The sequence below is a fragment of the Strix uralensis genome, chromosome 5, assembly GCF_047716275.1.
Source record: "Strix uralensis isolate ZFMK-TIS-50842 chromosome 5, bStrUra1, whole genome shotgun sequence".
NCBI lineage: Eukaryota > Metazoa > Chordata > Aves > Strigiformes > Strigidae > Strix > Strix uralensis.
Window position 1 is genome coordinate 48084634 of NC_133976.1, and position 1153433 is coordinate 49238066.

General features: G+C 36.9%; 6 protein-coding genes and 1 long non-coding RNA gene across 19 annotated transcripts; 4 read left to right on the forward strand and 3 right to left on the reverse strand.

The window, feature by feature from the left end:
• Window positions 1–2440: 2440 nt before the first annotated feature.
• On the reverse strand, window positions 2441–30682 carry RASSF9 (Ras association domain family member 9). 3 transcript variants are annotated; one of them, XM_074869402.1, is made up of 2 exons: window positions 30338–30682; window positions 2441–6153 (listed from the first exon to the last, which is right to left on the reverse strand). In XM_074869402.1, exons 1-2 carry the CDS (start codon window positions 30382–30384, stop codon window positions 4878–4880), a joined length of 1323 nt encoding a protein of 440 aa, XP_074725503.1. In that variant the 5' UTR covers window positions 30385–30682; the 3' UTR covers window positions 2441–4877. The 3 variants fall into 3 exon arrangements, with proteins under 3 accessions (XP_074725503.1, XP_074725505.1, XP_074725504.1); XM_074869404.1 differs by lacking the exon at window positions 30338–30682 and adding an exon at window positions 29952–29976; XM_074869403.1 differs by lacking the exon at window positions 30338–30682 and adding an exon at window positions 29638–29650.
• Window positions 30683–47271: 16589 nt separating this feature from the next.
• NTS (neurotensin) lies at window positions 47272–65043 on the forward strand. The gene is made up of 4 exons (XM_074870695.1): window positions 47272–48031; window positions 52178–52239; window positions 58383–58607; window positions 61275–65043. Exons 1-4 carry the CDS (start codon window positions 47971–47973, stop codon window positions 61419–61421), a joined length of 495 nt encoding a protein of 164 aa, XP_074726796.1. The 5' UTR covers window positions 47272–47970; the 3' UTR covers window positions 61422–65043.
• Window positions 65044–93505: 28462 nt separating this feature from the next.
• Window positions 93506–588513, reverse strand: MGAT4C (MGAT4 family member C). 3 transcript variants are annotated; one of them, XM_074869407.1, is made up of 8 exons: window positions 588399–588513; window positions 482589–482650; window positions 466356–466460; window positions 327128–327206; window positions 126153–126280; window positions 101857–102012; window positions 97150–97297; window positions 93506–95265 (listed from the first exon to the last, which is right to left on the reverse strand). In XM_074869407.1, the coding sequence occupies exons 5-8, from the start codon at window positions 126162–126164 to the stop codon at window positions 94109–94111; spliced, it is 1473 nt and encodes a 490-aa protein (XP_074725508.1). In that variant the 5' UTR covers window positions 126165–126280; window positions 327128–327206; window positions 466356–466460; window positions 482589–482650; window positions 588399–588513; the 3' UTR covers window positions 93506–94108. The 3 variants fall into 3 exon arrangements, with proteins under 3 accessions (XP_074725508.1, XP_074725509.1, XP_074725510.1); XM_074869408.1 differs by lacking the exons at window positions 126153–126280; window positions 327128–327206; window positions 466356–466460; window positions 482589–482650; window positions 588399–588513 and adding an exon at window positions 257990–258013; XM_074869409.1 differs by lacking the exons at window positions 97150–97297; window positions 126153–126280; window positions 327128–327206; ... (1 more) ...; window positions 482589–482650; window positions 588399–588513 and having other exon boundaries at window positions 101857–101990.
• A 415491-nt stretch (window positions 588514–1004004) lies between these two features.
• Window positions 1004005–1014260, forward strand: RLIG1 (RNA 5'-phosphate and 3'-OH ligase 1). Of its 2 annotated transcripts, none has more exons than XM_074870707.1 (7): window positions 1004005–1004139; window positions 1006035–1006152; window positions 1006776–1006871; window positions 1010920–1011036; window positions 1011415–1011609; window positions 1012654–1012823; window positions 1013367–1014260. In XM_074870707.1, the coding sequence occupies exons 1-7, from the start codon at window positions 1004050–1004052 to the stop codon at window positions 1013553–1013555; spliced, it is 975 nt and encodes a 324-aa protein (XP_074726808.1). In that variant the 5' UTR covers window positions 1004005–1004049; the 3' UTR covers window positions 1013556–1014260. The 2 variants fall into 2 exon arrangements, with proteins under 2 accessions (XP_074726808.1, XP_074726809.1); XM_074870708.1 differs by having other exon boundaries at window positions 1004006–1004103.
• Window positions 1014251–1069393, reverse strand: CEP290 (centrosomal protein 290). Of its 5 annotated transcripts, XM_074870698.1 has the most exons (57): window positions 1069087–1069393; window positions 1066931–1066987; window positions 1066185–1066305; window positions 1065969–1066046; window positions 1065155–1065224; window positions 1064899–1064945; window positions 1064382–1064525; window positions 1064137–1064190; window positions 1063329–1063349; window positions 1063017–1063169; window positions 1062659–1062841; window positions 1062215–1062304; window positions 1062018–1062140; window positions 1060984–1061004; window positions 1060714–1060837; window positions 1060021–1060193; window positions 1059332–1059494; window positions 1058569–1058669; window positions 1058389–1058476; window positions 1057821–1057933; window positions 1054636–1054720; window positions 1053109–1053251; window positions 1052378–1052542; window positions 1051239–1051388; window positions 1050108–1050223; window positions 1047781–1047883; window positions 1044800–1045030; window positions 1044114–1044287; window positions 1042452–1042563; window positions 1041431–1041636; window positions 1039257–1039408; window positions 1038193–1038304; window positions 1036978–1037433; window positions 1036018–1036182; window positions 1035674–1035781; window positions 1035452–1035586; window positions 1034537–1034803; window positions 1033334–1033441; window positions 1032555–1032754; window positions 1031665–1031878; window positions 1031328–1031465; window positions 1031011–1031232; window positions 1030323–1030439; window positions 1028750–1028895; window positions 1027713–1027868; window positions 1026983–1027106; window positions 1025765–1026412; window positions 1024628–1024762; window positions 1024272–1024358; window positions 1022321–1022485; window positions 1021859–1021981; window positions 1021398–1021558; window positions 1018270–1018411; window positions 1016543–1016616; window positions 1016297–1016397; window positions 1015346–1015452; window positions 1014251–1015055 (listed from the first exon to the last, which is right to left on the reverse strand). In XM_074870698.1, exons 3-57 carry the CDS (start codon window positions 1066284–1066286, stop codon window positions 1014855–1014857), a joined length of 8097 nt encoding a protein of 2698 aa, XP_074726799.1. In that variant the 5' UTR covers window positions 1066287–1066305; window positions 1066931–1066987; window positions 1069087–1069393; the 3' UTR covers window positions 1014251–1014854. The 5 variants fall into 5 exon arrangements, with proteins under 5 accessions (XP_074726799.1, XP_074726800.1, XP_074726801.1 ...); XM_074870699.1 differs by lacking the exons at window positions 1060984–1061004; window positions 1069087–1069393 and adding an exon at window positions 1068819–1068959; XM_074870700.1 differs by lacking the exons at window positions 1060984–1061004; window positions 1063329–1063349; window positions 1069087–1069393 and adding an exon at window positions 1068819–1068959.
• On the forward strand, window positions 1069181–1103142 carry TMTC3 (transmembrane O-mannosyltransferase targeting cadherins 3). 4 transcript variants are annotated; one of them, XM_074870704.1, is made up of 16 exons: window positions 1069181–1069245; window positions 1077026–1077129; window positions 1077973–1078087; window positions 1078679–1078895; window positions 1080532–1080750; window positions 1084598–1084697; window positions 1085392–1085507; window positions 1087199–1087371; window positions 1088221–1088473; window positions 1093376–1093524; window positions 1095822–1095942; window positions 1096535–1096646; window positions 1097373–1097476; window positions 1098651–1098820; window positions 1099628–1099854; window positions 1100951–1103142. In XM_074870704.1, the coding sequence occupies exons 4-16, from the start codon at window positions 1078707–1078709 to the stop codon at window positions 1101769–1101771; spliced, it is 2754 nt and encodes a 917-aa protein (XP_074726805.1). In that variant the 5' UTR covers window positions 1069181–1069245; window positions 1077026–1077129; window positions 1077973–1078087; window positions 1078679–1078706; the 3' UTR covers window positions 1101772–1103142. The 4 variants fall into 4 exon arrangements, with proteins under 4 accessions (XP_074726805.1, XP_074726804.1, XP_074726807.1 ...); XM_074870703.1 differs by lacking the exon at window positions 1069181–1069245 and adding an exon at window positions 1069426–1069543; XM_074870706.1 differs by lacking the exon at window positions 1069181–1069245 and adding an exon at window positions 1069426–1069543 and having other exon boundaries at window positions 1077977–1078087.
• On the forward strand, window positions 1091005–1093073 carry LOC141944312 (uncharacterized). The gene is made up of 2 exons (XR_012629224.1): window positions 1091005–1091141; window positions 1092088–1093073. It is a non-coding gene; the product is annotated as an uncharacterized LOC141944312 (long non-coding RNA).
• Window positions 1103143–1153433: the final 50291 nt, after the last annotated feature.

Sequence of the window (1153433 nt, forward strand, 5' to 3'; positions counted from 1 at the left end):
CCAGGAGCCTGCTCCAGTGTGGGCTCTCCACAGGGTCACAGCCCCCTTCGGGTGCATCCACCTGCTCTGGCGTGGGCTCCTCCACGGGTTGCAGGTAGATCTCTGCTCCACCATGGACCTCCATGGGCTGCAGGGGGTCAGCCTGCCTCACCAGGGTCTGCACCACAGGCTGCAGGGGAATCTCTGCTCCAGCACCTGAAGCACTTTCCTCCTCCTTCTTCTTCACCAACCTTGGTGTCTGCAGGGTTGTTTCTCTCACATATTCTCACTCCTTTCTTCAGGTGCTGTTGTGAAGGGTTTTTTTTCCCCTCTTCTTAAATATGTTATCACAGAGGAGCTACCACCATTGCTGATGGCCTTGGCCAGCAGTGGGTCTGTCTTGGAGCCAGCTAGCATTGGCTCTGTCATACATAGGGGAAGTTTCTAGCAGCTTCTCACAGAAGCCACCCCTGTAGTCCCCCTGCTACCAAACCCTTGCCACACAAACCCAATACAATCACACACAAAATCATTCAAATTACTGTTTGCTTAAAGTTAGCTATATCAGTACTTTGCTGAATTAGGTGCATGGATCTAAATCTTCCTTCAAAATTATGACCACAATTGGGCAATCAGAAATAGAAACAATATGATTTTGTAATAATGATTGTTACATTACATGCACTTATGTCTTTACACAGTTGGAAATATGCAGAACTAACAAATTATAATTCTGGGCATGTAGAGAAATGTAAAGCCTATTAATCTTAGCAGCCTAAAGCTGCAAGTTGAAGCTCTCATCTCTGCGAATTTCAATCTTTCAGTATCATATAATCGAATGCCCTGTGTTAGCAATATGTATGTATGTACATATGGAGCACAAGACAGCCATCAGAACAATCCCTGAATGCACAATCTGAAGACAAATATATAATCTATAACTTTGAAGTGATAAAAATTCTTGGGGCTGGCTCAGTTTTGCAGTGAAAAAAAAAAAAAAAAGCAATAATTCAAGCTCAGTATGAATGAACAGTGCTGCAGCAGCAAAGAAAGCCAACAGGGTGCTGGGTTGCATCAACAAGGGCATCACCGTCAGGGATAAAGAAGTCATCATCCCCTTCTCCTCAGCACTTGTCAGGCCACACTTGGAATACTGTTTTCAGTTTTGGTCCCCATTGTACAAAAAAGATGTGGACAGGCTGGAGAGGGTCCAGAGAAGGGCCACAAAGATGATCAAAGGACTGAAAAGCGAGGAAAGGCTGAGAGAACTGAGTTTGTTCAGCCTTGAGAAGAGAAGGCTTAGGGGAGACCTTATCACCATGTTCCCGTATTTAAAGGGTGGCTACAGAGAAGATGGAGACTCCCTTTTTACAAGGAGTTACATGGAGAAGACAAGGGATAATGGCTACAAGTTACTCCTGGGGAGATTCCAACTGGACACAAGAGGAAAATTTTTCACAATGAGAACCATCAGCCATTGGAATAATCTCCCCAGAGAACTGGTGGATTCCCCAGCATTGGACACTTTTAAGATACAGCTGGACAGGGTGCTGGGCCATCTTGTCTAGACCGTGCTTTAGCCAAGAAAGGTTGGACCAGATGATACTTGAGGTCCTTTCCAACCTGGTATTCTATGATTCTATGAATTCTGTAATTATGTGGTAATTCTGAAGAACACAAATGGATGGTAAATACTGTAAATTTATATATAGCCAAATGATAATTATGTTTTATATTTGAAAGAGTCATCAAGGAACTGAAGCAGGTAATTAAATTGACTCATCTGCTTTCATGAAATTTGTAAAGGTATATAATAAAGTCAGGCAGAAACATGAGATTGGGGTATACACTGTGTTCCCTGGAAATTCTTGAACTTATATTGGTTATAAATATATATGTGAGACTATTTAAGTATGTAGGATCCAAAGAACTTTGTATTAGGCAAGTCCATTCATTTCAGTACTGTTAGCCCGGATGACAGTCACTGAAGACCTCTGCCTAAATTCATATCGAGGACTAACCTATCCCACCCCAAAACAGTCATGAAACAGGATGAGTCTGGCACCTACTCGCCACAATATTCCTCTCACTCTGAAGAAATAAGTGTCTTTCTATCAAAAACTTCTTCTACAGATGAGTGGAATGGACTGAATTTCCTTTCATTTTACTTTGACATTTCACATTTCCACTCCCTGGGTAGAATTTTTCTCTCCTCTTATGCAGGACTTTTTTGATCTTCCTCTTTGTCAGTAAGCATAACATAGTCCATGGAGAATTTTATAAAATAAAACAAAAATGTGAAGATGGAAAGGGAACTGGCCTAAAAGAATGACAGGAAATGAGCCAAAGTTTTTGATTGTGCATTTCCTTATGGGAATTTAAAAAAAAAAAAAAAAAACACAGACAGTTGAGACAAAGGAAGAATAGTTAAGTAAGGGGCAAAAAGGTTCATAGAGACAGATAAACAGCAGAGTGCACACAGTCTTTAATCATCTTGTACATTCATCTGAATTCTGAAAGAAACAAGTTTGTTTGAGATATCAAAGTATAAACTTCAAATATAAGCTTCAAAACACTGGGTTTTTTAATATTGTTTTATTTTTTAAGAAATACTTTCTCCCAACTTATTTTTCCTATTTTCTTCTTAAAACACAGTAATACTCTTAAGACCTACACATTGCAGGGGATGTACAATCAACCACATAGTGTGGATAAAGATCAGTTCTGAGAACCAGTACAAGTTCCTATGACCGGAATAAATCTGATAGAGTATGAGTGGAAATTAGTTCCCCCATAGGTCTTGTACTAGCCTGCACAGCTGTGAATATTATTCTGTTTGAATTTTTTATCCCCTAAGTATATTTAAGAAATGACTCATTAGAAATAACTGTTAGCTAAATTCACAAGAACTCATAGAATAGTCTATTCTCAACATTCAGAGCTCTGTGCTTACTACTCTTCAGAGTGATATTGCAGAGTTCAAAAGATGCTGAGTTGCGTTAATAAATTATTACGAGATAATATATTTGATACATACTTGCATTTCCATCAGGAGCTGATGTGTCTAAATATGACATATTATTATTGAAGTATTCAAATAACATTGTATGACAAAAACACAACAGAAAATATATTAAGGCAACTAGCACACTTTCCTGGAACAGAAACTATTTATAATATCCAGGATTAAAAACAACTTTAAAAAAAATCAGAAAAATTGCCTTTATAGGCAATTTTTTTTTTTTTCTGCATCAAATAGGTGCTACTCAGCAGTCCTAGCACTTTGGTTATTTTAGAAAACAGATGGTTAACAGACAATTTAAGGAAGAAAAATACAGAAAGGGAAAGCAGTGTATCTTACATTTATACCTTCTAGGTACTGTCCATTCATTCACTTTGTAGGCTTTTAATTCCAGGATCTGCTTGAATTTTGCTAGAGCTAAACTTTGTTTAGAAACACTGTAACTATTTCTCCATTCAATTCATTTAATCAAAAGTGTTAAACAGATTGATCTGCAAAATATAAACATGGCAACCCAGAAACTACTCATGTACTCTCTGTTAGCAGAGTCTTTAGGTCAGAGTTAGAAATCATGTTCAGTAACTGAGGAGAACACCTCAGTTTTACACCTTCAGTTTGGATTCACAGCAACGTGCTGGAGAAGGATCTGAGATCAACTACTACATCCTAAGTGAAATAATGTGACTTAACCACACAGTTGTAAAATCCTCATGTTTTGTGTTCCTTCTTTTGTTGGGGCCCAACATTTAATTAGCTATATAAAGTGGATCACCTTTAGCTGTATCCCAAAGTCCTCACCAAGGAAGTAGGATTTAGAGGTTCATATCCCTGCTCCAAAACAGCATGAGATGGAATCTGACAACCTACCTGCTATGTGAAAACGGTAACTACCTGGCTATTGGGAAACAGTGTCTAGCCAGAGCCAAAAATGTCTGGTTCCTGCCTGTCCCTTCTGTTATGCTCTATTTGGTAGTCATGATCTGAGGAGGCCTAAGACTCTGGATCCAACTGGTGAGATAGGCAGGAGAAAGCCTTGCTGAAAATGCCCCTGGGGTTAGGTGTGAGCTTTGGATTTGAGTGTCTCGCACAAGCAGGACGTAAGCAGTTCTGACATGCCCACTGGCAAGAACTATGTGGATTTAAGCATCACTGGGGCAACTACAGGGTAACAGCAGATAAGTAGGGGGTTTAAGGATCTTAGAAGCAGTTAAACGCTGCTGAAAGAGAATGGAAATTAAAACCCTATATGTGTAAGGTAATTTTTAAAATGGGACTTAGGTGGTTTTGAAAGTATCATCCTGATAACTCAAAACTAAATTTAAATACACAGCATAAATGCAATTGCATTTTTTGTTGTCCTACAATATCATAAAAACTATTTTTTAACAGATTATATGCTCGATTATATATTCCTTTACAACAGCTTCATGGCAGGGAAACTCCAGATGAATAAAGCTAATGTAACAGAGCAGAAAATGAAGCTCTCTGTCTAGTTTGGTCTAATCTCTGTTTCACATTCCTAAAAAGTTAGGGAGATGCAGAAATGGACCCAAAGATTAGGGGATATCAAATCTCCAGACTAGGTCCAAGCTGGTCAGAATGCTCATGTTTCACTGCGTATCAACATTACAAGGTTTAAACAGTCTGTCCTGATTTAGCAAAGCCAACAACCTTGCACCTATTAGCAGTTAACCCATGAGATTTCCCATGCATTTAAGCACAAGGATACTATTAAGCACAGACACTGTTTACTTTGCTAAAGCAGTGCCACAGTTTTAACATCTTGAAGGGCTAAACTTTCAAGACAACAGGGTTTACTAATTCTTATAAATATCTGCCAAAATATGTCTTTTCATAAATGCGTGACTGTTTTCAACTATGTTGACAACAGTACCATGTCCCCTGAAATTATTTCAGAGTCCTGACTGTGCGTAGAGCTGATTCCAGTGTCAGAGTCTGTATCATTTATGTCCAGATTAGTCACTCTATGAACAAAGTCAGGAACAGCAATGCTGCTACTGGAGATGCCACTGCCCGTGGATGGTTCTTCATTTGATGGAAGCCTAGTTTCAATGTTGTCTTTAACATGTAGTAAATTAAATTCTTCTGTAAGAAGTTCATATTCTTTTTCCTTCTTCTGAAGCAGTGAGTCCCTGTATGTAAGTTCTTTCTGAACGCAGCTCAGGTATGAGTTGATTCTCAGACCATCTTTCATACTTTTTTCCAGCTCGTATTTTACAGTTTCCAAATTTGAGTTTTCCAGTTCAGCATTAGCAGCTCCCTCTGTGTGAACATCTTCTCCATTTTTTTCTGTGCATATACCATGTACCTCTCTTTCAATTTCAGCACACAGCTTCTCTATTAAATGTTTGTGATGTTTCAGTCTCTCTTCAACCTGTAAAATTCCCTCACTTTTGCTCAAATAGTCATGCATCTCTTTTTGATCATCTGGCCTACTACCTTGCTGCTCAGCCTCACTTGGATTAATTGTTAAGTAGGAGTCCTGCACATAATTTTCTCCATCATTGGCCACACGATCTAGATGGAATTTCGCTTCACATTTTTCAATTTCCATATCTAGTTCCCTCATTCTAAGGACTTGTTGATGAATGGTATGATCTTGAGAAATGATCAGATGAATCAGCGTCTCCATATTATCTCTCTCTTGCTGAACACTGTCCTGTTTAAGCTTGGCCAGTTTCCGGAAAGTCTTCCTCACAATTTTCTTTTGCTTGTCTATTGGCAACATCTTCATGTAATTTGCTGGACTGAGCTCCCACTGTTTTTCTACATTTTGTACTACCTTAGCTTCAGCTGTCTTCCACAATGGAAATGAGAGGAAAGCATCTGACTTTACCAACACAAAATGCAAATTAGACTGCTCTTCTCCCCAGGCCTTCCAAAGTCTCAGAATCTTTGTCAGGGGAGGAAGTACTCGCTCCGAACCTCTCCATTTTTCTACAATGCAGTAATCACTGGGTTTTCCAAAAAGGACCTTTTTCTCTCCAAATGTTGCCTGATGTTCCTCAAGCAGTGCTTGAATCACTTCTGTGCAAGTTGTGCGCTTTGTCAGGCCACATACAATCTTCTCTTCCTGGCAAACCCAAACCACAATCTCTCTTTCATTTGAAGCCATGTCCTTGTTGGGAGACCTGGAAAACAAGAAGAGACCAAACATAAATTACATATCAATGGCACAGACTGCATGAATAATAACTATAATTCTGATATGACTACCACATTAAAAAATTCCCTTATTATTGTACAAGACAATATACTTGTTTAAATTACATGAAGAAATATCTTTGGATTAAGTAACAGAAAACCACACCCATGTCAGCTACTGCTTTAATATTATTACTAGTCCAGCTGAATGGGTATCTCACACAAAATGTCCTTTATCAAATATAGTTTTTGTACACGTGTGTATTAACAAGAAGTGATAAAGTCTGGCAATCTGCATTACATTTCCAAACTCTCCTAGGATAACATTACTTTCAGATCTGCCTATCTGTTCTCATCACACAAACACTGCACAAACATTTGTAAGCTCTTAATATCACTGAGGCTTCTGACGGGAAGAATCATACCTCCAAATATACACTGAACATAGATGGACTGAGAAAAGATGATTGAACACCAACTAAGTTAAAAGAACTTGATGATAGGTCTATTGCTTTTTTTGTCACAGCTGCACCCACACAAGCATAAACACCATTGTTTTCCACTGTGACTTTTCCTTAATAAGTCTCAAGGAATTTGTTGCCTTTCCTGAAGTACCAAATAGCTTGAATTCCAGTGAGTTGTGAGAGAATACCAACTGCGAAAGAATACATACATAGGTTCATATATTATAACCTTTGTAATGATACAGAAATGCCAGAAAATGTAAAAAGTTTAATTTATTTTTATTTATTTATGAATTCCAATGAATATGCTACTAACCTGACATTAGCAGCTGGTACCTCCTTATACATTGAGATACTTACCTTCAGGTGGCTAAGATCCCATTATGACTTATGTAGATATCTAATTAATACAATCAGTGGAGCCTAGAGAGTGATTCACCTGACCAAATGTAGAAATTTACTTTACAGTTAACTCTTCAGTTTGTCCCCATCTGAGTAGCTCTGGACTGCCATGGGCCTACATTGACAGAGTGGCCTTGTGGAACCTGTCCAGGATATTCCTGTCCTCTAGCCTACATATGAATAATCTGCTGATTGCCCAGACCTGGTGATTTGGCCTGTTGCCTAAAATGATAAAACAATAAATTCCCTGAGGAAAAATGCATTTCTTTGATTTTCTCGTATCCCTTCCAGTTCATTTGAATGAATGAATGAATTTTAACCCAGTCTGACAGAGAAAGCTTGAAAACAAAAATGACAATTCAAACAATATTCAAAGGGTTTCTATCTGGGACTACTTATTTGCAGCACTTTTCTAGTCTTCTGAGATGTAGTAGACATGGAGTTTTACTTGGCTTAATTAGGCTTATACCCTATGATTATTAAAGCAATCCAACTTGTTTCTTTTTCTTAATTATTACACAACACAACAGACACACTGCAATCCAATAAATTGAACTATGATTGACTCAGCTCTAGGTGCCACTCTGACCAGGAGGCAATAATCCTCAAAAGACAAGAGACTACAAATGAATACTAATAAAACCTACAAGACTGAGTTTATTAGTATCATTGCATAGGAGAGCTCTGTCCAACTACAATGCTCCAGGTCTTGGAACATTCCTCTGTAAAATCTGTGTTTTCGTAGATTACTCTGAGTAATGACATCATTTTCCCACTTCAATAGCTCCCTCTTACAGACCAGCATTTTACAGTAATTATTTTTTAAAACTTGTGTTCAGAGGATTAATAATGTTTTCATAGACTACTTCTCAAAATAGGAAAGCATATGTCACAGACATAGAAAATGGCAAAATGGCACAAAGAAACATAAATATTCAAGTTTAAATGGGAGGGGAAGGAATGAAAGACAGTATCAGATTAAATGGCATTACTGTTAAGTATGTCACATGCTATAAAGTCAGCATCTGTAAGTGTTTTTAGGTTTACAGAATACAGGATACTACAGAAAGATTTTTGTCTGTTGACAGATTGGTAGTTAAATGAAACTTACATAAATAGACAATTGCAACATAAGTGAGCTGTGACTGTAAAATAACTCAGTATTTGTTTAACACTACAGACATAAAAAGAAAAAAGATAAACTACAGTTACATTATAAGTTAAGTGTAAAATTATGCAAAATGAATTATCAAAAATACAGTGTATCAAACCATGTTCATTACTGATACATAAATAATTGACCTAGAAATAAAAGCTTATTGCCAGTCATTGAATTTCAATTTATAAAAGTACTGACAGAAAAAAAAAAAAGGCATAAAAATAGAAGAGATACCAGATTGGGACTTTGAGGCAGTAAATTCAGTGTCTTTCCTGTTGTTTTTTTTAATCATACATTTTGGGGAATGAATGTTATCTCAGTCTTTTAGCATTCTTCTGAGAGTCTTAGGCAATTTGACTGCACACTGAAACTCTTCCTATTTTTTTCTCCTTTTTTGTTTTGGGTTGATTGCCATATTTTCTCCTAGTCAATATTTTCAGTGCGTAACAGATTATGTGAGTTAAGCAGAAGCTTACTGTCTCTTTTCCTCCTGGCTCCTTTAAATTTTTTCTAGGAACACAGTTTCTCTCTGTGATATTAGTAAATCTTCAGATAAATTTGAAACCCTCTAGATACCCCACAGTATTAGTGTACTGACAAATACTTCTGCTCTACCCATTCTTTACATGGACTTCCCACAGACTTCAGCAGGAGTTAAGCAAACTTCTGATAGAAATACATTGTTTATTGTAAAGCAATCTCTGCAGGATCTCTGCAAACAATATGGAGATAAAATAACATTTTAAAATTACTGTTCTCAATCATTTTTAGCTGTTTATCATCCCCTGTTATTTTTTCAGTTACAATGCACCTGTCTACACAGACTTTACATTGAGCTTTTTTGGGAAGGATTCTTCTTTGCTTTGTCTATAGAGTATTTAACATACTGAAGTCCATAACTAGTAGTAGCACTGCATGAACAGATAATGTATGCACATGCAGGTACACAAAGAACTCAAGTAGCTTATACATGAAAATATATACTTTTATATATATGTATGTACAGCATATGTAACATATACCTTGTAATTATATTGTCACCTTTTACAGAAAAGGACAGAAAAAAAAAAATCTGAACATTGCTGTAATTCTTGGATCAAAACAGAACTGTAAAGTGCAAATTCTTTCATTACCTTTTCCATGTGCTTGTCACAACATATATTATCTTCATTTTCATTCAGTGGCCTCACTACATTTTTGATCTTTCTTTTTAATGAAAAAGAATTAGCAAGTCATTTATAATCTTACAGTACGATGGAATCCTAGTATCTTCTAAAAAATGAAAAGTGTTCTCTATTATCTTCCACTAAAAAATGGTAAACTGATGTGGCCTACCATGGATCTTTTAAGTAAAATTTATTGTATAATTCTTTAATCATAGTTAATTCAGGTAGTGCCAAACAAAAATGAAGCTCCAGCATGTCAGTCATAGTATGACAATTATTAAAGACTTGCTTTCAGGATGCAAGAAGATGCTAATACTAGGAAATATCTAGAAAGCTGTGCTTTCCTCATAGAAAGTGGAGAGCAGATTCTGCATATACAAAGATGGAATTCATCCCACTTAGGCATCTGAAAATTAAGATTTCATTACAAATTCACCATCAAAGCTCCTCTTTCTCATGAGAGGAGAGTGCACCTCCAAGGAGAAAGTCACCACAGCCTAAAACATCTATGATCATTGGACTGAATCCTCAAATAAAGCTATTTCTCTTTCATTAACTGCAAGAGACCTGTGTGGCCACCTTCAACTAAATAGCTCATTTTCGGGTAGCTAAATACAGGTGAGAGTAATCCAATCAGACTCTGGTTTATTGTCTGAGGGAAATATAACAAGAATGTTTCAGACAGCAGTAGATTTAATAAAGATAACTAAACATGGGACCTACACATTGTGACTTCATAGTTTAGATGCTATTCGATTCACTGTTCAATTTATTACTATCATTTATAAGGAAATCCATTAAGTCATTTCAATACTAAGGAAGATATAATGCAGTTTGTAACTTCTTGTGAATAAATGTTGGTGGTTGACACAATTCTTTTTTTCTTCTGAGATGTAATACTAAAAATGATAATATTCAGCAACAAGATCTGCTTTTAGATGGTCATTTTAATAAAGAGGCAAGCTTCTCATATTTACTGGTTCCTTGGCGTTCATATCCTGCAGTTTTTTAAAGGAAGCAAAAGAACTATAACTTTTTAATAACCTATCAATTAATGAGACTGTAATAGCTAAAGTGTTTATCCAATTTAAATGTTTGGCTTTCTTGAAGAAAAGTTTCAGTAGCAACTTCTTCAAAACTAGCTAGGCAACTTCTTAAATGTTTTCAAAAGTTTATTGCTGTTGCTGTAAACAGGCTTTAAAGCTTCAGTTCTGGCTTGAATTCTGTTTCTTTGAATTGATTACTGAAATGTTCTACTTATTCATCTACAATTTTAAAACCTTGATGATAACAACATGCAAGTCTTTCTTTTTTTGCAAAGTCACTTTGCTGCTCAGGAACAGATGGGAATTTAAGCTTAAGAATAGTCAAAAGTACATTTCTAAACTTGTTTGTTTTGATTGTTAGTTTCATGCCTTCTACTCTTTGCTTCTCTTCATGAGGACCCAGAAAATGATTCTAATCATGTTATAGACCTCACACAAAGTCTTGATTGTGTCAGCACAAGTTGATCGTTTAATGTCAGATACACGCTTCATTAATTTATTATTCAGGCCTAGGGGAAGAAAGGTGATACATTCCAACAAGGTATAGACAAAACAAAAACATGTACTTACGTTGCACAAAGTCAAAATATGAGATGGCTTAACTGCTGGAAGCGGCACTTTTGATATTCACTAACTTTAAGGGATGTCCAGCACAAAAACATACATATCAAACACGTAAGTCTTTGCTTTCCTGAAAATTTTAACATTCTTCCTAAATATGCAATATATAGTTTTACAACCAATCATGTCAATCAAATAAAGAGATCCCCTTACTTTTTAGAATTTCACCTTCAAGTCTACAAGATGCTCATTTTTCCTTACTAATTTCAGCACACATTCTATTGGGACTAGATCGCTTATATATTATCGTTAGCAGCTTAATACAGTGTTTCTGAAATACCATTGACACTAAAAGAATATTTTGTCTTTGTTGAGAAAAAAGCATAGATAAAACTCTTCTGTCCCTTCACTGTAGTAAATTCTTTGTAGACTTTCACAGAAAAATAAAATGGGATTTCTTTCTCAACATTACCATATTTCTTGATGCACCCTCCCCAAGGAAAGATAAAGCTGAGTAACTAAGAAATACCTAGGTAATTGTTAGAAATTTCACAGCCAGGACATTTTTGTGAACCCCTTGCTAGTTTAAAGCTTTACTAATTCTAATTCAAATTAGAATTAATTGAACCAATTTTAAGTCAACATGAACAACCAACTGAAAGTTTTTGCGTTAGGAAAGGAATTCAAAACTTGAGATTATGTTTATGATCAAAAATGATATTAGTTTTCCCCTCCCTGTCACTGAAATAATTTATATAGACTAAAAAATCTGCAGGTGAAAATAAATGTCACACAAAACAATACATTAATCCTTTGCTTGAGAATGTATACAACTGTTAATAATTTCTAAATTTCCATCAAAGAGTTCATGCTGGAAAACCATTTGTGTGAAATAGCTTAGTCATTTTTTTCACCAATTTATTGGGGAAATCACATTTTATAATCTTAATTTTGAGAGATGGAAGAGCTTTTATTTATTATGTATGAATTAAATTACTGTTAATCAGATGTCATAAAGTTGTATCTGTTACTACAAATGTTTGTGGGTTGGACTATTCTCGTACTTAGTGTAATAATGTCACCTTTCTTTTCATCATTGCATCTGCAAGTGGCACATAATCTGTAATTAATTACTTTTTATGTCTGAAGGATTGTTTCTAGTATTATTCTAGCAGATAGTATAACTAATTTAGTCCATTTTAGTATAGAAAATTAATCAAATTTTGTGCTTTTGAGATCTTTTCTTCACTTCACCTATTTTTTTCTTTTTGATGCTGTGCTTGCATAAATATATTTCAGCATACAGAACACCCAGAAAGCCACATGACACAACCGTCACTTGCAGTGCAAAAAAAAGCAACGAACAATAATTTATGAACAGCAACCTATTGACAGCATAAACCATCTCAATAGTGCATTTGAACATGCAGTCTAATCTGCAGCAAATGAGATAATAATTGTGGTTTATGACTGACTGGCTGCCATGATGGGGTTCTCAGCGGACCAGAGCTCTCAGGTAGGTATGCTGTTGTCATGACCTCTTCAGAGTAAGACCAAAGTGCTTCTAAACTTCTCAGAAACAACCCCCTACATTATATCGAGATATCACCCAGAACAATTCACTTCTTCAATGGAGAAACCAAAAGTGGCTAAGTGACAGAACAGGAGAAAAAAAGGCTCTAAGAGACAACCCTCTGGCTGCCTACTGCATCCTGGCAGTGAAGTCCTTGCCTAGAGCTTCAGTGTCTGCCGTCTCAGTGCTTTCCTGGAGTGCACTAAGAAACGTGAAACTTTCAGACAGACCCAGGCAGAGCTGTGCTCCCTGTGCCTCTCAGCAGGCTCTCCCTTCTTTCTCAAGCTATACACTACCAGCTCCTCACCAAGACGTTCTGTGCCTTGTCTCCAACCTGCCACACTGCACAGTGGGGAACAATCTCCCAGGCAAGCATGACCCATTGCTGAGCCACTTGCTTTCTTTTGAAAATGGTGTTACACAATGGCATAAAACATCCTGGGAAAAAAACAGACACCTGCCACAAAAACATTTAATAATCTGTTATTTTCAAGGGGATGGTCTTTGAGCATGCTGCTGGGGCACGTAAATCTGCCCACTTGGATTTTGGCAAGTGTGCATTTGTGCTATGGTCTTCTCTTTGTTCTGCACCCATAAATGTTTCTTCCATGTGCAATGGCCCAGAGAACACATGCCTTGGTTAAGCCCTCGCTAATAACCTTGTTATCTCTGTGTCTCAGACCCTAGCCATAACTACCTATCAAAGAAATCTGATGGCTTTTAGTTATATTTACTTGCTGGAAACAAGCAGAGGCCAATATTACAGGGATACCTACTTGATACAAACAACCTGCATTTGTAGCATAGGACACACGCTACATGTCATCTGAGAGCTTCTGATACCGGTGACATTTACATGTCAGGTTATATAAGGGCTAATTAGTTTATCAGTCATCACATTCCATTTAGAAATGATAATATTGCTTTTATTATTTATCTTTCAAAATTTTAGTATGGTACCATATATATAAAAATAAAAGCATATATGAGACAGTGGATGTTCATTCTGAAATAAAAGATCAAAACATATTTTGTCTCTGTGGGATTTTTATCTGTGAAATTTGCAAAAAAGTAAAGCTATTGGTGCCATGTGTTGCAGCCCTTGCTTGGAAGAAATTCTAACTTAATTTGATCCAAACAGATTTTTAACAGTGAGTTTAAACATTAAAGCTATAAAGAATACACAGCCCATATGAAAACTAAGGTCAGAAGTATTTCCACCTTTCAGGCACAAATGGATTATATTAAAAGTTCATACTAAATTTATTCAGACTATCCACATTTAATCCACCTTTTTTCTCAACTTTCTGTCACCTTCTGTAAAGTCATTCAAAAAGCAATAAAGGCCAAATCTTACACTCAGTATGCCTCCTGCTAAGTAGATTACATGCTTCCGAGTTTCCTAACGGCAGCAATGAGGAAGCATCTACCCTCTCACCACCCAATGAAGCTGGAATTAGTCCAAAGCCTTAGGGATTCAAGACAGCCTATTAACTAACTGCATTCCCATTCCCCTTCACCTACCCCTAAAAAAACAATATTAATGGAGGCACAGTTAATGTCCAAATCATGTAGGAGACAGAAATTCCACACATGGCATGTCAGAAACTTGTCCTTCTTCTCTTCTGCATCACATGAAAGTCAGGGCAATGCCTAGCTAAAAAGTATCATGACAAGGCAGGACTGGTACTTTAATAAGAATAAAACCCCTCAATATGGATAACCAGAGTAGCCCAAATACTGCAGGAAGACTTGGAAAGAACACCATAGAACTTGTGAAAACAAAACAATTATTTCAAAAAAATAACTTCAATTTGTTTCTACCATCTGTTTCTGCATCCACTTAATGCTGCTCTATGATAAAGCTTCCTCCTTTACAGAAGTGTACATAGGCATTTATTAAAAATAAAAGAAAATTAGGCATCTAGATATTTATGTGACGTTTTTCACACATACACATATACACAGGCATTCGGATGTTCTAATTGAAATATTTCAGATATTTGAAACAAGAAAATGATTTCTACAAAGGCTATTTTAACTAGCTATGTACAACACATTTCTAGTATGTTTATGTTCATTTTGTAATTCCTTTTTAAATGCATAAATTTTTAACTCAGCAAGATTACCATACTGTCAGAAAGTCTTTATGAAACATTTTAATTAGCAACAGCTGTTGAAAAGTATGTCCTATATCAATTATCATTTGTGCACTTAAAATGATAACTAGTTCCTTAATCCCTTCTGTAGAGGAATGCCATCACCTCAGTTAGCTACTGTACAAAATTGCATACATTATAATTCAGCAGTGATCTGTGGTTGAAATTTCTGTTCATCCAATCAGTTTATACTATATTAGTGCTCTATGACAAATTTCAGTTAAATATTTTTGAATCGGAATGGGATAGCACTATTCTGTCATAGAATAAATAACATGAAAGGTAAGACATTTTTGAAAGAATAATTCTCTAAGATAATTATTTTACTGCAAATATGTCATTCACACCAGAGTTCTTGCTGACTTGAAATGTCAGACTTCAGTAAAAATCCCATGAGAAATTGTACACTTCATTCTAATAACTGTACTACTTGGACACAGGTGTCTCAACAGGGAGCAATATTTAAGGAAAAATAAAAAGGGAAAAAAACCCTGACTACTTAAAACAGATCTAAAAGAAATAAAAGCAGACAACAAGAAGAACCAACAAGAACTGACAGTAATGATTCTGTCATCTGGTAAGTAGATGGAGAGCAGATTTTGTACTATGTGGAAAATAAGCCAAGAAATTGCACTAACTCAGAATGTTGCACTAACAGAAAGAAAGAAATAAAAGACATTGTAAGAGGAATTCAACACCTTGCTCACTAGACAAGAGTGATAGTTATGGTGGATTATCCTGAACACCCTCCTCCCCCACCCTCCCACATAATTCTGTCATTGCTTCAGTGGCTGATACTGTTTTGCAAAATCTCATTTGCAAAGTCCAAGTGCAGATTTTCAGCAAAGGTGACCAAAAGGCTACTAAATCCTCCCCTTCACTTATTAGCTCTGCCCTATACTATGTTTACACTCCCAATCACTTAACCTACAGGCAGGTGCAAAGGCTGCAGTCTCCATTCAGATGAAGACTGCATCTGCCCCTGTCCTTTTCTCCTGTCCTACCTCTCAAATTATTCCTCTCCCCCTAAGGGTACACATTCTCTATAAATTACATCTATGCTTTAAATCTGCCTTCCTGACAAATCATCATTTCTTCATTGTATATTCAAAGTCATATGGTTGGTAAGTGGGTATTAGTCAAAAAAATGTTTGGAATTGCAGTGAGTACCATCAGCAAGTGTGCTGTGTACATAAAATGCCATGATAACACATTCATCGTATCAAGCCTGTACTTGTCGTGGCCTGACACAGTGGAGACGTGAGAACGGGGGAGAGCTAGCTGTCCACCAAAATATTTTCCAAGATGAGCAACAATAACAACTACAATTTGTTTTACTGGGAAAACATGCTTTGATGTGTATATTGCAGCTGCTACTGAGGAAGCAGCTGTGATACAGGAATGAAAGATCCAGGAAAAACTCCAGAGCCAAAACAAACACTGACATATTCAGTGGTAGTAATTCTTTAGACCATGATGGGGACCGGAAGATGGGCATTTTCAAATTCCTCAGTGTTAGCAAGCAACATGCAAAGTTTAGGAATATCAATATAGTAAAAGCTACATCTTGATTTTGGCCAGTGAGTAGTTCTCACTAGTTGACAAATAAAGATGCCACTGGTACTCTTCATCTACCACAAGAATTTTGCTACATTGCAAAAACACAATTCTCTACATTGTTCCTGTGCCTATGCATATTTAAGCACTAGTTTCACTATACAAACTTCATGGAGCTCCTCTTAATAATTTACAGAATGTGTCTAAAATTCCATCACCTTCAATAATACAGAGGAAAAAATTATTTATTGCTAATTTAGAACATAGGCTTCTAAACAATAAAGCTAGAACTGCTATTACAGCTAACAGAAATTTGGGGTATCTAAATTCTTCCATTAGAATTTTTATAACTGCTTTTTAGAAGCATGCTGATTGTTTATGAGCTTTTGAGATCAAAGAAGTGAGGGGAATTCCAAGGGTTGAAAGCACAATTTTTGTTGTTGTTGTTCCATGAAATTCAGTTTAGCTTTTGTTGAAAGGCAAACGTATACTATTTCCCTCCCCTGGGTTTGTTGACATCTTGCCAGTGAAGAAATAAACACAAAGCATTCTGAGGTTGGGTCTGGATTGTCAAAACATGAACAAAGCACACTATATGTAGATAGTGATAATAAGCTAAGTTGAATAAAGGAACAAGATACAGACAAGGAAATAAGATTTCATGCCACGTTTCCAATACTCCCTGGGCTAAAGGAGGCTGGGCTTATAAACCATGCACTGTGTATAATGCATGGCTCAAAATATTCAGTGTATCTCTTCTCTACTCCTGGTGGCACCATGTGAGAAACCTCACTCACAGTGAAAAGAAAGTCCGGATGGACTTGGTTTCTTTTCACCAACCCTCAGGCTGAACTCCAGCTGAGCAAGGCATCTCTTCTTTTCCTTACAGTCTTTTCCTGATGGCTACCAACTGTATCTACTTCTGTAGCAGCCTGTGGTAAATTTCAGAGTTTGGACACTGTACTTCGTGATTCTGGAAAGGAACATTGTAGGAAACAGTATTTTTATCTTCTGGGTTTTAAACACTCTGACACTCCCTAGACCCATCCCCAAAATATACAAAATCATTTACAAGATAACCACCTTACGAAAGTGATCATCCTAAATACTGTTTTTACTGCTAAATCTAGTCTTATAGCTTAGCAATTGTATGACTTAAAATATCATTAAGTAATTAAAGCAATCTGATGTCTACCTGACATTTCCATCTCCTTGCGCCAGCCTTGCTTTAACCAAAGGGTTTCCAGCTTGATAAATTGGCAGCAAGCTAACCCAGAAAACAAAAAGAAAAAAAAAAGAAAGGAAAACAAAAGAGGAAAATTTTTTTTGTTTTTTTGAGTAGTGTTCCCTGAGTTGGGTTCAGGTGAGAAGGTGTACCAGTGCAAAGGAAATGGCAGAGTGGCCAGGAGCCTGGAAAGGGGGCATAGAACTGCCCTTTGTGCAACAGCAAGCCTTTACGTCTGTTCAGCCATCTCATCAAACATCACCCTTTCTTAACTTTTTGACATTTAATAATTTTTCAAAATAGCTTCTTTTCTATATCATAATACCTCGTTTGAGTTTCTCTTTACAGTTTGCCAGAAGTGAGAAAGGCAGGATGTGCTTTAATTTTCTTCTGTATTTATTGTAATAAATTTTGCAGAGTGAACTGCCCCATTTAGAAATTATACTGTATGATCTTCCTCATTTCTTTTGCTTTCATTAAATTATACTGAAGATGTCACCTCAAAAGGGGTTGTATCAAAACCTCATTTACAATCAATTCTTTTCTTTTTTTCTGTTTTTCTCCCTCAAACTTTCTGAAGCATGATTCAGTGACAAATATGTTCCATTACTTGCAGTATCTGAAGAGCTGAAAGGAAAAAAAGATGAGATGATGAAGTGGACTCTTATATAAATCTTCACCCTAAAGAGCTAAATTGAGTACTAGATACATGATTATGCTAACAAGAAGAGTGGACGTAAATTTTTAAAAAAGAAACCTGAAGCGTTTTAGTGTCCATTGACAAGCCAAGAGATTTGTGCAGTTTATGCTTTCAAGCAATTTTCTAAAATTGCGTATCAATGAATGCTTCAATAGGTAGTTAGTCAGACACAGGCTGATAGGGTCTCTGAAATATCACCACATCCTCTCTGAAGAAGCTACTGAACAAATGAAATAAATTAACTTTACCAACTGTGCTGTGCCCTAGCAGTGGATATGCTAAAGAGAGCACAAGAGCTTGCAAAACTAGTTCTAACCAGCTGAGCAATAGAGATAGGGAAGGCAAGAAGGGAGGAATTGCTATCTGAAAGCAAGGTTAATGCTGGATCATAAAGATCAAGAGTAATGGGAAATTCACTAGATTAATGTAAAGAAGAAAGCATAGGCAAGAGGGAGCTACAGAGGATGGTGCCCAGTTGCACACACACACACAATTTTTAGCTATGAGAAGATGAAGGAAGATGACTGCAGAGGAAAGACATTCCATGATTCAGATGAAAAGCCATGTGAATCCTAAAATATTTGAATGATCTTGACTTAAGACCCAAAACTGTTCTAGAACAGAGATAATGAGTTTCCAGCTGTGGCCACCTGAATAGGCTCATAGCCATGTCAGTTGTCCATCACAACCATTCCCCTGGAGCTGAGCTGCTTGTCTGACCTCCGAACAACATGAGTCATAAATTAGACCATAAAGATAAAGGTCTTGTTAAACCATCTAAGATAACCCACCTGAATGTGACTGAACAGTTTAGGAAGAAATCATTCAAAAATTTGACACAGATGAAAAGATGGAAACCCCTGGCAAAAGATTTGTGGTGAACAGTGAGAGCAAGTATGGGCCAAAAACCTGCAGTGGGCACAGCTGAAGCCAAACAAGGTCAGGTGTCTGTGGCCAAAGATCAAGGCAGGCCCAAGAAATAATGGGGCTAGTATTACGAGACACATCTATGGCAGGATAGTGATTATCCTAAGAGGGCTGTGACACCAGAAAGACACTGCAAACTACTTGTTGTCTTTAGTTCACAGAAAGTCAGACTGAGTCAACACTCAAATTAATTTGATGTTTCTTTATTTCACAGATCCAAATGTCTTTGCAGGTGGGGACCCTTTCAACATATGAGCAATTCAGATGACTTCATAGCTCAGGGAGGACAAAAATGCAGTTTACTTGTAACAAGGCACTTCATAAGCTGAATGGATACCACAGTGGCTGCACACACCTGAATGAAGGCATTCTTCCTTCTGCCATGTGAATTGCTCTGTGATATTTGGAGAAATAAACATATTTAGCATTCTTCCATGACATGTTCACATTCTGTTTGACACTTCTGACTTTCAAATAACCCTTGTATGTACCCAGTTTTGTACTATGTAGATGCATAGGTACACAATCTGTGGAAGTGGCTATTTCTGCACATACTGTTTATATATACAATGATTGGGGGTTGTAATACATTGTATTGTACATTAGATGTAGATGATACAGGTTAGATCTACAATAGGATATGTGACTATATCTTATGTGCTATACATATGCATTACATGATCACACACAACACAAACTGTCATATATGCATTTATATACCAAATATATGCCTACCACACAGAAAGACTTCAGCAGAAAGAAATATGCTTAAGTTGCAGTCAAGTACTCAAAAAATTTTAAGCATTGGTGTTAAAGTTTTCCATGCTACTTAGTTCAATGAAAATGAACTTGATTCAGCATATCCATAGCAAGGTGCATTCTATCCATTACACTGGGCCCCTGCCTCACTTGAAAGGATACAAGAGACAATACTTGGTTTTGCCAGAGCCACAGAAGGCACTGAGGCATTCCAGACACTGAGTCTTACAACTTTCAGGTGTCTTTCCCACTGTGGACATTCATAAACCCCTCTTGGATACCTGAATTTCCACAAAAAGTGCTGCAGAGAAGTTCAACTCGTAACAGTGGGATTTGCTGACACCAGCAAGTTCAGCAGGAACTGAACTGAAGCAGTCAGAAGCATGAACAAAAGGGCAGGACTTAGGTACTGTTAGACTACATTCAAATATTCACTGCATAAAAAGTACAATATTAATTAGAACACAAACCAAAAGCCTGATCCTCTTCTCCCACTGAAGCCTTCAACACAAATCCTTGTCTTTCTCTAGGTTATCGTAACTCATATGAGTCATCACAAAATGGAACGGCTTCAACATGAATACTGAAAGAATTTCAGTTTAGAATAACCTGACAGGACTTTCCTGACACATACATGTTGAGGACGTCAATGTGGGCATCTCACAGGGGTGTTCTGGCCACCAGGGTGCCTGACTGCACTTTGTGTGTTGTTACACATGCTCTGAACAGGGCTATTAGATGGGACCTCATAGCTGAAAAAGATGAAAGATTGCCTTTTTCTTGATTTTGGTAAGGTGTGAGGGAAGAACATAACTGCAGGGTTTTCAGGACCGATGTAAGACATGACAGGAGTATAGGTGGCTGGGGAGTGCTGCCAGTCAGAATTTTACTACCTCAGGATTTAATCATAATTTTGTGAACATCAGAAGTTCTTAAAGCTTGTCTTAGGTGACTACAATGATGTTTAGGTACCGCAGCCTCCTTCATAAAACTAGCCCTCATTACTTATATTTGTTCAGTATGTGTCCTTTTATATCTTCTCTCCTATGTACGGTACTACTCTTTGTAGAAGACATTCCTTAATTTAATCTTTTGCTATACACTTTTTATCACCAGATATTCAATTGCTTCACAAGCTGACACATTACTGAATTTATCTCTACATATTCTTGCAGGGAGATAACTCCCTTTTACAAACCAAAGCTTAAAAAGATTTACGCCAAAGCTATCCACTTATTTAAATTCCTACTCTGGCTAACTGAATTGGTATCTATAGAGATATGTCCATAAACTCTCTTTGCTTAGCCCTTGTGCAAAACAGATTACAGGACACTGAATTCAAACAAGGAACATGCAGTGAGTAACCACTTTTGTAAACTGCGGTTTATCTGACTTGCCCAACATCACATAGGAATTTTGTGGCAGGGGCAGGGAAGACATCCATGCTGTTAGGATGGTTCTCCCTTAATCATACATTATCCATCTGTAATTCACCTCTCCATTCACTAGTCCCTTTTTAATTTCTAAAATGAATGGTACAAAAGATGGTTAATTAGGTGCTCCACAACGTCTGAGCATGCTCCATGAAGACATTCCCTTTGAAAGTGATTGGGGTGGAGCTCATGTCATCTACCTTAAGCTATTTAAAATGCAAATGTGTAGTCAAAGATAATTTTCCGACCTTCCTCTGTAATCAGTGGGGTAAGATAGGCACCTCCAAAAGGGTGAGTAATCCCATATTGAAAGCCTGTCTAAGGGTGAATGAACTGCCCTCTGGAAGTGTTTAGATGTATCCATTAACTACAAAGAGTACCTAGATGACTAGATACCTAAATTTTCAATGGCTCAAGTTGAGTAAGATGAAGCTCAACTTCTGTGTTTTAACGTGTACCTGAATCTTATGAACAGTATAAGTGTCAGTAAAAGTAATACTGTGACCATCCACAACTGCAGTTTCAAACATAACTCAGATCTTTGTCTGACACCTGTAGTGGCCTTCATGGGTAAACAAACATGAGTAGTTATCTACCTAGACCTTAAAGTACCAGAAGTCTGGGAAAGTGCAGTAAAGTCAATACTAATCCTACATTTTTGTTAGAAAAATGGATTTGTACAGAGCTTTTCGGTAAAACAGGATACTAACAGCAAAGTGGCCTCAAGAGATACAGGCAATAATCAAGTTAAACAAGTATACTTAGTGCCTTAGCAATCAGTACAGAGGAAGTCTGTCAACAGGTAATGTCCAAGTGAAACAACAGTTCTGAACATCAATTTACCAATTAGGAAGCCAACAGAAACAAGAGCATATGATCCCACATTTATAAATATTACTAAGCCACTCTTTGATTAGTGAACAGAATCTGATAACGTCCTATGACAAATGAGGAATACTTTATGTCATCAAAACAGTGCCCCAACTGTTGCTCTGAAAAATTTTGTAGTTTAAAAGTGCTTTCACAGTGGAAATTACCCTTTGTAGAAATAATCCTTTTCCATTTGGAGGAGGTTAGGGAAAGTAAGTAAGGTGTTCCACATGGATGAAGGAATCTATTAACACAGAGTAAATTACAGGTTCAAGACCCAAGGGCAGACTCTCTTAAAAATTAGTAGTCTTCACTCAACTACATTATTCCACTGAGGTAATGCATCCTTACTAGTTAAAGTAAAGTAAACATATTTATGCCTGACCAAAACAAAACTTGATCTAATAGATTATTACATGTTTATAAACCTGATTTTGTCCTCAAATGTGAGAATGTTACACTTTTGCATATTTATTTAAATCCTTGTTAGTTTTGTGTTATTAAAAGGAGGATGAAATAAATACCTTGTGCTTTTCAAGAGAGCTGATTATATTTTCCATTATGATAGGAAATTCATAACTCAGAATTCTTTATATTAATGAATGAGAACAGATAGGGTTTGAAAATAAAGAAAGCAAATTAATCAGATTGACAGTTTTGACCATTAAAATAGACAAATTTACGTATTTCATTCACATCAAATACCTACCCACTGTACAAATATATTTTCCTTCTATCATTACTCTGCAGCTGCCTGATGAATATGAAAGTAAAAACCAAAAAAACAAACACAAAAGAACAACCCCAACCCAGGAAAACAGAGGTTTACATCACCTCCAAGTTTACAACGTAAGAAATAAGTTGGTAGCCTGGCTTCTTCTAATGCTAATGCTCAAAAAACGTATGTCTAGCAACCATCTAAACTACAAATGAAATGGTTCAAATTGACAGAGGCAAACATGTACTCAGGCAGACTGGAGTGAGAGTGAAATAGGAGTAAGTTGGTGAAAGAGAAACACATCTTTAAATAAAGTGCATTTGAGCGGTTTGCCAAACTTGCACTGGAAATTTTTTTCAAGTTTAGTGTCTTTTATTGCTCTCCACATGATACCAGGACTTAGGTTTAATAGTATTAAAAATATAATTACATGACAACTTTATTATCATTACCAATTAAAACTTTCCATTCTTATTTTTGGTTTCAAACATTAACTTTCATTCCTTATGTCCACCTCACAAAACTACCTCAAAATCTGTTCAGATACACATGGCATTTTTTAATTTATTTCCCTTTCTGTGACATTACAACCCTCCTCACAAGCCATTTTTAAGATTATGAAAAATTTTAGGCTATTGAAAATTCCTCAGTGAATCATGTGAAATCAAACCTGAACAATCCACAGTGTATTCTACTTCTCTGCATGGCAGACAGCTCTAGTGGACTGTACAAGAATTAGAAAGAAGGAACTCCCAGATTTTATTCATACTTCTCCCACTAACTGGCTTTCACACTCTGCACTTCCACAGATTTTACACTGTCTAGTCATGCCCTACTTATTTTCCTGAGGCATGTAAATATTATCACCTAAATTACAGCTAAGGAAAACTACATATGCTTATCAGTTGTCTGAGGTCACAAACAAGTTGGTATTGTTACTGCTATTGCAACACATACACCTTAAGTACATTTTTGGATAGGTCAAGACAGGAAAAGGCAACTAGTGGGTCTTCTGGTGCCTATTTGAGGCAAGTTCCAGAAAGGTGCTCAAAAAAGTTTTCTTTTGGACAAGGTTCCCCAAAAAAAGCAACTTCCAAAATCACTAATTAGCTCTTAACTTTTATATTTATGTGTAACACATAAGCATGAGAAATGATTTATGAATATTTCTCATTTTTATTGCAAGAATTTTGCAGGTCCATGGTAGATTTTCAGTCCTGGAAGGTAAAATGCCATCCCCAGAATTTTCATGAAAACTGTACTGCACTCAGTTCTAAGTAAATTTTTCTAATGGGACACATAGACATGGAATAGTTGATTAAACAAAAGACCAGATGCAAACTAATCTGATAGAAATTTTCAGAGAATTCTGCACGACATTTGTCTGTAACACAGTATCTTACCTACCCGAAAATTAAACTGAACTGTATTTGTTTAGTGCCTACATTCTGTCGAGGATGGCTCTGGCCTTTGTTATACAAATAAATTTAGTCATCTGTTTTCTCCTCTAATTCTGTTGGGTTGGCCACTCTTTCTTTCTGTTCATCCTGAAACCACTTGTCTCTTATCTGCTGTGTCCTGTGTGATAATTGGGGAATTGTTAGCATGGTAACTCTGCAGAAGATGACAGAAAGTCACCATCTTGAAACTATCGTAACACATAAGAGAAATGCCCTGGGTACCAACATGTCCAACGTTCAGTTCTAGGCTTCACTTAGTGTGTGGTCTTAAACAAAAGCTTTATCTTGCATCATCCTTTCTGTCACCACTAACAAGGATTTAGCTACATACTAAACATAGAAGTTGGACAAACTAATTAAGGCTTGTACAGCATATGTGCTATAATGCTTGCAAACAATAATGTTTAAGACTATAATTTAAAATTGCTATTATTCATCATATAAAACAAACAAAACAAAAAATAAGATTTTCTGAGCATTGGTCAATCAAGAGGTACTACTCTGTGATTATCACTTTTATTAAAGTTATTAGAATTTTTAAAAAATCCCCATCTCTGAAATCTTCCCTCTCTACTGAAATCATTACATATTTAGCAACATGTCTGAGTCTTTTCTCTGCATGTAAAATGCTAATTTTTCATCAGTAAGGTAGGAAATCACCTCTGACCAGCAAGACTCATCCTCTGTATTACTAAAAATGTGTTTCTTTGTCTGAAAGCTCTCTCCTCAGTCTGACTCTACATTATATTAGTGTTCCAGATTAGTATCAACCTAAGTAATGCTCTTTCCTTAGATGGTGTAGTATTACACACATTTATTACTCATTTTATTTACTCCTTTGGAATGAAATTGCTGTCCGCCCTCCTGGAATAGTAGATAATTAACTCTTTAGAAATAAGGATAGTGTTTTGGTAGACTAAAAGCTCTTCCTGAAAGTGAAGTGAACAAATATGTACAAAGATTATTACAAAATGTATGCAACCATTTTGACCCCTGAGAAAAGCTGACAAGCCAGACCAGAAAATAAATTACAATGTATGAACTCTGGCTCAAAAAGGAACAACTTTGATAGTTCACTAATACATCTCACACTCAAGGAAAAGTAAAAATACGGAGAAGAATGTGTTCCACCACTACCAAACAAGCACCATCTTTTCAACCTAAAAATTTAACACAGACAGCACCACTGATTCTAAATAAGCTTTTATCTACCCCCTCCAACATACATACCAAATGCCTGGTAGTCTTGAATCAAAAAGCACCTTTATAGCTTCATATAGACTTTTCTCCGGGTATGCTCATCCAAGAGAAGTATTAGACATCTCACATGATCCCATGAGACTTACAATGTGGGTCACACACAGTTCATTTAGATAAGCAGCTGATCTCCAAGAGCTTTTCCAGTCCCAACCTAAATACTGAGCATTTTCAGTTTTGCTTCACCAAGGCTTAAAATGTACAGCAGTGTACTCAACCGCAGAGCAGTAGAGATATTCAGAGTAATACTCAAATCACTGTGCTAACTACGTGCGATGAGAAACTACTGGAGGGAGGGAGGGAGGGAGGGAGGGAGGAAACATGCTAATCCTAGGTCAGTATCAGACATGAAGTCTCTAATCTAATTCATTAACCTGCACTGTAATATAAAACCTGAGAGAATAATTGAATGTTTCTGTCACTGAGGGGCCTCTGACTGACAGGACGGGAAGAAGTCCCTCTATATCCATACGAATGAATGGATATATATGTCTGTCTTTCTACCTCTGAACCAGAGGTGATCAGACATAACGAATAGGCAAAGTAAATCTTTGCCTCCTGTACAGAAACACTACGTTAATTGCTGTGGCACTGAGATATTGACAGTAAAACGTGGAAAAGAACAGGAAGGAAAATCAAAAGGAATAAATACATTTAAATAATAACAGATTTGTAACACAAGTGTTTCATCATCAAACAGTACTTTGGGTTCAGTTGTGTTGTATGTCAACAGAGGATACAAATGGTTGTGGTAAACTCAGGACCAGCATGAATTACACTGGCAAAAAAAATTTCTCAAGCTATTTGTGCCTAACAGGACAGCCCTACAGCATCAACGACAACTACGTGAACAAGACAGATTATCTGTACCTCTCCCTCTCAGTTTGCTACTTCCCTGGCTACAATTTGCATGGATCAGTAGAGCTTTGACAAGTTTGGGTAAGGTTTATGTGAAAAACCCAAGGAAGTGGCCTCAATGAAAGAGAAATAGCAATAGAGTTGGCTTTCTTGGTGTGGGATCACTGGGCGGATATGACAATTATAGCTCCAAATATCGAGATGATGGGTAACGTTTGAAGTATTTAAATGAACCTAAAGACCCATTCACTCAGAAGTGACCAAATCTAGCACCCAAGAGCAAAGAAGTTCTAATCTTACAGAAAATCAGTGGGGCATAGATTCCTGTTCTACTTAGCAACCAGGAAATTGTATACAATGTGAAACTCTGGTACATAAACATTGCAAGTATATATGCTGTATATTTGTTGCTCATATTTGGATAGGGAGCTTTTCTGTCTCTGTGTACTGAAATGTGTTAAGATCAATACTAGACCTTATCTGCAAAGAACTCAGTGCCCTTTCTTTTATTCCATCTTTGGCTGAGCATTTCCTCACATCATCACACTTCCAAAGTGTGATGTGAGCTGAGTGTTCCTCACACTTCCAAAGAATTGCATCTTCAAGAGATCTGCAGAAAAATAAATCCCTTTGAGTTTATTGATGTTACAGAGGCTTAGTCCTGCAGGAAACTGTCCTTTTTTCTCTATTACGTTAGAGGGTAGAACCTGTCGCTGCTGAACACATTTGGATTTGCAGGTGGGTGGGGCATGGCTTTTGTTACCTTTTGAATGCATTGTTCTCCAGGGGACACATTGACAAGCACAAACATGCTCTGAGGGCTATATTTCTGGTTGTCACAGGAGGTCAAAGACTAACATAAAAACTCCTCATAACTCTTGAAAAATATATCAAGATATCACTCATTCTCTTTCTGGACAAGAAAAATATGTTGAGGTCACATTCCTAGTGGCTGCTCCTCTGAAATCGAATCAGGGTTTACAGTGATTTAGTGGTTACCTAGGCCTTGTGCTGTGTCTCTGTATGAGCAAGATTTCAGCAGCCCAAGAGAGTAATACCAACTGAAAATCTTTCAAATACTAGAAGCAGTTCAGCACAGGTTTTGTCCTCCTGAGGTTTAATCTGTTTCTTTCTCTAAAGGCTCATGGCATCACAGCCAACATCCCCCGCCTCTTGCTCAAATACCTCACACATGCAAATACAGTTAAGAGTAACCTCTTTGTTTAAATTCTGAGGTCTCAGGGGTAGAGACTGACATTTTATGATCTGGATGTGAAGAGTCTAGTATGAAAAAGGTCCCTGATCTGGGACCTCTGGGCAATGCTGCAAGACAAGCACTAATTACAGAGGTGTCATCTTGTTATCTCAGCAAATGAGCGTAACGCCTTAATTCTCCTTCTGGCTCTTCTTCCAACTACCTTTGTTGCCTTGACTTAGCTTTATGTCCTCCTCCTGTAAACATAGATTTTAGTCCTCATTTGCTTATCTTATAACCCTCAGGAGTTATATTTATATATAGCAAACGGCCATTAAAAACTTTGTGAAAAAAAAACAAACCCTGAGTTTCTCAAAAAGATGGACAAGCACTAGACATAAACAAAGCAGCAGATTAAATATATACATTTATGCATGTTGTCCCCCTTTACAGGTAGGCAAACTAAGACAAGGTAATGAGCCACAAGTTCTGACTCCCCAACTGCTCTAAACAGTCAAGGATTTTAAACTCACTTGACTTCCTTTTCAAGGTTTCAAATGAGTTCACAAATATACAATTATAATGAAAAAAAGAGTTACTACATAGGTCTTCAACCATACTACAAGACCCTTTTACTAACTGCATAAGCAAAGTTTAATTCTCAAAATTCAGTACCAAAAGCTAATGTTAAATTCACAGAAATTTAAATATTTTTATAGATAACACATCTTAAGAATTACGTAGTTTTCTTTGTTCTTGAAGCTCCCCCCCCCCATTTCTGTAATCTCAAGACTTTCAGCCCCTTATTGCAACCTGTCTGCCATTAAAAGCATTTATGGGGGGGGGGGGGGGGGGGGGAGAGGGGCAGGGTGCGACGAGAAGAAAATGCTAGATTTTTACAGTAATGGTTCTTTTGGCATTTTAATTTTTATTGCCTATTTAAAGCTTTGGATTATGACTTGCTTTTCCTGAGGAATAAAATCTCACATCAGCAGACACAGTGAGATTGATCCAATTACTATAAAGATATTTTAAACTTCCAAAAAAGAAACAGTTTCACTGTTGGCCAGAGTGGAACTGTGCTTTGCTATTTAACTGTTATTCAGGTAACTGACGGAGGTAAAAAAACTTCTATTTTAATAGTAATAAATTTACAGTTCTATGTAAAAGCAATTTCATGTAAAAGTTCACATCCACCTTTCCAGATCTTCTAAACATAAAATGGCCACATGAGAAGTACAACAAAGTTTTCCTGTTTCCAGACACATTAGCAAAATACAGTTTAATCAGTAACCTACAATATTAACAATTCTGAAACAGTATCCTATTTTTTAAATCTTGACTGTTAGAGTCTTTCTGATTTATATTCCATATAATATGCTAAAATAGTATTTTCACACAATCCCAACAAATACAATCCCACCCGAATAACTTCCATCAAACGTGAAAATCAGAAGCCAAACCTGGAAAAAAATCAGGACATTTTTACAAGACTTTTTAGGGTCCAATTATATTCCCCCTGGAAAAGATTTTCCCTTGCGCACCCTTAAATACAAACTGAATTTCAGTGGAGAGCACCAGACAAAGCAGGGAAGAGATTGCAAGTGATTTTTGAGTTTCTTGCTGAGCCAAAATTTCAGTGATCTCTTTCTGTTCAGTCTTAGCTAGACGGGTTCGACCACGGTAAATTCCATGGGGTCCAAACAAATTTACTCCACGCCAAGCACATTTACTCTTTAAAAGTCTAGTGCCATCCTAGCACTTAAAATGATTACATAACTCTTTTTCTTCTTTTTACAGTTGGTGTGCATGGCATGTGGGAGTACGCACAAGGTGAGGGGCAAAGTCCCCGTAAAGGAACTTCGCAAGAGGCAACCCAGGGACCACAGCTGTCACCCTGAACATTTCTCCAGGCAACAAAACCATAGGCAGTCAAGTCCAGCTCAGACTAAAGGCTAACCAAAAAAAAGCATCCCCCCTACCTACGCTGGGAGATCGTTGCTCTCCTACCTCCCAGGTTTACAGCCAGCGGACGACTTAAGGCACGGGGTTGATCCTGAGGGGCTGCAGGCTGAGGCTCTCCCTGCCAGGGAAGCGGGGGGAAAGCAGATGGCGAGGGGCCCGGAGCCCGGCCCGGCCCGGCCGCCGCAGTCCCCCGGGAGAAACTCGGGGAGTTGTTTTCCCAGCGCGGGCGGGGGGCTCCAGGTCCACCCCCCCGGCCGTCGGCCCTCGCTGCCGCCGGCAGGACCCGCAGGCCGGGGCCGCCAGCCTGTTCTACCCCCCGGCCGACCCTCACCTCGGTACCGCGGCGGGGCTGCCAATGTTCGCCTGGGTTTAGACGGGGGAGGTTCGAAGTCAGGAAGAGCTGTATCTTCCCCTCACTGAGAATACTGCCCAGGAGTCAAAAGAGCCACAGCGAAGAGGGGAGCGGCAAGTCCGGGAGAGGGCTGGGGGGGGCGGGGGGTGGTGGTGGAGGGGCGCCCCTTCCCTCCGCACAGGCCGACCCGCTCCCCCCGGCCCGGCTCCCGCTCGCAGGTGAGCCCCCAGGTTACAGCTCCCGGGAGCGGCATCTGTCCGGAGCAACACATCCTCCCCCCAGAACCAAACAACAACAACAAAAAGTATAAAAGAAATCCATCCCATATCGCCCTCCGTTTTCCTCCACGTACCCACGCACTTTACCTGTTTTTATGCCGGGTTTTTAATAAATTCCTTCCAAAGGGAGCCATGATCCCAGCGGCAGAAGCATAACATCAGCGATCCCCAAACAATTCGAGGGTGTTCCCTTCTCCCCTATTTTTCCCCTGAGCGCCTTCCAGCTCGTTAATAGTCACTGAGCGTAGCGATGAGCTGGAAGTTGTGCAATTTACTGCTAACTTTGAACTCCGGCTTGTTGCTGCTGCTGCACCTTTGGAGTCCTGCCCAGCTGCAAACTTGAAGGAGGCGTTTAGGAGCAGGAAAAAGAAAGGAGGGGGGGAAATACGCACTTGCTCCTGTGATGTGAAGTTATGCACAGAACTTGCTAAACTTTCAGCCTCGCCACCCTCAGGGCACCAGCCAGCAAATGGGAAAGAAGGGGTTTTGCTCCGGTGGGGAGCTCCATAAAAACACCCAATAAAAGGAATGAAAACTTTCCCCGGGAGGCTCCAGCCACTTCAGGTCAAGTCGTTCAGCTAAACACCAGCACTAATGAAGGGCAAGCAGCAGTTGCCACACCAATTCTCAGTACATAATAATCTGCCTTTTCAGTACTTCTTTACAAGGTGTTGGACAAGTAATGGGAAGATGAAGGGAAAAAGTCAGACTGCTGTGGCCCCTCTGCCCTCCCTGGATTTTTAAGTAAACCAGCATGAAAGCCTTCACACACTAAAAGCACCTCTGAAAACCTCTTAAGCGTGGCCTAGCAGAGAACAAGTGAGGCTGCAACACGAAAGGCTCAGTTCATACTGCAATGTTGCAGGACCTTTTTTGTTATGATTTTAAGCTGGCTTCTCCAGAAGGGAAATGAACGCACACTACAGTTCCTGTTCACTGAAACACCCCTGGGAGAGATTTGGAGTAAAGCTGCAGAAGGGAAAACTTTCTAATGCTTCTGAGGGAAAAAAACAGGCTCCCCTCCACCACCACCCCCCCCTCCTTTACAACGGAGCAAAGGAAAATGGATTGCACCCCAAAGGCTGATGCTGGTGGGTGAAGGACCTGGGCTGGCAGGCAGGTGGGACGCACCCAGTAAAGCCCTCTACTTTCTGCAGTTAATTTAACAGGTATATATTAGATGTAAATCACTCCTTTTTAAATTTTTTTTTGTTCCTTGTTTCTCACATATTACAGGGGAAATTCTTTATGTGGCCGCCCAAAGGTGCAGCACAATAGGGAATTGTTTTATTAACCAAGGGGGATGATTAAATAGGAGCCTACCAGAGTAAGGGCTTATCTGAAAAAAAGGTTTTTTCTTTTTCTAAAATTCCTCTTTCCTCCCTTAGTCAAGATAGTCACAGCAGCCTGAAGAAAACAAAGCAAAGGCCCATTCCATGGGTTACCTATTACTGGCAGCTTTGGGAATACCCCACATATTTTCAGTTCAGTCCCACGCCTCTAAATTCTCTGAGCTGTAACTACAAAGAGAGGGACCGGAGCCTCTTAAAAGCCTTGTTTGGGTAATCATCCAAATAACACAAAAATAGGGAAGCTGAAGCGAAACAACTTTCAGATTCCTTATCCTGCTGCCAGGGTAGATTTTAAATAGTCTGATTTTGGCATTATGAACATAAGCACAAACACATTAAGTCCATAGAAGTCTGTCCTTTTGCTTTGAATCAGGTCATATATGCCACAAAGAGGGGATTTTCTTTTATCTAAAGGACTGGGAAAATTTTTCGGTCCCTAAGAGATGTTCAAGGCGTATTTGGCATAAAAATCAAAACAGTGTAGAATTTCCTAGAGAATAATTAATATACAAATAACTATTTTTATTGGCAGAGGTAAAATGAAATAGCTTTATCTACAGAATAATATTCACTTTTCATTATGAAAATAAATGGGAACTCGATATTTGTAGCTGTTTTTATTACTTCTGAATAGTCATCTCACAATATTAATTTATTCAAATATTAGAATACCATGTAAATTGTTCCTCTTCTACTAGCAAATGCAAAATAATTTTCAACCTAAGATATGTAATGTGGGAACTGAGTCCCTCTATGCAAGTAAATCAAAATGCTTGTTACATTCATGTAGCTATGCAAAGAACTGTAAGAAAGACTCCAGGATAATAAGCAGATATCTTCCCCACAGCTGAGGGAGAAGGTTTTCAGTCTATGCTCTTTCACAGTTAGGCTAACCAAAACCAGGAAGAAAGTAAGTGGGTGTATGATAAAGTCTTACAAAGTAATAAAGGAGAGAATCCTAAGAACGAGGAACATTGCTCTTTACTAAAAACAAGACCAAAGGACATTTAGTATACCATAAAGAAGTGAATACATGCTATTTCACTTGGTATTCAATTAATCTGTAGAACTCAAACAAAAGTATCATAGAGGCCAGAAAGACTTACTGAGTTTATACAAACACATACACAAAAATATAAAAATACATGGATATTTCTCTTAATAACAGAAGGGACAAGAATTTCCATTCCTCAGCACATAAACTGGTCTCTGAATAAACTAGAAATGGTAGCAAAACATTTCAGAGGGACACCTTAATTTGGTAGGCAGTGTTGACACAACAGTTCAGTTAGCTTGCCCTTAAACTTACAAAGTGCCTCAAACTATCTGTATCTGTATGTACATGTCCTTGGTTTTCTTTAAGCTCCAGCTCTGATCTTCCAGGAATATTGGGCCAACATTCCAGACCAGGGCCCTGGCGCTTCCCAGCATGCCACGTGGACATAAAAAGCAACCACTGCTCAAGTTTTTTGAGTATGATCACCTTCTAATCATACTTTCTTCATGCAAAAATCTAAAAGGCGAATGGCTGGTAGCATTGCATTTTTCACGCATGAGTTGTTAAGCTCAGCCAAATAGTTCTCCGACACAGTATCTTCCCCCTAGGAGAAGTAATGAATGAATGGCAGATAGTTCAGTTTGCAGGACTCATTTTTTGAAAACACTCCATACAATACGTATGCAGTGAACTTCAGATCATCAGAAAGATGTGTCAACAATTCACTCTGGTATTTAAAGGAGAAGGAAATGGAATTACAAACACTGGAGTATCACCTACCACCTGGGTAAGCTTAGTGAACAATAAATCTGGATGCCAATCTTGGGTGCTTGATCAGAAAGCTTAAGTTTAATAAATTAAAATGTTTGATTTGCCATCTTCCAAAGTAGCTCACACTGTGTTGTATACATCTCTTTGGCAAAAATATTGCAGCACAGCTATGCTTTAAAACCCAACTTTAACCTAGCTTTAAAACCCAGATTTAACTATATCATTCTATGGGCATGTTTCAGATTAGCTAGGAGCAGGTGTGCCACTGCTCTCTCCTTCCCTTTCTTACCTCTCTTACCCACCACTTAGTTCCAGTGCCTACACAGTCTCTGGCATCTCATCTGATCCTGGTAAACTGATGTTAATTCATTCAAATTCCAGCCCAGCAACAAAAGTTTATTCCTTCTGTTCTGGGCTGATTGGTGAGGTGAGTAGACAAGGAGCAGACAAGATCAGTCAGACAATGTGATTTCCAGGGCTGATGCAAGGGAGGAGTTGAACTTATTATAAGCAGGACTAAGAGAACGAAAGATAGGAAGCGAAGTGAAAGGAGGACATGGAAATAGGGGAAGGGAGTAAGACCTCTTCCTTTGTCTGTGTGGTCAGGCAGCTTGGCAGCTCAATGAAACCTATTCTAAGACTGTATTTACATGAAATGACTTCATCTAATCTAATGTCTTGCTGTCCTTAAAACTGGGGAGGTCTCATCCCTTTCCCACTGGCCCCAAACTCCTGACCCTTTCCTTGTGCCAGGTCTGGTTGTCAAGAGGCTTTGTGCTCAGCCCATTCAACTTTTTAAATGGATGGAAAATGGACTTGACATAGGAAAGTGAATAAACAGTTTTTTGTTGGGCTAACAAGTTAAATTGGCTTATTAAGGTGTCAGACAATTGGCAGGACTGGCATGTGAGGAGAGAATCGTGACCGTGTGGGTAGAGAGATGTGGGAGGAAGACGTCTCGTCTGAGCAGCCCTGAGCAGCTGGATTGGCTCAGCCATGTTGTGTAACTTCATTCTGGCTGCACCAGTGAGCAGCTCAATGGAGGCAACAAAAGTTACCTTAGGAACAGGACAAATTGCCCACTCCTTGCTCTAGATTACTGTGCATAGTCTGCTTCTGGTACCTTGGCTCCTTCATTAAACCATCATAAATATTTATGTCAGCTTTAAGTGCAGCCAAGTATATGAACACAAGACACTAGACTAGATGGGCCAATAGACTAAGAGGGAAGGGTCAGTTCTAGGATTATAACTGGTTAAAAGGCAGCAAACTGGGTGATCCATCTTCAGAGAGGCTGTGGATTTGTGCTGCTCAACTTGCTTGAGAAGATTTGCAGAAGGGGCTCAGAAGACTGGCAGGTGAAGGTCATGTTGATGAGTGCAGAGTGGTACACTGAGAAGAAAATCTAAACAAACCTTTAACTGTCACATCTCAGAAACATAATTTATTTGGGGCAGTTCATGCAAAACCTTAGGTCAATGTTCTACAATGGTAAAACCAAAACCAAAACCAACCAAACAAAGAGATTTAACAATTAATGAGAAAGGAATACAGAATGAAGTGGAAAAGCTTATTATGCCACTGTAAACTTTAATTCTGAGACTACATTTTGAATACCTCAGGTACCCCATCCGAAAAAAGATATAGTGGGAGCAGGGCAAATGGTAGCAAGAGAGGTTTAATATACAGAATAGCTTAATATGTGAAGATAAATTAAGTACAGAGATAAGACTCTTGAATCTGAAGAAAGGTGAATATCTGATTATTATAAGAGAGGTCTACAATAATCTATATCATGGAGAAAATAAAGAGGAAACATTTCTCACAGTGTAGGTACAAGGGCCCACTGAAAGAAATAATCAGACAGCAAAGTTAAAATAAACACACACAAAAGATTGTACTTGTAAGTAAATGAACTGCCCTCTGACTGCAAGTGTCAGGGAGAACAAAAGTATGAATGAGTTAAAAAAGAGATTAGGTAAAACCCTGGAGCATATGGCAAATAGAAGTCACAAAAATCACTGTGTTCTTGGGTCTTTATCACCTCAGTCCAGCTGTTTATCAAACCTCTTTTTCTTTTTCCTTCCTTCCCCTACAGCTCACTAGCTACTGACATAGCCCTAAGTACAGTAAACCTCACGGTTACTTTTGACTTGCAGACTGTGTCCAGATGTAGCATCACCTCAGCTGCTGTGACTTCTGTAGAGAACCTCCAAGTAAGGATTTTCTTGCGCTTTAACACAGCAGTAAACAAAACAGGCAGCTTGTCCCCTGTAAGCAGATTTTTATTCCATATTGCAGATACAGAGCTATTGTTTATATTCTACAAGCCCCAAGTACTCCTAAGCGTAAGCAAGGAGCAACTCTGCGTATGTGGAGTCAAGTTCTTTGTCTGCACATGACTGTCCCAGTCAGCACATTCTTCATCCAGCCCCAAATCCCTTTCTCTCCTTGTTTACATTAGGTACTGAGACAATGTCTTATGACTGAATTTACCGTTTTCTCCATTTCCAACACTCTCCTCTCTATGTGCTCACAGTCCTTCTGTAATGGTGTAAATTTTTGTCAGTTAGGTACTTGAACAGTCTGCAATGAAGAGGCTGGAGCTAATTAAGAGAGCATCGAGGTTTATGAAAGAACATCTTCTTGTTTATCACAAGGACTATTAAATATAATGGTCCAAATAAGCTTTCAGCTCTGAAAATCTTTGAATCACTGATTACCTGATGCTGTGAGTAAAAACACTACCTCATATTTTCCTTGCTTTTATACTCTTCCCTAAATATCTGGTAGTGCTCGCTATATGATGCCAGCAAGGCATTTGGTGTGATCTAGTAGAGCAGCTCTTCTGCTCATGATTGGATGTAACATGACAATTGCTCCTCTCCTTGTGTCTTTTCTCCAGCTTTCTAGCAGTCCTTTTTCTTCGCTCTGCAATTTCGAGTAAAATGTGTTGAGACATGGGCTAAATTCTCAGTTCCTACAGATTTGCACAGTAATAATGGAAACAGCAGACAGGGTTAAATGATCTATATAATATTCTCCTTTTCTCTTTTTTTTAAAAATCCTCTTATGAAGAATATCATATTATTACTTTCCATAACAGTTTTTGCAGCATGCTGCAATAGTATTTTGTGGTTATATTCTTTGGTGTAAGTGCCTGATTTAGTAACAGCTCTGACTATTGTGTCATCTAAGTCAAAGTGAGCAGTTTAGATGAACTGCTGTGTTCCAAAATGCCATACCTCAGACACCAATAATTGGTGTAGAGGATTTATCACAAAACCTAAAACTGATCTGGGCACACCTCCAGAAGCCTTAGCTCAAACTGCATCCATTGTGAAAGGCGTATTGGAAACACAGGTACACCAAAGAAACTTCCTATTACTGGAAGGGTTTAGAAGTTGAAGAGAAGAGAAACAAATAAAATATTTTTCCTTATTTACAAATATGACAAAAATACTTTCCTGATGCAAATATAACATAGGGTTCTCAATACCTTTAATAAGACTTTTTCTATATAGCAATCTTTTCTTTCAAAAGACATGCCAAATTTGCATAATGTACTATAACCTACTCGCATGTTCTGAAAAAAAGCTGCTTATTCTTATGCTGCCTACCATCCGAGGATAAGCAATGACAGTCCTTGCAGCACTAAATGAGAAAAGATGAGCATAGGATTTGTAGATAAGCAATTGACAGTATTATTTTCAATGATCTGAAGACTTAAGCACATAGAAAGCAAAGGAATACAGGGAGAATCTATGGAAATATTTTCAGAACAGTCCTCCTGACTTTTAACCTCAATTAATGATGGCATGCTTTGCACTCCATTGTGTGATTAATAAAGGGAATATTAAGTGTATGCCTTTTGGTCTGCAATGATAGTGTCCCATTCATTTCATATTTCATGGTTTTCTGAGGTTTATGTTTAGTTAGGGCTCTTCCCAAGACCTTGGTTCACACAGTAGGAGAATAAATGGTTTCAAAGCACAAACTGGAGAATAACATTATTGTTCTTCCTCTTCCTACCCAAATTTTAATTGCGTAAGCTTTAAGGATAAGGACCATCTATCCACCAGACAGCCTTAGATGTAAGGCATCTTCAAGCCCTATGTACAGATTTTACCTCTTTTTTTGAATGTTGTATTTCAAATTGCTTCTTAACAGAGTGAATCCTTTTCACTGGAATGAAAGATAAACTGTTTGCATGCTCATGGCCAGGTTTGATTCTTCAAATATACACATATACGGAAGTAATATTATATTTTTCTTGTGGTTGTATTTCAGAAGTCTCTTGCTAAACTGAGTTGGATCAATCGGTTCATTATTTAACTTTAGGTCATTATTTAATATTTCGAAAGAGGAACTCATTTTTAGGTAATTTAAGTAGATTTTACAGTATTTAGAAGAACGGACCTTTGCTACTGGAAATTATTTTCAGAAAGAAACAAGAGTGAGTGTGCTCTTGTCTGCTGAATGAGAACATCTTTTAGAGCAAACATCTGAAACAAATGCCCCCTGGAGTTGTGCACTACTCCAGTCATTACAGAGACAGTTCTCATGTTTGTCTTTAATGCCAGTCCCTGAGATCCTGTCAGTACCTGCACTCATTAAGCCTATCACTTTTCAACTTTACAACAAAATCCTTGATACTGCTTTCCTGATGTATGCTTCCAGCATGCCTGTTCTCGTCTTCCTGCCCAGAGAGATCTTCTCCAGATGTTGGCTCACGCGTGGGCCAGACACATATTAAGATACAAGCCCTCTCCCCTTGCTATATTCCAGCCATGCATGGAAAATACTCAAACCCTACCTAAACGGCAGAATAACTCCATCCCTGTAGTCTGGTTTTGTGAAGGACAGAAACAAATGTTTACACCCCCTACCCCCATTTCATCTCATCTAGGGGAACATGGAAAGTATCACAGATAACTCCACAGTGGCAGAAAGCTGCTGTTTTATAATCTTATACTGGCACACTGCCAGTTCATGAATTACTTTTAAAGGAAATTAGGGCATCATGAATAAGAAATCTTCTAATACAAAACATATGAAAATTCTAGGCTGAAGCAGCTTCTAAATCTTTCTCTCACTCCATTTCTTATTAAAAAAAAAATCAGCACGGTAGGAATCTGCATATGATGTAATACCTGGAGACAATTAAATTCACATTTCTGTGTGCTTTTTTTGAAGCTTTTGCACTGAAGCCACTGGGAGTTTTGTCTGATCAAGGCCTTCTTACACAAATGAACAACTGCAAATGTGTTAGGAAAGACTGATCTCTGGGACAGTGAATCACAAGTGTTTTGTCTCCTTTAGAAGGAAAAAAAAACCCAAAACCTCTTGAGACTGTTCGGTAATTCATATCCAAAAGAATTTCTTACTTTCATCCTAGCTGGAAAGCAGATTTATTGCACAGAACATTAACTTAAGAATAAACCTGGTGTTAACTTCAGAATAAAGCAATTCAGATAGGACCAATTTAATACAGAAATAATAATAAAAGATAAAACTGTATTGAGCTTACTCTCCAGATGGGGCAGAATATTTTATATTGTATTTTCTAGTGTCTTTGTCTATTTCAAATATAACAATACAATCAAAACTATCTGAGTTCTTCAGAAATCTAAGACACATTTGCTCTTTCACAGATTTAGCAGTAGTTTCAATAACGAACATAAGTCTCTAAGGAAAGGTTTAGGAGGGTTTTACATGTCTGAATGTTTCTGACAGAGATGCCAGAGATGGCATTCCAGACCAGCTAATATCAGGAAGATTTTCAAAGGGCGGAAAGCCATGTGGGATGCATGCTTGCATCTGACAGACCAAAAAGAAGCAACAGGATGAGACAGTTTGCATAGCAGAGGTACGTATGTCAAGACGCACATCTCCTGAAGATGTTATCATGATTTCAACTGGGATATAATTCCTCACAATGGAGGAGACTTGCCTCCTTATAAACGATTGCTCATGTGAAACTTTTTTGTTCCTCTTGGTCAAGTATATATTTTTTTCCCAGGTAATTTGTTAAGAAAATTGCCCAAGGCCCAAGCACCTAAACTCTAGAGGATAAAAGGAATATACTCCATTGGTTTCTACCCCATCCCGCTGGCTGCTAGTATCCTAATTCCTGAAGCACTATAAAGAAAATATAGCCATCTATTAAAAAGGTATAGCAGCTTTTGACTTAGCATTGACTCAGTCCAAACCCACAAAGTTGTTTGGATAATTAATTCCCACTGATTTTAATACGTATAGATACTTTCACTATTTAAGCCTAGCTACCTTGTGCTAGAAGATGTAGCATTAGGGGGAAGATGGTCAGTCCCTGACTGACTGAGACTGCCGGTGCAGGCCTGTGTGATGGTTTGAAGGCCTTACTCAAAAAAGATCTAGTTGGTTGGGTGCATAAATCTATGACTGGGACTGGTATACAATCAGCTATGTAACCACAAAGGGTATATAATCTGGCAAGAAGCTGCTGCCATTGAATTATATAATTGAAAAGCACAAGTTCAGCACTGCAAATACGAATGACATCTAGCAGTGATGGCTGAGGGAGATGGAATGGTTGTTACCCACAGCAGAGAAGTGTCCTATTCTCTTCTCTCCTCCATAGTGCAAATTACTGTTAGAAACACACATTGAATATGACCCTGGTACAAGGGCTGTAAGGCTGTGTTATGATGGGGCTGGTGTCTGCACACTGTAAGCATTTTAAAACACAACTGCAAGCCCTATTCGATGAAAAGAAAATATACAGGATCACCCAGCACAGGCAATTTGATTAAGTCAGCATTATATCTGAAATACCTGTTATAAACAAATGTGTAAATAATAGCCAACTTCTTAGCTCTAATGTTTATGTTTCTGAGAAACTTTGGAGAGTGATAAAGTTGATCAGTGTTCGGTGTTCTCTACTAAGGTCAATAAGAGTTGAATATTTGAAAACCCATAAAGAGGGTTAATCAAATAAATCTGCCACTTTAACTGAGGCATTGGTCTATGATGCACATCTATCTTCTGTGGCTTTAGACTGTAGGGAGTAGGAGCTATCTACACTTGCTGTACCTGTGTAAGCCTGCCACAGATAACATGCCACACCTACTAAGTTTTTGAACTCCTTTACACTTTCTAACACCCCTTAGCTCTATAGGGATGGTATCTAACATTATTCTTTCTGCATTAAGACCTCAGCTGGCTGTTCGCACAGCAAAGAGACCTTGTCTGTGTAAAAAAACTTTTTCCCTTTGGTGATATTCATTGAAATAGAGGCAGAGAGGTTCACTTCCAATGATTTACTTTGCTCATAAAGACATGGCCCTATGGAGTGAGACCATTGCAGCTGCATCTATGCAAAGCTATCCTTTACTTGTTAGCCCTAACAGTGAATAACAAGCTGTCTCACCATATACAGAATACCATATACCAGAATACAGCTGGAGCACTTGTTCATCCAGGACAGACTGGGGACAATGAGGAGTAAAGGAAGAAGAAACTGAAGTTTGTCTCTTTGCCCTAAATATTTATTCCTGATTTCAAAAAATTTCAGTTTTACCTAAATCAACAAGGGCACCACCAGGTTAAATCTCTTCAAACCTACTTGTAATCTTTGACTGCTAACATATTTTCAGTTGATGCCTAAAGTATTCCATAGGTATCTCACTAAAATCAAGAGTTGCAATCCAGGCCTCACTGCTTAAATCAACAATTCATGTTTCTCAGTGTAGGTACATGAAATTTACAGATACAGACAAGCTTAAGTTTTAGCATTTGAGTCACGCTACTCATCTTCTTAAAATTAGGCATGTATGGAGGTGTTTGCAGGACTGGGGCTACATCATCAAGTGATTAGAAAACACTCCCCTCTGGGTCTCAATTAAACATGGCTCCAGTAGCACAAATCAATGCACCAAGGGGGGTGGTTTGAAGCTGAGATCATGTCTACAGCACAAGGCACGGCTGACATCACCATGTTAATCTGGGGTGTGAGCGCTCTGTGCTTGCTGAATCCCCTAGTTTACTTGCAGTTATAACAGCACAACTGTTCTCTTGCCAGTCTAACATATTTCTATTGGGAGGAAGAGAGGGGAGAGAGAGAGAAGTGAGCAAACCAAGGCTTGATGCCGTTGTGATATGGATGGCAATCACAGATGTGGAAATACTGTTCATGACACCTCTCCAGGAGGATGCACTGCTCTGGATGGTTTTGATAAGGGACAGAGGTAAAGATTGCAGCTCTTCAGCATTCCCTGGGATAAGCCTTACCAGTAAAAACAAGGCTGGTGTAGGTTGCCACAGATGACAAACATTTTTTTTTCCAGAGCAGTGTATATTTATAAGCTGTATTCTCGTTTAGACATGGCTATAGTTAATTAATGTTTGTAAAGCACTGAAATTGAAAGGTGTTATGCAAATGCAAAATTTTCTTCAGATGCAAAGCCTTATTTTATTTTTCAGAAAGGGTGCTTGCTTTGTCAGTTATGTTTTTGCTTATGTTGTAAATGATTGGTTGCCTGTGTTTGCTGTTGTAACATGTATTCTTATTACCACTTTGTTTGCCTTTATTGGGATGTCTGCTTTTCAATCTCTAAGGAATTTCTTAAATGCTATGCATGCAAATTTCAGTTCACAGATGTGCAAATTACATAGATGCTTTCCATCCCTCATAGGTAAAAGGCTGGAAGTTGCAGAAGGGGTGTATACTTGGAATGTACATGCTGGCACAGTACTGAAACCACAGCTCTTTGAATTCATATTTTGCCTCTGAGGATTACTCCTAAATCAAAACCAATCAGATTTAACAATGATTTTTAGATGGCCTACTCATAAATGGTCAAACAAAGCACCTTGTATATGAAGAATAAATTTAAAACTAGTGCTTCTGTCCTGCTTAATGAAATTTTCTGAAGAAGGAAAAATAGCTAACAAATTGAATAATGGAAACACTTCTATGAAATGCAGCAGTGATTCTCAGTCTTATGTTGCAGTAGAACTGTGGAAGACTGTCCGTGACTGTGAGGCTCCCTTTTATAAAAAAAAAAATTAAAAAAAATAGAAGAGGCTACTCATTGATAGGAAACCTCTTAAGGACTCCTGGTGAAGAACCCGTATCTGGCCAAAATGAAGGTCTCAGCATAATCTCACTGATTTACAGTACTAATAAGATGTTGCCTCTCTACTGTGCACTGAAGAAATATTCCCCAGTATTTTTAACTCAAAATCTTTTCATGGCTATGTGATTTTAAATTATTAGTTAAAGTGAAATTGTCTCTTGGGTGCAAGGAAACAGCACAATTATTTAAGAAATTTGTGAAGGTGACAGGAAAGACGAAATAGAATGATTTCAGGGGTTTCAGTGTAGAGTCCAATTCCTACTTACGTGATGTAATTAAACCAGTGTAATAGTTCATACTGCATGTCTTCAGTTACCATGTTCCAGGGAAAACTGAAGAATAATTGCAGACAAAAACTGAATATCATGGGAAAAAGAGAGTCACCCTTCTGAATTCAGATCAATTTCATTTTGCTCTTTCAGGAATTGTGGATAATCATTGTTATCTGATCAGTCTAACAGTAACACTATTAAAACAGTAATTTTGCGTCTTGTAACTATTTCATCTGTTTGACACAGAATTTCAAAGCATGATCACTCTGATAAACAGTGGATTACATTAATATGCAGTCTTCAGGAAAGTTATATCAGGCTTTTCACCCATGTCCACTGTATATATTACATCCTGAAACTTAAATTAAAATATTCATAGCTCACTGGAGAGAAATGAAAAATTGATTAACTTAGGTATTTGGGGAAAATATGTAATCAGAGAAATGCGAAAGATGCAGTCTGGCCTGGGAATGCATTGCTGAGAGGTGAAAGTAAGGAGGAGGTGCCCAAAGCATATCTCCCATGACACACTGTGGTGGCACTTCTAACTGCACTGTTTGCTTTCTCAGATAGGAGGATTCTAGGAAAAGCAAAAAAAAAGGAAATGGAAATTAGGAATAGGAGGGAAGATTGTTTTCGTATGGCCTTTTTTATCCAAAATCACTTTTCCTAAACAATTTCCAAACAGTTACATATACATATGGCCAAAAGGTTCACATTTTTAGTGGTTTTAACTGTAGGTGTGTGGGTGCATATGTGCTGTATTTGCTTTATAGTAATGGAAATATAGAATCTGTTTTTTTCATGAGAAGAGTTAAAGAATCTCAGAGTCCAGAAAAATCTAACAATTGTGCTTTAATGGGAAAAAAAATAATTCAAAAGAAGAAATGATACTTCAGATCATTCTGTTGTGATGATACTTCAAAATTTTCTGTGACTTGAGAATCATGATCCCCTGGGGTACTGAGATGTTGTTGCTGTTTGAAACGTCAAAGCATCAAGAAAAAAAGCTCTGCCATGCATGTAGACCTCATATGTATAGGCTACACAGAATGCCACTTTCTCAGTTTCAGAATCCGTAACTTTAAAACATAAAGAAAATAGCTCATTAGATGTCCAAAAAGTTTCTGCTGATTTGCAGCTCCTTAAAAAAAATGTGTTACAGATTTGCTGCATATTAAAAAATATTTCTGTTTCAGATAATAATGTGCTTGCTTATGTCTTTGGGTTTTTTCTACAGCAGTAAGTTCCTGAATATTATTCAGTTGAGTCCTCAAGTTTTCCTTAAAGTGCACAACCTCACAAATCTAAAAAATCGAGTCACAGAATGGCTAAAAGAGATTGGATTTCAAGTAGGGAGGATGCTTAATGTTTTACATACTTAGGAATGATCCAGTGTGTTAAGCATCATCTCCTTTTTACTTCTGATTTTTTTTCTGATATCCTCTGCTGTACAGATGATCTCCAGGATATTCAGCAGGTGAATAGACCATCAATTTATGAGCATCACTGTCCTGACCACACAGAATAAAAACCCTAGACATATTTTAAGCTCAGAGAAAGAGATGCTGAGAACTCACAATGCCTAGGAAATTCAACTGCAGTGTCTGACTATGCTTTATGTTTTAAATGTGCTTTCAAATACCCTTCCCTCTCTGTCCTGCTGCTTTGCTTGAGCTTACTGTCCCTTGAGCTGACACGATACAGATTAATTTGAGTCACCAGTTTTCTGCCCAGCATGTTAACCTAAACTGCTGATAACCAAACTGTTGTAGGGACAAAACAGCTTAATCACCACAACTAAATTCAAATTTGAGATTGTGAGTGAGCATCTTGGGCCAGTTTGCTGTATGAAATTTTGTCTTGCTGACCACCTCCAGAATGATTCCTCTTCTAGTTTCCATACTTCTATAACTACCGCAAGGTTTGGCTAAAAACTGTTTAAAAATCCACAAAAAAAAATCTTAAACATTAATATATTTAATGACAAGATTGAACAGCTTGAATTGCCTTCCATTCATTCTCACTGTGTTTATTTCTGTTCCCAAGGCATAAGACTGCTAACTGGAACATCGACTGTTCCTTATTATAGTCTCCAGTACCTTCTACTGCAGGATCATTAGCAGAATGGTTTTCTCCGTCTGTTTGGTGATTACAGCTTTTGTGTTTGGTGTCATCCATATGTTATGATGGTAGTTTTATGTTCCAATGACAAAGTAAATGGAGGTTCATGTATCTGTTCTTTCATGAATCTGCCATTTGCCTGATTGTTTCACTATCTTCATGCCTCACAGCTGTGAATGGAGCTGATTTATAGGCCTGGACAGGCTGTTTAAATCACATGAGGGCAAGTAAAGATAAACTGAGTTTCCCAAGCTGACTGGAACTAATAAATGTTTTCTTTAGCTGAGGAATATTTAAAACGAGAGACCCATCTGCAAAGAGGTGGTTTGGTTTTTGTTTTTTTTTTTTCTTATTATAAAAGCTTATCTGGAGCACATTTCTCATTAGTAGAAATGTGACATGAAGATGACTTGAGGAAGTCACGGTGATTTAGGGAATTAACTGTTGAAAGGGTTAAAATTCCTAGTACGCAATTCTTAATGGAGCAGTAGAAGCTACAGATGTAGGAAAAAGGTAGGAAAAGTAAGTAAAGGAGCATCTGAGAAACAGAAGACAGTTTAGTTCTACTGAGAAAAAAATATAAATGTCCAAGCTCTGTTGCGCCTGATACAGGGCATTTGAAGATAATATGTCAAGAACGTTCAACGTGATAAGAAAGCAAAGAAGATTTTTAACACTGAAGTTTCTGCCTTGTCATTTTCCAGAAAAAAACAAAACAAAACAAACACCCAACGTGAAAACAGAGTAATGATAAAAAAGATTATGGCCTATAACCTACCATCCTCTTGAAATCACTAATAATTAGTATCTCAGTGTAAAATATATATACCTATCTATAAATGGGCAACAATTAGGTGATCACAGATTTTAATGTCAGGAAAAATAGCCACTACTCTATTCCTGAGGAAAAAATAAAACTTCGTTCCTATAAATTCCAGTTATGTAAGAATATGGGCAATTACACTATTGAAGAAATCTGTGACAGAGAGTAGGCACTAGAAAATATCTATGAAATATGATTCTCATTCATAGAGCTTTCTAAACTGCAGAACACCCACAGAGCGAAATCAGCTGCAGATTGATCTTTCTACATCATGGAAATAATAGAAAATAGGACTAGAGGGGAGTGTGAGTGGCTATCTAATCTAACCTCTGTGCTGAGGCAGATGAGCGATAGCTGAAACTTTCTGGCAGGCTAGCACAGCCCATACAATGTGATAAACATGTTTTGGGGGTTTTGTTTGTTTGCTTGCTTCTTTTTAAATTCTTAGTAGGACAGAAAGATGTGTTCCCAACTGTATGCAAAAATCCATGTTCTTAAAACAGCTAATATCACCGGGATGCACTCTGCTTTATTTCTGAATGTACTTATTGGACCATTCAACATTCAAATCTAAATTTTGTTGTGCTGCAAAAGTTGATTCAGCAAAGAAGGAATTCACTTAATTAAACTTTTCTCACCAGGTGTTCCTTATGGCAGGATTATGAAAATTCTGCGTGTTTTCTGTTTCTGCGGCATCTATTCAGTCACATAGATAGGCACAGAGGGCCCCGGAGGCAAGCAGCACCCCGCTCTTTGCATTTTAAAGGAAACTTTCTGCAGTGAAGAGAATATCCACGCCAGCTGAATCTACCACTCAGGGAGTGCGTTCCTGCTATGTGTGGCATGTGTATCTGTCCTTAAATGTATTCACAGAGATCAGAATGTTCCGCATTGTAGTATCTGCATTCAACAGATGGAGCATTTGCCTGTATCTGAGAGAAAAAATCACAGTAAAAGCAGTAGCGCGATGGAGGCCGATGCGAGTCTCCAGCTTTACATTTATATACTCGTATGTTAAAGATCGCCCTGCCCTCCCCGCCACGTCGGACAATGTCCGTGGTTTTCACGGCTCAGGAGCCGAGATGGAAAAGGCAGAAGGCGAGCCCGGCACAGATACGGGCTCCCGGGGACGCACGGAGGGCAGGGCGTGCGGGGAAGGGACAGGGCACCCCCCGGCGTCGCACCCCGCCCCGGGGCTCTGCGCGCCCGCTCCGCGCCCGCTCCGCCGCCGAGCTGCCGCCCGCCTCGGGTCCCCTGCGGGTTTTACTGGGTCTTGAGCTCTGGGCGGTGTTCACGGAGCCCGGCCTGTGCTGGTAGCTGAGGAAAAAGATCTATTATAAAATTCAACCAGGAAAAGTACATCTTAAGGCAAATGTAGGAGGGCGGACTCTCTCGAAACCACAGCTGTTGGCTTATGGCAAGCGCTCTTCAGAAGTGATAGGAAGTCTCGTCGTGTCGGGTAGCAGAAATTTTTGCGCATCTATGAAAAATCTCTATCAAGTTACTTTCCTACTTTCCCGTTATCTTTCTCACACACACAGATTATTTTTTTTTCTGCTACCCATGCTCGATGTCACACCCCTGCCCGTGACCGGTGTGCGGTTCTCTCCCCGTTTTTTTCCCTCGCTGAGGGGATGGTAAAACAGATGTCAGACAAAGAGCATCAGCCGGCGACCGCACGGGGACCGCGGCTCTACGCGCGGTGCGCAGGTTTAGGCGCAGCCTTTTCCCGCCCCTGACCCAGCGCACAGCACGCGCCAGGGGTCCGAGCAACTGCGGTAACTTTTTTAAAAAAAATTAAAAAAAGAAAAATATTTCGGGGCTTTTCGAGATCAGAGGATAGTTGCCTTTCGGGAAAAGCCCGTTCCGACCGCCCCTCGCGGCGGTGGGTGCGGGGGTTCGCTGCGCGCCCCGCTGCGCGCCCCGCGGGGCTCCGCGTGCGTCAGGCGGCGACTGGCGTCAGCGCTGGCGGGCGCGGAGCGGCGGGAAGGGGGCAGCGGGAGCGGAGAGGGGGTGGGGGGGTGGAGGAGGAGGAGGGAGGGAGCTTCGTCAGGAGGCGATGGCGACACCGCCGTGACATCACCCCGCGGCTTATATAGTTGGGGAAGGGTCCGGGTGCCCCGTCTGGTGCCTGCAGCCGCCCGCCAGCGCGCGTGCTGAGGGTGCGGAGCGGCGGGGCTCTCTGTCTGTCTGTCTGTCTGTCTCTCTCCGTCTCTCCCCAGGATTTATGGACTTTACTTTCTAGAGGGCGGCGCGGCAAGGATGAGAGCCCAGCTGGTGTGCGCGGTGCTGCTGGCCTTGGCCTCCTGCAGCCTCTGCTCAGGTAAGTCCCCGCCGGCGCCCCGCGCCGCCCTCCCTCCGCCCGGGCGCGGCCCCGCAGCGCGGCCCCGCAGCGCGGCCGGCTCCGCGGCCCCTGACGTCGCTCCCGCAGCCTGGGGCGGGGACCTCCGGCGTGGAGGTGAAGTCACTTCGGGCTACCGCGGCTGCACCCAGTTGGCGCCAAGGAGCTGGCCCTGATAACGGGCGCTGGCCCGCATCATTTTTCTATCGCTCCCAGAACTTTCTCCCTTCATACAAACCGTTCCGTCTCACAGCACCTACACCATGGCAGTTAGCGTACACTGGAAATACAGATCAGTGTTGACCATCTGCTTGATTAGGCTGCCTCATTTGCGATTTACTGAATACCATGTATTTCGAAACTTATCATAGGAATTATAATTTCTGCAACTCATAGGAGCAGCTGCCATAATCCAAATCAACATGAATATATATGCACTTTAGTCACTTCTTAGGGACAGAAATACAATTTTAGTATTCTGGGGAAAAAATTGGTAGCAGGTGATCTGAAATGATGACAAAAGATGCTGAATCTGATGCAGATCACACAATAGGAAGGTTAATGTAAGTGAATTTCTACTTCAAGAACAATTGCTTGAGAAACCTAAAAAAAGAGGACCATATATTAAAATGCATTGCCTGTTCCTTTTGAAAATGACACAGCTAAGTGTGTGTCATTTGTGCCCTAAGTTTATGACCAAAAATAGGTATGGTGGTGATTAAACAGGTGTATGCACACAGGCATGAAGCAGAATAGGCTTCAAAATCCAATCTTAACTAACTTGTGAATTACTTTAATTTTTAACTACACAAAATGTAAAGTGAAAAATTTACAAGTAGCTTCATTTTTCAGTTTCATTATTCAGGAGGACTCAGAATTCCTAATTCTCACTTTAGATGAAAGTTTCCGATTTGTATTCCCCTGCCGAAGAAGGACGTTAACACACACAATACCTGCATTTTATCACAGTTTAAACATAATCATACTGTATATTATAGAGAACTGGTGATCTTAGTGACAAGGCTTAACATTTATTATTTTCTCCCTATATATTTGAAGCTTTTTAAACCATTAATTGACTAGTGTTTTCAGTGAGGCTGTTTCAAATTCAACTGTTTGTAGAGCCTGAATGAAAGACCACTAAAGTAAAAAAATTTCAGTGGAAATTAAAACAGGCTCATAAACCCCCCCAGAATCAAAATTGTATATGTAACTGACATGATCGTTTATTTGCTTGAAAATTTGAAATTATATTTAAATGAGAAGTGCCATGGAGAAGCTTGTGTGGAGGGGCCAAATCAGTTTTAAGTAATATGGACAGTTATGTCATAAAATGATAATTCATTCTAATTTTCTTTTGAAAATGTTTGCCCTCAGGGGAAAGTGTGTAGAATGTAACTATTCCTGTAGAATGTGAATATATGAATAGAAGCTGTATTTCTTGTCAGCAAGAAGTGAATCAAGAGAACATCAAACTGTGTGAATTTCTCTCTGATTTGAACGATAATGTGTAACCAGACGTTTTATACATTGCTCTCTGAGAGTTTGCTCTTTTTATGCTTTTATTTTTCATCTGTCTCTTTCACTCTTGAATTATGTGGATGTGGTCTCTTCTCTTCCTCCTCACCTTGCTTTATTCTTCACTTGAGGAATCTTGACTGGCCTCCTAAATAATGTCCTCCAGACTTCTCAATCAAAATGTTTCTTTATACATACCTGTCTTCCACATCTGCAGCTATCTTCTGGCCTCGATGGTGTGGAAGCTGTCTTCTCTCCTCTATAGAACATAAAAAACAGGTGCTAGCCAGACACAAGTCCTTTCATTGTCCTCAGCCGGTATGACCCAGGACACCACAAATCATGATGCTGTCACACATGTGCCACTCACCCATTCACAGGAGCTGCTGCTATCATTAGTAGAAATTCAGCTGAGGTGATCTTGTGCTGCCAGCAGAACTCTGGCTATGGTAAAGCCGTTAAGAGACCAGGTAACACTGACAACCAGTAGTGCTGAAAGGGCTGAAGGGCATTAGGTTGGAGATTTCATTGCTAGTGACTTGCTGTAATACTGATCTACAAACCAGTCTAATACTTTCAATAACAACTTCAATGCAAACAGTAGGAATGAATGCAGTGTGCTGGTAATGCAAAGGTGAACAGGAGCATAACTACAGAGGAAGATCGGCGTAACACTGAGAAGTTTTTGATGACCTGAATAATAGAAACGAGCAGCAGTGCAACAGTAAAAATGCAATAGCTTAGGAAATAGTAGAAGTTCCTATTAAAAGCTCTTTTAAACAGAAGCACAGCTGTTGGAAATGTCTGAGGAAATAAAAGACTTGGTCATATTATCTGACCTCATTTTTTTTTCTGAGATACCTAATTTTTTCAGCCATGAAAGGCAAACAAAATCAAAAAATGTGTAAGAGAGCTACTTGCTGTAGCTAATGGTAAGCATTAAGGTAGTAAAGTATTGAGTCTTCTGATGCAAACTGTACTATGGTGTGCTGTCTTGAGATCACATGAGACACAGAGGAGGGCCACCCTGATGAGTTGGGGAATACAAGGCTATTACAAGAGAAAATAGATGAGAGTCTACTAGCTCTGGGCACAGCCTTTCAGTGAAGTATTTACTGGATTTCCCGTAATGGTTTATGTCCAAAAGGCACAGTGATCCTGCATTTGTTTGCTAATCACTGTGTAAGCACACCCTAAAAATCTAAGCGTGGAAGGACTGTGATTGCTCTCAAAAAATACATGAGTTGTTTAAATATTACAAACAGAAAGGTATAATTTGTAGTGAAGGAAGTTCTATGTAAACCATTAATAAATTTGTAATTAGAAATAAATTAGGCTTGAATTTAGAAGAACATGAATAACCACTGATAGTCTGGAAGAATTCCCCAAACAGGAAACATAGTGGTGGTGAGATCTTGTTATTAAGATTGAACACGATAGATTTTTGAGAGCATTATAATGGTTGGCTTCCTGTGCTAGCAGAAATCTATGACAGATTAGCACATATTTGTATAAAAGGTCCCTTACAGTCTCATGTTCTGTAAAAGGTAGTGACACAGCCTGGTGATGATCCCTGAAATGAAGGCATAGGCAGAATCTATCCACAGATTCTGTGGTAAGGTGTTATATGCCAACAGCATAGATCATTTTGATGAAAGTGAGATATGACTTATATGAATATGCAATAGAGTTTGGTTTAGTCTGGTTTTAAATATAAGTAAGTGTATTGTTTGACTGCTAGTATTCCAGGAAAGATAAAATCCATGTGGAACTCTGTTTCTCTTGAAGTCTTAACTGATTCCTGCATATATCTCACCTTTGAGCTGTGATTGCTGCTACATTTGCAAGGCACTAGATCTTCCTTGTGATTCTGTACAGCGCAAAGAAAAGTTTGTGGCTGTTTTCTCTTTCTACTGCAATTTTTACCTTATTCACCAAATCACAGCTCTTTCAAGTCTGCTGATCTATCAAAGGTGAATTAAATTAGTAAAGAAAATCCTCAGACTTTCAGTCAGAATACTTTCTTTTGGTATGTGCATTGTTAAGAGCTGGTATCACAAACTGGTTAAGCTCAATTTCCTCATGTCAGTAAAAATACTCTTAATTTAACCAAGAATAATCAAGACTAAATCTTGTCAAGTAATCATAACTGCCATTCACCTAAGTGCTTAGCTGCTACTTAAATAAATATTATTTGAGAATAAATATCCAAAATCTTCCAAAGTAAGCAAAGGTAACAAAGAGTGATTATGAAAATCATACTGATTTTGAAAGAAGAATATTGCAGCAGTTTTGTTTACTGAAAGGGCTGCAGATTATTGGTCCTGTCTACCAGTGAACTGAGATTAATGAATCGTTTCATTCACTTCAATAAGCTTGATCATGCTTTAAAAAGGTAGTGAGTATCTATTGTAACATAATGTTCCTGTTACCTGAAGACTCCTCACAGTCCCTCTAGATCACTTTGCTGTGTTTTTATCTGACTTGTTTGTTTGGTTTTTGATTGTTTGTTTCTCTGAATTCATTGATATATCTAAATTCTGTGTGCTGAATTGAAATGCCCGTGATTTATGATGAAATAATAAACATATGTTTCTGGTTTATTCCCAGACTCAGAAGAGGAAATGAAAGCATTAGAAGCAGATTTATTGACCAATATGTACACATCAAAGGTAATTATTTTTCCTCTTTTAGCTGATGGGTAGAGAGCAAATGAATTCTCATTACAAACCCAGAAGTCTTTGCACAAAGTAATAACCTATGGTCTAGACAAAAAAGTTCAGTGCTAGACATTACTTTGGTCCAAGATTTTCTCCAGTTCAAAGGAAATTTAAAGGTGTTGATGTGACACACCAAAAGTGCTCCTCACTCATAACACGGGTAATTTCATTAAACTGTCAAAACTGTGTTATGTGCAGAGATGTAAATTTGTATAAGGAAATGTGTTTCCAATAGGATTATGCCTGATGAAAGCTAAATTAACCTTGAGTCGAATCCATAAGTGATATTTTTATGCAGAACTTTTCCTATATGCATATAAAATTAAGACAGTCATAAAGCAAAAACTAATACTTATGCTGATTTTGGTTTAGGAATTTAATCATAGCGTTAGTACAGGAACATGGGGGCATGACTGTGAAAATATTAATCTGATAAATGACATTTCCTTGACAAAATGCCAGACTGTGAGCGATGTACATAGTCATTTAATACAAATAGACAAAAATTCAGTTCCAATCTCATATTTGACAAGGTGAAGCAGCAAGTGTTGCACATATGTATTGAACAGGCTGATAGACAAACACTTTCTCAACACTGTTATTTTCTGTGAATGATCTAAGAAATACATAGGTCTAATATTTCTTCAGCAACATATTAAAGAACAAACCCTGAAACAAGTGCCATGGTTGAATGTTTTAATTCTTTGTTCTAATGAAGTTCAGGTGGTGACTAAATTCAATGGAAAATAAATTGAGAATTAAAAATTTTCAAAAAAAAAGAATTTCATAAGCCAATGACTAGTTGAAGGTTAAGGACAAAACCTGCCTGGAAGACTTCTCTATTTACTGTATTTGCTTATATGTGAGCTTTTTACAGGATCCTTTGAACAGGCTAGAATAAGAAATGAGGCCAGAAAATAAATTGTTTTGATCTGGTCTGGCAGTTCTTAGGTTCCCATGTTCTTTACGGGCATGGTAATTAACCTCAGATGCCAAATAAACCCGTTTGCTACTCTCTTCCCTAAGGTGCAGAAAAATGTAATTGATATTCTTTTCCTGAGACAACTTTAAATGTAGGAGGCTGACAAGAATGGTTCTTTGTGTGACAAAACATAGTATGCCCTGGGAGAAAACCCTGCAGCTATTGGTATTTCTACTACTGACTTTAGTGAAACTGTGAATCTAACTTCCGCTTCCATCTTTTCCTCCCTCTCAGCACAGAGCACAATCTCAGGTAACTAAAAATGCACAAATATAGTGCACCAGTTGATAATGTAATTATGTTTGCCATAATACTCTTATATGCTGTTCTACATCATATAGCTTGCTACTCAATTTCCTTATGGTATATACCATAAGTCAAGTGACACTGGAAGTTGACAGAAACAGTAGTTGCATGGTGGAGACGTTGCTTTAGTCATACATTATACTGCCTTAAATCACAATCTTGGATTCGTTAGTTCAATATATATTGTCTCTTGACATCAAGGTAAGGCACGCTAAGAAGTGTGCATAAATGCTTCTACAAGAGGCATACCACTATTTCATTCATTACTGAAATGACTTTTTTTTTTTTTTCTTCTCTGTTGTCCTCTGCTAGCTTTTAACCCTCTTTAGAACAAAAGTATGGTTCTGGTGTGAGAGACAAATTTGAGGATGGTATGTGTAACAACTGTCTCGTATTGTGCCCGAGATCTGGTTCCAGTAGAGGTCAATTACTGTTAAATTGCATTAACTGTCTTTGACACTGACTTGGTAATAAGCAGCAAGGGAAATTCAGACAATTTAAATAGCATTAAGATGGGGGGGAAAAGGAAAAAAAAAGAAAAAATTGTTTATGAAAGCTCAGATCTAAAAATCACTTGTGGTTCTAGTATGTGACAGAAAAAGTCTTCCTAAGTAGGCACTTGTGAAGCATAGTATCAAGACTACAGCTAGGGTTTAAGCACACACCTTTGCAACATTCAGTAGTCTATCCAATATTATGGAAAGAGTTACCATACCCTTTTGACTTCACAGACTGCTGTCCAGTGTCTGCTAGCCCTTTTCAAACTGCTCTTTAAAGTTATTTATATGCTGAATCACTCTCCATCTTTAAAGAAGTATATCCATGCTTATTACAACCTGTCTTCAACATATAATACAGTTTATCACCCTTCCCTGCTATTACATCTCAAAGAAGATATGGGGATCAAACAAGGCCCTAAAATGCTTTATCTGTCTTTTCTCTAAGCTAAAATCCAAAGAGTCATTTGGAAGATCTGGTAAAACAACACAATCTGAAGTGTCACAAATATGTGGACAGTTATCTACTGTATCTCTTTTGTATCAAATAGGTAGCAAATAAATGCTTGCCTGAAACCACCACTTGCATGAAGAATATCCTGAACTCAAACAAGATTGAGATGATGTTAAAGAAAAAAAAAAAAAAGGAAAAAAAAAGGTGTTCCCTTGAAGAATATATCATCACTAGAATATGCTCCACCTTTGGGATCCCTACTCACATTAATTTTCTGAAGTCTTGGATCTTCTAAGCTTCTTACAGTTCTAGGATGCCTACTGCTGCCTGTATGTGCCCAGACAGTTTAGCCTTCTTGTCAGAGGCAGACGAGGTTACAGGTGTCTAGGAGTTACTGACTTCCTGACTCAGTCATCACATAAAAATTCATTACATTTACAGACATTAGTACACACCATGGAAGAACTTCCACTGTAACAGAACTCAATACCATATCTCCTTAGAGAATATTATTTCTATGGTTACATTCTGAATGAAATTCAATTACTATTCTGAAAAGGAACCACAGAGATCCTACATTACCCTGGGTTTTACTTGGTTATGAATTTGTTTTTAATTTACTTTCACTAGATAAAGACAGAATATAAAAAGCAGAGAATTGAAGTTTATTTTTCTGAAAAAAACCCGAAACATTTGGGAGGTATGCATTATAACATAGGAAGTATCTTACACAAAGTATCAAGGGTATCATCCAACCAGAAATGGAAGGAAAAAGATATATAAGTTATAACTTGGGACTCTCTTTAATCTTTCATAGGACAAGACTGTTGCCAAAGAAGGAAATATTCTCAAACTCATTTCAGTTTCTTAGATGATTTAAAATTCTCTTTCAAGATACATAAGGTGTAGGAAACTACATATCTGAGTCTTATTTCAGAAGCATGTTCAACAGTGGAAATGAATACATCATATTCACTTCAGCATTAATAACTTAAATTCTGATTCATACTGCAATCGCTGTTGTTCCTTCAGATCACTCCCAGATATTTTCCAAGTTAATCTTAAAATCAGTTCTATCTTGGCAGATACGGATGGGTTCCTTGATCTCTTGTGTAGGTGTTTCCAAAATAACGTCTTGAGCAACTGTAGTTGTTATTAGACCAGTGGGGAAAATATATCACACATTGGAAATGTACCTGAACATTTAGGTTATGGTCATCTTAAACTGTATTTCCACATATTCCTTTAGGATAAGGACCTCAGAGATTTCCCATAACCTATAAACCAAAGCTGTCTGATTGTAGTGCTTGCTGTAGTAGTGCAGGAGAGTAGAAAAGTAGCAACTGCTCTGTTCAGTGACTGGACATGACCTGGAGAGCTCCATGTTCAGTTAAAAAATTTATTTCACCTTTGACTGAAGTTCTTAATGCTTTATGACCTCGTTCTGTGAGCTGGCAGCAGTGTAAGTCAGAAGCAGATGTACCCAGGTAAAAATACTTTGAGGTGATAGATGCATGGTTTTAATGGGAATTAGACTCCCTTAACAAATGAAGTATGCTTGCAGACAGCACTGCGAAATTTTTTTCCCCTAAACTCCTAAGTAGCAGCTAAGAACAATTTCATCTTTTGAAGTCTGCTATTTAAGTATTTTACTAATATATAGAGGAAAGTTCCTTTAAACATAGACATGCATCAGGCTAACATAAAGTAGTAACTTTAGATCAAAAAGATTATATAAATTATGCAAGAAGGCATAACAAATTTCTCTATCCTTTCCTCCTCTGTTCCCATCCACTGGAATATTTTTGGGTTTTTTTAACTCAGAACTGTCACTTGCTCATGTAGCATTGTCTCTAGATTTTATTCTTCATTGCAATTTAGCTACTGTCGAGCTAGCTTACATTTCTTTTGTATACCCAGGAGAGAGAATTGCGATGGAAAAGCCTCCTCATTTGCCATGGAAAGCTCCATACTTTTATATTTCACAAGTATTTTAAAACAGACCAAAGAAGATTTTGAAATTGCAGTAGACACTTGCATTTTTTTGCTAGTTTAACTTCTGTTAATTAAATTCGACATCCTGCAAAGAGGTTAATTTTTGTTTTGAACCTGTCACATCTTTTCAAATAATTCAACAGACTAATTAAGGCACCTAGATGGGACAACAGATGAGCTCAAAGTAAACAATGCAGAACCAATTTCAAGCTTTTGAATAAGATTTGAGATTTGTTTTCTTCTTAGCCTGAAAATAAAATACTTTTTTTTTTATGGGCCTTGTCAGGAGTCTGAGAACACATAGTGATTTTATTAAAAGGCAAAATTATTCTCATTTTGGAAGGCATGCATATATCAGATGTATATTGGGGTAATGATTATGACCAAAAGTTAATGTTTTGTAACTAATGCTGATAGAGATGCCAGCTTTTCTTGTTTCTTCCTCACTCCTCTTTATTTTCTTTCTTTTCCTTCAAAAAATTGTAAAGTGTGGTGAATATGCATACATCTTGCGTATAATGCCCCTTTGTGAGGAAGGTGCTTTAAAAACACAACCGATTATGTGGTTACCTAATGTTCAGCTAAGTAAGCACTGCATCCACACTCCTAATGCTGTCAGTATGTAAAAGGCAATGTCTGTGTTAATGTAATACCATATTTAACTTTGTACATCCACGAAAAGAAGCAACTACATTTCAGTTCATAGGTAAAGTGTAATGCTAATGTGAACAGCAAAGAAGCCCTTGCCAGTAATAAATAGGAATTGCTATTTTGCTTTTGATTGGAGATTTCTATGTCACCAGTTCTAGTTTAAGGAAACTAATTTCCATACTCACCACTAAAAGGAATACAATTTGAAAGAAATTATTTATCGTGAGAACAAAGAAAGCGGCAAAGACATGAAAAGCAGTGAATGAGGTGGGAATTAGGGTTTTCACTTACTTTTTTTCTATTGATAATCAAAACTGAAGAAGACTACTGCCACAACTGCTTGGAAAGAACAGTACCAGTAGAAAAGTAAAAATTTTTTTTTTCAACATTTTAAAAGGTTGAATAGGTCCTAAATAATGCAAGATACCGGAGCAAGCAAAATTTGAGACAAACCATGGTGAAATTTCTTTATGCCTGACTTTCTGTAACATCTCTGACCAGGTCCATTGTGGACCAGCTAAATACGGTTGGTCTGAGTTTTTCAGTCCTGTTATCAAATCAGTAATACATTTTTTGCACAGCTCTGTTTCATTTTTGTTCTATCTTCATCTAAGCTTGTAGATTCACATAGCTCAGGCTCATGAGTCTCCAGCATCCAAAACTTCTGGGGCTTACAGATTCCATAACTTCAGACCCAGCCTCATCAGACAGGTTGCCCTGAAGCAGGGACTCTGTTCCTTTTCTCAGGGAATTTTGAAATGACTGGTATTTGTTCTGAACTGGGGAGGAGCGTCTAGTTAACCACAGGCATCCACCTTGGATTCCAGTACTGGGAATTTATCTAGTGGGTTTGACTCATTGTCCTGATTTACACCTGTGAATTTATATTATATTAATTTCCATCTGTGTTTTTGTTTGCACCTGTGCAGAATGACTATGAAATGCTACCATTCTTGTTTGGTAGCAGTTTAGTTTTTCATCTTGTGTATCTACCTGGGGGGTAAGGCTGTGGGGAAACAGACTTAGTGTGTTTAATAAATGAGTTGTCCTAATTTCAGCACTCTCTAATTATTGTCTAAAAGTTGAGCAGATGAAAAGTACTTTGAACACACATACTTGTTCCTACCAAAATGTTTGAATGTCACACATTATTACTAAAAAAAAAAATGAAAATTCCAACATGTTAAAGAGTGGGTGTTTGTATTTTCAGATTAATAGAGCAAAACTTCCTTACTGGAAAATGACCCTGCTAAATGTCTGCAATCTTGTCAACAACATAAACAACCAAGTGGAGGAAACAGTAGAGGTAGATGAAGAGGATCTCATTTCAGGAAGACAGTTTCCTGCTGCTCTGGATGGCTTCAGCTTGGAAGCAATGCTGACAGTATATCAAGTCCAAAAAGTTTGCCACAGCAGAGCCTTTCAGCATTGGGAGGTAAAACAAACTGTCAGAAATGCATGTTTCAACTGCTAATAAACTCTCAGGCTCTGTTTGTCGTGATGTTTTAAAATCCATATCTGTGACCCCTGACATACCATCTGAGCTTTCCTTCTCTAATACCTCTAATATACCTCTTATTTAAAGAGTTGTGAATTAATGTAATTTCTGATGAGCTGCCTGTTTTTTATAACAACCCATGGATAAATGAGAACTATTCTTAACTACATACTTTCTCCACTCTTTGTAGCCATTCCAAGAAACCAAACAAACACATGAAAGTGAGCTCTATGCCAGAACACAAAATTAATATCTGCTTAACAGACATGAAGTTACTGCAGATTTATTGAGGAATAACTAAATGTAGGCAGAGTTTCTGAAAACCCTTTTAAGGCCCTAAGGCAAACTGCATTCAAAATGCATGGACACGTGCCCATGTGTACATGTAATTTTACCAGGTACTCTGGGCTTCTCAGCATTGCTAGGAAACTGGTAGCAAGGGAACTCTTCCTTTTCACTTCGTCTCACCTAAAGAGGGTCCTGGAAGTTGACACTATGATTGTATGAAGATTGCTGCTCTTAAATAGTGCTTGTTTATAGTCCATTTGTGATATTTATCTTAGTGCAGTGATCACACAGATGCACACTGGGAACAATCCACTTACATTGTCATATATTACAATAAAAACTGCTTTGCTTAGCAAAAAAATGTATCTCAGTGTTACTACCCACTTTCCAGTAAACCCAGTTTCTTCAGTCACAGGTTCATGGCTGAATCTTCATCCTCTTTTGTTTGCTGAATCACAGCTCTATATTTGCAGGCTTATTCTCAAGCCTTCATATTAGCTGGGATGGTCCATACAAAAGACTGCAACATCTTTGAGAACCAGTTTTCCGAGGACTCTTTTCATCAGTACATTTATTGCTGAAAAGTACTGTCCTGGTTTCAGCTGGGATAGAGTTAATTTTCTTCCTAGTAGCTGGTATAGTGTTGTGTTTTGGATTTAGAATGAGGATAATGTTGATAACATACAGATGTTTTTAGTTGTTGCTAAGTAGTGTTTATACTAAGTCAAGGATTTTTCAGCTTCTCACGCTCTGCGAGCAAGAAGGCTGGAGGGGCATAAGAAGTTGGGAGGGGACTCAGCCAGGACAGCTGACCCAAACTGGCCAAAGGAATATTCCATACCATATGACATCATGCCCAGTATATAAACTGGGGGAAGTTGGCAGGAGAGGTGGATTGCTGCTCGAGCACTGGCTGAGCATTGGTCAGTGGGTGGTGGGCGACTGCATTGTGCATCACTTGTCTTTCTTGGGTTTTATTTCACTCTCTTTTTGTTATCTTCCTTTTCATTATTATCATTATCAATTATTACTACTACTACTACTATTGTTATTATTATTCTATTTAAATTAAATTATTAAACTGTTCTTATCTCAGCCCACAAGTTTTACTCTTTTTTCCTTTCTGATTCTCCTCCCTGTCCCAGTGGGAGCAGGGAGGAGTGAGTGAGCAGGTGTGTGGTGCTTAGTTGCCAGTTGGGGTTAAACCATGACAAGGAGATACCACAGAACTGACTATATGCAATAGCCCATATGACTTAATCACAGTTTCTTACTTTGCAGTTGCATCACCTCTTGTGGTGGTTGGGAATCATCACTCCTAAAAGTATGGCATGTGAGATTGAAAAAGAATATTCCTCTCTCAGCTTAGGAACATGCTTATGCAGTGCAGAGGTTTATAAGACAATAAAATAAGAAGAGATAGAGCCAGAGGGAGAAGGATTGAAGAAGGCTTGAAATAAACAATTTCTGTAATGAAGGAAGTTCTTGTGATCTTACTCATCCAGGATTGACTCCAAAGTCTGTTGAAACCATGAGAGTTTTTCCATCTAAATAGAGTTTAGATGAGCACTTATTTATTAAGTAATTAAGTAAGTGTTTGATTGCTTAGGGAAATACTGAGGTGAGTATAAAAATGTTTTCAGTTTAATACCTTTCAGCCAGACAGTAGGAGTGTACTTGACCATGGAAGAACTTGGTGTGATAATGGATGAAATCTTAACAGATAAAGCAGGAATGAATCTAAACAGAACACTTTGAAAACTCCAAGTAAAATTCAAAACAAAGTTATATAAGAAATTTCGATTGACAAAATTTTGGCTTTCTTGTTCTTTATTTAATTTCTTATTTATTTATTACACATTTTGACTTTTTACCTGTAGGAAGTTGCAGATAAAAATATTGCTCAAAATCAGCAAGCAGTGGGTGTTTTAGGAGATGTTTTGCCTAAATGAGTGATTACAGAGTGACAGTCATTAGGAGGTTTTCAGGCAATTTGAGTTTTAGTCCAAGGAGGACATACCAGCTTTTCTCTCTAGTCAAAACCAATGATCTCATTTGTTTCAGTGGAATTTAAATATCACCTCTCTGGGATTCAGCTCATCTTTAGCCTGATCTTAGTTTTGTGTCTTAAATTTTGGGCTTTTTTTTTTCTTTCCCCCTTTTTTTTTTAAAAAAAAAAAAAACCCACAACTACTATGGTAAAGATTTTTCTTGGTGGCAGATGTTAAAATAAAGTTTTAGAAAGCTTTCTAAGAATTGATGATTTTCATCACCAAAAAAATCTGTTAATATTGTGTCTCTTCTTGCATCCTACAGTTACTTCAGCAAGATGCTTTTGAGCTAGAGAACTCAAGCCAAGATAAGGAAATAATGAAAAGAAAAAATCCCTATATTCTGAAACGGCAGCTACATGTGAACAAAGCTAGAAGACCATACATACTTAAGAGAAGTTCATATTACTGATGCACCAGAAGAAAACAATGTATATTTAGTTTATAGGTAACTGTGCGTTATGGTTATCTTACTTAAATCTAAAATCATACTTGTGTGAAAATATACTATGGAAAATCATCAAGATTATGACATAACTGTGTCTTTTTTGCAATTGCTGTTTCTTGATTGTGATTTTTTTCCTACTTGAGATTAATTGGACCAATACATTTGCAAATAAATCTAGTTTCCAAGCATGATGTATTGTACAAAACTGAGATTTCAACATATTTCCAACAATACTGTAGTCTTTTCCTATTTTATAAAGCACACCAACATACACCAAGTAAATTGATATTGTCCATAAACCCTACTGAGAATCTTACAATTTCTTAATGCAACACCTCAAACATATATATGCTTGCAAATTTTTGTATAATACACTAGTCAGAAGTGCCACAATATTTTTTGTATTGGCCAGTTTAATTTATTAGGGATTAGGTCTAAGGAAGGAAGAAAATACTATCAGCTACCTATTAAATGACAATTTCAAAATTCGTATTTTAAATAGCCTGCTTGTAAATGAATTTTAAGTTCTTGACTCCTAACTTGCCACTGAAGAGCCATAATTTAAGAAAACAATACGTAAATGAGACTTTAACAAAGTATGCTAGTGAGAACAAACCCAGATGTGCTTCAGAGTCCTGTATATCACTGACTAAATAAGGAAAACAGTTTATTAAATCAGTAAAAGAATTTACAGTGTCTAACTAATCTATGAATGCTCAGGGGAAAAAAAAAAAAAAGACAAAAAAATAAAAGCTGATTCATGCTCCTGTGCTGTCACTGTCAAAATACTAATCTGGTTATATGAGAAACTTGGGAGAAATATTTGAAAGAGGAATTAAAATCAAGACATCTTAAAATTAAAAGGCATTTCCTTTCCTTCCCCTTTATACATTTGTAATATCAACAGGCAGTTTCAGAGGTTAAAGACAGTCTTAGAAGCTGATGGAGTGGGAAGCTCCCAGTATAGAAAAATTTGTTTTCAAGCTGTGAGGAATCAAGTGCCACCTGTAACTTACACATTTTCCAGCTCTGTGTCTGTGGTGTGTACATGAGACTGGGGATCCCAGTGATCCTGGGTTCCAGTCTGGAGGAAAACAGTCTGATAAAACTGGGGGTCACAACAACAACAACTTGGATAGTCCAAGACCCATGAATCCTGGATGCTCAGACCAGGAGGCAAAAAATGGGACAGACATTGCTTTTGAAAATCTACCAGTTTTCTGTTTAAGGTATTTCCTCAAAGCAATGCCGTTCCAACAGATTGTCAGAAAAAAACACTCAGAGAATTTCCAAATCCTCTCACAGATCAGATTTTCTGTCAATTCTTGATAAACATATACAGGGATATGCATAGAAAAAACATATCCATACCAATGGTTATACCAACTTTGTTACATGGGGAGGGATGGTTTTTTTACAGTAAAATGTATTTGCACTATATTAAAGCTAATTATATTTCTTTTTCTCACTGCAAATGTTATTAATCAGTTTATTTATTCAATAGCCACTAAATGCATGCACTCACAAGATATAGCTGAGCATACATGAATTACTGTAATAATCATTATGACTTGAATACTCAAAGCACTTAAGCACATTTTATCTCAACGTATTAAATGCTTAATGTGCTTAAGGCCTTTGCTTAAATAAGGTTCTAGTAGATTCATACCCTTTATTTTTTTATGAAACTGTTGTAGGCTTAGACTGGAGTATGCTCTCAAGGGGCGAAGAATCATCCCTCTTTCCAACAGACCCACAGGCTCCTTAGTCCTATTATGGATACTTTAAATTCCAAATTATCTGTTTGTCTGAAATAACAAAGCAGAACAGAGTTTGTTCCAAAATTCACTGCTAGCAGTATAGCAGGAACAAAGAAAAGAAACTTCAGATCAGTATTTCATGGGGAACACAGAAGAATAAGATGAAATAGGTTGTCATGATATTTTTTCTCTTGTTCAGTTTAAGAGTATAAGAGTTAAAAAAAAAAGAGTAGGGTAAGGTAATGTGATTGTCATCTGATAGAGAATGTTAAAATTTTCTAAGACAAAAGCACCCTTCCATGTTTCATTTTGAAGGTGATTTAGATATTCAGGGTGATGACAGAGAACCTCAAATGATGATGATTTACTGTTCCACCCTCATCTAGTGCTCCACACTCAAGTGAGACTTACCCTGTGACTTCGTACTTGTTCCCTGCAGTGCAGAGTTAACAGATTAGCCAGACTGACTGGCTGAAAATGACTTAAAATAACCCATTTCCTTTCATCATGCTGTGAATCCACACATGGTCAGCTACTGTGTGTCACTGGAGGAGGCAGAGCTTAAAAGATGGCAGGAGGTAGCTTGTTCAGTTGTTCCCTAGGCTCTGATGGAGGGGTTCAGGGAACTGTCAGAGGAATGTCATCCAGAGTGAGAGACAGTCCTAACCAGATGAGGAAACAATATCTATAATTGTAACATGGTCAGTAAAGATACAAAAGCCAGTGCTGGCATTTTAGCTTATTGGTCATTGGTGAAAAGCAAGCATAGCAGAATTAAAATATGAAAAAACACACTTAAACTAAATGATTAAGCCAGATATACAGATCTGTTAAGGGATATTTTGATGTCTGGGGGACCCTTATTTTCTTGAAATCTCCTCTCACTACTAGCTGTTGCTACCTCCTGATGACCTCACTGTAGTGGAATTGCAGCCTGCCTTTAGCCCTCCTTTTTGGATGATGGCAGCAAAAAAATAGGCAGGCTTATTCATATTTGTCTCTATTTCACACGCTGTTTCAGTGGGATTCTCAGGGTACCTGCTTTGGCCCTAGCTGTGCATTGCAGTGGGTGCTGAATGCAGTTCAGACCGGAGGAGGCCCTCACAATATGTAAAGATTTGTAAATTCAGACAGATTTTTTTTTTCATTTCTTTTTTTCTGCATCTCATAATTGCCTTAAGTTTGGAAATGTTGTTTTGAAGACCATTAACTCAGATTGCTACCTTGGCTTAAAGAACTGCCTCTTGATATGGAGTATTTTTTTTTATAAAGGCAATTACTGAGAGCTTTGCTGTCTTTGTCTCCGAGCTCATTTTTCCTATATATTCTATTGCTGATGTTTTTACAAAGTTCATAGATGAATAATTACACCAATTATTCAGAAACTTTAGTTATTTCTCATACTCCTAAAATATTGGATATTGTCATAAAGAGCAATTGCAGAAACCTCTCAGTTATTTCAAATGTAGAATTAAATGTAACTGAGATTTCATTTGATTTTATATATTGCTATCATCCATAATCTTACAAATGCCCTATACAAGAAAAGTAAAACATAGATAAGATAAAGGAATAATTTTATCATCTCTGAAGCATATATTCGTTAGTTTTTCTTTAAAAGAAACATTAAAAAATAATAGTATTCTCAAAGTTAAATGGGATAAGTCTTCAGCTTTCTTGAGTCTTGCTTGTGGTATATTATAAAATTTGTGCTTTTCAGTCTTTCTATTATAAGTCTAAACTTTGTTTAAGAGTTTAATGGCTGTGGTGTGAACAGAGTGGATGAAATGTGGAGTTTGCAGATTAAAAGAGATTTAATTTTGCGATGTATGATTGTGGCTATGCCTTATACCCTACTCTTAACTAACACACAATGGAGACATGATAATTTGGCCTTGATCTTTATTCTTTTTCCCCAAGATTAGTTATCAGTTTGCACTATGTGATATCAAACTGAAGATGAAAGCCACCACTATAATACTTGAGTGTAGGAGGGCAGAAAGAGAAGCAGGTTCTTCTGAAATTCCCCAAGCTTCCAGACAGTTAATTGATGTTCTCCATATCCAAAATATTGGACTGACTGAAGACAGTCATAAAACAGAGTTGCAGTGAGCCAGCAAAATAAAGTATACTGACTTCTGTGACATAACAATAGAGTCAGCACTTGTACCTTGCTGTCCAGGAAGCAAAGAGAGTGGACAGAGGGGTTGATCCTCACAAGGAACCTGGGGAATGAGATTTTTCCCTGCTGCCAAATTCAAGCGTTCAAAAGTCGAGTGAGGCTGCAAAAACCTGCAGATAAATAAATATCTAGATAGACAAACAAATAAATAAATACCCCTGACATCTAAATAGATTGATAAATAGATGTCAAATGTTTTTTATTTCCCTCCATTTACTGGACTGTCAGGGAGCATCTGAATCACATTTTTAAGCTTTGTCAACAAGAGGAGCTAAACCATATTTGTTTGGTTTTATTCATTGCTACTTATAATTGACATTCTCATCCAATGTCTTGAATCTAACAGGTGTCACATTAAGACACACACAAAAGCACAATGTTGATGATCAGATTTCAAAACCTGTCAGATCCAGGATACTGACAGACACAATAATCAGTGAACTAGAAAGAGCTTTGTGGTACCTCATTAGTAGGCAATCTTTGGCTGGCTGAATGACTCCTCTGAGATAGCAATACGGGGAAGAGACATGGGAGACACCCAGGAATTTTTGGAGGGGTGCCAGCTACTGAGAAACATAAAGCCTTTAGGAGCTGTTAGTTGCCTAAGACTTGCTTTTTCCAAGTAGAGAGCATACAGCTGTTGTCTTGGGACACTCATCCCTTCATACAGAAGAAAAAGATGGGACTATACATAACTAGACTTGAATTACCAAGGAATAGCATTTGTCTGCTTGAGCTCCCAGCATGTCAAGTACCAGTCTGTTTTGTCTCAAAAGTTACAGTGCAGTACTAGTCTGGAACCATTTTCTATTTCATTCTTGAAGCCCAGTTGTAGGAACCTTTTTCTGGATGTGTGTCCCTTATGTGTACATACGGGGCTTCTCAGATAGTCTACACATTGCTTTCATAAATGACTGCCAGTAGCCTGAGGACCTCTGTCCACATGTCTAAGCTGCCTAACAAAGTGTTAACAGTATGTGAATGACAAACTGCTGGATTTGTACGTCAGTGAATCTGATCTTGAGATAGAATGGGAACATCCTAAAAGACAACCTTGATATCATTATTGCAACTTTTTCTGATTCATTATTTAAAAATCCAAGCTGTATAACATACTTCTGTAATCCAATATTTTAGAAATTAAGATTTTTTCCCCCTCTAAATATTTAACTCAAAGTCTAAAATAAATGTGTACAGGAAAAAAAAGTAAAAAAATAACTAGTATGTTCTATATTGTGCATTATTTTCTTAAAGTTGTCACAGAGCAATATGACTTGGGAATCATTTTGTCTGGAATGAATGGTGTGGTTCCTCCAAAATTTTTTTTCAAAACAATATTGTTTGCATGTATTTAAAGACAACTGTTCCTAGAATATGACATTGTAAAACCTTTTATTAGGATGCAAAAAACAATTTAGTTGATTCAATGAACAATCTCTGTAGTTAAAACCAATCATTCTCCTCCTTAAAAAAAAAAAAAATTCCTATTTTATAGTAAGTATAGGGAAGGTCTTAGAAATAATTTGCTTAATAGGTCTTGCATGAATGAAATCTTATTTTTGTGCACTACCAGATCCTTAGGGTAGTTGTATAACCCATATACTGCAATTGTTGTTGTGGTTTGGTATCTTATTTAATCATCTTTTAAATAAAGAGCTGTTTGGAACAGACAACATGCCTTTTGTTCTGTTAAGAAAGATGGAATCAAAAAATAACATCACATGGAGCAAAGGTATATGTGTATGTACCCACAAATGAAGAGTTTATTCAAATTTTTCTGAATTTTACATTGAATAAAGTATAACTTATGGGGATACGTGACTGCAGAATACTATGGCACCGTTACCATTTGCTGCAGAAATAGAAAATAATGACACAAATTTCTAAATTATTGTCTTTAGTATGCAGAAGGCACCAAAGTACAAAGATTGCAGCTGCTTTTGAAGCTGAAATCCTTGGTGAATACTTAACTTCCATTCTCCTCAAAAGTTTCTAGTTACTGAAGGCAGTTTTTTCATTATAGTGGAGTTAAGAGTTACTATTCCAAGACCCTGACTGTGGAGAATGAGGGAGTTATGAACATTATAATTTGGGGTTTTTTTAATAAATATTCCATGTACCTCCACTTTACCTTTGTGGTTTTACAGATTTCTGTGTTAGAGAGTTGAACTGAAAGGGGCTGTAAGGGAACATGCAAATGGGAAATGAAATACAGACAGATAAGGGACTTAATGGGAAAATGTGGGAAGATGTTAACCAGGTATTCCTTCTGCCTGGCTCCAACCAAAGAGTGTCAGAGCTGGCTGAGGCATGGGCCATATGAATTTGGAGGCAGGGAGAAAGGAAGGAGAAACTCCGGGAGCAAGCAGGAAAGAGAATCTGATACTGAGTTAAGTCTTGTTAGGTCATGTTAGTTGGGGAATAAAGTGTACATAGTCCGTATGAACTAGAAGATACAAGATATTCTGAAAAAAGGGGAGTTCCAAGCAGAGGATAGTAAGGGCAACCATCTGGCCTCCATTCCCAACACCTCTTCAATCAAGAAAAGCAGCTTGAAACGTTGAGGTTTCAAATTGAGAGTTTTTAGGCTGAAACTGGAACAACTAAAGAAAGCTGATCAGGAAAAGGAGAAAGTGTGCAGCAAGAGTCAGTAATGACACAAATCAGTCAGTTCAATCATTCAGTAAGCTGTGCAGGGCAGGAATATCAGTACTGAGTAGGGCAGAAATACAGATTGCTGTTAATAGTTTGGGGTTATCAACACCCCAGGGGTTATCAATCTGCCCAGGTTTGAAAAGGCTTGTGTTTGAATCTGTGTCTCAAGCAAATTAGTACCATTTTCCCACACTGGTCTCAGAATGAGAAGACATTGTGGTATCCATGCAGGAGGCAAGGAAGACCTTTTAAGGGCTATGAAAAAGAACGGAAGAAAACAGCTCCAAGGAGAAGGCCTTATCACAAAGCAGAAGCTCATTTCATTTTTGAAAGGTAATGAGAAACTTACATTTGTAGGTGTGTATACATTGATAGATCATACACTGCTTCTCTTCTCTATATTATTTTGCCTATTTTTTTTTTTTTTTTTACTGTGGTGAGACCATTTACTACAATTTATGAAAGTATTAAAAAAGAGTGAATCTTAGGAATTTAATTATTAATATCCCTTGATATTTTCCATCTTTGTTCTACTCATTCTCATCTACCATAGCACTAATTCTTTATCCTACTTCAAACTCCTGTGCTGTTATTTACTCCGGTTCACTTAGCATGTTCCCTAATAGGGCTGAATCAAGTATTAGTGAAATAAAAATAAATTACGTACTGTGCATTTAGCATATATTAAAAAGAAGTTATCAGAGAAAAATATTGAGTCATATATGAACTGAATTTTATCCCATTTTATATGTATCCAGTTAATTTTTCCATTGAAAGCCTCAAATTCTACTAAAATTACATTAGTCTGTACTTGTACAGATTAATTTTCTTCCCACTAGCTCTTAAATATAGATTTATTTCTCTTCGTATCATACTAGTCCAAGATGTGTATATTATTAAAACCAGTATGTGCAGCTTCAGAATTCAGATCCATTCTTTTGTATGTTGGCATGGAGCTTATCCAGCACCCTGACTCAATCCTCTGTATCATTCATGCTCTGATAATCTTTAGGAAATGTAGCAAAACATTCTTTTTCAGAAAAATGACACTCAGCTAGCCATTTCTTTACATCCTTTACACTCCCGAAGAAACAGACAGAAAGACTTGAGAGTAATTCTCTATTCCACAAAAGAGTTTTGAACTAAGAAAACAGAAAGTAATTTTGTATAGGCTTCATTATTACTCATGATTGCATATGGTAACACTTCAGATTTTATGTTTTTTCCGTGGTAATATGATATTATGAGTGCTAGAAATATCTAAAGCTAATATCTAACACTAACATTTAACACCAAAATTGACACTAACAGAAGCCTAGAGAAAATCATGCTTTAGGGAAAATTCACCTTTGTTTAGAGGGTTTGAATATGATCTGTTTCCCATGTTCTTCCTTCTATCTAAGTAAATCCTTATTACTAAAGTAAAGGAAGGAAATTACTCTTTGAACAGTCTAAGGAATATCTTTGTTCAATACTTGTATATTATTTAGGACAATGAAGAAGTCCAAGGACTGTTCTAATACAAACTCTGCCTAAGTAATAAAAGCTTGACTTGAAATGTTGCTGCACGTGGACTAACGCTGCATGTGGACTTGAATAAAATTAGTTTTTCATGTTATTTCTCTGGTAGTTTTGATCTTTTTTTCCTCTGTATTTACATTCTTAGTCTATTCTATTCTGTTTACAGGGCTCTGGTTTGTTGCTCTGCTTCAGATAGGATGCTCTTATAATTGGAGGGAATAGAGAAGGTCAAATGAGGGAGTGGTTGCAGAAAACCCAGTCCCTTCACTTTAGTAAAATGTGCAAGTATTCAGGGTTCAAACCTAGATGATTTCTGCATGGCCAGCACTCTAAAACAGGTTTCCTTTGACTGTTGACAGAAAAAGAACAGTAAAATATCTGTTGAAAACCCACCCACTGTGTCCAGAAGCTGAAATGATCCGGGATTGCTGGTATTAAACTTCTTGCAAAAAAATCTGACAGCCTATATTTCTGTACCCCTTGTTCTCATGTCCTTTTGGGGAAAAAAAAGCTATGAAAAACATCTGAAACTCTGTGAAATTTCACCTTCAGTGTAAGATCAAGGAGTGACATCAAGAACTGTAACTTCTATCAGACAGGCTTCACAGATAAAAGTTTAGAAAGAAACTTCAGATATTTATATTGTCTTACAGAAAGTAATCTGGAACTGGTCTTTGAAAAAATTAGATTTTCTTCATGTATCTAGCATAATTGTGGCAAATCAGACAGCCTACTTCAATGCATGGTTCTCTGACCTGGTCCCAAAATCCATGTTTCTGTGACCTGCATGTATATAGTTTATAAACAAGATCTCTTCTGAGCATTCAACAAGGCAGAAGGCAAAAGAAGATATGCTGTGCTAAAACATTTTTGATGCCTTATTAGCAGCTTTCAGCAGTGTGTGAAAAAACATAATGTACTATTTGCACCACTTTCCAAGGCATGTCTTAATGTGAAAGAAGGAGCTGACATTTACTGTGAAAAGTAAAGTCTTTATTTAGATAGAGTGAGTGCTAAAATATCTGAAGCATGGTGCTTGTAAACCTGATTTCTGTTCACTTACGCACTTCAGTGCTTTTCTGCTAGAAGTGCATCTGCCCCTTTGAGGATACTGAAAGTCTCTCTGACTCATCTTCCTTAGCTAAACTTTTACGAAGAAAAGGTGGTTGGCAACAGGTGTGAATGAGAAAGGATTGTTCACATACACTGTTACAGATATTCATTGAGACTGATAATATAGAAAGCTAAAGCTTACTAAACAGTACAGTTTTGTACGACCAGTTGAAAGGGCTTGGGGAAACAGGGCAGAAGTCAAATAAATGGACAATATTTCTTTTGTTAATATGTAAGTACATATACACACAAGCACACACTCATCTATGAAGACGCTATACATAATGTCCTCTGGCACATCTCTGTTAAGCTGTATCTTATCACAAGAAGATCTTCGCAGGGATGTTACTTGATTTTTCTGGATAAAAATTTAATGTCTATGCTTGTTTCATGTGTAAAAAATGCTGATGGTTTCGTAATTCTTGCTGTGTGTTAGAAGAGCTGGCCAAAACAATGACCCACAGCTGATCTTTTCTAGTGTGGGTGTGAGTTGCACAGCTGAGTAGTACACCTGATGGTCATCTTACAACGTTCATAAAATCAATTCCATGTCCTGTACAGTCACAGTGGACCTGAACTGAACACACAATTTGGAGTGGGAGAAGAGGAAAAGATGTGGTTGACAGAGAAGCTTCAGTCTTCTAAAACAGTAGTAGACATATAAAAAACCTCAGATATTGCAAAGGTGATAGGAGGGCAGTCTTCTGGAAGATGGAAATGATGATTGGATAAAATAGCATAGGTGACTCAAAAAATGGAGCAAATAGTTGCTATTAAAGCTAAATGAAGCAAACAGGGACAGAGATGGAGAGATATTATGTTGCTCCTCACATAACATAAAGTAAACTTCTTTTAAAAAGATGTTGCCATCCTTTAAAGTTGCTTCCTTTCTGACACTGAGTATAACAAGTTTATGTCTGTCCTCTTCCAAGAACAAGAAACAGCAGGATCTTACCTGTCCTCCTGGGATTACAGAAATCAAACTTGTGAGAACAACTATTTCAATTTTCCTATTGAAGTAGTACCCAGTCAGCAGCAGAAGATGGAAGTGCACAAGCCAGAGTCTAATCTTGTTTTTTTTTTCAGAAGAGGAACTGATACATGGGTATCCTACTGCACTATTTTTTTAACTGGTCTCTAGAAACTTGGCCCATTCTAAATTACAGATCAGTAATACTCTGCAAAATGGAGTTTCCTCTGTAATTCTTTAAAAGCATCTTGACTGTTGCATGGATTGTAAAAGTAGAGCTGCTATGGATTTGAAAGTGCATGAAATTTGATGTGAAGTAATATAAAAGACAATAAGAGTAGAAGATACCATCCAGGTCACTGAGTTCAATACTTCACAATACTTCACAAGTGTTAAAAAGGTGTCAGGATATGGAGAATCTTGGTTTGAGCCTATAGTGAGTCATAGAAGTTTCTCCCTACACAATGATCATCATCAGATGAAAAATATAAGCCAGCAAAAGGGCTAGTTCCCTGAAACAAAGGTGAAAAAGAATAAAGCAAGATTTGAAGTAATAATCACATTAGTGGTCCTGGTATCTGGTATCACAGAAAATATTTTTCCAGTGACATGTGAGAAATTCATTGAGTGAATATTTGAGATAACTAACAGAGATTTAGGAAATATATTGGAAATTAATAGGGAAGAGAAATAGCATTTCAGATAAAATGGACAGAAGGTAAAATTTTGGCAGTAAGTTTATATTTATTGAATTAAAAGTTAGATTCTCAGATCTGATAGAAAATACTAGCATGTGGCTATGAGTATGCTATGGATCTGCAGCTAAAGAAAACCTCAAAGATAATTTATATAGAAAGGTTGAAAAAAAATGCAGTGTGGAAAAATGATTAAAGATTAAATTTTTGTTTCAAAGGGTGTGTTCTGTGAAATTGCTACGGCCACAGAGAGAGAATAAGAACAAGCTGATTTATATGTCAGCTTGGAAATTTTTGACACTGGAAAAATTGCACGAAAGCTTGAAAACTTTCTCTAAAAGGGAAGCTGACTTACAGTGTGACAGAATATTGCATATATTACAGTATTTAGGTCTTGATTCAATAAGTATTTGTGAATGTGCTGAAGTTTATGTACTTTGAGTAATCTATCTGTACAAACAAACTACTCACCCTTCTTTAACTTATCTTTGTTATCAGTGGCATGAGTATTGCTTTCTTTTTCATTTTACAGATTATTCATTGTTTTAAAAGAATCTAAAAGAGATCAACTTTAAATTTGTAATTCTGTTACTAGCAAAAAATGTGTTACTGAAGTTTTGGGCTGGCAATCACAATTTTCCTTTCAAAAATGTTTGTGATAATTGTTGATGTTTTTATACACTATCAATAGAAAGTTCAGAATTTGATTTAATTTTGGAATTGGAGACTGAAGCTATAAAATTTGCATCTGTGTTCCAATATTTTGGAATATATTGTCATCAGATGTGTGGTGAGTTGGTGAATATTCTGGACAGAAGGAGAAGACAAGGAGGAAAGAAAGTAAGAGAGACAGAGAGACTGTAAGGATAATGCTTTTCCTTGTTTAATAGCAACTGAGTAAGCAACATGGTGTCTTAGACCTTGTTGTTGCAACCAGACACTATTTGACCTATTGTAAAGTAAGGAATCAGTTTTTCTAAAGTTGCTAATAGCTCTGCATTCCTGATTTATACCATGTTAATCAAGACTACCTTTTAGAAAATGGTACTTTCTGCATGCTGCTTTTTTTTTTTTTTTCAAACTATTTCAAGCTGAACACCTACAAACTGAGGCAGCGTGTCAACCATAAAATGCCACCTGAAAATTATTGGTAGGTTTTTGACCAAATTACCTGCTCTGACAATGTTTGGGCCCATTTTCATAAGTAAATAAAGCTGTGAGTAAATTACAAAAGTTTCCATGACTCTCATGCTCCATCAGTTCCCCAACCCATGGGGAACACTTAATTTTAACAGACAAAAACATGAATTTTCCCTTCATCTTCTTTTTCAGGTGTGGTAGATTAGTTCCTACTGTGGACTTCAGATTACTGGCAATACAAGAAGCTTTTGTAGAGGACGCCACTAGTTCAGCATGTACCTATGTAATGTCAGCCAATTTGTAACCCAAGGTAAGGAGACCAAATGATGAGCTGCTGTTCATGATCAGTGGTCTTATGATGATCCGCATTATTAGTGAGCAGGCAGCTGAGAAGGCAGCAGCCAACGTGGCCGAGAATAATTTGGCAGAGTACGGATGACAGAGCTGGGCGTTTGGGGTGCTTCGTGTTTGGGACCAAAGGGTAGAATATCTGTTTTAATTACGTTTAGCTTCTGAGATTTTGACTTTCACATGAACAGAGGATAATTAGAAAACAGTCCTGCCCCAGGCTTGAAGGCTGCTTTTCACATCCACACAGCTTAAGAGTGGAGTGTCAGGATTTGTGTTAAGCGTCATATTTCCGCGGGCCCCAAGCTCGGCCTCTGGAATTTAAAGATTAGCAAGTTGGACCCTTTTACTTGTGAATGCATATCAAGGCACTGCTTGGGTTTATGAAAGGCAGGTCCTGCCTGACACACCTGATCTCCTTCTATGACAAGATGACCTGACTACTGGACGAGGGAAAAGCTGTGGATATTGTCTACCTGGATTTTTGAAAAGCATTCAACACAGTTCCTCATAGAATTCTCATAGAAAAACTGGCTGCTCATGGCCTGGATGAGTGTACGGTCTGCTGGATCGAGCACTGGCTGGATGGACTGTCCCAGAGAGTGGTGGTCAATGGAGCTAAACCCAGCTGGTGGCCAGTCACAAGTGGTGTTCCTCAGGGCTCAGTGTTGGGACCATTTCTGTTTAACATCTTTATTGATAATCTTGATAAGGACATAGAGTGTATCATCAGTAAGTTCGCAGATGTCGCTTAACCAAGTTAAGCGGGAGTGTCAATCTGCATGAGGATAGGGAGGCTCTACAGAGAGACTTGGATAGATTGGATTGGTGGGCCAATGTTAACGGGATGAGCTTCAACAAGGCCAAGTGCCAGGTCCTGCACTTGGGCCACAACAACCCCATGCATGGCTACAGGCTTGGGGAGGTGTGGCTGGAGAGCTGTCTGGAAGAGAAGGATCTGGGGGTTCTAATTGACAAGCAGCTGAACATGAGCCAGCAGTGTGCCCAGGTGGCCAAGAAAGCCAATGGCATCCTGGCTTGTATTAGAAATAGCGTGACCAGCAGAAGTAGGGAGGTGATAGTCCCCCTGTACCCTGCACTGGTGAGGCCACACCTGGAGTATTGTGTCCAGTTTTGGGCACCTCAATATGAGAGAGATATTGAGGTGCTGGAGCAAGTGCAGAGGAGGGCAACGAAGCCGGTGAAGGGCCTGGAGAATAAATCCTATAAGGAGCGATTGAAGGAGCTGGGACTGTTTAGTCTGAAGAAGAGAAGGCTGAGGGGAGACCTTATCACTCTCTACAACTACTTGAAAGGACACTGAAGAGAGGTTGGTGCTGGTCTCTTCTCACAGGTAATTAGCAATAGAACAAGGGGGAATGGCTTTAAACTGCAACAGGGGGGGTTCAGACTGGACATTAGGAAAAAATTTTTCACAGGAAGAGTGGTCAGACAGTGGAATAGGCTGCCCAGGGAGGTGGTGGAGTCACCATCTCTGGATGTGTTTAAGGGTCATTTAGATGAGATGTTGGGGTATGTGGTGTAGGAGAGAATTTTGTAGAGTAGGGCTGATGGTTGGACTCCATGATCCCAAGGGTCTTTTCCATCCTGGATGATTCTGTGATTCTGAAGAGACATAGTGAATAAAGCATAGACAACAGCATTATATTTTGCCTTTTAAGTGTTGCCTTTGTTAAAACCAGTAACATACAGCTTTCATTCAATTCAGATGATGAAATAACACTTTCCTAGTAGAAGAAAAATCACTGTATTCTCAGATGAAAATACAAAGTTTTTAACTGGGAGGCCTTCAGCATTATTTTTTACTTGTAAGCACTTAAATGTTCACATATACAGATTCTAATTCAATACAATACTTGAGATGAAGTGTAAGAGTATTAACTACCTAGAATAAAGCTTGAAATGTCATGAGTCATGTCACTCCATGCCACCAATATCCATGGCTGTTGCAAGAAATCCCCTTACCCTGTAAGAGCTTCAAAATTCACTGTTTCTACGGAGTTACTCAGTTCCCAAAAGTGCTGGGGATGCTGATGTGGCTTTATGCACACACTCACCTGTTAACTGAGGTAATTCTTTCAGACTCAGTGGGAGTCTTCCTGCATTGAAGCCAAGGCCCTTCTTTAAGCCAAAGGTAGGTCTTCCTTGAGCTGATGTCAAAGCATTCAGAACATTCAGGAGTTATAGCTTGATATCTAAACATGGTTTAAGTACTTACTTTGGAGTGCTCAGGACCTTACACTTTATCCACCAGAAAGGTGCACCAGTATTACCGGTGAGACCAAAATACAAGTAGTAAACTGCTAAGAAGAAAGAGACAAAAACAGTGTAGTCAGGAATCACTGCTGAAGTGGGATAGAAATATACTAAAATATTTGATTAAAAAAATAATAACTCTGAACATCTGTCCTACTCAATCTGTTAAAAATAAAGCTGCCTGACATCTGAAACGATAATGAACAGACTAGAAGGAAAGTAATTTACGAATGAAGAATTTTGCTTGCTTTTTAGGTAATGAGTGGAAAGACTTCAGGTGTATGTTTTTTAGCAATATACCACCATCTGGTGGAAGTAAAGAGAAAGACAAAGCTTTTGAGCAGTTAACAGGTCTTGATAATCTTTCGTAGTACTAACTGACTTCAAATGGGCCCTTAAGGCTTTAGTGTACCAAATCGTTGAAAAACAGGTACAGTTTCCACACTGCTCTATTCAGCTTATTTACTTCAAACAGTTATTTAATTTTAAGGGATTTACTTTTAAGGGGCTTAAGGATGTTCTTAAAGATAAATATACACTTCATGAGTCCTTCTATTTCTTTTTTAAATCTAACATGACATGGCTATATTACATTGCTCCATTACCTAAAGTTCTGTTGCACCACTGGGCAGCTGATTGTTTGTTCATAAGATTGCTTTCTTCCTAAAATAGATTCTTATATGTCCCACAATACTTTTAAAATAATTGTGTGGCTTTTTGAGTTGTCTCCATGCATTGTGGTTTAATACTGGTAGGCAGCTAAGCACCACACAGCTGTTCATGCATTGACCCCCACAGTGGGATGGAGGAAGAGGAAAGGAAGATTAAAAGCAAGAAAATCTGAGGGTCAAAATATTAACAAAAAAATGTTCAATCAGTGATGGATAAGTGGAAGAAGAGAGAAGGAAAACAAAACAAGTGATGCAAAGTCAATTACTCAATCACCTCCCACAGGTAGACCAATGCCCAGCCAGTTTCTGAGCAAAAGATGGTTCAACTCCCTGTTTCCCTTTTTATTGCTGACTATGACACTATATGGCATGGAATATCTCTTTGGTTAGTTGGGGTCATTTGCCTGGTTGTGTCTCCTCTCTGCCTATTGCGCACCCCCAATCTATTCAGCAGGGGGCAGAATGAGAAACAGAGAAGGCCTTGGTGCTGTGCAGATACTGTTTAGCAATAGCTACAACATCAGTGTCTTATTAGTATTGTTTTGGCCCCACATCTAAACCACAGCACTGTATGGGCTGCTATGAAGAAAGTTAACTCTATCCCAGTCAGGCCCAGTACAACACATTACTGCTGGATATGACTGAAGCTCTCCAAAACATCTGGACTACATACAGTACCAAAAGCAGTTTCATACACAATGCAATAAAAATTTATTAAAGAAATATATGAAATCTTCCGTTCTGTTCTTTGCCTGAAGGAAGTGCAGGATTAGACTGCAGTCACCTTTTTCACTGCAAAGAAGGTAACTTTATTTGTCCTATTTTTTGCCAAAGGTTCAGTTTTCCCCTGCTTAAGGTGACAAAATTAGTAAAGATACCTAGCAGCCTACCAATTTTATTAAAAAAACCCTGTGAACACGACCATTCTGCCCCAAATTCTGGATTTTACAGTTGGTTGTATGACTTGACTAAAGGTTACAAAAACTTATTTTACTAGTTAATGTCACATCTTTTAACTATCTGCTGCCTCATCTGAACAGGCACAGTCTTTCTGATCTTCTGAAGCCAATTCCATAGGTCCTTTCTGTCTGCAAGTATGGCAGCCTGAACTGAACCCCATGTTTAGAAAAACAGGTCTACCTGATATATTTCAATGGCAGTGTACAAAAGTGTACAAAAGTTGATGTTACTTTCCTGTCTACCTCTCAATATATATCTATGCTTTTTAGACTTGTAGTAGGAAAAGGTCTGAGGTTTGCAGTCCAGATGCCTAAATTGGTGGTAGACAATTTTTATCTGTGGATGGAGTTCAGAGAATCATAATTAATACATGAAGAATGAAACATTGAATTATCGATTCAGGGGAGACAAGATAATTTAATCAAGGCTAAAGTTAATTTTCCAGTTCCTATTTGAAGATTTCAAAAAGACAAATAGTCTCACTCCCACCTTTGATCATCTTTTCCAAAGACTAATCACCCTAACTGATGAAAATTAGAAATAAACAGTGCAAGTTAGAATTTGTCAAGTTAATTTGTAGCTATTGTTTATTATGCTTTTCTCCACCAAATTAAATATCACCCTTAGTATCCAGTAATTTTTCTCTGTAAAATACCTTATAATTTAAAATACCTTTTTTGTTTGTTTGTTTGTTGTTTTTTTTTTTTTTTCTTAAATGTTTTCCATATTTACAGTATGAAATGTTTCAGACTCAAATCAGAGCTGATCCCAGATTTTCTGCACAGGCAAATTCAATTTTGTGAGCAATGGCAGTAGTCTGGGAGAAAGAGAGGGCATGAGGTAGGAAGAATCAGATGTGGCAGTGGGAAGCTGGGGTGAGTCCAGGAGAATGGCATGAGTAGGCTGGTGGCAAGGAAGGGACGCTGGGCCATTGGGTATGAAGGTAGTGGCTGCAGAGTCAATGGGGCTTGGTTTTACTGGGTGGGCAGGACAGAGGCACATACATGGGAACTTTCAGAAATTTGACCTTAGAAATGAGTCTGGAAAGGATCAGTGGTGTTTCATGTAGCTGACTGTTTAAGGGTGAGTAGTGAGTGTGCTGGTTGAGGAAAGAGAAGAGCAACTGCTGAGTTTCTCCTGACCCAACTTAGATCACGCCCCTCCTGACACTTACAGGACTTTATAGTCTCCCTGTGGACCCTTGCTGCTCCTAATGAAGCTCCATCTCTTCCTCCCCTCTGATCTGTTTCACATGAAGGGAAATTAAGTCTGAAGAGGAAGAGTTTGGGCATGCCCTACTGCTGCTGCAGAGACAGAATGTGTGGGGGATGGGGTCAGACACCTGAGATGAAAATCACGAGTAGGAAGAGTTTCTTGTTCCCTATGTCCTTAAAGGAGGTAGAGGTAAGAGCACTCTTTCACATTTCTGTGTAGGAAATCATATGATTCTGGAGACCATTCCTGCCTAATACTGGAGAAATGAAGCTCTTAATTCATATATGAATGCTTGCCTGCATCAATCAAACTATATGCTAAAGTAAGAACACTTGGTTTCCTTCATAATATTTGTCTCAATTCTTTGGCCTTTATTGATACATACATTTAAAGCAAAAAGAACATTGTTCAAATCCACATGCCCAGAATGGTATGAAATGACAGGAAAGGTATGAAATTAGGTTTTTTTAATCAACAGGGAAGGAATAAGTGCCATTGAGAGAAGTAAAAGAGGATATTTTTCAGATGATTTCACAAAAAACTTACAGCCAGTAGGTGGTACCCTTATTCCAAATAACAAACAGGAAAAAAAAAAAAAAAAGCTGGAAAGCTGAACATTAGCTCAAAATTGTGACTATTTTTCCTTCCCTGTTAGCCACTGCAGACTCCAGCACACTGTAAAGAGCACTGGGCAAGGCTAATGAGGGTTTAGGCAAGGCAGCTGTATGTGAACTGTGAAAGGGCAAAGGGTCAGATGCTGCTGTTGACAGGCTCTTATTGCTGGAATTAGACACTGCAGTTTTCTGCGGTAGAAAGCTTTAACCACCTTGGAGTCAAGCTTTTATGCATTCAGCAACTTGATATTCACAATAAATACATAAACCTCTGACCCACTGATTTTATTACTGGTGAATATGATTAACTCGATAAAGCTAAAAGATGATTAAATCTATGCTTAATTTGTGAGAACATTATAACTTTTTTTTTTTTTTTTTAACTGAAACAAGCTTCTTTACTATTTTAGACAATTCTCAGAACATGGAAGGAAGTTATGAAGAAAAGTGAGTTTAATAACATAGAACGTTAATTAGTCAATGTACTGTTCTTTGCAGATATATACATTTAAATGATTAGGGCAAAACATCAGTGCCTGTGAAATGAAAGCCAGGCAGAATAATGGACAGACTTTCAAACTGATTCTCAGTTTTTTGTATAATTAATTGAAATTAGTAAAACAGCAAACTGGCAGTAAGTGTTGCTCTTTTTTTTTTTTTTTTTGAAAAAGTACAGAGACATGTACCTTCAGTTTAAAACATCAGTTTGAGTACTCTTTGGGGTGGAGGTGTGGGGGGAAACTGAACTAACAGACAAAACCATAGGATACATGTCACTCAGTCAGTCCACTCAACACTAGAAGTCTTGTCTAAGCTGGTCATCCAGGTCCCATTACAACCTCTTATGAGAGAAGTACCCCAAGAGGCAGCCATCTCTCTTTGGCACTTAACTCATCCTAGGATGCAATGAATAGCTCTCTGGAGACAGCATCTCTCTCTACTCACTATAGATGCTCCTACACTGGTTATCTTAAACCAGATGCCTCAGTCTTAGGTTGTTTTGAGTTTTATTGCTGTTTTTTATCATGAAGGATAAGAGTAATACTTGGCCACCAGCTGACACTTTTGAAGGCTGTTTATTAGCTAAGATCCCATACCCTATTGTTCAGCCCTGGATTTCAGATGTCTCCGATACCAAAAAATATCTAGAATGGCACTGAACATCAATACTTATGAAGATGACTCTTGTCCAAGACAATTACAAAGTTTTCCCATTTATTGACCAGAATCAAGTTAAAGTAATTTGAAAATGCTGAAGTTAGATTATTTTTTCTTTTTCCACTTCCTTCTCTTTGATTTTCTTAAAACAAGCAGAATTGCAAATGTGAGATATTGTAAGCACATCTCTGATATTTTTACACTAATCTGAAAAAAATTTTTAAAAAATTCTTCATTAAAAAATGAGGCTGTGCAATCAAATAAATTGAGGAGGCTGATAACACCCATGTAGACCAGGTTCATTTGAAAATATCTTCTGAACAAAACTCAGCTTTACACCTTTCAAGATGTACATAACTCAGAATCCAGCCTTCAAAATGAAAACCTGGATGTAATACTAGTAGAGATTTGGTGTCTCCAAATCTAACTTCATAGCTTCCATTAGACAACTATTTTCCACTCTAGCCATACCATTATTTTTTTTTTTAAATAAATTTAACAAATAGGAAATATAATTTTGTCTGAATTGTTCTTTAAGTGACAGCTCAGAAAAAATTATTCATGCAAGTGTAAATTTTATCGGTTCACATTCTTCATCTCTATTTTCTGTATTCTCTCCTGCCTTCCTGAATCCATCTGATATTGATCTGTGCTATGGCTTTCTGACATCTCTCAGTCTCTACTTGCCTCCCAATGGGCCTGGCTGCACTAGGAGCTTTTTTTCCCACCCTTCTCATTTTTTTAAAAATTGCTTTACTAAAGGTCATAACTTTTTTGTCCTGCCCTCTATGAAATGAAAAGGACTGATGTAGTCTTATCCTTTCCAGCCTTACCGTCTCTCTCCCATCCTATAACAGAGTTTTTCTGGTATTATTTTGAAAACTGAAAGCTCCTGTTCATCTTGCAAACAGAAAATTGGAGTCATTTTACAAAACCATGTAATTCAAAATGTCCTTTTCAATCCTAAAAAAATCAAGTGATTGGGGAAATTACATTAGAAGATTGTACAGGACTTAATTAAATTAGTCTTCTGGTTTTTATCCTTAGTTTTACAACTGTGCTGAAAAAAAACTCTTTGTTTTTTCCCACATTCCTTCCACTCTACCTTGACTTTGCATCCTCTCACTATGAAGCTTGTTTACTGGCAATGAAGTCTGTCTCCACAATTGTCTTCTGCTCACACTCTTGAGTGTCTTCTTGTGTGAAGCAGGAACGCTCAGACAGTAGCTGGAAGTGTGGGATGCACTGAGGATAGACATCTGAACCCAGAAACTGGGACAACTCCAAGGTCCTGCAGTAATGTCTGTGCCTATTGTCTGCAACCTCACTCATTCTATGAACAATTATCAATGACATGACATGCACATTTATTTACATTTATGCCTCTAGTATGTATTAAAAATATGCATGTGCTTATGAATTTTGGAAAATAATTGATAGACTTATAAGCTCTAATCGGAATATTTTTTTTAATACGATCAGAAGATGATTCTTAGGTTTTCTGGTTTTAATTTTCTTAACTCATTCATAAAGCTCGTGATTTATACTCAGCTGTTTTTACCAGTCTGCTAGCAACAGCATTCACCTCTTTGGCTATGGAGACTTAAAATCCATACCTGGTATTCAAATAAGTCTTAATTTATGCATGTCAAGCTGAAGTTCTCAAATCAGTATGATTTTACAGTGTGGAAAATGCTTGTCTATAACAGTAATTAGCAAAAAATGTAGCAGGTGACATGAATGAAATTAAAGAGAATTTATTTACAGGATTTCCTTTTTAAGATAGATAACCTAATAGGCGATGACTATTTTGGGGGGGGATTTTCTTATGTAAAATCATAAAAGGCCAAAGAAGAACAAGCTGAACAAAGACAAGACATAACACCTGGGCCCAGCTTGTGGCTGTGATATTATTTTACTTTATGGTCTTGGTAACTCTGCTTTATTTCATCTGCTTGGATTAACACTTTTTTCTTTATCTCTCTTGATTTATTGTTTTTATGTCTTTAGATCTGACACAATAAGATTATTATATGTGTTAATACAGACACTAAAGTAAAGGGATTATAAATATCTCAGGGGCTACAGACAAGTGCTTAGTCATTAATTACACAGTGTCTTCTTTCAATCTGAATCACATTAGCTCAGATCCCTCATCTATGCCAGCATGAGCACAGATATGGACAAATGGTAACTAAACTAAAAGCAAAATTTTTATTTCTCACTTGGTTATAATCCATATTTTATTCCTCTCTTTGATTCATTACCTGACTCGCTGCACAGATCTGACTGTACCAGCACAGTGCAGGGAAGTGGTGGAAAGATAGGAACAGAAGTGGGGCAGGATCATAAAGCCCTATTTTCAGTTTAGAGGAAATGGTGGTAACTGATTTTAATTAAATTTTGCATAACTCTGAATAAGATTGCTTAAAAAACATCAGTATCAACAGTATTCTGTTTTCATGGCTATTGTCTCAAAGTGCTGTCACTAAGACTAGTTTAATGATTAGAGATAATTTCCAAATTAGGATGTGATCAAAGACCTGTTGAAATGAAGGCAGACACTCCCTTTAATTGCAGTGGGTTTTGAATTAAGTTTGAAATATGTTAAATTATAGAATATTTTGGGAGCACTAGAAATATCTGAGTCATCCTTTGCTTTGTTAGTGACTGTCCCCTTCTTAAGTCTGATTCCTCTTCAGTGGCTGTGGAATTGCTACCTTCAGGCTCGAGGAACATTTTCTGCTCTGCCTGTTTCGATGTAATCCAGTGTGCCACCCTACATGCTCACTACCAAAGCATGGCAGGGCATTCCAAAGGAAAAATGTCCTTCAGTAACACTGCTCTATCAATTCAGGCCCACTTCTTTCTGTATCCTTTCTTTTGCAGTAGTGAAGAAAAAAAAACCAAACAAGCTCAATTTACCAGATGAACTGTTTCTTACAAATAGTTCCCATTGATTAAAAAAAAAGAAAAAAAACCAACCTCCAAAGAGAAGTTGTTAGCATGTCCTCATCTGGATTCCAGTACAGTCAAAAAGCAAAAAAAACCCCACAAAAAGCAAAAAAACCCACCTCTGGTTCATAACAGGCAGTGATTGCTTAGACACAACAGAAAACTAAAAAAAGCAGCTGAGGGAGAAAAAAAAAAGGTGCATTAGCACTTAGGAATATGTTGCAAATAGCAGTGTGAGTGCCAAAAACTCTGTTCTGAGGTGCCATATGGAAGAAGAGATCTGTTTTCCAACAAAAGGGATAAAAAAATGAACAATTCTCCTGAAGGCTATAAACATTTTTCCTAATTGTTTCTTTGTGTCTCTCACATTTTTTTCTGAAAACTTCAGTGAACTGAAGCAAACAGGGAGTACAGAAATAATTCCTGATTGTGAGATTTTATGTCATTAAAGACCGAAACCTGAAAACTGGGTCTATTAACACAAGTGCAGTGAAGGCAGTTAAGCTACTGAGTGCAGCAACATTTTAGAAGTGTGAGACAAGCAGAAGCTCTCATAAAAATCCTAGTAGATGTACACCTCATTTATGAAATTATGAATTTTATCCTTTGGAATAAAGACTGTTTTGGAAGAAAGGTGCTTTTCTATAGCTCATACTGGGATGAAGAAGGAGGGAGGAGGGTTTGTTCCAGGTTCTTGACTTTCAAAGTCTCAAAATTTTGGGAAATCTGCTTTATCACTTGCTTTTGTGAGAGAGAAGGGAATTTAAATCTCTGGTTTCTTACTCTGAGTTAAACTAAAGATCCTGTTCCCCTTAAAAGGCTTTTGAGGCTATTTTAATAATCTTGGTCTATTTAATTACACCATTAAATTGAAGAAAATAGATAAAGAAGGAAAAAAAAATAAGCATAGCTTTTGTTTTTCAAGAAGTATTGGAAGTAGTTATTTGCACCAGGTTAATTCAGATAAGCATCTGGCCCACAAACTATCCTGGCACAGACGAAGATTTGTCTTTTTTTATGAACTAGGAATTTTTCCAAGACGTCCTGACTACTGGGAGCAGAGTGTCTGACCAAAGTATGCTCACCAGATGGTAGATGTTTCCATGTGGGTAAATATTAAAAAAGTCTAAATCTATGCAAACTGGGAAGTCAGGGTGGGAAAGGTTTGCTGTTGTTTTTCAGTTTTAGTTGCCTCTGCAACTAATAAATGTGAGGAAAAAAAAACAAAAGAAAGCTGAATTTAGTGGAAAAAAAGAGAATTGTCTCCTAATATTTCACAGGATCGGACCTATTATTAACGACTAATCTGGGAAGCCTTAAGAGTTAAAAGCTTTAGAGTTAAAAGCTTTTTTTTTTAATTTTATTTTTTCTTTTCTTTCCTTAATATCTTTATTACTTTGCTATTCGAAAATTTGCTGCACTAAAATGTGATAGCTCCACAAATAATAGCAAGAAGGATTGTTTTGTGGGGGGAAGGAGATGTGATAAAAAAGAAAGCCTATTTTAAGGGCCATCTGAAGGCTTTGTCCAACCAGTTCCCTGCCAGCCACTACTGCCTGGTGGGGCAGGAGCAGAAAGCAGCATGGGGCAATGTCACTGGTGTGCCAGGTCCCCAGCCTGTCAGAATATTTAACATACTGATGAAAGTAGGTTTACACAAAGACGCTGCATTGAGCAGTGGCTTTGCTGAGCTCTTCTCTTCCACCAGCTCCATTGTTGGGGCTGTAACTTTAAGCAAAGTGAGGAGAGGGGAATACAACAAAAGCTGGCGAGTGGTAAGGTTTTAAACCACTATAGCTGTTGGCTGGCTGTATACGAGTTGGAGGCCTACAGTGCTATAATGCACATGCAAGGAATCTTCTAAGTGATGTAGCATGCCAAGTTTGGCTCCACTACCCAATCTCAGCAGGAGTAGACACCTCCCTAACTTAAACATCTGCATAAATGTTTGCTGGGTTAGTAATTTTTCCCAGATTTAAAACCACGTAGGCAGCTAGAGCGTACATCTACACAGCATGGTGTAGTTCAACCAGAAAGCAAGCTGGTTTACATGACAGAAGATTTATAGCTGAAGTGGCATAGCAAAATAGTGCAAAGTTAATAGAAAAGTTCCCACTAAGTGCAGTGAGCTTTAGATCACGTATCCACAGAGGCACATGAAATGGAAGAAATGTCACAGTGAAAAGGCAGGGCAGCAGGAGAAAATGTTCTTTAGCTTTCTTTGTACTGAACTTGAAATATCTAAGACAGCTTCTAATTCTCTCTCTAATGCTCCGCTCTCTACCAGAAACCTATTGCTTACAATGCCTTTCTATTTGTTTTTTCATTGTGTGTGTGCCTGCAGTTGAACGAGGGAGTAGCAAAATCTAGATATGTAGGCAGTGATGACAGAAATAGGTGATGTATAAATACAACCAAATTTTTCCCCCTCCACTCCTCAGGAAATCTCTATTAATTTAAATAAATAAAAGCAAGTACTAGCCATTAATTATCAAAACAATGACACATATTGACCAGAACTTTACAATATTTTCTTCTTTACGACAGTGGAAAATACCTGTTTAAACTTTAATAAGCATTAAAACGTAAAAGTTCATTGAATTAAATGCATACAAACCTGATGGAGATCTGACTTAGTTTTGTGGAGCTGATGGAAATATATGACATAAAGAAACTGGGTTTCATGAAGCAGAACTGGAGAAATTTCTTCTGCTGCTGGCAGAAACATGAAAGTTTGGGAAAGGGAATTTTTCCAGTAATACAGTTTTAGTTGTGCATTTTCTTCTCACAAAGTCCTGAAACAAAGATACTCTAGTGTTTTTGAGAACAGATAAATGCTTAAATATACTTTTATGGCTTAAATACCTTTTCTTAAATATGCTGTAAGTACAATGGTAGAATCCATTTTCATACCAGAATACACGTGGCTCCTAATCCCTTGTTCTAAAAGGTTTATGCTAAAGCGATTGAAAAGATCAAATATGTTTCCTCACTTTAAAAGAGAAAAAATAAGCTTTCAAATAGAAAAAGACATGAAAAATATTTTATCAATAGTTTATGTTCAGGGTAAATATATTAATTGTAATCAATATTCATGAAAAGTAACATCTGTTTACGAAATACATGCAACAGCTTGGCAAGAGATATTACCCCAGAGATTATATTCTATGGAATTGGCATAGTATCAGAAGAGAGAGTGATTAACTGTAGAAAAGTTAATGTTCAAATTATTTCTGACACACTGCTTTGATCAAAAAATGGTTTCTCTCCTTAGCCAGGGAACTTTAAGTCTTTGGTGCAGAAGGCAGCTATATATGAGGGTTTTCGCAACATTTTATGAATGCATTTATGCACATACATGCACACACTTACCTAAAAAGCCTTACATGACTTTTTGGGGTTTTTTTTGTGTGCGGAGCAGTTAACACAAACATGCTTGAGCAAACATTTTATCTCCTTTGAGGGAATATATTGCATATCTCATTTTGAATGCTTAAAAAAATGGACCTTTGAAAAAATTTGCTGTGTTGTGTCATTTATTCCCCAAATGTAAGAGTTTCTGAATAAACTAGAACTACCCCTTTCCAAAAGAAAAATATGAGTGTGCAGATGGGAGTGAGTTGAAGTATCAGGAAGAAGGAGGACCACATGTTGATTTTAATATACAATTTTGAGGGAGAGAAGACACATACGGAAGAAACGGCATCTTTGAAAGGCAGCAGACAACCACTAGAGAGAAGACCTGTTTGGGTTGGTTTTTTTTCTTCCTTGAAAGAAGTTATTCAGCTCTGTGGAGGAAAGAAACCTGGCTCACTTTGCAAATGCAAAACCAGACTGCTGCCAGGAACCATTTACAGGAGTGATTAACAAAACCAGTTTGCTTTATGCGATTGTCACAGAAGTAAAAAAGTATGCATACAGTTTTAACACAATCAAATAGTGCACCCTTAGAGTTATACGGCAAAAAGAGAATTAGCACTTCTCCCTTAAAAGGGTGCCTCTTTATAGCATGCTTACTGTCTTCTTAGCAGATGTGGCATTTAAATGTAGTGAGCAATGGACAAATGAAGGAAGTAATTCTGAGAAATAAATGACAGTAACAGTCCCAGTTTCCTGAATGGAGGTGAAAGTGGTTTGGCAATATTTGCCCAACATGATGTTCATTTATTCAGTATCGAGATTAAAGAGCGAGGGAGGGAGTGCCTGTGTGTGCTGGTGAAAGTTAACACAAAATTAGAATAAAGTTCCAGATGAACTGAAATGTCCCAAGTGGCATCAGCACAAAGCAAGGGACTTTCAGTAGCAGCAAATGTTGGTGTAAGGGTCTAACTTATGCCTTAAAATCTCTGCTCTTAGTGGTGCAAGGTCTGCTAAGGAAAAAAAGCCAAAACATTTTAAATTTCAGCTCTAGACTTCAGTTTAAGAAGGAACTCTAAATCCAGGTTATCAGAACAAGGTCAACATACATTTGAGAAAGCAAAGCATACAATAATTTGCTGTCAACTTTCCTTTAAAGTATGCTTTTTCCTCTTGGGTTATATGCACTTTTGTCCCAAGTTAAAAAAATGAAAATATGGTATCTACAGTTAAAAGAAAACTGAATAGTACTGTGCTTAAAGAGAAGAGCATTAAGCCAAAGGGTCTTTTCATATCTTACATCTATTTCCAAAAATATTACAGATACTGTAGCAAGGATAGTAACTGCACCTTGTTAGATTTCCACCCCCACTCTGGTAGACATAAGTATCCCAGTGCTGCAGTACAACAGGCTGGACAGACAGCCAATATTGTTCTTTGTGTACCACATCAGTGTGCGTGCCCAAGGCAATGCTTTTGAAAGCTGAATCTATTATTTTTATTGAGACAGCAAAAAGAGCTGTTCTAGGGGCCATCACATTTGCTGTTAAAGGGTTAGTACAATGATGATACCCTGACAACCAACCACCTTTAAATGGTAAGTTAGTTCAAGAGCAATCATACAGCAGAAATATACACACATAATATTTATTTAACCTTTTCTTGCCATCATGGTATTTTCATCTTTTCTACTTAAATTGCTCAAGAAGAAGATGAAGCCTGATCACAAAGAAACCTTTGAACCTTGTTTTAAAAGTTAGAAGTAGGTCTTTTGCATAGCACTTATTTTTTTTCTGGTAATGTCTTTTCTTGATGCAGTTATCTAGGAAGAAAACCCACTTTAATAACACCAAGGGAGAGCCCTAGAAACTGAACGCTGTGCTTGTGCTGTTTTTCAAAAAATGGTACATGTCTGTTAAGAACAGGAACATTTCATAAAGTACAAACACAGTACCTTTCAGACTGAGAATTCACATCCTGAGATTTCCATGGCTGCTAGGCAGGTTTTCCTGAACTGGCAAAAGCAAAACCAATGTTAATGAGTAAATAGCAAGAAAGAGGGAAGGCAGCTATTTAACCAGATGAATGGAGGAAATGAGCATCAGCTTTTGATGTTCAGCTTTACTCATTAAATGTGAAACTCTTACATAAGCCCAGCAAAGGGCTGGCAAAGGGTTTAATTAGCAATATAACTCTACTTAATGTACTTTCAAGTTCTACGTGGAATTTTAGGAACCTTTTTACAACTGTCAGGACAAAGTGGAATTTTATTTGAGAATTTGTAGTAGGTAGTATGACAGTTAAAAAACATCTAGAAATGTGGCTGAAAAATAGCCTAGTATCTGCCCAGATGCCAATTCAGTTTTATGCCAATTTAACAACAAACTATTATTATGGAAATGTTATTGTAATTAATCTTTCTCTGTACTTAATTTCATTGTTAAACTAACATAATAAATAATGCTTTAGAGTCAAGGTGGACATTAATATTCCTTATTTTAAAGCTGAACAAATTATTTTCATTGAAATTGCAAGGTAGTATTTATGAAGAAGATACTGAACATCCCTGCTGTGAAGAGTGGTGGCTGCTAATAAATTATCTGTAAAGGTTTATACATATTATGTATTTTTATCTAGATCTATATATATTATATGTAATCATGCAAAAGAAACAGATCTCCTGTATCTCTAATTATCTAGGAAATGAACGTTTATGCCAAACCACTTGCATAGCCTCTCACCACAGCCCGTAGAGAGAAGCAGATCTTAGCCAACCATTGTATGCTGAGATGACTCTGGATGTGCTCCTCTTTCTTTCCATTTACAGCAGAAGCAGAAATCTAGCCTTAGTCTACATGCCTGCTGCTAAAGGTGACATAGAATGTATTTACTGTGACAAAACTAGTAAAAGAGGCAAGAACTTGGCAAATGCCATCCAGAGATACCAAAATACAACTGTTTGGAGACTATTTGTATTTCAGCCTTCCAGGGTGCCTAAAACTAAAATGAAAAGATAAGAAAAAATATTTATATTAAAAAAAAAAATTTTACAAAATCAACACTTAGTCTTTTATGATACATAGTTCAATCCTGCTTCCACTAAAGGGAATAGAAGTTTTGTAGTTTCCATCTCCAAGGAATAAGGAGAAAAGAACAAGGATTAAGACCCTTGTTTTACTTTATCTGAAAAGCTGATGGAGTGGTGGAGACACTTCAATCTATTTGTCTTTGTATATAGAATATGACATTAAAATCACTTAATTTTTCATTATAATACATCTGTATTTTCCACCTGTGTTTTTCAAAACATTATACTCTACCATTTGAGCATATGACACTACTTGAGCTCATGATATGTGATCTGCATTACTCCTCATAACTTAAAACTTATTGAAATGTAGCCTAACAGAACTGCAAAATTAACATGAGTAGTAAGAACTATCACTTCCATCAGAATCTCTGAAATACTTCACAATGATTGAGGATTGCATTTGTAGTTTTTGAGATCGTTAACCATGTTTTTTTTTCTTTTAATAGTTTTCCAATATGAAATATCTTCTAAGTTGTTACAGTTTGCTGTTTATTTAACTTTTAATAATTCAGTAATGAACAAGTTCCCAATTTCCCTTTATAAAAGCAAAAACATTAGTGTCTAACACAATAGAATACTGATCAAAGAGCAAAACAGAGCATCATGTTAGAACACTGATCCAAAAATAACACATTCATATAGCACCTTAGTGAATTATCTTTATCAGAGTACATATAGCAAATATGCTAAAACTGTTTTGCTTGAAAATCACTGTCTTCTGGGTTTGTTTATTCTGCACTAAAGTCTCAGTTCTTATTTTAGTTCACAGTGAGTAATATTTTACTTCCCAAGAATTCCCTGTGTCAGAGGGATTACACTATGTGAAGCAAGATAGTTGACAAACTGGCTTTTAGTTAAGAAAAGATAAAAAGACCCAGGGACATTATACAGTGAGGAATCCCAAACAGTGCCAATAGGAACAATACATGCATGTTAGTGAAGAATTGATCCCTCAGTGTGAAGACCACAGTGTAGTATTTTCAGTATTGGCATTTCAGTATGAAAATATTGATGTTCAGTCCACAAATGAACCCAGCAAATACACACCAACAGAACCAACTGTGTACACCAGTGAACAGAGCTTTGGGACACTGCTAACCTTTTGCTTCATCAGTGAAAAAAAAAGAAAATCCAAACTTTGAGAAGTAATAGTGAACATGTAAATGTCTGATTAAATATTTTCAGAAGTGAATCATTTTTCTTAGCACATGAAGAAAAAAATGTATCTTCAAAAATATCTTTCTGAAATCTGTCTGAAAACCGGTTATCACTGATTTTATGTCTTTTTTTTTTTTTAATTTCCAAAATTTGGCAATCTTTTTCATGTGAGTGAGTTGGATAAAATGCGTATTCTGTGAAGAGGAGCTGGGACCCATGCACTAAGGTGAATGCTCAAAACGCTAGCTTACAGAACCGTGTTCTTGCCTCTCCTGGAATAAACGTATTGTCAATTATTTTTTCCAAATCAACTAAAACAGGAAGAGTGGTGCACACCTCTCATTCCCAGCACATGCCACTATCCACACCCAAGGAAAGCATCCTCTGAGGGCCTTCACTTCACATTTGTGGGTTTGACCCTCTCAGACTGGTAACATGCAGATGAGAGTTCTCACTTCTAAGCCATGATATCGAAGATGAGACTCATTACTACTGTTGTTTTAAAAAGGAAAGCAGTTTTGTTTGGCTCCTAATTCAAAAATACCATTTAAATTACTTCAGGCTTATGTTGAGACCATTTAATTTGTACTAGCTGTTCACACTGTATATGGTTTTGATTACAAGAACATTTTAAACCTTGGGATTGAGTATATTTTCCATTCTAATTTAGAAGTTTGGTTTCGACATACTGCATTTCTGAATAAAAGTAAAGGTAATGTTCCTAGTTAAGCTAGTTATGTTTGCTTTGGCACTAATAGTTAACGATCAAGAAAAGGAAAAATAGAAGAATGACAGTTCATTAAAAAAATTGGTGTTGACTAATGAATAATTATCAACTAATTATTTGATAATCATGGATGATCACTGTCAAAAAGCAAGTCTTTCATAAGTATTTATAACCATTTGAGATTATCATATATTTTTAATATTAAAAAATGTTTTCCATTTCAGAATGAACATGTGCACTGTTTTTAATCTATTTTACTGAAAATACGTATACGATGAATAGAGCTTTAGGTGCGTATTAACGAACAAAGAAACAAAACCTTTATTTCAGAAGAGGATGCTTTTCTGAATTATGTAGAAGCATATATCAGAAGATTTATTTTAAAATGTAGCTTACCTCTGTATTGGGGGATTTGCCAAACCTGGACCTGAATTTATCAGGATTTATGAACCAGGAAAAGCAATTGTATTGCTGTTTTCTGTAGATTTTTGAATAATTTACCCTTCTGAAATTGCCATGTTAGGTTTGGATATACTGAATACAGTAGTTAGTTCACTCTTGGTCAGTGCAGGCATTCCTGAAATTTAATCCTTGCCTTCCAGGTTTGAGTAAAACCCATACATGCAATTAGATGATAACCACAGTATTCATGAGACTGACAATACAGTGTTCATCTGTGTCACATTTGATACTCATGTATTTCTTAGTGTGTCTACTGAGAGAGTCCGGAGAAATTCTTAGAGGAAAAACCCCCGTAGATTCTGCTAACCCAAATGTAATGCATATAGTATAAATCATCTATCTATACAGCCTCCCTCTGTGATGCACTACAAGCTGAGAGCTGACACTGAAGTAATGATAACTGAGGGAACTTTTCTACTTATTGGTTAAAGCCAGGCAAAGTAAGCTTTCAGGGAATAACCAGAGGCAGCGGAAAGATGTCTACAAAAGTAACATGATCAGAATTAGAAAACTTAAGAAAAAAAAAACCTGATTTAGAAACATATTGATTTTTCACTGAATCAAGATTCTTCATTTTGTGTCTGCTCTGTTGGCTAGAGATCATCCAGGAAAGACTGGTGATTACATTCACCTCCAACTGATTAACCGGGTACACATTACGTTTGTATCATACATGGGCTGTACATGTAGACATGGAAGGCATAACATTTGTTGGAAAGCATGTTGTAATATTCAGCTACGTGCAAATTTCTCAGGGGGGGTTCTGCATATTGTGAAGGAACATAAAATGTTGAAGCTGAGATCTGTTAAGATGCCTGTCTAAGAACAGTGTTGCCCTTGAGGTGCTTGGGTTTGATAGTGACATCTGTACTCAGGCAGAATGCTTGCTTACTGTGAGGCGTTTTGTTCGAATAAGGAGAGTAAATTGGTCCCCTAAATATTACAGAATCCAGGTAGTGCTTGTTTCAGTGAAAGGGCCCAGGAGAAAGAACAAAGGATATTTGTTGAGACAGAATAACAGATGCAATTATCTATTTTTTACACAGTTGTCATGTCAGATTTATAATTTTACATACATTCCCTTTTGAAAAGAAGTTGCAATGATTAGCCACACAATTTTCTTACAGTGCTTAGAATGAAACTGCCACTTTCAGGACAGATTTCCTTGTCACAACTGCCTTTAAAAGAAACATACCACCAACTATTGTACAAATGCATACTATGAAAACATTTTAAATTTATATGTGCGTAAGGTGCAATCCAATTTCTTTTCACAACATACTGGTCATAGCTTTAAACCTTTTGGTAATTATAGGATGTTTTGTTTTGTTCTGTTTAGTCCAGAAGATCTCTCTTACAGAGAAATAATAAAAAAAGGGGTTCAGGATCTCAAGCGAGGTTTTAGAACTTTGCATTTCTTATAAAATTCAAAATTTTCAACAAAGTGTTTGTATATTGCCTGGCCAAACTAGTAAAAAATAAATTGCTTTGCTTGTTTTGTGATTTCCCCAGATTTTCTGTGTCTCTAGTGAAGAGTTGGAAATGTCAGTTTTTCTGGGGAATGGCACCAGTTGGGACCCAGGTGACTGTATGCACTCTGTACCTTCTCAGGTGGCTTTGCTTTATTGATTTGGTGTTTGAGAAGTCCAGATGCTAATGCTCCTAATGATCAGCCATTCTTTTTGACTTTTGGTAACAAGTATTCTCATGCAGTTAATATCAAACAGAACTTTGTGCTCTACATCTGTTATTTCAAAATTCCCATTTCTGAATTCCCCTAGTCTCAAGTAAGTAGTACATTTTCTCCCTTTTTTACTCCCTACAATCTTTTCTCCTACTTCCAGGGCTCCATGATGCAAAATGTCATTTTGCCGGTCTTCAGTTCCAGTGACAACTTTAATTTTACTGATTTTAATTGGCTTTTCAAATACAATCCCATAGAAGTCTCCAGTAGAAGGAGCTTTGCCCCAGAAGTACTCATCAATGCTGCTGTAAGCCTTGCTTGCCTCATAGTTTTCAAATACATTCATGTTGGTGTGCAAGTTTGCAGGTGGGTTGTCAGGGATATCAAATGATTCCTCTTCAAAATCATCATCCTTTAGCTTGTTTTCAGCTCCTTTGTAAGATGAGTAGTATCCCATGTGCTGGAACAGAGATGGCTTAAAACGTATCACTTCCTTTTGAGCTAACAACCCACGAAAGTGGATGAGCAGCCAATCGCAAGGCATTTCTTGGTAGAACATCAACAAAAAATGGGCCAGGCGTGGGAGGTCATGGGAGTGGTAAAGCTTTCCAATGTACCCCAGCTTGGAGAATTCTAAAGTCACCCAGTAGGATCCTTCTCGTGAGGTAATTACTTTCTTAACAGCAGTCAAAAAATTCTTTGAACAGCGAACGTCATCTTCTAGCATCACATAATAGTCAGAAAGATTAGCACAAAAATTAAGAAGGAAAGCATAATCTACATTTTGTTTGGATCGAAACTTCACACGGTCCTCTGGGTCATTGTAATTTCTCTTGAGGCCATCCAGTACAGGATAATACTCCTCAGGGACGTGAATAACTATTAATCTGCCTGCAATTATGTGATGTGCAAATTTCTGTGAAATATCTTGGACCATTCCTTCACACCAGGCTGAGTCAAAATCTGCCAGCTGCACTACCACTGCGATTTCTTTGAGTTCCTCATAACTTGACTGCTCAAATATGGACTTGATGGTCTCAAGCAAGTAGTTTCCCTTTTTCCGTTTCACAGATGATAGCCCAATTGTAAGATACCCTGTACAAAAGACAATTCAAACAAAAACTTGAGTATCTGATGTTGGAAACTATTTTGCCACAAAGCTATCCTCCAGAGCTGTGCTTATATTAAATAAATCTTTTGAATGGTGAAGACTGAGAAATTTACTATGTGAATTTATTAAGCTACATGCAACAAAAGACATTTATTGCCTTTTCATGAAAGAAGAATCATATTGCATGCAAATAGACATATGGAAACTATTGCATTCAACATTCACTTAATAACTGCAAGGAATGGCATGGAGCGGAAAAAAGCCAAAGCAATGTGCATGTATATGCCTGGTAGAGGAAACCACATAGACAATGATAAGGCTGTAAAATCTGCTAAAAGAAAAGGGATTATGAGATATAATTCAGACAATATTTTTAAAGGAACTATGAAATGCAGCACAAAAATGTGAGCTATAGATTAATTGCCAAACTTTTATCATTGTAAGCACTCTACAAGACTAGTTACACTTATGCATAACTTTATAGTTTTATGAATGTTGCATGGATAATTTTTTTCTGTATGTTCATTTTTAACTGAATCTGTCCAGTTTTTCCTTGCTAATAATTCTTCTTCTAACCCCCTTTCAGGACTCATTGAGCATGTTACAGGGAGCTCCCTCTTGCAAGATGTAATTTAGATATTATTTTAAAGTAGAAGAGAACTTACTACTGCATACCTGTGCTTGTATAAATAATTTTTAATGCTGTTACATCTTTCCAGGGAGAAATGCATCTTAATTATATGGGAAGAATTTTCATCTCTGCTGTTTTGGAGTCACTGCCACTGCATTTTTACCAGCAGCCCAAATATTTTTTTTCAGATATTTGCTAATATAGCTCAATTTTTCTAACTTCCAATGTAAAAAATGTTAAGACTTTATAACTGATAGGGCATACTTCAGTTGAACCTACTCCAACTTTCTTAAAATATTGTGGTTTGTAAAAGACTGCTCTGATAAAGTGATTCAGAGTTTCCCTCGAGGCTTAAGTCTGATCAAAATGCAGTTGTACAAGTGAAGTACAACCCTCTGAAGCCATTTATGCTGACTATAGAACCCCAAATTTCTCAAATCTAATTTGAACAAACTTTACTTTATAGCTTTCTATGAAGATCAACAACTCACAGATTATTTTATTTTACCTTCTGTGCTTGGACTTCAGAGCCTTGTTTATGTTTGTGAAATGATTGATTTGGAACCCAAAGGACACCTGTCCAAAAGCCCTAGCTTTATGAAATATGGCCATATTTCACTTCAAGATGAAAGTTTTGAACCCTGCCTGAAGTCAGAATAACTAGATAGTCCATCTGTAGATGGCTGTGAGAAGAATCCTCTTTACTGTCCTCGTAATAGCACAGTTCACCTCCCTTGTTATCACAGCTAAAGGAACAAGGAGATCCATTCACAGCTGCTGGACTGGCAAAACAGGGGACCTAGCTACATGATCCCAAGCATACCTTAGACTGGATTTACTGGCTACACAGACAGAGGCCCACAGTATGGTCTCAGAGGGTGGTTACAGACCATCACCAGCACATGCCTTGCTCCTGCTTTCTAAATCATCTCCCTCTGGCCTTGGGGGAGATCCACAAAAATATGCTCACACAGATCATCCAGGGGCTGCCTGCAGGATGACTACAAGCCAAGCATTTGGTCAGAAGGTAACCAGGCTGTGGGGCAGTCACTGCTAGGGCTGAACTAGCAGCTGCCCAGGAACTGCCTATGCAGATAGAGCAACCTGTCCCACTAACTCTCTGAGATTGTCACTGATTAACTCAGCCCCTCTTGCCTAGAAATACCACAGGGACTCTATGGATTTCACCCATTTTTAAATTACTTCATTTTATAACATTCAGATTGCAGTTACTTACTTTTCCTTGGCAAAGGCGTGCCAGCTAGGTAGCGATAGGAAATGTTTATAGATCCTGAGAAATTAGACAAATCTTTAAAAGTGTGAACATAGCGCTCTGGGTTGAGCTGGTGCGTGGCTGTTTCTCTGATTAATTGCTTGTCCCCTTCCTATTAGTGAGAAAACAAAAAGAATAGGAGAGGGAGAGAGACAGAGAGAAACACATTTGTGAATGCCAGCCAGAGAGGAAACACGGACAGGCAGGTTTCCAAGAATAACATTTTTCAGTGTCAGCTTTCGTGAAAGCATGTAGATGTCACCTCATTTTTTCTAAAAACCCATTACTGAATATCATACATTTTTGGCTACAGAAAATCTACCATAACCCTTCAGATTATGGTAACAGGAAAAGGAAAAAAAATAGTATTTTGGACCAAAACTCTGGAAAGGTTGCAAACACTAAATTATTGCCAAAAATTCTGCAGTATTCAAAATAGGGATAAGAAAGCATCAGTCAGCAACAGATGAGATAATTTTCATAGATGGAGAAGTGGGGGAGATTTTTTGAAAATGTTTTCAGTGATTAAAAAAGCTACCAAAACTGTTGCAAAGGAAAGATGAAACTAGATCCTAGCATCTGGCTCATTTTGCCAGTTTTCTGAGTAGCTCTGACTCAGATCTGTGATAAGAAGAAATGCATGTGATCATCCACACAGCCAAAGCTTTCTCTGGATTTAGTGAACACTGTTTGATGGTACAGAAAAAAGGCAAATTTATCACTATGCCTCCTTTCCTGCCTCCTTCTCCTGTCTTTTTCTTCCAAGAGGCTTCCCTAACTGTAGTAAAGTTGCACAAGGGAAGGAGCGGCTTCATCAGCAGTGCCCTATTCATAAGCTCAGTTGTGTCTCAGGGAAAATCAGTTTCTTAATCCTTAAGAAAAGGGAAAATATCTAACAGGTTGTAGTGTCATGAGACTGAATTTAAAGGAAGGAATGCTTATTTAATTTACATGGCTTGATTCTAGTCTGATGATAGGCCAGTGTATGAATGAGTTAATTTCTTCTGATGTGTACAGTATGTTAATGCACTAAAAACTTCCTGATCTGTCATTAAGTGGGAGCATTGTGCAGCAATAGTACTGCTGCTAACAAGAACAACCATGGAAACAGTAAACAGCACTCATAGTTAATGGTATAATTATTCAAAAATGTGTCAAAGATGTATTTTATAGCACAAAGAAATATTTCTGTAGACTGATCCTAGGTTCATTTTAAGTTCATTATTTTTCTTTCATAGAAGTAGTAAATAATCTACCTCTGAGCTTAGTAAAGATCTTTGGCAGACATCCAGGGACATCTACCTGCACTGTTATGCTCTCTTGATCTGTATTGTCTCTTCAGTCATTTCTTTCTAGTGCTGCTCTGCTACTCTGCATTTGCTCATAAGTTATGAGAGGAAGGTTTATGTTGATCAGATGCCAGATTAAAAGGTAACTCAATGAGCTAGGAGGAGAATGCATCAAAAATTCAGGAGATTTTCCATGAAAAATGTCAAATGGAAAAATAAATAGGCTGGTCCAAAAACTTTCTTTTTTTAAAACAGCCTTCTTTAATGCCAAAACATCATGTGTCATTGGTTCCAGAATGGAGCACCAAAATTCTTTGTTTTGTAAGAAGGTTTTGGAATGGAAACCCATTCTTCTGAGGTTTTTCTACATAAAAAGTTTCAAATTGTTTAGAAATAGGGAATGTCAGGACAAAATGTTTTGATTTTAACAAGGAAAATATTTAAACTAACCACAGAAATGTTCCTTTTATTTATTTATTTATTTTTTCCTCTTTAAGAAATGCCTTTTGTGGCTAACAATCTCTTTTTAAATTGCTGTTTTCATTTTGTTGAATAAAACCCAAAACTGAAATAATGGATTTTTCAAAAAATTTAAAATCTGGTTCTTCTACCTCTGACTACTATGCAGAGGTCAGTGAAGCTGAAGAGCTTGACTAGCTCTCTTTAGCTGTCATCTTTAATTTTTTTGTATGATGTTTCTGGCTTTCATTTGTTACCTAACCTCTGACTTACATTCCAGTGTTTGCTGGAGCTTGGGAGGTTCCTGTGGGTGCCATGGGGTGAAGTGCCAGAAGTTCTCTATTCTTTAGAGAGATACTCTGCTCCACCAAGGATGTTGTGTCAGCTACAATATTGTTTTCATAGTGCCCAAAATAATGATTAGTATTCATAGAAGTGTGCAGAACGCATGTTTCACTTACAGTTCACTTACAACTCAGAATATGTATTAAAACATCACTGCATATGTTGTGATATCTGGTTATATTTAATTCAGTATGTCTTCAAAATATTCGATCAGATGTTCACACACTGCAGATGAAGCACCTTAAACTGCTCTGCTGACACATGTGCATCAGCACTGTCTGATATACTCCCTATCAAACATACTTAAGCAGTCTTCCCAGGTGGGCCCTTACTTTCCATTTCCGCAGCAAATGCCCTGCAGAAAACAGTGAAGGGATTCTTTGGACATGTGAGAGTCTCTGAGCAAAAAGGAAAAGTTCTCCTCTCCCTTCTTTAGATTTGCCACAATGAATCTCACTTTGATATTCTAATGTCTTGGAAAAGGTCACTCATCTCATCTTAGATCTGGTGAAAGAGATACCAGCCCTGCATCCCTTTGCACAGCCTGATGCCTGAGACTGGGAAGAGAAACTCAGGGTCAGTTGCCTTCCTCTATCAGTTACCTTCAGGAGATACTCCAGCAGGAGACTTGTTACAATGAGAAAGTCAGAGGGCTTTCAGGGCTCTGAAGATTTTCAGATTCCCATTCCCTGAGGGGAACTGGTTAGTCTGCTATCCTTGAAAGCTATCCCCAAGCGTATCTCTCCTCACCACCAACACTGAAACTGCTCATCTTTTACCTCAGCAGAGAAAACACACCAGACAAGTTAATGGATCTGTCAGACATGGTCAAGAAAGTTGAAAATAAAAATAAATAAATCAAAAAGTCAACAGCTTAACACATTTGAAAAACGCTTGATGGACCATAAAGTATCAAGAGACCCGGGAGAACTGTCAGGAGACTTGGCAAGACTTGGATGAGAGCTACATGAATGCAAACATGCCAGAACTGAGATGAGAGAAGCAATGAGAGAGTGAATTTCTAAAAAGGGGGGGAAAAAGAGGAAATTAAAGAGTAAGACAGTGAGCCATCTGGGGAGCTGGCAAATAGGACAGGAAAAGATTTCAGAAACAAACCAAGAGGAACACATTAGCAGTGATAATAAAAGCACTTTCAGAAACATCTGGGGGTCTTTGAAGCAATTAGTAAATGGAGAAAAAGCATCAGGGAAAATACCACTGGGAAAAAAAAAAGGTGATAAGCCAGGTCACATTCAATCACAACCAAGAAATCATGAATAAATAAAACATAGTGCAAAATCTTAGTGCAAGTACTGTTAGAGAAAGCAGTATGTCTGTAATGGAGTAACATGCTAGAAGCATGGGTTATCTTTTCAATGGTTTAAAAAGTACTAGTCTTAATAATATTGTAAATATTTACAATGTTGTTATAAGTGATGTTATAAGTAAAATATTTTAAATTAAAATCACTAGCAAGTTACCTATGGTTCTGATAAATTAATGTAAGGATTTCACTGTTTCTTTCACACTTTTCTTTTCACATCCAGCTGAGACTGGATTCACCATTCAGAATATTGGAAAGCCCATACGGTCCCAGTTTGATGAATCAAAGGGTGGCATAGAGGATTAGAAAGCCACTCAGTAGTTCAATCCAAGATCAAGAGGACTGTGAAATCATATCACAGTGTTACCTATACAGTTTAGTCATTTTACTATTTGCAAGCTCCAGTTATTAAGCTACAATGTTCTTTTACTGGGCACAGTCCAACCTCTGAAGAAGTAGAAATTCAATCCATTAATCAAGTCTTTAGGGTTTACTTGACATTTATCACTGAGACACCCATAGGTTACATATAAACTGTAGAGTTATGTTACAATGTCAGTAGCTTACTTGTTGAAATTCCTAACATAAATCTTTACATGAATCTTTTTCACAATCATAAACTTACACTAGGTATCATTTATGTCTAATTGTTAACACTGTAGCACTGAACCCACCAGATTCAAATCTGAGATACAGAAAGTGAGAAAACCACAAAATAAAAGTACTAAAAAGAAATTATTCATGCAAGGAGCTTAAAATATATGGAATTAGTGTAAGTTCTCTTCTATAATTGTATTTCTATAATATTGTTTAATACAGTATTCACACATGAGATTTGCAGTGTGAACTGAAAATTGAGCTCCTAGCTCACATGAATATTTCAGATGTAGGCAAATTTCAACATTAAAATGGAGGGAAATCCAGAAGTATGGAAAATACAGGGGATGTTTTGACTCAAAGGAAGGTAACTGATGGAGATACCTCCATGTTTTGGTACATTCATTATCTCCCATACTTCCAATAGACAATGACATATTTACTTCTGTGAAAATGACTGTTAGGGTCTTACTGACACAGCCTGTGTGCAATATATATTGATACGATGGCTTAATCATAAAGGACACATTTGGAGGATACTTCATTGTTAATGGTACACTAACAGGTGAAATTGCAAGAATTATGAACTTTACTGCTTAACTATGGATGTGTCCTGTTCGTTGTTCGAGGATCGTTTCTTCCATCTAAGAAACTTACCAAAACATAGCTGTCTTCAATGTACAAGTTCATGAACAGCAAGCAAATGACAAGGACTCCTAAGAATGACACTGCTGATCGTTTCCGCAGGCATCTCATTTTATTAAAATATTTCAAGCTGTGTCTCATGTGAAGAAAGGCATACAGTAGTGTCACCTATGAAAGAAAACCACAGTATTACAAGAACTGCCCATCTGATAAACATGATAACAAAACAACTTACCTTCAGATGTAGCAAATCCTTTCAAACATGCATATACTATACGCTTTAAGGTGGAATTAATTTCATTTAATCATTGTCATCGTCAAGTTTAATATACAATTCTATCCATAATTTAAGCTTCCTTTTTGTCTTTTTTTTTTTTTTTTTTTTTTTTTTTTTCAGTAAAGAAAAAAGCACACTTTTTCCTACCCATTTTAAGCTAGAATTATGATGTCACTGTGGCAGGAGTGCATGAGCAGTTCGGTTTCCCATGTATAACTGTCAGATCCCAACCTGATGGTGAGGGATGATGTTGTGCATTGTTGCCCTGTGTACCCGTGTCTTGTTCCAAAGACAGCTCAGGCCAACAGGCGAGGAAGAATCTATTGCATAACTCAGTATTGCCAATAGGAGAATTCTGGATACCAGAACTGCCAGGCACAAATGAGGTACCTTCCCTGCAGTGAGAAGGCAGTATCAAGACTGTGCAGCATCCCTTAGCCTTAGACCTCTGTACTGGAATGGAATAACTCTCACTGGAGGTATCACTTTCTCCAGGAAAAGAAAGGTGGATGTCTACCTTAGACCAGACATTTCTAAGCAAATTATTGGGAAGTCCTTAGTGCCCCAATTAGATTAACCAGACAAAAAAGGTTGGAATAGAGGATCAGAAAGCCACTCAGTAGTTCAAATTAAGATCAAGAAAGAGCACTGTCTAGGCATATCACAATGTTACATATTCAGTTTAGCCATTTTACTATTTAAAAGAACATGAATGCTGTTCTTGGCTACCAAATCATAAGCATTAACTTGTGTAGGACTACATGTGTTTGAACAAGATCTGGCCACAAACTAAAGAAACATACTCCAGATTGGACTGCCCAAACTTTGAGGGATTCTTAACTAAAAAGTAGATTATATATGGCTATTGTCCATAACAATGTCTGATTTTCTATCAAATTTAATATATAGAAGTCATGTACAAATGGAGAGTTCAAAGGCAGCCTATATGAAGTAGTAAATAGCACTGCATGTGCAGTGGTTAAACCCTGCATTTAAATACCTTCATTTCTGAAAGTGCTGAACATCTAAACTGACACAAAATAGCCCAGATTAGGAGTTCCATAAAAGATTTATCATGTCATATAGAAAGGTTTCTGGCCAAATAACAAAAAACCCTTCCAAGTGCAAAATTCAATCTATATGTGCTTTGCCAAACTGATTAAATATATCTAGCAGTCTAAAATATGAGTCCATTAAACTCTAGAGAACAGGGAGGCAAATACATCAGGTATTAGTAACACAAATGTTTAACTGCAAGGTTTTGTACGTATAGATTCAAGATGAAATGCAGTAAATAGACACTGTTTGTACACAGAATGATTTTAAAATCACTATGTTGAGAATAAGAACAACTTACATGTTGCATAAAGGAAAAAAAAAAAGGAATTAGTAACAGTATAGATTTCTGTCCCTATTTGAGGTTGGGCTGAATTGCAGCAGACTGATTATGCTAAAGCTGAAAAAGCCCAATGTAGCTATTTTTTAAGTTACAGCAATGATTTCCTTTTCCTTAATATCTAATGAAAATAAACATCAGGAATGAGCTGTCAGGGCCATGAATCTCCAAACTCTTGCCCTGCCTGCACCTGTGACAGCACAGTGGTTGCTGGGTGTCTGTGGATTTCAGCAGGTTGTTGTGGAAATGCAAGATCGCCCCTGTTTTAGGAAAGACCATGTTACACATACAGTTTGGGTTTTGGTTTTGTTTCTTTCCCCCCCCCCCCCCCCCCCCTCTTTTTTCTCCCAGTATAACTACTGATTTTCAAAGCAATACACTCTTTTAAAAACTTATCAGAGGATCACTGGGTGGATTAAATACTGACACTTCTCAGATAATGGCATGAACTAGCCTGACTATTGAAAATTCAAGTCGTCTGAGTCAGAGTGCTTGCAGCCACTGGCAGCTTCAGGTGTAGAGGTGTGCTACAGCTGCACATACTGATTTTTTTCTTTGGAAAACATAAATGTTTTTTCAGTCACATGATGACTGTATATGCCATATTTGCTGACTGGACCATGGTATTACATAGTTCCCTCATCTTTGTGCTGAGCAGCCTGACAGAAGTCCTTAAGCGTGAGGAGGGGAACTTAAAACTGTATTTGCTGCTCATATTATATTAGTTTTTCCCCACTGCAGTTTTCATTAGTTCATTACTAAATTGGATTAGGAATAAAAAATGAGGGAATTACGTGGGTGAGACTGGAGGAACATAGGACTGTCATTACTAAAGCTGATGTACAGAAAGAGAAGAGTCCGGTATGGCCACCATTCAGAGGAAAACATTTGCATTTCTTGTGTTGTTTTCACATAAAGTGACATGAAGTGACATTCCTGTTTTACAGCCAGAGTCCATGAAACAGTTGAAAGCAAAACACCATTCCAGTGAGGTTTCTTTGTTCATAAGACCTATTGGTAGGTTCATACCAACGGAAGGCTCTAATTAGGATGCGACCAGTTATGGACCCCGCATCACAGAGGAGGCACTGAGGCCATCACTAACACCAGATAGCGCAGACGCGCACTTGCCAGCTTTCAACCTGCTCCTAAACCCATTCCTTCCAACCAGGTACTATTTGTTGTACTTATACTGTAAGGCTTTACCTAAAAATGTGCACAGGCTTATACATATATACATACAAAATTGCTTATATCTTCCTAGAACTTCTGCTTCTTGCAGCTCCATTTCCAATCTGTAACATTGCATTGTGGAACACTACGCAAGTGAAATTTGCAGGAAAAAAAGGTAAATTTTACCTTTTGTGGTGTCAGTCATCTTTTGAAAAACAGCCTCAGAACTTCCCACAGTGAGACCCCTGATGTTCTTTAAGACAATTTGAGCAGAATAGTCACCATTACTCAAAAATAAGACTTTGATATTGAAAAAAAGGCTTCAATTCATAATTAAATTCTGAAGTCACAGCTTTGCTTGAAGATTTTCTGCCTTCATTATCCATGCACAATTAAGTAACTATCAGGGTGGTATAAATGCAATTTGTTTCATAAAGCTGGCATTAAGCAGTTAAATGTAATAATTAATAAACATGCATGAATTGTAAATCTTTTCTTTTCTAAATGAGATGTATTGTTTTCCTCAGTCTCTTCAGAGAGAACTCTTAACACCTCAGATCCCTATGCACATGTATGTGTTGCTATCACACATACATGTGCAGTTTACACAGTAATATGAAACTGTAATTATTTCAACTTTCTTAAATGGTACAGCAATGAAAAGGCAGTGAGCTAAAAAGTGCAATGACATACCTTTACAGTGTGAAGAAGCTGTTCTTTATAGGATCTGCAGAGGTATGAAAGCTGTGTAAAGGCCAAGACTGATTTTCACATGATAATGGAATGTTTTCTCTTGCAGAATTTGCAACACAGAAAAATTTTAAAAAAATGTTTTAAAAAGCAAATCCTGAATGACCTTCCAGTAAGAGTCTGCTCTTAATAAGCCAAGTCCTTGAAACCAAAAAAACTAAATTAAAATATTTAAATTTAAAGGTGTTAAAATTTTAAAATGTATTTCAATTTTGATGTCAGTGTAGCTGTTCCCAAGAGGAAAATATGAAACAAAACAAGATTTTTTTTCTTTATTTTCCTCTTTTCAGAGGAAAACGTTTTTTTTGCCAGCCCCATAATAATTTCTCCAGACCACATACATGCACACACACTGTGGTGAACCATTTCTAATTCATCACTTTCTGACAATAGTACAGATTTGTGCTTTGTCCTGCTTTCAGAGATTATTGTTCACTTTTCAGATCTGTTTCCTCCTCAAACAGATATATAAAAAGGCCTTGTGGTGTTTCTTTACCCTTAAGTATGCCAACCCAAGTTACTGATTTAGCCTTAACTAACCAATACAAAGATAACATGCAAAAACCCATGACTGGGTTATTAAACCCCTTGTGAACTTCATTGCAATCCCTGATTTGACTAAGACACTCAGAAGCAGTTACTTCATTCCTCAGCCTTGTGACATACCATTCCACCATTATGTAACTGAATTGCTTTACTTGCAGTTCTTAATTCTTGTTCAGTTTGTTTTTCAGCTTTCCTTTTTGGAAGGCTGCACATGATGCCTCAAGGATTGCATTCAGTCCTCTTTACAAAGTGGCAGAGGAAACACTTTCAGAAGGAAAAAAGGAAGAAAAGAAAGAAAAAAAGAAATTTTTTTTACATGGTTATTATTAAATTTTGCATGTGTCATGGTCCTCTTATGTAAGATGAAAAAACCAAACACTAGGTTGTGATACACATTTGAGCTACAGTTCATAGTGAACTAGAGAATTTTAATGGATAGGCTATTCCATAGGGCTCAGATAGACTCACAGCAAGATTCACTGTCTCTCTCACTGAAATCCTGAAAGTACATATAAAATGTTTAAGGCTAACAGGCAAGATGTTTGCTGTCACTGGCAGCAGGGAAGTAAAAACTGGTCTGAGGGAAAGGAAGGTTTAATTCAGGATGAGGCTAACAAATTCAGAGGGTAGATCTCAGGTTTTAAACTGGCCATAAGTACATTTTATTTGATGACTTACCATTGTGTAGCTCCACATGCTCAAAATAAATGGTTTAAAGATTATCATGTCTTCTGAAATTTATATTCTAGATACATAAAGTTAAAAAAGAGGTATATAAGTAGGCAGATTACTCGAGATTAGCACTTATAAAGGATGGGAAAAAGAGGTAGGTTTTAACCAAGGATTTGAAAGGCATATTGATCCTTGATCCACAAAAAGTGAGAGATTATTTCAAGCACTGATGTAGCATACAGATATATACAGACCCCAACAGTTTGGGAAAAGAGATGAGAGTTTGGGAGGAAACATGCTTCAGCCAAGGCAAGTTACCAAATAATACAGAAATGTTAATAGCTTAAATTCAATGTGAGTATTGGAGGGCAAAGTGTCTTTCTTGTCTGACAGCTTCAGAGTGATATAAAATGGAGCTGCAAAACTTACTTTGGCCATAGCACTCTGAGAAAAATGTAACGTATTTGTTCTGGCATGGAGGAGTCAAGTCTACTCAAGGGGAAGAGATGACTAAGATGTGTGAAGACATACTGACTTAGATGGTAAAACGCTATCTAATCCATCACTGGATGGATGGCTGTGTATACCACTGGATATATTTTATCAAGTAATTTGTAGTGTAAAAGATGGGGTTTAGAAAAATGATGCAGACAATGAGTTAATGGCATGTGGAAAGAGCCTGGAAGGCAAGAAAAAATGACAAAGATATCCAAAATAGCCCTGAAGTTCTGCTCCACAGAGACAAAGCAAAGGGGGAAATAAAACAGCATAGGCATAAAGAGGGAAGAGAGAACTCACTGTAACATTCAGAGAGAGTGAGAATAGAAGCTCAGGAGTGGGGGTTTAGGCTGCCCTAGAAATATAGGCAGATATCCTTGAGCATTGAAAATAGTACTGGGAACTGTTCAGAGGAAAGAATTTCTAGAAAGATGAGGATAGCGATTGAGTTAAATAGAATCTCAATAGATTTTATCTATTGACTCATCAATGAATGAAAGGAAGACATGGATGCAAGCACTAATAGATTCAACAGCAAGCTAAAACTTTTATGGACAATTAGCATGCAGTACATTACTATAGTATGTGCGTACAAGCATTATCACATACTACGGGCTATCAGGCAAACCAAATTCCTTGAGTTTATTAGTCATCAAACTGAGTAAACTAGAGGGACACCCTAGTCTGAAGACACCCCTGCAGATTTCAGTCCCTTCACCCAAAGCACAGACTATATGAGCTGATCTCTCAGCAACACTTACTCTGTGAGCTAACTTTTGCATCAAGGTCCCACAGTCTCTTACCTGAGTTTTATAGCTAAGAGCTTGTCCTTTGCCATAATCAAATACCCTGGACATCACTGTTGTAATGGAGTTGCACAAAGATATAGACAAATTTATTTTTGTGGTGAAAAGGAAATCAATGTAGGTGTCTGACCAAAGCCAACTAGGCTTAATGAGAAAAGTTTCATCTGACCCTGGCTAAATTTGGCCATGGTTTTCTCTACAGCACATCCTGTAGTCTCATATAACAGAAAGGTGAGTAGCTTTTTCACAGAACTGCAGAATCGCAGACTGGTTGATGTTTGAAGGGACCTCCGGAAGTCATCTGGTCCAACCTCCCTGTTCAAGTAGAGTCACTTGGAGCTGGGAGCCCAGGAGTGCATCCAGGCAGCTTTTGAATATCTCCAAGGAGGAAGACTCCACAACTGCTCTGGGCAGCCTGTGCCAGTCCTCAGCCACCCTCACAGTAAAAAAATGTTTCCTGATATTCACAGGGAACCTCCTGTGTTTCAGTTTGTGCCCATTGCCTCTGGTCCTGCCACTGGGCACCACTGAAAAGAGCCTGACTCTGTCTTCTTTGCACCCTCCCTTCAGGTATTCGTATACACTGATAAGATTCCCCTTGAGCCTCCTCTTCTCCAGATTCTTCCTGAATGGTCCCATCTTTCTCAGCCTTTCCTCATACAAGAGATGCTCCAGTCCCTTAATCATCCTTGTGGCCCTTTGTTGGACTCTCTTGAGTATGCCCATGTCTCTCCTTTACTGGGGAGCCTGGAATTGGACACAGTACTCCAGGTGTGGCCTCATCAGCGCTGAGTAGAGGAGAAGTAGCACCACCCTTGACTTGCTGGCAATGCTTTGCCTAATGCAGCCCATGATACCCTTTGCATTTGTGTGAGCCAGCACAGGCAGCACAGGAAAAAACACAAAACCAGAGATGAAATGCAAAGAGTAAATTTATTTTCATTACCTTGCCAACCAGGAGATTCCTGAAGTAACACCCAGGCAGAGGCACACAAGCAGGGACGCTGACACTGTGGAGCTCAGTTCATGCTAGAGGATCACCGAACCTGCTGGTTTTGCCTGTATATCAGGCATAGTTTACCACTGTGCTTTGATCTTTCCCACAGCAGGGCAGGAATCTCAAGGATATTTGATAGGGTGCCTCTAAGTCTATCACAGGCCTGTGTTATCTAAACACAGATGTTCTGCTTGTCAAACACACAAGGCTAAACAACAATTAGTATGATATATCTGTTTTTCAATACCTCAGCTGCAAGTCACTTGAGCGTGTTTACAATACCCCTTGCCAGTCTTCCATTATTTTCCCACAGCCTTTTTTGCTGCAAGGGCACATTGCTGGCTCTTCTTCAACTTCTTGTCCACCACAACTGCCAGGTCCTTTTCTGCTATGCTGCTTTACAGTTGGGTGTCCCCCAGCACATATTGATGCATGGGGTTGTTATTGGTGCAGAACTTTGAGCTTTCCCTTGTTGACATTCATGAGGTTCCTGTCAGCCCATTTCTCCAGCCTGTTGAGGTCCCTTTGGATTGCAGCACAACCCTGTGGTGTATCAGCCACCCCTCCCAGTTTTGTGTTTTCTACAATCATTTAGTCATTTGCAGTCCTGACGTGGAGAAAAAAAAAAAAGAGCCTCATGCAGTTGTATATGTGTATGAATGATGTGGACCAATCATTTGACATAATCTTAACCCAAAAGGTGCTAGCCACTGATTTGTGGTAATCCTCTTCCATCCTTTTCTTGCTTCACATTGTTTGTGGCTTGTCAGAAGGTGGCATTACCAGAGTTGTACAACCCTGAGAGGTTTTATATGATGAGAAACAAGTAATATTTTTTATGATAAGTATGCACTTCTGGGGAGATACTCTTTGTGTAGTATAAAATGGACCTATGCCAGGTATTGAAAGATGTTTTAACATGGCATCCTTACATGTTGTTTCACAGAGCTTACATAATAATGTGCATTTGGGGTTTCCTGCCAGGATCTAAAAGCAATAAATTTTATTGGGTGACTTCCAAATATTTTTCTCCCCCCCCCCTTTTTTTTTTACAAACTTTTTTTTTTTTTTTTTACAAACCTAGTTACACTAGGTTTACCTTTTGCAGAAGAGGAAAAAGTCCATTTAGAAAGGTGGCTAACTGTTATAAAGCAGCTCTCAAACTCATGAGATTCTGCCATATAATTGATTATTTGCACAAAGCCATGTGTCTGTGAAGTTCATGGTACCCCTGGGAAATAATGTAAAATAGATTAGGAGATTAAATGTGAGAAAATTGGTTTTCACTGGCCATATTACTAATCTTTTTCAAAGATAAGTGTTTCATTAAGACTTTCCACTGAGCACCCAGACAGCAGCTTCCTGATCAATAAAATAACTCATTCTATAGAGAAGGCTTAGAAAACTGTGTATGGGTGTGTGGGACCAATAATTTGCTTATTCTTATAAAAAAAAACCTAACAAACTTCAGTAAGTGTTGATCAATAAGCATCTATAAACTGAAAGCAAGTCTTTATAAAACGCTACATTTGTTGCTTAATTTTTTAAAATGTTTTGTGTGCTGAACTTCATATAATGTCACAGACAAAATATACTACTATGATAATTTATTTTCAGTAGAAGCAATCCAGTGTGGACAAGACACATCCAAAATTTGTCATCTTCGGCTCTGATTCTGCAGCCAGATTTACTAACAGAAACCCAACTAATATCGCTGAAGCTATTAATGGATTAAAAAACCAGTAGCCTTGATTGCATTTATTTGATTTTTAACAGATGTCCTGGTTTTAGCCAGTATACAGTTAATTTTCCTTGGGCTGAGAGGGAGCACAGCTGGAGGGCTGGGCCCGGATTGGTCACTGGAATATTGCATAGCATGTGACATCATGCTCAGTATGTAAAGGAGACATGTGCTCTCTCATTTCCATTTTCCGGTCGGTGCGGTGGGATTTTTGGTGCAGTCGGGATCACTGCTGGGGGCGGGCTGCGCACTGGTCACCTGTTGGTGAGCAATTGCATTGTATATTACCCATTTGGACTTACTATTGTTACAGTTGTTTTGTTACTATTACTAAATTTTTTTTTATTCAACCTATTAATTTCTTTTTTTGTCCCTCCCCAATTTCACTGGGCCAGGGGGTGGTGGTGGTGGAGTAAATGACTGGCTACATGGTGATTGGCTACTGGCTGAGTTCAAACCATGACAACAGGAAAGAATTAAAATTATTTTTGCTGTTCAGTGGACTCTGCTATTTATGGGCTAGTCTAGCCTTGATCTATTACATTAATTGATGTTGATTGTATAACTAATGGAGACAGTTTTAGAGATACCATAAAATCTGCAACGTTATCTTGCATTATAATGCAATTAGGACACACAACCTAAGTGAGATCTGTAGTGGGAGGGGTTAATAGCTGCTGTTGCAAGTATCATCACTGCTTCTGCCTCTGAGTTGATGCTAGATTAGAGACATTGTAAATAAATGCTTCATAGAAAGGAAGTAGACCAGGTACCCTAGCAGCTTTCAATTGCCATGATGATGATTTCAACCTTAATCATCAGATTTCTCATAGACTTCAGAAAAGTGGGTCTAGGCAGAGTGAAAAGAGGCCTCCGATGAATAGCTACATGTTGAGCTAACAGCCATTTCAGATCCATGAAGGTGAGTAGCATGGAATCTCTGTGAGCCCATGGACTTATCTAAAGATGATTTCAGTGACAAGGACCACGCTACCCTCTATCTTTGTGACCTGTCAAGTAAAACTAGTTCCATTTGGGTAGGGAGCATCTCTCCAAAGCCTGCATATTCTGCATGCATCTCTCTGTGGAAATGTCTGCTATCCAGTGAGCAGCTGGAGCATCATTTCATTAAACTGATGCACCATTATTCAAAGGGATAGTAGGGAAGGAGAAGGGATTGCTACCTCCATCTTGTAGCAGATTTGTTTCCAATTTTTTTTAGGAGATGCTTATTTCATTTTGCTTCCAGCTTCAAGTTACCTGCTTACTAACATTGTTTGGTGTTATCTGTAATAATTTTGTAACCTAAGCAAAACACTTTCCCCCACACCTTTTTTTCAAAAAAAGAAACCCTAAAGAAAAAACATCAACAAAATGGCTGAATGATATGGCCAACCTGTCAGGTGTGGTAAATAGATTTTCTTATATTTAGCATATGACAAGCATAATGATCAATAAAGACTTAAATGACCTTTTCCACTATTCTGTACGTCACTTATTATAAATAAACTCAAGTCATGGCAATAAAATATTATTTGCTGTCAAGGTTTCTAATGGCAAAAAATGTTTTTTTAATTTTCTATTTTTCCCAAAAAATAGTTAAATAAACACAGTTTGGTAGTAGGGAATGAATAAATCTTAAAAAATCATATTTGATGATTTTCTCTTGAGTGTTTTAAGGCAAACTTCTGACCCACCTTTCATCTGAAGAAACTGTAAAATATTGCTTCAGATTACTGGCAGAAGGCTTTCATTTTTTGTGTCTTAAATCATATCAAGATCATAAAGATATGGCTAATAAGTAAAACAATCATTTCAGTTGTACACAATACATGGACAGGAAGGAACTTTCCTCAATATGGTCAAGATTAAGTTCAGTAAGTCTGAGTGTGCTCTTTCATCATCTGTTTTTCTCATTTTTACAATACCAGTAACTACAGTATAGTTTGGGAAGGAAAGGGAATTTGGGAGTTTGGGGGAAAAAAGTACAGTAAAAGAGCCCCTCACTAAAAAATTTACATTCCTTTGCAAGTAAATTTCAAACAAGACCAATTACTAATTTAAACTTTTAGTCGGTCCTATGTACTAGGAGTAGAGAGAAGTATTTTTACTGAGAAAAGAAACAAACAAAATATCCACAATATCTTAAATAAAATAAAAATGTAAATTATAGATATAATATGTCCATGGCAGGTTAAAAAATAATTTGATATTTTGTTCTACATTTTATATCAATTCCTAGCTTTGCCCCCTTGTAGGTACACTAGCTCTCTTATTTTTAAATAGCTCCTGGAATCCAGAAATTAGTTTTATAGTGAATCTTATGTGATGGCCTGCATACCACTTTTCTCAGATTGATTCCTTTAGAGCACCTACCTTGCAATGTTATTCTGAATCACCTTTTGTAGAGGCTTCTTTCACCCAGTGATACTGTAGAGAGCTCAGGGAAACTACCAGTCTAACTCAGCAATGATATGAAACACTACTGTAAATGCTCCTAAAATCTCCAGTACCCTATGGTTTTCTAATGAATTATGATATAAATAGATTTAGTGACTCTTAATGACAAGGGAGATGGAATATTTTCAAACAATGCTCCCAGGAATGACTACAACAGAGGAACACATAATAATGTTATTGACTGAGGCATGAAGTTCTAGTTCCTGAGATGATACTTTCAGTCCACTCCTCCATTACTGAGTTTTGGGATATATGTCTATTGTATGTATGCCTCATTGTCTGAGAACTCATTGGAGTTGTTTTTCATTGTCTTCTTAGAGTGACATTCACTTGACCAAACACAGACACCTATGATGTGAATGTCTGAGCTAGTCACACTTAGGCCTCGTTTACAGCCAATGCAGAAAAACAAGTATTTGTACACTGTGACTCATCTCACTAAAAAGTCACTGTCTAAAATACATCAGATGAATTGTGCCCTAAAAATGCCCATTTCTCTTCACTCGCTACAAAAACAGCCTGAGATGGCTGACTTAAAGATACCAAGAGGGAGGAATTCCATTCACATTTTCCCTTAGTAATTTCTTTGTCTCTTTTGCTGCCTTTTTAGGTACAGCACATAAACAATAAGCCACTGTCTCTAGCTCTAAAGTGTGGACCTACAGCATGGACCTACACCTTTCCTGAGAACAGAAATGTCCTAATTCTGACAATAACACAAGGTCAGATCCTAGATCGTCCCCACCATGACACTATGGCTGGCACATCTTGCCTGCAGTAGACTGCTGCAAGTTATCCCCCATTAAAAAACTCGAGTTTGTCTATCCCAAGACAGTTCCCTTTATGCATCTCACATGACAGTTCTCTAACTCTAGTTATCAGTCTCTGCTGCTTCCCCCTGGCTTTATCCAGAACACAGTTTTGCTGCTAGTTTCCACTCAATAGATTCATCACAGTACAACACACAGAGGACAGACTATTACCTGCATGCCCCACAGTAGGATCCTAATAGCTTTACTGCAGGATATTTGAAAGTTGAAAGAGATACCTATTAAAGGGCTTAACTGCCACAGTGGACTCATGCCCTCAAGTTGTGTTAATGGGGGAAGTAATCTATGGTCTGTCTGTATGTTTGACTCACCCACAGTACCTGGCAAGATCAGAAACTCAGTTCATACAATGCATTCAAAAGAAGCATCTGATTTTAGGTGGAATAAATTCTCTGTATGACAGGACATTAAGGCAGAGATCTGTTTCATTTCAATGCAGTAACTAAACCGACATTCTGATTTTGCCAGGTACTGTGGGTGAGAGAGAGATGCATACAGACCCTTCAAACTAAAGGTGGGGCATCTATTGTATACATCATTCACTCTAATTCTCTTAACTCCTCAAAGTAATATGGTACCTTTTGTGTAGCCTTTGGTATTCACCAAAGATCTTGGAAAACTGATGTTTTTGACCATGACCTTGAATCTCAGCTTCTTTTTCCAGAAGAAGCTTCAAGGTCTTACACTAGTGTAAGACATCAGGTACCCCAACACTATGTGTGCCTGTATTGTCCACTGTATGGTGATGTGTTTTGGCTCAAAGTTTTGTGTTTTTTTTCCCACCGAGGATGAAATGCCAGTTTTAGATTTACAAGTCCTTTCTTGGAGTTAGGGAAGTTTTGGGTTCATTCTTGCTAGATTCTGGAATAAATTTTGGATAGTTCATACTGTTAAAGCTAGATGCCAGCTAACTCGAAAGAAACAATGCTTAAACAGGGCATTGGTGTGATCTCAGATTTTCTCAGACCCCATCAAGCATTCTGAGGACTAGTTTTACTTTTACTAAAGTAATAATATCTGTATTGAAGGTACTGATATAGCAATCTGATATCATCTTCCTGACCTAAATCTAAATAATTAAACTCCATTGGAAACTTTATATAAACACTCAAGGTGTATGTGCATGTTAGCTGGTCAAAATAGTTTCTGTAAAGTTTATTAAGATCTTACTGGCCTTCAGAAGTGAGAATTGTCTGATTTCATTCCATCCTTTTCAGTGTTAGACTATTTATACTAGATTTTGAACTTTTTCTGTAGTCAGCAAGTAGTTATAGAAACTTCCAGAGGGCAACATACCTTTCCAAAGTATTTAAAACAAGATTAATTCAGTTATTTCCACTAATGAGAGAGAGAGCACGAGAACAAGAGCAAGAACTTCAGTTTTTACACAGCTAAAATGAGGTGACATGAATATTATCTACTTCAGTACTTGCCAACTACACCTACAGGACCAGTAATGACTTCACCAGACAGGTGAAAAAAGAATGTGCCATAGGCTTCCAATTGCTGGAGAACTCCAAGCTTAACAACCAGTTTGGTAAATACATGCAAAAAAGTATCTGCAAGATATGTAGAAAAAGGAGGAGTTAACATTATTTCCTGGCTCTCTGGAACTACAAAATTCTAAGCCAAACTAATGAAAAAATGTTACTGAATATGAATAAAATGAATTCAGAAATGCTAATTTTTCTTACTTGCACACCTGCTTAGCAAGTTGCATCTAAGCAAATTCACAAACCCACTAACTCCTTAGACATAGTTTTTCACCTCCTGTGTTAGGACTGTTATATCTTTTCAAAGTTCTATCTATGTCACAGTAGTATATGTGGAAAAATGAAGCCCCAAATGTAGAATATAACTGCAGGAAAATGGTTTCATTTATTGATTTCTTGAGTGAATCTCTATGACAATAAAGAGATTGAATGAAGCATTACCTTACAGAAGCACCTGTTTAGGCCACTGATATGTTTGAGCCTTTGCAGAAATAAGACCTTTTTTTTTTTTTTTTTTTTTTTTTTTTTAAAATGGATTGGAGTCTACCCAATAAAGGAAAGAAAACCACAAGAAAGTGCAAAGAAAATTGAGGTCCTTATAAACTCTTTTTCTAGTAGATCTTAGTTCCTTACTGTTAACCATGTACATCAAAGGAGAAACTTGGCATCTGTACTACTCCTGAGATGCACGAAATCCCAGGAAAGAACAAATGAATTGTGTTATCCACCATGCCCAAAAATTATGGGATAACTTAATCGTTTTACTGGGCCTCCAAGGTTCAGCTGAATATTTACCTTCATGGAATATCACTGAAGGGACTAAATCAGCCTATTTCATTTTTTTCTGGACTATATACACAGCAGTGAGTGAAAATATGAGAAGGACGAAATATTCTTTGATTTGAACATGCTATATGGATTTCATTAAATTCCAAAGAGGTCAAAGGAATTTGGAGAATTTGGATTTACACCAAAAAATTCCAATCCAAAATTAAAAAAAAGAAACACCCTATCAATCTTACTAAAGAAAATATGATAATAACGTGGGGTAAGGTGAAAATGCTTATGTTAGAGATTCTTTTGTTTTAGATGAAGTAAGCTGTCCAATTGATTTCAATGAGCTTAAAATCAAGTACTTAAAGGTTCTTTCCTTTTTTTTTTTTTTTTTTTTCCAATTTGAGGCTAATAACAAGCAGATCATAGTTAAACAGAGGCCAATAGGAAAAAAGTTATAGTATGACAGGTGGTATGAATTCCATCTTTCTAATGTTAGAAGAGCAGAACATGTATCACACAACAGACTTTCACATAATTAACCTCATAAGCATTTGAAAATGGAAAAAAAAAAGGAATGCTTATTCACATACATGAGAACTTACTTTAAACATATTTTTGTTTTTAATCAAGTGTTTTCATTTTTCAAAAAAATGGTGGTCAATCAAGAATTCTTAGAGTCCTTCAAGAACTTATCTCAAACCTGAATATTAGAAGAAAAAAAGATATATCTGGTCCTCCTTATTATTAAATATTTTGAATAGATAAGATTATTTTTAAAGGAGTAAAACCAACCAGAATTTCTCTGGTATCTATATACTACATTTGTAGATATCACATTCATAAAACAATGTTTGCTGGGTTTTCATTTGTCGGCTTCAGAGTACAAGGGTGAAAAGAACAAGTGACAAATATTTGTGATAAAATGATCTATTGTGGACCTCAGTCAGTTGCTCTACAGGAAGTATTTCCCGAACCTCAGAAAAGACCAAGTATGTGAAATCACTTTGTTGATTCTTTCCTCAAATCTTCAATTCTACACAAAGCAGAAAGTGACCCACTGTGTTAAATCCATAAGTCAGTTCACTCCAACCGCACACAGAACATACTCTATTAATCTGGACCTTAAATATGGTGGAAGATGCAAAGCTTGGAAAAGTACTGTGTTGTACAAGTATACAGATACTTATTTTGCAGAAACACTATATGATGCAGTGATGTTTCAGAGTTCCAAATAATTTTAGAATTCCAAATAATTAAGGTCTATTTCACAGAATTACAGAAGGGTTGAGGTTGGAAGGCACCTCTGGAGGTCATCTGGTCTAACCCTCCTGCTCAAGCAGGGCCACATAGAGCCAGTGGCTCAGGAACCTGTTGTGCTAGGTTGACCTTGGCTGACTGCCAGGTGCCTACCAAGCTACTCTGTCACTCCTCCTCCTCAAATGCACAGGGGACAAAATATGACCAAAATGATCATGCGTCAAGATAAGGACAGGGAACTCACTTAACAATTACTGTCACAGGCAAAACAGACTGAGCCTGGGGAAATTAATTTAATGTATTGCCAGTCAAATCAGAATAGGATAATGAGAAATAAGAACAAATCTAAAAAACACCATCCCCCTACCCCTCCCTTCTTCCCAGGCTCAACTTCACTCCTGACTTCTCTACCTCCTTCCTCTGAGTGGTGCAGGAGGATGAGGAATGGGGGTTGCAGTAATTTCATAATGCTTTGCCTCTGCTACTCCTTCTTCCCTTGCCCCAGTGAGGGGTCCCACCCATGTGATATAGTCCTTCATAAACTTCTCCAACATGGGTCCTTCCCACAGGCTGCAGTTCTTCAAGAATTGCTCCATCATGGGTCCCTTCCATGATCTCTTCAAGAATGGACTGTTTCATGGGTCCCCCACGGGGCCACAAGTCCTGCCAGAAAACCTGCTCCAGCATGGTATCTTCTTCACAGGCCGCAGTTCCTGCCAGGAACCTTCTCCAGCATGGGCTGTCCATGAGGTCACAGCTTCCTTCAAGGCACATCCATCTCCTCTGGTGTGCAGTTCTTCATGGGCTGCAGGCAGATCTCTGCTCCACTGTAGACCTCCATGGGCTGCAGGTGGACAACCAGTGTCACCATTGTCTTCACTACAGGCTGCAGGGGAATCTCCAGGAGATGCCTAGAGCACCTCCTCCCCCTCCTTCTTCACTGACCCTGATGTCTGCAGAGTTGTCTCTATCACATATTCACACTTCTCTCTCTCAGCTGTTGTTGCAGAGCATTTTTTACCTCTACTTAAATATGCTATCACAGAGGCACTACCAACATTGCTCAGCTTTGACCAGTGGCGGGTCTGTCTTGGACCTGTCTGGAACTGGCTCTGTCTGACATGGGGAAGCTCCTGGTGTCTTCTCACAGAAGCTACCCCTGCAGACTGGTTGATGTTTGAAGGGACCTCCGGAAGTCATCTGGTCCAACCTCCCTGTTCAAGTAGAGTCACTTGGAGCTGGGAGCCCAGGAGTGCATCCAGGCAGCTTTTGAATATCTCCAAGGAGGAAGACTCCACAACTGCTCTGGGCAGCCTGTGCCAGTCCTCAGCCACCCTCACAGTAAAAAAATGTTTCCTGATATTCACAGGGAACCTCCTGTGTTTCAGTTTGTGCCCATTGCCTCTGGTCCTGCCACTGGGCACCACTGAAAAGAGCCTGACTCTGTCTTCTTTGCACCCTCCCTTCAGGTATTCGTATACACTGATAAGATTCCCCTTGAGCCTCCTCTTCTCCAGATTCTTCCTGAATGGTCCCATCTTTCTCAGCCTTTCCTCATACAAGAGATGCTCCAGTCCCTTAATCATCCTTGTGGCCCTTTGTTGGACTCTCTTGAGTATGCCCATGTCTCTCCTTTACTGGGGAGCCTGGAATTGGACACAGTACTCCAGGTGTGGCCTCATCAGCGCTGAGTAGAGGAGAAGTATCACCACCCTTGACTTGCTGGCAATGCTTTGCCTAATGCTGCCAGATTGGGGAAAGAGCTGAACAACATTTTCATAGTAATCTTCTAACAAAAGGTTCTGATGTGAGTGAATAGAGCATTTGCAGAAAATGCACGTTATTACACTAAGAAATTGATAAGTTTTAGTTACTGTACTAGTTACCTGGCTGTTAATATATGTCAGGATGGATGGATGTCATTGTCTGACCTCCAGATTGTCAAAGAAAGTGGCACAGTATGATTTTTTTTTTTTTTTTAAAGTGTGTTAGGATGAAAAAAACCCATACCTGTGCAGTAGGAAGAATTTGTTTCCGTTTTTGGTTTAAGTTTGAATCTTACATCTTAAGTATCATACAAAAACTAGTAGTCAGCAGTAAGAAAACTGTTGAGGATGTGATCCAAAATGTTTCCAGCAGCACATGACAAGTTGTCATTTTACCTGAAAAGTATTTTCCAGAACATGAATTTTTCCATTGTTTCTATTCTATTATATTTCAAGCTGTGGATTCTGGGACTTGTTTGAAGATCACCGAATCTTCAGTTGACTTCTGTATCTCTCATTTAGGACCACAGTATTGTAACGGTTAACATCCATTTAGTGTGTAGAATGTAATATAGAATTTTTTGCTACATCAGTAAGGCATTTTATAAAAACTACTGTATAGTAGTTGGAAATGGCAGAGAATAATAATATTAAGGTGTAGGGAAATTAAAAAGGGTTCTTTTTATTTGTTAAAAATAATTTAGGTATTGAGCTAAAAAACATGAGCTATATTACATTAAAGTTACTGATTTACCAACACTTCTTTATGGCCCTAAGAATATCAGCCTAGCAAAATAATGAAAGTCAGTGCTCTTTTTCTTATGTTATTCTAGGACCAAAGATACATGTAAAAATTAGTACAAATTTAGAAGAGTTTTTCCAAAGGTTTTCCTAATGTAATTCTGCATGCTGAACTTATCATTCTCATCAGTAAAACACAAGAGCTTGTATTGTTTGTTGCTAGGATTTCAAATTGCTGACAAATTCTCCTGATGAGTGTCTTTAGCTCGTAAATCAGCAAAGGTCTGATGAACATGCCAGGGACCTCAGCACACCTTCTTCAATAAAAACGTGAGCTGTGTTCTGATGAAACCTAATTCTTTTGGAAACTAACTGTAAAATGACTCTGTGACAGTAATTCTGTATCATCCTCTGTATATCTGCCACTAGGAAAAGGAAAGCTTAAAGCAATGTAGCCAGTTCATCTCTCTTTTCCCTGTAGAGGTGTAGTGGTGTTCAGGCAGGTGAAAATGTATTAAAAAGGTTTTAACCCTTCTATTACTTACTGACCAATGTAACTGTCTTCTTTATCAGAGGGCAGAGTTCAGTTCACACCCTACACTTAGACTGAGACTGAATCCTAGCCCTTTGACACATTATGTCAGTTTAAACTTGTCACTTTCTCTTCCAGGACATATTATCTTTTCTATGTATAGAATAACATTTTATGTCACTTGACTTTAGTTGTTTTATTTAAACTGCTGATTTAGGCTCCCTATACAGTCAATGCGTACTGACTAACAGTTCCCAAAGGTGATTCATTTAAATTCCCTTGATAGCATTTGAAAAGAGGAATGAATGCTCCTTCAAAGTGTCTTCCTCTTTATTTACTGACTATAGAAATAGCCTACGTAATTAGTTTAGCCTAGAACCCTAAGTTTTATATAGTTAAAGATAGCTGGAATAAACACTGGTCTGCTGCCATTACTACCACCCAATAGTCTATCAGTAGATAGTACAGTCAGTTGTATTTCCTAAAATGTTCTTAAAACTTTTCTAATATCAAAAGCCTATCTGAAAGTCTTAACTGTGGCAAAAAAGCAGTGTGGAAAAAACCCAAAACATCAAAACATAAAAACCCCACAATCAACAGAAAAAACCCTAAAATCCTAGAAGATGCGTGAACAAAACCCAACTAAGCAGAAATGTATTCAATATCCCAGTGCACAAAGTAAACAGTTACTCAATAATTGCAGGAGGAAACACACATGTGGGCACACAATACTATCAGGCTTCCAAAAGCTGTGCTTGTGCCAGGCAGGACACAGCATGGTAAGAGGTGGTGGTCTGAGCCATGATGTTTGTAGAGTTTCAGAAGAACCACCACTAATGCATGACTGAAAACTTACTTAGAAGCGAGCTGTGTGAGAATACACAATTTTTAATTGGAGCTCTAGGGGCCATGGACACATCTTCATCAAGCGCAGACACAATCTTGGAAAAGAAAGTATTCACAGTATTGTTGATGATCAATATTTTTGAAATGTAAATATTTCACAATCAAACTGCGACTGGCTCTTGTGTGTGTGGATGAGGGAAATGGGACTAACTATAGCTGCAAATGCAGTCAAGCAAGCACACTGTGACTCAGTGATTTGATTATTAGAAATATGTGACTCAAGCATGTAACTGTAGTAAATTAGAGTAAAATGTCTGAATTCCCTGCAACTGGAAAATCAATCTGATATTTGGCTTCTTCCATTCTAAGTTTCCAGTTGTCAATTTTATATAAATTCTTAATGTCGAGAATAAGTAAGGGGAGAAAAGCCACAAAATTCTGGTTTTATTAGTTGTCACTCTGATGAAAGCAGATATGATACTGAGAGGGACTTATATATTAGAACCTTCTTAGAAATCTTTGCTGACAAAATTTTTGCATGGTTGTGGTTGGGGTATTTTCAATTTTTTGGCATAGAATTTTGGAGATAGACAATTCAAGAAGAGATTTGAGATGACAAGGAAGATGCTATGATTGCTTCCTGCTCTTCCGATGACTTCCAGAGCATGAAACCAAAAGCCACAGTGCAGCTATAGTTTCAGGTGCCATCAGCTCACAGTATGACACAGTATCTCGTTCAGCTTGTGTGTAGCTTTTTTAAAATTTGAGTTTCAGAGGAGAGGTAGAGGAGTTTCCACTACTTTTATACCATGTAATGTTTGAGGTCTAACGACCATTGAAATTCTCATATAAAAACACCATTTTCTGTGTCACTTTGTAATATGTCTGGACTGTAGTTAGATATCAGCCTAGGTTTCCAATATTCTTTTGACCTCTGATTGTACAAATCCTGTAACGCCAATATGATATAACCTTGTGACATAAATAAGTGAAATGATAACTTTCTGGGATTCCCTTTAACTATGTTAATACATTATTTCAAAGTGCTACTTGAAAAGTTAGACAGTTTGTTGCCTAAAGGCAGTATATTCTGGCAAGTTTCTGTGCAGTAAACAGACTAGTTATTTTTCATTAGCATATCTACAAAACCAAAGATGATTAGAAATAAATTCCAGGTTATACATTATCTGCATTTTAGGTGATTTTTTTTTTTTTTTTCCCCATGAATATTTTAGGTTCTGTAGCTCAGTAGCACATAGTGCTTTTTTATCGCTTGTTGTTTCTGTTAAACTACATAAAAATGTAGTTTGTGTTTCTATACTGGCTTACAGTGTGCAATGACTTATAAAGAAGTGCAGAAATGTAAATTATTTAAATAGTTAGATCCTTCCATTTTGTTTTGATCCAATGCCTGTTTCCACACTCGATTTTTTTCGTTGTGGGAGAGAGTCCAAGTACAGAACATGTATCAACAGGCACAATAGTGAGACTCATTGGTAAAATATGATTGAATTCAGCATGATAAGTTATTCTTTAAATGCCATTGTGCATTTTTATTGCCTAGTTAAGCAGCAAAATGAATGTGTCATTGGTTATGGATGTAAATATATCTCTGCATGCTTTAGCTAGTATGTCAGGAAGGAAAATACTAGCTTCTTCTTCGAATCTATGATTTTTCACATAGGAAAAAAACATATAAACCCAGATTGTCTAGTTGTGACTATTTAAAGGAACTTTCAGCAGTAGTGCTTTGTAAACCAAAGGAAAAATTATTCAAAGACAACGCTCACAGGATGCATCCTTGTATGCATGTAAAATGATGTGTAATAAATTAAACCTATTCTACTCAGGATGGTCATATCTAAGACTATAGAGTTGTATACAACTGTGGAGGGATCATGGACCACATAGAGCTGTATAAAATATTAGGGGGATCCTATAGTATTTAAAAGGACTAGATATTAGAAAAGTATCTTTTTTCTATCCACAAAATCTGTATGGAAGAATATCTTCCATATCCATTAAATATAGCACATATTCAACATTGCTTCAAAAAATTCCTTTCTATCTAATAACACCTTTCCTGGAAACTAATGGTTAACTAACATAAAGCTTAGCCTGCAAAATGAGATTTTAAGAACTGGAGTACACTGAAAGAGAAGGAACTACTAGCAATGCTGTTGCAAATATGAAGGTCTAAGCAAATGTAAGGAAACCATAAAAATCTCTTTTGCTCAATCTGCTTACAATCAAAAAGCCAAGCTACTGGACGTGAAAGTGATCTGCCTTTAGTGAAGCCATGTTGACTGTCACCAACCACCTCCTTATTTTCCATGTGCCCTAAAATACTTTCCAGGAGGATCTGCTCCTGATCTTGCCAGGCACAGAAGTGAGACTGACTGGCCTGTAGTTCTCCAGGTCTTCCTTTTTTTCCTTTTTAAAAATGGGGGTTATGTTCCCCCTTTTCCAGTCAGCTGGAACTTCACTGGACAGCCACAGCTTCTCAAATGGGATGCACAGAGGCTCAGCCACTTCATCCGCCAGGACCCGTGGATACATCTCATCAGGTCACATGGACCTGTGGACCTTTAGATGGTCTCGAACCTGATGTCCTCCTACAGTGGATGGTTCTTCATTCTCCCAGTCCCTGCCTTCTGCATCTTGGGTGGTGTGGCTGGAGCACTTCCCGGTGAAGACTGAGACAAAAAGGTCATTGAGTACCTCAGCCTTCTCCATATCCTGAGTAACCAGGTCTCCTTCCCTAGTCTTCCTTTTTTCACTGACGTACCTATAGAAGCTTTTCTTGTTGCCCTTGACATCCCTAGCCAGATTTAATTCTATCAGGGCTTTTGCCTTCCTAACCTGATCCCTGGCTGCTCAGAAAATTTCTCCATATTCCTCTCAGCCTATCTGTCCTTGCTTCCACCCTCTGTAGGCTTCCTTTTTATGTTTGAACTTGTCCAGGAACTCCTTGTCCATCCATGCAGGCCTCCTGACATTCTTACCTGACTTCCTCTTTGTTGGGATGCATTGTTCCCGCACCTGGAGGATGTGATCCTTGAATATTAACCATTCTTCCTGGGCCCCTCTTCCCTCCAGGGCTTTATCCCATGCTATTCTCTATGAAGCGGATCCCTGAGGAGGCCAAAATCTGCTCTCCTGAAATCCAGGGTAGTGAGCTTGCTGTGATCCCTCCTCACTGCCCTAAGGGTCTTGAAATCCACCATTTCGTGGTCACTGCAGCCAAGGCTGCCCTTGAGTTTGACATTCCCCACCAACCCCTCCTTGTTGCTGAGAACAAGGTCCAGCACAGCACCTCTCCTCATTGGCTCCTCTATCACTTGGAGAAGGAAGTTATCATCAGTGCATTCCAGGAACCTCCTGAGTTGCCTGTGCCCTGTTGTAATATTATCTTATGCCCCTGTAATATTATCCTATTACATTGTGTATAGTAGTATCTTGCATATTATTAGGATAATAAACAGATTTTATGATAGAGATAAAATGTCTGCTCAGGCAGATGTTCCCACCTGGAGATGTCCAAGATCTTTCTGAAGCTTAATCAGTTCACCTAAGTAAATTTCTTTATGATATTCGTTCCTTAACAATGTTATTTTTAATGTTCTTGACTTTTTTTTCTGTTCATTTTCTTTTTAATATTCATTCTGTACTGGCATAATCATATTTGAATGCATTTTATATTGTTGTTGCACACAAATTTGCTATCATCTTTATTGCATTATTCTTTATTTGCTCATTCTATGGCGTAATTAAATTAATACATAAAATTATTGCCTCTATTGACATAAAAACTTAATCTCTTTATATCGGTTCCTTTGATTCTCATGATTTCATAGCTAATGTTTGGAGATCAGTGCATCACATCAGTAAGTACATTTTCAGGGATGTTATTTGCAAGCTTCTTTTGAACAGGCAGCACTATAGCCCCTTTGCTGGTCTGTTAGCAGTGATATTTGCATTACATCTGAATACAAGCATAATATTAATTTGTAAGAGACCTTTTCCTGATGCAGAAAAGCAGTCAGACTTCTAGCTATATGCTATATGGCATGAGGGGTGGAACTAGATGATCTTTAAGGTCCCCTCCAACCCCAAACATTCTATGATTCTATAATTCCATGATAATACTTTTCCAAATAGCTCATTATGTTAAAACTATGTTAGCTACTTTTAAAAATTTTAGGAAAAAACGCTATTCATTCTGAAATATTCTACCAAAAGCAGTATGGTTAAAATTCATATTCCTAAAGTATTTGCTGACAAGATGTTTTAGTTAGAGCAGCAACAAGCTATTCAGCTGTATTTGGATATAGCACTAGTTTAATTCACACTTCTTTGCTAAATAAACCCACAAGAGCAGTCTGTGAAATTAAATACGGGACACCTATGTTTTTGCTTAGTATCAGCTTGTATTTTAACATTTTACACTGCTGAATATAAATATCCAAAGGAAAGGTGTAAACTAATCTGGAAGGAAGGGGCTGATTCATGACAAGACAGTTCCAATTTTAAGCAGGTGTAGAAGCAACAAATAAATTGCTTCCTGGGTATTGCTGTGAAAATAATTTGCAATGAATAATTTATCTAACACATTTAGTTTATTTTTAGATTTTTTTTTTTGCTTGGAGAAGAGACATAATAAATTATTAATTCAGCTATTTTAAATACTTGTAATGACTTTTATTTCCAGTCTTTGACTTGATTAAAATTGTTCCCTGGAAATACTTACCATTTTTTTCATGTTTGTTGTAAGTTCTCAGACATGTCATAAAGTGTTTCTCTGTCCAGTTGATAGGCATCAAAACATTTCTTCCTTCAGTTTGAATTCTAAAATTCATATTTTGCATAGTGATGGATCTGTTAAATTTAGTCAAAAGAATATTCATATAAAACAACATAGAAAAGTGTAAATCTGACTGAAGCAAATATATATAAAAAGTGGAGTTGTATGAACATTTGCAGTAATCTTCATACAGTTCTTATCAGTCCTGAACACATTGTTAAAGATAGAAAATAGAACTTGGAAATAGGATTTGGAAAAATAGGTTTGGGAAAAATTTTCTGCCATATTGCAAGATGAGGCTTTTGTTTGAATCTTTCTGTACTGTGTTTTTCAGCATTACAGTTTCAACCTTTCATTGCTGAAAGTGAATACTTTTTTTGTTGTTGTTGTTAATTCTAAAAGTGCAACCCAATGGATAACTTTCTTCTCAAAAGAGAAGCTGGAGGGGACTCTGATTTCAGCTGCTTCTTACTGACACCAAACTAAAACCATATTTTCTCTTGCTGAGAAGGAAACTGGAAGGCAGATGTCCCACTGTGACCCATAATTTTGTTAATGATGATCTCCATGTTAAAGCTGACCACTGTTTTTTAGCCAAATTTCTAAATAGCCTAAACAATTTATTTAAATGGAAAAAATATGCATTGAAAATGCACATCATAAACCTCTCAATACTGAGACTCTCAGAAGTAGGTCAGTGTTGTTTCCCAACGGGACTCCCTCTCTTCAGAAGTTCATCTGTAGGTTTTTCCAAGTGTTTGTATGAGGGTAAGAAAAAAATAGGTGAACACACATACACAAGGTAATGATTAATTAATTCAGCAGAGATCTTGATAAAAGATCAGGTCAACCAGCAGACCATTTAGGCTGACTTTTAGCATTTAGTCTCTGCCATGTAGTTGATTACTATTACAAATTACATTATTATATTTGCTTAAGGGGATACAAGAGAAAAAAAGAAATTGTCCATAGTGTTCTTTGCTCCAGAAGACTACATTTATCAAACAGTTTCCACTTCTTTATTACTTTATAAAACAGATAATTTTTTTTCTCAGGTGTTTCACCTGACCTGTCTATTCTGCAGGCTTAGAAAACTTCACAAAATCATATATTGGCTTGTAAGCCTTCTATTTGTACTGTACTTTGTTTATATATGGCTCCATATTTTTATAGAATACAATGACAAAAGTTACTATCTAAGAAATGCAGATTAACAAATGGGAACATTGTGGCAAGTGAAGAGAAAATCTGCAGGTATCATGTGAGCTCAGTTTTCAGTTTCATGAAGTTCTATTGTATATATAAGGAACAATTATGTCTCTCTTTACAAAAAGAGTTCTACATTTCTAAAAGGAATCACCTTTGAGGTTGAATGAAAAGCAGAACATCTTTATGACAGTACATGATTTTAGCCAAGAAAAATGAGTCATGTGAGTTATTTTTCTATCATACTAGAAGTGATATTTTAATTCAGAATTATTAGAATTATAATAAGCTTTACCCTGCTCTGTCATCTGACAGTGTAGCTCAAAATTTTGATAGCTGTGAATCAGGGTCTTGATCTTATTATTTCAAAGGCAAGATCTAGAGCACAAAGCAGAAGATAAAAAATAAAGGAAGGAAAAACATAAAATAGGTTGAAGATGGAGAGAAGCAGAAAATGTACTTTGATTAATTGAAAGGTTAATTACTGAAAGACTTCCTCCATGCAGCAGACTGGTAATTAGAAAGTCTGAATGAAGTGTGATTTCATTTAACACTTTGCAAAAAGCCAACATGACATAGTAAACTACTTGATTCTTCTTGTGTTTGTGAAACATATAACTTGGTATTTCATTTTACTTGAGAGTAAAAGAAAGCTCCTTTTCCTTTTTCTTTTTAATAGACAAAAAATAAGATAAAAAAATGAGAGATTGGTAGGGATGAGACCAATTAGACACCATGGCTTAGTGTTCTCACTCACCACTGCCACCTTAGCTCTGATCAGTGAGGCACACTGGGCACAGCACAGAACTGTGCTGTGCAGTAGGATTTCTGGTCACCTCAAGAGGAATCTTATGGTGTCTTTTACAAAGTATCAAGTGTCCTTGAAACTTGCATTTCTTTTCCAACATTTTGAGAAAAGTGTTGTTATAAGAATGGAAAGCAAAATGTTAAAAATGTTTCACAAGACTGGGATTTCCAGTAGAGCATCAGAATGTCCTGCTGATGTCTCACCAGAAACTCCTCACTCCTTCTGACTCCTGGAAATACTCTCAGCAAGCCAGCATCAGCACATGAGGGAAGCTACTGACAAAAAGAAAAATGTGTGGGGCCCAGAAATCACGTCAACTTTGGAACCTCCTGGGTGTACCTCAGGGACTGGAGGACTGTCAAATTGCTGATTTCCAAGGAGCTATAGAAATGAATAGAAAGGAGACAATATTGGATAATGAATTTGAGGGAGTCTGGGACTGGAAGATCATGAGATTCAAGTCCTCCCTGTTGGTAGAAGTATAAATTTAACAAGGAGTTTTGACGGGAAATGTTTCTTATAGGATAATAAAGAAGACAGACTAGAATTACCAATGTAGTACCACCTCCCACACTTTGAGACATGAAGGCAGTACCCTGAAGCCAGCTGACAGTAACATCAACAGAAACAGCAGTGCTTTGAACTGTTTGGAAAGAATTAATCCCGTGGTTTTAGTCACATAAGCATTAGTCGTGTAATCTAAGCTACTTACATAGGTACTCATTATAAAGTAATGAAAGTCAAGCTAATATAGCTATTTAAGAATGATACTTTGACTAGGCAAACTGTTTCTCTCCATTTATCCCACTTTTGTAAGACTAAAGTTCGGTGAGACGACTCCTGTCTTTAGACACTCTGTAACTTTTGAGGGGTCTAGACAAGCAGAATCATTTTCTCCAAATTTTATTTTAAGCAGGTTGATAAAATCCCATCACAGTATTAAAGAACAGAACATGGAAATAACAAATGCATGGCAAGCAGCATGATTCAAATATGAGGAAAAAATTCGAAATCCTCCTAGTGCTATACAATTAATTTATCAATGATGTAAAAATCTACATTGTCACAGAAAATAGAGACAGTTTATTGTCCTTCATGGACTTTTAGCATGACCTGTTCATATGTAATTCCTTTTATTCTTCATTGCAGTCAGGATACCCATTCCTATGCATGTTGCTCTCGTCATTAAAACCTACCCTGCACAGGTTAACATTAATTTGAAAACAACGGCTGTCTCTTCAACCCAAGAGTTGCTTCTAATTCACTAACACAAGTTAACAGCAGCTAACTAACAAAGACATAAATCAAGAAGTTTGAGGTAGTCCAACAAGGAAGATAAAAGAAAATATCCCTCAACCAAAGAAAAGGTTCACTCAGTCCCCCAGGGACAGAACCTTTGATACAATTCAGTTTAACATAAGTAAGCCCCAAACACATAGGAGAAAAAAAAAAAAAAAAAAAGTATTGGAAAGGAAGAGGGCATGATCGCTTCCCATTCCCCTTCAATCCCCAAATAACAGGGACTAATCGAAAACTAGAAGTCCTTTAACACCTTTCCAGCAGCACACATTGTAACCACCATGGATACTAGCCGGTTAAATATCTTTTCCCTGTCATGGCACAAGATTACAAATGAAGCTATCATTTTCTTTCTCTATTCTTCTATCCATTATTCTAGCTCCATATGAGGAACAGAATTCTGCAGAATAGTGTGATAGCAGGAGAAATAAAAGGAAATGGCATACTGGCAAACAGCTCTGCTTTTGAACAACAAAACTGTGCTGCAAAATTTATAAAGCTGTTAAATAAACTTGGATCATTAAATAAAAAATTCAGGCCCTTTATCTGGTATGAAAAAACACATATATTTTAATCTGAACAGACAGAATATTTTTTACAGCATATCATTTCTGATGGAGATCATACAAAAGAAATAGGTTAGATTGAGAATGCACTGCCAACAAGATAAACCTACAGTCACAGACACATCTAATTCCCCAAGCTTTCACCATTAATATTTTATGTCCCTCACTGATCCCCCCAGTCTTGAAGAAAAATGTATCTTTCATTTAAGCAGGCACGTCACAGTAATAGAATTCATCTGTATCAAAAAGGAGGTAAGATGCAAACTACAATAGAGATGTCACAGCAAAGTATTGAGTTTGCTCACTATTACCTGAAACACTGATCCCTGCATGGAGTGTTGAACAGCAGAAATAGCACTAGCATACACAAGTATGATGGCATTCCCATTAAGAGAAAAAATGATGAATGTTATTTGTAGGAGTTTTTTAAATCTCTACCTAAACACTTCATTTTATACAGTCATTCCATAAAGTAACATCCATTTCCTTTGCTGCAGATTCCTGTAGGATGTGGCTATTATTTCAAGTTTAACCTATCAACATTTTTGATTTATCAGCATTAGAGAGAATATAAAAGGGAAATTATTCTTTTTCTACATTCACTGATGAATCTCAATAATGCATCAAGGAGCATTCACTAGGGTAAAGACACTTGAGAAGACCATGCAGTTTAAATAGTTTTGTTGGTGAGTCTGCTTGCATTAGTGATATGTGAAAACATAAGAACAGAAGCACTGTGCTGTGCTCTGTAGTAATTCTATCAGTTACACTGAGGTATAGTGGGAATAATGTATTTGCCTATGGCAAAGAGGAAGCAATGAATTTACGTAGAAAAAAAATACAGGTATATCAGTTATAACTCTATTAACACATGACCATGAATCACCTTTTGATGGTAATATAGTGATATATGAGATTTAAATACTGCCTGAAAAATCTCTAGATCAAGTTCCTTGTTTGTCCCATCTAGGCTGTGCTGTTTCATTCAGGTCACAAGGACACAACTATGTAATTTGCAGACAGCCCAGAGCAAGCAGTGGTGCAACTCCTTATCAGACCAAAATAAGCCATGAAAATAGACAGACTGAAGTTTGTGATATACCTCTCTCTAATCTATCACCTACATATGAGGATTGATCAGCTTTCTCATCATCCTTTTTTAGCACAGTATGTTGATGTGTTATGAAGCAGTTCCTGGAAATCAAGAAGTCTAAAGGCTGTAATTCTGAAGGATGCTTATCCTGATGTACAACCCTTGTGATGGCAGCTGACTCTTTTTACCTTTTCTATTTTATTGAGCCACGGCATTATCACAGAAGTGCTGGTTTGGAGGAGTCTATTGAGTTCATGTAGGTCAATTCCTACTCAGAATGGTCTGTGGCTTTGTCTAGCCAAGGCTTGAAAATCTCCAAGGGCATTCCACAACCTTTCTGGGTAGCCCGTTCCAGTGCTGCACTGCCCTTCTTTCCCAAGTATCTAATCTGAAATTCTCAGGCTGTAATCTCTGACATTAGCAGAGAATGAAACCTACCATTATGTTACCTAACATTAAATATGAAAAAATAAAAAAGAAATAAAACCACTTACAACATTTCATTTGTGCCATCAGATGCAGGAACTGAAAACTTCAGTGCAAAGTCATCTCACGACAGACATGAAAACTCTCCTAGCAGAATGCCTTACCATTTGAAGGACCAAGCCAGAAACTGAAAGACAGGAAGTGAAAATACACTTTTCTAATCCCATCAACTTTATTAGAGTGACTGTGGGAATTGCTAACAGTTTAGTCCAATGGGAAAGATTCTCTATTATCTGTAATACAATTAAGATGCAAATAATATTCACTCATCTATATTTTAGAAACTAATAATTCTCAGTATTACCAATGTTCGAGTAAAACCACATCCTCATATCACATCCTCAAAAGCAGTTAAAAAGTCACATCTGGGAAGAAATAAGAAGTGGGAAGGAGAAGACAGAAGGAAGGTGAATCACAGTCTGAAGTGTGTTATCTCTTTCCAATGACTAGACTGAAATCTCAGAAAAAGTAGGCTTCTAAATTAGATGCCTTATTTAAATAAATAAAGCTAGCTGAAAATCTTACTGTGAACCTCTAACAAATCAGTAATGGTTTAATCAAAAGTAAATCAGACAACCCTAATTCTGAAAGCATTATTAAACAACTATATAAAGGAGAGAGTGCTACAGTAAGTGGCACATTATGAATATGAGAGCATATTTCTTATTGTCCTAGAAGCTGTTCTACCAACTGTAGAGGAAAATGGTGTAATAAGTGCAAAGTGGAGAATAGGAGGGGAGGGGAGGGGAGGGGAGGGGAGGGGAGGGGAGGGGAGGGGAGGGGAGGGGAGGGGAAGGGAAGGGAGAGATTGGGGTTGGGATTTGGTTCAGGAGCCAACAGGTTTTGCTACAGCTGTGGAAAGGGCCCAGTATCTTTGACAAACTATTAAACTCTTAATCTGGGAATATTTTACCAGTTATAGTTTCCTACTCATTAATACCACTATAATTATGCTGGTAAAATGAAACAAGAAATTTTTCCTATGCTGAAATGAGGAATGATAAACATAAAATTAATAGTGTTATAACTTTCCTTGTTGGCGTGAACTCAGCATAGGGATCCAGTATGAACAGAAATGATTCAGCCTGTCATTTGCCATAAAATCCTTAGTGATGCTACCTGTTAAATACAAAATTTGAGTAGACAGATAGATTGCTTCTGTGATTCGTCTGCATATTAAAGTACCCTTTGGTCTTCAGAACAAAATGAAGCCTGAGTAGGTAGGCTAGAAAACCTTACAAATAGCAAAGAAAATTGCTGAAATGATAAATTCTTTTATTATTGTAGACATAAACTACCATCAATAGCATATTTGCTTAGACCGTGGGGACCTTAATATGGCTATAAAAAGAGAGCTGTTAAATTATGGATGATAATAATAATAATAATAATAATCATAATCATAATACAAAAGAGAGCATGTCAAACTGCCAGCAGAAAAAAAAAACAGAGCATAATTTGGAAATGCAGAACTCTTGTCTAATTTAGATATATCCTCAGGCTTTTCACAATGAACGCTATGAGAATTATCTCAGAGGTAAGCCTTTTAGGGAGGTAAAGACTGTTACAGTGTTGGCTAGTAACAGCCTCATCCCCAGCAGTTTATCATGAGGCTATGCATGTGCTTATGAGAAAAAAGGAAAACAAAAAAGCTGGAGAAAAAAAAGAAAGCTGCAGCAGTCTTAAATCTAGTTACTGCAAAATAATTAAAATATGTAATTTAGGACTGATATCTAACATTTATATATCATATTGCTTCCACAATATGACAGTAATACTCACCTAGGATAATTCTAGCTCCTGGCACATGTTTCAGAAATAAGTGACTTCTTACTGAGGGGTTTCTACTTGTGATAAAGGAGAAAGAACACGAATCAAGCTGACCAAAGAGTGAACTGTCCAAAGTTATACCGTCTCACTTTATTTTGGAGAAGGATGAGAGAAAGATGGCAAACTGCCACAGGTCCACTGAAATAACCTTTTTCTGCCATCTCAAGAATTGTTCTTCATTTTAAGCCTTTTTTTTCCCCAGTTTCTTTTTTCATATCAATTAACAAAGAAAAGGAAGGTAACAATGAGTGCTGTTTCTTAATTTCTCACTAGTTACAGATCAAAAGTTGTTGCTGATTGTTTCTTTGATGCATATACGCTACTGAAAAAAGTGACTGAGAATTGTACCTGGAAATTATTCTTAAATGATTTTTTGACATGGCTTAGTTTTTCATTTATTGCTTATCCATAAAATATTGTCCCCAGATTTCTTTGTAGTAAGGGCAGTATCTTATGATTGACAGGTTCTGGTGTTCTTCTAGAACTGCATTGTAAGGGAGTTCACATCAATGTTCTTTATAATCTTTATAATAATCATCAAGGAGATTTTTCTTTTTCTAGTAGTCATTGTGGATGATAGACAAGCCTGTCCCTGTGCCACATTCTGCCACTGCTTATCCCTTAATACCTTGAAACCTAACAAGAGCCTTTCACATATCACACACCTCCTTTAGACATCTGCCAGAAATGACTGCTGGCAGCTGCTCTGAAGCCCATTCATTGAACCTATATGATTTCTAGAGCAAAGCTCTGCTAGATATGAGGGACACTGTGCCAAGTCAGCCTGTCTTTGTACTACATAGTCACTGCTCTTGTTGGCTGGCATGAACCTCCAGGGTTTTCTAAGGATTTAAGGAGAGAATGTAAAGGATGGAAGGGGCTATTTGTACATAGACTCATCTCTTTTAACAATGAGAATTTCAGGGAGACATTTTCTAGAGAGAACAAAGATAGCTGTTATAGAAGTTTATAAACCTATTCCTGAAGGTGTTAATTTAATTTACCTAGTGATATCTATGAATCTAAGTCCAGGAAAACAAAATAAAGAAATAAAAATATCTATTATATAGTATATATATTTAAAAGATATATTTCTTTAAGTTTGGCAGCTGGTGTCAGTTTTCATTGTTTTTCACAGCAATAAAGATGTTTTCGTGTCTGCAATATGGGCTGTAGCATTTAAAGTTTTACCTGAATGATTTAAAGAACTAATTTAACATGAAGTCTAATTGTTCTGGACCTCAAAACTCATAACATAATTTTAAGCGATAGTCTTTTCTTGTCTGTGAATAAATAAATGCTTGCTAATGCATGCATGTTAAAGACTTGCCATTAAAATTTAGTAAGACATTAAAAGCTAAATTTGGAGTTTTTAATAACCTTAGCTGTTTCTTCTATTTTTACCCAAAGACCATTTTTAATACCTGTCAGCATTGCCCCTTTTCTCCTTTTGAATGTTATTCTGAAATTTTACAGAACCACTGTCTGTTTTTATATTACTGAAGAAGGGCAGCTTTCCTCTTAAACGGTCAGTGTCTGTTAAAGGCTGTTTGATCTTTTCAATTAACTGTACTACTCATTTGGAAAGATGAATTTCTAATTGCTACTGCATACTGCATTCAAATAGTAAAGGAGGTTTTCATATATGTGTTCATATATGTGTTCAATCAAGCCACTGCTTTTTTTTCAGTTTCAGCAGAAATGTAAACAAGGTGATATATCTATCATTCAGAAGAATGTAGCTAGGTTTCTGGAAAAAAATGCTGTTTCTCATTTATTGGTGCAGGAGAAGTGATTGCTTCCTACAGATTGACAGAATTATTTCAGTGTTAATATTGTGTAAATGTCAGAAGTGGCAGTAAGGTGAGCTCCCGGGAAGTGGGGTGTGGGTGTGGGGGGTGTTGGAAAGCCAAAAACCCTGCAAATCCAAACCCACAATCTGAACACCTGAAAATTTTCAAAGAACTAACTTTTCATAAGTTTAATAAAAATTTCAAATACTTTTTGGCTCAAATTCAATTATTAGAACTAGGTGAACAGCTATAGTGTTCTGCAGTGCCATAAAGCTACTTAAGTAAGTGACTCACATGATGACATGTTGTGCTGTGAAAAGGTCTACGTGGCCAATGAAGCCATGTAGAAAGAGGTTGGTCCAATAAAAGAATTTTTTCCTCTCACTTCCCTCATGAATGTAATGCTTTTCCCAAATTTGAAACTACTTCAAAATAGAACTGTACCAAGCAGAAATCTACAAGTACTGCAGAGTTCCAATTAGCATTTATTAAATAGCAAATGAGATGTATTATAACACCTTTTTCATACATACTATAAAAAGGCCAAAAGAACAGCCGAATCTTAGTCCACAGCAATGGAAGGCTACACATATCCAATGGATTAATATGGCATCTAACAAATTTTTCACTCTCCCAAACATCTGAACATACAGAAAGGAATGGCAGAGGGAAGGAAGAGAGAAAGGAAATTTAATGTCAATAGTGGTGAATGACAGGAACTTTTTTGGTTTTTTTATTCCACTAATGCTATGATCACTGTGACCACTAACAATGCTCCACTACAGTTGGGAGTAGAAAAGAAACAAAAATATGAGTTGATAAATACTGATCCACTATTAAATAGTAAACATCACTAAAAGTACCAGTCTTTGTTACCTTAACTGCACAAATGCTATATAGTCATCAAAGTTCTCTTCTGTTATAGATAGAGTGGAAAAGCAGTATTAATTTCAGTCAGAAACCAGCCTCACGGCCAGGTGAAAACAAATAACCCAAAAATGTGGTGTTTAAAATCATTGAGCTTTAGTTATTTTCTTTAACTGCTAGATATTTATTATTTACATTCTTCCTAACTCTGCACTGTCCATGGTGATCACTTTGCAGCAAAATAATAAAACGGAATAAAGATGCATTAAACAGAGCAACATTTTTAGCCATCATGAAAGCTTCTGACCAGATCTTTCAGAGAACTGAAAATTCTCTGTCAATTCATGCTAAGTAAAGTGTATAAAAAGTTGCCTTTGACTGCTAGCTTACCACTAAAGGAAATAAAGGCAAATTTGTATTGAGCATGGAAGAAATACATAATATGCATACTATTAGGGTTATTTTAAATATTTAATGGCAGAGTAGACTGGTTGCATATTCTATCCTTTCACAGTTGTGTACTTTCTCTATTCAACAGTATTACAGATATCTATTCAGATATGATAGTGATTCACCTTGAAAATAATTCAACATGAAAGAAAAAAGTACAGAATAATTCATATATGTCTCAGTACTTATGATATTTATATACCTGAAGACAGATTAATTTAATGTTAATTAACAGCTGAAATTATTTTTCACTAAACTGGGACTGCAAAGGTATTATAATATTTTCAGTTAGGTTTCTTAAAGAAAAGCTCTCAGTCAGATCAATGGAAGCAATAATATGTAACATATTTACATTGACAAATTGTCACTGAAAAGCCCTTTACTGAATAATAGCACTTAAAGTTCAGCTTCCTTTATTTGTATATTACTTTTGTGTTTTATTTATTTATAGTACTTACATAAATAAAAGTGAAAATAATTTTGTCAGAAAAAAGGCAAATAAAAATTAAAAGTACCATTGATAGAATAGGAGCAGTTTCATGTATGTTAAAATTTTTAACATACTGCCATGCTTAAACGGTGACATTATACAAATGGTTAAATTTTATGCTTTACTTAGTGGTATATTTATGGCATAATTATGATATACAGTTGAAATAGTCCAAAACCTTTTCAGTAATAGCATATGAAGACTTTTGAACTGAACCTCCAGAAACTGAAAGTGCTCTTCCAATTTATTGACTTTAATAGATCGTTAGAAATCTATAACCACGTGAGGACATGCTAGGAATAAAGTACAACTCACATAAAAGATTAATGACTTGCTTTTTAATATTTCATCAATTTCTAGAATATGTGTTGAAAGCTTACAGGTTGTAGTTTTGGTTGAAAAAGAGCCAAAAAAAAGCTTACAATAGAGTTTTAAAGCAATCTTGGTTTTCAGAGACTCATAAAAGAAAGAGTTTCTTATAATCTGTAGCCCTATTTGACTAAAATTCCTTCACTTATAAACATTAGGTATTTTGACAACTGATTTTTATGAGAAAGTGACCAATGCATCATTTTTACATTATCACTCCAGAAGGAAAGTAAAGCAGCTTGGTAAGATATATTCTTTGTGTTCTCTTACACTACTTTTGGTTAAACTCTTGAACTATGAATGCATTCAAAACAAAGTAATTTTTTGTTGCCTGAATCAGCTGACCATTTAATGAATCACTTGACAAAAGAATGTATTCTGCAAAATGTAAACTCATTACTGGCTACTGATGAGCCACCTTTTAATGCTTGATAAGGCTTCAAATAAAAGCACCTATAGGGAGGTTCTCAGCATTTTTCTGAATCTCTGCTTATAGGCAGTTCACTTCACCTTTAAAGACATCTATTCTCCCCACTCTGAAGTCCCCAAATAGATGTCCAACAATTAAGCTCAAAGGCATCTGCCATTGGATCTCTTATATAGGACACCCTCTTTCAGATATTTGCACCAAATGGCAGGATACCTCTGTCCTTCCGGAACAATGCCTGAACGCCAGGCAAGATAAGAGCTGCTGGGATGTGAAGGAATGGGTAACCACCAGCCAGCTCCTGCTGTGCACAGCCATGGACCTGGGCATTAGGCTGTGTGCTACAGGCAGTGAAACAGTCATGGGACAGGCAGGTTCACTGCCCAGGGCACAGGAGCAAACACAGCCCCTGAGCTTCTTCAGCTTCTAGGTAACTGACACCCAATCCTCACCACAACCAACATTAAGGAAGCCTCTGTTGTTGACCCAGGCAGGACACTGCTAGGGAAGTCTTCACCTCTGAGTGTCCTGTCACAACCTTAGAGGATAACATTACTGAGGTCACTGCTGCAGAGGTCAACACAGAGGCTCTCACCTCACTGCCACCGCTATTTCAACATCAAGAAAAGCAAGACCACAATTAGAGCTGAAAATGAGTCACTAGGACTCCCGAATAAGGGCTATTAACATAAGCAAGAGTTGGCAAGAGTTGCTCCATGTTTCATATTCTGATTCTGCAGTTCACAGGCTACTAGTGCAAAACCTTTCAAGGTAATTGTGTGCTTCATGCTGGAGTAAGAAAAAATAATTATTGTGGTATCCAGGAAGAAGTATATCAATATAAAACTTTGTTGAAGCATTTCAATTTTCTGAATATGTATTTAACAAAGGAATCAACAGTTTAGTTAAGCTAAAACTGCCTCTAGTGACTTAGCATTTTTAAACTTGAAATAATCAGAACAACTATTTTAAGATCAGTAAAAAGGACTGTCAAATATGTCAATAAGGTAAGTATGAGATCTATATTAATAAAAAAAGATTTTCTGTTGATTTATTTCAGTCTTAAGCCATTCCTGCTGGTTTTGATTCTGTTTATCTTAAATTAACTATTGGATTAGTAGAAGGAAATAAGAAAATGGAAATAAATTTTATCTCAGTTGTTTAAATGGTAAACATTTGTATGTTTTAAGACTGGCAAATGCAGGCCATATATTTTGCAATAAAGTGTGTAGATCACATTTACAAGAAAGAACATGAGCGCTTGAGTGGTGGAAAACCAGGAGGATAAAGGGAGACTGAAAGATAGCCAAATAAACATTAATTCTCATAAATATGTTACAGCATCACACTTGGCTATGTTATGTGAGAGAATAAAATCATTGGATAAATACAAGAGCACTGATGGAGGCATCCAGTGAAAAGTGAGGTAGAATTGCATACAATGTAGTATCATTAATGGAAAGACTAAAGCCTTTCAGGTAGACATAACTCAAGAAGACTAGTAAAAATTGAAAAGGTTTCAAAAGGAATTGCAAGAGCAATTTAGAGTATACAAAATATACTCTTAGTAAATAAACTCTTAGTTTGCCTTGGTTACATAGCCTTGTACATGATTATCAGGGTTCTGAATGAGGAAGGAGTTTTGAAGGAAAAACAGCTAGTGTAGTTCATAAATGTTTGATTCATTAGAATAAAAATTGATTACCCCCGCCCTTATATTTTTTAAGAGCATGAGATTAACCATTTACAGGGCTGTAACATTTATAGCTTAATTTTTATTCTTTAAAATCAGTGGCTTTGTTTATGAAGTTCTTGTGGCATATTTGTTTATTTAGAAAATTAGACTAAGTGGTTAGCATAGAAATTTTTAAATGAGGAATCTGGTGATATGCCAGATAGAATTATTTTTCCTACTTTTATTTACTTTCTTACTTTGAGACACAGATAGAGCTGAATTAGTTTCTCACAGTTTGGGAACACCCCTGGTCCTGATGATCAGTAATTTGCCCAATTTATATAGACAACAGGCAAGTCACCTATACTGCAACCCACTGACATATTATCTTTCCTGAGAGCTGTTAGTGTGGCATGCACATATTTCCAGACTACAAATATACATTACCCATCCTTGAAAAGTAGGTCTCAGAGGGACAGAGAGATGGTATCTCTGTGTGACAACATCCAGCTGGATCCTATGGCTAGAACTGGGTCCCACAGTGCAAACCCAAGCTAAGATTTTCACTAAAATATTCTTTCAGAGTACTTTCAAATTTAATTTCAGACAAGCTTGGGAAAGCCATTAATCCTGATCTACATTGTTTGCACATAGTTTATATTGTACTGATGCATATTAGGTCAAATATTAAAGTGCTAATTTATACCAATTGCTTAAGCAGTCTAAACAATAATGTATTATCTGTGCAGATATTCCACTTAATGAGAAACATGTAGAGTCTTACGGTTCCCAAATGACTCTCAGTGAACAGCATAATGACCTAACAGTTTTTCACTAATTCCTAGGAAAACTCTGTATATTTATGTATTTAGAAAGTCAAAATGCTAAATGCTTACTGATTATCAGTGGAACTCACTCCCGTTGTGAGGTAATTTTACAAATGCATTATTAAATTCAGAAAACTAATGAATGTAATGCTATGGTTGATGGAAATTGTAAGACATGTGCTATCTCATTGTTAGTAAAAGATGACTGAAATATATATATTTTTTTTTGTATGAATGCTTTTACATGCACCACAAAGCTTCATTTTAGGACCATACAGTGGACTACTATCCATTTCAGCTGAATATTTAAAGTCAAGAGTGAAATAATTGATGGAAAAGATGTTAATATAATCTAAAATTTTGCAGTCTTAAACAGTAAAAATGGAAGGGTTATTGATCAGTTTCTCTAAGGGAAAGGAGCACATGTCATTTCTATATATCCTCTGAAAAACTCACATGTGTTTACATTAAGGAAAATGTATTTGACTCTTAAAAACGGAATATTTTTATTAGGTAGGTAATCTTTCAATAGCAAAGCAGCAAAATGTCAGAGCTGATACCTGGCTCAGGAAAACCGAATTCAACAGTTATTGCCTACAGACTACCTGTGTCATCCTGGTCGAGACATTTTACTTAGCTTCCCAGTTTCAGGGTAACCAAGGTTTTAAATGAATCACCTAGGTTGTTCACCTAATGCTTTACAACTTTTTTTAAGCAGACATTATACCCAAAAGAGTCCACAAACTACTTCACATTCCTACATTCACTGTAGGTCAGAAAGTATTCCTCCTATCTTACAGAAAACTTAGATCTACAGAACAAAGGTTCACAGTATGGGAATATAAACTTCTCTGAAAGGAAGTAGGGGAGATCAAACGCACTGGTCAGCTCGTTACATCTCTGGATGAATTTATTAGGGAAAACTCTCGGATGTTACCAGGAAGTCAGCTGCACCTCGAATTACAGAAGAAAGTAACTCAAACAAATAAAGCTGCCAACAACTCTTACAAATATAAGTTTAGGAAAAATTCCTTCTTCAGCTATCACCACCTTCAAATCTTGAGCTTTTTGTCTTTGTTAGATACTTTTGTTGGAGAGTTACTATTATCAACCGTAAACTGGGGGTGAGAGCTCTGCAAGCAAGCAGAAGACCTAAGATGCTCAGGGGAATTATTTGTAGAATCTCTGACAGGTCACAGCAGTTAGGGGGGAGGCAGACTCTTCCTGTAACCCTCAGGCTTTCAACACTATTTCTGAGTGTAACACAGATCCTCAGAAGTAATTTGGTGACAACATTTTGTGAAAGAACCCTTAAGAAACCCTTAAGAGCCCTTTCAGGCACATGCGATGGCATGAAGTATTGAATTTTCAAGTTTATAGAAACTCGTGTCTATAGAAAAGGAAAGGGTGAGTATCCTTTAGAGTTACAGGGGCAATTAATAGGACATAATCAAACTGACATACACTAGATAGACTAGGTTGTTGCTTTTTTTTTTTTGAAGCAAAGCCATCAGTTTCTTTTTTTAAATTTTACTTTATTTAAATAGAATTTTAATTTTAAATTTATTTTTAAGCTTACTTCTCATGCAGTTAAATATGTACATACTCATTACCTTATACATATACATATGCATCACATGCATCTGCATTACATGTATGCATATACACTTACACTTGGGAAAAAGAGAGGACTGAATCCAAGTTAAAAACTCACTTTTCAGTGCTTTCAAAGTTAATGTTTTATGAGAACTATCCCCTGTTGGACGGTCTTCAAATAAATTTTTAGTGAAAGGATGTAAGAATGCAGTCTATTATAACTACCATATCCCCATCACTAAAGTCTGATAACCTCTCATCTGCAAGATGTCTGAAAGTTGTTTTGAAAGAAAGAAATCTAAAATGTTTGTCTCTCTAGCAGCATCCTAGAGTTTGGGAGAAATTAATCTCCATGTGGCTCTATTAGTGGAGAAGGGTTTGTTTCTACCTCTTCTTCACACAGAGGCTTTGTGGCAACAAACGTTTCTTCTCAGTGGACCTGCACTATGTCTCCCTGGTCTGGCAAGACTCTAGCTTCATATGGGAACATTCAGTGATTCTGTCATGGAATCTTGAAGGAATATGGGTGAGAAAGGGAAAAAAAGGTTATTTTTAATATAAAACCCCACTAAACCTGAACAGAGTATCACAAGACAATGAAAGCACTGCATCCAGAAGGGATGTCACTTGTCAAATCATAACCTTTTGTCAATTGCACAAAGAAAAGTGTGTGAGAATCATCTACAACAGGAAACAGTAAGCATAGTAAATATCAGTGTGGGGTTTTTTAAAATACGATACAATACAGTCATGAAAACAAGCTTTAGCTAGCATTGAATCAGAAGGTGAATATGTTCAGTTTAGCAGTGGGCCATAAATGTATGTATATGTACATATATATACATAGGTACATATGTATATATAGCTATATCACTTTTAGAAATATACACTACCTTTTAGCACATAGACCTATATTAAAATATATGTTGTAGTATTTCCTTTTTTCAAGTTACTGTGGTTTCAGTATTATTCATTTTATATAGTAGTAGCTGTAAAAGAAGTAGGGAGATTTAATCCAAGAAAACTGTAATAGTGCCATAAACAGATTTCACTAAAACACTCAGTGAAAATTGGAATACTTGAAATAAGAATTGGAATGTAACTTTGATATGAGCAATAATTCTGGTATGATCAATGACCTCAACTCAACACTCAATACTCAGCGAAAGAAATGAAAGACAAGACACTACATGATAATGACCTATACTTGGAACTAAAAAGAAGTATTGACAAGTGATGATAAAAAAAAGACTCTTAAATTTTGAGCAAACAGAATTCAGATGCCACAAGCAAGGTAAAGAACCCTGAAGAGAATGATTGACAAACCCTATAAAAGAAACAAGAATGCTAAAACACTCTAGAGAGAAAACCAAGAGGAAAAACAAATAAAAGGAATTCTCCTATTTTGATTAGATTCTCTGTTTCTAAAAGACAGCTAATAGACACACAGGCAAGTAAACTAATCCAATTTCTTACTATTACAAACAAAATTACATTAAAAGATCAGTACTAGTGCTGAAAGTCAAGCAGTCAAAAATTAGGAAATACCTCAACTGTCTCTGCCTATTCACTCTCAACTTGGCCCCTGGGATGTAACCAGTATGATAGCAACATAGTCACAAATTATTTTGTTTCTATTTATCCCGAGGGAACAATGAGCTGCTCTTTAATTCCTTAATTGGTGAACAACAAGCCAACATGTTCTGCTGCAGATAGGAAGGCTAAGTGATTCCCATGAGGAAAAATGAGCATATTTTTCTGAAGTATAATGCACATTTGTTTCAGCCATGAAACAGGAACAAACTATAGGATTAGTATGGTTACTCCACCTGCTCAGTCCTTGATCCTGTTTTGATAGTGTCCCATTTGTGTATGTCTTACCAGAAATTAGGGTAGGACCACCATTTTATTTAATTTTGTAAAAAAGACTTATTGGTTAGCAATTCTGTTTAGACATCTACCTTGAATTAGAGCTAGCAACAAAAACCCAAAAGGTTCTGCAGAACATTAGCCCAGACCACCAAGTTCCTGAAACATTAAACATGATATGGTTTAGTTTTAACTCAGTACACTCATTCAAAATTAAATGTATGAAGACAATCAACAGCCTTCATTTAAATTCTTGATGCTGAGCACATACAATTGCCGATAAAATCAACAGTCGATCCAAATGATTGGGATCTCAGGCATTTTTTCTTAGTTTTCATACATCTTAACATTAATGAACACTGAATTAAAGACATTGCACAGTTTTTCAAGTGCTGTAGTAAGTGGTTTAGATATATCTCATTCCTGAAGATTGCATTAAACTTATTTTTATCATTCTGAAGATACTTGGAACATGCTATAAATTCAGCTGAAATAATAACCATAGTTTTCATCTGTATAGGCCCATTTAGTGGACCACTAAAATCCAATCACATCTGAAGAGACATGGAGATGGGTGTTTTAGTATTACTTGAAGCAATGCTGAGGTATCTGGAGTGAGGAAAGAAAAATATTTAGTTTTACATCTACTGCAGCATAAAAAAAGGCAATAATAACCTACCAAAAATAACATTTTGCATGAGGGTACAATAATAAGAAGATATGGGTTTGCCTCCAGATTCTACAGATCTATTTATATCACTGTAATAGAACCAATTACAAAAAGAGTTCAGAGCAGGGGCTTCTTTGAAATTTACAGTTTATAAATTCAATATCTCCAATACTACAGGAAAAAAAAGCCAGTTATGAACAGAGTAGTATATTTAAAAACATCCTTCCTGAAGAGCTGAAGCTTTGTTTACTAAACCAGTGTCATTAGATGCTGATATGATCACATCTCAGCATCTAGGAACCTACCAGTGCTACATTAATGTCATATAAGAGCTAATGAACAGCACCATAGCTGCTCATGGAAGCAGGACAGAAAATGAATTCATTACCACTGTGTGGCTTAGTATTAAACTGCATGCTGTGCTTTCCTCAAATGCTAGTGAAAACTACAATTGTTCTAAAAGTTGTATTGTAATTTTCTTTTTGATAACCACTCAGGAGAACAAGCATCACTGAATATTTGCATGACTACTAATCAATGATTAATTATGGTTATCTCTGATTACCTATGTGGCACAGCTATAGAATACTAGAGCTTTAACCGCACTGCCAGAGGACAATATGCTCAAGCATGCCAAGTCTCTGACCTTGTTTTTTTCCATTTACCTTCTTGGTTTGACCTAAATGTAGTATGAGCTCACAGCTTTGTTGCTGGCAAAAACGTTTTGATTTGGGAAATTTCACTTAATTAATTTATAGCAAATTAACGTTAGCTATTAATTACTGACTCATTGAGAAATGAATACACTGTCTCAACTCACCTTCTTCTAGCCACACGTTGTGCTCAGTCCTTTCAGCCTCCACTGAGGCTGCCATTTATGCCCAGTTAAAAGCCCCATGCTGTTCTCTGGAAGTCCTAAACTGAAAATATCCACTGACATATTGGGCTGTAGCACAGTTGGCTTTGCTTATGCCTGTTCCAGGCAGTGCACCTGAAAGAAGATTGGAGCTGGCATTAAGTCCCTGACAATCTTCCCTCACTCTGAACTGGTCTGGAGCTCAGAATATAAGGCAATGTGGACTCACGCTTGAGTGATAAAGAAAATTTATTCTTGTGTAGTCATTCTGTCTCAACAAAGAAAGTCTATGTTCTGTAGGCTGAAAAACCAGAATAAATTTTCTTCATTCTTTTCTTTCCCTGAATTTCCCAGAAACATGAGCTGTGAGTAAATCATATACATTTTAAAACCCCACTATTTTCTAGAAATCGTTCAGGAAAATATATGCAAATACTCTCTGGAGAACCTATTATGTTTGATTCTGACTCTACTTCACTGAAGACTATTTTCCAAAAAGCAGAATGGTAAATGACATTTAGAAATCCAAAGTTCAAAGCATATTAAGTACTTATGCTTGCACAGTTTAGAGTAAATTTCAGATTCTAGGAGATAGAATAGTGACATATTGTCCACCATTTATTTATTTGTTTCTTTGTTTTATGCTAGGTTGCTTTATAGACAAATTACTTGGTGGGTTTTTTTCATCTGGTGTGAAAGAGATGCTAAAAAATCTTCCCACAGGTACAACTTTAATCCTAACTAAGACAGTTGAATTAAAATGTAATTAACTATGTTGCTGTTTGTCTTTTTTTTTTTTTTTTTTTAATTTAATGCTAAGTACTTCTTTACTCTGCTTCATTTAGTGCTTAATGTTATACAGGGATTTTTATCCCTGTAGTGACTGCAGTTATGTAAACTAATGAGTTAAATTTTATCCTGTATTAATCCCAGTCACATATATTAAATGCAAGAAAAGAGTGCTGTAGAAGTATTTTACATCATGATTGTCATCATTATCTGAAAAAGACTCTTCAGTTGTTAGCAGCTAAATTCTATGAGACATCATTTGATCATGGCAATACTGCTGTAAATCTAGACCAAATGCGAATGGAGTTACCCTGGCTTTAATGACCAGAAGCTGACCCTGACTTTAGCAAAAGATTAAAGTACTGCCAAAACCCAAATCTCAAACTTCCTTAGTAATGGGAAGTTAGCTTTAAAGACATTCAAACTTGAATCCAGTCTTCTTATTGATTCAACTCCACTGCTAGAGAAAAAATATGACACAAATGCAGGATATGAATCTTGGAAGTCTAACCAGAAGAAGATCCCAGAAAACACAAAAATATTCCCAGGATTTATGCAGCCCTCCCATCAGGAAAAAAGGTGAAAACACAATATTACATACCAAGAATGTAAATGGTTATTCTGAGTTTAGATGGAGATGAGATGACCTGTTGAATAATTGTGGAGAAGGTTAAAAAAAAAAAAACAAAACAGAAAAAAAAAAAAGCAAGGAGGATATGAGAAAACAACAGTGGAAAGACAAGATATAATAGCATTTTAAATATTTAAATTTTCTTTTTGAAAAATTCAATGCAGTAAACATGAAGCTCAGTATATTCTTAAAATGTGCTGATAATTTTTTAAGGGAAGAGGGAGGCCACATGAAGGACAAGAATTAAGTAGAATAAATCTGGCAGAAGAATTATGTGCATGTAATAATCACAGCTTGTAAATTAGAAGGCGGCAAGATTCTAGAACAACTTTCTAGTATCAGTTAAAGGATAAAACCCCAAGCTACTTAAGACAGAGATGGATCAGTTTGGAAGAGCAGTTGTAAGGCTTGTCAACTGCAATAGACTGGATTCAGTGACATGGGAAATTCTTTTCACTTTAACATTTCAGTTCAATGAATTGAAGAAATTATAAAGAGATAATATTCAGCTAAGTGGATTTTTTTCTGACTTAAAAATGGAAGACCCTAAGAACCTGAATACGGAAAGTAATTTTTGTGAAAGTATTTAGTAAGAAATAGGGTTGTAAAGGAAAATAATATACTTCTAAAAGCTGACCTCAATAAGTCAAATATTTAATTTCTCTTAGGAAAAAAATTATGTAGCAAAAGGGAATACAGTAAGCTGACACTCACTAAAAAGTTCTATATACACAACAGCTAATGAATTCAGTCCACAGGCAATAGTAAACCATAAGAAGATGTGTATTTCCTTCAGTAGTAATTTGATCACACTGAAATCAAAAAGGTCATTCACAAAGTGGAAGCAATGATATAGTATTAAAGATGAGTATAAAGAAAAAGGGCAAGTATGCAAGGATAAAGTCAGAAAGGTTAAGGAGAGAAAAGAGTTCTCTGAGAATATTAAAAACATAGACGTAAGAGACGATAATACAGTAGATACTAAGAAGAAGAGAAAAAGAAAGTCTAGCTCCATTACTTATCAAGAGGGGGGAGCATTCAGGTGAACTACTCTGAAGAGCTAAAAAATTAAAGGAAACTTTTTTCCACGTTGTCTTTTACATCTCTTTATGACCAGATACTCAACACACACACAATTAAAATAAAAAATAAAATTGAAAGGATAGAAATAAATGCCAGAAGAGGGAAAGAACAGATTAAAACCAACTCTAATAAATTAAATTATTCAACGAGATGGATCTGATAACACTTTACCCATGAATCCTGAAAAAAAAAAGGCCCAACCTATCTTTGGATTTTGGTTTTATCCTGAGGCCTTATGGAGATTGGCAATATCCTTGGAAGAAAGAGAACACTGAGATAAAGTAAAGGAAAGACATAGTATCTCTCTTTAATAAAGGGAGCAAAAGCAATGCCTGGGGGATCAGTCAGTCTAGTTCTGATATTTGAGATTATACTTGGAAAAAAAATTAAGGCATTATTTATATATTTACTTATAGGATAATAAACATGTATTTCTCTATAAATGAAGATATCAGGACAACCTAATTTCCAGCCTTGTAAGGACAGTTATCTTCATATGTAGAAAAGAAACAGTAGGTGTAACAATACATTGACCTTCAATAACCTTGTAATATTGTGTTGCTTTTCATAAGCAAACTGGGGAGAAATAATGGTTTGAAAGTAATCCCTTTACAATAGATGCCTTCTTAAAAATTTTTTTCTTGAAGAACATCTGTTAGTGTTTTTGGCTAAATTACAAATATGACACCACTGGAGTCTTGTCTGGCTCCACAGATTCCCTGAAAATTTCTTGTGCTTTGGTTTTTGATAATGAAGAACATATAACATTTAGTAGACCATTTGTGGCAGCAAACTAAAGCACATATTCTACTTGAAAAAAAGATAAATTTTTCTCTATTAAGCTGCCAATCTGAAAAATTTAGTCTGCGACTTCTCCTTATGATTTGTAGAAGAAAAAAAAACACAATATTTTTGTTGCATAAAAAAAAAATTCTTAATATTTCTAATCCTAGATTATGTAGGGCTCAACATCCACTTTTGTCTGAAGATCAAATAACCATTTGGTCTTGGTTAGTTCTTGATACTAACATCCCAAAATACTTGTATTCTTATTTACACACAAATTAGAAATGCTGCCTCTAAAGAGACCAGAGTTTATCTGCCCTTATTACTCAGTCTTCAGCCTCTTCTGATTTGCCAGTAGATGTGTCAGTTATGGTCTGTATACTTGTCCATGAGGGAAGCAACTGGAAAATGCCAAGGAATTTAATATTGGACAGCATTGGGGTATTTGTAAGTAAGCTAGGCTGGATTTGAAGGGGCAGCTCTGAAGCAAATGACATCAGATATCATTGCCATTGTCCTGAGCAATACAATGCCATTATTATCAAGCTTTGAGTTGATACAGTTGCCTGTGTTATGATACTAAACATAATTTTGTGTAGAACTTGATCCAAATGTATCCTGAATACTGTCATATCTAGTATGGTTTTTATATGCTCTAATTTAATCTCTCTCGTAAGAAATCAAAGTCTGAGTTATGTATTGAAATACAGTCATTATGGAGTTTTAAAATACCAGTGTGGTATTTTGTAACACATTCCCTGACCTTCTTCCTAAGAGGCATATATTGCTCTATGAATTTAAAGTCAAATATTAGTTTTACAGGTATAATTAAAGGAGTATTCTTGCTGCATTAGGATGCAAGAATACATCAAGGTGCAATTATTTGCAGTAATGCTTGATAAAGAAAAAAAATACAGAAGGATCTGGTTAAACACTGACAGAAAGATTAAATTAGCAAGGAAATATAGATCAGATTTTATGATAGACTGGGGTTAACAAAACCTTATGGTCAAGGATGGATGAATTTAGAAGTGTTCAGGTAAGGAGACTTGTGTTCAGAAAGTAATGATCATGAACACTGGGCATGAAGATTTAGGTTATGAAGAGCAGATCTAAGAATTTTCAGTCCTCAATATTGTGCTAATTATTCACTGAGAGTCCAAAGTGATATACTTCAGAATTTTAGAAATTAGATAAAATGCACATTTGTATCAAGGTATTTTTCTGAGTTACACTGAATTGTATAACATAAAAAACAAAAGACTACACAAAAGTAATCCATACACACAATAAAATAAATTTAGCATGTTACTGATGAAGAACTGTGTGGAAAAAAAATGAAACAGGACAGCTTGGAGTCCATTATGGACACCATAAACCTTCAGAAATATTGCATGAACTTTAAAATATTCCATCAATTACTTCCAGTATTGTAGAAGTGGACATAATTAACCAATCCTAAACTAAGGAAATATTTTGATATAGTTGCTTAATATCTCTAAGTCACATTCTTCAATCATTCACCTCTTACTAGGCAAAATCCATGGTGATTTAGGGTTTTGACTAAATAAAGAACAATCAGATTTTTCCTCAATGAATTTGTGGAGAAGTGAAGGTATACTCACCTACTTTTATGTTCAAGTTTTATGATTATTGATTTTCAAAGCCTGAATTTATAAGACCCTAATCTGATCTCACAGATCACCCTTCTCTGAGCAGGTTGATCTAGAGACTTTCTAAGGTCCCTTCCAGACAGAATGATTCTGTGATTCTATGTTTTTATATCCAGTAAAAAACTAAGTCTAGAAACAAAAAAATAATGAGTGTGACTTCAACTTATTCATATTTAAAGTGCCACATTAACGCAAGAGATGGTGATGCAGACAAATGTTGGCATGCTGACTACCTCTGCATTCCTCATGGAAGAGTTGGCTCTGTGTGAGGGTAAAGTACAAAACTGCAGATTGGGTTAGCACTGAAAACTGTCATGATTTTCTAAGAACAGACCTGAGCTTAGCCATATTAAATCCCTTTTGCTCAAGATTCAGTTGTTGAAGTCTTGTGAGAAGAGCTGCCTAAGTAGAATGACTCAATCAAACCTGTATGTACCTAAAGGATAAAGAGTGTATGCCACCACTAGTCCTGTTTTCTATGATAACTTAGCAGTTAAAGCACTTGCACACTAAAGGTGAGGCCTGGGTGTAATTATCTCTTCAGTGAGAGGCAATTCTTACCCCTGCAGTATACTGTTTGAGGGAGTGCTCCATCAGCCAAGTACAAAGACTGTTTTAACATGTCACAGTAACAGATATGAGACAATAAAATCACTCTGAAAGGAACGCACATTCAAACACTGGACTCATTTCTCACAGCTGATGGTTCTAACTGTCTGGATAGAGATCAGGCTCCTTGTTATTTGCTGGGATTTTGGGGGTTTGTTCCCCCCCCCACCACGACCCTTGCCTATATATGTTGCATTTCTTACTGCACAGCTTTCCAGATTCAGCAGGAAAGGTGAAAAATTATCCCATACAGCTTAAACTACAATCTGAAAACATAACACTCTGGAAAGCTTTTGGGAAAAAAAATATTACTTGCTACAGTTCTGTTACAGTTCTTGTTCTGTCAGTATGTCCTATTTTCCAAAGAAATAGCTCTATTCTGCCAAGTTTTTGATCTCATGTACTGTAGACTAGTTTAGTTACCAGCATGCTTGGGTTTGGTCTGCTGTAGACCTACACACAGTACTGAATTGCACTTCTGTGAAGCTTTTAGGTCAAACTGGGCATGCCTAGTGAGTTTAGACAATTACATGATTAGGTAGCCAATAAACTAAAAGGAATCAGTGTTTTGTATTTAGCCAACTATTATCTACCTGTGTTCTGTTTCAGCTGCTTAAATCCTTTCCTTGGTTTTGAATATTAATGACATACAACACTTATCTGTCTTTTTTTTTTCTCTGAATTAATGCAAGAGCTAAATCTTTGTGCTGCAAATGTACCGTGTTGCATATTGTGAGACCACTGAGAGTTTTTAAAATCTTTTGTTATAGAAGAATCATCATAGGAATTTCTGTATTATTCTATGCATGGGAAAAAAATGTCTTGTCAGTTCACCTAATTAATTGTAACATGGTAAAGAAGATGAGAATGTATTACAGAAAGCTTAACTGCTTTCAACCTGTCTTTTGAAAGATTAACAGTGGCATCTCGATGTGAGAAAAAAAAATCCAGGGGGAGACAAGCCCTGAAGAGCTCTTGAATACCTAAAAAGACAGAAAATCAATAAGGCCCGTAATTATAGGCACAGAGATTTAATGAAGTGTGAAACTTTGGTGTAACAACAAATTAAAACTCCATTAATGTCCATGGGTAATGAAGAACAAAAAATGTTTAAGAAAAAAACACAGTATTTTCTTTTTTTTCTTTTCCTATACATTTTATTCAGATTTTTTTTTTTCTGTAAGAAATAGTGGAGGAAGACTTTAAACAGTAATTTTAATGGGAATTTAAGACTTATTATGAAGCAAATCTAAGCACTTTCTAATACTGCCCAGATGGATATAGAATTTTGAACTAATAACAGGTTTCACTGAAAGAACTTGGAAATTAATATGAAACATACTACAGGCAGGTTAATTGGGTTCATTTCATGAAAGTGTATTCTAAATTAGCTAACCTTATTCTTTTTTTTCTTGACAGAGTAAAAGGTCTTTGAAGCTACTTGCATTGAGCTTGACCCTGTGATGTAGAAGAATCTGAGAGAGAAGAGGGAACTGGGAGGCTGGTAGTTTATATGTGGATTACAGGGGATTCTCAAAAACATTTGTTGCCCATGGAGGATGAATCAGACAGCTTTGACAAATATTTGCAGTATAATGAATGTCCTTCTTGTCTTAGTCTATGATTACTGCTGGATAAGCCTTCCATTTATTATAGGCCTTCCCTGTTTTCATACAAACCAAGCTTCTGACAGAAACAATATTATTTCCTGTGACACTGTTACACACATATTTTCCTTGTATTCCACTAACATATTACTAATTAATTTAGTTTGATGGATGTTAACACACTGTACAACAAAAGCTAATGACCCCAGAGTAGAATATGAGTCATAACTTGTTCTATCCATGCATCTTCTCTATACATGCAATCTGTCTAAATGCATAATGGTATCTAAATATTGTTGAAGTTTATTAGATAAAGCACACCAGGTACAACACAGAAGTAGTTCTAGACATTGGGTTATCTAAATACTGTCTAAGAAAACAGAATGGCACCAACAACAGAGGTAAGCATTTAGCTATCAATTTAAGTAAATTGCAATACTAGGGAAGTATAGATCACCTCGCTTTTAGGATTTGAGTGTGTCTATGTAGAAATTGTATGCTCTTAGAATAGAGTTTGAAAAAAAACCTCACGTTGAGAACAAGATGACCGTTATTTAAATAATAGCCTATAGACAGCTTGCATAGTCTTCACATAAGAATCTCACCTCTAAATAACTAACTCATGTCCTCAATTCTGATTCAGGACACTTTTCTTGATTGTCATTCCCCCATGTGCTGAGAAGTACCCTCCTGGTCATGGTCGCTGTCCATGTCTTTCTCTCACCTGCTAAACCCTTGGCAGAAGAAGCCTATTTCCCCAGTAACAGCTTGATTCCCTGTCAGGCCTTGAAAAAATGCAGAAAGAACCATCGCTTGGGCAACTATTTCCCCTTCCTCATGGAAAAAAGGTGGAGAGAGAGATTAAAATAATGCATGAGCTGAATTTAACCTCAGGCCAGGCTGGACCATGTGTTAGATGGTCTTCCACTGAGAAGAAGATCAAGATTCTAACCATCTCTTATTAGCAATAGGCCATATTTTATAGATGTTTTAAATACCTAAAGTAAGTTAAATGCAAAACCGGAAATCACTGCTACCAACCATCAAATGTTTGAGGATATACTGAGCAAAAAACATCTGCTTGCACCATCTCTTAATCAGTTTCTGCTGCAGCGTTTGAAACTACTTGATTCGGACAGGAACGTGAGGGACAGCAGAGATGGGACAGAAGTCATGCCTCAGGAAAGAATCACTGCTGATCACAGCAAAAATCTATTCCTGTGGAAAACCTACGTTTTTCTTCCAAAGCATACACTTTGTTGATGGAAACTGCCAACCAATGGCAGGTAAAACCTGAAGTTACATTGTGTGATTCCTATCAAGTCAGATTGACCATAAGAATGGAGTCTTTTTCTGAGCTTGTTTAGGTAGAAAATTCACATTAGACATAAGGCTACTACTTTCCTTAAGCCTTTTCCTCCAGAGCCAACAGTGGATGTCTCTATCCTGTCCTATGGTAGATCTATAACTTAATTTTATAGTACAGAAAGCAAAAGAAATTTTTTTTTTTTTTTACTTTATTTCACCATTCTTAATATACAGCCTGTGAAAAGCCATAGCTCAAGAAAAATGTTAAATCTTAAATGGCTGATGTAATCTATGCAGACTTGGACAATGATTACCTATTCTCTAGAAACAACAAAATAAAATAGGGATTATCCTTAGCCATTTGGAAAACTGCTCCCCCAATATATGACAGTTTTTAGGAAAGTAAAAATAAATATTTAATTTTGTGTAAATGAAATTATTTATTCAAATTTTTTTTTTTTTTGCAGAGGGGCACTCATCATAGTAAAAATTACCATTAAATAAACTGACTTTACCTACTTCATTCAGAAACTCCAGATAATTTAATGGAATGTCATTTGCTTAAAAAAACCAGGATTTAGAACAATCAACAATACTGATATTTAGCTAGAAGTATAAAATTAGATTAGAACTGTGTCTGATCAATAACAAAGTGACTGGATGTGTCTAACCAAACTATCTGGCCTAACACATAATAAAAAGGTCGCTGTCACAATGGGTTCAACTGCGGGCCCGTCCTGACCAATCTTTGCTCTCCAGCAGCTGTCAGTCAGAGAAAGTTTTGAGAACTCCATACTGGGTTAATTTCTGCAGAAAAGATAGAAATATTTCAAGTCTCAACTTAATTTTTCACAAATCAGGAGTAGTGTAAATCCAAAATATTTTATCATAATATTCCTTTTTTTTTTATCCATAAGCTTGGAAACTAAATATTCTTTTTAGTTTTACAATGAAGGGGTGCTTTCTATTCCTCTCATTCTCACAACTATTATAATTACAAAATACACCAGGGAATATGTCCTAGTTATTAATCTGCCGTTAATTAGATACAATTTCTCTCAAGATTAAAGAAAACAAACATATGGAGCAAGTCAGTGTGGAAACCAAGAGGGCTTTGCAGAACTGAAAACAGATTTATTGATTTGCTTGGTCAGAAGTTTTGTATATTTTCTTTCTCCTTTATTTTGTCTTCATCATTTTTGTGACATTTGTTTCTATCTGGGCTCATGAAAAAATGCATTCATTTCATAGCACCTAAAGATGCATTTTTAATTGATTTTAAAATGGTCACAAACACTTATTAGCCTTCAATTACCTTGTTTACCTCTTATGTAAAACATTCATTGCTGTTCTTTTTATTACACTGATCATAAAAATTCCCTCAAGATGACTTGTTATTTTCTGTTCCAAATCTGCCTGTAAGTTTCATCACTACGTCTTTCTCTGTCCCATCATTTTTATAGTTGTTCAGCTTTTACTACATGTTGCACTGGGTGCAAGTGCCCAGGCACTGGCAGTGGGGCTGTGGGGGCCGCTGTGAGGAGCAGCCAGGGCTGCCTCATGCTGGACACAGCTGGTTCCAGCCAGCTCCAACTGATCCCCCGCAGGGCACAGCTGAGGCCCTCAGACAAGACGGTGGCACCTCTGGGAAAGTGTATTTAAGAAAGGGTAAAAATACCAGAGAGGAGAGAAGAGTGAGGAAAAAAATAAGTGGGAAACAGCAGAGGGAACATCAAGGTCAGAGGAGGAGATGCTCCAGGTGTCGGAGCAGAGGAAAACTTCAAGCAGAAAGGATCAGCAGAGAGGAACTGTTATGGACTGACCAAACCACCATTCCCCATCCTGCTGTGTCGCTCGGGGTAGGAGGTAAATGAGTTGGAAATGAAGGAGTGAAGTTGAGTGCTTGAGCCTATGAAAGGGGGGAGAAAAGTGACATTTTAAGGTTTTTGTTCTTGTTTCTCACTACCCAAGTATATTTTAATTGGCAGTAAATTAAATTAATTTTCCCCAAATTGAGTCTGTTTTGCCTATGACAGTACTTGATAAGCAATCTCCCTGTCTTCATCTGGATTCATTGGCTTTCTCATAGTATTTTCTCTCCCAGTCCCACTGAAAAGGAGGAGTGGGTGAGTTGCTGGATGGGCTGTTAGCCAGGGTTAACCCACCACACATTTACCTCTCTTTTTTTTTTTAAAAAAATCATCTTATGCTATCTCTTGCCTATGCTTCTCAGTGTATCTGCAAGGTTTATTATCCTTTGGATCTTGCATTCTCTTTATTCATGCTGATAATGTCCATATCTTTGTTATTTGTGTTCAGCTCTACAGGACTCTGTTGCTACATTTTTTGTTTGAACAAAAATCATTGATTCATGTTCCTTCCTTATGAGTGCAGTCATCTCATGATTGATCTGATACAAAGCTAACTGTAAATGGTACAGTAAGAGGTTCATATGGAAACCAGAAAAGTATCTCTGTAGTAATCATGACCAGAAGTAGTTTGCCTGAAATACATGGTATTACTAAGGGAATTACTCTGTTAAATGGGAAGGAACTATCAAATTTAAACCCTGATGAAATGAAGATTTTAATTACATTACACTCCTGCACACAGAAGATGTTACAGCCCCTGGACCTAGTTTATGATCTACAGTAAGACCCATCAGTCCCAAATCCTGGACTGTCAGATCTGCCTTATTCAGAATACCCTGATTGGGAAACTTTTTGTAGACTTCTTTATTTATTCAGAGCAAAAGCAAGCTACTTCACACCTACCTGGATAACAGATTATAAAGCGCCCTACATTACACAAAAATTTTTAATGTTGAGCTGATTCCTGACATAGGCAATTTGATTAAAAGTCTCCATCAAGATTAGAGAGCATGTTTAACAACTATGACAACTGATTTTAGGTAGGAACAACAGTGAACCACTGTAAGGTTTGTTTGGAGCCAGTCTCTATATCTAATTATTTTCACATTGACGTTCACATGTCCGTAGCTATAAGTATTGTTTCTATTGTTTGCTTTGCAACAACTATTTGCTAATGTATTTGAACCAAACTGTTCTGTGATCAACTTGAAGACAGGTATGAAGTTCATTTCAACTGTATGTTTTGCTAGCATACAGCAACATAAAATAGTGGAGTTTTTTGGTTATATCCCCAGACATTGATGTCAAGGGAAATTTTATCTGAATAAGGCAAATAGAATTAGATTCCTGAAAGACTTTTTTTTTTTTTTTTTTTAATGCAGGTTATCAAATGAAGAAGCTTAATAGATGATCCGTAATAAATTTGCATTGTAACGCATACAATTCTAGATGGGATTTTCTGTACTTTCTGAGTTTAGTCTATGGTTTACTACCTGTCAAGTTGTGACTTCTTTCAAAATGCCATGCATGTTAACTTGCCTTTCCCCAGATACAAAATATGGTAATTTTGACCTATTGTTAGGTAGTTTTAATAGTTTCTTCCAATTAAAATTTCCTCAGTTTTAACTTTTCTCCATAATTCTTGTACAATTGCACACTACTCCATTGCAACATTACATCTGCAGTGTGTAAGTAAATACAGTTCCATATTTTCATTAAGTAAAATTTCTCATTGTTTCTTTTTCTTGATGGCAACATGTCCTTCTTTTACTTTCTCTTTCTTCATAAAAAAATGGAATCAGAGAAGGAGGCTTCTTCCCCTGTCAGATTATCACTGCTATCAATGACATAAATGGAAGTTCATTACACAACCAGTGGCAACATTTCATGATATTCCTGCAAGTGGATTGCAATTGCTTCTCCACAGTCTTCTGGACACAATTCATGATCAACCAGGCTTGCCTTATTTTTTATGAGAAACCCTCAGGGCACAAATAGAAACATCAAAAAAGTAACCTGAATCCTTTCAGAGATCAAGAAGAGAAATAAACTAAGCAAGTCAATCTGCTGATTTCAGACACATGTCTTTATTGTGAAGTAGTAGCAGGGTTCATTTTCTCATTGTAAATATTATAGTTCAGTAAAGGTTAGCTTTATTTTCACAGCCTTAAAACAATCGAACAGAAAATTGCAACACTCATGGAAGAGTCTGACTGATGCTTATTTTGAAGCACAACTGTAAGGCAGATTCCTTCTTTTATAAAATTTCCTAGATTGGTAATGCTGGACTACCTCAGGAAAAAAAAAAAAAAAAAATCTGTCAACTGAGATAAACAGGCAGAGTTGTAGCAGGTTTTGACTATTCATGCTTTTCTACCATTTCATTGTATAGCAGACTCAGGGTGACTTTAGAAGTAAATAAGCCAATTTACTCCTGCACATATAGTCTTAGTATGGAGAAAGCCCAGATGGGCCTAAAACACAGGCATATAAATTCAAGTCAGAGATCTGAGTCATGACAGTTGAACTCAAAACCATGGGAAAGCTAGTAAAGCTAGTGGTGTTCATTTAATGTAAATAAATTACATGTAATGCTGATATTCCTTGCATTCCAACCATGTGATAACATTGACAGATTTTTTCTTCAAATGGCAAAAAAAATAGGATATAGGTATTGTTTCCAAATTTATTATTCAAATGGTAAATTTCATGAAAGCAAAAATTAAAACATGACATTCTTTACATTGATTCAAAGGAATATTTTACCAAAGATTGCACAAGTTATCTTTCAGGGAATGACCAAACTTGGGTGTGATGGTAGAAAAAGGGCCCTCCCTTTCAATATATTTGAATCCTCTCCTCTCAACATTCTTTGACATCATTTAGTAAAAGTTTTTTCATTCAATTTTACTTGTGATATATTCTTATAAACATACACTTAGAACATGATTTCTCAATAAGTTCTTTTGGCTAACCAGAGCTGCATACAACTATACAACTGTATAATAATTACACAACTGTACAATGAGCTTACTAAAGCCTGTACAAAAAAAATTCAGAGCACTTCCTGGTTTTAGGCTATTTACCAGTGTTATACTGTATTGACCTATGTCAGAGCTGATCCAGCCTAAGCAGTAACTGTTCCAAGGACTAGACAAACAATCACCTGCTTGATTTTTGGGGGGAAAACTAATCAGAAAATGTCCATTCCCCCTTCTGTGCATATACTGCACTGTCAGAATAGGTAATGGGAAATATTCATGTTGATACCACGGAGAAGAATATTCCCTAAAGCACTTTAACCTTCTTTTATGAAAGCATATAAAAAAGACTTGACTCTTAGAGCTTTTTTTTTAAAGATGACTCTGTTTGAACCTTCCCAGAGCTATCATACTCACACTAATAACCTACTATCATACAAAAAAAAAAAAAATCAATAAAAAGCACAGACAAATAGAAAACAAAGTATCTATTGAATACTTACATAATTATCACTGAATGGCAATGCTAGACACCTGGGACTAACTGTATATTTCCACTCATTTTGTGTGCTGTTATTAATTGTTTTAAAATGTGAGTTTTCCACAAATTTTCCTTACTATAAAAATTTCAGACACAACAAAGTTGTAACTTCTGTTGAGCTCTTTAGTCATGAATCAGAATACAGATTACTTCATGAATGAAAGACCATTTATTATAGACAAGAATGCATTTTATAGGCATTGTAATTTTTTTTTTTTAAACTTTCACAGGAAGTTGCATTTACTTGCACTTTATTGCAGTGCTTATGGATTCAGCTGCAGTGAAGAAAAAAGGATTTTCTGGAAAGCTTGTAGGTAGACATTTTGATCATGGAAAAAATCTTATTTTAACGTAATTGTTTATTAAACAGTAACCAGCTCCAGTTACAGATATCTGAGGCTGCTTTTTTTTTTTTTTTAATAATTATTCTTGTATAGCTGCTTGCATTCATGCAATTTATTGAAAATTTAGTATAAAATTACACTAAATCCTAGTCCTGTTTAATTCTAATACACTGTTTAGCACTGAGTCTTGTTCTTTTTATTGAAACCCTATATCATTCCTAAAACCCATCAAGCTCATAGAGTTAGTAGAATTAATCAGTAGTTAATAGATTTAATCAAGGAAGGAGTAAAATTTGTGCAAATGGTGATATTATATGTTTTCATGACCATTTCATATTCCCATCCTATGTGTTTCTCTTTGCCAGTGGTCTTCAGGACACCAGCCTCTTTTCATTATTCCACTAACAATGGAGTTCCAGTATAGGAAAAACAGGGTACTTTTAGATGTTATCTGACCATGTAAAGGAAAGTGAATTTTTACTCCACTTAAAACAGAAAATAAAATTAACTATCTCATGACACATCATTTTTTGTGGCAGCCAGGTGTCCTGTTACATATAGGTGTCATAAATGTAAGCTATATTCTACCTACCAGAAAAAAGATGGCAAATCATAGCCAAATATTATATTTGAAGAGCTGAAATAATTGTTAAGTTATTGATCAAACTTCTTCATAATTTGAAGTTATTCTCATATAAAAAATGTACTGGGTTTAGCTCCTAGTGCACTTGGTTAAATTAAGTAAGACACTATCAGGAAAATGTCCTTAGGGAGCACTATGGCTTCCTAGAATGCAGAGGGATCTCTCTGGGGCTGTAAAGATGATATTGAACATTTTTTATGACATAGCACTTCTAGTTGTTTCTGGAAAAAATGCCAGAGGTGAAGAAAGGCAAGGTCTAAGTAGCCCTTCAGCTAGTATAAATTCGCTAGAAACCATCTCAGCACTGGATCAAGCTAAAGAGTTGGAAAGTTTGGAAAAGTTGGAAGATGCCTTTACTGCTGTCTCTGTCTTTGTATGAGTGGCTCAAAGTATGTCTTTGGCACTGAGCAAAAATAGGGGCATATCTTCATTAATATTTTTATTAATTCTAAGTAAAAAGTACTCCTGTCCTGGGCGTAGTACTTTGGGTTAGAAATCTTTAATGATATGAATCACTGACCTTTACTGACCTAATTCTTTGGTGTTTCCTGATTCCAGAGCCTGAACGAAAATTGCAAGATTTTGTAATATGATCCCATCCAGCTTCTACATGAAACAGTAAAATTCTAATCCACAATGTTTTTATATATATATAAATAAAAATGTAAATAAAAGTATTATATTATTAAAATTTGTGTTGATGGTGTATCATGTAATACCTTTGCCCACTCAAAAATTCTGCTCAGTATTTCATGTACAATAATAAAACATCCCACAGCTCTCTGCTATAGTTTTCAGAGTCCTTTAGGAATAATGTCAAAGGGCATTACCATTTGATGGATGTCACTAGAACAATATTGTTCCTTTTTGACAGTGTTTAATGATTCAGGTCACTAGTCTAAACTCAGTGGCTTTGTCAAGTACACAAAAAAACCTTTCTTCAAAAAGAGTACAGAAATATGAGCTTTTTCTTTTCAAGGAAAATGTGAATCCATCTCAGACACTTAGTTTTCATACCTGCACAAGTGTATATGAAAATGAAGTAAACGTACAATAATGAATTCAAAATTGCTTTCTTTATTTGTGCTCATAAATGTTCTATAAAGGCAACAAGCAAATAATGCATTCAGGGGCATATAAAGAAGCCATCACAGAAAAAGGAAATGGATTCACTTCAGTTCTTTTATGAATTAATTTTTACTGAGGTTGCTTTTTAAGTAATTGAAAGCTGAACAGAGCTATATTAACAGTAAATGCTGTTATAATTATAGGCAGAGAGTTATCAAGATATTCCTTATAACTATTAGAAAGTCAACAACACCTAATTACAAAATTATCTTCTTTTTCTCTCTTAAATAGAAAAACATAAATGTTGCTTTCTAAAAATCAGTATGTTGACATTTGAGATCAGTGTCTTTTAATTTTTATGTTTTGAAGACCTAGCCAGTTTAAAATAATTTTGAGGCAGGTCTTTCCAAGAAATACCTTATTTTACAGTCATGAAAGATTAATCAAATATGTCTTTGCATGCAAATACTGTTAAAATGTTTAAGTGAAAGGGAATTTAAAAATTTTTTTCTCTCGAGTTTTAAGGATAAGTGGTTTTGCCATATGACAGGTTGTCTTGTTAATGCCACAGAATACAGACCTCAGACAACACCGAGTGCTTGGGTTATAGCTCAGTCAGTTCCTTGGACGATGTAAATTACTGTACCTCTACTGAAGGCACCAGTGCTACATGTATCTACATCAGCTAAAGATCCAGACTTTAATATTCACCAGTCTGTCCTTCTTTTCAGGTGTCTCTACAAGCACTGCTGCATTCACCTCAGTTACAGGAATTCCATACAAATTCATATATAAAAAATAAAAAGTGTACTCCAAAATCCCATGAAATTGAGAATAAGATTTTGTTTGCAAAAGAAGGTGTCTGTATGTAGATATTCACATGTGAAATAGAAATCAGCTCATTTGCACATTAGATACCTACTGTCAATTGAAATTCCCTCAAGTATCTTTCCATCCATAATGCCACTAGGATTCTGGTCTCCTATCGGTTCTGCATTGTATTTGCATCAATGAGGATACTTCAGATAACTTAGAGCATCTAAAATGACACAAGATGCCTTCATGCATGGAACTGACCCATGTGCTTTTCCAACATAGTCAGTGGAGGTTAAAGAGCAGTTCAGCCCTCTGTAACATAGAAATTTAAGGTGGGATTCCAGAGTGTAAGTATTTAATGCCATTTTTGACACTTTGAGACATTTGAGTCATGCTTATGTGGCTAAAAGATACTACGTAAAACCTACAAACACCCATCCTTCTGAAATCAAGAGATGAATGAAGCTGAAAAGCATATCTCACTGTGTTTACAGTGACAACAGATGCATCTGGGAAACTTAATCTTGTGTTTAAATGGCTGATCAGCTAAACAGCTTTTGAGAATCTATTTGCAACATTGACAATATTGACTAGATAAGTAGATATCCATTGGAGTCCTAATCTCTGAGCTAAATTTTACCCTGAGTGATGACAGTAATTTAGCCATTGTTTTTCCTCATCTCTTTGAAGTGCTACAAATTCTTTTTATACTGGATAATAGGGAAACTCCACAGCCATGCACAGTTCTCTGACTGTTGAACTTTATTTGCAATGTACATGAGCTGTAAACATGTATGGGACCTCAACTAATCTGTTCTTGCACTACTTTGCTAATTCTCATCGCCAGGTTTGAGTTCTAACCTGAGGACAGGAATAACTGAGTAAGCAGTTTATGTGTGGTTTTTTTCTCATTTGAAACAAAAAAACCATTTTGAATACCCAGAAAATCGGCTGTTTTCATGGCTCAAACCAGAAAACCATAACATACACATAATAAGGGATTTAAGGCAGAGCGACCACATAGGCCTATTTTAGAAAGTGTTCCACTGGGGTGTGGCAAGCTCCCAGCCCTCTGTGTACTGCAGAATCAGGATTTAGTGTTTCTCATACTGAATGTTTCATGTTCATGTTTTTATAGCTGAGCTATGGCTTGGTAGCTACTAATAACTAGCAAACACAAATAGTCTTGTTAAAGGTAGTGTGTTCCATTTAAATAAGTAGTCTGTGGTTTGGTCTTATGGAAAACCAAGCAAACTGCATTCAAATTAACCCATCTATTTCCAAATGTACTTAACCCATCCATCAATGGCTAAAAAACATGAGCATGATGGACTCACTGTGTATTCTTTCATCTTCACAGATACGAACTTTACAAGTATGTAAGAAATATTGCATGAGGCTAGTGAAAGGTCAAGTAACATGAGTGTGAGAAGTTTTTGCTGGATTTTTTCTGACAAAGCCAAGTTTCACTAAAAAATAGTATTTCATTACTCCAGAACATTTTTTTCTAAACCTTCCATTGAATTTAAGGTAGTCTTCTGAGATTTTGTGCATGTTCCTGACAAAACTGTCTTAGACTAAGGGATAATGAAGGATGCCTGTCAATGGCACAGGATTTTATGCATCCAGTGCAGAAACAAGCACCTTCAACACACCACAGCTGGTCTGTGGGAACAACATTCTCACATTCAAATTGTTAACAGCAGCAAGCCAGATTCAGAGGTTTAAGAAAATTAGCCAGCAGGGTCTAAGAAAATTCTAACATGCTGGAAATTTGGGATAAAATACCCTGTACGTAGCTTTAACCCACTTTGGACCCACCCCGCTCCCAAATATTTCTGGTATATCCAAAACTATGTTTTTCAGCTTGTCTAGGTGCAATACAGATTACATTAATTGAAATTTCACCAGAAATTTATATATATTTTTTTTTTTTAAAAAAATCCCCTTTTCATATTATAAAAATACCCCCCTTTCCTTCAACCAAGAACGTACCTGAAGACAATAAAGTGCATGGATATTAAGGACCAATTTGTAAAAGCAAAATGAATTTTGTAACGGAAATCTTAAAGGCATTAATAATTGTTGACACAAATTACAGCATTTAAATATGTAACCAGATGACTGAACCTGAAAATTAACTATCTCAACAGTTACATGCAATTATTTGGTTTGCAATTATGTGTCCACACTGTTGATTCTGGAAATGACTGCAGGTGCAAAATTGAAGCCTGGGTTATGTCTCCTTTTAAAGTATGATCCTTAATATAATTTGCGTTTTAATACGCATTTGCAGCATATATTGTAATTGTTTCTCTAGCGCTGATATCTATGATGTGAATACATAACATCAGTAGCACAGATTGCATATTATAGCTCCAGAATACCAAGTGTATTTTAAAATGCCTATTGATTGGAAAGTAGTAATTTGTGTACGACGTGCAGAAGCTACTGAAGTGTTTTTGCATTTTTTTTGCATTGTAGTTTACTAGTTCATATCATGTATTATGCCTACTAAAATTAAGTTTAAAGAATATTGCAGAAAACCTAAAATTTAAGGTTCCACATTGGCTTTAAAATCTTTTTCCACCAACATGACTTATGTTTAAAGTGCAGCTTTTCATAAAACAGTTTTTATTTTAATGTTTTATTTATCTCTTTGTTATTTCTTAATCCATTGATAAAAACCTTGACGGTAAAAGGGTATTTTGTGAGGTCCAGTAACCATCAAAAATATTCCAACTCTCTCTTTCTCACCACTCTGCAAATACATCCATCTTACTACTTCTGTTTACTGCTGCTTTCACTGAGAACCTGGAGGAAAGCTTCAGAAGCTCTGTTTACAGCACTGCATGGTGGTAGGGCAATCAGAAACTGAAGAAAAGAAAACATTAAATTCTTTTTCACTCACTTTTCCATATCCTGGATGTGTACATCTGCAAGTAAATCTGGCCAAGCAACACATTTTCTCTTTTTTAATTGGAATGAGAAACAAAGTGAAATTATTCTTTTTTTTTTCCTCATGCAAGTCTTAGTTTCTAGGAACATACGCAACAGTACACTCAGACCCACATCAATTTTTGGGTATTTGCAAACTGTCCTCTTTTCTGGGGGGCTGAGCCTATTATATTGACTGTGTGTCTAATCTATAACATCACTATTATTTCTAAATAGGTCATATTATTTTAAAAGTAAGACAGTGATCATCAATGCTGGATTGTAGATAACAGAACGAAGATATTCTTGACTGCTCATGTGCAATATGAGCATTCCTATGATGAATACTCAACTGACAAAGAAATATGGAAGGAAAATATATTACTGGAAGGATAATAACTAATTAAGAAAGTTAGAAATTATGTCATGAAATGTTTGTCCTTTTCTTCAAATTGCTATTAAAAAATCGAACTAAAAAAAAAAGAGGGCTTAGAAACTACAAATCCCTTCACCTTTAGTATTCATATTATTTTTCCTTTGGAACACTGACATTACTTATAGGACTAATTTTCTGAGTCAATTGATTATATTGAACAACAGAAAGATGAATATTTTCACTATTGCAATATTTTCAGTGCTACCACTAGGTACACTAGTCAAAGAAACATGTCCCATAACAGAGAACAAGTACTCAGTGTACAATTCCCAAATGGTATTTTAGTGAAAGTAAGAAGCAGTTCAATGTTTTGCTCAACTGATTCCATTGAAGCTCTTCTCAGTTGGAATTGGTTTTGGTCAGTTCAAATTTGAAAAAAAACTAAAATGAAAATTATATGAGAAGTATTTTCTAGAACATACATATATATGTATGTATGCATGTATGTATGTACGTATATAATTTTGAAAAAAAAAGTGTTGTAGGAACTCATTTCCACTTATGAATGATTGTAATAAAATATTTTTAAACAGCTTTCCTCCATAGGAATGTGTGAAGACTAAGACCTGATAATCCTAGATGTTTTTGGAAATTGCGGTATTCAGCCAGCTTTGTTCGTAACACAACTTGTATTATAAAGTACCATGGTCTAAAACAAATCCCATTTTTATCAGAGGAAGACCACAGCCTGCTTCCTATTACCAGACTTTATTCTACTTTGAAACACAGGAGATCACTGCTTCTTTTGCAGATACAGCATTTCTTTCAAAATTAAGCTTCTTTCCTCCTTAGCATTTCCATCAAGTTTTTTCTGTAATCCATAACATGCTTATAAACTGTGTCTTTACTATGTGGTATTTAATTCATATGATGTTGCATTACTGTCAATTTCTTACCAGTTTCCTGATTACTAGAGCCTAAATGCCCCCCAAATTATTTGTTAATAAACAGGGAAAATACCTAACAGTGCAATTGCTAACATGACAGATAAAACCAACCCAAATCCAGTGTAAATAATAGGTCTCCATTTGGGGGAAATGTGCTGCAACGCTAATGACTGAGTTTTTGATGTGAATTTACAAAGGGAACAGGGTATTTCTTCTTAGGCTTGCACTGAAGATTAGCTTTTTATTTGTAAGGAACAGTTGCTTTTGGAGTTTGTAATATGCCTCTTCAAGAGCTATCATGGCACTATCAAGTTTAGTTACAATTGAACTATCAAGGGATTAATTTCCTTGACATAAAGTTTAGTTCTAGTGGGTAAATATTAGAGTCTTGATCAGCTTGAAAAATCAGACAAACTGCAGTTGTAGTGAAAAAAAAATCAATAAAGAACATTTTGGAAAAAAACCACTATAATGAACCGAATGGGTACACAGTTCCTTAATGAAAGGCAAACTAAACTTTTCATTTTAGTTTGACAGCTATATTGATGGAAAAATCTTTAATCCAATATAAGACTGTATGGAGAAGGGATGCAAATGTGTATTTCCATTACACTTATGGCCATGTCTGCTACACACTTGCAGGGGGAGAGTAACTTTATAATCTACTAGTAACCTTATAAGAATTTTCAAAACCACTGTTACTAGGTGTCTCTGGACACTTACTAAGTGCCTTAAGGTTAGTTCTTCAAAAACACTTCAAGATGTAGACAGACATCCATTAAAATTTCTAAATTACCTCCTTGGATATTTTCTGGAGTATTCATCTGTGCCATTAATGTCTAAATAATTTGAAAATCTGTATGGTTCTAAATGGTGTAGAAGCTAAAGTCCTATTTGCCATATACAACCAAAATTTAACCAAACACTCTCTAATTGCTTACTTGGATAAATATCAGCAACGAGTACAGTATATAAACTAAGTATATAAATTGTCATTTAATCGTGGAAAAGTAGGAAAAATATTGAGGTAGGGAAGTTTTAAAAATGAAGTAGAAAAGTGAGGATGTCTCAAATCCTGTTACTAATTATCAACATATGCAGGCTTACACTTACCAACAATAAGTAGACTTACCATTGAAAATAGGGCACACTTTCATATCAGACATCACATCATGAGTTCTGGGTGCTTGGTCACTGAATTCTGTTATTCAGTATTTTTATTCAGGTATCTCTAAAGGCTGATATTACCTCTATCTGCCAACATAACATGCAGCTATAACTCTAGTTAAGATAGATGAACACTTCTGAGATACGCCAAGCACCCTGCAGAATTTCAGCCAACTTAACTAAACTTTTAGTGATGAGTTTTATAAAAGCTTGGTTCACTTTTTATCACTATAGTTGCTGTCTGGGATCATTGAGACCACAGATACCAGACAACAGAAGAGAACTATTTCTTGCACTGCTTCCAGCATGATTTAAGGATGAAAGAATTTCAGAAAAGTTTCTTAAACTTATAATAGGAACAGAACAAATCCTACAAACTCTGTAAGATTATCTGGTCATTATGTTACTATGGAACAGAACAGAAAAAAATATGGTCACACAAAATGTACCAGTAATGAATTTTTGAAATATCCAAGGGCCAATAAGTAGAGGGAACCTAACCTATCTTCCTAAGCAGCTGATTTTGTCTTCTCTTCTTCTCATATCCAAAATGCATTTCTCCTAAAATCTTTCATGTTGCAGGCATTTAATATGTCTTCCTCTCGTCAAGATACAGTGAAACACATTTTTAAATGTACCTCTCTCTATCTGATTTCATTTTCTATGCTATTCTGTATCTGAAGCTTTATTTATTTACTAGATATACATTTAGAACAATATCAGAAAGCATTATAATCTCAACATATAAAGAGCAAAATTAAATGACCACTTTAAAAAAAACCAAAACACCCCTCTAAAACATCCAGCATGTAACCCCGGAAGTTCCATCAGGTTTTAGATATCCTGATATCAGAAGAGGATCCTTAAAGGTAAACTACTGACATTAAAAAGAACAAATACTACTATTATCTGACCCTGCATACTAGCAAGTATGATTCGTGTAGCTCAGGTATGACCTGTCGTTTTATCAGTAGGGAGACAAATGTATTCCTTGATTACATTTTTATATTTCTACCAGTTATGTTCCTAAAATGGAAAAAAGATTTTTGAAAAGCTATCTTTCAACCTCTAAAGTACCTAGTAAAGGAAATAAAGAAAATTCTGACAAGGAAAGTGGTTGGAGAGAAGTAATCAAGGTTCCTGAAAAATCACCTGTATTGATAACTTTATATAATTATAACTCAAAAATTCCTAATTCCTCCAGTCCTGCCTTCATGATGCATGGTTTTTTTGTGTGTTTTTTTTTTGTTTTGTTTTGTCTTGTTTTGTTGGGGTTTTTTTTGTTTGGTTTTGTTTTTTTTGTTTGTTTGGTGGTTTTTTTTAATGCATTTAGGCTTCTTTTTACATGATCTTAGGTAAGAGTTGGTTTTGGTACTCATGTGGTATATAGACAATTTTAAGAGGCACCAAATTCCTGAGATTAAGTAGTCATAAACCTTTCTCTGTCCAGTGGAGAGGAAGAAATAGCCATACACACTAATGCAAATAAAAGGCATGGTCTTTATCGCAGACAGAGTCTGCTTAATATGTTGCTAAACTCTAAGGGGGCTTAACTTGTGCATATCTAAGTATCTAAACAGACACAGAGCCACTGGGGATGATACTCATTCAGCTCAAGTATAGGAATAGGATTGCTTCTGCTACAGGTGGTTATGTTCCTTCACTGAAGAGTAATGCCTACTATCTGGGACATTGCCCAGGATGTGGCTGAAGGACAGTACAGCACTGCCCACCAAGCTCCAACCTGTGTCCTGGCAGAAGTGTACATCAGGTGCCTGTGTTCTGCAGCTGAGAGGAAGAACAGGCTAGACTCAGAGCTCAGCCCCATGTTACAATTATCTCTAAAGATATGCATATAGGGAAGGTCAGAAAGTGACAAAACCATTACAAAAAATCTCTCATGTTGTTTTGATTTTTTTTTTTTTCCAATTTTTAGTTCAGTGAGAGTTGAATACTTCTCCTAGATGCCCAGAAATATGTTTTCTGATGTGTTAGACCCCAGTTCATTTTCTTGGAGGAAAAATTGAACAATTGTATGTTGCCTCAATTGTCTGTTGAAATGAAGAGTCTAGGAGTTCAAATGAACTTTTTTCGTGGTTGTACTTTTTAACATAGTAACATAGTTACAGCATATTTACAGCTGTCAGTTTATACTTTTTTAAAAAAAAGTATTGATGAAGCTATATATGATTATATAAGGCATGCATGATAATTAAACAACAGAGGCAAGTATCATTTTTTATGACACTGATGTGGTCATTACATTTTTATACATACACACACAACTTGCTACTGAAAAAATATGAAAATAAAATATGGTTTTGTACTGGGTCTAGCTGAGCTGGAATTGGTTTTCCCTTATAGCAGCCCTCATGGTGCTGTGTTTTATGTTGGGAGCTGGCAGGGTGTTGATAGCACCCTGGTGTTGTGGCTACTGCTGAGTAGTGCTTACACGGCACCAAGGCTCTTTCCGACATTTCCCCCTGCAGTGGGACGGGGTGGGCAAGATCTTGGGAGGGGACACAACCAGGACAGCTGACCCGAACTGACCAAAGGGATATTCCATACCATATGAAGTCTGCTCAGTATAAAGCTGGGAGAAAGGAGGAAGTGAGTGGAGTCACCCTTGGTCCTCCGAGGCAACCACTACGCGTATTGGAGCCCTGCTTCCTGAGAAGGCCCGACATCGCCTGTTCATGGGAAGTAGAGAATAAATCTGTTTTCTTTTTTGCTTCCGCGTGCGGACCTTGCTTTGCTTTTGCTTTGCTGACATTAAAACTGCTGTTGTTTTACCCACAAGGGTTGGGTTTTTTTGCTATCTTATTTTCTTTTCTCCTTTTTTGTCCTGTTGAGAAAAAAAAAGGGGGGGGGGGGGGGGAAGTGATAGAGCGACTTGGTGGGTACCTGGCATTTAGCCAAGGTCAAACCACCACAGGTTTATACAAAAAAAATCCATGCATTTTTGTATTCAGACAATCCTTTTTGGAATTAAGTTTCAGTTATGTCTCAGTAATGACTATTTTCTTTTATTGCTTAGTTTTGGAAATCAAAAATCAGGTACAAATGGACAAAGTTTTCCTAAAGTGGGTCAACAAGTGGGTTGCTATGGGAAACTGAGATGCTGAAAAATCTCTGTACTTTCACTGCTTGAGGAAAATACTAGTTGCTTTTGTTTGATTTTCATGTGGCTTCTCCTGAAGTGACATACTTTAAATTACATTATATTTTTCAAGACAAGATGCCTGACAAGGGTTATAAATATATATCCTTTATTTCTATAGAAAAAATGATAAAATGAAGGATTGATGTTTGGAAAACAATGATTTTAAAAAACAGTTCAGCTACTACTAGCTATAAATGAAAAGTATATTGGAAATATATTTGGATATTTATCTTATCTATTTAAAATGTTTCTCTTTCTTCTACATAATGGCTTGTAGCAATGCGGGGTTACAAGGTCCATTACCTTATATGACAACAACTACCTTTACAGGCAGTAGAAGTGGAATACCAACATCCCTTAGAAAGTGCTTGTTAACTTCTTTTCTCTTCTACCCACCCTGCCCAGAGCACGGTGGAGAAAAGAGGGAAGGATAATTGCAAGAATAATGGCATCAGTTAACTTCATAGATTGTTATGTTATTTTAAAAGTTTTGTTTTGTAGAGCTTATACTGTATCTTCCAACACTTCATGAAGTGAAGGTGCCGGTCTTTGCTAATAATCTATTTTGCTATTTTTTTCTAATATTTCAAGGTTTGAAAAGGAATTCTGTTTTAAATTACTGACAGTGACAATGTTATGGATGTACATCCGATGTCCTTATGTACATTATAAATTACATTAGAGACCAGTTTATTGATGTCTTACACCACAGAGATGTTATCTGCTAACAGATTTGCTTTAGATATATTCTCTCTCTTGGTGCATTCTGAACTAGATTCTTGCTAGAACATGAATACTTTGAATTTAGACTTTATTATAGACATTTGCCTCTATACATTGACCTGCCTGCAAGCATGTTAGTACAACCCCTTGCTCCGAAGGCAGTCATATTGCTGGGAAGGGCAAAGTAGGAACTTTTATATAATTTCTGGACAAGCTGTTCTGGTCACCTGCCTGCAGGCTTAAGCTGTCTGGAAGTACCTGCATATTGACTGCTCTGGGAAGTTATTTTAAGAATCAAATTACATTTGCTTTTATGTAGCTTCAGAGTTCTCCCCAAGTCTGAACTGATCCTTCACAGTAGAAGTTTTTATTTACTGCCTTCCAAGAACAGTACAACTTTAAGATTCCCTCAACATTTAATAAGAAAAATACCCCAGATACTGTATACTAAATACACGGTTACAGGGAACTGATCAGAGTGCAGTCAGTGAGTACAAGTATGCATAGTACATAAACTATATCAAGGTTTTTGTTCAGACAATACATTTGGATCAGTGACGGTTCTTCCTACTTGTGCTACCTACCCTTAGAGCAAAAATCAGCAAGTCACTTTGGCAATATACATTTGTATTTTGAATCATCCGTTAGATTGCCTTGAAATGTTAGCCTTGCTTTCTGCCACCCCCCACCCGCCCCACCCAACATGGATTTCAGCATGTATGGATTATACATTTAGGTTTTCTGTAACCCAGAGGGCTACAGCCCTATGAAGAAGAGTTAGGGTCATTATAACTAGTATCAGTACCTTTTTTTTATTACTGGAAAAATAATTATAATGATATTTTACATGAAGAAAATTATTTGATATATAAGCAGCCTTGCTTTCTTACAGACACATAGATCAAGAAAAATTATGTGACCATGACACTAGACTTTTGCTCTAATTAGTGTTTATGAATTCAATGAAAGCAGATAAGAGGTGTTTGAAAACCTCAAAATTTCCCCTATTAGGCACAGATGAAATCTGTTGTTGTTTCCTTGCATTTCAGATGCATTAATGAAAGTAATAATAGTTGCAGACCCCATGCCATTTTGCTATATAGTCACGATTTGTCCTTTCACAAAAGAAAATCAGAAAACTGCTGAGTATTATAGATATTAATGGTTGTTAGAAAAGTGTAATAAAGGGCTTCTCTTCTAAAGCATTCCCAGGCTTTTATGTCATTATTCATGAATGACTAATGCATTCAGAGGACAGTAGCTCTGATATCCAAGGAAGCAATGATGAGCAGCAGGAAAGAAAGGTGCAAGGAAAGCAGTTTTTCATAGAATACAAATACCAGGGCTGTGTGTAATATGTGAATTGAACAGAAGCGAAAATGAATTATTTTTCATGAATGTTAAGAGTAACACATCATTTGGAAAGAGAAGTAGGTCAAACCTGTACAGTGGTTGAAATATCTGAGGGTGAGAGTGGGGTAGGGATTGGAACAGAAAGAAAAGTAAAACTAGACCAGACAAGAGCAGACCAGACTAGAATTTAGTAACTAGCAAAATAACATACAATAAATACAGTAACATACAATTCTTATATTTTGAGGTATTTTGATGGCATTTCTTATTTAAGCTCTCAATAAAATTACATTATTTTTACACAGTAATTAATAGTGTTTTAGCAACATATTACAACAGAAGACATGAGCATCAGTAACTAGAACAGAAAAGAAACTGTTAAATCAAGTATATTGCATGATTTATTAGCTAGCCAGTTGTTCAAGTGTATTTTTCTTTGTAAATCACCAAATATATTCTAAAAGATATAGCCCCCATTCATTACTATGAAATAGCTGGGAAATGGTGTTGAAATAAGCAGTTGTGTATCAGTGATTGCTGTATTCCATTAAGCATGATGATTTTTCTTTTCTTCTTTTTCTTCACCTACTATACTATCTTGGTGTATCAGAATCCGGGTTTGAGCAAATGCTGGACAAAGCCGCCAGGAATCTTTGCATTGACTTTGAAGGATTTTGAAGTGGACTTTTTATAAGAAAGAGTGCTCCAGAACCAGGAAGCATCCAGTTCACTCTGAAGACTCTCATAGTGTTTTTAGAGTGTTTATAGCTTTCAGTACAGAAATTCCACTTGTGCTAACTATTAAGGATTTAAGTGAAACTTGAACAGAACATCTTAGTGCCAGCTGTGGGGCAGGATACATTTCACACTGAAAATACAATCAGAAAATATTTTTTTTTTTAGTTATTGGGGAAGCTGACCAAATTTAAAGAAATAAATTAGTGTATTTTATAACTGTGTTGGGTTTGTGTGGCAGGGTTTTTGGTAGTGGGAGAGGGGGCCACAGCAGTGGTCCCCTGTGAGAATCTTCTTGAAAGCTCCCCCATCTCCAAGTTGTACCCGCCTTTGGCCAAGGCTGAGCCAATTAGTGACAGTGGCTGTACCTCTGTGATAATGTATTTAAGAAGGGGAACCTGGGAGGAGTTGTGGGAGTTGTGAGAAGGAGTTGTGAGGAGGACATCTATGTGAACACCAAGGTCAGTGGAAGGTAGGAGGAGGAATGGGGGAAGGTGCACTGGAGCAGAGAGCCCCCCTGTATGCCATGGTGAGATGGCAGGGCTGCCCTCCTGCCACCCATGGATGTCTGTGGTGGAGCAGATATCAATTTGCAGCCTGTGGGGGACCCCTGCTGGGACAGATGATGGCATCCGAAGAAGGCTGGGACCCTGTGGGAAGAAAGCCCCGCTGTTGTAGTTTAGCGCTCGGAAGACTGCAACATGTGAGGGTGACCCACACCAGAGCATCTTGGGAAGAATGCATCCTGTGGGGAGGACTCACAATGGAGAAAGTTTGTGGAGGACTGTCTCCTGTGAGAGGGGAACTACATGGAACAGGGGAGTGCTTCCCCCTCCCTTGGAGGAAGGAGCGGCAGACTGACCCAAAACCCTGTTTTGCTGATTAAGAATACCAATTAAACTCGGACACCAGAGTGAAAAGAGCAGGTGTATTTTACTGGTGATAACCAAATAATATAACAGTGTAATACAGAAAACATGCAGTAAGAAAAGAAAGAATAAGGCACTTAAAGCAAACAAATAGGGTAATGCATCAAATGATTACTACATGAGAGGGAAAATAGTGATTAAGAAAGATGCATCACCACTTGCATACGTTACCAGCATCCAGATCCGCAGTCGCTGGGGAGCCCCGGTTACAGCGAGGATTTGGAGAGCCTGTCCCGGCAAGTGGGAAATCCTACGTGGTGCGTCCACCCGTAGGTGAGGCATCCAAAGTCCCTGCAAGCGGGTCCAGCCTTATATACCAAAAATCAGCAAGGCAGAATAACTGGCACCTTTGTTTTGAGCAGAAACATCTGCTTTCATTGTCCTGTTGGATTCCACCCGAGGCCTGGCCAGGGCTCAGGGGGGGAGAACCAAGGGAGTTTCTAACAAGGCCGAACACTTGGGTTCTCAGCTTTGAACAAGGCTGAGCAAGGAAAGTTGGATACATTCTCTCAGCATTTCATCCTCACTACTAATTACATTCTGTCTAAGCTACATCTTTCACTAGCGAGCATATATACTTTGTTAATGACTACATGCTAAGTTAGCGGCTTCGGCTCAGGGCCTGTTGTTCAGGCTTCAGTACTTCAACACTTTAGCACCTTTTACATCAGCATAAGTGGGTTGTTATAATTTAGTACAATACCTACTAGCACAATGGTTATCAGTTATAAAATATACAGGATTCATTTATAGGTCAACTCTGGCTTGGGCTTGTTGTCCAAGCCTTAGCACTTCAAACCCCAGTTCCCTGCCCCCGTGCAGCTGGGGGGAGGAGGTAAAAATATCGGGAAAAAAACCAAGCCTGGGAAGAAGGGAGGGACGGGGGCAGGTGTTTTTAAGATGTGGTAAGGCTTCTCACTGTCCCACTCTGTCTGTAAAGTGTCGTTTTTGTTAATGTTTGAATTAAATTGATGTTCTTTTTTCTTCCCCTGATGAGTCTGTCTCTTGCCTGTGATGGCATGGTAATGGGTAAGCCACCCCTCCCTGACCTTATCTCATTCCTGAGCCTTTTTGATTAATTTTCTCCTTCCCAATGCTGGAGGGGAAGGGATGAGTGAATGGCTGTGATGCTCAGTTGCCCTCTGGGCTCAAACCATGACAATAACAAAGGAATGGGAGGTAACACACATTTTTTTATTAATCAACCATTTACAGGTTTGCACAGTGAACCAAAGATTAAAGAATATTTTATAGTGTATAGTTATCTGCTACATTATATTAGACTCCTTAAAATATTCAGGATTCTACCCCAAATTAAGATGCTTATATTCAGGTATCTATACAGAGGTAGTTAAATGTGAGCCACATTCCCATCTGTGGAGAAACTGGGCATGGTTCACCTCCTTAAAAATGGGTGTCTCTTGGCTTTTAGGACTTGGTGAGGTATCTGAGACATCCTCAAAGCACTGGCAGATCGAGACCTGTGTTTTTATGAAACAGCAACCGCATGTTAAGCTGAATACTCTAGAGCAAACTCTGCGTTTGGAAAACTCGGTAGAACTCCCCATTTCAAAGGGCTAAATCTGTACTGGTTTTGTTTAATCTTATCTTACTTCTGCTATCAGATGAGACATAAATTATATTATAAATAATTTCAAGTTAAAAACTAGTACTAATTTTCAAATTCTTTGTAATAATTTTTTCTTCTGCCTTTCTTTTTGCTGACACATGAAAGAGTATGTAAAAGTCAAGATTTCAGAGAGGTCTGCCCGCCCATCCAGACTCTTTATTTCAACTCACAACCTTCTTTTAGCATTTATAATTCTATTTATTAATATAATAAACATAAGATATACAAGAGCCTTAGTCAAAGGATGTCTACGTTAAAGTAGCCCAAGGGACAGACTTTCAAAATTGGGCTTTATCATCACAAGATACACCAAATAACACAAAATCAAAATAAGACTTTGTCCACGTGGGTGTGTATGTGTGTTTGAGACAAATTTAAGTCAAAATTATGTATCTCTGTTTTAATGTATGTTGGATAATTAAAATTCTTTTCTAGGATATTAGGATTCTTTTCTAGGAAAAAAAAAGAACAAAACAAAACAAAGAGAAAGAAACCTAACAAAAAAATCCCTTTAAAATTAAATGGAAATAAAACAACACACTGGCTATTAACCTTCATTTATTAAAAATTTCTAGGATTAGAAGTCATACTTAGTTACATGAAATAATGTTTCTTAGAATTTTTTTGTTTAGTTCTTAACCTAAACTTATTTAAAGTGATATGTGTATTTGGGTATCTGGAATCCATTTACTTGTATCATTATGGTTGTTATCAGATCAAACGGATAATATGAAGAATACTTGAGAAACACAATTTATAATGAACCTTTTTTCCCATTAGTTAGAAGAATCTTTGTTACATTTTATTAAAAATATGAAAACAGTTATTTTCTTTTAGCATACTGACAAAGTACAAGGAAGGCTAGAACAAATATACATAATGCTTAAGTTTTCACATTCTGTCAGATTCATATTCATATGTGGAAAGAAAGTTCATACATGTCTTTCAAAAAGACACTTTCTAATTAAATATTACTGAAGGTTAAAAAATTGTATGGAAGACATGAAAACATTTCCATAAACATTATGCAAAACCATCCAATATTATTCATGTGAGCTTCTGAATGTATTTTCTTCAGTCATCTTTCATTCTTTTTTTAAAGCATTTTCCCCAATACATTTCACTGATAGTTTATCAGAGAGCAAAGTTTAAAGCTGAAGGTACAAATCTCTGAACAACCAATCTGCAGACAGTCACTATGGGTGAAATCAGAGATGGAAAATTGCTGGCCATCAGGAAATTGTATTGTCGGTACAGGGTGCAACATAAACATTGTGCTATGTGTTGCTTAATAAAAAGTTTATTGGACAAGGAAGGAATTATTTGGCATAATGTTTAGTACTGGGGTCATACATACAACAAAATGGCTGGCTTTCCTGTCTAGTCCAAGAACACACAAATGTAAGGGACAAAAGTTGAAGACATCTTCAGTAGGAAACTTGTTTACTAGGAAGAAGGAAATTTACACTCAGCGCTGAAAAGTTTCTTTGCATTTAAAATTTTAAGTTCAACCAAGGAATCCAGGTCTTTAGAGTATGACACAAATCTACTAAAATCAGTGAAAACTTTCAGGTAAGGCTATCGGGACTGAATTCTACCTTCAGATATATCTTGAAATACAGTGGTAAAATTTTTTTTGGTACAGCTGGTGGAGGTAGAAGTAGCATTAAGGTGGAAAAGGTATTTGAGGCAGAGGACTACCTGGAAGGTCTGTTGACTAGATGCTCTGGAGATGTGCTGAACTAGTGCAAGCTTGTTGTGCATTGTCTTGGCTTGCTATTGGATTCCACCCCAGACACTGCTCATGTAAATGTTGCCTGGTTTTTGTTTCTACAATCTGCTAATTTCTACAGTGACACCAATGAGTTATGTTTTAAATCAAGTGTGAAAAGAAGAATGTAGACAGTAAGACAGGAGAAATTTATAATGGTTTAAGGAGGGAAATAACACTAACGTGAAGTATTTTGGGATATATTTGTGATTAAATAGTCAAAGACTATTTTCTTTTGGGGATCTAGAAGCCTTTAAATTTTCTTTGGTTTAATTAGCCTTTGATGTTAGCTGTTTCCTTAGTCTTTCTGAAACATTGAGTTTTAGGGAGTTCTGTGAGGAGCAGGGAGTTGGACTTGATGATCATTGTGGATCCCTTCCAACTTGAGATATTCTATGATTCTATGATTTTCTAAGCCTGATGCTCCTTTTCATAGGTAAAACTGAGTAGTAAAGATTCTCAGATGCAGTACTGATTTGACACTATTGTAATACTGGACTGCTGAATATTCAGACCCTTTTAAAGTTTAAATTTCAGTTATAATTGAGGCAAGCAAACATAAGTTGTTATGGTTAAAGAAAAAAAAAAAAAAAAAAGGTCAGTTTTAATTTAGATACCATAAAACATATGTAGTTTTAAGGGAAAAAAATTACATCCTTCTCCCTAACCTCGTTTCTTCATCACTCTTTTGAGTGTATGTTGGAGTCTCTTATTTTCATGACTTTACATTTAAATAACGAAGATGTAGCAACTATATTGTATGTTGATTTCCACAACCATCAAGAGTTTTTATTTTTCAGAGCTGTCTATTTACCACACTGTTCTGCTGATGGAATGACTGACACATTTCTGTTAAGGTTTTATTTGGTTTCATTTTATAAAGGTTTTTTTGTTGGTGGTGTTTTTTTTACTCCTATAGTAGAGTAAGTGGTGGTAATCAGTCTGCATAGACTCTAGTCTGAGAGACATTTCTTATCACAGAAGTCATCACATGGTGATGAGAAGCTGCTGTGGCACAGGAATTTCACTGCTGTTTAGAATCAGAATTACGTATATTTGCTGTATGAAACTAGAACCACTACATTATTAATACCAGTAAATACCACATATTGATGTTCAAATGGGACTATTCTGGTTATATATTACACATCCTCTCAAAGCTGTCACATCGATGATGTACTCTATAACACTAATAGCTGCTACTCCAATGATGTATACCAAATGGCATCACTCCAGCTAAATATTTCATCATGGCAACAGAATTTGTGCTAAAATACTTCAACGGTATGGTTGTAAATATAATATACATGCACAGACCAATCATTCTGTGATGTGCTACAGAATTATTTACCCTGTATGTGCTTGTGTGTATGTGTATGTGAGCACACACACCTGTAATCAGATAGTTTTCTGCATTCACGCTATGCATATTGCTCTTGATTATTAACAGCCTAATGCCAAATTCTCTTAAGGTTAATACCTTTAACAGAGCCAAAATTCTTACCACATCTTTGCCCTGAATTTTCCTGATTGTATGTCTTTATGACTTCAGAAAACCACTTTTCCATACCTGGGGTCTCACTCTAATATCATGGGCTATCCATTATAAGTGTTCCACTTCATCAGTTGTCCTTTCTTCACTATTTCCCTTATCTTCTCTCTTGTATCTGCGATTGCCCTTTCTCTTTAGCTCTTTCAAACCCCACCAAGTGTCAAAGCTGCATTTCACTATTCAGACCTATCCCTAGTATTTAACAATATTCAATGACCAGCTAAGTAACAACCCAGACCAAAATGAAAAAGAGCCAAAAATCACAAAAACCCCAAACCAAAACAATATAAAAAACCACACACCAACAAAGATCAGAAGAAATGAGCTGAAATACTGTCACGTTCCACACTTACACTCCCCTGGGTCAGGAGTCATGGCTTGATAGAAGTGCTCCAGTTAAACCCCACTCACTCTTCCCTCCCAGTTACACTGGGTGATTATCTGGAAATGCTACTACTTTCTCCCTAGGATTCTTCCTCAAAAATATGGGAAGCAACATGGAAACAGAGTAAAGTTTACATGTAGAGACCATTCATAGGATAATTCAGGCAGCAGGGGACCTCAGGAGGTCTCTAGTCCAAACCACTGCTCAAAGAAAGGCCAGGTCTGAGATCAGACCAGGCTGCTTAGGGCTGTATCCAGTTGGGTGTTGACTGCTCACCTGTCTGTGCAACCTGTTCCATTGCTTGATAGGAAAAGTGTTTCTCCTCACATTCAGTCAGTGCCTTCCTTTTATCATTTATGTCCATTGTCTTTTGTCCTCCCACCACACACCACTAAAAAGGCTCTGTTTTCTTAGCCAACTCTATGGAGAGCCACTGTTACATTCCCTGAAAGCCTTCTTCTCTCCAGGCTGAACCAGCTTCAGTCCCTCAGCTTCTCCTCCCAGGTCAGGTGCTTCAACTGCATGACTGTCTTGGTGTCTTCACTGAACTTGCTTCAGTCCGCAAACATTTTTCTTGTATTGAGGGGGCCCCAAAACTGGACACAGTTTTATATATTAAATCTAATGAATCCTCATTAAAAGAGGATAATAAAGCCAGTCCAGGATACCATTGGCCTTTTTTGCTATCAGGACACACTACTGGCTCATATTCAGCTTGCTGTCTGCCACAACGCCCAAGGCCTTTTCAGCAGAGCTGCTCCCCAGCCAGTCCGTCCTGGTCAGTCCTATTCTCTATCACTGGAAACTTTTATTCCTTCCCAGGCAGAGGACTTGCCATTTTTCTCTCCTCTGATCCTGACACACAAGCTCTCAACCAGTCTTACAGAGGAGCTCCACGCATCCTATCTGCTCCTTCATTCAGAAAGCATCTCTCTATTAGATGACACTAAGCACTGGAGGATCTCAGCTTCTGCCACAATTGCGCCCTCCCTTCTGATAATTCACATCAAAAGCTTTCTAGTCCTTTTCAATGTTCCATCCTCCCTTCCCCTGAGGAAGAACACTGGAGAAATGTTCTTCAATTAAAAAATGGACCAGTCTAGCTTTTGTCACTCTAACTGCATGCCCTGCTGAATCATGTTGTTGGCATTCAGTTTTTCATAGAACTACTGCAGTTTTTCTTAGATCTTTTTAAAGTATCATTTTTTTCTGCTGTTTCAAAAAAATTATGATATTTTAAGAAGCATATAGTTGTCTTATTTTCTACTTAGTGAGTGATGAGGTTTCATTTCTTCTAGATAATGACATTGTAACAGCTAAATGTCTGTAGCATTATAATGGTCTTTTTCTAATTTAAAAATTATCTGCAGGCTTATACAAGTTAATTTCCCCTATAATCATGCTTTCTTATTAAATTATTAGTAATAAATAGTACTCAGATATTGAAACTGTCAAAATTACTGACATCTACAGTAGCCAATTACTGTAAGCAGTAGAGAACAGATCAGTGGGTATTACAAATCATGCTCATTCTGTCCTGTTATCCCTTTTTATAAGATAGGTATATATAAAGAATTATTTTATTGATTGCACTGAGGCAAGATGTCTTGCAGTGTTTTTTACATCATATTTTTTTAGAACTTCAAGATCTTTATGTTTTCTTTCAGGATTTCACAAGACAAAATTAGCGTGCAAAACATTAAGTTTGGTTTATCCTTTCTTGCCTTACATAATTTATCAAGAATGCTGTAAAATATTAAGCTTTTTCATTCTCATTAACTATTAAGATTATTCAAACGTTTTCCTCCTGCTCACAAATCAGATTAGCATCTGAAAATGTTAGCCCAAAGCTTATATTTGTATCTGTCTTATGTTTCTGTAATTGCAGTTTTTGTGACTTAAAGATTTGTATTTTTTGTCTTCGGCAAATTCACTTATGTTTGATAGTGTCTCTTCTTTACATTGAGACTCATACAAACCACTCCCAAATCATTTCTTTCTGTCTTCTTTTTCTTCACCAAACCACAAAATATTGCCTTTTGAGATATCTTACTAGTGTATTTTTTTGGTGTCTTTTTTATTTTCACATTCTTCACGATGTGACTGATTCTGAAAGCATGCAGTTTGCAATTCATTTTACAGACAGGAAGCTGTAGAATTGTATCCTCAAATCATCCCCTGTTCTTCATTTTCATGGTCCCTGATGTCTCTTTCCAGTATATGCCTGAACATGTCATACAAGATACCAACAATGTCTGAAATCTACATAGCAGTCTTCTAAACCCTTACTTTCAGCTTGATATTCCTGTCTATATTTTAGCTTTCACAAGGGTTCTGAATTGTACCTGCAACTCATCTGTTTTCCTTACCTCTCTGTCATAGCAAGTATATTTTTAACAGTCGTCTTCTATGTCAGTGGTCTGAGTGTAAACATTCCCTGAGGTTCCTCTTGTTCTGGATATTACTCTTGATGTCAGGAATCAGTAAGTGCATGATTAAGCTGATTGATAGCAACTAATATCCTACCTCATTTAGGATTGCTGATAAGCACTAGGTTTATGAAACACATTTCTCTTTACAGCCATAACTTTGTATATGTTTAATTAATTATTCTCCTTCTTCTTCCTTTCATGGTATCACAAAGACTCATTACTTACAACTGTCTTCAATGCAAGTGCCTTTAATACTTCCATGCTGCAGTTACCCACAGTTATTTGGATGTTTCAGTCAGGGATGCTACCTGTTATTTGTTAATGCTCTTCACAAAATACTTTGTATTTCAACTTCTCCGTAAAATATCTTATATTTCATTTTCTGTTCTTCCAGAAGGAGCATTTCAGATCAATATTTTACCATTTTGCTCTTATCCTTAGATAGAGGATTTCCTCACTGATAGTGTCAAAACCAATAACTGCCAATAATAGAGTATCATTCATCATGAAACAGTCCTATTTCATGCCTCACGAGTCTTTTCTCTCCTATAAAACAGTGTGAACTCACTAACTTAAAAGATCCACATCCCAGGTATCTTGTGAGGCTGTAATGTGTATGCAATGCTTCAAAAGCACATGGCAGCGTCCCAGTTCTATTTATGCTCTAAATATTCGATGTTCCAACTCCTTCTCCTTTTTCTATCTCTTCTCATCCCACCTGCCAGTTTACTTTTGAGTTCAAAGATGAACTTTTTAGAGGGCTTGAAGGACTTGAGATACTAAAGGAAAGGCATAAACTTTTTGCTCTGAAGTGATTGTGATTCACAGCAGACAGGCCCTTTATTTATGACCATTGTTCTACCAGAGATATTTGGTTTTCTATATGGGAATTATTATTGCTGGATCTAAGGACTCTGTATTTCTCAAAATAAAGTGTAAGAACACACTCTTAGCATATAGAACTTATTCATAGTCACAGGCCACAAGGTGGGCTATTCATGCAGGACAGCAAACACGTAGGACATTCTGTTAATAGAAAGTTGCATCTCAAGCCACTTGGCTACTTCAGAACCACAGCCACTTTAGGCTGATTATGCAGTTTTGCCTGGAATGTTTCTTGAAAACTCTGAACTGTAAGATATACAGAAATGTCAAGAAAAGATATGTTTGGATAAAGGCATTTCAATATATGAAAATAATAAAGGAGACAAACTTCTGTGGTATTTGCTGATTTTGAGGACAAAATGTCTCTTTAAATTGAATATATGTTTGCTACAAAAAGTGAGAACATTATTTTCAACTGATAGGTAAAATTATTCCTGATAATAAGGAAATCATATACTGTAAAATATGCGTAATTTAGTTTAACAGTGTATCAATGTCTGAATGCATAACCATATAATTGGATGAAAATAAGAAAATTGAGTATGTTAAAAAAGCCCAAACCAAATCAAAAAACAAACAAAACTTTTATTAGGCTGTGAAACAGTATTTCAATACAAGAAATAAAAGCCTTACCACTTGCATCTTACAAATGTACATTTTGAACTAGTAAATTCTAAAACATGATTTTACACAGAAGTTTTAAAGACTGTCCAGGGATGCTTAATAGAGATTAGGACAGGGGGCACACTGAAAAAAAACTCTCACTCATATGGCAGAAAAAAATGTGAAAATATACTTCTGTAACGCATGAAGGAGTTATTTTCTGCAGTTTAGAGAACAGATACCATCATTACTCCATGGGAGGGGTTTGACATAAATGGGGTTTGCAAAATAAATGCAATCAATTCAATAAGAGACAGCACAAACATGAATCAGGAATTAAAAAATCAGATTCAGAAATTTGAGATATTTTCAGTAATAGTGAAAGTATCACTTTATATTCACTGTGGAAAATAGGTAATTTCATGTTAATGAATGATTTTTAATTCAATAAACCTAAGGGAACAATTCTCTAAAGACTTATGTACATTCATAAATGTGAAAAAGCTGTATTTCACTATATATAGAGAAGGTTTAAGGAAGCCGTAGAATTTGGTATCCAAGGGGAATTTTGAAGAGATATCTAACAGAACAAAGAAGAAACCAGCTAAGGAAGTGATTACATTTTTAGTAAAAATATTCATTAAAAGCTGCTATAGAGTGCCATTTGATGATATAACAACAGCTAATTATAAGCTTGAGGGGAAGATCTTAAAACTGTTATATTAGACTATTGCATTTTATGTCGTTAGTGATTTTTAGCATTTCAGGTATTCATTACATTGCAATCCATCATGATGTGTCCAATCAGAAATTATTCACATTAATATAGTAATTTTCACTTATGTTTTTATTGCCTGACTTAATATGAATTTAACTAATTATGATGAAAAATTAGCATTACATTTTACTCTCTAGAAATGGATTCTCTTATGTTATTAACAAGTATGTTAGAGCAGTATATAATGAATAAAAATTTAACAGAGTAATGTATTTCCATCAGTTCATGATAACATCGTTTCATGCAGTATCTTATTAAGATGTGAGTTTATTAGCAAAATCGACAATGTATTTGAAACCATTCCCATTACAACCTGCAAGGCAGAAAAAAATCATTGTAAGAAAATCGGTAAAGAATACTAATAGTTTTTCTTTTAAATCGTCTTGTATATCTCCATGGGTGAATGATTACTTATGGACAATCAGATAAGGAACATCTGTCATCTAGTACATGTTGCACAGGTGGTATATTGATTTTTAAATTTTTTTTTATGATAATAAGAAATGCAGCATGTAAAGTGTTGCGATGCTTGTTTGTTCTTTCATATCTTTAGCTTCATAGTACTCTTATAAGTGTAACTATTCCTTCTTACAAATGGGACTTGATGCACAGGGAAGCTATACAAATTCACATAGAAATATTGTAAGAAAATGGGCAGTTGAAGGCATATAGACCAAGTCCCAGAAAATCACTCAAACCATGGAACTATCCTTCTTTTCTCATTAACTCAGAACATGCAGGGGACACTTCCCCAGGGAAAAATGTTAGCTGAAAATATTTCAATGCTAATAAAAAATTGACTAGCTAATCCTCTTGAGATAAATAGATATCTCTTGTTTTATCTATAATCTGCGTGAATCTGAAATTCTGTCCACAGATCTGCTACTCTGTATCTGACTCCAATAAATCTGCTTCTTTAGATAAACGATGACTCAGAACTGTTATTGTTCTGCTTCCCTTACTATCATTTATACCTTGATTTCTTCTGTAGAAATAAGTCAAAAAATAAGCTTGATCTACTTTTGAACTCTAACATTTTAAAGATGTAGTTAATAGCAGCATCTAACTCATTAATAGACATGACCTAATAGCTAAGTGCATCTCTTATGTTCAATAAATTATCTCAAGTATCTGCTAGGAATCTCAGAAAAATTAACCACTTCTCTTGGACATTCCTACCAGGCAGTACTTGTGTGAGACGTAAAACAAGGGAAATGTATTAGCACAAAAAAAGGGAATATAACATTAAACTTCTTTACCACAGTGGTCAGTAACTCCAGACCCAGTTCTGAGCCATAGGTACTTCCAAAATGCAGTAGGAAAAACCTCTTCTTTCCTTGGAAGATGTTGCCTCATTCTATCTATCTGAAATGTTAAATGCCTCTAATTATTTAAGCATTGTTGCCCTCAGCATGGAGGGCTCAGTCTGACTGCAGAAATTCAATAAGCAGCTAGGTCTGCACGGTATCAGCCCTGACAAAGAGCCTACTGGTCATCTGCAAAAGACAGCTAGCACAAACAAGCACCTGACACTATTTACCGAGATAGGGAAAGATGCCTCCTTTCCTTCCTGATTCTTCCAGATCCAGAGCTCTGAGTAAATAATTTCCACAAATGAAATGCTCTGTACCCACTTCCTGCCCTTTTACTTCCTGTCCACCGCCAAGGATCAGTGAAGCTCAGCACTGCCTAGAGACTTGAGGACATGTGCTTTCAGCATGTGTGCACACTCTTCCCACTCTGTTTTTATTGACACACACTCTGCCTTAATGGCTGTGTACCATTTCACAGGGAAATTCCTGTACCATCAACAGCCTGAGGAAATCTGTGGCCTCATGGAGTTTCGAGATACTTTTTATTTATTTTTACTTTTCATGGATGACCTGGTATCTTGTTACCTTCCCTCTCTCCCTTCTGTTCTTTGGCAGACTGGACAGGGCTTGAGAGGGTTCTGAGAGACTGAAAACATTGAATATCAGGACTGTTCAGCTCTCCTATTCCTATATCCTGCTCTCTTTCACTATTCATGACATGACGGGAAAGCTGTTAGAGCTTGGATTTCCTCAGCCACTAGAAAGCCTTGAGTCTCTGCTCCAATGCAGTCTGGCCCCTATGTGATTCTAAAGTTCAAAGCTTAAGGGTCATCTACAAGGCATCTGCACCTGGTAATCAGACTAGAAATTTGTATGAGACCTGATGGCTTTGATATGGGGAAATATAAAAAAAATCTGTATTTCATGTACTGAAGAGCAGATGATTGACTGTAAAAACTACATATAATCTGTGTGAATGAAAGAATAATTTTATTTAAAATATTTAAGCAAATCAATTAAATATTGCTGAAAAAAAGACTACAGCTAACAGTTAATTAAGTGTCCAATTTGAAAAAATATACTGACAAGGAAGGGAGGAAAATATTCAGAACAAATTGAAAAAATCCCAGACTGTGACTTGGTGTCGCATGTCCTGTTTCAAGTAGAGCAAATTAAGAAGACTGTGTTAGAACATAACAAGTTAAATAGTTATTAACAATTCACCATCATGCAGAAACCATGTAGTGGTCACACCTTTAATATACAATGAAGGCAGTTATCTTATTAAACTTAATGGTACCTATAAAAGGGAGACAAGTCACAGGCTTGAGACAGTAATGAGATAAGCTTGCAGTTTGATCAGTTTGCATGCAAATAACCTCATCTGAATTAAATTAATGTTTGCATTTTTATAGTATTCTGAAAGCACTGCCATTCCCATTGTTCTATCAACGCCTTCTTGAATTTTCTTACAAATAAGAAAAAAATTCTAATCAGGACACTAAAGATCAGCTTGTACTCTGCCATTACACTAGTTTTCAAATGTTCGTTTCTAAGTGCAAGCTTCTACTAAAGTCCATCAATGACATGTCTGAAATTATTTATGTCTTGTTAGCAATTTAAATAAAGTTTAAAAAGTTGAAATGTATATTTGAGTTGAAATGTATTCATTTGTTTGAAAAGGATAATGAGATAAGGCCTCACATTCAGATGAATAACACAACAGTGAATTTATTATTTTTGCCATGTAAAGAAAACCTCCTTACATTTTATTTGTTTCTATGCATTCCATAATTAAAAAAATAAAGAAGCTGGAGTCATATTTATGTGCATCTACATTTTATTTCTAAACCTTTAGTTTATTTTTCCTGCAAATGATATTTCAGAAGAGGTAAACACTATTTCATTTATTTGTTTTCTGTGCAGTTGGTTTTTAGACCTAATGTAAAGACATATGAAAAGTATTTTCTTTATACCATCAAATGTCAGCCTAACAGCAAAAAACTTTCCATTAATATATGTTCAATAATGCAACATGATGAATAATTTGATCACAGCCTAGCAAAACATTCAAGAGCATGCTTCTTTTTCAACACAGGAACAGGTTGTACTTTAAATTATGAATATGAAAAAAATGGTATTTTGAGAGACGAGGGTAAATAACTATAGAATTGCACAAAACTGAGTCCAATGCAAGTTCCAGATAAATACAATTTAAACAGTAAGTGCCTTAAATTTGTATTTTAATGAATGTCACGAATTCTTTAAATAACTTCTGCTATTATTGTGGAATTAGTAAAAGTTGCACTTTTCTCCTCCTCCATTCTTAATGATCCAGACACAAAAGAAGGTTTTACTGTAACATAAATACGCAGTAGCGTGCAATTCAATGATTTGATTATTTCCCCCTCTATTAAATATCAGAAAAGAGAAGAGAAAAAAGCAACACACAAAACAACTGCTCTTCACTTTCCTGGTTTTTTGTCATTATTCAGACAAGTTATTGACAGGATCAACCTACATTATCCTAAAGAACTATCCCTATGATCGGGTTGTTCCAAAGAAGACTAGGACTGTTAGTGTAAAGTCACAGGAAGAATTTCTCACATACTTAAAGGAGTAAGTGTCAGGTGCCACCTTAGACTTCTGGAGGGCAAACTTTGACCTGTTCAAAAAACTGATTGACAAAATCCCTTGGGAGGCTGCCTTGAAGGATATGGGAGTCCAGGAATGCTGGACATACTTCAAGAGAGAAGTCTTTAAGGCACAGGAGCAGGCTGTTCCCGTGTGCCGAAAAACAAGCAGGTAGAGAAAGAGCCCGGCCTGGCTAAACAGGGACCTTTGGCTGGATCTCAAGAACAAAAGGAGAATCTATTGCCTTTGGAAGAAGGTCCAGGTCTCTCATGAAGACTATAAAGATGTAGTGAAGCTATGCAGGGAGAACATTAGGAGAGCCAAAGCACAGCTAGAGCTCAACCTGGCTCCAGCTGTTAAAGATAATAAAAAATGTTTCTAGAAATTCATTAACAACAAAAGGAGGATTAGGGAAAATCTCCCTCCTTTATTGGATGCAGAGGGAAACATGGTAACAAAGGATGAGGAAAAGGCTGAGGTGCTCAACGCTGACTTTGCCTCAGTCTTTAGCAGTGGAAATGGCTGTTCCCTGGACAGATGGGGAGGGGAAGCAGAATGAGGTCATCACAATTAAAGAGGAAGTGGTCAGAGACCTACTACACCACTTGGATGCACACAAATCTGAGGGACCGGATGGGTTACACCCAAGGGTGCTGAAACAGTTGGCAGATATGCCGCTTTCCATGATTTACCTGAAGTCATGGCTAACTGGGGAGGTCCCATTGGACTGGAGGGTAGCAAATGTAACACCCATCTACTAGAGAGGCAGAAAGGAGGATCCAGGAAACTACAGACCTGTCAGTCTGACCTCGGTGCCAGGGAAGGTCATGGAGCAGGTCATCTTGAGTGCCATTAAAAGTCATATAATGGACAACCAGGGGGACAGGCCTAGTCAGCATGGGTTTATGAAAGTCACGTCCTGCCTAACAAACCTGATCTCCTTCTATGACAAGATGACCTGACTACTGGACGAGGGAAAAGCTGTGGATACTGTCTACTTGGATTTTCGAAAAGCATTCAACACAGTTCCTCATAGAATTCTCATAGAAAAACTAGCTGCTCATGGCCTGGATGAGCGTATGGTCTGCTGGATCAAGCACTGGCTGGATGGACGGTCCCAGAGAGTGGTGGTCAATGGAACTAAACCCAGCTGGTGGCCGGTCACAAGTGGTGTTCCTCAGGGCTGGGTGTTGGGACCATTTCTGTTCAACATCTTTATTGATGATCTTGATAAGGACATAGAGTGTATCATCAGTAAGTTCTCAGATGACACCAAGTTAAGCGGGAGTGTCGATCTGCATGAGGATAGGGAGGCTCTACAAAGAGACTTGGATAGATTGAATCGATGGGCCAACGTTAATGGGATGAGCTTCAACAAGGCCAAGTGCCAGGTCCTGCACTTGGGCCACAACAACCCCATGCATGGCTACAGGCTTGGGGAGGTGTGGCTGGAGAGCTGTCTGGAAGAGAAGGATCTGGGGGTTCTAATTGACAAGCAGCTGAACATGAGCCAGCAGTGTGCCCAGGTGGCCAAGAAAGCCAACGGCATCCTGGCTTGTATTAGAAATAGCGTGACCAGCAGAAGTAGGGAGGTGATAGTCCCCCTGTACTCTGCACTGGTGAGGCCACACCTGGAGTATTGTGTCCAGTTTTGGGCACCTCAATACTAGAGGGATATCGAGGTGCTGGAGCGAGTGCAGAGGGGGGCAATGAAGCTGGTGAAGGGCCTGGAGAACAAATCCTATGAGGAGCAATTGAAGGAGCTGGGACTGTTTAGTTTGAGGAAGAGAACGCTAAGGGGAGACCTCATCACTCTCTACAACTACCTGAAGGACACTGTAGAGAGGTTGGTGTTGGTCTCTTATCAGGTAATTAGTGACAGAACAAGAGGGAATGGCTTTAAACTGCAACAGGTTATTCGGACTGTACATTAGGAAAAAGAATTTCACAGAAAGAGTGGTCAGAGAGTGGAATAGGCTGCCCAGGGAGGTGGTGGAGTCACCATCTCTGGATGTGTTTAAGGGTCGTTTAGATGAGATGCTGGGGGATATGGTGTAGGGGAGAACTTTGTAGAGTAGGGCTGATGGTTGGACTCGATGATCCCAAGGGTCTTTTCCAACCTGAATGATTCTGTGATTCTGTGTGTTGTACAGCCTGTAAATACCAGAGAGAAGGAGGGCTATCCCTCAAGACTAAAGTTCATGTGGTGCTCTAGCAGCAGGTTCTGGTAAGATTTTCGTTTTGAAGTAGGTAACAACAATGTTGTGAAATGAAGGTAGCAAGTCTGGGAAGACATTCAACTGACATTCTAGTACCTCCAGATTTTCTCCCCAAGCACAGAATATAAATATTCTGGAAATTACTTTAGAAAACATTGGGAAAAAGGAAATTACCTTGCTGGAAGTAACATTAAATTATAAAGGGAAATGAAAAGCATTTTCAGAAACCAAGAAAAGAAGTAATCAGGAGGAAAGGAAATTATGAAGTCAATAATTTAGAAGTTGTGAGATAGCTTTCATTTAACCTTTTAGCATAAGAAAAAGCTCATAAAACTCTATACATTAATTATAGTTCTTAAAAGATCATGTCCAAATAAAACATGTGGCATAGAAGATGCTGTTGATTTGACTGTTCAAACCACGCTGAAAAGTTCTGTTCCATATTCTCTGATCAGTGGAATAAAATAACCATAAGAACAAAGGTAGTACACACAAGATAGAGACCCATCTTAAGATGATACTTAAAATAGAAAGAGGAATTAAACATTTGAATTAACAAATGCTAGAAAATGGGAAATGGTAATATAAAACACCAACTTCACTTGTGTCTAATGAACTATAAGTAGGAATTCCATTAGTCAAGACAACTTGAAAATATAAAGCCGAAACATCTTAACTCTAAAAATCCAGTGTCAAACCAGAAATCTAAATTCTGTTCTAACAATGGTTCAATATATAACTTCACCATCTTATCCTGGAAATTGAAGAGATGTGAAACACTATTTCCTTGCCTTCCTGCTTGCAAAGGTGTGGTGAAGCATTTCTGACGCTTACTGTATGTAAAGCTATGTTTTAGCAATGTTGCTATGTTTCTGACCTAAAATAACTGTCAATTAATTGTGCTTTTCACATCATTACATCCACTTCCAAAGCTAATTGTCATTGGTTCACACAAAACATCAGCAAAATAAAGTTGTTTATATTCTTGCATGATCCACTTAAAAATATGTAATCAGAAATAAAATATTCAAATTAATTCTAAGTTCATTGTAAGAGTGGTGCCGATCCCCTTGTGTGATAGCATATAAGTGGCAGAAAACTTGAATTGTACATATTTATCTTTTTTACTTATTTAGGTGGTATGTAGATAAAATATGTAGGAAACATCTGGTAAAAAAAAAAAAAATAATATTTATGACTGACCTGTAGAACCATAAAAGGAAGTTGCCTATTTTGTTTTCTAATAGTATGTACAATTAATTGTGTGTTTTCATTTCGGGTCTTATTTTTCACTTTTTGCTTTTGTTCAGTTTGGAATTGTATTGGTAGATGCAGAGAAAGACAGATGGGGGAGCTATACAAGGACATATGGAGCTGGGCATAAGCAGAAATCATATCTCATGAAGGTGATGGAAACCTATTTTGAGTTTCTTCAAGTTGTGTAGTGTTGAAAGACATCAGACAACTGGAACAAATTGGTCTTCATGAAACAGCATAAGGCAAAATGCAGAAGATGTAGAAAAAAGTACCTGCAAAAATAATGTCATGTCGGCTGACTGAAGAAGTTTAAGGCAAAGTTTTGAGGAGTGCACTGATTTTGAGTTACTCAGTTTTGCAGAAGTTAAAACTGAGGCTCTTGCATTTTGATTATCATTTGGAAACATGGTGCAGGTAATCTATTAAGACCTATGGGGCCATTTGTGTTCTCAGCACCTTGGAAGATATAGACTCATGCTAGGTCTACTGATACAGCCAAGAAGACTGAACAGATTAAGAAACAAGTATGAAAGATTACTCTACAAGAAGGTTTTGTAGGTCTTGTGATTTCACTATTCAAGTGTTTACAAGTACTTTTCTTCTGGCCTCACACTAAAAAAAGGAAAAAAAAAAAAACACAGACTAACACCACAACGAAAACTCAGCATGAGTCATGAGGATTAAATCACACTACTTCTGTCATAAGAAATCTTTGTGAGAAGAAAAATATGCAATAAACTGTCATGTTCCTAATATCTTTTTTATCTTATGATATCCTCCTTCTGTAACTGTTTTGGTCATAGTAAATTAATTTAACAGATGAGAAAAAAGAATAATTGTGATAAAGATCAGTAGATTTTAATCTTGGTCTACCTGTGTTAGAAGAAAAAAGCTAGTTCAAGATTTATTTAGTACCTGAAATAGAAAAACATGCATGAAGAATCCATGCTGTTCACAGACAGTTACTGTAATGCAGTAAATTACATTTATACAATGGGTCATCTTTGCTGCTAGGTGTGTTTCAATGCAGTAAGTGATGATCACTGAGACAGTGTCTAACTGTGTGTGGGGAAGAAATACTGTTATATCAGACCACTGAGGCTCATTACTCTCAATGTTTCTAAGCAGACCAACTGAATTAGTGTTGGTTTTTCATTTTCATATAACCTCAATTCCTTGACGTATAGACTCTTCCTTGTGCAACTCAAGATCTACCTGTCTTCTCAGCACAGATTTCCTTTGAGGTCTCTTCTCTGGTGGGCTTTCACTAGGGACTCCTGGTGAAATCCTTCACTGTGAGCTAGCTTAAGGAAGACTCTTGAACCAGCTGAATAACTTTACATTTAGCAACAAAAGGATGTAAATAAAGAAACAATTTGACAGGTTTTGTGATACTGGATTTCTCCTCTGCATGCTACAGTTTGGACTGGGAAGGTAGATATTCCAAGGAAATAAAGTGGTACAGAATCACCAGCGTAGGAGCACTACCTAAGAAACTACCTAAGATCCATACTGGCAGAATGATGTAATAGTTGGTCCCAAAGTATTTATAACATGGAATTAGATGCCCTACCAGTTAAGAAACTACTTTATTCTTAACAGTAAGATGATCCAACACCATCCTTTCTTCTCTATGATGGAGTGAACCTGAAGTGAACCGTGTCTTCTGGAGATAGAAAAAAGTAAGCAAAATTTGTCTCTTCCATACGTAATACAATTCTATTTCCCCTGATTGAAATGAATATACTTTAAACCATTATATATATTGTTTACAAAGTTATTAATATGATATATAGAGGTTTGTTGAGGTTTGAACTCAGCCAGCAGCCAGATGCCACATGGCCGGCTGTTCACCTCCCCCCTCCCTGGTGAAATAGGGGAGGGACAAAAAAAGAAGAAAATTTGTAGGTTGAATAAAGAGAAAGAATTTACCAAATATAACAAGAGAACAACAGTAACAATAGTGAGTCCAAAAAGAAACGGGTAAAATGCAGCAGTGGCTTACCGAACGTGGCGGCCGCCCCCACAGCAACATGTGACCGGACCGGAACCTGAAAACGGCACACGCCAGAGAGAGCCCGCGCACACCTGTATCCCTGGGCATGACATCACATGGTATGAAATACTCCAATGGCTGATCGAGACCCGGCCCTCTAGCTGTGCTCCCTCTCAACCCAGGGAAAATTAACTCTATCCTGGTTGAAACCAGGACAAGATTAATACTTAAAAATTATTTAACACCATAAAGCATTTTCTATACTACTATAAGAACATGATAAAATAAAACTATTATAAGATACAATGGTTGCTTTCAAAACTATTTTGATTGTCAATATAAATACAAGACTTTGCTTACAGAAGGAGTGGTATTCCTTTATTTTTAGAGATGAAGGTGTAGTATTTTAAGGAAGAATACAATCGCATTCTGCAAACATGTAAACATGATAAGATTTGCATAAATCAAGGTAATTGAGGACATTCTGCAACAACACATCGAACCTGGGGAGAACAGATGCTGGTCACTCCCAGAGGTATGCAGAAAAGGGGGGAAGAATGCATTATATAGTCAAATATGATCTTCTTATTCATACAGTTTATTATGTCAGTCTGCAAGTGCTCCTCTTCATTTTTATAGGACTAAAAATCCTTCCAGGTAGAACAAAAATTATTAAAAATTAGCATTTCATTCTGATTTCAATATTTCCAAAAGTGTTTTCAACTGCAATCAGAACTCAAATATTAAGCATTAATTTTTCTTTAAAGAAAACCACAATATTTATGTCAAAATTTATTTCAGTATTTTAGATTGAAATTGATTCTTTTTATATCATTGAATCAAAGTATTCCATTTCAGTTTGTTGAAGTGGTCTGATGCATAACTATTTGACATGAGTAAATTCAACATTCATCTACATTTCCTTCCTATGAAACTAAGCTTCATGGGAGTCCTCATTTACCTGTATTTATATATATATATACACGCACACCATATAATTTATATCGTATTATTTAATTTAGGAAGATTTTTTAAAATGTTTTGGGTATAAAGAAATTTAAACTATGGATTTCAGCAGTCTTGTCAACTTCATATTTATTGCAGATCTACTTACGTTTAGGATATTTTCTTGAAACTGTGGAATCTACTTGCAGTTACTCTGACTTTTTTTATGTTCAATTTCTATAGAGAGAAAAAATTGAAAGCTGGAATGCTAGAGATTCCTATTTTACATTTGATGTTGGAAATGCTGTCAGGTTTTCTTGTGAAGATGCAAAAAAATACTTTAGCTAGGTTTTGTGGACTAAGAATCCTCAACTGCAAAGTAGTCTTGTTCTGTAAGTCTTATTCATTACTAATTTTCATATTAAATGTTTTAGTGCACCCTACGTTACAGAGTGTCAAGGTCTTTACAACTGCTTTTTAGACTTTTGATATAGTATTCACAAATGCTGTTCGGTTATTTGTATAGCTGTGTGTTGTATTCACTTTTGGAAGCTTATTTTCAGCAATGATGGGAATACGAATAAACACAAACTAGGATGGATAGGCTGTTGAAACCACTGTTAATGTCATCATAATAGAAAACTTCAACATTTGTGTCATTTAGAGTATGGTAATAAAGTAGCAATATTATTCCAAGACTGTGTATGCCTTTATAAAGGCAACGATAAGGACAGTTTTACAGAGAAACAGTAACTTACCTGACAAATCCAGGATAAAAGTCAATGATACTATCAAGTAAATGAGAACATAAAAGTGGTTGACCAGGAAAGCTAATGCTTTTCACTAAGCATGAAAAACCATTTATGAAAATGATAGTGATAGCAACATCATTCACTTTATTACACAAGCATGAAACAAACTGTGTCTACAGACTAAAATCTGACACAGGTATGTCTGATTTTTAGAATTGCTAAGGAGTCTGCAGCTCCTACTTTAGAAAAATACATTTTTTCTAAGCCTAAGCTTAGCTTCCATGACTGCTGTTACACCATATTCTGCTTTGATCAAATCTTCTGATTTCCATTTAAAAGATCAGTATCTTCTGACAAGTACAATATGAGCAACGGTAAGAGTAGAGAAGAGCTGTCATGACTTTGGATAGCTTTGGGGGGGAGGTGGTAGTTTTTTGTTGGTTTTTTTTTGTTGTTGTTGTTGTTTTTTTTGGTTTTTTTTCCCAGGTCTTCAGACTATTTCTCACACCAATAAAAGCAGCTACAGAAATCACCTTTCTCATTAATTGGTTAAGAGGGTTCTGTGTGACCTTAGAGTCCTGTAGGTAAGCAGATGAACTAGATTTAACTGTGTTGTGCTTTACTTGCCCATCCAGTGTTCCTTTTTCAAATATGTTTCTTTTTGCAGGCTTTCACATATACATAACAATATAATTTTAGAGGCTATCTTCAGAACGTCTGCTTCTTATTCCAGGCACATATCATGCTTGATCAACTGCTTACTTCCAAAAAAAATATCAAAACTATAACAAAGAAGGTTTCAGTCTTGCCTCATTACAGAAAAAGCAGGTAATAGAACACTGTTGTCATTCTGATAAAATGTTATCATGAATAAGTGTCCACAGTACATAAATCCTCTGAATATGAAAAATCAGAGTTCATGGAGACATTAAATATTTGGTATGCACAGTTTCTGTAATTATATTAATACAGAACATGACCAAATCCTAAATCTCGGCACTGTATGAATGGGTCGCTCTGGTATAAACTAGCCAGTTTCATGCCAGTCTTCCAGCATTACGTAAAATTAATTAGAATATCCAAATAGCAATGCACGTAGATGCTAACAAACACAACAAAAGTCTAAGTAATGTGAAATGAGTGATCCACGTCATGGATTTGTTTTTTACCAGTGCCCAATGGTTTATGGCTCATGGTTCAGCAAGTCCTTCCACATCCTCCTGGCATCTAGTTATTTAATTTTTTAACTTCCTTTATTTAATATCATTACCCAATTTCAGAAATATGTTCCCAGAAAATTCTTAGTGAACTATGCAAAACATCAAAGGTAGTTCCCAAAAGACAATAATTTTACCTACGGTTTGAAATCATAAGGTCAGAAATAGACCACTACAAAGTAATGAATTATAATTAAATACCTCTCCCTTGGGAAAGTGTAAGACATTCTTGTTTTCAATGTTCTACTTGTGATTCAAAAGCTTGGATTTTGAACACACAAGATATCATTGTCTTCTTCTTACTCCAGAAAAAAACAAATTAGCAGCAGTTTAAGCTTATAATGTTCAACCCTGATTCCATTAATGAGTCTTAAGAATTCTTCTGTCTAGTCAAAACCTCTAATGCTTGAGCTTTATATCCCAGTATCTGTCTGGAAATCTCACTTAATGCTCTCCATAATAATAATACAAATAGCCCTATTAGAACAGCTCTACTTCTTTCTGAACTCAATTGCAGTTGGAAACCAGCAAAAAACATTTAAAAACTGGAAAAACCCACCCTAAATATGTCTTTGTCAGTATATCAACCCACATCCTTGGCAGGTCTAAAGATATTCAGCAGATGGATCACTATGCCTCTCTTCTAGCTTATTTCTAATTCCAATCTCTTCAGGCAATTGATTGAAAGGGATCACATTATAACAATAACTTTAAAAATAGATCAGAGGTACTACATATCTCTTACTGTATACGCAGTATATGCTATCCAGAAAGTAGAGAAATGTATGACACTGTGAAGCTACAACTTTAGTACTGAAGTTACTGAAGCTTTCCACAGATTTCAGACCATGAAGTATCTGTAGGCTTCATTTTAAAATAAACTGGCAGAATAATAAATGAAAAAAAAAATCCTCATTTTTCTGATATATGAAGTCATCAAAATTACTTTCTTTATTGCACCTTACCATAATATAAACGTTAACCCTGAAGAGAGGAATGAACTCTGAAATTATAAAAGGTGAGTCTCTAGAGCCTAGAAGCTTGTTTCAGAAAAGCAGAATTAAAACAAAACTAAATACATTTAATTACAGAAGGAAGGAAGGAAAGGTGGAGAGAAGCACAATGCTAAAAGTTTACATGGGGGTTGTCCCCCATATTCTGAGTTATATGTATAACCTCTATAAACAAGATTTATGGGTTAAATTCTCTGTATGAAAAAAACAGATATAACTCCCCATGGACTACCAAACTCCAGATTAAATATTCATGAAAGATAGGGGGGTTTTACAACTAGTAGTTGTACTGTTTACCACAGAAATGAGACAGAAATTACACTGAGACATATAGCCAAATGAGATATTGGTTACATACATTTCTCCACAGGATCTAACTTACATGTTTTCCCTACAGTTTTTCTTGAACCTTGCTCTATAAACACAGTCCTCCAGTGCCATGGTATTTCTACATGGCAAATTCAGACCAAGGATACAATATATTTGAAGGTAAGAAAATAGTTGATGTTGCAAAGAAGACAGAAACTGAAGAAGAGAAAAACACAGGTTTGAATTTCCTAACCATGTGATTCAGAGTACAAACTAGAATTGGACTCTGATACAGAGCACAAGTTAGATATTAATATTAAGCTGATGACTAGATATTACTCCGATTAATGACTCTGGTTCTCAGCATCTTACAAGTTTGAGGTTTCAGTAGTTGATCAGTAAAGTTATTGTTTACAACTCCTGGGGTTCCTACAACTATGCCAATATAAATGAGCCTGACTCAAAACCCACTGAACTTGAGCTTTGGATTGTAAGTTGAAACAGCAAGGAATGCAATATGAAGCACCATAAATATAGACATGCAACAGATGAAATAGTGTGCAGCATTCAATATAACTTTAAAAACCAGTGTGCCTTCTGGACAGTTGTTAGTTTTCACTTATTTTGACCTCTAGTAACTACTGCTAATTCAAAATTGAAAAAATTTGCAAGTGCACTGGACTGCTTAAATTTTGCATTTTGGGGAAACTATGAGCATATGCTACCTGATTATATGAAGGATAGCATTCAGAGAAGAATGGAGGTATCTGAAACACAGTATAGTTGTCACCTGACAAGAAGGGAACAATAGTCCAAACTGCAACCCAAACATTGATCAGATGCAGAGGTGTAATGAGTTCAGGTACACCTTTATTTGAATCCAAGGTTCATTAATGAGTGTCATTTCCCTAAGATCAGAGAAGATTAAGAAATAGGAAAGAAGAAAATTTGTCTCTTCCAGGAGACCAATCCTTGCACAAAAGCCAGAGTGAACATGCTGTAACTGTGGTTTCATGTTGATAGGCCCTGTTCTTGAAAAGTGCTCTTGGAGATGTGGGATGTGTGGCAACAGACTGACTTGCTTTTGCACGTGTTAATGTATACCATTTTTCTTTACTAGGATATAGCAGTACAGAGGGGAAGACAGTTTGTTTGCCTTTTCCTAGAACTTGCTCTGCAGGCCACATAGGCAGAGTGCATGAATGTATGAGTGGGTGGTGGTGACCTGGGAGACCACACCACCATGGGGACTGAGTGACTCCTGAGAAGCTCAAGGAGCATATATAGATCTATGGGTCCTGAAAGTAAGAAAAACTGTTCTTAGGAATATGGAAAGGACTGTGTCAAACTTATCACAATTTAGATAGACATTGAAAAGATCCTGGACTAGGAGGGAACCTGGGCTAAAGGACATTCTTTTCAAAGGCACAGTAGGCTGATGACAGCAGAGTAGAGAAGACTGGCTTTCAACTCTGTCTATGTCAATTCATTCTGAGCTTTATAGAGAAAATATCTTGACATAGCTTACAGTCTGATAGAACCTAATTTTAAAGGCACACATCAGTTCTGGGGTATTTAGGGTGCTCACTGTGCATGCAGTTCCCCCTCTGCTTTCTATCTGTCTTTGGGTCCCCTCAACAGGTACCATACTCATAGTAAGATTGGTCTGGTGGTAAAGGAGTACTTGAGAAGCAGCAGGCCTAGATTTAGGCCCTTCTCCGTCAAAGCATGTTCAAATCCACATTTATCTTTTGCTTTCAGAGAACCGTCTAAAAAGTAAATAATAAGCAGTATTCCATTTTTCATGCAATAGCTGTGCCACTGGCTGCATTAGCAATTGATGTGGCCCAGACAGAGTCTGTAGATCCAAATGCTTTTAGGCTGAGGACCCAATTTCACCTTATACACATATCTGGGGTGGGGATGTGGTGGTGGGGAAGGGAGGGTTATTTCTATTAATTCCACTCTGGTCTGTGGACTGAAAGCCATAGGAGTACATGTTTGGTTTTAATTCATTGGAAAAAGAATTCAGAGTGTATAGGCTGAGATTTTTCTGAGGTAATTTCTAGTAAGCAGAGAAAATCATGTAATTCACTTTCAAAAGCTCACTCCAGATCTAAACTAAAATACTGATATAAACATGTCCATTATGCAGCAAAGAACAAAGTATATTAGAGACTGAACTTAGAGAGAAATTCCTGAATTCCAGTACTTGCTTATGCATTTTATTAATTGATTACTTGATATAAAGTGTGTAAAAACTTCTGTACTGTACACGTAACACCATAATCAGACTATGTTCCCATAATTCTTCCCTAATTTCTAGAGGTCACTGTGAATAAAAATTTTTATGTATTGTTTGCTTGGTAAATTTTCATTCTAACCCATTATTCAAAGTTTTTACATGACTTAAACAAAAAATCATACCTTTTCTTTCAAGCAAGCTTGCCTTTGAGTCTGAGTTACTGCTTTTCCAGCTGTCTGTTAGCATCAAATATTATTGGAAATTGCAATCTTCAAGAAAGTAATATTACACTGTTCTCAGGGGTCACGCTTATTTACATGCAGATAAATTTTGATGAGGGAAGTCTCTATAAGAACTATACCATGAGATCCTCTAACAGCTACTTGCAGAAAGAGCCATAAACATTAATTTTATGAGCTTCTGAGGGGTTGGATACATCAGCACAGTTGCTGCTGGGCCACTCCTCCCCTGCTTTCTAAAATGGATATATAAAAAAAGTTCCTTCCTTCTCTGAGTCACAAATATTTCATGCTATAATTTGTATCAGTGTAATTTGTAATAATAATGAAATAGCTGAACAGTGCTCTCAACAATTAAGTGGTAAGCTGCATTAAATTAATTGGGAAAGAATTTAAGCAGTGCAAACAGAAAGGATAGTACTTCTTTTAAAAGAATGAGACTGAAAAAAATCTTCCAGCTACATGAACAAACTTTCAGAGAAGCAAGCTCTAAGGCAAATTTAATAGGTATAATAAATAACAATTTTGTGAAATATTTTTATTTATTAAGATTTCACCCCCAAAATGTTTTTTATAAACTGTTTATATCCAGAAGTATCATAAAATATACCATCTCTTTTCTGATAGCTTCCACACCCTGTTATTTAGGATAATAACAGACTACACGTGTAACAAACAGAATTATTTTGATGATCATGAAAGTGTACTTTCCAGTGCAATTAATTCTCTGTAAAAAGGATTTCTTTTAAAACCCTGTGATTAAGCCTTTTTAGAAATACTCTTTCCCCCCCCCCCCCAGTTTTCTACATTCTGTTAATCGTATCTATCTGAATCTCACTGCAATTTTCCTGCTTATCAGAAAATGCTTAATGCATTTTGATTAGTCCATTGGATGGAGATTTATAATTTACATTTTGTGAAAGATTCACGCTGTTCTAAACAGTTATGTCCTTTATTATATTTCTAGAATATGCTAATAACATGAGAGAGAGTATATTTATTCTTATCACTGAGTAAAAGCATCACATTAGTTCATGAAATGTGATAGACAGGGTAGCCTTAAGCAGAGGTATATAAACCAGTCAAAACCAGATCAAAACTAGACAGGCAAAAGCCTGACAAAAAATCCGCATGATGGATAGGTTTGTATAGATTGCTGAAGCACACCAGTTCTGCTTTAATTGAAATCACACTTTCATTTTAGCCTTGTATGTAGAACTTGCCATTAAATGTATGCAAGAGCCTTTTTTCGCTTTCTGAAAAAATGATGATTACCTTGTTTCTTCCACCCAGCAAAGCTAAGCGATATGGTTCTTTCCCTATAGGACTTATAAATTTTTTTTTTTAACTTTACAGGTATTAAATGTGTTCATTTTATTTTCTCTCCCCACCCCACCTCCAAATTTCCAAAACATTTTGTTCTTCCTATACAGCTTTCCCTTCAGACATCACAAAAGGAGTGGCACAGCATAAAAGTTTCAGGGAAACTCATCTGGACAACTTTTACTATTATACTTGCCTTGGGCAAAAATAACGTGCTGCTTCATTGTTTTCTAGAAATGGTTTAATTATTATCTCATAAAATAAATAAACATCTCACTAGAATTGTCTAGCCCAGTACCCAGCCTCTGCTAGTGGCCTACTATGAGTGACAAGAGAAATGTAGAGGACACAGGGCACATATGAGAAGGTTCTTTGCTCTGGGTGCCTCACAACTTCAAGTAATTTACTTTTTGTCTCATATTTTCTCTCATATTGTGCAAATCTTTGAAATCTTTTTGAAAATTTTTGAAGGAAATAAACATATTTCCTAACGGCATGCTTACATACAAAACCAACATACACAGCCAGTCTGCATCTTCCATACACAGACATGTGTATTTATGTAATGGAAAATCTTGACTCTAGGGTATGAGTAATGATTCTGATACCAGTTATTTACAAAACATGAAAGATTTTCACTCAGGTGACAAGGTTTTGCTCTATGTTCACTGATGTAAAGGTGGACTTATTTTCATATTGACCATATTAAAATGTACATGATACCTGTACCTTACAGCAGGACAGGTAGCTACTTGTGAAATGCACCAATTTCCCCTTTTATTCTTCAGATATTTTATTTTTACTGTAAGTTTGAAAAATTTTATTTTGCATGAAAATATTGAATATGAAGGGGGAGAAATTAGATAGTATATACTCAGGAACTAGGTGAAATATATTTGCTTTCACTGTCACCTTGTGCATATCACAGTAGATCAGAGTACAATAAGCATGACACACATGAAGATATTTTATACAAGATAATAATGCAAAGATTGTCTGCAAGACAGACAAATTGGAAAATACTGCTGAATTAGTAAGTATTAAACACCACAAATTACTAATCAAGACTAAGAAATGATAGGGCAAGCAGTTTAGTAGGTGAGATGCAATGGCATCTTCTGAATCACCTGTGGAGGAGCTGTTAGAATCAGTAAGGTGATTTCATTTCAGAGTCTACCAATGGTCAGTAATGTATATACCTACAATCCAAAGGTCACCCTGTTTGGAATGAGGTAAAATTTCTGCCTGGGGTGGGTACTCACATTTATTTTGTATACATGTTACTTACTGGGAAAAGAAGGGATTTTGGACCTGCTTGTATCTCACTTCAGTATAAAACTGGGATGTGATTAGAGAGTGTACCCAGTCCCAGGCATTTGGAAGAGCTCGCGAGTTCTCTAATCTAAACCATTTGTAATCACCATGTCTGGTAAAAGCACTAGTTCTTGTTTCTGCTTTGAACTGATGTGAAACTTTGAGCACAACTATAATTTTGAAAGAGAAGACCAGCTGGAAAATGACTGGAAGCAAAATGAAAATGAGGAAGATCCTTGAAAAACATGTTCCTGGACTTTGTGATATAAAAGTCTGAGCAGGTACAAACACTTCTCATTGGCAGATGTCAATTTATCATCTGAGCACTGGATTAATTTTCAGTAATCCTGACTGGTTTCAGTATGTACAGGTCTGTATTCCTTTTTTTTTTGCTCAATTGATTAGATCTTCATATGTCTGTGCAACAGAGCAAAAATAAAATGCATATGACCCCTGAAACTCATAGTCTGAGTGAAGTATCAGAATTAGATAAGCACTATCAATCCTTGGTGGGCAGAACTGAGCTGTTTAGTTTTGACTGGGGTTTTTTGTTTGGTTTGGTTTTTAAAGTGGAATACAAGGGGGGTTATTATTATTTTAATGATTCAAATTAAAAGTAAATGGAAAGTCCTCCTGGAGGTATATTTTGAAAACTCTTAAGAAACTGAGTTTTCATGCAGACTCAGGAATATGGGATCATCAAGAAGAATTTAGACGTTAGACATCTGTTTCTAAGCTGTGGCAGCCATGATTTTTACTTGCAATTTCCTATCTGTTTTGTTTCTTAAAAATGAAAAATAGAAAAAATGACAGGAGTTTAATGGAACAAGTTTAATATTCTGTGCTTTTCCCTCTTGATTTTCTGTAATTTTTTATTTTTTAAAAAGTATTATTACCAGTCTAACATTCACATTCCCAAAGCCCATTCTCCTTATCAGACTGAAAATTATCTTCCCGAAAGGAATCAGAGAGGAAAAAATGCCACTGTAAAGCATTTCACTTCCAAGTTGAGGAGAAGGTAAAATGCCAGCAGCCAAAGTGCAGATGCAATTTTGCTGCAAACAATGAATTTGTTTTCCAATTTATTTCTCAAAGCTTTCCTCCAGAGGTTCTCACCTAAATTTCCTTACTCCTCCCTAGCTGGGGAATAATTTTAATAGCAGGAAATCTGTTTCACTAATGTTAATCCCAATAGATACATATATTGTGATGTTCCTTTTCAATCACATTGCTAGGAAAAAAAAAAAAACAACCATGCCTGGAATGCTCTGTGACAAAACTGAGTTTCCTTTTATAACAATTCAGGACTTAAAGCTGCAGAATTATTACAAGGTGATATTTATACCTTTTGGTCCCTAAAATTCACTTAGAGAAGAGTACTGTGTGACATGGAGTATGTATGACCTCTGTCATGAGGTAAGTTGACCACTGAAATAAAGATGAACAGTTTGATTTTTTTTCCCATTAAGAATAAAACAATACTGGGAATAAAGAATATTACCCTTCATCTATACTCACTGTGCATTCTGACTACCTCTTTCCCACAAGTGTTTGGGACCGTATGAGCAGTCATGTTGCTCAGGGTGCTTAAAATATTTGTGTAACCACATAACCTTGGAATAAAGCTGTGTCCTTGGTTTTAAGTACTGATGCAATCAAAGGTCATGTTCAGTTATCTCAATTTCAGTAACTTAAAGACAGAAAATATAGCTGAGTTTCAGAAAAACAGTATCAAGAGTGAGTCTGTGGAATAATCTTACTAGAGAAGCCATATCCCTTTGAAGCATTGTAACTATACTGGAGTAAAGTTTGGTTAATATATGATACAAAGTAAGTCTGACTGGTAGAAATTTGATCAAAAGTAAGGCTCTGTGATTCAGAAATAATTTCCTGGCACACTGTGATAACAGAGAAAGAGGCATCTGTCACACCTGACTACACATTTCTGTTATTTTATGATCTGAAGCATCTCTATATACACACACTTCTAAAACATTTATAGATTTCCTAATACACCAGATATACGGTTTCAGTTTTCTGTTGCATCAAAAGATGAAGTAGAAGGACTTTCCAAAGAGAAATGTACACCATCCAGACTAAATCCACTTAGTAAAATGTGAAGTGATTGGAATATATGCTATTCACTCAAGCATAGCAATAACCCTCTGGAGGGAGAAAAACACGAGTGAAAATTGGATATGCTGTGATGCCATAAGGGTTACAAGTGGTTAACCACAGATTTTAACACTCCCAGAGATAGAAAACATTACCTCTTCACTGCCTTTGTAGAGAAAGGCAAAACACGTGGGAAATCCTTGCTACGTAAGTAATTTGGAAATTACTCTAATCACTCTAGGGAATAGAAGTTGATTCACAAATGTATAAAAAAGGATCTTCATCTTAATGAAAGTAAACTATCTGAAGAATATTTTAGTTGTATATGTGGATTTATATACAGAAACTGCTTATACACAACAATTCATATTCCAGGTCCAGTTCTTCTGTAGATTAATTTATTTTGATCATGTAAGAAACTCTACAGCATGTTGCCAACTTGCTCCCACATTTTAGGAATAAATAATTATTTTGAGAGTCATAGAAAGAGGAATGGAAAGGAGAGGAATAGAAGGGGCTGGAGCAGGGGAGGGGTGGGGGCAGGAAGGGAAGGGAAAATATTTCATCCTTGTATTGAACCATCAGAAATTCTTTTTAAAAAAATAATTGTCAGAGTGAACAAAATTTTCAGGGAACTTACTTCTTTTTAGAAACTAAGAAACAGAGCAATACAACAGAAATAACACATTTCCAGTGGCTACCCACTTGGAAAAGAAGTGTCAGAATGAGAAAAGCAAAATAACATATGTGGAAGACATTTTCATGATAAAAGAACATTCAAAGAATGATTCACTGTTCTCTTTTTAGACTTTCCTCACTTATAACCACATTTTAGGTAACTGAAGTCAACATTTTCAGATCTATCTAAAAACTACATGATCTAGTAAACAAAAAGGCAAAACACTGACATTATAAAGGAAAACACATTCTTACATGAATTCTAGTGTGTGGACTAAAACACCTGATTACTTAAGCCACAGAATATTTATAAATGAAGAGAAGTGATTATTTTCCTCCATAGGAAATATTTAGAAAGATTTTCTTGAAACTGAAAACAAACAAAACCAAAGAGTGTAAGGAATCAAATAATCAGATACGAGGTGATTTAGTCTTTCAGAATTAGAGGGTGACACAGTCCCACTAAAATGAATACAGTTAAAGTAATGGATGAATCAATCACAGAATCACAGAATCACAGAATTGTCTAGGTTGGAAAAGACCTTAAAGATCATCCAGTCCAACCATTAACCTAACATTGACAGTTCCCAACTACACCATATCCCTAAGCACTATGTCAACCTGACTCTTAAACACCTCCAGGGATGGGGACTCCACCACCTCCCTGGGCAGCCCATTCCAACGCCTAACAACCCGTTCTGTAAAGAAATGCTTCCTAATATCTAGTCTGAACCTTCCCTGGTACAACTTGAGGCCATTCCCTCTTGTCCTATCGCTTGTTACTTGGTTAAAGAGACTCATCCCAGTTCTCTGCAACCTCCTTTCAGGTAGTTGTAGAGGGCGATGAGGTCTCCCCTCAGCCTCCTCTTCGCCAGACTAAACAACCCCAGTTCCCTCAGCCTCTCCTCGTACAACATGTGCTCCAGACCCTTCACCAGCTTCGTTGCCCTTCTCTGGACACGCTCGAGTAATTCAATGTCCTTTTTGTAGTGAGGGGCCCAAAACTGAACACAGTAATCGAGGTGTGGCCTCACCAGTGCTGAGTACAGGGGTAAGATCACTTCCCTGTCCCTGCTGGCCACGCTATTTCTGATAGAAGCCAGGATACCATTGGCCTTCTTGGCCACCTGGGCACACTGCTGGCTCATGTTCAGCCAGCTGTCAATCAACACCCCCAGGTCCCTCTCTGACTGGCAGCTCTCCAGCCACTCCTCCCCAAGCCTGTAGCGCTGCTGGGGGTTGTTGTGCACGAAGTGCAGCACCCGGCATTTGGCCTTATTGAAACTCCTACAGTTGGCCTTAGCCCATCGCTCCAGCCTGTCCAGATCTCTCTGCAGAGCCTCCCTACCCTCGAGCAGATCAACACTCCCACCCAACTTGGTGTCGTCTGGAAACTTACTGAGGGTGCACTCGATTCCCTCATCTAGATCATCAATAAAGATGTTAAACAGGAGTGGCCCCAAAACCAAGCCCTGGGGGACACCACTCATGAACGGCCACCAACCGGATTTAACTCTGTTCACCACAACGCTTTGGGCCCAGCCATCCAGCCAGTTTTTTACCCAGCAAAGCGTGTGCCCATCCAAGCCACGAGCAGCCAGTTTTGCCAGGAGAATGCTGTGGGAAACGGTGTCAAAGGCCTTACTAAAGTCAAGGTAGACAACATCCACAGCCTTTCCCTCATCCAATAATTAGGTCGCCCTGTCTTAGAAGGAGATCAGGTTTGTCAAGCAGGACCTGCCTTTCATAAACCCATGCTGACTGGGCCTGATCATCTGGTTGTCCTGCACGTGTTGTATGATGGTACTCAGGATGAGCTGCTCCATCAGCTTCCCAGGCACCGAAGTCAAGCTGACAGGCCTGTAATTTCCTGGATCATCCTTCCAACCCTTCTTATATATGGGCGACACACTGGCCAATTTCCAATCTGTCGGGACCTCCCTGGTCAGCCAGGACTGCTGGTAAATGATGGAAAATGGCTTGGCGAGCACCCCAGCCAGCCCCTTCAGCACCCTCGGGTGTATCCCATCAGGTCCCATAGACTTGTGTATGTCTATGTGATGCAGTAGGTCACTGACTATCTCCTCCTGGATTGTGGGGGGGTCGTTCTCCCAGTCTCTGTCTTCCAGCTGAGGAGGCTGGATTCCCTCAATACAACTAGTCTTGTTATTAAAGACTGAGGCAAAGAAGGCATTAAGCACCTCGGCCTTTTCCTCATCACTTGTTACCATGTTTCCTCCTGCGTCTAGCAGGGGATGGAGGCTCTCTCTGGGGCTCACATACTTATAGAAACATTTCTTGTTAACCTTTATTGCTGAAGCCAGATTAATTTCCAGCTGGGCTTTAGACCTCCTGATTTCCACCCTGCATAGCCTCACAGCATCTTTGTAATGACTGTGAGTGGCTAGCCCTTTCTTCCAAAAGCTGTAAACTCTCCTTTCTCCCTGAGTTGCTGGCAAAGTTTCCTGTTTAGCCAGGGTGGTCTTCTCTGTCACCGGCTTTCCTTACAGCACCTGGGGACAGCCTGTTGCTGTGCCATTAACTCTTCATTCTTACAGAGCGCCCAGCCTTCCTGGACCCCTATACCCTTCAGGATCATCTCCCAAGGGATCCTGTCAAGCAGGTTCCCAAACAAGACAAAGTCATCCCTTTGGAAGTCCAGGATGTCAGCTCTGCTTCCCCCTCTCCTGGCCTCCCTAAGAATAAAGAGCTCTATTATTTCATGATTGCTGTGCCCTAGTGGGCCTCCAACCACCACATCATCCACCAGTCCTTCTCTGTTCACAAAGAGGAGGTCCAGCAGGGCACCTTCTCTGGTTGGTTCACTCACCAGCTGTGTCACACATTCCAGGAATCTCCGGGACTGGTCCTGCTCTGCTGTGTTGTATTTCCAGCAGACGTCTGGGAAGTTAAAGTCTCCCACAAGAACAAGGGCAAGCGATCGTGAGATTTCACCTAAGTGCCTGTAGAATATTTCATCCACCTCTCTGTCCTGGTTGGGTGGCCTATAGTAGACTCCTACTACAACATCTGCCCTGTTGGCCTTCCCCCTGATTATAACGCCAAGACACTCCACCCTGTCTTCACTACACTTGTGCTCAAAGCAATCATAACAGTCTCTAACATACAGCACCACCCCACCACCTCTCCTTCCTTGTCTAACTCTTCTAAGGAGCTTGTAGCCATCAATTGGTGCACTCCGGTAATGGGAGACATCCCACCATGTTTCTGTTATAGCCACGACATCATAATTATCCTGTTTCATCATGGCTTCAAGCTCCTCCTGTTTGTTATCCATGCTGTGTGCATTCGTATACATGCACTTCAGATGGGCTGATGTTTTGCCCCCTTCCCCCTTCAAATCTAGTTTAAAGCTCTGTCCATGAGCCCAGCTAACTCCTTCCCAAGATCCTCTTCCCCCTCTGGGACAGGTGCATCCCATCTAATGCCAAAAGGACTGGTGTCCTGTACACTAACCCATGATTGAAAAATCCGAAGCCCTGACGGTAACAGCAGTCTTGGAGGCACAAGTTCATCTGTTGAGTTCTCCGCTATTCTTCTTCATCCATCCCCACAACTGAAGGGATGGAGGAGAAACACAATTTGTGCCCCTGATGCCTTAATCAGTTTCCCCAAGGCCCTGAAATCTCTCTTCATCGATTTAGGACTTCTCCTGGCAATGTCGTCGCTACCTACCTGAAGAACCAAGAGAGGGGTCCTTGGGTCTCACTAGAGTGGGGAGTTTTGCTGTGAGGTCCTTGATGCAGGCCCCGGGGAGGCAGCAGACTTCCCTATAAAGTGGGTCTGGTCTGCATATTGGGCCTTCAACACCCCTCAGAATGGAGTCACCCACTACAATGACTCTTCTGGGGTTCTTTTTAGAACTGGTTTTAATACCTGGTCCAGAATGACCTGGCCTTAGTGGACCTTGGTCTTCCTCCTTGAAGATCTGTTCTTGAATGCCAAAATAATGTAGCAATACAGAGTGTTGTCCATTACCCTCTTCCACTGATTCCATCATGATTATTCATATAGTGAGCCAAAGAATAACCTTCGTCAATTAACCAAACAGGGGGGCACACTCCTTCCTAAACTTAGATATTAATTATCTTCTGCTTCAAAGTATGAGATTTGATTATATTGCTTTTAGGTTATTGCAACACTTAGTCAAACGTTGATTCTCTATATGAACCCAAATTCAGTGATAGAAACATGAAAAAAAAAACCTGAATGTTAGCAGCGAGTGAAATTTTAGCACTATCGCAGAATTTTCCAGGGCCGATAATCCATGCATACAGATTGACAGCTGGTGTTTCCTCTCATAAGAAAGTAGTACATGCTACAACAGAGTAGAAAGATCAGGTTAGCACTACAGGTACCGTAACTGATGAAAATTGATCCTCGGTTGTCATTTCACTCCCCTTGCCACACAAAAATAAGTCTAAAACATTTAATATATAAAAGCCTGAAATAAAAGCTATATAGGTTAGGATCATTTTTGGATTGCTACATTTCTAAGGGTGGACTAGGAGCAGATTCGTTAGTCCTGGTCATTGGGTATAGCTCAAACAGAGGTTTAAAGGATTTTAAATGCAGCTGCTGGTTTGGATTTGATTGGGAAGAAACAGGATGGACATGGTGAGTTGTTAATAGCATCTCAGTCAAACTCATGGGGGAGCTTGTCTCTGTCAGTTTAAATGTTTAGTCTCTGCTCGGCAAAGAAATATGTGCCAAGAGGCTGGTAAACATTCCAGTTAATTTATTGCCTGAAACAAGAGCAGTTTTAATTGATTGACAAATGAACAGAAGCAAAGAATAAGAAAAGTAAATGAAAACTGCAAGAATGGACAGCTTTGTAATTGGAAACCGTAAAGGTCACTAAACATGGCTTATTGCTATCTGTTTGAATGGAATCATTGCCTTGCAGAAATCTTTATTTGGAGCCTGGATATGAGCAACATTGACTCTCATGAAAAAAGACATTTTAATGAATACTTTGAGCATGAATGGACACATCAAATGTGGACTTGTGCTTCTTCTGTAAAAAGTGACAATTATACACCATTATCAATGTGCACTTTGACCCAGTTTAAGCAATACACTGTATTTCTATTAAAAGATTTAAGAGATCAAGAATCAGACTAATATTAATTTAATTTTAAAATTATTTTTAACAAATGAAATAAGAATTGATGATATAAAGATGAAAAAAACCTAGATGACTTGCCTAAATTCATAACCTAAACATAAACTAGAAATTAGATGTATCTTTCAGTGCTTCTGATATTAAAAAACTGCTTTAAATATCCCAAACATCACTGTTTAGAACATTATTGCCCCAAAGCTGACATCAATACATGGAAGTATTTCCGTTAGAAATGTGTACAAGTTCTTCAATCTCCCTCTTAAATGGAAATATCATTCTCCACTGTATTTTCCTTTGAATGTATACATGCACATATATGTAAGTATACATAAACTGTTCAAGAGTTAGAAAAAAATCCGTTTCCTTTGGGAGTTCGTCTTCAGCTAAAGGCATCCCTTTTTTCAGTATTTTTTCCTGATATTTAGAACATTTGTTTAACCTAAAAGCTAGTGCCCATATAGGTATTCTTTAAGCTTACATTTTTCAAGACAGAAATCTCTCTATCCTTTTGCCCTGAACAACATATTTTAAAAATTATTAATATATGATGAACTAGTTTAAATTTAACATAGCTCTTTATTTGTGTGAAAACTCTTCCAATGAAGTGTCTTTCAACTGTTTGAAATTTTATTCTTTCATTCTGACTAGGTCATCTGATAACGACATCACATTTCATTGGCTTGAAAGATGATTCAACATGCAATTTAAAATACTGGCTATTCTTTTCAGTGCAGGTTGGGAAACTGCCAGAGAAAACCCCTATTTGCAACAAAAGTGAAAATCTTCCCAGACACAAATTTGGTGTTCTGTCACTTTTTCTTTTACAGCTTTAACAAGCTAAGCTTTCACAACAGAAAGTTGCTATGAATTACCTTTAGCTTGCTTCTCAGGGGATAATTTTTCATATCACTTTACTGTCAAAGATAGGAGGTTTCAAATCAATTCTGAAATTGGCTGTTCCTCCTAATGAAGTAACATATGCAGAGTTCATTACTGTGTTACATGTTTCTTCTAGACCACAGTGAAGTTTTAAAAGAACAGTCCTACAAGTAATTTGGTTTTGTACTAATATGAAATGCTTTCTGCCATTTTAATACATTGCAATGTTGTTTTCTTTGTGTGCTGTCCTACAGCCAATTTTCACTCTACTGGAGTGGAAGCGAAGTGGGCATTCTGAAAATAAAGTTTTCCACAAAGAGGACTGAGAATCATTTCACCAAACTTGTCAGTGTACATATTTATGTTGGACCTAGTTCTCCAGACTTGCTTGAGTATTACTGGAGAAGATGACACATCTGGACTATTTCAAGTATTTACACAAGAATCTGATAAAACACTCTCAATCAGTGCCTATTTCTCTCACTTAGCTATAAAGGGAGTTCAGAAGTTCGATCTGCTGTCCCCCACACAGATGACCAATGCCACAGAGGGACTCTGAAGTATCCCACCTCATCCCCTCCGGAATACCACAGGCTCAGCATCCAATCTTTCAGTCCTATCTCAGACAGCCTAGGGCACCTCATGTGCTTTTTTGCTGTTAGTGCTTAGGCAACGGTTACGCAAAGGACTTGTGATCCAACTAACTGGCTCTAAGGTAGGTGTCTAGGTACCTGGAGTGGAATGTAGTTCAAGACTAGTATCTTTCAATGTAAATTTACTGTGTATATGTAAGCTCTTTTGTAGATACCAGCTTCATATACCTCATAAACAGAGGCAGCTAGTGCCTTCTGAGATATCCTAAGATATTTGAGGGCTCTCAAAGGGTTGGCAGATAGAATAAATTACTCTTGTGTGTCCCTCTGGACTGGTAAGTAAAGGCCAGCTGGCCAGAGATAGTCCAGGACATCTCAGGTATCCTCGGACACCCAACTGACTTGCACTGTTACCTAGTAAAAGCAATGCATCCTTGCAGAGAATCTGCTCAAACTGCAGTAGACACCTGGTGTCTGTTCAGCTGAATAAATTCCTAAGCTTAATTGAATAAAGGCTCATTATTTTGTCTAAACATAGGTGTGCACTGCCATTTGAGATGCCCTAGTATTTCTTGTCCAAGGGTACCCATAATATTCCCATTTGCTACCACCCTCCAACAAACCTCAAAACTAAGATTTTCCTTTTTGTGAAATATTCAGACTTCTTTTCTGAATTGTGAAGGTAAAAATAATTGTAAAAGTCCCTTAACAGTTATTTGCCGTTAATCTAACCTACTGTACCGGGTCTGGCTGAGCCAGAATTGGTTTTCCCCTGTAGCAGCCCTCATGGTGCTGTGTTTTATGCTGGGAGCTGGCAGGGTGTTGATAGCACCCTGGTGTTGTGGCTACTGCTGAGTAGTGCTTACACAGCACCAAGGCTCTTTCCAACATTTCCCCCTGCAGTGGGACGGGGTGGGCAAGATCTTGGGAGGGGACACAACCAGGACAGCTGACCCGAACTGACCAAAGGGATATTCCATACCATATGACGTCTGCTCAGTATAAAGCTGGGAGAAAGGAGGAAGGGGGTGAGGTCACCCTTGGTCCTCCGAGGCAACCACTACGCGTATTGGAGCCCTGCTTCCTGAGAAGGCCCGACATCGCCTGTTCATGGGAAGTAGAGAATAAATCTGTTTTCTTTTTTTTGCTTCCGTGCACGGACCTTTGCTTCGCTTTGCTTATATTAAAACTGCTGTTGTTTTACCCACAAAGGTTGGGGTTTTTTTCCTATCTTATTGTCTTTCCCCTCTTTGCCCTGTTGAGAAAGAAAGGGGAAGGGGGGGGAAGTGATAGAGCGACTTGGTGGGTACCTGGCATTTAGCCAAGGTCAAACCACCACACCTACTTTATTTACTACTTTTTCTCTAATACTTCTTTTAACATTGCACATTCATAAGGAACCTTTAGATTTATTTATAAGACTTATTTATTTATTTTCCTGTAAATGAACTGACTGCATATTCTTGTTAACAGCCTACTTTTCAATTCCTGTTATATTCCCTTTCCTCTTTCTTTCAGCCTCTCAGCAGTACTTTTTGATGTCGCTTTTTGCCAACATTCTTCCCTACTGTGAAATATTACAGAACTAGGACTGTTTTAATGAGCTGCCTACTATATTAAATAGTTGTAACTGTTTAATACCTCACTATACTGGAGGGACATTACTTAAATTGAAGTATGTGAAAGTATAACATTGACCTCAAATAGATATTTCTAATTTTTTTTTCTTAACTTAAAGTTTTACAGCTCTCTGATATATTTTCAGCTGAGTCCTGTTTCAGCCAATCTAACAGACTCCTTACACATGAGTTTACTCTTGACTCCCTCCTTTTACACTTAATTAACATGATTAAATATTTATACTGCTGTCACAGCCTATGTCCCTATCAAGATTGAAGTCCTGTTGTGTTAACTGCTAGGTACAGTACAAACACAAAAGTCCATCATATTAATTCCTGATGAAAAATGCTGTTAGTTTTCTATGAAGTTACTTGCTTTTTCAATATTCTTCCATTTTCTGAATGGAAAATAACCTTGCTTAATATAAATGGCTTGAATTTGAAGGAAAAATTACATATATTTTCACACTTAATGATTAGGATGGCTGTCTGATTATGGCAGCAGTCATATATTACCTAAATTATAATTATGGACATTATTATGTCCAATCAACATGACCATCAGTATTTAACACCACAAGGTATGCAAAATGAGAACTACAAATAGCTTTATAACAAATAGCAATTCATATGCATTGTTAGTGGCAAAATAGACCATAAAGCAGAAGTTCGCATTCACGGGAAGAAAGAGTATGTTTCTAAAGGAGCTCATACATTATGTATCTTACCTAATATATCTCAGAAGCAAAACAGCAAAAAATAAGTTATCTAAGAACATACGCAAGAGAAAATTCTAATCCTTATGCATATTGTACCACATATACTAAGCTCATATTATTTCAGAATAAGTTACTGAGATAAAAAATAAAATGAATAAATTCATAGTGGAGACTGGTAGGGCAGGATAACAGTCTAAGCATGGCAAAATTCTCAGTTCTACCAAATTAACAGAGACAGTAGTAATCTTGATGTAATCCAAACTTAAGTTTACACAGTTTTGGTTAATTGCAAGAGAGAGAGAAAGACAGAGTCTGACAGTTACTAATAATTACAGGTCCTGTAATATTTCAGAAAATAAAAATGTGCTTGTGTTCAGACAACTTAAATCGCAGTTTAGATGAGGCACCAAAGAATTATGGTTACTCTGACCATCTTCTTCTAAGAAGCAGATATTCATAAAAATACTTCATGCCACAAGTTTTGGTCACAAACCTCCTCAGATACCTGTACTCAGAATTGCCTCAGATTAAAGAACCTGTTATGATTTGCAGTTGTGTTCTTAAATTCTGCCTATGCACCTGGATGCACTCAATCCATAAGGCATACTCCTTCTATTTTAAAACAAGCCCGGTGCACAAATATCTGAGACAGAATGGGCTCAGGAACTATACTGGAATATGTTTAAGGATTAAAGGTGACCAGTATAGTCTGAGAATAATTAACAGATTGGGCTCCTATAGGGGATTAGGCAAGTGTGATCAAGTTCACGTATCTGATCCTTTAAAGCAGACTTAGTATAATCAAACAATATCAAGGTTAAAGCAGAGATTATAGGCATTTTCATTGAAAACCACCAAATAGATGAAAAAGATACTTCCCATAACCTAACAGCTCATTTGTTAGAGTGCCTTGAAAAAGGAAAAGGCTTTAGAGTTAAGTGATGAGGGTCTAGAAAAGGAAAAGTTTCTGTTCAAGGATACCTGAGCCTTAACATGCAAAAGGAAAGTGAAAAAGATATGATTGCCCAGCTGAGCAATGTCAATGTCACCTCTGAAAGAGGAGGTAGCAGCAACAGGGAACAGGGCTTGCCTGATCCTTCTTTCAGCATGTAATTGGGGGGGAAAGATTAAATTTCTTACTTCAGAATGATTGGATTTAGAACCTTCAAAAGCTCTCCAGTTCAATAACTCAGCTACAAATTTATATATTTCAGCAGAACAATCTGTATTAGTCACATAATGGAGTAGCACTAGCCATTTTTAACACATAAAAGAACACTGAAACCTCCAGAACCACCCAAAATCTTCAAATTCAGTAGAAGCAGAAAGATTTTTTATTTTTTTTTTTGTACAGAGGTTTCTAAATGTATTCCAAATGCCTCTTTTGATACTTGCTGAAGTGATCAATATACAGTATAGCACCATATGATCATGTTAACCTGAACCAGTGTCCCTTTTTTCTAGAAAACTTGTTCACCTGAACTGCTGACATCACTTCCCCAAAGATGAGCTAAAATGCCCTTTTTAGAGATGTTGTTATTTGATTTTCTAATTAGTTGATGGTATCTAATCTTAGTTTCATCAGCTACTGCACAGAAGTCCATTTTTTGCAGAGATGTTTAGCTTTCGTTTCTAGCAACCAACTATGTTCCACTCCATTAAATTTCTTCTCCTATTGAAATACTGTTTCTCAATGAAGAAGTGTTTAAAGACTTTTCCTCATCATTTAGGGAATCTGTGGATTCCCTCTGATTCCACTCAACTACTGTATTAGTACACCTCATACAGGCTTATCTGTGTGAAGCTGTGAACATTTAAACATACCTCTAAAAAAGTGTCTCAATGTCTACTACTGACCAAGCAGCACAATTACAGAAGTAAGAAGAATTAAGTACAAATTACATTCACCTGCAATTATACATCTGGAGAAAGATTTATTGCTAATCTCTGGAAATGTTTGAAATGTCAGATAATATCTCCTGCCTCTTAAAAATATTTCAAAGAAGCAAAGGAGTATGTGCCTAGTTTTTCTCTGGAGTTTGGCAGAACTATTTGTCATTATTACCATATAATTTCTGGGAAAATACAATAAAAAATAATGGAAGGTGAAAAACTTTTATTTAATTGAAATAATCAGGACTTAAATAATTGCTCTGAATATCTCACTGCTGCACATTTTTTACTCAGAAATTAATCTCTAAATATATACATTCTATGTATCCATAAATAATGAATTAATTCCTATATGCAAAGGTCTCTTCTCGCAGTCACATTTCCATGTTAAAAATCCAAAGTTTCTCTAATATTTACCTTCATTAAGTCTTCCCAGGAATCACATGAGTGAAGATTTGCAGATTCTAACTGCAAATACACTCTAACATGTCAGTGTCCCTCCTCTTCCTTTGCTTTATGCAATGTTTTCCACCCATGTCTCCCTTTGTCCTCTTGATGATCAAACATTTCTGTTCATGCAGTGATTCATTACTTGTCAGTTCTTCTCCCAACCACCATGTGAGGAGTTTTCCACTGTGTTTAGCCTTGACCTGAAGAACTTTCCATGGTTCGTCCCCACATCTGAGATTTTTCTTGCTGCATCCCAAGTGAGAAAAATGTGAGCTTTCTGCTCAGTCTCCTTTGGCAAGCAAATTGAGAACCAGACAGCTCAGCAACAAAGAAGGAGGAAGAGAAGGAGCAGTGTCTGAAAGCCACAGTGACCACAAATGGAGTTAAAATAGCTAACTACAGACAGCTTGCCTGCACCATCTCATGAAGGCAAAGACAGTAACTGCGTAATGAAATATAAGTTCATGCTCACTAAGCACAGTGCTGAACTGAGTCTGCTGTAGGTAATAATGGTGAATGCACAAACCTTCCTACACCCTTTCCTTGGAACAAGCTTCAGTTTAGCATGTTTTCATTGTAGGGATTAAAGATTAATAATCAAATTTCACATCACAGTTAGGATATCTGACTTTTCTCTGAGATGATATTTACGGTTACAGGAAATATTAAAATCTTAGTGCTATGTATTGTGTGATGTTCTTGGCACGGTTCATCTTTTATGTTAACACCATTCTTCAAATTTAATCATTTTTGTATTAATTCTTCTTAATATAGGTATTTAGCTCCTAACTGAAATTATGCTGCTTTGACGTAAAGGCAATTTAAACATTAATTATATTTTTAAAGGGGGAGGAGGAACTCAACACAACAATGTTCTCTTCCTAAAATGTTCTGAAGAAGAATAATTAAAGTAATTGAACTTTATGATTTTCCATCAGTAATGCCTTTTAAGTCATTCTCCAATTAATATTTATGAGATGTATTAGAAATCTGTGAGTAGGTTTGCAGAAAAATACAGATGAAAATGCACCTGACCAACCTGTGTGTCTGATGCTGTGGCAATATAAGAATTGATTCACCCAAACATCCAGTTATGTAAATACTGCAGAAGTTTATAAAGCTGCAATGAATAAAACTTTTAGGTTTGATTCTTTTTCAGATTAATATGTAAGTGACATTTGAAACCCAGCATATTTAAATTGGTACTTTCAGCTCATCACACAAATTTCATCCAGGATTATTAGGTAAACTATGTAACATTCCTATTCCTCTTTCTTCTTCTGCAAAATCTCTCAGTTGTGTATATTTATAAAAAGAGGTAACAAGGTAGAAAGAATCTATTAAGTCAAATGATTTGTAATAGTCTTAGGAAGGAATAACTAACAGTGCTGTGCATTATGGATATTGTGATACTCTCCTAACAAATTTTGAAATGTAAAAGTGTTCTCATTTCAGTGTCTTTATTTTAACATAAAATCCAAGCTGAATAGGAAGAACCAGAATGATCTGAAATGTGGAATGACTTTTGAAGTAATAAGAGAATTAGCTTCCTTAGAACTTAATGTGCTAAAGTCTGAGATAGTGTCAAATAATAGCTGTATTGAAAGCACTGGGAGTTTTGCTAGTGACTTCACTGAAGCAGGATTTTTCCCTTAGTCTGTGAAAATTAGGCACCTTTCCACTCACATCGGCTACTCTCCTCACACCTACTTTCAGACATTTTTCAAAATGTGAAGCACTAACTTGGCACACTTTAACAAAAAGAGATGAAAGAAGGTGTAAGATAATGTCCTTTAAACTGGAGTAGGTACTGAGACCTACTTTCTTTAAAAACAGGTAAGCAAATGAAAGCAAAAAGTTACATAAAAGACATGGGTGAACAGTATGGGAAACTGAATGGCTTTAAACAGCAGAGAAAAAAAAAACAACAAAGTGACCTCAAGTTACATATTATTTTATAACAGCTATCACACTTTATGGACTCATTTGGAACTCTCTCTGAATTAACTATCAGTAGTAGATTGAGATTAGATAAGATATCTCTATTACAAAAGTTTCCCAAAATTAGGATAGTAATTATTTCAACAATATCCTCAAATGAAAAAAAGAGCAGAAAAAAAAAAGAAAAAGGCTACAAAGTAATAGAGCTTAAAGTGAAGGATATGTTTTATGAAGTTTTTGTGTATGTGAATATAATATTAAGCAGTATGTAACCAGTAGTAAAACAACGGCATGCAGTACCTTGGCCAAATGAGTAGTATTTAGCATTCATATAAAGGTCAAAATTTTCAAAGAGCTGCATCCACATTAACTAATTTATCTTTACTGCACCTCTGGTAAGTAAATAGATACTATATCTGTTGTAAAGTAATGTGAGAGACAGAGATATTAAAACTTCCAAGCTGTGATGCATTTATAAATAGTATGCAACCCCAACATAGTGACAAGGTTAAATAACTTATGTACCCTTAGTTATTCTGAGATCTGGATGAAATTAAACACCTCATTAAAGATGGTACGTAAATAGAATTACTTTTGAAATTGTCTGCATTTAATGAATTCCCTGTTTAAGTAAGGGGAAAACAAAACACATTTAATGATTATAATTCAATCTTCAAGTGAAGAGTTTAAAAAGAAGGTTACTTTGGGGAGAAAAAAGCATTGTTAGTTACAAAATACTGCTCTGTAAATATTTATTAATGACCAAATTTTTTTTTTTTTTTTTAAGTGAAGTATGCACCATACAGAACTTAAATAAATCTTGAAAAATAAATGACTGGTAAAATATTCAGAAGGACTTAAAGGAATAAGAGCCCAAACTCCTTTGACTGTCAATGTTTCACAGATTCTAAAGTGCCTAAGTCAAAAGACCAATCCTTCATCTTCAGATATTAGGAAAAATTTTGTTCAGTTAGTATCGCTGAAATTTGTCACTTAGAAAAAGGAGAATTGTCCATTCAGCCTCCTTTCTGAAGAGATATACATCTCTGGCAAAACAGGGAACTACTCTGTTTAATTTCTGAATGAGTTCGAAGTGACTGTCTATAGATAGTGATATCTATCAGGATGATATGTCATCCGTTTTCTCTCTCAACTGTTAGGCCACCAGACTATTAGCTGTTTGTACTAGATAGGAAGATAAATTTGCAGCTGGAGGACATCTTTGTAATTTGCTTGAGATTTTCTGATAGTCTTGCCCTTCTGGTATCTAGAATTACATAAATTACATAAATTGAGAGATCAGTCAGGTTGCAGAAGTGCACAGTCGCACTGCTCTGGCCCTCAGTGAGCCGCGGCTGTGCACTGCCTCTGTAACCTGCCTGCTCCCTCCCTCGCTAGGGTGGGAGGCCCGGCTGCAGTCTGCACACAAGGCTTGGCAGGCCTTGCCTTTTGGGTAGACATTGTCTACCTGGATTTCTCCAAGGCTTTCGATAGAGTTTCCCAAAGCCTCCTCCTAGAGAAACTGAGGCATTACAGTCTAGACAAGTGATCTGTATGGTGAGTGGGAAACTCACCTGGAGATTGGTGGGAAATAGCTCTTTTTCAAACTGGCAACCTGTCACAAGTGGGGTCCCCCAGGGATAGATATCGGGCCCAACACTGTTTAATATCTTCATAGTGATCTGAATGATGGGATCAAGTGTACCCTGATGAAGTTTGCTGATGGTACCAAACTGAGTGGGGAAGTGGACACTTTGGAAGAGAGAGCCACCCTTCAGGAAGACCTGGGTAGGCTGGAAGAGTGGGCTAACAAGAATCTTATAAAGTTCAACAAAGACAAATGTATGGTCTTGCACCTGGGAGAACATAACCCAGGAGTGCAGCACAGACTGGGATCTACCTGGCTGGAGAGCAGCTCTGTGGAAAGGGACCTGGGGGTCCTGATGGACAACAAGCTCAATATAAGTGAACAGTGTGCTGCAGCAGCAAGGAAAGCCAACAGTCTGCAGGGTTGTATCAACAAAGGCATCACCGTCAGGGATAAAGAAGTCATCATCCCACTCTACTCAGTGCTTGTCAGGCCACACTTGGAATACTGTTTTCAGTTTTGGTCCCCATTGTAGAAAAAAGATGTGGACAGGCTGGAGAGGGTCCAGAGAAGGGCCACAAAGATGATCAAAGGACTGAAAAGCGAGGAAAGGCTGAGAGAACTGAGTTTGTTCAGCCTTGAGAAGAGAAGGCTTAAGGGAGACCTTATCACCATGTTCCCGTATTTAAAGGGTGGCTACAGAGAAGATGGAGACTTCCTTTTTACAAAGAATCACATGGAAAAGATGAGGAGCAATGGGTACAAGTTACTCCTGGGGAGTTTCCGATTGGACACCAGAGAAAAACTTTTCACAATGAGAACAGCCATTGGAATAATCTCCCCAGGGAAGTGGTGGATTCCCCAACATTGGACACTTCTTAAGATCTGGCTGGACCGGGTGCTGGGCCATCTTATCTACACCGTGCTTTTGCCAAGAAAGGTTGGACCAGATAATCCCTGACATCCCTTCCAACCCAGGATTCTATGATTCTGTGAACAGTTATTACAGACAGTCCCATTAAAGAAGAAGTGCAGACTGGTATGGGGATACAAGATACTTATATGTATGCTTTCATGTCAAATCAAAAGATATTAGAAGTGACATGGTAAATGGAAGCGGCTGGTGTTATCACACTGTGTGTAAAATTGTATGAATTAAATTTTACCTTTTTGTCTGAACTACAAAAAAAGTAATCTCAGAATCTAAATAATTTCCTCAAATATTTTAAAGTACTTTGTGGGCTAGGTTATATATTAATTATGCATTTCAGTTTAATTCATTTTCAATATTGGTGCATGGTTGAGTGCATACTGCTCCCAGCTTTTCATACATTGTTATTCTACTCTGGCTGTTGTTATAGCTGATTTTAAAAAGCTGTGCACATTAATATTTTGAGTTTATATTAAAGATGTTTTGAGATTCACTGCAGCAAATTGACACCTCTTAATTCCTAATGTGATTTTCAATTTGCAGAGACTCTCTCTGGAATGAGAATAGGGGGTACAGCAAATCATATAAAATCAGAAGGTCAAGTTTCTCCATCTAGAGAACAAAGAATGAGGAGCACTCTGCATATAACATATACAGGCGTAGAAGTATTTTAAAAAATGATTTATACTTTACAAATGATAAATGCCATAAGAAACAGCCAAGGTTAGATAAAAAATATCTTTATTTCCTATATATTTAAACTGTCTATGTATCCTGTTGGCCATCAAACAGTAGTACTGAATGTCCACCACTGATTTGATTCTGCTAACTCCAGTTCTAGGAAGGTACCACAATAATATCTAAAATGAAAATTTCTTTCCATTGTGCAGTGATGTTTACTATTCTTGCTTCTGTCTCTCAGAAAATGACACTACATCTCATTGTTCAAATACATTAGGTGTATTTAAGTATTTCAGAACCAGCAGACTTTGTTGTCCCCTGGCTATACAAACAAGTCCAAGAGACAAAAAATATATTGATTGATTTATATGTAGCTTTCAGGACTAAACCCTTCAAGTATTTTAACTTAAGGGACACTTCTGATAGATCTTTTTCTTTAATACCTTATCAGACCATACTCAGATCAGAATTTGCAGTATATAGAGATCTGTGGTATTCACAAAAGTGTCTACAATTACATTTTTGCTGACAACCATCTCTTCCTCCAGACAGGCAAAGGCTTATACCTTTGTAAATATGAATCACACTCACTTAGCAACAGAATACAAATATTTAAAATTTTTGCACTGAACCCTTTATTGTTCTAAGGCATTGTTGAAACTTACATTCCTAAAAAATTCAACTGCAGAGTTTATCAGACACAGCTGAGTAACAAGCCCCAATTTTTCCATGTTTAGACTGCTACAATAAAAAGAACTGAGATTTTACTCATGAGGCTTCACTGAAAGACCTATATAATGGATTATGATTTCTTTTTAAGACACATAATTGTTCTGTACAAAAATTATCTTAGTTCATGTTTGCATACGGGATCAGATTAGACAGGCCTCAGTATTTATACATTCACCAGTGCTAAGGGAATTCATTCTTGTTAGGATATCAAAGTTGAACTAGACAAATAGATTCTGTGGACCGAGTCCCCAAGGAACTGTCCCCACCCAGCATTAGAACACTACCAGCAATTATCAAAGAAATGTCAAGAAAACATGAACTGTGGCTTCTTATGTCTGGAGTGATCATGAGATGTATTTGGACATGAGGGAGGAATAAATGACTATGTACTTTTTAAAATCATTGATTAATACATTTGAAAAATTTATGTGCAAACTTAAATACTTATAGTATTAGTATTTTTAAAATTATGAAGATAAATAGGGCAGAAAATATCAGTTGTGTTACATTGCTACAGTACTACTCAGGAAAATTTGAATAAAATTTCCTATTGACTATTGTTACCTATAAAAACAATAATTTAACAGTGAAGTGTAAAATGAAAGACTCCTATGTCTTTAACAATAGAAACTTTAGAAAAGTAAATATATTTCATGGTATGAAAAGCTTTATTTTCAGGTTTTTACAGCCAAAAAGTATTTTTCCTTAATTTGAAATTAGAAGTAAGAATGTGTATCGTAAGTTTACATGTTTTCTTCCACCATTAGTGGGACAAACGTTTATCTAATCTTCATTTCAAAGAAAAAGTAAGATTAAATAATCCATAGAAAAACATGGACATGGAGGAATAAACATCTCTGTGACCTTCCTTCTCTTTTAGCAATGGAATGTTAAAGTGCATCATTCAAAATTGTATACTCTGGGGTTTCAAAGGTTTCCAACTAAAATGTACATCAGAAGAATCATATATTCCAATATTGATAGAATATTCAATCTACTAGAAAATTAATTTAAAAGCATTGCTTTCATATGATGTAAGACTTGAAAGGGACCTTTTGGTTCATCAAACCCGGTTCCATAATATCCAGGAAAACAACAATGTGTAACTGCTGTTAGAAATTTTTCAAGCTTTGTTTTGAAAATTGGTTTGTTCAATTTTTTGACTAGACTAATATTCAGAAGCTGTTTCTGAATTTCTTTTCCTTGATACTTAAGAAAATAAACATTTCTTACAATTGTCCACATTCCTGTTTTGTTCATTCACTTTTGTGGCAACTTGTCCCTTACTTCACTCCAGGAGCTGATACCTTAATGTCTTTACAGAGGAGGACTATATAATCTCTTTATTTTTGGCAAATCTTTCCTCCCTCCCTCCCTCCCTCCCTCCCTCCCTTCCTTCCTTCCTTCCTTCCTTCCTTCCTTCCTTCCTTCCTTCCTTCCTTCCTTCCTTCCTTCCTTCCTTCCTTCCTTCCTTCCTTCCTTCCTTCCTTCCTTCCTTCCTTCCTTCCTTCCTTCCTTCCTTCCTTCCTTCCTTCCTTCCTTCCTTCCTTCCTTCCTTCCTTCCTTCCTTCCTTCCTTCCTTCCTCTTATTCTTAGGTTTTGTTTAGGATTTGTGTTTGCCATGCTATGCAGCTGGGGAAACTGGAGAATGGCAGATCCCTTTAGTGCAGGCTTAATGCGCACCTCAGTTACTCTGCAGTCTTGGCTTGCAAATATCCTTGCCATGGCTTGGGCTTGGGCTTAGACATGTACATGGTGTCACTGCTATGCACTGCCCATGCATCAGCTGCATGTATCAGTTTTGTTCAGGTGGTGATGTTAAACAACCAGCAAGGTGGGAGATCAGTCCTATCCCACAGGATCCCAAAGCAAAACTTACACTGAGCAACTAAAAGGAAGAAATATAAGTATACAGAGACAGTGTCAAACTTCTCCCCATTTCCTTGCCTGGCCATCTTAGGCACACTATAAATGCAGCAAATAAGTCTCATACTTATGACCGCTCTCTCAGGATCTCTAACAATTATCCTAGGTGAAATGGTCTTATCAGCCCTCCAGTTTGTTTTCATTCTGATTTTACCCAGGATTTGCAATTTAAAAGTAAAAAAACCCCAAACAAACAAAAATTGAAAGTACTGATAACAAAATTTTCTTTACATTTTTAAAGAAATATTATTATTTGTCTGTTGGGACACAGGATTAAAGCTGGCTCTTGTCCCAAAGTCAGATCAGCTTTGTCTATCAGTTTGCCCATTTAAGAGGGGGAGACTAATTTTATCTGAAATAATTAAACATTAAGCAAAATGCAAAAGCTTTATTTCTAATGAACTGATATGACAAATACAGAGTACTTTCTAGAGAAAGTATTGGCTCAACCAGAATGCATTAGACCACAGAAAAAACTGTTAATTTTTGAAAGGTTTGGAGGACTCAGAATTCTTTCCACAGTTAATGTACCATAAAACATATGCTCTATGAAAGATGATGCAATCAAAACAGCACCGCTCCACCATGTACATCATGATTGCTCTCAATTCTTCCCAGAAGAACCAAAAAATGTTCATTGTAACCACACAGAAGCCGGAATTGTTGCTGAAATATTTTTGACATTATGCGTGTGCACAAAGGTAGACCACAGTTTGCTTTTCATGTTTTTATATACACTAATCAAAGTCAAGGTTTATTACTTTTCACTCAGAACCAAGCAATAAATTTTTCATAAAGAATTAAAATACATCTGAATTCTGTGATTTGTAGGTATCATAAAGGCAAACAATGCCCTCTCCCTTCTCGTTTGTCAAGTAAAACCCAGAAACTTGGGTATCACAACCTAGTTGGCAGCTTGGTACAGCAACCTGCTGAGAGCATGGCAGAACAAGGGTCTTGCCATGTTTCCAGTAACTGCATTTTACAAAAGCTTTTTTAAAATATTCTGGCAGATCATTGTTTCTTTCTTTTGTTCATGAAATGCTGATAAACTAAAATAGTATTTTTCTTCTTCAGATTGCATTGATTTCTTCCCAGCTGAGTAGAACATGACTGAATATTTTATTTCTGTTGGTTGAAATATTGCATATTTTTATAATAAAATATATTTTTAAGGCATGACCTATCAAACAAAAATATTCCGGTAAAGTCAAAACATTTTCATTATATTATATTGAATTATGTTTATGGACTTTTATTCCAAACCGAAAAGATAAAAATCATTAGTTTCAGTCTTATGGAGATGAAGTTAGATTCTAATATTTCTTAGAGATGCATGATAAGATAAGATTTCTACCATTTGACATTCCAGAATTTCCCACAGGCTATCCCACTAAGCAGAGGTATGTATTAATGAAAAATTATAGGAAGCACCACTGGGTAGAATATTTTTATTTTCAGATTTGGGAGAGCAAGTCTCCATTTTAGAAATGGCAGGTCAGAAAGATAAAATCAACCCCATTTGAAGGGATAGATATGTCCAGATGTCTCAGAATGCTCTCAAAAGCAGAACTTAAAATCTTTAAAGCAAAATCAATAAATTCCTGATGGTGTCAGGAAAATGTGTCTTATTAAAATAATCTTACTTTCTTGATCAAAAATATTTGTTTTAACCCGTAATGGAAGCACGAGCCATAGATCACCATGCCACTTTATCCATCTCTCTTTGACATCTTATAGCAGTATAATCTCCTCCAACAGAAGCTTGGACCAAACAGACACACACTCTCAGCAACTGTGAGAGACAAAGTGGAAAGGAACATGGTAATCACTTTTGCTACATTTGTAGTAAAAGACATCAATGGAAATTACATCTGTATCAGACGCTTGCCTTCCCAGCCCCTCTACTTCAATTTTTGCCCCTTAATTTATGTGTGAAATGGGGAGAAGATATTAGACCATGGAAGATATTATCTCCTGTCTTGGATGTTTTTGCATGGTGAATACAGTCACTGTGGTTAAAGGACACCTCTGTTACACTGGGCACCTCTGAAGAAACAAGAGCCTATCTAATAATGTAACTTAAAGTTTTCAGTGCTTTAGATAGCCTTATTAATTAGGTCTAAGATATTAGGTATCTGGGTTGCGTATAAAGCAGCTCTTTCTCCCAGAAGCATTTTAATTTATTCTCTTTGTGAATAATTTGTTCAGGAACCAGGAAGGAATTATGCTCCTGACATAATGGATTAATAAGACAATTTTCAACCAACAAAGGAAACTGAATACAAAGGTTAGAAACCAGGATGAAACAAATTTAAAAAAAAACCCAAAACCATAACCTATTTCTCTAGATTTCTAACATACTTAGAAAAGTGCATAAAATTTTCCTGACTCCCTGTGAGGAATTAGTATTTGCTTAAATACTGCAGGAGATTTTCTGTTGAACAAAGATAAACTTTTCATGCTTTACATATATATGAATTTATTAAATATATGCATATATGCATATTTACTGAAGTATAAGAGTTACTATATGAATAACTGATTCTTGCTTACAGGGTTATTTTTGCATGTGTGCTTGTTGGTATGTGTGTACATGTGCATACACTGAAGGAAGAATTTGTAGAGAAAAAAAATGTTAATTTTATTTTTGATGAACACTGAAAACTTTCTTAAAGGTTAATGCATGTACTTTCAGTCTGGAAATTTTGTATGATTATTTTAAGTGTGTTTTTTACATAGGTTAATTTCTTGATTCACCTAAAGAAGAATTAGAAAAAAAACCCTGCTATTTAAATTAGATTCTTGTGTTTTGGACAAGCTAGGAAAAGAGAAACATAAATCAGCTGAATTTTAAGTTAGAAAAAATTAATCACATACAGAGTGAGGTTCAAGCTGTTGAGATCCATTTGGAATCTGTGAAACTTCTGCTTGGAGAATAGCAAATCCAGATTTCATGAAACACAGTTTCCCCGAAAAGGAAGAATGTTTTCAACTTTACCCCTCTGTAAGTATCACAGAATCATAGAATCTTACAATGGTTTGGGTTGGACAGGACCTTAAAGATCATCTAGTTGCAACTCCCCTGCCATGGGAAGGGACATCTTCTACTAGACCAGGTTGTTCAAAGCCCCGTCCAACCTGGCCTTGAACACTGCCAGGGAGGGGGCATCCACAACTTCTCTGGGCAACCTGTGCCAGTGTCTCACCACCCTCACAGGAAAGAACTTCCTTACAACTAATGTAAAGCTACTCTCTTTCAGTTTAAAACTATTACCCCTCATCCTATCACTACACTCGCTGACAGAGTCCCTCCCCATCTTTCCTGTAGGCCCCCTTTAGATACTGGAAGGCCACTATAGGTCTCCCTGGAGCTTCCTCTTCTCCAGGCTGAACAACCCCAACTCTCTCAGCCTGTCCTCATAAGAGTATGTGTACACAAACCCACACATATGTGTATATATACATGCAATTATCTGTCCCTCTACCTATCCAGAAAGCTGCCGGATGGCACCTTTACAGAAAAAGATGTGCCGGACAGTAAGTAGAAGGTAAGCCACTAGTAAGCCTGGTAGCAGAGAAGGTAGCTGCCTGCAGCCTGGGCTGTTTTGGCAAGCACCCCACCAGTGTGTCAGGTGCACCAACCACGATAAAATGTGGCTTCCTGGCCGCTGAAATATAAGAGGCCATTGATTTTTTTTTTTTTTTTTTTTTTTTTGCCCTTGTTCTCAGGCTTTTATGGTAATTGGGGCCCTCAGCCAATAAGGCCTGATATTGACCACAGATCACATTTGGCTCAGGTATAAATGGAGTCCCCTGGGGGAGCCATTTTGAGCTAGTCCCCACTGGAGCAGCACGCTGCTGTAGAGGACTCTCCCCTTGGGTCAGGAGGCCGCCCAAGGAAACTCCGTGAGGTTCTCCTCTTGGGTTGGGACATCACCCAAGGAAACTCCTCAAGGTTGAGAACCCTCACTCTTTAGGTGAGTGATCAAGCTTTTTGGCTTGTAAAATCCTAGGAGTTTACTGAATTTTATGCAGTAATAGTTTTTTCCTCTCACAGATATTTGGATCTGACATTTATGAATAATTGCTGCAGTGACAATCAATTGTATCGAAAATAAATTTTAATTATTGCCTCTTTATTTTGAGAGACTGCACAACAACTAGCAGGTCCAGGGAGGTGAACCTTCCCTTCTCTTGTGAGATCTCATCTGGAGGACTATGTCCAGTTTTGGGCTCCCCAGTACCAGACCAGAGTGAGTCCAGCAGAAGGTCACCAAGATGGTGACGGGGGCTGGAGGATTTGGTGTACAAGACCGAGAGCTGCATCTACTTAGCCTAAAGAAGAGAAGTCTCAGGGGAGGCTGTACTGCCACCTGATCGGACAACAAAGCCAGACATTTCTGAGAAGGACACAATTGAACGACAAGCTGGAAGATGGGAAATGCCAACTAGATGCAAGAAAAATAAATATAATGAAGGTGATCACAGACTGGAAGAGGTTGCCTGGAGATTTCGTGGAGTCTCCATCTCTGCAGATATTCAAAACTCAGCTGGTAATGGCTGTGAGTACCTTGCTGTAGTTGACTCTTCCTTTCAGCAAGCAATCTGTATTGTTCTTTGATTCTATTAAACTTTATTTTTTAAAAAGGAAATATTTATGACTGAATTTTCTATTATTTTGTTGATTAGCAAGTGTACACAGCCATAAAAATGTTCACATTTCTTGTAATCTTATTAAACCAAAGTAGTTCTCAGATAAAACAAAAGAATTTTCATTTAAAAAAAAAAAAGAGCATTAAAGGCAACTTCAGAATTATATTTGGTTTTGATTTTCCACCTCTATTCAATAAAATTATATAGTATAGGTATTTTTCTGTTTTTCTTTTGAGTAAATTTAGACTATGTTTTTAAAATATTTTTTCAGTTTAATGCACAGTTACAATCTAACCTAATTTTGTGTATATGTGTATATATATGTAAATATATCTGTATATTCATATATATATGTATTACAGGAACCAGGGCTTTATGGATAATGGACATATGGGAGCAAGAGGTAATTTTGACAACATTACAAGCTAAAGATTTGCTTTAGCCAGACAAAAGTTTGTGTGCACCGTATGTCTAAATAAATACTTATATTTTTTTTTAGTATGTAGAAAGCACTCCAGGGTTTTTAGGGATGCTGCTGTAAATTCCCTTATATGAAGGTAAAACTATTGGAAGGAAAATGCGTAACAATATTTAGATGAGATTCATACAAGATCAGGTATTTTAGCACTCACGACTGTTCAGTTTCTAAAGGACCATTTTCTTAAGCAGTGAAGGACGGAACTCCATGTTTCTTAATTTGACAGGCAGACAGCAGCGCTGGTAACAGCTCCTGGTTCCTGTAGATTAACCCAGAACCTCAAAAACAGCTGCTGCAGAACTGTGAACCACCTGAGTCTAAAGTGAAGATGATTTTCTTGACCTAGGAAACATTTTCGCGTGTGTGGCATAGAAAAGGGTCAGAAAAAACAAAACAAACCAAAATAAAGCAAAATGCCACAGCTTTTGATAAAAGATTGTTCTGAGGGAGGTTTATGAGTAACATCCTGTTTACATGCAAAATAAATGAGTGATGGGAGGAACTCAAGGTAGCTGGAGACATTAGACTTTCCTTGTAGAAGGGAAGGAGTCCACCTGGTTTAACTCTGTGGAAATAAAAGTATGTTAAATGAAAACTTTGGAGTTAGTTTGCTACATTCTCTGCAGCTTTGCCTGGTTTTATTGTTTTGCTTTTTCAAGTGCTGGAGTAAAGGATGAACAGTTGTGCAATAATGAGAGCACTGACAAATCTCTCTTTTCAATTCTGTTCTAAATGAGCTAGTGACAAAAAATCAGTGGTTTGTTCTGCGACTGGAGAGGAAGATTCATTTCTAATTAGTATTGAAAAATGTCTGCTGGTTTCTAGTTCCCATGAGGTTTTGCAATAGAGTGACAGTTAATTGTCATTAATTCTAACAAAATGTTTCACCTCTAACTTACCAGCATATTGTAATAATCAGAAATAATTAAAATAACTTTTACATTAAAACTTTTATAAATATGTAGAAACCTGTTATTCGATTCATAATAAAATAAATGAGGACAGAGAGTCTCTTTTTGTTCTGTGTAATAGAGAACGAAGCTCATTTGGAGTCTATCACTGGACTCCTGGGCACTATCACAGCACAAGAAATGAATTGTAACAGCACAGCAATGCAAATTCTACAGCTACAAGCCTGTGCTGTAATTTTTAATGATGTGTGTGAGTCTGCCGCACTGTTCGTAACAAATATTCACACACAGTCTTATGCACATGTACTTATCCTGTTTACAATGTTTCTTTCCCTCCTGGGATTTTTAAAAAATCATTGTCAGTCTGCTGCAATCCCATTCCATTTTCTGAAGTTAGGAAAATCAGTTTAAAACCATTTGTTATAGATCAATGAATCAAGCATATTTTGTATTCAGGAAAGGGAGGGTTAGGCTTGTTTGCTTGACCAGCTTGCAAATTTCAGTAACTCGCAACAGGTTTCTCTGTCATTGGTCTGAATGAGTGAGGTTTTCTCGTAATAATAAAATAGCAATATGGTCTGTTAGTCAAGACAGCAATCACACTGAAGTAGAGCTCTGCTGTCTTAATATTATGAAAATGCAAGAAGGCAATAATATTTCTTCACTCTTGTGGTCTCTGGAGGCCTCTGGCAAGAACTCAGAGGTCACAGATGACCTTCAAAGTCACAGAGGACAAAGAAATGTTGATGAAAACAAGGACTAAAAGGGTGGGGTTTCTGCTTGCTTGTGAAGAATCTCTCTTCACAACTCCAACTGTATCACCTCTGCATTAACTGCACAAGTCTTTCACCAGAACCCATTTACCACTGAGCATTGTGGAAGCCCCTGTGCTGGTGTGTTCCCCTCACACAAGCTCTAGCACAAGCCAGGTAAATTCAAAACAAATAATATCTCTGACGGCTAACCATTGTGGAAGTACTCATTTAAAACCTGATTTTTACAGTTTTTCCACTAAGTGGAAAAATCTTTTATTTCCACTGTGTATTTTTTTATAAAGGGAAAAAAACCCACCTCATAAACGATTTCCTAACAAGTATTAGGTAAATATTAAATTCACAAATGCCACATAACTGAAGTCAAAGTTTGAAAATCTGGGCTTGGTCTGTCCTACAGAAAACTGCCAATATTTTGGACATTCAGGAAAAGCAAGTAAACAAAAGTAATTTAGCTAGAATTTCTGAGACAGACTTTCATTTCTACCTCTCACTTTTGTGATGTTAATTTGTATGTATGTTGCCAAAGAGTAATACATTATTTAATACATAGAACTTTCCTTTTATACCTTTCAGAACACTATTCAGACATTTATTTAGTCCTTGAAACATTCACATAAAACAAGAATATTATCTCCAGTTTATACAAAAAGAAACTCAATCCTGGGTAAGACACCCACACTTTGTTGTTCACTCAACTACCAAATGATATAATTGATTATTGGACTAATTAAGACTAGAGTGGAAAACTCCAGCTATCCTGAGTAAGGCCACTGCTACTGGAAGTTGATGGTGGGACCCATGAAAGACATGGTTGCTTTAATTCAAAATACCCCGTACATTCCCACAACATTTTATTGCAAAGATGGTTCTGTAAACATGACACTCTAAAAACCTGCTTCCAAAATTCTCAAGTCAAATAACTGCGATTTTTCTGCCTGAAAAGACAGAAAGAAGATTCCTTCTTCCATCCTCACCCCTACCAAAGTCTTCATTAATGCAGCTCTTACACAGGATAGTGAGGCTATAGAATCTGAGATCTCTTCTGATTCAACTAACTGTTCTCCTCTTCTGTTACGCAGAAATTTTTAAGGCAAAAGCCAATCATATTGTGATCCAAGCCACTTCTTTCATAGAGTTACAGTATCAGTTGTGCTTTTATTACAACAGATCACTCACATGTTCATACCTTGAATGAGTTTTTTTGAGACAAAGTAAGACTTTTGGATGTGCATATTAGATTTAACAAATTCAATAAATGTATTACTTTTGGTTTTCAAACTATTAAGGATCATTTTTAATTTTATATAATTCTTTACAGTATTAATTTCTGTATTATTTTTATTTTCCAGCTATCTCACGTTCACAAGCCCTGGTCCTCACGGGGGACTTCAACCATCCCGATATCTGTTGGAGGGACAACACAGCAGGGCATAAGCAATCCAGAAGGTTCCTGGAATGCACTGATAATAACCTCCTTCTCCAAGTGACAGAGGAGCCAACGAGGAGAGGTACTATGATGGACTTTGTTCTCACCAACAAGGAGGGGCTGGTGGGGAATGTCAAACTCAAGGGCAGCCTTGGCTGCAGTGACCATGAAATGGTGGAGTTCAAGATCCTCGGGGCAGCAAGGAGGGCACACAGCAATCTCACTACCCTGGATTTCAGGAGAGCTGACTTTGGCCTCTTCAGGGATCTGCTTGGTAGAGTAGCATGGAATAAAGCCCTGGAGGGAAGAGCGGCCCAAGAAAGCTGGTTAATATTTAGGGATCACCTCCTCCAGGTGTGGGAACAATGCATCCCAACAAAGATGAAGTCAGGCAAAAATGCCAGGAGGCCTGCATGGATGAACAAGGAGCTTCTGGACAAGTTCAAACATGAAAAGGAAGCCTACAGAGGGAAAATGTCTGAGCAGCCATGGATCAGGTTAGGAAGGCCAAAGCTGTGATAGAATTAAATCTGGCCAGGGACATCAAGGGCAACAAGAAAAGTTTCTATAGGTACGTCAGTGAAAAAAGGAAGAGTAGGGAAAACATGGGCCCTCTCCTGAAGGAAATGAGAGACCTGGTTACCTGGGATATGGAGAAAGCTGAGGTACTCAACTACTTTTTTGCTTCAGTCTTCATCGGGAAGTGCTCCAGTCACACTGTCCAAGACACAGAAGCCAAAGGCAGGGACTGGAAGAATGAAGAACCAACCACTGTAGGAGATTAAGTTTGAGACCATCTGAGGAACCTGAAGGTGCACAAGTCCATGGGACCTGATGAGATGCTTCTGCAAATCCTGATGGAACTGGTGAGTGAAGTGGCTAAGACTATCCATCATATTTGAGAAGTCGTGGCAGCCCAGTGAAGTTCCCGCTGACTGGAAAAGGGAAACATAACTCCCACTTTTAAAAAGGGAAAAAAAGACAACCCAGAGAACTACAGGCCAGTCAGTCTCACCTTTGTGCCTGACAAGATCATGGAGTGGACCCTCCTCGAAACTATGCTAGGGTGCATGGAAAATAAGGAGGTGATTGGTGACAGCCAGCATGACTTCACTAAGGGCAAATCATGCCTGAACAAATTTAGTGGCCATCGATGATGGGGTTACAACGCTGGTGGATAAGGGAAGAGCAACTGATGTTATCTACCTGGACTTGCACAAAGCATTTGACACTCTCCCACACAATATCCTTGTTTCTAAATTGGAGAGACATGGATTTGATGGATGGACCACTCAGCTGGATAGTCACATTGAAAGAGTTATGGTCAACAGCTTGATGTCCAAGTGGAGAGTGGTGTTCCTCAGGGGTCAGTACTGGGACCGGTGCTGTTTAACATCTTTGTTGGCAACATGGACAGTGGGATGGAGTGCACCCTCACCCTGTTTGCTAATGACACCAAGCTGGGTGATGCAGCTGGCATGAGAGTTGGGTCCATAAAAATCTCATGAAGTTCAACAGGGCCAAGTGCAAGGTAATGCACATGGGTCGAGGCAATCCCAAGTACAAATACAGGTTGGGTGATGAGTAGATTGAGAGCAGCCCTGTGAAGAAGGACTTGGTAGTAGTAGTGGATGGAAAACTGACTATGAGCAAGCAAAGTGTGCTTACAGCCCAGAAAGCCAACTGTACACTGGGATACATCAAGAGAAGTTGTGTTCCTCAGGGCTGGGTGTTGGGACCATTTCTGTTCAACATCTTTATTGATGATCTTGATAAGGACATAGAGTGTATCGTCAGTAAGTTCGCAGATGACACCAAGTTAAGCGGGAGTGTCGATCTGCATGAAGATAGGGAGGCTCTACAGAGAGACTTGGATACATTGGATCGGTGGGCCAACATCAATGGGATGAGCTTCAACAAGGCCAAGTGCCAGGTCCTGCACTTGGGCCACAACAACCCCATTCATCGCTACAGGCTTAGGGAGATGTGGCTGGAGAGCTGTCTGGAAGAAAAGGATCAGGGGGTTCTAATTGACAAACTGCTGAACATGAGCCAGCAGTGTGCCCAGGTGGCCAAGAAAGCCAACGGCATCCTGGCTTGTATTAGAAATAGTGTGACCCGCAGAAGTAGGGAGGTGATAGTCCCCCTGTACTCTGCACTGGTGAGGCCACACCTGGAGTATTGTGTCCAGTTTTGGGCACCTCAATACGAGAGAGATATCGAGGTGCTGGAGCGAGTGCAGAGGAGGGCAACGAAGCTGGTGAAGGGCCTGGAGAACAAATCCTATGAGGAGCGATTGAAGGAGCTCGGACTGTTTAGTTTGAGGAAGAGAAGGCTAAGGGGAGACCTCATCACTCTCTACAACTACTTGAAAGGACATTGTAGAGAGGTTGGTGCTGGTCTGTCCTCATAGGTAATTAGTGACAGAAAAAGAGGGAATGGCTTTAAACTGCAACAGGGGAGGTTCAGACTGGACATTAGGAAAAAAATTTTCACAGAAAGAGTGGTCAGACAGTGGAATAGGCTGCCCAGGGAGGTGGTGGAGTCACCATCCCTGGATGTGTCTAAGGGTCGTTTAGATGAGATGCTGGGAGATATGGTGTAGGGGAGAACTTTGTAGAGTAGGGCTGATGGTTGGACTCGATGATTCCAAGGGTCTTTTCCAACCTGAATGTTTCTGTGATTCTGTGATTCTGTGAAGTGTGGCCAGCAGGTCGAGGGAGGGGATTGTCCCCCTCTACTCCGCTCTTGTGAGACCCCACCTGTTGTACTGTGCCCAGCTCTGGGGCTCCCAATATAAGAAGGACATAGTCCCACTGGAGCGAGTCCAGAGGAGGCCACAAAGATGATCAGGGGGCTGGAGCACCTCTCCTGTGAAGACAGGCTGAGAGAGTTGGGATCATTCAGCCTAAAGAAGAGAAGGCTCCAGAGAGACCTTACAGCGGCCTTCCAGTATCTAAAGGGGGCCTACAGGAAAGATGGGGAGGGACTCTTTAAAAGGGCATGTAGTAATAGGACAAGGGGTAATGGTTTTAAACTGAAAGAGGGTAGATTTAAATTAGATATAAGGAAGAAATTCTTTCCTGTGAGGGTGGTGAGACACTGGAACAGGTTGCCCAGAGAAGTTGTGGCTGTTCCCTCCCTGGAAGTGTTTAAGGCCAGGTTGGATGGGACTTGGAGCAACCTGATCTAGTGGAAGATGTCCCTTCCCATGGCAGGGGGGTTGGAACTAGGTGATCTTTAAGGTCCCTTCCAACCCAAACCATTCTATATATTTATGTCTTAACAGGAAAAGATGAGGTTACAGAAGTCATTATCATCTTAAGTATCTGTTCTCCACAGGATCAAGGTTCCACACCAGAAATTCATTGTCTGCTGTTTGTCAGATGTTAGACGAATAGTCCATGTTTCCAAAACAGCTAATGTCTATTTTTGTTACCTAGCAACAGAACAACAAATTTATCTTAAGATTAGTTGTATTGTTGAGTTACACAGGAAAAAAAAGGTTGTTCTCTATGTATGTGTAGATGGTGAAAGAGCATACAGCCTCATTAAGCACTTCTGAGACACTCTTTTTTCTCATATGCTGTATCTGACAGTAAGAATATGTGGAAACTAAAACACTGAAGTGATGCACTCTCAGCAGAGGGAAAGAAGATCATAAAGGATTCCTACCCTCAAACTCAATTCTATATTAAATAATAAGTAATATCAAATTGAACAGCCCAACTCCTGCAATTTAGTTTAAGTCAATGGAAATATGTTAGTCAATGAGGTACTAGCTATATGAGTTGTACTTGCAATCGTTTCTATATTTCTCATTCAAGGAAAACCTCTAAATGATATAACTGAAATTAATTTTCTTGAAAAATGACACTTTAAATTAAAAGTTCCTTAGAAGAAAGTCCTTACCATCCACATAATCTGCAATAGTTGTACTAGGATATCCTTCATTCCATAAATATTTATTATTAATCTAAAAAATGTTTGCAGCACTCAGAGTCAGAAATATAATAAAAATGCACTAGTTACAACTTCAGTAAGAAAGTAGACTATACTACTAAATGGAAAATTCATTGATGCAAGAATTTCAACTTGCAGTCAATATCCTGTATAACACAATTTATTTCACTTCATTTAATCTGCGAAAAAGGTCAGAGAAAGATGTTCTTGAACTTCTCTGGTGCCTTCTACAGAAAAAATATAATCCTGTGCTGAAGTTCATTTCCAATGGAAGTGGAATTTGGCTTCAACTGCTGAAATATCTGTTTTATTTTCATCTTGTGCTGATAAGCAGATTAAATTTTCTTATTTAAATACAGAGAGTTTATAGCGTCTGTTATATTTTGACATTGAGTGAATAGATATTCTGTCTTCATTTAGCTGACATAATGAATATAATATTCAGGAGTCAGAAAAGAACTCAGCTTTATATTATGTTTAAAAAATGGAAGTGTATTCCGTGTCTTTGTTTGCACATATTTTATTCATATCTCAGTTTCTACATCTTCAAAAGAAAAAAACTTTACAGTTCATTTTCATTTGGACACTTGGACGAATTATTCTCTTGCTCACAAAATTTTCAGCTTCATTAATTTTAAGAGTCACTCTGGACTACAGATCAGATTTCCTTTCACTATTTACAATGTGTTACACACGTCTTAAAATTCAGTCCAATTGGGAAATGTCACAGCAATGAATTTTGAGAGGTTTGAGGTTTCCTGAAACAGGTTTTTCAAACCCTAGTGAATTAGAGATGAGTTTAAAATTCCATTATCAAATCAAGGCAGCTGTGTACTACTAGCCATGATACAGAGGTTAAAGTTTAAGAAAGCAAAAATTTCCATCTTATCTAATCAATGAAAAAACTTTAGTTACAGAATGACTGTGGTTAGCATATCAACCATGCTTGATTTCATCTGTTCCAAGACAGCAATAGTATTATGACATGTTGATGCAATACAAGATTTTGTCACTATCCTGTGAAATTCACAGAAATCATTATCTCTGGTTATTGAATCTAGACAGAATTTGACACTGTCTTTAGAAATAATTTGCTTTACCACTGTTTAGGATAGGACATTGAGATCAAACCGGTCAGAACCTGTCTACAGTTGACAGTAATAAAAATAAGAGATGACAAGAAAAATAACATTATATGCAGATATTCTAGAATAAAAAATCAGATTTACTTTTTTAAATTCAAAGTTTTTTGTGTAAGTTGAGGAGTGACTGATTGTGTATTTTACTAACATTCAGAACAGGGTCTTATTGCCAGTAAAAAGTGAGGATAAACAAAGCATATATATTGAGGCGTGGGGAGTGTTTTGTTCCATACAGTCCTGTTACAAATATTACCATGTATGAATTACAGGCAGCATTCATTCAGGTAAAATGTGTACAAGATTTCTTATGCCACAAAGAACCTATGACTGCCTGCAGACATATGCTTGGAACAGCAGCAAGAAAAGGCCTGCACTGTCATTTTGGGTGGGTGACTATAACCAAAGCCAAGTTTCCTGCATAAAGCTTAGATGACAGAACTTTGTTTAGACAATGAAGAACAGGAGAATTGTAGAGTTATATATTCTTATATATGTACGAGTATATATGAACATATATGAATATAAAGTGGTTATAAAGTTACAATTAAAGAATCATAGAATTATGTAGGTTTTAAGGGACTTCTAGCAGTCATTCAGTCCAATACTTTGTTAAAAGTTAAACTGCAGCAAGTTGCTCACAGCGATGACCAGCTTAGTTTTTACTATCTGCAAGGACGGAGATTCTACAGCCTTTCAGGTCAAACTCTTGTGATCACCCTCATGATATTTTTTTTTTTTCCTTGCATCTAGTTGGCATCCCCCGTTTTCCAGCTTGTCCCCATTGCAGCCTCTCACCTTTATGTTGTACCCCTCTGGGAAATATCTAGCTCCATCATGTAGAAGACTGGGTAGCAATATGGCCTCCCCTGAGACTTCCCTTCTTTAGGCTGAGTAGACGCAGCTCTCAGTCTGGTACACCAAATGCTCCAGCCCCTGTCACAGTCTTGGTGACCTTCTGTTGAACTCTAGTCTGGTACTGGGGAGCCCAAAACTGGACACAGTCCTCCAGATGAGATCTCCCAAGTGCCAAAGCGAGGGTAAGGTTCACCTCCCTGGACCTGCTGTCAGGGTGCTTGCCAAAGCAGCCCACGTTGCAGGCAGTCACCTTTGCTGCTGAGAATCCTAGTTGCTCACCTTCCACTTCTTGCCCACCATGTCTTTTTCTGTAAGACTGCTCTCTACACAGTCAGGTTCCAGCCTGCTCTGTTCAATCAGACTACTTCATCTCAGATGCAGAAGATATATTTGCTTTTGTTGAACTTTACATTGTTTCTGTCATTCCCTTTGTCCAGCCTGTTGGAAGTTCCTCTGAAATAGCAGCCCTGCTCTTCAGTGTATCCACCACTCTGTAATTTGGCACCACTCATGAACCTGCTGAGAGTGCGCTTCATCTTTCTCATCTTTCAGGTTATTAATAAAAGCATTGAACGCTGACCCCACTATTCACCCCTGAGTGAAGGTAAATCTTTAAAGGTCATGGAGGAGACAAAGCATCCCAAAAAAAAGTATTCTTTTGTCACACCTACAGCTGATACAACTAACCTTCTTATCCTAAACTCAGGTACAATACACTAATTTAACTACCAGTGTCTACCATATGCTTCATCTCTCCACACATTCTACATTAATCTTTTTATTTTTCAGTTTGTGGTAGCATTCTCAATCAGTAAAATTATCTTGGTTAAAACTGGTAAAATGTTTTGAGCTGCTTTTCTAGACTTCAAACTTTGTAACCATTGCATGAAAAAACCTGTAGGCCTGGGTATTCCCTCTTACATGATTGTTTATAATTATTGGACTAAAACTTCAGTATATAGTGAAATATTTGGCATGCAGCTAAAAGGCAACTTAGAGTACTTCTATGGGCTCAAAAACATACTTACAAATTTCCTGGTCCCTTGTGCAGCAGCAACATGAACCTACCTTTTTCCTTAGAAGATGAAGAAAATAACCATATCTTTAGCTGAACACGTGCATTGTGTATTTGAGCAGTATGCTGCCATACCAAATGCTGAGTTAAATTCACTGCTTTGGTCAGGATCTTTGGTTTGCTGCTGGGGATCTGGCTTCCTGCAGTGATTTTATGGTGCTGCTTGCATCTCCAGTATCTGCCATTCCTTAGCAGCTTTTTGATCTACTAAGAATCTGAATTTATTAATTAACAATTAATTCTTAATTTAATAATTTATCATTTTGTAAGTATGACTGTGGTCACCTGGCCTTGTACCCAGCTGTTGTGGTTTATGCCCAGCCAACAACTAAGCACCACACAGCTATTGACCCACTCCTCCCTGCCCAGTGGGATGTGGAGAATAGGGAAAAAAAAAAAAAAGTAAAACGCATGGGTTGAGGACAGCTTAATAACTAAACTAAATATAACTGTAACAATAATATTGATAATAATAATTGTAATGAAAAGGAATATAACAAATAGAAATAAAAGCAGAGGAAAAAAACAAACAAGTGATGTACAATGCAACTGCTTACCATCTCCTGACCGATACCCAGACAGTCCCTGAGAAGTGACCTGCCACTCCCAGTCAACTCCCCCCAGTTTTTATATGGGGCATGACATTCTATGGTATGGAATATCCCTTTAGCTAGTTCAGGTCAGCTGTCCTGGCCAAGCTCCCTCCCAACTTCTTACGCACCTGCTTGCTGTCAGAGCATGGGAAACTGAAAACATCCTTAACTTAGGATAAGAGCTACTTAGCAACATCGATGTGTTATCAGCATTATTCCCACACTAAATCCAAAAAACACTGTACCAGCTACTAAAAGAAAATTAACTCTAATCCAGCCAAAACTAGGACACTAGTGAAAACCTGTAATCTGCCTCCCAGTTGTTCAGCTGTCTGAGATCCAAGGATTAGTTCAGTGCAGCATAGCTGAACTACCTTGGTTTAGTTTTACAGAGAAAATCGTTGCTAAGCTGAGAGATAACACATGCAGCAGCAGCAGCCTCACCTCTCTCAGGCTGTTGGATCTGGCATGACATATTTTCTCCTAACAAATTCAAGATTTCAGCCCTTCTGTGAAGAGCTTCCCTTTTATATTACGCTGCATTACATAATGTTGCACCCCACAACCTGCTCATAAATGAAACACCCACTCATAAAGAAAAAATGAATAAATCTCTTATGTCTGTCAATCTGCACTCATCTCTTTCCTTTTTGCATACTTATATCTTATTGGATCTCTGGACAGAGGTCAGTATTTAAATCTCATGACAATATATTAACATGCATAGAAAAAAACCGTGTTACATTAGAATTAGTTCAGAAGCAGAGATTCCTTGCACGATGAGAGCTTTTAATTGACAAAATTCTGTGTCTTCATGCACTTACGGGAAAGAAGGTATGTAATTTGAATGTAAGAAAATTTATTTCAGAAAAGAAAAAAACAAACCTCATGTCTACAAAACAATAAAGCTGACTGAAAATTCATACAGATTATGTAGCACTTGTCTCAACAAAATCACACTGGTTTTTTGGAGTCTGTCAGCGAGACAGCTTCACTTAAAACACCTGAGCACCACTGACTCAGGTTTCTTTAACCACTGTCTTTGTAGACCAAATATTTTTCTGGAATGATGTAGTTATTTAGTTCTCTTCTTGTCTTAGAACAATATACACATATATATAATATTTAATATTTTTCAAATAAAAATATTATTCCTTTAAAGTGAATAAGAAGCTCAGAATTATTTACCATATTTTATATATTCATTAAATGCAGTAATTTCCAGTTGTAAGAGCATCATGGATCATGTAAGCATGTTTTTTTAGAGCAAGTATGAATTTCACATGGAATATCTCTGAATAAACTTCACAGCAATGATTTATTTTTTGAGAAACTTTCAGTAACAGATTAAAGGATTAAGCTGTATACTAAACATTCATTTGGAAATGGACAAGGTACAATTTTGGGTATATTACAGGCAAAACTCTTCATTCTATTTTTAAGCTACACAAAATGCGTTAATCAATGTTATCAATATATAACACCTCAACACTTACAAACTGCAAGAGAAAATAACCTCAAACCAGCATATGTTTACTAAATAATAATAAAATGAACAAAAGGAATTGCCAGACTAATTGGGAATACAAATACAATACATATAAGAATCTGCAGAATACATGTTCTTGAAGATATACTCTGTTATCTATTGCTTCCTAGCTTGAAGATTTTCTCTAACAGGATGCACTGCAAGAAGACATGAGCTCATCTCCTTGTAGCATTGCAAGAGAACACGATGAGGACCAGCTGAACCCAAAAGCCAAATGCTCCTGTTGGGATAGTTAAGTATTGACTGTTGTAACTACCTTATGGAAGAAATTATTACCCAGTACTCAGAAAACCACAAGGCTTTTGCTTACCTTGTAGCATAGCAGGAACAGTACTACATAGACATACCTGATTTCTCACATCCTGCGAAGACCATAATGCAACTGAAGTACTAAAATAAAAAAATGGATCAAATGAAGCAGATCTCACTGAAAAATTTCAATCCAAATATTAATACCTGAGCCCTAGCCATTTCAAACATACAGCCAGGATCCACAGGTGAGTCTGTGTTATATTACATTTTTTTGTAGGAGGAACATAGAGGGAATATTAGAAACTCACCCTGAATGCTCTAGATTGTCACAGTACAAGTGCAAACTATGTTTATTTTGTGCACTGAAAAACTGTGCTAGCACACAAGATAAAAAAAAAAAGTGTCTGTAACTGCAGATCAAACAGGATCCTCAATGGGAATTCTACACAGATAAAACAACAATCAACAAATGACACACAATACACACTGGAAACTAGGTTTATAATCTTCTCTGGTTTGTTTCTTTACTTGAATCTCTGTGTGTGAATGTGTCTGATGATTAAAAAACAACGCAGCATCTTATATACCACTTTCTGGCATCTGTGAACCACTTGTGGTCCACGTGCTGTCAGCTGAGAAACACTGGAATAACCTAAAGATATGATCACCAGATAGGAGAGAAGGAATAGGGACAAATATGACCCAGTAGGAGATACAGTGGTAAACGGAAAAGTTGAGGAGGAAGGGAGGAGGAAGGGAAGGGAGGGAGGAGCGAAGAAGGGAGGAAAAGAGGAGGAAAAGAGGAGGAAAATAGGAACGAGCAGTAATAAAACATTGGTCAAGAAATGCAAGTGGAAAGAAGTATGCTTAGACTAATCACGGATTAGTGGAAACCTGTCAGCATAGGGGAAAAGATCTATTCTCACTGAAAGGCTTAGCAGGAAAAAAATTGTTCTCTGCACAGAACTGATGAAGAAACTTTCCTGTAGATGTGTATCTTTTCTTTCCTAGGTCATCTCCACATGAAATGGATACTTGCGACATCACTGCTAAACATGAGACAGATTGAAACTTTAGGAAAACCACCTCACCAGCCAGTCTGCATGTGCTAATTGGGCAGCTGGCTTCTGCCAGACAACGTGCAATGATAGAGGTTTTCCTGCCTTTCTTTCAGAATCTCTGACTCCTGCAATTACTTTTCGGAAAACTTGAAGTGTTCTTATCTAAACTTTGGCTTTCTCTATTAAACTAGGTAAAAAGTTCAAAAAAATTTTAGGAGGTGGGGAAGGGAGTGAGCATTTGTCACAAAAAGCAGCCAAGTAATACTCTCTTTGGAAAACAGAGGTGTTCTTTGAGGGGGAAAATGAACTACAAAAAGCTTATTTGGGGTATCTTAGATAACAATTAAATGTTTTTCACTGTTCATAACTGAATACTGACTTTTAAAAGGTAAGATGGTGTAAAGGTTGAAGTGTAAAGTATGTAGAGATGACTGAAAAATGAGATTCATGAATGAATAACTGATTAGTTTCAGAAAGAAGTATGTAAGTCTGTGCCTCTGGGCATGTTAAATTGAATTTACCTACATTTCTGCTTTACACAGTTGGAAATCCACATTAGCACAAAATTAGCATTATATAGGCTGTATTTGCAGATGAACAAATTATTTTTGTAAACCTGAAGCTATATTGTAATGATACTTGTGATGAAATTGGAAGTCAATCATAAGATTTCATTTAATATCTCATAAATCCTATCAAATCTTGCTGCTGCAAAAGTAGGCAGTGCATGCTACAAAAATACGTATCCATATTACTAAAGTTGGTCCTTATTGGACCACCGAAGAACTGTCACCTGTGTGATCTAGCACTGAACTGGAAAGAAACATCAAAACTCTTCCAAGGCTGTCTGAATTACCTCACTAATCTTTACCAAACCAAATCAGAATGAAAAAAGTAAGCAGCAATAACAGCATCACCCTTATTTTTCTTTCACTAAGTTCTATCAAGGTCTCATTCATAGTATCTCTTTATTATAAAACATACAATATTGTATTTACTGTTACAATGCCTCATTAATGTTTAAATTAAGTTGCAGTCAAGAAAATAAACAATATTTACCAGTCATTGTCCTGTTCTTTTTAATTGTTTTCTGCATTTTTAATGGACTACTTCTATTAGAGAGAGTGAGGTTTTAGAAAATGTGAAGAAAATAAGAAAAGGGTAGGTGAACCATAAATTTAAAAAGTGCTGGTGTGATTGATTTGCAGTCAGTCATTGTGCAAGACAAAGGTTTGACTTACACAGTGCTGCTCAGAGCACAAGTACTGAATGAAACAGATGTCTGTCAAACCTCTTGGCTCTGAGTGATTGCGGATCACAATAAGAATGTTCAGTTGCGTATCAGTGAACCTAAAATTTTGCTGACTAAATTAGTCAATATGTCATAAGCAGCACTTCAAGGCTGCATATGGATACGTCCTCTGGTGAAATCTAAACATCGGGAATCCCAGGCCATAAAAGAAGCACTGGGTGTGCAAGTGATGTCTCTGATCTAAATGATCAGGGAAAGAGTATCCCCTCTCACATGTTGCCGCTGATCCATCTAGCCATTCTTACTAAATCTGAGTATTTATGTCCACAAAATCAATGGGCTCTGTACAGGTGCAGGAGGCACACCACAGAGCTCAAAAGCTGTGTAGTTTTGAGACACTGCCCGGAAATTCTATCAGTCTTAAGCATTCTTTACTCTCAAGAATTTTTATTATTTTTCTAATCTGTTTGGCCAAAGCAAAAAAATAACAGTGGTTCTGACAGGTCCTCAAAAGATTAAGGATCACAGAATCACATAACAATTGAGGTTGGAAGGGACCCCTGGAGGTCCAACCACCCTGCTCAAGCCAGGCTGCTTGAAGCTGGTTGCTCGGGACCATGTCCGGATGTTTTTTTATTATGTCCAAGGAGGGAGATCCACAGCTGCTCTGGGCAGCCTCTGCCAGTCCTCAGTCACCCTCACATTAAAAAAGTGTTTCCTGTTGTTCAGAAGGAACCTCCTTGTGTTTCAGTTTGTGCCCATTGCCTCTGGTCCTGTCACTGGGCACCAAAGAAGAGCCTGGCTCTGTCCTCTTTGCAACCCTCCCTTCGGGTACTTATACATATTGATGAGACTTCCCCTGTGCCTTCTCTTCTCCAGGCTGAACAGTCCCAGCTCTCTCAACCTTTCCTCACAGGAGAGATGTTCCAGTCCCTTAATTATTCTTGTGGCCATTTGTTGGACTTTCTCCAGTAAGTTCACGTCTCATACTGAGGAGCCTAGAACTGCACACAGTACCCCAGGTGTGGCCTCACCATTGCTGAGGACATACAGTCCTTCCTGCCATGCTGATATTTTAGGTAAACATTGTAATCATCATTATGTAATCAATTAAGTATCTTGCAATAATTTGTTAATACTGTTGAATGAGTGGAAGAGCCATTATTTTTTTTAATTTGCATGTATTTTTGTGATGGCTCATTAAAAGATGTCATTTTAAAACTATTAGTCTCAGAGCCTATCTCCTTAATCCAAGGGGCTTTCATTGGTGAAGGTAGAAACACTCAATAGAATTACAGAATCATACAGTGGTTTGGGTTGGAAGGACTCTTTAAAGATCATCTAGTCCAAACCCCCTGCCATAAGCAGAGACATCTTTCAGTAGATCAGGCTGATCAAAGCCCCGTCCAACCTGGCCTTGAACACTTCCAGAGATATGGGGCATCCACAGCTTCCCTGGGCAACCTGTTTCAGTGTCTCACCACCCTCATCATAAAGAATTTCTTTCTTATGTCCAAACTAAATCTATTCTCTTTCAGTTTAAAAATGTTACCCCATGTCCTATCACTAAAGGCCTTGGTAAAAAAGTCTCTGTCCATATTTCTCCTAAGTCCCCTTTCAGTATTGAAAGGCTGCAATAAGGTCTCCCTTAGGGCTTTTCATCTCCAGGCTGAACAACCCCAACTCTCTTACCCTGTTGGATGTTCTAGACCTCTGATCATTCTTGTGGCCCTTCTCTGGACCTGCTCCAACAGGTCCATGCCCTCCTTGTGCTGGGAACCCCAGAGCTGAATACAGTACACCAGGTGGGATCTCACCAGAGCAGATAGGGAGAATCACCTCCCTCAACCTGCTGGCCATGCTTCTTTTGATGTAACCCAGGATACAATTGGCTTCCTGGGCTGGAAATGGGCTTTTAGTCAATACAAAACCTGTACAGAAAACCAATGAAGAGTTAAAAAGGAGGTAAAAAATAAAAGTTAAAATGAAAAGTTAAAAAGAGTTAAAAATAGAGCTCTATAATTCTTAAGAATATGAGACTCTAAAGTAACCAAATTTGGCTACAAGAGTGCAGGGCCACAGATACTCAGGAAACACGTGCACTGACACTGTCCAGAGCAACACGAGTCAGAGGGCAAAAGTGGTTTCATATTGGAGACACAGGACATTACCTTTCATAGTCTGTAACTTTAAAAAGGGTGAAGTTGGGTGAAGCAAAAGGAAATTTTTTTTTTCCTCATACACCAGGCACCAATTTGTTTGTACCCAAAAACCTGACTACAGAAAAATATCATCACTTTAGAAAGCATTCCCATTAGTATATCCCCAGACAATTTCTCTTTCTGAAGAGACAAATACCTTTTAGGACATCTTTGCATTTAGCAAGGACTTACAGGCTTTTCTCTTACAATAGTCACTTAAGGAAATGTATGAGAACTAATGGTCTTTCCTGTGTGCCAAAAGCCTGTCCCTGTCCCAGTCTGCAGATGATTAGTGTAATCGCAAATCTTTACCAACAGAAAGACACCACAGCAAATATCTTCAAACTGTCTTCATTTACTCTGTCCTTCATAGAATAACTTAATTAATTGATTTTAAGATCTAAGGAGTAGTAAAGTAGACATACAGGTAAAGAAGACAGAATAGTGGAGGAGAACTTGATGCCAAATACACTATTAAAAGCATATTTTCGTGATTTAAGCAAATACTTTAAAAGTGTCATCAAAGCATTAAAATGATGAGGAGGATTAATATGCTCTCACAGTAACATTTTTCATAGTGTATAAAGTCAAGTTCAGACTGCTTATTTTAGTCAGTAAGTTTAAGTATTAAATACAGGTGATTAGTGAGCAATGACAATTATCTATGTTTCAGTTAAGTGTCTTTGAGTGATTGTCATGGAAATTTATATGCTGAGCACAGACCCACATCAGGCTGTCTACAAAAAGCACCATGTCTACCTGTGGGGCAGATACAGTCCGTGCTTTGCATCACTGTCCTAGTTCCCAGTCATCCAGATCAGAATAGCCACTGGTGCACACAGTGACACCTGGTCTTTCAGAGAGGAATGAGAGATGTAGAGGTCTGGGGTTCTCATCCCAAAGTGAAAAGAGAACATGGTCATAATGCATACACAAAGCCTATGGTGTGCACCAGGGAATGCATCTGCTCTGCAGTATGTTCTTTGAAACATAATTGCCCTGGTTCTGCAGCCAACTCTCTGAATTCTCTGTATATGTTGTATTAAATAGTCACTGGATAAAATTCAAAAACAATCCATCATTCATCAGTGTACTACAAAGCTACAACGCTATTTGATTCCTACATAGCAAGCATGCCTATATTCCTGTGGTTGCAGTGTCCCAGATTCAACTGGTTGGGTGGGAAGAGCCCTGTTCTTCCCCTGTGTCTGCTGCTCAGTGTTTGTGAGATGATCCTGTAAAGACAACATAGGTTTCAACTCCTTCAGACTGAGGATTGTCTAGAACTCAGGTGTTTAATGTATGATTTAATGTCAAGATTCCTATCATCAGGAAAGGAGCTCCTTAAAAGCTTTTACCTCAAATGCAGTATGGACCCTGGAATGTACTATAGAACATCCTATATGTGACACACACCCCCCTCCCCCCTCCCCCCCCCCCAAAAAAAAGGATCAATCCTTTCTTGGAAATGGAATACTTAATAAAAAGCCACATTAAAAGTAAGCTTGCTAATGCAACCAAATAACTGAAAATGAGTAAGGCTGTCCTGAAAGTAAGTGTGATTCTGGTGCAAATGCAGATTTTTTAGTCTCTGAATGTATCTGGAAACATGGAGCAGGTGGGACCTAGTCAATTACCTCCTATTATCTGTATGATTAAGTATGGTTGCTCATATCAATGATATTATAATTATCTTTCACAGTCCTTTGTGATTCTTGAATTTCTGAAACTCTTAGCAAAGTCGGTCTCAACAGTTCTCTTAGTGTAGCTCTCCTGGAGCTCAGAGAACCTGCTGCAGCACCAACGTGAAACACTGCAAGGCCCAAGAGGGAATTCACTGCAAGTGTGTAAGCAACTGATACTTCCTCTCTCTGTCACAAGAAGGAAGTTAACAAGCCCACTGAGGATTTAGGTCTGCTTATTCTCTTGTCTACTTCTAATTTAGAAGCAACTTAAAGGTCTCAGACAGATACCAGGAAGAAACAATTACCCAACTGGGAATGAAACATTTAGCTTTTAGAAATTTTTGGTTAAACGAAGGAAGGAAATTAATCTTTTTAGAGAACTATAGCCTTCAGAAGTTTTACCTGTTCTGGAAAGATTTCAGTGAAATACTGTTACTTCTGAGGACCCATAGAAAAGAATTTGATAGGCTACTTCAGTGTCTTACTAAATCATATTCATGAAAGCTAAATTAGAAGATAAGAAAAATTAACTGTAAAATTTCGTAAGATATACTAAAGGTATAATTGCACATGAAACGCTTAGTGTGTTTCTGCACATATTTTACGGACTGTGTCCTTGTAACACAGTGTCCGTAAAATGTATCACCTCTGTGATTCATTCTATACTGCTGTTCTAAAAACTGCAAATTTTCAGCTCCTTCCTGGCACCCCCATGGAAGAGGGCGGACACATTCTCCAGTGATATCCTCAGCTGATGAAAGTTCTCAGAGCTATAGCGATACAGTTCTAGTGTCTGTACATTAAAACACAATCCCACCGTTTTCTTGAGAAAATTGGTTTACTCTTCATCTCTATATAATAACATTTGAATGTAGTAGTAGACAACAAAGTTAGACATCTTGGGGACAATTCTCTAGTGCCCATTATTGCAGAACAGAGTAACCCATCTCTTACTACCTGTGCCCTATGCTGGAGGAAGCTGAGAGACAGTGAGAAAACACAGCTCTCCTGGTATGTTAGTGATGGTACTTGATTCTAACTAGTTGGCACAAGCCAGCTCTTGTTAGTCCTGCAGGGAGAAGAATGGCTTAATTTTACAAGCATATGGAGAGATAACAAAAACTCTTAGCATAAATCACTTAAAAAGTTAATTAATTAAGGGACATAAACCCATAGGAAATCAAGGAGTGTTTCTAAGGATCATTAATACACTTAGTTGTTGCTGTTTTCTTTTTCCTCCCCATGGTTCTATGAGAATTATAAGATGAAATAATGAAGCAAGATGCTGTAATTCTTACTGTTCTTTACACATCGGTTAGAACAGCAATCACGAGGACAGTGGCATTAAATAGACTTCTTGATAATTTTGGGGATATTGGGCATGGCAAGATTCAGATACTCTTTCAGAGAAGAATAAAAATAGGGCATTTTCTAACTTGAATTCCTTTGTTTAAAACCCATGTACAGCTGTTTCCTCTTTAGTTCAACTTTACTTTCTTGAGATGTCACTAAACCTCCTTTTGTTTTGCCATGTGACTGCAACTGACTTTCTAGAAAGCAGATCAAAATAATTTGTCCCCTTTTCTCAGAAAGAATATTGGTAAAGAAATCCACAGACATTAAAAAAATCAAACTTATTAAAATCTTTCACCAGTGAAAGTCATGACCTCTTTGTGCTGCTATTGTCTATATAGTTACTGATATGTAGGATCCAGATGTCTGTTCTGCCTTTACAACTGAAAACAAGGGTAACGGAGAACGACTTCAACACTCCCCTTGTCAGTGCTACAGACCATTAACAATACTATAAATAGCATGATCAAATCCCAGATTGCAGATTCAGTCATAAAAGTGTCTACGTTTCATGCTGATTCAGAGGGGCAGCAGCATTAACTGCAATCATCAAGGAATGTGACATCTCCACAGTATTTTCTACAGCTCACTGATCTGGTGACAGGACGATTGTTAAAAATTAATGGGGACCATCAGATGTGGATGAGTACAGCTTGGCAACTATGAAAGCCATTTGTGAGTGATAATGTAATATTATTATATGATAGATTGTAATAGATTATTTAGATTATGTTTCATTCAGGAAGTAGTAAGTCTTCTTACTCTTTGAAAAATTGACCACAACATTTTATTTAATTGTTAACTTTATAAGCCAGGGAACAGGCGAAGAGAAGTATTTTCACATTGTTTTCTAATTTGTCTATGTTGAAAGTACACTTCTGCCTTCTGTTTATCCATTGTAATAATTTACTTCTCAATTATGTAACACACTAAGAAAGTCGAAATCCTAAAATCCAAAGTTTACAAAAAGATTGATTCTGATAGTTAATAAGCAAAATATCAATATGTTGGATCCAGTAATTTCCACCTTCATGTCTGGATTTATAAGGAATAGCACAATTTTGATATATTCTTACTATTTTATGTGTCTGCATTTTTTAAACTTCAACAAACTCTTTCAACCAAAATCATGCCCTGATGAAGGATTTGTTGGATTAAATTTTCTGGGCTGTTTTATGCATAGGGGCAGAGTAAACTACCCATCCAGGTTTCACCTGGAATAAAGTTAATCTTCTTCCTAGTAGCTGGTATAGTGCTGTGTTTTGGATTTAGTGTGAGAATAATGTTGATAACACACAGATGATTTTAGCTGTTGCTAAGCAGTGTTTATACTAAGTCAAGGTCTTTTCAGCTTTTCACATTGCCCTGCCAGCGGAGGCTGGGGGTGCACAAGAAGCTGGGAGGGGGTACAGCCAGGACAGCTGACCCAAACGAGCCAAAGGGGTATTCTACACCATATGACATCATGCCCAGTATACAGAATCACAGAATAGAATGGTTTCGGTTGGAAGGGGCTGTGGATGTTGTCTACCTTGACCTTAGTAAGGCCTTTGACACTGTTTCCCACAGCATTCTCCTGTCGAAACTGGCTGCTCGTGGCTTGGATGGGCACACGCTTTGCTGGGTAAAGAACTGACTGGATAGTCGGGCCCAAAGAGTTGTGGTGAACAGAGTTAAATCCAGTTGGCGGCCATTCACGAGTGGTGTCCCCCAGGGCTTGGTTTTGGGGCCACTCCTGTTTAACATCTTTATTGATGATCTAGACGAGGGGATCGAGTGCACCCTCAGTAAGTTTGCAGATGACACCAAGTTGGGTGGGAGTGTTGATCTGCTCGAGGGTAGGGAGGCTCTGCAGAGAGATCTGGACAGGCTGGAGTGATGGGCTCAGGCCAACTGTAGGAGTTTCAATAAGGCCAAATGCCGGGTGCTGCACTTCGGCCACAACAACCCCCAGCAGCGCTACAGGCTTGGGGAGGAGTGGCTGGAGAGCTGCCAGTCAGAGAGGGACCTGGGGGTGTTGACTGACAGCTGGCTGAACATGAGCCAGCAGTGTGCCCAGGTGGCCAAGAAGGCCAATGGTATCCTGGCTTGTATCAGAAATAGCGTGGCCAGCAGGGACAGGGAAGTGATCTTGCCCCTGTACTCGGCACTGGTGAGGCCACACCTCAATTACTGTGTTCAGTTTTGGGCCCCTCACTACAAAAAGGACATTGAATTACTCGAGCGTATCCAAAGAAGGGCAACGAAGCTGGTGAAGGGTCTGGAGCACATGTCGTATGAGGAACGGCTGAGAGAACTGGGGTTGTTTAGTCTGGAGAAGAGGAGGCTGAGGGGAGACCTCATCGCCCTCTACAACTACCTCAAAGGTGGTTGCAGAGAACTGGGGATGAGTTTCTTTAATGAAGTAACAAACGATAGGACAAGAGGTAATGGCTTCAAGTTGCACGAGGGAATTTTAGACTAGATATTAGGAAGCATTTCTTTACAGAACGGGTTGTTAGGCGTTGGAATGGGCTGCCCAGGGAGGTGGTGGAGTCCCCATCCCTGGAGGTGTTTAAGAGTAGGGTCGACATAGCGCTGAGGGATATGGTATAGTTGGGAACTGTCAATGTTAGGTTAATGGTTGGACTAGATGATCTTCAAGGTCTTTTCCAACCTAGACGATTCTGTGATTTTGTGATTAAAGATCATCTATACATCTATATATGATATAAACTGGGTGGAGTTAGCAGGGGGGGGGCACTGCAACTTGGGGATTGGTCAATGGGTGGTGAGCAATTGTATTGGTTGGGCATCAGTCAGCAGGTGGTTAGCAACTGTATTGTGCATCACTTGTTTTGTATATTCTATTATTATCATTATTATTATTATTTTCGCTTCCTTTTATGTCCTAATAAACTGCCTTTTATCTCAACCCATGAGTTTTACTTTTTTTTTCCTATTCTTTCCTCCAATGCCACTGCAGGAAGGAGTGAGTAAGCAGTTGTGTGGTGCTTAATTGATGGCTGGGGTTAAACCACAGCACTATCATACTATTCAGAAGATTGCTTAAGAACTCCTGCATAGAGGCTAATCCAAAAGGATGGATTTATAACTGGAAGGAGAGGCTGACAGCCCAATGTCCCTGTTTAAAAATTCCTGTTTACCATTATGGACACTGACCATTTGTCTTGAAATTATAGATACTAGATACCTCATGCTGTTGTCAAAGAATGAGACTAGAGAAGTGACATTTCTTTGTCCACGCTCAATACTTTGAATGTCTGAGGTGTCCCTAATGTCAGTGCAGGGACTTGAAGACTGGCAGGAGAAACAATGTGTGTTCTATCTCTGTCTTTCAGGAAGAAAAATCCAACCAAATTTAGTCAACTTGTAATACTCTGAAAATATGCATCACATATGAGCAATAGCTAGAGTCTCCAATGATTCTGGGAGCAGGTAAACAAATGATCAGGGATAGGAATAAGAAGAGTTTTAAGCAAGGGAGACAATGTTTGAATGAATATAAAAGATGAAGCATGCTTCCCCCTATTGCCAGCCATGGATCTACATTTCTGAAAACTTTATGTTTCCTGACTGCCAACGAAGACTTGTGCTCTGGTCAACGCCCCTGCCACTGCAGAGGTGAAGTCCAGAGTCCATCTATTGCAGAAATAAATAACTGTGACTCCAACATGCAGCAAATAATGAATGTAATTATTTGTTTGTTTATTATTTATGTTACTTGGTGGGATTCACTGCTACTCAGAAAACGTAAAAGATCTTAATTAGACCATATTTAAAAGTTTGGAAGTTAGACACATAATTGAAAGTATTCAGGTAGGTTGTCTATATGGAGTGAATTTGACCCCTCCAGAGAGTGATTCAGCTCATCTATCTGAAATAATTATCTTAAGGATGAGAGGAATCCTTTTTTGGAGATGCCTCTTCACACATTATAAGAGGAACCTTCCTCACTGAAATTAGTTAAAACTATTATCACCCCACTAAACCACATAGGATTGACTCTACACACTCACAGTGTCACACTCACATAGAAATACACAGGTATGGAAACAAAAAGCACCACGCTATATGTAGGCAAAACATCTAAACTGAGATTGCAAAACTACCTTAAAATCTAAGTTATAAATCCTTGACCCATGATCTTCTTTTAGTACAATCCTTATTGTGTATCAGGGCATTCACTGGACTTCATTTAAGATTCAAAACAAAGCAAAACAAAACAGAAAACAAAACAGAAAAACAGTTGTCAGTGTCTGTACTTTGTGACAGAAGTGTGATCTACATTACTGGTCATTTCATCATCCAGACAGGTGTCCTACTGTAGTACATCCAAGGTGTGGTCTCCACGTCTGTACATCTGGATTTCTTTCCAACGGAAAACGATGAGTTGGAGGGACGGATGCAGATCTGCATCTCACATCTCCCACATTAGAAATATTCTTTGTAATCTCTGTCTCCTTTTACTTTACTAACAGAGAAATGAAAAACTAAAAAAGAGTATCTCTTCATAATTCCATAGGTGAAAAGAATTATTTTTTTGTTTGGGTAACGGAATATAAGGAGAGAAAAGATACGGGAAAAGAAGAGACTCTCGAGTCTCCTTCTCTGGCACCCTTATACACAAAGAACATCTGTGATGGGCAAGGGGGATGGTTGCAGCACAAGGTTTTGTGTCTGCTTTTATAATTTGGAAGTTCCTTGAGTAGTGTCCTTGTAATCTATCCTAGATAAACCAAAACCATGACCCTTGGATGAAAGCTTGGTGCATGAAGGAACTCCTCTGTCTCCTGTACTTATTGTAAACTGGATACAGAAGAAAATGTGCTATTGCAATCCTAATTTAATTTGTATTTTCTAAGGATAATTTTCCTTTGCTAGATATAGAGGAAGAATAATTATTTTTAGTTCATATTTTTACTACTGGTGATATGGATACTTTTTCAGCAATCAAAGTATTTATCATATTTCTGCCTGAAACCTTTATTTTCTTTAAGAAATCTTAAATGCATTGAATTTTTATTAAAAAAAATCCCCTTTTGTTACTTCACTCAAAATTATCTGACAAAAGAAGTGAGTATCTTGTGTAGGAGGAATGACTCAAATCTTCATTGTAAGAGTTGTCACACGATGTCATTGTGAAAATGTATGAGTTGACTCATTCATAGAAAATTGGACAAACAAAATGACCTGTTCTTACAATCAAGCAACCTAATGCTAATTCTTCCTTTAATACAGTGGGCCATTAATGTAATATGGACTTCACAGAGTGTGCTCTGTGGACACAATCTGTCATTCAAGCACAGGACAAGAAGGAATCTTTCCCAGGCCAACAGTCAATCTGCTGCACAGTCCCTGTGCTAAGCATTATCACAGTTACCTTTATTATTTTAAAGAAAAGAGAAAGGTTGCAACACTATTTTTATCCAAGAAATATTGTTTTCTTCAATTTTTTAGGCTAAACTTAGTTTCTGATTGAAAGTAAGCAAAAAACCCACACATACTTTTCCTGTAAAACAGTCTTCCCAAAATTATTTCTCTTCCTTTTGAAAGATTAAACTAAACTAGAAAGTCTCATTTCCTATAAGAAGTTGATTGCTATCTGTTTGGATTATCATATCATTAAGTTTCCTTGGCTTCCCTATGTCCATGATTACTATCTAATAAAGCAATGTACATTAGTACTTAAAAGGACTCATGTTAAAAACAGTCTGAATATTTTGGATTAGAACATTGTGAGTGTGTAGCAAATCAGCATTAAATGTATGTCAAAACCATTATCTTGTATTTTGGCAGAAATAACAGATAATTCGTTCATATGTGAATTTTGGCTAAACCAAGTAGAAACAGAAACATTGTGAGATATGCCATGAAGCCTAGTGATGAAGCATTGATAAATGACATGGATCTACGCAATGTGTAGATATGTAAAACTGAGGCAGAGGTTCAAATACTTTTACTTTTTAATTAAAAAAAAAATAAAATTGAAGGCATAGCTCTAAGGCTGGCATAAGACAAATTTTAGTTAAGTTTAGTAATGATTTAAGCAAGAAGGGTAAAGTAGTAACACGTCCAATACTCCTCTCCCTTATAGGCTGCTGTCATCTCACCTTTGAACTCTAATATCTGCCTTTTACTAAAGAAAAAGCAACAAACCATAATGGAGGCTTCACCTTAAAAAAAAAATATTGTTCTAACCCCATCGATATTATATATATAGCATTTAATAGAAGCTTGGGATCGTTTGGGCAAATTAATATCCAGAGCTGAATAAACAATGGTAAATACCAGGAGCTGCATAGACAGGACTGGACTAGTAAAAAGTTCAAAAGTATAATACAGTTTAGAAACCCTACAGTCTTAACTGGTGTTTGAGCTGAAGATAACTGTTATTCTTCTGATAGTGATTAGAGCAGACCTAGTCATGGCTAGATTGAATGACAATATATCTCAATTTTGCAAGCACATGTAATACTGCATATGTCATTATTTAAAACTTTGTACTGTATAGTCATGGTTTGCTGAAATAAATGCAGACAGTTCTTAAGTGGCCTAGGTATTTAGTGAATTCTAATCACTATAAAATAAATGTCATCAAGCTTTTAAATTAACTGGAGCCTGCTATTTATTATTTCCTATTAGGTACACTACTTGACTAGTTAAACTGGTTATTGAATTCTTCATACAGTAGCCCCTGAACTCCTTCAGTCAATTAAATCCTTTATTGCATCTGATTTGTCAATGTCAGTGTCACTTCTAATCTCTTAAATCCACACCAGTTCAGAAGCTTTAAATGTACTTATTCTGTTGCAAAATTAGGAAGTTATACAGCAGAATCCTTCCCTTCTCCCTCCTCCCTCTGTGCAAACCACAAAGCTGCTAACAATGTAGAAAATATAAACGCTTCTTTAGCCTCCATGTATACACTCATCTAGCTAGAGACATTAATAGGAGCTACAGAACATAAAGAGAAGGAACATACAAACAAACAAAAACCCTACATTGGGTGGTTTGCTACCAGCATATTGTACATTGAACACCTTTAATCTTTCACTCTTATCACTTTAAATTATGGAAATTAGCAGAACAAAGTAACTATAACTAATTCCAGAACTGGAAACTTGAACACCTTGGTATTAATCTTCACGTTTTTCGACTTATATCTGCAAAAGTATTCCAGAACATTTTTTAAAGTTTGTACAACGTTAAATTCCCTCTTCTTATCTCCCCATTTCTTTGTTCATCAACAAAGGAAAAATACAGGTGTTAAAGGAAAAGAAAGGAAAAATACAGGTATTAAATTATTATTCTGTGCAATGGTCTTGTCAGCCTAATAACTCTTTCATTCACCTAAAGAGCAGCAAAAAAAATGCTGGCTATTTATTTCCATACTGTAAAGTCGAGTTTACCAGACGCAGATTTGGTTTTCCTTTATAACATCGCCTTTCTGAGGGATCTCTTTTTAGCCAGTAAAAGCTACTCATTACGTATTACAGCCATGTAAGCCTCTGAACTACGAAAACAATTCCCCGCACAGGTTAGGCGCATCACCTTTATTCTGAAAGAGAAGGTAAACCAGACCAGACTCTTACCAGACACAGGGAAAACAATTGCTTCAGCTCGATCCAGCAGCGCTGTGTGCGAGCAGGCAGCGTGAGCGATCCCTGGGCCTCACACAACAGCGAGGTAATTGGCTCTCAAGGAAGAGCTGTAAACATCCATCACGGCGGCAGCGGCGCTGGTGCGGCGGCGGCAGCTGCTGCCGGTGCCGCTGCTGCCGGTGCCGGTGCTGCCGGTGCTGCCGGTGCCCCGGCCCCGGCCCCGGCCCCGGCCCCGCGGGGGGCTCCCGGGCAGGATGATGTCAGACACAGCCACCGGGCGGGCTCCCATTGGCTTCCCTCACCTGGAAGCGTGCCTTAACCCTAAACTGCCAGCCACGAATTGAAATGTGTCTCTCTAATCATTATAGATACGCACACAGTTGGGGTCGTCTTCTTTTTTTTTCCCTTTCTTTTTGTTTCCGTTTTTTTTTTTTTTTTTTCTTGGTGAAATGAGACTCCTGCAAGAAGCTCCTGCTTTGGGGACCAGGAGTGGCAGGTGCTTGTTGCTTAAGCATTGAATGTAGCAATTAAAAAAATTTTAATACCTAATTTGCCTAAATTATTAAACAAGACCCTCAGGTAACTGCATTTTCATAATCTGTTTACTAAATGACAGTAATCATCAAAATATTGTACAGAAGAGGTATTAAAGGAAAGGTTAATGCATTCAGCACTTGGAGAACTCACTTTTTAAATGATTTTACATTGCCTCTTAAGGCGTGAGATTAATAAAGGTACAGACTGAAAAAAGGGTGTAAATTCAAGAACATGGCACTGTTGCAATGTCAGGTTGAGTATTGTGTCTTTTTAAGTATTTAAAACTAGCAGCAAAAGTAAAGAGATGCACAAATGTACACGCAAACTTATTCTTGTAATGCTAAGTAGCAGCCCAAACACTCTGTAGTAAATGAGGCATGAAACACAATGCCAAATATATGATGTCCTAAATATAGTGGCACTAAGTATTTTGCTGTATTACAAGCAATATCATAAACCACGTGAACTTTTAAATGACTCCAAACCAGTGCTTAAAGAATTGCTTTTTCCATAAATGAGTATTTTGATCTCTCATCTTTAAGTGACAAAACGTCCTATTGCTCTATGGAAAAACGTAAAAAATCTTATCTAGCACATGTTTTATTTGTATCTTTTTTCATCTATGGTAACTAATTTTTTCTTTCAATGGATAGGAACCAGAATCAGTATTTATTTACAGTAAATTATATACCGAGTAGTTTATTTATGGTCTGCAATCCCTCAAGACAAAAAAAGAAGGATTATTTTTTAAAATTGTCTTACTCATTTTGTTCTCTGGGGAAAAAAGAAAAAACAAAGAACCAACCACACCAGAACAAACAAACAGGAAAAATGAAATATAATCAAACACATTTTAGCTTAATATATAAGACATGAAACATAAGATTTCTAGAATAAACTTGATAAACAGCTCTGCCATTTCCTTGTGGTTCTTTCAGAAAGTTATAGAGACTCAGGAGATTAAATTCTGAGGACTTAATAAACAGCAGTTCTGTGGGGGGATCTGGAGGCTAACCTATTAGTCAAAACTTACTTTAGGCCAAAATGAAAGCTTCTGTTCATTTATTTCTGCTCAGAAGAAATGGGAGTTCAGATGGAAATGTGTATAAAAAAGGTTTCATTGCCATGCAAAGTGACAAAACTGAATTACAGATCACAAAAGATGAATTTGGACAATGGAAATGCCAGCTTTGCTTTTGTATGATTAATGATAAAGGTTAAAACATAGTAATTGCTAAGAAGATATGAGTCATGAGTAAAACAGTTGTTGATGAGATAAAATATGCTTAGATGTATCATATGTACAAGTTATAGTCTCCTGAATATTTAGTGCTATAAATAGTCTAGACCAAAAAGACACATTGTTGACAAACTTGTATTACATGGGTTGATTTGGCCTGAAAAAATACCCTGATTTCCCGTATCTAGTTAATCTTACCATGACGAATTAAAGTTCTACACATTATCTATTCTTACATAGACTACACTTTATTCCTTAACAGAGCGTATCTCAGATGAGATACTCACAGATGACCTGTTAGATAGTCTTTCATGATAGAGTGCCTTACTTTTACAAAGTCTTCAGTGTTTGTAAACTATGTTATCTACGGTGATAATACAGAGCTTATGCTTTATGGACTAAGTAGTAACTTATATTAGTAGAAAATTTGATTAGAAAGGGTAGTACAAATGCTAATTTGGAATTTTAGTGGCCAATACTTCTTAGTAAATGGCCTGTAAATTTTGACATTTTCTTTACAAAAAAACTCTTTTTCTGCAGTAATATATGATAAATGAATGTTTTGAAATTTAATGACTTATGAATATTAGTGATAAATTATGAATTTGAATATGCTCCTTGTTTTAAGAACAAAAATTATCTATCACCAGTGTTTTTAAACATGGATGGCTTTGAAGATTCAGGCTGAGCAAAGGTAACAGCTGTAGATAACAGCAGTTCCATGGTCCTAATCAAGTCACACAGCATTTTTCACGCTTCCACATGCTGTCATACACAGGTTATAACTGGTTTGAAATTAGTATTATTTATACTAGAAATAGAAAAAATATGGTAGGATTTAAATCATACCTTTTACATATACAGTAGTAGGAAGACAATTCAACAAAAAAAAGAGGCCTAAGTTCATTTATTTAAATGAAAAATCATTTCAATTAAGTAACATGTAGGATAGGTAAAAAGATCTCAAAGGGTGTGCATGACTATGTGTGAATTCAAGGAACACAGAATTCATATATTCATATTGTGCCATGAGTTGTTTCTCTGAAGAGAGTAGCTTGTTAACTCTCACACTTGGAACAGACAATGGGGGTGCAGTTGCTGATGAAAATTTTTGGCATCATAGTTTCAAATACAAATCATATGGAAAAAGAAAGAAGAAAAGAACAAGAGAATGATGGGAAGTGACCGATGATTTTCAGTTACTAACTGTATAATTTCTTTCTACAACATAATATTAGTTGATATATGACTGATGCTGAAGAATCTAACATGAATGGATATTTTAGTTCTCAAGCAAAGCAAAACTCAGGTTTATTAGTATATATTTCCCATGAGTTGAAATCATTACTGCATTTAATTGCTTGACAATTATTTCTGTCACATCAATTTAATGGTTAAACCAATTATTTATATTACAAAACATAGCTCTGCACCAGACACTAATTGAAAAACACAAGCGATTCTTCAGTGTTGCTTAACCTATACATTATTAATATTGGAAGGGCTAGGTCTAAAGATTTGGGGGGAAATTAGAACTCAGTCAGGTGATAAGAGGTTTTAGAGACTGAATGTGCAAGCTCAGAATTACAGCTCTCATAATCCTGTATATGAGCTGAATGCCAAGTCAGGTAGAACTGATAACTATTATAAACATTTTTTTCTTCTGCATTCTGGCAACATTAGCCACTCACTCTCAGGATGTTTTTATCCACAAGATGGCAGCTCTGTTTGCATGGTCATACTTCTTGCAATATTAAACTTGAAAATCATAACATGGTTTTCTTTTTTTCATTTTACAGCAGATATGCTTTTCTATGTCATGAGAATTTTAAAAAAATACCCAAACAATCCTAATAGTTAAGCATTAATTAACCACAATATTGAGGTAAAATTTGCCAAATTTTTGCTGAAGTGTTGGCAGATCATAAAAAGAATTTTTAACTGCACAAACACATTATTTTTAGAGTTTTGAAAGAAGTCTCCATTCAGATCCATATGTTTCCCATGCTTCAATTTCTAGGTCATCAAACCCATCAAAACCTTTAACAGATTCAATTTAAAAAGTACAAAAAGTCTACTGATAGTAAAGGAAATGCTTGTATGCCTAAAGGTAAACTTAGTTTCATATGTTTCCTCTATAGATAATGATATCTTTCCTCTATAGGTAATGATAACTTTTATGTGTCTAACACATAAACTCATCAAGAATGCTCATTTTTGTTATTAAAATCAAATAGATAACTTTATTTCTAAGGTAAAAAATGCTGAGATGTTTATATGTAGGGATCAACCATACACAATGAATAACTGTGCCTTGTAAAATTAATAAAATACAAAGAAACGTAACTAACAAGCTCTAGCTCTTTTCAAGGGGATCATTCACAGCTGAAATGATTAGCAAGAGTCTTAATTTAATATTTGGGCCAAAGGTATATAATATATGAAAGCATCTTCTTTGTCAATGAAACCCAGTAAATTAAAATGAAGTTTTAATAAAACAATGCATAATTTAACATGGACATAGTTTGCCCATGGGACGGCCATTTCAAAGGAAATTATTTGGCCTATGGTAACTATCTGTGTGCAGTCTTTGATGCCACTCCTGGAGTGGAATCTTTGATCCTTCAGACAGGTGTAAGGAACTCTGAGTTACCTGATAGTTACCATTGACCAAGACCCTTTGCACATATCGTTGTAAATCAGTAGACTGTAGTAAAATAGATCGATGTGACTTGTCTCTTCAAGAAAAAGAGATAAACTGTTTCTTAAGTAGTGTGGGGCAGGAATGCATATATGAATAGTTATGGATCAGCTAATGGACAGTAAGTTGTTAACAAGTCAGCAAGGCAGTGATTCGTGGCTTAGGGACACACACCTGCTCTCATAGCATTTTACATAATGAAAAGCACAATTCTGGGATGTGAAACTGCAGAGGACAAGAGCATGGTTGGTAATCTAGGTCACATCAGCATTGACTAAGTTGAGATATGCAGCAAAAGAGAAGTAGATAAAAAGGGTCTAAAGAAAAAGGATGATATATGAGAAGGATATAGGTAATTTGAGGTAGGTCAGACTTCTGTGAAGATAGGGCAAGCTGCCCAATGCATGACATGAGCCTGAACTCAGCCAGTTATCTCGGAGCAGATGATTCACTACAATTTACAGTCCCACAGTGACTTGTTCATATAACCACACTGTAACAGCACACCACCGGTCTTGTCAGAGAATTGTCATAACAGAAGTGCTGGTCTTTCGTCAGAGAATGTCAAAATACATTAATGTCATGAAGTCACATTTCCATTCCATAAACTAAGCTGTGAAAAGAGTGACAGGAGAAAAGGGTTTCAAGTTTTCTCTGCCTGCATGTGTGTGTGTGGTTCTACATCAGGGTTTCCTAACAGTAGATAAGTTGGCTGTTGTATGGTCTACCATGTTAATACACTGTTTCAAAACCAGGCAATTTTATATGGATTAAAATGCTGCAGTAAAGGCACCTGAACCGAGAATTTGCAACATTCTCAATAAAAAATACATGCGAAGATTAACTTTTTGCATCTTATCTGAAGATAAGTGTTTTCAGATAAAGTTTAAATTTAAGATAAACTTATCAAAAAAATACATAGTTTAGGAGGCTTTTTAACAAGTGACTTCAGCTCTAAGTTGTGCATATCTAAGACTTAGCTTTCTTACTGCCTAAATTCAGAGACTGCTGAGCTATCTGTGAATGCACCAGAATCTTCTTACAGGAGAGGGTGGAACCACGAACGTGTACCTACTCATTGCGTCTCAGACCTAGCACAGAGAGCAAGTGAAGTGCCTGTCCTGTATGCTCAGTTCAGAGCAATACCATGTTTGTTCAAAACAGAACCTGTTTGAACTGCTGTTGCAAATCAGGAACTGTGTCAGCTGACTGACCTTAATTTGAACATGACACATATCATATGGAAAGATTAAAAAGGAGGATGAAGACAACTGAAATATGGAAATATCTTCTACTTCTCCGATGATCACATTACTGCAGCACTTCAGCTAAAAAGCTCTGCTCACAAGCATCTCCATTTTGAGTAACTACAATTTTTCCATAACTGAAACCTTCATAGAATCATTTTGCAGGTTCTGATTCCAGAGCTGGATGGTATCCATACACAAAAAATTGCTAAGACAAAAATGGTAAGATCATAGTCACACATAGTTTCTGCATAAAATAGGGAACAAATAGTCTTTTCATACTTTTGCAAATCATACCTTTAGCATCTACCTTCCATAGTTGCTTGGGAAGATATTTATAACTTAGTTGTGTTTTGGCTAATAAATGACTTCATTATTGAGCCCTATATAAGACATTTAAAGTTTAAAAGTTAAAACGTGATTTGGTAAGTATAAACATAAAAGTCTCATAATTACTTCACACTGAGGAGATGAACTTTATGGCTTTTTTTCTAATTTCTATTTTGATAACACTATCTCTGTGTGTAAGCTTTAGCCCAAACAGAAAGATCAAAAGCACCACTGGAAGCCATGATTGCTGTGTTACATAGTTTGCCCAAAGTAAGGATCACAGGGGTAGAAGAATGAATAGGACTACCTGAAAATAGGTTTTTGAATACTAAATGTTCATTTCAACACCTTGACCTGTAAGATAGTTGACCATCCTGGAGCAGCATTTTCAGCCACTAATGTAGTGAAGGGAGCTCCATTAACATTCAAATCAGTGAGCAAAGAGCAATTTTTGTAAGTTGAAGTCCGAAACACTGGTCTTTGAGATTACCTCTCAGATCACTACAAAATATGATACAGGCAGCCTTCTCTTTAACTCAAGTTTTCCATTGTTGGGTGTGCAGGATGCAAATTTACCAGGGGATGCTAAGGGTACAGGATATCAATGCCAACTTGTGAAGGACATACATTATGTGATAAATGTATCCCATGACATATTAGTGGCCACACAGCTGTACAAGCCTTCCTCATTCACACAGGGATTAAACTTGTTCCTGAATGTCATCCTAACAAGATGACTTTTTTAGCAGTTCAGTTGAAAGTTCATCAAAGAGGAAATTATTCAGAATAAATATGTTAGTGTTTGATGTTTTATCAGGAGATTTTGAGACAGTATAAAATGAAGAGCTTGTTTCTGGAGCTAGCATAACAGTGTACAAAACCATGTCACACTATAAAGGCAGAGGTGACTGACTGAGGTACAGCTCTGTGCTGACCAAACAACCTTTCCAATGTGTTAAATGTTAAGCTAAATTTGAATTGACAAATAGCTACATTTATATTATTTATACACAAAAAGGTTACTTCCAAAAATACCAATATTTAATACAGCCATTACATTATTAAAAACGTACACAATGAAACTATAGATAAAATAATACTTTAAAAAAGATACTAAGCAAGGTAGTGATCTTCAGTGTTTATTGAATTCTCAGGGAGTAATAAAAGCAAGACAAAGGTCTTGAGAAGGATAAGGATAACATTAAATGACAGTCTTGAAGACACTATCTTCATTCTGACATTGAGAACAAGAAGTGTAAAGGACAGCTTGCTGTCAGAGGTCTCTGCTAGTGGCTGAACAGATGGATTTAAAAATGACAATGAATTACTGTTATATTAATATACTAAGTTGTATACGGTGTATGATACATACAGTATGTCATAAAATGCAGTTAGGCATATTTAAGAGTGCACTTTCTGAAGGTAGTAGTTAAGAGAAAATAATAAGAAACATTAATACAAATATCCCATACTGGTCAATAAAATTAATTCCAGAGGACATTAGTAGTGATATGACAGTGAGTAATAATTTTAAACTAAAAGACAGTAGATTTAGATTGGATATAAGGAAGAAATTCTTTACTATGAGGGTGGTGAGATGCTGGAACAGGTTGCCCAGAGAAGCTGTGGATGCTCCATCAAGGCCAGGTTGGATGGGGCTTTAAGCAACCTGATCTACTGAAAGATGTCCCTGCCTATGGCAGGGGAGTTGACTAGATGGTCTTTGTAGGTCCCTTCCAAACCAACCCATTCTATGACTGTGACAAAATTCTCTGCCAGCACAGGTAACATTTTAAATGTTATAACACTGAGATGCAATTTGTTTGTATTCTTAAAGGGTCAGCCTCTTTAGAATTAATATTCAGTAAAGCACATATAGAGTTTCATGTAGATTGAAAACTATATACAAGATAGAACACCAACCATTAATTTATTAAACACATTCTATTAAAATGATAACATCTTTAGGCTGCAGTAACTAAAGCTGATCAAACCATTCTGCACAAGATAAAGAGTCGGCTGAATTTTGGGGGGAATTTTCAATTAGGCTACTAGATTAAATCCTCTTGGTTTAGATCTGTCTGAATGATTTAAAATGGTAATGCTTTGCTATATATGGGATTCAGTTTTAGCTTAACATTCACAAATTCAAGTGTCTACTTGTGAGCTAGGTATCTTATCTTACTTTATAATGAAGGCAGAACTAACCATTGCAATCACTGAAGCCTAGAAATAAGTGCAGCTTGCTTTAAACTAAGTATCTATGGAGAGATACAGTTGTCTAAATACAGGAGTTGTTTAATGTTATTTGAGGTGGCCAAGGGTATCTGAAACATCACCATGTCAATGTAGCTGAGGTCTCCTGTCTGAGAAATTACAGGTGGACACAGGAGTTACAGGAGACCTGCATCTTCCTTGTCCAAGGTCTGTAGGCCAGGCAGGTTACCCAAAGCATCACAGATAGTAGAACACTTCTGTGTTCAAACAATCGAATAACACCTTTAATGATTCTTCAGACCAGTGGGAAAACTTCAGTTGTTTAAATATAGGCACCTATATTTGATGCTGGCTATTTTACATCCATTTGACCCAGGCCCACAGGACAGAGGTCTCCACTGACCTTATTTACCATCCCTGTGCAGATGTCTCCAATACCCTAGCCATCGCCTCAAGTGGCACTGTGATTTGAACCCTATTTACTGAGGTGAAATAGCACCTTTTCGATGTTACCTAGGATTACTTGTTTCTTAGATGTTACTTTCTAAAATAAGTGCTTACCTCCCTTAGTCCATCCTTACACTGTGAGCAGAAATCTTGTTCCCTCCACAACATATACCTCAGTACATATTTTCCACTCATGATCCATTCCAAACACAGAATGAAACAATGTAATTATGTGATGAACCTCAGCTAACTGAGCTTTAACCTTATTTCTAGGGACCCCAGATTTTGTCTGACATTCTTAAACTAAGGAACATGGGCCATCGTTCAACAGTATCTATATTACACTGTTGGAAAAATAATCCAGGGAAACCAGATCTTAACAAAGAATGTGACTGTGAACTATAGTCACTATAAGGACTTGCACTAGCAAAGTACAGCTTCAGCATTGTTTTTTAAGTTTATTGAAAATGTAATGTTATTAGTCAACTCAATAGAATGAATCATTTCATTTGTCAGACTGGCAGAGGGAATGAAAGAGGTGAACATCAGCACACTTTTTTATACTGTCTGGATCTGTTACTTTATGTGCTACTATTCTATATGCTAAAAAGCAATTTAAAAAAAAATCCTTTGTAAAGAATGTATGTTTTACTTCTTTGCACTTTCACATGTACTTGAAAACTAACTGTGAACTAAAATAATCCAAGTCATTGTAATTCTAGAGAGTGTGAGCATAAATTGCATATAGATCTTGAACTTGTACATGAAGCACAGGAAGAACGGTAATCAATAAAAAGTTTTATTCTTTCAATATTACCTAAGATACACCAAGGGAGAAAAAAAAAGTTTATATCTATTTTCATCAGCAGGATTGCGAGAGCACATGTGCTTTCTGAGGTGGGACTTCTCCATAATGTGTTTACTTTTCAACTGCGAGTGTTTGAGGCTGAGATTGTGATATATCTATATTTAATTTTTGTGAAACATACATTAATATATAGTTTTATTTGCTGAAGCAGATATTGGGACATGTAGAGCAGAGTGTTTGTTGATTCATTCTGTATAAAAATGAAGTTTAACATCCTTAGAAGAAAAATCTGTGGGAAATACCAACATGACAACGTAAGAGTTGCATCCTATTCCAGACCTTAGCCATAGGTTTTTCTCTCATGTTGCTTATATCTGAAAGCCACATCAAGAAGTTATTTTTGTACATTAGTACCCACTAGTGCAATATCTCACTGTAGTTGTAAATCGGTTACATTTTCTTTGGTTATATAAAGTTATATAATCCACAATTTTAATATTATTTCTATTGTGTTCCTCTTGCTTGTAATTAGTTTTTTGAAATAGTGCCTTTTTTATTTGTTTAAAGCATATCTTTCTTAGACACAAAAAATTTTATACAGTCCCATACATATTGCTGGATCAGTGAATTTTCTGCTCTTCGGGGAAATGATATCTTAACTTAGTTAGTTATGCCATGGTGACACATGCTTTGTTCATATTGAAGCAACATATTTGAGGAGATTCTTGAAACAATCTGGACACAGACCACTATATTGTCATTGACTGTGCTGACTTCATATGTAGATGCTCTCCTGCTCCAGGGGCTTTTTCCCCTACATTGCTAAAATAAAATGTAGACTCACATTTTCCTCCTTACCTTGCTTTGATCTAAATAAATTAACAAATGGATTCTGAAGTCTGCCTTATGATATAACCTTACCTTGGCTTCAGTTAATAATTAGTCACTTTTTTTATTGTCTGCCTTAAAGTTATAAAATTAAATAAATATTATCTATTATGCATTTCCTTATTGAAATTAATGACCCATATATTCCATTTCATCTGGTTTGGATGAAATTAATAAAGTTTGAATCCTATTTTATCTTTTCTTTTCTGAAATTAATAACTTACATGACCTTTGTTATCTTTCTTTGACTTAAAAAAGTAATCTTCATGTCTATTTTTGCTTCCTGTGTCCTGAATTGCTGAACCCAGCTTTGTCTCCTTCAATAAAATTAACAGTTTCCTTAAATCAGTTTATCTTCATTTTTATTTAAATGAGAGAATTCTTTATTATAATTTCCTTGCCATCATTCCTTGGTTTCAGTGAAGGTCTAAACCAATAACCTGTTAAGAAACATATTACTTAATTGGCAGTCTAATATATTAACATGTAGTTTCTTCCACCTCAGTGTCCCCTTCCCATCCCATTCATCTTTGCAGTTTTTAATAATTTTATATTTTATTTGTATTTTTGTTATTTTTTTCTGCTTTGTCTCAGTAAGGTGTACCCTAAGACTCTAGCTACACAGCTTTCCTCCCACATGTTCTCCATGCACAGTCAAATTTGGAGTATGGCTGTAATTCATCCCTGTGGCAAAAGTTAAGAACAAAGTCTATGAGTCACCTAAGTCCAAACGAAGCCTTTAAACAGACTTTACATTAACACGGTGCATACAAATGAGTTTTGGCATTATAGAGTTTACCCAGTTTATTTGTGTGGAACAGTTAGATATGTACAGTCCAACAGAAGCCCCCTGGGGAAAAAAAACAACACAACAGAAACCAACCAAAGCCGTCTTTTATGAACTTCCAAAGTTGATATAAATGATTTGTGTTAAAAAAATAAAAAAATATTCACAATACTTTGCAATATCCTTATTGACAAGACTGATTTTTTTTTTTCCTTTTTCTGTGTTCTTTTGGCATAGAATTATTAAAACAAGCTAAATTTAGCACTTGAAATAAAAAGGTTTTTGTGGATACACTGAAAACACCAGGTGAGTTCTAAATCTCTATTCTGTGAGCTGGTGGCAATATTTACTTACTTCATATTTCAGACCTCTGAGATGCCATTTGGGACCTTTGGCTAACCTCTAGCCCTAAGGTGTCTTTGACAATTATTTTGTCAGTTGCTATGTGATCCTTGTCTATAAGATATCTTCCTGAAATTGGTAGACAATATCATTAGTGGCATGACAGAAATCTAAACTGTGATTAAGATTTGCATTTTTGAAATCACATTTTTTCATAGTCACTTTTAGTCTACATTACCTAAATGGCTGGTGACTAGAAAAGAATAGAAGATTCTACATGATAAATGGATATTGTAAAAAAGAAGTTAGAAAGAATCCCAGCCAAATGAAGACCTTGTCCTAAATCTATTGAATTAGTGGAAAAAATCCTAATGATTTTATTGAGCTTTACCTCAAGGTGATAAGGAACAAATCATCAATAACAAACTGTCAGTTATTATCTTCAACTTATGTGAGGCTGGATCTCCAGCAGATTTAAACTTGTGCAGCTCTATTTGTTTAAATTCAGTTGTGTCTTTGCAGATTAAATGAGACTGTGTCAAATTTTAGTTTAAAGCTTTCACTGCTTACCAAGACACCTCTTATGAGTGAAATGTCCCTGTAGGTTAACTTGAGGTCATTTAGAAGAACTATAAAAGGTGGATAAAACATTTCTAAATTTTTTATCATTAAAAATATTTTAATGGAATTATTCTGTTCATTAAGAAAAGTTCTTTAGAAAGTAATCAGGGAGGAATAATAACTACTTTTAATTACAACCCCTATCTAGTCTGAGTAATTTAACTACAGAGCATTTTGCCTGCAATGTGTTACAGTGATTCATTGATGTTGCGTATGGTCCCTTATTCTCTCAAGCAGTTCTTTCAAACCCCTCACCCTCGCTCCCTTCCTGTATATATTATTCAACACCTTGAAACAGTAGTTAGAGACACTCATAACATGGCAAGGATTATGCTTCAAAATCTTAAAAAGAAAGGATTCCCATGTGGTATTCTTTCCTGTTGTGAAACTCTGATTTGGACTTGGAACTGACCATGGTTCATTTTCAAAGAAATGTTCATCAAGATTATACATGTTCAAGGATGATATTCTCTGGGCGTACTGACTCTTCATGGTGAATAATTTTTTTCAGCTGCCTTCAGGAACCCTACTCCCAGACACCCGGGAAAACATACTATGATGGTCAGGACTGAACAATGCTGATACTGCACAGGAACCATGTTCCAATTCTGAGTATCCTTTAAAATGAAGAATAACTTCCTTGCAGTCTCCTACTGGTTAAGCAGAATGGCTACTCAGAGATGACTGCACAGGAGAGATGTTATTGCTTAGATAGAGTCTGTCAGTAAAGAGATGAAAATGCTGTCATTTTTTTAATAAATAATTTGAAACACTTAAGGATGGGTTGTTTGGTGGTTTCTTTTTTTTTAATTCCTTGAGCCAAATTTCAGCTGCTTCTTTCTCACTCAGAATGAAAACAATTTACATGATTGAAAACAGAAGTCAGAACATTAATTTCCTTCAAAAATTCTCTTAGAATATGTATGCTATTTTCCCATGAATAATCTTAGACAGTGTGTCTTTCAGACAGACAGCAGTGAGGGACAGCTGCTGAGAGGAAGCATATTCATTTTCCATTGTAAAACTTGATTTTAGATCTAGCTAGAGCATATTTCTCTTAGTTATGTCAAGTCCTCCTTGACTTGTTAGCCTCTGTGTAGCTGCAGGAAAGGCAAATGTTGAAAATTCGTGGTGAACTTTCTTTAAGCACAGGTAAAACCTGAGGAAAATTTTCCAATAAAAAGAGGTCATTTCTACCTACCCAGTTAAAAAAAAAAAAGAAAAAAAGGAAGAAAAAAATATTTCCATCAGTATTTTTTATTCTCAGAAAAGAGCAAAATAAGTCTTAAAAATGTGATTAGAAGAGACTACTTAGAAATTATTAATAATAAGGTCTGTAGAAACTGTCATATGTACATATGATGTCCTTAAATTAATAGGCATTTACATTGCCTACATTGTTTGCCACAAAGAGTGGTGTTCCATTCTATTTGACCTTAATTAGTAAAATTGATAGTAGTTTTAGAGCTGCACACCATTTTAATCATGTAGTTACAGCTTTCATGACAGAAGAAAAATGAAAGAGCAGCTGGGAGTTATCTATTAATAGTGAGGGAACAGAAAGGTAAAAGGAAAGACTCTTCTCTTCTAGGACTTCAGGGCTTTTATGGCATTAGTAATGAATGACTAATGTATTCTAAGAGGAGCATGCTGATCTCCAAGGATGTAATGAAGGGCAGCAGGCGGTAGGATCAATGTGAGTTAGAAATTTGATATCATTAGGAAATCATATGGCTACAAGAGTATATGAATAGGGCAGAAAAAATGTCAAAGCTTGAGAATGTAAACCATGAGTTTGCATACATGTGTGAATGGGATTATCTGGGCATGTGTGTTAGGGTTTGTGACTCTGACATAGAGTACTTCAAAGTTTCCTGGAAAAGCATGCAGGTCATGAGGTTAGAGTAAGAATGGCATAACAATCAAAATTTATTTGGAGATAACGATTGTTTGGAAAGGTTTTGAAACAAGCCAGAGTACAATGAAAAAATAGAATAAACAAGAGAGTTTCTAAGCTGTGAGCAAAGCACCCTAAATGAATACATTTGTTCATTAGGTTCAGTTGCTAATTTTTTTTTTAAGCTTTCTGCTATCATTATTAATGACACACAAGAGTTTCTGAAGTTGAGAGGCTTTACAAGAAAAGAAATCTTGTTCTACCATCTCTTTATCACAGATCTAGTTAGAAAACCCAACCAAAACAAAACAAAAAACCCCTCTACTGGTGGCACTCACTGCATATCATACTGGGAGAAAGAAGCATGTCAAGCCAACTTGTAGTCATGTTTAGATCTGTAGTCCACTAAGTTCCTCTGTGGCACTACAGTTTGGCACATTACTTTTCTAAAAGTTACAGTATAAGATGAATTTATTGATAAATACTGATTATATTTTATATCTAACAACTTTTTTTTCTTCTTTAAAATAAAAAGGAAAAAATGAACATAGAGCTCAATTAACTTAAAAAAATATGTCAGAGGACAGCATAATTGAAAGTGAAAGAATCTGGCAATACATATTAGTCTTTAACTGTGTATGTACCCACAGAACTATCTTTACTTAAGGAAGACCAGCTTGGTCATGAAAATAAATAACATAACATAGCTCTTATAACTTAAATGTAATCATACCTATTTTGAAGATCATGACAAAAAAGATTAATTGAGGTACTGACTGTGTGTTACTCATAGTGCTAAAATATTTTTGCAGTTCTGGTCTTTATGGATTTTACATACAAACACTGCTAGGAATATTCAACTGTTATTACATATATTAGAACAGTCAGATGGTAAGAAAGAAAAATATTTTTAAAGACTTGTAGAACAAATTCTCATCCAGCTTTTTTTCTAGCTTTGCAAAATGACTGTTGGCCTTTTTTATTATTTTCTTTTTTACTTATGTTTCTGCTCTCCCGTATTCTTGCACAAAGAAATGAACTTTGACAGATGAGATTCTAAGACTTGCTGTCTAGGCAAAGTGAAAAACCTTCACCCTGCAATTATTTGTACAATGAATAGTCACTAAATCTGTTACTGTTCCAGTCAACAGTATATTGTAACTACATGATAGAGACAGTTCTATTTTTAGATCAATCAATGCAGAACGGACATGCATTTTTTTTCTGTGTCTTTTGTTACGACATATTTTAATCTGCTCTATAGAAAAAGTATTAACCATACATTGGGGTTAATACATTAGGGTCAATAAAAGTCAGGAAAACAGCAAAGTTAAGATTACACATAAATTCTACCTCTAAATGTGATAAAATGCACGACGATTGCATTTATTACATAATTATATAAATTGGAAAAAAATCAGATGACTTTTCCAACAAGTTTAAGTCCATGTATTTGGAGTCTTACACCATTCACTTTATTACTAAATGTAAAAACATTATTTGCCTCCTATACTGACTTAACTCGAAGTTCCTTAGAAGTAGCCATGCATTTTAGAAAGTTAAATCTTTTTCACTTTCAATGAAAGGGAAATGTGCAACAAAAGCCAGGGCACAGTTTTTGAAATTAGTTCACAACTCTGATGAAGCACAGCACACTGGTTTCATTATGACTTTCCCTTCACAATTATATAAATCCTGAAAAATAATTAGTATTTTTTATTCTTTCTCCTTTGCCTTATAGAGCACTAACTCATTTCAAGTGCAAGTAAAAACTTCAGAGATTTACCTGAAATTTATTGTCTAAGTTTCTTGTAGATATTAAACTCAGCTTATTAATCAGTCAAAAGCACAGATTTCACTCTCTGAACAGTTATGCAGAGCACTTTTTATTGGTTCAAAGCTTGGTTTTGGTCTACAAGATTTAATATTTTATCCTCAACTGGGGAGGAACAAAGTATTCCTTTACTGGAGAAATTGTGGAAATGTCATTAGCATCCTCAATAAAAAACAAAACAAAGAACCCCTCAAAGCCCCAAACATTTTAATATATATACATCTATGCTAATACCTAATCATTATCTGTAAATGTTTACACATCCACAATTTACTGAAAAATAATTTTACACTTTTCAATAACATGATACATTACATGATAGTGTAGCTTTGTTTGGAGGAAAAACTGTTTTTGCAGAATGAGACCAATATGATAATGCATCCAACTTTATATATGAATCCAAACAAAACCATCTAATTCCTGCTCCATTTTCATTTACTGATTTTAGTAGTGAATCTCTACAATTGCCTAATTTCAGTTATTACACTATCATTGCAGCTCCATATTTCTCCAGTTACCTGCGATCTGGATTTAAGAGCCAAACTGTCATTCATATTGTGCCACATTGCCTTCTCCAACAGTTATTGGAGAGGGATTCTTAAGACAATGACATGTTTTATGAAATGTAGTACTGACAAGTATCTAAAACAGGGAAGGAACTTATAATGCATAATACCCTGCAATACAGCAACTCAGGCCAACATCTTTTAGTAAAAAGGAAAAATTCTAGTAGCTAGAGAACTAGATCTAGAAATTAATCCTGAAGTAAAGCTAAAGTTCCAGATTCAAGTGGAGTGAAAATATCAGGAGGAAAATTCTGTTAAATTTCAAATTATACTTTTTCAGGAATGCTATTGAACAAATAGAATAATTATTTGCAGTGTTTATTGATGAAGGGATGAAAAATGCCACTTTTTCAAAGAAAATATTTTATAAAAACAATGAAACAGTCTACATTTTCAGATGTTAAAATCCTACCAATGTCAATTAAAACATGTATCATGTCTGTTGTCTTTCAGCTCAGATGATGATGTCTTTGAACTTCTCATAGTGTAATGATTTACAAAAATGTGACCTGTAATACACATTGCAGCACAGGTCTTTGTATTGAAACTCTTCTATACAAGTCTTGTTCTGTTGATGCATTTATTTTTAACTGTACTCTTAGAGTGAAATTTGGAAAAAAGAGACATGCTTGAACGTTCTGAAATTTCAAGTTATTGTGATATATATAATAATAACTTATGTGGCCAAAGGTGCTCTTATGTCAATGAGAAATCAGAAAATTAATGTTTTGTAGGTAAAATATATATACCATGAAATAAAACTCCAGTTAAACAGTAATTTTTATACTTGGTAATTGTTATCACATTGTTATCATCATTTAATATATAATATTTTCTAAGATTACATAGTCTCAAAATCTGACATAAAAATTATTTCTTTTTGTTTATTCAACATTAACTGTGAGAATCAATCCTGTTATTTAGATTATTATATTTACAAATTCTGAGGCAAACATGTCCTCTCAAAGCATCAATAGGAGGTGCTTTTGTATTATTAATTTCATTGCAAATCAAGAACATTCTGTATCATCAGTTCAATGTATGAGTCAGTTGTATTTGAGTAAAATAACTTTTTTACTTTTTAATTACCATAGTTTGTTTCTCCCAAAAGAATAAAATATCTATTTCACATTCTTATACGTATTCAAGAAAAGGAATGCCAGACACTGGTGGGACTGATTTACGGTGATTTTTTACAGTCCTTGACCTATGGAGCTTTTAGAACAAAATTATGTTGACTTCTTGTGTACATGAGGGATTAATATAACATTGGGAATGGATTAAGGAGGACAAAAATAACCTCTTCTCATACAAACCATATTTAGTAGAGGAAGTGTCAATTGCACTTAGGCAGCACAAAAGGCATCTGCCTAGAAGATGTCATGAAAATTTGAAATCCTTATGCCTATAGTCCTTTTTACCTGCCAGCAACATTGACCAGAAGCTAATCAGTGCTCCTTGACTGTGGCACAGCAATTGCGTTTCACTGTAACATCGTATGGGTGGTAAAAAGGAATCTTGATCTGTCGATCACAGAAGAACATTGTGCTTCGTGGCTCTGTGCCATTAGGCAGTAAATGTGAACAACAGACTATATAATAGCAGGCAGTAATGTAACACATTTTTTTTTCCTATCATTTATTCTATATACTCTCAGATACTTTATTCTACCATCACCAAACAATATTTTGACTGAGCTCATCCAAGCATTAGAGCATCTTTGTAAACAGTGAGCAAAACTATGACTCATCTCTGTATGACTAACATTTTTGTCAAGGCCACCTAAACATTTAATCTGATAGTGGATATAGATGTTGAAAATAATAGGAGAAGGAATTGACCCATGTGAATTTTCATTGGAGAGCAGATCAGAGTAACAGTGTAGTTTCAATTTGAATGTCAGTTGAATTTCATAAAACTTTAGACACATACATAGATATTCTTTTGCACTGCAATGTAGTGAATCAGGAGAAATACTCCAGGGGAATCATAGAATTATAAAATCATAGAGTCATAGAATGATTTGGGTTGGAAAGGACCTTTAAAGATCATCTAGTCCAATCCCTCTGCCATGGGCAGGGACATCTTGCATTAGATCGGGTTGCTCAAAGCCTCATCCAACGTGACTTTGAACCCTCTCACCCCCACTGTAACAAAATTTTACCATATATCCAATCTAAATCTATTCTCTTTCAGTTTAAAACCATTGCCCCTTGACCTGTCTCTACAGACCCTGGTATAAATTGTCTCTCCATCTTTCTTTCCTTTAAGCCCCCTTTAACTACTGAAAGACTGTAATATGGTCTCTTTGAAGCCTTTTCTTCTCCATGCTAAACAACTCCAACTGTCTCAGTCTTTCTTCATAGGAGAGGTAATCCAGCCCTCTGATCATTTTCGTGACCCTCATCTTGACCCACTCTAACAGGTCCATCTCTTCCTTGTTCTGGGGACCCCAGAGATGGATGTAGTATACTAGGTGGGCTTTCATGAGAGCAGAGTAGAGGGGGAGACTCACTTCCTCCAACCTGCTGGTCACTCCTAATTTTATGCAGCCCAGGATATGATTGGCCTTCTGGGCTACAATCGCACATTGCTGGTTCATATCCAATTTTTCATCCTCCATTATCCCCAAGTCCTTCTCAGCAGGGCAGCTCTCAATCAATTAATCCCCCAGCTTGTATTGAAATTGGGGATTGCCCCAACCTTGGCCTCTTTGAACTTCACGAGGTTCAAATGGGCCCATTTCTCAAGCCTATCAAGGTCCCTCTGGATGGCATCTGTATCAACTGCACCACGCAGCTTGATGTCATCTGCAAACTTGCTGAGGGCGCACTCAATCCCATTATCTATGTCATTGATGAAGATGTTAAGTAACATTGGTCCCAGTATGGACCCTTGAGGGACACCACTTGTTACTGATTTCCACTTGGACACTGAGCCATTGACTAGAACTTTTTGGATGTGGCCATCCAGACAATTCCTTGTCTATCTAACAGTTCACCCATCAAACCAATATCTCTCCAATTTAGAGGCAAGAATGTTGTTGGGGGAGGGATTCAAAGGCCTTACAGAAATCCAGGTAGGTGACAGGTAGGAACAAGTAAGTCTATTTGAGACATGCATTAGGATCAGATAAATTTTGCTATGTAAGTACCTGCTTCTCTTCATTTTGTGGCAGTCTACACAGCTAGGTCAGATGCAGGCATCCACAGTCATGTGAGGTGAATTTCACCAGGAATGTATTTCCACAACACGGATTCAGAACATGTTAGAGTTACCGCTATTTCTGTCATGATTTGCAGCAGCTGTTCATTATGAAGACTGTCAGAAGCTATAGAGAGAGATTTATTCATACAAAATCCATAGGCAGAGGCCTGCAGTCATCTGTCTATAGTGCAGAAGCTCCTTACTATTATTCCTTGCTACTTGTTTGAACTTAAATGTAAAAGGTGGAAAAAGTTAACTTCAATTATATTAACTTTTTGTTGGGCTTTGACTGGCTTCTGCCAAGCTTGTTCAGCTGTATGAAATTTGTCTCTATGCAGTATTTGGTCAGACTTGAAATACAGCATGAGTTTCCTCATGGATAGTTATGCTGTTACATTCTTGACTACTTCAGGTACTGAATTGTGAATTGAACTGTGCAACAAAATCTGCTTAGCATGCATAGGTTTGTAAAGGCACCTGCAAACTCCCCAAACGACTCTACTTCCACCATCTCGACAACGGTAGTACTACCTTATAGGGATTTATGAAAATGATGGTGACAGAGTATTTGTTATTTTATCCTGAAATATCCAGGAATCTCTTTAGATATGCAAATCTTAAGCTACTTAAGGGTTTCCAGTACATCTTGATGATTGAATGCAATGAAGTTCAGGAATACAGGTTGATTTTTGACTTGTGTGTATAAAATTCATACTCCAGGTTTCATATATGAAATCTTTTATTATAATAGCAATATTGTTTTTACAGCACCTCATGTTCCATTCAGTTGCAAGCTGTAGGTATCTGGGACTGATTTACCACTTTAAATAACAACATGAACAGGATTTTAAATTGTCATTGAGAAATGTTAAGAAATATATTTGAGGAATTTTAGATGTTTTTTTCCCTTTGGATGACTATAGCAATCACAGAAGATATTTTCTCTAAAAGGTCACATGAAGTAAGTGTTTGCAGCGTACGTTAAGTTGCTGTTGCTGAAAATAGATTTCAACCTTTCCTGAATATAATATATTAGGATAAAGTCCCTCAAATTTATAATACTACATTTTTAACCCAGCCTTCTTAAGCAGTAGTTGCATCAGAAGATTAAGGGGAACAAGAAACAGAGTATGCAAACGATCTGTTTCTAAGATAACCATCTAAGAAAACTTGCCTTTTATTTAAAAAAAAAAAAAAAAAAAAAGCCAGAAGGCCCACTCAGATAGGTCAAAATCAAACTTTTAAATTTTTAAGCTTGAATTTCAATTTACTGAATAAATTTTCTATGTTTGGAATCTTATTTTTTTTCTTTCTGGCCTGACTCCGTCTCCAGCAATTGTTAATGATTTGTAAGAGCTTCTTGTATTTACACAGCACCCAGTACAAACATGGCATTTTTTTCCATCCTGTAAAATATTACTAACTTTATCTTATACCCCAACCTTCACTTTATTATTGATGATAAGGAACTGACGACTGCTTCACACTAAGAATCTAAAAATGAAGATCATATTTTGCCAAAGGAAAATCCAATTTCTTGTATTAAAAGAATGGGGGAAACAGAAATTTTTGTAGTCAGTAGGTGATATTTTATGATAAGGGTTATGCCACCTGTTAACCAGAAATTAAGAATTTATGGTGCTTATTCAAATATGAAAGTATTGCCTTCAAACAATAACAAAACAATTATTTTGTCTGGTACACACAAGATTAGCCTTATGGCTAACACATTTTCTCAGAATCAGAGATTTTTGTCTACTCAATGATTCAATACTTTTTAAAGTCCTTTCATTGCTGCTACATATCCTTTTTTAACTGAACAATCCACAGGAGTTACAGAGAATCACTGTTGAAAACCTCTTCCCCTTGCTTATTAAGGAAAGATTCCGCATTTAGAACTGGACATGTTAAGAGACAGAGGTATCAACATAGACCAAAACATGTATTTTTGTATACTTTTATAGGTACTTTCTCTCTACATAGTTATATCTATAGCTTTATTGCCTCTCCTTCCATGAATACTTAGCTTTCTTAATAGCCTCTTCCATATGAAACCACGTGAACAAACTCTTGTAAGTCTAAATATAGCATGTTTCCAAAATTCTTTTATTCATTACACTATTGACATCTACAGTTCATTTCAAGAACTGAGTGAAAGATGCTTTTCTTGGTTGACACCATACCGAATAAGTTCCATTATTTCATGATGTTCCATGTCCTTTACCACTCTATTTTTAATTATTTCTGTACAGGCAGTTGTCAGGTACTGGTGTAAAGATCTGACTGGTTTAAAATTTCCCAGATAATATTTATAGCATTTATAGCTAAAATACATAGTTAAACTCATAATTAAATGAGTACAGGAGGCAATGGGCATAAACTGAAACAGAGGATGGAATGATTCATCTGATGCTTAGATGGAATCTGATGGAAAAAAGAAACACTGTTTTACTGTGAGGGTGGCTGAGCACTGTAAGGAACTGAAGGAGTTAATGATTCAAACATCCTTCGACACAGAAAACCTCAAGGACAAGGTGTGGCCTTTATGATTAATCTAAGGAATGCCGCCCAAGGAAGCATGGACTGTATCGAAGGATGCATGTCCCCACTCCCTTGCAGTTGTATTGCCAAATTCCTTAGATAAACCTCAAAGGGGGGATCATTGGCTCCATTCTGTAAGCCTGATATGACCCAGGCCTTGCTAATCACTGACTCCCCAGTAGGTGCCAGAAGATAGATGATTGCCTGAGAAGCATGAAGTCAGCAAAAAATCTGTGGAAACTGGGGGAGAAGTAAAGGTGGCAGGGGGAGATCATGACCACCGACTCAATTGGATGAGGGGGTTGGTGCACACCATTCCCCCTCAATGAATGTGCAGAACCCATACTGCATCTTTTCCTCATCTCTATGGAAATGAGTTTGTGGAATACCTGCCTCTCTTGGACTAGTATGCTAATCAGCTGATAAAATGAACTTAAAAGTCAACAGAAAACTTTGCTGTGTGTGCACCCACCACCCAAGATTACCAGACCTGAGACAATGCTGGAACTTGGGTGGTGATCCGTATTTCTTTGACTCTCTCCTTCCTTTTCTTTTCTTTCCTTTCTTTTCTTTCTTATAGATTTATCAATAAGAGACCACATCATTTACTATCCTTTTCCAAGTTTAAGTCGTTTCTACTGCAAGTAAAACATTTTAACTGGTCATTTGGTGTCATTCGACCTTAATTTAACCCAAGGGGATAACAGAACCTTTATGACTCTCTGGGCTCCCAGTCCAGGTCGTAACAAGCACTGGCACAGGCTGCCCAGAGCAATTGTGGAGTTCCCCCTCCTTAGAGGTATTCAGAAGTCATCTGGACATGGTGCTGGGCAACAGGCTGTATGTGGCACTGCTTGAGCAGTGGCATTGGACCAGATGACACCATTCTGTGTGATTCTGTGAAATCGATATATAGTTAAAATTTCTGCTTTCCAAACATCTGAGCCATTTAGCTACTTACAATAAGAGACTGGATCTTTTTGTTGTTGCCTCAGCCACTTCATAGTTAAGCTTTTTTAGACTCTTGGGTATATACCATCTGGAGTGATGACTCTGCTTTTGAAGTTGTTGGTTTACTCCAAAAATGCTGTTTCTGACAAGTCAGTCTCTGAAGATTCCTCATGTTAATTATTACACAAGGCAGGCCCAAACTGCTGCATTTTTATTGATGATGATAAGAAATTATCCACTTCTCAATGTTGTCTGCATCCTGTGTAGCTGTTTCTTTTAACCCTTTGAAACAACAGACCAGTTTTCCCCTTCATAAAGAACATCTTTTTTGCCAAAAGATTCAATTTTGGCATTTGTGATTTTCTCTGATCTTAACCATTAATCACAAAACATTTCTCTCTTTCTCTTTTCTGTAGTAAAATAGAGGAAATGTGATAGGGAAAGGCAAAGGAGCTGGGGAGTCCATATGATGCAGATGACATGGTATGTGCACATACATTGGTAGCAACATTTTTCCTGGTTACCAAAGAGTATGGTGACCTCTCATGGCTTTCCTTAATTTATGGCTATCTTTGACCATTAGCTGGACAGTGACTTTTCCTCATGAGATAGGAATAATTGAACATATTAAGCAATTTCTCGAACATCTTCATACTTTTTGAATCTGATATTAAATCTAGCTCCTAATGGGGAAAAATGTAAATCCTTAGGATTTCTGTATTTTGTGTTTGTACGAAGAATAGTTTATATTTTAATGGGGTATTAGGTTTAGTGTTCTTTGAAATAGCTTTGTTTTGAAATGCTTCATAAGCACAGCATCAGACAAGGTACCTCCTTGATTCCAGACTTTCCATAACTAGCGTTAAGAGCTATTCTGGGTAGCAGTATATTGTCTAATAAGTATCAGAAGCAGAGCTCTTTGAAAAATGAAAAGTGCATTTGCCTTCCTTTCTATAAGCTTAGCTCAGCTGTGGGTTTTACAAGGGTGGTGTGTTTTGTTTTATTTTGGTTTTTTAGTTCTTTTATTGCCTTTTTGGTTTTCCCTCTTCTATCCATTTTTAGCTTCTCTCAGGAAATGGAATCTGCCCAATCCAGATTATCAGAGCTTGAACTAAATTGCCACATAAATCTTCTAAAGCACTCTTTTGCTTCTTTTTCCATCACTATGATGGCAGCTAGTCATCATTCTAAGAAACCTACATATTCTTCATGCTCTAGATCTCCCTGTCTAAATATGTTAGAGATAGATGGATGCTTTTCCCTAACTTTGCTTCAGTTTGAACCCACTTGGTCCTCCCTCAGGGAATTGAAAAACTGGCATAATTTGTCATATCTTCCATGCTTTCTTTTGACCAGATGTTAGTAGAAAGTAAATTAAGTTAGAGTGCACTATGGAATTCATGGAATGGATTATACTTTTGGGACCAAATAGGCACAAAGGCATCATAAAATAATTGCAATTCCTAATAAATGGAAGAAAGAAGATAGGTAAACAGTATTTTCTAAGCGAAAGAACTTCGAAAAGATTATAAAATTCTAGAAGTTATAAAAAAAAAACCAACTTTAGTTTACTGCTGGTCAGTATGGTGTTTACTAACTAAAGAAATAAACCATCATAGAAACACACATTTCACTTGTTGGAAGTTCAAAGAAGTCAAAGACACTGGTACAGCCTTATTTCAGTAGTCTTTCATATAGGCATTGTAATATGACCCTTGACTACATGAATGTGTTTCCAGTCATCTTAGTACATCTTTGGCATCTTCATACTCAATGTCTTAGTTCTAGCCTTCTCAGCTGAAGTTTCTGATCCTGATTCAGTTTATCTCCTGGACCTGCCTCTGTCCTAGCTGCTGTTGCATACTTATCCATGTCCCATCATCTAGGTTGACCATATAGGTCAACCCCATTCTCCCTGCTGCTCCTGAACTTCAGAGACTTATTTTCACTTTCTAAATGCTAATTTCTTCTCTTAATTTAGAAACAGAACAAAAGTGGGATCCTCTAAAAACCATGCAAAAGAAGGACATACATTCACACGCCCACAGCTGAGGGAAGAAGAGATCACACACCTCATGGCTGTATGGATCCAGAAAACAAAGAAGAAAAACACCCTAGGTGCCAGTTTATCCTGTCACAGATCTTCCTACTCACTTTTCTGTTTTCCCTTTTTTTCTGCCTACTTACTAGCTCTTTATTTGTATACCAAGAATTGCCCTTTATAGTAACTCCTGCTTCTCTCCATTTGTCAGGTCTCTACTGCTTCTCTTTGCATGCAAAAGTGATGGCTTACTCTTCTTCACAACCATTAAGAGGCTGTATCTGTATTCTCATCTGTACATCTTATCAAGTCTCAGAGATCTGGGCCCTCCACTTTCCAGATTTAGGGATGAATCATTGCTCCCTCATTGCCCATCTTTCTCGGTTTCATTCCACGCAACACAAGTATGGGTAGGGACTGTCATGTCCCACCTTGCCCACCTCCCAGTATTGGGTCAAGATGAACCTGACTTTCCAGAAGAGTAGATAATGCTACTGGAAGTACCAAGAAGCATCTCTTTATCCTTGTACATACTCCAAAATAAACGTGTACTGCAAATCACTACTGAAAGAAAAGAAAAGAAAAAGACACAAAGATGGTCAGGAAGAGAATGAAGAATGTACAGCTTGAATGGGGCATATGCCTGGACAATAAAAAAACCTGCACCATAAGCTTGTTGTCTAAATAATAATAGAAACTGAAACTACATTAGGACAATTTTTTTTTTTTTTTCAATTGAGCAGAGCAAACTATTAGTGTATTTTTTTTTTTTCTCTAGTGGGTACTCACCAAATATAGTAATTTTTTATTTTCAAATTCAGGAGTTAGACAATTGGAGGTAACACAACTGATTTCTTGGTCATGTATCTTCTAGATTAATTTGAGTTCCTCATGAAATTTATTAAAATTTGTTCACCACTCACGCCCTCTATTCACAGTGTGGAAAGTTTATTAAAATGTCAGTGATAGAAAGAAAAACTAATACAGAGGAGAGAGAGAAAAAGACAGAACTACTTACAGTGGGACAACATAGAAGAATTCTTTTCTCACCCTTTTTCTTCCATGGCCAAAAGTTCAAAACAGAAAATGATATTGTGGACCATTTTCTCATTGACCTAACCTCTTTATTCAGCACTCTTCTTTCTCTAACATTGCTCAGAAACATGGGAATAAGAAATATAAGCTAAAGAAATCAAATAAAAAAGTAATTATGTGACAAAACAATTCCTTTATAGAAGCAATAAAATAAAATTTAAAAACTGGACTAAACCATTGAAATTATAAAAAAAATTCAAACAAGTGTTACCCACAAATCATGCTAGTAACTTCCTCTTATTCATTTTCTAGCAATGTGAATATGACCACATATAGATCGTTCTTATGAACTCTTCAGAAACATTGTACTTAAAAGGATGTCTTCAGGATATAAAGGTAATTATCCTAACAGCTGAAATCTTTAGTTTTCAGTGTTTATCATAAACTTTAAAAAATGCAGCAATTTCAAAGCTTTAACATTCTTTTTTGTGTTTTTATGACAAAATTCATACCATTTAAATGCACTCCTAGTTTATATATAACTATGCTTATATATCAGTTTTTAGTATTGTGGCACTGTGGCTTAGAAGCTTTTATAATAGAGAACATATGTCTGTTTTCTCTCCAGTAGGCAGTGGAATTGCAATAAACTCTGATGCTCCAATTTATTTAAGTTTTGAAGTATGTTTAGATTAAATAATTAATCCTGACACTTAACTACTGATAAGTTTTTTAAAAAGTCAGGGCACTTTGGTAGTAAATGTTTGACATATGCTGTATGTTAAAGTGGTAACATTAATGGGACTGTAATGCAAACACAAATGAAGCAGTACTGAACAAATACAATAAAGAGTTGGAACCCCTACACTTGTTTGTAGTATCATAGATGCCATAAATAGATTCTTAATCTATGTGTAAATTAGATTATTTCATACTATGAAAAAACTGTTGGAGTGGTTTCTTTGAAATAACATTTAGATGCCTCTGCAAAAAATGGCTTTTGTACATGATCTGTGAATCACAAAGACAAAACTTTCTCATTCTGCTTAGTTTAGCTTGAACTTCCTCGTGGTATTCATATCGGGGGATAACTACAGATTCCAGACCCTCTGAATCTTCCTAATGAACACATGTTTGCCTTCCTATTTCAAGACTCATAGATCTGAAATTTCTGCTGTAGTGCCTAAACATCTACTTTTAGAAACACATGAACTTTTTCACAATGTCAATGTCACCTCTACTGTATTTCACTGATATTTTGGAAACTGTTTTCATGGTGAGGAACAGACTTTTACACCTGTAGAAGCACATTATAAGGAATAAATGATAATCAGTCCTTGCTACTGTGAAGAGAACTGTCCCTCACTACTGCATGCATTTCCTCCAGATTGCTTTTCAAGCCAGTGACATCAGCTTGGTAAGTCACTGTAATGACCAGGCCACAAAGGCTAAGCCAGTTAGCCTTTGTTTTCTGAATGACTATCATATTCTAGCCTCGTGCCCCAAAGGTGCTAAAAGGCAGTAAAGTCATTAACTGTTCATTGGTCCTCCTGTGGTTTTCCAGTGCATATCTGAATCATCTAATCACTCAGAGCTGCTGAAAAATAAAGGCTGCAGTGCATGAGTTGCATTACAAAGTTAATTTTTTGGTTCTTTGTTTTTCAGCACATAAAATAGGATGAATTTAGTAATTTACAACTGGGCAGGTGTAATCTAGTCCTTACCTTTCTGAGTGGTGATTTCAGGTAGACTTCACCCCTTGGCAGACATTTCTGTCTTTACAGACAAATCTGATGTACTGATCATCAGCATCTGAAAATTGAATATTTTCCTTCCTGCTACGGGAGGTTCTGTGGGCATGCAGAAACTCTACAGGTCACTTCCAAGCAAATGCTGTATTTGCTTTTCAAGTGTTTGAATCATACCCCCATACTGTCCATCCTGTGAGTTTTAGGCTGGAGGTTCAGGGTAATATTTTTAGAGAATAAAATTCTTATCTATTAGTTGCATTCAGTCATACATCATGAACCGTTAACAGAAATGAACTATGTTTGTCTCTGGTTTCAGCTGGCGTAGAGTTAATTTTCTTCCTAGTAGCTGGTAAAATGCTGTGTTTTGGATTTAGTGTGAGAATAGTGTTGATAACACACTGATGTTTTAGTTGTTGCTAAGTAGAACTTATCCTAAACTAAGGATTTTTCAGTTTCGCATGCTCTGGCATCAAGCAGGTGTACAAGATGGTAGTGGCACAGCCAGGATGGCTGACCCAAACTAGCCAAAGGGATAGTCTATACCACAGAACATCAGGCTCAGTATATAAACTGGGATGAGTTGGTCAGGAGGGGTGGATCGCTGCTTGCGCATCAGTCAGTGGGTGGTGAGCAATTGCATTGTGCATCACTTACCTTTTCTTGGGCTTTATTTCTCTCTCTTTTTGTTATATTCATTATTATGAATATCATTATTATTGTAGTTCAGTTTAGTTATTAAACTGTTCTGATCTCAAACAGTGAGTTTTTTTTTTTTTTATTCTCTTCCCTATCCCACCGGGAGGGAGGAGATGTGAGCAAGAGGCTGTGTGGGTTTAAACCACAAAAGTTTGTTAGAACTATAAATAAAGTCTCATAGGTAAGAGAAAGCTACAGGAGGATTGCAACAAAAATGTTACAATAATGTTTTTGCAAATTTCCAAAGGTAAACAGGGCTGGATTTTTAAGTACAGTAGGTTAAACATAATCCATGGACAGACAATCTATTTGTATTCCAGAGGGATATTTACTGTACAGGAAAAAAAAAAAAAAAAAAAATTAAAAAAACCCAAATAATCCCCCCCCCCCCAAAACATCTAAAGCAACAAGTGTTTTTAGCTTTAAGATTATGAACTTTAAGAATTGATAATATCTCAAATTCTCCTAAATCTAAAAGTAGACTGTAAAAAAAGTGAAAAAAACAAATAATCCAACCCTTATGATCTGGTACAACTGCAATATAAACTTAATTTGGAATGTGTTCTTCTGTTTGTGTGCATATATTTGTAAGAATATATCTGAGGCAACAGGCATACCTGTATGAGATATAATTAGTCTGCCATCTATTTCTACTCATATCTTTCTTGGTAGGTAAAGATTGTCAGTGAGAACCTGTATGTGTACTCTTAACTGGTTGGTCGGCACTTAAAGTTTGTCTGCACAAAGGCGGTCTGAAGATGACCTGTATTACTTTTGCAATACTGTAAGGAACTGTGTTAGACTTTGCTTGTCTCAACATTGCTGTTTCGCGACAATCGCTTCCTGGCCTCAGCACCCTGTGGCTCTAAAGGAGTACGCTTTGGAGGAGATGCAGAGTCCCAGACGAAACCATGACATCCGCTCGAGGCTACAACAACGACAGACTTGGCAGTGCCTGCTAAGCTGTACCTGCGCACGAGCTGGGTGAAGAGGAAGTGGGGGCGAGGAAGATGTGCAAAGGCTGAGGGGACCGCAGGTCGACACCCGCCACCCCCACCCCCGCCAGCACGACTACCATGAACACCTGGGCATGCGCGCATGGAGGACCACGGGGTGGCACAGATTACAACGAGCTCCATGGAAATGGGCAGACTCTTCGGAGAAATCGTGGAGACTGGGACAATAAAAGGACTGCATACTCCTCCCTTGGGGCCAACCTTCTTCGACACCTGTTACTTGGAGCCGGGACCTCGGCGGAGCTTGGAGCACCATCACCCGCACCAAGCCCGAGCCAACATTGCTGGATCCCTGGTGGTGGTGGTAATTAGCTGCATCTCTACCATTTTCTTGCTTAGGGATTCTGACTTTCCCTTTCTTTTCCTCTCTGTCCTATCGCTATTATTAATTGTTACGGCAAATAAAGTTCACAAGGTTATACAGCATTTGACCTCGTTTGTGTCTTAATCTCGCTCTTGGGATCGTTTAAGAACCCACCCCGATATTGGATCGGGACAAATACCATAAACATGCCACACTTCCAGAAACTCTTCTATAGCTATCTATTTTAGACAGTAATGTTTCAAAAGACAGGAACACAGACAGAAATGACAAAGTTTAAAATTAGAACTGCTTACTTAACTTCACATGTGAATATTTTAATAACATTTTGATTTAAATACTGTGAAGTTTTCCATACATAGACTAAGGCTTCAGTATCTTACTTTAACTTCTGACAGAAAAGGTAAATAAGAGATCACAATGCACCTATACAGAACACTGCTAGTCTTGGATGATGCCTGTGGCCAAGCAAAGAAATAAAACCACTAGTGTCTGCCAACACTAACCTAGCTTACTGAAACAAACACATCTGAACACAAATGTAATTGTGGTGGTTTAGTCCCTGCCGGGGTCTGAGACCACGCGGCCGACCAGGACAGTAATTAATACAGAAATAGCGATGGTGAAAAATAAGAAACTTTTACAATAAATATTTTCAGCAAATAGTGCATTTTTGAAGCCATACATTTCCTTTCCACAGTTCATTAAAAATTTTTTCTCCAATCCATCTTCAGGTTGTCTTACTTAGTAATATATTTTATGCTACACTTTCTTCCTCCAAACACAAAGCTATGTAGAATATAAAGTAAATAGAATATTAAGAATACAAAGCTTTCAAGCTTTCAGCTTCCTTTATGAATTACCAAAAAGCATAGATGAAGTTTGGTTTCTATAGAGTTGAGAGAAATATTTTCTCTTGTGAATAACCACTGTCCCCTTTTAGAGGAGGATATAGAAGACTTAGATATTATGTTAGTTATTTGTCATAGATTAAAGAAATAAAAAAGCCAACTTTCCAGTATCATGTTCAATTACTAATGACATGACGTCATTTAAAATAAGACATGCAATGATTTAAAATGACCTGTAGTGTAAATGGAAATCATCTTACATGTCTTGAAAGTATCTTCTACACACATGTTTTGAATAAAATAGACTTAGAAAGAAATAGCTACACATACATAGTGGTATACCAGCAGAAGATCAGGGCAGCACTGAAGATGCGAAATGTTGCTGTCTTTACACCAGCAGTAGCACAGTATATGTGGTGTGTCCAGCAAACTTTGTGAGTTTATGCATCAAGAGTAACCAGAGAGCTGAATTATGTTCACAGGACCTCAAATCAAACAATAGTCTTGAACTAGTCACTGGTTATTTTTATAGTCATTTTATGAAGCACAAATAACTAAAATGTTTCAAAGAGCCAAACTGACCCCCCCTATCTTTTCTTATCACATCTTAGTCTAAAAATAATGCCAGCCTACACTGTTACATTGACAAATACTCTCAGTCACTACAAAGACTAAGTAGGCATGCAGCCTGTGAAAATATTCTGTATTAGGGGACCAGCAAAGAAAGCTATATATATCCACATTCACTTTTGAATGTCTAAGGTCTTTTCATTGTGTTCCTCCTTCTCTTCAGAACATTTTATTTAGTTAGTTAATATAAAATATCATCACTGACTTGTATTAAAGTTGTCCGCTAAGCCACACTTTTGGTATAAAGGATATGTGAAAAAACAGTAACTGAGTCTCACACCTGAATGTCATCTTCAAGTGATATTAAATTTTTGATTAAAAATGAGTGGTAGAGATTGTAGACACATTCCAAGTGAAATTTGCTTTCATTATATGCAAATAATATTACAAAAACGAAATGGTCAAACAGCATGAAAGGCAAGCTTTCAATTGCTTTTCAAGGCAAGCCGTGTCAACGTAATATCAGTATCTTACCTTCCACAGAACAATTATGTCTTTAAAAATTGCTGGGAAAAAAACCCAAAACAAACCAGATGAGAGAAGTCCAGCACTCAAGCATCTTCCTCAAGGGAACAGATATTAAACAGAAGGTGAGTCATATTATTAATTACTTTGTAATTTCAGTAAGTGATTCACAGTATGATTTGATCTTGATAAATTCCTTGGAACAAAAATGATGACTTTGTTCAGTTTCAGGAAGTGAGTGATTTTGCTAAAGGTGCTATTGAAAAAGTGCACTTCCATTGTCTGAGTTCCTCAGCACAGATTTTCAATTGTTCTTATTTAGTTCCTTTTTCTTTTATACCTGATTTAATATATTGACCTAAAGATTCAGATTTATTCCTTCATTTGAAAGGATTTCTTCTGCTTTTTATAATACCAGAGACTATCGTCTCCTACTCTTTACAATAAGGTGAACTGTATCTTTGCCATCCTGAGGTCTATCACAGAATTCCTTGAGTCAGTAACTACTTAGCTTAGTAAAACAGGGGGAAAGTATTGGCAAGGTATAGCAGTAGCAGGTTGAACTGTGGCTGAAGTTATACTAGACTAGTAAAGAAGACAACCTGGAAGTAAGACCAAGATGATATGAAAGAAAAACCAGAAGTGATAACACAGGATGACAAAGATGAATTGTGGGCTACATACATGGAATAGACAGTAAAATGTGTCAGAACCTGAGACAAATTTCAAAGTTTTAATTTGAATATACTCTCCTCCCCACTGGACTCAGGCTTTCATTATTGCAAAGTAAATGTTTTCCAGTTTTGTGAAAAAAAATCAAGAAATTATCAGATGGCTTAATTTCCTAGTTTTAAAATTCTGAACAAAATTGAATTTTATATTCATCAACTGATGTCATCCCTGTTAAGTCACGCTGAAGGACTGAAGAGGAGAGAAAAAGCTAACCTATGTATGAGACAGGAGAAACATTTGCTGCAAGTGAATATATCTTGCATGGCTTTCAGTTACTATGAAATATTTCAAGAAGGAAAAAAAAAGTCTTTCCAGTGGGGGAAAACAATTTATTTTCTCTGTCCCAGTACATGGAATTCTTTATAATATATTGAAATAAAGAATTCAGGATTTTGTATTTAAAGGATAACATTGGTTTCCAAATACTGAATGCTAAACTTTGAACTGATTTCTAGGTACAAAACAGGCAAGGAGAAAAAAAGTTTCTAAAAGAAAAAAAACCATATATCACAGACAATTTAATTTTAAATTGCAAAAACTCAGCATGCAATCCTGTAACATTCTGTCAAGCATGCTACATAAAACCAATCATGTGTTTCTATAAATCTTCTAAATTCAGTGGCTCCATGAAAGTAGTCTGTATTCAATTATGTAATTTTGTGTTTAAGCCAATTTTAAGATAGTCTTCTTAAAATTAAGTGATGTGAATACAAGAAAAAAAAAAAAGAAAAAAGGGAAATTAAATGGAATTAATATCTTAGATTAAAACTGATTTAACAGCCACAGTGTAAACTTTATAGTGAATCATAAAGGTCATTTATAGAAAATGTGCCATCCTTTAATGTTTTGATTTTGTGAAGATTACTGAGGGTTCCTTCATTTTAACATTCAAACATCCTGAGATATTAAAATTGTATATTAGATCAACAGTTATGAAAAATATATAAATACAGCACTGGAAAGAGGTTCTTATTATCAGTACCTAATGTGGCATATGTGTAAGTTCTTCTTTTATTTAGAATCCTATTGGAGCTGTCTGTGGATATCTTGTCTTTAGGAAAAATATGTGCTACTTTATAATATAGTTATTGCTATACACAAAAATTTTTTAGAGATTGCTTGTCATGAGTTAAATGAGAAACGTCTCATAACAATGGGAATACATATATTTACCTACTTTTCCATTTGAAAGGGATGTCATCTAGTGATGAATTTTCTGTTCTGTGCAACTATTTATGGAATTAGCAAGAAAACCAAAGGTGCATATGCCATACAATGTAGAGACATTATCATATTCATGAATATATTTCCATCTTTCCTATATGTTTTTTACAAATAGCTGATTTCCATTGTTGGCTGCTGCTGTTTGTAGCAGGAAAAATCAAACCATTGTGTGCTTATACTACAGTCCATTATTCACACTTTGTATGCAATCAAATAATTAGCAGCAAATTGAGCAATTTACATAAACTAACGTGTCAGTTCAATAAAAGATGTCATGTGTAGAAGAGAGCAGCTTTAGTGTATGTGACTCAGAAATGTATCACTGAATCCTTGTTTCTGCATCTTTTCAGCTGATTTTTTTCCTTTACTGGCTCATTTACAATGCTGAAGGTGTTTGAAACTTACTTTTGTACAATGAGGTTAATGTTTCTTTTAGTTCCATCAGCTTCTTTGCTAAAAATAAAAAACATGCCTCTTCATGTGTTCCTCACTACTATCCTTGAACAAACAAATGTTACATTTTTACAACAAAAACCTGGGAGCTTTACTGTCAAGAGATGATTTCATGTTATGAAGAGTTTGGTAGTAATACCAGCTTAAAATATTCCATCCCCTTCTTGCAATGGTGACAGGAGGTGGAATTATGCATTTTAAAACCTGAATCAATTTGCTGCTCCCACTCACCCAGTGACTCCACCTGTAGCTGTTGCCAACAAAATAGGGCAGGTTACAGAGGCAGGAATGACAAACAGTAGTGTCAGGGAATGGAAAGAAAGATGGGAATATCTTAAACCAGGATTACTGGACATTTTGGATCAAGCAATTACAGCACATGTTTGGTAAAGTACAACACATATTTGGAGGGCAAGATGGGGAAAAAAAACCACCAAGGTTTTTCATTAATACTTTGGCATAAACATAGAGAATTTGGCAATGCCTGACCTACCCCTTTTTTCTGTGTAGTGATGAAGCTAGGTAAGTAACTGCACTTTTCCACTAGAGTTCACAGTTTGTAAAGCTGTCACTGCTGACACTTGGTTGATAGCACTGGGGAAATGACCGCTCACAGCACAAGAATGCAGATTGAATTGCTTTGACTATGGGTGTCTTGGGAGCTTGCTAAACATTTTATCCAGGAACCAATTCATGTCACTTCTTAAAACAACTGGAAAAACTGCCCTGTGATGCAGATCATACTCTACATATCTTTTAGGCTACTAATCTCAATTCCATTTAACAAAAACAAAGGTAACTGAACTGAAAGCTCTAATTAATTTGCATAATACATAGTTCACTGTTGTAAAAGACAAAAGTTGTTTCTAGAATTATTTGAATTAATGTGCAAATAATAATGAAGAAATAATGAATTTCATACCTAATTTTAGTTTTAGCAGGAATGACCTTTGGCACCTAAAGAGTTCTTTGGAAATTTTAAAACAAGTTAAACCAAACCAGAAACACTGCTATTATTCCCTGAAATGTAAGTCTTTCATATTTGCATTACACAGTTACTACTTCTCAGCCCGAAATTGGAGGAATGCTTCAGAAAATAAGCTTCGGTTCTGTGGTGATGGTGTGTTCTTCTAATGCAAAATTTGTTCTCCACTTCACCCTTCATACATGTACACTCATCTAGGTACAATTTAATGATATCATATTATAACACATTGCATAACTTAAATGTAATAAGAATGATAATTAGTGTTCCTAATGCATATGTACATGTACCTTAGTATGCCTAAGTATACATTATATATAATATATATGATATGTATTACCTGCTGTGGTGGTTTGACCTTGGCTAAATGCCAGGTACCCACTCTCTATCTATAGTCGCTCTATCACTTCCCCCCCTTCCCCCTTTTTACTCCACAGGGCAAAGAGGGGAAAGAAAATAAGATAGGAAAAAAACCCAAACATTGTGGGTAAAACAACAGCAGTTTTAATATAAGCAAAGCGAAACAAAGGTCCATGTGTGGAAGCAAAAACAGATTTATTCTCTACTTCCCATGAACAGGCGATGTCGGGCCTTCTCAGGAAGCAGGGCTCCAATACGCGTAGTGGTTGCCTTGGAGGACCAAGGGTGACCCCACCCCCTTCCTCCTTTCTCCCAGCTTTATACTGAGCAGACGTCATATGGTATGGAATATCCCTTTGGTCAGTTCGGGTCAGCTGTCCTGGTTGTGTCCCCTCCCAAGATCTTGCCCACCCCGTCCCACTGTGGGGGGAAATGTCGGAAAGAGCCTTGGTGCTGTGTAAGCACCACTCAGCAGTAGCCACAACACCAGTGTGCTATCAACACCCTGCCAGCTCCCAACATAAAACACAGCACCATGAGGGCTGCTATAAGGGAAAACCAATTCCAGCTCAGCCAGGTCCAATACACCTGCATATATATAACTATATATTACCTGTATATATAACATTATATAATATCTAGAGTCAGATATAAAAATGTATCTCTAATTTATTCACATATATATATACTTATCTATATCTATCTCTCTAGATCATAAGCCAAACAAAATACACTGAAAAAATGTAAGCCTCAGTAAAATAAAGGAATTGTACAGCACACTGAGAAGACACTAACACATAGGTATCGATAGTGCTTTCCAATGGTGAGAACATGCAACAATGACAGGCAAAGCATCACCATAAAAATTCTAAAGCCCTGCCAAATAAGGTTCACAAAATTATGTAGAACTGAATACTACACATGTATACATGTATAATCAACTTAAGAAGTTTCCCAGAAAATCAGTCTGACCGATTCAGTGATTATAGATCTAATTTAGTTGGGAAGAGTGCAGAGGGGTTTTTCAAGACTATTATATTCTAATCAAGAGTGAAAGTGACTGTTGCAGTCATCCTATCATTATAAAATAAAGAAAAATATTATAAAGGAAGTCAAAGAAAGTACTGAGAAGAAATGTTAGCAGGATGAACATTCATGTTTCCTCATCAAACACTGTCACTCCAGTACACGGTTCATTGTACTTTACAGGGGGATGAAGCGAAGACAGGAAACATCAATCCAAATTATTTGCTCAGTCAAGGGAATCAAGGTAGTTTGAGTTCTAGGGTCTGCAGACCACAATTTTTCTCATTTGTTCCTGAAAATGGGATGCAACATTCTGTGTAACATATACAGAAATCAGTGTATTTGCAAGTTCACAGCATAGGAGAAGAAATTTTTATATTTATCTAAATTAGAAATCTGAGAATCACTTATATAGTGAGAAAAATTTATAAAATTATGAACACTGGGAGAAGGAAGGGGAGATAAAGAGAAAAGACAGAAAACCCTCCTATTCACATTTAACATTGAAGGTTATATTAATGTTTACATTTTCATTCTTCTGTATCCATAAATTTGAAATCAAAGTAGAACCTTTCTTTCTTGAAAACGGGAACTACACCAAACATTCACATAATGGGATGCTGTGTCTAAAACCACACAATCTAGCTGTATTCTCAAGATTAACTTATCTACTGAAGAGAAAGATGTCTGTGGAAATCACACTATTATGAAATTAAATTAAAAATATTAAAAATAAGTAAAACCAAACCAAATCAAAACAAACCTAATGTCGTGTACCTTTCTGCTGTGGTTCTGTTATTCTGAAGTTTCAGTTCATTGGAAGCTGATAGTCTGCAATACTACATTATCTTTGTTTATTAGGAGTGAAAGCTGCTGATTCCCTAGTTACCTAAACCCATCTGACAGTTGCTGTTTTTCCAACTGATTGGACACTATACAAACTTTTTCCAAGTAGTAGATCTTTTATTTTTTAATTCCATTTCTTTCACGTGTGTTCAAGCTCTATGCTAGAAAGTCATAGTATACTACTGTTACAATAGATGAGGTTGATATACTACTCTGCACAACAATTTACAAAGAATCACTTAGCCCACAGTAGTTCTGGCTAGGCCACCTCACTAGTATTAGAAATGTTGAGATTTTATTTCAAAAAGATTGAGAGTGGAGTGCTTTTTTCCATCAGTTCACATAATAGTCCAAGGCCAACAATAATTTTTTTAAAAATTTTATTATTTTTAGTGCATATTCTCCCAAATGTACCAGCATGGTCAGAGTGTTTTTATATTTCTGAATAATGAACAAAATTTGTAAAATAACATATTAAGGTACTTTGAGAATGTCTCAAATCTATTCCTAAACTAATTTGACAAATAAGTTTTCACAGGAAATATGTCACCATAACAATAAATGAGTACAGAGATCTTCTGAAATTTACTTCTGTGCTAGAGCAAAAATATGCAGCTAACTGTGTGTGGGAGCAATGTGTCAGAACTAAAACAACAGGCATATTTAACAAGTTACCCACTTATCAAATGTGTGACATAAAAATATGCACAGATAAAAAACTGTATTAATGGACAGCTCCTCTGCTATAGTAAGTGCAAGTGCTAAAGTTCAGTAAACATTTGCCAAAATTTGCAGCAGTGGAGGAGGCCTAGAATGATTTCTTTTTTTCTCCAAAGATGCTTTCCACCTACAGTTGCTATGTACTTTGATCAAAGAGATGTTTTCTGCCTATCTAAATTCAGCTATGAGAATTAACCCTCAGTAAATAAGATTAAATATTTTGACCCTCATTTCTAATTTTTCATCCATGTTTTTGAAGAGTTTCAAGGCATAAAACTTATGTTTACACTCCATTCTGCATTTATGATCCTAAATATGTTCAGATGTTCAGTGACAAGCTGATAAGAAATACTTTCCTAGTATCTGTTTGCCTGCACTTTTAGACAATCATATTTTCCTTTCTCTAGAACAAAAGGACCCAGAAGATAGGTTCCTTAATTGTGGGTCATAATTTTATATCATAATTACATTTTAAATCAGGTAACTCTTCTAACATTACATAGACAAAGCTAAATAGCTAAGGTCAAATTTTTCATTTTCTTTTCAATGATATTGAAAATTTACCATGAAAAAACTTATACATGGGAAAAATTCATTAGACTTAAGACACTTGTGGGAAACACTGAAAAAAGACATAGAATAAGTGACTCTACAAATCCTTTTGTTTCTAGACTTGAAAAGTCTTAGAATAGGACATTATGAAATTAGTTACTTTCTCTGAGAACTAAGAATTTCTCCATGTTATTTTTCACTACATTTCTGTCTAGTTTAATTTTGAATGTCCTGATATATTTGACATTTGCCATTTTCTTACTAAACTCCAGAATGAAAATGCACACTTTGGAAGGAATATTTTCATGATAACATCAACAAACAAGAACTATCAAGTGAAATACAGCAGCCATCTATTAAAATAAATAATTCCTTTGTGTCTTCCTTATTTTCTAATAAACTTGTTTAAAAAAGATATAGATGTGTAAGGTAGCTCAGTATAGAATACATTTATGGCAAGAAAAGATATTTAACAGATTAATAATTAATCTGTAAACTTCTTATGTGAAAAGAAATGTGTAATTTAGACAAAACTTCTCCTAATCTTCCCACCCATAAATTGGCATAAGATTTCCATAGATTACTCAATTCTGAAAAAAAACCCCAAACTTGGAAAAAAAAGGTTGACTTCCAACACTCAAGAATGGTCATCATATAAATAACAAAAAATATACAATTTAGGAAATTTCCGCAGTTTTTTTAAAACTTTAAGGTATACCACGAGTTATGCAAAAAAATGTATCCTAGATTTATATTGCTAATTCTCATTTTCATTTAAAATTCATTCAGAATTTCTCCTCTTTCAGTAGAATGAATAGTGATTACATACATAATACAGATTTTCTACTAGCTATAAGCCATCTTTACAGAGATATATAATACAGAGGAAAGCAAAAAGATAAGATTTAAACTATTTCTTGAACTCGAATGTAAGTGGTTACAGAATTATTTAGACTCCTTTTGAAGCTTCTGTCATTTGAAAATCTTACTATGGCAAAATTCTCAATGTGCAGTTAAACAAAGAGCAGTAACAGCTTCATGGACCAATTCTGATTTTAAATAAATAAAAGCATACATAATACCTATTATATTCTGGAAATGGTATTAGATATAATATATAAAGGGGTTTTTTTCACAGTACTTGCTGACAAATTACTGCACAACTGTAATTAATATTAGGTCCAATCTATTATGCCCAATTCTTTGAACCTGCTAGTGATGTTAAAATTTGATTAATCCATACTGGGAAAACAATTTTGTTAGGTCACACATCAATGGAATAGCATTTTGTGTAACAGACCGTCAAATGCCAACCATGAAGTAAATTAATATGCTACCCCAGGAAAAAGTTTTTTAACAGAATTTTAACTACTTGTCAAAATCCTTTTTAAAGCCTATTACATTGTTTCTATACGTTTATTGCATTTAACAGATAACATTAAACATTCTTAAAACAGCTGTTGCCAATGAGGCAAAAACAAATAAAACCTTTGGATTGGATTTCTGCATTAAATTTGCTCCTTTTTCTATTTCAGTTATTTATAAATACACAAAAAATGAAATAAACAGGGTTTTTTAAAGCTTTTTTTTTTTACATTAGGTTGCCAGCTAAAATTTCCAGGATACATAAGTGAAAGTTCTCTTGAAGGTTGTTATTAGATTTCCCCTATTTCTTTTATGCATAGAACCTGGTGTCAGAAGAATTTAGAGAAACCATTTTGATTCATTGTTGTCCATGATAGTACTACATTTCCAAAGTAGCCTGAGAGATATGGAAACAAACAAACAAAAGAAAAAGTCTTTAGTACATTCAAAAGCCTTTTAGAAAATGAGTGATTTACCTTAAGTTTATGGATAACGCAATTTTCTAAAGTTAAACACAATCTGCTGTTGGAGTCACTGATTTCAAAGAACTTTTACCTTTTTCTCATTAAGCTCTGTTGTAGATTCCCCTTTAATTCAATTGGAATATATAAAAAATAACTTTTATATTCCATATGTCTGTGAAAAATTCAGGTAATGGAAAGAAAAAAGTGATTCATAAATCTACAGCTTCATTCAGTAGTCATGACATTACACTATGAAAGAGAATGTGGTCCTTATATTGTGCAAAAAGTTTTGGCCATATTAACATATAATTCTACCCAGAACATACTTATAGTTTGAATTTAATCCTTTCCTGATTTGATTTCATGCTTACGACAGAAAAATGTCTTCAGAGACCTCTTGTTCATGTATTCTCTAATAGTTAATTTAGGTTTTGTTATATCTGAGTTCTTGTCTTGTGTTGGTGTGAGCTTTCCCTCCAGATATATTTCCTGAATTACCTAGGAAAAGAGGAGAGAAAAAACTACTTCGCAAATATATATTATATTGTATTGCATTGTGTTGTATGATATGATGTATTTACTCTTTATTAATCTCTTTCTAATGCAATGAAAACTTACAAGAAGTATTATTGTTTTAAGGATAAATGTTTAAATCTGCACCTCTGTGGGTTTAAATATGTATGTGATGTTTAACATCATTATTTTAGTGCCATGACTATTAGTCTTTATGTCTTTTCAGGTGACTTTTTTCCAGTTGGAGGGTACATAGAGGTGGCATATTGAAAACCTGTGAATGAAAAAAAACGTAAGTCTCTCCATAGTCAGAGACTACTTTCTTCCTGGATTATAGAGCCACAATCTCATTTCACCCTCAGAACTTGGAACCAGTTTTCATAGTCTTTCAGTGAAATTTGCATTTCTACCCAAATGGTTGGCTTAACCCTTCCAAAAATCTCAGAGGAGAGAAATCATTTGTTTATTTATAAATAAATGCCTTCAAACAAGGAAGAAGAAAATTAAATTTATTTTTATGAAAAGTCAGAAGACCGTTTTCTATTGGAAAAAACAGTTCCCAATTATTTCTTAATAATATTTGGTGCATATTTCAAATAAATTTTTCAGCATTTACTTGCTAAATATTATGTTCAAGAGTCATGAAAGTTAGGCATCACTCTGATGAGCAGCTTAGAAAAGCAATGCCTATTACGTTTCTCTAAAAATCTATTACCCGGTCAAACATGGCAATGTGCATAATGATATAATACACAAAACTAAATGTCAGATTGTCCATATGTTTTCATAATCCAACTGAGTTCTGAATAAAAGGTATAACTGCTTAAAACAGAAATTTACATTTGTCAATATTTTCAATAAATTCATGCACAAATATGAAAATATTAGGCTTTATTGCTTGCTGATTATATTCGCAAAACATTTATATTGTAATAATTGTTTTCTGATATAAAGAACAAAATAAAATAGTTAACTACAAAGTATTTAATTTCTTGATTATTTTGGGAGTCTCAGATGAAATCCATCTGAAAAATAACAGTCCAAACTAGGGGAAAGGAGAATAGTAGTCAGCAAAAATGCAAAATACTGCTTTCTCAGTTTTGTCATATGTGGTATCTTTTTATATGATGCTCACTATAACTATAAAGTTATAAAGTGTTTTCATACAGTTCAAGATCAACTGAGTTAAAAATGCCAATACCATTAAAACATATAATTATTCATATTTTTAGGTATTTGATGCAAGTTCTGCGCATATGCAGTTTTAATTCAGAATTATATAAACCTGTATATTGATAACATATAAAAGAACTTGGAGAACAGGAACGGGTACTTTGAATATGGAGAGGTTATTCTGAGTAGAGTTTCAGAGTTTAGTGAGACGGAGGAAAATGAAACTGTTGATCATTTTGATCCTGTATATATGAAAAGGCAAGACAAGATCATGACAAGATAAAGCTATAATGACACAAAAGAAAGGAAAAAACCTGGTTTTCTCACAGATGATAAGTTATATAACTTTAAATATGTGAAGTAGGAGGATCTCATAGAATAAAATCATTGTGAGCATGGAAAAAGAATTTTAAAAGTTAAGGTTTTCTGATAAAGAATTTCAATTTATTCTTCCAAGGTTGAGGCAATAACATCACTGGCAGATCTGGTAAGAAGGGTTGAAAGGACATAGGCAATTGGCCCTTCAGTCAAATCTGTAAGGAATTTGTGAATGTCCTTTGGCAATCACAACCCCAAACTGAATGTCCAGTACTATTTAATAGGTTGAAAAGGAAGATGTTGTTTAAGATTAACTGATAACCCTCTTAGATTATTTGATGGTATATTGTGAAATATTCATTTTATATTTGAAAATACATCAACTATTCTGTAGCCACAGAATTTGAGAATATTTTCATAAAGTGCATTTGCAATAAAGACTACTCTATTATGTCATGTTTGTAAGTAGTGTGTCTTTCTGTATGGTATCCATGGATTATATCTAACAACTCACTTAAAAGGTAGAGTTGCCAAAAAGAAGTCATTCATCTCTTGTGAGCTAGGTCCAACGAACATTAATCCTACTTAGAAGTTATCACCAGAGAAAAGTTAAGAGATTTATGTTCAGGTCATGATCGATATCCTTAATTTAACTAATGGAGACAAACTCTGGCTCCTCGACGTCTTCTTATCTGCCAAGGAACTTAACCTGAGAGAAAAAGATAAACTTTACTCTCTCTCTCTCTCAGTTTTTTTACAATTATAACATGGTGAAAAAAAGGCTTTAAGTGAGAGGGAGACACTGAAGGAAATAAGGTGAGCATTCACAGTTCGGAATCATGAACTGGTCTTTTATAAATATATATATATAAAAATATATGTATGTTTACATGTGCACAGCAAGTATTTGGGAGACCTGAGAAGGAACTGAGAAATTATAATAAAAGACAGATTTGGTAGGTCTTCCACTCTCAGGATTTGCTTGTTGTGACTGGGTTTTCTTTAATGAAATTAGGGCTGATATGCCCTGATTGTTTCTTAATTTAAAATACAAAGTTTTAATGTTTAGCCCTCCATTTTCTTTTGTACTTTCTAATACCTCTCCATAAAATATTTCTTCACTTTTTTTCTCTATACTATGTTTTATTTTTACTGAATGTTTTTGTAAAGAAGATAGGAGATAAAGGCTACTGTTAATAATTAGAGAACCATGAACATATTTAATATAGTACAAAAATACCCTTTTCAACCAGACTAAAATACTATGGACCTAAATAAAGTTAGAATTACCACTGTTTCAAAAAAGTTATGTGTAATTAACCAGAAAGTAAACACTAAGAAGAGTGACACAAAGAGGATTGTTAAATGTAACTTCAGGTGTGAACACAATGAATAGTAGCTGCACATAGAGTCCCATTTATTTCTACTACTAAACAACTATGGGATGATATTAATTCATGCAAGAAAGGCTGGAGCAAAATCAAAATCACACACACACACCCTCTTTAATACATGTTCCTTCCAACAATGTCACCTTTGCCACAAATTGTGTATCCAAAACATACAGATATTTTTCCTTTGCTCCTTTGGACAACACATGTAAAGGAACCTTACCTCCCTGTCAGAGGATGTAAGGATACAATTTCCTATTGAACTGGGTGCAGCTATAAAATTAAAACTGTTAAAGTATAAATATCACCATGAATCAAAATTAATGTCAAATTTAATAACGCTTGGATCAGGTTCACAATGCAGTACTGTCAACTATAAGGCATATGCACATTTTAAGTGTCAATGCAAGAGTGAGATTTCACAGCAAACAATGGGAAAAGTTTACTTTCTCATTTCTAAATTAGACCCTGGGTCTTCTGGTGCTAATGGTCATCTTGCAGATCACAGTATTTCAAGAGCAAAAACATTCTGCAGAATTGGATAGTATTTGTTCAAAATCTTTGCGATAATACTACTGCCTGTTATTCTGTTTCTATAACCCTTTTTCCAAAACAGGTATCCAAAACAATAATGAGGAATTTTTTAGATATGTTAAATGTAGCATCAAGTGATTTAAGTGAGTACTTTTAAGGAAGAAATTACAAATACTCGCAACATTGTCTTGTCTTCCACCCACTGAAATTCAGCTGTGATCTCTGAGTGGGACCAAAATCCATCAAGTGTCATTAAAATATAGTATGCATAGCTCAATACTGAAAAGGACTTCTCTCTAGTAAAGCACTGTTCCTCTCAAGCAAAAGGCAAGTTAGGACTTTTCTCTGGAAACTATAATTGCTTTTCTCAACAGCCTTCTTCACTGCCTAAAGACAACAGGTAATAAGGTGGCTGGTGGGAATATTAAAGAGTCCAAAGATTTTTATTTTCAACCCTTTCATCTGATAGCCAGTCTAAATATAGAACTTACTGTAACAGCCCTGACTGTAGGACTATATAGACAGACATCTATACTGCCTTGGGTCTCTTTCTCGCTAGATGAACTGCCTATGAGTAGGGTAGAGAAACATAGCTTAAATTGTTCAATTTTCTCCTCTCCAATAGATTACAGTGTAGATTTAGGCAATTGCTCATCTATACCCAGAGACCTCTGGCTCTGTGATTCTCCTTTGAATTGCTCTTCAATATATATGTGGTACTGCAAGGAAGGAGAGAGAAAGATTAAGTGGATGGTAGTGTCAGCAAAGATGTGAATGAGGCAGAGCTTTGGCACTTTTTTAGACTAAAATATCTTTGCTTTATGGGTGTCTTGCCAATAGTGAGTGTTTGATTGAGGGGAAAGGTTTCTAGAGCTATAACTAGAAAAGAGAATTGTAATATAAGTACATTGGGAAAAACCTTTAGAAGGATAGATAGGGATTGAGAGGGTGAGGTTATTTCTTCATTATTTATAGTAGCAACTCTTATTTCAGACAGAAGATTTAAGTATGATGCAGAATACCCACTGAATATCCACTTGCATATCCATTACTTCTAGTAACATTAACCCCAAATGCCCGTTTTCATTTCTATCTCATTTTAGCTTTGTAAAGCTTCTGCAAGTCTTGTGCTAAGCAAAAGACCCAGAAAACACATTTTTGAAGTTGGCATCAATCACCTACACCATTTGTTTTCTAAACTCTTTAGCAACCTTCCATGTAACTTAGATGGATGAGAGCATGCAACACAAAAATTGTTAATTCTTCTATTCATTTATTTTTAAAATTAATAAACTCTGAATATGAGATTTATGCTTAGTGAACATTTCTGTGAGCTGTTATAGGCAGAAGAATCAGACATCTTGATTATAGTCTAGATTTCTTCAAGTCATGCCACAGTTATTGTAATTTATTTTGTAGTAAGAAACTAACCTCTTGAAGCAAACTTCCAGGAAAACATTAATTTAAAGAATTAGTTTAAAAGAAAATTAACAACTAATTTAAAATAAAATTATATCCATCATTAATATATTTTTATTTATGCAACTAATAATAGTACTGGATTCACTGTCATGTAATGAAACATATTAAGTATCAGTAATGATCAGACACCTATCAACTTGTGTTACAGAGAATGGGATGCTAGTTTGTGGTGGTGTTGAAATCGAACTCATTGGTCACCAGTCAATAATACAAAGTTTTGAATAAGGGCTTGAATTAATGAAATATCAAAAATAAACTTTTAAGTATGATTGTATCCTAAGCTATCAGAAAATTAGTTATACTACCTACAGTTTGTTAAAACGTATATGCCACATCTATTGATTTAAACATATACCAAACAACTCAAAGATATTTTTCAATGAATCAGATTTTTTTTTTTAAATGTCACATGTAGCAGAAACTGGCAAGAGGAGAGCCACCTTGCCTAGTGGAACTACTGTCAGGTTTTCTTCAAACCACACAGCAGTCTCCAGCTCTTGTAGAGAGCCTTTCCCCAGTGACTGCATGAATATGAGACGGGAAGCCCCAACCCAACTATTGACAACATCCTGTAGTCAGTAGTGCTGTATGTTGGAGACATATCAATATTACAATAATTTAGAGATGGATGGGAAATTTGATTGGCATCAGTAATGAGAATTAGGAAATAGGAAAGGGTATAAGAGATGGTAAATAGGGAAGAGCAACTATCCAGGGAAGGTATTTATTATTAAATAAGAAGAGCTCTGATACTCAACCATAACCATCACAGCAGACTTGCATGTTCTCAGTTACACTGTTCATTTAATCACTCAGTCCACAGTCTGTAAGACTTCAGGAACATTGGGCTCAGTGTTGACATATAATTGCATTGAGCACACATAGCGGCCAAGCACAATCACTTTTAGAAGACAAGACCTGCAGCAGCCTGGGAAGATGCACAGAAATCCATGCCTGTATCCATTATCACAGCAGCAGGACAATGGATTACTGATTTTTACTGACCAGTCACATAGAGTTAGTCACGTGAGACAAGTTATTCTATGCATTAGAATAACACAGAATTCTAGCATCCAACTCACTAGAAGTGCAATTCCTTTCTTCGGTATATTTGCTTATTACACTATATCAACAGACTGTTGTCATACTGGAAGAAATGGGAAAAGAATGCATTTGTCTTTATCTATATATTGAAACAGAATGTTTATTTAGCATATTATAAAAATTGTCCATCACAAAAATAATTAATACACATTAAAATGTATTAGTAGCTCACATCATCCACACATTAATGTAATGCTTCCTCCCTGTATTATTTGGATTATTCCTTGTGGCATTGTGCATTGTCAAGCAGTATGTTCCACGTCAGAAACACTGTAGCTAATATTAGTAATCTACATAGATATCTGCTGTGCCTGTACTGCATATGACTCCTGGAGAAGATAGTGTTTATCAGTGATGATGATAGATATGGCAAAACCTATATATTTCACTGGTTTAGCAATAGGCATATGTCCTGGTTTAGCCAGGATAGGGTTAAGTTTCCCCAGCAGTGGGGGGGAAGCTCTAGCCGGGTTATTCATATATCATGCTGACGTCACATCCTGGCGTGAGCGCGGGAAGAATCGGTGATCGCGTGTGTTGGCGCAGCCGGTTCTCTCTTTGCTGTATCAGTATATACTTTGCTCTGTTCATTGTTATCGCTGTTATTGTTATTGTTATTGTTTGTTGTGTTGCTGTTGCTCTGTTGTATTAAACCTTTCCTTATCTCAGTCTTGGGGCTTTGTATTTCACTCCCTTTGTGGGGGAGGGGCAGTGGCCGTGTGGTCTCAGACCCCGGCAGGGGCTAAACCATCACAGCATAGTATAGAATTTTCATACCAATGATTTCCAATATTTGTTCAGCTTTCAGGCAGGGCACTGCTATCAAAAAAATATTTGTTTGGGTTTTTTTTCCTAAGTTTTCTTTTAGGGTTTCTACAGCATTATATCAACTTTTTCATATATCATCTTTTCCATCATCTCTATGAACTGTACATACATATATGCAATTTATACTAGTGACTTATAAGTATGAATCACTATGTCAATGCATAAATATGATACAAAAATTGATACAAAACTGCTATGCAGTTTTAGTTTATTTTAATATATTAAGAAAAAAATATTCACAATTCACAAAGAAAAAATTTACAACTTAAATAAAAATTCAAAAGCTGCTAGGTTGAATGTACAATTATTGGTTGTATGTGAAAGTATGTTTACTAACTGTAAATTTCTTATATCAGGTAGGTGGAAAGCAAAATCCTTCATTCTGGTAATTTAAAAAGTAACTACAAGAAATGGATTCTTTTCTATTTGAAATTGATTTCTAGTCACTTGCAAACTTGAGCTCTGAAAAAATAGTTTGGGATTACAGTACTTTGACACTCCATATATTTCAGGACATATTCATCTTTACAAGAAGCTCATTTTGAACGACCCTGAAATTTGAAGTCAACAGCATATTCGTTAGCTCACTGTTTTGCCACCCAAGACAGCTAAAATTTATCTCAGAATAAATTTAAAAAAATTACTTAAATATCTAGATAAATAGTAATGTATTTATGTATTTTGATAAGCAAATATGGTAAGTATGTCTAAAACTTATTAATATAAATGATTAAATATGTAAGTTAAAGGTGTCAGTAAACATATTTTTGGAAGAACATTCTGGACCAATTTATGTAGGTGCCCTTCTAATAAGCTTTACAGTTGCCTACTTGAAATAGAGATTTTCTAAAACAAAAGCTACCAGGTGCTAAGCATGTGCTCCCATCTTACACAGTTAGTAGCTGGTTAAAGAACAGCAAACCAAGAACAGGAATAAATGGTTGCTGTAATAATGGGAAGTTACCTGAGAAAACCCTTGGTGGCCTGTGAGGGAACCTGTATTTTTAAATATATTCATAGATGGATGATTTGGAAAAGGTATTAAACAATGGAGGAATATATGATGATATCAAAATTATCTGGAACAATCAAAATTAAAGTTGACAGCAGAAAGCTGCAGAAGTGTTTTATGATACTAAGTAACTGTACCATAAAATGACAGGAGAAATTCAGCATAATCAGTGTAAAGCAAAAATTATGGAAAAAAGTCAGACAAGTGTATATTTGTATATATACACAATAGATTCTAAACTAACACATTAGAAAAGGCATTAGAGTTATTGTGGTTAATTTTATGAAAACAGCAGTTCTTAGCAGCAGGCAAATTGTGTGGTTTTAGAAAAGAGAAAAAAACATAAAACAAAATCATAAAACATTACTGTAGTATTTCATAATTGCATAGTTCATACATATCTTGAATGCTGGACATCTTTCAGGTATTCCCAACTTAAAGGAAAAAGTACAAGTAAAAATGAAATATGAAGACTTGTTTATGAAGAAAGTTTAAATCAACTGGGATTCTTCACCTGGAAAAATAAATGATTGGAGAAGAATATATGATTGCAATACAGAGAGACATGAATAATGCAGAGAAGGTGAAAAGAAGAAGGTGTTTTTCACTATTTCACACAATACAAAACCCAAGAATAATCAAAGAATATTCAGTAAAAATTCTTGAATTGAACTGAAAGTAGGTTTTTTTCCATTCAATGTGCAAATGAATTGTGAAACTTATTTGCAACATGCTGTGCCAATATAACTGCTGTTGCAGTTATTAAGTGATATCAAACAAAAAGATGTAGAGACAAACTCCAGTTCAAAAGGTCCTAAGCTACAGGATATCAGAAGCTGTGAGGTTAAACTGAGTGAAGCATTAATTTATTCTTGCATTCACAATTGTCTGCTGTCTAACACAAGATTTTGGAGTAGACGGGTGTTTTATCTTGCCCATTATTGTTGCTTTTATGAGCATTTCACAACCTGATCCTTTCCTGAAGTTAACTAAAGAGAGCATTTGACTGCTGCAGTTTTGATATGGGCTGTGTATGAGTAAAATTAACCAATGGAAAACCATGAAACTTGGATTGTGCTATCTACAGACATGTGCAAAGGCCTTTTTTCTTATTACAGCTATTGTTAATTGGCTGACAATCCTAAATAGTCACTGTGTTGCAGTCTGTTGTAGAGAGTGATAAATAGAGATGAGAGTGAAAGACAAGGCTCACATAAATTATAAGCAAAACCCTTCCCTTTGACCTAAGTTACAATCTGAGTACAAACTCTTGGTTTTCTTATTATTTGCAATTTAAATAGATGTGTACATTGCCATAGTAAATACCATATCTGGTATACATTTTAAAATAATCGCTGAAACTCAGACACAACAAAACTGAGCAGAGTGGAGAGAAAATAAAGTTTGTAGAAGTGGCGGATTGTTTTTTCTCCCTGAAGCTTGCAGAAAAGCGACAAACTACAGTCTCACAGTTTCCTGTGATTCCATTCAAAGTATTCCTACATGCCTGAAACATCTTTGCCTCTGTAATTCAGAAAGATAAACTAGTATTGACCCATTTGTTCTGTAAGACAAGAGAAAAAGAAAAGACCTGAAGGATTGCTGTGGAGTTTATTCCATCAGTGCAGAATTGTTCCCTGATGTGTATTTCAAGCATTGGACTAGTCTGCATAAAGACTGAGCAATAATTTTATGAACTACTTATTACAGGGGACCCTATTTTATGCTTACAATGAACCGGAGGGAGTCAGAGACACCGTTTGTGTGCAGTGTGATCAAGTAAACGATCTGCTCAGGCAGGTGGTTGAACTGAGGGAGGAGGTAGAAAGGTTGAGAATGATCAAAGACTGTGAAAATGAGACTGACTGCTGGAGCCACTCTGAGACAAAAGCATCAGGTAGAGGCTCTACATGAAATGCATGACCCCCTCCCCTCCTGTCACCAGGCAGAAGGAGGGGATGTGGGGGCAGGGGGGAATGGAGTCAGGTCCTCCCTTGGAAAGGCAAGCGAAAACCTTCTTGATCCTCTCACCTTCCCAGTTGCCATTGTACAAGAGGTATGAGGCTTTGGAAATAGATGGCCAGCCAAATGAAAATGGAAATGAGGATCCATCCGGTGACTCACCCACAGCTTGTCCCTCAACCCCACAACTTGCGACTTCTTCAAGTAAGGAGCAAAGGAGGGTAATTGTAGTAGGCGACTCTGTTCTGAGGGGTATGGAGGGGCCCATGTGTCGACCAGACCCATACCGTAGGGAGGTCTACTGCCTCCCTTGGGCTCAGGTTAGAGATATTAAAAGGAAGGTCACTGCTCTGGTGCAGCCCTCTGATTACTACCCTTTATTGGTTATCTAGGCAGGTAATGATGAGGTGGTAGAGAGAAGTCTAAAGTCACTCAAAAAGGACTTCAGGGCAGTGGGGTGGCTAATTGAAGGCTTGGGAACTCAGGTGGTGTTTTCATCAATCCCTCAAGTGGAAGAGAAAACCACTGAAAGAGGGTGGAAAACACATCTGATTAACACGTGGCTCAGAGACTGGTGCCACCGTCGGATTTTGGGTTCTTTGATCATGGCGAAGTTTATAAGGCACCTGGTCTGCTCGCGACAAATGAGACAGGTGGGATGCAGCTGCCCCAGAGAGGGAAAAGGATTCTGGGGCAGGAGTTAGCAGGGCTTATTGACAGGGCTTTAAACTAGATATGAGGGGGGATGGGGAGATAACTGGGCCTGTTAGGAATAAGCTCAAGGAAAGCATGCCAAGGCTTGAAGGATGGTGAACTAGTGAGGGCTCTCCCTCTGCCATTTCATTTGAGAGAAGGGATAGATGTTTAGAAATCATGGAATCACCTGAGAAGGGTCTGGTAGAAAATGGGGCCCACACTCACAAAAAGGTGTTGGATTCATTAGCTCATCTCAAGTGCATTTATACCAATGCACGCAGTATGAGCAACAAACAGGGGGAGCTTGAAGCCATGATGCAGCACGAGAACTATGACATAGTAGCTATCACAGAAAAGTGGTGGGATGCCTCACACGCCTGGAGTGCTGCAATCAATGGCTACAAGCTCTTCAGGAGGGACAGAGAGGGAAGGAGAGGCGGTGGAGTGGCCCTGTATGTTAGACAATGCTATGAGAGCTCAGAAATCAAGTATAGCGATGACGGGGTCGAGAGTGTTTGGATTAGGTTAAGGACCAATAAAGTAGAACTTGCTGTGGGAGTCTGCTATAGACGTCCCAACCAAAGCAGTGAGGTGGATGAAGCTTTCTATAAACAGTTGGGAGAAATCTCGCGGTCACTTGCCGTTGTTCTTGTGGGGGACTTTAACCTCCTGGGTATCTGCTGGGATAACAAGACAGCAGAGACGGAACAATCCAGGAGGTTCTTGAAATGTGTGGAGGATAACTTTCTCACACAGCTGGTCAGTGAGCTGACCAGGGAAGGGGCCCTCCTGGACCTGTTTCTTGTGAACAGGGAAGAGCTTGTGGGGGAAGTAAAGGCTGGAGGCCATCTAGGGTGCAGTGATCATGAGATGATTGAGTATTCGATCCTTGGAGAAACAAAGAGAGGGGTTAGCAAAACTGCCACCTTAGACTTCCGGAGGGCAAACTTTGACCTGTTCAAAAGACTGATTAACAAAATCCCTTGGGAGGCTGCCTTGAAAGATAGGCTGGACATACTTCAAGAGAGAAGTCTTAAAGGCACAGGAGCAGGCTGTTCCCGTGTGCCGAAAAACAAGCAGGCAGGGAAGGAGACTGGCCTGGCTAAACAGGGACGTTTGGCTGCATCTCAAGAACAAAAGGAGAATCAATGACCTTTGGAAGAGGGGGCAGGTCTCTCATGAAGACTATAAAGATGTAGTGAAGCTATGCAGGGAGAACATTAGGAGAGCCAAAGTGCAACTAGAGCTTAACTTGGCTACAGCTGTTAAAGATAATAAAAAATGTTTCTAGAAATTAATTAACAACAAAAGGAGGATTAGGGAAATTCTCCCTCCTTTATTGGATGCAGAGGGAAACATGGTAACTAGGGATGAGGAAAAGGCTGAGGTGCTCAACGCCTACTTTGCCACAGTCTTTAGCAGTGGAACTGGCTGTTGCCTGGACACCCAGCCTCATGAGCTGGGAGATGGGGAGGGGAAGCAGAATGAGGTCAGCACAGTTGAAGAGGAGGTGGTCAGAGACGTGCTACACCACTTGGATGCACACAAGTCTGTGGGACCAGATGGGTTACACCCAAGAGTGCTGAAAGAGTTGGCAGATGTGCTTGCCAAGCTGCTTTCCATGATTTATGTGAAGTCATGGCTAACTGGGGAGGTCCCATTGGACTGGAGGGTAGCAAATGTGACACCCATCTACAAGAGAGGCAGAAAGGAGGATCCAGGAAACTATAGACCTGTCAGTCTGACCTCGGTGCCAGGTAAGGTCATGGAGCAGGTCATCTTGAGTGCCATTAAAAGTCATATAATGGACAACCAGGGGATCAGGCCTAGTCAGCATGGGTTTATGAAAGGCAGGTCCTGCCTAACAAACCTGATCTCCTTCTATGACAAGATGACCCGACTAGTGGATGAGGGAAAAGCTGTGGATATTGTCTACCTGGATATTTAAAAAGCATTCGACACAGTTCCCCATAGAATTCTCATAGAAAAACTGGCTGCTCATGGCCTGGATGAGCGTATGGTCTGCTGGATCAAGCACTGGCTGGATGGACGGTCCCAGAGAGTGGTGGTCAATGGAGCTAAATGCAGCTGGCAGCCGGTCACAAGTGGTGTTCCTCAGGGCTCGGTATTGGGACCATTTCTGTTTAACATCTTTATTGATGATCTTGATAAGGACATAGAGTGTATCATCAGTAAGTTCACAGAGGACACCAACTTAAGCAGGAGTGTCAATCTGCATGAGGATAGGGAGGCTCTACAGAGAGACTTGGATAGATTGGATTGGTGGGCCAACATTAACGGGATGAGCTTCAACAAGGCCAAGTGCCAGGTCCTGCACTTGAGCCACAACAACCCCATGCATGGCTACAGGCTTGGGGAGGTGTGGCTGGAGAGCTGTCTGGAAGAGAAGGATCAGGGGGTTCTAATTGCCAAGCAGCTGAACATGAGCCAGCAGTGTGCCCAGGTGGCCAAGAAAGCCAATGGCATCCTGGCTGGTATTAGAAATAGTGTGACCAGCAGAAGTAGGGAGGTGATAGTCCCCCTGTACTCTGCACTGGTGAGGCCACACCTGGAGTATTGTGTCCAGTTTTGGGCACCTCAATACGGGAGAGATATCGAGGTGCTGGAGCGAGTGCAGAGGAGGGCAATGAAGCTGGTGAAGGGCCTGGAGAACAGATCCTGTGAGGAGCGATGGAATGAGCTGGGACTGTTTAGATTGAGGAAGAGAAGGCTGAGGGGAGACCTCATCACTCTCTACACCTACCTGAAAGGACATTGTAGAGAGGTTGGTGCTGGTCTCTTCTCACAGGTAATTAGCGATAGAATAAGAGGGAATGGCTTTAAACTGCAACAGGGGAGGTTCAGACTGGACATTAGGAAAAAAATTTTCACAGAAAGAATGGTCAGAGAGTGGAATAGGCTGCCCAGGGAGGTGGTGGAGTCACCATCCCTGGATGTGTTTAAGGGTCGTTTAGATGAGATGCTGGGAGATATGGTGTAGGGGAGAACTTTGTAGAGTAGGGCTGATGGTTGGACTCGATGATCCCAAGGGTCTTTTCCAACCTGAATGATTCTGTGATTCTGTGAATATATCTTAAAAGAATTACCTTAACGTACAATACTATTTTCTTGATTTAAATCACATTTTTCTTGGAAATCCCTCCTTGCATGTTCATCAGGAACATGCAAATTACTATTATAGAGGAAAACAATAGCAACAGCTTCAATTAAATTGCCATTTTTACTACATTTTAAAACACAAATGTTTCCAGTAGAATCCCTGATACTATGTCTTTATGTACTTCTGAACTATTAGCCTTTTAGGACGAGTTTTGTCATGTTATCTTCCTTATGCTCCTTGTATATAAGGGATTCTGAAACTGCCTTTTATGGTAAAGTCTCATAGCATTTATGTTATTGTTATCCACTGTGGTTGAACAGATACAGAGGGTGGCAAAAATAAGAAAGAAAAATGAGCAGTATAAGAATAAATTAAGAAAAAACACTTTCACTTTTATTTAAATGAATTTAAATTTCTACAATGGTACACATAAACCTTCATAAGGATAATATATATTATTTTTTTGGAAACCTCAGAAAAGGAAAAAATGCTGCTTGGTTACTACATTTATATATGCCAATCTGACTGGTATATCTTCCCTAAATAGAAGAACACTAACTGGTTCTAGTCTATTGTACCTTGCTCTTTTTTATGTGCTGATTTGCTAAGAGAAAGTAGGCTTCATGTATAATGAAGCCCATCTTGTGGTGGTCTGTTTTCCTACGAACAACGTAAGACAGAAATTAAAAGTAAAGCTTTCATCCAGAATAATATATGTGCCTCGTTCCCAAAGATCTGATCTAGGTGGGACAAGTCAATAAACTAGAATTTCCTCCAGCAACATATAAGAGAACAATAGTCAGGGTCCTTTTATAAGATAAAACACCAGCGTTGTGTTCAGCAAACAGATCTTTCACAGCAATCCTACGAAACAAAAAATGGAAAGAAAAGGTGTGGTTCTTTTTTTGGGAAGTGGGGGGAATAAAAACAGGGAAAAAAAAAAAAAAAAAGAAAAAGTACCTAAATGTGTTTTTAGCTGTGTTTACTGGTGAGACTCCTCAAAGAAAGTACTGTCTACATGGTTACTAAAATTTACTACTAAGAAGGGCAAGAAAGTGTGTGTTTTAATTCTCCCACTGTGGAAAAGGCAGCTAGAACTAGCACTTACTAATTTCTATGTGTTAATCTCTAGCTAGATAATCAGCATACACTTATTTTCACTCTGAACTAGTTGTTACGGGGTCACCAGAAGGCCAAATATATATATATGTTATTGTTAGGGTCATGCAAAGAATCATGAGGTATTCCAGTGAGAAGAGGGGATATTACAGGCATTGGAGAAAAAAAAGGTTACCTGATGGAAAGAACACAGAAATTGAAGTGGGTGTCCATTGTCAGGTATTGCAGTGGGGAAGTGTATTGCACACACACATGGAAGCCATGTGATTAATTGTACTAAGCATAAAATGCCCTGTTCTGTTTACTTTTTTCTTTTGAGAAATCAAGCAATGGAATAATGGTAAAATGTAACCCAGGTATAGTTGATAATAAAGTGTGCTTCAGTAGGGATAATATTATTTTGATGAATATAATTATGAGTAAAGTAAAACCAAAATTGTCAAAGAAGGGCATTGAATATTAAAAATAAAATAAAAATTACTGAATCCTAAACACAGAGAATATTCAGTATATAATTTTTTTTTTACAACTATTCACAGTATGCTAGTTATAAATAAAATACCTAAACCAACACATGCATACATTTAAATTGTTAACAGGACAAGATCAAGGCACAAAAGACTCATGTAACAAAAAGACAAACAGCAAATTTTCAATATACACAAGGTAAGATATATATCCAGCATGAGTGAAGATAGGCACTTAGTTCAACTCAACACCCTCCCCCCCACCCCACCCCCCCCCGTTTTATAAAGCTGTAATGAGCAAGAAAACAGATGCATGGAGAAACATACAGAAAGAACAGAAAATCATTCCTGGTTTTATGTGCATAACAAATAATGAAATTAATTTCTTAAAACCTGTGGGAACTGGACAAAAGAAAAAAATTTTCAAGTGGTAGCAAAAGAACAATCAGAAAAGGCTTTGCAATACAGAAATGATGCAGCTACTTACAGTTAAAATCCTACACTAACAAGGAAACAACAACAGTATAAAGAGAAAATTCTCAATCTATGAGCAGGGCATGACTGCTGCACGTTGGGACTCCAGTACATACACAACATGAGCTTCTCTATTAATATGGCAAAACTATGCTCCAAAGGAAAAGATTTTTTTTCTCTTGCTTCCGCATATCAAAATGTCATCAGTATATATATAGCTTGAGATGGCAAAATAGCTGGAAAAGCCATCAGATCCTAACAAATATCCTTGACAATCCACTAGCTTTCACAGCACCAAGAGTTCTATGTGTGATATTAAAGCTACAAATATATTAAAAGGAATGAAACAAAAAAGGGGAAAGACTAAAGGAATCAGCTCACCTTGTATACTTCCAATATTTTAAATACAGTTTTGATATACACTATCAGCAGCTTCCGTAAATTATCATGGGTATTTTGAACTGACAGACTGAGTTCATAAGAATGAGCAATGGAAACAGGGAGCTCTTAGAAAAAAGGAAGTCCTAGTAAACTTCTAGTATATTTAGGTCATGTATTTGTACACCCCATGAGCAGTTTTAACACAAAGAATATCCTTATTATTATATTTTTTAAAAATTTTACTCCTATTTTTGGTCATCTGTATCCATCATCAATAATTACTTTTAAATAATAAACTCTTAGGGAAAGGTTTTTAACAAGATCCCAAGATAGTTAGGGCCACAATCCTAAATGAACTTTTCAGGAATTTATCATGTTATAAAAAGTAATGGAAATGACCTGTTACAAACTTCGTTGTAAGAAGTTTCTTCCTATTCAATGGCCACTGTTGAGAGATGGATAAACATACTGCACCACCCTTTTTTAGTTTTGCCTACAACTTTTAACTATTATACTCAAAGCTGATTTTGCCTTCAGTGCAGATGCTAGATTTCTGAAAAAGTTTTTCATTTTTTTGCCTTTGGGATACAGGATTATGGATGATAAAGAACACTGTCAAGTTTCCACTCTTTCTCAGCTCCTTCACTAGTCCAGCTTCTGTTCAATGCTGAAAGAAACAGGGCACACAGCTTTACTTAAGATTAATAGTTACACGTTTTATAAATAATTTCTGTAGATATTTCTGAATTCCATGTTCATGTCTTTCAACAAAGACTTGGCAAAAATGCCAAGATGTTTTTAAAGTATTTTCATCCATTTTTTGTTTGCAACACAATAAAAAAGTGTTTTGATCATAACACTATAGTTTAAATGGTCAAATAAAGAACATAATACATTATGGACTGTAGATCTTGTAATGGAAAATACCAAGCTAGGATGGTATCAGCACTTTCCTATTTTTTTAAAATTATATATATTTACAGCCATTGTTTCTAAAATAATCTTGTTTATTAGAAGTGCCCTAAAAGATATATTACCTCTATATAAAAAGTAAAATATCTGGCATAATTTTTATAAAGCAGAGCTAGGAGCAAAAGTTATGTTAGGAATGAAGTAGATAAAATTCTGGACTAATAAAACAAACAACAAATTCCCAATAATATCATCAATGAACAGTTTCATCCCACAGTTACATAGTATTCCAACGGTTGCCAGGGAAATGAGCATGTGCTCAAAGTGGTAAGACCTTATCCTGATCATGACCATATAAAGTCTGCAAAAAGTTGCCTTGTTATTGGTGATCATTAAATTAGCTATTTTCTAACTTTTCCCAAATTATACATGAGTTCTACCAGATGTAGATGATTTCTATAACAGAAACAATACTTTTTGATAGCCTCCCTAGACTGACAAAACCAAAGTATTTGCAATCCAAATGAAAGGAAGAGACACTTTCTAAATACAAAGAAAAGTGAAAGTTATTTGTTTCAACTCTTCTATATGAAAAACATCTGTTTTAGGAATCTAGATGTGCTGTGTAGCCAAACTGAGATGATTATTCAAAGCGGGTACCTAACCTAATCCTGAGGGATTCAGAACCATCTTCTGAGGGAGTCTTATATCTTTCTAAGTACTCTGTGTGAAGCATAGGCAACATAACTCCCACATTGAGATAAGTGAAATAAGGTGGTTAGAACTGAACACCCTCTCCATCATTTGGACAAGCACCCCTTTGTTTCTTTTCTTTATAAAGGAACTTTTGGAAAACTGGGAAAGTAACAAAAAGGCACCCAGTTGAGCTTCTCAGGGATGACTGAAGGAATACTCTGGGAAAAAACACAAAAGCAGAAAACAGAGCTTGCTAATAATTTGTGAGTATCTTCTTTTTTTTTTTATAACTCATAGTAATGTTGCCAACAATCAGAGTTTTTCATGTTGATGTCCCAATCAAAATTATCAGAGATATGTTCCTGCTATGTCATAGAACTTGTTGCCAAACTGAGGAGGATGTCTTAATTCCTGATTAGGTTAAGAAACTTTCAGTATAGTAGGAATTTGAATATTGGTGTCTAACAATGTAGAGGGGAACTTTCCCAATTGGTACTTGTTCTGAATCAGCAAAAATTTTTCAGCTCTCTTAATACAGAAAAAACTGTAAAGAAAAGCAATATACTGAAGAGCGCTTACACTGAAGTGTTGAGTTTGATTCCTTCCATACATTCAGACAAATGCAAAAATGAAGTAATATGAAATCATAAAAATTAAGCAATTTAAAATTTGTTAATCTGTGGTGATTCATAGCATTAAGTTAAGCATGATCAAGTATTACTCTATCTTCAGAGAATCACGGAATCACAGAAGGTGGGAAGGGACCTCTGAAGGTCATCTGGAGCATGTTCAGAGGTGGGCAACAAAGATGGTCAAAGATCTGGAGGGCAAGACTTATAAGGAGTGGCTAAGGTAATTTGGTTTGTTCAGTTTGGAGGAAAGAAGGCTGAGGGGTGAACTCATTACAGTCTACAACTTCTTCAAGGGGGATAGCAGAGGGGGAGGTGCTCTGGCGACCAGTGACAGAACACAAGGAAATGGAATGAAGCTGCATCAAGAGAAGTTCAGATTGGACATTAGGAAAAGGTTCTTCACTAAGAGTGTGGTCAGTGGAACAGACTCCCCAGGAAAGTGGTCACAGCACCAAGCCTGTCAGAGTTCAAGAAGCATCTGGACGATGCTCTTAGTCATATGATTTAGTTTTAGGTAGTCCTGTGAGGAGCAGGGAGTTGGACTCGATGATCCTTATGGGCCCCTTCCAACTTGAGAGATATTATGAGTCTATGATCTGGTTCAACCCCACTGCTCAAGCAGGGCCACATGGAACCAGGTGCCCAGGAACATGTCCACGTGATTTTTTAATATCTCCAGGGAGATAGATCCACAACCTCTCTGGGCAGCCTGTGCCAGTGCTTCATCACTCTCTCAGTAAAAAAGTGTTTCCTGATGTTCAGATGGAACCTCCTGTGTTTCAGTTTGTGCCCATTGCCTCTGGTCCTGTCACTGGGCACCACTGAAAAGATCCTGTCTCCATTCTCTTCACACCCTCAGTGCATCTGTTTATATACACTAATAAGATCCCCCCGAGCCTTTTCTTCTCTAAGTTAAACAGTCCCAGTTCGCCCAGCCTTTCCTTATAGGAGAGATGCTCCAGTCCCTTAATCATCTTAGTGCCCCTTGGTTGGACTCTCTCCAGTATGTCCATATCTCTCATGTACTGAGGAGCCCAGAACGGGACAAGTGCTTCAGGTGTGACCTCACCAGTGCTGAATAGAGGGGAAGGGTCTCCTCCCTTGACCTGCTGGCAATACTTTGTCTAATGCAGCCAGTGATACCATTCTCCATCTTTGCAGCAAGGGCATGTTGCTGGTTTATATTCAACCTGCTGTCCACTAGGACCCCTAGGTCTTTTCTTCCAAGCTGCTTTCCACCTGGATGACCCCCAGCATATATTGGTGCATGGGTTGTTCCTCCTGAGCTGCAGGACTTTGAACTTCCCCCAGCTGAACTTCATGAGGTTAAACTTCAAACATTCTTGCTCTATACGTGAATATGTAGATTTAAATAACAGAGAAAACAAACACTTTCAAAAGCTGCCTAAAGAACAATGTCAAGAGGTGAAAAATCAACTCAGAAAGATTTATCACTATACTTCAAGAGTTAAGCAGGGCTGGTAGCATGAGTACTCAATGTTAATAAAATTAATGGTAACAAAAGTCAGTCTAGGCCAAATTATCGATCCTTATGAAGAAGCACAGTTCTGTGCTTAGAGAACACTATAACTGAAAGACAGTTACAGAAGTCAAAGATAGATATAGAAGATTATAACTAGTTTAGTTTAGATCCCTTTGGTTGCCATTACTAGTAAAAAATGACACCAATAGATGGATGTGTGGTTAAATATCAGGGCAATATTTAGCATAATAAACCTAAGTAATAATCATAACCATGAATAAACTGAGCACCAGAGAGTATTTATAGTGTCTCACCAAAATTCTAATGACTTGAAGACAGGAAAAACATTGTTGACTTTGACCAAACTGACCTCCTAAATACGTTTTTTGACTTTACACTTACAAATTAGCCAAGTACTCTATGTCATTTTATTGGGTTTATGTGACAAAATTTTGTTAGTCGGAGTGTCTGCAGGGGAGGCCTCTGTGAGAAGAGACCAGGGGCTGCCCTGTTCCAGCTGGCTTGAAAAAGGACCCACCACTGGCCAAAGCTGATCCAATCAGTGATGCTGGTGGTGCCTCTGTGATACTATATTTAAGGAAGGGTAAAAAACACTGTGCAGAAGCTGAGAGAGCGAGGAGAAAGAAAAACATAAGAAACAACCCTGCAGACACCAAAGTCAGAGAAGGAGGGTGGGGAGATGTCCAGGTGCCAGAACACCTGTGGAGAAGACCATGGTGGGGCAGGTTGTTCACCTGCAGCCTGTAGATGACCATGGTAGAGCAGATATACACACTGTAGCCTGTGGAGTATCCCATGCCACAGCAGGTGGATACGCCCCAAAGGAAGCTGCAGCTCATGGAATGTCCAGGCAGGAGCAGGCTCCTGACAGGAGCTGTGGCCCATGGGGTACCCATGCTGGAACAATTTGTTCCTGAAAGACTGTGGAAAGGACTCACACTGGAGCAGTTCATGAAGAACTGCAGGCCCATGGGAATGACTCATGTTAGAGAAGCTGATGTCCAATCTAAAACATATAAACAGTTCTAAAGCAAAAAAATCTTATATTCTGTACCAAGTTCAAAGTAAAAAGACAAATATTTTTTGATGTATCTACAGTTATTAAATTCGATTAAAGAAAGAGATCTCAGTTCATATTCCACCAGCAGTGTCCGTTCCTAAGTACTTCCAAAGGATGTGTATGTGAAGCCAAAAGGGAAAGGAACTTAAACTTAACTTCCCCTTCTCCTCTTTACTTTTAAGTAGTAATGTGAATTTAAACATTTATGGTGAAATTCAGACACCATGGGATTAAAAGCAAATTTCCCACAGACTTCAACAGAACATAATCATTCCCCTTTACAACTATCAAATCTACTTCAAGAATCACTAAAAAAGAATAAACAACTCTGCTCATCCTGTGAAATATTAAAAGAGCTTTTTTCAAATGTTCAATGATTTATGAGAGAATTGATGGTATCTGGCATCCTACAGAGAACACTTCATTGGAAAACAAAACAAAAAAACCCCAATTCCACCACTACTGCTTATGCTGAGAATACTAAAAATATCATCTTTAAAAAGAAACCAATCAGACTATTTATCCTGTTTATGAACCTGCATTCTTATGAGTGTAAAAAGGAACATGTTGTAGCTATGGTGGCAGAAATACAAGCAAAAATGGTAGCAGAAATACAAGCGAATTTTAATTCAGAAATGGCATTACAGCAGTCTCAGAGTCATTTTTACTTATAGAAAGTAAGGCTGATGTCTTGAAAATGATCGCCCAGTAGAAGTTGCACACTGCATAAGTGTAACAACACTTATTCTTAGTGAAATATATCATGTGACTAATGCTCCCCAAAAGAATTTGGTTTCCTGTTTTTCTTATTTAGTCATAATAATTTCATACAAACTGCTGAAGCACTTAAAAAGGAGTTTAAGCCATCTAAAATGAAAGATGTTATTTAACATACAGAGTTTTTCCACACTAGGCTGATTCATGTTTTCTGTTTATTAAGAAAAATAAGAATTTATAAAGAAATAAAACTTTCCAGTGTCTGTAAGCTAATTCAAAAATATTGTTACCTTTTAAAATATTTGATATACAAATGTAGTAAGCTTAAAGATAGTATAATAAAACCAGACTTATCAAAGCTTTATCACGTTGTCCCTTTTCCACTCCTCAGACATGGAGAGAGGAGTGTAATGAGAGGGTTAAAACAGAAAACAAACAGATTCAGTTATTTGCTCCAAACATCACAACCATGGAATCTCATTGCTGAGAAATTAACTTGTACATTCTCAGCTGTAAAGAAACTTCTTAAGTACTGCTGGCACTCAAAAGCCAGACCTACTGTTCTGATTCCAAACTACTTCCATATGATTTCTGGAGCTGGCATCAGATCTGTAAAGTTTAATTTTAACAAAGGATCTGGCTTAACAAATCTTATGCATGTTCAAAATATCTCGTTTTCCATCTTCCTTTCTAATAAGAATATTAAAAATTTCCTCTATTAGACATACGTGACAGTAGTGAATCCCTGTTTCCTATTTAACATTGCACTCCTTAAGAAAGTGAAATTTCATTTTGGTTTAATACACTTTACTACAGTTTTAATTCAGTTCATCTGGACTCTGAGATGTAACCTGTGTCTCAGATAAGAGAGGGATTTTTGAAAAAAAACCTTAAGAGCTTTCTAAGAGAAGATTTCTGGGGTTCAGTTTGCATAGAGCAGCAATAGAATGAAGTTCTTTTTACAGTGGCATGTAGTTAAAGATCAGTTAAATGAGGCAGTAATTTACCAATATGTTATAGAATAGTTAAACATACAACAATTCATAATATTTTTACAAAGTAAACTTCAAAATAAGAAATGTTAACTACACTGCAATAGAAAATAAATATGTTAGCTCAGAGACAGTCACAGAATAAGTAGTCACTAAATGGTATATTTTAAAGACAACTGCATGGCTGTAAGTCATGCAAAAGGTGGTATTGAATTGAGATATATGTACATTATTAAAACATAATTCTGGCATTCACAGTAGCCCATTAGATTTATATACTTTTTTTCTAGATCTAAGTTCAGAAGAGTCAGGAAGTGTAACTTTTCTGCTTTGTTTTTACTATCTGTCTTCAACATATCCATAGCCTGTCAGCTAGTGATGTGCATTGCTGTGTTGTTTGCATTAATATCGATAGTAGTTAATAATTAATGAGTTCAGGCACAGACATTTTCTTCAGTTTTCACCTTAGGCCCAGACTCTCCAATTTTCTGCCAAGTTTCAGGAGGTTCACTAAAAAAAAAAAAAAAAAAATCACTGTGCTCTCAGATGCTGAATACAGTAATCCTTATTTAGGCAGATATATAGAATAAAATGTTCAACAATGGCCTCCAGTACTCAGCTTTTACTTACTGGAATAATGATTTATGCACACCTGACAATGCAATATACAAACACTGGGTACATGAAGAATTCTTCAGAGAATTCTTAAACTGACAGAGTTTGCACAACATATTTTTGTCTATACAAATCCTGATTTTCAGATCAAAGGGAGGGGAGAAAATTTTTTTAAGCTGCCTTTATTGCCATGCCAAAACCCTGGTCTCCAAGGCATTGTATAAAGCTGAACTAGTCAATTTGTAATTAAATCTTATAGGATACAGCAGTGATACTTGCTAGAGAAAAGGCCAGCAGTTATGGTCAGCAATCTTATTTGCAACTAACAGGGTAATACAAAAGTCACAGTTCACAGAAGCTTTATGTCTGTTATTTTATGTTAGAATAATGCTGTACAAACCAATTAGCTGGTATAATAGTGTCACTGTGTATTTAATGAGAAACCTGGATCTGGCAAAATGTCTCTGCCTTTCTCACATTTATAATGTCCTGTGCATTACTGGAACAGTAGTTTTACATTTGAAGGGTCAGTCTTGTGGGGTGATAAGCAATAAATCTCGTAAAGCACTTAGCCTATATATAATTAATATAGGATGGTATAACTCCTATTCCATAAATAAGATTTTTCTTACAGTTACAAACAATGGCCACAGTTCCAGAAAAATCAAAACTGTATGTAAGCTATTAAAATTAAAGAAAAAAACAATATAGCAACATAACAGCTTCAGTTAATGTATCTATTAAGGTGAATGGGAGGAGAGACTGCTATGTTTCTGACAGACTGCCGAATTACGTCAACAATGCATTGACCATAGCATGAGGGTTTTTCACATCCATGAGTGCTGGTAAGCATGGCCTTTTTCTTTTGCTTCTTTGAAACAAAAAAGATTCAGAAATATCACAGAAAAAGGAGGGGGAATAGTAGAAGAGAAGATTGAAGGACTAATGAAAGATTTAAAGGGAATAAATTTACTACCTTAAGCACAAAGTTCTGATTTCCAGAAAACCTCTTTCATCAGATTCTTGTAGATTTCCAGGTAACAGAGATCTATATAAAGTTTTACAGAGAAGTGATGAATGTTTGTAAAGCAGACCTTGTATTTAAATCAGGGAGTAAGGATGCCACTGAATTCTCAGAAAGCTGCAGATTCTTGCAAATTCTTCTAAGATGAAATTATAATATTCAGTTATATTTTTACGAGATTATAAAACTAAAAACCCAAAACTTGTAGGAAACATTTATATGGCAGATTTTTATTCTGTGACAACATGACTTTTCTAGGAAAATGCAAAGATCTTCATATTGTTGCATCCCTGTAAGTAACCTCAGTATGTGGAAGTATGAATGGAAAAAAATGTGTCATCACAGATCCTGACTACTAATTCCTGTCTTTCTAGTCAGCGTGGAGGACAGTATCAGTCTAAATCTGCAAATAAACCTTATTTGGATATTCAGATTGCCTCTCATTTCTGTTATCATGACAAAGGATTTACTTTAGGCTTTTATCAAAGTTTCAATGTATTTACATGACAATTTCTAATTATATTCTGATATGATTCAATATTGTTTTAACTGGCTGACCATTTCAGTTTCACATTTAAGGAAAACAATGGTTTTTTATATGTTTATAAAAGATAGCCAGGTATATTAAAGAATATTAAAAAAGCTTTACAGCAGGGTATATATAGGCTTGTCACTAGAGGCCAACAAAACAAGAGCACTTCAGAAAAGAAAGAATTAAAGTAGTTTTTAAACATGGAACTAGGAAGAAGCAATTCTACTTCGTTCAGCAGGAGGTTTATATGATCATCTCTTTCTTTCCTTTAAAGAAAAATGAAAATATCAGGCTTAAAGAAATAAACAAAATGGAAATATTGCTGTGCAATTACCAGACAGCCCATCTTCTTTCTGATGGTTTACAGACCACAAGAAGAAAATGGAAATCAATCAGTGAAGCATGAATTTATATAACTAGGACTCAAAACTGTAGTTTCCTAGACTACTACTGATGTTCTAAAGAGCTAAGAAAATCATGCACATTTTCTTCCTTAAGTAGTAATATAGTTACAATAGATTAACTGTCCTTGTCTTTTGCCTAATTTTATTTTTTTTTCCATGCATTACCTAGAAATGAACACTGCTGGGATAAGAAAATTTAACTAATAATATATATAAAAAAATTGAATTAATGACACAAGCATTGAAAGAACACCAATGGTATTAGGTGACACTTCACAGATTAAAAATGCACATCAAAATGTTAACTAAAAATATTTTCATCTAAAGAGGAAAAATATTGTATGAATTACTGGGAACAGATTTTTTTTAGCATTCAGTAAGCTTAACATCTTTAACATTTCATGCTCAAAAGTCAACTGACACAGAATATTTTACATTTATAAAGGAGGAAAAATGTTGGGTTTTCCTATGATGCCATTTTCTGTTCAGTATTTGAAACTCATGGTTGACTTGCAATAATGTTTAACTAGACATAAGTTTAAGTTTTGTGTTCTTGAAATAGAAGAATTATGAATTTTAAGAATTTAAGAAGAATTTTAAGAAGAATTATGTCTCTATAAATGCTTTTAAATGTATGTACTGTATTTGTCACCACTGCTAATTAGATATACACACAAGCTTGAAGTTCATTGTTTAATTTACGGATTAGAATGTGTGGAGGATTTTTCATTTAAATACTGTGAATTCTACATGATTGGTATAATAAGCTGTCTTTTATAAAGCCTTAGTAATTACTAATATCATAAAAATATCATTTAGCAGTGGAAGTGAGGGGAAGGAGAGATGGGAATACTTCTTAATCCATGCAGTGTAAAGTTTTCCATTTGGTCTACAATAAACTGTTCCTGTAGAGTGGAAAGAAAGTAATTGCATTTGGTTTATGCTTCATCCCGGTATAGAATATTCACTTTTCAACTGAAAATAATGAATTGATTTCTGGACATATTTTGCTGCTATAAAGATTGTGAATAAAATTTTTTAATATACCAGAACTATTGCTTTTATGTTACAGTTTACATGTCCTTTATTGCATTAATTCAATATCACAAGTTGGGAAATGGAAGCAAAATGTACCAAAACATCTTTCTAATACCCACACTAGGAGAAAGAAATTAAGTTGCAACAAAAATATAGTTCGAGTTAATGTGCCCTTCATCTACTGAAAACTTGCTGGTAGACTTTTAGAAAAAATGCATTATTTTAAAATTGCAACATTATTTACTTTCAGGATTAGGAACTCAGGAAAATTTTAGGACAGTTTTAGGCTTGAATAAATTTCCACAAAAATAAGCCTGAGATTTATCTCTGTTGTCCAACAGCACCCTTCTCTGAAGCCCAGAGAGGATCTAGTGACAAAACAAGAAATTTAATCTATGTTTAATATATAATAATTATGACAAAAAACTTTACTAACAGAGATTGAAGGACTTATTATGAATCTTGACACAATAATCAGTAACCATTCATTTGGTCTTATGGAAACTACACATATACTCTTCACAGAATGATAGTTATCTACATTATATTAAATAATAATCATCTTCTCCAGAAAAAAAAAAAAGTTCTAGCCTAAAATCTCTAATTAGATAGAGATTTGACCTGCCAAGATCTTGATAGAAACAGCCTGTATGAATCAAGCATGTTCCATCCAGTAGCATGGTTCTGATGACCCCTGAATGTGACCTGCTCCCAGTGGAAAGCAATTTAATGCTCTACTGCACACAGAATAGTATATATGAATACAAAAAACCCAGATAAATTACTGACAGGTACATCTGAATAGGACTGCTTCTTAGCCACTTATCTGTAGCCAGGAAAGCTTGTTTCACCTCAGTTTAAAAGATAAAGACACATGGCAGGCTGCTTCTGCAAGTTCTCATTAGGCAAACAGCCTCCATTGTCCATTAGTGGAAAAGTCTCCCTATTATTTAAGGAAATGTGACAGCAATGGAGGTGAAGTGAAAACTATCTGATGGCAGGAAATTCATCAGCGCATTATAAAGCTTTTTACCTGCTACAACTTTCACCAGCCTCTTTCTCTTTCCACTTTTTTCATCTGACAGCTCAAATGCCCCAGAGTTGTAGCCATGGCAAAGGTCAAGAACATAACAGCAGGGCTATAAAATGAGGCTGTTTCAGGGGGAGAAGCTGCCAAACACAAAGAAGTTTACTGAGCACTAGACAGAGATGAGAGCCCACATCTCGGCAAATTTATCTTAATAGCTGCCACTACTTTTGAAAAAACATTAAGAATGTTAAAAAAAGATTTAGAAGTTTTACATATCTCTGAAACCCAATAAAACTAAGAAATATTGAAATATCTGTTATAATATGCATATTAGAAAGTTTTATTTATCTTGGGAACCACTGTAAATATGCATAACTAATAAGTAGCCTCTCTTTTGAAAAACATCCATGTCAATCACAAACAATTTAAAATATTCATAAAATAATATATGGCTTATATGAGGCTCTTCTAGTGCATGTACGAATGGGTGTTTTACTAAAGACTAAATCACTTCAGTATGATGCTCAATTAAAAATAAACAGAAAATACAATGTCTTCTTGCTTCCTTTAATAAAGACAAGGTTTGCAGTGCTATAAATGTCAAGATGAAAGCCCAGAGTTTTGCTTATGTTAATTTAATCCTGGAAATTTATGGTTTTAATTTTTCACAATCAGTGGTAGCAATAAGGTGAACTTGAATTACCTTTCACAATGTCCAGTAATACTCTTATCAGGTCAAAGAATAGGTTGGGTGTCTGATTAGAAAATCCAAAATCAAATTCCTGCTAAAACAAAGAAGACAGGATTTTAGCTTCTTATTCTGTCAAAATGTTAATCTTTACATGTATACATATTCAGTATGTGCAAGAAATAAAATAATTAAAAAATTATAACTTCTGCATACGTGTCCATTCAGATATAATTTTGACAACTGACAAAAGACTGTCTGTTGTCAACATCAGGTTATTATTATGATGCACATATATAAAAAATATTCTAAAGCAAGTCACCCATTAAACATTGTTAGGCTCAAATACCAATGATTTTAAATAGATATATAGCCCTATCAACATTTTGCATTCTCCAGATTGTATATTAACATATATGATTCAAGCGAGAATAATTGTGGTGGATTGACCTTGGTGGGCTAAATAGCTTTTATTTTTAATCTGTATATGACTAATTTTTCCATCTAGTCCCCACACATGCAGATACCAATGCAATATGTTTTTGGATGAGATAAATAACATCATGTTTAGAAACTTGGGATTATTTTTTCTGATTTTCATTTTTAGATTTCATACATGTATTCAAGACTGAGTTAGGTGTTTAACATGGTAAACTTGGATGAAAGATGATGTATGTTCTGTTTTGAACATACACCTGTGTTGTTCTGTATTGTTATGACTGGTAGTTAAGGACAGTGTCTAAGGAAGTATATGTCATCATTCTATTTTTATCTATTTCACATTAAGAACATAATAATAATAGCAAACAATGTATAATGATTTCTTTTAAAATTTGAAATACTGCCTTAAATTATTTCAGGCAAAACAGCTAATTTTGCAGAGAGAAACTGAATTCATTTGTCTCAAAATTAAAACAGTAGAAATGGATGCATGCTAATTATCTGCCAAACTGTTTATAACTTGTTACCTTGATTTTATATGTATATACTTCAAGTTCTGTACAATCTGAATGGAACTTTTGGAAAAGCCAAAAAGGAAGAAATAATTTAATCAGAGTGACTATTACTGTTAGTGATTGCTGAAATAATGGTTATGAACAAATGAAGTGCCTTAGACTCTACAATCACTGATAGCACTATGCAGATTGATTAGGCCTATCTAGTTCTAAAAGTCCTTTTTGCAAATGCACGTCGCTTTCAGTGCCTTTATCTCAGATGCAATATCTTAAGAGATCTGTTTTTTTCTTTTGTTTTTATGTAGAACTGATCCTTTTTAGGAAATATACTTGAATAAAACGATTTTGTAATGTATGCTTAAAAGTTCTTAGAAATGTACTGCAGACATTTTGGTATTCTAAAACTAAAATATTCATCATGAAACTTATTTACCCTTGAGTGTCATGAATGTGTTTTGACAGTGCACATTTTATGTTAAGAGTAGACTAGAATGTGTTTAAAAAAAGGTAGATTATAAATATATATATTTGTTTGTGCTTGTACATATACATATATATACAGATACTTATATATCCCTTAAAAAGATTATACTTCTCCAAATTTTTCACATAACATGCCTTCTTCCATTATACAGACAAGATCAATTGTACGATGCTAAGAAATAGTTTGGGAGCATTCCACACTAATAAAAGTAGGAGATTTTCCTGCAGGAATTATTTATTATATGCATATCTGTATCTATGTCTATATCTCTATTTTTCTATCTCTATATATTTATATGTATATGAATTCATAGGTATGTATATGATTAATTCCAACAGGATGTGGAAGAAGAGAGGGAGTACTATTCCTCTCTTTTTCCTGTCATCATTAACATGACTATGTATGGCATACTGCTTCCTCATCTGCAGAATATGCACACTTACCCCAGTCATTGCAAGTACTATTATATGCTTTGGAGGTGTCTGATGCTAATCTCTTTGGGCCCCACTACTTGCTAATATAGATTAAGCTAATATGCCCTAATTGCTCTTTAATGTGACCAATGAGAATAAATAACATGTAACATCACTGCCAGAGAACTTTACTGACACTTCCCCTTAAATCTTGAGTCATCAGAAGATAAGAAAACAGCAGACAAGACACCTTTTTCAAAGATAGTCAGCAAAATGGGAACTATACACAGCAAAGAACTGAGAAGCAGGTGAGGTTTGTACTTGGAAAGAGAACGTGATGAAAAAGAGCAAGTAGCAGTGAGGAGAGCTGCCATGGGATCTGGTTCCACCATCATGCTCAGTGAAGGTGTGGAGGAAAAAGAAGCAAAGGATCTATACAAAGAAAGCAGTGAGACTAACATATTGAACGGACTTCAGAAGAAAAAGGAAATAAAAAGAACACTAGCAGCATAAGTAAAGACATTTATGGGAATGAAAACAGTTTCAAAGAAAGTAAGTCTTGATAAGTGATATCTAAAATGGTACAGGGTGAAGAAAAGTGTTGTATAATCATCTGAGGTTACTGTAAAAGCTATGTGTAGAGTAACCAGATCTAACCAGAGATAAATATAAAAGACATAACATACGAAATAGAAAGAATTTGCATCTCTAGAATAATTAGAAAAAAATGGTATTAATCAAAATCAATGAAGGAAAGAAGTTCTATTTTTTGCCAAAGGAGATTTCACACACAGAATTTCTTAAAACACTTAACAGCAAGTCAATAAACTGTAAAAATACTAAAAAAACCCAGAATGCATAAAATCATACAAATGATAATCTACTCATATTGGCCATAAAAACCCAGCTATAAAATCAGTTAAAGCATTTTAAATATGGTTATAAATATTTTAATGAGAGCCTTTTTTTTTTCATTTGCCAATAACTTGACACTTTTCACATTTAGTACTATTATTTAGCTCATTTGTGGCTCAATGTAGATCAATTAATGCCTTTGAATAGGTGATGTACAGCTTTAGCTAATAATCCATGACAAACATTTTCCTAGGTTGCAGCACACAGAAAAGAGATATGCAACTCTGATCATTGGCTGAAAAATCAACTTCTCAATTAACTGGTTCAAGAATCAATGCACAATTGATTTATAGCAAGACTCTCAGCTTCACTATAGACCTTGATAGGTAAAGATGAAATGAATGCTTAGAAACATGAACCGGAACTTTTCCAATTAAATTCAATGTGTTTATGACACATAGTTTACAGTGAAGAAAACCCCTATTAGAAGAATTCTCAGCAGCAGTGTCATAGCTGCATGGGTCTTGCAGCAGACTAAGTTGTCTCCATTCAAATGTTTATGAAAGGAGGGTCCTCAGCTCCTCTTATTCTCAAGCTTACCCCCAGATAAGTAAGTAAAAAGTAAAGTAAAAAATTAGTTACTGGCAAAGGTCATAATAAAAACATAACACACTCAGCTAGCCTTTTAATAATAGAATTACATTTTGATAATAGACATGTAAGTCACCCTTCCCCATTAGCACTGCCTGCTGTGAGACAGTTTTTCTCGTGACCAGAAGCCACACCTATACCTGGCACATCCAACTTCAGCAGCTCAGCATATCAGAGGTATTCAGTGTGCTTCAGTGCATACCACAGCCTAACATTGAACAATTAAGCATAATGCTTTAAAACAGATGTCTTAGAAGACTGGAGGTGCAAAATATAAATAAGCACATTTTAGAATTTCTATGTATATCACCAGTTCAGTAAAAATACTCAGACTGTGTATTATAGGCACTTAGAGAACCATGTTACAATAATTACATAAATTATATCCAATATAGTCTTATGGTCCAATACTTATCTGATGGGTTGACCTTGGATGTCTGCCAGATGACCACCCACCTGCTCTCTCACTCCCCTTCCTCAACAGAATGGGGGGAGAAAATAAGATGGAAAAGCTCATAGGTCAAAGTAAAGATAGGGAGGTCACTCATCCATTACCATCATGGGCAAAACAGAATCAACTTGGGGAAAATTAATTTAATGTATTGTCAATTAAAAATAGAGTATGATGGTGAGAAACAAAGGCAAAACCTAAAATACCTTCCCCCCCATTCCACTTTTTCCCAGGCTCAATTTCACTCCGTCATTCCCAAACCCTCTATCCACTCCACACACCCAAGTGGTGCAGGAGGGAAGGGGAGTGGGGGATCAGCACAATAGCTTCTCTCTGCTGCTCTGTCCTCATCACACTTTTCCTCTGCTCTGGCATGGGGTCCTCCATGGGCTGCAGTGTGGATATCTACTCCACCATGGCTGTCTCCCACAGGCTGCCGGGGAATCTCAGCTCCGGTGCCTGGAGCACCTCCTCTCCCTCCTTCTCTCACCTTGGTGTTCACAGGGCTGTTTCTCACACTTTTTTTCCCCACTCCACTCTCTGTGGCATTTTGTCCTTTCTTAAATGTATTTTTCCAGAGCTGCTACGATCTTGTCTGAGGGGCTCAGTTGTGCCCTGTGGCAGGTCAGTTGGAGCCACCTGGAACCACCTGTGTCCAGCATGTGGCAGCCCTGGCTGCTCCAACTTATAACAAGGCCTGTTCAGTCATGTAAACCTGCCCTTAAAATATTGTCTCTTATTTAACTCATAGTACCACGTATAGTTCTTACACAGAGAAAATAATTCATTAAAGTGGAAATTAGATCAGATTTAAAATTTGAATTATTGTGTTGCATAAAGGAAATGTAAGTAATTTTCCCTTTCTGTCTAAAGAACTTTAGTCTATCAAAAAATTTGGACCTTTTACTTGTCTCCTTGCTGCATAAAAAAACTTTTATCTGCTTTTATAATTTCTCTCTGACTTTATAAACCAAACTTCCTGTTGTTCCTTTACAGCTGATTTCACATACTTGAGGAATTGAAATAGCAACATATATAAGATATAAGGGGGTAATAATAAGCATTACATGACCTCAGACATTAGTAACAGGTATGGTGTCTCTTATCTGAGGGTGCCAGAAGTATCTTGTTTTAATTATTTCCAAACTCGGAAAACATTTTCAGACAAAAATGCTGAAGTCACTGTAAAAATAATTCTAGTTTCAAAAGCATATATTCTACTTTAAAGTCAAAATTTCATTGAATTTGCACAGAATTCTCCCTCCACATTACCCACAACTCCATATTCAACCCACTTTTCCTTATTGCCAACCTGGTTTCTATTAGCTTCAGTTAATTGTTCATGGTTATCTCCTGCATGAATGTAAGGAGAACTGGACTCTTCACATCTTGAAGACCACACTTTCTGATATTTTATATTAGTTCTACAATTACTTATCTTTTTCAATATATTTACCCGGAGAAAAAGTAATATAAAAAAATATGACAGACAAAACACCTGCAAACCTCACTTTCAGTCCCAGTGAAGGGAAAACATTCCTAAAACTGCAGAATTGTAAAGCAGAGAATGTACATCTTAAGTTCCTACTTGAGCACTATGCAGTAGAGAAGCATTTCTAATTTGTATAGCAGTGTTATTACATGGAAAGAAAGTGATTTTTTTAATAAAAATAAAAGCATAGTCAGTAGTATTTACAATAATATGCTTTTGTGATTAATACTGAAAGCATGACTAATTGTAATATGTACAATAGGAAATGATTAATGCAAACTTAAAATTCATTTGGGGAACATTATTTAGATCAAAATTAAGACTTGAAGAATAAATCATCATTAAAGTGACAACTAAATATATAGTGAGGTAATTCTTCAGGTTATAAAAAGTGATTTTAACATGTCTGATAGGATGAAATAAAAAATACCATAAGCCTCAGAATTATCTAAAAACCTAATTTTTGTGGTGACACTTTGACCTTATTTGAAGAAGCTTTAGTACAATTTGTGGGATAAATTAAAGATGATAGAACCACAACATACATACGTTCTAACAATTTGTTAGAGAAACTGCAATATTTTATAATTGTCAAATCTAACTATATTTGGGGCAATAGCATCAATCATAAATATTCAGTCTGATATTTTTGTTATCACAGTTATTTTCCATTTTCTGCTATTAAAAATTAATTTCAGATTAGGGTTGTATGAAATATATAACAATTTATAAACCAAGATGAAATATAACTTTCATGAATTTAAGGTATTGCAGGAAGTCACACATCCCTCTGCTTAACAGGAACTGCATTTCATATCAAAGAAGATCTTTAGCTTTCCTTTAAAAATAAAAACATGATTTTATAAATGAAAAACATAAATAAAAATTGAAAAACAAAACAAAACAAACAAAACTTCCAAAACATATTTCTAGGATTGGAAGGAAGGAAATTATACTCTGTGTAGGTGAAAAGGAATAAACAAGACATTCAGTAAGAAGTACTTTATTTGGGAAAAAAACCCAATGAGCTGGATTAATTTTTTTTCATGGATCTATACGAGAAGGTCTATATGAGAACATCATGTTAACTTTGATAGTTGAATATTAACATGCATGAGCTAATAATCCATGGATGCATGTCACTGCCACTGTCAGTGATAGGTGAAAATGCTTGTTATGTTACATACTATAAGATACAATCTGCAAGAGGGTGTTAACTCATGAAATTGTTTTTAATATGAAATAAGTGGCTGCTCATATTTCAATTTCAAAGGTCTGACTATTATGGACAAGCATACTAGAAGTGTGTGATAACAGTCCAAACTTAAGCTTTATGATGATGTTATTCACTGTCTCAGGGACCAAAACAACAAAAATCTGTGCATATGTATATGTTAAGAAACATTACTGTGGCCTTAATCTTTAATACAAGATACCCTTGTGAGTATCTTGTAAAATCCTCAAAGGACTAAAAGAGGTGAGAAGGAGGTTTGGAAGGTGGGAAAGAGGTTTGGAAGGTGAGAGTAACTAGATTTCTCATTCACATAAAGCAAATATAAATTTAAAACATCTCTGTTTCAAGGTCCAAAAAAAGAGGATGAGCTATTCCAAGAAATCAAACCAAAAAGCAGCAAATTTGTTAAACTACATAACCTTACTGTCTCAGGCAACTTATACTGCTGTTACCTTAATGAGGAAGATATTTCATCTTCAGATAAAGCTGTACGGTCAGCCAGAATGACATTTATTGTCACATCACTTTTTTTAGTCTTCCACATCTGAATATAAAATTGGGAAGAATGACTGAAGGGTAGCATTTCTCACACAAGAAAGCAGATGAAATATAGGCCTTCCTCTCCCGATTTCATTGTTCGAATTCAAAAGACATAGAACAGAACAATGGGCTGTTCATTTTTGCTAAAATCATGGTTCAAAGATAGATCAGCCTAATCAGTCTAAGCCTATAACAAGAAACTTGATAATCTTAAAACGATGAGAGAAATTACTTCTGGCAGAAGATACGGAAGTGGGTGATTAGCCTAACAATACTTAGCACAGTTCTTTTCTTAGGCTTATCTGTAAAATAAAATATCCGTTTCTTTGATGCAGTTGGTGTAATAACCAAATAACTGTTAAAAAAACCCACCACTTTATCCTGACTATTTTAAATAATACAGATTTATTAAAAATGTCAATCCTCAGTTCCAACTCATTTCAGTGCCCTCAGAGGAAGTAGTAATGCATACATACCTACTCAAACTTTCATGATTATGCAGTGGTCTTCTTATTTAATACAATAAGGATTAGATACTCTTTCCCTAAAGGTTTAAAACACAATTCTGATACCGGGTCTACTTTCATAAGTAGTGTGATGATTACAAGTGGGTTAGCAGGTCAAGGCAATGAAGACCCTAGAGCTGCATTATGCACACTTGGATGGGAAGGTTTAAAAGGCACTAGAGTCAGTCTGACCATCTGGACTAAACAGTCAGTGCCAGAGTGCTGCAAGGGCCAGCAAGCTCCCTTCAGGCTGGGAGCAGTGAAGGGACTCCATGGTGGACAGCAGGGCAGGTTCTGGCAGACAGAGCCAGACCCAGTTCCCTAGCCAGGAACAGGGCAGCCGGGGGGCACTGGGGCAGCCCCAGCCCTAGGCATTGGGCAGCTCCATAAGGAGGGTCAGGATCTGGACCAGTGGGCGGAACCTGTATGTAATACAGCCCTGGGATGTCTGGGCAGGTCTGTGGGGATGGAGCCAGGCTGAGGTTGGGCCAGGCCATCAGCCCACAGGTGGACTGATGTGAAATGTTTTTTTCTTAAAACCACAGATAAAACCACACCAAATCTTTGGTGAGCCCAACATAGAGAAGTTGGCAAAGAAAGAAGCAACAAGGAAAAATGCAAAAAAAAAAAAAAAGGAAATGAAAGCGGTTCAGTAACAAAATACAACAGTCAAGGAAAAGGCAAGGAAGACAGGAAATAATATCAAGACAAAATCTCTGTGGAAGACAAAAGAATGAGCTCTAAAACCTGGGGGCTGGTGGTTGACAGCAAATGTTAACGTACAAATTGGTTTTGTCTTCTAATAGAGCATTTCAGATATGATGAGAGTTCTCAGTGGTTTGAAAATCTTTGTCTAGTATGAGTGCTTGGTAGGCACTGAAGTAAGTGGAACAACCCCACTTACCATTTTGGAGTCTCATGTCTGCACTACAAGAAAGCAAGTGGTGCTCAGCTGAAGTAGATTTTTCCAGTTTGCTTTCATCTGAAAGGAATCTTGTTTATATACACTTTGCAGTCAAAACCAATCACAACAAATGAAGAGGATTAGGGGAGTTTGTTTCAGAAATGCATTACTGCTCCAAACGAAAATGCTAGTGAAGATTCATCTTCTGTCAAATATAAATGTGGGGAAAAACTACTAGAAACACTCTCATCAAGATGACTTTTCTCTTCTTTTCTGTTGCAGGTCACTCCCTAAAGAAGCTATGAACTCTGTTCATCTTCTAACAGCATGGAACATCCAAATTATATTGAAATATTGGCAACACATACTGGCTAAAAGTCATAAAATTTGGAGAGCGCAGGCAAAGCATATTCAAAACCATCAGACGTTAAAGTAATGTACTGGTTACTGTCTTATCAGATACAGTAAAACTAGATCATTTAAATTCATAATGAGTTAAATACAAAGGGACATAAATTACCTCAGATACATTAAAGACGAAATAAATGATTGACCAGATACGAAAACTGCAAAATCCACACACTAAATGCAGTAACTTTAAAATAAACTGGTTTATCCAACTAGTGAGATATATCTCCTACTCTTCACCTTTGATACTACTCAATTTAATATCAGCAGTGCATTATTTATGAAGAAATGTCATGATGAGCATCATATATAGTTCTATTGCCAGATACTAAAACAATGAAGAAAAATTACTGTTTTCTATTTACTTTTCTTTTTTCTTTCAATTCCATGTTAACTGACCAAGACTCTTATAAGGATAGTAATTTTTAAAAATGTCAGTTGGTAAAACCAAAACCACAGAGCTCTAAACCTAGTCATGATTGAACTCCAGCCATTTTCTTTTTGTAGCGATTCAGTAATAAAAAAACCTAACTCTGTATGTTTTATATCAATGCAGTTAGCTGAATGTGAGACAGTTCTCTTTTCCTGAAAAAAATTAGGCAGTTATCTACAAAAGTAGAGACACATTACTCCCTCCCAATAAATTAAAATTTCTGACCTCAGCAAGACAACACAAATATCTACATTCTTGTAACATATTAGGAAAAAATCTCATAAATAATAGACAGTGTGGGGTTTTTCAACATGTCATTCTGATAGTTCTCTAGAGAAATTATAGCTTGAAAAAACATAACACTGCCTATTTAAATTCTTGAGGTTACTTTACTTCAGTTCCTGTCTGCAAACCTTCTGTTATGTTCTTTGGCACAACAGTTAAGTATATTTTGCATTTTATTCTAAAGGTGGCTACATTTTAGAAGAGGTTTAAACAATAATCAATATTCTGCTTTATGTACATTTGAAAAGTGTTTTGCAATGAAAGGTGTTTTGAACATGTGAAATAATATACAGATAATTGTCTTTGTCTAAAATGAGTTTTGGAAGACAAGAGAAAAGAAATTAGAAGAATCAATAAGGTCATTATGTATTTCCTAATCAGAAACAGAAAGCAGAACATGTTTTTTCCTCACTGCTTCCATTATCCCTCATTATTTCTAATGGCCCCCTGTTGATTAGTTATGAATTTTAACAAAAACTTACTATAATTTAAAATTTTAATGTTGAGTGAAGAGTGATCCACAAGTGTCTTTTATTACATCACCACCAATACATTTAAAAATCTACTTTTCCTTAGAATACAATCCTTGCAGCAAGACTTGGTGTCCTGAAGGGAACAATGGTGGTGCTTTGTGCTTTCTACTGCATCTGTGAGGATCTTTAGAAAGCCTTAACATTGTAAGAAACAAATGCTCCACAAACTTCAGTCAGTTAATTCTTACTGAACTACATCAAATTAGGTAATAATAATATTCTTAGTTTATGTTAGGAAAGAAATTGTCCAGATTATGATAAAATTTGAAACAAAATCTTATTTTTCTGAAACTCAAAAATATTTTCTTTATTGCTTACCTGTAAAATGCAAGGAATTTTTATAATACAGGGATTATATGTAGCTATATGTACTGTCTGTCCATGTACAGCATTATCTTTTCTGTTCAGATTTCCAATAGCCAAAGCAGGATGTAGTTTTAGAAATACTACTGAGGAAATTATTTCAGCCAGTTATATGGAGAGAGGGGAGTGAAAAATGTCAATAATTACACTTTTATAGATAACAAGGAAGCTTGCAGGTTCAGTTCAAATGTTCAGCTTAAAATATATATATATATGTTTAGAGACACTACAAGTATCCTAATGTTAAGTATTTTACTTTGTCCATTAACTAAACATCTGTCCTTTTCTTAAATTTGCAATAGCTTTTCTTTTTAATATTTAAAAAGTGATAGATCATGTTTAGCTTACAAATAAATAAAACAAATGAAAATATACTATTTTTCTGTTCTTCCCCAGAACTGTCAGCAAACATATTTAATAAATATCAGCAGAACTAACCTCAAAAATTCAAGAAAAACACCTACTTGTACAGCTTTATCAAGCTGAAAGCTTCATACCTTGTCAGATGCCCTTTTTAAGGGTTAGAAATAGTTCTCTTTATATCACCTAATGATTTGGCATTCTCCTAACCCTTTTATTTACTGGCAAGGAATAGGGAAAAAAAAAAAATTATTTCTAAAGCATATGAGTCTCAGCTGTAAGATAGATTACTCATTGCAGAAAATATGAACAGCTACTTCTGCAAGTCTTACTCATGTTCAATACTTTTATCACACCAGTGGTAATACTAAGATCATGTTAGTAGTCAGCAGGTAATGTTGGTAAGATCAAACACTAAATAAATTACATGCATATATTTTCTTCATGAATTGCGTGTACTATAGAACACCGGAAAAATTCCCCATGCAAAGATCTTCCTTTCCAGTTGCAACAGGAAAAAAAATAAGATGACTTGTTGTCACAACCCAGACTAGAAGCCCAAAGAGTTACAAGGGTTCTATGATGCCCTTGGGTTAAATTAAGGTGAAATGACACCAAACAGCTGGTTAAAATGTTTTACTTGTTGTAGAAAACAATTTAAACTTGGAAAAGTATAATAAGCAATGTGGTCTCTTATAAATCTATAAGAAAGAAAAGAAAAAGAAATGAGAGAAAGAGAGTCAAAGAAATCCAGATCACCACCCCTGGATCCAGCATTGTTTCAGGTCTGGTAATCTTGGGTGGGGGTGCACCTCACAGGAAAGTTTCTGTCCCCTTTTAAATTCATTTTATAAGTTCATTAGCATACTAGACGAGGAGGGGCAGGTGGCCCTGCCCAGCTTTGATTTTCCCTCTGTTCACAGAGATTTTTGCTGACTTCATGCTTATCGACCATCCCAGAGGTGATCACCTCTTATCAGTTCTTGTTACCACTTCAATGGTGAAGGCGTGAAGTTATTAGCAAGGCAAGCATGGTATCTGGCTTGCACAACAGAGCCACAAAGTATCAGGTTTAGTGGTACTTGTGCTTGAGGGGAAACACCTGGTTTCACTCAGTCCAGTTTCCCCCCTTTTGAGGCTTATCTAAGGAGTTTGTCAATGCAACTGCAAGGGAGTGGGGGGTGTATCCTTTGATACACTCCCACTTCCTTGGGTGACATTCCTTAGACTAATCCAAAGACCACAGCTTGTCCTTGAGGTTTTCCGTGTCAATGAATGTTTGAGGCATTACTTCTTTCAGTTCCTTACGCTTCTAAGCAGATGAATGAAGCAAAACATAATTTAAGAGAATTTTCTCAAACTCATTTTCATTTTTATGTATGAAACAACTGAAAATTGGTGTGAGCTGAACAACCAAAAACACTCAGAAAAAACCCTAAATTTTAAGGTGGAGAATAGTGGAGAGGTGTCTAAACTCAGATTCAGACCTCAAAGTTGCTATTAAATGTACTTGGAATGTATGGAATTCAACATAAAATATTTTTTTTAATTATGGTTAAAACAAAGAATTAAGACAAGAGATGAACAAATTCTATGATTTGGGGTAGGCATTTATTTGTTTTCTCTATTTTTTCTGTTTTTAACAGTACTGCAGTTAAGAGCATTTGCCCAGGAAATAGGCAGGAAATATGGCCCATCTTCCCATCCCTCCTCCACCTGAAGCTCTCTAACTCTCTTTCCATGAAGTGCACTAATAACATCTTGGGTCTTTTTCCTAAAAAAAAACCTCATCAGATTAAGTTGGAATACTTTTATAGTAACTGGGAAGTGTGTGTTTGAACCCACTGTAATTTAAGATTAGGAGAGTTTCTTAAGTCTTTCTGTGCAGGTGCTCTGAAGTGATTTAAAAAGAGATATAATTGTTCACTTTTTTGAGAACTACTTCTGCTTTACAAGTAAGGAAATGCCTACCTTGCAGCCTGTGGTTAATCACCTCTTTAGGCAAACTCTTGTGCTTAATGTCTCTCATTAATTAACTCCAGGCAGATCCTAATGGGAATATTAGGTACCTAGACTCTCATTAGTCAACAGAGAGAGGTAGAGTATTTGGTCTTCAAACTGTTTCACAAAGGAGGGTACTTCTTTTCACAGACAGAGGCTATTGCCTGCCTACAATGAACACCTGCTTGCTAATGGTATATAGATCCCTAATGTCCAAATTTTGCAGCCTTAAAGAGGATATAGCTCCCTTTATAATCTTTAACACTGAGAAAATTTAACATTTTCATATTGAATCGGCTGTACTTTTCAAAACCATCAAAAATCTTTGCACAGAAATCAGATGCATTCTGCAAATATAGTGGATACAGAAAATTTCTGGACATGATGATGATCATTTAACCATCAAAAGACTGGGAAGCTTGCCATAGAGGAAAGGCTGAGAGAAATGGGTTTGTTCAGCCTTGAGAAAAGAAGGCTTAGGGGAGACCTTATCACCATGTTCTGATATTTAAAGGGTGGCTACAGAGGAGATGGAGACTTTTTATAAAGAGTCACATGGAAAAGACAAGGGGTAATAGGTACAAGTTACTTACTGCTGGGGAGATTCTGATCTGGCACAAAAGGAAAATTTTTCACAATGAGAACAATGGGCCATTGCAATAATCTCCCCAGGGAAGTGGTGGATTTCCCAAAACCATTGGACACTTTTAAGATTCAGCTGGACAGGGTGCTTGGCCATCTTATCTAGACCATGCTTCTGCCAAGGTTGGACCAGATGATCATTGAGGTCCCTTCCAACCTGGTATTCTATGATTCTGTGAATCTATGACATCCAGTTCCAGTCAAATTTACTTGTAGAATTTCAGTCAAGCTGATGGAATATACAGATTTTCCTATATTATAAACAATGGCTCAAAATCCTCAAAAATTGTCTAAAGATTTACAGATACTAAGAGAAAATATGTGTAAGTAATTCAGAGATAATGAGTATATTTCTGTACGTTATTGACACATTGTGAGAAATGCAACTCTTTCTGAAAAATATGATGTTGTAAATTACTTAAAGGTAAATTTTGTTAGTTTTAACTCTGTATAATAAACTTTTAAAATTCTGTATTCATATCCCAGGTGGAAGAGAAGGAATTCTTAAGTCTAAAAACTTACTGGACATGTAGAGTTAAAAAAAAAAAAAAAGGAATAAGCCTGAATAATGGTTCAAAACAGCGATACTATAGTGAAACATGCATTAAATATAATGAGATACTGTGATACTGCAAGTAAAAATACAGGTGCTTTGCAAAGATGATCTTTTTTCTTTAAATCAAAAAAATCCTTTAGTTGTTCCTTCAGTATAATGTAGAGAAAAAGCCAATAAGCCTTAGGTCATATGTCATAGGGCAGATTGTCAACCCAAAGATAAGTACAACTTTGCAAATATAAACTTTGGATATTATGATGAAAAATAACATAGTGATGAACCAAATTCTTTGACTGAGTTAACACAGAGACAGTGCTGTGGCCAGGTTGAAAGGAAACTTTTTCATTCACTTTCAGTTCACTCTTTCTACCATTCCTTCAGTTGTGACATTGTAACAAAGACCTTCCTTAAGAGATGCTATAAGTGGCCACTACCTCCTGTGGACTGGGACTGGGGGTTTCTCCTCCTTGGCTGCTGGAGCCCAGTGTGGTACACAGACAAACAAACATGCACACACACAACAGTGATGTGGTTGGCCACACACACAGATGTGGCACTGGCTTCAAACAGCAGCAACATATAACACTACCAGGACTCACCTAAAGGTAAGCGTAGGCAGCCAAATCCCCTCCTCCTCTTCAGCTGGCAGAGGCAGAAGTTCACTAGGGAAAGGGAAAGCACACATGCATGTACCACTCCCTGGGTTCACAAACACACACACATTTGTGGATCCCTCAAGTGCCAGTATGGCCCCCCTGCCTGTCCAACAGTCCTACCCAGATGCTGGGTCCTCTTATCCAGTTCATGGTCATGAGTGTCCCACTCACAGGCTAACGTTAACCTCACTAGCAAATAGACACATGCATGCACGGACTAATCTCACCAGCACTCCCCATTTGTGGGTCCCCTCAACTACCAGCATGGACCTTCTGCCCACCTGATACCCCTGCCTGGACCTTGGGACTACTACTCACCAGCTAGTCCTGCCTCAAGTTTGCTAGCAAATTGCACATATACCCCTTTCACAAACATAGATTTAGAGAAGATAAAGACACTTGCCCCCACCAGCAGTCAACACCAGACACATGGGATGTGATCCACAGTCCCACTTTTGCCCCCAGCGCTGAGCCCCTCACTTGCCCCAGTCACACTGGTCCATTATAGTAACTGGTTTTCAGGACACACATTGTTCTTTCCTCTGTGGCTGGTGGTCAAGACTCTCATGCACTCAGATCCCTACTAGCTCCAGTAGTTGACATGACTGGGGCACCTACACCCTGGTCAGACTCTAGTTGTTGACACCAAATTCACTCATGCTCACCTCACCAGTAGCTGGCACTTAGTCTTTACAGAAATCACATGCACAGGACAAAGGGTGAGATTACATGGAAAGAGAGTTAAGAAAGGATTTAACAAGAAGATAGGACAGACAGTCAGATGCAGGGCTTGGTCAGACAAGTGTATAGACTTGCAATGTTTTACATGCAATTGACACCTTCCATATCGCTGTCTGTCTATTACCCTCTTTGTTCCTCCCTGATCCCCTTCCCCTGAATATTCCTTAATAAATTTTGCAGTCTCACCCCCTCAAAAATCCCAAATCCTCCTGTTTATCTTGTTTTCTCTTTCTTATCAGTTGCAAAGTCCAAATGGCCTTCTCTAAAGCTGTGCCTGGGCTTTTAAAATGGTCCATCAATTAGTAATTGGAGGCTTTTGGTCTTTGACATTGTCTCTGCTATCCCTTGTTGTCTAATAGGTTTGTGTCTCCATGTGTTCTTATTCATCACTGCCCCATTTACTTATTACCCCCTTCTACATTGAAAAGATCCTTGATTACTGAATTACCTTGATGAAGCAGATGCTTTCACCTTTAACATAACTTTACAACCTTATTTACTGAATTCCAGATTACCTATCTGCCATTTTGACTTCCACCTCTGACAGAGATCCTCAACAAGGAGCCACCAAAGGAAAATAATATTTTTTGCAGCTCAGGAGCCAATCACACCTGTCTCTTTTTGAACAACTGGATAGCTTCCCTCCCTCATTATTGCTCCTGTTCTATAACATCTCTAGATTTTATTATTGCTTTCTCTGTTCTCATAGCATACAGTCATAGAGTCTGTTCTTGTTTCAATCAGTAATGCAAACACTGGAATTCATCATTGGGTAGCTTATTTGAAAAAACAAAACCAGCACCATTTTCCTCTATTTCTACAGGAATTTTCTTGTATCCCATTAACTAGATAACACCTATTGCGTGCCAAAGGGTCAGACTTAACAACTTCATATTGAAGACCTTTTTTCTCACCAGAAAGGTTTTAAACAAGCCAGTTTCTCCCTACAGTTCCTTTGTGCTTTTTTCTCTTCACATCTGCCAACCATATGCTCACTTAATGAACCCCTTCTCTACCTTACCTCAGCTGGACTTTGTATCCCCTTTCTGCATCCAACACTTCTGCTTGAAATTTCCTTCACTGTTTGTTGCACTATTTTTTATCCAATACTCTTTCAAATTATGCTAGTCTTCTGTTTTTTCTTTACAACAGAAAAGAACTTTAGAGAATGCCATACTCAGTCCATGAGGTAATGCAACAAAACACACTTTGCAGAAGAGACATCTTGATTTGTTTACTTTCCAGCAGACTCTAATATTTCTTCTTTTAATGCCACCTTTTACCCTGTATCCCAACCTCATTTTACAGGAAAGCCATTTCTCTCATTGATTTGACAAATCAGTCTTGAAACAGTGCTTTTAGTTCCTCTGTTTGAAAGAACAAAAAATAAAATTTCTTTATCTTTTATTCTAATCTTTTATCTAACGCTGTAGAAGCAGCACAATGAAGTAGCAAAAGAAAAGCAAAATCACTGATACATTGTTTATAGAAGGAGGCAACTGTACAGCTAGCTAGAATGTCAATTTCTGTTAGTAATTGCAAAAATGTCACTGAGTAAGATACTTTCAAATTCATATCTTACTATACAATGATTTCTTTTGTTGGCATGCCCCAATTTCATATCTTTGCTTAGGGAGAGATCCAGGGCTAACCTTGATTTATTTTGTTTTAACATCAAGACAGCTACCCCAATAATGATAGTTCAATGGAACAGCCATGTTAGATCGTTGCTAGGTCTGGGAGAAGGAAAAAAAATTATGCACCCTGATCCTTTTTGTTGTTTCCTACAGTCCTGGTCCTATCCATCCCATCAGACTTAACGTTAATAGAGCACAACACCCATATGGGGAGTATATCCAAGTTCTCTCTCTCTGACATCCCAAGTGTAAAAAGTAGGATGCTGTGGATACAGCTTACTCATTGCAGTGTGAGAATGGCAGTCAACATATCTTCACTCAGCTCACGTGAACTGAAAGTTAGAAATAATCATAAATCCTGAAACTGAACATAGTTTTAGTTTTTTCTTCTTTAATTCCATAGCTGAAAAATGATATTAATGGTATTTTCCTCCTTACCCTTATTTTTTATGAATACATAAAAGCTCTAAAACATTTATTTAAGAAGAGATTGAGGGAGTTAACACTCATTATTTTAGATACTGTTTTAAGGACCTTAAATTATCAAAGAAATTCATGTTAGGCTGGCACATATGACATCCACGGAAGATTTTTATTCTTCTGTAATAACTGATGGAGATCAGACCAGGCAAGACATTTAAGATGTTACTAGATATCTACATTCAGTCACGGAAATTGCACCCAGTCTTTTATGGATTAGAGGTCATATTCACAGCAGGAAGTGTGAATATAATTGTTTCTATAGAATCAGAGTTTAAAAAAAAATTGATCTTCATTTATTAATTTTTGGAGTGGAGAAGTAAACCAAATAACTCTAATAAAGAAAAATTCTGGTCATGTATATTATTTTATTGCATAATCTAATTCTAATTCTAACATGCATAAACATTATTTATTATATACAATTTGATATTTTTACAAATGAAACGTTGCTCAGGTCAATGAATATAGTCTATTCATTAGTCTTACTGTCAATAATCATATAGAGTCCGTGATTCACAAATATTTCCTAAGATTTTGACAAAATTATGAAGACATGTAAAAAAAATAAATTTATGTGCAATTTTGTTAATATTACTTATTTCCCTTTAAAATTATGCTAGCAATTACATAAATATTAACTACTGTAGTTTTCTTATTTAAAGTATGTTGGTTTATGTTGCACACTGCTTAATATAAATGGTATAGATTGTTTATATAACTCTCTAACTTTCTATAATCCCATTTCCAAATGAAAACTGTAAATCTGTCTCTTTATTGATCTCTTTGTAACTTGAATATGTTTTTAAATCAACCAGAGGTCATAGCAATGAAAAATTCAGACTCAGCTAGTGATTTTCATACTACAAAAACTGTGTGTTTGTTAAAGCCTGTTCTTGACCTTTTCATAGATGGAGTGTGTCAATATTAAGGAACTCCTGAAGACTATAGATTTTAATGTCAAGCAATGGTCTCCTATTATTTATGACAGTACGAGGTTTCTAGAATCAAAATTCCATCTTCTATTCACATATTCAATCAGGTATTTGAATGGTAATCTTCCTAGAAACAATAGTTACTGTGTAATCTGATTAACTGCTGTTATTTTTTTTTTTTTAATTTCCAGTTTAAGAATTTGGAATAATACCCCAATCTTTATTTACAAATAATCCATGAACAGAAAAACACAGTAATGACAGATGCACTAAAAATCGATTTAGCTAATCCTTCCACAATTCTGACATTGTTAATAAAAGCCAACAATTGCTTATGTAAGATACCAACCGAGTAACAATAATAAAAAAGTTGAGCATTTGGTAGCAATGCTCTATTACCAGTTGAGCATAATGATTCTCTCTAGTCATGAAAGAAAAGATGAATCACTAGAATAAATCCATTACATAGAGATGAATAGAATTAATTGTACCACACTAGTTCATCAAGTGCTACAAATACGCATCCCAAATCTGAACTGACTGTACATGGAATGACTACTAACTGGAAAACCACTGAGCTCACAAGACTGTCTAAGTATGTAGAAACTCACCTGCTTTAAAGAAATTAGAAAATTAACACTAATTCTTGAATCTAGTGTGTTAAACCAAATTTATTGATAGTACTTTATAGTACTTGCAACTTTAATTACAATTTCATTTTTTCTTATTTGTACATCCCCCTTTAATGAAACACATATATGCTCTAGATGATATTTGTTCTAGGAGAACATAACATCCTTCTGTTCATTTAGTACATTAAAAGATGAAAAGAAAAGCAGCTTACTCAAAGTGTGCATACTGCAATGTAAGAGAAATGGCGTTTAGAATTAACTTTATTCCTGAATTCTCTACCCCCTCCCCCTGAGTGGTGCAGGGGGATGGACAATGGGGGTTGTGGTCCATTCGTCACCCATTGTCTCTGCTTCTCCTTCCTCCTCAGTGGGAGAATCGTCATGCTCTTCCCCTGCTCCAGAGTGGGTCCCTCCCACAGGAGATAGTTCACCATGAACTTCTCCAATGTGAGTCCTTCCCACAGGCTGTTGTTCTTCATGATCTGCACCAGCGTAGGTCCCTTCCACGGGGTGCAGACCTTCAGGAACAAACTGCTCCAGCATGGGGGGGGTCACAAATCCTGCCAGGAAACCTGCTCCAGTGTGGGGTCCTCCCTCCATGGGCCTGCTCCAGCATGGCCTCTCCACAGGGTCACAGCCTCCTTCAGGCACATTCACCTGCTCCAGTGTGGGGTCCTCCCCGTGCTGCAGGTGGATCTCTGCTCCACTGTTAACCTTCATGGGCTGCAGGGGGACAGCCTGCTTCCCCATGCACCTGGAGTACTTCCTCCTTCTCCTTCACTAACCTTGGTGTCTGTTGAGTTGTTTCTCTCAAATATTATCTCTTTGGCAACTGTTGCACAGCAGCTTTTTTCCCCTTCTTAAATATGTTATCACAGAGGCACTACTACCATCACTGATGGACTCAGCCTTGGCCAGCGGTGGGTCCGTCTTTCAGCCAGCTAGCATTGGCTTAATTGAACATGGGGTAAGCTTCTGTCAGCTTCTCACAGAAGCCACCCCTGTAGCCCCCCCACTACCATAACCTTGCTACACAAACCCAATACACAGGAGAATATTATTTTTCTAGTCTTCAGAAAAAAAAACAATCTTATGGGTTTGTTTTCTAATTTATAGCCAGTTTCCCAAAAGTGAAGATTTATTGATTTATGAATTATAAATGCAGAAGGAATAAGTTATGAACATCCTTATATATCTAAATCCCAGTCCAATGGACTAATTTAATTAATTCTAATCTGAATGAGAGCATATCTCTGTGGGGAAGTATGGATGCTTTGCTTTAAAACTTACAAGTGTTTAAGAATTCTCCAAAGACTTGGTTATCTCATGCATCAGTTATTAATAATTTTTTAAAAATCTTATCTCTTTAAATTGTATCTAGTTTCACTCTCAAAGTGTTGATCTTATTGTAACCTGGTATTTAAATAGCATTGTTACCAGCATCCTGCACATGTCTTCAGACTATGGTCTAGTTACTGCCTCTTCTTTTTGCTACATCAGCCAGAATTACTTTCTTGATATTTCCTATGAAATTCCAAGTAATTTTCTGATTTACTGTCTTACAGTCAATTTGCATCACCAATAATGTTTAATATCATTAATTAGATGCCAACAGTCTTTTTCTGATTTATCATGAAATTACCTTTTAGTAGTGTAATACAAATACATCACCATCTACCTTTTTTATAAAGTCTCTGGCTTTTACAGATAAATTTAGATTTTCCATTATTCAGACAACTCTATGTCACCACTGTAATTATAAGCATAGTGTTTCATTTCCAAAATCAGAATTATCTTTGTTATTAAAATTTATATGTATCCTTGGATTGGATTCAGTGATTCAGTTCAAAACTGAGACATTCACATGTAGAAATCTATATATGAGAAGTGTCTAAGTTCTTTTTATAGTTAAAACATCTAGTCAGTAGAACCAACGCAATGAGTCCTGTGACAGGCTGCAAATCAATTGACTAAACATAGACATCTAGTGATGTTTCAAAATTAGGGTATTTGATACATCTGAAAAAGAGTGAGTAAGATACCTGCACCCTTCAGGATTAGCTACTGGAGACCAAGTGTAATATTAGGACATTTCAAAGAACCTTAAACATTCAAGCTTGGACATAGAATCCTTAGCATGTGCTACAAGATAAACTGAGCTACTCTTCAGTCTCTGCTGTATTGAACAAGTATTCAATTCCCTTGCCCACAAATAGACTGTAATATTCAAAGTGCCTTGTGATATCCTGCCTGTCCACCAGCTGCCACTTCAGAAAGATATAGGTCTCCTCTAAGTTCTCCTGTAAGTTCTGCTAGTCCTGTGTACATATACTGAATAAATTAGGGCAACTCAAATGGCCCTGGATGTCTAGTTTTAAATAAATGAATTGAGCTATGGATTTCCACTGTCTATCATGGAGGTTTAGACATCTATCTCACATAAGATCACAGCATCAGGATCCAGCTCAAGCTCTAATATGAGCTCCCAGATTAGACAAGTCAGTCTCCCTGATCTTACTTGTTTTCCTGGGTGTCAGGATGCTGTCCTTTAAAGACCTGACAGCTTTGCTGCCCTCCTTTGCTGTTCAGAGCTGCCTCCCATGAGATCCCACGTACCAGTTCCCTGAATAAACCAAAATCTGATTAAGTCCAGGGTGCTAAATCTTGCTACTTGCTTTCATCACTCCCTTCAGGATGATGAACTCCATTACTTCATGTCACATGCAGACACCTACATTAATATGCCTTAATATGGAGCTGATATGCACACATAGTGTCCTAAACTAACTCTGAGTCTTTTTCTTTTTTTTTTTTCCTCCTTCTTTCTGAAGTCCTAGTCTTAGTTTATTGTAATTACTATCCCCCTTCCAAACCAATTATTTTTTTATATATTAAATTTCCATCTGCTTAAACATAACATTCTTAAATAATTATCAAATGTAGGACAATCTTACCATTTAGAACTACTGTTGAAGATAGGTTACTGTCTGTCACCACAGATACCCAAATTAAACATATAAAAATAGGAGACTAACTTTAAAAAACTAAAAGAATATATATATTTAATCTAAATATTCAGTCCATAAATCCTCATTTTTATGTTTCTAATAGTCCTCAGCCATGTTGTTCAGTTCAAAAAACATATAAGTAAAATGAGGTTATTTAAAAGAACAGAACTTCCAGTTTGTTTCCATTTCAGCTGTTGTGATACTTCACATTACATGTTGGAAAAGATAAATAAAAAAACTTATTTGCACACATATGTTGGCAGCATTTAAATGGCTAGCATTGATATTTTATACAAAGTCTCTCTTTTGTCAGAAGCATATTCAACAAAGGTAAAAGGGTCAGGTTAAATAAGAATAAACTGCTTTTACCCTTCCCACTCAAGTGTTTCTCTCTATGTTTCTTTATGTTTCTCTATATCCTTTGACATACATTGTAGTTAGAAACACTGTCCCTTAAGAACATGTAGTGTTAAGCTTTTGTAAGCTAGACATAATTAATGAAACCATAAGAAACACCTTCACATGTAAACATTTATGTAAGGATTTTTAGAAATCTTATGAATATGAGAGGTGCTATTCTCTATGTCACTTGAGAAACCTTATGATCAACAGCATATCTTTTTTTTTTTTTTTCTGTAGAGGAATAAATCACTGCAAGATGACTGAGACATAGTTGGTAACTTCTGTATTGTGACTGCATCGCAGCTTTGGGGCAGAAGGGGGTTTTATATACATATGCAGATACATGCATACATAAATTAAGTTATACATGTATATATATATACACATATATCCTTATATAGACAGATAGAGAGATATAGGGGGGTTTTTGTTGTTATTTGGATTTGGGGTTTTTTATTTGTTTAATTGGTTGGGTTTTTTTAAATAGAGCAAAATTGTGTACATAGTGATACAGAGCTGCCTTTAGTGACTTTAAGCAGTTTGTCAGTCTTACTGGGGGATGCACTGGACAAAAGTATCTTAAGAATTTTTAACTGAAAGAGACATGGTTATGCTAAGATGGTCATAGTTAGAACAATACCACTGCTGAAAGAAAGGTTGATAATTAAGGCTTCGTCTTCATTTTCTGTTGGCAAGTTTACTTAGTGGATACTAATCAGAACAAGGAACAAAGAAGATGGAGGCAATGCTCCAGTGTTAATTATGCCATAAGCTGGAAATATAGGAAAGAGAGTTTATGCTATTTTTATTTTGCTTGTAAGCGCATCTGGCCAAGCATAAAATATATGGTTATCAGATACCTAATCGTCACCAGAAACTTGACAACCTAAATTACTTAGGTCTAATGAAGATAAATGGCATTCTAGACATGGACACATACTACATACTGAAGAGAAATTGACACTGATGTTGTTGCCAGGCAACTCGTCTCCCCATGTAAAACATGCCTTTCCTATGATTGTACTGTATCCAGAAAAAGATGGGGCTGGTGGGGGAGGGGGGTGTGTGGCAAGAGGGGGCTGGGGCAGATGCTAGCATTTTATTTCTCAGAATTACTACTGCATAGTAATGCATCAAAACAAAATCTGTATTCATTAATATAATTTTATTATGTTCTTAAACATAAGATCCTCATTCTATTTTTATGGCTCTTACATATAAAACAAGGTAAGAAAGCACAGTCAGTTGCTTCTGGTGGGTTTTAAAATGTTAAATTGTGGATTTTCATTGAATAATGATGCTTTCATTAGGGATTTATATTCGTAGCTGGGCAATTTTCTTGATACAGTGCCAATCATTATCTGTAAGTGGATGAAATCGCATTTTGTCTCTTTCAGTTCAAACAGTAAGAATAAAGGATCCAGCTCTATCATCATTTATTCTGTATGCAACCAATTTATGGCATATTTTTGTTTTCCATTTTCATTCTTTCTCCTATTATAGAATAGGTCCGTGATTGTTCTTTTTACATAGGGTTTTCCTAAGTGCTATACAAGTACCACATAAGCATCATAATTAAGATTTATTTCTAACAAAGCAAAATTGAATTACCATTAAGAGAAGTGTATAGGGCTTAATGATATTCTAGTAAAGCTCAGAAACCCATCCTGTAACAATCATTTCTCTAAGAACCTGCTCTCTTATGTTTTCTTGGTTGTGCTACAACATCCCTGATTAATACACACTCCAAGAAGCATGAAGAGTGTTTACTGTAAAAGCAGATGTCATTTTGTATTTCATTCCACAGTTTGATTCTTTGTTTTCTAAACTACTTTAATGTACTTTGTTCCTGCATTCTCACACTTGCTGAGAAGAGTAAAGCGATAGAAAGGCATCAGCACACTTACTATAGTGTAACAAATATAGTGAATTTAAAATTAGTTCAGCGGTGTACTTGATACAGAAATGCAAGCTCTTTGATACTGGTCCTGTCTGTCTTCTAGATGACAATCGTAATAAATATTCATGATGCTTAAGATGCCAGGGGCTTGTTTCTCAATTTTACACAACCCAGACACAGTCTTTCAGTTTTCCTCACAGCTAATGCTGAGATAGACAGTTAGGAAAATTCTAATTTAGTAGCATCCAGATCAAGCAATGATATCACTTGCAGTTATATTTTCAAGAACCTTAAAGCAAAATTGATATCAAGTATTTACAGAAATAGTATTTTTTGATTTATTGTTGCATTCATCACTGGACATCATTTGTGCTATTGAACAACTAATAAGATTATCATCACTTTAAAAAGAAAACATTACACAAAGGTTTGTTCAGTGCTGCATCCATTATTGGATAGAAGAATATATAAAACTTCCTGTAACTTAAGTCCCAGGATTATACATTGTGATATGACTCTCTAAACAAGCTGAGGATAAGTTTTTCTCCATTTCTAATATGAAAGATGTAGGGTTCACCAAGTTTTTCTATGACTTCTTTTTTCTTTTTACATCTGGCTTGAAACTATGTTTAGTAATATAACCATGACTTCTTTTACTACATTTTACTCTAATGTGATACTGGACAATGCCCTTAATAACATGCTTTAACTTTTGGTCAGCCCTGTAGTGGTCAGGCAGTTGGACTAGTTAGTCATTATAGGTCCCTTCCAGCTGGAACTATTCTATTCTCTATTCTATTCTATTCTATTCTATTCTATTCTATTCTATTCTATTCTATTCTATTCTATTCTATTCTATTCTATTCTATTCTATTCTATTCTAATAAGATGCATAATGCATTGAAATTCCATGGAAAGTTGATTATTCACTAAAGCCTTAGATTCAGCATGACAATTAAAGGAGAAGATTGGGAAAACATGGTGAATAATATTAAGTCTCCTAAGTAGCAAGTTGTATGTAATTCTTTCCTTCCTCCACTACTATTAAATGGAATTCTTACTGCTCTGCTTAGATGTTACCCAGGACTCAAAATGGAAATGCTATCTTTTTTAGTTGACCAATTCCATCTGCCTTTCTGTAAAAGACATATATGCTTTGGAGACCAAACTCAGAATGCCTACGGCAAATACACATTATGTAACAAAAATAAGATTCAGGTGGACAGACTTTTGCTTAGTAAGTGTATTTCAGAGAACTAAGACAAACGAGATGGTGTTGGTTCCCTCCATGCCAGTGAATGCAGGAAATTTATGCCACTTTGTTTTGGTGCGACAGAGTGTTTTTTGCAGTCACATGAGTTCTTCTGTTTGACTGAGTTATATACTTTGCAAAGAAGTACATCTTAACAGGGTTCCCTGTTGCTTTTTTGTTAAGGACAATGTAAAGAATATTTAGTGCTTTTCCAGTATCTCAGTTTTCACACCTGAGAATAAGTCTCAATAGAGCAAAAAATCCAGGGTAGGGAAAGCTGAAGAGCAAAGAAGAGGATCATACACCTGTAGCCAGTGAAGAGCATTTTCAACTGCAAATTAAAGTCCTGTCTCCCTGGACTTAGTATGAATTTTGTATTAAGTGATCACTGGATAAAATACAAACAAAACGTTCTACAAGGAACACATTTTCCCACACGTACTCAGTTATACTCATTTGTTCAAGCTTTCCCTAGACTTTTGATTTTATCCTTATAAAGTATGTTGGTGAAATTTATGTTGCACATTTCACATGATAGGGTGCAAGCTTCATCATATGATAATCTTTTCTTTCTAATATACTTTGATCATCAGTGAGATAGTAAATGTTAAAATTTACATTATTATTTCTAGAACTTAACTGGACACCACCAAGATGGAAGGACAGGATTTTTGAATTACATTTTATTACAAATCATTTCAAAATCTGTCAAAACATTCAGTAATAGTTAATTTGTTCACGGTCAGAAAGACTTGCATTTCTGTTTTGTAATCCTAAAGGCTAGTGGTTTCATTTTATATTTAATGAAATATGAATTATTTAAACACAGAATGGCAATCTGAAAGAAGAAATAAGCCAAGTCAACCTAACCTGAGCCCTTCTTAAAAGAATGGATATAAAGGTACAGTGAAGGAACCCCCAACTTTTTGATGTAATAAATATGTCTACCAGCATTCTTATGTATTATATGATTTCTTCACAGTCTTTTCTGTGTTTGTTCTTGTGTTACTTCAGAGCTCTAGGAGACTGAATTCTGGAGGATATGAGTCAAAGACTATTTACAGTTTTGTATTGTCTCATTCTGCTACATATTTAAACAATTCCATATTATAAACACATGTATAAAGTGTTTTTAAGCTACTTGAATATTTGTGTGAAAGAGGAAGATTTGCAGAATAAAACTGGGTTAGGAGAAAATAATCCTTGGTAATTCTTTTGTCTGTTTACAACAAGCTTCCATAAACCAAACAGTTCTTTTAGAGACACTGGAGGAGACAAAACTTAGAGAGACTCTTAAGTAGCTGAAATGAGAAACTAAGCTCATCTTCAAAACAAAAATAATGGTGAAGAGTCCTGGAGATGAGAATGGCCATGAGAATCATATGTATTTGAGACAACACAGAAGAAGCTGTCCTGACTAACAGAAGTCCTCCACAGGATGTACATTTATAAATTTTGCTCTTAGATCCACAAACACAGCATTCACTGAATTCAGCGATCTGAGGGATTACCCAAAATTAATAAAATTCTGCCTTGTGGAATAGTTACAGTAACACTGGAGTTGTCTTGAGGGATGAACTTTTTATTGATAATCTTATATTTAAACTAAAGGCAGATTAAATACAAAAGATGAAAATGAGTCATTTTAATCATCATTCTAACTGAATAAGGTATATATTTTATGAAAATTCAAGGATCCAGTTTAAAACTGTTTTTCTTTGGAACCTGTTTTCTTTTGCTGGTTAACTTATGAGTGAAACAGGAATTAGGAAGAGATACTAAGACGTGATGTGATTAGAGAGCCATTGAAATGAAATTTTCATGCCCATTTAAATATTTCAGTACAGTTCTGATATTAGAGACAGGGGTTAGCATATGTTAATGAGGAATATTCACATATACATATGCTTTAAATATTAACATGAACTATAGCATATCATGTCACTGGTATTTAAGCATTGAACAGTGGCATAGAACAGAAACTGCAGAAAATCTGAGACGTGTATCTTTAAATTTAAAATTAAGTTTTGTGTTTTTAGACTCATTTCAGTTTTAACTTCAGACAAAAAGTTTATCCTTTCTGTAATAAGAAATAGCAACAGGAATTATACAGAAGTAAGGTATTTTTAACATTTATGTTGCTGAGGCAAGTAAGTGACACAGATATGTTCAGCAATACAACAGTACAGTGAAGAATAAATTCTGTGAAAGAACTGCTTCATTTCAGTTATTAGGTACAGCAATAGCCCTCTGGAGGCTACAACCTTAAAGGCCATAAGAGATTTGACACATATAAATTCATAACAAGGCAGGTAGATAGACAAAAAAGCAACTTTAAGAAAATATTTCACATATAAAATATTTTCTTAAAGACTGTGTAGGTACTGGTAGTGGAACAATGTAATTCATATGTGTGTATCATTATTTTTTCATGTGTTTTTCTTCCTTCTTCTACCTAATGTATGATTTGTTAAAAGTTGTATTATTATAGTAGCTATAAATATTCCAAAATACAAAATCTATCATCAATATCTTAATTTCATGATAACCATTCCACTATTAATTTACTTGTTTATTTTTTTATCAAAATAAGAAAGGAATAAATGTCTGTTCAAATTATTTATTGTCTGATATCTCAAATTCGTTCCTGCTAACAGTTATAATTATTGTCCTTGTCCTGGTTTAGAGTGAGTGGCAGGGGTTTCTGGTAGCAGGGAAGGGGGCTACAGCGGTGGCCCCCTGTGAGAAGCTGCCTGAAGCTCCCCCGGCTCCAAATCAGACCTACCTTTGCACCAAATCCAGGTCAATTAGCTGCACTTCTGTGATAACTTATTTAAGAAGGGGAACCTGGGAGGAGTAGTGGGAGCTGTGAAGAGAAGTGAGGAGAACATCTGTGTGAACACCAAGGTCAGTGGAAGAAAGGAGGAGAAAGGGAGGAGGTGTGCTGGAGCAGAGACTCCCCTGTATCCCTTGGTAAGATGATGGGGCCACCCTCCTAGCCAGCCAAGGAGGTCACTGGTGGAGTGGATACTGGTTTGCTGCCTGTGGGAAGAAGGCTCTGTTGTTGTAGTTTGGCTCTGGGAGGATTGCAACACATGAGGGTGACCCACACATCCATGGGAGTGACTCATGTAGGATGTGGTTTGTGAAGGACTCTCTCCTGTGAGAGGGAGACCATGCTGGAACAAGGGAGGAATGACAGAATTTCCCCCTCTTCCCTAAGGTTGAAGAAGTGGCAGGACTGACCGCACCCCCCATTCCCTGCTTCCTGCACTGTTGGGAGGAGGAGGCAGAGATATCGGAAGAAAAGCTGAGTCCAGGAAGAAGGGAGGGATGGGGGAAGGTGTTTTCAGGATGTGGTAATGCTTCTCACGGTCCTACTATGTCTGTTAAGTGTTATTGTTGTTAGTGTCTGTATTAAATTGTATGTTCTTTTTTTCTTCCCCTAATGAGTCTGTCTTTTGCTTGTGCATTAATGGAGAAGAATACCCCTTCCTGTCCTTAACTCAATTTCCTGGGCTTTTTGCTTTTCTCCTTCCCAGTGCTGGGGTACTCAGTTGCCCTCTGAGCTCAAATCATGACAGTCCTTATATGATTATCCTTATTATATCCTTATTTTGAATTATACATGTTGTTAATTTTCTGATTCTCTATAGTTGGTCTGCCTCTTATTCTTAACATTCGGTTTATCTTACAACAGTTTCCTTTTTATAGCTCTATGAGTGAAGAAAACTAAAGAGATTTAGAGTGATAATATGAATATTTAGAAACACAACATATCCTGAGACCAGGCTGAGGAAGGATGTGGGTCACATCTAGAGCTGATATGACAGGTGGTTGGATGGGATGCATTACATAATTAAGAAAACTAATATTAGGTATATATGTGTGAACTTGGGGTCTAATTTTCTATTATAGTCAATGAAGAGCAGAGATTGCAGTCAGTGGAAGCAGGATAATGATTTGCCTGTCTAGATATTAGGAATGTTGTTTCCTAAACAGAAATGTCAGGTACCACTTGCAGCATTGGGTGGTTCCTCACTTACAAAAGACTGGCGGATGTGCCATGGGAGAACCCATGACTTGCTGGAATGGTAGCCAGAGACCATATGACACATTTTAGGTTAACTAAAACTACGCTTAGATAGCTAAACTATGCCTTAGGCATCAGAGCTCTTTGGGCTTCACCTGTAATGTTAGCTATCACAGAAGCTTGTATGTTGTTACGTGGTTGAACATACCTAAATTTAAGTGTCAGTCTTAACAGAATCCCACACTGCAGTCACATTCCACAGATGAATTCCAAATTATTTTCTTAATGTAAATGTGAAATATCATCCAGTTTAAACTAATAAAAATAGTATATCTCTACAATACCTAATGAGTATAAATATGACAATTTTATTTGCACAAGAGGTTTAGCTTCATAAAAATGGCAAACTCTCAATAATAACAGGCTGTGCATAATCAACAGGAAAAGAGAACAATCTATTTGATTGCCAAACTTACTGTTCTATACAAATGAAATAAATATATGTTGAAAACACTGTATGATAACAATTATAATGATTAATTCATTTGTTGCAGAATCCTGTGGATAAACAAAACCAGTACCCTCCTAGAGGGCAAATGAATTCTGTCCAGTGCTGCACGGAAAATAATCCAGTATCAACACGTTATTTAAAATAAAGGTATACAAACTCATTCCTTATTCATATCTTTATTCCATCTATTATCTCAAACGATAAGGGGAATAGACTACATGACAGAACATCTTTCTTTTACTGATAGAAAGGGAGAGTTTAATTAATATGAAAATATTTCCTGTTTCTTTTCAAGTCAATATTTTATACCCTAGGATTTCCCTTCCTTAAGAAACTAAGTTTAACATGCACTTAATATTACTAAAGCAAAATTCATGGGATGAAAAGAAAAAGAAACAAAGAAACATTTACATTTTTATGTTGATGAAAGCTGATAGATCATAGACTAAACAGACTAATTAGAATCCTGTATATATTGTGTAAGTATATATGTATGTGTATATGTGTATACAAATAAATTTCAGAGATTTTCTTGATTCTGATTTTCTACAAGGATGTGTTTTAATTTTTGTATTGAGCTTTTGAAATAAACAAAGAGATACTGTGTATTAGACTGTAGTTATATGTTTTCTTCAAGTCTTTTCAGATATTTCCTAAGAAATTGTTGGACTAGATGATCTTCAAGATCTTTTTCAACCGTGATGATTCTGTGAAACCACTGTATTAGTTATAAATAAAATACAAAGTTCAGTTAGCCTCATTTATAGCTCAAACAATATTTAGAGCATTAGAAAATATGACAGTTATAGCTCTGGATTTCTTTCATAAGATTTATTTGGAAAAAAAGCTCAAACCCACACATGTGTGGAATGCACTTAAAACAAGAACAGAGGTAAAGATATTAAAAGCAAAAATTTAAACTGTGAATTAGTGTCTTTGCTGTTGTTATTGTCAATGCAGAGAGAACATGTGTTTCAAGAAAATATTCAACCAATAGTTACCACAATGGACAAGACAAAAATATTTCAGTCAGTAACAGAAGCAACTTCCTAGCAAAAATTCTAAAAGTCCAGTTAAATTGCCACTAGAATTACAGCATTGTTGGTAAACAAAGAATCAAGGTTACTTCCCAGGGAACAAGTAGAGAATTAAAAAACCCCACCCCAATATCAGCTGTGTTCCCTTGTTCTTATTGCTGAAATACTGTTTCTTTTTCCATTCTAATTTGTTTCCATATAATGGGTAATTTAGCTAGAAACAAGCTCCTAATAAAATTCTTTGTCCTTATCAGAAAACACTAATTTTTAGCTATATTAATCCATCTTGTACATTGACACATGTTTCTATGTATGGCTTTCAGATACATTAACAAGTAAATCACAGGTGGCCATAAAATTCCTGAGGATCAAATGTATTGTTTTAATTGTTAATTAAAGCTTATCTCACTATTATTCAGCCTTCTAAATTTAATTCTCTTAAAGGCAGTTGTTGTGGTTTGAACTCAGCCAGTAGCAAATCGCCATGTGGCCAGTTGTTTACTTGCTGTGCCCCCTCCCCCCCCCGCCTCCCCCCCCCCCCCCCCCCCAGTGAAATAGGGGAGGGATAAAAAAGAAGAAATTTGTAGGTCAAATAAAAAAAAAATTACTAGCGAAACCAACAGTAATTATAGTAGTCCAAAACCGGTAAAATGCCATAGTGGTTCACCAAGCGGCGACCAGTACAGAGCCCGTCCCCAGCAGCGATCCGACTGCACCAGAGAAACTCCGCCCAGCCGATCCAGAAACCGAAAACAAAACAAACAACGCCTGCCAGTGAGAGAGCACGTGCCTGCCTATATGCTGATCTTTGATGTCACATGACACGGAATGCTCCAGCGATCCATCAGGACCCAGCCCTTCAGCTGTGCGCCCTCTCAGCCCAAGGAAAGTTAACTCTATCCTGGCCGAAACCAGGACAGTCTCCACCCCTTATTCCATACCATTGACGTCATGCTCAGGTTCCAAATACATTCGAAGGCATCACCACACCTTTTCCCAGGTTTCACAGATATCATTCCCTCAGCCTATGGACCATCCTTCCAAAATGTCTACAGAGTTCATTTACTCCATAACTTCGGGTTCCATCTGTCATGACAGTCTTTAAGGCTGGAAGAATGAGGTGGAGTCAGCTCAGTTGGTGGAGCAGAAGGCTTTGGATGTGGCAGAAGGATGTTGCAAGGCAACAATTGCAATAACAGGGTTATTTGACAGTTCAATTCATTGGCTATTTTCACCCAAAATCAAATTTCCTTGAGGCACGCATTGGACTTCTCTGTCCTCCTGCATTACGCACCAAGTGCACCCAGATCCTTGGGCAAAAGTACTCCCACACATGGGATTACCTTTACCCAATGCAGGAGTAACCCAGATGGTCTTCCCCAGCATATTTTTCATGTGCACTACAGGGGCTTTATCCCATCCATGCTATGTAGGAGGTTTGACTGAGCAGGGCCAGCTTGCTTGGCAGATCCTCTGGTATTGACCAACCAGGTGGCTTTTGCTAAATGCATGTCCCAGTGTTTGAAAGTTCCACCACCCATTGCTCTCAGTGTAGTTTTCAGCAACCCATTGTATCGCTCAATTTTCCCAGAGGTTGGTGCATGGTAGGGGATGTGATATATCCACTCAATACCATGTTCTTTGGCCCAGGCGTCTATGAGGTTGTTTTGGAAATGTGTCCCATTATCTGACTCAATTCTTTCTGGTGTGCCATGCCGCCATAAGACTTTCTCCTCAAGGCCTGAAATGGTGTTCCGGGCAGTGGCATGGGACACGGCATAAGTTTCCAACCAACCGGTGGCTGCTTCCACCATTGTAAGCACATAGGGCTTGCCACGCCGAGTTTGTGGGAGCATGATATAATCAATCTGCCAGGCCTCCCCATATGTATATTTTAATCATCATCCTCCATACCAAATGGGTTTTAACCGTTTGGCTTGCTTGATCGCAGCACATGTCTCACATTCATGGATTACCTGTGCAATAACATCCATGGTTAATTCCACCCCTTGGCCATGAGCCCATCTATATGTTGCATCTCTTCCCTGATGGCCTGACGAGTCATGGGCCCATGAGCTGTAAATTGTTCACCCTTATGTTGCCAGTCCAGATGTACTTGAGCCACCTTAATCTTAGCAGCTTGATCCGCCTGTTGGTTGTTCTGATGTTCTTCAGTGGCCCGGCTCTTGGGTACGTGAGCGTCTACATGGCGTACTTTCACACCCAGATTCTCTACTCGAGCAGCAATATCTTGCCATAGTTCAGCAGCCCAGATGGGTTTGCCTCTGCGCTGCCAGTTGCTCCATTTCCACTGCTGTAACCACCCCCACAGCACGTTTGACACCATCCATGAGTCAGGTTAGAGATAGAGCACTGGCCACTTTTCTCGCTCAGCGATATTCAAGGCCAGCTGGATGTCTTTCACCTTTGCAAACTGACTCGATTCACCCTCTCCTTCAGCAGCTTCAGCGACCCGTTGTGCGGGGCTCCACACAGCTGCCTTCCACCTTCGATGTTTTCCCACAATGCGACAGGACCCGTCGGTAAACAGGGCATATCGCTTCTCATTATCCAGTAGTTTATTACATGGTGGGGACTCTTCAGCATGCATTACGTCTTCCTCTGGTGCCATTCTAAAATCTTTGCCTTCTGGCCAATTTGTACTCACTTCCAGTATTCCTGGATGGCTGGGACTCCCTATTCAATCCTGTTGTGTGATTAATGCAACCCATTTACTCCACGTTGCATCAGCTGCATGGTGTGTAGAGGGGACACTCCCTTTGGACATCCAGCTCAGCACTGGCAGTCGGGGTGTCATGAGGAGCTGTGCTTCAGTCCCAATCACCTCTGAAGCAGTTCGCACCCCTTCATATGCTGCCAGTATCTCCTTTTCGGTTGGAGTATAGTGGTCCTCGGATCCTCTGTATCCCCAACTCCAAAACCCCAGGGGTCGACCTCGAGTGTCCCTTGGTGATCTCTGCCAGAGAATCCAGGTAGGGCCATTCTCCCTGGATGCAGTGTAGAGCACATTTTTAATATCTTGTCCTGTCCGAACTGGCCCGAGGGCTACTGCATGAACCATTTCCTGTTTAATTTGTTCAAAAGCTTGTTGTTGCTATGGGCCCCATGTAAAATCATTCTTTTTCCAGCTCACTTGATAGAGAGGGCTTACAATCTGACTGTAATTTGGAACATGCAGTCTCCAGAAAGCCACAACACCTAAGAAAGCTCGTGTTTCCTTTTTGTTAGTCAGTGGGGACACAGCTGTTATTTTATTAATCACCTGTATTGGAATCTGATGACATCCATCTTGCCATTTTATTCCTAAAAACTGAATCTCTTGTGCAGGTCCCTTGACCTTACCATGCTTTATGGCACAACCTTCTCTCAGAAGGATTTGAATTATTTTCTCCCCTTTCTCAAAAACAACTTCTGTTGTATTACCCCATACAATGATGTCATCAATGTAATGTAAGAGTTCCGAGGCTTCACCCTGTTCCAGTGCAGTATGGATCATTCCATGGCAAATGGTGGGGCTGTGTTTCTACCCCTGGGGCATTTGATTCCAGGTATATTGGACACCCCTCCAGGTAAAAGCAAACTGTGTCCTACATTCTGCTGCCAGAGGGATGGAGAAAAATCCATTGGCAATATCAGTTGTGGAGTACCACTTGGCTGCCTTCGACTCTAGTTCATACTGAAGTTCTAGCATGTCTGGCACGGCAGCACTCAGCGGTGGTGTGACTTCATTCAGGCCATGATAGTCTACTGTCAATCTCCACTCTCCATTAGATTTTTGCACTGGCCATATGGGGCTGTTAAAGGGGGGAGCTCATCTTGCTGATGACTTGTGGTGGTTTAGTCCCTGCCGGGGTCTGAGACCACGCGGCCGCTGCCCCTCCCCCACAAAGGGATTGAAATACAAAGCCCCAAGGCTGAGATAAAGAAAGGTTTAATACAACAGTGCAACAGCAACACAACAAACAACAACAATAACAATAACAGTAATAGTGATAACAACGAACAGAGCAAAATATCTACCAATACAGCAGTGAGAGGACCAGTCGTACAAAACCATGCGCTCTGCGCTCTCGCGCCTGGATGTGACGTCAGCATGGTATCTGAATAACATAGCTAGAGCTCCCCCCCCACTGCTGGGGAAACTTAAGCCTATCCTGGCTAAACCAGGACATGACTCCTTGGCTTTCTAGTTGATGAATCAGTTTATGGATAGAGATTACAGAGTCTCGATTGGTGCGGTATTGCCGTTGGTGCACTGTTGTAGTGGCAGTTGCACCTGTTGTTCTTCGACCCTCAGCAGTCCCTCAACAGAAGCATCCTCTGAGAGACCAGGTAATGCAGACAGCTATTTAATTGCTTCTGTTTCCAAGGCAGCTATACCGAAGCCCACCAATACCCTTTTGGGTCCTTAAAATACCCTCTCCTGAGATAATCTATACCAAGAATACATGGAGAGTCTGGGCCAGTCACAACGGGGTGTTTTTCCCACTCTTTTCCACTTAGGCTCACCTTTACCTCCAATACAGTCAACTGTTGAGACCCCCCTGTCACTCCTGAAATACAGATGGATTCTGCTCCTTTGAAATTTGACAGCATTATGGTGCATTGAGCACCAGTGTCCACTAAAACCTTATACTGCTGGGCATCAGATGTGCCAGGCCATCGAATCCACATGGACCAATGAACTTGATTGTCCCTGTCCTACACCTGGCTGGAGGCCAGGACCCTCTAATATTGGTCACAATACCCGCTAACAACAAATAGGTTAGTGTGGTGTGCATGGGTTTCAGTCTCATCTTGATCACTTACTTCTTGTAAATACAAGTCAGAAGTTCTTCTCATAAGATTGTGAGCAAAGCTAAACTTTCTGCTCTGTTTGGGCACTTGATGACTGGAAACCAGAGCAGCATTTCTCCTAAAAGAACCCTGTTTTGGACTTGTTCTTCCTTCCAACTCACTTACCCGCTCTTCTAGGAGGTAGGTAGGTTTTCCATCCCATTTCTTCATGTCTTCTCCACAGTCACGCAGGCAATACCACAGCTTCCCCCGTGGTGTATACCGGTTCTCTCGAGTAGAGAAATGACTGCTCCCAATAGCCGAGATGCTAGTCTGTGCAGGTGGGGAGTAGGACATGTCCTCTTTAAATTGCTGGAATTCTTGAGATAATTTCTCCACAGCCGCGACGAGGGAGGAAGAGAGACTTTCTTCATATTGTCGTAGTCGGTGAGCCATTTCATCCACCGTTGGTCCCTCTTCGTCTATCCAGTCCATTACTGCAAATGCACTGGCATATGATGATGGTGTGCTCCATACAAACTTTTGCCACATGGGCCGGGTGCATTGGACTTCATGGATCTGTGGGTAGCTGTGCATTATCTGGGTCATAGTAAACCATCTCCCACACGGCTAGCTCCCTCAAGTATTGAATACCTCTCTCTAAAGTGGTCCACTTACTCGGATGACATACAAAATCTTCCTTGAAGGGATACCGCTCTCTCACACCTGACAGAAGTCACCTCTAGAGACTGAGATTTTGTGTCTTCTTTCTATTGGCTTTGTCAATGCCCCCTTCCCTAGACAGGGATCCCAGCTGCCTGGCCTCCCTACCCTGTAATTCCACACTGCTGGCCCCGCTATCCCAGTACCAGAGCAGCCAGGTAACGAGTTGCTCACCTGGACGGCAGCTGAAATCTTTTTGCATGTCTCGCAACTCACTCAGGGATAAGGATCGGGTGACTATCACTGACTATGCCTCCTCCTCTTGTTCTCATGATGGGCCTGGTTCATCGTCATCCTGTAGATCATGAGGGGATTTTCTTGTGTATTTCTTCTTATGTATGGGAGCAACTGACACCGTCATGGGTTGTTTCTCTGGTTCAGCTGCAGTGCCTGTGGTCGGGGTTGTAGTGGCTGCAGTTTCTGTTGTGGACTTTGGTGTGGTTGCACTGTCTGTTACTTTGTTAACAGATCCAGAGCCCTTCTCTTCCTCTTGAGGGTGCTCAACTGTGTTTAATAACACTTGGTAAGCATGGGCTAGGCCCCAGCACGTTGCAGTGAGCTGTGCCTCTCTGGAATTACCCCATTGACAACATACTTTTTCCAAATATTTTACTAGTTCTTCAGGATTCTGCACCGGTGCAGGAGTGAGGTTCCAATACACCGGAGGTGCTCACTGGTCTAGGTACTTGCCCATGCTACTCCACACCCCCAGCCACTCATAATTCTCCAATCTTGGGGTAGGTTTCCAGGCGGTACTCTTAAATAGTTGCTTAACCCTGAACAAAACCTGTACCACATGCAGGAACACAGTAGCTCCTAGCAGTAAGAGGACCATGTTAAAATCAGCATTCCAAAGGTATCTGAAATTCCTGAATTCCTCAAACACAATTGTAAATAGCCCCAGGGCCGATGAGAGCAGCCCATCACAGATAAGCATCACATAGTCCAGCAAAACCAAAATCTTAACCCAGCTCTCATGGACTGTGAGCCACAGCATGGGAAATACATAATGGAAATTATGTGATAAAATCTTAAGGAGCCAAGCAATCAACATTATTACCCGTTCTGCCATTATCTCAAACTTCGAGCCCCACGGTGGACGCCAAAAACTTGTGGTTTGAACTCAGCCAGTAACAAATCGCCACATGGACAGTTGTTTACTTCCCCCTCTCTCTCCTCCCGCCCCCTGCCCCGCCCCGGTGAAATAGGGGAGGGATAAAAAAGGAGAAATTTGTAGGTTAAATAAAAACAAAAACATTACTAGCAAAATCAACAGTAATTATAGTAGTCCAAAACCAGTAAAATGCAGTAGTGGCTCACTGAACGGCGACCAGTACAGAGCCTGTCCCCAGCAGCGATCTCAACCTACCAGAGAAGCCCGCCCAGCCGTTCCAGAACCGAAAACAAAACAAACAACGCCTGCCAGTGAGAGAGCACGTGCCTGCCTATATGCCGAGCTTTGACATCACATGACATGGAATGCTCCAGCGATCGATCAGGACCCAGCCCTTCAGCTGTGCTCCCTCTCAGCCCAAGGAAAGTTAACTCTATCCTGGCCAAAACCAGGACAGCAGTTTAACTTGGATGATAAGACATGCAGAATTCAAAATCCAAATATTTCATATGAATATTCATAGTCCATATGAAGACCAAACAAACATTTACACTACATCCATTTCCATATACATCCTATGAAATTGAAACAGTATCCCAATGTAGTGATATTGTGCAGATAAATTTTAAAATAATTTGTAGAAGTCTTGTTGGAAAAAGAAATCTCATCTCTTCCTCTTTCTTACTTTGTAGATGTGACCAGAAAAAAAATAATAATATACCTTGCAAATTAGTTTTCTCATATTGTACATCTTTTTTCCCTTACTTCACTGTGTAATAGATGTTTGCATTCTGGGCTTTAACATTGTATGGAAAGATTAGTGTAGGTGTTGATTTTCACGTATCATATATATTAAGCTTTTGGTAAAAGAATCCACTGTAAAATGTCTACTGCAACATCTCCATCCTGAACTCTCTTTACATTTTTTTTGAGAGGCAAAGTACTCTGTAAACTAGCTTCATGAGAAACTTAATCACCTATCCACCTATATTTCTAATTGTTTTCCAGACTGTTCTTTTTGATTTTGTAGCAACCTCCAAAAAGGCTATTTCTGTGAACCACTCATACTCTAAAAGACAGTCAGTATGTAGAGATTTCACACTTCATTTGGAAATTGATGGACCTGTGACATAAATAACTGATTTTAAATATCAGCTCTTTATCAGAGATTGTCAGGAAAGTAGTAGCATCTTGCTGGTATCAGAAAGAGGCTTAGACTAGTATACATATAAATAATTTTGTCATAATTTTTATTAAAATAAAAAAAAATAGGTGTTGGTACAGCTGTAAGATCTTAACAGGTATTTAGCCACTGAAACTTGTAACATTATTTGCAATTCCTATAGCAAATTTAAGGGTATTTTTCTTATTGAAAGCTGCAATGAAAAGTTTATATTATGCCCTTTTCTATTTCCCCTTTTTGTACCCTCTGTCCCCCCCTCCCCATGCAATTAAACCACACTCTGTTTCTTCATGTTTTCCAAAAACTATCTCTTGTAGGAAAAATCAAAGTCAAAAAATCTCCTGATCTGTACTCTAAGAAGGATCACCATTTCTAACACAGGAAGAGATGCCTCCTAAAAATACCTCTATAATGCTCCAAAACAGTGCAGGTGGAGCTACAAAAAATTAAAAGCTTTGGAACACAGTTTCACAATTGCAATTACAATTGTCTAATTATTCACAAAAATGTAATTTTAGAGACAGACATGTGAACCAATTCAGACATAGAAGCAAATAAGCTGTTTCATGAATTTTAACAAAAAAGAAATTGATCACAACTGCCACTGGTAGTTATTGCTTAAAGGGGGCAGTGGAGGAGAGCACACTGCCATGAGTAAGAACATACTTGCTATTCGATTACAGCCAAATATATGTAGATGCCAATAGCAGTATCAGTACTGCACCATAAAATGTCTCCTAAATCATCCAACTAGATTCAGAGAGTGTTCTTATAGCTGATGGTTTTGAGGCTGGAGAGAAAGCTCTGGTCTGAGTCTACATATCCTCAGTTCAGTTATTTGAGATTACCTTACTTTTATTAGGTGTGCTTTGCTTGATTGTTTGTTTTAATTGGAAGAGAAGGCTTAATCCCAGACTATTTGCAAAACTTTTATTTGAAAAAATGTAGTCTTCCTTTTCTACAAGATACTAGAAAATTATTTGCTGTTTCCTAATGGGGGGTACATATCCTTGATATTATATGAACTGCCTAGTGGAAGGATTCAACGATATCTCTTAGAGCACAAGACCCAGTCTTCATCAATCACCAGAGAACAAAAAAACTAGGGGACCTTCAGCTGGATTCTTTGCAGGAAAATTTACATATTGTCAAGAAGGCTGCTGGAACTTGATGATCATAGACTAAGATCTGCAGTAAGCTAAATGTCCTTTTAGTTTGTTCAGTGTTTCCCCTGACTGTATTAATATAATTTCTTTTCCCCTCCTCAAGGGTTATGTGGCAGAGATCCTTCACTGATGCACTGATGTACAGATATACTCTGCAGTTTATATCTGTATATTTTAAAATAAAATATTTGCTATATGCTGTTGAATCCCACCATGCCATTGTCCATATTTTCCTTTAAACTGCTGGCAGGATTAGGATTTCCTACTTTGATGAGGGTGTGGAAATCTCTGTTGTCAGACAGCTTGCCAGTGAGCAGTCTTAGACACATTGGAACATTTCCACCTGCCCAGTAATCACAGATCCTTAAGCACAGAAAAACCAGCAGTTTTCTTTGCCTCTATGATGACCACTGAACATATGATATCTTCCTGATGCAATTGGCTGGACTTGGAACACTCTCTGCTGATGCTCTAACCTTTTTCACTGCAGCCTCATTTGTTACCATCCTAGTTAAAGAATAATGAGAATGAATTTTGCCTGTCATTCTCAGAATTACAATTAACAAACTGGGTGGTAATTAATACTGAAACTTGTCAGCCTCAGGAGATATTGCATAGTCAAGAATAATATGAAACATATAGTTTAGCAATTAGATACAGTAATTACAATATTTCAGATGCTCACACAGAATATATTCCAGCTTTATTAAACCTTAAACTTTTCATGCTCCTTGTTTTTAATGCTTGAATTTAAAGTACTGTTTAATAGCAGAACATTATGCAAATACTGTTGTGCGATATACATTACAACCTTGTGTCTGTCTAAAGATGACATTGCCACATCTTTCAAAAGACAATTCATCATACTGACACTTAATAAGACATTAACAATTCAAAAACTACTCTATGGCTCACTAGGGTAATGCGTGCTCGACTGATGATTTTGCAAGAGCTGTAAAGGCCTATTCTTTGTTGAGATGCTAGTGTGAAATAGAAAAAAAAAGTTGTGTCATCAGTAACTAATTGAATCACTCAATAAAAAGGTCTTACATATATTGTTAAAAATATCACCTAAAAATGTTGTAAAATTCAGCTTGTTTCATTAATCATATTTTTTCTATTATATTCTATGTCTGTTCATATGTAGCATTCCAAATTTCATTTCTTTACACTACTACTCTCTAATTTTTGATCTACTCATTTTTTAACCCGCATGTATTCAATTATGCTACATTTTATAAATACAGCATACCAAAACAAGTTAAAACAAAATAACACTCTGTTAATTGCACTAGAAAGACACTAGGTGTCTTTAAATTAAATTATGGATTTCCCTAGCCTAGTGTGATACCAGTTTAGATCACATACAGACCTATAGAAAATATTTAAATCACATGATAATGGCAACATAAAACTTTGTTGTCATTAAATAATATACACCTTAGAACCAAAACATTAAATTAGAACTAATAAACAACCGAGCAACTTTACCCATATTTTATAACCTCTTGAATGAGAACAATGAAGAGTACAGGAAATCTACTTCAGTCGATTAACCTTTCTCTGAGAATCCTAGAGGATAGCTCTGAGTTTCTGTCCTTTCTTCTACAGAGCTTCTGCTTTGTTTCCACAAAGTATCGCTTACTGTGTACAAGAATTACTAAATATTCCATACTGCACTGTCATTAATATGATACAGTCCAGACAATATAATTCAATATATGATTTAAGTACCTCCTCCATTTTTCAGGATGTACCTTGTTCTTTTCAACTACTTCTACATATGACAATAACTTCTCAGTTGTGTCTCAGGCTTCTGCAATTAACGTGTCTCTGTGTGTGCCTGAGAGAATTAATTCCAAATGGCTATTACTCTTGAACAGAAAGGAAAAGGAACTAGTCTACAGGGGAAATATTTTCAGACTAATAGATTGAAGAGCATCATCAAAACATATAGCAAACTTTGTAGCGTAGGGTTGGTGGGCTATATGCATACACAGTAATTTTCACAAATAGATAAACACTTTAAATATCAGTTTTCATGGAATCAAGTTATTTTTAATGATGAAATAAAAACATTTTGACAAATGTTTGCATACAAGTAGTGGAAAATAGTATGAAAGCAAAAGGTAATTTTGAGAAAGAGCAAAAGCAACTGTTAGAAATGTCTTGATAATGAAGATCTACCACCACACAACAGCTGATATACATGGGATAAAGACATTGCAGAGGTGTGGGACTGGTAATCTAGAGCAGATGAGTATTAACAAAATTTGTTAGGCAACCTTCTTTTAAATTGCCACAGATGTTTAAAAAAATTACCATTTCTATTTCTGTAGTTATTGTCTTCACAAAACAAGATGGTAGACAGAGTATAAAATTTAAGCAGAGTCAATGGCATACCTTATCTGCATTTCTTATTGTAAGCTTAAGGCACATAATAGCGGTAGAGGTGAAAATTGTCATGTGGTTACTGGGGGGAGATGAAAAGGGTAAGAGAATTTGACAGTTTATCTCCTATCTATATCTCACCAATATATGTAGGCCTCACTGTCACAGATGAGTTTTGGTCTTTTAAGAATTGAAGGGAGGAGCAGAAGAACAAGAAATTATGTGATGTGTGTATTAATCAGTATAGACAAATTGCCTTATTTAACAAAGCAAATTAGGAGGCGTTATGTGCTGTAGCACAGCCTTCAGTGTGGTGAGAGAAAAACAAACAAAAATGAAACATTAACCATACTTGACATAACAAGAGGTCTTGTCCCAGACCTCTTTGCACCGTATTGTTACTATTATTACTATTACCCAGTTGCATTGTCTCGGTATTTTAGAATTTCTGAACAATCTCTTATTTTCAAGTTTTTATTGCTTATGCTAACTAAAGCTCACCCTATACTAAGGAAACTTTGTATACCTAACTGCTGATCAATTTAAGCAGTTTCAAAATCCATACTTAAAATACTGATCACTCATAACAGGGGATTTTAGAAATTTTTAAAATAAGTCTCCCCATCAAAAAAACCTCACCAGAGTAACAACAGAGCTAGACAACTCCACTTTATTTACATTTGTCTAATGCACAAAATAATTAAAGTAACTGAATACTAAAAGCGAATTTTTTGTGTGTGCATTTCAAAGGGTTTGTCTGGTGTAGATTCTAAGAACTGCCTTTCACAGAATCATAGAATCAGAGTTTAGCTGAATTTGAATTAAGCACTTTTTTTGTTTATTTTATTATTTTGAAATTTTATCAGTAAACAGATTATTCCAATTTACAGTGCTTTTATACTGAAGTAAGAGTTTACACTTGAATGTTGTATATAACAGTAGACTCAATCACAGCCATGTAAATAGGGGCTTATTCCATTACTTAGAAACTTGTTCAGAAATGTTTCACTTACTTGGACAACTGTAGTGTTACAATGAATTCACAAAATAATTTTGGTAACTTGTTCTTGGCAACTATGAAATGTCAACCACACAATTATATTAGTTAAAAAAATCAATCTCTCCCTCAATTAATTTAATAAAATTAACTGCTTCTCTAGTCTGATATTCTATTGTATATTAATTCCTTTTCTGCATTTTTAACATTTCTTTCCAGCTATATTTTAAGCAAAGCTGAAAGCAAGCATAGAAAAATAGAAAATATTAAAGCATTTGTATGTTCCCACAGTCAAAATTGGATATTTAATGTAGTTTTTCCCCTGTTCCATCTATCAGTTACCAAGCCTGAAGACAATGCATAGACAAGAATCTGAAGAATATCATGCTGACAGTAAAATGTGGAAATATCATTACTTCTAAGTTCCTTGGACTTTGCTGCATTGCTGGGATTTTTTAACTTGACTGTCTCTCAAAGACTCTAAGATACCACCTGCAAAATAAGTTTTGAAGAAAATTGAACTCTGTAACATTACAGCTTAGGTAACTTCAAAATTACTAGAAACTTCAAATCATTTTCTCTAGATAGTTTTCTTGGAATCAATTTCATTTGTTTCAAGGGACTACAAGAGCAACAATTATTGAGCTGGAAGATAAGGAGGAAAATGTGAGATCACAGAAGAGAATGTACGTTTAAGATGTGACTCATATTTTCTATAACAGAAAACTGAAGCCAGGTTTTCCCCATGCTAGATAACTAAGATATAAGAAAGATGTCAAAAGCTCTATCAGCAATGATTGTAACTCTAGCCATTCTTCTATTTTTCATTTCCTACAGTGTTTTATTTTGGATTTTCTGCTGAACCTACAGGAAGACAGGGGAAATATAAGAGAACAAGAGAGATTTATTTTACTCTTTAAATCTAAAGCAAACTTTTCCCTTCTCGTTTTTAGCTAAACTCAGAAGAGGAATGAAAAATGAAAATGTTAAAAGTACAACTAAAAATAAATGCTGAAACACACCTCTCATATTCTTTAAACACAAATTCATACCACTCTTACACATATTGAAAATACAATCTTATCATCTGAGTGCATATAGATACTTTCACCCTATCATGAATTCAGATTCTGTAAGGAATCAAATATCTGCAGTAGCATACCTCTGTCTGTAAACTGCATAAAGCTGTTAACTTTGGTTCCTCAACTTTGAAACGCCTTTACACTGAATGTTATTTACTAAGAAAATGTGTTCTTGGGATACATAAAATCTATTGCTAGTGTGCTTAAAAAACTATATATCTCATATCTTATGACTTCACTAGAAAAAATTTCCACCATAAATTTTCTTTGCTAAAAGTAGGGTTGTATATTATGTACTGTGACCATAAAATATCTTTACAGGGGCTATCAAGAAAGGCAAACCTTTTTATGTATATACGAGAATTCAGACTTGTATTTCAAGAAATAACTAAAATTTCAAGTGAAAGTGGATAAATAAAGTGATTAAGAGTTACTGCTGTTTCCTGGGAAACCAATATGTGTTGAGAGACCAATCAGATCACTGTGACAAAGAAAATCCTCTATCACTTGATTTAGTGTAATAACCACCATGATTTTGAAGATGTGTTCTTATGCAATATTTTAGCCTCATCTTGGTCAGTATACTAGAAAGACTAGAAAATGGCAGACCAAAAACCAAATATTTGAAGAAAACTCTCTGGATATGACATATTAAGGACTTAAATATGGTTATCACTAGAAAACTGCACCAAGGATGATCCGGGAAACTACAGACCTGTCAGCTTGACTTTGGTGCCCAGGAAGCTGATGGAGCAGCTCATCCTGAGTCCCATCATACAACACATGCGGGACAACCAGATGATCAGGCCCAGTCAGCATGGGTTTATGAAAGGCAGGTCCTGCTTGACAAACCTGATCTCCTTCTACAACAGGGCGACCTGCTTATTGGATGAGGGAAAGGCTGTGGATGTTGTCTACCTTGACTTTAGTAAGGCCTTTGACACCGTTTGCCACAGCATTCTCCTGGCGAAACTGTCTGCTCGTGGCTTGGATGGGCACACGCTTTGCTGGGTAAAAAACTGGCTGGATGGCCGGGCCCAAAGAGTTGTGGTGAACAGAGTTAAATCCAGTTGGCAGCCGGTCACGAGTGGTGTCCCCCAGGGCTTGGTTTTGGGGCCACTCCTGTTTAAAATCTTTATTGATGATCTAGACAAGGGGATCGAGTGTACCCTCAGTAAGTTTGCAGATGACACCAAGTTGGGTGGGAGTGTTGATCTGCTCGAGGGTAGGGAGGCTCTGCAGAGAGATCTGGACAGGCTGGAGCGATGGGCTCAGGCCAACTGTATGAGCTTCAGTAAGGCCAAATGCCGGGTGCTGCACTTCGGCCACAACAACCCCCAGCAGCGCTACAGGCTTGGGGAGGAGTGGCTGGAGAGCTGCCAGTCAGAGAGGGACCTGGGGGTGTTGATTGACAGCCGGCTGAACAGGAGCCAGCGGTGTGCCCAGGTGGCCAAAAAGGCCAATGGTATCCTGGCTTGTATCAGAAATAGCGTGGCCAGCAGGGACAGGGAAGTGATCTTACCCCTGTACTCGGCACTGGTGAGGCCGCACCTCGATGACTGTGTTCAGTTTTGGGCCCCTCACTACAAAAAGGACATTGAATTACTCGAGCGTGTCCATCATCCGTGTTTGATGAAACTCCCTCTCTAGCCCTCAGAAGTTTTAATTGTCAATTTGACCCTTCACACACAAAAGACATGACTTTCTCAGTACTTCTTGCCAGTTCATATTTGAATAGAATCAGAACACTTACAGTCAAAACAGACAAAATCAATAATAAAAGTAAAAGGATCTATATACAAACAACAAATAAGAAAGAGTGTGACTCATCATCCTAATATGACATTGATGACTGAAGTCACCACTGAGACAGTGTTGCAGATGACTGCCTGGAATCACTGAGTGTTTAAATGTCTGTTTCTGTGTGCTAACCAGAGGAAGTTGGAATGAGCAGTTTAGACTAGCATATCAGCTATTAGATGCCAGTTTCCTGAGGTGCACAGGACAAGATGCAACAGCCACAAGTTGCCAGAAGGAAAATTACGATTACATACAAAGAAAAACCTCTTCACACTGTGAACAATTAAGCGTGGAACAGGTTGTCCAGGGATACAGTGGAATCTCATCCTTAAGATATTCAAAGCCTAGCCCAAAAAGGCAAAGGGAAATCTGGCACTAGCTTTGAATTTAGCCCTACTTTGGGCAGGAGGTTGGCCTAGATGATCTGAATACAACAGCTAGATGTGTCTGCCAGTCATAGTTTTTTTATGTTTCTAGATCTAAAGTCCCGAGCTAAATCCTATCCTATCCTATAAAATCCTAGTTTTTTGTTCCAAATTTAAAGTTATTGTCTATTTCAGAAAACCTGGTTTTAATCGAATGATACCTAACCTAAAAAAAAATCCCTAAAACTCATGCAGTTGTGAGATGGATTGGTAAGATTATTAACCTAAAAATGAATTAAGAATGCTGCTTACGGGAATAGCAAAAATTGGAAGCACAAAGGTGGGTTCAGAAGAACAAATAAGCACAATGAAAATACCACATTCTCCAAAGGGAAAAAAATGCTTATTAAGATTTTATGAACTTCGAAAGAGATATTATGAGATTCAAAAATTTTAAACCCATGTGCATTTTACTTTGATCATATGTGAGACTCTGCCTAAATGTATTTACTTGTATCTACATCAAATCACAACAATGTGCCGGTGCACGTCAAGCATACCTTGACCTTTAGCTCACCTGCATTTGCTATGCACCAAAGTTCTTTGTAGCAGTTTGCAGTTCTGGAACTTTTTTTCAAAGGTTCCAACAGTGGTGCATGTCCTGAAGACAGACAGGCAGACATATGGGTATAGGATAGAAAAGGTATACTTTATTAAACATTATTGTAAAATTATAGATCCCTAATGTCTACATTCACTGCTCATTCATTCCTTCTTTCAGAACCAGTCATGTTCTCAGAGATGGAAAGGGTGATACAAAATTTAAAAATGTTTTTGAGGTAGGAAATCCGTGTGCAGGTAAATATTTATGGCAACTCAAAATTAAAAAAATCTAGTGTGATTTCAGGTTTTAAAGGCAGTGCTGAAATAGAGATGCTAATTTTAGCTAGTAAGTGAGCTCTCACTAACATATATAAAAGTTTGATTATGCCCTTGCATCAAACTTTATTGTACCTGAACACCTTATATAAACATATCACTCTTCAATTTACCAGCATTTACTCATTACCAAGTTCTAAGCAGCTCCTAAGGATCTTTTTTTTTTTTTTTTAATACTTTCACAAAATATTTGCAAGAATGGAAGGTTGTTTAACCTCTATTTTTTGCATATTTTTAGTGAATGATGAAACTAACTAAACTAGTTTCCCAGAGATTTGTGTTGATTTCCCCATAGTACTGTATCACCTTTGCCTATGACACATCTGCTTTGTGATATCTTCAATTTACCACTTTCCTCCTTGCCTGCCCTATGAACTTTTCTGGTTCCTTCTATGCCCTTTTTCCCAACTGTCACCTGGACAGGAGTGAACAGGAATGACCAAGGTCCCAGCCAACCCAGGTCATCCTACAATAGGACATTTCAGAAAGAACAGGTAACTCTTCAGCTCCTGATGTAGCTGTTCTCTCAATATAGCATATACTTTCTTTCTACCCACATGTGAATTTTATAAAATCTGGAACGTATACTGGTTTTGAGCTCTGTACTTCTGTGTCAAATTTGGTTTAAATTGGCCAGCAGGAAAAGGGTTATTAGGGAAAAGGGAATGACAGATGGAACAAGTGATTGTACAAACCTTAATGAAACTGGGCTAAAAAGGAGAAAAAAATTTAAAAATCATAAATTTTGTGGACATTCAAAATAATATCTTCAGTACTCAGAGTCCTAGATACTTTGTAAAGTGTCATTATAAATGATCTTTCAATAACTAATAACACCCTTCAAACCATAAAAGACTCTTAGGGGACTGAATTCAGCTTTATGAATTTCTTCTGTCTGAGAAAGTCAAGCATGGCTTGTCTGTAATTGCTCTGAGAATAAGGTCCTTTTAAATCAATATTTTTAAAGCAAGAGAGGAGAAGAACAGGAAAAAGAATATTACCTAGAAAATATTTTTAATATAGGTGGAACTGTTTTTGAATTGTGATTTGGTTTTTGAGAGTTAAAATTCAGTGCTTTGTCTTGCAAAGATTTAACTTCTCAAATTGAAGAAAAAACACATAAAATTAAATAATGGGCTGAATTCAAACCTGATATTAAAGCTAAATTAGAACTAGATAAAAGCTGAATTTGGATACAAAATAAGCAATTTTCTACTATAAAAATTTTCAGTGAAAGTTTCAAGTTGTCATAAATTTAAGTTATCACTGGGACAGATCATATTCTTCTCTTGAATCAGGAAATTTTCACTCTCCATACAGTCTAAGCTCTGCCTTTCTCCAATGTTTGTAGGGAAAGCTAATATTTTAATTGAAGTGCTTCCATGAATTCATGAAGTTCTATCTACTAACCAAGGATGGATTGACCTAAGCTCTGAAGCTGAAGACATAGAGAGGACCTTCAGGCAATAATTTTATGCAACAACTATTCCCATTCCAAAATGGGAATCAGCTGACACTGTATTTTGAAACTGAGACACTTCTCTGAAACAAGGGAATTCTACACATCTTCACCTGACTCAGAGAAACTTCTTCAACTAGTACACATCTCCAGTTTAAGATTCATAAATATCATGGGAATCTTGTTAGCAGCTGTACAGGACTAGAATGAAATTGGATGATATCAGAAACAAAACAGTGTTGAATACATTTACTACCCTTCCATGAAGATAATTGTACTATCCAAAAATTAGGGCTGATATCACTGCAAACAGCTTCAGTGATGAGAGATCATTGAATGACATAGTTACCTTGACTAAAATGCTGTTTAAGAAAAAGTTTTATGTTATTTATCTGTTTTTATAAATTGAATGTGAAAATGACCTTGACAGAAGGAGAAAAGTCTTCCTGGCTAATTGCTGCACCTGCATTTTTAGGTCATGCTCTAGAGAATATAGACATCTTCTCATTTTGTAACACTTAAGTTCTTTTCAATCATATTTAGCTGAAATACTGCCATAACTTCAAAGAGAAAGAAAATCATATGTTAATTTATTCTATCACAGACACACTGGACAGAGGTTTCAAACTCTAGAGGCTCTTGCTTGTGATGAAGCTGTCAAAAAATTGCTGGAGTTTCTCCACCCCTAAAAGAATGATGATGTGGCTGATAAAATCAAAACACATTTGTACTGTATAAACTTTGCTAAGGAAGCAGAAAGGCTTGGTGTTTCTTCATTTCCACATTGTCATTCTTTGTGAAGAGGTATGCAATTATTTATCTGAATATTTATTAGATCCCAGAATAATTGAAAGAAAGTTGAAATTGGATACTGAAAAAAAATCAAGCTTTGAAAAGTTGGAAATAATAAAGTAGGTCTGCCAATCACTGTCTTGAAGTTCTTTAAAAATACAGTATAAAAGCCAACAGTAGTTGCTTTTCATCTAAGGTATGCTTTTTCAAGCAGCTAACTGACTCTGAATGTCTAGCCAGAGAATTAACTCGATACCAGGAATATTTCTTAGGTTTTCTTTGATTCAGAAAGTCTGGCAAGAAGCATAACGCTGTAATAACACTGGCCAAAGAGAAAAAAAGAAACAAACCAAATCCAGCCAAACCAAACCAAAAAACCTGCAACCCTGAACAAACCAAACCAAACCAAACCAAACCAAACCAAACCAAACCAAACCAAACCAACAAAAAACCAACCAAACAAAAAAAACCCACAGAAAAATAACAACAGTCTCCAGCTTTTTATAGGAAGAAGTTGGTGAGTTCAAGTTTCACCCAGGAACAAGTACTGATTCATTGGTCATGGATCTGGCAGTAAATTGCATGGAGTTTGTATTTTGCACAGTCAGCAACTGGTTTAGTATTTGCACTTGCCACATGACTACTCTCACTCTGGTTAGAAAATAGAATGCATCCAATATTTAAGCTGCAATTATCATGGGTTTGCTGGTACCTTTCTCAGGCTGTAAAGTTTGTCAATATTAGCCGTATTAGGATATATAGACCTAAAAAGTGCAAGTTTACAACAATGCAAACAACCATTTTCTACTCTTTTTTTTCCTGTTGATTCTGATTTTTTTTGTTTTATGCTTTGCTGTACCTAAACCAGTTGTTAAGATTTCCTATAACTACATATACTGTGTCCTTCATCTTTTCCAATACATCAGAGAAAACCAAAACTCTATAATCAAACATAAATATATAAGTGTACGAAGAAAGTTTGTAAACCTTAAAATAAACTTGTTATGCAATTGTCATAAAAATGTTAATTTAAAATAAATGGTGGTTAGGATTAAATGAAGCTACTCAAAGCTGATCAAAAGGGGTCCGAAGAGGAGGATAATGGTGGGGGACCTCGCTGAAAGCATCAAAAGCCCACGGCAAAACCACAAGACGTGAAGGCAGAAGCCCAGGGAAGAAGGAAAGCCTCAAGGTGCCTCCCCCCTGAGTGGGAAGAGTGAGCTGCTGCTAACAAGGGTGGCGGTGAGTCAGAGTGGGCAGAGACTGGAGTGACGACACCCCACGCCCCTCATGTACAAGAGCAGCCCCCAGGGAGAGCAAGTGACCAGGAGCATGGAGAACAGGGTGGGCAATCAGGGTGTGGCACGTCAGAAGGGTGAGACACGTCAGTTTGCGTGGCAGTTGGTGCAGGCAGGGCGAGCAGATGGGGTGCAGTCCCCCTACGGGGTCTAGAACTTATCTGAGCTAGTTTCATCTTATCGTCCTCCACGAGTAGACTGAATCATGGTCTCCAGTCGCATCAAAACCACCACCAGAAAGAACGTGGTGACCCAGACAGAGCTGCCACGCAAACATGCAGTGGTCCAGGTCCCAGGCTGCAGGGAGTGCCTGAGCCCATCAATCCTGTTGGAGGGCAGCAGTGGCAACACCTGTGTGCGCTGCGATCAGCTGGATGACCTGCTCAGCCTGGTGGCAGAACTCAAAGAAGAGGTCAAGAGATTAAGAAGTATTAGGGAGTGCGAAACGGAAATTGATTGGTGGAGTAACACCCTAGCACCCCTAAAACAACAGGAGCAAATGGAGGCTCCAAACAAGGCAGGTAATCACTCATCCTCTTGCTACCAGGCAGAAGGAGGGGACCTAAGAGATGGGGGAGGCTGGAAACAGGTTCCTGCTCAGGGAGGCAGGAAAATCCTCTCCCACCCTCCCTCACCCTCCACGGTGTCCCTTCACAATAAATTCGGGGCCCTGGAACCTTTAAATGAAGAAGAGAAGAAGGAAGAGAATGAGACAAACAAGGAGGAAGACCAAGGTCCACCAAGGCCGGGTCATTGTAGGCCAGGTATTAAAACCAGTTCTAAAAAGAACCCCAGAAGAGTCATTGTAGTGGGTGACTCCATTCTGAGGGGTGTCGAAGGCCCCATATGCAGACCAGACCTGCTTCATAGTGAAGTCTGCTGCCTCCCTGGGGCCTGCGTCAAGGACCTCATAGCTAAAATCCCTGCTCTAGTGAGACCCAAGGACTACTACTATTTCTTGGTTTTTCAGGTAGGTAGTGACGACATTACCAGGAGAAGTCCTAAAGCAATGAAGAGAGATTTCAGGTCCTTGGGGAAACCCCCAGGGGTAAAGGACAGAAAATGTGTTCTCCTCCATCCCTTCAGTTGTGGGGATGGATGAAGAAGAATACTGGAGAACTCAACAGATGAACTTGTGGCTCCAAGACTGGTGTTACTGTCAGGACTTTGGATTTTTCTATCATGGGTTGGTATACAGGGCACCAGACCTTTTGGCATTAGATGGGATGCACCTGTCCCAGAGGGGAAAAAGGATCTTGGGGCAGGAGTTAGCTGGGCTCATTGACAGAGCTTTAAACTAGATTTGAAGGGGGAAGGGGGCAAAACAACAGCCCATCTGAAGTGCATGTATACCAATACACACAGCATGGGTAAGAAATAGGAGGAGCTTGAAGACGTGATGAAACAGGAAAATTATGATATAGTGGCTATAACAGAAACATGGTGGGATGTCTCCCATGACCGGAGTGTGCCTGTTGATGGCTACAAGCTCTTTAGGAGGGATAGACAAGGAAGGAGAGGTGGTGGGGTGGCGCTGTATGTTAGGGACTGTTATGATTGCCTTGAGCACAAGTGTAACGAAGACAGGGTGGAGTGTCTTGGCGTTAGAATCAGGGGGAAGGCCAACAGGGCAGATGTTATAGTAGGATTCTACTATAGGCCACTCATCCAGGACAGAGACGTGGATGAAATATTCTATAGGCATTTAGGAGAAATCTCACGATCGCTTGCCCTTGTTCTTGTGGGAGACTTTGACTTCCCAGACATCTGCTGGAAATACAACACAACAGAGCGGGACCGGTCCCAGAGATTCCGGGAACGTGTGGCAGATAACTTCCTGACACAGCTGGTGAGAGAACCAACCAGAGAAGGTTCCCTGCTGGATCTCCTCTTTGTGAACAGAGAAGGACTGGTGGATGATGTGGCGGTCAGAGGCCGACTAGGGCACAGCGATCATGAAATAATAGAGTTCTCTATTCTTAGAGAGGCCAGCAGTGGGGGAAGCAGAACTGACATCCTGGACTTCCAAAGGGATGACTTTGTCTTGTTTAGGCACCTGCTTGACAGGATCCCTTGGGAGATGATCCTGAAGGTTATAGGGGTCCAGGAAGGCTGGGCGCTCTGTAAGCATGAAGAGTTAATGGCACAGCAACAGGCTGTCCCCAGGTGCTGTAAGGGAAGCCGGTGACAGAGAAGACCACCCTGGCTGAACAGGGAGTTTTGGCTGCAACTCAGGGAGAAAAGGAAAGTTTACAGCCTTTGGAAGAAGGGACTAGCCACTCACAGTGATTACAAAGAGGCTGTGAGGCTATGCAGGGCAGAAATCAGGAGGTCTAAAGCCCAGCTGGAATTTACCCTGGCTTCAGCAATCAAGGATACCAAGAAATGTTTCTATAAGTATGTCAGTAGCAAAAGAAAGACTATGGAGAGCCTCCATCCCCTGCTAGATGCAGGAGGAAACATGGTAACAAGTGATGAGGAGAAGGCTGAAGTCCTTAATGCCTTCTTTGTCTCAGTCTTTAATGACAAGACTAGTTGTATTGAGGGAATCCAGCGTCCTCAACCAGAGGACAGAGACTGGGAGAACGACCCCCCCACAATCCAGGTGGAGATAGTCAGTGACCTACTGCATCACATAGACACACACAAGTCTATGGGACCAGATGGGATACACCCGAGGGTGCTGAAGAAACTGGCTGGGGTGCTCGCCAAACCACTTTCCATCATTTACCAGCAGTCCTGGCTAACTGGGAAAGACCTGACTGATTGGAAATTGGCCAATGTGACACCCATCTATAAGAAGGGCCAGAGGGATGATCTGGGAAACTACAGACCTGTCAGCTTGACTTTGGTGCCCAGGAAGCTGATGGAGCAGCTCATCCTGAGTCCCATCATACAACACATGCGGGACAATCAGATGATCAGGCCCAGTCAGCATGGGTTTATGAAAGGCAAGTCCTGCTTGACAAACCTGATCTCCTTCGACGACAGGGCAACCTGCTTATTGGATGAGGGAAAGGCTGTGGATGTAGTTTACCTTGACTTCAGTAAGGCCTTTGACACTGTTTCCCACAGCATTCTCCTGGCGAAACTGTCTGCTCGTGGCTTGGATGGGCACACGCTTTGCTGGGTAAAAAACTGGCTGGATGGCTGGGCCCAAAGAGATGTGGTGAACAGAGTAAAATGCGGTTGGCGGCCGGTCACGAGTGGTGTCCCCCAGGGCTTGGTTTTGGAGCCACTCCTGTTTAACATCTTTATTGATGATTTAGACAAGGGGATGGAGTGTACCCTCGGTAAGTTTGCAGATGACACCAAGTTGGGTGGGAGTGTTGATCTGCTCGAGGGTAGGGAGGCTCTGCAGAGAGATCTGGACAGGCTGGAGCGATGGGCTCAGGCCAACTGTAGGAGTTTCAATAAGGCCAAATGCCGGGTGCTGCACTTTGGCCACAACAACCCCCAGCAGCGCTACAGGCTTGGGGAGGAGTGGCTGGAGAGCTGCCAGTCAGAGAGGGACCTGGGGGTGTTGATTGACAGTCGGCTGAATGTGAGCCAGCAGTGTGCCCAGGTGGCCAAAAAGGCCAATGGTATCCTGGCCTGTATCAGAAATAGCGTGGCCAGCAGGGACAGGGAAGTGATCTTACCCCTGTACTCGGCACTGGTGAGGCCGCACCTCGATGACTGTGTTCAGTTTTGGGCCCCTCACTACAAAAAGGACATTGAATTACTCGAGCGTGTCCAAAGAAGGGCAATGAAGCTGGTGAATGGTCTGGAGCACATGTCGTATGAGGAGCGGCTGAGGGAACTGGGGTTGTTTAGTCTGGAGAAGAGGAGGCTGAGGGGAGACCTCATCGCCCTCTACAACTACCTGAAAGGAGGTTGCAGAGAGCTGGGGATGAGTCTCTTTAACGAAGTAAGAAGTGATAGGACAAGAGGGAATGGCCTCAAATTGAGCCAGGGAAGGTTTAGACTAGATATGAGGAAGCATTTCTTTACAGAACGGGTTGTTAGGCGTTGGAATGGGCTGCCCAGGGAGGTGGTGGAGTCCCCATCCCTGGAGGTGTTTAAGAGTAGAGTCGACATAGCGCTTAGGGCCATGGTGTAGTTGGGAACTGACAGTGCTAGGTTAACAGTTGGACTGGATGATCTTCAAGGTCCTTTCCAACCTAGATGATTCTGTGATTCTGTGAAAGCATAAATTATGCAGATTGTCAAAGTTACCAAAAAGTTAAGAATTTTACAGGAATCACTTTGAATTAAAAATAGTATGCACTTGGTTTCAGCTGCTGTCCAGGGAAATAATATTCTTGGTCTGAATGCTTCTGACTCTAATTTATGGGTTTCAGAAGTAGGCTGTCTTCAGCATACTCTGAACTGAAGTTACAGACATATGTAATGCATCTGGAAGATTATTCAAAGACCTTAAAGCTAGTATATATATTCTATTGCTGCTGTTGATCTACTGGAAATAGCATTCTATGATGGCATTCAAAGTCCATCTAGTGTTTTAACTGAAAATGGATACATGTAAATCAGAAGATTTAAAAAAGTTAATAAAGTAAAATATAAGGTTTGCACATTCTGTCACAGACATGGTCCTTCAGAAGGATGGAAATTTCAAAGACTTCATAAGATATGGATATTGTGAATACATAAAATACTTAACATATTACAACTATTCTTGTGTTCTGCATAGTGTATATTTCCTGATGTAAATTAATTTCCTGGATGATAGTTACTGCAAATCAGTAGCATAAACTATAAGTCTTTGGAAATATCACTCCAAGGTATGTATGGAAATAGGAGGGGGTTATACGTGGTTAGAGTGGTCAGACAGTGCAATTTGGATCATTCTCACGAAGTCTAATAAAACAAATACACAGTCTTGAGTTCCAGAAAAGTATCCTTACAATAGCAAATGACCAAAGAAATGAAAGACTTGAGACTGACCAAATTAGGGAATTGTGTGTAAAATAGTTTACAGAGAGACACTGCTTTTCCAGGTTGAGAACGTTTATTGCTTTATTATCCACACTTTCTCATCAATGTTAATGTCAGATTATATGCTTTGTGAAAAATGGTTGATTAGTTAATAACTTGAATTAATTAACACCTCTCAGAAAAACAACAAATGCTGCAATATTAACTTAATTTCAGATACGATAAAGTCATCACAGTGAACTGTCAGAAGTCTACATTCTTAAGCCCTGTCATCAGCCCATGGGAAAACTACTGACTAGAAGATGGGATACTGGTGATTCACAAAGGAGTAAAAAATACAGTTAAGTGACAGTCAGCCAACCAAATAAACAAACAAAACAGACAGTGATGCAGCAAGGAATACTGCAGTTATAGTGTTAAGCTAAACTTTCAAATACTTTCATGTTAAGATGAAAATTATTAGGATGGAGAGGTATTTTATTTCTAATGAAAAAATCAGCGAAGCGAATAAAAGTCTTTTACAATCACATCAAATTGTCTTTCAGTCAGTCCTTTCTTTGGGTGCAAACACATTTTCCTGTGACTAACTCATGTAAAAGAAGAGACTTTTAGTTGTATTCCAAGACAGTCAAACATACAGCTATATTAAAGTCATTTACACCTTACTCGTTAAGGCTATTGAATAATCATGCTCCTTTGTATTCAGACTAAGTATTTAGAACAGATGGCGACAAGCTTAGATTAATCTAATTTGGGCTTTAAAACAACCTGTATTACCTGTAATTTTCAGTATAACAGCAGTTTAGTTTACTAGAAAAGGAATTTATGATGCATTGGAATTAATTGCCAGATATACATTCTTGAGTAATATATTTCTCTATTGGGAAATTCTCTATAGATAAGATCTTCAGTAGCTTTTTCTTTTTTTTTTTTTTTTCTTTTTTTTTTTCCCTTAAGTGAAAATTTCGAGGATTTTAGGTATCCAAATTAATGAGAGTGATTCAGAAAAAGACACTAATGTATTCAGTTCCCTGAGGCATGGCTTCACATTATGAAGTGTTTGGCCAAAGTTCCAGCTTAATATATTCCTGCTCCTCTCAGTCCTTATTACAAGCCCCCACTCCCTGAGAAACACTACATGCACAGTTTTTTCAGTCTGTTTTTTTAAGGAATTCAGTTGTGAACTTGCTTAAAAAACCAAGAATCCTGATGTCCCACAGATAATACTAACATATTTCTCTAGGAGAAAAGAAGCCCCAAATCAAAGAAACTAAACCCCAAGTACTTTTAATTGGGTGTCTACATTTTTTATAACAGTATATGTTCACAGATACAGTAATTTTAGTTGACTTCCCACACAAGGCTGCTTGGTATTCACCTCTCAACAATGCTATGTAGCCAGGAAAGCAAGAAAGGAGGCTGAAAGGAAACAAAAAAGGACTTGACTATGCATATTTATGATTATAAAGTGGAGAATGGATTCAAGTTGAGGTGGAGGAGATAGAAGATTTTGTGACCCTTTCTAAGGGTAATCCCAATTTCTGCATTTTGTATCAGACAACCACTGGAATAAAAATAGAAACCAAAAAATTGGTCTGTGGGTGATGAAGTCAGGAGTAATTTCAACAACTGGTGCCAGCAACTTCCTCAAGATTGATGTCTTCAACTTGCAGACTGTGAACATGGACCACGCCAGATACAGCTGTTACACACCATCCCCCTGCTGTGTCCATTGTCACCCAGTCAACCGACTGAGCAAACTCCACATCATCCCTCCTGTCTTAAAAGACTGTCATGACAGATGGAACCTAATGTTGTGGACTAAATCACTACACATTTTGGAAGGATGGCCCATAGACTAAGGGAATGATATCTGTGTGTATATATCAAAAAACAGGAAAAGTGATGGGGATTAATTAGAATGTGTTGGAAAACACGGAACCTGAGCATAACATAAATAGTGTGGAATAAGGGGTGGATACTGTCCTGGTTTCAGTTGGGATAGAGTTAATTATTTCTTTTTAGTATCTAGAGCAGTGCTGTGTTTTGGATTCAGTATGGGATTTGGTATGAGAAGAATGTTGATAATATACCAATATTTGTAGGTGTTACTAAGAAATAAAGGACTTTTTAACTTCCCATGTCCTGCTCATGTGCAGGTGCACAAGAAGCTGGGAGGGAGCATAGCCAGGGCAATGGGCCCAAATTTGTCAATGAAATATTCCATATCATAAAATGTCATGCTCAGTATACAGACGAGGGTTGGCCAGGAAGCTCGCACTCTCTTCTGGGATTGTGGTTTTGGGATTTTTGTCTCCTCTGGGATAACTAGCCAGGAAAAGGCTGGTCATTGGTTGGCAGATGGTGAGCAATCACATTGTTCATTACTCGTTTGTATATTCTATTATTACTGCTACTATTATCATTACTACATTAATTTTATTTTATTTCAATTATTTTTCAACCTACAAGTCTCCTTACCTTTACCCCTCTATTTCTCTCCTCCATTCCCTGGGGTGGGGGAGGGTGAGCAAGTGGCTGTGTGGTGTTTGACTGCAGGCCAGGTTTAAGCCATGACACTATTTTAACAAAATAATGTTTTCTGGGAGTGGTGGTTTTTAATTTGAGAATAGCAGGGTCCCTCTGCAATAGGACTTCATAGATCTTATTTTGTACTACTGCTAAGCATAAATAAAACAGATACTGGCACCAAGTCTGCCACCACAACACTCTGAAACAAGAAGCTTGGATTGCTGCACCTGCCTGGTGGGATCCTCATCAGATAAAAGAGACATCAGTAGTTTCTGGCTTGATTTTTGGGATGTTCACTTTGAAAATAGAATATATAAATTTAAATGCCTCAGACTAAAGGACACCTATAGTTTTTCCAACTCCTGGGCAATTTTTCTAACCATGCAGTATTACAAAAAAGGACTGTTATGTACAGTGGCACAATATACAGCTGTGCTTTCAGAGTAAAGAGTAAGTCATTCAGCTATACCATACAAATCATGTAGAGACCTGAGCACATGGAATTATTTTCAGTGAACATACACTGCACAGCTGTCTTATGTCTGCATGGAGATAACAGAGTCTAGTTAAGGTAAAATTGTGAAATATACACTTTTCTTTACTCCAAAACTATTTCTAAAAAAAAAAAAAATAAGGGAGGGAAAGTCACGATAAAGCTAACACAAAACAAGCTTCTTATTTTAAATGTGTAAAGATGACAATGACAGATATGTGATGTATTCAGTTAGAGCAAACAGCTTTTTATAGTGAAATACTTAATCAGTGTATGTATTTTCAAAGGTAGGGTAGAAATATAACTACATCACAAATTACTCAAATTAAAAATGAGAAATCTCTTCTAAACTTCATCCAGTGAATGACATTTATGCTAATAATTTCGTCATCTGGACATAAGAATCCCATGCAAAGCATGTTTCACTGGTACTTCCCTTGAAGTGGGAAGGCTAAGTTTTTCTTCAAGGTGTGCTGTACCAAAAACTTTGTAAAAAAGTTTGTGTTTGGGCTTAAATGAAGATCTGAAAGAGCTATCTAATTTCTGGAAAAATTTAATGTCCTTGATGGTTGAAAATAAGATTTAAAAAAGCCTGTTTAATTATTATCAAGATGTTCTCTCTGTGTAAGAACTGAGACCATTGAGCAACTCTTTTAAGATGTTTCCATTTCACTTTCAGGGTCAATACTGAATCTCTGCTTTTCTCATCCTGTGACTGAAGTTCAGCAGCCTGCAATAAGAGAAAGTCATATTATATTTAAAATAGAAAAAGAAATATATATTTTTTAATTCTCATACCTCAGATCCGTTTTGCAAAATAACTAACATGATCCAGCATAATTTATATACAGAAGATTATACAACCTCTGTGAAAAGAACATATTTGTTCAGTTGGATTACGTACAAATTTGAAATAACAAAATTACTTCAAAGCAAAAAATAATATTGCAAAACCCATCATAGCTGTTCTTTACCCAGATTTCCTGGGTTTTCTCTGTACCCTGCATTTACCTCCCTTATTATTACAGCAAATTTTGTTCTTTCCTGAAACCTCCCAAGCATCCTGTTCCATTCCTTACACTTCCTATTTGAAGTAATAATCAAATCAGTAATGTTTAACATAAAATCAGGGTTGTGATCCTTACCCATAGTTGTAAAGCTTCTCAACAGACTCATATAGACCTAAACAAGAATAATAATAAAATTATCTTGAGAATTTGGGTAAGAATTGTTTCTTCCCATAGTTCTCTTTTTTCTTAAACTGTCTCCGTTTTTATCATTGATTAAAAAACTGAGCAAAGAAATGTTCACTGCTTGTTACTATAATTATGTTCAAAACGTCAGTTGATTGTAATCTGCTATCATACATAGTAAAAATAGTATAAAAGTACTGTGTAATATCCATTGAATGCTGTCTCTAGGAGATCATTAAAAAGAGGAGCAGATCAGCAAAAAGACAGAGCACAGGAAGAAAAGCTGGAACTAACAAAAAAGAAAAAAGAGGTTGAGGCAGTGAATACAACTATATTTTCACTTGAAAAAGTTATGATTTTAGCACTGAGACAATAATCAGAAATCACTTCAGAATTTTATGGTAAGTCAGTTGAAATGCAACAGAAAGCTCTACAGAATCAAAGTACTAAATAAATTCCTAGCAGATGAGTGGCAGAAAGACAGTGAAAAGTTAAAATACCTGACTTCACAGGATTTTATGTCAAGATAACTAGCCTAATACAAGAAACACCATGCTGGTGTGGTATAAAGATGAAGGAACAGGAAACAGTAATAAGACCCGAATCTGCCTCTTAATATAACTATAAACTTTTGTCCTAAATATGGAGCATCTTAAAAATGTTGCTTAACTTGATTTAAATTTAATATATGTTAATACCATGTGAAATTAATAAAGGTTGCAAAATACCTCCTGTTATCTCACAGAACCTGCAGAATTAAACACTGTTTCTCATCTTACTAGTTTTTCAGAAAGACAGTAAGTGAACAAAAGTCATCTTAATGAAAGACAGATCTGAAGAAGCAAAGAAGAACAAAAGAAGCAAAGTGCCAGCATTTTCAGTTTGAATTGGTGGATACTTCTGAGATAGGAAACTATGAAAAACATAACCATTAATTTCTTGTGGAAAATTTACAGAAGGAGAACACATTTTTCTTTCTTAATGTTGTAAATAAGATCATTATTTCCTCCCTTTTCTTATTATGCTTTTGGCTGAAGAACTCATAAAGCCCCTGCCAGCCACTAACATGTACTAGTTCACTTTAGGGCAGACGGAAATAATTAGATATGTTTCTTTGGTAAACAGAACAGGACAGAGAGATAAAGGCATTTCCCTCTTGGTTAGAAGTAATTAAGTATCCAAGTTATAGATATGCAGACATTATCTGGGGAGATTTAAATTGATTTCCAAGTCACATGAAAGACAAAAGTTCTCCATCTTGGTACAGAGGATGAATACTGCAGTTTGCTCATGTCTGAAGGCCAGTTGTTACATAGTTAAGAACTGCTAGGAAAAATGCAAATACATAAAATGTATCATGACAGTAAAGGTACATCAGAGGACCATGTTCCCATGTTCAAGGGAGTCTTCTGACTCACATGGAAAATCCTATCCTTAATCCTTAGTATGAAAGTGTGTATTCCAGTGCGTCCTCTCTGTGTCACATATAGGAATGTATACATACTTCATTTGAGAATTTATTTCATTCAGCAAGTAAGAACAGGGAAGAAAATTATTATGTATTGTGATGTGTCTTGATAGTTTGTGTTAGGGAAATGCTGAGAGACAAATGAAATGCAATATTTATAAATAAGTCTTCAATACTTATTATTTTTCTGATATTCTAAGACATTCCAGGCAGAATTGGTGCAAGGTATTAGATAGATTTATGACAAAGAACTTTCCTGTTGAAATTTACTATCTAATTATGAGAGAAGATAAATGGGTACACTGTGCTGAAACAAGTAAATTGTGGGTACACAGCTATGGATCTTGCTTTATTCTGCCACATGTCATAATAGGCTGTATATTTTTTCCCAACTACACGTCTTAAAAGAAATAAAGTTGTAATTACCCCAGCATCAAAGCTACTATTTAAGAGAAAGGACAGGCTGTTAATATACTGTTTCTTGTTTTGTTTTGTTCTGTTTTATAATGAAATTTAATAATAAAAAGTCAAGAAACGGGAAAGACAAATGGACAATATATGGAAATTAAGAGAAAAATAATTCCTCTGAATTCTTTGAATGAATATTCAAATGAGTCTAAATGAAATAGAATGATAAGGAATAGAAATGCTTCACTAATTTCTACTGGGAGATAAAAGGACACATAAAATCTTATTTTGGATCAGAACTAGATCTAAACTTTCTTTCCTTTATGGAATGATAAAACTTCAACAATCCTTTTCATATACCATTTCAGCATGGATTGTCTGTCAGTCACTGTTTTAAAAATGAAAAACCTAAATTAAAAATAATCCCTTATTCTTAATAAAAAACACAAAGACTTTGTAAAAGACAATTACGGACTAGCCAAAATACTATCATCTTAGCTGTTCTTGCTTACAAACTACAGAATCAAATGTTTACATCAGATGAACTTAGGTAATGTAAAGATTTTGTGACACAGGATATCATTCCTATCTTCCAGCACAGACAACTGTGAAAAAAAAAAGAGCAGGACCCACATTCTTATATCTCATTTTAAATGAACTGTTGTACAGCTTCACAAGTAAGTTATTGACCTTGTGAATACAAAGGGCAGTGAAAGTGTAACACCAGAAATAAAGACGTAGACAGAACAGTTAGAAAGTGTGTATAAAACTTTTAAACTTATTATTATTGAATAATTTCTGTAATAATTCCTTTACTATCTTTTTCTCTAATAATTGATCTGGAATAATAATAATTCTTTTTTGTTTAGATTTCAGTTAGACTAATACTAGATCCTTTGCTTTGTTTATGAAGTATGTTTTGCTGGTTCTGGTAAGTTGCACGTGTTGTAACAAAAACCCCACAAAACCTGACAGAAGAACATGGGATACCTAGGCTGTGATTTAAATGCATCATAACATCAAAATAAAGAATAATTTAATACTTTCTTTGCAGTTATGCTACTATTACAGGGTTATTTTTCTAAAACAATGACAGGACACATTTGCTAACACTATCACAAAAACTAAGGGACTATGACTTTCAGAAGATGTAGGCCACATTCCAGTTTACTAAAATATGAATTTATAATTGCAGTTCATATATATTTTGTAAAACAACAATTTCTGCTTCTGTATTCTTACAGAAAGAATATAGTCAGTATGAATATGAAAGACAAATAGAGCATAACACACCAAACACCACTTCTGAACAGCCAGTCCTCAGAGAAATGTAAAAAGGAAGAAAAGTGCTGAATTAAAGTGGAATCAGAGATCAATGAAAACTATGCAAGAACGTATAATGGCAACTTGCAAAAAGATTCAATGTCCAAAATGGAAGTAGAAAAACTAAGCAAAAGGGTTTGTTACAAAGAAAGGATAAGAGGTTTTTAAACATTAAAAGACATTTTATATATCAATCATAAAATTATATGTAAATTATATGGCTAAAAGAATAAATAAGGCATATTTGAATATTATATGAAATTTTCATAGTAAAATTTGGTCTTACATAACATTCTCAATTGTCAGTCAATTCCGTGAAAGGAAAGAAATATCCCTATTACACTATAAACTCACCAGACCTTCCTTCATCCTTTCCTTTAACCTAGCTGATACATACGATGTGTTCCTTCTGTGATATTTTAGTTGTCCTCTAAAATTTTTTATCTAAAGATTTACTTTGCATTCAATTTCACTAAGTGTTGAAGACTGATTGCAATTGAAAACAGAATAGAAATGCTCTTCTTCCCTGTATTTGCAATATATTATTAGGAATTTTTACTGATAAAATAACAAATACAGAACCATTAGTTTCAATGAGATTCTTACTTAGCTTTCAGGATTTAATAGAATGTTGATCCAGTGAGCACTCTTTAATGAAGAACACTGCGAGTTCTGATGTTGATATTTTGTGAATTGATACCTTTCTTTACTAAAAGTCTAATAGAAATTCAGTAATTTTTCTATCAAGACACTGATTTTGACTAAGTTAAGAATTATCCCACGTAGACTGTTCTATACCAACATTATTTCAACATTATAAAATTTTCAGAATCTTTACAATGTATTTATAATTTTTAAAATTTATTTTATATTTACTTCTAATTAAAAAATATTCACAAGACTCCTTTTTTTGTGGAAAAAGTAAATTTTCTTTCTAGTTATTTTAAGTCATACTAATTTGACACAGTTCAATCTGCTTTGTACAGCATTATGGGTGACATTCAGAGAATGTCAGATGGGACAGCTAAATTTGCACATAGAAGATGAAGAAATAAGAGATGGAAAGGTACTAATGAGTTTTAGCAGAAAGACCAATATGCAACCACAGTACAGGATAAGTTCTATTGTAAAAGAAGAATATGAAGGGGGTTATTTGGTGTGCTAGGTAAATTACTGAATAACCATTTTATCACAGTTATTTTACCTGAGCCAGAACTGGATTCTCAGCAAATGAAAGTGTAAAATTACTCATCACGTTCTTTGAAAAATGCAGTGACATACATTTTTATAGACGAGACCACTAGAGGGAATGTAGTTTTGTACATGTAGAGTAATCTTATATTACCAGTGCTCTTTTAAATGTTTATAAAAGTACTTTGAAATTGGAAAAGATTATCAGCCCAAGAATATACAGTTTAAAATTACTTATCTTTAGATTATTAGGAGTAAGACTATTTGCAGACAGTTAGGTACTCTGAACTTCAGAGAAAAATCTATCAAGCAAAGCTGTGAAATTTGGAGTCCTCACTATGATGAAAACTTTTAAAATGCACTCTATGACTGCTTAACCAAAAAATTCCTTGTTAAAGTACATAACAATAATTGAATATTCTAATGCAGTCAATGACAACAGCAGAGAAACAAAGGTAATCCATCTTTCAAACCACACAATTACAAAGAAAGTCAATGCTTGAGATTTAAATTTATCAGTGACCACACTTTGTCTCTCATTCATGTATAAATAAATGCAGAGAACACACAGCTGGAAAAAACTATTGAAGCAGGTATTAAAAAATTGCTTGAAGCTAGTTTACAATAGAAATCACATACCAGTATATTTTTTCTCAACTTAAAAGCACTCAGGTTGTATTATTCAATCATTCTCTTGATTGAATGAATGAAAATGAAACAATACAACATTCTGTCTTATAAATTTCAATTTTTCTCGTATACTAAGTATTCCCATGTTTTATAAACTCTGGAATTCATAACCCTAGCCTTTAGTATTCAGAACTATTCAGAGATCTAGATCTATAAATCAGGGTATGCTGATCCATCACCACAGGGCTCCCTTTAGATGTGCATTGCCTGCCTTGTTGGCTGCACTGCACCATTGCCTCTCTGGTGTTCCATTGAGAGCTCTTATAAGCTGCAGGGAAAATTCTCTCCTTAATCTAAAACTGATTACAAAATAAAGATGATATAAAACCAGCCAAATTATTTTTGACGTGAATCACAGAGAGAGATTAAATGGCCCTTAGACCTACAGCAGAAGTGCAATGCTCCTTGCATCACAGGAATTTCTGAGACAGCTTTCTCTCTCATATTATCCTTCATTTTACCTTTGTGACTCCCCCTACTTTTCACTAGGCTAATGAGGACTGTGTGCATTTTTACTGCAGGATTTTTATCTATGATGTGTTTATCATGTACTCATTAAAGTAAGATCTTTCAAAATATTAAAACCTTTGGAAAAGCTTTGCATTTAAAATCTCCATACTATCTCCCTTCTCAAACAGTATGAAAGAAAGCTGGACAAGAGATCGTCACAAACAATTTCTTTCCCTGTCATGCGGAGTGAGTCTATATTAGTATTTTAGTTCATACCAGGAGTGCTTTTGAAGTGGTCATGCCCCCTCTTACCCCATTTTGGTTCAAATGCCAGACATGGACATAAAAACTGGATTTTTTTTTTTTTTTTTTTTTTCATGATGTTGTAAGGAACTGTGTTAGACTTTGTTTGTCTCAACATTGCTGCTTCACGACTACCACTTCTTGGCCTCGGCATCCTGTGGCTCTGAAGGAGTACGCTTTGGAGGAGACGCAGAGTCCCAGACGAAACCACGACATCCGCTCAAAGAAAGAACAACGACAGCCTTGGCAGTGCCTGCCAAGCTGTACCTGTGCGCGAGCTGGGTGAAGAGGAAGTGGGGGCGAGGAAGACGTGCAAAGGCTGAAGGCACCACAGGTCGACCCCCCCCCAGCATGACCACCATGAACACCTGGGCATGCGCGCATGGAGGACCACGGGGCGGCACATATTACAATGAGCTCCGTGGAAATGGGCGGACTCTTCGGAGAAATCGTGGGGACTGGGACAATAAAGGACTGCGTACTCCTCCCTCGGGGCACCTTCTTCGACACCTGTTACTTGGAGACGGGACCTCGGCGGAGCTTGGAGCTTGGAGTCACCATCATCTGCACCGAGCCCGAGCCAACAGAACATTGCTGGATCCCTGGTGGTGGTGGTAATTAGTTGCATATCTACCATTTTCTTGCTTAGGGATTCTGACTTTCCCTTTCTTTTCCTCTCTGTCCTATCGCTATTATTAATTGTTACGGCAAATAAAGTTCACAAGGTTATACAGCATCTGACCTCGTTTGTGTCTTAATCTTGCTCTTGGGATCATTTAAGAACCCGCCCCGATATTGGATCGGGACAGATGTAGAATCAGATTATATGTTCTAAGAACACAACTAGTGACTTCCAACCTCTTATTCTGTTTAAGGGAACAAATAAAACACTGTGTGAAGTAAAACCACCCAACATGTTTGTAGTGATGACCTCACCTCCTTTTTCTTCTGAAAAGCCATTCCTTCAGGCTGAAGTGGACCACTTTGCAAGTACTTTAAGGAAAAGGAATGCTCTTAGACTAAATTGTAATTCAAAAACTCTCCCGGTTGAAGAGATATTGCCAAATAATTTATAGCAAAAGCTATAATTGAAAGCTATAACTTCCCTTTATTTAAAAATATGTTTTCAAGTGATGTTCTATATGATATACTGGAATACAAACCAATTTACACCTTACTATTTTAAGAAGAGCAGAGAAAAAAGTTCTCACTTCACCTATTGGATAGTTTCAAAATGTGGAATAAAATATCAAATTATGTCAAACAGTGTAGATATAGCTTTCAATTTTACTTTCTCTAAAATCCAAAATGCTTACTCAAAAACTTTAAAACAAAGATGAGTACATGAGAAAAGAACAATCAGGGTTTAATTTCTTCAGTGGTCTATACTTTGCACTGTCAGATAGTCAGCAGAGGGAAAGGAAGTTAATTAACATGAATTGTTTCCAGACCTCCACTGATATAATTAATAATGTAGGTATACAGAGACAAAAATGAGGAGGACTGCTGATTTGTCTTATATGAAAAATGAGGGGTAGAACCCTTTAGTAACAGAAGTCTTGACAGACAGTATCCTATCCCATGAAAGAACCTGTTAACATTTTTGCACCCAGGGGAAAACATATAATGTTACATATAGATTTTAGGAAATTATTCTGATACAGTTCAAAGAATGACACATTCTAAGGTGACAGTTTTGAACATTAGGTTGTAACTCTTTGTATAACTTTGTAACTCCTATAGGATAGTCGTTTATTCTTGGTTAGTTATTGATCCATGTCTTGTGCTTGTCCACAGACAGAATTCTACTGTCCCTTGCCATTTAAGGATTGTATTAGAAAAAGATGGATGAGACATTTCAGATGGAATCCAGAGGTTTCTTTCTCTGAGTCACTTCTGAGTAAGAAATCTGAAACACTGGGTCACTCAAGATATTTCTTATAAAGTGCCTTTTTGCATCATTTGAGGTACATCACTCTCCTCCCAAATGTTTAATTTCTGAAGACTGGCATACGGCCATCAACTTCACTGACTCTTTCCACTGGATCACAAAGTTGTTACCAGTTTAAAAAATAATCCCCAAACCTCTCTGCTTGTTTTTTGATTTTTTTTTTTCTTTTTTCACTTGTGTAACAGCTACTGCAGAAGTATTCCTTCTTTACCTTGAATAGCACAAAGTGTTTTAAATGAACAGTCTTAGGTAAGTGGATTTCCTAGTCTCCGGTGAACTAAAGCATAAACAGCCCTGATTCCAAATCAACATTTCAAACAGCAGTAGAAAAACATTAGCAGATGTGTGTATGTGAACACGTTGCAGCCAAGACAGAGTAACTCCTGTTGTGTTAATACTCCTAAAAAGATAGAGCACTGGAATGATCCTCAATTACAAAACGGAGATATAACCTCAATCTGAGCAGCTACTCAATCCAAAATACATAATGAGTCCTCTCTTGCAAAATGCAAGCAATACTTGAAAATGTAGGGGGTTTTTGTTGTTGTTGAACATCATAATTGGCAGTATATTAAGTAGGTCCAAAATTTCAAATTCTTTTAAAATAGCAGGAACAGCAATATAAAATGTGTGATACTTGCAGACAACTGCCCATGAAGACTGAATTAGTGAATGGGAATAGAATGTGTTCCCAGAAAGGGACAAACCGTGATATATTTTTTGCCATCATACAAAAGATCTGTAGCTTGAAATATAGAGGTAAAAGAAAAAACAGTTGTGTAGGAAATGAATATATAATAAGTGACATAAGAACAGTATCTTCAGGAGAGGCGGGTCGTTAAGGTAACAGGAGTGACCTTGTGGAGTAACAGATGGATGAGAGGCTATAGCTGTAGATATCATAGGAGGAAGACGTGGAACTGCTGAGGCTCCAGCCTGCTCAGTTTTGGACACTATTTGTTGTCTAAAAGGAGCAATGGCTGTTCAGAAGAAAGAAAACTAAAACAAGATAGCAGGGAAGGGAAAATATTATGGTTCCTTGTCAACAGGAACCTGCAATCAAGTAAAATCAGAGATGGATATGAGGAATCTGTACATCAGCAAGCTTGAAAAAACCCATAACTTTTATCCTTATTATCCAGCTTATATAGAAGCTGGCTCCATTGATTTATTTCTAAAATTATTTCACATAGCCTGCACAAATGAGGAAGTAGCAGATAAAAATGAAAACTAAACATTTTTAATAGAGGTCATGACATTTTTAATACTGAAGGGAAGGGAATTTTAAAACTATGAACTAAAATTTAAATTAATGTACAGAGAGAAAACTGAATAATTTTTTAAGTAAAGGAAAAAATCTTGGAAGTACATAATAGGAGCAATGTATGAAGTAAAAAATAGAGTTTTATCTTTGGTCTGTGACAATGAACTTCATATTCATGCACCAAATCTAAAAATGTATATATTGTTGAAGTAATGTAGTACCCAAGCCACTGAACAGGTGTTCAAAGTATACTGGTAGATATCAGAGAGGAACAATTAACTCTTTTGTAGAAGATTAAGGATAATTATATCAATTAAAGAACATACAGGCAAAATATTTATGTAAGTATGTTTCCCCCAGGAGTCAGCAAAGAAAATACCTTGACTACAAGTAATAATAAAAAAATAAGCCAAAATAAAAAGAAAGCTACAGGTATAAGTTCTGTTACCACCATAGCTATTGAAAAGCAGCAATCACCTTGAGCTAGCTTTGCTAGACAGGTGAAGTTCATTCTATGAGTTTCCAAGTGCCTTTATTCCTTTTACATTAAATAAGTACTGCCCTTTGGAATATTGATTTTCTCTTTCTAATCACAGCAGCAACATCCTCATGACAAGTTTGAAACAACTCTCCAGTCTCTAATAATAGTGATAAACCCATGATAAGGACCATAATAAAGACATAAGGCAATTAGGGATTTTACAGGCTCAGTTTCAGTTCTAGAAGGACTATTGCATAGGAGAACTAATGGATAACTTGTTTATGATAATGGATATGCCACAATCTGAGAGAGTTCTTGCTGACAGGATTTAAAACTAAGATATTGTAGGGAAAATATCAAAAAAGCCCACCTGAGACTCAGGGAGAACCTATTCCATAAATAAAGTGAGTCTGGTTTAATTTGAGGCAAGGAAAACACTTCTGAAAAAACCAATTTCTCAAATGTACTACAGGCAGAATAAGGTCCTAGTTTGCAAATATTATAGCAAGTGGTAACTTGTACTGCCTTGATGGTCACGTACAATATACAAAACCAGCATGGCTACAAAGTGGTCCAAACCCAAGCTAGTTACAACCAAAGGGGAAGAGGAATCAGATGGATGTGGTGTAAACACATGTACCAAAGAGAATCATGGTGTATAAGGCCATATAAACATCATGTAATAAAGTTTGATATAATAATTTATACATAATACAGACATTGTATAATAAGACTTATAAACATCCCAAAACATATGAACTGAAGAGACATTCTATCTCAAAAATAAAATTCTAGAAAATAAAGAATTTAAGAACAAGAACAGTTGTATCTGTTTTGAGTCAGGTTAAGAGAAATAACCATCACCAAGCTTCAGAAAGAATAGAGTGGCTATGAATAAAACTAGTGTGATCAAAATTACATTCTCTCAAGACTGCAGTTAAACTCATACTCTTTGTTCTAGACACTATGGTATTCATTTCCTGTAGAATAATAAATAGTGAAATATACAATAGCAAAAGAAATACTAAAAGATGTAATAGCTTAAGGGAAAAAAATAATTCATATTATGGACTGGTGGGAATGACAGAAACATAAATGAGTCAAGCAGTTCTCTAGTGAAAGTTAAAAACTTCAAATGTTGTGGTAAGGTACATAAAAGTGACACACAGCAGTGAGAAGTATAAGGGACTAACTGGGAAGAAATGAATGGAAGTGGATTGAAGTCCTGAATGCTGAGAGGATGATGACAATAATCACACAAAACATTCACTAGGAAACTACTGAGTTCAGCCTCACACTCTAACACTTAATTGCTTTCTCTGATACATTAAGTATCTTTACAGTAACTACTACTGAGTTAAAGCTCTGTTATGCAGATCTCACAACAGATTTTTTATTTCTCACATTTTTTATTTCACTCCACCAAAGATTTATTCTTGTTTATTCCACATGTTGAGAAGGTGAGCTTCTTTGTAATGCAAAAACCTGTCTTTAAAATGTAGTTTAAGTATTAAACAAATTAAAATCAGTATTCTTACTGATATATAAAAATGTGATTTACAAAATGTGAGCTACATATTGCAAAGTCTTCTCTGTATTAAAGAATATATATGAAATTTGGTCAAAGTCTAAACACATAAAAAGACTATAAATGTGGCTGAACCATCTCTTCTATGAGGTTTTCAGGGTGAGAGTCTGTTTGCCAGATCAGAGAATAGGAATAAACATTTCTTGAATGCTGCAAACATGTCTTCCTAAATTTTACTAACTCTTCAGAGGACATCCATTCATCTGTGTTAGGTGTTGATTTGGCCTTCTACACTAATAATATTATAGGCTACTGTGCTATCTTGCTATTTTATTTTTAGAAACTTAATCAAACAGGAATCAAGGAAGCTTCACCAGGATAAATATACAGTGAGATCTCAGATTTTATTGGTCAAAATAGCTCAAAATACATGTTTTAGTTTAATACGGAGAAGTACAAGAATACTGTTTTCTATAATGTTATTTTTGAATGAGATAATACAGGACTTTATTTTTTTTTTTTTTGAATGTGATAGTCAGAAAAATGATAAAGATGAGATACTAGAACATAGTTATAGACAGGCACTTTGAGGAGAGAGAGGGAAACACAGAGAGATGATGTGGGATCAGGAATCAGTGTGCCGCTGGCAGAAAGCCAGTTATTGCTGTAGCACAAGTTCAATGAAGAGAAAGCATTTGAAAAACAGAGGAAGAAGCACAATTTTACCAGTAGAAATTGTGAAGTACTGGAAGATACCAGTGAAGGAAAGGTCAAAATTAGAAAAAAGTCAGAAACTGTCTCAGAGAAGTGGATCTCCAGGAAAGATGAATGATCAACAATGTTAAAAGAGGCAGAAATAAACAATAATAATCATGAACAGAGCTGACAGAAAAAATAGATATTTATTTTGCTTAGGACATTTTAGTTAGCCTAAAGACATTTAGCATTCTAATGTAATGTGATGCATGACAGCAACAATAAAATAAAATGTCACTGACCCATATCAGTTGACATAATCCAATACATCTTTTCTGTAAGCAATGTAACCACTATGATTCATACTACATGAGTATCAGGTGCATAAAATGAGAGCAGAAAAGTTCAGACCACCTGTTACAGTATTCAAAAAGTATGAATTTTTACCTTGCCTTCCTTACTTTCCCACCCTCCCCACAGAGAAATTATGTTCCAAGATTTAAGTCATTTGGTAACAGATAATTCTCTTCAGGTCATCCAAATGTAATGATATAAACAGAAAAAAATATACTAGAATATGTATGAATCATATACCAATCTAGATAGTAGATATTTTTGTGTAGTATTTAGAAATGAAGTTTTTCTATGAATAGTTCTATAAGATAAAGCTTATTCAAATACATTTATAGAAGGAGCATGTAGCTGTACTTTGTTTGAAAGATGACCTCATCAAATGGTAATGTGCACTCTGCTGCCCACTGCAAGCCAGATGATGGAAAAGAATAAAAACTCTAATGGACTATAACTAAGGAGGCTTTTGTAACACAGGAATATGTTCTTAAGAACATGTTATGCTTATGTCTCCCTAGCAAGCCATGAATAGATCAGATATATTTCTAAAATTTTGTAGACTATTCTTTCAGCAGTTTACTTATTGAAATTTAGACCTTTTTCAAAGATACCTGGTCACATATGCACCTATGTCAGTATTTGCTCATGCATTTATGATTTTTTAAAAATTCCATTCTATTTTTAATTCTATTTTAACATTTTCTAGGGCTATTGTTATGTGAATGTTTTTCAAAACAAAAATATACTCACATCAGAAGAAATATACTGGGGAAAAAAAAAAAAAGCAAAATTATTTTTTATTCTTTTGAACCATGACACAAGAAGAGTAGTAGGCAATCCTACCATAAAAAATAAAGTTCAGATTATGACTGCAAATCAAACTCATGTTCTTGGTCACCCAGTGAAGGGCTTTAGGATCCCTTAAAGCTTAATGAAAATTTCCAAAACTTACAGCTTTTTTTTTTTTTTTTCCATTTCTACTGTAAAAAAAAAAAAAAAATACAGAATTCACAGTTACAGAATCTCCTTCCTTTAAGTTGACTTCTCTTCTTCTAGGGGAAAAAAAAGAAAAAAATTACCTCATTAATAAAAGAGCAGCCTTTGCAATATCATTTTATTCACCTTCTAATATTAGTGCCTCAGTTGAAGTTACAGGGACTTTCGTATTTGCACAATTTTCATATTTAAATACAAAATCAATCAGTAATAAAATGTATCATAAGAACAGTAAATTCTTTCTTTTCAAACATTAGTGTAAGGGACATTAATTTAGTGCATTTAAATTATTCACATTAATTTCACTGAATAGACTGGATTCAATCTAAGAGAAAAGAAAACTTTCAATAGAGTAGTGAAATAAAAGAAGAATAATACATGTTGGAAGTATGGTATTAAAATTGAGCACTTCTAATAATTATATCTGGTAGAGGGTAGTCATGATGGATTTTCTGAGGTGCTAAGTAGCTTCCTTTTGAGTCAATCAAAGCAAAATATTGATGCTCAGAATTTTGAAATATTATGGTTAGACTCCAAGTGAAGCCCAAAAGTATGTTCAGTCTTGGAAAATAATTGGTTAACTACAGTTACGCATTGTTTTCTGGTTCATTTTATGTCTGTTAATAGTAAACCTTTTCTCATTTGTTAAAAATGCTGAAATAAGAATATAACTATGTCAGTGATGTACACCAAACATCCCTGGGGATAGACTGAGAAGTACATCTACATCTCATTTACATCCACACTTACATACAAATAGAATAACCATCTAATTTATATTCTTTATCTGAATCTTCCACAACAGCTTTCATATACAAGCATAGACCAGGATTCCATCAAGGAAAGATATGTGCTTTGGGATATATCTCACTGCAAGTTTTGATTTCTTGATTTTACTATAGAAACAAAATAGGATAACTTCAAGATTGCGAAGACCTTCATAATTTATACTGGGAAATGTCAGATGAAAAGGTAATTTGGTATATCTTCAAGGCTCTCTTACCTCTTTCAAGAAAATTCCTTGCCTTACTAGTTTCAAGTAGCCATTTAGCTAGCCAAAACTAATTCTGAATAATTGCATTTCAAATATTTTCAAGTATTATAGGTAGTAAAGTGACAAAAAGATTCTCATGGCTCCTTCACTAATCTGTCACACCACTACAGTTATTTATATTTGAAAAGTATATGCTCTTTAATAAAAAAAAAAGTATATAGACTTTAGTGTTGTCTTCTGATCTCAAGAGTCATCAGTAAAAATGCCTGAAATACCAAGAAAAAAATCACAAGACAAAATACTGGAAATTATGTCATTCACCATAACCATCCATTAAGACTAGTCACATGTTACTACTATTTAGGCTTTTTCATATATACTTCCTTGAGAATGCTTTAAAATTGCTTTATTTTGTAATAAATTGCTGAGTTTTGTAATAAATAATTTATTTAATTAACATAAACACTTTATTTAAAATGCATTCTGTTTTATGAAAAACCTATAACATAAAAAATCGTGTGGCAACCCATTACACAAAAACTCAAATGGGCACAAGCAAGAATTTAAAATATATTCTTATTTCAATACATCTTTTTCTTAAGAAGAACCAAATTTTAAAAGTGCCTTATTAGACAATCATATTCTGCAGGAGGGCTGGTAAACAGAAGGGAATATTTTTTTATCATTTCTAGACTTGTTAAGAGGCAATGTGCACATATGGTCAAGCACATTTGGAAAAGAAAAATCCACTGTTGAGTAGCTGCATTGCAGGAGAGCAGAGGTTGTTGGCCTGTTCTCAGACATCCTGCTTAGACAGGCAGATTGACTTTGAATGTGAAGCTCTGTTGCATACACCTGTAAAAGTGCCCAGAAAAGAGCAATGCTTAACCCTTTTCTGTACATTCTAACAGACACAAAAAACCTCTCTAAATAACCAGTTCTGTAACACTATTTATTTATTAAGAATATGCTAACAGTAAAAATAAACCTATACTACTGTATGAAAAAGGTTATATCATGTACGTAGATATTTTAGCCTGCCGGTGTAGATGACTTTTTTTTTTCTGAAGTGATTTGGTCTGAAATATACCTCTCCTAGACCACTGAAGTTCAACATAATAAGGAAATAATAGAAATAAAAAATTAATAAAATAAAACAAAATAAAAACCAAACCAAACCAAACCAAACCAAATAAAATAAAATAAAATAATAAAATAAAATGGTTCAGAAACCATGAGAAGGTAAGTTATTTTTGATTTAAACAAATCTTATTTATTCCCAGTACAAAGTGAGGAAAAGGACAAGCTGATGCAAATTTCAAGTAATTTCATGTAAATTAATATGTAAATTACTTGTAGCCCTCTGGTTCCTGAAAAGTTGTCAGTGTGGCCTTTTGTGTTGTAAAGGTTATGATCCATTGTGCTAGACAAGGGGAGTAGACCACAGTATAAGTGAAAGCCAGAAAGAGCTATTTAAGGAATTAAAACCAAATAAATTAGAGAAACAGCAGCACCACAAATGTCCTCTAGATACACATATTTTTCATTCATTTCCTCATTATGCTCCTAAGTTGTTTCTAAAACACCCAAGTGACACTAGCGTTTAGGTATTAGGACTCCATTCCATAACTACTTTCAGGTCTTTGTACATACTGAGAAAAGTCTCTTATGAAGTAATCAGTCTGATTACTTTTATCTTTCATTACATTAATTTATTTTGGCAAGACTACCATCATACAGCATTTGTTTCTCCAACAAATGATGTCGTACTTTTTTTACACCAGATAGAAAGCTGTTCCTGAACTATTGTCAGCTATATCAACTGTATTTCTGCCCTTTACATCCCTTTAAAAAAGGATTACATCAGAAAATTTTCTAAAAGATATACATATATTTCTGCTTCCTTCCTCTTTTTATACTTCTAAATCATATTGTAAATCAATGAAAAATATTTCTAACTGCAGTTTATCTCACCTCAACCTACCTTCTCCCTTATATAAGTGCATGTAGGCACGCACTCTCCCTCACACACTCATTTCCCAGCCTCCGTTCAGTTGGGCATCAGGAAGCAGATGAGAGTGAACTAGAGCAGAAGAGAGGACAAGGGTGGAAATGTGAAGCTGGAATAAGAGACTGGAAAGGAGAGAACCACTGGAACATTCACACAAATTGTGGCATTTTTTCCAGAATTTCATGATACAAAACCCAAGGAATAACTACATATAAGATAATCTGTGCCTGAGAACTGGATGTGGGAAACAGATGTGGCAGAAAATCCAAATCATGAGAAAAGAACATTTCTAAAAATCAACCTGTGTGAGTCTAGCTGGAGCTCTGATAACAAAGGAAGGACAAAGGTTTTGTGGAAAATACCAAGTAATATTGATACTGTTGACCCACAATAAGAGTTGACTATACCTGATGCGGGGGACTCGTCTCAGAATGTCTGCTTTTGCCTACAGTTAGCCTGGGCTCCTAGCCTGAATATCCTTGCTACATACATGGTTCGAAACAGCAGAAAGAACAGATACTCCACCAATGTTTGTTTTCTGGACTGTAGGTTCCTTAATGAGCTACATCATTCTACCATTCATTTAACACTTCTACTGATACTTGTACTCATGTAATGTTTTACACATGGAAGCAAACCTCTTCCTGCTTCCATATTTATTTCCAACTTGGTTTTGGTTCTGCTTATTTGTAAGTTATGTCACTGATCCTGCTTCCTGAACCTCCTCCGATCTCTGAGACCCATCATTGTCAAAACAAACTTTCACTGTGTGTGCATAAATTTCTGCGTGAGTAGAGGGAAAGGGCATGAAATGGTGGCTTTGTTATAGTGGTTATGGCAGCTATTATATGTGCTCCCCTTGGATGATTTGGCTTGACCATCCTGAATGTCCTTTTAACTGAAGAGAAAGACACAGATAGTGATTTTTTGAGAGCCTTTGCCTCACTAACAGGTTTGGCCCCTGGATGACCAGAGGCTCTGATCCCTACAGACTTCATCAGCAGGCTGGTATGATTTCATCCTCTTTGGCAGAGGGACAGCCTGCACCAGCTGCAGAACCTTCAAATGCAGAAGAGCATAGCTGAAGCCTTCTGCTATAGGTGTTTTTATACAATTTTCCACAACATTACTTTAAACAGAAGACTTTTCAGGAGCTTTTAAATGAAAAGAAGATTGCCTAAGAGGAGCTCATAATCCCTCAATAGCTATCAATTAATGGCTGATCAGTTGGAGAGCATACCTTTCAAGTTTTATTCCTGATAATGCACAAGAGAAATATTAATGAGACCATCCGGATATGGGAAACATATGAATCTCTCTTCTCTGTGCTTTCCTAGTGTGTGGGTGGTGTTGACAAGCTTCAAATTTCACTGTTATGCCTACTCCAGGATATTCATGATTGCATAAAACACGATTTGGGAGGCTTCCCAGGAAGGATGCATAAAAGCTGAGTTCTATTACTCTGCCGCAGACTCAAAGGGAATGATGCTGACACATTTCTCAGCAAGACAGGGACATTTGCAAGACTCAGCTATCAACTTGTGATATCAGAGACACTATACTCCAGCACCAAGGGCTATAGTCAGATAATGATAGCCCTTGTCATGACATTATTTGCATGCCACATGGCTGTAAAACATGGTTTTTGTTGCCTGAGTGCAAAATGGCTTCACATAACAGATCAGACACCAACATCCACATCTTCTTAATTATGGGTGCAGATACGTCCTGCACAGCCTCTGTGAAGGTGTGATAAGACTTTCTATCCAGACCAGAATACCAAGGACCCAGTTTTTTCAGAATCTATATGTTCAGATGTCCACACCACTCTGCAAGGAGTCAGGACACCTAGAATAACACTCATCTGTGATTTCATTGTAAGGAATACTCTGAGTGTTGAGGAGAATAAACAGGACAAGAGGAATGTAGCTGCACATCAGTGTCTTTCGTTTTGTTACTCTTTTGGCAAAGATTGATGAGCTGTGCCATTTCCTTGGAGTCCTGAGTGGCACCACACTGGACATTCTGAGACACCAAACAGGAGACCAGGGATAATTGGTCCCCTGAAAAAGAGGCAACTGAAGGTAGGACATGTAAAGGAAAAAAAGAATATTGAGACAAGAGGAAGGCTGGATAGATGAGGAAAGAACAAGAGGAGTCACTAAGGAAATTGGGTGCAATAGCAAATATAAAGATGTATGAGTGATGTTTTATATAGCACAAAAAGTACTCCATAGTTCTAGTATCCTGTCCATCAGGCTGACAGCCTGATGTTTTCAAAACCTTCTGTTAGCACATGTGTGCTAGTAGTACATTCTGGAAGATTGTGCCCACTCATTGATCCATCTGTTCCCATTAGAGACACTCCTGATTAGATCTTACTGACTGGTTTCATTCAAAAAGAGTCTGTTCACCTGCATGAAAAGTAAGTGGAGATGAAAATGGATCCACTACAAAAGCACACTCTGGATCTCTATTAACACCAATCACAATAACTGTCAGAAAATTTTCTTATCAGAAAAATATTTACATAAAAGTAAATGATATATAGCAGGCCCTCCAAAGTACAGAAAAAGTGAAATGGCATGTTTGTTACACATGAAATTCATTGAAATAGCTAATCTTTTAAAAACTGAATGGAGAAATGTTACCAGATGGCAAAACTTACAAAACATTAACAACTTTACTCTTTAACACACAAATAATTAAGATGCCCTAGAATTAGTATGACACTTCTGGTAACTGATGCAGGCTTATTCACTTTTTAGACCAAGGAGGCTTATGAAAATTCTGAACTAAAGTACTAGATGAGGAATATATGCAAGCAATGCTTAAAAATTATTTGACTTAGAAACACTGGTTGAGCCAGGCTCCATATAGCATACAATTACTGAATGTATTTTTCCAAAGTCTGATTTGTCACAATCGCTAACTCTGTATAACTTAAAAAAATGTATCTTGGTTTGAAAGGAAGCACTTTAAAAACACTTTGCATAACAATTTTTCCTTTTAGTGATACAAGCAGTATATATGTGGTACAAGCAGATATGGTACCAGAACTAAAATGGGTTTAAAATGCACTGGGAAGTCTAAATAACATGCTTAAAATATAGACAAACTCCTCCTTACAATGAGTAATAGTAACTACCTGGTAGGTATAAATCACAATAAAGAATAATGGATTTGTTTTTTTTCTTATGTCAAGTGTTCTCTGGTGGAGTATTTTTCTGCTGGGGCCAACTGATTATTGACAGTGTAGAAACTGAAACTTGTACATGACTTGGAGAGATCTGGGCTTTTTTCTACATGAAAAGTAAATCATTGCTTACTTCCATATAAGCAGTATTTCACTTTTTTCAGGTGTTTTTCATATGTTAGTAACTTACCTTTTAAAAAATATTCTTTTTCTGGAAAATATTTTTTTTTCCTATTAGATACAGGTGTTACACCATGGAATTGGACAGAGACCCTTGAAAGTCCAATTGTAATAGTGGTGGGGAAAAAAAAAGTTAGGAAATGAAATTCAAATATAGTTTTATAGAATCAAGAGCAAACGTAAACTTTCTAAGGAGATTTAGATATCCAGTGGAAGAAAGAGCAACAGTTTGTTCTTCACATCATAGAATCAGAATAATTTAGACTGTAAAAGATCATTTAGCCTTAAGATCCAGCTGTAAACCTAACACTGCCAAGTCCACCAGGTGGGTAGCCCCAAATGGGGAATCAGTTCTTAGCAGAAATCCTGTATTTAAAATAAATAAATAAATAAATAAAATAAGTTATTTTTTTTGTGTGACGGCTTTTGCAATCCAGCAAGGCATATTATTGGAAACATAGAAGTTGCTTCTTAAAACAGGAAACCTGCCCTACATGTCTTATTTTTTATATATATAATGCTAAAGTTAAAATTTATTTCATCTTCATAAACCAAGTTTTATTCTGGAAAGGTGAATACCATTCATTCATCAAAGGATATCAAAACAAGGATATCAAGATGTCCAACTTGTTTGTAGAGCATAGTAGCCTACCGTCACTTAACTGCAGTTGTGTACCCACAGGTTCACAAAGCATTCAGAAAAGCCCACGGTCACCTCCTTATTCAGCCTGCTATATTTTCTTACAACATTCTACAACATTACCATAACCTAATACTGAGAGGCTGAAGTCAGTCGTATGTTCTATATGTTCTGAATTAATCTTATAGGGAACAAAAGCATTCACTTAAAAGGGTAGACATCATTGTAACCCCACTAGCAATGAGTTCAATGCCGAAATGGTATGCTTAAACAGCTTGATTTCAGATTTGCTTATCTCTTCCAAAAAGACAAACCAAATCTTTGGAAACATCTTATGAAAAAAAATCAACAAATAAATGAAAGGAATATGGATTTTTAATTTAAACTGTTCCCTAGGGAAAAAAATTGCTTCCGTTTTTGGGGAAATATTATAGAATCATAGAATTATAGAATTGTTTGGGTTGGAAGGGACCTTAAAGATCTTCTAGTTCCAGCCCCCCTGCCATGAGCAGGGACACCTTCAACTAGATCAGGTTGCTCAAAGCCCCCACCAACCTGGCCTTGAACACTTCCAGGGTGGGGACATCCACAAATTCTCTGGTCAGCCTCTTCCTGTGTCTCACCACTCTCACAGTACAAAATTTCTTCCTTATATCTAATCTAAATCTACCCTCTTTCAGTTTAAAACTGTTACCCGTCATCCTATCACTACACTCCCTGATAAAGAATCCCTCCCCATCTTTCTTGTAGGCCCCCTTTAAGTACTGGAAGGCTGCTATAAGATCTCCTCGGAGCCTTCTCTTTTCCAGGATGAACAATCCCAACACTCTCAGCCTGTTCTCATAAGGGAGGTGCTCCAGCCCCCGGTCATCTTCATGGCCCTCCTCTGGACCCACTCAAGCAGGTCCATGTCCTTCTTAGAATCACTGAATCACAGAATCATCTAGGTTGGAAGGGATCCTAAAGATCATCTAGTCCAACTGTTAACCTAGTACTGACAGATCCCAACTACATCATATCTTAAAAGTTATGTCAATCCACCTCTTGAACACCTCCAGGGATGGGGACTCCACCACCTCCCTGGGCAGCCCATTCCAACGCCTAACAACCTGTTCTGTAAAGAAATATTTCCTAATATCTGCAAACATACTGAGGGTGCACTCGATCCCCTCGTCTAGATCATCAATAAAGATGTTAAACAGGAGTGGCCCCAAAACCAAGCCCTGGGGGACACCACTCATGACTGGCCGCCAACTGGATTTAATTCCGTTCACCACAACTCTTTGGGCCTGGCCATCCAGCCAGTTTTTTACCCAGCAAAGCGTGTGCCCATCCAAGCCACGAGCAGACAGTTTCGCCAGGAGAATGCTGTGGCAAACGGTGTCAAAGGCCTTACTGAAGTCAAGGTAAACTACATCCACAGCCTTTCCCTCATCCAATAAGCAGGTTGCCCTGTCATCGAAGGAGATCAGGTTTGTCAAGCAGGACCTGCCTTTCATAAACCCATGCTGACTGGGCCTGATCATCTGATTGTCCCACATGTGTTGTATGATGGGACTCAGGATGAGCTGCTCCATCAGCTTCCTGGGCACCAAAGTCAAGCTGACAGGTCTGTAGTTTCCCAGATCATCCCTCTGGCCCTTCTTATAGATGGGTGTCACATTGGCCAATTTCCAATCAGTCAGGTCTTTCCCAGTTAGCCAGGACTGCTGGTAAATGATGGAAAGTGGTTTGGCGAGCACCCCAGCCAGTTTCTTCAGCACCCTCGGGTGTATCCCATCCGGTCCCATAGACTTGTGTGTGTCTATGTGATGCAGTAGTTCACTGACTATCTCCTCCTGGACTGCGGGGGGGTCGTTCTCCCAGTCTCTGTCCTCTGGTTGAGGACGCTGGATTCCCTCAATACAACTAGTCTTGTCATTAAAGACTGAGACAAAGAAGGCATTAAGGACTTCAGCCTTCTCCTCATCACTTGTTACCATGTTTCCTCCTGCATCTAGCAGGGGATGGAGGCTCTCCATAGTCTTTCTTTTGCTACTGACATACTTATAGAAACATTTCTTGGTATCCTTGATTGCTGAAGCCAGGGTAAATTCCAGCTGGGCTTTAGACCTCCTGATTTCTGCCCTGCATAGCCTCACAGCCTCTTTGTAATTACTGTGAGTGGCTAGTCCCTTCTTCCAAAGGATGTAAACTTTCCTTTTCTCCCTGAGTTGCAGCCAAAGCTCCCTGTTCAGCCAGGGTGGTCTCTGTCGCCGGCTTCTCTTACAGCACCTGGGGACAGCCTGCTCCTGAGCCATTAAGACTTCCTTCTTAAAGAGTGTCCAGCCTTCCTGGACCCCTATAACCTTCAGGACAGTCTCCCAAGGGATCCTGTCAAGCAGGTGCCTAAACAAGACAAAGTCATCCCTTTGGAAGTCCAGGATGTCAGTTCTGCTTCCCCCACTCCTGGCCTCTCTAAGAATAGAGAACTCTATTATTTCATGATTGCTGTGCCCTAGTCGGCCTCTGACCGCCACATCATCCACCAGTCCTTCTCTGTTCACAAAGAGGAGATCCAGCAGGGAACCTTCTCTGGTTGGTTCTCTCACCAGCTGTGTCAGGAAGTTATCTGCCACACGTTCCTGGAATCTCTGGGACCGGTCCCGCTCTGTTGTGTTGTATTTCCAGCAGATGTCTGGGAAGTCAAAGTCTCCCACAAGAACAAGGGCAAGCGATCGTGAGATTTCTCCTAAATGCCTATAGAATATTTCATCCACGTCTCTGTCCTGGATGAGTGGCCTATAGTAGAATCCTACTATAACATCTGCCCTGTTGGCCTTCCCCCTGATTCTAACGCCAAGACACTCCACCCTGTCTTCGTTACACTTGTGCTCAAGGCAATCATAACAGTCCCTAACATACAGCGCCACCCCACCACCTCTCCTTCCTTGTCTATCCCTCCTAAAGAGCTTGTAGCCATCAACAGGCACACTCCGGTCATGGGAGACATCCCACCATGTTTCTGTTATAGCCACTATATCATAATTTTCCTGTTTCATCACGTCTTCAAGCTCCTCCTATTTCTTACCCATGCTGTGTGTATTGGTATACATGCACTTCAGATGGGCTGTTGTTTTGCCCCCTTCCCCCTTCAAATCTAGTTTAAAGCTCTGTCAATGAGCCCAGCTAACTCCTGCCCCAAGATCCTTTTTCCCCTCTGGGACAGGTGCATCCCATCTAATGCCAAAAGGTCTGGTGCCCTGTATACCAACCCATGATAGAAAAATCCAAAGTCCTGACAGTAACACCAGTCTTGGAGCCACAAGTTCATCTGTTGAGTTCTCCAGTATTCTTCTTCATCCATCCCCACAACTGAAGGGATGGAGGAGAACACAATTTGTGCCCCCGACCCCTTAATCACTTTCCCCAAGGACCTGAAATCTCTCTTCATTGCTTTAGGACTTCTCCTGGTAATGTCGTCACTACCTATCTGAAAAACCAGGAGAAGGTAGTAGTCCTTGGGTCTCACTAGAGCAAGGAGTTTTGCCTTGAGGTCCTTGACACGGGCCCCAGGGAGGCTGCAGACTTCCCTATGAAACGGGTCCGGTCTGCATATGGGGCCTTCGGTACCCCTCAGAATGGAGTCACCCACTACAATGACTCTTCTGGGGTTCTTTTTAGAACTGGTTTTTATGTTAGGAGTCCCAGAGCTGCACACAGTACTCCATGTGGGATCTCACGAGAGCAGAGAAGAGGGGGAGAATCCCCTCCCTTGACCTGCTGGCTACACTTCTCTTGATGCAGCCCTGGATACTGTTGGCTTTCTGGGCTGCGAGTGCACATTGCTAGCTCATAGTCAGTTTTCCATCCACTACTACTTCTAATTCCTCTCCACAGGGTTGCTCTCAATCCACTCATCTCGCAGCCTGTATTTGTGCATGGGGTTGCCGTGACCCGGGTGCAGGACTCTGCACTTGGTCTTGTTGAACTTCATGAGTTTTGCATGGACCCACCTCTCAAGCCTGTCAAGGTCCATCTGGATGGCATCCCTTCCCTCCATCATGTCAGTTGCACCACACAGCTTGGTGTCGTTAGTAAACTTGCTGAGGGTGCACTCCATCCCACTGTTCATGTCACCAACAAACATATTAAAGAGCACTAGTCCAAATACCAACCCCCCTTGTTACTGCTCTCCACTTGGACATGGAGCCGTTGATTGTAACTCTTTGAGTGCGACCATCCAGCCAATTCCTTATCCACCAAGTGGTCCATTATGTTTATTTTGTTATTATTTTAATATTTAATTTATTTGGAATATTTTGCTATATAAACACAGGTTTTGACAAGATTGGGAAAGGCATTCATATGGCAATTTATGACAACATTTTGTAATAAGTCAATAGTATTTCAACAGCCTCAGGTTTCTTGAGCTTTAAATTTGTGTTCTATTTGATTTTGTGAGGACTTTCTCTCTCTTAAATCTTCACTTCAGGGTCAGAATTTGGAAACTACATGCCTTAGGGCTTGAACTGTGTAAAAATGGTACCATAAAGTTCCATGATTTTTCACTTAATAATGATTCAGTTGCATAATGAAATTAAGAAATAAAAATATTCTCCTTTTACCCAACTACCAACTGCAAAATTAATCCTAACTGAGATTTAATCTAATTTCTTTTTTTAATATCCTTGCACATTCTGACAAAGATTCGATTATGACAGTTTTCAAAACATACACTCTTTAACACCAAAGGAAAGCCCATACCTTCAGTGGGTTTCTACACAGTTTGGACATTTCTTAAACCTCATTGAGGTACAAAGTACAAGATTACTTTCAGAAACTCAGTAAATTATCCTATTTATGACTCATCATGTGCTGTGAGATTGTAGATGGTGTAAAGAGAATTAGAACCACAGTGCAGTCATTGAAGAGAGAGGAAAGAATCCTGGTTAATACCAGGAACATTAAGTAGGAAGCTGACAGTACTATAATGTAATTTTATTTTTTTTTTTCATGGACCAGCATTTTAAGGACAATATTTTGAATTCCCCAGTCTTACTTGTAACACAATGGTATAAAAAAATAATCTGATGGATACATAAGAAGCCAGATACATTTTCTGATTTCTCTAGTAGGTATTATCGTCCCTGTAGAGGATTGTGAAAGTTTATGTTCTAGCCACTTTTTTTCCTTATAAAACACTTTCAAGGCTTTGCCTCAACACAAGTACTTCCGGAGTCACTGGAGTTCAGACTGGTTTGTGTGGCAACTCCCATAAGTGATGATGAAACAATAATTTCTCTCAGAAAACAGACATGTCACCTTCCATAGCACCTTGTGATCCCAGCAACATTCCCCAAAACTGTTCTTCATGTTTATGAGAGATCCGCAGAAAGTAGAAAAGTACCATTTACAGAGTGTTCACCCTTGACAAAACAAATGGAAAAGAAACCCATTTAATCAGGTAGATATCTTAATGTTTGATCTCTGAAAGTGACCAGTGACGGATGTGTAAGGAAAACGGCAGATGCATAAGAAAAGATGCATAAGAAACATGCAGCTATATTTCCTGTCATAGTCTGTCCCCTCTCAAGAGTTTTGTGGCTCAGAGACACCATGAGCCACAAGCAACACCCCTCTCATAAGTAGCCCACAGTAGATTTCTTTCCTATATACTTAACTTCCTTCCCTAGCCCCTCTGAATTTCAGATACTCGCAGCACGGGGGCTTCCTGCAGAATCCGTTTCCTTCCCTTCTCATATTGCTTTCTCTCCTATCCATGGAGACTCATGCCAGTCTTAGAAAGCACCCTGACAAACTCTGCAGTTTTTTGTGCCCTCTGGTTATTCCCCACAATCACAATTCAAATACTCACATGTTTATAAATTTTTCTACCACCTTTTGAATTTTACATGTTGCATTATCCTATTTTATTTAATTAAGCCTGTTAGTGTTGTGCAGCTCTCCTGTATCCTAAATGCTTTCCCATTCAAAACTTCACTCTTTTTGAGATGTCAGGAGTTAGACTCCATTTTTTTGCTGGATCTTATATACTGTGTACAGAAGATTGTAATGAATGTTATATGCAGATCTTGTTTTTTAACCTTCCATACCTATATCACTGATACACATACAAACTGTGCATATTAACTCTTTGTTGACAATTCCAAAGAGGGTATCTATATACCTTGTGAAATCAGAATATTTATATCTAACAAACAAGTCACTGTGTAGTCCTCTCTGATTAACAATCTATCCCTATACCTATTCCTCCAGCTGTCTGGTAGTATCACTTGTGGGCACTGCTGGTCCTCTCAAAGTGGTTTATCCCCTGATGTAACCAAGACTGGAAATGTGCACCAGAGCATCATCAAGAGCACACCAATGTCACCTGGTAGTTAGTTCTCTGTGCCTGCCCAGTATGTGCCTAGGCTTTAATGTCAACTTCATTGCCATTAAAGGCATGATATGAGCATGTTAACATATGAACATGTGAACAGTCAAACCCTGGTGCTTGTCTCTACACATGCTAGTCCACAATTTAGATGTATTCACATCTGGGACTGAGGGACTGAGTGAGCTGCTAGAATCTAGGGAACATGCGCTTGCCCATGGAGTGGTAATTGTGCATCTAATACTCAGTAGAGTAACTGGGACATCCCAAATTATGTTGGACTTCTATTTCTATTTTCATTCACTTGCAAGAGTGAGTAGCTGCTTTTCTTTCACCATCCATCTAGCCTATTTAGATTTTCTTTTTTGTGACTCACCTGTGAATTAGGGCTAGAGCTTGCCCATTTCTGTTTATACACAATTGTGCTGAACAATATGTCTATTTATTATTCTTTTTTGCTTAAGGAGGAAAATTAAGTTTAAATGTATCAAACTTCAAATATCTCTGTTTTTCATTTCAAATTTTGATCAGAACACTTTTCAGCTCCTCTCATGTTCGTGTCCCACTATGTATTTAAGAAAACAATGCATTCTTCTTTCTTATTAAAATGATCACAATAAGGCTGAGGAGACTACATAACATATGAGAAAAAAAAAAAAATTGCCATTGCCTTGCACAATCTTTTTATTTTCCAAGGAAGACCTTGCAAAGTCTTTTCCTTGCCAGCCTGAATGATGTTCATGCTGCTGTCCAGATATTGTTTCTGAACGCCTGGAAAAAACAGTTGAGTTCCCAAAACACTGAGGGTGCACATGAGGCCATGGTGCTTGCCCAAGCCTGACTGACCTCTGCCTAAGAGCTTTATTATGATGCAGCTACTTAAGAAAGAGGCTATTGCTGCATGCAGTAACATTCTTTGTATTTCAGAACAAATGAGAACAGCATATGAGAATAAAACAGTGCATTTTGGTATCTGAGTTTCAGAAAGAACACTGAAATTTTAAACAACCTGTGGAAGGAAAGAACATGTAGAGATTTAAACAAAATGATGCCTTGGATTCTCAGATTTGCTAAATTACCCTTCACATTTTCACTAAGATATCTATGAGAAGAATGCTGAGATTTATCTTAGAAGCACAATGATATTTTATTTACATGTTTATTTAATATGTCATTTCCCAAATATATTTTTGTCTAAATATCTGGTGAGACAGTCAGATTATCTTGTAATTTTTTTTCTCCCAACATACAAAGGTGACAAGATTATTTACGCTTGCATGAAAAAAATTTGGATGTAACATTCTATGTGTAGGGTTGCCACCATTTGCAACGAATTATTTCAAATATTACCTACAAAATGTCAGAGATAGAAAATGAAATGTTACCCAAAGACTAATGGATACAGTATACAGTGCAGCTGGGTTTTCAGAGGGCTCGGTATGCACATTCTAGCTCACCTGCAGTATTCTGTTTGGAAAAAGATTATTCCTGCTAAGAATGCACTGCAATGTTATACAAAAGGACTTGCATCATTTTAAGGAAGTACATGGCTTAAATGTTTTTGGTTGTGATAATTTGCTTAAAGCTGTACTATATCCAGGCTAGTCTGTTTCATTATAAAATCCTTGGTGATAAAATACTGGTGTCAGAGGTGTGAGTCTCTCACAGAAATTCTGAATATGATACACTCCACAGAAACCTGCAAGTCCTAGATAAAAAATATCCATTATATATTGCCCAGTCACTTGTGATAGAATAATTTTACAATAGCACCTGAACTCATTCTCATTCCAGAAAATAGAAATTTCAAAATATAAAAATAGAAAGTCAAATGTTTTTTTCATATGTGCAAGGGGAAAGACCTTTAAATGAAACATCAGTGCTCACCTAAGAAAGATGTGTAGAAGTTCCCATTTCCAGCAGGAACTAGCGTGTGTACTCAGAAGCCTAGGGAAATACATGTTTAAAGTCCAGTTTAGATACTTATGCCTTTAAAATCTAAAGGAGTTATGGATTTTTTTTATTTAAAGTAGTAGTTTTTAAAAGGTTTAACTCTGAATTTAAAAATTTAGAAGAATCTGTTTTGTTAAATTTTGTCTAGGTATGTATTTTGACATTCTAACATATCCAAAGGGTAAGGTTACTACATTTTTAGATTTGGTGTGTATCTGATTCTGTAAAAGTTAGATATAAACAGACAACAGTCATACCATGAAAGGAATGCAAAGGAAAAACTATCACCTATGACATTGACAATGACTAGATGTCTTTTAAAAACACCTATTTTTAATCTTTTTCCAGGATCTTGGAACTATGTCTCAGGATAGCCAAAAGCCCAAGTGTGGATTTTACTATGTGCTCTGCGTAAATAACTTACATGTATCAAACTCCATTTAAAAGCTTGCTATAAATGCACTTAATGTATAGACTGATAAAAAATATGGTGAAAGTAGACACTTTATACTGAAAGGTACAGCATGAGTTGCTTATGAAGAACCACCTGTTGAGTCAAGGAATGGTTAAAGTCAAATCAAGATCAGAAGCTGACATCTGTTCTGACAAAGAAACAGATTTTTGTATACCTAAAAGCATGAAACAAGATTTAATTGGATCTCAACACATCTCGTTCTCTCCCAAAAGATTTAGAAGCAAATGCATTTGGGGGAGAAAAGAATTACACTGGGTTGGCAGCAAAGTGTGAAATTATATCTCTGTGTTCCTTTTAGAGGACTCCAAAAAGAACATAAGCTGTGAAAGCTGACTTCCTTTGTAGGAGAAAAGTGTATCTGATAATACCATCTGGGACATGGGATACATAGAAAGACAGGATCCCTGATGAGGTGTGTGTCAGAAAAGCATTTATCATAAATTAGTTGACTTCAAGAGAATAAGAGACCTTACAGATTTAAATCAAGTGTAAATAAATAGAGTGCTTTTCCTCCTATTTTTTCATGTCTTTTATAAATATAGCTGCTTATCACATATTTTGATGTCATAAGTGCTCTTACGTGCCTGTTATCTTAATTTATCTAGAGTTAAATGTGAATTATAGCCTAATAAAAAGTGTTCCTCTCTTGAAGGTGTGCATATCTGTAACTCACACACTTAAAGCTTAATAGATTTCACACGGATTCATCAGTGTGGAGAGGGTGAAACAATCTGTACCTACAAAAGATGCTTAAAGTGATTTGTGGGGAAGTATCAAAGATATCAGACAAGGAAAATTCTCTGCCAGGGACAGGTTGTAATCAGGACATGGTCTATGGTGTACATCATTACAAGGGGAAGAGGGAGATCGGAAGATGTTATCTTTTAGATGCCTGTAAAGTAGCAAAATAAGTGATTACGATAATATCACTGAAACATGTTTTGAAGAAGAGGCCTGATCTTCCAGTACACACTTTTTATGCTAAAACTTTAGAGCAGCCATTTTGTAATAACCAGACATAGCCAAAATATAAACACATCCAGAAGATTAAAACATGTTTAAAACCATTGTTTCATTCTAGATAAAAAAATCTTTTTGTGCAACTGAATCAGTTACGAAATAACTGAATCAAATCATCTGTGAAACTAGACAAGAACATTCTTTAATATTTATCAAGTCAGAACGATAAAAATGAACATGCAATATTTACTGCTGTTACTAATTTGGGTGTGAAGTACAAGTAAGAGCCTAAAATTAAGTTATCAATATAAAATTCCAGTGAAGTAGGAATTTTAATGTTTAAGGTGAGACAGGATGTCCTATATCAGTAAAAAAGAAATCTGAATAGTAGTAAATGACTTAATGCTTTCCTGATATCAGACTTCTAACTAGCATAGACATATCTTAGAAGAAATGAGAGAAATCCTGTGGAAAAAATTATAAGAATTTAGATTACAGTTTATAGAACAGGTTATTTATAGTAGCATTATCAGAAATGTTTGCAGGAATATGGGGCATCAGAGGGAGACACAGTGAGACAGAGTCTCAAGAACAGTTCAAACGCTGTATGAATGAAGAATTTAGATTTATTAGGAATATGAAACACATGTGGGATAGATGCTCTCCATCTAAACAGAATGGAAAAGCAATACAAATTGCTGGATACAATAAAGAATAAAACATATGTTCCCAAACTTCATATAAAACCAATAAAAAGCAGTCTCCATTAACTCCCATTTAAGTCGACCATATGACAATAAATATAAAAAACAAGATTTCCTTTGGAAAAAAACCCATAAAACTGAAAATCTGGTTCTGAGACCATTGACTAATGCTCTTAATAATGTTAGATTAGCTATGTCAGTGCAAGAGCAATGCTGTGTATTAAGAAAAACTTATACCTAAAAGTTGACTACTTCTTGGGTGATTTAGACAGCCAAAAAGACAATAAGCAGCTCTTGACCTAGATCTCTCCTGTGTGCAGGACAGGGTTCAGAATGTTACAGGATCTTAAATCCATCAGCTTTCCAGCAACATATATATATATAAAAATAAAATGCTGCAGTAACGTTGTAGTAATGCACTCTCTCTCTCTCCCCCCACCCTCCTGTAGTAGTGTTTAACCTCAAAAAATGGAACAATGTGAATAATTAGAAAGATTAATAAAATTACTTTTAAGGTGTAAAATGTTTTCAGTCTAGACTTATAAAGATATTAAGATTGTTAAAATAATATCTTGGAGAAAACATATTCCATCAAGAAACAAATATAAACAACAGCAAAAAGGAGGACTGGTCTGATTAAATAACACACACAATAAATCCTAACAACATGGTTAACATCTAGTCCAATTCTTGAAAACAGACAAAAAATATGGCTACAAGCTTTTGGAGGTGTTCCCAGAATGATAAAGGAAACACCAGTCTAGAATTCTGCTGTGCACAGAAGACAAATACAGGAAACTAACTAAAAAAACCCCACAAATCAGAAAAAAAAAAATTTAAAAGAAAGAAAGAAAAAAAAAGAAAAGCCAGTACAGGTTTGGCTGGCAAAAGGCATGCTCCACAAACCTAGAAGTTCTCTTTGGGAGACATTCAACATGGGATATTTGCTCAAAATCATTTAGGTGGATTTCAACATGGCTTTTTACATGGTTCTCAGGGTCTTAAAGAAACCAAGATATGATGAGATAGAGGGGATGGTCCTCCCATGGACTAGTGAGTGATTACTGCTTTGGAAACAAAGGCAAGGAATAAATGTTGAGGGTTCCCCATAGTGAGAGGTGAATGGTGACCTGAAATAATGAACTGGAAAAGGACGTGACAGACCAATGAACAAAAGTTACTAGGGGATGGTGACAAAATGTGGTGGATGGCAACAGTAGCCACCTCTGAAGAAATGCAGAAGGACTCAACACGGAGTGGCTGGAGGAGACAGTAGTGAATTTCTTTGCTCCCAGCTCCAGTATAATAATGTACACATGCCACCAGCTTCAATTATGTGGTGCCAGGCTTTGAAATGGTTATTTCCACTCCAAAATAGACATCATGGACTTACTGCTTCTTTGTCCAACCCAAACGTGAATCAGGTTGCAGCAACATGTGAAAGGTGATGTGCATTTTCCAACCAGCCTCCACCTAACTCAAAAGCATAGCACAGGTCTGGAAACCACAAAGAGAAGGTCAATCAGGATGAGAAAGGAAGGAAAAGGACTCTGTAGGCACAGCTGCTCAGCACACTGGAACTCCTGGGATGAAAAGAGGCAAGTGTGGAGGGGTGCAGTTGTGCAGCCCCAGGTGGGTGGGCAAGAGGAGCAATAATTCACTCTGTTATGTGGCTGTGCTCTACCTCCATCCTCATGCAATGTGGTGGCAGGCACTGAGGAAATGGAAGATGGAACTTCATCACAGATCATGTTAGTAATCTGGGGAAGTCCGTGTCCCAGGGCACTGTGAGTATCTGAAATTCAGAGAGGCTGAGAAATCAAGTAAACAAGAAAATGGGAAAGAAATCTATTGTGGGCTATGTAAGAGAGCTGCTTGTGGCTCATGGTGTCTCTGAGCCACAAATTTCTGGGAGGTGACAGACTATACCCGGGACTTACTCTGTAAATTTGTTGTATATTTTCATCTTATATCCTGTGTAATTTTTTTTTTTTTTTAAAGTTTAAAAGTAGGCAATACAACAAGAATGACAGAGGCGTGAAACAGTTTCTCTAAAAACTGAGGCTAGACAAGAGTAAAAAGTCCTAGAAAAATGATGACTTATAGGGAGAAACAGAATGAGGATATATAATAGCAGTGAGACTTTCTCACTGAGGAATTAATAGAGGACATGAAATTGATTCACAAGAAGGAAGCAACCAAAAGATCAACAAAAGTTTGGTATTTTGTTTTGGTTTGTTTTTTTTATATATTTTTCCTCTTCTTTATCATGTTGTGAACATCAAGAGTTTAAAGTTATGGATATAATCTATTATGCTTAATAACGTTCAGAGATATGAAGCATATGGAAGGTGGGGAAGTGATTAGAGTCAGCCAACATGACTTCACCAAGGGCAAATCATGCCTGATTAATCTAGTGGATTTCTACAATGGAGTGACTTCATCAGTGGACAAGGGAAGAGTAAATTATGTCACCTACCTGGACTTTTTTCTGTAAGGTCTATGGTATGGTCTCCCACAACATTCCTGCTTCTAAATTGGAGAGTTATGCATTTAGTGGAAGGACTGTTGGATGGATAAGGGATTGGCTGGGTGGCAACATCCAGTTACAGTCAGTGGCTTATATCCAAATGAAAACCAGCAATGAATGGTGTCCCTCAAGTGTCCATACTGGCACCAATTCTATTTAATATCTTCATCAATGACATAGATAATGGGCACCCTCAGCAAGTTTGCAGATCATGCCAAGCTGAGTAGTACAGATGATATGCTTGAAGGAAGGGATGTCAACCAGAGGGACCTTGAGAGTCTTGAGAAATGGGCCCATGTGAATCTCATGAAGTTCAACAAGGCCAAGTGCAAGGTCCTTCATCTGGGTCAGGTCAATCCCCAATATCAGTACAGATTGGGTGATGAATGGATTGAAAGCAGCCCTAAGAAAAAAGGTCTTGGGGATACTGGTGAATGAAAAATTGGACATGAGCTGGCAACGCGTGCTTGCAGCCCAGAAAGCCAACCGTATCCTGGGCTACATAAGAAAAGCATGGGCAGCAGGTCACAGGAAGTGGTTCTTTCACTACTCTGCTCAAGTGAGACCTTACCTGGCATACTGGATCCAGTTGTGGAGTCCCCAGTACAAGCAAGACGTGGACCTGTTAAAGAGGGTCAAGAGGATGTATGCAGAAATAGCCAGAGGGCTGGAACACCTCTCCTATGAAGAAAGGCTGAGAGAGTTGGGGTTGTTCAGCCTGGAGAAGAGAAGGTTCTGGGTAGACTTTATTGCAGCCTTTCAGTATATAAAGGGGGTTTGTAAGTAAGATGGAGGCCCGTAGTGATAGAACAAGGGGCAACGGTTTTAAACTGAAAGAGGATAGGTTTAGATTGGACATAAGGAAGAAAATTTCTACCATAAGGGTGGTGGGACACTGGAAATGTTTTCCCACCAAAGCTGTGGATGCCCCCCCCAATGGAAGTGCTCAAGGTCAGGTTGGATGGTGTGGGAGAGAGGCAAGTTGACATTGGCCTGTCAGCTTTGTGCAGTCCCTGAGAAGCAGCAAGTCTTTGATGAGAAACAGGCCTTGGGAGAAAGATAAGAAACTGCCGAGTTGTGCCAAGGTGGCAGGGAAAAACAACGGACAGCTGCAACACTGAACTGTGGAAAAGTACTGAACTGTGAGAAGTTACGGCTGCGTGAACAGCGCAGGAACAAGAAGTTGATTGCTCTGTACAACACATGTTAGAGTGGTCTTATGCTGATAGGAAAAAAGGTAGATAGCTGTTTAATTGCTGATTTGTTAATTATGAAGTTAGAGCTTTAACCATAGCATAAATACGTACTATTGTAATAATAAAGGGTCTTTCCTTCTGCATTTCATGGAGAGTCCGTGCCTCAGTTGCCACAGGATGGGGCTTTGAGCAACATGATCTAGTGGAAGATGTCTCTGCTCATGGCAGGTTTGTTGGACTAGATGATCTTTGAAGGTCCTTTCCAACACAAATCATCATGTGATACTGTATATGGAGTCTACATAAGTATCACTGCATAACTAGAATGTTTTATAACCTCAGTATACACTCATGTTGTAGAGAGAATGAGATTGGGTTTTAGCCATCCTTTTGATATTATCATACAGTTGCTGCTGTGTTAAACTCAGCGATAATGCTACCTTCAGTGTTGATTTTGGAAAGATTTTTGATAATTTAATTTCTCTAGGGAATTTGCTCATTTCATTCTAAATGTGTAGCCATTTTTCCTATGATATTACTGCCTTTTAGTTTAAACAGTCTTTGTCTCTCCTTAAAGTTTGCTTTCAGATATCAAAACTCCCCCCTTTTCCTTTTAACAAGACTAGCCATGATTCAAGGGAAGACAAGAATTTGAAAAATTCTGATAAACCCACCCTTGGGAAAATTGAAGAGATTAATTGGAAACAGACTTTTGGAAACAAGTTATGCTAACATAAGGGGAACAGAAGTACTCACAAGATTGAGAACATGAGCTAACATGTCATATTAGTTTACCTAGAGTACTAGTTTCTGAAGGCTAGAAATATAATCTTAATAATCCAATAAAGAGGAAGCCTAGTCTTCTGCTCTGCTTGACAAAATTTAACTCTTTTAAATTGTTCACTACATTCTGTTTAAATTGTAAATCATACTTTTTCTTTTTCAGATTTAAAAAACCTGAAGTAACAATAGCGCAACTGATGTTTCAACTGCATGTTTGTTTATTTTTACTAAATTTGTTAATGTATCCAGACTAGAAAACTGGTATTGAGAATTCTTTCATTGATATAAGTAGTATCTCTACAGAAAAGTAGATTAAACTAAAAATTAGTCTTTTTTTGTTATAACATCATCAAAAAGTATTAAAAGTGGTAGCAATTTTAATGAATTGCAACATAAGAAGTTTATTAAAATGACAGACATTGATTTACTGTATGAAGTTAATATTTTCACCATATATAAAAGAAAGTATTAGCATTCATATTTTTTGAGAAAAAAGCCAGTGTACAGATTGTGTTTAACATACTAATTTCTGGCTCTAATTATAGCTAATGCATTCTTACTACTATTTATACTGAAATCTTGTTATAAAAATTGGTAAGAAATGTACTCTGTAAAATAATCTAAATATAGTAATCTATTTTTGACCAGTTTAATTGCCCTCAATACTAGTTTTGAATAGATTAGAATTTATGACATTGTACTATTATTATTCAAAGCAAATATTCTATGGTATGTGTGTTTCTTTAATGGTTTCCTCCTCACTCCGGACAATCTAGAAAATCTCTCCAATGACTTAATTATTTTCAGCACAAGTTTTGTACTAAATACTTTCTCCCAACAGTTTTATTCTATCTTAGATATAGCTCTGGTGGCAAAAGTTGTAAGGTTTGATCTACAATATTCTACTCCTCTATCTTCCTGTGTCTTGAGACCAACAAATTGGAAATGATTACTAAAATCAAACCATGTAATTAGACAGCATAACATCTAATATACTCCTTTTGTCAACTTGCCAGAAAGAGAATTTCAGTAAATGATACATTATACCATAAAAAACCTCTTTCAAACAGGCTTGTTAATGATGATAAATAAAGAACTTGTGCAAAACCAAGCAATTAATCCTTTGGAAGCTTTCCATTGAAGTTACTATTAAGGCATCAAGAAATGCAAATACATACATAAACAAATCCTTTGTGAATATTCCACTTTAGGTTAGAGCCTTTTCTTACAAACCCATCTGTAGTTAACTTCTTCCATATGATTTCTTATTCACTAAAATATTGTCTTTATTTTAATAAAGGAACAATCAACAGTCATTTATAGTGGCAAGAATCAGTTAAAGAAAAAATACATCATATTATGTGAGAATTTTAAATATTGAGAGACCTTGCATTTTATTTTCAGAGAATAGATATTGATTTATTTACTTATGAAGCCACAGTATTTTTTTTTTTTTCTGCTACAAGGACAGAGCAGATTGCAATATTCTGGCATTAATAATGCATTGGAAATAAAGGGGAATGGTAAGCAAAAATTTATGCTGCAACTTGTAAGAAACGTGAAATGTCAAAAGGTTATGGAAAAACCCTCCCAGTAAACACTATTTCAAGCTACAATCTTGTAAAGGAGTTTCTGTGTGCAGGCAACTAAGTAGATCAATGTCTCAGTACAACAGAGGATGGTGTACATTGGTGTTTTCAGTTATCTTTTCTTTTCCATAGGTCCACCAAATTATTCTGTTTGTATTATGAGCTGTGGCCAGAAGCATAAAAGAAAGTAAAAAATGGGTTAACATTTTTTTTACTCTGTGAATGTAGAGCAGTTCAGACCCCACCTTATTATCAGACAGGAGGAAAATCTTTTGGACATTTGTTTTCAGTATAAATAATCTAAAATATCGGAAAAGATAACCAAAGTATGTGACACAATAAAATGTGGAAGTCTTTTGCTATATGGAGCACAAAATAGATAGGGATATCAACCAGTTTGGAATCAGCTTTTGCTGAATCATCCCACACTCCTTTTGGTAGATCATTCATACTCCAAAATGTGCCATAGCATAAATTAATGTCGGTCACATACATCACCTGAAGGCAAAATTATCTTTTGCCTTATAGACCAAGATTTTTCTTTTTTTTTGCTTTTCCATGTACTTGAACAATGAGCATAAAAAATGTTATGAAGACTAAAGAGGTACTATGGTTGTTGATTTTTACATTAGGACAATAATGGATCTGTGATTTAGTGGAAGGAAGTATTAAACCAAAATGATCTTCAACTTTGTGACAGTATTGGGTTCTTTTTTCCAAAATAAACTGCAAGGTTATTCTAACTAATGCAATTTTAAGTTAGATCAAAAGTAAACACTTTGTCAGGTGAGGATGGTATCACTAGCATATCATTGACTGCTTGCAGTTTTAGATATTTTTCTTTTGCAAGACACCTTTTAAGAAAGATAAATGCCAGAGGTGATGTTTTTCCAAAGTGAATAAATGGGAAGTCAAGCAGAGGAAGGACACAATGGCCAAATTAATCAGTTCTCTTATGTCACAGAAGATTTGTAACAAAAACTATAATGAAAGTACTTAGAAGAGAGAATTGGTCATGGACACTGAGGACTTCCTTGTAGAGACTGATAAAGGAAAATCTGAACGTTAAGTCATTTTTCTCCGAAGCATGTAATTCTGTAACAGAACACTTTTAGTAAAAATTGCTGAAAACACGGAATCACAAAATCACAGAATCAGACTTGTTGAGGTTGGAAGGGACCTCTGGAGTTCATTTCGTCTAACCTTCCTCATACTCAGTGTTGGAAGTGTGGGAAAAGCAAAACAACAAAAAATCTGCAAAGCACACACATGGTGCCCAGAACAGGATGGAGATCCAGTGATTTGTGTTGCCATGGCACCAAGGAGAAATGCGAGGCGAGGTGGAGGCTGTGTGGTCCTGTTCTTCCACTTTTCGCAAGGAACATTCGACATGACTATACAGATTTGTCTCCTGGTCTTCCCCTTCTCTCAAGGACTGTTTCGCAGTTCTCTGTGGACCTTAGCTCTCATTCTTCCTCTTTTCCCACAAAAAACCAGCACACATCTTGCACCAAGGAATGTGCTGTGTCGTTACTCAAAAGATAATGACTTGACCACAGTCCCACCCACTCACACACACATACTGAGATAAATACTACCCTGAGTTTGTATCTAACTCAGAGGGACAATAATCCAATACCAAATCGGAGGGACAGATCGACGGGTTTATGCTCCTTGCCCCCCCCCCCCCCCCCCCCCCAAGAAGGGACACCTTTTGGTAAGGTTTGGGCCTTCAGTTAACGCTGAGTGATTACCCAGGAATTAAGTGTATGTGATTGCAGTCATTTTTTTGTGTGTAGTGCTATATAACCAACCTGCAGTTTGTGCATATATTGTAGGCAATCTCAAAGAATCTGTAGATGTTGCATAAGAATAAACTGTACTATTCGTGAACCTGACTGCTTTTCTTGAATGCAACTAGACCTACAGCATATGGGCTGTTCATGCATCTGGTGTCAGACCTATAGTTATGGCCCTAATTGGCATACCTATTAAGAGATAAGTTCAGCCACCCCTAGCCCCTCTAATCTCTGAGGACCAACTAGAACACAAGGGGATTAATCTCTTGCCAAATTAATTCATTACATTAAATGTAACGTTAAATTGGTGTCATGGACAGGATTGCCATGGATAAACTGCTGCAGGAAGATAATTGTGCACCATCCCAGGCAGGGATGGAATGGGCCCAGAAATTTTGGAAAGATGAGGATAAAGTAGTAGAACAGATAATACAGTGTAAGTGTGACAAAAAGTAAAAATAGGAAAAGGTAAAGGAGTTATTTGTGCTGAGTTAGTTAATGATGGAGATGGGTAGCCCAAACTACTACACGTACCATACCCTGGTCCCCCGCTGAATTAGCTAAATTACAAGAAAAATATTCTAGAAGCCCAGATGAAATGGAAAGAGAGTATGTATGGCGAGTTTCCCTCACAGGCAGAGGTCAGGTCTTGTTAAGTGAGGAAGAGGCAGAAGGTTATTTGGGACCTGGAGTTTTCCTAACTACCACTCCAGGTGACCACAATTACTCAATAACTACTCGATCTGCTTATTGGGCTGGAGTCACAGACCCAAGGGAGAGAGGAGATCCTCTCATGATTACAACTTCACGATTTTCAGATCTAGCAGCCTCTGTGCAAAAGACAACATATATGCAAGGAATATATGAGAGGAATGTATTATGTTGATCCCCGATGCTGGTTCCTATCAATCAAGACAGATTTACCCCACTCATTCATGGCCTTCCAGATAGTCTAAAAATATATGTATCAAATGTCCAAGATTGTATTCATGTGCATCATGCTATGAATGATGCTGCAATAGCAGCCCAACCACCTATAGAGCAAATTCATATACCTACCTGGAGTGAATTTGTTCAGGAATTGGTGAATTACGGGTGCCGCATGGGGTGCAGATTAGACCGACCTCTGGGAAACCACCTGAAATTCCCCGGTGAGTCCATGAAATTCAGGCTGACACACATAGGCCAAACTCTAAAAAATGATTTGATCCAGATCAAAATACCTTATGGTGACAATCTCTAACCTTAGGAGTATAGCACCAACTTTTGAAGAAATAGCTATATCTTTGCCCCCATCCAAAATTACTTATGTTAAACAATATCCCCTGCCATCAGCCACACGCTCCAGTATTGACAGGGTGGTCGCAGACCTTTCTGTCTTTTAGACGTAATCCAAAAAGGCGCAGCACCACCTGCTGGCATTGCTCAGAAACCTGGAAAAAACCCTATGGGTTTCTGCAGGACAACCTGTGTTAGTCAAGCTACCACATATTGGAATGGTGGAAATGATACTAACCACTCCAAAGAATATTTATGCTTGGGAGGCAAAGGATAGTTTTGGAAAAATCCATCAAATCAATACCAGATGGATAATGCCCTCTTTCTAACCCATCGTGTGTTGGCTACACAGAAGCTGAGCGATTCTCTTTTTGTTTTCACGGCTTACCAGTACCCCAGATGTTGGACTGGAATGAAGACATACCTGGAATGAAGGACTCCCCTGTACTAATCTCAAGTGTTCATAAGGGTTATTAGTTCTTATGTTTGGTGTGATTTTGTTTTTAATTTGTATATGTGCTTGTAATCCAAATGTTTTTGGAAATGTAACATTTTATTGTGAACAAGAATGTCAATTGTGAGTTTCATGTTCACGTTTAGTTAGATAATCCATTAGGATTAGCAAACATGACATTTATAACCTGTATTGGAAAGATATGTTTTGGTTTAATGTGTTTTTATGTATTATGGAAATGGATGACACCCCACTGGAATTAAGAAAGTACTTGGAATGACAATAGGCGAACTTTACCTGTCTAAACCCCCCGGTGGTTTAGAGGATAACCTAGTCTTAACCTTGATAAAGGGACTTGCAATTGCCCTCAATGAATCTAGTATTACTGCTTGCTTGCCCCTACCCAAAACTATAGAAGACCCCCCTTTGCATGGGTATTCTTCCCACAGATATAGCAGGAAGTCTGCTAAGACTGTGGAATACAAGTGGTATCCTCCACATAATAAATGCAACACTCAGGATGAACCTCAAGTGTTTCAGTTTGTGCTCATTGCCTCCTATCCTGTCACTCTGTCTTCTTTACACCCTTCTTTCAGATATTCAGACACTTTAACAAGATATTTCTTGAGGCTTCTCCAGAATAAACAGTCCTAGCTTTCTAAGCCTTTCCTCATAGGAGAGATACTCCAGTCCCTTAATCCTCTTTGTGACTCTTTGCTGCACTCGGTCTCCAGTACGTCTGTATCTTTCTTGTACTGGGGAACTCAGAACTGGACACAGGACTCCAGATGTGACTCCACTAGTTCTTAGTAGAGTGGAAGGATCCTCTCCCTCAACCTGCTGGCAACATTCCTCGTAACAGTATACTGCAATCCAGGCTACTGTTAGCCTTTGTGATGAGGATGTATTACTAGCTTATAGTTAACTTGGTGACAACTAGAACCTCCAGGTGCTCTTCTGTAAACCTGCTTTCCAGCTGGTCAGTCCCCAGCATATACTGGTGCATGGGGTTGTTCGTCCTCAGGCACAGAACTTTGTACATCCCCTTGTTGAAATTGCCTTTTTTGTAAGGCCATTTTTCTAGCCTGTTGAGGTCTCCCTGGATGGGTACATGATCCTCTGGTGTATCAGTCACTGCTCCCAGTTTGGTGTTTCTGTCACTGCTGTGGTTACACTCTGCCCCATCATCCAGATTGTTAATGAAAATGTTAAACAGGATAGGATCTAGTACTGACCCCTGGGGGCCAGTTACTGTCAGGACTGACAGGACAGGCTAGTTACTGGCCACCAGCTAGATGTGTGACTGATCACCACCCTCTGGGCTCAGCCATTCAGCCAATTTTCAATACACCTTGCTATCTGTGCATCTAGCCCATACTTCATCAACTCCTCCATGAGGATCTCATGGTAGACAGTGTCAAAAGACTTAGAGGGTTTTTTTTTTTTTTGCAGGGGATGATTTTATAGGAAAAGTTCTCCACTCATTTCTCAGTTTGGCTACATACGTCTGTAATTTAGTGCTGGACAACTTAATTTCTCTGTCCCTATATAATTTGTTAAATGGAGTCAATGATACTTCTGACTGATGACAATTGTGAGGCCAAGCTGTTATTTTTGAAGCTGGCATTTCCTATAGTGACTTCACTTATCATAAACTCATTAGACTTGTATTGACATTAATAATAGTTATGTTTTTATTTACCAAATGAAAGATTTTCATTCCTTCTTTTTTTATTTTTTTTTTTTATTTTTTTTTATTACCTTGTGGAGACTCAGGTACTGCTGTTGGGCTGTAGGATAAGATGGTGGTCACCTAAATGCAGTTGTGGAAAACACTTCTGTCTACCTAGATGGAAACCCTTACCTGGGAGCGGTTATTTTCTGGAAATGGTATTCATTTAGTGTAGCTAAACTGGGAGAACTAGTCTGGGAGAGGGAAAGAGAATAACTGGAGAGTATTCATAATGTATTGTCTCAATTAAATATCTGTTAATACACATTTAATTATTGAAATGATTAATAAAATCAATACCTATTCTATTTGTGTTTATTAAGAGACAAATCTTCCTGATATGTCCCTTACAGAGCATGATATATGCAAAATTAAATTCCTAACACACCAAGCTTGTAAATAGTATTAAACCATTTTTAACCAGTGAGTTGTACTGTTGTGGTTAAATCTCTCTTCATATATTATCAGTTAATTTGCATGTAAAAATAATGGGTTAAATAGAGCCAAAGCAAAACAGACACCTCCTCAGGTTCTGTACTAAATAGCCACAAGTACAAAATCTGAGCATCCTCAGAATCTGCTGTGAAAGAGATATACCATGCTGTGTCAGTGGGGGACTAAAAACAGTGGAAATAGAAGAGTTTAAATTTAGAGGTGAGAAATATTTTTCTCTGACTCTAAATTCGGTAAATCAAGATTGTTGATATGAGGGAGATTTATAATGAAAAAAAAAAAAAAAACAAAGAAGAAAAAGAGAGAGGGGGAAACATTATGTCCTCTTTGTGTGTGTGTGTGTGTGTATGGGATAATGGATAATCTTTCCATGCTCTTTTTCACAAGACAAATCCAAAAATCTGTGGGTGCTTTGGGACAGGAAGACAGGATAAACTCATGTGTTAAACAGTAAATGCAGAAAAGTACTTAGTAATCATCATGCTTATGTACAAGACTATTTTAATCATGTTTTTCTGTCAGGAGGTAATATTTTTCTTCATAGTGTTTTTGCAGAATTATTTGGAATATTTTCTTTCTCAGAACAGCTGTTGATAGCACCCAGGGTAAATGACAAATGTATTCCCCCAAGATAGGTACCACAGCTGAGAAAAGAGTACAGTCTGAAAAGTTTTAGCTTCAATGGGAATTGATTTAGAGACTATTTTTCAAGCTTTTATTGTATCTGTGAGATAATTGGTCATTTTGGACTGTTGCGATGAATTCTGTATTTGCTTCTCAAGAAGAAACATGCAGTCAATTGTTTTCGTATATCAGAAGTAACCTAGAGAAGCTGATTCATTTTGGCAAGGATGATCTGCTGGGAATTGCAACAGAAATTCAATCTGCTGGGGAGAAATAAGAGACATGGTATACATTCTGGGCCACATCTCACAACATTTATCACTTTGAATAAAACAAATAGAAGTTCTAATGTGGGTGTTGCACACCCTCAGTCAGTATTATAAAATTAAAGTGATGCTTTTCCTTCTCTGTTACTCTTCCCATCAACTATGGTAATAGACTTATTTCCAAAATTATCACAAAGACTTCATGTTTAATATTTAGTATTTAGAACAAAAGGAGATTGAAGGTCATGACTTAAACTGATTATTTTTTACTTTACTTTTTCATTCATTGAAATTCTGATCTTGCAATTTTTAAACTAAGACATAACTGATTTTACAGGTGTCGTATAAGTGCCACTACTTGTAAATTTTCAGAGGTTCTGTGATTTTGAATCAGCTTGTTCATTGTTCTGCATATGCTCATTTTAATGAGTTACATATATATATATGACAACAGAATATATGTTATAATTTCATATGTAGGTGTCTGGACATGAAATAAAATTATTAATATAATAAATATATTTTTATTTTTGATAATATTAATGTCATTCTATTATTAAAATACATTTCTGAATAACTGTTAAGGCAGAATATATATTAATTTATTGTATTAATAATACACCTTTATTTTGTGGCCAGGTAATGACCAGGAATGGCAGGACTTGGGTCAGTAAAATATTTTTCTGCTAAACTAATCTGAAGGGAAGAATACATATTTTAGTATCAGAGGTATTCAGAAATTGGTCTGTATCTTTGTCAAGGACATTTTTGAGGGCTATGCTTGACAGAGGAAACAAGAAAAGTTTAACTGTTTTTTTGGTGTGCTTTGACATTGCCCATAATTTATAATTCTTCCTTTTGTTTTATTGGCAGTAACTTTTTAAGTAATACAGTTACATTGATAACACTGATTCCACAGTACAGCAGCTGTAGAAATTTTAATGGTGAACAGCATGCAGAATATAAATGGAAAGGTGTGAAACAGAACTGATTGACTGCTAAAAAGAGTGGAAGACAAAATGATGGATAGAAGTAAAGGACATTACCAGCATTCAGCCCTTCAGAAATCAGGGAAACAATGGATATGTTGGTACAATAATACCAAAACACTTTCCAATGGAAGTGAAATGTGGGATTTTTCTCCCCAAAAGAGGGAGAAAGGAAGCATGTCTGTTATAAATAGATGTGAAAATTTAAGTGGTGTTTGGGAACATTTCAGTTTCCTCACTTTTAATGAAATACCTTGATGGAATTCACAGTTTTTCCTTGTTCCTATTTATTTCTATGTCAAAATAACACAGGGGTAATGAAATGAGAACAGTTGCATTTCAAATGAAATCTCACTAAAACTTCCAAAGTTGTAGGTCATGTCAGTATTTGAGGTCATGTGCATCTTAAGTGAAAAGAATAATTTGAATGTTCACTTCACGGTGACAGCAAACCAGTGAAACAGCTGAGCATCACAATAAGTTGCCAAAAAGACAGGAAGGGTATTTTAGAAACAGATTATTTTTTCTCTCACAGGTCCATTGCTTTTGTTAAAGAACTTTGAAACTGTCTCATGCAGTTTAATGTACGGGATGCTTTCATTATTTTTTCTTTAGTTCTCTGCCCTAGTACTTCTCATTTCTGCGACTTAAATTACCACTATTTGATACAGTACAGGTTTTAATATTTTTCAAAGTAGAAAATATTTTTAAGTTATTAGCCTGAGTTTCATAATATGGATAATATTTCTAAATCTAACCAGTCATTTATTCTTCATAACTGACTTTTATTCAATTTTAAAGACAAAACAATATTTTTTAGTTGATAACACTAGTGCATCTGCATAATGTTTCTAAAACCAAGTATGTTCTTCATTTTTAACATTGTCTCTGAAAGAATTGAAAAATGCTGATCTTGTGATAAGGCCTCAGTTACTTAACAGACATATTTTCTGCTTATACAGAATAGTATAATCATGAATTTTCCTTTAGATACAAGTCCACTATCCTTCTTTGCTTCCAGTTCACCACCATTTTAACTTGTTCTCATTTTCTTGATTCATCAAACAAAAATAATCATATGAAACATAAAGAGAAACTTCTCCTAACCACACTGACATTTTCTACTTTCCACACAGAATTGGGAAAATGATTTAATGTTTGATTCTCTGGACTTCTGATGTAAGTTTTGCATAAGACATTCATGGTGTTAGTGCTTTTCATGTCTAAATTTGTGCTTTCCCAAGCAAACACTGTATATGGGTTGTAAGGAACTGTGTTAGACTTTGCTTGTCTCAACATTGCTGCTTCACGACTACCACTTCTTGGCCTCAGCATCCTGTTGCTCTGAAGGAGTACGCTTTGGAGGAGACGCAGAGTCCCGGTTGAAACCACGACATCCGCTCAAAGCAAGAACAATGACAGCCTTGGCAGTGCCTGCCAAGCTGTACCTGTGCGCGAGCTGGGTGAAGAGGAAATCGGGGCGAGGAAGACGTGCAAAGGCTGAAGGCACCGCAGGTCGACACCCCCCCACCCCCCCCCCCCCCCGGCCAGCACGGCCACCATGAACACCTGGGCATGCGCGCATGGAGAACCATGGGGCGGCACATATTACAATGAGCTCCGTGGAAATGGGCGGACTCTTCGGAGAAATCGTGGGGACTGGGACAATAAAGGACTGCGTACTCCTCTCTTGGGACACCTTCTTCAACACCTGTTACTTGGAGCTGGGACCTTGGCGGAGCTTGGAACACCATCACCTGCACTGAGCCTGAGCCAACGGAACATCGCTGGATCCCTGGTGGTGGTGGTAATTAGCTGCATATCTACCGTTTTCTTCCTTAGGGATTCTGACTTTCCTTTTCTCTCTGTCCTATCGCTATTACTAATTGTTACAGGAAATAAAGTTCACAAGTTTATACAGCATCTGACCTCATTTGTGTCTTAATCTCGCTCTTGGGACTGTTTAAGAACCCGCCCCGATATTGGATCGGGACATGGGTATAGATATCAGTCTACATACATGTATACATGAAAGTCTGGTTGAAAATGTGTATTTTACTTTAAAGGTTTTGGTCACTTTTTATGTGAGAAAACTTTAGATATTTCCGATTTCTCTTTCTGGATGAATTTTCTACGAAGTTCCATGGTTCGTTTTCCTTGCTGTTTTATTGAAGTATTTCTCTGAATGCATGACTCTATTCGCTTAATTTTTGCAAGCTGCAACTGGAAAAGCAGTTATTTCCTTTTCATTCCAATATATAACTTTGAGGAAAAGTTTACATTTTATTATACTACACTGTTCCAGAAAATCTGTCTGGTTGATGGTGCATTATTTTTTCATTCTAAGTTTAATGTTATTTATATGCCAGTGAGGACATGGTAACCATATCAGGGCACTTCCCTACTAAAATAGTTATGAAAAACAAGGATTTTCTGAGAGCATTAGACATATAATTTCTTCAGGAATTCACATAATTATGTAAAGACAATCAAACATAGTAGAGAGTAAGAGGATAAAAACTCATGAAAAAGTTTCAATTAAATACACTGAAAAACTATAGTAAGGAAGATCTGGGATATCCCTCAGTTCTTCTCTTCAAGTTTTCTTAGATAATTGAAGTAGATATCCAAACATGAGACTGAAAGGATATGTGAGAGTGTATTTTAAAATAATCTTCAGTTTTATCTGGATTCCCCTAGAAACCAGTCTCTGAAAGTAAATCATACTCATTTTCTTTTCTTTGTTCTTGATCTACCTACTGTGAATATGATCCAGAGCTTGCAGATTGCAATACAATTTGCACAGAAGACAATGCACTTTGTATTAAATTGATATTTGGGCAGTTCTTCACACACAGATTATGCCATGGGCATCTGGAAAGTGATGATGTGACCTTTACATCAGAAAATTGTTTTCTTTTTTCTGGTAACTTGTCTCTGAAGCCATAAATTTTGTCTTAGCAAAATCCATACAGGAGACAATCTCTTGCATGTAATTTTTGGGTTTTTTTGACATTTCACTAAACACGCTTGCCAGTTTATATCTAATACTTAAAAGGAAGTTAGACTTTTTTTTGATTCATTGATTATAAATCTTTCATTTATTTCATTGATATAAGGCTTTTCATAAACCGAATGCTTTCATTGATTATAAGTCTGTATATAATCAGATTTATCTCTTTTTTATCATGTTTTTACCCTTTTATCTTCAGGTTATGAATTTCTTCTAGTGAAGTGCTTATACATTAATTTTTCAAAGGGTTTTTTTTCACAGCCAGAGCATTTTTTATGAGGCTGCTTTTGTGCTGAAATTCCTTCTCTGTTACACAAATGGACAACAAAATATACACTAACTGTTGGATTATTGAGGCATTCTCAGTCTTAATGGCATGTTAAAAGAAAAAATAAAAAGAAAATACCAAAAATGTTACAGAAAGCTGGCTAAAGTGGCAAGTTTGCTGTAAGGTATCTAAACCACAGGTGCTTCAAGGCATCTGCTCACTTTATCTGTTAACATTTACTTATATTTTCAGACTTATATTTCATACATATATATACACCTTATATTTATTTATGTTTTTTATATATGTATGTATATGTGGGGTTTTTTTAACTGCATTTAACTTCAGATTGGAAATAATTGTTTCACAGTATATACATATGTATGTGTGTTATGTATATACGTACATGTTTGTGTAGATAGTTTCCATTCTGTGAAATGCTTTTCAGAGTCATTGGTGAACCAGGAACATACTGACACATTGTAATGATCCAGCTGGTCTGTAAATGTCTTCATCTATATAGATATCCTAACTTGCTTTTTTAAATAAGGAGGAAGGTTGCAGGTACATTTCCAGTTCATGAGAAACTGCATCATTCTCCCTGGACAGGGAATGTAAAAGGTTACTGCCAAGAGCCTTAATATTATGAGCAGCTCTACAGAGTTTAGAGAAACTCATAGGCTTTTACCAGAGATTTCACTTTAAAAATTTGTTCACTATCAAGAATATTGTATTAACTACATGAGAGAGCGCTTATGTGGACCAAAAAAAATCAATAATACAACTAAAACACCACTCTTAAGTTGTTCTGTGCTTAATCTTTTTTGAGACAGTCCCTCTACTGCATGCAGTCTATGATACCTCAAATTAAATTATTGTTCCACTTTATTTATTTTGGAGAATGAAAATGAAATGAAATTAAAATCCAATATCTAGTAGTATACTTGTATTTTCTGATCATTGTCTTCAAATGTGTTCATGGCTTACCCCCCTCAATTATAAATTAAGAATTTATGCAATCATAAATTAAGAATTTATGCAAATCTCCATGTCTATCAACAAGTCCTAATAATTATGCATTGTAGTTGTAAATAATCTTGCAAATAGGAGCTCTACAGTTTGTGATCTGATAACCTCTCTATGTGGGGAAAGAGATAAATATCCATAGACAGTTTCCAGGTTTCAGCTGGAATGCCCTAGGGACTTTTACTCTGCTTCAGCAGCCACTCCAGAAAGGCCAGGGACTCTGGGTTTTACAGGATATCTACCCTCGTCATATAGATATCTCAACCCTTATAATCTCACCATAACTGAATGTAGGACTCAAGCTGGAAAAAAAGCTGGAAGGTAGACTACCTCTACTTTAAGAAATTACAACACCAGTTGCATTTTCCCTTTCAAATGTTCATTAAGTTGGAAAAGTCATAACAATGTCACCTTTGTCAATGGGTGCTGCTGTACCTACATCTAGATGATGCTGTTATTGCCGTTTGATAAAGGGGATAAGAACAATATCCATGCCACTCCAGAATTTTATTCTGTTTTTTAACTATATCTTTAAGTGTTCCATTTTATATTCATCTACTGTTACATGGATAAAAGTTGGTATTTTCATTTTACTTTTATTTTAAAAATTATTCTGAAGTCAATCATAATGTTACAGTTCCTTTTCATTAAGCCTATACAAACATTTTGGGATTTGTGTTTTGATGTATCTAAGCTTGCATTTATACTTCAGAATACTCTGAAATAAAAATGCAATCTGAATGTATCAAGGAAAGATTTCACATTGTCTTAATTCTAGAGCAAATCCTTGGCACATCTGGTAATTGCATAAACATCACCTTGTACTATAATAACAGGTTCTTATATCTAAGTACGCTGTCAGTGTGGGCTGAATGGCTTTCATCTGATCTGGCAATTATACATGATGTTGACACTTGATACTTTGCCAATGCTTTCCTTTTCTGTTTTGTACGAACACTCACACGGACTACAAACAAACATTTTGTGCGAAACAATTACATTTTTAAGGATAAGTTTGTATTTTGTACATTTGTGCTAAGCCTATTATAAAGTAATCCTTAGCCCCAGACCAGATAATTTAGTCAGTAATAAATGTACTGTATTGTGGCTAAAGTATGTGAGGAATTTTGTCTGAATTAATATAAAAATGCCGTGCAGTGCTCATGTGAGAAGTACACATTCTACCATGAACTAGAACACATGCTGTTCTTTATATAGTTAGGAATAAAATAATATAAACCAGTAATTATAAAACTCTTGATATACTGTCTCTTAAAACAAGCATTATTGGAATATTAAAAAAAATCTTTTCTTCTTTGCAAATATATTTGTTTAAAATGTACAAACTTACATATATGTATTGGAGAAGAATGTGGCTTATAAGAAAGATTTATGATATGAATGATGCTTTTATTGGGACTGTGTAAAGGAAAGAGAATCCTGGAAACATAATAGGTTTTAATCACGCTGTGCAAATATTTGGTATTTCTGTTTTGGTGGTCAAATAGAATTTCAGGGAAGAGTAGATTAATCCAAAATCTAGAAGACACAAATATTTTATGACTGTTTCTTTTATTTAAAATATCCAGTAAACAAACCCCCTCTACTCCACTCTTGTGAGACCCCACCTGGATTACTGTGTGCAACTCTGGGACACCCAACATAAGAAAGACATGGACCTGCTTGAGTGGGTCCAGAGGAGGGCCATGAAGATGATCAGGGGGCTGGAGCACCTCCCTTATGAGGACAGGCAGAGAGAGTCGGGGTTGTTCAGCCTGGAGAGGAGAAGGCTCTGGGGGAGAACTTATAGCAGCCTTCCGGTACTTAAGGGGGCCTATAGGAAAGATGGGGAGAGACTCTTCATCAGGGATTGTAATGATAAGACAAGGGATAACAGTTTTAAACTGAAAGAGGGTAGATTTAGACTAGATATAAGGAAGAAATTTTGTACTGTGAGAGTGGTGAGACATAGGAAGAGGCTAACCAGAGAATTTGTGGGTGTCCCCGCCCTGGAAGTGTTCAAGGCCACGTTGGATGGGGCTTAAAGCAACCTGATCTAGTTGAAGGTGTCCCTGCCCATGGCAGTGGGGTTGGAATTAGATGATCTTTAAGGTCCTTCCAGCCCAAACCTTTCTATGATTCTATGATATTCAAGAACAATGTATCCCAACAAGCAGAAGTCAGGCAAAAATGCCAAGAGGCTCCTGACAAAACTCAAACATAAAAAGGAAGCATACAGAAGGTGGAAACAGGGGCAGGTAACCTGGGATTAATACCTGTCCAAGCATGCAAAGATGGTGTTAGGAAATACAAAGTCCATCTGGATTTAAATTTGGCCAGGGATGCCAGACAACAGGAAGGGCATCTATATGTGTATAAGTAACAAAAGGAAAACTATGGAAAATGTGGACCCACAGCAGAATGGGAAAGGGGACCTGGTGATACAGGACTTCACCTCAGTTTTTATTAGAAAGATCACTCTTCAGGAGTCTTGTATTGGGTTTATGTGGAGAGGTGCTGGTAGTGTCAGGTGTGACTTCTGTGAGAAGCTGCCAGAAGCTGTCCCCATAACCAACAGAGCCAATGCCAAACAGCTGCAAGACAGACTTACTGCTGGCCAAGGCTGAGCCCATCAGTGATGGTGGTAGCACCTTTGTGATAACATATTTAAGAAGGGGAAAGAAACTGCTGTGAAACAGCAGCCAGAGAGATAATATTTCAAAGAAACTAATTCTGCAGCCACCAAGGTCAGTGAAGAAGGAAGGGGAGGTGAAATGCTAAGGCTTGGACAACAGGCCCAAGCCAGAGTTGACCTATAGATGAATCCTGTATATTTTATAACTGATAGCCATTGTGCTAGTAGGTATTGTACTAAGTTATAACAACCCACTTATGCTGATGTAAAAAGTGCTAAAGCATTGAAATACTGCAGCCTGAACAACAGGCCCCAGGCTGAAGCTGCTAACTTAGCATGTAGTCATTAACGATGTAAGCTCAGTAGTGAAAGATGTAGCTTAGACAGAATATAATCAGTAGTGAGGACAAAATGCTGAGAGAATGTATCCAACTTCCCTTGTTTAGCCTTGTTCAAGGCTGAGAACCCAAGTATTTGGCCTTGTTAGAAACTCCCTTGGTTCCCCCCCTGAGCCCTGGCCAGGCTTTGGGTGGAATCCAACAGGAGAATAAAACCAGAAATTTTCCGCTCAAAACAAAGGTGCCAGCTATTCTGTCTTGTCGATCTCTGGTATATAAGGCTGCGCCCGTTTGCAGCGACTTTGGATGCCTCACATATGGGTGGACACACTGCGTAGGATTTCCCACTTGCCGGGACAGGCTCTCCAAATCCTCCTGTAACCGGGGCTCCCCAGCATCTGCGGATCTGGATGATGATAATATATGCAAGTGGTGATGTATCTTTCTTAATCACTATTCTCTCTCTCATGTAGTAATGATTTGATGCATTACCCTGTATTTTCCTGTTTGTTGCTTTAGGTGCACTATTCTGCCTTTTCTTACTGCATGTTTTCTGTATTACTCTGTTACATTATTTGGTTATCACTAGTAAAATACGCCTGCTCTTTTCACTCTGGTGTCCGAGTTTAATTGGTATTGTTAATCAGCAAAACAGGAGGTGCTCCAAGCACCAGAGCAGAAATTCCCTTGCAGCCCATGGAGGATACCATGGTGATGCATGTTGTCACTCTGCAGTCCATGGAGGTTAATGGTGGAGCAATTATCCACTTGCAGCTCATGGAGGATCCCACGCTGGAGCAGATGGATGTGCCTGAAGGAGGCTGTGACACCATGGAGACCCTGTGTTGGAGCAGGGTTCTGGCAGGACCTGTGGCTCTGTTGAGAGAAGAGTCCATGCTCGAGCAGGTTTGCTGGCAAAACTTGTGACCCTGTGGGGGACCCATGCTGGAGCAGTCTGCTCCTGAAAGACTGTACCCCATGGAAAGGACCCATACTAGAGCAGGAGAAGAGCATGAGGAAGAAGGAGCAGCAGAGACAATAGGTGATGAACTGACCGCAACCCACATTCCCCATCCCCCAGCACTGCTTGGGGAGAGGAGGTAGAGAAATCAGGAGTGAAACTGAGCCCAGGAGGAAATGAAGGTGTCCTGGTTTCGGCCGGGATAGAGTTAACTTTCTTTGGGCTGAGAGGGAGCACAGCTAGAGGGCCAGGCCCGGATCAGTCATTGGAGTTTTCCATATCATGTGACATCATGCTCAGTATATAAGGGGATGGTGCTCTCTCATTTGTGTTTCAGTTTCCTGGTCAGTCAGCGGCAGGATTTCTGGTGTGGTCAGGATCACTGCTGGGGGCGAGCTGCGTACTGGTCACTGATTGGTGAGCAACTGCTGTATATTACCCGTTTGGACTTATCATTTTTACTGATGTTTGGTACTGATGTTTGGTTACTATTACTAAATTTGTTTAATTCAACCTATGAATTTCTTTTTTTTTGTCCCTCCCCTATTTCACCGGGGAGGGGGGGGGGGGGGGGGGGGAAGTAAACGACTGGCCACGTGGTGATTGGCTACTGGCCGAGTTCAAACCATGATAAAAGGGTAGGGGGAATATGTTTTTAGATTTGTTCTTATTTCTCATTATCCTTTTCTGGTTTTAACTGGCAATAAATTAAATCAATTTCCCCAAGTTGTGTCTGTTTTGCCCATGACAGTTGGGCATGGTTTGACTCACGAGACTTTGGTTGTATTTTCTCTCTACCATCCAGTTGAGAAGGGGGATCAATAGAGTGACTTGGTGGGCACCTGGTGTCCAGCCAAGGTAAACCCACCACCAATCCTGAGCCCCAGAGACCAGGGAGAAAGTCTGGAGCAAGGAGGATGTACCCATGATGGAAGACAATCAGATCAGTGAACACTTAAACAAACTGGATATACATAAATGCAAGGACCCTGATAGGATGCACCCATAAGGGCTGAGGAAGCTGGTTGATGTCAGTGTGACACCACTCTCAGTAAGCTTTGAAAGATCATGACAACTGGGAGAGGTGCCTGAGGACTAGAGGAAAGCAAATGTCACTCTATTCTTGAAAAAGGGCAAGGAGAGCACAGGGAACTACAGGCCAGTCAGCCTCACTTCGATTCTTGGGAAGGTGATGGCACAACTAATCCTGGAAACCATTTCCAGGCACATGAATGACAAGAAGATGGTAGGGAGTAGTCAGAATGGTTTCGCCAAAGAGGATTCATGCTTAACCAACTTGATAATCTTCTATGATGAAATGACTGTCCTGGTAGATGAGTGGAGAGCGGTGGCTATTGTCTACCTGAACTTCAGTAAGGTCTTTGACACCGACTCCTATAAGATCCTCATAGAGAAGCTGATGAAGTATGGGCAAGATGAACAGATAGGTGGATTGAAAATTGGCTGAAAGTTGGGCCCAGAGTGTGCTGATCAGTCACACAACATCTAGTTGGAGGCCAATAACTGGTGGTGTACCTCAGGGGTTAATACTGGACCCAATCCAGTTCAGTGTCTTCATTAATGAGCTGGATGATGAGACAAAGTGTGCCCTCAACAAATTTGATGATGACACAAAAATGGGAGGACTGGCTCATATACCAGAGGGTCATGCTGCTGTCCAGAGAGACCTCAACAGGCTGGAGAAATTGACTGACAGGAAACTCATGAAAGACAATTTCAAGGGGGTGTACAAAGTCCTGCACCAGGGGAGAAACAACCTCATGTATCAGCATATGCTGGGGAGCAACCAGCTGGAAAGCAGGTTTGCAGAACGTGGGGGTCCTAGTGGTTACCAGGTTGACCATAAGCCAGTAATGAGCCCTTGCCACAGAGAAGGCTAAGGGGGTCCTGAACTGCATTAGGCAAAGCAATGCCATCAGGTCGAGGGAGGGGATCCTTCCCCTCTACTAAGCACTGGTGAGACCACACCTGGAGTACTTTATCCAGTACTAGAGAGATAGGGAGCTACTGGAGAGAGTCCAGCAAAGGGCTACAAAGATGAAGGGACTAGAGCACCTCTGCTGTGAGGAGAGGTTTACAGAGCTAGGACTGTTCAGCCTGGAGAAGGCAAGGCTCAGAGGGAATCTTATCAATGTGTATGAATATGTGAAGGCAGGGTGCAAAGAGGATGGAGCCAGGCTCTTTTCAGTGGTATCCAGTGACAGGACCAGAGGCAATGGACACAAACTGAAACACAGGAGATTCCATCTGAACATTGGGAAACACTTCTTTAATGTGAGGGTGGCTGAGCACTGGAACAGGCAGTCCAGGACACTTGTGGAGTTTCCCTCCTCGGAGATATTCAGAAACCACCTAGACATGTTCCTGGGCACCCAGTTCCAGGTGCTTGAGCTGGGGGGTTTGTCCAGATGACCTCCAGAGGTGCCTTCTAACCTCAAACATTCTGTGATTCTGTGATTCAGTGATTCTGTGAATAGTATAATATAATGAGGTAATCTAAAGCAATATATACTTTAATACACTGAATATAGTTTAAATTTTACTGGATAACACAACACTGTTATTGTGCAAAACTGAAGGGTTTTGTTTGATGAATTTCTTATTTTGTTTAACCAGGCGTATTTCAAGAATGAAATGCAGAGAACTCTCACTGTGGTATTTCTAGGAGTTACCCACACTTTTCTGACTTAAATGAAATGGTGGGCAATATAAAGAATTTTGTCTATAGAGATCTCATTCTGTGATTTATTGTCAAGATTACCAGGTCTCTGAATCCAGCATGTTTCACAAAATCTAAACTGCATTTATTTTAAATATGTAACATAAAATAGGAAGAAAAGCTATTAAAGGTTTTCTTACATTTGGCAGACCACTCTCAGTCATAAATCAGCATGTGATATTAATTCATGTGAAAGAACACATACGTAGTAAAGACCTAAAACTGTACAAAGCATTAAACCTACCTTTCATGACATTAAAAAAATAAGTTTAATGAAACTATTTCTTCTATCTAGTAGTCAGTGATAGCACTTTACTAAGAAGTATAATAGAGTCACTTTATTACAGAAGCATTAAAAACTCAGTTTTTCTTTCCTATTGGAAGATTTAATTTATAGATCTTGTATGAACACACATTCATTGAATTCAAGCTGACCTTATTTGTGAAGGTGTAAGAATCTGAAATAAACTTTCTCTGCCCAAGTTCCTCCTTTTCACTGTATAATCCTACCATTTTACTTTTGCTCGTTTCTAAGCTCATGCAACTTTAAAGTTTTAGTTCTTTTTTAGTGATCACATCACTTAGAGCATTATATTTATTGTGTTAAAATATTAAATTGTTTCCTGTATTAAAGCTGTCTGCATTTGAAACCTTAGTAAATGGTCTTCTTTCATGTGGAGAAAAAGGAAGAAAGAAAGAGTGCTCTAAACTGTAAGCTAATGGAGCATAAAATTTTCATTATCTAAATCTGTTTGAGTGATAAAAGACTAATCATCATCAGAAATCCCTATTTTTGTATTATTCTACAACTTCATATAGAGAAACTATTTACAGTGCATTCTAAAAGATGACCTAAGAATGAATTTTCATTTATGCAGGTCTCAAATATATGAAACTGCCTTTTGAAAACAAGATTGCTTCAGCATACTTAATACCAGCATTACTCTTTCCCTAAATACACAAAGCTACAGGCAAGGAGAAACAATAAATACTGTTTCTTTTTAAAACAATGGAGTAAAAACATCCTTTGAAAGTTAGAATAATTTTTAGAGATAGATGCATTATAATTGAAACATGAACAATTCTTTACCACTCTCATTCAATATCTGAAAACATTATGCTTTCTCCCTTCATCAAATTTGTGTTTCCTTTTCTTAACAAAATCAGTCCAGTCAACAAGAAAAAAACCTTGAGGATTTTTTGCTTCTTTTATAACCAAGACCTCAGATTATTTCAGAAGCAACGACTAATGAAGCTTCATTAACTGGGTTAATCTATCAGTTTCCATGGGAGAAGATTGAATTAAGAGGCTGCAAAATAACATCTTTCTTAAAAAAGCAAAACAAAATAAAACAAAAGCTTCTGCACCTCATCATTAGTTATCAGTAGAGAACTAGTAAATGTCATGCTGATATATATATTCTATTGAACACATTTAAAATGTACACCAGAACTTAACCATTCATTTTAAAGACTTTAGGACTAGGTTTAAGAGTCAAGCAAGATGATTGTACTTGCTCCCCTGTTCTGGTTTTGGCCAGGAGAGAGTTAACTTTCCTTGGGCTGAGAGGGAGCACAGCTGGAGGGCCAGGGCCAGATTGATCATTCGAGTATTCCATACCATGTGACATCATGCTCAGTATATAGGCAGATGCGTGCTCTCTCACACCCCTGTTTCAGTTTCTGGGTTGGCATGGCGGCATTTTCTTGTGCGGTCGGATCGCTGCTGGTGGGGGGGTGGGCTGTGTACCTGTTGTTGTGCTTGGTAAGCCACTGCTGCATTTTACCCGTTTTGGACTTCCTATTGTTATTGTTGTTTTTGTTACTATTAATATTTTTTTTTTATTCAACCTAGGAATTTCTTCTTTTGTCCCTCCCCTATTTCACCGGGGAGGGGGTGGGGGGGAAGCAAACCACTGGTCATGTGGCGATTAGCTACTGGCTGAGTTCAAACCACAGTTTTTTGGCGCCCAACATGAGGCCTGAGGTTTTGAAATAATGACAAAGGGGTAATAATGTTGATTGCTTGGCTCCTTAAGATTTTATCACCTCATTTGCAATATGTATTTCCCATGCTGTTGCTCACAGTGCATGAGAGTTGGGTTAAGATCTTGTTTTTGCTGTACTATGTGATGTTTATCTATGATGGGGTACAGTCATTGGCCCTGGGGCTATTTAAATTTGTTTTTGAGAAATACAGGAATCAGATACCCTTGGAATGTTGACGTTAACGTGGTTGTCTTACTGCTAGGAGCCACTGTGTTCCTGCATGTCGTTCAGGTTATGTTCAGCATCAAGCAACTATTTAAGAGTATCACCTGGAAATTTACCCCAAGATTGGAGAATTATGAGTGGCTGGGGGTGTGGAGTAGCATGGGCAAGTACCTAGAAGAGTGGGCACATCCAGTGTATTGGAACTTCACTCCTGCACAGGTGCAGACTTCTGAAGAACTACTGAAATATTCGGAAAATATGTTGTCACCCGGATAATTCCAGAGAGGCACAGCTCACTGCAACATGCTGGGGCCTAGCCCACACTTACCAAGTGCTATTCAACACTATTCAGTACCTTCAAGAGGAAGAGAAGGGCTCTGGATCTGTTACCAAAGTAACAGAAACTGCAGCCACTGTAACCCCGAGGACAGGCACTGCAGCTGGCCCAGAGAACCAACCCATGATGGTGTCGGTTGCTCCCATACGTAAGAAGATATACACAAGAACAGGATGAGGAGGCAGAGCTGGTGATAGTAACCCAATCCTTATCCCTGAGTGAGTTGCGAGACATGCAAAAAGATTTCAGCCGCCATCCAGGTGAGCAACTCGTTACCTGGCTGCTCTGGTACTGGGAAAGCAGGGCCAGTAGCGTGGAATTAGAGGGTAGGGAGGCTAGGCAGCTGGGATCACTGTCTAGGGAAGGGGGCATTGACAAAGCCAATAGAAAGAAGACACAAAATCTCAGTCTCTAGAGGCGACTTCTGTCAGGTGTGAGAGAGCGGTATCCCTTCAAGGAAGATTTTGTATGTCATCCGAGTAAGTGGATCACTATAGAGAGACGTATTCAATCCTTGAGGGAGCTAGACATGTGGGAGATGGTTTACTATGACCCAGATAATGCACAGCTACCCACAGATCCATGAAGTCCAATGCAACCGGCCCATGTGGCAAAAGTTTGTATGGAGCACACCATCATCATATGCCATTGCATTTGCAGTAATGGACTGGAGAGACGAAGAGGGACCAACGGTGGATGAACTGGCTCACCGACTACAACAATATGAAGAAAGTCTCTCTTCCTCCCTCGTCATGGCTGTGGAGAAATTATCTCAAGAATTCCAGCAATTTAAAGAGGACATGTCCTACTCCCCACCTGCACAGACTAGAATCTCGGCTATCGGGAGCAGTCGTTTCTCTACTCGAGAGAACCGGTATACACCACAGGGGAAGCTGTGGTATTGCCTGCGTGACTGTGGAGAAGACATGAAGAAATGGGATGGAAAACCTACCTACCTCCTAGAAGAGCGGGTAAGTGAGTTGGAAGGAAGAACAAGTCCAAAACAGGGTTCTTTTAGGAGAAATGCTGCTCTGGTTTCCAGTCATCAAGTGCCCAAACAGAGCAGAAAGTTTAGCTTTGCTCACAATCTTATGAGAAGAACTTCTGACTTGTATTCACAAGAAGTAAGTGATCAAGATGAGACTGAAACCCATGCACACCACACTAACCTATTTGTTGTTAGCGGGTATTGTGACCAATATTAGAGGGTCCTGGCCTCCAGCCAGGTGTAGGACAGGGACAATCAAGTTCATTGGTCTGTGTGGATTCGATGGCCTGGCACATCTGATGCCCAGCAGTATAAGGTTTTAGTGGACACTGGTGCTCAATGCACCATAATGCTGTCAAATTTCAAAGGAGCAGAATCCATTTGTATTTCAGGAGTGACAGGGGGGTCTCAACAGTTGACTGTATTGGAGGTAAAGGTGAGCCTAAGTGGAAAAGAGTGGGAAAAACACCCCATTGTGACTGGCCCAGAAGTTCCACGTATTCTTGGCATAGATTATCTCAGGAGAGGGTATTTTAAGGACCCAAAAGGGTATCAGTGGGCTTTTGGTATAGCTGGCTTGGAAACAGAAGAAATTAAACAGCTGTCTGTGTTACCTGGTCTCTCAGAGGATCCTTCTGTTGTGGGATTGCTGAGGGTCGAAGAACAACAAGTGCCAATTGCCACTACAACAGTGCACCAACGGCAATACTGCACCAATCGAGACTCTGTAATCTCTATCCATAAACTGATTCGTGAGCTAGAGAGCCAAGGAGTCATCAGCAAGACGTGCTCCCCCTTTAACAGCCCCATATGGCCAGTGCAAAAATCTAATGGAGAGTGGAGATTAACAGTAGACTATCATGGCCTGAATGAAGTCACACCACCGCTGAGTGCTGCCGTGCCAGACATGCTAGAACTTCAGTATGAACTAGAGTCGAAGGCAGCCAAGTGGTACTCCATAATTGGTATTGCCAGTGGATTTTTCTCCATCCCTCCGGCAGCAGAGTGCAGGCTGCAGTTTGCTTTTACCTGGAGGGGTGTTCAATACACCTGGAATCAACTGCCTCAGGGGTGGAAACACAGCCCAACCGTTTGCCATGGAATGATTCAGACTGCACTGGAACAGGGTGAAGTCCCGGAACTCTTACAGTACATTGATGACATAATTGTATGGGGTAATACAACAGAAGTTGTTTTTGAGAAAGGAGAGAAAATAATCCAAATCCTTCTGAGAGAAGGTTGTGCCATAAAGCATGGTAAGGTCAAGGGACCTGCACAAGAGATTCAGTTTTTAGGAGTAAAATGGCAAGATGGATGTCATCAGATTCCAATACAGGTGATTAATAAAATAACAGCTGTGTCCCCACTGACTAACAAAAAGGAAACATGAGCTTTCTTAGGTGTTGTGGGTTTCTGGAGACTGCATGTTCCAAATTACAGTCAGATTGTAAGCCCTCTCTATCAAGTGAGCTGGAAAAAGAATGATTTTACATGGGGCCCATAGCAACAACAAGCTTTTGAACAAATTAAACAGGAAATGGTTCATGCAGTAGCCCTCGGGCCAGTTCGGACAGGACAAGATGTTAAAAATGTGCTCTACACTGCATCCAGGGAGAATGGCCCTACCTGGATTCTCTGGCAGAGATCACCAAGGGACACTCGAGGTCGACCCCTGGGGTTTTGGAGTTGGGGATACAGAGGATCCGAGGACCACTATACTCCAACCGAAAAGGAGATACTGGCAGCATATGAAGGGGTCCAAGCTGCTTCAGAGGTGATTGGGACTGAAGCACAGCTCCTCCTGACACCCCGACTGCCAGTGCTGAGCTGGATGTCCAAAGGGAGTGTCCCCTCTACACACCATGCAGCTGATGCAACGTGGAGTAAATGGGTTTCATTAATCACACAACAGGATTGAATAGGGAGTCCCAGCCATCCAGGAATACTGGAAGTGAGTACAAATTGGCCAGAAGGCAAAGATTTTGGAATGGCACCAGAGGAAGAGGTAATGCATGCTGAAGAGTCCCCACCATGTAATAAACTACTGGATAATGAGAAGTGATATGCCCTGTTTACCGACGGGTCCTGTCGCATTGTGGGAAAACATCGAAGGTGGAAGGCAGCTGTGTGGAGCCCCGCAAAATGGGTTGCTGAAGCTGCTGAAGGAGAAGGTGAATCGAGTCAGTTTGCAAAGGTGAAAGACGTCCAGCTGGCCTTGGATATCACTGAGCGAGAAAAGTGGCCGGTGCTCTACCTTTATACTGACTCATGGATGGTGGCAAATGTGCTGTGGGGGTGGTTACAGCAGTGGAAAGGGAGCAACTGGCAGCGCAGAGGCAAACCCATCTGGACTGCTGAACTATGGCAAGATATTGCTGCTCGAGTAGAGAATCTGGGTGTGAAAGTACGCCATGTAGACGCTCACGTACCCAAGAGCCGGGCCACTGAAGAACATCAGAACAACTAACAGGTGGATCAAGCTGCTAAGATTAAGGTGGCTCAAGTACATCTGGACTGGCAACATAAGGGTGAACAATTTATGGCTCTCTGGGCCCATGACTCATCAGGCCATCAGGGAAGAGATGCAACATATAGATGGGCTCATGACCAAGGGGTGGATTTAACCATGGATGTTATTGCACGGGTAATCCATGAATGTGAGACATGTGCTATGGTCAAGCAAGCCAAACGGTTAAAGCCCATTTGGTATGGAGGATGATGATCAGAATATAAATATGGGGAGGCCTGGCAGATTGATTATATCATGCTCCCACAAAGTTGGCATGGCAAACACTATGTACTTACAATGGTGGAAGCAGCCACCGGTTGGTTGGAAACTTATGCCGTGCCCCGTACCACTGCTCGGAACTCCATTTTAGGCCTTGAGGAGAAAGTCTTAAGGTGGCATGGCACACCGGAAAGAATTGAGTCAGATAATGGGACACATTTCCAAAACAACCTCATAGACGCTTGGGTCAAAAAACATGGTATTGAGTGGATATATCACATCCCCTACCATGCACAAGCCTCTGGAAATATTGAGTGATACAATGGGTTGCTAAAAAACTATACTGAGAGCAATGGGTGGTATTAGGCAGTGGAATGGATTGCCCAGGGAGGTGGTAGAGTCCCCATCCCTGGAGGTGTTTAAGAGTAGGGTCGACATAGAGCTGAGAGATATGGTGTAGATGGGAACTGGCAGTGTTAGGTTAATGGTTGGACTAGATGATCTTCGAGGTCCTTTCCAACCTAGTTGATTTTGTGATACTGTGATTCTGTGAACTTTCAAACACTGGGACGTTCATTTAGCAAAAACCTCCATGTTAGTCAATACGAGAGGATCTGCAAAGCAAGCTGGCCCTGCTCAATCAAACCTCTTACATATTGTTGATGGGGATAAAGCCCCCGCAGAGCACATTAAAAATGTCACAGATTCATCAAGGTTGGAAAAGACTTTGAAGATCATCCAGTCCAAACATTAATCTAACACTGACAGTTCCCAACTACACCATATCCCTAAATGCTACGTTAACGCAACTCTTAAACACCTCCAGGGATGGGGACTCCACCACTGTCCTGGGCAGCCCATTCTAACGCCTAACAACCCGTTCTGTAAAGAAATGTTTCCTAATATCTAGTCTAAACCTTCCCTCGTGCAACTTGAGGCCATTAACTCTTGTCCTATCGCTTGTTACTTCGTTAAAGAGACTCATCTCCAGCTCTCTGCAACCTCCTTTCAGGTAGTTGTAGAGGGCGATGAGGTCTCCCCTCAGCCTCCTCTTCTCCAGACTAAACACCCCCAGTCCCCTCAGCCGCTCCTCGTACGACATGTGCTCCAGACCCTTCACCAGCTTCGTTGCCCTTCTTTGGACACGCTCGAGGAATTCAATGTCCTTTTTGTAGTGAGGGGCCCAAAACTGAACACAGTAATCAAGGTGCGGCCTCACCAGTGCTGAGTACAGGGGCAAGATCACTTCCCTGTCCCTGCTGGCCACTCTATTTCTGATACAAGCCAGGATGCCATTGGCCTTCTTGGACACCTGGACACGCTGCTGGCTCATGTTCAGCCTGCTGTCAATCAACACCCCCAGGTCCCTCTCTGACTGGCAGCTCTCCAGCCACTCCTCCCCAAGCCTGTAGCGCTGCTGGGGGTTGTTGTGGCCAAAGTGCAGCACCCGGCATTTGGCCTTATTGAAACTCTTACAGTTGGCCTGAGCCCATCACTCCAGCCTGTCCAGATCTCTCTGCAGAGCCTCCCTACCCTCGAGCAGATCAACACTCCCACCCAACTTGGTGTCATCTGCAAACTTACTGAGGGTGCACTTCATCCCCTTGTCTAGATCATCAATAAAGATGTTAAACAGGAGTGGCCCCAAAACTGAGCCCTGGGGGACACCACTCGTGACGGGCCGCCAACCGGATTTAACCCCATTCACCACAACGCTTTGGACCCGGCCATCCAGCCAGTTTTTTACCCAGCAAAGTGTGTGCCCATCCAAGCCACGAGCAGCTTGTTTCACCAGGAGAATGCTATGGGAAACGGTGTCAAAGGCCTTACTAAAGTCAAGGTAGACAACATCCACAACCTTTCCCTCATCCAATAAGCAGGTCGCCCTGTTGTAGAAGGAGATCATGTTTGTCAGTCAGGACCTGCCTTTTATAAACCCATGCTGACTGGGCCTGATCATCTGGTTGTCCCGCATGTGTTGTATGATGGTACTCAGGATGAGCTGCTCCATCAGCTTCCCGAGCACCAAAGTCAAGCTGACAGGTCTGTAGTTTCCCGGATCATCCCTCTGGCACTTCTTATATATGGATGTCACATTGGCCAATTTCCAATCAGTCAGGACTTTCCCAGTTAGCCAGGACTGCTGGGAAATGATGGAAAGCCGTTTGGCAAGCACCCCAGCCAGTTCCTTCAGAACCCTCGATTGTATCCCATCTGGTCCCATAGACTTGTGTGTGTCTATGTGATGCAGTAGGTCACTGACTATCTCCTCCTGGATTGCGGGGGGGGGAGTCGTTCTCCCAGTCTCTGTCCTGTGGCTGAGGAGGCTGGATTCCCTCAATACAGCAAGTCTTGTTATTAAAGACTGAGGCAAAGAAGGCATTAAGCACTTCAGCCTTCTCCTCATCACTTGTTACCATGTTTCCTCCTGTGTCTAGCAGGGGATGGATACTCTCCATGGTCTTTCTTTTGCTGCTCACATACTTATAGAAACATTTCTTGTTATCCTTTACTACTGAAGCCAGATTAATTTCCAGCTGGGCTTTAGACCTCCTGATTTCTGCCCTGCATAGCCTCACAGCCTCTTTATAATCACTGTGAGTGGCTAGTCCCTTCTTCCAAAGGCTGTAAACTTTCCTTTTCTCCCTGAGTTGCAGCCAAAGCTCCCTGTTCAACCAAGGTGATCTTCTCTGGCACTAGCTTCTCTTACAGCACCTGGGGACAGTCTGCTCCTGAGCCATTAAGACTTCCTTCTTAAAGAGTGCCCAGCCTTCCTGGACCCCTATACCCTTCAGGACCATCTCCCAAGGGATCTTGTCAAGCAGGTGCCCAAACAAGACAAAGTCAGCCCTTTTGAAGTCCAGGATGACAGTTCTGCTTCCCCCTCTCCTTGCCTCTTTAAGAATAGAGAACTCTATTATTTCATGATCACTGTGCCCTAGTCGGCCTCCAACCACCACATCATCCACCAGTCCTTCTCTGTTCACAAAGAGGAGATCCAGCAGGGCACCTTCTCTGGTTGGTTCACTCACCAGCTGCATCAGGAAGTTATTTGCCACACATTCCTGGAATCTCTGGGACTGGTCCCACTCTGCTGTGTTGTATTTCCAGCAGATGTCTGGGAAGTTAAAGTCTCCCACAAGAACAAGGGCAAGTGATCGTGAGATTTCTCCTAAATGCCCGTAGAATATTTCATCCACCTCTCTGTCCTGGGTGGGTGGCCTATAGTAGAATCCTACTACAACATCTGCCCTGTTGGCCTTCACCCTGATTATAACGCAAAGACACTCCACCCTGTCTTCGCTATAATTTGTGCTTGAAGCAATCATAACAGTCCCTAACCTACAGTGCCACCCCACCACCTCTCCTTCCTTGTCTATCCCTTCTAAAGAGCTTGTAGCCATCAATTGGCACACTCCAGTCATGGGAGACATCCCACCATGTTTCTGTTATAGCCACTACCTCATAATTTTCCTGTTTCATCATGGCTTCAAGCTCCTCCTGTTTGTTATCCATGCTGTGTGCATTGGTATACATGCACTTCAGATGGGCTGATGTCCCCAGCACCTTTTTGCATTTAGAGGTCCTAAGTCTGGTCTGACCTTTCAGAGGTGTTACCGCAGTTACTGATCCATCAATATCCCTTGCATCTTTGTTGTGCTGCATGTCTCCCTCCCTTGCCTCCACTGGAATAGTAGGATGAGGGTCATCACTGGCACAACAGCCCACAAACTGTGGTAATCTACCCTGAGGCTTATGCCTGGGAGTTCCACTTTTGTCCCCTTCCCCGTTCAAATCTAGTTTAAAGCTGTCTCACTGATCCCAGCTAACTCCTGCCCCAAGATCCTTTTCCTTCTCTGGGACAGGTGCATCCCATCTGTTACCAAAAGGTCTGGCATCCTGTATACTAACCCATGATTGAAAAATCCAAAGCCCTGCCAGTAACACCAGTCTTGGAGCCACAAATTCATCTGTTGAGTTCTCCTGTAGTCTTCCTCACCCATCCCTGCAACAGAAGGGATGTAGGAGAACACAAGGCCCTGAAATCTCTCTTCATTGATTTAGGACTTCTCCTGGTAATATTGTCACTACCTACCTGAAAAACCAAGAGAGGGTAGTAGTCCTTGGGTACCACTAGAGTGGAGAGTTTTACTGTGAGGTCCTTTACCCGGGCCCCAATATGCTGGGGAACACAGTCTGGGTTACTGCTGCATTGGGTAAAGGTAAGCCCATGTGTTACTTTTGCCTAAGGACCTTGGTGCACTTGGTAGGTAGTGCAGAAGGACAGAGATGTCCAATGTGTGCCTTAAGGAGATTTGATTTTAGGTGAAAATAGCCAATGAATTGAACTGTCAAATAACCCTGTTATTGCAGTTGGTGCCCCGCAACATCCTCCTGCCACATCCAAAGCCTCTGGCTCCACCAACTGAGCCAACTCCACCTCATTCCTCCAGCCTTAAAGACTGTCATGACAGATAGAACCCAAAGTTACAGACTAAATGAACTCAGTAGACATTTTGGAAGGATGGCCCGTAGACTAAGGGAATGATATCTGTGAGACCCGGGAAAGGGGTGGTGATTCCTTAGAATATATTTGGAACCTGAACTTAACGTCAATGGTGTAAGGGGTGGAGACTGTCCTGTTTTCAGCCAGGATAGAGTTAACTTTCCTTGGACTGAGAGGGAGCACAGCTGAAGGGCCAGGGCCTAGATTGATCATTGTAGTATTCCATATCATGTGACATCACGCTCAGTATATAGGCAGACGTGTGCTCTCTCATGCCTCCATTTCAGTTTCTGGGTCGACATGGCGGGATTTTCTCGTGCAGACGGATCGTTGCTGGTGGGGGGTTGGGCTGTGTACCTGTTGCTGCGCTTGGTAAGCCAGTGCTGTATTTTACCCATTTTGGACTTCCTATTGTTCTTGTTGTTTTTGCTACTATTAATATTGGTTTTTTATTCAACCTAGGAATTTCTTCTTTTGTCCCTCCCCTATTTCACCGGGGAGGGGGTGGGGGGGGGGAAGTAAACAACTGGTCATGTGGCGATTGGCTACTGGTTGAGTTCAAACCACAACATCCCCCAAGCAGCCACATGAAGGCTGTTGCACTGTAGATTCCAGGGCTCTAATTCTGCAATACAAATCTCCCTTACAGGAAACTCTTACTGATGAGAAGGTGGTGGAAAACCAGCAGAATTAAGTTTAACACTGTGATATTCCTGGTGTTCTTGTCACGTAGAGCTTGCTTGCATCACACACATTGATAAGAAACCTCTTGAAGTGGATGCTGTGTCAAGCAGAGCTCTACAACAGTTTGTTGTGGGTCTAGCTCTGTTCAATATTTTCATAAATTACCTGTTTAGCATAATAAAAAATAAAAATATTCTATTTCCAGACAACTAAAAACATTGGAGGACAACAAGTATACTCTAGGACAAAACCAGAAATTGCAGTTACCTCAACAAATTGCAGAACAGTTCCAGAAATATAAAATGTTTTTATTAGAGATACATGCATTTACACATAATTTATATAAATTGTACTTCTATACCTAGTGCAGAAGCAACCAACTGCATAAATACAGGCTGGCAAATTACTTGTTTGTCTTCAGTGATTTCTGAAGACAATATAGAGCTATATGAAGAGGGAAAGAAACCCCGGAAAACATGTAAAGCCAATATTTGACCTTGTTTATGACTGCAAAGAACCATCATTAGGGTGTTAAGCCTAGTTTTGGGAACTGCTGTCTAAGAGTATGAACTAAGTAGAAAGAGGTTAGAGAAAAATGATAGGAATTAATAAAGCTTTCACCTACAAGTCCTGTGATGAAAAGCTGGACTGGTTTACCCTCTCATCAGAAAACTGAGAGGAGATAAAATAGTTTTCAAACACATCATAGGCCAAGGAGGAAAGAAAAACTAGCCTTCTCCGTAACTGAAATTAATAGAACAAGAACTAATGCACTGGATTAAAAAGATTCAGAAAATGAAAAAAAAAAAAAGTACAAAAAGCAGGGATGTTGAAACATTCTAGCAGTCATATCCTTAGAACAGATCAGATAAAACAGGGATACTCCTGACAGATGTACAGTTAATACTGGCCTTAGATGGGAAATTTGTTATATCAGCTCCTAAAACATCTTTGAGAGCTATTGTTCTCTTTCTGTGTGAAAATGTGAGGTGGTTCTTGTTATGTAAAGAAACATTCCAAGCAGCTCATCACTTTAAAACTGCTACAGAGTGGTTCAGAAGCTGGCCCAGACAAAATATTCTTGTAATCTTAAAATGTGTGCTGGGTCTGAGTGGTGGGGTTTTTGGTAGCATGGGAGGGGGCTACAGCTTTGGCCCCTGTGAGAAACTTCTCAAAGTTCCCCTGATTCTAAGTCAGACCCATGTCTGGCCAAGGCCGAACCAATTAGTGATGGTGGCTGTGCCTCTGTAATCATATATTTAAGAAGGGGAATCTAGGAGGAGAAGTGGGAGTTATGAGGAAGAGTTCCGAGGAGGACACCTATGCAAACACCAAGTTCTGTGGAAGAAAGGGGGAGGAGCGGGGGAAAGTGTGCCAGTGCAGAGACTTCCCTGCAGCCCATGGTGAGAGGGCAGGCTGCCCCCTGCAGACCATAGAGGTCCACGGTGGAGCAGGTGCCCACCTGCAGCCTGTGAAGGGACCCCACACTGTAGCAGGTGGCTGTGCCCCAACAAGTCTGTGACTCTAAGAAAAGCCTACACTGGAGCAGTCTGTTGCTGGGAGAACCATGACATGTAGGAGGGACCCATGTTGGAGCAGTTTGGGAAGAGCTGCAGCCTGTGGGAAGGACTCATGTTAAAGAAAGTTCATGGAGGACTGTCTTCCATAAGATGGACCCCACAATGAAGCAGTGGAAGAATGTAAGGAGTCCTCCCCCTGAGGAGAAAGGAGCGTCAGAGACAATGGGTGATGATCTGACCGCATTCCCCATCCTCTGCCCCCTTGGTGGGGAGGAGGCAGAGAAACTCAGGAGCAAAACTGAGCCCAGGAAGAAGGGAGGAGTGGGGTTATGTTTTTTTTAAGATATAGGTATACTTCTCAACTGTCCTACTCTGTTAAATTAAGTGGTGGTGATGGTGGTGGTGTTTGAATTAAACTAATGTTATTTTTCTTCCCCTGTCTTTTGCCCATGACCTGTAACAGGTGAGGCATCCCTCTCTGTCCTTATCTCAATTCCAGAGTCTTTTGTTTTATTTTCTCCCTCCCATTCCTGATGGGGGGAGGAGTGAGCAAGCAGCTGCGTGGTGCTCTGTTGCCCTCAGGGCTCAAACCAGAACAAAATGCTAAACTATTTGTGAAATATATATGGTCCTTTACAGTTTAACAGTTACTAACAAGCTCTTCATAAGTACATTGGAATGAGGAAAACAACCATTACAATACAGTTAGCATCAGAACATTGCCACCTTTGGCTTTAAGATAGTCTGTCAATCACAACCCATCAAGGCCAGACAGTTGTTAGACTTTGGTCAACATACAAGTTTTATGGATTCTGGAGATCTAGTTCTTTTCACAGAGTTTGTGCTGGGCTTTTTTTTGTTTTGTATTGGGAGGGGTTGTTTTTTTGTTCTTTTGGGGTATTTGTTTCTTTGGTTTTTGTTTTTCTTCTTAATTGACAAGTTTGTTTCTATGCTCTGATCAATATGAAATGTTTGCAAGTTCAAATGTCAGGTCACTTGGAAACCCCATTTTCATGTCACATTACTAAGCCTTATTGTTTTAAATATAAGATGACATTTCTAAACTAAGATATTAAATTACTTCAAAAGAAAATTTCTCCCAGCAAGGAAAGTAGACTGAATATTTTATGCATATATTAATATCAAAATTCTGAAAAATCTAATACTGCTTTTCTGCTCTAATTTTATCTAGTGCTAAAGTGTGTTACTAAAACATACTTTATTAATTAAAATTAATTACTTCAGTAGGATTCAGTTTTATCAACTATTGAAAATGTATGCAGATCTCAATGATCCATTTCTTTGCATAAAATCTTTTTGCCCTTTTCACAGCTAAACATAAACACATTTCAGAAATTAGAATCACTTAGAAACTGAGGAAGAACTTTGGTAAATTTAAATGAGAAAGCATAACATAAACACAATGCATTTTAAAGAGCTAACAAATTAGAGAATTATATTTAATAATACTTTACTAAATAAGCAGTACTATTGAACAAGTAATTTCTATTTAAATGAAAATAATAATGAGAACTCCCCTGGTGCCAGTCTTCAGGAACTTTGAAATCACTGTGGACAAGTGATGATGATGGTAGTGATGGTGGTGGTGGTGAACTTTATTTTTAATGAGTCAGAGAAACATACAACTACAGATATGTCTTATTTGCTTGTACAAAATATTTTGCAATGAATATTGCCTCCACTTCACAGATTCAATTTTCACCAAGATTTCTCGATAAAATAGATAGGAAAGATCATGAAGCCAGCTAAAGGACTGTGAAGTAACAACTGATTGTAAAAAAGAGTTCTTAATGTTCTTTTAGACTTTACAGTAAACATTCAAGTCAAGAAAACACTGGTATAATTGTTGTGTGAGAAAGAAATGTCTACTAATATATTTATCTAGTAAATATATTATTTCGTATTCTGAACCAGTAGCATATTTCAATAGCACCTGAAGAAATTTATTCATTACTAGAAAAAATGAAACAAGTAAGTTGCTTTTTTTTTTTTTTTTTAAAACAATCCATCTTGAACAATAGTCATGATATAAAACTATAAAAATGTAGATTATTCTTAGAATTTTAGAATGGCTGGAGTTTTGGGAAAGCTAAAGGCCACTTAATCAAACCTTGAAGAAAACTATGCTTGTTTGACAAAGTCTGCAAAAAACCTCTTATTTGTTCTGTATTACAGTGTTAAGGATGTTTGTTAGATGGTTGTTGCAAAAGGAGCAATCCTCACTTCTTTCCCATTCCATTTTCTCTCTCTCTCTCCCACTCCTGCCATGTGGTGTTGCCTCCTCACTTCTGGCATTAGAGTGACCCCTCAGAGATGTGAGTATGCAGGATTTGGGTTTTTTTCCTATATCTAAATCTAATCTTTTTCTGATCTAAGCCTACCAGGTGAATTATTTCACAAAGGGTTCAGATGAGTGATTACATTATGGTGTAATAGAGCTAGAAGTAATATACAGCTGAGAATACAAAAGAAAGTAAGTAAAAAGGACTGGTATCTCCAGTGAGCTGTTAAATTTGCTCAGCTATATCGCTGCTCTGTAATCAGATCATTGTTGGGTTTTTATATATATAAGAAATTTTATATTTATTTATATATATTATATATTTATATATATTTATATTTATTTATATATATTTTTATATATATAAATATATATATAAAAAAGTGTGTGTGTATGTATAGGTTGGTTTTACACTTCATATTAAGGGAAATTGTATATTGAAATCAAGAAAAAAAGAATAATTTTAGAACAACTAGTATGTTGTTGCTTTTAGAGGTATCTAATCTGCAACTGCTGGAACTGATAAAGTGAAAAGAAATAAACCAAGACAATTTAAAAAAATATTTTAGCCTTTTTAAGGGGCACTTTCTTTGCTAAGAAATAAAAAGATATTTTATTCTTGCATATTTGAAACCCTTTGTCCTGGTTTAGCTAAGATAGGATTAAGTTTCCCCAACAGTGGGGGGAAGCTCTAGCCAGGTTATTCAGATACCATGCTGATGTCACATCCTGGTGCCATAGCGCGAGACGGTCGGTTAACACGTGTGTTATGCCATTGCTCTGCTCTCACTGCTGTATTGGTAGATATCTTGCTCTGTTCATTGTTATTACTGTTACTGTTATTGTTGTTGTTTGTTGTGTTGTTGTTGCATTGTTGTATTAAACCTGTCCTTATCTCAGCCCCAGGGCTTTGTATTTCACTCCCTTTGTGGGGGAGGGGCAGCGGCCGCATGGTCTCAGACCCCGGCAGGGACTAAACCACCACACCCTTCTAATACACCACGAGGAAAGATCCCATTTCCTCAGTAAGCAAGAAGCACCTTATGACTATCTGCAAGTCACCTCTTTCCCAAGAGGAGCTTTAACATCTTAATTTCTTCCTTCTTTGTACAACCCCACAAAATGAACTAGGAAATAGACAGTTCCACAAAATTCCAGTCTGCTTTACAGTACCTGTGAGTACGCAGCCAACACTAACAGTTATAGAATATTAAAAATATATAAGAATATAAGAATATAAAAATAGGGAAGACAAATTTGAGACAGTTGTCAAGATGCATACTGAAGAGAAATTATTTCTTGTTCAGACTAGAAAACTGAACAAATTACTATTAGACAAATATGTTAACCGTTATTTTACCATATTCAGAATTTGGTAAATTTAGCCTTATTTAAGCTACAGTCTTTCTAATATATCAGCAAATATTCAGTTACAATTTATTACATTTCATCCTCTCTTTGTACTTTCTATCACATAGTGTCAGCCATTAACTTAATTGTACAACCACTGCCAATTTTCATTCATGCATAATAGATAAAGTCTGGGAAGATCAGGTTATTTCCTCATAGTCCCAGAAATTAACAACCCTACCCTATTTCCTATCTTTTCAAAGAAGAAAAAAAATATTCATAACATACTTTCTAGATATTTGATTTTTCTTCTACATAGATGTTTTCCCTTGATGTTTTCTCCTTCTGAAGAGGTATTAGTTTTTAGTTATTATCTGTAATAAAAGTACCTATAAAAAGTACACATACTCACTAGGCAATACACTCTGAGAAATCAAGTTTCTGTGATCACTCAGTCTTTAATTTCTTTCACCCTTAAGAATGTTTCTGTTATTATCTGTATCTACTTTCAGTTATTCCATGTTAATTATCTCTTCAGTCCAGCAGTTTAAGATACGACATTATAATGTTCAAGGGTGTAGTGCTCTAGCATGAAAAGTTCTTGCTCAGGACATAAGCATGACCATGCAACTCCAGGGATCATAAAAAAAAAAAAAATCTTACAGATTTGGACTCATCCAGAAGTTCTTTAAAAAAGAACACTTTGGGAAAATCAGTTTACAATATGATGACACTCAGGCTACCAAAATATCAACTAAAAAGAGTGTGAATGGAATATTCAATGACTTTATTCAGTAACAAAAGTTATAAAGAAAGCTCCTGTTGACAGGCAACCATTTTACAAAGTAATACTGTTCTTTACAAGCTGAGTGTTATATATATTTTTCTCTGCTCATTGAGTACAGTTTCCTGCTGCTAAAAACCTGAGCTTAATTTCTCAGTGTCAAACCACTGCTGATCCTTGCATTCCATGCCAGCTTTCAAAGCAGACTATTTGTTTTGCAGAAACTGTGTACAATATTTTACTAAAAGGGCAGTTGTCTTATTGTTCCTAAGAAATAAAAAAAATATATATTTTTTAAACCAGTAACTATTACTCTGTTTATTCAACATTTGTTAAATAGGAAATGACCTTTTAGATAATATTTCCCTTTCTCTTTCACACACTTTTAGTAATACAACTCTTCACCTCCTAGTCTCTTTTGGTTAGTGATCATTACTCCAAGAAATTTGTGTCGCCTTACTGATTTATAAGTATAGATATGATAAAGTTCACATTTATTGATTGTTCTAATGTGATGAAGTCTCTTCACGCTACTCTTAGGTCCTTACAACAAAACAATGTTCAGAGACAAGAATTTGGGATCCTTTCCCTTCCCTAAACAGGTCTTGTAATCCTAGACAGCAGACAACAAAATCTAGAAATTATCTGCAAAACATAGAGAAATAAAAGCCTTTAAGCCACTGTCACTGACTTCTGGCTTGTTATATCTCTCCTTATGTGTTAAGTAAACTACCTAAGAATTAAAACCTACTGATTTAGTGTGAGAGACTGAAATGTCAAATGAGTGTCTCAAAGCTTACTTGTGTGTGTGTGTAAACCTCAAGGACAAGCTGTGGTCTTTGGATTAGTCTAAGGAATGTCACCCAAGGAAGCAGGAGTGTATTGAAGGATGCACCCCCCACTCCCTTGCAGTTGCATTGTCAGACTCCTTAGATAAGCCTCAAAGGGGGAGACATGGACTGAGTGAAACCAGATGTTTATTACTGGCTCCATCATGTAAGCCCAATACTTTGTGGCTCTATTGTGTACACCAGACAGCATGCATGCCTTGCTAATGACTTCGCGCCTTCGTCATTGAACTGATTAGAGGTGAGCATTTCTGCCCCAGAAGCTGGATGACTGCTCAAGAAGCATGAAGCCAGCAAAAACCTGTGGAAACAGAGGAAAAAACGAAGGTGGGCAGATATGCTAATCAGCTGATAAGATGAACTTAAAAGGCAACAGAGAACTTTGGTGGTGGGTGCACCCACCACCAAAGAGGACCAACAGGATGCTGCTAGATCTGGGTGCACCCACTACCAAAGAACTGAAGACTGAGAACCAGCAGGAAACTGCTGGATCCATGGTGGTGACAATTCTTGCAACTCTATTCTGCATGCTTGCTCGATTTCTCTCTTTTCCTTCCATTTTGTCCTATCGCTACCACTCTTCACTTTTAATAATAAAAGCTGTTTTGGGTGTACCGCATTTGACCTCGTTTGTGTCTTAATCTCGCTCTCGGGATCATATCGAAACCTCCCCTGTTATTGGATCAGGACATTTAGCATTATCAGTATTTTAAGATTTGAAATATGAGATTAGTTCCTAATCTCAGAATCATCCAGATTTTCCATTTGTTCTCATCCAGATTTTCACTAGTAGTTCCGTAATTTCTCATAACTAACAATGGTTTTATTATACAGTTGCAGGATTTTTTTTAAATACCAGAAATATCAGAAGTATTAAAAAGGAGTTTTCATTCACATAGGGACTTTCAGGTTGGGGGATTGTATCTGAACCCAAATTGCATTCAGTAATTGTAGCAAATTCCCTCTAAACTTTACACCTGAAGCAGATGGAAGGAGATCAATCCTTTCAAGTTACAATAGTTTATGATGCTCATCTGCATTTTAATCAGATATAAAGAATTTATTCCTGAAATACATCAGGAAACACTATTTTCATCTCCTGAACTGCATCAGAGAGTTTACAGCCAATCAAGTAAAATATGTTGCACATTTTCACTTTGTATATTTTTCTCTCTGGTGCACGCAATGTTACATGGATATAGGTGTCAGTGATTTTATTAGCATCTGTATATAAGGCTATCAAAATAGAAACTAGAAAGTGATTTCATATCCCAAATCCACTTTGTTAAGGATTTAACTCCTAAGCTCAACAAAAAAGATGAGTTTATGTTTACATTAGATACATCAGATATTGTTATTTTATTCAAAATCTAATGTAATATAATACCAGCACGTAGATAAAGAAGGTCATGTATAGTCAGAGACTAAAAAAACTGCATGATTTGACAGTACAGAGAATAAAACCTTGTCATGTTTCTTCCTGTGACCAGAGAGAGCATGAACTGGAATTAGTTTTGTCGCACACAAAGACTGAATAGCAAAATTCACCACCTGAAAAAGTATCTCATGTTCCTGGTAAATAAGTACAAGATTGGTATTGCCAAAACATTCCTATACTGACAATTATTTCAGGAAAATTGTTTTCTCTGTTGAATTATATAAATTAATGAATTTATAAATTTTATATATATATAATAGATATACATATATAAAAAATATATATATGTATAAATAAATGAATTCATAAATTAATAGTAAGCCAAGTGTAAGTGAAATTCAGTGGCCTAGAAAAAACTATGTGTCAACAGATTGCTAACACTAGTTTATTTAATTCAACTATTGGAGAAAATAAATTCAAATAAAAAATATTAAGAATCTATTTGCAAACCATATTATCTGAAGTATTAGTTATTACTAATAGGAAGCAAAGATTTTGGAGAAGGAATACGGAACAGAAACCTGTCTCAATCACCTCATTAAAAAATTACCTGTATTGGTTGCCACAAATACTAGAGGCGGAATAACTGATGATAATACCTATTAACACTAAATGAATGCTTGGTTCCTAAGTAATTCTTTCATTTTTTTCATCCAATAAGTTATTTTTTGAGTTTTGACTCGTTCTATTTATCTGGAGCATAAATGGACATAATGACATGAGTCTTATTAGTTTCTAGGCTCTGTTTTGACAGGATCGATTAACACGTGCTTCAAAAAGATGTAGAAGTATAGTGCAATAATTAATTGACAGCAATCTGGATGTAAAACCAACATCATCATAATATTGGGTCTGTGGTTCTAATTTCCTAATAGTTTGGTACAGTAGGGATAATATTTTTTTTCTCCAGAGACTTCTCTCCACTATCAATTTCTTGACACTAGTATTAATGCATAATTAGTGGTTTTATTATTCTAGGTTGTAGTCTTTCATTATGATGATTTTTATTGTGCTTATAAGATTCAGACAGAAGCCTATTCAGTCACATTCCCTAAAGTTCCAAGGTAAGTATGAACTCTGTTTCCACAAAGTATCTTACAGTATTACAGAGATCTATATGTTATTTTTTAGTACTGATACCTATAATGGACTGAGTGAATATGGGCCTTGTGTAATAATTAATTTTGTTCCACTGAATTATCCAGTTCCTGTTTTCCTTCAGATAGAATCAGACATCAAACCACCAGTAGAAACTGTTAAAATTCTTGTTAAGATAACAATTATTAGAAGATCCACTTAGCAACTTTCTTCACACTGCGATTGCTCAGAATGGATGCATCGTATTTCTAGAGTTATTTATTCTTTGGATTTGCATGTTTTCATAATATTGACAAGGTTTCTTATCTTAATGTAATATGTAAATATAATGACAGGTCAGTGGAACATTGGAAGAGGCAACACATGAATGACACCGTTCTAGGCCATGACAAGAGAGATTACTTTCCTGGGAAAAAGTTTTCAACAATTGATTTTACTAGTGTTATGAATTGAAATCAGATTTTTCTGTGTCAATAACGAAAAGATCAACAGAAGACTTATAAGCAGATAAGAAATGAGGATAATGCTAGAAAAGAAGTTAACAGGAAAGTAAAAAGATTAAAACAGATCTCTGATATCACTGTGTCTTAGTGGAAAAAGACATTCAAGCCAAATTTCATTATTAATGGCATAGCAAAATCAATCATAATAATAATAGCAGATGGAGTGGTGTGCATAATATTGATAAAGAACTTCAGGAAAATAGATTTCCTTCAAAACAATCCGATAAAATATTTTGTAAATAGCAGCTTACATAGTTTAGAACAGTATTTTAAACACATTTTCTCTTTTATAAGTCATTCAGTATTTTTTGCATAATCATTAGGAGTACTTTGTATGAGGAGGATTTGGGAATTCTGTGTAAAGATGAGGAATGTTTTCCAAGTGTTTTCAAACACACAGACACACAATAGAATCATAGAATGAATGTTTTGGGTTGGAAGGGACCTTCAGAGATCATCTAGTCCAACTCACTTGCCATGGACAGGGACACCTTCCACTAAACCAGGTTGCTCAAAGACTCGTCCAACCTGACTTTGAATGCTTCCAATGATGGGGCATCCACAACTTCACTGGGCAAGCTGTTCCAGTGTCCCACCACAGTCATTATAAAAAATTTCTTCCTTCTGTCCACTCTAAGTCTACCGTCCTTCAGTTTAAAAGTGTTGCCACTTGTTCTATCACTACAGGCCTCTGTAAAAGGACTTTCTCCATCATTCTTATAACCCCTGTTTATATATTGAAAGGCTGCAATAAGGTCTCCCTTAAGGCTTTTTGTCTCCAGACTGAACAATCCCAAGTCTCTCAGCCTTTCTTCATAGGAGAGGTGTTCCAGTCCTCCAATCAGTTTCATTGCTCTCTTCTGGATTGTCTTTAAAAGGTCCATGTCTTTCTTGTACTGGGTACCCCAGTACAAGAGAAAAGTCTTCTTTTAATAAACAGTACTCCTTGGAATATGTTGTATATAACTAACCCTGAAAGCTCTTCTTATTGCTCTCATAACCAATCACCAAAAATGGTGATTTTTAAATCATTAATGAACTTTCTCCTTGAGGCAGTATCTGACCCACAAGTATGTAAAGGATGAGAAATGGCTTTCTGAAGCCATTGAAGAAATGCTGATTTATATAGCATTCATTTAATTCATCTTGATTTATATTAATTTTTTAAGTAAACATTTTACATATTATGTTTAGTGTAAAGGACTGATTACATAGATATTCTTTCCCTAACCTGTCTGGCAAAATCAGTGTACTTGGTGACACTGGTTTTACTGAGGCTTATTTCACAAAAGACATCCAACATCATGTAAATAACCAAGACCTGACATGACAGGTTTGTCAGTCTTCTGCTTATTTAACTCTTTCCATTTCATTTGATTATTTCAATTAAGGTTGTCCAGTCTTTGTTTTCTTCTTCAGAAGAAAAATAAACAAAAAACCCCAAACAAACAAACAAAAATTCAAAGAACTACACTCACCTTATTTGTAAATCCACAAATGAAGCAGAAGAGTTATATGAAGCACCCCACTTTTCATTTGCCCTCCTATCACATCTAGTAGATTTGAAAACTTGAATTCTTGTTTTAATGATCCCAAGTCATATAGAGAAAAATTTGTTTGCAATTCCATTTCTTTATTTCCTTTATGTAGTTTTTTTTTCTTTTAACTTACAACTTCCTTATCAGGGAGTGTAGTGATAAGATGAGGGATAATGGTTTTAAATTGAAAGATTTAGATTAGATATAAGGAAGAAATTTTGTACTGTGAGGGTGGTGAGACACTGGAAGAGGTTGACCAGAGAATTTGTGGATGTCCCCACCCTGGCAGTGTTCAAGGCCAGGTTGGACGGGTCTTTGAGCAACCTGGTCTAGTGGAAGGTGTCCCTGCCTATGGCAGAGGGATTGGAACTAGATGATCTTTAAGGTCCCTTCCAACCCAAATCATTCTATGATTCTATGATTAGAAACTACCACAAACAAATTAAACAAAGCAATAACTTTTGAAACAGATAACAAAAGAACAGTTTCCCTTGCAGATGTCAGATGTTTTAATACATAATATTAATAAAAATTTGTATTAAATACAGAGGTTTCTGTTCTCTTAAAGTGATTTTCTTTAAATTTCACTTACCTTTTAACCTTGCCAAATCTATCAGTTTTCTGAAGGGCTTGACAGTAAGTGTCAATGTCACACAATGAAATCCAAGCTACAGCTGCTTCACTAAAAAGAGTCTGCAGAGAAAAAAGAAATCCATGTAAATCCGAATACTTTCCTTTCTCTCTCTCTCTTTTTACCCAGTGGTTCACTTTATATAATCATTTTATTGTGTATAAAATAGCTAAACTTGGTCAGGTTAACATTCTCTTTCTTGGTGCTAACATGGGTTGATTCACATGCTGTGAATGAGTAATTCATGAGAAGCAAAACTTTTCAGAGAGTAAATGGATATTCTGGGGGCAGAACTACAGAATTTTACATTCCTTACTTGTGGTGGCTGTTCTGGGAGAATTCTTACACATACCTCTCATTGTTTCAGTGGAGCAGTGACATTTCCATATGTATATAAAGATTAAAGCTGTAAAAGTGCAAGACAAAACTGAATGATCCTTTTTTCAAACTAGAATAAAACAGAGCCATGGCTGTATATTATTTTCTGTTTCTCATTTATGTGATGAAGTGTTTTAGTGGTCTAGCTGACAAACACGTGCACACAGTCCATTTAGAATGATAAGAGAATGATAGAATTATCATTCTGAATTGTGAATGGTTTGGGATGGAAGAGACTTTTAAGGATCATCTAGTTCTTTCTGGGTAAATTGTTCTTTTTAGCTGGTTTCAAAAAATAGAAATTAAATTTGAGGTGTTGTTTGGGGAGAAAAATACTTCTGCTCTATAGCAGAGAAGGACTCAGATATTTAAGAATCACAGAAAGTTATTAACTAAGCTGCTCTTAGTTGCTTCTCATCTATTAGTAGTTGCCTTTCCACTATAACATGGTGCCTGAAGTTAAACATGTCATGCAAGCATACCATGCACACTGTCATACAGAACCCATGAAGCACCTCCCTCTTCCCTTTAATAGATGTTTTCTAAACTGCAGAGTTTGAAAACTGTCTTGATTGAAAAATGGGGGCATAATGCATAAAGATTCAACTTTCTGTGAGATGACAGGGCATTCAGGCAGAACTATGTTTATTTTCTATCAGTGCAAATCAAGCAAGAATGTTTAGTTGAAATATTACAGCTCAGACTGCTACCCCCAGCGATAGGATACATCTAATTTTCATTTTCCTTTTGGGAACTATTTATGCTGACAAACTTATGTTTTTAGCAGATAGAAAAATGTACTTCCAAATGTATATCAAAACTATTTTTTTAAATAGAGTTTTAGAGGAAATGCCTCTTTACATTAGACCTAGAAATATTTTTTTTGAGCCTAAAATTTACCAGTCAAAAAATAAAACAAAATCCAATGAGGGGAATAACAAAATTTAATGAATTTTCTAGTACTACTGTCTCTCTATCCTATTCTCTGAGACAGAGTGGTCTAGACTGACATTTTAAGTCTAGATTAAGATTTTTGTAGTACATAAGAAGAGACACTTTTAAACAAGTGGCTCAAAGCTTGTAAAATACAATTATGAGTAATGTATAAATCTAGAGTGATTCAGGTACTTCAAATTTGGATTTTTCACAGGTTCTCATAGGAAGCAAGAGAAAGAATTTTGGGGGAGAACTTGAACTCCTCCAAGTTCTTATCCCATTTGGGGCTAACAATTTATAGACTGCACACAATAGACAGAAGCATTCACAGAAATCTCACTATACATTTAATAAAACAACCTAAACAGTATGTTAAATTTCAGTAGTTCTGTTATGTCTCCTGCTCAGTCTGCATATATGATATTCTGTCTCACAGAAGAGATATAGCGAACACTCCTGAATACAATGATAAATTAGCAAGAACCATTATTGTCTAGGTATGCCTGTGCTTGGCCCTTTCTTATGCTCTTCTTCAGATTGTGGGGAATATAAAATTACTTACCTAATTTAGGAACAAATTCCTACAAAAAAGGACAAAATAACTGATTCTGAAGATGTGTATCAAAGGCAAACTTTTATTACTGCAACACAGTAACAGGTTGTGTGCATAATTCAGCTGTTTCCTGTTTAAACATGCATAAAATCCATAAGACACTGTCTCTGCTGTAGTTTTCTGGACTTGGGTAGGTGCCTTTAAGAGACAAAGAACTTCAGGCTTTTGTTTCTTCTGTGACAAGTGTTACATAAGGTGCTCCTCCTGACCTTCTTAGTTAATGTTCTTTTGAATAGCACCTTACTCTTAGTATCTCACAGAGCAGATCAGATTTGTCCAGCATTCACTCACTGGTTAGGTGTTGAGCATCACTTTCCCTGCAGAAAATAGTCTTGGAACAAATAGACATAGGTTCATGTGACAGTATCAGATAATATAATTCTCTAAAGGTTTCTTGCCAAAGTATACAGCACAGATGAAGATCACCAGGTAATATGATAAACACAATGTTTTATTAGCAAACAAATTTTTTGTTTTGTTTTGTTTTGTTTTTAATACAGGTACTGGTCAAAGTGAAAACAAACAAAACCAGTATGGGAGTATCTTTCAAAAGAACCTATACATGTACCAGTACTAATTCAAGTTAATCCATAAGAGAAAGATTTTCCCTCTCAAATAATAGGTTTTACTTAAATTCAATATTTATGACTGAAATAAATTACAGAATCACACAGAATCGTCTAGGTTAGAAAAGACCTTGAAGATCATCCAGTCCAAACGTTAACCTAACACTGACCGCTCACAACTACACCATATCCCTAAGTGCTATGTCGACTCTACTCGTAAACACCTCCAGGGATGGGGACTCCACCATCTCCCTGGGCAGCCCATTTCAACACCTAACAACCCGTTCTGTAAAGAAATGCTTCCTAATATCTAGTCTAAACTTTCCCTGGCGCAACTTGAGGCCATTACCCCTTGTCCTATTGCTTGTTACTTGGTTAAAGAGACTCATCCCAAGTTCACTGAAACCTCCTTTCAGGCAGTTGTAGAGGGCGATGAGGTCTCCCCTCAGCCTCCTCTTCTCCAGACTAAACACCCCCAGTCCCCTCAGCCGCTCCTCGTACGACATGTGCTCCAGACCCTTCACCAGCTTCGTTGCCCTTCTTTGGACACGCTCGAGGAATTCAATGTCCTTTTTGTAGTGAGGGGCCCAAAACTGAACACAGTAATCAAGGTGCGGCCTCACCAGTGCCGAGTACAGGGGCAAGATCACTTCCCTGTCCCTGCTGGCCACTCTATTTCTGATACAAGCCAGGATGCCATTGGCCTTCTTGGACACCTGGACACGCTGCTGGCTCATGTTCAGCCTGCTGTCAATCAACACCCCCAGGTCCCTCTCTGACTGGCAGCTCTCCAGCCACTCCTCCCCAAGCCTGTAGCGCTGCTGGGGGTTGTTGTGGCCAAAGTGCAGAACCTGGCATTTGGCCTTCTTGAAACTCCTACAGTTGGCCTTAGCCCATCGCTCCAGCCTGTCCAGATCTCTCTGCAGAACCTCCCTACCCTCGAGCAGATCAACACTCCCACCCAACTTGGTGTCATCTGCAAACTTACTGAGGGTGCACTCGGTCCCCTCCTCTAGATCATCAATAAAGATGTTAACCAGGAGTGGCCCCAAAACCAAGCCCTGGGGGACACCACTCGTGACTGGCCACCAACTGGATTTAACTCTGTTCACCACAACTCTTTGGGCCCAGCCATCCAGCCAGTTTTTTACCCAGCAAAGCGTGTGCCCATCCAAGCCACGAGCAGCCAGTTTTGCCAGGAGAATGCTGTGGGAAACAGTGTCAAAGGCCTTACTAAAGTCAAGGTAAACAACATCCACAGCCTTTCCCTCATCCAATAAGCAGGTCACCCTGTCGTAGAAGGACATCATGTTTGTCAAGCAGGACCTGCCTTTCACAAACCCATGCTGACTAGGCCTGATCTCCTGGTTGTCCATTATATGACTTTTAATGGCACTCAAGATGACCTGCTCCATGGTCTTCCCTGTCACCGAGGTCAGACTGATAGGTCTATAGTTTCCTGGATCCTCCGTTCTGCCTCTCTTGTAGATGGGTGTCACATTTGCCACCCTCTAGTCCGGTGGGACCTCCCCAGTTAGCCATGACTTCAGGTAAATCATGGAAAGCGGCTTGGCGAGCACATCTGCCAAGTCTTTCAGCAGCCTTGGGTGTAATCCATCCAGTCCCACAGACTTGTGTGCATCCAAGTGGTGTAGCAGGTCTCTGACCACCTCGTCTTCAGCTGTGCTGACCTCATTCTGCTTCCCCTCCCCATCTCCCAGCTCATAAGGCTGGGTGTCCAGGGAAGAGCCAGTTCCACTGCTAAAAACTGAGGCAAAGTAGGCGTTGAGCACCTCAACCTTTTCCTCATCCTTTGTTACCATGTTTCCCTCTGCATCCAATAAAGGAGGGAGATTTTCCCTAATCCTCCTTTTGCTGTTAACGAGTTTATAGAAACATTTTTTATTATCTTTAACAGCCGGAGCCAAGTTAAGCTCTAGCTGTGCTTTGGCTCTCCTAATGTTCTCCCTGCATAACTTCACTACATTTTTATAGTCTTCATGAGTGACCTGCCCCCTCTTCCAAAGGTCATAGATTCTCCTTTTGTTCTTGAGGTCCAGCCAAAGGTCTCTGTTTAGCCAGGCCAGTCTCCTTCGCTGCCTACTTGTTTTTTGGCATGTGGAAACAGCCTGCTCCTTTGCCTTTAAGACTTCGCTCTTGAAGTATGTCCAGCCTTCCTGGACTCCCATATCCTTCAAGGCAGCCTCCCAAGGGATTTTGTCAATCAGTCTTTTGAACAGGTCAAAGTTTGCCCTCCGGAAGTCTAAGGTGGCAGTTTTACTAACCCCTCTCTTTGTTTCTCCAAGGATCGAATACTCAATCATCTCATGATCACTGCACCCTAGATGGCCTCCAGCCTTACTTCCCCCACAAGCTCTTCCCTGTTCACAAGAAGCAGGTCCAGGAGGGCACCTTCCCTGGTCGGCTCACTGACCAGCTGTGTGAAAAAGTTATCCTCCACACATTTCAGGAACCTCCTGGATTGCTCCCTATGCTGTTCTGTGATGCCAGCAGATACCCAGGAGGTTAAAGTCCCCCACAAGAACAATGGCAAGTGACCGTGAGATTTCTCCCAACTGTTTATAGAAAGCTTCATCCACCTCACTGCTTTGGTTGGGAGGTCTATAGCAGACTCCCACAGCAAGATCTGCTTTATTGGTCCTTAACCTAATCCAAATACTCTCAACCCCGTCATCACTATACTTGATTTCTGAGCTCTCACAACATTCTCTAACATACAGGGCCACTCCACCGCCTCTCCTTCCCTCTCTGTCCCTCCTGAAGAGCTTGTAGCCATTGATTGCAGCACTCCAGGCGTGTGAGGCATCCCACCACTTTTCTGTGATAGCTACTATGTCATAGTTCTCGTGCTGCATCATGGCTTCAAGCTCCCCCTGTTTGTTGCTCATACTGCGTGCATTGGTATAAATGCACTTGAGATGAGCTAATGAATCCAACACCTTTTTGTGAGTGTGGGCCCCATTTTCTACCAGACCCTTCTCAGGTGCTTCCATGATTTCTAAACATCTATCCCTTCTCTCAAATGAAATGGCAGAGGGAGAGCCCTCACTAGTTCACCATCCTTCAAGCCTTGGCATGCTTTCCTTGAGCTTATTCCTAACAGGCCCAGTTATCTCCCCGTCCCCCCTCATATCTAGTTTAAAGCCCTGTCAATAAGCCCTGCTAACTCCTGCCCCAGAATCCTTTTCCCTCTCTGGGGCAGCTGCATCCCACCTGTCTCATTTGTCGCCAGCAGACCAGGTGCCTTATAAACTTCGCCATGATCAAAGAACCCAAAATCCGACGGTGGCACCAGTCTCTGAGCCACATGTTAATCAGATGTGTTTTCCACCCTCTTTCAGTGTTTTTCCCTTCCACTTGAGGGATTGATGAAAACACCACCTGAGCTCCCAAGCCTTCAATTAGCCACCCCACTGCCCTGAAGTCCTTTTTGAGTGATTTAGACTTCTCTCTACCACCTCATCGTTACCTGCCTGGATAACCAACAAAAGGTAGTAATCAGAGGGCTGCACCAGAGCAGTGACCTTCCTTTTAATATCTCTAACCTGAGCCCCAGGGAGGCAGTGGACCTCTCTATGGTATGGGTCTGGTCGACACATGGGCCCCTCCATACCCCTCAGAACAGAGTTGCCTACTACAATTACCCTCCTTTCCTTCTTACTTGAAGAAGTCGCAAGTTGTGGGGCTGAGGGACAAGTTGTGGATGACTCACCAGATGTGTCCTCGTTTCCATCTTCATTTGGTTGGCCATCTTGTTCCAAAGCCTCATACCTGTTGTACAATGGCAACTGGGAAGGTGAGGGGGTCGAGAAGGTTTTCGCTTGCCTTTCTGAGGAAGGACCTGACTCCACTCCCCCCTGTTCCCCACATGCCCTCCTTCTGCCTGGTGACAGGAGGGGAGGGAGTCATGTATTTCTTGTAGAGCTTCTACCTGCTGCCTTTGTCTCAGAATGTGGCTCCACCAGTCAATCTCATTTTCACACTCTTTGATCATTCTCAACCTTTCTACCTCCCCCCTCAGTTCAACCACTTGCCTGAGCAGATCGTTTACTTGATCACACCGCACGCAAACGTAAAACTATGATTCTTCTCTGGCTGAAGTTGCATTTAAATCAGAACTCTCTATGTTCTTAAAAATATCTCTCTCTCTACATGCATGTCTGTATAAAAAAATAACATGCCAGCTCAGGTAAACTGTCTATGTGTCACTTAATTTCTCAAACTTTGAGGAAAATAAACTCCATATAATTTGACTTAGAGTATGAATCTCCCAGTGAAAGAATTTAAACTTTTTTTTTTTTTGAGACAAGTAGGAAAAAAAATGCATTAGAAAATCAAGTTATACACAATATTTATTAGATATGAAAAAAAAAAAAGGCACACAGTAATATCTTGAAGCAACTCAAAAATTATAATTGATAGACAAACTAAAAAACACTGAAAACCACATTACCGCTTTCTGTGTAGTTGGATATTTTGAGGGAAAGATTAGTACATATAGAGTCAGAGATTATGTTGAAGAAAAGTCTTTGAAAACCTTAGACTAACTCTATCTACTGGCTGTAAATATTTTTAGGTGACTCAAGAAATAATTTGGAATGAATAAAATCATATGCATGAAGTACAGCCTGTGATTGACTAACATTATGAAAGTTTCCTTTCTATAGAAGAATTGGTAGAGTATATGAAGTAAAAGTGAAAAAGTAGAGTTTATGGAAATGGGTTTATTCTAACTATAGAGACACGTATAAGTTTAGGGAAATACATGATACAGCATCTTACTATTCTGTGTAGTCTTGCAAGAGATCTACTATACCAGCAACTTAACCAGCACTGCAGAGACAATAACGTTAATATTAATGTTCTTTGTTTAGTAACATATATCTTTCAGTCATATTTTAAAAAGCCCAAGTTATCCAATACTGAATGATCATCTAAGAATAGGATATTTGATACTCAAATGGTATTTGGAACTGAACAAGAAAATCAAAGAAGAAAAGAGGAATTGTTCGTAGTAATGTGCACACATTACAATAGGTATTTTTGTTGCTGTCACTGAACTGCTGTTCATCTGGAGACCACTATGCATGATTGCCAGCCACCTGGTTCAGAAATATACAGGCATATGGCACAATTATTAATACTGACCCACAGATATTGCAGTAAACCTATTCCAAGTTTGAAAAAACATTTGATAAATATTCATTTAAAAAATGTAAACAAATGTGTTCTATTATAAATTCTATTCTATAAACACACACGTTTTCAGTTCCAAACCAAAACCTCCTGAATGCCAGGACTTCACAATTGTTTTGGGAGTTAAACATATTATATCTATGACTTTCAGTGATATCTGATAAAATTAAATGGAAAGGAGAGCAGTAAAATAAAAATATAACATCATGTTGACCAGCATTTAAATATTAAATGTGGCTAAGCTCTGAATTATCATAGCCATTTTGCAAACATGGATATAACTCTTAACATGGTCTTAAAGAACAAACCCAAATTAACGAATGTATTAGAAACAAAATGGTAGAGATTGAGACCACACTGATCAGAAAAGAAAAAGCCCAGATCTAAATGGCAGTTTAAAAAAAAAAAAAAAAAGCATTACATATTTTTAAAGCAATTAACTGAAAAAAAATAAATAAAAAAATCCCAATATATCCTTACATCATTAAACACTTATTTCCTATTATGGCACCCTCCTTCTACACTTCTAACGTGTAGTGCCCCTATTACCAAACTGGGTCTTGCAGCTGTGTGTCAAGTATGTTAACACTCAGCTGTCTCTTATACTTATTCCATTCACAAATCTTATTCCACATTTTTCATTCAGTGCATGAGTCAGTCTTTTACAGATGACAGTTTCCCAAAAAATTTTATTGGAAATGCTTGTAATCTCTGAAAAGTCAGAATTAATCTTTTAAGACTACAAATGAACATTATGCGATACATCTCCAACTAAGGTAATCAAAATCACCCAAGATGAGTTTTCACAGTAGTAGAGTGTCTGTAGCATCCACAGAAAGGAAAATATTTATGATATGTATGTTTCCAGTACCACTAATCGTACATTAAATGAAATTTCTCCAAAGAATTCACTGTGAAAATAAAAGCAACTTTCGAAATCAAAATGCTACAAAAAATGCAGGTGTTGTTTTCTTGTGGAAAGTTTTATAACTTATTTTTGAATAATTATTAACACCATGTTGCAATCAAACCTATTTGCTGTTCAAAAAAATTGTTATAATTAAAAGTCTTTATAGTGTCCTGATCTCATAACTTTCTTTTACCTTAGAATACAATTGGAAACCTTAAAAAACTGAGCTCTAAGATGTTTTAAAGTGAATGAATTATGCTTTAGTGGAGTATATATAATTATCTAGATACACAAGCCCAATTAGTTTACAGTTTATCTATTCTGCTCTTAAACAATATTTATATTATGCTTCTACTTGATTTTGATTTCTGTACTAGAAGAAGTAAAATCTGCTTTGATTCCTTCAGTCCTATAGACAAGAACATTATAAAAGAAAAAAACTCTCTTTTTTACATATTTCTTCACATCAGTTTTGAAATCAAACTATACCATTAGCAAAAGATTCTAATGTATATTCTTGTTCCAAGGGTTAGGGAAAAAGAATACTTGTGATGTGAAACATACCTGACAATTAGTTTAAACAAGCAGTTCTCCTTGTTGACCTACCAACAACCTTAGTTGCAAGAAGACATGGAAGGTTATAATGTCAGAGGTGGACTCTTTCATTCTCTAATGAGTCAGAGAAACTGAAACTTGCATTCTTCTCAGAGTCAGAGAAATTGAAAAACCCTGTTAAAAATGTTACTGTCAATGAACTTCTTCAGGAAAACAAAGCCAAAGAAGAACGAAACTGACTAAGTGATGAACTGTATCTAGGGGCCAAATCATGGAAAAGATATGTTTTTAGCCCTCCAGTTGTTAACCTGTGTGTTAAATGTACTAAAGAGAAGAAGAAAAGGTGAGAGCTATGGACAAACAAACCTAGAAACTACTGAAATAGATTATTATATGTACATGCTATATGTAATCATATTAAGTTATTAGCTACCAGCAGTTCCTGTTACTGGAAAGGAAAACTTAGTTTTTACAAATAGTTTTCAGTTGTGCTTTAATAATGTAGTCAAACTAGTCTAAGAAAATTATAGACAAAACTACGCATCAAAGGGGAAAAAAATGTGTACATGTGATTGGTCTAGCCAGGGCAGATAAAACACCAGTAAAGATTATGATCCATCTGTAGGTTTTAAGATATTTCTTTTTAATTACTTGATTTTTGTCCAAATTAAAGGAAGCATTATTTTCCTCTCAAACTTCCCATGATAACAGTAACCTAGCACTTTCCAGTTACTTTCATCTAGATCCACCAAAAACAACAGGTCTTCCAGGTTTAAATTATAGCGCTTCAGCAGGAAGCACTGGAAGGATTATCATTCTTCCTGCTACATAGATTGGTGCCAGCCCAAGTTGCAAAAGAAAACATACCAAGCAGTAATGTATGACCACCTGATGGGAGGGTGTAAAGAAAAGAGAGGCAGACTCTCCTCAGTGGCATGCAGTGGCAGGAGAAGAAGCATTACACACAAATTGAAATACAGGAAATTTCATTTAAGTGTGAGAAGAAAGTTAACTGTGAGGGTGGTCAAATACTTTTAATGTCCCAATCCAATGTCGGGGGAGGTTTCGATATGATCCCAAGAGCAAGATTAAGACACAAACGAGGTCAAATATCATACACCCGAAACAGCTTTTATTATTAAAAGTGAAGACTGGTAGTGATAGGACAGCATGGAAGGAAAAGACAGAAATCAAACAAGCATCCGGAATAGAGTCACAAGAATAATCACCACCATGGATCTAGCAGCGTCCTGTTGGTCCTCAGTCTTCAGTTCTTTGGTGGTGGGTGCACATGGATCTAGAAATGATGGTGGATGCACCTGGATCTAGCCTTCGGTGGTGGGTGCACACTCTTGGGATCATATTGAAACCTCCCCCGACATTGGAGAAGGACATTAAATTGGCGTCATGGACAGGATTCCTAGAGACGAGAGTGTCGTGTGGCCTCGCTGTGTTAAGTGAGACCTCTCAGGAATGTAAGGGGGGGCGAGCTTGTGCTGTGGTTGAAACTTACGTGTGGCCTTCCTGAGACGAATGCTTCCCTGCTTTATACATGGGCAGGGTTTTCGGGTAACAGAAAGCTTCTAATTAAGGTGTCACCTCCTGGGAAGTGGACAATAATATTAAGGTGAGACCCTCTCAGGATGACATAGCACCTTTATGTTAGAAAAAAAAATGGCTACCCAGAAAGCACCCAATGTCAGCAATTATGTCCCCTCGACAGTCGAAGGGATAGATAAACTATATGACCTTTTGGAGGCGCACCAATCTTGCCCCTCACTCCAGGCACAAGATTGGGTGAAAAACCACTGGTTTCAACTGCACAGTGTAGTGGATAGGATAAGGGTGTTGCAGAAGGAAGCTAAGGTTAGATCAGGGAAAGGAAAAGCTATAATTTATGCATTATTGGGAGTGAGTCTGGCAGCAGTGGTGGAAGATAAAAAGCAGAGGCTTTGTAAAGCTGATACTGTAACAGACTCCCTGAAAATGGTGATAAAGACCCTGCAGGAACAGATGAAAGAAAATAAACCGTTGCTGGGGGAGGAAAGGAAATAAAATGTAATATTAAAGGAGGAATTGAGGAATCAAATTTTGAGGGAGGTGGATACACAGGTGGAGGTAGAGGTGAAGCTTTTGGAGATGGCGATACAGCAAATCTATCCTCAAGGAGATTTGCACAAGACAAAGGAAACCGTAGAAAGCCCCCCGCCATATGTACCCACTGATTAAAATTGAGTATTTGTATGAGGACAATTACAATGACTGTCCTCAGGTTGTCACCAAAGAAGTCCCATTTACAGAAACTGAATTAGCAAAGTTGAGAAAAGACTTTGCAAGGACTCTGAAGGAATTGGAGACAGAATATGTGTAGAGAGTGTCATCTTCTGCGGTGGATCAGATTTTGCTGAGTCAAAAGGAGGCGGAGGGGTATTGGGGACCGGAAGTATTCTTAACTATGAGAATTACTGTGTCTTTAACCCAGCAGGCAGCCTATTGGTTGGGGGGTTTGAACCCCTTGGAGAGGGGGGATCCCCTTGCAGTTACGGGGACTGTTGATCAATTGGTGGAGAGTATGCAGAAGGCAGCTTGTTTGCAAAAGATGCTTATGGAGATGAGCACAAGATTAACACAAGATGGATTATTCTATCTTTCTAACCATATCCTGTTTCTGGTTCCATATATCAGACCGAGGATGCTGTGTTTTCTTTTGAAGGTATTGATTGGCTCTGACATGGACGATAGTTCTCGATGCAGAAGGGACGAAAGCCTTAATTATATGCATCGTGGCAATTGTTATTGCTTTATTAATATTTTTAGGATGTATTGTCTATCATCGCAGAAATTACTTTGGGTGACTGCTCTCTCCCTCAGGCCCTGGGGAGGCTTTGTCTCCCTAAGTGTTAACTGAGAATGGGGGGAAAACGAATTTGTGGCTCTAGGTCATTCTGTTGCCAGTGCATTTAACCTTACTAATTGTTGGGTGTGTGGAGGTCTGGGAGGATTTGAAGATTGGTCTTGGCTGGCCCAGCCGGTACAACCTAAATGGTGGGTCAGCAATTTGAGTACAGTCCATAATGGAATGGAATTCTGGACTGAGGATGCCGATCCCTGGTGACTCCATATTCCCAGAGAAGGTATTTATTGCTGCAAAAGAGAGTGGAATACGAGCTGGGGAGAGTGTTTGCGAATGGACTCTGTCTCCTAACTATGATTGTTTATTTTCAAATTGTAGCACGATTAACTTCTCTATGTATAGTAACTCTTGGACTGATGGATATGGGGCTTTGTACATTTAACACTTTGTGAAAACTGTAATGACACTTTTACACCCCAGATTTTCTGATGGGCTTGGCAACACCAGAATGGGACCAGAACATTCTTTGAGAAGTTCTGGTCAAGCACCAATGCAACTTCAACCCAGGATGAAGAGTTCAAGGATAATATAAGATGTAATTGCACCTGGGTACCCAATGCTGGGGCCTGGGAGTGCAACTATTACCTCGAGACAAATGTTAAAATTTTAGAAGGACCCTTTGGGCCCAATAGCACCACGTATTATGAAAAAACAATCAACAACGAAACTGGGGATGGGCCCTTTTCTAATGGAACCTGGGCTCTAAAAGGTCATTACTGGATTTGTGGACAACATGCCTACTGGAGGCTGCCTCCAAATTGGACAGGAATATGTTACATAGTGTGTATCAGACCATTGTTTTTCTTATTACCACAAACCCAGGGCAATGGTTTGGGAATTAAAGTATATGATGACCTAATTCGAAATAAGAGATCTATTGACACCACCCTGACAGGTGGTAGTGCCCAAAATTGGGGAAAAGATGAACGGACCCCTCAATGGATCATCCAACATTATGGGCCTGCCACCTGGAACCCCAATGAAGTGATTAGCAGTGCTTGAGAACCTATTTATAATTTGAATTGCATTATTCAATTACAAGCTTTCTTAGAAAGTATCACCAATGACACTGCTCGTACCCTGGATCTATTGGCAGATCAGGTCACACAGATGCAAACAGTGATATTCCAACATCAATTGGTTCTTGATTACCTGCTAGCCAAAGAAAGAGTGTTTGTGGTAAATTAAATGACTCAAACTGTTGTTTAAAAATTGATGACAATGGTCAGGTGGTCAAACAAATAACTTCTGGAATAAGGAAATTAGCCCATGTCCCTGTTCAGACCTGGAAGGGTTGGGAATTTGATCCGTTCTCATGATTTTCGGGTGCTCTGCGGGTTAAGCGTATCTTGTTTTATATGTTATGTGGCGTGGCGAAGTTGTTATTTTTACCATGTATTATTCCATGTTTAATGCACTTAATTCAGCACGTTGTAACCAATATGCAATTTATAGCCACCTCATCACCAAATGGTGTTAAATATATCTGTGTAGCATCCAGCCAAAACCTTCAGTTCTGAAATTTGCATGAACAGATGTTTTTTCCCTGTTTTATTTTGCTATGTGATTTTGTCATGTTAACGTTTCCTCTTTTTGCCATATATTGTTTCATATTTTACACAATTGACTACTGTTTCATTGGATGGATTGTATAAAAACACCCTTTTCTGGCCTTTTCTAAACAACTATCTTTTCTTAAAGCCACCTTGGGTCCTGAAGTGATATTTGAGCCATGGGGTGGTGTGAGAGACTGAAATGTCAATTGATTGTCTCAAAGCTTGGTTGTGTGTGTGCTTTGAGTCACAGGGTGGTGTCAGTAATGCCCCGAACATTCATCAAGGACCAGCTGTGGCCTTTGTAATTAATCCAAGGAATATCACCCAAGGAATCAGCAGTGCATGGAAGGATTCACTCTCCCACTCCCTTTCAGTTGTATTGACAAACTCCTTAGATAAGCCTCAAAGAGGGGGAAACATGGACTGAGTGAAACCAGGTGTTTCTCATCAAGCACAGGGACTGCTGATCACCAGCCACTGTATAAGCCTGATACTTTGTGGCTCTATTGTGTACGCCAGATGCCATGCATACCTTGCAAACGACTTTGCAGCCTCACCAGTGAAGAGGTGATAAGAACTGATAAGAGGTGATCATTTTTGCCCCAGAAGCCAGATGATTGCTCAAAAAACATGAGGTCAGCACATCTGTGGAAACTGAGGTAAAAACAAAGGCGGGCAGGGTGAGCACAACCAGCTACTCAATTGCTCATGGAAATGAGCTCGTGAAATACCTGCCTCTCTTTGTCTACTGTGTAAATCAGCTGATAAGATGAGCTTAAAAGGTGACAGAGAACTTTGCTGTGTGTTCACCCACCACCAAAGGCTAGATCCAGGTGCACACATCATCAAAGCTAGATCCATGTGCACCCACCACCAAAGAACTGAAGACTGAGGAACAGGATGCTGCTAGATCCATGGTGGTGACTATTCTTGTGACTCTATTCCAGATGCTTGTTTGATTTCTGTCTTTTCCTTCCATGCTGTCCTATCACTACCACTCTTCACTTTTAATAATAAAAGCTGGTTTGGGTGTACGGCATTTGACCTCGTTTGTGTCTTAATCTTGCTCTTGGGATCATATCAAAACCTCCCCTGACATTGGATTGGGACAATACTGGACCAGGTTGCCCAGAGAAGTTGTAATGTCTCCATCCTTTGAGATACTTGAAACCTGATATTTGAAGCCCTGAACGACTTGCTCTAGCTGACCCTGATATGAGCAGCTGGGTTGGACTGGATGATGTCCAGAGATCCCTGCCAACCTCAGCCATTCTGTGATTCCATGAAACAGACGTAGAAGCACTATAACATGGTCAAGTATGTAAAATTGTGGACCTTGAATCCCAGGGTGTTATGCTCCCAGGGGGGACTGGTCACGATATTCCAGGTTCAGGAATCCCTTGCCTACAACCAGGGTCCTCAATATGTCCATGATTACTGGATCCAGGCTATAGCTTTCCTACATATTTTCTTCTAAACAAGACCTCAGAAACACTGGGACTTGCAGCAAGACATCAGGTGGTCCGGGAAGAGGCCTGTCAAAATACAATCCTGAATTCAACAACTTCACAAAACATTTTGAATGAAACATTTCAAAGATTAAATGTAACCAAATCAAACCTCATCCTAAACTGTTGCAGCTTAATTACCTTACTTTAGTTTAAACTTCACCTATTGAGGCTGATGTGAGGTTTGGCAAATAGTAACAGAGAAGGAATAAAGATACTAATACAAGGAAATGATCACCTGCTTTGCAACTTATTTACTTATAGAAACTTATAATGATTTCTGAATATTGCTTAATAATCCTGCTTGCCCTGACTGTTCTGTGGAAACTTACCAAGAACTACTATACTCGGCAAAAATAAGAGACATGTCCTTAGAAAGCAGATGTGTTCCAACAAGTTTAGTCTTTGTAGACTATATATGGACAGTAGAAACTAATAAGCTAGTGCTTTTAGATAAGATAGAGGTGGTAAACCAGCTGGAACCACTTTTGTTGTTCAAGAAATTGGCCAAGAGAATCTGCGCATGCTCCAAGGAAAAGTACAAGGTGAGAAAGACTGTGAGCATTCCTCCAAAAGCCCCCGAATACGACCACCAGGAGGCAATGCGCAGGTGCAAAGATAACATAAACTGCTGACACCAGCCTTTCGAACTAACCCAGCCTTACTCATGCATATGTATATTTGTGTTATGTAATCCAATGAATATGTATATCCACACTCTATACGTTTCTGGTAAAACGTGCTGTTGGTGTGCAAGTTTTGTGGAGAAATCCCCTTGCACCCTGGCACCGGAGTAAACATACCTGCTTTACAACTCTCTCTGAGTTGTAGAGTCTGTTTCCGTGAATCAATACAGATCAGGAATAAAGATAGACCATACTTTTGTAAAACTAATCAAGTTGTCAAAATCTTAAAGCAAACCAGCAAAAACTCTTTCTCCAACCCCCTGCACTGCCAAGTAAAGAGCACTTTGGTGACATGTATCCTATGATATATATCAGTGCAGTCATTTACTTGGTTTATGCTGCCATGCTTACCTTCAAGAGCCAAAACAAATGTCCAGCATAAGAGTTTCTCAAGGATATAAACAGGTAAACCTCTGTTAAAGAGAAAAGAGTGTCATAACCTTTTATGTTTACTACAGAAAATAGAAATGTTTCATATAAGTTTATGTGAATGTCTGTGCTCATATATAACTAATATTATGTGCTGTGTAAGAAATAGATCATCTCAGAGGAGATAATTTAATTTTCAAACTAAATAGCTGAAAATATCAAGGTTCCACAATCCTAAATTACATGTTTTGTGGTCAAACTGCTTGTAGCTGACTAGTAGTGCAGAGTTCCATATTTTACTTTTGACTCTTCCCTTTTTAATCTGTCCTGATACTCTATTTCTTGAGCATAACTGCTTAACTTTACTTGTTTCAGCAAAAGATAACTTAATCTAATAAGGCCATTACAGGCTTATTAATGTCAGACCTCTAAGGAATGATCTATATCAGTTGTCTTTCATCATTCCCCTCTCAGACAGCTCATTTCTTTTCCTCCTCCCTCAAAATTCTTCTGGAAAGATGAGCATGAACACCTTACTCACTTGCCACCTGTCCAGTGACCCCTACCATCTTTCTTCTTATACACTTGTCTTCCCAACCTGATATAGGTCAACTTTATCTTCTATCTTCACTTATCTTGGAGAAATCTTTCTTGTGTTCCATGAAATCTCCTCATACAAAATATTCAACTTTCTATTTCTAATTGACCCATATCTTCCCATTGTGAAAGCCATGTCACTTTTGGCACTCCAATTTTCATTATATTTTGAGCATTAGTCTCGTCCTAAATGCAGTGCTCCTCTCTGACCCTGAGAGGATACTTTCAGATTGCACACAAACAGAAAAGGTGCCAAATATCCTTCTCTGAATTCTTTATAAATTATTTACAGCTCTTTTTATCACATTGTATCCCAACAAATCTTGCAGATAGATATTTGTGCATCAAAACACCAGTATGTCTGATTTTCATGTAGGTTATCTGAAGTGTATGAAAATGTTAATGTGATTCAGAAAAATAAGAGGGTTACTTCAAGGTATCTGAAATCCCCAAAAGAAAGATATAGTTATAGTACATTTGCATGTCTAATAAACCTGCGAACCCCAAGAATAAGTGGACTTTCTCCCTTTTGTGGTTGAGATAAAAGGGTTTAGAGAAGCACAGTGATGCCTTATCTCACTCTATACTGAATTTATTGCAGACTGAGATGACTGAGTACCTTTGTCAACTCACTACATTTCATGGACACTGAATCCATTCTGAGCACTACACAGAGCTACCTTATTTATTTGTTTGTGACCTCTTTATATGCATTTATATGCAAAGGGGTGGTCCTATAATTCAACTGGGAGTTCAGTGTTAATTTTATTTAAATGTATTTCTACATCTTAAGCTCCCTAAATGATACACAATGTAAAACCTTTCCTAATGGGTCCCAGAGAGCAAGGCTGATAAAACGTATCCATTTATCAAAAGCTCTACTTCAACCATCAGCATGTTCATTGGAAATGACAATACATTTTTAGTAGAGGCTCTCAGGAACTGAAGACGCTCATTAGAAATGCACTGCTGAATGACAACAGTATAAAGAAAGAAAAAAGTCACCTCGTTGTTAAATGGTTGTCCATGATGCATCAGCAGTATAAACGTATCTCACATCAACCTAATTGCCAGGCAGCAAAAGTGAAAGATTTCTCTAGATTCCCCAATCTTGATAAGCTATATTAGATAATTAAATTACACTAAAATATCATAAAAAGAGAAAAAGTTACAAATCAAAAAGGGAAATAAAAATTATGCACATAGAAAATATAGCTTTTCATCTTGTATACTTTAAGTCTTTTGAAAGTGTTAAACTAATCTGAGAAGAACATAAAAGAATCTTACTGAAAATGGAGCTTTAAGATTAATGATGTAATTTATGAAAGAAATAATGAAATAGGATTTAATATAATTAGGGAAAAAGTTAGTGGTTACCTACAACAGTAAAAGACTAAGATTCCTTCAGTGAATTAGTATTCTAATATTTATTAAATACCTTGACTTGTTTTGTAAGCATGTACTCACCAGCATATTTTCATGTTACACTGAAACAAAACCTGTAATTTTGTACACAGTTTTTATTTCTCCCTCAAATCTCTTTGTGGAAGTGTCAGTAAGCTTTCATTGACAGCCTTTCATTCTTTACAGAGAAAATTTCCAAAATAACAAAGTTTATAATTTTTTGTCCTTGTAAACTGCTATTTGTCCCTGTGAGAGGTAGCAACTCCCATCTGCCACAGCACTGAGTGGCTAAGTAGCTTGTGAACTGAGTCCTGTGGAGTTCAAGGGGATGTTTTCATATCTCACCAGTTTGGTAGATTTCATCCACAGTTTGAAACATCAGGTAGATGTAAGTAATATCACTGTTACAACTACTTTAAAATGGATCAACTGGTTTACAGACAAATAAAGAAAAATATACAAGATAAAAAGCCATGCAAAGAAACTCCTGCAACAAGAAGATGTGGAAGCAATTTCACAGAATCACAGAATCACAGAATTGTCTAGGTTGGAAAAGACCTTGAAGATCATCCAGTTTAACTGTTAACCTAGCACTGACGACTCACAACTACACCATATCCCTAAACGCTATGTCAACTCTACTCCTAAACACCTCCAGGGATGGGGACTCCACCATCTCCCTGGGCAGCCCATTCCAGCACCTAACAACCCGTTCTGTAAAGAAATGCTTCCTAATATCCAGTCTAAACCTTACCTGGTGCAACTTGGGGCCATCACCTCTTGTCCTATTGCTTGTTACTTGGTTAAAGAGACTCATCCCCAGCTCTCTGCAACCTCCTTTCAGGCAATTGTAGAGGGCAATGAGGTCTCCCCTCAGCCTCCTCTTCTCCAGACTAAACAACCCCAGTCCCCTCAGCCGCTCCTCATACGACATGTGCTCCAGACCCTTCACCAGCTTCGTTGCCCTTCTCTGGACACGCTCGAGGAATTCAATGTCTTTGAATGGGGCCCAAAACTGAACACAGTAATCGAGGTGCGGCCTCACCAGTGCCGAGTACAGGGGCAAGATCACTTCCCTGTCCCTGCTGGCCACTCTATTTCTGATACAAGCCAGGATGCCATTGGCCTTCTTGGACACCTGGACACGCTGCTGGCTCATGTTCAGCCTGCTGTCAATCAACACCCCCAGGTCCCTCTCTGACTGGCAGCTCTCCAGCCACTCCTCCCCAAGCCTGTAGCGCTGCTGGTGGTTGTTGTGGCCAAAGTGCAGCACCCGCCATTTGGCCTTATTGAAACTCCTACAGTTGGCCTTAGCCCATCGCTCCAGCCTGTCCAGATCTCTCTGCAGAACCTCCCTACCCTCGAGCAGATCAACACTCCCACCCAACTTGGTGTCATCTGCAAACTTACTGAGGGTGCACTCGACCCCCTCGTCTAGATCATCAATAAAGATGTTAAACAGGAGTGGCCCCAAAACCAAGCTCTGGAGGACACCACTCGTGACCGGCCGCCAACCGGATTTAACTCCGTTCACCACAACTCTTTGGGCCCAGCCATCCAGCCAGTTTTTTACCCAGCAAAGCGTGTGCCCATCCAAGCCACGAGCAGACAGTTTCTCCAGCAGAATGCTGTGAGAAACGGTGTCAAAAGCCTTACTAAAGTCAAGGTAGACAACATCCACAGCCTTTCCCTCATCCAATAAGCAGGTCGCCCTGTTGTAGAAGGAGATCATGTTTGTCAAGCAGGACCTGCCTTTCATAAACCCGTGCTGACTGGGCCTGATCATCTGGTTGTCCCGCACGTGTTGTATGATGGTACTCAGGATGAGCTGCTCCATCAGCTTCCTGGGCACCGAAGTCAAGCTGACAGGCCTGTAATTTCCCGGATCATCCTTCCGAATCTTCTTATATATGGGTGTCACATTGGCCAATTTCCAATCAGTCAGGACGTCTCCAGTCAGCCAGGACTGCTGGGAAATGATGGAAAGCAGTTTGGCAAGCACCCTAGCCAGTTCCTTCAGCACCCTCGATTGTATCCCATCCGGTCCCATAGACTTGTGTGTGTCTGTGTGATGCAGTAGGTCACTGACTATCTCCTCCTGGACTGCGGGGGGGTTGTTCTCCCAGTCTCTGTCCTGTGGCTGAGGACGCTGGATTCCCTCAATACAACTAGTCTTGCTATTAAAGACTGAGGCAAAGAAGGCATTAAGCACCTCAGACTTTTCCTCATCACTTGTTACCATGATTCCTCCTGCATCTAGCAGGGGATGGAGACTCTCCCTGGTCTTTCTTTTGTTGTTCACATACTTATAGAACATTTCTTGTTGTCTTTGATTGCTGAAGACAGATTAATTTCTAGCTGGGCTTTAGACCTCCTGATTTCACCCTTCATAGCCTCACAGCATCTTTGTAATGGTTGTGAGTGGCTAGTCCCTTCTTCCAAAAGGTGTAAACTCTCCTTTTCTCCCTGAGTTGCAGCCAAAGCTCCCTGTTTAGCCAGGGTGGTCTTCTCTGTGGTCGGTTTATCTTACAGCAGCTGGGGACCGCCTGCTCCTGAGCCATTAACACTTCCTTCTTAAAGAGTGCCCAGACTTCCTGGACCCCTATACCCTTCAGGACCATCTCCCAAGGGATCCTGACAAGGAGGTGGCCAAACAAGACAAAGTCATCCCTTTTGAAGTCCAGGATGACAGTTCTGCTTCCCCCTCTCCTTGCCTCTTTAAGAATAGAGAACTCTATTATTTCATGATCACTGTGCCCTAGTCGGCCTCCAACCACCACATCATCCACCAGTCCTTCTCTGTTCACAAAGAGGAGATCCAGCAGGGCACCTTCTCTGGTTGGTTCACTCACCAGCTGCATCAGGAAGTTTTCTGCCACACATTCCTGGAATCTCTGGGACTGGTCCTGCTCTGCTGTGTTGTATTTCCAGCAGATGTCTGAGAAGTTAACGTCTCCCACAAGAACAAGGGCAAGTGATTGTTAGGTTTCTCCTAAATGCCCGTAGAATATTTCATCCACCTCTCTGTCCTGGGTGGGTGGCCTATAGTAGAATCCTACTACAACATCTGCCCTGTTGGCCTTCACCCTGATTATAACGCAAAGACACTCCACCCTGTCTTCGCTATAATTTGTGCTTGAAGCAATCATAACAGTCCCTAACCTACAGCGCCACCCCACCACCTCTCCTTCCTTGTCTATCCCTTCTAAAGAGCTTGTAGCCATCAATTGGCACACTCCAGTTATGGGAGACATCCCATCATGTTTCTGTAATAGCCACTACCTCATAATTTTCCTGTTTCATCATGGCTTCAAGCTCCTCCTGTTTGTTACGCATGCTGTGTGCATTGGTATACTCAATATTCAGTTTCATTGAAAGATAAACTTAATGTCAAATTATCTGAATGTTGAACAAGATGTAACTAATCTTATTATTTCCCAGTGATTCTCAGCAGTGCTCATTCACCAGTAATCTGAGTTACAGTAGCAAGAAAAATTGCAAAGGAAAATCTCTTTAATGATTTGGACTCCAGAGATGCCAGTTATGAATGTCTTAAAGCCTTTCAAGTTTACTGAATTTTACCTTAAAACAAAACCAGAAACTTCACACAGGAAAATAAATAAATCATTAACTTTACAAGTCTGTCTTAGGTGAGAGATCAGTAACAGATTTTTACAGGTCCAATTCTATTCTTGATTCATTGTTTATGTTCGCTGTGGTTAGTAGATGTAGTTTATTCTGTGCAAGTTCTCAGGGAGTTAATTTCAGCTATTGGTTGATTTATATTACTTAGGGAGGAATGTCATGTAAGATTGGTCTAAAAAAACCACAGAAATAAAATGCAGCATAAAAAGAACAACAAAGAAACCACAGAAGTTAAGAAGTTTTAAAAAAGAGAAACACTTCCAAGGAACGAGCCCAGTTTTTGCTGTAGGCAAAACTAATGCAACTGAGAGAAGAGAGTGAAGACATTTTAGATAATATATTCAATGTAGGGCCAGATTAAGGTAAGGGTGTTCTATAGCCTCAGGGTAAAATTTGAGATCTTATATCCTAAAACACCGATAACTCCGGAAGAATCTTAGAACCAGGGCATTGAATTCAAAAAGGTTCTTATGATACGATTCTTCACTGTAATACAGAAACAAAACCAAAATCCCTTCCTCACCAAACACTTGCTAAAGAAAGACATTCTTGCAGTCTGGCAATATAGTGTGAGTTCCTGTCTTTTAAGTATTTGCGCTTGATAGAGTGAACATTATTAAAATGTAACTGTTACACTTTACACGGATTAAGTACATAATACAGTCAAAGTTAACAGATCAATTTTCACTTTGATTCCAGTGTGTGTGACACAGATAAATATGTCCACACAGAAAAACTCTGTGCAACAGTCATCTTCAGTCTGTAGAAGAACAGATTTTGTCTTTTAGTTGAAATTAGGCTAGTTTAAAATGGCTAATTGTTGATGGTCTTGTCCTGTATTCACGTAATCCTTATTCATGAGAATTTTTCTTAAAAATCTACATGTTCTTATGAAAACCCATGACCCTAACATTGTAATACACTTTGTCAACATACTTGAGTAAGATCTCCCCTAGAGATCTGCTGATATAATAAAACATGGCCTTAAAACATCTTTAACAGTATGGATGTGGAGAACTCTGGCACTAGATCCCAGAAGACTGGGGTCTAGAAGACCAGAAGGTACCACCAGGGGAGTGTAAACAAAACTTCTCACAAATAGCATTGGTTTAGTTAGCCCAATCATGCTTTGTTGATGGTCTACAACTGCTGAGGAACTGAGCTTAGTAAGCCTGTAGAAAGCAGCTGTTAAGACTGCATATTCAAAGAGTCAGAGTATTTTTAATAAACATCTATAGTTATTAATGGTGTTTTAGCTGTTTCATTATGATGTACCTAATGCAGCACAGACTAAAGCATGGAAAACAGCAATCTCTTAATGAACTCTTCAAAACTTCAGAGAAATATCTGCAACAACCTGATGTAAGTTAGAATACCTTACATTCAAGTCCTACACCAGTACAACATATTTTACACTAAATTAATTTGACTGATTACCAAGTCCTGGGAAACAACTTGAGCTCTGAAGTTGTTTAAGTTTTTAAATCTCTGATTCATTACATCTCCAAGCTCTAACTCCTTTTTTCCAGGAGTTAAATATTGGTTTACTATTACCAATACTATATGAGGAACAACTACTTAAAGAGCACAAAAAAATATTGCTTAATTTAAGTGATTAGCTTCAACTAGCAATTGTTAAGGACTGATGTGAAGAAATAAAAAAAGAGGAAAACAAAAGTCGATATAGTAGTATGTAGGCCATCAAAACTATAAATATACTGTAAGGTGTTTTTCCCCCTCATTAAGTTATTTGAGAAGATCTATTCATATATGGATCTTCCTATAAGGAATTGTAAATGTCCTTAGAAGAAAGTCAGTCATGCACACTTGACAAGCTTCTTGTCATCCAACAACAAATAAACAGGATTCTTTATGCATAAACATTAGCATATAATGAACATAGATATCTGAAATAGCATGCTGAAAAATTTCAATTATCCTAGAAAAAGAAAACCTTAAGCAGTTATTTTTGTAAACATCAATTACAGATCACAGAGTATTTAGCAAAGCAACAACTAAAAAAGAAAGGCTAAAGAATCCATGCTGTTCAGTATGTTACAGAGGTTGTGAGATGTGAAATTAGAGAAAAAAGAACATCACAAAACCAGTGATACCAGAGCAGAACTAGATTTGGTGATGGTAACTGAAAAGATGATTATCAGTAGGAATATCAAGTTGTTAAAGGACAGGGGATTTGCATCTTAACTCTTAATTAAGTTGCAGTAATTATTTCAATATTAATTAAATTTTCATCACATGAAATGTTTGTTCACATCTTCATGTACTAAATGATAGGAAAAGCAGAATTTTCTATTTATTAGAAATCAAAACAAAAACTGCAAGTCTTCGGAATAACTCTGAATTTCATGCTCTGAATATTATCACAGGTGCTCCTGTTCTTAGAGCAAGTGTATACACTAGATAAGGATGACTTCTTGCCTGTCAAGTCCCCATAGACTACCTTAATTTTAGTAGTTTTTTTCAAAATCAGGATCCAGCCAGATTGTGTTGTTCAGATTTTCATGTTGCTGGAAACATTTCACATTTTAAAATATTTAAACTACTCCAGGAGCAAGTAAGGAAAGAAAAACCACAACAAACAAACCAAAAAAGATGTTCTTTAACAAGGTCATGCTAATATGCATGGGGTTTTTGACAAAATAAAAAGTGATTAAAAGTTTGACCTAAGTCTAATTATATACAGTTTTCTTAAGTATATATATGTACAGGAATATACATATAAACAGAGAATGTCTAAACAGAGTTGTGCTCAAAAAGATTTGGGAAACAAGCAAAAAATTTGAGTTTTCACCAAATTCTTGTTATCTATATGCGACTTCTTCCTAAAAAAAATATTATTAATGAAAACTTCTTATTATGTTTAGCATAATTTCAAAGCTGTGAAGCTTCATAGAACTAAACTCAAAGTTACTTCCAGGTTACTTGTAGCTGACACCTCCTATGGATATTTCTCTTTTGCGTGTTGACTTTTTGGATGCTCCATCTCTTTGGTCTGTTAATTAAAGTCAGGCATGAATACACTGTGAATAAAATGAGTCAGATCATATCTGAAGCTTAAATGAATTGACCCTTAAAGTTTTGTTAAAATCCATATTAGGATTTCAATAGTTGTCATAGTTTAATAAGTCCTGGATTTTCTGTCAAAATTCTTAGAGCCCATGTATTGAGAGTGTGCAGGTTAGTCATAAAGCTAAAGTCAGAAACATAGACTCCAACCCAAAGTTTTGAAACTTCTTTATATAAGGGAGGAAGATTCAGGCCAAGCAGTGTTCTGCTGATTTGGCCTCACATATTCTCTCATCATTCAGTGGTACAGCAGGATCTGGAGGTAAAAAATGTGCAGTGCACCCTGCAATTTTCCAAAATGCATAAAACAGCATGCTATTTTGCTTTCCAGATAATTTTTTTTATTATTGTATCAAACAAGAATGACTTTCCTGGCCAGTCATACTCATAAAACAAATAAAAATATTATTTAAAAATTCTATATTTTTTAAATGAAAAATAATAAAAGATGAAAGAATAAAGGACTCTGGATCTCCATTTCATATGAATATGTCCCCAGATGTGAAGCTATTTAACAGCAGACAGGGCTGAGCTACTCCATCAGATGCATCTGACAGAGAGAGATGGCACTCTTTGAAAGTGTTTCAAAACATAATGCAATTTTGTTTATGTGAATTCCCTTTATATGACATTAGAAATACAAAACTATGGTTTGTGGCAATAAGAAGGGGGTATGGATTCAGACCACAGTTCTGCAGACCTCTTTCCAGGTCAACTTTCTTGGACAGGAGGTTGGACAGGACAACTCACTGAGTACTGATGACCATGCTAAATACAGAGTATAGCAATGACTTGCCTTCAGGAACCAGGCATGGTGAATATGTGGTTTAGGCTGCTGCTGAGATTAGAGAAAAACAGGAAGAAAGACATCATTTTGTGAGTCCTGAGAGGACCACTCTGTAGAGACAATGGCCTGGACAATCTGTGCCAGGAGGACCTAACAGTTCTCTCAAAGACTTGAACCAAACTTATGCATATGCAAAATGGAGGACTACTCAAAAGACAGTGTTCAGGCAATAGCTGCTTTTTACAGATCTGTAGCTCCCATTCCTTAAAATAAAATAAAACCCCCAAGCTTATTTCACAGAATCACAGAATCACAAAATCACAGAATCACAGAATTGTCTAGGTTGGAAAAGACCTTGAAGATCATCCAGTCCAACCATAAACCCAACATTAACAGTTCCAAACTACACCATATCCCTAAGTGCTATGTTGGCCCTACTCTTAAACACCTCCAGGGATGGGGACTCCACCATCTCCCTGGGCAGCCCATTTCAACACCTAACAACCCGTTCTGTAAAGAAATGCTTCCTGATATCCAGTCTAAACCTTCCCTGGCGCAACTTGAGGCCATAACCTCTTGTTTTATTGCTTATTACTTGGTTAAAGAAGCTCATCCCCATCTCTCTGCAACCTCCTTTCAGGTAGTTGTAGAGGGCGATGAGGTCTCCCCTCAGCCTCCTCTTCTCCAGACTAAACAACCCCAGTTCCCTCAGCCACTCCTCGTACGACATGTGCTCCAGACCCTTCACCAGCTTTGCTGCCCTTGTCTGGACACGCTCGAGGAATTCAATGTCCTTTTTGTAGTGAGGGGCCCAAAACTGAACACAGTAAACAAGGTGCGGCCTCACCAGTGCCGAGTACAGGGGCAAGATCACTTCCCTGTCCCTGCTGGCCATGCTATTTCTGATACAGGCCAGGATACCATTGGCCTTCTTGGACACCTGGGCACACCACTGGCTCATGTTCAACCTGCTGTCAATCAACACCCCCAGGTCCCTCTCTGACTGGCAGCTCTCCAGCCACTCCTCCCCAAGCCTGTAGCACTGCTGGGGGTTGTTTCAGAAGTGTCTTAACTCTTTACCTGTCTTAAATCTCTTTCACATTGTTCTTGATGTGAGAGACCACTGATACAGCAGTCCACAAGTACATGAATAGTCAAAAAAACCCACAGCAATCCTGCGAAGATGATTTTGAACATCTTTTTTCTCGCACATTATGGTCTATGGTGAAAAAAAAAAAAGATTCTTTATCTGCATTGTGTAAGTGTTTCTGAGGGATTTGGGAATAAAGTAGTGGTCAGACATCACCTAGACTGACTGATTTTTGAACCCCACTGCATTCAGTGATTGACTCCAGCCACAATAGTGACATCTTTGAGTGAAGAAAATTGTATTATTTCCTGAAAAATAGGGGAAAAAAACAACATCAAAACAATACCCACTTTAAAGTGTGTTTATCATAGTTCCTAAAGAACTTTGTCATGTAGATAATAAGAAACACCCACATCAGGAAAAGTTTAATGGAGAAACTACAAGAAATCCTTTAGTTTCCTTTCCTCTACCCTCCATAGACCTTCACTGGGTATAAATGATGAAATCTGAAGGATACTGGCATCATCTATTTTCAGATTGTCACTGTATTACTCAGAATCACCATTGAAAAAGTAACCATCTATAACAAAGAGCAGACTTTTCTGTATCATTTGTTCCTCTCTTCCACATTATTCAAAAGTTTTTGCAAGAAGCTGAGTACTTCTTTTGACTCATACTGCTCGTAAAAGTACTCAGCAACTCACAAAAATCAAACCCTAGGCTATTTCACAGATTCATCAGGAATTATAAAGAAAGATCTCCAAGACATTAGAAGAGAACAAAGCACACAAGCAATTGAAATATATTAAAAACCTAAAATATTTTTAAGTCTTTGCCACAATATTTGCCCATCTACTCCTCAGTCATCAAACCAGAAAATTGAAAAAGACAAGCTCTGATAAGAACTATAGCTGATGACAGAATTTTAATTAAACTATGTTTTTGAGCTTTAAACTTTAAAATATGCTTCCAGTTTTCTGCATTTTAGAATTATGTACACAGATGTATATTAAGACTCTGAAAATCAGATTTTAAGATACCTTCTCAACAATGACAAAAGCGAGTATTTTCCAAGACCAAGCACTAACACTGTAGCAAATACCAAATAACCACACTATCCGTTTAGAAAATCTAGGAGAGAGATTGACTTTTTAGTAACACCATGCAATATGCATCCCTGTAGCAAGAGGGATATCCTGGAACTGAAAAAGCAGTATAAATATATTTGTAGGACTTGATGAATCCACTTTGACAACATTACAAGTCACTTTTCAATTGTTGACAATCTTACTTTGTCAGCTCTGGAAAAAAAACCTCTACAAGTACCACTAAGACAAAACTCAAAACTACAAGACAGTGTGGAACCATCCACATACAAACTGATACTTCCATGGAATTATGGCCTTGCTTTTAGTGTCTGACTACCTTGCAAGAGGATGAATTGCTAATGACACCAGACACTGCTCTGAGACTTTCCTTTTGGCTCAACCAAATCCCTGTAAGACTTCATTCCAAGCAAAGTTCAAATGCCAGCAAAACCTACACACTTTAATGACACTTAGAGTAAAAGACTGATTTAATACACCATGGGCTTCTACTGTGTACAAGGGAACTCTCAAAATTATTTTATGTATGTGGATTGCTAGTCTATTGTTAAGGAGCTTACAAGAAGAACTGGTCATTTAGGGGATTTTGAGAAGTACAATCTTTATACAATATTATTAACTGAATCAGCTTTTGATGTTTTCCTAGAAGTAGATTAGGAACATTTTCCAGATCACTATTTCAGTTTAGTCTGCAGTTTTATGGGGACAGAGAACTAAAACTCACTGTTAGAGTGAGAATTGACAAGAGTTGCATTTTAGGCAAATAATTCTCTCTTAAATACAATGAAATATTTAACACACCAAATATATAAAGTCTATAAAGGTAACCAGTATTAAACAATATATTACACGCCTTTATCTGCTTGTATTTTATAAAACTTGATCCCTTTGTGAAGGGAAATATTACAACATTCACTTGCTTTTATAAAATGTTTTACATGTATGATAAAAGTCGCCAGAACCCAAGCCTCAAGTGATTTAAATTTATCAGAATTTCTGAAGCTGAATTATATAAAAACCTCTTTACTCTTGTCCTAAGAAAGCTTGTTACACATTACATATAAAAAAAAAATTGAGTAAAATTATTGTTTTTTTGAATTTTGATTTCCACAGATGTAGTAAAAATTACATTACTTTCCCTAAAGATATGCTTGCCTAAAATTTTTCTCCTAAAGCTTTGTGTTTACAATAAAGCTAGCATGATGTACAATGCTTACATAATGTGTAAGACTGGATCTGTTTCTGTTATGTACAGAGACAGCATTTTCTGTCTGCAAAGCGCATCTTTTGCTTTCTTCAGTCCTATGCCTGTTAGACTAAACGTCTATTCTATTTCCAAAGGTCTTGATGAAGAAGGTGAGCTTGGTGTTCTGTTTTTCATAGCCTTAATCCTGAGGTGAATTGATCTTCATTAGAACAGACACCTGCTTTTCTTTTCAACTTACAGTGGATGTTTTTCTCAATTAACAAGGATAGACAGCTGCTGAGGTAGCTAACATCCAATCAGCCAAAGAATCAGTAGTTATAGAGCACTATAGGAGGTGAAGAAGAAAGTGGTTTAATGGAAAAGAATGACATCAGCTCAACTAGTGCTCCTGCACAGCCCATGCTATTCCTACTGGTGGTAAATGCTTCCTCTCGAGAATCTAGCTGTCAGAGGTTAAATTCTCACTGAGCATAATCTCTTCTTTCAGAAAAAAGCCCTATCAACTATTATTTTTCATGCACAACCTAATTATGCAGAAAAAAAAAAAGAAATAGGTTACATGGAACAGAGACATGAGTGCTACTGCTACTGTTTCCTACGTGTACTCATTTCAGAACTGGGTCAGGCATTTACTTGTTTGGGGTGAATTTGTAAGAAAATGAGGCAACTAGCTGTGTTATTTGGCATTTAATTTTCAGCATAATTTATTGGATTAGTATAGCTCCTGGTGTCACTCTAAGCAGAAACATATTCAAATGTTTCAACTTTGCCCTTGGACTTTTACCACTCCCCACAAAAGATATGTGCTTGTGATGCCATAACAACATGAACAGCCATCAATTATGACATTTAAATGATCTTTTATATGCTTAAGCACTTTCTGGTGTATTGAATACAAGTTACAGTTCAAAGAATATAGTTTATCTTCCTTAGAGAAAAAAAGTCTTCTCCATAAAATAACCTAGTCACATTTTTTGTGAACTGCGAGCTACAGACTACTTTAGCACAACAGAGAACAGGTGACTGCACTCTTTAGGTTCTTCTGTATAGTACAATAAGAAAAAATGTGAGATGGCATGTAGGACTTCAGGGTGCATGGCATATATGAGGGACAAGATACCTCCAGCACTAAAAACTCTCTGAAATTTCTTAAGTAGGAGTAAAAACAAATATAAAGAAAATCAGAAAATTATTTGCTAGCCACTGTAATGAATTTTCCATTAAACTTCATTCTAGCACAGAAACAGAAATTGACTGCTAAATTAAAGTTAGGGATTTCTTAACTACAAGGGATCCTGTTCAGTTTGTATTAAGTTCTTTAGACATAATGTATATTACTTTAAATGACTAGTTTCACAGAGCTAATAAACCTATCAAATAACTTCTTAGAAAATATTTAAAAACCAGATTGATAAAAGTTTAGGTTTATATATATACACACACCTTTTAGTAAAAATCCCCAAATTCTTAAAACCAGAAGGAAAGTAATTCTAATCATTAGGGCAAAAGAATTGTGTATGTTAATAAATGATGTATGTTTTACAAGTAGTAAACACCTTAAATATGTCAGGAGAGGTATCTTGAACTGATGAAGTGTATTGGGTTTCTGTGGCAAGATTTTGGTGGGGTGAGGGCTACAGGTGTGGTTTCTGTAAGAAGCTGCTAGAAGCTTCCCCCATGTCCAGTAAAGCCAATGCCAGCTGGCTGCAAGATGGACCTGCCACTGGCCACAGCTAAGGCCACAGCAACATTGGCAGCACCTCTGTGGTAATATAATTTAGAAAGAGGAAAAAAAACTATGCAGAGCAACAGCAGTGGAGGGAGAACTGAGAATATGTTGAGAGAAAAAACTCTGCAGAGACCAAGGTCAGTGAAGAAGGAGGGGGAGGAGGTGTCCTTGGCACCGGAGAAGAGATTCCCCTGCAGCCCGTGGTGAAGACTATTGTGAGGCATGTTGTCAGTCTGCAGCCCATGGAGGTCCATACTGGAGCAGATATCCACCTGCAGCCCACAGAGGACCCCCACAGGGGAGCAGGTGGATGTGCCCGAAGGAGGCTGTGACCCCTTGGAGAGCCCACGCTGGGGCAGGTTTGCTGGCAGGACTTGTGACCCCCCCACGCTGGAACAGTCTGTTCCTGAGGGACTGCACCCCATGGAAAGGACCCACATTGGAGCAGTTCATGAAGAACTGTACCCTGTGGGAAGCACCTATGTTGGAGAAGTTCATAGAGGACTGTCTCTTCTGGGAGGGACCACAGGCTGGAGCAGAGGAAGGGTGTGAGGAAGAGGGAGAAGCAGAGACATGTGATGAACTGACTGCAACTCCCATTCCCCATCCCCCTGCACTGCTTGGCTGGAGGAGGTAGAGAAAAGCGGGAGTGAAGTTAAGCCTGGGAAGAAGCGAGGGGTGCGGAGGAAGGTCTTGTGAGATGTAGGTTTTATTTTCTCATTATCCTACTCTGATTTTGATTGGTAATAAATTAAACTAATTTCCCCAATTCGAGTCTATTTTGCCAATGATGGTAATGGGTGAGCAATCTCTCCCTCTCCTTATCTCAACCCAGAAGCATTTTGTTGTATTTTCTCTCCCCTGTCCAGCTGAGGAGGGAAGTGACAGAGTGGCTTTGGTGGGCACCTGGCATCCAGTCAGGGGCAACCCACCAAACCAAGTTACCTTTCTTCTCTGTTGGTACAGCTATTACTGTAGTGATCAGTCTGTCTGTTCAGACTGCAAAATCTCTGTAAAATATCAAGGAGCATTCAAGCACATTAATAAGAAGTATTAAGAGTTGAATATATTTTTGTTTCCCACTCAAGTCCTCTTTCAAGGACCTTAGTTGACTCAGTTTATCAAAGAGCTATTTTATGCAAAGTCTTTAAATATGTCTCTGGGGAACAGAAATTTCCAGCTTCCCAGTCTCGCATATAAAGTTATGACAAAGCATCAGGCTGGAGTAAACCTACTTATACTGAAAATAAAATTAGATTTAAAAAAATTATTATTTTTAAATTCTTTTAACAGTAGAAAGCAATTAATTATTAGAACCATTACATAAGGCTGAGCTAAATTCTCCATGACTGGAGTTTCTTAAATCAAGATTTTATTAGAAAGACTCTAGTTCAACAGCAGTATTAAGATTGCAAAAATAATTGGGTTTTTGATTTATTATAAAAGACATCTGATTGCATGATCAGCATGAATTTTTCTGGCTCTATGAAACCACTCAGAAAAAAAGATATCAAAAAATAAACTAAAATACATTAATGCATCATTGAAAAATGCAGCCTCTGTACTAATTTTCCATAATAGCTTATCTTTATCATAATCCTTACCCATTTTCTTATTTTACATTATATATTTTTAAAGAGAATTAACTAGAAAGCATGTAGATATATGTATGTTAGCATTAGCTGTTGGAGAAGAGAGCAAACTTTTCAATAAATGAAAACAAAAAAGTCATCTGATATGGATTACACTAAATGCAACCAAAACTATGTTCAGTGTACATGTAGTAGCATACACATAGCATATGCATATACAGCATACAGGTAATCAGGATTTAAATAATGTACATAGCGTTTTACTGTAAGAACAGCCAATTAAAAAATAATTGCAACTATTTTTAGTGAAGACAAAAAGAAATACGATATTACTAAAAGCTTGACTTTTACATAATTCAATTTTACATGGAGTAGGAACCATGCCACTAAAATTACAAGCCTACTGAAGAAACAGTTTGGTGTAGTTTTGAAAGATTCTTCCCCGTCTTCATTAAATGCTAGTTTATTCTTTATCAACACCTTTTCAGGTTAAACCTATAGGAGAGCTAGGAAAGCAGGGAAATGAGAAAGAAATAGTGTCTGCCATACCAATGTTTTATTTTGTAACCTTAAGGTGGAAGTGAAAGAAAGGTTTGCTTCCTGCCTGTATTCCTTATTTCTCTAGAAGAGCTGAACAGCTTTGCTAAAAAGACTAAAAAAGTTTGCATTCCATGAACACTTTTCTAATCATTTTATAGCCAGCTTAGAGATATGAATTTAATAGACTTTTTTTTCGACTGACCTGTTATACAGAGATACTAGCAAGCAACAACTACCTACTCACTGTGAAGCTGCTATATAATATTGAATTAATTTAAAATTTGTTTACATTTAGAAACGTACTCTGCCCAGTCAGAATGTTTCACCACTGGTTATATTTAGATATAAAACCAACATTTAAAGATAATTTCGGGGGATGTTGAGCATTGTTTTTGGAAAAAGAGAAAATAGGCAACAACAACATTTTGTCCTTCCCCTCAGGTCCCATAGCAGACCAATCCTCCTCACTCTAGTTAAGATTTTAACATCTATGTCTACATATACAATTTTTTTCTGCCATTTATGCTACTCTCTGTTGTATGCATAGATGCACCCTGTGAATGTCTCAATCAGTCTCTGCTAAGATTCTTAATTTCCTTCAGTCTTAACATTTTTATTTTCTACTTCATATTAGTTCTTTCCTAAGGTCAGTTGTGTTTATCACATTGAGACATTCCTTTAACAGCACTTTTTTTCTTTTAGATGACATTTTGTCTAAAAACTGGAATAACATGATCCATAACTTTTCAATAAGAAAAACCTCAAAATTCCATAGCTAAGTTCCCACAACAGAGAGTCTGATTTATCCTCTCTTTTTCCTTTTTTTTTTTTTTTTACAAATTAAAATAAACATACATAAACTGCATTCAAATGCTGTGTGGGGTTGTTAGGTGCTGGAAGTGTGGGAAAAGCAAAACAATGAAAAATCTGCAAAACAAAAGACATTTTCTTAAGACATGGTGCCCAGAACAAACACAGGATGGGATGAAGATCTAGTGTTTTGTGTTTGCTGTGTCGCCAAGGAAGAATGAGAAGTGAGGTAGAGGCCGCGCAGTCCCATTCTTTCACTTATCTCCTCTCAAGGACTGTTTTGCAGTAATCTGCCACCTTGTCTCTCACCCTTCCTCTTCTCCCACAAAAACCAGTGCACCCCTCGTACTAAGGAATGTGCTGTGTCATTATTCAAGAGATAATGGCTTGACCACAGTCCCAGCCACTCACACATATATACTATGATAAATACTACCCAAGTTTGTACCTAACTTGGGAGGACGATAATCCAACATCAAATTGGAGGGACAGATCAACGGGTTTGTGCTCTTGCCCGCCCCCCCTAGAAGGGACGCCTTTTGGTAAGATTCCCTCGGCTATGCCGAGTGATTACCTGGGAATTTAGTGTGCATGTGATTACAATCGTTTTTATTTTTGTGTAGTGTTATATAACCAACCTGCAGTTTGTGCATTTATTGTAGGGAATTCTTAAAGAATCTGTAAATGTTGCAAAAAAAACCCAAAACACCGTGCTATTCATGAACCTGACTGGTTCTCTTGAATGCAACCAGACCTACAGCGCATGGGCTGTTCATGCATCTGGTGTCAGACCTATAGTCATGGCCCCAATTAGCATACCTATTAAGAGATAAGTTCAGCCACCCCTAGCCCCTTTAATCTCTGAGGGCCAGCTAGAATGCAAGGGGATTCACCTCTTATCAACTTTAGCCTCACCTTAAACGCAACAGGGGTAACAGTACAAAAACACAAACATAAATTTCATTGTCTCTCCTGGCAATATTCCTCTCATATCTCATACTTTTCCTGAAAAAAAATAATAAAAAAGTACCTTTTAAACAATATCAACAATATCAGAAATATCATCCTATTGTTGGAAATTGGCCACTAAAGAATCTGTTCATGGAAGTCGTAATAAATGCCAGCAATATTTGATAACACATCATACAAGTAAAATATGTTACAATACAGTCACGTTTGGAGTTTACTGCTGTTTAATTGTGGGCCAAATACAAAATGAGACATGTTTCGATTCATTTTGTGTTAGGAATATGTATTTTCACATGGTGGAAATAAAGACTATCTTCTCCCACTATATCTCAAAAGTAGACATAAGCTAATAATTATTAACATTAATATAATTATATAGTTATACCTGTCATTTTTATTAAGTATAATTTTACCCACCAGGCAACCATTTAAAACATCAATTTCAAATTTAGCTTTAAGGTACTCATCTAATATATTTTCAAGCATACACTTATTACTAAAATAATCTAGAATGAATCCTTCACACATTTCTAAAACATAATGAATAATTAAAAATAAAGTTTAATTGCTATCATATATGACGTTTTGGAAGAAGCACAATTTACACATTGCTGTCCTGGTTTTCGCCAGGATAGAGTTAACTTTCCTTGGGCTGGGAGAGAGCACGTCTAGAGAGGGCTGGGCCCGGATCAGTCACTGGAGTATTCCATGTCATGTGACGTCGTGCTCAGTATATAAAGGAGGTAGGCACGCTCTCATTTCCACCTCTGGTTGGCATGGCAGGGTTTTTGGTGCGGTCGGGATCACTGCTGGGGGTGGGCTGCTTACTGGTCGCTGGATGGTGAGCAACTGCATTGTATATTACCCATTCGGACTTGCTGTTGTTACTGTTAATCTGTGTCCAGATGGTAAAAATTATAGTGTGAATGTTAATTCTTATTCCCCCCGCCGTGTTTGTCAGAAATTCTAAATCAATTATGTTTTTGAAAGCAATTCTAATTACTGAATATTTTATTCTACATTACAGATTTGCCTACATAAGACTGACAAGAAAAGAAAGTCATTATTTGGTTAAGCAGATGAAAAATTTCACTTAATTCACATCAAGACTTGATTTGCATGAAATTTCAGGGTACTTTGGAATAGTAGCCTGACACATGGTCTACTGCCAAAGCACATACTTCTGTTTACCTTTTCTTTTTCATTAAAAAAATCTTGTCAATATTGGAAAAACACAGAATGTTAGAAAACAGAGTTAACTACACAAAGCATTGCTGTATCCGTCCAAGATTCCTATCAGGAAGATCATACCTATGTTCTACCTCTTGCGAGAGTGGCCGGAATGGTGTACTATTAATTGCTATCTCTGTTTCATTAGAATAGCTGACAACAGAAGTAATATTTGCAATTTAAGAAAAGAGAGTGATGTTAATAACAACAGTTGATTAATAGTGATTTGTCATTGGATTTGATTAAGCAAGGCACATTTAATTTAAGCTTATAAATAAGCATTTTGCTGGGGCAGAGATATATATACTTGTCCTTTTTTGCCACTTATTGAGCATCTATAACTAAAATCTAGAATTCTTATTTTGTTAAAAGAACAGTTAATTAATATAAGGCATTTATACTTATTAGATGAAGCCAGAATTTCTTTAGCTTTCATAGGTTTTCACTTAGCATTTCTTACAGAATATTAGAAACAAATCATTCGAATTCTTTTATCTCATAAGAAATCTGAAAGTAATTCACCCCTCTCTTCAAAAGCTAGCAATGAAACTAGTATTAAGTATACTTTTATCAATAATAGAAGAATTTATGATAATAAATTATCCAGCCCGACTCCCTTGAACGTAAAGGATACATTTTTCTTTCCTAAGTAAAATAACTCAGACTATTAATACGACTTCAATGAGATAAAAATCAGACATTTCCATTTATTTTGTTCTTTTGAGGCATTAATATGGGTAAAACCTGGTTAAATTAGCCTCCTGGTATTCTAACCAAACATGGTCCAATATAAGATAGTGATTTCTGGCAATAAAACCATTACTAAAAGTAGTACTTAGCTTTTTACAAATTCAAAGAAAGAAAAAAAAGAAGCTCTTATGTAGCTGTACTTCATCACATGTAAATGCTAGCAAATTACATTCATAACTGGAAGTGTTTGCCCATCATCACTGTATTGAGAGAAACTGAAGAGCTGTTTACTGATCTATACTCTAGGAAATGTCTACTTACTATTTAAAATCTTAAGAATGCCTGACTCAAAATGGGTAAAAGTTGCAATGGCATTGCCTTTCCTTCCACACGTGGTAAGGGTATTCCAGCTCAGGCCCACAGAAATGAAATTACTTGCATGTCTGCTTGTCCAGTGCTCCCCACTGCACCCTGGGCATGGGAATGCCCTGAAGAACATTCATCTCTCAGATAATGTCTGCTCTGTACGTTTTCTTTCAATCTGACAATTTACACCGTGTAACCAAAAGGACAGAAAGATTTCTTGAAAATTTAAGATCAGAAGAACATTTTTCACTGAGTTTCCTCCCCTCCCAATCATAGATACCATTGCATTGCTTGACTCTCCAATGCTTTCTGCAATTAGCAGTAAGCCACTGAGTTTCTGATAAGCAGATATTAAGTCTGAATGACATATATTTGTTGTTAATTTAAATCCTAAATTTGCTATTAAACTGGTATTAATCCTAATCTTAATTTGATATTAATCAATTCTGTCTTGTCACTTCTTTGGCTTGACAGCTGAGCATTTCTATATGTATTTGTTGAATAACTAAATACTTGATGGCAATTCTAAAAGTCAATGTTTATATTCTGCATTTTTCCATTATGGAAAAAAAGTTACAAACTTCAAATTAGGAGTAGATCTGTGGTACGCCAAAAGGCTCCACTGACTTTTTTCTGTCTCCACCGACTTTTATTCATTGTTTCATAGGCAAAGATTAAGCCTGACAGTTTATAAAGCAAAGTTGATAGTGAAAGCTCAATATTTTTTGGTTTGAGGTATATAAAAATAAGTTTCATTTTTTAATTTGTAATTGAATTTAATCAGCACAGATTGAAATTGAGAAAAGCCAATTCAGTTAACATGCCAATCAAGAGCAAAGATTTTGCTTCACAGATAATGATTAATTTGTTTCATAAAAGACATTTCTGGAATAAACTAAAGTTGGCAGGGGAGGGGAACCTCAATCCATCCCACTCCTACCAATTTGAAGCCAGTGCCAGCAGTAGATGCCCAGAGCCTGGAGAGGGATCACAGGTTAGCAGAGCACCTGAAGAGCAGCACAAAGGAATTCCAGCCACTCCAGCCAGTGAGTCAGCTTCATCAGGGGCCCAATTTAAACGCCTCTGTGCAAATACATGTAGCATGGAGAATAAACAAGAGAAGCTAGAGATGTGCACATGCCTGTAGGGCTGTTATCTTACCAGTGCATGGAGGCATGGTGGAATGGCTCCTACAACTGGAGTGTTAGAATGGAAGGATACAGGCTCTTTATGAAGGACAGGCAAAGGAGATGAGGAAGGGGTGTCTCCTTCTATGTCAATGACCAGCTGGAGTGCATAGAGCTCCACCTGGGGATGGGTGAAGAGCTGACTGAGAATTTATGGGTCAGGATTAAATAGAAGGCAGGGACAGGCGACATCTTGTTTTCCACAAAAAAGAAGCACAAAAGAAGAGACAAGAAGGTCTCTTGTCTTGTTCTTGTCTCAACAAGTTTGTGTTATATATATAAAGGGAAGAGAATACACAAGTTTTACCCATATAAATGAAAGCTGATCAATATTCAGAAAAAAATCGTTCACCGACAGTAAAGAACTTCTGATGAAACACTTGTGTATTTATAAGCACATCACCAATAGAGCAGTATCTCCCCATAATGTCGACTCCAGCCTCATCCTTCTTGAGGTGACTGCAATTACAATATAATTGACTGTACTCTTCTTAGAACAATCTTTCCTTGACTTAATGACTTTGTCATCTCCTCATTAAGCCTTTTCCATCTAAATTTTCTCCTTTCCTTCCTTCCTTATCTTCAGAATTCTGCAAATAATCAAAAAAGTTCTGATCTTGGTCCCTTTCTTTTGACCTTCATCTTATTTATAAATATGTGAACTACTATAAGGGTATCTTTTTGCTATATAAACTACTTCCTCCTGATTTAGCTGCTTTCTCCTTCTATTGACTAGGCATCACCTTTGCTTCCAATTACTCTAATGAAACACACTATTTTTTCTAAGAATATTGCCTCTGGCTTCTTCATTACCATAGAGCATGGACAAAATACCTTTCTTTTTTTTTTTTAAGGACACTCTCACATGTAACCACATCCTAAACCTTGATAATGTCTTTCACACAAAGAAAATAAATTACCTGAGTTTCAACCTTTCCTGTAAGTCATCTTCTTTATTTAGACTATTACATGCTCACATTTCAGCTGAGGTAATACTTTTGTATTTGTCAAGACCAGATGAGGTCTTGTTCAACCGGTGATATATTCAAGAATTCTGTTACAAACTCATTTATGTAAATTGCTCTTTTAAGCCAATCATATTTTTAGTGCTTTATTCTGTTGCTACATCAAGGACTATTTTTCTTGAGATTTAAGGAATGTCATAGCTTCTTCCTTATTCAATATCAAAGATATCAAGTGGCCCACATTGCCAAATTCTATCACCTTCGATATATACTCTATATAAGGGTTATATAAAGGTATATATATTCCATATTGTAAACTTTTTTCTGACAACTCTTTTGGATAAACTTTCATTCAGCATCTGCAATATTAACCCTTTTTTTCTATTCACACTTTATTTTGCCTTGATGTTTACAAAAAGCTTGAGAAGACTCTAGCCATTAGTGCTCTAGGATGACCACCTGCCACACTGACTAATGCTACTCTTCTGATTCTTGTCCCATGTCCCACCATTTGTCAATCTTTTCAGTCAGTGTTTATTCCCCACTCTTGGTTTCACAGAGTGACAAACACAGCACAAACCTTGTCTGTCAATAGTGCCCCTAGGAATCTTGAGAATTAAGTAGTCTAAATAAATAACAAAAATAGAAATCCTGACACTGCAAACCACTTGTTAGGTTTGGTTATTCAAATGGAAATAACTTCTTATAATGACTCCATATAAAAGTATATAATGAATGTTTTCCTAATAAAATTTGATACAAAATAGATAGAAAAATGCTGACAGAAAACCAAATCAAACCAAACCAAAACCAAAATCCCCTATCTTTGAAATATGTAAGTTATAGGCAAAACAGCATTGCCATCTGAATAACTTTATATTATTTTCACTGATGATCTTTAAGAAATAAAATTTTGGAACAAATTATAAAAAAATTATAAAAATATATTTCTCAAATAAGTCTGGTTGAAAAATTAGACTAAACTGGATCTCATTTAGAAAATTTCTGTGTTTCCTCTGCATTTTATGTGTCTTATGCAGAACTGTCTCACATATGGAAAACTGCAGGTGGACACTAGTAATCAGAGAGGTACTTTTGTGACTCTCAAAATACAGTCTTAAGAGCATTTCAAAAGTTTGAGACATCTCTTTCTTTTGAAACAACATTCAAATCTTTGTTTTCCAGCACTAGGAGTTTCTTTGAAAACAAATCTTCTTTTGTATAAAAAACCTACTTGTACTGTATGGAGAAGTAATTATTTTCTCTGATGCTGTGATTATTTCTTAGAAAACCAGCTGAAATGTCCAAGCAAAGTGTTATGACCCACTTGAAAAAAAACAATAAAAAGAAATTGAAGCAGGGGTATTCAAGAAACACAGGTAGATCTTGTTTGCATTCAAAGATTCCATTGAATTAAGAAACTAGGAAAAAAAAAAAAAAAAAAGAAACAAACAAGAAAACAAAGCAAAAAAGCCACAGCAAAAACATGAGGTTGGATTTCCCTAAGAGATAAATATATGACTTCCAATTCTATCATATAAGGGGAAAAATCTCACGCTCAGTAAACAAAAAAATATCCTTACTCAGCTGTGGATCTGACCTAAAGTCTTTGAGAAAATTTCAAAGGCTTCACATGGTTCAGCCAAAGAAGTGAGATTAGAATAGTACCAAAAGCCCATGACTCCTTGTTCATTCTTCTTATGCCAAGTTTTATTGGAATAAATCTCCTAATTGATTCCATGCAAATAACTTAAGTTGTGAACTACAGATTTGAGGTTTTTAACATCAAGTTTTGTGAACAATTAAGTTATTGCATATAACCTTGGTTTCTAATGGATCTCAAAGCACAAAGAAATCAAGGCCAAAACCCTTCAGATGCACACAAGATCAAAAATGTTATACACTGAATATGTATATTACTTATTGAACATTAAGTATTAAAAAACAGCTGTAATATTTATGGCAGCTAATTCTTTTACATGCATACTATATTTCTCAAAAATGCCTGTAGCAGAGAAAAAACATAAAATAAGTCTTCCATAATGGTATAGTGGTAGCTGGATTTTGGTAGTAACTGATAATTAATAATAATAATCAGCAGCTAATACTAATTTTATGTTGTTTGCAATACATAGCCATAATCAACATAATCATCATATTTTCATGCTGTGTTTTTCTCTGAAAAGGTCATTTGCGTGTAACAGATTTAATCTTTTTTTTTTTTTTTTCCCCTCTTCTGCTCAATTCTTTTTTCCCCTTTATGCAAATACAACCATGAAACATACAAGTCTGGAAAGAAATATTATTGAAATTCTGGTAAATGATTGGGCAAATACATTTAGACTAAATTCAATTTCATGCCAATGTTTACTGATCCTAATAAACTAAATATGTATGAGCTATAATTTTCTGCTTTTAAATTGAAGCTTTTCAACATTCAAAAGAAATCATGTATAAGAAAAGCAGGTGAATAGATAACACTGATATAGCTATGAAACACCAATCAAGTTATAGAAAAAATTACAGAAGATTTACAAAATCTGGAAACGACTGTTGCTTGAACATTAGGAAGATGTTCCTTTTATGTCATCCTGTATCTTCTGCTTATATCTAATTATTCCTCAATTATATTTGGCAGCTGCAAACAAGGGAATAACTGCGAATTTCAGACACCATTTTGTTTGCAAAATCCTTTGAACTATCCCTAAATACTTTTACATAGTCAAAAGTAAACAGGTAATTAATTCAGTTCACCAAATTTACTTCTTTGAGTTATGGGCTTCCTAAATAGCAGGTTAACGTGTTTCTGTGGAAACTGGATACGGTCCAGGCATCTGAATCTACAGGAAATAATTCAGAATTTGGTTGTGGAAGGATTAATTAATTAATTTAATTTTAAAATATTATTTTTTCAGTCTATATCAAATTCATTCACTGTAAATTACCTATCACTAGCTAACATAACTTTGTCATGTGATTGTTTATTGAACAAATTCCTCTTTTTTATATGTTACTTCTAAAAGGTAATAATTCATACGTAATGTTTTGTTAAAAGCTTGGCTATATTTTACTGCAATAAACCTTCTAAATCCCTATTTTTTCTGTGGGTCTTTTGAACACTCTCCAATCTTTTAATCTTCTTTTTGAACTCTGGTTGCCAGAACTGGACAAAGGAATACAGCAGAAGTTATACAAATACCAAGTGTAACATTGTTTTGGCAATTTTCTTCATTGGGAGTCAAATGATCTGTATGTAATGGAGTTCTTTTGTAGTCTGTTGTTTATCCTCCATGGTCTAAGTTTTTTTGCAGTCACTGCTTCCTAAGATGAAGGTGTCAGCACTGTGTGCATCCTTAGAATTCATTTCTACACTAGTCAGTTTACACTGGGCTGCAATGACACATTTCTTGTTTGCATTAATCCTATCTGCCTAGCAATTTGTATCACTGGCACATTTAATCTCTCTCTTCTTTATGGACTGCACCTATCCCAATTTTCATCCCACATTCGAATTTCATCAGTGCCACTTCTGTGTTCCCTTTCAAGAAACAGACAAACAAGTACCACCAAAACTATTTGTGATTCTGTAGAACTATGATAGATATACATCCACCAGCTCCTACACAGAAAAAGGTTTTTAGATATATCAGATTGTGGGTTTGATATGATTTTGCTTCTTTAAATGCTTTGCAATGTCAATTGTCGTGCCTTATAACAACTTATATAAATTTCTATAATCAAGCTTGTAGCAAATTTTTGATTAATAAAAAATCAGAGTTGATAAAAATGTATTTCTTGGATCCATATTAATCAAGATGAATTATTTTAAACATCTGCTTATGGCTCACTCTTGTTTAATTTGGTCATTATTACTTGTTCAGATCAGCATATTGCCCAGCATCGATGAGGCCTGTAATTTCTCTCCTTCTTTAAAAAACTGGTTTCTTTTTGTTTCACTTCTGTTGATTTTCTCTGCTATTCTACAATTTATGGACACTAACACAGGAAGTCTTGGAAGTCTCAAATTCCTGAGTACTGTTTATCTGTATTCACAGAATTATAAATGCCTAAATCCAGTGCAGCCATTAATATACAAAGGTTTTGCTGCATAAAATGAAAACACGCATGAAATAGGAATATATATGTAATTCTATCCAGTCATAGAAGTCACTTTACCTTTTTCACTCTATTAAAAAAAAAAAATAAAATAAACCCCATTCCCTATCTTCTAATTTGCATACATCACCCTCTCAGTTCTTTCTTAATTAAATAAAACCCATAAATTTTAACTTTCCAGCCATGTAAATTTTCCAGCAAGTTTTAGCAACACTAATTAATTTTAAATTCCATATTCACAAATGAGCAGCTATAACTCTCATATTGTCCAGACTCCCAGTATCTGTACATATGCGATTAAGAATTCCTTCTCTTTGCACTTCTAGTTGTCTTGATTCAATGTTATTATTCTTAACCTGGCTTTGTGCTAGCAGCTCAGAAACTTGACTTTCAGCTCAGTTTTATGTTAATTTCTTCCTTCTTTTTCACCCTTGCGTTTTGTGTCAATATCTATTAAATTGTTACAGCAGCCAGAACACTAGGTCACTGTGAATAGTGGAGCAGATGGTCTGTAAGTATCTGCAAATTTAACACATATGTATCTATGATTCATTCATGCTTCTGGAAATTAAAGAACATTTAGGGAGGTAATACAAAGTTCTTTCAGAGATCTGCAGTTGATCCAAACCTTATAACAGAAAACATACATACCAAGCAGCTAGTAGTAATACTTTTAAATATGTAAAACATACAGTTTTATGATCAGCTCCACAATTCTGGAGTTAAACCAATAATAATATTGAACACTGCACAGCATATCAAAGTGGGAAGGATCTTTATACCTACAACAACAATTTTACTTTTTAGAAGATGTATTATTTTGTAGTATAAAGTTCTCTATTTCATCACTAATCAGCCAAACTATGCAAACATTTCAGGAATTTATTTAATAATTGGAATGACTACAAAAATTGTACTTTGTTTGTGTGTGTGTATGTGTGTGTATTCTTCAAAGAAAAAAAAGCTCTGATCAGAGATTAACTCAAGATGACTATTCATTTTCATGGGAACTTTCTGCAATGAAGGAAATCCACGTTTTTAAAGTATCTTTATGAAAACAGAAAAATGTTCATTTTCTCTCTTCCTTTCTGGGACAAGAACAGTAGCCAAATGTATACCAGAGTAAAGAAAATATTGAATAAAAAATATTTAGTGAGAAAATATATAATCGGGATATTATGTTTACAGAACTAGATTACATCAGCCAGGTTGTTTGGTATGTCAGTTATCTTTCCCTCACAAAATTATATTCTCAAGGAAGTAGACACAGTAGACACTCAAAAGCTGCCTAATTCAAAAAGGGACAGACAGTTTTGGTTAGAAATAACTCTGCAAATATGAAAAACAAGAAAGCCTGTGCCAAAACAAATATCCAAATTGAAGATTTAAGATAAGTCTTCTGGTTATTGGTATGATCTGATTGTACCTACACAGGAGGAGTGAACACTCTACTGCCACAGAAAATCAGATAAAAACAGATGTTAGAAAGCAGTGATTTTGGATATAGAGAATAACCATACATTAACAAAGAATTGAATTGAATTAAATCGAAACAGATTTTTAAGAAAACTTAATAATATGTCATGTATGATGATGTCAAAAGATAACAAAGTCAAATTCAAAATCAGCAAATGTCAAAGTTAAAATCATAAAACCACAGTTTTCCCCCTTACTATGTATGCTTGATAATTGCTCCTTGAATACCATTACATAATTTTTTTCTCTTTACCTCTCCCAGCAGCTCTTTCTCAACTGAAGTACAGGATAGACAGTTTTAACAGAACGTTATATTTTGGTATGTATATTGGATATATGATCATATCATATGATCATAGTTGCTGCATATCACTAACATGTCTCTCAGAAGATAATTATCCTCATGAACATTTTGGCTGTAACCATTGTGGCATAGAAACACTATGCATCTAGTAAATGCATATCTAAGCAAAGGATACCACAATATTTTATAATATTTTTAACATTACTGTATGTATCTTAGATTCTCCACAAATGTGTGTTTTTACTACATACGTAGGGAGCAGTTTGAACTCTGCCATATTGTTCTCTTGCCTCTCTCTTCTGTTCCTCTCCGCCAACCACGTGATTTCCACGGCTTACACTGGATATGGAATTTACCTGTCTGCAATCCAGTTCAGCTGGCTAAGCAGGACAAGAATATAATGTGATTTTTTATTTTTTTACATCTTTTTCACAGATCAGTTTTCCGTTGCAACTTGAAACCCCTTATCATGTGATCAGATGAGCATCAGTAGTGCTTGATGAAAAATTATTAATTGGTTCTACATCTAACAATCACCTTTAACATTTTGTATACATACATTAACATTCTGTATACATACATGCATGCATATTAAGATTTTTCTGGGTTTTCTCTCTCTATATATGCATATGAATGCATATATTACATCTGGTGCCTGCAAACAGTTGATGATTACAAAACTCTCAAATTGTTACAACAGCAAAGCAAATCTCAAGAAAGTTTTGTCTCGGGGTTTACAAATCAAAGTTTCACAGTACTCTTAATGAAAAATATAAATAGCTTTTTCCAGTTTAAATGGAAAGAGGTAGCAAATATCCCACAGATTTTCTGTGCAATAAAAAACTTAGTTTAACGTGAGATTTATTTACCAGTTAAATAAATTCTATCACTGCAGTATTTGAAAACTGTAGATATGTAATGGTAAAGCAGCATTATTTTGAAAATAAAGAGAAATATTTAGTTATGCAGATATTTCAAGGCTTTCTGGCAATCTCATTTTCATCCTGGCTCTGTAATCTTTACCCATGATATCAAATCTTAACTTTTAAAAAAAATCATAATTTTTATTCCTTTTGCTTGTGACTCTCAAGTTGCAAAGGCATTTAATAAGTAAATGAGAACTCTGTTTAGGGGAAAAAAAATCAATTCTGAGTCACAATTAACAGAAGTGCATTCAATAAATTTGGATTATAGACCTGCAAAATCCCCAGAGAAGCTGGATAACATTTTATTGCATATGAATGTCTCTTAACTTTCCAAATATCCTACCAATGTAATTCTTTAACCTTCAGAAATGTTACATCCATTAAATTGTTTGACTTTACCAATAAGGAAGCACTAGCTCTATGATTTTTTTTAAAATAAACTATTATAGGATTATTCATTATTTTCAGATATTTTACCTGTAACTGGAAGTTTTAGTGCCTAATACAGTGGGTTATCTGTTCCAAAAAATGCTGAGATTTAACAACTGTGCAAGTATATGCATAAATGAGCAACTAATAAGAAGAAATATTTCTAGTCTTCATGTAATTTGATAGCTGTGTGCTATGATGTCCTGTACCTTAGCTTTTCTCTCCCTCCTTTTTGTAGCTCTTCCAAATCTCATTTTCCTTGCCTCAGTATGTGATTTGTTATGAGTTACAGAGACACATTTTAAGGAACTGTAAGGACTTGCTCTTCTAGAAGACCAAAGTGTGAGGAGAGGGAGAGCAGAGGAGCTGTCTGTGGTGTGTGTTGTCCACATGGGTATCTTAAAGGGAAACCCATGTTATACACCAGAAAAATCACACTCGGAGTATTATTTAAAAGCATCCCAGCAGCCAAAATATCAGCACACAAAAAATAGCTCCATTAGCACACAAAGAAGTGCCATAGCTGGTCAGCTGCCCTGTGTTCAGTTTTGGGCCCCTCACTACAAAAAGGACATTGAATTACTCGAGCGTGTCCAGAGAAGGGCAACGAAGCTGGTGAAGGGTCTGGAGCACATGTCGTATGAGGAGCGGCTGAGGGAACTGGGGGTGTTTAGTCTGGAGAAGAGGAGGCTGAGGGGAGACCTCATTGCCCTCTACAACTACCTGAAAGGAGGTTTCAGTGAACTTGGGATGAGTCTCTTTAACCAAGTAACAAGAGATAGGACAAGAGGGAATAGCCTCAAGTTGCACCAGGGAAGGTTTAGACTAGATGTCAGGAAGTATTTCTTTACAGAACGGGTTATTAGGCAGTGGAATGGGCTGCCCAGGGAGGTGGTAGAGTCCCCATCCCTGGAGGTGTTTAAGAGTAGGGTCGACATAGCGCTGAGAGATATGGGGTAGATGGGAACTGGCAGTGTTAGGTTAATGGTTGGACTAGATGATCTTCAAGGTCCTTTCCAGCCTAGTTGGTTCTGTGATTCTGTGATTCTGTGAAGGCAGATTGGCAGCATCTAGAATATGGGGTCATGAGCTATAAAAAGAAAATATTTTCACGTATCTATTAACAATGGCACTGCTCCAATCTAAAAAGACAACAGTAAAGTTAGTGACAGATCTGTCTTTTTGTCCATTTAAATTCATGTTGATTTTCTGCATTCCCAGTGTATTTGACTGCTTTATTTTAAAGTGTTAGATTTACTATGTAAATTTAGATTCCGTTTAGTTTTGTGAGAGAGCAGCAGTCTGTAGGCCATTAAAATAGCTGTAATATACATTCTTGTTTGTTTCTACTTTGTCATACACAGATATAAAGATCACTTTCAGATGAAAATATTAGTAGAAAGCATCAATTTTGATTGCAGTATATATTGTTAAATGCAGCTTGTTGAAGAGCTATAAATATTCATTAAAGGTTACTCAAGTCATGCTGAAAGATGTAGTTTTGACAAAAAGTGAATCAAGAGAACCTGTCACTGAACTGAAATATAAACACCACCAAAAGACATAATCTAAAAAAAAAAAAAAAAAATAAATAGAAAGGATTTGTTCATATGCAATTGGCCCAATAAATCTAGACACATTCCATTAATGAGCTTCTAAAAGGAAGACATTAAGGTAAGTCTAAAATTTCTAGAATTTTAAAATGAAAGAAGAGGGCAGTCTTTTGGTTTTCCTCAGATGTACTTTAAAACTGTGTTTTCTGTTGAAGACACTGCACTTTATCACTGGCTTGCTATGTTATTAACAAAATAATATACTAGGATGTTTAAATCCAGAAATTTTGTCAGCACAGTATTTACAAGGATCTTACTTATTCCAAACAACATTGTAGGTCACAAAACAAAATGTGAATTTATTATTCTGATGTGCTGGGTTTGTGTGTGGCAGGGGTTTTTTGGTAGCAGGAGAGGGGGCTACAGTGGTGGCCCCCTGTGAGAATCTTCTCAAAGCTCCCCTGGCTTCAAGTCAGACCCACTTCTGGCCAAGGCCGAGCCAATTATTGATGGTGGCTGCGCCTCTGTGATAACGTATTTAAAAAGTAGAACCTGGGAGGAGGATTGGGAGTTGTGAGGAGTTGCGAGAACATCTATACGAACACCGAGGTCAGTGGAAGAAAGGAGGAGGAGCAGGGGGAGGTCTGCCTGTACAGAGACTCCCTGTAGCCTGTGGTGAGATGGCAGGGCCACCCGCCCTGCCAACATGGAGGTCACTGGTGGAGCAGATACCCACCTGCAGCCCATGCAGGACCCCATGCTGGAGCAGGTGACCGTGCCTGAAGAAAGCCAGGACTCTATGGTAAGAAGCCCATGCTGTTGTAGTTTGGTGCTGGGAGGACTGCAGCACAAGGGAGGAACCCATGCCGGAGCAGCTCGAGAAATGCTGCGGCCCATGGAAAAGACTCACATTGGAGAAAGTTTGTGGATGACTGAATTCTGTGAGAGGGACACCACACTGGGGCTGGGGAAGAAGGCAAGGAATCCTCCCCCTGCGGAGGAAGGAGAAGTGGACTCACTTTATCTCCCATTCCCTGTTCCCTGTGCCGCTCAAGGGAGGAGGTAGAGAGATTGAGAGCAAAACTGAGCCCAGGAAGAAGGGAGCATCCAGGGGAAGGTGTTTTCAAGATGTGGTAATGCTTCTCACTGCCCTACTCTGTCTGTTAAGTGTTGTTGTTAGTGTCTGAATTAAATTGATGTTCTTTTTCTTCCCCCAATGAATCTGTCTTTTGCCCATGACCATAATGGGTGGGTCATCCCTCACTGTCCTCATTTCAATTCCTGAGCCTTTTGTTTTATTTTCTCCTTCCTATTCCTGAGGGGGAAAGGATGAGTGAGTGGCTGGGTGGTGTTCAGTTGCTCTCTGGGCTCAAACCACAATATCTGAAGACATGAAAATCCTGATTTGTTTTATGTAAAAAAGGACATCGACAACAGTCAGGAAGTTCACAAAGTGTACTTCCCCTATGCACACATACAATAGAACAGTGGAATAATTTAAACTGACACTAATTCAAATAACCAACCAGAAGAGAATATATTTGCTGTTCAGTGAAGGAACTCTTCACAGATTTCTTCTGTACTTAGACTTCATTCATTTGGATTTATTAGCTATATACTGTCATAAGGCAAGAGTGCTGAATAGAATTTATGGAGTATTAGTACAGTTGATTACCACAGCCACTTTAAAAGTCATCCAGTCTCTTTTTCACACATAAGAGAGAATTAACACTAGCATAACTAACATACACGTGTTAAGGGATACTCTACTTTTTGGCTGTGTTACAAAAGGCAGCCTCTGAACACCAACCACTTTAAATGTAATTCATATTTGGTAAATCTTGACACAAAAAGAAAAGTAGCTGATTTATTATTTTTCTCTTTTTCATGTTTTATAAAACCCTATATTTTATTAGAATTTTCATGCAGTTTATGAATTAAATATGTGACACCTCAGGCCCTTAGATAGAAAAAGACCATGTAATTCATCATCTACCACAAATGTTTTACAAAATAAGGTGCAACTCAAACATCTGTTCATTGTTTAACAAGAAATATTTGCTTATATATTTTTTTTTCAGTGCATAGGTCCTTCCTGTTACATTGAGATATTAGTGACTGTCACCCAGCCTTGGCAAAATTATCAATATCAAAAAATAGGCAATGCAGTTTATTTAAAGGCATCTTACAGTGACTAGTTCAGACTTAATGGTTCCACTTGTATAAACTGAGGTTTGAAAATACGATTACCACACTCAGTACTTTCAGTATGAAATTACTTTTAAGGTACAGCTTCCTGAATGCTTGATTGTGAGGAAAGGAGCTTATTCAAGCAAACGTACACAGGATATTCCAAAAACTAATGGAATAGAGACCTTTCTCTATGAAAGACCAAACAGGTCATTTTTAAACTGGAAAAGTTCTTTAGGGAAAAAAAAAAAAAAAAAAGGAATCCAAAGATTTGTGAACAGTGAAACTTAATACACTTAGCACACTTAGTATGAGTATTCTACTATTCTCTTCATACCATGTATAACTCTTAAAATGGAAAAGAACCTGGGTGCAGAAAAATCCCGATAAGATGAAATATTTGAACCCATTTCAGCAAGGTTAAGATTATTGTTTGTCCATTTGATTTTTTAGCCTTCAAATAAATAGTGTAGAAAATCCAGTAGTTCATAGGTCTGAAATCTCATCTATTGCAAAATAATTTAAATTCTTTTTTCCAACTTATGATGCCATGTATTATATCTGCCAAAGAGGAAGTCTCTGAAGGTTTAACTATATTAATTTGTGCCTGGCATAAGAGACAAACCAAGAGGTGATAAAATACAAACTAATGAATTAATTACTCTTCAGCTTCTTCAAAGCAAAAAGAGAATCACTACAGTCTTTTTCTGATCGTTTAAAGGACTTTGACATCAGCCACAGATGTGAATTACAAGGAAATCTGAGACAAGAAAATGGTGACTTTTGAGCAGAAAAGAGGAATAAGAAGCAAGTAGTAAACTAAAGATGTACTTTGGTTTGATTTTACATCTTCATCCATAGTTTTATTTCTTAAATGGGGTTCTGGAAAGAATGGAAAGAAACTAACATTATGTGCTACTGAAAGGATGAATATCTCCTCTATTTCATATCATTTCCAAATGAAGTTTGTTAGACTTATTAAGTCAAATGTAAATGAAATAAAAAATCTAAATATTAACCGCAGCCTCAATTCCCAATCCTGCTTGGAAAGCTGGATGGATTTTCCTAAAACAAACAAATTCTTGCATGGATTGCAAATCTTGATGAAATAAAAAGAATTTGTAGTGAAAATGTTTCCAGGGTATGGTTACTTTGCAAGCAAATGTAGTGATATGATTCTGATGGGTGTGGGTGTGTGCCTTTGTTGGTTGTTTTGCTATAGATCAATTTCTTTATAAATATGTACTGCTTCACAAAAACATCCCAATCTTCACCCATTTATTTGAGTAAAGATTTTGTTTCTAACATTGCTAATAGTGTTCCTAATGATCTCTGTAGGTAAAAGGTATGTGTTTAAAAGCCATATCTGAAAGAAAAATCCACAGAAGGAAAGAGTCAGTAGTAGCAGCTATTTGAAGCAAACACTTGTATTTGTATGGGACTGTGTTTATGTGCAAAAGAAGTCCCCTGATTTAGGTATGAATGTTACATCAGTTCATTTCAATCACATTTAGGTTATTCATTCTGTTTCATTCTGAAGGAACAAATTCATTCTGATTATTTCATCTATGGTTGAGAAAATTGAACCCTAACAGATTGCAGTCCCAGAAGAAATTGCTTGGTGTTAGAGCTGCAAGTAATTGTTAAACTCCCACATGCCTCAGGGGAGAAAGCATGTCCTTTATTAGAAAAACAAGTGGGGAGCGGGAGGGGATGAGATAAACTATGCTTGTAGTTAATGGGTATGGTAGAATTGTGTATTTAATGCTCTGGATAACTAAGTCATACTTTCTATTTTTAACTAGAATATGAATTCATATTTAAAGTAAATATGAAAATTTAGAGCCTATACTTTTTTTCCTGCTGAAAGGTAGATATCCTTTTAATACAAAAAGAGCTGTTAGTGAGCAGATAAACACACAGGGCTAAGACACCTACTTCTATTCATTCTTATTCTCATTAAATTATATACTTCTGACAACTCAGAAGTGAAGACAAGTTTAGTTGTTCTCTCCTGAAAAAAAAAGTATTGCTGAAAATTCAGCCCATGGTAACAAGAACATTTTGATAGTTTATAAGATTGCAAAAACTATGATTACTGAAACTTGTGTGAAGGAGAAGATTTTTTCATATTTCTGATTATATTCCAAGTGAGACTCATTTACACACTAACCAGCATGAATGACAGAAGGAGAGTTGCAAAGGTCTAAATTCTTTCAAGACTCAAGATTTTTATGGGATCTTTCTTTGGACACAAAACTGTAAGTGATGTGTATGCTGTGGCTATAATGATTTTTAATTATTTAAAGGTATTTAGTGCTCATATAAGAAAATGGAAATGGTGTATTTATATTAGATAGCTAGAAATCTCTGTTACTATTGAATAGAAGACATATAGCATAAATATTCTTGAACTTTCAGAATGTAAGTGAAGTTAAGCACATGGGTAGAAGAGGAATTAAATTTATGGGCTGGAGTTCCACCTGGCTTAGATTTAAATAGTAACAGATGAAGTTCTCAAAAATAAGGAAGACTCTTTTTGATTCCCCCCCCCCCCCCCCCCCCCCCCAGATCACTAAATCTTGGGAGCATTGAGAAACTGCTATCTGGAAGTCTCAGAAGAACCTGATGTGTAGGTTTAGGATACCTAGAACATTTATTTCTAATAATATGCCTGTACTATCTATCACACTCATCTAAGTAGCAGGAATTTCAAGCTGTCAAGTTTTGAAGCCTGACTCATAGCCTCTGTTTTTCTGAAAAGTGTCTTAAGAGACAGGTTACTCTATAAAGGGGACCTTCCTTAGCTCCAGGCTATGCCACTGTGAGTGAAAGTTAATAGGAGCTTGACACTAAGGGGAGTCCTTTAACATTAGGAAAGCCTGATTTCTTTTCTTATATCCAGGGACTGACTCTATGTTTTTCAAGCAAATGTTAGAGAACAGAAGTGTATCCACACAAGACGAAATCAAAGGATTTCCATTCTTAGAGGAAACCTTCCCAGATTAATGCAGTTACAGGGTCTCCATATTTCATTCTCTCTCTAGCCTTCTTGCATCATGAATCACCTTCAGAAGCATGACTATTTCATACTTCCCTGTAACCTGGTGGAAAGAATATTTTCTAGTAGAGCAACAACAAATGGACTGAACATCCATAAGTTCACTGAGAGCCAAAAGCCTGGACATTTCCCTACCAAGACTGTGTATGAATTAAAAAATTATGTGAAGAAAAAAACTACACTCTTTCTTTTGTTACATGTTTACCAGTAAAAGGATTTTTCTGAGTCAATTCAGAAAACTGAAGTATGTTGCTTGCTCTTATCAGCTAATTCTATGCAGTTCTTAACAAAAGTGCCCAGTCCTTTTCTTCCTTCCTTCCTTCCTTCCTTCCTTCCTTCCTTCCTTCCTTCCTTCCTTCCTTCCTTCCTTCCTTCCTTCCTTCCTTCCTTCCTTCCTTCCTTCCTTCCTTCCTTCCTTCCTTCCTTCCTTCCTTCCTTCCTTCCTTCCTTCCTTCCTTCCTTCCTTCCTTCCTTCCTTCCTTCCTTCCTTCCTTCCTTCCTTCCTTCCTTCCTTCTACAGTGTCCCAGCTGCAGACAGGCTTACCTGTTGGAATACTCTGTGGCTTGTTAATAAGAACACCAAGAATAACTCCATCAAGCCACCTGGGATACTTACATAATCAATATGAAGCAAGATGTAGATGTTTAAACACCTGCTGTAAATTTCCATTGTTCTCAATGTTTTATCCTTTGTAAATTTATCCCTGCATGTTCATCACCTCAGATACTGGTAAATTTTTTGTTGTATTTTAGGAAATCTAGGAAATCTTTCTTACTCTATTAAACTTTTAAGTTTTTCTTTTTCTTAAAGGAGGGCACTCAACACTGTAAAAAGGTAGGCAACAGTATTAATAAGGTAAAGTTTAATTCAGTTCGTTCTGAAATAGTAAATTCTCAAAAAGCTAGTTGGGAATGACTAAAGCTATTTGAAGTGATGGGCCAAATCTGCATAACAGTTTTGGATTAATTGAAAAAAAGAAGTTTGTTTGGAACTTGTAAGAAAAGTAGTGCAAAGAAAAGGCTTGATGAATTGAAGGGTATAGTGTGAAGACATTCTTTACTGGAATGTGTGAATTCTCCTACTGCTTCAAAAAAACCCCACCCAGTGTCCATTTTACACAGTTCTCACTGATGCATCCCACTGAGTTTGTTGGGTTTTTTTTTTATATAAGCATATATTAACTTGTATATATTTAAACAAATATTTCAGTAGGATTCAGACCCAGATATTCTTCCATATGACCGCCATATTAAGTGAACTACAGTGTGATTGCAGCATTTTCCTCCTTCTAGTGCAAAAAGTAATTATACAAGGTAGAATGGATGCATTTTAACACGAAAGACTGTAGCTTTTTCTTTTTCCAGGAATGCACAGTAGAGCTTTTATTTGAGAGGCACAGATACAGATACTTGTTAGCAAAAGGAAATTAAAAGAAAAGGTTTCCCCTTTTGTGAAGCATATGTTATTTTTTCTGAGCTACTATATATAAGGGAAATACCACAATTTTCTTTCCTAGTTTTGTGAATCCTTGTTTCTTTTGTTACTGTTATCAGTCCAGGGTATTGAGGTAATCAAAACAAAAAGAAAGAATATTTATTAACTTAAAGAAATTGTTATTAACTATCTCCATCTCTGCTAAATAATTTGTTAACCTGCCAAGCTACATTTTACAAAGTTTTGATTTTTGGTATCCCAAAATGACATTTTCATGAGAAAAGTGATTAGCAAGTCAAGTACAGCATGACTACCCTCTAATATATCCTAAAAGTATAGTGTGGGATTTTATTGATCCATTTTAGAATAACAAAATAAAACCAATCTAAAAAAATCTAATTATAGGTATTGCAGTAATGGAATCAATAGCATCTTTATTTGTAAATAGCTGGAAGTATTCAAAGGTTTCTCAGAATTCATGGGGTTAAGCACAGTACACCAATTCCTAGATTTTTTTCTAACATTGACTATATTCACAAAGTTAAGAGAAGAGCACCACAGATGAGAAGTATAATTTGTTTTCTGTACTTGTTTTCATTTCTCAAAATCTATCAACCATGTAGGAAAAGAGGCATTAAATAAAGTAAATCTGTTAGTAAATGAGCAAAAGCTACCTGTTTCTAACAATTATGCTGTTAGGAAATTAATGAAAAATATATTAAGTCACAAATAAACTACTTGGGCTCATTAAGACAAAAAGAAAAACAAAATTGGAAATCACATCACGAGAACATTGAAAACTAACCTCTTCCATTATCATTGCAAACAAATCTTAAAGCATTTCTACTACCTTCCTTGCTGTGCTGGTACTGTGCTGGGCCAAAATTGTGCTCTTGTCTTGGTTGCAAGTACAGTGAGCTGGGATGATCTGGCACTTTCTTCTGCGTTATACAAGTGCAGTGATCTGGGATGATTAGGCACTCCCTGACTGTACCCAAACTCCTGCTGCCTAACAGTGAGTTGGGACAACTAGGTGGTCCCTAACCACATGTGGAACTCCTGTTGCCTGGGAACCGTATCTATGACTTTTGTGGTCTGGATCGTAGTCTGCTCTGGAAGGCACCAGAACTATCTGACAAAAACTGTGGCTGAGATGAAAAAATTACTGACCAAAGTTAATCATCTTGCAATCCTATAAATAGTCATCCTAAGTGAGACCCTTTGAGCTCTCTGGAATTGCAGCAGGCTGTGACCTAGTGTCTCCTTCTGAGCTGGGATGCCTCTCAGAGCAGATTTTGCAAGGATTTTTGAAGAACAGATTTTTGCAAAGACTTCCACGATCATCCACTGGTAGATGCCAACAAAGAAAAAGGATTTCAGATAGTCTGCTGACAAACGTTGATGAAGAATAGTGAGTAATTCACTACGATTAGTTTTTGTGATGTATCAATGATCATTTGGTACCAATAATTTACTATCATAGGTTAACCTCTATATTTGTTGTGTGTGCGTTCAATTTAGGAAACTTTATAGTGTGGCTTATAACAAATTTTATTAAATTACCTTTACAATCAGCCGATGATTAAGTATTGCTAAAAATTGTTCAACCTAATCTTGCAGTTTACCATAATAGAGTTAACAGATCTTAAAGTGCTGTTACCTAAAAATTGTGTAGCATTCATTCCCTAACAAATAAGCACAATAACTCAACAAGATATTTTTCTTACTCTTTCTATTCATTCCATTACACATAAACTGTTAACCAAGTCTGGTACTAGGATTGGATCTAGCTGCACCCAGACTTCTCTCTGAGAAGGAATTTAATAAGCAAGAGTGGCCAACTGAACTCAATGGGAGGGTCTCCCTTACTTTTTTACATCTCTGGTCTCTGTGTAAATCATTCAGAATCAATTCTAACTCAATTTTTCTTCATATGTTTCTTCCATGTAGTAATTCATTCACGACATCTGCCATTTTGAAAGATTAATCATAACATGAAACGGCTTCAGACCTGCCACTGGCTCTCCCAGGTATAAATCTAAGGTAACATTTGTAAATTTATGTTCTTGAAAATGACTGTGGTTTGAGTTGTTATAAGTATATTGTATTGCCTATAGCTTTTGAAACACCAGTTAAAATAGCTACATAAGCACTGACAGCTGATGTCTGCTTATATTTATATCTAGATGTATTTACCTTGCTAAAACCTAGGGATATTACCACTTTTTGAATAGAAAAGTTAATACAGTGAATGCACTTAACATTCAATTCTTTGGGGATTTAATAATAATGCAAGTAAAACAGCGAGAGATCTTTGGATTACATCATTTCAACCCCAAACTTCATTAACCAGATTTTTTTTTTAATTGTCTTACTCTATTTTCAGTACCTGATGTTACACACCCAGGTTTCTGAAATCCAAGAAAACTGTTGTGTGATAATAGTGAAGAGGTTTTCTACTTTTTTTAACTAATCCTGAATTTCGTATCCGATGATGATCTTTATCATTTTTTCAAATATTGAAAACCTACACTCCATTACCCACGAGAACAGAAATGTTGTTGTTCACTTTAACAGGATTTAATACAAGTCAAATGTAATACTATTTTTGGTACACATTTGCGCAGAACTAATACCTAATACAATAATCTAACTAACATTCACAACAAAAATCTTTAAAAAGCAATTTTGACTAAATGTATGGAACTTGAATTGTATAAATTAAAAATATTGAATAAATATTTCTCTAAAAGAACTAATCATTTTTTTTCTGCTTAACTGCTATGATTCTTACTCTATCTTAATGCATACTGGACAATGACTTGGTTTGTGCTTTCATTGTAAAATTTGAGCTGTACTGTTATTACAAATTCAGATTGATGTAACTCAGATAATAGTATCCCAATGAAACTTTTGCTTAACTAATGACTCCAGTGTCTGATCTTCTTTTGATACAATAATGTGTTAATACATTATCAGGAAAAAGGGAAAGGAAGACAGTTACTATTTCACTGAAAAAACTACATAATTATCCACCATCAACAGCAATTGTATCTATTTCCAAATGATTCCTCTGTTTCACAAACACACAGCAAAATAAAAACAGAAAAATAAATACAGTAAAATTAAGAAAACAGTAAACCAAATATAAAAATGACTAGGTCTGATTCTCAAGCTATACATATTCAAAGAAGTTCCAAAACAAGATCCACTGCAGTGTAGAAATTGAGTGACTTCACTGGAAAAGGGGATTAAACCAGATGTTGTTCAATTTGTCTTGAATGCAGAAGTCCTACAGGCACATTCTCAAAGGTTTTCCAGATTAATTTTAGGCAGCAAACATTGGCTCAATTTATATCCAAATAAGCAATGAAAGATTTTCTTAAGGTTTTCCTATTCTTATTCAAGTATAGAATGTGTACCAAAACAAAATTACTTTTTTTATTCATATTATGGACCACATTTTTATTCTTTTGTAGAAAAATAAATTTTTTAGGTGGAAGATTTATTTGGTATTTCATCTGTTTGCTCTATAATGAACAGTTGGACCTATGTTATTTATATCAGGTGTATATAGCACAGCAGCTTTTGTTAAATTCTGTGGAAAACTCAGTTTTAGTTTGATACTCTTTTAAACAAATGTCAGTATATAGGGCTAATTCTTCTTTCAGCAAAACTAGAAAGGAAAATTGTTTATTCATAAGGTATGGCGCAAAATTCATTAGCACAGCTGTTACTGCCTGCACAAAGAATTCCAAATGAACATGATGGGTTATAAATTTAAATTAAAATTGATTAGTAATGCAAATTTTAATGACTGCAGAAACAGGACTGTGTAAAGTCATGACATTGTGTACAGTATTTCTCTCTCATGAGCTATTTTAGATATATATTTATGTATAGTGCCAAACTGTATCTATGGAGGTATATCAGAAATGAGCCAAAACTCACACATATCATTAGTGGCCAAAGCAGCCACTTAGTGAACCAACCTGCTAGTGTAATACTCTGTGCCAGGGGAAACAGCCTTGTTTAGCACTCTTTCCAGGGCAATTTTGGAATATGTAAATTATGTTTCTCTGGCTTCATTTTCATTAGCAGTTCAGCTAATGTCTTTAATGCTGTTAATATATCTACTTAAATGCTTAAAGGTCTCAAATCGTCTGTCCCTTTCCGAAAGTTATAAACATACTGTCAGATACAGGTGATGTATTGCTCTACTAAAAACTGTTTTGGTAAAATGGACATATATTTTTGACTCTTTATTAGAAACGTCATTGTTTAAATTAACTTTATAAAAGCATAATCAAAATTCACATATTCAGCTCAATTCCAATTGGAACAATAGATCTTGTCTCTAATTAGAGCATCCTTTAACACACTTGTTAATTACATGTTACATTTAAAACATATTCAGAAATTACAGTGAGGAGAAAAAGTACGACACTGTTAAGACAGACTGTGGTTTCAATACATTATTTTTTTTTCTTTTCTCTTATTTTGTTACAGAAGCTGTTGTACTTGTCAGCCATGCAGATACTCAGTTGTACTTACACATTGTCTTACAGTGTGTAAGCCTACATTTAAATTTTACTATTAGGATCTATGCCATGATTTTGACCAACAAGCTAATATTCAAGTTCAAGACTATGGATTTAATCCATCTCAATTATAGCTTTAAGGTCATGTTCATATTCAGGAAGGACATTAGTCTACCGTCAGAATTCTTAACAGACATTTATTTATGATCCAAGAAAAAAAATACATTTGATTTTTATTATATTTTTAAAATCAAATAAGAGAGAGGAGTGTCTTGCTCATTTAAATCTTTGGGTCCAGCAAATTGCTCTATCGAAGCAGCATAAGAAAAACAGGGACAACTAATTACGTAAAATTCTATGTAAAGTGAGTCAAACAAGACATTCCTGAAGTTATCAAACTGTTATATCTCTATAAAAATAAGCCACCCTTGCTTCTACCATCTATTTCAAAGGGGAAATTATCCAGCTTGTCTTTTCTCTTAAAAAACCCCCATGATTAACTGGACTTTTAAGTTTTAACCAGAAGGACAGAAGTACACTTAATTTTGTGGCTCATTCATAAGAATAAGTTTCAAGGAAAACATACACTGCTGGTTCACATGAATGAGGTATTATCTTGACCTTGCTGCTTGGTGCAGCAGGATTATTTCTCTTGAATATATATTTGCAATGAACAGTACTTATTTAGATGCCAGGCTGGGGCTACTCAACTTCAGGAAAAGTATTCAGGAAATAAATCTGAACCAGAAATAATAAAAGGTAAGTCCTTTTTGCAAGGTAGACAGGAATTTTGAAAAATATGGGACAACTGGGCAGAACGTGTATAAAGAGTCAAATGTGAAGTGGAATACACATAAGAAAAAATGAGGTACAAAGAGAAGTGGCATATCTGTTGAAAAACATGGGGTGGAAAACATAAAGTTAAGAGCACATTATTTAGGTAGAATGGCAATAATAAAGACGTCAAAAAAGATGAAAATAATTTCTTATCAACAAGTAAAAACTACATGACTATGTAGGTATGTAAAAAATTTTCTATATGTCTAAAAAAGGGAGGAAATCATAAGCAATTTGCAGATTTTGTCACTTGCAAATTACATGAGTCATCCCAGAAGAATGTCAATGAGAAATTTATACTAAGGATGCAATTCATTGTACCTCATATGTTCCACAGAAAGGAAGGGTAGGACAGATCTACTTTTAAAGTAGATTTAGACAGTTATCTAAAAAAAAACCCCTAGAACTATTTTTTCTGATTGCGTATTTCTGGGAGCTGAACACAGGATCTCAAAAAGATATACAATAATTTTGAAATAAAAGCACAGAAATATAAAAAAGAAGCCAGGTTCAGGTAGCTAAAACTCCATTAATTAGAAAGAAAAAAATTGCTTTACTGTTTGATATGAAACCACAGGGCAGAAAGAAGCTTAGAGAAAAATGTAAATCCAAAGAGTTAGAAATTTAATCTGTCACTGTTGAAAATCATCAGCTCATTCAATCACTGTTCACTTTTCTATGAAATATGTTTGTGCATCATTGTTTCCTGTTCAGCTAATAATATGATGGCTATCTGTGCACCATCTGTTAATCTTCTAGGGAACAACTTTGGTATAATCAGTTTCATTGTGCAAGTGCTACGTAGGCTGAGCATTGGTTCTGTCACAGTCCTTACACCTTGCATTCCAAAGAGCAAGTGAATGAGAACAGTGAAGTTCTTCCATCAATTAAATGAGAAAAGTGAAGTTCTTCCATCAGTTGAGGTTCTTTTGGTCATCTGTCTTTTCACCTGGCAATATGTACAACCAGCTGCCTAGAATTTCTGTGTAAAAGCTGTTTTTATTTTTATGTCAGCATTTCCACAGTGCTGAATAATAACACAATTTTGAGGCCTTGCAATTCTACTGAGAGTAGATAAAATATTTGTTTGTCTATAACATCTGCTATCTACATATTATATGACATGTACAAAATACCAAGCAGGAAATATTTTTTTTTAATTATTTACTTTATTAATACTATCTGGATATTTGAGATTGGATTTCAAAAGCTGATACTAACCAAGAACATAAAAATGGCTTTTGTTTTTGTTGCTTCTTCTCTCTTTTTTTTTTCTTTTTTTTTTTCCTTTTTTTTTTTTTTAATGTCAAAGGATTGGGAGAGCACTGGTTTTATCCAAACTTGTTAACTAATTCCACATAAATGCTTAATTCTTATGCTCACTGGGCCAGGGTCTATTCCAAATACTCATCAATTTCATCATATAAAGAAAGAAAATTATGTTTAAGGACAGGATCTTCAACATTATAAAGAAAAATAAGACATGGTAAGGGAAAATAACAAAGTGCTGTATCACGTTAGATCATGTAATAACTTAAAGGGTAGAACTTTGCTGTCAAATGCAGACACTGTGCAGAACAAATGTTTTCTAACTAGGCTCTTCAATGGAAAGAAGATAAAATAGTCTGACATGTCATGTAAAATTAAATTTCAAAGGAAAAAATATTTTCCCATCTTTCAAGGAATACATTTTTGTTTCTCACTTTGACTGTGAACTTCTTTGAATTCCTCAGGTCTTTTCTAAAATGAAAAAAATCAAAGGAATTTGAGGTAAAGCTACTTGCCTTAAATGACAATTTTAAAGATTAGATGACCTTGAAGACATTTCCGCTCTTCAGCTGAAATAAATAATATAGATATTGGACCTGAGAAAAGCTGAATATTACACAGTAGGTCATCTCAATCTTAAAATATACTCCTGCCTCTAAAACCCTGTCATACAAGCATGCATCAACATAAAACCAGGGGAAAAAAAAAAAAAAAAAAAAAAAAAAAAAAAAAAAAAAAAGAAGATGAATCAGAGAATTTATCTTGCTGAATAAAAACCTCTTGCTGATTATAAAGCATGTGAAAAATTAAAAACAAGCAAATACATGGTTATTTGTAAATCTTCAACATTTTCTGGAAGGAATTTCAAAACACTTCACTTCTAAACCACTTTGTTAGTGCAAGATTTTTAGAAGTTACACTTCTCCTTCATAATAAATATTGTCAAACATAGTATCATTTGTCACCTTGTCATCCCTGATTCTTATGCACTTAAATATTTTTAGGATCTGTGACTGTATCTCTAAATCTGAAGGATGATATCTTAAATTCTTAAGCATACATTTCCATGTTTTGAAGAAGACATTCAATTAAACATCCTTTTCTTTGCCAAAATAAACAATAATTTGAATTAATAATAAACATACAAATCCACAACTTCTCAATTTGAGCAACTACCCTTGCCACTAATGGCCCTGGGTATATGTTTTAAATTAATCTTAAGCCTTAGGCTTCACAAACCTAAGGACTGAGGAGAAACAACTTTAACAACATAGAAACAATGATGGAATCAAGAGACACAAAGTAAAATTCTTCTTAAAAAAAAAAAGAAAATAATATACATCAATCAATCAATCCCTGTTTTTATGAAGAGTTGTTAAAGTAACTGAAGACTTATGGTAAAATAGTATTGAAAATGAAAGAGGAAGGAAAGTGACCAGGACATTTTGTGATTTAAACCTTGAAGCAAAAATAAGGAGCAGTAAAACAGGAACCTGGCAAAATGTTAGAAGGAATACTAATAAGGCAAAAATAATGTTTGGATAAGAAAGTTCACTAATGAACCTTTTATAGGTTATAAATATAACCTATGAATGATGATGCAAATGAAAATGGAAAAGATATATGAACCTTTATGAAAAAAAAGATATATGAAAAAGCACAATGAACCTTTATAAGTTATAAATCTAATAAACAGAAATAACTGAGTTTGTCTAGTAGTGATGGTTTAAAAACAGACATAGGATATTACAGGAATATTAGAGTATTGGAAACATGTGCTTTCCTTACATATCATCAAAACTGTTCTCTTCTAATAAAGAGTGAAGATAAGTAAATCCTGAGACACCTGATGTCTATGGCAAACATCTAAAATACAACAAACAAATCCAGCAACCTTAACTAATTTTTAAAATATTGTTATAAAATTATTTCAACCTTTAGCCTTAGCTATAATCTTTTAAAGACAAAATCTACTCCAACCTCAATGACTGTATGGGAAAACAAGGCAATTTTTATTTTTTTTTCATTTAATGTAGCTCAGGACATGTAAAAAGATTTTAGGTTGACATATTACACTCTCTCTTTTTTTAAGGCCTTCACTGGGGTATATTTTCTGGATTTGATGTCCTTTTTTTACTATTTTTTTATCCCCTTTCCTTCCATCTTTCTAATTACATATAACTTTATGATCTTTTGTACACCTATTCATAGACCTGGAATCACCTCCAAGAGAATGACAGTAGTTCCAATCTGCTCCCAGCTCTGCTAGAAATCTCTTTTTCCTCTGATACATTCTACCCTTCAGATCTTGTTGCATTTCAGTGGTAAATCTACGTGTACAGTAAATCAACCTGTTGACCCAACCAATAGAATAGCATAAAGTCAGTAAGAATATAATCTAAATTGCTATCACCACAGTAACCTTGCTTGACTAAATTCTCATCTGAAAGTTGCAAACAAAATACCATGTGTAGCACAGGAAATACAGAATAAGACTTTGTTAACTCACTATCAAAATATTAATTACTCTTCTTACGCATTGTGTGAAAATAATCTTTAATATCCCCAAAAGCAAAACCCTTTCAGCTCTTATGAAGGATGCTTCCTTTTTCACTTTCATAAATAACATGTAAACTGCTAGTTACTTACACATATATTTACACATACCAAAACAAAACCATCCAACCAACTAAAGGAATTCTATGCAATTATTCAGTTAGATTAATCTATACAAAATTAAATCAGGAACAGACAAAATAAGTAAGACACTACTGATAAAAAACCCTGCACTTAGGGTCCTTATCATGTCCTCTTTGAAAAGTTACCTTTAACATGTCATGGATTGATTTTTCTGTCCATATTTATCACTATTTTAAAAGAACATGAAATAATAGAAATTACCAATGTAAAAAAACATGTTCTTATAACAACTACAAAGCACAGCTGCTGTGGCAAAAGTATGCTTATCACAAAAGACCAGTGAAGTGGATCAGCTAGTTAAGTAGAAGGAACTAAAATATTTCAGTTAATGAGTTACCTTCCTCAAAGATTGAGTTGTTTCAATGATGATGTCAAAAATAAATCTTAAATAATAAGAACCCATTAACAGCCTAGATGTTTCCAAGAGTGATCCTTTCACAGAATGTATAGAGGTTTACTTTATTTCTTTTCCCCTCATTTTAATCATTAATCTGTCATTTTGTAGAATACCCTGACATGCTTGGTTTTTGTAAGATCCTAGTAATGACTGTTCTCAGTATTCATAGCAATAATCTACCTTGTATATTGTGCACCTACTGTGAAATCAAACCATACAACTAACTCTATCTGCCCAGATGAGTAGTTCTCTGCACCTTCAAAGTCATACTTATGAGCATATGCAGTCAGTCCTTCTTCTGTGTTGATAAAATACTAATTGTGATAAAATTATCTTTGAGGCATATCTGCAGCTCTCTGTGAGAGTTGACCATCATTTAAAAATGATGAACCTGCAGTGTCATTGACAACTGTAATCAGAAAATAAATTGTTCTTTTTATTTTCTTTTTTCCACTTGAAATCATGTGTAATGAATTCTGAGTCATGACTGACTCATGCTCTGTCTCTGGAAACAAATTCATTGGTAAATTAACACAACTATAAGGAAAAGAAACAGAGGCTAAAGGATCTATAGGCAAACCCAGTATTTTATTTGGAGCTCATCCTAAGATGCCAAATGCCTTGATTAAAAAGACTTAATTAGTGGCAAGTGATCCAAACTGGGTAATATATATTTTCTTCTTATGATGTTTTCTCCCAGACAACAAAGAGTCAGAGTTGCACAGACTTAATGGACTATCATTGTGTTGGTTATCAATTTTCCAGTCTTGTTCAATCTTAGTTACATCTGATGGCTTCACCGTTCTGCTAGGTGACATGCTGACTACCAACTATCTTCAAATGATCTCATGAGCCAACCTGAGTGCTTAGTCCTTCTATTATTTTTGAGTATTCAGTTTTTGAAAAATCCCTGATGAGTCCCATTGTTAATAAAGAAACCTCTATTTTAATTTTCTGAACAGGAAAAATAACATTTTTTAGAGACAGTGTTTGGGAAATTGTCTAAACAATTACAGGTCCAGATAGAATTATTGTTAAAAAATATTTTTAACCATAGGAATATTTCAGTGTTTATAGTTATCTAAATTTTCCATTTGTATGGTTTAATAAGGTAAACTGATGGGTTCAGAAAAGGAACTGAGCTGTAATTAAGTTGTACGTGAAATAGTATGACAATGACTAGAAATATGTTGAGCTCATTTAAAATTTTTAAAAGCAACTAAAAGTGTTCTAGGCTTTGCTACTGTAAATGTAATCTAATTTTTTTCATAATTATAATGCCCATTTCATCTTTCAGACATCAGTGAGTGAAAACATACCGGAAAATGACCTGTGTGAAAAATGTGTAAAAATTTGAAAGAAAATCATAAAGATAAAAAAATACTGTTACTCATTTCTGGATGGCACAGAAAAGGTTCTAAACCATCAAATCTGGATGAAGTGCTATACCTCTGGATAAATTGAGAGAGACTTCCCTCTGATTTAAAGTGTCCTTGTTTTTACATGTTCATGTATATGCCAAGTGTTCTCAAGTTTCCTTTGCACTGAAACAGGCAGAGATAGAGAAGAAACTTGGGTGTATGCAGCTAACATCTCTCAGATGTGATTCCCAGACATCATTTTGTTCAGTAGCAGAGAACAGAAGGAATATAAAGACAAAAAATTTAAGAACAAAAATTACATGTCAGTTAAAAATGTATAACCACATGCTCTGTGGTAGAAGGTGTCCTGTAAATTTAATGAACAAACTTACATTTATAAATGAACTGATCAGTAATGTTAAAACTCACTGGGAAAATTAACAGACAAAAGAAAGAGAGAACGATATTCAAATAACTGAGTTATATATATTTTCAGCTAAAACTAACAAATCAATTTTACTTCAGCTTCATGCTACGGACATTAGACTCTTACATTGACTAGTACTTCCACACAGATTATGAACTCTACAATTATCTGTATATTGCATATTGTCTGTCTTTCCTCTAATTTAGTTATGTTTGATAAGACCAACAGAGGTTTGCAAAACCTATAGTATGTTAGATATATCCAATTCTGTCCAACACATCACTGACCACTTTCTACTTAGAGCTTCTCAGACATGAGTACATATTTAACTGTAAATTTACCGCACAATTAATTTCACCTCTATTTATATAACAGAAAAAACAGTGATTTATCATCTATCTCTCTCTTATATGACACACAGAGGGCAAAACAGCCTTCTGAAGAAAGGTTTCTAGGCATACATTATGAACCAGAAATTACCTTCTTAACCTATGTGATCCAGTCAGAGGTTTAGTTCCCTGCTTCCCCAAGCCACATGATGAAAATACATTACCTCTTATTATATGTGTGTGTGATTTTGCTTAAGTGCATGACATTCTTGTCATAGGTGATAATGAATCTGTGAAAATGAGATCTTGTAGCCATATGAAGAGCAGACACACGTCGCATCCTCCTTGACTGAGGCCTTTGATGCAGATAACCCTATATACTGATGAAACCATAGTCAATGTCTCAACCATCTGGTAAAGAGCTTTGGTAAAGGAAACGGTTTCTATGGAAATGTCGGGGCTGTGCAGGTAATGGCAGGGAGGCGCCGCAAGAGGAGGGGGTTCTGCAGAGGTGGGACCACATTTTTCGGAGGCTGAACTTCCCTATCTTGAGTGACTCTGTGAAGAGCTAATAAAGAAACCGTTTTCATGAAGCATGTGCCAAAAGGAAAGGTCAAACAACGGTCACACCTGCAGGGAGGGGGGAGTAACTCCCCAATGACCCCCAAGCCCACTGACTCATTTTCCAGAAGAATCTGAAGGTACAAACTGCTCATGTACCAAAAGCAAGGAGAATTCTAGAAGCATAAAATGTGCATAATGCCTAATTAACCTAATGAGTCCAAGTGCCCACTTGAAGGATGGGCAAGGAATTATAAAAGAACAGAAGTCAAAGCCCTGGGTGACTGTGCCCCACCAGAACTGGATCCCTACTCTAGCTTGACCAACAATGGAACCAGGCATGCTGAAATCTTCCTTTTTGACTTTCTCTGTTTTCCTCTCTTCCCTTTTCTCTCCCATTCTTATTTTGTATGCTTGCATATAAGGTAAGGTTGTCTGGGCATGTTTAAGGCTTATTGAGGTATAAGATCTGCCACTAGTCGGTGTAAGTTTAATGCCTGTTGCAGAGGTTGCAAAGATTATTGACAAAGTTCCATGCCAATTATCTGTCATGAGAGAATAAAAATTGAGCTTTGCAAATTGAAGAATCCTTGGTGTCGTTTCACCTTAATCCTGACTCGGGAATCAGCAAGTTGGAGTCGTCATCCTGAGAAATTGGGATGTGACATGCACTCTTGCTTTAGCACATCCTGTGGAGCTTTTCCTGTATCTGATTTTCCACATGGCTACAGTTATTTAGCTTAGAGAACACACAGGCATGATTCTTGTACCTTTTGGATTTTTATGACTATTCAAAGATTTTTGAACTTTCTAGGCTGAAGTATTTACAGAGAGAATGTGACTTGATTATGTGATAAAATAGATGGGTTTATGGGAATATAATCAAATGTAGGGTTTTTGGTTTTTTTTAATAGGTCAGTGGAATAACTTATACTTTTAACTTTGGTAATACACAAGATTTACAAAATCTAATGTAATATTTAGCTAGTTTATTTCAATGTTAATCCACATACTTCTAAAGGCCTACATCTGAAACTATGACATTAAACATTGTACCAATTTTAATTTCAGTTTTAAAATAAGTGCTTAGTTAAATTTTTTCTTTTTTTTTATTCAGTGATTTTAAACAAGTATATAGTGTTCTATTTACAAATTCTAACAGAAATAACAGATTTACTGTGTCCACTCTCTTTTGAATGGTATTAACTATGTGACCTAGAAAAATATGACCAATTGACAGGCTCAGTTCCTGTGGACAGAAAAATGTGAATGTTAAAATAACTGTTGTGAAAAAAAACACTTTACAGACTATGTGCCATAGAATCATAGAATAGTTTAGGTTGGAAGGGACCTTTAAGGGTGATATAGTCCAACCACCCTGCAATGAGCAAGGACATCTTCAACTACTTCAGGTTACTCAGATCCCCGTCCAACCTGACCTTGAATGTTTCCAGGAATGACACATCTACAGCCAGTTTGGGACAACATGTTCCAGTGTTTCACCACCCTTATCATTAAAAATTTCTTCTTTATATCTAGTCCGAATCTACCCTCTTTCAGTTTAAAACCATTACCCCTTCTCCTATCACAACGGGCCCTACTAAAATGTCTGTCCCCATCTTTCTTTAAGTATTAAAAGGCCACTATAAGGTCTCCCCAGAGCCTTCTCTTCTCCAGGCTGAACAACCCCAACTCTCTCAACCTGTCCTCACAGGCAAGGTGCTCCAGTCCCCTGATCATCTTTCTGGCCTCCTCTGGACCAGCTCGAGCAGGTCCGTGTCCTTGTTATGTTGGGGGCCCCAGGTGGGCTCTCATGAGAGCAGAGTAGAAGGGGAGAGTCACCTCCCTCTACCTGCTGGCCATGCTTATCTTGATGCAGCTCAGGACACAGTTGGATTTCTGGGCTGTGAGCACACATTGCTGGCTCATGTCCAGCTTTTCATCCACCAGTACCCTCAAGTGCTTCTCGACAGGGCTGCTCTCAATCCCTTCATCACCCAGACTGTATTGATATTGGGGGTTGCCCCGACCCAGGTGCAGGACCTTGCAATGTATGTCAGCTACAATTTACAATTACAAATGTTAAGATTAAGAAAATAAATTGGATTACTAAGGAAATTTATTCCTAATTTATTGGATGGTATTTGAAAGTATCTGGTCTACCAATCCTGAAACAATTAAAAAAATAAGGTTAGGTGATTATAAGTGGATTTTTCTAGGAGGGAATTTTAGGAGTTACAATTGCATTTGACAATGCACTGCAAAATTGGATCACTACTTTACAAATTTAGTGTAAAAATTTGAGTTCTTCTGGGACTGAAGTTTATTATTTAAATTCTTGCTTTATTAAATTCTCACATTTAAAATCAGAAACATATAATAAAAATGTACATTCCCTTCAATAGCAAAATCAGCTAACTATAATAAATTCATATTCTTGGAAGGAGCATTTTCAGTTAACATTTACTGCTTTAACAGCCTTTCATAAAGATATTCTGGAAATCTTTTTAATTCTGCTGCACAGCTGACAAAACCTATGTTTTGATCCAGGTGCTCAAAGGACAAGAATTGCTATATTATTATAGACTTCTTAAGGTAGTATTAATTTTATCACTATGTAAGGATTCTCACTTTGTAAAAGTTTTCTGTGACATTTGAATTGATATGCTCTTTGAAAGTCCTAAGAATTTTCATGTTTGTCTTGGCAAATTCAGTCCCCAAAGGAGATACTCACAATTTGTTTTGCAATTAATCATGTTCTGTTAAAACAATATCTGCATTAAATTAATGGCAGTTCTTATATAAATCATAGCATGCAAATACCTTTTGAATTCTATCACTGCAAAATGGAATTATACTATTGATTTTTCAGTCTGACAGATTAGTAGGACACAGTTCAAATAAGCTCTAATTGAAGCCAAGAATAGGATGAATCTATTCAAGCATCAAGAGTAAAACAAAATACTGATTTAGTAGAACAGCAAATTAACAAGCTGGGGGACCTGTCTGCAGATCACATTTCATATAAGATTAATTCCTGGTGTTCCAGAATGGATTGAAACATGCAATTACAATAATTAGCAGCAATTTTGCCCCCTACCAGGATTCAAGAGTGGGAAAGTTACTTTATGAAATGATTGCTTCCAAGAGAACTTGTGAAAATAAATTCAAAGATGAGGAAGTATATAAAGAAGCTGCAGAAATTTAAGGTTCTTTCTTTGCCACTTGACTGACAGTACATATTAATGATATCTGCCCATGCCATTTCAAAGTGTTTATTACAAATTACTGCTGATCTCACAATTTGTAAAGCAGAGAGGTTGAATCAGGTAAACAAAGGAAGGCCAGATCACCTTCCTTTGTTATTTGATTAGCCATATACTATTACCAGTTCAATTAATGTTCAAAATGTTATATAGGTATAAAATATTTATAGAGCTATCCTAATTATAACTGATCTAGGCAACTGGGTTGCAATTCTCAAAACATAAAGGATTTACACAAGAACTGTGTGGAGCTGGATAAAATTCCTACTTCCATTGAAACTATCAGGAATTCCCCGCTGGTTTTCATAAGGCCAGTATTTCACTTTGCCTAGGAGTCTCTATTTTAATATATTTTTTTACACATCACAAGCAAAAGAACATAGTCTTGTCAAAGGTATTATTCTGAAAAAATGTCATGTTGATTATTCATATTAATGTAACATTTTTTCTACTCTCTGTTTTTGTGTGTGTGTGTTTAGTCCTGTCTGATAGAGAAAAAAAAAAAAAAGTTATTTTTTGGAGGGAGAGAGTAAGACAGGATAGGAGATGGACTAAAAAACAGAAATATTTTTCATTTTCCTATCATGAGAAAATTAACTCATTCACTTGTCACACCTAGCAGTGCTTTGAAACCTTTGATTTGCTTTTAAGCTTTGAGGTTTCTTATATGCAAGTGCATGTGAAGATAACTGTTTGAAACAAAAATGGAGGGAAAAAAATCCACTCAGATAAGATAAATTCAATCTTTATATCATCACATCAGAAAAAAATAATATGGGATGATATAAAACTATGGGAAAAGTGTGCTGGTATCTTCTAATGCAACTGAGTTAACAATTCCTCAATGGATGAGTTATTTAGAAAGACATTTATTAAACAGGATTAAAATGAGGTGGTAGTTAATACCCAATACAATGATTTCTGATTTTCTGATTTTTTAAAATATTTTAAATGAAGAACATTTCTCTCTAAATCAAATGAACAACAATGACATATGAACAGAATTTATAATTTAAATTTGAACTAATAAACATATTCTTGAGTATGACCTATTATTACTGAAAACCTATATGTTTCAAAGTAAAGATCTGGAGAGCAGATGTTGAGTGTAATAATATTGAAAAGAACAAATATGGAGAGAAAGAAAATGGTCAAAACTCAAACCAGCTTCACCATCTGATATTGAAAACTAAATGGATCCATGCTCTACGTTGTTCAGTAAAATACATTTTCCAGGTAAAAGTTTTCAAACAGAAATAAGAGCGGAATTGGAGCTTCCATAGGCACACTAGGAGAAAATTTGAAGTGCTTTTTTTGGGTGAGGGGAATGGTGTTTGTGTTTGGTGGTGGAGTGGGTTAGTGAAACACAGATCTGAATTATAGGTACTTCAGAAATTTTCTTTGTCTTCTCTGCCTCTTAGCCAAAACATGTGCTTTGGAACATTAAGAATTTGTTATCTACAAGTACAATCCCTACAACAAGCTATGCTTTTCTCTTAAAGGGCAGAGGAGAAATACTATTTAAATAACTGATGCTTATAGTTTGCGTATTTACTAGCTCTTGTATGATACACATAACATCCTCACAAAAACTATTATCATATATTTCTAAATACTTTCAGAGTTAGTACAGTGTACTTTAAGTTAAGAAACACAGAAATTCATCCACAATGGAACAATGCCTGTGTCAAAACATATTAGATACAGCACATTTAGTCTCAAGAAAATAGGCTTTTTCGTTTCTGGAGTACCAAAAGAATATGATGTGATAAACCTTATCTGTCCTTCACTGATAGGCTTGAAAGCCACCACTAAGACCAAGACCCACAGCTGATCTAGAATTGAATTCACCTTTCACTGAAGTCAGTGGCAAGACTCCTATCAGTTTTAACAAGATTGGACAAGTCACTTAGAGCTCCTAAGTATAACATCACATATTCATCATAAATACATTTCACATAAATTTCTTGACAACTGCCAGAGTAAAAAAAATTTTTTTGTCTGCTGAGCTGTGTTTCATAATTGTACAGTTTTTTTTTTACTTCCACATATTTCTATAATATATTTTCCAATCAGCTGATGGAATTAGAATAAAAAAGAAGATGCATTTCAGGAGCTGTACTTAATATATTATCTTTAAGCACTTCTATGATCCTAGATGATCTAAGACTCACAGAAGAGCAATCTTAAAGTTTTACAGTTAGACTTTGGGTTTTTTTTTGAGATTGTACTAATTTTATGTTACTTGACATGTTTTTAAAATCTTGTAAAAGAAAGAAGGATGCATCACCTAATTGTAATTTGTTTTATTGCATTTATATGTGCTTTCCCTATTCACAGACAATGAGAAACAACGAATATTATAATAACAAAGGGTGAAGCTGGAAATCAAATCTCAGATATGTTAAAAGTATAATAGGAGAAGAAAATAATACCTATATCTCAAATATTCTGATATCAAGATGACAAATTTATAACACTTTTTCAGGATTTTTGGATAGGAATGTATCATAAATTATTGCAGTTAACAGGAATAATAGCAATTATCAACAGTACTTCAAAATATCTACAGTCACCTTTCCCACTTACAGAGAATTTTTAACTCCAAAACATAGAATGTAATTACAGTGCGAAATCAACAAATCATGGACTGACTCAGCTTTACCTCTCAGTCTTCTGAGCTGAGGAAGCTCTTAAAAAGTATTTCTAAGTCATACCATTCTCCTGAAAACTTAATCCACACTTCTGAAAAGGACATTATCTAAGGACACAATCAAAAGTAAAAAAACATAATAGAATGCTTTCTGTCTGTACACAAATCACTAGATCCTTGCATGGCAAGTCAGGATGGATTTTAATCTTCACATTTTACCTATTTGTTTTGGGAAAAAAATAATTATTTGAATAGATGTAACTGAAGAAAATCATCCAAAGGATTCATAAATGATTAACAAACTCCCACTGACCCATACTACATATATAAAACAACAAAAATTGATAACAATTATTTGTCTGAAATATACAAGGGCAGAATTTCTGATTTTTTAATCCACTTTGTCCAGAGGTTGAAGGTAGCATGAAGGGCCTTACATTTTACATGTTTTACAAGGAAAAAACCACCATCACCACCACCAAATAATTTGCATGACTTTGTCTCCTTCCTTGCCCATTACAGAAATAACAAAGAAAAACTAATATGCTCTTTTTTACATATGTATAAATCTTGTAGAAAGTAGGATGTGTAATGCTTATACCCTTACTGGCACAAAGTGTGTACCTGAGGCAACCTAATGTGGATTCAGTACTTCAAATAGACAAATAACTGTTTGTTTTTCTTTTTTTTTAAATTTACATCAGAATAATTCATTTTTACTACAAAAGAACAATGTCATTCCATTCCACTCTGAGAGGCGTGCAGAAAATCTTGGCAGAAAAGAGATATCTTATTACTATTTTGTCACCAGCGTAAAGACCATTGAAATATTTTTTCTTTGATGTGGGATTTTCTTTTACTTACCTTTCCTATAAGCAAATCTACTGACTTTTTCATTTGATTACTTAATAACAGGTTAATCATGTAAAGTTGAGAGGAAGATCAACTCTACTCACTACTACACAGTTCATATATGTAGATCTATGCATTTTTGTCTCCTGTTAGATGATTAGACTCCATGCACAATACTGCAAAATCAACTCTTCCTACATTTTGCAAAGTTATTCAATCTTTGACGACTGTATACTCACTTTACTTACTTCTGTTTTATGCAACTAGCAAAAATTCCAAGATACTGTGTTTCAGATTTAAGTGAATTTAGCAAATACTTTCAGGCCGGTGAATGCCATGTATCACAAATTTGCCACCAGTATCTTTGATGTCTTCAATCCAGAGAAATCTCAAGAAATGTGAGATAAAATAAATGGTGCTTCATAGTTTTTTTCTGTACATTGTTATTCTGTTCCAATTTAAACGGGAGGAAAAAGTACTGTAAAACTAAAATGAGACCAGCTGTTAAAAAGTAAAAATATGTGTAAAGTGTTTGGCAAATATTAATTTATGTTAGTTTATATTCTTATTAGCCAAAGATCAAAGAAATTACAAAGTCCCTAATTACAGCAGGCACTTCAAAAAAATATTGTGAGGCATAGAGCATACCTAGTGAACACCACATAAGTACTTTGAAATAAATATTCAAGAAGCAGGAATAACATTTTAGTTAGAACTAACCAGTCATGTTTACACTTGCTTCAGCAAAAGAACAACAAGAAAAAATTATGCAAGATATACCTTAAATATTTCTAGTTGTTTACACATCAGAAATCAAAAGAGACACTTTGTACATTAACTCAGTCAGGCTCTAAATGAGGTTGTTACTAACAGAATTAACCACTTATCTTGCAGGCAAACCTTAATGCACCAGGGGAAGATCTGAAAAAGTCTTAAAAAGTCTTAAAAAGTAGGAGCTGATTAGCTCATTTTGAAATATTGGTTAGCTCTCTGTTGAACAGCTCTTCATGCCCTTAAAATGATCTCTTCTTTTTGGTAAATAATTTTATTAAGCTATGCTAGTTTAAAAATAAATTTTGTTGTCAGGCTGAGGGTCCCCAGATGAAGAACATGACATATACAAACTGACTGAAAACATACAGTTCCAACATCCAATTCAAGAAACTTGAGGATGTGAAGCTACTAGTCCTCAAAAGGTTGATACTTGAGGGATGGCCAGAGGTAAAGAAAGAAACCTCATGTTTAATTCATCATTGCTGGTCATTTGTGATTAACTGATGGTTGTTGGCATTTATGAAAGAAAAGTAGTGATTTCCAGTAACATGAAAAAGGTAATAGTTTGCAACTTTCATGAAGGACATTTGAGTATTGAATTATTTTAATAAATAAATTCATTAAAAGTGAAGGACTTTTCCTTCACAGTCTCAGGTTGTTGCTATAATTTGAGAGTATTCAGCTAGTCAAGTGTATTGACTAAAACAGTCCAGAGAACCATTATATTCTCAACAAGCACTGGAAGAACCTTGGCTGAACAGTACTGACTATTTTAGAAAACTACCCTAGAAAACGAAACAATATTTAGGGCTTGATGGGACAGTACACAGAGATCCTTGAGCTAAGAGCTACAAAGCTGTTGTATTGACAACAGAACTAATTAGCTGATCCACTGAAATGACCATACTGAGGCCAGGATGAGGCTTGTTGGGAGATCTCTGACATTGCAATATTGATATGTTATAGCAGTTTTATTTCTGCCTCTCTGGAGACATGCTCTTTTATGGGTGTGCAGTGCTAAAATTCTAGATTTACAGAGTGGGTCTGGAAGGTCAGTAGCTGCATTCACATGGTATCATACTTGAGTAAAGAAAACCTCTACCCTAGGTTCAAATCTGGCTTCTAAGGGGGCAGTTAAAGAACTTGCGCTGTTTCTGGTCCTGGGACTAGTTTGTGTAGCTCAGATCTAGGAGCATCTAAATTGATAAAGTACATTTTTACTGAAATCTGATATACAGTAATTGTCAATACTCTGAAAACTTTTATTAAAATAAGTTAAAAGAAATAAGGAATGATGTCTTTAAATAAGAGATTATGCATGCCTGTATAAGATTTGGTTATGGTTTTGAAACAAGATAGGGGAGATTTGGAGACTACAACATTTTCCTCAGTACCAAATCACCTAGTGGGAATAATTGTTTTTATTTTAGGATGGAAGTAGAATAGTTGGGATCTTTATATGTTTACATTTATAGAGATTATGAGATAATATGTAATCATCTACTTAATTATTACTTGTTAAATTTTCCTTAAATTAAGCAAAAGTGATGGATTTTGACAGACGTGGGCAATAAAGAATTCTCTTGGTTTACTAAAATGGTGTTAGAAATGGCTCTGCTACACACAGAGATGAATATAAACTCTTTTGAAGCAAGGGAAGAGTTACTTGTATGCATGTGTGTTGAGGTTTGAACTCAGCTGGCAGCCAGTCCCCACGTGGCCAGCTGTTCACCTCCCCCCTCCCAGGTGAAATAGGGGAGGGACAAAAAGAAGAAAATTCGTAGGTTGAATAAAAAGAAATAATTTACTAAATATAACAAGAGAACAACAGTAACAATAGTGAGTCCAAAGAACGGGTGAAATGCAGCAGTGGCTTACCGAGCGTGGCAACCGCCCCCCCACAGCAGCAACCCAACCGCACCAGAAAACTGAAAACAGTGTGCGTGCCAGAGAGAGCCCGTGCCCACCTATATACACTGGGCAGGACATCACATAGTATGAAATACCCTCTAGCTGTGCTCCCTCTCAACCCAGGGAAAGTTAGCTCCATCCTGGTTGAAACCAGGACAATGTCATACAAAAGACATGAACTTCAGTTTTCACATTCTCTTCTTACTATCAAGTGTTAGATAACTATACCAGACATAAATAAAATCATACTTCCAGAGAGAATGAAATGCAGACAAAACAGGTGATGCAACTTCTAAAACTAGTGCTGATCCAATACACCAATAGTCATACCACAGCAATAACAGATGTATTACCACTGCCAGCAGCGCTACAGGCTTGGGGAGGAGTGGCTGGAGAGCTGCCAGTCAGAGAGGGACCTGGGGGTGTTGATTGACAGCCGGCTGAACATGAGCCAGCAGTGTGCCCAGGTGGCCAAGAAGGCCAATGATATCCTGGCTTGTATCAGAAATAGCGTGGCCAGCAGGGACAGGGAAGTAATCTTGCCCCTGTACTCGGCACTGGTGGGGCCGCACCTCGATTACTGTGTTCAGTTTTGGGCCCCTCACTACAAAAAGGACATTGAATTACTCGAGCGTGTCCAGAGAAGGGCAACGAAGCTGGTGAAGGGTCTGGAGCACATGTCGTACGAGGAGCGGCTGAGGGAACTGGGGTTGTTTAGTGTGGAGAAGGGGAGGCTGAGGGGAGACCTCATCACCCTCTACAATTACCTGAAAAGAGGTTGCAGAGAGATGGGAATGAGTCTCTTTAACCAAGTAACAAGCAATAGGACAAGAGGGAATGGCCTCAAGTTGCGCCAGGGAAGGTTTAGACTAGATATTAGGAAGTATTTCTTTACAGAACGGGTTGTTAGGCGTTGGAATGGGCTGCCCAGTGAGGTGGTGGGGTCCTCATCCCTGGAGGTGTTTAAGAGTCGGGTCGACTTAGCGCTGAGGGATATGGTGTAGTTGGGAACTGTTAATGTTGGGTTGATGGTTGGAGTAGATGATCTTCAAGGTCTTTTCCAACCTAGACAATTCTGTGATTCTGTGATTCTTGGCTGTGCTTGGCAATTTGGGCAAATCATCACACGGAGTTTGGTTTCTAGACTGATACTGGTTTATATAGCGTTAAGGGCTGGGAAGTAAGCAGGAGTAGCAAATTCTAATACAAAGAACCTTTATAGTACCTCTGAACTTTTGCTGAATGGGATTCATGTGAAGTGCCACCATTCTGGGTTTAGTTCACTGATCAAACCCAGCAACCTCCTCTTGTTATGGTGAGACAGTCCCCGTCGCTGGAATTATTCTCACAAATTTAGACAACTATGGCTGAGCAAGTCACATCAGACTTCATTTTTCATCACCATAGAGATATGAAATTCATGTGACATATTTTGGGATGGGAGGAAACATTCCCTAATGCCCTTTATCTGTGCAGCCTAGGTGTCCAATGTCTTTAGGGAGATTTTGCACTAACTCAGAGGTAGACATCCACACCATGGTATCTATATCTCGCCAGATGAATACAAACCTGCCAGTCTCTTTCAATTGCTCAGTATAGCTGTTCTATTTTGATCCCAATAAAAAATTTTGCACCCTGTTTTATAGGCTATTGTTTAGTTTAGGGTAAACGATAAAAAATGGTTTCCTTCTTTCCAGAAATTCAAACAGTGTTGAAACTGGTAAATATTTTTATATTTTTTCCCCACTTAAAAGAATATTTATCTACAAAACATTTCACAAAGGAAGAAAAAAAAGTCTTTAAAAATTCCAAGTTGTTTCTTTCAGCGGGTTAAAGGTGAAACTAAAGGCACAAAGATGGGTAAAGATAAAAGCTATACTGAAAATAACATGGGACCGAAGAATTCATGAATAATCTGTCAAGAATTATGCTCAAATAAAAAATACGTCAGAGCATAATCACTGCACTTATCAATATGTATATGGTGAAGTGGTTTCCAAATAAATAAAGAAAAGCTACCTGGTATATGAGAGACAAGTGTATAAAAGGATTTCTGAGTTGCCGTATCTGAAAGTGCTGAAATTGTATTTTCCTCTTCTTTTTTCTCATCTGTAGTGGCCAAGTAATTAGTGGACATTCTGGCAACAATGTCTACTGAAGTCAATGTAATTATACTGTACTATTGACAATTGTCAGCACTGGTGAGCTGCTTTGAGTTCCTGATTCCTTGCTGCTTCCTTACTTTTCTGGAGCTGAAATATGGAGCATAAATGTATGTTAACATGACAGTTTCTTTTATTAGCAGCACTGACTGATATTTCTCCTGTAAGGCCAGTATTTGTGACCTTAAGAGAGAAAAACAGCTAATTTTTATTTAATTGTTTTTTCACTGTTATCTTAGTGATGAACACAGTTCATGTCAGGACTTTTAAAGACTGTTTCATATAAGAAGCTGTTCAATTGGTTGTAGCATTTCAAAAGACAACTCTAATGCATCTTCCAGGGTGTATGTCATCCATTTACTTTCCCATAATTACTTTTACATCTCTGAATCATTTAAGTACTGCAGATGAAATGCTAGCCCTAGTAAATTTCACTATGAGTTTTGAAATTAACTTTAATAAAGCCAAAGTTATGTTTACAATATTTCAAGAAAGAGACTGATCACTCTTGCTAAATATTTTCCCATTTACAGTCATATACTAGCTGTACTGCTATGAAATGAAACAAACCCAAGGTTAAGAATAATGCTTTCTGCATTATAGATTATACATTATTCATTGAATAATCATCCTTACTCGGCACTGAATTATCTTTTCCCTTCAGTTTCTAATAGCTCATTATTCATTTAAAGAACTTTTTTTTTAGTCCCTTGCAGAACGTTAATAATAAGGTCCAGCTGGCCCAGAAATTCCTTGTGAAAGCACAGATATCAAATAAACTACTATTTACCATACATATTTTTTTTCCTTGGAAAATAAGTTTCCAGTTACCTAGAACAATTATTTTAAGGTAGAATTTACTTGTTTTCTGCTCTAGCTACTCAGATTTACTCTTTCTTTATGTAGCTGCTCTTTGAACTTTTGTTAAAAATGTATTAGATGTCCCTGACCTTAGTTAAGAAAAAGAAACAAAAATGAGTAGAACGATGATGCTTTCATAATTTTCTCTTTCTGTTGCAAATAATGCCAGAAAATATTAGAGAGAATGGTTCTAAGTTGCATAACTGAAATTAATTAAAAACATCAGTTCTACAATCAAGACACTATTTTGCTGTTATTCACTATTTATAACAAGCCTCTCTAGGAAAACACATTAGGAGTAAAAAACAAAACAAAGCAAAAAGCAAACAAATAAATACAGGTATTTTAGAAAGTAGTTGAAATCAGGTTTTCACAGTTATATTTAATAACAAAATGCCCTAATTTTCAGCAATGCAAAGTACTTATCTACTCTCACAGAGGAGTGAAACATTTCTTGGTGTGCAACAAGAGACCTTCCTCTCAAAGGCAATCTATTCACCCTTCATCTTTATCGTGGATTTTAAAATCCAGCATACAAACTCTGATACAAAATTAAAGTAATTTCAACAAAATTGTATTTGGCAAATCACTCTAATTCAGGAATTGCACACACATGAACTATATTGTGCTTTTATAATTTCAAAATAGAAAAGAATACCCCATTACCAAAACCATGATCCAGACACTGGAACTGATTTCTTGACTGATTTCTTTCCAAAAGATGCCCAGAATATTGTTTGAAAGCCATAGATTATTTTGTAGCTTAAGTCTGAAATTGTCTTAAATTATGAGCTAATAGCTGAGAAAGTAAGAGGCATAATTTTACTTAACAGTAATTAAGAGCTTATAGGAAGAAAATCAGAAGAAAGTACACAAAAAAATGCTTATAACTATTTGTAGCACTTTCCTAAAAACAGAGTATAATACAGTCTTACTTGACAGAATTGATGGGCACTTGTAATCCGTTCTGACAATAAGCATATATACATAGCTTGATGGCAATACTTTTGCAGTGCATCTTCAAGAATGATACTATATATTAGCTCCTGGTTTTAACACAGGAAGGCAAAAGAGAAAGTGCACTCACAGCTGGGGATCTTGACTTTATCCCCTTTTAATATTCTCTGTTATTTATTTTGTTTCTTTGGTTTATATGAGTTATAGACAGCTTCTTAGTCTTATGACTTTTTATTTGAGGTTCCAGTTTTAGTCTTTAAACAACCACAAATCTGTTGTGATACTTTACATCAGAATATCAGTCAAGCTAGGCTTTTAACACTCAAAATTAAAAATTACAACTTAATGAAACGGTTTATGGAAAAAAGAAGGAATACACTTATAGAGGAGTTTAAATGTCTTTTACTGTCATTGAGCAGCAAAGTTTGAAATTAAATTGCTTATCCATTACTTTAATTGTATTATTCCAAACACCTTTGAAATACACCATAGTCAATATATTTCTGGTGTCACTAAAACCGCATTGTTCTAAAGTTATCTGGCTGTTAAAATCAGCTAAATAGACCATAAATGTTCCAAATGACAGATTATCTTTTTAAGGTAAATATAATCATCATAAAGTATTATGTAAATGAATTAACCTGCAGATGCCTGGCTTGTTTATTGACAAAATAAAACAGTTCTGTAATTCAACAGTTCTTGATCTCTTGAAATTCTAAGCCTAAAAGATATTCAATATATTTAAAAGTTAAGAAATTAATATGCAGCCAAACTTTGAGAATTGAATTATTGCAGTATTGTCTAGCAACAGAGTGCAGTGTAAGTTTCTCTCAGGAATTTCCCTTAAAAGTTTTAACTTTCTTTAAAAAATCCATGATTGAAAATGGTATCTGTGGCAAGCTCTCTGTAGCATTTCACTGTTTCAGTACTGTCAGAAGACCTTCAGAGAGGTTGAGATTTGTGTGTTAAGTACAGATAAGCATGGAAAGTATGGCAGTCTCATGCTATCTCTCTTCTATAAGAAAAAGGAAGAGATATTTATTGTAGCCTGGCTCTTTTCTTACTGGTCCTTGTCAATTTGTGGTTCTGATCTGCAACAAACAGCTATTCTCTGAAATGCAGAGCTATTAAAGGTGAGGAAAATTCCACTGCTGGAATACAGAATATTTTTGAGAAAGTGACTGGTTTTTTTCCTTCTGGTCCCTTTCTCTCAAGCACTTCTTTGGACTTTTCCTGCAAGACAATGCAAGTCTAGCCTTCAATTTATAAGGTAAATATTTGTTTTCCCATATTATTTCTGCTATCGCCATATGCCTCGGATGTCAATCTTAACAGAAAATAAAATAAACATGTCAATGTTGAGTATTCTTATAAAGAACTTGGTTTGGTGGTTTGTTTTTTTTTTAATTAAAATTAAAAATCACTGTATTCCTCCTAAACTGTCTATTAGACTAACCTAAAATAACCAGATACCTGTCAATATATACTTGTATACATATATCATGGCTGTCCATTAACCTTAAAAAGAAACACCATGGTAAATCAAAACCAAAAGTTCATCAGAAATTAATGCAAAGAAACAATTAAATAAAAGCATATTTTGGTGGAGTTTCTACAAAACTATAACACCAGCATAATTTATACAGATATTGGCAAGCTCTTATGGTACAGAATGAAAGAAATGGTAGGATTTATTTTATAGAAAAACATTCAAAACCTCTGAAAGATTTGTGCCTATTCTTCCATGTACTGGAGCTCAGTATGCAGCTGTACACAGTACAGCTTATAGGGAGGGAAAGAAAAGAGCACAAAACAGCAAATTTGGGTAGATCCCAGAGGGTCTCAGAGAGGCCCAGGCTGCAGAACAAAAGATCAGTTGGCTGAGGTACACGGTAAGAGGCCAGAGGGACCAAAATAGCTGAGCTAGAGAGCCAGAGGATGTTTGTGGGTATAATGCTGGTACAGACAGATAAAAACCTTCACTCTTAAAATGGGTGTAAAATGTCCTTACCTCCCTTCTTAGGCAGAATAAGTCACTGTTCCCACAGGAATGTTTTGTTGAATCCATACTGAATAAACATGCTTTCCTTTGCCTAAGATGAATGTTTTCACAGGACTGTTTTGGGTGGGGAAAGGAACTTCACTAATGTAAACGGGGTTATCTACCCACACCAGAAAGTGTAAAGATACTCAAAACCTCAGACAAATGTTAAGTCTGAAATATTTTGCCCTGTCATCACTGGGATCTGCTTTTGGGCTCTATTTCATGTCAGCCTGCCAGGCTGTGAAGCCATGACATGCTGCTCCTGCACCTGGCACAGAGTTCAGTTTGAGATTAGCACCTTCTTGATACAAGTCCTGAACTTCCACTCAGAAGCTATAGACTTCAGGAGAAACAGAATTTAGGGAAAATTATGACTTTAAAAATATATTGCATTGTAAACCCAGTCTGTAGTCTCATTTAATTAAAATATATATAATTGTCATGCAGATGACTTGCTCTTATGTAATTTAGATGCTTAATAAGTCCTGTTTGTTTTATGAAAGAAATTTCCGTTTCTTCTAAACTTGAGAAACACAACCCCAATAGGTCTATACTTCATACTGATGCAAAGACCAACTATATATCATACTTGTTAGAAAAGTTTTTATTAGTAATGAATACATGAAAGGGTAAAAAATAAGTGGGGTGTGGGAGAAATGGTACCTTAGAGGCAACTGTGAATTAACTAAGATTTAGAGTAATACTTTTTCCCCGTGCAAATTCTATTGCTATTTTCTATTAATTAATGTAATTGATAACAGTTATAAAGATATCTGGCATTTTAATAATGTAGATATGTCTTTTGCTGTCAGAAGAGAAAATTAAAACAGCTAGAAGCCTTTTATTTGTGGAGTTAGCTGGAGAGGAAATTAAAATAGAGCTGGTAATAAATGAGCAATACATTCAATTTAAGAAATCACAGATGTGGGTCACAGGGGTAAGAGGATGCAGAGAACGATTGTGACATTCTTAAAACTGTGTTTCTTTCTAGATATATTAAAAGCAAGTTGAAAGCCATACTGATGGGCTTCGTAGTACATAATGCTGTCATTAATATGATTAATTTACAATATACTTGATTTTGTTAGCATTAATGAACAGTAAAAATACAAAAGCAACCACTGAACAAGCTACACTTTGCGTAGAGATTTTTTTCATTTGACTGCGTATACATGTATTCCACTTTTTAAAGGAATTTGATGTCATATAGTTAATGTATCAGGTATTTCAAGAAAGCATGCACTCTTTTAATTAACTGGGAACTGGGTTATATAAAAAAGTCAGGTATCTCTGATCACTAAAGGAAAGTGAAAATTTCATATGGAGAAGGAAACCTGGGCTGGATAATTGCCTCTGACCGCTTACAAAACCCAACAGTACAAAATAATTTTGTCCCTGTTGAAAGAGTGATGCCTTTAACCACCCCTTTCTTTTGGGAGACATCAAAGAAACATTGAAAATTTAAAAGATGAGCACTCAAAGCAAGCCACTAAAAATTGTGGATTTCCATAATACATACACCTAGCTCTGTTGGGTATTTCTAGTGTGAAGAGAGAAAACAGTCAACTGTTCCTTGATGCTTTGCTTATTATTTTGTGATGTAGTTGGTACTGAAGCCCTCTTGCTGTTTGTGTGTGGTTTTCCTGCTCATAAGTAGATGAAATAGACAAAATACTAATTTTATTCTTGTGGGGCATAATGCCAGTTGATTCCTTTCTTTCTGAGGAAATCTACCCCTAGTCAACTCATTTTCTGCATTGCCTGTCATTTTTCAATGAAATAAAGCAGAAATGCCTAACATGAGGTGTATTTGGGAAAGCTACTGGGAATAATGGTGCAGCAAACTGGTTCAGGTACCAGGCTGCAGAATTTTAGGTAGCTCATTCACATCAGAAGATGGTAACAATTAGGGAGATCCCTGAGTAAAGTTCTACAGTGCAGACAAAAAATTTTGAAAGCCAAAGAGATCATGATGTTTGAATCAAAACTGAAAATATGTACAGCCTTTTCTGAGCGGATCTCATGCTCCTCAGGAGAGTTCTGGATCAAAACCAGTGATAAATATTAATATGTGCATTCAGACCAACAGAAGATTAGCCAAGACTGGCATAGAGAAAACTCTGGTAATAGTTAATGAAATGAAAATATGTGGTCATCAGTAAGCATCATATACCCCAGGCAGCATACAAACTGATAATATATTTTGAAAGATAAGAAATATATGGAAGAAAGATTTTTTTTTTCCCCCCAGAGTTTAAGAGGTCACAGATATGAGTCACAGTAGAATACACAAAGAAATATCCTGCCAAATTAATGTCTTTTTTTTTTTCATTTAGACATACCGCAAAACTGAAACATACAGTTTTCCGAAATAAAAATTTCTGAAAATCTTTTCTCTGTGATTCATGAATGATAGTACTTTGTTACCAAGAACAAAACACCATTTTCAAGTAATGCATAGTGCTCTCAGTATGAACTGAGAAACTGAACACTGGAGACTCATTCCTCTGGTCAACTTTCTTAACTGGCCTGAGGAATTGATACATATGTTCTGTTGTAAAGCAGTTGCATTATGTGTCTTAAATACAATATTTAACTTTCCTGGGAAGAACTGACTAGCTATTTATTAAAATAATGCATGCTGAGCCTCTACTACCATCAACAGACATCTTTCTGGAGTGAATTTAAACCCAAAATGTAGAAAAAAAATCAGTAACAAGTTTCCATCTTCCTGCATACAAGAGACCGAATAGCTACTTACTACTTTTGAAAATGCAAAGTACTCAGCCACCCACAAAATCTTGGTACTGGACGATAGCACTTGAAAACTTAATTCTGGTACTGTACTATCACACTGTGAGATTTTCTGACTGTTAAGGGCTTTTATTTCTTTGCAAGATATATATACATCTTTGTTGTTTATTGTACCGAGAGTCAATATTTATTATGGCTCAATATTACTATGCTGGAGTAATAAAGAAGGGTTTTTTTTGAATGTTTTTTTAATCGCTGAAACTTGAAGTAGGAAATGAAAACAGGTAACATCATGCATATCTGATTTCAATAACAACAAAATTAAAAATATTTTGAAGAAATCAGACAGGAATAAAGGCATTTTCAGGCTTCCACACCTTATAAAAACCTGTAAAAAATATAACACATGCAGGCACACAAACACACACACACACACAAGCCCCATGAAGGTTAGAAAACAAAACAGACTACCACTATGCTGAACCTGGTAGTGATATTTATTCCTGGCAAATTAAAAAACAAATCATCAAACTATAGAAACACCTTGAGTGTGTTTTGTAAACATTAATAATAACTGCCCACATTATCATGTAAGTAAGAATCTCAGTTTAAGTGAATCCTTTTGGAAATATTGCTTAGAAACAGTATTTCAATTGAAACAGTGGTGTTTATTTGAGGTTTGGTGATGAATCAAGTTACATGACTTTTTGAACAAATGTCTGTGTGTGTGTGCATAGATGTATAAAAGTCCTCCTTTCACTTTCTTCAGTTTATAATCCAGCAAATGAACCACAGTAAAAAATTAAGATATCTGAGATTAAAATATTTTTTAAAAAAGTTTTTTATCTAAGAATTTGTAGAAAATCAGATTGGAAAGTAAGAAGCAAAGTGAGAAAGCCAACACCTAGCAGAGATATATTCTGACTTCATGTCTCAAAGCATGGAGGGAAAATAAAGAATGAGGCAGAAAACTGCTGGAAGGGAAAGGTAAAGAGAAATTTATATGAAAGTTATTTTCAGGAAAACTTTTTGTTCTGTGACCCAAAATACTATTTTTAAGCCTTAAAGTCAGTAAAGCAAATCAGTTATTTCTTAATTTTTTTTCAAGATTAGGTAAAATAAATCTTTCCCCAGTTATGCTGTAATTGTAGTTCCTAGTCACATTGACTACTCCTTCCTTTTGATCCTTCTTTAAGTTTAAATTGTCCTTTTTCCATCTACTTTTCTAAACTTGATAATTCATTGTTTAGAAAAAATATTGTAGAAACACATTAGAGGTAACATCAGATGGGGAGAGTTGCTGCTTTTTTTATTTATATTTCTTAAATTGCAGGTATTCTCAGAAAATAGCTTTAGCTGTTTTCCAGGATGAGCTGAGATGAAAGGTGCTTGAAGCAGGTGTTTTCCTCCTTGAACAAGAGGTTATTTCTTATATTCTGATTCAGGGCCCCATAGGAAGAAAATTGCTCTGAAATGTAATTTTATAGCAGTCCTACAAAAATTAAATCACTACCTGTGGTTTGTAAATTGAGTAGTGTTATAAACATGTTATATATATAATGTCTTATTTCAAGATAAAACTGGGTCTTCTAAAATATTCAGGTAAGGATTCATGTGTATATGTGTGTGTTTTAGAAGCTTTGATCCCTTTAGATATTTTTGAAAATCTTGCTAAAGAACATGTTAATAAAATGCAGATTTATTTTTATATTTGTATGTTTCCTGAGCACTTTTAAAATATTAAAACTTTAAGCATATTAAAAGACACAAAATTATGTTATTCAGATGCAATGAACCTTTTAATTGCAACTGTGTGACATCAACTCAGCAAAGTTGATGGCTCTCAAGACCATAAAATTAAACCTAAACAAATGGAAAGAGATAGTTCAAATACGTCAAGCAACAATTTATATAGAATCTACTTGAAGTTTATTCAAATAATAAAGTTGAACTACTATTGCTTAGATTAGATCAAATCAAAAGAGCACACAAATAGAAATCAGATTAATTTTATAATATTCTCACTTACATGTATATATTTTAGTACAATTACAAATGCAATATTTTAGTACAAGACATAATAGACAAGTATGTTTTACTACTCCAGACAGTGTAGGTAAGAACTACATATTTGATAAAAAATGTGAAAGTTAGGCACAGCATGAAAATGCTTAAAGCTGAATTTCTTTTTCCACAGATTTAAAAATCTTATTTCCCAAGCCTCTATTATTCTCAACATCTACAATTGTGAGCCATTTGCTTTCTCATTTAAATTAGAATGATATTTTTTTCTTTTCCATTTTTCAGTGGCTCTTCACCATCTTGAATTATCACTTTATTAGAAGTTCATGACTGCAAATTATTAGAAGACAAAAAGTTAAGAGAGAACAGCACTAACAAGAAACATTGGTGGGATTATTTATGATACTAAAGATAGATGAACTGTACAGCAGGTTCTGAAGAATTTTATTTCAGAAAATGCCTATATGAAGGTCAGTTTAATGTTTCAAGAGAAAAGAGTCAGTTCAGTTAAACATTTCTTGACACCTCTTTCTGACCATTTATAGAGAAATAACAAATGAAATTATATTAAACAATAAAATATGGTTTGGGATAATTTGAATAAATGCAATGGTCAATTCATAATGGCAAAACAACTATAACATGGGAAAAATGTTATCTTCTATTTCAGGAGATTTCTTCCTTGTAATAATAGATGAGCTTATAAGAATTGATACACCCTGAAGAGTATATTTTCAGAGCTTCAAATGAAAGATTGTACAGCATTATTTATATTATGCAGAAGCATAGGCAATTCTTAAATAAACATTGAAAAAGTATCATAAGTACAAGAGAGGAAACAGTTAATATTTTTTGAAATTCAGGATCCTAAAAAAAAAGATTGTGTAATAAATTTTTAATAAAGAGATAATTCCAGCAATAATAAAATGAGTTTTGAGTAATGGCTTTTGTACCAGTAAATATTCCTACCTCAACACCATTTACTCTTTCTTATGGCAACTTCAGAGACAACAACAAAAACCATCTAGATTAGAAATTTGATGTAAGATAGTCTACACCCAAAATAGCCTTTTCTTGCAGTGACAAAACATCAGAGAGTCAAATGCCTTTACTAGTCACAGAGTTCTTTTAATTTTCCACTGCTAGTGTAAGTGATTGTTGTGCATGCATGTAGTACTGTTTCAGCCTGCTGTGACCTAAATGCAGGATGCTGAAGTAAAGTGGCAAGCTAGAAGATCCTTTCCTACAGTTTCAACCATCTTTGGAGTCTCTGGGGAGATTTTCCTGCTCCTAAAGCAAGCTCATGCTCAAATAGAAAGTACTTTTATTTGGTTTTCGATGTCATGTATTAAAGTGTCTACAGTTTGTTCTTTCTTGAAATAGGTTTGCTGGACTTTAATGGTAAAGCCACATTAGGTGGATTTAAGGATACCAGCCATATTTCACATATCACTAGTGGATGGTATAAAAATAAAAACCCTTGCAACATTAAACAAGATCATATTTAATTTCATAATTCACTTTGTGATCCAAAAAGTCAGCAAAAACGTGAACAAACTGCCAGAGAACAAATTGGACCTTCCCTCAGGCGTCTTTAAATTATTCATCAGTCTTTTCGGGAAAAAATGTTAAATGTAGTTTACCCCACTTAAATATTTTTTGTAAGAAGCAAATATTAAATAGTTTGTGCTGGTGTACACAGTGCCTTTTACAATTTACATTGCATTCCTTGTTAAATAAAGGTTTCTTTAGACACTCCTCAAGGCAATATTAAGAAAATATATTGTTTAATTGTAAAGCACACACATCTTTCTAACTCAAAATTAGAATCTGGTACAAATTATTGCAAAAGAAAAAATGGGGGGTTGTGGAAGCAACAGATCAACTGGATACACAAGGTGAAAAAACAAGCAAGGACACATTGAACAAAAGTGTATCATTCAACAAGCAACAGAAAGGAATATCAAGCAGGGAGAAAAGGCTTTCAGGAAGAAACGCTCTTCAGAAGGAATCCATTATTTAATTAGAAGTGACCACTCATGCAGTAACAGACACCTGGAGTGGAAAACAGTGAGATAAACTCAGCTACTGTATATCAAAGATACAGCATGTGCACTGTTTAAACTAAGATAAATTATCCTCTATCCCTGAAAGTGGAGATGAAATATTGCGTATAATTGTTAGAGAACTTGAGGAGTTCATGATGCAAGCTCAATGTGTTGCTTAAGTACCACACATCCAGCTCTATAAATAGCAATGACAAAATTTTACTGATCTTGTGTTGTGAGAAAAGCCTGAATTAATATTTTGCAGCGAACATTTATTTTTATAAGTATACTTTAAAAAAAAAAAAAAGGTTCTTTGTTTTGTAAATCTGTTCTGTACATATGGCCAAAAATTGTAATACAAAAGTAAAATTAAAAATCAGCTGAAATCACAAAAATCATATGATCTCTTTACCCCATTTAAGACTTCAGTATCAAGTACACAAAAAACATTGTACCAAAACATATGTTTAAGTCCTTTGATATTTGCAGGTTAAATATGCCACTAAAGAAAATAGACTAGTCATTCCTATTTTTTCTAATTTTTGTATCTTAGTCTTGATTTATGTCAGTCCACCTTTGGTTAAATAAAGATGCTGATAATAGGAAAACTTTCATGTCAAGTGTTTTCACATATACTCCAGCTTTTCATGTCAGGTTGATCAGTATCTCCTTTTTCATTAATTGTTCTTTCCTATCATTTTCAAATACTCCATGGTCATAGCGTCCTGCAATAACAGGAAAAACTGCAGAGTCCTAAATCCAGGGATTGTTCATATGAGTAATCTCTGAGACATAAATTTAGTACTTGTTTTTCTGACTTCGTTGTTGTTTTTAAACAGAGCCATTTATACAGAGCAGGGACTGGCAGGAAATAAATCAAGCTGGCAATGGTGTGAAACCTCAATGGACACCGTTACTATATGTGAAGACAAGCAGTAGGTATGTGACAGGTTAAAAAGAATTGTCAGGACACAGTAAAACTCCAGTGAAACCTGCTTTTATCCATTAGAGAAAGCAGAGTGAGGGAGACAAGGTATCTTCTGATCCTTTTTTTTTTTTTTCAAGGTTACATGGAGACTCATTCACCCTTTAAATATTACTGGAAATTAAATGCATTATCTGTGTAAAGAATTTTATATTTTTCTCTTTTTCCACATTAAAGTGATCACACATTCTACATGTTATCTACAACAATATTTTTCCATAGTGTGAAAATTAAATAATAAGTGAAACTTCAAAAAAAAAAAAAAAAATCTCAGTTGCAATCAAAACTTGGAAGCAGTATCTCCCTGGAAAACTTCCAGTGTGAGATTTTTCCTAGTCAAAATATGAAATATTCTCAGTCAATCCTTATATCCATAAAAATTGATATACATGTGATAAGTTTGCAATTTAAAGACATTACATTCTGGTATCATTTCAGTATGTTATAGTCATAAGAGTCAAGTCAAGGGGTCTATTATTCTGCCAAGGTAGAGGCATTTTTCTAACAATGATGATTATAAGTACTCCTCAAGTTATTTTATTGGAAAACAAGAGCGTGGTTCCATTCTTAATTCTATTTTACACATACTAGGTGTCATTCCATTCCTCATAAGTTCACTTTATTCCTATACACTTTAATAGTTCCCTGCTGGAGTTTTCTATTTAGGCAAAAAAACTTACAGGAAGATGAAACATTTTTTCTTTTATATTTATACTTGTGTTAGGAAAAAAAAAAATTATTACAGTTCAGTACTTCTTAAATGCATTAAAATAGTCTGTCAAAAATTCAATAATTTCACAAAACTTAGAATGAAAGAAAAACACTACATTTAAAACATAAATACAAGTATTAAAAAGCTCATTATTAGTCAATTTTGATATAAAGTATCTAAAGTATAAGTGAAACTAGAAGGTAGAGCTAGATGACTCTGAAGCATAGGGTAAGCCTAAACTAAGATATAACTCTGAAGGTTTGCTTTCAGTATGTGCTGTGACTGTGACTGTGTATTTCAGTCTAATTTGTGCACAATAATAAGCAACTTTCCTGTGGAAATTAATTCGCTTAAAGCTCAACTTGTCTAAATGACATTTGAATAACAATCTGTGTAGGAAGAAAGAAAAGAAAATTTTTCTCCCACATTTGTACTGATAAGCAAAAACAAGTTCAGGAGCTGTTCTCTGGCTTCCTGGTAAGTGGAGTGGCCTGTTCATATCCACAGTGTTTACCATTTGATCTGAGGGCTCATCTGAGCTCAGTGTGATCATAGAATCACAGAATCACAGAATGGGTTGCGGTGGAAGTGACCTTTAAAGATCACCTAGCCCAACCTCCCTGCTGTGGGTAAAGACATCTTGCACTGCATCAGGTTGTTCAAAGCCCCATCCAACCTGGCCTTGAACACTTCCAGGGATGGGACATCCACAACTTCTCTGGGAAATCTGTTCCGATGTCCCACCAACCTCATCATAAAAATTTTCTTCTTTACGTCCACTCTAAATCTACCCTTTTTCAGTTTAAAACCATTGCCCCTTGTCTTATCACTAGCAGGCCTTGGTAAATAGTCTTTCTCCATCCTCCTTATAAGCCCTATTTATATATTGAAAGGCCACAACAAGGTGTCCCCAGAACCTTCTCTTCTCCAGGCTGAACAACTCCCAACTCTCTTAGCCTTTCTTCATAGGAGAGGTGTTCCATACCTCTGACCATTTTTGTAGCCCTCCTCTAGACTCTCTCTCATAGGTCTATGTCTTTCTTGTACTGGTGACCCCAGAGCTGGATGCAGTACTCTAGGTGAAGTCTCACACGAACAGAGAATAAGAGAAGAATCACCTTTAATGTCTCTAATGTCTCAGCTACATGGTGTTTTCATAGTGTGAGATGGAATGTAGGTGTTGCATGTCCAGGTTTGTGACAATGTCATACCAGAGTGAACAAGATTGCTGAGATAAAGCTGGATTAAAGTAGAGGGAGTCAAACATGATTCAAGTGTCTTCTCCAAACAGCCTGCTGAAAGTGATTTCTGCCACATTGCTCTGAACACCTTGAGGGTAATTCTCCCAGAAAGCCCTATCATCTGAAATGGGTGAAAACCATGCAGAGGATGTTTTAACAGTTAAGCAATGGATGATCTGTGATCCAGTGTTTGAGCTTCCTTCCTTCACTCTTTTACTCAGTCATAAAGATTGGGAAGAAGGTGCAATGCCTAGTCCTGTCTTCAGAACAGATGAAGGATCAATGCACATCATCTAACTTCAGGCACTTACTCAGATATATTAAAGATCTTAACAGGTATCTTCTCTACTCAGCAAAGAAAGCAATAACTGCCTTCATGTCAATTACAACCAGGAGCATCTTTTGCATTACTAGTTACAGAAAAGGATAAGATTAGCCTTCTGGCATCTAATTTTATTAGATGATGTGACTGTTAAATACTTGATCTTTCCCTCTACTACAAATCTTGAACAGAAACAGTGAAAGGCAAATTTTATTTAATATTCTTATTTGTTTAATGTTAAAAGTCAATTAAAAAGTAAGGACTGATAGAAAATAGGTGAAGGAAGAACAGAAAGCAAAGCAGAGGAGAAGACAGAGAACACAGTGAGAAAACATACTGCTGAGGAGAATAATTTTTCATGTAAGTGGAGAAAAGCTAAAACTTATCAAGTATTCTCACTTCCAGAGGCTGATCTTTATAAATGTGAAAAGCTAAAGGGCAGCTGATCAGTTTGATAGATAAATAATAAAGCAATTTTTAATACACTTTCCTATCATTATGGCTATTTAAAAGATAATGAAAAACATATGGTAAGCATAAGCACATCCACAAGTCTCTATTTCATGCATGTTATTATATAGTAAAATTGCCTCTTAAAAGTTAGCATATAGAAGAATTACATTGTGTAATGTGAAATTAAGTCCCAGTTCTGCACTGAGTCACAGACATAAAGTGTATATTTTCAGTGCCTTCTTTACTGAAGATCTGTTTGATAAAGAATTTCTTTAGGTGCTGCAGGACAGTTGTTACGAAGTAGCCTTCCACATGATAAAATATGTCCATCTTTACACGGGAGCACTTTGCTAAAATCTGCTAGCAGTATATAAGGATAGAAAACTACTGCCTGATGTATAGCACGTTGCATTCCATTGTAATTATAGAGTCTTATCAAACATTCACTATGGATCATGTTTACTGAGTACAGTAAAGGACCACCTCCTCAGCTGCAGTCTGGTAACTATCTGTTTAAAACAATGCATTTTGCTTCTTATTTCAATGAACTAATAATTTGAGCACTACCATGTATTGCATATTATAATTGCAAGCAGTTGTCTGATCATGAATGTCAAGAACATGCAAGGAGCCCCCACCTCACTCGAGTAAGATTCACTCTCAAAACTGAGTATCATCTACAGGTAAAGCACAGGAAAACTCCCTTGCTGAGGGAGCAATGGTTCCCCACAGTATCTTTTCTACCAGCCTTGTGAACTCTGTCCTGAAGACACAGTTTCCTTCTCTCACTTATTTAGAAGATCCCTGTTGTAATTTCAGAAGATTCCCAAAGCAGCTGATCAGCTGGAAGCTTCAGCTGAGTCTTTTGAGACAGATAATTTAATATTTTCAATTTTTTGTAGCTGTTAATTCACATTGATAATACTTATTATTAATACAGCTTTTTAGAGTTCTAATACAATGTTCATATCCCCTAGCTACTAAATAGTGTTTGGGCAAAATATCTCTGCTTACCATGGCTGAGATAATTACAAAGACAGCTTCTAAATTACTTCTGTCAATTTGCCAGGAACAGATTTTTACTTAAATGATACCTTTACTGCTGTATACACACTACACTGAACAAGCTAATGAGGGTGGATTTGATATTTTGCTTCAGAAAATGATTTATCTCGCAGCAGAGGTGGGTCTGGATTCTTTGAGGATTATAATTATGCTCCTCTCATATATTTTTTTGTTGTTTGGTTTGTTTTTGGTTTTGTTTTTTTCTTTTTTTACTTTTTAAGAGAAATACTGATAATGTTTGAGCTTAGGCATAAAAATATCAATTATTCATCAATGTGAATATGATTAGCTTTCTCCCCTCTCCCTCTTCAAGAATAAACATTTATATTTTCCTATTACCAGATTTCATGCTCATTTAGCATTTGAAAGCAGTTAAAAAACTTACCAGCCTGCCTGCTGCACAGACACACACATTTTTGTGCTTGTGAGTTTGTGAGTTTGACTGTAAATGTGAATAAGTGAAATCAGTTTTGCTTTAAAATCCTTTAAAATCTTATATTTTCCACAATGTTTCAGTATTAGTTCCTGCATATTCATCTGCATGCCCATTTCTAACAAAATTGGTTTCTCTCATCTTCCTCTCTCACAGCCTCTCTTTGCCTACAGTCCCATATTGTTCTTTACTCTACTGACTGTGCAGGGAAATGTGAGTCATTATGAGTCAGACCTGTACATTTTGAATACTATAATAATTGTTTGGATCCCAAATGGTAAGTCTGAATCTATTCCTACATCAAAAAAACATCATTCCCCCTCCAAAGATGTTTCATGTATTTATAAGGTTACCACCCTAAAGGGCACAGGACTGTGATCATCCTGCCATCAGAGGAGCTCATGAAATTGTCACTCAGATTCAAATTTTAAAAGAAGTACAAAATCAATAAACTCATTTCCAAGCTTCCTATCATGTTAACTAATGTCTTCTTGAGAAAACCAATTCAGATCAATCAGAAGAGAAAGAGATACGCATAGAAAGACTAAAAATTAAGACACATGGTCGTAGCACAAAATTTTCAGATATCAGGAACTTCAGTACTTCTCACTGGGTCAATAAAATCACTTTTGGCCTCTTAAACAATTCTAAGTGCCACTAGCTTATCAAAGCCAAACAAAGCCATAACACTGTAGAGAGTAAGGGATTTAGCAGTTTTACAATGTGCAGGAGAAATATAAGGGAGGCAAGATAGTTGTGAGGTTTGGCCTGATTTTGATAGAAGCCTTTAAAGGCCCACCAAATTACACAAACTGAACAACCCTACTCTGATGTTTCTCCAAAGTACTCATTCCTGTTCCTCTGCTCTTACCTTCTCTGAAAAGTCCAGTCCTTACATACCTACATCTGACACTGCCATTACTGTAGAACCAAGGTTTAACATGAATAAGAGAAAACACCCTGTAAAAGTGCTGTATCTGTCTTGGTTACTTCTCCAGATCTGATTTCAGATACTTAATTCTTTAAAAAGGTTTCTGGGTTCTGCAACATATCTAATTATGTTATCAATTCCAATTGCTTTTTTTTTTTTTTTTTTTTTTAATGAGACAGTGATAAATTATTTCACAGCAATTTTTTCCTAATTTTAAATACTTCATAGAAGCGTATTGCCAGAATCTGTTGCTCTTAACTGTTCCTTTTAGAAAAATTGCTTTTCCTTTCACATTTTCTTAAAATATGAAGGATCAGCTACTTCCAGGGACAACTTGCAACCTGTACAATCATTTTCTGCACTAACTGTATTCAGGTATGAGAAAGCAGTAAACTGTAGCAGAAACTCCCTACATTTCTTGCAGATACTGATAGTTCTATTGACTTTCTAATCATAAATAGTGATATCTGACCAAAATTAATATTCTGTTTCATACATTCCTCTTATACATTAATACAAGAAGACTGATTAGTGATAGCCACTGCTTCAGAAGTTAAAATACAGCTGAAAAGGACCTAGGAAAGTATTACTGACTATATTTGTTTAATAGAGTACTAGTTGCAAAGATGTATGGTTAGCTTTTGTGGGATATGGTAACACTTCACAGGTCTCGTACCTGGCCATATCCCTCATTCTACTCCAACTCCATGACAGGATAAGATACATATGCACATCACTCCTCACATTTCAGTGGTAAAGAAAGTTAAGCATGAGGTCTGAAAGGATGTCCAAGCTTTGCCAAGGCACTGAGTGTAGACCCCAGTTCTGTTGGGTGCCTGTGCATTAGCTTCAGGGTGTATTAGGGATCAAACTGATGATTCAGAAGACTAGAGACTAGAGTCTAAGTCCTTGTATAGTTCAAGTAGTTATGGTGGGAATTGGAGCAGAAGACAAAAAAGTGGAAAAGAGCATGCAAGGAGACAACTGAGAACATTTAAGACACCTTAAGTGCAATTGTGTGAAAGTCACCTAAAAAAACCCCCTGTCTTTACTACTGACTTTTATTTGAAGACTGCATATCCTAGATACAAACATAAGCAAGGAAATTGCAAGACTGAAGATAAACCAAGTTTGGATATTTGTTTTGTCTTATCAAAATAAATAAATTAGTTAATAAATAAATGAAAAAATGAAAGTAAATAAGTATGTTATGTCAAATTCAATTACGTATTAGATTTTTTCACTTACAGAAGCCAGTCATCATAATATAAGGAAGACTTAAAAGGTATGATTTCTTTCTTATGCAACTATAGAAATAAAAACCACCACTCTCTGATAATCTTTCTCTTGAATATGAATCCATCTTGGTATTTTAAGACAGAACAGAATTTTCTTTTGTAAAAAAATATTAAGAAGTATGATATCCAAAGAAAAAATGATCTACAGTGAATTCTAATTTAACACACAATAACTTCACTGATTTTCAGTTATCAATCTTCTCTTAGCTAAACTGAGGGTTCTGTGTGATCACTGTGGTAAAAAAGGAGGCTAAATTCTGTTAGTATGATACGTGGAAGTAGAAAAGGATTCGGGGAAAAAAAAAGTCTCTTCTTAAAAAGTGTAAAGTATGTCATTGATATTTATTTCATGAAAAGCAACACAAAAACTATTGAAAAAGAATTTGGCAACACAAAAATATTTTTTAAAAGATAAGGAGAAGCAAACATTGATTTCTGACCTGTTTTAAAATACCAGCATTCATTCACATTTTGCAGAAAACAGTAATAAATTACTGTCCATTTAAAAATGAAATGAGAAGAGAGGCTAAAAGAGAACTAGGCAAAAATAAGATCTACTGGAATAAAGAAATTTCATACAGTTACCACATGCTTTGTAAATTTTAAGAACTTCTAATTATTTTTTGTATTTGCCAAAATAAATAGATTCTCACTTGGAACCTGTTTAAATATAAACAAAAATATACTCAGATAGATTCCAGATATTTTTTTCCTCTGTTTTCTTCAACTTGTTCACCACATTTCTTAGGATTTTTTTTACTTTTTAAATGAAAACTTTTATACAGAAAATTTTGTTTAACTATAATGCAACCTTAATGAAGACTCAGAACTCAGATAAAATCCTTTGTTAAGTTCAGTTACTGTACATTTGAAAAACAGAAATGTAGAGAAATTCAAACAGAGTGAAAAAAATGGGGAAAGAAAACCTAAAGATAATTGCTCAACTTGAGATTCTCACTGCATGCTGCTGGATGATTTGGAACATTGTCATCCTAACTGGCTATCTAACCAAACTGAACCATAAACTCAAGCACAATTACACTTTCTTGACCAGTCAGGTTCCTCCTTTCATACCTTCTATTTTCAATCTATTGTTAAGCACAGAATGATAGCAAAGAAGCTGCTAACCAAATTTATAAGACTCCTCTGAATGAAACCCAAAGAACCTGTTTTTGTTTATTTCTCCCTTTCACTTTTACTAACTGATTTTACAGATGGCAACATAAAAGGAAATAGTTTAGAATCTGTGTTTCATAACCTTGAGGTTCATGATCTTACAGCCTCCTGGCTATACAGGAGGCTTTTTCATCTGTGTGTCTTACTCTGACTGTGTTTCTCACATCACTTTTTTTCAAGAGTGTCAAATGGACAGGACAGATAGTGGTGATTTTTTAAATTATAATTCTTGTAATCTCTTTTCAGTTTCTGTTATTCAGTATTGATATAATACATACCTAGATGGGGTACAGGAAACCTATCTTCATTAGATAATTTTGAAAGATACCCATTTGAGTTCTTCTTTCTGTCAAATTTCACTAGAACTTTAGTTATTGCAAATCTGGGTTTTGTATGTTTGCTACTTTTTAAAATTACACTTCCAACTTTCCCCTGGCAAGGTACCAATATTTAGAATAATCTTTTTGATCAGACTGTCACAGAAACCATGAAATCCTAGATTTGGAGAATTCTCTTCAGCGCTTTTAGTTGGAGAGTTCATTTTAACATATTCTAGACACTTCAAAGCTTGAAATTTAAATTTTCTCTTCAGTACTTTTTTACTGCCAGAGTATATTAGAAATAGATAACATCACAAAGTAATAGTACAACATCTACAATTTAATGCGAGAACAGGTCTGTTGAGAAGGATGAGACAGACTTGTCTTCTTTCAGATGTTTATTTCAACAGTTCTACATCATATTACATTGTATTCACTTCAGGAAATTAAACAATTGTATATTGTGAAAATGACAAAATAATACATACCAGAATGAAAAAAAAATCATTTAATTAGCAAACAAGAAATGGCATCATTCTTAGGAAACAATAACACTGGAAAAATCTCACAGTTAAACAATGGGATGTATCTGATTAAGAGAGAACTCAACACAAATATATCTCAAAGGAATTTGTGGAATCTCTGCTTTAAACTAGTTATGGATATGTAGATACTACATGCATTTAGAGTAAAGACATCAACTCCTGGCTAGAGCTTAATGAATCTTGAAAAAATATATTCCTGTAAAATGAAATATTCTATTTATAAACTCTATTTAACAATAGAAATTTTATAGTAATATTTTTAGCTATAGCTATTTAGTTCAGTTTTCAAAGATGTCCAACAATCACAGATTTTTCTATTTCCATAGAAATTGTTGTTGTTCACAACTTGGAAGATGCCATGTATGAAAGTTAAGAAAATGGATAACAATGAACATTATTACAATGAAAGAGACGTTACGAAAAGGAGATAAAATAAAACATAACAATGAGCCATTTACTGAGAAAATAAATCATAATACATTAAAAAATCTTTGATATACTTTCTGTTAAAATTTAAACTACTTCTTTCTGTTCATTTCACCATATTTTTGTATCAAGAGAAAAAAAAAAGATGGACTCCTTTAGATTCAAGACTGCTTTAATCTAAAGTTAGAGACAAACTACTCAATATTTAAGCAATACATAAAAGAAACATATACGTAACCTGCATTTTCTTCTACACAGCAAAAGCTTTTACCTAATTGTCAGTGCAGTTAGTCTCAAAAAGTTCTGAAAATACACTGATTCATCATTCTTCAAATCTGAGTCATAATGGTATTTCTCAAGATCATCAGATGTATTTGTTAGTTCCATGCATATGAACCACAAATTGTTTAAAAACTTTTTAACATGTATCAGGCCTGCACTTGGATAAATCTTAAGATGAGATAATTTCAGATAAGAAATCACACTTTAAAAAACAACACTGAAGAACTGTAGGTCATTCTGGAAATTTACACCTTATTTTTTGAGCATGACTTCTCCACTGAAATTATTACATTAGAGATTACCTATAAAAATTTACCTTATCAGCAAGTATCAGTAATTCTTACCTTATCAGCAAAATATTTTTTCCAATATTTTTAAATGACAGTACTTCTGCAGATTGAAACTTTAGATTCTCTTAGACTACTAATGGTTATAAAGTTATACCTAACAACATACTGCATTTGTCATCTTGAGTCTTAAACAATCTGTCTTCACTGAATCTTGACCATGGTAATTTTGGGGGGAGTTTTGTCATATTTTCCAGTCTGACATTTAAGTTTCTGAAAATCTACATCCATAATCCATAGCTGAATCACCTTCTCCAAATAGCTACTTTTCTGCATTGAGAACTTGAGCATTAACTGTTAAAGACTGAAAGATTAAAGAAGAAATCAAAAACAATCATGCAAAAAGGCAATGTAAAAAGAGTTCTTTGACCCTTTCAGCTCCTGTGAAAGCATCATATATGTAATATGCAAACACCCATTTCTCCTGATAGTTTTAATTTGAAAGAAATAAAGGAAAAATATTCCTCTTTTCTGTGTAAAAAAAGTACTGATTTGGTACCATTTTGGTCCTGAAATACTCTTATTTTCTTTCAGTGGCAAAGGTTTTGTCACTGTTTTTTGCCAAAGCACATGCACAAACTTGCCACAACATCATTGCAATGTTTCTTAAAAAAAAATCATCTTGAAACACTCATGTTTTGGTCCCTGTTCCTTCCATTAGTTTTTGGAGCAAGACTAAATTTGTAACATAGGATTTTTATTCACTTTGAACCAGAGACACTTTACTCTCAAAGCCAATAGTCACATTTCTGTGTGAATTTTGGAAACACTATGGAGAGGTTGCTAACTAACAAGGATTTGAACAAAATTCTCTGATTCTTCGTATGGTTCAGATTAAAGACACATCAACTGGAAGACTTTTGAAGGAATCTTCTTACAATAACCAAGACCTTTATTTTATTCAAGTGTAGAAGAGAACAGTTACTTCATTTTTCAGATAGTTTTACAGGACAGGAGAATGTTTCCTGCTTAAATTTCTGTTCTATATAAACAGGCTTTCACAATGTGATCTTTCCCAAGTAGCACTGAACAAACAGTCTATAAAAGATAATTTTGCATGCATTTCTGATGAGATTATGAGTCAGCCACGAGCTTGTGATGAGCATATTCAATCTACCACCTCTTTTCTCTTTATATAAGCTTGACAAAAGACAATAAAAGATTTGTAAACTCTGCAATTATGTTTTATCAAACCACAGGAAAAAATTATATTGAATAAAATAAATTTGTAGAGAGAAGAAACTTAGATCTCCTGGATGAGACATTAAATAAAATACCTGAGAAGTAATTCTACCCTCTCCAACAGTTTGGAGGAAGAAATGTCCTCCCCTTGAGTCTTCTTTCTATTCCAGCAAATTTCTTTGATTTACGGGGAAAAAAGTTTCTGTGTTATCCCTTGGGAGTCTCAAAAAAACAGAGTTTCTCCTGTCTGTGACTTACTAGATGAAAAACTACTTGGCTCCTTTCAGGAATCTCCCAGCTATATCCATTTTGCAGGTTTTCTTCTTGTTGGCTTTTTCAGATCTGTCTGTCTCACATTACACTCCAGAAGCTCTTCTGAGCTAAACATTGTGAGTTCTCAAAGAAGAACTTTCCCCTGTGTGAAAAATTACTCCTGTTTGAAGTGCATGGGTCACATTAACATGATCAGGGAGCCTTCACCTCTTCTGCTTGGCTACATCCTTTTAACCAAAAAACAAGTATACAGCTAACTGTGACTGAACAGGCTAGGCAGTTAGACTATCTGTTAGCATCACAGAATAATTGTTAACATGCCGTTTTTATCTTTTCTAATTAAGTATTTACATTTTACTATATTGAGTGAGCAAAAATACTTCAAAATATAACCCAAGTGCTACTACAATTGCAGTTCTGCTAAGCAGGTACACACACCTTATGTACAATTCCATGTTATAGACTTGTCTATAAACTTAATTGAAGCATAGAAATGTAACAGATCAGTGCAATACTGGTAGAACTATTTTAGGCTGCAACATTACTATAACTTTATTTTTATCTTGATCAGGCCTTGATTTATTTTCATGGTCAGCTTTTGCTCACACCATAGCATGAAGTTAGTTAATGAAAACTGAATCCATGAATCATGTTAACATTTACAGGCCCTGAAAGAGTCTTAAAAAGTTAGCCATCACCAAAAATAATAGGCTTACTGATATACTGTCCCTTGAAAAACTCAGGAATTGCTTAAAATAATGAAATTCCTATTGTTGAAGCAACTAGGACAACTGTGCAAATAACATCAGTTTAGGCATAGTATTAATATTGGATTCTCATTTTCTCAAAAAGCTCAGTAATGATATTAAAAAAAACCTGGAAACTATTGTGAAACCAGGAGGTGATAAGAATTTAAATTCAGAAGGTTCTTGAGCTGTATCCAAACTAATAGAAGTCATTCTGCAAAGAAAATATTTTTTAATGTATACAGACATTAGCAGTAAAAAAGCACAGTAAGACTGAAAAAATGTATTAATCTGGTACGTTTCTAACAAATAGTTTAATAGCTTCTCTACTACAGATATCGTTTTAAATGGAAACATTTTTTTCCTTCAGATCAAGTTCAGATACTACACAAAAATAACTGTTCACATTTTCATGTTAAGAAAAGAAAAAAACAACCAAAACTTCAGGGAAAAAAACAGGTGCAGAACTCCTTTTCAGTAGTCACAGTTGTAGATTATGCAAGGCTGAGACCAGAGAAAAATGGCAAACATGCTATAAAATTTCTAAGTAAATTTAGTAGCTTAAACAAATTCACTGAGATCTGACATACTGTCATAGACTGAACAACCTGACTGAGAAAAAATGGTTAAAATTCAGCAAATGAAGATACAACCCATTGTTTTTATAAAAAAAAAAAAAAAAAAAAAAAAGACTAGGATCTTTTCTAAGAGTGAGAATGTTCCACCCCTATCATTATGAGATGATACATAAATATATCCATGAATTGGGAATTTGTTCTGTAGTGAGACTGTGTATGTTGGAATATAATTAGAATGTGAAATGCCTAATAACTAATTGTTAAAGGTAGGTAACCTACACATAAACCCCCAACAATATACTTTGTGAGTTGCTACCAGGAAGATAGACATTCATTGACATGACCCTTCTTATTTGGGGACTGTTTGCCTGAGAAAAACCTCACTGTTCATATGCACATTTATAGCACAGAGAAGATCTGGCTCTCCTCTGCCCCAGAGTGCCTAAATAACTCAGTAAGGCTATCTGTGCCTGAGCATCTAGCCACAAGTTAGGTGGGCATTAAAGAACAGAATATTCCCAAACTCCATGGTGGTTCCTTTTGTACTGGCATCTAATTTTGCACCTGCTTTCATATGTCCTATGAAATCACTGGACATTTTGGAAGGAATTTGGACAAAAGTAAAAGGAAGAAGGGATACTAATGTATTAGGTTACATAAAACTTATTTCATTGCTTGATAACAGAAGAAGTAATGAAGACTATGACAATTCTACATATATCGTATACACTACACAAACAAAGTATGTTCTATATGTACATGTAGGAGTAAGTAAACACTTGTGATAAGGTCATAAAATGATTTCTACTTGGAATGTTATAGCTTGTTGTGGGTCTTCTTAAATAGAGTATTAAATATCAAGCTCTTTCTAGAAAAAGACAAATTCACACTCTTCTAAAATTGAATAATGACATTTTCTATTGTCAGAAAATGTATTCAAGGATCAGAGATCTTGTATACTGCTGATGCCGTTACCCACATTTTTTCTGCTATTTACCAGAATCAGTTATAACTTTTAACACATGCCTAAACTTGACAAAGGAAAACTTTAAAGAAAGCTTTTTATTTAGCTAAGAAAGTCACCATTCTGCATGCAATGTCAGCTGATTATAATTTGTCATCACTTGCAAGGAAGTCAACATCTTTTTAAATAGTCCTTTTCTTTGCTTAATGCCACTGTTTAATATTATTCTAAGAATATTCTGAGTCAAGGCAAACTATCAAGTTTTGGAAAAAAAATATTTTGAGAAAGATAACCACTAACACACAGAATAAATCTAAATCACGTAGATGGTTGATTCTCAAAGACCAACTATTCTAAGCTCCAAAATTGTCTATTCTATCATGCCATGCAAGAAAAGGTGACAGGAGGCCTTTACAAGCAAACAAGATGATCCTAACAAAACTTCAACATAAATAGGAAGCATATCAGAAGTGAGAGCAGGGCCTGGACATCAAAAAAAATATAAAGACACCATCCGAACATGCAAGGGATGGTGTTAGGAAAGCCAAAACCCACCTGGACTTGTGAATCCAGTGAGGCACATGCAGTGCAACAGGAAGAACTTCTATATATGTATCATCAGCAAAAAGAAGATGAGGGAAAATGTAGGCCCATTGCTGATCAGAGCAGGAAAACCGTTGCCAAAGAACATGGGAAGGACTGAGGTATCCAATGACTTGTTCACTTTGGTCTTTACTGGTTAGACATTCCTTTAGTCACTACTGGCCCACAAGGTCAAAATTTTTTACCTTCATTAATGACCTGGACATTGGAACAGAGTGGACCTTCAACAAGTTTTCAGATGATACAAAACTGGGCAGAGTGTCAAGGATGTATGAGATGGGTGCGCTGCCATTCAGAGGGACCTTGACAGGCTGGAGAAATGTGCAGATGAGTACCTCAAGAAGGGAAATGCCAAGTCCTGTACCGGGGGAGGAACAACATCAGACACCAATACACACTGGCGGCCAACTGACTAAGAACCAGCTTTGCAGAGAAGGCCCTGGAGGTACTGGTGAATAAGTTGACCATCAGACAGCAATGTGTCCTTGCAATAAAGAAGTCCAAGAGCATCCTGAGATGCATTATGCAGAGTATTGTCAGCAGGTTGAGGGAATTGATCTTTCCCCTCTCTTCAGCCCTGATGAGACACACCTGGAGTGCAGCATCCAGTTCTGGGTTCCCCAGTCCAAGAGAGACATGGACTTACTGGAGCAAGTCCAGCAATAGTCCACAAAGATAACTAAGGCCTTGAAGAATCTTTCATATGAAGAGAGGCTGAGAGAGCTGGGTGTGTTCAGCCTGAGAAGAAAGGTCTGAGGGGGGTATGAGAGACTAAAATGTCAAATGACTGTCTCGAAGCTTGCTTGTGTCTGTGCAAACCTCAAGGACAAGCTGCTGTGGCCTTTGGATTAGTCTAAGGAATGTCACCCATGGAAGCAGGAGTGTATTGAAGGATGCACCCCCCACTCCTTTGCAGTTGCATTGTCAAACTCCTTAGATAAACCTCAAAGGGGCAAACATAGACTGAGCAAAACCAAATGTTTATCTAGTGGCTCCATCGTGTAGCCATTTGTGGCTCTATTGTGTAGGCCAGACCCCATACATGCCTTGCTAATGAACTGATAAGAGGCGAGCATTTCTGCCCCAGAAGCCAGATGCAGCAAAAACCTGTGGGACCAGAGAAAAAAAAAACTAAAGATGGGCAGATATGCTGATCAGCGGATACAATGAACTTAAAAAGGCAAGAGAAAACTTTGCTCCGTGTGTACCCACAATGGAAGCTAGATTCGTATGCACCCACCACCGAAGAACTGAAGAGTGAGGACCAACAGGACGCCACTGGATCTATGGTGGTGACTATTCTTGCGACTATATCCTGCATACTTGCTTTATTTCTGTCTTTTCCTTCCATTCTGTCCTATCGCTACCTCTCTTCACTTTTTAATAATAAAAAACTGGTTTGGGCGTACAGCATTTGACCTCATTTGTGTCTTAATCTCGCTCTTGGGATCATATCGAAACCTCCCCTGACGTTGGATCGGGACAGGGGGATCTTATCCATGTTCAAGAGAGGTGTAAAAAAGACATAGCTAAATTCTTCTCAGTGTTATCTAGTGACTGGACAAGAGGCAATAGGCACAAGCTGAAATACAGGAAATTCCTCTTAAACATAAGAAAGAACTTTTTCACTGTGAGGGTGATCAAACACCGGAGCAGATTTACAATAGATTTTGTGGCATTCCCATCCCTGGAGATGTTCAAAACCCAATTGGATACAGCCCTGCATAATCTGCTCTAGCTGACCCTGTTTTGAGCATGAGGGTTGGACCAGATGATCTGCAGAGGTCCTTGCCAACCTCAGTCATTCTGTGGTTCTGCGATATTACTTCCTTGTGTATGTACTTTTTCAAACCTCTATGCATGCTTAAATGATTTTATTACATAGACTCACATTATCATAGATTAATTTAAGTATGAAGGATATCTGAAGGACATTTTACTTAACCTCCCCAGTCAGAGCAGGGCCATGTTATGGCTAAAGTGATTATGCCACCAGTCCTTCAGAAAGGTCTGAAAGAAGATACAGGTAACCAGGATGCCTGTTTCCTTCATGTACACCCTGTCATTAATTAGAAAATGCTGTTGTCAGACATTATGTGACTGATTCAGTCTTCTACAAAATATTAGGACAAGTATGAAGTTTTAAAATAATCAGCTCCCTAGATTCTTAAAAATCAGAGCTGGTTCTTGCTGGTGTGACTTTAGCTCATCCCAAATAAGTAATACAGTTTGTGGGCTGAAAAACATCCAAAATTTGCTTTAATCTATCTTCTTTCTTAAATCACTGTATTATCAGAAATTACTTAACTGAACAGATAGAAGAATCAAAACATATCTGAGCATTAAAAAAAAAAAGTTCCTGAAATGTTGTTTCTTCCAAAAACTCTCTCCTATAAAATAAAATGAGATATATCAAAAGCAGTGGGTATCAAGACTCTCAGTACTTTTTAATAGCTTATTATATGAAATGTTTATAAAGTAAAGTTAGACATTTCATTTTTACATCTCAAATAAACATTTACAATACAGCTTTAAAAACACAACCTTGCCATAGATTGATAGTATTTAGTATTTTTTCATATATTACTCTTTGATTAACCATTATGAAGATTTGTGTTGTTGCAAAGCTATAAGATGTCTGTGTCTCAAAGCTCAGCATGAATTCAAATTTTAGATTATTTCATATACCTGTAGTTTAGTAAAGTAATTTTGCCAAACATCATTTGAAATAACATGCATGATTTTCTCCTGTTTTATTTGGAGCATTATTTTTCTCCCATTTATATGGACATCTTAAAACAAAAAATAAAAATTTACTGTCTGACAAATGGTATAACTTTATCTTTTTTCTATGTCATTCACTTTGTTCTTCTTTCTCTGTGATGCCCAAGGCTTTATGCCCCAGTGAGCGCCTGGGGCTGATAAGAAAAGGTTACTTCGAGTAAGCAAAATGAATGAGACCCTAATTAAGTAATGAACTTTCTGTCAATCACCTTTTCATACTGCAGGTGACACCTGCCTGACAATGTCAGTTTCAGCTGACATGGATTCCATGTTATACATAAATCTCTTGACTTAATGATCAGATGTGAAGTTATGAGTCCATCAACTGCTACATGTAAAAATATTTTTTCTGCCTAAGCCTAATCATTAACATACCTCTGTTAATGACTTGGGAAGTGAAGTTGATGTGCATTGTGCTAAAATATTACTGTAAAACTAGATCCTATGGTAATGTGCTGCATTCTGATGGCTTTTGAGGAAAAATGGCATCTGTTCAAGGTATTCCTTAAACCCACTCTCAGTGAGACTAAGTATTCCAAGCTCCAAGATTTCTTTTGTTGAAACAATTCTACTGTGTTGTATAGGGAATATTTCTAGGAAAATACCCATCATGTGAAATACTTTTCTATTCTATTTTCTGATAAAATTTCTCTTCACATCTGACTAAATGAGCAGCATAAATTTCATCATGGACAAAGTTTTGTTTGTTTTATGTTTCTGACTTGCTAAATTATATTATGTTAAATTATGGCAAATTACAGGGCGTCACATCATGTTACATAGTTCACATTGTAAGTCAATTCAACTCGACACAATATGACAAAGTAATGCAATATATCAGTTCTACAACCACATTCTTTAAGTAATGAAGTAATATTTCAGCATACAAACCAAAGCAGCTATTTAGTATTAAATATCTATCATCTACTCCAACAGTGACATGTGGAGCAATTGGGTCATGTATCTACAAGAAGAAGGTATTTTTGTTGTCTTCTTGGGTAATTGATTAAACAATACCATGCTAGCCTTCTTTGCACATTATACAAACTCATTTCATTAAAACATTCACTATACATGTCAGCAGTCTGGGAACAGTACATATCTCAGTTGACAAATATATATGTTACTAAAACAGGCATCTTGGCTTTTAAACATCACCGGTCTTCAATAAATCCGTGAGTGAACCTACTGCTTCAGTAATCAAACTCCTAGTGAATAAGAAATATTCATGCAAGATTGTGGTATGAACACAGTGTTTTCAGGGCAAGAAACTTTTAAAAAAAGTGAATTTTGCTCAATAAATATATGCCAGTTGATTACAGTAGTGATCTGTATAGTAAATCTGACAGGAGTGACCAGAATACTAGTCCCTGTCTTCATACAGTACATAAAACACTAGGCAAGCTGCGGGCCACATTTACACTGCCTCACCACTCATGTTCTAAGGATTCATCTGGAGAGCAAGAGCCCAATAACAATGCCGCAGCATCAAGGATATGCAATACTAAATATATGTCTACAGTGAGACTGCAATGCAGAACATGGGTACTTGAACTAGTCTTCGTAACCACTAGCAATTTCAGCTGTGATGTGGAAGTCCACACAAATTTGAATGGTAATCCACACTGACCTCCATGCTGCTAAACTGAGGTTGCTCCTGGTTATGCTGTACTACATTAAAAACTGAAGTGTGATGCTTTGCTGTTGTTTCTGCCAATTTACTCTTGCATTCAACAGGAAAAATCCTTACAAAGTCAACAGGGCTTTCAGTCAGCGTCCCTTTAAACATCCACTATAGTGAGAGAAAGAGAGTGATGAATAGAGAGACTAATTAAGCAGCCTGTTTCCAGAGCAATTATCTCATGAGCTTCTCAATTAGATGGCTTAAATGAGAATGGAAAATATTTTAGAAAGTCAGTTTTTCTTTGATATTTTTGTTAAGTTAGCCATGTAGCCAGCAGTACATCCCTTTCTGCTATATTGATAAGAGGAGCAGTGTCAGGAAAGAATTCAGAGAGGAAGGAGGCTGCTTAACCCAGCATTTTTGACATGTCAGTTGTTGAGTTATGGTCCAAGGAAGAAATGGGGGAAATATGGAGGAGAAGGGAAAACAGGCAGAGAAGTGTTACTTGAAATAGACCAGTTTGAATTTTATTAATTTTACACTAAAAGGCACAGATCTTCTATATTTAAGAAATTCTTTCGTCCTGTCTTTTGCTAAAGAGGACTTCTATGGCAAAGACAAACATTGTTATCCAGAAAATTATATCTGGGTCTTATTCCTGGGTCCCAAAAAAGTACAGTAAAGTATATCATCACTTCTGAGAACTATCATTATTCATGCAGATAAGCATAATTTATGTGTTTAGAAAATAGTCTGTTTTTATAAACCATACTAGAGATCTCTGAGAGGTAAAATAAATTATTTTTTAACAGTCCATTATACAAATCAGTTATCTCTCAGTCTAAGAATACTAATCAAAACACTGCTAAACAGTATTTTAATTGCTAAGTAGAGTGCCTTATGTTTCAGATAGGTTCCTTAATGTTTATGTGCAAAGTTTATAGAAGATAGAGGTTTTTGTAATTGTAAACGTAAGAATGTTATGGATCTTCAATCTAATTTTCAAATGAAGCTAAAATGTTTTATTTCAGTGTCAGTCTATTTCTTTTTTTTGTCATAAGATATTGTCATTATTGTTCATCTCTCTCTCTCTCTCTCTCTCTCTCTCTCTCTCTCTCTCTCTCCTCACAAACCTACATACAAAAAACCTTGTCATCTAACATCAGAAGAAAGTCTACTTTGGTCATGCTTTTTTTTTTTTCTTTTTAAAAAATAGTGGAGACATGCACTAGTAGTTTATAAAATACACATAAGTTTTTGTTGTAGGTACTGAAAGCAATACACTTAAAAATACAACAAGTCAAAGTACTGCACACATATTACAAATTCTATATGGTAAATTTGCAATATATTGTTAAAAAAGTGAGGCATTATTTTGGATGAGTAATTCAATCACTAAGAATAAAATTTCAGGTTGATAAGTTATTTCAATTTGGCATGATGAACAAGTAAAGTTCAGAAATTATGCATTCTATTTTTTAGCCAAACAAAATTTCAATTGATGATGAAGTATGCCAGCTAAGTAAATCTATTTTTTTTTTTAAAAAGTACACAATTGAAAACTAAAATACCTTTTAAGGCCTCCCAAACTACTACATTGCTCTATGTATGAGACCTTGTATATGTATTACTTGGGTGAGGCAGATTTCATTTGAAGCTGAGAATTTTGACATGCAGTGTTGTCATTGAACCAAATGTGTGTTTAGTTCTATACCTTGTATATGTGGTTGAGAATGGGTACTGCATATCAGCTGTGCATTCTTGAGATTCAGTTACTCCATCTGACAATAATGAAAAATTTAAATGCTCACCTTGGAGCAGGTAAGGGACCTACAGGAAATCTCTACAGGAATCCCTGGTTACGGAACAAAGCTAACATAAAGAAGATCTAGTGTTAGGGAATGTCTTGTACAAAACTCTTATTATAGGTAGGAGGGATACTCAGGAGGGATTGATTCCCTCAGTTAAAATATCCCTAAGGCTGAGAAGTTTCAAGCTATTAGAAATGAATAGTTTGTCCTTATGTATTCATACAAATACAGGATTTGAAAAGACATCCTGCAGATTTTGTTCAGAAGAAAAGTGAGATACCTTTATGGAATTATGGATTAAGAAGTTTTTGAGAACTTTGTTTTATCTTTCCTGGGCATTGAGTTTGCTTACTGCTTTATCAATACAGAATATTTTTTGACATTTATTTCTAGGAAAGAATTAATAGACTTCATCTGCATGTACTTAGAAGACTACCTTATTGCACAGAGAGGCCATATATTTTCCCAAAATGACCTGGAATTCTGCCATTCTTACACCATTGAATATACTGTGTGCAGTACTTTTATTTTGAATAAATGCATGGCATCCAGTAAGTGATCTTTATTGCATCAAAACATAATTGCTTACTCTTTATTGTTCAACCCATGTATCCTGGCAGTTTTCTCTACCAAGATCATTATGAAACAATGCACTATAGTGAATGTTGCCATGTGTTCAACATTACTGCTCAGATTTTTATCCGGGTTTCTATCTATTTCTTCTTTTATATTCCCTATTTCATGTCAGAGGTGTGGACATGCTTTCAATATGGAATTTGAACTCTTTCTGTAAACATGGTTCTTTACCAATATTTACTCAAAATCAATATGACAAAATATGTCATTGTCACTTTTATGTGACCAGGTAATTTCAAGTTCAAGTAAGAATTCAGCTTTTACTCCCGCTATTTTTTCTTCTAATTATGGTAAACTAAAGAAAGTAACCAATGGAATGATATGGATTTGTATATGATTAAGTTCCACGTGGTATCTTCATAGAAAATTATGATGTTTGCGATATACAGTTTGCAATTGCATTTGCAAATAGTAAAATGAAATTTGAAAGCTGGTGATAGCAGAGTAATACTATTAAAATGTACAAAGACATCATAAGAACGAAATGAAATTGTATGCTATTTAAACATTTCTGGCAGTGGCCAATACAGAGATGTCTAGGGAAGATTAAACATTTGTTTTATACTTAAGTGTTCTTCAGTTTATATATGTATTTATTATCACTCAAAAGGAAAGTAAGTTGTGTTTTATGTTTGTCCTCAGGAGTCTGGATCTGTCTATGTAAGTAACACGAAATGGTATATAATACCATATACTAAATATTATGTTATTTTTGGCCACTACAGGAAATATAGAATAATCTCATCGGTTCAAGCACCATTCAGTGCAGATAGGTTGCAAATATACTAGCTGTCTGCAGCTAGTGCTACTATTAAGTGTGCAAGGAGTTACTATTTATTGCTTTTTCTATCATGCCTAATTCCAAAATACCTAATTTTCATTTTTTGAAAACTTTTCCAATAGGATTTAGACAATACTATATTAATAACAATATATATTATTAATATAATAATAGAGACTCATATATATACACATACATATGTATGTAGCCTTTTGTCTTCTGTGGCCTTGAAATGTGATTCACTTGTCTTAGGAAGCAAGAGATGCTTTAAACTTGTTGCTCATACACTTAATTTCACTTTCAGTACAGGCAACCTTTTATGAATAAGCTATATTGCAATAATAAATCACTGTATTTTTCCCCCTAAGGTAACACAGTAGTTCAATTCAGAAAAAAGGTAAAAAAGCAGTTTTGGGGATGACCCATTTGCAGTCAGTGGCTCCTTATTTAATGCTGAGTTTCAACTACATATATTTGCAATGTATGTATGTATACAATATAAGTGTGTATCAGCTTTCTTTCTCACCCAGAAACCTGAAAAACTAAAATAACAAGTCTCCTTTGTCTAATACTCAAGACTTGTAAACACTCAAATTAAGGATCTAAACCAATAAAATAATAACACATTTTCTCACTAGTGGAGAAATAAGAGATACATTAAATTTAACAAAGCAGACCAACCAGTCAGTCAAGACAGACTGACAGTTTCATACAGCAGTACCTTCAATCTTGTTTCCTCCTCTCCTTCAGAACATTCCATCTATAGTTTGTTTTTAAAGTGTGGTAGAATCCAAAATGTTGACAGGTTTGAGACACTGCACTCTATTTTCCATATTATCTTCTGCTGAGATAACATGACTGCTTAGATCATTAGGTCCTCATCAGTTACTTAGTTCTCACCATCACCTTGAAGATAACTCAGAATCTTCAGGGGCAAATTGATTGTATACAAAATCCTTGATATCACAATCTCAATGGAGGGATTCTTTATAGGAATCCCTTACTCCTTCATTGTTCTTAAATTTTGAACCATTCCCTTGCACAAGAATTCAGATTGAAGTCTTTCTTCAGATGATATCTCAAGTTAAATATATTTTGCATAGTTTTTTTCATTATCCAAAAGCTAAAATCACATTATATTATCCTTCTTTCAGTTTTAACCAAAATGTTAAATTCAGTAACTTTCCCATTTACTTAATTCTTCTTTCTCACCAAAAGGTGCAGTCACCAGATCGTTTCTGCATTTCTTCGTCATGAATAGAATAGAATAGAATAGAATAGAATAGAATAGAATAGAATAGAATAGAATAGAATAGAATAGAATAGAATAGAATAGAATAGAATAGAAGTAGAATATTTCAGCTGGAAGCAACCAACAATGACCATCTAGTCCAACTGCCTGACCAATTCAGGGCTGACCAAAAGTTAAAGCAGGTCATTAAGGACATTGTCCAAATGCCTCTTCAACCCTGACAGGCCTGGGGCATCGACCACCTCTCTAGGAAGGCTGTTGCAGTGTTTGACCACCCTCTCAGTAAAGAAATGCTTCCTAATGTCCATTCTAAACCTCCCCTGGCACAGCTTTGAACCATTCACATGTGTTCTATCACTGGATACCAGGCAGAAGAGATCAGCACCTCCCTCCCCACTTCCCCTCCTCAGGAAGCTGTAGAGAGCAATGAGGTTGCCCCTCAGCCTCCTTTTCTCCAAACTAGACAAGCCCAAAGTCCTTAGCCACTTCTCATAGGACATTCTTTCCAGCCCTTTCTTCAGCTTTGTTGCCCTCCTCTGGACACATTCAAGGACCTTCACATCCTTCTCAAATTGTGGGGCCCAGCACTGCACATAGTACTCAAGGTGAGTTCGCACCAACACTGAATACAGTCACCTCTTTTGACCAGCTGGTTATGCTGTGTTTGATGCACCCCAGGATGCAGTTTGTCCTCTGGGCTGCCAGGGCACACTGCTGACTCATGTTGAACCCGTTGTCAACCAGCACCCCCAGATCCCTTTCTGCAGGGCTGTTCTCCATCCACTCCTCTCCCAATCTATACTAGTGTCCAGCGTTACTCTGTCCCAGGTGCAGAATATGGCATTTGGACTTGTTAAATTTCATACCATTAATCATAGCCCAATGCTTTGTCTATATCCCTCTGCAAAGCCTCTCGTCCCTCAAGAGTCAACAGCACCTCCCAGTTTGGTATCACTGGCAAACTTGTCAATGGTGCAATCCACTCCTGCATCCAGATCTTTGATAAATATATTGAACACAACTGGCCCTAGAATTGAACCTTGAGGAACACTGCTGGTGACTGCTGGTGATATCATACTTCTACAGGAGTCATGAAGATGAAATAAGACAAAAAAGAAACAAACAGCTTGATTTTCTGACTTCAAATATTAGTTCTAAACTGAAGGGAAGAAATTTTTTTAAGAAAATAAAATAGATAATGTTGCCTGGGATCCCAAAACCAGTTTGAGGTAGATAAAAATCTTTTATAGCAATGTATTATTTATTTTAACAAGTGTAAAGTCATGTACCTGGGGAAGAGCAGCTCCATGCAATGATATGTGCTAGGAGCCACCCAGCTGGGAAGCAGCTTCGTAGGAAAGGACCAGGTAGTGGTGGACATAAAGTTGATCATGAGCCAGTAATGTGCCTTTGCCACAAAAAAGTCTCCTGGGCTGTGCTAGGCAAAACATTGCCAGCAGGTTGAGGGAGGTGATCCCTCCCCTCTACTCACCACTGGTGAGGCCACATCTGGAGTACTGGGTCCAGTTCTAGGTTCCCCAGTACAAGAGAGACATGGACATACTGGGGAGAGTCCAATGAAGATGATGAAGGGACTGGACCACCTCTCCTATGAAGAAAGGCTAAGAGAACTGGGACTGTTTAGCCTGGAGAAGGCTCAGGAGGATCTTATCAATGTGTGTAAATAGCTGAAGGGAGGTGCAAAGAAGATGGAGCTGGGCTCTTTTCAGTGGTGCTCAGTGACAGGACCAGAGGCAGTGACCACTAACTGAAACACAAGAGATGATTGCCTCTGAACATCAGGAGACACTTTTTTACTGTGAGGGTGGCTGAGCACTGACACAGACTACCCAGAGTGGTTGTGGAGTTCCCCTCCTTGGAGATATTCAGAAGCTGACAGAACATGGTGCTGGACAATGGGCTCTAGGTGACCCTGTTTGAGTTGGGGGTTTGAGTAGATGATCTCCAGAGGTCCCTTTCAACCTCAACCATTCTGTGATTCTGTGATTCTATTTTACTCTGTTAAGTAGGAGTTCCACTCAAGAATTATGCTTTGTCTGAATACGTGGAAAAAAATGGTCCTGATCAAGCTGAAGATTAAAATGCAGCAACACACAGAGTAAAAACTTGGAAATACTTAAAGCATTGCCCATTTCAAGATTTACCCAGATACTTAGCATAGTGTGCCCAGTCCCTTTAATTTTCAGCATTGCAATGGCAGCCAGAAACAAAGAGCAAAGAAAGAAAGAAACAAAGCCCCAGACTTTGAACAGGGTAGATCACAGGTCTTTCAGACCCCAAACTACAAAAAACAGGCAAAGAAACCAAAGAGTTTTTGGAAAACAATTTGCATCAAGGAAAAAAAAAGAATCTTACAAATTCACTATTGATTATGTAAATATATAAATATATTTTCCCATTTTTATAAAACTGATCAGGTTTAGGCCTTGTTTAAGTAGGTCTAATAAACTATACAGATGGTTCTTAGAGATCCTTATTGGCTTACCACTTTGACTAGTGTTGCAGTGGGTGTTTTGATGGCAAGGGAAGTTTCAAAGCTCTAAGTGATTTCAATCTCCCTGTTTGGCTGCCAGGCTGCTTTTTTTTCCCCAAGGAGGCACACATCAGAGCAATAAGACCTTCTCTGAAAGTGAGCAGAGATCTCATTTTTTTTCCACTGACACTTTTTGACAGGAGATAAGGGAGACATACAAAGAGTGCCAGGCACTTTTAAGGTGAGGTTAAATGTTATAGCTGCTGTAATCTAACAGTTTACTGCAGCAAAAAAGAGGAAACCCCTCCTTCTACTCCATTCCTCTAACAGCCTCAGTCTCCCTGGTCTTTTGCTGATGTGATTCAGGTCTCAGATTCATCAGGTCTTAGCTGACATGATTCAAACTACTAAACTACTAGAAAACTACATTTTTTCTGCTGAGTTGGTTTTCCATCAGGCTTGTGCTTAGAGTGGCTCATGGAGGGCTTTGGCAAGCTCCAGACTAAAAGCTGCTGAGAAGCCTCTCCAAAAGAGGGAAGGACACAGTATGACATTCCCTTAGTGTTGGCAAGATGATCATACTCATGCACACCATCACTTCCTACAAGGAGCAATAGTAAAACATATTATATGATAGTTAACATACATTACAGCCAGAAGGAGAATATCAGTTTGTACATAGGAGGGAGTGGAGGAGGACTCAATCAACAGCTGAGCAAGGAAGGCCAGATATGGGAGTGACATTTCAGTGGTTTCAAAGTGATAAAAATCATCCCTAAATTTCAGAGAATACACTACACTACATTAATTTCAAGAGAACTATTAATGCTCTTAAGAATACAGAACACAGAAAAAAGACCAAAATATTTTTCTTAGACTATTTAAATATTTTGGGAGTCTGATTTTTTTTTTTCTCTGTTCAGTTGGCAATGTCTTTTCTTCATGACTTCACAAGCAGAGGATAGATAAAATACCTTATTAACCCTTTTCACACCTATCCTGTATATGAACAAACAGCTGGAGAAAGCACACCGGTCCCTATATTTCTTCAAAAATGACCACCTTATAAAGTAGAACCTCTTAAATTTGAGTTTCTCTCACTTTTGTCATACAGTACCAGAAAATTTCAACCTGACAGATGAAAATTGAACAAAAAGGATAGGAGGAATTACTGGAGAAAGGAGGAAAACCTTAACTAGAGACAGTTATGAACTCCTTCATTCAGAGAAAACTTTTCCATCATTACTTATATAGTAATGTTCCACACATTTGAAAACACAAATTAGAAACACTTCTTGGTTCATGTGATGATATGCATGCTTGCCAAGATTTCTTAATGTTAATTGCTACTCAAAAAATAGTCAAATTAGAACTTTATTTTTTTTTAAATAGAAGTGTATGTAATGACAACATCTTAGAAGTGTATCCCAAGTAATACCCATATAAAATTTGTATATTTCATACCCTTAAAATAATGAAAATTTGGAGCATCAAATTAATGAGGAGCAGTCAAGGAATTATTTAGAATTCTTTGAAACAGAATTTGTTCACCTGTCTTAAATTCTGACAAAGCGGCTTTCAAAATTTGAGAAGCTATGGAGAGTTAAAAAGCTAATCTTCAGCAGCAGCTGTAAGAGCAAAGCAGAAATATTTTTATGTCCAAACAAATAATCTACATTTCAATGTCTTATTAATAGACACAGTTTAAAATAGGAACTTCATGCTGATTGATATGTGGGGGCAAAGAGGGATACTTAAACATACTGAGCCTGATTCCATTCTCATTTATTCAGTTGGCTTCAATGTAGTGACTTCCAGCAGTGAAAGAAAGGGGTAAACTGGATATTAAATGACGTTCAGAGCAAGATATATTACTATAATTTCAGAATAAATTCAGAAATGTTATATATCTCTCTATGTAAGACAGCAATTGTAATGACTGCATTAAGATAGGAAAGCAATATTGAACTCCCCAAACAAACCAAATTTTTAATTGCACCTGAAAAAAACCTACTGTAGAGAACCTTATGCATTTATTGGCAAGAAGAAGAGACCAACCCTGGATGTTTCAGAATAGCTTCCACCCTCAGCAAGAAAAGAAAGAAAAAGTATAAGAAAATATTAAGGGTATAATATTTTTACTTTTTGAGGCATATTTACTTTCTACTGCATAGAAAGGATGAAGATGACTAAAATCTACAACAAAAACTTTACTTAAAATAATTCTTGAACCATATGCTTACATGTCTAAATTTTCTTACTCTAAAATTAGGGCTCTCCAGAAAGGCAGTAGGGGTAGTTATTACAGGTTTTCAAATGTGGTTTCGTATCATTTGGGCAGTGAGGAGTGGGATGAGGGGCAACAACAAAAACCCCAAATCTTTGGAACCTTTTCAAAACAAAATGCTTTGTTTAAAATATACCAAACTAAGGTCAGTCACAGAACAAAGGACTTCAGATCCACTTTTAGAAAATTATATTATAAAATATATAATCTGAAAGATATTACTGTGAAGCCAGTATAAATTAATTTAATCATGGACTTTTTGATATTTTTGTAAGCTATGTACCTTTCAACAGGAACACCAGCCACTTTGGACTGTAAACTTTGTCTAGCATGAGGATATAAGTAACCAGAATTATGTTATTACTTGATCTGAATTCTCTTAAGAGATGGGGCCAGGGTATGAAGAAATCAATTCTAGTACTTATTAATCTCTTTCTTTTTCATGAAAAGATGATCAAATATCTACCCAGTTGCTCAGATATCAGTGTTTACCAAAACTTCAGATATTCTGCATAACTGAAATAAGGGGCTGAAAGATACAACACAAGACTTATGTGAGGCCTTGGACTTGTACCTGTAGCTAGGCAGGGTGTCCCACAGTTTAAGAAGCTGGATCACAGTCTGAGAACGTGCTGAAGCATTTCAACCAATATAAGACAGCCTTGCAATGTGAACTAGCTTTGTATGTTCCTTCCACCCCTGTTTGTTTATGTGCTTTACAATAATCAGATATGATTTTCAGGGAAAACCATCTTTTTACTCTTGCTCACTAAAAATTGTGAAATTATGTGGGTGAAAACAGATTTTCTGTATGTCATTAGACCTACTTAAGTCTTAACAGGATTACTACATAATTGAATGTGTTGTCCAGCTAACGGTCTGTGTAAAAGGTAAATTGAAACAAAAGAATACACTTCATAAATGTTGTAAATAGTTACAAGTCAGTTCTGAAACCTGGAACGACATGTAAAAGGAAGAAACAAATAAAGTCATAATACATCCTCATGTTAGAAATATCTACTTTTTGCCTGAAAACATTCATTCCTGTTTTGCAAATCCTATTGTTATCCAGGCTCCGAGGCCCTACTTTTTCTAAGCACTTTTTCTAGTAGTTACCTGTTAGATCTCAAAGAACAGATAATGTCAAACAATCATTTTTTTTTTCCCCAAAAAAAGTCCCTAAGAGATATTATTTATATCCCCTGTACAGAATTAGGATAGTTGCCACAAACACATTCCCCAACATAAAACAAGGACAGAGGAAGAAGATTATAACGCAAGTAAGAAGGTACATTTTTTGCACCAAGTTCTACGTCATATCTGTACCTTCTAGAGGCTCACTCTGGAAGAAGAATGAACTCCAACCTCAAACAGCTATTAAATAAGCACAAGGGAAATTACAGAGAATTACAGAAATTACACAGAATTACAGAAAATGGTCAGAACTGATCTTTTGATTTTATGATTTGTCTAGCACACAGCAGAACAGAAAGGAGTGGAACCTAAGATGATCTCATGGAAGGAACACTGTCAATACTTAAGCTTACTTATTCAAGCAAATTGGAGCACAGGAGATAGGTGGCATTGCCTAAGGACTGCTGAAGTAAACAAGACAGGTCAGTTTGCTGTACTGTAAATTCCTGAGGAAAACTAACTTTTTTGTTTGTTTGTTTTTATTCCTTTTTTTCTAGAAAATTGTTCACATGTGAAAAAGGAAAGAATAGCAGACTAGAAGTGGAACAGGAATACCAGTGGAACCAGGATAGGCAGAAGACTACGCTTTAAAGAGGATGGATTTGACACCGTAAGAAACAATTTGTACTCCAGTTTCCTTCCTTCCCAGAATATTTTCATCTGTTTATGCTATACCACAGTTTGTAATACAGCTATTTACACAAACAGCTTAAAAGGATTTCAGAAGGCAGCAGAAACTTTCATGAAATGACATAATATGTGGGCACAACATAGATCTCTATCAAGAGAAGGGGGCATAGCTATTACTGCACAGCATGGTAGATATAAAGAGAAATAACAATGTCAAGGTAAAGATAGAACATACAAATATTAATCTTCATTTATTTCCTATTATTTAATATTACCCTCCCATTTAAATCTTTTTTAAATGTGTTTTGTTTCATCTTACTTTGAAGAAAAGATAATCAAATATATTGTAATATTGCTATTGGTTACTCTCCAATGCCATATATCAGTAACCATTATATTTAGTTAGCAGGTGTTTTAAGTAACCCCAAATTTAAAAGGAAACATACAATTGGACCCAAAGGAGACAAAATGGAATCTGATCTGGAAAACTTAGGTGTTCATACAAATAACCTATAATAAGAAATGCCCATATTACCATCACAAGCTGTGACATTCCACAAAATGCTGAAATATCCATGGGTATCCAGAAACATTTTAAGAAGGCTCTATATATTTAAACAAGCTTGAGAGATTGGGAGAAACACAACTAGTGTGCATACTTCCTTTAAAAAATAGCTTGCTGATGGTAGGAGCCCTAGGGAGAGCTTAATGAAAGCCTCTTTGCCGCAGACTTTCTAAGAGGTCCATAGGAAAGGAAGTACTTTAACAGAGTTCACTGAAAATGGGACAGCATCAATCTCTCCTCTTTTTCCTTCAGCCTTTCCAAGACTCTAGAGGAAAGGAACTTTCAAGTGTTACATACAGGAGCAACGTATACTTCTGTAATTAATTATTAATGCCTTGAAAAACTATATTCCATAAATAGTGCAAGTTAAATACACTAGAAAATGCTCTTATCTCAGACTTACTGATTTTAACCCTTATGGGCTTCTGAAATTTCCTTCTGTCCTTATCTTTGTTACCTATTACTACCTTACTGCTTTCTTTCAGCAGTACATTAAAAATATGACAAACATCTGTCATTTGTGACTAAATATCCAGTTCAGCATATCCACTGCTCTATGAAGTACACCATACACAAGCTCATACATCATTGACTCTTGGTAGCATGACAGCAGCCCAGCAAGTGCACTGGACAAGAAGCTGCAAGTAAGATTTTTTAATTTTCTTCAGGGCTTAACTCTTGCTTAGACCTGCATCTGTTTTTTTGTAGTTGAAGTCTCAGAGCTTGTTCTCAGGTAGAGTGCCAACTCAGGAATGAAATAGGTCCAGGACTTTCACCTGAATGTGGCAGTACTTTCTCCATATCTGCAACAACTCCCGCGCTTGGAATAGTTCAAAAATGTCTGGCTGCTTCTGCAATTTAGAGATCTTTCATTTTTAGGTCAGCCTGCCTCACAAGGTAGACATGCAGTAAGCATTTCATATTAGGAGACAGATGTTGTAACTCCTATTTAAACACAAAAGTTTAAGAGGCAAGAAATTACAGATTTTGTTTCTAAAATCCCTGTTGTGGTGTATAATCCTTATGCTTTACTAAGAAGCTCCTGGAGTCTGGCAGTACAGATGCAACAACAGGCTTCTGTTACATATCTAACATCAGAGATTTTTAGAATTAAATATCCTAACTCCCCATGCTAAAGGGTGGAACATCATAGCAAACAAGAAAATATTTAACTCCACAATTAATTTGTTGTACTTCAAGGGGAGTTCTGCCCATACCTAGGTTTGGAAAATATTTTGCAAAATAAATACCCACTTATAACAAATTTAAAATCAGAAGTATGATTTTGTTCTTCATTATTCATTGTTTCAGAAAAACAATATTCTCTGGACAGTCAGCATCAACTTGTGGCAGTGTTATATGCAGTACAATGGATTTTTGCCTTTTTTTGTTTAAAGGTTAGGGATTGTTTTTTGCCTGGGGGGATTGCTGACAAAGCACTTGGCAGTAGGTACAACACATCTACAGTAAGTAGATCAGAGTATTTTACCTGCAAACATGCTGCAATAAAGTGCCATCATTCAATCAATACAGATTACTTAGTTAACATTTTTCTTAATGTATCTGGATTACTAGATCATTAGATCATTACCTGATAAATAGTGTGGGTAATGAATTGAGAGAGTAACTACATACCTTCAGGAAGAACCTGCCCGATAACAATAATCCATTAGAAAAACTGGCAGTATCTTCTGATCTATTGCCCGCAAAGCTATGACTTGATGGAGAGTTTCATTCCCTCTGCTCAGCACTCCAGAAGAAAATCAGCACAATTTAAATATTTCTCAGGATGTGACAGCTCTCTAGATCCCTGGTTGCATTCTGTTCCCAGGGGTTGACAATCTGGTGTTCCAGTGTGCACAGAGCAGTGAAGATGAATTGAAAAAGCTTGAGATAAATTAGGGATGGCTAAGTTAAAATTGTCTCTGCTCCCGAGTCTCTCATCTGCAGTCTGCAAGCCTATTTTGCTGTGAAAAAGCTAGATGGCAGGCTGCCTCAGTGAGTTCTTCTTAAGCGACAGGGAGCATTTTCAATGAAGAAAAATTCTCCCATTATCTAAGCTAATGTGACTGCAGCTAAATGTAGTCTTAAAAGTGTCTACTAGCATGAAATTCATTTTCACTGTTGCTTTCTTTCCAGCCACAGGTTAAAAAAGAAAAAAAAAGGTAGAAAAAACATAGCACCACCCTATCTGTACTTCTATCTGAAAGAAATACTCAAACTTCTTAAGCTGATAAATGGCAGCACGTTTCATGATATACCTGTGCCCAACAATCTAAGTAGGGGAAATTTTCACTGTTTCCCAAACTTCATCTGCTTGTACTCAAATTATTCTTCTACTACCTGCTCCTTCTGTTTTGCTTTTAAAAGTTATAATTTCTTTTCAATTATCCTCATTTTGAATGTTCCAGGTAAGAAAGTGGCAGTATTTTCCCCTTGTTGACAAAAAATTGACAGCTAAAATTCTGAACAATTAACATATTTAGCCTTAGTAGATAATAATCTAAAAAAAATGTGACTGATGTTTTGCCATGCCATTAAAAAGTTTTAACAACAAAAAAATATTTGTATCACGTTCTTGATCTTTAATTATGAAACACTTCTCTGATTACACTAGTTTACAGAGAAGATAGAACTGAAGTTTTTTAGAAATCAGTTTAGTGGCAAATCTGTTTGACAAAGTTATTAATTTCAAGCTGTTATGTAAAAAGTTGTTATATAGATAGCTCAAGCGCAGGAGGTTATCATTACACATAGTAGATGAAGTTTAGTATTTTATCCTCCCAAACTTTGGATACAATTATAAAAAAGAAGGGAATATTTCAAAGAACCAGTGTCAGTCATGCTCCCTAGTAAACAGGCAATTTTGCAAACCCTTTCTTTAGTTTTAATTGATCTAGCTTTCTGAAGTCTTCGGTATCTACCACCATTAACTTTCTCAGACTTTAATTCTCAATATCATGAACATTCAGGCCCTCACCCTAAACTGTAAACAAACAGAGATGCAGCTGAATACATGTGAATATAGCCTTAGTTCTAGAACATTCTGAGAATGATAAATAAATATAACACCAAGAAATAGCTGTAGACCATGCTTTCATCCAAAAAGGCATGAGGAGACTCTGAAAATCTTTGGGACATGACTGCTGAGGTCTGTTTTGTTCCCCACCCCCCTGAGGTAAGACATGCGTGTGCATTAACAACTCTACCAGGTGAAGTGAAAAAGCATGATCAACATTGACTGATATCCTTGGGGGTTATGTCACTAAATCCATCATCCCCACAGAGCCTTCATGCTAGAGGCATTATGTTCAGCCTAAATCTTTTAAACAGAAGCTCCTTTCTCCCAACAACCATCCCTTGGAACATATGCAAGCACTTGACGAGATGCAATTGTTCAGTAAATAGAATACACATAAACATAGCCCTAAAGAGAATATATTTCTATTGGGATTAAAAAGTTTCCCATGCTACCTTGCTCTAAGATTATTTCTGGTTTTGTGACACTCAGGCTTCTTAATTCTAGGTGAGACTGGATGGGCTGCAGTCCTAGCCATTAATATTTGTACATTTTCCATGTAAACAGATCATGATAAAACAATTAAAACCAGAAAAGCATAACAAACAAAAAAACCAAAGAAACTCTCATCCTGGAGAAAATTTTTGATGTGATTTTGGAAGTCAGAGAGAAAACTTGGGCAAATATATGAATTTTGATTGGCTGAATTTAACCTTTACTAGTAACCGATTTGGTTACATCTTGTAAGGCATGAAAACACAGTTCATCCTGCAAAGATAATTTTATAATGAACATGTTGTTTAGAAGAGATTCATGGTTCTGAATAGTGAAAAAAACATATTCAGCTTCAGTTGTGATTCTTACAACGACCTTTTCTATTTGTGTCAACATTTTTCATTTGTTTTCATTTTAACACTTTGCTAGCAGGCTGACAGCTTGATCCCTCCCCTCTACTCACCACTGGTGAGGCCACATCTGGAGTACTGTGTCCAGTTCTAGGTTCTCCAGTACAAGAGAGACATGGACATACTGGGGAGAGTCCAATGAAGGGACTGGACCACCTCTCCTATGAAGAAAGGCTAAGAGAACTGGGACTGTTTAGCCTGGAGAAGGCTCAGGGGGATCTTATCAATGTGTGTAAATAGCTGAAGGGAGGTGCAAAGGAGATGGAGCTGGGCTCTTTTCAGTGGTGCTCAGTGACAGGACCAGAGGCAGTGACCACTAACTGAAACACAAGAGATGATTGCCTCTGAACATCTCTAGACACTTTTTTTACTGTGAGGGTGGCTGGGCACTGACACAGACTGCCCAGAGTGGTTGTGGAGTTTCCCTCCTTGGAGATATTCAGAAGCTGACAGAACATGGTGCTGGACAACGGGCTCTAGGTGACCCTGTTTGAGCAGGGGGTTGGAGTCGATGATCTCCAGAGGTCCCTTCCAACATCAACCATTCTGTGGTTTTCACTTTTGTTTAGGAACCACCAGAATCCTCAGTTCATGGTGCCTGTGCTTTTCTCTTTTAAAACAGTTCTTAATTTTGTTAAGATTTTGTTAGCCTTTATTGTCCAAAACATCTTTCTTAGATGAGGTTAGATTATTAGGTTCCTCTTCTCTTCTGCTCACACAAGTATAACATCTGTTGCTGAAACTAAGGAAACTGTCTGGCAAAAATACTGACCAAGACTTCATTGTGTAATGGCCTAGCTGTAAAGGTCCCAAAATCATCCCTCTTCACAATAAGGTAAGACTTAATGGAAGACTCTTTAGAGCTTAAAGTCAGTTGCTAGCCTTAAAGACACAGTTAGTTTATGTGCTATTTATAAATTTAAGTATAAACATCACTCGTGTCTCCCCTCTCTCAGCAGCTACTGCTTCATGTAACTAACTACCAGTGACAAGCTGCTGCTTTTCTTAGAGCCTCAGTAACTTGAGTCAAATACTACATCAGTTTCTCAACTTGTATTCATGAAAATTTACTAGCTTGAGCAAATTTTAAATATCAAGTAATTATAATCCATTATTTCTAGTGATATCATTATTTTACAAGGTATGATTTATTCATGTTTCATGGTTTGAATCAGTAACATTATCATGTCAGTTTCTAGAAGGTTTCTTTTTGGATTTTGGTTGGCAATTTAGCCAACAAAACAAAGTAATCCAAAATGCCTTAGTAAAATTCTCAACTTTGACCACATATTCAACTCACTGTTCTCTTAAGCGAGCAGGCAAAGAAAGAAAGAAAGTGAACTTCAATACTAACAACCATTTTTTTCCAGGGAAAGAGGTTTAATAATCCCTGAATATTATTAAGGATTAGGCCCAAACCACCCAGCAAAGCGTTGTCACTTGATTTACAGAGTTTTAGAGCAAGACATAGATTCACAAGAGATTCTCAGACATTACCAGGAGAAAAAATGAATAGGTTGGTTTTTTTTTTTTTTTTTTTTTTCCTTTTCCAAGTTATCTACTGGTACAGTTCAATATCTTATTTGAATTAAATTGACAGTCATAGATGTTCAGGTTGGAAGCAGAGGTGATACTGTTGACATAACAAGCTAGGTATTTTTGGTGTGCTGTAATCCAGTTATGAAAACATGTTTAAAAACATCAAAAGACAGATCAGCATTATGGGCAGAGGCTGAAAGGTGATGCATATTGTAACTCTTGTGACATGATACCTATCTAGATAACAGAAGTTGTGATTGTTTTAAGAATACTTTGACCTGGGTATACCTTAGAACTTCAGGAAAGTTAATTTCTAGAAGCCAAAGTTATACATGGCCTATTTAGTTTGTAAACTTAAATAGTACTGTTAATGCAGAGCTACCAGACAGGTATTTAAAGAATTTTAAAACCCCTCTATATAATAGGATACACTAAAAAATTATATTTAGCTAAATCTTCAGAACTACAACTCTCCTCCAAATGGTAATGAGGAATGAGGAAAAGAACTCAATTTAGATAAAGGTTTGTCTTTTCTATTTCCCCATCATTCTTCACTGGAGACAAAATAGTAGTTAATGAATTCAGAATATTTTCTCCACACTTTACCCTTCCTGTCTTGAATTAGATTTCATTGCAGAGAAAAACTTCTAATGAGGAACCCCAGTGGGAGTGGAGATATGCAATTCAAAGATGAAAACTTCAGAGTCAGAAAGTGAGGTATTTTTGCTGCTGTATATTTTGTGTATGTATATATAATAACTTTGAAAAAACACAATGTGTATACATATAAACATGTAGTAAACTTTTTAAAATAGTTTTTTCATTATTATGGCTTGAACTCTTGAATAATTTTAGCTACTTCATAAGTTTCTTCACTGGTCTTGAAATACATATTATATTCTGTTATTAGTGCTTTTAGGCCATAGCTTGTTACTAGCTTTTCTTAGATTCATAGAGGATTAGGTCTGTAGGAAAATAAAAGACTTTAATAAAAATATTTATGTTAATCTTAAGACTTAATAGTAGAAAGTGTAGGTTTCCACTATGAGTGTACCTTAATCAAATGTACAGGGACTACATAGTCTACTCTTCTGCCAGTGGTTTTCATGCACTAACAGCTTATAATGTGGGAAACAACATCCAAGATAGAAGTATGTAAATTTGAAGCAGAAATTTAGAAGTTGGTGTGCTATTTGGGACTGATTAGACAACTTCAGTGGGACAATATACTTAAGTCACAAATGTGTCCCTAGAACAGGCAGGGATTTAAACTAGTGTCAGCTGAAAGGCTCTCTTCAAGCTTTGGTCTGCCACTTTATATGGTTCCTGGAAGAAAGCAGTTGAGACTTAGTGAGGAGAAAAAAGATGAAAATATATCCTCTGAATATGCTGTTGTTCTCCTTTTTGATTATTGTTCAACTTCCTGCTTTCAAGCCTTCTTTGCTGTCCCTTTTAGAAAAGCAACAGTTTTCAGACTGGAACATACAATACTAAACAGTGAGATTTTTTTTTCTCCTCCCCAAAATAAACAGGTAGGTAGATTGTCTAGATCTCTTTCCTTACTACATTTGTACACTACGTGATTATTGTGTTCAGTTTTGGGCCCCTCACTAGAAAAAGGACATTGAATTACTCGAGCGTGTCCAGAGAAGGGCAACGAAGCTGGTGAAGGGTCTGGAGCACATGTCGTACGAGGAGCGGCTGAGGGAACTGGGGTTGTTTAGTCTGGAGAAGAGGAGGCTGAGGGGAGACCTCATCGCCCTCTACAACTACCTGAAAGGAGGTTACAGAGAGCTGGGGATGAGCCTCTTTAACCAAGTAATGAGTGATAAGACAAGAGGAAATGGCCTCAAGTTGCGCCAGGGAAGGTTTAGACTAGATATTAGGAAGCATTTCTTTACAGAACAGGTTATTAGGCATTGGAATGGGCTGCCCAGGGAGGTGGTGGAGTCCCCATCCCTGGAGGTGTTTAAGAGTAGGGTCGACATAGAACTGAGGGATATGGTGTAGTTAGAAACTGCCAATGCTAGGTTAATGGTTGGACTAGATGATCTTCAAGGTCCTTTCCAACCTAGACGATTCTGTGATAATTCTGTGATAACAGTTGTGATCTTTGAACACAATGATTGTGTGCTCCCTACCATATAGATATGGGTATTGTTCAAACCCTGTCAGATTAATGTTTCAGGTGTCCTTGTGCTGTTGCACTTGTAACTGTTGCTGTAAGGAGCAAGCCTAGTGTCCTGGTTTCAGCTGGGATAGACTTAATATTCTTCCTATAGCTGGTATAGTGCTGTGTTTTGGATTTAGGATGAGAATAATGCTGATACCATACTGATGGTGTAGTTGTTGCAGAGCAGTGCTTACGCTAAGTCAGGGACTTCTCAGCTTCTCATGCTGCCCTGCCGGCAAGAAGGCTGGGGGTGCACAAGAGGCTGGGAGGGGACGCAGCCGGGACGGCTGACCCCAACTGCCCAAAGGGACATCCTAGACCATGTGGCCATATCATTTGCCCTGACAACAAGTAACATAGCTGATGGAAAAAACATGTAATATCTTAACCTGAATCATCAGCAGCAGGGGTCTTCCAAACATCAACTTCAGGAAGGTCAGATGGTGAGGTACTGTGTTTCCCCTGTGAACGAAGGGGAACGATGCATCTTCACTGAAAGGGTTATCAAGCACTGGAACAGGCTGCCCAGGGAGGTGGTTGAGTCACCATCCCTGGAGGTATTTAGAAGAAGTGTAGATGTGGTGCTTAGGGACATAGTTTAGGGGTAGACATGGCAGTGTTATCTTAACGGTTGGACTCGATGATCTTAAGGGTCTTTTCTAACCTGAACAATTCTATGATTCTATGATTCTATAACAGAAGACAATAGAACAATTATATCCCAAAGACCATTTAAGCATTTAGATGGCCATAGATAAGTAAATGATGTGAGAAAAAAACAACATAATCCAAGAACTCTTAATTTGAAGTTCTGCATGATGATGTGTTTCCCCTAATTCTTGCCTTTACAGAGTTATCAATCATTGTCTGACAACTGGAGACACAATTTCCTTGCTTCCATCTTAGGTTCACAGTTTGTCACATGATTCCTGTTACAGGCTACAGGCTTCTTATTAGCCTATGTACACTGTAAATACTTTATGAACAGGTGTATACATGGAAGAACACACATAAGCATTCTTATACTTGCTCTAAGAGAAGTTGGCTATAGTTATTATCACCAAGATGTGAAGACTGGAAAGATAAGACCTGTAAAACGTAACAGTTCACTGAGGGGTCCTGATATCACACACTATATATTTTTCCAGAATTTTTATTTCCATGGCATCTAGATTTGCTCCATGTATTGAATACACAGTTGGAGTGCATTATGTGTACTCCTAGGACAAGTCTTTTTTTTTGTGTGTTTGTTTTTGGTTTTGTTTCAACCAAAGGAAAACAGATTATGTTCTCTGACACCACTCCATGAAGAAACACAGAAACTGGGAACACATAGGATGTTTGCTCCAAAATGTACATGCCCTTGTACTGAACCTGGCAAAGATAAAAATGAGAACTGAAAGAGGATTTCTGATCTGTTTGCTGTCAGTCATTTAATTTAAAAAACTTTTGATTCATAGTGAAAGATATAGTGAAAGATCTAGTGAAAGATATCCCTGCCCATGGCAGGGGTGGTTGGAGTGTATGATCTTTAAAAGCCTCTTTTAACCCAAACTATTCTATAATTCAATGATTCCATACTTCAATTTTCATAAATATTTCCATCAGAATATTTTGATTTTTGAATTTTTGTTTTGGGTTGGGTTGGTGGGGTTTTTTTTGGTTTCTGTTTCTTCAGATAATTCCATTTAAACCTGCCAACTTCACACATTAAAAAAAAAAAAAAAAAAGAAGGAAGAAGACATACATTTTAGTGGTTGGTATTAAAAGAAAACCCACAACAAAACCACAACTTGATTTGTCTTGAAAGCAAGAAAATACCTATATTGCAAAATAAATAGAATCTTACTGATTAAGAGATCTTATTTCAGTTTACTTATACGTGTCTTAAATTATTCAAGAAGAAATCTCTGAACAGTTTTCGTGTGATACACAAAGCATTTCTTGTTCTAGCTTCCATTGTCCTCTCTCCTCTGGCTAGACTGTAAGGAGACACATGCCCTCCTAAAATTGCAACAATTAATGTGAAAGATCCTTCAAATTTCCTGCTTTCAGGAAACAACCTTTTAGCTACATATTTGTTTCCTTCAGCTCTCATTTGCATTATAGTGAATAGGGTCTTACTTTGAACTCATACATCACCTTTCATCTCAAAAGCTCAAGGCAAGTTTAATGTGCCTCTCTGGAAACCCATAAAACTTGTGTTAAGAGGCCTGAAATCTCAGCAGCTGTATGTGAATTGAGAGCAACAGATTAGGATACTAGAGGAAAATAAAGCAAAAACAACTCCTCTGTTACATAATTCTGGCCAAATGGAACAGGGCTTTTAGACACTACTACAATACAAATAAATAGTTAGCTAGAGAAATAATGTCTTGAGAAATAAGGAAGAAGAAACATGGAATACAAACACCATGCACCCTGTGGGAGTACACTGAAGAATTCAGAGCACGTTCAAGCATGTCCAAACCTTTTAGTTTGTTCAGAAAGCTTGTGCTTAGCTCTGAGGTACTGTTGAGTGGTTTTGCTGTGATAAAACCTGATAAACCTGACCTGAACATCATGATTTAAAATAAATAAATAAATAAATAAATTATAATAATAACAAAGAAAAAAAGGATCATAGGCTGCTATCAGTTCTATTGAAATTGAATAATTGTCTTTAATCTTAAGATTACCTTAAAAATAAGATATTGTGGAAAAAAACCTCCTTTTATCTTATTTTACCATTTAGCATTTTATAAGGAGATTATTTAAGTAGAATGTATTGTAAACAATGGGAAGGTTCACATCTTGTTTCCAGTTCTCCCAGCAAAAGAGAAGAATGAAATAATGGATTATACATTACACATAAAACCAGATACTTTCAGTCTTTTATTCAAAACTTAAAGGTATTATTCTTCATGTTTCATTTTAGATATAGAACACAGACAGATATGAATCTTAAAAACCAAGAAAAAAGAAAGTGCATCTTGATAAAACAGCTCTTGTTGTGAATTTACAGTAAATTTATTTAGAAAATAACAACCCTGGAACAATGGATACTATCATCTCCCTTTAATGAAAGTAGAGGTTACGTGACTAGATATCCTTGGATCTTAGATGTATCTACTGCTTAGAACTGTCTAATAATTCTCTCACAGTCAAGAATTCAGCGGTATGAAACCTAACTTCTTCTGTAAATGTGTGTCCTATTATATATAATTTTCAATAGATTGCATTATGAAAAGGGAGTTGTTGGTGGCAGTGGCTGTATTCCAAAAGAAATCTGGGCAAATAAAACCATGTCTAGCATGTCTGACATTGAACACAATTCCCCATCTTCTGTATACCTGGATTTGATTTTGAAACGTGTTTCAGAGACATGCATTTCAAAGATAAATTGCCAGCCTGCATTCATACAGAATACATGTGAATTCTCAATAGACCTATAACTTAAGACAAATCAGAATAAATGAAAAAAAGGCAAAACAAACTTTATTTCATTTTCCTTGTCTTTGTCTTCATTAGAAAAACAACTTCATATAATCACAAAAGCACAGCCTAGCTATGTATTTGTCAAGCCAAAAGAAATTCTCCCTTGTTCCAGTAATGAATGTGAAGATGCATTAGTGAACCTTGCTTACTGTACTATTACATTCTCATATTAGAGATCTCTATGGGCATAGCCAACTGTGTTGAACAAAGGTAGAGTGATGGATATGCTCCTAGTATGAATACATGCATGTTTGGATAATGAAGTAACTTATAAATGCAACCAATTTATTTGCAGTCAGATTAAAAAAAACATTGTATATGACAGTATGAGAATATTCCTTTGGCATGCTGCACAAGAATTTCAGTCCAAAGGAACAGACAAAAAAAACCACCAAACAAACAAAACCACTGCAACTGACTATACGGATTCCATAATTCATTTTTCAAAACTTCCACAAAACAACATTAATGTCTAAAAGATTAGGTTTCAAAAAAGTTCAGACTTCTTATTGTATAAAATGGGGGTTTCAGTCTGAAATATAATAAATTGAGATTCCTAAAATCATCCCTGTACTGGAATAATAACCAGTTTAAACTCAGCCTTTGACCCCTAGACTGTGCTTTTCTTAATACTACTGAATACATTAATTGAGAAAGGAAAAACAAACAAAACAAACAAAAAACCAGTGATATTCCTTAAAACGAGTTTGTGTGTTCCAAGATGTTACTGGAAAAGTGAATCACAGTGGATGTGATTCAATAGGATCCACACACAATTTTAAATGTAATCTGATTGCTTTTATTTTTCCGAAGAATTGTAGCAGATGGACTAAAATGAGTCTCTGAAAAATTGGGCAGACCTAAATTAAATCTTACTGATACATTCGTTTTTGTCAATTCATAGCAAAGCCCTTTCTTGTGGCGATGGACTATGTCTTTTAAATGAATCAGGTGGTCAAGTCCTTTGATGTGTCACTAAGTACACTGGATTTCAAACAGTCATAATTTAGGCAGGCCTGTTGTCCATATTCATGAAGGAAATCAAACCAGATTATTCCAGTTATACTTTGTGAATTTTAGAAAATAAACAGCAAATTACTGAGTGATCAGTCTCCCTCTGTGACTGATTAGAACAGTTGCTAAGACTTCCTTTACTCATCCTGACAGTTAATGACATGACTGTTGCTGCACCTATATACCTTTCATTTTGATACATTAATTTGCATAAAGAGCAGGCCATTCGCCATTGTGGTACCATCAAAAAGTCTCCCAAATGCCTAAGTCAGGTATGTTTTGCTATATTTGTTTTGCTATAGTAAATCACCATCTGAAAAAGGCATCATTTCACTTTAGAAAACTCAGACTTAAAAAGCCTTCTGGAGATCAAATTGCAGCTTTGACACACTGTTTACACTTTAGTGAACACACATACACTCTCCAAAGAATTCAGTGACTGCATTTAAAATAATTTACAATACATACAGTCTACATCAATATAAAAAGAGTTTATTAAGGAGAAAATCCTGCCCTCTTTAGGAGGTAAAATGAAAAATAATTTCTGACTAATCATTGATTTTAAACTTTCATTGTACTTTAAACCCCCAAAAAGAAGAAGTTCTGAAAGTTGTCAGTTTGGCTATATAATTTTTTGGCCCCAACAACTACATTTTTAAGCGCCAAATTTAACTTTAATGGAATTCTCTTTAAAGAATGTGAGGGAACATGAGAGGAGAATAACAACAAAATGAATACATAATCCAACAAAACATGAACATATACTAATTTGAATGCAGCATAGAGCAAAGCTTATTTTACTCTCCCAGTGCTGTTTCTACTACAAAATAAATTAATACAGCAGTTTCCTTTGCACTGGTGAAAACAGAATTGGTTATTTCACAAATAAATTGCCTGTATATTTTGAAAGGAACTAATCCTCACACACAGATTTTGTTTGTACTTCCACAGATTTTTAGCAACTTCCTCACCATCACTACTATACAGGTTTTTTCTCTCACTGCTTCCCCCCCCCCCCCCAACAGGTTTATTGATGAGCTATTTTAATTTTATGCTCTTGACACTTAGCACCTTTTCCTTTTAAAAAATTTAATTGGTTTTAAGCAAACAACTGTAAGCACAGTGACAGCAACTTCCCTTCAGCTGTTCACAGCATTTTCATCAGCACCTTGTTGCAGATCAGCTTTAGGAACCACTGGAGCAGCTGTATGTGGAAGACGAATTCAACTTCTAACCAAAAAAGTGGGAGGAGGAACATGAGGAAATGTACCTAATCTCACTTGGTCAAAAGGTTATCTGACATTTACTGTGGCCTGTTCCTTGCCTTGTTCTACTGATCTAGATCAAAGCATGATTCAACTTGTGTCTTATATGAATCCAGCAGAGCATCAGTGTTACCTTCAGAGTAGTCAGCAAAAATTCACCCTGAAATTTCTTATGGTGCAAAAGTTTGTCCACATCCCCATTTTGTAGTGATCAATGAAATGATATCCCATGAGCATCCTGTTCAACTGGACATGGTGGCATGCTGGTAAATGAGATAGAGCATCCTCACTGACCCTTCTTGAGGAATATCACCCACAGCTGATACCATCTGCAGCTGCTTGCTGAAACTGTAAATGAAAGCGCGTCTTCACACTTCTTGACGACCATGGGCTCTTTGTACTCATGATACTCACAGTTATGCAGACACTGGGTAAGTCTCATCATCAAGAATATGCCACTGCTACACAACTTCAGTGTACAACAGGCTGCTTGACTTCATGCTGCTTGGAAAGTGAGGGCAAAAAGAGAGAAGCATTTCTCTAACCAAAATGCTCTCAGCTAACAGCTTTGCTTTCTAACTACTGGCAAGGCAACATATGCTTGCTGTTTTCTGTGGGGCTGTTGATGAGAACTGGGCAAAAATCTTCCTGATATCTATATTCCCCTTCAAGAATCTTTTTCAAGGTCCAGGGTGTGGATCCTGAAGCAGTGCCAGAGACTATAGTCTCTTCCAAACTCTTCACGTGACATTCTCAGACCACAGCATGCAAACGTCAAGCCAAATGGTAGGCTTAAAGGCATGCTCCCACTCAGAGAGCTTTTCACATTCTCCAAAGTACATCTGCCCTGAGGTCTGTTGTTTCATTTTCAAAACATCAGCTTTTACCTTTCTGAACCATATGCAACACTTGTACTCATCAGCAGTGTAGGAAGAAAAACAATAAAGATTCAGTATAAGTAATAGTTTTTCCCTTCAGCACATATCTTCTGTGTCCTACAGGCAGCTGCCCTATTTATCAGTAGACAAATGGCAACAGCAGCAGAGCTAACTCTCTCTATTCATTTTGCATGTATTTTCTCTTCATTCCTTTCTTTTAGGCGCCTTCCTTTTCCCTTATTCCTTGAGTCTCCACGTGGATGATTTCTAATACAATTTTGAAGGCCTGCACAGAGTGCATGGATGAAAGCAACTAACATTAAACAACTTTATCTGAAGAAGTTTGACCATACCCTTTTAAACCAAAAAAGAAATTATCCTTCTATTTCAACTCTGGAGCAGTTTGTTATCAGTAATTAAAAAAAAAAAAAAAAAAAGAGAGACAAGTTTTTGAAGCTATATTTTATTCTTATGATAGTCTATTTTAAATATCTAAGGATAAATATACTTATTTACCATGAATTTCAATGAACTTACATATGTGATTATATTATTAGTTTTTCATTATTCTGAAACATTTCATACAATGCAATAAGAGCCATTTTATTCTTGATGCATTTAATAGCTTAGATTATTATTATTTTAAAGCAACTTTTTTTCCCCCCAATTAGTTGAAGTTAATATAGCACGCTTTGTGTGGGAGATCTTCTCTTCTGCTTCTTTCACCTGAGTGTTAAAGTGTCTGATGTATCAATGCCATTAAAGCTGCTAATCATTTTCCAGCCTGCATCAGATTTCTTAACTGAATCTATTCACTTAATAACACATTCCAGGTAATATCATGAAACTATGTCCCCAAAATAAATAGGAATGTAAAATATTTTAAACTAAACATTTTCTCATAGGTAGATATCAGCATACATCCATGCATTTGAATGCTTTGTAGATGACTGTTTTGGGCAGTAAAGAACTACAATAAGTATCTGATATTATTAAATAGCTTATTAATTTTGTTACTAAGGTTCAAATGCATCTAATTGTATCTTGTGTAATCAGAGATAATAACTTTTTCTACAGATGCTTTCTCCATTCCACATTTTTCCTTAAAAATAACCGCATATTCAAATTTTTGTAACTAGATAATTGTCATTTGAAAACATCTCTTGTTGCTCACACCCTTTTCAGCAGAAGGGAATTTACAGTGCAGTAGAACCTTAGAATTAATTTCTAAATTAAATAAAATGCTTTGAGATTTAAAATAAAAATAAAAATTGTTGTTAACCAACAAACGTCAGGTGGTTCATTTCAACAAAACATAGTGGACAACAGAATTTACACTGGGTTCTATTGACCACTGAGAAATTGGTTTTTATTCTTCCTTTTCTCTTTACTTAAACTTTTCTCCTACTTTCAGTCAATCAGCAAAAACTTCTAGGGAAAAAAAACCACATTGGAGCATGTATTTTTGGCTGTAACTTAATCCACAAAATATTTTGACTTTCCATTACTAACATATACATGTAGATCCTTACATTTAGAAATGGATTTTACAAAAAGAAAAAAATGAAATAGGCTTTCAGCTGACACTGAATTTCACGTAATCAATGTTTTTTCTCAGTCCACATGCTACATTTTACTATGACTCAAAAGAAGATTTTACCACATATTTAAGCTATGATACAAATGTATTCCATTTTATTAACAGCTATTAGAAATATTTACTGTAAGTTAGTACTTATTCCTTGTTCTAAGAAAACAAGTTAAGGATTTAAGCTGGAAAAGATAAAAGGAGAAAAAAAAAAGAAAAAAATAACTATCTCAAGTGTGAGTTGAATTCAGTATTCGTGGTATGATAAAATGCAAATTTGTTTTTACAATATTATTATATTGTTTGTGACTTGGCTTATTGTATTCACTGGTGTGCATTTTTTTTACCAATAATAGTCAAGACAATTATATAGTCAGTATAAGGTTTTCAGTACAATAATCCAAAACCCACATTGTTTTCTGAACGTACTTTAGCTATGTATGCACTAGGAAGAATATTTTTAAAAATATTTTGCCATTTTGGACAACTACATTTCCTGCACATTCCACATCACATAAGTTCTATCAGTGCATTAACTAAACTTAGCATTTGCTATGCTAGGAGTACATGATTTAGAAGTAAAAAATAAATATAGTATAAGAAAATAGGCACCTGACTGATGGATGTGGCATTCTTCTACTCTTTTTATCTTATCAGTCTTCTTTTGACGTTGTACAGCAAGGTCAAAGCATTTCTGAAAGACTGTGTTCTCACCTAATGTATAAGTCTTTTTGCAAATATTGCTAATGTACTTGGAGTTACTTTAAGACTATTTTGTGTTGTGTAGAATCCAGCCAGATGTTCATCATGTATGCAAAAAGCACAGAAGTGTTTTTTAAATCCTTTGTTCCACTATGTTGTTAGCTGCACTGAGGACACTTATGACACTGCTGAGAACTCGTATAAAAAAATTAACTCAAATAAATGTCTCCCAAAATTTCCAGATTCAGAAAAACATTTCACCACTATCTGGCTTTTCAGGGTAGAGATCTTTCCTATGGCTAATTTATTAGATAGTTAAATGGTTCTAATTAATTACATACTGAAGGAATGGATGCGTGCATAAAGTGAAAAGGAACCACTTAACATTTCTTTTGTGCTCTTGGCAAGTCCAAAACCAAGAAGGGGGAAGAAGAAAAGAAAGGTTTTATCCACACATTCAAGTTGCAGACAGCAACTAGGTATACCATGACTGTATGAATTCATATAACTTTGGTACTTTGGGCATTTGCTGAGATCACTGAGGCTTACACAACCTTTTTTCATAAGTAATCTGCTTTGCTAAATCTTTGTGGCATTTGAGAAAAACAGAAATCAATGCTTCCCCCCCCAATTTTGACATCAAACACACTTCTGAATATAAGAATAATGTAATTCATAGCAGTAACAAAACAGTATTTCAATCTGATCCTTTACTTAAACATAAACCATTAGGTGTTTTTATGAAGCAGGCTTAAAAATGAGGAGAAAAGCGAGTTAGGAAGAATATTGGAGATAACTTCTAAAAATCTGTAAATTTTAACTCTTTCTAGTGGATTTTTAAGAATAATATTTCAGTGGTGTTCTATTAATAAGTGGTATACCTGACTATTACCCAGTTTGGGGATGTTTCCAGAACACAAAAGGAAGTGGATGAAAAAAGAATGAGAAGAAAAGATCAGGGGATCCTGAGAAAAGCAGTGAATAAATACACAGGCAGACTTCACAAGAGACTAAAAAGACTTTTTTCAGATACCTAGGGGTACCTACATGGAATTTGTTGCAACCCCAAAAGTCAATGAAGTTTGCTGAATGAAAGCAAGAGTGAAGAAAAAGGGCAGGACTAGAAGTACACATGGGTCAGAAGGACTTATGAACACTAATTACTATGTGTAACTACTTTGGAAATTCCCACTTGGGTAGGTCTAACTGAACCTAGCTTTAGTGACTCAGAATGTAACATCTGTAACACTGTAATTACACCAGTACTTGCATATATTTAACATGGGATCTGACTCAAACTTCTGTTTGAAGGTGTAAACAGAACATACAACAGGGTCAATAAAAACAACACGAAATTATTCTAGGGCACAAGCATCACGTGGCAACACACTGTGATGAACTATTTGTCTTCTTTTTCCCCTTTTTCCTGTCAACACACATGGTCCTTTGCTCTGACATTTTTTTTTAATATAGATTTCCTCTTCTGATCATTTCTCATAGCTACCACAGCTCCATCACATCTTCAATAAGAGCTTTGATGCTAACTAAAAATTGGATCTAATTAATCAGGATCTATAAACCACTAATTGTTTTATACCTGCTCTGAGCTGAGGAAGATAATGTGGTTCAGGTAGTCTTTGGCAGCCACCTGAATTTCTGTCTATACAGGCAGACACACTACTGCTGTCAACAGGAAAATACTGCTAGAAAAGCCATTTTATTTAGAAATTTAACCCATAGCTACATACTTTCTATCAGGAAGCAAAAACAAATGAAGGTTTAGCACAAGTTTTGTTGATTTATTCAACAGTTGCTATAAAACATGTCAGTTAAGCTAACTGCTGCTTAAAAGGCTCTGCCCATTTCTGGTTCATGACACTGCTTTGTCCTTGCAATATATGTTTAAGAAGAAAACAAATTACTACTAGGGACAGAAAATAACAGTAAGTAACCATCCATTCTTCATTTCCTGTAGTTACTCACAGCACTAAACCAGGGTAGGTATATGCTTGTATGGATATGACTAACCTTATATTTTTCAAAGCTCTAAAGTCATTCCAGGACATGCATCCACATCTATATTATGCTAAGCTACTAAAGGCAGCTTTGCAATGAATGTTTTTGAAGCTCATTTCCTAATAAGATGTTCAAGTTTCATGCAAATTCAAGACTTGAACATGGAAATATTTAGGCTGATGATTAAATTGCAATATACAAGGAGCTCTATGGACATCAAGAAATTATGTAAGTTGAATACATATATAACTATGTGCAAAGCTGATCCTATTTTTTTTCCCTGACTGCAAAAATTACTAGATAGTACATACATGTTGTTTCTAAGGGATTATTTATTCCTAAGAAGCAGAGATAAAGCAGGAGAAAACTGAGGAAATAGAAGTGTCAAAGAATGTTCTTACCCAGTAGTAATTTTATCATATTGCAATTCCACAATATTACCTATACTACAGACCTTTCAAAGAGCTATAGTAAAATCAATATCATATACTCTGTTTATTTTCACTTAAGTGAGAGAACATTTATCAGAGACTGGAAGATCAGCTGTCAAAAACAGTAGACATACTATTTGTAGGCTTCTATTTGTAGGTTATCACTGGAATTAGCCAAGGTGTTCAGATGCAACATGTTCCTCACAAGTACTTTATGCTTCTATTTCTTCCTCCACTCACAGTTAAAAACTTGGGGGAGTGGGGATGTAAGGAACAGCCATAACATTCTGTGGCTGACATCTCACACAATACTTTATTTTCCCTTTATCAGGTAGATTTTTTTTTTTTCTCTTTTTAAAGTTTTTCACTATTTCCCACAGTTCCTGCACCATTTATCAAAGAAAACAACATCAGTACATTCACTCAAGTAGGCAAGAAGGTTTTAATCCTGCCTGGTTTTATGCAAGAACAAACTGACCAGCACTCCAGAATTTCAACAAAGGGGAAGGAACATCAGTCTTGGGGAAATACTGTTACACTGCATGATGTCTTATATAGAAAAAAATTGAGAGAGGTATTCACAAAAGCCCACTTGGAGAGTGTTAAACTAATTAGGCTATAATATACCACTAAAAATAATTTGTTTGTACCACTAAAACTCTGGGGAAATCTGGCTCAGCAATAAAGCCCAGCTGTTACTATTCTCTATAGTTTGATTTTGGAATTCTTGCAGTTCAGATAATGTTAAAGGGATGGAGCTGTGGGTTGCTCTGACTAGCAACAGTTTGGGGTGAAGTAAAAGTGAGCTGAGCTGCTACTATTTTCTCTTTCCATTTGTAATACACTTTTTGTACTTGTACTACTATATGGTTACTAGCAGTAATCCCAAATAGGAAAAGTTGGTATGAGAAAATGTTTATCCAAGTACTCCAGTTGGCTGTGCAAGATAGTTACATATATAGAACTTGATCTAACACAGGGGATTCTACCTATTCTACATTTAAATGAACTCCACTGCGAGAACCATTTGAAGAACCACAGTGGAATAAACATACAGATTTTCAGACATTTCCTTGTAAAATCTTGCATTACTTTCCCATGATTTGCAGACACCACCAACTGAGACTAAAACCTCTGTCTAGTATCATAAAGACATAATGTGAAACTCTACAAGCTAGTATTTTATGTTAGTTTCACTGTTAATATTTCTAAGTATTGCAGACTTTCCCACCTGCAAGAGAAAGGCAATAAGAGATATAACTAATTAAGAAGACTACAATTTATTTAAACTAGTGAGTCAGAAATAAAGCAGTTTTTCATCCTATTTCTCCCACCAGAAACTTCTATATTGTAGATCTTAGCAAAATGAGAACAGTTATTAAATAGCCATGCCACTTAGGCATTGGACAGATTATTCAACCTTTCCCCTAATTAAAAAAGATTATGCCTCCTTCTACTAACAGACATATTCTCAGACCACAACTACAAATTTCATTATTCTGCTACTGCTTTTCACAAAAGATTATTGTGATAAGAACCTTGTGCAGCCTTAAAATTGCATATGTTACAACAAGTCACAGAAGTTTAATTAACTACAATGTTATTAATCAGACTTCATTATCATAATCAGTGTCAGGCTGCCAAAAAGCAGAGAGAAATACATTTGGTAAGTCTGGACTGTGGATTTTCAAAGAGAAGATAGAAAAGTAAAACAGACACATGATAAAAAAAAAATAATATATACATCCTCAATATTAGTCACTAATTTTCACTGATCAGTCATTCAGTCCAGGTCCCACCCCACCCCCAAACCCCAGAGAGGAGAGAGAGTGAAAAATAACCAAATTACCAAAATTAAGCAAATATATCTTCCATGCCACTGACAAAAGCCTCCATATTTCACAAAGACTGAAATGGTAGAATGAACTGGGCATAGAGAACATTAATATTCTGTGTATGTGTTTGTTTTGTAACGTGAGTAGATCATTAAGATTGTTTACCTATGGAATTACTCATGTTATTTGAAGAACTGATGTCCACTTCATCCTCAGGGAAGTTAAAAACTTACAAAAGTAGGGTAATGCTAGTGTAAGTCTACTGGGCAGATAAGGATAAAGAATAGAGGTGTGGAAAGAGTTTGTTTTTTAGCTGTTTGTTGACACAAAATAAATCAATCGTAATTAATTCCAGTCTTTAAGTGAGAACCATGGGGGGGTTTGTTTTTTTGTTGAGGGGGCTTTGGTTTTGATTTTTTTCCCCAGGAGTATAACCTCTTCTAAAATTGAATGTTATAAATTAGGCAGTTTGGGAGAAAATAAAGCAAGTAAAACTTTTTTTACATTTAAGGAAAATATCAGTCATTACCTAACTATTAATAGTTTAATTTTACTAGCCCACATTTCATTTACTGAGAAATTTAAAGTTATAGCTCTTATTAAAAAAAAAAAAAAAAAAGTCAAATAAAAAGATTATCCAAATAGTTCTCAGTTATGTGAGATGATTCATTTCCTTTTGATTCAGTGGCCTGGATTTTTTCTGATAGCAAATTCTTTCCAAATCCATCCTTGGATCCTTCCCTTGCTTCAGTTCCTTTCCTCTGTAAACCAGGCAGCCAGCCTACCATCAATAGAAGTCCCACTAATGTGATTTTTTTCAGAATCTTTTCTTCAAGGACACATTTGTTGTTCAAACAATTTAAAATTTATCAAATGGAAAACTGTAGAGTACCACCTGGCTCAAGCTGGAGTTTCTTTCTCCAGGACCTGCTGCTTCTGTTTCTGTCATCTATAGAAATATGTGCTCTGCCAACTTTTTCAGTTGACTGGTGTGGTAATCGTTTTTTAATGTTTTACCCACAGATATAATACAGTCAGTATAGAAAGGCACAATAATGGAGGAGAAATCACCAGCAAAAAGTAAAAGCTGTGGCCTTTCTGTATACTGGGATACAGATACAGAATAAATACATATATTGAATGAGTTAGGATCCTCCATAACATCTCAAGACAGACCTTTCCCCTTTTCTGTTGACACCTTTCCTCTGAATGGCTCTGCATGCAACATCTTTTTTTGATTCCTGCTGCTCCCTACCTTAGTTTAGGAGCTTGACATTCTTTTCAGCTACAAGGAATTAGGTTAAAGCTGTGATATCAAAATCTAATATTATGTTCAAATAACATATTGATGAAGATGTATTAACTAATAGTTAGAGCATTCACTGAGTAAGTTAGTTCTCCCAGAAAGCTAGGTTGGACTTGTTATAGTTAGATTTGTTTGCTTGTTTGGGTTTTTGTGTTGTGGGTTGGGGTCTTTTTTTTTTTTTTTTCAGAAATAACTGAACAGGATTTTGTGTTTACTTCTGAAACACAGACGAACTTTGGTTTTTTGTCATGGACTTATTAAAAGCCAATGAGGAAGGGTAAAGAAAGACTATAATTTCCATTTTGAAAGAATAATATTTTCAAGCTTTAGAGGTTTGAGACTACAAAATCTACTGAGCTCTGAAGCAGTATATTTCTCTCCTGAACACAGAGAGAAGAGAATTTAAGACATGCCTTCTCTAAAGTATTCTCTGAAGTTTGAGTGACAACCTACTCTCTGGTTCTTGTGATAGCACAGAATCTTTGATGTTGCCAGGCATCTCTGGAGATCATCTAGTTCGACTCCCCTGCTTATTGCAGAATCAGCTACATGCCAAGGACCATATGCAGCTGGGGTTTGAAGATCTCCAGAGACGGAGACTCAATGACCTCTCTGGGCAACCTCATCCAGTGTTTGACTACCCTCACAGAAAAAAAAAAAAAAAATAATAAAAAAATGTTTTCTTGTGTTCAGGTGGAATTTCATGGGTTTTTAAGTTGTGCCTATTGCCTCTTGTCCTGTCAGTGGACACCACAGAGAATATTCTCATTCCCTGTTCTTCATTCCCCCCATCAGGTATGTGTTCATATTGGAAAGATCTCCTTGAGCCTTTTCTTCTCCAGACTGGACAGTCCCAGCTCTCTCGGCCTCTCCTCATATGATTCATCTTTGTGGGCTGTTGCTGGACTTGCCCCAGTAAGTCATGTTCTCTTGGACTGGGGAATGCAGAACTGAACACAGCACTCCAGATGAAGCCACTCCAGTGTCAAGTAGAAAGGAAGGATCACCTCCCTCAAGCTGCTGGCAACACTCCTTCCAATGCATCCCAGGATGTTCTTGGCCTGCTTTGCCAGGAGAGTACCATGAGGGGCCACTTCGTTGTCGACTGGGAACTCAAGGTCCTTCTCTGTAGAGCTGCTTTCCACCCAGTCAGCCCCCAGGTTGCATTTGTGCATGGTTTGTCCACTAGGTAAAGGACTTCCATTTCCCTTTGCTGAACTTCATGAGATACTTCACAGACCAGCTTTTCAGCATGTCCAGGTTCCTCTGAATGTCAGTGCAACCATCTGGTGTATCACCCACCCCTCTCAGTTTTGTATTGTTTGTGAACTTGATATGGGTGCACTATGTCCCATCATTAATAAAGATGTTGAACAGTACTGGCCCAGTATCGACCACTAGGATACACTGCCAGTGGTTTGTCTCCAGCTGAACTTTGTGCCACTGATCACCACTGTCTGGGCCCAGCTGTTCAGCCATTTTTCAGTTCACCTCACTGTCCACTTATCTAACCTGTACTTTGTCAGTTTGTCTATGAGGATTTGAGACAGTGTCAAGTCTCAGCTTGCTCCCTCAGCACTAGAAGGTGCCACCCATCAGCCCCCATGGACATATGTATGCCCAGTTTGTTTAAGTGTTCTGTAACCTGGTCTTCCTCCAATGAGGCTAAATCTTCCTTGCTCCAGACTTTCCCTCTGGTCTCACAGGCCTGGCTTTTCTGAAGGCTGATCTTACCAGTAAAGGCAAAGAAATCATTGATTACCTCTGCCTTTTCCATGTCCTTTATCACCAAGTCCCCTCCCTCATTCAGCAGTGAATTCATGTTTTCCCTAGCTTCCTTTTGCTCTTTATATATTTTCCTTTGCTGTTAGAATGCATTGACAGATTCAACACTAGATTGGGCTTGGCTTTCCTAACATTACCCCTACACAATCAAAAAACATATCCTGAGCCAACTTGCTTGATTTCCTACTTGTTGGGATGGACCTTTCTTGAGCTTGGAGGAGGTGAATATCAACAAGCTCTTCTGGATCCCTCTTCTCTCCAGGGCCATATCCCATGGGATTTTTTCAAGCAGATATGCACTTTTTTTTTTTTTTTTTTTTTTTTTTAATTGTATAGAGAACCTAGTTGACTAATTCAGGACAGTGGATTCTATTTAGATATAGCACCTAAAATTTATATTACTTTACATTTACAATAATAATAATAACAGCAGCAACAACATATTATTACTGTTATTGTTATTACTTTGGTGGGCAAGACCTTTGTGGTTAGTTTTTGCATTTCAAGGTGAATTTCAGTCAAAATAGATCAGATCAATGAAATATTATTTCTATTCTCTGCTTATCCTATAATACAACTGTTTGTAATACACGTGTTTTCAATTCTATAAATAAAAGTAGAGTATCACCTTCCAGTTCTAGGTCTTTCAATATCCCGTCACTCAAATACACACAGACACACAAATATGAAATTAAAACCAATAATACCTTTACAGACTGTATACCACACAAAAACTCCTAGTAAAAGTGGTAAACTAAAATTTCATTGTGATGGGCATTTTAGAAGGGAGACAAGCAGGAGAGAGCAGCACTTCAAAATGGAAGACTGCAGCACAAGGGAGCACTGTCTATAGCAGAGTTGATAATCAGCAAGGCAGAGAACTACACTTTATCACATAATGCAGGCTGCATGGCAGCGAAAGATAGTGCTTTGGTGCCAGATAGAGGCAGCACAGCACAGTGAGCTTGGCAACACATTGTTACTTTTTGTAACAATGCAGACAAGCAAAGTGACAGCCTCCTTGCTTCCACACAGAACTGATTAAAAAGCTCTGAGCCTGAAATAAACAGTGATCTTATTTATTTTTTTTTTAAGTCAGATGCATACAGAAGTTCTGTTTTGACTATATGTTTTTGCAGGTTGTCACCTTGGGTTTTGTTTAGTTGTGTTAGTTAAAAGCTGCCAAAAAGTACAGGACTGTAAATACACCAATGTATCTGTAATACATTTCTTTTTCAGAAAATCTCCTCAGAACTCCAGAATTTCTATCTTACCAAAATATTCACATAATTTAAACTTTAAACTCAGTAAGTTTTTACCCTGGTCTAATACTTATTCATCTTAAAAATGACCTACTTTTTTGCACATATGTTAATATGTTTTGGACTGGAATGCAAAAAGCAGCATACAAGAGATGGAAATGACAGGCAACAAAAGTAAAGTATAGAAACATTTCTCAGATACTTAGGGGAAATTCAAGAACAAAGTCCAGCTGGAGCTAAACCCAGCAAGGGACATTACAGATAAGAAAAAACTATCCTACAGTTAAACTAATTACAAAAAGAAATTCAGGGTAAAGGTGGGTTTGCTAATGAGTGGGAGAAGCAAGAAGTGAGATGTGACATGGAGAAGGCTAAACAACTCAGTGCCTTTATATCTTGATTTTCATAGACATTGTCTGTACTCAGACCTCTGTGTGTAACAGCATAGTCTGGGAAGGAGTGAGATAGCTAACAGCTGGGAGAAATAGCTCAAAAGTACCTAGAGAAACTGAATATGTTTAAATCCATCAGCTTGAACAACACCAGCATTTCATCAGCTGTTTCATCTTGAAGGTGCTGAAAGAGTTGGATCATGGTTGTAAGGCTACTGTATGTCTTCTGTGGAAAAGAGTGACAGTTGAGGACTCTTTCCCTGACTGGGAAAAAACTTCATGTTATACCCATCATTAAGACAGACAAGAAAGAGAACCTGAATATTTATGAGTTAACCAGTCTCTTCTCAGTCCTTGTAAGGGAGCATGTCCACTTGGGAATATATTTCCAGGCATGTGCAGGACTAGAAAGTAGTCAGGAATAGTCAACATAGGTTTACCAATGACAAATCAGGCTGGATGAACTGATTGCCTTTTACAACAAAATGCCTGGTTATATAGATAAAGCAGAAGGCTGAAAGTTCTATACCTAGACATCTATAAGCCTTTTGACACTGTGTCCCACAATATTCTCATTTGTAAGATGAGAAAATATGGACTGGAAGAACTGACTGTTAGGTGGGTTAATAATTGGCTGGACTGGGCTCAAAAGCTATTGATCAATGCTTTAATACCTGGCTCATAGACTGTAATAAGTGGAGAATACACCAGATCGATACCAGGATCCTTATTTTTCAACACTCATCAACAATTTAGATGATAATATAGAGTGCGTTACCAACAAACCTACAGATGACACTAAATTAGGGGAGTGACTGACACAAGAAATAGTAGAGCTTCAGTTTGTAGTACACCTGAGGACTGAGCTAGCCGAAACTTCACAAAGTTCAACAAAGAAAATATAAACTTTTGCATCTGGAAGAGAAAAAAAAAGTTTCAATATGGGATGGGGCTGACTGGCCCTTCAGTTGGGCTGGATATGAGCCAACAGCTCCTATTCAGATATCGTGAATATGTACATATTCACTCTTACTATGAACAAGGCAAATTGTGTCCATTAGTAGCATTGCGACCAGCAGTTTGAGTGAGGTCATATTCTCCTCAGTTTAGTACTGGTGAGGCTATACCTAGAACACCAGAACTGGCCTGTGGCCCCCTAGTTCATGAATGATGTGAAGAAGCTGGAGGAGGGTTTGTTATGAAGAAGGTCAGTCACCTTTAGCACATGTCCCTTAAGAATGGGTTGAAGGAACTGGATTTCTTTCATGAGCTGAAGAGGAGATTAAGGGAAGAAATATCAGCCTGTAGACAGAAATAAAGGAACCAAATTCTTCTCAGTACTGGTGCATGATACAAAAAGGGACAACAGCCAGACAGTGTGGCTTGGGATTTTTGAGTTGGACATTAGAAAAATTTTTTGCTGTAATGATGGTGCAGCAGTGGTACAGGTTTCCCAGACAGATGGAAAATAAGCTCAAGAATCACCCAAGCAAAGCTACCCATGGCTGTCCTGATCAACTGCTAGTGGTAGTCATCCTCTGAGCTGAAGGCTGGACCTGTTAATATCCTGAAGTCTCTTACAACCAATATATCTGTTTCTATGACTTGTGGTCCTATTAGATCCCCACAATTCCCATAAGAAATAAGAAACATAGAATTTCTCTTTTTCAAAGAAATCTTATCAATGTCAGATATTTTTGGCCTGTTTGCCTTGATTTCTTGCAGTTACTAGGATGAAGTTGACAGGTACACCCCAGAAATCTAATAATACTTGTAATACAAGTTCTAGGAGACACTGTATTAGAAAATAACATATTTAAAATTAAGAAAATACATTTTATGCAGTGAAACATTCTTTTTTCAGTATATAACATCATAAAAGCTAAAAATTGTAGCAGAGTTCAAAAATCGACACATGGAATTTTGTAGGGCAAAGAAGCAAATAATGATTGTGAATTATCTAAGTATTTAAATATGAAAAATTACACTATATAGAAGTACATAACTGTATAGAATTAAAGAATAGATTTGTGCACATGTTGGGGTAGGGAATATATAAAAAGTGTATTTAATTAGATAGATGAATGGTCAGATCTGATGATCAATTTATATGATCCTATGACACACAGAAACATAACAGCTATCAGCAATTTACAATGCATTACTTTGTCTGTATGTATAGTTCAGTTACTCAAAAGAGCCGAGGATGAAACTCTCACCCAACTGCAATCACAAAGTTTTTTGTCATTGATTTTAGGACTGGTAGGATTAAGCCCAAAAAGTTTTGCTAACTGTAACCTCCTGTAAAAATAGCTTATGTAGAAGACACTGACAGTAATTTTTTTACAGGGTTTTTTTGATTAGTATTTTATAGAACAAAGCATAAAGCAGAATCAACTCTCGATTCTTATTTCTGACTATTAAACTTATAATAGAAACAAGGTATGAAATTATTATCTGTTCCTTTCACAATCCTTCCCACTACGTTTTCTCTAAAAACAGTGTCTACTACATAATGACTTATATAAGGTGATTAAACTTTAGCACAAGTAATATGAAATTTGGCTTTTTCACTATAGAAATATTGATGTGAACAATCTGCCACTGCCTTTATCAATACTGTGTCCCATCAAATTGCAGAAACCTTCTACTTTCCTGGGGAAATAAACACAACCAATTACAGGGGTCAGTTAACTACTCGCAATATATTGGCACTTTATAAGGAAATGTTCTTGAAATTCCTTGAGAAAAACCCTGCACATAGTATAGTTTGTGAAATTACTATTATGACTAGAAAACAATTTTCAAAATTGCTTATAAACTGTTGATGGTCTTAGGTCATCAGTCTTTTGGTGTTCCACTTCAACCAACACATAACGTATCACTTTGACCAGCAATTTTCTTTCAGTTTTTAGTCCACCAGATATTAATCTCTATCTTTTAACTTCTGGCAGTTAAGATTTAGTTAAGAATCAAAGTTTATAGTTGGAAAGAACAAAAAATAGTGAATACAGAGAGAATCTAGTAATAACTTTTTAAAAACATACCACCAGCAAAAGTTTAGATAGATTCTATTTTATACAAGGACTGTTCAGTGATGCATTAAGAAGAACATAAATAAAATGCTACGTGGAAAACAATCACTTAGGAAAATATAACAACTGCAATACACAGTTTAATGGTAATACCAATGTGATTTCCATTACCAGTCTCTATGATATGTTTACCATCACGACACTGGGTGTCCCCAGTTACTGGGAAGGAATATGCAAGTTGAAGCCAGCTCAAACCCGTTACTCTCTTTAAAATTCTTTTGTTTGCTGTTTAGTTTTTATATGTTGGGCTGAGACATGTTATTACTCCCCTCCCCGCCCTCCCTCCCCATGCTGGTCTGGCTACCTCAGGGAGTAACATTTCTACTACCAGCTGATCCACTCAGCTGACATGGCTGTTTATCTAAAACAAAGGCCACCTTGTGGTGCCCTTTGTGTTCATATAAAGTCAGCTTTCTTTGCAACTCTGGTCAGTCATGTCCTGCATTATTCCATGAGCTTCATGGGCACATTGTCCTTGCCATCTCTACTGAGCCGTCTTACATTGTAAGGGTTTACTGGTCAATCATAAACCCGTCAAGGCTTTTTGCTGGCTTTGTATTACTTTATGGAAGCTTAAAAATAAATTTCATGGGCATAGGGTGAAAACAGTGACTAACATTGCCAAAATAAAAAACCTTGGAATATGTGTCTCAAGTATTTTTTTATAATTATCATTTTATTTCTCTTTTGCACACTCTTATGAGGCTCTCTCATATTTTAATTTGCTCGTTTTCCCTACATTTTTTGTCTGAGGTCAAAAGATATCCTAAGTGTTCATTACAGAAGAATTACAGATTTTTCAGAAGAGCTTAACAATCTAATAAATTAACAACTAATTTCCTCACCTTTTGGAAAAGTTGTCTTTGCTCTTACTACAGTAAATACAAAATTCTTGCTCAGTGAATTCAGGTCTTCATCCTGAATGTTGTTTCGATGCCTTCAATTGTGAGATCTACAAAATCTAGCTTAGTTTTGCTAACCAAATTGTTTCTGATTCATCAATTGATGAACTGATGCTGACAAACCTAACCTCTGTCAAAAACCTAAATAGGTTTTTTTCTTGAAGTTTCTTTCTAAGGAAAACAGAATACAGCTTAAAAGCAAAGGTAGAACATATCTTTTATCTAGACTGGGAGGGTATAGCAGATGCTACTTTTATATAACAGATATTTTTTGCACTACTTATTTACCCTATTCCTTTCTCCTCTGCTTGCAATATGAAGTCCATATTGCGAACCTTAGCAAACAGCCCTCACTTCTCTTCAATAGGACAAATACTGAAAAAACAATATTTCTTAAAGGCTCTGCTAAAATTGTAGTGTAAAACATACAGTATTTTTTATAGAACAGCATTTTTCCTAAAAATTTAAAAAAAAAAAAAAAATCTGAAATGTGCTTTCATTTTACCCAGTGTTATTTTGCCAACACTATCATTACACTGACATCTTTTTACTTGCAAACTCTAAGGTCATTACTGGCAAAGTATAAGATCATATTGTATGTCTAGTGGCATGAAGTCACACATTAATCCTGCTAATTAATTTACATATCAACTGAAAAAAGGCTTTTATAGCTGTAGTCTAAACCTTACTGTACAATTAATAGTCTGGAGCTGTGAAATTATACTGCTTCTATTGAAAAGGCACATAACAAACAGTCAAAAATGCAAGATTACATGACTTTAATTAGATTACAATTTTAAAGTTAATATAATTGCAATTGAATTTTTATAAAGGTATAATTTCTATACATAGTTTCCAAAATGTCATAATCATAAATTTCATCTGTCAGATGAAAGACCATAAGATTTCGTTATTAAGGAAGACTTCATCACAGATTAGAGAAAAAAATTAACTATTCTGGTTAAATTTTCACTCCATTTTAAATTCCATATCTTTAAACTACATTATTTTTTAAAAAGAAAACATGAGTTATTTTCAACTATTGTGGGATCAAATAGACGAAATAAATAACGGTCTTAATCTGACACCATTGTCTATTCCCCTTTCCCAAACAAAATTTATGTAGCAAGCAAATGTGGGTAACAGGAATCTCATTGGGTGTTGATTTGTGAACATTTCCTGTTGCATGCAGAGAGGAAGTAAAAAAGCCCAAAGTCTAAAAGAAGAGAAGCAGTGAAATAAACCACAAGCACCATCAGTTCAGGGAATGGCAACATCTAAAAGAACATGTGGACTAAGTGCTCTGAAAAAAACTTTGGCACTAAGACAGTCATGTTGTTTCTTCTCTGCTTCATGTTGTGTTTATAGAAATAGCATATTGTTCCATCTTTGTAAACAGAATTGCATCAAAGAAACACCATGGTTGATTTTTCCTCCTAATGGAAACAATCCATAATTCCCCAAATGTGGTATAGTGCTGAAGGCAGAAGGGAACATTTTATTCTGTTCGGTTTGATTTGCCTGTTAAGTGAAGGGAAACAAAGCAAAGTATCTGACACAAAGATGGGATAGCTTTGCATTAAGGCATACAGCATAAAAGTGTCTACTCAGTACGTGGGATATACAGCTCTTGCTGAAGGGATGAGGGATCATTCCACAAAAGGAGGAAACATCCACCAACTTAGCTGAGACTTGTTCTTAGAAAACTTCTTGAAAATATCATTAATGCTCTCATACACAAGAAACCAGAAAATAACTTCAAGGTGACTTAAGCATAATCATTAGTCACAAGTTTCAGAAAAGCAGAAACACCAGTTTCTATGTGATTCATACATACTAGCTTTCTATACAAGAGTAGAAGGGATATGCAAAGACTGTCACTATAACTATATATATACTGTCACTATATGTTATATATAAATATAGCTGAATATGAGTTGGCTGTGTGCCCAGGTGTCCAGGAAGAACAACAATGCCCTGGCTTGTATCAGAAATAGTGTGGCCAGCAGGTCTAGGGAAGTGATCACCCCTTGGTACTCAGTGCTGGTGAGACTACACCTCGAATACTGTGTTCAGTTTTAGGTCCCTCACTACAAAAATGAAATTGAGGTACAAGAGCATGTCCAAAGAACAGCAACAAAGCTGGTGAAGGGTCTATACAACAAGTCCTCTGAGGACCAGCTGAGGCAACTGCAGTTGTTTAGTCTGGAGAAAAGAAGGCTGAGGGGAGGCCTTATCAGTCTCTACAGCTACCTGAAAGGAGGTTGTAGTGAGGTGGGTGTGTGACAGGTGCATCCGCCCAGTGAAAATGGACCTTCTTGGCTGCTAAAGGGTAGCAGCTACTGATTGCCTTTGTTCTCAGGGCTTCACGGTCATTGGGGCCTTTGACCAATGGGAGCCGCTATTGACTACAAGTCAGATTCGGCCTGGGTATAAATGGAGTCCCCTGGGGGAGCCATTTTGAGCTCGTCCCCTGGAGCAACATGCTGTGGTTGAGGACTCTCGCCTTGGGTCGGGACGCTGCCCTGAGCAGGTCTTCGAGGTCAAGAGTCCTCAATTGTTAGGTGAGTGATGGAGCGTTTTGGGTTGCCATTAAACCCTAGGGAGTGGTGCTTTGTTCTGCGTTGCGGGTTGCTGTAAAACCCTATAGAGTTCTTTGTTATGCATTTCAGGTTGCCGTTAAACCCTAGAAAGTTGTTCTGTTCTCCTCTCACAGACATTCGAACCTGTAATTTACGGAGAGCTAGTTAATTGTGTTAATAATAAATTTTTAATTTTTGGTGGTTAGTTGTTTATTTGAGAGCCTCCGTAACAGGGTGTTGGTCTCTTTTCCCAAGTAACAAACAATAGAACAAAAGGAAATGGCCTCAAGTTGCACCAGAGGAGGTTTAGATTGGATATTAGGAAAAATTTCTTCACTGAAGGGGTTATCAAGCACTGGAACCAGCTGCCCAGGGAAGTGTTTGAGTCACCATCCCTTGATATATTTAAAAAATGTGTAGATGTGGCACTTAGGGACATGGTTTAGTGGTGGACTTGGCAGTGTTATGTTTATGGTTTGACTCGATAATTTTAAAGGTGTTTTCCAACCTGAATGATTCTAAATGTTTCTATGATTCTATTTTAAATGATGAAGATATTGTTTTGGTGTTTCATGCTTTCACCAGTACAGTTATTTCACTGTTGCCAGCAAAACAATATCAAAACTAATTTTTTTGCAGTATTTAAAGAACAAAAATTTAAGGGGAAGGGAAAATGAGGCCCATATTTCCTTATTATGTGCCTCAGTAAAATAAATATACTGTGGGAATACAAAATGAAATTAATATTATAGTTATATAGTTACAAACTTTTTTGAGGTGATGCTTGAAACACTAAATGCACTATGCTATGCACACCATTGAATTAATGTTTATAAAAGTATGCGTGCAGGTGCCCAGGCACTGGCAGCGGGGGCTGCAGGGGTCTCTGTGAAGAGAGACTGGAGCTGCCCTGTGCCCAACATGGCCAGTTCTAGTTAATTCCAGTCAAGCCCCTGCAGGGCACAGCTGAACCCCTGAGCCAAAATGGTGGCACTTCTGTGAAAATACATTTAAGAAAGGATAAAAAGATGCCACACAGAGACAGGACGGAGGGAATAAAAGACTGAGAAACAGCAGAGGGAACACCAACGTCAGAGGAGGTTGAGGTGCTCTGCGAGACAGAGCAGGAACCCACAGAGTTCCTGCATCAGAGGTATGGATATTTCCTGAGGGAATTGCAAGGGAACTATGGCAGAACAGGGTAAGTGTGTGAGAGAGAAGACGCCTCAGAGATAAATCATTATGGACTGATGCTAAACTTTCCTATCCCTGCTGTGTTGCTCAGAGTGGGAACAGGTAGAAGAGTTGGGACTAAAGGAGTGAAGTTCAGCCTGGTAGAGGGGGAAGGAAAGATGTTTTAATGTATGTTTTTTCTCTACCCAAATCTATTTCAATTGGCAATAAATTAAATTAATTTTCCTAAAGTCAAGTCTGTTTTGCCTGCAATTGTAACTGGTAAGAAATCTTCCTGTCTTTATCTCAGCCCATGAGCTTTCTCAACCTATTTTCTTCCACTGCCCACCAAAAGAGGGGGAGTGAGCGAGTGGATGGATGGGATTTTGTCTGTTTGTCAAGGTTAACCCACCACAGAACAATAAAGGAATTTTGGTCCATTCATTTCCCAAAGTAGTTTGATTTGAGAACTGTGTGTTAAATGAGTATTCAATTAGAATTTTCTAGGATATGCTTTTTAATAGCATAACATTTTTGTAAAGCTCAAAAAGCAATTAAAAGATCAACTAACAGTGGGATTAACTATTTTATGTTTGCCTGTCACGCATCTTCAGAACAGATCACCCAGTAAACCCTAATACTGTCTTAGAGATCAAAGATAAAATTACTGTCAAGTAAATGTATGTTTGGTGAACTCTGGAGCCTATGGAAGTGAACTGAACTAGAATTTTGTCTATTACCTTTTTTATTTGGAACCAATATATATGGAAAATCCATTAACACTGTATACTTCACTTCTAGGGTTTCAATGTAGAACATGCTCCATTTCACATCCTGAGAACAATTCAAAAGGAAGAATCCAAAAAAAAAAAAGTAAAGAAGGAACTGTAAGCTTGTAGTTAGTCAGAATAACAGTAACGATTGTTTTAATATGATGTCAAAGCAAAATCCTGGGAAGGAACAGTATTCCTTCTCTGCCAAAAATGAGAGTAGGAGTCTGACAATCTGTTCTGCATAACACTGACAAAGGAATCTTCAGCAAATCATTTGATTTCAGATTGCTGCTCAATGATAGGCACTATTATTAAAATTGTTTCAATTCATCATGTGCCTTATGGGTAATCAATTCCACATTTAAAATTGGTGGAGTGCTTTCAAATCATTGAATAAACAGTAGTACAAGGAAACCAAGTGTAATTATTTAAAGTTTTATTTTATCATGAACAACTGCCAGCTTCAGAAACAGTAATGATAAGGATATACATTTATATTATAGGAAATTAATACATGCATTGCCAGGACATGCCAGAAAAAAAAAAAAAAAAAAAAAAAAAAAAAGAGACGCATTACCTGCCTCTGACCTGTTTTTTCATACATTATATTCCTAAGCCATCCCATTTTTACTGCAGAAAGCTGGCAACTATGACCAAAAATTGCTTCTACTCCCTATGACAGCAACTGATTAACCACAGAGATTAAAGATTTAATTTCAACTTCCTTTGGACTGGATGGATAACGAATAAAATAGTTGGTATTGGTCACAGCAAGAAGTTGGACATCCAACAAAAGCATCTTGACAAAGTAAGGTTAGAGTCATTTACAGCAGGTATGGGGAGCAGCTGATAAAGTAACAAATTGAGACCCATGGTTTTCAAGTATCTATCTCTAATTTTAGTTTGACCTGAAGTCAAGTGGTTAATCTGTAATTTACCTGAATAAATTATTATTTTCTCCAAGTAATAAGTCTGGTCTTAAACTCAATGGGAACAATCGAATGAACACTTCTTTTAAAATTGTGAGCTTATCTTTGAAGATGGACTGGAAAACTCAACTCTCAGTTAGTTATGAGTGGTCTCAATAACATGAATCAGCATATGTGTTTTCTGTATAACTGCAGAAGACAGTTTCCCAAATATTCCTAATTCCAGTATGATGCTTTTGCCTTGCTGCTTCTGCTGAAATGTAGTTTCATCAGTTATAAAACACTCTCCATTTGTTCATCTCTGATTAACTGTTGACCACATTTGTTTGTGCTTTTTTTCATTGACCACCTAATTCCTATAAACACTTGCCTTTGACCATATCCAGTTTCAAGCCAACACCTGGAAAAAAGTTACGGCCTCTTCAGAATTAAATGAAAAATTATATGTAGCCTGCACTGTGGTAACACTGCAGGCTGGTAATCAGGAAAGCTCACAGTGTCATAATAACCTCCAATATGTTGTGGAGTTAAAGGTCAATAAAATCAGGTTCTTCTTGAAATGTTGGTATTTGTAACTTTTCTGTTACAACAACGAATGATCACTAAAAGAATGAACAGTATCAAAATATGTTGGCTTGCTTAACAAGATCAGGTAGGAGACTCAAGCTTTATCCACCACTAGAATTCAGACTCACTGAAGAAGGGATATTACTGTAAATCGTGTTCTAATTTAACTGAGATAAATCCAAAACAATTTTACTGAATGTAAAATATCTCTGCATTTTAAATAATGCAGCTAGGTTTAAAATCCATGAATGTGTTAGCCATCTCACTCACTCTATTGATGAATGACCAGAGGCAAAATCAAAATGGGGAAAATAAGATTATTTACCTTAGGGTTATAGGTGTCAGGTCTGTGTCTGTAAACACAGAGTCTGTACAGCTCTTTCTCAAAGTAGTGAAGCTGGTTTTATGACAGGAAAAAAAAAGAACTCATACCTGTTTTGAGAGCTGTAAGTCCCTGCTGGAAATGCAACTGGGCTTCACAGAAGGGCTTTCTTTGTTCCACATTCCCCTTCTGTACAATAACTTGAGGTCTTATAATGCAGAGTGAATTTTGAACAGTTACATCTTTCTCTGCATTTTTTAAAGGATAATGTTCACTCAATAATACAACACCAGAAGTACATCATTATAAAAGGTGAAAGAAGCTGCATTCAAATTACCCATGAGTCTAAATGCTTGGCTCTGTATAATTAGATTCAAATTATTTCTGTCAAACACAAGTTATAGCTGAGTTAGTAATTTATATTTTAAAAAGAAAATTAAGAAAATCAAGGAAGAACTTATTCAGAATTTTTAATAAGGAGAGCTTGTTCTTTAACAAAAAGTATCAGGTTTTTAAACTGTTTAGTACTAAGCCAACTAAGTTCTGTGGATACACTGGAAAATAGATTTCTACATTAAAGACTACAACTCCATCATTCAGTATGGACAATATGATGATCCAACATATACAGTTTAAGATAACAGCATGTTTGTATGTGAAACTTTTGCATAGTTTAAATCAATTATTTATTTCTATGAACTGGTAGCTTTCATTGCTCTCACATCCAGCAGTAAGAACTCTTTCTTGAAATCATAATATTGTGATGTAAACCACATTGTGTTTTATATAATTGTTGCATTGATAGTTGGGGCAGGAGACAAGGGAAAATAAAAGAATCCTTCTGTCTTCTTCACTACATTTGTATTTATGGTCATCAAGATCTGTTTTTCTGTGAACTTCAAATCAATTTGAAAGGAAAGAGGCAACCACCCATTGGTAAAGATGGACAGCAGGGCATCTGGAAGATCCAGGATGGAATATCTCCTTCTGATTTACCAACCCTTAAAAAAGTTACTTTGTCTCTCTTTTACACCAAAACCAAATCTGTACATCAATGAATTGAATAGAGAACAAGATAGACAAACAGATCTTAAGACAAACAGCAAATAGTAGATAATATTTCACTGTATAAATGAGTTACCCAACAGAGTTGTGATAGAAACTTCATGTTCTACAAACCATAGAAATACAAATAGAACCATTTATATCATACCACATAATTGCTTTCTACTTGTAAACCACATTTTATAGAAAAATAAAAACCTTCAGAATTACTGAAGTGTTAATTTTTTATTGGTTCGTTTTTCCTGTTGTTGTTGTTAACATTCTTCATCCTGTAATGCTAGATTTTCTGAGACCTAGAATACAGTCCTCAGTTCTAAGTTGGTTGATTTTGGAAGACTACTGAGAAGACTGATAAGACACTTTGAGAGTTATAATGTCAGAGCACTGCAGACAGGAGTCTTTGCCTCTAACCATACTTACAGCATACACTTCATATTGTAAGGAAAGATTTCAGACTTTTTATTTATATAAAGCTCCCATTTCCGAACCTCGTAAAATGCAGACATCATCTCTAACGTCATCTACAGTGTGGTCGAATTTAATGGAAACTAGCCTAACTTAAAACTTATCATAGCAGAAACTCTCCATTGAATTATCTTGTTTTAGAACAGAATAGAAAAAAATCCTGGGTGGGGAGTTTGCACGTTTTGGATGGGTTTGAACAGTACAGATATTTTAGCTGTGTAGTTGGCTACATAGTGAGTCTGTGTCAGATGTCTGTGCGTGGCAGACCACTGAACATACAGCTCCGCTTTATGCTACCTTCATCTTTGTCCTTTGAAGTAGCCACACATACCAGAAGGTTCACCATATATGAAAGGTAATATTCCTTATGTCCACAGTGAAATCCTTCAGCCAAGATTTTAAGATACTGTAAATTTAAGCCTGTTGTCCAAGCTGGAAATATAGTTTAGAAAATGGAATCTTCTTTAATGTCACTACAGTATGTTTTCAAGCTTAAATTGCACAAATGCTAAGTGTCTGCCAGTGCTTTCCCAGGCACCTTCCAGTGAATGTTCAAAATCTACTCTGTACAGCAAAACAGACTAAGAAGAATCCAGAACTATTTAGAATTAAAGTGCATGCTGCCAAATACACATGAAAAAGTTCACAATATTTGACAGTGAGGGGCTAGGTTAGAATAGTTAGGCAAACCAAGGATCTTAGACCTCAATATCTGTTACCCCTTTTGCTGAAGCATTGGAGATAACAGCTTTAGTATGTAAAACAGGATTGTCACAGGAGTGGCAGGGGAAAATATTTTGGGCTGTGAAGTCTATCAATAACTGAGTTGATATAAACTTTAGTATTGTTGGTAAAATACTTATGCACAGGAATGTTTTTCTCTAGGAAACAGCTTTAAGTTTGTGAAGAGACAAGTGGGAAGAATCAAATAAAAACAGCTTCTTACAGCTGGGTATATTCCAATGAAAATGTGGCATATTCCATTGTGGTAAAAATTAGTATAAAATGATAAGTGCCACAAAAATGTTATGTAATGCTATATGTTTCTCCATTAAATATGTCTGGCTTTATTCCACTGAGAACAGCAACTTTAGAGCTGACAAGAATGTTGTTTTGATCTATTTCCCTGAAGACTTTATTCTGTAATTAATTAAAATGAAGAAATAGATTCCAAACCATAACATCATCAGGGACATGTGTGGGTGCTGGAATTCACCCACTCGGTATTTTCTAGAGGAATAAAGCATATACTAAAGAAATTATTATACCTGATAAATAATTCTTAAGTATAAAACAGCTTTTTGATTCTGAGCCATTTGATTTGAACACATCACATAAAAATTAGTGTAAAGGAAAAGTGGTATGGATTCACAATTTGATCTACATGTCATAAAACTAACTTTCACATTAGAAACAAACCATTTTATTTCTTGCTGCAGAATTCCTAAATACCAATCAGTTTACACTAAACTGTTCAGAATGTGTTTTCAAGAAATTGAAGTTAATATTGATTTATTAAGTTTACTTGGCACAAAATACTAAAATACATTTATCTCGACACTTCAGAACTACATGTTTTAGCAACTATTTGTTTGTTAAATTATAGAAACATCCTTCCTAGGTAAAGGGAAAACAGCAGGACATTGGACTTAGCTGCAACAAAAATTAATTTTTTCAGCTTCAGTGGAACACTGTTTTGGATGACTTGACTATGTAGTGTTAACTGTTTTAAGTGTGAAAGTTATAATATAAATTCTGACACATTGAAATGGAAAAGAGACAGCATTGTAATTAAGCCTCACAATAGTGGTGTGGTGAGGTGTGAATAAAAGGAGTCTTATTCAGCACCCAAGGTAAATTATTGTTAATCCATAGTAGGTGTATGTCAAAAATGAATTCAAAGTACACTATGGAAGATTTTTCATTACTTCTAAAATTCATGACAGTGCAAATTTTACTGCTGACTGCTGCGTTTAGAAATTAGGCTGTGGAAAAAGGATGCTAACTAAAGCGTTTGTAACTGAAAGCCTTCAATATGCATTATCCATATGAATTCTATATGCCCAGAGTTCTGGAGAGAGAATGATTTGTGTCACTGCATCCTTTCTTTCATGTTGTTGTACCACCATCTTTGTTTTCTCAATCCCCATTAAGTGCATAAATCAGAGAAATAAAAACCAAAACTCAGTGTCTTTGTAAAGATTAATACTATAATACTAACATGTTTATCAGTAAAAGGAATTCAGAAAATATCTATAGAACATATATATATTAAAAAAAAATTGTACTGTAAGTCAGCAACTTGCTTTCCTCTTGAAACATTTCTCAATGTATAGCCAATTCTCATGACTCTCAAGCAGCATTCAGAGATGGAGAAAAATAATTTGAATCTTGTAAAAAATCCTGTAATACTGCTCAGCCAAACTAATTATATGGATGAGGTGACTAAATAGGTAATTTCCAGCACAAAACTTTGTGTTTAATTCTGTAAATACATAACCTAGAAACATATTCCTAAAGGAAGTTTCAGAAGTGACTGTCCCCACATAGAACATGAATGTCTGGAATATTCAAGTGTGGACACTTGATTGCAACTCATTGGGTCGGGTGCAACTTATTAACTGGATTAAGTGAGATACCTTGCAAAAATTCTAAATAGATTCATCATCTGCCAATGAAAGGCAAGAACACAATCACTGTTTTATGAAATACTGAAATAGAAGGTTCTGTCATAAGTACCAGTAAATTAACAATATTGTGAACTGAGGTAGTTGCTAGGAGGTGCAGTGCTTTCATAAACTAGTGAGGTTATCTTTACTCTGAAAGATAACCTTCTCAGCCTAGTACATACTACACCAGAACTCATAACAGTGCAGTTGCTGACTTGTAAAATGTTTCTTATAAATCTATTTAAAAACCCAATTACTAGAAAATATTTATGCTTATAAGCAGGTAGGATGTGCAGGAACACTCAAGTGGATATGTGTTCAAAATATTAAATAAATTAAAAATATTATCTTCTAGCAAATTAGGAGTTTAAGCTTTGAAACTATGAGAAAATTATACTGAGATGACCATAGAAGAGAAATCTCTATTTTGCAGCCTACTAGAACATCAAAACTGCAGTTTATTTTGTCAGTGACATGAACAGTGGGATTGAGTGCACCCTCAGCAAGTTTGCTGACAACACCAAGCTGTGTGGTGCAGTCGACATGCTGGAGGGAACGGATGTCATCCAGAGGGACCTTGATGGGCTTGAGCGGTGGGCCTGTGCAAACCTCATGAAGTTCAACAAGGCCAAGTGCAAGGTCCTGCACATAGGTTGAGGCAATCCCATGCACAAATACAGGCTGAGCAATGATTGGATTAAGAGCAGCCCTGTGCAGAAGCACTAGGGGGTATTGGTTGATGAAAAACTAACTGAGTCAGCAATGTGCACCTGCAACCCAGAAAGCCAACCATATCCTGGGCTACATCAAGAGAAGTGTGACCAGCAGGTCAGGGAGGTACTCCCTCTACTCCTCTCTCATGAGATCCCACCTGGAGTACTGTGTGCAGCTCTGGGACTTCCAACATAAGAAGGACATGGACCTGCTCGAGCAGTTCCAGAGGAGGGCCACGAAGTTGATCAGGGGGCTGAAGCACCTCCCTTATGAGGACAGGCTGAGACAGTTAAGGTCTCAGTTAAGGACAGCCTGGAGAAGAGAAGGCTCTGGGGTGACCTTATAGCAGCCTTCCAGTACTTAAAGAGGGCCTACAAGAAAGCTGGGGAGGGACTCTTTATCAGGGAGTATACCGCTAGGATAAGAGGTAATGATTTTATATAGGGTAGATTTAGATTAGATATAAGGAAGAAATTATTTCCTGTGACAGTGGTGAGACACTGGAACAGGTTGCCCAGAGAAGTTGTGGATGGTCCCTTCCTGGAAGTGTTCAAGGCCAGGTTGGACGGGGCTTTGAGCAACCTGGTCTAGTGGAAGGTGTCCCTGATCATGGCAGTGAGTTTGGAACTAGATGATCTTTAAGGTTCCTTCCAGCCCAAACCATTCTATGATTCTATGATTCTATTTGTGACCTGAACATACAGTCACCAATCACGTGAAATAAATTCTCTCTAAACTAAACCTGCTTTCTTAATTGTCAGCTTTCTTTCTGTACAATTTAAGTGTGTGGGGTCTTATGAAGAAAGAACAAAGTCTGAATGATCAAGTCAGAGAAAAAAGAGTTTGTGTAAAACTTCCTATTCTTCAGTTTCAGAACTATCCCTGTCTTTTGGTTTCTTAATGTTCTTTAAAACAGTAAATTCTAAAGGGATTGTGAAAATAGGATAAAGTAACCTTAAATCCAAGAAATGGAAAATTTTTATAAGAAAGAATGCAGATTTTATTTTTTAAACAAAGAATACTTCTTTTCTTGTTCTGTTGTGAAAAGATAAAAGTGGTCTACCAAGTCCATATAATGCTCTTGTGATAATTTTATAAAACAGTCTTGATTTGAGAGAGTTATCGATGGGTGCTGGCCTGGGAATATGTTTTGAAAGCAAATGTTAATATGCATTCATATCAGTACTAAGCTTGGGAAGGTTTTTTGTTCCTTTGTTTAATTTAGAAAAAATGCACACAAAATTTAGGTCTAACAACTCCACTTGGCATTAGAAAATTTCTATTAAGTATCCTTACATATAAGTTAGCTTTTACTGAATCAGAGGCTGTAATGATTTTTTCTGTTAATTATGGAAGAAAAGCAAAAGACAGTTGGGTGAGGTTATTCATTCTATTATATATAGATATTATATTATATCTCACTCTATTAGACAGAAAAGACTTTGTTTAATAAGGAAACCAGCATAACTCTATATGTTAAATGCTGATACCCAACATGTTAACAAGCTCTAAATATGGAAATTATTCCAAATTACTATAAACTAGAGTACAAAGATACAAAAGGCAGGAACCGTGTGGGATTGAGGCAGGTGTGCCTTGACAAATGCTTCACTTTTTGTTTCATAAAACTGTGATATCTTGTAGTTATCTCTGGAGCTGTTCAGCAAAACAAAACTGATACGGGAACTAATAAATGTTTGGTCCTATCTAAATCTTATCTGACCACTGACATCAGTTCTACAGACAAAATACCTGCTCATCTACTGTGGATATATCTTGAATTCTTTTGTTGTGTTAGCAAATACAGTGGTAGTATTTTTAATGTTTGCTTATAAACCCTTTGACCTGAATGCAGAGCAAACCCATGCAGGCTAGATTTTCCTAAAGTTTAAAACACTGATGTGAAGGAGGAGGAATTGCCATTTGCAACTACTCATTGTGACATTAGCCTCCTTCTACTCTGGTCTCACCTCAGCCATGACAGACAGCCATCAACCCTATCCCCCAAGTAGGAGACTGTGGACACACTTATTGATTACAAGATAGTCCAGCTGGTCAGTACTTTTAAGAGTTATCTGAGACATAACACTAATTTGGTCAGACATTCATGAATGTACATGGAAGCTGCAAGCTCTGTGAACTTTCTTATTGTAAATACGGTGTCTCATATTTTTCAGTGTACTTGATGAGCTACCTTCTTATTTTCTTTATTCTATGCTCTTTTTCGAAAAATGTAAGAAAGAAAAATTGGAATTAACTGGCAAACCTTGCACTAGTAAAATGAAAGAATTTTGTCTCCTGAGATCTCACACTGCACACACATGACATGGTTTCTGCAGGATCAAAGTATCAGGAGACAAATCCTTTCTGCTGAAACTATATAAGTTTTTTTTTCTAATGCTCTGAATGCTAATAGGATCTAAAATACTTGTTGAAATAAGATTTTATGAAACAAATCTCTGTACAGAAGCAGAAAAGGTGACTAGAGGTAAAGGATATTTTGGAATTGAACAGAATGTTCAGAATGTTCTTTTTTATGGTTTTTCTGTCATTGTTAATGTTTTTCCAGTCTTCTAGAGATAGTGAATAGTTTTCAGAAAGGATAAGGGAAATATAAAAATCCTTTGAGATGTGTCAGACTCACTTATGTAAGCAACAAGCTGATGATTTTGATGGAGGTGGCAACTGATTAGAAACTTCGGTCACTGTTTGAAAGGGTGTGTTTCTGTGATTCTGTTACCTTTTATTAGACGGATCTGAGCAAGTATCTGTGTGATAAAATGAAGAGTAATAAGTGGTCTGTTCATATGAAAAGGTGTCTTTTTGTTAAATGTGGTAAATAATAAATGCAAAGGTCATTTACCCATATATCAATGAGTATAAAAATGGAAGTTTCCTTTAAAAGAATAAAAATTCATATTATTTTGAACATTTATTTGACAGCTCAGAGTATTACAAAAGCTTTCTTTACTTTTTGTTTGTTTTTTTTCAAAGAACAAACTAAATGGGGAAAAAGACTATGCAGGTCAGGTGAAGCTGGAGCAGAATGTTTTTACTCTTTTTATAAATTTTTCCTCATTTGAGGGATTGTCTAAATTTATGGTAGCTTGCTTATTTGTTTGTTTTCTCTGTCCATACAGATTATCACAATTTAATAACTGTAAAGGGAAGAAATGGGTAACGGGTATAGCTGGGATTTGTGAATCATGAAGTACAGAATTTTTGAGATGAAAGTGTTTTTCCAATTTCATATTCAGTAAAGTTCAGGATATGATAGTAATAGGCATATACTTGCAGAATACAAGTTGTGTTGAACACTAAATATACGTAGTAATAGGATCATTACCAGCATGTTTAATAGAGTTTTTCTTTTCTGCAGCTGTTAATTTGAACTGTAAAAGTTTGAAAAGAATGTGCTTAAAATCCATTGTTCACAATTTTTCATGGTGGAATATTTTCTCAGAAGCTGGATTTCATTCAACAGAAATTACAAGAATAATTTCAAAGTTTCAGGTTGCATTAGGAGTCCACTAAGAGTGTAAGAATGGTCAGACTCATGAACAGACTATTAAGACAATTTAGAACACTGGAATAATTAACCAAAATGTTCTGGTGTTCTACTTAGTTTAATAGAATTATAACAAGGTTCTTATTAAAAGTTAATATTAAGTTTAGAACATGTATACTCAACATTACACAAATCTTAATGTCTGGTACTCATCTTCAAAAGCGAAAAGGGCCAGAACCTCAGCTGATGCAAATGGGCATAGCTGCATTCACGTTCAGTCACTCCTGCCACTGGTATGTGAAATGGTTCTTTTTATTTTGCATGTCACATATTTATATCTCTGAGATTTCAGAATCCAACAGCTTTTGCCAGTATCACAGTTTCCTTATGTCTTACTTAAAGTAAGATCTCAGATCTCAGATAGAGCTTCACTTTGATGCTGTTCCTGGTAAAACAATCTCATAGCATATAATCCGAAATCCACTAAATCGATGCAAAGCCACTCAATTATGTAGACAGGCTTTGAATGAAATTTTCACTATACGTGATGATGTGCATTGAAATACATTGAAGTAAAACACAACACCTTTTAAGAGTTAATAAATACTTTGCTTTTTCCTGAAGAGAATATTTGTGGTTAATTTGTGATTACTACACATATTTAGCTAAAGTGAGCTAAGGCCCTACAACCACGGATAAACAGTCACTGCCTAGAGAAGTATATAGTGAGGACAAAACAGAACATAATTCCCTCAAAATCCAGTTTAGTGCCCTAAAAACAAGACCATCCTTTCTCTATTACCAGGCACTGCCACTTTGAAGGAATCCCCTTAAGATCTTAATGACCTTAGTTAGATTTAAAATTAAGTTTGTCAAATAACTTCTTACCATTCTAAATATCTAAAGACACACTAAAGACTGTTTACAGTGTAGAGAGGGAAGGTGGGAGAGTTTGGGGAGATTATATTTCTTTTAATGTGCATCAACTCTTAAGTCACCTTTTGAGTCATTCAAATATTTTTATGCCAGTATGCCTTCTTTTAAGTTTAATGTAAAACTTCATTCTCTTCTGTTGATAAACCTGGCAAGTGAATGCAGATGGATTACACTGTAACAACAAATGTCCTTGTCCGTTCAACACATACTGATGTCTCACAGAATCACAGAATCACAGAATTGTCTAGGTTGGAAAAGACCTTGAAGATCATCTACTCCATCCATCAACCCAACATTAACAGTTCCCAACTACACCATATCCCTCAGCACTATGTCAACCCTACTCTTAAACACCTCCAGGGATGGGGACTCCACCACCTCCCAGGGCAGCCCATTCCAACGCCTAACAACCCGTTCTGTAAAGAAATGCTTCCTAATATCTAGTCTAAACCTTCCCGGGTGCAACTTGAGGCCATTACCTCTTGTTCTATCATTTGTTATTTGGTTAAAGAGACTCATCCCCAGTTCTCTGCAACCTCCTTTCAGGTAGTTGTAAAGGGCGATGAGGTCTCCCCTTAGCCTCCTCTTCTCCAGACTAAACAACCCAAGTTCCCTCAGCCACTCCTTGTACGACATGTGCTCCAGACCCTTCACCAGCTTCGTTGCCCTTCTCTGGACACGCTCGAGTAATTCAATGTCCTTTTTGTAGTGAGGGGCCCAAAACTGAACACAGTAATCGAGGTGTGGTCTCACCAGTGCCGAGTACAGGGGTAAGATCACTTCCCTGTCCCTGCTGGCCACTCTATTTCTGATGCAAGCCAGGATACCATTGGCCTTCTTGGCCACCTGGGCAAACTGCTGGCTCACGTTTAGCTGCTAACCAATCAATACCCCCAGGTCCCTCTCTGACTGGCAGCTCTCCAGCCACTCCTCCCCAAGCCTGTAGTGCTGCTGGGGGTTGTTGTGGCCCAAGCGCAACACCCGGCATTTGGCCTTATTGAAACTCCTACAGTTGGCCTTAGCCCATCGCTCCAGCCTGTCCAGATCTCTCTGCAGAGCCTCCCTACCCTCGAGCAGATCAACACTCCCACCCAACTTGGTGTCGTCTGCAAACTTACTGAGGGTGCACTCGATCCCCTCCTCTAGATCATCAAGAAAGATGTTAAACAGGAGTGGCCCCAAAACCGAGCCCTGGGGGACACCACTTGTGACCGGCTACCAACTCGATTTAAATCTGTTCACCACACTCCAGCCATCCAGCCAGTTTTTTACCCAGCAAAGCGTGTGCCCATCCAAGCCTCGAACAGCCAGTTTCACCAGGAGAATGCTGTGGGAAACAGTGTCAAAGGCCTTACTAAAGTCAAGGTAAACAACATCCACAGCCTTTCCCTCATCCAATAAGCAGGTAGCCCTGTCGTAGAAGATCAGGTTTGTCAAGCAGGACCTGCCTTTCATAAACCCATGCTGACTGGGCCTGATCATCTGATTGTCCTGCATGTGTTGTATGATGGTACTCAGGATGAGCTGCTCCATCAGCTTCCCGGGCACCGAAGTCAAGCTGACAGGCCTGTAATTTCCTGGATCATCCCTCCGACCCTTCTTATAGATGGGCGTCACATTGGTCTATTTCCAATCTGTCGGGACCTCCCTGGTCAACCAGGACCGCTGGTAGATGATGGAAAGTGGCTTGACGAGCACCCCAGCCAGCTTCTTCAGCACCCTCGGGTTTATCCCGTCTGGTCCCATAGATCTGTGTATGTCTATGTGATGCAGTAGTTCACTGACTATCTCCTCCTGGAATGCGGGGGGGTCGTTCTCCGAGTCTCTGTCTTCTGGCTGACGAGGAGGCTGGATTCCCTCAGTACAACTGGTCTTGTTATTAAAGACTGAGGCAAAGAAGGCATCAAACTCCTCAGCCTTTACCTCATCACTTCTTACCGTGTTTCCTCCTGTGTCTAGCAGGGGATGGAGGGTCTCCTTGGCCTTTCTTTTGCTGCTCACATTCTTATAGAAACATTTCTTGTTGTCCTTGATTGCTGAAGCCAGAGTAATTTCCAGCTGGGCTTTAGACCTCCTGATTTCCACCCTGCATAGCCTCACAGCACCTTTGTAATCATTGTGAGTCGCTAGCCCCTTCTTCCAAAGGCTGTAAACTCTCCTTTTCTCCCTGAGTTGCAGCAAAAGCTCCCTGTTTAGCCAGGGTGGTCTTCTCTGTTGCCAGCTTATCTTACAGCAGTTGGGGACCGCCTGCTCCTGAGCCATTAAGACTTCCTTCTTAAAGAGTGCTCAGACTTCCTGGACTCCTATACCCTTCAGGATCGTCTCCCAAGCTATCCTGTCAAGCAGGTGCCCAAACAAGATAAAGTCAGCCCTTTTGAAGTCCAGGATGTCAGTTCTGCTTAGCCCTCTCCTGGCCTCTCTAAGAACAGAGAACTCTATTATTTCATGATCGCTCTGACCTAGTTGGCCTACAACTGCCACATCCTCCACCAGTCCTTCTCTGTTCACAAAGAAGAGATCCAGCAGGGCAGCTTCTCTGGTCAGTTCACTCACCAGCTGCGTCAGAAAGTTATCTGCCACACATTCCAGGAATCTCCAGGAGTGGTCCCTCTCTGCTGTGTTGTATTTCCAGCAGATGTCTGGGAAGTTAAAGTCTCCCACAAGAACAAGGGCAAGTGAACGTGAGATTTCTCCTAAATGCCTGTAGAATATTTCATCCACCTCTCTGTCCTGGGTGGATAGCCTGTAGTAGACTCCTACTACAACATCTGCCCTGTTGGCCTTCCCCCTGATTCTAATGCAGAGACACTCCACCCTGTCTTCACTGCACCTGTGCTCAAAACAATCATAACAGTCCCTAACATACAGCATCACCCCACCACCTCTCCTTCCTTGTCTACCCCTCCTAAAGAGCTTGTAGCCATCAGTTGACACACTCCAGTCATGGGAGACATCCCACCATGTTTCTGTAAGAGCCACGACATCATAATTTTCCTGTTTCATCATGGCTTCAAGCTCCTCCTGTTTGTTACCCATGCTGTGTGCATTCGTATACGTGCACTTCAGATGGGCTGATGTTTTGCCCCCTTCCTCCTTCAAATCTAGTTTAAAGCTCTCTCAATGAGCCCAGCTAAATCATCTCCCAAGATCCTTTTTCCCCTCTGGGACAGGTGCATCCCATCTAATGCCAAAAGGTCTAGCGTCCTTTATACCAACCCATGATTGAAAAATCCGAAGCCCTGTTTGTAACACCAGTCTTGGAGCCACAAGTTCATCTGTTGAGTTCTTCTTCATCCATCCCCACGACTGAAGGGATGGAGGAGAACACAATTTTTGTCCCCAACCCCTTAATCAGTCTCCCCAAGGACCTGAAATCTCTCTTCATTGCTTTCAAATCCATGGAACTGCTCTTTGCAGTATCTTCTTTTCCTGGAGAGAAACTCATGTTATACCAGATAGCATCATTTGAAGTTTTTAAAATCCACAGTACATTAAGTCACTTTAGTGTCATATAATTCCTGTAACCTTACCACACTGACTGCCTTCTCTTTAATACGGAGCTTAATTTTGCTTTTGACATCTTGTTTTTACTTCAGCTGTTTTCCTACAATAAATTGTGCATGACCTTCTGTCTTTTTTTAATTCAATGATAATCTATGGTTATCATTAGCTTACTTTGATTTTACATTAAAGTAATATAACATAATCCCTAATTGTCAGGGATATAATTGTATTTTCAATAAATCTTAGCTTTTATTTTATTTTTTTGTTTTATGTGTTAGGAAGAGCCTTTCTAATTGACCAATAATTATAAGACAAATGATACGCAAACTGAAAGGAACCTTCTGAGGAGCAAGCTTAAACCTAGTTATTTGGGGCAGTTTAGAAGCAATTAAGAATTGAAGCTCAGTGTATGTTATAGCTCTAAATCAACATCATTAAAAACAATTAATAGAATGTGTATTCTATGTCATCTATGCCATGTTCTGTATTGTCATCACTTAATTGTCCTAAAGTTCCCAAATAACCTACTCAGAGATCTTTAAAACAAGTTAAGAATCGAATGTTACAAAATAGGTAACCTTTGCAACTCATATTAAAAGTGATGGCAATAAAATTAATTGCAGGAGATGAGATAGATTCACTGGCTGATGAATCACACAACCCACATATGAAATATTAGCAACAAATTACAATGTTTTTCTGAGGGAACCCAATGAAAAGTATTGAAATATAACTAAAAGGAGAAATCATGATAGTTTGAACCTAACTTAGAAGTAATAAATAAATACATAAATAAGAGAGAAAATAAGGTAGTTCTAGATAACAATATGAAGATCTAGATAAGAATGGTTTCCAGCAGAGTTTGTGAGGTCTGTCATGTACAAGTAAACACATTCTGTCTGCCTCTAATTTAGGCAAAGGAGGGAAAAAAAAAAAAAAAAGGACAAAAATTATTGAGAATTTGAATGTAAATCTAGGTGGAAAGTGAGAACCTTAAAACAGGAAAAACATCACTAGTAGCTCATTAATAGAGTGACTGATTGATTTAGTTAGCATTCAGTTATCTCTAAGTATTATATTCTTTAGAAAACCTCTCTAAGTTTCTCTTGGCTTTGTGCATTATTTAGAGGAAAAGTATTCAATTAACACTGGAAGAGATTATTTTCTCATCCCAAAATATATGATGTATTTTAATTTAATGTGTGTAAGTGTAACATAAGTGATGTAATGTAATTTAAATGTATTAGAAATAACATTGGTTATTAGTCAATATACAAATTAATGTTGGTTTTCATAACCAACAAAGTTGCATGATTCTGTGTCCTGAGTACATAAAAAGCATTGTTTTAGGTTTGCATTTTTAAAGCTGTATTTACTTCCCGGGGAAAAATCACAGAACAAAGCTTGGGCCATGGCTGACTTTTTCACTTTTTATCCTGTCTGGGAGACATCAATTACTCTCTAGTTCTAAATTCTGACTCCAAACAAGTTCAACTTCCAAAAAACCTAAAAAATCCCAAACCAAACCAAAAGTTTTGGAGACCATGAAAAATAATGGAGACAATGCATTTATGAGTACGTTTGGGATTGTCCAAGTTAATCAGGTGCATTTTAAAGTTAATTTTTCCATCCCCTTCTCAATTGGTATCTAAGAATTCCAGGATAATCTTGTCTCTGGATTTATAGTGTTCTAATAATCCAGTTAAAGTATCTAAGGAAAATAGATTTGCCTTATAGCTCTATTTGTATTGTACTCTGTTATCATTGCTATTACCCTTACTATTTATTACTATCTATTGAATTCAGTATTTCAGCCAAGATCTTGTGCTATGTCTTGCATCAGCATAATTAGTAAAAGTGGTAAATAAGCAATATTAATCCACAACACTATTTGCTGAGGATTTATCCTATACTCAGTGTATCTTTATCTATTTCAATTCACCATACTTTTCACTTTATTATACTTGTTTTAATTTTACAAAATCTCAATTAGAGAGTGTCCAGGTTTAGCTAGGATGGGGTTAAGTTTCCCCAGCAGTGGGGGGGAAGCTCTAGCCGGGTTATTCAATACCATGCTGACGTCAACTCCTGGTGCCCAAGCGCGGGAGCGCAGAATAGTCGGTGAAGGCGCGTGTATTATGCGGATCTCTCTGCTCTCACTGCTGTATTGGTAGATATCTTGCTCTGTTCATTGTTATTACTGTTATTGTTATTGTTGTTGTTTGTTTTGTTGTTGTTGCACTGTTGTATTAAACCTGTCCTTATCTCAGCCCCGGGGCTTTGTATCTCACTCCCTTTGTGGGGGAGGGGCAGCGGCCGCGTGGTATCAGACCCCAGCAGGGACTAAACCACCACAGAGAGTTAGCAATTCCATGGTCTTTACAATTTCTTTCAAAGAGGCTCCTTAGCTAAAGATGCATCATCTCAGATAACTGACATCTTTTTTATTGCTACTACCATTTTATTTTTACTTATAACAGAGATTTGCATCCCTCTTTAACTAACCATAATAGACATATTTAATTTTTGCCAGATTCACAGATATTTCATATTTTCACTACCTGTATTTAAAGTCTCCACCCTTCATGACATGGCTTTGCTGACTGTAGAAAAATATGCCTTATTATTAGCATATGAGGGCAATGAAGAGGTGATCAATCTAGGGGAAATATGTGTTCTCCTGTGGTGGCAAACACTTGCGTTGTATTTAGTTGATATTTTTATGCTATTATATCATTTAAAGTTGGCTATGTCTGAAAGAACTGAAAACTATGGAACAGTAAATGAAACACATGGTCGAAGATGTACACTAACTGAGGATTTCTAATGATGATGTAATGAGTATTCAAATTTTGATGTTATGTTTCTCTTTTAAACTAGATTTCTGTAGTGCTTGTAGCTTTTGTAATCAAGTTTCTATCTTTTGTTTCCTGAAAATGTGGATTATATTAAGCAGAACATCTCTTATGTATGATTCTGAGGAAAGGGTGAATGATACCATAACTTTGCCAAAATTCCCTTTTCTGATTAAAGTAAATATTTGTTTTGTCCAGCTGTCCAGCTTACTTTTTCCTTTGTTATTTCAGTAATGGTTCACTTCAAAAATTCTTCTTGTAGTTTATCTACCTAAAATGTTTTAATTTAAAATATATGTATCAGTTCTTCCCATGAAACTCATTGTTCTCCATTTTAACACTGTACAAAATGCCTGTTAGGTGCAGAATTTTAGTGACTGATGGAGAACACTCCTTCTTAGTTGATATCATTCATTTCAAAAAATATTTTTATATTATGATAGTTGGTAATAGAAAAACTTACTTAGTAGAAAGCATGAGTGGAAAACCCATATTTAATATAATTCCTCTCTTCATGAGTCTTAAATTCCACAGTGTTCAACCTCCTTTTGTCCAGAATTACTATTGTTCTTCTCAGTCATTTGTATGTTATCATACATTCTGTACTCATCCTTTCATAATTCACTGCTTTCTGACCTGTGAAAATAGTTTCTTGATTAAACATAGCCTGGTTTAGCTTTGGAACTGGTGATAGGAGAGGCTTTAACTGTGGCTTAGAACACAATGTTTTATCTTCCAATTTCTAGTCTCTTCTTTCCCATTCCATAAGTAGTTTTTTGAGAGAAGTCACATAGTTTTTATGACTGATTTTCATTTGTCTTTTAAAGGTTAATAATTCATATTATCACACAAGGTAGGCTTTGCTCACTAAAGGTGTTATCTGCATTTTATAAACCTAAGCCTAGGTGTCAGTGCATCATTAACCATTTCTTTTGTTGCTTCATGGTGCTGACTTCTAATCTTCCCCAAATTAATATATAGAGTGTTTGGTGAAGATGGAATTTATGATGACCATTTGATTGAAGCAGTAAAACAAATCATCCAAATAAAATTTTTTTCAGTTACATCAGAGGAAAAAGCATATAAACAAAAGACAGATTGTGCTTGGGGAACTATCTGTACTTGAGGAACTAATCTTTTATATTTTATTTTTTATTCTTAGACATATGAAATATTGATATATCTACCTTAATGGTGTTGGGAAGAAATGTTAGCACATGTAAAAATGAAGAAGACTAGGAAAGTCTAAGCATTAAATCCTTTTAAAATAGTTTTGTTTGAAGTATCTCACTTTTTTCTCAGCCTAATTAAGTGAGATGAATCATTTATCATTGTTGATTATATCAACAATGCTTTCAAAATGATGGAATACTAGGACTAGAACTGCTTGGAGAACATGTATCATCATCTCACCAGTCTGATTTATCATTAAAAAGTGAATAAAGAATAGCAGAAATTAAAGTTTAGATACCCAAAGTCTATACCCTTATACAAGGGGAATTGAAGCTTCTATTTTCTTCTACAAGGTTACAGAACTTTCTTACACATAGAATGTGTTGTTGCAAAATACCTTGATAACTTATACCCTTTGAGGGATTAAAAATGAGATGATAGTCAAGTTAAAATGTTGATACCAGTATAATATTTTACGTACTTAGAGAACAATATTTAATGAGCATAACGGAAAATACTGCATGAATTATCTTACATGTATTGTACTGCCAAGTTTATATCAAAACCGAGTATTGTCTATCTATAAGTACACCCTATCTATCTACTCCATATCTATTCAAATGTGGGAGAATTATTTAAAAAGCAATGGTTAGCTGTTTGGATGCTTTTCTGTACACTTGAATGAGTCACAGATAAGACTAAACATTTTTAAGACTGTGAGGCCTTTCTGAGTTGGTTGTGACCACTGTTTAGATCCTTCTCTTTTCCAGTGCTGTAGAGAGTCAGCCTTGGAAACCATTACAGACAGACACCCAATCTTCCAGTACCAGTGGAGTTTGTGGTCTCATGCAAGAGGTTATTATTTTTTCTTGACCGTCATAAAGTTTAATAATGTGGGTTTCCTTTTAGCTGATATCATTAAGGGGAACACTGTGATTGTGGTACCTGTCTGTACTGACTGCACTGTCACCATTAACACAAATAAGAAAACTCATAAACAATATTAGAATATCTCTCAATGACCATGAGTGCACAGAAGCTTTAAAAGCCACATACACATTTCCTTATACACCATTTCACTATGAAGTTGTAAAAAACCCATCATGTTTTGGAAAGCAAACTTCATGATGATGAATATTATATAATTTGCAAAAAACTTTTAGTTTATGTGGTACTTCATATTTCAGACAACTCAAACTCAAAATAAACATTGTATTAGAAAATGGGGGGGGGGGGGGGGATGTTAAAAAGTAATATTTTTCTATTTTTTAAGCAAGACTTGTTTAGAGAGTAGTTTTGTCATAAAAAGGACCAAGAAAATCTTCAATACTTTTTTCTATTGTATTTGCTCTGTTTGTGTCACAGCTGCATACTGCTTCATGCCTCTGCAGGAAGCTTCATGTAGTGGCAGTGCTTGAAAGGTTAATGGCATTTACTGCATTACTAATCTATTCTTTAAACCACTGATTAGCATTGAAATTGATTCCCAGCTCCTCGTGGCTGAAACGACATTAATCTAGTCTCTGCTATTAAAAATGTTACACCTTTCTCATGTTACCAGGTGATAACACATCATTAATTTGACAGCTTCCATTGTTCTGTCTTTTGTTGGAACACCTACAAATGTGTAGCAGTGAGCAAAAATTTAATTTATTCATTCAGAAAGAAAAATTACAGTAGGTTATCATTAAGTGCATTTGAAATGTGAAGGACAACTATTTTTGTAACTGTCAGGTATCCAAAAGTATGGATACAGGCATTATGTTGTGGTTGGACAGATACAACATTATTATAGTTATAAAACTTGCAAATGCAATCTACTGTGACAGTGTTGAAAGGTGGGTGGACAGTATCCAATTTTCAACTACTACTGCCTTATCTCCATATGGCATCAAATTACAAACAAACTGATAATTTAGTGTTTTACCCACCAGAAAAACCCATATGCACAATTCCAAAATGTGTAGTGCAAGAAAACGAACATCAAAGAACATATACTCTTCAAATCTACTTTCAGTTTCCAAACACCAAGACCAACCTTGCCATTACACTGTTGGACTAGATACCCTAAGAGTGACATCTCTTTTAAGAATATAAAGTCCTGTGGCTAAGATGCCTTGTCTAGAATCTTACTTTCATTGTTAAATTAAACATTGCAAAGTCAGAACCTATTTTAGCAGGATGGTTTGTTCCTGCTAATCCTGATAGGTATCAAAAATAAAAACCTTACATAGCAATTTATTCATCACTCTACAGCCTCCTTTTAAGCTGTAGAAAATATTTTAGAAAATAATCTACCCTTGATGGAAAGCTAGGAGGTGATAAACATCACACTATCTCTTTACAAATACTCACACTTGGTTTATGAATTTTCTGACATCAGGTTATAGTCAGAAATTATCATAGAATGAAGAAGAAATGAAATTCACACTATCATGAAAAAAATTTTGGTCTGGGTTTTTTTCACTCTAGTGAGCCAGCTGAAAAAAAAAAAAAAAGGCTGATGTTGACAGTGATGTTCACTGAGAATGCATTCTAAACCTTAATCTCCAATTCAAGTGCTTTGCTAAGACAGTTATGTGTTCACCTTGAAAATAAGAAATTACTAGAATGGTGGCTTTTGTAAACACTGTGTTGTTTTATGACAGCATTTCTGACACACTGAAGGTTAAAAAAATAACAAGATAAAACATATTGAAATTTCAAAACAAGCAAAATTATAAAAAAAATAATAAAAACATCCATAAAACTTTATCTGTGTGTTATAAAACACAGATGACATTTGCAGAAAAGACACAGAAAATAAGCTGCAGGATCAAGAAAGCTCTAAAAACCTCTAAATAGCAACTATGTTTTTAAAAAGAAGAAAAAGGTATCACCATTAAAAGTGCTAAACCACTAAACTGACAAAGAAAAATACTAAGAGTTTTAAATATATATAGAGAGAGGCAGGACTAAGCAAAGTCTATAATTTAAAATGTGGCATAACAGAAATGTCATCAGAGGAGAAAGAAGAAAAAGTCTCTTACAAACTACTATCCTGGAAAGGTCCTGTTCTTACAAACAAAGGCATACAAATGTAACGAATATTTAAAACCCCAAAACAAAGAAGTACTAAATTTGTTTTAATTTTGAAGGATGAGGTAAAAATGCCCATCAGGGTATTAAGATTTTAGTTCTCTACAAAGTGTGTGCAAAGACGTTAGGCGTCATGCTGTACTCCATAGAAAGACGAATTTCCACAAGTTATGGTGAAAGTATGTAGCACATTACAGAGAAATACATTGAAATTGCTTGAGAGACAAACAGAGAAAGATGAATCTGAGATTAATCTGTTAAATATTAAGAACAAAGGAGAATGGGAGAAAAGTGTCAAATAGTCTCTGTAAAAGACCTAACTATTTCTATCATTAAAGTTAAAAATAAAGAAAAATAACACAACATAGTTAAAGAATGAGTCTATATGCAGCAGTATAATTTTGTGTTGAATGAAGGAACAAATAAAAATTTCTGAAGGACCAAACTGAATGTTTTGTAAAATCGCTGTTAATATACAAATTATCCTGGTGAAGAATGTATAATTAGTCACACAGGGCTAGATGGCTGCTCTGTCTGGTCCAGTTCTTTGTCTCCATCACGAGTCTGTGCCAGCTGTATTAGGAGAGCATGTGAAAAATATTCTGGAAGATGCTTATAAAACAGCTCACCTGAAGACAGTTTTCATTTATTGGAAGGTTATTTAGAACTACCAGAATCAATATTAATTCCAAATACAATTTTTCAATGTTCATTATATTGGACACTATTTATTTTTAGATACTCTGGACTATCTCTATGTGTGCATATATTACTGATCCCTTTTGAAGTCAAATTTCAAAGATTATTAGGCACATATTAATGAAAAATGTATTTCCCATAAGGAAGTTTTGGTGCTTAATCAACTAATTCTTTTGCTAGCTGTAAAATTGCTGTGTTTCAATTTAGTTGATCTTCCTCTTCCTGTTTTCTACATAAGGTGAGATAAAAGTTTCCAAAATACCTCTTGATGGCAGAGTTGCAATTTACTGTGTACTTTTTCAATATTTTCAGTCCTTTTTACAGGGTTTGTGTTTTGTTGGGTTTTGGGTTGGGTTTTTTTCCCAAATGTCTTTGAGCATTCAGAGCACACTTCACTGAACTTCTTCAGTTACTACATTTCTGAAAATCTTTTCATGTGAAAATATACTAGGGAAAAAAATTAAAAATTCCATAGTCAGACCATACTAAGTCATGTTCCTCAACTGAATAGATATAAATTCTAATCCAAGTGGGAAATACCAGACTCCATTTCCATCAAATACTTACATTAAAACAAAGTTAAAATTATACAGAAATCAAAATGAGTAAAAGATCAATGATAAAAAACCAAAAATATATGTAAAAAATTCCTCAAATTAAAAATGAGATAAATGCCAAGTTTACCCAAAACCTTGCCATTGTCAGAGAACAGAAAACTCAAATTCTTGAGATGGGAAAGATGAACAATGAACCATGTGTAAGGTGAAAGAATAGTATATGGTAGAAATATACTGCTTTAATAACACATTTGAATCACATAAAATTAATATTAAATCCAGAGATACATTTGAAACTATAAAATAAAGAATAAAAGTTCATATTTTAGCCATTTAGATTTCTAATTTCTGTAAAGGATTTTTGAGATAACTCTAACAAACATTGTTTATTGTTTTTTCCGTTCTCTTTCCATTTCCATGGAAGACAAACAGACAAGCAGAGAGACAAACATAAAATTTCTTAACAGATGGTGGCTAAGAAGTCAGAGAAAATAATGATCTGTTTCTGAGTAGTTGAGGGAGAGGTGATATCTGAGGCGGATTTTGCCAAGAGAATTAAAAGTAGGCAGATGATTTCCATTCTCACCCACAGCTGAGGTGTTACAGTAGTATGATGTCATCACAAATCTATGGCTGAAACTAACTATGCACTGTTTCTTCTCTTTTTTAATGGCTAAATATATTTGATGCTGCTGGCCTTATTATTCTCTGCTCTTATTATCTAATACTAGAAGTATCAGATATTGCTGCTTTCTAATCTGTATATTTGAAGTAAGGATTAAAATGCATCCAGATTTGTTAGATTACATAATGAAAGATATAGAATTTATACAGAATTTAAAAAAAAAAAAATCACAGTCAAACATTAGACCACATCAGAATTAAATGAATACGATTGTGATTTTTTCTTTTGCAAAAATATTTTCTAAACTAATCCAATTGTGTAATTTTTATTGAATATGAACTACTTTAAACAAGCACTTTTATTGAAACACAGCTCAAAAGGTTAGAACAAACACATGAAAACTGTCTTTTACAGGCCTGGATGTAACTTTATCATCTGCTTTGTTAGTTTGAGGCCTAAAAGTTCATGTTTGCAAAGTTCAGGATAATATTGTTGTATCTAACTATTCAACACCTATAACAATCATTCTCAATTCATACTTGTCTTCTTTTTTGACTTGCTAGATAGACTCTGTAATGCTGCTAATTAACAAATGCGTGTAACCTTACCACATTCTTGAATTCTGAACAGAAGCATCCTGAATATTAAAATAGTCACTTTTAAAGCAATAAGAAATTCAAACTGCTCCAGCTGGAGAAGTATTGATTACTATCAAAACCTTACAAAATCTTACAAAAGGTATTGTTACTTGTTCTTATTTCAGATAGTCATGGTGATAAGGGGAATTTGACTGACTATGATGTTTTGTGGCTGGCTGAAGACCTATTCATAACTTTACTAGAGAATAGAATTAAAAATAAAGACAGTCTTCTTTTCCCCCCTCAAGCAGATTTCATAATATGGGTATTATGGCAGATCTGAGCCATAAATGTCAAGAATTTAATGATTTATTTAAGCTATATAAAGTAATTCTAAAGACTATGCGTTAATATGATAATGATGCAACATCCTATTTTCAAATATCTTGCCCTTGGAACTTTACTTAAAACATGTATTATATAGGTAAATGAGCTATGAAATCTCTGGAGTTGAGACAGCTCTGAACAGAATCTAGAATAACCCACACTTGGAACAAGATGTCACAGGATAAAGAATATACTATGATGTTTCTAGAGTTAGTCAAAAGGAAATTGGACGTATTTTAAACTCTGAACTCTGTGGCATTACATGCCTTAATTATAAACACTGGGTGCTTTTGTGTACTTGGAAACTTACATAACTCACACTCTTTTTGTTTGTTTTTGGTTTTATTTTTCATTTAAGCTGTACTTCTTCCTTTCCATATTGCTATTCTTCCTTTGACTAAAACACTGTAAAAATTTAAGTGCTCACAGATAATATAAGAAACCTGAATACAATTTCCTCCATGTCATGAGATTTGAAATTTAAAGACAAAATTACTCCATATTAAAACAAAACCAAAACCAAAACCAAACACACACACCCCTCAAAAAAAAAAAAAAAACCAAACCAAAAACAAACAAAAAAACCCAACCCCCCAAAAAAACCCCAAACTGGAAATCTTTTACCCAGCTGCATAACAGCTTGGCAAAAGAAAACCTGAGGGTCCTGGTTCACACCAAGCTGATCATGAGCCTTTGTATCAAAGAAGGTTAATGATATTCTGGGCTGCATTAGGCAAAGTATTGCCAAGCAGGTGGAGGGAGAGAATCCTTCCCCTCTGCTCAGCACTGTTGAGGCCATACCTGGTGTGCTGTGTCCAGTTCTGGGACCCCCAGCACAAGGGAGATGCAGATATACTGGAGAGCATGCAACAAAGGGCCATGAAGATGATGAAGGGAATGGAGCATCTCTCCTATGAGGGAAGGCTTAGAGAGCTGGGACTGTTTAGCCTGAAGAAAAGAAGGCTTAGAGGGGATCTTATTAATGGATATAAATAGCTGAAGGGAGGGTGCATAGAGGATGAAGCTAGGCTCTTCTTTTCTGTGGTGCCCATTGACAGGACAAGGGGCAATGAGCACAAGCTGAAACACAGGAGGTTCCCTCTGGATATCAGGAAGCACTTTTTTACTGTGAGGGTGACTGGGCACTAGCACAACCTGTACATGAAAATCATGGAGTCTCCTTGTAGATATTCAGAAACAAATCTAGACATGGTCCTGGGAAATTGACTCTGGATGGCCTTGCTTGAGCAGGTGAGTTGGACCAGACAACTGTCAGAGGTCTCTTCCAACCTCAACCATTTTGTGTTTCTGTGATAACAGGGTGCTCAGATTTAGCACAGCTTGGTGAATATGGGACTCTCAGGCGAGTTAAGTTTTAATTGCCTTCTGGCAGGAGAGAAAATGTATAAAGCTTCTCACATTAGTATATTACATAAAGGGGAGAGGAGCATCCCCACAAGTTCGAAAGACGTGATAGTGCAGTTACAGGGTCAGTCAATAATAGTCTGGAAAGACTGCTAAGTTCATCCCCTTAAGAACAGCTAAAGGTGTTAAGAACACCCTAATACCCCTAAAAATAAATTCGGAATCATGGTCTATATCCCTAATCATTGACTAAGCTACTTGTGGGCACATGCAGAAGCAGACTTTTCAGCGCCCTAGGGAGGCACTGAAAGAAAGGCACAAAGAGGCATGAGGGGAGCGCTCTTCTAAATTAAAAAATTACAATATAGACAAACAAGTCTCTCTTTAGACCTTGGCATAAATAAAAAAAGAAAAGAAATGAATGAGCAATGAGCATTTCACACCAGATACTGAGTGCTCAGTCATATAAGGAATGTTTTTATTTCTGTCATTAGAATGACTCAACAACATCTGGCACAAATTCTGATGTTGCATAAAAGCATGGTGGATAGCATTTCCTGCTAAACATTGATTGCCATAACAGTATAAAATACAAGGTAATTCTTAACGTTGTATTAAATAACAGCAGTGTTAATACAAGTATCTTTAACAATAAAAACTAAATTGTTTAACCACTTTATTGATCAACAAAATAGTATTTCTGTAATATAAGAGATGTAACTCCACATTTTTTCTCAATAAAATAAATAACCTTACCATGTACTGGACTGGGTCAGAGATTGTCAAAGATTCGAGTTGCTGAGAGAGAAATAAAATAGATTTTCTACCTAAGGGCTGTTTCATTATGCCGGACAACACTTTGTATTGATCCTTCTCTATTTATTTCTAATTTTGTTTTCCCTGATTGAGCTGAGCTCTAAATCCTGTAATGGCTTACACACTGTTAGGATGGAGCATTGTTATGTGAAGTGCAAGGTAGCAATGTTCTCATTTTAAACTCTAATTTAGTCTGATTTGCAACAAATGAGGCCTTCCAAACTAGCATTTTAGTACAGAGAGACCATTTGTTTCATATGTTTTATATCATATGCATAAACATTTCTGTACTGAGAAGGCAGTAAAGTTTTTTTGTTGGTTCCGCAAGGGTCTTGGGAATTGTCTAATATTCTTTTTAAAAAAATTGACAGTTCATATCTAAACTTCTCATTTTTTATGACAATATGAAAAATATTTCACATCATCTCATCTTTTCAATAAGTCACAGAAAATAAAAAAGAGTTAAGTAGCTTTTCGTTAGGCTTTTCTTGATTGAAAAATATATGTTGAATTATATGAAAGACTACTTTTGGTTCCTACTTTCGTAGATCACATTGCCTTACACATAATGTAATTCAAGATAAGACCATGAATGGAAAAGCTAGTTCCTGGTCAGTAAAGACAAACTGGCTAAAGATCAAACTGCATGATAATTCTATGGAGTGTTTTAAGACATTGTCCAAAAAGGTAAAATAGGATATATTACTAATTGTAAAGAAGCTGTATTTTCCCATTAATGTCATCATTCGTACACTGCTTTTTGGCAAAATACATCCCTGATGTACTCATGTAATATATTCAGCTACATAAATGAAAGAAAATAAATTGCAAGCACTTGTTAATATGCTAAGAATTTTTAAAAGGAAAAAAGAAAAGCTAAGGAGGGAAAAAGATGTGTGTTAAGTATATAATTTCCAATCTAATAAACCTCACTTTTAATTACAGATAGTACAGATGATCACTCTGGGACTCAAAGTCTGCTAGCTAGCATTTTATGAAGCTAGTTGGCTTCTTCAAATATGTCACCCAAACTGAGAGAAATATGTTTCTGTTCTTGGGGTGGGAAGGGGGGGGGGGGGGGGAGGAGGACGGGACGGACAGCAGAAAGCATCCTCAAAGATCTATGTTAACCATTTTTAACAAACCTTACAGTAATATATTTATATCCTTTCATACATTTCCATCAAGCCTTTTGGGAGATGTATTATAAAAAGAAAGGAAGTGAGTTTAGACTTTAAATTTAGTTTTAACTCGGTTTTAAATGTGGAGTTTATATTTTCATGCTTCTAATGTTATTGGCCAATCATGGGCTCAATATCTTCAATCACATAAAGATAATGCTGGAAGAATGTAGTCTCTTAGTAGATAAAATACCACTGAGAAAGGCTTTTCTGTTATCCCTCTCTTGACATAGTTTTATTGTGGATGATTAAGTAAATTACTTTTGCAAAAGAGAGAAGTCACATCATAAAAATTGTTATTTTGCTTTATGTGCATTTCTATTATCCTTACACTGGTCAGAAATGTAAATTTTTGTTAGTTATAACTAACCAACGAGTAAAACTCTGAACTGTAGGTTTGGCATAGATTTGGCGACCTTTTGTGTAGCCCATTTAGCTATGTTGAGAATAAAAACTCTTCTAGTGTCTTGTATGAAAATGGTTGAGTAATTTATGTTCCTAGCTGTCCACATTTTTCTATACCTTGTGCTGAAAGCTTTAGACAGGGAGCTGATTCAGTTCTGCACATCCATACCCATGGGATGTGGGGTGCCCACAGCTCAGAAAAGAGCTGTCTGAATTGCCCTGAACTCAGCTTGAGCGCAGGCTGCCTGTTAACACTGACTGCCTTTGAGGAACCATTACTAAGGTTTCTCTGAGAAACCCCATCTCACAAGCTGGTAAGTATGCATCTGCGGCCTGGTATATGATGTAATAGGCATCAAAATTACCACTGCCCCTTCTTGTTTCAATTTCTGCTCTTTGGAAAGAATTTCCATTCAATATTCAAAATGTATCGACTGGCAAATTTAAAGTAAATGGCAAGCATGGATGTGCAGATATACTCTTTGTGTCTTTATTGTCATTAAAGGAGCTAAGAGATAGAGCCATGGTTCAAATATTAGGGAGAAAGGGTGACATTTTTCATGATGGCACATCTTTAAAAATCATATTAACATGATTAACAGTACACACGCCCTCAAGCAACAATGTTTTGTGTTAAAAAAATCTGGAGGTCAGTTACATCTGATTTAGGTTTACTCTGGAAAGACGCAACTCACAATATAGCAATAATTACCATGATATCCCAAAATAAATTATATATTTTAAAAAAATACTTGTTCTTGTTCAAACTAATTTTAACAGCAGCAAATTTAGCTGTGAAAATCTAGCCATCACCATGGAGGGAAAATAATGTATGGGTTCATATGTTCAGCTATAGTCAATGGACATATTTTTTTTACAAAATCATTACTCCGACCTTAATTGGAATCTATCTTTGACCTTAAACCACCACCACTAACAATAATAATAAACCTAAGTTCATTCAAACTGATAAAAGCAGAAAATAATTCTAAGTAAACACTTATTTAGGCTTTGTGTTTGACACTACGATGTAGGCTGAAATCCACTAAATCCTTCCTTTGAAGAAGGGTATAATTTCAGGCATAAAACTTTTATCTGTACACAAAGTTATCTCTGTTAACACCTTAAAGACATATGTGACTCCATTTTAATTCTTAAAAAAAAATACGTTATTTGATTGTTGAAAATAAAACTAAGGTCATAAAGGTATTTTATATAAATCCATTTGGTTGTCTGGAATATAGCATGAAACTTTGGTCATCCCTTTATCAAAATGGGCATAAATAAAGAATTCAAAAACTACAGACATGAAACTGAAAGGAATTGGGAATATTTGCTTAAAAAGGAAACAAATGATGCACCAAAATTAAATCACCAAAAGTAAATAGGTTGGTTTTTCCCCCTCTTAGAAATTAGAAAGATGATATGCAGAAAAGAACAGAAAATTCGAAGTTTGTCAAAGAAAATACTCTTCCATACAGCTTGGCAACTAACCATGGATATAATATCTACAGGTAATATTGATGTTCAAGATAATATTATTATTAAAAAGATTAGTTTCTTCATGAATAGGAAATCTGTGGGGTTTGTTTTTGTTGTTGGTTGATTGGTTGTCATTTGCTGGTTTGTTTTTTTTAATTCTGCAAAGAGTTGCTTATTTCAGAAAAAATATCTCCTTTAGTTCTGCCAGATCTTGAGAAAGAAATACAGATATCATGTATTGTTTTTGATTTAAGTACAACAGTAAATTTCATAAATGTTGAAATCTATCACTTGTTATCATAATTCATAAAATAAAAGGATATTGTAGAAATTATAAGTGTGTCATGGTTCAGTATTTCACAAAGCAGTGACTGATGTAATGACGGGGTCTCATTTGTTTGTTTGTTCTGTCATGCATCAAAATAAAATCCTAAAGTGTTTTATTTTAACGTCATATTTTGAAAGAAAATAATTTAATAAAATATATACTTAATTTTGACTAATTCTGCCAGCTTGCTTACGTAGTTGAATATTAAGATGTGCAACGTCAAGGTTTCTTTCCTTTTTTTGTCATAACTTTGAAGCACATTCAGTTACACAGTACTATTCAAGTATGATATATTCTGAAAAAAATTCTGGACTGCACAGAGACACAAATAGGAGCCTAAGAATGAATCCCACTCAATGGGAGGGTTGCACTGTGGCATATATCATCATATAATCACAAGCTTCTGGTGGAGTAGAAAGAATAATGTAAAAGAAACTAAAGAATTATGGAAAATGTCAGCATTTCAAAGTTATGAGTGAAGAGCTGCCCTTGGGTCAGAACAGATTATCCTCCATTTTTGGTTTGGTTTGACTTAATGGAGTCACTATGTTTCATCTCTTCCCCAAAACTAGTGAGAGTAACCCAAAATCTGAGCAAAGTTGTTTTGGATACATTCTGCATCTTTTAGACTCACTTCAGCTTAAGCTTTTGTTTGTGTATTGACTATCAAATTTAACAATTTCATTCATTACAGGTTTCATAAAAGAAAAGAAGTGTGTGATACCTGAGAAATGGCTACTGGAGAAATAGGCTTGTCAGACTATTAATTGCAGGATATCACTTAAACAAGGAAGAGCAAATTGGTATGAGCAGACAAGAAACAGAAAAAAATAAAGAGTTATATACATTGTTCTTCCTGTTCCATTTTCTACTCTTCCTGCACTTTTTTTTTTTAACCTTGCTATTCTTATCTCTGTGATTTGTATACCTGTTTAATTTTCATACTTTTGTATAACTAAGGAAAAGAAGCCCATCTTTACTCTGCCATATTTGGAAAATCAAATGCTGTTCTGGCATGTGTAGATGAGGAGGGCTGGTGCTAGTAAAATATTTTGAAGGCATCACAAAATTGTAGAGACTAGGGTAAAATTAGACTAGTACTGATCTCTTCTTGTGGAATTCATGGTTCATGACAACTATACAGATCTCTGAACCTGTGACCAGACATATGCTCTATAAAACAGTCTATTAACTATGAGATACTGTATTGTAGCACCTGTTTTCATGTTACTCTGCAGCTGTTAATGTATTTAGGTTACCTTGGGGAAGGGGAGGTATGTTAGCTGACTCCCGTCTTTGGATTTTGTGAAAGAGTAAAACCCATTTTACACACAGACTGAACTCTATACTCTAATGATGTTAATAGGAATTTTGCCCTAATTGTTAGTGGACCAGGTTTTCACTCTGGTGCACTTCACCCTGGTACATACCACAAGGTACGTTTCCAGCAAAAATGTTTCACCTTTCTGCCGGTGAAATGATCTTTCCACATTAGATTTCTTCCCAGGTTCATAAAGTGACATCTTAAATCTTCCAACTTTTCCTTTCTTTTTCATTCCTAACTTCATCTTTCCATGCATACACATATAATACACAAATAGATAACGTCTATAGATCTTTTCCTCCTTTTTCTACAATACCTGACTTTGACTATTAGTAATGACAAGCACATGATTGCATTGCATATATATAAGCGGGGTTTTTTTCTTCCCCCCCCCCCCCCCCCCCCCCCCATATTCCACTGAAAACAACCAGGTGTTTTAAACCTGTGTTTAGAATATAGTTTTCCAAAAGCCTCAAGCCAGCCTCTGCTTATTAGCGTATAAATGGCAAGGAAATCAACCGTAGAACAGAGACAGTGTAATTCTGGTGCAGGCTACATGTAATTAGACTCTTTTCCTGAATGGAGTTGATGCATATAAATGACATTGTTAATTTTCTAAAATTCACTTTCTTTTTTTTTTTTTAAGGAATTCATCTGAGGAAATTCAGACTCTTCTAGAAATCTTAGACATGAAAGACAAATACCACTTTCTTCTTCTCATGTATTACCTATCTCTGATCAAGGTTGGAAATGGAAAGAAATTGTCAAAATCTTCCCTCCCAGTAAAGAAGTTAAAGTTTAGAGGTGATTTATGATCTACTTTCGCATATGTAGATGTAGAAAAGAGATTTCTAAGACTATGTATTTTTTTAATCTAGGAAAAAGAGCATCACAAAAATAATCTTTAAAATTTACACTGGAAAAATTTTCTGAGGTTAATAATAATGTGCCAAATTTTAAAGAGTAGAATGATCACACAACTGGGATAATTTACCAAAGAATGCAATGAACTGTGTTACTTCAAGTCTTGAGAGAAAATAAATATAATTTGAAAGAACATACTCATTTTCTGCAGGGAATATAAACTTTATTCATTTTTTCTGCAACTGGAATTCTCTGTCAAATTATACAATAGGTGAAACCAAATTATCATAAAATAGTTTTATTTCTAAATATGGGAAAGATGCCATAAATAAAATCATTCTACCAATAAACTCCTAGATTCCTTAAGAATTTACATTCCAGTAAATTCTGTATATGTATATAGCTACACTACTTATGCACAAAACACAGATGCACTTGAACCCTATCCTTTTCACGGATACTAACAGCAGCATCCTAACAACACATTCTTTGATCAAATATGCATCCATTTTGTACTTTTTATTATGTAGAAAATTATAGTATTAAATATTCAAATTCTTCATTGTCTTTGACTCTTTTATTAGAGAAAAACATCCTGCTTCCCCCTAGGAGAGTGTTTCTTCATGGAAGAAAACTCATGTAATACAGTCAAATATCACTTCTATTGAACTGTCTGAAATTTTACGCTTTTGATTATCTATGAATCCTAAATGCCTTTTTCTTTGCTATGTTGCATGTAGTTTTCAGTTAAAGATTTACTGGAAAAATTTTAAGAAGCTTTCATTCTGCTCCACTTTTTATAAACATAAAGGGATTAAAAAAAATAAAATGAAACAATTTAAATACACAACATTTGAAAATGCTTGTCTGTGTGAAAGAGAAAATTCTGAAGAAAATTTCACTAGGCATTTCTGTCTCCATGTGCACCTCATTGAGAAATTGAGAAGTCAAAAATTAGTAAAAAAGAACTGACCATGCCATTTTTGTTGAGTGTATAAAAAGATGTATAAACTTGCTTCATTCCTCCAACTACAAATAGAAGCTGATGTAAGAACACAAGATAATTTAAAGAGTATAGACCCAAGGAAAGAAGGGGGTTGCTTTCATCTTTTATTAAATGAACATAGCCTTGCTAACAGTGATGAGACAATATTCTTACTAGGCAAAATTCAGCTACTCTTGAACTCAATGTCCTATTCATCATTTCTGCGTTTCACTTACACATGCAAGCTGTCTTATAAAGAATAATAAATGAGCACTTTGGCCAATATAAATCTGCACAGTTTCAGTGGCATCCATGAAGGAACATGAGGAATGTCATAGGAATTTCAGCACTTATTATATTCTTTAGTATTGGCAAGAATGTGATGTTCACTTCATGGAGAAATAATATCCATAGAGGTGGAATTTATGAAGGATTTAATTCCGAATCCAAGCAAGTTTTCTAAAATTAAGATTTTCTCACAAGACTACCAACAAAATCTTAGGAGTATCAAACGTGTCATTTTTTTCTAAAATAAAATACTGATTTTATTAAAATGAAATATTTCTGGTGAACTATTTTGTACCCCATTTTTCTTAATGCATTTTTGGTGTTGGTTTCATAATTTTTATTTGTTTTTCTTCTATAAAGATACTTCCATGCCCTGTATCAGTAACACATTCAGTAATATGACTAGAATCTGGGTCACACTATAAATAAGGTGAATGCTTTTAAAGAATTTTGAATGACTGTAGCTGAATTAGGCACGTAGGAGGTATTAGAGATTGCATAACCTTCCATAGTCAACAGGGACAAACTCCAACTCCACTGTCAAACTTTGTATATGTGGGTTTCATTTTAGGGGTACTTATATAATACTATGCTATTTATCCCAATACTTATTGAGTAAAAGAGGAAAAAGCACTCCTGATGAGAATTTAGGGACTATTTATGAGAAATACTGAAATTATGAATTATATCTCAATTCCAGAGTGATATAGCACCTCTAAAATCTATAAACACATTCAGTGATACCTCACAGGTTTTTTCTACTGTAAGTGTAAATTTTATATCTTTCTCAAATATCTGTGTATAGAAGCTGCTGCTAAATATAACATTTGAAAAAATGACCACTTAGAGATCTGTAAACAGCCCATAATGGTTTTGTGCAAGGGATAGTATATTTTAGATTTTTCTTATAAAAAATCCAAATTATTAGTGTCTTAATCTTTCAGTTTATATATAATAAAATATAACCTCAAAAAATATACATATATATATATGTATGTATTTGAAATCTATATTGGAAGAATTGTATATCACGCAGAGAACACACACATATTGAAAGTTTTTTTCCCTGTACAGACACTGCAAAGCAAAAGAGAAACATCATTCTATTTTATCCTCAGGGACTGTTATCTATTTAAGGCTGCCTAACATAGAGAAATTCCTGAGTAAGCATAGTAAAATATACTGGTTTTAATCTCCAAGACACCTTTAAAGCTATATAAAATGATTACTGCTTTATGAACTTCTTAGTCTCCATCCCCTGCTAGACACAGGAGGAAACATGGTAACAAATGATGACGAGAAGACTGAGGTCCTTAATGACTTCTTTGCCTCAGTATTTAATAACAAGAGTAGTTCTACTGAGGGAATCCAGCCTCCTCAGCCAGAAGACAGAGACTGGGAGAATGACCCCCTCGCATTCCAGGACAAGATAGTCAGTGACCTACTGCATCACATAGACATACACAAGTCTATGGGACCCGATGGGATAAACCCGAGGGTGCTGAAGAAGCTGGCTGGGGTGCTCGTCAAGCCACTTTCCATCATTTACCAGCAGTCCTGGCTGACTGGGGAGGTCCCGACAGATTGGAAATTGGCCAATGTGATGTCCATCTATAAGAAGGGTCAGAAGGGTGATACGGGAAATTACAGGCCTGTCAGCTTGACTTCAGTGCCCAGGAAGCTGATGGAGCAGCTCATCCTGAATACCATCATACAACACATGAGGGACAATCAGATGATCAGGCCCAGTCAGCATGGGTTTATGAAAGGCAGGTCCTGCTTGACAAACCTGATCTTCTACGACAGGGCTACCTGCTTATTGGATGAGGGAAAGGCTGTGGATGTTGTTTACCTTGACTTTAGTAAGGCCTTTGACACTGTTTCCCACAGCATTCTCCTGGTGAAACTGGTTGCTTGAGGCTTGGATGGGCGCACCCTTTGCTGGGTAAAAAACTGGCTGGATGGCCGGGCCCAAAGAGTGGTGATGAACGGAGTTAAATCCAGTTGGCGGCCCGTCACAAGTGGTGTCCCCCAGGGCTCGGTTTTGGGGCCACTCCTGGTTAACATCTTTCTTGATGATCTAGAGGAGGGGATCGAGTGCACCCTCAGTAAGTTTGCAGATGACACCAAGTTGGGTGGGAGTGTTGATCTGCTCGAGGGCAGGGAGGGTCTGCAGAGAGATCTGGACTGGCTGGAGCGATGGGTTAAGGCCAACTGTAGGAGTTTCAATAAGGCCAAATGCCGGGTGCTGCACTTCGGCAACAACAACCCCCAGCAGCGCTACAGGCTTGGGGAGGAGTGGCTGGAGAGCTGCCAGTCAGAGAGGGACCTGGGGGTGTTGACTGACAGCCAGCTGAACATGAGACAACAGTGTGCCCAGGTGTCCAAGAAGGCCAATGGCATCCTGGCTTGTATCAGAAATGGTCAGCAGGGACAGGGAAATGATTTTATCCCTGTACTCGGCACTGGTGAGGCCGCACCTCGATGACTGTGTTCAGTTTTGGGCCCCTCACTACAAAAAGGACATTGAATTACTCGAGCGTGTCCAGAGAAGGGCAGCAAAGCTGGTGAAGGGTCTTATGAGCACATGTCTTATGAGGAGTGGCTGAGGGAACTGGGGTTGTTTAGTGTGGAGAAGAGGAGGCTGAGGGGAGACCTCATCGCCCTCTACAACTACCTGAAGGGTGGTTGCAGAGAGATGGGGATGAGTCTCTTTAACCAAGTAACAATCAATAGGACAAGAGGTTATGGCCTCAAGTTGTGCCAGGGAAGGTTTAGACTAGATATTCGGAAGCATTTCTTTACAGAATGGGTTGTTAGGCATTGGAATTGGCTACCCAGGGAGGTGGTGGAGTCCCCATCCCTGGAGGTGTTTAAGAGTCAGGTCGACATAGCGCTGAGGGACATGGTGTAGTTGGGAACTGTCAATGCTAGGTTAATGGTTGGACTAGATGATCTTCAATGTCCTTTCCAACCTAGATGATTCTCTGATTCTGTGATTCTGTAATATTGATCTTATGTAATTATGGAAGGGTCCCTAACCTGTTTTCCTGGGGATGGGATTCAGAATTATATAAAATTTTTTTTTAAATTGTTTCACTAGGATTGAGTATGCCAGAGTGAACTGTGCATTCAGATATTTTTCAGCTCAGTTTTTCATGTCCTTCAAACGTAGTCACAAAGAAAATCTATTTCTCTAAGTAAGGGCCAGGGTCAATAAAATTGCTTTCCAACATTGTCACAAACACTGGATAAAAACAAGCAAAAGGATTTGAATGATTATATTTTCATTTAATTAGCATTTGGCAGTCTAGCTATCTCTCTGATGGCTATTACATCGATAATGCCAGATCTCAATTTCCAGAATGAGAAACTGATTTAGTTGAAGGTGATTTTCTATTTATAAGAAAAAAGCTCAAGACCATGACATACAGTTGAAATGCACTCAAATAAGCATCTTCTTTTTAGTAATCTGCTGTCTTGTTCTGATCTGTCATCAAAATTTATTATCCTTCTCCTGCTGCTGGACTGTGACATGCTAGAGTAGAATCCCACACAACCATGGGCTGGAGTGCACATCCCAGGTGAATAAGAAAAAAATATTATATAGTACTAGTAATGGCAAAATTTGGAGGCACAATACTAAAACAAAAATATTTTTTTGTTTTGTCATGATTCCTGTTTTCCAGGGCTTTGCTGGAAGACTAAAGAAGCTCAGAAATATCAGCCTGTCAAAGAGAAAAATGAGAGGAAACAGATCTGAAGAAGAAATATTCCTTCAAAATTTGACTTTTTGGAAGTATACATTTCAGTTCCCCTGGACCATACAGAGCGTTTTATGGGCTTGACTAATATTAGGTGGCATTCGTCATATCTCTAGCTTCTGAAAACCCTCTGTGTACATAACACACCCATATGTACACAAACACACAGAGCTCAGCAAAAATCTAACAAAAATAACCATTACATTCTGATGTCAGATGTTTATATCTCCAGCTAAAATAATGGAATGCTCGTTAAATAAGTATTAAACAATATTATAATAATACAGTTCTATATAAATAAATGAGATGTTCATGAGACATTCATCTTTTTCTTTTCAAATTGATAAAATGTCTTTTTGTACGGTCATGTGCTCATATTAAGAGAAAGAAGAAACCAAAATTAATCACACAGCCTTTTTGTTCAGAAATTAATTCAGTTTATTTACTTTTTATCAGAAAAGTCAAACTTATTTTTCTTGTCTCTGTTAAGTGCTCATGAAAAGTTGGGCAAGTTTAATTATAAAATAAATCTATACATAATTTTTACAGTACACTTTACACTCTTCTGTTATCCTACATTAATGGAGCAGATACCAAATGTACAGTAATTACAATCATGAAAATGTCAGGCTTCTCAGTTAGATTTTGAGTACTATCATAACAAAACAAGAGCATTTTCTCCTTGCACATACTAATTTCCATATGGTTTCCAGCAGAAGCAAATCTCAGAATAATTTTGTCCCATTCTTTACTTGCTTTTGACACATATATCAATTACTATAATAAGTGATGAAATGCTCCATCTTTCTACTAAATTTTCAAGTATGTACTATATACTTACAAGTTAAGGTGATTTTTAACTCATGTTATCCAGTCAATGTACTGGCTCTATAATAATAATAAATATCTTCTGTTGGACTAATTTCAAGACAATGCAGTCATTTCATTTTTTGGTGTAAATGATCAGACTTTTAAACTCACTGAGAGAAACTGTGCCTCCAAAAAGCTGGCGGCATTTCAGTGAATACCATCATTAAATACAAAAACTTATTAAGCACTTTAAGACTGCTAAGTAAAAACATTCAAGCTAAGAAATAATTAAAGTAGGTTATTTCTGCAACTTAATACACATAGATCCTTTGTGCATACAAATTTAAAGATAAACTGTGATTACATAATCTATTACATTGACTTTTTTGTTTTCTTTGGCTTTATGTACAGTAACACTTATGAGATTGGCTAGAAGCTAGGAGCTCATATGGTTAGCTCCACTGAAATTAACAGAAATATAAAGCCAGATTTTTTATAAGTAAATGAAATGGCACAACATCTCTTTAAACTTGGGCTTTGTCCCTTAATTATAACTCTAATTTTCCATGAAAAGGTGAAAATGTCATATGTGAAATAAACAAATGTGGTAAAACTACCTGAAGTGTCCATAAAAATATCTAGGTTTGTATACTAAATAAACCCCTGATTACTGAAGTTCCAGACGCAAGATACACTATGAGCGAGTATTACTAAAGCACAGAAAAGTCAAAGAAAAAAAAAAAAAAAAAAAAAAGGGGGACTAATTTATGCAGTATTAAAAAAGAACTCAGTGTTTTCTGCAAGTGAAAAATTATTCAAAATCAGACATGTTTCATGCCATATATATTTCCTTTCTACCTTCTTCAGGTTTTCTAAGAGTGTGAAAAAAACCAGACTTAACATTGGACTCAACGAAGACACATTTGTGAAAATCAGCTTGCAAATGGTACCTAGTTGTAGGAGGAACACGTACTAGGAAAGGACTATACTTTGCAATTCTTTATCATTACTCAGGAAATAGGCAGTTTATTTGATTAGGGAGCCTATCAGGGGACATTGTCATTTGGCCTGAACAACCCTGCATAAAAACAAATTACAAAAACTTGTCTGCTGTGCTGAAGTGTAGAAGGAATGTGTGAGTCACTATAGTTCATTCTCTGAGTCCCAAGTTTGAGCAGGTGAGATATTGAAGACTCTAGGCAGATATCTGCTGGAAAATTGAATTTCAGAAACTGTCGTTCTCACTCTAATCTAAAGATTTCTTTTTTTATTTAGAAAAATCCACATTTATCACTTTTCCATTTCTCTTTGTTTCATTGCAAAACTGCTATAACATCCTCGTATTCCTCCTCTGTCTCGTTTTCTGCTATTTGCTTTAAACATATTCTAGAAGTTGCATGCACATATTTCCCTGCAATATATTTTATCTGTGATAGAATCAAGGACCTTGGATCAAGAATCAAGGATCTTGAGAAATGAATTCTTGGGAAATTTGTCTGTTTAGGAGCAGAGAGAAAAGCCCTTTCCAGCATACACAAACACCCCAAAAGATGAGGGCAACTGTCAAAGGCAATCCTTTATACAGTCTCTAAATCTCAGCCCTCTTGTACTTTTATCTGCAGGTTAGGATTAATGAAAAGGAGTTTGAACAGAAGGATTTGCCTGGCATAAATCATCTGGCATTTTTTTTGGTCAATGATGAAAATTCGTATATGTGTGCATAAAAGCATACTGGAACTGCCTCTGAAGTACTGCCCTACTGCTAAGCCTTCAAAGAATACTTTTCAAATATTGATCTTGCACTTTGTGCAATAAATATGATTTCAAATTAAACTCTCAGAATCTTTCAAATATAAAAGAGTGGATCCATTTTTTTCCTTCCAAAAATTTTTAAAGAAAAATGACAAAAATTGTCACATGCTGTCCTTTTATGTAAGGAAAACTTCTGAAGACCGTGTTGCTTTAATTTTTTTTTAGTATGAATTATAGTTCACCAATTAAATACTACTCTATAGAGATAGGAACCAAGACACAGGCAATTCACTGTTAAACAGCAATCTTTCAAATCTTAGGCCTTAAAAAATGTGGATTTCTCATCTAACTAGCCCACTTATTCTATTTACATGAATGGTTTATATCACAGACTTGAAAAACTTCTGCCCAGCTCTAGACATTAAGTTCATAAACAAGAGAACTAATGAACCCTTCTTTTCTTTAGATCTATAGTCTTCTATTAATAGTCTTATACCATTAACCACTACCTGGAGTTTTGGTAGAGAAGAAATCTCCATGAAATCATTATGTTAGTATTCAGTGGGGATCAAAAAAATCAAACAAGTGTTCTGAATTATCAGGAAAGGAATAAAGAATAAAACAAATACATAAAATCATAGTATCATTCTATGGTTTACCCACACCGTAAATATAGTGTGCAGTTCTTGTCTTTTTATTTCAAAAAAGCTAAAGTAGCACTTAAAAAGGTCCAGGCAGCATCAATGAGAATGATTAAAACTGTGAAATGGCTTCTGTACAAAGAATAAGGAAGTAGGCTAGGATTCTTCAGATTGAGAAAGACAAAACACAGAGGAGTCCCTCCTAGGGACAGAAGTCCCTCCTAACAAATTATTCTGTCATTCTAAAACACGATAAATAGTAAATTCTAATGGGCATTATAACTTCAACTTTTCTTTTCTCAGGATAGCCAGTTTTCCTGGATTCTGTAGAGACTTCAAAGCTTTGAAGTATCTTGACTTCGCTACAACTACTTTTCTACACCTCAGTGAAATTTGGGTTAAAATTTGCTGAAAGTATAGTTGACACAACTCACAGATGAACAGATGCATGGGAGTGTTTAAACCTGAAATTCTTAACAAACCAGGCCATGCTGTACTGTGGAACCCTACTCCTTTTGCTAACTGTTATAAATGTCCAAACTATATCTTTACATCTCTGAATTTTACATTTTTCTATGGGCTGCTATAAGAAGTTTTCAGATTACCAGGACAATGAAAGCATTCATCATAAAACTCCAACTGCAATCTACTGTTGAAATGACAGAAATGCTGAAAAACCAATGTCACTCTGGTGAGCCCAGGGAAGGAAGAGGTGGTTAGAAATGGACAAATTCCATACCTGAAACAGTACTGTAAATAATCATGTTTTAATAATGAGTTAACATTTCAAAATTTTATGCATGTATTTCTTTTCTTACATTTTTAAAAATCAGCAATTCAGCCTGTGTAAAAAGGATGAGAGAATTAGGTTAACTCCAGAATTATTTCCTACTGGTTAGATTAACTTAATTCATTTCAGACAGCATGCTTTAGGTACTGATTTGCTTGCTTGGCTAATAAAGAATGTGAGCTCAAAGACTTAAAGACACAGCTATGTAAATATACCTTTAATCTCACCTCAGCAAGAACTACTGTATTCTCAGGCCCTTTTACATAAAGTCTCTTGATTCCAGTACTTTTCCCTTAAGGCAATGCATCAGGGTCTCTTTGTCTTGGAAATTTATTCTCTGCAAAAACTGAAGTGTTCTGTTTTTCTTTCCAAAATATTTACATCCTTATTTCTTTCACCTTTTCCTGTTTTCCAAAGTTTTTCACACCTGTTGTATTCTAGATATTTAAACTTCTTAACTCATCATGTGATCTTTATTTTTCCTTGGTAAGAGATGGTAGTGAACCTACTACTCTGTGTACATCTGTGAGGACTTTGGAGGATTGGGAGGTGGTGTCAACTTTTTTTTTCCTTATGAATGAATTATATTATCTAAAGCTCTGATAAAACCTTCGGGTGTCTCATCTCTCATTGCCTCCAAGAGCTATAACCACCTACTCTGGTTACTTGACTTTTAACTGTTGTAAAAATATACTAGCAAAGAAGAAAAATGTAAAGCCTGTTCCTCAAGAACTCTAGCATTTTAAAAATATCCATCCTCTAATGTTGCGGGAGGATATTGGACCTGCACAACTCTATGAGAGTTATAACAAGCAAAGCCGTTTATTCTTCCAATAGTACATACTTATGCTCTCGCCAAAGCTCTTACTTCATAATTAGCAAATCAGCAATTAGACAGCTATCAACCTTTTCTCCTATCAGCATAAGACCACTCTAACACGCGCTGTGCAGACCAATCAACTTCTTGTTCCTGCGTTGTTCACCCAGCCATAACTTCTCACAGTCCAGTACTTTTCCACAGTTCAGTGTCGCAGCTGTCTATTGTTTTCCTCTGCCACCTTGGCACAACTCGGCAGTTTCTTATCTTTCTCCCAAGGCCTGTTTCTCATCAAAGCCTAGCTGTTGATTCAGAGGCTGTGCAGGGCTGACAGGCCGATGCCTCCCACATTCTAAGGGAAAAATATCTCATAATTTACTTTTGGAAAACATCCATATAGTCCTTCTGATATCAATATACACTATCAGTGAATAAATTACCACAACAGGATTTTTTTCTACATTACTTTATCAAGTAAAATCTCAAAACTTAAAAATGTATTGTTATTTTTCTGCTGTATTTTTAAAATTAAACTTTTCTACTTAAGGCTTAGAAAATAAATTTGTCCACAAAGAAAAAATCCTACACAATCCAGTTGAGACTTCACAAGTAAACTGGAGTTTAGTATCAAGTACAGAAGGTGTCATTGTTGAAAACACTCATGCAAATTCATAACGCATAACAGCACACTGCAGAGTTCAATAAGTTCCCAAAAATACTTCAAACTACAAACATGTAAATTCAGGAAAACATAAGCTACACAAAAAAATTAAACATTTTTTTTTTTATTATATGCTGTGTACACTTTTTCACTTGCAAGTCAGTATAGTTCCTTATCATTTGTTAACTGTTCTCTGTCATGATTTTTTTTCTGTTTCTTGCAGACATATACACGTAGAGAATTATTTGCATCCTTTTACCCATGCTCAAGAGAGAACTATGATGATCAGCAAGTGTACCATGAAATGGTGGGTCAGAAGAGGGTTTTCTGAAGATCTTTTATGTGACTGAAAAAAATATTTCTAATGGAAATGTAAATTTATGTTGATCTCTAGAAGAAAGGAAGAAAGGGAAGAAGAAAAAAGAAAAAAAAGTACAAGTCTGGACTATAAAAAAATTAAGACTTTCCAAACAATTTTAATTCTACATGCATTTGTGATTTTATGCATTTTCATCGTTTTTTGATTCAAGATCAAGAGACACTTTTCTCAAATCTATCTTGCTGATCTGATAAACTTTATTCATGAAGACACATACAAACACAAAAATAGAGCTACCATAAATTTTTATCTCTGCTGAAACAGCTTGTGACAAGGTACTTCCTGCTCTCATTGATGTTGACCTATGTGTTCAGTCACTGATTCTAAGCAAAGGCTTATTTTTTGCTCTACAGAGAAATTTCATTTATGAGCCTATGATTAAGAAATCACTGACAGTTTGGGGGATTTTTCTGTTAATTTTCCATTCTGAAATTTATACATTAGAAGATTAAAACATACAAAAGTGACATGAGAAGATTGTTTGAATGTCAAAGCATGTATGTCTTCATCATGTTTCTGGTTAAAGCCTATTGCAATGGATTGATTTTCTTATTCATTTATTTATTAAGATGAACTTGACAAAGAGCAGAGAAGAGACAAATAAATGTTAGGAAAGCTTAACCATGCTTAACCTTTTATGTGCCACAGATGATCAAAATTAAGCTAGCCATTTAGGCTCTTTCTGTAAGCATTAGAGAGGTATAAGCAACATCCTAACAATTACAGATATGCCTCTTACTGGAATGTAATTGCCTCAAAGCTCTGTATTTCTTGGTCTGTCTCTGTTGTCTACAGAAGGAACCAACATAATTAACTTAGACAAGACAGTTAATTTTAAGACAGCTAGACTTAATAAAATCAAAGCAGTATTATTAAGATGTTTAAAACTAACATCAGAGTATTGATTAAAAGCTTATTTTAGGATAAAAAATGAAGAAATGCTTAGAACATACTCAAATTGTTTTGCAAAATATAAGTCTAGTCCTTATTGTCATAATTAGTCTTTGTGCTTATTTTTATTATTTCATTAAGTTACACTGACAATATCATGTGTAATTTTTTGACCCCACTGGTTGAGACATTATAGCGATGACAAGATGACAAATTTTGCTCTTTAACCAGGATTTACCAAAACTAAACAAACTACAAATCCAAATAATCTTCAGAAGCAAATCAGTTGGCAACATGAACATGAAAAGAGAGGAAGAGATCTTCTATTGCATTTACTTTAAGTTCATAACTAGTCTTTTAAAATACACCATAATCTAACAAGATTAAGACTTAAACTAGCATTCTATTTTAAATAAAATTACATCTAGAGGGAGAACAAAAACTGTAATTCTTCCTATCTAGGTTTAAATCATTAGTCAACTAACTCCCTCCTAGGGGTGTTCTAGAAACACATATATACATAAAAACATACATAGGGTTTACTCATCTTTCAAAACTTTCAAGTCGTAATGCCTCTTCAATGTGAAACATAATATGTTAAAATCAGCTTGCACAGTCTGTGTTTTTGGTGTTTTTCTTTTTTTCCCTTTTAAACACACATTAAAGTAAAACTGACCTTGTCATTGAAATAGGGGTTAGGACAAAACATGATATTTATTTTATCACAAAGAATAAATAGAATTTAACAGAAAAAAAATGCTTTAACTTTGTATGCTCTCTGGGTTATTTAGCACCCATGAAATAAAACAAAGTTGGAATAAGAAATAACTGAGAACAAACTATGCATTCCCTCTTTGGAGGTTTCCACTCTTTGCTAGGGTGAGTAATAACTTTTAAGTGCTAATAAATTGAAAAGGAACATTTATTCCCTGGTGACTAATGAGAACAAGTATTGGCTGGGACATTAAATGAAAGGCCTTACCAGATCCTTTGATTTATCACTCATTGAAGAAACATACTTCTTTGTCATTCGTCTGACACAAACTGCTGAGAAGTGATTTAAATTAGCCTGAGTTAGAATCTTCAAGATGCAATTCAGCCTGCATTTAAGGAGTAATGAAATGCTTCCTTTATTAAACTTATAGCTGGTTACTTAACTATTGGGGTTGTGTGAGCCCATTCAGACAAAACATAACCAACAAAATTGATTCTCTCCCCCAGTTTTCAAATCCAAATGAATACAATTTTCTCCACTGCAGACTTGTTTGTGAGAGAAATGTAAATAATCTGCACCTCAGTGTACACTGGATATTCGTAAAACAACCAGTAAGGCACTCGACACACCACACATCACTCAGCTGAACGTATACCTTCCTCATTCTTTGAGTAACAGCTTCACCAGCAAAGAATGTAAGTCACAGTAAGCAAGAAAAACAAGAAAAACACTTGAAACAATAAGTTATTTTTAAGGCCCTGAGCAGACCGCCAGTCTCTGTAAACTTTACCCACCTGGGCTATGGCTGCCTGTGCTCCAGGACAACTTTCACAGAATCACAGAATCATAGAATAGTGTAGGTTGGAAAAGACCTTGACGATCATCCAGTCCAACCATCAACCCAACATTAACAATTCCCAACTACACCATATCCCTCAGCGCTAAGTCGACCTGACTCTTAAACACCTCCAGGGATGGGGACTCCATCACCTCCCTGGGCAGCCCATTCCAACGCCTAACAACCTGTTCTGTAAAGAAATGCTTCCGAATATCTAGTCTGAACCTTCCCTGGCGCAACATGAGGCCATTACCTCTTGTCCTATTGCTTGTTACCTGGTTAAAGAGACTTATCCCAGTTCTCTGCAACCTCCTTTCAGGTAGCTGTACAGGGCAAAGAGGTCTCCCCTCAGCCTCTTCTTCTCCAGACTAAACAACCAAGTTCCCTCAGCCACTCCTCATAAGACATGTGCTCCAGGCCCTTCACCAGCTTCGTTGCCCTTCTCTGGACACGCTCGAGTAATTCAATGTCCTTTCTGTAGTGAGGGGCCCAAAACTGAACACAGTAATTGAGGTGTGGCCTCACCAGTGCCGAGTACAGGGGTAAGATCACTTCCCCGTCCCTGTTGGCCACGTTATTTCTGATACAAGCCAGGATGCCATTGGCCTTCTTGGACACCTGGGCACACTGCTGGCTCACATTCAGCCGGCTGTCAATCAACACCCCCAGGTCCCTCTCTGACTGGCAGCTGTCCAGCCACTCCTCCCCAAGCCTGTAGCGCTGCTGGGGGTTGTTGTGGCCCAAGCGCAGCACCCGGCATTTGGCCTTATTGAAACTCCTACAGTTGGCCTTAGCCCATCGCTCCAGCCTGTCCAGATCTCTCTGCAGAGCCTCCCTACCCTCGAGCAGATCAACACTCCCACCCAACTTGGTGTCATCTGCAAACTTACTGAGGATGCACTCGATCCCCTCCTCTAGATCATCAATAAAGATGTTAAACAGGAGTGGCCCCAAAACTGAGCCCTGGGGGACACGAGTCGTGACGGGCCGCCAACTGGATTTAACTCCGTTCATCACCACTCTTTGGGCCCGGCCATCCAGCCAGTTTTTTACCCAGCAAAGCATGTGCCCGTCCAAGCCTCGAACAGCCAGTTTCACCAGGAGAATGCAGTGGGAAACGGTGTCAAAGGCCTTACTAAAGTCAAGGTAGACAATGTCCACACCCTTTCCCTCATCCAATAAGCAGGTCGCCCTGTCGTAGAAGGAAATCAGGTTTGTCAAGCAGGACCTGCCTTTCATAAACCCATGCTGACTGGGCCTGATCATCTGGTTGTCCAGCACGTGTTGTATGATGGTACTCAGGATGAGCTGCTCCATCAGCTTCCCGGGCACCGAAGTCAAGCTGACAGGCCTGTAATTTCCCGTATCACCCTTCCGACCTTTCTTATAGATGGACATCACATTGGTCAATATCCAATCTGTCGGAAATGCTGGTAGATTATGGAGAGCCGTTTGGCAGGCACCCCAGACAGCTCCTTCAGCACCCTTGGGTGTATCCCATCTGGTCCCATAGATCTGTGTATGTCTATGTGATGCAGTAGGTCACTGACTATCTCCACCTGGAATGCGGAGGGGTCGTTCTTCCAGTCTCTGTCTTCTGGCTGAGGAGGCTGGATTCCCTCAATACAACTAGTCTTGTTTTTAAAGACTGAGGCAAAGAAGGCATTAAACTCCTCGGCCTTTTCCTCATCACTTGCTACCCTGTTTCCTCCTGTGTCTAGCAGGGGATGGAGGCTCTCCTTGGCCTTTCTTTTGCTGCTCACATACTTATAGAAACATTTCTTGTTAACCTTGATTGCTGAAGCCAGAGTAATTTCCAGCTGGGCTTTAGACCTCCTGATTTCTGCCCTGCATAGCCTCACAGCACCTTTGTAATCATTGTGAGTCGCTAGCCCCTTCTTCCAAAAGCTCTAAACTCTCCTTTTCTCCCTGAGTTCCAGCCAAAGCTCCCTGTTCAGCGAGGGTGGTCTTCTCTGTTGCCGGCTTCTCTTACAGCAGCTGGGTACTGCCAGCTCCTGAGCCATTAAGACTTCCTTCTTAAAGAGTGCCCAGCCTTCCTGGACCCCTACACCCTTCAGGACCATCTCCAAAGGGGTCCTGTCAAGCAGACGCCTAAACAAGACAAAGTCAGCCCTTTGGAAGTCCAGGATGACAGTTCTGCTTAGCCCTCTCTTGGCCTCTGTAAGAATAGAGAACTTTATTATTTCATTTTCGCTGTGCCCTAGTCAGCCTCCAACCGCCACATCCTCCACCAGTCCTTCTCTGTTCACAAAGAGGAGATCCAGCACGGCACCTTCTCTGGTCAGTTCACTCACCAGCTGCGTCAGGAAGTTATCTGCCACACGTTCCTGGAATCTCTGGAACTGGTCCCTCTCTGCTGTGTTGTATTTCCAGCAGATGTCTGGGAAGTTAAAGTCTCCCATAAGAACAAGGGCAAGTGAACGTGAGATTTCTCCTAAATGCCCGTAGAATATTTCATCCACCTCTCTGTCCTGGGTGGGTGACCTATAGTAGACTCCTACTACAACATCTGCCCTGTTGGCCTTCCCCCTGATTCTAATGCAGAGACACTCCACCCTGTCTTCACTACACTTGTACTCAAAGCAATCATAACAGTCCCTAACATACAGTGCTACCCCACCATCTCTCCTTCCTTGTCTACCCCTCCTAAAGAGCTTGTAGCCATCAATTGACACACTGCAGGCATGGGAGACATCCCACCTTGTTTCTGTAAGAGCCACGACATCATAATTTTCCTGTTTCATCATGGCCTCAAACTCCTCCTGTTTGTTACCCATGCTGTGTGCATTGGTATACATGCACTTCAGATGGGCTGGTGTTTTGCCCCCTTCCCCCTTCAGATCTAGTTTAAAGCTCTGTCAATGAGCCCAGCTAACTCCTCTCCCAAGATCCTTTTCCCCCTCTGGGACAGGTGCATCCCATCTAATGCCAAAATATCTGCTGTCCTTTATACTATCCCATGATTGAAAAATCTGAAGCCCTGACGGTAACACCAGTCTTGGAGCCACAAGTTCATCTGCTGAGTTCTCCTGTATTCTTCTTCATCCATCCCCACAACTGAAGGGATGGAGGAGAACACAATTTGTGCCCCCAACTGCTTGATCAGTTTCCCCAAGGCCCTGAAAGCTCTCTTCATTGCTTTAGGACTTCTCCTGGTAATATCGTCATTACCTACCTGAAAAAACAAGAAATAGTAGTAGTCCTTGGGTCTCACTAGAGCAGGGAGTTTAGCCATGAGGTCCTTTACCCAGGCCTCAGGGAGGCAGCAGACTTTCCTATAAAGTGGGTCTGGTCTGCATATTGGGCCTTCGACACCCCTCAGAATGGAGTCACCCACTACAATGACTCTTCTGGGGTTCTTTTTAGAACTGGTTTTAATACCTGGTCTAGAATGACCAGGCCTTGGTGGACCTTGGTCTTCCTCCCTGTTTGAGTCATTTTATTCCTCCTTCTCTTCTTCATTCAAAAGTTCCAGGGCCCCGAATCTATTGTGAAGGGACACCATGGAGGGTGAGGGAGGTCGGGAGACGATTTTCCTGCCTCCCTGAGCAGGGACCTGTTTCCAGCCTCCCCCATCTCCTAGGTCCCCTCCTTCTGCCTGGTAGCAAGAAGGTGAGGGATCACCTGCCTCATTTGGAGCCTCCATTTGCTCCTGTTGCTTCAGGGGTTCTAAGGTGCTACTCCACCAATCAATTTCCCTTTCACACTCCCTAATACTTCTTAATCTTTCAACCTCTATTTTGAGTTCCACCACCAGGCTGAGCAGGTCATCCAGCTGATCGCAGAACACACAGGTGTTGTCACTGCTGCCCTCCGGCAGGATTGACAGGCTCAGGCACTCCCTGCAGCCCTGGACCTGAACGACTGCATGTTTGCGTGGCAGCTCCATCTGGGTCACCACATTCTTTCTGGTGGTGGTTTTGACATGAGTGGAGACCATGTTTCAGTCTACTCATGGAGGCTGATGAGATGACAAGTAGCTCAGATAAGATCTACACCCAGGAGATGGACTGTGCCCTGTCTGCTCGCCCTGCCTGCGTGAACTGCCGCACCACAACCTTCTGACACACCATGCCCTGTTTGCCTGCCCTGTTCGCTTGCCCTCCTGGTCGCTTGCACTCTCTGGGGGCTGCTCTTGTACATGAGGGGTGTGGGGTGTCATTACTCCAGTCTCCGCCCACTCTGAGTCCCCGCTGCTCTAGTTCGCAGCTCACTCTTACTGCTCAGGGGGGAGGCGACTTGAGGCTCTCCCTCTTCCCTGGGCTTCTGCCTTCTTGTCTTGCGGTTTTGCCACGGCTTTTTGATGCTTTCAGAGGGGTTTCCTGCTGATATCCTCCTCTTTGGAGCCCCTCTCCTCAGGAACTGAGGAGCTTTGGTATGATGCAGCCAAGTCACTGTGAATCAGACTGATGGGAGAAGATCTCTGTGAGGAAGTTGAGCTGTGCACCTTTGTCCTATGCATTGGGCGTGCTCAAGCACTGTCCCTTGGCCCTGGCCTGAGCTGTATGGTATATTTGCCTGTGCCCATCTTTATACCTGGCCTGGCCTATCTGAATTGACTTGATTTTGAATCTCTGAACATGTGGTGTCACTATGGTCTTGTCCAGCTAGCACTGGGTTGTGGTGGACCCTGGCTGTGGTGACAAGACTGCTCTGTTTTTCCTCAAGTAGTGTGGGGCAGACCCCTTGTTGATGGGGACACTACCCTGCCTGCCATGCTGTTGCCCTCTGCTCCTGGCTCAGTGTCCCTCACAGGGCAGCAGACTGTTGCATTACCATAGGAAATCTTGCATAAACTGTTCCTGTACTTCTTTTTGCAGACAAGAGGTTGCAATGGTTGCGACTGTTTTGGGTGGGCAATTAGTAGTGATAGAAGAGTCAGTAAATTTGCTCAAACTTTCCAATACCTGAGAGAGCAAGGCTAAGAAGAGAGGACTAAACTTGTTCGTGAAGTGCACTGCAGAGACCAAGACATAATGGTCACAAATTGAAACAGGAGATGTTCTGACTGGGTAATAGGAAAATTTTTTTTCTAGATTGCTTGAAGAGGTTGTGTAGTCTCCATCCCTGGAGTCTGTAAAGATCCAACTGGACAAAGCTATGAACAAAATGGTCTAATGTCAGAGCTGACCCAGATTTGAAGCAGAAGGTTGGACTAGAGACTACCTGAGGTCCTGTCCTATCTCAGTTATCCTATTGTCTCACAAGGGGAGATTATAATTTTTGGAAGGAGAGATTAATTTGTTTACTTCTGTCCACTTAAAAGTCTAAGATGGTCATCTGTACTTTTTTAATAGTTCATGGAGAGAAATTGGTGAGAAGAATCCCTCTCTGCAGATGCTTAGTGATTTTCACTGATAATAGCAAGAACCTAGGAATTTATGCAAGACTATTTGGTTTTCTATAGACAGACAGACTCAATGAATCCCACTGTGAAAAGAGAGAGTAAAATTAATCTAGTCTCCTTAGATAGCATACCTCTGGTACACTACATACCTATCTGCCAAAATATGACAGTGGGTATCTGAGAGAGGGGAGGTGTTTCCTCCTTCCAAAGTAGAGTCAGTTGAACAGACTTTTTTCAGAAATAGATAAACCCATAAAAACCACCCTACTAATAATTCCCAATTCCTAACAAAAACATTCTAGAGCATGTCTAAATGTTTTCTCAACTCGCTTTTGGTTTATCATTTAATTGCTTTAAATGAAGGCTTTTTTTATTTAATTACTTCAAATGAAGGCTTTTTTTTTTCTCAATGAAGGGATTTATTGTTAATATTTTTTTCTCCATTTTTATTTTACAATACCAGGCAACTAAACCAATTTTTTATCTCACATTCCATGAATATATGTATGTGTGTTGTTGGGTGATTGTCTTTTATTTTGGAGTTCATATGAACTTTTCCACTACCTTAAGTGACATTTTTGATGCCCCCTGTACCAGTAAGATCCCTACAATCACTATTGGAAACTATGAACTTATGGCCTGACCCACAGCTAATATAACATACAAATTCCTGCTGGTAGAGTTAGTGTTAAAAGGATGTGATGGTGATCCTTTTCTTTTAACCCTAGACTAAAGAGGAGATTGATGACACCAAGTCATGTTAGAAGTTCTGTACACTTGAACAAAATGCACTGTACTGACATTTTCTTTGACTGAATACCTTGAAATCACTTGGTCCAGAAAGCAAAGAGTACTGGATATGTTCTATTATGCATATGAAAATAAATTAAAAGGACATTAAAATATGTAGTTAGTTACTTAGGGACCCCTCACCAGAACTGAATCCAAGTATTTTGAAAACTTTAAAGAAACTATCCTAAAAAAAAAAAAATAGGCAAATAATGAAATTGTTATTAACAATACTTTGGATAAATACAGAGGGAATAAGATTACAAAAATACAGTATTGACTCTAACTCAGATCTTGATTAATTGATCCTGATCATATCTATAGAGAAGAGAAATTCAACTTCTGTTTTAATGAAATCTCACTAAAGTTGTTTCTTAGTTTCTCTACTAAGTATAAATATTCTCTGAAACAGAACATTAATTCCCAGCAGTTTATGGGATAACATCAACTGTATGAACTCACACAACTGGTAGGCGCTTTTCTTAAATTGCTAATTAACTGGTTTGCTTCAGGGCATACAGGAAATCTGTGCCAAAGCTACCTGATTCCATCAAGTCAAGGAGACATGGACTATGCTTCCTTCCCTCCCTTCACCAGACACAGAAACTCTGAGTGTACTGCTGTTCCCTCCTTGCCATACTATGGCCACCCTTGCCTCATCTGCTCCACTACCAGCAGCTCTTCTCCCACATACCCTATCTTTTGCATCTTTATACTCAGTCTAATATTTCTCTTATCTTTTCTAGAATAAAAGCCAGCCATGAAGAGAAATGGAAGAGAGGGTAATTTTTATGCTTGAAAATATCGAAGGTTGTTATCACTTTTTCGTTCTGCAAATATACATAGAAACAGTTAAAAGTCTGTGTCTGGCTAATCAGATGCCTGATCTTTTGTTCATTCAACATAATAATTTCCAGAGCATGCACTGAAATTTTGAAACTAATCAGAAGTCCAAATTAAAAAAGTGTTACAACCCACCCCCACATTTTATCTCAAAACCTTGCTTCATTTAGCCAGTCATATGCAAACATGCATGTGGACTTATTCTGAAAAACCCCTTGCTGGTTTCCCAAAATTTCTATGCCAAATATTTGTGAAAAGTTTATAAGCAAGCAAAATTCTTATTTTTTTTAGTTTTCATTACATGAGAGTGGAAATTTTATTGTGTAAGTAACAAAAGATGTTAAAATCATATTAATGAACATTAAATTTTAAAATCCATATGTGATATTATCTATGAAGGGAATTTCATGAACACATACAGAGAAAATGTCATGAGCATAATAAAAATGTGTTCCTCTCAGAAGTGCTAACTAAAACATTGAGTTTAAAACCAGCAGACTTCATACTACATGTTCTGACATTTTCCTGACTGATGTATTACATGAAACTTGAATCAGGTGAAATTCAGTTCGTTTATTCTCTGTCAGATAAGATACTACAATGTTTTCTAGGAGGACGACTGGCTGGAGATAATTGAAGTTATGCTTATTCAAATGGTGAACAATAAATTATTTTTGTTTTATTAACTCACTTGATTTCCAGTTTTCTGAGATAATAATTGAGCAAATAGGTATTATACCCATTTAACTGAAATATTTGACAGTACAAGTAAGCATACCATTCTATGTTAATTAAAAACAGAGTCTGTCCCTACAAAAAAACACAATTAAATCACCAAACCAGTTAATAGTTTGTCAATGATCAACTGAGTTGGAGAAAATTTCTGTCTCCAGTCCTATTATTTTCAGTTATGGTATGACTCGAATGATATTCAAACTGATAGTTGTAGACTCAAAGAAAGTATTCCTCAACCCTGTGCAAGTAGACACACCTAAAGGAACAATACATTCTACGGAGAAGTACAACTCATTTGTCCACCTAATACAAAATTTATAAACAAGATCTTAAACCAATACTTAACCTACCAACACACATGGGGTTCACTTAGCCAGGGTTGTACTGCAAACAGTGTGTTAGTTAATGCAGACCTAAGAACTTTCACAGTTTAGGTAAAAAATCAGGGAAATTAAAATTCAAAGTGAGTCTATTCTGAGATTCACACAGCTCTTTTCTTCATTTTTGTTCCATCCATGTGAATTTTCAAGTTCTAAATTCTGCTGTTTTCTTAATATAGAAGTCACTGAGATGACTCAAGTAACAATGTTTAACTGCTGCTTCTGTAAGAGACTCCAAATCTGTCCAATCTCTTATGAAATTCTCTAATTTACAGTCAACAGAGTCACAGACAAAAAACGACATGAACTTTCAGTTTAAAGAGAAGTTTTGCTAGTGAAAAATTGTCTCATGATGGATTAACCTTTGTCAGAAACACTCCCAGCTTTACGAAATACTCTAACTGAATAAGTGTATCTAGACAAATATGTTGGTTGAACTCCTTATTTGGTTCTCTGAAAACAGGTAACTGACTTCCTAAATTAAATCAATAAACCATTAGGATCCTTTGCAGTTAGGTACTCAACAAGAAATCTATACCAAAGTATAGCCATATAAAAATCTATAAGAGTTCCATTTTTTGGGCTATTGATTTATTTGATACGCAATTTCAAATCTTAAACTACTTAACAATTTCAAACAATGGAATTATTATGTTAATGTTTTTTGCAATTGCATACTATTTTTCTTTAGCTGTCATGATTTTTCTTCCATTTGCAATTAAAAAATATTAAAACTTAGGAAAAAAAGCATCACAGCTCTTTATAACTTAGAATAATCACCGTAACTTCTGATTTTTTTTTTTTTTTTTTTTTAATCCTGTCTTAAACAATACAGGAGTTTGAAAATTTAATAAACCTATTTTACTGTGGGGACACCTCCCCCATTTTTCATCTAACAAACCTCAATATCTTACAATATCAAACATGACATAACTGAGTTCTTTACTCTGTTTTTATTGTCTTATAAAGCAGAGTGAGTACTTTCCTTCTGTCTTCTTAAAAAAAAAAAAAAAAAAATTGCACTCTTAAATCAAATATGTTCCAGCTGTTTTATTGAGAAAGGTTTTGGTCCCTTAAAGTACCTCTAAGTATGTTCTCACTGTAGGTAATTACTATAACTCCCTCTTTCTGATTGACTATGATCAGAGCAAATTTTTAAAGTTGCACATAGGAATTCAGTAGCGAATATCTGATGGGCCTTAGTGTATTTGTAAAACATTTTGAAAACTCCAATATTAGATTTGATTCAGGTAGAAGTTTCAAGGGTCCATTCTAAGCATGAACAGTTTCGTATATCAATATGTGCTTGGCAGTCTAAAACTATGCATCCCCTTTAAATGAAAGTAATTAGTTCTTTTTGTATTTCATTTTGAGTAGGCAAATGATGATCATCTCAAACACTTGTTTAAATTTCTTACAAAAAACTTAAGTACATGTGCTAAACCAAGCATGTGAATGTTTTCCTTGACCACAGATTTCAATACTAAGCACATACTTAAATATTTGGTAAATCAGGACTGAAGTTTTGTTAAAACTTTGCCACGAACCTTTGCAGAAAATATCACATCATAATCCACATGTACAAAAATTTATTAGCAGTCAGGCCAAGTTAAAACTGAAGCACAACCCAAAAGGTAACCAGGAACTGATCAGATGCAGTGCTGGGCTTGAGCTGATTTTCAGAAGGATTTTCAGCTCCTCTTAGTTTACCTGAAGTTGTAAATTCCCAATGCTTCTAAAAAATCAGGTCATAGTAGGGAATTAAATTATTTCTACTGGATAATACTACCACAAAGTCTTGATAAAAAAGATATTCCCAAAGATGACATTATTTTAAAACATCCAAAAAAGCTTCTTACAGTAATGTCTTCTCTTTCAGTAATAACTTCTCTTTCTAAAAGTGATATTTAAGAGAACAAAGAAAGGTAAATTCCTTCTCTGAGAGAGGTAGGTATATTCATGTCACTAATTGGGTACACAAACACTAGCAGTTCTCAGGCAAATCTGTCATATGACCTCTAGTATACTTTCTTGCTTGAACAGTTTGGCAGAGTTAAAAAGCAAGTTCTGTGACCTTCCTTCAGCTTTTGCACTGAGGATAATTTCTGCTGAATAGAGCTGAAAATAATCAGGATACAAAAATGTAGAGCATAGGTATCTGATCTCATTTCATCATTATGGTACAAGTAGTGAATCGTATGAAGATTACACTTTGATTTTAATTTAAATGGATTTTACTGATAAATTGGATTTTGTCATGCTTCATAAGAATATATTTCATGAAGCGATCTGAATTGCCTACCTTTACAAATTGATATGGATCAGAAGAGAAACTTCATTTCATGCAACCTTTGAAATACCCATACAGAAATGTAAAATTTACTCTTGCAATTCATCTGTGGCTCCAATGCATTAAGAATTATTTTTATCTAACCAGATGCAAATGTTTGCTTTTGATTTATCATATTTTCAGTTGTTTTATTTTCATCTCTAATATCAAACAATATTTAAAATATAATCTCTTCACATTTCTAAAAATACATCTCAACTTTTTAATTTCATTAATTCTATATGTGCCTCAATTTCCTGCATTATTCCTATGCTTCATTCAAGCTAATCTTTTTCAAAGTAATTTGAAATAACTCTTCCTTCATGAGATACTGAGTATGAACTTTATAAAAAATACAATTCTGTTTTTCTGGAAGTTTCAATAAAGCAAAATATGCTTGCTTCATTATACACTTTCATAGGATTCTGCATATGTTTTTCTGCATTGCTTCACTCAGGCCATAAAATTTAGAGGGCAAGTAAACATATTTTGAGTTATACCATCACTTAAGTCTATTAGTTATAATAAGAATTCAACATTATCTTAAATGTTTTATTGAAGAAGGAAGTATTAAACTTTGTATACACAAATATCCGATATTCTTTATAGTCAGCAAATAATCATGTTAAAAGCATTTTAGTTATTATAGAACTAAACCAGTGAAAAACATTTTCATGCTGTACAGAAAGAATTCACTCTCTTTTGCTTAAATGAATATCTTCTTATAATCTAGGGAGTACACTTAGTATTTAAGTTCTCTATATTACCAATATATTTTAGTATATTTTGCTCTTTTATACTACATTTCATCTGTCAGTATATTAACATTTCATAGTATTAACAGCACACTAGCATATCTACTAGTAAATCATCTACTGACAAAAATATCATAATATTCCCACACGTTAGTCTAAAACTATATATCCAGAAAGTGTCAATCAAAATTATGCTTCAAAAAGCCTAAACTGCAAAGTTTTCAAGGTATGCTTAAAAAAACCCCTACAAAACCACAAACAAAACAGCTGTTATAGGTAGTTACTTCTATCACTAAGAAAATTACTCAAAATCATTTTACATACCAAAAATATTATCTTTTGTACATTAAAGGGTATATATTATAAGTTAGCTATGATGTCATCTTGTCTCTTAATATTGTGTCCTGAAATATGTTGTAATAAGGCATCTGAAAGCAGCAAGAGGCTGATGAAGGTAAAGGTTAGTTCTATGCTGAGGCCAGATCTCACTCCTGTTAAAATTCAGAGGTGGAGCCAGGTTAGAGTTTGGGGTCTATTCTGGGTTTGGTGACCCACAAAGCTTTCAACTTCAGGAAGACTGGGTGTAGGTAATTGCAAAAGCTATGTGTGTCTCTGTGGTTTTACCTACAATTTTTTTCAACATTTCTCTTTAATAGATAACCATGTTTTAGCTGTATTCACATATACTAATCCAAAATTGCTTTTTCTCTTCCCTCTCACCAGATAACCAAAGGATTTTAGAAAGGTTGAATTGTACAAAGTGGTCAAACTTCTAATGAATTTTTACTCATAAATTTAAGGGGCATTTTCCTGACACCAAGCCCTTCCTACATTAATAAGATGTCTGTAATGTTGTTATGGAGTAAAGGCAGTGTAGCTTAAGTGAAGGAATTTTCATTATATCTGTTTCCAAGGAGATTAAATTTAATATTTACCTTCTCTTAAACATAAAAATGAAAATGTATTCTTCTTCCCTAGACCACACAGAGCTATGTTTGCGGTCAACAAAAATATTGTGAGTGCTGTTGCCTAGCAACCTTCATGTGAGGCAAATTATATTCCTAAACACAGTTTACACTGTAATATAAGATTCTAGGATAGCTACAAAGTGTTGAAAGCTACTGTGTTGCTTCTATAAAATGAACTCGGCATCCTATAAAATACAGTCTGCCAATTTAGATTCATACTGGAGTTTTAACTGTTTACTGAAAAAGAAAAAAAGCCAAGATATGAAAATACTAAATAATGTGATAAAAATGTTTTAACTTAAAAGAATCACATAATTAGACACTAGGGAAAACACACTCAAGTCCATCATCAACACTGAGCTCTTATTCATTCCAAAAATTATGCTGTGGTGTTTGAAGGGTTTTTTTATTATTAATAACAAATATTGCAACATTAAAGAGAGACTTTGTTGTATTAAAGTATAAGAAGTATATCAGTGTGGAAAAAATATATATACATATCAGTATTATTAATGCTATTTATTGGATGAATTGGACATCTTATCCAGCTTTACTCACAAGATGGTTCCATTAGAAGGCTAATTATGCTTACTGTAAGAAAGCTTCTTTTCTTTACCTTCTATTTTATTTCAGATAAAAATAATTAGGATTGAAAATGTCCATATTTTGTAGAATCAGATGCAAAAAGGCTAAGTGAGATATTTTGGTATAGAAACTGGCACAAAAGTTGGCTTTATTTTCAAGTATAATCAAAATATAGAAACCTCTCAAGCAAGTTCAACATTACAATGAACATCCCATTCAATACAAAGTAACAATATTTAGACATTGCCTTCTATTTATCATGTTATTCTATTATGATTAAGAAAAAAATATCACTAACAAAACACTTTCTCTCTTGCTAAAGGTCATGTTAATTGAGGCTTAAAATAAATCTATAAAATACTGTAGTGCTTTCTGTGGGACAATGTCTTGAATCGAGTCTATAATAGCTACATGCATGAGAAACCTTTAAGAAATAATAATAATAATTATTATTAAAACTGGTCTGAGCTATTATTTTTTATGTGTAACAGGTTTGTGCAACATGTTTTCTGGTCCCATTAAAATGGAGATATTTGGATTCCATTTGGTAAATATTTAAGTCTACTTAATTAAACTTTGGTAAGTTTTGTATGCAATGATAGATGAAATTGGGCACTTCCTCTGAATCACTTTGTCTTCCCTTTATATACATTGAATAAGACAAGCAATGTGATCTCAGACTTATTACATGGATCAGTGTAGTTAACAGCAAGATATCATTCAGATATGCTGGTTAGCAACAGGAGTTATTTTGTGATTCGTCAGAAAGGAATAAATGTTTCTTTTATTTGTAAGTATGACTAGTTTTAGCAAAAAACAGAAGGAGAGAGGCTATTATTTTTTTTACTTGTTTGCTATAAATAATGCCACATCTGCTATATTTATAAAGTGGCATCATAGCCAAAAAATATGAAATAATATCTATTTAAATTTTCTTCCTTTGATAGCATCACCTATTTCTTTCTAATAGTCCTGACTGAGAGCCCTCTTAGCTCCAGCTATTTAAAATGTAGAGGCTACTATAAACTAATCTATCTAGATTCCTCTAAAATCTATGCATAAACTTTTTAAAAAGACATAGTAACTTTTCTTATTTTAGATTATTGGTTTAGGCTGGAATAAGTCATTGCATGCCTGTGTATCTCCCCTGGCTATAAAGAGAATAAAGAAGAACAGCTCAAACAGGGCATGCCAAAACTTCATATTTTATCTCAGGTAAGAATTATGATTATTCTATAACTTTGTTACATATGCAAACAAGGATTATAAGCACAACATATTTTAATTAGTATTTATGGCTGAAAATAGAATTGTTAATTAGTGAGAAGTAATTCACATTTATTAACTCACCTACCTTATTCAAATTCCTTTCAAATTCTAATTTCCCCCATCTAACCCAGCTCCCTGGGTAATTTTTAATTGGAGAAAATATATTTTTTGTCCAGAGACTCTCATTTCCATACTAACTCTAATTGGTGCTCTTAAGTATCAGAAATGTCAAGTATTCTGGCTTCTCTGTAGCTCATGTTGAAATAACAAATGCATAGAGGTCCCACTTCTCAAAAAAACAAAATCTGATGATAGCAAGTGAGAACAAAATACCAGAAAACAAATTTCAGAGCACTAAACTTTAAGGGAATTAACTGAGCAGTCTGACCAGAGCATTCTAGGTCTACCAGACATACCAAGAAGAACCTGGTCAGGATTCAATGGCTAGACCTTCCCAAAGTGGTTAGGGATTTGGGGTAGCTACTTCTTTTCAGTGTCTAAATGTAGGTTTTTCTACAGATTCCTGAATAATTTTAATGTCTTAAATGACACCTCACACAGGTGATAAGAGCAGGAGGAAGCTTTTTTTTTTTTTTTTTTTTTTTTTAAGTGTGCAAATGTTGTCTTTTTCTTAAAGTTTGGAAATCCATCATAGCCAAGAAATAAATTCAACTTGGAAGTTTAGACACAGTTCGAGGTCCATCCCACCTCACTGAATTTTTGCTACACTGAAAAGCAAGAAGGAAAATTTATGCTTAATGAAGAGATTATAAGAAGTAGAAAAGAGTGATTTTTTTTTAGTTTTGGGCAGGCTGGGTTTTGGGTTTAGGGTTTTTTTGTTGTTTTTTGCTTTTTTTTAAGAAAGAAGCATAAAACAAATAGGTCATGTCACCAGAGGTACACAGATAACAAAATCAGAGAAAGAAAAATATTCACTGCAGCTCCTTGCTGCCCTTTGAGATAAAACATCCAGAGGGAATTCTCTCCATTTTCCAATATACAAGCTCAGTTTCAAAAGCCTGCCCATTGTCAGGGAAGAGTTGTTCCCAATGACTGTAAATAACCCTTCCCTCTTGGCAGCTCTCCTGCTGCAGTAATACTGCTAGAAGATATAGGCCTCAAGGTATCTACAGTACAGAATCAGTGAAATATTTCACTGTGAATAATGTATTTTGGCAGATGCTTGATCTTATCTTTTAAAAGTAAAACTGAAACTAGACTTCCACAGAGTTCAGACATTTCATCTTTTTGAAAGGGTTCCTTTGACAAAGTAATAGAGACTTGGCTATCCTGTGTCTCTTTTTCTCCTACTACATCAAGATATTAAGCTGTACAACTTTGATGAGCATGTCATTCCTTTCAAAATCACAAAAAATATTTCAAAATGTCTATTAAAATAGGCTATCTGCAAATGTTACCTCCTTATGTTTCAGATCGCAGCTAGGTGTTCCGTCCAGTTTTGTTCCTTCTTTTGCAGTGAAAGAATCCCACTGGAGCTTGAACCAAGACCTGAATCAATTAAGTATTCAGTATGTGAAAGACCAAAAAAGGATCAGTGGAATGAGAATACTTTCAACACACAATCTCATAACCTATTCATTATCAAAACTAATAATCACAGGAAAACATATCTGAGATAAAACAAAATGGAAAAAACAGACAGCACGTGGGACAGAAAAAAAGGAGAAATCATCTGTATAAATGTGTATGTGAACTGTATGTGGAAAGAAGAATGAAAGACAGAGAAATGAAGAAACACCAGCAAAGAAATATATTGGATGTGGAAGATGCTAAAAGGAAATAATAGAGTTCTCTATTCTAACTGCCACACAAACATGCAGCAGTACAGGTCCAGGGCTGCAGGGAGTGCCTGAGCCTGTCAATCCTGTTGGAGGGCAGCAGTGACAACACCTGTGTGTGCTGCGATCAGCTGGATGACCTGCTCAGCCTGGTGGTGGAACTCAAAATAGAGGTTGAAAGATTAAGAAGTATTAGGGAGTGTGAAAGGGAAATTGATTGGTGGAGTAGCACCTTAGAACCCCTGAAGCAACAGGAGCAAATGGAGGCTCCAAATGAGGCAGGTGATCCCTCACCTTCTTGCTACCAGGCAGAAGGAGGGGACCTAGGAGATGGGGGAGGCTGGAAACAGGTCCCTGCTCAAGGAGGCAGGAAAATCGTCTCCCGACCTCCCTCACCCTCCATGGTGTCCCTTCACAATAGATTCGGGGCCCTGGAACTTTTGAATGAAGAAGAGAAGGAGGAAGAAAATGACTCAAACAGGGAGGAAGACCAAGGTCCACCAAGGCCTGGTCACTCTAGACCAGGTATAAAAACCAGTTCTAAAAAGAACCCCAGAAGAGTCATTGTAGTGGGTGACTCCATTCTGAGGGGTGTCGAAGGCCCAATATGCAGACCAGACCCACTTTATAGGGAAGTCTGCTGCCTCCCTGAGGCCTGGGTAAAGGACCTCATGGCTAAACTCCCTGCTCTAGTGAGACCCAAGGACTACTACTATTTCTTGGTTTTTCAGGTAGGTAATGATGATATTACCAGGAGAAGTCCTAAAGCAATGAAGAGAGCTTTCAGGGCCTTGGGGAAACTGATCAAGCAGTTGGGGGCACAAATTGTGTTCTCCTCCATCCCTTCAGTTGTGGGGATGGATGAAGAAGAATACAGGAGAACTCAGCAGATGAACTTGTGGCTCCAAGACTGGTGTTACCGTGTGGTGGTTTAGCCCCTGCCGGGGTCTGAGACCACGTGGCCGCTGCCCCTCCCCCACAAAGGGAGTGAAATACAAAGCCCCAAGACTGAAATAAGCAAAGGTTTAATACAACAGTGCAATAGCAACACAACCAACAACAACAATAACAATAACAGTAATAGTGATAGCAATGAACAGAGCAAAATAGCTACCAAATACAGCAGTTTGAAGCACGATGTACAAAACCACGAGTGCACCGCGCTCCGCGCCAGGAAAATGTGACCTGCCAGGATGTGACGTCCGCATGTTATCTGAATAACCCAGCTAGAGCTCCCCCCCACTGCTGGGGAAACTTAACCCTATCCTGGTTAAACCAGGACATACCGTCAGGGCTTCAGATTTTTCAATCATGGGATAGTATAAAGGACAGCAGATATTTTGGCATTAGATGGGATGCACCTGTCCCAGAGGGGAAAAAGGATCTTGGGAGAGGAGTTAGCTGGGCTCATTGAGAGAGCTTTAAACTAGATTTGAAGGGGGAAGGGGGCAAAACATCAGCCCATCTGAACTGCATGTATACCAATGCACACAGCATGGGTAACAAAAAGGAGCAGTTTGAGGCCATGATGAAACAGGAAAATTATGATGTCGTGGCTCTTACAGAAACAAGGTGGGATGTCTCCCATGACTGGAGTGTGCCAATTGATGGCTACAAGCTCTTTAGGAGGGGTAGACAAGGAAGGAGAGGTGGTGGGGTAGCACTGTATGTTAGGGACTGTTATGATTGCTTTGAGTACAAGTGCAGTGAAGACAGGGTGGAGTGTCTCTGCATTAGAATCAGGGGGAAGGCCAACAGGGCAGATGTTGTAGTAGGAGTCTACTACAGGCTATCCACCCAGGACAGAGAGGTGGGTGAATATAGAATATGAAATATTCTACGGGCATTTAGGAGAAATCTCACGTTCACTTGCCCTTGTTCTTGTGGGAGACTTTAACTTCCCAGATATCTACAGGAAATACAGTACAGCAGAGAGGGACCAGTTCCAGAGATTCCAGGAACGTGTGGCAGATAACTTCCTGACGCAGCTGGTGAGTGAACTGACCAGAGAAGGTGCCGTGCTGGATCTCCTCTTTGTGAACAGAGAAGGACTGGTGGAGGATGTGGCAGTTGGAGGCTGACTAGGGCACAGTGATCATGAAATAATAGAGCTCTGTATTCTTACAGAGGCCAGGAGAGGGCTCAGCAGAACTGTCATCCTGGACTTCCAAAGGGCTGACTTTGTCTTGTTTAGGCGTCTGCTTGACAGGATCCCTTTGGAGATGGTCCTGAAGGGTGTAGGGGTCCAGGAAGGCTGGGCACTCTTTAAGAAGGAAGTCTTAATGGCTCAGGAGCTGGCAGTACCCAGCTGCTGTAAGAGAAGCCGGCAACAGAGAAGACCACCCTGGCTAAACAGGGAGCTTTGGCTGGAACTCAGGGAGAAAAGGAGAGTTTACAGCTTTTGGAAGAAGGGGCTAGCGACTCACAATGATTACAAAGGTGCTGTGAGGCTATGCAGGGCAGAAATCAGGAGGTCTAAAGCCCAGCTGGAAATTACTCTGGCTTCAGCAATCAAGGTTAACAAGAAATGTTTCTATAAGTATGTGAGCAGCAAAAGAAAGGCCAAGGAGAGCCTCCATCCCCTGCTAGACACAGGAGGAAACAGGGTAGCAAGTGACGAGGAAAAGGCTGAGGAGTTTAATGCCTTCTTTGCTTCAGTCTTTAATAACAAGACCAGTTGTATTGAGGGAATCCAGCCTCCTCAGCCAGAAGACAGAGACTGGAATAACGATCCCCCCGCATTCTAAGACAAGATAGTCAGTGGCCTACTGCATCACATAGACATACACAAGTCTATGGGACCGGATGGGATACACCCAAGGGTGCTGAAGAAGCTGGCTGGGGTGCTTGCCAAACGGCTTTCCATCATCTACCATCAGTCCCGACAGATTGGAAATTGGCCAATGTGACGCCCATCTATAAGGAGGGTCGGAAGGTTGATCCGGGAAATTACAGGCCTGTCAGCTTGACTTCGGTGCCCGGGAAGCTGATGGAGCAGCTCATCCTGAGTACCATCTTACAACACATGTGGGACAATCAGATGATCAGGCCCAGTCAGCATGGGTTTATGAAAGGCAGGTCCTGCTTGACAAACCTGATCTCCTTCTACGACAGGGCGACCTGCTTATTGGATGAGGCAAAGGCTGTGGATGCTGTTTACCTTGACTTTAGCAAGGCTTTGACACCATTTCCCACAGCATTCTCCTGGAGAAACTGGCTGCTTGAGGCTTGGATGGGCACATGCTTTGCTGGGTAAAAAACTGGCTGGATGGCCGGGCCCAAAGAGTGGTGATGAACGGAGTTAAATCCAGTTGGCGGCCGGTCACAAGTGGTGTCCCCCAGGGCTCGGTTTTGGGGCCACTCCTGGTTAACATCTTTATTGATGATCTAGAGGAGGGGATCGAGTGAACCCTCAGTAAGTTTGCAGATGACACCAAGTTGGGTGGGAGTGTTGATCTGCTCGAGGGTAGGGAGGCTCTGCAGAGAGATCTGGACAGGCTGGAGCGATGGGCTCAGGCCAACTGTAGGAGTTTCAATAAGGCCAAATGCCGGGTGCTGCACTTCGGCCACAACTCCCCCAGCAGCGCTACAGGTGTGGGGAGGTGACCTGGTTTAGCCAGGATAGGGTTAAGTTTCCCCAGCAGTGGGGGAGGAACCTCTAGCCGCGTTATTCATATGCCATGCTGATGTCACGTTCAGGCACCAGAGTGCAGGAAGAATCGGTGATCACGTGGGGTTGGCACAGCCGGGTTTTCTCTTACTGCTGTAAAGGTAGATATTTTGCTCTGTTCATTGTTATTACTGTTATTGTTATTGTTGTTGTTTGTTGTGGTGCTATTGCACTGCTGTATTAAACCTGTCCTTATCTCAGACCAGGCCTTTGTATTTCAAACCCTTTGTGGGGGAGGGGCAGCGGCCGCGTGGTCTCAGACCCCAGCAGGGGCTAAACCATTACAGGAGGAGTAGCTGGTGAGCTGCCAGTCAGAGAGGGACCTGGGGGTGTTGATTGACAGCTGGCTGAACATGAGCCAGCAGTGTGCCCAGGTGGCCAAGAAGGCCAAAGGTATCCCGGCTTGTATCAGAAATAGCGTGGCCAGCAGGGACAGGGAAGTGATCTTACCCCTGTACTCGGCACTGGTGAGGCCGCACCTCGATGACTGTGTTCAGTTTTGGGCCCCTCACTACAAAAAGGACATTGAATTACTCGAGCGTGTCCAGAGAAGGGCAACGAAGCTGGTGAAGGGTCTGGAGCACATGTCGTACGAGGAGTGGCTGAGGGAACTTGGTTGTTTAGTCTGGAGAAGAAGAGGCTGAGGGGAGACCTCTTTGCCCTCTACAGCTACCTGAAAGGAGGTTGCAGAGAACTGGGATAAGTCTCTTTAACCAGGTAACAAGCAATAGGACAAGAGGTAATGGCCTCATGTTGCGCCAGGGAAGGTTCAGACTAGATATTCGGAAGCATTTCTTTACAGAACAGGTTGTTAGGCGTTGGAATGGGCTGCCCTGGGAAGTGGTGGAATCCCCACCCCTGGAGGTGTTTAAGAGTCGGGTTGACATAGCACTTAGGTATATGGTGTATTTGGGAACTGTCAGTGTTAAGTTAATGGTTGAACTGGATGATCTTCAAGGTCTTTTCCAACCTAGATGATTCTATGATTCTGTGAAAAATAGTTAGAGAAATTTTAAACTGAAAAATGTAAAAAACAATTTTATTAAACAGGAAAGTATTAAGAGATTCTGGAAACTAAATATATATATATATATACTTAACAGCACCAAAAATTGAAAAAAAGACTAAAAATTAATATATGGACAGAGACAGCCAAATCATTTGTAATGAGAAGTGTTTAGGAAGGAGAAGAAAAAATATAATGTGAATAAAGAATAGCAAGACAGCATGAAAAAGTTAATATAAAGTGGCAAAAATATTTTTTTAAAAGTATAGATTAGTAATAATTTGAGATAATTATTTTAGGGTTTTTTTTCTGTACATGGTCATCCAAAATTTTCAGTTCTGTAGCTTACATTCACAGTTGCTGTAAAAACAAGCAGTTTCTAAAAAATTCACACTAATTTATGAAATTTCTAGTTCTGAACAGTCAGTGTTTGGAGTAGTGAAGTAATTTGAAAAGATTTGAGGAAATGGGAATAGCAACAGCAATAACACTTAGAAGACCACTTTAACATCTTGCAAATAAAATGAGAGATATATATGTCTGGTCTTTTTGTTTATGTGCTTCAATTTTTTATAGCTTTAGTTTGTTTAAGTACCATATTCTCCTTTATTATTTCTTCTGTCTTCTTCTGTAAATTATAATATACTGTGACATATTCTTTTGATGGTCAATTTAATTTCTCACTGGTATAATTTGTAGAACCAAGTATTAAACTTCTGTAAGAAGACTTATGTCTAGACTAAAAATCCAAAATTTAGGTATCAGAATTTAACTATCTGTGTGTGAATCAGCTGTTTAGTCTTATGCTGCAGTAAGTGGAGATATAGTTCCGTATTTCAACAAAGCTTCATGAAGTGCTCATTAGTAGCTATGGCACTTGTCTTCCCAACTAACTGACATGTGCTGAGGCTATGCTTTCCAGGAAGTGGCTTTTCTGCTGGTGAGAAGTAGTGAGTAAATCCTGGTTTGTTTTGGTTGAATGCACAGCTTGGCACAGCATCTCTTAAACTGTCTTTATCTCAACACACAAGTTTTCAGCTTTTCCTCTTCTGATTATCTCCCCCATCCTTCTAAGGTGGAAGTGAGTGAGTGACTGGGTGGGTGCTTAGTTGCTGGCTGGGGTCAACCCACCACAGTAAACAACTGATCAGATCCCTTGGTTCATTCACACAAAGACACCTCAATATCTCATGTAGTATTTTTTACTTTCAGGAGCCATAATGAACATTTTGTATAGAAACTCTTACTTTTTTCAGTTTTGGAACAGTTAATTCAAGAACTCCAAAGGCTCAGCTGATTTTCTGAGGGTTCTAATTTTCCACTACTTCATTTAAGTGTTGCTAGTTCACTTCCTCTCATTCAATATTTAGCTTCATGACTGCTACACAGTGCTGAACAGTAGAAAATTAAGTTACACAAAACACATCACATTTATTTTTACACACTCCTAATGGTGTTATTTCATGATCTGATCACTGTAAACAGCATATAGGCTAAACAAAAGCGTAAGACTCATGGGCAGAAAGGAATGTCTAATTCAGCATTTATTTATAACAGCAAATAATTGCTTCCCCTATGAACACCAAACCTGATTATGAGCCTAACATTTGATAGCCTGCATGATCTGTGAGTCAATAGGTGCAGCAGTATTTTCTGGATAGATTAGATCTTGAAACAGAGGGCAGAGAGAAACTGTGGAGGGAAGGATAATTGAATGAAACTAAGAATTAAAATCACAGTCACTGAAATCCAGTTAATTGAATATTTCTAACCGTTAAAATATACCTGGGGCATAAAACTACTAACACTGGAAAATTAAACTGACTTCTAGGAAGGTTAGGGTGAGAAATTTTGTTCTCAATTCCACTAGTTAATTATACTATTCACTGATTCAAATCAACTAACTCTAAATTTGTGTTGATATAAATGAGGCCAAATAGATCCAGTCAGAGAATGACCTTTCCTTAAAGGGAAACTTATTTTAGGTTACCCTTTTTTACAACAACACTTAACCTTGAGAAAAAAATTCCAAATAGAGTACAAAACTGAAATGGACCAGAGAAAAAAAATTTTGTATCATTTAGACCACTTCATATATTCTCTATGTATAATATATATCAATTATATATTATAATAACATGATTATAAATTAAATGTCATGTAAATAACATGTATTACTTGTATATATAATGTATTTTTATATGTATAAATATAAAACCTTGTGTACACATGTATAATCACTTTATGTTGTAGATATTTTACACATATATATATAAGACTTTTTTAAAGGAAGAATATAAATATGAAAAATCTATTTTTGTTGTGGAATTAAACATTACCCTGTATTTTTAAAAAAGAGAAAAATCAAATAATGGAAAAATCTATGCTTTTTAAATAAAACAGGTCATTAGTGTGGCATTTTATGATAGAAAACTGTCCTCATAAAAGTGTTCAAACACTTGAAAATGTCTCATTTTTTTCCAACTGTAAATAAGTCAAATATGTCTTTTGCCTTAATATAGTATTTTGCCCCTTTACTGAGGCAATTCTTCTTGGATTCAGACAAGAATGTTAGAATTTTAATCAGCATTCTTTCCCTTTGCCATTAAAAATTCTGGAGGGGGGTTGGTACAGATTTTTTTAAATTATATGGAGTTAAAATTCAGTTAATTAAAATACAACAGTAGGGCATCTGCTGAGCATCAGGAGAATTTTTCCATACAAATGAGGCAACATAGAACTTACACTGTGGAGCTAATCATTACAAATTCTAATCATCTGAAATCCCTCACTCCATGGGTGCTGATCTGATGGCTTCATAATTCAGTACATAAGGATAGGATTACATTAGAATTTTAAAGGTGTAGTCTTCATGAAGACAGAGGGCCAGTTTTAGGCCTTCATGACTAATACATAGGGAAGGGAAGAGATTTCATTCAGAGTTAACCTGAACAATTACAGAAAAGTTTTGAAATAAAATTAATTTCTTTGATTATATTCAGTTTTAAAGCTTTCACAATCATCACAATCTAAATTTAACATCAATGTATGAATGAGGTATAAGTACTAGATAACATTTTCACTAAATGGCATTGGTCCTATACAGATAGAATGCTGTATTGCTTCAATTGAATTAGATTAACTAAAGAATTCAACCTAGAATTATTTTCTATAGGGTTGCCACAAAATGTAACTGGTTATGTAAATTATTAGTTGTGCAAAACTCTACTGTCTCTCCTGAAACTGATTCTGTAATATCTTGTTACTTCTGCTTTCCCGTTGAATTTCAATGAAACTTAAAATTGTCCATGCTTGGTCAGATTCAGAAAGCTAGGGATTCTTAGGACCATTATTCCCCCAGTTCTCTGTATGAATGTACAACTCTGAATTATACAAAATCCTATCAGGAATTTAGGAAAAGGCATGCTGCCTTGGGCCAGAAAGGAAGAACAAGGAGAGTAAGAGCACAAAAAATCACAGGGACAGCAGCAATATGTGAACAATTGTGAAGGTTTGAACTCAACCGGCAGCCAGATGCCACGTGGTTGGCCATTCACCTCCCCCTCCCTCCTCTGGTGAAATAGGGGAGGGACAAAAAGAAGAGAATTCGTAGGTTGAATAAAAAGAAAGAATTTACTGAATATAACAAGAGAACAACAGTAACAATACTGAGTCCAAAAAAGAAAATGGGTAAAATGCAGCAGTGGCTTACCGAACGTGGCGACTGCCTCCACAGCAACAACACAGCCCGAGGGCTACTGCATGAACTATTTCCTGCTTAATTTGCTCAAAAGCCTGTTGCTGCTCCAGGCCCCATACAAAATCATTCTTTTTCTGGGTCACTTGAGAGAGGGCTGACAATCTGACTGTAATTTGGAATGTGCAGTCTCCAGAAACCCACAACACCAAAGAAAGCTTGCGTTTCCTTTCTGTTAGTTAGTGGGGACACAGCTGTTATTTTATTAATCACCTCCATTGGAATCTGACGATGTCCATCTTGACATTTTGCTCCTAAAAACTGAATCTCTGTGCAGGTCCCTTGACTTTATTACTCTTTATGGCAAAATTGGCTCTCAGAAGAATTTGGATTATTTTCTCCCCATTCTCAAAAACTTATTCTGCTGTATTACCCCGTATAATGATGTCAACAATGTACTGTAAATGTTCTGGGGCTTCACCTTGTTCCATTGCACTCTGGATCATTCCATGGCAAATGATGGGGCTGTGTTTCCACCCCTGGGGCAGTCAATTCCAGATGTATTGGACACCCCTCCAGGTAAAAGCAAACTGCAGCCTGCACTCTGCTGCCAGAGGGATGGAGAAAAATGCATTGGCAATATCAATCATGGCATACCACTTGACCACCTTCAACTCTAGTTCATATTGCAGTTCCAACATGTCTGGCATGGCAGCACTCAACAGTGGTGTGACTTCATTCAGGCCATGATAGTCCACTGTCAATCTCCACTCTCCATTAGACTTTTGCACTGGCCATATGGGGCTGTTAAAGGGGGAGCACGTCTTGCTGATGACTCCTTGGCTCTCTAGCTGAGGAATCAGTTTATGGATAGGGATTACAGAGTCTCGATTGGTGCAGTATTGCCGTCGGTGCATGGTTGTAGTGGCAGTTGGCACCCGTTGTTCTTCAACCCTCAGCAATCCCACAACAGAAGGATCCTCTGATAGACCAGGCAACACACAACTGTTTAATTTCTTCTGTTTCCAAGGCAGCTATACCAAAAGCCCACTGATACCCTTTTGGGTCCTTAAAATACCCTCTCCTGAGATAATCTATGCCAAGCATACATGGAGCATCTGGGCCAGTCACAATGGGGTGTTTTTCCCACTCTTTTCCACTTAGGCTCACCTTGGCCTCCAATACAGTCAGCTTTTGAGACCCCCCTGTCACTCCTGAAATACAAATGGATTCTGCTGCTTTAAAATTTGACGGCATTATGGTGTATTGAGCACCAGTGTCCACTAAAACCTTATACTGCTGGGCATCAGACGTGCCAGGCCATTGAATCCACACGGTCCAGTAAACTCGGTTGTCCCTGTCCTCCACCTGGCTGGAGGCAGGGCCCCTCTAATGTTGGTCATAATACTCACTAATGACAAATGGGTTAGTGTAGTGTGCACGGGTTTCAGTCTCATCTTGATCACTCACTTCTTGTGAATACAAGTCAGAAGTTCTTCTCATAGGATTATGAGAAAAGTCAACCTTTCTGCTCCTTTTGGGCACTTGATTACTGGAAACTGGAGCAGCATTTCTCCTGAAAGGACCATGTTCTGTACTTGTTCTTCCTTCCAGCTCACATACCCGCTTTTTCTAGGAGGTAGCTAGGTTTTCCATCCCATTTCTTCATGTCTTCTCCATAGTCAGGCAGGCAATGTCACAGCTTCCCCCGTGGTGTGTACTGGTTCTCTCGAGTAGAGAAACGACTGCTCCTGATAGCTGAGATTCTGATCCTCTCTCAAGTAGAGATATGATTGCTCCTAATAACCGAGATTCTGGTCCGTGCAGATGGGGAGTAGGACATGTTCTCCTTAAGTTGCTGGACATCTTGAGATAATTTGTTCACAGCTGTGATGATGGGGCAAGAGACACTTTCTTCATATTGTCGTAGTCGGCGGGCCAGTTCATTCACTGTTGGTCCCTCTTCGTCTGTCCAGTCCATTACTGCAAATGCACTGGCATATGATGATGGTGTGCTCCGTACAAAAGTCCTCCACATGGGCCGGGTGCATTGGACTTCATCTGGATCTGTGGGTAGCTGTGCATTACCTGGGTCATAGTAAACTACCTCCCGCACAGCTAGCTCCCTCAAGTATTGAATGCCTCTTTCCATAGTGGTCCACTTACTTGGTCGACATGTAAAGTCGTCCTCAAAGGGATACCTCTCCCTTACACTTGACAGAATCGCTTCCAGAGACTAAGATTTTGTGTCTCCTTTCCAATGGCTTTGTCAATGCCCCCTTCCCTAGACAGGGATCCCAGTTACCTTGCCTCCTTGCCTTCTAGTTCCATGCTACTGGCCCCGTTATCCCAGCACTGCAGCAGCCAGGTAATGAGTTGCTCACCTGGATGGCGGCTGAAATCTTTTCTTATGTCTCACAACTCACTCCAGTATAAGGATTGGGGGACTATCACTGGCTCTGCCTCCTCCTCCTGTTCTCGAGATGGGCCTGGTTCATCATCACTCTGTATACTGCGAGGGGATTTTCTTGTGTATTTCTTCTTCTGTATGGGAGCAAAGGACACTGTCATGGGTTGGTTCTCTGGTTCAGCTGCAGCACCCATCCTCGGGCTTGTAGTGGCTGCAGTTTCTGTTACTTGGTTAATCTTAAATAGTAGCTTAACCATAAACAAAACCTGAACCACATGCAGGAAAACACTAACTCCTAACAACACGGTAACCATGTTTATGTCAATGTTCCAAAGATATTTGAACTCCCTAAATTTCTCAAACACAACTGTAAATAGCCCCAGGACCAATGACTGCACTCTATCATAGATGAGCATCACATAGTACCACAGGAACAAAACCTTAACACAACTCTCACGGAAGATGAGCAACAGCATGGGAAACACGTATTGCAAATGAGGTGACAAGATCTTAAGGAGCCAAGCAATTCACATTTTACCCATTTTGTTGTTATCTCAAACATAAAGAAAAACCTCAGGGCCCCACGTTGGGCACCAAACACTGTGGCGGTTTGAACTCAGCTGGCAGCCAGATGCCACCTCCCCCTCCCTCCTCTGGTGAAATAGGGGAGGGACAAAAAGAAGAGAATTCGTAGGTTGAATAAAAAGAAAGAATTTACTAAATATATGTGGTGGTTTGACCTTGGCTAAATGCCAGGTACCCACCAAGTCGCTCTATCACTTCCCCCCCTTTCCCCTTTTTTTCTCAATAGGGCAAAGAAGGGAAAGAAAATAAGATAGGAAAACAAAACAACCCTTGTGGTAAAACAACAGCAGTTTTAATATAAGCAAAGCGAAGCAAAGGTCCGCGCGCGGAAGCAAAAAAAGAAAACAGATTTATTCTCTACTTCCCATTAACAGGCGATGTCGGGCCTTCTCAGGAAGCAGGGCTCTGATACGCGTAGCGGTTGCCTCGGAGGACCAAGGGTGACCCCACCCCCTTCCTCCTTTCTCCCAGCTTTATACTGAGCAGACGTCATATGGTATGGAATATCCCTTTGGTCAGTTCGGGTCAGCTGTCCTGGTTGTGTCCCCTCCCAAGATCTTGCCCACCCCGTCCCACTGTGGGGGGGGAAATGTCAGAAAGAGCCTTGGTGCTGTGTAAGCACTACTCAGCAGTAGCCACAACACCAGTGTGCTATCAACACCCTGCCAGCTCCCAGCATAAAACACAGCACCATGAGGGCTGCTACAGGGGAAAACCAATTCTGGCTCAGCCAGACCCGATACAATCTCCACCCCTTATTCCATACCATTTACGTCATGCCCAGGTCCCACATAACACTCATTTATTCATTCCGTAAGCTTTCTTCACTCCTCTAGATGTTCAGTGACTTGGCTGCCATCTGTCAAGGTGGATGTTCAGGACAGGAGCAGTATGTTTGACTGTTGGACTCCAGCACCGGCTAGGTTTGGGTCATCATCACATGTATCTGGTTCACTCTTCGTCGTTCCTACTTCCTCCATCACTTCCTGCAACATACAACTCAGCTCACAGATTATTTCCCCCCCAAGGTTAAATCTCCTTGAGGCACACACTGAGTAGCCCCATTCTCCCGCATTACCCACCAAGTACATCCAGGTCCCTGAGCAAAAACAATCCCACGAGTGGGCTTGCCTTTTCCCAAGGGAGGAGCAATCCATACTGCCTTCCCCAGCCATTTCCCTGTGTGTACTACAGGGACCTTATCTCCTCCCACAGTATGAAGGGGTTTTGTTTGGGCAGGACCAGGACGGTTAACAGATCCTCTGGTATTAATTAGCCAAGTGGCTTCTGCTAAATTTATATCCCAGTGTTTCCATCCCCCATTGTCCAATGCTCTCAACATAGTCTTCAACAGTCCATTGTATCTTTCAATCTTTCCAGACGCTTGTGGGTAATAAGGGATGTGATACACCCACTCAATGCCATGTTTCTTTGCCCAGGAGTTTATGAGATTATTTCGAAAATGGGTTCCATTGTCTGATTCGATTCTTTCAGGAGTACCATGTCGCCATAAAATTTGCCTTTCAAGACCTAAGATGGTATTTCGAGCAGTGGCATGATTTACAGGGTACGTCTCAAGCCAACCAGTAGTTGCTTCCACCATAGTGAGTATGTAGCGCTTGCCTTGGCGTGTTCGTGGCAATGGTCCAATATAGTCAATTTGCCAGGCCTCACCATATCGAAAACTCAGCCATCGCCCTCTGTTCCAGGGAGACTTTACTCGTGTGGCTCGCTTGATTGCAGCACATGTTTCGCATTCATGAGTGACCTGTGAGATGGCCTCCATGGTCAGGTCCACCCCTCGATCACGAGCCCATCTGTACGTTGCATCTCTCCCGAGATGCCCGGATGTTTCATGGGCCCATCGAGCTACAAATAGCTCACCCTTGCGCTCCCAGTCCAGGTCCAGCTGAGCTACTTCAATTTTAGCAGCCTTGTCTACTTGCTCATTGTTTTGATGTTCTTCGGTGGCACGGCTTTTGGGCACATGGGCATCTACATGACGTACCTTTAGAGCCACGTTTTCCACTCGGGCAGCGATGTCCTGCCACAGTGCAGCAGCCCAGATGGGTTTACCTCTGCGCTGCCAATTGGTCTTCTTCCACTCCTGTAGCCACCCCCACAGGGCATTAGCCACCATCCAGGAGTCAGTGTAGAGATACAGTACTGGCCACTTTTCTCGTTCAGCAATCTTTAGGGCTAGTTGGATCGCTTTTACTTCTGCAAACTGACTTGACTCGCCCTCTCCTTCAGTGGCCTCAACGACTTGTCTTGTGGGGCTCCACACAGCAGCTTTCCACTTTTGATGGTTTCCTACCACACGACAGGATCCATCAGTAAACAGAGCATACCGCCTTTCATCTTCTGGTAATTCGTTATATGGTGGTGCTTCTTGGGCACGAGCCACCTCCTCAGGCAGTGCTCCAAAATCTCTACCTTCTGGCCAGTCCATGATCTCTTCCAGGATTCCTGGACGGTTGGGTTTTCCCAGTCGAGCTCGTTGCGTGATTAACGCTACCCATTTACTCCAGGTAGCACTGGTTGCATGGTGTGTAGAAGGGATGTTTCCTTTGAACATCCAATGTAGTACAGGCAATCGCGGTGCCAAGAGGAGCTGTGCTTCTGTACCAACAACTTCGGAAGCGGCTCGAATCCCCTCATATGCTGCCAGAATCTCCTTTTCAGTTGGAGTGTAGTGGGCTTCTGATCCTCGATATCCCCGGCTCCAAAATCCTAATGGTCGACCCCGAGTTTCACCTGCTACCTTCTGCCAGAGGCTCCATGTGAGGCCATGCTCCCCAGTTGATGTGTAAAGTACATTTTGCACATCTGGTCCTGTCCGAACAGGCCCAAGAGCTACCGCCCGAGCTATCTCCTGTTTGATGTGCTCAAAGGCTTGTTGTTGCTCAAGACCCCACTCAAAATTGTTCTTCTTTCGGGTTACTTGATAGAGAGGGCTCACCAGCTGACTGTAACCTGGAATGTGCATCCTCCAAAATCCCACAAGTCCTAAGAAAGCTTGTGTTTCCTTCTTGTTGGTCGGTGGAGACATAGCTGCTATCTTGTTGACAACCTCCATAGGCACATGGCGGCGTCCATCTTGCCATTTTATTCCCAAGAACTGAATCTCCTGTGCTGGTCCCTTGACCTTGCTTTTCTTTATGGCAAACCCAGCTCTCAGAAGAATCTCAATTACTTTTTGTCCTTTCTTGAACACTTCTTCTGCCTTGTTGCCCCACACAATGATGTCATCGATGTACTGTAGATGTTCAGGGGCATCACCCTTTTCCAGTGCAGTTTGAATTAGTCCATGACAAATAGTGGGGCTGTGCTTCCACCCCTGGGGTAGTCGATTCCAGGTATATTGGACACCCCTCCACGTGAAAGCAAACTGTGGCCTGCACTCTTCTGCCAAAGGAATTGAAAAGAATGCATTGGCGATGTCGATTGTGGCGTACCACTTGGCTGCCTTTGACTCTAGTTCATACTGGAGCTCTAACATATCTGGTACAGCAGCACTCAGTGGTGGCGTCACTTCGTTCAGGCCACGATAGTCTACTGTCAACCTCCACCCTCCGTCAGACTTTCGCACTGGCCATATTGGGCTATTAAAAGGCGAATGTGTCTTACTGATGACACCTTGGGTCTCCAGTTGACGGATCAGTTCTTGGATGGGAGCCAGAGAGTCTCGGTTCGTGCGATACTGCCGTCGGTGCACGGTCCTCATGGCAATTGGCACCTGTTGTTCTTTAACTCGCAACAGTCCTACAACAAAAGGATCTCCTGAGAGGCCAGGCAGATTAGACAACTGTTTGACCTTCTCTGTGTTCACACTGGCCACACCAAAAGCCCATCGGTATCCTTTTGGGTCTTTGAAATACCCCCTCTTGAGGTAGTCAATGCCCAAGATACAAGGGGCTTCTGGGCCAGTTACAATGGGATGTTTTTCCCACTTATCCCCGGTCAAGCTAACCTCGGCCTCCAGTACTGACAGTTCTTGACATCCGCCTGTCACTCCTGAGATCCAGATAGGTTCTGCCCCTCTATAACTTGATGGCATTAATGTACACTGTGCCCCGGTATCGATTAAAGCCTGGTACTTCTGTGGATTTGATGTGCCAGGCCATCGAATCCACACTGTCCAATACACCCGATCATCCCTTTCCTCCTCCTGGCTGGAGGCAGGGGCCCTCTATTCCTGTTCTTGGTCAGAGTATTCACTGTCTGACCCTTGCTGTGCCAGGCCGGAAACTCCTTCATCAGAGCCAAGGGAGGTGATCTCAGTCTTCCTGTATCTGGGAGATCGCTGATTACTTTCTTGCGGTTTCACGCCAGCTACATTAACAACCTTCTTGGATGTTGTCTTCTTGGCAGGGGTCTTTCCTCGCAATTCACGTACACGAGCTTCCAATTTGAAGGTGGGTTGACCGTCCCACTTCCTCATGTCCTCCCCCTGGTCACGCAGGAAGAACCAAAGTTCTCCACGTGTCATGTGCCTAGGTTTCCCTTTCCCTCTGACTGGGGTGGAAGAGAACCGATTTCTTGGGGTGCTCCTGACATCTAAGGCACTCGCCCGTAGAGATGAGGAGGTTCCAAGACTCTCTTCAAAGTTCTGAAGCCAGGAAGAGACTGCCTCCACAGTTGGCGTACATCTTAGTCCTTCTCCCATATCCATTTCTGGATAGTACATCGCAGCCAAGCCCGCAGAATACGAGGATGGTGCACCTTTAATCACCTTCCTCCACATGGCCCGTGTGCACAGGACATCCTCTGGATTTTTAGGGGCTTCATCATTATCTGGACCACTATAGATGACTTCCAGCACTGCTAGTTCTCTCAGGTACTGGACACCTTCATCCGCAGTAGCCCACTTCCCTGGGGAGTTGTCCGTAAGATCTTCCTTGAAAGGATATCTTGCTTTAACACTTGAAAGGAGCCGTCTCCACAGACTGCAAATTCCTGTTTCTTTTCCAATTCCCCTTTCAATTCCTCGATCTCTAGCAAGGGAACCCAGCTGTTGGGCTTCCTTACCTTCCAGCTGCTGAGCATCAGCCCCATTATCCCAGCATCGAAGCAGCCAGGCAGCAATCCGCTCACCCGGCTGGCGGCTATAGTCTTTCCGCAGATCTCGCAGTTCTGATGATGTCAGGGACTGGGTAGTTTCTGCCTCCTGTTTAAGTTCTGTTATTCCCTCTTCTGACCCCTTTGCTGAAGGACCTGCTTCTTCCTCTTCTTTCTCCTCCCTTATTAATCGAGGGTATGGACCTGTTGTTCTCCTTGTCCACTGTTTCTTTTTTACTACTGGGGCAATCTCTGCTGTTATTGTTTTTGTTTGAGTTCCCGTTTCCACCACAGTCCTTTGAGAGCACTGAACTGCAGCTCGATAAGCATAGGCCAGGCCCCAGTACAGCGCTAGGAGTTGCTGATTTTCATCGGGATAGACAAGGCACCCTTCTATCAGGTGTTGTGTCAGTTTTGCGGGGTTGCTTGCCTGTTCAGGGGTAAGATCCCAGGCTACAGGAGGTGATAACCGTCCTAGGAATCTGCCCAAATCCTTCCACTCCCCCTGCCACCCAGGGACAGGCCGCCTCAGGGCACATTTTGGTATTCTCTCACCCAAAATTTGCTTTCTCTTACACCAAAAACCTAACGAGCTCCACACAGCCCACAATAGGCGAATAGCATTAATGAACAGTATCAAAGAGCTAACATAAGGATTAATAAGTACTTCGGGAGCTTGCAGAATAAAACCACTCATGATGTTCCCAATTTCTTCCAGCATGTTCCCGAGCTTAGCAAAATAAAGATAAGCAGAGCAATAAACAAACCCGTGACCAGCACAAGAGCTTGTCGCTTACTAACTGCTATAGCTATAGCACAATTAATATAAAACTGCCGTTGTCCCGCCCCACGTTGGGCGCCAAAATAGACTGTGGTGGTTTGACCTTGGCTAAATGCCAGGTACCCACCAAGTCGCTCTATCACTTCCCCCCCTTTCCCCTTTTTTTCTCAATAGGGCAAAGAAGGGAAAGAAAATAAGATAGGAAAACAAAACAACCCTTGTGGTAAAACAACAGCAGTTTTAATATAAGCAAAGCGAAGCAAAGGTCCGCGCGCGGAAGCAAAAAAAGAAAACAGATTTATTCTCTACTTCCCATGAACAGGCGATGTCGGGCCTTCTCAGGAAGCAGGGCTCCAATACGCGTAGTGGTTGCCTCGGAGGACCAAGGGTGACCCCACCCCCTTCCTCCTTTCTCCCAGCTTTATACTGAGCAGACGTCATATGGTATGGAATATCCCTTTGGTCAGTTCGGGTCAGCTGTCCTGGTTGTGTCCCCTCCCAAGATCTTGCCCACCCCGTCCCACTGTGGGGGGGGAAATGTCAGAAAGAGCCTTGGTGCTGTGTAAGCACTACTCAGCAGTAGCCACAACACCAGTGTGCTATCAACACCCTGCCAGCTCCCAGCATAAAACACAGCACCATGAGGGCTGCTACAGGGGAAAACCAATTCTGGCTCAGCCAGACCCGATACAATATAACAAGAGAACAACAGTAACAATAGTGAGTTCAAAAAGAAAATGGGTAAAAAGTAGCAGTGGCTTACCGAGCATGGTGACCGCCCCCCCCCACAGCAACAGCACAGCCCGAGGGCTACTGCATGAACTATTTCCTGCTTAATTTGCTCAAAAGCCTGTTGCTGCTCCGGGCCCCATACAAAATCATTCTTTTTCCGGGTCACTTGATAGAGAGGGCTGACAATCTGACTGTAATTCGGAATGTGCAGTCTCCAGAAACCCATAACACCAAAGAAAGCTTGCGTTTCCTTTCTGTTGGGTGGTGGAACTTTCAAACACTGGGACATGAATTTAGCAAAAGCCACCTGGTTAGTCAATATCAGAGGATCTGCCAAGCAAGCTGGCCCTGCTCAATCAAACCTCCTACATACCGTGGATGGGGATAAAGCCCCCATAGTGCACATTAGGAATATGTTGGGGAAGGCTGTCTGGGTTACTCCTGCACTGGGTAAAGGTAAACCCATGTGTGGGATTACTTTTGCCCAAGTACCTGGGTGTACTTGGTGGGTAATGCAGAAGGATGGAGAGATCCGATGTGTGCCTCAGGGAGATTTGATTTTAGGTGAGAATAGCCAATGAACCGAACTGTCAAATAACCCTGTTATGGCAACTGGTGCCTTGCAACATCCCCGTGCCACATCCAAAGCCTTCTGCTCCACCAACTGAGCCAACTCCGCCTCATTCCTCAGCCTTATAGACTGTCATAACAGATGGAACCTGAAGTTATGGACTAAATGAACTCAGCAAACATTGTGGAAGGATGGCCCATAGACTAAGGGAATGATATATGTGAGATCTGGAAAAAAAAAAAAAAAAAGGGGTGTGGTGATTCCTTAAGATGTATTTGGAAAACTGAACATAACGTCCATGGTATGGAATAAGGGGTGGAGACTGTCCTGGTTTGCGACCAGGAAGGAGTTAATTTTCATTGGAGTATTTCATACCATGTGATGTCATGCCCAGGGATTTAGGTGGGCGGGCTCTCTCTCCCTCGCTCTCGCAGCTTGCACGTGCGCTGTCTGCTCGTCGGGCTGTGTTGTTGCTGTGGGGGCAGTCACCAAGCTTGGTAAGCCACTGCTGCATTTTACCTGTTTTCTTTTTGAACTCACTATTGTTACTGTTGTTCTCTTGTTATATTTAGTAAATTCTTTCTTTTTATTCAACCTACGAATTCTCTTCCTTTTGTCCCTCCCCTATTTTACCAGAGGGGGGAGTGGGGAAGTGAACGGCCGGCCACGTGGCATCTGGCTGCCGGCTGAGTTCAAACATCCACAACAATCCATAAAATACAGTCCTACCTTTTCAGGAAGCGTCTCCTCGGCAAAGCCATTGCAGTAGAAACTGCTGAAACAGCTCTGATAATGTGTCTACTCCTCATCTTTCACCTTTTAAAGGGGTCTATATGGTTATTTTGAGGAATATTACACATATATTTATTAATCCAAATATTTCCCCTACTTTGGACTCTGACCAGAAAAATACATCTGTGGGCTCAGTTTTAATCACATTTTATGTCTGCTCTTAAAGCTACTTTAGCTTCTGGAAATATATACAAAAATCAGTAACCTATATTTTGAAAGAGCAACAACACTTAAATTAACCCAACCATTTCATGGAAGACTAGGAAATTAAAGGAGCAAGACAGCAAAAAAAAAAAGGAAAGAAAAAGAAAGAAAAGAAACATGGAAGTCTCACTTTAAACACAAAGCAATTTGATTCCTTCCATAGAAAGAAACTTATTTCCAAATCTAATATGAGGCAACACATCTCTAGAATTTTCTATCCAATATAAAATATTGCAGCAAAACAGTGGTTGTGGTGTGCCTTCTTTTTTTGTTCCTTCTCTATCCTATCTCAATGCCTACTTCCATTCCTACATTTCCATTGGAAAAGGCAGTCGCATCTTCATTCACTTCACAGAATCACAGAAACATTCAGCGTGGAAAAGACCCTTGAGATCATGGAGTCCAACCATCAGCCCTACTCTACAAAGCTCTCCCCTACACCATATCCCCCAACATCTCATCTAAATGACCCTTAAACACATCCAGGAATGGTGACTCCATCAATTCCGTGGGCAGCCTATTCCACTGCCTGATCACTTGTTGATTTTGTTATATTTTTCAGATCTGTGCACACATCCATACAAAATCTCCTGTCATCAGTGAGAAATATATCTAAGTCCTTACTTTTTTTAAAGAAATAAGGAAGATATTTTCAAAATTTCAAAGGATCACTATAATGTTTTGTTCGTTTGCTTTCAGACCAAAATGACATTATATACATTCTATGCTAAATGTATTATTTCATAATAAAATCATACATTACAAAGATAACATAATAAAAGTGATATTGAATATAATCTGTGTCTGGTCATTGTCTGCACTTCAGATTTTAATTTTAATTGCCTCAATTCTCTTTCGTTTTATTTTCAGCAATAGTTCCGTTTACCTTTCATGTTGGCTGCAATTTTTCGTTGTGCCATTCTACTATACTCTTCATCAGCATTTCTCTAATCTCCTCACTGTCTGAATTTTATGTTCTTTTTGATATGAAACATTTTAGGCACAAGCAAATGAGTTCAGGAAGGAAGAGTAAAACAGTTCATTGTTCACATGAAGTAAGGGTGCTGGTAATATCCTGATATCCACTGTGGACAAAACTGATGAAAGAGAGAACAAAGTTTAGGAGCACTTTCTAATTGAAAGTAATAGTAAAATGGTTAGTCATAAAAGTCATAATGTGATTAAGAGTTTAGAATTTACAAGTATATTGTTTTCTATTCTAAAGAAAATTTAGCTGAAGTAATTAAAGATGTGAATATAAAATACACTAAATAAATCCTTGATTCAAAAGGCAGGTAGTGTTAATCTGCTTTAGCTTCTTTAAGGGAAGGGAAAAGAAGAGACTACCATACAGGAATTTAATGCTCTTTAAATTCACACCATTAATTAGCAGAACTATCCTAACTGTAGAATAGACTTGCCTTAAAAGGCAGAACAATCAAGAACATTGGAAGTTGCAGTGGGATTAATTTAAATAGAAGATTTCAGGGAATCTGCTGCTGAGAGATACTTTACCAACTCATGTTATTTTACTGACTGCTTAGGAAAGGGCAGTCTCAGCACTATTAAAACAACTTTTCAGCAATCAAAAACATTTGTTTTCAGCAAAGAGGATTCAGAGAAGAAATTTTTTCGAAGAACTCTGTATTAAGGCAGGATTCTGTGTACGGTGAAGGGTATACAAATTGAGAGTGAAATTCTTATTAGCATTTTTATTTTAATCTTTTTATCATTGACTTTTAATAAAAGAAAAGTTGAGATAATTGGGAGCAAAAACAGTTCAAAGAAAACAACTGTGTCATCAGAGGCATGCCAGACAAGCAGAAAGAGGGGTGAATCCTGGAAACAATTTTTGAATGGCAATTCATAAATTTAATCGAAACAATTAAACATTTGTATACTTGAGGGACAATAAGGAACACTGCACTGAATAATTCCAGTAATTAATAATCATCAATGACACTTCAAAGGAAAGGCTGAAAAACCAAGAACCACTCATTTTTATTCCCATTTGTCTTGTAAGTACCTCTTATGGACAACACTGAAAGTATGCAAACTTCTAAAAGCTAAATATTATGTAAAGGATTTCTGTGCATTTATCACTCTAATGATTTATTTTCAAATATTATACTGTTTTGTTAAGAAATCTATAAACCAGAAAGGACGTTGCTGAAACTTCAAACATACTAGTTAAGTCATACTTCAAAATATATTCTCTGCTTTTGTTGTTTTGGATGGGTGTACAAAACAGAGTGCTTACATCTCCTCTCATTAATTCTGAGCAGCTTGGGAAAAAAAATAGAAAAATAATAATTTTTGTTATATAAATGTATTTCCATATTTCTTAACATTTATGGCTTTCTCTGCATTATTGCTGCTATTTCAGCTCGGCACTGAGGCACTGCATTTCTCCTGCTTTCCCTCCCCTGCACACCACAATGCTGACCTGGTGCAACATGACCAGATCACCAGGCTCAGGGAGCCATGGGATGGGAAAGTGGTGGGGGCAGGCTACTTGCTCCTTGCACTCCCCTTGCTGGTAGTACTCCTACCTCTGCTTTTGGCCAAGTACAGAAGTCAGTCACAGCAGCAGTAGGTACTGGGGGTAGTCAGTGAAGGTAAAGGAGGTTGTTCCATGTCTCAGAAGAACGGGAGACCACCAGGGTGTTACAGAGTCACTTTTACTGCATGCTGCAGCCTTCTCCATGTAGTACAGTCTCCAGAGGAAATGGATGTTAACGAGAACAGAGAGATCACAGTCCTTAGCCACAATCAAGCCAAACCCAGTTTTTGATCTCTTCTCCAAAAGGGTTAAAAGTGCTTCTTTGTATTGTGATACTGTTTAATTTATGCATATATGTTTTTACTTTTTGTCCCATGAAAGAATCACAAACTATTGATTATTTTTAATGTATAATGGGAGTAAGACTCTTCTTCATACCTGAGTAAGAAAATAGACATCATCAGTGAGCTGATGTGAGATACTCAGGAGCAGTGATTTAACCTAGTGAGATTAATCTAGATGGATTCCTGATATAAGCAGAGGAGAGTTCTTTCGAAGTGTATTGCAGACTTGGAATTTAATGTAGGTAGTCTGTCCTTTCTTCAAGGGATTATTTTCCTGGTTGTAGAAGGAGCCTAATGTTCCCAGATTAACATTAACTTTTGTGAATGTTAGCTTTCCCACTTCAAGTCCCCACAAGTCAGCAAGTCTCAGAAAAAAACCCCACAACTGTAAAATCAACCTGAAATAAATCCATGGATTTTAATAGTCAAAAACTGTATTTTGGTTCATTATTTCCCATACAGTTTCCTTGAAATGGATAAAAATAAAATCTGAATACTAACTGTACATTTAGACAGTATTAGAATTCACAACCATTGAATAAGATAGACTTATTAAAACATATGAGAATTAATTATGTTTTCAAAAGGATTCCATGCAAATGGGACTGGGATATTCATTTAGAAGACTTAGAAATGAAAATTATTTTTATTATTATTCTAATAATCTTGAAAATGATATAGTTATATTGTGTTAAAACTATGTAAAATGATAAAGCTATGAAACAATTAATGCACACTGAAGTGAAAGTGCCTCTGGTTGTCCCCAGGTAACCATCATCAAAGCATTCCATCCTCTAACTAAATCTTTATCATATTGTGACCAAAATGAAACCAAACAATAGTCTTTGCAGTCAGTGATAAAGATTTACAACCTGCTTTTCAATTTGTGTCGATGTCCCAAAGTTATGCAGAGTAGATCCAGGGGAATTTTATTAAATCACTGTGAACAAAGAATGTGACCTCCTACAAAATCAAGTAATTTGCACTTAATGTAGTGGTGTAAACATTTATCAACATGGCAGTCAGTTATTGTGTAGGGTTGTTTAGTTTGGGGCTTTCCTGGGGTTTGGTTTTGCTTTTAACCTGAAGGCCATTTTAACCAAATTGAATTAACGTATAATTTGTGCTTTTCATTAAGTCTGGTGATGCATAAGAGTAATTAAAAACACAGGTTCCTCATCACTGTATTAAATGACCTAACTTCTGTAACACTGAACGAAATACAGTTTCTATTTAATCACTAAAATAGCTGGTGTATCAAGGATCACTTTCTGCATTCCTATGACTCTAACTCCTTTGAATTTTTGAAGGACAAGAATATGATTGACTTTCATCCTAATTGCATTCTCATTCCAAGGCAGAAATTGGACAAGAGAAAAACATAAAAGACATAACAGTGCAAGTGAATCCTTCACCTAAGTAAATAGTTAAGCACCTGAGTATGTAAGGAAGACCAGTTGCCTCAGTAGAACTATCCAGTTACTTTGAGTTACATATCTGTTTACTAACCTTGCTGCACTAGAACCTTAATAGAGTAATCGTTATGCTTCCATCTTTTTTAGCACACAGGTAAATTATAAATCTAGTGATCCAAAATGCTTTTCTTGCAATTTTATGAGCATCAATAACAAGGTGGTGTCATCCATCACAGAGATATTTTCCCTACCAAAATTATTTTTTTAATTCTTAAGATTTGGTGTTGTAAGGAATGCCACAGGCCTACTGACATCTGAGGATAATTTGTGATAAGATACAATAAATTCCTTAATTATGTAGATGATCATCAGATTATCCAACACAGCACCAATGAAGCTATGAAGCCATGAAGATTTACACCAACTGAAAAATTGATTATGAAGTTTTCCACATTGTAAACACAATTTTAGATTCAAATTCTGGAAATATTTATGAGCATGCTTATTATAGGTACAAATTATTACTCATTTTATGATGCTAACTGTGATAGACAGTAAACTGTTTATTCATCAAATTCCATTAAAGATACTGGGAGCTCATGACATGTTATTCCATAAACTATGTAGGTCTAAGCTTAATTTTAACTATTACACTGTGTAACGACTAACTGACTGTAAGTGTTTATCTAAGTTGAAATGCTGAAGCAAGGACTCCTACTATGCAAAAGACTGAAAAGAGGGAGAAAGGGAAGAAGGACAAAGGGGAGAAAGACAAAGGGGAGAAGAAGAAGAAAAAAGAGGGTAGTGTCTATATTCTGTAAGATATAAACAAAAGCTTTGTGAGCCACTCTCAGGAAAGCAGGAAATACAACGAGTTGGTGACACGAGGAAGACCCGGATGGAGCGACCCCCTAGCTGCAAAGTGCGCAGACGCAGAGTACGCCCCTCAGAGAGACCCGATACCGGAAGGCGGAGGATATAAAAAAGACGGACCCTCGGGAAGTGAGTGCACGCCGTTGGTGGAGCAAGGACTCCCCGGCCGCCCAGCGCTGTTTTGCTTGTTGCTGCTTGCTAAATAAACAATTGCAATTTTGATTGGCTCTGACTCACATTAATTTGAGAAATCTACTTATAACACTAACCAGCAATGAATATTCACTTTGGTATGCAGGACAGTTTACTATATGCCTCAACTGGGCTACCACTCAAAGTATAAAAAGTGGTAAATAACAACTTCTTTGCCATCAGCAGTGACCTTTTATAATACACATCACTTTACACAGGTTTAGTTAAATATCTGATACCCAAACATCATTAAGAATATCATTAAAATTGATGTCTGAGTCCTATCTATTCCAGCTATAGTCAGTTTGTTAATCTTTTGGAAAGCGTAGCATAAAGTAACTGAATGAAATACCTACAGACATTTTAGGGAAACATTCACACTCTTGGTCAATTGAAAATGCAGCATTGTATTAACAAAACAGCAAATTCTTCACTAACATCCCTAGGCCTGCCCAAGCAAAACCTTATAGGGAACACTAACTGCAGATTCAAATTATAAAGTCTGGGAAAGCCTCTTTTCTTTTCTTTTCTTTTCTTTTCTTTTCTTTTCTTTTCTTTTCTTTTCTTTTCTTTTCTTTTCTTTTCTTTTCTTTTCTTTTCTTTTCTTTTCTTTTCTTTTCTTTTCTTTTCTTTTCTTTTCTTTTCTTTTCTTTTCTTCTTTTCTTTTCTTTTCTTTTCTTTTCTTTTCTTTTCTTTTCTTTTCTTTTCTTTTCTTTTCTTTTCTTTTCTTTTCTTTTCTTTTCTTTTCTTTTCTTTTCTTTTCTTTTCTTTTTTTTCTTTTCTTTTCTTTTCTTTTCTTTTCTTTTCTTTTCTTTTCTTTTCTTTTCTTTTCTTTTCTTTTCTTTTCTTTTCTTTTCTTTTCTTTTCTTTTCTTTTCTTTTCTTTTCTTTTCTTTTCTTTTCTTTTCTTTTCTTTTCTTTTCTTTTCTTTTCTTCTCTTTTCTTTTCTTCTCTTTTCTTTTCTTTTCTTTTCTTTTCTTTTCTCTTCTCTTTTCTTTTCTTTCCTTTTCTTTCCTTTTCTTTCCTTTTCTTTTCTTTTCTTTTCTTTTCTTTTCTTTTCTTTTCTTTTCTTTTCTTTTCTTTTCTTTTCTTTTCTTTTCTTTTCTTTTCTTTTCTTTTCTTTTCTTTTCTTTTCTTTTCTTTTCTTTTCTTTTCTTTTCTTTTCTTTTCTTTTCTTTTCTTTTCTTTTCTTTTCTTTTCTTGAATAAAACTTTCAAGATGATGTCCAGTACAACTTGATTTAAATCCAGTTGCAGCTGGTGTGATCACATGCCAGTATTAATCATCTACAGAACAAGAGAAGTAAAAAGATAACAAATGTATTTGCTGATCTCTCATTTGTGTTTGAAATCACTGTTATCTACTTTTACTTTGATCATTAAAATACTCAGTAGCAGAAAACAGAAAATTTACCTTGGCAGCCCAGCCAGTGACATGACAGACAATGGACTTTAAAGCTTCTACGGTCAAATCCTCTTTTTTTTTTTTTTCTCCCCTTTCTCCCATTAAGCCTTTCGCATTCATCAACTGCATCATCAAAATTATATATTTGGATGGCACTATGCTTGTAATATAGAAGGCTGAACAAATCCTTAAAACAAACCCAAAACAAACACAAAACCTCACAGTTCTAGTGACTTATGTCAAAGATTAGCAATTGAAACCAAGCGCTTTACAGAACTACATTATATGTATTCCACTTGAAGAAACAAAAGCCATAAAACAGCTCACAATAAATTTCTGTTACACAAGACCAAGGTAAATCAATAACTATCCAAAGTATCTTGCAGCTGCAGAATAGAAGCACTAGTTACCAAAAGCCAATGAAAGAAAAAGGCCAATAAATATCATGAACAAGCTAGCATATAGTACCAAGACAATGATACTTATACCCTAGGGATTTTAGTACAGGCATTAATTATGTCTTCAGCAGAGCATTGCTGCCATTTGCTAAAGCAGCCCTCATACCACACTGCTAGGTAAAATCTCACCTTAAGAATGATAAGTGAGGTGCTAAATTCTGTTCTGAATTCCCTGGCTCCCTATTGTCAAACACTGTGCCAGCAAGTATCAGACAGAAGAATGAAAAATTATTACTATTATGAACTTAGTAGGCTATAATTGCATTAATGATATACATAGCCACTTGAATTCTAAAAAACTTCTGAATATATCCTTAGGTCTTTCAACAGAACAGAGAAAAATCTTGGATTAGAAAAAAAAACAGACAAGAAACATCAGTGATTCAATATTCCAAACAAGGACTTTCTTGGCTCCAACAGAATTAGTATAAAGATTCGTTTTTCCTTTGATATTGGACTATACTCAGTCATATCTTAACAGTTTACAGAAGTCATAAACATCCTTTACAGTAATGGACCCATACAGTTTTTTATATTGCAGCCCTGGCAAATTGAGATGATCACTCATACATGAGTATATGCTCAATGCAAAAGGCCTGAAAGGAATTCATTAAGTCCCCCCTGGCTCTGTTGAACGACTCTATAACCAGAGTATGAATTTATCATCTACTGTTGCTTCTCAAAAAGCCATATGCATGGTAAAGAAAACAAACAAAAAAAAAAGAGCACCAAAACAAAAGAATGATCATATTTTTTCTCAGATAAGGGATCTTAATGCATGATATTAGGCACACATAGAGCATTCACAGGAGTGTAGCCTTAGTCATGAGAATTTAGCCTTAAATTTTAAATTTCAAGAGAGATTACAGCATCTGCAGCCTACCTGTACTACTTTAGCCTTTTCAGTATTCTGCATTTTGTTGCCTGTTTGTTGCTCTATTTGCTCACAGGTGACTAAAGCTGTAATCATGAAAAATTGTCACTAGAAAAATGAAATTTCAAAAAACTAACAAAATAAAAAAGAAAATCTGTTTACTATTATCTTTCAAGGACCATATAACACTTTTGACAATTATTGAAAAGAATGTGAAATGTCATAAACCTGTTACAAGAAAGATTTTCACAGCAATTGGAAATGATATGAACTCAGTACAATCATGTCTATGTTTCCAAACAAATTAATCTAACACCATTCATCACAACTGATAGTCATGAAAAGATATAAACCAGGACTGGAAGGTTTGTCCTGGGTCATATTTCACCAATGGTTAAAATATAGCCTGCAACCTCTGGCTAAACAGGCCATGAATGATAGTGTTGGATTTTACTGAGGAAGAGGGAAAGGAAAGAGAGAGAGTGGAAGTCAGCAGGGGAAAAGGGAATTGTTTTAAATGTTTTCTTCCTCTCCTATTAGAAACACCATGACATAACAGAATAACTCAGAACACAGCTGCTCTTTTTATTTCTTACAGAAATATGAAAAGGCTACCATTATTTTTGAAGACCTGTACGTGACAACTGCAACAGGATGCAGACAGGACAGCTGAAAAACCCCTAGTGACTGTAAAGCTGAAACTAAAGAGTAAAATCTTTGTTTCTTTCAAGCTATGGTGAAATTCCCATTGACTCAGGAGATGTGGAAAGGTCAGATACCTCCATTAGATAAATCAGTGTAACACTCAAATGCCAATGAAATGCAATAAACTGCAGCAGTATTGTAGACAGTATATCACAAATGAGCTAGTAATTGACTGGCACTTTGTTACACAGCATCTAAACACCAGCTTGAGTTTGTCACACAAAGATCATAGTTCTGATTCTGTCTCTGAAAAAATGAAAGTTATTTGGAGAGGGTATCATCTAGAATAAACTGAGCAGAGAAGCTGGAGCACTTGTTATTTCCAGCTCAACCATGACTATGTTTTGTGACTTTTTAGTCATAAAATAATCACAGTTCCTCCACACATGCTTTGATTTACCTTAGTACTAGAAATAAAAGCTACTGTTTAGCCATGTTCAAGAAAAACATAAAAGGTGTTGAGAGAAACAATCCTGAGAAGTGGTCTTTCCCACCATTTCCAAAAACTGACCCCGAATGCAAATTATTTTTTGCTTTTTAAGAAGTTTAACTTGCTCTGCTATTTGTATACTTGTTATTTGCATAACTCTTCACCAGTGTTGAAGACATTGTGAGGAGTGCTGATTCCTGTATGTTCTGCTGTGATTTATGCAATTCCAGTACAAGTTACATATTGCAACACATCAAAACATTTATGAATAGTACCATCATAGTTCATTCCTTATCTGAAGCAAAGCAATCATCAGTTATAAACTGTGTTCATCACCACAACAAGGCATTCACATATGCTATCTATACACAGCAACAGCTTTAGTTTTATTACCATTTAGTAATTTTTTCATCCATTTTCAGCCCACACTATATTAGTTTTAATTCCTTTAGAAATTCATCAGGTGACTTATATAAGCTATATTATAGTTTTCTGAATTCCATGTATCAAGAAAATATATTCATAAACTGATCATATTTTTAACTTGGCAGTAATCACATCTATTACAGGTCAAAGTGACTAAGGGCATGTTTGTCTAAGTTCAGATCTCTGATTACTACTTCTGTAGGCATATCTGAGTTATCCTAGGTACTAATACTAGATATCTATGATGATGTAGGTGCTAGTGGGGGCTAAAACGTTCAACCTGTACACTAGGACATTTTGTTTGCACTTAGTTCTGTTGAGAAATTGTTACACAAAATAACTTTCCATGTTTGCTGGATTAAAGCAAATCTCATGACTAATTATACTGCACTCTACATTTGAGCTGCAGGATAAAAAAGAGCTTCAGTCAAACCAACGGATATAACTTTGGGAGAAGTTATATCCCTTACCTGTATGTTCCTGTGACAAAACTCAGCGCAAAAGATGTTCTTTAGCTCAGGCTTCAGATACAACATGTACCTGTTGTGGACTTTGTATTTAACAGAATCTCTCTGAAATTAGCAGAGGTATCTTATCCCAAGTGAGGCAATACTTCTGAGATTTAGGAAAAAAATAAAAAAATAAAAAAAGGCAGCAGTAGCTCAGTTATATAAATATGTAATGTCAGTGTTTTTGCCATGATGCAGTGAATACATTAATAGTGATCTTAGTCCAAAGGACATGGTATACTTTATGTAAAACAAAAAATGAGAATATAAACTTCTTAAGCAAAAATTTTAATTAAAAACTGACTTAAAGTGTAACTGTTCCTTGATATTTTACAAAAACCCCTTTAATGCACTTTTATTCCCACTAGAATGTGTTGGCTGAGAAAAAAAATTAGTCCAAATAGTTCTCTTCTGAAATCTCAATATAAGATTAATCTTGGATTCTATTTTTTTAAATACATTTGATATGGACTTTTCTTCATGTTTGAGAAAACAGTATAAAAAAACGTTTCAATGTTTTGTTTCGACCTTGTTCATCAACAAGAAAAGACATAGCATAGAGGTATTTTTTTTAAACTCTTGAAATTTTTGAGTTCAGATGCTTGCTATCTTTAACCATTACCTACTTACAGTAGCACTATTGGTCCAAACTCTGGTTATATGCCTGAATGAAGAAAATAAGCTCATTAATGAGATTTGTATTAAAAACCAAATATAAATATATGTTGCTAGAAATAAGCTAATGCAAAATGCAGACTTTTTTTAAACATTTGTAAACTTTATAAAAATTAGGGATGCAGAGCTAAGTTAATTTTCATACATAGACAATTACATGTCTTCTTCTGAACAAAGTTGAAAAGATTAAATAGCAGGACGTCACCTAAAAATATCTGTGCATAAAAGACAAAATTCCAAATTTTACAAAAAAATTTCAACTCTTTTTGTCTTGCTCGGTTTGTCTGAGTCTGAGGCAAAACTGAACCAGGACTAAAGACACAGAGTTAAAACTGGGGCATCTTAATACCAGAAGAGTTCTTTTGCTATGTAATTGTCAGTGGACTTGCCAGAACATACAGGCTATGGAGACAGTTGCTCATACAACCAGTTTCCAAATGATATATTTTCTTGAGCAGAAGCCTTTTACAGACAACATTAAAAGTGGATACGATGACATTCTCAGTATGAAGAATGAAACACAACCAGTTTTTCTCTTCATGTCATAGATCCATTTCACAAATTGTGTCACTAATTTTCCTAAGTTCTTCCATGTCTTTTGGACATGACATTGACAGACACTACAGCAAAGAGCGCAGCTGCTTAATCAGGTTGATAGTTTTGTTTCAAATCAACATGTAAATTTAAGGAAGCAATAGCTATGAGTGCTGCTGTACTCAGAGGCCAATTTTAACCTCACCCTAGATTCAACAACCAATTTTAGTCATGAACAAATCTCTGAAGAGGACAATTTATTCTCCAGTTTTCAAGAGGAAAAGTAGCAGACAAGAAAGTCCTTTGACAGAATTGTAGCAGTCTATATGAATAAAAGTTGGTATCTTCAAATGTTATGGATGAAAAAAATTGGAAGATCTTTGTACAACCTTCATGTGAAAGGCTAAGTAGGCTGGATATGAATGGACAGGAAACTGATACAGGTACCCAACACAGTCATGATCACTGCCAAGACTTCTCAGACTCATCAATGAGTTTAATAGCAAATCAAAGAAAGAAGCTGAGGAAGCTGACTAAGATTAGGTTCAGATAGGGAACACCTACTATTTAAAATAAAATTGATGTATTCAAGCTTCTAAACCCTCAAATAAAAAATATAAGGCAGCTTATTTTGAGCATAGAGGTGAAGTCTATATATATGAGTCAGTGTTGGTGTACATGTACCTAAAACCACATAAGAAACGACGATTTAATCCTGATAAAAACTTTACAAAGAAACAAAACTCTAGAGAGTGTGTTAGATGTTAGGAAAGCACTTCAGAAATAAAATGCGTGATGTTTACTCTTCAAGACTGGAAACTCTGACACCAACATTTTGAGAACAAAACAAAAATCTTACTCTTATGAGAGCTGCATAAATAAAATCCCAAACCCTCTCTACAAAATTCATTAATGCACAAGAACCACACAAAAACTGAAGGCTGGGTATCTGAGTATGGATTCTGTGGCATAAAATCACATTCAGGATTTTAAGTAAGAACAAGATTCACACACAATGTAAATATTATGATAGAAATAGTCTAGTCTTTGCAAACATCTGTGGAGATAAAATGTTTTATATAATTGCCCATATAGACAGAGATATAATTATCTCCTATATTAACATAATATCTCCTATACCAAGCATAATGTTTTTTTTAGTTACATATTTATCTAGTAAAAAAATTTATCATTCACCTCATACAGCAGCAAATGTTATTCACCTAAAAGATTTTCAAAATATACTGCTTTGAACACATATTTGCAGAGCAATATCAATTTAACTGATCATTTCAATTTACTGAAAATCATAGTTAGAAACCTGAGTACCATGTTTTCTTTGATATAAATTTGAATAACTGTCTTCTGAGCTCATTTACAAAACAGTAAATGTTACTGTCAAAATAAGAAACAGCCAGTTCTATTATTTCTGCTCCACAAGCCTTTGCAGAAGCAACAGAAGTGACAGTTTTTATATTTCTACTTAATAAGTTAATTTCATTTTTTCTTTTATAGTTCAATAAATGAATAATCTTGTTGATTAAGGAAAATAGAGGTAGGTTGATATGCACAAAGTTTTATTCCCAGTCCTCTGCTGATGGTATATTCAAGGCCATTTTGTAAAAAAACAGGGATAGGGAAGAGGTTTTGTGGGAAGTGGCAGGGACCTTCTAATGAGAGTCCTCTCCTGGGGTTCCTCTCCTCTGCAGCAAGAGGTCACAATCACATCCAAAACAAACCAAACAAACAAGAAACACCCTAGCATTTTTTCCCCTATACAATAATACCTTCACATGCAATAATACCTTCGCAATAATACCTTCACAATAATACACTCACTCAAGTTTTCCATTGGTCTTTCATGATGCTGCTGCTGATGATGCTTAACTAGGCACAGTTGCTGTGCACTACCTGACCACAAGATCTTAAACACATCTATTATTGGGTAATATTTATTGAATATTAAAATTACTATTATTTGCTTATTAGTTACTGTGCTTGTTGTAGTATCGAGTCAACAATCTAGAAGCTGACAGGTAGACTGGGGGAGGAGGAGATAGGACCCTTACAACAAACTGAAACAATAAAGCAATGCAGTAAGAAGACAGTGGACAGATACGATGACAGACATAGAAAACTTTCTTTTTCTCAGGTTATTCATAACAATGATTCAGACTGGACCAGTGCAAGGCCTCAAGCATGCAAGGATAAGAGCACTTGAAATACTTGGCCAAGGTATCTCAGCTAACTCAGATCAGCACCAGGGATTGGAGGTGACATATTTCAAGTGGAAAAACAGACTAAAAACAGAAATGGAAGGCTTTTAGCAATACAAAAGTACTTACATCCATGCCGCAATATATTTATTAATGTTTCAATATTATTCATCCTTCCAGATGAATAATATGTGTTAGACCACCTGATGACTTGTCTTGTTATGGAAATAACAAAAATTGTCAAAAGTAAAGTAATAAAGGACATGACTAAATGTTGGGGTTTTTTACCTTATAAATTTGCATATGTAAGTATCACCTTCACATTCAAAACTGATAGGAGTATGGTATTTCAACATAAATAAAATATGACATTTCCATTGTCCCTAGATGGCTGCCTCCAAGAGATGTTAGTCTGTAATTTTTCAAATGTATTCCTAAACGATAGTGGGAAGGCAATAGGTTTTTTTCCATACTACTTAGTTTTCAATTTTTGCAAGTAGACCTGCTTATATCTACTGATATAAAAGCCTTTTACTGATTAAAATTTAATTGAAACTAGTATAGTCTCATTAATAGTTTTGATAGTGATCATTCAGAACTATCAAATGAAAACCAACATATGGGATAATTGCCTATAAAATATATTCCTGAAAATATTGTGTATGTTTCCATTTCTTTAAACCAGATATTTATGCTGAGCAATGTAGGTTTCACGGTAATTACTGATATATTCAAACTTATGTGAGAAATCGTAACTCAGAGTCTTCTGTAATTTTACAATGATGCAGTACCTGTACAGAGTGAACAAGCAATAGCTGACATTCATTTTTAAATTACATTCAGTGGTGGTCCCACATGTCAGTAAAATTCTGCTTCTCCCAGCTTGCCTGTCTCACTTCCTAGTTTATTTTCCCCTTTCTCACTCATGAGTTCCAATTCAACAATCACATATATGTACTAAGGCCAGTAGTATATTATGTCAGTACAAACAAAAGCTGACTGAGATTTCATTTTATGAGAGAGAATGAAAAATGTAAAAACAACAGTTCTCCTACAGGCTCTTTAGTATTCTTTATTTATAATCTTACCCTCCCACATAAATAATGTATATACTTATAGTTATGACTGGGTTGACTGATTTAAACAGTCTAAGATAAATGCATGACAGTGTGATCTATTTTATTACCTGACACAGAGGAAAATAAGCTGTCATTATATATATATGTATAAAAATATAATACAATAACATAAAGCTGTGTTTTATATTCCTAAAATACTAACCGTGCATAAAAAAAGTTTGCATTTTAATTCTATTTTAAAATTGTATTATTGTGAGATTATCTGAGTTTGATTGTAGAGGGAGATAAATCATAATGCATTCTATTTACTGGAATATTTTAGATAAGTTCTATTAATTTGATTTGTAGAACATTAAAAACTGCCAGAGTATTCGTTGCTTGACAACAGGAAACATTATTAAACTGTAGATTACATTTAATTGCAAGAGTAATGCTACTCAGTCACAGCCATTTTCAAGGACCAACAAATAGCAAGGGTCAAGGTTACAATCCAAGTAATTATTATACTTACAAGTAAGAGAGCAAGAATTAGATTATTCCTCCTGTACCTTGTACACTCTTCTACCACTCAGCAAACTGAATTATGCTGCGCATCTAGAATGAAGTGTTACAGGATAATTTACGTGATAAGGTCTTGCACTACTGGAGAAGTTATTAAAGAACCTCATAAACTTCCCTTCTGAAAGATATATGGAGCAGTCCATCTTTGATAAAGAGTAGCCAGCATTGAAATATCTACATGCATGCTGATCCCTGATCTCTGGACAAGCTGTTACATATAATGTGCAGACAATATTTCTTTCCACTTGCATTGCAGCACAATCATTAAACAGAATACAAATTGCATACTGATAATCCTTGAACAGCGTTTAAAAATTATACAAACCTTTTGTAAAACTATACCATATAACAAACATATATTTCAGTATGCCAGTCCCATAGACACAAGGCAGTTGATTTCATCTTTCAACTTATATTCAAAGCAGTGCAACATTTTTTAAATGTGTTTTCTTTTATCTTTAGCCCTTTGCTGTTCAAAGGGCAGGAAGGAGTATTTAAATTACACATGATCTTAATTGCCTTCAAGAAAACTGTAAAAGTGAATCAAATTTCTGGTTGTTTGGGAAACATTTCTGAGACTAGTATATGAAGAGAAAGAGAATAGCTCTATCTTACAAATAAAAGTCATTTAAACTATGTTTAAATTTAAGGATGTGTCTTCTTTTTTATGCTTATATATTTGGCATCACTGAAGTATCCGTTCATCAACTGAAAATAACATGCACACAAACCAAATCATATTGGTGAATCATAACAAAAGCTCTAATTTAATTAAAATATGCCAGATTTCTAGTAGCAATTTTGATGTATCCACCTCATCAGTAAGAAAGGATTTAGGAACATTTTGACATATCAGTTGCTCTGCTACTTCTACAAATAACAGGTCCTGCTGTCACAAAATTCACGTAGTCATTCATTTATCACAGAAACAAGTTGCAGATATAGAACATATTTTACACCAAAAGATTATGCTCTGTGGTCATAATATACATACCCATAGATTTATTATTTTGATGAAACATCCACTCTATTAATGAGCTGCAAAACCAAGCATTCAAAGCTCCAGTCAGATCTAACAGGCAAAATTATACAGTGTCTCTCTTAAGGGGACACTGAGGAGTAATGTGAGAAGCACCTCATTCAGTTGCCTTTATTAATCTGTCAAAATAATAAGTTGCAAATTGACATGTGGGTTGACTATTGGGAGGGAGATGGGAAGAAGCACCTTCGGCCAGGAACCTCAAGCAAAAATCTAATTGATCTCTGGATCTAGACCCTTTAGTTGTGACTATACTAAACCACATGTTTATTGAGTGGCTCACTTATGAGACACTACATTGCCCTTTCTGTAACCTAGTGAGCTGTTGATGACCATTATTTGAAGTATACACAGTGAGAACACAACAATTTGGCTAACGCTTCTAGCCCAGAATTCTTATCCTCTCTGTTATTAATTTTATTCAACAAATTCCCAAATATTTTCAAAAGTCTAGATACAATTTTAAAAGCATTTAGGCTGTCTAAACTTCTTAGTATCTGAAATTAAAAAAAAAAAAAAATTTCCAACTTAACTGGCTACAAATAAAAAAACCCAACAATAATAAACCATTTTACCTTGATATGTTTATTGAGTCTATCAACTATTTTAAATTGTAAATAAACTGTTGTGACAAAAATCCAAATCTGAGACAGTTCTGTTGCCACTGTAATAATAATGAGCATTTATATAGTAACTTTGAGATGAAAAGCTAAAAGTACCTTAAAAAAGAAAAAATATCCACCAACCAACAAGCTCAGCAGAGCTTCAGATATTTGATTGCTTACAAACTAAAAAGAGTGCTAGACAAGTATTTATTTAAAAAATACCATCGAAGTTTCAGAAAATGTGTGCATTTCCACTGATGTTCATAGGCAAATGACAATATATTTTGTGAATGTATAGTTTTGTTCTTGTTTTTTTCTTCATAAATAAGGGTATCATATAGGAGAAAATGTACTATACTTGTTAGCAGAACAATGGTTTTTAAAGTATCAGTATTATACAATCCACTTAGCCTCCGAAAAAAAACCAAAATCTGTGTTTCTAACCAGCATTTGGTTAAACTTAATTACAAAATTGTCTTTGCTATTCAAAATTATTATATATTTTCAGGACTGTTAAACCACCAGTGATGTCAATATGTCTAACCAACGACACAGTCTTACTGCACATTTAATAATATTAAGGCACTATTCAAATGTTAATTAGGAATGTTCTTGATGGACCTTGGACAGGATACAGTAAGAAATTATTCATTTGTTGCACAAAATAATATTAATGGTGACTACTGTGGACAATTTATTCCTCAACATTAGTACTGGATCAGCATTCTAGAAGTCCCATTGTTTTTACTGGTGTTATCAACTCACTAACAAGTAAAATCAGCACATGCAACTAGTATGTGGCAGGACTACTATAAGTTGATGTTCAGCTAAAGTTAACCATTTGCACTTACCATTAGAATCCTCATGTAAAATTAAATCCTCTGGTAAAATTAAAGGCATAACTCACACTGGACTTCAGCTACAATAATTTACGTACTTATGTTTATTTACCCATGTCCTGTCTTAATTAAGCTCTTATTTTTTCTAAACTCATGTAATATTCCTTGCATTCTGAGCAGTATATTGTCATATACTGACAACATTAAGTCTTAAAACAACAGTTTCAAAATTCCTTGAACAACAGGAATGCACTTAATTGGTAGTGATATCTATATAAGTTTACAGAGTCTAACTCTAGCAGTTCATAAAACCAAATAACAAGCTAAATTGTAATAAATTATATAGTCATGGTAGAATACATGGATGCATGGATGATGCAAATAAATTATCTAAATCCAGTTTAATCTGAACAAAATGGTGAGCTGCATTAACAGTATTATATTCTCTTTCCACACAGAAAAGCTCTTCCATTTGCATTTCTGGCTTGTTTTTTGACAAAACTCAAATGTAATACAAAAATATAATAAATTTTTAAAAATAATAATAAAAAAGCACTAAACATAGGACTATGTTGATGCTAAATATAGCACTATTTCAGATTCCCTACCTGTTCCTTGGATGGAACTATTAATGATGTTTCTGAACTCCTGAGTTTTCCTAGGATATTAATGCTCACAATCAGTGCCTCATTATATCTACTAAAATATTAAGGCATCAGGGTGAAGACAAAGTTGTGGTCAAAGTTATCTTTGCAGGAAGAGGAGTAAACACAAAAGAAGGTAGAAAAAGAGGGAGTCAAGGGACATCGAAAAGAGAGCATCTGGTGAAAGAAATGTGGAATTAGTCTAAAAAAAAATCCAAAGAAATTGAGACAATATTGTCAGTACAACCTTGGGGTCAGAACTAACTGAGGAGGGTGTGACAAAGGAAGAAAATCAGGAAGAAACCACCAGGGAATAAACGAAGAAAATAGAAAAAAAAAAAAAAAAAAAAAAAAAACCACAACAAAACAAACAAAAGAACAAACAAAAACCAAAACCAAACCCAAACAAACCAACAAACCTCCTTCCTCTTTCTGATTACTTTTTGGTATGTTTTGGAAAGTTAATTTCAGCAGTTAAGAAGAAGAATGGTGTCAAAAAGAAAGACTACAGTGTTAAATAACATGAAAATTGACTCATTTTCCAGCTTGTCTGATGATGCACTTGTAAAATGCATATTTCACATAGAACCTAAATGAAAACCCTTAATTCATTTCAAAATCTTCCCTTTAAGATCATTGTTCCTCTCACATTTTTCAGTATCTTATTAAGTTTCCTGTAGGACTGGTAACTGCTTAGAAGTCCTCGTCTGTGATTTTTCAGTCAACTTTACAGAACATAAGCAGTTTTCAATAGCTCCACACTGACAGATCTCATTCAGGCCACATTTACATCAACGTACAAACACTTCCCTATCACGGAGAGGAGGAAATGGATACTTCTGACAAATAAGAATTTTGCTGTCATATAGTTGTCCCCTTGGAAAGTTTATTCAATAAGACAAAATTATTCAGCATGAAATCTTGGAACATGAGCTATCAGTGAAGTGTGAAATACTGACATCAAAGTGAGCTATAAGCAGATATTATTTCCTACTGTGATAGAGGTTATAACACTCAAAGACTTTAAATGGACATCAAATGCTATTTTATATATATTTTAATTTCACTCTAAAACAACATTGCAGAATGAGGGATAAATTAGAAGTGGCCATTTTCATTGTTATTTTCACCCTCATTCTTTCTCTTAATTGTATTTATATGTTTAGGGTGTTCGTTTGTTTGTTTGTTTTTAAGTAAATAAATGAGAAAGAAGTGCTCCAGGCTATTTTAAATCTGTTTGGGAGCTTTTATCAGTAACAAGATATGTGCAGGCTGATTTTCAGCTACATTTTGAAAGTTGGGGGAGTTTTCTTCCAAAAAACCAGTCAAATAACCTAAAGAGCTTTACCTGACAAGTCCTAATTAAATCCAAGAATCTCTGTTTCCTTAGTAACCACTCATAGCATCACTAGCATTCAAGAGAAAGCAGCAGGTGCAAGAAACCCTAAAAATGAAAAATCTTATTTTGCCAATTACTTATTGAAATATTAGATTGAAGTATTTAATACCAGCTTCCTACTGATTTCAGTGCTCTCTGAGTACAATCTTCTATCAATCTTTCAAATAATTATACACTACTGAAAGTCAATTCAATCAGTTTTTTCTTTGGCATTCCACATTCTTGTGTTATAGGTTAGTGTACTTACATCCATTCTTGTGGTTTGATACAATTGCATGTTTCAGAGCAAAGTACATACTCCTAATGATATTCTAATATTCTTAATGAGCTTTTTTTGTTTCATATTTTTGTGACTTGGAGATTTTTATATGAAAGTATATAGTGCTGTAGAAACTGAGGAGACAGCACTTACCATTTACCTGAACTTTACAGAGCAAAATAAGCTTTAGAGAGTAAAGCAAAATTATATAATCGTGGTGAATTAAAAATGGAAATCTGTGAGGCAGGGCCACCTATATTCAACAGTAGGATTTTTGGCATGTTTTATTTCATATTTATAATACAACTACTTTTTATAGGAATAATTTATCTTTATTTAATACCTTCTAACAAAATGAAGTCAGTTTACATCAAAAGAATGTCTTAAAAAACAGGGTTGCCCAGCAGGGTCAACTGGATGAGGATGAAAGAATAAAGTTCATCTCCTGCTTCAGCAACTTTGCTTGAGGGATGAATATGACCCAAACATAAAGAGACATTCAGACTTAGATAAGGCATTTAACCAGAAATGATAGCTCTATGGCCTTAGATTCTTAAATGCCATAGTCACCTTGAAACTTTCACCTCCTATCCTCATTTTTATGTCCCAAGTTATTTTCAACAAAATTACCCTTTTCTCAGCAAAAGAACTTTAACAAGCCAATTTACAATGATAAGATGTTGAAATGCAGATGTGCTTGTGTAGTGTTGCTACACATGTATTTTGAATCCTTAATACAGCAGTGGCCATTTTGCACATAAATGATGTCTTGGTAACAGTCAGTCATTGCTCTTATAGTCCTATTGTATTTTTTTAAATGAATTCTCCTTCTTAAAATCCTGGCACTTGTGGTAATTTCCCCCAAACAAAACTATCAGATTTAAAAGATAATAAAAGAATAAGAAAAGGACAAGTAGCATAAAAGATAGATCATCCAAGAATACCTACGTTTGACTATTTGCAATTCTTACAGCCCATCCTATATCCATAAACCAGCTATTTCAAACACAGCTGTAACTAATCTCGATATGCTAACAAGAGTAAATGGAGCCCAAAATGTTTTCAGGTATTACACATTTTTTCAGGTATTAGCAGCTACTGAGGTCATCAAAAGATGATGTCTTTGTCCTGTCTGCACATGTCTGAAAGAAATACTTTCTTAACACTGATCCTAAATCTAACCTTTTATGCTTGTCAGCGTCACCATTAACCGGGGTCCTTATTTCTCCGTGCGGGAACAGAAACGACGCAACACCAATGTGATGATCAGGTGGTCCATCTTTTTTTATTATTCCTTTTCTGGTTACATTTATATTCTACTAAGTTCCGTACACGCACTCATCTATCTTCTAATAGGCTACAGGTCATCTACACGCGCTGTTCACGCGCCTCTACAAGCATTTGCGTTGGTTAATTGCAATTAGCACGTAAAGCCCAAAACTTGCCAAAACTCCCTTATCTCATACCCTGTTTTGCTCAGACTTGTGTGCTTTTGCTGACCACAGGTGTTTCTCGCTTATCTGCTATCTTGTGTGTTTTTGCCAGCCTTATTTTGCTGGCCTTGTCTTCGTCCTTGCATTCTTCTGTCTGCACTAACTTTCTCCCAGCGTGGCCCAGACTCCTACATATGCTTGACTAAATTCTTGGCAGTAAAGTTTCTCTGCATCTTAAAATTCTGCCTTTGAAAATCTTTGCAAGAATTCAGTCTTTAGTGTGAGAAGGTGCAAGCATCCTATTCAAACCTGTGTCTCTTTAGCATTATTCTTAAATCTCATAGAGAAATTCCCTCTCCCTATATCACTGAGCAGCCACTTTTACCCAATGGCTCAGGATACGTGATTATTAAGCTCAGTTCCCCTATCTGACATTTCAAATGTCAAATTTGAAATTTGTCATTCCCACATTTCAAGCTTTCTACCACAGTAACTGAGCTATCTATGTGTAGGGTACTCTCACCCTGGCTTGTTGAAACAGTTTCATTAGGTAGAAGATAATGACACATTTATTGAGCCAAAGTTCAAGAATAGGAATTGCTTTTCAGCCACTTGTTAGAACATTCATATGGGAGGCAGAGTCTTGATCTTCATTTTCTGTTCCAATAACTTCTCTAGTATTTTAAATTATCACTCCATCCTGGTAGAAACTGAACTCAGAATGATCCCTTCCTGTGTAGATGTCCCAGTCGCTAGATTTGACACTTAGCTTTGTTCCAACCTAACATACATTCACAGTGGAAGAAATTAAAAATGCCTAAATTATTCCTTCAAAGTGCCCACATCCTGCTCTTACACTCTAAACACAGAAATAGAAATTCCTTTCCCAAAAGCAGTTAACCTCTGCTCTGCTTTGAAAAGAAAGATCAGACACTGCATTTCAGGAAAGGATTCAGGAATTCAAATCATGGGAGAACATAACTTTCACCCAAATTTCCAAAAAGAAATTGCTTCACACTACCTATCAAAAGTTGACGAGACCTCCACCATCCATATATCTCTACTACCTGATAGTGTATGACTGGAAATTAACAGGATTCTATTTTTTTTTTTAACCCTTATTTGCTTTATTTGTTACATTTGTCCCAGTAGTACAGTTGCCTTGAGAGTGCAACTTACAAGATCTTTATGAGAACTTTAAATAAAAAAAATACATTGTACTAATTTTTGCATGAAATAGTATGCTGGTTGCATTTTTAGTAAACTAACAAGAACTTCTAATTTGTACTACTTAAAAATTAGCCAGAAGGCACTGGAAAAAAATATAGTAAGACTGGATTGTACCCAGTAAAAAAACAGGTCAGGCTAATTAAATGTGTTCACTAGCTACATATTACTTTAATTAGATTATTACGAAGAATAGAAAAAAGAGATTTTTTTTTTTTAAATTGAATTACAGGCAGTTCTGTGGCTTTTTTCCTTATTATTATTCAGACAAATTTTATACATATTTTTGATACATTTAAAATGACCAAATGAATTTGTCACTTAAAGAGATAAAATACAAATATCAATAGTGACTGTTAAAAATATACCGTCACATACATGCATCACTTCAAATTCATAGTTCATGACAAAAATAAAACATTTTGTTTACACATATATAAACATTTACAAAAACCATGATCTATTAATTTCTAAATTTAGTAACAATGACCTAATGATTTTTTCTATACCGTGATTCATTCACAATATCAAGTTCAAGACATCAGAGACAATGTATCAGCTTCCAAAGACATTTTTATGAGTAACCAAAATATAAGACACTATACATACAAATTACAGGGCACACCACACCTCAAGAAAACAGGTTCTAGGATCACTGAATTTCAACAAAGCAAGCTATATGTAACACTCCAAGAAATAAAGACAAACAGCAGAGATGTTTATCCAATAATTCGTTCTATCCAAAAAAAGAAAAGAAAAAGAAAAAATAACGAGTTCAGTTTCTAAGAAAGTGTATAAATAACTCCTGGTTTACTTTCATATAACAAGACCACTTCAGATAAACTTATTCCTACTGTCTCTGCATACATTTTTGAAATAAGTCCTCATGCATAAATATTTATGTTTTTACCTATAGTGTGAATAGCTGCCAATTATTAACAACAATAACAGGTTATTTAACCATCTCTATTTACTTAAAAGTCAAGATATTTAAAATGAAGTTTTTTCTTATGAAATTCTCTTCAAATGAATATTTCATTACTGTCTTATGCTGTTTCTTTAAGTTTTCTTTTTTTTTTTTTTTAGTTTGAGTATTCTGGGATTTTTGTTCTGTTGGTTTTTTTTACATAGCCTTTGATTTTAAGAACAGAAGTGACTGGTGGTCAAGGTAATCAGCTGCAACGTCTATTCCCATTGTTCTAGGAACAGCATTCCTGAGAAGTGAGGGAGAAAAAATATTCCAGCCTCTTCTTTTTCTCTTAAATCAACTCATAACTTAGAAAAAGCAACTGATATGGAGTGTTTGTATATTTTGACTGTGTTGCATAGCAAGTAAATTAAGAACAGTTAAAGGCTTATCCATAATTTAAAAAGTAAAATTTACAAGAGTTGGTTAATTAATTCAGTCTCTCTGGACCAGAGTTTGGGCAATTTTTTGGCTGAAGGAAACATAAAAGACTACAGTGAAGGGAGAAATTTCTTCTGACCTGTTGATACATTTCAAATTACTGGGAATATATACACATTTTAAAGGAACAAATTTTCATAAACACTTCTGATACAGTGAGATGCATTTCAAACAATCAATATACTTTGCATTAATATCCAAGTCTAGATCCTGGCCCCATTATGCTGTATATGGTGAAAAAAATATGTATAACTTATTGTAGGACATATCATTAAAATGTAAAAAACACAAAAGAATATGTGTAATGCTCTTTCTTAATAACATTTTTATTTCTTCAAGCATAATCTTTCTATTAACTCAACCAGCTGACTTTCATGTCAGTGACCTAAAAGTGTCCATTTCCATACAGTCAACCTCAAAAGAATAGTTCAGTGACAGTCTGGAGAGGAATGAGAATTACACAATAAAATTCAGATCACCTTAGACTACAGGTAGAACCAAGTTTTCCCCTTCAATAATGTCATGGTCCTTGCATGCTCACTCACAAATTGTATATAGGGTCATTATTCTTGATCTGCTAATTTCCTTCAAAAACTGCTTGAAGTATTATGAAGTAGAAGTTCTCAGCTGTGCTCATTCCTTTAGCATTTGGGAACAAAGTAGTAATTTGTAGGGGCTGGACATTAGATTCCTTCCTGAATTTAGCTAATTAAGTCACTGAAAAATCAGTTTAACAACAACATTAATTACCATTACATGTATCCTTAGCTACAATATCTACAAATATCTCAGCACTTTCAATTGAATAATAATTTAAGGCATTTACAGGAAATTTGTTCCTGTTTTTCCTAAAATTATTACATTCCTTCAAAAGCTAGCTGACAAAGTCTTGGAATTCAAGTAAGCTTTATTTTCAAGGTAATTATTTCCTGGTCATACGTGACATCTTTAGGAGAACAGACATCACTTCAGACATTATGAATTTTGCTGGAGAAAATGTCTAGTCTCTAAATCTCCTGTTTACATGGCCTGAGTGAGGCCAAAGACAATATACTTTAAGACATGTGAGCACTAAATCCTTAATTCGCTTAGGAAAGATAAGTTTCAAATATATGATTACTGTATTTTCTCCTAAATCTTTATTATCCCTATGATTCCTGCTGGTTTTACTCACTTATGTATCGTAATTGACAATCTAGTCAAACTGGTTGTCCTGGTTTAACCAGGATAGGGTTAAGTTTCCCCAGCAGTGGGGGGGGGAGCTCTAGCCGGGTTATTCAGATACCATGCGGACGTCACATCCTGGCAGGTCACATTTTTCCTGGCGCGGAGCGCGGTGCACTCGTGGTTTTGTACATCGTGCTTCAAACTGCTGTATTTGGTAGCTATTTTGCTCTGTTCACTGCTATCACTATTACTGTTATTGTTATTGTTGTTGTTGGTTGTGTTGCTATTGCACTGTTGTATTAAACCTTTCCTTATTTCAGTCTTGGGGCTTTGTATTTCACTCCCTTTGTGGGGGAGGGGCAGCGGCCGCGTGGTCTCAGACCCCGGCAGGGGCTAAACCACCACAATGGTGCTCTTTACATATTAGCTAGAACTGGTTAATAGATGTACTTCTATTAAAAAATTTCAAATGTTATACAACTACTAGTTTTAATCATGCCACTCAGCCACTTACTAGACTTCTGGAAAATGGAATAATCAATCTATAATAATTAAATATATTAAGATTATTTAAGACACTTAAAATCAACCAAACAACAATAACAAAAAAAACACCCCACAATTTGAAAACATTTACTTGGGGAGTGGAAAATATAAGAAAAAATTTGTTCACAGTGTAGACCAAACAAAAAACACGTAAATTAATTGAGTTTATCTGCTGGTTCTGATATGTATCAAAGTGCAATAATTAATGTAACATGCATTTTAAAAACTCCAATCATCTTCTTTGATATTAAACACCCAACAAGAATGAATTGTTTAATTATATACGCTTTGAAATATCACAGGGGGGAAAAATAACTAGCTGGAAAAAGTGAGCCATTATGTTGGATATAGAAATCCCTCAACATTTGCTGGATTATGTTACTAAAACGCTTTCTTTAGTGTAAACTAATTGGGAACAGATCATAGTCTCTGATTTTGCATTAAGCTAAATATGATATTCCATAAACCCTGTAAAAAAATGGGAAGGGTGGAGGTTTCCAGCTGCATCAGTGGGGCTAATAAAACTAGAAAATATTTCCCCAAAAAAAAGTCATCAACACTTATCCTTAGAGCATCACAGGCACAAAATACTTCTACAAAACAAGGTTACCATTTAAAGGTTTCTGCACCATTTGCAAAGAAAGCTGGAAGAGTCTTTGATAACCTTTTCAAAGTGTTTGTACTAAATCCTGGCTGCACTGGTGAAAAAACAAAAACAAAAACAAAAACAAAAAACCAAACAAAACCAACAACCAAACCAAAAGCCACTTCATTTTATTTCACAGAATCACAGAATCACAGAATCATTCAGGTTGGAAAAGACCCTTGGGATCATCAAGTCCAACCATCAGCCCTACTCTACAAAGTTCTCCCCTACACCATATCCCCCAACATCTCATCTAAACGACCCTTAAACACATCCAGGGATGGTGACTCCACCACCTCCCTTGGCAGCCTATTCCACTCTCTAACCACTCTTCCTGTGAAAATTTTTTTCCTAATGTCCAGTCTGCACCTCCCCTGTTGCAGTTTAAAGCCATTCCCTCTTGTTCTGTCACTAATCACCTGTGAGAAGAGACCAGCACCAACCTCTCTACAATGTCCTTTCAGGTAGTTGTAGAGAGTGATGAGGTCTCCCCTCAGCCTTCTCTACCTCAAACTAAACAGTCCCAGCTCCTTCAATCGCTCCTCATAGGATTTGTTCTCCAGGCCCTTCACCAGCTTTGTCGCCCTCCTCTGCACTCACTCCAGCACCTCGAGGTGCCCAAAACTGGACACAATACTCCAGGTGTGGCTTCACCAATGCAGAGTACAGGGGGACTATCACCTCCCTACTTCTGCTGGTCACACTATTTCTAATACAACCCAGGATGCCGTTGGCTTTCTTGGCCACCTGGGCACACTGCTGGCTCATGTTCAGTTGCTTGTCAAGTAGCAGCCCCAGATCGTTCTCTTCCAGACAGGTCTCCAGCCACACCTCCCCAAGCCTGTAGCCATGCATGGGGTTGTTGTGGCTCAAGTGCAGGACCTGGCACTTGGCCTTGTTGAAGCTCATCCCGTTAACGTTGGCCCACTGATCCAATCTATCCAAGTCTCTCTGTAGAGCCTCCCTATTCTCATGCACATCAACACTCCCACTTAACTTGGTGTCATCTGCGAACTTACTGATGATACACTCTATGTCCTTATCAAGATCATCAATAAAGATGTTAAACAGAAATGGTCCCAACACCGAGCCCTGAGAAACACCACTTGTGACCGGCTGCCACCTGGGTTTAGCTCCATTGACCACCACTCTCTGGGACCGTCCATCCAACCAGTGCTTGGTCCAGCAGACCGTACCCTCATCCAGGCTATGAGCACCCAGTTTTTCTATGAGAATTCTATGGGGAACTGTGTCGAATGCTTTTCGAAAATCCAGGTAGACAATATCAACAGCTTTTCCCTCATCCAATAGTCGGGTCATCTTGTCACAGAAGGAGATCAGGTTTGTCAGGCAGGACCTGCCTTTCATAAACCCATGCTGACTGGGACTGATCCCCTGGTTGTCCATTATATGACTTTTAATGGCACTCGAGATTACCTGCTCCATGACCTTCCCTGGCACCAAGGTCAGACTGACAGGTCTACAGTTTCCTGGATCCTCCTTTCTGCCTCTCTAGTAGATGGGTGTTACATTTGTTACGCTCCAGTCCAATGGGGCCTCCCCAGTTAGCCATGACTTCAGGTAAACCATGGAAAGCGGCTTGGCGAGCACATCTGCCAACTCTTTCAGCAGCCTTGGGTGTAACCCATCTGGTCCCACAGACTTGTGTGCATCCAAGTGGTGTAGCAGGTCTCTGACCACTTCCTCTTTAATTGTGATGAACTCATTCTGCTTCCCCTCCCGATCTCCTAGCTCATGAGGCTGGGTGTCCAGGGAACAGCCAGTTCCATTGCTAAAGACTGAGGCAAAGTAGGCGTTGAGCACCTCAGAAGGCTAAGGTGGCAGTTTTACTAACTCCTCTCTTTTCACAGAATTTTAAAGAATCATCTAGTTTGGAAAGGACCTTGAAGATCATCTAGTCCAACCGTTAACCTAGCACTGACAGATCCCAACTACATCATATTCCCAAGCGTCATGTCAAACAGCCTCTTCAACAACTCCAGAGATGGGGACTCCACCACCGCCCTGGGCAGCCCGTTCCAATGCCTAACAACCCGTTCTGTAAAGAAATACTTCCTAATATCTAGTCTAAACCTTCTCTGGCACAACTTGAGGCCATTACCTCTTGTCCTATCGCTTATTACTTGATTAAAGAGGCTCATCCCCATCTCTCTGCAACCTCCTTTCAGGTAGCTGTAGAGGGCAAAGAGGTCTCCCCTCAGCCTCCTCTTCTCCACACTAAACAACCCCAGTTCCCTCAGCTGCTCCTCGTACGACCTGTGCTCCAGACCCTGCACCAGCTTCGTTGCACTTCTTTGGACACGCTCGAGTAATTCAATGTCCTTTTTGTAGTGAGGGGGCCCAAAACTGAACACAGTAATCAAGGTGCGGCCTCACTAGTGCCGAGTACAGGGGTAAGATCACTTCCCTGTCCCTGCTGGCCATGCTATTTCTGGTGCAAGCCAGGATGCCATTGGCCTTCTTGGCCACCTGGGCACACTGCTGACTCATGTTCAGCCAGCTGTCAGTCAACACCCCCAGGTCCCTCTCTGACTGGCAGCTCTCCAGCCACTCCTCCCCAAGCCTGTAGCGCTGCTGGGGGTTGTTGTGGCTGAAGTGCAGCACCCAGCATTTGGCCTTACCCTCAGAAACTCATGCAGTTGGCCTTAGCCCATCGCTCCAGCCTGTCCAGATCTCTCTGCAGAGCCTCCCTACCCTCGAGCAGATCAACACTCCCACCCAACTTGGTGTCATCTGCAAACTTACTGAGGGTGCACTCGATCCCCTCGTCTAGATCATCAAGAAAGATGTTAAACAAGAGTGGCCCCAAAACCGAGCCCTGGGGGACACCACTCATGACCGGCCGCCAACTGGATTTAACTCCATTCTACCACAACTCTTTGGGCCCGGCCATCCAGCCAGTTTTTTACCCAGCAAAGCGTGCGATCATTTAAGCCTCGAGCAGCCCGTTTCGCCAGGAGAATGCTGTGGGAAACGGTGTCAAAGGCCTTACTAAAGTCAAGGTAAACTACATCCACAGCCTTTCCCTCATCCAATAAGCAGGTTGCCCTGTCGTAGAAGGAGATCAGGTTTGTCAAGCAGGACCTGCCTTTCATAAACCCATGCTGACTGGGCCTGATCCCCTGGTTGTCCTGCATGTGTTGTATGATGGTACTCTGGATGAGCTGCTCCATCAGCTTCCCAGGTACTGAAGGCAAGCTGACAGGCCTATAATTTCCCGGATCATCCTTCCGACCCTTCTTATAGATGGGCGTCACATTGGCCAATTTCCAATCTGTCGGGACCTCCCCGGTCAGCCAGGAGTGCTGGTAAATAATGGAAAGCGGCTTGGCGAGCACCCCAGCCAGCTCCTTCAGCACCCTCGGGTGTATCCCATCCGGTCCCATAGACTTGTGTGTGTCTATGTGATGCAGCAGGTCACTGACTCTCTCCTGGATTGTGGGGGGGTCGTTCTTCCAGTCTCTATCATCTGGCTGAGGGGGCTGGATTCCCTCAGTACAACTAGTCTTGTCATTAAAGACTGACGCAAAGAAGGCATTAAGTTCCTCAGCCTTCTCCTCATCATTTGCTACCAAGTTTCCTTCAGCATCTAGCAGGGGATGGAGACTCTCCCTGTTCTTTCTTTTGCTATTGACATACTTATAGAAACATTTCTTGTTATCTTTGATTGCTGAAGCCAGATTAATTTCCAGCTGGGCTTTGGACCTCCTGATTTCTGCCCTGCATAGCCTCACAGCACCTTTGTAATCACTGTGAGTGGCTAGCCCCTTCCTCCAAAGGCTGTAAACTCTCCTTTTCTCCTTGAGTTGCAGCCAAAGCTCCCTGTTTAGCCAGGGTGGTCTTCTCTGCTGCCTGCTCCTGAGCCATTAAGACTTCCTTCTTAAAGAGCGCCCAGACTTACTGGACCCCTATACCCTTCAGGACCATCTCCCAAGCTATCCTGTCAAGCTGGTGCCTAAACAAGGCAAAGTCAGCCCTTTGGAAGTCCAGGATGTCAGTCCTGCTGAGCCCTTTCCTGGTCTCTCTAAGAATAGAGAACTCTATTATTTCATGATCGCTGTGCCCTAGTTGTCCTCCAACCGCCATATCCTCCACCAGTCCTTCTCTGTTCACAAGGAGGAGATCCAGCAGGGCACCTTCTCTGGTTGGTTCTCTCACCAGCTGTGTTAGAAAGTTGTCCCCCATACATTCCAGGAATCTTCGGGACTGGTCACGCTCTGCTGTGTTGTATTTCCAGGAGATGTCTGGGAAGTTAAAGTCCCCCACAAGAACATGGGCAAGCGATCGTGAGATTTCACCCAAGTGCCTATAGAATATTTCATCCACCTCTCTGTCCTGGGTGGGTGGCTTATAGTAGACTCCTACTACAACATCTGCCCTATTGGCCTTCCCCCTGATTCTAACACAAAGACACTCCACCCTTCTTCACTGCACTTGTATTCAAGGCAATCATAACAGTCCCTAACATACAGTGCTACCCCACCGCCTCTCCTCCCTTGTCTATCCCTTCTAAAGAGCTTGTAGCCATCAACTGGCATGCTCCAGTCATGGGAGGCATCCCACCATGTTTCTGTGATAGCCACAACTTCATAATTTTCCTGTTTCATCACGGCTTCAAGCTCCTCCTGTTTGTTACCCATGCTGTGTGCATTTGTATACATGCACTTCAGATGGGCTGGTGTTTTGCCCCCTTCCCCCTTCAAATTTAGTTTAAAGCTCTGTCAATGAGCCCAGCTAACTCCTGCCCCAAGATCTTCTTCCCCTTCTGGGACAAGTGCATCCCATCTAATGCCCAGAGGTCTGGTGACCTGTATACCAACCCATGATCAAAAAAACCAAAGCCCTGATGGTGACACCAGTCTTGAAGCCATGAATTCATCTGCTGTGTTCTTCGGTGTTCATCCTCATTCATCTCCCCAACTGGAGGGATGGAGGAGAACACAACCTGTGCCCCCAACTGCTTGATCAGTTTCCCCAAGGCCCTTAAATCTCTCTTAATTGCTTTAGGACTTCTCCTCCTAATGCCGTCGCTACCTACCTGAAAAACCAGAAAAAGGTAATAGTCCTTGGGTTTGACTAGAGAGGGGAGTCCCCCTGATTCTAACACAAAGACACTCTACACTCTCTTCACTACACTTGTACTCAAAACAATCATAAGAGTCCCTAACATATAGTGGCACTCCACCACCTCTCCTTCCTTGCCTGTCCCTCCTTTGTTTCTCCAAGGATTGAAAACTCAGTCAGCTCATGATCACTGCACCCTAGATGGCCTCCAGCCTTTACTTCCCCCACAAGCTCTTCCCTGTTCACAAGAAGCAGGTCCAGGAGGGCACCTTCCCTGGTCGGCTCACTTACCAGCTGTGTGAGAAAGTTATCCTCCACACATTCCAGGAACCTCCTGGATTGCTCCCTCTCTGCTTTGTTGTTATCCCAGCAGATACCCAGGAGGTTAAAGTCCCCCACAAGAACAATGGCAAGTGGCCGCGAGATTTCTCCCAACTGTTTACAGAAAGCTTCATCCACCTCACTGCTTTGGTTGGGACGTCTATAGCAGACTCCCACAGCAAGATCTGCTTTATTGGTCCTTAACCCAATCCAAACACTCTCAACCCCATCATCACTATACTTGATTTCTGAGCTCTCATAACATTCTCTAACATACAGGGCCACTCCACCACCTCTCCTTCCCTATCTGTCCTTCCTGAAGAGCTTGTAGCCATCAATTGCAGCACTCCAGTCATGTGAGGCATCCCACCACTTTTCTGTGATGGCTACTATGTCATAGTTCTTGTGATGCATCATGGCTTCAAGCTCCCCCTGTTTGTTGCTCGTACTGTGTGTATTGGTATAGATGCACTTGAGATGAGCTAATGAATCCAACACCTTTTTGTGAGTGTGGGCCCCATTTTCTACCAGACCCTTCTCAGGTGCTTCCATAATTTCTAAATATCTATCCCTTCTCTCAAATGAAATGGCAGAGGGAAAGCCCTCATTATTCCACCATCTTTCAAGTCTTGGCATGCTTCCCTTGAGCTTATTCCTAACAGGCCCAGTTATCTCCCCGTCCCCCCTCATATCTAGTTTAAAGCCCTGTCAATAAGCCCTGCTAACTCCTGCCCCAGAATCCTTTTCCCCCTCTGGGGCAGCTGCATCCCACCTGTCTCATTTGTCGCCAACAGACCAGGTGCCTTATAAACTTCGCCATGATCAAAGAACCCAAAATCCGACGGTGGCACCAGTCTCTGAGCCACATGTTAATCAGATGTGTTTTCCACCCTCTTTCAGTGTTTTTCCCTTCCACTTGAGGGATTGATGAAAACACGACCTGAGCTCCCAAGCCTTCAATTAGCCACCCCCGTGTCTTGAAGTCCTTTTTGAGTGACTTTAGACTTCTCTCTACTACCTCATCGTTACCTACCTGGATAACCAACAAAAGGTAACAATCAGAGGGCTGCACCAGAACAGTGACCTTCCTTTTACTATCTCTAACCCAAACCCCAGGGAGGCAGCAGACCTCTCTATGGTATGGGTCTGGTCAACATATGGGCCCCTCCATACCCCTCAGAACAGAGTTGCCTACTACAACTACCCTCCTTTCCTTCTTACTTGAAGAAGTCGCAAGTTGTGGGGCTGAGGGACAAGTTGTGGATGACTCACCAGATGGGTCCTCGTTTCCATCTTCATTTGGTTGGCCATCTAGTTCCAAAGCCTCATACTTGTACAATGACAACTGGGAAGAGGAGGGGGGCCGAGAAGGTTTTCGCTTGCCTTTCCAAGGAAGGACCTGACTCCATTCCCCCCTGCCCCCGCATCCCCTCCTTCTGCCTGGTGACAGGAGGGGAGGGGGTCATGCATTTCTTGTAGAGCCTCTACCTGCTGCCTTTGTCTCAGAGTGTGGCTCCACCAGTCAATCTCATTTTCACACTCTCTGATCATTCTCAACCTTTCCACCTCCTCCCACAGTTCAACCACCTGCCTGAGCAGATCATTTACTTGATCACCCCGCACACAAACGGTGTCTCTGACTCCTTCCGGTTCAAGTGCCAGGCTCAGGCACTCGCGGCAGGCAGAGACCTGCGCAGCTACCTATTTGTGCAGGACCTCTGTCTGAGTTCCCACATTCTTCGTCACTCTGTTTCTTTGCCATGTTGTGACCATGATCTTCTCTCTGGCCGGGAGGGAACCAACCCCTGGGTGCTGTTTCCTACACGCTGTGCTCTCACGTCCCTGCAGTGCTGTTCCTTCCCTCCCCCTCTCTGGCACTGGCCAATTGCTTACAGCAATCGAACGTACCTTTTGCAGTGGCAGATACTCAGCCCTGCCCTTTCTATCCATATTTTTATAATTACCTCTGTTATGTTATATGATGTATGTCTGGTCTAACAAGGAGTCTGGTAAATCTACAACCAAAATAATTCTAAAGAAGTTCTAATCCAGACGTGTGAGTTTGAATCATTGACATTAAAGCTTAATCAGTGCACAGTCATTCACTGCATATAATCAGTTATTACACTAATTTTGAACTGACTTACACCCACTGTTTCATTAAAATGTAATTTAGTCTATCAGAATAAAAGGCAAAGAACCCCTACCTGGTTAATTTTGTGTGCCTGATGTTCTTGAGAGTTCTGAGTGCCCTTATCAGGGAAGCACATCAGAAGTGCACAATCTAAGGCTTTGTACTGAAGTTTTTAGGACCATTACAGTTCTGCTTGAGCACCAGATTCACCTCTTCACACATGGCCCCTGTGGCTGTACTTCAGAGGATCAGGTATGAAAGGGGTTCAGCCATCCAGTTGCTAAAAGACAGTATCTCCTGGGTCTTTCCTACTGTACAAATGCTGAATAGCTGGTCTGCAAATATTCAGAGGACTTTGCACTGCATAAAGTGAATTCGTTCTCACTCTGCATGTTATTTTATCTCTTTAAGTACACATGTAATATCCAGTGATTCCCCGACTCCTAAGACATTGCTATTCTGAGCATCTCCAGATGTCCCTCAGTGTTTACAGTTTTGCACCTGTCTCTTCTATAAATCCAGTTAAAATGAATAAAATAGTTGTTCATCAGAGTTGCTTGAGGCAATCTGGTGTATTCTGAACAGATGTAGAAGATCAGGTCTTCGATTAAAACACTGCAAGGATTTTTAGAGGTAGCAAATGAGGGCTCAATTATTTTCTTTGCCTGAAATGATGCAGGCTTCCCACTCTTCCCTGGTAACTCCCTTAACACTCCAGGATAATATGCTCTACAGGAAACTATTGCTAGAATCAGGGGCTAGCAGTAAAAATTTCACAATCTTCTCACATTGCATAAATAAAGATTAACAGAACCAAAAAGAGCATGTAAATTATCATGTTTCTCCATCCTACTGATGAGGATACTCACCCAGGCTGTTCTAGTACCTAAGCCAATTAATGTTTCAGTTTTTATACTAACTGGTAACTGTCCAGGGAAAAAAAAAAAAAAAAAAAAAAAAAAAGAAACAGAATTGTAGCACAGGTTATTTTGTTTCTATAATGCCATATGCCTTCTCTCTCTCTCATGTTTTCTTTCTGTCTTAAAAAAAAATCTGCAATTAAATAAAGTAAATAAAATAGCTTTAGCTGGAGTATGTGACCAATCAGGGACACTGAGGACCTGGTGGTAAAGATCCTAGCAGGATCTTTCATTCTGGTTGCTAAAAGATGAAGGTTTATATCAGTTAAAAGAACATTCAGTGGGAAAATTGCATGTTGTGTGAGTGTAGTATCCCCTGAACTGTGAGATAAGAAGAAAGCCCATACTTCACATCTCTGGCTGTTGTTTGATCGTTAAAGGCACAGATTACATTTTGGGTGGTGATGGATACTGGAGTTATGAATTCTATGTGGAAGAAAATGCTTTCATTTAAGAAAAGGCCAGGTCCTTTCTGCAGCATTTTTTGTTGACTAACACTTGAAAGCAATTTTTTATTATGTTGGCTGTAATTAATCCTGTATTATGAAATCTATCATTTCTCCTAATTGTTTAGAGGGCCTCTCTCAGGCAGTACATGATTTTTTCAGTAGTCAGGCCTAAAATTTAGATTCCTATTACTCCATGCTGTGGTAAAAAAAAAAAAAATTATAAAGTATATTTTATTTCTATTTCTGTTACATCTGTATATGTAGTTTAATATTAAGCTACTGAGTAATAAGTTAACTGTTTTCTAGAACTACTAGAATTGTAAGATCATTTTAATGAGTTTTCACTCCATTTTTAAATTAATTTGTTTTGATAACTTATGCTATGTCATTACTGCCTTGGCAAAGGTACAAGCTTCTGTACCAATGTGAGGGCACCAGAACAGGCACGCTCTATCTTTAAAATGTGTAGAAGACAACTGTATCATAAAGATCCTGAACTGAAGATACATATTGAGTGGCAGTTATTGAAGCTTATGATTTTAGACAGAAAGTATCTGAAAAGAACTATACACTCCTGTGTTATGCACCAACAGGACACCCTTGGAAAGTATACTAATTCCACTTTTGAAGAGGTATTTCAGGTCTTGTTGCACAAAGGTCATTGTAAAAGATAAAAGCACGAGTGTCTGCAGATCACACGTTTCTTTGGTGCATTTCTTAATTACTCTGCCTGAAAAGAGGTATAATTGAGCTGTTAGTTTGTCATGGTACACAACAGTCTGCAAGAAAACAGAGTCTGAAATAAGAATACTTGAAATACTTCATGGGCATGATGATTGGTACAATTATTTGGTGATAATATTAATAAGGGGAGTCAAATTTTTGGAAAGGGATTCTTTGAATCCTTAACTATTCATGCTGGTTTCTGAAAGTTTAAATGCACGATTTAGACTTCTCTATAATGTAAGTTTAAAAGCTTAAATAGTTTATTCATACATATATGAAAACTAAATGAAAGACCTGATTGCTCAGGTGGATTTTTATGAATTCTACACAAACTACTTCAAGAAATGTGCTTAAAGATCTTTCAGGTTTCATCTCTACATACGAAAAGTGAGGATCCATAACTCTTCAGCATGTACAGGTTTAAACACACACAAGAATCATTTGGCATGCAGAGGATTCAGACACCCTGAACTTTGTGCCCTTTGTTGGTTTAAGTCTCTTGAAATGTGAGTCTGTTGAAGAAAAGTACACATCCAAAGTTTAGACTTTTCAGTGCTGGACAGTAACACACACTGTCTACATTTCCCACACAAAAACCACCATTTACATCCATTAGCCCACTGTATTCAGACTGAGTCTTTTGAGTAGCTGCCTTAGTTCACAGTATGTAGAAACACCTGTACATTACCTCTCTGGTGTACATACATACAAAAATGTCTACCTTGACCCTTGTATTAGAGGTAGTACAAGTGAAGAGCAGGATTTTTTGTGGGTGTGTGTTTTGCTGATCAGGGATATCAATTATAATCAGACACCAGAGTGAAAAGAGCAGGCGTATTTTACTAGAAATAACTAAATAATATAACAGAATAATACAGAAAACATACAGTAAGAAAAGACAGAACAGTGCACTTAAACAAATAGGAAAATACAGGGTAATGCATCAAATCGTTACTACCTGAGAGAGAGAATAGTGATTAAGAAAGATACATCACCACTTGCATACGTTACCATCATCCAGATCCGCAGTCGCTGGGGAGCCCCGGTTACAGCGAGGATTTGGAGAGCCTGTCCCGGCAAGTGGGAAATCCTACGCAGTGTGTCCACCCGTAGGTGAGGCTTCCAAAGTCGCTGTAAGCGGGTCCAGCCTTATATACCTAAAAATCAGCAAGCCAGAATAGCTGGCACCTTTGTTTTAAGCAGAAATATCTGGTTTCCATCTCACATTAGGTTCCCCCCGAGCCTGGCCAGGGCTCAAGGGGGAAGCTAAGGGAGTTTCCCTGCTTATCTAGTTGATTTATGAGCAAGGTCACACACCAGGTCACAGGGCCAGACAACTGTCTCTGTGGCCCTGTTATCTTGCTCACACACACAAAGAAGGATACATTCAAGATAGGCATGTTTTATGATGTTTAAGCTACATCTTCTATGTATATTTCACTAATGACTACATACTGGGTTAGCAGTTTTGGCTCAGGGCCTGTTGCTCAGGCTTCAATACTCCCACCTTTTACATCAGAATAGGTGGTTTGCTATAACTTAGTATAATACCTATTAGCACATTGGTTATCAGTTATAAAATATACAGGATTCATCTATAGGTCAACTCTGGCTTGGGCCTATTGTCCAAGCCTTAGCACTTCATTGTGGTTTAAGATATTTAGTGACAAGTACTTAAATATGGCATTACATTTGCTTCCACAAATACTGTGTTCTGTATTTATATAAATTAGGTATTCTCACTTATGTTTCAGTTTCATAAATGTAGTTGACTTGGCATGCATCTGAAGGTTTCACTTTAATGTCGGTTTTCATAGATATAGCTTAAGTATGGAAGTGTCTCAACATCAGCTTTGATTTTTTTCTCATTATGACCCTCAAAAGCCAACATGTTTTCAAGATACTGTAGTATAAGACCTTTCAAAGTCCTGTAGTACGTGACACACTGCTGCCCAGTCCAGTGAGTGATGTTGCATAAAGCTTTCCACTGGGGCTTTTTCTAACTGTTGGTGGAAGACCTGAGGTAGACAAGGGGTCAGGATGATGCAAGTAAAAAAATCCACAGCTTTTCTCAGCCATGGGTTGTGTGATGCACTTGATGTTTTCTGTTCAGGAAGGATGTTATTTGAACTTTGCCTTCTGCTGCCCCCACTTAGACACGCTAGTGCCTCTTTCCAGTTAAGCCCTGTGCATGTAATTCACCACAAAATCGAGGCTGGTCTCTGAAAACAGTTTCAGCTGCTGCTGCTTTGTGAGGATTGTTGACTGAAGAGTGTCCTCTTGGCAGCATCTGGGAGTGGAGCTGGCATTTGATGAAAGCATGATAACCTTGTGGAGCCTCCAAAAGGCTGAGTAACAGACATGGGAAAATGTGAAAGTAGAAAAGTTTTGCCCCTGATTTTAGCAACTTTTGGTAGGGGGTGGTTCTTTCTTCCTATGAAGAGCTTCCTGTCTTCTGGGGCTTGTGTTGCATGAAGATCTTGCTGGACAGGAAGAAATATAAGTGTGTTAGCACCTTACATAAAAGAGATTTTTTGGCAATTATAAAGGAGGAACAGAAGTATAGAGGGAAACACCAAGAGGAGAAGAGGGGGAAGCTGCTTACTGTACTGTACTGACTTGCAACTCCCTTTTGATGTTTTTTATGTAGGAGGAAAAGAGAGTAGAGCAGACATCCACATGAAATGTTCAATAGGTAAAAGTGCTCTAGTCAAAGGGCTCAGACATCTATACTGTCTTCCATTTTATACAATAATTAGACTTTTGTTCAGGGGTAGATGAGTCATTATTGAATGCAGGAACCTTACTTTGGTAGCAAAATGCAGCCTACCTTTAGATATCTGCTTTACTTAGATGGATTAAATCCTGTGATGCCAGTAACTGCTTGGTTTTATCTATGAGACCTTTCAGCTAATGATGTGGCTGGCAAAACTCTGTAGCAGAAAATTGTGTATAACATTTTTTCACAGGACAGTCAAAAAAAAGGTCAGTAATGTTCAAGACTTGCCTTTTGTTCTGAGCATAAGCACTTTAAACAATGTAAATTGCAAGTACTATACAGCTCCCAAATTCATGCTTTGATCTGAACAAAAGGCCATCTAGAAATGGATGGTTATATGTATAAAAATAGGTAAACATCTACAGTAAAATTGGGTTTCCAATGTGAAAAAAAAATCATCAAGCTTCAGCCTCTTTGAAAAATGTTTGATGATTTCAAAAAACAACAAAACAACAAACAAATATTGTCTATAAAATCACTAGTAATCTGTAAATACTTTCTAGAATGATTGATCTCTTTGTAGTTCTTTTTATGCTGTTCAGTGCTTCATGATCTAAATTTCAGCAGCAGAGCAGCTGTTGAAACACAGAGAATCACACACAAATATATAATAAAGTATACTTTGTTATATGGTTGTAGACAAATTTTTAATGAAAAAAAATAATTTCATTAAATTATTTTCCATAATTTAGATTTATTTTGCTGAAGATTATAATCTTCATCCGCATGTCGCCCATTTTTCATCACACTCAGTTCTTTCTTTTCTTTTCTTTTTAAATAGCTTCAGAAGAACATCTGCAGTTAACAGGAAAAGATAGAAAAGCACATAATACTTCTCAGTGTGCTGATTTAGCTTGAGATCGGAGAGAAAGATTTGGTGCCAATTTTGCCATACAATTAAACAATGATAAACATGTTGGGGCTAGAAAACAGAAATGTGATATGCAAAAGAGGTGAAAAAGCTGAATCTGTAGATCTATAGAACCTGAAATTTTATAACAACTTCTATAATTACTACAGTTGATGAATTTTTTTCTTGCAGTTTTTGAGTATCAGCTAGAGCTCCTGTATGTCTTCCTGGAAAAAGTCCCAGTGACACTTGTATGTGAGAGTTTATTTCTAGTTCTTGCAGTTTAGATGGATAGAGGAAATGATGTATAGCCTAAACTGCCCTTTCTGGATCACTGCCACAATTTATGTGAGACTTTCTGTATTTACTAAAACAGCTACTTGAATACATGTCATTTCTGTAACGACTCATTACTTTATAGATTAGTCAAAATGTCATTTCTCATATGTGACACATGAAATGAGCAATCCCAAGACAATTATAAAAGACAAAATAAAATCCTTTTTGCTGAGCTCAAGATAAACTATTTATCCCACTCACTGAACTGCATACTACAGTTGCTTTGAAAACTGCCTGTCATCCCAATAGTTTTGGTTCACAGATGCTACCCTGCCAATACCTCTTATACCAAACCGGCTGTTGAAGTACTGTCCAAGCTGGTGTCTGCAATTTATGAAGCTGAAGGACTGTTTTGTGTTAAACTCTGTCATGGTCAATAGAAATATTATGTACAACCCTCTGCTAATCAGCATGAGATGGAAGCTGCTGTTACCTATATCTTATGGTTAAAATGTCATCTGTACAGACGGCAATATTTTTTTTGTCTGGAAGATTCTAATCTATGGTGATCCACTGAAAGTAGTCACATCATGTGATTTATTTTGTACATGCTTACAAAAAGAATACTGCAATGAAACTTTTCTGAAATATCTATACTTTAACCTATGTTACAAAAATAATATGAATGTGTTCCAAGTAACTCATTTGGAAGTCACATGTACTAATTTTTTTCTGTAATGGGATATATCAACACCCTTAAGGACTTACAAATTAATTTTGATTAACAGAAGAACAAAAGTAAGTCTAATTACAAGCAGTAAAAACAGTATTATACAGGAATTCAAAGCTTGCATTCATTTAATTGACTTTAAATTATTTCTATAACCTTATTGCTATAGGGATTTATGTCTCTGGTTTTCAATTTAAAAGTAATTAAAACACTTATCTAGTATCTGCACATTACTTTCGTTTTAGAGATTACAAAACACAAAAGATAAAGCTGAAACTATAAAACTCAGAAAGGGATTCGTGCTTTATCACTGAGGGTAGGCAAGCACTGAGTCAGACACAATGTCCTCAAGAGCTCTGTTATTAAAGTACTTGTTACTTTCTCACAGAGCTCTGCAACTGCATTTATTGTTAGGAATCCTACATTTCATTTCAGACACTTTTTGTTTAATTAATGCTACATGTTCTATCACCATACAAATATCAATTTTGCTTACACGCTATTTCTGGATGAGTATCTCCCCATCACTAATTTAAATTCATGAAAGCTTGTTCAGGCTTGTAACTTCTAGGAAGACCTTCCAAGAGCACAATTTTTCCTGTAGTTTTTACAGTCTTACAAGAGACGAACCTCTTTCAGTCTTATAGACCAATATTGTAAAGGCATTGCTAGTAACTGCATGAAGTCCTCCAGCAGAGACACAAAGTGCCAAAAATAGAAAAATAATTTCAAAAATTAATCTGTCCCCACATGACAGCTACCTCTTTTTTTTTCAGTGTAAATTAGGTCTATATTATCTCATATCATTAATTACAGCTTTTCCTACACTCAAAAATTACATTTTTTTTCCTACACTCCCAGCATTCATGCAGATGTCTAGGAAGTTTGCAGTGTAGATGTGACTTACAAAACTTAAAGCTATGTAATACAACACATATGTTTTGCCCTTTCTTACCATTCTAACTCTAGGTTGCTTGCTAGCACTTAGAAAATAACAGCTTCCTATTTAGACAACAATATCAAAATTGACTTTGAAAAGTCCTTCAAAAATAGCAGTAGTTTCAGGAAAAACATTTTGTAGCCCTATCTAGCCTCTACAGTTCTGAGAAAGGGATAAATAGCCCAGAGAAATTGTTTTAGACAACCAGGATACTTTTATTTACCAGAATCTTGTTTCTCTGCTAGACGTCTTCATGCCTCTCTAATTGGAATTCACTGAAATGAAAGTTATCTAATCACCCTTAAACAAGTCTGTGGTGAGCCAGCAGAAGGAATCTGGAGTTTTGTGAGTACGTTATTCTTTGCAATTTGGAAAATAAAAATTTCTAATATAGTCTTATCATTCCTTTATTGCAAAACAATTAGATAAAAGATTGTTTTGAGTGTATTACTAATGAGAACCAAACCATTTTTTTAAAAAATCAGTTTTTAAGCTCATGCTACTCTTAAAGAAAACCAGGTTTTCTACATAAATAAAACTTTCATGATGCTCCTAGTATCAGCAGGATACTATCAGCACAAGGAATTGTTGATTGTAGATTAAAAGCTTTGTATCCATGTAAAATTATCACACTGAATGAAGAGTTAGGCACTTTCTGCTTTCTTCTGCAGTCTGTTCCTTCTGAAAGAGCAGAAATTGTTGTGCTATACTTTTTTAAAAATTTTGTTGGTGATATTAAATGTGAAGGAAAAGTTCTGAAGAAAGATTTTCTCCTCCCTACCTTTTGAACTATGAAGTATTATTGTTCACATCAATAAAAGGATGATAGCAACTTGGATACAACCTGAAGGTAGAACTGTTTAAAACACTTCTTAAGGATTCCTTCTATATAAAGTGGTATTTATGTACTGATGTTGATGTTCCAACAGGGTAGTAAGTATATTAAAGGAAAAGTACCAGTAAAGCTTCTTTACTGAAAAGGAAGACAAAGAAAGTTTGATCCTCATTAGCTGCTGCAATGTTTTACAGTGCCTTTTTTGCCTTATGAAAATACTGTCTTTAGAATGAAAGATGAGCTCTATTTTCCACTCTGCTGGTTACTGAACATACTGTTTAATAGACAGAGCTGTGGTGAGACGTGTTGTTCAGGACATTCTTGTACATGCTTCTGCAGATGCAAACTCTTGAAAGGAGAAAGCAAATAAAGGAATTTTGCTATTTGTTCTCTAATACACCATTAGAATAGCAGTAAAGAATTATTCTTCTCAAAATCCCATGAATTCACACAGACAAAGAATAATGAGTTTATTTTAATATGTGAAGAATTTACAGAAGCACACATAAGACTAAATTTCATCTCTGTCTCCCAGCCACAAAAAATATAGTAGCTTTTTCCCCCTTTTTGCCCTTTATCTCTCTCTCCCTCCCCCCTTTTTCTGTTTTCCATTTTGTTTATTAGTAGTAATCTACATCTATAAGTGCAACTGCAGAAAAGGTGATTTTGCCCCCTATCACTGCTTGGTAAGAATTAGTATAGAGCATTTACCCTGATAAATTATCAGAGCTGAACCTGCATCTTCATTCAAAGCTCTGAAATCAGCGATTATGGAAAGCATATTGCATTTACTGCACCAGGCCTTCAGTCTGCCACATAATTCAATTAAATAATAGGAATGGAAAGTCCTGTTAATAGGAATTTTCCTACTCAAGATCAGTACATATATCAGTATGAATTTTCTCACTTTTCAACAGACTTGAAGTATGTTCTTATTCAAATCCAACTCACTGCTTATTTACATGAAGATCTGATACTTTGTTTTTTGTAAACGATTTACATCTGTTTTAAAGCATTGCAGGGAAAAACACATTTCAAAAGTGAATGAACAGTCAAATGCGGGATAAAATATGAAAATCTAGACTTCTAATTATCCATGTACATGAGTTAAATCCATCTTTATAAAGATAAAATAATTCCATAGAGCACAGTGAAAAATTTCAAAATGAACTAAGCTAAAGCATCATCAGGAAAAATGTACTGAAAATGAAACATAATGTACTGAATTGAAAGTCTTTGGGTATGAAGGTTTAGCTAATGGGATTCCAGTAACTGACAAGGTAGATGTACTTGATCCTATCCAAACTTGAATTGCCTCAAGGAACAGCAGTAAAACCTGTGGTTACAGTCTCTGCTACAGGGAGCCCACCACCCACAAAAGAATTCATCAGAGTATGGTGATATGTAGACAAAAGAATGTGCAAGTTCCCCACCTGCTGTTGTGTTATTGCTGTTATTTACAAAATACATGCATTCAGGCTTATCATTCAGAGTATTTGGTGGAAAAATTGTCTATGAAAGATGTCATGCACTGAAAACACTTCCAAGATCTCCCTCTTGCTTACTCCTTAAAAGAAATTCTTATAAAACAATCCTTGCTATTATTGACTACCAAGGAAATGAAAGCAACTATATATTTTGTCATAGGTTTTTGAGTAAATGCATTTATTCTGAGCTTATTAAGGTAATATGTTGAAAACACAACTACTATATCTAAATGCACAAGAAAGGAAAAAAATATAGGTAGAGATGCTACTATTTGCAATATAAAGTGTGACATAGAATCTGCAGGATTTTGACAACACTCCTTAATGAATCTGTGACACAGGTAAAAAGAATCCCACTTTTCCATACAGAGTGATTAATTTTCTTGATTATAACTCTTTTTTTTTTCTTCTTAATTTTTCCCTGTTTTATTATAGCTTGCTCCCACTGGCTCCACATATTTAAGACACCTGCCTAGCATGGAAGGGGTATGACACTAGTTCTCAGCATTGTCCCATAATAACTGTAGCATAGGCACAGTCAACAGAGGGAAATGAATCTTTGAGATCCTCTATACATCAGGAGAGAATGTTGTCTTTAGATGTTTTCATTAATTTAGCTAGAGGAAACTCATGACAGCTTGTGTGGAAGCTTTGTACAGAACAGGGAGCCTTAAATGGTTAACCGATAAAATCATAAGAAAGAAATTAACTGCATAGGATCAAGTTTGTCAACAAAGGATAAGACAACACAATAAGGATTGTCAGCGGATCCAAACACAAGACTATGAGTCTTCTTTGTCAATTGATTCTCATTACCTGAAAACAAAAGCTTCCATTCCTACTGAAGCAACTATAACCCCACAGTCTAATCAATGTTTAAGAGAAGATTTTCAAAAGCATACAAAGGGAATTAAGAACCTCAGATGTCTATTTTTCTAAAAAACAGGCATTCTGGAATTAAGGTCTGATTGAAATATATGTGGTTTGGCTTTTGTTTCTTCATATGTTCATATGTTTCTTTCCTTCTGCAGACTTTAAAAGAGACAAAGAAAGGGGAAATCAGAAATTTATTTTCTGATTATTTTTACCTCCAATTAGAAAACTATCACGTATCCTGGACAGACTTTGGGGTTTTTTAAGAAAGTTCTAATGAGATACCCCATTGCCAAAAGGAATAGATCAGAGTTTTGCAATGAGAGATAAAACCATCTTTTTCTTCTCATCTTCTTGTTATGCTGTATTATAAATTATAATAGTTTCAGACTCCTCTGCTCTCTTCCATCCAGCTTCAGGCAATATATTTGAATCTGATATTTTTTTCCCCTGAGAATATTTTGTGGCACAACTGGCAGAAAATGTGATTTAGCCTGCATTCTTTAAAATGTTCTATATTCCCCAGGTGAAGTTCCATATGACTGTTTTATATTACAGAAAATTTTCTAAACTGGAAGCTTGTGTTTGATATAGGAGTTCAGAGTTCAGAATATAATTAGGCCAATGTTTTACCAGTGTCTAACAAAAATGCATATTCACATGAAATTAATATTCTGAAAAGTAATCCAAAATTTCTTGTCTGCTTACTGTTGAATACCACTTAAAATGAAAAATGAAGTTTTTGACCAGATGCTCAGGGATTCTATGCTTGTGGGTTCTCCATTACAATATTTTCCCAGTCTAAATTCTAAGGTTGGAAACTTGCAATATTGAAACTGAGGTTCAGCTTTATTTTTTTTTTTTTTTATTATTCTTTCAACAAAGTATTATCATACTGCTACTAGGAAATGCAATATTTAGAGAATTTTGATGAGAGACAGTAGAAGATTTCATTCTCACTATTTCCAGAGTTCAAGCACAAGAAAGTTATGTTCCTTAACACTGATTATTCAGTGGGTACTGTTAGTCATGAAAATCTGGGATACTAAAACATAAATTCAGGCAGCTCCAAAATCTGCCTAAACAAATTTAAGGCCAGAACAATAAGCTGACTGAGAAAGGTCCATGCTTGAATCCTCCATTCCTGAACTCTGTCTTCAATAAAAAGCTGTCATTAACTGTCTAATTAGTGTTTTCTTGGCAATGACAGAGCTGGATAAGAAGAAATTATGAATTTTACTTTATATCACACAGCATAAACTATATAACATTTACATAGCACGATCTTAGCATAGTAATAGGAAAAGATGTATTTTATATCAGAAGGACTTTTTTCCTCAAAAGGAATGTTTTGCTATCCTTTTAAAATGTCTAGATGTGGGAACAATTGTTTCATTTGTCTAGTAACTCAATCTTTTAAATCTACTGATATTGAAAGAGGCAGGTAGAGTTTTTGTTCAGAGTCTAGAAACCACAATACAGAACACAAGTATGAGAATTTTTTTTTCATGTGTGTTAAATTACAGTATTTACTAAAAGTCTTAAGTATTAATTTCCTTTTATTATTTTTCATTAATCATAACATCTTACACTTATCAAATTAAAAAATATTCTGCTGCAGCAAAAGAGTTCAATGAGCACTATACACTTATATAGTATTAAGGGCATTACACAGATGTCTCTGCTCAGGTACTGCTCATTGCAGAACAAGCATCCTCATTTAATCTTTTAGCTTTTCAAAATTAAAGGCATCAGTTAATTTTCTTACAAGGCAACTAATTCTGAAGCATTTCTCCCAGGGGAACATGATGGAACCAGACAGACGGTACAACAATATGTTTTTAAAAATTGCATTTATTATGAAATTTTCAAAATTGTTAAATATTTTCCTAGGATCTAATATTAAAAAATGCATAAATTGATATTATTGTTGTGGTGTTTCTGATGATGGCTACTATAGTTCTTAGGCAGCAGGTTTTCACTTCACAGTATAGGTCCTCTCAAGAAAAATTTACATGAGGGACAAGAAAAATAATGATACAAGCAGTTTCTGAAAGATGTAACAGCATAACAGCAAAACATACTTTTGGTCCTGTAAGCCTCTATATTTGATTAAATAGCTGTGGTAGAGCTATCTAATATGAACATGCTCAGTAATATTATAGTAAAGTGTAGGAAAAACCAAAAAGATGACTATGTGAAGTATATTTAGCTCGATAGAGTCTCTAAAAATTTCAAGTATTCCAATATCTTTTAGATTTTTTCCATATTCTGTAATGACATTCCAAATATGATATTTTCTCAAAAGATTCTCCTGTTAATAAACATGGTCACCTGTGTTCTGACACTATAATAATAAAAAAAACCCAAAAAACAAAAACAAAAAAAACAGAAACAAACAAAAAAACCCACAAAACCACAAAAAACCCCAAACATATCACAAAAAGTTAAATTTAGAACCTTATAGACACCATAATATCATCTGGCTTTCGAACTTGCCAGGAACAAATACAGAAATTTTCATTCTACATAATTTTCTGTGTAAACATTGTTAAATGGCAATGAAAACATAGAATTATTCTTCTTCTATATATTTAAACTGAATCAGTTAAATGTAATTGAAGATTATGTGAAACCATCTGACATCATCTAGGTAATACTAATGCAATTTCAGTATGAATTCTTAAATTCAGTTATATCCTTGTGGTTCCTGCTATGTCATTTTTCACAGTACAAAGAATTTTTTTTCCAGGAAAGATCAAGTTCTGATTTATCTTCTAACAAAAACATATGTCAACTCTTTACCTCATGTATAAAACTGGATGTGGTTTAAATAGCATTTAATTAATACATGCATGATAGTGTTATGTTCTCAAAATTATGATATGAAAGAATGTACTAAAAAAGTTATGGCAAGGTACATTACATAAAACAAAAATTAATCTTATTTTAAAAGCTTGATAGCACACCTTTTCTATAGCTTTCCTTTACCTTAGATTTTTTTTTTTTTAATTTGGTGTGTTTCTAAAATGAAGTTTCAGAGAAAATAGCTGACAATAGAGCAGTCTGCTCACCTAATTAAGGTACATCACCATACAACACAAATCTTGGCAAAAAAATCTGCACAGATCTATTGCTCTATTAGTGTCTTCAAAATAATGAGAAAATTATAAATACCAATTTTGTCCATGATAAATGTCTAACGTTGGTCTGTGGAGGCCACGCTAGACTTTAAATGTGAAAGTACTGTAGATATACATTAAAATAGCTTACTAAACAATAAACAGTAAAGATTAACTGGGTTGTTTCTGTTTGGAAGAAAATACATAATCTTGCAATTGAAATAGAAAGCATACGTTATACTTTACAAACGTTAAACATGTTAGATAAGAAGCCAGATCACAATTATTTTATTCAAAGATATTGAATTCTTAGACGATTTAAGAGTAAAGTTCAGGCAACAAAATTTGAAATATGTAATTTCTTGACAAGAATATAAAGTAGAAAAGGGAGAGAAAACAGGCATTTTCTTTTTTATTTGGTGGTTTTTACATTTCTGATGTAATTCCCAAAACACAGGGAGAAATAATGAAATATATTTTTTCTTAAATCTTAATATAAATTAATAAGAAAATAAAAATCCTCCTCAAAATTTGAAAGGTATGTTTTATAGGAGCAGAACCCATTAAGAAAAAAATAAATATATAAAATAGTAGGGAAAATTTGGCTTTCCTTTAAAGAAATGCATAAAAATCATAATCACAAACAAGCGAAAATATGGTAATGTAAATATCTGTCACTATTGTTATTTTCAATGAAACAACCTAGATCTATCCTTCTCAAAGACTGAATGCCACCTACGCTTATCCCTCAACCTGAAGATCATCTAGCTGATTTACAGGTTATGCTATTCACTGTCAGCATCATGGTAGCACTGAAATATCACATCACAGGATTGCCAACCCAGTGTCAAATTCCTTGATAGACAGATATGCTTCATAGCACTCTGATCTTCTATTCGAACATGAAAACATCAAAATAATTGATGGAACAGAAGTCATGGTGGTGAATTAGTTTATTCTGTTACCAGCCATCTCGTGCTGATCTTGTCTTGCTGACCATTATCGTGAAGCCAGTGAATGTAACGTGTCTGTTGCTCATAAAACATCTTCAACAGTCATATTTTACAGTTCTATAGCATGATTTTAGAACATTTTAATAGGCCATTGAAAAGCAAGAAATATATAGTCATGGCATTTTCTAGGTGAGCATCAATGAATTTCACAGATCTTCCTATGCTGTTTGTGGTGCTACCTCGGAATCCCTGACAGTGACTGGTGAATATATCTATTCTGGGTCAATATCCCCCTTGGATTCACTAAAACAGAATTTATTATAATTTTAAAATGAAAACTACTTGATATTTATTTCCAGGGTCTTGGAAACACATTTTGAAAGAGACAAACACATAAAAGGCTAAAGAACATAACAAAATCTACTCTGGATTAGATCAAACCTTCCTTGACTAAAACTTTTTTGTGCAAGTGACCAGAATGACACTGGGAAATTTAGCATTGAAACAAATAAAAACCTTCATCTCCAAGAAAGGAACTCACAGTATCAATATTGTGCCACTGAACATAGGAAGTTACAGCCTGTACTCAAGGGTCACAAAACTCACCTGACTGAGCACTGAGATATCCAACTAAGCCAGCAATAAGAAATAATAAAATGAGATATATGCCTGAAGTACTTTTTACTGCATGAGTTTAAGCATATCAGGTTGGGTTTAGGCATAGTTATGCATGGATACATAGTTTCTGCCTAACTCGCACACAGCTTGGAGATACATCCTTAGCAATTAGCTTTACAAGTACATTAGTGGGTTTTCAGTCATTCAAGAATTTTGATATGTAATTTTCAGGTTTGTAAGTGCTTTCTTATATATGACCTTTAATGATGTTCTCATTGATAATCACATCAAATCAGATTTGCCTACCAATTGCAGCTCCTCAAGGCAATTTAGTAAAGCAGTGTTTCATGGTCTCAAAGCATAATGGTGTCCAATTTCATATCACTAGCAGCTGCTTTCTTTAGCTCATAAATCAACTGATTCCATCAATACTTAACAATGTTTGACACAATAAACTTGACAAATAAATGCAGACATAATCATCCTATCTATGTGCACAGAACTTCCTAATATCTCCAAGATTTCCAAGAACATTCTCACCACAAGAGTATTTTTGCTGAAGATGACTATGCAATTTTGTTTGTAGCAAAGAAACTTCTGCTACTTAAATGATCATAAACGAGAAAAGTAGGCAACTTCTGTAGATTTCATTTATGAAAAATCAATGCTCAGCATTCTGATGCATTTCAAAGTATCTCTTATATACTGCATATTTCAAAATAGTCTTCGAAGGAAAAAAAAAAGTAATTTCTTACATTTTAAATCTCTATCCTTAAGAAACTGTACTCTGCATCAAGAAAAAATATAACAAGCCATAGAAAAGTATTGTAAAATACATTAATGTATGACACATACTATTCAAGATCAGTTGGTAGATAACAGTATGCAATGCTCATATTTCAGACATACACTCAATAAATATTTCCTTCAGTAACACAGCTTTGTCCTTGCAATAGCTAGAATTATTAATATTGATGTTAGTAGTTAGCTCATCACAAAAAGAGTCAGGTTTATAAGCAATATCAGGCTAATCATAATCTATTACACCATTAATTCTTCAATGAAGCCCTGTCCCAGTATACCACGGGATTGTCCCTGATGTTACACTATTTTGGGGTAGACTAACTTAAAGTCTATTTACTCGCTACAGCAGAAATTAAACCATGAGCAAAGGGCAGGAATTAAGTCCATGAACTATATATTTTCAAAATATGAGTGGAAATTAGTTGCTATTTTCCTTCTTAATGAAGGCAATATTACCCTTGCAACGAGGAAAGAAACATGTGGGGATTTAGATGCCTCTGCTTTACTAAATTTTTGTATTATATAGTATACAGTGACTCCCTCTTTTTTCCTTTCCTCCAGTACTAAGCATCTTGGTCTACATATGCATACTGAAGAAAAACCAAGGCTTTTTATTCTCATCTATATGTATCATAATTAAACCAGTAAAAATGTCACTGTCTCCTTTTCTTAGCATCATCAGGAGCTGAATTTAGAAGACGTACTGCATAGTTTACAAGATATGGATGATAATTTTCATAACCAGTCAACAGAAGTAGAAGCTATTAGGATAGATGACGATAAAAGTATATCCTCTGAATAAATTGTTACTTTGCTCTTTCTCCATGTGTAAAAATATGGTTGCAGAGGTGCAGTCGCTTGGGTCTTGGTATCTGGTATGAGGGAGATAACATTCGTACTGAACTGTGCTGCATAAAGAAGGCTGTGACACACTGCTAAATGCAAGATTGTTGTCCCTATGTGCCTTGCCAAAGAGAATATCAGGAGAGAAATACCACTGAACAGACAAATAAGGGTCATTATTTTAATATCAAATCCAAGTAAAAAAAACTTTACAATTTTGTTCAAGAACAAGTACTGAATTTTAAGTACTTTTCACTATTTGCTCTCCTCAAAATATTCTTATTCAGGTTGAAAGAGAGACAATACATAAAATAACAGGCACATTACACAGCAGTAAGACTCCCATAATGTTATCAGAAGTTTAGCAATTTTTTTACTTCTTCTCACCACTCCCATCTTAAAATCACCTTATACAGAACAGGTTAACACTCTGACCCTTTATTGTCAGAAATACAGAACAGTTCCTTAACATTAACTTAACCTTAACATAGCATAAAACCAATCAAAACCCATCATCATCACCTGAAAAAAAAAAAAAAAAAAAAAAAAACCAAAACAACAAGCTCTCAACAATAAAAATAAAATATATTTTTAAAAAATAAATTTTAAAAAAAGAAAAAAAAAAAACCACACACAAAAACCAGGCTCCCTCACTTCATATTATAAATTACTTTTGAATGTCAATACGCCCTGTAGAGCTGACAAGTTTTCTGGAAACTTGACCTGAACAGCTATCATCTCACTTTAAAGAAGGACAAACAAAATTACACGACTTTATAAATATATGTTTTTGACCAAGAAACTATGGTATCACCTATGAAATCAGCAGTTAACTATCTTTCAAAGGCTCTGTTTAAGGCTGAAATTAACGCTGAAGTACTATCTACAACCTGAAGTGCCTTTCCTCTTTCCACCTATCTAAAACACCTATATCCTCTTCAAAAAATCTAAAACCAGCTTTCATTATCAAGAATATTTTATAGCTAAAGAATACATCTGGCTTCACAGAGAATTTATTTCAGCCCAATTCACCTACTCTAATTTCTGTACCGGGATGACAAAACAGTACTAAGTAGGAGGTAAAATACTACATTGAATTCGTATCCCAAGAGTACTTTCAGAACTGCATGAATTATACAGTTCACTTTTTGGATGACTTGAATCAAGCTAGTCTGGTAGTCTACTTAGAGATTCAGAGAAAGGGTGAAGGTTTTAATTTTGTTTATTTTTTTTTACCCTGCATTGTCAAAGATAATAGTGAACTGTTCTGAACAGTTACAAATAATCTGGTTTAGCATAGTCAAAATTCTTCAGAATCTTTGCTCTGAAGAATAAGTAATAGAGACGCATGAAGTTGGAGATACATAAATGATATGTAAAGAGGTCAAAATAATCAAATGCCACAGTTATCCTATGACAATGCAATAGGTGATAGAACTAGAAAGCACTGGAAGGGTCAAAAATCACAATGCCAGAGAATCAGTGTAATGGCTCAAGGCACAAAATCTAAGTGTCTGTACATGACCTATTTAAATAAATTACTTTGTTCATTTATTATTTAAAACACTTCTGTCCTCACTGTCCCTCTTTTTTTAAAGGATACAAAGGTTTTATCCCTGAGTTGTTCTGGAATGTGCTAATTTAAAACCATAATTGCATTTATTTATAAATCATGAAATCTTTAGGAAGTCAATAGCAGAATTTACACCAACTTCAACAACAGACTGTTACCGAATATTGTCATCCCATGGGATGGTGCATACTCAGAATTTCAGACAAAGAAGAAATCCAGGACTGTTCTTGGAATGGTGTTATCTGAAGGCCTGAATATTTTCAAGCTGCTGATACTTCCCATTAGGTCTTCCTATACATAATGCTCAGATATTGCTAGAAAAGAGTCTCCAAAAGACTTGTCTTACCAATAACTCCACTATTGCCACAAAAAAGTGGATTGAATGTATACTAGGATATGAAACAAGGAAATACTTTATGCTAAGACACAAAAGAGATCAATGCTTTTGCTACAGTAAAACATTTAGACACAATTGACTTCAAGGGCAGTAGATACCCATGAGGTCTCAAGTCAAGAAATGTGCATTTTTGGGGAAGAACACCAGATGACCCTGCTTGTTGATAAATTATTTGAAGTTTTCTTGTAGATATTTGTTTTCATAGAAAGCAAACCAGTTGTCTGGGTATGAGTTGTGGCAGGTGCATCCGCCCAGTGAAAACAGAGCTTCCTGGTTGTTGAAACGTGGCAGCTTTTGGCTGTCTTTGTTTTCAGGGTCTCGCGGTAGTTGAGACCTTTGACCAATGGGAGCCGCTATTGACTACAGGTCAGATTCGGTCTGGGTATAAACGGAGTCCCTTGGGGGAGCCATTTTGAGCTCGTCCCCTGGAGCTGTATGCTGCGGTCAGGACTCTCCCCTTGGGTCAGGACGCTGCCCAAGGAAACTCCTCGAGGTACTTTGGGTTGGGACGCTGCCCTGAGCAGGTCCTCGAGGTTGAGAGCCCTCACTTTCTAGGTGAGTGATAGAGCGTTTTGGGTTGTCGTTAAACCCTAGGTAGTGAAGTTTTGTTTTCGTTTGGGGTTGTCGTTAAACCCCTAGGCTGTGAAGCTTTGTTTTACGTTTTGGGTTCTCGTTAAACCCATGAAGTGAAGTTTTCGTTTGGGGTTGTCGTTAAACCCCCGGGGAGTGGGGCTTTGTAAAGTATTTCAGGTTATTGTTAAACCCCAGAAAGTTATTCTGTTCTCCTCTTGTGGACATCCGGATCTGTAATCTACGGAGAGCTGACTGGTGGTTTTATGAAAAAAATAAATCTATTCATTTTTTTAAATTGGTGGTGGGTTGCTTATTTGGAAGCCTCCGTAACAGAATCTATATATAAATAATCACCTCCTCTTTTTTTTTTTTTTTTTTTTTTTTTTCCTTTCTATTCCCATTATGGTCAAAGCACAAAAAATTCATACTAAAAAAAAAAAAAAAAAAATTATTGTGCTATATTAGACATACATATGTATCTACTAGCATTCAGATTAGAAATCTTCCCAAAATTATTTCTAAATCCATGCAGAATTCTTTATGGTCAGCAATACAGTTTATCAATACAGTTTAGTAAGCCTGATTGTCTACTTTAAGCTTTCTACTGTCTTCATGAAACTCCACCTTATGCCTTCAAGAACAACAAATGCGCTCCATTTTACTGGCTTAGTAGCAGACCAAAAGGTAGATGCAGTTGTGTGTGATTTACCATAACACAGATATATGGCTCATAGTATTTTCTTCAGTTTTAACCCCTGTGGTGGTGCAATTCTTACCCACACACACACACCCCGCCCCTCTTTGTTGGGCTGCTTGGTGCTACATGCGATTCCACCCACATCCCCCGAGCTATACACCAGTCTGTGGAGATAAGGACTGCTAACGTTAACGAGCCTGGTTCCTGCCCCCTCCCAATTGCTCAGAAATGACTATAATGGCCCATCATCTCCTAATGGCCTGGCACACCTGTGCCTGGGATGTGGTCAAATGGGAACAATCACAGAGTTGCACATTCATCAAATTCTTGTGTAACTGCTGGAAGGCACCAGAAAGTATTTGACAAAAGTCAATTATCTTGGACCCTATAAACTGTGACCACAAGGGAGACCCTTTGAGCTCTCCTGGATTGCTGCGGGCCTGTGACCAGCATCTCCCCTGAGCTGGGACGCCTCTCAGGTACCAAACCCTTAAGGTGTCGTCTGCTCCAGACGGAAGGCCAGGGTGAAGTCCACCTGCTCAAGTCTCAATTATAGCCCGTTGAGGAATGCCAAGGCATTGTGAGCACTTGCTCTAAACTCGAGAGGGAAATTTTCTTTGAGCTAGCTTCTCTTTCACCCGTTCTTTCTCTGTTTCTGTGTGTGTGTGTGTGTGTGTGTACGTACCCTTGTTTCTGTGTGTGTTTGTCCATTTTGTGTTCATTCTACTGAATCCAAACACCTTTGTTTCTGTGTATGTGTATGTGCATGTATATATGTATAAATTAAGGTACCGTCAAGTAAGTTAGTGTGAATCTTGTCATTTTAGAATCTGTGAATAAGTCGCTTTTCTTTCTCTCAGCATTTCTAAATTATTTTGTAATGATAAATTGCTGTTAGTTATTAATAAATCTAGATTTCTTACTAAATCATTACTGTGTCAATACTTTCATCCATGACAAATTGGTGTAGTCGGGAGGATGACAAGCAAAATCACTGAATACTTACAAAAACATGATATCCAACCAAATCCTGCCTTCCCAGAGGATTGGGCTTATAATAATTGGCACAACTGGGAAGAGGTAGAAAAACAGTTAACTATTGCTAGAGGTGCAACTAAATTTGGGAAAAATAAAGGTATGGTTTGTAAAATGTTGGGAGTGTGCCTGGAAGCTGCCTGTCATGAACGAGAGAAGGTTAATCATAAAATACAAAATTTACAAGATGAGATTACAGGGCACAAATCCACCAATCTGCTGTTATCGATTAAAACAGAGCAGCTGCAACAGCAACTTAAGGAATCCCAATTGAAACAACAAAAACTGGGGGAACACGTTGAAATGATGCTAATGCAGCCTCCGAACCCCCCCTGATATCGTTCAAATCAGAAAATTAATTGTGTCCCCTGAAGACTGGGATGGTAACATTTGGAGTGATACACATAATGACGACTCAGACGAAAATAATTATTTTCATCTGCCTGAGCCTCCCCCACTTGCAATCAGACCAATTATTAAAACAGATGAAACAACAGGACCTCGGGGTGATGTGAGAAGTTGCATCAGCAAAACAACTCCCTTTGATCCAATTCAAATAGCCAATTTACAAGATCGTTACGGCCTTAAGCCTGGAGAAACTGAAATTGAATACTTATGGAGAGTGTCTCTAAACGTGGGAGATAGAATTTTACTAGATGGTGATGAAGCCAGTGGTTATTGGGGTCCTGATGTCTTTTGGATGCTGGTCCCAACCCCCAAATGACCCCCACTCACTAACAAGCAGAGTGGCATATTGGGCTGGTGGCATTGATGCCTTAGAGAGAGGAGAACCTCTGTTGATACCTATCACATCTCTAAATGACCTCCCCGCAGCTTTTACAAAAGTTGCCTGTATTCAAGCCATGCATCAGCGTAAGCCTACTGATGTTCCTCTTTCAGCACCTGTAGCTCCTGTTATGCTCAAACTACTGACAAAGGGAGCCCCTGCCATGCTCAAACCTTTTCTCATTGCAAAACCGGATGAGATCCAGAGAGACTTAAATTATAACGAACCGGTAAATTTAACACAAACTATTGGAAATAGTGGGGAAGAAGAATTAGAACCAAGAGGATTACCCACTTGGGCAACATTAGTGCATGAAACTATAAATCATGCCCAAGAAATGGGATGGAATGAAACTCCCAATGAAACAAAAAATATAGGTCGCACTGTTAGGCAAATTAAACAATTGCATCAAAATAATTCTCAGGAACAAAAACCCTCTGACCGACAATCTAGGGATCGGGAGTGGAGAAATGAACTATGGAAGCAAGCATTATCACTAGGAATTCCTAGAGCCACAATTCAGAGACAGCCTACCAGCATCATTCTGAGTCTAATTCAGACATTTCAAAAACGTATCGCTTCAAATGCTCCAACTTCCCCATTGCCAGCTCCCAGGAAAAAAAAAAAAAAAAAAAAAAGATAACCCTTTCCTCCCTCAAGAGGATCAGTTGTAAAACACAGGATCAAAAACCTGATAAGGTCCGGACAGCAATTGGGCCTGCTGGTCCGGCAAGTAAAAGCTTATCAGCGGATAAATGAGAACGGCCCTTACATTTTAATTCCAGTTGGTCCTCAACAACAATTAATAAAATTTTTAATTGATACTGGTGCACAAATTTCAATAATTACACAGCGAGATGCTGATAAGCTAGGCATACGACCTGGCCGGCAAAAGGTTAAAATTACCGGAGTTACAGGAATTAGCACTTTGTGCCAGACAGCAAAAGTTAATTTACTGCTCCCTGGTGAAAAATGTGTCACATCTCTTCACTTTGCGATCAAGGAGCATTATGAAAATATCTTGGGTTTTGACGCACTGAGCGGCCGGACCTGGTGTTTGCCAGACGGTAGTCTGTGGTCTTTTGGTTCAGTTGCCAACCCTAACCCTAATAAAAATCAACAAACTGCCACAGTGCATGTACTCCGTGCAGCTCCAGCACTTCCCGAGTCAGAAATTACTAATGTTCCACAGTATCCAGTTTCTGCTACAGCACGAACTGGAATTTCTAAAGTAATTGCAGACTTAGAAAAACGACAGATTATTTCCCAAATTTACTCCCCATAAAATTCTCCTGTTTGGCCGGTCCGTAAACCAGACGGGAGGTGGTGTTTAACAGTCGATTATTGGCGTTTAAATGCTAATACAGCCCCATTGACAGCAGCAGTCCCCAACATTGCAACTTTAACGTCTACACTGCAAGCCGCCACACATCCTTGGATGGCAGTGCTAGATATAAAGGACATGTTTTTCATGGTCCCTTTAAGGGAAGAAGATAAAGAAAAAATTGCGTTTACATGGGAGGGCATCCAATATACCTTTAACAGACTCCCACAGGGATATAAACACTCACCCACAATTGCTTATGCTGCACTTGCTGAACTTTTACAGACAGTTTCACTCCCTGCAGAGGTAAAACTATATCAGTATATAGACGATATTTTAATTGGAGGAACCTCTCCTAACAAGGTGGGAGAAGTGGCAGCAACAGTTTGGCAAGCATTGCATGAGGCAAAAATTGAAATTCCACCTGAAAAATGTCAGGGACCAAGTAAAGAAGTGAAATTCCTGGGTGCTTGGTGGGTTGCTGGAAGTGCAGCAATCCCACAATACTCTAAATAAAATAGAACAATCAGAAATGCCCCAATCTAGAAAAGAATTACAACAGCTAATGGGCACTTTAGGATATTGGAGAAAACATGTACCTGGATTCTCCATCATTGCCCGCCCACTGTATTCACATTTATGAAAAGGAAAATCATGGAGATGGGAATCAGAACATGAAAAAGCAATTAAAACTCTAATACTGGAACTAAAAACATATCAATCCCTAGGACCTCTTCATCCTCATGACCCTATTATAGCAGAATGGGGTTTTGCAGAACATGGTACTTATTGTAACTTATTTCAAATTGGCCCTGACGGGCCAAAGAGACCTTTACTGTTTAGCTCAACTGCATTTAAAGAGACTGAACAAAGATATTCAGAGTGGGAAAAGGGTCTTTTGTCTCTAGTTCGTGCAATTAAACAAGTTGAGAAAATACGTCAAGAACAAGCTGTTCAGACCAGAGGTCCCTTTAATTTATTAGACACAATCCTAAAAGGGACTGCTCCCCCAGAGGGAATTGCACAAAACCCTACAATTAGGAAATGGTATGCCTATCTAGTGGGTGTGGCAGATGAAATGCAATTAACTGAAGGACACACAAAAGTTTCTAAGTTACAAATGCCTATTAATACTGAACCCCTAGCATTACAACAACCATTCAAACCTTCACCAATTTTAGATGCACCCCCCTTCACTGAAGATTCACCAACTGAGGGTGTCTGGTTTTCCGATGCCTCGGCAAAAAGAGTGGATGGTAAATGGTAATATAAAGCTGTTGCATTAGAAATCAAAACAGGCAAACAAGTTATTGAAGAAGGTGAAGGCAGTGCTCAAGTAGGAGAGTTAAGAGCAGTTGTTTTGGCAGCACAAAATGAAGCAAAAGCTATTTATGTAGACTCTTATGCTGTCTGGGCAGGTGCCACACAGTGGCTTTGTCAATGGGAAGCCCTAAACTGGGAGATAAATAAATCACCAATCTGGAGAACTGAAGACTGGCAATTACTATTAACCATGGCCAGAAAAACACCATTCCAAATAAGATGGGTAAAAGCTCATGCTAATGACAATAAACCAGCTACAAATTGGAACCAAAGGGTGGATGAATTGACAAAAATTAGGAAAATAGACATTGAAAATTCCTCAAACCCCACATAGTATCGATTGGGAGAATGGTTACATCAAAAATTAGGCCACACCTGTTGAGAAGCACTTTACTTTTCAGCTCAAAGCCAGGGATGGCCCCTCAGTAGAAAAACATGTGAAACCATCCTCACTGAGTGCCCCCAGTGTAAATTAAAATTGCAGATGGACCATCCTGCCAAAGCACCACCTTTACACATTAAAGAGGGGAAAACTTTGTGGTCTACTTGGCAAATTGATTACATTGGTCCTTTAAAATCCTCTGCTGGGTACAAATATATTTTAACAGGTGTAGAGATAATAACTGAACTCCTTAACAGCTACCAAGTGCCAAAAGGCTAATGGACAGAATACTATCCAAGGCCTTTCCTCATGGTTCTGAATTTTACCTGTCCCTGATTCTGCCGAGAGTGACAGTGGCTCACACTTTACTAGTAAAGAAGTACAAGAATGGGGAAAGCAAAAAGAAATAAAGTGGGTATTTCACACACCTTATTACCCACAATCTAATGGTATAGTTGAACGAGCCAATGGACTGCTGAAAAAATATCTTAAACCACATGAAGGACAATGGGACAGCCGTCTTTCTGAAATTTTACAGCAATTAAATAATCTGTATAGTCCCTATGGAAGTCCAATTACTCGAGCCTTCTTAACACCTTCTTCAGAAAAAAAACTAAACAATGAGCACACCTGGTCCTCAATGAAAGCAGGACAGCCCGTGATGGCAAAAATACCGTCTGTAGGAACAATACCAGTAACCCTGGTCAAGCCAGGCGGATTTTTAGCATGGGATGCTATTGATAATAATGGAATAAAACATAAAATCAGTACTAGATGGATTTATTCAGCATCCTAAGGGGTAACCTGTTCGGCCTCCCCCCACCGAGACTGTTCTTCTTTCTTTCCTTTTCAGAAATAACCAACTCCACCAACGACACCGTGGAAGCAAACACCACACCCAGCAAGTCCACCAGTAGCACTTTGGAAACAACCCTCATCTTCAATATGAGACTCTTCGGAGCATTGTGCCTACCCTTTCTCTCCCTCACTGTTATACATCGATTGCTACAACGACAGTGGCTATACGCCTCTTCTTCTCTCTTTCTTTTTCTGCTCATGAGAGTACACTTACAATGGCTCACACAACAGATCCTTGGGATCTTGCATTACTAAGACACGCTGGAAGCATCAAAACACTACAAGACAAGGCAGGTCTAAATTTTGCTGTTTTAGTTCTACATGAAAATGAAATATAGGCAAAGAATGAATGGGGATGGGATAACTCTCAGCGAATGGCTCAACTTCAAGCCACAACAGGAGAGAGAATATAAATTGGGTGCCGAGTGATCAATGGACCTACTTACCATAGACCAACAGAAATTAAAATATTTTACACTGATTTTACTAAACCAGAAAACAACAACAATGATTGTTATAAAATAACAGAACCAAATTTAGATTGTTGTCACAATTTTACCTTTTCTAAACCTGTAATTGCATTTTGTATGTGGGGCCACAGAAACACAGAACTACTATTTGATTTTACAATTAGCACACGTTTTATGTGGAACCTGTGCACAACAGGATGGCCATGGACCCACATTCATATAGGCTATAATGGATATACACCCCATACTCATCTTGCCGAATCCTGAAATTTGTCTGTAGTAGCCTTATGCAATAATTTTGCCTTCCAAAAATGGGTTATAAAAACTGAAGATAAAGATTGACAAATTCTGTACCTAAAGGGGACAAGTGGAGACACTATTTCAATAGGATGCCGAATTGAAAATCACATTCAGTGTACAACAGCTTCACATATTACTGTAGATTACACTGGAGGAAGGCATGGGCACGGCCCTGATAACACACACATACGTACCTGTCATTTTGGGCATGAATAATTTATAATACTGGTCCTTACATAATTAAAAATGTAGGGCAACAACAAGTTCTCTTTAACCCTAGTTGGTCTCTAAAAAGAGTGGAGCTAGCACTTGATGTGTCAGAAATTAAACCAGACTGTTCTGCCTTTCTAAGAGTTGCCCACACTGGCTGGTTAGCATGGTTACATGGACAATCTCTAAAACAATCCCAGTGTACACGATGGGATGCCACAGGGTTATTTGGAACAGGATTAGGAATACTAAACACCATAGATGCTGAAGTCCTAATGAACAAATTAACTTGCTACTACCAAAGACCTGATCAAATTGGAACATCCACTAAAATCATCTTTATTAGCCTTAGAAGCAAGTCAATGGCTTCTATCAGACGTTTTACCTCACTGGGAACGAATTGAAGAAAATTATCATCAATTAATTGCAAAAGCTCTCAGAGCAACCCAAAGTAATACTTCTCTTGCCTTGAGTTGTATCCAAGCACAGTTGTGGATACAGTCTATAGTAGCAGCCATTATTAGAGAAGGAGAAGGAGGAACCCTACCCACTGAAATCTGTAAATTGATCTGGGACAACGCCTCACAATTTGAAAGGGAATTTCAATCATGCTGGCAATTGGTCAACTTCACTCACTACACAGAAGGTGATAAGATTATTACATTTGTCCTCACCATACGCAATGCTTCAGTGTACAACATATACCCAATCCTTGCATTAGGATTAAATCACAATGGAAACATACTTAGAGCATAAAGTATGGGCCCACCAGAAGGAGGGGAAATGGTAAACAATTGATGTAATTGCATGTACTGTGTGAGAAAAATGAGGTTTCATTTGTGAAGGGAATACTCTTGAAGCTCAAGACATTTGTCTTGATACTGAACAAAACATTTGTCACTTTGAGATCCACCCAAATGAAACCCCTGAAACCATAATCATATATGTTGGAAAAGGATGTGTTTGCATGCGAACACGATGTGATTCTTTATTAATAGATGGTACTGTCCATAACATAACCAATAAGTTCAATCTATGTGTGTGCAACTTTTCTGTGATTATTGGCTGTAATTTTCATTTCTCTGTACCAATAACTACCTATGATGACTTATCTTTCGATTACATGCTATATCACGAGTTACAACCTACACCTATTGGGATGAGCCTAACCATAATTGAGCAACTTCTCCAACATCCTGACTTAATTGACCTCCTGCAACAAGCATGGAAAACTGGACAAAAGACTCTTATCACGGTCCAGCATGATATAGAAGAAATACATCAAGTGTTAACGAGAGTCAAAAGGGATGGAGAACATCGATGGTGGGTAAGCTTATTTGGATGGTCACCAACCGCAACAGAACTGTTTAATTCCATGTTCTACCCGGTCATGATTCTCTTAATTCTAATTTTAATATGTTTACTGCTCATAATCGTATTGTATATTAAGGTTTGGAGGATGGTTAAAAAGACTACTCAGTTACAAAAGTATCCCCGTGTGTATACTCTCCCAAAATAGGGGTTTTTTTGAAGCTAATCAAAGACAAAATTTCCTTCAATTGTAATTGGAATATGGCATCCTCTGTTTATAGGCATAGAGGCAAGAGGCAACCACACTGCCACTCTATGGACAAGGTAAATTGACTTTAGTCACGGGGTGGATTGTGGTGGTGCAATTCTTATCCCCCCCTCCCACACACCCCCCCTTTGCTGAGCTGCTTGGTGCTACATGCGATTCCACCCACATCCCCCGAGCTATACACCAGTCTGTGGAGATATGGACTGCTAACATTAATGAGCCTGACTCCTGCTCCCTCCAGATTGCTCGGAAATGACTATAATGGCCCATCATCTCCTAATAGCCTGGCACACCTGTGCCTGGGATGTGGTCAAATGGGAACAATCACAGAGTTGCACATTCATCAAATTCTTGTGTAACTGCTGGAAGGCACCAGAGGTATTTGACAAAAGTCAATTATCTTGGACCCTATAAACTGTGACCACAAGGGAGACCCTTTGAGCTCTCCTGGATTGCTGCGGGCCTGTGACCAGCATCTCCCCTGAGCTGGGACGCTTCTCAGGTACCAAACCCTTAAAGTGTCGTCTGCTCCAGACGGAAGGCCAGGGTGAAGTCCACCTGCTCGAGTCTCAATTATCACCCGTTGAGGAATGCCAAGGCATTGTGAGCACTTGCTCTAAACTCGAGAGGGAAATTTTCTTTGAGCTAGCTTCTCTTTCACCCGTTCTTTCTCTGTTTCTGTGTGTGTGTGTGTGTGTGTGTACGTACCCTTGTTTCTGTGTATGTGTATGTCCGGTTTGTGTATGTGCATGTATATATGTATAAATTAAGGTACCGTCAAGTAAGTTAGTGTGAATCTTGTCATTTTAGAATCTGTGAATAAGTTGCTTTTCTTTCTCTCAGCATTTCTAAATTATTTTGTAATGATAAATTGCTGTTAGTTATTAATAAATCTAGATTTCTTACTAAATGATTACCATGTCAATACTTTCATCCCTGACAACCCCTACCATGGTCCATAGATTTGTATCAGAATAGACTACTGCAATATTATTTGCAGGGTTACAATTTCACTCAGTTTGGAAAATTAAACAGATTCAGAATTTTAACACCGCTTCAATGTCAAAACAATTATTGCTGCCCTGGGATCCACAATGACCAGTATGAATGTGAACATTTTTTCTGATTTGTTGGGTGTCAAATAACTGGGACCTTACCATCTGAGATAGTCTCACTTGCTTCATACAAGGCAAAGATAGTTATCATCAACAGTGTTCTTGGCCTGGCATTCAGATTCCATTTTTATTTGAAGAAAAAGAACTATCCATAGATTATTGAGAGGGAGAAAGCATCTGATTTCAAAATTTATTTCCAAGGATTTTGGTCCCAAAACTTTTCAGTCAATTTTCTTGTATTTGTCAGTTGAAAGAGAGAAACCAGATATATGAGGGGAAATAGGAAATAATTTCAAAATATATAATAAAATATCCTCTTATCTTTTTCAATTTGTGATGAATATGGCATCAGTCTTAGTGAGTTATATCTACTTATGAGATACTGCAGCAAGATTAGGAAACAAATTCAAAGATTTAAGAAAATTATCTTTGAAGAGGAAGAGTCAGAGTGTCCACAAAGCGATTTAATAATAACATATAACTCTACTGGAAAGAAGTTCTTGTCCCTTGGATTTGAGAATATTTCTCAAAGGTTATGTCAGAAAACTCCACAGCCTTCAGTCTTGCAAATCTGTCCTACTCAAGGACAGCATCTACCTTATAGTTACTCTCATGTGCAACCTGTGTTTTCTCAGCACTTCACTAATTTGACCTTAAAATTTAAATATAGTGCTCTCAATAACTAACTGATTTCATTTTGGATATAACTCTGTGCCTTTTACTAGGTATAAGCGTTGCTTCAGCTACAGTGTCTTCAGTAATAAGACACCACAGGAACACAACTAACTAGCATTGGCTGAGCTTTTGCTGCCTGGAATCAGTAGAAAGATGATGACAGCCTCTTGAAAAATGAAGTAATGGTTGAAAATACCTAACAATAACTGTAATTTTTATTTATTTATTTAGTTATTTATTTATTTATTTATTATTACTTTGATATATACATGTAAATAGATTTCATAAATAAAAATCCCAGCTTCTTAAAACTGTATTCAGTAATATTTGTAGGCAATCACTGATAAATATATCAACCTTCTATTTTGAATTAAACTACCAAAGGTGAAATGAACTCAATAAATTAATGCAGTTCTAATCCATTGCCACTTTTTGTTCTGAGCATTTTGCCTGAGTCGTTCTGATCATGTTCTGCTGCAGACAGTCAGGACTGCAGTGTACACCGAGAAGACAAATTTTGATTCTTACCTCATTTAGAACATACTTGACAGCTATTTAAGAAAAGCAGCAGGGCTTTGAAAATTATAATGAGAAAGGAAGATCATTTTTGTAATTTCTATAATGTCGAGCACTACTACTGGGCACTCACCATTGATTTCATTTCAGTGTTTTGCAGTGAGTTGCCGCCACCACTGCTCTTAGAGCTGTAATTAAGGTAAAGCTACTGTGACAATCTTGTCATTTCAGATTTTCAGATTTTCTTTTTTGAGGTTTATATTTTGATGAAATTCCTTCTTATCAGCCCACAGCTGTAAGCTAATAGACTGTAACAAATCTAAATGTCATATATAATGAAAATACAGCAAATGGAAAGCTGGCACAAAGCACAGCTAGTTCTAACTTTACAAGTACTGAAAGTTAATCAACCATCCCTGGATGTGGAGAATACATTATTCTATTCCCCTTTCCACAAGTTCTCTCTCAGGACCAAGTAGCCCCACATTTCCAATAAAACACCAAAGCAGTACATCCAGACACATTTGAAGAAATTCACTGGTAGTGGTACATATTAGTCATCTCTGCATTTCCACTGAACAAATTGCTTCAGGAGTCAGACCGTTAACGATCACAAAACTGTCAAAATTAAAGTCACTGTGACAAGTATTCCTCACATTGTTACAATCAAAACAGTCATCTTCTGGACAAAATATCTGCAGAATTTGATACCTGAATTAGAGGAGAGATATGAATGTTAAGACACAACTCAGCTTATCATAACTTTATTATAACTAAAGACTGTGAATATGTTAACCCTCTACAATTCCCAGCTCCCATTAGTAATACCCACACAGTGAATTCAAGCCAAATACTGAAAATACACTGGTAAATGCAGAAGCTTGTGTTTTGGGCAGGGTCTGTTTATTGATGTGTTTTCACTATGCAAAATATATATCATGTCAACTATTTGATTTAGGGTATATCAGAAAATGATGCACTGAGGACAAAACTAAATCCTTTGTAAATTATTTTGACTTTCATTATTAATTCTATATGGATTTCCTTAGTGTATTATTGTAGAATGCTTGTAGATAAAACACAGTGCCCTGATCATCTTGATTCAGAAATTAATTATACCAATTACAGTAGATACCTTTGTGAGAAAATGCCTAGAATTACTACCTTGTTTCCAAAACTTGCCAGCCCATGCATAACAGTTTAATTGTTGATACATCACAGAAGTGCAGTGAGTAGAAGAAAAGGACTTGAAGAGTACAATGCTGTTCTAATTCACTTGAAAGCATGATTGTATCAGAAGTTGCGAAATTCAGCATAATAAAAATAAAACTAAAAAAGATCACACAGTGATCTGCAGCTATTTTTGTTTGTTAAATCTATGCAGAAAAAAAAAAAAGTTTAAGGCTGTCATTGATCTCTTCACATCATAAATAGGACAGTTTTATCCTTAAATTTTCAAGCACTATGCATTCAAGTTTATTATAAATTTTGATTCTTGCAGAACTTTTCTTGTTATTCTTAAGAAATAGTTTTATTTTCCTGTTTTGCTTAATTATTCAACTAACATTATTCTCCCAACACCATTCTAACAGCATTCTTCTTTGGGTAAATTTGTCTTGACTTTACATCATAAGAATAATAAACTCTATATCAAGTTATACATTCTTACTAATTTGTGTACAAACTCAATAGAAGAAAAAACAAAAAACCCAACCAACCAGACAAAAGAGAAAACAATTCCAAAACACATTCTGCGCAAAACCAGTTTGTACTCATTTCTGGATTCACATGAATCATGTACGTGAGAGCTACAGACCTAGTTTATCTTCATTAGAGGTAATAACATTTTTTTTTTTTTTCTTCACAGACAAAAGTTAAGGCCTAAAGAAAATTTGACTCATATTATTCATCAGATATAATGGACAGCCACATTATTCTTTCTCCAGCTAGTCTGATCAACTTAAAGTATATAAACCTATACCATGTGTCCTATAATGTTACTAGAAGATGGAAGATTTTTTCTTAAGGACATACATTTATACTCCAAAATACATTACTTGATCTATCTGCAGCAATATTGCAGCACTTAGGTATGTCAGCAGTTTGGAAACAATCAATACCTAGAAATGGTAAGGGAAAGAGGTGCAATTTTTTGTGTATTTACTTAGATTATGCCAATGAAAATCAAAATGTACACTGCTCCAAAATAGCCTACCAACAAGAAATTTGAATGCACAGGATTAATGGTTACATTTCACACAAATAGTGCTGTTGTTTCCACACTTGTGCTCTTCACCAAATAAATTGGTCTCTTAAAATGTAAACTTGCCTGTTTCAGCTGTACCCTTCTAAAGAATAACACAGAGAAATCATAGCACTGCAGTTCCTACCTGGATGTGAAAGTCTCAGCAAATGTCCTTGACAACTGCATTCCAACAAACATTCTGTAAAAAGGATTCAAATGAGTTGTCTGCAATTATATCAAAAGTCACTATTCTAGTTTAGATTGTTTAAAGATACATATTAATTATATATGCTGGCAGCATTTTTAGTAAATTATAACAATATTTTTCTATCATAATTCTGTAACAGATGTCCATTTAGCTGTTTTCTTTTGTTCTCCCTACATAACTTCCACTTTAGTCCCAAAAATTGTGTCTGCAACTAATTGTTCATAGAGGCATATGAAAACCCATCTCCTTTATTCCTTCTTCTTAAAAGATTTTAGAGACTATTCGGCAATACTATTGTAAGTCTGCGAGCAGTTTCAACATCTAGAAAGTGAATAATACACTGTGACAAGAAAATCTAGAATGTTTCTAAAAATACTCTGTGAAATGCCAAGATCTGAGATTGACTGATCTTTCTGCTAAAAAATGTATATGGGAATTGAAGAATTTCTGGTTCTGGCACAGCCATTCTTAGTGACTTCAGAGCAAACACACCAACAAAAATTTTGTCTCAGTGAAATCAAAGGGAATTTGCTGTTAACGTCAAGGAAGCCAGAGTAGCACCCTTTATGCTTATGTTCTAGTTTTCTATCAATACAATTAGGTTGATAACACTGTATTTCCCATTACATTTTGTCTGTTTGGATTGTTAGTTCTTCAGCATAAGAATGGTTTCTCACTGCACATGTCAGAGGGCACAGATCTTGATTAAAGCTTCTAGTGCTACCCTAATGGATACAGTTCATAGTATAAAAAGACATAGGTAAGTGGAATACATTTTAGTCAACTTCAGAAAAACTGTTCTTTCAATTTCTTAAGTGGTACACATCCACAGTAACAACAATGTATCTCTTTTCCTGGAGAAAAAAAAATCAAATGTTATTCATTGTATGTTTCCTACGCCTTTGCCCTGATCCAAAGCCTTTTGATTCTAATATATATATAAGCTTTTGTATTTCCAGAGATTCGTGAAAAAAAATGAAATCCTATCTGTTTCATGAACATTCAAGAATGTTTATATATGAACTCTTTTAAAATTAAATAATAGATTTGACTTGGGGAAATTATTTTAATCTATTTAATCTAAACAGAGCAGGGTAATGAGAAAGAAGAACAAATCTAAAAAAACACTTTTCTCCCACCCCTCCCTTCTCCTCAAACTCAACTTCACTCCTGACTTCTCTACCTCCTTCCAGGGTGGGATGGGGAATGGGGATTGCAGTCAGTTCATAACACCTTGTCTCTGTTGTTCCTTCTCCCCACACTCTTTCTCCACTCCAGCATAGGGTCCCTTCCACAGGAGACAGTCCTCCATGAACTGCTCCAGCTTGGGTCCCTTCCAGGGGCTGCAGTCCCTCAGGAACCGACTGCTCCAGCATATGGGGTCACAAGTCCTGCCAGCAAACCTGCTCCAGCATGGGGTCTTCTATCCACAGGCCCATGGGTCCTGCCAGGAGCCTGCTCCAGCATGGGCTTTCCACAGGGTCACAGCCTCCTTCTCGTGCATCCACCTGCTCTGGCGTGGGCTTCTCCGCAGGCTGCAGGAGAATCTCTGCTCCAGCACCTGGAGCACCTCCTCCCCCTCCTTCTTCATTGACCTTGGTGTCTGCAGAGTTGTTTGTCTCACATATTCTCACTCCTCTCTTCAGGTGCAGTTGCGCAGGTTTTTTACCTTTTCTTAAATATGTTATCACAGAGGCACTACCACGGTCACTGATGGTCTCAACTTTGGCCAGCAGCAGGTCTGTTTTGGAGCCAGCTGGAACTGGCTCTATCAGACATGGGGGAAGCTCCTGGCATCTTCTCACAGAAGCTACACTTGCAGCCCCGCCAGATATCAAAACCTTGCCAGAAAATTCCAAGACACTAGACTTAAAAAATTATGTCATTAGCATTTTGGAAAGACAAGATAATATACTTGAAGATAAATAGATAGCAAAATTTTATTTTCATTGTTGTTATTCTTTTGGAGTACTTCTTTTCTACTTCCACTTTTGTATATATATGACTAATAGCAATACTTTATAGATGTTCATTGGCTAATATCAGCACAACTGCAGACCAACTTACAGTGGTATCAGGAACAGAAATTTTAGACCAGCAATGGCTCATATGCACATTGCTTCATCTGAGATAAACAGATATTCTGTGTTATCATTCTGCATTTGGTATCTGTCCTTCTCTTATTGTACATTGCTGTTACTGGCTGATTGATGATGTTTGTCGAACTGTAAATATTGTATTCTGTCTCTGTGTCTCATTTTGGTTTTTATTGCCACATCTTTCCAGGAATTATGTGTTATTGCTATATAGATGCCTTTCAAAGAAGGGATTAGATTAAATGATTCGTAAAGTCCCTTCCAGTCCAGTGCATTGTATTTTTAGTTTTAGAAAAAAAATCGATCACGGTAACAGCTATATCAGGTTTCTGCCTCTGATATCTGCTCTGCATCAAGCAATCTGGTGGTCTTCAGGCTTATAGAGTATTAGGGGTGGAGATAAGTGCAATTGGACTTGTGCTATACATAAACATGTGCTAAACATGCTTTACAGACACAGTATGAGATTTCTGGTCATATGATAGCCAGATACCCAGAAATCCTGGGAAAAAAATCTAAAAAAGGAAACATATCTGAAGATGAGAAATGTGATCATTGTAATAAAGGATTGTCTCTTAAAGTAGTCAGTGGACATCTTCTATAGCTAGTGTAAAGAAATAGTCACTTCTACACTGTGAATTTCCTGAGCCTAAAGTAGATCTGTAAGAAAAAGTCAAATCCTTTAGAGAACCAGACTTTAGGATAATTAATTGAGATCTAGATGTCCAGACTAAAACCACCAAGAATTAGATAGAATGAATCCCATGATGAATAAATGTCGGTGTGTAACTTTAAGTCCCAAAATTTACCATAAAGTCCATATCAGTTGGAGCATGTGAAATTCAGTTGAATTAAATAGTGTCATTTGGCCAAACCATGATATGATAATCCTTTTTCTTTACATATTACGTGCAACAACAATATATGAAACAACAGGAACTGTAACTAAGGTTATGCTATGTCTGTAATTCATTAACAATTGTAGTCCTAACTAAACAGTTGTCAGAAAGGAATGATCTTTGTGAACATCTAAATTGCAAAGAGTTTTTTCAATTTTTGAGCATTTCAGGACAAAATAAACCAAGCCACAGATGCTCTTGGTAGTTTTCTGCTCTGAAATAAAGTAGACATAGACACTAGTGCAATGTAGTACTCTGTAAGAGCATTGTTTCACTTCTCAGATGTCCTCCATACACCTACAGAAGCACAAAATAAAGTGACCTCCTCTGAATTACCCAGGTGTACAGTTGCTGCTCTGTTTCAAAACACAAAGACAAATTCTGGCTGATTTCAACATCTTTGAAAATGAGGCTATCACAAGAGTGATGCTTAAATATGGATCTATAAGCTCAATTTTAAATATCCAGGTTTGAGAATCTGGCCTATGTACAGAATGATAAGGTATTCATATGCTGGCTTAAAATATTTGCCGGTGATCTCTCGTGATGTAATAAGTACTGTGAAATACAGAGATACAGGAAGAGAACAAAACTGAAAATAATTCTTGCAGAGAAATAAGCTTCCTTTCATACAGATGCTTTCCTATTAGCTACTACCTCTGAATCCTATTCTTAAAAAAACCCTCTTGTGATGAGCAATGTATATAATACGTCTCATGCTGAAGTAACCTCAGAATGTGTCTAAGCATGCCAGGGAGTAAGTATTTTACTGACTGTAGCCACAAGCCACAATATTTATATTTAATAAACAAATAATAAACATGACATTAAATTGCTAAAATTACAAAGACTATAAGCCATCCATGAAATTGTCAATTATCTGACTCTCCCTGCAGTGCTGAAAAGATAAAGCAAAGATTCAAATCACATCTTGCTCTGTATCAATCTCCAATTTATACATTCCCTCTAGCTCAGCCTCTTCAACCTCTCAGAACCAGTTCTCCCCACACTTATTTTCTTTGAAAAATAACATTTGACCAGTATACTTAACCCCAATGTGACTTCACCTCAAATATGCATCTTAGACCAGGTTCCCAACATCCAATATTCTCTTTATGAAATGTTTTCTGGGATGATAGGAAATGGTAGAAAAATAAGAACATTTTGATGGGGCTGTTACACAAAGATCAAGGTTACTCAAAACATGAGTATTACTATTTACCTTATCAGAGTAAATCTCTCATTCCTATCTGAGTTTATCAGTACTGAAAATCTGTATCAATACTCATATCTGCAGTAAAGATATGAGTATCAAGATACTTTACAACTTTTTTCCTTTCCTTTGGGCAATATTTACCTACATACCAATACTACATATCTGCTGCAGCCTGAACAAAAAACTTTTACTCTATTTAAATAGGTAGAATTGGTTAGACATTCTTAGAACTAGTGTTAGAACTGTTCTAATATTTCAGCTTTCAACAACTTTTTTAAGAGAGATTTGTGTTAGTCAGAAAATGTTAATTAATCAAGACTAAACTACTCTATAAAAACATATCACTTATGAAAGTTAGCTTTCTGAAAAAGAGTCTCTGAATCCTAGCTGAAATTTCTTGTCAAAACAAGTGGAAAAACAAGTGAGATGAGATGCATGAATTGTTTGCTGGTATAAAATATCAAGGTCCTTGATTAACAATTATCCCACAATCTAAGTCAGTGTCCCAATTACTGGACATGCAACTATACAGAGGTAGGTTTCTCATGTTATCTGCTCCTGCTACCATCCCTTTTGTGTAAATTATATTTTGAACAAGATTCAGTTTTCATCTTATCTCTCTAACATTGCTAGATCACAGAACCATCCTTTTTTGCAGTTTGATGAATGACCATCACCAGCAGGAGGTGAAAAAGGTGGTACAGACACTCAGTTTTGAGTTACTTGAATTTTTTCTTCTCAAGTTTTCATGATTTTTTTTCTGGAAAGTTCTAGTTTTACTCTTCCGAAGAAAAGGAACATTTCTTAAATTTCAAAGTTTAACAGATGGAAAAAAATACTGCCTACCCAGAATTAATAATATTGCTACAGAGAAATTATTACTTGTTTTAAGACTTATTTACTTATAGAAAACTGCTTAGCAACTTATTTCCTTACTCAAAGCAAGTTATAGTATTACTTACAGTATTTTTAATATTGCTAAGAATCCTGCTTGCCCAGACTGTTCTGTGGAATTTTACCAAGGACTACTGTGTCCATCAAAACAAAGACGTTTACTGTGAAAATCTACCAAGAACTTCAGTGTTCAGCAAAATAATCATGTTTTTGTCCTTGAAGAACAGGTGTGCTCTAACTAGCTGGGCCTCAGTAATGAGTAAAGATAGCCATATATGGATTGTAGAAGTTTCATTGGTTCCTTTAAATAAGATAGGATGAGTAAACCGGCTGAAAAATATTTTTTGTTGTTCCAGAAATTGGCTAAGAGAATCTGCGCATGCTCCAAGGGAAAAACAAGGTGAGAAAGACTACGAGCCTTCCTCCCGAAGACGCCCCCCAGGAGGGAATGCGCAGGTGCAAAGATAACATAAACTGCTGACACCAGCCTTTCGAACTAACCCAGCCTTACTCATGCATATGTATGTTTGTGTTATGTAATCCAATTAAGTTTTTGGTAAAAAGTGTTGTTGGTTTTGCAAGCTTTGTGGAGAAATCCCCTTGCACCCCGGCGCCGGAGTAAACATACCTGCTTTACAACTCTATTTGAGTTGTAGAGTCTGTTTTTCCGCAAATCAATATTTTTGGGGAAGAAAAACTGTACAAGTCTCAAAGGCAGGGCAGTTTAAGGTATTTGAATTTTGGCATTTGAAACTATCTAATCAGTTCTGCCTTCAGTTTTCAAAAGCAGCTTCAGTGAGTTTGATTTCACTTATTTAATTTGACTAAGTGATATTGTAGTTATTTCATTTGCTCAAATACAGTATAATACTTTTGTTTTTTCCATTAGGTAGAACAGGATCAAATAAGTACAAACAGTGGAAGCCCTCATGCTTTATAGTTCTTTGGGATCACAAGCAAATCTTTTCCAGTAGGCATCTGTGCATGTTTGTCACAACACAAGTTTGAGAGAACAAATATCCTGCAAACCAACAACAGAGGTTATTCTTTATCAAGATAATACAAGATGAGAATGTTTAACTGGTATACATTGGAAAACAGTAAAAAATGGTCATTACCTTGTGAAGGGTCTTGTAACTTTCTCCTGTCTCGCTTTTCATGCTCAGCCCAAATGGCCACATACCTGTCTACAACTTTCGGGATAACCAGGAAAATCCCCACTGAGGGTTAGTATACAGATGTATTATACCTCCTCTTCCATTGTGTGCTGCTTCTTTTGATATATATGTATCATTCTGCTGTGTTAGAGTATCAGGCTTCATGCTAGCATGTGCATCATCTACATTTAGTGAAAGAGAGATGTAAGACTCAAAAAGATTTTACTGAGAATTAGAAAGCTCTGCTGGGTATGGACTTGGTGGTCACCAAGGTAAGATTTCAGCCCTGACTACAATTAAGTGCATAAATAAGAATTTATAACCTTTCTTTTTGCTTCACAAAGTTACAAAAAACTAAAATATAGAATATAAGAAATGACTTATAGAAAACAGGCATTCATTTGGTTTTGATAATGTGAAGTTTGTGCATAGTGTGGTACTTGTTCTGTCACTTTCTCATCATACATAAGAAACAAATATACAGAGGAAGTTTTATCAGTGTCATTACTTGATGTAGCTAAACCATGTATGGATTCCAGAAGTAGAATACTTTTTTCCCCTATAGCTTTTTCAGCATCACTTCTCTATGAATAGGAATATATATTCCCTCACAAATAATGTGTATTAAGTCAGGATACTTTGAGTCTTCACCGTGCTTCGACTTTTAATTATTTCTGGCATTATTCTAAAATATGTTTATTTAATGAGGTATAGATGCAAATCAGATTTTTGGACTAATGTCTCATTTAAACAGAAATATTGTTTCTTTGTTTCAATAAATTCTTTTTTGTATGAAGAGAAATGTACACTTGCACAGAGGTTTAATTATTGCTCTTATCTAACATACATTTCTGAGCCTTTGTTTCCTGTTTCCCTCTGTTTATGTTTTATTTGCAATGACTAGCTTTTTTACAACATTTTCACCCTTCTACTTCACCTCTTGATAAATGACCACCTTCCTAAGCACATTTCACAGGTCCATAGTCTTAGCAGCTTTCCCTGAACTTCCGCAAGCATTTTCCTACTTCCATTTGAAGAGCCCTCACAGTAAGAGAATGCTAAAACATGTAAATCACACCTTTAAAATGCTACAGTGCTATTAATTACTGTCTTGCTGGTATCATGTGTTTACCAGAGTTAATAATGATTTTATTGTTAATAAAGGGTTCATTACAAAAGTCTTTTAGAGAATATCTGGTAGTCTTTAAAACCACGTAGTGTAATCATCTCTCAGAGGAATGTGTCTACCTAAGGTTATCTGGAAAAAGCAAAAGACTAATTATCATCCTGAATCACCATTCAGCCATTTGTTATAAGGCAATGACCAAATCTGAATCACCCAAAGATAAGAACATTGTGAGAGAAGTCCAAATACATTTTGCTACAGTACTTAGGGAGGTAGTAGTAGTAATATTGCAAACAAACTTCATTTTCAAGTAATTATAACATTTCTTCTCTAAATGTTGGTATATTATAAGGAATATATGGATGGCGACTGCTATATATCAAATACATTAAATGATGACACTGGCATTACACATTCATTTCCTCTTGCATAGCAAGACTGGTGAAAATTAGAGCCTATGTTAAACACAAAGAGGTTCACAGGAGGTTTGAAACAATTTTTATGGTTTTGATACAAATGATTTAGTAGCTTATGAGTTGTACACTAAACTGAAAGCATATATATGCATATTATGTGTGCTTTCAATTTATAAAGTTATATATATAATTATATATATAATTTGAAATTTTAATAGCTTTTTATATAAAAATGCTAGCTGTTGACAATTGACTCAAAATATCCAACTCATCCAACCCCAAAAGTGAGGCTAGGATTTTTAAGTCACTGTCAGTAACATTTTCAATAATTCAGTCAAACAAATAATAAAGTTCACATTTTGATTTCCAACAAATACCTCACTTGTGACAGATAGTATCTCTTTCTTTGTCAATTATTCACTGCATGTTATTTTTAGCATGTTATGTTTTGTATCAAAAGGTTGAGGTTGGGTAAGTTGACTCCTTCTGACTGCTGACTGTGGAGCAGGTGGGAGGGGATGACAGCCTGTTCCCTGACAGTAATTAAGCATGGTCAGCTGGGATAAACTCCTGGACTGAAGGCTCATAATGAGAGAAAACAATAAGTAAGAAGCCTGCAGTACAAGAGAAACAAAAAACTGTTTCCCATGACTTCTGGAACTCTCACTTCTGAGAAACTCCTGTTTCTCAGGACAAACACCTCAGGCTGTGCCTCCAGTAGTAGTTAGCGTAGCCCAGTAACAGTAGACCTGAGGAGCAAACTGACGCCAAGAACCTGGTGTCAACAGTATATATACTTCAGCAGGATTTACTTCAGCTTAAATTTAGTCTGATTCATGGACTGAAAGTACATTGGCAGTAAGAGCATGTACTTCTGAAAGGTATCTTTAAATTTAATGTAATCTAAAAAAAAAAAATCTAGTTTGTATACTTTGAGACCACTCTGTGAATAAGCCAAAGCACAATAAATAGTGGCAATAGGGAGAGCTGCTCTAAAAATACAGTCCTGATCCAAATTCAAATGTTAATGTAGAAAAAATCTTTGGAGGTGAATTAAAAACAATTTTTTCTTAGAAAAGAAAATGTGTAGTTGGCAAAAGCTGAAATGACATTGAAAATTGTTGAAGGGAGGGATCCATTCTGCAATAATAAAATGGCAGAACATAAAGAAGTGTTCAGACTTCTTTATTTCTTCTTGTTTTACACAAAAGATCTCAGTTTTCTCTGTAGGTAGTGTCACTTCATTCTGATTCATAATACAATAAAACATAGCACTAGATACTGAAATTTTTTTGGCATTTCTTTGGGTTCACTTAGAAGAGGTGAACTCAGGGACAAGACAAATACTTAGCAGGGAAGAAATAATTTTTTTTTTTTTTTTTTTTTTTTTGTGGAAGGGAAAGATTGATTTTGAAGCTAGGTACTTTCTTTAGCACACTGGATGAAGAAATTATACAGGATACTTTTTCCCTCTACAAGCCAAGCAGCACTGTTGACCCAAATATATTCTTTGATTTCCTCATTCAGGTTGTGAGCCAAAAAAACCCCCAAACCAAAACCGAACATCACAGGCTTCCACCAAAGTGCTGTAGTCTAGTCCCATGAATAAAAGCCTGTAGCAGAGCAAGTTCAATACCATATCAGTGATGTTCCTATAACTAGTAGATGCTTGCAGCAACTAGATACCAAAGCTCTGTGTCTAATAGAACATTATTTCTGTTATTCAAAGACCCCAGAACAAGGACGTAAGCATGACTAGCTTGTGCTAATAAAATATTTGTTGTCTTATCAGAAAAAAAAGTACAAACTCAAATGAATGAACATAAAAACTTGCAGGTTGTTAAATGTTAAAGGAAAATAGGACATTGTAACAAGGTTCCCAAAGGTACACGCACAAGATGGTAGCAGAGTTCTTGAAAATAATAGCACAGGACAATAGAGAGGCCACAAGGCTATAAGCATGATCATAAATGATCATTTACTGGTCATTAAAAGATTTTGACTTTCTGAGCTGGGTAAAACTGGTCTTGGGTATCACAGAGAACAGAGATGAGATATCCAGCACACGTAAAATACCACACTTACAGTGAAACTTGAATGTAACATATAAATGTGAATTAATGAAGAAAGAAAAAGGTAACTGTTTATAAAAGCTTGTAGAAAGGAAAAGAACAAATCCAAGCAGACTCACAAGCGAGGAGGAAAACCCCTTCTACCAGCATCATACTCCTGATGACTGCGTAAAAAGATTTTAATGAAAAGATATTTGAAATTGTGATGTGCCTCCACATTTTTGGTTAGGTTCACCTGTAACTGAAGTTATTTAGTTCAATCACATTTTAAGCTAAGCAAATTTGAAAATAATGACTTATACTTGATTTCAGGTTGAAAAAAAAATGTAAATGATTCAAACCACATTTTAATTGGATTCAGTACAAATGTGTTAAACCAAAATCTGCAGTGCAACTATGGTTACTGACAGCCAGATCATCCAGAGACTGTTTACCATCTGAAACCTGCAGTAGGTTCTATTATAACATACAGACAGAAGGTTCTGATCAAAGCAAATCCAGCAATATATCGTAGATTCTCTCTGCTCCTCAATTGCTTCAACTTATCCTAGGAATAAAAATTTTTAAATCAAGCTATTTCTAGGATTCTTTGCACCCCGCTTAAAGAGCAGCTGAGAACATGATGATAAGATTGCTCTTTCAGTAGAAAAAGAAAACATGTCTTCCCATTTTTTCTTGGTTCAGTGCAGCATAGCAAGGAAATTAAAGTGAGGAAAAGATGTTCTGAGTAAAAGCTTGATTTTTGCTGATGTGTGAATCTGAAAGAGCACTTTTTTTTTTTTTTTTTCTTAGATGATTATGCTTTAGGATCTGTGCTAGGGAGAAGCTGTGAAAAGATAGATAAGAGTGACAATTAGAGTGGACTCTTGCCCTAGTTTACCTTCTTCTTGCCAAATTTTAAGTCACCTATATCACTGAATACAATAGAATAAGACTGTTTCAGAAAGGTCAGATGAAAGATGACTATGACCGGTTTTTTGTTTTGGCTTGATTTGTTTGCTTATCACGTTATACTGTATTTCATTAAAAAGGTGTAGTTGTGCAGTAAACTGAGAAAGCTGCTTATTTGTCTTTCCTGGCTGCTGTAATTTCAGTCAGATAGAAACTTCTGGAAATATTAAATTTTGTTTTCCCTGCAAATGTCTAGGGTGAGTCTTCTAAAGTGCATGCAGAAAACAAGAGTGTGGTACAGCTAAAAGATATCATGGGCAAGCAGAGGCTGGGAAACTGCTGAAAGAGCAGGGCAGAGGTGACCAGACAAGGGTCTAAGGTAACAGGGGGAACAAGGATTCAGAGAGCACCAGATGAAGCCTGATGACACTCAACTGGTGTCTTGTAATGTTATAAAGGACAAAAAGAATGGAGCAAAGACTCATCATGTAAAGACAGAGCAGAAAAAGTAGAGAATGTATCCAAATCTTCCTAATTTCAGTCTGGTTTTATATTTTAAAATTTACCTGCTTTAGTTTATATTTTAAGAAAGCCTAACATTATAAATTTCATGTTCTCCTGGTGTTTTGTGTATGTTCACTTAACAGAAAATATTCTGGAAGAACTACCTCAAAACCTAGACAATTTGAGATGTATTTTACTAATAGTGACAAAAGTGTGAGGAAGAAATAATGGGAAAAATGGAATAAAATTTGGAAAAGAAATGAGAAACAAAAATATGATGAAAAAGAGAGATGGAACATATGGAAGAGTAATGCTAAAGTATTCTGGATTGTCTCTTTCATATCCTCGGTAAAAGCTGAGGCACTTAATTTGTCCTGAAAGGTCACATTATGCCCTAACACTCCCTGGAATACTCATGGATACAGAAATTGGTAAGGAATAATGGTTAACCATGTAATTCTAGAAACCACTGTGCCACATCATATCATGCTCATCCCACATTGTTAGCCCAGTTACCTGGGAGGATGAGTAAGTATGATAAACATTACCTTCCTCTGATGTTTTAGAGGGTCAATACATTAAGACCATAGTGGCAAACTGGGCAAATGGCAATTCTTTTTTAGCGGGGGCAACTTTAAAAATTAAAAAGAAGTATCTTTATTATTTTTCATTGCTCAGTTTTTGCTATGTAAAAAGAAACACAAACAAAACTCTATTTCACTCTGTTTCCTCTTAAATGCTAGATAATAAGTTAGCTAGTACCATAAAAATGTCCATAGGCAAACAAATAGCATCAAAAGCCACTCTCATATACAGCAGTGTTATATGACCTAGGTTTTATGACCGGGGACTAGTTCACAGCCTGAACAATAAAACTTCTCTGTAAGTCTTCAGTAGACACACCACATCCTAATTCCCTTTCCCTTTCTCAGTCGTACTCTTTTTTTTTTTTTTCTTGCCTTACTCTTCAAAATACACTCAAATAGCTAAAATAGCCCAAAGACATTATACCTTGGTCAAGCTACTTGGCTGCATTTGTTGGATGGCCGATTATTATCTATAGCAATAGGCTACAGGTACTTGAAGCAGCAATGCCATTATACAGAAAGCTAGTCACAAAACCACTGATAATATTTCTTAGTATGAGTTCTAACAAAGACATAGACTCTTACATGTTATTGTCTCTTGTTTGCTGTTGCCTTAAGTGTCCTGGTTTAACCAGGATAGGGTTAAGTTTCCCCAGCAGTGGGGGGGAGCTCTAGCCGGGTTATTCAGATACCATGCGGATGTCACATCCTGGCAGGTCACATTTCCTGGCGCCTGGCGCGGGAGCGCGGTGCACTCGTGGTTTTGTACATCTGCTCCTCTCACTGCTGTATTTGGTAGCTATTTTGCTCTGTTCATTGCTATCACTATTACTGTTATTGTTATTGTTGTTGTTGGTTGTGTTGCTATTGCATTATTGTATTAAACCTTTGCTTATTTCAGTCTTGGGGCTTTGTATTTCACTCCCTTTGTGGGGGAGGGGCAGTGGCCGCGTGGTCTCAGACCCCCGCAGGGGCTAAACCACCACACTTAAGATAGTGGTAATATTTCATAGGGTCCCCTTCACAAGCCTTTTCTTCCTGTTTATAATAAAGGACAGCTAAGGATGATTTTGGAATATTAAAAACTTCAAAGGTAACTAAGCTGTATTAACTGAGCTATAAGAAGAATGGAAGAATTCAGAATCATCACTTTTACTGTTTTGATATTTCTACCCTATTGACACAAGAAAGAAGGCTTCATAACAACTGCTATCTGAACTGTTGTGGTGCTCCAAGCTATACATTAATCTTCAAAGCTGAAGCATTTAGAGTTGTATTTCCAAGAATGATAGTGTGGTGTTAGTTTATCAGCAATTCTAGTTCTGTAAACATTCTTATATAATATTTTTTATTTTTCTCCTGAAGATGACCAAGGAACATGGAAAGATTTTTGTTAGCAATTTTTGTCCCATGTTTCAAACTTCACCAGTATCTGCAAAATGAGATTAAAAAAGATAAAAAGTGCCAAGTATTTACAACCTTTTTAAAGTTCTAAAACTGGCAATAGCTATAGTTTTGTAAATAAAAACTCATGTAATGGTTCAGTACATTTTAATAACTGTTATTTATAATAAGTGCAATATAGTGTTAGAGTATTACTAATGTAGATTCATGCTTTCCTGATGGGAATATACTAAAAACAACAACAACAACAAAAAACCCAAAACAAAACCAAACACTTCAGACTGAAGAAATAATCTATTGTAAATTTTTTTTAAGCAATAAATGTTTCCAATTAGTATTCAGAGTTCATTATTAATTAAATATATTATGATTAAATATGGAGAAGAAAATAAAAAATGGAAGGCCCTGCCAGCAGAGGAAAGACAATGATAAAGAAAGGAGCTAATCATCAGAATTCAGAAAAAGAAAAGCATGCTATATCAATGTTGGGCAGGAAAATAATGAGGAAAAAAGAATAGGCAGTAGAGAATTAGAGGATCACAGCAATGCCAATAGACAAAAGATAGGAATGAGGACTCTGAAATTCTTCAATTTATAGAGCACATAACCCTGTAAATAAGATATTGATATATCTAGAAATAGGCTCAACAGTTCAAGGCCTCAGAACTTATTGGACTTTGTCAAGATTTCCAGACAACCACAGATTTTTAACAACCAAGTGACAGCTATCTGGCTTTTATTAGCTTTTGCTTAGCTTTGTAAAATTATGTGGTTGAACATGTATTGTTATAATAATGTCTACATATTTTTGTTAGTAGATAGTAACTACAGATAGTTGTTCTGTGCAGAATGAGGTATCTATGATCCTAGAAAAAAAAGAGTGATATATTAAAGTATAGGATCATAACAGTGTCCTTGAAAGTACAAACACCAGATCATGCCAGAGGCCCTAGGGCTACAAAGAGAAGTTAGTGGTCACTGCAGAAAAGCAGTCCTGTGAGCTGGGTAAAACTTGGTTTAGGGATAACAAAGAAAACAATTATCTCATACATGTAAAATATCATGTATAAAAAAAATCAGCACTGTGAGTAAATAAAAGAACTATAAAGCAGACCATGTCAGCAAACAGAAAATTAACTCCAGTTAAACCCACAAGTGAGGGGGAAAAACCCCTTCCATCCATGTTATACTTCTTCCAACAATGACATCTCACTGTAACAACACATTGGAAACGAAGTGAGCACAGGGCTAGAGAAAGGGGTAGAGGGTCAGTTTACGCATTCATTTATAATGAGCTGCAATTGGATAACTGAACTTTAAGTGCTCATATTACTGTAAGTAAACTAATAGTATCTCCTCAGGATTTTTTTCTGGTTGGGTTTTTTTAATTTTTATTTTTATTTTCTAACAATAAAGATTTGTTGATTTTGCACATCAGCTGTGTTTCTTTATCCCACAAATACTGTCCTGGGTATAGTGCAAGAAGCAGAAAGGAGTTCTGTCTCTCTGGAGGGAACATATAAAACGGATCTGATACATTTGGTATTATTTTCCTTGGTAATCTGGCTGGAAAAGATTTTCAAGAATTTTAGGCACAAGTGATGGTTTTTCTGTCCTACATGAATGCATCGAATGGTGCAGCAAATCAGTAAAGCTCAGCAGATGGCCTGAGACTAGGGGTTGTGATGAAATTCTGAAGATGTTTGACTACTGGCAGCATCTATGGAAAGAAAATTTTTCTTGTTAGATAAATTCCCACTACTTTTGGAGTATGGTCTTTTGGGATCAAACATGGCAAGACATAAGAGCTTTAAAATGGAAAATGAGAGAATACTGATAAAGGCAACTATAACTTCCATGCCTGGTTATAATAGGGGATATAGAAAATCAGATAAATGAGGATACGGTAAAGGCTACAGGAGTATTTACAGGTATGTTTATGCAAATAAGTACAGAGTAAGATTTGATATTAATGTAATTAACAGTCAGACAACACACAGCACAGCTAATTCAACAAGAACGTTAGCTGAGATCTGAAATAAACATCTAATGCAAGCTGATGGAATACAAAATGGAGAAACATTAATTTATTGCAATGCATGAGAACAAATACATAAGAACCGAACAAACTTCATAACTGGAATGTTATGTTAGGGCATAAACCATTTCAAAAAAACTAAAATGTAAACCTGATGTAGCATAGTTAACCTTGAATAGATTTATTCAGAGGAAAGACTGTAAAAGATATTTTATTGCTTTAATATAAGGATCTGCTGTAGGTACCCATGTTAGATTTTAATATTACTGAGGAAACAGCATGTCTTCCTGTTTAGTTCTTCCAGTTTGCATATAAGATTTCAAGATGCTCTTCACAGGGAGAGGGCGGGATATTGATTGTGGTTAAAAGGATTAACAAATGCTTTTCTACCTGTTGTATGGCTATCTGTCCCTGTTATCATCTATATTGCACATTTGCACGGATAAGCTTTAAAGACAACCTTACAGCAGGGTCTGGAAACCAAGTCTCATGCACAATTCCTCTAAACATGATTCTGCTTCACAAGAGAAGACTAACAGACCATCATCTTTGACCAAAGTTTGATGGAAAGCAGAAGCTGCTGCTTGTTTTGCACACCCTCTAAGACTACTTGCCGCAGTGAGCCCTTTAGGCAAGAAAGATGGAAATTTAGGGAGGTTGATGTAATCTACTTAATATAGGCAAAACTGTGGTGTTTCCAAATAATATTGGTTCATAACCAGTCAGTGACTTCAGGAAGTCATAGCCATATCAAAATTTTGAGAATTTGTGTTTAAGACTTACAGAGCTACATGCCACCTACACCTCACTTTGGAATCGCGACTGTGCTTGCCATCTGCAACAAATTACAAAAATGTGTTGATTTAGATTTTAAAAAGGAAAAAAGAAAGGAAATTAATAGGAAAGGATTTTATAACTACACAAATAAAACAGAAAGAAACAGACATACAACAGTTATGCAGTGAGAACAAGGTTACATTTAAAATAATCTAGACCCAAGCAAATATTAATTGAATTCTTTCTCTCAGATTTTATCCTGAGCATAGAGGAATATAAGTGGGATATTTGTGAAAGTTAATGAGAATACATATATAGAAATAGGTCAAAGAATTTAGTGAACTTAAATTGGGAGGTCAGATAGTCTTCATTTTTAAACAATAAAGAAGTTGGAAATGAATCCTACAATAAAGGCTTAAAACATTTAGCTCTTTTAGCCAACCAAAATTGAGACTGACAGAACATATGATTACTCTCAACAAATACTCAAGAACATGAATATCAGGGAAAGAGAATTGTTATTCAAGGACAAAGTTGTCACAATAGCAAATGGATTTAAGTTGACTGTGAATAATGTTGACCAGAAGTCAACAAGAAGAAGATTTATAATTCTAAAAGAGAAGAGTCTGTAAAGCAACCCTTCACTCAACAGCAGAGGAAAAACTGTATCTAAACTGAATTTAGCTACCCTATGAAACAGACTTATGATTGTATGTCATAATTGACTGTAGGCACTAAGCTCTGTTCCAGATGTTTCCTTTCAATTCTTCGTACTATATTCCTAAAAACCAGATATTTGCAAATATATATATATATGTTGATTTCAAATGTGTCATAGTTATAAAATACCTAAAGAGTGTTTCCTTTTTTTCTGTCAATCACTTTTTGACCCTACTTTAGACAGCATCTAACTGTTCCCGTGGATTTCAAGGTTTATTGCTTATCTTAGCAAGAATGTTTTCCTGTATTTGAGCTGTTGTGTTTGTCACTTAAAAAGAAGCTACTACATGAATGAGAAGCAACAGTTCTCATTAGCTATGTACAAGAGAAGCAGATATACTTGATATACTGGTCTGATTATCTGTAAATTTGTAACAATATTTGTGATACTAGTTTGCACCAGCATTCATAAAAGCAAAAATTTGCCTAAAGACATGTTTAGGGAAACAGTGTCAACAGGAATTCACCTCAATATTTCTGCAGGAATTTAAAAAGCTTTCTGCAGTCACAAAGCTTCTTCTTTTTTTTTTTTTTTTTTTCTCCCACAGATTAAGATACCCATTTTCTTGTGACTAGAATGCTTGGATACACAACTATACTATAACTTTTCTTCTTTGAGATGAGTTATCTATGTGACAGTCACAGTGTTAGTATGCATTAGTTAGTACTATTAGAAAAGATCTATACTAGCAATGACTGCCAGTTTGTCCTCCCTAATGTTCCCCTCCTTGAATGTTAGCAAAAAAGAAAGGACATAGCTTGTCTCTTCCTTTCAGTTCCTCTTGTTCAGTTCCTCAGTATGGCAAATTAGGTAAGACTTTGAGAGAGAGAGATAGGAGGGAGTACTGTAAATGTCTTTGAAGTAATTGTCTATATGTTCACTCACACTGTGGGTGACTGAAAAGTGTAGCAACTAACAATTACCTGGAGGAGGACCCTTAGAGTTCTTAATTAAATGAAGATTGAAGGATAACTCCCAAAGGCAGCATGATCATTGGATGCTTCAGCAGGAGCATAATGCTTAGTAAAAGTATGAACAAAGCTCCAGGTGTCCTCTCTGCAAATGTCAAGTGTGAAATATTCCACAAAGAAACCACTGTCACTACTCAAAATGGACAAATGAGCCCTTGTAAGGAAGGTAGTTTCTCTGCCAGCAGTTTGATAGCATTCATTTACATGTTATGATAACCAGGATGTATTATTTGTGAGGACACTGACATCCCCTGAGGTCTTTCAGCCTTGACACAAGGACATGGAGAGACCTTCTGAAGGCCCTTCTGTTAGTGTAAAGGGGCAACAAGTATTTATACTCTAATGTGTAGAGACTTGCATTTACTGAGGAATCATGGGGCTTAGGAGAGACATGGCAGTCAGAAAACTACTCTGGTAAAACATCGGAAAGCCTCCTAAGCCTGCTAAGGGTTGCTTTTTCCCTATGGAAATGACACAGGAGGAATCAGCCATAAGACCCTGTAGCTAAGTCTTCCTGTAGAAACAATAACTACTGAAAAGGTTTTTGATAGATAAATGAAGAAGAGATCATACCATTTAAGGTTAGTGAGCCTGTACTTTTGAACTGAGCGAGCCTATCAATATTGTACTGGAAAGCAGGTCTTTAACTGTAGGTAAAGCCTATTAGACCCTTCAAAAATTTCTCATGGGGAGTGAGAATGATGATTAATCTTCTACCTGAGGACATAAAGCCACAATGACTGCTAAATTGGCTGTGACAGAAGAAAATTACAGGCCACACATCTTTAGTTTTGAGATATAGCTAGGAACTGAAAAAAATCGCTGAGGCTGGGAAACATGACTTATGAGAGTACCAATATCCAAATGCAACTATTTAATTTGGTAGGTAGATCTACTAGAATTTCTTCTACATTTATAAGACTGTTCTTCCCTAGAGAACAGATATGCTCCAACTCAAAGCCAGTTTATTCTGAGACAAACTAAATTTCCTTTTTCTTTTGAGAAAGACTTCTTGAGAAGGACAAGGCCAGGGTGACTGAGGGGTGGTATCTTAAAAAAAAAAAAAAAAAAAAAAAAAAGAGAGATAGTAGAATCCTTGGCTATGATATCCAAAACTCACTATCCAGAAATTATAAACTGGGATGATTAATGTAAATTTGACACTCAGTCCCAGAAAAGAGGTTGAGACTCTAAGGGAGGCAACAATAATGCATACCTTCAAAATATTGTCATAATTCCATCAGCCTTGTCTCCAAGATGGTTTACACAGACACAGGCCTGTAGGTAGCTCAGGGCATGTCTGTGTGTTGTGGTTTAATATCAGCCGGCAACTAAGTACATACAGCCACTTGCTCACTCTCCCCTGAAACCAGGACACTGTTTTCACTGTCTACTTGGAAGAGATTTAGTGTATAAAAGAAACAGGACCTGCGTGGACATGTATATGGGCTTCTTGAATTAAGACTGGAGCAAACACAAAGGTCTCAAGATGACCACCAAATATTTGTGGAATGTAGTTCATATAATATGTACACTAAACAGGACTCTTGCCCTTGGAACTGCAATCCATTAGAGATATCTATGGCCACATCCATAAGTGTTTTTTCAGGACAGCTCTCACCATTATGGACCTAGCTGTGATATCCAAAACAGCAGTATCCTACAGACAAATTTTCAACTAGGAAAGAGTCAAAAGCATTCTTAATTTCTTAGGATTAAACCTGAAAAGAACCTGTAATAGTAGCATGCACTATTTAGCAACAGCAATAATAATTGCTGATCCAGATTCAGGAGTGATGGAAGACATTTTCATTCAGAAAAAAAGTCAATATATTTGTAGTATACTTTGATGACACTAAAGGTCTAGAATGTTGCATAGCAGCAACTAAGGAGAAAGGGAATGGTATATTAAATTTTAAAACCTTTATTCTCCTTTTCCTTTTTCATAACAGTTCTTTCTTCAGTTTTTTACACATTGATCAAACATATATTTACAGTCTGAGCCTTTTTCTATTTTTTGTTCTTTTTCAAAACTGTTCTGAAATATAATGTGACTGTGCTTATGCTAGCATGAAAAACTCTATTCTTCCCAGCCTTTTCCAAAAGACTGTTGGGATGGTACTCCACATCTCTTAAAATTCATTCCCAGCAGTAATAAATATAATAGTACTACAATATATGTCATTATAAATGTTAGAAAAATCCTCTTTAAAAAGCCACAGCATCCAAAAATATAACTCCCTATTATTCCTAATATAGTATGTAATCTTTTATTTTTGGACAAGGAATTCACCAAAACAGATTTCTCAGAATTCCTTGAGTTGATTTTGGTGTATTATTTATATCTTCTAGGTATTCTGCATAGGAATAAATTCATAGATTAAGTTCACTCACATTTTATTCTAGTAGCTTTCCAGATTACAACACATTGTATTTTCTGACTTTTCATTTGTGCTTTTATTCGTCACTGTGAATTGAAACAAGCTTAAGGCCTAACAGGCAACCTATTTCCCTTTTGTATGATGTGCTTCTCTCTATTAATAACTATAACCAGAAGAGGTAGATATCATGCCATCTTTCTCTCACTGCATGGTGGAACAGGAAATACAATAGTAAATTTATTTTTCTTTCTTTCCACAGAGGAAGATGGTTTCAACGGCTGCACTTGGAGTCTACATTTCAGATCAGTAGCATGCTTCCAATAAAAATTTCTGAGTTGTTTCCACTTAACATAATGTACTTCTCACTGGAAATGATCTTGGAATGCACAAGCTTGATTCCTTCTAAATGAAAATAAACTGAGAGATGCACCACTGAAATAAACTTCAATGTGCTACAACCACTACAGCTGTTCAGTCCACAGGACCGAATGCTAACCCCTTGAAATGCACATAGTGTAGAATATCTTGTTTTCCATGCCAGCTGCTTCACTCTAGAGCCCTTCCCATTGCATGGCACTTCCTGCTAATGCAAAAGCTGTTATTTATCTTTTCTGTTCATCAGAGGAAAAAAAAAAAAAAAAAAGCAGTAATGCTTTATCCTCTTTCTATAATGAAAAAACAAATTTTACAGCATTAGCAGCCTATGTGAATTCCTTGAAGCAGAGAAAATGTTAGTACAAACTCTTAGCTTTCATAAAATCCTGTTGAATTAGAAGCTATTTAATTTCTTAAATGGAGATCATGAATTATAGGCATGGACCAACAAAAATTATAAGCACTCAATTTACAATAGGGCACTACATTCTATAAGTCTTCTCATGCTAAAGCTAAACAAGGGCTTCAGTAATACATTAGATCAGAGTCTACATTTTGAGAATTAGGATAGATGTTGACACATTTCCAAAACTGGGTGATGAGAGATGGACTGTAGCAATGAAAAAAACCTATGATCATAAAAAAGAAAAATACTAGCTTAATGAAAAATACTTTTTTAAAAAGTGGTATGAATAATGAATATTTTTTAAAAATATCATTAATGTACTTTGTCAAGGCTGAAGACATCTGTTTACTGCTAGTGTACACATATAGATGAAAGTAAGGAAATAAAGCTATATTAACTCACTAGTGCAAGTAACAATATTAGAACTATTGTTTCAATAGTTGTTATGTTGCAATACATTATGAAGGTGACAACAGCTAATCCTGGTTTTGAATGGCTGTTCATTAAAAGTATATATTCAAGCTTCCATTTTCACCTGTCTTTGCAACTGAGTGGGGAAGAATTGATACATCTCCCAATAGCCAGAAACTCTCCATGTCATCCCCTTGCCTTATAGCCTTAAGAGAAAAAGTGCTTCCAGAAAAAGAAGACAACAAGTTTTAAAAAATATTAACTCTACCACTGGACAACAGACATGACATGCTGGACCTGGGACAGAAATAAAACAATGACATGTCATCACCACAAAGTACACAACAGTTTTATTTCACACTGCTGACATTGAGACGTCTAGTTGACCTAGACTGAATAAATATTCTTAACTATTGACAGTAGTTATTGACATGAACTAATTCAAAATAATTTCATGATTCTTCTAATTGGAATGCTATTTGCATTGTCCAAAATCTCATGTTGTAAAACTCTCACAGAATATAGCAATACAGATAAACAAACATGAAACCTTTCAATTTCTTCAGATTTTCATGCACAAGTAGATGTAAGAATCCTTTTTGTCTCTCTTTACGCAATTTCTCTGTAACACTCCACAACATAATGGCATATTGTGGAGATCAGAGTAGCCTAATGTGAGCAGAAAATGCTATCAAGGGAATCTTCTACTAAATAACTAAAGTCATTTTATCTGTCCAGGAAAGTGCAGAGGGTCTTTTGTGAGGTATGACATGCCCCATGTGTTCAGAAAGGCCCAAAGCAGAAACTTCTTATACTGAGGTATCTATTTCTGTGTTAAATTGCATAAACTATGACAAAGACTGAAAATATAACCGTTCAAACTTTATGAAAAGTAAAAATATTATGGAAAAAATTGTTTGCTACAGATAAGGAAGTTTCAGAGTGCTGTTGAGTCAGAATTCACTTGCTTGAATAAACATGCTAAATGAATGCAATGTGAAAGAAAATATTGCATTTGCTAAAATAAATACATATTAAAATGAATATGGTTATAGATAGCTGCAGTGCTTAGAGAAATAAATAGAGCTCAAACTGAAATAAATGTAAGACATTGAAAAAAGCATGCAACTTTCACAGAACATGATACAATGAACACTGCACCATTTAAAACTGATTGACAGGTAATGAACTATAAAAACTATATTGAAATGGAAATGACAAAGAATAACACAAGGCGTCAATGCTATAGTCACAGGGCTGAAAGATGGGAAAATTTCAGAGACAAGAGCTCACCGAAATTAAGCAAATTAAAGACTGATGAAAAAATCTATGTTTTCTGATTGAATTAACCAGTTGCTGAGAGACAGAATAGCACTGAAATTTAACATGACTGTTGAATGGTTGCTCCTGCTTATATCAAACTTCCTGTACAGTTGAAAATGAGACACGATGCATTCCTTTACATCTGGCCTTTCCTTGGTTGTAACAACATATGTTAACCATGTTATCAGTTTACTATCCAAGTTTCAAAATGGTAATTGCTTAATGAAGCAAACATCAGTCTATTCTGAATTTTCATTTCGGGACTAATTTGCTTTGCATCTGCTTTGAACACCTTTCTAAGCAAATCTTCTCTTATCTGATAAATAGGATTTAGATAGTAATATTCACTTGCAGTATTTTCTGGGACTTGGATTTACTTAACAGGATGATTTTATTTTTTTATCCCTAAGGGTTCCTCTGGTTCTGTTCCTGCACAGAACAACTTCCAATATTTGTAGTTTCCATTCAATGGATTGCAATCCATAGCTTGAAGCCTCTAGTTAATCTGCAGAAAACAATCACTTTCAAAATGTTTTCAAGAAAATCAGTGATAAGAACTCATGATAGACATAATAAACTTTGATACTTAGAAGTGATTTATGCTTAAAAGTTTGAAAGTTACTGCTCCAAACCATTCATTCTATTACAACTGTCTGCATTAGGTCAAACAATAAGCCACCTTTTTTTTTCCTTTTTTTTTTTTTTTTTTTTTTTTTTAAGCAGTAGCAATATGATTGTGGGAAAACAAATTGATTGGTTCTTTAGGGGTGTTCTAACATCTCATCTTCACACAAGTTGATTTTTATATAAAAATATTCTAATATACTCCTTCTACAGACAGCCAATAAGCAAATAATGTCCCTGAAGTTTTAGCACCAGTGAAAAGACTATGAAATAAAATAGTCTAGCTACTATATAAGAGGGGTTTGATTTCAAGATTTTAGTAACTTCACTCACTATTAGCCAGAAAGTACTATTAGGTTGCATGATATTATGTCATTAAATTTTGCCTTACATTGTGTTTGTTTAGTCATGTTTTCAAAAAGTAATTTGTTCTTTCTTTGAAGTCATCAGTTCCCAGGTTTCCTCTCTATTCACAAGCATGCTCTTAAATTTATCATAAATTAAGGCAACAACATAGGTGCTCTACATCTTCTTAGCATAGTCTAAAAAAATCACCCAAATAGTTTCCCTAAAAACTTCAACCTATTAATCCTCATAATACTTTTTTAAAGTACATCCTCAGTGAATTTTCATTTCTTATACCTTGCTGCCTGTGTTAGAAGATTTTAATGTTGTGTTCTGAAACTTCATGAAGTAATGTTTAAATACTAAAGACCATGATATTCCTTCAGCAGGTACTCCAGATAATTTCTGAGGATACCAGGTTTCTGACTTTCCTGGACTTTTTTCAGCTGCATGATACGTGGATGGAATGAGAAGGAACTAAGCTCCTTTCCCATATTTTTGAAATCCTGAAATTGTGAAATCACCCGGCTATGATTCATCTTCAAATCAGATCTCATGTTATAGTATATTTTTCCTATATGGTTTTATATTTATTTGTTGTCATGATCCATTCAACATTATTACCTTTCATCTCATGCTCAGAGCATGTAACCATTATCATTCATCCTGCGCACATATAATGCTTTTAATGTTAAGCTTGTGATTTTTTTTTCTACAGATTTAAAATTTAAATCAATCTCCACTGTGTTTAAATTATTTCAGGGTCAGTAGCTATTTTAAATAATAAATATTTCAAATAAGAAAAAAATTTTGGTTTTTTTTTGTAACGGGTGTTTCAGTGTTAGCCATCCTAATTTTTCTCTCAGGAATGTTAACATATTTCAATTCAGATTATCAAAAGAGAAGTATATTTTCTTGGAGAATAAAAAGACATGACTGCAAGAATGCTGAGAATGAGTAAAATCCATCTTCCTGTCACTATGCAATGGATTATTTTTAACTACCTATAGTTTTTTCTAGTCAGTAAGAGCCTGCAAATATACACATCAAGTAAATCACTGAATAAGGAGGAATGAAATGGAACAGATCTATTAAAAAAGGTATAGTGAAGTGTGTTCACTGTTCCAGTGCACTGAAATTAATTTGGACTAGTTTTACTACACTGTTGTATCGGAATACTAAACACAAGACTGTAGACAATTTACAAAAATAACTGAATAATGCACTGAGAATTTTTGTACACCTATATTGACAGATCTCCATCTTCAGAATACTCCTCAGAATAATAAATAACAGTATCTTCAGTTACTAAAATATCTAGATAGAAACATTCCATCAATTACTGAAGAAATAAAATGGTTTGTATCAGCTTGTGAAATGTAAATCCCTGAAGTTTCTGTGTAACAAAAACTTCACAGTCAGATACAGTTCTAAGAATTCTGTCAAGAATTGTCAAAATTTGGAATAGCAAAAATGGTGCTTCAGTGATACAATATATTAAAACTGTCTGTACTATGGTTTTGTCCAAGAGTAGTTAACTTTGTCAAGGACAAAATTCAGAATGCATCTTGTTAGTATGAGAAATTTATAACACATAATTTAAGGAAATCTAAAATATTTAAAATATAATGGAAAAAGTAAGAGATTAAAGAATACAAGAGGCTGCACAGTTAAACTACGTTTTGATTTAGTACCCTCCAATATGTAAGCTGAAATTTATCCTGAAGAAATCACCATAAGAACTGTATACTACTTAAGCATCAAATTACGGAAGTTTCAGAAAAAGAAATAAAAAAGCCAAATTGGTACATAAGTGATACCAAAGATATCTAAGCAAAACATTTTGCACAGACTGAATTGGAGCTAGAATTGTGTGATATGGAACTGAACTAAGATATGTTACATGGAAATTGGATATATATATATATTTTTTTAAGCAAGGTTTTAAAAAAGAAAAGGAAAAACAAGTCTTGCTTATTCACCCATCTTAACTTTACAAAGAAACTAAAGATACAGCGTTAAAATGGCACCTAACATGCTAATAATTTGGGCTTTTCAATCAGTAACTGACAAAGATTTTGTTAAAGGAAGAAAGGGGGAAGGAAGAGGAACTTCAAAGTTTATTATAAGGGTAATGGGATGTTAAAAATGAAGCCATGATTTCCTATTGTTACAATATCAGTCATTAATTGCTAGAAAATTACTTAAACAGTGTCACATAGAGAGCATAAGGTGCAGCAAATGTAGGAAAATGGTACTTTATATATTCTTAATTTTTGCATGGTTTATAAATAATGGCCTCTGGGATTAATATTTTCTCACAGTTAATGGCTACCTCTCTTTAGGGGCAAACTCCCCTGGATAGTCATTAACTGTCAAAAAATGCTGACCCCACAGGTCATTCTTACTGAAGTGCTGTATAATGCATATAATAGTTATGTAAATGCTGAGTATCACTACAATAAATATTTAAATGAGGTCCTTAGGAAAATCTTATGGTTTATTCTTGAACAAATGTTTTGGCTGGGTGTGGAAGGTGGTCACAAGGAGGATGTGTCAACGCCTGCACACAAGGACAACTGAGCCTAAAGGTTTTTAATATCTGATCAAAAAGGATTTGGGAATAAAGCTTAGTATTAGCAAAGATGAGGGATGCTGGGATTGCAGAAGACACTAGTTTGGAGCCCTGCCCTTTCTGGTATTTGGCTGCAGTGGGAGAAATTATGCATTGCACTGCAAAATAAATAGAATCCACTGCCAAATGTTTTTATTGTGTCACAGAGGCACATGTCCAGAACTAGAGAATCTATTTTGCTCACCCTCCTTAGATTTGGGTGGGTAGTTCAGACACTTCCCTTAGGATGACAACCATTATTGTCTCTAGAGAGTGTCCCTAAATTTTAACCTCTGAGCCTCCTTGAGTTTGCTAGGCAGACATATTGATGGAGGAGGAAGTTTTCCCTCCTGAATTTAGATACTTGATAAAAGGTTGCTATCAAGTGCATCTAGTCTGAATTCAGAGCACTGGGTCCTCTACTGCGGATAGATATATAATTGGGTAGCTATCACTCTTTTTAAAAAGCTGAGGGCCACAGTGTCCACTTTTGCATACTAATAGCCGCTAAGATAGAGAACACATCTAGGAAGTGAATATTCAGGCATCATTTCCTTCCTAAATCTGAGAGGAATTCAGCTTACCTTACTCACTTCCCAAGTAAGTGTCATATACTCTAGATTATAAAATAGCCAGAGCTAGAAGCACTGTCCACAATTCTTGTGGAAGTAGGACAACTGCATAGGCAAGAACAAGAATCAAGTACCCAGAAATCAAACGTTTAGTCAACTCTTTAACCTTTTAGGTGAAGCTTTAAACATGGAGAAGAAAGTTTGGGTTTTCTGGTCCCCACCCCAAGTTTTGCTTTGCTTTTTACATTGGATCAAATACTGAATAAAAAGCAAATGCTTGAAAAAACCTTTACCAAATACTGCACTATTTCTGTGAACAAAAACACTGGGCCTCTCTAAGATGTTGGGTGTCTTCTCACTATATATCTGAAAACCAATGAAGTTTATGCAAAAGTTATACTACTAGTTTCTCACAGTGATGCACTTCTGTACAACATTGTACACTACTAAACACCATAGTTTGGTCACTGCATAGGATGTTTGGTCCTAATTGGAGTTAACTGAATATCCATCCCTCCATGATTAGGATAGAAATTTCCAAATCAATAAATCATAGGCACCACAAACCCCTTTTATGCATCAAAATGAGTGATTTGCATCCATCATACAACCCCTTTCTCTGCCTCTAGACGCCTGTTTAAGATGTGCTGAATATACTGTACTAATTATGACCTTGTTTTATAAAAGCCATACTCTTACTACTGTAGCTTACTTTTGCTACTACTGTAGCAAAATTTCATTTAAGTATGTGAACAATGTATTCACCAAACCGGTATACAGAGATGAGCATAGTTGCAAGTAGAATCCAAGAAACGGTTTCCAGAGGACAAGATAAGCACAAGAGGCTGCACATACGCAGGATGCTTTTCCAAATACACAACAAAGATGACTGGAAAGACAAAAAAAAAAAAAAAAAAAAAAAAATAAGCAGTACTGAGAGTAGAAGAGACTCCCCCAACTTTCTGGGGGGAGGTGGGTGCAGGGGAACAAAATATCATAAAAATATCAGGCATAAATGAAGAAAATCAGAGAAGAAAAAAAGGCAAGCTCACTTCTGTTACACCTTCTCTTGTTAAATTGTTAAAATCAGCAGAGACAGTAGACATCACTGCTAACTATACAGTTTCAGGTGCATGATATTTTATACATACAGCTAAATTAAAATATAAATGCTAAAGGCTAACTGTTTTATATATCTAGTAATGATGATGCATTAAACTGATAATAACTGATTGAATTTATAAAAAGGATTGACCATTTACAAGTAGTGTGCTGTTAATGAATGAACTTAGTTTTATAATTTAAAACTGATACGGTTTATCAGACTTCTAAACAGTCCCATCACAGTGGTCTCTGATTTCCTAACTGATACATATATATGTTGTTACACTATAAATACTTATATAAGAATTGCTTAATATCAAAATAGAATAAAAAGAAGATTTAGAGCATTTACTGTGGGGTAGCTATCACAAAGGACGCTGCATTTACAAAAGATGGTCATTGCCAGAAAGAAACTCAGAGATGACAAGTATAATTAAAATCTTTCTTTTGAAATGCATCTAAGAATGTATCTGGTATGACAAGGCAATCCTGTTAGGCATCATACCTTCAAAATGAAAGACAGAGAAAAAGGAGTGATTGTTAATTGTCAGGAAAAGGGATTTTTGTTATTGTTGTTTTATTTGTCTTCTAAAGAGATTTAATTCTGTGTCATTTTTTCAGACAAGAATTCAAACTGACTGATGTGTAATCCACCCTTTGAGCTACGACAAGAAGCAGAAACTATGTTAGACCAAGACTAATGTGTAGGATATACTTGAATGTTTTGTACTACAGTACACAGACCACAGAGCAAGCTGTCTGGAAATAAAAACTAAAAAAAGCTAATCAGACAGTATATTATATTCAATATATAGCCCAGATGGATATTTTCGCAGTGAGATTATAGATACCCAGACATTCAAGATTACAGACTTTTTACACCTTTAAACCTCCTTTCTTGCATTTGAACAAGTTATGTAGGGCAGAACATACATGTGTCCTCTAAGATGTGACTCAGCCAGAGAATTGCTGTGCTGCCACACACTTTAAGAGTTCTGTGAAAACCTTAAAAAGAGTAGAAATTTTTCTGTATAGATATACAGACCTTAAAGACCTATAGATACTGAAGAAATCTTTCAGTATTCAAGTTATATGCACTTTACAGCAGTAACCCCATAGCATTCATGATTTGCTAAATGTAGATCTCAAAGATCTCCATATAAAAAAAATAAAGAGAAGACCAGTTTACCAAAATGTGTATTATCTCTGAATGCCTTTGTGCACTGTAGACAAAATTTTGAGAAGTTTTGTTCCCTGTAATTATGGTTAGAATTTCAAGAGATTGTTAAGAAGATGAGACACCACTGAAGCAGCATAAGAAATTGTTTCATACCCTATACCCTGAGATGGGGAAGTTCTACTGTCTCATCAAAAGTGCTAACACATCCCAGTATGCAGTTCAAGAGTCTTAGCGTGGAGAAATTTATGTTATTGATACTAAACATCAAAACCATGTGTTTGAGAGCCTTCAAGAGCATTCCTAAAACAAAAGGGGCTCCTTGCATTGGGGTTGCAGATTACAGGCACATGAAGGTATCTTAGAGTCTAGATTATACTTTTTTGGGAAAAAAATGCTCTCTTGTTTTAGATAGAATCTGGAAGCCTTCATAAGTATATAACCTCCTTTCTTGCTAGAAATTACTTAAGGCAAGAACAACACTTTCTTAGGTGGGTAAAAAGCATGTAGATTGTTGGAGGCTCAAAGTAAAGGCTCAGCAACCGTCCTGAGTGTCAAGATCAAGAGATGCAGGAGATGAGGTATTTTACAGATGGTTCTAAAGATTAATGTTCAACTTCTATATATCTACTCTCTGACAGATAGGACAATCTCTAACAGATATATGTAGCCACATAGTGTACCTGGATGACTTGATAATATTACAGAGCACCTACTATAAATGGTAGAATACTGACAGAAAATCTGAGCCTTTCTAGGAACCAAAATTTTCATCCATCAGGCCCTCGGTGTGGGTATCCTACTGAAAAAACAAATTAGTCTGAATGTAGATCACTAGAAAGAAACCAAAAGAAAGGTTGGTAAGAAATACAGCACTCTAAGGAAATTCAGATTTTTGAACTGAAAGAATGTCATCCCAGAGAGAGCATTAAGCTTCACAAAAGGTAAATTGTTCCTGACAAATTTGGAGGACTTCTACAACAGGCTTACAGCATTGGTGGATAAGAGAAGAGCAACTGACATCATCCACCTGGACTAGCGCAAAGCATTTGACACTGTCCATATGACATCCTGGTCTCCAAATTAGACAGACATGAATTTGACAGTGTTTTGCTGATTAGGGATACCAATTAAACTCAGACACCAGAGTGAAAAGAGCAGGTATATTTTACTGGTGATAACTAAATAATGAAACAGAGTAATACAGAAAACATGCAGTAAGAAAAGACAGAATAAGGCACTTAAAGCAAACAAATAGGAAAATACAGGGTAATGCATCCAATCATTACTACATGAGAGGGAAAATAGTGATTAAGAAAGTTACATCACCACTTGCATACGTTACCATCATCCAGACCTGCAGTTGCTGGGGAGCCCCAGTTACAGCGAGGATTTGGAGAGCATTTCCCGGCAAGTGGGAAGTCCTACATGGTGCGCCCACCCGTAGGTGAGGCATCCAAAGTCACTGTGAGCGGGTCCAGCCTTATATACCCAAAAATCAGCAAGCCAGAATAACTGGCACCTTTGTTTTGGGTGGAAAATATCTGGTTTCATTCTCCTGTTGGATTCCGCCCAAAGCCTGGCCAGGGCTCGGCGGGGAGAACCAAAGGAGTTTCTAACAAGGACAAATAGTTGGGTTCTCAGCCTTGAACAAGGCTGAGAAAGGAAAGTTGGATACATTCTCTCAGCCTTTCATCCTCACTACTGATTATATTCTGTCTAAGCTGCATCTTTCACTAGTGAGCATACACACTTTGTTAATGATTACATGCTAAGGTAGCAGCTTTGGCTCGGGGCCTGTTGTTCAGGCTGCAGTACTTCAACGTTTTAGCACTTTTTACATCAGCGTAGGTGGTTTGTTATAACCTAGCACAATACCTACTAGCACAACGGTTATCAGTTATAAAATATACAGGATTCATCTATAGGTCAACTCTGGCTTGGGCCTGTTGTCCAACCCTTAGCACTTCAGACAGATGGACCACTGAGTTGTAATTGGCTAGATGGTCACACTCAAAGAGTTGCGGTCAATGACTTGATGTCCAAGTGGAGAGCAGTGATGAGTGGTGTTCCTCAGGGGTCGGTGTTGGGACCAGCGCTCTTTAACATGTTTGTTGGTGACACAGACAGTGGGATTAAGTGCAACCTCAACAAGTTTGCTAATGACACCAAGCTGTGTGGTGCGATTGACACGCTGGAGGGAAGGGATGCCATCCAGAGGGACCTTGACAGGCTGAGAGGTGGGCCCGTGCAAACAACATGAAGTGCAACAAGGTCAAGTGCAAGGTCCTGCACATGGGTTGAGGCAATCCCAAGCACAAATAAAGGCTGGGCAAAGAGTGGATTGAAAACAGCCCTGCAGAGAAGGACTAGGGGGTATTAGTGGATGTAAAACTGACTATGAGCCAGCAATGTGTGCTCGCAGCCCAGAAAGCCAGCCATATCCTGGGCTTCATCAAGAGAAGTGTGGCCAGCAGGTCGAGGGAGGTGATTCTCTCACTCCACTCTGCTCTTGTGAGACCCCACCTGGACTACTGCATCCAGCTCTGGGGCCACCAGTATAAGAAAGACATGGACCTGCTCAAGCAGGTCCAGAAGAGAGACACAAAGATGATTGGGGGGCTGGAGCACCTCCCTTATGAGGACAGGCTGAGAGAGTTGGAGTTGTTCAACCTGGGGAAGAGAAGGCTCCAGGAAGACCTTATAGCAGCCTTCCAGTACTTAAAGGGGGCGGGGAAAGATGGGGAGGGACTCTTTATCAGGGACTGTAGAGATAGGATGAGGGGTAATGGTTTTAAAGAACCTGAAAGAGGATAAATTTAGATTAGATATAAGGACGAAATTATTTCCTGTAAGGGTGGTGAGTCACTGAAACAGGTTGTCCAGAGAGGTTGTAGATGGTCCCTCCCTGTTGCTGTTAGCTCTGCCTCTTTGACCCTGCCTCTCCATGTGTCAGTGGCGCTCAGGTCGCAGAGACTAATACTGCAACACCGCAATTAGCCTGCCTCATTAAACCTGCCAATCCACATATCAGTGGCGCTCAGATCGCAGACTAATGCTGCAGGAGGTTAAGACCTTCATGGGGACACCAGTACAAACATCAATATGATGGATACAAAATGTCCGTTTATTAAACTGTGTATCTTACCTATATACGTTCACCAAGTACCTCCTTCGTGGGTGTGCCCTTAACATTACAAGCCTATCCATCACCTTACCTCGTAACAAGGGAGGGCTACAGCTATTCCTTCCGTACATTGCGAGATCTTCCGAACGCCACTCCCTACACCTCCCTAGATGTGTTCAAGGTCAGGTTGGATGGGGCTTGATCTAGTGTAAGGTGTTCCTGCCCACCGCAGAGTGGTTGGAAATAGATGATATTTAAGGTCCCTTCCAACCGAAACCATTCTATGATTCTATGAACTCCATCTGAAGTCGTGACTATAAATTTCAGAGCCTGACTTCAAGTAGCATGAGCCTGTATGCTATGTCTTATCAGAGCTCAGTAGGATTTTATTGAAGTGGTAGGATGAGTCTCCAGACAAGGAATCAATATGCATGCGTACCCCCTGCCCCAGTACAGAATGTCACATTAGATATATAGACATTCTGTATATAAATAATGATGGCATTACTCCACACAATGGATTTTGAGGCCTCCAGTAATTTGTTCTTGCACAAATGGAACAGTAGTTTAAAAGTTCTTCTTAACAAATTTGTTTGCTTCACAACATTAATTTTCTTTTATATGCTTAAGGAATGCTATGTTCTAGCACGTATTTGTTTAAGTAATGATTGTCACATATACATTTATCTCTGTTATGCTTTTTTATTTATGCTGCTAGTGTACATAATTAATTGTTTTCAACTTAATTTTATGAGACTGTATGAAATATACTGTTAGAGGATTGGTATAAAATCATTTGCAAAGGCAATTCCAGTCTGATGCTGTTTTTTAAATTAAGAATAAAACCTGAAAAGAGTCGTTTAATAGCGTGTTCTTTTCTGTAGATAAAAGCAGGCATTTCTGAACAGAAACATAAATGGCAGAATTCAGAAAAGAAAGTATTTCTATTACAAAGAAATTATATATGCTGTGCACTTGCTCACTTCTGCCCAAAGCCGTAGAACGAGATGTTGAGTTAAAACTGACCTATTTAACCATAGCCCAAAAAACCTCAAGAATATCACTTTCTTTTTTTCCAAAGCAAAACTCCTTGAGGAAAAGATGTTATGGGTTCCTCCACATGAAACCTTCAGCTGCTCTTTAATATTCTTTGCTCCCTGTAGAAGTTATCATCACTTTTTCAATATTTTAGCTAATCTGCTTTCTTTTCATTTTCCTTGGGAAAATACATTTGAATTATGGAAATCATTATCCATCTGCCAATATGAAAACAGTCATCAAGACCATTTAGAAATAATGTAAATCTAAAAAAATATACAAAAAGCTATACTGTAAAGCTGTACAACTAAGCAAAACCTATTTTATCCCCTAGTCCTGTTTACAGGATAATAAAACTCAGTCAGGAGCACTAGAAGGATTGATTTCATTGTTCTTTGTGCCCTCAAGAACATAATAAGAAGAGATGGCATTTTATGGAGGAAGGCTTGAAATTTCGCATCAAATAGTATTGCTTTTTAAGAAAAGATGAAAAATTTGACTCTGATATATTTGGAGAAAAAGACATTATTATTTTCAGAGACAGTAGCAACATTAATGAAGACAATAAATAAACTAGATGACTAGCTGTCCAATGTTCTTTCATTCAGTCTCTGAAAAAGCAATCTCAGGTTTGATATGGATTATTAAAGCTTTTAAAGAAATATTCTGTTACAGAACCTTCTAAACATAATAGTAGTATTTGGGATATAGCAATAGTGTTTTTCCAATGTCAACAATATTCTCAATAATATCATTTTAAACATGAAAAATAATTATACTATGTGATGAAGTATTTTTTACATTATGCAGAAATTTTTTAATGAATCATCAGAAATTCACCTTCACGATCAAGTAATTGAGATGCCTAAATTTAAGCATGAACATCACCAATAATGAGCTTCAACAGTCCTCTGCGTATTTTTCCCAGACATTTATCCCAGTGCTAAATCCTTGTAACATATAAAAGAAGTAATATATCAATGTGAAAATCTTCAGTTTTGTATATTAGGAACAAGTATTTTGCTCACATAGTTTTTGTTTTCCAGAGAGTCAAGATATAACTCACAGACTTGGTTTGACTTTCAATTGCTTATATTCTTGTTTTATTTATCAAGTTGTATAAATCAGCTATACACCACAATGTCTGCAATAACCTTATCTGAGCTTATATCTTAATTCTTACATAAGTAGAAAACCAGATATAACTGAGAACTAAATCCTTCACCAAGTTGTTTCCAAATTACTGAATGTAATACCTGTTCTCTTACATTTTTTGAATTGGAATATAATAGCAATTTTAACATAAATCTATCTAAAATTTGACATTTTACCTACACGCACATATATTTATATACACATAGTCCTTAATTTATGCTTTGCCTTTTAATGCAGTCGATCAAAAACTAATTACCTAGTTTTCAGGTAATTTCTATTCATAAAAGATTCAGAGGAAAGGTTTTTGTTGCTTCAAAAGCCTAGACAGTCTGTCTAAAAGTACTGCATGACTTGGCTATCTGAGCAAGTACTACAACCTAATATGTACTGTATAGTTCAGACTTTCCTTGTTCACATTAAACATCCTATTTTTTCTAGCTGTAGGACTACCATACACCTGAATCTAGTCATCTTTCTAGTAAAGTCAATAGCATTATTTAGTTTCAACCACACAGAATTGGCCAGAGTGCATCTTGTCATTTTCTTTCTTGAACTATCAGACATTACCCAGTAGAGCTATAATCTGTGCTCAGTGTTAGTGCCATTACATCTGACAGCAATGTATAACACATTCTATTATGTGAACAGCTAGAAATGCACTGAACTGAGATCTGTAAATGAGTCTCACTGCAAGAATTTTTATATCACATTTGAATTCAATGGGCACATACTGAATCTAAAATTCTGCATTAATTTACATTTCATGAAATGATTTACAAAAGTGCAAATTAATCCACTTCCATAAAGCGATTACTGCATTTTCTCCTTTATCTTTACAAAAAAAGTTTCTTCCTATTCACTTTCCACTCAAGTCTAGATCAGCCAGTGATACCTAATGGTAAAGATGGAAAGAACCAGGAGGCTTCTCATTGTCTTCTAAAGGTCAACAAACAGTCTTTGGAGAGATCAGAATACAGAAACATCCAGAACTAAAGGTCTTTCATTTTAAAATATCATGTACCTAAAAAACACCTTTTGCTAGAAACAGGAGGCTTTTTCAAACATTTATTCCTGCAGCTATCATACAGTCACACTTGTTTTCCTATCACCTTCTTCTTTCTTATAAATATGAAAACAAATCATGTGTGCACTCATCTTTTCTTTCCAATGCAAAAACATTGGTCTCATAATTTTCTTGATGTTATAATACAATTTCAACTCTGCAGTAGTTAAAGGTCTCTCTGAACTTCCATTACAATACCTTGATATATAATAAACCATTGTAGGTATGCCTTACCATATTAACTGAGGAGAAGACATTTAAAGAAGTTTAAAGTGATTGAGAACCTTTCATAGGTTTATGCTTAATTATTGTCTAGATGTGATTGGCAAGTTATGTACTGGAAAGGTATCTTCTGGAATTTTAAAAATAAAGTGTATAACAAAGGAAAGCATATCAATTAAAGTGGCTATAGTACATATCTTGTAACAATATATTTGCATATGTTACATTCTTTTCCTTGTAAATCCAAAAACCTTCATCACTGGAGACACAGTGATTTATTAAAATTTAATTAGCAGACCTTTAAGCTACCAAACACTTGAATGATGCAAAGTTGCTAAATGACATTAAAAACTACCATGTGTCTGAGAATGCAAGTCACATCTTTGCAACAGACCTCATAAATACACAGATCTATCTCTACCTATCAGGGCTAATACACTCAGATTCTTACACTATCTTCTTCTTAGATTTGATATACTTCATTAGACAGGCAAGACAGCAGCGTGACTTTGTGGCTAGGGGATGGGTTGCCCTACAGAGCCTTACATGTAAAAAGCATAAGTAGAAGTGCCCTAACTGATACATAAGACTGTATTATCATCTACACCATGACCTTCCTATTATCCTCCCCAGTCAGATAACCCATGATTTGATGAGTTTATAAAAAATTGTTTTCTTATTTAAAATTTAGATCATAAGCCATCCAAGAAAAAAATCGATTTTAATGTATTTGAATAGTATATAACACCTTTAGAACAAATTCTGCATCTCTAAGCATACACATACACAAAATAATAGCAGTAATGTCAAGATTTTTCTGTTGCTTCAGTGCTCCCAGATTCATTTTGGATATAAACAAAGAAGTACATATATAATGTCAATATTTTTTTGTGTCTCCAAAATCCAAACCAGTTTCAGTCTTGGAAGAATGTTTAGGCTAGAACTTCCTCACATATACATAAATTTGCTAATGTGCTGGTTATAACAACAGAATTAATTCCATATTGCAGAAACAGAGAGATATACAACTTTTTCTGATCTGTTTTATCAGTGAATTGAAACTTTTCTCATTCAGATTTGTGTAAATGTGTCACAGTCTCTGTTAAGTCAGAATCACAAATAAAAATTCACATGAAGATGGACCACTACTTTTGGGAACAGAGATAATTAAGGAAAATGCATCATTTGATACAGAAAACCAAGATTAATTCAGGGGAAAACACAGAATAAATTCCAAATATCAAGTACAGCTTTTTTTCCTTCTTTTTTTCTTTTTTTTTTTTTTTTTTGTGCTTATTTTCTCATGAAATAAAAAAGGCCTTGGTACAAATAGGAATACCAAATCATACAGAAGCAAAGCACTAATAGGATAATAATGATTTTATATGCATCTCACAGATTTCAAAATCTATCCACAGTATACACCAAGGAGCTGGATTGGCCTTCAATACTAGGTTTATTTTCATTGCCAAAGTGAAATATTGCCAATTTTAATTAACTAATTTTCTATATCTTGTTTGAGTCTCACAACATAAAATAGAAAAATAAATACATTTTTAAACATTTTTGAACAAAAATATGATTACAGAGTTAATATATATATAAACCTTATGTATGTAACCCCTTTTAACATTGCAAAAAAATAATATATACTGTATTCATTATTTCATAATTATTAGGTATTTTGTTCTAATATCTGAACAGCATGAATTATGTGAAAACATGCAACACATCAGAGGTGATATCTCACTACTAAAATAACCTAGTAGTATATTCTTTGAAAGAGAAGGCTGTCTGCAAAAGCAGAGCCCAGTTGATTTATCTCTAGAACTGTACATGATGTTTCACAGAGCAAGAGTCACTTCATGCAAAAAGCAATAACAGTATTCCTCCCTTTCTTTCTGACAAATAATTCTCTGTGGTGTCATAATTTTAAATGGATCACTAGAACTGATGCTTTACTGTCCTTTAAAATTCACCTCTCTCAAGAAAAATATTTTAAGAGACAATAAGACTGGTGTTCTGGTTATCTAGACAATCTTCTAATTCTTGTGAAGATAGATTACCAAATCTACAAGTGAGTAAAATATTTCATCTAGAGAAAAACCCTTGAATTACTACCAAGACAACAGTGCACCCTCTTGAAAACAGTTTTACTTTCTTTTATTCATTCAATTTATAAGATTGAGTCAGATAAGTGGCAAGCAATAAATCAAGGAACATGGACAATTTTTGTGAGCAAACTGACTAGAAGTCAGTGATGTCAGATATTAGAGAGGCTAACACATTTACAGGATTAGGGGTGGTGTAAATTTTTGAAGAGGTAATGGAATAAAGTTATTTTTTAGGCAGGGACAGGTGGGAAGGGGGGAAGATCATTGTTCCCTACATTCCTGCTAATCCTGGAGAGGACTTAAAGCTTCAAGCTCCTTGGGACAGAATGTTCTGTATTCATAGAACACATCAGCACTGGATTTATAAGTCAGTGCCTTATAAATACAAAATTATAATATAAAGCCCTGTCTTTCATGCAGAAGTTATCCATTTGTGTTTCTTGACATAAAACCTTTTTTTTTTTTTTTCCTGCTGTATTAAATTTCTTACAGTTTGTCATTTTGGATTAGTTTACTTAAGGATAAAGAAGCAGCAGTGCTAGAACAAGAAAAGGAGAAGGCATTTGCACCTGGTGTTGGAATTACACTGGGAAGGAAAAGTAGGAAGCAGCTCAGGCTGATTCAACCTATATTGGAAGTAATTCTAACTGAGCTAGTTAAAATGTTGCAAAATAAGAACAAGTTGCAGCTTCCTGTCTTAGCAAAATGTGTTGGAATTAATTTCATATTTTATATTACTGATTTGAAGGGAGAGGCATTGAGCATTGGATCAAACTCCAGTTAAACAGTATAAATTCTGAGTTTTCAAATACAGCCCTTAAAATGTCTATTATATCTACATCACTTAAAAGTGTATATTTTTGTCATAGGAAGAGACACCAAATCAGAAGTAGTATACAGAATCACACAATCATTGAGGTTGGAAGGGACAGCTGGGCATCACCTAGTCCAATGCCCTTGGTTAAAGCAGAGTCACCAAGGGCAGGTTGCTCAGGGTTCTGTCCAGCTGGGTTTCTATTTTCTTCGGTGGAAGCTCCACAACCTCTCTCAGCAACCTGATCTAGGATTTGATCACCCACACCATGAAAAGGTGTTTTTTTATGTTCAGATAGAATTTCCTGTGTTTCAGTTTGTGCCTGTTGCCTCTTGTCTTGTTACTGGGCACTGCTGGAAAGAGCCTGGCTGTCTTCTTTACTACTCCTATTGGGTATTTATACACAGTGATAAGATAAGCCCTGAGCCTTCTCTAGGCTAAACAGCCTCACTTCTCTTAGCTTCTCCTCATATGAGAGGTGCTATAGTTCCTTCATCATCTTCATGGCTCTTCACAGAATTCACTCTAGTATGTCCATGCCTCTCTTGTTCTGGGGAGTCCAGAAACAGGCCCAGCACTCCAGATGCAGCCTCATCAGGACTGAATAGAGGGGAAGGATCACCTCCATTGACCTGCTGGAAGTGCCCTACCAGAGACTGCTGGCCTTGTTTACCACAAACATGCACTGTTGGCTCATGGTCAATTTGGTACCCACCAGGACCAGCAGGGCCTTCTTTGCAAAGCTGTTTCACAGCCTGTCAGTATCCAGCAGTATGTTATTCCTCCCCAAGTGCATGACTTGGCAATTTCTTTTGTTGAACGGCATTAGGTTCCTGTTGGTCCTTTTCTCCAGCCTGTCCATGTCCTTCTGAATGGCAGCACAACCTTCTGGTGTATCATTTACTGCTCCCAGTTTTGTATCATAAGCAAACTTCCTGAAGGTTCACTGTCCCGTCATCCAGATCATTAATGATGATGTTAAATAGTGTAAGACTCAGTATCAACCCCTGGGGTACACTACTTGGAACTGTCCTCCAGCTGGATCAGCTGATCATAACCCTCTGGGCCTAGATTGTCAGGTATTTTTACATCCACTTCCCTGTCCACCTCCCAGTCCATGCTTAATCACCTTTTCTATGAGAATGTCAAGATAAACAACATCCACTGCCCTCCTCTCACCTACCAAGCCAGTCATCTCATTGTAGAAGACTGACAGTGCTTGAGAATGATATGCCTTTTGAAAATCCATGCCAAACAAGTTCTTGTTCTTCATGTATTTGGAAACAGTTTCTAGGATTCATTGCTCCATCTCATTCCAGAAATCAAAGTGAGGCTGAATTGCATGTAGTTCTGCAATGTTCTTATTACTCTTGAAGGTAGGAGTGACATTTGCTTTCTTCCACTTTTGAGGAACCTCACCTAATTGTCCATAACCTTTCAAAGACAATCAAGAGTGACCTCACAATGATATCAGCCATCTCCCTCTGCAATCACGGTCATCCCATCATGTTCTTTGCACTTGTGGGTATTCAGTTTGTTTATGTGTTTTCTAACTTAATAGGTTCCCACTAAGGGGAAGTCTTCCTTGCTCCAAACTCCCCCCCTGGTCTCAGCAGCCAAGGATTGCTTGAAGCTGACCTGATTAGTAAACACTGATGCAAAGAAGGCATTGAGTATCTGAGCCTTTTCTGCGTCATTTGTCACTATGTCCCCTTCCCCATTCATCAGCAGGCCCACACTTTTCCTTCTTTTTACTGGTTATGTACTTGTGTGATCCTTCCTTGTTGCCCTTCATGTTCCTTGACAGATTTAACTCCATATGGCTTGGCTTTCCTAATCCTATTCCTGCACAACTTGACAGCATCACTGCATTACTCCTGAGTCACCTGCCTGTGCTTTCACTTCTTGTACGCTTCCTTTTTATGTTTGAGTTTAACTGGGAGATCCTTATTCATCCATGCAGGCCTCCTGCTGTCTTTGATTTCCTGCTCATCCAGATGCTCTAATTCTTGAGCTTGGATGGTGTGATCCTTGAATATTAATGAGTTGTCTTGGACCTCTCTTCTCTTCAGGAGAGTCTCCCATGAGGTTCTTTCAAGCAGATCACTGAAGAGACTAAAGGTTGCTCTTCCGAAATCCATGGCAGTGATCCTGACTTTAGTACTGCTTCTTCTATTAAGGATCCTGACTTTAGTCCTGCTCCTATTCAGGATCCTGAACTCCTGTCATGGTCACTGCAGCCAAGGCTGCCCTGGCCTTCACAAGCCAAACAATCCTTCCTTGTTTGTAAGTATGAAATCCAGTGAAGTCTGTCTCCTTGTCCTCAGGTGTCCTCGGTCACCTGTGCTAGGAAGTTGTCATCAATGCACTCTTAAAATCTCCTGAATTGTTCATGCCCTGGTGTGTTTTCCCTCTGGCTGCAAACAACACTGATAGGCACCTTTGACTGAAATGAGAATTTTAACATTGACTGGTCATATGGTTTTAGACTTCAGTCAGTACCTTTCAGTGGATGAAAAGAGGGGTAGATACTTTGTCTAGATGACACCGGTAAAATCTTCATGCTGAAGACACACAAGAATGCTGGAACAAGACTGCTATGTTACAGAGTGTTTCACACATTCCTGTAACTTTTTTACAGGCTGATATCATCAATATATAAGGTATATATGATAATTCTTTATTTTTTTAAATTCAGTTTTCTGCCAGAAGTGCTGAAAACAGTAATAAATATTTTACTGCATGACTCACGCTGCCTGGAAAAAATTTTAATGTATTACATCTTAATACAGCAATCCAAGCATTAAACTGTCAAAGTTATGATTAATAGAGTTACATTTTAATAAAAGAAAAAAAGGTCTATAAGAGGAGAGAATTTTGTTTATCATTACTATGACAGTGATATGATAAAGATACTGCATCATCAAATGTTTTGTAACAATAGAAATATATAGAAAATACATTTTATGGAAATAGAGCTGAATCACATACTTTTGAAAAACCATAGTTATAGCAGTGATGACCTTAATATTGCCACTGCAATAAAAAAGAGGAGGAACAAATATCTGCATTAAGATAATAGAAGGACTACCTGTTAACCAAAATACCAAATTTTAGGGTCTAACTGAAGAATACAGTCGTTATTTCAAGAAAATCAAAATATTTAACACATGTTAATTTTTTTTTTTTGTTTGTTTCAGCACGAAACCCAAAAACATTTAACTTCAGGTTGGCCTGACTGTTTCCACTTGTTTCATTCAGGCAACGAACCAAAAAATCAATTAGTTGCACAGCCTTGTTTTGATGGTTCTTTTCTTACTTGACTGGTCTAAAGGAGAGTAAAGAGCATAATGGTCCCAAGAGTAATCTACTATCAAACCCAAATAAAAGTTCTCAAACTAAATACATTAACACGTAGACACTTTAGACTGCTACCTTTTGAAGCTAATTATTTATGTGAATGTGACAAAATACCATGGATTGTCCATGATACATTTTTCTTTACATCACTACTAGATACTTCAAAAAAGTCAAACTCAAATCAAACTATATTACATCTCCAGGTTAGAGAAATAACATGCATTATATTTCCAGAACTTTAATCAAGTATCCACACAATTTATTTGTTGTACCAAAGAAGAATGGAAGCATAGAGGTGAGATTTGATGTATTTTATCATTTACATCTAAAAAATTTTGTGCAACATATACTTGAGGATTAGTTTGCAGTCACCTGAGTAGAGAAGTGCATCTCTGATGCATCCTGGCTTACTCTTTACTTTGTGCTTTAGTATCAATCATATCACTGTAAGGGAGTTTGAAGCAGAGTAGACACACAGACACACAAAAAAAGACACACTCTTTAAATTCTAATTTACTTAACCCATGAATAATTTAACAGTAATTTACTTAATAGTAAAAGATAAGACCTTTCATTTTATTAATAAGTCCACAGTAATAAAATGTAATGAATAACAAATCAAAAAGAAGCTCTTTTCTCTACAGAAGGTGAACCAGACCCTGCTATAAATAAGTAGTAACATTGCTTTGACAATCATTAGTAAAGTTAAGGAGCAAAAAAGAATTTGTTAAATTTGTGATAAAACAGTTCATTTGAAATATGTATTTTTACTTTGTCAGAAAAACTGAGGTCTGAATTAGACTTACTAAGCTAGAGCTTACCAACCATGAGGGAGATATTGGTACATTGTTATAATTAGTAATTACATGAAATATTTGTAGAATAAATTTTATATTTCAAAGAGCCATAAAGAAGATCACAAAGACTTCTTGCTAAGTTTAACAATAAACTGCGTAGCCATTTTTCTCACAATAAGAAAGGAGTAGTTGTTTTGACCTTAGAAGAAGGTAACAAATAACAATTTAAGATAATTTTTACTTCCTCCTGGAGCACACTGCTTATCAAATTGGTGCGTTTTTCTCTATATCAATGAACAAAGAGCTCAGAATCACTGTAAAAAGATGCTGAACATGAAATGTACATAAACAGCTACTTCACTAGTGAAGTAATTCAAAGGCAAAACCTTTCGTGTCTCTAGCTAAACTCTTCAAACACAGTGCCCACTAATCATCAGCATATCACTTTCTGATATCTCAGGGTCCTGACTCCATTTCTATGCAACTGATCTCTCCATAAGAGCTCTCTGAAGAAAGTCATACAGTAAGATTTTTCATATGTATTTAGCTCTGATTTGGCATGAAGTTGCCATCAAAGGTATTTGATGATTTTACAGCAACATATACATCAACCACCATATTCATAGATGAAGGACACCAGTAAATAGGGATCTTTTCTGCCTTGCTGTAAAGAAGAAAAGAAAACAACACCCCCCCCAAATCTAAACTTACATTTACTAATGAACCTCTAATTCCCTGACAAAGACATAGGCATTTGGAATCACTCATGTATATATATATACACACACATACATACAATACTCTATGTATACATACATACAAACTGACACATATATATATATTTAGGAGTACAATATGGCTATTAATTTCTTCAAAAGTGTACCAATTGGTATTTTTGGAAAAAAAAAAAAAAGATCTTCTGCTCTGCTGTGTGTGGAACATCCTGTTTATGTCCTGCCCCATGCACACATTAATTTCTATTAAAAAAACATTATTTTTTTCATTTTTTACAGATATCTACATCCAATTTCAGTAGGTCAGAGGACCGTGCTTTTTGCTTGTCCTCCAGCCTAATGAAGAAATCTTGACAAAACAACATTAAGGATTTTTTGGTAGGAGGAATAAAAATGTTTAATACCATGGTCATTGCTTTGTTTCTATAGACCCTGGAGAACTCTGAGTGGATACCATCATCAAAATCAGAGAGCTCTTGCTGACTTATTCTTTAAAACTAAAAGTAATTTGAATAAAGTGAATAAAATCAACATAGCATTTAAATTATTTTCCTTGAAGAATGCACCTGGTGGCTGCTATCCTTATAACTTCTTTTCATTATACACAGCTTCTAAGTACTTCTGATTATTTAAGAAAATGTGTCAAAAAGAAGACTGTTGTCATCTTGCATTTTCAATTATTCAAAAAGATTGGCATCATAGACTTCAGTACACAGAGAGTTGTCAAAAACAGACTCAGGTTTTTAAAGTATTGCTAAACCCATGTTTTAAGCCTCAGCACAGAACATTTATCAAATCATCATGCCACACTTGATTTTTCCCAGTGGAATTCTTTAACACAATTAAAATTAAAAACAAGCCAATAAAGAAAAACAGTTATGACCAAATACATAATTAAGATACATTGTTTAGTTAAAAACTATCTTTTTCTCCCAGCTGATATCTTTGCCTTGCAATCTACATTTTGCAAACACAGGTTTGTTAAACTTGCCAAGTGATGGATGAATTACTCGACATCTTTTCCACACATATGCTCAAAGAGATGAAAAATGAAGAAGGAAAAGCATTTTATTTTAAAAGATGAGTATTTACAAAAATCAGTGTTTGAATGTAATGAGTTTTAATACAGAGCTTCCTAAACTTAGCACAATGTCTTATCCTTTTACCTGAGCTTATGTCATTCTTTTTTGCAAATGATCTTTTAAACCAACCAAAAAAAGTTTAGAAAAAGCTAAGTTGAACATTTTTATCACCCACATTTTATTTCTGTCCTTTTTTTTTTATTGTTAGATTATTGTTAGAAACTAAAAAATGAATTAATTTATATACATTTATTTATGTCAGTTAAGCTGCTTAAATGATACTATGATGCATATATAAAAAAGTTACTATTGAAGATAAAACTGTCATCAGATGATCACATTGTTGTTATAATAGAAGTATTGTCTATGTTACATTGCAATACAGTCAACAGAGAAAATTGCCAGTCACCCCAAATTAATACCTGCATTTATTTTGCCTCTTTGTGAATAAAACACATACCAAGTCAACCAAAGAACTTACAGTGGTTGAGGAGTTTCCAAGCAGATAGGGCAGATGAAGGGTAAGAAAAGTTATAAAGTTGATTTCTATCGTTTCATACTAGCCAGACTAAATCCCCACTACCTTACATTCAAAAATAACTTCAGAACAAAGAAGCTCATATTTTTCAATGAAAAGCAGAAAGATAGAACAAGATTTCCAAGATTGTTGGCTTTTGCAGTGCTTAATTTCCAGGTGTGCCAGCAGGAGCTCTAAGTATTGGTTTGTAAATGTGTCATCAAGAACGGCAAAGTCATTTGGGCAGTTCCCTGCTTTGAACCTAGGTAGCCACATGCATGCTGGAGGTGGCACATGTTCCTCCCCTCCTATCATTCGTGCCTCAGCCTCCCATCCCCTCAAAATCGCATTTTCAGTTTCATTATTGCTTTGCTCTCCTGCCATTGTCCAACCTGCTTTCCTCACCGTTGCAAATTAAAATCTAACATCCCGGCCATCCTGACCCACCACAGTACCCATTACACCCCTGTCTTGGCCTTGACCATGTCTATGAAACAGGAACAACATGTCTCAATGTTAGCTGAGGTTCCTCAGCCACATTTGCAAGCCAATTAATCTGAAGTTACTTTTGTGTACAGTGGTTAGTTACTACCAAGCACATAATTAGTAACTGGCTGTGTTAAGCTGACAAATTTAGGTCAATGATTGCAGTATTATTATTCACACATTAAAGGCAACTGATCACATGAATACAGCTAACCTTTCAGGTGATAGTCTGAGTACATGCAAAGGGAAGGTTCTACTATACTGAAATGGTTTGCATTTCAAGACTGTCACTAGTATGATAATTTAGAAACCCTGGTGTGTAGGATATGAGATTTGATAAAAGATTCATAGCATTCTATGAGTACATGTTGTAGAAAACAGAAAATTGAAATCTTTTGGTAAATATTTTCTTTGTTGAAAATATTAAAAGGATTTGCAGCAAACTAATATGGTCTTTTCAAGGCAGCTTTCTTTTTTGAAAATATTTCTTTTACCACAGAGCAATGAAGGACTGGGACCTCTCCAAGATTTATTTGAACAGTCTACCAGAGGCTACAAGTCCCTAGACAAGGACTGCCATCTGTCCTTCATTTTATTCAAAAGTTACTGTGGTAGATTAACCTTGGCTGTCTGCCACATGCCCACCAAGCCACTCTCACATGCTTCCTCAGCAGGACAGGAGGAGAAAATAAGATGAAAAAACCCCACATGTGGGTCAAGATAAATGCAGTCTAATGGTGAAAAAAAAAAAAAAAAAAGGCTGAAGCAAAGCAAAACCAAAGGAGATTTATTCTCTACTTCCCATCAGCAAACAATGTCCAGCCATTTCCTGGGAAGCAGGACCTCAGTATGCATAGTGGTTACTTTGGAAGACAAACATCTTAATAATGAATGTTCCCCCTCTTTCTCCTTTCTTTTAGCTTTTATTGCTAAGCATGACACCATATCATATAGAATATCCCTTTGATCGGTTTGGGTCAGCTGTCCCAGGTATGTCCTCTCTCCACCTCTTGCCCACCCACAGCCTACCAGGCTTTGCAGGATGAGGGAAGGGCTTGAGAGAGAGCCTTGATGCTGTGCAAGCACTGCTCAGTAACAGGCAAAACATAAGTGCATTATCATCATTCTAGCCACAAGTGCAAATTACAGAAATATATGGGCTGGTATGAAGAAAGTGAACTCCATTCCAGCCAGAACAAGTACAAACTCCACCCCTTATTCCACACCATTTGCACCATGTTCAGGTCCCACATAATTTGATACATCTATGTATCTTCTGACATCCCATTGTCTCATTCCTGAAATCCCCTCTTACCAACACTGACAACTCATAGTACATACTAAAACCATCTTTACATCCACCATACACATTTATACATTTTCACTAACCATTACCCCCATCCCTTAAAAGATAGATACTATTTCCCCATTCCATAGGCCTCTGCCACTCCCCAAAATGTCCATAAGGACAGACAATGACTTGGGTCTCATCTGTCAAAGTGGTCACTCAGGACAGGGTAAACAGCATGTTGGAGGGCTGGGCACCAATATCAGGTTGGTTTGATCATTGCTACACTCACCCAGTTCCTTGCAAAGCTCACTCATTTTCTGTTCAAGTAGTTCCTTCTGCATTACTTCAGACAACATACAACTTACATCATCGACTATTTTCCCCCAAGGTTAAATCTTGTTGAGGTACACACCAGATCTCCCTATCCTTCCACATTATCTACCAAGTGCATCTGGATTCTTGAGACAAGATAATCCCATGAATGAGTTTTGCTTTTCTTAAGGGAGGAGCAATGCTTTCCCTAACCAATACCCTGTGTGTGCTACAGGGATCTTATCTCCTCCCACAGTATGTAGGGGCGTTGTTTGGGCAGGACCAAGATGGTTAGCAAATCCTATGGTGTTAATCAACTGAACGATGGTAAATTTATATCGCAGTGCTTTCATGCCTTAGTGCCCAACACTCTCAGTGTAGTCTTTCACAGTCCGTTATATCACTCGGTCTTTCCAGAGACTTGTGGGTGGTAGGGCATGTGATACACCCAGTCAAAGCCATGTTTCTTGGCTCAGGAGTCTTTGGGTCCATCTGAGACAGCCTGATCTACCTGTTGTTTCAGTGTTTTACAGCGGCACATTTTTGGGGCATGGTGAGTGTCTACATAACACCTTTACAGCAATGTTTCCTACCCAGGCAGCCATCTCTTGTCACAATGTGGCAACCCATATGGGTTTACCTCTGTGCTGCTGGGTGATCTGCTTCCACTGCTGTAGCCACACCCACAGGGTGTTTGCCACTACCCATGAGTCAGTACAGAGACAGAGCACTGATCGTTTTTCTCATTCAGCAACCTCCAGGGCCAGCAAGATGGCTTTCAGTTCTGCAAACTGACTTGACTCACTTCCTTCAACAGCTTCAGCAACTTGTCATGTGCGACTACACACAGCAGCTTTCACTTTCAGTGGTTTCCTATAATATGACAGGATCCATCAACAAACAGAGCATAGTGACTTTCACTTTCTGATAACACATTATATGGTGTTGCCTCTTGGGTATGAGTCGCCTCCTCAGGCAATGCTCCAAAATCTTTGCCTGCTAACAAGTCTGTGATGTCCTCCAGGATTCCTGGGTGGCTGGCGTTCCCATTTAAGCCTACTGCTTGATCAGTGCTACCTACTTACTGCACATAATGTTGGTTGCATGATGTGTAGAGCAGACATTTCCTTTGAACATCCAGTCCAGCACAGACAATTGTGGTGCCAAGAGGAGCTGTGTTTCTGTACCAACACCTTCTGAAGTGGCTTCTTCCTTCATATTCTGCTAGTATCCCTTTTCAGTTAGGGTGTAGTGGGCTTTGATACCTTCAGCTCCAAAACTATAGAGGTCAACCTCAGGTTTCTCCTGGTGTGCCAGAAGATTCAGGTAAGGCCATGCTCCCCAGCTGCAGTGTAGAGCATATTTTGCACAGCTGGTCTTGTACAGATAGGTCCAAGGGCTTCCACTCAAGCTACCTTCTGTCTGTTCTGCTCAAAGTCTTGCTGTTACTCAGGGCCTTACTCAAAGTCTTTCTTCTCTCCATTCAGTCAATAGAGAGGGCTCACAAGCTGTCATTTGACTCCCAAGAAATGGATCTCTTAGGTAGTTCCTTTGACCTTGCTTTTCAATTAATCTGAATTATTAATTTTCCCTTCTCAAACATTTACTCTGCTTTGTTATCCCACATGATTATGTCATTGACATATTGCAGATGTTCGGGGTCATCACCCTCTTCAGTCCATGACAAATGGTAGGACTGTGCTTCCACCATGTGTACCAATGGTCACATTCCAAGACTATTGGATACCCCTCTGTTGCGGATGAAAGTATTAACATGGTAATGATTTAACAGGAATTTTAGATTTATTAATAAATAACAGCAATTGATGATTTACGAAATAATTTAGAAAATTTTCTAAAAATAGCAACTTATTGACAGATTCTAGGATGACAAGATACACACTAACTTACTTCATGGTATCTTAATTTATACATATGTACATGTGCATACACAAACACAAAATGTGCAAACACACACACAGAAACAAAAGTATTTGGATCCAGTAGAATGAACACAAAATGTATAAACACACACAGACAAAAGTATTCGGATCCAGTAGAATAAAGTATGTACCCAGACACCAGTAACAGAGAAAAGAGTGAGTGAAAGAGAAGCTAGCTCAAATTCCCTCCTCTTGAGTTTAGAGCAAATACTCACAATGCCTTGACATTCCTCAACGAGCGATCATTGAGACTCGAGCGGGTGGACTTCACCCTGGCCTTCTGTCAGCTCTGGCAGCAGATGACACCTTAAGGGGTTTGATACCTGAGAGGTGTCCCAGCTCAGGGGAGATGCTGGTCACAGGCCCACTGCGATCCAGGAGAGCTCAAAGGGTCTCCCTGGTGGTCACAATTTATAGGGTCCAAGATAATTGACTTTTGTCAGATACTTTTTGCTGACAACCAGCTCGAACAACAAAATATTCTGGTGCCTTCCAGCAGTTGCACAAGAACTTGATGAATTTGCAACTCTTGTTATTGTTCCCATTTGACCACATCCCAGGTACAGGAGTGCCAGGCTGTTAGGAGATGATGGGCTGTTCTAACCATTTCCGAGCAATCGGGAGGGGCAGGAGCCAGGCTTGTTAAGGGGGCGCCTTAATGTTAGCAGTCCTTATCTCCACAGATTGGTGTATAGCTCGGGGGAGGTGGGTGGAATCACACCTAACACCAAGCAGCCCAACAAAGAGGGGTGGGGAGGGGTGAGAACTGCACCACCACACCCTCCATGTGAAAGCAAACTGTGGCCTGCATTTTGTTGGAAAGGAATTGAGAAAAATGCATTAATGGTATCAATTGCGGCAAACTACTTGGCTGCCTTGGAGTCCAGGTTATACTGGAGTTCTACTATGTCTGGTACAGCAGTTCTCAGTGGTGGCATGACTTCATTCAGACCACAGTGCCCCACTGTTAACCTCCACTCTCCATCAGACTTTTGGCCATATAGGGTTATTAAAGGGTGAAAGAGTCTTCCTGATCATTCTTTGGCTCTTCAGCTGATGAACCAGCTCAGGGAGAAAACCAGGAAGTATCAATTGCTGCGGTATTGCTGCCAATGTACCATCATGGTAGCAATCGGTGCCTGCTGTTCTTCGACCCACAGCAATCCCACAACATTGAATGCCACTTGCTCCAGGAGTTTTTGACTGAGACAAATACATTTTTGTTGTGTGAAACTTGTTCAAGTGTTAAAAATTGTTTTACATCTTATTCAAATTGTCTACAGAAAAATATGACTTTCTGCCAAGAGACACTTGAAATTCAGTTTGTTTCTTCCAAAATAACAGTTTCATCATGTTAATTAAATAGCTTAGATTTCATCTGTACCTGAACTCTTTTCCAGCTAGAGAAAACTAATATATTGAAGTGTAATATTTACAAATTTAAATTTCTGGTTTATGAAACACTTGATAAAACTGACTATCAGCAATTATTAGTATCAGTTATGAAGGCACTGACAATTATATCTGACTATTTTGGACAAGTGTCTCTGTACTGTTTTCAGCATTTCACATAGATATGCATGTATCAGAAAGTAGAAAAAGAAGTATATTAGATTTCTGAGAAGTCAATCAATTAACTCATAGTGGTACTTCAGGGCAACCTTTAATGCAATGTATCTTTCTGATTTCATAATTATGAAAGTTTACAGAAGCAGTTGTACATTTCTGTAATATTACCAAGTTCTTTGATATGTCCATACACCCAGGCCCTACTCCTGGAAAAGTCCAGATAGAGTCTTCCTTTCATAACAGAAACCTTTTGAGAAATACACAAAAGAACAGCAGTTAATTTATTCTGAACAAAATATCAGCAAGTTTCACAGAAGACCTCTGTATCAGAATACTTACTTAAACTGCAATACAGGACTAGATTCTACCCTGTGTCTGTAGCATTTGTTTGTCCTACATTTCCATTACTCAAGAAAAAGAAGATGTGTTTTGGGGCTTTTATTTTGGTTTTATTTCCTTAGAGGACATAAATTGCATTTTAAATTAAACACAATTTAGTTGTCTCCGTTCTTTACTAACAAGTGCAACCACACTAAATCAGGCAGGAGGTTCCTCCAGTTCAGTAGCCAAAGTATAACAAATTGGGAGTGGGGGGCAAGCTATAGAGAAAAATGTGGAAAAAGTCTTCCATGTTAATCTCCAGTAAATCAAGTTTAGTTTAAAACTTGTAATGTGGTAGTTAATAATTTCCACATTCTTGTGATAGCAACTTAAATACTGCAATCATGAACTGCCTGACGAAGTATTTATATCCATCACTTTTGAATTTATCACCCTCTATTTTAATTGAACACTCTTTTGTGTTTATATTTTAAGAAAAACAGGTTATCTAAGTTCATCTTTTCTGCAGTTCATTATTTTATGTAGTTAGCATTCTTTTTTTTTCATTCTTCACATTTCTAGGTTAAATCCTTTGTCTTCTTCCTGTGAGATTTTTTCAATACCATTAGCCATTTTTGTAACAATTCCCTGAATTCTATGTAATGATGAAGTATTGTAAATGTAAATTTGTAGTGTAAATTGGTACAGCATATATTATTTCCTATGAGACTATATTGCTGAGTACATCACTTTTTAATATTGTCCACATTGTTCTCCTTCTTGGTTCTATGCAGACTGATACTATGTACTAAAAACACCTTTCTAGCATGAGAGATATGATAGAATTCAGGAAAAACAAAACAAAACAAAACAAAAAAGGAACTGAACATAAACTGTTGAACATATATTAAATATTCAGATTTCTTTTCTACCATAGTGCACTTCAGTACTTGGATGAACAAGAGCAGAGTATAGCAACTATATTTCATTACATCTAACATCATTGTTCTCTCTCTAAGGAAAATAAACCACTTAAATTAGCAAGTAGCAGCAAGATGGTAGATATTAAGTCATATTTTTGAAAACTTATAAATTGAATAGGCAAAGATATCCCAGTTAAGTAAAAGGTTGATAATGAAGTACTTGGTAGCATTTAGAAAACACAATAGATGATACCCACAAGGCAAAAATAAATGCCTAATATGTTAGTTCTTTTCTTCAACGTTAACAGAATACTTCAGAGTTTATGCTCTGTCACAAAGAAATCAGAACAAGAGTAGAATTTTCATGTCCTCCTCATCTCAAGAAATAAAAAAGGTCTAAAACTGATATTGTGTTCATGCTAAGTCAAGTATTTTAGAGACTTTCAACTGATACCTGAAACACATGCTTTTGAATCGAAAATATAGCTGAGTGGAACAAAACCTAAATCTTTAAGAAAAGTTTTTACTATAATTGGGAAAATGAAAAGAGGCTATCAGCTTCATCTTGCTTCTGCTTTCTTAAAAAAAATAAAAGATAAGATCAAATTGTGTCAGACTTTCTCTTCATAACCCACTTTAGTGAATTAGCCATTTTGTGATACATTGTGGAACAGGGATTGTGAAGCTGGGCGCCTTCTGCTGACTTTAGTGCCTCGCATTGACATGCAAGGTAACAAGTGCTGGGAGTGGCATGTTGTCTACATTTGTTAGGATTTATCAGAGAAATTGAGAGTCATAAGATGCAGCAAAGACTGGCATGGTCATCCTGAATGGTTTTTAGAGAGGTGGTCAGCACTGAGACCAGCTTGATCATTTAGACCAGCATGTAGTAGCTGGTTGTAGTAGCTGGTCAAAGTAGCTGGACAAAGTAGCTGAACAGAGTCAACAGTCTATTATTTAAGTGCATCATGGGAGACTGATTAAAGAGTTCTGAGGTATTGCAGAGTTTAAAACCTTCCTTCAGTGATCAAAAGATTTCTAGCTAATGCCTCCAGCAAAGGAATAATTATATTATGAGGAATAAACATGTATGAACAAGAAGAAACTTTTTAGGCCATATTAGAATTGCAGAACTCAAGTCTTCCATGAAAGCAGGCAGTACAGTAACTAGCCTTGCTGAGAACAGTGGTAAACAAAAAAGAGAAGTTAACCTTCTGAACTGACCTCCTCAATCTAGGAGGGGCATGGCACTAGGAACCATGAATGTAGCAAAAATCACCACCTGTGGCAGGAACCAGTTGCTCTCCTAAGGAATTAAAAGGCTGGTGCTAGAGAGGCTGAAAAGCACTATTTTAGGAACATTTATTTCTTGAAATATTTATGTATTTCAAACTAAGTCAAATCTTGATTTGACTTCTTTGTATTATCCATGGATAGGATAGGAAACATTGGATAAAGAGAAGCAACACAGACCAGGAATCATTTGGGCTGACTGGAGGAAGGAAGTATGTTATGAAATTTATGAACATATACACATAGGGAAAACCTGCTGTAACAGGTGTGACATGTACATGTTAAATAATGGTTTAGTTCAGAGTATTTTGTATTTGTTTAGATATCAAAGTTAGACTGTTATATGTTATAGATTTATTTTCCACTTTTTTTTTCTTCTTGTGGAAATAGTAAATGTAACTCATTATTATTTATTGAAAACAATGAAACTGTTTAGAACAGAAAACAAAGTATTGTTGTTTAACACTAATACATGGGTTACACATATTTATGAACAATAGATACTGTTAAACATCCATAATAATTGTTAGCACTATTGCATGATATCATTGAACAAAGAGAAGAAACACTATTTTTCAGTTTCCTTCTGGAAGAGTAGCATTTTTTTACACCTGCAAAGGACCTTTGAAGCTATATATCATGCAATTTAGTTGAAAATCAAAGGGCATGATTTATTTTTATTTCTTAAGCAAGACATTTCCAGCTCATTAACAATATAGCTCTGAATTATTCTTAGACAGTTTTTTTGTTTGCTGAAAAAGATGTAAAGGTTATATCTAACAAATTCCTGCTTGCAATGAGGACAGCAATTAAGGGTTGCATAGGGATAGATGTAAAAAAGACAAATAATTAGAGCTAGCTATATTGAAACCTAACTGCATGAGGCCTGTTTACTTCAAAGAAATTGTGTGTCACTACAGTAAGAGGGGGAAAAGGAGATGGCAGACTGTCAAGGTGAGTTTCTGTTGTGTGACATTTCAATCTAGAAAAGTGCTTCTGTTATTTAAGCAAATTTGACAACGGGCAAATCAGACTACAAAGCTATTCCTCGGTAAGAGATACATGTTCCATTATAGGACCATAGCCACTCTCACATTATTAAAAGTTTTCTTGGTTCCTAAATTCAAAGACTGCTATAATATATTTATATATTTTGGAAAGCACTTTGAATTGTGTTTCTTTTGAAAATATTTTGAAACAGAAATGTTGTGCTTTAATTTTTTTTTAAAGTTTTCTAGTACTGAAGTTTCTAAGTCTGTTAGAATTTGAGAGTCTCTTATGTCTAGAAGAGTATTGGATGGGAATCCTACCTTAGTGAGATTACAGAGACAAGATAGTAAATCTGTAATTAACACTAGTGTCAGAAAAAGAAAAAAACCCAAGACTATGGAATGTAATACTTTCTGTCTCGCAGCTTTGACTAATCACTCTGAAAAGCAGTGACTACTTGCTACCAGCTACAACTCCTTCAGAAGCAGAAAGAAGTCACAGTCCGGAGTATTCTTTCCCATCTCAGCAGGCCATGAAATGCGCAGAGCTGAACAAGGTCACCATGCATAGAAAGAAGGCTTATTTCTTATAAAAAGGATTTGAAGTATATAGGAAACACTGCCAAAGAGTCTGAGCATTTTGGGGTAAGGATTAATATGAAAGTTGCATAGAGCAGCAACAGAAGGGTAGGATATCCAAGTGAAGAGGGGAGAAGAGACTAACAGGAGAGAACATACAGGTCCAGGAAGCCTCACAAGTCCTTACTTATCTTCCCTATAAAAACCCCATTGGTCTCTCCTATGCTGAACTGCTCCATCTAATGTCGCTGAAAATCTCTTTGAGCCTTTCTCCTCTACTAAACCTGGCTCAGACAAGACTTTACCCATTTTTAACCAAAAATAAATTCTTATCTAACCAAATTTAAATTCCCCACTAAAATATACTTTGTTTCCACTATCATATGCCCTAATAGGTGCTATGACACTCCTCAGAACTAGGTGCAGATGAGCAGAGTTTCATTCTGAGGTCTGCTCATGACCTGATCTATGACAGTGGACAAGTATGTGCTTCTTAATGCCCTATTATCTATTTAAAATGCATGCACTTTTGGGCAGAGACTTTTTCTGCTGCAAAGGTCAAAAGGAAAAGCAGAACTGAGAAAAAGAATGTATTTAGACAGCTTTTTTTTTTTTTTAATATTATGTGCTGTAAGCTTTTGTTGGTGTATGTCTACACTATCAAATTCCATTTCATGACCTTCACAGAAACTGCAAAAAAGTAAAGAAAAAGTAACTTAATTACAGTGAATTTGACTAGATCAAGGGAACAGAAGGTACAAAGCCAAACCCCTTGTGCCTAAAAACATGTTTCTAGAAAATAAAGAAAAACTTTCTACAGAAAGAAGAAGAAGAAGAAACAGATCAATTAAACTGATAGTTTGGTTTTAGAAGACTTTCCTGGAAAACAGGACAATTTATAGCAATTTTCTTAAAATATTTCCTTAGTCCGCTGCACTTTCGATTTTATTGGACCTTGAAAATCTTGTATACAGAAATAGGATAAAAAAGACTATTTTTATTATTAGAAAAATCTTCATTTTTACTGCTTTTCATAGCCTTTTCTGTTTTCTACATAGTTTTTTTAGATCAACAGTTCAGTTTAATTCAATCCTAACATTCCCATGACATTACAGTCTTTAAAATTATTACAAAATAATGCATCAGAGCTTTTGAAGTGACAATTTTATGCTTGTATTTCCTTAAATATCGAAGATAGTTTACAAAACATGATTCTTTTACATGTTTAGTCATCTAACTATATTATATGATTTACTTATCAAGCTGCATATTTTACTAACCAACCAGTACACTTTCATGAGTTGCTTATTTTAATATTTGAGAACTTACATATTTTACTGAGTTACACAATTCACAGATTGAACTGAATATTTTATTGATCCAACAGCATAATGTGAAAATCCAGGTAGACACAAAGCTGATTGGCTTTTAACAATAGTCTGAGGAATTTTTTGGCTTTAAATATTATTTATATAAAATACTCTGGTTTGGGCCAGTTTGTCTCCTCGACTGCTGCAGAAACTATCCCTGCGCATTCTAATGCCATTCAAATGTTAATGTTGTATCTCCATGTCAGGGTGAAATAGCCAATACTGTGCCGTCAAGCCACTGGTGCCCATGATAACTAGTATAAAGGCAGCTCAGGAAAACTGCTTCTACTTTTTTATGATGGCAACCTAGTCAATCTGAGGTTAAATGACCTAATAACAGACCAGGTATACCCTAACTGAAGAGATGAAGAACTGAGTAAGCACCTGATACCTGTAAAGGAAGAATGGAAGCAGAAAGGGACTGAGGCAGCTGCACAAGTTTCCTTAAATGGGAGCTGGGGAGGAGTCTAAGTAGAGCTCAATCTTTTATTTTTTTTAGGACATTTATGTATAGGAAAGACTTACTTAGAGGATACTAAAATGAGAATGATGGACAGAAAGGTCAGCTAGATATTCCCCATCAAACACATTAGCTGGAAGGAACTGAAAAGTTTTTAAAAAGCCAACATCATGAAACTGCCTGCCAACTTCTATGAGAGAAAAGGACTCTGAGAGTCATCACAAAAGCTTTACTGGTATGTACTACCATCCTACCAAAGCTGGAAGCAGAAAAGAAAGTACAGGCCAAATAGAAAGCTGGGGAAAGAGAAGGAACCTCTGTCCCAGAAAGGATCAAGAAGAGGACTTCTTGCAGGGAACTGCAATAAGGGACTCCAGTACAAAAGGCCAAAGTGACTGTTTGATATAGATACTCAGATACAGCTTGTAGGAAGAATAAAATACCAGTGCTAGGTGTATGCTTCTGCAAGATTCTAGGTGATAAATCTTTGAAGGCTATGAGCACAGACAAACAGGACTGTTGTGTGTTGGGAAGTTCAGAATCATTTCTCTGGGTAAATACATGGGAGTTTTAATTCTAAATGCTTCTTGTCATGCACAGAAAGAAGGGTTAATGAAAACATTGCAGTTGCATCGTTGCTATACAACATTAAAGGTGGGTTATACAGAAATTACATTTTCTAATGCTGCATTTTAGTTCATAGTCTTTGAATTATACATTTGGCATTCTTATTTCCTACAAAATATTCCATGTTGTTGAATTACCATGCTTTGGGAAATATATGGAAAAGGTTGTACTTTATTTCTACTCCTGCTGAACTGCTACAGTATATTTGTTATTTCTGAGTAGTAAATAGCTATCATACCACACACATATATGTACATCTACCTTAGAATAATTGCATAGAAACTTTTTTTTCATTCAACTTCTCCCTCATTTCTTGACTCTATTTCTGTGTTTTCATGTCAACTTGTTCAGAGTTCAATAGTACATTACCAGTGTTCATTATGAAAGAAATATTTGTTAGCTTTGTTATTAAAAAAAAAAAAAAAATAGCAGTAAGCTAAAGTGTAATCTATTCCTATAATATTCAAATGAATGTTGAGCAAGTTACTTAAAACCCTACATGAATAAAGTATTGGAATCAGGCCCTAAGGGAAAGCTAAGGTTTAATGGTTATATCATAACATTGATACATTTCCTTACACACAGCATTCAAGAGAATAGATTCCATGCTGAGTGTTTCTAAAGTGCTATTTTAGTTGGAGCAAAGCAAAAATTGGTATCTTTTTATGACCCCTACCATTTCTTATGGGAACAAATCTTACCTCTGAGCTAAGTATTAATCTGTGCTCATAATAACCATCAAAAGTGCAAGAGAAAAGTAAAGTGAATGAAGACTTTAAAAAATCTGTCCTTAGTTTCTTTCCATACTAATTATAATCAAATAATATTTTTAAGTTTTAATAAATAAATATTTTAAAATTAATTAATTTTCAATTTGTACTTTAAAGTCAAGAGTAACCATAGCACTAAGCATAATGGAAATTGAGAAAATAAATTTATTTGAAATAGTGCTATTGGGTTTTTTTATAGAAAGAAAGATTCTTTGTTTCAAAAGAACTAAGAGCTATGTCATACTTGTCAAACTTAGGTTAATGAGGTGATATTGACTATTAACCAACTGACCACGTGTCCCTCAAAAAACAGAAGAAATAGGTTCCTATTTAGCATAGGGCTTCCATTACCGTAGACTTCTGTGTATTTATGCAGCTCACACATGTAAATATATCTCTACCTGTATAAATTAATCTTTAAAACTTTTTATATGAAAACATCACAGTGTCTCCCATTTTGTGGCCCTACTGTAAGAAAAATGGATAAACCAGGCCAAGATCTTTTCTATAAAGAATTTTCATTAAGAAAAATTTTTTATATAAATCTTACTAAAAATAATTTTACTAAAAATCATTTTAGATATTTGTTTTGTATCAAAATCACAAATCCTGAACATAGTCAGGAATCACCCTTTACTTAAAAATTGAAAAGAATATTTTTTATTTTTTTATGTGATACAACTGTGTTAACTTGAAGTTACAGATGTCAAGGGCTCTTATTCTAAGGATTTTTTCATATATTTTCTTCCTTACATCCTCTTTTAAAAAGTTACGTTTTCATTCAAACATGAATTATTTTGCTACAATCAACACAGGTATAAATGAAAACTCAAAGTGCAATATGAGAAGCTCAATTAGGACACAATTTTAAATTACCTCTGTATAAACAAGATATATTTCCTATTTACTTTTCATTTATGTGCAAAGAACGAAAGTGAAGGACTGTTATTAAAGACTGTTCCAAAATACAATATTATCTCAGCCTCAGCAGGAATTGCAAAAATAAAAGAAAAACTCACATGTTTTGTCATAAAAAAGCTACTAATTGAAAAGTGTCCCACTGTTTCATCTATTTTGACTGCATGTAATATACTAATCCACTTTTGTTTATAGATAAAAATAATCAGCAGTTTTATCAAACCTTCCAAGCCACACTGTTAGAATGATATGCAATCTGCTCGTAAATAACCTTTTCGTTTCCGTGTTTCCATCTAAGCCAGTCAGTTCCTGAACTTTTTTTTAAAGATCAAGGAGAACACATTTAGGTATCTATCACCTCAAAAAGTGAAAAGGATTTTGTCTCATGTTACAGATGAGGTATCAGTGAAGGCCTTTTGCAGTTATTACACAGCACCAGAAACTATCCCTTTAATCTTTTCTAAAACTGAGTCTATGATAGAAAGAAGTCCAAAAAATGTTATGAACTTCAGTACTCTTACAATTCTTTTGGGCCACTAAAGTAGGACCATTTTGACCATTTTGGACCATTACAAGTTAAAAAATCACGCTATAAAAATAAAGTCCAGGAGAAACAAGCCTAAGTGGGAACAGTTCCTACCAACTGGTGGAAGGCAAGCCAGCTTTCAGGCTTAGCATGGAATATTTTTGTTTTGCTCCAGATTTAACTCTCCTTCCTCTCTTTCTGCAACATCTTTCTTTTGAGAGGCTATCAATAATGTCTTCACACACCTTAAGTAAATTTTACAATATTAACGAGAAGACTGCAGTATGAAGGAGGGCTAGCAGTAAGATCTCTTGGACAATCACAGAGCCACACAATCTGCCTTACCTTGTGATATGTTACATGAGTTTTCAGTGTCAGCTTTATTTTGTGAGAAACTACAAATGGATTCCTCCTGCTGACCTGAGCACTTAGAGGGCTGGTCTGTACTATTCCTCAAATGAAGCCTCCATTGGAAATAAAATGAGCATTCAGTTGTGGGAGTCGAGTAGATGCTAGCATCTATAAATTCCACCTCACTTATGCATCAAAAAAATTCACATTCTGGAAAGTGAGTGAAAGCACCAGGGCAATCTTATATGTCTAATACTGGGGGAAAGGCAGAGAGAGGGTTGATAAATATTATCAGCACAATTGGTTTATTTCACTGTTTTAAGTTAGTAAAGTGAGTGTTGTAAGTTGTCTGATGGTTAAGATTTATCAAGGATGAAAGAAAATGAAATGCAACCTTTCTTCCTTTCTTTTCTTGTGGTCCAGAGCATGGATTTTAATCAAAATCTGGTTATAAAGCTATCTGTCAATGGATTATAACACTGAACTATAAACAGTTCTATAGTTTCTAGAGTAAAATTCTACTTTACGTCTCAGCTAATCTAACAGTTGACCATTTGCTGCTGCTTGTTCTCCTTCTTTCCTACATGTTTTTTCTATCTGCATACCCCCGAACCTTTCTTTGAAGTGACTCTGGCACTCATCAGGCCTTTTATTTATCTGATCCAACCTACCAGGCTAGGAAAAAAATAGCCTTTTTCAGGTTACTTTTTGATCATTTTAGCAAACTCATTCAGTGCAGTCACAACCTTCCCAGAACAAGGAAAGAAGTCATGAGCAGAAGAAAAGACAAAGCAGGAAGTAAAACTTTGATATCCATAATCTGTCAGATTGATGAATGGGATATAATTTTATCCTGAACGTCTTCCTCAGATTTATTTCACTCTCTGTAAAACAATTGGATCTCCATCCAGTCAAAGAAAGAGAATTACTATTGCTGGTGTTTATACTACTTGCTTAATAACTGATCTTTACGGAACACATTTTTCCATTTAAATTAATAGATAATTTTATTTTCATATGATTTTTAATATTTACCATTCATTGGTCCTATTCATTCTCAAACTAGTGTGTCCTCTGACCGATTGAAATGCCTTCCTGAGTTTGTGTCCAATACCCTCCTACATAGTTCCTTAACCTCAATATACACCTCCCTTTTCCTGTTCCTCATGTCCTACCTCCTTTCTGATATCCCATGCAAATTTACATACCTTCACACTCATTCTCCTCTTCCCAAACACAGTCAGTGCTCACATGCCTCCCCTTTTGATACACATCTTGTCCGTTCCTCTAATGTCTAATTGTCTAATCCCTAGATCCTCCACCACTGATGGGCCAGTGCCTCACAGTAACCACATCACTGCTTCCAAGCACAGACCTGCTAAGCACAATGCTCACAGCTAAGCACAATCTGCTTTTTCATAGCTTTTTTTCACAACAGTATGCTTGACTCCTGTTCTTGACTAAGTTACAACAGCGTCAAGGAGGAAAAAAAGCAGTTTTCCAGACAACTGCAGCCACACTGAAGGACAATTGTAACATCCTGTTTTTTCAAGCTTTGTCTCAACATCTACAGAAAGCTAAGAGCAAGGGCTTTCAACAAAATCTCTACAGTGAGTCATCCCTGAGCATAGACTGCTCCTAGGTTAGCAGCAATAACTACTAAAATCACACACTTCTTGGAAAACTCAGAGGCATACCATGTCTGCCAAAAGATAACTTATAGTGACTTATAATCTGTAAGACACTGAAGATCTAAGATAATGAGGTAATTATCAAATGCTAATGCAACAGTTTTACCATAACTGCTCAAGATGACTCAACTAGAGGAGGTAGTAGATATAAATAACAGTGAATACTGTTTGTTTAAAAAAAGGTAAAATCAACATGAAGCATTGAAAAGGATATGTGTGAATAAACCTAGGGACTTCATAATTTGGGGTTTGGGTTTTTGTTTGGTTTCTTTTTTTTGCCTGTGTCTCCCAATGTAGCCTTAATTTGTTTGTGTATTTCACCACTTTCCAGACTCTTTCTTTAACTAAGTATTAAAACATAAGCATCCTCATAGCCAAAAGTCTTTAGGGAGTTAAATCGATTTTTACACACACCAAAAAGTGGATTTAGTGTCTGTGTAAACAATTTATGAAAGACAGCTTATTTGAGAAAGAGGGTTTATGAATATCTAGAATAAAGAAAAAGTAATGAAAAAATATTCATCCTGAACAGGATATAATGTCATCTTTCCCATCTCAGTGTTACTTGTGTATATCCAAAACTCAATGAAGTGAGTATATTTCCTCAAGTCTTAAAGGGCCCCTGACAATGAAAACATGGGCTCAGCTTTTCACATTAAATATGTATTAATTTTCTACACCCTGGACTTCTAAATTCTAAAGTAAATATTTGACATTTTTGAGGAAAATAAAACGTCTAGACAGTCCAATATGCAACACCCTGATTATGCAGTAACTTGAGCAACTTAGGCCGTACATGTGTCACCAAATTCAATGCTCCATGAGTAGTCCATAGAGTTTACCCTTCAGCATAGCCTGCAAAAATTCTTTCTCAAAATAGTGAAATTGTAAATGACATGGGAAGACAAGAAACCCTTTCCCCTAGAAGTTCTGTCACCTGCAGTGAGAGGGTTAAAGTATGAGCCTATCATTATTATTATTGCCTTTTTATTCAAAAAGAAAACATTTATCACTCTGATTTAGTAATATTAGTTTAAAAGAGGAAGATATAGTTCTGTAGGGTACTGTGTGTATTTGGAGTGAGGTTGCCTGACAGCACTATGAGAAGCTGCTAATATTTTTATCTTCAGAGGAATATATATAAAGTCAGTTATGGCCTCTATTTCATGTATTAAAGGGAAAGGGAACACTGATGGTAAGAATAAATCTATATGCAAAGCAAAAGCAAGGGAAGGAAAGATGATAGAGGCTACAGTGAAGGTACAACAATTCTAATGTGGATAATGTAGATAACTTACAATGTATGACTTGTCAGGGTTATGTTGCTGTATGCTCATCTCTGCAACCCACCATTCTTTCCCAATGTTCATGGCCTTAGTGTTTGATGTATCATGACATTATTTGTCAAGGATGTGTCTGAGGATTGAGAAAAGAGTGCAACATTATTTTGTAATCTCTGTATGTCAAGAAGATCTTTCTGTTCATTATTTGCACAATACCTGACAGGCCTTCTTGCCTATGTGTGTAGTTCATAGATGCTATGGCTATACAATAATAAGTAAAAGAGGAACTGCTACTTTTGGAGTTCCTTTGATTTCAGTTCTAGTGATTTTTGATCTTCTACACTTTTACCACTGGAGTAGAGAAAAGAGACCTAAGCCATAAAGCCAAAAATCCCATAAACCTGTTAGCTGACAGCAAATTTGCAAACAAAATGTATTAAAATGTTTGGGGTTTATGGAAGCTCAGTTTGGTAGGTTTCAAGAACAGCAACTTCTCAGCTTCCTTGAGACATGAATTTGTTTCAGCTAATACAGGAAAGATAACAATTATCAAGACACATTAATGAGATATGACAGTGGTCTTGATGGAAAATATACATTTTACTAATGCACTCTTCAAAATATTAATATGCATTCAGTAATAAGCCTTATGGGTTTAACAGTAAATTTTTCCTTAGTGCATTTTTATGCTTTCCAAGGAATGACCATAACAATAAATCCAACTTAAAATCACAGGTTTCGATTCTTTATTTTTCATAATCTGTCTTTGCATAGAGTTATAAACCACTGAAGATGAATCCACAATATCAGAAGGCATTATCCTCATACAGAGAAACAATTGTTCACCTCTTGAAAGAAGTACAATCATTCCAGATGCAATTCCAGCTACCTCATTCAAAATTTTGAGCCCTAATCCAAAATTCAAAACCCTATAAAATTACTTTTGGAATAGGTGTTTGAATATTAAGAAATTTGTTATGAAAACATGGTCCTGGGTTTTATCTTTTCACCTATTTTTATATAAGCTCTCAAAACCACTGAACTCTGTTCTGGTAAATAAACTATAAAAATAATTTGAATTAAGTGTTTATAAATCATGAAAAGTTTAAAAATTCAAAATTACTTCATTAACACTGTTAGCAATTCAATATTTCATAACTTGCATAATATAAAAGCTATAAAGAACACTATGGTTGTCTTTTTTTTCTTCCTGATTATTATAATGTAGATATTTTAGAGAATTTTGTTATATAAACTATTTTCACATTACAAATCCGGCAGTAAATCAATAGCATAACTGATGAAGAAACTTTGGTGTTCCAAATTGCTGTTCAGGGCATAGTCTGTAGATAATGTTTTTGGATCCAATAAAGGATCTATATTAAGTAAAATGTATTGATTTGTGAGTATAGAATAAATAAAATAACAGAAATGTTACATACAAAACTAAAAATTATTCTCTATGTAGACTACCTCAGAAAAGAGCAGATACAAAGCTAAGATGTGGACGGCAACTAAAGGAAACATCACAGAGTGTAATGCCGCATAAATTATGTAAAAAAGTATTGAAAATGAAAGAAAGATAAAAAGGGATTATTTTGTATGCTGCTGTATATTTTATAACCAGATTTAAAGAATAACACAGAGAAGATTTATCAAATGTATTATATTTGCTTCTATAAAATTCAGTCAGGACAATTGCAAAGAATAATATCAAACACAGAATCAAAGTTTTAGATTACTCCTTTTCTCATCTTCAGGACATTGACAAAGAAAGTACTTTCAGAACAGTATTACTACCTTAGGCAGTTTAACCATGAAGCAGTTTTCAAATAAGCTCCTGATTAAAGACTGGAAATGAACCATGTACTTAAAGAAACATACGGAAAAAAAATAATCTAAAACTAGGAAAATGCTAAATATAGAGAATAATCTCCATGTTGCTGGATATGAAATGCTGAAGGTTTGTGAGAAGGGAACAAAGCTAATGTGCTGGCTTAATAAATGTGCACCGTAAAAAAGTATGAAATTAGTTAAATAGTTTGGGTTCAGTATAGCATAAGGAAACATCATCATTATTAGTCACAAGAAAGAGCCAGGAAGTTTACACAAGAATTGCTGTTTGTAACAATAATTTTAGATAGTGCTCTTCCAGGAAACCATCCAGAGGGTATGTACTAAATGGAACAGTCTGCCAGCACACTAAAAAGAGATAAGAACCATATTACTTAGTGAAAAAAAAAAAAAAAAAAAAACAACCTGAAACTAGAAACAGTATACAGCTGCAGGTAAGACGAAAAGTTATGTTAACAGGAGTAAAATGTAAAAAGAGAAGAGGCATTATCACTCTACAAAATTTTGTTGAAAATACCCTCCTCCAACTGTTTCTGTAAACGTAGCACAGATAACTTTGGTAAATGAAAACAAACAAGGTGAAGAACTGAATGTATGCCTTGCCTTTTAAAATCTGTCTAACACAGTAGTAGAGTGGGCAACTGAAATCAAAGGTCTTTATTTATTTTATGAGACAGACACTATTATCTGTCAGCAGCTTTTATAATGGAAGTCATGTGAAAATAAGTAGATTTCACTAGTTTGACTGCAGAAAAGCATGATTGTACCATAGAAGAAATTATACTGATCAAGATACAAAATTCAAAATATCTAAGAATTTACTGCTATAACAGTCACTGAAGTTTAAGGAAAGTCAGGTAGGTGTCTTATATTTTTGAATATTTGTGATTAACAAAAAGTGACTGTGAATTGACCACAGTTTCTGAAACCAGGAATTCAGGAGACTCCATCAGACAAAAGTAAAATCACAATGATTTTTCTTTTTAGTCTAGTTTTAGCAGAAGTTATATAAATCTAGCTAGGTAAATAAGCAAGGTTGTCGATACACTTACCTGGTGTTCGCCTTTTGCTGCCTTCTCTATTTAAATGTGATGCCTGGTACTTCCTTCTGCTTCCGAGATATGACATATTGTTTTGAAACACTGCAATTTATTATAAACTTACTTAGTGTTTCATTGCTCTCTTCTGTAAAAACATACATTCTTAAAAAAACAGTAATTGCAACTATATACATACCTCCTACAAGGTTTCCCCAGGGCTATATATTCAGCCTCACAAATGATTTGGTAGGGATTCTATGGGGAATTTTATTACCATTCTCAGCTAGAAGAAGAAATTTTGTTAAGTAAGAGCTGTTATTTCAAACAGAGTCTTTGTTGTACCTACCACTCTGATGAGGGATTTCATGCCCTATCATTCTGGATTATTTACAGAGAATGCCTGTATAAACAAAGCCTAGAGGACTTCAAAGAGCTGTAGGGCCACCAGATGCTCCATAAGAAAAAAGAGGGCTCAGAGAATAATATCTTGATTAGTGTAACTTTGATAGTACTGGAAAGTTGCTGGAATGTGTTGATGTTTTGCAATTTCCAGGAGACCAGTTATCCTTTCAAAAAGAATATTAGGTTGGTTGACAGAGTACATTGTAGATAAACCCACATCACCTGTTTTCATAACCTGATTATGTTCTCGGTTCATATGGATTCATTGATTAATTCAAAATGATCTTAAAAATTACTGACATAGGCAATTAGAAGGGTTAATATACTTGGAATAAGGATTAGTACACTGCGAATCAATATACCACTTAATAGCTCATGTTGGAGACATGGAGCTACTGGACAGAGTCAAGTAAAGGACTATGAAAATGATTAAGAGACTGAAGCATGTCTTCTGTGAGGAAAGGCTAAGAGATCTGGGAGTGTTCAGCCTGGAGAAGAGAAGGCTCCAGGGGATCTTAATGTCTCTAAATAGCTGAAGGGAAGACGCATTGAGGACGGAACCAGGCTTGCTTCAGTGGTGCCCAGTGACAGGACAAGAGACAATGGGCACAAACTGATACACAGGAGGTTCCATCCAAACATTGGGAAACACTTTTTTATTGTGAGGGTGACTGAAAACATACACAGATTGACCAGAGAGGTTGTGAAGTTTCCCTCCTTGGAGGTATTTAAAAGCCATCTGGACACAGTTTTGGGGAACTGGTTCTGGGTGGCCTTGCCTGAGCAGGGTCAGGTTGGACCAGATGACCTCCAGAGATTCCAACCTCAAGCATTCTGTTATTCTGTAATTCTATGCTTCTGTGATATTAGCAACTAAATATATATTAAACCTTGTTTAGCATACTTAGCCTAATTTACAATAGCATATTGTAACTTCTAAAGTTTGCCAAAGCATTACTTGATTACATCATTACAAAATGTAATACATACACTACTCTTGTATATCCTAATTCCCATAGTTCTCTAACTTTTCAATTCACAATTTAGTCTGCTGCCATTAGCTATTTATTTACTTTTATAAGTAAAGCCCTTGGTGGACTTCTATCCACAGAGAAACCTCTCTCCCAAAATATTCTCAGAAGTTATTGTGAATAATACAATCCTTCAACACACAACCTTCAGAGAAAAGCATTAGTTCTTCCATTTCAATTTCCATTAGTAGTTAAATGACATTATTCACTGCCAACTGGGAATTAAATTTCCTAATTTGATCCGAAATAATATGAACGGATAAGATTATTACTACATGTGTCTTGAGCCCTTTCACAGTTTGGGAAACTGAAGTGCAATTGGATTTGAAGGACTTTTTTATGATCACAGGAGAGCAATGTTAGAGACAGAAAAAAGGTTTAGTCAATTAACTTCCAGGTGTGAGCTGTATTTAGTTAAAGACTGCTCATTCCTTAGATTTTTCCTTACTCTCCCCCTGTATTTCATCACTTGGAAGTCAGTGAAAGACCAAAAACTATCAGTAACCCTAAGCTGAAGAGTAGTTGCATATTTATGAAATCTATACTTCCCAGAAGACAACTGATTGTCATAGTTAGAATCACCAGAAGTAGGAATCACAGAATGGTTGAGGTTGGAAAGGACCTCTGGAAGGGATCTGGTCCAACTTCCCTGCTTAAGCAGAGCTACCTAGAGATGGTTGCTCAGGACCGTGTCCGGACAGCTTTTGCGTATTTCCAAGGAGGGAGACTTCACAACCTCTCTTGGCAACCTGTGCCAGTGCTCAGTCACCCTTACAGTAAATGAGGGTGAATGAGTGAACAATTTTCTTAAACTGTGACCTTCACAGAATGACTCTTTCCTGAATATTTTTAGTATTTCACATTGATTCAAAGAAATGTTACCATTTTTGCCAGTCAGGAAACATTCTTTATTCTGTCATCTTCACCCAAAGCTTCTTTTCTGCTAATAGCCAACATAGCCTTTCACTATCTAAACTCCTTCTCAAAAGTTTCTCCTATCCCACGTACTGACAATTCCAGAACAAGTTTAATTGGATTTCCAGTCTTAAAGGCACTATTTTCAAGTCTCTAACACTCCATTATATTTCTGACTGAGGCAAGCACTGCAATTTCAGATGGCAAAGCAACATAGTTCATATAAACACAATGTTCAAAATAATTCGTAAAACCACCAAATACTATATTGCTGTGGATTAATCATTTGTATTGGCTAAAAAGCAGTGAGATTCTCAGAAGAGTAATGTTTAGAACTGAAAGGAAAGGACTTGAAAATCTTTTTAAAAGAAACAAACAACCTAGGAACATATCAGAACTATTCACTAGGAAAAAGGAAGGGAGGGACTTGCCAAATAATGATGGCCAGTTAAACCAAGATTGGCACAGGGATTTTTTGAGATAGCATTTCGTTGTTATTGTTAAGCCCAGATTTCTAGGTCATAGAGTGATTTCTCTGCACAGCATAGAAAAATATATTTTGGACAGAAATACAACAGCCCTGACTGTTGACGAAGATGGTCTCTCAGGCAGCCAAGATCAGTTGCATTTGTGGCTGTTACAGTCATGAAAGCTATGGGTTTCCATTATATTTAGAATAAAAAAACCCTAAAGTAACAAGTAGTAGGGATTAGCATTTTAAATTCTGGCCACTAAATCAATCAAATGTGATTTAAATTTCAAATCCTGACCAGTTGTCATGAAAGACACCATGGTGGTTCTGTTTGTCTTTTTTGTTTGTTTTGGCAAGCAAGAAATAGTTCCAGTCCTTTGGTTGAATTCCAATTTAGTAATTAATTACATTCTACTTAAATGATTAGAAATTTCATGGGGAAAAGCACTCCTCCCTTCTTCCTTAAATGCAACATATTGCTGCTTTCTACTGTTCAAATACCAAACTCATTATATTCCAAGGCCATGTCTGAGTAAACAGAATGAGTACTAAATGAAACTGTTTTACAGGGAGTGCTTAGGGATTTCTCTTGAAGAATGTTCTAGACATACAGCATGAAATTGTTATCATTAGAAAATAGGAAGGCTTTACTTTCAAAAACATCTTGTTAGCTATGTTCAAACTGTCTTCTAAAATCTGTTTTCTTGTTTATTTAAAGTAGAAAAAAAGTTTGAAGTATGACAAAATGTAAAAGAAATTCTGATTTCTGACTTTTCTTGTTTGTCTTTTTATTCTGCAACATCATAGGCTAACAAAGGTGCAGGTGAACATTAAGTTACCCAGTTGCGCTGGTTTCAGGCAACTGTTGCTTTTTAGTTTTTGTCATTTATCAGAAAGAAATCTCTGGTTGTCACTAATCTTCTGAGACAGGTGAAAGAAATTGAAGTCAACATCAAAACAGACCTTCTGTGAAATTTTATTTTCCTCTTTAAGAGTACCTTTGAAACTTCAAGAATCTCACTCCTCTATTTGGTTCTGTGTCCCATACTGAGATGAGAGATCTTCTATATGTAAAAGGCTAAACAGCTAAGGTACAATATATTCCCAATATTGCATGACAAATTAAATCCTTCTCATCAATGAGAGAAACATGTTTCAGGACTACAGAATTTCAAAACATATTTTTGCTGAAAAGGAAGTTTTTAAATCACTTTCCAAATGAAAAAGAATGATTATCATCACAAAAGAATAAATTTGTAGGAAGTCATGGGAATGCTAGATGCTCTAAAAAGATGCTGGTATTTAAGCATTATCAGTCCTCAGAATTGCAGTAGTGACAAACCAAATAAATTTCAGAAAAACAGTGAGGCCAGATACTACAGTTATTTTACACCCAAAAATCTCAGGAATCCAGTATTATTGACAGTTTCAAATTCAAGCCTTGAAAATATCTCCTTTAAAAGAGTAAGCTATCTCATGATTCTTTACAATACACTTATGCATAAACCTAACCTTATCATCCTTTGAAATAAAATACTACTGTCATTAAGATCCTGCTAGAACCTGCATCTGTTAAACAAATAGTTTTTGTACCTATCAAATCACATGAAGTGTTAGGCGACCAAAAGACCACATGATGTTATCCATTCTTGCTAGGCCTCCTCTTCCATATATTCCACAATTTTCTTTCTATTCATTTTTTTTCTTTCCCTGTTTTTGTCTTCAATGAAACAATTTTGAATAGAAAGGAATATTCCTAAAAGTAAGTTTTAAGTCCACAAATCATTGTAGGTGGCATGCAGCTACCCAAGTCTGAGAGAAAAATGTTCAAAACATAGTTTTTACCAATAGAGATTCCTAGCCATTTAGAGTTCCATTACTGCACATAATAGTTGTCTGGTCACAGATGAGCAAATAAAACTTCTTAATCCAACAAATTGTCAGAGATTACCCGAGTTCTGGAATTAAATTATTTCTCAGACTAAGGTTTTCCAACTCCTTTTCCCCAGAAAATTTTCATAACATTTGGCTACATGCTAGTCTGGTTTACAGGACATGCTCCATTTTTACCATATAAAACTGTATAATTGTGTATAATTAAAGATTAGGCTCATGAGAAAAAGGATTGTTACCTTCTAGCCCAATGATCCATTTGTTCAGAGTGTCAGGGATCCAGGATTTTGTTTCCTTGAGCTATTTGCCATTGTGCAGTATTAGCAAAGCTATATTGGTTTCTGAAGTAATAGTTCTGTGTGGAAAACATACAATTCCGAAGGTATCTATTAACTGAGAAAAGCAAAGATTTTATTCAGAGCTGTGAGTCTCAGGCCAGAGCCAATGAGTCTACATTCAGTATTGCAACATGAAATACCATGATGTCTCTGTATGTCTACGCTTAGATGTCACTGAAACCCAGCAGTAAACTCAGACTTGTCCCCAGACTGGATGTAATCAGGATGTTAACAAATAACTAACAGTAACCTCAGCTGCATTAAGCAAGGTATTGCCAGCAGGTCAAGGGAGGGGATCCTTTCCCTCTACTCAGAACTGGTTAGGCCACATTGGACTACGAGGTCCAGTTCTGGGTTCCCCTGTACAAGAAAGACATGGACATACTGGAGAGAATCGAGCAAAAGACCATGAAGATGATTAAACAACTAGAGCATCACTCCTATAAGGAGAGGCTGAGAGAGCTGATATTGTTCAGTCTGGAGCAGAGAAGGCTCAGGGATCTCGCCAATGTGTACAAATACCTGAAGGGAGCATGTACAGATGACAGAATTTCGCTCTGTTCAGTGGTGCCCAGTGTCAGGACAAGAGGCAATGGACACAAAATGAAACACTGGAGGGTCCCTCTGAACATCAAGAAACAATTTTTACTCTGGCACAAGTTGTCCAGAGCAGTTGTGGAGTCTCCATCCTTGGAGATATTCAAAAGCCATCTAGACAAAATTCTGAGCAACTGGTTTTGGGTGACCTTGCTTGAGCAGGAGGGGGTGTTACAGGTGTCTTCCAACATCAAGCATTCTGTGATTCTTTGGAAACTTGCACCTAGTTTAAATAATAGCTAACACGTTTTCTGCTTTCCTCTTTTGCTTTATTCCACCTTCTAAGAACTAGATTTATTCAAACATTGTTTATAAAATTGACCTGCTGATGGAACTCAGAAAACATTCTCAAATCCTGTATGATAACATGATCAAATACTTTATAGGTCACAATGAGGTCTGCATCAATAATATATATTCTGTCAAACCTCAAGTACAACATATGAGGTAATACACCAGAAATCATCTTGCCAATTGTTCTGAACACTTTATTAGTAGTGATAAAAAATACAAACCAGACCCCTGTAGTTTTACTTTTCATCTGTAGAATTCCTGTTTGGTAGTATCCACATTGCTATTTAACAACACTAAAACACTTATAAATGTCTTTTGGAAATTATAGAGAGATAAACTCTTCTCTCTCACACATTCCTTTTGGCTTTTTATGCACTCTGCTCATTCATCCTTCTCTCCCTTTCTGTTAGTCAGTTTATTGCTCGCTTTTCACTACAAAGTTGTTTCAGGTTATTTCTTTTAATTCATGTTCTCAAATACTTTTCAGAAAGAGAGGAAGAGCTGAACTAGCTGTTTGTTCATCTGAAATATGACATTTTATTTTTAGAACATGAAATCATATCTCTTTTTGATAGTCCTAAATGCTTTTCAGACATGAACTTTAATTGGTTCTTGGTGCTTGTTTGACTTAATAACCTACATAAAATAAATGAAAGAGTAGCATTATAATTCCCAGATCACTTCATCTCCTTTTCTATATGATATATTGAAACAGTTCACAATATATATTTTTGCATTATCCACAGGATTCTTATATCTTTATTTTTTTTCTGAATAGTCACATATATACTCATTTGACCTAAGAACACCTTACTATTCACTTCCCTCTGTTATACCCTTGCAAAGCAATCATATGATAGTCTCTCCTCCAATGTTATCAAACTGTAAATAGAGATGCGCTGCTCAGCTTTTTCTGCTTATATGACATTCCTCTTGTTCAACTGATGCTTCCATTCTTCCTACCTATTTTTCACACTATTTCCCCAGGGTTCTGCTCAGCTAAATTTTTTATATCACACACACTTTACATGGTGTCTCTGTTTTCTTACCAAGATAGGAGTCAAACAAGCCATTCCTGTGCTGAGCAGGGGATATAACGCAAAACAGAGTCCACAAGGGAAAGTCTTGATGGGTGAGATCCTACTGCTGCCTGAAGTAATAGAGAAAAAGAACATGTTCAGACAAGCAGAGAAGATAAAATACAGCAGATTTGTTCAAGGGTGAAGTAGCACCAAATGGCTTTGCATCAACTGAAACAGAACAGAATTGAAGCTGCTGGAAATGAAGTAGGGTGGTTGGGCAAAGGAACTGAATCCGATGAGATCAAAGACATTTTTCCCAACAAAAAATCAAGAGGGGTTTCTTTTAGAGTCCCTTCTAAGAGCCACAGTGAACTTAGCATTTAACAAGAAGAATTATTAAAAACTCATTTCTTCATTTCCAGTACATAACACAGAGTTGTTACACCTTTAGGAAGATTAAGTGGAAGCCTGACTGCTGCACATTTTGCTAAATATTATCACCGTCATATTTTGCGAAACATTACCACCATCACAGAGTATTTGATGCAATCTGTCCAGTTGAAATAAATGATGATTGACCTGGCCTGTTCTGACAGCTCATTAAAATTTGCAGTATCATTGATGAGCTATATCCTAAACAGTATTAAAGTAAGGGCAATTAAATGAAGTTTTCAACAACTGAAACATACAGTGGTTCTGTTCTCACTTTATTTCTACAAGGCATGTGAAAGTTCTGTCTCTTCTCTTAGGTGGCTGAATGGCAAACCAAAAGGGGTTTCACTCATTTCAGTATGGTGTTGTGCTGCAGCACTGGATTTACTATCAGAGTACCACATTAGTACTGTAGCATAGTTTTTCATTTGGCATTGGTTGAGAGCTTGCTTATATCCACGCAGGGAAATCCTGATGACAGCACCCATATGGGCTAATAGAAATCTAAACCGGTAGCCTCTCTTTTTAAAGTAGTTAAAACATCCATGCGTAAACTGTAATTTTATTTTTTTCTACATACAGAGACATCAACTGAAACCATCTAACATATTTTATAATGTTTCATAGAACAAGTTAACATAAGTTATGTCAAGTAATAATGCTAAGGGAAACGTAATCAAAGGAAGTGACAATATCTAAGAAAACTCAGTAGCAAGAAATACAGAGGGACAGGAAAATCTTGGACAAATTACAAGAGTCAAATGTATTTTGGCTGCAGAATAACTACTTACTAATATTGCCATGTTTGAATTATTACAGACTAATATTCATATATATAATAAAATATGGTCTTGTCCTTTGAACCATATTCCTCTGATCTGACCTCCTATTAAATCTGAAGTTTCAACATATAAATTGAAAGTAGTCTTGAAGATTGAAATAAATTTTGTCCTTAGAATACTTATTGTCTATTTGTTTTTCTTGGAACACAAAAATATAGAAAATTTAGGTATAGAATATTTCTGCCACTTTCATAGTCATTGTACTGCATACATGATTTATCTTATGCATCATTTGGATAGTATTAGTATAATTTGCTGCATTTTTCATTCAAGATTTCCAACAAATTTCTTTTAAACTTGCATTTTCTGAAACCAGTAGTTGCTTTGGGACATACTTTTGGAACATCTCTTCAGCCTCAGATTACAAAGAGAAGACTGGTCAACAGTTTTAAAATTATCCATGTTTCTGTTCAGATTTGATATGGGGGAAAATATAAGTAAGTGAGTGATCTATCTTTCACTTGCAATTAGAAATGAACATGTCTCAGAGTACTGTGTATTTGAAAAAGCTTTGCCATCAATGTTTCCCTTCTGGCAGGTGTAGCTACCATAAGAAAGGCTATTTGATTGGAAAAAAAAATTACAAACAAATTCTGTAGCACATAGCTCAAAAGATAATTGTGCTAACCCTTTGAATACAACAGACCTAAAAGGGGAGATGATTTCAATGGCAGATCTTTCTCAGAAGGTTTTTTGGGGAGTTTAGACACCTTAGATAATGAAATCGTAGGGTAACCTTAAAAAACAGTAGTCAGAAGCTGATACGGTTTCTCAGTGAACACTTATAGTTCAATAAAAGGCGAAGGTTCTTTACTAATAAAAGATAATTCAGCGTGACTGGCAGCTGAGTAAAAGACAGATAACTGGAAGCTTTGCTGCCCAGCTACTGAGTTTTCACTTGACAGAGTGATTAACTCTCATAAAGTCCTTTCTAGTGTAGTGGAAACTGTTTTATACTTCAGCTGAATCATTTAAGAGAAGTTCTATCTTATTTTTAATAGTATTGGGAAAGAGAAAGCTGAAAAACATTTCTGAATTTCATCAATCACTATTTGGCCATTTTTTAAAAGTCTGCATAAATAAATGTTCTATTTCACATCACAAGACTCTGCCACCTGTTTTAAATTAAAAGTAACATTTTACCTGACATTGCTCTCTGAAAAGCACTATCCATGCACATAGGCACTCTGTGGTTATATATTTATGCAGTCACAGTAGTTGTAGATTTTTTTTTATTTCAGCTATAAGGATCAGATATTCTCTTTATTGAAGCAGTGAGGCTTGCCTTCTTTCTCAATCCTTCTTAACTGAAAACTGTTAAGAACTCTTCAGGAGAGGAAAAGAGATTGGATTATGAATGTGCATATAGGTGATACACCTTAAAGAAGAACGGTTACAGGTAGTCTATTTGTATATCAAAACTCTGAGTATTACCACACATCCTGCAGAAAAGTTGAATCCCTCCTTAAAAAGACCCAAGGACAACTTTCTCAAAAAAATGGAGGTTTCAGTACCACTGTGAGGCTTAGCAGAAAGTGTGAACAAAGCTTCGGGCATTTGGTTTTGCCATATTATTAGCAAATATTCTACAGAGAAACCACAAAATTGCCAGACTTATAATGGCATGTGCCCTGGCCCAAATAAGGTTTTCTTTCTTTGTAAAAATATATCCATATAGAATCTCATAAATCTTACAAAAGTTCAAGATACAGTCAACTATGCAGTGACATATCGTGTCATCATTGAAAGCTCTTTAAATAAGAAGGGCCTAGATATGTCTCCGTCACAATCTCTTGTTGTTAAATATAATGCTGTAGATGCTCTGCATACTGACAGGAGCTCCTCCAGGATGACTTGAATGGACTTCAGCTATATAGTCAGAAAAGTGTCATCTTTTGAGGATCACCAGTACTCTTCAGTTAAAAAAAAAAAAAAAAAAAAAAAAAGGCACACTTTTTGACATTTTTTCTCTGCATTTGAAGGATCAGTTAGAGTATGGATGCCAATATGAGTATTGGCAGAAATCAAATTTCCTGAGCTTCATGAGCCAAAAGTGAGGAAGGACAAGAAAGACAATTCTTGTTCTCACTCATAAGAAGGACTAAGGATCTGTCCAAAGCAGATCCTCCCCATTTCTCTCTCCTCAGGTTGCCTTTACTAGCCTAAGTTCTTCATATTGGCCCAACATATGAGCTCCACAAGCTTGTTAACCTAAGAAAGATGTTTTATGTTCACTTACAACCCTGTTTGATAAGCCACACAAAAGTTGTACAGACTCAATTCTTATTGGTTTTTCTTCTTAATGACAGAAGCATTGATTACGGCAGTCATCTGATAAGGCCAATTTTCTGCCATACACTGAAGCCTCACACGCTTCAATTTATGCAGCAGTAGCAGGACATAGTCTCTGCTCTGAAAACAAAGAACTGGAATAGCACAACAATTATCCTCTGAAAAAGTTAATACACTCCTCTGAAGAATTTACAGGAAAAAGTTATTTATAAGTTAAGACTGCTCAAGTTGCCAAACAGTTGAGAGGAGATGAAAAGGTCTTATGTGGTCCTCTTGCAAAAATGGTGAACAAAGTGGATTTTTACTATGTTCCAGCTGAAAAACAATGGGTTATGATGTTTACATATTTCCAGTTCAGTCACGATGTGACTGTAAATATAAAAACTCTAAAAATAACATTCAACTCCAGAACAATATAAAATATTTGCTGACATTTAAAATTTACTTAGATCAATATTTTTATTTTTCTCACAACATGGTTGCTTTGGATCAAAGACAAAATTTTCTGAGTGTTTTCAAAATATCTAGTGTGTAGAGATACTACTTTAAATAAAATAAAACTATTTTTTGCTTGGTATGCTGAACAGCAATTTTACAATAATGGATTTGGCATGCCAGTCAACACACCTCAAGAATGCAATAAAGAGCTGCACAGTATCCCACAAATGCTGTATGGAATTGTTTATACTAGAAGTGACAAAATTTTTAAGGTTTTCAATAAAGTTCAGTACAACAAATGCAATATTCCTTTTAAAATATTATTATATTAAGAGTTAACACCCAACTAAAGAATCTAGCTGTAAGAATCAAAGCAGATTTAAGTTTTGTCTGATCAACAACCTTATTTATTCAGTATTATATTTTGTTATACTTTCTGCTGAGATAAAAGTTTCAAAGACAATTTCAGCATGTTCGGTGTCAAAAGGTTCACAAGTAAATCAGAGAAAGCAGAAGTATTTCCTGAAGATATTTATCTGAGCATTTTAAAAAAGCAACTTGCACAAATATTTGGACACTGGCTTTGTCTTATACTGGACTCAGTAAAGCACTTGGGTATATTCACAGTCATGGATATAGAGACTACTTAAAAGTTTGCATAATTAAAAGCCTTGATTAAGAAATAAAACTTTTAACTGCACTGATTCAAGTGTGCTCTCAATCATTATGATTGTGTGTCTGTATGAGCACTAAAAAAGGTACTTCCACCTCTCAATTTTTTTTCCCTGCCGTGCCGACAAATGAACTGGATTTCTAGCCGGCATTTGCACATAAGTTTAGCAATGTAGCATGTTTTTCATAGCATGACTTGTTTCGGTACTTGCAATACAAAATAAGTCTGTGCTCCTCATATTTAATTTGAACTATTTCTCTTTCATTTTTTGGAAAGAGACCTTTTCCTAATTTTATTGTTTTGACCTATGCTGTACAAAAGTAATACAATTAATGTCAATATTTTTAAGTGGTGGAAAATATAACAGAGCACAGCCAATGTGCATTATTTAGAAAATAATATGAACAAAGTAGCTTGGCAATATGTCAGCAAATATTTGGATTTTACAGTTTAATATCTCCACCATAAATGCATCAGCTCAAAATAAAAGTGCATTTTATACTGCTACATTGTAAGGACAATGAAATGGGATTCATCTTCATTTTCATTGTCCAAATGTGCAATTAAACCCTGCTGATGTGGTAAATATAAAGCTGCTTTGTTGCTTCAATGTGAGGTTGATTATTACATGGAAACAGCCTAGTTTGAGTTTAAATGAGAAATCAAATTGATTAGCATATAATTAGAGATAAACAAGCAAGCTCATATAAAAATCTAACCTCATGCTATCATTGTCTGTTCAGTTAAGTAGGGCTCAAACTGAGCTTTCCATTTATAAACATAAATTGGACTTAGAAAGCTGAAAATTGCCCCGTCTCCTGGCTTTCAGTGATATGATTCAACGTATTTGATACTCTGTCATTGTGTACTGACATTTAGAACACTGAATACAGATATGTACTGCGACGAAGTCTGCTGAACTTTGCATTTGTGATTCAAGTTAAATCTTCTTATCTACTATTTAAGAAGAAAAACATTGCTTTTAAGTGTAATCTTAAGTGCGTCAGAAACGAACCAGGAAGATTTTGTACTTTAATTGGAGCCTTTTTTCTAACTGGACTTCACCAAAGAAGTATAAATCAATTTAAAAGACATCTCCCATTCAAGCAAAGCTAGAAATGGAGAAATGGAATTTAAACTGTTGCAAAGACTGATTTTACTTGGTATTCTAACTGCATTAAGTTTTATGTTTGTGACTTCCTTTGGAAAACACTTGTTAAAAGTGTCTTTGCAGGTTTTATGAACAGCATGAAAAATAATTTCTTTTAAGTCCAAATTTTTAAAATATAATTACTACTGTTTACCTTGATTCCATGAGAATTTGCAATCCTATATTTAGCAATAGTAAAGAGACAGATGAGTCATTCAACATTTTAACTGGACCATTTTAATTGCTTAGAATTAAGCTAATCCTTCTTATTACACTAATAATTGGGGAGGGGTAAATTGTTCATGTTTTTTCTTGAAGGTCCTTAGCATGTTACAATGCTTAGCATGTCACACACTGTTACTAACCTCATGCATATCATATCATCTTTATTTTTCAAGGAAGTAACTGAAGAAAGTATAACTGCAGCTTGATATCTCAAAAAACTAGCAACAGTACACTGGGTTAATACTCAAGATGGAGAGTCACTTACATGAATGGCAACTTAAAGAGATACTGAGTACATGTGGACCATTTCCATTACGGGCATTTTACTTGCCAAACACCATAATGCTATGCTTAGTCATAATCAAATATCTTACTTGCAAATTGAATTGAAATTAAAATTCTTTCTGAGAGAGAAATGAAAAGTATAAGGAATATTCTTCAAACCTCTCTGCATAAATAAAAAATTAAGTTTTAGCCCTTGAAAGGTTTTGGACAGGGGAAAATGTAGGCCTTAAGATTGATTTAAATGAAAACATAAGATTATCTTTGTCAGAAATATTTTTTATTCAAGATAGATTATGTCCAAATATTTCTTGTTTCTGCAACAGATTGTTCTGCATCTCCATAAAGCATTTATTCCTTAGTGCCCCAACAGGCTGCCCAGAGAGCTTATGCAGTCTCCATCCTTAGAGATTTTCAACATCCTGAGGTTCCTTCCAGCCTGAATTTTCCCTTGTTTTTATGAGGAGAGCAATGGAAAGATAAACATAACACATCTTTTCCCCAGAACTGGAAAAATATCTGTCAGAATGCATGAATTCTATGTGCTCTCAGAACGAGATTTTGCATTAATGTTGCTGTACAACTGTAAATAAATGTGTCTGAAGAATTCGCTACTAATCAAAGGATTGACCTGACGACAAGGGCAGGATAGCCCATTAGTGGTGGGGAAAAAACCTACTCAAATGTCTGCCAGCTTTTAAAAAATACCTGTTAAGTGAATTACAAAAATTGTTCTCTGGAGTTTAATGTCTCTTCGGATAATTGCTTTTCAGCATAGTGAGGTAGATCTGACATCTCCTTGCTTGATCGCTTAGACCATTGTGGTGGTGCTCTCTATTATAACCAAAAAGCCTGACCTTTTAAGTCAGCTAAAAAGGCCAAACAAGCCAAATTCACTGCTGCATCCTTTGGAAATGACAATAAATTCACTGTGAGATCTCAAATCTGAGCCTACATTTAAACAGAGAAATGCTTACCTTTCACTGCTTTTTGTAGTAGTGAAAAGACATTCCCTTGTCGTCCAGTTATGTTCCAATGGTTAAAAGTTGAAGACTTCGCAAAGTCTTTATAAATTCATATCTATGTAGCAAACAGGGGCAATAAAAGGACTTTATCTGTTCAGCAGACAGCGCAAACAGGGCTAGCAAATGAAGCAATCAGAATATGACCCAGCTGTCACAGACATGTTCTTATCTTTCTCCATGACATTTCCTAAACATTTTTCCCTTCACTAATCACATATTTTTAAAATATGAGAGAATGGATAGAAATGTTCTGTCATCTGAAGATGTACTCTGAAGATACAGATGCTAAATTGATGATTATAGAATCATTGCTTTGAAACTCGATCTAATGTGAAATGATTTGTCTCTAAAACTTATTATTTGATGTGAGCTCCTGATTTGGGAGGGATTGGAGAGAAAAGGAAGATAAGAAAAGAAAAAAATCTGTTCCACAAAACTGAGAGGTTATTTCTATCTTTCAGAAAATAAAGACAGAAGAGATTTATACCTGTAACTGGTATAAATACTAAAGGGATGACATCCTGCTGGAAGAAGTGGATGAAGATGACCTTAAAATTAGAGAGAATGACCTTTCTGAATTGTTTTCAGCATCTATGACTTGAAATTCCATTTCAGTATTCCATACTATTTCTTTCTAGGTTTTATATAAAAAAAAAAAATGCAAGTGGAGGTCCAAGAGAGTCAGGAAATACAAAAGAGTTGCAATTTTCAGTACAACAGTCAAATTGACAGTCTGGACAGAAGAAATAGCTTATGTGCAGCAGGAAATGAAATTAAAAAATTATATCTTTTTGTAAAACTGTTGTTTCTTTCTCAGTCACTATAGAAGTTTCTGAAAAAGTCTGTTAATACAGTGGAAAAAAATCTCTCTCATCTGAAACAGGTGAAAATCTTCTTTTCATTGGGAGAATAAATAGCCAAAAAAACCACTAGAGTAATTTATGATTTTTTGTCCACTACCTTCAAAGACAGTTTAATTCTAAGGGACTCTTTTATAATAGAAAACACTGTGCAACACAAAAGGATAACCAAGTAAATGGTCTGTGCGCAACATAGTGCAAGAGAGCTTTTTATCACAGAGAAAAGAATCTAAGATAGGTCTTAAGAGCAGTATTGCTAAATCATCATAGGGTCATACTCTTGCTAATAAACCATGCCGAACTCAGCCTGGTCACAGATCCCTGACTACAAAGCTATCAAAGCTGTTGCTAGAATATTCATTACATGATATGATGCTCATGTAACTAAAATGTTATTTGGATTTCTTCTGGACCAATGTCACAACCCAGACTGGAAACCCAGAGAATTGCAATGGTTCTGTGATCCCCTCGGAATAAATTAAGGTGAAACGACACCAAATCACCAGTTAAAATGTTTTACTTGCAGTAGAGAACAATTTAAACTTGGAAAAGGGTAAGAAGCAATGTGGTCTCTTATAAATCAGGCAAGGCAAGGCAAGGGAAGGGAAGGGAAGGGAAGGGAAGGGAAGGGAAGGGAAGGGAAGGGAAGGGAAGGGAAGGGAAGGGAAGGGAAGGGAAGGGAAGGGAAGGGAAGGGAAGGGAAGGGAAGGGAAGGGAAGGGAAGGGAAGGGAAGGGAAGGGAAGGGAAGGGAAGGGAAGGGAAGGGAAGGGAAGGGAAGGGAAGGGAAGGGAAGGGAAGGGAAGGGAAGGGAAGGGAAGGAAAGGAAAGGAAAGGAAAGGAAAGGAAAGGAAAGGAAAGGAAAGGAAAGGAAAGGAAAGGAAAGGAAAGGAAAGGAAAGGAAAGGAAAGGAAAGGAAAGGAAAGGAAAGGAAAGGAAAGGAAAGGAAAGGAAAGGAAAGGAAAGGAAAGGAAAGGAAAGGAAAGGAAAGGAAAGGAAAGGAAAGGAAAGGAAAGGAAAGGAAAGGGAGAAAAAGTGTCAAGGAAATCTGTATCACCACCCCTGGATCCAGCATTCTCTCAGGTCCAGTAATCCTGGGTGGTGGGTGCACACACAGCAAAGTTTCTGTTGCCTTTTTAAGTTCATCTTATTATCCGATTAGCATACTAGATGAGGAGGGGCAGGTGTTCCACAAATTCATGTCCAGGAGAGAGGAGGAAAAAGGTGGAGCATAGGTTCCAGTTGCCCAGCTTTGGTTTTTACTCTGTTCCCAGAGACCTTATCAGTCATCCCAGAAATGATCACTTCTTATCAGTTCTTGTTACCACTTCAATGGCGAAGGCCCATTAGTCTTTAGCAAGTCATTACTAAGGCAAGCATGGTGTCTGGTTTGCACAATAGGGTTTTGCTCAGTCCATGTCTCCCCCTTTGAGGGTTATCTAAGGCGTTTGACAACACAGCTAATAAGGAGTGGGGGGTGCATCCTTTGAAACACTCCCGCTTCCTTGGGTGACATTCCTTAGACTAATCCAAAGGCCACAGCTTGTCCCTGAGGTTTTCTGTGTTGATGAATGTTTGAGGCATTTCTTCCTTCAGTTCCTTACAACCAAGCCCTGAAATCCAAACAGAATTTTCTCTTTATTGATTTTGTAGGTAAACTTTGAAACAGGAATTTAACTTACACATCTAAAGTTCTTCAAAATTAAATAAATTTCCTAGGTATCTGATAATTATGTGTGTTTAAAAAAATTCTGTGTTGCAGCTATATATGATCTATTGTTGCTAAATGGGAAAATGCTGTAAAAAACTATTTTATTAGTGTAAGTGTTTATTTTTCCCTTAGTAATTAATACTTTAGTAGAGCACGTGATGAAAGGTGGGGTTTTTTCCCCACGGTCTTGATTTTAGCCTATATTTATCCTATTAACTGACTTTTAGTATATAGATGGTGCATACACAAGTTCTCTCTAGAATATGTACTTTAAAAATCCAGATTTTTATTTCATAAAAATAGTTGACTTCTGTAAGATAGAATACTTGCTGACAAAAACAATGAAGTGTATCTACACATTCAGTAACAATTTCTCCTTTTAAGTTGCCTCAGATACAGGAGTCACACAACAATGGTATAGGTCATTCAAACTTGTATAACCCTTGCTAATTCAAAGCACTGCTCTCTCAGTTTTGATGTGTATTTCTGCCATGCCTCATGAGGGAGAGATTAAAGCTATCCAAGCAAAGCTTATATTTAATTATATTTCAGTCCAATAACAGAAAGATATAGCCAATGTTAACTAAAAAATAAAATGCAAAGGCTTTAAAATTATTTCTGAGAGCCGTTTTGTTTTTTCATTTGCATTAGGGCTTGTTTGTTTTATTCTTTGAAATTTATGTTGTGAAAGTCGAGGAATAAATGACAGTTAAGAAATTAAGTTCTTATTTCAGTGAAAAGTGATTACCTAAGTTAGTTATATAGGTGATTTTGAGTCCTCGTCCTCCCCATCCCACCTAAAGTTTTCTGTTTCAACAGAAGGATGTAGTGCTCAAGAGATTGTGTATTGGTGAAATTCTATTGTCTTTCAAAAGTCATTTCTGAAGTAAGAAAAAGCAAAACAAACCAACTGCTGTCATGTCTCTGCATTTCATCAGCTATTCCGGATTCCCAGAACAGAAACAAGACATGTTATCATTTTGTTCTCTAAGTCCAGTCTGCAATGACAGAATAATATCGTTGTAAAAAGCTTGTCACTGGGAGGAAGTACTCAAGATATAACATCAGAATAAAGATTCAGCACTTCTACACTTATGACAGCAGATTCATTGTTGCAAACTCCTTAGGAAAGCACTTAACAGTATATTCATATCATAAAATATCTGTTCCTGAAATACTTCCCTGAAATTCATTTTTTCCTCTTCTTCCTGAACTTCCTGTGAAACCTTAGATATGACTTCCTGCAAGCAAATACAGAGAATGAAGAAGGGAAGCAATTACAAGTCTCCAGACAAGTCTCCACACCAATTAACTTCAGCCCATTATGCTATCCATTCTAGCTGTTATATTAATTTGTCTGAAAACATGCAGTTTCTCCGTGTTTATTTACAGACAGTTGTGCTCTTTGTTATTTACCTAAGTCCATCATGCAGGTATAATTCTTAATCACACAAGAATAAAGGCAAACTGGATGACAAAATTTCCATGAATTGTCAAAATACTTTTGACAAATGAAATTATTCGACCCTAGCATAAGAGCATAGCACATCAGAAGTGTGAAGATCCTTGTATACCTAAATAATTTGTTTAACGGCAGGAAGGAGGTGGTAGGAGTACTTTTTGAGTCTCCCCGCAGTCAACAAAGAAATGTCACCAGAAGTGCTCTGCAGAGATCTGAGATGGGATCTGTAGTAATCCACATGACCGTGCATAACAGCAAAACAGACTGAGGAGTGATCTGCTGGTGAGTCTATCTCACATTAAAGATAAAGGCAGACTTTGAAGACTTTTAGAAGCATCTTGTAAGATTGCCTGACTCAGCAATAAAATATCATATGAAGCTTAAGGTAGACAAACATAAAGTGACCTATATGGAATAATCAGAGCTTCACATATTATCTTCATGAAAGATGCTGAAATGACTTATTAATCAAACAAATGATCTTGGTGGGTGGGGGAGTGGTGTTGGTGACAGGCAGTTCCATGAAACCACCAGCTCAGTAGTAAAGACCCATTTTTGGCATTTGATTTGCTTTTTTATTAGAAAAGAATGACAAGCCAAAGAAAAATTTCATTATTGCACTGGACAAATCCATGAGTTGCTCCTACTTTGAACACTGCATGCAGTTGTTCTCCCTCATCTACAGAAAGAATATAACACAGCTAAATATAACTTGTTCAAAGGACAACAAAGATGATCAAAGGTATGGAACAGTTTCCATATATTGAAAAGGATGATGGTCAAGGACTTTTTAGCTTGGAAAAAAGGATGATTTACAGGAGATGTGGTAGAAGTTTAGAAATCACAAAAAGCACAAGGGTGAATAAAGACTGACTGCTCATTGTGTATTACTCGTAAGAGCTTTGTCATCCATTTATTAAGACAAATCATTATAATACAACTTGAGAAAATAAATATATTACAGCAAGATACTATCAATCTGTTGTTTTCCTCTGTGTAATCACACTACTTCATATGCACCCTTCCATATTCAAAATGCTGTTCAAGTTTTGCTACATAGTGCTTCTTTAATTCATAACCCAGAAAGAAAGTTTAGGAATTGTTCCTTACAGAAATGGACATAAAATTATAGGTTGTAATCAGAAATGAGAGAGTCAGAGAACCAAAAATCAGAAAAGAGAATCAGAAGTTATGAAAAATTCCATGTCAGTATTTTTAATATTGTTAAAATTTGTGTATTTTTCTGGAAAAATAGATTTGATATATATGATATATATGATATAACATATTTATGATATATATGATATGATATATATGATATAACATATTTAACGACTCGTGTGGAAGGAGGTTGCATTGGACAGAAAATAATTTTCTCTAAGAAATTTTGAGGGAAAAGAAAATCAGACTTTGTATATCGTGTATTTCAAAAACAACTAGAATACAATTTTACAGTAAGGATATTTAGGAAGAAAATGATTTGTTGTTGTTGTTGTTGTTCATTTTATTTCAAGTTGCTTTTTTTACTTAGTAGATTCTACTACCAGTCTGTACTGGATCCCTTACCATAGTCAGATCTGGAGTCATATTTTCCTATATGATATATGGGATTAAATCTCTTTTTGTAAGTATTTTAAAAGAATGCATGGCATACATGAAATGGGAGAGAATAGGTGGGCAGCATAGAGATAACTGAAAAGTTTATGAAGATTTTGGTTTCTATTATTATTGTTAAATCACTTTTTGTATCTCAGTGGCATGCTACATACACTATGTCATGCATAAAACTCTATCCTATCATAATTTTTCATTCTATGTTTATCAAAATGTTACAGGCAGCTGCTACATAATAAAGACTGAAAGTTGCCATTTTATTTTCTGTTTACTATGCCTTCAGGATAAGTCTCTGTACAGAGACAGGTACAGAAACCTATAATTTATGACTCTTACTGAAGTTTAGGCAGGAGATAGCTTCCAAACAGATTAGTGTTGTCAGAATTTCAACTCTTTTCATGCCCTGCAGCAGAAAATTAGATATCTATAGGATTTTGCTAGGAGAAATTTACATGCCTAAGGAATTGAGCTTCTTTCACACCACACGAGGATTTTGAGGATTTACATTCTAGATGATATTGCCTAAATCTGCTTGTAAATCTACACATAATGCTGTACTGCCATAGTGCCACTGGGATTACAGAAAAATTATATCAAGACAAACTTCTTTAATTTTTAAAATTCCAGATGAACCTAAGTATGAAAGTAGCTCTCACCAAAGTTCTGTAAAACAGATCATTGATAATAATTGGCAGCAGACTATATATGCTACAGTAATTCTTGGCAGATTTTTTTTTTTTTCTTTTCATTTTATTACTTAGCCTAAGAGCAAATACTGGAAAAGACTTTGTCTCGCTTAGCAATTATGGCAAGAAATGATTTAGGGCCTGCTGTAAAAATGCCAAGAAATGCAATAGTTTGTCTCTGAGAGAGCATACTGACCTGCATGTTAAAATAATATGCTAGTCTTTTTCTATGACTCAGGCTTAAAGCTCTATTTTAAAAACATTAAAATAATTACAACTTGCAAACAAAAAAGTTTAGTGTAAAGAAACAATGATAGGTTTTACTAGAACAAAACATAACAAAGTCTGTGACTTGTTATAAGATAAAGCTAACATTTATATTCTATAATTCAATTCCAATTGATTATTGCTAATATTAGATATTAGCACTAGAAGCTCAATATAGTTATTCAATAAATGGCAAATAAACTCACTTGATAAAGTTCTTGTTTTTTAAAATATTCTTACAGTGCTCAATGATTATTAGTGTGTGAGCAATTCAAAAATCTTCCCTGGTACATATTGTGTTTTTTTAACATTTTCTTAATTAAATTCTTTAATAATAATTAGAACTAAGAAAATAAACTTCTCCATATGTTAACAGAGTTGTTTCTGAGTTGCATTGTGCAAAGTTTCTTTTTTGACTTTTAAAAGGTAGATTTATCTGTCAGTGATGTAAAATAGTTATGGAGCAAAAATAAAATTCAATCCATAACTGTTAAAGTAGTTTGAAATGCATGTAAAAAAAAATCAATCCAGTCAGCAATATTTACTGCAGAAGAAACAGAGAAGAAATCAAAATGACAGAGATTTAAGTTTGGCCAGTTTTATTCTAAGGGACAAGAGGAAGAATGATAATCCACAAATACTGAAAAGAAGTTAATGTACTAAAAGAGGTTGTTCGGCTCAGGACAACCTAAACTTATAATGCCTGAATAATAATTATAATTAGAATTAGAATTTATTATTAATACCGTTATTATTATTATTACCACTATTACCATTATTATTTTTGTTGTTATTATTTGCAGTGTACTTTCCAGGGAAGATTTACCAGTAAAGTACTGGGAGTGATTCTTGAACAAGGGAAAAGCCTTGAAAACTTTGGGTTTTGCAGTCCAGATAAATATATTTTCCCTTGAATGATCATTTTACAAATTTATCTGACGACAGGATGAAAGAAATTTGCTTATGCAAAACACTGTATCTGGATTAAAACATGTTATCTTCCTTGTTTGCCATCTCTCTGTTAAAGTGTTCAAACCAACAGCCAGTCTAGAGGGAGCTGGGAAGAATTAGTTGATTTAAAAAACATAAAAATTAACAGAAAACCAGTGACAATTACCATTTGTATTCTAGTGGTATAAATACACAAGTCCATGTGTGTCTTGTCCTTTTCCATTCATACTAAGGGATAGTAAGAAACCTGCACTGTATTGCACATTCTTACACCTTTATGCTAAGATTCAGGGTGAGATTAGTCACCATATTGATGAAGGATCAATGGCTCTTGTTCCTGACTATGAGAAAAAGTACATGTCCCAGATGCCATGTTGGGCAGATTACAGCTGTGCAAAAGCCTCTAATAAGTCTGAGATATTCTATTCAAAATTGTGTCCAACTATGGAAAGCATAATAACAAGAATAATTACACAAATGCTGTCCCTACACATGCCAATTTTATACACACATATTTAAATACTGATACTTTATATGTATCCCACATTTGCTATATTTATGTATACATATAAACTCATGGTGGATTAAAAGAAAACTAGGACAATAAAAAACCAACAAAACCTTGCTAATTTTTTATAGGGTAATTAAAGCAGAAAATCATATATGAAGGCAATGGAATAAATACAAGATGAACCCAGATCTTCTGCACTTTAATCAAAACCATAAAACAACTCTGTTTTTAGAATTCAGATGGTCTATCACATTATCTTTCAGTCTTTCTTATATGCTACTCTTACAATCTAGAGCATTATGGAAACTTAGAGAATAAGAGGTGCAGTGAGTTAAAAATCTATATTTCCTTTGCCCACCTATTTGATGATTCAGAGAAGCTTACTGATTCCAGCATTCTCTGCATTGCACTTATTTTATCCTTTCTGGACTGCATAACCACTTTTCTTGATGGTGCTGATGTGCCTGTTATGTGGTGGTATCATCAGATACATACTTCTACATCTTATACCAGCCTTTCCATAACTGGAAGAGGCAAATACTTGAAATATCTATACAAGATTAGCAAAATGAATGTCAATTAATGAAATCAAAAGATCACAAATTTACAGGTCAACCTCTCCTCCCTCTAGGAGACAGGTGCATGAAAACAACCATCATTGCTGCTCAGCTCTTTCCTTCTTAAACAAACACATACATTGCAGAGTAATAACAAGAACAAAGATATGTCACAATGGTTGCAAGTTAGTCAGACAGTTATAGTCAGAACCCCAAAGACCACATCAGAAAAAGTAAAATTTATAGTGTCATTAGGAAATATATTGAAAAAGGGAGGAAATAAAGTACATGAACATTCAACTTAAGTTGCCAATGTTCGAACATGGTAAGACTCTTCAAGGGTCAACCCTCTGTTGTAAATATGGGCCCTGAAAGGAACCACATAACTTAGATAAATTTATTAAATGATAGAGATGTTAAATTTTTACAGACTGAGTTGCTCTTTATTATATCTCCATTTCTGTTTATAGGGGGATAGATAGTTGGAGCTTGTAAAGAGCTGGATACAGTTCAGAAACCAATCTGGTAAAACTAACACCACAGCTTTATCAGCTAGCTAACTGTTTATAACACCTGATTGCTCACTCTTCAGTAGTTTTAAGCAAGTCAACCCACTGGCCTTTAAAACTAAAACAAGTAACATTGAAAATCTGTGCTCCCAAGCCCATTCATGTACAGGTTTTCATTTTCTTAGATGCAATACTCCATTGTTGTGATTTAAACCCCAGCAGGCAGCTAAGCCCCACAGAGTCACTCACTCAGTGTTCCACTGCAGGATGAGGTAGAGATTTGGAAGGGTAAAAGTGAGAAAACTCATGGGTTGAGATAAAGACAGTTTAATAGGTAAAGCAAAAGCTCCACACACAAGTAAAGCAAAACAAGGAATTCATTCACTGCTTCCTATCAGCAGGCAGGTGATCAGCCACCTCCAGCAAAGCAGGGCTCCATCACACATAATAGTAACTTGGAAAGACAAATGTCATCATTTCGAACATCACCCCTTCCTTGTTCTTCCCCCAACTTTATATGGTGAGTATGACATCATATGGTATGAAATATCCCTTTGGTCAGTTGGGGTCAGCTGTCCCAGCTGTGCCCATCTCAACTTCTTGTGCACCCCCAGCCTCCTCACTGGCAGGGTGGTGTGAGGAGCAAAAATGCCTTGACTCTGTGTGAGCACTGCTAAGCAGTTATGAAAACTTTTCTGTATTATCAGCACTGTTTTCACTACAAATCCAAAACATAGCCCCATACTATCTACTATGAATAAAATTATCCCAGCCAAAACCAGTACATCCATCTGAGTCCTTAACATGATCTGTACTGTTGGAAACTGAACAATTGCAATTTATAAATTATCTACAGAGGTCTAAGATATCATGAACACATGGCTGAGTTTTACACTTTTCAAGAGGTGATTCTAATCTCATTGATGTCAGCACAACTAATTTATTAAGAGGGGCAATCATTGTTACCTGATATTTTGCAGTATCCAGTATGATGATGACTTTCACATATTAATACAACTCCAAATAATTCCAGTATCCAGCTTTGTGGTACTATTAATTCTCAGCTTTATTCTAAACTGGATGTAAAAAGGAAAGAAGCATCTTGGAAACAGCTGGTTTAGATTCTATGTGTCTTTTAATGGTTTTTTGACTAATTCCTCATGTTTGAATAAAAAAGAAATACATTAGATCTTGACATAGCTTATCTTTATTTTAATTAGTGCTGTCATCCAACCAAATGGCAAGGAAATCAAGATGTACACGTGGAAAGACAGTATGAAATATGAAATCAGATAGTGTTTTCCTGGAGGTAGACTGTGTGATGTTACGTAGTCATAAAATAAAACCTCCAAATAATTTACCTTTACAATAAATATACTAATTCAAATCTCTCCTTGCTCCAGGTTTCCTCCATTTGTTCTTGCCAAAAGTTAGATTTCTTTTGAAAGAATGTAGAATACTAAATTAGTAATGCGATAGTTGTTAATATGTAATTTCTTTAAACAAATACAAATGTGATTTGCAGCAATAAGAAAAGTGTGGTTTTGTATAAAGGAGAATTTCAATGATCAGGACAAATCTGGATACTTTTGAAGCCTTCACAGAAACAGAAACTAAGGGAAGAGCAGAGTTTCATTATTCTTAAAGGTAAGCCAGACATTTAGTTAAAGCAAGTTTCACTTTATCAGAATTCAGATAAATGTAATATCAGAGCCTTTTAGTATTTCAATTCAGTTGTCAACAAAATGCTTTATAAAAAGATCTAATTTATTTTACCGTAATGCCTGGACAGAAATAACAGCCATTTGTATGTCTTGAACATTTCTACATTTTACTGCTACAGGTAACAGGTAATAAGGGTCTGTTATTACTGCCAGGAAATGGCAAGCATCTTTTCCTGATACTTTCTTTTTTTCAGAACTATTTTGGATCTTAAAAGCTCAAACTAATGACATAACAACAGAAATGGTTATAGAAGTTCATTTTAATATGATACATAAAAGGACTGCTATTCTATTTTTTTTCCTTATAATCAACAATGTACATAGAAGGCAAGTTTTTGTGAAATTCCCTGCTAGAACTTTCTGCATTTTTGAAGTAAGAATAAATGTTTCATCACTTATTATCATATAATATGTTTAAACAATAATATCTGAATGTCAGCACTGGATCGTTGCCTTGTTGAAATTATTACAATTGGAACATATGTGGCATCAAACTTGGAAATATTTTATTCAGTTTGGCAGTTGCTAAAGATTAATTACTATGACCAGAAAAACAGTCTTGAAAATTATCTGTTCTCTAACTGCAAAATCTGACTAAACTACATTTTGTTTCTAAGAGAGATATCAACGTTTGCAGGAGGTTTCAAAAATTTACATCAAGTATCATATGTTGATTTTGGAAGAATATAATTTTAGTTTTCACACTACAATAAATTTTAAAAGTCACTTATTCAGTATTAGTATATAATAGAAGTCATAAGGTATACTTAAATTTAATATATTTTAAAAATAAATATAATTTATTTATTTATAAATATCAGTAATTTCCACACAAGTTAAAACTGAACATACAGTTTACTTGTCTGCTGGATATTCCTACTTGTATTTTTTATTAGTACTTGAGAGATATTACCTTCTTACTAAAGTATGTAAATAATTATAAAACTTTGAGTCTCAGAGGTGCATAAAACCAACAATTGTCATAGAGAGAAACCAAGGGTTAAAGATAAATTAAATTATCAAATGAGAACAGTAAAGAAGGAATAACTTTTATAATCCTGAATTTAATCATCATTAGGAGACTCAGAGTGTTTGGTTTATTTCAGAGGTTTATGATGCCATTGATTTTGTTACAAATTTATTTTGGTCTATGAATAAAATTTAGATAACTTAGATAATATTAAAAGGAAGGTGACAGAGCAAGTTAACATTTGATAGTATTTTACATGCTTTAAGAATTCAAAAACAGTCATATTTTGAAGTGTCATAGAAATCATGTAGTCAAGCTTCACTCCTGTTCTAGAGAGTAGTCTAGGATTAAGAAAGCCCATGAGGGGACTTGTGATGAGAATACTTTAAGCTGTTAAAATGCCTAAACTTGAACTCTTAGTTTGTGCCCAAAAATATGATTTTAAATGTAAAGGTTTAAGCAAATGACAAAACTCATTCAGTATACAAATCTCTTAGGTGTGGCACATTTTATATTACTGAAACATATAATTTTCCCACACACTTTCATTTTCTATTTTATATGCTTTATAAATAGAACATTTTTTGTAACACAGGGAAGTGATGAAATCTTCTATTATTAAATGTGTTGCACATAATGTTAATTAAATCCCTGAGCTTTTTCACATATGATTAGTGACCTAAAATTTAAAAATAAACTAGATGACACAATACGGTGAGAAAGGTGTATGGATGTTCATGTTTCATATATAGGTTACGGTTTGATTACTACCACAAACATACTGGAAATACAGTAAAAGAAAACATTTTTTTAGAAAAATAGAACCTGAAGGAATAGGTAAGAACTGTTGCAAAACAGGCTGAATTAGGCATTTTGTAATATTTCAAGCAGATTAAAAATGGTATTTTAGTCATAAAAACAAAAAGAAGAAAGAACTATGGCTACTATGCAGTGGCTACTATACAGGACAAAATAAAAACAGATACATTGTTATGGTGTTGACTAAATTAGATAAATTTCATGAGATCCAGGATTTTTTAACAATAAAAGTTTTTTTCTGGTTTTGTCTCCCCAATTACCCTGAGCACAACACTATTTTTAGGTAAATTTCATATGTACTGCAGACCCTACTCACACCTTCTGCACAATCTGACTCAGCCTAAACATTAGTCCTTTCTGAATAAAACACCATTGACAGTGAAAGCCCATACAAGAAAAAACCTGCAGTAAATTTTCTGGTGGCTCAACAAGAGGGAAAGTTGACAGCATAGTAAACTTCTTGTTCAGTACTTCAAATCAGCAGTCAATAAGAACTTTTCAGAACAAATACAATATTGTAGAAAGAATACTGTATGAGTCAGAAAAAGACAGTTTTCTGGTATACTTTGAGTACTTCTGGCCATCTAGTGGGCTGTTTCCTTCCAATTTTGCTCTTGATAGGAAAAAAAGACATAGACACCAGTGCATATACTGGATCATTTCCAGCTGTGAAAACAACATGTTTCTGCTACATACTACTGGTTCAGCATTTTTCAATCTGCGTGACTCCCAACAGTATCCGTCAGTCAAACCAAAAGTGTAATTCAAAAGAATGCCATCAGTGGAAGAGTTAGTTCTTATTCATCAATGCTGACGTTTCTCTAGGTGCCTTTGGATACATTAATAGAATCCAGTCAAAAAGAGAAAACACTGTGAGAACTGCTAGAGATTAATTGGAAATATTTGGGATGCCAACTATTCACTGGAAACTTCTAATTGTAGAAAGAGCACAAATTGTAAGGTTTCTTCATAAAGAGCTCATAACTGACTCCCCTTAATATGTCCAAAATTAGCCAAACACAGTCCTAAACAAACACACACATTTAATCTCATTTTTATGCTGAAAGTAGAATTTGACCAAGGTTTTTGACCTAATGAGGAAGCTAATTTTGACTAGATTAAGGACTTAAATGAGCTGGAAATTTGTCTCTCAACACAGTAATTCCGTTTATCTCCTGCTCTGAAACATCATTATAGAAATTCTGTTAAAACTAGAAGAGACAGATAGGCTTTTAACACAAAATATCATTTGTGCATATGTATATGATGTGTTACAAAAGCTTTGTATTCATGGCTTAGCTTTACATTTATTTTCCCAGTGTGCATACTGCCCATGAATTTTAACACTTTAAATGATCTTCAGGTCATTGATTTCTCAGCCAGCTGATGTAATGCAACCTGTGCTATTGGCAATCAAAAGTACAAAGTAAGCTCAAATCTTAATTTCTGGAAGATCACTTTCAAGAGGTGTCATCCAGAGAAAAGAGACCTTGTCTACTATGCCTCGCTGGTGGCACAAAGAAAGACAGTGAAAAAGAAAAGATATCACTTTCATTATTTTGTTCATTGCCCAATTACAGCAAACCAATTATTATTTAGCACCTGAACATTTCAGAACAGGTCTGAACAACCTATTAGCAGGCAGAAAACAATCATAACAGATGGCATCAATGTAGCCAGTCTATTGACAATTTAATTTTACCAGCACAAAGACAAAAATCCCAGCTGAAAAAAAACCAAGATGCTTTACATTCAGTAAACACACAGCTGTGGTTAAAACTTAAGTTCATCTGCTGGAGTCATTTAAAAAAAAAAAACCTTTTGGAGTTGATCAAATGAGGAGAACTGTATCAAATTAAATGATGCTAGTGAAGAGGGGTTTTGTTTGTGGTTTTTCTTGTCTTTATAAAGACTATTACATTTTTAGGATTTTGCAAAAATTACTAAATTGCTAAAAAGTACATTATTCAACTCAGAAAAAAATCTACAAAGAAAACCTGGGTTTCTGTTGAAAACAGAAGTTTTCTAAATGGGTGGGGATTCCATTCAAGATGAAGACAACTAAATGTTGGTGTCAGCATAAAAGCTAGATGTGTAAATTTCCATTATAATTAGTGGTAAACTCACTCTGAATACATATGTATTTTCTGGTCAACTGAGTACCTAAGGTGTCTGTCTAGATCTGAATTCCACCCGAAGTATTAATATAATTTTGTTTTTTGTTAATATAATACCTTTTAAAAAAACCAGGTGAAAGTTAAGAGGAGTTAATTTCTCCCTTTTAAACATGATATTTGGCATACTGATTTCTGAGATATTACTTGAATTGACACTACAGGTTAAAAAAAATCATATAAACATTGCATAGCATTTACATATGTCAACTATGTCCCTGACTCAGAGCAAATATTTAACTGAGTTTAACTTTACATAATATGTACAGAACAATGATTATATATATAACCATAAAATATTTGGTAAATTATTTAAGCATATACAGTTTTCTCTCACTGCTGATGAGAGGGGCTCTGAAGAGGAGGATAGTGCCAGGGGACCCTTCTGAAAGCATCAAAAACCCACGGCAAAACCACAACACGTGAAGGCAGAAGCCCAGGGAAGAGGGAGAGCCTCAAGGCGCCTCCCCCCTGAGCGGGAAGAGTGAGCTGCTGCTAACGAGGGCAGTGGGGACTCAGAGTGGGCGGAGACTGGAGTGACGACGCCCCACATCCCTCACATACAAGAGCAGCCCCCAGGGAGCGTGAGCGACCAGGAGCATGATGAACAGGGTGTAGCACGTCAGTTTGCGCGGCATTTCGTGCAGGCAGGGCGAGCAGACAGGGCACAGTCCCTCTCCGGGACTAGATCTTATCTGAGCTAGTTTCACCTTATCGTCCTCCACGAGTAGAGTGAACCGTGGTCTCCACTCACGTCAAAACCACCACCAGAAAGAACGTGGCAAACCAGATGGAGCTGCCACACAAACATGCAGTGGTCCAGGTCCCAGGCTGCAGGGAGTGCCTGAGCCTGTCAATCCTGCCGGAGGGCAGCAGTGACAACATCTGTGTGTGCTGTGATCAGCTGGATGACCTGCTCAGCCTGGTGGTGGAACTCAAAGAAGAGGTCGAGAGATTAAGAAGTATTAGGGAGTGTGAAAGGGAAATTGATTGGTGGAGTAACACCCTAACACCCCTGAAGCAACAGGAGCAAATGGAGGCTCCAAACAAGGCAGGCAATCCCTCATCCTCTTGCTACCAGGCAGAAGGAGGGCACCTAAGAGATGGGGGAGGCTGGAAACAGATTCCTGCTCAGGGAGGCAGGAAAATCCTCTCATGCCCTCCCTCACCCTCCATGGTGTTCCTTCATAATAGATTCGGGGCCCTGGAACCTTTGAATGAAGAAAAGGAGGAAGAGAATGAGACAAACAAGGAGGAAGACCAGGGTCCACCAAGGCCAGGTCATTCTAGACCAGGTATTAAAACCAGTTCTAAAAAGAACCCCAGAAGAGTCATTGTAGTGGGTGACTCCGTTCTGAGGGGTGTTGAAGGCCCAATATGCAGACCGGACCCACTTCATAGGGAAATCTGCTGCCTCCCTGGGGCCTGTGTCAAGGACCTCATGGCTAAACTCCCCACTCTAGTGAGACCCAAGGACTACTACCCTCTCCTGGTTTTTCAGGTAGGTAGTGACGACATTACCAGGAGAAGTCCTAAAGCAATGAAGAGAGATTTCAGGGCCTTGGGGAAACTGGTTAATGGGTCAGGGGCACAAATTGTGTTCTCCTCCATCCCTTCAGTTGGGGGGATGAATGAAGAAGAATACCAGAGAACTCAACAGATGAACGTGTGGCTCCAAGACTGGTGTTACTGTCAGAGCTTTGGATTTTTCCATCATGGGTTGGTATACAGGGCACCAGACATTATGGCATTAGATGGAATTCACCTGTCCCAGAGCAGGAAGAGGATCTTGGGACAGGAGTTAGCTGGGCTCATGGACAGAGCTTTAAACTAGATTTGAAGGGTGAAGGGGGCAAAATATCAGCCCATCTGAAGTGCATGTATACCAATGCACACAACATGGGTAACAAACAGGAGGAGCTTGAAGCCATGATGAAACAGGAAAATTATGATGTTTTGGCTATTACAGAAACATAGTAGGATGTCTCCCATGCCTGGAGCGTGCCTGTTGATGGCTACAAGCTCTTTAGGAGGGATAGACAAGGAAAGACAGGTGGTGGGGTGGCTATGTATGTTATGATTGCTTTGAGTACAAGTGTAGTAAAGACAGGGTAGAGTGTCTTTACGTTAGAATCAGGGGGAAGGCCAACAAGGCAGATGTAGTAGGAGTCTACTATAGGCCACCCAACCAGGACAGAGAGGTGGATGAAATATTCTATAGGCATTTAGGAGAAATCTCACGATCACTTGCCCTTGTTCTTGTGGGGGACTTTAACTTCCCAGACATCTGCTGGAAATACAACACAGCAGAGCAGGACCAGTCCCGGAGATTCCTGGAACATGTGGGAGACAACTTCCTGATGCAGCTGGTGAGAGAACCAACCAGAGAAGGTGCCCTGCTGGATCTCCTCTTTGTGAACAGAGAAGGACTGGTGGAGGATGTGGAGGTTGGAGGACGTCTAGGGCACAGCGATTACAAAATAATAGAGTTCTCTATTCTTAGAGATGCCAGAAGAGGGCTAAGCAGAACTGACATCCTGGACTTCAAAAGGGCTGACTTTGTCTTGTTTAGGCACCTGCTTGACAGGATCCCTTGGGAGACGGTCCTGAAGGGTATAGGGGTACAGTAAGGCTGGGGACTCTTTAAGAAGGAAGTCTTAATGGCACAGGAGCAGGCGGTCCCCAGCTGCTGTAAGAGAAGCCGTCGTCAGAGAAGACCACCCTCGCTGAACAGGGAGCTTTGGCTGGAACTCAGGGAGAAAAGGAGAGTTTACAGCCTTTGAAAGAAGGGGCTAGTGACTCATAATGATTACAAAGATGCTGTGAGGCTATGCAGGGCAGAAATCAGGAGGTCTAAAGCCCAGCTGGAAATTAATTTGGCTTCAGCAATCAAGGACAACAAGAAATGTTTCTATAAGTATGTGAGCAGCAAAAGAAAGGGCAAGGAGACCCTCCATCACCTGCTAGACGCAGGAGGAAACAGGGTAGCAAGTGACAAGGAAAAAGTTGAGATGCTTAATGCCTTCTTTGCCTCAGTCTTTAATAGCAAGACTAATTGTACTGAGGGAATCCAGCCTCCTCAGCCAGAAGAGAGACACTGGGAGAATGACCCCTCCGCATTCCAGGAGGAGATAGTCAGTGACCTACTGCATCACATAGACACACACAAGTCTATGGGACCAGACGGGATACACCTGAGGGTGCTGAAGGAGCTGGCTGGGGTGCTCGCCAAACCATTTTCCATCGTTTACCAGCAGTCCTGGCTGACCAGGAAGGTCTTGACAGATTGGAAATTGGCCAATGTGACGCCCATCTATAAGAAGGGTCGGAAGGATGATCCAGGAAATTACAGACCTGTCAGCTTGACGTCGGTGCCCAGGAAGCTGGTGGAGCAGCTCATCCTGAGTACCATCATACAACACATGTGGGACAACCAGATGGTCAGGCCCAGTCAGCATGGGTTTATGAAGGGCAGGTCCTGCTTGACAAACATGATCTCCTTCTACGACAGGGTGACCTGCTTATTGGATGAGGGAAAGGCTGTGGATGTTGTTTACCTTGACTTCAGTAAGGCCTTTTACACTGTTTCCCACAGCATTCTCCTGGAGAAACCGGATGCTCGAGGCTTGGATGATCGCACTCTTTGCTGGGTAAAAAACTGGCTGGATGGCCGGGCCCAAAGAGTTGTGGTGAACGGAGTTAAATCCAGTTGGCGGTCAGTCACGAGTGGTGTCCCCCAGGGCTCGGTTTTGGGGCCACTCTTGTTTAACATCTTTATTGATGATCTAGACAAGGGGATTGAGTGCACCCTCAGTAAGTTTGCAGATGACACCAAGTTGGGTGGGAGTGTTGATCTGCTCGAGGGTAGGGAGGCTCTGCAGAGAGTCCTGGACAGGCTGGAGCGATGGGCTAAGGCCAACTGCATGAGTTTCAATAAGGCCAAATGCCGGGTGCTGCACTTCAGCCACAACAACCCCCAGCAGCGCTACAGGCTTGGGGAGGAGTGGCTGGAGAGCTGCCAGTCAGAGAGGGACCTGGGGGTGTTGATTGACAGCCGGCTGAACATGAGCCAGCAGTGTGCCCAGGTGGCCAAGAAGGCCAATGGTATCCTGGCTTTCATCAGAAATAGCGTGGCCAGCAGGGACAGGGAAGTGATCTTACCCCTGTACTCGACACTGGTGAGGCCGCACCTCGATTACTATGTTCAGTTTTGGGCCCCTCACTACAAAAAGAACATTGAATTACTCGAGCATGTCCAAAGAAGGGCAACGAAGCTGGTGAAGGGTCTGGAGCACATGTCGTACGAGGAGCGGCTGAGGGAACTTGGTTTGTTTAGTCTGGAGACGAGGAAGCTGAGGGGAGACCTCATCGCCCTCTACAACTACCTGAAAGGAGGTTGCAGAGAGCTGGGGATGAGTCTCTTTAACCAAGTAATAAGCAATAGGACAAGAGGGAATGGCCTCAAGTTGCAGGGAAGGTTTAGACTAGATATTAGGAAGCATTTCTTTACAGAACAGGTTGTTAGGTGTTGGAATGGGCTGCCCTGGGAGGTGGTGGAGTCCCCATCAGTTGAGGTGTTTAAGAGTCAGGTTGACGTAGCGCTTAGGGATATGGTGTAGTTGGGTACTGTCAGTGCTAGGTTAACAGTTGGACTAGATGATCTTCAAGGTCCTTTTCAACCTAGATGATTCTGTGATTCTGTGATTCTGTGAATTTGCCACTCTATAAAAGTGACTTATCAAAACCACTTCCTGAAAATCAGTATAATAGTTTAAATCTGTTTTTCTGTTCTTTAAATCAAAGTATTTTTATGGAATATTCTCTTTTAATGTATCATTACATGAAGATACCATTGCTATAAAAATGTGTATTACAAGTTGTTCACACTTAAATCATTGTCATCAATCATCACTGCTGTGCTAGTCTTTGATTATTTGGAGAATTCTATATTGTTCTCTGGATCAGATAGACTGCTTACCATAATCCTACCCGCATACAAATCACCATACAAGAGAGATATTTGACTTTCAGAGGCAAAGGGTATCACGATTTAAACTATCATTTTCAGAACTGTAGTTTAAAATCTGCAAAATTAATATGAAAACTTAACCTTGTTCCATTAGAACCAACCATACTTTACCAATTTCTGTTCAGAGATCTTTAAACCTAGAATGTGTAAAGCACTATAATGAATATAGCACAGAAGGCATGAGGTTGGTAGCATCAGTATGATTAAAAATTGTGCAGGATATTCCCAGTGTAAAATTATATTTCCAAGTGCTTATACTTTGCCAGAATTTCAGTATTTGACCTGAAATTTCCTACAGTAGTTATCTACTTCAGTACGCAATTTTATTTATGTCTTTGTATTTTAACATTTTCCTAAGAGAGATAAAAAGAAATGTTTTCTTCTTCAAAAAGTCCTTGGATTTTTACTCAAACAATTCTAGCACTGATGTGAATCAAGGAAGCAATGTTAAATCTTTCAACAAGTTTGGCTTTTCAGTGAGAAATGTCATTTTGCCACATTGATAAAAAATATCTTGATATTTTTTCCATCTTCTCTCAGTTATTTCAACTAATCCTGTTTTAATTCCCCAGAGAATAAAGCAGAATGAACAATGTTAAAATCTTTCTTGTGTCTCCCTCTTGAAAACAATCAAGCTACACCTTCAAAAAATCCAGACATAATTACTCTTACATGCTGAATTAACAGGAAAAATTTGCAAAACAGTATTATATTCAGCATTGAAGAATATAATGTCTGCCTCTCTCAGACAGACAAATACACTATTTGAAAATGTCCACAAAGACCTGTCTGCCAAACAAAAGGTTAGTCCTTTGTAATAGAAGTAGAGTTACTAAAATTAATTACAATATGTCTTTTAAAAACTTGTTATACAGAGTACCCTCAAACTATGTCTTTGACACAGAGCTCCAGTCACACTTAAAATGTAGGTAGGTCATTCATAATCTCTTTATCATATAATAAGTTGTCCAAAGTCATTCTGTCTTTGATGTAATGGTTGTAATTTCTATAGAGTTTTGTCACTACTTATGTATTATTGTTGAAAGAAAAAGTAGTTGTGTGCATTTAAAAATGGAATTTCATTATTAAGACTTGTAACACCAGACAAATCAGAAAAATTGGATAACTTGTTCATATAAAACTATTTAATTTCAGTGAATTCTCCAAACACTACTTTCTTTTCCCCCTTTTGACTCACAGTATGCTGCTACTGAAAACTATGAATTCCTCATATCCACTTCCTAGAAAAAATCTTCCATTTGTTCCCACCCTATTTTTATTAACATGATATTTTCTTTAAGCCGAAAGGAAATACTTGTTTGTTAGATGAGTATCTTTCTTCCAACCTGAAGAAATTGCAACATCACTTATTTGTTTCTGTAGTTTCAATCCTGTAATAGACTTTGAAATCTAGGCACCATTTTGTATACCTTCTTGCTGTAGACTTACAGCATGCTTTTCCTCATTTGCCAGTGGTTACAATTTCTGTCACAACTTTGAATAGTTCACCAGATACCTTGAATTCTAACATTATATTAGATGTTATGGCACGATATAAAACATGAAACAAATATCACCTTGGCTTACCTGGCAAATTCATTCACAGGTTTATCCTAGGAAGCTTACTTTTTTTTTTTTAACTATCTCCATACAAATCTATGCTATACTTCTGTCAGCGTCATTGTGTCAGCTGAAGACCTTAGTTACTGTGATTTTTTACACTACAGAGCAGGTAGGTTGTTCTTATTATCATGTCTCCAAAAAGAAATTGCATCTGTCAAATCCACCTCTAAGCTTTGCAATGACATTACGACAATGCACAGCTATTAGAACATCTTGTCATAAAGCAATGGTTTCTGCTAACTGAATGGTAATTTGTACAGGAGTAACCCTATGTGTCACAGACCACTTCTGAGTGAGTATTAAATATACAGCTGCATTTAATGGAGAAAGAATTTATGCATTCATAATATTTTTCACTCCTTACTGTTTTTCTTTCTTCTCTATCCTTCCTCCACAGATGCACCTTTAGTTTAAATCAATGGCTCCCAGTTAACAGAGAGAGACATTTCTAGAAATGTTCTGTTCCTTCAAGGGAGTCCTAACAGTATGTAAGTATAACAAATCAACATTTCACAGATTACTGTCTCACAATCACAAAACAAAAAAAAAAAAAGAAAAAAGAATCTCTGGTTTGAGTTACTTACTATATGGGATTTAGGGATACAACAGAGATTATATACTGTTATCTTCCAAACTTTCCCAAGTGACTGTATATGCATCCATCCATGACAGTGCTCGTAAAACTCTAGCACAGAAATGCAGAGATCGGTCTCTAAAACAAGTTCAGTGACACTGAAACACACGGAACAGGAGTGTCCTCACTGGACTAACATTTCCAAGCATGTTTTCCTTTGATAGGGACATCCCATCCACTTCTTCCTTAACTCTCCCATCAGCTGTGTCAAAAGCTATGGACATGTGATATAAGCTCTAGTGGAAGCACAGACAATTTTCGCCAAGGTGGCAATGTTGTTCTTTAACCATCTGCCCAGAGATGTGATCAGTCTGGTTCAAGAAAATGATTTCTTTTCCTCTAAAAGTACACTATACATAAAGTCTGAATGTCAGAGTCCCATTAACCCTCTTGATCCTTCAAGCATTTCTTTATTGGTGCTTACCTTATCCACTGTATCAGAAACAGGTTAACACAAAACATTAACAAGACACATTTTCTGAAATTGAGGTTAAACAGATAACAGATTAGTACTATTCTTAGCTTGACATTGCTGGGCATTCAGGTATGGGAAGGGAGAGATTCAGAGTATATTATTTGAGTCCTTTCCACTCGAAATCCTCTTGAAATGAGATGAAATCAAATTGTAAGCCAAACTTTTCATAACTAGCTTTCATTCCGTTCTGTAATTCTCTCAGATAGACAATTCAGCAAAATTCGGTCAACCTTAGTTTTGTTTCAGAAGACAGGAAATAGAAAGGGTGTAGTCACTTTTGCTGTCTAAGAGTGAGATGAATAAAAAGTTGTGCATTTTAGAAAGAAAGCCTTGGAACTGATACCTTCTAAATACAGGTTTCCATATAGAAATTACAATTTTAGGAAAACAAGTGGCCATAAAAGAAAAAAATAAAAGGCGAGGGGTCACCTCACAAGCACATAAAAACTAACTTCTTCATTTCCACATAAATCAAATTATTCAACATCAAGCTATGAGCTCTATATACCCTTTTAATTAAAGCATACTATGGCCAGCTGAAAGTATTGTCTCTTGTTTCTAAACACTTTTATTTTAATTTTTTGACATATGTAGCACTATGTCATTAAAAATCCTTGTCATTCCATCCTGCAGAGGAAAGAGCTTGGATCAGACTGCAGCCTTGGATTACAGTAAAATTGATTTCAGAAGCACGTTTTTCTTGCTTAATTTCATCCATTGCATAAATTCTTCAGATTAAAGCAAGTTATTGTTGTTTCTTAACAAATTTCAAAATTCCACTTAGTAAGAAAATGTTTTTCAGTGCTTACTTGAATTAGGCAAATATTGTGATGGCCTGTTTTTTTCAATAGACTTAATTCAGTCCCTGCTCATCCTTCCAACATTCCTTCTTTCACACCTGTTGTGGGAGAATATTGGACTTGCACAACTCTATGAGAGTTATATGAAGCAAAGCCATTTATTTTTCCAATAGTACATACTTATGCTCTCGTCAAAGCTCTTACTTCATAATTAGCAAATCAGCAATTAGACAGCTATCACCTTTTCTCCTATCAGCATAAGACCACTCTAACATGTGCTGTGCAGACCAATCAACTTCTTGTTCCTGCGTTGTTCACGCGGCCGTAACTTCTCACAGTTCAGTACTTTTCCACAGTTCAGTGTTGCAGCTGTCCGTTGTTTTTCTCTGCCACCTTGGCACAACTCAGCAGTTTCTTATCTTTCTCCCAAGGCCTGTTTCTCATCAAATCCTAGCTGCTTGTCAGAGGCTGTACAGGGCTGACAGGCTGATGTCTCCCACACACACCTAAGGTTCCCAATTCTGCCCATATATCTTCATGAAAGATTAATTCAGATGATGATACAGAAAAGGCTAAAAAGGCTTAGCCCACATAGGTGGACATATATATTCACATGCTTCCAGCCAGGCAGATTCAACCCAAGCGTCACTCAGAAGCTGTGCAGATGCAGTAGCACAGTTCTTGAGCTAATACTATCCTGCCTCTCAGTGGGAGAATGACAGTCTATCTTGTAAGTGGAGAATAAATGAAAAAGACTTGTTCTGCCTAACAAAACAAACAGTGAGAGAGAATGTGTCTGCTATCTCTAACCACGCTGGGGGGTAAACATTAGAAAGGAGTAAGAATTATTTAACCTGAAGGGCACTGCTGGCACAAGAGCAAGTGAGTAGAAACTCACCATGAATACGTTCAAGCTGCAAGTCAGAAGATTTCTATCCAGCAGAAGATGAAGCTTTTTATTTGCTTTCCAGCAGTGCTGCCCACTAATAGTTTTTCTGGTTTTATCATGGGAATTCATAAATTTATGAAAGGTCCCATGAATTAACTAGCCAGTGTAGTAGTGGTTGGACTGAATGACTCTTCCAGTTCTTTGTTCTCATATTCAGTTGACAGACATGTGAACAATTATTTCTGCATTATCCCATATTCTTATATGTTGTTTTGTGATTAGCATACCTTCTTATTTTCATATCATGGACCTAACTTTGAACATAGACTGGAAGCTGAAGAGGTGTTCAAAGTAAATTGTTTAACTGTGTCCTTCATCCCCTTCATCCCCTTCATCCCCTTCCTACAAAAAATGTTTGTCCAAGCTTTTTAAATCTTAACTTGTTCAGATTACCTATGCAATTTGAAAAATCCTTTAACTATTCTTAATGAGAAATTGTACCATTCAGTCAAGCTAACAGTGCATTATAGAAGTATCTATCACTTCCACAGAGCCAGAAAATTATTAGCCATGTGCTGATTGACCAGATTCAATTGAACTCATATTTAAATCAAATGTGAGAAATATGCATCATCATTAAACTGTTGACTATAAAACCGATGCACCATTTAATAAATTGAATCACTTCAAAAGAAAGACTGCCATTTACACTCAAATACTGCTGAAAATTTTGGCACCAATAACTTTATTTGATGAATAAAGAGGTGCTAATAGATGCAACTTGCCATTATTATTATCTGTTAGATTAAATTGACTAAATGGAAATACCTGCAAAGGATAACTTGAGCCAAGGGAGATGGTTCCCAGAGGCTTTTTTTTACAATCAGAAGAAGAAAAAGAGAGGCTTTTCCAAAGAAGAATTCAGATCAGGAGTCTGACTTAGTTATCTTGAAATGCCCTTTGAAAATCTGTCTGACCCATGAAACAGTGGAGGACCATTAGGTCTGGATACTATCCTTCTAATAATTCCTGAATATCAAATCAAACTACTCTCACAGTCTTAATCCAGCTCAGCTCTTTTGGTCATGTTTTTCTTTGACCTGCTACTAGATCCGGCAGTTTCTAGCTTTTCATATAACTCAAGTACTGTTTTCGTAAGGGTTTTCCATAGTTCTTGTTAGTTAGACCAGTCCCAAGCCCATGGTGCCAATGTGCAGCCTCCTTTCTGTGTGCATCCCCTTGAGGTATGAAACTTCCAGTGGGCAGAATATACCTCTCACAGGACCACAGAAGTGACAAGGGTACAGTGGGGACGCCAGCTCTCCCTGGTGTCCTACATGGTGTAATACTTCTTTGGCTTAGGGAATCTATAAATTGGAAAGAAGTGTGTTGTATAAGTGCTGCTTATAACCCGTACAAATAAAAGGTCATCTATTATTTACTTCAACTCAAAAAGAGGAACAGTAAAACCAAACATTTATTGCTTATGTAATTTACTGTTCTTCTCCTCATTTACTGCTTTAGAGGGACTTTCCTTAATTTCTTTAGCTTTATATAAATGCCTGATAATATGTTAGAAAGCATTTCATCAAATACCAACCAGTTAGGAAAAAAAGATATTACAGTTGGATTAATAGAAAACAAGTCACTTTCCTCTGGGTGAAAAATTAGTTATGCAGAATGGCAAGTCTATAAACTACTGAAATTTGTAAATTCAAAAAACCTACATTTAATCTAAACCAAGTCAGATACCAGATAGTTCTTTGCTTAGAAAACAAGGATGTTCTGATAGAATTCCACAAGTACATGCATTTCAGAAGGTAACTTTAAAATTTATTTCTCTAATATGTCTACTCTTGTTTTGCATTTATCTTTGTAATTACAGGCATCTTTGTAAATTATTTCTGCATTATTTTGTAGCTTCTTTCATATCAATTCAAAATTATTTATTGGTGCTTTTTGTAAGTATTTTTTCTTTCTCTTCACCTTGTTCTAAACAATTTCATTTTTAAAAAGAATCTTTTAAAATATTGTAGCATAACTACTAACATTTTACTGATACACTAACGTGGTAAATTTGAATTAGAGATAAAATATCTCTAGCCATGCTTAGAGGTCTGAAAAAAGCTTGTAATCATAATTTTGCCTCAAACCTGAATTTACTCCCTATAATTGTTTTGATATTTCTCATTAGTTCTCATGTGTGCTACCAGCACCTACCTAAGGGATATTCAAGTGCATGAATCAGTTTTCCATTGGTAACAGGCACGAACACAATATTTTGCAGCTCTATAAAGTAGCAAACTAATTTTCAGTATGACAAGAAAATCAAGATTTTTTTGTACGTGTGTGAGAAGTTCTAACTCGCATTCGTGAAACAAATTTATTATTCTTTATAAAAGAGATAATAACTTCACTTTCAATTCCTATGCTTGATCCTCTTTATGCAGCAAACCCCGACAGCTGTGAGGAGCAGTCATAGCAAAAGTAATTTTTGGTTTCTATTGTCTAAGGATGGAATACTCCCATTACACCTGGAACAGATACTTCCTCTGACATACATACAGGTCTCTACTGAGTATGTTCAAATCACTATGTTCTTCCCAAATGTCCCGAAGTGAAGCATATTTTTCATGGTTTCAGTAGAAATCTCCTAGATAGAAAGGTAATGTCCTATTTCTATTTTGTGTTTCTTCCCAAAAATGTGGTGTGCTTTCCTTAAATTTATCCTGAGAAATAAGTCAGCTGAACAGAACAAAATAATCATCCAGATTATTAGTAATAATATACTTGGTCTGTAATATTTTAACTCAAGTAGTTACAGTTTAGTAAATATTTATAACCTTAACCTTATAATTAGTAGTGTAGAGCAATATTAATAAAAATGTCACTAAATGGACCATCCAGAAAATTTTTTATTTTACACTGAACTTCAGTAGCAAAAATGAATTTTTACATAGGAAACATATAAAATAAACAAGACTTTCATCAACTTCAGCAAACTCCTTTTTCAATTAAGTTGTAAAGTCTTTTTAAGTTTTTGCTAGGCAAAAGACAGGTAAGATCTACATGTTAGTTTATTTTCCTTTGTGATGCTTTCTGAATATGACTTTCATTTGTCTACATGGGTAAATATTAGGTGTATAAAAGAGTAATTCAGTGGCTATATAGGGTTCAAGAAGAACTTCAAATTAATTTTCAAGCTATACATCAGTTTATTGCTTCAAAAATATTTAAGTATTGAATTTCAAGGTAATTTTGTTCCAAAATGCACTAAGCTGTCATATAAAATTATGTAGCATGATATAATATGAGAAAATTAAATACTACCACTCTGAGCTTATATGAAACTTCAATTGCATTTAAAGTATAAGCATGTAAAATACTGACTGCATTTTAGCTAGCATTTAGACTGTTTTTCTCTCTCTTCTTCAGAGCAGTATACCTGAAGACTGTTTTACTTGGATTAATTTAGAGTAAGAGTCTTTAAAAACATAACCTAAACCAGATGGCTGTGAAAATTACTGAAAACCAGTAGCAAGATGTGAATTGCAAATTTCACCAATAGACTGTGTCAATCACAAAGACATTGCCAATTATTTACTTTAACAACCTATGTCCATTTGGCATTTTTTCCAAACAGATTTCAATTAGAACATTATTACATTGGAGAGTACACATATTGAGACAGGAGGGGAGACCAAGTCCATCCGGTGTTCTTCCCTTCCCTGCCAAAAAACAGTCAGAAAAATCTCTCCTTTCCTGTTCTGATTTGGAGCAACAGGGCTCCATTTTTGTTCTTCTCACACTTCTTGTTGTCAGAACTCTTCCTGCAGTTTCAATCTATTTCAACTCTTGACTTTTGGGTTTGAGGAAAAATTAAAATAAAGGTTGGTTTAGACCAGTATGGTAAAGTCTTGGCCAGAATGGTTGATGGTTTTGGCATTTGTTGATAGTATTTTAGGAACATTGACAGAGAATGGTGACCCTGTTTTTCTGGAAGGCTACAGGTTAGTGATGGAAAGATAAATTAGAAAGTTTAAGTCAATTAATAATGCAATTCTAACCTAAATCACAATAATAAAATAATTTACATATATTATTTATTAATACTGAACATCTTAACACATTAACTAATAACCTGAGGCATTTTGCAAATATATAAATAAAATATAAAAGATACCTTTAAAGGGATGGTTCTCTCAAATATTTCCCAAAACTGCTCTTTCTAGTCCTCATAATACCCTACTCCTGCCAGGACATGCTAAAATGAACAAGGTGAACAACTGATTTGAGTTTAGTAATCCAGTTTTTAGATGAAAGCTACATGATTTCTGCTTGAGTGATCTTCTGACTCTGACTAAAGATAGCAGGAGTTAATTGGGCCCTATGTGGTCTTCTTTAGTAAGACAAACGATACCACAGGCAGCAATTCCAACTTTTGACACTCAGAATCACTAATTTTACAATAGTTGCTGAATCCTGTTTGTATGCAGCCAAGAGAGTATAATTCTGACATTGCTGCATATTCTGCACTAAACTCATTCTGCTATTCTGCTCTTTAATCTGTGCTGCTGTTGAGGTCTTCAAAAGAGTTTTACTGCTAATCTCTGCCAGTCTAACGTAAATTTCATTGACAGCTCTGGAATGTGTTCTACTGTTTCCTGGTGAGATGTGTGAAAAACACCTCCTTAACAGTGGTCAAGCTACTCACTAGCTCTCTAAGAACATAAGATGTGTGAATAGTGGTAATACCTGGCTGAATTGTCACAACTTGTATATGAACTGCCAAAAGCAAGATATTATTACAAAATCTGAAGGAATCAAATAACTATTGAATTTAGCACCTATCCTGTACACTTTAAAGACTTCGGGTGAAAGAAAAAGCACAATGTATACTGAACAAGATAGTGGTTGGGAACTGTTAATGTTGGGTTGATGGTTGGACTGGATGATCTTCAAGGTCTTTTCCAACCTAGACAATTCTGTGATTCTGTGGGTATAATCTCATCCACAAATATCTAAACTGATTGTAGGTGAATCATGTATATGACAAAAAGATGCATGTTTCTCTGGTTTTGTCAACTGGATTTTGAGTTGTATGTGTTGAGACAAGACAAGACACATTATTTTCTCATCTTGTCAGAGAAGACAAACAAATAAATGTCAGGTAAAAAACCAATATAAATCATATGTTACCCATACTTGAGGCATCAAGATATGGATTTCCACTTTATATAGAGATGTGAGATACCAAGATATGAATGAACCATGGAGCTGGAATCTGCTTTTGTCCAGCATTACATTTGAGGTAGCTAACTCCTAAAATATTTGATAAACTGATGCTTCAAAATTTTAAATATATTGGTTCTTTTGAATCAACTAAAAAGTGATTTTTTAATACACGAGGAAAAAAAAAAAAAGACACAGTGGGCCTTATAACTGATGCACGATACAAAATAGGGCCACAAGGTTATTTTACTTTTTTTTTAAAGTGGCCTGCATATCCTGGTTAATAAAATTAGATTTGAGTCAGGATTATAGATAGAGTTGATTTATCGGCTGTTCTGACTGACAACATAAGTCTAATTCCATTATTGAGGGATTTTTTTATTTTAAGGACAGAACAGCTACCAACATGTGACAGAAGACTTCCTAATGAAATGTATTGTGTCACCAATGTCACTAACTGCCTATTATAATCTCTGAGATGCATGATCATTTTGACTGTCTTTAAATTAATAACATGCTGTTTGTCAGCTTGATGGACCTTCAATTAACATAAAAGATTCACTGAATTTTGCTCCTCTTAAGTGAAATTAAGAAGGAAACTTGGTATTATTAGTGTCAAACAATTTAAAAATCTGATATCTTCAGATTCTCAGAGTCAATTTAGGACTCCTGTGTCCTTCATGGCAGAAAATGAATGTGAAAATTGAATTTCTGCCCCGGTAAATCTTGTTGTAGAAACAGATGAGTAAGAGGGAAAATCTCATATAGAAGCGCACAGGTATACATACAACATGGGTACTGACTTCAAGAAAATCTTCCATTTGACCTAAATATATAAAATAACATCTCTACATGGACTAATGATGCCCTATTTGTTTTTTAGGGCAAATTAGAGGAGATGAAATGTTTGTTAAGTAAGTGCAATGGCTGCAAGCTGTAAGTGAGCACCAAAAATTAATCCCTTAAACTTGTTTATGCTGTATGTCACATACACAAGACCATATTTCTATATTTCTATATTTTAGAGGATTTTTTTTATTCCTAGAAAACACTGAAAACATATAATCTTGCCATTAACACTTCTCATCACTGATTTAGATGGTTTTGTTCCCATGTATATACATATGCAACAACATCAGCATCCACATCATTTGTGTAGATGACACTCACAGCACAGACAGGAATTCTCCATATGTTTGTGAATTTTTTTTTTTTTTAGTGTACAACAATACAGACAATTTGATCTGTATTTGTATCATCCTCTCCTTTAAAAATATCTAGCAGATGTGGATGCTATTGCTGAGAATGTGGATAGCTCCTTGCTGTGAGATATTTATGCACACAACCCTCTAGAGACATCTCCAGCTCCCACCATCATCCTCAAATGGATTGCGCAAATAAGCAGCCAAGGTTTAAGTGAGGCTTTTGTTGGTGGGAAGGAGATTGAAAGGTTTCAATCTTTCTCTGTATTACCTACTGAGGATTCAGGGGGATTGGGATTGTGTTCTAGCCTGCCTATGGTCTATGGGGTGTTTGCTTAAATAAGATCATCTGTCCATGACTTATTTGAAAATTAAGATTTTTTTTTGTATTGAGTGGCAAAGATACCTAAAGTTGCAAGCCCTAAAATATGAGACATTCTAATTAAAGTATTAATAGGAGATTATATGATGGCATTGCAATGTAGTATAGCTGACATCTTCAAGGAGATGAGAAAACCTTTTAACATATTGAGCCATAATCATCCCAATAAATGTTACTTTCACTATGAGATTTAAAACTGTCTTTTTCCATTTACAATTAGACCTGCATAATGAATTAGGTGAAGGATCTGTGTGTACTTGTTATTTTGACAGACCGTGCACTTCTTTCTTATCCAATCAGAAAACCAATTGGATACCTGTTCTGTAGAGTTAACCAGTTATTGCATACAGATATTCCATAAACACTTATACTATAGAAAAAATTGATATCCTAAAGTTTATGGGAAAAAATTCTGAGCAGAATGTATAGAAATATGCCACCTGTCAGACAAGAGTCTCACTTATAAGAAAAGAATACCTAGAGATCACTCCGTGCTAGTTTTGAGTTCTATATCTATATAGTTATATAGATACATATGTATATATATGTCTTCTGATGTCTGGATTTGAACATAGGCTTGGTTTTTTGTTTGCTTGCTTAAAAAAACCTACACAGATGAGAAAACATCTAAAATAGATTTTTTTTCTTTACTGATGATGAAGTACTGATATAGCATAGAGTTTTGAAGTCACAAATATCATCTGCTACAATGTTTCTTATGGAAGGAGCACTAAGAGAGGATGTGCAGGGAGGAGGTAAGAAAAGAATTTTGTCATGTCATCGACCCCTGTTAAGACTAGCACTTGTCCATGTAAACTGTATTTGGGCTGCTAAATACATTTTTTTCTAAACATTCACTTTTTCCAAATATGCACCTCCTATCTCTGAAAACAGAATCACAGAATCACAGAATCATTAGGTTGGAAAGGACCTTGAAGACCATCTAGTCCAACCATTAACCTAACATTGGCAGTTTCCAACTACACCATATCCCTAAGCACTATGTCAACCCTACTCTTAAACACCTCCAGGAATGGGGACTCCACCACCTCCCAGGGCAGCCCATTCCAATGCCTAACAACCCGTTCTGTAAAGAAATGCTTCCCAATATCCATCTAAACCTTCCCTGGTGCAACTTGAGGCCATTACCCCTTGTCCTATCACTTATTACTTGGTTAAAGAGACTCACCTCCAGTTCTCTGCAACCTCCTTTCAGGTAGTTGTAGAGGGCGATGAGGTCTCCCCTCAGCCTCCTCGTCTCCAGACTGAACAACCCCAGTTCCCTCAGCCACTCCTCGTACGACATATGCTCCAGACCCTTCACCAGCTTCGTTGCCCTTCTCTGGACACGCTCGAGTAATTCAATGTCCTTTTTGTAGTGAGGGGCCCAAAACTGAACACAGTCATCGAGGTGCGGCCTCACCAGTGCCGAGTACAGGGGTAAGATCACTTCCCTGTCCCTGCTGGCCACGCTATTTCTGATACAAGCCAGGATGCCATTGGCCTTCTTGGCCACCTGGGCACACTTCTGGCTCATGTTCAGCCGGCTGTCAATCAACACCCCGAGGTCCCTCTCTGACTGGCAGCTCTCCAGCCACTCGTTCCCAAGCCTGTAGCACTGCTGGGGGTTGTTGTGACCGAAGTGCAGAACCGAAGTGCAAAACATAACTATTTTTCTTAACTCAAGAAGTTAATTCATACCTAGGTGTATTTATGTATTTATTGCACAATTATCTGACTTTGTTACAGCATTAACTTTAACATCTTATAAGACACTGCTCAGGACAACATTGGAAAATTTAATGAAGATGATTGCTACATGCAAAGGATACTGAGCAACAATTATCCTTTAGAAGAGATGCATGTACTTATGATACGGAAAGTCAGCTATAAAACCTACCTATCTCGTCTTTTAATTTTCATTTTCATTGAAAATTGTCCCTTATGTTCACAGAAAAACAAGCTTTTATAAGTTGTGATGGAAAAAAAAGGGAAAAAAAAAAATTATGCTTCAGCATGGATTTGCATTCCATTGAAGAAAAATGTATAGTCTAAACACATTTTATGGATGTAAATTCTCATGTGTGAAAACTATACCATGAAAAATTTTATATTCAAATACAGACTACAGTAAAACCAAGTGCCACATTATCTGCAAACATAGAATTACAATGACCATTAAACAATCAGTCATGATAAAGCATAAATTAGACAAAAAGTTAATGGAAGTCCATTTTCTTCAGAATCCTCAGGCAGACCCTTAGGTCCAGTTAGAGGCTTTGTGCTTACAAAGGGGAAGGGATTTCTTGCTCAGCCAATATGACTGCTGTGGTTTACAATGCCCCAGAGGAGGCTTATGGGGAAAGGTAGTAGGCAGCCATTAGAAAGAGTAATGGAGCTACCACTACCTTTCCTGCACTCTGATAGGGAAGGTGCCTTTATCACAGTCTTTCCCTTGCTCTTCCAAACAATACAGCTTTGTTTTGCCCTCCATTCAGGTCAGACATTAAGCCACAGACTGTGGCATCAAATCCCTAAGGATCTGCAGGACCCGGAGGACAGTACTTTTCACAAAATGATCTTAGCATATTGGAGGTCATTACATGCATCTAAAATCGAGAAAATTATATAGGCTTTTTACTAAATCCTCTGGTCTTCCTGTTGCCATCCCTCTCTAGTTCTATTATGTTTCAGAAAGCAAAATCAAAGAAAAACTACATAATGTGTTCTCAGATTCTTTCAAAATGCTGAAAATCTTTGTTATGTAGCAATTTGAAGAGGAGTTACACATATTTATTATACTAACGCTCTTAAGTAGACCACAGAGACCACTCCTTTGTGGAGAGGTTACAGCTAACACGTTTGAGCACCAACTGCTAGTTTTCTGCAAAACCCAGGTGTTCCCTCACTGTTCTGAGACTTTTAGAGTCCCTTGATCTCACCCATAAACTTGCTACTGCTGCTATGTTATAATTTCCCATACATCTGCAAAAACACCAGCAGTATATGTGCAAGAGAGCAATAGGCTTTGGAAAGATTCCCAGCGGATGCATCACTCTAACTTAGTGGCATTCCGACCTCACAAAAGGACATGAAAAAGTAATGTGGAATGGCTGTACCTTCATTTTATAACCTGAGGGTTTGTGTAATAATTTAACAGCAGGTTTCTGGAGCTATTTGCTTACTTGCAGAAGGACAGTTAATTGTCACCTTTTCCTCTTCATCTCACTCTGTTTATTTCAGTTGATTTCTCTCAGACTGAAAATTTACGTTAAGGTGATTAGATCCTCTAGCCTTTGCTCAGTTAAAATTAACATCAACTTTGACATAGTCATTTAACAGTCCCATAGTGAAATTTGGTATAAATACATACATCCAAACATAATCATTTTAGATGTATTTCTTCCAAATTTAACAAAATAATTCTGCTCACAATTGGTTTCAGTGGGACTAGCTATGGAATGATGTACCCTTAGCAGCAGATGCAGGTTCAGTGTGTTTAAGAGCTTCTACATCACTCTTCATTAAGCTGTCATGTGGTGTCTATCTCTAGCAGGTTATTTAATGGGTGTAGACTGTTGTGTGTGATGTCTGTTGTTGTCTATCAAATATAATCTGCAATACATAATTCCCTCGGGTTATATCTGAGAATCTTGTGGGTTATTCTTCTTGGTTTTAATCTCTCCAAATAAATTTAATGAAAATTATACAAAACAATATCCAAAACCTTACATCAATTAATTTAATAAATAAGTTCTAAAGCAAATTACTCATCTTGGTTTTAGAAAAAGACATGTCCATGGGGAAAAAGAAGGAGCATTTTTGTGTATGCTCAAAATGCTGTAAATGATTGAACCACTTCAGAATTGCGATTGCAGTGAGAAACATCTGTGATGCTTTTAGACACTAGTGCCCTTCAGTGCATAGACTGACCACTGCAACCCTTGAAATCTGCATCATTCCTCTCCTCTTACTAAAAAATCTGTTCATTTGATATGAGTTTCTTGACCTTGCTTCAGAGGAGGCTAACTCCTATATTATTTTTTCAGAAATGCTTCTCTTATTTGAGATCTTAGATAATTCTACTGTTGAAAAGTAAATTAATGTGATTACTTAGTAACTGCTCTTTTCCTAACCCTCTTCATAATTTCATGTCGGAAAGCAGGCTGTGGTCTCTCACAGTGCTCCACAGTTATCTAGCAATTTTGAAGAAACTGAAGGACAAAAAAGGAAGTTAAATTACACTTTAAAAAAAATCTCCTGCGTGGTAAAGACAGTTTAGAAAATTGAGGACTTATTTTATACTTACTTTTTTATGGTCTGTTACTAAGTGACATGGGAAAAGAAAAACCAGAACTAATTGGTAGAATGAAAAGTTTATGTACTTCATAATCCCTACCACAGGTAGCAAGCTAAAAACTGTTGATTTTAAGCTCAGAAGAAAGGCCACTTGAGGTTGTCTAGTTTTACCTTGTGATGTTTATGTCACTGTACTCTGCACAGAGAAAATTTTAAAAGTCACCTTTCTCCTAGAACTCCTGGTGTGACCAAACAGAATGTAATTATGATTGCTTCTTTCCTGATATACAAATTTTGATTGGAAAGAGATGGTTTTGTTTCTGATACAGAGAAAAAAGGGCATTACCTAGGTAAAAAAAAGGTGTTACCTGACAAAGATGGTGGAGCTAGAGTCAGTCAAACTTATAGTTTGACAGCTTGTCAAAAACGTTATGTATGTTGCAAGACTGAATGAGAAGATCAGATCTTGCTGACATTGCCATCTCAGCAACTACAGGAACACACAATTTTGTTCACTTTTGTCTTATTTTCCTGTGTCGATTACACTTTGTATTAGAACTGCTGCCTTGAGAGCAGTCCATCATAATTTTCCCAGGGTGCTGTCATATACACAACAGCCAAGTACACTGATAACAGTACTAAAGTTAATTTTGTTTTAGTCAGTTTAGGCATGCTGCCACACTAGATTAGACCATTTATCCATTTAATCTGGCAGCACGCTTCTAGCAATGGGTAATGTCTGTTGTAAAAGAATGTTCTCATGTTGCGAAAAGCCAAATGTGAATTACTACATTCTCATGAGAAATAATTCTTTCATTACCAGTACAATGACTACCCTCTGTCTGAAAAAATGAGATTTTAATATCTTTGGCACAAACTGCAGTTCTTCATCAAGGAAAACTAACTTATAATTAGTGTTTGACCTAACGATCAGCCAAAACAAATTTCATCATTTGAAAGTATGAAAGGAAAAACTGTGGTGATAACAGAAATATTCTTAGTTACTAGTCTAATTTCTCAGGTGGATGAACTGACATCTACCATGCTTTCAGTATCCTATAACTCAGAAAAGACAAGCATGTGAAATTATACTGGTTAGGTTTGAAAAGGTTTGTAAGAAAGAATTCCCTATGATGCATAGAACTTATTCCCCTGAGTAAGGAAACTTCATATTTTAAATGTTTGAGGGAAAACATGTGTTCTTCTAAGTTAGGCATAAAATGGAAATCTGTTTGCCATATGTCTTACTGAAAATAGCCAGAACACTAGCCTCTAATCTGTGAAGTCACTGCTGTCTTTCTAATTGAAGATAAGAGGTTAGCAACAAAAGCTTTCTGCCATCAGATGCCCTTCTAATTTCCATCTCTATCCTTCCCATCACCTGCTTCTGGCATTCCTGCTTCTGCTTCTCAGCTGACCCAGTGAAACATCTGGACAATGTTGTGAAGAGTAAGACAGAAATATGGGTGATGACTTTTTTCACAGTGACTTCATCTGCAACATCAAAAGAGCCAGAAGTTGGTGGGTTCAGGAAAACTGAAGAAGCACTATGTTGTATGTCTTTTAATAAGGAACACAGGGTTTGAACTTGCAACAAAAAAATCCCATATTTTATGGGATGGCTGGAAACTCTAATGGAAAGACAATCCAGAGAGGATGTTGTAAGGGATGTCTTAGTTGGATAAAATTTGAAATCCCGTAGAGAAAGCATAAATTTCATAATCAATCTTTTTCTTACAGTTTTGCAGCCCTGTACTAGCTGGACAGGGAAACAAAAAATATTAAAAGGGAAAATTGTTTTCCAAATCCTATCACTGCATTTATGTTTCTGAGTCACCACTAAAAACATGTTTAACCTACACAATAAAAATTATAACATGAAAAACATTAATAATTTTATCACCAATTTTCTGGCCAAAATAAACCTGAGGATGTATCTTGAACTGTGTACGAACACCTAATAACCATTAAATTACAGTAGCTTTCTTTATACTAATGAGGATATCCCAACTTAGTTAATCTGTTCCATGTAATGCCAAAAATATTCTTATAAAAGTATTGTCCAAGTTCTAAAATCACTTTCTTTGTGAATTTGCATACAAGCATTAAAATGCCTGTAGCAGTGGACCCGATATAAAATTTAGGAAGAACATCTCAAGTGCATTGTATTTCTGTAACAGTTCCTGTCAAATTTTTAAAATTACAAAGCTTGTGAAAGGATATATATGGCTTTACCTGACAGGTTCATCTTATTATAATGATCTTAAAGACATATTATGAGCTTCCCTCTGCATAGTTATCAATATATGTAAAATTTCTCTTTGACTTTCTTCTATTCCTTTCTAGTTATCTTTCTTCTTATTAAAGTAGTCTCATGGTTTTTATGCATTTAGGGAGTTAATCTTTACTGTTTCCAATTATTTTCCAGTGAAGTGCAGTACTTGAAGTAATGTACATAATCACAACACTCATTTATTTTAAAGGATTTTACTAGTGCAACTGAACTTTTGAACTCAGATTTTGATTATTTGGAAATTCTTTACTGAGGTAATTTGGCTTTATAAAAACCTACCAACAGTGTTTGAATAGTAAAGAATTCCTGTAATAGGCTGACCAGTTAGCTTTAAGATAAAAAATTGTATGAAAAAATAGGATGTCAGACCCATAGTTTAACAAGCAGTGTGCTGTCTGATATATTCTTTCTTCTTTGTTCTACTAATACTTTTCAGTTCCTTTTGTAATACTTTTCTGGCAGACAGCTTGCTTCTCATTTCTATGCTTGCCCACACAGAATGACACTTTTTGGTAAACTGGCGATTTAAACTCCATTATTATTCTGCATTAAACTGCTTCAGAATGCCAGTCAGGCATTATGGGTTTTTTCAGTCCAGCTGTGCTGAACTACAAGTAGATATGAAGTAATTGACCTTGTTGTTCACTGAATTGTATGATGCTTTGCTACCTACTGTTTTGTGCCACTCACTTCACTTCATGTATCTTCACAAGTCATGACCTTTATGGTGGATACTACTCTCTAACATAGACAAAAAATGCCTTTACAAAAGTAAAACCTTAACCATGATCAGCACAACGTTTCATCAACAGAGAGGCCAAGCAAACCTGCAGTGCTAAGATTAGAGATTTTAGATGAGATTTTTCCAACAGGGGCAAAGAAAAAAAGAATTGCTTTTGTGAAAACAAACACTTGAAAATCTCCAGTGGACAAGTTAATCCTTCCTATTCTCCCAGAAAGACATGATGTTTTATTTTGCAGTTGGGAAAACTAGGTATATTGAATGTGCTACTCAGAACAATGAAAAAAAAGCAGAAAAAGAAAAAAGAAAAAAATGGTAAAAGAAATCCAGTTGGCCAAATTCTATAGAATTATCACAGGATTTAATTTAGCCTTAGAGAACTGCTAATCCCTTTCAATAGTAGAAACTGTTAAAAATATAAATCCACAAGTTTATTAAATAAAACCAACCACTTACATGTGTATTTTATTTTAATTCTAATAGAGGGAACAATTCTAGGAGCTAGAATGGAAACACGTATCTACTCTTTAATTTCCTGACTGCTGTAATATGACAGGAGATATCAGTAAATAATCTTTCTGAAGATAACAAGTGCAATTTTTAAAACATATTTGAGAAAACTTTGAATTGGGTGTATCTGTACAGTACAGCAGCTGTGAGAGAAGAAATAGGAGCAGGACAAGGTGCTCCAGGCACAGGAGCAGACAATCCCCTGCAGCCCATGGAGGAGACCACGCCAGTGCAGGTGGATGACATCAAACTAGGAGGAGTGGCAGATACACCAGAGGGTTGCGCTGCCACCCAGAGGGACCTCAACAGACTAGAGAAATGGCTGACAGGAACCTAATGATGTTCAAGAAAGGGAAGTACAAAGTCCTGCACCTGGAGAACAACTCCATTCACCACTATATGCTGGGGCCTGACTGACTGGAAAAGAATTTGGCAGAAAAGAACCTGAGGGTCCTGGTGGATACCAAGTTGAACATGAGCCAATAACATGCCTTTGTGTCAAAGGCTAATGGTATCCTGGGCTGCATTAGGCAAAGGATTATCAGCAGGTCCAGGGAGGTTATCCTACCCGTTTATTCAGCACTGGTGAGGCCATACCTGGAGTACTGTGCCCAGTTCTAGAATAAAATAGAATATTAGAATACTATATTATTAAGGGTATTGTCCAAATGCCTCTTAAACATTGACCACCTCTCTAGGAAGCCTATTCCAGTGTTTGACCAAGAAATGCTTCCTAATATCCAGTCTTATCCTCCACTGGTGCAGCTTTGAACCATTCCCGTAAGTCCTATCACTGGATACCAGGGAGAAGAGATCAGCACCTCCCTCCCCACTTCCCCTCCTCAGGAAGCTGTAGAGAACAATGAGGTTGCCCCTCAGCCTCCTTGTCTGCAAATTAGACAAGCCCAAAGTCCTTAGCTTCTGCTCACAGGACATTCCTTCCAGCTCTTTCTCCAGCTTTGTTACCCTCCTTTGGATGCATTCAAGGACCTTCACACCCTTTTTAAATTGTGGGGTCCTGCACTGCACACAGTACTCAAGGTGAGGCCACACCAACACTGAATACAGCAGGATGATCACCTCTTCTGACCAGCTGGTTATGCTGTGTTTAATGCATCCCAGGATACAGTTTTCCCTCTGGGCTGCCAGGGCACACTGCTGACTCATGTTGAACCTGCTGTCGACCAGCACCCCCAGCTCACTTTCTGCAGGGCCAGCTCTTCACCCAGCACACTGTGAACCTGCTCATCCCACAGTTGGACAATTTCTCCAGAAGGCTGTTGTGAGGGACAGTATCAAAAGCCTTAGAGTTCTGGGCTCCTCAGTACAAAAGAGGTATGGACATACTGGAGAGACTCCAACAAAGGGCCATGAAGATGATGAAGGGACTGGAGTATCTTTTCTATGAGAAAAAGCTGAGAGAGCTGACTGTTCAGCCTGGAGAAGAGAAAGCTCAGAGGGATCTTAATTTATATAAATAGCGGAAGGGAGGGTGCGGAGAACAGAGTCAGGCTCTTTTCAGTGGTGCCCAGTAAGATGACCAGAGACAATGGGCACAAACTGAAACACAGGAGGTTCTGTCTGAACAACAGGAACAACTTTTTTACTGTGAGCATAACAGAGCACTGGCACAGGTTGCCTAGGGAGGTTGTAGAATCTCCCTCCTTGGATATATTTAAAAATCATCAGGGCAACAAACTCTAGGTGTCCCTGCTTGAGCCAGGAGGTTGGACCAGATGACCTCCAGAGGTTGATTCCAGCCTCAACCATCCTGTGATTCTGTGATATGCCCTGTAGAAACTGTGGCCCATGGAGAGCCCATGCTGGATCAAGTTTATTCTGAAGGGCTGCATCCTATAGGGACACCACACTGAAATGTGTCATGAAGGACTGCAGCCTGTGGAGGACCCACACTAGAGCAGGGGAAAGTGTGAAGAGGAAGGATTGTCAAAGGTGAACACTTATGGACTGACCACAACCACCATCTCCCTTTGATCTGCTCAGCAGGGGCAAGGAAGAGGTGGAGGAGTCAGGAACAAAGGAGTGAAGATGAGCCTGGGGAAAAAGGGGGGCATGTTGGAAGAAGTTTTAGTTCTTGTCTTTGTTTCTCACCATCTCACCACTCAACTCTTTATTATTTTAATTGGCAATAAATTACATTGACTTTTTCCAAGTTTATTGTTATGCTAATGACAGTAATTGGTAAGTGATCTCTCTGTCCTTATCTCAACCCACGAGGTTTTTAATCTTATTTTCTCCCCCTGTCCTTCTCAGGAGTTGGGGTGACAAAGCAGCAAGATGAGCATCTAGAATCCAGCCAAGGTCAATCCACTACATTTTTCTCTACCAATTACAGCAGTTAATTAGTCTGAAGGACATCACTGACCAGTCCCACAGCAGACTCTGCATTGTTAGGACAGAGTGAGAACAAGCTGTTCTTTATTTTAGGTATAATTCTTTCTGCAGTCTGATGAAAAGATACCTAGCCCAGATACATGAAAAAATTTTTTTAACTAACTAGAAACCCTCTCTGTTTAGGTCTATCTTACTCTTAGCATTTTTCATATTTTTTTCATCTTTATTGTACTATTTGTGCATTCATTATGTAAAAATGAAACAAAGCACTCTCCACAGCCCAATCTTTTTCTCCTCTTTCTCTTTCTAGTTTCTGATCTTCTTTGTTCCAATCCTTATGCCTTCCGATAGTATTTGATTTCTTTTTGCTAATTTCTTCAGACCATAATGTTTCTGATTTTTTAACACAGAATACAAAAGAGAGAGAAAACAATTATATGACCTCCAGATGTCACTTCCAACCCCAAACATTCTATGATTCTGTGATTCCGATCTCCTGGGAGACTGAACAACAAAGGGAGAGTATTTACTCCACCACCAATGAGTTACCAGAGCAGCAGACATTAGGCTTAGTAAAATAAGACTGACACCTATTCACATATTCATGTTCTTTTTTATTATTTAAAAATTTTAATTTTTTTATTATTTAAAATTTCCTATTTATTATTTACAAAGGAAAAACACCTTAAAAAGAATGAAATGTCTTTCTGCTCTTTAAAATGAATGTAAAATTGATATTGTGAGATTGTATACACGCTGGTTAAAATAATTTATTTTAAAAGTGTGTTCACTTGGGTTTTAAAATAGTTTTCCCATATTTCTTCTGACCAAGACTGAGAATGTGCTTCAGGAGGCCCACTAGACTCTGTCTCGTGGAAAATCACAACAAAAGTCATCAAGCACAATCTTAGTAAAACCTGTGTGCAATGAAATCATATTTGGAAAGGCTACATATGGATACTGAAGCAATTGCCATTTATAAAAAGTGTGAAATACAATGGTCGAACCACTCTTAGTTAAAGAATAACTAAGTAATTAAGATTATGGAAATGTAGAGGTAACAAGAATGCAACATAGTAAATACTTAGTTGCCATATGAAAATAGTAGTGATTTGGAAAAGAACTGGATTGCTATTTTCAGATTATTTTAGATTTTTAGCATAAAACTACAATATAGGAATGGATGAACAGATAGAATGGCAGTGGTCAAACTACTTTTTTGTGGATTAGATTCAATGTATTTATTTATTTATTTATTTTAAGAAAAAGTGTGTCACCCTGTCTAGTCTAGGTGACTATGCATCAAGTTTTTAGGTTTCGTGGGGTTTTTTTAACCTGCTCAGTATGAGCCAAACATTGCAGAAATCTCTTCCAGGTTCTTTCTAACCAGAACAAAAAAAACCCAGAAACAAAAACAACAACAACAACAACAACAACAACAAAAAAACCACCAACAACAACAAAAAAAAAAAAAAAAAAAAAAAAAGGAAAAAAGGAAAATCACAGAATCATTCATGTTGGAAAAGACCCTTGGGATCATCGAGTCCAACCATCAGCCCTACTCTACAAAGTTCTCCCCTACACCATATCCCCCAACATCTCATCTAAACGACCCTTAAACACATCCAGGGATGGTGACTCCACCACCTCCCTGGGCAGCCTATTCCACTGTCTGACCACTCTTTCTGTGAAAATTTTTTTCCTAATGTCCAGTCTGAACCTCCCCTGTTGCAGTTTAAAGCCATTCCCCCTTGTTCTGTCACTAATTACCTGTAAGAAGAGACCAGCACCAACCTCTCTACAATGTCCTTTCAGGTAGTTGTAGAGAGTGATGAGGTGTCCCCTCAGCCTTCTTTTCTTCAAACTAAACAGTCTCAGCTCCTTCAATCACTCCTCATAGGATTTGTTCTCCAGGCCCTTCACCAGCTTCATTGCCCTCCTCTGCACTCGCTCCAGCACCTCGATATCTCTCTTGTATTGAGGTGCCCAAAACTGGACACAATACTCCAGGTGTGGCCTCACCAGTGCAGAGTAGAGGGGGACTATCACCTCCCTGCTTCTGCTGGTCACACTATCTCTAATGCAAGCCAGGATGCCGTTGGCTTTCTTGGCCACTTGGCCGGCTCATGTTCAGCTGCTTGTCAATTAGAACCCCCAGATCCTTCTCTTCCACACAGCTCTCCAGCCACACCTCCCCAAGCCTGTAGCCATGCATGGGGTTGTTGTGGCCCAAGTGCAGGACCTGGCACTTGGCCTTGTTGAAGCTCATCCCATTAACGTTGGCCCATCGATTCAAACTATCCAAGTCTCTTTGTAGAGCCTCCCTATCCTCACGCAGATCGACACTCCCGCTTAACTTGGTGTCATCTGTGAACTTACTGATGATACACTCTATGTCCTTATCAAGATCATCAATAAAGATGTTAAACAGAAATGGTCTCAACACCGAGCCCTGAGGAACACCACTTGTGACCGGCTGCCACCTGGGTTTAACTCCTTTGACCACCATTCTCTGGGACCGTCCATCCAGCCAGTGCTTGATCCAGCAGACCGTACGCTTATCCAGGCCATGAGCACCCAGTTTTTCTATGAGAATTCTATGGGGAACTGTGTTGAATGCTTTTCGAAAATCCAGGTAGACAATATCTACAGCTTTTCCCTCATCCAATAGTCGGGTCATCTTGTCACAGAAGGAGATCAGGTTTGTCAGGCAGGACCTGCCTTTCATAAACCCATGCTGACTGGGACTGATCCCCTGGTTGTCCATTATATGACTTTTAATGGCACTCGAGATTACCTGCTCCATGACCTTCCCTGGCACCGAGGTCACACTGACAGGTCTACAGTTTCCTGGATCCTCCTTTCTGCCTCTCTAGTAGATGGGTGTCACATTTGCTACCCTCCAGTCCAATGGGACCTCCCCAGTTAGCCATGACTTCAGGTAAATCATGGAAAGTGGCTTGGCGAGCACATCTGCCAACTCTTTCAGCAGCCTTGGGTGTAACCCATCCGGTCCCACAGACTTGTATGCATCCAAGTGGTGTAGCAGGTCTCTGACCACTCCCTCATTAATTGTGCTGACCTCATTCTGCTTCCCCTCCCCATCTCCCAGCTCATGAGGGTGGGTGTCCAGGCAACAGCCAGTTCCACTGCTAAAGACTGAGGCAAAGTCGGCGTTGAGCACCTCAGCCTTTTCCTCATCCTTTGTTACCATGTTTCCCTCTGCATTCAATAAAGGAGGGAGAATTTCCCTAATCTTCCTTTTGTTGTTAATGAATTTCTAGAAACATTTTTTATTATCTTTAACAGCTGTAGCCAGGTTGAGCTCTAGCTGCACTTTGGCTCTCCTAATGTTCTCCCTGCATAGCTTCATTACATCTTTATAGTCTTCATGAGAGACCTGCCCCCTCTTCCAAAGGTCATAGATTCTTCTTTTGTTCTTGAGATGCAGCCAAAGGTCCCTGTTTAGTCAGGCCGGTCTCCTTTCCCACCTGCTTGTTTCTCAGCACACGGGAACAGCCTGCTCCTGTGCCTTTAAAACTTTGCTCTTGAAGTATGTCCAGCCTTCCTGGACTCTCATATCCTTCAGGGCAGCCTCCCAAGGGATTTTCTTAATCAGTCTTTGGAACAGGTCAACGTTAGCCCTCCGGAAGTCTAAGGTGGCACTTTTACTAACCCCTCTCTTTGTTTCTCCAAGGATCGAATACTCAATCATCTCATGATCACTGCACCCTAGATGGCCTCCAGCCTTTACTTCCCCCACAAGCTCTTCCCTGTTCACAAGAAGCAGGTCCAGGAGGGCACCTTCCCTGGTCGGCTCACTGACCAGCTGTGTGAGAAAGTTATCCTCCACACATTTCAAGAACCTCCTGGATTGTTCCATCTCTGCTGTGTTGTGACGCCAGCAGATACCCAGGAGGTTAAAGTCCCCCACAAGAACAACGGCAAGTGACCGTGAGATTTCTCCCAACTGTTTATAGAAAGCTTCATCCACAAATCACCCAACTCTTTGGCGTTATGGCTTGTTACAAGAAAAATGAAAGAGGATTATTAAGGTCCCTCTAAGAATAACCCAAACCAAAACCAATAAACCTAAGCAAAAAAAAGAAGAAAAAAACCCCCAAATAACAGGAGAAGTAAGTAAAACAGAAAAGGACTAGCAAAGAATACCATGTTGGATTTTCTACTCATTACAAGTTTTATAAGAGAACTTAAACTATTCATGTGTACTTTGAGAAGGATAGGCTGAAGCATATTTCCACTGGAATGAAGCAAAGGGACCCTGTTCTCATGTTGTAGGTTATTCTTTCTTCAGTCTATCAAATCTCAATACTCACAAGGCAGAATTCAGTGCACATCGTATTCCACTTTACATGGGACTATGAATGAAAAGGAACAAGGGAGATAATTAAATTGTTCCTATTCAAAATCTCTCTTACAGATATTCTCTTGGAAAGACACCATCGCTTTCTCAGTTCATACTCGGATAACATTTCTATGCGGAAATATTCCACAATGTCTAGGTCTCTGCAATACTTTTTGAAAATGGAAGAACATGTTTCAATTTATTTCTGAAGCTCTAGTCTATAATTCTGTGCATCTAAAGATAAAGCTTAGTAGGAATTAGTAGTTTTATTAGCATAACAAATCCTTAGCTGCTTATTGTTCTTACTATACATTTTGAATACGGGATAAAACTTTTGTCTTTGTTCTTTTTTTTTTTTTTTTTTTAATCAGTCAATTGGAAAATATGTTTTCTGAGCAAGCACCAATTTTATGAGGCACTTTTACTAATTCATCTGGATTTGTTCCTCACCTCAATATAAAATGTAGTGGCTTCATTTTGCTTCTCTCCTTGAGCAACCTGAAGGCTCTTAAACCCACATTACCAATTAGACCTTCAGAGCAAACTACAGAGATACAGATACTTACTACTCTTACAAACACAATGTAGTTCTAAAACTGTTTGGCACATGACATACTTTACGTCAGCAGCAAATTGATTCACATTTCTGTTACTAAATCTGCACACTGACACCTGGCCAATCAGAACTATTTAGGAGGTCAAAGATAAATTCAGTCTCAACAGACAAAGATATCACAACAGTTTCCTCCTATTTTTAAAGTTTTGTCATAACAAATCCTTTATATCCAATGAATTAGTGGGATAATTGCTACTAATTTCTGAAAATCGGTATCTGGAATATTTAGGAGTGATTGAACCTGTTTAGTAAAAGAATACGTTTAACTAAATATGTACTATTCTAAATGCTAAGGAATGTCTTCAACTAAAAGACTGCTTTTGAATGGTTCCTCTATTATTAGCACAGGATCAAAAGATCACCCACCAGACTGTCAAGAATTAATCGAGCATTTTATTTCATATCTTAGAACAAAAAAACCACCATAAACTAAGAAACTAAACATTCCCTAATGTTTTAGTTATTGAAGTGACCCAATATAAACTTAATCTTAACTTTTCTTTGGCTTGTTAGCACATGTTATTAATTTTCAAGAAATGAAGGAATGTGGTCTCAAAACCAAAGCAGGAAGCCTAAAAAAAGCAGATGATGATGGTTCTGACTAACCACCAAATCCTCATGCTGTTATGTTTTTTTCTTAATTTAATAAAAGTAGGATTGCTTACCTCAAAGAATGTGTCATGTGCCTTGTTTAATAAATGCTTAGACTCAGAAAAGTTCTATTTAAATGCCAAATATTATGATAAATAGCATTCTTCATTTTATGCAGAACATTATATTCAAAAACTCATTTCTCTATAGTACACTGGCATATCCAATTTCTAGACTAATAGTATTCTATATGGAATTCATAAGTGTTCCACAGAATAAAACAACACATTATTCTTTTTCTTTCAAAATATATCACACATTTTTACAATAATTTTGACAGGACTCAGAGGGTTAGAAACATAACATACTTGACCATCTCCCTTTTATCATTTACCACATGGCAGATTTATCTACTCTGAATAAACAAATCTGACATTCCCAAAGAATGCAGACATGAAAATAAACGAGCCTGAAGTAAGCTGCTGCATAGAAAAATAATGTGGCTTCAGAATGTTCCTAATCTTTAAAACCAAGGTATTAATTAAATAAAAAGCAATGTCATCTCAACAAAAGCTGCACTCATTTAAAATGACAGCACTAAAACTGCCTGGTAATAATAGTCACAAGATGTCCATCATGTTTATGTATGTGAAGCATCAAGTACTTCTTAATATCATCTGTACAGTATTTTGTTTGCAAGGTTTTAAAAAATGATAGTGCCTTCTGTTTCAAAAAAATCAATGGGAAAGGTTTCAAAAATCACTGTTCAGATTCCCAGGTTATCTGTTTACTTGGATCTAAAAGCTTCAGTAGCATTTTAGTCTCGGTTTCTGAATTATGTTCTAGTGAAAACAAAACCTGTGGAAAGTTTAATAACTTTTTACAGTTAATTATCTTGGAGAAAATCTTTGTTTCGGCCTTGGCTGCCCTTCCTGAAAACTTCACTCTACAAAATCCCTGGAGATAATCCTGTCTCTGCGAAGGACTGAGTAAGATCTGTTTTCAGTATGCTTTGCAATTTATTTCCTAGGAAATATTTCCTTGTAGAAAACAGGGTTCCTTTGTGTCAATGTAGATATCTACATTTGTACTTCAGTGTTTATTATGCATACATAGAGCATTCAGACTAGAAGCCTTTGGGCAGTAGCGTGAGCACCTCATTCCAGTAAGGAACTAAAGAGAAGTGTTCATTCAGACCCCTCTTAGTGCCTTCAAACCCAAATCATGGAAGTCGGGTTCAGAAATCTCTGTGTGTGTGTGCTAAGGTGTACAGGGAGCAGGAAGCAGGAGACCCAGAAATGTAGGCGCATCTCATTTATAATAAAAGTAATCCTTCTTGTTCTTTGAATATATATTACCCCTTCCAGCAATTACTAAGCCTGAGCATTTACAGTCCACATGAAGTAAAGATTAAAAACCAAAGTCTAGGAGGTAGGAAAGACACTGTAATGACACCTGTATTAACAGGTGATTATGCTCATTCTCAGAACATATCATTGTACTTGCCAAGAATCCTTCCTGAAGAAACCAAAGTAATGGAACAAGACACACAGAAATGCAAAACTATGGGTAAATAAAGCAGATTCCCACATATGAGAATATCCAACTGTGAATGCATTGGAGTTAGACAACAGTCTTGGGGGTAATAAAGGGCCAGCAAGAAGTAATTTATAGGATAATCATTATTTACAAACAAAACCTATATAATTTTTTTCCCAAAAACCCGTCTTGGTAATACTAATTTCTGAGTTCTAAGGAGGAGTTAATGGCAACAAGGAGTATTTTCCAACACAGTATCCTTCTGCAAAAGATGTTTCACCTGCTTGAGAAAAGACCTGGATACCACTAATTAATAAGGAATAAGGGAATGCTTTTTCAGCACTTTAAAACACTCTTCAACATCTTTGCAATTGAACGATGAAGGTCACAGCTGTTTCCTGAAAGGAAAAGACATATAAGGCAGAGTAAGGTAACTGCTGAATTATTCCTGAAAAGCAGTTAATTCTGGCTGCTCAGAGAGGAGGAATACATAGCATTGAAACAGAAGCTGAAGTACTACTATAAGAAATATTTCCTCTATAAATCACCTTACTACTCACAGATCTACTAAAATCTTTCTCCCATTCATCTCTACACTTTCAGAGCATGAAATATTGGGTCAGAAATTTTTGAACAAGTTTGAAGCAGAGGGTATTGCTTTCCCAGCACAAATACATTATCCTTTGTTAGTAAATATTGTCTAGTGTTCTCGACCTCCTGCATTATCCAATGTACTAGTCAGCATGACTTCTGTTGAGTCATCCTGGATGTTACCTCTATTGCATTTGCCTGCAGAATACCTAGGAGGGCAAGGTTTGTAAGAAGTCATCTTTCATCAGTATAAATTATATACATTTTTCCGTGGAAAAGATGAGCTTCTGAGTACTCAAGCCTCTCTCTAGTCATAACCCTACAGCCCCATAATACAATATTGACACTGTTAATAGAAAGGTTGCAAACTTCATACAGAGTTTGCAAGGCCTCAGGAATGAGGTTTGACAGGCTTGTTCTGTCTAAACTTTTCTTGAACCTCTTGATTTAGCAGTAAACAACTGTTTTTTTCATAATTGGCCAGGTGGCTGTGGTTAATCTCTTTTATTTTGTTTATCTTTATATGGCAATACCACAATGGTTTTATGACTAACATAATGACACAGGATGTGGTGCAGAGGTGCACAGGCATGGGATGATAAGAGATGAGGCGCAGGCTGGCATTGGAGACATTATGGCTGTAAGAAACTCCCCCATCATCAGTTAATGACATGCAAACCTTAAGTAGGACAAAACTGATTTGAGGAATAATAAAAAGAACAATTAAATCATTACTGACATATGTAGAAGGCACTATACATGATAAATTCAGATGTAAAGTGGAGCTGCAGGTCAATGAAAAAAGGAGAAAAGATATAAAAGCATGCTAGAAAACATAAAAGTGACCCCAAGTGGATCCTAGAGTGAGAAAGAAGACATCAACATGAACTAAGTGAATACCTCCAAGAACTGACAACTCATCATAACATCCCCACCACTATTGACCTTAGTACTCAGAAGAACAGGGAATAGGTGATTTGTTAGGAAAAGGGATAGAAACTGAATGTGTGTATACAATTTTAACTGTATTATTACTACTAAGAGTTTTTCTGTATAGAGCATATTCCTTCTTTTTCTGTAATTATCAGATCGGGACTAATAATGATTCTTGGATTAGTCTGTAAAGGTTTGAATTCTACTATCTATTCTTGACTTTTTATATAAGGTGTGCTCCTCTTTGCCCATAAACAAGATGTTGAGCATAACACAGTCAACACAGAGTTTTTGATACATTTTCTGCTTCCAGAATCTCCCCCTTTACTGCCAGTATCCAAGATAAATGAACCCTGTAGTACTGCATCACAATAGACTCCTAGGTAAGGATTTATGGAGAAATCACAATAGCAAGTCAGAAATAAACAAACAAAAATCTGCCACATCAGTGAAAAACAAAAAGCAATGGATACATCAAAAACTAAGAATAAATATTTATACTTAGGCTAAACTCAAGTTATTAGACTATTTCTTTAAGAAGATAATTCCAAAAATGATAAAAAACATGTCAAAGTACTAAAGAGGGTTCAGTCTCTAGCCATAGATACAAATCTGTGAGAACTCAGCAATCCTGTCCATGTCCTATTTAACAGTCATGGGTACTGAGTCTCTCAAATGGCACCTGGTACTTAGATGTTGACAACTAAAGGCTACTTCTACTGACTAGTCAGCAAAACAACTTTCTTGAAGCTTCCTCTAGGTACAATTGCCATGACACAGGATCTTCAAGAGACCTACATCGTTCTGCAAAGACTACTGGAAATGGAAGGCGTCACTCAAGGACATTTAAAATATCATTTGACACTGATGTTAAAGTAACTGAATCCTGTCCTGAGTGAGCACCTTGCAGTGTAAACTGAATAGTTCTCTTGAACCTACTGCTTATATTTGGACATCTAAATATAGGTATCTTATTCTTGAACAGATTTTCACTGAGTAAAATAAGATTTGCTTCAAATAAGCTTTTGATTTTTTATCTAAGCTGGAACTTCTATTATTTGTAGATTCATTAATTTCTCTTCTCATTCCTACCTAAAGGTATGCTCTTACAGAGTAAAATACAGAATATTTATTTATTACAGATAGTATTTCATACTAAAATGATTGACATTTCTACATGTGAAGAAATGTGAAAGTGTAAGTGAAGAAGAACCTTAATAAAATATCTTCATTTTCAAATACATTTCTACAAGTTACATTTTAAGTGGTCTAGCATAGGGGCTAAAGCAATAGTCCAAACAACTAAACCAAAGACATCTTCACAGAAAGATTAAAATAAATCCCCAGAATAAACTCCAAAGAAACAACCATTTATTGGGTTAAAAAAATCCCTCTATATGAAAATCTTCTACTGAACAAATCTTCACTATAAAATCAACCACTGGAGAAAAATCCATGCTATAGAAATCAGAATATGGTTGAGTAATAATTATATTGAAAGTGTAAGCACATTTTGGAAAACATTTTCATGTTTTTTAAAGCTTCTACAATCAGTTCAGCACAGTTTCAAGTGTGTAAAATACGTTTTATGATCACTAGTGTTCTCATCCTGAAGCAGCATTTTCCTGGCTCAAACAGGAGGATCAGAACTGGTCTAGTGGTGAGGGACTTCAATGATTAAATTGCCCTATGCAACAATGCATTCATCCATCTACTTACTTAGTTATATAAAGCTTAATAGAGCTTTCCACAGGAATTGCAATATTTTAGAACCTACATTAGAGGACATAATAAATATAATTGTGATGCTTTTGCTGCTACTACAGAAATTAGTATGTTTCCAGAAACATATTTTGAAATATTCCTTCTCCCAAAACGACCAGTTGAAAACAAGATGGGAGCCCTTAAAAAAAAAGGTTTCAGCTTTATTTTGTGAATTCTGAAGGCTAATTCAAGTACAAAGATTAAAAAAATAATAAAAGGAGAAAATGCGAATTACATTGTATACATGAAAAAGGAGAAACAGGGAAGAGCATGTTTCAAGAAAAACACATAACCAGAATATGAAGGTTATACTCCCATCTGATGCTGCACATTAGTGTGATGTAGAATCATAACTTAATTTATTTAATGTTTTTCTTTCACTTTGAAGAGAATGTGATGATACACAATAAAATATGCTGAATTTGTGTTTATGGTCTGGTTCTTAACTCCAGAGGCACTGACTGCTGATGACAGACTTGCCTAGAGAACTGCTAGTACTTAGCATGCTGTTTTCTTAGGATTTATTTTATATGCGTATATGAAAGCTGTAAGTTTTCAACATACTTTAAAGAGCTCAATTTTGTATTTATATTGGATATGCTTGCAAAAATATCACAGAAAAAAATTAATATAAAGAGGAAGAGCATGAGTGTCTTAACACAGATTTGCATGTATGGGCTGAAGGGAGTAAGCACATACATGTGTGCCCTTACCCCTCAAAAGAAAAGCTTAAGAAGGGGGTAATGCCCTTTTAGGTGGTGATTACTGAATAGAAACCTCCCTCCTGACTTCCAAATGGTAATGCATCTTTGCTCTCTAGAGTGCATCTCTCCACTCCACATGGGAAGAAGATATGCAGTTATGTTGGACCAAAAAGCAATGTAAATATGAAGCCCACCTTAAAGCTCATTACAGTATCATCATTAAAATTACCCAGAAATATGCTGTCCATAAAATATTTTTTTTCTGCCTGCTGGGGTAACAGCATCGGCTCCAGGTCAAACATTATCAATTCAACAAAATATTAAAAAAAAAAAAAAAAATTCCTACTGAAGAAAAATAGACAACATGCCACATCATATCATGTTATTGTTTTACATTAAATATGATCAAACCATCCACAGATATAAACTACAGTAAGCCAACATAGTTCTCCTAGGCTTGTAATCATAATGTAGTTATAATTATTATACTTTACATCACTGAAGAGTTACATTTAATTACTTAACATTCTAGTCTCTAATGGAAGCTACTATTTTACTGTAGGTATTAATATATATATATATCTCTAGTTTCTTCACTAATGAAAAGATAAACAAGAGAGGCCTATTCTCTCTTCAAAATCAGAATTCTGACTAGAACAGTCAGATTACATTAGCTGCAAGGATAATAGACCTCTAGCAGGTAAGATGCGACTGTTAACATATCTTTAGCTGATTGTCAAGCTTTTAATTATCTCCAGTAGTCTGAATATAAACAAACTGGATCTTCTGCCTCCAAGATTTTTTGCTATGCTCAGACATTGATGTTCACTTTAATCAAGACAATGTTGACATCATTGAAATAAAAAAAATATTTGAGAGAAAATATAATTTTCTCTTGTCACATTTTGTCTACTTGTCTCATTTACATGTTTTTCCAGTTAAAGATAAATATTTCTATGTACTCAAAATATTTTGTTCCAGATTTACAACAATCTGTATTGCAAACTGAAGCTGCAGTTTTGTTACTGATTGTTACTGATTTGTTATTAATTTGAGTTGATGATTTTTGGTGATTTTGATAAGAAATGATTAGGACTAATCAATTAAATGGCATCTCACAGAAATATCATTTTTTATAAAAGATAGTGGTGTAATGTTTTAAGTAGTCATAGAGATGTTGTATTTAATTTAAAGTAACCTACAACCAGTTACACTGCTAGATGAGGTACCATTGTTAGACTGTTTGGTAAGGATGATTTATGGCCCTGTAGACTAAGCATTTTAAAAGTTGTATTGTGAAACGGCCTCAAAGCATGTTAAAATCGTAATGTGAGCCAAAGTCCTTGAGTCGAGGACATTGGGGGGGTCTTTCTTTTGAGTCAGTAGTCTGTGGTGGTCACAAAAGCAGTGATTCATGGAAAAAACCTCTACAACTCGAAATAGAGTTATAAAGCAGGTATGTTTACTCCGGTCGGGGTGCAAGGGATTTCTCCACAAAGCTTGCACACCAACAGCACTTTTTACCAGAAACTTATAGAGTGTGGATATACATATTCATTGGATTACATAACACAAATATACATATGCATGAGTAAGGCTGGGTTAGTTCGAAAGGCTGGTGTCAGCAGTTTATGTTATCTCTGCACCTGCGCATTGCCTCCTGGGGGGCATCTTTGGGGGTCTTTGGGAGGAAGACTCGTAGTCTTTCTCACCTTGTACTTTTCCCCGGAGCATGCGCAGATTCTCTTGGCCAATTTCTTGAATAACAAGAGTGTTTTTCAGCCGGTTTACTCATCCCATCTTATCTAAGAGAACCAATGGAACTTCTACTGTCCGTATATGGCTATTTTTACTCATTACCAAGACCCAACTAGTTAGAGCACACCTGTTCCTCAAGGACAAACACATGATATTTTGCTGAACACTGCAGTTCTTGGTAGATTTTCACAGTAAACTGCTTTGTTTTGATGGACACAGTAGTCCTTGGTAAAATTCCACAGAACAGTCTGGGCAAGCAGGATTCTTAGCAATATTAAAAAATACTATAAGTAATACTATAACTTGCTATAAGTAAGGAAATAAGTTGCTAAGCGGTTTTCTATAAGTAAATAATAAGTCTTAAAACAAGTAATCATTTCTCTGTATCAGCAGCCCCCCCGACTCATTTCAGGACTCAAGTGCGCATGACCAGAAAGAGGTGGGAATATGAAAATGAGTTACAGGAATTAGCATGTTTATGTATGAGAACTTGATTAATATGTATTACTGTATCCTATATAATCAGCATGCTACACGAGTTAAGTGTACGTTGTTGGTGAGACAACTCCCCTGCTCACCCGGCCATTAATAAAGGAGTGTCTGCTTATCTACATCACATTGGTGTCGATAAGCTCTTTTATCCTGTTTTGGTGACAGTTTTATCAGTTCCTTTGCATATTTTTCTAGTGAATTTTCTCTCCAGATGAGCTTATCTCCCATTTTATTTATAGAAGTTTCTTCTGGTGACTTAAGACAAGAAGCTACACCTCTTATTAAGTAAATATTTCATTTAGTGGATAGATATTGATTTAAAAATTAAAACCCTCAAGATATTAGAAATAATCTTCTATTACAGGTAAATATTAATTTTTTAAAAATAATTATTCTGTTATAGTTTAGTTCTGGTTTTAATTGGTTATGCGTAGTAATTGACAATCTGGAAATAATTTGTCTAATTACTATTCCAGTAATTCCTTCCCTGTGTTGGCTGCTTTAGACATTGCCAGATACCATGCATCAGATTTTGCCTTTTAGTATCTTATCTTGGCCCTAAATATGAGTGGTCTTTTTTTATTACTGATCATGTCAAAGAAATGAAAATATCAATTTAATGGAAAATTTCAACATTTCAAAGTTTTCAATATCTTCTGTGGAATACACATAAGAAAAGCACTTCGTAAATGTATAAAATTAGAGCAAACATAATTTCTAATGGAAATTAAAATTCACGTATCATATTTTACATTGTTGCTGGGATAATAAAAATAAATGAAAAAATGTTATAAACTCTTTTCATTCAACATCTTTATTTCATTTTTATCAGTGACCTCACCAAAATCAAATTTATTTCTGGCCAAGAATCTGACTGTGGCAAAACATTTCACCATAGCTTTTCTGATAAGCTCTAATGCAGTAACAGTGGGTCCCTGAAAGCAAACTAGCATGTACTAGATAGATAACCTGTATTTAAAATGACTGATTTTCCATTTCACTTCAATTTAGGTGCAAGGTTTTCTGGCAGAATAAAGAAAATAGTGTGAAAGCAGGCAGAAGCAGAGATGAAATTGTACCCTGGCTGGCAGAAAGGAGACCCAGATCTCCCAGGCCCCAGCACAGCCAGAGTGCTCCAGTCTCCATGCACAAGCCACCACCACCTTGGCCATATGCATGTCAGTTCAGAAAGTTGGTGAGTGGTGGTTAAAAAGATATTATTAATTCTTGATACCAATAATATTAAATCATGTGGTGATGAGAAAATAGTCTATTACTTTATTTCTAAGCTTGCCAACTTTTTACTTATGCATATTTGCCAGCCAAGTTCAGCAACTTACTTACAAAAGAGGCATTAATAAAATTATGCACTTCAGAGTGGTTTTGTTTCATCAATGAATAAAATAGCATCAACTACTTTAAAAAAAAAAAAAAAAAAAAAAAAACATACAAAAGGGCAAATCAAAATGACTAAAGGGGTTGAGTAAAAGTGTATTATATTATGAATATTTCATAATGTGATACATAAATCATTGTAGAAAAGCCTGTGCTGCAAGTTAATTCAGGCGATGCTGGAAAGGTTAAAGCCTATGTAAGTAATGAATGAGGGAAGTGAAAAACAAAAACTTTGTCTTGGTAAGGTAAGGTATTGTATCATGATTTTTCATAGAATAGATTTATTAATATCTTCAAGCAAAATTTTGCTAAGGGTCTTACTTATTAAAGAGGAAAATTGGACTCATGCTGTCATCACCTGCTGCTTCTACAGTTAGCATTATAACAGATTTTTCTTAGTCCAAGGTTTCCTTAGCTGTCCACAAGTGAAAAGTAACTCTTAATTTATTTCCTCTCTTTCTCCCAGAATTCCTTCCCATTGGGTCCCCCCCCCTTTCCAACCCACCCACGCCTTCCCCCCCCCCCCCCCCCCCCCAAAAAAAAATAGATCAAGATTTCTGTAGAGTTTTGAAAAGCAATATAGAATCATTCTGCACTGTTCATACTTTCCGGGTTCATGTCATTGAACAAAGTTGGAGTATTTTTTATAAATTAGATCTCATATCAAAAAGGAACATTTGTCCAAAAAGTTCAGGATGATACAATATAATTCTTGATGTAAAAAAGAACTGGGTTAATGTTCGCAAAAATATTCTCAAATAGCATCTATGTGCTATTTTAAATTATTTTTAACATCAGAATTTTTAAACTAAGAAGCATTTCAATTTCATTCAGTATCAGTGATTTACACCACTGAAGCATAATAAGCTTGTTTAAGTATGAATATACATTCCAATATATCATCGGTCATTAGAAAAACATCAAAAAAACCAGAAACATATGCAAATTAAAGCTTACTTATGGAGGTCTGAGAAGAAGCATTGTTTTAGTTTATAATTATTTTATATACATTCACATAAAAGAATGTTCTAAAGCATATTTAGTTGTCACTTCTACTCTTATACATATGGAACAGTAACACTCCCAAATTCAGTATATGGCCAAATGTTAATATTGCCAGGACACTATCAAAATACTATTCAGACTGGTATAGAGTAGAAATGAAAAAAAAAAAAAAACAAGAAGCTACTAATTTAATCAAGAGACCTCAATAACATGTCTGACCACCATAACCAAAACAGGATTTGTAATGGTGAGCACTGGAAAGATTCTCCGGGTAGGTTTGCTGGGGAATGCAGCATGTCCTAATAAATATGGAGCATCACAAGGCAGCAGCACTCTTCAGATTACACCACGCTTAGCAAGATTTCTCATTCATGTTGGAGACAGAGGGTGACTGGTGTAAGGAACTGAAAGAAGTAATGTCTCAAACATTCATCAACACAGAAAACCTCAAGGACAAGTTGTGGCCTTTGTGATTAGTCTAAGGAATACTGCCCAAGGAAGCGCAGAGTGTATCGAAGGATGCACATAGCCACTCCCTTAGGGCTGTATTGACAAACTCCTTGGATAAGCCTCAAAGTGGGGAAACAGGGACTGACTGAAACCAAATGTTTCTCATCAAGCACAAAGACCGCTAATTCCGCTAAAGAGGTGATAAGGACTGATAGGAGGTGAGCATCCGGTGACAGGAGCTAGATGATTGCTCAAGAAACATTGGACAGGGAGTTGGTGCACCCTACACCCCCTCAGTGCATACTCATGGAAATGGGTTCACGGAATACCTGCCTCTCCTGAACTAGTATGCTAATCAGCTGATAAGATGAATTTAAAAGGTGACAGAAAACTTTGGCTGTATGTGCACCCATCACCCAAGGTTACATGACCTGAGACAATACTGGAACCTAGTGGTGGTGATCCAGATTTCTTTGACTCTCTTTCTCTCCTTTCTTTTTCTTTTCTTTCCTTTCTTTTCTTTCATATAGATTTATAACACTTAGTATCCTTTTCCAAGTTTAAGTTGTTTCTACCACAAGTAAAACATTTTAACTGGCGGTTTGGTGTTGTTTCACCTTAATTTAATCCAAGGGGATCACAGAACCTTTATGACTCCCTGGGCTCTCTTTCCAGGTCGTGACAACTAGATGTGTGCAGCAGCTGGAGTGCTGTATGGTCCTGAACAGGCTGAGAGACAGTCCTCACTTTTGTATTGGCTGATGAGCAATATGTTGGAGAATAGATAAACAGAGGTGTAATATTTGAATTATTGACAGCAGAATAACCAGTACCTAGCACCATGCTCTGCATAAAACAACAAAGCAAAAAGATCTATCAAGTCTCTTCTCACAAGGCTGATGCAGGATTTGACTGTCCTTTATTTTGCTGGAAGTCTTCAGTACTCAACATCTTAAAAGAACACACAGCTTGGAAAGAGAGAAAAGAACTTCTGGAAAAGAACATTTACCTTACTTTTGCAGGCCAATTATATATTGTCATGCTTATTTTTAAGAGCAAATAAATAACATTCCTATAGACTACAAAAATCAATGTAGATGCAACACAATGCTTTCTGATGCTTAGAATGTGATCCTCTTCACAAACAGCCACAGTAGGGCCATTCATTTTCTACAGAAAGAAAAAAAAAAAAATAACTACTTACCTCTGATCCAACACAAGTAAAAATATTGGATTTACATTAGAGTACTCCCTTAATGAAAACAAACAAACAAACAAACAAAAACCCAAAACAAAACTGACCAACTTAGCCCCTCTACTTTCAGTTGAAGTATTTCAAATTTCTCCACATTGCAGTGAATCTTGGAAAGAAATCTGTGGCAACAGATTTCTAGCCAAAATTTGATCACAATAAAGATAATATTGGGGATGGATTTTAAATTATAAATAAAAAATAAAAGAAGTGTAAATATCACATTTATTTCAAACATAATGATCTTAGTGATGAAAATGATGGAAAGAAAAATGCAATGTTCAGTAACATCCTTCTAGGCTATGCATTGATCTGTGCTGGACATCTCTGTATTGCAGAGTTCACTCCTAGATCTTTAAGAACAGAGAAATTTTACTTGCTGGGTCTATTTGAGAATTTCAGATTTATCTTTTAGCCACACTCATAGTTTCTCCCCATCAGATATATGACAGAATCCAAGCAGCTGTAATCCATGAAATGTGTCATTCAGCTGCAGAGGCACTCCAGGAACTTGCTCTGCTACTTCATTTCCTGGTCTGACTGGACTAAGTTTATCTTGCTCCAGCCTCCCATCTGTTTCTTACCATCTCTAGATTGGCTTTAGCCTTTCCCTTCATTCCTCTTTCTCTGCCTTGCAATACAGATGTTGATCTTTAGTCTAGTTTTTGGCCAGGCTCTCAACATTTTACCACATTTGTTTTCAAGAACTTCAGTTTGGTATATTCTCAGTTTCCCAGTTTTGGTCTGCCTTACCTTAAGTAGTGTATGCTTTCTGTTATCAGCCAGTCCTAGCTCTTGGTCCTTGTCTCACCTACCCAGTATAAATCCCTCTCTATGTTTATTCCATAAAATGGGAGAGCACAGAAACACAGGACCTATATCAGTTTGTTGTGCATTTTTTTGTTGTTGTTTGTTTGTTTAGTTATATTAGAAATTCCACAAATTAAATTAGAAATGTCCACAAAAGGCAGGACTGCAAAGCAGTGAAGACATTAGATGTAATGCAAAACATCCAGTCATGATGATCTCTGGTTATTATGAAAACAAAGATGGAAATAGGGAAGAAAAAATATTTAAGTGTATTATATTGTAGAGATTATGTAGAGGTACACTAAGAAGACGAGCACACACAGTCCTCGTGTGTTGTATATGGAAGGACTGTCCTACCAAGCAGAGCAAAGCTGATAGTTTCCTTAATTTACGATACTTTGAGAATCTATGTGAAAAACACCATGTCACTACATTGTACATGCCATTGTTAGGAATGCTTTAGGGAGAAAACACAGGAGCCACGTGTCACTGAGTGTGAATTGGTTTTAGAGTGTAAAATAGTGCATATGAAAACATTAAGGTTTCAAAGTCTGATTTTGAGTTTCTCAAGAGAAACTGTGTCAGTTTTCACTCTTGGTAAACAGTTTAAGGGAATGTCTAAATGGCCTTGTGCTTCTTAATTAAAATGTCAGAAAATTTTTGGCAGACAACGCATGTAGTTCAATACATGATTGAGGAAAGAATACATATAAACAAATCATCTCATGTGTGGTGCTGCCTAAAAATCATGATAAGAGAACACAGAGAAGATCTGAGAGAAGAGCTTACCAAGGTCAAGGCTGATTCCAATAATTTTCTGGACCATTAAGCCACTCAATATTGTCAATACTATACATTCATATAATGATTTTCCTAGGTGAAAAATAAAAACTGAATCATGACTGATGCAAACTCTTTCATACTGTAGAATATAAATTTAGCATAAAGCTCCAGTTCAAAGGAAGTTTGTTATTCCTCAGTCTTCTAAGTTAACTCACAAAAATTTAATCATTTTATAATTTCTTTCAGAAAACCCTTTCTTCATCACCAGTAAACTATGGTCAGTTGACAAGAAGGTTTAGCAATTTTTTTCATAAAGTGTTTCTTGTAAATTTCAAATCTCTAGTCAATGGTTTATTAGCTGGTTTCAGTTGGTTTACATTTTGGGGATGCAAGCCTCCATTCTCTCAGTAACCTCAGACCTATGGCATTCAAGCACTATGAGAGATATTCAGATGTTGTCAGAGATAAGGATTCAAAACTGTTTGTTCAAAGAGTTCCCTAATGAATATACTTCATAGTAATACTTTTTTACAGTTGTTCTACCTGACATAAATCATCTGTTCTCCTCTGGCTCAACAGATATTAATACTATATCCTGCTATGTAGGTCATTCACTTCAGATGGTGAAGGACTTTGTTCCTACTCCTGCTTTGAATCAAGTGCACGAGAATCATATAACTTTCCAGCTCTTAGTGGGTCCCCCATCCAACAGGCTATAGATTACTCTCATCTGGGTCCAGCAATATCACCTTAGTGATGACACAATTCTTCCTCATATTTTTCTCCTGTCAGTTCTAAAGACAGTCTTCTCATGTCTTGAAGAAAGTGATCCAAGAGATGCTTTACTCAAATAGTAAGTAAAGGCAGAAAATATTCCTTAAGCTGTTTGAATTCTAGGTTTCATGTTTATATTCCAGCAAATCATGCTTACTTTATCATAAATGCATGTAAATGAATGCATGAAGAAGCTCTCAAAGGTTTAGTAATTCACTTATTAAGAATCCTTACCACAAACACTTACCAAAGGAACATTTTATGTTCATCTAATGATCTAGATTATAAAAATGTGTTCATTAGAATTCATCTTAGGTGATCAGAAATATTGAAGTTATGTTCTGTTATACAATGCAGGTTGAAGCCTTTGCAAATTCAGCCTTTTCCCAAAAGATGTTTATATTCATCAGTGCAAACATGCTGAACAGTCAGGCTAGCATATACATTTGCTAATCCAGCTTGATAATGCCAGCATTATTTAGGTTACTCAAGTCATTAGCTACACAAAACAGGAACTGCAAACATGTAGGGTTTTTTTCCACCCTGATTAATTTGCTTAGTACTTAATCTCTGAGGTTTAAGAGATCCTACTTGTTTTCCTTTTCAGTGATTAAAAATACTTCATTTAACATTTCCATACTTTAAATTCAGCATATTTCATGCAATATGATGCATCCATTGCTTATGCATTATCACTCCCTTTTTATAATGCAAACCCTGTCATTAAGACCTTAGAGCTCTCTTACATCAGCAACTCCTGACAGGAATGTAAACCTGTGAGTGTGCTGGAACTGTTCAGTGTGAGTAGTAAAACTCCCACTCACAAACAGATTCTGGGGCACACTTAAAAATTTTCAAATGCTTGGAAAAAAATAAAAGCGGGGGAGGGGGAGGAAGACCTACAAGGGGGGGAGGGGGAGGAAGACCCATCACTTCTTAATAAGCATTGATGAAGAAATAAGCAAGCAGTCATACACCACAAATATGAAAAGCTAAGATATAAAAAAGTGAATGAGAATAGATAAACAACTTCATAATGGGACAATTTTCTAAAAGATGATGTATTACCACACAGAAGTGCTATGTAACAATTTTAATGCATTCTCACAGAATATGAAGTTTCTGTAAAGTGATTCTCCATGAAGGCTGCTAGTAAGATGATTTTAAAACTAGGGAAAGCCTTGTTATGAAGCCATCCAGAGAAAGCATCAGAAAAGGACAAAGAGGATTAGTATTCTTTCTTATCTAACCTTAGCATATTGTAAGAACTAGATATACATTTTCTAATTCAGAAGTGTCTAGAACTGAGCAGCTTCATGTCTAAACGTAAATGAGACCCAAAACTAGGGGGAAAATTCTTTAATGAGTTTGAGAAAACAAATATGGTAGACACACTGCAAGTATTCCTGATACCAAGCCATATAGGACTGGGATCCTGAAAAAAAAGATGCAGCCACTCTCTATTAAAACAAAGGTAATGGTGTTGCTGGCAGTGATTTCTAATATTCTAAAAGTTTTTAAATATCTAAAATTAGGAGCCCTGGGCTTTCATCAATATAGAAGTTGAATCCAGATTTCATATATGATTCAAAATGTCAACATGCATTATAATATAACCCGTCCCATCTTGCTAAGGTTATACCAGAAAAATGCCAAATTCTTGGAGTCGGGGCACGTACAGAACTAAAATTTGTCTAGAAACAGGCTCATATCAAATATGTATGCTTTTCATTATCAGAAAGAACAATGATTACTGACAATTCTAGGACACATCACACACACAGAAATGGAAAACAAAAAAAAAAGTTTATTATGTTATCTCATTGGTTCTTAGAGGAGAAAATAAGATTGGTCTTTGGGCACCTCATGTAGATTAATAATGTAAAATTACTTAGGCCAAAGGGCCATTCTCCTTGTAAACCCATCCAAGAGCATAAGGGACAAATTCTACATTCAGTCTTTCTCTTTGCAATATCAAGTAAATTAAGGAATAGAATTTCTGAAGATGGGATCTCCCTGTGTCCTTTCTCCTTGAATTCCTATCAGTATTTAGGTTTTTAGTCAGTTCTTTCATGTTTCCTTTTTTTTTTTTTTATTTGCATCGATTGTCTGGAGAGATACTTGATCCTTGCCTCCAGAGATTCAAAAAAAATAGGTGTTCACAGGGGTTAAGGAAATTTTGACCACTTGCTACATGTTGGCATGTTCAGCAGTAACCCCAATTATTCATGAGGTAGGCCTGTGTCACAAACAGACACAAGGAAAGTTCAGCTTGCTTTAAGAGAGCAGAGTTTAACCCTTGGTCACCTACAGCTGGCACTAAATCCTCCATCACCTCCTTTCTGAAACATTGATGTACAAAGTTGCCATAAGGTAGTAGGGTAAAAACTGTTTTGAGCCTGTCTATCATTTTTCCCCTGCAATGCATTAAGACACCAGACTGTCAAAAGGGCTATGGGTGACTGGCCTGGTTAGGAGCCAGGTGGCAAACAGAGACTGTTACAAAGTGTCGGAAAATGGAACGTGTAAAGCTGAAACCCAAATATAAAGTAGCATGTGAACACAAAAATAACATAGTCATAAAGTAAAAAAATTTATGTTCCTTAGTATAGTAAGGCAGGGATTAGATAAGAATAGACGGTTTGTGCCAGCCCTGAAATAATAGATCTAGGGATAAATAGATCCTTCTGAAAATGCATAAAGTTCAGCTGGCAATAGAGGAAATGGGGAGAAAACTAGCACTAGTAGTCTTTCTATAAGATACAAGAGATTCACAGAAAGAACAGAGGTCATGGCACTGTTGCTTTCTTTTGCAATCACTCAGTGAAGTGGTAAGGCTTGGACAACAGGCTCAAGCCAGAGTTGACCTATAGATGAATCCTGTATATTTTATAACTGATAACCATTGTGCTAGTAGGTATTGTACTAGGTTATAACAAACCACCTAGTCTGATGTAAATGTGCTAAAGTGTTGAAGTATTGAAGCCTGAACAACAGACCCCGAGACAAAGCTGCTAACTTAGTATGCAGTCATTAACGAAATATGTATGCTCAGTAATGAAAGATGTATCTTAGATATCATATACTCATTACTGATGATGAATGTAATAAAAACGTCTATCCTGAATGTATCTGTCTTCTTCTTTGCGTAGAGGCAAGTTAACAAGGTCATGAAGCCAGCTGTCCAGCCTTGAGAAAAGACGTGTGGCCTTGTTCTAAAAAGAACTTTTGGTATATAAGGCTGGACCCGCTTGCAGCACCTTTGGAAGCCTCACCTACAGGTAGACGCACTGCGTAGGACTTCCCACTTGCCAGAAAATGTTCTCCAAATCCTCGCTGTAACCGGGGCTCCCCAGCGACTGCGGATCTGGATGATGGTAACGTATGCAAGTGGTGATGTATCTTTCTTAATCACTATTCTCTCTCTCAGGTAGTAATGATTTGATGCATTACCCTGTATTTTCCTATTTGTTTAAGTGCACTATTCTGTCTTTTCTTACTGTATGTTTTCTGTATTATTCTGTTATATTAATTAGTTATCTCTAGTAAAATACGCCTGCTCTTTTCACTCTGGTGTCTGAGTTTAATTGGTATCCTTAATCAGCAAAACACTCAGGTAAGAAGACTTAATTAGGAATCAAGTGCCAGGGTCATCTTGGTGTTTTACAGACAAAAATCCCTGCAGCAGAGGAACTTATAGGCTCTATATAATGTCTGAATTTGGTAACCGCACAAAAGGTGCAAGTCTAACAGCCTGGATCACTGTACTGCCTTGGGGTTGAATACGCACTTTCTGTAGTTAACTTCCCTTTCACTCTCCCTCTTCTCCTTACTTCCTCCAGAAGCAGGAGAGAAGCCAGTCTTACAGCTCTGCTCTGCTCCACAAGTCCCCTTCCCCCAGCAGCCTGGTACTGCAGGACCCAAGACTGTACCAACAAAGCGGTACAAGTTAATTGCACTACACAGAAGTCACTACTAGTATCCAAAAGCTGAAATACAGTAATAGCAAATATAGAGATTATTCAGGAGTCATTATATAATTTTTTCATATGTTATTTGCTTTTTTAATTTACAGGGATTGTACTGAAAGAAAATAAGAGAAAAATATTTAAACACCGCATATAGTAAAATACAGGCTGTTAAAATCACCTAAGTTTTTCACCATTGCCAAAGAAATTACTGTTCTGAGAAATGCCATTCTCTAAGAAGAGGTTCTTTTATCCTCTTCTCACTGACTTGAACATCTCCACAGATGCTTCCATCCAGCATTTGAAATTTATACAGAAACAAACATAAATTAAGTTGATATTAGATGTTTGCTATGAAAAACAGTATTCTGTGTGTATCAACTATTTCAATTTATCAGCTGAAAAAGAGAACATGTTGACTTCCAAAACTGAATAATTTTCTAAAAATTCAACCAGACTAATACTGTCTATAAGCAAAGCTCTTTGCAGAAAGACACATTAGGTTTTCCAGCTGAGATGCATTAATATTTTAGCCGAGTCTTTCATGGCATTTAGTGTAGCATGTATAATGCAGCATTTGAAAAGTTGCCTGACTCTCTTAGGATCATAATTATTTCTGTAATTTTGAAACCTGTTAGGATATGGGAAACTGCAGTAATTATAGGCCAATTTTCTTAATTAAGGCAGTCTGCAAAATACTCACAGAAGCAATAGCAAAAATGATTAGAACTGATTCCTACCAAAATTAATTCATAAAGAAGAGACACTCAAACAATAACATAAGACTCCTCTTTGACCTCATTAATGAAATTTACAATAAAAGTAATTAAGTGATAGATATAGTATCAGCTAGACCAAAGGGGCTAAATTCAAAATTTAACAGTGTAATGTGCTTTTACCTGATTACAACCAGAATAATGCAATGGAAAAAAGAAAACTGATTTTTCTGGAAACGTATTTGGCAAATAAAATGAAGTAATTGAAAATTTCTATTATCCTTGCCAGTTTTCAGTCATGAGGGATACAAAGTTTTAGAAAAGACTGATACAAAAAAACCCCAAACTCAAAGATATTTAAAAATTGGGAATAAGGATTACAATTTTTCACACTCCCTGAAACACAACTGAAATGACCTAAGACGTTCACATCACTAAGCTCAAATCCAAATTCCATTGAAACCAACAGAAAAAAAAAAAGAAAAGAAAACAAAACAAAACAAAAAAACCCCAACAAACACAACACAACACAAATCTTGCAATACTTCCAGAGGATTTTTGACCAGAGTTAAAAATAATGTCACAGAATCATAGAATAGTTTGGGTTGGAAGGGACTTTAAAGATCTTCTAGTTCCAACTCCCCTGCCATGGGCAGGGACACCTTCCACTAGACCAGGTTGCTCAAAGCCCCGTCCAACCTGGCCTTGAACACTGCCAGGGAGGGGGCAGCCACAACTTCTCTGGGCAACCTGTGCCAGTGTCTCACCACCCTCATAGGAAATAATTTCTTCCTTTTATCTAATCTAAATCTACCCTCTTTCAGTTTAAAAATCATTACCCCTCATCCTATCTCTACACTCCCTGATAGACTTCCTCCCCATCTTTCCTGTATGCCCCCTTTAAGTACTGGAAGGCCATTATAAAGTCTCCTTGGAGCCTTCTCTTCTCCAGGCTGAACAGCACCAAGTCTCTCAGCCTGTCCTTGTAAGGGAGGTGCTCCAGCCCTCTGATCATCTTTGTGGACCTCCTCTGAACTCACTTGAGCAGGTCCATGTCCTCCTCCTGTTGGGGACCCCAGAGCTGAACACAGTACTGCAGGTGGGGTCTCACAATAGCGGAGTAGTCCTAATATATATGTTCAAATGCATTTAAGAACCACCGTGAATATGATTATCACCTTTACAGAACGGGTTGTTAGGCATTGGAATGGGCTGCCCAGGGAGGTGGTGGAGTCTCCATCCCTGGAGGTGTTTAAGAGTAGGGTCGACTTAGCGCTGAGGGATATGGTGTAGTTGAGAACTGTCAGTGCTAGGTTAATGGTTGGACTAGATGATCTTCAAGGTCCTTTCCAACCTAGATGATTCTGTGATTCTGTGAATATCAGAAGTAGCTAATATCTAGTGTTATAAAAGACAAATGTTTATTTACAAGAGATATGAAAGGAAATTGAAAATAATGATAAAAAATACGTCTAACAAAGCAAAACATTTTGGTTACTTCCTGACCTTCTTTTGGTATCTTTTGATTAGAAACATAGCAACTTTTTTGATTGTGCACTGACAGATACTATATTGTATTAGGAAGAAAAGGTTCCCAGAAAAAAACACTGTTTTGCTAAATGAGCAACAAAGCTACGAGGATAATGATTCATTTTCTGAATTTTTTAATACTTTTACTTTTTTTTTTTTTTATTACAAAGAACCTTTTCTTCTATTAACAGCTACCTCTGTCTCTTACTTTATGACTCTTATGGAATCAAGAGCAACAGATTATGAAAATTTATATAAAGTATTACATTGGTAAACAAAAAGATAATAACTATTAATGTAATCCTAGAACAAGCCTAAAAACATGGATACACATCTAGAGATCTGGCATTAGCTAGGACAGATTGGTTCCACTCTGTTGCATTTTGCAGTTGTACTGGCATGAAGTGAATTTAAATTGAGTTCAAAATGCAGCATGCAATTACCCAGAACTAGTAACATACAAATTTGTATTCCTACCCCACCAAGCACAGTCTATCACTACTCTGCCAGGAAAGCTTAGAGATGTTTAGAGATGAGAATTTTGTCTTTAATTGTAACTTAGGGTCTTGGACAATCAGCTTTTAACATCTGAAGACTTCTATTTGCCTGCCCAGCTCAGGGAAAAATTCCAAGCTGCAGGGGAAGTCAGGACTTCTGATAAAGCTATGCTCAGAGCAGCTCTGTCATAAGTGCAATATTGAGATCAGCTCGTCTCAGTTTTTATTCAGACAACAATATAGGTTGAAAAAATGTCCATGCACTTTCTTACTTGCCAGAACTTGGTCATTTAAGCTAAATGGATACAAGACGTGGCTCCATGTGATGTAGCACAAGCCTCCAAGACCCAACTGCCAACTTGGGAGAAGCTGCAAATAACCTGCATAATAACATGCCATATGCAGATACTGAAATGCAACATATTAAGTCTACTTAATTTTGTTCAGCTTGGAGAAGAGAAGGCTGAGGGGTGACCTCATCACAGTCTACAACTTCCTCAAGGGGGGCAGTGGAGGGGGAGGTGCTGATCTCCTCTTTCTGGTGACCAGTGCTAGGACACGAGCAAATGGAATGAAGCTGCATCAGGGGGAGTTCAGATTGCACACTGGGAAAAGCTTCTTCACTGAGAGGATGATCTGCCACTGGAACAGGCTCCCCAGGAAAGTAGTCATGGCACGAAGCCTGTCAGTTCAAGAAGTGTCTGGACGATGCTCTTAGTCATATGATTTAGTTTTAGGTAATCCTGCAAGGAGCAGGGAGTTGGACTCAATGATCTTTATGGGTCCTTTTCAACTTGAGATATTCTATGATTCTACTTATGCCCACACAGATCAACTACTGAACCAACACCAGACTAATTGTGTCTTCCTGTTGTAACTATATGTGCATAACTTCATGTATTTCAATGTTACCTGGCTGCTTTTCCAGAGACCTTATGGTCAGATATCCAAAAAAATTAGCATCTTTCCATGCAACAAAGGATTCAAAGAACTTTTAGATCCTATAAGAAAAATAAAAGAAAGTTCCTGCAAGATCACAATACAAGTTTCTTGTTCTCTTATTGTCTTTTGTTTGTTTGTTCATGAATTGTGACTGAACCAGCTAAAGGGTAGTAAATGTTGTAAGGAACCTCTGAAAAGACAAATTAATGGCAATATCAAAACAAATAGCTAAAGATGCACAAAAATTATGCTATAATCCATAAATACAACATGAATAACCTTTTATTAATGAGTATGCAATACATTAATGCAACTCTAAAAACAAAACTCATAAATACTATGTGATTTGGAGCCTTCCTGTCCCTGCACAAAATTATTTCCCTCAGTTTGCAAGTTTTATCTGAGAAGTTGTTATTCTTGCACTTTTCCATTTGATAGAACTCAAGAACTACGATTATTCAATTATACAGGCGAGAGACAAGTTTAAAAAATATGGTGTGCATCTATATCCAGCCACAGAAACATGAAGGATTTGCTGTAGGTGATGTTTAAGCTCCACCTAACTTCTGGTGAGGACAACTCCAGTGTTAGTGGCAGTTAACAAAGTAGCATCCCCCAAAGAGCTCTGTTCCCACATTGCATCTACAGAACTATTACAGAAGAATGTCTATAGTCACTCTCTCCTTTTTATCTGAATTCACTGACTATTTATAAGGCATTTGTAAAAAAGGGCAAATTTACTCTGTATTCCCATTCATAGGCAAATGCAATTTCCTATTGCCAATCAAAGTGCAAATATAACATCTACTCAGCAAACAAAATGTTCTTTCTAGCTTCTCAAAGATAGCTTATACATTCATCATTTATTGTTAAGAGTAAAATGCATGCAGAATAAAAGGGGAAGGAGGGTTTGGCTTTCTGTTTAAATACAGTACTATTCTCCCTATATACATTTATCATTTACTTCTTATGTCTTTTTCCTTTAAAAAAAGTTTAATTGCTAGAACATCCTTAACTGTTTCGCTCTCCTGGTAAAGAAAGCCCATTCCTATTTGTTATACACAGCCTGACTAGTTTTTTATTCACTTGCACAGCATTGCTTTACCTCACTTGTGCTTGGTTTCCATCTGGAAATCTTTCCGTGCAAATTTTGAGGAACTAGTATTTGCCTTGGATTTCCAGATGTGCAAGTTACCCATATGATACTTATTACATAGCTAATAGCATCAAACCTTTCACCAGTGGCTGCCATTCATCCAGAAACATCTGATGTACACACACTGTAGTTGTAGGGCATCAAAGGTATGTCTGACAGTTTCTGAAAATGCTGGATGTAATGGCCATAATCTGTGTGATATGGTCAACGTGGATACAGAGTAGGTCTGATGTTTTCTTGAAGCGTCAGACTCCTTCACACACTATAAACAACACATTATGGTCATCTAGGAGATCCTCAGTCAATATATGGAACCCTACTCATGCATCAACAGATTTGGAAGGCCTGAGATTAGATATAGCTATAGTACTATAATTCCTTATTCATAGTAATTCCTCGTTCAATGGTAACATACAGATTGTTTCAGCACAAATTGTGAGAATTGTATAATACATTTGAGGTTGGCTAATAATATGGGAACTTGCACTACCCTTCCATCATGATCTATAATTATATACTATTAAACAAGATTGCTGGGATTTTTTAGTTTTGTCTGTCAAGGGATAGAGGAATAGGTTTACTTGTATTTCTCACCATAATTTAATCTTGCAGGGAGGACATTCAGCAGCAAAAAAAAAGTATTGTCCTTTCAACTTAAGTATTCAGTGATTTTTCTTGAGGAAAACATAAACACTGTCTCCCAGTTCTTTGTCAAAGTTTGAAAAAATGCAAGTTTCAAATTAAAAAAGTTCTCCACAATTAGCATTCATATTTTTGTAACAGTCTGATGATCTAATCAAGATCAAGGCCATGAGGCATTATTATGCAAGCTAAAAATACAGAGTCAAGGAAGTAAAGGGAAATCAGTCATAGATCCTGTGCTATTTGCTCCCAATAGTTCCCTGTACACTGCCAGCTCTGAGCTGCTGGAAAAAAACATTGTGATGCTGCTGTGCTCACTAACTCCAATGGACTGTGCAAACAGGGTAGTGAGCATATTTAAACAATTCCTTGGAAGTGTATTAATAAATAAAAAATCTTATGCAGTAAGCTACTGTCTTTGAAATTTCCCTGGCTTGTAAAATCATCTTGACAGCACGTCATGCCCTGTTACACTGGCATATTAGGTAAGGATGAATGTCAAAATAAGAATGCATGACAGGCCAATTATCCTGGCCCGAGTGCCTTCTTAACTTTCCATATTTCTACAGTATTATGAAATATTATACTAAATAAGAACCAAAATTGCACAGTTCCTTACTGTTACTGTGCAACCATAGACGATCTTATAGTTCACACAGGTTAGAATTTATTTTCAAGAGCATCAACTTTGTAAGTAATGCCAAAGCCTGACTATACATTTCAGGTTTTGGAAGTACATGAAACATGGGCTGATTAGCTAATTTCAATCATGATTTTTTTCTCTTAGTAGGAACATCGTAAAATAATTACCAGATAAAGCTCACCTTAGTCATAGCACAGAAAACTCATGATGTTTTTTGAAAAATTTGAATTTGAAAGGTTTCAGTGGGGGTGAGATGACAAGTGAAGATCTACCAGTAAAGGCTGACTTAATTCTAGCTGTCTATGGGATGTTTCTGTGACACTTTAAAAGAATCTCCTACACCAAATTCCTTCCCCAGCTCATTCTCAATAAGTAGTCTCTGTTCATCAGCATTTTGTCCTAACATTCTCAGTCACACTTGACAAGGCAGGCCAGCTGCAGCATGGTCTCTTTTCCTACTTCCAGTGGATGGCCCAGGAACCATTCAAGTGGAAGGTGTTATTATTGAATACTAGCTCACTATAGCTACTACATTAGAACCTGTGCCAATACCAGATAATCTGAAAATGAGACATATGACAACTCATTCCCATCACCATAGTCATGGTTTTCCATTTCTGCCTTTATAACTCTGGATTTCTCATCAACCCACTTGCTATTTTTGAAAATTACTCACTTACATAGCAATACCAATAACATGACAATTTTGACTTCTGAAACATATATAAAGAACAAATACCCCCCAAAATATATGCACAGAGATCCTGAAAGCTTCTTTTCTTAATATACAAATCACATCATTGTTTAAACAATGAACAGGATTAATGAATGCAAAGATTCAAATGTCAGTTATATAAACTGAAATTGTATACATATAAGTAAAATTAGGTATTCAGCTAAGAAATTATTGAAACGATTTGAAGATGAGTCACTAGCAACAGCAAGCTATAACAGAACAAGAGCAAATGAACAAATAATCATCTTTAAAACCAATGATGAAAGAACAACCATATAACTTCCTGTGTTTTAATGTTTATAATAAATAAAATGTAAACAGCCATCTCCTTACACTTGCCAATATGCATTTCTTAGTATTAGAATTAATGCAAGTAACATTAACAAAAACTCTTATGATGAAGTTGCTTAGAGGTATTTAATCCTTGGAAACTTCATTTACCACATTCTCAGGTTAATTGTTTGAAATCATTCTTTCCATTTACAAATCGAGAGGTATTCTTAGATTATATAATACAAGCAATACTCTCTACGTGACTAGCACCTTCAATACTTCTGGAGCAGTCTGTATCTTAGTAAACACATACATCTGTTCCAGAGTTCCAAAAGATTTTTCTAAAAAGAAGTTAGTCCTTAGTATGACTGAAAACCTGCACAGGAAATTTAATTTATTTTAGATGAAAAATTGCTAAGCAAAACAAAAACCTGAACAGACACAAATAAATGTTTTTCTAGGTAGCCTATAGGAAAAAATACTAGGGTGGTAGCACTTAAAAAATAACAAGGGCTACTGAGTTAAATCAGCAACACCAGATAGCATTGATAAGCTTGCAGCATAGATTCTCTTATGTGCCATCCAACTGGATGACATTGACCAGAAATGCTTTCCTTCAAATTTTAAAGAATTTTTTCCTACTATCTAAAAATAACCAGAACGGAGAAGCTGGAATAAAAATTCCTGTTGATGAAATCTGTCATTGTTCTCACCCTAAATTTCTGTAATCAGGCCTGTTTTCAAACTTTCATTATCATTTGCTACAGTCAACAGGAAGAAGAAAAACAGGAGTAAGTGTCATTGATATCCACCTTTGGCTGCCACACAGAAAAGTCCGGTTTAAGTTTACAGGAGTACTTACAGAATCAATCTTCCTAGCTATTTTTTTCCATTCAATGAAATAACACCTACATAGATAATGATTGAGTATAGTGATTAACTATTTGCCTCCAGTTAGATTCATCTTTAAAGCCTATTAAGTTCAGTAACATTTAAAGTTCAGTATATGTTTTAAGTACATAGCTGAACTGGACTGTCAGATTAGCCTGCTAGCAGGTACTGTGTGCATCCCATGACAGCCATTCAGTCTTTCCTGACAACTGTTGTCAGTTCAGTGTTCTGAAATATCAGGCATAGTCCAGTGTGTACCTCCATTTTAATGTTAACAGAGAAAATTTCAAGATCAATTAAATCTGTCTAACAGAAACATATATGTATTAAGATACATAATGAGTATCCACTGTTCTAATGACTTTTAAATGTTAAACATGAAATATTGCCTAAGGTAGTTTCTCTTGCGTATTTTTGGAACAGTTGCAATTGTATTCAATATTTGGAAACAAGAATGATCACAAAATTGTCACTTCAGAACAGCCTGCAATGGAAAACTGCCAGTGTTCTTCACTACAATGAAAAATTAAAAATGACCTAGCATTTGAAATTATGAATAACAACTTGATATTATTAATTAATAGCATTAACATCTGTAGTTCTACTACTTAGGTTATATTTGTAGCATATTGTTCATAATGTGCTAGAAAACATATTAGTACTAAAAACGCAAAGTCAAGGTTTGCATTTCTTAATCAACTTGACAATGGAAAACAAAGATCAGTTGTTTCTTTCTGCATTATTACAGCAGGAGCCAATATCAGTATGAACATAGTTCCACATGGAAACCCAAAGAATGATTTTTCATCCATAAGGCAATGATTTTCCCTCTGTAAGACAAATATCTAAGTCAGTTGGTTTATGGCAAGCTGGGCTCTTGTCAATTCTCTCCACCTAATTCCAAGCAGAGCTCAGACATCAAACTGAGTAGCAGTCACATGAGACTGAGGTCTCTTACTCTCCATAGCACAGAGCTCAGTCATTTCTGCAGCAGTTAAAAAATATATGTAGGATCAGGAACATGCACCACTATCACCAGACACTTTAGCAGAACCTGAAGCTCAAAAAGCAAATAGCTCTAATACTTCCAAGCTAAAACCCATAATACAAATTCCTGTCAGCTCCTGCCTTTTGGCTCTGAACTGGAACCAAGACTCCCTCTGCACACTGAATAAGAGCTGAGCTGGAATCTCACACCTTTACAGAAGTGTTTGCCCAGTCTCATACTATCAGTAGGGGCAGTGGGATACATATTGCTTAGCTTCTTCCTTTCCAAGTAGTCTTGGAAAGTAGGCTTGGAAAGTAAGAATGGGCTGTTTGAGTCTGTTCAGCAGTGGAGGAGACTGAAATCACATTTCTTATTTTTCTGGAAAGCACTCTCAACAGAAGACCTTTCATGAAAAAAGTGTACAATCCACATATTCTCCATTACCACAGTGTTAAAAGAAGACAGTGAGTTATAGCATGTTATTTCAATGTTATATCTGTTTGAAGTAATAGTATTGGCAACCACTGTCACAGGAATATTCTGGACTGTGAACAGTAAAGCACCCAAGCTCCCATAAACAGCATTACTTTAGACACACTTTATTCCCACATGTCTTATTATGCATTTCTGAGTAAGATTTTTTGCGATGTTTTGATATTTGCACTTCTTTTTCTCATATTTTGTGTAGAAATAGTGCAATGGCAACTTTGACAGTGATCAGCCCAAAGTCTCACATGCTCATGTGGCTTCAAGATGACGTCAATTTGTCTCTTCTTTCAAATACCAGGTGCCAGATGGTTTTCTGGCCATTGTATTCAGACGGTCAAGTGATACATATTTTCTCTTTAGCTCCCTACAGAAGAGATGTCATAGCAGCATATAGTCATAAATCTCGTAAAGAATTCTAGAGAATGAGGGGTTCTTAGATTCTACCAGGTCTATCAGATTTGGTCCAAAGGAGCCAGAAGAGACCTGATATTTTACACCATTTTTGTGCTTTATTTTCTAATTTTTCAAGCCTCTAAGTAGAAACAGATGGAATTTTATCCAACTATCATTTGTGACAGCAGACCAGCCATGCAGAGTAGCATTTTTGGGTTTTTAACCTACATTATATTTAATGAAGAGTTACTCAAAAAGGATTAGTGGAAAATCTCAAGGTAGAAAACCTCAGAAGGCAGGAGCAGTAGTGCAACACACTGAGGAAAATATTTGCCTAGACATGAAGAGAAGTTCTCCCAATTGCTACAAATTTCAGTGTCAATTAAGAGGACTACACAGAATAAATAACCCAAGTTATAAACTAGGAGAAAAAGAAAGCAAACAAGATAAAAAGTACATAATTTAATAATAAAAAACCCTCTGAAAATGACAATTATATATCTAGAAAAATTTATCTTTATTCTGCAGATATTCAGCAAAGTTTATTGGGACAGTAGGACTTTCAAAACACTAGAAAAAATGCTGCACACCATTTGTATGGTTTGTAGCTGTACACCACTTTTACACGTAATTAAAACACCATTTCTGTATTTTTCTTGTGTATCAAAATCAAATTGCCATTATATATTGATGCAAAACTCAAGAGAAAAGACACTAGAATTTTGGGGTTTTTTTCCACCCTTTTATTTTTCATGTGTTTTTTTTCCAATACTCTACAAAGGTGAGAAGAAAGAGCATTTAGTATTTCCATAGCTTTAGGTTTTTTCTCATCAAAGTGATCTAGAGATGCCCAAGATTCTAAAGATAAGGTAAAGAATAGTCTCACTTACGGTCTATAGATAAGTTAGGTGAGCTAGTATAGACATTTTCAAATCTACCAATCAGGTGTCCCACCATAGTTGCAAGACATAGGTACATGATATCTTCATCAGGCAATAAACAACCTAAGATCCATTTCATAAATCCTATAGCACAAACACCTCCGAGTAACATCTGGGGTTCCCAATAACAAATAATCTATTGCTGTTGAACCTGTTCAGCACCCCGTTGGAAAACATCAGAACTCATATCTAATAGATCTGAAAAAAACACCCACCAAAAAAAAAAAACCCCAGACTATTATAGATTTTTTCCCTGAAGATCACAAAAAAAGTACTGTCATTAGCACCACTTTAAGTCACCCTCAAAATATGTTTTCTACTTAATATTCATTATAATCTATGAATTATCTCAAGACATAGAAATATCTTTTGCCTTTTATCAAATATTTTGGTTTTGCACAGATTTCACAATGAAAAGTTTGGCAATGGAGAAGAATGTTCCCCAAAGACCACGACTGAAAGTATCCAGAATTATACAGCATGGCATTCACTTTACAAATTTTTATAAGACAAAGAGGTAGCAACCTATTTCAGGTGGTAAAACATACCTTCTTTCACAGATTCCTTCTGGCAGAGGTGTCATAACATAGTAAATAGTGCAAAAACAATCACCTTTCAATATTCTTTAGAGCACTATTAACGTGCTGTAAAGCAAGAAACTAGCCTGAGGCATTTGCACAGTTGCATATCATTTAGGAGAGTTCATCAGTGGATGCCATTGGAATTCTCCCTCATTCTGCAGGGGTGATAACTAGCAACACAGTTGCCACAATTTATAAGACTGGAAGTTAATATAAAAGCTAGCTGAGGTAGCAGAAGAGTCAAGGGTTTATTTCACCCTTTTAAAGTCTTTGAAATTATGGAAAATAAGGTAGGGAAGTAAAAATCTCTCATGCTTTTTGTTGCAGTCCTACACTGCCATTGGTGACATACATATAAACAGAAATAAAGTTAGAGCAAATTTATTTTTAGAGACCTGAAACATGTATCAGTCAATGTTCTGCTGATGCATAAAGTCTGAGGTTACCACTTAGTTTTATAAAACTGTCACTACAGTATAAACTCTGTGTTATGCATTACTTCTTGATATTTGTGAAAGTTGAACACAAAAGATATATGGCTCCATGTTACTATCAGTGCAGCAGGCAGCTTGAAACCAGAGATGTGGGGCAGATTTTCTCTTCAGGCAATAATTTTTAGATTTCAAGTTACGGTCTGCACCCTGCTGTAACTTTATCATTTGAGCATTTTCTAAGACAGAAAATGAAGTACGTATTCTCCACCTTTTCTGTTTCTCTGGATTTCTTAATACATGGGTATTACTTATCGCTTATTACTTAAATCACCAAATGATTTTGAGCCCTCACAATCACAATCAATGATTGAGCCCCCTATATTTTTTCCTTACTTCAAATTATCATTCAGAATGATAGGCAATATGCTTGCAGACACAGAACTGGCTTTCCTGTTCAAGATCCGTAAAGGTGTTAAAAGAATCTGTTGAAGAGTATGGACCTGAGTCTTTGTCTTTATGCCTACAGCAATAAAATCAAAGCAATGGGAGTGAAAAGATACATATCCTTCATTCTTCATCTCTATGGGCCAGCCGAATCCTCTCACCCAGAGGTCTATCAGTTTCTTCACACTATCTACATAAAAGAGGGAAAGACATATAGTCAGTAGCTATTCAAAATTATATGCCATTTCAACTTGCCTGAGATGCACAGCTTTAAGCTTAGAACACAAATCTTCCTTTACTTCATTAAGCAATGAATCTCCTACTCTGACTTTTTACGCATGAAAGACAATACTAAGTTACTGCAACCATGTAAATTTCCAGAGGATGTGCAATTGCAAGCACCTTAAGAGATCTACTCAAGGAAAAATCATGAGTATTCTGGATCTTTATAACATTTTTCATTCTTTCATCTCACCTAGGACAAGAAATCCCTGTTTAATCTTTTAATGTTTTCGGGTCCAGGATTAAAAGTATTATGCGAGCAAGACAGTACTTTCCTTTGAACATTATGCTGATGATAACCTCTCTTTTATGTAGCATATGATCAAGTCTAAACTCAGAAAGGATTCATTAAGCCCATCTCTGACATATTTTTTTCATGTGGAATACTCATTCTGGAGATTCAGTATTGTTATTATATACATAGATACTAAAATAAAGCCTTATGAAAGATTATAATACCTTGGTCCTTTCTTTATTCTCATTATGGAGCTTATTAGTATTACTTTTATAACAAAAAAAAGGTCTTCCCAGATTACAAACTCTTTTCACTGAATTTTTTTTCTTTGAGCTTTCTCAACTCTATGCATGTAAATGAGTTGTTCTTTAAAGGAAATACCAAGGTCATGATATTGGTCAGCAGCAGCAAGTAGCAGTTATCAGTGAGAATTTCTCCATGTCAAAAATCTGCCCTACCTAGCAAAAAGTGCACTTTTTTTTTTTCCACTTTTATGTTCTCAATCTTGTTCTAGAAAATAAGGGGGAAAAAAGTATTAGGTGTATTAATCTTTCTATGAAACAACAATGCAACACAATCACTTATGAAGCTATACTGAAAATATAAACAAAATCAAACAGAAGTTTCACTTTTTGCCCCTTAGACATATTTGCATAAAGAATCAATGACAAAATATAAACATTGATTATGTTTTTAGCAGACCAGACTATGTACTTAAGAAAAATGCTGGATTTCTACTTTGTAACTATTTTCAGAATCAATTTTAAAAAGAGCAAAAATAATTCTATAACCAGCTGAAAAGGAGACAATGCTTCATTCCTGTCTACACTACGACTGTTATCTTTAGGCTACTTGGTAGTGGTTAAACAAATTTTTTTCTAAATAATTCCATTGGTAGAAATCAATAGAAAACCCCATATCTTCTTCAAAAGGAAGGGGGGGGGAAAGAAAGCTTTCTACCAAAACATTCTTATGTCTCACAGAATAATAATTTAAAAAAAAAAATATCTAGCTTGAATCTGTGTTATTCCCTATAAAAATTAGATGACACAACAAAAAGGAAAGAACACAAGGGAAAAGCAGCAAAGTTAAAGGACAAAGATCTTTTTTATACAACATTTGTTACTAAAATTACTAACTGGATCATAGAATCATAGAATGGGTTGGGTTGGAAGGCACCTTAAAGATCATCTAGTTCCAACCCCCCTGCCATGGGCAGCGACACTTTCCACTAGATCAGGTTGCTCAAAGCCCCATCCAACCTGGCCTTGAACACTGCCAGGGGAGTGTTCAAGGAGAGGTGCATGCACCACCTCTCTGGGTAACCTGATCCAGTGTCTCACCACCCTCATAGTGAAGAATTTCTTCTTTATACCTAAATCTAAATCTATCTTTTTTTCAGTTTAAAACCATTACCCCTCATCCTAGCTCTACACTCCCTGATAAAGGGTCCCTCCCATCTTTCCTGTAAGACCCCTTTAAGTACTTTTAGGCACATACTTAAATAACACTAAGAAGCAGTTATACTTCCCTCTACACTGGGAAAAAAACAAAAAACAAACAAACAAACAAAAAAAAAACAAAAACAAAAATAAAACCACAATATTTTAGATCTTTTTCTTATTTTTCTTAAGCTAATTTTACATGCAAAAATCATATTTAATTATTATTTCATGCCATTTTTTGTAGAAGGAGAGTTATTCAACATGATTTTACTCAAGTTTGTGTTCTCTTGCTGACTAAAGAAACTATTGAAAATAATATGCAGATATCAAAACCAAAAAGATAATTTTTTCCTTCCATTTAAGATTTGATACTGAAGGAATATGTAAGTCAGCACCAATAGTAATTCTTTGGGTTATGAGAAAGAGTATTGAAGTATTAACCTTGAGGTTTAAGATCAAAATGGAGAACTTTAAAAGTTCCAAAGGTAGGGAAGAGATAACATATTTTCAAATGTGTCTTACATTTAATAAAATTCTATATTTAGAATAAATTACATAGACTTTCACATAAAATTCCATATATATTATACTGACAAACTGCACATTTTATCACAGTTTGAGAATGAAAGTGTGTGGGGAAAAAAAATATATATGGGAAATATTTTAGTTTGCTTATAAACATCAATGTTCTTTGGAAAATGCAGAAAGAGTGTAGGCCTCAACTAGTAGTTTGAAAGTAATTCTGGCAATTTATCCAAAGGATAACCAGTACCCATTGAAAACATAATACCCGTCCTCCTAAAGACAGGCATCCTACAGACAGTAATTGTCAAGCCCACATCTGTGCTTGAATCAAAACTTTAGGCCTGATCAGTCAGCATCTGAAATATGGTAGGGAAGAAAACTTCAGTCTGCCATAACATTTAGAGTCAATTTAAACTTGATGACCTATCTCATCAACTCTGCAGGTATTTGTCCTTTGGCCAGGTGATTCCCTCACCACATATGTCATTTTACCTTGCAGTGCTGTTATAAGGCTAGTGGAATTCAGAACTGCTGATGTCATTTACAGCTAACAGGGCACGATGGAAATCAGGAAATACACTGTGCTTTAACATTTATCTGTAATGCATAAAAAGTGCATAAGCTGTTACAAGTAACTTCAGTATGATAAATAATGATTCATTAACTCTTGTTAATCAATGTTAATGTTAGTTCTGAAATAAAATTCTCAGAAGTCTTTGACAGACAGATCTCACCACAGATTTCCCTTTCACTGTATGTATGTAGCATTCTACATCCCAGACCTTTCTTTACTAAGAATGGGAATTCATCACAGCACTGACAAGTGAATCTGGGAGTGGCAGAATCAAAACTGGTTTTCTATAGATCCGTCTCATGGAGACTTCTTTAGCATATGAAATGATGAGAGCTCTGACTGAACTTTTTCATAGCTGAAACATTCACAGTCTCTCTCTCACATCTGACATTCAGCAAGAGGTAAAACACTGAAATCAGTCTTCTCTATTTTCACAAGGTTTGGAGAAACTCCCTCCCTTAGGATAATTTGTGAGATTTCAGAAACAAGTGATCATGATTTAAACTTAGTCAAAACCCAAAAAAATTCTCTTGCTGAAATACACAGACATGGTGCTTTAAGAACTAGTGCTTTCACAAATTCAGCAAGCATCATCTGAAAAAGGAAACAAATGTTCTGATACATAGAAATTACTTAAGATTTTTTTTTACAAGATATGCAGCAAAGCGATCACACTGGATTAGGGAAAAAAGAAAAGAATCACACTGGATTAAAAATGCACCCAAATTAAAAGCTTACAGTGAATGGCAGAAAGGATAACAATGTTAATGAATGCAAATCAGGAACTACAAATTGAAGAAAATTGGTAAGGTAAGCATAGGGACACAACAGAACAATAGCACAAACCACATAACAATGTGAGGAGGGTGTTTTGAATGTACATTTTAAAAAAAATAGTAATCCTGATAAATGCATTCATATATTCCACAACAGAAAGAGTGGATAAAACCAAGAACAATTAATTTCTATTGTATGACAGAAAAAGGGGGGTGGGAGGGGAAAGCCAAGTCATCAATCATAAGAACATTTTTTAAAAATAGGATATTTCATCCCCATAGACAAAAGCAAGATCAACTATCTTATGCTATTCTAGACACTCATTTCTAAAACTCAGAACTAAAATTAATGTTCTAGCATGGGAAAGACCATAGCTTTGTAGCATCCTTACTCATCCCTGTAATCTCCTAGTCTGTGATCTGTCCCCTTAAAATTATTGAACCTTAAAATAATTTAACCTTAGTACTATTTGTTTTCTAATTTCTGGATACAGAGACCATTTCGCCATCAATTAAACCTTGTTTCTAGTTATTTGGCTTGCTCATGCAATGTCAGGGGAGTAAAATTAGCATTATACGTAAAACTGATATAATATGTAGACTGGGACAATCATTACAGCTTGCTTTCTTGTGCCATCTGGAGGTCATCTTTCTCAATATTTTTACAAGAAATATTTATCTAGTAAACTAATTTACATTACCTGTAATACTTTCACAGCTATAGCTCTCAGCAACAGCTAATCTTATTATGGGTATTTCCAATCACAATATCCTTAGAATATGATCTGCAGTGACCCTGAGACTGTGGAGTTTAAGGGAAGTGAGCAAGACTGACAGCAGAACTATAATCCCAGACTTCAGAAAATCAAGCTTTAGCCTCTTCAGGGACCTGCTTGGCAGCATCTCATGGGAAACTGCCTCAGGGGACAAAGGGGTGCAGGAGAGCTGGCTGATTTTCAAGGACAGTCTCCTCAGAGCAGAGGAATGGTCCTTTCCAGGGTGCGGGAAGGCAAGCAAGCATGGCAGAATGTCAGCATGGGTGAACATGGAGCTCCTGTCAGCTCAGAGAATAGTGGGCTGGACATAAGGTGGAAGCAGCAGTACAAAGACATTGCCTGCACAAGTAGGAACAGAGTCAGGAAAGCCAAAGGTCAGCTGGAACTGAAATTACCAAGAGAAAACAGGAAAAACAAAACAAGAGGTGTGTGCATCAGTAGCAAAAGGAAAAGTAAGGAAAGCACAGTAGAGAAAAGAGTTCAGTATCACTTAACCCACTTGTACATGCACAAGTCCCAGGTATCCGATGGGATATATCCAAGGGTGCTGAAGGAGCTGGCCAATGTCATTGCAAGTCCACCCTATCTTTGAAATGTGACAGCAATTGTGGAAGTTCTTGTTGACTGGAAAAATGCAAAGGCCACATCCATCTTCAAGAAGAGCAAGAAGCCTTACCTGAGTCTCTGGGAACGCTATGAAGTAAATCCTCTTCTAAAACATTTTTTAACGTGAAATACAAGGTGATTGAGAGCAGCCAGCATGGGTTTATCATGAGCAAGGCATGCCTGATCAACTTCATTGTCTTCTATGATGAAGTATCTAGTGCTGTGAGCAAGTGGAGGGTAGTGGATGTTTTAGAACTTGATTTTAGCAAGGCCTTTGAAAGTGTCCCACAGCCTCCTTATCACCACACCCATAAGCTACAGGCTGGATAAGCAATGAAATGAATAGAAAATTTGCTGAACTGACAGACTCAAATGCTGGGATCTGACTATGTAGAAAGCAGCTCTGCAGAAAAGGATCTGGTCATAGCAAAAGACAGGCTGAACACAAAGCAGCAGTGTACCTTTGCAGCAAAGAAGCCCAAAAGCATCCTGGGTTGTATTGGCAAGAGTGTAGCCAGCTGGTGCAGGCAAGTGCATCTGGAGTACAGTGTACAGCTTGAGACTCCCCAGTACAATGTTGGCATATTGGAACAACTGCAGCAGAGGTGCACCATCTTGGGATGGTTGAGGGCTGGAGAATGTGATCTATGAAGAAATGTTGAGAGAGTTCTGCCTTTTCATACTGAAGAAGAGAAGGCTCAGGCAATGAGAGGACTCACTTCTGTCTATAAATATGTAATTGGAAGATACAGTGAAGGCAGAGTCAGAGTCTTCCTGGGGATAAACAGCAATAGGAGGAGAGGCAGTAGACACAGCCCTGCACAACCTGATCTAAATAGACCCGTTTAGAGCAAAAGTTGCACTAGACGACCTCTGGACAACTCTTTCAAACCAAATTACTATTCCATGATTCTTACGTATATAGAGCAGAGCCAATAAACTTTTATTTCTAAGACTAAACCATTATCTAAATTTCCTCTTAGTCCTCTAACAAGCTACATTTTAGATAGTGGTGTCCTCTACATTGTCCTTTGTTAATTACTGCAATCACTAAAGATTTACACCAGTGTTGTGGCTGCATCCTTTTGTACAAGAGCACAAATTCTTATGGACATTAACTGTTCTGCAAATTCAAGCATGTGATTTGAGTAGTTTAATACTGATATAGATTTCTAGAAGCTGCTTCTCTGCTACTCTCTGAGAGCAGTACTAAATATTCTAATTTCTGTAACAGATTAATTAATGTACCAGAGATTAAATTTGTAATGCTGTATATTAAATTATACTTCTTATTAAGAAGTTTTAGGACATCCTAAACAGGAAGATTTTTTCGATCTGGAGGACACAGCCCCCGCTTTCAAACTGTTTTCTTAATTTGAACTCAAAATGGCTAAATAACACTAGAAGACAGAAAAAGTAAGGTGGGAGTGAATGATGGAGCTTATAATAAAAGTAGAAGATGCTTCCAGCTGATTTTGTTACGTTTTGCTTATTTGGTGTATTCCTAGGAAGATTAGCAATATGTAACCACATTATAATCATAAATTCTACTCTCACTTCCACCACTGTCTTTTGTATATTTAAGTTAGTGAGAGCATTGTATTACCTGTATTGTCTTCCATAATCAAAGTAATAAGTTTCCAAAGGTGATATTTGCATAATTACACATACAGAGCAACAAAGATAAATTACTGCATATCTAGCAGAAAAGTATTCTCTATTCACATCGTTGTTCTAAAGTGTTTGGCAGAACCAAATAGGAATGTAGTAGCCCAGATGTTGTTTCAACGACAGGATCATCTAAATTCAGTGTAAATTTAATAGGCAACAGTTATAGGAGTTATTCTGCACTTATGCTTGTATAGCTGGCAGCTGTACAAGATGACATTTAGAAAGGAATGGCAGGCTTTAAGGAACAAAAAAGATGAGAAAAAAGAAGATGGTATGTAGGTCCTAGGTAGTGCAAGGGCTCAAAATCCTTAAGTAATTTAGGGGAAGATCTAAAAGAAGCTAACATTATAAAAGGACTTTTATAATGTTTTATAATGTCTTTTTTATAAAAGGACTTTTTTAATGTCGCTCTCTGAAGTTTACAAGTTTGCAAAGAAATTCAGTCAGACCGCTGATGGAAGTTAAGCATGTAATCCTTTTTGGATGTTAATTCATTACAAAGTCAGCTCAGAGGATTAGAGTGCTCAAGGTTACTTAGTGTAGGCCATCAAAATGAAAAGCCATATGAGAGCAACCGTTTCCTCACAGATACTGCACTTTGCTGTCGCAGTCTTCTAGAAACATATCCTATGATTCTTTTTGCATGAATTATTCCAGTTCCTTCCCAATAAACTGTGAAATAACTTGTCAGTATTTCTGGACACTTTGGAAGGTGATGGAAGAAGATGAGAACTAAAGTAATTTAGCTTGCTTTATCACTAGCAAGACCAAGTTACCCACGTGTGTAAAACATTCAATCAAGTGTTAGTCATCCTACACATCTCTGCTAGAACTTCTGTGTGTTAAAAACCACAATATTTACTTGCCTTTTCATAAGACTAGTATGTTTTCCAGTCTATACTGTAGCATTACATGTGCAAACAATTTAATATGCAAATATACTCTTAGCTAAACAGTTCACCCTTTCACTTCAGATCAATGACATTATTGCATAAATTATTAAAAACAAAACCTGATCATCCAGATCAGAACAGTCAAATATTATGCTAGCAAGTGTACATAGATACACATACACATGTGCATAGTGAATTAAACATTTTACAAACATGTAACTATTTTTAATTAACTATTTTTGTAAAAAACTGTAAGCATAAGAATATTTATGTGGCTGAATAAAGACATACCTGTCAGGTACACTATTGCCTTAAACCAGCTCCTAGCTAGAGACCTCAAGCTGTATCTAACATAATACTATATCCAAAGACCTCAAGCTGAATCTAACATAGTACTGTATTCAAGCTAATAAGCCCACAGAGTGCTTGTAGTTAAGAGCAGGCTACTTTATAGCATGGTCAGACTGAGCTTGTTTTATTTCCTGGAAATAATTTAGCAGGCACTTTTAAGAATGAAGATGCTGTACTCAAAACCAGTACCACACACTGGAATATAACTGAACCTAATGTCCCCAAAATACCAAAGAATACCCACAGGTTAATCTGGTGTAAACAGCCATGCTCTACTGAAATTGAGAAACTGGGACAGTGACAGAGATTCTTCATTAAAAGGGTCTTCGGATGAAAACAACAAAAGATGGAAAACAATAGACTTTCCCAAGCGTAAATATAATGGAGTAAATCAGTTATCATCTGTTCAGAGAATAATTTTGTTAGGAAAAATAAACTCTAAAAAATGCATAAAACTGCTAAGTGTCATTGCGTTAAAACATTCTGTTTATATGTAAAGACTTTATGAAGTGACAATATTCTAGTGTATCTGTGACATACACAGACCTCACTAAGAAATAGTAGGATGCATTTTAGTTCCAAGATTGGTATTTAGAGACAGGATTTGAAGACTCTTTCCCCTTTTTTGTCTCAAAATGTTACTATAATGAGCATCAAGTTTGTAAAATTATTTGCAAACAACAAAAAGATACCGAATAGTCTGTACCCTTTTGTATTCAAGGATTTTCTAGCTCCAATTCTTCCCCTCTTTTCTTGTGATCCTTTTAATGAGAGCTGCACTTGAAACAATTTACAGTTCAAGGTGAATACCAAGTTACATCTCACATTATTCCAGAATCTGTAGGTTATCTGAGTCATATTCATGTTGTATATGATTCTCTGCAATCAGCAACTGTCGTATGTATGCCTCTTTATCCAACACATACAGAAGAAGATAAGAAAAATATATAGGACTGGACAATCCATCACAGTTCTGACATAAGATTATGTCCTCACCTAGTGAAATTACCTCTCACTATAACAGTAATCTTCTCAAAAACAAACAAGAAACCACAAAAAACCCCACCCAAACATTGTTAGTTTTCAAAACCAGATTCAATTATGTGAATAACTGAACTCTTAAATTATTCTGTTAAAAAAAATTCTGTAACTTTAAACTTGTTTTTTACACTGAAAAGCTGATGCATATCATTAAGCTCTTCCTTTTCCCTCCTTGAAGAATGACATGATTTTGTTTACTTTTCTAAAAAACTTTTTTATGAAAATTTAGTATTCCAGTCACTGCAGTTCTTTCAACCTCTAAATGTTAGGATGCATTTCTAGAAAGAAGAAAATCACAAAACTCTGAAAATTAAGTTGGTTTGTATTAATTCATCTACATAATTCATAGGGAAAATGGTCTTTGTTAGCTTCTTCACTGAGAAAAGAAATGCCTCGTTAATTTTAAACACATCAATCTGAAAATGTTATCCATGTCAGATAGAATAATGACTGACATTACAGAGAGCACAATAAACTGCACAGAAAATGCAATCACCCATTATTCACTGTCATGTGAATTTATACTCATGTGTGTAAATACACATGGGGTTTTGTACTATGAAAGCTTTGAAAAGTAGAAATCTTAAGAGTAACTGTGATGTAGGTGAGGAGACAAATAAAGAGCAAGGATTTAGAAATTCATATAGAGACAGCTAAAATACTGACTTTTGCATGTCGCTGAAATAATTGATAATATCATGCATTCACTGCTCACCCTTGGTCCACAGACCGAGACATCTCTTCATAGAAAGCAATCAAGCTGGCCAGGTTTGATTTATTCTTGGTAAATCCATGCTGGCCTCTTCCCACTCAGTTCTTTTTATTATTTCTGGAAATTACTTCCATGTGACTGCAACGTTACATTATATTACTATATACCATATTACTAGTCTGTTAAGCATATCTAGCTGTCCTATTTAATTTCTGAAATCTGATCATCTCAGACATGCATTCTTTCTTGAGGTTGTTACAACAAAAGTTGTCCTTTTGCTTTTTGCTTCTTGTTATACACAGCAAGGAAATGCCAGAAACAGCCTGACTGTTTCTCTGATTAAAAGTTTAAACATCTGATTGAATGGACAGAAGTTGAGGAAACAAATACTCAGTAGTTTCATCATATATGCAGATGTCATCTAGGTAAGCTTTTTTGAAGATATCAGCTATCTACATGGATATTAAAAAAAGTCTGTCAACATATCTGTTAAAGCATACCCCCACAACACCTTTTGTAGTCCCTATGGAGGCTTGCCCATCTCAACCACTATTAGTAGTCACATTGTGTTATTTGATTTATTGCAACTACTTTAAGTTGAAGGTAAAAACATCAAAGAGGGTGGAAAAAAACCTGGTGACCTGGGATATATGGAAACCTAATTTTCAGAGAAGGAAAAAACAACAAAGTAAAATAAGGTTTGTAGAGGGAAAAAAATGGAGTACTATTATGAGGTATGTTATTCACCAGCATATACAGTTACTCTGAGGCCTTTCCTCTGAAATATCTGTTACATTTGCTGTTCTTAAAGCATGAGTCATTCTTCTCGTCTTGCCTCAATATCTATCCATTTATTAATTTATACATAAAAATAATAAATAGGTCAGTCAACCATACAATTGATATGAAAAGACTTACTAAAGAGTTGTAAATTGTTATCAGCTTTGTATTTGCTATTACATCTCTATTTTTCTATTAACACTGGTTATCACTACTCTATAAATATCACAGAATCACAGAATCATCTAGGTTGGAAAAGACCTTGAAGATCATCTAGTCCAACCGTTAACCTAGCACTGACAGATCCCAACTACACCATATCCCTCAGCGCTATGTCAACCCTACTCTTAAACACCTCCAGGGATGGGGACTCCACCACCTCCCTGGGCAGCCCATTCCAATGCCTAACAACCCGTTCTGTAAAGAAATGCTTCCCAATATCCATCTAAACCTTCCCTGGTGCAACTTGAGGCCATTCCTTCTCGTCTTATCACTTGTTACTTTGTTAAAGAGACTCATCCTCAGCTCTCTGCAACCTCCTTTCAGGTAGTTGTAGAGGGCGATGAGGTCTCCTCTCAGCCTCCTCTTCTCCAGACTGAACAACCCCAGTTCCCTCAGCCGCTCCTCATACGACATGTGCTCCAGACCCTTCACCAGCTTCGTTGCCCTTCTTTGGACATGCTCGAGTAATTCAATGTCCTTTTTGTAGTGAGGGGCCCAATATAATCTTTAATACCTGACAACTAAGGTCTATTTAAAGAAACCTATACTCCCACTGCAGATGTCTCATGATTCTTAAGTAAAACCTGCTATCAGGCTAAATTGATACATAAAAAACATAAGTTTGAAAGAAAAGTAGATCTGTCCATACAAGTGGTCTCCAGAAGGAGTCTAAGGGAACTCTGAATTCAAAAGTTTACATTCACCCACCCAATACTTCACCGGAGCTTTCCTCAGTTTATCAATATTTTCCCTGTATTGGGTGGCCCAGAACTGGATGCAGTCTTCTAGATGTGATCCAACAACTGGTATCATAAGCAATGGCATCCCTCAGATTGAAGGAGTGTGAGTCATGTTTTTACAGTACCACGGAAGTGTTAGAAATCAAGCACAAGTCTCACAGTCAGGGCCAAGCCTGCCCTTTCTCACTTATTTCCCCAAAGGTTCTCACAGTTCATAAGAATGTGTTATGGGTTAGTTATTTGTTTTGAACAGAACACAATACTAACACAAGCAAGTTCAGAAACACTATAGGACATTTCTGAAAATATAGTCAGCAGCCAATGTATCTACTTTTATGTTTTGTTTTTTCCCTGTTCTAATCTCCAAATTCCTGGCAAGACACAATAATAGTTTGTTAGAACAGTTGTGTGTGGAATACACATCAGCCACTCTAAATGTATATAATGCACTGCATTTCACAATTAGTATGATCTTTGATCTTATTTCACAAGAATTTGAGTGGCTTCGAAGTCATGAAATTAGCAGATTCCGCAGATTCTATTAAAATATCTTCTCTACCCACAGGCAAAAATGAAAGTAATTCTTGCCCAAACTTCTGCTGCCATATTACATTTTTCATGCACATTAAAGAAAAAAATAACTTATGGCTGTGAGAGATGAGAAACCAGGCCTGCGAGAAACTAAGAAAAACAGCCTGAGAAAGCAAAAGTTGAGGCTGATCAAAGAAATGCCTCAAACACTCGCAAGACAAAACCATGAGTCACAGGGTGCATTCTGTGGAGGTCGAAGCTGATAAGGCTGCCCGAAAACACAAGAAGCAGCTGGAGGAGGGAGCCCTGTGGAGACAGGACAGCTCTGCTCTGGTGCACCTGGCCAAATTTCAAGGGCCATCTGTCCGGTGAATGACCTTTGCTTCGTTATCCACGAAATGCATATTAAAGTTAACACCCCTCAATATGCTAACGAAGGCTAACATGATCATGATAATTACATCATCCCATGAAACACCTTACCCCTCCCTGTACATGGGATACGTAGGTATGTGGGTGAACCTAAGGGAAAGACTCAAGGAAAGTGTGTATAAATCAAGGTGGGGGAAAAAAGGGGGAGCCCTGGAGAGTGCAGTGAAGTGAAGAAGATGTATGCAAGCAAAAAAGACGGATGCCTCCTGGAACCCTTGTTGGCGGGATCAATGCAGAAACCCAGACCGGTGATCTGTATTTCCCCATTCCCTCTATGTGCCTCTTTTCCCTTTCACATTAAGAAATGCAAGGCATATTGTATTGCTTGCCACAACTTGCTATATACTTAGCCAATTATCGTGTGTTCAATTAGTACATTGTGGGTAGTTAATAAATGTTTGGACTTGGAGACTTGTCCACTCTGTTGGGGGTTTGCGAATCTGAGTCTCTTGTCTCCCTCATCTGAGCGGGACGTGACAATGGCATATTCTACAAATAGCTTGACATTCAGTTTATGATGAACTAAGTGTGGAAATCTCTGAATTGAAAAGACTTTTTAAAGCAAATGGTTTTCTCAAAGCTACTTCTATTAGAAATCCACTATTCTCAAGTATTTTAAACTAGAGTGTTAAAATACATCAAGACTTGTTTAAAGATACAAAGAAAGTGCACTAACATTGCGCTAACACAAAATATACACATAGATATATATCTTTTTCTTACAAAGAACTTTAAACTTCCCTTAAGTAATTTTTAAGACCCTTTCATGGACAAAAAGTAAAGCTCACTGGTTTGTAGGTCTCTCCATCATCATGTCCTTTTTGAAAAATGAGTCCAGCTTTTGCCTTTTTGTAGTCATTGGTAATTCCTTCAAACTGTACACCATTTAAAAAGTAATAGAGATCTCTGACTTGATCAACTTCCACTGCTCATTGCTCCTCTGTTTGAACTCTGTGTCTAGGTACAAAAGTTAGGGAGACCTCATAGTGAATGTAGAGGCAAAGAAGGCCCTGAATGTCTCTAACTTATTTGCATCCTCCACCATCACTAAATGACTAGCCTGTTTCATCATGGACCCACATTTTCATTTATTCTTTTACTGTTTATGTAGCAGTAGAAGGTCTTATTGCCTGCAACATCCCTTGCCATTTCAACTCTAACTGACCTTTGGCTTTTCTGACACCACCTGCAGGCCCAGGCAATATTTCTAAGTTCTGCCTTTGCAGCCTGTCCTCATTTGAATCTCTAGTATATATCCTTTATGTATTGGAGCTTAGTCATGAGCTCCCTGTTCAGCCAAGCTAGCCTCCCGCTATACATATAAGCATTTTTCTAAGTATCAGGATGAACCATTGTTATACTTGAAGGCATGCTAAGTATGGAAAGTCTCAAGGGAAAAAAAGGAAGTATAGACATTACTCAAATTTGTCATCTTACAATTGCTTTTTAATATACATGTTTCACCATTTCAGGGCTAGTATAAATTTTACATAAAATGTAGTATTTTCGTCTATTTTTTTCTGAAACTTACTGCAAACTTAAAACTAGATGTCAAATTTCACGAAGTATAAACCTGTACACTATAGTGTTTGCAGACCTGAATCCAACATCTGTGAAACTCACTGAACTTCACTGACTTCAGAGAATGTCAGAGGGGAAGCAATAGTGATGAATACACTAAAAAAATATTTAAAGCAGATAAAATATTAGAAATTAAAACTTAAACCATAGGAAAATCAAATCATAGGATGATATGTAGACATTTTTTAGTTCAAATAATTAAAAATTATTTTGATTTATAACAAGTTGATATACTAGGTGTACAACTTAAGAAAAATATCTTAAAGTACAAGAATTTTATCAGTGATAATATATATACAAATACTGTTTAGGGAGCTAATTAGTGAGAAATAAAGAAATACAAATAATAATTATTATTTTTTTTTTTAATCCTGGACTTTAGCATATTTGGTTCATCTAAGACTTATTTTTAAAAAAAATAAAATTCTTACAGGTCTCACCAGAAATGCTGAGAATGATCAATCCCTCATTTTTTTTCCATCAGGAAAACCCTTGAAATCTTTTTTTTTTTTTTTTTTTGCTATCAATTGTCTGTAATTATTCAATTTCTACATGTTCCATATTCTTTGGATTAGACAGCAGTCAATCAAGTGAACACATCTTTTCCAGTGCTTCAATTAGTAAGTCTGTATTTTATATTAGTTCCTTAGCAACAGGCAATTAGACATTTAACTTTCTCTAGGATCATATCTTAAAATCAAGACTAAAGTTCAATATAATCAACATCTGATCTTGTTCAGTTTTTCCCTTAATAGAGCCAAGTTAATGGACCATGTGTGAGGTGTTATTTATTGACTTGCTTTCTAAAACTCCAGAATTGACACAAAACTACTTTCCACTAGTTTAATGTCTTCTTTCCCTTTTCCAATAAATTTTTTTAGTGCTTTTTGATATTGTGTGTTTTATAGAATGATGGTTTTGCTTAGTGAAACAGTAGTCACAGAATCTAGCTTTCTGAAAATTGAAAATATATTTTGTTTACCCTCTTTGGCTCTTTAAATTAAACAGAACTTGCAGAAAAGCAGCAACACATCTGATTATTTTCTTAAAAAAACCCCATCAGTAATTTTGACTACTGCTCCTTGAAGATATTTGTGAATATTCAATCAAAACAATATAGTTAGCTGTTGAGTTCATCCTTCATTACAGAGCTCTTTGAATAGCTATTCAGATAAGTGAATATATGCATAGCTATCTGCCTTTTGTATGTTCATATAGAAAGTCTATTATCCAGAATTCACATTTCATAGTTCAAGTTAAATTAACTTAGAATCAGAAACACTCTAATATAATTCATTACATACTTAGTTTAATTAATAGTTAGTTAATATTCAGAAGTACTAATCACCAAATCATTCACACCATTAAAGCAAATGCTGTGATAAATATAAGCCGTATTATTCAGGCCCTTAAAAAGTAAAAAATAAAATAAAATAAAAAAGTCTGTATTTCTGATGGGCTGATGCCAGACTAGATAATCAAAAAAAAAAACCCAAACCCAAATCCAAAAAAACCCATTAGATTAAAAATTATTCTAATCATTAGGTATCTTACAACAACAGTATCTCTAAAGTGAAGATAGAACTACATTTGTCAAATATGGTGGTGCAATGAACTCTAGTCTTGAGAGCTCACCTATGTATGATCTTCTCAAAGAGGAAGGATTGCTGTGCAAATATATATATAAAATTTCTTCTTGGTCTCTACTTCACACACCTCAAGCTGTTATGCAGATTATACTACATGATCTTATAGGTCAATATTAAGAGTGTTTGGACACAATTCAGGTCTATACTTTTCCCAGACATGATAATAATCGATAAGGCTATTGACTCATGCTCCTTAATAAGAGTCCTTAGGAGAATAACTGGTGTTAACAACAAGCTGCTCAGAAATATTTCTACTTCCTTGATGCTACTAACCACCTTCAATTCCCAGCTCACAGCTCTTCCACAAGACAGCAGCTACTGCTTGCCTCTGCACATTCCAGGAAACCCAGGAACTGGGTCAAGTCTGTCATATCTGAAATTCAAACCCATAGGTAACTGACTCAGTTTACAGACATCTCACTACTACATAATGCAAACGAAGAGAAGGATGGAGACAAAGAGAGAGGTAGATAAAGTACATTTATAAAGAACGTTTAATATCTCCCTAATTCAGAATACAATCAGCTAGCATGGAAGCAATATAAAAATTCCCACTGAAACAGACTTTGGAAATGAGAGTTAACTTATTTGAGTTTAAAAAAGTTAAAAGCAAATCTTCCAGATTTCTAATTACTTCAGCACTTAAAAAAATAACCATGCACACACACAAGTCTACAACCAACTGTTTCCACAGCTCATAAAACAGAGACCACATGTCAACTGTGCCACTGTCACAGAGCAAATATATAGTTACCTCGGGCCCTCAAGCTCTCCTTTGAACTCAGATGCATTTGGGGAACTTATTCAAATTATCTGTCCATATACAGAATATATATAGTCTTCACAGTGAACAAAAAATACAATTTCCCAGATCAAAACTGCTTCATATCTAAATCTCTAGGTCAAATTTGTTTAAGTATTTTGAGGTGCTATTAAAAAAAGAGAGAAAGAGGCAGAGCAACAGAGAATGGCAGAGACAGATAACAAGTTAGAGACGGAGAAATGGACTCAGAGGGGCAAAAGCAAGGCAATAAAGAGGGAGGCAGCCCAAGAGACAGATGTCTGAAAGAAGACTGCATATGCTTCAATGACAGGCACATTGGGACTGCAACCACACGTACACTCCTTTGTCCCATGCAGTTAATTGTTTGTGCCAAGGGAATTGTTGAAAAACAAGAGCCCAGATGAATTAGGGTAGTCTTTAAATCAGGGAGCAAGGAGGCTGCTTCCTATGTGTACTTCTTTACAGAATATGATCTACTTGCAGACCTTTGCTTTACTTTCCTCAAGTTTTCTCAACTAGAAGCAAAGGGAAAAGATTTATACTTGAAGTTATCTTGTGATCATAAAGAGAACAAGCTGTGCTCAGTAAAAAAGAGAAAAAGAATTGCATTTCCTTGAAAATCTCAGTACATCCCATCTGAAAGATCGAGTCATTCACCTTGGAAGGTATCGCATTCTGGATGTATCATTTCTTTAAATAATTACCTCTGCTAAAAGCAACAATGCAATTAGTAAAGCTGGACTTGAATACTAGAATAAACTCTGATAGCAACTGATCCTTACATTAGGAGTAATTTCTGAAACTGTTCCAGAATTTTCACTTTCTAGAAGGCTCAAGTGGATTGAACAGAGTCCAGCTGGGCATCCCTGACTAGTGTCAGTACAAGATGAACACTCTTCAAAGTGGAAAAAAAAAATAGAGTCCTTAAGCATTTGGTGAGCATTTTGGAGAAATAACATAAACGACAGCACCCAACAACATACCCAATAGGTAAGGCCAGACAAAGCAATTACTATAGATGTTAGGACAATAACAACATCCCTTCTAAAGAGGCTCATTCAGCTTCCCCTCCTCCATTCCCACATGTTTAGGACTTGGTTTCAAACAGAGAGTGTAGCAGGATGATCCTGTCTTTGGTAGACGTAATTACTGTGCTCCTTAACCAAACTGTTAGCAAGTCTAAGTATGAAAGTTGCTAAAAAAGGTAAGAAGGCATGACAAACTACTTGCTAAAAAAGGAGCTTAATGCCTTTAAAAAATGTAATTAAGGCAACATGAGAGGAGGCTTCTCCATGTAGTCAGAATTGTCTGTTGCTCAAACATGCTAATTTGCAGCTTCCTTAAAATGCAAGAACTAATTTGGTGAATTACACTACTGCAACAACTCGACATAGCACTTAGGGATATGGTGTAGTTGGGAACTGTCAGTGCTAGGTTAATGGTTGGACTAGATGATCTTCAAGGTCCTTTCCAACCTAGATGATTCCATGATTCTGTGATTCTGTGAACTAGACCAGGAATGGATAATTACTCCATGGCGCATGTGGTTGTTGTGAGATAATTCTAACCCCTCTCTTGTGGAATACGGTCAAACAACATGCTTCAATTTCTCCCTGCAGAGAACAACCCAAGATATGATCTGATGATGCAAATCTCAGCGAGGTCATTACTCGTTAAACACCTTAAGTACCATCAGTCTTCCTTGAGGAGAAAACACACACAGCTAACACAAGGAAATACTTAGAGTTAGATTTGTCTTGTGCAGAGAAGGGGTTGCCAGAGTTTAACAAAAAGGGCCAGCATAACCTTATATATTTGCTACCATCCTGAAACTCCCTCAGAGTATCCCACCAAGCATAAGATTTAACAAAGATGGGGAATCAAAATACCTTGTTCAGGAAAATTGATTTATGGTTAGCCTTTACTGGTTCTCTTCCATTTTTTGTGTCCTCACTGTTGAGAGCACTATTTCCAAGATTTTCTTTCCAAAGATACTTCCTTGCTTTTAAAGTCCACAACCTCTAGAGTTCATATTTGTAAAAAACTGCAGAGGGCAATCATCAAGGTCTTTACATAGACAAAATTGGTTTTAAAATACGTATAGCAAAATTAATCTAAAAGAAAACAGAAGTATCCTTAAATGTGTAAGCTGATAATTCACAGCCATAAAGACAAATTCTTTATGAACAATAAATTTGTACTTTATTGGCTAAGTTATCTTTGGTCAGAGTCATATATTTTATTGTTCTTTTTCCCCTGAGCCAATACGTATTTTAAATTTGTACAAGACTTTGATGTGTAGCAGAGTTTTTGTTTTGGTTTCATTTTTTTTATGATCAAACACAGCTGCCAGTAAAATTCAAATTCATGCAAGATTAGACACACTATTACAATAACAATAGTAAATAATAAAAAACAATATTCAGATAACTGGCTTGATCTTTGTCTTTAATTGTTCACATCCAGTTAATAAAGACCTAAATTTGTGACACTGCTTTATCACCCATACATCTGCTGCATCAAATATTTTTAAATAAACATTTTCAGTTACCTAACCTTCAGTTGACAAATCTGCTGTTTTCTACAACTGTGTGACAAATGGGAAGTTTGTCTTTTCTCAGAAGATCAAAAGTGGGATGTAAATTTAGCCTTTTCACCTCAACTGTTCTGCTGCATACAGGGATAACAGATTCCCCTGCTATGTTAGTGAAAACAAGGGCCAGTAGATGCTGTCCAAGATTTCTGCCCAGCTAAGGGTGTGATCAAATTCTGATGAGCCTTTTCTTACTGGTTCAAAGGGGCAATCTCTGGGCAGCAGATAATGAACCTCTGCCAGCACCACCTGTCAGAACAAATCTCAGAATAGGATAAGAACAAAGAATAGATTTGAAAAGAAATGCTCTTTTTAAAGAAAGACATGTGATGATAAGAAATACTAGTTGGAGATGTTATTTTCTCAGAAAATATTACTGACATGCAATAGCAGAGAGGAAAATAGGGCAAAAATTCAAAAGCATGTTGGTTCTCTCACAGAGCTGAAACTTGGCTTTTTTATCACTGCTTATTTAATGTGCTCCTCTTGCAAAACATATATGTTCAAAAACTTAGCCTTAGCAAATTACATGGTAGGTAATGGGTAAACTGAAATTTCCATCAATCTGATGCCAGTGGAATATTAAAAAAGGTCGGTTTGGGACCTCAGGCAGCAAAGTCAGAGACCTATATTTGAGATAAAATACCAAAGGGAAACACTGAAACTACGTACAGGCAGGTTTTTCCTCACTCCAGTCTCTCTGTCCAGTGTTTTTACCCTTTCTTAAACATGTTTTCCCAGGAGATCCATCTTAGCTGAGGGGCTCAGCTGTGCCCTGAAGGGAGTCCTGGATATCAGAACTTACTTCTGAAGGTGTATAATCAGGTTTTGTTCAAAGACAATGGCCTGTGTCAAGTATTTACGTTAAGACTGCCTGAAATAAACCCTCCTCAAACTTGCCACATTGCTTTTGAAATCCTTCACAGAATTGAGCTCTTTAAGAAATTGATACTTACGAGCAATATTGTTGCTGTATTATGAAATATTGTGGAGTAACATTTTAAAATAATTGTTTGAAAAGGTGTAATACAGACAATAAGTAATGTTGTTTTGTTCAGTACTTAGAATTCATAAGATATTCTAGCTGAAAAAAAAAATTATTTTCTGCATGAGCTGTGTTTGTAACCCCTGAGAACAGTTGGAATTTTTAATTATCCTGTAAAAGGTCAACAGAATTAATAATTACAACTGTAACTATGTGTGAAAAACTGTAATTAGGCTTTTTCTAAATAACAATAAAAATAGTCTATAGAAAAGCAAACTAAACCTTGCTACCAGATGCAGCAGTAATTCTTTTGAAAAACATGTCTAAAACCCACCCACATCCCATAGTTTTCTATGGATCCATATTAATTTTCTGTTCTTCAGTGGTCTATTATTCAGTGTGTGAATCGGTATATAAATGCAAAGTTAGTTATGTGTATTTTATATCATACTGTTCATCTTTTCTCTCTTAGCTTTTATTAAAGATCAATAATTTTCAGACAAGGCAAGCAGAATGTCAAAGAGTCAAAACAGTAACAACATGACTTATCCTTCAATCCAAGACCACTTCATAACCTCTCTCAAGATATTAGTTTTCCTGCTCACTGAAGACAGACAATAATTTTAGTCTACAGGACATTCAAGAACCTCATGTAATTGTCAAAGGGTTTAAAAATATCCTCAGCCACTTTTTAGTCAAAGTTTAAGAAAAAAAATTTTCAAAGCAGAAAATCTAAACTAATCCCTTTGAAATTACAAATATACCTTCCAGTCTGTCTATAGGCTGCTCCCACATTCCTTCAAGGCTCTCAAGGTGGCTCTGAGAGTTTTATTGTCCAGTCCAACTGGCTCCACAGACAAGCTACTTATGAGCTTCTCTCCTGGACCTTTCAGGATGTTTTAGATCTAACATTAACTCTCCCTTGAAATGCTTAAGTGCCTGTAACTAGTTATGTAAAAAAAGCCCTAAAAATTTTTCAGGTGTTTTCAAACAACCCAGAAACTACAGTAGTAATCTGAAGTTCAGATGACATTTTTCTCTCACTTTCTAAACAACTGTCTGCTTTCCATATCCTGTGCCCTTATCCCACATTTTGTATTAGCTTCTATAACTTCTACAGAAATGACAGTTCTCAGAAAGCTTGTACTTAGACCAGAAATATTCTTTTCTACCTTAAAATGATCATAAAGGGGCAAACACTAATGTTGATCCTCAAAAACCTAAACAAGCAATCCAATCCCCCCTATGGACTCCCAAACTATCTGTAAGAATTCAATCAACTCCAGCATCAGTGGGACTTACTGATGTTCACCACTATAAGACACAGGGACTAAAAAAGTTTCACAGTCAGCTGCAGGATGGGTCTGTTTACTCTTTCACAACCACTATGGGTATCCAACAGAAGACATGGAAGGAAGAATCAGTTCTCCTAGTAAGTAAAAGCAAGTTTTCCAGATTATTCTCTTTATCGACTACTACAAATGAAGAGCAAAGGGCAAGAAAAAAAAAAAAAAGTTGCTACAGAGAATTACAAACCTACTGTCACTGTGTCTTACTTCTCCTTTGTCAGCTTGACTCTAAATGCACATGAAACCATGAGGGAATGAACACCCTTCACACATCAAAGAGGAACTAAATCTGCCTATTTAGTAAAATGCTGATGTAAAATCAAATGCACCACGGATAAGCCTACTTCCAGAAGGGGGTCAGGCCTCCATCAGCTCCAAAAATAAACGGTTCCCAAACTAACATTTTGTAAGCATCTGATGAGGTAAACAAGAGAAAAGCAATATTTAGATCCCTCTGAGGCTTAAGTAACAACAGAAGGAAAAATCACAATTTGCTAAAGAGATGTTGAGGAATTTGACAGAAAAGAAAAATCCATCTACGTATTGCTTCAGCTACATTTATATGATTCTTTTTCTGTACGTTATTAAAAAAATATAACTACATGACCTCATCTCAGGATTTTTGTACATCCTTACTCAGATTAGTCCTCAGAAGTCATATTGAGTTAGAATGCATTAAAAAACATAACTATACCACAGAATCATGTAGACGTGAAGCACGAAACTCTATTCCCTCATGTCCTGGTTTAACCAGGATAGGGTTAAGTTTCCCCAGCAGTGGGGGGGAGCTCTAGCTGGGTTATTCAGATAACATGCGGACGTCACATCCTGGCAGGTCACATTTTCCTGGCGGGGAGCGCGGTGCACTCGTGGTTTTGTACATCGTGCTTCAAACTGCTGTATTTGGTAGCTATTTTGCTCTGTTCATTGCTATCACTATTACTGTTATTGTTATTGTTGTTGTTGGTTGTGTTGCTATTGCATTGTTGTATTAAACCTTTCCTTATTTCAGTCTTGGGGCTTTGTATTTCACTCCCTTTGTGGGGGAGGGGCAGCGGCCGCGTGGTCTCAGACCCCGGCAGAGGCTAAACCACCACACCTCATAAAACACACTAAATCTGAATGGACTCCAAGAAAAAACAGTAAGAAACTCTCCAGTTCACAGAAGATTAATCTAAGTGAACATTAAGCACTGGGACAAATAAGTGTTAAACAAATAATCAAACTTGAAATTTCTTCCAGAAAATGAAGATAAATTCTAATAGTCTGAAGGGCACTGTCAAGAATTTTTATAAACCTTTATAATGAAATGAGAAGTGTCAGCTTCTTAATAAATGTTTCTTTCATCAAGCAGTTATGTACAGTGGGGATGCACCACAAGAGACAGTCTAAGTTTTTTTGGTGTATTCCCTTTCCATACCTTTTCTGTAACTTCCTTAAAAATCCATCTGGATACATCTGTTATCAACGTGTCTATGACTGGCTTATAAGCAATTAAAAAGTTGCCAAATGAACAGATTTTTGTATAACAAATCTTGTTTTATTACAATACATTTACTTACAAAATTAAGCAAAATGGTAAAATAAAACAGCAGAGCAAAGCATAATATAGTAACGAGAGATTTTAAAAAAATCACAGTGAATAATTACAAAAATAATCAAAGTTATGATATTTAAGTAAATGCAATTTTAATACATCATGTGTGTAACTCAGCAGACCTATATGCAAGTGTTTATCTTGTTCTGTGCCTCTGATGGTGAGCAGATGCATGTTTTCAGCTGTAACTAAGTAGGCAGCTTGATTCTGGCACTGACTTGTAAGGTTCTGAAACTTAATTGCTCTTGGGAAGGAGGAGAAAACAATACCATCAGCCATCATTGGCCCACAAATAACCTCATCTGGCAAAGTCATGAATGGTTAAGTTTAATAGAAAGAGAACTTTTTTAAACACTTGTATAGTCAGTTGGGGGTTCCACATAGGATTCATTAAACAGATAAAGATCTACAAATTGGTAATTTGAAAAATATAAGGTGGAAAAAAAAGGATGAGTGACCTTAATTTTCAGATGAAGCATACACTAGCATGTTCTCATCCAGCAAAATAGAAGCAGAAACTGCAAGAATCACATTAGGATTGAAAGAGACAAATAAATACTTTCATCATATCTTTCTCTGCAGACTGGATATTAGAGGTCACAAACCTGACAAGCTCCAGTCAGAGCTTAGCTGTTACTGAAGTAGAAAGTCACAGGGAAGGTGCTCAGTACTTACAACTTAAATGTCCCTCTGGAAAAAGGATTTGCTAGCAAAGTACGTTTTTGGGGTGGACGAAAACCAGCATGACCTGTTTCCAAAATAAAGTCTAACAATCCAGCCTTTCTCTGAGAGTCTACATGACATAGAAGAGCATGTATGCCTTCTGGGTTCAGGTAAGGTTTTGGCAAGAAATAAAGCACAGAGACCCAGTGGTTGTATGGCTGCGAAGGACCTGCCAAGGAAAGGCGAGGGCTGTCAAAAGCTTTCAGTCCTGGCCACTTTTGTGTAGGAGCCATAGATGCACATCTGTGTTGGACCAGGGCTCTGTCTAGGGTTATAGTTACAGTTACTTTTTGGAGAGAGAAAGCACAGAGACCCAGGGTTTGTAGGGCTGAAAAAAGAAGGTGAGAACTGCCAAAACCTTTCAGTCCTGGCCCCTTTTTTGTTGGAGCCATAGATGCAGCCCTGTGCTCTCAGTTCCATCTTCCATATATAAAGACAAAAGTGGATCAAGAAAAGATGGAAAAAAAGTAATAGCTTTGTATCCTGTGCTTATAAGAATCGGAGCTACAATTCTGTTCACATATTACTACCATACCGCTGTAGCTACTGCAACTAAAGGAAACAACACTGTCTCAACAAGCTGCCCAGACTGCAACTCTATTAAATAAAAGTTTGAAGACTTCTGTTGAACTGGGTCACCTTTACCAGCAATCAGGTTTTCTCCCACAACACATCAACATCACTTCCCCGGCTTTCAAATTTCTCAGCCATTAGAATTACAACATATTTTGATTTGCCTAGACTATTCCAACTCTGCTCTAAAGACTGGATCTGCTCTAAAGATCTGGTCGCCTATATTTTCATTAAGTAATCAAGTTCCACCTTATGTTTCCCCCATTAACCTTTTTGTATTTTGTTTTTTTGGAAAGAATGTTTTAGCCAAAAACTTTGAGACTTTGAAGACACTGAGAACTGAAGAATAGCTCATCTCCTTTAGTGTCTTATCCAGATGACAAACAACAGGTGGCCAAACTTTAGTGTTTTAGCTCAGATTAGGAGTGAGCTTTTGAAGATCTCCCAATCATCACTACTCACAACACATTGGTTTGCATTGCAGAAAGGACTTGAAAAGTGCACACTGTAGTTTTTCTGTCTGAAGCTGTACTAGATAATGAGCTCTATTAGTGGATCCTCAGGACTTGAAACCTTAGTTTCCTCTTTGATCTTGTCTTTGCATGTGAGGGCTGTCATTTGAGGAAGTTCAGACAAGAGGGTCAAAGTTTCCCTCTGTCCTGGTTCAGCTAGGATAGGGTTAAGTTTCCCCAGCAGTGGGGAGGGAGCTCTAGCTGGGTTATTCAATACCATGCTGACATCATGTCCGGGCGCCCAAGCGTGGGAAGATGGGCAACGGCTTTTTGTTGGGTTCGGTGCCCTCACTGCTCTATCCGTGCGGTATATCTCTTGTTCTGTTCATTGTTATTACTGTTATTGATATTGTTATTGTTATTGTTGTTGTTCGGTTTGTTGTTGTTACACTGTTGTATTAAAACTCTCCTTATCTCAACCCCGGAATTTGTATTTCACTCCCTGCCTTGTCCGGTCCGAGGGTGGGGGAGGGGCAGCGGCAACATGGTCTTGAGTCCTGGCAGGGCCTAAACCACCACACCCTCTCAAATACATAACAAGTTTTCTTTAATTATTACTTTCCTATGAAATATTAAAGACACTACCACAGATAAAGTTTTGCACCTAGGAAAAGTAATAGTTAGATCCAGTATTTGAATAACTCTTCATTTTTATTAGACAGACTCAAGAACAAACAAAAACCACATAATGCACCATGAATAAGAATGTATTAATTGATCAGAGGTGCTTTAAATTCTATAAATACATTTTTCATGATAAAATATGATGACTTATTAAGACCCATTCTAGATGAAATAGAAATAATTCATAGGAAAATTAGAAAATTCAGGTAGTTTCCTGTAAACTTGCCATTTACAATATTCCCATTTATCCTTCAATGGATTATTCAGACTGCCTAATTTCCTAAATCCTTGGATATTGCACAAATATGAGGACAAGGAGGGATGTACTGGTTACTGAAGCAATGTGTCTCTCTGTCATGGATGAAAGTATTAACACGGTGATGGTTTAGCAGGAAATCTAGATTTATTAATAACTAACAGCAATTTATCATTACAAAATAATTCAGAAATGTTGAAAGAATTATTCAACAAAGAAAGAAAAGCGACTTATTTACAGATTCTAAAATGACAAGATTCACACTAACTTACTTAACGGTACCTTAATTTATACATATGTACATGCGCATACACAAAACATACAAACACACATACAGAGAAAAAAGTATTTGGATCCAGTAGAATGAAGTACATACCCACACACCAATAAACAGAGAAAGAACGGGTGAAAGAGAAGCTAGCTCAAAGAAAAATTTCCCTCTTCTCGAGTTTAGAGCAAATACTCACAATGCCTTGGCATTCCTCAACGGGCGATCATTGAGACTCAAGTGGGTCGACTTCACCCTGGCCTTCCGTCAGCTCTGGCAGCAGATGACACCTTAAGGGTTTTGATACCTGAGAGGCGTCCCAGCTCAGGGGAAGTGCAGGTCATAGGCCTGATGCGATCCAGGAGAGCTCAAAGGGTCTCCCTTGTGGTCGCAGTTTATAGGGTCCAAGATAATTGACTTTTGTCAGATACCTTCTGGTGCCTTCCAGCAGTTGCACAAGAACTTGATGAATGTGCAACTCTCTTATTGTTCCCATTTGACCACATCCCAGGCACAGGTGTGCCAGGCCATTAGGAGATGATGGGCCATTTTAACCATTTTGGAGCAATCGGGAGGGGCAGGAGCCAGGCTCGTTAAGGGGGTGCCTTAACCTTAGCAGTCCTTATCTCCACAGATTGGTGTATAGCTCGGGAGAGGTGGGTGGAATCACACCTAGCACCAAGCAGCCCAACAAAGAGGGGCAGGGAGGGGTGAGACTTGCACCACCACACTCTCACATGCATTGAAAAAAAGAGTTGTAATATGCAGTACGTTTAGGTTTTATCATTTGCTATCCCTTATGAACAGTAATAAAACCTTAGGTCATGCAAAGATTAAATAAACTAGCCACTTTTAAGGTTGAGATGTTTTTGTTCAGATATCAAAGCTAGATTTCTTTTCCCTTCAAGTTCCAGCTCCACAGAAACCAGAGTTATTGGTTTGTCTTCACTTAATGCATGACCCAATAAAACAGCCCCCACATGGAATTCAAATCAGGCTGGCAGGAATACCCAGAAATCAGACACAGGTAGTAAGAGATACTAACGGTGCAAACTCTAAATTGAAGTAAGAACGGAAATAATCAAGAACTGAAATAGAAAGCAATGATTTCTTCTTTCTCCCTCACAGGGCAGATATTATGCCCTTAGAAAGATGCTAAATGCTTATTTCACCACTGGATTGCTTCTGCACTGTTTATGAATTTGTTATGTACTTTTCCCTGTTGGAAGAATAGTCTCAGAGCAACTACTCAGATCTGCAGGTGTTCATTGTATGGAGGAATATGAGTCAGCTACAAGGCCGAGTCAGAAGTGCCTGTTTACAAAGTCCCATGGTAGCCAAAGAAGTTGTGCTGGAAGGGCTGTCACTGTTCTTCTGGGCTCCTCTCAGTTGCAGGATCCAATTCAGCTGAGAGAGCTGCAAAGACAGTCACCTGTTTCTCCTCCCTTTGTTTCATATTCCCAAACATGCAAGATCCTGCAGTACCACAGTCCATTAATAGTTTGATGAGAGTAGAGAAAAAATTCCCCTCGTACTGATGTTGCTGTTTTATGCAACTAGCAGTCCCTTTCTGTAAGTGAATTTAATTTAGCTCTTCAGGTCTAAATTACAGGATGGTGGGCAAAGAATGAAGAACAGCTCACAGGAGATTACAGTCAGGCTCTCAACATATATACTCTCTAGTGATATTTAGTACAATATGATCTGATGGACTCTGACTCCTTTTTATTCCATCTATTTTCTCTACTGATTAAGGGTATCGGTCAGACACGTTATATAAGAAATTGTATTCATGATTTCCCCATGATATTTCAAGGAACTAAAACCAACAAAGAATACTTAGCAAAAGGTAATTTATATTACTTTAGCATTAGGTGGGAAACTAGCTCACTCATGTTCCTAAGGTAAGATGCAGCTTTTTTTAAAAGTCCTAACATGTAAGTTAGCAGTGACTCAAAGAACAAAGGCTACAAACACTGAAATGAAGTAAGCAAAGGGAATAAAGAAAAGGCTTTCAGTTCTAAATTATTCAGCATTTTAGCATGGTCAGGGAGATAAGTTATTGAACTAAGGCCTGAAACACAATATAAACTCTTCAGGAGAGGACACTTTTGTCCAGAAAGGTCTCTTGCAGGATGAAGACTTTAATTTTTTTCTCTTTTGCCATTATCTGTATCATTTAGGGAAATTGAATGGATTTTATACAAATAAATATTTTGGTCTGACTGCTAATGCAACAATTTTATTCTGCTTAACATGTGCTGACATTTCCACAGTAAAAAATATCATGACATACAATATCTACCTATATGGATATTGTCAGATGCCAGCTGGATACACAGAGACATTCTCTGAGTTTTAGTACCCCAGCTGAAGTGGCCAATAAGCCTTTTGGGCAAAATACAGAACATTTTTCAGGAAAAGCAATATTAAGTAACAGAGCAGTTCACCTGCCATTTGTTTTCATATTTATCCCATTTTTACTTCCCTCTCTACTGGGCACAGACATATACTATTTATCTAGAAATCATTATTGCAGAACAGCCTTAAAGATCAGATTCCTTTATTATGTTTCTAGTACAAACATTTAGAAAATTATTTTTCATGCTTTTAGTGACATTCAGTTTAAACAATTCCATGGTAGGAAAGAGATACAAGTACAGATACAGAAGTCAGTGACTTTCTTCATACAAAGCTAGGTGTGGGAGAGGTGGGAAATAAAGTACAAACAATAGCTACATTTTTAAAGATCTGGAATTAGGTATTCTTTCCCTACAAAGCCTCTCACCTGTCAGTCTAAAGGGGGTAATTTTAGACATCACAAAAAGTAAACAAGCAATCTCTTCCATTGAGATACAAATAAAAAACTATTCTAGCAATTTCACTACACTGGACTGTAGTTGCACTATAGCTGGACTAAATATTTCAAGTCATGTCTGAACTCAGTCCATTTCTAAGCACCATGAAAAATTGAAATGGTAACACTTAGTTCATTAATTCTTTATAAATACATAACAGATGTGATTTTAGGATGTGAATGAAAAATTTCACAGAGGTGACCTGTCTTATCAATCTTCTCATCACAAAATCTTCCATAACCGTCACAGAAAGAAAATATAAGTCACAGAATACAGCCACAAACTAGGGTTGCATTACAAGAAATATTACACATAAAATTCAAACTGTAATGACATTGCAGATGATCATCTGTCTGTTCCAGTTATCCAACTGTCTGTTTTTTCCTCTAAGATCTGTTAATATCAGCTAATTTACATAAATTTTTGAAACTTAGGTAATTATTTATAATACTATTATTTTGTGAAACAACTACCCAGCTGTTCAATATTTCACTTGTGGAATTTCCACGTCACTAGAAAGGAAATACAAAGTGAACAATAGATACCTGCTATCTCTTCACCCCACACATATGAAGGTTATATACACCCATGACAAGGCACACTTCGCCTTTCCCCCACTGATATTTTTAGTTCTTTTATACATTATGAGTTAGAGGACAGAAGTCATTCAATTCATGTCATAGAATCATAGAATGGTTTGGGTTGGAAGGGACTTTAAAGATTATTTACTTCCAATGCCCCTGCCATGGGCAGGGACATCTTCCACTAGACCAGGTTGCTCAAAGCCCCATCCAACCTGGCCTTGAACACTTCCAGGGAGAGGACATCCACAACTTCTCTGAGCAATCTGTTCCAGTGTCTCACCACCCTCACAGGAAGTAATTTCTTCCTTATAGCTAATCTAAATCTACCCTCTGTCAGTTTAAAACCATTACCCCTCGTCCTATCCCTATACTCCCTGATAGAAAGTCCCTCCCCATCTTTCCTGTAGGCCCCCTTTAAGCACTGGAAGGCTGCTATAAGGTCTCCCCAGAGCCTTCTCTTTGCCAGGCTGAAAAATCTCAATGCTCTCACTCTGTCCTCATAAGGGAGGTGCTCCAGCCTCTAATCGTCTTCATGGCCCTCCTCTGGACCTGCTCAAGCAGGTCCATGTCCTTCTTATATTGAGGGCCCCAGCGCTGGACACAGTACTTCAGGTGGGGGGTCTCACAAGAGTGGAGTATAGGGGAAGAATCACCTGCCTCGACCTGTTAGCTGCACTTCTCTTGATGCAGCCCAGGACACGGTTGGCTTTTTGGGCTGCAAGCACACACTGATGGCTCATAGTCAGTTTTCCATCCACTAATACTCCTAAATCCTTCTCCATAGGGCTGCTCTCAATCCACTCATCACCCAGCCTGTATTTGTTCATGGGATTGCCTCAAGACATGTACAGGACCTTGCACCTAGCCTTCTATATTAAAACAATCTGCATTTATGAATATCCTGAAAAAGAAATAATTTTCTGAAAAGTAATCTCTAAGCTCTCTGACTGTCACAGTCCTAAGACAAGTGTAGTAGGTTTTTTTCCCCTCACAAAATGAAAATGTTCTGGTGCTTTTTCCAATTTCTGGCACTTGTGGAAGGAGAAGCAACATTGTTTGGTCAAGGTAAGGTCTAGGGGAATGTTTCTTGAGGTAGGAAAAGAGCATCCAGTTTCCTTGGAACTAGGTTAACTATTTTTCATTTTCTACTTAAAAAAAAAAAAAAAAAACCCAAAAAAACCAAACAAAAAACAAAACAAAAAAAAAAAAAAAACAAAACCAAAAAAACCCAACACATTACAAAGTAGAAGTGAGAAAGGATTTGAACAGTGAACTGAAGTGAGAGGTTTCAACACAAGTCTGCCTACATTAGTGAGAGGGTGGAGCTCAGTTCTGGCAGATCTACTCACTACTTCCCCTGTAACTTAAAGAAAACACCTGACACACACATGCCTAAAATGCACAAAGGCAGTGGAATAACGCCATGCCTAGGCCCACTCTGCCTATTCCTTATAGCCAGTCAGGTTACATCTCCTGGACCTCCCAGCCTGTGGTCATATTCTTTTCCCTGAAGACAGTAACAAAATGGGTGACTGGAGGGAGAACACAGGAACAGCTCAGCTAGTCTGAGTAATGCTGTATTACCAGGTCTGCAAGTCCCACATCACCCCAGTACCATCCTCTGCAGTCCATCTCCCTCCCCACCACTGGCCCCATCCACAGTCCTTCCTCCTACCACCACCCCAACACATCACCCAACACCATTCCTTTGTTTAGTCCAACACATCAGAGGGGCCAAACAGAGAGAGATGACTACAGCAGGATCTTAAGATGAGGGAAGGATACAGCTGCTTAGTGTGACTGGAGACAAGGAGAATGAAAGATCAAAGTACAATTGTGACAGGGTCAGGAACCACTTCACTCCCGAGAGAGATAAACTAATCACACAGAAAAGTATTAAAGAGGTCTTATTCCAAGTGTCCTGTTGTCACATTAACTCCTTAGCTGATATACGCTGCTTGTATAGAGAACCAAGCGAGAAAATGTCTTTTTTTTTTAATCCACCATGAATTGAAAATCTAAGGCATACAAATCAAAGTGCAGCCACTATCTTGAACATTCTCATTTTCAAACACAAATAATAATTAACTAGCTGTTTTCTTTGTGCTCTTGATTGATGGACTACATGGATTAACAGTCCATCTCTGGAAATAGAAATGTTAATTTCGCAGTGACTGGGTTTTCTAGCTCTCACAGCTGAAAACTTAGAGCGATGTCCAAATCAAACATGTCCATTACTCCCCCTCAAATTTCTCATCTTACGGTTCCATAAAACTTTATTATTCCCTGCCATGTTAAGGAAATATGATGTCAAAATATTGATAAAATTAGTTATACATAGAAAAATAATTAAAGATTACTCTCAAAGAGTGTAAGCATTGATATGCAAATGTTTGGTGCTTACTGTAAAAGGAACAAGCTTTAGAAAACTGTTTTCTCTTAGGATATTATTAATAACAGGAATAATTAATAAATAGATATTGTTTGCAATAGAGCACAGGTGCTCTAGGAACAACACTGACAGTTTAAGCAACTTAGAAAAGCTATGTAATGAAAAGCTAGACATAGATTAAGTATATGTTAAATAGAACATTTTGAGTCTTTTCTCAGAAATCTAAAAGTGAATTATGATGAAGATTGTTCAGAAGATAAGTAACCATGATGACCGAAGACTGCATCAGTGAACAGTGGTGTCCGAAGAGGAATTAGAACGGAACAATAAGAACTAGTCAAAACTATGGAATACAATGGACTTTTGAAACTGATGATGAATTAAGAGTTGAAAGTTCCTGGAAAATCACCAAAGACTCTTTGTACTGTATGTTATATCATAGATATAGAGGGTGCTTTTTGTTAGCTGTTGCCACTCACTGAGGTGGTGGCCCAACTCTGAGTTGTTAATAAAGCAAGTCTAGAGATACCCACAGTCTGGTAAAATCCTTTAACACTTACCACAGCTTTAGAGATTTCACGTAGGACTCTTTTCAATAGTTTATTGTTTTTAGTGTCACTACCAAACATAAGGTTTAGAATTGACAGAAAGAACAGACCCTAGCTAACATGAACAGTCCTGTAAAAGCATGAATGCACCGTTAACTGGTCATATCCAGTTAATAAGAGGCATGTCACAGTGTAAACATAGAGACAAATCCAAATGATTTTTCCTCTCTAAAACCTTTTTCTGTTACACTTTAACATAGTCCACCACTCAGAAAAATATAAGTAACAAGTTATTTAGACCTCTAAACATACAGTCAGTAGTGATTTGAACCCTTCCAAACTGTCACAAGTACAGCTGGTTGCATAGAACCCAAAACTTTCATAACCATGGTCTTCAGGTATCCTGTCCCAGACAAAAAATTACATACATGACATTGAATTATTATTCCGATAGAAGTTTCTGTTTTGGAAGAATGAGTCTTTCTGGTAATTGATCCCATACAGAGCTATGGCCAACATACCAACTTAATTGCACAACCATTTATACACACTATTCAGTTTTTATTTAAAAAAAAACCAAAAAGAGATATGGTCATAGTGGACTATTTCAAGATGCAGAAGACAAAAAAAAAAAAAAAAAAAAAAAAGAACACTTAGTTTAACTGCATTTAGAAAGCACTTTATAGCTACATAATTTGTAAAACCCAATAATGCTATAAAATTGTTGGAACTTCAGTATAGGCTATAGCATAAGTAATACTTGTCAGAAAGATTTCTAACTGCCTACACTTTCTTCAAAACATTTTATTGTATCGGTCTTTTAAAATTAGCATTCTTATGGTTGTGGGGGCACCTAGTGGCAAACTAAACATGTTTATGCATAAAGTAGCTGGTTATCAATTATCAGAAATCTGTATTCTTTTACTTTTGGAGAACTTTTTTCTTACTTTCATAACAAACATTCATCTGTGTAAGATGAATTTCAACACAAAGCAACATCAAAAAACAAAACCTGAATATAACACACCGGCAATTCCACTGACTCACCCCTCCTCTCCCCCCTCTCCAGAATGACATGTATCTACAGAAGCTGAAAAATAGATTTTGAAAATAAAACTCCTTTTTATCCTCTATGCCCTGTCAGAGACCACTACTCTCTGAGCAGCTTCTTTTAGACATTCCACAAGAAGATTTTAATGTTTAATACCAAACTTACTTATCTGAAGATATTTCATGTTACACAGGATTTTGATTTAGCAGAGGGATATGACAATGTAGTGAAACCACAATACAAGCAGAACATAGGCATTCAACATACAGCTGGATCACAATACAAATATGATTTCTATTGCTGGTCTTTATATGTTCACTATCATGGCACTGGGTATCCCCAGTCACCAGGAGGGAATAGTTAAGTTGAATCCAACTCAACCCCATTGCTATCTTCAAAGATTCTTCTGTTGGCTGTTCAGGTTTTATACTCTATTGAGCAACTTATACACTTCCTCCATGCTTATCTGACTAATGGAGGAAAACATCCACATTCTTCATTAACTTGGGAAGAAAAATTTAAAAATCAATTACATAACCAGTTGATCCACTCAACTGATACAGCCAGCTGATCTAAAACAAAGCCCACCCTCCAGTCCCCTTTGTGTTGACCTAAATTCAGCTTTCTTTGCCGTAGCTGTGATCACTCCTTGCTTTCTTCCCTGAGCTACATGAGCTGACTGCCTGTGCCCACCTCTTCTGAGCAGTCTTCCACAGTGGCAGGGTTGTTGATCAGGCACACCACCATCTCTTTTTCCTTGCCTTCATCAGAGAGGGACCATGCAGGGACAGATTGCCGATTATGTCAAAGCTGTGCTCAGATACAGTGAGGAAGAGACCATCTGGAAAACAGTTTCTTCTCCTTCATCCCAAGCTGTGCAACATAATATATGCAATAGTTACAGAGGTCAGGGGAAGAGTTTTTCATTTGCAAAAGTTTCCTAAAATTAAACAACTCTGCCACAAAAACAAAAAAATGGATTTTCAGCATAAACTGCTTTTGATGTTCCCCTGTGATGAAGCAATATTCTTGCTGCCTAGATGAGAGCCCATTTTGAGTAATCTAGACAATACAAAGGACCTCTGTCTGTATTTAAAGTAGCAATCCAGCACTAGTTTTCCACAGAAGTTATTCACATATTTAGCTCTTATAAACTATTTCTTCATTACAAGAATTAAATGTTTTATATGAACAGCAAATGCTACTCTGTAGGTTTTATGAACTGTTCCTTCTATTCAAACTCTACATACAGGTTTCCAATAAGCCTCCTAAATTGCCTTCCTTAAGACTTTTTCCCTGTTCGGTTGCCCAGATTCTTGTGTCAAATTGTTTTTATTTTCCTTGTTTCTGCCCAAGGCCCATATGAAGAAAAACATCCAGAGTTTCTTCAGGCAAGCAGTCTGGCTAAGCTTTCATTCTACAGAGCAAAATCACAATGTTTCCCAGAGAGGCATCATATAAAGAAGTTTTACTTACTCCTCACAGAGTCCTTGGCACTAAGTTTTGGCCTGCAGACTATTTGGTGGCACATTCTGGGTGCCAAAGACACCGACACTTCCATTATTAATATTTTACCAACACCTCTCCAGCTGCCTAGAATCCTCATGCTCTAGCCATATCATTACAGCACTAATTCATGAATGCCAGCTTAACTAAGCTTTTTAGGGGTGTTGGTATTTGTTTTACCTAAATATATCCAGTAGCAAGTAATATGTCCACTCCATCTCCACTGGGCTGTGTGGATCCTGAACAGAATCTTCAAAGCTGATAATATGTACTGCAGCTGCTCTCTACGGAATCAGAGAAACAAACAAAACAAAACAAAAAAGCAGATTTTTCTATGGGAATACAGCACAGTTTTATCATGCTTAGGAACAGAAAGATAAACTTACAGTCTAAACCCAAATACATACTAATCATATGATCTTGTATTAATACCTCCAGGGGTCCACCTCCAAAAGCCAAAGGCTTCCCCAGGACTCAGTAACCACTTCCCAGTAGCCACAGAGCTCTAGCCTGTCAACCTGCTCCTCACAAGCAAGAAGGAACACTAATCCTACTATCCTCAATTACTTCATATAGCTCAGTCACCATCATTTTGACTAACAGCTCTTATCAGCTGGATCTCATCATCAGCTACATAGAAAGTTCATCGAACTCATTAGAGAGCAGGTAGGAATCACTTGTTCATCTTTACATCAGGATAAAGAAATTTTGTGCAACTATGTTGTTGCATCGTAAGTTTATCTCTCCATAAAATTATACGTTTTCATGTCTCTCTTAAAGCTTCTTTATCGAAGAACCCTTTTCATCAAAGAGCTAGCAGCATTTATCTATGTATAGAAATCATTGATTCTTTTGTCCAAACTATTCTACCAAAACTGTCTCTCACCATTATAATGAAACATTATGGAGTAGGTATAAAACAATAAGGAGTGAACTGCCCTCTGAATCTCTGGTGTGGTCTTGCAGCTTTATCTGGGACCTTTCTAGAAAAACTTAACTACACTCAAGACTGCTTAAAATCACAAAGTCAGTCTTTTCCAGCCCACATTAGGATAGCATAATTGAGTAAACCTATTAACATAAACAAACACAGGAAGAGATTAGTCAATTAGTCAACCTGATTTTCACTGCTTATACAGCTGTAAGGCAATAATTTCCATGCATGGATGAAATAACTAAGATATGCTCAGCCAGAGAGGGACAGCCATAAATGTACAAAATACAAATATTTGTGTGAAGATTTTACTTTAGTTTATATGTATAAAGACATTGCATTGCCTCATCTGTGGCAATTAAACTCTTTTTATTTTGCTACTATTGTAATGCTGAAAAGATAGTAATATTGCCAAAGTGACCTGAAAAGTACTTGCTGTACAATTTAAATAGTGGAATTAACTCTTTCCCAGATTATTTGCATCAGAGGTGATATTCTTTCAGAATGGCAACAGAAAAGGGAAGGATCATTTTTATCTTCAATGATGCACAAGTATGGAGAATCCCTGGAAATGAAAAGTATAAAACAGATGAATAAACTTAGAAAATTTAATGACATCCTAGAGAAATTGCAAATGTATCCACAGGACCTCTTTCCCATACTGCTAAAGAGTATTTTGTCACTGTTACCTTTTCATCTTTCCTTGCTCATATCTAGATATCTTTTCTCTGTTTAAGTGGCATATCTCCTATATACCTTCTGTATTATATGCGTGCTATGGTCTTACCGTTGCAGTACAGAAAGAATATAAGACAAAGATGACTTTCATCATCCAAAACTAGGTTACCATGATTTATGAAGACCACAGAACAAGAAGGAATTCTATTAAGACTTGTTTTCAGCACTGAGAAGCTATGCTGGTGCATTCATTCACACATGGATCAGGTCATGCCCTAAAATGGCCTCAAACAGATGTTAGAACTTCACAGTTTTCTCTCATGAATACTCACCTGTATTTATTGTTAGCCCAGAAACTCCAGTTTAAGATCACCCATAACAGAACATAATAAGTACCCTCCAGGGTCAGGCAGTTTGTCTGCCTAGCACAGTACTCTGTCTCAGAGGGTAGCAATAGGAGATGTTACTTCAGGGGAGGAGACAAGCCTGAACATTTTCTTACATCTGCTTCCCAGCATCTGCAGCTACTATATTTGTGACACTAGAGGGTGCATGCTTGCCCATTCTCTTATTTTCCATTAGGAGAACTCTTTTCTATGAATCTGCTTAATTCTTTTTTGTACATGATGATATCCTCTGCTTCGACAACCTCCTGTAGTAGCAACATTCAGAGGCTTACTGCCTAGTATATAAAAAATTACTTTCTTCTACCTGTTCAAATCAACATTATGGGACTTAGTAAATAACAGTTCCAAATTCAACTTCCTGCTCAACCCTCTCTAAGCTGAGAGGTCCCAGTCTTTCCCCATTAGGCAGGTGTTCTACCCCAATGATTGTTCCAAATGCCTTTTTCTAACTCTTCTAGTCTCCTTACAGCACTTCACATCTGTTTTGGTCTTCATGACCTTCTTGATGACATCTAACATCTTGTTGACCATTTTGGTTGCTGCTGCATATTAAGACAATGATTTCAGAGGACTGTCAAAAATGACTCTGAGATCTTTTTCCTAAATTGTAAACACTACTTCCAAATTTAATATTGTGTCAACCTGGATACATTCCTTAGATGCCTTACTTTAAAGTAGTCAAACCTGAAGTTCAGCTGCCACCTTTTGTCCAGTCTCTCAGTTTTATAACATCCTACATGAAGACCTTGACACTGGCATGGCATTTGGCTGCCCAACACAGTATCTGTTGCACTTTGTGCAATAAATCTAGCAGCCTTCATTCTGCTGGAGGACTTCTAACAGCATATTGAGCTAAAAATTTATAGGGTTTTGGAAGTTTATTTTAATTTAATTTATCTTTTGAAGCAATGTTTAGAATTGCTCTTCTCTTACCCATCTGTACACTTATTAGGCTAGCTACCAATACATGAGAAATATCCAAGCATATCAAGACAACAGAAATAGGCTGACCTGAGGTGTTCTTCACCAATACATACTCCCAGTGCGAACTGCCTTTTTGGTTGCCTGCAAGTCATTAAGCTACTGCCCTTTACCCTCACCTGGGCATGGTAAGTCTTCATCCCTTTATAAGGGTTTTTCTAAGCTTGTTCACAGCCTTCTTGCATAGCCTGAAGAGGCAGGCACACAGCAAACCTTCAGCTATTTGTCTCTAGCAAACTTGCCAACTGCCTTTCTGAAGTGCAGGACTGCTACCAAAGAAACATTCTCTGCTCCCAGGAGCTAAACATTCCCTGAGCTTCCCCATCCTCCAAACCAAGGAGTTCTTCCTTCTGCTCTTTCTGAGCAAAGCTGCTGAGCAGATTGCCTTGTTAGCTATTTTCTCATCATCACACAGCTACTGCTTCTTATCATCACTTGAACAAGCTTTATATTTCCCCTTAGAGGGTTCATTAACTCACAGACAGGGGAGCCTAGTTCCAGCTATCACTCATCTTACCCAAACATCTGCCAAAAAATGATCACAGTTTTGCCATTTAAATTAATTATCATTTAAGAGTTAATGTAATTAACAGAGATACAAGTAATCTACAGCCAGAAGAAGAGCTGACATTTTAGCTTCCATACTTTCCTTTCCGGGCTGAGTTAAATGTCGCTCACAAACAACTTGGCCCATTTTGAAATGTCTTTCAGACTAACTCAGTTCACTCTGCAGGGGTTGCCTATGTGATCTTAAAACGAGTGTTGAGTTTCCTCACAGTTGATGTCAACCAGAGGCCAGCCTTCAGTCTTTCTTTTGCTTCCCTTCTTCCATCAACACAGACCTCTTCTGTTCAGCAAATATCTAAAGTCTACCAGTCTGTAAGTCTATGGCCCTGTCTGCCATATTGTCTTTTCCTTGTAGCACCGTTTCCTTCTGGCACTGCGCATGCATGGAAAAGGCCAGGTTCTAAGATGCAGAAAGCAAATGTACAAAGATTGAAAAGTATTATTTCAGGGAAGAAGTAGGGAATGTGAGCTAAGATCTCTTTGATTTAAGAACATTGTGGGAGGTAGAACTGCAGAAAACTACTGTCAACAGTGCAACCTGGGAGCATAAAACGAAAACTCCTAACAAAAGATGCTATCCCAAGAAAGTTTTTGGTAAATGCAGACCAGTGGAAGATTTTGAAACTAACACAGACATGTTTTATCAGAAGAGGACTAGAAATGTCAGGCTGGCCAAATTAGATATTCATATCCGGAGAAGAAAAGTCTGCAGTCAGTCATAAAAAAGGTGTGTATGTATCTGACAGAGGAAGAACATGCTTCCAATTTCTTGCTTATAATCTGTTTCTGTCAAATATTTAGATACCCACAGGGATAGTTACTGGGTTTCAAATGAAAACAAAAGGACAAGAGTTGCCTAACTTTGAAACCACCTGACATGATCCCAGAACACATTTTATAAAATTAATGTGAGCATTTCTCTTGACTAAATCTGCCATTAAACTTTCTCACCCCACTGAAAATGTGCAGGTTGGGAAATAATCTGCTACGAGAGAGTAAAGGTAAAATGTTAACCCCTAGGCCTTTAAACTGCATCCCTACATGTTCCCCAAACTGTAGTACTGAGAACTATTCAAAATGGTATGGTTAAACTTGCATATGTTCATGCAATATTAGAATTTATGCCATTGTGTGAAACCTATAAAGTCTAAATGGAATTATATTATTCATAGATGTTAAAAGAGCAACACATAACCTTAACTTAAAGTACCTTAGAAAAAAAAGGTGTCTGATTAAGGACACATTTTTCACTAATTTATGTGAAGAGGGAGGCAAGAGTTGAGGAAAAATACGTGGTGATTTTTTTCCAGTAAATATTAAATTTTCAAGGAAAAATAAACCAACCAGTTTTCAGTTTTTAAAAATGAGATTATTTTCTTGGTTTTTTTCAACTCATTTTGAAATAAGGAAATTCTCCAAACGACATGTTTTATTTTGTTCAAAAATATTGTTTCTTCATGAAACAAAACTGTGACAAGTCTTATTAACAAAGACCTGGATCCTGAAAAGATTTATGTACATTCTTACAGTTACAACATTTGGCTATTCTCATTGACTTTGAAAAACCTTTTCAATACCCAAGATTTTCTGTGTCTACGCAGAGTATGTATTTCAGTGTGTGTGTGTAAACTTCCTCTTCTTACATTTTTAAATTTGCTGCCTCTCTCCAAAGTTCATCTTTCCAATTCTGAAGCTGGTTAAGTCTATGCTTCACTTTGTTTTTCCCCCATAAAACATTTCCAGAAGACCTTATGTAAATCAGAGAAGTCACTGGCAAACAAAAAAGAATTTCTCTAACACTGATGATGATCTAAGAATACTATTATTAGCGGTACCAGTAGGACTAAACAATGTGAGTAAATTCAGCAGTCTAATCATTCTGTCTCAGACCTAAAGCTGCAGCCTCCTTAATTATTTATAAAACCAGCACAAAGCCAAACACCAAGATTTTTGTTCTTGATTTTGCAGTAAGCTACAGATCTAAGAAAGTTAGTTTCTGCCTTATATCTCACATATATGTTAGCTTTCTTTAAAAAGTTGATTTCACGTAACCCACATGGCATCTCTGAGTGACAAAATAACTAGTGTTCTGATTTCCAGGAAAATAAAAATGTTTTAATAATATCCCATTTGCCCACTTAACTACACTTTTGGCATGATTCCTTCACTTGGAAAAAAAACAAATTGAAAAAGCACAAGATACAGCAAGATTCATAATTTATGCAAGGAGTTACAGACATTATCTTATTACATTCTTCATTCATCTAGTTTATTACTAAAGAAAGAACTGATAACCAACATTTTGTTATAACTTTTTAAATTTTTCATGGTTAGGTTTTAATTCAGAACTCCTCAGTATCATACAACTTATGTCTTATAAAAGAGTCCTCTCTTAGATTTCGTCTTTAGCCATTGCTGTTCTCAATTCCAGTTTTATGGGTTTTTCTCAGGTTGTATGAATGAGAGACATCATACCATCACATATAAGTGAAAAAAAGAACATGCAAACATTTGGAAAAATGCTTCAAGTTGAGACTAAAACATGAGAGGAACTAAAATGTCATTTTAAGACTGGATCAACTTGGTTTTTTTCTAATTCTTGGTCTGATGTGCAAATTCCTTATCTGTTATGCATAGTACACAGAACTTTTCATATGAAACATAAAACACAGACAAAAGATTCTCCTTTTAAAAGTACAGGATCAAAATGGTAAAGGTTTAAGAGTAAGAACATTGAAACTTTTTTAAGACCCTGACTAAAGTTCTATTTAAGAGGTTTCACTACTTCCATACTGAGAAGCCTGTCTTTGAAAAGTTTTTAATTAGTCAGTACAAAATCACAAATACTTGAAAATAAAAATAGATTTCATAGTATAGCACATCTTGTCTTCTTTGCTACTTGAGGTATCATTCTGTAGCTTATCTTCTCACGATCCAAACATCTTCTACATAACAATAATAGCACTTCCCTAAAGATCCACAGAAATAGTTGGATTAGTCTTCTTAGGTAAAAACATTTCTTTCTTTTTTATTTTCATATTACATTTTATTTCATTCAAGCTAATTGATTTCTGATACATGTCATTTTCTTTTGAGACAGAAGGGATATCGTAACTGTGTTGTTTGTGCCAGTGAAGGCTTATTAAGAGTGAAACGTCTGTTCACTAGCCATTTGTTTTATTAACATTCTTTGTGGGCTATTTATAGATGAAGAAATTGTCAGACAGAATCATGAACCTTATTGCAACTATCATCAGCCACTGCAATGGATCTCATGACAGTATCAGTTAAATAAATTTTTAGGAATTTGCACAGTTACTGTGAGTCAGTTGAGCTCAGGTTGCAACATGATAACTAGATGTTTATTTTAATCACTAGCCCTATGTACACACTGTTGGATCTGAGCATAAAACTACAGCTGATTGAGAACAGATGAAATTCACTGGCTGACTCCATCAAGATGAGGAAAGTCATAGTAGAAGTAGTTACAGTCATATCAGTAGTTCTCAAGAGATTTGATTTATAGTCATCTAATTATTTTCAGTGGACTTGCAGGCTTAAGAATAGCAAATTGAAAACAACTGACAGTTGCCTTGCTCTATAAGTTGCCCATTATATGCTTTGAACATGGTCTCTGATCCCAGTTAGAAAGCACTACTAGTGCCTATACAGGAAGACATCCAAAAAACTCATTGTTACTTTCTCAGTAGCATAGTTTGGACACCTAGGATATGCCAAAGAGACTTAACCTCTAAGAAGGTATGATTACAGCTAACATCTCCAGGGAAGAGGCAAGAGTCCTAGTTCTTCATTTGCTGGATGTAAAGTTGAAATGGTGTAAATACTTTTAAAAACAGTAAATGCTTACATCTCATTTTTTCAAAATCTATTGCAATGTCTTGATGATGTAGAAAATCATTCTGCTTCTGCATTCAGGCTTATAACTGTCTATTTTATCTGGAGTATTACATCCACACAGAAATTGTAAAAGAATAAAGGAGGAGGGGACAGAGGAGGTTTGTCTTCCTTTTATTTATTTCACTAGCATTTGACAATTCACTGGGCTGTTTTTTATGTACTAGACTTTGCAGACCATGTCAAGGCAGCTTGCAGACAACTCATTTTTTATTTAGGAAATGTATGTTTAATGGCTTTAGTGTCTGAAGTTTCATCTGAATTAAATTTTGTGTAGTGCCAGCTTCGGTTTCATTTCATTTGGAATCTGGCAGAAAAGAAGTCACAGAGGGGAAAACAACAAAACCCCATATTCCTTGTTTATGTCCTTTTCCCCAGCCACCATTGAGGCAGACTATGAATTAATTATGAGTCCACATGAAGCCAATATCTTGGTGACTGAGGTTTTTATGTGTTTTGATGTTTTATTACAATATTGTACACAGTGATTGTATTTCCCTTGGTTTTGCTTACTTTCAGAGTTGCAAAGATCTATGTGCATGTGTTTCTCAAGGTTTTTTTAAACAAATGAGTTATCTGAATGTAGTTCATTTTAGTGCTAAATATGTTCATTTGGTACATATTCAAGTAGTTGCTCTAGAAAAAAAAAAAAAAAATACCAAAGGGGAATGCTGAATAGCTTATTTAGGTCTAAGAATTGCTATTCCCCTGCAGGTCCAAATGACCTATGGGAATTAATACTTTCTTTATCTCTGGAAATAAATACAGACCTGTGACATTAATTATGGATGCATCTTTATGGAAAGTAAGGATCAAAAGAGTGTATATACAAATAATTATACAGTAAATGTATTCAATAATGTCCCAGAAACAGATGTAAATCACATTGCAACCTCACAAAAAAGCAGTAAATAATTAGAAAGTTACTGTTAAAGAGGAACATGAATCATTGAATAAACGATCACAGTGCTACAGTTTTTGTTACAATGCAGTCAAATACCAGAGACCTGTGTCCAAGAATTCAGATGCAGGTTACATCCTTAGGATACAAGTCTATTGACTCAGAAGGGTTTCAACAATCTTGTAACTGTCTCTCAATCTTCAACACATCTTCTAAAAGAAGTAATAATAACCATAAAAGATCTAAAACAGGAATATTGAGTTTACATTGTAAATGAAATCATGTCTGCAACGTCAGACACTGCTTGGATTGTCTACCATGTCTCACATAGTCAGTTCCTCCTATGTGGACACTGATACTGCAGCTCTCTGCGCAGGGGTTCAGCTGATACATACTAACAGCACAGTTATGTGGCCAAGGCTCAGATCTGCTAAGAATATTGTTGTTAAGCTGAAAGAAAGTTAGTAAGCTAAAGCCACTCCAGATAATAAAAATCAAAACAGAGTGTAGTTGTTGAGATAGTGAGTGGCTCAAGTATTCAGGAGGAAAAATACTGACATGATATAAAGCTCTTAAGCTCTGTATATCCTGTTTTCATTGTGCATAGTAAAACACCTCAAACAAAAGTGACCTAGTGAGATGGATTACAGATAACATCCTACCACAAGCAGTGTAGGACTTCAAGCCTTAACAAGTTTTTGGGTTTGATGTAAGCCAGCAGTGTAAAATTTGATAGCCTGTCATACTGAGAAAGTAAGACTACATGATTTAGACATCCTTTTTGAGCTTAGCTTCATGAATTTAAGTGTCTCTCAAGGAAAGGATAGCTCTGATTTTTGAAGAGAAGTAGTAACAACATTAGAATATCTTGATGCTAACAGCAGCATCTTGCCCAGACTGGCAAGGACTCTGCAAGCAGAGGACCCAGAATAGCTTTGTGAGTAGCTGCCATGAGAATACAGGACTGTGTTTGACAATTATATGAAAGAAAATTACGCTGTAGAATGCCTCAAGTCTCTGAAACAAAGAGGATTTTTTAGCCATGTTTAAAATACACCTATATATTATTTTCTAAAAGCAGAAAGAGCATTCCAGAAGATTCAGCTCACAAGGGTAACAGGCTAGCCAGTGCTTAGGTGGCCCCCATATGGTAGGATCAAAGAGGGCAAAATATTTCATATTTTGGCCAAAAAAACCTACAAATTGCAAGTCTCAAATCTTTGAATTCGAAAAGTGACTTAGAAGTGAGCTAAACAAAATTTCGTATGAAGGCATTTTCAGAAGTGCAAGTATTATTGATATGGGAGAGTAAGGAGCTCAGTGATTTAGAGAAAAAATACTGACATAAAAGGGTAAATACCTTCAAGGGGGAAAAATAAAAAATAAAAAAAAAGGCAGAGAATAAGACCGCAACTCAGCAGCATGAAGGATGCTAATAGAGGCTAATAAGAGCAACAGAGGCTAATAACTCCCCACTTGAAGGACAACTGTTGGGTTGGCAGACACTCCCTTCATTGGACCTGGTGAGTATATTAATACTTAGCCTCCTAGCTAATTAATCTTAGCTATCTATTGTGTGCAGCCACCAATAAGCAATTGTTGCAGAGCCTCTCTGTGACTGGTGAAAGATTCCAAAGTAGCCCAATGTGGGTGGATAGAGAGCTCTCAGCAGAGTGTGTTGGTGTCCTGACTATATCTTATTTTCTCTCCAGCTAAGTTATCCCTGAATTATTTAAAAGAAGATGAGATAACAAAGCCATATTTTCCACGTCCTATTATTTTAACTGTCAGAAACTAATCTAAGAGGAGTTACCACACTGTCACTACCTTCTCCTTCCAGAGCAGTTATGCTTTGAAAATTCAGTGATTATCTCTTATCAGTCCTTTCAGAGTGCTGAAGAAGTTAGGGGACTGCTCTCAGGGTAAGATTCTGCTTTCTGAATTTCAAACAGAATCAGGTCTTTTGCCAAAGAATGGTCTGACTTCAGCAGCGAAGCTCCAGGGAGGAAACAGAGATTAGATGTTGTACTTACTGTTTCCTATCAGCTCTAGATGGCCTCCAATCAAGCTTGGGATATTTTTTTATTCAGTTTCTGAAGTTCTAGTTCTCCTAACACACTGTATAAAGATCCTCATCAGCCTTCATAATCTTCTCTGAGACCATTCACCTACAGTTTAGGATTTTGAGTGTGTGAAAGCTGTTGCAGGATTGGAGCCTGGCCTGATGCATATTTTCAGAGAGAGAACAACTGATTTGCGTTGCTAATTTCAAGGACAAACCATCAACACTAAGACAAATATATACAGTACACATTAAAATCCACATAAATAAAAACATGTTGAGTCTTATTAAAAGTCCTCTTGCTTCAAACTTCAAAACCATGAAGGCAAAATTAAAAGAAAAAGAACAGCCAATAAACAAGCCCTCTTTATTCTATGGAAATCTTAAATATTTATTACAAATCGGTAGCATTAAATCACTTGGGGAATCAATAATTAATTAGTAGAAATCTTTGAGATCTCCTATAAATATCAAAGATTTTTAATAATTACTTTACAAATCCAGATCAGCACAAGTCATGAAGGCTTTAAACATTGTGGGAGGTGAAACAAGCTAAGAAGTTCAGAACTCTAAAATTTATAAAAAATGAATCAAATATATTTTGATCCTATACTGCCTTGTTGCAAAGGAGATTACTATAAGCAAGATCTAGCATGGATCTTCTGATACACACTGGAGTTAACAGCAAATCTTTTCACAGCTTTAATGATCCATAACTAAGCTTATAGAAAGGACATAGTATCAATGATAAACAGTTCAGGTTTCATTAATAACACTTCAAAGCAAGTGAGCTAGCAGTTGCTGTTAGAAAGTAAACTTAATTTTGAATCTTATTAAAAATACATTAAAGGTTTCTGAAGTACCATTTTATGTGAGCAAATGAGTAAAACTCTCGAAAACTAAGTTAAAATGTAAAAAAAATCCCACCCCAGTCCCCAGGAGACTTGAAAGAACCCAACAATAAAGACCTCATCATGTATTCTTAAAGAAAAGCAAATTGTTTCAATCAGGGTGTCAATGCTGACCATTTCTAACTATGAAAAAAAGCATTTAAATTAGACAATAATACTTAAACCCTAGTTCTGACGGTTGTCCTGCACGAAGTAGTTTTCCTCTTAATCCGTTAGACTGCTGTATAAATGCAGTGAAATCTTCTGCTACAGTTTTTGAAACTGATATTTTCACAAAGAAAAACACAACAAAAAAAAAATTAAGAGTAGAAAATCTTGTCCAAGCTTCAATGGTTTCACTAAACATAAGCACGTATAAGTCCCATTACTCTCCCATTGGTAGAAGACCGAGAACAAATTGAAAATAACTCAACAGTTCATTGCCAGGTATGTTATTTCTTGTATAATATAGATATGAAAACAAATCGTGTGAAGATGTAAGAGCAGGAATCTATAATATACGTTGATTTTCACAAAAAAACAGAGGACAAATGGATGCTGAGAACTAAGGCAAGACTGAGATACTGAGAGAGAGTAAAGGATTCTTTGAAGGAGAGACTAGTGACAAATTTAGCATCCCTCTACTTTATTCTACAAAAATAGTGTCAGTAAAATCATGACAGTAAAAGTCAGCATAGTTTAATTTAAAAAAATATCATTTTCCATTTGTGTGCGCTGGCTTTTTTTTTTTTCAACTAGGAGATCCCCAGTTTGTATTCAATGGAAGTTAATTGTTACATAATCCCAATGCCTTTATGTTTATAGACTGTGCTTGAACACACATTCATATATTTCTATCACCTTAAACTAGTGCATCTGAAATTTCTTACTCTTTCCATTTACTATTCTGTCAGTGTTTCTCAATAACATGAACACAGTTAATTTCAGCTCTTGGAACCCAAGCACGAATACAGAAGTTCATAATGTTAGCTAGGCTAAAACCAGAGCTGAACTGAAAAAGTGCTTGACACCATTTATGTGGTTGTCAATTAAAGACCTTCTAAACCAAGGATTTCCTACCTTAACATGAAAAAACAGATTCCACTAAAATACTTGCAGTGTTTCTTGGACAACAGATATTATTAACACCTTAAATGGTTAACATTGCTAAATCTAAAATTTTTAAAATAGAAGTGTTTTAGTAAGGCTGGCAGGCTAGGACTGTTTAAAAGGTGAAGAGTGAGTTATGAAGAATAATATATGGGGAGAAACAAATCTGTTGGGATTTGCCTTCTTGAATAAATACCTTATCCACTTCACCATATCCATGCTATCTAACATCATAAATCCTGTATCATTCTCAGCAGTCTTATAATTATTTAAGGAAGGATCTGTTCAGATCATCTGTAACAGCTGCTAATCCCCCAGAAAGTAATAGTTTATTCACTAATGAATCCATCCTCACTGGGAATACTATACTCAGTATTCACCTTCACCCTTCATTAAACCCCATTTAGCTATATGCTTGTATCTATTCATATCAAAACTATTCATATTAAGCATTTCTTCTTTTTAAAAAATTATACTTCTGGTTGAGGGGAAAGAAGCTATTTTTGGAACTCAAATATTTTTGTGTGCATGTGTGTTGATACAACTGGAATGTATCCATATACCATTAACTACAACTTGTGCATGTTACACATTCTGCTCACAAGTATTATGATGCAAATAAACAATAGGAGTAAAAGGATCTATTTCTAAAGAGTAGAAGGTACCCAAAACCCAGCTCCTTTTGCAAGCCTTACAACTGAGACTTCTGCAGCACCAGGTAGCAGAACCTGGGAGGTACTACAAACAACTCACTTTATTTCCTCTCCTAAATTTATGCACTATATACCTTCTAAGATTAATCTGAGGAACTTTGCAAACTCCTCTTTTCTATCATGCACACTCACTCAAATGTTGGCACCTTTATATTTTAAACATCCCTTTTACTGGCCTTGGAAGAAGTTATGCAGATTTTTGTCTAATCTTTGTACATAAGAGCCTAACTGCCACTGAAACAGCACACATCAGTAAGTCAACTGACACAGGAATTTGCCAGGGAGGGCAAGAGAGAATTTTCAAAAGGATTTCTCTAAGGTCATCCACTCCCAAAACAAAGATATTTAAATACAATTATGGAGATAAAGAGTATGCCACAATTACCTTAATTTGAAAGCTGTATTTGTCACTCCCTCCTCCCATTCTTTCAGTTTAGGAAACAAAACCACATTTCCATGATAACATATTTGGAAAGACCCCTTTTCCTCTGGTTTTCCTCTCCCTTCTGTTTCCCAAAGTCAATCAGTCAAAGGCATTATCATCAGCTATCCCACAGAAGACATCAAAATCCTATGTTCCATCTCAAGTAAAACAAAACACAAGGATATAACTTTCCTTGTGGTTTTGTGATACTTGCATTTTTTTTTCAGACATCCAACAGCATAAGCTATCAGACTTCTGAAAAGGCACATATTCCTCAGATAAATCATACATGGCAGTAAGTTCAGTGTTAAGTTTACCTTTGATCTGTGCATACTTAACAAACCTGGCTCATCAGACATACTCAGCATGCAATAAAGAGTCTCTCAGAAACTGCGTAGTATATCTACCCCAGCCTATGAACACCTCCAATCAGTACCACAGTCAGTAGTCAAAAGGATTAAAATAGCTGGGGAAACAGAAAGGGGCTGGTAACAAATGCGTGATCGTGCAGTGAGGTATGGAGATACAGAAGTCTGGGTATTTATTCTAACTTGAAAAGTTGAGTCTATTTGTCACTTCATTCAGTTGCCAAAAATATCTTTGTCACTTTATTCAGTTGTCAAACACCTTGTTAAAAAGGTATGCAATTATACGTTACTTCTTTGTTTGCAGGAAGAGAAGGCAAAAGCATTTCTCTCTACCACATTCCATTACACCTCAGTAGTTTGAATTTACACTTAATATTTGGAATTTACCTGCATTCCTTCATGCAAAGATTGCAAGGTGTTAATAAATAGACGAAATAAATAAATTTAGATCTTATGCTGTAGTCCACTCTGTTTAGTTAAAAAGTGAATGCAATTAACTGTAGTATCTGACAGATTCATTTTGGATATTTATTAGGAAGAAGAAAAAGAAGAAAAAATAGAACTAGACTAAAGCAGCTGGATAGAAAAAAATCCATCCTGGTCATAATTGCAGCAGTAGTACAGGATGGCTCTAACTCTGATTATTCAGAAGAGCCACAGTCTGTGGCCCACCCTAGAACATAGTGGACACCAATGAAGGAGAAAAGACCAAATTAAGAGGTCCACTGCATCAATGCATTTAAAAGGCAGCATTTGCCAGTGGAGCTCCTGGTAAAACCTCCCTGTTTTGTAGAGTTACGTCCTGGTTTACAGGAATATGTGGGTTGTTCCTACCTGGTATAAGGTGAACTAAATCCTATGCTGTATCTGTCTGTATTTCTCCAAAGAGGCTGTATTGTGTTGATTACCTCTTCACTAAATAGTTTTTCTTTTCTTCACTCTGACAGATTTATACTTCTATTTTCTCTCTATCTGTATTTTACAACAGCTCAAATACAAGCACCCTACTTTTTTCTTTCCCCGTAATTCACCAGTACTAACACTTCCATTTCCAGCACATCCTTTTGCCCACAGTGGATATTATGCAATGAAAATTAAAGTCTTAATCTTCTTAAACTCTAAAATTAAGATTATATAATGGCATTCAGCTCATAAGTGATTCATTCATAGAGCAAAGATTGGACAGAACGTAATATAATTACAATGGTTGCCTGTGAGACCTGAAAAGGCAGAACCTTGTAAGACCTGAGAGTTTAACGTCATAAAAGATATAGCAGAGTCTTACTGGAGAAGATCAGGCAAGGCCAGAGAAGACTGTCCACAAAAAGAAATGTCATGTTTGCTGTTGAACTGTTTTCTTTTGGCAAAATGAAAATGATTTTGTATTTATTAAGTACAGACACAATGTTGACAGCAGACATTTATGAAAAGCTAGGTAAAGTAAAACAGCTCTATTTTCTCTATTTCAGTACAAAGTATCAAGGGCAGAGAATAGTGAGAAAGAATAAGATTCTGATCACTACTTAGCAGCTCAAATGAAGTGATTATAATAGCAAGATTTATTTTAATTCAGAGAGTCAGAGGTGTAAATAAACAGTTACCTTCTGTTTATTTTATAGCTACACTTCATGATTTGTTCTAGTTTTTAATCTTTCAGAAAGAAACCAGCTCTCAAAAGAAATGACCACATAGGCTTCATATTTTTGCATTTTTGTTTTCATCTTGTGCAAAGTAATGTTCTGACTGCTAAAAAACTTGTAGAACAAAAGAAGAACAAGAAAATAACATAGCAAAGCTCCCATAAATTCTATAAAAAAGTAGGTGGCCAAGTACAAGGGGAAAAAAACAAAAACAAAAACCAAAACTTCCTTTGCCTGATTCTGCCCCTCTTCCCAAGTCACATTAAGTACTCAGTTATTAAGTATCAAAGAACTCACAGAAGTCCTGTCTCAGGATGCATTTCCAGAAGAAACTCTAAAAACCTCAAGTTGTTCATCCTTTTCTTTTGTTAACTTTTAACTTTCTAACACATAAAAGCCATTTGTAGGCTACAAGCTGTAGTTGTAAGCATCTAGTCCAAACTCAGTGGCCATAAAATAACACCTATTTGCGTCAAATTCACAATATTGTTTTTCTTCCTCCCCTTGGCTTGTTTTTCTACAACTTCTTCACCTGTTAGTACTTGTCCTGTATATCTCAATCATGCACATGTTTTCATTTATTTGTTTCTTGATCTTTAGACTTTTCCCTCGTTTCATTTTCAATGTTTTTCTCTGTATTTAACCAAACACTTATAGTTTCATAAACTCTCTTAGAGCAGCAAGTCTCAAATATTATTCTAACAAAAGTAGTAGGAACATAATCTAAATGGGTTAATAAACCCCTGGGTACAAACAAGTGACACACACTAGATAGACAGGAGTGGATTGGGGTTAATAATCACAGAGATCACCATTAGAATGAGCACCTGCAATGTACTAGGCAATAAAGATGCAGAGGGAAGGATGTTTTTCATTCTTTACAGACAGAAAGGTAAATACAAAAACCAATTCAAAGAGGACGTACCTCCAGTTTCTGTTAACAGGTACAGAAACTCTGCTGTTTTTCTCACGTTTCATGTCTGACTAGCTTCTCATCCAGTTGCTTCTGAGGACTGTCCCTGCTACATTTTCACTGTATCCACCTGGCAGCCCAGCTGTCTATTCATGCTTGGGGACTGTATAAAGCAGAAGTTGCCAAAGGGTCAGGTAGTACATCATGTGAGTCATCCAGTGGATTTTTTCCCCCATGATGAGTCTTCCTCAATTATTTTGGCTCCAACATCTCCCAAGTAATTTCTGTGATTCATGCTTTGTCTCAACCTGGCCCACACCAAGCACTTTGGTTATCTTGGTTATACTTCAATTAACATGGCTACCTTGTTTTTTAATTCCAGAAATGAGGCTAAATCTTCATCCTCTCTCACAGTTTGTGGGAAGTCACATTGAGACCTCACCTCTTTCTCATCAGCTTAAACAATACCATAGAGTACCTCCACACCCCAGTCCCCAGATCGTGCCTTGGAGTGACTGTAAACTGCTGCAGCCTTTTATGCTGCCTACAGTTTTCTCTTTGTCTAATTTACAGCGCGATGCAAAAAAAACTCCCCTAAAACCTGGACCAAAACAATTGTCCTCCCTGATGCCCTCAGGAATGATGTAGCTGTTCTACATTCGTAAGTGAAAATCCTGGGGACAGGTGAGAGGGGAGAAATCAGAGAGCAAAAAAGCACTGTCTCACCTAAATGGTATGGAAGTGTCACCTTACAGGGAAGGCACCACTTACCCAATCACTCTCACACTTCTGCAGTTAAATTTAATTCAGCTACAAAAAAACCTATGCAAAATAAGCAATGCTTATGCACTGCCCCCCAAAACAGCAGAGGCGCTGAGTAGGATACTGTCATTTCTTACACTTCATTAACAAGCTTATCTACTCCACTCTGCTAAGCTACACCTCAGCAATCCTGACTGCAGGCCCTGCATTTACCAAGGTGTTGTTAATAAATTAATCAAAGAATGGAGTTTGCACAGGAGTCGTGGAGAAGTTAATTTGATTCCTCCTCATTTTCAATATTGATCATTCCTCAGGAAAGAAAAATAAAGCCAAGAATTTGATGTTTCTGGAGGCCTGGTTGAGTTTTTAGCATTAGCAGCTCATAAGACTGGGGGGGAGTTGTTTTTTTTAGTGGGTTGACCATTAATATTGGGAGATTATTCAGAGGTAACAGTTATACCATATTTACATCCCTTTGCAAGAGCAATATTCAGTAGGGCGTGTAATGCTCCTCCTCTAGGAGGAAGAGTTTCTTCTGACACTTGCTTCTAATCATACTTCCACGACATGACTGAGCAAGCTATGATGAGCAGGGTCTCTTTGGGACAGTACTACTCTAGTAAGTAATTGAAAGGTAAATTGGAACTATAGCTCGTGTTGCTATTAAGCTATAAATGTGTGCAAAGAATCATTCCTACTTAAATGCTTTAGTAGCTGAAATATTTCTTTTAAGAGCAAGCACAGGCAAGAAGGATTGAGCAGGGAACCTGACAGAATACAGCTGCTTAATCTGCCAGAAAAATGAATCTAGTTTAATCCATGTTATTTGCTTGACAAGCAGCAAACTGTTATGCTACAAAAGCCCAAGAGGCTAAACTGATCTCTCAGCAGCTGCCTACTAGATGTAGAAAATCTTCATCCATGAAATCTAGATCATTTTTCCATTTAAAATGTCTTTCCATGCTGACCACTCTAATATTAAACTTTTTTTTTTGTGGCAAAAAACTTTTTAAAAATTTTTTCTATGTTAAAATATATTTTGCATTTTTTCCCCCTGGGAGTTATTTGCTCTTTGTATTTGCCTGTAGGAGAAAGCCTGTGTTGTTTGGTTGGTGTGCTCAACTCACAGCATAGTTTGCAGACAGGTGGTCGAAAGGCCAGTTAAAAGCACATAACAAAAAAATAGCAAAAGCCCAAAACACTGAGCATTTCCACAGCAGCCGAGAGGTTAGTTTTTCAGGAAACCTTCAGGTCCCTTAAAAACAGAACATTTAAGCAAAGCCCACAGACAGTTTTATAGGACTGGGATTAGCAATTTAAATGAGGGAAGTTATCTTGCCAGTTCCCGTCCTAAACCATAGTGCTGACCAGTTATGTATCACATGATTTTTAGGGTAATAGTTGGAAATAATTTCTTCACACATCATACAGTCTGCAGTAAAACCTAGGCTTCTGAGGCACAATTCTTTGAGAAAACTGAGGACATGTCACCTTCTCCTTAGTATTTGCTCCTCTGGTAACCTGCAGCTGAAGCGTGTAATTGTGAGAGCAAGGCAGGGGTCACACTGCTGACAAAGAGGACAGGTCTCTGAGGGGAAGACATTATGTCCGTGCCTCTCCCGGATGGCTGCTGGTGCAGTGTGCCCACAGAGTCCCAGACCAAATTTCAAGCTGTGCTCCTTTGGGGGAAGCCTGATTGTAGTACCACCGCCTGCCTGTCTCACAGGGCTCAGAAAGAAAAGATAATGATAGACATTGGGAAGAATAATCTGACCTATTAATGCACCTTACAGGGCTCTAAATTACCTACCACCACAGAGGGGAAAAAAGGACTCGGATACTTCTCTGAACAACTCAATAACAGTCTGCTCGATACATGGCATCGATCAAAAGAGCAAACAGAATGTTAGGATGCAAACGGAGTGATGTTGAAAACGATATTGAAAGCGAACACCATCATATAAATCAATAAGAGCTTCCTCTGAACCACTGTTCTGTGCTAATCACTTCATCAAAAAAAGGATGTGGCAGAGAAGGTTTACAGACAGACAACAAAAATGAAGAGAGGCTTGGGAAAACATCGATTATGTGGAGAATGAAATGACTGGGACAGTTCAGCTTTGAGAGGTACTGTTTAGGGTGCCATGAATAATACATTCACTAAATTGAACTTAGGGAGAGCTGGGAATTTTCTAACTGCCTAGTACCAGTAGAAAATGTGAATTTGTCAAAACAGAAGTATTTTGTGGGAATGCATCATTTAAAAAATTATTTCAAAGGAATCACAGCCAAGGTTTCTGCCTGTCAAGGACTTTTCTCCCATTAGAAACATACTTATTTTTTCCAAGCAGGTTATCTGGGATCCCAACTTTCTGTGGCAGATCTGTGTCACGGGCCTCCTCAGACATAGGACAAATGATTTTTCAGGTTCAAAACTCCAGGGCAAAGCCACTCTAGGGACAAGCAAGAATTTGAAACTCAAACTTTCTAGTGCTCTGGGAGCTTTGGATCCAATAGCACCATGTTTGTAGAAAGGCAGGAAATCTTAAATCCCCTCAAAGCTGAGTCATGAGGATTTCATGAGTATGGCTTGAACACATATCATCCTTCATTGTTCATTTAACATACTCTTCCTCATAAAGGAAATGAGTAGGCACACAGAGTCCAGAATCCCAGGTGAACCAAAGGGTGCAGGCACTGTGTCTTTCACAAGAAACCTTCTAAGACAACAGTGAATCTGCACCAATAGTCGTCCAAAGCCCAAAGAGCAATTTAGTGGTAGACCTCACAGTTTAGGTCTGCTCCTGTGACTTAGGTGCTGGACTGGGAGTGCACGATATCTGTAGAATCCAAATTGTTCAGGCATTCCCAGTGAGAAAATGCTTGGATGATCTCATTCGTGTTTTCCATTAACACTATCTGTAAGAATAGGGTTGGAGAATGGCTACCTTGATGATAGCTTTTGCTGTCTTCATTTGCATTTCCCTACCTCAAAATGGTCAGCTGCTGAGCAGCCAGGTTGGGTGTAATAAGGCTATGCACAGTGATAGGGACCATCTTGAACTGTTGCTCCTGAAATGCTACTGAGCAATGACAAAGTCATGGTGCTAGTTCTTGGCAGAAGGCCTCCACTGTGCCCCCCCACATACAAAGGACTTCGTGCATCCCTTGCTGGTCATCCCCTGTCCTAAGGACAATGTTGCCCCACAACATGGATGCTGCCTTCCTCTTCTAGACACAATCTCTGATCAACCTGTTTAACATCTTTATTGATGATCTAGACGAGGGGATCAAGTGCACCCTCAGTAAGTTTGCAGATGACACCAAGTTGGGTGGGAGTGTTGATCTGCTCGAGGGTAGGGAGGCTCTGCAGAGAGTCCTGGACAGGCTGGAGCGATGGGCTAAGGCCAACTGTAGGAGTTTCAATAAGGCCAAATACCGGGTGCTGCACTTTGGCCACAACAACCCCCAGCAGCGCTACAGGCTTGGGGAGGAGTGGCTGGAGAGCTGCCAGTCAGAGAGGGACCTGGGGGTGTTGATTGACAGCCGGCTGAACATGAGCCAGCAGTGTGCCCAGGTGGCCAAGAAGGCCAATGGTATCCTGGCTTCTATCAGAAATAGCGTGGCCAGCAGGGACAGGGAAGTGATCTTACCCCTGTACTCGACACTGGTGAGGCGGCACCTCGATGACTGTGTTCAGTTTTGGGCCCCTCCCTACAAAAAGGACATTGAATTACTCGAGCGTGTCCAAAGAAGGGCAACGAAGCTGGTGAAGGGTCTGGAGCACATGTCGTACGAGGAGCGTCTGAGGGAACTGGGGTTGTTTAGTCTGGAGAAGAGGAGGCTGAGGGGAGACCTCATCGCCCTCTACAACTACCTGAAGGGTGGTTGCAGAGAGCTGGGGATGAGTCTCTTTAACCAAGTAACAAGCGATAGGACAAGAGGGAATGGCCTCAAGTTGAGCCAGGGAAGGTTCAGACTGGATATTAGGAAGTATTTCTTTACAGAACGGGTAGTCAGGCATTGGAATGGGCTGCCCAGTGAGGTGGTGGAGTCCCCATCCCTGGAGGTATTTAAGAGTCGGGTTGACATAGCGCTTAGGGATATGATGTAGTTGAGAACTGTCAATGTTAGGCTAATGGTTGAACTGGATGATCTTCAAGGTCCTTTCCAACCTAAATGATTCTGTGATTCTGTGAACAAGGTGCAGAGCAATTGCAGGGACTCTGAGGATGTTATTAACCCATCTTCCTGATTTTTGAGGGTTGTGAACAGGCCATCAAGGTGTCCTCTCAGAGGTATGCTGCAGTTGTGTGAGTAAGTCTCTCACTTCCTCAACCTTTACTGGGCCTTTGCAGTGGTCAGCAGCGATTAAGGTAGCGAGCACTGCAATGTTGTTTATAAGAAAGCTGGAAATGGATGAGCAGGAACACAATTCACACTTCATTGAGGGTGATGGTCACAAGGAGAGCAATGTGCTATCATCATCTATGTGGAGCTGGCAAAAGGAAACAGTAGCATATCCTCATGAAGCCCACAGTCCTGATGGTAAAGGTTTGTAGGAAAAAATTTTCTTTGGGAGTGCTTGGGAATGCATCTTTTCCCCACAGCACTCTAGTATGCACAATTACAACTTTCTGCCCCTAATCTGGGGAACTCCTTACTTTATCCTGAAATCCAACGAATTTTTAGAATTTCACAGTTCTCTGACAACAGCCTGTGGAAAGCTGGTCTCTCAGAATTCAGGGGAACACAGGCATAGTGGCATCACAGAATTCCTAAGAACTGAGATAGCACACTGCTCTGATTTCACAAAAATGACAAGGGAGGGGACAGATGGGACAGAATGGAACCACATGACTTGTACAAAATGAAATATTGAATTATAACCTTTTTGAAATGTCAGAATTTTAAACAGAATAAAAATATCAATTTTCTGTCTTCAGTGTAGTTACTTGTTTACAGAAAAAGGACACATTTAATGGAAAGAAAAGTCAAGAAGTTGAAATTTGATTTTAAAAAAGAATACATTTAATAAATCACCAAAAAAAAGCTGTAGAACTCACTGTTCCAATTCTATTAGGCAGGAGGAAAATATATTTGCAACGAAAATAGAAATCTCTCACTTCAAGCCATAAAATCACTGCTAAACAAAGAAACTTTTCATGAGCATGTACTGCTCATTATTTCACCACTTTGGAAATGCCTGCAGTTTCCCTGAAGCACCCTCTTTTGGTCACTCTTGGAAATGGGTTATTGGAATATCTGGATCGGTAATTTGCCTGAAGAAATTATAGTTTATTATCCTGTAGGGTTTCAGTTAGCACACATATCCTATGCATACAGGGACCACAAATTGCAGACATTGTAACTTGGAGATTCTAAGAAAAAAGAGATACAGGTTATGAATTTACAATACAAGGAGGTCACTGAAACAAGCCATATATGTGGAAAATAGTACTTTTAGCAACAGTAACATAGTGTACATTTAAAAATATATATATATATATATATAAAAAATCAGGAAAACTTTGCTACTGTTTGCCTGGAGTTTACATGTGAATTAAGAGATTGGTTTTCTCTAGAGCAGCTCTGATGAGAGTCATATATCAAATTCTTGAGAGATGAATGATATGATCTGGTAAGCTAAAAACTATTTCCATTATGTACCCTAATAAAATGTGGTTGCTAGTCTATTAGAGTAGATCCTAGGCACTGCTATTCCTTGGTTTTTAAATAATGTTAGTGTGTACCGTCCTAGGGATTTTAAAATAATGGCTTTTAAAACAGCTTTTTCAAGCAAACCAAATGTTGGATCAGTCATGCTGGAATGAGGGAAGCAGAGTCTGCTGTGAATCCCTGGGGTGTGTCACTTTAAAATAGTGCAGTGCACTCTAGGGCAAATAAAACAATAGGAAATCAGGAGAGTTCAACTGTTGCAGCTATTTATTCTACAGCAACTTCAGTTCAAGTCATGCTGATAGTTTTTCTAATGCCTTAAATCAAACAGCAGGTATCTGTGGCCTCAAGGTAAGAAATGCTGAACATCTGCCAGTTTCCAGACTTGAAACATTGCAGCTGCCTTACCTGAAGAAAATTTTACTGTTAGTGTACCAGGAATGTCAGTGCTACTGTCATGTGACATTTTCACTAAGGAATACATGATTGTCACTTCACAAAACGTTGAACAACTCCCTCTCCCAAAGATCCAAGTTTAAGGAATTTGCAAAATATTTTGGTTATCATATTTTTCAATTCCCTATACTGGCCAAGAAATACAGCCACAAACTAGTCAGTTTTAGTTCTTTAACAGCCTCAGGACTTCTCCTGACAGCTGGCAGTGACATGAGAAGTCATATCAGTGTCTACTTCAGCAGCCCATCCATTCAAACTGTACTGGCACTGTCCTGCTGACATGTGCTTTGGCCTATGGAAAAACTACAGATGTAAACATAATGGAATAAACCAAATAATACCCCAAAACAAACACTTAATTTCTCAGTGTTAATGGTCTGGTACTTATGATCACAAGCTATTCAAGACTTCTGTCTTCCCTTCACCATCAGATACTCCCTATGCCAACAGAACAAAGGTTTTGACTGGTACTGGCCAACTGAAAGAGCTGGTACGAGGCATGTTTTATCTAACTTGTTGTGGCATGTGTACCCGCCCAATGAAAACAGCACTTCTTGGCTGCTGAAGTGTAGCAGCTCCTGATTGCCTTTGCTCTCGGGGCCTCATGGTAGTTGGGGCTTTTGGCCATTGGGAGCTGCTATTGACCAGATCAGATTCGGCCTGGGTATAAATGGAGTCCCCTGGGGGAGCCATTTGGAGCTGGTCCCCTGGAGCAGCACGCTGCAGTTGAGGACTCTCCCCATGGGTTGGGACGCCGCCCAAGGAAGCTCCTTGAGGTGACTTGGATTGGGACGCTGCCCTGAGAATGTCCTCAAGGTCGAGAGCCCTCACTGGTTAGGTGAGTAATAGAGTGTTTTGGGTTGTCGTTAAAGCCTGGGAAGTCTTGCTTTGTTCTGAACTTTGAGTTGTTGTTAAACCCTAAGGAGTTGTTCTTTGTTCTGTATTTTGGATTGTCCTTAAACCCTAGGAAGTTGTTCTGTTCTCCTCTCACAGACATTCAAACCTACAATTTGTGGAGGGCTAGTTAATTTTGTTGACAATAAATGTTTAAGTTTTGGTGGTTGGTTGCTTATTTGAGAGCCTCTGTAACACTTGCAACTGATTGTCATGTTTCCATAATTTACTGTTTCTCCTACAGTTCTCTACTATATTTGCCCAGTTTGCAAATTTTGCTTTGAAAGTTAAAGTCTTGCAGGATTTTACATCATCATTTGTCTCCAAGAACAATATCAATTTGGCAGGCTGCAATGCATACTGCAAGGAAAACCTTGGAAGACACTCTGCTGTGATCAGTCAAAATACACTTGAATTTAAGAATATGAATAATTGTGTTCAAGTCAATAGAATTACCATGGGTCGTGTCAGAGTATGTTGTGCTTGGTGCATACTCAGTGTATACTCTAAGGCAGTATAACTTTCAAAATCTGCTCTGCAGATTCTCCTGGGGGGCAGAAAGAGTTGTGAAGATGCAAGAAGCACATTCTATCCTTACAGTGAAAATTCATTAATAAGCCTTCATCATGCATGAACAGCAGCAACAAGGATACCAGCCTTTAAGACATTGCTTTTTTCCAGGGGAAGCAAAATGTGTCATAAAAAACCAAAAGTGTCTTTTGCGGATGTGTTTTTAAACCAAGTGTCTTGGATGTTCACACTACCTTCTGAAAAGATCCTGTAAATTTCTATATTTCATTCTGCCTAACTGCCTTTTTCTTAGGAAATAAAAAGAGGAAAGAAGCAGCAGGACTTCCCTTGTATTTTAAGCATAGTACTTGTACTCTCACGTGCCTCAAATATTACATACCACAGTAGCGTGTTTCTATCAGTATTTTCACCTGTTAAAAAAAAAAAAAAAAAAAAAAAAACAGGTTATGAAAAGCAAAGGCAGTAAAAATTAACTAAAATATTTCCAGATTGGAAAGGTTAAAGGAGTCTCCCAGCCTGGGAACGCCTCGTTTCAAAGACTGTTTCCTTGAGAAGAAGCTGTGGTGAGGGCTACCCAGATCAGGATGTAACAGAAATGCCTTTAGGAAAACATGCAGAATGAGGGAGAAGTAGGATTATGTCATCACTGTGTTTTAAGAGACAAAAACCAGCTGATTTTGAATAAACCAGTGATTTGAAACCAGTGATTTGGAATACAAGCTGTTGTACCTCTCCCCTGTGTTGGCTATGAGGAAGCATAACAAGACTACTGCACCCTTTTCTCTTAATTTAAAGCCGATGCAGAACACTGCAGAGAGCCTTTAGCTCTGGAGAGCTGGAATAAAGCACACGATAATGAAGGTTCACTCTAGGGCGTTGTTCGAGCCCATTCCTGTGACTGCACTGACCCCTAGTGACTGCAGAGTCAGTTAAATAATTTACAGATTCAAATTTTTTTTTAAATATATATATTTAGATAAAGTCTTGCTATACAAGGGAGCTTTTATCAAAAAATGTCTTCATTAGGAGGAAATTGTCAAAATCTTTCCTTCTTAAGCAATCTCTACAATTCCCAGGGAAATTCCATTCAGTTATTTTTTTTACAATAACCATTTTTTTTCTCATTTGGGTGTTGACTTGAGATGGATTTTGCTACCTTAATTAATAAACAGCTTATTTAAAATATCAGTGCTGCTAAGATGCTGGGAGTTAGTGGTTTTAATTTAACCATATAAATTTGTTCAGGAATGCAGGATCTCAGACTAGAAGCTTTGCAAACTTGAAAAATACAGGTGGTACCACTGTTAATCTGTTTATTATCTAACATGATTCACCTACATTAGATGTCTGATGTCCTTTTAGAAGTACCATCTGGAAAAACATTAGCATATTTTAACATGTATAAGGTGAAAGCAACAAATCATTCTTTCCCTTGGGCCTTTCAATTCAGCAGCAGATTATGTACATGCATACATAATACCAGGGCAAATTCAACTCTCCTTCAGTAGCCCTCTGCCTCTGATCTTTGGCTTATTATCTTAGGACTTATTTTTTAGTTTTAACCAGTGTGGGGCATTTGTCATGCAGTGAGTATGTGAAAACACAGAAATACAATCTTTAGGGCCTCACTGCATGAAATGTAGAATATCCTCAATTTCCTTTGACTCCTCTTTGGGGCCCTTAATGACAGAGACAACCAGGCAGAAGGGGATTAAGAAATATAATAGGGGATGCACCTGTGATCTGGAAAACATGCATGTATTTTTAATATTTTCATAGATCTTAGTGCCACTGAAGCTGCGAAAAGGAAATCTTAAATAAGGATTCGATCACACAAAGCATTGATCCCTGTCTGTTCCTCTGATTTCAGTCAAGAGTAGTTAAAACCTCACAGGAACTGTTAATATCTCATTGACCCATGTATTTATTGTACAGTGACGAGGTATTTCTTAGTATGTATGACTTTCTGGACTGAGCAATTGATGACTAAGAAAAGAGTATTTGTATTTTCTCTACAGGAAGCTCCAGTGAAAAGGGAAGAGATAACGTACTGAGGCTGTGGTTCCACAGCAATCCAGGATCAGCCAAGTATTGCCCTCGTGGCCATGTCCTTCTCCTCCTGCATTTCTGTCTTTCCCTTGAGGTGGGACTGACAGCCCAATCCTCTGCTGGGCATATTGGCATGTTAAGATGTTAGAAAACTATTTTCTTTTGACTTTGGCTTGTTGGGGTGTTTTTTCAGGATGGAGAGGTGGGTTAAATTGCACTAGGAGGTGATAGTTCTTTATGATCTCAGTTCAGAAAGGCACTCAGATTCTCTAAAACATCTCTTAAGATGCTGGTGTTTTGAGATCACATTAAAAAGAAAAGGAGGATAGTATAGATAATCATACAGCCACTCAGATGCTGGGAGCCCCAAGTTGTGTAGCACTGAATGGGCCTCCAAGTATGGCCCAGCACACCCTGAACATTCCATCCATGGAAAAGTTACCCCATTTTTCATTTGACCTCTTACACGACTTTCCCAAAGAAGCCAACTCTATTCCTCATTTCCACTGTCAAACAAAAGGGATGTTCACCTGAGAACTTTTCACTGTACTGTTAGATAAAGGCTAGGCCAAGCAGGACGCCTTACATAACCGGACACAATATTCCTCTGAATAAGATTTTAAATTGCCTCAGGCAGACAACATATAAAATGTTGCCGCAAGGCATCATGTGCTACAATTTGAAACTCCAATGTCTAATTAGAGGGGGGGGAACATTTTCAATACACTTAGTCCTTGATTTTAAAAGGATGTTTCTTGTCTGTTTTTTTACATTTTCTAACTCTCAGCTAAACCAGATACTCTAGATTTTTCTATTCTTCTCCCAGTTAAGGAAAGTGAGGCCCAACTGCATACATGTTTACAATCACCATAGCCTTTTTAAATTTAAATGATTAAAAATTAGATTTTTAAATAGAATTAAAATGACGTCATTAACACCTAAGGTTTATGCAAGATACTCTCAGTAAAGTAGGGTAGAGAAATGTATGTGTATTTCTCATAGAACAATAGAATCATTTCAGCTAGAAGGCACCCTGGAAGGTATCTGATCCATCCTTATGTTCTAAACAGTCACAATGAAGAAAAGGCTCCGAGGAAGAAAGATGTTTTTATATTCACAGTTACATGTATGACCAAGTTAAGTACTGGATCCCAGTGTTACAGGAAGAAGTTTGAAGGGCTCTCCTCCAAAACTGATTATGTTCTAAGAATGACCAAAGATCAAGTAAATGCAAAATGGTCTGAGACAAAGATATAAATCACATATATGTAACAATTTAGTATGAGGTTTGTTTCTTCAGAAAGCAATATTAAAGTATCCTCTTAATAGTCTTCCTCTCACTTTGATCTTGGTCTTTACCCAATCTTTTATACCTTAGTTCAAAATATGTGTAAAAACATTTCAGTTAATTCTGAGAGTTTTGTTGTGAAGTTCATTTAGTTCATAACACAGTTCTGCTGCACTGCTAAAATGGCAATATCTCAAGATTAAACTCAGACTGAGCACCCAAACATCTGGCAAACAGCTAAAACATCTAAGAATCTGGGTTTCACACCAAAACAGCTACTTTCTAGAATGCATTACTATTGCTGTTAACATTAAAAGTCCTCTAAAACTGCTAATTAAAACTAATAGTATTTATTCATATTAGGAATTATGCCTTAAAACAGTTTGCAAAAATAATTTCAACTGTCAAATTTTCATAACGGATTAAACATAGTAAATCTATTGAAGACTATCGAACTTTTGAAATGCTATGGTGTACTTCCTGCATCTTATTTTCAGAATTTGTAATTTTATCATCTTTGGATTTTAATAATCCAAATTTGATAATTTATTTCAATTTATATTTTTCCTGTAAATTGAAGTACATGCTTCATCTCTTTCTCCTGTCTACATTATCGTTCTCCTTTTCTATTAACTTCCATGTCTTCTTGGCTCTGCTGTCAAAATAGAGAGATAGAATATTTTGTGTATAATTTATTAGAGTAAAACAACATGGTCTTTCAGAAACATTTTCAGAAGTAAACTTTCAAGACTTCTAGAAGCAATGGAAAAAAAATTTCATCCTAATATAAATGACCCATGTTTCAAAATATTCCATTCAAATATTTTCCTCTAAAACCTTCCAAGCAGATGTTTGAGAACTGTGTGGTGCTTGCACAAAGAAACCAAAGATGGTAGCAAGACTGGTGAGGGATTCCAGAAGGTGGGTTTAGGTGCTTTACAACTATGTGGTGGCTCACCAGGATTTGCATCTCTGACTGGAATCAAAATGGCCTAATGCTGCGTATGAAACTGCCCTGGGTAAACTCAGCAGTGCTGACAACTGGACCATCTGGAGGGCTTTGAAACACAAAATCACAAAGTTGCACTTCTCTGAGCCACCCGCTTTGGACTAATCTCCTGGAGCGGGCTTGGATTCTCCAAAAATCAATGAGACCACTCAGAAAAAGTATTCCTGACCATCTTCTGTAAAAGACAGTAGCAGTAAAAGGATTCACCCAAGAAAAGCAGTGCTCAGCAGGGTTCAAACTTGTCTCTTCGCCCTTTCAGGGAGGGACTTTCATAGCAAGCTACAAGGCTAAGCTTGCAAGAAGTACAAGGATGCTCTGCTAGTCCACATTTTGAACTGTGCAACTGCAGAGCAAAGTCCCTGTTGGGTCCACGGGGGTCACAGAGAGATGGGAGATAAGAAGAGAATGTCATACTGAAGAACAGACTGCAGACTAAAGGTTTGGCCATTCATCTGAGGGTCACGAGATAGAGGTTCTTCCCAAGGTACAGCCTTTGGAAGAAGGGGCTAGCCACTCACAGTGATTACAAAAAGGCTGTGAGGCTATGCAGGGCGGAAATCAGGAGGTCTAAAGCCCAGCTGGAAATTAATCTGGCTTCAGCAATCAAGGATAACAAGAAATGTTTCTATAAGTAAGTCAAGAGAAAGAGAAAGACCAGGGAGAGTTTCCATCCCCTGCTAGATGCAGGAGGAAACATGGTAACAAGTGATGAGGAGAAGGCTGAGGTCCTTAATGCCTTCTTTGCCTCAGTCTTTAATAACAAGACCAGTTGTATTGAGGGAATCCAGCCTCCTCAGCCAGAGGACAGAAACTGGGAGAACGACCTCCCCACAATCCAGGAGGAGACAGTCAGTGACCTACTGCATCACATAGACATACACAAGTCTATGGGATCGGATGGGATACACCCAAGGGTGCTGAAGGAGCTGGCTGGGGTGCTCGCCAAGCTGCTTTCCATCATTTACCAGCAGTCCTGGCTGACCAGGAAGGTCTTGACAGATTGGAAATTGGCCAATGTGACGCCCATCTATAAGAAGGGTCGGAAGGATGATCCAGGAAATTACAGGCCTGTCAGCTTGACGTCGGTGCCTGGGAAGCTGATGGAGCAGCTCATCCTGAGTCCCATCATACAACATATGCAGGACAAACAGGGGATCAGGCCCAGTCAGCATGGGTTTATGAAAGGCAGGTCCTGCTTGGCAAACCTGATCTCCTTCTAAGACAGGGCGACCTGCTTATTGGATGAGGGAAAGGCTGTGGATGTAGTTTACCTTGACTTTAGTAAGGCCTTTGACACCGTTTCCCACAGCATTCTCCTGGCGAAACTGGCTGCTCGTGGCTTGGATGGGCACATGTTTTGCTGGGTAAAAAACTGGCTGGATGGCCGGGCCCAAAGAGTTGGGGTGAATGGAGTTAAGTTCGGTTGGTGACTGGTCACGAGTGGTGTTCCCCAGGGCTCGGTTTTGGGGCCACTCCTGGTTAACATCTTTATTGATGATCTAGACGAGGGGATTGAGTGCACCCTCAGTAAGTTTGCAGATGACACCAAGTTGGGTGGGAGTGTTGATCTGCTCGAGGGTAGGGAGGCTCTGCAGAAAGCCTCTTCATCCTCTTTGTCACTGAGGTTTATGATCAGGGGAGGGTGAATCAGTAGTAAAATAATCTGTTGATTTCTGAGTCATTCTTGATGATGGGCTGGATGTAGAATCCCTTCTTGGACACCGTGTTGCAATGGGGCACCTGCAGAAAAGAACATTCTAGTTCTTTTGTTAGGAGGGAACTAGAATATCAAATCCAGGTTCAGACCAGCAGGTATAGTTTTGAAATCATTATCACACTGCAGGAATCATTAAATAGAAAGATTGTGCCTTCTAGGAAAAGTCTTCTATGGAGGTTGGCAAAAGAGCATCTTCCAACTACAGAAAGTAGGAAAAAACCTGAGTACTGGCTCCTCTGAGTGGACAGATGAGGCACTGCTGAATAAAGCCTTTTGAAAAGAGGAACATTTTGATCATTTTACAGTATTTGAAAAAAGCTGGATATCTCTTCCAGCTGGTGGATAGATTAATTTGAGTCAGTAACCGTTTTTTTCCAGTCCCTTTCAAGTTATTTACAACATAGGGAACCACATGATTAGTAATACCTGGGCTGCAGTGAGTAAAAGAGTTTAGGACCCCACCTGTGAAAATATTTTAAACAGCCTGAGTAATAGGCAGGTCTGTATCACTCCTTATGGCATCAGTTTTGAAGCATTTAGCAGTGCTAAGCACAGGATTACCCATTCTTATCTTGGAGACCTTTTGTTTCTATCAAAATTTCCTGAATCACATCTCTCTTTACTGAGTACAGCATGTAGATTTTGAGAAAGAATATGAAATTCCTGAAAATGATTTACACTTAATTAGAGGAAAATCATACAAGATACTAATTTCCTTAGAAATTTGTATCTACCCATGATGTTTGCAGCAAAACTATTTCGGTACTGGGATAGCGTTTTCTGAGAGCCAGGAAATGCAATGGACTGAAAATAAAACTGATGAAAAATGGTGAGTCTCTTTGTGTTGTTCAAGCTGACCAATGTGCAGTTATAGATAAAATCAGGATTCTGTGAACTGTATTAAAAATATTGAAGTTGGATATTTTTTCCACTTTTAAAGAAATAAGATGAAGCATGGACATTTTCTTTTATTCCTGTTGTTATTCTTGTGCATCTCTTGCTTGCCTATGAGCAGCATGTGGATCAGATTAAACTCATTTTAATAACACTACTGCAGATCAGATTTGTTGTATCTCATGCAAGAGAAGGCAAGATACAGCACTTTAACTTGATAGATCCTTTTTCATTGTCCAGAATAGGGTCTTATTAGCTCCAGAGAGTGTAAGTCAAATCAAACATACTAGTTTAACAAGATTTCTAAGTATTACAATGAATAAATACAGTTTTACTGTTTACAGTGTTGCTGTGGAGCACACGGACTTTGCTCTTATACAGGATACCATAGTGCCTCTTGGGCATAGTCTCTGGCTCATGCCACACCCGAAAGCGTGGTGGTTACAACAGCACTAGCTGCCAGGGGCAGATGCTGTGGATGTGGGAACTGTGCTAACTGTACTAAACTGTATGGGCGCTCGTACAAACTGTACTCAAGTTCTTGTCTTGGTCCTATGTCATTACTTAGACTCAACATGCCCAGATACAACAGGCTACCTTTTCCTGGGGGAATTTCAGGAACACAAGACATTTGCTTCTGATTAGAGGTCTTTCTGGACTTCTCTTATGACACCTGTCTCCAGCTCTGGAGATAAGGTCCGTGAACAACTATGTTTTAGTCCACTTGTTCGTGCATCTATGGCAAGTCATGCTGAGTTGCTCTCACTTCTGCTTCCACCCGATTTCTGGCATCTATCTTGGTTCCCTGCCCTGGACTCTTCCCTATTCCAGGTTCCAGCTCTCTACCAGGACTCCTGGTAGGCAAGAGCTCCTCTTAGAAAAAACTGAGGAAAAAAAACGCCAACCTGTAATGGTGTTTTTTCCCATAAATACTCTGATTCTCAGATATTGTACTGCCTTGCAAGCTATGACTTCAATAGCCTGCATCCAATGTTGAAGCCTGAAAAATGTATTCAGAACGATGAACTGGAAATACATCGCCACACACAGCACTGTAATCTGACATTATCTGAACAAGGGGTGTCTCATCCATATAACATGTTGTGCTCTATCAACAGATACTGCTACTAGTGGCCCTGCCAACATCTTCCTGCCACCACACACACTACTTTTCATTTATCTTAAATGATAACCTGCCTACTGGCCATTTTCACTACTAGAGAGATTTAATCTAGCAAATACCCACGTAAAGCAACATTTTTATTCCATGGATCTGTAGCAGGTGCACCCGTCCAATGAAAACAGGGCTTCTTGGCTGCTGAAGTATAGCAGCTCCTGATTGCCTTTGCTCTCGGGGCCTCATGGTAGTTGGGGCCTTCAGCCGATAGGAGCCGCTATTGACCACAGATCAGATTCGGCCTGGGTATAAATGGAGTCCCCTGGGGAGCCATTTGGACCTGGTCCCCTGGAGCAGCACGCTGTGGTTGAGGACTCTCCCCTTGGGTTGGGATGCTGCCCAAGGAAGCTCCTTGAGGTGACTTGGGTTGGGATGCTGCCCTGAGAATGTCCTCTAGGTCGAGAGCCCTCACTTTGTCCTGCATTTTGGGTTGCCGTTAAACCCTAAGGAGTTGTTCTTTGTTCTGCGTTTTGGGTTGTCGTTATTCTGTTTTTTTTTCACGGACATTTGAACCTGTAATTTGCAGAGGGCTAGTTAATTTTGTTGACAATAAATGTTTAATTTTTGGTGGTTGGTTGTTTATTTGAGAGCCTCTTTAACAAACTGGCGGAGTCAGCAGGATGTCGATAGAAGAGTTATTACAGAAGTATAGTTGTGTCCCTTCTCCCCCAGATGTACAATGGGCAAAGGAGAAGTGGTTTGATCCGGTGGAAGTTGTGAGAAAGCTGGAACAGAGCTGGGGAAGTTGTTGGAATGGCAGAAGTGAAGGAAAAATGTGCGCCATTTTAGGTGCCTGCTTGATTCAGGCGCAGGATTATTTTGTAGTAGTGGAGAAAGATAATTTAGAGGAGTGATTGGAAATTGATTGTTTGAAGACAGAATTGTTATGAGAGAGAAGGTAGTTATTAGGAAAAAAAAAATTGCAATTATATTGGCACAAGCAGAAAAACCTCTTAGTGTTCAGATTCAAAAGTTAATCATGACTGTAGATATTGAGGAGTGGGATGGAGATACTTGGGGAGAGTCTGATGAAAGTAGCTTGGAGGAAATAGAGGAATTGGAGGAAAGAAATGTGTGACCTGATACAGAGAGATGATTACTTGTTTTAAGACTTATTTACTTATTTACTTATAGAAAACTGCTTAGCAATTATTTACTTACTTATAGCAACTTATAGTATTACTTATAGCATTTTTGAATATTGCTAAGAATCCTGCTTGCCCAGACTGTTCTGTGGAATTTTACCAAGGACTACTGTGTCCATCAAAACAAAGCAGTTTACTGTGAAAATCTACCAAGAACTGCAGTGTTCAGCAAAATATCATGTTTTTGTCCTTGAGGAACAGGTGTGCTCTAACTAGCTGGGCCTCGGTAATGAGTAAAGATAGCCATATACGGACAGTAGAAGTTTCATTGGTTCCCTTAAATAACATAGGATGAGTAAACCGGCTGAAAAACATTTTTGTTGTTCAATAAATTGGCCAAGAGAATCTGCGCATGCTCCAGGGAAAAAACAAGGTGAGAAAGACTGTGAGCCCTCCTCCCAAAGACCCCCGAAGATGCCCCCCAGGAGGCAATGCGCAGGTGCAAAGATAACATAAACTGCTGACACCAGCCTTTCGAACTAACCCAGCCTTACTCATGCATATGTATGTTTGTGTTATCTAATCCAATGAATATGTATATCCACACTCTATAAGTTTTTGGTAAAAAAGTGCTGTTGGTGTGCAAGCTTTGTGGAGAAATCCCCTTGTACCCTGGCGCCAGAATAAACATACCTGCTTTATAACTCTATTTCGAGTTGTAGAGTCTTTTTTCCGCAAATCAGACCTCTCATTAAAACAGAAATGCATACGGGTCCCCAAGGTGGGAACCCCTGAATCACCATCTGTACAACCCTCTGGACAGGACCCGAGCTTAGTGACCTTCAGGTTAAGTTTTTGCGTAAGCCGGGTGAAATTGAAACGAGTATTTGTGGAGGGTTTCTTTAACAGGGCTGTGGGGGAGGGGGGGTGGGGGATCGAATTCAGTTGAGTGATGACAAGGCGGAAGGTTTCTGGGGTCCCCGAGTGTTTTTGAGTGATGGACCAGCGGGTAACCAGTCGATAACATCTCGAGTGTCTTACTGGGCTGGGGGTGTGGACCCTAAAGAGAGGGGGGAACCTGTTACCATTAAGGTTAAGGGATTGTTGGAACTGGCGGAGGGAGTACCGAAGGCTGCTCGCATTCAGGCGATGGGTGAGAGGGGACGGTGCGGAATACCGCTTGCCGCACCGATGGATCCCGCCCACCTTAGACCTCTTATTAGAGGGCTCCCAGATGCCTTAAAGATACATGTCCAGTCCCTCAGAGGAAGGGTGCAAAGAGCTATTGAATGCAACCAGCAAAGCCCCCCAGCCCCTCGCATGTGCATGTTAATGTGGGCAGAGGTGTTACAGGATCTGGCTGCTTATGGGCGAGAAATGGGCTGGACTGACCCAGGTGGGAGAAGGGATGGAAGACGGTTTGCCCAGTCAGTCGGAAACTCTCCCCCCTCCCCCCAGCAGCCTCCTCGTAGGGAGTTTAAACTGCACCAGGGTAAGTCAGGTCGATTTTATAATTCAGGAAGGAATCATCTTTGGCAGAAGGCGTTGGCTGTACCCCGGGCAATGTTACATGGGCAATCTACTGGTAGTATCTTGAAGGTGGTGCAATTGCTGGAGGGGAGAACTCGAGAACAAAGGAAGACTCTTGGTGTTTGATGTTTTGGCAGGTAAACAGTGATGTTTACCAGATGGCAGAGAGTGGAGTTTTGGAGGTAGGGGGACAGACCGCAATCTAAAGCGACCCGTGTCTCAATATCCATTACCTACTGCTGCCGGTATTTTTGAGGTGATTAATGATACTGAGAAAAGATTATAAAACCTACACATTCCCCTTATAATTCTCTGGTGTGGCCAGTCTGCAAACCAAACAAAAAGTGGCAATTAACAACCGATTATGGGTGGCTGAATGCCCATCCAGGCCCTTTGTCAGCTGCGGGCTGGGCGGGGCTGGGCTGGGTGGGCGCAGCCCTGAGGGAGCCGCCCCCCAGCTCTGGGATGGGCTCTTTGGGGTTCCTTTGCAGGAAGCAAACACAGATTGCTTTGCTCTCAGGTGGGAAGGCATGCAATGGACATTTGCATGTCTCCCCCAGGGATAGCAGCACTCGAGGGCAATTGCTTGCTATGCACTGTCTCAAAAGCTCGCTAAAACCACCCCCTGAGAAGGGGTTATGAAGAAATTAGATAATTATTGCCACACAGGGCAGATAAGGGAACACCCAAATCAATTCAATCAGATAACAGGAGCCACTTAACTACCAGGGTGGTCCAGGAGTGGCCACACAAGGAAGGTTTTCACACCCCATACTATCCTCGGGCTAATGGGCACAGTCAACATGCTTGGGAGGCCTTAGATAAAGGTGGAAAACCTCACCATATTAGTGTCTGATGGATAATTACTAATTTTTAACTTGATGCCTGGGTTCTGATCCAAGGCTTAGTTCTGGTTTTTTGTTAGAATCTTGGAGAAACAGATGACTTTGGCATCTTGATTGGCAATGCAGATCCATATGGACAGTCAAGACTTGGACGACAACATGGTGGCGAATGAATCTTGCGAAATTGGCAGCACTCAGAAGAATATGATTGAACTTGGTGCTGTTGTGTTACTTGCCACTTTAGGTCAACAAATGAAGAAAGTGGCAAGAGACTTGAGGCAATTGTTGCTATATTAAGCATTAATTGGTTAATTGGATATGTTTGAATCTTCCTTGTTTGAATGGTTAATCAGCTTCCTTCAATTTTGACTGTAATAGATTGTATGGTTGTTTTTTTAAGATTTGATTATATAATCATCTCGGAATGACAATCGACAACGAGTATGGAGATTCACTGGTACCGCACTCTCTTTTTAACCTGGGAGTCAAGAGGTGACTGTGCCACCACTTCAAGGGAACCAGCTGAATCATGACTGTAGTCACAGGGTGGTTTCTGTAGCAGGTGCACCCGCGCAATGAAAACAGGGCTTCCTGGCTGCTGAAGTGTAGCAGCTCCTGATTGCCTTTGCTCTCGGGGCCTCATGGTAGTTGGGGCCTTCGGCTGATAGGAGCCGCTATCGACCACAGATCACATTTGGCCTGGGTATAAATGGAGTCCCCTGGGGAGCCATTTGGACCTGGTCCCCTGGAGCAGCACGCTGTGGTTGAGGACTCTCCCCTTGGGTCGGGACGCCACCCAAGGAAGCTCCTTGAGGTGACTTGGGTTGGGATGCTGCCCTGAGAAGGTCCTCGAGCTTGAGAGCCCTCACTTGTTAGGTGAGTGATAGAGTATTTTGGGTTGTCATAACAGGATCTTAGCAACCTAAAGTACAAAGATTTGTAATGTGATAGCTAAAAAATTTCAAGTGGCAACCCAATTCAAATGCCAGTACAATCCCTTGCTTTGCCTTGAACTTTTTGCAATAGCGGATTATACCTCATTGCTTTGCCATGGTGCATTTCTTGACCTTAATATATATTATGGAAGCACTGGAAGGACATTTTTGCATGTTTACTTGCTCTAATGAACAAATTGTTGAGAAAATATTTTAACTCACTCTTACTAGGGGGCAAAAAAAGTCCATTTAAATTACAAGGTTTGCTATGATGGAAGGCACAACCAATCCTCAGACAGCCTATGGGTTGTTTTTCCCAGAAACAGGAGATGTGGTACTTCTGCTGCAGGAAAAAATTTTTCAGGTGTTGTAAATGTAACAATAAAAATGGACTAAATGCATTAGTACATGATGTACTGCTGTGAACATATGACTAAGGTTTTTGTGGGACCACGTTCTGATATTTTAGAACGTTTAGTGATCTTTAAAGTTATCTTAAGCTCCAGGTGTCTCTGAAGTTATCTTGAGTTAGGTCATTGGAGCTTTCATGATGTACAACTGTTCCTAGATAAGAGTAAGTAATGCATTCTACTTGCTGTACTACAGACTTTTCATGAGATGCTGGGAAGAAAAAAAGACAATTAGTGGCTTAATTGACATGTGGCTGAGTTTCCTTTCCCACACAATGCGGTATTGGGTCAATCTCAGATGAAATCTGCTGGACAAGTGCAAATCTTACACTAGTATTCCCTTATTTTTAAGGGACATAGGCCTATAGGAAAGTAAGGAGTAAGAAGCAAAACCCAGAAAGATTTCCTACCAAAACTGAAACACTAAAAATGTGGGAGCTTGTAATCCTTGTACAGACTTGTCAGACTTGGATTTCAAAACAAAAAAATATTTTATTCCAGTTCCCATGGTATACATCAACTTGCAGAGAAAGTCACTTTTGTTTCCAGACTCAACAGTGTGTTTGAAGGGACTGGCTCCTTTCTACCTTGATTTCCCTGTCTCTAAATCTGCAGAACAGATGTGAACATCTCCCCTATCTCCATACTGGGCACTCAGTGTCAGAGCCAAGACGTTTTTCACAGTGACAGAATCTGCACCTGGAACCTTCATGAGGAGAATAACTTTGTGGATAAGTCACAGTAGATTCCCATACCCTAATGGCTGCCTTAAATATGAATCTTCTCTTTTAACACTTCTTGATTCTAATTAATGGGGGAGGTGACATGCTGGGGTTGATACAGAGAAATGATTACTTGCTCTGAGACTTATTTACTTATAGCAAAGTGCTTTGCAGCTTATTTACTTATAGCAACTTATAGTATTACTTATAGCATTTTTGAATATTGCTAATTTTGATTAATAATCCTGCTTGCCCAGACTGTTCTGTGGAATTTTACCAAGGACTACTGTGTCCATCAAAACAAAGACGTTTACTGTGAAAATCTACCAAGAACTGCAGTGTTCAGCAAAATATTATGGTTTTGTCCTTGGGAAACAGATGTGCTCTAACTAGTTTAGTCTTGATAATGAGTAAAGATAGCCATATATGGATGGTAGAAGTGGATACACTGGTACTTTTAGATAAGATAGAATGAGTAAGCTGGCTGAAAAGATTCTTGTTATTCAATAAATTGGCTAAGAGAATCTGCGCATGCTCCAGGGAAAAGTACAAGGTGAGAAAGACTGTGAGCCTTCCTCCAAACGACCCCTGAAGACGACCACCAGGAGGCAATGCGTAGGTGCAAAGATAACATAAACTGCTGACACCAGCCTTTCGAACTAACCCAGCCTTACTCATGCATATGTATGTTTGTGTTATCTAATCCAATGAATATGTATATCCACACTATATAAGTTTCTGGTAAAATGTGCTGTGGGTGTGCAAGCTTTGTGGAGAAATCCCTTGCACCCTGGTGCTGGAGTAAACATACCTGCTCTATAACTCTATTCGAGTTGTAGAGTCTCTTTTCTGTGAATCAGGGTCTGGAGCAGAAGCCCATCTCCCAGGCATTAATGCCTAAATCCCTGGTGCTGAAGTGGATGCAATAACAAAGACCCCTACAACCACCACTGGATTTTTACCAGGTGGAATATAAGTATTTCTTGAAGGACAGACCCATTTTGAACGACTTTGTTCTAAATAACTGACTTTACAGAAACTCAGGTAGTTGCTGTAAGCAGAAATTATAAACATGGCTTATTTATTCAAACCAATATAATGTTCATTCAGTAAGAAAGTGATGGGTGACCTTTATGCATGATTTTTAACTTACATGTTCCTTGAGTATCTGAGCCCAGTTCATAGAAGTTGTCAATAGTTTGAATCATATTAGGTCTTAGCACTTCCAAAAATCAGCAATTTGATCTACAGATGCTGCCATGACCTGGACAGAGAGACTTATCAACTTCTAACTTTACATAGTAGGCCTCCCTTTCAACAGAGATATATCAAGAAAATCAAGGATACAAAGCACTCTAAGATCTACAGCATTTACCTGTGCGTAGGGGGAATAAAAATGGAAATGGGTCACTCCCAGCTGCATCCATTTTCACCTCTTGTGCTTCTCCTCCACTCTCTTAATACCAGCAGAACATAGATGAAAATGTTAAAGCTATCAACATTCAGGCAAATTGCAATTTTATCCTGAAAGCAGTAGCTTTCAAAAACTGGACCTTCAGAACCTTAGCTCTGCTTCTTTTTTGAAACAACACTCCAACTGACAGCAAAATATGTTTGAATGAAGGTGGTGGTACCTTCTGCAGGCTTGTTGAACTGACAAAGGCAGTTGCTAGCCGGCATAGAATGTTACCTTCTGCAGTTGCCAGCTGCTCCTCCAGTTCATGACATCAGCAGGATGGTGCTGTGTGACCTGTCCAGCTTGAACACCTTCCTTTTTCTCCATTGCTTCCGAATAAAGAATGGAAAATTGGACCGTTGCAGAGAGTCTCCCATTCTGGTGTTTCTTTAATGTCAAATGGAACAAACCCATGTGGCAGGGCTTCAGTAGTACCCAACTTCTGGATGTAGGAATTGTGGTCTTGGAAACAAATCTTTGATACCACAAGGACAAACCTTACTCTTTGACTATTTTTTAACCAAAATCCTTGCACCCAATGTTTCTCTCACTGTACATCACTCTTTGGATTGAGAAACTTGCTGCTTCCTGTTAGTACACTGTTAGCTGTTTACTGCTTATGCTGTTGGGTGCATAGCTTTTTCTTGCTTCCGTGATGTCCACTGCCACAGCTAAAGCAGAAAGAACAGCATACACTTATGTCCCTAAATAACACCTCTGATCTCATTCAGGTCCTAGGCTGCCCCTGCACAAAAAATAGCTAGGGGGAAAAGATATTTTTTTAGTCCTGGAAAACAGTAAGGCATACTGTTCTCCCCAGGACATGGGGTCACATTTACAACACTGAGTGACTTGGAGATTAACACTTCAGAACACTGTTAGAGCAAAACCTGGGAACTTAGGAGTGAAGTATAAAAGGAGGCACAGAAAGTAAAAGGATCCACAACCTCAAAAGAGACATTAAAATAATAAGCCAGAGAGAAGGGAGTGTAGATACAAGGCAGAATTCAAGAAAGAGAACTAGTGGTTCATAGCATAGAAGGAAAATGCAGGAAAGAAGGTGAGGGCCATGAATAATGAACTGTCAGTGGGCAGGAACAGTCATAGGAAGAAAGTGTTAACCCTGCCAAGAGCTTTCCAAACAGGGGCTCTTTGTAGCTGGATAGCTGTGCCTAAATGAGGCACAGAAGAGGGTACAGTCAGGAAGAATTAATTCTGTATTGTGTTCATGTGACAAGGTTTTTGTAGCATGGGGGCTACAAGGGCGGCTGCTGCGAGAAGCTGCTAGAAGCTTCACCCGTGTCTGACAGCTGATGCCAGCCAGCTCCAAGACAGACCTGCTGCTGGCCAAGGCCGAGCCCACCAGTGACGGTGGTAGCACCTCAGTGACAACATATTTAAGAAGGGGGAAAAACTGCTGGACAACAGCAGCTGGAGAGAGGAGTGAGAATATGTGAAAGAAATAGGCACTGGAGCAGAGATTCCCCTGCAGCCCGTGGTGCAGACCCTGGTGAGGCAGGCTGACCCCCTGCAGCCCATGGAGGTCCATGGTGGATCAGAGATCCACCTGCAGCCCGTGGAGGAGCCCACGCCAGAGCAGCAGAGACAATGCGTGATGGATGAACTGATTGCAACCCTCATTCCCCATCCCCCTGCGCCGCTCAGGGAGAGGAGGTTGAGAAGATCAGGAGTGAAGTTGAGCCCCGATAGAAGGGAGGGGTGGGGGAAAGCTCTCTTAAGATGCAGGTTTTACTTCTCATTAACGTCCTCGGGTTGGACTGGTAATAAATTGTGAATTTTGCCAAGTCGGGTCGGTTTTGCCTGTGCTGGTAATGGGTGAGCAATCTCTCCCTGCCCTGCCCTCACCCCACGAGCCCTTCATTTTATCTTCTCTCCCCTGTGTACCGAGGCAGAGAGCCAGGGTAACAACAGGAGGCGGCTGTCCCAACAGCGGCAAAACCAGACACGGGGAGGTCCCCGCGCCCCGGGGACAGAGCACCCAGGCCCGAGGGTGTGGCACCCCGGAAAGCACACGAGGCGGCCTGAGCCAAGGCTGCCAGTCCAGGGGAACGGCCCTGCCATCGGCTCACGGCCGGGCAGGGCGGCGGAGAGCGGCAGAGCCGCAGCCTCGCTGGGGGCGGCTGGAGAGTGGCGGCCGCGCCCCGCCCCGCCCCGCCCCGGCACACAGGGGCGTCGCGGGGCTCCCGGCGGGCGGGCGGCAGCGGACTCCATTTCCCGTGGCGCCCCGCGAGCGCGGGTCGGCGCCGGCGCAGTGTGGGCTCGGCGCCGGCCCGGCGGCGGGAGCGGGCAAGCGGGGCCATGAGCCGCCGGGGCGCGGTGCAGCGGAAGGTGCCGTGTCTGTTTGTGACCGAGGTGAAGGAGGAGCCGTCGGCCAAGCGGGAGCGCCAGGTGGCCGGGGCGGCGTGGGGCCGGGGGCAGTCGCTGGGCCGCGGCGGGGCGGGGCAGGCAGCAGCACCACCGGCCGTGTCAGAGCCGCCCGGCCCGGCCTGGCCGCGGGGAGGGAGACGCCCGGGTGGCCGGAGGTTTCGCTGCAGCTCTTGAGCGAAACGCACGGTAGAGGTTTCCATAGGCCTCCCCGCCGCCCGCCCTCGTGAAATGCGGGAAGGAGAGGTCTCTCGGGTGCCGGTTCGGCTCTGTCCCGCTCTTTTCCGGGCAGGTCCGTCCAGGCGTTCACCGTGATGGTGTGTCTGCTTTTTCCAAGTGTCGGGAACAGCCATGGCCAGGAATGAGGGCGCTCCAGCATGACCGCATGGGGAGGGGAGCGTATGTAAAATCATGCTGCCGTCCCCGCCTGTCAGTCTCGTGGGGAACAAATAAGCTTGGTTTTTTTTTTTTTTTTTGTGAGCAAAGAAGTATCAGGCTTATGATGGAAGAGTTCATTGGAGGTTGTAAGATACGGGATATATACCGAGGTGAAAGTAATGGAGCCCAATCAGAGTTATTTCTTCCCGAGATGCAGCGGGCAGTGTTGGGACAGATTGGGGTGGCATTCACCTATCTAGCTGTAGACCCCCAACTTGTGTTTCCCGATTTTAGTAGCAGCAACTACTGCTGTCTGTGGGCCGCATAGTGAACTTGAATGCGTCTGGGTGACTTTCTCCTGTTGGTGTTTGACTTCTGGATGGAAGAGCAGAAATGATTGCCAGAATGACAGTAACTGAATTGTTCAACTCTGAGCCATCACCATCTTGATGGTGGTCATGTGAGGGTACCTCCCGACATTGTTGTTACTTCATGTAGAAAAAGAAGACAAGGGATTAGATCTGTAACTGCTATATGCTATTTTTTGTTTTTCAAAGTGCAGGCAAGGATAATACATGGGGTTATGACTGTTAGGGAAGAAGTGGTGGTGGTGGGGGTAAACCAGGGGTATGTTTTCTCACTACCCTGAGAACTTTAATGTAATTTTCATTAAATCTGCATATATGCTCTATGTTATGGTTACGAACCTGATTACTAAAATATAAACCAACCATGTAACGTAACAAAAGCATGTAGAATGTTCTGAGATTTGTTTTGAGACTTAGGCAAGACAAGGACTTGTTTTGCTACAGGAGAGAGACAGTGACCAGCTTACAAGTCAAAGTTGACTAGGGAGAGAGGAGTGAGGGGTGATGATTATAGAGGAAAACATTTGAGTCCAAACACAACTGATCACATCTTTGCAGTGAAACTGTTACAGAAGTCCTAGAGAAGTCCTCCTAGAAATCTGGAGTAGTTGTGACTGGATAGTTGTTTCAGACCCCCGGATCAGGTACTACTTTGCTCTGCTTAAGAGGAAAAGTGTTTAATTGACAGCACTGATACTAAGTATTTAATACCAGGATGCGTTTGCCACCTTGCATCCGCTGGTCTGTGTATTGCAGTAATGTGGTGCTGTTGAGTTTGAGCTCCAGACTGCAAGCTCGGAGCAGCTAGTCATGATGAATATCTGTTGCCATCATAATACAGGAAGACATCTCAAAATTTTGTAGTGTTGGGCTGGAACCCTTCTAGTTTATATGCGCTATTTGAAGTGGGAGGCAAAGTCTAAATACTAATCAAGACTGGAAAAGAGGGTGAGAATTTGCGAAGAGATTGCTTTTGTTCTTTTGTCTTAGAGCATTTTCCAAACTGTCATGTCTTGAAGAAATGAGGGTGCATATGATAGGGTTAGAAATCAGCAATATAATGTATAATACTGGACATATAACAGAGGCCAGCTGTAAGGGGCAAGAATCCCTGTGACAACAAGGCAGTAACATAGCCACGATGAGGGTTTAAAATACCTGTCTTCTTTTCAGCCATTTAAAGTTTTGGCAACTGAAACTATAACTGGAAAGGCATTAGAGGCAGATATATACAACGCAATTCCGACTGAAAAGGTGGATGGAACCTGCTGTTATGTAACTACTTATAAAGGTAATAAGGAAGATCCATATGCTGATTTCTCATGTTGACTAGAAGCCTTGTTTTATGTAGTTTTCACTTGTATGATTTATTGGATTACAGCTGTGTGAATTCAACTCTCATTAAACATCTTGACCACAGCGTATTAATTACCATAAACATAGGAGGTATTTATTAAAGGTGGTATAGATTTTACACTCTACAATACATAAAGTATGGTTTAAGTGAACATGCCAATCAAGGAACTATTCCAATTTTAAAGTTTCTTATTAGTAAATCTTCCTTGCACTGTAGAATTTATGTAATAAAGGGTGTCTAATTTCCTTGAGAAGGACTAAAAGTAGTATAGCAGTTGGGAGGAAATAGGAAGACCGTGGTTCATTGCATCACTGGGGTTCTTGCCTTTGCCTGAAATTGTAAGGAAACTTTGTATTACACTAGGCAAGATTCTACAAACAGATTTTTAGATTCATATACGGTAATTACTTTATGAATTTAAATAGTGTCTTTGGATATAAAATTTCTCTAGCAACAAACAAGAATTCATATCTTGCCTTTTATGTAGCTGATTTCAGTACTCTGCAGGCTATGGTTACCACAGTAAATTGCTGGTTTTATCCCTCTGGAAACTCTAGGGCAACCATATCTATGGGCCAGGCTGGATCGAAAACCTAACAAACAAGCTGAAAAAAGGTTTAAACGATACTTGTATTCACTGGAAGATTGCAAAGGTTAGTGAAGATTTCTTTCCTTCTTTTTGCAATGTAAGTTATCCAGTTGGAAAAACACTTCTAGTCTAACACAGGAAATATCAGTGGTCCTGCTCCAGTTTTTTTAATGTCATGCTTAACTTTTCTTCAAGAGAGCTTTAAACTAGAATCAGTGGGGGAAGTGGATACCAGCAGGGTTGTGGTAGGTAAGACAAGGGTTGGCATGGCATTGCCAGAGGGTGGCAATGCTAGTGGTAAGATTTACATGCTCCTGGGAGCATGAATGGTTCAGGAGCATATCTGAAGTCCTTGTACACCAATGCACGCAGTATGAGAAAAACAGGGTGAACTGGAAGCATTGGTCAGCTCCCAGAGCTACAGTATCATTGGTATTAGTGAGATTTTGTGGAATGAGTCCCATGATTGGAGTTCTGGGCTGGAGAGCTACAGGCTGTTCAGGAGGGATAGGCAGGGCAGGCGAGGTGGAGGTGTCACACTATATGTAAGGGAGAGGTTTGGTTGTACAGCCCTTACAGTTAGTGATGGTGTGGTTGTGAATTGGGGGAATGGAAAACAAAGGAGATGTTGTAGTGGGTGTCTACTACCTATTCCCAGCCAGAGTGTAAGCACTGATGAGTTATTCTATAGGCAATTAGGAGAAATTTCTGGATTGGTAGCCCTTGTCCATATGGGAGTTTTAAACTTCCCAGGCATCAACTGGGAATACCGTACTGCTGTGACAAGCAGGTCTTGGAAATCCTTGAAGTTTGTAGGAGATAACTTTTTGTCACAGGTACTCAGTGAGCCAACTAGGAAAGATGCCCTCCTAGAGTTGCTGTCTGTGAATAGAGAAGGTGTCCCGATCCAATGTCGGGGGAGGTTTCGATATGATCCCAAGAGTGAGATTAAGACACAAACGAGGTCAAATGCCGTATACCCAAACCAGGTTTTTATTACTAAAAAAGTGAAGAGCGGTAGCGATAGGACAGAATGGAAGCAAAAGACAGAAATAAATCAAGGATGCAGGATAGTGCTGCAAGAATAGTCACCACCATGGATCCAGTGGCATCCCATTGGTCCTCAGTCTTCAGTTCTTTGGTGGTGGGTGCATACAGATCCAGCTTCGATGGTGGATGCACCCTGAGCAAAATTTTCTGCTGCCTTTTTAAGTTCATCATATCCGCTGATCAGCGTATCTGCCCACCTTTAGGTTTTTTTTCCTCTGGTCCCACAGGTTTTGTTGCATCTGGCTTCAGGGCAGGAACGTTTTCCTCTTATCTGTTCATTAGCAATGCATGCATGGGGTCTGACCTACACAATAGAGACACGAATGGCTACACGATGGGGCCAGATGGGGCCAGCTCGGTACACTCTGCCCCTTTGAAGTTTGTCTAAAGAGTCCAGCAATGCAACTGCAAAGAAGTGGAGGGGTCCATCCTTCAATACAGCCCCGCTTCCCTGGGTGACATCCCCCAGACCAATTCACAGGCTGCAGCATCTTGTCTTGGAGGTTTGCACAGACACAAGCAAGCTTTGAGACAGTCATATGACATTTCAGTCTCTCACAGAAGGACTCATGAAGGATGTGATGGTAGGTGGCTGCCTTGGCCACAGTGATCGTGAAATGGTTGAGTTTAAAATTTACAGTTTAATAAGAAAAAAGGACAGCAGAGTTGCTACCCTGGACTTCAGGAGAGAAAACTTTCAGCTATTCAGGGAGCTATTTAGCAGAGTACCCTGAGAATCTGCTTAGGAGTCCACAAGTGCTGGTCAGTCTTTACAAACCACCTTTTAGAAGCACAGGAGCAGGCAATTTCATTGTGTTGTAAGTCAAGCAAGTGGGGCAGAAGACCAGCTTGGCTGAACAGGGACCTCCTTGTAGAGCTCAAGAGGAAAAAGAAATTGTATGATCTCTGGAAGCAAGGTCAGGCTTTGCAGGAAGATTACAGAGTCGTGGTTTGTATATGCAGGGAGAAGACAATGAAAGGCCAAAGCTCAATTAGAGTTGAAACTAGCCAGTGTTGTTTCAAATAACAAGAAGGGCTTTTTTAAGTATGTTAATAGCAAGAGGAGGTATGAAGAGAACATTGGACCAATACTTGTTGAAGATGGTCACCTGACTAATAGGGATGAGGAAAAAGCAGAGTCATTAACTGTATTTTTTTGCCTCAGTCTTTAATAATACTGATAGACCTTGGACTGCCCGATCCCCTGTGTCAGAGGACCACAAGTGTGGGAACAGTGACCTTCCATTTGTGGATACTGAAATTGTAATGAATGTGAACATTCACATGGTGCCTGATGGGATTCATCCCAGAGTACTGAAGGAGCTAGTGGATGTTATGGCAGGACGCCTCTATCATCTACTAAAGGTCTTGGGAGTCGGGAGGTCCCTGCTGACTGGAAGCTAGCCAGTGTTATTCTAATCTACAAAAAGGGCGTGAGGGAAGACCCAGGGAATGACAGACTAACTTCAGTTCCTGGAAAAATTATGGAGACAATTATACTGAGTACTATTGAAAGGCATTTAAAGAATAATGCAATCATTGGGCACAGTCAACATGGATTCACAAAGGGAAAGTCCTGTTTTCGCTAATTTGATATCCTTCAGTGATAAGGTTAACTGCCTAATGGATGAAGGGAAAGTGGTGGATGTAGTTTTTCTGGACTTCAGTAGGGCTTTTGATACTGTCCCTCACAGCATCCTACTGTACATGTTGTCCAGCTGTGGAATGAGCAGGTTCATGGTGCACTGGGTGAGGAACTGGCTGAAGGGCAGGGCTCAAAGGGTTGTAGCAAGTGGGGCTGCATCTGGCTGGTGACCGGTCACCAGTGTTCCTCATTGTTCAACTCTAGGGCCAGTTCTCTTCAGTATATTTATCAACGATCTGCATGCAGGAGTTGAAGGCACCATTAGTAAGTTTGCTGACAATACTGAACTGGGGAGGCTGTTGATGCTCTTGAGGGACCAGATGCTTTGCAGAGGAATCTAGATAGATTGGAGCATTGGGCAGTGATTAATGGGATGAAATTTAACAAGTCAAAATGCCAGATTCTGCACCTAGGATGGAATAATGCCAGGCACAAGTATAAACTAGGAGAGGAGTGGCTGGAGAGCAGCCGAGCAACCCTGCTGGTTGGCAGCAGGCTCAACATGAGTCAGCAGTGTGCCCTGGCAGCCCAGAGGACAAACCGCATCCTGGGATGCATTAAACACAGCATAACCAGCTGGTCAGAAGAGGTGACCATCCTGCTGTATTTGGTGTTGGTGCAGCCTCACCTTGAGTACTGTGTGCAGTGCTGGGCCCCACAATTTAAGAAGGATGTGAGGGTACTTGAATGTGTCCAGAGGAGGGCAACAAAGCTGGTGAAAGGTCTGGAAAGAATGTCCTATGAGGAGTGGCTAAGGACTTTGGGTTTGTCTAGTTTGGAGAAAAGGAGGCTGAGAGGTGACCTCACTGCTCTCTACAGCTTCCTGAGGAGGGGAAGTGGGGAGGGAGATGCTGATCTCTTCTCCCTGGGATCCAGTGATAGGATAGGATACATGGGAATGGTTCAAAGCTGCACCTGGTGGGTTAATCTGGACATTAGGAAGCAAAACATTAGGAAGTCAAACACTGGAACAGGCTTCCTGGAGATGTGGTCAGTGCCCCAAGCCTGTCGGTGTTTAAGAGGCATTTGGACAAGGACCTTAACCTGCTTTAACTTTTGGTCAGCCCGCAATTGGTCAGGCAGTTGGACCAGATGATCATTGTAGGTCCCTTCCAACTGAAATAGTCTATTCTATTCTATTTCTCTTGCTCTAGTTTAAATATAGTTTAAGAAGCTATTTTTTAATCTTAATTTTGAACTTTTAAACTACTTAAAGGTTACTATGCTTCTTTAAACCCTCCTGATGGTAGACTGCTTGAGTGTGCCAGATGTTGGTGCTTGTACAAAGTAACTGGGACTACTGTGTGTAAAACAAGGTTTAGATCAATGGTATTTTAATACTTGCGTTGAAAGACTATAAAAATGTAAAATTGGCTAACAGTTTGTCAAAAACTAAATGTCACATTTATATGTCTAGAATTTGTTTGGAATGTTAAAGAGGATTTCAAGCCTGTTCCAGATACCTGGATTCCAGCAAAGGACATAGAGTTCTCTAACGGCAATCCTTTGCCTGATGAAAACGGACATATGCCAGGTACCTATGATGCAGTGCAGGTAAAATGGGGGGGGGGGGGGATCCATTTTTGAAGTGAATTAGAATTAGTTCCAGAGTTAAAAGTAGTAGTTAACATATTCGGAAAACAATTGGAATGTCATTCATTCACTATCCAGAAAGGCTTTGTTTTTCTGACACATTGAAAATAATTGCAGTTTGCTGACAGACTTACAGGGCTTCAGCTGAAGGCACAGGTGTCATGTTTGCATTCTTGTGACATTTCTCTGAAATATGACACAGTTTTTCTTGTTACTCTTTGTAGTCAACTGTTTCGGTTTTTTTAATGCATGTACAGTTCTAGTGTGCATTTGATAACTTCAGATATTTACTTTAGTAAAATGTAATGTTTTCTCATAGGTTGGGTGCCTGTGGAGAAAAATAGTAAGCAGTATTGCTGGCACTCATCTGTTGTAAATTATGAGGCTGAAATAGCACTGGCATTGAAACACCATGCTGACCCAGGGCTTCTGGAAATCAGTCCGGTGCCATTATCAGAAATTCTAGAACAAACATTGGAGCTCATTGGGACTAATATTAATGCAAATCCATATGGTAAGTTTGTATGGTCTGTTCTTAAATACTTCTTTATTTAGTCATATTTTTGAGTGAAAACTGTACTTTTCCTTTGTGTAAGTTTTAAAAAGTTCTATGGTAGCAATGTAACCTTTTGGGAAAGGAAAGGGCTAGCTCAAAGAACACTCACCCAGTTATGCCTATTAAACCTCCTTCCACCTGGATGTTCTTCAGGAGTTCCTATAAAACTTTGCTTTAGTCTTTCAAAAAATATTTTGACTGGAATAGTTGTTTTTAAATATTACTATTAAAGTATTTTAATAAGATGGTTTGTTGGTGCCTTTTCTTGACTTTACTTGGTCTTCTGTTGCTGTTTAGTCCATTAAAGTAGAAAATTCTATGCAGACATTTTTTTTGAGTCCCTTGAGTTAGTCATAAGTTGCAATTCTAAAATTATAAAATAAATTGAATATTTTTTTAAGGAAATGTAATTTAAGCTGAATTTTGGTTATGGCTTCTCCCTTTAAAAGCCTTATAACAAAAAAACAATTAGGTATGAGCACAGGTGAGTTCTGAGATTTGCTGTTAGGATAACTTGCAAGGTTATATAGGAAAAATAGTAGTTCCTGGTCTAAGCATTTTCTCAGAATGTAAAGGAACTGTAACAAAAAATTCTAGTATCTGTATTCTTAGATGAAGATTTACATTGAACAGTCAAGTGAAGAGGCAATACCTTTGTTAATGGCTGGGTTTAAGTATTAATCCATATTCATAAGAAAATATGCCAGATTTTCAGGAACCAAGATGTTTGTGCTATCGATCGTGATCTGAAGCATGACTAATTTAGCTAGTAGCTTTATGGTTACTGAGGAGATGACCACAAAGACAAAGCATGAGGGGAAACAGCTACACTATTAAGTATCAAATGTATTTACCTGTTCTTAAAGGCAGGACAACATTATAGTACCTAATAGAAGTCTACCTTTATAGAGTGCTTTTAAGATAGGTGTATAACAGAAGAGAGGAAAATCTTAAGTTACCACATGTAACTAGCAGGAAGTTTTTTGTTTCTTGTTAATATAGGATTAGGAAGCAAGAAGCAGCCTCTACACCTTCTTGTACCACATGGAGCATTTGAGATAAAGAATCCGCCTACTCTGAAACAAAATGACATATTGTCTTGGTTTGAAGGCTGCAGTGAGGGTAAAGTTGAAGGAATTGTGTGGCACTGCCATAATGGGTGTTTAATCAAGGTAAATATATAGATGGACATGTGGAAAGCACTATAATAATTTATAGTATGTGAAGTATTGTGAGGTAGTCAGTTTTTATCGTTTTCCAAATTTTTTAGTAGTAAACATTCTCCTAGCAAATCAGGTGATTGTAGAATTAGTCAAACCAGTGACATATTAAAATTTTTAATTATCTACATTATGCTAATAAAGTAATTGAGAACATAAAATAGTATTTTCTTGCATCTCTATATAGGAATCGTGCAACATTTTAAAGCTTAACTCTTATTAAAAACATGAATTTCTTGTAATGTTGACTTGTATTGTTAATAAGGATGTGATTTTTGATTAATTAGCAAGCTTATATTATTTCTGAAGCTGTGGAGGACACCTTGGTTTTGGTATGCCTTTTGTGCTTCATTGTTACTCAGATAACTGATTAATGGTTGTAAGTGCCCTAATGCAGAGGATCCTAGAATTAAAGCACCCACACAACCCCAGGTTGAAAACTGTTGGGCCACTACATCAAAATCTCTAAACTTACCTTTTTTCTTTTTATTTTAGCTCCATCGGCATCATCTTGGTTTGCGCTGGCCACTTCCAGATACATACCTGAATTCTCAGCCTGTTGTAATTTCTTTTAATAGAACTAAATATGACTGTGACTTTGAACCAAGGAGTTTGTTTCACCATTTTTCAAACTTGGATGGTCAGAGATTTGACAGACTCAAAGATATCAAGTTTGATGCTTGAAATTATTTTTCTCTTTTAATTGTCGTATGTGCTGCATTCCTCTTGTTTGTGTCTACCACAGCACTCTTTACAAACCATCTTCTGGCTTAGGCAGCAGGCTAGGTACTGTACGATTTAAATTTTTTCCTAAATGATTAATTTTATATAATAGATCTGACATCCAGCACAGACATCTAGCTTTCAGCATGTTTATTTTCAGTTCTGAAAAATCCTTAACTTCTGAACCCGTTTCTGGAATCTGTTGCAATTAAGTGTAAGTAGTACGTTGTCTAACACTGGCTGGTCCTAATAGCTTAGCTAATGAATGCAATCAGCTCTCAAAGTTCCATAGGTTGCACTTCTATAAATATAATTGTTATGACAATGTTATATGTAGGATTCAGATTTAGGATCTAGTTGTTTCTTAACAGTAAAGGATATATGTCAGGTGGGACCAGAATTAGTTGTGAAATTTGATATATTTTTTTTTTAAGTTGTAACAATTTCTTTTCGGGGAAAGCTTTTCACTGTATTATTTAATTGGTAAGATGCAGCATTATGCTACTACCTGAAAACCTAATTAAGCTGTATCCTACAGGTACTTCCACTATTTTGGGACAAAAAGAGTAAATAATAGAAAGTATACTAGTTTTATATTAGGAAACTTCATCAAAGGCATATTAAGTAAGATGGCATACAAATAATAAAGGTGAGAATGCATGATCATTTGGGTTGGCTTTATTTTATCTGTGCTATAAAACTATACATCCAGCTATATAAAACATACAAAATGAAAAATCATTTATCTACAAAAATACCATTAGTTTGGCTGAAATACTATAACTTTATTTTCAATTCCTTGTTCTTGGATTTTCTAAAATTGAGGTAAAAACAACCTAGGATGTAAGAACAGACATCCAGCATGCTGACCCTGAGTACATAGTTAAGAAGTATGATAGCACAAGACAGCAAGAACAAATTACATATTCTTATCAATCTGGAACTTAGCATACTTAGCACATTTTAAGAGTTTCTCAGCTTTTAGGATAAGTCTGAGTTTTCAACTTCACCTGACACCTGTGTATTACCCAAATTACTGTTCTGAATGAAAATATATTACTGCAAAGGAGTTGGGAGAGGAAAAACTTTTATTTTGACTAGTGTATATAAACACTGACCATAATCTGTGGACTAATCCAACTCTGCACTCTTGGGTATGTGCGAAACTATTGTAACTTTAATGGACTTGTATCATTCCAAGATAAAACCAGACAAATCATGTAACAGCCCCAGAATTTTTCTGTATCAATACTGAAGATACTAAACACTAGCCTGATCAACAGAAATGTTGCCTGGACTATGCACTTGAATGCCAAACTCTTCCGAAATCTGCTTTAATCTCTCTTCTAAGATAATATTTTTTTTTAATTCTTCATTGTAGTTATATTTCAGATCCTCAATTTCTTCAAAAAAGGAAGGGTTGAAGTTTTCTAGTTCTCTTCTTAGCTTTTTTGTTTCTTCCTTTTAAAAAGAATGAAGGAGTACTGCCTTTAATACAGAACTTAGGAAATACAGGTCAACAACATCTTTTTTTTCTTTAGGAGGCTAAATGATGAGAGAATAAGCACATTCTCTCGAGACACAAAAATCTACACAGGAACAGCACATTCACTAACAACAAAACAGGCTTCATAAAGGTAATGTTTAGAAATTGACTTTGTCATTAAATATTACTTTAGGTATTAAACAGCTCTTTCTAGCTAACCATAATTTTGCCCATTATCTTGCCTAGGATGATCCATGCAACTTGCCTTTAACTGCTGTTTTTCCAACTCTGAGGCTTTCAGCTGTGTCTGGAGGTCAGCTACTTCTGTCATTAACTTGTCATTTTTATCCTTCTCTACAATTTCATTATGTCCTGCAAAAATAATGGTGATTTGTTATGAAATTTAAGGTAATGAAAATCAATGACACAAATAATCCTGTTAGAGTAATTCTGTATCTCCTGAAAGCTGAAACAGTTAAAAGTGTGTAAATCCAACTGGGATCAACAGCCACCAAAAATTCAAGTCATCTGGGGTTTTTTTTAGTTCTTGCACAAATTACATGGTGGTGTTTCATTCCTGTGATTGAATGTAATACTCCAAGGGCCAGTTTATTAAGCACACTTCTGAGAAATATGACATGTATATTTCTCTGAATTAAACGCAGGAAACTTGGAAATAACATAGTATAGGGATCTTGTTTGTTGTATTAAGAATTTCAAGAGAGTTAACTTTTATTTTTTTTCACCATTGTATGGCAACGTGCTGCTCTATAGTGCTTTGTTTTTCCCACGGGACTGATGCCTGCTAAGTCTTAAATCATTCACAGAGCTGGTATCTGGAAATAGACACTCCAGCAGCTTGGAACCCTAGGCAAAAGGGTTTCAATGAATGAATGACTGACATCTTACAAGCAGTCTTTTAAGGTTTATAAAGTAAATGGTGGCATGAAGTATGCATCTTCTTGGGAAGGGAAATCTTACAGAGATTACAGCCTCTTGTTACTCTCATTATGGAGCTTTTTACTAACACTTTACAAAACCTGTATAAGTACTCAGAAATCCAAGACCTTAGTCTGCTGCGGTTTACACTACTCTGGCGTTAATATAAGTCAAATAATTCTGTAGATTTATTGCAATTTTGCACACACTTAAGAGAAAAATAGTTTTAGGCCTAAAATACAAGAAGATCTTTATTTAAGGTATTTAAAGTCATTACCGGCTGTGGGACCATCACTTGTATATGTGTGTATGTGGTGCTTATCATCCACCTGGTGAGCTAGTTGTGCTTTTTCTTTCTCTAATCGATTATTAGTTAATCTGAAATATAAAACAATTTTATTCATTTTTTTAAATTACTGTTTTATAATATAAATTACTAAAAATGGTAAAAGCCATTTCCTGATCATTCTTATTTTAGGTATATTGGCTGCGGTATTTATTTAGTTATTTAAAAGTACATTACCTTAAAAGCTGAAGCTCCCTAATAAGACTTTGCTCTGTCCTTTCACCTTCAGGGAAGTGTTTGAGAAGCTCAATCTTAAAAGAAAAATTAAGAAATTTTTACTCTTCAAAAAACAGTATCGACAGATAATGCAGTTCAGATGGAGTTCTCTTCGATACAGGATTAAAAAATGAATGAAAATAATGCTAAAGATGTAACCAAGTACTAGCTTATCACAGAGAAAAAAATCCAAGTCTACATCTACTGAGTTTCCACAAAGCTAATTACCTACAGCCTTTTTAAAGTTAGTATAGATCATTGCTACACATTTCAAGAAGAATGAAGAAAAAGGTATTCGAAAGTTAGATTTACAAAGTTAGACACATAGCTACATTAGCATAAAATTTATACATATTCTTAAAGTGATATGCCTAAATTATTTAAGTACTTTAAAAAGACTACCGATATGCTTATTTGCATACCTAGGTGTCCTTTTTAAACATAATATGAAAAGCCTGTGATTTTGCAACGAAAACCCAAATGTGTGTATGTTGACTAGAAATGACCTGCAGTTGTAATGGGTCCCTGACCATAGAGGGAGTTAGCTTCTAGAAGTGCCTTGCAGTAGAAGCTGCAGGAGAGAAAAATCAGTGTTTTAAATATGAGACTATATATGGTTTTTGAATGCAGTGACAAGTTATGAACTCTTACAAGGCTACTGTTAGTGATAGGCTTTCGTTCTATAACTACATAAAATAGTAAGGATTTGGGTTTTTTCACAGTCAGTCTTCTTTGAAACGTAATTAACTTTGACCACATCCCTTCATCAGTGTTTGAGACACGAAAGAAACTGGAAAGTGTGTTTCTCCAGAGTAATACCACATAATGAATGACTTTTATCTCTGTGTTAATTTTGCTGCTGGCATATACTTCATATTAATAATGCTGACTTTAGAAAGGGAGAAACAAGGAGAAATTAACAACATTGTTTTATAGGACTCAATTCCAAGTTCTGTTGAACACATTTACTTCCTTACATAATATATATGACTTCCTATATTGAAAATTGTGTATTAGATACCTTACACTGAGAAGCGCCAGCACAAGACATCTGGGAAAGAAAACCATGCACATATTAATAAATGAGAATATGGAAGCTAATCTAGGTGGATAGTCCTAGGGCTACATCTTTGGAGTACTACTTAAAAGCCAAAATTTGATACATCTTTTCAAAGGTACCCAAGTTTAAAACACATCAACTCTTCCATGTGTGAAATAATATTTGTAAGGCTGCATGTAAGAGGCCATACTGGAAATAGGCATGAAGATTCCCCCTTAGGATGGCAAAGTCAATCCCCCAAAAAAGATAGGGAAGGAAGAGGGAAGTCTCTGCAGCAGCTCACTCTGCAGAACAAGCTAGAAAGATTTTAAGATCATTTTAAGCATCTGTACCTACAGGCTTTCATGTGATCAATGAAACTATAATTTTAAAAACCCTACAAAAGAATACAGTAGAAAAAAAAAATTTTCCCCTAAGACTTCAAGTCAAGAAAATATATTGATAATAAGTGGTAAACCTCATTAATTGGCTAAAATACGTAAATGTACAGTTATTGCAACTAGGACTGAAAAAACCTGTAAAAGCATGGATTAGAGAAAAAAAAGTACTCTGCCAATATAGACATTAGAAAGAAATTTATGAATATTAAGCAATCATTCTCAGAGGCATTTGGTTAAATTTTACTCACTTGTTCTTTTAGATCTTGTAAGTTTTTATCAGCATTGTGTTCACGTTCTGTTGCTTCCTGAAGCAGCCGTTCAAGGTCAGCAATGCTTTGGGCTTTTTTAGCAATATCCATTTCCATTTCCTTCAACTTAGTTTCATGCACCCTGGTAGCATTGTTATTTAGAAAAAAATAAGAGCAAAAGCTAATACTTTTGCCAAAACAGATTAAAATACCTTTAGGAGATTAAATGCCATAAAATACACCCTAAAATATACTTTGGCATTGGCCTTGAAATGATCACTGGTCTTATAAATAAGTAAGCTGAAAGAAACATAATGAAAAATACATTTTTAATCTTAGAATAAAGGCTTTTCCAAATGTTACATACAACTTTGTGGGTCTCACTTTGTGTCTATACTTTATATTAAATGGAGCCTGGAATCTTTTTATGGTATTGCACATATATCCCAAACTACCTCCTGCTAAAACCATGCACATCTCTTATTGATGCAGTGTGCACATGGGTCAGGTCTTACTTCAGTGCCATACCTCTGACAGAATTTTTCTTATTATTTAATAATTTATGGAAAATAAATTAATGTACTGAGAAAAGGGCTAATACAGATATAGAAGATGAAGACTCCAATGGCAAAAATGTTCTGCAAGAAACTGTTTACCCTGGAGTAACAGCAGTCTGAGGAGGATTCTGTTTTGCTTTGAGCCATACAAGGCTACAAAAAGGTTTTTGCAGAATCATTGAAATGTTGGTTGGAAGGTACCTCTGGAGATCATGTAGTCCCATCTCCCATTTGAAGTGGGTTTTCAGCTAGCAATACAATCTCCAACATCTCACTACCTGCCAAAGAGCCTTCCAAAGGATCACTTGGATGTCACCTTCGTCTGCTCCATCAGATACTTTCTATTACCACATACATGCTTTGGAAGATGTCCTGCTGAGGCGCATTGTGTGTTAAAATGCCTCAATATGCTCCTCTAGGTTAGTCATGTCTTAATGTCACTCACTTACTTTAACATGATTCTGAAGTAAATGCAAATAAAAGTTTTTATTCACACCAGTTGAAATAGGCAAGTACAATTAAGCACACTGTATATATCTATCTATATACAACTACCTATCAACTAAATAGAACTAAGTAGAAATGGTTTTCAAAGAGCTGAAGAACTAAAAGAAAAACTGTATTCAAACTACTGAGCTGATATGCCTGCCATCTTCACTATGTTCCTGTCCTCCTCCTGCGGCTGGCAGCCAGTTTTTCCGTCCTTCTCCAGCTAAATATGGCTGTCATCTGACCTTGCATAGAGACATTTTACCTCACCAGAGAGTTAGGGGGAAGGTTAAAAAAAAGGAATGGCTTTCTGAAGTCTCAGTGAAGTGAAATGGCTCAGCAAGGTCAGAGAAGCACTAGAACTTCCCCAAGGGATCCTCTGGGAGTGCAAGACTGGGAAGTGGGTAAAATCTTGGACATCAGCAGATAGACGATTCAGCAGTGGTCTGACTTAAGATGAAATCAGACAGGTCTCTCTCTTGTCCAGCTGATTTTCCACCCTAATAATGTTGCTGTCAGAGGTAGATACCTTCCACCTCTGTTTACAACTATCGAAGAGTACTTTTGCAACATGTCATCTTATTTCATCCTGAGGTCATCCAGGAGTCCAGGACTAAGTATTCCCCAAAATTTGCTCTCTTCCATCCTTATACAGGACATAGGCTGTTTGCTTCTCTTAATAGCATAAGCATTGTTTCGTTTTCTTGTCCTTTTTTGAGATACAGCAGTACAAGAGATGATATCCAATTAAAAACTCTTACCTCAAGAGGGATGAAATTCACCTTCCTTGTCCACTTTGATGAATCACAGGCATGTTTCATGTGAACGTATCATATCAAACTTCATATTCTATATCAATCTGTTCATTATTAAACATGCTGGTGCAACATAACTAGCATCTTTGTGAGTAGCTCATTATTGAAAATGGGTATAATGGTAATGGTTTTTGGACTGGCAATGGTTTTGGGATGACTGTTTGCCAATGTAATTTTGTGGTAAGCAAACCACAAAACGCAGATCTAAAGAGCTTGCTTCTAGCAAATAAATGAATACAATTAAAAGTTGTTCAGGCTATAGAGTTAAGAATTCCAGCCTGTATAAGTAGGTTGTCATAGAAAAAGCATCTGAACTAATTGTGAAAAGTACAGATAAATTAAAAGCATATGCATAAGTTGCAAAGCAGAATCAGTGTTATAAAACTGTTTTCTTTAGTTTGTTTCACATTGAGTGGAGCAAGTGATACCTGAATTTTAAAACAACTTTCAGATAACTTATTGGTAAAGAGTTGTAGGCATTACTATCATTACCAAACCAAAAGTTATTTTTGATGCTAATTTCAAAGTCTGAGTTTCATCTAAATATCTAGAAATGGCAATTCCCACACTTCATTTTATATATTGGAAAAGATAATCCAGTGCTAGTCTCTGAGTTTTTCACCCTTCTTCTACAGATAACAGAATCAACTGGCTGACTGCAATTAGCTTTCAGGGCCTTCAGAACACACATGAAGGATCTTTAGCTATGCCTACATGTCCCAAGGAGTATAGAAATCCCAGTGGGTTTTCTAACACAACCTCTGAACATTCATACGGTTAAATGTAGATTCAAAGGCAGCCAAGCTGGAAAATGCAGGTTGCTGGCTTCCAGTTTTTGTTTCAGATTGTCATCCATGTGGTAATGTACTGAAATACCTTCTGTGTTCAGCGAAAATGATGACATTATTTCACAAAGCACAAATACAATACATTTAAGCAGCAAGGAACACAAAATACTTCCTTTACTAGAACTATCTAGAACTCTACAGCTGATCTGAAGAAGGGAGATAAGTAACTGGCTACTGTATAGAAGCAGCTAACAAAGCCAGTAATTAAGGACACTAGATCTCTGCTGGATTTGTATCAGAGGCCTGTATACTGATTTGACTTTTTAATATAGAATCAGAAAATAAAATATGGATAATATAAAACTATCTTCCAAAAAGGAAGTAAAAATTATGAAACTGAAAGTCTTAATTTGTTTGCTAATATTTAATGAGGCATTAACACCTGGGTTTATATTCTTTACTTCATTATCAATTCCTACCTTGTTACAACAGACTTCCAGCTTTTGCTGTCAGGTCCGTCAAATTGGCTCTCAGCCAAATTTAGCCTCTTAATGGTTTCCTCCAGCTGTACAGTTAACTTCTCATTTAGTATCTCCAAGTTATTCTTTGCTATTCGTAGTTTCTCTCCATTGTCAGCTTCCTATTGTTCAATAAAAACAAAGGAATACTTAACCTCACATGACGCACAGGATTATCTAGATAGGGTCAGTGCTGATTTAGAGGAAAACAGTGTGTCCAAGATCACTAGCACTACAACTTCAAAATTCTGCCTTGGGCAGCTCCTCGGATGTCTCCTCTCCACACATAATTAAAAATTCTGTCATAGCAAGATTAGTGCTTAGAAAAGCGTCCATTCCATATCAATGATTTTAAAAAAAAAAAAGATATTACCACAACCAGTAACTAACAGAAATAAAGGGATGGATTACAACGATCATACCTTTTTCAGTTCTTTACGCAGCCTCTCATTTTCAGTAATGACTTTTTCCATTCCTTTGGTTTTAGATTCATAATGCATACTCAGCTGGCCCCCCAGACGAAGTTTCATTTTTTCCATTTCAGACTAAATATCAAACAGTTTGTTAAAACACATATACGTTGCTTAGTAGGAAATTTCAGATTTCCATTTTTAAAGCAGACCATAGTTACAGCTACCTAGCACAGTGAACATAACATTTCATCACATATTTAAATATATCCTTTAAGGTACAGAGTACCTTTACATAAATCATGCAGTATGTTAAGCTAAAATTAAGTTTTGCTTTTCTGTTCTACATGTTTCATATCTGGTATTTTTAAAACATTTTTGTGCCAAACAATATCAACAAGAGGCTTGCTGCTCCATTTTCCTACTAACTTGTATATAAACTGCTATCTACAGTTACTGGAGACACATCAGTACCTTTAGCTTCTCATTTTCCTGTTCAAGACCAAGTAATTTCTCATGAGAAACAACAGCAGGAGTTTTTTTCAGATCTTCATTTTCTCTTTGAACTCTCTCTACAACCTTTTTCATCAAACCAATTGTTTTTTCCAATTCTGGGACTGTCTTTCCACTTCTACCACCCTATAGAGAGGGAAGAAAAAAAAAGTAAAAGAAAGTTCACCTTAACATTCCGAGCTACTCCAAATCTTACTTTATTGCTTATTTTCCCATTTCAATTTATATTTATAAAAAAGACGTTATATTTTGGTGTGACTTGAACCCTAAAATTTCTTGCATACTTAATTTCTCAAAGTGTCTGGTGATACATTCACCCCCAAAGTCAGCATATCAGCTCTTTCATTTTCTGTGTTACCCAAGAAAGCTGCAGTTAGTCTCAAGATCTGCTGTACTTTATGAACTAAATGGAAACATTAAGAAAATAAATCAAAGTACTACTTTATTTTTTTTAGCTTTTCTTGTAGAGCAATCCCCTGATCCAACAGACCATGCAATTGCTTGAATGCAAATACTGTTTGAGGGGTAAAAAGAAAAATGGCTGGGAGATTGAGAGAAGGGAGGAAAAGAGGGCCCTTTTTTAGCAACCATACTTCTGCTGGAGTAAAGTGACAGAAGAGCTACATCTTAAAGCACAAGTAAATCTTCTCCAAACTTTCCCAAGGCATATATGCTCCTTGCAGAGGGATAATAAATGAATAAATACAGGGGAAAAAAAGGTTGTAATTTCTCCATTTTTCTTCTTTCACTACATTCATTTATGAGGTAGAAAAGCTGTTAAAGGGTCTTCAAATGTATTTGTTTTCTCATCACCTTTGTAGCAACTGTCTTCCTCAGCAACAATAATTTAAAGATGCTGCTTTCTAGTTCTGAGCCCATGAAGTATCTCCTTTTCTTTCTACAGAGGTGAGATGGGGAAGATTTTACTCCCTGGACCCATACATAAACCCACAGAAACCAAGTTTTGCAAGAAAAACGACTTATTCTTTCTTTTCTAAAATAACTGGAGGGATTAGGAGGTTTGTGCTGGTACACAGCAGAGTTAAAGAAAAACCTCTGTCAGATCTTGGTGCCTGAAAAGGGAGGAAGATTCAGAATTTGCTGTCTCCTCAGAACCTTTGCATGAAACAGTTTTTATAAACTGAATTTCCTCATCTGCATAAGAGATAGGCAGATACACAAGCAGTCCATGCAAGGTACAAGTAAAAGAATGGGAAATATAGAATCTTTTCCAGGTACCCAGAAGTGGAACTCATTCTCCTTGTATACTGGAAGAGCTATGAAGTCACTTAAGAGCTTTTTATTAAGTCCGCTTCCTTTAAAAGGTCACAAAAACAGTTTGACAAGTTAGTGGCAAGGGAGATATCGGGTACTGCTGAAGACTTTTTTTTCCTGTAACTTCTGAAATATTGCTCTATTAAAGTAGCTGACAGTAGCTAAGGTAAAATTTAACTGTGTCACTTGCATAGTACAACAAACAAAAAAGTTCACAAACAATAACTTACACTTTCTAACATCTGCATCAAATCAAAATACTATCTTTTAAATCATAAATCTGTACCTGTATTATGAATTTACAGAAATACATGAATATAATTGAACATAATTTTCATTATTAGGGCTGTAACTCCTATTTTTTCATACAAATATGTTTCTGAAGATAACTTTAATCCAAATAAAGGCCATGACAAAATAAGGCCATGATAGTGAAAATATTTAATAGTGTACCTCCAGTCCTTCTAATGGTCCTATTAACTCGATTTCATTAGTTTATTATAGCACTTTGGCAATTAAATAAACAAGAACCATTCCTGTTTGCTTTTGGTTGATTCCAAATAATTTAATAAAGAATTGCTTTTCTTGTGTTTTGGTTTCATTTAGTTATGATGAAAAATGCTGTTACAATACTCACCCCTCTAATGCTGCCCAGCTTTCGTTCAGCATCTGCTCTCTCTTTTTTAAGAAGTTCACACATTTCTTTTAAGTCACTTACTTGGTCCTCAAAAAACAAAGTAATAAGCAAGTTATTTAGATTTCAAACTGAGGTGAACAGTAAAAAATTACAGATGGTTTACTTGGAAAAATGTAAAGAGAAGGCAATTTCTCATTGCAATGACATTTTTCATCATTTCTACCAGCCGTTCAACATTGTCATCTTCCATAAAACCATTAAAAAGTTACAGTATGTACCGAAAAGATGTCCATTTCTTTTTAAGCAACCCCCTAACCTGGTCAGGGTAAAGAGGACTAAAGGTAAAAAGATGTTACCTTTAATCTTGGCAAATCCTTATTGGCCTGCTCTAGCTGGAATCTTAGCTCAACATTTTCAGATGACAGTCTTAAATTTTCCTTTAACACCTCTTGTTCTCTTCGATATTGATCACCTGCTCCTGTTCCTGATGTCTTGAGAAAATGGAGGGGAAAAAAACTATTATGAAGTGGTAATGCACTAATCATTGTATCAGTGGTAGCTGATGAAGAGCAACAGAGAATTAGTATTGGTCACAGAAAAAAAATGAATAACAGTTTTATCACCAGTTTTGATCTAATCTGCTCAGACTGTAACTCCTTCTCTTATGTGTTCTAACCTTTAGGGGAAGTTTACAAATCAGTATAAACAAGTAAAAATTTTGTCAGACCAAAATTAAAATAAATCAAAATCTAAAAGGCAAAACTACTGAGTGTAGTAAGCTGTGACACTTACCTGGGAACAGCATCTAATTTTAAGGATGTATACTGATATGTTTGTTAAATAGTACATATGGCATAAGGAATTTCACTTAAGTCAAACAGATCACAGAGCAAGTCAGGAAAAGTAGTATATAACTCCAGTTCTTAGTCTGTTAGTTCTTACAGTCTTAAATCTTAATCTATGGAGGCCTGTAATTTCTATTACATAAAGAGTGGTTTGCATGCCTTATATTGCCAGTTCAAATCATAAGTATATAGTAAATTATTATCCCAGACTAGTAAAGATTAAAAACTTTTGATATATAATCAGCACTTTTTATGGAATTAACCTTATGATCCATTAATTCATCACTAATAACGACAGGAATAAAGTATTCGCTTCAATAGAGCATATATTTTTCTTAGTGTAATAACTTACACTAAGAAAAAGAGACTATAATAAGACTCTTAAAGAATTATCAACTAGCTGTATGTATCATTGGGATTATTTGTAAATTTTCTGGATCAAAATTTTAGAATAGACAGTAGCTTACTTGTGAGCTGATATGCATGCCTATCATGAAAGTATAAGGTTTGCTTTATGGACCACTTGGTGACTACTTCAGTATCCCTGCAGACCATGCATAGGAAACCACTGCATTATCAAGAACAAACTATTCTATTTCTACATCATTTACACAGAAGAAACGCTAGAGGACTGCTACAGTATCAAACCTCAGGCATTTCATAAAATTCTGGGGTTGTTTCAACCCCCTCTGTACCACTTTGGTAAGTTTCATGTTCATTCTCTGCAGTGTCTTGATTCATTTCATTATTCACATTTATTTTTTCTGCTTCATAGTCATTGGCTTGATTAGAAGGTTCCCCTGAATCAGACTGATTGCAGTTCATTCTGTCAGTATCAGGCTCTTCTACACTTTCTTCATCAACAGTTGATTGCTTGAGTATTTCTTGTTTTCTCTCCTCTTCTTCAAATTCCTCATTAAGTTTTCCATTTTCAGGTTGTGTTATATTTCCTTCTTTTTCACTGCAGTTCTCTTTATCAGCTTCAGCTATATTTCTGTTTTTCAGTCCTTCCCTAGAAATATCTGTGTCCTTGCATTTCATCTTATCTTCAAGATGCTGTTCAGGAGACACTTCAGTGCTTGCATCTGCAGTAGCCTCATGGCCTTCATTATGCATGAAGCATATTTGCATGTCTGCTTCCTCACCTATTTCATTGCCATCAGTAATGCTATGATTAGTCTCATGTTTGATTTCATCCCTGTTTGAAACAGATTTCTTTTGAAGGGAATTCAAATACTTTTGTTTACTGACACTGACAGGAACAGACTTGGTCAGTTCAGTTTGGTCACAGGTACTCTGATTCAAGTTGAAGACAGAATGAAGCATGAAAGAAAAGCAGAAAACAGTAAAACAAAACAGGAAATAAAGAACCTAGAACGTTAACCTACTGTTAAATTTATTCCTTGAAAGATTTAGATAACTAATAATGCAATATTTGCAATATAATGAACCTTGTAAAAATCAAAACACAACAAAAACACCTAATGTAGCTAAAACACAGCTCAGTATTTCCCCAAACTCTGTGTATCCCAAATTTTCAATCAGTATGAAATATAAAAGTAGTCCCTCAGTTGCAGACTCACATATTTAAAAATACATATCCCTTATTTCTCCACATATGCTAGGATGCCTAATATTTCAGCTTCTACCTGTAGAACACAGAAATTGTGAGTGTTGGGTTTTTGGGTTTTTCTGGGTTTGATTTGTTGTGTTTTTTAAAAACACTAAAAGCTGAGTATTTCATATTCTGTTCTAGAATACTAACATTTGAAATAAAACCAGCTGACACAATACCAAATGGATAACAAATACTTTTGTTAAGTAGGTGTGATTCTTCTAGGTAATTTTGTTACATTATTAACTTACCAAGGGTCTAGAATATGTCTCTCTCGAACATTGTCTCTGCAATGCATGAAGCTTTTCCTGGAGGTATTTATTTTTGAAATGTAATTCTTCTACCACAGAATCTCGTGGGATTGCTTGCTGTGTTCTACATCAAAAAATGAATCAAGCCAAAACAAACAAATGGCTATTAATGCAGAAAAACATCCCTCAAGGTAAAAAACCCATGAACTTCTAGATTAATAGACTGGGTTTTCTAGTATTACTGGGCTAGTAATTCTAAATCAGTATTAGGCAATGTACACTATTTCAGTTAATCCCTGTGAATCAAAAGTACTTTCTTTGTCAAAAGGAATATGCTCTTCTGAGATGTGTGCAGCTTCTATTACTCATGTACACTATCAACTGTGAGAGTGGATACGCTCATTAAGGATACACTCCCTAACTGCAGCTTAGCAGTTCCAGCAACTTTCACCAACTCTAAATTGCAATTATAACTTTACACAATAGGAGCCAGATGTTTTTCATATGATTTAGCTTTTTATAATAATGAACCAATGCTGCATATTCTCTGAACATGCATAACTGCTCCCAAACAGCTTTAAGTCTGTTCAAGGATTTTTTGAAGTTTCCACCTGTTTTTTTCCTTATTGAATCAGTTGGTCTAATAGAGACTATCCATCTCTTTCCACAGATTTTTTTTTTCTCATTTAGATTTTTTAGTTTTTATAGATTCTTTTAAAACGCCTCTCACCTCATGTGAGCAACTTCATTTTCTAAATCTAGATTCCGTTTTCTTAGTTCTTCCAGTTCTTTTTCAGACTCTGAGGCTCTTACTCCAACAACACGATCAACAGTGACACCAGTAGTTCTCAGTTTCTTCTGTAGAGCAATTCTCTCTTTTTCAGTCCTGCAACATCCAGTAAATTTACATTTAAAACTTTATTGCCTAACTTGCTTTCTTTAGGAGAAAATATTTTCTGTCTTAAAGAATCCACATTTGCAATTTATTTGCTCACTGAACCACACCTCCTTTTCTGTTTAAGAAGGTTACCTTATAGACAGTACAGCTTTACCAAAAAAATCCAAAACCAAACCTGGAAAAAACAGTGAATGTTAAGTCAGAATCAAACGTGTTATAAACCAGTTGCTGGTCTTGCCTGTGTTTTATGTAAAATTCATGCAGGACTTGCTAAGAATAAATACCATTTTGAAGCAGTTGCAAACCACAATCTTAACAGCTACAATCGCCATCAGAGTTTCCTTTCTCTTCTGCATCTTTTATCAGTAAAACACTGCCATTACTGTACTGAAGTCAACATAACATTTGCAGAGGGTTTGCACGTGTGTTTTTTTTTAAAAGGCTTCCATCTCATAATCCTAGAACCGTCAGTACTGCAATAGCACTACATATTAACAGTAGCACACTATCCAATTCTATCAACCTGATTAAGTAACGCAGTGGTGAGAAACAGCCTGTCTTCACAAAGGTGATATTTGTTTCATGGGAATAACAGAATGCTATACACAAGAAGCATAATAAAGGACTTAAACTGGTTTTATTCAGAGTCAGTTTCTTCTAATAAAGGCTGTTGGTTTCTACAAGGGAAAGGATACTAAAGGAGTAGCCTGCTGCTTGAAAATTAACTAATCCTTTTAATCTCAATAGCAATGTCAAATTCTAGACATCAATCTTACAACAAACTGTTATAACTATTATAATAGTGGCAAACATACTTGGATTTCCCTTACATCACCATTTTGTAGCTGAATCTATTAAAACCAACTCACTTGGTATAAATTTCCTTCAATGTATTCAACTGTTTGGCTAAAGCATCTGCTTCTTTTTCCTTTTCCCTTAGTTTGTTCCGCAATCCTTCCATTCTGACTTGCCATTTTTTACCTTCTTCCCATCTAATTATTTCCTCCTTGGAGGTCTGTGAAGCACATAAACAAATTATGTATTTCTTTTTGAATTTTTTTCTCAAAGCAAAATAAGTAAACATGTTAGAAAACCAAGAATGATATATTCTTCATTTATCAATTTAAAACATGAAGCCATAGCAGGCATATATTATTTACCTTATTTGCCATAAGGTAAATAACAGGCCCAGCTGGATACCTTAAGTATGCTGTAGTGACTGGTGTACAAAGCTGATGCAGTTTAATGCTCTTACCAAATTCTTCCTTAGATTTAATATTCATTTTACAAAAAGAGGAGTGACACGTTTTATGAAATTAGAGGTACTAGTGCAATGTATCCTTTTACTTTGAATTATATGTTAGTAAAGAAGACAGATTAAAGAAAAAGAAGTGTTTTTCTAAGCCAGTTTACAACCGATCTGTCTTCTGCAGCTCACCAGGAGTTTATATGCCCCTGCTGCACAGCTGTACGATTGGTCATTTTAGTTTATTTTTTCCTACGAGAAATGGAATCTCTAGTTAAAGTTACAATTCAGTACCTATAAATCATACATCAGTTAAAACCTGTACCTATGTGATCACAAATGGCTACTGAAAAATGACAGTCAATATTCCTCTAAGAAATTTTTGTTTCTATTCTTTTTTTTAAATTGGACTTATCTTTTCTCCAGTTAGCCCCTGTACCTTCATTTCTGTCTTCATTCTAAACAGTTACTGCTACTAAGGGACAGACAGAAAGCAAAATCTTGGAAAAAGGCAAAAACATGCCAAGTTTGAGAAAAATATCTCTAGACACTAAGCAACAGGTATTTAAAACAATCTCAAATTAACTGGAAGCCTAAATGCAGTCCTAGAATAATATTTAATATCATAAATAGTCTGAATGTCTTTATACAAGCATGCTATAATATTCCAGTATACTTTATGATTACTATGACAAGCCACTGATTAGTTACTGAAGTATGAAATAACAAGCAAAAAACCAAACAAAACAACTGGTAAAATGAACACATCTCCAATTGCTCAGAACCTCTTGTATATGGAGATCACTGTTGTGAAGAAATCACTTATACAGACATCATCCCTTTTAAGATTCACACTTTTGCTCCCAAGTACCTTCATGATTTTATCATTGCACTGATTTCACAAATGCACATTTGACAGCACTTACATAATCAATTTCACTGCCACCTGTAAAATTTTAAGATTTGTAACGGATCTTTAATTCTACAAAAAGAGCAGAAAAACATTAATATACCAGTACTCAGCAGCAAAAGCAGTAACAAAGAGTATGGGAAACATGAAAAAGTTACAGTCATGAAACTGCTTTTCTTCTGATCGAGTTTGGTTGGTTGTTTTTTTTTAGAGGCAATAGGGAGAGTTCAACTGCCTAGACCTAGGCTGATGATGTCTTTAAAGCCACGATTTAAATATCACATACCTTCCCTTCTCTTACACCTTTTTTTTCTGTTTCTTCACACTTCTTCTCAAGTTCACTTTCCAACTTTTTAATCTTTTTCTGAAGTGCATCTATCAGATTTTGTTCATCAGCTTTGCTCTGAAAAATTACAAACTTTTACAAACTTAAAGCTTAATGACCACTACCTAAGTATTTTTTTCTACTCAAAAAATGACTTTCATTCCAATTCGTAGACTTAATTTACAAGCTAAATGAAATTATCTTTAAATTATTAAAACATTAGAATGTAAAGTTACATTCCAAACTGAATACTCAGCAGCAAGTAGCTGAATTAAAAAAAAAAAAAAAAAAAAAAAAAAATTAGACAATTCTACTGTAAACCCTTTCCTTCTGAAAGGGGAAATAAGGACAGCCAGGAAGATCACAAAATTCCATTTTTCAAAGAAGCTTTGAAAGTGGTAATTCAACTCCTCAGACTCTTTCAAACATATTTCAAGGAGCAAGCATTTTTCAGTCTCTTCCTTTTATTTGAGGCATGCTTCCAACAGCAAAAGCTAATAGCTCACATGTAACCCAGCTGATGAGAAAAAATAAATTTTTAAATCAAGTCTCAATGCCTGCCAGAAGTACTTAATCTTTTCCCCCCAAACCAGCATATCTATGCAGAAACTTGACCAAGATTGAACATAATTTTAAAAATCACTTCTACCTGAATGCTACTGCTTAGCCTCTTAATCCGTTTCTTCAGTTCTTCATTTTCTTTTTCCATTTCATTTTTTTCTTTCAACATTTTAGCAAATGCTTTTTGTTTCCTCTGAAGTTCTTGGTTCAACTCATCCCTTTCCTCAGACAAAGAACTTTCTCTAGCTTTACTTATTTTAAGGTTGTCTGTAAATTTTGTAATCTGGTTTTTTAATTCCTCTATATGTGTCTAGAAGAAAACAAACAAACAAACCAACCAGCAAACCCTCACAATCAGGATTATCAACAATACAACAACGCAATACAGTATTTCCTAGTACTTACCATAAGCCCCTTTGTTTGTCTGTCAACAATCTCCTGGACATTCATATTTGCCTCTTTTTCTGATGCAGCAGAAATAATCTGCTGTTCAGCATTAGCAGTCATTTCTGCTCGGAGTTCCAGAAGCGCTTTACTCAAAGCCTGAAAACAATAAATTCAAGTTCTTTTAAATGAAGAAGCTGCTGATATGAACATTACAAAACAAGAAAAGGACATTATATTTTACTATGTTATATTATACAATTATATTGTACCTCCTGCTGTACTATACATAGAATTCTTAAACATTAAGCAACATTAAACATTTATGTGACATAGGGATTAATTTTTGTTGACTAACTTTCTGCTGCTTCTCTTTTATGGCTAACTGGCTCTTCAGCTGTTCCACCAGGTTTTTCAGTGTTGCTGTGGGTGCTCTATTATTTGCTTCTTTTTGGATCTCTAGTTCAGCTTTTACACTTGCTAATTCCTTCTCCATCTGAGATAACAGGTTCCTCAATTCATTTGCTTCATCTTTTAGTCGTTCCACATCAACTGTGTGCTTTTCCTGAAGCCTAATAAAAAATAAGCATTAATAGGGTACACTGCAATAATTAAGTTAGCAAACACAAATAAATAACAAAGGGTACGATGTTATATTTTTTATGATTATTAAAGCAAATGACACATAGATTTGGAAACAGTAAAAAAAGACTGACTCAACAAAGAAGGCCTCCATTTAATAAGACAATTACTCAAGAAAATCAGCAAAATGAAATTAGAGTATTATTCATTCTAATTCCTGGCCCTCAGAGGTAAAGAAAGCATCTTACTTTTCTCTCCTTTTAACCAGGGGTTAAATTTGCATGAGTTTGAACTTGTTAGGCAGCAACCCCAAATGGATGTATCAGGGGATAAAAAGACGCAAAATACAAACCAGTATCACAGTAGCTTAAAGACAACTCTTACACCAAGACTCCTTGGATACTTTCTTTTTCACTGAATGGCACAAAGCTAACAACTGAAAGGTACTTTTCCAAGCCACAGTTTTTCCGTATTAGCCTTGATGAATGGCTACAGATTAAAAATAGTTTACAATTATCAACCACAGTAACTCTTTGAGTTAGTTTTTTCAGACAAATCTTAAATTCAGCAAAAACATGTTCAATTTGATAGACAGTACTGCAGCAGCAATACATTACTGACTTGATCGAATCTAATTGTGCTTATGTTAACAGTCTAAAAACTTACTGGGCTCTGACAGTCTCAAACTCTTTGATTTTCATTGAAGTAATTTGTTTTTGTTTCTCCAAATCAGATGATGTTTTCTTTAATTTTAAAACAAGTGAAGCAAGAGAATTATCCTGTTCTGCTACAGTTTGCTCCATTTCAGCTAAGCGGAGAAAATGTTTGTTGTTGGAAAGTGATAAAGTAGTCTTTTTCACTAACTCCTGTAAAACAGAACAAATGCATGTGATAAATATTTTAAGTTTTAAATTGAAGGTAAGCATTACTGATGCATTTTAAACTCAATCCTGAATATAACCAAGTATTATTATCGAACATGTTTGTTTACTGAGATGTGACTCTTAGTCCAGAGAGAGAGCAGTCACACCGGTTTGAAAAAAGCTTTGTGCATCTAATGATCCACAGAATAACCAGTTAAATACAGGTTTCACCTTATCATAAAGTGTCAAGAAAAAATTTGTATTGAAATGGGTTAGTTTAACATAACCACAGACTGAATAAAAAAACAGAAAAGAAAATATAACTCTCCTTCCTAGAAGTCTCCATAAATTAGGATAAGAATAACGCTCATATATACTGAGGTGGTAACTTTGGTTTTTTATACTTCTAATCCATCTCTTGCGAATTCTCTCAAGAACAACACAATAATTCTGTACCAACCATCCATTCATTTTTCCTGTCATCATTTATTATCTACTTTTGACTGCAAAACTGTTCTTTTGAACGATATTTTAAAAAATTTAGGAACAACATCACTAATCCCACAAACACATATAACTCACCAAAGCAGTCTGTTTGAATTTATTAAGAGAATTATCAGTATGCAAATTTAACTTCTGGTATAGAACTCTAAGGTCTTCCTCATGCTTCTTTGCCATTTCCTCTTGTTCCTGTTAGTTCAAAATAAAAATATAACTCTACAGATGCACACTATTCCAGAAAGTCATGAAACTACAGTACTTTCATGTTGATTGGTCACTCATTGCTCAGTATTGCTCCCCAAATTTTCCTCCAATTCTGGCAGTTTAAAAAATTCTTTTCTCCTTGATATAATCAACGATTTATTTTTTTCCTTTTTAACACTATTGGAAAAAATCTACTATTGCAGTTTTAACCTGTATGGTGCAACAGGATAGGAGCTGGAGAGAAAAACAGTTGTTGGTCCTCACCAACTATGACTATCAATAGGGATAATGATATTCATACTATGTACTTTTAAGGTCTGTTTACTTTGGACTACAGTGTGATCCTGTGGATTGAATGTCTGCTAGCAGACAGAACACAGTACGCTCATTTTTAGACTGCATCTTCTGGTTTACTTCCAAAGCAAAAAACGTGATTTCTCCCAGAAGAAATAGCTACGCATGTTAACCAAAGCACACTAAGTGAAGATGATAGGAAGCCTGCTTTGGAAATGTGCTCCTGATCCAAACACACTAAAACTGATGCATGTTTAGTCTTGAAGTACCTCTTAGACACAAAGTTTACACTTTAACATTATAAAGAATATGAAGTATGCTTAAATAATATACAGTATGCTTAGATACACTATTTATACTTTAAAATATGCTTTAATTTAAAATATGCTTTAAGAGGCATGTTTTCCATAAACACATGTCTTTCCTGTACCTTCCAAATTCATGACAAGATGCAGTCCAGAGATCATTATTGCAAGTACTGGAAAATGCCATATAAATATACAATATACCGAAACCACTTCTCACAGGAGAATTTTAATTTTCTTCCTTTCACACTAATTTAATTCCTAGACAGACATCATACACATAACCTCTTGACTGAGCAAGCCTCCTATTTTAAGAAGTTAAAAAATTCTACATGAACTTTCTACATAAAAAAATTACTGTCACTGTTCTGTTACCTCCGAGGTCAGAAACTTCTTAATATTTCACTAGCAGTGAGATAAACAAAGAATCAACTACAACAACTTAAAAATGGAAGAAATTTTGTTCAAAAAGTTTAACTACCTCTCTTGCTTTAGCAAGCAACTGTTGGTATTTTTTTAACACTTCCTCCTTTTGATTTAATCTTGCTTGCATATTTGCAATGGTTTGATGAGCAATTTTTACAGCATGATGGTACTGTGGATCATCTTCTTGTTTGCCTAATTCAGCCATTATTTTCTCTCTTTCTGATGTTGCAGGTAATCGAAGTCTTAGTTCATTTATAACTTTGTCTCTTGATAAAACACTTTGTTCAGCTTTCCACAGAGCAGTTTCCTTTTCTTTTAATTTCTACAACAGAAGGCAATTGTTGCATTTCCAGAATTCAAACACTGCAAAAAGATCTTACTTTTTAAAAAATGTACTAGAAAGATTTGTCTAAATGGACTTACAAACACAAAACGTTTTGCACACAGTTCTTGCTATATGGGATTAGTATTAGATGAAAGAAGTCCCAGAATATCATTATGTATTATTTGCCTAGCACAAGACACTTCTGCAACTCATTTTGTGATACGAAATTAAGAAGCTGGTGTTTTTCAAATTTCTTACCAACCATAAAGTATCTTCTGTAACAGAATTTCAATGTGGCAACCCAAGATAAAAGGATTTTGCTACACTACTTGTTAAATTTAATGTAACACTTGCTAAATTCAACTAGCTATAGCCAACTGAATTTTGTACAGCAAGAGCATCTTACCCTACTAAATGAATGATCTAAAAGATTAAAAAATTTTCCCCAATATTTTTTTCTAGTGGAGAATATATTTCAGTCATGGTGTGATTACATTATTTATATTTTCTCTGTGTTAAATACTTCTAAGGGATTGGACACATCTGAGTGACATTTATAAAAGGATATATATTATATAAAAAAAATTAAAAGGCATAGAAATACAAACTTTGTCCCTTTATATGATAATTTATACATTTAATTACCTCCTCCAGTGATTTGCAGGTTGCCCTAGTTTCCAGGATTGTTCGAATATGCTCCTGAATCTTTCTCAAAGCCAACTCAAGTTGTTGTGGGAGTGGCAAACTAGGGTCTGGAACTGATCCTGTAGCCTCTTCTAACTGCACAGAAAGATTCATATTCATGTAATCCGACAGCTCTGAAAAATGTGCTTATAAGTCTATTTTTAGTTAATTCAGTGCATGTACCTTTAGAGCTGTACTAAGTATTTCATTTTGTTGATGATCATACACGTCTAACTGGCGCTGCAGTTCCACTTCCCTCTGGTCCCAAGCCATTTGCCTTTCTTCATGAAACTGTAACAAATGTTTGATAAAGGTATTTTATTTATTGAAGGCTATGGGAATTTTATAACCAACTTAAACAGAAAAAAAGAGATACCAAATAAATACTCAATGTGCTATTAAAAAAATTATGGAACCAAGATACAAACCTCTATGTTAAAAACTTACTAGGAAGAATCTTCCTTTTAAAAATCATTTAGTGAAATAAGAAATAGGTTGTTTTTCTAATAGCATGGAGAAATACATACCTTGTTCTGCTGCACAATTTCTTCTTCCAGATTATTGATTGTACGTTCATATTCAGAAATTATATTATGCAAATATTTCACCTCTTCCTTTTGCTTGACTAACTCACGATTGAGTTTAAGTTCCTGCAGATGGAGTTCCTCCATCTTCATATGCCATTCAATTACCTAATAATGAATGACACACAGTATTATAATTTACCAAGCCCACAGGCCAACTAGATGCAGCTACACTCTTTGACTTTGAGGCAGTATGGCACTTATCAAACCAACAGAAAGAAAGACGTTCTGCCTTTTTAAGTTTCTTCACTTCTCTTGAGTGAGGAGGCATGGCAAGAGTATGAAACTACAAGATGAACGACTGAAAAGTGCAGCAAATTGGAGAGGCAACAGGTTTCCCCTACACCGACAGAAGTGCATTGCAAATAATTCTCAAATGACCAAAGCTATACCCTATGCATCTGTCCAGACTGAACAATAAAAAGCATGCAAGAAGTTTGGTTAACTTTTCTAAGACAGCAGAAGATTTTCAAAACCATTAAAAACTGTATGTATTCAGAAATGCACATGTAAAGATTGCAATGCAAGCTCATGGAACAGAACTTTCAGAAGGCTACTCTGGGTTTAATTTAATTTCATTCATAGTTTAATTCAATTCTTAATTTAATTCAGTTTAATATAACCAAATTCATAGGTGGCCTCTAATTCCTATGTCACTTAATTAGGCACAAAAGAAAATTAGTGAATATGACTGCGCTGACTTTTACAGGGCAATTAACTAATGATGTATTACTTTTTTAAAATAGGAAAACAAAAAATGATAGCTGGCATATCCTAACAAAACATATTTTGAAATCATCAAGTTCTACATTAAAACAGACTTTTAGGGAACAAGCTGAACTGAAACGTAATTTACATGTGGATCAGATGAACAAAGCTATTCAAAGTTGTAAAATAGCAAACCTTTTGAGCTCCTCTTGTGTCCTTCAGTGCACTTATTAATTCTTCTAAACTTTTCAGTTTTAACTCCATCTCTAATGCTCTGTTTTCTGCATTTCGACGCTCCTGTTGGGCATGCTGAACTTCTTCCAGGATCTTCAGTTTGTCATTCTGTAGCTGAATCATTGTTTTAGAGAATTTTTCTTGCTGTGCTAAAGGCAGAGCACCACTAAACTGTCGCCGCAAAGACTGAACCGTCTGTTGTAGGTGTTTGGCTCTATTTCTTCCTTCCAGTCGGGCAAAATATAAGGCTTGTTCTCTCTCATCAAGCTTCTGTTCTAAACGTAGATTATGGATCTCCGTCTTCTGTAGTTTCAATTTAAGTGTCTCCAATTTGCTTTCAGCAACAGATTCACTACCTTGAAGGGCTATGATATGCTGATGTAGTTTTGCAATAACTGCTTTTTCATCTGACTGTGCCTAAGAACAAAATTTATAAACCAAATTTTTCATTTTGAATGCGTTAATGCAGTGCATATTAAATATAAACAGGCTATTATTTTTTTGTATTTTATATATTGCACTTATTTTATTCCATAGATAAGAGTAAAGATTAGCCTCTAAAACCAGCTTTTTATTTTTCCACAGTTGTTTCTACAGCCACATTTTAGAAGCATACCTTTTTAGATACTGATCTTAACTCTTACTTCTTTCCAATATACCAGAAAATGAGGAAGAAATGTATACCTAAACTTAGAAAATATGGTAATGTAAAAGCTGACACAAGTGTCATATTTAGGGACTCAAACCATTCTAGATCATGAAAACAAACCCCAAGAAACTGTTTCAGCTAATAACAAAGCAATACAATAAGTCTACTGCAAATCTTCAAGATTTACAAGCCACTGATTGTCTTATAAAAAACTATCAAACTTTCCTGATACTATATTTAAATACTGACCATGAGCTATTAATCATATAGGAATAAATAGTATGTAAATAACATGGGGAAAAGCTCAGGACCCGTAATAGCTGTACAACTAGAAATGGAAAAAATGTAGAAGGGAATAATTAATGTAATATAGAACTCTTGAAAGTGTATGGCCACTAAAAGCAGCAGCTTGTTAAGATCCTTCTGAAGTTTTTTAGCGCTTCCTAATCCACTGTAGAATCACTTAATTTCTTCTCACTCCAGGGGGAAAAATCCAAACGGCGGTGTTAATAAAGGTTGAATTTTACCTGATAGTCTAAAATTTGCATTCTGAGAGATTCCACTTCTTTATCTCTGTATTGCTGGCGTGCCTCCACAGCCTCAACTTGCATTTTTGCTACATCAGACAGTTCTCTTAACCTTGCAGGGAAAACAAGAGTATTGTGTCACTTGAAACCACTGAAAAACCTATTAAGTTTTTCTACTTAGAAGATGCTAAGAAAACATGCTTAGTATGTTTCCTCATATCAAAACATTTGAAAACTTTGTTCTTTTCAGCATAATCTTCTCTACTACTCAGAATCCTTGTTACAAAAATTCTTCTGTATTACCTCTCAGCTTTTTCACAGGGCATTTTCCTGTAAATTATACGAAATTTACTAGCAGTAACCTACTGCAGGAAAACAATGCCATGGTTTTAACTGAACTAAGCACCTCTGTCCTTTATTTCTTTTGCACTTCAGGACATAAAAGCTCAAAAAGTTTCATTCTCAATTCCTTTCTCTGCCTCCCCAAGTCTAATCACACATTTTCAGTGTCAAAAATCACTGCACTGTTTTAGGAATGTAACAGGATTATGTTCTTTACTCAAAGACAAATGTCCATATCAACATATCTAAAAAGGTCAGTTTTTCAATTTATTCATACAAAGATAATTTCTTAGGTAAATGGCACCCCCCCCACTGCAGTTTAATCATCGAGATATCTATGACTCATTGAAAGTAAGAATTGCTTTCCAATTTATGAGATCTTCATACATTTAAGGGAGGTCGTGGCACAGAAACAAAATAAACCTTGATTAGTTTAAAAATACTAGTAAGAAGTATCAAAGTGCACACTTACCCATGTCTATCCAGGCCAGCACTTAATTCTTTGTTCAAATCAAAATGAAGCAAATTACTTTCTTTATAGTCATGAATTAAATGCTTAATTTTCAATTCCAAATTTGGCATATATAAATGCCAAAAAAAAATAGGCATTGAAAATTATCTGTTAGTAATACACAAGTAGTGTATTATGTAAGCCTATATAGCCTAAATTTTTGCATGCTTCCGAACATACTGCATTCGAAATTAGTTACTTCAACACTTACTTTGATACTTCAATCTTGAGCTCCATCTCACGCTTCTCTAGGTCCATGATTTGTCGTCTATCTGCATCACTTACTGCCTTACTTATACTCTTTGACAGTTCATCTCTTAATTCCTGTTCCACTTTCTGTGCCTCAAGGTTGATATTGGTGAGCTTAAAAAAAAACAATACCAGAAACAAACAAGATAGTATCCTAAGCACACAACTGTTCCCAACCCTGTAAAGAAATTTTTTAGTCATTACAAAACACTGTTCAGCTGGGTTCTAAAACAAATTTCCTTTCCTCTCTGCTTCAACATCTTTTTGTTTGCAGTATTGCATACACATGAGAACAGATACACAGGTCGTCACAGAACAGGATTCTAAATTAAACATAATTTTTTTAGTGAATTTTCTTAAAACCATTACTGCAATAACTTGCTCTTAAACTAAAATAAGAAAAAAAGAGAAAAAAGAGTAAGACTGTAAACTCTTTAGGAAATTAAGTCTTACTTATACATTTATATAATGTCTAGTATATCAGGATTGGTAACACAAATACAGGTTACAAGTCCAAGACTCACAATTAGTGTAGTTCTTTTGTTCTTTCTAAAAAGAACTTTCATAATTAAGTGATATTCTTTCAAGCAGCCTGATTTTTCAAGGTGATTATTAAATACCGAGTAACTAATGTTTCAATTCAAATCAAAGAGCATTAAGAAAAAGATAGATATCTGAAAAGCATTAGGCAACATAGAGAAGCCTCAGGAATTAATTCAGTAAATACAGTTGTGGCAGATTAATCTGATACCACTCCTTAATAAAATAACTGATGTCCTAAACAAACAAAGTGTGGTGTATCTTATTATCTGCTCTTCACATATTTGAGGCAGTACTAAATCTCTAGGCATACTATATGTCTATAGTATGTCTAGTAGACTTCCTCTAGTTACCAGTTCTTAAACTGATTATCTCTTACAATTCCCATTGATTACCTTAGCACAAACTTGTTATATCTATCTATCTCTCTCTCTAAAAAAACCAAACCAAAACAAAACAATGATGCCAGATTAGGAGGCACTAGCAACAGGAGTATATGAAACAGAAAATGTATGTCCTGGAGCCAAAGAAATAAGGAAAAAGGGATGCACAGAGGAACTAATAAGAAAAAATTGTGGCACTGAGTTTTTCAACTCAGAATGAAGGAATACCAGTATAGTATCGCAAGACAGATAATAATATATGCAAAAGAGAAAAAGAAAATGTGATCCTAGGGTGCATCACCTGAGGTGTTTCATAATGAAATAAAGTCATGTCATCAGAAAAGGCTTTAACAATACTGCTGCTAAAAAGCTTTATACACTTTCAGTTATTCCATGTCACAGATTAACTTAAAACAGTGTAACAAACACTGCTAAAACAACAAAGAAATGGGGTCAAGAGCAATCTAAAATAGCTACGCTGAAGTCTAGCAAAGCAGGAGGGGGAATGAATACAATCTATCAACATTCCTGTCAACATAACTATTCTTTTTCTTCCCCTGCGTTTAAATTATAGGCCAATACTGGCACAAGAACATATGTGTACAACTGCCTATAAATAAATTAGGCTGGAAATTATAATAATGTCTCCTACTACTTAATAATGAATTTATGTAACAAACTTCATATACAAATAGTGGGGACAAAAATAATCTAACAAGATTAAGACTGATATGACAGGAATACTAACGATCATCAGCTTCAATGGCACATGACTTTTATTCCTGTGTTATAGATAATGTTTGGCACATGACAGAGGACATAGCCAGTTTGTAGCAGAAAAAAGGGATGCAAAGGTCTAACATTTTTTGAATCGTTGGTAACTAATGGAAAATTAACAGAAAAGGAATCATATGAAATAGACACAAGAAATAACAGGTCAAGAACAGACTTTTTTCTAGTAGTCTGCTGAAAAACTAGCAAGCAATCTGTCAAGATGCTCATTGTGTGCTTTAGAGATTAACTAATGTTTGAAATAAACTACTGACAAATTATTTTCTACAAATGTCCTGTGCATGCAAAATTGCAGCTCTTAAAAGCAGCTATATTTTGCATCACAAGTTTATTTGCCAATCATGATACAAAATACTTTTTGAAAATCTCAAAATATGCTTTTAAAATGACAAATCATGTTTTTAAATCTCAACAGATTTACCTCAGCAAATTTTGTTTCCAATTCAAAATTACGTTCTTCTATTTGCTTTACAGTATTCCTTAAATGTTCATACATTCGTTGCGAATGCTCTGCTCTCTGTCTTTCATTTAGCTCCTTCATTTCCAACATTGTGATTTTCTTAGAAATGGACAAAATCTCACTGTTGGTTATTGCTTTTGTGGCCTTGTCCATGGCATTGTCATCCCCTACATGTAGAAATATTTAAATTAGGGAATACACAGGCTGATTCAACTATGAAAATGAATTGCACCACAAAACAGAACATGAGTTTTACTTTATCTCTGTCAAATAAACTTTACCGAAACACCCGTATTACTTTTTTAAACTGGAGGCATGGTTGTCTTGCCCTATTGCATGGTTGAAATGTATCTAATTTGAATAAAACACTGTTATCAATTATAAATGCGGATATTTGCAACCATGGTTATTGAGACTGATAACTATTTTCAGTGTAGTCTTTCACTTTATCCTTTATTCAGCTTGTAAATCTTCAGGAAATCTAATTTAAAATCTGTAAAATAAAGATATGTCGATGAGTTCTTCTTGAATAATGGAAGTGTAAACTGTACATAAAGAAGCGCCAGCTATCAAGAAAAAATACTTTGTTACAGCGCATGAAACCAGGAAAAAGAAATAATTTTCCTGACAATGTATGAAGTACTTTAACTGACAAGTTAGAATATAGTGCATCTTATTAAAAAAAAAAAAAAAATCAGGTGATGTTGCTTTACAAGTTCCAGCTTTTAAACCCCTTGACCCAATAACCCATAAAAAGTCAACATGGAACAGTTTCCAGAGGAAAATACCAAATTTGGTTTTGGTATGAAACAAACAAACAAACAAAAAAAATCACAAAAAAAAAAGACTGTTAATGAAAGATACAAAATAGTTTTGACTTTTTTGTATTAAGTTACACCAATTTAAAAACTTTTTAAAATATGACTTTTACACAAGACATGCCATTTGATTTTTAATGTTGCAATATAACTTTCATACTTGCCCAGTTTAGCCATCTGTTCCCAAGCCTGTTCTACAGTGTGAAGTTTCTCTTTCGTGATCTCCAGTTCCTTACTCAATAAATTTATCTGTGCTTTCAAGGATTCATTCTCACGCTGTATGACAAAAAATTTGCAACATAACAGCAAACTATTTAACTGTAGCAGACTTGATGTTTAGTATCTATAAAATCTTTTAAATCAAGAGATTTTACCTATGCACAACACATAATCTACATATACGGCAACAGAAAAGCACGTTTCCTGAGTGTAAAAATGCTAGTCTTTGCTCTCTATGTTGTATCTGCCAACTAGCATTACTGTGAATATTTATCATCAGTGACTGTGATTCCTAGAGTGTCTAGGATTAGATGAAGAAATCTATGCTTGTCATACTGAACACCTCATTAACAGTGGGAAAAAATAGAAGTACTTCTGGAGGATATTTCACCCCGCACAGGATACTTCATCTTGCACATAAATACACGTTTGAGACAGATCATATGCTTCTTTTAGTTCTTTCAGGCATTTAATGTGATGCCAAACATTAGTTTTGTAAATATTCCTTCACTCCTCCAGATAGAAACACAAATTTCCACATTAGCCAGTAAAATGAACTGAACACTTTGTATTAGTTTTCAATTTCTAGTTTTCTAAATACAATTTTAGTTTGCTATTGATAAATGATTCTCTAGTTCTATGACATTACTGAAATAGGCAATGCAAGTTTTCATACACACAAAATTTCATAGAGTAGAGAAGGAATCATTAATTCTTTAGCTAACACAAATGCACTTACCTGTTCCCAAGCAGCCAAATTTAATAGTTCGATACTTGTCAACCACAGAAACCCAACAGATAAGAACATGACATAAGCTTTAACTACTGGTTAAACTACTACTTTGCTGGACTATTCTTTCTGACATGAATGAAAAGTGGGAGGTAGTAACACATCTATCTTTGAAGCCAGCTTCACAGTTCTTGAAAAGAAGCTCCCTTCTACTCAAGAATAAAAGTTCAAAGGAATAGTTACAGATTTTCAGTCCTTACAACATTTTGCAAACTGATTGTGAACAATCTTTGGTTATTTATTTCTTTTATGGAAGTAAAATTCCAAAGGCCAAAAGGCCTTTCAGAACTGAACATTTCATTCTCGTAAGTCACGAATTAGTAAGAACACTTACTTTGAGAGAAAGCTTCTAAAGTGTTTATACTCATTCTACTTTCCGTATGACCTCCAAAACTGAAGATGATGGCAAATATTCCTTCTGACAACCTTGTTTTGGCAATCAAAGAACTAAAAATACTTTGTGAGGGAACATACCCAGAGTTTAACTTAAAAAGCAAACAAACAAAAAAACCCAAACAAACCAACCCACCAAAAAATTAAACAAAATGCTTTTATGTATGCCCACCGAAATAAAATCTGGGACTTTGTGTATGTTTCTTAATCCACTGAAAAATACCAGGTAAGCAAATTAAAATTTGATAGCAACAGTAAGACTGGCTCCAACATCTCATACCCACTATGGAACTGTTACAACGAGCAGTTCTAGCACTGGGACTCCTGTTCTATCTTTCTATTAAGTGAGAACAAAAACCAATGCAGAATGAATGTATAATGAGGTTTTTTTCCCTTTAGGGTTCAAACATAATGTAAACATTACCTCCATATGTTCCATGTTTGTTGTTCGTTGGACGAGCACGTTATCTTTTTGTAACATATCTCTGTATTTAGCAGTTAATGCATTGTACTGCTTATTAGCCAGTTCTAGCTCAGACAATGGCACACTACCATCCAACACTTTTTGCAGAGCTGCAATCTTAAAGCTAGCCATTTCCTATGAAAATAATCAACACAATGGGTTACTATGGTCTGCTAGACCTTTAAATAGAAAAATTAAAATTACTCCACAGAAAAAGAATACCACTTAATATAATACTTTAGAACTTGATACTGGTTTATTTTACTAGATTACTGTCCAACTTTGTAAATTGCTTGCAATAAACAATAACAAAACTTCTGTGGGTAATTTTATCAATTACTGCCTCTCAATCATATTTTATAAAGATGAGTTAATACAGGCCTTAGCAACCTGCAAGGTCAAAAAGCAAGATTTGGCTTCACATGACACTTCCAATAAAAATAACTTGTTGAAGCAACTTCAGAAGGGGAAAATAGACAGGTTTCGTATTATGATGCTTATTTAAATACAGAGAATGTTTTGTCAAAATTTATAACAGCATTTAACAAGCATTTGGGTAATGCATTCAAGAAACTAGTACTGCCTCCATTTAAAAAAGTATATTTATTGCCAAACTGTAAAAATAAAAATGTGTACTATTACTATACCTTGAATCGTTGCAAGTTTCCAATCTTCCCTATAACCGCAGTTTCCATATGTGTTATTTCACCCCTTAGTTTCTCATTTTCTTTTCTAAGATGCCGTTCTGTTTCAAGTAAAGTCGTATACTGCCTTGTTAGTGACCTTTCATTAACTCGTAAAACAGTTATTTTCCTATTATTTTCTGCAAGTACTTTTTTTGTTTCATCAGGATCCAGCTGAAGTGCACTGAGTAAATTCTGTAAAATATTTTTTTAATAAGAAACTTGTATGGAAATATGGTAAAACTCAACTATGTAGACAAGCTTTCTTGTACATTTTTTAATCTAGGTGTAAAGATTCCATTAATCTGTCTGAAATAATTTCTTTTTGCTCATAAAGTATATATACACACTCAACACATGCATAAGCATACAATATTCTATTATAAGAAAAAAATTAAATCTTAAAAATCATTAGTTTCTGAGGAATAGAAGCTAAATACATCTCACTGACTAACTGGAATTTTAGTTAATGCTGACATTTTCAGAATTTAGAACAAAAATAATTCTCTACATTCACTGTCATCAGTCTTCCCCCCTTTTACTAGAATCGAAACAACTATATTGGAACAATTTTCTAAACCAAATAGAATCCCTGTGGTTCCTAACACTAATAATGTCCTACCGTGAGGACCAAACCAGTATTTGTAAAGTAACAACAGAACTCCTCCTATGGAAACATGTGTGTGTTTGTGTGTATGTGCACACACATGTGTTTGCATGCATGTATAAATATGAGTGTGGCGGGTGGGGCTGTGGAAAATTAACTACAGCTACTCAGGTTGCAGAAGGCACATGAGCTTTAGCTTTGCTGTTGCACACATCAGCTTGCCAAGGAGACAGGGAGTAGAAATTTGTAAAATCCCAGATTCCTGAGACTAATGAAGAAGAGTGAGCAGGTAGCTAGAAAAAACTCCAGTCCTGGAAGCCTGAAGCCATGAAAAAAAATCCAGTTCCATGACAACTGGCAAAGATTTAGCTTTTCTGATCAAGAAGCCCGTTTTACTTAAGATTCTAAGAGCAAGCAACACATTTTCATTGATCATTCACAGTGAATTAATTTTGGAGAAATGTTTAATCTGAAAATGTTCACCCAATTCTGATCAAAATTACATACTAACAAAAATTAATACTAAATAATCGTATTTCTTATCTTGGATAGGAGGTGTTTCTGGAAACAAAAGCTATTGGGAAACTAATTTCTTAAAAGATCTCAGCAATACTTTGATAGCACTGCTAACATCACAAAACTCCATTATATTTTAAAGACATTTAAAAATCAAATCCCAGAAATATCTTTATCCTGCAATCTACTCCTGTGACTCCAGTAATGCAGAATAAGATACTGAACAAATTAAATAAGATGGCCCTCGTGTTCGCTCTCTCAAACATACAGCAGAAACATCTGCACAACAATTTCAATTTCACTTTCCGGAAATATATTTAGACTTAACTGCCTCAGGATACAATTATTTTGCAAATCAATTACAGTTATGAACATGATTATAAGAAGGACCACATACCACTACAGTTACCCCTCAGCAGAAGAAAAGGGATAGAACTCAGCTGTCTAAACTTAGGCATCCACAGTCATTTTCAGCACCTTGTGATATCCTTGCCCTGAGTCTGCTTCTCTAAAAGGACACATGTGTGTCCCTTATGTCTTCTGTCGTATTTGGCAGCTATTGCTATCCGCTCAAAGGCACCTGAAGCCACCTCTAAAATTGCACTGTGTCTGTGATGAGGCACCTGCATCAATTCCAGGAACTTTTGAATACCACCTTCTTAAAAAGTTATTTTTCAGTTTTCTCAATAGAATATCGAATTCAGTCTTGGTGGAAGTAAACCAAAATAGAAAGATGAATTCCGTTTCCTGTTTTTGTGAAACACTGATACACATACATTAACAGGTATATATAAATAAGATGTAGTTCAAAGTAATAACCTTAATTCTTAGTATAAATTGATGTGTTTTCCATGGGGGTGCCTGCACCGCTTCTCCTCCCAATCAAACAGCCTGGATAACAACTGCTGTTAAGAGAGCAGCGTGAGTGTAAACAGTGCGTGTGAACAGAACACCTGCGACTGTCTGAGAGGCCGTTTGCTCAAAACTGAAAATGTTAAAGAGGAAGATGACCATCAACCAGATTGAATAGTAACCATAGAGTTACAGACTTGAAATAAAGTAGTCGGCTTGAAAATTAGTATTAAAAAAAAAGCATGAAAACTTCTAGCAGTGAGGGCGGACAGAGTTACAATGCAGCACTCATAACCTAGTTCAGTTGCAGAAGTTTCCCCACTGTCCCTGCAGATGTGGGCGCTTCTGCCCTGCTGGACACCATGAGTCTCGGCATTCCAGCCAACGGTCTGGCAGCACCAAGTGCAGCAAGTAGGGACCCGCACCTTGGGTGTGTGTATGTGACCTCCTGGGGTGATTTCTCACCAGTGCATGGATTAGCGGGCTGCAGCGAGGCACACAGGTGCACATAACACCGAAGCACCCCCACATGTACACAGCACCCCAGAGCACACACAAGAGGTGTGTGTACACAGTGATCTTGCACTCTTAGGAAAGGGGGTGCGTGCTGGTAACCTGAAGGGGCCAGGGAGTGAATGTAACTGTGTGAATGTGGATGTGTGGGATGAGAAATATTTGAGGTTAATTCCTGAATGGTGCTTAGAGATTTTTAAGTCTATAGTAACATTGTGTATGTGCCTTAATATTGTGATTTACCTTTTGTATTGTTGATACTGATTCTGAATGTATAGTTCACTGATTGCTAGTTATTTACATTCAACTAATAAATCAATAAACCACTTCCTTCTGATTTGATTTGAATTGAGCAGCTCTCCCTGCAACATTTTCTCCATCTAAGAAATTACAGTACTGTATTAAAACCTCTATGTATTAAAACCTTTTGAAAAATGAAAGCAACAAAATTACTTACAGAATATGCCTTTATTTTTGCAGCATCCTGTTCTTTTTCCTCTTCTAGCTTTTTCTTTTCCTCTTTCATATCTTCTGATTCTTTCTGCCAGCTTTCCTTTTGACTAAAACAGTAATTAAATATTTTCATTTAGAATGATGAAAGACTTGATGATTTTTAAAACTGTAACTAAAACAGCAACCCTGAAATATTGCAAACCAAGATACTTATTTTTAGCAGTAATGTAATTTGAAAAAGACATTATAAACTGTAAATGGATTACTGAAAAACTATCCCCTCTCTTTGGGCTGCAACTGGTTTAATGATGAAAATAATTCTTAAGTTAAAGTGTCTTATCTCTTCTTCACATGTGTACTATAGTGAAGAGATAGAGATGCCTTACTGCCCAAAAATATACACACATGGGATTTAATCTGCTTTAAATTACCCACTTTTGTTTCAAATTAATTACTTTCTTGCACGTGTTTTCATAAAAATAGGTGAAGTTTAAAATTTTCCAAATAAAAACATTTCCACTTTAGGTACCTCTCTGGAAACTCCACACCCCCCTCTTATAGGAAGGGAGACAAAAAAATCATACTACTGGTACTTACCATGCTGTGAGCCTGGAAATGGGCCTTTTCTTTTTGAAGAGGACTAGGCCCAGCAGATTTCAAGAGGTATTCACAATTGTGCCAAATAATTTGGCTAATAAGATTTACAGCTAGATAAAATGATTTGGCAAATTAATCAGTGATTCTTTCCATAAATGTTTTCTTTCAATGAGGCACTTACACCTTCATTAGCTAGGAGAAACAACGTGGAAAGGGAACAAGGCTTCTGCAGTTCCTGACAGGAGAATACCTAAGTTGATTTTAAAGTATTTTTAATTAATCATACAGATTGGTACAGTACTATAAGGAAAGGATTACTTGCTTGTCCTCTGAGAATTCCCCACAGCATAGTAGTTGGCTCTTTCTTTAAAAGATGTCAGTTCAAATTTCCCTCAGGAAGTAGACAGAATTAAACTTAGGTTTCCCATATCCAAATTCTGCATTAGAGGTCAGACTTCTAAACTAAAGGGCAGGCAATGGCTGTAAAATTAACTCAATTTTCTCAACGGTTTTACAAATCTTTTCTTCTATTGTATTCATTTTATTTCAGATGCATACAGTATGTCATTTCCCAACCTAGTTTTTTTATTTCAGTGAAAAATAAAAACATTAAAAGATTCAGCTTCGTTTTGGCCCAAACTACTCTCCTCTATCCACTTTTATTATTTATTTGGAAATAAAAAAGACTATGAACTGTCATATATGCCTAATAAGGAAGTTCCTATAGACCGTATAGGCTAGTTTAAGCAACTAATCAAAGGTATTTCAGAAGTAGTATTTTCTCTTCAAAGAAGATCTCTTAGCTTCTTCCATAATGGAAGAAAACGGAGGAAATGGAAAGAAAATGCTCTGAAAGTGAGTCTTTATGGGTTGCCAAGTCAAAGAATCTCCTCCCCTAACTTCAATCGGTAACAGGTTTGGAGAAGGAGCCTTGAATCATCATTTTATCCCTGTCATTGGAGATATCTAATTTAGTAGTAAATGAGGCAGTATATTATAGCCTTTAATATTTTCAAAAAGCTATAGCTTTAATGCCTCAAACAGAGATAATGTTATCTGGGAAGTCTTAACTGTTTCAAAAATCAAACAGAAGGTCCTAAAAGATAAAACACCCTTATTCCAAAAGCTGTCCAGTGACTCTTCATACAATCCAAAGCTAGAGAACACAACAGTGTTAACTGAAGAAGCCAAATCACCATATTCATCCCTATGTTCCTAGCAGATAAAAATCCTTCTTTTTTTGAACGTAAGAAGAATTTTACAGAAATTAGATTCAATCAAGCATATAAAGGAACTAAGAGTCTGAAAGAAAACAAACTACAAAGTCCTGATGATCTAAAATATTGAAACAGAGATCTCTGACTGTATTTAGATAACAGTTTTCTTTCTTTTCCCCTCAGAAAAACTGTTAGGACCCATACTTGAAAGCAAAAGAAAACGAGACTGAAGAGTCTGTAATACCAGTTTCTAATAAAATACAAGACATTGGGTGAAGAAAGCACAATGCAATCCTCATTATAAAGTATGAAATATGAAAAGACTCCAGCAGAAAATGTTTTGTAAGAGTTTTCAGAATCCTTACAGGACTAAAGAAAATATATGGAGTCCATACCCAAGAGCAGCAGCATTTATGACATTACCCAAAGAACTAGTTCAACACAGCAGCAAATTTTGTATTCAAAATTATTAAACATTGATAGTTGAACTTTTGTAATTCAGAAAGGAGAACAGTACCTTTGATATTCTTTATACAGTAAGCCTTGTTGATGACGAATTACTGCAAATTTTCGCTTGTAGTCCTCTACTGCATCTTCTAATTGTTTAAGTAACTGTTCTTTATTTTCCAGTTCCTAAAGATTATTTTCCAAATAAAAATATTGAAGTGATTAATAGAGGTTTTAAACATGAAAGGATTAATCAAAATGCCAGTTCTCCCTTGTGTTTTCCATGATAGATGCTTCTGTCATGAACTGTGTGAACTGGAGATATGAAATGTGTATTTTCTTTAGAAGCAACAGATGAAAAATGTCCAATAAACTTTGGCATTCATATTAGTAAGTGTGAAATAGTGTGTAATTGCACTGTGGATTACAGCCCTTAAAGTTCAAAACACCATGACATCTTGCTAGCCCACAAAGAATACTAACTGAATATCTAACTGGAAAGCAATATTTTCTTCTCATGTTCCCAAATACTCTTCTACTTTATAATCATATACAGTTAAAAATATTCTCTAATCAACAAAAGTGATCAAAGACAGAACAAAATAATTTAATAATAATAAAAAGGTAAGTTCTTTTTACTCCAATTCTCAAAGAGTCAATTCTTCTTTACTATATGCTTGTCTGCTATGTTTCCCATGGGAATCACTGGCTTCAGTTTCAATGTATTTATGCCTCTTTTTAGAAATGTTGACATATTTTTGACAAATAATGTAATGAAAATTTATATGGTAAATCGATAGAGACCTTTGCTGTATAGAGAAAAACTGTTCAGAGTAGGATTTGCACATGCAGACTCAGGTGTGGAATCCAGATAACAGTAAGAGAGAATTTCTCATAGAAAGAGTGCAACTGCAGAAGTAAAAGGAAGAGTGGGCAAATATTTAGATCAAAATTCGGATTTAAAACAAAACAATCTGAATTGTTGTCAAAAATTTAATTAAGTATTGCCTTCCAGATTTACAACACAGGAAAATACTTACAGCTTTAAAAAAAGAGAACAGCCCAAAGAGTTCACTGGATGTCAGACCTTCAAAATAATTTTGGCGAGTTCTCGCATGTCCATACATGGCATGGTGCTAGATTTTGGAGGAATTATCTACATGTTACAAATATTCCTGACATCAAGGAGTAAATGAGTTACCTGTACAAGACGTATTAAATATTCATTCAGAGAATTAATCATATTGACACTTGAAGGAACCATGCCTTCTGGAAGATTCACTGTTCGGAAGACAGTATTGGCACCTTCTGACTGACTTAATAAGCAAATTTCATTTTTCAGTTGTGCAATCTAAAGAAAAGAAACAAAAATATAAAGTAGCAGCTCTTGCTATTCAATTAAAAAAACTGATGGAAAATACGTTGTTTTCCTGTGCTACATCAGTTGTTATTAACAACCTAATTCACTTTAATTTATATTCTAAAGCATTCAAACACTCTTTAAAGTATCCTTTTAAAAATGCTGTGATTCCATAAATCATTAAATGCATAATATCTTAAGCCAAATTTATCAAATGACTCCAGCAATCAGGGCAGCTTCACATATCTGAGGATTCACCACAGTTTTATGCCAAATTGCTTAAAACAGTGCATTTCTATTCCTTTTAAAGAGATGAAATTTTGGAAAAAATTACTGCAGTGGTTATTTGATGGTTTATTCTAAACAAATCTTTGCCTTTTCATTTAACTTCTTAAAAGCTCTCTGGTTCTTTAACAGCACATAAAACACTATTTAGATTATTTGTTACTGGCACATCTTTTTGCATCACCAAAGCTGTTCTAAAAGGCAAATTTAAATTTGGCTTCTTGTAAAATAATACTCCATTCCTAATTCCTGCCCTGGAAGAAGCATTCCACAGAATCAGCCGTTTAACTTAAAATAAGAGACAGGATTTTAGAGAACGATTCATCATTTTCGAACACCTAATCTCTGTCACTTATTTATAAATAAAAATGCAAGACTACTGGTTTTTTGAAGAAAAAAAATCTGTAGAGCTTTTTTTGGTACAGCTCTCCCCAAAAGATAGGTGTGCCTGGTGTTTAACATGATAGGATATTCCAAGGATAAAGTAACATTAAGAAGAGTAAGATTTGAACATAAAATGAACAAATTGGTAGATCCAACACATGAATTTAATTAAGATTAATTTAATGAAGGTTTTAATTACATTGTTCACATCAGCTAAATTCAGTATCTTGTAGATTGTGTAGTTTTGTTCTAACTTACCAGAGCAGCCACTTTTCAAGTACAAAATAAATACTATAAAATAAATTGTATACCTTTTCATTTGCATTTGCCAGCTGATTAGAGAAATTTGTTGCCTCCTTCTGAGTCTGTTTCAGTTCCTGTCTTAATTCTTCATTTCGTCCTGTAAGCTGGTCAACCTGAGCTTTCAAGTGCACACTAGCATCAAAGATTCCCTCTGAATTCTTTGACTCCATTGCCTAATGCAGTAAACATTTAATTAACAGAGAAAAAGTGCAGAAAAGCATTGTTTTTTCATAATAAACTGGAGCCTACATGAAATTAGCAAAAAGCATGAAATTTTAACATTTTAAAACCTACTTATCAGTTTCTGGGTGGTATATTTGCCACAGACTGTGATTTAAATGGTTAATTTTTCCTGTAAAAACACTAATTTTTTTGGTAACATGTTTGATTAAAGAACTTTTCTTAAACATTTCCTGCAGGTCCCATAGAGATAAAAGACATGCAAACAAACTTTTACCTAAGCTTTATGACTGAGACAATAAACTTGCCAAAGACAGTTATATACTATTCAGCTGAAGATTTTTTTTTTCTAATTCTTATTGGTAATCTCTTGTTGCTATATATTTTTAATTTCCATTTTTTAAGCAGTGTCACACTACATGCTCATACTTGTAACTAAGGAAGCATATGTATAAGGTGGCTACTATTTAATTATACAATAACCCAATAATTGAGGAGGAAAAAAAAAAAATCCTGTAAATCCTATAAAGCTACGTAATACTTTAGAAAGCAAGCTTACATTAACCAAGCGATCCAGACTAGGGATTATTAAGGCCGTTTCTCCTCCCTTCACACTAGGATCCTTCTGCATTTCCTTGACAGCTTGCAATATTTCTTTCATTCCTTGTTCAAGTTGTTTATTCTCTTCAGATAATTCTTTTACTGTAATAAAAATTGTAAATGTATCTCAAAGCAGTGAAAAAATGAGTTAAGGTTTCCTAGGACACTTCATCATAATACTTGTTGATTTGATATATAAAAAGAATGTTCATATTATATATAGACATAACCAATTAGGAAGTTAAAAGTAGAGCTGCTAGGAATAGCCAGAGAGTGTGTTTTGCTGGAGAATACCAAGAAAATGAAATGCTTCATGGAAACACATTTGACTTTATTGAACCTTCTAGTCTTCAATGTTTCCTGCTACTTTTTTCACTTCTTTAGTAGCCTGTCTGACTGGTTTTCACAAATCCAGAAATGTGGCTATCTTGGAAATGTCTGAATGTAGCAATGAAGTATATAGGAATTGTCAAAATTCCTGCTGCAGACTGAGAAAAAAAGAACATTTAAATTATTTGTCTGTAATAAGGACTCTCAAGACATACAATTTTCCTACCACCACTAGTTTCTCACTGGAATTCCAGAGTTTTCAGCACAGAGCAAGAAGTCTGGAAACTTTAAAAAACCACAACAAACCTGTCAGGACATTCTCTGCATCTTAACAATATGGCTACCTGTTCTGAAGACCCAGGAGTGAACTGCAAAATTTGGAGCAGTATGAGCAGTTTCACCAAGTCTATTTTGAAAAGTCAAACAGAATTTTTAGAATTCATATTCTCTGGGAAAACAAATAAGATACTTGTCTAGATAAATCAGCATTATTTTTATTTCAGAGCTTGCAAGCAGTGCACTTCAGCTAACATACATACATACGTAAGCAGGAAGTGGGTTTAATTCCCCAACAATTCCTTGGAGCCAGAAAAGCACTACAATTACACAAGTAAATTGTGTGTTATAACTGGGATCCCTCACAGACTTAAAGCCCTTGTTAGGTGTGATTCAGGAAGGAAAAACATGAGAGGTCCTAGTTTAATGTATTTAGCACAAATAAGCTATGTTTCATGTACTATCACTAATTTAAGTTTAAAATTAGCAACACTATATATGTGTTTATACACATGCACACAAAGATATACACTAATACAAACACAAAATATTTAAAAAGTCATTAACGAGAATTCAAAGAAATTCCAATTTGATAAATACATTTACATTCATTGTTTTATAATCATTGTGTTCACACCTGGATTAATTCACAACCATAGTCTCTACAGTTCAGAAGTATATCAGAATGATTTTATAATAACCTTCTACGTACACAGCAAATTCAGTCATTGTGAAATATACCAAAGTAAACTGCATTTAAAACAGAAACTGTAGAGTCCTATATTCATGGTCACAATCATAGAAACTGAACAACTAAATAAGCAAACTATCTGCAGGTACCTGATAATATTCCCTAGTTTTAAAACAGGTTGCAACTTACATTTAGATTGAAATTTGGCTATAACAGTCCTGTTCTTCTCCAAATCTCTCTCTCTCATGCTTAATTCATTTGCAAGATAGTCATTCTAAAGAAAAGAACAAAGACTCAAAAATTTAATTTAAGAATTTGAGTATTAGAATTTTCATAAGAGTCTGTGGTTAAATGAGAATAAATGCTTAAAAATATTGCTAATCCAAACAGTGAAATTACATAGTATGTAAACCAAAATGAGGTGCTATATAGAAGGCAACAATCAAAGAAACAGCCTCATCTTCACAGCAACAAAATTATCGGGAAAAAATTATTTAAGCCATGAATAAACTTTTTAAAATATTTATCCTGTTTTGGTTTTATTTTTAAACCTTGTACTACCTGCACCACCTGACTTCTACATCTTTCAAGATTTAATTCTGCATAACTATTTAGCACACTCTTGATCAACAAATCTCTGGGTATCCGCTCATTCTAAAGAAAATCCAACAGTAAGTTAGTAGTATAGGATTCTATATCCATTTATATACAAAAGAATTATATTTCCAAGACTTATCTTCCAAAATATAAAAAAAATTCTACTGAAAATGCAATTAGTAGGCATTATTCACTCCACAGCTTGGCTAGTGCACTTTTAAAGAGAAATCACAACAGCAAAGCATACTCCTGTAGCATGGAAAAACTTGTATAATTGAAGAAAGTCTGATGTATATAGACTTATACTTTCCATTGATCAATTACATAGCTCAACAGGCTCAACAGAAATGCCATCAGTTCCAAAACATTTCAGGTAAAGATAGGAAAGACCTATTTGCTTATCTTCTACATTGTAACTGTGATGTTTCCTCATCCCATTCTTAGATGGTTTCTCACAGACAAAAAATACACACATTCTAATTTTAGCAATCTAATGTTCTAGTCCCAGCCTTTTTTCAAATTTGAAATAAACCTTCATGAAAATTTCCTAGCCCACATCTGAATCTCCTGCCTGAAATGCAATTGCAACAGAGCTGGATTCACTAGAAGAATTACACAAGGTGTATCCCATATACACTGTCTAGGGAAACATGCATTCTTGGGTCATGACCAAGAATTGGTTGGACTAGATGATCTTCAAGGTCTTTTCCAACCTAGATGATTCTGTGATTAATTGGAACAGTCTGGTACAGAACAAAAGTCTGTGAGACTCCGAGGGACTGGCTTGATCCATGCTCCACATGTATCTCTAGCAATCAAAGCTATGTCCTCCACTATATGGAAAACTAATGCAGCATTTCAACAAAAATGTACCAATTTAGGAAGTTTCCAGTGACTTAATTTTTTTATATGATTTACCATGTGAATAAAAGAAATCACAGCAAGCATCCTGAAATCAACTCATTCTTTCACTGACTGCAGAGCTTTCAAAAACCCTTTTGAGAACCTAAAAGATTTTATCATTATTCATTTTAATAAGTAATGGAATTTTTCATTGGAAATATTTTTATTCAGAAAACAGATATACGTTATCTTTGTCAGTTGGCAGGGAAATGGATAAAAGGACAGAAGAACCAACACAGGAACCTCTTAGATGTTTCCCAGAAGGAAAGGCCTTTCCCATTCCACAAGTCTAACTTTACACCATTTGTTCTCTCTGGAGGTAGATGTTCTCTAGTCAAATAACATCTGCATCTTAACAGAAATCTCATCTTCTATCTTTCATACCAAAGGACTGATTCAGTCCCTACTTCATTCAACTAACTCTTCTAAACTACCATTTGCATGTCTCTATTTATTTAACACAATTTTTAAAAATAACCCTTAAACTATGTTGTTTAAAATACAGTTGCAACAACTGATTTGTATGAGATGCAAGGCTGTCTGCACTAATAAGAAAAGTGATGAGTGCTTTGATTACACAGACATGTGTAAGGTCTTAGAATAAAACCTGTTCTCTCTTCATACCCATCTACATGCATGTACACAAGTGTTATGCAAAGTTTTTCCTCCAACACAATGAAAATATATGCCTACTTTTTTTCAATCCTATGTCAATAAATAAACTGCAAATTAAGACTTAGCACTTTTTTTAATTAGAAAAAAATGCCTAATTCTATCAGAACTATCCTTTATAGCTTTAATTAATAAAGATGAAAGTAAACTAACACATCTTTACCATTTATCTTCCAAATAACTGCAATAGATATAAACATACATACTATAAAGGTGTCTCACCTGTGATCTAAGAAGGGCTAATTCTCTCAACTGCTCTATGACATTTTCAACAGGATCTACCTGAGCGTTCTGATTGTCCATTTTCAAGCCCACTTTCCAAAGCTTTTACCTGCAACAATTTTGTTGGGCATTTCTTTTCTTCCTTGTCTTCTTGAAAGGCGGTTAAATCAGAAAACTTTACTTGTGAATAGTCCTGCTTATCCTTCAATGTCATTTGTGTTTTGTGCATTACTGGCTTTCCAAGAGCAGATGCACAGGAATCAGAGAGTTTTTGCTGAGAGATAGTCCTGGGCAAAAATTTTCCTGACCTGTTTGGTCTGAATTAGAAGTTATGGACACTTGATTCTGAAAAGATGGTTTGTTTCTGTAATTTTGGTTATTTACCTCTGAGGTCTGACACACTCACTGATAAGCAAAAAATGAACCTGTGTAGTCTGATTTTAAGTCTTTTACCATCTCTCTATTGTCTGTATAATCTGTTATCCCTGATGTCTGTATAAATTGTAGCTCTGGTGATAACAAAAAGCTCTTTTATACTAAGAGTTTCAGAATTGCAGTTGTCATTAACTAGTTGCCACTCTGTCACATGTTTTGAACCTAAATGATCCAAATAAGTATTTCTGTTATTTTCCAAGTTATCTAAATTCTCAGGTATGCCAGATGGTCTTCTAGGTAGATTTCCCACAGCCTTACTGTTTTCAACTATATCTTTCTCTGATTTCAGAAGTCTAACTGGTGCTTCTTTATCTGAAAGTGTGTTTCTCCCTTCCATGTTACATGAGCTGCTAGCCTATATTCAGAAACAATACAGGATATTCATTGGTCTTCAAAAAAAATTACAAATTATTGATTTTTGGATTTTTTTTAAAAGCCGTTAATAAAAGCACCTAGAGAAATACTTGAACAGATGCTTATGAAATAACATTATTTTTATTTTGAAAGCGAAACACAATGATTATGAACTTGTTTTATGAACCTACCTTTGCTTTTACTTCAGCAATATCATGTCTATTCAAGAAATCCAATTTCCTCTTATTTATTCCCTTTTCTTCAGTAAAGCTATCAGTTATCTGCACATCACCAGCATCCAATCCTAATCGCAAGTAAATGTACAAGTAATAAATGATTATGAATTTTTAATTGGCAAGGGAATATATTCCATTTAGTATAACGGAGTTCTAGTTTTCTACCTACCAAGTAAGGTGTAAACCTTTCCATTTGAGCATATTATGCTTCCCTGGGTGGCACAGAATTGAGGTTTTAAGATTTTTGAAACTCATACATTATATAGATTTACTGGAAATCATGGTGAGATCATTCTGCATCTAAGAACTGCAGGCTAATCACACAACTCACAGTGATGTATTACTAGCCATCACAAGTCAAAAAGTTTCTACGGAAATACAAAACCACTCACCTGTTCCTCAGATTCAATGAAATGTATTCAGACTTGTAATTTAAACAAATGAGTAAATATGAACATAGCTATATTACTAAGTGTAGACAGCATGTTTTTCAAAGGACAGTTTATAATTAAAAAAATCCTACCTATTGTTGCAACTTTTCTTCCTTTCTCCTGAGCCAACTTACGAATCTGTTTTTTCAGTTCAATTCTTTCCTCTTCTAGTCTTTCAATCTGTGTATTATCATTCACAGATCAGTATTTCATTTTGTTCAAATACATGTTTATTATGTAGCTTTTACACAAAAATAGGATTTATCACTTGCCTCTTGCAAAAGAATCTGGTTTTCAGCTCTATATTGCTGCTGCTTCAGTACTTTGCTGTTTCTGAATTCATTTAAATCAATCATTGTCTTTGGCTCAAGACCTAAAACACAGTATATGCTGCATAATTATTCATTAAGGAGGAACATTAATGTTAGTAATATTTAGAATGCAGTTAATTTAAATCAGAACATAACTAGTCAAGTAGAATTAAAAAAATATGTTGATAGCTGAATATATGTATTTCTATATATGTAGACACATCTTAAGCTCCATGTAATAACACCAGGAGAAAGCATAATTTTACTTCAGTTACTCACAAAAGAAAAGAAGCAATAAAATGCCACCTAAAATTAACTATATTTACGTTTAGATTCTTCTATGTAAAATAAGCCTATCCAAAGTTTTCTTTGTGTTTTCAATCTAGCATTACAACTTCAGTATGTTATGGTTTCTAAATACCATATTACAAAATTGATTAGGTGGTGTACAGTCAAAGAGGAACCAAAACCAAAAAGCACTACAAAACCTACTCTCCTACTTTCTTCAGTCAAAGCAACCTGTAAGCCAAGTTTAGCCATGTACATTCCAGTTTAGTCATGTACATTTATGCAGTTTGTCCTAACTAAAATTGCCTGCAAATATAAGCAGAATATACAAAATTATTTCCAAGTAGTTACTTAACATAGCAAAATATTTCCATGATATAATGTTAATTAAATTCTTACACAATAAATAATTGAAAACGTAATGGATATAGCATACCTAAGCGCTCTCTGAGTTCTTCATTTTCATCAAGAAAATAATTTATTTTAAGTTCAAGTTTATTGACTTCCTTAATTAATGTTTCAATCTCATGATCTCGTATTTTGATTTGATTTTTTAAACCTTTTATTTCAGCAACAGCCTCTTCCAAACCATATATTCCCTGTAAAAACCCAAATGGAAAGTAAAAACAAAACCACCAACACAAGATGTAAGAAAATAAATTATGAATCTGTCTTTCATCATTACACAGACAAGAAAAATGTTTTTCAACCTCTATCACTCTTCTGTACTACGCTTAGTGAGAAAAGTTACTGAATAAAAAGCAGATCCCACAAATCTGTCTTCTGACTACAGAGGAGTCTCTGCATATTTCAAAACCAAGTCCTCTTACTACACGATCCTTCGAAGAATTGTCTCTTGAGTGTTCTATTATTGTTCAATGGACTTCAGAAGCCCATATGAGCATGTTAAAACTGTTAAAACTTGTAAAAATTGTTAAGTAAGGCTAACATTGCAGGCAGTCAGTGACCACTAAATGTTATTATGAAAGAAAAAAAAAAACAACCACAACATCAGAAGTTATTCATTTAATTTCTAATTAGAACATATTTAATAAAAAATGGAAGGACAAAATGATCTCCTAAAAATATGATGAAATACCCTGTCTGCTCTGACAAATTGTTTACCAGTTCATAGTCTTTCATTCGTTTCAAAGCCTCAACAAGCTCTTTGTCCTTTTCTCTAGCATCTGCTTCTGCTAATTCTGCTGATTTCTCAGCCTCCTTAGTTCTCTCTTCTAGCATTTTTAACTTTTCTTGCATATCCCCAATACGATTCTGCTGAGCAAGAGATGAGTGACCTGAAAAGAAAAACCTTGATCTGTTTACAGTTCAACTAGGAATTTTTGCTATCAGCCATTAAGCAAGAAAGAAACACTTCTGATGATGTTATAAAGATCTTAATTTTCTGCTCTTTTTAATGAAGTGATTACAAAAGACTACATACGAGAGCTTTTTTTTATCCCCTAATCATTCACTCAAACAATACTTATAAGAAGTAAGTGCATGTAAGGGACATCAGACTTGATTTTGAATTGCATGTTACTACTTATTTACAATTCTTGATATAGCTAAGACCTTATATGTTATGCTCTAACCTTTACAGACTAGGTGTAGTTTTCTTAGGGTTAGGGTACTGTGAATAAATTTAAACTCAAATGTTTAATAAATGGAAATAAACCAAAAAAAAAAATCGGAGATTAATATTACTCAAATAATGCAAATATTTTTTTTGTATTTCTAGAGAATAAAGAATGCACAGTAAATGTGTCATTTCTTATTTTCTTTTCCATAGACATTAAAATAAAATGGTCATGTTACCTTTATCTTTTTGGAGATCATATTTTAATTTCTCGATAACAAATGCATTTTGTTCCATTTCTTTGGTATACTGTTCCACTTGCTCAGTAAGCAACCTTATCTGAGCATCTCGCTCTTGCACACCCTACACACACAAAAAAAGAAACTCCATTAAAGAATTCTTCTTTACTGACAGGCAAGCTACCAATATAGAACACCACACTGTAAATGAAGAAGTTAAAAGTAGCTAATACAAAACAATATACAAAACATCAAATATACTGTACTTACAACATAGAGTTCAGATATTATCTAGAAGTTGCGTATATAAAGGTAAAGCAGGAAAAATAAAAGAAAAAGACACAGTGCAGTAATTTGATTTAATTTTTAAGTGTCTGCTTTAAAAATATGCTTATTTCCACAAAACTGCGCAAAACGTCATGATAATGACAGTCATCCAAAAAAAGCAACCTCAATAGCTATCTAGCCAGCTAAAACCAGACTCTGCAACTGCTTATCAAAGTTACTTTCATCTGCCTTCCTCTTCTGATCATCAGAGGCTGATTTATACTTAAGGGTTTTTTTCTCCTGAGAAGCTATCTGTTCCTAGTTTTGGAACACTGCGTGAGTATACCTCACCATACTGCTCAGCCTACAAGGGCCCAACATGTAACATAAACATCATGATGAATTTCTTTAAAAAACTTGAAGCGAGGCAGAAAATCATCCTGGTATCATACAGTATGGTTCCAATAATGCATATTTCAGGATTCCTAATTTAGTTATTGAGTTATTCTTTTCACGTTTTTCAAGAAAGTGGAGAAATTCAAAATCATAAAGAACTATGTAATTTTGCATGAATATGAGAGATACTTAAATTTAGCTAGCTCTATCGTGGTCTGAACCACAGACATCAGGTATGGCATCAGGTGAGACAAACACAGAAAATTAAACACTATGTAAGACTCTTCCTTAACTAACAAATTTAGAGGACAGAAACTAAGCTATAATTTAAAGGCATTAAATTATGGATGCTTAGATGTTAAAGCAATCATTCTACTAACAGTTAGAAAAGATAAATATGAAAGTAACAGAACCAACTACCAAGAGATCAGTTCATACATACCGCAAGAGAAGTTTCACTTTCTGCATTATCTATTAAGCTAACTTTGTAGTGGAATGAATTGACCTATCTCACAATTCTCAAACATAAGTAATAGATATTCTGGTATTTGCAAACTATGAAAGACTAAATAGTTATTTGATCACTAGCATATTTAGTGAATGGTAATTTCTATGTGTGTAATTTCTCACATAGACTGTACCTGCTGAAGGGCCATTATACTGTTTCTGTCTACATCAAGTTGGGCCATTTTCATTTTCTCTTTCAAGTTAAACAACATTTGCTGATACTCTAGGAGTTCATCATCTTTTGAAGCTAAGATTTTCTGTAAAGAAGATAAAACACTATCAGAACACTTGAAATAATTCCTAAAAATAATAAAAAAGTATTAAAAAATACCTTCCATTCATCAACTTTTGCATTTACAGCTGCCATGAGTGGATCATCTTCCTCATTCTTTGCTTTCAGGTGGTCTGAAAGCTCCTGAACCTAGGAATGGCATTCGGATGAACATCATATCACAAAAATGTTTTGCTTAAGCAATCTATATATAAAAACACACTACATCAAGCACATACAATTTAACAGATTAGCATTACAGCAGCAAGGGAAGGTCATAACTCTTAAGAACAGAGTATTACTAACATTTTGTACAAAAAAATTGTGATCTGCAGTCAAGTTTTAACCTTTGCACCAAATTTAAAGCTCACACTACTGTTAGAGAATATTTCAGTAGAGCGTGTGTTTTTCACTAGGTATGTTGAATGTTTTTTAATTTAAGCTGAAATATGAAAATACAGGAGAAATCTAAAAAAAAATTACATTCAATGAGTCAGCTCTTACTTGAAATTTGTAGTGTTCTTTCTCTTTTCTTAACTGATCCATAACAATATCGGATTGTTGCACAATAAGTTTCATTTTGTTATATTCATCAGTCATCTTCTCCATTTCTTGCACTGATTCCTCAAGATTCTTTCTCATTTCTTGGTTTTGAATGTCTAACTTCTCGTTAGCTTCAGTTAAATTCTGCAAAATTAAAGAAAAAGCTGCTTTTAAAAAGTGCACATCTTAATACCTGAATAAGCATTAATTGATATTTCCTTACTCCACATGACTTGATCTGTAAATTGACATAGCTTTGTGAAAAACACTGTTGTCAGTAACAGTCTAATAAATATTCAATAGCACACATAGATTTTACCTGAATTTCATCCAAATACTGGACAAGCTCAAAGTTCTTTTTGGACAACTGTGTTCTGTAATCAGAATCCTCTCCTCTTCGTACTAGAATTGTTTCTTTTTGGGAATCTATTTGCCTCTGATAGTCAACTACATCTTGACGCAATTGTTCATTCTGCACAGAAAGCAATTCAAACTTAAATCTATTTGCAGAGTTGAAGGCAAAGTTGTTGCTCTTCTAGCAAGCTAACAGTCTTGCTAACACAGCAAGCTAAGACAGTCAAAACCCATCCAAATTCCTACTGTCTGCTTTTAAAAAACTTAGAAGTCTCACCTTTTTCTTCATGTGTTTTTTCTTCGGATTAAAAAGGAGAAAACAAGACCAAGAGAACAAAGCATGAAAAACATCAGAAATTATCTTTTCTTCAGGAAGACTAAATAGGAATCAACACAGAGATAAAATAAATACAGAGTCTTCCATACACATGTGCATGCATGTACATACATACAGGCACATATGTAAAAGGGCTTTTTGAGGAATGATTCTCAAGGTTTCCCCCACGACATTAATTTAACTTTTGCTGTCTGTTTTATTCTCTCAGAGGCCAAGATTACAGGTATTAAATGCTATAAAACATTCATTTTCTTTCTAAAAACAGCTAGAAAAAGTTTTTCAAGAGAATGATTAAAAAAATTCTAGTAATAATGTTAACTCTATCTTTGCATTTATTGTTATATTAACTTTTGACTTTTCACAATTTTAACTAATCAGAAAATCTTAACAAAAGTAGCAAGCATAAACCGAATCATGTCTAATATCCACCAACTGTATTTGTCAATAGTATTTAAGAAAAATACTAAAAATTCAACACACAAAATCCAGACAAACTTAATGCACAGTAGGACTACGTAAATTCAAATGTGGACACCTTCTGACCTCAATGAACTAAGCTTCATTAGAGTACATGTACTATATATTTGCTAAATGTGATTAAAATTCCATATTCTCTTTGTACTAGTCACCAGGAAAATGCTCTAAAACAGAATTAAACGTCATGCCACACCAAAGATTATAAATACAGAAAACTAGTAATATATTTGTAAATAAAAATACAGTAAATCAGCAATAACTCTTTACTAACCTCTCTCCTTAATTTGATGTTTTCATTTTCGGCATCTTCATTTCGAAGAGCAAGCTAGAACAAGATGGAAAACCTTTATATGTATCACTAACACCATAAACTATGAAAACAAAGAACTCCAGAAACAAAACAGAAAATAGACAGCAGTCCCATTTCATCGCTACTTTTTTTAATTTCAGAACATCAACTTTTCAAAAGATGTGCCAGAACAGCTTTTAGAGATGTCAAGCTGAAGTCCTTCTTACCTGTTCATTCACTTTCTTCTCTTTTTCCAATTCTTTTTCTATATCTGTTAACTGTTTCTCTTTTTGTTCTAATTGTTTTTCCAGTTGGCGGATCTCATCACGTAAAAACCGAGTATCACGACCACCAGAAGATCTTTGTGCCATCTTAAGAGCATTAAAGTAACATTATAAATATAGTACAGTTCTTCAAAACAGAAAGAACTAAAAACCCAAAGCAGATGCTAAGACGAATGTTCCTAATGTTCAGGAAAAGCAACAGGAAGGGCTCACTAGCTTATTTCAGCAAAACCCGGAAATTTCTAAAAGTAAACAGGATTTATTCAAGTATAAAAAAATTCATTGTACATACAGGTCTTTGCAAACCTGAGGCTGATGAATATTCAAAAGCCAAAAAAAAGTATTAGGTAAAATGTAGGGCTATTACATCTCCAGTAGATTACAATACTAGTCTAAAAAACCTCAATAAAAAACCCCCACCAAACAGCAGTCTGTAAACTAAAAGAAATTTAAAACATACCTCTAATTCATTTTGAAGTTTCATCACCTTTGTCTTAAATTGATTTTCTGTTAAAATAGAACAGATATAGTGAATTACGCAACAAGGTAAAAAGTACATAAAAGAACAATGGTCAACCTCTTTAAATATTTGGCTTCGCTGAAGTAACTGACTTCAGAGCAGTTGGTATTTTATTCAGCTCCTTAAACTTAAAAAAAACAAACTAAAAAATACATTTAACAAATAATTTGGGAACAACATAAAAAGGCTTGTTTACCACATTTGGCTTGCTCTTCTCCAGCTTTTTCAACTTCTTCTAGTGCCAGCTCTACCTCTTGAGCTTTCATCTGGGAAAAAAGTAAACAAAGAAGAAATATTGACTACTAACATATATTAAAAGATTGTTCCATAGACCTCACGTTTAAAATGATGAAAACGTTTACAAAAGAACATCGATTTTCTCTCTTTAAACAAATAAAACCACTCCCATTTTTCCCCATGAGGACAATTAAGAAGTTCTGATTGTTGAAATACCTTCTTTAGTAATTTATCCTACAGGGCTACTTTAAACATTCAAAAGCACACTGCTGAGAATTAAAACCAGTAAAAAGTCTCTCGAAAACCAATGCACTGACCTATGCTGCTGTTATTTCTTGCTTTCAGTACATTTATGAATAAATACGAGAAAGTATGATAGATTCATAGGATCAGTTTTAGGATAGTGGTGTTTTTCCATTCATGGTGACATTTTTATTTACTCTAAAGCATCAACCTACCACAAAAACTTCTATTAAAGTTAAAATCATTACCAATAACCAATTCTTGAGATGTGTGCATTCTCCATCTATAAAACTAAGGTTCCTTAACTATATGTTAGTTGTAGTCACTTCACTTAGTCACTGCTACATGCCATAATCCCAACAGCTACAAGCAGATACTCTGGTGCAAGCACACATTTTGTACAAAAATGCTTTTAGGAGTAACCAGTGTGTTCATTGCAGGAAAACAAAAAACAAAACAAAAGAGAGCAATGATGCTTTCATTTAAACAAAAAATAAGCAAATGCATCTGGTGTGAAGATTAATACAAACCTTCAGTAGTGACTGAGTAATTTTAAAAAGTTGTATCAGTTGTTCCAGAGTTTCAGTTTTTAGGTCTTTTCCATCAACCTAAGGAGACAGCATAGCGTTTTTATACAAATACCAATGAAATCCACGAAATAAATCATTTATGTATGTGATGGACCAGAGAGAGTTTAGGGAAGAATGTGTAACAAACCCCTTATGTTCTGTTTTCCCCTTGAGTACCTTGGATATAGTCTCCAGCAATCTGTCCGCTAATTCCTCTTGACGAGGCAGAGCATCTGGATCAACTTTCATAAGCTTCTTCCAATCTAAAATGGGTGCCATATCCAATTTATAATTTTTTCTGAAAATAAATTAAAATAACAGTTATCAGACATTAACAGTGCCAGTCAATTTTACGTGAAATTATTTAAAGGAGGCTGGCCACTGAACCACACAAGATGCTTCTAATAACTGTATCAATTTTGTAACACTCACCAACACTGCGTTTACATTTTGGCCTACTTCAAACAAGAAAACTATAGTAAAACCATTTTTTCTTTAAGTTAAAAATCACATTGTGTATACCCAATGAATTTGTGACACTAATAGTGAAGATCAGGACACATGTGAAACCTCTGTTTTAACTTCAATATCCTTCTTTCCCCCCCCCCGCCACCTCTCAATGCGGTATTTTTATGTTAATGAACAAACACAACTGGATGTCCTTTGAATCAGCCCTTTTAGGATAAACATCTCCTTACAGTCACAAAATCATTATTTCTAATATTTAAAACAACCAACACCTGCTTTCGTTTGATACTATGAGCATCCATTTGACATTCCTTTCTAAGATATTAAACTCCTGTATTAAATAAATATCCTTTCCTTTTGATTAGATTACCTGAGCTGATAAAGGACAGTAAACAACCCGGAAACTGACAAAAATCTGATCAGAAAGTGGTGCAAAGTTTTGTTCTGCTGCTTACCTACTAGTTGCTGTGGGCCACAATGATTTCTAATATACCTGACAGTCAATGCAGTATCTGAAAAAGGCAGAAGGGATTGGAAGTCTTGGATTATTCTGTTATCTGGAGCTGTCTCCAGGCTTTCTTATCAGTATTTCAAAAATTAGATTCTGCCAAGTTTAAAACAGATCATTTTTTAATCCACTTATTGCCCTAAATTATGAATATGGCATAAATGGTTAAGAAAATTTAGAAAGAAATAAAACTAACTAGAACATTAAATTCATTGTTATTCAAAAACTAATGACACAGGAGGGACATATATTTTATAGAAAAAAAAATCAAGCTCAATCAATAACTGTAACACTGCTCTATGCTGACCACGATATTTTGAGATCTGTTTCATCATGCACCCTTGTCCATCATTCAGCAGCTAACAACTGAAAATTCCTTTCTTAATGAAAGGCTGAGCTTTCCCAAAAAATATGCTTAAGCAGTCTGAAAGAGCTGTGAGACTTTGAAATCCAGCTGTATGCTTAAGGGAGGATAAAAATCAACTATTCCTCATCTTTTCTGAATAAGTGAACTACTTGAGAGCTCCTCTATATTTACCATTTCTTCAGTGTTTACTAAGTGTTTTAGAAAACAAGTATACCATATAACCCATGACTTTGTAAGGATGACATCATCTATACATTTTTGCTTTTCTGCTTTGTCATAGACAACAAAGGAAAATATGGGAAAATCACATGCAGGTGCATACTGATCTTGGCACTCCTTCTTCAGTTAATTGAGTATCACTTGATTTCACTAACATACTTGTTTAAGGGTTAACAATGAGATATAGGAAACACGGGTATGAAATTCCCGACAATCAAAACTATTCTGAAAGCAAATACACAACCTTACTACCGTCAATCTTTTCCTACCTTCCATCTTTCAAATCTCTTCTTCTCTTATAATCTAACATCTTAAGACAGTATCAGTCCAAAAATTTTATCCAAAAGGAGAGATATTTGTACACACACAAAATAATCCAACTTCTTGGAAGACCAGACCATCTAGTAAGGTGTGGGAGGCACAACCTAAGCATGCACTGTGTATCACAGTATGTACATACTTAAGGACAATAAGAGAGAACTTATTTAATTGAAATTTTCATCATAAAATTGAGCTGATCCCTCTAGAACTCGTGCTTTTAGTTGACAGATGATCTGTGTGGTGAGACACTGAGATCACAGCTCTACAAAAAGTGTGAAATAGATGGGCCATTGACACTAGTTACCACAAGGTTTTCTTGATTTACTCAAGGAATCAAACATACATAAAATAGCCAGATGTTACAAAGTTCAGCAAGGGCAGATAGAAAAGGACGTCTGGTGGGCACGTTCAAGTACTATCAGAACAACAATAATGTCCTGTGCTGCCTACAGGAAAGAGGCAGCTAAACTACCATGATGATACCTTATCATCACAGTGAAATTAAGCACCGGTAGGAACAGCTGTTCTTTTTCCATAAAGGTGTGTATAACATGTAGCACAGTGTCAGGAATACTTGAGCAAGACTGAATACCAAGAAGCAGCATAGTCATGTGGGCAGCAGATGTGCTCTGCTAACTCTGTATTAGTTTACCAGAGCTAACCCAGCTTAAGCTACTTCTGATTTTCAAATTACATGATCCAGATTAGCTCTCATCTACTAGCTCCACGGACCACTAGATCTTAACTACAAAGCCCCAAACCAAATGAGATCTTGCGCAGGGTTCCTGTTTTCTTCTAATCTGTATATCCCAGCCCCAGGAGTGATACAGTGACAGATCGTGATCCTCCAGGATACTGCTGAGACACAATTTTGCCTCCATTTCATCTGACTCTGTTGAATTAACAAATTGCCTTATTTTGCGTCCACCTTCACAGCGGGGCGCAGCTGAGGCACCAGGCGAGAGCAGACACGGCGGGCTGAGACCTTCTCCGGGCACCGCACTGCGACGTTGCCTGCGCCCGGACGCTTCTGACGGGGACCCGCGGCCCGCCCGCAGGACCGGCCTCGCCCCGCCGTCCCCGGCCCAGCTGCCCGCGGCGCTGCCGGGGGAGCGGAGGCGGCCCCGGCCGGCGGCAGCGCAGGGCGCAGCGATTCTGGCTCCTTCCTCAGGGCTCCCCCCGCCCCTTGACCTCACCGCTCCCCGAGGTCGGCGGCGGCTGCTGCTAGGCGACACCATCAGACTCTTCCTGCCGGCTCCGCTCCCGGGGACCCGGATACTCGTAGGCGCGGGCAAGTCAACGCTCCCGCGGCACGACAGGCCCCACGGTGCCAGCCGGGCACTCCCAATGCCGAGGTATAGCCCGGCCGCGCAGGGGGGAGACGGGCAGGGCGCGGCGCAATCCCGCTCGGGCCAAACGTTTCATTCACCAGGACAGCGGGGCTGGGCCGCAACCCCGCCCGCCGGCGGCCGGCGTGTCCCGGCGTGTCCCGGCGTGCTGCGCGGCTCCCCCGGGACCGCAGCTCCCGGCGTGCCGCGGGGCCGGCCGGCCCGGGGCGGGCTCCCGGCAGCCTTTGCCGGCCGGAGGGCGGGGGGGCGCGCGGTGCCTGGCGGCGGCGGAGCGAGCTGTGGGCAGCGTCCTCCGCGGCCTCAGGTAGGGCGGCCAGCGGCGCGCTGGGGGGCTGCCGCCGCGCAGGCAAGATCTGGGGGGTGGGAGGCTTGAGTCCGGTGTAGCTGCTGCCCGCGATAGTTTCCCGCGGCGGCGGGTGGCCCTCGCTCCCCTGGCCGTGCCTTCCGGGCCTCACCCGTGAGCCCTCCGCGCCTGCTGAGCACCAGGCTGCGGTGCGGCCTGCGTCCCTGGCCGCGCTTCCGCGCCCTGGCTCGGCCCGCTCCCTTCCTCAGGCTTCCCGGCAGCGGCCGCTTTCCCGGCCCCCTTCGCCCCGGCCCTGGCCGTGGGTTTCCTGCCTCGGCCCGGGGCTGTGGGCAACACGCTCTTCCCTGCGTGAGCGGCCGAGCGGCGGGCAGCAGCACTGCCCGGGTATGCATGTGCTCTGCGTGAAAATTCGTAAGAGTCGGGGCCCAGAAGGCAGCTTGAGAGCGGTACAGGGAAAGATCGCATCTATGAAGGACTCGGATCCGTTGCGTACTGGTGGCCAGCGAGGAAGTCTGAGCGTTGGTAACGGTCTGATGGCCCAGAAAGTTTGGGAATCTGTGTTTTAACTGAATGTGTGTGAACACATCTTTTCGAATAAGAAAGGAAAAGCAGTAGCCATGCGAGGTGTGTGTATATTTTTGTGTTCATTCAACAGCTGTGGAGAGCTGAGCAGGATTTTTTTTTCTTAAGGGAAAGAGAAAGGTGATCATAGTATCATCTTTGGAATTTTGCCTTTTTCTGTATTATTCATTGTCTTATTTTTCTTTTCTATCTCTTGATTAGTGTTGGTATTTAATGAAGGCTGACAAGATGCGAGATGCTTGACACTCCTTAATAGTTAGGCAATTGTTCCAGTCATGGCATAACTCTTAATCTTGATTGAAAGTAAAGGCTCTTATACCTCAACTAGAGATTGGTTAGTTACAGCTCTAGGTTGGGTAAGAGAAGCAAGCTGAGTAGTTGGGGAAGGGAAAGAGACTGGATTAAATTTCATGAATGGGAAATGTTACTAAAAATAAAATTCATTGTGATTATGTGTAAAACAATGATTTTGTAGCAGGAGGGACTTTTACAGGTGGAGCGGATGACCCACAGGGAATAATGCTGCCTTGCTACAAGATGAGCTTTCAGGAAATGGATCCCCCTGTGATACAGAAAATAAAATAATCCAGTGATGTTAGGCTTCTGAATAGGAATGCTTTTTTTGTATCCTCTTCATCAGGTTAACAAGCTGTTAAGGCCAGTCTGGCTATTTAATGTGCTTTATTTAATGTGCTTCAGCATTTTTTGAGTGTTGTTCTGTGACAGAATCAAGAGAAAATACACTGTTACATATATCGGTAGTGAAACCACCTCTAGGTTATAATTGTGTAATGCAGCTAGTAAAGAAGATTGATGCAGAACTAAAAGGGGTTTTGAGGTGGGCCTGAAAACTTCCAAAAGTAAAAAAAGAGTGAAAAGAATGGAAGTATTAACCCCGCACAAAATAAGAAAAGCTTTAAAATACAGAATGGCTTAGGGCAAGTGAATTAGTTTTTCCTTTTTTTTCTGTGTCACATCTAATTGCGTGACAAACTTTGTACAAGTGGATCTTCTTTAAGTGGGAATACGTGCTTGTAGTTCTGGAGCCGAAGAACATTTTAGCTGCATAGTACACAGCTTGACCTACCCTGACAGAACAGTTAAGCATCCGTGTTAAACCACAGTTTTGTTAACAGTATGTAATTTCAAACAGCTAATACAAAAACTGAAATATGAAAGACCTAATGGAATGTTATTAAAAATACTGCAAGAAGTCATATACAGACCAAGTATACTAAATAAGGACATGTATAGCAAAGTCTAAAGGCTGTCTTTTCAGGTTATGCCACCCATGTATCTTTTGTTCTTTTATTCTTCAAGTTAACAAACGTGCAGTTTCTGCTGTTGTATTTCTAGAACACTGAGATTGTCAATCAGCATTATTTTAGAGATGCTATTTTTGCATCAGTGTCCTATGAGGAAACAAATCACGTTTTAGTTATTCTAAATATAAAAGGTATTATTTTGTTACTGCTTGAATGTAGCGAAAAAACCCCAAAAACCCTAAAGGTCTGACTTTGAAGTGTGAGATCCTGTTAATCATTTTAAGCTATAAAATACCTTTAAATAAAAAACCTACCTGTGTGGTTTGTATTTCAGCTGACTGTTGCACCAGTTCCACTGAACAAATTGAAGCTAAACCACAGCTAAACCAGTATCATCTTCTCACCCGTTTTTAAATTGTTTTATGTTTTGATCCTTGTTTGTACCAGAGTACCCTAAAATGTCCCCAGTGTTAGTTCAGCTGCTTGGTTGCCACCAAGCTCTTCACAGTCTTCCCTCTGGGAAATCTTCCCTCTGGCCTGCAACACATGTTCTGACTCCATGTCAGATGCCATTCCTCATCTGGTTGATCTTTCAGAACAGTAGGAAGAGAAGGTTGGGGTCCGCTGCCTTGCTGGGGAATGTAGAGTACTTCAGATTAGTCCCGTTCCTCTTGATCCTGTAGTATTTGCAGAGGAAGGTTGCCACAATAAAACTTTTCTTGTTATATTCATTCTTCCCTAGGATCTCAGCAAGATGAAAGGGGAATCCAGGAATGTTTTGCATTCTTCTTCCTCCCATTTTCCCAAATACTACTTGCCTTTTCCAATATGAGATTCAAGCCCAGTCATTTAAATCTCAGCGGTGCATCTGAGTTGTTTTATACTGGAACTGTATCTTGGAGTGACATTTTTAAGGTAGATTTAAAGGCTGTGTTGGAAAGGGACAACAGAAACAAAATGATGATTTCTTTCTGTCATTAAACACTTGTATCAAATCAGCAGAAAGAATATTCACTTTAGCCAAAAATAAAAATACAGAAGGGATAGCAAGTAGGCAAGAGAAATAAGGACATTAGCAGAGCTTCACAATCTGAATTAAAATGCCATTTTTAAGTGACTATGCTACTGGGTTTGGTAACCCATTTTGTATATATCTGCTGATACTCATCAATACAGCCACCAGCTCTTAGATGAACTTGTTGCTCACCTGTTTAAAAATAAAAATAAATCTGGGAGTGTTTTTAACAGTTCTTTGTTTTCTTCCACCTTTGGTAATTTGATGGTTTTCTGTGTGAACTGTAAATGTGTGTTAAACAGTTCAGGACCTTCAATAGTTGTCAAAGTGCATGTCTTCAGAGTAAATGAGATGCAGACTATTTTTTGGCAGCTCCTTTGGTATGTCTATCTCTTCACTGGCTTTAGAGCTCCAAACAGGAGAGTGGGAAGTCCACATTTTATGATTAGGTATGTGCATAAATGCTCATTAGTTTGTTTTCAAAGCTTTTCAAGAAACTGCCTGATCCATATGCAAATTGCCTGGTTTTTGTTTCCAGCAGCCTAATTAATATAACACAAAATTAAGTTCCTTGAGATTTACATAATAATTATGCTCCACGTTGCACACACAAAGTGCTGCTTATTAAAATGACTCTGGAGTTAGACTGTTGCCTCATCATGACTGATGCTTACATCGTCATCTCCAGAGAACAGTTGCAGTTTGGTTATGGTTGAAAATGCTAACATCTGGGTATAAATGGAAATATTCTCCGTGAGCTAAAAAAAAAAAAAATCTTTAGATTTGTAGTAGCTAATGTTGTGTTATGGACAGTGAATAAGGTGAATTTTAAAAAAAGTTTTCTGACAGCTTGAACTGACTTTCAAAATACAGTCTGTATCAGAAGTTGCAAATATCAATAATATGTCAGTTACGCTTTCAGGGGTGGTAAGAGCTTTAATACAAAAAGTGGAACAGGTTGAAACTGCGATTGTGACATCTGTTTGAGATTAATTTTAATGATCATATTTGTTCCTGTCTTTGTGAAAATCCTGAGCAGGATTAGGTGGACTGTACAAGTTTTTTTCCCATACGGAAGTGCCATGGTTCTCAAATTCTCTATTACTGCCACTACCCGTGTCTTTTTCTGTAAGGAAAAAGAAAGTGACTTGCATAGAACATTTTCTTTGAAGTAGGATTGATCAGAACAGAAGTAGTTATTAATGTCCTTCAGAGTGTAAAAGCACCATTACCCAGTAGAAGAAAAATTTTAAATGTATGTTTAAGTTTCTAAAGTTAAGTAGTAAGATGTGTCTAATCAACACAAATACATTTGTTCCTGCAAGGGTCTGTTGTTGATGTAAGAAAGCAGATAGCATGTTCATTAGGTGATAGCTAATTATGGAGTGCTCTTTAAATAGCTATTGCATATTAAGGCATTGTAGCTGTATCCCTGCCTAAATACATACTTCATAATTTTTCCTAAATTCATATGGGCAGAAAATGGCTTCAACACTCCCAAATCTCCCAACTGAGAATAGTTTTAGAACATCACTATGCATTTTTTATATGTGTTGATTTTTTTTTTTGTGCAGACTACTATATTTTGCTGTATGTGTTGCTAAACCTTCTGTAGTGTCACTGATTTGGTAGTATTGTAGAGCAATATTTTGTTTTCTTTTCCAAAAGTGTTTTGGTTTGGGGGGTTTTGTTTTGGTTTTTTTTCTGTTATGTCTTATTCATGTCTGTAATTCTTAAAAGGAGAGACTGGATGAACTGGTAGAGGGTTCTCAAGAAATTGGAAGAGGAAAACTACATACCTTACAAGCCAAACCTGCTCAAGAGCTCTGCTTCTTGTCTGTCCTCTCCACTTAACGTCTCTGTACACGGGTGAAAACAGCACAGTGCAAAATGCAGACTTCTGTGCCAAACAGCTTGAGAAAATTAGACTAACAATCAGGTGTTTTGCACAGCTTGGGCATTCAGGTTTTCCACACTGGACTCTCATGATCATGCAGTTTCTGTCTCACAAGGCTTATCTTGGTGCTTATTGTTCTCAGCTGTTTATTTTTCATGATGTGGCCAGATACTGTTGTAAATTAAAACATCTGACAGAAATCTTAGTAATAAAGTATGCATCTGTTCTGATTTCATCTGGTCAAATGGGGGGTTTTATGTCTTTTCCATAGACCATGAACAAACTGGCAGTCATACAGCCAGAGGTGGGGTTAAGGTATCTGATGGACACTCTTACAAGCTGTAAGAGTAGCAGGTAGGTGAGATGAAAAAGTAGCTTGAGGGACAGTCAATCTGTTTACATGTGTTGGAGCAGTCAGTGATGTGGTTCTCCATCACAGCAAGCCTGTGTTAACAATTTGTTAGGCAGTGTTTTACAGGTATTTGTCAATACATCCATCACTGGAGGTGGTGAAATACCGGCACTTGCAAGACCATACTTGATAGCAAATTGCAACATGTCAATTGGGCAAGTAGGGGAACATATCCACTCACCTGAGGAGCCCAATCATACCAAGGCTTCAGCAGCCTCTTGCAAATCTGTGATCTATGAGGTTCTCAGTTTTGCATACTCCTTATATGGCTTCTTTCTTTCCAGTATCAAACTGATGACAGATTAGTTGGCGTGAAGAGTGTTGGCTGCCAAATAGCAATTGCTGTTTTCCACTGAGATTAATGGCAGACATACTTTTACCTGGCTTTCCAAGTACAAGTGAGCTTTTGTAAGCCTCCCCCTGTTTTAGTCTTGCATCCTCAACATGTTGATGATCATTCCAGGTTTGGAGCTTGGAGTTTGGTGGTAGACCCAGCTGTAGTAGCTGATAAGAAGTAATAGTTCTAATGGTTAGCCTTCCTCAAAATTTGCCTTGTTATGCTAACGTAAAGGACTGCAAAAACATCTTTTCCATAGTTATGCTTTAATTCAGCAAGAACATTAAACTACCCTGTAATCAGACCAGGTGGAAAAAGTACTTTTCCTAACTATGTATCTTCACAGTATATTTCAGAAAAGTAAGACCTCAGAATGCAAGTCAGAAGTAGTAAAGTATCTGTGCCTCAGTTTTGTGTGATCTGTAGATTGTACATGGCTTTGCATTTCCTGTTTTTCTCTTTGTGCTTGCCCTGGGAACAGATTGCTGGAAAATGGGGGCTCTTACAGATTTCCATTATGTCTGTTGCCAAGACCTCCTAGTGCTTTTGCACACAACAAAACTTTGCGAGGGGTATGGTGTCATACATTTGAGGTTACCAAGCTTGGCACAGTTCAAGCAGTGTGTTCTGTGTCTTGCTGCTAAAACCAGAACAGTGCATTTTGTTGCATATGTTCATTCCTTACAGTAAATTTAAGTTTGTTCAGAATTGCCTGTAGGGTCTGTGGCTCAAATACTTGGCTTGAAAGAACAAATTATAGCCATGTATTTGCAGTCATATCTGTGATTGAAATGTGCATGTAATGGAGGGGGTGAAGTGCAAATTAAAAAATTGTGATGTTAAAGGGGAATTTTTTCTGGAGTTCTCAAACAGGGTTCTCTGATGGTGGGCTAGCTGCTTAAACCTGACTTTGGATGTGGCTAAAATCTTAATTTCTTTATGCCCAAGAGGTCCCTTTCATTCATATGAAATCAGTCTTTTCCCTACTGTTGGCATGTAGGTAAATGTAGCTCTGTCAGGGAACAGCATGGTCAATAGTGGTGTAAAATTAGAGTTCTGGGTGGAAGAAATACTAAAAACTTGGAGCAAAAAGAAAGCCTTCTGAAAGTATCAGACTTGCCTAGGATTAAGGGATAAGAAAAGTAGCTGTCTTGACATGTATTCTGTGTAGGGAAAAGTAAAAACCTACAAAAAGTGGTTGAGGAGCTAGCAATTAAGGTTGGTTAAGCTTTTCTTTTTGATAGGAGGCTGTACTTAGGAATCTATCCTTTTTTTTCCTAGTTGGTTAGCAGTAGCTGTTTCTGAAATAGGGTTGTTAAAGAATTACCTAAGAGTTACTCTTTGATATGCAAAGCAGTATCTGCAAGGGCTTGATGGTTCAACCAGTAAATTTACATTGTTAGTAAAGTCTCAAGTCATCAAAAACCTATTCACCTTGTGATGCTTTTTCTTAAAGGACAAGTTTAAATAAACCTTATGGTTGGTTCTGTGTGGCAATATTGTCCCATTAATTTTTGGAACACCAGATTTAAAAGATGTATGTTGGAAAATCATTACATGTTCATTGTAGGTCCTTTTTAGATGTCACTACTTTTATGTAGAACTAGTGAACTTCAAGAAACAGGAATTGCACTGTTCAGAAGCTGTTGCAAACAAGGAATTCCAAACTCTTTGTAGCAGGGTGAGAACCAGCAGTTTCTTCTCCACATTCTTGGGGAGGAGGAGATGACACTAAAAAACTTTCGTGAGTTGAAGTTCAGAAGTGGACTGTCTTTTCATGTATTCCTGCAGTATGCTTTGTTTTCTTTTTTTTTAATAAGATTTCTCTGGCTGCAAAGACAACTGTAAATATGTTCATACTTAATCTTGGCTTAGTGTTTTAAACTACTCTTATCCAGCCTGGCAAACAGATGTAGCAGCATCATTTAACATTGTTTTTTTCCTTTTTTTTTTTTTTTTTTTTTAATTACAAAGGTGGTGGCAACTTTGTAAAAGGCTCTTTCTCGGTTGAAGTAACACCAATAGCCAGTGCTTCAAGTACTACAAAAGGAAAAAAAAAAGCTCGTCACTGCCATTATGTGAGTAACACTGAATGGATTGGTTTGATTCCTTTTTAAATTATCTTTGTGCTGGTTTTTAGCTTAACTGCACCTGTATCTTCTTGTATGTGTATTCCTTCCTGTACCACTGCTCTTTTACCACTAGTTATGATAGGTGATTGTCGTGTTCTCAGGCCCAGGCTGCAAACCACAGCTGAGATTACCTATCTGGATGAGCTGTCTCTATTATCCTCTAACAACAGGCCATATACTTAAATCTGAACACAATTTAAAAAACCCCAACAAGCCAAAGCAAAAAAAGAAATCACCAGCATTTCAGGGTTTAGGACAACAAAGCAGACTGTATCTTCCAAATAACTCATCAGATTTGATGTGTGACCCCTGGTAGACATAAGGCTGATGTTTTTACATATTTGTGGATCCACATTATCCAGCTAATATTAGCTGTTCTGTGTCCCTACAGATGTTAGTCCTCTCTAATTTTGGGGAAAATGCTGTATATATTTGTTCAGTCATCTCTCCTTCTCAAAACTTAGTCAGTGTGTTCAGCTGTCTGTAGCTTTTCAATATCTTTGGTGCCAGCAATTGACAGTAATCCGTGCTCTGTCAGCCAGTGGTCAAAAAGAATGTCTTTGACCTGTAGTTACCTTCTTATTCTTCCAAGGCAGAACAGTGTTTTCTAACAACCCTGTACATAGTAATTTCACCTTTTGATCAGGTCACCCATACAGTATTTTTAAAATAATCATAAAACTGCTGTTTAGTAATTTCTGTGGCTTAGGAAGTTTATGCAAGATGAGAGAAAATAATGTAAGATAAAGTTCATTTGTAGTGTCCTTTTTGCATGCTATTTTTCTTTAGACAGGACTCTCATGAACATTCAGTGACATTGGAGCATTTGGCAGAGTTGAGAAAAAAATGACCTTTTGATGAACTTCTATGAAGAATGCAAATGAGCGAAGTGTGAGCTTCAATGGTAAATTTAGCTTTTTATTATTACTAATGTCCTTTTTTACCTGTTCTTGAACACCTATATTTATGAAGTTCAAGTTTCCTGTTTGTTCTTCAGAATGTTTGAAATTTGTTTTTTTAATTGCTTTTGAAATATTTTCAGAAACACCTTGAAACCTAAAAAACGTGAATGAATAATACACTGCCTTTTTGATGAGTTAGTATTTTCTGTCTGTATGTTAAATTACTCAAGGTTCTAGAGAACTTAATCTTCATAGTTCCCTAGTTTGCAGAGTCCACTTGAACTGCATAGCTGTCTGCTAAAAACTACATTACAATTTATCGTCAATCTTCTGTTTTTTAGCAAAATGAAATGTAGCAGTGTACCCAGTGTGCCTCACACAAGTGAGGGCTTTTTAGGTGTGAGACTTTTTAATGAGAGTATTTCTTTTAAACACTAAATTGTGTAAGACGGATGAGACTTGAGGAGAGCTTTCTATCTTACTGATTTGTAGTGTCATTAACTTCTAAAATACTGGATGTTGTAATCTGACTTTATTTATCAAGTTTAGTTTCAAACAGTAAAACTACTCATGTTTCTGTCCATATATTTCAGCTTTTGTCCATGAAAAGTCGTGGAGAAGATGGCTGATATAAGCCTGAAGGAAGCAGCACTAATAGTTGGTGTGGTGGCAGCCTGCTACTGGAACAGTCTCTTTTGTGGCTTTGTTTTTGATGATGTTTCAGCAATTTTGGACAACAAAGATTTGCATCCTTCTACTCCATTAAAAAATCTGTTTCAGAATGACTTCTGGGGCACTCCAATGTCTGAGGTAAACTGTTTGTGAAACATTTGGAGGCATTTAGGAAAAAAAAAAAAAAAAAACCTTACAGAGAGATTTTACACTTCTTTTCCCTAATGTGGTTTTAACAGAATAGTTTGTTTCTCATGGAATATGGTGTTAAGTGTTTTGTATTATAAGATCGGGAACTGATATCACTTATATTCCTTCCCTTTGTTCAATAAAAGAACTTGTAAGTAAATGAAGTCATAGATCATGCTTCAAGATGCTGTGTGTTATCTAAATCCCATATCAAAATTGGACAACTGACGATTTTCCTTTCTCCTCCTGCAAAAGCTAGACATTGACATACAAGGTTATTTATTTATAACTGCTGTCTGGAAGGAAAGATAACACTCCTAAACAACAAAGCTAGTAGTTAGAGAATGGGTATTGAATCCATTAAATTTATTTGAGTAAATATATTTATGTGATTTCAGAGTTTTTGGTTTGTAGCCCATGTAGAGTGGCTATGTTTTTATCTGAAAAGCTACATTGGCATTAAATTTGTTGATAAACATCATTAAATGGCAATGGCTAAAGGATTTACATATATTTTAGAAAGTTATACATGGTGTCATTATTGAACAAATTAATAAAAAAAATACCTGAATCATAGGGGGTTTTGCCTATCAAGGCATTCTGCCTTGTAATCTTCTCTTTTCTTACGTCCCTAACACACAGGGTTAGTTCCTTGTGAGACAGTAGTTGCTACAGTTGCTACAAATAGACTTTGATACATAATTTTCATATAACCCCATAATGAAGGTTCCAGACTTTTTCAGATGCCATCTAGTCCTTAGTCATTGAGAGTAAGTAGGTTCCTAAACTCCTCCTAGTAAGATTGCAAGTAGTATTTTTCAACATCGTTTTTACTCAAAAAAAACCCTAACCATGTGAAGTGGGAGAAAGCCAGTGTTGATTTTGCAGTTAAAACCAACTGAAAGGTTAATTTTAACTAAGTTAAGTCAGATTAATTTGGTCATTCGTGGCTTTTAAAATATTTTTTCCTATCTTGTGTTTTTGTCTGTTTGTATGTGCAGTTTGGTTCCTGTCATGTCCCTCCTCATCCCTGCCCCCACACCTCTCATTTTTTCCTTATATTTTCTTCCTTTGTTTTACGGACACATTCAGCAAAATATCAACAGGCTGTGGGTTGACAAATGCCTTTTGGGACAGGAAGATGGTGTTGTGTAGTTTTTAAAAGGGTTTATGAATGGAATAACTGGCAAAATAGACATAATGACTGGTAGACATTGAAAATATGTAGATAATACATTTAGCTGAGCGCACTGAATTTTTATTTTATGAAAAAACTGATCTAAACCATGAAGTGGCAGAGTAATCAAAATACTTGAATAGTACGTTAAAACTGAAAGTAGGAGAAATAGTCAGAATTAACTTCTCTGTTTAAGATTTTAATTGTAAATCGAGTTTTCATTTAATTCACTAGATTTTTTTAATTTTTTTTTTTTTAGTATTACTACTTTTCAGGTCTTTATTTTGAAGGTAGATGCCTGGGAGTAGAGAGGGGAATCATGTATGCATAGATTTTTAGAAAGATACTTTGGAGTAGAAGTCCCTTTGTAAGTTGGTGGTGACTGTTGATTTATTTATTTTCTTTTAGGAGAGGAGTCATAAATCGTATCGTCCCCTTACAGTTCTTACTTTTCGCTTAAACTACTTGTTCAGCGAGTTAAATGCAGTTTCTTACCACTTCTTAAATCTGGTCTTTCATGTGGTGGTTTGTGTAGTCTTCCTCAAGGTCTGTAAGCTTTTTCTGGACAACAGGAGCAGTGTAGTGGCATCACTGCTCTTTGCAGTGCACCCAATACATACTGAAGCGGTAAGTGTAACTGTGATGTGCTTAATTTGTCAAGCTGTGTTAATTAACCTTAAATTTCATGGCTTTGTATGTTTTTGTATATTGTAACTCTAAAAAGTGTGTGATTTTTACTTGTACTTACTCTGTCCTTTGCAATGATTGGTAGAGGTGACAAATTTTAATGCTTGGAGTTGTTTGGTATTCCATGCAGCTACTGAAAAATAACTGAAGAAGCATTAATCTAGTTATTAAATAACTTAGGTCTGCTATGAACATTGGCTTTTATGGTGATGGCTACTTTAGCTTACATAGATATTTGTGTTCTGTAGTGATTCATCCAGTATAATATTTTGCAAAAACTATGAATTCCTCTTAACTTCCAGAATTGCTAAGCACTCTCCTCTAGCTAATCACCAGGTCTGTTCTGTCCACTTTCTTACGTCAATATATCTATCTCAGCAGGCCTTTTTCTAGGATTGATGTTACCATGCTACATGCAGCTTAGTCCCATTCTGTTTGAACCTTCCATTTTTGAACATATAGGATATAAAGCAAGAGGAAATACATTTCTCACCTCTGATATTTACCTTTCGTTTGTTTCTGAAGGAGTTTTTCACTGCTATGAAAAGCCTTACTTATACAAGCTGTCTGATTATATACTTTTTAATGGTAAACCAGGCTTGCAATGTTGTGGAGTAAATAGAGTCTTGTGATCGTCGTTCATTAGGTTTGTTTCTGTGAGAAACACTGATAAAGCAGAGCTATGGAATTTCCTGCTGTTGTTTCTGCACCACTTAGGTTGGCTTTCTCCAGTTCACAGGTTTTGCAAAGTGCATTCTCAGTCTCTGTTACAGTATTAGCTGATTTTTCAGAAAACTATAAATGTTTAAACCTTTTGCTTCTTTGGAGGTGCTATCACATTTTTATTCATTTATTTAATGTGGTTTTTTTGGGAGGAAAGGGGGATATCTTTTGATATTAATAAAATGAAAAGGGTTTGCTCTTACTTTTATGTTGTGGATTTTTTGATCCTGATTTGTTTGGGTAAAGAGTTCGCATCTCTCTCTCACGTTCTGTAAAGACACAGATTCCTGTTAGTAATTCAGTAGCCTGCATCTGTGTATTTTGAGCAAATCTTTATAGGAATTAAGTTAATGGGGTTTATAATTGGCTGCTATTTGAGCTACTAGTACGTCCTTTCTAGAAGCTAGTAGCATGTTTAAAAATTCAGAAGTTAAACACCTAAAAATTATTGCTTGCTTTTGTGCTCGAAAGCACAAACCCCCATAAAATCTTGGGTAAAATATGGCTTAAATAATTTGTTAATTTCATTTGATTTCTGTTTCTTTGAAAAAACATGCTTTAAATTTCAAAGTTTGGCATTGCCTTTTTGTAATAAATGTGATAGTATCTTTACAGGAGCATTAGCAATTTGCTAGTGACTTATATTAGTGGTTCATGGTTCAGATCATCCTATGTAATTTTATCACTTTCCTTCCAAATACGATGATTCTTTATTATCCTTGAACTGTCAGATTGCATATGACAGTAACACAGTTGCTTTTAGTACTATGCAACAGAGTTAGCACAAAGTACCGTACAAAACATGGTGTAATGAAAGCTTATTGTGTAAGACAATGTATTACAAAGTTAGGAAGTAGTCATGAAAGTTTGGTAATAAGTGTGTAATCCCTGGTATTAGCCACATGAGGGCACTTTAAGACTATGTGAATGGTAGAACTTGGTGTCATACTTAAGAGTCTCTGAGCTTGAAGTGCAATTGTAAGTGAATTCCCCTGCTGTTGTACTTAGGTACTCAGTGAAGAATCAGTTAAGGGGTTTTCTTCCTCCTCCCCCCACCTTTTCCAATTTAAGTTTTCTGCTTTTGAGAAATAGTTCATTTTTTCCTTTCAAGTGTTTGCATTCAGAATTCTGCATAACATGCAACTAAGAAAGAATTCTTAGAGTTGGCAGTTGAGACTTGCACGCATGTGTAGAAGACAAAACAACTGGAAGTTTCTGTAATGTAGGTATTTTGGATGGTACCTTTTGTGTCTTTTACATTTGAAATGCATCTGATTTGAATTCCTTCAAATTAGTCTCCTACTTATTACTCCCCTGCACAAGAGTTTGAAACAGCAGATGCAATGCATAAACATTTCAAACCTTTACCTATTTTATGATAAAGGGATTTTTCCTGGAAAAGTTAGCAGAGCAGAATAAATAGAAACTAATTTTCTGCTTGACTTCAGAGAGGAGATGGACTCTTGCGTTGGTAATATATCATTTTCTGAGGAAGAAATTTTGAGGAAATGGGTTGAATAACAGCATCATAGTTTCATTTGTCCTTGTCTTTAGAATTCCAGGTCAGTCTTTCTAGCTGCTTTGCAACTGTTCTGGCCAGAGACATGTTGATCACCTTTACAGCTACGAGATGTCACACTTGCTTTAATAATGATCTCCTTTAACTGGTCTACAGGCAAAGTTTTCTTTAATTTCTGTATTAATGCTGGATAATTTTGAGGTCCAGACCAGGAATCCTTGAAACATCTTAGGACATTTTGGAAGCAAACACCTGTATATTATCCAAAATGTTAACGCAAATTCTGATGTCCTATCAGTTGTGAAACAGGCTTTGTGTGTGCACAATTCAGTGAGTCCTTTGGTAAATACAGACTACGCCCAACAGAAGTACCCGAGCATGATTTCAAATTGAGATTTGAATGCTTTTCTTTACACTGTGACCTTCGATATTGAGTTACTTTCTCTTTTTATGCTGTGCTGGATCAGTCATGCCTGACCAAGAACGTACCTAGCAATAAAAACTTCTAGTTGGGTCCAGATGTCTGAAAGTCAGTTTTTAGCATCATCGTAATTAAATGGTGAGCTATGAGATTTCCTTAGCTAAATATGACCGTCTGCCTCAGGATAGCATGCCATTTTTCAGCCAGTTTACTTGCAAAAATTTGGATGTAGAGGCATTATAGAATAGGACAAATGAGGAAGAAAGGCAGTCCTAAATGGTACTGTGGTCAGCACAGTGGCTACTGCAGTAACCATTAATATAGTGACCTGTCATCCATATCTGGTTGTTGGTTGTACCTTATTATTTTTTGAAAACAGCTCCTGAAATGGAAATTAATCTGTATTTCATTGGGGATTTTAAAACAACCTTCTGTCCTATGGATTTTAGCACTTCTCCAAATTTTCCTGAAGTCCATTCCTCTCTGCCTCATTACCAAAGGGGGCACTACCTGAAATTTTAATATTGCCAACCAAGTTATCATTCAGAAAACTGCCAGACCTGTAGTAAAGCCTGAGTCATTCTTTAACTCCATTGCACAGAACTTGCCATCAATTTATTCGTAACTCTTGACTGCTCAGCTAAGAGCTGCCATAGCACCAGTCAAGGGAATGCTTCTTTCAGATTCAGATCTGTTCAGTCAGTCAGAAAAGGTATGGACAAAAATAACAATCATAGTTTCTATATGCCACTGTCTGCAGGATGTATATGTGCATCAGTCCTGGTGAGGCTTCACTTATAGCTCCTATTTGTCTCCTGTTGGTGAAAGCTAGTTTCTTCCAGGTCTTATGAAGAAAGTAGTTGATAATGTGCCCAATTTCTGCCTCATTTCTCAGTTGTGCCCCTATCACCATTAAGGAGACATCAGCCACAGGTGGCCACCAGCCTTTCCTGTTCTTGAATTCAGTACTGATTGAACTGAAAGCAAGCAGCCTTACTCTTCTTAGCCTTTTTTGCTTGGTTTACAGATTTTGTTCATGCATATCCTGATAGTATATCAGTCATGCACTATTGTACTACTAGAGTAGTCACTAGAAGAATAATCTTGTTTTTTCTTCTTTTCAGGTAACTGGAGTTGTGGGCAGAGCAGAGCTTTTATCATCTATCTTTTTTCTAGCTGCTTTTTTGTCATATACAAAATCTAAGGGGCCAGATAATACCATAGGTAAATGATTGACAAATATATACATAATTTAATTTCTGTATCACTGATAATAGAGCTCTTAAAATGGTAATATGGGTGTATTGGTTATTCAGCAAGTTATTCACCCTTTAGCCCCAATACACCCATGTAATAGTACTTTCCGTTATAAATTGCTTTTTTTTTAATTTATTGAAGACTTAAGCACTTTTTCAGTTGTTTTGTAACACATAGAGTAAGGGACTCTTGCACTGATTTCTATTAGTGCATGTAAGTGGAAGTATGCTGAGATCCCTCACACAGTCACAAGTAAACTGCAAAGTTTCAGGCAAGATGTAGGAAGTTTGCCTCTTTTCCAAAGTTAAACTGACCCTGTGAAAATTCATGACTCCCTATAAAACATTCTGTTTGAAAAAGTGTTCTGGTGAATTACGAAGGATTGGGGGTTTTTGTTATCCTATCATGGATAAGTCTTTTGCCTTTCATTTAGTTCTTTCAGTTTAAGGGAGGCAGTTTAAAAATTGATACATGTATATTTTCTGTAGAGTAAAACTGGTAATCTTCCCTTTGATGACTAATGGCATACTGAATAAGCTTATAGAACATAACATGTTCAAACATGAGGAGCCAAAGACTTCACTTTCTAGGATAATTTACTTTATTAAATGTTTGGTTTTGTTGTAAGATGAAACATTTTCAACCATTTCTTTATTTGCAGTGTGGACTCCAATTGCAGTGACTGTGTTTCTAGTAGCTGTTGCAACACTGTGCAAAGAACAAGGAATAACAGTGGTGGGGATATGCTGTGTTTACGAAGTATTTATTGCTCAAGGGGTAAGCTGTTGAAAAATAAATTGGATTTCTTCTCAGGAGTTCTCTAATGAGACACTAAATACTTTGAAGTGTTGTATTTCAACACAGATTTTTGTCAGTTCAGACTATAGTTCTGTTACGTTTTTCAGATTTTTTTTGACTCAACTAATGTTTAACATGCATCGTTCATGGTGAGGGAATCCAATGACTTAAGTTTCCCTTTACATGCAATACAGAGATGTTAGCAAATATACTCAGTAAAGAATTGACATGTCTTAATGGAAACCTGAGGTTTTAGTTGACTTAGGTTTGCAAAGACTAACATATAACAGTCTTGACTGAAGTCTGTAGTGCATAAAGATGGGGCTTTATTTGTTTTTAATTCCTGTAGTAAAAATAGAGAACATATTATATGCAAATACATTTCATCACATTCTAATGAATAACTAGACGTTTTGGAGTAGTCTTATTTGAATCACTAGTTCTTATGAAATTTGTTGTTCTAAGAATATCTTTAAATTTAATTTCTAATCTGATAGGTTTCATTTAAGCGCTGATAAGTCTTTTAAGTTAATAGTAAGTTTTGTTTAGAGAAACAAGATGTTCCTGCAGTGAAATAATTCTTTACTTTTTAACAGTCAAACCTTGCAATTTAAAAATGTATGATTGCATATTCTAAGAAAATTTTCTAGTTTACTATTTCTTAATTACTTGAAGGAATATTTTGCAAAAAATGCACTAGTAAAAGCCAAAAGATTGTCCGTCTGGGGATACATACTCAAGGCTAAAATTTCAAAATCGCATTTTTTTGTGCTTACAGAAATATGTGTGTTTGTAACTATTGCCTTTGCAAGTCTAGTGAGTAAGCATATAATTTTCAGACTGGATTTCTAAGGAAATCACCCAGATATGACTGTACTTTTTGATGCACTCTTCCTTTCTTTTAGTAACTTTTGATCTGATCGTCAATTTCATGAAAGTTTAACAAGTTTGTGTTAGTCAACAGAGAAGAAAAGATAAAATCCAAACTTGGGCTTCTGCTGAGGGCACAGGTGTAGCATGAACTAAAAGTTTGACCTGTTCTTAAAAACATATCAATATCTGTAGTTCAGCCAAGCAGTATATGTGAAGCAATAGATCATCCCCAGCACAAGACATGAAGACATAGGGAAAGAGGTATGAAGGGAAGAAATTAGGGTATGTACCGGGCAACGTGCAAGATCATAATGTTCATGAGGCAGGGAGAGATGGGTTGCTGCAATAGAGGCATAAAATAGAAATCCACGTCTAATCACAAAGTGAATAGTATTTCTACCATTCCGAAGGAATTTTGTTTATAAGACAAGTTTTCAGAGGGCCTGATAATTCTAAAAATAGTGATTTCTCCTCTTAAAAATTTATTTCATGGTCATACTTGATATATTGAAATCTCTGAAGATGATACAGATATTTTAATCTGTCAGTGCAAAATACAGAACTACAGGCATACTATGTTTAGCTATGATAGTGTTAGCAAGAATACTTGAGTTATTTTTGTTAGAATGGTAGACTTCTTTTTGGGGTTGTCATGAAAACTCTTTGAGAAGCCGAGTTAAGTAATGGTTGGGAGCAGGCATTTAGAGAAAACCAAGAGAAAAATAAAAATTATTAGGTAGCTCATATTTATTGAAGGGATTAATGAGTCTGATTATAAACACTTTTTTCTTTTGCAGTACACCTTGCCAGTGTTGTTGGACACAGCTGTACAGATTCTTCGAGGGAAGGGCAGTATTCCTTTCTCTATGCTCCAAACACTGTTGAAACTCATTGTCCTAATGTTCAGTACACTGCTGCTTGTAGTTGTCAGAGTCCAGGTTATCCAGTCTCAGCTACCAGTGTTTACAAGGTAATAGTAAAGTGTCTTTTATTTACAGACACTGATAAGTAAGATGTGGCTTAATGAGGTCTGAATGAAATGGCAAAAAAACTTAAGTGTTTATTAACTTTTTTAATATTGGTAAGCAGTGACTGTACAATATTACATTTTTTGTGAAACTGATAAATTGTATATTCTGGTACCTGCTGACAAGAATGTCCAAAATACTGAGCTATCCAACCAGGCAATAATTTTTAAAAACTTACGGTTGTTTGTCTTAGTAATTCATAAATTCAGTGTTTTATTACTAAAGTATTTTTTGTTGGCTATGTGTTTGAACCTTGGCTGAATAAGGTTTTCCTGTACTGCATACAAAGTATTTTTGGGGGTGGGAGGTTAGGTACATACTATGCAGAAAGCATGGCTGTCTTCAGATACAGTGCTTGAAGATAAATCTATATGAATAATGTTAGAACTGAAAAATGATAATTTATCTTAAAAGTGTGTGAGCAATGTAGAAATACAAGAATCTAGTATTTTCCCTGGGGAAAAAAAAAAAGCAAACTGTTAAAAACATGAAGAAGGACTACTGAACCCAACCTCAGTTGTAAATCATTCTGTTTCTTCAAACTTAGGTTGATTATATCCTAAACCAGTTTCTTAAACTTGGAGGACACTCCATCCTGTGCTAAGATGAATCGTTGTGCATGGTTCCCACCTTACGCATCTGAAAAATGGAGGAAGATCAGGATATTGTACATGTCCATAATTGGTAGTTCTAGCTATGAATCTAAAGTTTGCTGGTTGCTGAGCACAAAGTGGATCAAGACCATATCTCTTTTCATTAAAAGCTCCTTTTTCTCCTTTCTTTTGCTTTAGGTTTGATAACCCAGCTGCTGTTAGTCCATCCCCAGCAAGACAGCTGACTTTCAACTACCTCCTCCCTGTAAATGCTTGGCTTCTTCTCAACCCCTCAGAATTATGCTGTGACTGGACAATGGGAACTATTCCTCTCGTGGAGTCTTTGTTAGATGTTAGAAATGTTGCCACCCTTACCTTCTTTTGCTTTCTGGGATCTTTGATTGTCTTCAGTCTCCGATATCCTGGGGATTCCTCCAAGACTGTATTGATGGTATGAATGATGCGTTGTTTTTGTCCTTTTTTTAAGAGTGTAAGTGGCTCAGGTGTTTTGGTCACATGTCTAACCTGCTGTGACCCAGAGATACTATTTGCATCTGCTTTGGGCCTAGAATGAACATATAAGAAAAAAGGAAGATTGTAGCAACAAAAATTGTTAAATTGCAATTAAGTATGTGACTCTGTCAAGGATGAGGTGGAGATGAATAGATGAGATGAGAATGAATATGCCCCTTGTTAGCTATTTGCAAAGTGTATTGCAGCCTTTGTCAGGTATTTGGAACTCAACTAACAAATAGAGGTTTTCAGTAGAATTTAAATACATTTTAAGGATTGGAATGCATTTCCATCCTGCAAACTGTCTACCTTATTTAAATGTCGGTAGTTGTGCTGTGTATTTAGCAAGTGACTTGGTTTTCTTTCTCATAGGTATAAAAGAAAAGGACATATTTTGGCATCTGGGAATATAAGTTCTCCTCTTTTGTTGTTCTTTTAAAAGGCACTCTCCTGTAGTCTTTTCCATGTTCTAAGGAAAAACTAATTTTGCCAACCTGTAAGATCAGTTCCTGTTTTTCAGTACTATATGACCTTAAAACTGAAATAGATTAACAGGAATGGATATTTTGGAGGAAATGGAAACGAGCAAACGAGCTAGTATTTTTTTCATCCAAACCTAGTCATCTTTTTGATTGCTTCCATTGCAGATTTTCACAAGATTAATGATTACCCGATACCATGTTTTTTATTAAATCAGTGGTGCAATTATGTGTACAACAAACCTGCATGCATAGATCTTAGTCTGCTTCAGAAATAATGTACTTTTTTAGTATGTAACTCAGCCAACAAAAGTTTCAGATGGGTGGGAATATTTATGCACAATTTAAGACTAAGAATTTCTTTGCTGATCATCTGACAAACTTCACTTCAAAGAGACCTAATATTATAGTTCTGACTCATGTGGTTTTTCTTGTCTTGTCACTGGAGCAAGGCAATTTGTTTCACTAGAAAATCTGGGAAAATGATTTGTAGTGTCGCTGAGGAAGCCTCTTGTCCTGAATTTGGAAACTGTATGAAGAAAAGAAATTTAGATGGCTTATTGATGTAATAAATGTGCAAGGTGACATATCCAGGAAAAAAAAAAGTAGTTTTACAGCACTTAAAAAATGTAAAGGAACAGTTTAATCTTCCTTCTTACATAAGATGAAACAACTTTTCTACAGCGCACTGATGGCAATAGAAATGTGAGTGGGGAGTGGTTCACTTCTTTTCATAGGACACCTCCTGAACTTTAAGGCTCTGTATTTCCCTACATTTGTTTACTCCCTACCCAGTAAATCTCAGAATAGGAAAGGGTTAATGGAATTGTCGGCATACATGATTGTAAATCAGTTAATTTTTGTTTGAGGGTAGGTTTTTTTATATTCATTGTTATTATTCCAAATGTTTTTTATAGGAAGGGTCTTCTGAGATCATTCATTCCAGCGTGTGAACTTCAATGTCACTTAACACAGTATAATCCTTGTTTGATGAAAGTTATTTTCCTTTAATATATACCTATGTTGTGTATATAACCTTTAGTACAATGCTGATCTTTTTCAGCCATAATATCTAAGTGCCTGGAAGCTAATTTTTTAGGAAATGAGAATGCAGTGTTTTATAGTTTATGTACTATAACATGCAACAACACTGTAGGCCAAAGCCTATTTCTGCATTTCAGTAAGCCATTAATGTCCTGATGTAGACTGGGTAGTCTGTCGGGAGGGAGAGAGTGGGAGAGAACAATTTCTTTCTGATGTGCTCTCAGTCTGACTTAACAGAGAAGTCATAGTACCATCTTTAAAGAAAAGAAAGTGAATCTTTATTTAATGATACAAATTTACACAGATTATGGCAATGTTCCAGATAACAATGCTGAATTAGTAGTTTTAAAAATTTTTTCCACACTTGGTTCTCAGTTCTGACAGTAAAAGCTTGAATTTGTGCTCGTCAAAATAAAAAACTACCCTGGCAGGTATGAATTCTATGTGCTATCCATATGGATGACATATGATATTAGTATAATGGTGGCTTCATCACAGTTAGTACCATGATTGATTGCACAATTTGATGTTTCACACTCTTAATGAGTGTCACTCTAAAGGAGTAATAAAGGACTTTGTAAAGAGCTTCTGCCATTACAAATCTTTAGCATCTTTTGGTTCTTCCAGTAGCTCAATGAGACCCTGAGACCCTGAGGTGTCATGCTGAAGCTCGATCTAAGGGAAAAGGTTGAAGTTACTTTTGTTTATGAGATCAGAAAAGGTACAGCTTTAGACCTTCTGCAGAATTAAAGATGTTTATTTGGACTTTGCAAAAAAAAAAAAAAATTTCAGAAGAGAGGCATCCAGAATGCAAAAGAGAAGGGAGATTGCAAGAATGTCTGAATATGTCTTTCTGTATTTGCTGATGTGGATATGGATTTGGTGCTGTACTGCTTGAGGGACAAGACAGAAGAAGGGATTCCTTCTCCCACTTCCTCAAGTGCCAGTGGACATTCCACAGTCCTTCCCAAATACAATCTCGCAGGAAGAACTCTTTACTGGGAGATGCAAAAGCTGAAAGACTCATTTGCAGTCATTTTTCATCTCTTTGATACCAGTCATCTCCAGAAAAAAAGAACTCCAGTAAGTGGCTACATCGTGTTTCATTTTGTCTGATTTTATTTTTTGTCATAGGTTCTATAGGTTCTAAAATTGTCTTTTCAAAATAACAGAACTAGGAGAGGACAGAACAGATAAATTGGCTTTTTTTTTTTTTTTAACCAACTGGCAATATTAAACTAACAAAAAATGAGATTGTATATTATGAATCAGAACACATGCCTTGGCAGGTTGATGTCATTATGGTGCCTGAAGTAATCAATTATTCTTACACTAGTAAAGGGCACGCCCTGGAAACAATGTATAAGCAGTTAAATTCTATATTTTCTGTTTACTTTATCCCAGTGAACAGTCAGATAACTCGACTGTCAGACTAAGTGACCTTTATAAGTAGGTTACAGTATACGTATTGAAAATGTTGAGTAATAAGAATAGTACTGATCGAGAATTACTTTGGTGACTTTTCAGTAGGTTTCAGAATCAAGCTGTGATCATGGCCCTTGTTTGTTCATGGAATTTCTTGGGTGTACGTATTCCTTTATTGGCTGTTGAGATTTAATAAAAGCTTTTTAGTATCTTTGACATTTGCTAAGTGTCCCAAACAAGGGTGCTTTACCTCCTTTCTGATAAGAGCACTCCATGCTACTCAGCCGTAAATTTTGGTGCCTTATTACTGTGCAAATGTCAGGAACAGACAGGTATTCTTAGGCTTCTTGGAGTAAGTTTTTAACACTATTAAGTGTTGTACCAAGACATCAGTACTTCTAAATTTAACAATATTTATTTTTCTACACCCTATGCTTGCATCTCACTCAGGCTTTGAAATGGTTCCTTGTGAACTTTTGACTGGTTACTTAGCAGTTCAGGTACTCTTCATAGCTTATGTGGTCATATTTTAGAGTTTTGTCATATGCTTTTTTTTCTTCCTGGGTACTTTAATAGTTTCTGTCTTTTGGTTGTTTTTTTTCAGTTGCTTTGACCCAGGATATTTTCTGAACAGAGCCCCTGCATCTGCTAAAAGACTGTGATAAAAAGACAGAATAAATGAACAGAAGGGAATGCATTTTTATCTGTACTAGAGCTTTGAGTCTATTGCCCAAGAAATTGTATTTGAACGACAGTGTACTAAGGAGAGGCAAAAGGATCTAAAGAGAAGGTTGACAAAACATTGTGTAACGTTTGTCATCAGAGGAACTGCACAGAGCAGAACATGCAAAAAGCTTTTTATTAGATTCCTAGATCATAAGCACTCAGTGGAGACCAAGCACTTGCTATATCGGCTGCAGAATCCTTCCACTGAAACCCGTTGGAAAGAATTGGCTTTCACTATACATATGTTGACCTCATGGCGCTGTGAGACCAATGTCCTTACTATATTAAAAATGAACAACAAAACTGCCTTTTTTTAGCAATAATTTAAAATAGTAATTTTTTTTTAAATCTTAAGAGGTGACTTCTTCAAATCAGTTGTAACTTGGAGGCCAGATATTTTGAAACAATTACTGAAGTCTTTTCTGGTACTAGAGATTGTAAAGCTGCTATTTAACAATCACCCAGAACTTAAAGCAAATGATCATGTCCGTTTCCTTTGCAGCAGATGGATTTCTCTATCTTTTAATAAACACACCTTTGGTTAAGATGTCTGTCACCAACCTAAGAGCTGCAATTATTGCAGTTCTTAAGTTCATTGTCATTTTAGATATTTCAGGGTGATCTTAGTGCACTGTCTAAACACTGATGTTTATTCAGTGGCTGATTCTGATTTTTATGTTATTTCTTCACATTTTTTACAGAAACTAAAAATGCACTTTATTGTATTGTAAAAGTAACTGCTTTATGCATCATATAAACTGGTATAAATTTTTAATTGTTACAAAAGATAGTGTCCAGGGTTCTCAGACTGTCATGTTTTTGTGTGTGGAACTCTTACTAAATAAAACATTGTTTTGAATTTGATCCTTTGATCCTTGTGTTTTGTCATACAGCTGCTCTTTTCTGTAATATAGAAAATCAAATACACTTAGGCCCTTAAGTAAGGAATAGTGCCATTTGCAGGTTCAGACTTGTTATGTTCAGAGTGGTCTCAATGTAAAACAGATTTTAATGTTTAAAGGAAAAAAAAAATAAAAACAACCCAAAGATCTACGGTGTTTATCTTTTTCTGGGATTTTGTTTGTAATTGCTTCATAATTTGTTTCTTGGGAATAGTTTGTCACTGCCTAATCTTGATTACTAATTAGTTTGCATTTCTTTTCTAGGGACTCTGCTTGATAGTGCTACCATTCATTCCTGCATCAAACCTCTTTTTTCCTGTTGGATTCGTAGTAGCAGAACGAGTGCTGTATGTTCCTAGCATGGGATTCTGCATTTTAGTAGCACATGGATGGAAGAAATTATCAAATAAAAGGTAAGGTAGTGTTTCATATGACTGGTTTAACTCATCTCTCTTAATTTCATAAAAGATAACTGTATTTATAACCGCATGCTTCCTAGTAGAACTTTTACCAGTATGAATTTGTTATGTTAGAGCTCTTACTCTGTTTCAAGTTCTTCATGAACACAAGAGTAATGACCAAGAAGTCATGCGAACAAATGAGAAAGAAGTTCTTAAGAGGCCAGTGGATTATTCTGAGGGTATCATAACATTTATTTAAAACATATATGCCTACATATATACACACACACGTATACACATTATATATTTTATATAAACATATAAGCATACGTATACATATAAAGAAACCCTCAGACTGCACCAAACGTTTTTAGAATGCTGTGTAACTTAAATTACACATTGCTACAAAATGGATTTTACCTATGACCCTGGTAGTATAACCCATCTCTTTTCTGTAAAGAAATGCAAATGTTTTCTGTTTAAATCCCAGACATTTTTAAGGATTAGGCAAAAAATTTTCTTGTCCAGGTTTGATTTGTACTTTATTCAAAGGTGATTACTGACTGAAGTTTATATAATGCATGTATATCTGTCTGCAGCATATTACAATATCTTTTACAGATTAAGTTTTCAGACATTCCATGCTAGGAATGGACATTAGAGCCATTCAGTATTTGTTAAACTAAAGAGCGTTTTGGATAACAATTTCTCCTTAGGAACTTCTGGCTCATTTTGCACACACTGTTGGTTTTGATGCTATCTTCTACACTGATCTGCACATACCTCTCTCTGACCTCGATGCTTTACCCTTGTTATCCTGTGCTAACACTAGTTCAGACAAATTGAAAGGCAGCGATTCCCAGTCCATGTTATCTGCTATCATGAGAGGTGAGGCCCTGCAGTATAGCTTATGCTAACTGGTGCTGCCAAAGCTGACAGCACTGGATAATGAGAAATTGGTGATACCTTGTGTGTGTGAGGAGACAGTATTATTACAAGTCCCACTATGCAGAAGTGATGTGAAAGAAAGCAAGGAACCAGGAGAGGATGGTTGGGGAGAAAACTTAGGCAGCAGTGTCATTTACTACAAAAATGTTGGGAATCGGCACTCTAAAAAGTCTTATGAGAGAGAGAAGGCTCTTTGCTTTAGAAATATGTGGAAAGAAGAAACCTTTTCATAAGGCTGGTGGGGATATAGATTACTGTATATGCCAGTTATCACTGGTCGCTTAGCTAACGTTTTAGAATTTCTCTCTTAATTCTGCTGTTCTACTTTTTATTTTTTATTATTTTTTAAAACCAAGCACAGTAGTCTAAGTCTGCACAGCATTTTGTATATTTTAAAAATGTAGGGGGAAAAAAACCTTTCAGTTTTTAGCAAGCCCTTGTGAAGTATGCAACAGTGTGAACAGCTGTTGCATAAGCCAAGTTTGTCTGCTCAAGAATGAGATTTTTAAAAACAAAATCATATTCATAATTGTTGGAAGGCTACTGGGTGTTTTAACATGTTTTTTCATAATTAAATTAGAATTCAAGGACCAAATGACCAGCATGTTAATATGTATGTATTATATCTGTGTGGTTAAAGTCAGTCATGTTTAAACTCCAGAAAAATGAACTCCATGAAATACAGAAGAAGATTGTTCCTGACAAGTTTGTTGCGGAGAGTAACTTCTGCCTGAATTTGCAGCTTTAAAAATAAAATTGCTGCAAAGACACTAAACCTTTCTCCTATTTAGATGTTATCGTAGCAGTAGGATTTTATTTGCTTATTGAAGATTGGGTAGTCTCCACAGCAGACCTCTCTCTTAAGATGTGTTCTACAGTGTGGGAAAGATTGATGATGTGTGCAGTAAAGAATTTCTGTGGAATTGTCTGATATGAAACAAAAGGATGGGATGATATTTTAGTTGTTTTTTTCGTTTTTTTAACATTTTGTACAGTGTTTTAAAGAACTTCACTGTTTGACATCATGATCATGTTCATTGCGTTAAATTACAGTTAAGCTCTAACAGAAGTATAATTTTTGTATATCTTTTGTGTATATTATGTGGATTGCATTTGTTCTTGTTAAAAGAATTACATAGGGATAACAAAAAATCAGCTAAATAACAACATTAACTTGAAATTGGACATTATTTGCTTTCAAATTTTGGAGTGCGCCATTTGGTGATGAGGCAAATAAATTGGAATATACCATTCACAAATACGATCCTCAGTTTATTTGCCTCCTAGCATATGAGACATTTATTCTAGTATAAATTAGAATTGTTTGTGTGCTTATAACAAATTTTTGCTTTATTTAATAGTGTGCTAAGAAAAATCTCTTGGGTTTGTTTGGCTGTGGTACTGTTCACTCATGCCTTAAAAACACTGCACAGAAACTGGGATTGGGAGTCAGAGTACACATTGTTTATGTCAGCTTTAAAGGTACTGTATTGTATTTGAAAAGTTTGCATTGCTGTTCTTAAAAAGCTGCAGTAGAGCATGATAAAAATTGAGAGAAATGATCCTTGTTTTGCCACTTTTATTTCTACATCGACAGTATTAACATCTAATTAGTTGCTTTTGGGACTGCTTTAAAAGTGGTGTGATGCACACACGGGAATTCACGTGCAAGAAATAAATGATAACTTTTTCTGTGTTAAAGCAGTTGAATGTATTCTCTTATCTGGATGAAAGCACGATATGTTTTGGTACAAAAATCTACAAAAAGTTTGATGCATTCAGTAATTTCTTCAATGTGCATATGGCACGGTAGGATAGTTTGTGCAACATCCCATAGCAATTATAATGGATTTTAAAATGTTTGTTGTTTCTAGGGTCAAATAACTAAAATAAATGGATGTTGAGCAACAAGTTCAATAGTCATTCTGTATGCATTGTTTTGTTATTGTTTACATATAGCAGCTTGATCAAATCTATCTTTTGGTGTGCATTTTTACATCTTTAAGACATAGTTAAAAGAAAATCAGTTATCTAATTTCAGCTTATGCACTGGTGTCTCTTTTCCTGTTTTTAGGTAAATAAGAACAATGCAAAACTGTGGAACAATGTGGGGCACGCATTAGAAAATGAAAAGAACTTTGAAAGAGCTCTGCAATTCTTCATACAAGCCACACAAGTGCAACCAGGTAAAAACTTTGACTAGTTACTGTTGAATGGCATCTCTGCACTCCTAGTATTTCAATATGCTTAGCTTACTTTAAAAAAAAATCTTCTCAATGACCTGTTTGTCTCCAACTGAGTATCAAACAATGTCATACACTAAGTTAATTGATCCATAGATTTTGGAAATAAACTCCAAAAAAGTCCTCCAGAAAAGTTTCTATGTATAAAAAGATGCAGAAACTTTGCATTCAAAACTACTATTTGGATTATATTCTTTCTGAATTAATCTAAAATGTAATTCTCATTAAACATAATTATTTTTTAATTTTCTTATTTAAAACTAAGGACGTGTATAAATTTTTTTTAAAATCTAGATAGCATCAAAGTGTACATTTACTCTATATTACAAGTTGTTGCAAAAGAAGTTCTAGGTAGTACTGGACAACCTTTCCTTTTTACTTCTAGAAGCCTAATAAATAACCTTCAATTTATGTGGCTCTACTATAGTGAGATAGATACATGGAAGTATGACCTCAAATCTTTTACCATTTCCGAAAAAACTTTATAATCTGTCTTTGGTTCACGATTAAATTACTAGCTTCATAATTAAGATTAGGAATAATAGATAATTGTCTGTTTTGGTCTTCATGCAGTACCTGTACTTCACACTACTCTGAAGGCATGGGTATTTATTTTCATGATACTCAGTGCATGGAAGTATTTGAAATTTCACTCTTTTCTTTATTAAGATGATATAGGTGCCCACATGAATGTAGGAAGAACTTATAAAAACTTAAACAAAACTAAAGAAGCCGAAGAATCATATATGATTGCAAAATCATTGATGCCACAGGTAATTAGTAACTTTATCTATCACCACAGGAGGGAACTCTTTTAGACTTAAATTCGTGATACATTTTTTGTATTTTTCCTGAGGCTATGTGTTGCTGTATACTTCAAAGTTGTTAGGGTTTTTTTAAAACCTATCTATTAAAAGAGTAGGTTGCATACAATCATGGCTGTTAAAAAAATGCTAACTTGGAACTTCTTTGTTAAAACTATTTTTAAGTTAGTTTTTATACTGCTGTGGGTTGGGGTTTTTTTTGCGAAATTTGAGGATATAAAAGAAAGCAACAGTGAAAAATGTACACCTACAGTTTCTAGTCACAGTGGGTTTATTTTCACTTGCAGCTAATACACTGATGATGTCTGAGTTTCTGAGCCCTCAAGAGAAGGCTTAAATGCGGCATTGGAGGTGGGAGAAGGTAGCTGCAGCAGCAACAAAAAAAAAAATCTTTGCCTGAACATACTTTCAAAAACATGTGCTTTGTTACCTTTACCATTTGTTAAATTATATTTATACCTAGCAAATATTACTTATTCTAGCTCTGTAGGAGAAAGAGGAATATTTTGGAGAATGTATGAAGGTAACAAAAGCTCTGGGTAAATGAGACTGACAACAAAAATCAGCAGTCCCTTGAGTAGAAGTATGGCATTAAAAAGTTGTGAAACAGTATGAAGATTATAAAAAGATAAACAGTACAACAGTTGCAATGTCATAGCATTTTCATCTTTCATGACTACTTTTCATCTGCTATATCAGTGGCTGGTAAAAACTTATTTACAGTTATCTTAGGCTGGAGGGTTAAAAAAAGGAATTAAACTGTCTGATAGAATATCAGTTTAGGCTTTAGGAAATATTCTTTGTCTGAATGGGACAAGTTTTGCAAGGTCTGATTGGTTTTTAATGTCTGTCTGCGTGAGCCCAGTTAGGTAGTAGCAGAGCTTAATTAACTGATGTCTTAGTCATCTATGTTTTCATAGAATTAAAGAAAAAAAGATATTCTGTTTATATTCTGGTATGATTTTCTGGGAAAGAAGAATTGCTATATGTAATCATTAAGAGTCTGCACACTAATATCCAGTGGTACCCTAAAACAAACATGGCAGAGTTAAGAGGAGATCTATACTGATTGTCTTTCATATTTTTACTTATCTGTGTTTGGTACATATATTATTCTTGACAGATCATTCCAGGTAAAAAGTATGCAGCAAGAGTTGCTCCTAACCATCTGAATGTTTATATCAATCTTGCAAACCTAATTCGAGCAAATGAATCTCGCCTTGAAGAAGCGGATCAATTATATCGACAAGCAATTAGTATGAGACCAGATTTCAAGCAGGCTTACATCAGCAGGTATCTTCTAATTTTAGAGATACATATTCTTCAGTAAACATCTATGTATTTGCAGTGCTATGAACAGTATTTAGTTCATACAGTTGAATTAGTTGCTGGAATTGATTCATTTCCAAATGAGAAGATGAAGATTTGGGACAATAATCAGTTATTCATTACAAGCCTGTTCTTTTAAATTCCTGCTTCAAATGGTGTGTTTCCACATAGGCTGTGTACTCAAACATTGTGTAGCAAGACACTTCCATTAGATTTCTTTATTAATCTCAAACTCAAAATTCTAATCTCCTAGTTCAGTTTTGAACTAAAAAGCTTTTGGTTAGTCTGAGTCATGGACCTTTCTTTATCCTTCTTTGTTAAAGGTGGTCCAGAAAATACAAGACTTAACTAAAAAGAACATAAAGGTCAGCTAAATAGATAAGAGTAATGTGGCTATGGGTATTGAGGCTTCTGTTCACCATTTTGTTAGTTGTGATTCCCATTGGGATTTAGGGAGGTGCAAAGATGCCTGAACTATAGCTGTTGCAGTGTAATTACATAGCCAATATTAGGAATACTTGATCACTGCTTTTTTAGTTTTTGCCTTGCATATCTGTGTGTTGTATACAGACTTCTGAGAGCTGAAAGCTTTGGGAATGGTATGTAAAGAAGGTCCTGTATTGTTTTGTGTTTTAAAACAAGCAACAACAACAAAAAATTGTTGTTATCTCATATATATTGTCTGTAGGAGGGCAAACTTTTAAAAAACCTGTAAATTATTTTCATATTAGTGTGAGTAAAAGTTGAAGGTTAAATCTGATTCTTCAACAGGGGAGAATTACTTTTAAAAATGAACAAACCTCTGAAAGCTAAGGAAGCTTATCTTAGAGCTCTAGAACTAGACAGAACCAATGCAGACCTGTGGTACAACTTGGCAATTGTTTACATTGAACTGAAAGATCCAACAGAAGCCCTGAAGAATTTCAACCGAGCACTAGAACTCAACCCAACGCATAAACTGGCATTATTCAACTCAGCACTGCTAATGCAGGAATCTGGTATGTTAGTTGTCCCTTACATAAATACTGTGTATTTCCATTTACAGGATCCATACTACTTAATTTCCTTTAATGAACTGTTTTATTCTTGGAAAGCAGAAGTTCTGCAAAGAATATTTGGCAAGTGACTATAAAGTTTGTTTTTCTTTTTGTTGGGATGGTAAACTACCTCTGAGAAAGAGATAACATGGAGTTGATTGGAGCTGATGCAAGTGGATTATTCTCCATCTCTTCTCACACTGTAGGTTAGGTAGTACAAGAAATGCCTTGTTTCTTGTCTGTAGAAGCACAATGGGCTTCAAACAAGCAGAAGCATTAGCTATCTAGAGTTCAGTTATTCATACTGGAAGGTGCAGCACTGTTTCAGGAGGTGAAAGAAGACGGTTAAAATCAGCTCCCTGCTCCCCCATCCTTCAGTAGCTCTGTTCCTGGAATTCCTTACTAAAATATATTCACTGGAGCATTCAGAAAAATAGCACAGATTACAAGATAGCGTAGCTAATCCTGTATTATCAGATAAGATTATTTTACCATATCTTTTTCAAACTGATGCAAATTAAAATATGGGAGTTATAGATTTTATTGTTTTGGTGTTAGAAGATATTTTAGCCTGGCTATGTCTGAAGTCATACTATGTGATCTCTCGTCTTTAAACTTTTTCAATCTATCTTTTAACAAAATGATATCTTCCACTCCCAAGTTTACCTCTGTAAGAGGTGGTTTGTCAGAACTGACGTCTTTTCTGCATTCTATTTGCTCAACCATACATGAAAATAACTTTATTCTTAAACGTGTAGAGACACCTTTTTGTATCCGTTATACCAAACCTTAAATGTAATTCAACAAATAATAGAATAATGATGCTGACTTTGGCTATAAGTCAACTGTAAGTAGTTTCATTGTGTAAAGAAGGTGGTTGTAATTTACTTTTGCTGTTACGCAGCAATGATAAAAAGTAGCATTTTAAATGCTTTCCCTTTTACTGTTCTGTTAAAGATGTTACATTTTAATGTGTATAAAAAAACAGCATTTTATAGGCCTGGTCTAAAAATCCTTCAGAGTAGATCTAGAATTAAATGCATTTTCTGTCATTTAGGTGATGCTCGGCTTAGACCTGAAGCTAAACAAAGACTGCTGCATTATGTGAAAGAAGAACCACAGGATGCAAATGGGTACTTCAATTTAGGTATGCTGGCAATGGATGACAAGAAAGATATGGAAGCAGAGGCATGGATGAAGAAAGCTATAAGGTTACAACCAAACTTCCGAAGTGCTTTGTTCAATTTGGCACTGCTTTATTCTCAGACAGCGAAAGAATTGATGGCTTTGCCTGTCCTGGAAGACCTACTGAGATACTACCCTGATCATACCAAAGGTCTGATTTTGAAAGGAGATATCCTTATGAACCAAAAGAAGGATATTGTTGGAGCAAAAATGTGTTTTGAAAAAATTTTGGAACTGGATCCCAACAATGTACAAGGAAAACATAATCTTTGTGTGGTTTACTTCGAAGAACGAGACTTAATAAAAGCGGAAAAATGTTTGGTTGAAACACTAGCACTGGCACCTCATGAAGAGTATATTCAGCGTCATCTAAACATAGTTAGAAGTAAAATTGCATCGGTTAGTGCTACAGAACAGTCGTCACTTCCAGCAGATGGGACTGCAACTGTAGCTACAGAAGAAAAAAAGAATTCCTTTCAAAATTTGAAGGAGGTAAAAAATGAGCAGAAAATCACCCAAGCCACAGTTGATAACAATAAAGGGCACTCCAAAAATAAGAAACGAACAGAGAAAAACAATATGAACAAAGAGACTCCCAAAAAATCTACAAAAGAAATCAAAGACATTGAGAAAAAGAGAGTTGCTGCTTTGAAAAGACTAGAAGAGATTGAACGTATATTAAATGGTGAATAGTCTTTATCACGTCACAGTAGAATAAGGGGAGAACACTATTTTTAATTATTGTTTAATATGTAATCCAACTGGAAGGTGGTCTCAGTGCTTTGAAAGTAGAAATAATGTTGACTGCATATCACTTGGCAAGCAGCAAAAGATATTTCAATGCTTTATGTGAGAAAACTGCAAGTTTTAAATACGATGTGGGGGATGGGTGGGAATCGAAGGATAAAAGGTTGAGAATAATCTTAAATGCAGAATCCTACTAGTGAGAAAACAACACTCATAAAAATCATTGGTAGTCAGGGATATTCAGTAATGCTTTCAAAGAATCAGTGTAACAACTGAATGGAGAATTAATGGGATAAGCCAGACACTGCTGCTTTCCCCCATATAAATCTGTTTGTATTATTATCTACATTTCAGTTTACATGTCACCAGTTTAAATCTTTCTAGACCTCTGCTATACAGGAAAAATAATTTTTGTTTGCATTATTTGTTTCCAGAACTTAACAAAAAGTCATCAAAATGCCACTGGTTGTAGTATAGGAGGATGCAACAACACACTAAAATTTTCAGTTGCGTTCTAAATATGGAATGATATAACAGCCTTTTAATTGTTCTTTACTTACAATACTAATGGTTTGTACTGTTTTACCTGACAGAAATCTTATGGTGCTCTGAAGATCTTTAGACTATGCGTTTACTTTAAAAGGAAATGTGGGTTTTTTTCTTTAACTGTCAATCATCTGGTTGTTTTTAAAACTTACATAAAAACGAGTGGTTTTCTCACTTTTTCCCCAGTTCATTGAATGCTGATAAATGCACTTTTGGTACAGTAACCAGTATGCTATGCAGTAGTCCTTGTTGACTTTGTATCAATGGCTGTGGATTGACTCCTTGGTGTAGTAAATTCTTCCTTGTTTATAGCAAGCTGGCTTTACTATTTCTGTCATTGGAACAGTATTTATATTCTCATTACTTTTTACAGCACTAATATAAGCAATGATTGCTGAAGGCAGTGTGATAATAATTAAGCCACTGAATTTAGCAGTGTTTAACACAAGGGAATGTAGATGGTATCCTTCCAAATACTAAGTTCTGTTGTTTTGATACTCTGTCATTGGTGTGTGGTTTTTATTAAATATTTATTTTGCTTACTAAAATATTCCCATTTACACTTTTCCACTAATGCATCATTTTAGTTTCTTCCCTGAAATGAAAATCTTTGCAATTTCAGTGTTGCTTTTATCCTTGTGCAATGCATATATTTTTGTTTAATGTACTACCGATTACCTAAACCCGATGTTTTCCTTAATTATGAGAAAGAAGTGTAAGAGCTGGGTTCAGTAATAATTTAATCGATCATTAAATCTAACTCTTACTCTTCATGTTTTGTCTTATTTAATAATATAGAAGTATTCCTTAGCAACTCTACTGTTTAGACTTAATCCTTTCTGTAACTGCTCAGTGTTCTGTCTTGGGCAGTATTCCAGCTGTAAAATGTAGTATTTATCTCTGTGGGAGGGATCTTGAGTGGTTGAAGGTCTTGCAGCGGACCTTTTCTTTATTATGTATAATTTGTAATGTTACCACAATGATTGCTTGCATGGTAATAACTGGGGAGAGGAAAAAATGTTTTTTTTAAAAACATGATTTAAAAGCTGCAGACACGAACAGGTACGTAGTGTGCAGCTGGTCTTCATACAAATGTTTTTGAGTGCTGCTTGTAGTAAAGTGCTCCCAGGAATCTATTGACCACACCTTGAAAATCACTGTTTTACCTTGTCTGTGAATAACTCAGATACTTATAGCTAAAATAGCTACATAGAAACTTGAACTTGCATATTAAGTCTTCCTTCCAAAACTTTGTTTTACAAAAGAATTAGTCATCATTCTGGCTGATACAAAGGAATGTTAATTTGAAAATGGAAGGAACTAAATAGTAAGAAAAGGTACTTTCTGATGAGTTCTCCTCTCCTGTATATCAAGAGCTCCCAGAGACCTGTTGCCACACTGTTCTCATTCAGTCTGTAAATTGAAGAGGGGAGGAAAGGCACATTCTCGATTTCTGCAGTTGAGCCTCTGTCACGCTGCTCTCATCTTGTCTGTTCAAGTAGCTCTTCTTTAGGGACTAGCAAGAATTGTTAGATTTATTGATGCTAAGAGGTCCCATCAGGTTTAACTAACTAAAATCATCAGACTAATGTTAAACTGAAGGATGCTAGAGGTAAGTCTTTCAGTCTGTTTTCAGGTACTCTGCCCCCTTTGTCTCTTATAAAGAAATGTTAGTAAAAACAAGTATTTTGACTAATGTCACTGTGCCGAGTGGTATTTAGCCTGTTAGGATGTGTCAACCAATTTAAAATTAAACTCTTATGAGAAAAATGGTTCAATTAATTGAAGTGACATAGCTTCTGAAAAATAATCAAAATAGTTTTCATATGAGCAAATGCTATCAGAATGATTTTGGCTTTGTCTGCTTGCAAATAGAAGAGAATAACTGACAGGTGTTTATCCCCTTTCAATTCAACCTATCTTTTGTCCTCTCCCTGCCATCCTCATGTGCAAGAACACCATAAATGTCATCCCTTTTCACAACTCCCAATTTCACTAATATGCAAGAACTGGGAATTTCCAAGGATGGGACAGTTTGAGTTTCAATAAGGCCAAATGCCGGGTGCTGCACTTTGGCTACAACAACCCCCAGCAGCGCTACAGGCTTGGGAACGAGTGGCTGGAGAGCTGCCAGTCAGAGAGGGACCTGGGGGTGTTGATTGACAGCTGGCTGAACATGAGCCAGCAGTGTGCCCAGGTGGCCAAGAAGGCCAATGGCATCCTGGCTTGTATCAGAAATAGTGTGGCCAGCAGGGACAGGGAAGTGATCTTACCCCTGTACTCGACACTGGTGAGGCGGCACCTCGATGACTGTGTTCAGTTTTGGGCCCCTCACTACAAAAAGGACATTGAATTACTCGAGCGTGTCCAGAGAAGGGCAACGAAGCTGGTGAAGGGTCTGGAGCACAGGTCTTATGAGGAGCGGCTGAGGGAACTGGCGGTGTTTAGTGTGGAGAAGAGGAGGCTGAGGGGAGACCTCATCGCCCTCTACAACTACCTCAAAGGAGGTTGCAGAGAGCTGGGGATGAGCCTCTTTAACCAAGTAATAAGCGATAGGACAAGAGGTAATGGCCTCAAGTTGCACCAGGGAAGGTTCAGACTGGATATTAGGAAGTATTTCTTTCCAGAACGGGTTGTTAGGTGTTGGAATGGATTGCCCAGGGAGGTGGTGGAGTCCCCATCGCTGGAGGTGTTTAAGAGTTGGGTCAACATAGCGCTGAGGGATATGGTGTAGTTGGGATCTGTCAGTTCTAGGTTAACAGTTGGACTAGATGATCTTCAAGGTCCTTTCCAACCTAGATGATTCTGTGATTCTGTGACAGGCAGACTAAAATAATTTGTAGCCCTTTTCTCATACATACAGAAATTATTCAAACTTACATGTACAGCTTTGTTGGGGTCACCATTAGCCGGGGTCCTTATTTCTCCATGCGGGAACAGAAACGACGCAACACCAATGTGATGATCAGGTCGTCCCATCTATATTTTTATTCCTTTTCTGGTTACATTTATACTCTACTAAGTTCCGTACACGCACTCATCTATCTTCTAATAGGCTACAGGTCATCTACACGCGCTGTTCACGCGCCTCTACAAGCATTTGCATTGGTTAATTGCAATAACATGTAAAGCCCAAAACTTGCCAAAACTCCCTTATCTCATACCCTGTTTTGCTCAGACTTGTGTGCTTTTGCTGACCACAGGTGTTTCTCGCTTATCTGCTATCTTGTGTGGTTTTGCCAGCCTTATTTTGCTGGCCTTGTCTTCGTCCTTGTATTCTTCTGTCTGCACTAACTTTCTCCCAGCGCGGCCCAGACTCCTACACAGCTACAATAAGCATTCTAAGTGTTATACACACTTGTGCATATAATTTCAATGCAGACTAATGTATTTGTCATTGATTTTTGGATCTTTTGCCGGTGAGTATTTGCATAAAGAATTAGAGGTAAATACACGTAAACTTAAGGATTAATTGGATATGCATGCATATAGTTGGAACAACTAGATGCTTATGGGTAGTGCAGTCGCAGAAGGACGTGTGCAATGTGTGCAAACATCCTAGACTTCATTGTCTAAGTATTGCAAGTATTCTTTATTTTCTGAGTATTCTTTGCATTACAACCAGTTAAAAATGTGATCATTCAGATCTAATTTTTTTTTTTTAGTCTATTGATTTTTAGCAGTTCTGTCAAGAAAATAGTTGGGTGTTCTGAAAAATAGGAAACATTTTCATGCAAACAGAGATTGGAGTCGCAAAGGATTAATTGGGACAGAAATTCTTTTCAATGTGCAGTGCAGTTTGCACCTTGATTAGGCAATACTGCAAGAGATAAGCAAGGAGTGAACATACAGGAAGATTGCTGTGGATGGAGGGTTTCATATAAAGAAAAGCAAGAAAACATGCAACATGTGCTGCCAGAGCGTTTAACTGAAGGAAGTGGGAAGCTTTAGATTTCTGCTCAGTTGTGGAGATCTACTGAACTGCACCTTATTTTGGAACATAACACCAATTTCAGTAAGTCTAAAAGGAAAACTACATTCTAAAATCTTAGGTAAGTGGGTCTTGGCTTCCACATGTGAAATAATGCCTGTATAGCTGTAAAACCTACAGGGACTTGTCATCCAGCTCCTCATTCTTCACTGGCTCTCTGGCATGAAGCAGACAGGCTCAGCAGATCCTCCTGCTCTGAAGGGGACACAGGTGTGTTCTCTGCCTGTGGGATGTGAAAGATGTGCATGTTCTTTGTTTTCCGGGAGGTATGACAATATGGTTACTGAGTTTCCCCCTAAATGGATTTAAATTGTCAACAACACAATGTTTTATTACTTAGGCTTTGTTTACCACAGCTAGCTGAACTGTAGGTCTGTGGTATAGGCAGCCTCATCTTTAATGGGACTACAGAGCAAAGCACTGACCTGAGAGAAATGTCAATTTTCTGATAGAGGAGTAAACACTCCCAAAGCAAAAGCTGTTGAAACATTTTGGTGCGTGCATGTAGGTTGTCCAGGGCAACATCTCAGCAGCTTTCCCTTCCTCACAGCTGTTGAGCATTCCAAGACTAAGGGGCACTGAGAGCAGCTCTTCAGGCGCAGTAGCTGAACCATCTGCCACTTGATTGTCAGATGAGGTTTTTGCAAGACCTAACTGTTCCTTGTAGCTGTGAAGGTGCTCACATACCTCCTTTCAGGGTATGGAGCTTTGGGCTGAACATGCAAGCATTTGTTCCTTCCTGAGGTTTCCTTTGGAAAAAGTCAGTGAAGATCAAAACAATTCTGGGAAGTGAGCAGCCTGCCCCAGGCTCTTGCAAACTTTGCATCCCACAAAAGCACCAGGAAGAGGCCCAGTTTGAGTGAGTGTATGTGGCTGGGCTGTTCCTTGCAGAGGCTCTATAATCCACCTCTGCATGGCAAAATGTCTGGAACTGCAGCAGAACCTGCTACTCCTCTAAAGTCCTGCTTCAGCTTCTGCCACATAACCAAAATTATGCTGCTCTGATTTTCAGTCTAGGAATCCTGCTTTGCTTAGACAGCCAGAGAATGGAAAGGCTGGAAGACACCTTCCACCCGTCCTACACCTCATTTCCTCTCCTTACAAAACTGTAACACTCTTCATATAGTGTTTCAACTGATCAAGAAGAACCTGTCCCCCAAACCTCCAACATAGCTTACGAAAAGGTAAGACATTCCTGCCTGGGATCAAAATAACATAGCTTACTATGTTACATACATTACTATGCTACATATTTAAAAAAAAAAAACAAACAAAACCCTAGATAGATATCACATTATTTTTATAGCATTCAGTGAGTGACAGTGCAGCTAGTATTCTTTGAAAACTTAAAAACTGCTTTCTGCTGTCTTATATTTAGCACCTGTCTATAAACCAGTGGTCCTGCATGCGGGATGTATGTCTCTTTTGCAAACAGCCAGAAGATACTGTATACACACATCCATAAACAAAAAGCAATGATGACAAAAATGAAACAAAAGAAAACACAAAAAACTCCAAACCAAACAAAAAAAAAAATCATAGAACTTTCTGCATAATTATCCTGGCAACAACATTATAAGCTATATAACTTTCTTGGGCTAGGAAACAGTTCCAGAAAAACACGTTTAACCTTCCCCAACACAGTGTCATGCTTTCAAAGCTTGCTAGAAAGAGAATTGGACTTTATAGATACCATATACTCTGAACTAAGGTATTCTGTTTAAAATAAAATATCAATATAATGTTAATACGCCAGCATAATGCAAACAGCTGTTAGCTGCTACAGCTTTACCAGTGTAAGAAATACATTATAAAAAAAAAAAGTGAGTAAAAAGTCCCTGTTCAGCTGGTGTCTTCACCGGTGCTCACAGGACTGTAAATGTCTTTTGTTAAATGTCCATACAGAGTTGCTAACTTTTCTTTACAGCAAGTTTAGAGGTTACATGCTTGTTTGGGTGAGCTCAGTCTTTTTCAGATGTGGACAGAAACAGAGAAAGAAATTAAATGCTTGGTTTTGTAGGGCTTTGCATGCCAGACTACACCTTGGTATTATAGAAAAAAAGTATCACTTGCCAACATTTTAGTTACTGGTAGGCCAATGTAGCAGACAAATTGGTGTATTTGATATAGTTTTGGAGGGTGATACAACTTACAAACTTTATATGAGGTTATGAATTGTCTGTGTCTTTTCTACACTGTAACTATTATGAATGTGAAGCCATGAAGCATTCCAGGTACAACAGAAGTGACCATTAAAATAAAGCATGTTGTTCAGATTTCCTACACCTCTTCAGCATATGTGTTTGTTCCTTACATGTAATTATCGCATTATTGTCTTTTTAAATACACATAGCAAGGTATTTTTTAATTATGTGTATTCATCCACACACAATGAGAGTAGGTGGAGGAGGAAAATACAACAATTACAGGATGTCTTACCAAAAGTAGAAGTCATAAATCTCAGTTTTTAAAATACCATCTTGAGCATGCACTCACCTTTATTTCATTTTCAATTGTTAACCCAGTCCTACACTTTTGTTGTGATTGTCATTAGAGTGCGATGCTGTACCACTGACTCCCCGGTACTGAGAGCTCAGATGAGATTGTGACAACTGGTGCTTGCAGAATGGGGGATTAGTTGTTATCTCTTCTCAGCCTCGAGCTGAATAATTGAGGCTTGCTTCTTTGTTTGGGGGCACCACTTGTTTCATCTACAGGAATATCAGACATTATGGATGACTCTCAGTTTGCAAGATGCAGTAATTTCTCCATAAATGTGTGCCTTCTTATTAGCAGACAAAGATAGCACGGTGATATTGGGCACACCTGGAAGCTGTAGAGGGTACAACTGAGGGAAGCCAAATTACAGGAAATGTTAAGTGTTACTGAAATCCAGTGAGATAAAAGGTATGTAATAACTGCTGTGCTCTGAAGTTATGCAAAAATATGATGTCTTAGTTAAAAAGCCAAAGACAACAACTGATAGAAGTTTAAAAGAAGTTTCCAAGTACCCTTTCTATCCTCTTGAACACGTTTTAAACAGGTTGGGAATGCTGGGTTTTCTTCAGCTCTATATATAAACATTTATCACTTTTCCAGTATAAATAGCTGCAAACAAATAAATAGAGACAAGGTATGTGAAAAATAGAGAAAGGTATGTGAAAGCTTAAAACTCATGAAATTCAAATACTGTACAGAAATATAAAAGAAGCTGGATGGGTAGTATTTCTGTAGATGTATTTATATGAGTGGGTTTGCATGAAGTTAAAATATGAGTTGTAATAATGGGTATTATTTATATGAGTCATACTATATTTCTGCCCCTTACTTGAGTAAATATAGTCAAGGTCTTAGTGCAAATATTTAGGTTTAAATTTACATTTCTAGGGATATTCCTTCAACTGTTATTACAGGTATTGCAAAAGAACTAATTTGCTAGAATACTCGTGAAAAGCAAAAATAAGAAGCATAATTAAGTTTTGGGAGTAATTTGCTTCTGATCAATATACATGAAAAAGTATATATTTGAACAAAAATATATGCATTGCACAAGGATAAAAGCAACACTGAAATTATAAAGATTAAGAAATTAAAATGATGCATAAGGATTTTCCAATTATTTGCATTGGCTTATCTTGTGATAAAAATAACAAAAGGAACCCTCTTTCAATTGACTTCCTTTTACCTTTTGATTGTCTTGCTGTCTGTAAGACCTTTTCCCCTAAAGAACAGCTTTTTTTTAATTGAGTACAAAATTGGCGGATGATCCTTCAGCTTACAAACACAAAACATATTGTGAGTGTAGGAAAACAAAAAAAAAACATAAAACAAAGTTACTGAAATGCAAGACGACATCTAGGGGTTTTGTTTTAAAAATTAATAACAAAATAACAAACACTGCTATCTCGGGCTGCCTAGTGGCTGGGTGTCCTTAAGAGCCTTCTGGCTGATGAGGAAATACAGCAAACTTTAACTCATCAGTTACTGACCATCTCAACTTCAGAGTTTAAAATCCATTTCATATGGTTGTTTTTACTAGTATACTGTTCCTTCTTCAGCTCTAGATGAAATGGTATAAAGGTATTGAAGGTGAGACTGAATTTCAGTAGCACAGCCTCTGTATTTCTGGAATGTGTTGGGATCCTCTTTCCTTTGTTCTCTTATGTTTCTTTTGTTTCGGTGGCACTGTGCTTTCTCACACTGCCAGTGTTCCAGGACAGAAGGCTGTAAAGAGGGGAAAGAAAAAGCAGAGGAGCTAACGGAAGGTTTTTAAGTCTTTATATACGTATTACTAGTAAGCATCTTCAAGTGTTCTGATTTTTGCTTCTGATTTAAATAAATAACATAAATATGTATATAAATCACATATGTAAGTCTTTGCTAAAGAACTGGAACACAATTATTTCAACATTCGTTAGGAAGAGTGCTGATTTCACTTTATTATTGAAAACTATTATTATTGCTATTTGGAACAGCAATGCAGAAAAATACCTACAGGGAGTGATGACCAAGTTACTGTTTCAGGTTATTACCTAGTATGAAGCAGCTGCATAAATCACACAAATGATCAGCCAAGCGCAGAGACTTACATAAATAAATCTATAGAGTTGAGAGCATAACAATAATATGTAGAGCATAACACCATGTAACTGAATTTTGCTGTTATATCTTGTGATTTGCTTTATTTACTGCTCAGGATCTGGCAGGGTTTTGGGAAGGTAGTAGTTTCTGCTTCCAGGGGCAGCAACTGTTCAGACTGTTGTTCATCTGCTGTCCATTATCACTTTAGAGGTGAAGGCTGTTACCTTTGTACTTGACGTCTTGGTAAGTATCTTGTGCAAAGGAGGAGCAGAGGGTAGAGTCAACAAGTTAAACTAGAACAAGATTTCAAGAAGATTGTGATTATATCAGGACCGGCTGATCTAGCTAGCACTGTTCTGTATTTCTATCCTGCATTTAGCTATTTACAGACAGTCTTTCTTGAGTCCTAGTAGCAACTTTGGTGTGGCTCGTAACAATATAAATCTTAAGCAACAGTCCAACCCATGTTCTCCATGTGACAGGATAAATTGCTGTGCTCTGAATAACACCACTGGAAGATGTGGCCTCTGACCTCAGAAGCTTATCATCATGGAAGTATGTGATGATCTAAACTATGAAATAAATAAAAATGGCATTTCCATTGTATATTGGGGACTAGCAATAAAGCATCTAGGGTCTTACAAAGCTGCTTAATTCTACTGAAGTATGATGATCTTCATGATATTGCTTGTTAACATCCCTCCAGACCTGAAGTTTTCTTCTGAAGAACTTATTGCTTTTCTGTGACTGCATAATGAGAGGAAAAATACTAATTTGCTTTCAAATGTTACTGTCAAGTCCAGTACTCACAAATTTTTAATTTTAATTCAGGGTGATTATGCATACATCCTGAAGAGCCTGTATATAGAATTGCACTGAATAGTGAAAGCACTGTGAAAGCCGCGTTTGGAATATTGCAGGTACAACATGACTGGAAAGGGTTAAGAGGAAAAAAAAAATCCAAGATTTTTGAACACAAAGATATAACCAGTGTGTCAAATCATGTTTACTCCACAGATTACTGTACACACTAGAGAAATATCACTTGCAATTTGCTTTTCACTTCTTAGTCTGAGCATTCACTTTCAGAGACTGAAAGAGGGTTACATAGACTTATTTGGTGTGGCCACTCTTAGGAGGAATTCTGCTATGTACCCAAGGTGGTCAGGGGCTGCAGCATATGATGTGTGAAGAGAGGCTGAAGAAGTTGATTTTGTTTTGCCTAAAGAAGACATGACTATAGGGGCCTCTTACTGCAATCTTCAGCTCTTTGTAGGTATTTGTGCAGAAGCTGGAGCCAGATTCTCCTTGGTGACACACAGCGACAGGTAATGGACACAAGCTGCAGCAGGGGAATCTCTAATTAAATGCAAGAAAATAATTATTCTCAGCATTCCCATTTGCAGATGATCACAGTGTTCAGAGGTGTATCACCCCTTTGGCATATTGCCTGCTTCAGGCTCTTCAGCAGTCATGTCCTTGTGAGAACAGGATTGTACTGGCCAACCACTTCAGCAGAGCTCGAGCGAGTCATTTTACTGTGACAGATACCGTTTGGGCTAACTCCAGGCATAAAGGTACAGAGAAGGACAACAGCAACTAAATTGATGAAAAGGCATCACAAAGGTCATACATTACTTCTGCAAAGGTTTTCCAGGGTAGAAGAGATCCAGGGAAGAATCAAGTGGTTTACAGTAAAGGTGAACAGGAAATGATTTTTCTTTATTTCTCTTAATATCAGGCTAGGGGACTTAAATGAATGAAGGCTTTGTTGGTAAAAAGAATGTCTTCTCAGAATACTTAATTAAATTTTATGTTTCATTGCAAGATGTTTTGGATGCTGAGGTATAAAGATCCCAAGAACCAAATAGCTACATTGATGAAAGTGAAGACTTTCAGCCAGCAAGTGAAGACTGAGCCAGCAGCGTGCCCAGGTGACCAAGAAGGCCAATGGCATCCTGGCTTGCATCAGAAATAGTGTGGCCAGCAGGGACAGGGAAGTGATCTTACCCCTGTACTCGGCACTGGTGAGGCCGCACCTCGATGACTGTGTTCAGTTTTGGGCCCCTCACTACAAAAAGGACATTGAATTACTCGAGCGTGTCCAGAGAAGGGCAACGAAGCTGGTGAAGGGTCTGGAGCACATGTCGTACGAGGAGTGGCTGAGGGAACTGGGGTTGTTTAGTCTGGAGAAGAGGAGGCTGAGGGGAGACCTCATCGCCCTCTACAACTACCTGAAAGGAGGTTGCAGAGAGCTGGGGATGAGTCTCTTTAACCAAGTAAAAAGCGATAGGACAAAAGGTAATGGCCTCAAGTTGCACCAGGGAAGGTTTAGACTAGATATTAGGAAGTATTTCTTTCCAGAACAGGTTGTTAGGAGTTGGAATGGGCTGCCCAGGGAGGTGGTGGAGTCCCCATCCCTGGAGGTGTTTAAGAGTAGGGTTGATTTAGCGCTGAGGGCTATGGTGTAGTTGGGAACTGTCAATGTCAGGTTAATGGTTGGACTAGATGATCTTCAAGGTCTTTTCCAACCTAGATGATTCTGTGATTCTGTTATAAAATACCATTAAACATAAGGAAATAGATGCAAGTTCTGGTTTAGGAAGATCCTTGTGTGCAAACTCTGAAAACCTGGTAGGATATAGCAAGAGAAAAAAAACCAACATGTACTTTCACAATTATTAAACTTGTTCCTAAACTCTTCTGCTAAGCATTTGGCAGTAGATACAGTCAGACACTCTGTAGCAAGATAAATGGACTTTTGGTCTGACCCATGCGGTAAGAAATATTATTCTTAACTTCAAAATCATTACAGAAAAAAGTAGAAAAGTTTTAACTGGAGTAATATAAAATAAACAATTATCTATTGTAACTTCAGTTTTGGATATATAAATATAGATGAAGATCTTGTCTATAATGTTTTCAGACAGATAAATGCTATGGGATCTTCAACTGTGCAGATACAGACTAGAGAACAAATGCTAAGAATGCAGTAAGGCCTGGATGTTTTGTGTGCATGCTGGCCAGCAAACAGGCTGTGAACCTGTAAAAGGTGGCATTAATTAAAATGACTTTTGGTAAGTGGTGGGGTATTTGAGAGGATCTGGCTGTTAAAAAAAAAAAAAAAAAAAAAAAAAAAAAAAAAAAAAAGCAGCTTTGCAGAAAAAAAAGGTACAAACTGATTTATTTTAAATTAAATGGAAAAAATATATAGGCCTGTTATTCAAGTCTGGTTTTGCGAAGGGTGGTACTAAGACAATAAAAAGGATAAATTAAATGTAGAGAAAGGTGGAAGTAAAAAAACCATTAAGTTCTCTATGTAGATTGAGGTGCTGTTTTATAGTTTATTTAACAGATGAAGAGAACACTTGATGAAATTCAGCTCTGAAGAAACTAATAGTTAAACTATAAATGACAAGACTTAATTGAATTATTGTGGGGTGGACAAAACCTATCCAAAAGGGAAATAGTAACAGGCAGCCCTGCAATATCTGGTAGCACAGTGGTTACTAGTGATGTTGCTAAACAAACTTGACACTGAACTTCTTATATTGTCAGTAATGGCCTTGATAGCAATACAGTATAAACACTGATTGTATCTGTTGGCAATATAAACCTGTAAGCATTGTCAATACAGGGTAGGGAATTCTATAAAAATCACTTGTTAGGACTGGATTAGTAGAAATGGGATGAAACTCAATAAAAGATAATATAAGGTGATGCACCCTGATGCTAGTATCAAACTTCTGTTGAAAGCTAGAAGTCTGCAAAGATCCGAGGTGGGAATGGATTTAGCTGTCCTGCATAACATCAGGATTATAAATTACTGAAGTCATTTAGCCAGAAAACGAGGTGACTGTGTTGAAAAGGTGACTCCAGTGGAAATAGAGATGTTTGTACTGCAAGACACTGGTGATATTTGTCTGGAATACTCACTTAGTTTTGATTACCTATGTCCGAGATCAATAAATTTAAACTAAAACTATTACACAAAATCTCTGCTGGGTGAATAAGAAAAGCAGGGGGCTTATCTTCTGCAAAAAGCTAGAGCTTGTTAGCTGAAGCTAAACAAGTCAAAAGGGCATGTGGTTATCAAGATACTCAGTAGTATCAAGATACTCAGGAGGATAAAAACTGGAAGAAAAATTACCATTTAGGCTAAAAGCTAATGTTTGTACAAGAACAAAAGGGGTGAAAAAATTGTAAATAAACTCGGGCTAAGCTAAAATGCCCAGTCTACCAGAACAGTATATTTTGGGACTATCTTTAAAGGAGAAGTGTGCAGGGGGAGGAAAAAAAAGTTATTTTAAGGTAAGGCTATGAACAGTTTTGAAAGTGAATACAGTAAATGCTACCAGTAATAATAAAGAACTAAATTTTGTGATCTAGGAGGTTCATTCTAATTTTGTGCTTCCTTAAGAAGAATTTCCATCCCATCTTCTGTTTATTTCAGCGTGTATGTTTAAATTGGAGGTACTCCTGTGAAAGTAACAATGCCTATTGCAAACTGATGTATTTTGCATATGAAATCTTTCTGCAGAGAACAATGCAAAATTAGATCATATTAAAATTGTCTGTTTTCAGTGCATATAAAGTTACTGAAATCTTAATGCAAAAGTGAAAATAAGTTGTCTAAACTTGTATGTTTATTTTCTTCCTGAATTATTTTTCCATCTTAGTCCTTTGAATTAAGAAGCTCTCACTATAGATTAAATAAAGGAATTTTTAAGGAGCCAACTTGATGTTAAGACAAATCCCTCGATGTACAAAGTACCACATAGTCACATGTGCTGAGTTACTGGTGCAGTTCACGGAGGAGTGCATGAAGTAACTGAAAGTTTGCAGTAGGATTCAGTTTTTATGAAGATGCAAATATTGCCTTTTTACATGTATTTGGGATGGTAGTGAAAGCCTTACAAAACATTGCAGTGAATCAGTATTGTGGGTAATATGAAGTTAGAGAAGAATATGCAGACCTCTCCTTTTTTTTTTCTTGTTTCCCTGTCCTCTAGCTCGTAGGCCAAGATGACAGTTTTCTACAACCATGTCTATAATAAAATGTATTTATTATACATTATAATAATAGTAAATTAAAAACTGGTTATAAATCAAAAAGAAATGGAAAATGCATTATTTTGTACTGGACTTTACTCTTTTTTTTTAATAAGATATATAGTTCTGAATTTATATGTATATGAAAAGTAAATCATAGGCACAGGATCGTCTCCTGAAAACACTTTAACCCATTAAGGTAATAAAGAAATACAAAACAAAAACAGAACCTACTTTATTCTGTTATTCAGGAAATATGGAAAAAGCAGTTGTTGAAATAATTTGTTAAATTTAAACAAAAAGAAAAATAATTTCAGATACATCTTTTACATGTTGGAAAAAAAAAGAGCAGTGAAAGCAATTCTAAGATCACAATGAAGCTATGACAATACCAAAGAACATAGAGAATGTATGCTTAAAAATAAAATGAGGTCCTGGAGTTTCCAGGTTTTCTTTTTTAAAATGAATGAACACATTTTTGGAAAATGTTGTCTGATCCAAATTTTTGTGTGTCTCCCTTTTGTTTCTGAGAGCAGTTCCAAGGAATGTACTTGCACTATGTTAAAATGAATAATAATTGTGTAATTCAGAAAAGACCCCGATGTTAAACTTAATTATCATAATTTATCATTTTATTTCCCATCGCTTAACAGGTTCTTCCAGCAGGAGTCATATATTTAAAATGCTAGGTGAGGGTCTGTCTTGAAATTTTTGACACCCAAGAGACACATTTTTATATTTACAGCGAATCAATATTATCTTGATTAAAATTTTGGTGGTGATAATTTGTGTTTTGAAAAGGTTTTTGTTTGTATTGCAGTAAAGGTTTGGCACTGCAATGCTAAAGACTTTGCTCACAAACATGCCTTGGCACATATGCAAGAAGATAGGTACAGGCAGCCCTGACCACCTCTACCACTGCTCTGAGATGGTTGAATGCAATAACCATGATCCTGAAACGGGATAAATCACTGCAAGGTTGTGCCTAATTTAAGACATTCCTTTGGAGCGGCAGATCTTTAATCCAAAACCTAGAAGTGCATCCTAATCCTCAACCCTCAGTGCCTTCTCAGTGTTGAAACACCTCTTTTCCAGAGCTTGCTTCCCACTGGCCACAGGCAGACACCCTCTGCCTCTACCCACTGTGCTGGTAGCCCAACCCTCACGCTTCTGCTTTCAAAAGAAAGGATACAGGCAGTTTGTCATCTGTCCCTATTCAACAGACTGTTAAAAGTAGATATAGCTCTATCTTAGATTTACCTTAAACAAAGCCAGTTTACCAGACAGTTAATTTAAAAATAAAAGCAAAACAAAAGCTTCTTCTATTTTGATATTATAGCTTTTCCTGCTTTTTTCCTCCCCTTCTTCCTTAAAAAGCATGAGATTTGTTCTTCTCTTGCTTGCAGTCTTCCAGAAAGACTTGACTGCCTTCAAAACTTTTGCTTCCTAGGAGATGTATCATTTCACCTATTTCTGAACAACATGTGCTAGACCTGTGAGGTTCTTAAATGTCTGGCTGCTGCATGAGGGATGCAAGGCTGAAATGCAGGTCCTCAGTTACGTTGCTCAGCTGTCATCTCATGCTAAGTCTTTCCTCGAGTACACAGGACTCACTTCCACAGCACGCTAAGCTTTTGCAGTCTAGATCTCATAGGTCTTAAGTTTCTAGCACTACACCCATGTGCTGTCCCAAGTCATTAAGGCACCAAAGTGCTCAGTTCTCAACCTTCAGGAGATGGGCATGCTTGAGCTTGTGTTCCTATGGAGACTTACTCACTTTCCCATTCTTAAAATGTATTTTAAGGATCCAGCCTTGCAAAAACACAAATCAAGAAAAAAAAGGTTTAATATTTATTCGGTCTTTTGGGGGGGGGGGGGGGGGGATGTCTAGCAGTCTGTTATTACAGATTTGCTTTGTATGCAGAAGTTTTGGGTTTAAAGCTAGCCTCTTGATTTGAGACCGCCCTCAGAAATTGCACAAGGGCTACATTTTAAGGCATGCTTCTCATACTCTCCTCCTGTGTGTTGAGAGCAATAGGGATTTTAGTTTAGATCTTCATTAGGACCCAAGCTGTTAGGAGTCAGGGGAATTCCCCTGACATTATACCCATTCACATTACATCTGAGTATTTGCATTGTGTTTCGTGCTGCTTTATCTCATCTTTATTGAAAATTACAGTTTTGTTGTTTTTATTTAATTCTCCCCTGTATTCACAGAGAAGAGCTTGTTTATGGGCAACTTTTTTTTTTTTTTTTCCCTGGCTGGACCAATTTATTTATTAAAGAAAAAAAAAAAATTAAACGATCTAACAGATACCCGTAAGGATTTTGCTTTTCAAATATCTCAGAGTTCTGACCTACAACAGCTAAGTGCTTAATCATTCCATTTTGAACTCAGACTCCAGATATGTCTCAGGAAAGGATCTTGATTAGATTTATCCCAAGTGTGGATAGATGAGGCTAGATGTGGAAAAAATGTTTTCCTCCTCCTCTGTCACTAGTATTTCAGAGTACATTTTTTGTTTCTTTGTTCTGTTATATGAATCTGGTGAAGAAAACTGTTTTGTTTTAATTTTCTTTTAGGGAAAAATATTTGTTCAAATAAATGCTTGTAAGTTACCTCTTAATGTAGAAGACAGCACACTCAATCAATCAATCCAGGAAAAGATTTATCAGACTTATGAAAAAGATCTTACATTCTTCTATATTATAGAAAAAAAGTATGAAATAGGTTGGATACAGGCAGCCGTAGTCATGGAAAATATTTTATTAAGATCTTGGCAGCAATGTAATTTAAAGGTAATACAATGTACCATGACAGTGATGACAGGGCAAATAAGTAACAGGCGAAAGCAACTCTCATAATTCTGTAGGTCATTTTCACTCCCAAAATATCATTAGAATGAGATTCAAAATGTACATGATGAAAAAAAACATTGGGGGAGGTAAGAAGGAGTGGAAATTATGTGTATATATTATATAAGTATATGAAATGTTTATATGCATACACATATATTATTATATAATTAACATTTAGTACTGTCTAGTAGATATTATATTTATATTATATAATTTATATGTATATAAAAGTTTTCGGGCTGTTTTACCACATTGTTATTTATACATTTTTTATCACATTATTATTTATACATTTTAATGAGTGTCTGTGCCTTTGTGTGTTGTTTTTTTCACTGCACTGTTAAATTATCTTTTTCTCCTTTTTCTGCATTTTTTTCTTTTAAGACAAAAAGCATGTTGGACCAAATCCTGTAGGATGAAGTTTTTGAAATTTTCAGAAAGATTTCTAGTGGCCACATGGATAACCTAGTGTATGACTAAAGCAGAAAATTAAGTGCGAGGAAAGTTACGGACTTTTTTGCAATGTACTACCTGCACCTCAATAATTGCTTGTGCGCAGGTTTTCATTCCACAGTAAATGAAAAGAATCTAGCACTGTGCTGAAGGTGGCAGTTTCCAATCAAATAATGTGTTGCAGTTTCATAACCTGCCTTTTTATCACAATGAGAGAATGAGAGGCATGTAACCTGTTCCTAAGTTTTGTTACAGTATTTCTCAACATGCCATGTTACTGAAATTCGTAATAAAATAAACAAAAAATATTGTAATATTTGAGTAGAGTAAGTGCAAGAGATGACTTGAAGTGGATTTTTGTACAGCTAATGTAGACTTTTCACTTCATTCCCCATTCAAACAGTATTTCAAAAAAAGATTTAAGCCATAATCACAGTTATTCTCACAGATACCTCATTTTTTACTATGTGAAAAAATTGAAAACATTCGAAATGGAAACTGTGTTTCTACTTACACTTTGGTTGCTTGTTTCTTCCTCTTGAGCAATTATAGTTGGAAATCATACTATCTAAATAGAAGCACTCCTTTAATGATAGGAAATTTCACATATATTTTCAGGTAACTTGTGTAATCATATCACACAGAAAGATAAGTGAAATCAGATAAGGAAGCAAATTGTGTGGTATCTGGAGCAAGAGGACTTGAAAGGAGAGGAGATCCTGGAGTTAAATCTCCTCTCATAACTCTCACATGCATATAAACTGTACTGCTGTTAAATCACAGTGTTTGTTTGGATTTTTTAATCTCTAATGAGTTATACACATGAAAACACATTATTCCCAGAGAAGCTCATGTGGGTTTATAACAATCTGACTATGCAAATACTTGTAAGTTAGAGTCAGCAATGAATTAATTTAACTTTGAAATAAAATCCTGTTTGAAGTCTAAATTTGGCATGAAATTTTAAAAATATTTGTATTTTTAATATATATGGAAGATAAGATGATGGAGCGAATATAATTTTGACAAGTCTAATCACAAATGCTGTAGACCTAAGCTTCAGTGGGTAGAATATTTGATGACAGCAATATATAAAAAGGAGAATATTTGTAAAACCTTTAATGCTATTATACATCATTTTCTGTGTATGTAGAGGTACATCTCAGAAATGAATCTTTCTAATAGACAGAGAATCTGAGGGATACTTGCCAAAGAGACCTAAAACATGACTCCTGAAAATTATTACAGTTGTTACAGCTAGACTGTTAATAGTTAATATGCTGCTAATACTATATTTCAGAACAGTAGGCAAAAAATTAAACTCTTCAAAGTATCTTTCTAATCCCTATGTTTATTTGACCTTACTGGAGATTCAACTTTTATGCTGCATTTGTAGAGGTCAGCACTTCTGATTGTGTACCAGACCATTTCTATAGTAGGTCTATAAGATTTCAGGTTGGAAGAATAAACACTAGACTCCTATTGGATGATCAGAAGCAAATACTGAAGATGTGGCCTCTGGTTTTCTTCCTTATTGCACTTTTACATGACCAAAATAAAAATTGTTAGCTTTTAAGGTCAAATATGTTAAAAAGTTGGTATGAAATACTGCATTCCATGAAAATTTTTGGTGGAATTTTTTCCAGTACACTTATTCTTGATATGTTGGCTAGTGAACTAAATGAAGCTCAAATCATCTTTTTATGCTGAGCAAAACTGAATGCCGTGTACATATTGTGTACGTAAATTGCATTGAAGACTTTAATACTTATACAAAAAGTAAGTTGTTATGACTTTTGCCTTCAATAAATTTTAGGAGATATTCTTCTACTCATAATGAACTTAAGGAGCAATTAATGAAATTACAAATAAATCTCTACTTTGTCTCTACTGGTGTCAGTAACCATTGGTCAAATGTTAGCCTGTGAAACTTCCAAGCCTTCAAATATTTTGGCTACATCCATGTTTATTTTTTTTCTTTCATTTTCCCATATTCCATAATTCTTTCATGTTAAGTTTAGATAAGGGTATATATTCCTGTCTACTTACAGACAACAGCTCTGATATATACTCATAGAACTGCCTGCCTGTATTGCTTTAAACAATCTGACAAACAATAATTATGTCATTCATCCTTTCCTTTTCAGGTCAAGCAACAGTCAAGAAGCTTGCTATGGAAGTAATGTTCTTCATTTTTAATGTCAAACAAGATGGTATATTTAAAACAAAATTAAAAATTGTGACTGTATAAGTGAGTCTTGTCTTCAGATCAGGTCCTACCTCCTAGAGGAATTTACCCCAGGATTTCAGGTCAGCTGACAAGTATATTCCCTCAATTGAGTAGACTGAGAACCTATCTTACCCTATGACAATTCCCTTGTGCCACAGGAGCAGAGTTACTTGTCCTGGATGTTAGGCAGTTTTAAGTGTTCTGCCCCTGTAGGCTATAGAAAAAGAATGATGAACCCCTGCATGTTGCTGATGTGGGGGTTTTTTAACAGGAAGCTGGTATGGGAGGTAGAGTAGATCTAATCTGTGTTGAACCTGTGAAGCAATGTGCTGGTGAGATATGTCTAAGCAATGAAATTTTCTAGTCTATCAGACAGATGTCATTTGAGAAGTGATCAAAACCTACAGTCCATCTGAATAAGGCAAAATTTGGTGGCTAAACATTATTGACAGTGACTGAGATTTAGTGCCAACAGGTGTCTAAACTTCTCTTTAACAAAGGTCTTTTCCCTCAACCTTCTGTACAAAGAAAGGACGTAACACCTACACGTGCAGCTGCCATGCTTGTAACCTGTCCAGTCATGCTGTGCGATATCGAAGAGTTGAACATGTTCAGGCACATGAGTCCCCCTTCATGCATCCAAGGGCATGCTCAAGTCTGAGCTTGCATATGCATTTTGCTGTCTTTAGGGACCTGTCTGCTTTGTGAGAATGGGACTGCACTTAACAAAACCATACTAAAATGGCAATGGGAACCTTCCAGAATTATTTCCTTTGCTAACTATGTTGCTTCTTTACTGCTGAGTCATTTTAGATGAACATTTTTCATTTTTTCAGTGGCTGTATCAGGTCAGCACATTTTCTTTTGTGTTGGTAGTGGTGCAGCTGTGTATCTCAGAGAACAGGAGCTATGCATGTGCTCTGAAGGCAGATTGTAAAATATTATGTTTAGAACGAAGGCACTGACATCCTTGCTGGACAACAGCTGTCGTACAACAAGTGGTAGATTATACGCTTAGGAAAATCAATGAATAAAAATAAGTCATCTCAATTGTACAAGACAAAGTTGTATAAAGATTGTTTAAAAATTACTCCCATGCTTCACAAATTTTATGTTTAAAATGAGAGTTAATTATATCAAGGGACATAGGAAAACTATTTATGATATTCCAAAGAGTCACACTTGGAGTGATTTGGCAGTAGAACAGGTAATAAGTATTGTTAAGTAAAGCATTATTTAAAAAGCCAATTTATAGAGCTTTATTGTGTTTTGTTCAAATGAACTTTTGATAGTTCAATGAATTTTGGGGGATGTCAGCACAGGAGTCTCACTGGGATAGGGAAAATCTGCCAGAATTTTTGGTGGATGCGCAGCAGGTCCAGAAAAGCTGCATTGCTGGAAGCAGTTTGGCCACCAATCTTGTAGTGATCTGGTAACTGACCTTGTGAATGACCTTGTAAATGTAATCATCTTAGGGGATTTGTTAATTCTCTTAGCAGTGAAGTAGCCAAGAACTTATAATGAGGAGAGTCAGGGCCAAAATATTCCAATTTACTGGAAAGTACTTTCAAAAAGTAAACAAATTCTGTCAAAGCATAATCCTGATTTTTCAGGAGGTTTATGTCTTTATTAGAAATAAGAAGTACCATGTGTGAATATCTTTTACTTTCACTGAAGGATAGCATTTAGTCATAAATCTGAATTCTAAAGGTGCCTTAACTGAAGCACAGTTTGAAGGCACACATGCTAGTTTCTCAGTGCTATTCAGTAAAACACGATTGCAGTATTCCACATGGTAATGTCAAGTCCATCTTCTGCTTGCAGATGAAAATACTCATTGTCTTTGTAACAGATTCACTAGTTTGGTTTATATTCTTCTTCGAAAGCCTGTTAGTCTTGATGAAACCCAAAAGCAGAAAGTTGGAGTTTTGAAGTTACACTGATTTAGGCCATTGGTGAGATTTACTTAGTAATTAAATTTAAGTATGCTATGAAAATATTTATGCATTAAAACACAGCGATGCATTATGCTGCAAATCTGAAAAAAAAAAATTAGTCAATTGTATAACTGGTAAGAGTTAAATATTTGGGAAAAAATTCCATTTCAGCAACTAGGGTTAAATGGATAAACAAGTTCCTATCTGTGAATATAGGTACATACTGATGCATCACTCCTCTGTTTGCTCTGTTCTGTGCTTATGCTGTTTTGATTTTAGTAGTCACATGAAATCATGGCTCAGTTTCTTCCCAGGTAAACCCATGATATCCTGCAATACTTTCTAAGCTGTGAATCAGAGAGAAAGATAGTGGCATTTACCAGTATGTAATTATCCCTCTCTTCCTTCTCTGAAAATCAATGTTGTTATTATGTTTATTTAAGAGTAGGGTCGACATAGCGCTGAGGGTTATGGTGTAGTTGGGAACTGTTAATGTTGGGTTGATGGTTGGACTGGATGATCTTCAAGGTCTTTTCCACCTAGACAATTCTGTGATTCACAAATATTTAAATGTAAGCCTTTGTGTAATACAAGCCTGATACCTCTTTTATGTGAAAATTAGTGGTTTATGTGCAAATATAGGAAGATACTAAGGTACTATAATTGTTTACTATTACAAGAAAAAAAAATAATCAAAGGACGACTTTCTAATTTTTTACATAAAAAATATATTAATTTTTTGGTCCAAACAAAGTTTTAATTAATATTACATCCTAACAGTATTAAAAGAATACCACAAAAAAAAAATGCTGAATGAAACAAAAAATAGCTAAAACACAAAAATTAAGGATGATTTATTAATTCCCCACTGCAAAAAAGGAAAATGATATTTTCTGCAGTAGAGGATTTTGTATTATAAAAATGAAGTCAAGAATACAATAAAGCTTATTCGCATTACAGTCTTGAAAATGGAAAAATATTGGAGACTATTATCTGTATATAACTAAGTCCCCAAAAAACTTCTATCTTTGAGACCATGGAAAAAGAATAATGAATCTCTGGTTTTGCTTTCTGATTTCCAATTTACTGTAATTACTGCACAATCTTACCTCATGCACTTTCAACACTGAGATCAGTTTTCATTAGCAAGCTATAAACAGTAGCAAAACATCTGAAAGGAAGAAAGAAGCCATGATAGAGTGCTAAATACTAACCCTTAGTTTAATGGAGCATCTGAAACATACTAACTTTATCGGGTCTTACTTATTAGTGACCCAGAGTTCAACTAAGTGCTGATAAGGGTATATAACTCTAATTTTTCTATTAATAATTTCTATTAATTTAATGATTAAAATCACTGGAAAACAGAGGTCCACATATATTTTCACATATTTGATTATATGTTTTTACACATCTTTGGTATATCTACTTTATGATAAGTATGGTAATTTAAAAAAAAAAAAAAAAGAAAGGAAAAATTTGGTTGGAACTCTTCATTCAGTGTGCTGTCTCAAATGACCAGGGTTTTTACAGGAATACTTAAATAGTCACATTTGGAATAATTAAGGATATGTGAGTTACACAAAGTCATAGAAAGTATTCTCTAAGGACTCCTGAGACAATAACTAATGTAGTCCTTTTTCCTAAGGCAGACCAATAACACATAAGCTGTTGACAGCAGCTTTTCCAAACCATGCTTAAAAATGCACAGTAGTTGGATTATACAGCCTCCCTTGGTTATCTATTGTGGTGCTTAATTGCCTTTACAGACAGATCAATCATAAGGAAGGCTGCCTGTCGCTCTTGCAGCAGTTTAATTTACTGCTCTACTTCAGTATAGTTTGGAGTGGACATGAAGACCAGTTTAGTCTCTTCCACTTCCTTGGTGTCTGAAGGAAAGGAGGAAGGTGCTCCAGATGGGAAGTGGATGACTGTTACAGGCACAACTGGGGGAGGCCAGTGGCGAGGTTCTGAGCCCCCAGCTCCCTGGCTGTGCCACGCAGCCGAGCGCCAAGCCCGGTGTGGTTTGAACTGGCGGCCAGTGCTGCCCGTGCCGGTGGGGCTTGGCTCCTCTGGGGATACAGCCACAACCACAGCGTGAGCCACCTAGGCTGGCACTGTGGCTGTGGAACGATACTTCCGATTAATAATTTAGTTTATTAAGAAAGTGTGGGGACTGCAGTACTTCCAGTATGCTGAATCTCTCAATTCTTACAGGAGACTATTGTGCTTGCATCTAACAACCTTCCAGAGATGAGCAGATTGACAATAGGGCTGAGATTGTTTTGCATTACATGTTAATTATGCAGTAGAGGGTGGTTTCTCTTTATTTTTAGAGAACGAAAGATAAATTTTGCTTTTCCAAGTTTTGAAATAAAAATGGGTTTTAAATTTCTGGTCTTAAATACTGTACTAAATACAGATACAAAAATTCTTATTTTGGAGTGCTGGGATTCTATTTTTCCTTTTGTTTTCTATGTATTTCACTGTCTTACCTGCTGCTCCTCTCTGTAAACGTTTATGACTGGATTTGTAGGGAAAAGAAGTAATCACATGAAATAGGAGGGATTTCATCAGAATTGTATCTGATGATCTTGTTAAAAAAAATCCTATACTGTAAATTAATAATACTTTTTAAAGGCTGAGAATATATGTTTTTCTGAACAGTGTTTTAATCTAATTTAAAACACTAGAACTGCTTATTGCACAGACTCCATTCTCTTGGACATATAAAAGATATGTGATGTTTATCAGAAGAGCTACACTCTGACATAATCGTTTTTAGTTAGCAAAATGACACAAAAGGAATCATAGATACCAGCACAGATGAGAGGAAGACTTTAAATCATCTTTTCACATTCAAATGCTGGCTTACTGAGTATTATGAGAACAGAATAAAAGAAGGTAGGATGGAAATACAAAGGAAGATATATGAGGAAAATTCTTTTCAAGATTTTGACTAATTAGTACCAAAACAAAATCACTCAAAAATAATTAAAAAAAAACCAAAACCACTTTACTTATTATTGGTTGATTTTGTAAGGAAGGACATTAATTATTACTCTTGACATTGCTAAATTCTTATCTCTTGCACTAACTGGTCTCTATGAAGCTTTTTGGCAAAACATGACATTTCCTTTATAATAATAAATGTTTCAGAATGAAGAAACATTACAGTTCATTTGTTTGTTTATTTTCCAGGAGAAGAAAATTTAATTAAGATTTTTTTTTAAAAAAAAAAGAAAAGCACTTAAGGATTATTGAAGACCAAAGGCAATATGATTATAAGAAACAAAGGATTTGTAAGCTTAAAGATTCTTCTTTGTTTTTTCATTTGAGTGTTATTGTGAGAGATTATACGGAGCAATAGATGGATGAAGTCACCTAGTCAAGGCTGAGTCAAAGGCAGATTGCAAAGCTCTGTTTCTGTGCTAATGAATGCTTTATATTTTCTTCCTCAAAATTATTTTTTAATGACCATTACCTAAGCATTACAATTTGAGCCTCTTCTTAAAAAACCTTAATTAAATTGAATTAATACTTAATTAAATATTGAATAATTTTTTTATTTTACTAATCTGTAGTTAGTTTTTATACTGGTTTATAATTTGGCTATTGGGTCTAGTTGTAAATGAAACTAAGGCTCTGTTTCACTCAGAAAAAATAAAAAACTTGACAGTACAGCCATTTTTTTAGTATAACGATATTAGTAGTAAGTAGTAGTGCTATTATTTCAAATATAATAATAATTTTCTTTCAGGAAGTTTTCTAAAAGCTGTGTTAGCACAGTCTCATTACTGTCAATGTGAGAGAACAGATATTTTTAGAGAATGGAGAACAAAGTAATTGCAGAAATTGAAGAATGTCGAATGGTTTCCCCTTTAAAGAACAAATTTCTTCATATGGGACAACTGAAAGGAAAGCATAGCTTTCATGTGAAAATGAATCCAAATCATTCAGATGGTATGACTTATATTTTGTAAATACATATAGACATGCCACAGCTACATTGTTTATGCCCAAGCAGTTACATAGGCAAGTGTATGTATCTGAATATATTTGTTAGTATGGCAACAGGAAAATTAAAAAATGCCTAAATGAAATAATGAAAGATTTCATTATTTGCAGAAGTTAATTAAAATCTTGGCAAGATTTTTTTCTTTGATGTTCTATACCTAATTGTTTTTTAAAATGGGTACTTTAAAAATGGAAACTTCCTAGAATTGTGTCTGGCATCTTTAAAGACTCAGTTCGTTTAGTCAGTACCTTGGTCTCTGTTCCAAAAGTTAACATTGCCTTTGTTGTTTAAACACAAAGTATGTCCCTATTGTCACTTCCAATCTCAATTTGAGCTGTTCTGAGAATTAAAATATTTTTAATTCCATCAAAGGATTATCTTTACCTTATATTTTATCCACCTACACACACCTCTGTTCATATATCATTATTAGGTTGCAAGGGAAGGCTCTTAAAATTTAGGAAATATCATAAATAAACATGCCTCTGCAATATTATGCCAGCCCCTTTTAATCCAAAGATGTGTTTACAATTAACTTTACAAATATTTCTTTACACTTTCCATAATCATTCAGTCAGGCATAAAAAGATGGATCCAAAACAGAAGATGTAATAGAAGGTATAATTGCCTGAGTTAGAATTTGTCTGGGGTGTTCAAGTTAACTCACACACTCTAGAACTTGAGCGTAAGCAAGGACTAATTAAAGAAATAAAACCTTAGCATATATATAATTCTCTTGAGTAAAAGCTTTTCTCCTAGTGAAGTGTAATGCAGTTATATATAAATATATATGTGTGCATATTTATATGTGTGTGTATGTGTGTTTGTGAACTGCAAAAATATAGAAACTTTTTTAAGGACAAAGAAGGGAGTAGTTTATATGAATCATGGCACATTAAGACTTAAATATTGGCACTGGTTTTATTGGAAGTCGTAAGAAATGGCCAACAGATCATGGCTTTGTCATGTATCTTGAAACACTGACTGAGTTCACAAAGTTTCAGTTAACAACTCAGACAGAAGAGACTAATGTGTTCGAATATGATCAATTTGGCAAGCACAAAGAGTACTGACCAAGGCTTATGGAAGACAAAAATTATGGTTTGGATCTGACCAAGTACAGATATTTTCAAGATAGAACCCTCTGTTTATGAATTAACAGGGCATACGCTAGCTGAAGCCCGAAGTGACTCTCTAGACATGTAGGTGCTAGATTGTGCCCAAATGTATTTGTTTTATGTGGCAAGGTTTTGGTAGTGGGGGGGATACAGGTGTGGCATCTGTGAGAAGATGCCAGAAGCTGTCACCATATTAGATAGAGTTAGCTCCAGCCAGCTCCAAATGGACCCACTGCTGGCCAGAGTTGAGGCAATCAGTGATATTAGTAACACCTCTGTAATAACATATTTAAGAAAGGGTAAAGAAAGGGTAAAAAATGCTGCACAACAGCATCTGAAAGGAGTGAAAATATGGGGGAGAAATAACTCTGCAGACACCAAGGTTGGTGAAGAAGGAGGTGCTCCAGGCACCGGAACAGATATTCCCCTGCAGCCTGTGGTGAAGAACATGGTGACACAGGTTGTCCCCCTGCAGCTCATGGAGGTCTATGGTGAAGCAGGTACACCTTTATGTACAGTGTCTCTCTCAGAGAGGTTTACTTTCTCCTGGTTTTGTTATTCTTAACACCTGGCACTGTAGACATGTTTAGAGAGAGGTGGATTACTGGAAGATTTGGAATTAATCCCTAAAATTAAAAAAAAAAATTAGGTGTTTTCAAACCATGGACATCATAATGAATGAATGAATACAGGACACAGCAGCTTGATCTATTGATATATTCAAAAATTAAAATAATAGAAGCTGGAGGATGCACATTCCTCCTAAAAGAGCATGTGAAATATGTACATTGGTGAGTAACAAATTGTAATGCGAAGGAAAAAAGCTGCTGTTACTGGACTGGCCATGCACCAAGGTTTGTGCTATTGTCAGGAGGATATCCTCATTGAGGGTTCAGAGGTCCAGAACAATTAAGTAGTTTAAAAATGTCTCCCAGAGAACACAGAGACCCTTAATAGAGAACAAAAGGGAGCTGGAAGAAATTAACACAGAACATGCATACATAGATCACAGCACAGCTGAGATCACCACCAAGGTGTCTGTCCTAACTGGCGAGGAGAATGTCCATGGGAATGACATATTATACGTGGAAAATTTTATTCAGTTTTGTTGCTTAACCCAGCATCTTGCAAAAGCTGTTAATCAGCGTTTCCCCACGGACATGCAATACAGATAAAGACTGAGAAAATGAAAACTTACAAAAGTTCAAATTCTCATTCAGACTGAAGTACAAAATTTAGTTCTCCACAGGTACTTCCAGGGAGGGATACAGTTCTATTCTAAAGAAGTAAGATCAAATTTAGAGATTTAGGTATTTTGAGTACTAATGAAAATTGAAAGTATAATTAACCCAAAATATTTATTACCGTACTTTGAAATCTGCACTGAATATGGCTGTATCTATTTTGGACAACTTGGCCTTTGAGAAAATGAAAAAGAACAGGCCTGATTCATCTTTCTTACTTTTTGCTTGTTACAATTTGGTCATATTACTCCTACTCTGTTTCAGTACCTTCAAATACATAAAGATGTACATAATCAGTTTGAACAGATAACTTGATGTGTATAAGAAAGTTTTGTGTCTTTAACTAAGACTGGATGAAACTGATTATAAACCACTTGCTGCTGTTATTTAAAATGGGGTAGAAAATTAATGTAGGCTGCAGACACAGCCTTTAAAAAATTTGCAAAAAGTGCAATTAAGTACAAAGTTAAGTTTTACAGCAGCATATTTTAACCTAAACCGAACAATGAATATAGCCAGTATCAGATGAAATAGGACATGAACTGCCTAATCTACTGCTCAATTTAAGATACTCTGGAGAATGATTGAAACTATCAGAACAGCTTGAATAGGATGGCATGCTTCCAGCCCCTAACACCAAATAATCACAGAATAACAGAATGGTTGAGGTTGGAAGGGACCTCTAGAGATCAACTAGTCGAACCCCTGTCCTCAAGAAAGGTCATCTAGAACACATTGCCCAGGACCATGTCCAGTCTGGTGTTGAGTAGCTCCAAGGATGGAGTCTCCACAATCTGCCTGGGCAACCTGGTCCAGTGTTTGACCACCCTCACAGTTGGGGTGTTGAAGAGGAAATTCCAGTATCTCACTTTGTGTTCTTTTATTGAGCACCATGACTAAAAGTATGACTTCATCATCTTCCCCCCTGCCCACCTTTTAACTGAGCACCATGACTAAAAGTATGACTTCATAATTTCCCCAGCCCCCCTGATATGCTGAACAGTCCCAGATCTCTCAGGCTCTCTTTGTATGTCAGATACTCCAACCCTTTAATTATCTTCATTGCCCTGCACAGGACTCACTCTAAGAAGTCCATGTCTCTTGTACCGGGGAACCCAGAACTGGATGCTGCACTCTATATATGGCCTCCATAGTGCTGAGCAGAGGGGAAGCATCACTTTCCTCGACTTGCTGGCAATAGTTTGCGTATTGCAGCCCAGGAGGCTTTTGGCATTCTTTCCTGCAAGGGTGCATTGCTGGCTCATGTGCAACTTCTTGTCCATTAGGATCCCCTTGGCCTTGTCTGCAAAGCTGCTTTCTACCTAGTCTGCCCCCAGTTTGTACTGGTGTCAGGGATTATTCCTCCCTGGGTACAGAATTTGGCATTTGCTTTTGTTGAACTTCATGAGGTTTCTGTTTGGCCCATTTTTCCAGCTTGTCCAGGTCCCTCTGGATAGCAGCACAACATTCTGGTGTAGCAGTCACTGCTCCCATTTTTGTATCATCAGCAAACTTGCTGAGGGTACACTCTGCCCCATTGTCCAGGTCATTAATGAAGATGTTAAACTTCATTTGCCCTAGTATTGGCTTCTGGGGTGCACCACTAGTGACTTACCTCCAACCGTACTTTATGCTGCTGATTCCAAACCTTTGACCCCAGCAGGTCAGCTAGTTTTCAGTTCACTTCACTGTACTTTTGCCTAGCCTATATTTCATCAGTTTGTCATTAATGATGCTATAGGAGAGTGTCAAAAGCCTTAATGTAGTGAAGATAAACAACATCCACTGTTCTCTTCACATTTACCAAGTCAGTCATCTCATTGTAGAAGGCTACCAGGTAGGTAAGGTATGATTTCCCCTTCATAAATCTGTACTGAATACTCCCCATCCTCTTCTTGTCCTTCATGTGCCTCAAAATGGTTTCCAGGAGGCTTTGCCTCCACCATACTCCTAGGAAGGGATTGAGGTGAAGCTGACCAGCCTACAGTTCCCTGAGTCACCCTTCTTGATGCTCCTGAAGTCTTCAGGAAGAAAGCAAATGACCTTGCCATGACCTTCCAAAGATAATGGAGAGTGGTCTCACAGTGACATCTGTCAGCTCCCACAGGACTCATGGGTGCATCCCATCAGACCCCATGACTTAAATACATGCAGTTTGTTTAAGTGCTTTCTAAACTGTTCTTCCTCCACCAGGGGTAAGTCATTTTTGCTCCTTATGTTCTTACTTCTCTCAGGAAGCTGGGATTACTGAAGGTTAGTCATGTTTCCCTTCATGTCCCTTACGAGATTCAGCTCCTGCTGGGCATTTCCTAAAATCATCCCAGCGCAACTGGACAGTGTCTTTACATTCCATCTGTGTGACCTGACCATGCATCCACTTCTTGTATGTTTCCTTTTTAAGTTTGGATTTTTTAAGGAGCTTCTTGCTTATCTATAAAGGCCTTCTGCCACCCTTGCTTGATGTCTTACTCATCAGGATGGACCATTCTTGAGCTTGTAGGTGATCCCTGAAAATCACCTGGCTCTTCTGGAACCTTCTTCTCTGCAGGACCATATCCTATAGAAGTCTTCCAAGTTCTCTGGAGTGGTTTGCCTGACAGCCTCCACATACTAATTCTTCAATTATTTGAGAAAAACTGGTCTTCCCGGCACCCCAGTTAATACCATATAACACTAAGCATTCCTTGTTGTTGTTGGAGAGAGGTTGCAAGCTTGTACAGTCTCTCTGTATGCCATGTTCCTATTTCTATCCCTCACACCACCCAGTACTATATCCATCCCTAAAAAACAGCAATGTTGAGGAAACTTTGTGCTTTATATATACACCAAACTGTGAATAAATAAAGCAAATATGTATAAACAGGTTTGCATTCACCAGACAAGTTACTCATTTACATTAGATTATTTTCCTTCTATTGGATAAACAGTAGATAATGTGTATTAGTTCTGGTTTTTTTTTTTTCAGTCATGGTATATTCACAGGAGTCTTCATCAAGAGATGTGGGCATGATTTAGGCAGTTTACAGTGAAATATAGATTTAGGTATGTAACTGTTAGTCCTTATAACCCAGTGACATAGACTGGTGGAAAAAGAATAATCAGACTAATAAACTGTGTACTGAAAAAGAATGCAGTCAGACACTGATCCATATTTAGCACGGTTGCTATGGAATAACACAGATTAACATGCTATCAACCACTGACATGTTATTCAAGAACTGGGAATTCGAAAAAATAGAAATGGACACATAAGACTTCAAGAAAACCTATATAAGTATTGTGTTTCAGAAGAACGGTGCAGGTGATACCTATGGTAGGAGTCAATGACTGCCAGAACCTGTGAAACATTAAGGGAGTTGTTATACATCCACCCGAGTTACACACATAATGAAAAGGAGTCATTGACATGTCTTATATGTTCAGTTGGTGAGGATAAGGACTCTTCACTTTTTCCTGTGAAGAAACATCAGTTTCAACATGTAAGCCACAGGACATGGTACTGATAGAACAAATGACCTTGTCATGTCTCCACAATGCTCATAACCAAAGGAGTTTTTCAAGTCCAGATGGCAGAATAAGGTATCTCAGAGGATAACTGAATGGTTTTAGAAGTACTTAAAGCTCTGTATTACATTAGTTCTCATTGTTGGTGCTATGCTAGCCTGGCAAGCAAAGATACACTACTAGAAACTATCTTTAAAGCAGTTTAGTTTTGGAGACAGGGTGCCTGGGACAGGGTTGCAGACATTGGTGTTTTGTCAGAGAGGAGGTAAATGAAGCAGAACTTTATCAAATTTAACTAAACCTGACAGCTCCCTCCTTCCCATGTGACAGATCTTTGGGTTTGGTTGCAGGTGTGTTACAGTGGGCCAGCCCTGACGCTCAGACAACAATCGCTGGTACAAGCACTGTGAGACCTTCTTAGCAATGTGTTTTTGTGGATAAATATGCTCTTCCATATCGTCTGTGTTAAAATTGAATTCCTGGTATGAAAAATTAATGGTCTATGTTGTATTATTCATTAGAAAAAAGATTTGCCTGACAATTGTTTCTTTTTAAGTAGGTGATCCAGAATGTAAAGAAAACGTCATAAGAATATAGTGACTGCACAATCTGAGCATCCATTGTTTGGTCTCTTGTTCATGTATTGCCTATTACTTGTAAAATTCAGATAAGCTGTATTTCACATGACTACTTGGAGGGAAGAGGTCAACTTTTATACTGTTACATCTTTATATGGTATTCTTTTCTGGCTTAAATTATGTATGTGCATCATGCATAAACCAGAAACATTTAAACTCCTTGGACATCCTAGACACATCACTATAGTGTTCACATTGGAAACATCATGTGTCCCCCCAGAAAAAAAAAACCTCCTTACAGTCACCCGAATTTGTCTCTCACTAATTTGTAGAAAAAACATTACAGGAGAAAACCTGTAATTATGTAATTTTGCAAAGAAGAGCAAAGAGAAATGCTTTTATGAATGTTCATTACAAACTGGTTTTGGTATGATGCTGCTTCTTTTATCTCCTCACTTAGAAGCAGGAAAAGACTTCTGGTGCATTCACATCAGGAAACAATGGATAGAGGAAGTATTCATTAACAGAGGTTTATTTTAGGTCAGAAAAGTCAGCCATAACAGTAAGATATGCATGTATATGACACTCCAGAATGTATTTCTAACTACATAATATTTTTCTTTTAGTGTATGCCCTCAGGGATCATCTGTCAGAGTGATTACTCTGTCTTACTTTTTAGGAAGAACTCTTTTCATTTCCCATAATAACATTTTCTGTCCACATGAGCTCTTCTTCTGCTGTTTTAGAGATCACATGGATAAACTGTAGACTGTGAATCTGAAACATCAAAATAACTGAATATTTTCTCTGAAGCAATGGATGCTAAAATTTAGTTAGCAAGACTAGCAACAAACATTTTTAAGTAGTTAATACAAAAAAAATGTTCCAAAGACAGAGAACATATTAATTCTGATAGTTGAAATATTATTTCATTGCTTTTGTCTTAAATTTATGGTTTTGGTATTCCCTTTGGAATTTGTTTGCATTTCTTTGAAATATTTTTAATTCTTATTCAATAACCACTGTTGTTGACAGAGTATGTAAGTGTGAATGTTATACTGAAAACAGAGTTCAGTCAATCTAGATTGGCTCAGCTGTAGCTAGGCAACCTCTTGTCAAACTTGGCATCTCACCTTGACTTCAAGGGCCTTTAATAATATGAAGTTTAGAAAACATTAGCAGTAATGAGCTTTTCCATACTAGTTCTAGTTTCCAAAAGGAGTTTACTGCCCACCCGAGTTGTTTTGGAACTGAACTAACAAATCTGAGAGTTATAACCGTTTTATTTCTGGCAGGGAAACAAGTCAGTGCTAAATAAGTGCTACTAGTTTTTTATTTAGCTTGGAATTTTGCAGACTAGCTAATCCTTCAGTGAGAAATTCTACTACTTTTAAAAATATCAGGGGAACCCCATGGCAGAAAGGGTAGAATATTTTATTTGCAAGATTCCTGGCAAAATGGAAAAGCGAAGTCAATGCACTATAAACAATATATATACATGTATATTAAAATATATAAAATTTATATATATGTATATATTATGTATATATGTGTATACATAGTATTCCTACACACACAAATATATATATGCAATGCCCATAACGCACTGTGTATTGACTATATACATGCATACATACGTGTATGTGTGTGTATATATATATAAAATGGATTCTTTTGAAATAAATCCAAAACATTAGCCACAAGCTTGCTTTAATCAAATTTGTTTTTTTCTGCTTTTGGCTAAAAATGAAGATGTAATTTAAAGCAATTGGATGTGTGCAGAGCCACAGAAACTCAGTAAGTTGTAGTTCACTTAGGAGGTGTAGAGGGCAAGGGAAATGAAAGCAACTCGGTGCTTCCCCAGTACAGCGGTTCCACTAGTAATGCCAGGTTACAGACTTCCTTCCTCTCTCTGTTTTAGGCCACTTATTTCTGCTCCTGCAGCACAGTTCAATTCCCCTTCCACCTCCTAAACTTCTAATCTGCTTTGTACTTAACTGAGAGGAAGCCATTGTTCAAGAAATGAGGTAAATCATGAATACCAATGTGCTACTCCTACCTGGCTGCCTTTTCATGTGTGTTAGGGAGATCTGCTGTATCCAGAAATCCCAGGGTTTCATATTACCATAAACTCCTGACCATATAAGCAAGAATAAAGACTAATGAAAACACAGAAATTGTCTGTCTGTCAGACTCCTGGAAAAGTCCACTAATATTCACAGTAATATCTCTTGTAGTCTGCAGTTCAATACTTTGCATTTCAGTGTATCACTCTTAGTGTAAATGGTGGGAGCTGGGTGCCTTATGCAGCCTGTGGCAGTGTGTTTGGTTCTGTACCGTGTCAGCACTTTACCTGACAGCATATTCTGCTTGTTTTTTTCTGTAAATATTCTATCTCCTGTCCGTATTCTATGTTGTTGTCTTTGGAAGAGCTGAGGCATGTCTGACTGTCCCAACATACTGAATGCTTCTTTAGAGAGCAGATGTAATATAAAGGCAAGAGAACATATTTAGAGGGATACCAGATTAGCTGATAGACCTGACTGAAGAGTGGAGAAAACAGGCTGACAAATTGTTTGAACTGCCATGGTTTACAAACACAATAAGTGAGCTGGGGGCATTTAACTACATGGGCATTTAAACCTTGCCTAAAAAAAATGCAGGAGTCACAGACTGCATTTGCAACAACAGTTATATATGCTGGATTGCTGCTTTAGTTCATAACAAATTATTATAGCAACTATGTTCTGCTCTGAGGCCAAGAATCAAGAGAATGTAATGTTTATATGCCATGGATGCTGTAAACTAGGAAAAATATACTCAACAATTTGCCTAGAAAAAGGGCAGGGAAAGAGAAAGGGGAAAGGACAGAAGCCATAAAAAGTGTTTTCATTTCCCTCAGACTTGTTGCACCTTTACTTCTTAACCCAAGGGGGCGGGCTGTGTTTTGAGATTCCCAGTTCCAAGGAAACAAGCATCTCACACCAGTCTTCTCACACTCAACTTGCATTTCTCAGTTGTGTCATTTTTTGGCTTATGATCATCTGCGTTTGACCCATACATCCAGTTTGCTGTCCTACTCTGCCATCTTCAGTGATAAAACCCAAACTTTTCATCAGTTCCTAAATCAATATGTTTGCACTGCATACTGTCAAATGTAATTTTATATTTGATTTAGACTACAGTTTGCTACCAATTGATCAAGCCCATTGATATGATACCTCAAAATAAACTCACACGTCCTGGCTGCACCTTTGCTGAATATCAGGGCACACTTTCCCCACCAATATTCCCTTTCTGTCTTTGACACATTTCTTCAAGCAATAATATTCCTGATTTGTTTTTTCTATTGTGAATTACATTCTAATTAAAAAGTAGAACCTTTTCTGGTGTATGTTCAACATTTGGACTGTACAACGTTGCAAATTCTATTTTCCCCATTATATTAAAACATCTTCACTATGAACAGCTTCTAAATTTTTCTGTGTTACTTTAAATTTTTCTGCTAAAGTATGATAATTTTTTCCACTTTTATAAAGATGGTGTCACAGAGAGAATGCTTTCTAAAAATATATTTATGGAAGCTTCCTTTTTGTTTTTGCTAAAATATCTTTTCTAACAAAGAGGAAAAAAATCTTGATTTCATATTGTATTTTCAGAGATATTATTTCATCTGTTCCATTTACAAACCACAAAGGGCAGATGTCAAAGGCTACACTCAGTATAGAAGAAAAATATGGGAAAAAAATTTGTTTCATTCTGATGTAGTTTTTCTATTTACATATTGATCACCTTTGATAAGAAACCTATACTTGAGTGTATCTTTCTGATTTGAGCTCAAAATTTGTTTTTCTAGAAAGAAAATAAAGCTCCTACTTGCTATACCATTTTATGTTGTTTACTCTTCCCTAAACCTTTATTAATGGTGTAAAAAAGGGAAAAAACAGTGCTGTTTTAAATGCAAATGCTTAAATGACAAGCCTCTTGTGAAATATCCAGGGTCAATTCATCTCACTTCATGTTAGACTCCTACATTGTAGCCTTCTGCATCTGTGCTAGTTATCTCAGTTCCCTCTTAGCCAATGTCAAGCAAACATTTCTTGTGTGCAATTATGTCTGATCTATCTCCATTAGGATGAGATAAATTGGCACCAAGAAAAAAATGTTTTCCTTCAATGCCTATCTGTGTTCTCTGATATTTTTTTCTTAGTACTTTACCTCCCTGATTATCACATATTCTAGAATATTTTTTTTAAAGTTACAGTGTTTCTCAATTGTAGTTTTAGGAGATCCAGGCCAACTGAATCTGACGCAAAGTAAGTAATCGCCATCACATATGTTCTCCACCAAGAGCCAGTGAAGAGATGCATGGCTTAACACTAATAACACATTTGTGTGAAAGGTGTTCTTCATATTAGACATTGAAATAAATAAGTTCCAACGGATGGAGGCATTTTTTACTGAACTGTAGATAGCTATAGATTAGAGGAAGAAGTTTTACTCCTGACTCAGGGAAATATTAGTAGGTCAGTCAAGTGCAGAGACACTGGAATCTTCATACAAACTTACATTCTAGTGTCAAGGGATAAATAACTAAGAAAGCTTTCTTGCTGTGAGGCAAAAGCATGAGGCATGCTCTTGTCTCAGTAACAAAGTTACTGAGAGACTATAGAGTTTGTCTTAACATGGAAGTCATACTAACCTTACTACTTTCTCAGCAAGGCTAATTTAAGCTCTAAATAGTGTTTTAGAGATGTGAACTTATGATAGAGCCTGAAAGGAAGAAGTCAGACCCCTTGGAGATTACAAAACACTAAACAAAAGTGAGGAACTGCTTCATAAGACTATTTCTTTTTATGTGTGCATGTAATTAGTGGTTATAGAGATTGATTATTTTGTTTCATCAAAGCCTTGAAGTATGCCAGCAAAGCAGATGTAGAAAGAACCTAAATCCAGAATTCTCGTTAGAAAGGTACAATATCTGTGATCCCACCAAATGTCATTGATGCTCTGTTCACAATTTGATCACGAAGGAAGAGAGAGGAGGTAGAGCATGTGAAGTGGAAAGGCTAGTGTGCTACAGGGCTTTACAGTAGGTGGTAGAGAGGTGGGATGGAAGCTAAGCATTAGTGACTTTAGAGCCACTAATAGATTTTAGGGTAGAGGAACTGAGAGGCAGAACTTGCAGTGCATCTTTTTTTCACTAAATATGATACTTTTTGTTATTTGAAAAACAATATTTGCCTTCGATTATGAGACACATTTCATCCACATTCAAGACTTGGACACATCAAGCTACTGTAAGTCAAGTGAACAGAAAAAAGGTCTGACTCCAGCACTACATATGGTGGCTAATCATTATTGTTTTCTGATCTGTTTGATTTTAGGTGAAGTCATGTTTTCTTCCACTGAATTTTTGTTTTTCTGGGTTGTCTATCTGATGAATCAGGTCAACTATTAACAGGAGATAGGAATTTTAGCTATAATAATCATAGGCCTACAATATTTGTTGAGGAATTAGAAATTTTTACATAGCAGATGAAAATGTTGTTAACAGTTGCAGGTAATGACTTGAACGCATGTGCTTGTACAATACTTCAGGGGAGGAAAAGTTCAGTGAGGATACACAGTGATAAAACACTGGAAAATAACAACAGTTTCCCTCTCTCTGCCCTTGGCTGCATGGTCCCTCTTCCCCTCTTGGATCGACTCAAGCTGCTACGCAGCCACGTGGTGTTCCCCTGTCCTGGTGATGGGGCTCTGCTGGTGTGGAGGTTTTCTAAATTGTGAGTGAATAGAAGGGAGACAGCTATTATTAATGCATGAATTTGGAAATGCATGCACAGTGTGACACTCAAAATCTTATTATTGCCAGAAGGAAACTCATTCTATATATGTGGAGCTATGATTTTTTGTAAGTCTAATTTGATAGTCTAATCAAAATAAAGCAAAGAGTTATAATACTACTAACACAATACTACCATTTAATAATAGTACTACCAGTCACAGTCCAAATTAATAAGGGAAAGTCTCTGTAATACAGCTAATTACACAGAAAAAAAAAATTATTAGTCTCTACTTACTTTCTCTGGTGTTATGCTCCCTTACCAGTATCTCTCCACGTTCTTAAGGTTGTTGGCCAGTCTTTCTTAAGCAGAGAAGACAGGAAGGGGTGCCAGCAAGTTGTCTATGTCCCCACTTTTATACCAGCAGGAGTTTGATGCTTCTGGGGAAAAGGGAGTTCCTTCCTCCTTGCTTTGGGGTCCACTTTTTCCATTGTTTATCCATTTTCTTAGTATGTACATGAGCATTCTCTTAATTTGTTCTAAGTTATTTTCATATTATTTCAGTTGCTTAGTTTTCTGTTCTCTTTGTACATCTAAACTGGTTTAACAAGATTGTATTCCTGTAGTGACCACTGACTGACCATTGTGTTTTCTGTTTAGTTCAGGATCTGTTACTACTTTGTGTTTACACTCTTGCAAGTCATATTTTATTTTATGATTATAGATAGTTCAAGCTATGAAGAATAATTACTTTTTCTCACTATAAACTAAAACTAACTTAAACTAAACCTGACTGCTAGGTAATAGCTATTGTAGCTAAAACAAGCTAAAATCAGCTTAGGCCATAGGCTAGCCCAGACAAGTCTGGAGCTCCTACCCTGCCAGGTTAACACCAAGCCTGTGGACTTTTAGTCATAAGGGTAAAATACAATATTTACTGGACTAAACCAGCTCCACATTGCTCACAGCTTCTCCACCCAGGTCTGCCCAACTCTAGAAACTCTTAATCATTCCAGTCTCTGCATAGTATGCAGTGCATGTCTTCAGACCCTCATCCCTGAGAAAATGTTCTTGAATGCATAGGGATTAGAAGATTGGCTACCACCCTGGGACTTATCTCCTGAAGTGCCTATAGCACTTGTTTGTCCCGGTGCTGTATCGGGACTCTTGATGCGTATGGCAGGACTGAAGAGACCACGAGCAAATGTCATGCCTATAATTTACTTTTTGCCTGAAACCTCTTGAGTTTTATCTCTGCCAGTGCAATTATACCTGTCAGGTGCTTTTGCAATTAGAGATGGCCATATCCTCCCACAGAAGTGGGTGTTATCAATCCTGTTAAGCAGATGTTGGAACACTGTGTAAAATTCTTGGTTCATGGGGATAAATAGAGTTATGAATTGTGCTGTGGATATAGAAAACAAGAATTACTTTCTAATTCATGCTTTTTCTGACAAAGATACTTCTTTTGTAAAAAGTTAAGCATCTCGGGCCTCTTGGCCTGGTGGCAGTTCCTTGCTCCTTTCCCTCTTCTTTGTAGATATAGCATATCGGCACAGTCGTATCCAGACACACCTTATGTCCACAACAGTTGCCTTCCTTTGGTTCTATGGTTCCTTTGAAAGAAAATGTGTTAGGGACTTCAGCTCACCTTAGGAATAATAATCTACAGTGTACATATAAAACACAGCAAAAACTTGAACACTTGTTTTTCCTGTGGTATATACCCAACATAGAAAGAAATATGTTTTAAAAAGATGTTTTGGGCCCACACCTGTAGTCAGCTCTGTTAGGGAGAGCAACCCATATAAAAATCTAGTGATTTCAAGGGATTGACATATGGCTTCTGCAAATCAAAAAGTAAGCCTGTTTTCATTGACTATTCAATCTTGTAGCTGTTTGTATTTCAGTTTAGGAAAATTAAGGAGAAAAACAGGAAATCTTATTGAGTTTTGAGGACACACTGAGTTCACATAAAACTCAGAACTTACAACAGCTCAGAACTTGCAACAGCCTTTGTATTTCATCTTGGACAGCTAATTATACATTTTATGAGGAAAATAAATGACTAACAGAGGAAGCATCACTTTGAGTGATGGGTGGAAAGTGATTATTTATTATGCAGTAATCTGATATACCTTGTACAGGTTGTAGGTGAAAGGTATTTTAATGTGAGAAAGGTAAGCTAATATTGCCAGCAGTTACTCATATGTCTGCTCCTCCCCTTACTGAAAGAGAAGCAAAGTGCAAGCTATAATGAATCTTCTCTATACTATCTTTCTTGGTGGAGCTGCAAAAAAACCCTGTGAAAATCAGTATGACGCTTGACTTGTAGATATGACCCATGGCATTTAAGGTAGTCATTTAATTTTGAGAAGGATTTCAAGAAGTAAAATTCAAAGAAATTTTTGACCTTTTTTTTCTGTAATGCCATCAGTATCCAGCTCTGCTGGATTTCTAAGAGAAATTCAGATAGAGAGCAGAAAAGGATACTATTGTTTGTATTAGGGTGGCATCCTGGGGACATCCAAGAACAGAGCTCCACTGTGCTAAGCAGTATAGAAATGGAGTAACTGACATCATCTGCCCTGACAGGGATGCCAAGAATTCCTCAAAGATGGGAATTCAGAAGGGATAGCTAAAACTGTACAGGGCTCAACAGAGCACCAGATCAGACCATAGACTTGCTCAAAGCTGTAGGGTATGTCCTCCTGATAAAGGGATATACCTGTCTTGAATGAAACAGCTCAAGCCCCAGAAGTGGTAGAACTGCATCCATGGATAGCAGGATTATCTATGGGAAAAATCTGAATCTTGATCTATGGCTCAGTAAATGTTTCAACCCATTGTTGGAGCAGGGTTCAGGGTCAAAAATGATAGATACTATGTTATATAGTTTTGACTGAAGAATATGAAGTAGAGATTCTTGATTTATGAAGTAACATTAAGATTAAATATTTAAAAGAAGATGCAGGAAAAACTACTATAAATCCAACAAAAATGTTTTTTCATATAAGAACAAGACAACAAAGTCAGTCTATGACAATAAACTTCCCTGAGCTAAGGATACAATTCCATTTTCTCAGGAGTCTTTCTATGAAGTCCAATTTTTATGAATCACGATACCTTGTTCTTGCCAAGTTTTGCCCCTTGTTCTCTTCAGTTCTAGGATATAGTTAAGAACAATTTCAGTTATCTTAAAGTAAGAAACATCTGCTGTAGCAGTGTGCCAGCATTGCCAGGAATTGGCTCTCAGACTGAATTTTATTAGGCACTGCCTTAGCAAACATACTGTGTTCATCAGCATTATGTGAAAAGGGAATCATGTCAGGTCTTTCTATAATAGATGAATTTTTTGTTTTGGGAAAAACTGAAAAACACATTCCCCTAAGTGAATATTCTTGCAATCATATGCTTTTTGCAAACATTTCTAATAGTAGGTAGTAAATAGTAAAAAGGTGTGCTGCCTGTTACTTATTCTATGAGAAGCCTACTTGGTCTTTCATCTCTCTTTTTTAATCTTGCTAACATCGATTAATCAATTATGTTTCTTGGTACGAATTTTTAAAAACTAAACAAATTAATTTTTTTTTCCCCAATACAGCCTATTTTTTCCCAAATACATTCAATTTGGCAATAATTTCAATTATACGATGGGGACAGCATGTTTATATCTTACTAGTGCTTCCTGAATGGTTCTTGAATTTGCTGTCTAATTGCAACCAAATTTATGAAAGGGGTGAGGTATCAAAATTATACCAGGTTCCTACAAGCTTTGTAGAAATTTAAAGTTGGGCAGATGAGAGATTTATTTTTCTTTCCTGTTTAGGAAAGGTTTCTGAAGGAAAACCAAGGAATGATTTTACTGTGCTCTGGCACATGAGACAAAAGAGATCACTGCAGCACACCAGTGTTCATACAGCAACCAGGCTAACTGGATGTGTGGCATCAGTGACAGCATGTGGTAATTCAAAGCGTAAGAGGGAAACATAGCAAAGAAGTTGGGCATCCTGCTGAATGGCTCATGTGCAGAGCTGCTTGTGATGGGGGGGAACACTGACATATATGTCATAAATTGTATAGGAATAAGGCTTTGTAGGTCATTAATAGACCCACTGGAGCAGAGTTCAGTTTACAAATGCCTGTTTCCTACTTCAGTTCCTCATTTCTATATTTCTTAATGTAAGATAACCACAAAAGGGAGAATTTACTACTTTATTTCTGAAGTTGTATAGTACTGGTTAACTGCAGTATGATCTGAAGCTCTGCTATGAGCTCTCCTTTCACTCTGTAAGGAGTGGATCCTATTCTTTGAATTGCCTGTATTTGTTATGTTGCACACCATTACAACCACAGGATCAATCCATATTGCAAGTGACTGTTAGCTACCATCTATAACTGTCAAATCCTTATGTTTAAAACAGAAATTACATTTCAGTGATATCCACTCTGCTTTCGAAATTTAAGTCAAAACCAGTAACTTGTAAAAATGAGAGCAAGAGAAAAACAATCTAGTAAAAAAATCTTCTTGAGTCCAGGATAAGGATTGACCCTTAACTTTTAATTGGCTTTGTTTTTTGGCTGCATAGCACTGAACCAAAAATGTTATGATCTCAGTTGTTTTTAACCAAGGGTTTTTATGCAGAAGTTGATTTATTTTATTTATTTATTTTTACTAGCAAACAATTTAGAGTAAATTTCCTCTAAACTTTTTCTCCTAGAATTTCTTGGCATATCTGTCTTTCCAGTTAACTTCCATTTTTTCTTCTGACTTGGAATTTTTTTGAATAAATAGTTTATACAGAGATGTATCACTTAGTTCTGTGATTTTTGAGTGCTTTTTTCATTAAGGGATCTGCATATTGTTCCTATAATTTTTTCTTGTGCAGTAGAAAAAAAAAACCAAAACAGCTGTACTTTAGAAACATTTGCTGCAAGTTAAAGATGCAGAGTTTTCTCAGATGATCATGTTTGTATTCACGGTGTTTTAAAATTAACTCACCCTATGAAGGACCAGAAGGTTAAAATCAAACAAACACCTTTTTAATTAGAGAAATAAAATAAAAACATCCTTGAACCCCCTGAAAAAAAAGACTGAATTTACAGCAGGGTCAGAAGTCATTACTTAATTTTTTTGTTTGTTTGTTTCAGGTTAAGGTAGGAGAAATCCTATTCTTTAATTTAAAGGCATTGTCTGAAAACATTGCTAAATGTTTTCAAAGATCTTTTATTTGCAGAGCCCATTTTGAAAAAAATCTCTGCTGAATTCAGTCACAATAAGATTGCACAAAGAAAGTGGAAATTGTATTGCAGATTTTTCTTTTTGTTAAAATGACTATTTTCTGGTTTTGTACATTTTCAGTTGCCAGCTTATATGGGGTTTTGCTTATGATAGGGTAGGGTTTGCATTATTAGTTACAATTAGTGTTTCTCAAATGTAGATATTTGCAAACAGGTTTATAAATATCACAAGCAGTTCTCTCTCATCAAAGCGTCTTCTAGTTCTCTAAACTCAAAGATAACATTTAGATTTCATTTCTATTATATAATAGTCTAGTGTATTTACCTGGATGGTAATGAAGAAGTGATGGCTTTCATAAATGTTGTATTTGAGACAGAACAATTTAACTATGTGGAGTCTCCTTCCATGACATCTGCATAAAATGCTGGCATTAAGTTCCCAGTGGTGCTCTTCCCATCATATACAAGATCAAAGAGCTATTCTGCTCTGAGCCTGTCTGCAGCTGTTAAATGCTTTCAAGGACTGTTTCCACTCTCTCAGTTTTTCAAGAGTATGTGCCATAAGGGAGTATCAGAGTTTCCACTGTACTTGAGCTGTAATTTCCCAAAACCAATTCAGTTCAGGCAACTGCCATGTTGTTTAATTTCTTAGGGTTCAGCAGCTGACTTATGTAACACATAGCATACCACAGTAAAAAAAAAAAAGTGATCTCTTGTTCTCAGGCACTGGAGCTCTCCAGGGAGCTGTCAGCTGTCTCCTGCTGGCTCACTAGGGGAGAAGTGGCTGCTAGCACCTTCCTCACCATGTTGCATGCGGGAATAATGACCTGGGCAGTCAGAATGCAGAGGAAACAGGACACAGAGATGTACATATGTGTACATGAATTTAAGGGAGAGACAAAGATGAGGAAAAGGCACAAGAGTGAGACTTAAATTTTTCTTCAGTCTTATTGTTATGGTACTGGAAACTGAACTCAGTGCAAGGGTAGTTATGCATTGAAACACCATGCTGCCATTATATAGTTCTGCTAGAGTATGGTGAGGACTTCGGTGGCTTAAAGTAGGCCCTGATGGGAATTGTTACAAAATACTGGTAGGAAATTACTTTGGTATTCACCTTTGTTGATCCTCATACATTGTTTAGCTTTGGAAATCACAGAATGGTTGAGGTTGGAAAGGACCTCTGGAGATCATCAAGTCTAACTCCCCTGCTCAAGCAGGGTCAGCTGGAGCAGGCTGCCCAGGACCAAGTCCAGTCCAATTTTAAGTATCTCCAGGGATGGAGACTCCATAACCTCTCTGGGACACCTGGTCCAGCATTTGACCACCTGCACAGTAAATAAGTGTTTTCCTGTCTTCAAATGGAATTTCCTGTGTTTTAATCTGTGCCCATTGCCTCTCGTCCTGTCAGTGGGCACCACCGAGAGAAGTCAGCAGCTCCGTCTTCTTGATTTCCTTCTAATTTTTGCACACATGGATAAGATCCCCCTTAGCCTTCTCTTTCCCAGGCTGACCACTCCCAGCAATCTCAGCCTCTCCTCATAAGTCAGATGCTCCAATCTTTTAGTTATCTTCACGTCCCTACACCAGGCTCACTCCAGTAAGTCTATCTTTCTTGTACTGAGGAGCCCAGAACTGGACCCAACACAATGTGTATGTTTCATTAACATATTCTAATAGGGTTTTGCAACAATATTTTATAACCCCAGATACAATAGTGGCTAAATACCCTGGGACTAATGAGATCAAAAAGAAGGGATTAGATGTTAATATGCTGTAACTAGTATTTATGTTGTAATAAACAGTATTTTTTTCTCATTTCTCAATATTTCCAATATCAGAATTTATCTAAGCTGTCCCTCTGTTTTGCATAATTACATCTCATCACATGAAGAAGCATTTATTTTCCAGAAGATGAACATTATTTTTTGCCTCCACAAGTATTAAAAAAGAAAATTAAAATATATTTAAGATTTTTGGAAACATTCAGTAGAATTAAACTAGCACTATCTAATTAAATAGATTAAGATAAATCACTTTGTCATTACTTAGTTATAAAACAATAAATAAAATCCATTTACTAAGCTTTCTGCAGGTGTCTCTTAGCACTAGTTTCCAACTTTTGAAAAACATTTTAGTGTTTAGATATATTATTGGGTTGTAGGAGGTATGCGAACAAAGTAACTCCTAATCCTTGCTTTGAAGAATTTGCAACCTAAGGCTATGTCTACAGTATAATTTTATTTGTTTAGAAGAAAAACTGTTATGGAGGGTATTTTCTTGTATTTTTATACTGACCAAAGCTCAAAACAGACATTTATATGGCCATTCAGTGATTCAAATGGAACTACTCATTGACTAGAAAATAACATGATGTATAAGTTAGTGTTAGGTACTAAAACTCCAGGGAAAAAGTGGTCTTAATAAACCTAATGTGGAGGAGAAAGGAGGGATTAAAAAAAAGGACACAGAGGGCCAGGTGATACCATTTACCATCTGCAGCAAGAGACACAGACTTACTACTTGAATCTTAATAATTTGTTTTAACATCTTCCTTGCCCAGTACACAGCTGACCTCCTAAAATACCCCTAAACCACTTATATTATGCATATATACAGTTGGTTTCAATAAGAATCTCAGACTGGGAACAAAAGCTAATATTTTAAAAGATATTTCTCTAAAATCACCACTGTTAAGACAATACCATCACAACTGTGATTTCATAGTATCACAGAATGGTTTGGGTTGGAAGGAACCTTAAAGATCATCTAGTTCCAACCCCTCTGCCATGGGCAGGGACAACTTCCACTAGACCAGGTTGCTCAAAGCCCCATCCAACCTGGCCTTGAACACTGCCAGAGAGTTTAGAAATAACTTATTGATAAAAGTTATAAAATCATTTATAAATAACTTTTAAAAATTTTAACTTCACTCCTTGATCTCAAAAGCATGATTACAATGGGAAAAAAAAATCCATTTTCACACTAGAGAACAAGTCTAGTAAAGAATGCCACTCTTTGTATTCTTAATTAAAAGAGTAACAGGTAAATAATTAAGTACCCAAAGGGAAGAGGTGTCCAGGCCTTTCAAATAAAAGCCCTTGTTGACAAAAGATGACCTTTTTTTAACATGCATCTATTTAGAAATAGTAAAGTGCTTCCTAGTCATATTAATACTTCTTTGGCTTTAATTTCATCATGGAAGGCCTGCTGCTAGGCTTTGTTTCACAGGAACAAGGGCTGGGTTCAGATTTTAGGGTCACTAATAAACAATCTCTAGTCCTATCTAGTCATCAAGGAAAAAGAAAGGAAGTGGCCTAACACTCACTGAATTAACATTCCCTGCTTAGGAGTACAGATCAGTTGCCTTAAGAGACAGCACCTTGTATAAGGGGAAAAGGACAGCAGAACATAAATAGATTAACCCACACTGGTTTCCCCACAGCATCATGATTTGCAGTCCTCTGGTTTCCTGGAGAGAATTGTTCAGCTTACAGGCACCACATACTAAATTCGCAGTTGTCATAATTCACCACACAAAGCTAGGCTGCTTAAATCCACAAATTACAATCCATCACTTTGCAAATAGCTGATTGCACTAAAGATTTACAGATGAATTATCAAAGAAGGTATTTGCTTATGAATTGCAAAAGTAGTTACTAGAAGAGAGTACCTGAAATGATACAAAATCTTGCTTGGTATTTTAGTATGTGTTTAATGTTGACGCATTTAGTGTAATTACCAAGTAATCCCAGAGGGCTTTTCATGGACAACTCTTGAAGCAGATTCCTATTGTACAAAGAAGAGTTGTGTCTGGGCAGATCTGCAAGCAATACATGGTAGGGTTACATAATAGAGAGAAATTAGCACTGCATATTCATGCCAACACTTGTATTTGTAAGCTTATTTTTTAATACAGCTCTCAGGCAAACAAACTTGTGCAGTCTTACAGACCTGTAATAGAAACATTGCACAGGAAAATCACCAGTTAAAAGTTTGAGTCAAACAGTGTCAGTGGCTGAGAACTTATGTTCATACGCACAGCAAGTTCCAGTGATGCCACTACAGTGTTTCTTTCCCCCCACATTTCAGCTTATGCCATGGAAGTATTTTCTTAAATGTGACTACAGGAATACAGCAGGTGTACCAACCCCTCGTAGCACTGAGAGTCAAAACCAGTCTGCTCAAGGGAAGTCTGCATATCAAGCCTTGACATTGGCCAGATCCATCAGGAATGTCATGAGCTCTTTTTTAAGCCAGAACAGATTGACAAAAGCTCTCACAAAAACTCAGTGTCAAAAAAACCCACAAAACAGTGAAACTGGTTTTGAAACCACTTTCTCAAATTATTGCTGGCGCAGAATCTGGAAACACTGGTGTCCCTATCTGGTTTAATGGCACAGCAGAAGAACTTCTCCTTGGAGAACACTTCCCTAAGGAATCACTCCAAACACCAGCTCTGGAGCTAGGCATCTGACACCCTGGCAGCACAGGCACTGCAGACCTAAATTCACACTGATAAATAAGAAATGCCTGGGCTGTCAGGGAGCAACACAGGCCAGCTGCTCCCTCTGGGATGAGGGCTGGGAGCAGCAGGGGCTTCTGTGGGGAAGCCAGGGAACAAGTCAGACTCACAGGTGGCATCCAGGTCCAACCATCAGCCCCAGTCAGTAGCACAGAGCTAGGTCTGAAGTCAAGCTTGGAAGTCAATCTGCAGGTCAGGATCAGGTCCAGCAATCACCTGGCATAGTGATGAGGTATAACTAAAGTAAAACAAGGGAGCCAGCCTACAGGTTGGTGTCTGGATCAACAAGGTCCACCAGCTATAACCATGACTGAACTAGAGAGCAGCATTCCTATAACTCAGGCCTAGGTCTGAGCTTAAATAGAACTTCTGGTCCCATGGGTGTGGGTGCAGGCCCCAGGTGAGGTTGGTCAGGGCCATTAAGGCCTATTACTGCCCTCAAGGCTCTGACAGGGGCATTTTCTTTTTGCTGGAGAATAAGTATCATGAAATGGTTCATATCCATCTCCTCATGCAAAATAGTTTGTCCTCATCTGTGCTGCTAACTGAGAACAGTACCTGAACTATGGAGTGATAGTTAGCACGGGGCAAAGTAAGCCAAGAGATGTGCTGCATGGATGGTTTCCACCTGGGTTGGAGCCCATGGCTTGGTGCTGTTTAATGTTGTGATACAGATGTAGCCTAAGAGCCTCTGCTGGGAGCCAGGAGTTGATGACTCTGTTAGAGCTGACATACAGATTCTTGGCTCACTGACAGCAACCTTGAACTGAATCATCTTGGAGTAGTAACAGCAAGTTAGTCTCAAGTTTTTCTCCCCTGATGACAGCTCTTCTAATTATAAGCATACTAGAATTGTTTGTCCTGATAAGCGTAGTCTCAAACCTGCTACTTCTGATAGTATCATGGGTGATGCTGACACATGGAGTGCTAGAGAATGTAGATGTCCCCATTATGGTCTTCCTCCAGGAAGAAATCTACATTGGTGTAGTTGTTTTCATAGTGGGATCGTCTCCAACAAAGATATAGAGATCTCTAAACTTTGAAGTCATTGTGAGATCATGAGGTATTTTCTTCTATCTAAAAGAGGATTGCTTCCTCTCTGCCTCATATTAGATCTGAAGAAAAATTATGAAAGCCCCTATGTATTGAACCTGACCATAGTTCTATTACCTTTACTATAAAAAAACTCCAAACATAGTTTAAAACCAACAGACACAGTGAATAGGAAATAACTTACTGTTTACCTACCTGTCATTGACCTTCCTTGTTGACCACCATTCCACTAGTATTTTGTTCCTTTTTTCTTAGAGACATTCGAACTTACTTCACATGAAAAAACACGACTCTCTGGTCCATTCAGAGCAACAGCAGCTTCAACAAGGATGGACTGTTACAGCAACTTTTCTGTATAGAAAGTATGTAGTTAAAAACACCAGCAGAAGTGCAGCACTTCTGATTTCCGTTCTGTGTACAAATCTTCATACTAGATGAATCTATTTTATCATTGCTTTCTAATGAACACAGAAACCTACCAGGATATCTTGTATGATGCTGTGCAGGATAGTTCAATAGTTTGTTGGGCTTGTGTGATTTCTTTAGAAAATGTCCTTTATATCTCTACCAGCTTTGGAAGAAACGCTCATCTGTAAGAATTGAGGGTGGGATTCTTTTCAAATTTAAGACACCTACATTTACACATCCGAATGTACACTACTCTTCTAAATTCCAATTACAGTGACTGGAGATCTTGGCATACAACCAATGGAGCTTATACAGTGAAACAGCTGATAATTGCTTCATGTTTCATTTGGGGTGAGTTGCTCTCCACTGGCAAGAAGAACTCAGATCAGTAGAACCCTAACAGTCATGTACATGTATACATAAATTTATATGTCTTAATCTCTACGCTGAATCTTACCCTGCATATCTATTTCCGACAAAGGAGAGAGTGGAGTGTGATCCCTGGATCCAAATGATACAGTGATGCCTGTGGACTAGGTTCTGCGCTGAAGTTTTACTCCACCTCAGATTTCCCAGTGTGGGAGCAATCCACCTTTCACAGATCCAGTAGCTCCAAAGAGAGCAGTAGGGAAGCCCAGTGTAGCCCAGTTCAGATACAATTCATCCAGTGACTTAAAGAAAGGGGTCAACTCATGCCTTGCTTTTGTTGGAGTACTGGCATTGGGAACATTTTGAGGGCAGCTTCAGCATTCTGGCTTGTCTTAGCAGAATGGAGTGCTGCACCAGAAGGAGAAAGCCAGCTTGCTGGGGAAACAGAGAAGAATCAGTGGACAGGCATCACTTTCCCTACAACCCCGTAAATTCAGGCCCACCTTACTGAGAAGCTAGTTTGTTTTCTAATCAGCCATGCCCTCACAGGTTGTTTTATTCTGTTGTTATTGCTGCAGACTGACAAGTTTCCTTCTGTCTTGGTACCAGTTGAACTCATGGCAAGTCTATAGAGGTGTGCAGGTTGAGGTGTACCTGGTAGTTCTGATCCCCCTGTCTTTGGTAGGGTGGGAGTCACAGTGTGCTCCATGAAGAGCCCCTCTCATCAGCACTGGGGGTGCACAATGAGGCACAGCAGCCACAGTGCAGGCAGTCTTCATAAATCCATAGACTGAGAACACCCTTTGTACACTCTGAAAATTATCTACTTCCATAGAACAACCATTGCCTTGGGGTGTATAATACTCCCTAAGACAACAGAATAGTTTAAAATATCACCTGCCCTTCATGAATATACAGTCAGGGTGATCAAATGCAAATGGATCAGTTAGCCTGGACACTGTAGTCAATGTCTTTGCCTCATTTTATAATTTCTCTCAGAGTGATTGTAGGCAATTATGTTCATAGCATCTATTACCTTACTGGCTGTTGCCTCCCAAAGACCAATATGGGCTTTAAGAGAAGCAAGGCTTCTGATTTGAATCATTCCTATATGGGGTGTTTCTGTTAAGCTGTCTGCTTTCTTTTAAAGGATACCAGAAATATGCTTTTCACACCTACACTTTTAGAATACATCTGTTGCATGAAGCAGTTTGTAGGGACTTTGGCTGTTTAAAGCTTTAGCCCTTGTTCCCAGCTCCATCTCAGCTAACTGCCTTTTGGGGGAAGATTTAGTATTTTTATTTAGTTGTATTATACTTAAACCTTGAAACCCAGTTTAGCTGGGTGTAGTCTCCCTAGGGTATGACCAGATAAATGATTACATTTGCCAAACTCAGAGTAATGGGATTAATTTGATACAAACTGGACATTTTCTTCCTTTATTTTGCTGCTTTTTTTTGTGTGTGGAGGTCCTTCTGAAAGTTACTGTTAAATGTTAATGTTAGATGAATCTGCTGTCAGCTAACTACAACAAACAGGTACCACAGATGGAGTTTGCAATGAACATCAGGTGCCTGAGGACTCCTATAAAACCTACTAGATAGTTATCTGCACTGGACACATGACAATACAATAGATCCTAAATTACTACTGGCATTGCAAGTATCATTTTTTAGCTCAGCAGAACACGCTTAGTTCTACATGAAGTACTTAGAAGTTACCCAATTTTAGGATTACAAAGAGAATTTGCCTTAAGCTAGTCAAAGATCATGATCACTGCCTTATTCCTCTTTATTTCATAGTTAAACTATGAAAAATGAAACAGATTAACATTGTGAATTCCTGGTATATATTTTCCTTTTGTTCTGTCTCAGTTAGAAACAAAAATCTTGGATACATCCAATTTACTTTTCACATAAACCAAAGTAATTTCTTCCTAAAGCCCTAGTTTAGTCTTTTCATATTCCAGTAATTTTTAATGGATGCCATAATTATTTGAGAAATTCAGCCTCTAGAGAGAACTTTTGATCACATGATGAATACAAAACTAGTGTTTGATTCCCTGACACTACAAAGTAATTTGAAATCCTACCAATCCACTGTAAGTCCTAGCCC

Bases quoted from the DNA above. Each gene is read 5' to 3' on its own strand.
- RASSF9 (XM_074869402.1), bottom strand. From the start codon at position 30,384: ATGGCTCCCTTTGGAAGGAATTTATTAAAAACCCGGCATAAAAACAG. The intron at 6,154-30,337 runs GTAAAGTGCGTG...CTTGTTTTCCAG, and splicing joins AAAACCCGGCATAAAAACAG to GTCTCCCAACAAGGACATGG.
- NTS (XM_074870695.1), top strand. From the start codon at position 47,971: ATGAGAGCCCAGCTGGTGTGCGCGGTGCTGCTGGCCTTGGCCTCCTGC. The intron at 52,240-58,382 runs GTAATTATTTTT...TTGTATTTTCAG, and splicing joins CCAATATGTACACATCAAAG to ATTAATAGAGCAAAACTTCC. The intron at 58,608-61,274 runs GTAAAACAAACT...TGCATCCTACAG, and splicing joins GAGCCTTTCAGCATTGGGAG to TTACTTCAGCAAGATGCTTT.
- MGAT4C (XM_074869407.1), bottom strand. The intron at 97,298-101,856 runs GTAAGTTTCTTA...TCTCACTAATAG, and splicing joins TTGAAGACAGCTATGTTTTG to GAAGGGGACAAGCAATTAAT. The intron at 95,266-97,149 runs GTAAGTAACTGC...TCTTTTGTACAG, and splicing joins CACGCCTTTGCCAAGGAAAA to GGTATCTTACAATTGGGCTA.
- RLIG1 (XM_074870707.1), top strand. From the start codon at position 1,004,050: ATGAGCCGCCGGGGCGCGGTGCAGCGGAAGGTGCCGTGTCTGTTTGTG. The intron at 1,006,872-1,010,919 runs GTTAGTGAAGAT...TTATATGTCTAG, and splicing joins TTCACTGGAAGATTGCAAAG to AATTTGTTTGGAATGTTAAA. The intron at 1,011,610-1,012,653 runs GTAAGTTTGTAT...TTGTTAATATAG, and splicing joins TATTAATGCAAATCCATATG to GATTAGGAAGCAAGAAGCAG.
- CEP290 (XM_074870698.1), bottom strand. From the start codon at position 1,066,286: ATGGCACCCATTTTAGATTGGAAGAAGCTTATGAAAGTTGATCCAGAT. The intron at 1,038,305-1,039,256 runs GTAAGTGTTGAA...TTTCCCTGCAAG, and splicing joins CTCAAGATTGAAGTATCAAA to GTTAAGAGAACTGTCTGATG. The intron at 1,031,879-1,032,554 runs GTAAGTTTTTAG...ATTTTTTATTAG, and splicing joins TTTGAGACTGTCAGAGCCCA to GCTTCAGGAAAAGCACACAG.
- TMTC3 (XM_074870704.1), top strand. From the start codon at position 1,078,707: ATGGCTGATATAAGCCTGAAGGAAGCAGCACTAATAGTTGGTGTGGTG. The intron at 1,087,372-1,088,220 runs GTAATAGTAAAG...CTTTTGCTTTAG, and splicing joins CAGCTACCAGTGTTTACAAG to GTTTGATAACCCAGCTGCTG. The intron at 1,097,477-1,098,650 runs GTAATTAGTAAC...TATTCTTGACAG, and splicing joins CAAAATCATTGATGCCACAG to ATCATTCCAGGTAAAAAGTA.